This window comes from Balaenoptera musculus, chromosome 5 (genome assembly GCF_009873245.2).
Source record: "Balaenoptera musculus isolate JJ_BM4_2016_0621 chromosome 5, mBalMus1.pri.v3, whole genome shotgun sequence".
In the NCBI taxonomy this organism is placed as follows: Eukaryota; Metazoa; Chordata; class Mammalia; order Artiodactyla; family Balaenopteridae; genus Balaenoptera; species Balaenoptera musculus.
In genome coordinates, this window is record NC_045789.1 from 136,427,566 (window position 1) to 137,564,605 (window position 1,137,040).

At 54.8% G+C, this 1,137,040-nt stretch overlaps 8 protein-coding genes across 43 annotated transcripts; 4 read left to right on the forward strand and 4 right to left on the reverse strand.

Annotated features, from left to right (window-relative positions):
• The first annotated feature begins 30,447 nt into the window (after positions 1-30,447).
• SORCS2 (sortilin related VPS10 domain containing receptor 2) lies at positions 30,448-525,720 on the forward strand. Its single transcript, XM_036853888.1, has 27 exons — positions 30,448-30,921; positions 217,745-217,812; positions 335,876-335,975; positions 436,121-436,285; positions 446,883-446,956; positions 451,206-451,270; positions 454,981-455,099; positions 457,607-457,696; positions 468,866-469,045; positions 473,825-473,971; positions 479,178-479,280; positions 485,772-485,848; positions 491,558-491,649; positions 492,574-492,681; positions 500,462-500,582; positions 501,445-501,578; positions 502,341-502,469; positions 504,728-504,899; positions 510,229-510,415; positions 511,286-511,419; positions 512,582-512,705; positions 514,047-514,159; positions 515,145-515,270; positions 517,983-518,082; positions 518,571-518,673; positions 521,313-521,416; positions 523,253-525,720. The coding sequence occupies exons 1-27, from the start codon at positions 30,448-30,450 to the stop codon at positions 523,315-523,317; spliced, it is 3,474 nt and encodes a 1,157-aa protein (XP_036709783.1). The 3' UTR covers positions 523,318-525,720.
• Positions 246,927-253,077, reverse strand: PSAPL1 (prosaposin like 1). Its single transcript, XM_036853414.1, is given in 7 exon segments — positions 246,927-246,952; positions 246,955-248,076; positions 248,079-248,203; positions 248,205-248,323; positions 248,326-248,390; positions 248,393-248,474; positions 253,024-253,077. Coding segments are annotated over 7 exon segments (1,593 nt in total).
• A 10,544-nt stretch (positions 525,721-536,264) lies between the features above and the next one.
• Positions 536,265-691,616, reverse strand: AFAP1 (actin filament associated protein 1). 4 transcript variants are annotated; one of them, XM_036852774.1, is made up of 18 exons: positions 691,403-691,616; positions 633,011-633,139; positions 629,711-629,808; positions 618,761-618,869; positions 610,770-610,981; positions 606,710-606,889; positions 590,844-590,939; positions 587,217-587,298; positions 580,647-580,796; positions 572,501-572,712; positions 567,533-567,678; positions 560,396-560,513; positions 556,946-557,212; positions 554,206-554,323; positions 549,333-549,497; positions 546,955-547,145; positions 543,765-543,929; positions 536,265-541,026 (listed from the first exon to the last, which is right to left on the reverse strand). In XM_036852774.1, the coding sequence occupies exons 2-18, from the start codon at positions 633,135-633,137 to the stop codon at positions 541,000-541,002; spliced, it is 2,463 nt and encodes an 820-aa protein (XP_036708669.1). In that variant the 5' UTR covers positions 633,138-633,139; positions 691,403-691,616; the 3' UTR covers positions 536,265-540,999. The 4 variants fall into 4 exon arrangements, with proteins under 4 accessions (XP_036708669.1, XP_036708670.1, XP_036708668.1 ...); XM_036852775.1 differs by lacking the exon at positions 556,946-557,212 and adding an exon at positions 673,828-673,885 and having other exon boundaries at positions 691,403-691,596; XM_036852773.1 differs by lacking the exon at positions 691,403-691,616 and adding an exon at positions 673,794-673,814.
• A 14,095-nt stretch (positions 691,617-705,711) lies between these two features.
• On the reverse strand, positions 705,712-860,700 carry ABLIM2 (actin binding LIM protein family member 2). Of its 25 annotated transcripts, none has more exons than XR_005019947.1 (23): positions 834,497-834,594; positions 820,200-820,343; positions 808,957-809,140; positions 801,918-802,033; positions 794,891-795,017; positions 791,789-791,882; positions 780,448-780,535; positions 776,091-776,149; positions 767,692-767,769; positions 760,183-760,329; positions 757,960-757,992; positions 756,182-756,302; positions 754,686-754,784; positions 746,979-747,080; positions 746,371-746,424; positions 741,055-741,174; positions 740,033-740,085; positions 739,391-739,532; positions 728,508-728,569; positions 722,967-723,021; positions 721,531-721,596; positions 721,285-721,365; positions 705,712-707,480 (listed from the first exon to the last, which is right to left on the reverse strand). XR_005019947.1 is itself a non-coding variant. In XM_036852456.1 (23 exons), exons 1-23 carry the CDS (start codon positions 860,552-860,554, stop codon positions 707,367-707,369), a joined length of 2,091 nt encoding a protein of 696 aa, XP_036708351.1. In that variant the 5' UTR covers positions 860,555-860,700; the 3' UTR covers positions 705,712-707,366. The 25 variants fall into 25 exon arrangements, 23 of the variants coding, with proteins under 23 accessions (XP_036708351.1, XP_036708350.1, XP_036708349.1 ...); XM_036852456.1 differs by lacking the exon at positions 834,497-834,594 and adding an exon at positions 860,545-860,700 and having other exon boundaries at positions 721,589-721,596; XM_036852455.1 differs by having other exon boundaries at positions 721,589-721,596; positions 739,391-739,529.
• A 34,394-nt stretch (positions 860,701-895,094) lies between these two features.
• Positions 895,095-931,687, forward strand: SH3TC1 (SH3 domain and tetratricopeptide repeats 1). 6 transcript variants are annotated; one of them, XM_036853727.1, is made up of 18 exons: positions 895,095-895,210; positions 900,589-900,803; positions 904,420-904,512; positions 906,831-906,958; positions 908,340-908,445; positions 909,191-909,337; positions 909,970-910,150; positions 910,964-911,040; positions 911,881-912,076; positions 915,449-915,582; positions 917,283-917,321; positions 918,962-920,707; positions 923,279-923,459; positions 924,577-924,727; positions 925,960-926,082; positions 926,776-926,926; positions 927,731-927,927; positions 931,329-931,687. In XM_036853727.1, the coding sequence occupies exons 2-18, from the start codon at positions 900,635-900,637 to the stop codon at positions 931,584-931,586; spliced, it is 4,077 nt and encodes a 1,358-aa protein (XP_036709622.1). In that variant the 5' UTR covers positions 895,095-895,210; positions 900,589-900,634; the 3' UTR covers positions 931,587-931,687. The 6 variants fall into 6 exon arrangements, with proteins under 6 accessions (XP_036709622.1, XP_036709628.1, XP_036709626.1 ...); XM_036853728.1 differs by lacking the exon at positions 895,095-895,210 and adding an exon at positions 897,622-897,828; XM_036853729.1 differs by lacking the exon at positions 895,095-895,210 and adding an exon at positions 900,407-900,426.
• Positions 931,688-967,287: 35,600 nt separating this feature from the next.
• On the forward strand, positions 967,288-1,000,278 carry HTRA3 (HtrA serine peptidase 3). 3 transcript variants are annotated; one of them, XM_036853960.1, is made up of 9 exons: positions 967,288-967,675; positions 978,328-978,427; positions 981,320-981,542; positions 984,501-984,695; positions 985,431-985,463; positions 987,239-987,353; positions 995,398-995,446; positions 997,035-997,130; positions 998,786-1,000,278. In XM_036853960.1, exons 1-9 carry the CDS (start codon positions 967,291-967,293, stop codon positions 998,949-998,951), a joined length of 1,362 nt encoding a protein of 453 aa, XP_036709855.1. In that variant the 5' UTR covers positions 967,288-967,290; the 3' UTR covers positions 998,952-1,000,278. The 3 variants fall into 3 exon arrangements, with proteins under 3 accessions (XP_036709855.1, XP_036709856.1, XP_036709857.1); XM_036853961.1 differs by having other exon boundaries at positions 997,035-997,166; positions 998,786-998,916; XM_036853962.1 differs by lacking the exons at positions 995,398-995,446; positions 997,035-997,130; positions 998,786-1,000,278 and adding an exon at positions 988,598-989,305.
• Positions 1,000,279-1,038,398: 38,120 nt separating this feature from the next.
• Positions 1,038,399-1,085,995, reverse strand: ACOX3 (acyl-CoA oxidase 3, pristanoyl). Of its 2 annotated transcripts, none has more exons than XM_036853954.1 (18): positions 1,085,828-1,085,995; positions 1,078,907-1,079,062; positions 1,078,350-1,078,580; positions 1,077,374-1,077,448; positions 1,076,792-1,076,881; positions 1,074,283-1,074,426; positions 1,069,716-1,069,804; positions 1,064,479-1,064,575; positions 1,062,445-1,062,627; positions 1,060,654-1,060,776; positions 1,059,003-1,059,123; positions 1,056,803-1,056,925; positions 1,056,450-1,056,563; positions 1,051,579-1,051,694; positions 1,045,999-1,046,173; positions 1,044,789-1,044,856; positions 1,042,392-1,042,478; positions 1,038,399-1,039,143 (listed from the first exon to the last, which is right to left on the reverse strand). In XM_036853954.1, exons 2-18 carry the CDS (start codon positions 1,079,048-1,079,050, stop codon positions 1,039,024-1,039,026), a joined length of 2,100 nt encoding a protein of 699 aa, XP_036709849.1. In that variant the 5' UTR covers positions 1,079,051-1,079,062; positions 1,085,828-1,085,995; the 3' UTR covers positions 1,038,399-1,039,023. The 2 variants fall into 2 exon arrangements, with proteins under 2 accessions (XP_036709849.1, XP_036709850.1); XM_036853955.1 differs by having other exon boundaries at positions 1,085,757-1,085,978.
• Positions 1,085,996-1,090,406: 4,411 nt separating this feature from the next.
• TRMT44 (tRNA methyltransferase 44 homolog) lies at positions 1,090,407-1,114,122 on the forward strand. Its single transcript, XM_036853953.1, has 11 exons — positions 1,090,407-1,091,063; positions 1,092,752-1,092,866; positions 1,095,398-1,095,617; positions 1,097,589-1,097,657; positions 1,098,454-1,098,561; positions 1,099,803-1,099,874; positions 1,103,307-1,103,413; positions 1,104,713-1,104,896; positions 1,106,782-1,107,187; positions 1,109,015-1,109,131; positions 1,113,414-1,114,122. The coding sequence occupies exons 1-11, from the start codon at positions 1,090,427-1,090,429 to the stop codon at positions 1,113,641-1,113,643; spliced, it is 2,265 nt and encodes a 754-aa protein (XP_036709848.1). The 5' UTR covers positions 1,090,407-1,090,426; the 3' UTR covers positions 1,113,644-1,114,122.
• Positions 1,114,123-1,137,040: the final 22,918 nt, after the last annotated feature.

Sequence of the window (1,137,040 nt, forward strand, 5' to 3'; positions counted from 1 at the left end):
CTTACTCTTTATGTGCTTATTTACATGCATCTGAATGCTGAGTTCTTTTTCAACAGGAATGCATTCCTTCTACATTCAACAGCTCAGGCCCCGGGGTCAGAGGAACCCTGAACAGCATGGCCAGGCTGGCCCCTCCTGGGGAGCGCTGGCCCTCTGGGGCCCTGGGTGTCCTGGCCCGGGGAGGCCGGCTGGAGTGGAGCTCTGGTTCCTTCTGGAACGGGCATCTTTTGGAGTGCCGCGAGTAGACTGCTCAGGACGCCTGCTCCGGTGGGGCTGGCGTGTTTACTGAGCTGTCACTGTGAGGGTGGAGGGTGCGCTTGGCATCAAGGGTACAGGGTGGCCCATTAACTGTGCGTGCGACCTTGGGCAAGTCACTTCGATCACTCGTTCATTCATTCGTTCATTCGTAATCCCCCGGAGGGCTCCTTCGCGCTGGGCCCCGGGTGTGAGGAATAAGACGTGGCCACTGCCCTCAGGGAGCCCACAGGCTAGTGGAGAAGACGACACACGCACTGACGTCCTTCATTCCATGTGGGTGACATGTAAGCGCTGCTGTAGCGGGGAGGGGCCCAGAGTCCCGCACTCAGGGATCAGGGCAGGCTTCCTGGAGGAGGTGGTTCCGGACCTGAGTCTTCGAGGCCTTAGCCAGGCAGATGGGGGAGAAGGGGAGTGGGGTGGAGCAGTTTAGGAGGTGTTCCAGAGGCAGAGGGGAGGCTGTGAGTAAGGGGCAGCTTAATCTCTGCCCGGGTGGGAGGAGTGGGGAGGGTGAACAGAAAACACAAGGAGCAGCTGGCCCGTGGTGGGGCTCAGGACACGGAGTCCCATCCCCTGGTGGGAGGGTTGGGGCTTGATCTTGCCTCTCAGACGGCCTTGATGAGGTAGGCCCTCCGCCTTCATCCATTAGAACTAGTGTTGGACAGAGATCTTAACGGGCTGGGCTGCCCCGTAAGCTGTGCCGCGTGAACCTTGCACAACCCCAGGAGGTGGCATTGTGCATCCTCGAGCTGCCTCACACACAGTGCCAACCCCAGGGAGATCTAAGGCTCCGATTCTCCATGAGGAGGATCAAGGGCACCACAGTGACCCGTGAGAGGGCTTCGGGGGCAAGGGGCAGGGGCGACGGTGCTGGACCAAGGGATGGAGGGATGGGTCCACCCACAGGTCTACAAGACATTTGGAGATTTTCTCCAAGTTTGGCCAAATCCTTGGATTATAAGTGGCAGGCCCAGGTACTAGAACCAATGTAAATGTTTTTAAAACTCTTAACGCATGCTGAGAAATTCAGAAAATAACCAAAAAGCACCCATGTACCCACCATTGACACTGTTTGCAGTTTTAGATTTGTTTCTCTCCAGATCCGTCCATGGACCTGAATGTTGCCAATACAGCGTGGGTGCTGATCCCTCCTGCCCCTCCTCCCATCCCCAGAAGCAACCCCTGTTCCCAGGGTGATGCTGCCATTCGCAGGGAGGCTTGGCACTTGCACCGAAGGGCGTTTTAGCTGTAGTGATACGTGCTGTCACCCATATTTACCTAGAGGGCCACACGGTTATCCCCTTAGCAACTCGCCCAGCTCACCGCACACCATGTTTCTGGAGATTTATCTGTGTTGATACACATGGATCTAGTTCATTTCAATTGTGATCTCCTGTCTGAATGAGCTTTCCCGGCTCCCACGAGGAGGGGCCGCGAGCTAGCTTCCGTTTTCACATCGTTCTGCACTGTATGAGCTTCCCGCTGCTGCGTAACATACGACCCCGCACTCAGCAGCCTGAAACCACGCACACTCGTTACCTCCCGGTTCTGAGGGCCAGGGGGTTGCGCAGGGTGAGCTGGGTCTCCGCTCAGGGCCCCCGAGTGACCCCTCCTCCAGACCTCTTGTGACGTGAGGATAGTACCTTTTCCTTATTGTTTAAGCCATTTGGGGGTGAGATTTAAGAATCTGCTGTCAAAGGCAACCTTAACTCCTAAAGACTCTGAAGCTCCGACGGGGGTGGGCAGCGCAGTCCAGGGCACCCGGCCGGCAGCGCAGGGCCGAAGTTTGGACTCCAGCCTCAAGATCCTGCACGTCCTGCTAAGCAAGGGGCAGTGCCCTGGTGTCCTGCTATAACGAGGTCCACAGACTGGGGGCCTACCATGTTCCGGAGGCCAGAAGTCCAAGATCAAGGTATCAGCAGGGTTGGTTCCTTCCGAGGCCGAGAGAGAGCCTCTGTCCCAGGCCTCTGCCCTGGCTTCTGGGGTTTGCTGGTGATCTTTGGTTTCCAGAAGCGTCACCCCAAGCTGTGACTGCATCGTCACATGGCCTCCTCCCTGCGTGCCTCTGTGTCCAAATGTCCCCTTATTAGAAGGACACCAGTCAGTGTTGGATTAGGTCCATCCAACTCCAGCATGACTTCGTCTTAATTAATTACTCTTGCAGTGGAACTTATTATTTCCAAATAAGGTCACGTTCTGAGGCACAGGGTTTAGGACTTCAGTGTATGAATTCTGGGAGGACGCAACTCAAACCATCCCAGGCAGTTAACATCGTTAACCTCGCCGCTTCGATAGAAGTTGTTCCCCCTATGTCAGTCTCCCAGGCAGATTGGAAACTGGGCTATCCATGGTCCTGTGACCACAGCGCTCAGATGAGCCGTGGAGGAGAGCAGTGTGGTCCCGGCTCCGGCCCTGATGTTAGCTCTGTGCCGGGTGGCTTGTTTCCCAGACCCGCAGTTTCCTCATCTGGTAAAACGGGGCCACCCGTTGTCTCCTCGCCAAGGGGTGACCCACATGTCCGCTCCCCGTGAATGGGCTTTGTAACCTGAAAAGTGCTGGCCGAGGGTAACTTATCCTGGGTTGGAAGCCACCGTGGTGCTTGGGGGACAGGTCCTGATCCCGTGGAAGGAGAGGCCCAGAGCCACGAGGACAGACTTAGCTGATGTTGACGATTTCACCAGGGTGCCAAGATGGGCTGAAAACGGGACTCCAGAGAATTAATGTTTCTGATTAATTGCTGGCACGTCTCACTGCTCTGAACGGTTGAAAATTACTGCATGAGAGATGATTAGGAAAGCAGGGAGCAAAGCCCAGATTCTACCTAAGAATAAATTCTCTGAGATTTCCCTGGTCAGGACAGATCCTCCAAGGCTTGCAGAAGGGAGAAGTGCGGTCCTCCCGCTCAGCGGACCAGAAATAACTCACGTGACTGCTGTTCTACGAACATGCGCGCTGTGGCCACCTGAGCAGGCTTTCTCCAGGGCTTCATCTATAAATCATGAAGCACAAAGCACACTTAAATCGCCCCGAGGTTTGAACACATCTAGGGCAGCTTGTTGGAGTCAGAGCACGGGCTCCCGAATGTCCAGGAGCTAATAGTGTGAGGGATTTGGGGCCGGGGAGGATTAAGCGATATTGTGCCTGTTTAGAGATGTCATATCCTGTTCTGCTCTTCTCAGCTTACACCTGGCATGAGGGTGTTAGATCTGAAAGCTTCTCTCTTCCTGACTGCCTTCTGTGCGTTCCCTCACGTTTACACGTGCACGGACAGGTCTGGGTTCCAACCACAGATCTGCCGTGTGACCCTGGATCCGTCACTCAGCCCTCTCACTTCTCACCTGGGAAGTGGGGACGTGTGGACCACACCTTCCAGGGCCGTTAGGAGATGATTCCAGACAAAGCGGACGGATGCCCGGCCCAGAGCTGGTGCCCAGGAAAGGCCCCCCTCCCGAGAACGCCGGCAACCCAGCTCTGGAGAACAGACGTTCTCTGTTCCTCTGGATGCCGTGCACCATTCTCTCCTTGAAACTTGCTCTCGGGCAGCGCCACCACTTGGGAAAACAGTTTGCCGTTCTCCAGGGAAGTCAAGATGCTCGTCTCCCCGGATCCAGCAGATCCACCCTGACGTTCCGTGGGCAGGGATGCACGGACAGCCCGAGAGGATGGTGCCGTGTCCACACGGTGGAGATGGATGCAGACGGTGCTGTGTTCACACGACGGGGCCCTGGGTGGGTCTCCCGCCGCGGGAAGCCATGCTCGGTGACAGGGTGAACCTGACGAACAGGATGAGCGAAAGAAGCTAGCCTCTGTGTGTGACTCCATTTATGTGATGTTGTAACAGCTGAGCTCTGGGTCTAGATGCACATGGGCTGTGGTGCGGAACCACACAGCACGGCAAGGCTGCGTGACATCACAGTCGGGTCCTGGCTACCTCGGGAAAGGCACAGGGGCCTCTGGGGCCACCATGTTCTGCTTCTTGTCCTGGGTTGTGGTCACTTGGGTGAGAGTCCTGGTGAAGCTGGAGATTCCCATTTCGTGTACTCTTATGTGTGTATATTAGACTGTGCTGTGGGTTTAATTGTGGTTCCCGCAGCCCCCCCCCCCCCCCAACCAATTCATATGCTGGAGTCTTAACCCCCAGGATCTCAGAATGTGACCTTATTTGGATACAGGGTCTCTACAGATGATCAAATTAAAGTGAGGTCATTAGGATGGGTCCTAATCCAACATGACTGTGTCCTTTTAAAAATGGGGACATTTGGATATGGGGTCACACACACACACAGAAAGCCATGTGATGATGAAGGCAGAAATCTGTAGGCCAAGGAACACCAAGGATGGCCAGCAAACCCCCAGAAACTAGGAGAGAGTCCTAGAACAGATCCTCCCTCTGGCTCAGAAGGACCCAGCCTGTTGACGCCTGGTCCCAAACTTCTAACCTCCAGATCCGGGAGACAATACATTTCTGTTGTTTAAGCCACTCGATTTGTGATACTTTGTGACAGCAGCCCTGGGAAACTAATAAATACTGCACAGTAGAAAAGTTAAGGAAAAAAAGGCTTGTGTTCAAGTCTTGGGCCGTGTACTTCGATTTATATAAATTAGGGTGAACAACGGAACCTGTGTCCCCAACTCCAATTCCTTGGGTCACTCTCACCACCTCTTTGGGTGGGAGAGGCCCCAAACAGACCTTTGTTCTCCACAGAAGGGCCATGGTGGGTTTAGAGAGGAGCTCTCATTGGTGATTCCTGGTTCAGGGTCACCCACTCCCCTGGAATTCTGACCTGGGGGAGCAGAGACTGCTCTGGTGCCACGTCCCAGAGAAATAAGGCATGTCTACTTAGCATCAATGGTGTCAGGAGAGGTAGCAGACATCGTTCCTAATAAGGGCCTTTTATGGAGTACTGGGAATGAGGCGCCCTGGGTTCAGCAGGAAGTAGGTACGTCAGGCCCTTGACGTAGGATGTGGGGGAGGGAGGTGATGGGGGCGGGGAGGCAGCATGGTGATGAGGATTGGCCTGAAGGTCTGGAGGCAGCAAGGCCTGGCTGCCCTCCCAGATCCCACTCTCTCGCTGTGCTGCGTTTGGTGAGTTCCTCTGTAGGACGTTTCCCGGGGCCACCATAACAAAGGACCACTGACTTAACAACAGAACCTTATTTCCTCACAGTTCTGGGGGCCAGAAGTCTCAAATCAAGGTGAAGGCAGGTTGGTTTATTCTGAGGCCTCTCTCCTTGCCTGTAGACGGTCATCTTCTCCCTGTGTCCTCACATGGTCATCCCTGTGTGTCTGTGTCCTAGTCTCTCCCTATAAGGGCACCAGTCATGTGGGATCAGGGCCCACCCATATGACCTCATTTACCTTAATCACCTCTTTAAGGGCACTCTCTCCAAATACAGTCACATTCTGAGGTGCTGGGGTTTTAGGACTTCAACATGTGGATTTTGGAGGGACACAGTTCAGCCCATAACATCCTTTACAACTGTAAAATGACAGTAAGAATTATATCCATCTCTTAGTGATGCCACGAGGACCAGCAGCAGCCCTGGTACCTCTGAGTCCTTGTACCTTCCCACTGTGCAGGCCATCGTCTGTTTGCCACCCTCGGACCCCCTCAATCCCCCTTCCCAACCCTGCTGCAGCCCCAAAAGCTGACCTCTACGAATGTGCCCATCCAGGCAGTTGGCTCTGACTTCCTGTCGTGTTCAGCCAATGGGATTCACCAGCGGGAGGCTGGAAGGCCAGGTGAGAGAGAGGCCGGACTATTTCCTCCTCCATTCCTACCTGCCTGCAGTCGGTCCTGGAAGAGGCTGTGCTCTCCTGTCCAGAGGCCCCACTCATGGCTACAGATGTCACTGTGTCCACAATCAGCCCCTTTGCTCCTTCAGGCCTAGGAGGAGTGGGACACTGCCTGCTGTTGACCCTGGAGAGCTACATCGTCCTGTGGGGATCCCTCAACCCCAGCCCGTGCCTGTGTGAAAGCCCTTTCACTGAACCATTGTCATCACCTCTCTGAGTGAGGCACCCAGACAGCACCCCTGGGTCTTTCCTGAATGCACGGATGATTCCGGATTACCCAGCGCCCAGCTTAGAGAGGAGGTGTTAAGAGGATGTTTCCTGAATCAAATGTGTGATTTTCAAAGGGCCTGAAACCCTTGGATTAAAGCATTTTAAAAGTGCAAAGTTATATGATTATTCATATATTATTCATCCACGGAGCCTTGGAATTTCTGCAGCGTAAGCTCCCTGGCATTCCGGGGCCTCGTTTGTTTTCCGTAATGAAAGCTGATGCCCTTTCATGTCCCAGCCTGTGTTTTCTTTACCTGTGTTTTCCGTATCACCGCACTGAATGGGGAGTGTGGGGAGAGAGGCTGCCTGAGGGTAAGAAAGCCTGGAAACCCAGGGGAAGGGTGGTGAGTCCAGGTTTGGGGTCCCCAGATGCTGTGGTGGGCCGGGCTGTGGTCAGCTACTCCTGGCATCGCCCTGGGGCTGACACTCCTTGGAGGAGAGGTCTGGGTGAGTAATTTAGGGATGGCACAGAATCACCCACCAACCCCCTTGCTGAGCAGCCACCAGGGGGCGCTTCCTGAAGGGCAACGTGTCGGGCCCACTGGGACTCCCGCGGCCTGGGGAATAGTATCTGAAGCCCTTCATTACTCTGCCCGGGCTTGCCTCTCCAGCCTCGTGCCCACTGCTGGCAGCCCCGCCCTGAATGATTCATAGCTTCCTAAATCTGTTATCCCGTGTCACACCTCCATGCCTTCGCCCATGCTGTGCACTCTGCCTGGGATGCCCTCGCTTGTGATGAAAATAATCTCAATATAAAGAAAAATGTCAAGGGTAAGAAGAGAGACGAGCTCGTTCCTTTGTGAGTGAGTGAGAGCGTCCGCAAGGAGAGCATGCATTCCAGAGCAGTAGAAAATGCTGGACTCTTTCTGGCAGGGGCCCCACCCCCTTCTTCCCCTGGACCCAGATGCCCCTGTGGTGGTCCAGACACTGGGTGAGGACCTCTGGCTGTGGAGTCAGGTGGGATTCAATCCCAGCCCAGCTACTTGCCAGCGATAGGAGCCCAAACAGGTCCCTCCAGGAGCCTCAGTTTCTTCATCTGGGAAATGGGGTGATGATGCTTGTCATACAAGATGGAGGGAGGTGACTCATGTAAAGAGCTGGCACATGGGCTGGCACGTAGGACTCACTCCACAGATGGTCCTGGCTGTGATTTAGGGCTGGTATTCAGGGGCAGAGCTGGACCCCAGTCCCTGTCTTGGGCTGAGTTTGGATTGGGGGCTTGTTTTACAAAGTCACGATAGTAGGTCCTTGAACTGCAGACTGGGCTGTGGACTAATGACAAGCCACTTGGCATAGATTTCAGGCGCCTCAAGTCCCCCCAGACCTGTGACAGGGCTGAGCTTGCAGGTGGGGACCAGCGAGCCTCACGTTAAACTGAGGTCTTGAAGCATCTGTCGAGCCTGTTCTGTGCCGGCTGGGGGGTGACTCCCATGCTCTGCCCCAGACGGCTCCCGCTCCGGGGGTGGGGGGCTGATGTGCAAGAGACAGTGACAACCGTGAGTGCTGGGATCTGCAGGAGGGCAGGGGGTCGTCACCCTTCTGAGGGGTGGGTGGTCAGGACAGGCTTCTTGGAGGAGGTGGCATTGAATGAGCATCAGTTTTAAAAGCTAAGCAAGAAGGAATTAACCGGGGTGAAGGGGCCGGGGAATGTGTGCATAGGAACCACCTGAAGTCAGGCAGCAATGTGTGGGTCACGGGAGAGGAGTGGTGGGAACCGCACACAGCCTGGTGTTGGGCCAGTCCCTGCCTTTCACCCGTGCGGCTTCTGGGTGGGCCAGCCGGAGGGAGGGCAGTGCTCTCCATGTACGAGGGATGTGTCCCGAGGCTGCTCGTGGTCAGCTCAGGCCTGAGACTCGAAGCTACACCTCCTGATGTCCCTACAGCAGGGCCCCAAGCTCAAACTTCAGAGAAAGGATGGTGTCTTGGTCAGCTCAGGCTGCCAGAACAGGACGTTGCAGACGAGGGGGCTTGAACACCAGACATGTATTTCTCACAGTTCTGCAAGTTGGGGAGTACAAGGTCAAGGTCTAAGATTACTGGAAGTTCCAGTGTCTGGCGGGGGCTGCCTTCTCACGGTATCGTCACATGGCCGCGGGAGAGAGGAAGGGCCATGTCTCTTTCCTCTTCTTCTTCTAGAATTATATATTTTTATTTTTGGCTGCGTCAGGTCTTAGTTGCGGCATGCGGGATCTTTCGTTGTGGTGCACGGGCTTCTCTCTAGTTGTGGTGCGCGGGCTTAGTTGCCCTGCGGCATGTGGGATCTTAGTTCCCCAACTAGGGATCAAACCTGTGTCCCCTGCATTGGGAGGCGGATTCTTAACCACTGCGCCACCAGGGAAGTCCCTCTTCCTCTTCTTATAAGGACACTAATTCCATCCTGTGGGCCCCACTCTCATGACCTCATGTAACCTAATCACCTCCCCAAGGCCCCACCTCCAAATACCATCAGCGTATAAATTTTGGGGGGAAAATGATTTAGTCCATAACGAGGGGAAGACCCGGTTTCTGGCCTCTTTGTCGCCAGGCCTCAGAGCACTGTGACATTGGCTTTCCTGTGTATTTGAAATTTGCTGATTTTACCAAATGTGATCAGCTGCTGTTAACTCATGTCCTCAAACCCCCATCCCACCTTGCCTGTCACCCCGCTGCTCATCCCCACGGATGAGAGGGACTGTACACTGCGAAAGATCTGTGCTTTGGAGAGGATGCAACACCCTCTAAATGCACATTAGTGTTATTTTTATTACAGGCAACAGAGCAAAACCACCCGTTCAAAAGAGCTTAATGTAGTTAGATCAAGCATAAGTGCTACTTGAGTTGAAAACTCATTCTCCTTTGCAATATTTTCTTTTGGGTATAAATCAAGAGAAGGGCTTTTAGAATATTTTTAGTACAAATGTGTTTCAGTCACACGGTCAGTCACCTGTCGGCACACTTACCTATCAGGATCTCCATGTGATGATGGAAATTGACTTTTGCCTCGACGGCCCTGCAAATCTTTCTCTAGTCAAACCACATCTGATTTCATCGATTTGAAAAGGAAGCTGGGAAAATCACCCACAGCTTGGCACGGAAAATCAGGTGTCCTGCAGGATGGTGGAAGGTTCCATTGCAGACCTGACCTCTCCGTGGAATTGGAAATCACTCTGTAGTTTCGTCGGTGGGTGGGAGCTCCTAGGAAAGTTCCCTCCCCCAAATGGCTCCTCCCATTTTACCTGTGCTACAAATTCCACCCTTGAACATACAACCCTCAAATCCTCCTGTTAAAGTGAAATGCCCCGGGGAGGCACAACACCTTAAACCAGGACGGATGAACCAAACAGCTGCTGACAATCCCCTAGCAGACGTCACTCATCGATCAGGCACAGGGTCCTGTTAAGCCTTGATCTCAGGGGCAGCTCCAGGCAGACGCTCCCATTGGATCACAGTCAGCACGTGGGTGGAGACTGTTAGCCGTCCCAGCCTGAATCCACAGTGGAGAATGAAGATGAGGATGAGGAAGATGGGGAAGAAGATGAAGGTGGTGGTGGTAATTCATTACGTTTTTTAAAAAATTGTGGTAAAATACCTATAACATAAAATTTACCATCTTAACCATTTTTAAGTGTAGAGTTGAGAATCGTTAAGTATGTTCACATTGTTGTGAGATCATCACCCCCATCTATTTCCAGAACTCTTTTCATCTTGCAAAACTGAAACTGTATCCAGTGAACAACTCCCCGCGCCCCTTCCCCAGCCCCTGGCGACCACCTTTACAGTGGCTGTCCCTGGGGACTTGGCTGTTCCAAGTCCCTCATGCAAGTGGACTCACACAGTATCTGTCTTTGTGTGACTGGCTTGTTTGCCCAAGCACACGTCCTCCAGGTTCACTCAGCGTGCAGCCTGCATCAGGATTTCCTTCCTGTTTAAGCCTGAATAATATTCCATCGTATGAGCAGACCACATTTTGCTTATCCATCCATGTTCGAAGGACACTTGGTCCATCATGGCTTTGTACTTTGTTTATGCCCCTTACAAAGCGCCCCCGTCAGTCTCGTTTAGTCCCACAACAGCCCTGGTGGGCAGATACAGGAGTAGCAGTTTTTGGTTTTGATGCTATTGAATAGTCAGGGCCCCAGAAATTCACCATTTGGGGCTCGCCACGCCCTTCTCCTCCTCCTGGGGCTCCTGAGGGGGCTGAGCCCACTTCACCATCTCAACATGAATGTCCAGCGCCGGAACGTGGGGTTCCCGTGAGTGCCGGGGCAGTGGACGTGTCTGGGGTCAAAACCGCTGTGAGACCTTCTCCTCCTGATTGTAAGTCACGGACTCACCACGCTGTGGACGCCGCTGGAGAAGGCGGACAAGGGAAGCCCCGTCCCGAGCATTTACCCACCCGCCGCCCGGACGGCAGAAGCAGCAGGCAGATTTGTACAACGTTTGATGTCCGGGCCCTGCCCACCTGTTCACGTGACCCTGTCACCTGCCTGGACCTTGACTAATGGGGGGGGGGGACGGTTAAGGAGGGGCTGAACAGAGGAAAATGTCCCTTCCCACGCCGTGGACATGGCAGGCAGATGAGACTTGTCGTTGAGAGACTGGGGTGGAGATTTGGACGTTCAGTGACCTCCTCCTGAGTCACCCAGGGAGTAGGCGACAGACTGGTGGTGGAAATCATCCAGTCCTCAGCGTGGATGAACTCATCCCCGAGCAGGGCACGGGGCTGCAGGGCACGGGCGGCTGGTTGGCCAGAGAAGGAGGAAGACATGGGGTGGGCTCTGGGCAATTAGGGGAGAGCAAGGAGCAGGGGGTGGCTGGGTTGGGGGGGGGGGTGAAGGTGGCTGATAATATGGAATATTCCCCCCCAAGGATGTCTGACCCTAATCCCCAGAACCTGTGGTGATGTTGCCTCATATGGCAAAAGGGACTTTGCAGGTATGAAGAAGTTAAGGATCTTGAGATGGAGAGATTGTCCTGGATTATCCGGGTGGCCTAAGGTAATCACCAGGGTCCTTCTGAGAGGGAGGCAAGAGGTCTGAGAAGGAGATGTGACGATGAATGAGAGGTCAGACAGAGACAGATGGGAAGATGCCAGGCTTCTGGCTTTGAAGAGGGAGGAGGGGGCCACGAGCCAGAGAATGTGGGTGCCTCTAGAAGCTGGAAAAGGCAAGGAAATGGATTCTCCTCTAGAGCTTTCAGAAGGAGCTCACCTTGCCAACCCCTTGATTTTGGACTTCTGGTCTCCGGAACTGTGAGACAATAAAATTTGTTGTTTTAAGCCCCAAGTTTCCGGTACTTTGACCTGACCATTTATAAGGTAGTCCCTGGTCACCACCCTGTGTCTGACTGCAGGAGTCGCTCTCACCTGCCAAGTCAGCGTGGCTCGTGTCTCTCTGATATCTGGACTCTGGACCTTCTCCAGAGTCAGGGAAACACAATGCAGACCAACAGCAAAGGCAAGCTGTGACTCTCGGCAAAGGTGCAGAGTTTCATGAAGTCCTGCAGGTGAGGTCAGGGAACTGCTTCGGTCACAAGCAAGTGGCAAAGGAGAGCCTGGTGCTATTAGACAGCAAATGACAGAAGAACAGGGAATCGGCAAGATGCTCCCAAAAGAACACTCTGATATGGTGAAGGCCTCAACTATGCTGGAGAAAGGACCCGCTTTCACTGTTCTTTTGGGGTTCTCCAGAGAAACAGAACAAGTAGAATATATATTGTATCTTTTTTTTTTTTAATTTTTTTTTTGCTTGTGGCTTTTTTTCAAGTTTACTTATTTATTTATTTATTTTTGGCTGTGTTGGGTCTTCGTTTCTATGCGAGGGCTTTCTCTAGTTGCGGCGAGCGGGGGCCACTCTTCATCGCGGTGCGCGGGCCTCTCACTATCGCGGCCTGTCTTGTTGCGGAGCACAGGCTCCAGACGCGCAGGCTCAGTAGTTGTGGCTCACGGGCCCAGTTGCTCCGTGGCATGTGGGATCCTCCCAGACCAGGGCTTGAACCCGCGTGCCCTGCATTGGCAGGCAGATTCTCAACCACTGCGCCACCAGGGAAGCCCTATTGTATCTTATAATAAATCTCATTCTAGGTGTTGGCTCACGCAATTATGGAGGCTGAGAAGCCCTACAACCTGCTGTCTGCAGCTGGAGACTCAGGAAAACCAGTGGTGTAGTTTGAAGGCCTGGGCACCAGAGAGCGGAGGTGTAGATTCTAGTCCGGGTCTGAAGGCCTGAGAACCAGGCCACCGAGGGCAGATCAATGTCCCAGCCTCAGCAGCCAGACAGAGAGCAAATTCCCCTCCCTCCACCTTTAGCTCTATCAGGCCCTCAGTGGATGAGAGGAGGCCCACCTGTATCCAGGGGGACCATCTACCTTCGTCCATTGCTGCAAATGCTAATTTCTTCTGGAAACACCCTCACAGACACACCCAGAAGTAATGTTCTACCCGCTCTCTGGGTGTCAGTGAGCCAGTCATAAAAAAAAAACCAAAGTGAAGGATGTTGTATTTCGCTATCACAGAACTTTCTTAGAAAAAAATTACACTGGAAAATACCCCCTGCAAGCTTTGACTTCTATTTGACTGGTCCTAAAAACCAGCCCTTAGTCCAATTATATCTACGGTTTTGTTACATAGAGGGCAGAATAAGTTCATGTTCATAATTCTTGGCTCCATTTGTAGAACGTTTGATGGAAGTAAAGTATACAGCCTGCAAAGGGCAGGTATCATGAGGAAGCGGCTCTGTGATTTCTCTGGCTGAACGCACCTGTGTCCCAGCGCCCAGAGCAGGAAGGAGAAGAGTCTGCCTCAGGAGCCCCCTTGAGCTTCTTTGTTCTTTCCTTTGTAACTCACGTGCCCGCCCCCGCCCTTCACCATGACATTCTGATTTCTGTTCTCATTCGAAGTGGCCTTTGTCCTGGACTGGTTTTGCTGTGAGGACAGAGCCTCTTGCTCTGAAGTGGTGAGGAGCTCACGGTAAAGAAGGGCAGACCGCGGATCACGGATGCAGGATCCGATTTTCTAGAAAAGACAAAACCATCCCTGGAACAGCTCTGACCGTCTCAGGGAGGAAGCTCCAACTGATGAATCAGAGGGGCAAGGAGGTTTAGACTCAGACACGTTTCTGGTTCTCCCAGGTGGGGCCAGCGCTGTGTCAGGGCCGGCGGTGCAGACACGCATTGGGCACGGACCCTGTCTGAGTTTCCTGGCGCTGCCGTTAACAGATGACCACAGACTGCATGTGTGAAAACAACAGGAAACTATTCTCTCACAGTTGAGGGGCCAGAAGGCCAAGGTCGAGGGGTGGGCAGCATTGGTTCCTTCTGGAGGCTCTGAAGGGAACCTGTTCCAGGCCTCTCTCCTGGCTTCTGGTGGTTGCTGGCGATCTGCGGCATTTCTTGGCTTGTAGACACATCACTGCGGTCTCTGCCTCTATCTCCACGCGGCCGTCCCCTTCTTTGTCTTCTTTTCTGTCTCTTATAAGGAGACTGGTGGTTAGATTTAGAACCCACGAGGATGATCTCACCTCCAGATCCTTAACTAATTCCATCTGCAAAGATCCTATTTCCAAATAAGGTCACATTGACAGGTTCTGGGGGTTAGGATTTGGACGGATCTTCTTGGGGGACAGAAGTCAACTCACTACAGACTTTCACCCCCTAGACCAGCCCCCAAGGTCTGGGGGGGTGGGGAAGACAGGGACCCCAATGTCAGGCCAAGCCAAGGAGGTGTGCCCCCTGAGTGGGACCCCGTGCTGGAGGAGGACGAAGTTCAGGACGGGAGGGACACGGGAGCAGGTCCTGAAGAGCAGATGGGAATCGGGGGAGGCAGCCAGGGGAGGCCACTGAAGGGCGGGAGGGGTGTGAGCAAAGGTACAGAGGAGCAAGGGGAGGTCGTCCCCCACAGGGGTGGAGGCCAGCCCCCAGGGTGAAGGCTTTCGGGCTGCCTCTGTGGTGCTGTGCTGGACCAGAACAGGGGAAAGTGTGAGGGCCAAGGTGGAGGTGAAGGGGGTGGGAGTGAGGGCCGCGCTGAGGGCTGTGAGAGTTCAAACCTTGACCCTGACGGTTATCGGGTTACTTTGCACAACACTCCCGCTGGGAGCCTCACTCTCCCCATCTGTAAATTGGGGGTGAGGGTCACAGGGCCCACCTCACGGGGCCCTTGTGAGGGATGAGAGGCGAGGTAAGATAAGCAGTGGCCTTCTCGTCTCCATTAGCTACTTGTACTATAATTTACCCCGTGTGCCCAGCAGCCAGCAGAGGCCACATGGGGGAAACACTCCATGTCTTAATGGTGGTTAAACAAGTGAAGGATGAAAGCCCGAAGCACTTTTCTTTCTTTTTAAAACACAGCTTTATTGAGGTACAATGTACACATCATAAAATCCACCTTTTTAAGTGTACCATCCGGCGACTTTCAGTACGTTTCTCGATGTGTGCAGTCATCCCTCCATCCAGCTCGGGAGCAAGGCCACCACCCCAGTCTGTGCCCATTTGCAGTCAGCCCCCATCCCCACCCCCAGCCCCAGGCAACCACTGGTCTGCTCTCTGTCCCTACAAGTTGGCCTTGTCTGCACATTTGAAAGAAATGGAATCATACAGTATGTCATATTTGGAGTCTGGCTTTCTTGCGCTTGGCATGATGTTTCTGAGGTTTGTCCGTGGTGTAGCAGGCGTCAGATGTTCATTCATTCCCTTTCATTGATAAAGAAGCATTTCCTTGGATGCATCTGCCATATTTTGTTTATCCACCGCTCATTTGATGGACATTTGGGTGGTTTCTAGTTTGGGGCTATTATGGGTGACGTTGCTGTGAATATTCACGTATATTCTTTGTGTGGGTGGATGTTTTATTTCTCTGGGGTGGATTCTTAGGAGTGAAATTGCTCTCACATCCCTGCGAGGTGGGCATGCTTATAGTCACCCCCATTTTACAGATGAGGAGAGTAAGGCTCCGGGGCATTGAGTGTGTTATGCAAAGTCCATGTTAACTTTTAAAGAAACTGTCAGCTTTTTTCCCCCAAAGTGGCTGTGCCATTGTACATTCCCTCCCCAGCAATGTGTGCAGCTCTAGTTTCCCCATATCTTTTTCACGTCTGTCTTTTTTATGATGGTCACTTTAGTGGGTATGTAGTAGGATCTCATTGTGGTTTTAATGTGCATTTCCCTAATGACTAATGGTGTTGAATGTTTCTTTAAGTGCTTATTATCCATTTGCATATCTCCTTTGGTGGAATGTCTATTCAATTCTTTTGTCTATGTTTAAATTGCTTTTTATTTCTGGGGGGGTCTTCTCAAGTTTTAAGAGTCCATATGTTCTGGATCCAAGGCTATCCTTTACCCCATTGAATTCTCTTGGCACCTTTGCCAAAAATCAATTACCTAATGTAAGGCTTTATTTCTGGACTCTTAATTCTGTTCCATTGATTTATACATCTGTCCTTCCATGAATGCACCAATGTGTTAACTACTGAGGCTTAATAGGAAGTCTGAAAGGTAGAAAAAGTCTTCCAACTTTGTTCTTTTGAAAAATTGTTTTGGCAATTTTAGGTCTTTTTGCATTTTCATATAAAATTAAGATCAGCTTATGAATTTCCATTAAAAAGTCTAATGAGATTTTGACAGGGATTGCATGGGATTTATTGATCAATTTGTGGAGAATTACCGTCTTGACAATATTGAGTCTTCCAATCCATGAACATGGAATATTTCTCCATTTATTTAGAGCATGTTTAGTTTCTCCCTCTCGGCAATGTTTGGTAGATTTCAGTGTAGGTATTGCAGTTCTTTTGTGAAATGTATTCCTAAGCACTTTATTCTTTTTGATGTTATTATAAATGGAATTGTTTTCTTAATTTCATTTTTGGATTGTTTGCTGCTAGTATGTAGAAATACAATTGTTTTTTGTGTATTGATCTCGTATTGTGCAGCCTTGCTAACCTTGTTTGTTAGTTCTAATAGAGTTTTTATGGATCTGTGGGGATTTTCTACATAAAGGATCGTGTCATCTGTGAATAAAGATAGTTTAATGTTTTCATTTTGAATCTGGACGCTTTTGATTATTTGTTTTATTGCTCTGGTTAGAACCTCCAGTAAAATATTGAATAAACGTGGTACAGGCAGATGTCCTTGCCTTAGTCCCAGATCTTTGAGGGGAAAGCATTCAGGTTTTTTGTTGTTGTTGTTTTTTGTTTGTTTTCATCATTAAGTATAATATTGGCCGTGGACTTTTGTAGATGTCCTTTATCAGGCCGAAGAATTCCCTTTTATTTCTACTTTGTTGAGAGTTTTTATCATCGGTGGGTACTGAATTTTTTCAAATGCTTTTTCTGTACGATAATCATGTGATTTTTTCCTTTATTCTGTTGATACGCTGTATTACATTAATTGATATTTGGATGTAAACTAACCTTGCATTCCTAGGATAAATCCCACTGGGTCATGGTGTAGAATCCTTTTTGCATGTTGCTGGATTCAGTTTGTTGCTATTTTATTAAGAGTTTTGGTATCAATTTAATACGGGATAAATTGAGGAATAAATGAATTGAAAAGTGTTCCCTCTATTTTCTGAAAGAGTTTGTGAAGGATTGATAATTTCTTCTTTAAATATTTGGTAGAATTCACCAGTGAAGCTGTGTGGGTCTGGGCTTTTCTTGTAGGAAGATTTAAAATTACTAACTCAGGTTCTTTGTTGCAGATCTGTTCAGATTTTGTATTTCACTTTGAGTCAGTTTTGGTAATTTGTGTATTTCTAGGAATGTGTTCATTTAAGTAGTGTAATTTGTTGGCATTAATTTCTCTATTAGTGGTCATGCTTGATTTTGGTAATTTGTGCATCTTTTCTCTTTTGTTTTCCTTCATCTAGCTAAAACTTTGTCAATTTTTGTTAATTTTTTAAAGAACTAGCTTTTAGTTTCATTGATTTTCTCTATTGCTTTCTGTTTTCTTTTTTAAAAAAATTTATTATTTTATTATTTATTTATTTTTGGCTGCATTGGGTCTTTATTGCTGCCCATGGGCTTTCTCTAGTTGTGGCGAGCGGGGGCTACTCTTCATTGTGATGCGTGGGCTTCTCATTGCGGTGGCTTCTCTTGTCGCAGAGCATGGGCTCTAGGTACACAGGCTCAGTAGTTGTGGCGCATGGGCTTAGTTGCTCTGCAGCACATGGGATCTTCCTGGACTAAGGCTCGAACCTGTGTCCCCTGCATTGGCAGGCGTATTCTTAATCACTGTGCCACCAGGGAAGTCCCCTAGTCTAATTCACATTTAATGTAATTTATATATATATGTCATTTCACTGGCCATTTTGCTGTTTTCTCTATTTCTCCTGTGGGTTTTGTTGTTGCTATTGTTGTTGTCTGGTTCTTCTCTTCTTCCTTTATTGTTTTCTTTTGTGTCAAAGAAATATTTTCAATGTCCCATTTTAATCCCTTTAAAAAAAATTATATATTTTAAATTATTTTCTTAGTGGTTTCTCTAGAGACTGCAAAATACATTTTAATTTGTCACAATCTACTTCAGATTAATACTAACTTACTTCCAATCAAATGTGGAAACTTTGCTCTAATACAGTTTCAACTTTCCCCCTCTTTGTGGTATGATTATCACATATATACTACATTTTTAATGTTAAAAACCAAACAACAAGAGTTGTGATTATTATGAATGTCTTTTAAATAATTTAAGAGAGTATTTGTAGAGTATTTTATATTAACCCTCATATTTACCATTTCTGGTGCTTTTTATTTCTGCTTATCGATTTCATTTACCATCTGGTGTCATTTCTTTTCAGCCTGAGGGACTTCCTTCAGTATTTCTTGTAAGGCAAGTCTGTTAGCAATGAACTGTGTCACTCTTTGTTTATCTGGGAATATCTTGATTTCATCTACCTTTTCTGGAGGATAGTCTTGCTGGATATAGAATTCTTAGTGGCAGTTTTTTTTTTTTCATTTAGCATTTTGAATATGTCATTCCACAGTGTCTGTCCTGTTTTCTTTCCTGTTGATCATATTGTTCCTCAATACCTAGTAAGTTGGTTTTCTCTTGCTTCTTTCATGCTCTTCTCTTTGTCTTTCAACAGGTTATGATGTGCCTAGGTGCACATCTCTTTGTATTTAACCTACTTGGGATTTCTTGAGTTTCTTGGGATGTTTAAGGATTTTCATCAATCTTCAAAACTTTTTGGCTATTATTTCTCAAGTGTTTTTTCAGCCCCTTTCTCTCTCTCCTATCCACTAGGACCCACAGTACACATAGGTGTGCTTGATGTTGTTTTATGGGTCTCTGAGGCTCTGTTCATTTTTCATCAATGTTTTATTTCTTTCTGTTCTTCATATTGATAATTTGCATTACTCTACAAGTTCACTGATTCTCCTGCTATCTTAAATCTGCCATTGGTTCTTTTACATTATTTCTCCTCCTTATTGAGACTCTTTACTTGTTGACTGATTATTGTCATACTTTCCTTTAATTCTTCGATCATATTTCTAATAGCTGCTTTGAAGTCTTTCACTACCAAATCCAATTTCTGGAGACCTCTAAAGACTGCCCACCCCCAGATATTGGTCATATTTTCCTGTTTCTTTGCATTTCTTAAAATAATTTTTTTGTTGTTGAAAACTGACCATTTTAGGTTATATACTGTAGCAACTCTGGATTTTGATTTCCTCCAGAAGGTTGTTGCTGTTTTTTGCTTGTTCATTTGTTTGTTTGTTTAGTAACATGTCTGGGTTAAATCTGTGAAATTCATCTCCCTTGCTGTGTGCAGTTGCTGCTGCGGTGTTTTTTTTTTTTTTTAAGTTTCTAATTTTTATTTTTAAGTCTGGCGTTTGAGCCCCTGTTTCTGCATAGCTTAGAGGTCAGCCGGTTTTTGGTCAGACGTCATTCTGAAACACCTTGATCTAGTAAGCCTTTATCTATCTATCTGACACAGGTCAAAGACCTGTGTGTGGAGAGAAGAGGAGCACATTCAAAATTTAGGCATTTTCAAGTCTGCCTGGCTTTTCCTTTTCACTAGGCCTTGGATGTTTCCTATGTGCATATACATGGCCTTAGGGTCAGCTAGGAGTCTGTGGCTGGCTTGGGCCCTTTCCAGAGTCACATAGCCTCAGTCGTTCTACACAACCTCCAAGATGGTAATTGCCATGGACAATGCTGTTGGGCATGGCCATCACCCACTGTACCAAACTGTGTGACTTCCCTTCACCCGTGGCACGGCAGCTGCTGGTCCTCAGGGCCTGCCCCACCTTGCAGAATCTCTGAGTCTCCCCAGCTGGGACGGTGGTATGAGAGCAGCCCTGGGCCAGAAGGCTGCAGACTCCCAGTGTCTGTACCTGAAGTTCAGCCGTTTTCAAGCATAAACACTTCTCCCATGGTTGCATGCTCTTGGCTGACTTCCAGAGTGTGGAAATGGTTGTTTTTGGTCAATTTGTGCAGTTTCATAATTGACTTTTGGAGAGAGGATTTGCCAACTTCTTCACTTGGCCGTAAGTGGAAGTTCTGCCTCCCTGAAGTGCATTTTCGACTAGGAGTGTTGGGGCACAGTTCAGGGCCCTTGGAAGGATGTGGGTAGGGGAGAAGTGACGGGATACGAGGGTATAAAGGTTGGCTTGAGTGGTGAGACCTCATTTAGCAGAGGAGGAAAAGAGTAGTATCCACAGGGAAAGGGATTTTCCCAAGTTCTCAAACCTCAGTCCCTGGAATGCTGACACGGGACCTGGGTCTCCTGACTCCCAGTCCAGTGCTTTTCCCTTCCAGCAAATTGCTGTTCATTTTAGCAGTTGTAGTTTAGAAGTCGGAATGTCTAGGGGTTTGCAATGTAACAGGCCCATCCATCCCTGCATCCCTCCATCCCTCTACCCAATATGGAATGAGTGCCTACTCTGTGCCCAGCTCGGTGCTGGACGGTGAGGATCAGTGGAGGACAAACGCTGACCCAGTCCCAGGGCTCATGAAGCTTATGGTCTCCGAGGGGGGACCCTAGCCTCAGGAAAAGGCTTTGCAGGAGCCATTTGGAAGAAGCATCCCCTGCTTCTCTGGTAGTCTTGATTAAGGCAGGAGCACTTTCCAAGGAAAACAGTGAGTTTTCCCTCAAACCATGATTTTCAACCAAAATTTTATTGGTGGACAATTTTATTTTTGAAAAAAAATGTTAAGTGTACAAAGCATTTAAATTAAAAAAATCGGTTTCATATTCATTAATTTTGTAGCAAAAGTTTTGATTTCTGAAGTGAATCTTAAAGGCAAGAATACGGTGAGGTCTCTTTCAAAACGTTTATTGAAATTGAAGGCTTTGAAAACCTCTGCTCCAGACAAATCTGTCCTCGTGAGGCCCTTGGCCTTACACAGAGAAAGCATTATGGAGTGGTGTGGTACTCAAACACTTGCCAACTGCTTTTGGCTGCCTGTGCGATGCCAAGGAACCATATGGAAACTGAAAAATTCAGGAAGAATTCTGGATACCTTGTCTACGTGACAACAAATAATCAGATATTTGGAAACAAGAGACTTTGGACTAAATCTTGTCATCCTCTGGGAATTCCCAAATACAACCTTGGAGGTGTTACCTATTTTACCCCATTGTTCTCTTTTCCTTTTTTTTTTCCCCTGGGTGATCTCATTCAACAATCATGCCCAAATCTACATCTCAGGCCCTGATACTCTGCTGATCACCATTTCCAAGGGCCTCTGGAGCCTCCCTGCCAGTGTGACAGTGGCACGTAGGGCTCGCCAAATGTCCATGTGCTCCTACATCTGCAGCCTCCCCTGCAGGTAGGTGGAGGCCATGAACTCAGGCTCTGGCCGACAGGATGTGAGTGATGGAGCACCTCCCAGGTCTGACCCCCACAAAACATCTTGTGTGCCTCTCTCTCCTCTGCCTCAGTGACCCTGGAGGTCACGTGTCCCAGACCGCGGGGCCACAGGATGGAGGGGGCCCAGTCGACCTGTGTAAGACTTTGTGAATGGGTGAGATACACCTTTCTTGGGTTACCCCTCTGAGACTTGGAGCTCTTTGTTACTGCAGCCCCGCCTGGCCTCGCCTGACTAATACCTTCAGGATGCCCCACAGACACCTTCTCCTTCAGATTTGTTCCCTGATGAGGAACATGGCATCCTTGCTTTCCCAAATATCTCAGCGCCTCTTTGACTCCTACCCCTTTCTCCTCTTGCATAATCAGAGGCTCTGGGGACCCGCCTCTACCTCTCCTTCTCCACTGCTCCCCACAATCCTGGTCAGGCCTCGTCATTGCTCTCCTGGACCAATGCCATGGCCCCCCAGCTGGTCTCTCTATCTCTCTTCCAAGCTCCAGCTTTCAGAAGCTGCCAGAGTTAGCTTTCCGCAACACAAATCTGATCTTGTTGAACCTTTTCTGAAAACCCCAGAAGGTTCTCTTTGACCTCAGGAGAAGGCACAAGCCCGTAGCTCCTGGGCCCGCTTTCTCCTCCAGTCTGGTAGCCACGGCTCCGTCCTGCAGGGCCAGGCCCGTGTGCCCACACTGTGCGGACCAGGCACCCCGATTCCTTTGTCCGTTGTATGAGCCGTACCCTCTGTTTTACTCCAGCTGGGTCCCGACTCATCATTCAAGACCTGCTCAAATGTATTTTTTTCTGACACCAACACTTCAGGCAGAATACATTCTTCCCTCCATTTCTTCCTCCGTGCTCATATTTCCATAATAGCCCGTGTTCTCTAGGGTGTTCGTGCTGTTAAGTAGAAGAAAAGAACTACAGGGTCAGAAAGTTGGGGGAAAAACTGAAGTAATCAAAATCAAACAGATTTTTAAACTGCAGAACTTTTCCGTCCTTAATACGTACATGTCACGGGATAGACTCAGAGGCATTTCCTAAACCACAGGTACATTTCTGGAGGGTGTCTCATTGGGCTCGTGTCCTGCTGAAGTTCTTATGTAGCTCACCCCCTCGTTTCACCCGTTGGGAGACTGAGGCCCCAGGCACACAGCACTGAGTGGCCAGGCTGAGGCAGCTGGCTTCCCAGGGGGCTGCCCTGCAGGCAGAGGGGGGCCCCTTGAGTCAGGGACCCCCATCCACTGAGCATCTGTGGGACTTACTGCTCCGCCCCGGCCTCGGGGAACGTTTCCATTATGAATGAATATGCGCTGCATCCCAGCCGGGGCTTTTGGGGGTCTGGACTGAGTCTTCAGAGTGGACTGTCACAGACCATAGATGAGGTGTGTGTGACACAGACGGGACTTACTGTGGGTCGTTCTGTCACTGTCCCCCGTGAAGGCCTTCTCTCTGCAGCGCACTCTGCAGAAATGCCCTTCTGAGCATCTTACAGACACTCATTTATCCGCACAACGACTGATGACCATTCTTATTGAACGCATGAGGAGACAGAGGCACAGAGACATTCAGTGACTCACCTGGAGCCCTGCAGGGCTGGGACGGAGTTCAGCTCCAGCCTCGCTTCCCGCCCGCACTCTGAGCTCATTTCCCCCCAGTGCACGCTAATTACACACTGATGAGGTGGGCGCGTTCAGACACAGGACGCCCACCTGTGAGGCAGGTGTTCCAGTGTCCTCACAGCGGCACCTGAAACATTACTATCAGCATCCTTGTCCTGAGGGCTGCCGCTCTCCAGCTGTGTGATCCAAGGCAGGTGACTTAGCCTCTCTGGGCCTCTCTGTTTCCTCCTCTGTTTCTAACAACAAAATAACGATGCACCCAAACACTGGCACATGGGAGGCAATTGGCAAGTTCTGCCCCCTCCCCAGTTCCAGTGAACCCTGGTGTGTGGGGCGGGGGGTGGGTGGCGGAACTTGCCTTCAACCGTGTGGGTGGGGCTGAGGGAGGCTGTGCCCCCCAGGGCTGGCTGTGTCCCCCCCCGTTTCCCACCTCCCTGCTTTGGTCCCTAGACATTCACTGGGCTCCTACTGTAGCCCAGGGCCTGTGCATTTGGCTTCAGTGGTAAGACTCCGGCCTCTGCCGTCTTCCCCAAGGATGGTTTCTGTTTGGTTGTATGTCACCCCCAGGTCCAGCCCTCCTCCTCTCTGCCCTGCCCACTACGGTGACCAAACTGGGCTCTGGCCCCAGAGGGACCGGCAGGGGATCCCACTTCCCTGGGCCCATGGGGGCTACTTTCCCAGCCTTCCCTGGTGCCCATCAGGAGATGGTCAGGTACTGTAGTGCCCCGAGGCCCTGAGGGCTCACTTCTGAGCCACATCCCAACCCAGTAAGAGCGGGGCATCGGGTGGCACCCCTCCCTGCACTGGCCAGCGTGGTCCCTGCCTCTGCTGTGTCTCCACGGTGTTTTGTGCAACATGGAGAGTGGGGACCAGCAGGGCTCTGGGTGGCCCAGGCTCAAGCCCCACTGCCTGTGCTTCCCTGCTGCACGGGCTAGGCTGGTCACTGTCACGCTGAGAGCCTTGGTCTCACCGGGTATCCGTGGAGCCGACAATCAACCCAGCCCCACAGGGTCGGGAGGATTACAGATGTGAAAGCTGAGGCAGAGGAGCCTGGCCTGGGGAGAGGTGGGGCACCCCAGGCCCACCCCACTCCCCAGAGCTCATTGGCACGTGCGGAAGCATGGGTTCGTGGCCCTCTGCCACCTTCTTGCTGCTGATGTAAACTTGGGCGAGCCCCTCTGCTTGCTTATGCTGTGCCTCAGTTTCTTCCTGTGTGAAAAGGAGATGGTGACGGGCCCCTCCCCCCAGCTACGGGGTGGGGAGCAAGGTAACCCTGCCGAGGCCTGGAGCAGGGCTGGTGCCCCGTGCGGGGGAGGTAGCTACGTCTCTGCTGCGGTGTCTTTGACCTGCTTGTCCCCATTGCTGGCGCTGGCCTTCCTGAGGCTGGGCGCTGGTTCTGCTCATCGCCTGGTCCCCCGACACCGTGGTGGACGCTCGAGGGACCGTGGAGCCTCCGCTCTCACTGGCCCTGCCCGCCCTGCCCTGCACTCAGCTTCCCTGGAGCTCTTCGCCCGCCGGTTCCTCTAAGGTCCCCGCGCTGTCTTCTTCCAGCTCGTGCCACACGCTGGTCCCTCTGCCAGGACCACTCTTCCCGGTCTCACCACCAATTCCTGCTTATGCCTCCAGGGATTTGGTCTGGTTCATTCCCTGCTCTCTCCCTGGGGCCTAGACTCACGCCAGGCACACAGTAGGTGCTCAGTAAACATTTGATGAGCGGAAGAAATGAACCAAGCCGTTTGCAGGCACTAACTGTGCGGTGTCCGTGATTAAAGAGAGCCCTGATGGCTGGGAAGTGGCCAGTTGTCATCTGCCCTCTGTCCAGCTCGGGCCTACTGCCTGGCTAGCCTGTGACACGTCAGGGCTTTGGTGACCCACAGCGCTGGCGCTCTGGGGGTAGAAATCCCTGCCACCACCAAAAAGCAACCACCTTCACCACTGCCTGGAACGCACCCCTGCGAGGCACCACCCAAGGAACTGCTGCCCTTTCCTCCCCGTCTCCCCACCCTCTTGGGCTCGGGGCAGCCAGCCCACTGTCTGTCTCGCTGTGGGGCCTCGTCTTCCTCCTCTGTCTGGACGCATTTCCCTGCCGTCGCGGGATCAGACTTTCGTCCTGGTCCAAGTTAATGTCCCGACCAGCTGTCCCCACTGCCTTCTCCCTGCCAACCTGGTAATGAGGCTGTAGCGCTGGTCGATCCTTCTCCTCAAAGCCGGAACCTCTAACCCTTGTTATTCACTGACAGTCATTAGGAGACTTGTCTGCGAGTCACCGCTGCCCTCCTGCCCCGGAGCTGGCAGAGAGCTTCTCAGTGTCGCTGGAGGCCGAGCTGGGCAGCTGAGGGAGTGGCCGGGGTGCCCCTCTGTGGAGCCCAGCACCCCCCAGCACCCCAAAAGCCTGTTCCCTCAGTCTCCCTCCTGCTGGGTCCCCCAGTGTCCCTGGTGAGTATCGCTCATGATTCCTCGACTGTCTCTGAGACGGGCCTGCTCGGGGAGCCGCATCTGTTGGGCTCTGTCACAATTATAAAGAGAAATTAAAATATTATCACTAGAGACCTTTGATCATTTAAAAAAGCTTGAGACTTTTAATGAGCAAGCGGTCTGATTAAAAGTTGGAGTGACAAAGTATTTCTTCTGCTTTCTGGATGAGAGCATTGTCATGGAATGGGGAAGCAGGGGTGGATCTTGAAACGAAAAGATTTGGCCTGGGGTTCCAGGGGCACCCCCTTACCTCTCAGGAAAGTCACTGTTTACTGTGGTCCAGCCGTATGCCAGGCACTTGGCATCTGTCCTCTCACGAATCCTTATAAAAAGCTGTGCTGCAGGCCAGGGGCTCACGGCTGGCTGCACATCTGCGTCACCTGGGAGCTGAGAGATGCCCCACAGAGACGGTGCGGTCAGGAGTGGGGCTTGGGCATCGGTATTTTTCTAAAGTCCTCCAAGTGATGCGAATTGTGCAGCCTGGGCCCAGAACCACTGGGTGTGTCAGAACCACCCAGAGGGCGTGTTGGACACAGATCGGGGCCCCACCCCAGAGCTTCTGGTTCAGTAGGTCTGGGGTGGGCCCAGAAGTCAACCCATTAATGCAGATGCTGTGGGTCCAGGGATGACACACGGAGAGCCACCGAGTCAGGGCCGTGCTGGCCCCATTTCACAGGTGAGGCAGTTTATGAAACAGAGAGGTGAAGTTGGGCCACGCTCAGGACCCCCAGTTGGTACATGAGGACGTGGGCCTTTGAATCCTTTGGGTAAGTTACTGCCCCCTGTGTGCTTTCACCTTCCTCACCTTTAAATTGGGGAAAACAGTACTTACCCTCTGTGGGAGTCAGAGGTTCACTGGGTTCTTCCATCAGGAACAGTGCCTGGCCCAGAGGAGGCGCTCACGTGGCAGTCTCAGTTGTCATTGGTACTGTTACCTGGAAGGATGAGTTGAGAGCACCCCCTCCGAGCAGATGGGCCAGGTGGCGGCTCCCCCTTCCTTTAGGCCCCCAGACACCTCCCTGGGATCGCCCACCTCCCTGACGTCCCTGTTCACCTGTGCGCCTCCCCCATCAGACTGTGAGCTCCCCAGGAGCAGGACCAGGCCTGATTCGGTCTGGAGCCCGGTGCCCTGCATGGGGGCGAAGAGGGAGGATGACTGGGGCTGGTTTCCCCGTCTTAGGATCTTGCTGTTGTGAAGAGTCAGGTGTTACAGACCTGGGGAGGGTTTAATATTTATTTCACGCACGCACCCCGATGCCAGGCGCTGAACCCCGGCTTCTGCACGTGGCCCGCCTCCATGTGTTCATGCCCAGACACCTGCTGAGCTGTCGGCCACCTCGGTGGGTGCCGCAGACACTGCCTCTGTGGCCTCCGGAGACCCCACTGCACCGGGGGTGTCGGACAGGATGCCTGATGGAAGCTCTCCTTTGCTGTCTACACTTGCCTGCATCTTTCTCCTGCATCTGCGTCCCTGAGTCCCTGATGTGGGTCACTAAGGAGGGTGAGCGCAGGGGGTAGGGGGGTGAGACGGGTGGGGAAGGCGCCCGGAAGCGGGCTTCCCTCCACTCCCACCTCCTCCGTCACTGCCCACTGCCCGTGCCCAGCTGCCACAGCCCCTCTCTTGTCCTGCACAGTCGTGTCCTAAGTGCCTTCCTGCACCTGTTCTCCTGGCGGCCAGAGTGATGCTGTAAGAACGCCGCTGGTCTCACTCTCCTGCCTGAAACCCTCCAGAGGCTTTGCAGCGGTCTGTGAATACAAATCAAGCCCGGCAGTTCCTCCTCTGAATACCCAGCTGCTCTGGGCCGGGCTGGGGCTCACGTGCTCCCCCTCTGCTGGGATGGCTCTTCCCGCCAGGCTCATGCCGGGCCCTCTGCCTCTCAGCTCCAAGTTACCTGGCCCCCAGCACCTCCTCAGCGCCATCGCACACCTGCCTTATTTTCTCCTGGGTTCGTAGCACTGTCTAGGTTTTCCCCCGGATCTGTCTAGCTGCATGAGGACGGACGCTCCTCCCCAGCACAGGGAACTTGTCTGTCTCCCTCATCACTGTGTTCCTGGGGGTCCAGTAATGTTTGTGAGCTGAGAGATCCGGGGAATCACAACGTCTCTGGATTTGGATTCAGAAAAGGGATGAATCAGTCCTGCTCTTCCGAATGCCTTGTGGCCTTATTAGGGCAGAGGCAGCCAGTTGTTCTGGAAAGAGCACTGGTGAGGCATCGTGGCATCAGCATTCCAGACCTGGACCCTCTCCCCAGTTTGTTGGGACATTAACCAAATCACTAATGATGTGGCCTCGGTCTGAGCCTGGGGGTGATGTGTGTTCACATTACCTCCCTGCCTGGCTGAGCTCTCCAAGCCTCAGAGGGGTAACATGCACAGATGGCAAGTAACGAGGGTGGGGCGGAAAGAGCGCCACCTTGGGGCCAGAAAACGTGCCTGGAGTCTGGCCTCTGACTCTGGCCAGGTGACCTTGGGCAGTCATCACTGAGTCTGTTTCCGTGTCTGTAAGATGGGGACAGCCTGATGGTGAGAGTTAAATATGATAACCTGCAACATCACCCACCCGAAGAGCAGAGGCCCCCATCTTCTTTTCCAGGACGCAGCCAGTCCCTAGGAAAGTGTCCAGCACATAGTAGGTGCTCGATGATGTGTCACTGTCAAGTTTTCTTGAGGATAGTACTTGGAGGCCTTCCTTTATTTATAGCTACTTTATTTATTTATTTATTTATTTATTTTTGGCTGTGTTGGGTCCTCGGTTCGTGCGAGGGCTTTCCCCAGCCGCGGCAAGCGGGGGCCACTCCTCATCGCGGTGCGGGGACCGCTCTTCATCGCCGTGCGCGGGCCCCTCACTATCGCGGCCCCTCCCGCTGCGGGGCACAGGCTCCAGACGCGCAGGCTCAGTAGTTGTGGCTCACGGGCCCAGCCGCTCCGCGGCACGCGGGATCTTCCCAGACCAGGGCTCGAACCCGCGTCCCCTGCATTAGCAGGCAGACTCTCAACCACTGCGCCACCAGGGAAGCCCCTTTCCTTTATTTAAAAACAAGACAAAACAAAACAAACAGACAAACAACTGGAAGAGACCTTAGAGACTGTGCAGCCGCCTTCCCTTTACAGCCGGGGAGATGGAGGCTCAGCCAGCATCAGGGAGCCTCTTGGTGAATTTGTGTCTAAGGTGGGACAGACCCAGCTCTTTCCTGACCGCTGTGCAGCGAGCACCTTCCCGCCAGCCACTGTCTGCAGTGTTGGTTTGCTTGTAAGCGTCTTTTTAGTGCCCGCCTGCCACTTTGTTTCGTCTCCCCTCCCTTCAGCCCTGCACTGACCCTGTTCTGTTCTTCTCTGCTCCCTGTGCTAGACCAGATGTTCCCACAGCTGCTGGCTCCCCCTTCTCTCCCGACCCTGGGCCTGAGCTGGAGATTTAGACTCTGACAGATTGGGGATTTACACCACGGAGGGGGCGAGGGCACATTCCAAGGTAGGAGACTTCATAGGTATCCAGCCAAGCCCCCGCCCCCCACCCCAGCGCTGGGCAGAGGGCAAGCCCAGTCTGTTATTGGCTATGAATTCCGGGTGAGCCTGGGTGAGCAAGCAGAAGAGAAGGTGCTGGGTGCTTCAGCTCTTTGGGGGCCAGCGGGAAGCCCCACTGTCTATCTTTACCAAATGTTCGAGCCTTTGCTCCTCTGCCCCGTTAGGCTCTCTCACTCTGCTCTCTCTCTCTCTCTCTGTCTCTGGAGCAAAGAGACCCAACTGGGAGGTGAGTGTGACAGGGATGCTGAGCATGAGGATTTTTAAAAAAAATTTATTTATTTTATTTATTTACCTTTGGCTGCGTTGGGTCTTTGTTGCTGCGCGCGGGCTTTTTCTAGTTGCGGTGAGTGGCGGCTACTCTTCGTTGTGGTGCCCGGGCTTCTTATTGTGGTGGCTTCTCTTGTTGTGGAGCACGGGCTCTAGGTGCGTGGGCTTCAGTAGTTGTGGCATGTGGGCTCAGTAGTTGTGGCTCGCGGGCTCTAGAGCGCAGGCTCAGTAGTTGTGGCACACGGGCTTAGTTGCTCCGCAGCATGTGGGATCTTCCCGGACCAGGGCTCGAACGCATGTCCCCTGCATTGGCAGGTGGATTCCCAACCACTGCGTCACCAGGGAAGCCCGAGCCTGAGGATTTTTATCCAATGCGGGGGCCACTGGGGAAGGAGGAGGCGGGGTGGCCCCTGGCTGAGGATGCACAGCTGACTCTGACCCTGGCCTTGCCTCAGAGAATCTCCTGCTCCTGTGTCTTTTCCCTGAGGCCATTGTGGTGCACATGGTGGGTGCTCAATGAAGTTATATTGAAATCTACCTAAAGTAGGTTCATGACCTTGGGTGGGGACTTTGTGCGCTGAGCCTCTGTTTCCCCAACTCTGCACCGTGGCCTGCCAGGCTCTGAATGGGACCTTGCCCCACACCCTCTCCTCACCCAGGCATCTGTCCTTATGTTCAGGGGCTGCCCCCTTGGTGGCCCCCGGGGTTGGGACATAAAGCCACTGTCTGCAAGTCCTGAAGCCTAAGCCACAGGAGTGGCTGCACCCGTAGGTCATCTGGAAGCTGCCTTAGCGTATTCGCAGGGCCCTCCGGCTGCCTAGAAGGTCTCCTCCTCACCTTGAGGAGCTAGGTCCTGTCTCCACTGTTTCTCCTTCAGAGGCTCCTACTGGAGACCACCTCCCCACTTACGGTCTGGCTTCATTCTGGTTCTCTGGGGTGATTTTGTCCGTGAACGTGTCCACTTAGGTGTGGTCTTTCTCCCACATCAGACTCTCAGCAGCGGGAACAGGCACCTGGCTGTGTTTACCCCTATGTCCCCACTGCCTGGAACTCGGCTGGCCCAGAGTAGGTGGTCAGTAAACACAAGAAGAAAGGGCGGAAGGAAGGCAAGAGGGTGGGAGAGGAGGGAAGGAGCAAGGAAGGAGCAAGGAAGGGAGGAGAGGGGTCTGTGGCCTGTGGCCCTGGAGGGTGGCGGCCTGTTCCAGGACCTCCGGCCGCTGGTTCCTGAGCGGCTGGCGCTCGCACGGGCGGGCACGGCGCCGGCCGGCAGGTGGCGGTGCGCCCTCGGCTGCGCGGGCGGCGGCGGCGGCGGAGCGGCGAGTCCCCTCCTCCCGCCGGCTCCCTCCCCTCTCCGGCTCCTTTCTCTGCGCTCTCGCTCGCGCTCCCCAGCGCTCTCCGCTCTCCCGGCCGCGGTCTCCCTCGCCCGCGCCGCCCCGCCGCCGGCCCCGCCGCCGCCCCTCGGCGACCATGGCGCACCGGGGACCCCCGCGCGCCCCGAAGGGCCCCGGCCCCGCCGCCCGAGCCCCTAGCCCCCGGGGGCCGCCGCCGCCGCGCTCGCCGCGCTCGCGGCCACTCCTGCTGCTGCTGCTGCTGCTGGCCGCCTGCGGGGCGGCGGGGCGCTCCCCCGAATCCTGGCGCCTGGGTCCCCGCGCCCGGCTGACCCGGGCGCCGCCAAGCCCGCCTGCGGGGCGCGCGCTGCCCGGCGGCGGCGAGGACCGGCAGGCGCGTGGCGCGGAGCCCGGCGCCCCGGGTCCCGGTCCGGCTCCGGGTCCCGGCGAGGACGGCGCCCCCGCCGCGGGCCAGGAGCGCTGGGCACGGGCGGCGCCGGTGGCCGGAGCGGCTTCGCGAGCGCAGGTCTCACTCATCAGCACGTCGTTCGTGCTCAAGGGGGACGCGACGCACAACCAGGCGATGGTGCACTGGACGGGCGAGAACAGCAGCGTAAGTGACCTCCGGGCGCCACCCCCCACCCCGGGCCCTGCCCCGGACACCTCGGAGCCCCCACTTCCGGACGGCCCCGCGGTCACCCCGGGCATTCTCGGAGACTTGGGGACGCGAGTCACCTCGGCGGCGCCCCTGCTGGCCCCTGGCCACTGGTTACTTGGGAACCAGATACGTGAGCGCCCTGCCTCACCTCGGGGGGCATTTCCACTGATTGCCGGGACCCTGAGCCACCTCAGGGGCGGCCCCACTGGCCTCCAGATCGCAGGTTGGGGGGGGGTTGTCTCCGGAGGTTTCGGGACCCCGGCCACCTTGGGGCGCCCCCAGGCCCTTTAAGATCACTCACAACTCGGTGTTGCGCCTCGATCGCCTTCAGACTCCACCCGGTCCACCCAGCGTTGCTTTGGGATTTTTGGTTCCAGGACCCTCTCCACCTGGTGTACCCGGGACCCCGCTCGTGGCACCTCCACGGGCTCTAGGACTTCCCCGGTCAGCCCGGCGTCCGATTCTGGGACCCTCGATTCTGGGGCCACCTCTCTCCCCGCGTTCCCGTAGTGCGACCCGCGGCTGCCTTGAGGACCCGCCGCCGGACACACCTGGATGCGCCGGGATCTGCTTACCCACGGGGTTGGGCGCGGCGGCCAGCTCCTTGGGCTCCCTGCCCTCCCCCACCTTCGCAGCTACTTTGGCCTCGCTCCAGCTGGAAGTTTGACACCCCTTGCCCTGCAAACACACTTCTGTTAAGGTCCTCCAGCGCCTCCTTCCACCAGCTCTGTGGGTCCTGCCCCCTCTTGGATCCCGCCTCTTCCTTTTTGGTGGTGTGTCCCGGGCATGGGGATACCCTCATATTCTTCCCCGGGGGGTGCCACAGCGTCCTTTCCCTCCCACCCCGCTCTGTTCCCGCGGGAGCAGATAACCCGTGGCCATCTATCTTGGGGTCACCTGCCGGCAGCCCCACGTGGATCATCTCTAGTTTTGGGAGCGGGAGTGGTGGAGGGAGGTGGCAGCTGTGTGTGCGTGTGCGGTTATGGGGAGAAGAGGTGGGAGCCCCTCCTCACTCCTTTCCATCAGTGTCCACTCACTGTCCAATGGCTGACCCCTGACCCTTCTCCTTGACCAAGGCTTCCCAAAGTTCTGGGGAAGCCGCGTTGGGCCAGGGCCCCTGCATCCACTGGGAGTGGAGGGGCGGGGATGCAGGCGCTTCTCTAGTCACCGTAGGCGTGTAGCCTGGGCTGGGCGGCACTTTTACCCACCTCCTCTGTCTAGCCCCGCTTGCTGGGGGATTCTTCGGGAGAAGCGATGGGGCGGGTGGATGAGCTTGTTGGGGCAGGGGCAGCACTGGATGGGCCTGATTGGTCCAGAGCGCGGCGCCCTGCCGGAGCCCCTCCCCAACCAGCTTCTCACGCATGTGCCAGGTCTCTGGTCCTTGGTCACTTCTGCCATCTCCAGTCAGACTGGAAGCCCTGGGGGGAGGGGCGGTGCGGCGCTGACCCCCTGCGCTCCGCTGGCCAGCAGGGGGCAGGCAGGGCCCTGAGGGGCGGTGCTTTAGGGAGGGGAGCAGGCGCCCTTCCCTCGAAGAGCCCTTGGGGGGCCGTCCCCACGTACATCTGGAGAGAGGGGTCAGACCCCAGACGTGCAGCTGGATCCCGCCCTTCTTCCTTCCTTCCTTCCTTCCTTCCTTCCCTCCCAATACTCGGGAGCAAATCGTGTCCTGTGTACCGTAAGCTGTAACTCAGGGACTGCAAGGTAGCCCGGACACCAGTAACTCAAAGGAACCAGTAAACACTATCAGTCAGACCAGTGGAGCCAGAACATCTAAACCAAGCCCCCTCCCCCCAGGTTGTTCCTCCAGAAGCTCACTCGTTTCAGCTTCGTGGTGGGGGGCGGTAGGGGTGAAAGAAGTTAGGGAGAGACAGAGGGGTGGAGAGCAGCCTCCCAGGCGGGACCAGCACCTTCAGGGCTCACTGTCACCCAGCCCGCCCACCCCCATCCTGAGAACAGAGCTCCCCTGGAGAGACTGAGGAGGAGTCTGGGCCAGTGGGGTGGGGGCCCTGGGGGCAGGGCCTGGCAGAGGAGCCCAACTGGCTTTGCTCCTTGGGGACAGTGGCTGAGTTGAGTGACTCCTGTGTGACTGTTTCCTGGCTGCTGGCAGCTGAATGCCTGGAGGGGGGGCTTGGGAGTGGGGAGTGGGAGTGTGGGGAGGTGCTGACTTCTCTTTAGTGGGCGGTGGGAAGTCCAGATCCCGGGAGGAGCTTTGAGAGATGCAGCTCTCCCCTGGCCGCTGGGAAATGGGGGGCAGGGGTGGCTGTGGAGAGCAGGGCGTGGCCTGGAACTCAGCAGACAGGAGGCGAAGCCCGAGTACTCATCACTGTTACCAGCTGTGGTTCTGGAGACGCTGACCTGGCGTTTGGCTCAAGCACCTCCCACTTCGCTTGCCAGCCCCGCCCCCCCCACCTCACCCATTCTCCGGCGTGGGAAGTCAGGGAGACGGGAGATCTCGCTGGAAAAGCGCATCATCCTTTGACTTGGGGAGCAGGTGATGCTTGAAGAGATGCTTTCACTTGCCTGGGAAAAACTCAAGAGGAGTGAAAGCTGTAACCGAGAGCCAAGTAAAACCCTTTTTTCTAACCATTATTTTCTCAGCACTCCGCGCATGCGTTGCATTGTTTTCTCCGCACGTGAAGTGTCTCAGAAAGGCGCTTCGGTCCCTCTGGCAGTCACAGGGCTAAGGATTTTAGCCAGGATTCTGCACTTGGTTCACCTCCGCTTGAAAGCACCATCTTTGAAAGCTAAAACGGAAAAGAAACTAACTTGAGGCTGATTTGCTGAGCAGAGTCTTAAAAATTTTATGTCATCTGATTTGCACAGGTATCCGAACTCAAGGAGCTACGCTCTGCAGATGTGCTCTACATGAGCAGAGATGGTATTTGCTTTACCATGTCAGGTGTTTTACAAAGTTAAAAAAAGCATTTGGAGAGGGATAGACTTTTTAAAATGGTATTTTAGAGCATCTGCAGAAAGGAATGGCAGGATTCGAGCTTATTCCAGGACAGGCCCCGTCGCTGTAGCACTGAGAACATATGTGCATTTTCCTTCCAAAGGCTTGGTTTCTTCCCGCTCCCATGGAGATACAGAAGGGAACTTGCTTGGAAGTTCAAACACTGCCTTTCTGTCTGTTGTTTAGCTGTAGAAATGAATTGTTAGGTGTGAAATGAATGTTTCATTGAAACCAACTGGTGTTACCTTCGATGGATCCAGAATGGGTCATGCACAGAGGCTCCAGGTTCTGGGTCTCCCAAGCTGCCCTCAGAGGCAGAGGTGTGATTTGGAGACAAGTATGACAAGTATGACAGAATGCAGGTCCCTGCCTCCGAGGTCAGGGTTTCATGCTACCCCAATGGGATGGTGCTGTGCCCTGTCCCAATTTTACCATTTCTGGGAAATCGCGTGCTTGTTATACTTAAGTACAACTCACCTGTACGCCTTCCCTCACGGCACTGGAACTTCAGCTTTGATGCGTCAGTGGACTAGAATGTGAACTTCCTGCAGCCAGGCCCAGTTGGTTCAGTTTTGTCGCTGGTGGTCAGCAGATCGGCATGTCCCCCACTCCCGCCTCCACATCTGCTCTGTGCTGTTCTGCAGGGTTGAGGATGTCGAGGGGAGCTGTATGCAGAGGTAATTCTGCCCTGACTATTCATGCTCTCTGCTCAGGGATCTTCAGGAACCTGATATTTGTGCATATTTTATACCCAGAGAGCCAGAGCTCCAAATCAGAAGCATGGAGCTTCTGAAGGTGTGAAATGGGTCACACCTAACACAGCTGTCAGATGTCAAGTTCCTTGAGGGCAGGTGTATTAGCCTCCTCGAGCTGCCACAACAAAGTGCCGCAGACTGGACGGCTTTAACAGCAGAATGCATTCTCCATTTTAGAGGCTGGATGTCCAAGATCAAGGGATCAGTAGGGTTGGTTCCTCCTGAGGCCTCTCTCTTTGGCTTATAGATGGCTGTCTTCTCTTTGTGTTTGTGTCCTAATCTCTTCTTATAAGGACACCAACCATAGTGAATCAGAGCCCACTCCAATGGCCTCATTTTACCCTAATCCCCTCTTTAAAGACCGTATCTCCAAATATAGTCACATCCTGAGGTCCTGGGGGTTAGGACTTAAATATATGATTTGTGGGGGGCGGTGAGGGGGTCACAGTTCAGCTCATAACAGCAGGGAAGGGGCCTCAATTACTTTTGCATTCCCTGAGCTTAACGCAGGGGAGCTCAGAGTAGTCCTGTGGGGAAAAAAGGGATGGACGTGAACAGTTGGGATACGAGGGGTGAGCACCATCTTCCCCAGTGGGGAAATCAGGGAAGACTGCGTGGAAGAGGTGGCATCAGGGTGGACTTATGGAACGAGTAGGGGGAGCATATGGGAGATGGAGAGGAACATTCTGGGGGAGGAACTGCTTGAGCAGGGTCTGGGAGGTGGGAATCTGAAGGTATGTCTGTGTCATACACAGAGACAGTGAATGCATTGTGTGTGGAGAGAAATCAGAGGAAAGAAGTTCGGAAAAAACTGGTTGAAGTCCACTCCTAATGGGTCCCAAATATGAGGCTGAACAGCCTAGCGTGGCAGTACGGGGTGGTGGTTATTGGTGCTTGAGCTTCAGCCTGCCTGGGTTTGTACCCGGCCCCGCTCCTTTCTGGCTCTGAGATTTGGGGTGGATGGACTGAACCCTCTGGGCCTCAGTGTCTTAGATTTGGGGGAAGTGAAGGCTCGTAGGTCTGTCTGTGGTGCAGGTTCAGTAGGATAGTCCACGTAAAGTGCTCGGACAGGGTCTGGCCTGCAGCAAGTGCTCAGGGAGTGATAGCAGGGCTGGGCTGAGTTTCAACCAGTGACCCGGGCGCAGTGTGCAGGGTGGGCTTGGTGAGGGGCCATGGAGGTGAGACCTTGTACAGAGACTCAGGGAGGAGGCTGCTGGGACGGTGAGGCCTGGCCCAGGGCCCTGGAGGGGGGCAGAGGGAGGGAAGAGCAGGTCTGAGAGAGGGTTCAGGTGAGGATGGACAGGACATGGTTCCCTAACCCCCCACGGAGGCCTCACAGCTCACGGCCAGGCTCCAGCGTCCAGAGACCATGAAGGCCTTTGTGGAAAGCCCTTCCGGTTCTTTTTTTTTTTTTTTTTAATTAATTAATTAATTTTTGGCTGTGTTGGGTCTTCATTTCTGTGCGAGGGCTTTCTCTAGTTGCGGCGAGCGGGGGCCACTCTTCATCGCGGTGCGCGGGCCTCTCACTATCGTGGCCTCTCTTGTTGTGGAGCATAGGCTCCAGACGCGCAGGCTCAGAAGTTGTGGCTCACGGGCCCAGTTGCTCCGCGGCATGTGGGATCTTCCCAGACCAGGGCTCGAACCCGTGTCCCCTGCATTGGCAGGCAGATTCTCAACCAGTGCACCACCAGGGAAGCCCGCCCTTCGGGTTCTTGAATGAATCCAGCGACAAAGCTGATTTGTAGCCTTGAGTCTGATGGCTGTGGTTTCGTGGTGACAGCTCCACTCCGCTCTTATGGGTGGGCTTGGTGGCTCCAAGTCTGCTGAACTTTCCGTGAGAAATTTCGGAATTCCAGGCCACCAGAGTGCGTGCCTCCCGGCGTTTTGGGGTGGGGACTGCGTTGGATAGAGCGGTCTGGCTCATGGGTGGCTGAGTTGTGACTGCTCAGTGCTTGGCTGGTGGGCCTCTGCCCCCAGATGAAGCGCTTCTCTGTCGTGGCAGCTTCACCAAGGGCGGCCAGTGGCCACCTAGAGAGGGACAGAGGCAGACAGAGGTCACGGGATGCGGTGACCAGCACTGAGTGCCTGTCACAGTTGTTGCCAGGAAGCCAGCTGTGCCACCTGTCGGGGACCCTGGGCCTGGCGGCTGGACCAAGAATGATGAGAGAGCGAGGGCAGCCTGTGCTGTGGGACGGGTGACGCTCAGTGGGCACGTAAGCTCGGTGGGCAGAGCCTGGGGAAGTCTTGGCATGCAAGGCGGCAGTGTTGTACTTGGGGGTATGCTTGCCCTGTGCCCAGGGCCACCTAGGGCCTTCTGCATTCTGTCTGTGCCTGGAGAGATCACACAAAGTTTGAGAGCCCCAGGTGAGAAGAGACCTCATATTAGCCTTCAAAGCAGCGGCTTTCTAAGAGGGTCTGTTAGGTGCCGGAGTACAGTGACGAGCAAAATCACTCATGGCCCCTGTCCTGGCAGGACATTGGGACTGGACAGGAATTCATGACAGAATTCTGGATGCTTTAAGGATCTGTGCTGGGGAGGTCAGGGAGGACTTCCTGGAGGAGGTGATGGTCGAGCAGCTCTGAAGGGTGGGTAGCGTCAGTGTCACCTGGGCTGAGGAGGAGGTTGGGATGGTGAGACTGTGCAGGCTGAGGGAGAGGCCCGGGGTCCTGAAAAGCCCGGAGCACCAGGCAGAGAATGAACAAGTCCATCAATCAAGAAGCTTGGCTCAAAGGCATAAAAACAGCCCTGTTAATAATGTTCCCGAACACATTGCACGAATCTACTTTTACTTGAATGAAGTGGCTATTTAATTTGTGGTTGCATGAGGGTTCCTGAGAGTGTTTTAAAGAGGTCATAAATTAACTTCATTCTTCTGCACGCCCCTTCAGATTAGAAGGCAGCCCAGTGCTTGCATAGGCCTTCTTCAGAGTTCCTGTTGTTTTAACATGTTATTTTATTATAATTTGTCAGAGGCAGGCTGAGCCCCCAAGGATGACGCCATGGGAGTGCAGAGCTGGAGCCATGAGAACGTGCGCTGGCAACACGCTGAGCACCCCTGAGCGTTTCCATTTCGGGAAGACCCGGAGGGCGAGCTTGTAAACTGCCTTCTGTTTGGGAGCTTTCTCATTTTTCTTTTTTTTTTTTTTAGCATCCGAAGAGTGAGTTATTTATAGATTCTTACCAATGGCCCTTTTCGCCCTCGCGCTCCTAATTCCCGAGTTTGCACGAGTGCTTTATGGAGTATGGAGGGATGCGATGACCCGTGAAGCCAGCTGTTACTGCAGCCCTGTTCCTGGCCAGCGTGTGCCCAGGTGTGGACGCTCAGGGAGCAGGGGGACTCTGGCTCTCGTCGTGGTCACAGCAAGGTCTCCATCCCAGCATCTGCAGGGTGAAGCATGCGTGTGGGTCTGTCCCCAGCCTGCTCTTGCCGGGGGAGCCCTTTGAAAGCCTCATTCTGTGTGTGAGCTTGGACACTGGGCATAGAACTGCCGTGGAAACATGCATCCGTGGTCCTTCCGGTTCTGCCCAGTGGATGGTGGGGATGGCGAAGGCCCCGCTTCCGCCCCACGCGGGTTCCCACGATGCGGCCACCCCTGACCTGCTCCGGTGCGTTGTAGAGCACAGACTCTTGCGACCTGTTCCCAGTCTCGCTGTGAGCTGGCAACTGACAGGCAGCCCACTGAGGGCAGCAACAACACCGTGTCTACTCCAGCCCCGTGATTCCAGGACACGTCCCAGAGCACACAGTGTGCACGTCATCTTTGTCCCGCTTAAGCTCTGTTTGTTGTTTTAAACGTTTAATAGGAGTACTTGAATGTGAGCTCTCTCTGGAGAACCGGAAAGAAAAAAAAATTAAGACTCCAATGTTCTTTTGAGGTGGAAAAGTTCCTTCTTATTTTGCATCTCTGCAGTAGTCAAGTTACTGCATTTGCACAGAAAATTACAATCATTTAATTAGTTTCTTCTCACACCAGCTCGAAGATCTTAAAATAACAGCACCCTCCTTCCTTCGTGATTTTCTTGCAAAAGCAGATAATTTCCTGCAATGTTGAGCTCGCCTTGATTCCGACAGGGCACGTCTCTTGCATGACGCTGTTTCCTGATGCTCAGAGATAAATTAAGTTCAAATTAAAGTAAGAAAAGAGCCAGGCCGAGTGTGGCTGCTTCTATTTAGATCACTTTTAATTCAGAAAGGGCTCTTTATGAGCTTTCTGTGCCATGCATATTTCCGAGGCGTCAGAGGTAGAGATACCATCTTCCAGGCCTTAGCCGGAGAGATGGCATTTAGGATCGCCTCCCTGTTTCTCCTTCGGAGGTAATTTTATCTTATAATAACAATTTCTCATTATTTACATATTGCTTCTGATTAGTAATAATGAAGTTAATAATCACAGCCCCCTTTTATGTGTCCATGGCTGTGCCGAGCTCATCACAGGGATTAACTCATTTAGTCCTGGAGACAGTCCTAAAAAAATAGATACGATTATTATATTCATTTTACAGACGAGAAAAGAAAGGTTCACAGCATGCAGGGGACTTGCCCAAAGTCACACAGCTAAAAAGGGTCTGAGATGTGATTTCATTCTTCACGCTTGAGCCTGAGTGCTATTTTTTTTTTTTTATTAATTTATTTATTTGTTTTTGGCTACGTTGGGTCTTCGTTGCTGTGCTCGGGCTTTTCTCTAGTTGTGGCGAGTAGGGGCTACTCTTTGTTGTGGTGTGCGGGCTTCTCATTGCGGTGGCTTTTCTTGTTGCGGAGCACGGGCTCTAGGCATGCGGGCTTCAGTAGTTGTGGTGCATGGGCTCAGTAGTTGTGGCTCGCGGGCTCTAGAGCGCAGGTTCAGTAGTTGTGGTGCACGGGCTTAGTTGCTCCGCGACATGTGGGATCTTCCCGGACCAGGGCTCGAACCCGTGTCCCCTGCATTGGCAGGCAGATTCTCAACCACTGTGCCACCAGGGAAGTCCCTGAGTGCTATTTTTTTAGTGCAAGAAATATTTTTACTCTTTTTTCTTTATTGTTATTTTTTAATGGTGATAGAATACAAGTAAGTTAAAATTTACCCTCTTAACCATTTTAAGTGTACAGTTGAGTGGCATGAAGTACATTCACATTGTTATGCAACCATCACCACCATCCATCTCCAGAACTTTTTCATCTTCCCAGATGGAAGCTCTGTCCCCATTAAACACTAGCCCCCCATCGCCTCCTGTCTCCCCCCTTTCCCTGCAAACCACCATTCTACTTCTGTTTGTGAATTTGGCTATTTTTTCTAGTAGGGACCTTATATAAATGGAGTGATACAATGTTTGTCCTTATGTGACTGGCTTATGTCACTGGGCATAATGTCCTCGAGGTTCATCCATGTTGTAGCCTGTGTCAGAATTTCCTTCCTTTTTAAAGCTGAATCATATTTCACTGTGTGGATGGACCACATTTGTTTACTTGTTCATTCATCCGTGGACACTTGGGCTGCTCCCATCTCTGGGCTGTTGTGAACAATGCTGCTGTGGACATTGGGGTACAAATGTCTGTTCAAACCCCTGCTTTCTCTTCTTCTGGGTGTATCCTCAGAAGTGGGATTGCGGAATTCTGTGTTAGTTTTTGGATTGAGCCTGAGGTCTTAACTACAGCAGACATCATTCTTGCGTCTGCTTTGAGTGTTTGCCCACGTGCCAGTTAGTTGCATGGTTGCAATCCCAAAGAAATCCGTCGCTCTGTGGTTTTGGGGGAGAAATATTCACAGCACTAAGGGCCATCCCATACCTGGAAAGGACACAGCAGGGAGACAGTACAGTGGGTGGGAGTGGTGTTGTTTCTGATTTCTTCTGATAACCCCCCATTCTGCTATGTGTGACCCAAGGGGAGGGGCTGTTGCTTGGAGCCCAGGACATCCAGATCTATCAACGTTGGAAAGTCAGAAATAGGCTGACTGGTCTGGCGGTGGGGGGGCCTGGGGAGTGGGTAGGAAATGGTCCAGGGGGGCGTGGTCTGGAGCTCCTGCCTTTCCTAAGGTTAACCGTTTGTATTTCAAGTTCACGTGCACTTCACTTCCTCCCTGCTTTTAGGCCCTTTTCCCTATTGACTAGCTCATTGACCAGTTAAATAATTCAATTTTCACTCCGTAAAAATGAAGCACTCAATAAAAAATCTTATGTTTTTCTCAATTTATTCCCATCAATACTGCTTAACCCCATCCAAGTTTATGTTCTGATTTATCACTGGACCGTTGAGGGGCTTCGGGGTTTTTATTTAATTCCTGCAGCCGTTCTCTCTGAGTCGTTTGAGGCGGCTGCTGGGTGCCTTGCTGGGTGTCACACCACGGGCTGCCCCGGGACACACGTGGAGGGGCTTCCCAACTCCAAGGACCCCCCCATCCTGGCACAGGGGTTCTCAGCTCTTTCTGTGCCACAGACTCCCCCCCCGCACCAAGTCTGGAGAAGCCCATGAAGCTTCTCAGAATGTAGTTTTTATAACCAGCATAACATAAAATAGATAGGATTAAAGGATGATTATTAAAAAATAAATTCTGTGGAAATAAAGTTACCAGAATATTAAAATAATTTCTTTAGTAACACATCAACAAGAGTTAGCAGCAAGTGTGGCAAGTACCACAATTTTGAAGTTGTGATGAATATAAACGATATTTCGGGGTTGGCAACAACTGTCAACGTGCCCTGGAAAACACCTGTGATTTCTGTTGGTGATAAAGTCCCAGGTACTAATGACAACATTGTGACTTGTTGCCTACTTCATGATGAAGGAAACGCCCAATTTCAGTTGGAGTTGGTGAAAATAAACCAAGGTCTTGTTTCTCCACCCAAGTTCATGGGTCCCTGAATTCTATGGTCCCAGAAGAGCTGGCAGGGGAATCACAGGTGAGTAGAAGTGAAGTAGATAGAAGTGAAGGTAATGCCAGGTAGGACGTGGCTCCTGGGAAAGAGAGGGGACAGACGGAGCCCGTGGGGATGATTCTCTTCTCCGCCACCCGCCACCCCCGTGCCTGCTCCCAGTGTCCTGTCTCCCCCAGGCCCCAGCCCCTCCTTGGCCCCGACAGGCCCCTAAGGGTGTGGACTCCGGGAGGGCGGGGCTTTGGTCTGTCTGTTCTCTGCTGTCAACCAGTGCTAGGTGCTTAGCAGATGCTCAGTAAACATTGGCAACTTACCAGATGAGTAGGATGGGAGGGGCTCATTGGTCCTGAAGGGCTATCAGCTCAGAGGCCCGGCCCACCTCCTTCTCTGCCGAGGATCTGGGAAGGACCACATGGCCGGTGGGTGACAGAGCTGGCCTCCCTGTTCAGTTGCCTGCTCCTCATGTGACCTCTGGAGCTCTGTAAAGCACTAATTTGTCCCCACCTGTGTTCAGTGAGGATCCTGAGCCTTCCCCGTAGGGAAGAGCACTTTGGGGGAGATGGAGAGACTGCTTCTTGCCCCAAGCTTTCTGCCCAGAAGCTTCGACTGGCAGCAGTGACCGTGCAGCCAGGCCACGGCGCCCCGTGCCTCCCCCTGGCCAGGCCTCTGCCCTTCGGCTGGGGTGGGTCAGCCAGGAGCCAGGGTGCTCAGTGGGGAGAGAGCATCGGTCCCAGAATTAAGTTGGCGCTTTTAAATCGCTTCTCTGCTCCCAGCCTCATTTCATTCACATAAAACACAACACAGCACCCAGGAGATGGTTGGCTCAGCTTTTCAACAAAGATAAGCAACTCTGGGTGGATTTAAACACGGAGGAGCTTTCCTGGAGGGCCACCTTGGGGGAAACTGGGAAGGTCGGCTTTCTGATGGGTGTCTTTCTAAGTGTCACTCGCTTGGTCACTCATTCATTCATCCATCCATCAGACCTGCACTGAGCGTTTCCTCTGGGCCAGCCTCACGGGGATACCCAGGTTCCGATATCAGCCCTGGGGTGGGGGGGGGCCCCCGAAAATGGTTTTGGTCCTTGTCACCTTCGTTCTGTGTTTGCCGATGTCTTTTCTTCTAAGTCGCATCAGCAAGTTACCTTTAAACAAATTTATTTATTTATTTATTTATTTATTTGGCTGAGCCGGGTCTTAGTTGCGGCACGTGGGATCTTCGTTGCCACGTGTGGGATCTTTAGCTGTGGCGTGGGGGATCTAGTTTCCTGACCAGGGATCGAACCCAGGCCCTTTGCATTGGGAGCCACTGGACCACCAGGGAGGTCCCAGCATGTTACCTTTTTGAAGCTTGAGAAGGTGCTACCTGTGGAGGCTGTGGCTGCGTGCTTGCACCCTCCCCTTACCCCTGGGGGGCTGAGGGGTGCACGGGCTCGGAGCGCACCCCGGCATCTGGCCAGGGCCCCACTGATGTGCTGGGGGTGGCATCCGCCACGGAGTTTTATGTGGTTCCATTTTCGTCCCATTTCCTGAGTAGTTTGCTAAAGCAGAGCCAAGCCCAGCAGTGTTGGCTCCAAGAACCCACTTTTAAAGGGAGTATTTCTCATTGACGTCTGGTTTTTTTTTGCAAGTTTCCTGATATGAATTATCGCCTGGAATGCTCACCTCCTAAGGTCAAGTCAGACTTTCTTTCCATCTCACGGAGCAGAGGCCCGGCAGGCAGCCAAGGGGAAACCCGAAACCCATGGCCTTCCGGGCGGGTCTGGTGGGAAGGGCCCTTTGGGACTTGCTTCCCCAGGATCCCACAGCTTCCCCTGCCCCAGGGAGGGGAGCTGGCCCTGCAGTCACATGTGCCCTCCCTGGCACAGAGGAGCAAGCAGACGGACCCTGGACACTGAGGCGGCCTTGCCCTGCCCTGCCTGACCTGGCACCTCGCTCTTCTGGGATGTGGAGACTCGGCCGACTTTGGTGCCGGCCACCTTGACCTCTGACCTGGGAGAAGGGTGGGGCTGGGGTCCATCCACACGGCACATGGGGGAAGGAAGCGGATTGCCCTCAGTTCTCCAGGGCTGCTGAGAGTCCTGTTTTCTGGAGCATATCCAAGCGACGCTGTCCGCTGCAGTGACGGGGAGTTATCGCCAGGGCAGGGTCTTGGTGGGAGGGGACCGGGGGCGGGGCTCTGGCTGAGGCTCCTGTCACGTGATGGGGCCGCAGCCCTGCCTGTCCTGTGCCCAGTGCAGAGCCCGTGCAGCGTTATCCCCCGAGCCCCGCAGCCCGCGAGCAGGGCCCACGCAGCCTTTTAAGGACGAGAGGCTGTGGCTCTGTCCCCTCTCGGCCTCAGTTGGGGCCGAGCAGGGCCCCCGGGCTGGGATTGCCGTGCTCTGTCTCCCTCAGGGTCCCCGGGGTCCTCTGGGGGGGATGAATCTTCTCTAGTCTCTTGGATGAGCCTGCGGCCGTGTCCCGGTCTGGGTCTCGAGAGCACGGGAAGGAGCTCCGAGACGCTGGCTGGGTCTGCGGGCCGCCTGGCTCCCCTGCCCTGGCTTGGGACGGGCAGAGCCCGGAGGGTGGTCCTGCCTGCCTCACCCACCTGCCCCCGACCACACTCAGGCCCTCTTCACGCCCACCGCCCTCCACGGGGGTGTCCGCTCCGCTCTGTCGCCTCTCGGCCACGTGTGGCCCTGGCCAGCTCCTAATCCTGTGGAGCTTTGTCTTTCTCATCCTAAGAGGGGTGACGAGGCCCACTCGGACCTTGTGGACTGAAGGCCGGTGCGTGTTGGGGCTCGGCTCCATGCTGGGCGGCCAGCGTCTGCTCGGCCCCTCCACGCCACCCCATCCTTCTGGGCTTGGTGGGTGGGAGGACTGGGGGGGCCTGTGCGGACCGTTGGGCCAGATGCCCCCGCTTGGTAGGAAGCCCTTGGACCTCCCCCGCTGGAAGGTGGCCCGCCAGCGGTGAGGCCTGCTGGAGGCGCCGGGACGTGCCCCTCTGCCGGGATGCTGTGGGTGGGCTCGGTCCCCGATGGGTTGCATGTTTGGGTACGGGGTGGGCAGAGCTCCCTAACTGTGGCGGCTGGCCTGACGTGCAGGTGATCCCAAACTCCCAGGTCAGCGTTTCTAGTCTGGTGTTTGCCATCCCTCTTAACTCACCCCGATGCCATCTTCACCTTGTTTTCAGCGTGATGGAGGAGGGCAGAGCGCCAGATGACCCCACTCACCAGCGAATCCAGAGCTTTTGTTGATGCCCATGGGGGCTTGGCCTGAGTTTGCATTTGCCCCAGAGTGTTTCAGAGAGGCTTTTGCAGTGGTTGATTCGTTCATCGATATTGAGTTATGGGCCAGACCCTCTGCCAGATGGAAGGGGTGACGTGGCCAGGATGAAGCATGGTCCCTGCCTGGTGAGAGGGGCAGACAATGACCTGATGACCTGGGGACACAAGGACAGGGGCAGGTGGGAGGGCTGCTGTGGAGGAAGGCACAGGTGATGGGGGTCTCTAACGGGGGTAGGGGAAGCAAGGGCCCGATTGAGCTAGTGGTCAGGGAGGGGTCCCAAGGAGGGGGTGGCATTTCCGGGAGGTCTGGAGGGTGACCTGGGCGGTGCTCTGCAGGGCTGCAGTGGGGAGCACTCAGGGAAAGCAGGCAGGCTGCCCTTGTCCGTGGCGCTTACTCCCTCCCTCTCTCTGTCCGACGTCCTGCTCTGGACCTGGGAGTGCCTGGGACGGTGGCTGTGCTGCTCAGGGCCGCCTGTCCTCTCCCAGTCAAGACCCCACTGGGCCTGGCACCCCTCTTATTCCAGGAAGGGGGTACAAGGATCTGCCACCTGCTGAGTGGCATCGGCCATTCCTGAGCCTACGAGAGAGACATTTTGGGGCAGGTGGTGGTGGGCTGCCAGCTGCCAGCACCTCGGTGCCCACAGGGCTGTTCCAGGAGCTCCCTCTGCTCCTCAGAACACCTGAAAGTTTATAGCAGGGCTGAGTCAGGGCCACAAACTCACGGTGCAAGAAATTTCATGTGTCTGCATTTTTTTCTTGAAGTCAATAAATTCTGACTTTGAGTCTTCATCCTACTGCAGGGAACAAAACTTCCCCCTGAACATCCCTTCCTGGAGAAATCTGGGAAGGCTTCCCAGAGGTGGTGGCTGGGAAAGGAGGGTGGGAGGAAGGAGGGCATCCAGGTAGTGGGAACAGCAGGGCAAAGGCTGGGCCTGTTGTTGCAGCTTGGTGAGTTTGGGAATTTGAGGTGGGGTGGGGGAAGGAGAATCCAGAAGGGAGAGTCCCTGGGAGGAGCCAGGCGGTGACACTGGGATGGTCACTTGCCTAACGTTTGTCATGGTGCCTTTTATTTTTGTTTGTTTGTTTTTCATCTATGCTATATCAAAGAAATCAAATAAAGTTCTCAGAGTTTAACAGAGATAATAGAAATTGTAACTAGTGAAAGCCCTCTTTTTTTTTAATTAAAAAATTTTTTTAATTGAAATATAGTTGATTTACAATGCTGTGTTAATTTCTGCTGTACAGCAAAGTGACTCAGTTATACACAGAGACATTCTTTTTTTATATTCTTTTCCATTATGGTTTATCACAGGATATTCAGTAAAGCTCCCTGTGCTCTACAGTAGGACCTTGTTGTTTATCCATTCTAAATGTAATCGTTTGCATCTATCAACCCCAAACTCCCAGTCCATCCCTCTCCCCCCGCCCCTGGCAACCACAGGTCTGTTGTCTATGTCTGTGAGTCTGTTTCTGTTTTGTAGCTAGGTTCCTTCGTATGTCATGGTGCCTTTTAGAAGGCGTGGATCACCTACCAAGTGCATACACGTCCCCAGATCACTAGGAGGGAAGTGGGTGTGACAAGGTGGAGGGGGCCTGGGCGAGTGGCTAAGACTCTGTCAGCTAATCCTTAATTCCTTTTATTCTTTCTCCACCTGGAGGAGAATGTACTGGCCATTTTCTGTAGCAGTGCAAGTATATAATGAATGTTATCTGGTGTCTGTTTCTGTCTAATTCTTTCAAGAACGTTCCCAGCAGTATGTGTGGTTAAGTCTCCTTTAGTGCCCTGAATCTCCGCGGCTGCCCTGGTGGAGTTCCCGTCCCCCCAGTGGGGAGAGGAATTCTTGTGGAAAGAAGAGAAAGCACAGAGTGCAGGGGGCCCAGGAGTGAGAGCTGGCTCCTGTCACTCGGCCCTCCGGGGTCTTGCTCTCCCCCAGCCTCTAATGGGCAGTACTGGTCACACCCTGTGTCCCCACCTGGTGTATTTGGGCCGATTGGTCAGATCTTCCTGGTTCGGTCTAAGGTTACTGGAGGGTGTGGTGTGCTCTTATTTCCTGCCATTCCCATGGCTTCTGTAAGGCTGTGCACAGAAGGGGGTGTGTTAAGCAAGCTTCTTGGTCACAAGTCACAGAAACCCGACTCCAACTAGCCTAAGTGAAAAAGTGGACTTGTAGGCTCACAGGTCCAGAAAGTCCAGGGTTCTGGCTTCAGGGGTGGTTGGCTCCAGGGGCCCCAGGTGCAGTCTCTCAGCCTTTGTCCCTCAGCCTCTGTCTCTGTCTCTGGGCTCAGCTTCCCTGTGTGTTGGCCTCCTTCTCCGACAGCCCACCCGGGTCACGGCTCCCTGAGAACCTGAGGCTAGAGAATGCTGCCGTCCGCCAGTGCTTCCCAGTGGAAGTCCAGAACAGAGACCCACTGGCCGGCATGGGTCACATGCCCACCCTGACCCATCATCTCGGCCAGAGGGCTGACATGCTGATTGTCAGGCCAGGGCCCCAACCCTGGACCCACGCAGACTAGACGGAGAGCGTAGTTTTGGGTAGGGCCCTGCAGAGGGCGTTGTCGTGAGTTGGGGGCCCAGCAGCAGCTTCGCGTCTCTCCCGGCTTTGTCGCTGGAGGGTCATCGTCCCACCTTGGGAGAATACCCATGGCCGCCGATGACACCCCGCTCCCTCCCCCAGTGCCCTGCACTCCCAGAGGGGTCAGTTATGGGCTGCGTGATTTCCACACGGTCAAGGCCAAGGCAGCCCCACACTTCTGCTTTTCATGGTGTGCTGAGCGGTGAAGCCCCAGGCCTGTCGGCCAGGGCCCCTTGGCTCTGCCGGGGGCCATGCCCGCGTCCACATAGCTCGGAGTAGAGGAGACTCCTGGTGTGTGGCCCTCACCGCATCTCTCGGTCGCTTGGATGCTCCTTTGCGGGCTACCTGTGCTGTCTTTTGGTCAGTGCACACCGTAGGTCCGCTGGGGCCTAGCGGCGGTGGCTGGACGTGGGGTGAAGTGCAGGGGGCAGCCAGTGCCACCCCGGGCAGGGGCGGGCGTTTCCTGGGACACCCGAGGTCTTGGCGCCCTGGACGTGGACCACAGGACAGCCCAGGCAGGCCGGAGGCGGCCCTCTCAGATGGTGACATGGACAGAAGGCGGTCAGGGAAGTGGGCCATGTCTGGTGTGGTCATCCTGGCCTGGAGCCGAGGGGCCCCGCGCTCCCGTCATTCGGCCGTGATTTGAGTCTCTCCGTCCCTGTGCTGCCAAAATCTCAACCCAAAGAAGTCAAGAGCCACTGAGTTCAAGCAGGGGCTGTGGGTGTCGTAAGGCATCTCAGAGCCCCGTGGCCTCATTTTACAGATGAGAAAGCTGAGGCCCTGGGAAGTCGAGTGGTTTGAACAGAGTCCAAAGCTGCGGGTGGCAGAGCGGGGCTAGTCCAGGTCTGCAGGGTCCCAGGCCAGGGCCCTTTCCAGATGGAGACCCAGAGGGCCTTGGGCGGGGCAGGGGGGGGACCCTGGGAAAGGCTCTCAGATGCCCGAGCAGCCCTGGTTGAGCCTCCAGGGATTGGGGTGGCTGCAGCAGCCTTCCCAGCCTTTCATTTCTGTCTCTACCCTGAGCTGCGAAGTTCCCTGCGGTGAGCAAGCCGTGGGCAGGGCTCGGCTCCCCTCTGGCAGGAAGTCGGCCTGGAGTCTTTGTTTTGGTGTCTTTGCCGCCAATCCCCAGCCCTGTGTGTCTGACAGGACTCGTAGGAGAAGGTGAATCACAGATGGATCTCCGCTTGCCTTCGAGAAGGAAGTCAGCTGCTGCCACCAAAAGGACAGCTGTTGGGTGGGAAGGCCCTCGGGGCAGATTCATTCAGCAGACGCCACATGGGCACCTACCGTGTGCAGGATGGCTGCCAAGGAGGAGTTCCGGGGTGGACTCAGAGGCCTCAGGGTTTCCAGGGTGCTCAGAGGCCACTGAGTCCCAGCTGGGATCTTTCCAGCGACGGGAGGCTCACCCCCTTCCCGGGACGGCACATTCCAGGGTGTCTGGGCTTGCCGAGAGCAGCTGAGGTCAGCACCGAGTTGAGGTCGTGTTAGAAGGCGGCGCTGCAAGCAAGGGGGTGTCGTCCGGATGGACGCGGAGGATGCCTGTCTTTGCTGGCTGGCTTTCTGGGCTGTGAGTCTTGTTGACTCGTGAACTTCAGGGAAAGCAGGGTGACGCGCAGCACTGCTGAGCGGCCCCAGCTTTGCCGCCAGGTGAAGGCATACATTAGAAAGCAGAGGTGAAGGCGAGATCAGCGTGCCTTGTCTTTGTGAATGGTGAGCACTGCCCCCAGTGGAAACCCAGCCCAGGACTGGTCCACCTGGGGCCAGCACTGGTGGGCAGACGGGTGGGGTCTGTGGCTAGGGCCGTTCTCCCAAGACCACGTTTCTCTGCATTGGTTCCTCCTTTGGCCGCTGTAACGAACAACACAAACTCGGGGGCTGAGAACAGCACAGATGTATTCTCTTACAGTTCTGGAGGTCAGAAGTCCACAGGCGGTCTCACCGGGCTGAAGTCCAGTCCGCCTCCCTCTTACAAGGACCCTCGTTAGTACTTTGGGCCCACTTGGATAGTCCAGGACAAGCTGCTTACCTCAGGATCCCTCATCACATCTGCAAAGTCCCTTACGAGGTAGCATAGGTACCAGTTCTGGGCATTAGGACGTGGGTATCTTTGGGGACTGTTATCAGCCTGTCACCACCCTCTTCTCTCACCAGCCTTGCCTGGCCTTTATGCTGCAGCTGCCACTGACTGTTCTCAGGTCCCTCCCTGCCCTTCTCTCTTGGCCTTTGCCCCTGTGACCGCATCTCCTCAACCTGGGACCTTCCAGCCTGGGCTCCTAACTGCTGGCCTCCCCTGCTTTGCCCCCATCAGAGCCCACACTCAAGACCATAATGTTGTGCCCTCTCTCATCTCCCCGGGACACCGTGGCCCCGCTTGGGGCCCGAGGACCCCGCGGCCTTGCAGGTGCCAGATCCCTCGGGCATAGCGGGTCCCAGTGAATGTTTGTGGAACAGACGGGCGAGTGGAAGAGTCCGTAGTGAGTTGCAGGTAAATGAAAGTTATTTTTAAAGCGCATTTAACCGACTTGGCTGCTTCTTGGCCTCTCGGGTCCGTCGTTCTGCCTGTAGACCTGCTTGGGGGTCCACGGGACAAACAGCCCCTCCCAGGGGCCTGAGTCTGCATGCTTTTACTTAAGATGAAGGTTTTTAAGCCGCTTGGAGGTAAAATTTGGCCAACTTTGTTTTTTTTTTTAATTTGGTCGCGCCGTGCGGCTTATGGGATCTTAGTTCCCTGACCAGGGATCGAACCGGCACCCTCAGCAGTGAAAGCACGGAGTCCTAACCACTAGACCGCCAGGGAAGTCCCATGGCCTACTTTGAACGATATCGAATCAGCAAATATTTATTGAACATTTGTGAACACAAGGCGGATCCCTCGGGGTGGGTGAAAGGATGTGACCCTCATACCCACAACAGAAGTGCCCAAGGCCTGTGTCTTCTCCTCTCAAGTTACTTATTATCTAGTTGTGTGTGGACGTGTGTGTGACAACAGTGCACAAATGGATGAAACGGAGAAGCACCCAGCGGTTAAAGCATAAGCAGGAAAGGAGGCCTCGAGGGGGTTGGTGGGCAGCTCCTTCTGCAGGGCCGGGGTCTTGAATGGATGCCTGGATTTTAGGATGGCGAGGGTTGAGGGATCTGGGGGATGGTTGAGAGCCCCGGAGAGGGGACAGCTAAGCAGAGCTGGGGTCATGGTGAACTTGGGGAACAGGGTCCCAGGCCTGCGCCTTCCGCTGGTCATCTGTGACCTTGGGCGGACCAGCGCACCCCTCGGTGGCCTGGCTACCCCACGTGTGATGCGGGGCTCTCCCTGCAGACCAGGGTGAGTGGCCGGGGCGGGCTGAGCCACTGGATGGGCCAGGACTCAGGAGGGCCCCTCCAGAAGCAGAAGTTCATCTTTGGAGGTTTGTGAGCCGTCGGACTTGGCTGAAGTAGAAGGTTGTGCTAAACAGTGAAAGAAACCCAAACAAGGAGATTCTGTGCTCCAAATTGCACTTGGCCGGCTCACCTCCCATTCGACCAGGTGTCACTTCCTATCTGTGCTGCGTAAATGGATTCAAATAGCTTTCTTCTCCTCCGTCACTCAAAGAATGGCCTTGGTAGCCAAGAAGGGAATTAGTTTCAGGTGGAAGCCTATTTTTACCGTGGTGGAGACCGAACTGTTAATTACCTAGAAATCACATGAGGGTTTTTAGCCTGAAAAACTTTCTTTCTTGGGTTCAACTTTTCATAGATATTAATTATAGATATCGGCTTCAGCCTGCTGAAATAACTCCTCCCTCCAGAGATTAAAGACATTTAAAATGCTGTGCCTTGTTAAACTTAATGCATATTCTTTTTCTCTATTTCTGCTGGGCATATGGGATGGAAGTAGGAGATTAGGGAATTTAAAAATGATTTGATACCTTTCCTGTATTTAACGAATTGTTGATTCCATGCTCCACGTGTGTTTTCCAGTCTCTGAAGCTGGTGGGAATTTGACGATGAAGGTCGAGAAGGCAGCCCTTTAATACTGTGACGATGGATCTGGAAGGGGGTGTCATGTCTTGTTTCTAATACGCATCCCTCCACCCACGTTTGTATGTGGACAGCCATCCTGGGGCTTCCCACTGTTCTTGGGGTAAAATCCAGACTCTTTGCCTGGCCTCCACTCACCCTGCCCTCTGCCCTCTGTAGAGCCCTGTTCTTTCAGCTTCTGGAACGTGCCAGGCCCTCCCCACCTCAGCCTCCGTGTCCCCGCGATTCCCTCCGTCTCACTTTGGGGATCTTTTCAGCAAAGACTTCCCATCAGTCTCCTTAAACGTGTCCTTTTAGTCTCCACCCGTTTCCTTAATTACACTGTGCAAACTCTATTTGATGTATCTTTTTGTCTGCATGTCTGTCTGTCTGTTTTTCTGTCTCTATCAGAAATAGTTTCCTGAATACAGGGACGGTGTCAGACTTTGGGGCCACGTTGAGTTTGATGTGCCACGTGCGACAGTGTCAGACTTCGGGGCCATGCTGAGTCTGAGGTGCCCCGGATGCCAAAGTCCTCTGGATCCGGGGGTCCCTAACTTGGCTTTAGAGTTTCTGCTGCCTGGGCCCCACTCCAGGGAGCCTGGTTTCGTGGGACTGGGGTGAGGCCTGGGCACCTGGATTATTGTAACCTGCAGCCACGTTTGAGAACTGCTGTCACGGGTTGGGAACTTGGCGGGCACGTGGGAGGCCCTGCAGGGCAGATGGGACCCCGATGTGGAGGGAGGAACAGCCCCAGCCCAGGCCCCTCAGGGGCTACCACGTGGCCTCAGAGTCACGCCTCCGTGTCCGTGTGAAAATAAAGGAGCGTTTGGCTCACTCGGTGTAAGAAGCCAGAGATCTGTGGAATGGATTTTAGTACTAGTTCCACGAAAAGCAGTCACGGCGTTAAAACAGCAGCCGGTACTGGCCACCCAGCCCAGTAGGCTTAGCATTGCTGGCGTTGGGCTGAGGCTGCAGAGTCTGCGTCTGGCTTTGTCATCAAGCCCTGCCTGCAGCCCTGATGTGGGGAGGCCGCCCTGGAGTGAGGAGGGCCAGCTCCGTGCTGTTTTCCCAGCTCCTGAAGCAGAGACGGAGGCTCGGGACGAGAGGGGGCCGGGCCACGCCCTCCTGGTGTGTGGTACATATTGGTGTTGGTGTGACCTTCCACCACTGGAGGCTGCGGTGTTGGAACAGGGCGCCTCCAATTCACCTCTGCACCCTGATACCTAAGTGAAGGCTTGGCGCATAGTAGGACCTCAGAAAATAATTGGAGTATAGAAATACATGGATGGAGGAGAGGAAGAAGGAAAGGAAGGGGCCTGCTTTCCTGATTCCTACACCCAAGCGGGGCCGTGGGTGTGTCTCAGGCAGGCCTGCATGTCGGTGTCCCTTCAAACTGATTTTCTGGACATGTCTACCTGCTCAGTGTTCATTTCGGTGGGTGGGATTGATTCAGGCAAGGGCTGGGGCTGCTGCCTGGCTGAGGGGAGGTGCCCTTATGCTGTGTCCAGCGCTGTGGGGTGCCCTCCCCAGGCTGGTGCTCAGACACTGCCGTTCTTAGGCCCTTCCCAAGTGCTTGCTGGGTACTGTGCAGTGGGAAGGGATTTAGGGGGTGAGCTTGCGTGAACCTTCCAAGAAATGATTTCAGCACACTGCACATTTAGTTTGTTTCCAAGTTGCTATAGAAAGTAAATGATTAGTTAAGCAGCACCCACACAGTTTTTTAAAAAAGGAATGATTTTCCAAAACGAAGTAAAGCCCCACTGATTTGTCAGAGAGAGGAAAGAAGGTTTTAATAAGCAGAATGCTGTTTAAGAAATCATAATTACTTACGTGGGCAAATGCACCAGCTCAGGGAGGCACCCAATTAAGCACCTAATCACGTTGACTTTCTCCTTCACGCTGACAGAGCCGGCTCCCAACCCCTGGGGTTGACCAGATGTCCCCACGTTCTGGTGGGCAAATAGTATCACCTTCTTTTTTGTTTATGTTTTCCCCCCGAGTTGCTGAACTGATGTCCTCGAAGACTTATTTCCAAACTGGTGTGTATCAGACTCTCCTGGGGGAGTTTGTTATAAAGGCAGAGGCCAGAACTCACCTCCAATGTCCTGAGTGGGAGTCGGCGGGCGGGCCCAGAGCCTGGATTCCCACGAGCTCTTGGGCTGTACCCCTCCATGGGGAGCTCTCTCTCAGGCAGTGTGACCAGCAAGATCAGAGAACTCTGTCGGGACTTCCTCGGTGGCCGGGGTTGCACTCAGTGTCCTTCCAAATCGAGGTGTGCAAGAGGGCGAATTGAATCGGGGGACAGGTGAGAAAGTCACCCAATTCTCTGAGCGGTGTGAGCCATCGCAAGGTGGAGTGGTGTCAGGGGACCCGTGATCTGGCAAAACTCACCTGCGCCTGCTATGTGCCAGGCCCGCGTGGGCACGTGTGAGGCAGAGAAAGAAAACATGGAAGCCCTGCCCTCCAGCCGCCCCGAGTCCAGTGAGCAGATGGACAAGTAGGCAGTGACCAGGGCTGCTGGGGCGGGATCAGGGCAGGCTTCCTGGAAGAGGAGGCCCTTCACTGAGATGTGGGGAATTAAATTAAGCCCATATGCATTGAGTATCGTCTGAGTCTCCAGCCCTGTGCTAGGTAGTAAAGATTCAGTAATGACCAAATCAGACAAATCCCCTTTGTGGAGCTTGCATTTTAGCAGGGGAGAGAGACACATAACCTAAAGCCAGCAAAGTAAGTTCAGATGGTGGTAAATGCTACGGAGAAAATCAAACTAACAATGACCTGCGGTGATCAGGGATGGCTTAGGAGCCTGCATGCAAGACCAGGGTCTGAGCTGGGAATGGGCTTGGCAGGTTTGGGGGACAGAAAGAAGGGCAGTGCCTCGCAACCCAGCAATCTCACCCCTAGATATATGTATATATATGTTTTTACTCAAGAGAAGTAAAAACCTGTGTCCACATAGAAATGTGTACGTGATTGTTCATTGTAGCGTTATTCACAATAGCCCAAAGTGGAAACAACCCAAATGCCCATCACCTGATGAATGGATAAGCAATGTGCTATACCCACAAATGGAATATTATTTGGCCATTAAAAGAAATGAAGTACTGATACACGAAATGGATGAACTTGGGAAACACGATACAGAGTGAAGGAAGCCAGACACACAAGACCACATATTGTGTGGTCTCGTTTGTGTGAAATGTCCAGAATAGGCAAATCCATAGAGACAGAAGGTAGGGAAGTGATTGCCAGGGGCCAGGGTTATGGAGGGATGGAGGGATGGGGAGTGATAACTAAGGGTATGGGGTTTCTTTTTGAGATGATGAAAATATTCTAAATGAATATGGTGATGTTTTCGCAACTCTGTGAATGCACTAAGAACCATTGACTTGTACCCTTTAAACACACATTTATGGTGTGTGAATTTTATCTCAACAAAGCTGTTAAAAAGAAGGTGGCGTGGCTGGAGCAGAGGGATGGGGGGGCAGGTGCTGTGGTTAGGCAGGGGGAACAGATGGGGTGAGAAAGGGCACCCCGGGCAGTGGCTAGAGAGAGCTGGAGCCTCAGGAAACAGTTGGAGAGGCTCAGGATGGCAGAGGTGGGTGTGGATGTGTACAGGTGGGCGAGGCCAGGCACAGCAGGTGTGGGCATCCCTGAGGGTGGTCACGGGGCAGGCCTGGAGAGATTTGCTGCAGAGGAACCAAATGGAGGCTGGAAAACCATTGCTCTTCTCTCACCACTCTGCCTCAGTTAATCCACTAGTTACCCTGCAGGGGCTTCTTCTGTCTCTTATTCGGGCAGACCACTGCCAGGGCAGTGGAGGGAGGGCTCCTCTGCTTTGGTCCTGCTCCCTAGTGGGGCCGCCAGATGCTGAAATCTCAGACCTCCAGAGCCCTGAATTGACCAAGGTGTGTAGTTCATTAAAAACCAGCGACCCACCGAACAGCAGAAAATCCAGACTCATGTTACGATCGATTAAGGATGTAACCCATGCTCATCTTAGACCTTGCAAGAAGGAAGTTCTAAGAAAAAGGAAACCTGAAATTACCGATAATCCTCAGAGATAACAGTGTCCAACCTTTTGATCGTTCCCTTTCTGAGCAAAGATCAGAACCCGGTGATACAGTTTGGAATTCTTTGTACACTTAACATTTTGCTGTTGTCAGCATTTTCTTCCATCGTTGGATATCCTTTGAAAACTACAGTGAATGAACTATCACTTCTTTTGTTGTTGTTTTAGAGCTTTATTAAAAATTTTTTTCTTCCTGTTTTGAGATGTAATTGACATACAGCACTGTATAAGTTTAAGGCGTACAGCGTGATGATTTGACCTACATACATTGTGAAATGATGACCACAATAAGTTTTGTGAACATCCGTCCTCTTGTATAGATACAACTTTAAAGAAATAGAAAAAAAAGCCTTTTTTCCTTGTGGTAAGAACTCTTAGGATTTATTCTCTTAACAACTTTCATGTGAAACATACAGCAGTGTTAATGATATTTATCACATTGTACATTACATCTCTAGTACTCATTTATCTTACAACTGGAAGTTTGTACCTTCTAACTGCCTTCATCCAATTCCCCCTCCCCCTAACCCCACCTGTGGTAGCCACAGATCTGATCTCTTCTTCTCTGAGTTTGTTTGCTTGTTTTTGAAGTATAATTGACCTACAACTCTGTGTTAGTTCCTGTTATACAACATAGTGATTGGATATTTCTGTGCATTTCAAAATCATCACCATGATAAGTCTAGATTCGATCTGTCACCATTCAAAGATATTACATAATTACTGACTATATTCCCCACACTGTACATTTCATGCCTGTGACATTTATTTTGCAACTGGAAGTTTGTACCTCTTAAGAACTGTCATTTCTTTATTGTTTTCCTACAGTTGTATTCTTGGAAGGAAGCTCAGTTTTTATTATGAACAATGGTATTGACATCATTAACCAACTCAACACCTTTGGAGGCAACTCTTTATCCATGTGTCTGACAGTTTCCTAGGACAGATTCCCTGAAAGGGTCACTAGTCAAAGGTCATGAACGTTGAACACACCAGCTGCCGTTATGCAGATGTTTTCTGGAAAGATCCACTGATGTGACCCAGAGTCACAGTGTGGCTCCGAGTGCAGGTGTCACACGGGCTCTCTGGTCCCTTCCTGCGAAGGGCTGGGCTGGGGAAGGGCTTCTTGGAGGCTGCATGGTCCGGCAAGGCCCACTGTGGGATGGTGCAGTGGGGACCAGCTTGTGCAAAGTCTCCATGGCTGGAACACACACCTTTATCTGGGGGAGGGAGTGAGGGAGCTGAGGGTCCAAAGCTGAGTGGTTCCGCCAGCGATGGACAGGCCGGGAAGCCGGCCGCTCACTTCTCCCCGCCCAGCACCCCGACTCGACCTCCAGCCTCCTGTGGGCGTGGCTGCCGAGGCTGGCCTCTGGGCTCCCGCTGGGCCTGGATCGCCACAGTTATTTTCGCACGTGGGTGAAGCCTGTCAGCCTTGGCCTGCGCTTATTACAGGCTGTTTGGCCTCTTCACTTGGGGGAAGTGAAGCCAGCCCAGAAGTGTTTCTCCTGTGATCTCATAGTGGCTGTGGTTACCCTACAGCCCCTCTCTGCCCGAGTCTTTGCTGAAGTTTTATTGGAAGATTAAAAAGGAAATCCAGGAATCTTTACTTAGTGAAGGCTTTTATGACTTGCATAGCTGAGCCTTCGGCCTGTTTCCTTCAGTGTTCTGAAGTGTTCTGAGTGCCGGTCAGCAGGGCAGCCTTGTTCCATTCACCAGTGACCTGCATATTCCAGGAGTCACTCATTGGTCAGAGCCTGGTCCGGCGGGTGTGCTTATCACAGGAGGGTGCTGGGTTACCGAGAGGGTTCCAGGGGCCCCTGGACACGCACCCACACACAGCCCACCCCCCAGTGCTCGGGGCCGTGGCTCTCAGCTGCCGCTCCAGCGGGCAGCGGTCACTCCAGTGTCCCGGGAAGACGGAGGTCGGTCCCCCACGTGGGTCTCTGGTTTCCACAGATAAATGAGTTGATGGTTGGTCAGATGTGGATGGATTGCAATTGGGCACGAACATAGGGGCCCCTGGGGAGCGCTGGTATGTACACGCCTGCTGGGTGAGGGGGATGATGGCCTGGAAGGCAGTGGCGGCCTGGGGGGCGGGCTAGGCTGCCGTGTGTCTGATTCCAGGTGTGACCTTGGACAGGACAGGCTCTTTAACTGGGAGGCTCCTGCTGGGAAGGCTTGCTGGAGTGAAGGTTGGGATCCACCGAGAAGGGGCCCACCCTCAGCCTAGATCTCAGCCGCTGCTGCCCGGCCGGTGTGAGGGGCCCGAGGAAGGAGGCAGACCAGGGCTCCAGGGGTGATGGGGGTGGCCCGGCTGGGCTGGGGTCTCTCCCTCCCAACCCCCAGCACGCGCTCACCCGGTGCTTTGTCGCTCCAGGTCCGTGCTCGGGCTTTACGTGAGTGAACTCGTTCAGCCCTCGTGACAATCCCACGAGGCGGGAGCTGCTCTCACCCCATTTGCAGGTAAAAGAGCCAAGGCACAAAGGGGTTCAGTAGATTGCAGCTCAGTGGCCAGCCCTGGAATTTGAACCTGACCGCCTCACTCCAGAATCCATGCTCTTAAGCAGCTGTGAGGTGGGTGATTTCTCTGGGCCTCGGTTTTCTCATGCGTTCAGCGGGATTACTGATACCTCCCAGGCGCGGAGTAGGAGCTCGACGGCTGTCCGATCTTATTATTCTTGATTGTATCAGCAGATGAATCGAGATGTGCAACCACAGTGTGGCTGCCACAGGAGATGGGGGGACCTCTGGGCTGGTTGGGGAAGTCTGCGGTGGCCTGGCGTGCTGGTTTCCAGGGCCCCCCAGGCACCGCGGGTAGGAGGCCGAGTCAGACCCACCTGCTGGGAGGGCGGAAGCTCCCGAGAAGCTCAGCCCTGGCCGGGTGATCCAGGAGCCCCGCAGGGCGCGGCGCCCGGAGCCCGGCTGAGCAGGCTGGGGAAGGCAGGTTTGACAGCGTTTAATTATGTCCTCTAAATCTGCCTCCTTTGGCCAAATCCTCTAGTGTGAGGCGATGCACCATTAAGGCACCAAACAGGCGACTCGGAATTACTTTTTAATAATCTGTGATGGGGGTGGGGTGAGTGGAAGGCAGAGCTGTGATCCCAGATCCACGGGATCTGCCTCCGTAGGCACTAGGCAGCTGTCTTTTCTGTCCTTAAAAACCCTGCCTTTTGGTCTTTTGCTTTGGTCACCTCCTTCTTCTGCCCACACCTCGTGATCCTGGTGGTCCTGGCTGGGGGGCGGTGGAAGCGTGAAATCAGGGAGGGGCTGGAGGTCATCCTGTCCTCTTCCCCTCCCCTCCCCTGCCTGCCCTTCCTTCCCCTCCAGGGCAGTCCTGAGGCTGTGACCTGTCCCACCAGCTTGCTGGGGGCCACATGGGCCGATGCGAGGATTCTGAGCTTCATTATGCATTTTATTTAGGGAAGACATTTGCCCTCTTTGCTTGGGTGTTTCGTCTGCATGATGGTAAACAGACCAGTCTTCCCTCCACCTTAGTGGTGGAGGAGTGATGTGCGAATGTTATGTCCCATAAAATGCTTCAAAGAAGGCGGGGTGGGGGGGAAGGAGAGAGGGAGGAAAAGGGAGTGACTGAGGGTAGGATCCAGTTATATAAAATATGTTGGCAGACTCCTGTTCATCCTTCAGAACCCTAACGAGGTAGTGTCTTCTCTATGAAGACTTTCCTGATTCCCCTGGACAGAGTCACACTGATTGCTCACACCGGTGCTTTGCTGCACACTCGGTTTTATCATTGTTGGGTCATACCCAACCGTCATTACGGTTCCTGGGTGTCTGGGTCTGGCCTTCTGGACCAGGAACTCTGTGCAGCAGGGACCACTGCATCTTCATCTTTGTGCAGCACTGCTCTTGGCTAAGAATGGGCCACAACGACTGTTGAATGGAAAGGAATACTGACAACAGCCTTTGGCCAGACACAGAGCACGGCAGGGATGCTTGTTGCATTGTTTCCTGAACTCTTCCTCTTTTCTCCTCTTAGTTGTTTGAACTCAGCCAGCCTGGCAGTTGTCAGGATGGAACCATGTGTGTGCTGGGTCCAGTCCTGGGAAGCGGCAGAGACCCTGGCACCCCACTGTGGTCCCAGACTGTCAAGCGGGGCAGCCTCGGCTTGAGCTCCCACAGTTGGGGGCTGGAGGGGGTCCCTGGGGTCGGTGTAGACGCCCCTCTCTTCACGAGCTCTCAGGGTTCTCAGGGCTTTGCCCGTGGACTGGTTTGAGCTTCCTCTTGGCACGGTGGCCTCAGAGCAGTGGAGTGCGCGTGTGGCCGTCCTGGGCTCCAGCGCGGGGCTCCTGCAGGGAAGCGGAGGCCCCGTGGCCTTTTGGGATGCAGTCTTGGAAGTCACAAAGTGTTACCTCCACCACCAACCTGCCACAAGCCTGTCCAGGTTCAGGGGAGGGAACATAGGCCATGGGAGCAAAGTTAGCGTTTGGATCTGTGTTTTCAAACCACCAGGGTGAGAAATCGCAGCTGTGGCAGGCCTGAAGCCCCCCCTGCAACCCCCTCCCATCCCCAGTCCAGCGGCCTCTGATCCTCTGTAACGGCTTTCCATCGCGCCGGGAGGGTCAGAGGCCGCGGCTCATGTCTGTGGCACGTGTGCTGGAGCAGACCTGTGCAGACACGACCGTCTCTGCTCCGGACCCAGGGAGGCGGGCATCACTCACCTCCTTTACGGCCGAGGCTGGGGGAGGCCACGTTGCTGGCCTGAGGTCACAAAGCCTAAGGAGCAGAGCCTGGATTTGAACCTGAGTCCACCTGACCCCCAGCCCGGCCTTGCTCAGCTCCCACACGCCCCTCCAGCAGGGGGGGTCCAGGGTAGGAGGTGACAGAGCTGTGTTGAATGTGCCCCATAGCTGTGGCTGGTGCCATCCTGTGTGCTGGAGGGTTAAGTCCTGATGTCTACGACGGACCCAGCAAGGGGATATTTATGACCGGATTTATTCCTAACAGGTGGAGGGCGCAGGGCCGTGGTTCTGCAGGCCCTAACAGCCTGCTACGTGCCGTGCAAGACAAGGAACGCACTGGCCCCTCCCCCGAGACCCACTAATCCAGACCGCCATCTGTCCCCGCTTTCACAGGCTACCTCCTGTTCAGTGTCACCGTTCAGGTTAAGACGCAGTGGCTCCACTGTGGCAGGGAGTCTCGCTGGTCAAGAGTTCATGGCCAGGCCCTGCTCTGTTCTGGGGTGGGGGGATGGGTGGCACAGCTGTTCTGTGTCTTCGAGGACCCCCCGGAAGAGCCAGGGCGCGGGCTTTTCCTGTCTTTGTTTTCTCACTTCTGGGCCTCCCTGTCGCCAAGATCACGAGCATCCAAACTGAATGACGTGCTCTTTGCTAGCAAGTTAGTTCTGCGCCTCACGGGGCCGCAGCTGGAAGCGGGCCGGGCATCGCGGGCTGGGGTGAGTGTATCCTCGTCGCCCACACACGCCTCCACCGGCCGTGCACACTCACACACGCTCAGGAAGCCGGCCAGCGGGTCTCCCGCTACTTGAGCAATCCTGAGATGCAAGCCAGACGGCAGCTGTGGCTTTCCTGCCTCCTGACATCTAGACGAGACCGGCTCAAACCGCCTTGCGGGCGGGAGGCCTCCGTGATTTCCGTGCACGTCGGGGCGCCTGGAGCTCTGGTCACCGCTGGCTCTGCGTTCCGCCCTGCGGCCCTGGCTTTGCCCCCGCTGCAGGGAGTGGGACGAGACACCCCACGTGGTTCTCAGTTTCTCTAGGAAACCGCATTTCACGGGGCCTGAGAGTGAGGTGGCCCTTACTGATGGGAGGTGGCACAGGGATACCTGACGTCACCCCATGTGACACGCTCAGGTCGGGAGCCCAGTTCCCCCTTGGTAGCATGGCCGCGGGGGCAGGGTCTCCGCCAGCGCTGTCACCCCGGGAGCCGGGCCAGCGAGGAGGAGGGAGGGACAGGTGGGAAGGCCGCCCTGGCAGAGGGGAGGAAAGTGGGACCCCGATGATGCCGTGGCCTCCGCCCTGGGAGGCTGCTGTGGTTGCATCGTGGTGCGGTGCCCCTTCCCGGGTGAGCTGCCCAGGGCGTCCAGGCCCTGGGGCCCTGGCCCAGCGCTTGGTCACCGGACAGCTCCAGTTAGCAAGCGAGGCGTGGTGTGCGGCCTCATTATGCCAGTACGCACGCACGGTGCCCAGGACGGCGGATTCATTCTTTTCATTGTCTCTGAAGCCCTCCAGGGTTCTGGTCCAGAGCTCTTAATCTGCTTCCCTGCCGAGCCTCGCGGTCTGTGACCTTTAGACTCCCGCTCGGCTCCGACGTTCCGACATTTCAGTGGAGGCCTCGGTAGCCCGCCGGCCTTCGCAGGAGGTGTGGGCTCCCGCTGGGCCAGCTGCAGCTGTTTCTGGGGGGAGGCGCCGTGCTATGTAGACGCCTGCCTTCCCCCCTCCTGGGGTGGGCCACTGTGGGACCCTCCGTGGGAGGGATGCTGTGAGTCCCCTCCCACCTGTGGGAGATGCGGTGGAGGAGCCCAGGTGCTCAGTTTAATTCCACTTCATGGACTGTCAGGCACCAACAGGCACCAGGTGTCAAGGTCAAGGCTGGGCAAAGCTCTGAACATGCCTGCCCCTGGGGATCATGGGGCCCCACGGGGACACGGCTGCATGGCCACAGTGAGGCATGGCGGGGCAGAGTGATGGGTACAGCACCGTGGTAGCCAAACCTCAGGGCTGCCCCACCAGGCCCCGCTCTGGGACTCCCGTGGTTCAGGTCAGTTCATCTGTTACGATTACAACCCCATGGGGCCGGCATTACTGTATCACCACCTGTTTACAAGTGGGGAAGCTGAGGAACTGAGAGGGTTGGTCACACATCTGAGAGTGGCAGGGCTGCGGTTTGAACCCGGGAGTCTGATGCCATAGCCCGCCAGTGGTGGAGGTAGATGGGCCAGAGGCAGGTGTGGTCCCACCCCAGTGCTGCAAGAGGTGAGGCGCCCCAGGCGGTAGGAACAGCGAGGAGGTGAAGGCCTGGGAAGTGTTGGAGCAGGGAGAAGTGCAGGCCAGCCCGGAGAGCTGGAGGGACGGTCCGGGGGCCACCCTGCTCACTGTGGCCTTGATCTGCAGAAGCTGTGAGGGGACAGGAGCCCCGTGAGCACAGTCGGGGTGACCGTGACCGTGTCTTCTGACCGTTGCTGAGCTCCAACTCCATGGCGGACAGAGGCCCTAAGTGCATCACCTGGAGCCCGACCCCTCACACCTGCAGCCAGGACTCGGCCTCGGCGGACCACACCTCGAGGGGTTCAGAGCGCAGCAGACTCCCGCTGCCGTGGGGCTGGGTGCACGCGGCCCAGAGGAAGACTCCAGAAGAGGCTGGTGGTTACCGCGTGGTGGAGCACTTCTCCGGGCATCATAAAGTCCCCAGATGGTGCTGACAAGGCCCCCGTTTTGTACTGTGAGACACCTTCCGGGTCAGTCAGAGCCATCCTTCCTGCCTTTGAGTCCTGTCCCTGGCTCTGCCTACTGGGGCCTCAGGCGAGTCCCTGCCCCTCGTTCCTCAGTTTCCCCATCTGTAAAATGGACGTCATCACCGTGCACACATCAGAGGGTGGTTATGAGCATTCAGAGAGTGACATGAGTAATACACTGTCCTGTCCCCTTCTTAGGCCTCGGTTTCCTCATCCCTAGAATAGGGCAGTTGGACCTGAGGGACAGGTTGGAAGTGGTGGGAGAGGGCTACGTGAGCCTCTGCATGGGCCACGTGCTGCGGGGGGCAGGCCCGGGTGCCTTGTGGTCCTGGGCTTGGGGAAGAGAGAGCTGGGGATGCCGGATCGATCACCCTCACTGAGCCCCCAGCCTGGTGGCCCGGTCTCCCCAGGCGCTGGGGTTCTGGGATGGTGACCCAGGATTTGGACCATCACCAAGGTGGCAGGTTTGTCCATCACCCTCACATGTACCCATTCCTTTGATGGCTTGAACTGATTTCAAGTAGCTGGGGGAAGGGGGTCAGGGCGGTGCTGAGCTCCCAAGGAGTTGACAGCCATTGTCAATTTCTTGGTCTTTCTTTTTAGGAAGAGAGCATGACTTTGAATTACATCCTGTGCCCTCGGAGGGCTGTTGGCCTGAGGATCTCCAGGAGGGCTCATCCTGGTGACCCTGCGTGGTGACGGCTCTGGGGCATCCGTGGGCAGTACAGCCAGAGAGTCAGACAGCCACCCTCCCTGGGGGGCCTCCGGAGCGTGAGGAGACCCCAGCTTCACCCCGGCTATGGGCTTGAGGTCCCAGGGCTGCCCTCCACCGCTGTCCTTTGTGATCTGTCCCCCAGGCGCCACCTGGGCCCCTCAGGGCAGGGTCCCGTGTCTGGTTGTCATGGTGCCCGGCACGCAGATGGTGCTCGGTCCAGACTCCCTAAGCTCTGGGTACCGTTGGTACAGCTTGCCGCCCCTCCAGCTGCCTGACAAAGGACCACCCAGGCTCCGGCCGCGAGGCAGCCTGTCACGGCAGCCAGGGGTCAGGGGCAGTGACTGCTCTGGGCTGGAGGCTGGGGAAGCCTTGCAGAGGAGACGGGTGGAGGCTCGTAGAGACAGAGGCGGGAGTTTACCCGCAGGACGGGCAGAGCAGGGTGAGAGAGGTGTGGCCACTCACCCAAGGTCACGCAGAAGGTCCTGTCGCGGTCCCTGTGGCCTCGAAGCCTGTGCCTTGGCTCTGGAGGCGGGTGGATGAGAACTGCTCCCTGGGGGTGATTAGAGCGAAGTGTTTGGGCAGCCAGGCTCCTGAGGGCACAGCCTCCCGGGGAGGTGCTGTTGAGCCCCTGGCTGAGCCCCCACCGGGATCCATCCTGGCTGCTTGAGTGGCTGTTGAGAGACCAGGTCCTGGTTGCTGCAGGGACTGACCTTGTCCCTTGGGGTCCACGGGGGCCATGCTGATGAGCGCTCAGGGGCGGAGACACTTAGAGTTCACAGCGAGGGTGAGGCACCTGTCTGGATTCCAAGGGCAGCTTCTCGGGGTGGGCGGTCACGTGGCTAGCGCCCAAATTTGATTTGCAGACGTGAGCACCTGTGAAGTATCTGCTGTAGGTACCGCCCAGCCCTGAGGGAGTGCGCACACCTCCCCAAGTCTTACTGAGCACTGACTGCGCCCAGGCACCGTCCTAGGTGCAAGCAACAAAGCAGGAAACCAAATAGCTGAAACTCCCTCCCTCCTGGCATCCTCGTGGAGAAGGGGCCCCCTGCAATCACGGGAACGAGAAAACACCTGCCTACATACAGTCACACACACATGTACATGCATTCACCCGTGTGAAGGTGTGTAATGTGCCATGGAGAGAATAAAAATGGGTGGGGGAGGAGGAGGGGAAGGGAGGGGGAGGGGAAGGAAGTGTCTGGAAGTGCAGGTGACACTTTAGGGAGGCTGGCCAGAGGAGCCATCCCTGTGGGGAAGTGAGGGAATGAGCCGCGGGGGGTGTCTGCAGCTTGAGCACCCAGGCCGGGAGCAAGTGCAAAGGCCCTGGGGCAGGAACGTGTCCGTCTGTGTGAGGACCAGTGGAGCGCCAGTCGGTGAAGGGGAGTGAGTGAGGGGCTGAGCGTGGTAGGAGACAAGGCCAGGAGGTGAGGGGGGGCTGAAGCCTGTGTTCTCAGCCCCCTCAGCGTGTCACCCTGCAGTTACTGTGAACAGCTTGTTAACTGTGGTTTTAACTTTTTGATGCAGGCTCACAGCTCCCAGGAGTGAGAAGCAGGTGTCATTTTCCAGATGGAGATCCCGAGCTTTCGGGGAGTTGGACGGCTCCCCTGGGGGGGAGCAGGGCCCCCCCCACCTGACCCCGAGCTCCGTTTCAGCCATCTGACGACACGGGCCTCTGTGGCTGGCCGCTCGGTGGCAGGCGGCTATTTTTAGTCACAGGCGGAGGTGCAGGGGCCTCGAGTCCAGCGCGAATGGAAATAGAAATGTGGTTTCTGACAAGCAGCAGATAACGTGGGCAATTTCCCTCTTCTTCTTTAGGAAATCCAACTTTAACAAAATTGATGGCAATAAAAGTAGATGGCCTTTTCAAAATGCCCAGTGAAAGCTCATCATCCAAAGGGATTCCCGCTTAAAACAGTTTTTATCGGGTTAGGGAAAAGACCTCATTCTTCTGATGGCTTTCCAGTTGTGACCACGAACTCCTCTTCAGAAGAGACCCCTCTTGACTCACAGGCGTCAACAGTGGCCCCGGCTGTTCCTCTGACGGGACCCCACCCATCTGTCTCAACAGAGTGGAGCCAGGGAGCAAATGGAGTGAACCCGGGAGTCCCAGGACTGGGGTCTGACTCTGGTGTTAGTGGTTTTCTGTTTTCATTTATTCACATATTTATTCAGCAGTTTTATCAAGTCCTTCCTGCAGACCAGGTATTGTGCTTGGTGCCACGGATGCCGTTGTGAGGAGAGCAGAGATGATTCTGTATCCTGGGGTGTTTGGTCAGTCTTGTGTCTCTGAGCCTCTGGCGTCCCAACTGTAAAGTGGGAAGAATAATACCCATCGTGGGGCGGGAGAGGGGAGTTTCGAGGGTTCGCCTCGCATCACATGTAAGAAAGCTCTTTGGCAGCAGTAGGGTGCTGGTCCCAAGGATGGGGAGTTTTGGTTCCTCCTTTTCCTTCAGTTGCTCCATTGTGGACATTTTGTTTAGCTGAATTTCTCTAAGATCTGCACCATGATCCACCTGATGTGATTTTTTGGGGTCTCTTTTGCTTCTGAATTAGAGAACACAAATGAAAGAACACGGTGCCAAAACATTCAGGGGTTTTAAAGATACTAATGGACTGTGGACCAAGGGTATTGTTGAATGTCTGTCAACTGAAACGTGAAATGCATTTTCTCTCAGAAACAATGCTGTTTCTGATGCAAAGGCAATGTAGACAAGATTCTATTTAACTTGTGGTGGGAATGAAGAGGCTGCGTTTGCAGAGGCAAAATGAAATGATTAGAACACGGCTGTTCAGTGGCCCAGATGTACTCAAAAGAGTAAACAACGGTTTTATTAATTGTGGATGCTAGAGCTTGAGGAAAAACAGATTTAATTAGAAGAGGTGGTAGGGGTAGAGGGAGGATTTGTGAAGGATACAAAGGGGCTCCCTGGGAACTACAAGGGCTATAGATGCTGCCGGCGATGTTCTTTACTGTGTATAAAACCAAAGCCAGACTGAGTCGACGTTTTTTTTAAAGAAATAAGGTATATCCCCACGCAGCTGTTACGAGGCCGGCTGGGGTCCGAGAGGCGGTGGGGCAGGCAGTTCTTCTGTGGACCACTGAGTGGCGCTGTCCGCCCAGAACAGCTTGGTTGCTGTCGGGAGGGAGGGGGCCGGCGTGTGCGTGCACACGTGAATGTGCGTGCGTGCGTGGAAGGGGGGGGGCGGAGTTGGGGCGGAGCATGTGTCCTCAGGTGTTTGTGTTGGTGGCGTGATGAGGCGTGTGGGCTGGGCTGTCCCCCCGCGTGGCGTCAGCGCATGACTCTAGCTGCTCCCGCGACCCGCGCGCGGTGCTATCACTCTTCTGCCTCCTGCAGTGTCTGGAGTGCGTGGCCGCCTCTCCCCCAGCCGCCTGCTTGGAGCCGAGCAGGTGGTGTGACCTGTTTCCTACCCGCCTCTGCCCCCCACCCGTGCTCTCCCCATCCTGGGCTTCTCTCGGCGGGCGGGCACCTGCCACTCCGGATGCCGCTGCTCCGGGAGCCGGGACACAGCTGCCCCCGTTCCTCCCAGGGGCCTACTTGTCCTCCTCTCTGCGTCTGTGTCCCTGTCCTTTGCCTCCTGGAGAGTCTTTCTCCGTGTCCTGTCCCTCATTTCCTTCTCGCTCTGGTCCTCTGCCTCCCACTCCCTGCGGGGCATTTCCTTGTGCTCGACCCGTGGTCAGTGTCAGGGAGCGCTTCTCCCCACTGGCAGGTCCCCGCAGGGACACAGTAGCAGCGTCTGGGCCTCCGCAGAGGCGACGCAGGCCGGGAACGAGGGACTGGGGCAGGGCCGTGGCCGCGAGGTGACCCGGCCTCCCGTGGGCAGGGGACGCTCTCTGCCGAGAATAGCTGCTTGCTGATAGAGTGTGTCTAATTGGAACCCTCAAGGCCCTAACGAGTGACCCTCACAAAGCTGCGCTTCTCTTTCTGCCTCTGCCCTGATGGCTTCCTGGGCGGGGTGGCTTCAGTTTCCCATTTGGAATCTTCCTGATCCCTGTACCCTCCCCCAGATGTAAGTCGGCCCTGGGCTGCTCATCTACTGTGGGAAGGGACTTAGAGAGGACGGCCTTCCAGGAGCTGGGCAGGGCCTGACTGGTCTCTGGGCAAGACCTGACCTTGGCAGTGGGTCAAGCCCTTTGCATGCTGTTTCCTGCCTGTGAACTAGAAACCAGAGGTTCTGGGTGAGAAGCCCTGAGAAGCCCGCCTTGCCCTTTCAGATGTTACCAAAGGGAATAAAAGGGAAAAGAAACAACTCTTTGATTCCTTTGTCTTTGAAGATAAAAACCCACGTATTTGTCGAAGAGGGTTAACAGGGCGGTGCTGCCTTCATCCATGCATCTGGTGAACTGCTCTGGGAAGCCGGACTCTGCTGTGGAACCATCAGCGAGGGCTACCGTGCTGGTCTCCCGTCTGTGGGCAGGATGGCTGTTCTGGTCACGGGAAGGAGTCTGGTCTCCACACTGGACGTGGGTTCTCATTTCAGCTCCAGCCCCTGCAAGGTGTGGAGACTGGACCAGTGGCCTGACCTCACAGCTCAAGGCTGGGGCAGTGATCCCAGGGCCATGGGGGATGGCATCACAGCTATGCTCTGGGTGCGTTCAGGTGTCTGCAAGCATGATCGTCCCTGACGGGGAGGAGCCTTCGTTCCCTGGGGAGGGCCCTGGTCACCCAGCGCTGGGCCCTGACGGTAGCAACTGACATTTCAGCTGCTCTGGAGGACGGAGGAGAGGTGCACACGGGCAAGCTTTGTTCTAATCAGGGTTTACTAATGCAAAAAATGTTTTACCAGAAATTACCGTGAGGAGCCCTTCCTGGGGATTCGTAATTTGTTTGATACAGAATGTGGAGCCATCAGGGTGTCAGCTGGAATGAAAGACAAACTCTAATTTGCTGGGGAGCATGGAGGCTGGAGAGATGGTAATTAGAAGTGATTATCTGCTCCTGATTCTGCCAAATCACTTCTCCATACCTGGTTCTCGAGGTTGGAATGGAGCAGAGGTTGGCCACCCTGGGCCCTGCTCTGAGGCTTTGCTGCCTGATGAGTTCTGGCCTGTGTTTGTTTCCTGGGCTGGATCATGCTGGATCATGGGGTGCTGTGTTTTAAAGAGGATTTAACCTTCTCAGCCCTGGTTCCTGTTAGAATCCTGTGGCTGTAACTGATGGACTTCTCCCTGGAGAGGCGGTGGGTGACCACGACATTAGCCATCATAGACCCTGCACACCAGACTCTGTTCTTAAAGACAGCAGCTGTAGGGCTTCCCTGGTGGCGCAGTGGTTGAGAATCTGCCTGCCAATGCAGGGGACACGGGTTCGAGCCCTGGTCTGGGAGGATCCCACATGCCGCGGAGCAACTAGGCCCGTGAGCCACAGCTACTGAGCCTGCGCGTCTGGAGCGTGTGCTCCGCAGCAAGAGAGGCCGCGAGAGTGAGAGGCCCGCGCACCGCGATGAAGAGTGGCCCCCACTTGCCACAACTAGAGAAAGCCCTCGCACAGAAACGAAGACCCAACACAGCCATAAATAAATAAATAAATAAATAAATAAATAAAAAAGAAGACAGCAGCTGTAGCAGGAGACAGGGGTTTCAGACCCGGCTTGACCCTCAGTTGGGGTTGCCAGATAAAATACAGGATGCTCAGTTAAATTTGAATTTCAAATAAACAACGCATACTTTTTTAGTTTAAGTGTGTCCCATGTCATATTTGGGATGTGCTTATACTAAAAACTGTTGTTTATTCAAACTTCAAATTCAAATCTTGCAAGGGACATACTCATACTAAGAAACTACTTGAATATTCTGTAGTTTATCTGAAATCCAAATTTAACTGTGGGTCCTATATTTTTATTTGCAATCTGCAGCCTACCCTTAGCAGCCTGGGACCTTGGCTGGTTGCGTAACTGCTGGGTCTCTGCCCTTCTGCACGCAGGGGAGGGCGGGTGATAATTCGTGCTGCACTTACTCCCCAGGGTGGCTGGAAGCAGTGAGGCAGTGTGACCCCGCACACATCTGTAAATGCCCACCTTGCTGTCCCATCCACCCCATGAGCCCTTGTCAGCCTCAGAGCTCCTTCCAGAGATTCCCGTCTCATGCTGCGGGGTAGGTAAAGAGGCGTTCTTGGGGGCCCGGCCCGTGGGCCGAGGGCACCAAGTTTTGTAAAGTCCCGGTTTCTCCCCTCAGTCCAGGCCTTGGTGCTCCATGTCCCTCTTGGACCCTGGCCAGCACCATGGGGAAGGGACAGGACAACGACGGCCCAGGAGTTGGGGCTGGTTGTCCCCTGGTGACCACGAACTCTCTGAGTGGTCCTGGTCAGGCCGCTTTATTTTATCTTCCACTCGCCATTTTGGACACATCTCTCTGTATTCTCCGAATCTGCTTGCTGATCTGATGGGGCTGCAGAGGAAATGGGAGAGCGGGTGGACAGAGGAATGGAAGGCTTCCTGCATGTTTGGTTAATTTTGGGGCGCCCCCTCTTGGCTCTCTGGACCGTGTTGTGTGTCCTCTCTTGGGGATACAGACACACTGGCAGAGACCACAGTGGCACCAGGGAGAGGCTGCCACTTTGGCTGATGAGCAAGTTACCTGCTGGGATGTCTCTCTTGGTTATTTCAGCACCTGGTCGGCTTCGGCCTCCCAGACCCACCCAGCTGCCATATTGGTTCTGCCTGGCTCTCCGTCCATCCTCTGTGGGCAGCCAGAGTCAGGCGCTATCCCACATGGTGATTTATCTCCAAGATGATTCTCAAGATTCACGTGTGAGGCTTTATGTGGCCTCGGCTTTTGCCGCTGCTGCCGGCTGCCGGTTGAACACGATGTTGTCCCTCTAGGAGCTGATGACATCCACACTGGGCGTGACGTCCCTGCAGCTCTCCCCGCTGCCTCCGGCGCCCGCCCTGCATGTGAAGTGCGTGCCGGCAGACCTGCCAAGGCCCTTCTCAGGGCCCGTGTGTTCTCAGAGGCGAGGAAAGCCTGGAGCAGGCGAGTGCGAGTTGGGCCGTGGCACTGCAGCCCCGGTTCTGAGCACCCAAGGCCCCGTTCAACCAGCTGGGCAGCCCGTAAGCCCTGGCAGACCTGCCTCTGAGCTGCTGCCCCCGGCACCTCCACCCACTCCCACCCCGACCCCTGCCTACCCCCCAAACTCTTGTTTAAACCACTAGGGGAAACCCTTTTGAGGCAATTAGGAAAAGGCGGTTGCAGCCCAAACAGGCTCTTCTGACTGTATTGTTCTGCCCAGCGGAAGGTTCCAGAATGTTGGGGAGGGAGCCAGAGCGCCTTCGTGTGCAAGTCAGCCAGGCCCCTGGGCCTGTCCTTGTGTGGGAAGCGGGGAGGGGAGGAAGCAGCCACAGGGACCTAAGGCGGCCACCCTCCCCACCCCGGGCCCAGGTGCGCTCAGGCTCCAGCAGGTGTGGGTGGCATGGGTCCCCCTGTGCTCTGGAGGTACCAGGGTGTAGGGACAGGGGGAGTAGCGAGGGAGGTCAGGCCATCTCCACCCCCAACCTGCGCTCTGCAGGAGCCTGGAAGTAAGCCCCTTTCGTCCCCATCGCCACCCCACCCTTACCAGCTGGTAACCTGTACAGACAGGGTCTCCTTGACCAGAAAATGGGCAGAATCATAGTAGTGCCCACACCCCACCCCGACCCCGCGGGTGGTGGGGAGAACACTCGGCATAGCCAGGCCTGGCGCCCGGTAAACACCCTTACTCTTGCTACCGTAGTGTGTTGGGTGCGCCCGGCGTTGCTCTAAGTACCTGCTTTAGGACCGATGTGGGATTTTGGCTGTAGGACAGATCCATTAGCCCTGCCTGATTTCGTTTCTCTCTGCAATAATTTGGGCTTTAGGCTCAGAAAGACCCGGATTCAGCTCTGGCTCTCACTGCACATGTGGCCTCGGTTTATTCTCCTGAGCCTCTGTTTCTTCATCTGTAAAATGGGAACAGTGCCTCCGCACAGGCCTGTGGGGAGGGTTTCCAATGTGCACGGGGTGCTGAGGGAGCACCTGGCTTGGGCTGGATGAGGGTCCAGCCCTATTGGTGGTTGTGTTCTATTTCCCCCCCCATCCCCCAGCGCCAGAGCAAGGCTGGGGTGGGCAGGTGCTCAGTCAGCGTGGGGCTGGAACAGGTGACTGGCCCCGTGCTGCGTGGACACATATGTCCCCACCAGGGGTTGGGGGCCTGGGCGCGGCCCCGGTCGGGGGACCTGAAGGGTAGGCAGGACCACCCTGCTTTCCAGATGAGGAAACAGTGAGTGACTGACTTGTGCAGTGCTCCCAACCGGGTTCCCAGTGCTCAGGGGTAAATGTGCAGGGCTGCAGCGTTGGCACCAGAGCGTGTGCTCAGCGAATATTCAGTAAGTGACGGCGTGGACCGTCACAGTTACTGCTGGCGTGGCTGAGGGACACTCCCGTGGGACTGAGCGACCACGAATGGGGTGTATGAAGCAGCATAATTAGGATCCCTAAAAGGCACTGCCTCCGAGCTGGGCTCAGACTTTACGTCTGTAGCCGGGATGGCCTTCTCTGGCCTTTGGAAACCATTTGCACCTGTCAGCTTAGCAGAAACCACAGATCCGTGTCTGGCCTGCAGTGAGGCTGGAGCGCTTTCTATGCACAGGAGGGTGTGGGGCAGTGACAGTCTCCCAGGTGGGGAGAGGCACTGAAGTCCAGGCTCTGAGGTCACCACGGAGTCCCAGCTGCTCCAGCCTGAGGGGTTGAGAAAGGCCTGGGGGCTGCGAGTGAGGCCAGGAGGGCTGGTTCTGACCCAGACAGATAGATGGAGGGGCCTGGAGAGGGGGCCACGGGTCCAGGCCTGGGGCTGGGATTCAGCTCGGAGGCGATCAATCATTGAGATGGAGGATCCCTTTGGGCCCTCGAGGCGCTCAGGGAGTCTTGGGGTGACCCTGCCATCTGCGCACAGCCCTGCAGGCCCTGTGGCCCCTTGAACCCTCTTTTCTGAGGTTCTCCTCAAATCCCAGAAACTCAGGAGCCCTTGACATCCCACGATGGAGTCTCCCGTGGGTGGATATTTTCCTTGTTGCTCTGGAAGATGTGCCCACAGCCACCAGGTGACTGGTTTGGCAGCACTAAAGGGGTCAGGTGCTCCTGTGTTAAGACCCTGGCTTTCGCTGCCTCTGGCTGAACCCTGGAACTCGGTGGGCCGAGGGATCAGAGGATGGGATGGCTTGGAGAGGGCACAGCTGGCCCCAGAAATAGGAGGCTTAATTCGGAAACAAGGGGAGGCGGAGAAGTGCCCGCTGAGCTCCCCGGAGTGGAGCCCATCAACACGTGGACCCGTCACGGGGCCTGGGAGATGCCCCAGCAAAGGGAGTGAGTGAGTTCAGAGACTCTGATGTGTTTCTGGGGACAGGGCTGGAGGCCCCAGTGAGGGAGCAGGAGGTGGATTACGATGCCTTTGTAGCGGGGGCAGGTCTGCCTGGTAGAATTTCTCTGACTCCCGAGCTCCCCGGTGCCCAGAGCGGGGCCAGAGCGCAGGAAGACGCCGGGCACGGGCTCCAAGCCCGGCCCTGACTGCGGGCCTGCTGCACCCTCCCAGCCGTTGACCTTGCTGTCTTTGGCCAAGACCAAGAGCCGCACTTAGAGATCCACGCGGGGCTGCTGGGGGCTCCCGGGAGGGTGGGCGCTTCAAGTTCCTCATTGTAAGCAGACTCTGGGAAATCAACCGGGAAACGTACTCTGACCCCTCGTTGTGTGCTCAGCACAGGCTGCTCGACATGGACACAGGATCTCGTTTGGTCCTCACGGCAATGCGTGGGGGGAAGAGCTGTCCCCCATTTACCAATGAAGATGCCGAGGCCCTGAGAGGTGAAGTCCCAAGTCAGGGTCACACAAGCTGGACCATCCATGTTACATGGACGTCAGGAAGGGCCGGGGCAGTCAGGGAAGACTTCCTGGAGGTGAAGATCCTGCTCTCCTGGGGCTTGCATCCTGGTGTAGTGTTACCATCAACGGTCGCCTCTCAGAGGATGTTCACCTGTTCCTCCGGGCCGGGTGCCGCGCTAGTAGTGGCATGAGCATGAACTCACTTATTTTCACAGTAACCCAGCACGACAGGAACTTCTGGTGTCCCTGTTTTACACACGTGGAAACTGGGGCTCACTTGCCCAAACACGCAAATGTAGAGGCTCCAAACAAGCAGGGAGCTGGGACTTGAACTCAGGACGTGATCAGGGCGTCTTCCCTGGCTTTTGAGGGTGTGTAGAGAGTACAGAGGAACCTCTCTATCCTCTGAGCTCTGATTGCAAAGTGAAACCACCACCAGCACATCAGGGAAAAGGCCCTTGTCCCGAGGCCGGGGCCTCTCTCCTCCTGCCCTGTGGTCCCTTCTGCCAGCCGCAGGGGATGCTGCAGCCACTCTGTCCCTAGCTTCCCCATCCACAGCACCCCGCAGTCCTCTAAAAAATGCCAGTATTGGGCAGGGGTCATAGTTGAGGGGTTGCCCATGAGATGCTGGTGGGTCATGTAAGTGAGTGAAGGGGGCTGGGGGAGACAATAGGGAGTGGTGGGGAGCAGGGCAAGCTGGACAGAACCCCGTCTGAAGGTATTCAAACCTAAAAGAATTTAAGACCGTGCATTTGTCAAAAAACCCTGACTTTCGGCCAGCTCTGGCCTGGGGTCCTGGTTTGTGACCTCTGACTGTTGGGGAGACCTCTGGCCCCTGGGAGACCCCATTAGGGCCTTGAGCTGGGAGTGGGATGGAGAGAATCTGCTGAAAGCAGGACACTGAACCCCAATTTGGCCACAGTCAGCTTTGCTTCTGCTCTCCCTGCAGCGATCTGAGGTCTGTCAGGGATATTTTGCCTCCAAATATCAGAGAGATGGAAAAGTAGTGGCTTCCAACGATGCTGCGAGAGAGCCCAGGTCCGGGTCAGAGGGACCAGGGTTCGAGTCTTGTGCACCTGGGACTCTGTCTTTGTCTGGAAGGTGGGAGTCGGGCCGGCACATGTGCTGTGCCCTGTCACCTGTCAGCTCTCCTTTGCTGGTCATGGCGGGTGACAGAGCACAGTAGATGTGCCGGCCCGATGTGCGGTACGTGCTCCGCGAAGGGCAGCTGTTCCTCCTTCCAGGGTGACACGGGAGGTGGACGCCGTCTCCTGTAGGGCGGCAGGGCTGGCATGGAGGCAGCCTTCACCCCACAGTGCTGAGAGGCCGGCCAAGGGGCGCCAGTTTCCCACCGTATGGATGAGTAAAGCGAGCCCTAGGGAAGTTACGGGGCTTTTCCAAAGGTGCTGGGGGGGCCGGGGCTGGGACGCGGGGCCTGACTCCCAGTTCCGGGGACCACGGGCTGCACTTAGTGCCCAAGTGTTGGCCGAGGTCCGTGACGCTGACCCCGCCCTGGTTTTCTGCACAGGGGCTTGGGTGCTCCGGCTCAGTGGATAGCGTCCTGGCCCGGCTACCAGGAGTTCCTGAAAGTCCCTTTTAAGGGGCCACCAAGCTGCCCGTCAGCAATTCCACACTGTATAGTTTCAGTCCTGGGCTAGTACTGAAAGCCACAGCCGTGCAGAAAACACCAGGAGAGAGCGCCGAAAGGTTCCACGGCCTGGGTCCTCTGTGCCCCAGCTTGTGCCCCTGAGTCTGTGTTCGGGGTACTTGGCCACATCCACTCAGGAACCTGCACCTGCTCTTGTCCTTTTTTCTTCACTGGAACCTGCATTCTTGTGTCTAATCTGTAGGTTTCAGGGTTCAGAGGTTATGGGTCACATGGCACCACACCGCCCACCTGACTCTTTCCTGTCCTCTTTGGCACCAAATACCTCTGGGTCCCATGGGACCTGTGGATGGGCGGCACTGGGCAGGGTTGGTGAGGGCCAGAGGGGAGTCCGTGACTGCCATTCTGAGCTCCCCTGCAGAGCCCCGCCTCGCCTGCAGGAGATGCCCCCAGGGCGGTGTTACCCCGTCCCTGCGTCTCGGGCGTGGAGGTGAATGTCCACACGGAGACCGTGATGAGCGTCTAGCTCTCTCTCCCCCCCCCGACCCTGCTGTTCCTTCCGCCAGCGGTGCTGTCCTCCCGCGACCCCGCCATCTCCACGGGCAGGACCCCTATCCTGCCATGCTCTGCCCACTCCCTTCTCCTCCAGGGAGCCTGCTCTGATATCCCCCATCCCAGCCTTCTCCACGGGACACATAGCCGGTGCTCAGGAGGTGTGTGCAAAGCGAGCAGAGGTGAGAACCTTGCTCTGAAGGCCAGAGGCACTCGGTGGGATGGGGGCTGGCGTGCTGCCCTGGCCCCGACTCGGTGTGTGCTCCCCGAGGGCACTGGTCTCTAGCGGAACCCCCCGCCCCCGGGGCCAGCAGGTGTGCACGGCAGAGGGCACAGCTTGAGTGCAGAGCCGGGAAGGCTCTGTTTCCAGTGGAGCTGATGTGGCTGAGTGAGAATTACATACTCCAGGCGGACGACGCTGTCTTCAGTGGTTTTTTTGCGCTCATTGGAAGCTTTAATGTTTCTGGGTAATGAAATCCATTATCCGGTTTTCAGTGGAATACTTGGAAGAGAAAATTATTGGAATGAATAAACAATGCAATATTTGTACCCAAACATTCCTTTAAAATATAATGAAAAACATTTCTTCGACACTTGGAGCGTTTTGGTTGTTTGGCCAACCCTAAATGGTGTCGTAAGACACAACGAAGAGGCAAATTTATTAGTCTTCATGGGGATGTTTCCTATATGTTTTCTTTGGAGGATCTGGGGCGTAAACACAGAGAGTCTTAGAAGAGCCGGAGGGCTGGCGACTCTCTCCTTGCGGATGTAAAAACTGAGGCCCAGGGAGGGCTGGCCTTGCTGTGTCCGCACGAGCGGTCATGGCCAAGGTTCCTCCCTTGCTGGCCCTCAGTCTCCTCTTCACCAGTGATGTCAACTGGGAGTTCACCTTGAGGACCGTCAGGGGTCAAATACAATGGTCGGGGTCGGGGGGAAGTGCTTTGTAAACCCTTCTTATAACCAGAATCCAAATCCCTGGAGGGTGCCATTCCTTCTTGCCCCAAACCCCTACCCCCGCGCGCTCCGGTCACCTAAAAAGCCAGACTCCTCACTCCCTGTGTTACGTGAGGAGGTGCCCTGAGGAAGGGGAGCCCTGGGCAGGGTTGTCAGGACCTGAGGTCTGAGCCCAGCACTTACATAGCTGGGAGGCCCCAGGATCCGTGGAGAGAGTCGCCTGGCCCGAGATCAAACGCCAGCTCAGCTGCTTACCGTGTGTGGCCACAGGCAACGGAGCCTTCCCCAGCCCAGGATGCTCATCTGTAAATTGGGGCCGTTCCCGTGACCCACAGGTAGGGCTGGATGGAGAGATGGTGCACGGCGGAGGCTTTACCAGTTGGAAGGCGCTCTACCTATGTTAACTGAGGTTACAGGTCATACCCCTTGTTCTGGTGAGGTACGGGGCAGCGTGGGGCAGTGGGCTGGAATCAGACTTTACACCCAAACACCAGGTGTGTGGCCTAGCTGTATGACTTTGGGCAAGTTACTTAACCTCTCTGGGCCCCTGGTTCCTTATCTCTAAAAAAGAGGAGGACGGCCTTTTCTGGACGATTTCTTATGAGAATTAGAGACTGCCTCCTGAAGTGCCTGGCGTGTGAAAGCATTTTGGAAATGGTGGCGATTATCAGTATCACTCTCTGAGACCTTGGCTGGGCACCTGGCATGTCTCGTTCTCAGTGTTCTCATCTGGACTTGATTTTTGAAGGTCTCTGTCCTTTATTTAATTTTATTTCTCTTCCCGGGTGTATAACTCTTCTGTAGCATTTATAGTATTTGAAGCCCTGTGCTTTAATCAGAGTTTTGCAGAAATACGTCAGTACCTTAAGGGGGCCAGCGTTGCAGAGACGGAGCATCGCACTCGTGGTCTTAGCGGGAAAGGCTGGCCTCTGGGTTAGGCCAGGACGTGGAGAGAACTGAGGGGGCGGGACCCCCGAGAGCGTGTGTCTGGGGCTGGAGGGATGATGACTTGGTGGGCCGCAGAGTTTATTTATTCATTTACAAAGCATTTATTTATTTATTTTTGGCTGTGTCGGGTCTCGGTTGCGGCACGCGGGATCTTTCGTTGCGGCACGCGGGCTCAGTAGTTGCGGCACGTGGGCTCAGTTGCCCCGCGACATGTGGGATCTTAGTTCCCCGACCAGGGATCGAACCCGTGTCCCATGCATTGGAAGGCAGATTCTTAACCACTGGACCACCAGGGAAATCCCCAGGCCAGCAGAGTTTAGCCGTCTGCTTCTGAAGCATCTCGGTCCCCTTACCTGTTGTTGTTAAGTCACTTTGGCAGTGGTATGTGGATGCTGAGGTTTCATCAGTCAGGGTATCTAGATAATGCTTGAGGAACTAACAGCCCCAGATCTCCTTGTCTGAAGACAGTCACTTATTATTACGGTTATACAGGTAGACTGCACTCACCTGCACGGGCCTTGCTTGCTTGCAGTCAGATGATGGTGGGGCTGGAGCTGTCTGAAGGGACTACTTGGTTGGACGTCCACAGTGGCTTCCTCACTCTTGTTTTGGGTACCTGGGCTGGAACGGCCAGGACAGATTGGGGCAGGCTGGCGTCGCTCTCTCCCCATGCAGCCTCTTCATGGGTTTGGACTTCCTCACACCATGGCGGTCCCAAGAGCCAGTGTCCCAAAATGCAAAAAGTGGAAGCTGCTGGTCTCCTAAGACCTGAAGCCAGACCCTGGCACAGTGTCACTTCTGCTGTGTTCTTTGGTTGGAGAAGGTACAGAGCCGGCCCAGGTTCAAGGGGAGGGGGATATGGATTTCGCCTCTTGATGGGAGTGATGCCAGAGCGTTCGTGGCCTTTTTTATTCCTCCGCAGCCACCATCTGTGAGAGTTTACCCTGGACCAGAGACCCATCAAAGGCTTTTCACCTCATTTAAGCCTCAAAGTTTCCAAGAGATAGGTACTATGAGATGCCCATTTTATGGATGAGGAAATAAAGGTGGAGGGGGATGTAACGTGCTCAAGGCCTCACAGGGGTACGTGGGGGAGTCGGAGTCGAACCAGGCTCCCTTCCCGCTGCAGCACAGATGTGTGTGAACAATAACAAAGAAGGTACTGGAGACTGCAGATTCCTCTTCTCCGGTAAGAGCTGGATTTATGAACGGACGTTTATCCTGAGCGGCCCCGAGCTGGCCCCGCGTGCAGGACTCTGCCCTTGGCAGGCTCAGGCAAGAACGTGTCTTATGTAAGAAAGGGATGACAGTCTACTTCAGCCTAGCAGCTATCCCATCACCTGGGCCTCCTGGACTTGCACGATTTCTTTTCTGTAGGCTGCTCCATCCATAATTTAAAAACCCCCACAGATCCTCTTTAATAAGAAACACGCTGGCTCTTCTGGTGTGGTTTAAAATGAGCAGCGTATTCCAGAGACATTTCGTTGTGAGTATTAATAAAATAACGTGCATTTTTGTGTGTTTCCATAGAGACTTCCCGATTTATGTCCGCGAGATGTATCTTTGGATCCCATGGAATAATTATCTTCCAGACGTCCCCTGATATTCTGCAGGTCTCCCCGGCTGAGAGGCACATGTTGGGGATATTTGGGTATGAAATAAAGGCAGGGTGGACATAGCCAGCCTGAGGTCTTTCGTGTACTTGAGAAGGCGAGATGTTGGGTACAAAGAGGTGAGGAGCATCTGGGCACGTGGGGCTGTCGCATCCGCAGTTGGGGCTGTTTAGAAGTCGGCGTATGTCTGCCAAGAACAGCGGGTTCCCTTTTGCTTTGCCGCCTAATAAGAGGAGCTCAGGCTTTCACTGAAGCCAAAAGAACTGGGCCTTTTAGTAGAGACTGGTTGCCTGAGCCGCCGCGGCGCCAGGGCTCTGGCCAGTCGGCTGAGAGCAGCGGTCCCAGGCGGCGTGGAAGACGGCGAGGACCCTGGAGCAGGAGTTAGAGTGGAGTCCCTTCTCTGCCACCAAAAAGCTGACTGACTCAGGGTAAGATAGAGCTCTTTGGACCTCAGTCTCTTCATCTCTAAAGTGGGTGCATTAGGGTAATATCTTTTTATTTGCGTAGAGCTCTAGCTTCAGGTATGGCTTGATCCAGGGGCTCAAACAATGTCTTCTGAGCTCTGTCTTTTTCTCTTGTTCTGTCTCTGCTAAGTGAAGGAACCAATTCTAGAGGAATTTGTTTTGTGAGGAGTCCCCATAAAATTTTCCTAAGGAATTGAACAAACAGGAATTTTTTGGTTTTTTTTTTTTTTTAAGAAATATACACACGTATATTAACAACATGGAGGATGGGTTGGGGGACCAGGGATACATTTTGCCTTGTCCAGCTGTTAGAGGATCTCACCTCATGGTGTACAGGAGGCCTCAGTATAAGTCATAAGATGCTGTTCTTGGACAAGTGGTGGTTATAACGCAGTGGGGAAGAAAGTTTTGAGCCAAGATGACCAGGATGTTGAGCTTTGCTCTGGTATTTTCACAATGTCTGAGACTCCAGGTGGGAGAGCTCTCTCCTCCTTCAGCCTGTTCCTTTCCATAATTGATAGAATGCTATCTATTGGTGCCTTGATTGGGTAGTTGTGAAGAAATAACTTAGACTGGTGCCTGGGGTGTGGCAGGTGCTCCCCAAATGTTACCTCTCTCCCTGACATCTGTGTGCTTCAAAGCTCTCTTGGTCCCTTTGGCATCAGTTTCTAGCTGCCTCTTGTCCATCTGATTGGAATTTAGTTCAGCCCCTTGCTCTGAGGGGCAGTTGGCCACTGGTGGTTTAACTGGTTAGGAGTATATTTGTCCCACACTAGAAAACGTCTTGGGTGAGCCAGCTGGTGCTGGGGTGGCAGCTTCTGTCCCAGGCTCCTTCTGCCTTCCTGCTCTGCTGGCTCGGCGTGTGGCTTCATCCTTAGGTTTACAAGGCAGCTGTCATACCTCCAGGCATCACGTCTGTATTCTAAGCAGGAAGGAGCAGGTAGGGAGGTGAGGAGTAAAGGGAAGCCTTCAGAGAGCCTCGCCTTTTAAAAGAGCTATCTGAGAAGCCCCACCCAGTGACTTTCGCTTCTGTCTTGTGGGTCAGAACTGGGTCACACGGCCACCCCCAGAGCCGCAGAGTCCGGGGAGGCTGGGGTCCCAGCTGAGCACGTTGCCTCCCAGGACAGAACGGGGTTAGGTTGGCAAGGAGGAAATCTGCAGACCTCAGTTTCCCCATCTGTGCAATGGGGAGGGATTGGGGTGTGTGTGCAATTTAGCCGGTTGCCAGTTAGTCAGAGGCTTGGGGTCCGGTCACGCTCTGCTAAGAGCTCCTTTCCCAAGCCCCTGCAGCCTTGAGCACATCCGTGAAATTCCGTCAGCGCTGCTTCCGTGGCAGGTCGCCAAGGGGGTGGAATTGGGCAGGTTCATCACAGAAAAGGGGGTGGAGGAGGAGGAGGAACAGAGCAGGGAAAGGGCCCACTGTGTGCAGGGGCCCCTTCAGAGACGAAGTGGGTGAGGAGGGGGTGCTGCCCAAGATGCTTCCCCGGGAGGGGTCCCCACGAGACGCCCAGCAGTGGGGACGAGAGGGTGGGGCTACTGCCCCTGGGGCAGGCCCGGGTCCTCTGAGCCGCACGGGCATACCCAGCGGCGGTCTCGGGCACACAGGGGCCGTCGAGGCTGAGATGTCGTCACCTATCACTTGTCTGTGTGGGCAGGCTGGCCGGATGGTGGCCGGGCGGGAGCATGGCTGGGAAGTGAGGGGGGCGTCCGTGGGCTCCAGGGCAGACTGTGGGGCAAGACTTCCCTGCTGGGGGCTCCACATTCCCTCGAGAATTCTCTGGAAGCGGCAGCTCCCTCCTGCGGTTCCAGGTACCGTGTCAGAGGTCCGGGGACGCTACGAGGCCCGTTGATGAACCCGCGACTCCAGGGCACGTGTGTTTTATTGTTTGTATCCAGACCTACCACGCATACTCGGACAGAACTTTACAGTGTAATGAAGTTCTGCAAAGCAGCCCAGACGCTTGGGCAAGTAACCAGATGCACGCAGATAAGAAGACCCCTCTTGTAATTTTATGATGGTGAAAAATTGGTAACGACCCACACGGTTTCACGCACGGGGTTGGTTAAAGAAATGAGGTCTCTGCAGCCATGGATATAGCACGTGCCTTTCTGCCCCGGGAACGGGCGCCAGCGTGTGGTAGTGAGTGTGAAGCTGACGCACAGGCGTCGGTTTAGTTTGGTTTTGTATGTAAAATTGTGTTGTGCTTGTGTGTGTGTGTGAGTGGGCGTGTGCCATCGGCCCTCCCAAACAACAGGTTACTTGGGACGGGAACCCCATAAGCTGCTCTGTGTAAAAAGGGATCCACGGTCAGGCAAGCGTGGGGATTGGGTCCTGTGCCCTCTTCGAGAGGCGCATTGTCCAGTGACCATAAAGGCCCTGACAAGTCCTGTAAAGAAGCAGTTTACCTCCACTTAACCCGCTGTCTCCCAGGCTTACGTGACGATGGGACACTTTTCCAATCACCCCTCGCTCCCCCCTCATGGAACATACTCTGAGAAGTTCTGCTCCACTCAGCAGATACGTACTGACCTCCCCTGCCAGGCACTGTGCCCGGTTCTGCAGACACTAGCAGTGACCAGGAGAGACACGGCCCAGGCCGCCCAGCGCCCCCGGGCAACTGATGAGTTACCACCGTGGCCTGGCAGAGCGGAGGGGTGCGTGGGCCCTGAGCCCCATCTCGGGGCCTCCTCTGTCGTGAGACAGAGGCGGGGAGGGTGTGGGGGAAGCCTTCTAGGACAGTGGTTCTCAAGTGGGGTTCCCTGGACCAGCTGCAGCGGCCGCAGTATCGCCTCCGCCTGGGCCGTGCAGACACTCGGCCCTGCCCCCTGACCTGCTGAATCAGGAGCTCCAGGGTGCGGCCCAGCAGTGTGTTTTCATGCTGTCTGGGGGGTGCTGACGCTCCTGGAGTTTGAGAACCACTGCTCCGGAGGGGTTGGGGGGCTGGCCAGGGGAGGGCTGAGGCAGGAGGGTGGGTGGGAGCGGGGCCTCCCGGGGTGGGGGGTGCTGCCCGAGGTGAGGCCCCGTGCTAGGCGGCTCTGGGGAGCTTGCGGGTGTGGCTGGGATGTAGAGAGAGACGCAGCCGTGGTACGGGTGGGGCCTGGATGGGGCAGGGCAGAGCTCAGGGCACTGGGCCCAGAAGTGCACGTGTCTGGGGCGAAATGTCCACTCTGGGGGGCTGGGTCAGGAGGGTGTTCCTCACCCCCCTTTTTAAAATGTTCCTGTGTCGGTGGAACTTTAGACGTAAGCAGGGACCACTGCAGGGGCGACTGGTTCTCCAAGTAGATGAGCGATCCTACAGACGATTACAGACAGAACTCTCCAGCCGGCCTGGGTCCTCAAGGGTGGCATCTGAAATCGATGCTGCATTTCGTTTTGAAATATACGAAGCAGTCGAATGGAAAATCCCCCCAGCAGATCACTGGGCCGGGCGGCATCATCTCTGTTGGCCAGATGGAGCCTTGGGGAGCCGCGTGGCTGGTCCCAATTCAGCGCCCGCGTTCTGGGTGGAGACCCCAGCTTGGAACCCCCTGCACTGCTCGGATTCAGCCCCCGCCTCGCCCAGCTGGACGCAGACCCCCGTGGCCGGGTTTCTCCCAGCCAAGAGACATCTGGAGGACCTGGGGGGTCATGACAGCAGTTCGGCATTTAAATAGTGAATCCGCCGGCCTTCCCCACCTGTGAGCTTCCTGGGCAGCCTGTTACCATCCCCCCATCCAAGTCCCCCGTCCCCAGGAGTCCTCCCCACCGAGGTTTGCTGTGCTCAGGCTTTGCGGGAGGAGGGGCCCCAGGCCGGCTCTGGGTGCGAAGGCCCCGAGGTTCCATCCTGACTCCATGGCCGTGTCCTGCCTCTTCCACCCCCGGGAAATGACACGTTCAGTTTACACCGAGCAGTGGCACCAGGTCGTCCCATCCTCACCAGGGTCCCGAGCTCATCCCAGAGCCGGTGGGATCTTGCAGAAAGGGGTGGCGGGAGAGAGGCGAGGCAGCACGGTGGTGGGAAGCGGGGGTCTCTGGGGGGGAGGGGCAGGGAGCCCTGTCTGGCTGGAGGGGCTGGGGCAGTGGAGAGTCGGGGTCAGAGTAGATCGGCGGTGCTGGGAACGTGACCAGAGGCCGTGATGTCCCGCTGAAGAGCTCAGACCGACTTCTTCGTCGAGTGGCTTCCGGCTGCGGAGGCCTGGGCGTGGGCCAGCCACCGTGACCCCTCTCCTTGTCAGAAGGGACTCAGGGTCCTTGGTCTGGGGCTTGGGAGGTCGGTGCTCAGCCAGGCTGGTCGTCCCGAGGGACTCAACTCAGAAACACCCAGACCAGGGAAGAGACAAACTCCCGGCAGAAGAATCCCCAGTAATTCACGCGGACCCTCCACCCTCCAGGAGGGGCCCCCCGCCCCGTGTCAGGTGTGGGCTGTGCACAGCTGCTCCCTCCCAAAGAGCACAGAGTGGGGGGGTGGGAGGAGCCGGACGGGGAGAATCCTGGCCAGCACGACCTCGGCCGTGGGGTCAAGGTCAATCGCAGTGGTGGGCCACGTGGATGGCAGTGCCCCGGACGTGATGGGAGGGGGGCGCCTCCCCTCTGTGCTCTTCCTCCCAAACCCGTAACCCCTGTCCAATCATGAGAAAAGCATCCGAGGAACCCCAGCCGAGGGACAGTCTGCGAAACACCGACCAAACGCTTCTCAAAACTGCCAAGGCCGTGGAATGCAAGGAGAGTGTGAGAAACGGTCACAGCCCAGGGGAGCCTGAGGACACGTGAGGACCAGTGTCGCCTGGTGTCCTGGACGGATCCTCAGATACAAAAGGGACGTGAGGGGAAAACGGGTGAAATCTGAATGAAGTGTGGCCTTTCATTAATTGTAATGTATCAATCTCGCCTCATCAGCTGTGACAAATGTACCGCGGAAATGTAGAATGTTAACACTGGGGGAAACTGGGTGCGTGGGACTCGGGAATTCTCTGCACTATTTTTGCAACTTTCCTATAACTCCAAAACCTTCTAATATAACAAAGTTTGTTTAAAACAAAACACCCCAGATCAATCCCTTTCCGTGCTTGGTCCAGGGGCAAAGCAAAGCCCCCTCTGTATCAGAGCCCCTCAGAGCCCCCCTGCGGAACCAGCCCCGAGGATGGTCGTAGGATTTGAACTTGGCTTTTGTGAATGGAGATGTGGCTCCTGGCAGACGTTCTCTCTCCCCCTCCCCCCTCTCCTCCCCCCCCCCCCCCCCCCCGCCCCGTTCTCTCCCCCTAGACGCGGACACACTGGAGTCCTTCCTCCATCTAGATCAGGGAGGGCTTCTCAATCGAGGGCAGTTTTCTGTTGTCATGACTGGCAGGGCGTGCTTCTGGCATCTAGTGGGTGGAGGCCGGGGACGCTGCTAAACATCCCGCAATGCACGCCCACGACAAAGAATGATCTGGATCCAAACGTCAGTAGTGCCGAAGTTGAGGACTCCTGTTCTAGAAGGATGCCACGCAGGCCGACTTCTGGTCTTGGCTGAGAAGCACCTGAGTGCTGACAGTTCCGTACCAGCAACTGAATCTTTCTAGCAGACTCTGCCTTGCTTGCAAATTATAAGCAGCTTAGGGGGAAGATGATACAGGCGACTAACATTTGTTGAGTTTATTGTGTGCCAGGCCTTACGGTGAGCTGACTCATTTCATCCTCACGCCTCCTCAGTGGGACGGGCGCTACAATTATTAGGCTCATTGTACAGGTGGGGAAACCGAGGCACAGAGAGGTTAATTAAGCAGCTTGCCTCAAGTCACACAGCTGGCGAGTGGCTGAGCTGAACTCTGAACCCAGGCCGTCCAGCTCCAGAGGGCCTGGTTGTACCCCGTGTGCCAGCGGCCTTTCCTGCAGGAGCGCTGAGGCCTCCTGTGCGTCACTGTGGGCAGGTGCTGCTTCACAGGGCTCTCCACCTGCAGCGGGGCAGGGGACGGAGGAAGGGGCCCCGCTGTGAGAGGAGGCCCCACCCAAGCCGCGCTCTCACCTGGGAGATCTCCCTCACCCTTGCTTGCTGCTCCTCCCCAGATATTGTCTACATTTCACGCTGTCACTCGGCGCTCACTGGCAGGGTGTGGGCACCGCTCATCCCAGTGCCCTGCAGATGTGGGCGTCAGGGGTGCCATGGAGACAGTCTGTCACCCATCACATGGCATCATCATTAATTTACGGCTCTGGGGCATTTGCTGGTGATTTGAGAAATTCAGTGGGAATTTCTCAGTCCTTCTTAAACAGAGCAGGTTTTGATATTTTCACATCTGGGGCCCACAGGGTGGGAGAGGGGGCAGGGTATTATGAGAATGTGCAAGTCATCGGACCTCTCCCTCCGGCCCTGGAGGTGGGCAGCTGGCCAGAGGACGGAAGTGATATTTTCATGCAGAGGAGTGATCTCCCGCTTCCCTTACACAGGGCAGTAACCTAACCTGCAGGATGGATCCGGAGGTCAGGCTTGCATGCCTGGTCTCGGGGCACCTGCCAGTAAGAGCCCTTATCCGGAAGAGGCTGCCTTGCTCGGTGCTGTCCAAGGAGCAGGGCCTTGGGCTGGCGTCCGGCTCCTTCACTGACCGGGAGGGAGTGTGTCCGCGAGCAAGTCTCTTAACCTCCTTGACTGGACACATTTGGGGCTCCTGTGAGGTGCCAGGCGCTCTACACTCTGTGTGGCTCAAGCTCCCCTGGTCTCCCCCAGAGCCACTTGCCCGTCTCCATCCTGCTCTGTGCCCTGGGCGCTGGCGGCCTTGCTCACCTGGGCCCCCTTATCTTCTGCTCGGGCATCTTCCCCCTTCCGTGTTGGGTGGTGAGGCTTCGGGCTGTGGGCTCAGGGCGCTTCAGTAGTCCTGCTCTTCGCCCCAGCGCCACCCACATCCCTGTGAACCCTCGCGCTGCAGATCCTCTGCCATTAACCTTTTTTTAAAAATATATATTTATTTTTAAATTTTTGGCTGCGTTGGGTCTTCGTTGCTGTGCGCGGGCTTTCTTTAGTGGTGGTGTGCGGGGGCAACTCTTTGTCGCGGTGCGCGCGCCTCTCATTGCGGTGGCTTCTCTTGTTGCGGAGCACAGGCTCTAGGCGTGCAGGCTTCAGTAGTTGTGGCACGCGGGCTCTAGAGCGCAGGCTCAGTAGTTGTGGCGCACGGGCTTAGCTGCTCCGCGGCATGTGGGATCTTCCTGGAGCAGGGCTCGAACCCGTGTCCCCTGCATTGGCAGGCGGATTCTTAACCACTGCGCCGCCAGGGAAGCCCCTGCCATTAACTTTTGATGGGCCTGTGGTTTCTTGCACAGACCCAGCTGACACAGACCTGTTATCTGTTTAATCTTCACAATATCTCTTCCCAGTGCAAAAGCACCATTATCACCCATCTTTTAGACGTGGACACTGAAGGCCAGGCAGTGAAGTTACTTGCCTGGGGGATTCGAACTCAGGACATCCTTAGGGCCCATGTGCACACCCGCCGGCGAGGTCGTGGGGGCTTAAAGGGGTTATATTCCCAGGTTCACAGCCTGCAGGAGGAGCTCAGGGAAGGGTGCTCTGTTGTGTGCTTCTCCGTGAGAGCAGTGGAGCTGCCCAGGGACAGGAGCTGTCCTTGCATGGCCCAGCAGTGGCCCGAGTCCTTGGTGCTGCCCCTCCCAGAACCCCTCTTGCTTCCCGTGCCCTGCCCAGGCCTGTCCATTCTTCGGGGTAGAGGTTCACGCCTGCAGCGTCCAAGGAGATGATTGCGTGCCCCGCTGTCTTGTGATTCCTGGTTCTCTCCTAGTCGTCATCTCATGCACTCTTCACATCCCTTGGTGTTTGTAGCATCTTCCCTGTTTTGCAGGCGAGGACCCAAGACTCAGAGAGGAGCAGTCAGCTCCCTGCATCACTGAGGATGGAGCAGAGATTTGCTCCCATATTGGGCTGAATATAAGCCCTGAGTGTTCACCATTGGTCCACCCAGCCTGCTGGGCGGGACAAGGGTTTCCCCTGATGCCCAGGCTGGAGCTGGCAGGTGTTGAGGGGTATTTGGGGGGGGAAAAGCAGAAGGCCCCCCCATCTGTGATTGCTGCTGCTGCCTCCTACCCCACTGCCCCTCTCCTGGCCCCAGAAGGCTCAGGTGGGAGGGGTAGGATGGAGGCCCTCCTGCCTGTTTCCTCCGAGACTCGGCACACACAGAGCCCCGTATGCAGGAAGTTATCGTTGCCTGTGAGCGTGAGGGAAATGAGCAAGAGTAGGGGAGAGGGGCTGCCCCTCTGGGTGCCCCAGGACCTCCGGGCCCACCACCCATGGGAGGCTCTCCTCCTTCATGTCGCTGCATCATGAGGACGGAAGGGGCAATGTGAGGAGAGAAGCGTGTCACCATGTGCCCGCCTGGCCTTCACCACTGTGTCCCCAGCACCAGAGGGTCTTCAACAGGTGTTTGTGGAAGGAGTGAATGAATGGGTGGGTGAGAGCTAAGATGATTACTACCCAAAACGCTCACGGGCTGTTCTGGGGATGATGCACCAACGTAGTAACCCTAAACCAGGCAGGAAAGCACTCTGCCCCCCACGAGAGATGCAGAGAGACAGAGTCAGGAGGGTTTTGTGGAAAGGGAGGTTGCTCCAGCTCAGAGTGAAGGAACAGTGTGGTGAGGAGACAAGAACCAGGAAGGCTTCCTGGAGGAAGTGGCATTTCAGCAGGTCCTTGAAGGCTTAAGATGTGTGGAATTGCATTCCCTGCTGAGGCAACAGCAAAAGTGAGCATGGGGGAGTGACAGGCAGCTTGGTTTGCTGGGCCATGTGCAGGGGTGGGGTGGGGTGGGGTGTGAGAGGGCAGTGGGACCTGGGCCTGGACCAAGGTTGGAGCGGAGTGGGAGACTAAACCAGATGATTCTGTGAGCCAGTGCCTGGCTGGGCTCTGGTCTCGGGGTCTGGGATGGAAATAGGGGATACCCGGTGTTAGGGCCCCCTTGTTTGCCTCTCATCTGGCAAAGAGCTGAAGGGTACTAGGACTTGCCCCAGAATTCCCGAGGCCTGACATCGATTCTGCTCTCATGTCTCCACAGCTGGACCGTGGGCTCCTCTCAGGCCAGGATCTTTCGAGTTCCTCACCTCTGCCCCCCATGCAGCCTCCAGGAAGCCTCCCTGGGTTACATGCCTGGGTCAGGCCCAGCCTCTGAGCTCCCACAGCCTCTGTCTCTGCCCCCTTTGCCCCTCCTAGCCCTGATCCCAGCTCTGTGAGTGTGATCACTGCTTCTGGGCTTGTCTGGCGCTCCTTATACCAGGAATCCCATGGAGGAGGCCATAGGTGGTCCAGTTAGGGTGTCGGCAGCATCCAGCCCAGGCTGGCCATGGGTGGGCTCCCTTGGGTGGGCCGGAGCGTGACCTCCCCAGAAAGGGAGCCCTGGGCTGGCTCTTCATTTCTGCACCTATTGAGGGTTTCCAGGATTAGTGACCACGTGCCCTTCCCACCCTCCAGAGAGGCTGGCTTCATGTGTGACCCCCTAGCTCACGTCAGCCGTGTGATGCCCAGACCTGCCCCAGGACCCAGGTTGGCTGGGTCAGTGGGAGACGGAGCTTCCTGGCTTGGCCTAGTCTGGGTGCCTTCGTCCTTGGAGAGCATGCATGTGCTTGGGTCCACTTGGTGTGACTGCCTGCCCAGCGTTGCCGCTGCTCTAAGCAAAGGAGAGTTCGTGATGGGAGGCATCCTTTGGATCAGGGAGATGAGCCTTCGGTGGCTCTCAGTTTCTTTCAGTAGCGTTTCCTGAGCTGAGTGCCAGGGAACAGCGGGTCTAGTTTCTCCTAATAGGTGTTGGGAAGGGGAAGAGGAGGAGCTGGGAGAGTGTCCTATAGCCTCAGCTTGCCCAGCTGCCTTTAAAGGCTCTGACAAGTCCTGTAGTGGAGAAGTGTATTAACTTTAACAGAGTGTCCCCAAACTTACTTGATCGTGAAAGCCTGGTTTTTCCCCCCCACCCCAGGACACCTGTAACATCTGTAGGACACACCAGATTGCGAAAGGCTGACTTACAGAATAGAGTCCTAAGTTTCCTTCACTGCCTGTCTCCCTCTGTGAGTGCCGGGCACTGTGACAGGTGCTGGCATGCCTGGGGGTTCTCTTACACTCTCTCCCCTTATGTGTCTTTTGTTGTTGTTGTTGTTGGTTTGGTTTTTCTTTTCATTTTTTTTGGCCACATGACATGTGGGATCTCAGTTCCCCCACCAGGGATCGAACCCGTGCCCCCTGAAGTGGAAGCGCAGACTCTTAACTACTGGACCTCCAGGGAAGTCCCTCTAACATTACATTTTTAAGGCAGGTATTTGGTCCAGCCCATGAAGGCCGTGGGGGCTGGCGATTCCCATGTAGCAGATTTTAGGTGGTGGAATTTGGAGGTCCCTCAAAGGGAGGGTCTGGCTCCAGGCAGCTCAGGTGGGGCTCCGTGAGTGCCCCAATGCACCACGTCTTGATTTTTGGTCCAGGCAGTCCGTGCTGCTTTGTTAGTAAGTGTGCCGTTTGTCTGCCAAGACCCCCAGGGCCAAGGCATGAGATTATATTTATCGAACGCAAATCATGCCACGGAAATTTATTTCCCTGTCTTGCTATTACTCCCTCCTTCCTCCACATTCCAGATTTATGAAACATATGGATCTTCTCTTTAAACAACCCCTCAAAAGCTCTGACTTGCAAATTAGTTCCTTGAATGATCAGCTGTATATATTCTGCATTTAATAAATTCAGTTATTAAGGAAGCAGCAATTGATTATTCAATTACAGTGGATTGGGAATCTGACTCTTCAGCAAACTGCCTGAGACACTGGGTTGAGAAAAAATAAAAGGAAGAAACACCCTTTACAGCAGCATTACCTGGTAGTGACAGAGGGCGCAGAGGTTATGCGCAGGCCAGGGTTCCCTGAATGTGGCCCTCTCTGCGTCCTGACATTGTAAAGAAATGGGCGAACCAGCCATCCAAGGTCCTTTTCATTTGATTTGTGTGGATTGGAGAATCTGCATCATATATGAAATGCAATTTACATTCCATTCCAGGGGAAAAAACCAAACAATATTGATAAATACATTTTATGCATATACAAGATAGATTTGAGCAAGATATAGGAGTCCTGGGGGTGGAGGTGCATTAGGAAATTAGCTTTATAAAAATGGTGTTAATGCAGTGGGAAGGTGATAATGAAAACTCCAAAGGGCCTCAGCTGAAATGCAGGATCTGATTGCACCTTCCCTCTTCTCCATCCAGCCAACCTGTGCCCAGCATTCAGGGGGTATCTCAGAGGCCACCTCCTCCAAGAAGCTCTCCGGATTTCCCATCCTTCCTTTTGAAACTGTGCAGCACTCCATTGTTATTCTTTGCAAAGAGGGGCAGGAGATGCTGATACTCCCTTCCTTTCTTCTATCCTTCCTTCCTTTCTTCCTTTTATTGCTTCTATTCATTCATTCTTCCATCCATCCACCCATCCATCCGTCTATCCCATCTACCCACTTTTCTATCCACCCACCCATCCACTCATGCTACCATCCATTCATTCACCCAGCCACCAACCCATCCACTCATTCATCCATCCACACACCCACCTATCTATCCATCCATGAATCTGTCATCCACCTGGCCATGCATCCATCCATCCACGAATCTGTCATCCACCTGGCCATCCATCCATCCATCCATCCACAGTGCACTGAGGGCCTCCCCCTACAGGCCACTGTCTAAGCTCTGGGATAGAGAAATAACAAGACTGTTACAGGTCCCTGTCCTCTCAGAGCTTTCAGTCTGGTATGAGGGACACAAAACAAGAAACAAATCAACAAATAGGATTCCCAGGTAACTGCTGGTAGGGATAGGTTTTACTAAGGAAATACAGTTGAACCATGAGCAACACAGGTTTGAACTTCGTGGGTCCACTTACATGCAGGTTATTTTCAATAGTAAATAGTAAGTGCTAATAACAGATCTGCAGTTGGTCGAATCTGCTGATGCAGAATGCAGAACTGTGGATGTGCAGGGCTGGCTATAAGGTACACACGGATTTTTGACTGTGCAAAGGGTTGGCACCCAACCCCCGCATTGTTCAAGGATCAGCTGTATACGCAAGGAGACAGGCTGGATGGTGACTGGGGCTCTTTGGTGAGGTAGCCAAGGAGGGTCCCTGAGAGCACGTGGCCACCCTCCTGAGGGTTCTCATGAGGGGACCACTGGGCAAATTGTGGTACCGACCTCCAGGATATCCCTTAGCAACTGTGGACGTGGAAACCGCATGGCTGTGGCTTATCACGTCCCTCCGATGGGTGGATTGGCTGAGTGTGTGTCTGCACAGTGAATCACGTCCAGCTGCACGTGATGTGTGGGGCTGGCCGAGGCCGGGCGGATCTGCAGTGGGGGCAGTGCCCCCAGGGACTGCGGCTGCCAGGAGGACCCCCTCGGATCCCCTGGCCAAGAAGAAGGCTCTGGATTGTCCTCATGCGGGTGGGCACTGTCTCTCGCCCGAGTGCTGCCCCTCGAGGCCAGGTGGTGTGGAGGAAGGACCGTCTGCCGCCAGCCTCTCCACTGACCAGTGACCGTGGATGTGTTCTGGAACCTTCCTGAGCCTTAGCTTCCTTTTCGGGGAGATGCTCCAAGGACTCAGATGGTGGATCAGGCGTGCTTGTCCCCATGGCCTCCTCCTCTCCCTGCCCAGCCGTGGGCCCCTTCTGCCGCCACACTCCACTCCCCCAGCCCCTCTGCTGCCGGTCCCGTGACCCAGCCTCCCCGTGCTGGCTTCCTGGGACGTGAGTGAGTGATCGCCACTCACGATCCAAGATGGGCAGGACACCCGCCCTGGGCTTTGTCATCTTCCCCATTGTCCCGGGAAGGAGCCGGGCACGTCTTGACCTGGTTTAACCTGCTGTGTGTGTGTGTGACCTCGGCGTGGATTTCGCGTGGTCCCCTCCCGGCTCTGGGATTCTCTTCCTGCATTCGGCCGAGCAGCCTTGTGGGCAGAGGCTGTCACTAAACCCATCTTCTCCACTCACGCTGCTTCGAGGCGGCCATGGCCGGGGGGCCGGCGACCATCCTGGGGCTGCCCCTCCTCTGTGCTGGGGTTGCGGGAGTGGCAGGGTGCACAGTGGACACCCACCTCCTGGGGTTCCTCCAGACCGGGCTGGGCGAGGGGCCTGTGGCCAGGCTCTACTTGGCATTGATGCGGGTCGCTCAGCGAACCTGCCGCGGCCTGTGTCTCCTCCTCGTTGTTGGCCGGGGACGCCGGGGACGCCGGGAACGTCAGGGACGTCGGGGACGTCGGGGACGCCGGGGGCGTGAGGCGTGCTGGGGACGCCAGGGACGTCGGGGAGGCCGGGAACGTTGGGGACGACGGGAACGCCGGGGACGACGGGAACGCCGGGGACGTCGGGGACGCGGGGGGCGTGAGGCGTGCTGGGGACGCCGGGGACGTCCGTGGACGCCGGGGACGTCGGGGGCGCCGGGGACGTCGGGGACGCCGGGAACGCCGGGAATGCCGGGGACGCCGGGGACGTCCGGGGTGTCGTGGACGTTGGGGACGCCGGGGACGCCGGGAACGCCGGGAATGCCGGGGACGCCGGGGACGTCTGGCGTGTGGGGGACGTCGGGGACGCCGGGAACGCCGGGAATGCCACGGACGCCGGGGATGTTGGGAGCCGGCCGAGAACTTCATTCGTCCACTCAGGCTCTCATCCATTCATCCTCTGCACGTGTCCTGAGGACCTGTATGTGCCAGGCCTAAGGCAGCGTCCTCGGGGCTCCGGACAGGTCGGGGAGCAGACAGGTAAACACAGAGGCAGCCTGGGGCCCCGCGCCGAGGTGAGGATCGCGGTGGGGCTGCGGGATGCGGAAGGGGAGCCGGAGCTCTCCTGCCCAGGGCGGGGCACTGGAGGTGACCTTCGAGCTGCGTTGTTCAGTGAGCAGGTGAGAAAGAGGGGGCAGGCCGCTCCTCGCACGCTTGGCCACGGGCGTGGGGTGCGCGACTCTGCAGGTGTGGGTGCCGGGACCCCCCGCTGGCCTGGCCTCGGGTGTCCCCAGAACACAAGCCGCTGTCACCTGGACCCCTCTGTCTGCTCCTCCAGTCCTTTGCGGTGGCTCATGCCGACCGGCTGTGCACAGAGCGAGGGGAGCGTCCTCCTTCCCTGGGAAGTGGGCACGCTTCATGTTTACAGATGGCGAGGCCGCGCGGTTCTCAGTCAAGTGCCACGCGGCACGTTTGTTTGAGGGTGTTCGTTTTCTCCTGTGACTGAAAATAGGCCGGTCTCTCCCCAGCCCTCAGATACTGGGGCTGGGGGCAGGCGCAGCAGGGAACCTCCTCCACAGGCCAGCGGTCTGCTTCCTGCCGTCCTGCCCTTCGGTGCCCCAGGGTGAGGACCGCCAGGCCGGGCTGCCCGGCTGGGACAGAAGGCTCCGGCCCACAGGTAGAGCCCAGCCTCAGGGGTGGCCCGGTTCTGTCTGGTTCTGGTCTCGCTCTCCCATGTCAGGGTCCAGCCTGACTGTGTTCTTTTCTCAAACACTGTAACAAAGTGCCACACGCTGGGCGATTTAAACAGCAGGAATTTATTCTCGCCGTTCTGGAGGCCAGAAGTCCAAGGTCGGTGTGTCAGCAGGGCTGGGCTCCCTCAGGGGGCTCCAGGGGAGGCTCTTTCCTGCCTCTTCCAGCTTCTGTGCCTCCAGGTGTTCCTTGGCTTGCGGCCGCATCACCGCAGTCTCTGCCTCTGTCCCCATGTGGCCTGCTACTCTGCCTTTTCCTCTTCTGTCTCTCATAGGACACTTGTCACTGGATTTAGGGCCCACCTGGGTTGTCCAGGATGATCTCACCTCGAGATCCTTCACTAACATCTTAACATCTGCAGAGACCCTTTGTCCAAATCGGCTCACGTGGCAGGATTGGGGTATTAGGATGTGGACGTATGTTGGGTGGGGGGCACTTGCCCACCGCAGGGCCTCATTCTCTCCCCCAAGGGCAGGGGGCTGGCTCTGTTCTATCTTTGTTTTCAGCCCAGGACCAGGGCCAAGGCTGCAGTCATTTGTGGAAAGCCAGACTCCTCCCCTTCCTCCCCCAGCCCCACTTCCACAGGGCAGTGGTCTCAGCAGACCCACCCTGAGGTTTTCCCCTTTATTGGGGTCCTGCACCCCACCCTCCGAGCTGCTGCAGAGCTGTGTGTGTGTGTGTGGGGGGGCTTTCTTGCCACCCGCGAGTTGGGTCTCGGCTCACCCCCAAAGCCTGTGCTCCTCACCACAAGGGCTGCAGAGGAGCTGGTGGCCTGGCCTGGGCAGGCAGCTTGGTGGCTCAGGGTTTCTCAGTGGAAGTCGGGGGAAGGCTGTGGACTCAGTGGCTGAAATATCTGAGATCTGGCCTTGATCTGGGGAATGGCTATGAATGAAATGGGAGGCTGAGGACTCCTCCTCCCGCCCCCTCCCTCCCTCATTCTTTCCTTCATTCAAGGGACCTTTGCTCAGACCTTCCATGCACGCTGTGCTCTGAGCTTGCTCAGGATGACCTCACATCGTCTCCTGGGATGTGTCTAAGATGACACAGAAACAGCGATTCCTACCCAAAACAGCATTAGGACCTCTTTCTTTGTCTCCACACCAGTCTGCTGTGATTCATTCATTCATTCATTCAACAAACACTCCCTGTGCTCCGGTGTGTCAGGCTCCAGCCTGGTTACCAGGGTGTGGAGACGAGCAGGCCTGTCCCTCAGCAGGTCTCACCTCCCGTGTCCTCAGGGCCAGCTCAGATGCCACCTCTTCCAGGAGGCCTTCCCTGTTTGCCCGGGACCTATAGGAGCGGCCACTCAGGCTCTGCTGCTTTGGATGTCAGTAAAGACACGGGTCACCTTCTGCCTCAGTTGTCCGGCGTTGCCGTGCTCAGCCTGAAACGCCAGAGCCAGGCTGCCTGCACTCAAGTCCCAGCTTGACCACTTGTGGTGGGAACATTAGGCAAGGTCATGACCCCCTCCGAGCCGCAGTGCCCCCCCCTCACTGTGGCTGGCTCGTGGGGTGTCCTGAATTTTCGGTGGGAGGAGGCGTGGCAGGCTGGGGCATCCCTGGGACTGCCAGTGGGCGCGGCTGGTATCAGGGCCGGCGCGGGGCTGTAGCCCCCTCCAAGCACTTCGTATTGATAGTTTCTCAGTAAATGTGTATTGATTGAATCAATGGGTTAAACAAGCGCCTCATTCCTAGTTTAGCTGGAAAATTACTACCACAAGGGACAGACACAGGGATTGTTAGAAATGAGTAAGCATTTCCTTTCCCCCAAGCCTTTAAAATTTCATTGTTTTTTTAGTATTACTACGGCTGCTAACTTTTTTCCCCTTTTCACCTAAGAGTGGTGTGTAAATTCATAGATGTTTATTTCAGTTCTTTGCACAAGACACCTGCTTAATCAAGGGCAGAGCCTGGGGTCCTTGGGGAAGCCCCCGCAGGTGGTTCCAGCTCTGAGGGTCCCGTTGCAGAGGGGGGATCTGTCTCCCCACCTTGGAGCCGACTGGGGACATGCTTCTCCGCATCTGGTCCTGGCAGCCCCCGTGGCCCTGCTTGTTGGATAAAGGAGGGAAAGTTTGAAAGGATGAAAAGATGGGCTTGTCTTGGGCACGGCGGGTGCGGGGCTGTCAGTCCATCTGTCAGTAAGTAATAGGAACAGCTGCTGCTGGTGAAGGTCTGCCTTTGTGACAACTCCACAGGTAGGTGACCTTTATGCTCAAGAAACTTGGCAAACCACCTGCCTTGGGCATGTTGGAGCCAGCTGGCGCCAGCTGTGTGGAGAAGGGGCTTTCCAGGAGGGAACCCGGTTGGTCGTCTACACGGCCTGAAACGTGATCTGAGTAGCGGGCCTGGACCCCTGCAGGGCCCCCAGAGCGAGCCTCATACCCCTCAGGTCTTCTGCTGCGGGTGGTCCATATCCTTGAAGGACCCCGAGACTCAGGCCCCTGGATGGGGCAAGGTCCACGTGTCTTGTGTCTGCATGTCTGTGGAGGGAATGGAGATACAATGGGGAGGGGTCAGCTGGGAAGCAGGGTGCTTGCTGGTGGTGTCCTGGGAAGATGGCATTGTCGTTCTCTGAAACAGCAGAGGTCTGGAGTGGGTGAGACAGGCGAGCAGCCAGTGGCAGAGGGAGATTGGGGGTCGGTGCGAGGGACCTACGCTCGGCGGGGGTGGGGTTGCAGTGTTGACCGGGGCTCATGTCCCCTTGGCCTGATGGTGGGTGTAGTGAGTTGAACAGCGTCCCCCACAGAGATGTGTCCACGTCCCAACCCCAGTACCTGGGAACGTGAGCTTGTTTGGAAACAGGGTCTTTGAGGAATTAGTCACGTTAAGGATTTCGGGGGGACATCATCCAGGCCTTAACTCCAATGACTGGTGTCCTTACCTGGGAAAGGAGCGGGAGATCTGAGACACAGGGACATGCAGAGGGAGAAGGCCGTGTGGAGGCGGAGGTGGAGATGGGAAGGATGCACCAGAAGCGCCGGAATTGCTGCGCGCCACCAAAGACAAGGAGGGGCTTAGCGCTCCTTCTCCCCCAGGGGACCCAGCCCTGCCCGCACCTGGACTCTGCCCAGGGATGCTGCTTTCAGACTTCCGGTCTCCAGGACTGCGAGGAAAAGAAATTTTTGTTGTTCTAAGCACCTCCCCCCCCCCCCCCCCCCACCGGTCTGTGGTCATCTGTACGGCAGCCGCGGGAAATGAACATGCTGTGGGCTTAAAGCCCCGTCATCCATCCAGGGACATCTGTGGGTGCCGGGTCGCACATGCACGGTGGAGGCAGAGCAGGGTGCGCGCGCGTGGGCGGGCGTGCCGTGCAAGCACATTGTGTTCCAGAAATACCGCGGCTGCCTCCTGGCGCCTCCACCCTGACAGGGCTGGCTGAGCGCGTTTGATCTAAACTCCAGCAGGAGGAGGGCCTGGCGGCCGCCGTGCCTGCCCCTCCGTCCGTGACACCCGGTGCCGTGATGCCGGCGTGGCCCGTGTCCCGGCCCCTCCAGCATGGGACCCCGACCCCTCCCTCCGTCCCTCTGGCCCGGAGCGCGGTGGTCCAGCCCAGTCACTTACAGATTCCACCGCCACATCTCTGCCAAGTGGATGTTTTTAAAGTCACGTCTGGGGACTAATAGTTGCTATGAAAAGTGTTGCTTAGAAAACTTAACCTAAAATGAGAATGTGCCTTTCCATGATAAAAACGATCCTGCCTAGATCCAACAGTTCTCTTTAAAGCCACTGTCAAGGAGGTGAGAACCAAAACAGAGCTTTAGTGTTCTTTTTGTGAAGCATTTTACCAAATGTAAAGTAAGTAGAAAGAAGCTTCAGGACGTCAAGGGAAAAAACCCTCTATTTTCTGAGCTAGAACCGTACACCCCACCGAGGAATGAAGTTCATGGTTAGAAACCCAGCCAGCCCCTCTGCACTAGCCACGCACCACCCCCAGCTGAGCTGGCCTTCCTGTTGGGCACCAAGAGACAGCAGAGCGTTGGTTATAATAATGTCCTCTCCGGCATCCCTTCATTTGTTCATCAGTTCATTCATTCATTCATTCACACCTGCGCCTGACACGGTTGCATGCACTGGGCAGACACTTGGAAGGGTGAAGCACAGTTCTTGCTAAGGGAACCGGGCGTTTCCATGACGACAGCAGGCCAAACTCCAAATGCTGAGGCTTTTGCAGGAAGCTCTATGATGGAGGTAGGTGTTACTGCAACAGCCTTCCAGCTGGTCTCCGTGCTCCTGCCCTGGTCCCTTTGGTTTGCTCTGCACTCAGGGATCCTGTGAAAATATCACCCTGAGCTGTGAGGATGGCAATGCTCTGAGCTTTCCCTGGTCTCCCCAGTTCTCTCAGAGAAAGAGTCACATGATCCCAGTGGACCACAAGGCTCTACTGGGTCCAGTCTCCATTCCTATTCAATCTCATCTCCTGCTTCTCTCCCGCCCAAACACACTGGCCTCCTCGCTACTACTTGAATATTCCAGGCATGATCCCGTCTCAGGCCTTTGCACTTGCAGTTCTCCCAGCCTGGAATGCCCTCCCCTGATGGCCACACGCCTCCCCTCCCCCACTCCTTCAGGTCTATACTCCAAAGTCACCTTCTCAGGGAGCCTTCCCTAGCTGCTCTATCTAAGATGGCAACACCCCAACCCTTCTTATGCTTCTTCCCAATGGCTTCACTCCAGCGCACTTGTTTTGCTTGTGGCTCCCCCCTCCTCTAGAATGCAAACTCCAGGAGGGCAGGACTCTGCCTGTTTTGTTTGCTGTGGCTTCCTCAGTGCCTGGGACAGGGCTTGGCATGTAGCAGGTGCTGAATAAATGATGATTGCGTGATGAGTAGCCTGAGGTCTTGAAGGATGAATAGGAGTTTCCCAGCTGGAGAAGAGCTGAGAGAACAGCATGTGCAAAGGGACTGAGGCAAGAAAGAGTGTGTGTGTTCAGGGAAGTGGGGGGTGGGCCCTGGATGGGAGATTGAGGTTGCAGAGCCAGCTCAGAAGGGGGGTGGGCTCTGGGAGTTTGGTAAGAAGTCTTGACTTTACCGAGGGGCAACGGGTGATTTCTGGGGCATTTAAGCATGGAGGCAGCAAGATTGGCATGGGGAAGTGTGTGAACATGTGCTGAGGTCATGTGGATGGGGTTGGGGGGGTCTCTCTATGATTTGCCAGGGTCACCTTCGCCACTTTCATGAACCATTTCTACCTCCAGTGCAAGTCCATTTTAAAGGACTCCATTCTTGTGACCACGGATGGTATGAAAGGCCTGCCGTGAGTTGATCTGGATACGGCAGGGTAGGGTGTCAGCCAGAAAAAGAGGTGCAGTCTTAGCCTTGCTGTATTTAAACATTTCAGCTGCTGTATTTCACGCAATTTAAAAACTCTCTTAGATGCTCTCTAAATTGCATCATTATTTTATTCACCACTAAGGAATGGCATTGATTATAAGCCACATTCCAATTTCAAAGAAGTTAAAATGTGAGAAAAAAAAAAAGAAGCCCACAGGTCTTAGAATCTATGAGATACGGTAGTAATGGAATGTACGGATATGCGGGGTAGCGCACCAGTTTCTTTTTGTAAGTGCATCCAGTCAAACTGATGTTCTGGTGAACCAAACCAGACAAGCTAGCATGAGCCCTAAAACACCGGGTACATGTGTGCAGGCTTCCTCAGGGTGAACCCTGGTGGGGAGGAGTGGGGCACTCTTCCCGTATGAAGTGGGCTTGGGATTTCCCAGGGTTGGGCCACTTGAGATGGAGTAATCCTATCTGCAGCAGCGGTCCTGCGATAATCGCTGTCAGATCCTGTGCTCTGGGGCGTAAGCTGAAGTCCCAAGGAGGCCGGAAGGTTGTTCAGAGAAGCAAAAATTTCCAGAGCATTTCCACTCCGACTTCCCCCACTGGCCCGGGCTCTGCGAGACCCCCCCCTTTGCTCTGTCATCATTTCTACTCATCCCCCTGGGGGCTGGTATTTCCCACCCAGCGAGCCCTGGACCGACATGGCCAAGTGCGGGGTGAGGGGAGCCGCGTGGCGTGGGCGGTGCCAGGCTTCCATGCAGGGATACGGGACGAGCTGTGTGCTCGCTGTTGTCTTGAGCAGCTGTTAGAACCTGAGCTTCCAGAGGTGGGGACGGGACTTGTGCAAAAGGGCATCCGGCCAGCAGCTTGCGCTGTAATCTCCCAGTACCCTTAGGAGTAGTGAGGAGGACACAAGGCAGATGCGAAGGCACAACAATGAAAACGAAGACCGACAGGCAGTATCTCCCGGATCAGGGGATGTGACCTGTCTGGGAAAGGCTGGGGAGGTGGGTGGAGAGAAGGAAAACGGGTGCTCTGTGCCTGCTGGGACTGTGGAAGCACGTCCTGTCCTCCACCCCGTCCTCCCCTGCCCCGGGGACCCACATGGAGACTTGGCTGACAACGGCCTGTCGGTCCTGTCTCTTCCCCCATTGTGGTTCACTTCCCCCGGAATTTAGGGGGGCGGGGAGTGAGCAGCACACACGGTCACACGGCCTCCGCTGCGGGCACTGGGGCTCCGTCCCTTTGGGGACTTGGGGAGACGGGGCGGAGCACGCATCGGGGGTCTCAGGTGTGTCTGGTCGGCAGCCTCAGTGTGTGAGGTGAGGCCGAGGGGGACGTGAGGGGGGTGCCGAGGGCTCGGTCCTGAGTCTCGGCATCTCCCCTCTGAGGCGTGTAGGTGCACAAACTTTGAGAGTGTAAGACGCTGAAATAATGCCGTTTGCAGCAACATGGATGGACCTAGAGATGGTCATTCTGAGTGAAGTAAATCAGAGGAAGACAAATAGCGTATGATATCGCTTATATGCGGAATCTAAAAAGAAATGATACAAATGAACCTATTTACAAAACAGAAGGAGACTCACAGACTTAGAGAACGAACTTACGGTTACCAGGGTGGGAAGGATGGGGGGAAGGGATAGTAAGGGAGCTTGGGATTAACATGTACGCGCTGCTGTATTTAAAGTGGATAACCAACAAGGACCTACTGTACAGCACAGGGAACTCTGCTCAATGTCATGTGGCAGCCTGGATGGGAAGAGAGTCTGGGGGAGAATGGATATGTGTATATGTGTGGCTCAGTCCCTTTGCTGTGCACATGAGACTGTCACAACATTGTTAATCGGCTATACTCCAATATAAAGTAAAAGATTTAAAAAAAAAAGACGTCGCTTGTATCACATTTGCTGATACTGTTGTAACTATGACTGGAGCAGTCGGGTCCCCGCCTGGCCTCCTGCGCACCCCTCTTCCGCATCTGCAAAATGGGGAGATTCAATTCAGCGCTGACCGTGACCGGGAGGTGAGAGGGCTTTGTGGGAATGGTGGGGGGCAGCACCCGGAAAAGGGGAGTGTTAGCCCCAGAGGATGCCTCGCTCACCTCCCGATGTGTGCCGGGCTGCAGGGTGCTGTGGGGAGGACCCAGGGGTGTGTGCACATTTTGGGGACAAAGCTCTTAGAACCTCAGAAGCCACCAAATGGGACCTGGGGGGTAGGGTGACCAAGTTGCCCTGCTGAACTGTTCCCTCTGGCATCTGATTGAAAGTCAGGCAGCCCCTGGATCTCCAGGGTTTACTGCGTGTGCCAGGCAAGGAGCAGGGGGCCCTTTATCAAAGGGTTAAGGGCGCGGCTTTGGAGCAGGACAGCTGGGGGGTAAAATCTGGCTCCATCATTTGAAAGCTGTGTGACTCTGGGCACCGTCCCAGCCTCTCTGAACCGAACCTCAGTGTCCCATGTCTGAACAGAGTTCTGGCACAGTGCCTCCTTCCCAGGCTGTTTGGGAAGATTGGGTGCTTGGTCATAAGAAAGCTGGGTGCCTGGTGGGGGGGGATCCCAAGGGACCAGTGGGAGCACCCTGGTCTCCACTGCTCGCGGGCCTGGCCTCCAACAGACCCCTCCGGGAAGAACAGACGCCCAGCCACCATGCCTCAGACACCGTGTTTTAATATCCAACACTCCAAGTTTCCGAACGAAATTGGATCTTCCCTGGCTACCCTGCGGCCTGGGCTTTATTAACTGCAGTCTTCCCTCCTATGACCTTTCACCCCCTCTCTGCTCTCTTCCTGGCGTCTGGTCACTGCCCAGTCGGCCTGAAAACAGCTTCGTTACTCGGTGTCCTTTCCCCGTGGCCAGTGGCTGTGAAGTACTGAAGGTCGGAGGCGTTTTGAATTGAATATGGTTCCACTTCACTTCTCTGTCACGGGGAGGGAGGGCTTGTTTGTTCATTCATTCGTTCATCCTAAAATTTTGTGTACAGAGTCTGCTCCACGCGGCACGAGTCAGTGTTCTTCGGAGTGTGAGGTGCGGGCCGGCCCGACCGAGATGCTTGCACTGGGCTCAGAGCCTTGGGTCCGTGTCCTGGCCGCACTGCTCCGCACCGCGTTCACCCCTCGCCGAGCGTGGCTTCTTCTTCCCTAGAACGGGTGTGCTGGCGTGCATGTCTCGGGGTGCCTGGGGCCTTGAGGTGAGCGGGGCGTGCCTGTGAACCCCGGCTCTCTAAGCGCGAACTTTCAGTGCCAGAGCTTCTTTTCTTTTAATGACCTTTGATGACAGTATTTTCAGTAGGCCTCATGTGCTTTTCTGGGAGTCACAGGGCAGCTCTGTCGCCTGCCAAGTGCGTCCTGGCTATTCTCTCTTGCGACTCACAGTTTCCTCATCTGTAAAGCGGGGGTGAGCATCTCTCGGCTGTTGTGAGCGTTAGGTGGGCCACGTAGCCTGGGACCCAGCAGGGGCCCGGGAAGCAAATCTCAGCAGGTTGGAGTCTTGTGTTTCTCTGTGGATCAAGTTCACAGGTCGCCTTTCCTTTAGAATGCAGTGGCCAGGCTTTCCGCGCTCACTTCCTGCGGCCTCTGGAATTCCTTCCCCTTGCCATTTTGTGCTTCTGGTCTCCTGTGGTCTGGAAACCTGCGCTGCTAAATTTACTAGCTTTGTGAGCAAACTAAGAGTACATAGGCTCTGAGGGAGGGCTTGAGGTAGTTCTCCCGTGATGGAGGTGGGTGAGCTTCGGGTGGAGTGATGTGACGTTTACTGTGACACGCATCGGGCTTCCCTCCAGGGTCTGGCTGCTGTGTCCTGTCTTTCTTATTTTCTCATTCTCTATTCCTCATACTTGCACTGGGCACCCCCGTGCAAGAATGCAAGGCCACGTGCGTCCACACAAGTGCCCACACCCTCGGCTTGGAGAGTGCGACGTGCCAGGTAGAAAACCCACGGTGAGGGAGGGGTACCGCTGCTCCAACCGCATAACCAGGGGATTTTTGTCAATTACTGGAAGTTAACACTCCCCCCCACCCTGCCCCGTGTGAGCTGAGCACTGACTGTCCAGGTTGCCTTCCAGCCGCTGGACACCCGTGGCCTCTGTTACTCCCAGAGGCAAGCCCCGCTTTGCCGGGCGGTGCGGAGAATCGTCCAGAATGCCGCTGAGATGTCCTAGGACATTGGAAAGACTGCTGTTACCCCCTGGCTCGAAAGGCAGCCCCCCCTACACCGCGTGCAGGAGACCCTGGGGTGCAAGGGGCCCCGGGGCCCGCATCTGGTGCCGCCCCAGCCGGCAGACACGGGCGGGGCTGAGCTCCCAGCTCCAGCTCAGAGCAGGAGTCCCCGCACCCACCCGAAGGGACTTTGTGTCTGCTGGTCCCAGCTCATTCCCCAGACCAGTCACTTCTGATTCCCTCCTGTCTATCAAAGCCGTCTCCTCCCTGCCAGCCCCTTGGCCCGGCATCTGGTGAAGGGCTTCTGCCCCAGGCCCCCCACTGGTTCCTGGCCTCCCCTCCCTCCAGGAACCTGGAGGGCTCAGGCAGGCCTGGTTCTCGCCCACAGAACTTACCCTGCACCCAGGGAGCTTCTAAAAACCACTTCCCTGCTTGGGACCTTCCAGCCCCGCATCCCATGACCGCTGGGTGTACTGTCCACACTGGAATGACCAAGTGCCTGGTACCTGCTTTGGGCCTTTAAACATCTGGGCTCCGTTAATAGCTCCCCTCCAGACCCAGCTCAGCGGCATCTCCCTCAGGAATCTTTCTCTGCCCCCCAGGCATGGCGACGGCCTCCCCAGGCTCCCTCAGCTGAGTGGAGGGTGGATAGTGGGTGAGTGGTTAGTGCGTGGGTGGGTGGAGGCCTCTTTTGGCTTCCAAAAGCTCAGCTTATAGTGGGAAGCAGCCGCATAGCACAAGGAGATCAGCTCGGTGCTTTGTGACCACCTAGAGGGGTGGGATAGGGAGGGTAGGAGGGAGATGCAAGAGGGAGGAGATATGAGGATATATGTATACATATAGCTGAGTCACTTTGTTATACAGCACAAACTAACACACCACTGTAAAGCAATTATACTCCAATAAAGATGTTAAAAAGAAAAAAAAGAAAAAAAGCCCAGCTTAAACTTGACTGCAGGGGCAGGGGATTGAGGAGGGAAGCAGAGGTGAAGAGGGGCCAGGGCGGGGGGGTAGATTTTCTGACATACAAATGTTCCATCGAGGAGAGGAGGCTTTAAAGCCGAAGGTTTCTGTGACCTGGGCTGCAGGCGTTCCATCACCAGCTGATGGCGGCTGCGTTGCCCCCAAATGGCAGCAGATTCATACGTGGGTGCAGCCCCGCCCGCCGAATGCAGACAGGTTTGACATGAGGAAGACAAGAAAAACAGCCCTGAAAAGGTAACCAGGAGTCCCAGGGAGAACGTAGAGCTTTGAGGATCTGACATGCCCTTTGTGTTTCGGAATTCCTGGGGCAAACCAAGGTCTCATTATCTGCCCACGAACCTGCTGATTTGCTTGAAGGGCAGAAGGAAAGATCATTAGATTAAATTAGAGACATGAGTCGCCGCCTGGGCTCTGGACTCCGCTCTCCCCAACTCTCAGCTGAACTTCTGGAAGCAAAAAAGTCCCTATCCACCCATGCCCCCTATCCCACCCACCAGGGAGCCCACACGGCCCACCGCGTAAACTGGAGCGGAAGCCCATGGTGCCAGGCCAAGGGGCCAGGCTGGGCAGTGCCCAGAGTCAGGTCCCAGCCTGTTGGACCCTCCAGCCCCGCTTCTCTAACCCAAGATCCTCACTGCCTTCCTGGCACCATGAATAAATCCTCTCCTGGAGTAGCGTTTGCTCTGGGATTTTCTTTGTTGTAGAAGATTGCTCTCTGATCTGGAGGCTGGACTGAACATGTACTGTGAGCAAAACGTGCGGACCCGTGTTCACATCCCTGGGGCAGCTCTGCCCACCAGGGATGGGGCGTTAGAGCACAGAGAGCAGCCTGGCATTATGTTTTGCCTTTGCTGCTACCAAAGGTTCCCTCTTTTCACACCAAATGGATCAGTCGGGATGCAGCTGCAGAGAAAGGAGACCCTTCTATCTGACTTCCTGAAATGATATGTAACGCAGGGGTTACCTGCTCTCAAAATCCATGGAAAGGCTTGAAGAGCAAGCCAAGCTTGCATCTCCAAGATGAAGCTTCTAGAAAACCCCCCGCCTGGCCCGTGGTCAGGAAGCCAGTGGTCAGTAAGCCCATCTGTGGAGCCACCCTCGCGGGTCACCATCCACCCCTGCAAAGCAGCTGCCTCCACACACCACCTTCCCCCGCACCCAACTCAGCCACTAATTTAAGTTTTGCTGAAGTGCTTCTGAGAACTGACATCCCAGCTGTGACCCTAGCTGTAAGGGGGGGTCCTAGAAATGTATTTTAAATGTTTCTGTTTACTAATGTACCTTCTCTTTTTCTGGTTGTTTTTCGAAAAGAGGAATTGAGGTAGCTTACAATAATGTAAAAGCAACATAAAATTAAACTAAGCAAGGAAAAAAACGAGAAAAAAAGATGGAGCTAGGGACAGGCTCAGCGCATAAAATACTTGCCATATTGCTAAAGGGGGGCCAAGGATTTGGCTCTGAGCTTCCTAGCAGTGAGAGTAAAGAGGGAAAGTAGAACAGATGCACGTAAACCCGTTGCTCAGGAGAGCTTTTCTGAACTGAATGGTGATACCAGTGGCTGTTGGGGTGATCCCATATCCTTGCAGAAAATGCAACGGTCAGTTTTATTCAGCTATTACCTATAAAGGCTCAAAATGCAGTTTGGTGGCTTAATCCCCAACCCCAGTTTACCAGGGTGGCTATGCCAGAAACCAGGACAACAAGTTGAAAGGCAGCAGTCTCTGCGTTGTCAAGGGACGGTGAAGGCATTCCACTCCATGTGGTATAGGAAACGTAGGTGGTAGCTGTCCAGCCTTGCACCACAGGGAGACACACCGGAAGCAGCAGGGGATAGGTGCTGAGGGAGCCCGTATCCAGGGATACGGATCTGCCGCATTTGGAGACACGCATGAAGAGAGCATTCTATATGCTCATCAACCTGTCGTGGGTTACATTTGTATTTATAGCTAGTAGGACGAACTCAAAATAAAATTTGGTTTAAAAGTGTTTCTTTCTGGATTGCCCCCTCCCCTCCCACTTGCCTCCTGCCCGATTAGTCCTCCGTGTTGCATTTCTGCAACTTTCAGCTCTAACGTGTGATCACTGCCCGGGAGACATTGTCTTTACACCCACACTACAAGCTGCCCTTAACCTTCGAACCTCAAACCTTTCTTTCTGAAAACTGGCTGCACGCAGATCAAATGGCCGTCTGCTGCAGCTTCTGACACCTTTGGGACATTTAGGGTACTAGGAAGTTGCCTGGAATTCAGGCCTCTTGCCTCCTCCTTGGGTGGTGTCACTCATATTCCCTAAGGACTAAGAAGTCAGAAGTCGGGCGGAGGGCAGCCAGCACGTCTGGCCACACCCCCCCCCCCGCCCCCCACCGCAGCTTCATATCAGGCACCCACAGAACAAAAGGGGCTCCACGTGCACAAGGTCACCGTCTTATTTCTGTGCCCCTTTAGGAAGAGGGATGATGGTGCTGGCACATCTTTAAAAACAATTGCATTCTCAAGAGGTGAAGATGGACGGATTGGACCAAAGTCAACCTTTGAAAAATCCCTGGGTTTTGGAACCATGGTTGGCATTTCCAGAATTTATATGAAAGAGTCTCTTTATTCTTAAACTGTGGCAGAATGGGTATTTGGGGACCCCCTCTCTTTTCCTTCTTAAAGCAGGATAACACCATCTTTCACTCATTGTATCTCTTGTGTCCTAAATGGGAGGGAACCTTGCTTCTGATTCTGGGAGGGCCAGTGTTTAGTGGGATATTTGGGTCTGATTCAGCGTGGCGATGTGGGTGGAGGTGGATTGGGGTGTGTTAGGAGGGCAGGTGCTGGGATTCAGTTAACTTGACTAAGTCACTTAAGCTCTTGGTGCCTCAGCCTCCCCTTTGTAAAATGCAGAGGTGACCGGTACTGACCCTGTCCCGTTGTAGTGAGGAAGGAGGGATTTCACCCGAGTACAGCGCTCGCCCAGCGCCTGGTACCCAGGAAGTGTCACGAGCAGGCGTGCAGCAGGCATCCGAAGAGAGCTACATAAATGAGTTAACCTGCGACTGAATAATCGAGGCCGTTCGTCCCGTCTCCTGCAGAGCCTGGAGCGAGAGCTTAATTAGTTCCGTGAAAACATGATGGCCCTGCCACACCACCAATCAAGTCACTCTGAGAACTGTGCCCCCATCCAGAATGTCCCCGAGTTGCGGAAACGCAGCCCCGGGGAAAGCAGGCACGTGGTGAAACCCAGCAGAGGACAATCAGAGCCCTTCCGCCTTCTACGTGCTGCACAGAACTGTTCTTACTTGTCAGTCTTGCTGATGGAATCGGCGCGTGAGGGCCGCTCTTGTGACAGCTGCCGCCCTGCTCTTGAGATGGGAATGCTGTTTCGGCGAGAAATCATTATCTTTCGAGTGGACCGGTTCGCCTGTCTCCGCTTGTCAGCCGAGTGCTGCCTGACATGTTTGCAAACCTAATTCCTGTGTAGCCCCCTCGTTTGGATTTGGGGTGTCATTTGACTCCTGAAGGTCTGAATTCAGCGGCTGCCTGCTGGAAACTCGTGTCCCCCTCTCCTGCCCTTGCCCCCCTTCCCCTCAGCCTCCGAGCACAAGGGCTTTCTCTGGACTCTCCAGCTCTGGGCTGTTCGTGGATCTGGTCATCTTGCTCTTATTCTAGAACTTTCCATCCTCCCTTCCTCACAGACCCGTGTCGCGAACGCTCATTTCGTGCCAACCGGTTCTTGCAAACCTGGAGAACTTTTAAGCCTCCATTGAGCCATTTGGGTGGGCAGTGTGTCCAGACCGTGGTGATGCAGCCTGGTGGGCTATTCTGTTGGGAATAATTGTGTCGGTTCCTCCCTCCTCTCTCCTCTTGTCCCCTCCCTTGTGGCGTGAGTCCTCATGTGCTATAATGGCAGTGGCCTCTGAGGTTCAGTGCTGTTCGCTGGTGGGGGCTGGGGCATCTGGTTCCTTCTTACTCCTTTTCGGGCCAGAAATCAATGCAGAGGATCCTCATCTTCAAGTACTCATTGTGCCTCAGTGGCTGCGTTCGCTCCAGGCCTCACAAACACATTCCAGCTCTGACAGTGCCTCCTTTGCTCAGAACTGGGGCAGCTGCTCTGCCCAGGGGCTCCGTCAGGAAGGGAACCTGATCGGGCTCCCCTTTCGCTCTGCACGCCCTCTCACCACAGAGTCTGGTTTCACTAGACTCATGGTTCTTCCCATGTTACTCAGCCCTGGGCCACCCTCCTGGCCCCATGCCCAGGCCTGGCCAATGGCCCAGAGATGAAGGTTGATGTTTCTGACAGGGTGATGTTATCACCGCAGGTTGCTGCCACATCTGTGTCTGGCCAGGGGGGCCTTTGCCTCCCAATTCATGTTTAAATATCAACATACAATTATTCAAGCACTTTCTGGAGGGCTTAGAGCTTTGTCAGAGCTATGGACATGTTTATGAAACAATGTCCCCCCTCCACCCCTTACAAAGTAGATCATGCAATGACATTTGGGGAAAAATATCAAGGTTTGAATGCATAAGCCCATATGCCTTGTTAATTCTGAATGCAGAGGACTTGGGATTACGAGGTATAAATTAACTCTGTATTACTGGACTGTTTGGTGCCATATACTATCTTGACTTAATGAGGATGTGGCTGTATGTTATAGGGGCCACCAGAGCAGCCTGGATCACAGAGTCTATTCTCAGCTCTTCCACTAATCGCGCGGCAAGCCTGGCAAGAGCTGGAGGTTAAGGGCAGCCGTGCTTGTCTGTGTGCGCTGACAGTCACGTCAGGGCCTTGGGCCCCCAGATTGGATGTCCCCAGTATACAGATGAGGAAACTGAGGCCGAGAGAGGTGAAATGATCTCACTGCCAGGCTCGCCCAGCAGCAGGTGGTGGAGTTGGGATCAAAACCAGGTGTGTCTGTCCTGAGGCCTCTGTGCCCAGCCCCTGGCTACACGGCAGGCAGGGCCTCTATCAGCAAACACCACTCACTAAGCTCGCCTGTCCCTGCCGGCCCCGGGGAGGGAGGGTGTGAACATCTGCGGTGGAAAGTCAAGGTGAGGATTCATTCATTGACACGTGGATTCCTTCACTCACTCATTCACTCACTGCCTCAGTAAGCGGAGTATCCGCTGTGTACCAGGCACTGTTCTAGGGCACCGTGATGAACCAGACCAGGTCCCTGCTTCTTTGGGCTCTGTGTCCTAGTGGGGAGGACGGGTAACGGACAGGAACACGGGGGAGATGGCGTAGGGCAGCTGTGGGTGGTAGGGAGCGCGAGTACAAACGCCCAGCGGGAGAGGGTGGGGGAGAAAGTGGAGTGAGGAGGTGGAGCCGGCAGTGGAGTTCTCATCTGGAGTGGCTGTTGGCTGGGAGGGCAGGTGGGACGAACGTCTGGCACTTAGCGCATGTGTTTGTGTTGACTGAGTGGCGTCTGTGCTGAGTGAGTGAAGGGGAGGCACTGTGTTCATCTGTTTGTGCCGCGTAACGAAATACGACAGGCGTGGTGGCTTATCAACGACAGAAACGTACTTGTTCCCAGTCACGGAGGCTGCGAGTCCCACAGCGTGGTGCCAGCATGGCCCGGTTCTGGTGAGAACCCTCTTCCGGGTTGCAGACAGCTGCCTTCTCCTTGTATCCTCACGTGGCGGAAAAGGGGCGAGCTAGCAGTCTGGCCTCCTCTTACAAGGGCATTAATCCCATTCGTGAGGGCTCCGTCCTCATGACCTCACTAACCGCGACCCCCTCCCCGGGTCCCACCTCTTAACACCGTCACATTGGGGATTAGATCTTAACACCTGAATTTGGGTTGGGGGAGGCACAAACATTCAGACCACAGTAGGCACGGTGAATGGATGAACGGAGGGCGTGAGGAATGAATGGGTGAATGAATGAATGAACGAATGAAGGGTGTGATGAATGGATGAACGGAGGGCATGAGGAATGAATGGGTGAATGAAAGAGTGGAGGAACGAAGGGCAAGGTGAATGGATGAACTGAGGGCATGAGGAATGAACTGGTGAACGAATGAATGAATGAATGAAGGGCACGGTGAATGGAGGAACCGAGGGCGTGAAGAATGAACGGGTGAACGAATGAATGAACGAATGAAGGGTGTGATGAATGGATGAACAGAGGCCGTGAGGAATGAATGGGTGAATGAATGAATGGGTGAGTGAAGGGCACAGTGAATGGATGAATGAGTGGAGGGCACTCTGAAGTCGAGCCACCCAGGCTTGGGGTGGCAGTGATGGGGCTGGAATGATGATCCAAGTTTCCCAACTCCCAGATGGGTTGTCTCTGGGGCAGCCGCCTAGGGAAGGCCTCCCTACTCTAGGGTCATTTCGTTTGGGCCATTGCCTGGAGGTTTGCAGAGTGACCTCCTTCCCTTTTGGCCGTGCCCACCCCCGTGGGCTGACGTTAAGTCAAAGGCAGGTTTTGAAGCACAGGGGCTCAGGCGGGTGATTTATGCCCATCTTTCTCTCCTGCGATTGCCACCAAATGCAGGGCAGGCACCCTCGGGAGCTGGGAGGAGCTCAGTCTGGCTGGAGGGTGAGGAGTCGGGGGAGAGGGAGGTGGGAGAAGCAGGCGGGGCAGGAATGTGGGGAGCCTTGGAGGCCAGTTTTGGCTCCTCCTGATGGGGCTGGGGAGCCGTGGAAGGACTTGGGCCATGGAAGTGAGGGGATCCTTTGCGCTGTGGGCCTCATCCTTTGGCCTCCAGGGCTCTGTTTGTAGGTTCTACTGGGGGCCAGTAGAGCGCGGCTTGTTTGCTGTAAGCCGGGGAGACCCGAGGTGCTGGTGAGCCATCTCAAAGTGAAACGGTTGCCTTGTACAGTTCTGCCTGGGTGGCCTGTGCACAGCTACGGGAAGGGGCAGGACAGTGCCCTCCTAATGACACTTGTCACTGGATTTAGGGCCCACCTGCTAAGCCAGGATGTTCGCACCTCGAGATCCTTCACTAACATCTTTTTATTTATTAAAAAAATTTTTTTATTGGTCTATAGTTGCTTTACAATGTTGTGTTAAGTTTCTACTGTACAGCAAAGTGAATCAGTTATACGTATACATATATCCCCTCTTTTTTGGATTTCCTTCCCATTTAGCTCACTGGAGAGCACTGAGTAGAGTTCCCTGTGCTGTACAGTAGGTTCTCATTGATTATCTATTTTATACAGACTATCGGTAGTTTATATATGTCAATCCCAATCTCTCAATTCATCCCACTCCCCGCACTTCCCCCTTGGTATCCATACGTTTGTTCTCTGTGTCTCTGTCTCTATTTCTGCTTTGCAACTAAGATCATCTGTACCATTTTTCCAGATTCCACATATATGAGTTACTATACGATATTTGGTTTTCTACTAACATCTTAACATCTGCAAAGACCCTTTGTCCACATCGGGTCACATCACAGGGTCTGGGTCTTGGGACGTGGACGTATCTTTGAGGGGACACCGTTTGGCCCACCACACCTGCCTGCCGTCTCACACACCCTGCAGGAGCTCCACGCTGGAAGAGCCTGGCCGTAGTGGGGGGTCGATTTGAATTTTCTGCAGCTTCCCTCCCCAGAGGCACGGCTGCCGGGAGCCACGGCTTGGAGCCCTTCCTTCCCAGGCTTTCCCTGTGCTTTGCAGCCAGCCCTCCAGGTCCTGACAGCTGGCCAAGCGGGGGCGGGGAAGCCCAGGAGGGGTGGGTGGGGGCCTTTTGCCTGGGGGCTCAGCCCTTCCTTCCTCTCAGGGAGACAAGACCGCCAGCAGAGCCTTCTAGAGCAGTCCCAACCCGAGTCAAACCCCTTTTTCTTTTGGTCTGGCTCAGGCTCCGGAGTCCCAAGGGGGCCGGGAGCACATGGGCCACTGGCTATTAAAGCAAAACTGAAAGCAAATTAAAGATTCTCCTGCTGAGGTGGTGAGTTTCTCAGATGTGTAGTGTGGCCCTGATGAGCCTGGGTGGCTCGGGCGAGGCTCCCGGGATCCAGACCTGGGGGTCCTGGTGCTGGGACTGGCCCGCCATTAACTGTCACCGTGAGCAGGTGCCCTTCCCGTGCCCTGCTGAGGGCCAGCTGCCCTCCTACTGTCCCGCATGCATTCTCCTGGGTCCCCTCCTGGGTAGGTGTTACTGTCCACCCCTCCCCTAGCCCGTGAGCTTGTAAACAGTTTCCTAGAGTCACCAGCGGGTCCCCAGGCCTGTGCTTGTTCTCGCTGTACCGCTCGGGCCCTCAGTTTTCTCCTGTGTGACGGGGGCAACATCGCCCTGCCTCCTGGGAGGCACCGGGAGACCAGATGCTGCAGGAGAGAACAGGCCGGGACAGCCGTGGAAGCAGCCTGTGCCCGGGGGGCAGGCGAGGCAGCCGCGCACTTGGGCTTGGCCAGGAAGGCGGGCAGGCGCTGTGGGAAACAGAGAGGAAGGGGGTGTGTGAGAAAGGAGGGGTCCTGGAGAGGCCTGAAGTTTGAGCTGCGCCGTCTGCCCAGGCCGGTTTCCTTTCTCCTCTTGCAGGTCCGAGGGGCCAGGCAGGACAAAGGGTGGCAGGCTGGTCTGGCCTGGAGCTGGGCTGGTTCCAGGGCCAGAAGGGGGCGTGGCCGCCACTGGTCCCAGGCCAGCCCCCGGTTGCAGAGGTGGAGAACGCAGGCCCCGAGAGAGCCTTGCTCATGGGCACAAAGGTCCGGACAGAGTCGAGACTGGAGCTCGGGTCTCTGAGTGTTCATGGGCCTCGGCTGACCAGAGCAGAGCAGGCCCGGGCAGAGCGGGTGCTAACTGAGGCAGACGGGGCGGGGCCTTGGGTCCCGGGCTGCAGGGACGGGGCATCTCAGGCATCGGGATGCACACGGGCTGTGAGAGGAGAACGTTGTGAGGAAGCTTCCGGAAGGTGAACTTGGCGCCGCACGTGGCTCTGATTGAGGAGGGACTGGTCATTGTGGGCAGAGACGGGAGTCCGGGGGCGTCGGCACGGGCCCTTCTTGTGGGCAGTGGCTGCGGCCCAGCCTGGGGGCCTCCTCCTCCGTGAAGGCTTCCCTTCTCCCTGTGGGTGGTGAACTGCCTGTGCTGCCCTGGGTCCCAGCCCTCTGTGTTGACCTGATCTGCACACTCGTGAGGGCAGGAATGGGGGTCTCCGTGGGGGTCCCCAGGTTTCTCTGCTGCCGCGGGAAGGCCAGTGCCGGAGCCCCGCTGCACGTCCACTGCATCCACGGCGGGAGCGCACGGGCCCGGACACCAGCTGCTTCCCGCCAGCCTCTGGGGAAAAAGTCTAATTTTACAGGTTTAGAGTTCATCCAATAAGATTATTTGTCTTCTCTTTCTTTCTTTCTTTTTTAAAGAAAGACACTACAATACTAGTATTGACTGTCTTTAATTTGACACTTGACTGAGAGAAAAAAATACCATCTTAGGAATTCAGAGTATTGATCCATGTTGCAGGCGGAGGTGGGTTTCCCGTCTTAGGGGATAAAAGAGCGAAGGACACAGTAGATTTATTTAAGGTGGTTTTCGCTTTGAAGGTAAGGCCGCTTCCTCTGCTCTTTTAAAAGTGGTGTCTTGTTAGGAGGAAAGCATTAAACTGTCCGTTGAAAGCCCCATCAGATCGCGCTCCGGAGCCTTTCCTGATGGCTTTGTTGTGGCTGCTCTGGGCTTGTGGGAGGAGGATCCCGGGTTGTTGGCCCACTAATCCAGCTCAGGGAGGCAGGGGGCCTTTATGAAAACCAATTCATGCCATTCGGCTGCATCTGATGGTTTCAGACAGCCGTCTCTGGGGCTCTGATGCGCCGCTTAAAAATTCAAAAGTGCAGTATATTAATTAACGAGTTAATCCGCGGAAAAGCTCGATGCATGAGCCAGAATCGTCACCCGTGTTCTCAGACCAGCACCTGAAGGAAAAGGCTGACTGGACCGTGAGAACCTGAACCTTCCACCCGGCCCCGGAGGCGCCTCTTCCACCGCAAGCAGGTGCCCTGCCGGGGACGCTGGCCTCATGGTCCCCCTCGTTTTCTAGACTGCTTTTGTGTTGGAGGCCCCTGGAGGCAGAGAGGGGGCTGAGGGGGTCGGCCTCAGTCTGCTCGGACTGCCGTGACCATAACTGGGGTTCAACCACAGACAGTTATTTCTCACGGTTCTGGGGCCTGGACGTCCAAGATCAAGGTGCCGGCCGATTCTGTAGCTGGTGAGAGTCTGCGCCCTGATTTGCGGACGCCGCCTTCTCACTGTGTGCTCACATGGTGGAGAGAGATCTCTCTCTCTTTCTCTTGTAAGGACACAGTCCTATTGGTTTAGGGTCCCACCCGAGTGACCTCACTTAACCTTAATTACCTCAGTCACGTTGGGGGTTAGGTCTTCAGCACATGAATTTGGGGGGGACACAGTTCAGTCCATAGCAGAGTTGTGGGTATGAGGCCCTCCTTGCTTGAGGTGGCTGCTCTACAGCCCAGGCACCACCACCTCCAGGAAGCCTTCCCTTCTCTCCTCTAGGTTTCCAGGGTGCCCTGTGCTGTCCTGGGTTGTGGCCTTCTGTGTTGACTTTATTGGTCAATTAATCCTTCACCCTCTGGGCTTGGCACTAATGTTAGACCTCGAGGGACTAACAGTTGGAAATCACCATCCATCTAGGGTGGATGGTACACCAGTATCTCCCATCCAGAGAACCCAGATGCAGTTTGGGGAGTATTCCTGGAGATTTGGGTGCTTTCAGGATTAGTGATTGAGCTAATCTGGTTCTGTGACTCTCTGGACACACTGTGAGGCTTCATGCCTCTGGGCCTTTGTCTGTCCGCCTGGAATGCCCTCTTTCCCCTCCCTTTGGCCCACTTCTCCTTGGGACTCAGCCTCATGTTTCTTCCTCCAGGAAGTCTTCCGGAGTGCACGGCTCAGAGCCCACCATGCTGCCTTTGAGCAGTCACTTATCTGTCTTCAGTGCCTTGCAGACAAGGTCTGTCTCTCCTCCCCGTTGTTGTTCAGTGTCTACCACCGAGTGGGTGCTGGGTAAATATTTGTTGATGGAGGGAAGCCTCCCCTCACGCCTGGAACTGTGCCTGACACCTAGTGGGCACTCAGTACGTGTTTGATGAATTGGATTCATTGAAGTCGGCAACGTGGATCAGTGGCAACCGCCAGAAAGATCGAGCTGCAGTTAATAAAGCCCTCCCAGACCTGGGACATTAGTAAAATATCACAATTTATGTAAAGCTTTTCATTATAACTCTGCAGGGAGTTTCCTCTGGTATTAGCATTTTTCAGACTCTCTTATCAGCAGCTCTTCAAGGATGAAAGCTGTGAACTGCAGAAGGCGAGTGTCAGAGAACAAACACGGGCTATTTGCACATCCCACATAGAGATGGAAGTCAGCACGGCCGGCCCTCCGGAGATGCGGTGAGGCCCCGCCCGTGCTCGGCCCGTAAAGGACCCTTAACACATAACCTCCTCGCCGCCACCGTGACCTGGAGCCACCTGATTGCTACCGGAGGAGAAGGACAAGAGTCCCCTTCCGACTGCCAGAAAAGCAGCCCCCAGAGTCGTCTCCTGACCCTCCTGGGGATCTGGGGGAGGGCACTGCACGGGGGTGGGCTGTAGGCAGCTGCGTGACCCCGCGCTGCAGGATCCTGACAGCTGGCCCCAGGGGAGGCCGGTCAACTCCATTATGGCCCGGCTTTGTGAGCCCCAGGATGTCTGGGATTTGGTGGGAATTACTGGGGAGTCCCACAAGGCTTTCATCCCCAGTGTCACTGGGTGCAAGGCCAGCAGGCCCGCAGAACCGCAGCTCCGGGGAACGAGCTGGAAGACTTAGCCCTGTCCCCAGGCCCCACCGAGTGGCGTTCCCTTTGTCTAATTTCCTGCTGTCGTTAGAATAATTGTATATGCTCGCTGTAGAAGAACAGCACAGTGCAGCTCACAGAGCAGCGGTCCCTTTAAGGCTGAGGCAACCCCGGGTACCGTCTTGGCGTTCCCCCCTTTCTCCCAGCCCTTTCCTATTTTGGGGGGTGGGAGGGTGTGTGTCAGACTTTGCTGCTCCAAACTTGTGCCAGACTTTTAGGTTGTCACAGGACTCTTTTTTTCTGCCTCTATTGAGAAAATTTTATTTATTTATAATCCTTTGTTCTGTCTGTGTGTGAATTACCTAAGTTTGTTTTTCAAACATTAAAGTAATCTTACATTTACGGGGTATGCATCACTTATGCATCACTCGTTAATGACACACTTTTTGTGTATTTTTGTGTTAATTTCCTTCTTTTATTTTATTGAAATATCATTGTTTACAATGCTGTGTTAATTACTGCTGTACAGCAAAGTGATTCAATTATACGTATATATATATATATTCCTTTTTTAAAAAAATATATTCTTTTCCATTATGGTTTGTCACAGGATATTGGATGTAGTTCCCTGTGCTGTACAGTAGGACCTTGTTGTCTATCCATTCTCTGTGTGAAAGCTTACATCTGCTAACCGCAGCCTCCCACCCCATCCCTCCCCAACCCCCTCCTCCTTGGCAACCACCAGTCCTTCTCTGTGTCTGTCACAGGACTTTTGATATTGGGGTGATGGGGAGGGGCTGCGGCCTGCCCCTCCCTTGCCGGCTGTGGTCGGGTTAGAGTGGGGCATTGGCGTGGGGCGGGTGTGACAGCCACTGCCATTTCCAAGTTTCTTTGAACCTTTCATCCTTGTGAACCTGGACTTCTTCTCTGTGCTTGTTTCATACGCTAAATATGGTCCCTCATCCCCCTCCCTGCGGATGGCAGAGTCAAAGGGACAACAGAGGAGAACGTCCACGCTTATCACGTGGCCTTGGCTGAGCCACTGAACCTCTCCAGGCCTCAGCTTCTGCATTTGTAGGATGGAGACAATAGCCCCTACTGTCTAGTGCGGTTGTGAGGGTTAAGTACAGCAGCGACTGTAAAACACAGGCCACGGTGCATGGCAGGCCCACAGGAAGAGCCCTCAGGGGTTAGGATTACTGCCGTCTGTTGCGTACTAGTCAGGACAACCAGTGCTGGCTGCTGTAACAAGCATCTCCGTGTGCTGACGCGGTGACTGTTGACTTTGCTCTTGTGCAGGTGGGGAGTGACCGGTGACCTGGGCCCCTCCATCGTGTGGCTCCAGAACCTCGTGGCCTTGACTTCAGCCCTTTAGACAGGAGGGAAGGAGGACAGACCATCACCTGGTTGTGCAGAGTGTTGACTGACACGTGATCCCAGGGCTGTGAGGGGGACCTACCGGGGCTTACACACCTCCCTTCACCTGCGGACAAAGCCCTGCTCCTGGGTTCATTTCTCACTTCTGGGAGATCTTTTTTCCCGTTCTCCACTCTGTGGGCAGGTCCTCCCTTCATTTTTCCTCTGGTCCCACCCTCCCTGCTCTTCTGTCCCTGGGCTCCGTGAGCAGAGGGGCCCTGGAGAGGGGAGACATGGCTGCCGCCTGGGCTCAGACCTCAATTTCCTCACCTGTGAAATGCTCACCTCTCCGTGCTCACCTCGCAGCCAGCGGGCTCTCCTCACTAAGGCTTCTCCACGGCTGCCCCTCTGGGCCGTCCCCCGCCTGTGGCCTGCTTCCCGCGCGGACTGCTGGGCTCTGAGCTCCCGAGGGCAGGGCGCATATTCCACACCGCTGGGCCCCCTGTGCCTTCCACAGGGGTTGTAGCATCGTCGATGGAAGCTTAGTGCTTAGAGGCCCTTAGGGGTCCCCTGGTCCCACAAACCCATTGGCCAGATGGGGAAACTGAGGCCTGGAAAGGCCAAGGGCTTGCCACGAACCACAGTGACTCAGTGAGAGGATGGAGCCTGGGATCCAGGTCTATGGACTCCCAGCCGGTGTCCCTCCCGTGCCATCACGTGTGAGCGCGTGTGTGCGCGTGTGCGTGTGCGCGTGCGGGGAGTGGGGGGCAGGGGCTGGTCTCTGAGTTGATTTGTTGACTGAAGTGACTGTACAAGCCAGTATTTATTCTTCATTCATTTGTTCAGTGAATGAAGGTTGAGGGCCTGCCCTGAGCCTGGCACTGCTGAGGAGATGATGAGGAGCAAGGCAGACGTGTCCTGGCCAGGCCCGCTTGGCAGGGGAGGCTGACATTAACGAACTAATTTCACGGTTAGTGATTTAATTACGCCAGCCTTGAGCACTGCTGCAAAGGAGCACGGTGCTGGGAGAGCGGTTTCACCTGGGGGTCAGGAGACCTCTCTGCGGAGGGGCCGTGTTAGCAGAGACTCCCCAAGGATGGATGAGGGATGGCTGAGTGAAGCGGCACATGGAGGAGTGTTCCAGGCAGAGGGCGTGGCATGCGCAAAGGTCCTGAGGTGGGAACGACCATGCTGTTCAAGGCAGAGGTGGCTGGAATAGAATAGAAGCAGATGGGGCGGGAGGAGGGGTGCAGAGCACGAGGGTCACGTAGCCAGTGAGAGGAGTTTAAGCAAAAGCAGTAGAAAGTAGGGAGAGGGTTGAACAGCTGGACGGACATATGATCAGCTTGCTTTCCGTACGATCCCTCTGGCTGCAGGTGCACGACGGGTGAAGTGAGGCCTCGGGAGGAGGCCGGAGCCCTGGCGTGAGGCAACCACTGCTGTCCAGCCAGGCTGGGGGCTTGGGCCAGCCCTGGGAGGCTGGGGGTGTGGGGAGAGGAGGACGGGGTGGAGAATCCACGGGACTGGCGATGGGCGGAGGGGCCCCCTGAAGGAGGAGGCTTCCAGGACGGCTCTCGGGTTTCTGGCTGACCCCGGCTGCACAGTGGTGCCCTTCCTGGGAGAGAAAGTCTCGTGGAGATTGAGGACCGGGCCCTGGGGGATCCAGGCCAGCATTTCTCCTACAGCAGCGGAAATTCCTCAGCGTGAGTGGAAAGGGTCAGTGAACTGAGTCTGGGGAGGTCTAAGAGCTGATGTAATCAGAAATCTCCGAGGATGGAGAAGTGGAGGAAGGTCACTGAGATGCTGGCAGTTGCTGTGTCCCCATCACGGTCAGGCCTTTGCGTGTGATTCTCACCAGGGCCCAGAGAATGCAGCATAAATTCTGTCTTTACGGATGAGGAAGCTGATGCCCAGAGAGGAAGGCCGCTCGGCTTGTCCAGGTTCCACCTAAATGCCTCCACAGCCAGGGTTGGGGACGCGTCCACGCTGGTCCCACAGGGCCGAGGAAAGGGGCAGGAGACAGTGTGTGGGGAGGTGGCGTGTGGTCTGGGGAGGACGTCCCTCAGGGCCGGGACTTGCACGGAGAACCGGACCAACCTTGCAGGCTGAGGGATGCCAGGACTCGGCTTTTCGCACACCCGGTGGTGCTCTGGGTGCCCCCATCTCCCGCAGAGACAGCGAGCTGAGTCCCTCCTCCCCTCGCAGTAGATTTACCGAGGCCACCCTCTCCTGCGTTCCCAAGTGGGCCACTGTGGAGGCCACGATTACAGACAGACTCACGGGGACCCGGCTGCACCTGGGAGGGGCGATCACTGTGTCTTCAGGATGCGCAGGAGAAAAAGGCTGTATGTGCCTGAGGCTGTCCTTGTTTATTTTCTCTGTTATCATCCCACTAGCTCGGGAAGGGAGAGGAGGTGGTCCACCGAGGAAAATGAGCTAAACGAAAGGAGGGGTTTGCGGACTTCCGTGACATCCGTCCTGCCACCCAGTTCATCCTGCTGGGCTGGCCAGAGCTGGGAGGGGGCTGCGTGGTGGTCCTGGTGGCCGGCAATCTCCAGTGCTTCCTGGAAAAGTTGTCCTGGTGCCGGAAATGAAGATGAAGTTGCCGTGAAACTTGGCAGCGTGCTGAATGTTGTTTGTCCAGAAGACACTTAGTAATTAAAAAAAGAAAAATATAGTGTGTGTTCATTAGGAAACACAGAAAAGCAGGAAGAAGGAGGGTGGCCATGGCAACCGCACGCACACAGCCCCTGGCCGGTTATCTTTGGTAAATTTCCTTCCAGTCTTTCTTCCTTTCGGGAGTCTGGGGGGTTGAGACTTTCCTGACCGCAGGCATTTGTGTCCTGACTTATTTTTTCACTTGCGCTTTGTATCATATACATTCCCCACGTCCCTCCACAGTCCTTGCAGATACTGTTTATGACAGCGGCCTAAATGTTCCATTCGAGTGATATTCCCAAATTTTTTCCACTGTTCCTTTCCGCTGTTGGTTTCTTTTTAGTTCTCCACGAGTATGGATATACCACTTTGGAGTTTAAGACTCTTTCTTAGGCGAGATTCCTAGAAGTGGAACCGCCCGTCACAGGTGTGACCATCTGGGGCATGTGTGTAAAGCCCACCTCTCACTCCCTGGAGGGCTCTGTCTCAACCCCGGGCTGCCGGACATGGGCCGATGTTTTCTGATGCTGGTGCGGGCACCCTCCTTCCAGGAGCTGCTCCCCGGACGGCACCGAGGTCGAGATGTGATACTTTCTTTGGCCGAGAGGACAACAGGGCTCATTTTCCCCGAGCGGCTCTCCTTAGCACTGCTGGTGTAAACTTCTTCGGTCTTAACCATGCCGAGGCCTCCTTCTGCAGGTCGCGTTGTGCGCCTGGCCTGCTGGGATTTTCCTTCCTCCAAAGGCAGTCAGCATATCCTCATCATTGCTGCCTGATCGTCCACTTTGTTTTTTGTTCACGGTTTCACATGCTCCGAGGCCGCAGTGCTGCCTTCCCGCCAGGCCCGGCTATCGCCTTCAATCCACGCAGCCGTTGAGGAAGCTGGCTGTGGTTCATTTGCATCCTCATTAACTGAAGAGGTTCTGAGCGTCCACATACATGCACACCACAGCTCACTCATCTAGTGGCACTAAAGAGATCCAGGAAGTGGTGCTGGGGAAGTGGAGAAGGGGTGATCTGGGGGGGCTCTTCTTGGAAGTGGTGTGGATGGGCAGATATGGGGGTGGGTTTCTTATAGAAAAATCCGAAGCAAAGGTCTGTGACAGGATGTGAGGGTGAGAAACTGGATAACAGTGCGTATCTCTGGATAGCCGGGACCCGGGCTGGGAGGTGAAGGGAAGGAGGGAGGGAAGGTGAGGCGGGAGGGTGGTTGCAGAACCAGACTTGAAGAGCCTCGCAGGTGTTGAACACCTAAGGTGAGGGTCTGGATTTTATCCTGTAGGTATGCAGAGCTGTTGGCGGTTTCTGGATAGAGATGTCTCTTAATTCGACTGCAGATGTCACACACGCTATCAGTGTGCTCTCTGGCCTGTTGACTTCATTTCCCAGAAGTTCATTAGAAAACAAAATAAAACCCCTAACCCCCGTTTCTTTGTTATTTATCCTCTAAAACCACTCTGGTTCTTTGGGCTTCCTGGCCATCCGGATTCTGGATGAATGGGAGTTGTTCTGGTCTTTAACCGTCGAGCCCGTCCTGGACCACGGTGCTTTGCACATAAAGCCCGCAAGGGCCAGAACCAGGGTCTCCCACCGCCGTCGGCCCCCCAGAATGGAGACCCTGGGAGGTACATTTGAGGGCCTTCTGGGAGGGGGCATGGAGACCTTCAGATCACCAACGTGGCTTCTGACAGCGTCCAGGGAGCGCCTTGTCAGGGAGCAACTGTCAACCCCAGCCTTGGTGGTTGGTGTGGGTGCAGGGCTCTGGAACTGTGGAGGGGAGAGTCTGCTCTGCCCTCTGGGCCCAGCCAGTATCTAAATGCCATGGGAAAGGGGAACGCCCTCACCCGGCTGCTGGCTCTCCCCCACCTCCTCCATCTTCCTTCTCTTCCTCCTGTCCCTCCTCCCTTCTCCTCCTCCCCCCCCCCCCCCCTTCCCTTCCCTTCCTCCCCCTCCCTCCCCTCTCCTCCCCTCCCCCTCCTCCATCCCCTCTCCCTCCCTCCCCTCCTCCCCCTCCTCCTCCCCCTCCCTCCCCCTCCTCCATCCCCTCTCCTCCCCCTCCCCTCCTCCTCCCCCTCCCTCCTCTCCATCCCCCCTCTGTCCCCCTCCTTTCCTCCCCCCTCTCCCCCATCTCCCCTCCCTCCCCCTCCTCTCCTTCCCTCCTTCTTCCCCTCCAGAGACACCATTATGGCCACCCACACAAAGAGGCGATTGTGAATCCAGCCCCACAGAAACCCCAGGAACATGGTGGAGGGCTGATTTCCATGAACTAGCGGAGTCCCGGCCAGGGCCATTGCAGGCGGCAACCTGAGCTGGGGCGGCCAGCCGGGTGGTTTGCTCTGGGGCTTTGTCTGCGGATGAAGAGCCCTGGCCGGGTGCCACGTTGCCTTGGCAGTGGGGGCTGGATGCCCAGCGGAGGCTGAGCCGCCCGGCCGTGGGAGTGGTCCGCAGGGGCCGGAGCCCGGGGCAGGGTCTGCGGTGGGAGGTTGTTGGCGAAGCACTGCACGCTCTGGTTTGAGAACTCCGCCTGCTCGGGTCCCGTGTGTGGGGGCACCTGCAGGGCTGGCCCCGGTACACGCGTGTGGACAGGACCATTCCCATCACCCTGATTTGTCATGGTGGCGGGGGGGGGAGGTGGTAGGACGTGCCCAGCGTGGGTGTGGTGCCCACCCGCTGTGCAAGGCGAAACACTTCCTTGGCCCGAGCCTCAGTTTCTCACCTGCCAGACGGGCCTCCTAACCCTCCCCAGCTGGGCTGAGGTACGCCCCGCCCGGATGGTGGACGCAAGGGGCCGAGCACATGGCCGGTGCTCGCCGTTACACTTGAACGCAAGGCTGACAAACCCTCCCATGGCCGGGGGGTAGTTCTGTCTTGCAGACGGGAAGCAGCTCGCAGCCTCCCCTGAGGTCAGCACGGGTCTGATCCCCATGGGGATGGACGGGGCATCCACGGGATTGGAACCCCAGCGCCCAGCACTGTGGCTGCAGTGCCACCTGCTGGCCGGCCCCGGGCTGACCCTGTGGCCGGGGCTCCTCCATCTGGTGCCCCCGTCTCGCCGGCCACCCAGAAACCCCCCCGCTGACCCCGGCCCTCTCATGGCCACTAGGAGCCGGAAGTCTCTTCCTCTCTGGCGGACACTGTTTCCTCTCCAGTGGTGACAGTGGTGAGCCTTGTGTGTGGCCTCTTTTCCAAAGGCCCCCCCTGGGCCCCCGAGCGGCCCCCTCCCTTTGCCCCTGAGGACACTCTGCCCTGGTGGAGTGTGGACCTGGGCAGGTGATTGATCTCTCTGAGCCCTCAGTGTCCCCACCTGTCAAATGGGAGTCAGTATCCCAGCCACTCATAGGGCTGTGGGGAGGCGGTGAATGTGTTAATACTTGCAAACATTAGCAAGGCCAGGCTCCCTCCTGCAGGTCAGCCAGCCGGAAAACAGCAAACTCTGTCTAGAGGCAGAGCCCGCAGCGGCCTTTTTACCGCTCGGCAGCCCCTGTCTGTTGGGGACAGGAGGGGCATGGGTGCCCTCTACTTCTCGGCCAACGCTGGGGTAAAGTCCACGTGCCTCGCCGCGTCTGAGATGCCCAGAACCAGCTTCGTGGCCGCCGGCTCCCCCAGACATCAGTGTCTTCGAGGCCCTGGATTCACACGTGCAGGTCCCATCTGGTGCGGCCCTGCTCCACTGTCTTCTTGCCTTCAAGACTCAGCTGACCTCTCTCCTTCTCTGGGGGGTGTCCTCCCCAACCTCCGCGGACGCCTGTGGGCGCGCTCTCCGGGCCTCCGCTCTGTGCCTGGTGGAGGGGGCAGGGATTCCTCATGCACGCTCCCCACTTCCTGGAGGGCGGACACCCCGGCTGAGTCGCCCCCGCACTCCCACTGCCCGTCTCGGGGTCCCACGTGGTGCTCAGTAGCTGCGGGAAGGAAGCAGCGAGTTCGGGCTGGGAGGAGAAGCGGGCCGTCCGCCCGCCTCTCTCGTCATGGGGCTGCAGCCCGTCCCTGCATGAATGCTGCTTTTGTATTTGTTTCTCCCCGGGATGTTGCTGGGTGGGGTGTGCTGGCTTGGGAGGGGGGATCCCGACTCTGGTCCTGCTGCCCCCTAAGGCTCTGGGGCCCTGGGTCAGCTGCTGCCACCGGCTGAGTCACAGGCGGAGGTTGTGCTGAGTGACTTTAAGGTTCCCTTCCGGGTCTGGGTGTTCACGGGGCCCATTTTCCAGGTCCCCGTCTGAGCTTCTGGAGGCTTAGAATCTGTGTTTCCAACCCAGCGACAGAAGACCTGCCCGAGGAGGGAGTGTGAGACATATTTTCTGTGAATCCAAGGGCCAGGCCAGCCCCAGACTAGGCCCTGTCTAAGGAGTTGCTGGGGACCCATAATGCCACTTGGGGGCCCCAGCTCTGCCTTTCCTCGAGTCGTGACCCTCTCCGAGGGCCAAAGAGTCGGTGGGGAGCCGGGAGAATGGGCCTCCTGGAGATGGTCCCTCTTCCAGGCCACAGCCGGGGTACCTGGGACCTGTGATTCTGTGCCCAGATGGCCCGAAGCGACGTCCAGGCCTGAGAAACCTATTCTCTGGGTCCTGTCCTCCCAGAGTGGGCTGTGCAAGCCAGTGACCCGCAGCCCGGGGTCTGGCCGGAGGGAGAGGCTACGGCTACAGATGGGTGCACAGGGGGAATGGAGCTGGCTGTCCGTGCCCGGCGTCCACCGCGTGTGTGCAGGCCCGCTGGGGTCCAGGACGGGGCTGTGGAGGGAAGGGAGGGAGAGCGAAGGTTTGGGTGCACCCACTTGGCCTCGAATCCTGGGCTCTAACCGTGTTCGGGGATAGGCAGGGGTGAGTTCCGGGCCCAGAGGAGCCCCAGCAGGGGTGAACGAGGAACGGCTGGGATGCTGGAAAGGGACTCATGGGAGGCCGGGGAGGTCAGGCTGGGTCCTCTCCTGGGTCGCAATCTGGCTTCTCTGGGATGGGAGGCGTTGAGAGGCCAGGGATGCTGGAAATCCGCGGGCAACAGTGCACGCTTTTCTGGGGAGGGTGGCCGGAGCCTTCTCCGGCTCCCGGAGGGATCGGCGGCCCCGGCCAGCGTCAGTACCAGTGGCCTGGAAGCCCCATGTGTTGGAGCTGGGCCTCTGTGGGCAGTGTGTTTCTCAGAGCCAACGGCCTCCCTTCCCACAAGCATTTGTCCTCCTCCCGGACGCGGCCTGGTGGGAAGATAATTAAAAGTGACCCAGCACTGCAGAGTTGTGAAAATTGCGGGATTAGCGGGGCATTAGCGGGAAGCCTCACAAAAGGGCCACCCTGGCCCTGCCACCCCTCCCGGCCCCCAAACCCCAGCTCAGCACATAAAGCCGAACGGTGGTGAGCCGGTGGGGAGGTAAGCTGAAAAGAGGGCAGGAGGAGTGAGCCCTGCGGTGGTGGGGTTCACTGTGGTTTGGTTTGCAGGGATGAATAGGGACTTTGCAGACAAAGTGGGTGGCCTGGCGGGGGCAGGGGCTGCCCTGGCAGCTGGGAGCCCCCGGGAGGTGGGCGCCGGGTGCGTCTGAGTGGCTGGGGGGCTGGGCCTTGATGAGCAGTTGGTGATGAGCCCCACGCCCCAGTCAACTCACCGCCTTCCCCTTAGAGAGGTTTGCCTCAGCTGGCTCTCCCTCTGAGCAAGGCTAAGTTCCTTCTGGTATGGATTGCGCGGCCCCCGGGTAAATCTCTCCGAGACCATCTGGCCTGGAACATCAAAGAACAGCTGGAGATAATGTTATTCCCCTGCTTTAAAACAAGGCGAAAGCACCCACACTTCTGTGAAGTGAGAGTGTGTTAGAGCCTGGAGAATTTTTCTACCCGGATTGATTTTTGTTGTTCTTTCTTAAGGTATACGGGAAAGGCGCCGAGGGCCTTTAGACAGCCCTGGTTGTCAGTGGTCTGAAACGTGGAATCGGGAACCCCGTGGCCCAGGGCTTTCTGCTCGTGGGCATCCCTGATTCGAGCACTCATCTGATCCCCTGGGGCCCGATGGGCCGGTCCGGCTGCCTGCGGTCCGTTTTCTGCTGCCTGGGCTCCAGCTCGGCACAACCCACCTCTGAGCCCTCGTGATCCCATCTCACCACCCAGCCAGGCACGTGAGCCAGAGAGCTGGCCTTGACCTTGACTCATCCTTCCCCCAGAGACGCCAGACACCCACCCTGCCCTGACTCTGGCTGCCCTCCGAGCTGAGGCAAGAGTATAGGGCAGGGGCGGCAAGCAGGTAGAGACCCCTCTGAGCTAGAAGGGCAGGAGGGAGGGTCAGATGGAACCGGCTTTTCTCGTTGGAAGCTGATAAGACAGCTAAAGGCTGGCAGATTTGGGTCAGGCGAGAACGACCTGCCCTCTGCTGGTCCCCATCGACTTGGAGATGGGAAAGGCATTGTCCCTTCCTTCAGAGCCACTGACTAGTGGGTTGATCAGGAGCTGAGCTGGATTCTTGTGGTGTGGGAGCCTGGAGAGCTTCCTGGAGGAGGGGGCCCAGGAGTGGGAGGGCCTGAGGGAGGAGAGGGTCCTCTCCAAGGGATGGAGCAGGAGGCACTCTGGGTGGGAGTGGAGGCCCCTTTCCTGGGGGCAGGGTGGGGCACTGCCTGGCTCACCTCTGGGTCCTACGACATAGCCCAGAGCTCGGCCTTCAGTGTCCTTTCACCTACCTCATTCGTTCATTCCATGAATATTTGTTTAGCACCTACTATGTGCCAGGCATCAAAGACACAGCAGCGATCAAAACAGAGAACCCCCCACTCTCACGGCGCCTACCTGGTGATGGGGGAGTCAGGGAGCCGGTGCTGAATGCTTCATCCTCTACACACACTCGGGGTGACCAGGGGTATGGAAATGGGGTGATCACACACCTCCGAGAATGAACAAACGAATGAGTGAATGGGCCTCGGATCAGTGTCACACAGGGTTCTCAGAGGCTGGTCTCTATGTCCCAGAGGGCTGAGTCCGGGGCTCGGGGGGCCAGGCTGACACCCGGCTTGTGGTCCCAGCCGTGGCAGAGATGCACACTGGCCTGGCCTGGGGAGCACTGTGGACAGAGCTCGCCGACCCCTCCACCCCACAGGGCAAAGGCCTAGGCTGCCCTCGCTGCCGCCCGAGCCCAGGGGCTGGTTGAAATCCACCCAGCTGCCTCCTCCGCCTTCTCTGCGTGCTGTGAATCCCTGGGGGCGGGGGGGCGCGGGTCGCAGGGCAGAGTGTTTCCTGAAATAATCAAAACGAGGTGACAATGGGCAGTTTCCGCTCTTTTTCCATTAGCTGAGCTGACCTCCCAAATGGTTTGTCACTCGGCACATGTTTCTGGATTGCGCTGTTGTTGATCTGGAAGGATGTGGTTAACACCTAGGATCCTTCTTCCTGCATCATTCGCTTCCTTCTTGGGCAAACCCGACGGACATAGCACCACGTACGTGCCGTGGTCCCCGTCCTCACCTTCCCTCGCCGGCCTCTCCCGTTGCCCCTGCGGGGGCCTCTGTGGCCCACCTGGGAACCACAGGCAGCACAGAAATTGGGTGGGTGGGCCAGCCGTCTACACTGCACTGTCTACACCTGCAGAACATTTTTCCCAGCTCAGAACTCAATTACGTGGCATTTTGTTCACTATTTCCTGTCCCTGGTCTTGTCCCTGGGGCCCGATTGCAGGCACCATCTCCTTTCCCCAGGATGTATGGGGCAGGCATTTGCAAGGATGCTGGTTGCAGGTGGAGTCAGTCATGGTCCCTTCCCTCAAAGAGCTTGCGCGTAGCTGGAGAAAAGATGCATAAATGACTAATCTCTGTGCAGTGGCTCCCATCTCAGAAAGCCAAGCTCATTACCGGGCCTCTGAGATCCACACCACCCCCTCCTCCGCCTCATCTCCGGTTACAACCTGCTCCAGCACACACCTGCCTCAGGGCCTTTGCACTTGCCATTTCCTCCACCCAAATGCCCTTCCTGCAGCCAAATGTCTGCCCGGCTCTGTCTTCTCCTTCAGGCGCTGTACAGGCGTCACTCCTCAGTGAGGCCTCCCTATGTCCTTATTTAGAATCACAACCTAGGGCCCACCCCACCTGCTCTGGGCCCCTCCTCCGTTCGGTTTTTCTCCATGCATTTGCCAGTTACACATAACCATGTCCTATTGATTTGTTTACCGTCTGTCTCCCCCAGTGGACGAAAACTCATTTGTCCATTTTGTCTACTGTTGTACCCACAGCTTCTAGAATGATGTCTAGCACACAGTGGGCAATCAATCCGTGTGTGTGGTGTGTGTATATATGTGTGTCTCTTTTTATATGCTATAATAAGGATATCAAATAGCATTTTATGGTGTCAATAAATATGACTATCATCTGATTAGCACTTCAGAGCTTCCCTAATCATGCATTAATAGCTTAGGTTTGTGTCCCTGGCTGTGTGAGCGTCTCAGCCAGGCAGTGATTTCACCAGCAAATCTCTGTGGCCGAGGGTGTCCGTGGGCCCTGGGTGCCGTGTTCATGATGAAATATTAACGCAGCAGGCACTCGTGGCCCTCCTTCTTGTGTGCAGAACAGAGCTCAGACAGAGTAATGGAAAGCAAATCTAATTCAGTTTTCCAAAATTAGTGCTCTGGAGGACCTTTTCAAGAAGGAGCTGGTGCGGTGGGTCAGAGAAGATGGCCAGAGCAGGGGAGGCGCCTCCCCAGGGACACACAATATCCAAACCAATGAGACTTCCCCACCTTCATTAAGTAAAGACGGCAACTTTTAAGTTGTGTTGGGAACTCGATTTTAAGGAATTGTTAATGGATCTTGTCTTTGGTGACGATATCTTTCATGCTTTTTCTCTTTTCCTTTCTCCTGTTCTTCCTCTTCTAAAAAGAAAGCCATCTCATCGCTTTCTGTTGCTTTAAGATTCCTCCACGCCTCTTGCTGGTCCTGGAAATGCATTAGGTGTGAATTTGCGCCATCCCAGGATGCAATCAAATCCTCTTGGTCCCTTCTCGTTCTTTCTTCTTTGCATTTGTTTTTTTCATCTAGGCTGCGGTGACCTAGTGCCGCTGCCAAGTTTAACGAGACTTGTTGAAGAAGGGTTCATTTTGGCATTTGGGGTGGCCTCCGTACCCCACAGACTCTTTGGGGAGCTGAGGGTTTGTGGTACTGAATTCTGAGTATCTTTTCATCATCCACTGCCTGCTCCTCATTTCTGGGCTTTGAATGGGGCCAGCACACAGTAGGTACTTAGCCATCATTTGCTGAATCACGGATGAAGAAAAACACCATCTAAAACCAGCCGAGCCCTGGGCACAGAACTCAGGAGAGCTTACCACCCTGGCAGGTGACGGTGACATTCACTGTGGGACCCGCTGTGAGAGCACCCTGGGGGAAGGAGGCCAGAGGCAGGAGGGTGAAGGGGTCACCGTGGCTGGGTACTCCTGCTTAGCCAGGCCCTGTGCACAGTGATTTCAGGGGCTTCTCCTAAGAGCTCTAGGGAGGAAATGTAATTGTCAGTCTCAATTTATAGCTGGAAACCAATGCACAGTTTGTTTACTAAGACTCCATATCGTTCATTCATTCATTCACCACATACTTATCGAGCGCCTGCTGTATGCCAGGCATGGTCTCAGTGCTGGAGATGCAGCGAAGGGCAAAAGACCAAACCTTTCTCTTTTTTTTTTGGCCTTATATTCTCATCTGGGGATGGAGGACACAGATAAAAGACCAAAGGCAATAAAGAAACAATCAACAGCTAGACAGGTAGACCTGTCGGACTCAAAACCCTCCTCCTTGTTAGGAATAGGGACGGTTTATGGTCGATGCTCTGGGGAGAGAAGACGTCCTTCCTCCGTCCCTCTGTCTCCTCTCCCTTCCTTCCTTCCTTCGTTCATTGATTCACACACACCTGTTTAGCATCTCTTCCAGGCTCTGCCGGTGGGAGGATTGATGGGGAAGAGGTGGGATCTGGGTGGATGGGCGGCCTGCCTTCCTCCCATCCATGCAGTGTGCTCATTGAACGGATGGTTCTTGAGGCTGCGTTGTGCACGGGCCCTGATCCTGTCCTCAGGATTGTGCGAGCGCTGTGGTGTTGTTTGTGACGCACCGTGAGTATTCAGTGGAGGCTGGCCCCCTCTCAGGTTTCTTTTCCAAAGAGCTGGACCTGGGCTGGGTAGAGAGCAGAGAGGCTGGAGCAGAGCAGGGCCGGGATTCCCGGTGGGCCTACAGGAGGGAGGGCTCCCGGGCTGGGGGTATGCATGGGGGTCACTGTCCATTCCAGGAGAAGGGGGAGGTCAGACGTGCTCTGTGCTGGTCTGGGCGTCATTCCTGCAGACAAGATCTCTGCTCAGGGTGATGTGCAGAGCTGCTCGGAGGCCAGGGGTGGCCTGGTCCCTGGAGGGTGCAGGCACAGTGCAGACAACCAGGTCTGATGTCAGGTCCGTGGGACGGTGGGCGGGAGAACTTGTAGGGGACCCCTAAGCTGCAGGGGGGGCGGACCTTTCCAACGCCCAGCGCCTGGAGTTAGTTCTTTGACAATGGAGGGGTCTGTCTGACCCTCACCCCCTGGGGGGTCAGAGCTATTTTGGCGCCTGGCAGTCACGCTGTGCACCTCCTGGGTTTCCTGAGACAATCCAGTTCTCGAGCGTCTGCTGTGTTTTGGGGAGGCTGAGGCTGCGGTGGGGCGCAGGGTCTGACCAAAGGTTCCCAGGAAGGGGCAGAGCGGCTGGCTGACCAGGTCCGAGGACCTGTCGGTGTGCAACCCCCTTCTTTCCCGGCCCCCGACTGCTCTCAGAGCCAGGCAGAGACCGCGCTGTGCTGGAAGGACGCGCACAGGCCCCGGGAGGGGATTCCGGAAGATTCCACGCACGACTCACCTCTCCTTCGCTTCCGAGCAGCCTGGCAGTTCCTTCCATAACCCGTCCATCCAGAAAAGAAGAAAAGCAGCCCCTTGGATGTGCACAGCTTCCCGTGCGTGCCCTCGGGCCACTCCCGTCGGGGAGCGTTCCCTCACGTTGTCAACGAGGAAGTGGCGGCTCGGGGGCCAGGTGCCTGCTGGACCACGCCGGCCCCCGGGACGCGGGACTGGGCCTCGGCCACTGCGCCCTCCAGGCTTGGCCCGACTCCTTCCCTCTGTGCCGAGCTGTCCGCTGTGGCCGCGTTTTCCTCGCAGGCAGGGAATGTCTGCGGGTGGGTGCTGACAGCTGCTGCGTGAACACGGGGAGGAGAGCAGAGCTTCAGCCAGCTGGACGGGCAGGCACGGAGCTGAGACCAGTGCGTGTGTGTGCGTGTGCGTGTGTGTGCGCGTGTGTGCGTGTGTGTGTGTGTGTGTATGTGCGTGTGCGTGTGTGTGCACGTGTGCGTGTGTGCGCGCGCATGTGTGTGCGTGTGTGTGCGCACGCGTGTGTGCATGTGTGTGTGCGCGCGCGTGTGTGCATGTATGTGTGTGCGCGCGCGTGCGTGTGCATGTGCGGGCTAGCGTACTGTGAGGGTGTGGGGTCCTGCCGTTTCGCTTGTTCACCAGCTGTCTGTGGCTCCCCTCTAGTCCCTCTGTTCATGCCTCTGGTGCAGGTAGGACGTGTGGACCCTGCTCCAAGGCGGGGTGTCAGGGGAGCCGCCCCTCTGGCCCCCTCACCCACCCCCATTCAGGGGCGCTTCCTCATCTCTGCCCAGCCGGCTCCCCTGCTCCAGGACGGTGGATGCTTGGCTGGCCTCACGGTGGGAACCTGCCCCCCGCCTCCCCTCTCCCTTGCTCTGTGCCGGCCTCACCTGGTGACCTTGGGCTCTGCCTGAGCAGCCTCCCCTGCTGGTCAGCCGCCTCCTGGTCACTGGTGACCTTTGTGGGCCCCAGGGGGCAGCTGGGTGTTCTTCCGAACGACCCGCATACTTGGGGTTAATGGGGTTGAGCCCCACCCACCTCACCCCGCCATGGAGGCCAAAGGGGGGCGCTGGGTTCTGCATTTGGGGCGAGCACCTGCTCGTCTCTAGAACAGCATCGGACTGGCTTGGTACCCGGAGCACCGGAGGGTTGGGGACTTTCTGCGGAGGGTGATGGAGTTGGGGTTTACGCTGCAGACACACCAGCAACCTCAGGGCTGGATGCGTCTCTGTCCCTAGAGGAGTCAGTTGGCTGTCCCGCCTGCCCCCAGCTCCCTGCCGGCCCCCCCAGCACCTCTGGTCCTCATGCACCATCCCTCCCCTCCCCCAGCCCCTCCCTCCTCTCTCTGCCCTTCCTCCTGTCTCTCCAGGATAAACCCGCAGACCCTGGCCTGGTCCGTGCGAGCAGCTCTGTCCACACGCCCATGACCTTTCACCTTCTACGCCAAGGTCTCCTGCCCCCAAGGCTCCTCCTGAATCCCGGCGCCCACTGTTCACAGGACCGTGTTTTCTCCTCCTTCGCAAGGCTCACCTGGTGGCCTCCTCTGTTATGGAGCATTCCTGGAGCCCCCGGCGAATCACCCCTCCCTCTGCCACCTTCCACCCATCCCGGCCCTGCACGTTGGGTGGTTGGCTTCCAGGTCTACCATCCCACCAACGTGGAGGCCCTTGATGGTGTGGTCACTAGCACCTGGTAGGGTCTAAGGCACCGTGTGCACTTTGGTGCATGGCCATGAACTCCCTTGAACTGTGGGTGCTTTATCTCCTGTGTACAAATGTGCAAGCAGCCCAGAGAGGTCAAGTGACTCGCTTAGGTGGCCCAGCAAATTGGAGGCACGTGGGTGATGGAGTTTAGGGCTCTGACTTCTGGGTTAGTTTCCTAGCAACGGGGGACTCAGGGCTTCAGAGTACTTCTTATGCACCTGAAAACCACACAAGGGCTTTGACCCTCCTGGCAGACAAAGGTCAGGCCTCTTCCTTGTACGATGCCCCAGTCAGGGGCCAGCTTGAACTTCTCATTGACACCAGGAGAGCAGAGATGGTGGGGCTCTTTTTCTGAAGCATTTGAAAGGGGAGCATGAACTGAACCTTCCACACAGGCGCGTTGCTTCTGCTTGCTGCTAAACGTTTTTGAGATATTTTCCTTTATTTGAGTTCTTCTGAAGTGGAGCTGCAAAGCTGTGGGAATTGAATTCTGTTCAATCAGTGGTTACGAATGCATCTTCTCTCCTCTCGGCTCTGGGCTGGGTTCCAGGGGGAGGCAGGGGACTCAGCCCCACCTTGTGTAGCTCCGTCGTGGGCAGAGGGACGGAGCTGTGTAATGCGGCCAAGATCAGATCATCCAGGGAGCATCGCCGGCATATATGCTTGGTGGGCACCAGGCAGGCCGTTCCGTGTGTCTGCTTATTCCCTCTCTGCAGCTGCTCTGCAAGCCTGGGGTGTCACCCCAAGGGGCAGAGGAGGGAACGGGGCTTCAGGGAGGCGGCTGAATTGACCAAGATCACAGCATTGTGAAATGGTGGGAATTCTTACATGTGGATTTTCCACTCTATGGCGTGGGGAAGGCTTCCTAGAGAAGGCTTAAGGATGGGTGGATTTGGGGAACTTGGAGCAGGGAGAGAGGCATTGGCGGAACAGGGAGCAGCGTGGACGACAGCAGGACGTGGGAGGGCCAGAGGGATGTTGGCGTGCAGAACTAACGGTTATCCAGCCCCACCCCTGGCCTGGTCTCTGCCAAGCCCTGCACCTGCAGCATCACATTTAATCTCCTCAACAGCTCATGGAAACTGAGTCACCGAGAGGTTAAGTCAGTTGTCCGAGGTCACACAGCTACTAAGTGGTAGACTGAGATTTGAACCCTGGCCTCTTGATTCATTTACAAGAGGTGCTAAGTTGGGAGAAGAAGGAAGGGCCCGAGGCATCGTTCCAGGGCCAGGTTCCTTTCCTGCGTCCAAGACGTCGGGTAGGTCTCTGGGGAAGGCACCCTCCAGGCCCTAGCTGCCCATCGACGAAATGGGATGTGTACGTGAAACGTGGATTCTGAAGCTTGGGGTTCCTTGGGGCAGACTTCAGGGTGCCACAAACATTTGATTCGGATGTCAGTTTATAGGCATTTGACTATTTAAACACTAATGAAGACATGTGCATACCCTGACCACTGGGCCCGGACACCTTGTGTTTGTAGGGACCATGCAAGAAAGCTCCGCCGGCCGTCAGTGTGCGTGTGTCTGAGCCCCCGCGAATAGATGATAGCTTTCAGGCCTGAGTGTGTCTCTTGGGGAAGATTCCATAAGTGATGCACCTTTTCTGTCTGGATCAGGGTTCCCACAAGACAGAGGCGGCTCGGGATGCAGTGGGGACACGGGCAGGGACGGGGCGGTCCCAGGGGACGCGTGTTCTTGGGGACAGCCTCCCTACCCACGTGGATTGGCTTTAAATTTATTTATTTATTTATTTTTGGCTGCGTTGGGTCTTTGTTGCTGCGCACAGGCTTTCTCTAGTTGCAGTGAGCAGGGGCTACTCTTCGTTGTGGTGCATGGGCTTCTCATTACAGTGGCTTCTCTTGTTGCAGAGCACAGGCTCTAGGCACGCAGGCTTCAGTAGTTGTGGCAGGTGGGCTCAGTAGTTGTGGCTTGTGGGCTCTAGAGCACAGGCTCAGTAGTCGTGGCGCACAGGCTTAGTTGCTCCATGGCATGTGGGACCTTCCCGGACCAGGGCTCGAACCCGTGTCCCCTGCATTAGCAGGCAGATTCTTAACCACTGCGCCCCCAGGGAAGCCTTGGATTGGCTTTAAAAGCTGAATTTATTAAATAAACTCGCATATTGATAAAATACTTCTGTCCACTTTATAAGTTGGCTTTTGCAAATAGATTTCATTCTGACAGTGGTTTGTGAACCACTTGAGCTAGAAACCTATAGGAGACTTGAGCAGGCCCCAATTCCAGAAACGCAAGGATGTGGCTCCTGGGACGCCCTGGGCCTCCTATAGGCTCACCCTAGGTCGGGGGCAAAAGGCAGACAGAAGCCGGGTCAGGAGAGGAGGGGTCTTCCCTCCATGGCCTCCACCTTCTATGTGAGTTTGTCCTGCCCTGGTCTGTGAAGACTTTAGGCTGCAAAGATGGATTTTAACAGGAAACCTTGGCGAGTCTACAAAGAGAAAGCTGTGAACGGAATCCCCGCTCTGTGCATCTGTGATGCTGCTCAACGTGGCCCAGAGTGAAATGCTCAGCACGAGCTAGAGGGACCGGCCAGCCTTCAGCAGGGTTTAAGAAAAAAAGTTTTATTGAGGTTTAATTGATATGCAGTTAATGGTGCGTATTTAAAATGTACAATTTGCTAAGTTTGGACACACGGATACACCTGTGAAGCCACTGTCACATCAGGGAAGGTAACCGTCACCCCCAAGGTTTCCTTGTGTCCTCTCACCATCCCCCCACCTGCTCCCCAGATAACCACTGCTCCATCACTGTCAATCCGTTTGCCTTTCTCGACTGTTCCGTGAGTGGAATCATACAGTGTCAACGTCTTGTTTGTCCCCTTTCACTCCCCGTAGCTGTTTTGAGATGCATCCATGTGGCCACATCCATGCATCAGTGGTTTGTTCCTTTCATCCCGCTATCTGGGCATCCCACTATTTGTTGATCCACTAGCCTGTTGATGGACATTTGGTTTGTTTCTAGTTTTTTGCTGTTACAAATACAGCCGCCACGAGCATTCCTGTACAAGTTGGTGGGGGGACCCATGCCATCCTTTCTCTTGGGTAAATATCTAGGCTTGGATGGGACGGCTGAAGCAGGTTGAGCTTCTGAGAAAGCTGCCAACTGTACCATTTTACATTCCCACCAGCGATGAAAGTGAATGAGATCCCAGTTCCTCCCCAGCCTCGTCTGCACTTGGTACGCTCTGTCTTTTTGATTTCAGCCATTCTAGTAGGTGTGTGGCGGGATCACTATGGTTTAGATTTGCATTTCCCTGATGACCGATGATGTCTGCATCCCTTTTTGTGCTTATTTGCCATCTGTCTTTCTGTCTTCTTTGGTGAAGTGTCTGCTAGAATCCTTTGTCCATCTTTGAAGTTGTTGCTTTCGTCGTTGTTGCTTTCGTCGTTGTTGCTGTGTTTTGAGAGTTCTCTATATATGCAGGATACGAGTCCTTTATCATATGTGTGATTTGCAAATATTTTCACCCAGTCTGTGGCTTGTCTTTTTCCTTCTCTTCTTTTGAAGAGAACAGTGTCTTTTGAAAGACGGAAGCATTCAATTTTGATGAAGTGCAATCCATCAATTTTATGTGTTGTATTTTTGTTGCTCTTTTCTGCATCATGCTTTTGGTGGAGTAACTAAGAGATCTTGTCCCCATGCCCCGCCAGAGCTGGGGGACCCACGTGGCTTCTCCCCGGGATGGGGAGGATTAGCGCTCTGCCCCTCTCTGCCCTGGGCCCTCTGTCCTCTTTCCCATCCAGCCTCCTCCTCCTCCTGTCTGTACCTGCCTCAGGTGTTAGCAAGACCCAGGCCATCTTTCCTGCGTCTCACAGTGCCCAGCCTGGACCACCATCCCTGGAGCTTGTGCTGCCACCTGCTGCTGCGGTTCTGGGCAGGGTGTCTGTGGAGCCAGGTTATGCAGAGGGGGTGCCCACCCTTTATCTCAGGGAGCCTCTCTGTGCCCCTTGTTGCAGCCCGTGGCCTGGCGGGGGGGGGGGTCTTCCCATTTCCACACAGCACCTGTCAGTCCTTCACAGGAAGACCTTGCTGGAACTGAGCTTATGGGTCCTGCCTGTGTGGAGGTGCTGCCGAATTCCCCCTCAAAGCCCTGGGCCCGCCTGGGGACACTGAAACCTTCACGTCTACAGGGGCCACGGAAAGGTCAGCCAGAGGCCACAGCTGGGATCCCACGTGGCCTCACAGAGTTGGCCTGGCCACGGCCACGAGGTGCAGCTCCCCGAGGACAGTGATGGATGTGAACAGCTTCCTCCTCGGCCAGGAGTCTCCCCGCCAGATGTCCCGGAAAGTTCCAGATTCGTGGGGACCCCAGTGGAGCTGGAGAGTCACCAGCTCCCCACGTGAGCCCACCTGAACTCTGGAAAGGAGGCCTTGGAGCTCTGAGCTCTGGGAGGGGACAGACGGAAGATCTCTGTGGGGAGCCTGGCGGGCGTGACCGAAATGAGCTCCCCAGCCATGGAGAAGCCCCTGTCTCCCACGTGAACGGTCCAGCGGGGACCAGGACGGGCGACAGTGTTTGCTCATAGTAGCAAACAGTGTTACCCCCAAGTTCATGTCCACCCGGAACCTGTGAATATGACCTTATTTAGCAATAGGGCCTTTGCAGATGTGATCTAGTTAAGAGGGGGGCATGCTGGAGTAGGGGGAGCCCTAATCCGATGACTTTATAAGAAGAGGGAGGGATTCCCTGGTGGCGCAGTGGTTGAGGGTCTGCCTGCCAGTGCAGGGGACACGGGTTCGAGCCCTGGTCTGGGAGGATCCCACATGCCGCGGAGCAACTGGGCCCGTGGGCCATAACTACTGAGCCTGCGCGTCTGGAGCCCGTGCTCTGCAACAAGAGAGGCCGCGATAGTGAGAGGCCCACGCACTGCGATGAAGAGTGGCCCACACTCGCTGCAACTGGAGAAGGCCCTCGCACAGAAACGAAGACCCAACACAGCCAAAAATAAATAAATAAAAAATAAAAATAAAGGAATTCCTTAAAAAAAAAATTAAAAAAAATAAAAGAAGAGGGAGATTTGGACGTAGACGCAGAGGGGAAGCTGTGTGAAGATGGGGGCGGAGGTTGGGGTGATGCGGCCGCAAGCCCAGGGACGCCTGGAGCCCCCGGAAGCCGGAAGAGGCAGGAAAGATCCTCCCCGAGAGCCTGCACTGGCAGCCTGGCCCTGCCAGCACCTTGATTTGGGACTTCTGGCCTCCAGACCGTGCGAGAACACATTCGGTTGTTTTAAGCCCCTAGTTTGTGGTGTTTTGGTGCAAGAGCCTCAGGGAGCTAAGACGGTGCCTAAAGCCACACGTGCAGCAGCCACCTCTTGTCTGCGTGTCCCTGGCCAGGCGGCTTCCAGGTTCTGAGCCTCAGTTTCCTGAAGTTGGGATCACGATACCACCCCCATGCAGACGTTGTAAGGATCAAACGAGCTACACAGACAGAGGAGATGGTTGGTGCTCAGCCCACGCTGGTGTCCTGCCCTTGGACTTTTCTGAGTTGGTGGGGGATGAACAGCTGTCCTACTGTGCGCCAGACACTCTGCTGCCCACCTGGGGGCCCGATGGGGCAAAGTCACGACCCTGCTCAGCTCTCGCACGGTCCCGGCCGAAGCCCCAGACCTCTAGCTGGCCACTCTGCCGATCGGGGCCCTTCTCTGCATCATGCCGCGGGTTCTGCGTCATCGGACATCACGAGGCTCCAGCATCGGCGCCAGGTGTCCCCGTGGGTCTCCAGGCCTCTGGGCTGAGCCGGAGCCTGCTGAGTAGTAAGTGTCTGGGCACAGCTGGGCTCCGGGGCGGCCGACCTCCCCAAGCCTCATGAATGGCTTGTGCAGCCAAGGGGAGGCCTGCTGGGGCCTGAGGGGCCTCAGTGTGGTTTTTTAGGGTGCTGCGGCTGCCAGGCCACCCTGTAATTGTGGATCCCTACTGTGTGCAGCACCCAGACTGGGGGAGGACGGGATGGTTAATTTCTCTCAAGCAGATGAGGTGCCCTGATGATGGATTCCATGTCCGACACACTTGGTTGAACTCCAATATGTGGGAAAGCAATGGTGTAAACACAGTTGGTTCAGATCAATACACCACGTGGCACCAACTGGGTGGAATGCTCATATATCACCCATTCAGTCATTCGGAAATCACAGAGCACCTACTGTGTGCTGGGCCCTGGGAATACAAAGGCAGCAAAGGAGGACACAGCCCTCCTTTTTCAGGGAGGAGAACAGCACAGGAGAGAGAAGTACTTGAGGATGAAGGGCAGAGGAGCTGACCCTGGGGCGGGCGGGGAGTGGAGGTTGGGAGAGGGTGCCTGGCAGGGGGATGGCTGGGGTAAGATGGAGAGGAAGGAGCGGGGGAGGCTTGGGGACAGAAAGACCCCTTTGGCCCAAGCTGGAGGTCACTAAGGGCAGTCTCTGAGAGGTGATTAGGTCACGAGGATGGAGCCCTCATGAATGGGATTAGTACCCTTACCAAAGAGACCCCAGAGAGTTCTTTTCTGGACACATGCATGGATTTGTCTGTTTGTTTGCAGTAGCCTCACTGATTCTACAATGGAATGGCTGGAAGAAGGACCTCGGTATTTGTCCTTGTGTGTTTTTTTTTGGCTGTACTGCACGGCTTGCGGGATCTTAGTTCCCTGACCAGGGATTCCCTGACCTCGGTCCTTGTCTTCTTTGAAGAAGGAATTCAGCAAAGAAACCACGATTGTGAAATAGAGACAGTGTTTATTAGAAGCAAAGCCTGTGTGGAAAAGCACAGGGGCAAACTCGGAGTGAGCTGTGTGCAATAGGGGCGGCTTAGGTTGCTCACATGGGGGCAGTTTTCTGGGTTGTCTCTGGCCAGTCATCTCGCTTATGCCCATGTTTGGTCTGACTCAGGGTCCTTCCTGGTGGGTGCACGCACGTATCTCAGCCAAGATGGATTCCAGCGTGAATGAGTCTGGGAGGTTGGCAGGACGTATTATGGGCTGGCGTCTCCTCCCTCCTTTGGTCCTTCCCCTAGACTGAGGACCTCTTCTGCACATGCGTGGGGCGGGGAAATCCCCTTGACCACAAGAATGGGGAAGTTGTGGTGGCTTTGTCTTTCACCTAATCAGGGCCCAATGCTCCTGCTGGTACCTTATTCAGCAGGAGACCAGTGGCAGCTGCTCAGCCTGGGACCCATCTATCTCCTGCCTCATCACCACTGGCTTTGCTTCTCCAGCCTCCCCGACATTCACACTGTCCCGGGTGATGTTGCCAAAGATGGCTCTGACGGTGTCACTCCTTTGCTCCAAGGCCTTCAGTAGCTCCCTAGTGCTTATGGGATCCAGTCTGGGCCCTGCCCTGCTTTTAGGACATCTCCCCGCTCAGTCCCTCCTAGGCACCAAGTTCTCCTGGTCGTTCCCCACAAGCCTGCCTTTGACGCACTGTCCCCTTAGCCTGGAAGGCCCTGCTTTTCCTCCTCAGTTCAGCAAACTCCAGCATTGCCTCCTCTGTGGGGCATCCTGGGCCCTCCCACAAAGCTGGGTCCTCTCCCTGGTCCACAGTGATGAGTCCACACCCCTGTCCACACACCTGTCACCTGGGCCAGCCAAAGGTCTCTGACTCCTCAGAGACCTGGACCTCTTCCACAGACCCAACATTTGTGTCCTCCCAGTTCGTGTGTTGAAATCCCAACCCCCAATGTGATGATGTTGGGAGGTGGAGCCTTTGGGAGGTGGTTAGGTCATGAGGATGGAGCCCTCGTGAATGGGATTTGTGCCCTTACAAAAGAGACCCCAGAGAGCTTGCTTGCCCCTTCCACCATGTGAGGACACAGTGAAAAGGAAGCAGGTCCTCAACAGAGGCTGGGTCTGCAGGTACCCTGGTGATCGTGGACTTCCAGCCTCTGGAGCTGCGAGAAATAAATGATTGTTGTTTAAGCCACACAGTGATGGAATTTTTGTTGTAGCAGCTCAAACAGACTAAGACGTCTTCTTGAAAGCAGGAATGGCAGCATGTTCACCTCCTCCAGACCCCAGAGTCCACCCCAGCGGGCGCTCAGGGAATGCAGGAGTGACATGCAGGGGACACACCTGGGTAGCAGCTGGGATTCTGTCCAGGAAGGTTCCAGAAACTCATGTGGGGGCTGGAGCCCTCAGAGCCCCTCTTCTCCCCGTAGGAGTGGTCCTTTCAGCTGCACAGCCACCTTCTCTTTTTCACCTGGAGTCTGACTCCTTCACGTGGCCACAGGGCAGTGACAGGGGTGACAGTGGCCGAGCCAGCCCGCCCGGTGAGAGGCGAGGCCGGGCAGGCTGGCCTCGTCCACGGCTCTGCACTGATGCAGGATGGGGCAGCAGAACGGGAGGCATGGCTCGGTATTCACACAGCTCCTTCCTCCAGCCTTCCTCAGAAAATTATGGGTTTTCTTAACGCGTCCTGATGAATCGTTAGGAAATGTTAAGTGGAGAGGGAGCAGGGCCCCGGAGGTCTTGTACATTGACGTTGCCGTGCCGCACAGGGATGGGCGTGAAGGCCAGTGTGTAGCTGTGCTCGGGCCTCACCGCTCACCCTGTTCCTCTCCTGCCCCCATTGTAGATGGTCGGGGGCTTCCAGCCAGCTACCCCGGGCTCAAAGCCAGCCTCTGCCAGCCCCTGGCTGTGTGACCCAGGGCAGGCAGGCCGGTCTCCCATTTGTAAGCATGCCCAGGTCGTTGCTGTGTTCATTCACGTGATCACATCCTGGGCTCTGGCCACACGGACACGCAGCATGAGCTGAACCCGTCGGAGCAGTAAGTCCTCACCACCGGTCAGCGCACTCCCTGGGTCGGGCCGGCACTGGTGCTGCTGGAGGAGAGGGACGTGGCTGGACGTCGAGCTACAGGGCTCAGGGCCGCAGGAGGGAGCCAGGTGAGGAGGCTGGTGACCCCGAGGTGCATGTCACCTCTCTGCTACCCTGTCACCTTGCTCACGTCCTCCTCCCTTCCAGGAGGATCCTTGCCCTACATCTCTCACGGTAACTTTTTTTTTTTTTTTTTTTAATTTTTAGTCATTCTAGGTATGTTGTGGTGTCTCATTGTGGTTTTAAAATGGGAATTATTTATTTATTTATTTATGGCTGTGTTGGGTCTTCGTTTCTGTGCGAGGGCTTTCTCTAGTTGCGGCAAGCGGGGGCCACTCTTCATCGCATTGTGCGGGCCTCTCACTATCGCGGCCTCTCTCGTTGCGGAGCACAGGCTCCAGACGCGCAGGCTCAGTAGTTGTGGCTCACGGGCCCAGCTGCTCCGCGGAATGTGGGATCTTCCCAGACCAGGGCTCGAACCCGTGTCCCCTGCATTGGCAGGCAGACTCTCAACCACTGTGCCACCAGGGAAGCCCTCATGGTAACTTGTATAGGTGCAGCCCAAATGCCACCTCTTCCAGGAAGCCTTTCTTTCTCCTAGCGATGAGGACTCTCTCTCACCTCTGGAGGCCCTGGGCTCCTCATCTCCCGTACGTGCGTCAGCTTCTTCTGCCCTCTACTCCCGTGGGTCCCATCTGTGGCTTCTGAGCAGTGCCCCTGAATAGTTCCCGGCCGTTCTGGACGTGGTACGGGAAGTCCCAGCCCCAGTCCCCTGTGCAGGACACACAGCTGGGTACGAGGGGCATCCGCCTCGTGTGGAAGGGAGGTGAAACCCCAGAGGCTGGTGACCCCTCAGGCTCTGGAGCTTTTGAATGAGGGAACTGGGGTCTCTTCAGGCATCCATTTTCATCACTGGCACTGGCTCCTTCCGAAGCAGACAGACTCCCACCAGCCCTTCACGGGAGACCCCCGACTCAGGGGGCTTCACAGAGAGCCCTTGTCACTCTCCCAGAGCAGCCACGGCATCAGAGATCCTTAAGGGCACCAGAGCAAAGCTTCAGGGGTCTCCAGTGCCCTGAGAAAACTGTTTACAGATCAACAGCTTGCTCGTTCAGTAAATATTAGCACACCTGCGATGTGCCTTGTGCCGTGCTGTGGGCCGCGGGCTCAGCAGTGTCAGAGTTGCCTGTGGCAGTAGTAACACCAGGAGTGACGGATGCATGTGGGATGGGGGAGCCCGGAGGAGGGACCCGGCCTGGGGGCCTTGAGCTGAGACTAGATGGATGGATAAGGCACTGGCGGGGAGCGGGCTGGGGCAGGAGGCGGCCCCTGCGGGTGCTGGGGGACCAGCGTGCACGGAGGCTGGGCGTGCTCACGTGTGGCATGTCTCCTCCAGGCCTGGGTGGCGACCGCTATTGGGGTGGGCGCAGCTGCACGCAGCATGGTGTCTGTGTGTCCACGAGGCCTGGCATCACCCAGCACTTTCGCCCCCAGCCTGAGTGCGGCCCTGGCCTCCAGCGCCCTCTGCACCAGCCCTTCCTCTTCTGCGTAAGCAGGGGGTGCCTCCTGGGGTCTGTCTGTCTCCCCGACACGCTGTAGGGATCATGGCTTCTTCTGTCCTGTTCTTCCAGGGCTGAAGGTTAGGACTTCGGGGACCTAAGTCTCCCCCTTGTCTTAAACCGGCTGGGAGGCAGTGAAATGTGGGTTTCGCCCGTGTCCCTTCCAGGTCCCCGGGTGCATGTTCTGAAGGCGAGAAGGGGCTCCCAGTCGTGGGACCGTCCCCCTGCCCACCTCCCAGGGCTCAGTGGATTAAACAAACAGGCAGAAGCTCGAGAACCCTGTGGGGGCCCCAGGAACAGCCAATTAAACGCTGAGCAAGTGCCCAGGTGTATGGGCTGAACTGCTTCCCCCCAAATCCATGCTGAAGCCCTAACCCCTGGCACCTCAGAATGTGACTTTATTTGAAGTGAGGGCCTTTACGGGGCGATTGAGGTAAAATTTGTCACTGGGGTGGGCCCCAATCCAGTATGACTGGTCGAGGAGATCAGGATACAGACACACACAGAGGGAATTCCATGTGAGGACCTGGGGGGAGAGTGGTCATCTCCAGGCCTGGGCGAGAGGCCCGAGGGAATCTTTCCTACCCACACCTTGACCTTGGGCTTTCAGACTGCAGAATCGAGAGAATCAATTCCTGTTGTGGGAGCCACCTGGTCTGTGGTACTTTGTTACGGCAGCTCTGGCAAACTGATACCCCCGGGCCCCAAGCCATGTTCTCCGATGACAGTTGGGCCGGAGCACAGTTTACCTGGGCCTGAAATGCACCTGCTGGTAGCCGCTGACGGTTAATGCTCCCTCACTGTGCTCCCCTCTCTCCTAAGACCTTCAACGGGATTCTCTCCATCTTCTGCTGGAGAAACTGAGGCACAGAGACGCTGAGCCACTTGCCCCAGGCTACCTAGCCAGTGGGCAGGGGAACCAGGATTGGAGTCTGCTACCCAGTCCACACTCCTGAGTCCAAGATGGCCTGGCCCTCGGGGCGGGCGTGATGTGACACCCCCATACCGCTGGGTGGACAGGACCCTCCTTTGAGAGCCCGGGGCCTCCCCACTTCTTGTACACTGTGACGGGAATGTGGGTGAGTAGAAGGCCCCCAACACTTTGTTCCTGGCTCGGGTGCCTCAGGTGGGCGCTCCACGGAGCTGCTCCCATGGGTGCACGAGAGCCCTTTCACCTTCAGGACGGGGCTTCCGGAGTCTGTAAATGACACAGGTGGGATTCACACGGCGGTTCAGACAAGCTCCGGGGGCGGGGGGAGGCCCAGGTAGCTGGTGGAGGAGGGGTTCTCCGGCACACCTGGTATGTGTCTCGCATCCACCCACCAGCCCGGCACGAGCGGTCTTGCGGGAGCCTCAGCCCTCTGGACTCGGGGAGGGGAGGGGGCACAGGTCATTATTTCTAAGTTCACCAACACGCACGGCTGCACGCGGCTTGCCCGTCTGGGGTAATTGATGCCGGTGGTGGTGTTGCGCAGGATGAAAGGTCATGGCCATCCAGCATGACTGTGTTGACTGCCCTGTGGATTCTCTCCTGCTTCAGCCCTTACGGGAAGTTAACCCTTCTGTCCCTGCCCAAGTCTTTGACGTTGTAGGGCCTTGGGCTTCAGTTACTTGGAATTTTCTGTCTGTACAAAGTTCAGGAGGCTAGGTTGGCATAAACATCCAATGACTCCAAATACAGAAGCTGGGATACCAGCCACATCTCCAGCAAGTAGGTATGGAGCACCTACTGTGTGCCAGACACAACCAGGCACACAACTACTGACTTGGTGTTTGTCTGTAGTTTTGCCTTTTCCAGATGTCGTGTGAGTGGAATCTATGCTATGTAGCCTTTGAGTCTGTCTGGCTTCTCTCACTTAATACAGTGCATTTGAGATGCATCCATGCTATAGTATGTATCTGTTGTTTTTTCCTTTTCATTTCTGAACAATGTTCCATTGTACTGAGAGACCACAGTTTGTGCTTTTCCGTTCACCATTTGGATTCTTTCTATTTAAAAAAAAAAGAAAAACGTGTCTTGTAACTTTTGACTGAGTGCTAGTCATTGTAGACTGGAGGTAAATAGTATCATGCCTGGAAATGGGCCTGCCTCTTCCTTTATCAGGCTGCTAGTGTGGAGGGTTCGGTCCTTCTAGTTAGGAATTGAGCTGGGTTTGAGTTTTGTTGCTTAAGGACCAAACTGGACCCTCTGACTTGTCCTATCCAGCTAGTGCGGCATTTTCCAGCTTTTAAAAAGCATGAACTTTAACATAAAAATTTGGAATTCTGGCTTCTCTTGAAAAATCAAGAGACTGGTAAGTCAAGTGTTTGGTAGCACTGGTCCTTCATTACCGCATGTCAGCTTGTGCAGCTGACATTGGGCAGGGCCTGTGCTCTCTGCTTTGCTGCAGGCCCCCCTCCTCCCTAATGTGCACTCCCACCCTGCTTCTTCTTTATACTGTCTTCCTGGTTCTCACAGATGGTTGGGTTTGTGGTGTCAGATACTGAATGATACTCAGTGTACTCTTCTAAAAAAGAAAGGGAAAGATATGCATCACTTAAAAATAGATTTCCACCACATTGGATAGAATTAAAGCAATAATTAGAGAGGTTTATGCTGGAGGTTTTAGAAAACTCAACTTCAGCGATCCCTTCTTTCCATATAGTGGAGGCTTGAGGAAAGCCTCACTTTCTTGATTCCCTCTGGGTCAGCTCGGTGCAGAGCACAGGTGATCGCACACCCTCTGCCATCTGAGCTGAGGGTTTAGGGATGGACACTGATCCCCACAGAAGAGAAGGCTTTTTACTGATGTCTGGAAACAATGAACACGGAAAAGCCCAGGCTTTCCACCTCCACCTGAGGTGTGTGATATTACCTGCTGGGAAGACTCATATTTGACAGTTTATTTAGAGGACGCAGCTTTCTGAGTCTGCTGCCAGATGGCTGGAGAGACAGCTGACGTATGCCAGACTGGCTGCTCGTGGGGGATTTAGAAACACAAACACATCCACGTGTTTGGATGAGCCGCTGTTTCTGGAAGGAAAGGCAGAGCGTGTGACTCTTTGATGACGTTGGCCAGAGTTACTCTGAACACCATGGAGATGGGGCCCCCGTGTCACTGTCACTTGCGCATGGAAGGCTGGAAAGGGTCAGGGGTGGATTGGGTGGAGGGATGTGGGCACCAGTCTGCTTGTGCCGTCCGGTCTCCCCCGTGCACTCCGTTCGCGCGTTCACTTAAAGAAAGCGCCCCGTCCTTACTGTTCTTACATAATGGTGAACAGAACAAAGTCCCTGCTCTCACGGAGCTCGTGTTCTAACAGGGGAAGCAAAACAAGGAGGCAGACAAGTCAGTGAACGGGTAATTTCACGTGGACATAAGTGCCGTAGAAACTGAGGAGCAGGTCAGGGAGCTGAAGGGTGACCAGCAGGGCGGGGTAAGGAGGGGGTGTGTGATTCTGGACCATTCCGTCAGACCCGGATGAAGCGCAGCCAGCACCGCGGATGTGGGGCGAGACTGTCCAGGCGGGGGCACTGCCGGGGCAAAGGCCCTGTGGCAGGAGCGTGCTGTGTAGGTGCAGTGCCAGGGTGAGTGTCCGGGGTGAGTCAGGGTGTGAGGGGGGTTTCCATCATGTGGAAGGTGCTCGATTTTATTCCAAGTGCAAGAGGAGGCAGTGGGGCAGTAGCATGACTTATGTGCTTTTCACTTGGGCGACTCTGTTGACCTTTGCTCTTGGGTGAAAATGACAAAGCAGTCGGGGCCACTTGGCTCATTCCCGGTGAGATTTCACCAAGAAACAGGCCGTTGTCCCCTGAGCTGTGAGCGGCATAGCACGCCCCTGCCATCAGACGGGCTGGGCCAGTGGTGGACTGGTCAGACCAGAGGCTGCTTGACCGGAGGGGATGAGATTTGATGGCCAGACAAGTGACCCGACGCTTGTCCTCAGGAGCAGAGAGGACGATGGGGACGGGGAAGCGGGTGTGATGGGCACTGAGCGGGTGGCCAGAGGGCAGTGTCCGAACGGGCAGCAGGGAAGGGGGCGCGTGGAGCCGAGAGGGCAGTGGGCAATGCAGAGGGACTCCGGGGAGCGCGGCGAGGGGGCCCTGGGAGGCGAGCCCTCGAGGCCAGGCCTTTCCGTAACTGGACACGACTGGGAGTAATTCAGACCGCGTCCTTTATTTGCTTGAAGTGTGGCTCTCTGCCGCTTGCAGAATGAAGCTGCGGTTCCAGGGAGCGGCCCGCCTCCCCGCTGCCCTGTTCGGTGCCCCGTCGCACCCTCCTCTGTCCTGGGCCCTAGCACAGGCTCTTCCTCTGGACAGAACGTGCTCCCTCCCTCCCTCTCTCCGCCTGGCTGCACCTGGCTCGGCGTGTTCCTGACTCCTGTCTCCTGCCGGCCCTGCCCCTGCCTCCTCAGCCTCACGGCCTCGGTGTCTGTGATGTGCCCAGCTCCCCGCTGCATGGTGGCTTCCTCCAGGGTAGCCCGTGTCTGGATCATCTCGGCTTTGCCAGGGTCTTGGGAGTTGTGCCCTCGAGGACCGCTGGATGGACGTCATCAAATGACTAACAGGGAAAGGAAGTTGGAAATGCAGGGAGGGGGCAGGGATGTCCTGGGAGAGGCTGTGACACCCCCACTCCCGCTTGTCCAGCCCCTCAAAAGTCGCAGCCCCTGGGCCCTCCCCAGTCTGCATGTACTCCGTTAAGCTTTGCAAAGAGAATTTTTTCTTGGAGAACTTGTGCTTTGGATTCAGATAGAGGAGGACCTGCTTTGACTTTCAAATGAGGTGCTGAAAGGAAGTCTGGAACTCCAGTGCCCTCCACAGAGCGCCAAGGCTTGGGGGGCACCGAGCAGCCCCTGCCCGCCTTGAGCCTGCCTGCTACCCCCACTCCACCCTGCGGCCAAGGGCCCTGTTGCCCTTGAAATCTGCCACGTCCTTGAGACCCCCTCGACCTTTTCCTTCCACGATGGTCTGATAGTTCTGGTTCCTATAACTGTGCATTTGCTGGATGTTGTAACACGTAGGAAAAGTCTTTGTAAATTTTGCATCATTACACAGTTTGCAATGATATTGAATATTATTTACGTATTCATAACTGCCTAGTTCCACAAATGGCTTTAGGGGGCTTACTTAAAATATGCATTTATACTTGAAAATAGCAAATAGTTGAGGGAATTAGTACAAAGGGCACCTAATGGTAGGAAAAGAACAAAAACCAAATGTAAGATGAGCATCCTAGCAGCCAAAGCAAAAAGGGTAACAGGGTTGGTTACAACATCCTGAGGCCCATAGATAAAGCAAGCTGACTGTCCAGGAGAATCATAGCTTTTTTGGACACTGGGCTTGAGTGAAATGTAGCCTGTGGGCCTCCTGATGGGGCGCAGTGTGAAATTGCTCAGTGATGCACCATTAGCCCAAGGGATTAAGTAAGAGGTAGCTCTTGACTTTGAGGAGGCAGGTTCAGACTCCCACACGCATGGCTCTGGAGCTGAAGGCAGGTGAGGAGGGCAGAATATCAGGGTGGCTGGGAGGAGCTAGGGAGCCTCCTTTGAGGAGGCAGTGTGCCCCAGCCCACGAAGGAGGGACAGGGTCGTTAATAACTCAGTCTCAGGTTGATTCCTGGATTCCTGCCTAGGAATCCCGACAGTCACAAGGTAGCCCACTGCCAGGGGCCAGGGGAGTCAGCCCTCTCCCCACAGGTGCCCGGTCCTGGTCTGCTACTTGCAGGTGAATTCCCCCCCAGAGCCTCCCTATCTGAGAAGTGGGAGCAGAACCCCCTTCTCCTCCCAGGATGGGACAATTGTCTTCAAAGGTCAAGGAGACTGAAAGCATCATTTGGCTTAAGTGCTTGTTGTTTGATGGACTGTGCTCTTGACATAGGTGTGCACCACACATCCTGTGGGAGGGGACAGGACTGACTTTTGCCAGGGGCCCACTGTGTGCCACTTGTTGTCGGAGGCTCACACCGACCTTGGGTGGGGTGCCTCCCTCGGGGATCTCCTGTCTGATGGACAGAGTGCTCCACACTCAGAGAGGTGGGAGCCCAGACCCCACAGCCAGCAGGTGGCAGGGCTGGGATTCAAACCCAGGCAGTCTGGCTCTAAAGCTCTCTCCCTTTCCACTAAGCCAGGCTGCCTCGGCAGAGTCCTCGGCGAGACAGCTTTGGGTTTTGCTCTGGTCCCTCTCCTGTCCCCCGTCCACCCGGGGGTGTCACTGCACTGATGGCCTGTCATATGGCAGGGGTGAGGCAGGGCTGCAGAGCGGGGAGGGGTTCAGAGGTGCCGGAGCCTCATGGGGCCAATGAGCAGGACTCGTAAATGCTCTCCCAGCGTCACCCCACCACCACCCAGCCGTCAGAGAGGGTATCAGCTCGGAGCTGCAGCTGAGCCCTTGAAGTGGGGTCTCCCTTCTTTCCCTCTTTCTCTTCTCTTACCCCTTCTCTCTCTCCCCCTTCCCACCTCCCCCCAGCCGCCTCATTCTCTCAGCAAAGCATAGCAGCAGTGAAGTAGGACAGGGCAGGACAGGAGTGCTCCCCTGCCCTCTGGGCCACTCCAGCCTGGGTGCCCTGGCACCAGGGGGGTGACTGGCTGGTTGCCAGGAGCTCCTCTCCTTCCCCTCCCTAAACAAACCCATCTTGAGTTCCATTTGCTTTTGAAGGCAGCCTCAGAGTGAGGGTACGGGGGTGGGAACCAGGGTTTAGAAAGTCACAGACTTGCCACGTGTGAGTGACAGGTGCAAGAGCTGTTGTCTTCCTCCGAAACAGATGGGATGGGGGTTTGCCCTTCCCTGGGCCTAGGCCTCTGTCCCCGTTTGGTGGCAGCGCGGTGCAGTGGCTGAGCTCTGGGTGCTGGTGTCCTGCGCCTGGGTTTCAATCCGGTTCTGCTGAGCTGCCTGTCCAGAGAGGAGTGGGTTAATCTCTCTGAAGGTGGCACAGAGGATGGGGTGGGTTCCTACCCCATCAGAGGAAGAGGGTTGGTGTAAGTGAAGCCAGGACTGGCCCGCTTGCAGGTGTGGCCACTGGAGGTGGGACTGGGCTTGCTGGCACCATCTCCTGGACCCTCTCAGCCCTTGGGTGGGATGGGTGTGAGCTCCACTTATAGACGAGGAGGCACAGGGGGCCAGGGGCCTGGTGGGGGGGCTTTTCCACCGGGACAAAGGCCAGCAGATGCTGGGAGGATGGGGTGGAGCGCGGGGGTGAGATGGGAGTAGCAGGTGAGGCAGGTGTGGCTCCAACACCTACCTCCCCCCACAAGCCTCAGTGTGTCCATCTGTAAAATGGGGCTTGTCGCCATGATAAGGTTTCAATTAGATGATGTGGGCGAAGACACCTCTTGTGGTCCCTAGCCCCCAGGGAATGAATGAATGAATGAATGAAAGTGGGCAGGAAGGAACAGCCAAAGAAAGTAACTGGTTCTCTGTATCTCGGAAGGGAGAAGTTTAGGGAATCCTGTTGGCCTCACAGATCTACACAGGGGTCTCTGCTGGGTGCCCTGAGGGCCAGGGTGGGGCTGAGAGGAGCCGCTCCGTTGAACAGTGATTTTGCAATTTTAACTCTATGGCTATGGACTAAGCTTTCCTGGAGAGGGAGTGAGCTCACCATCCCTGGGATTATGCAAACAGCTTTGGAAGCGCCCTTGGCAAGGCTTCTCAGGCACATTCCTTCTCAGATCGGGGGACTGAGTGACCACCGGTTTCCGCCCAGCCTGAGCTCTGGGGCTTTTCCCCTGTGTTTTCCTGCTCGTCAGGCACACAGATGTGGATCGTCCTGCAACGACACCCATCACCATTCAGCAAGCATGTGCTGAGCACCTACTGTGTGCCAGGCGCTGCCCTCGGGGGTCCACCCCCGGGGGTGGCAGGTGAGGGTGGGAGCCCCGACACCCCCAAGGAGAGGCATGGGAGTGAGCAGGGAGCGCTTCTCCGAGGAAGCATTGTTTGGGAGCCAGTCGGACTTCATGGCATGTCGAAGCAGGGGAAGGTGTTCTGGATGGAAGGACTGGCGTTTGCAGAGGCTCAGGGGCAGGTGGTCAGAGTCTGTGTCCTGCAGTTCCTGGAGCAGTGTTTGACCGAATCACAAGCCGAGCAGTGGGAGCCGGGAGGCTTCAGGCCGGTTAGGGCCAGGTCACTGGGGGCCTAAAACAAAGGGACCTTGTCCTGCAGGCAGGAGTGTCCATCAGGGGGCCTTGAGCAGAGGGGTGTCAGGATCTGTTTCACCGAGTGACTCCTGAGCAGACCCTGGGATTGATTTTAGTTTTCTCTCCCGCCAGATGGGGACAGCAGGGCCCCCATTGTCGTGAGGCACCAGTGGGGCCCAGGGCGCATGACCCCGAGCCGATGGCCGTTGACTTTTCTCCCTTCCTCTGCCTGAGCTTGTGACATCACTGCTGCTGAAACCGACGCGTACACTGGCCTTTGCGCAGGTCTTTTTCTTGGGCAACCTGGTCACTTGAGCTGAATCTCTTGTCTCGGTCAAAGTGGAGCTGCTGTCAGTCACTTGAGGGGCACTGGGGCTCAGAGGGTGCCGGCATGGACCTCCCAGCCCAGCCCCAGGGCCCCCAGCTCCGAGATGCGACGTGTGAGCTTGAAAGGTGCGTTCACTCTGCCTCTCCTGGGGGGCTGAGTATTGGGGTGCCGACTCCTCGCTGGGCCGTGGGGCTCCCGGAAAGGCTCGGCTCGGCATCCGAGGCCACAGAGCTGGGTGCCCACGGTCGCCCCTGTGCCTTCTCCCCGGGGCGTGAGACACAGGGACTTTTGTGTCCTTTGCTGGACGCGAGACCAGGCCCCAAGTAGGATCCACGTGCTCTGAGTGGCCAGGATGCGGGATCTCACGGTGGAGGTTTCTTCCCAAACAGAGACGTCATGGTTCTCAGCATCCGGCATCCGCTTTCTGGACAGCGAAGGTCGGCTCCGTAGCGTGTGAGCTTGTGTCCTCGGGAACCGTGGAGCCATCATCCAGGCCCCTCCACTTGGGTTTTACAAATAAAGAAACCGAGGCACATGGCGGCAAAAGAACGAGACATCCCGCGTGTGGGGCTCGGGAGGCCCTGAGTCTGTGCTGCCTTTTCTGATCCCGGCAAACCCCGGACAGAGGAATTCTGCCCATTCCACAGGGGAGGAAACTGAGGCCTGGGGCCCACTACACTGCCTGCCCGAGGCCTGACCCCAGCCTCGTTCACTTTTCCCCACCAGGCCCCTCTAGACCCTCAAGGCACCCAGGCAGGCTGGTGACGACAGTGATGACAGGCTGATGTCCTTGTCACCCTCCTGGCCTGGGACAGGAGGGACGCTGAAGTGTGGTCCCACTGGGTCTGGCCGGAGGCCAGCCTTGCTTCCCCGGGCAGCGTCGGGCAGGAAGCACGGGCTGCGGAGGTGGAAGGGCAGGGTGCTGGAGCGGGGCCAGCGGGCCGCTCGTGAAGGGCCCCATTGATGGGTGGGCGGTGGGAGTGGGGACACGGCGGCCTTCCTGCTGTCCTCCATCCCCCGCAGTTCAGGGGCCTCCGCGCCTCTGCCCTGCTCACAGCTGCTTGGCCAGGGCTCCCGGGGCTGCGTCCCCTCGCCGCGGACCCAACCATCCCGTTCCTGCTCCGACCTGGTTCACGTGAGAGCCGGCGGCCCGTGGGCTGGGCGCTGCACCAGTTTCCTAGGGCTGCATGAACAGCCCCACAGCTGGGGGCTCAAGACGGCAGAATTCGTTCTGCACGGTCCGGGGCAGACGTCTGAGACGCGGTGCCCGAACCACGCTCCCTCGGAGGCTCTGGGAGGCATCCCTCCGCGCCTCGTCCGGCTTCCGGCCGTCCTGGGCTTCCTTGTCCTGCAGCTGCGTCATGGCCTTCCTCCCCGAGGGCCTGTGTTCGGGACCTCCACCCCGCCACCGTCCTTGCTCTCATGAGACTCCAGTCATTGGATTCAGGGCCCACCCTAATCTAGCACGGACCCATCCTAACGTGGTCACATCTGCAAAGACCCCATTTCTGAAAAAGCTCCTGTTCTGAGGCCCCGGTAGACACTCAGCATCCAGACCCAGGCCCAGCGGCGTCGCTGCTCCTCCCGCCCCAGACCACTTTCTGCTCTGGAACCACCCGTGGGCTCTCGCGTTCTCCCTCGGGTGGCCCGTCGGAAGCTTTCCTGTCCTTCGAGCCTCAGTCTTCACGTGGCCGCCTCCGTGAAGCCTCTTTTCTTTCCCAGGCACGTGAGGGCGGACCCTTCACGTGTGAATGCCCCCGGATCTCACTGTGGCGTCTATGGGGCCGCCGCCCACACTCTGCCCTGTCGAAGGCGTGCAAAGATTTCTCTTGTCTCCGTCTGGACCACGGGCTCCTGAGGCTGGGGACGCACCCTGACATTCTCAGTAACTTCCTTCTTCTCCCCATCTGCACAGGTCCAGCACCTGCTCTGAGCCGGGCATCATGGTACCAGGCTTTTGACGTATGTTCACTGTTGAATCCTCATGGCCACCCCCAGGAGGCAGGGCGATTGTCCTTCCCATTTTACAGATGAAGAAACTGAGGCTCTGAGAGGTTATCACTTGCCCAGTGGGGTTGAGGCTAGCTGGTTTGACACTCAGGTCTGTTCAGGTCCATCCGTGAGTGACCTTCGTGGTCTGTCCTAGGACTAGCCCCAGGCAGAGAGTCTGGAATTGGTTCATTTATTCAAAAATTGTTTTTTGAGCGCCTTCCACGTGCTCTGCATTAGGGACCTAGCGGGCAGCTGGCAGCCCCTATCCTGCCCTCATGGACTTACGGTCTGTGAGGATGGAAAGACAAATGCCTTAACATTAACCACACTGTGAAGGGCACCGGTTTTGCCACTGACCCCTTCTGTGACCTTGGCCAAGGGCAGCCCCTCTGGGGACCTCGGTTTCCCCACATGTAGCCAGCTGACCCCTATGGGCCCTTTCGGCCTGAGAACGAGCCTTCTGTGTCCAGCAGCCCTGCTCGCTGCATTCACCCTGTCCTTTAGCTCAGGCAGGACCGGAGTCCTGCATCCTGAGAGGCCCCAGACAGACTGATGGTGGCCGACAGCAGTGGTCAGGTGGGGTGCATTCTCCCCGAGTCCCGGGCAGCCTCGGAAGCCTCATGCACAAAGGCCCAGTTGGAGCAAAAGTGGCTTTTGAATCCCTCCGGGCCTGTGTCCTGGCTCTGGGAAAGAATCCGTAGGCTCTTTCCAAGTCCTGTGACTCAGAGTTCCCCAACAAGGCCACTGGGTCAAGCTCCAGCACTCAATAGGGGCTTTGAGAACTCGCCTGTGCTGGGACCCGGCTGTTGCGTGGGGGGGCAATCTGTCCGCGGCCCACACAGGGAAAGCAGAGTTAACGCTTGGTTTACCTGGGAAGACCCATGGGGGGGTCCAGGAATTGAGGGAGTGGGACGAGCTTGGGGCAGAGCCAAATGTCAAAAGGAAAGTCCGCCGCCCACCGGGGACAGCTTCCGCCAGCCACACGGAGCCGCGTGAAGAACGGTTAGAGTCTGCGTTGCTGGTCATGCATGCGGCTGAGGGGTCATCTGAACCACCGGTCATGGGACCCCCCCCCCCCCCCCCCCACTGCGAACACGGGAGTTTAGCCTGTGGGAGAGCCCGGTTCACATCCAGTTTTCTTTTTTTTTTTAATTAAAAAAATTTTTATTGGGGTATAGTTGATTTATAATACAATGTTGTGTTAGTTTCAGGTGTACAGCAAAGTGAATCAGTTATACACATACACATGTCCACTCTTGTTTAGATTCTTTTCCCATATAGGCCATTACAGAGTACTGAGTAGAGTTCCCTGTGCTACACAGTAGGTTCTCAGTAATTATCGATTTTCTATATGGTAGTGTGTCTGTGTCAATCCCCAGCCAGTTTTCTTTAGTGAAAACCTTCAGCACAAAATCTTGTGCCAAAGTCCGTTCAGGAGGGAAACGTGAAGAAGAGTGTATGAGTTTCCTGTGGCTGCTGTAATAAGTGACCCCCAAATTCAGTGACTGAAAACAACACAGATCTCTTCTCCTGCGGTTCTGGAGGCCAGGAGTCTGCATTGAGTCTTAAGGAGCTAAACGTAGGTGGTGCAGGGCCCGCTTCTTCTGGAGGCTCCAGGGCAGAGCCTTGCCTTGTCCAGCCTCTGGCGACGCCTGCTTTCCTTGGCCCCTTCCTTACACTGCTTCCATCCCGAACTCCATTGTCACATGTCCGGTTTTCTCCTTGGTGGTCAAATCTCCCTCAGCCTCACTCTTACAAGGACACTGTGACTGCGTTTGGGGCCAACCTGGATCATCCAGGATAACTCCCCATCTCAAGATCCTTAACCTCATCTACAAAATCCTTTTGCCGTGTGAGGTGACATATTCAAGGTTTAGGGGATTAGGACGTGGACATCTCTGGGGGCCATTAGCTGGCCGCAAAGAGCCTCTTGGCCAGCTCCAGGTCAGGGCAGCTGTGCCAAAAGTGTCTGCATTTCCCCCTGGAGGGTGGGACTCTGATTCCACCACCACTCGCACCCCTGGCCTGTGGGGCATCCGTGTTGGGCACACCCAGTCCAGCACCGTCTCCCCGATGGGGAAACAGCACGCAGTGTCCCAGCCAGGCCTCGGATTCGGGTCTCCTGGCTCCTTCTACTTTGTATAGTGCCCCCAGAATTTAGAAGCAAATTTAGAAGCAAAATAGAAGAATTTAGAAGCAAAATAAGAATTTAGAAAATCAGTGCCGCCGTGGACAGGCCTCTGGTCCCTGCGGTGCAGTTCGCACCCCTGCCAGCCTGGGAGCCCTGCCCCCGCCCCTGCCCCTGCCCCTGCCCTGAGAAGCAAGTTTCGTTTTGCTCATGATATGGAGGAAACAGCCTCAGAGAGAAGGAACGTTCTCAGAGCCTCCTGGTGAGCCCATGCCAGCTGGGTTTCTCCCACCATGTTTATTCCACAAGTGGGACCCAGAGGGGACAGCAGATCAGAGGCCCGAGGGAGGCTGTGCTTGGTGCATTCCAGAGCCCGGATGCTGGGGGACAGGGCGGAGGAGGGGGGAAGGTCGGGGCACACGGTGGAGGCTTTGTCCACACGGAGGAGTCTGGGTTTCTTTCTCCTTGGTCTGGAAACCGCTGGGGGGGGGCGTGGTCAGTGTGGGACTCGTGTGACCCAAGCCCATTCACATCGCCAGCCTCGGGCTTGAGAAGATTCTTTGGGCAGGGCTGGGGCAGGGTCTTGCTCTCCGAGCCCAGGGCTGGCGGCGTGAAGCTCGGTCAAGGCAGCTGGGAGCTGGGGCCGGTGCCTGGTGGGTGGCAGTGTGTGTCTTTGCGAAGCTGGGAGTGACGGGACCCGCACGTGAGGGGCTTGGGGAGTTGAGAGGTGCTCGTACAGCTGAGGCGGAATCCAGCCACAGGTGGGAGGAAAGGGCTCAGGAGCTGGAGCGAGTCGGGGATTGATTTCAAACCCAAGCGTGGTGTGAGAGGGAAGGGCCCACCCTTTTGGGTCTTCCTAGCAGCACTTCTCAGATTTTCATACGCCCACCATCCCCTGGGATCTTGTTAACATGCAGGTTCTGATTCAGTGGGTCCGGGTGAGGCCAGATTCTGTTTCTGATGAGCTCCCAGGTGACCGGTGAGGCTGCTCCGTGGGGCTCTGTGAGAGGCCGAGGGCCAAGCGGCTTCAGTCCTTCTTCATCTGGTGTAAACCCCCAGACCCTGCTGGGTGGACCTCTGGAGCCCCATGTGATGGATGGGGACACGGAGGCTCTGAGAGGCGAAGTGAGTTGTTGGAGATCTCACAGGAAGGGGTGGGGTGGGGGCTTGAACGCAGGACTGTCTCCAACGTCCACCCCCCCAACCAGGCCATCCTGAGACAGGGTGCCTGCCCAAGTAGCCTGGTCAGTCCAGGGGGGCAGGTGGGAAGCCCAGCAAAGGCTCTTACGGTGGTGGGGGACAGCTTGCGGGGTGTAGCTTTTGAATGAACCAACATCCACAGGCGTACCATGGCTCGGGAGAAGCGGGACGAGAACCGTGCTTAATGAGCACCTACTACGTGCCAGGCCCCTCGTGTGTTACCTTTTTGATCCTTGTTACAGGGACAGCAGCTTTCTCTTGGGTCCTGCAGCGTCCAGCACACAGTAGGTGCTCAGGAAAGGTCACGATGACGGGGCATCTCCCAGCCAGACCCATGATGGCCAGAAGCACCTGCTGGACATGCCAGCAGCCCGGGTGACTTTGTCAGATGCTTCGTGTGCCTCCCGGCTTCTCTGAGGCCGTTTGCGTCCCGAGGATCAGTACCGCCCGGGCGCCCATGGTCCCCAGCAGCTGGTGGCTGTTTTCCAGATGAAATGGTGGTGTCGCAGAGGAGTGGGTCGGCCGGCTCTCACACTAAACTTGCCTCCACTTGGGCTTAAGGGGAGAGCTAGGGGGTCACACGGAGCCTTGAGAAATCACCTTCCCCACCTGCTCACGGCCCCGGGACTGGGTGACAGGAGTATGCACCTCGGTGATGTCATGGTGGCTCTCCTGGCTGGGCACCTCCTCCGGGGCAGCTTTCAGCCCTGCAGAGGGTCTGGAAGGACATGGGGAGGGCCCGCTGTGAAGGACTTAATACTCCACCCACCAGGCCCAACTGGACAGAGGCGGATGGGGAAAGTGCGCCAGGGGTGGGGCTCGAACTTCTAACCGAACATGCCGTCATGAGCACAACCTCATCGCCAGACCCTCAACCTCTCTGGTTGCCTGTGGCCCCAGGCACAGGGGCCCGGCCATGGGGGAGGGGAGAGCTGGGGGAAGGGGAGGCAGAACAAGGAGGGGCTCTGGGTTCTGATGCACCTGGTTCGAGTGCCAGCGCTGCCTTTTACCGGACTCAGCGCTTGGGCCAGGCTCAGCTTCTGTATCAGCAAGACGAGGAGAAGGTCGGGCTTGGTGGCAGCGTGGCGCCGAGGGCGGGAGTGACCCACGCAGGGTCATGCTGGGAAGTGTCGTCCTTCACACGGTGCATCGTCCTGGCTGTGGTCATCACACCAGGACACAGGCAGAGGGAATGAGATGGCCGAGGCCATGCAGGCAGGAGGGCAGCTTGGCCCCCGGCCCCCGGCCCAGGACTTCCCCCAGGGCTCCCGTTTCCGACTTGCCTTGGGACTAGGAGTAGCCAGGCCGGGACCCTGCGCCCACACCTGCCCCTGGGCGGCCTGTCGGCTCCCTCTGCCCGTGGAGGGTGGAGTTAATTTAATGTCTGGGTCCCCCACTGTCCTCTGCTTATTCTTTCATCTCACACCAAAGGAAATTGCCCTGAGGGCTGGCTGACCCGCAGGGCCTGCCCGTTACCGATGCAGTTGCAGAAGGTGGTGAGGTCCTCCGTGCGATGCCAGCTTCCCTGGTTGCAGGCCCTCTAACAGCCGGCTGGTGCTCCAGCCCGGGGACAGGAAGTCCTCCTCTGCTCTGTTGGGGGCTGCTGGGACCCCCGCGTGTCTGGGTGGGAGACGCTGGCTGGACTGCGTAGGGCCTGGCACGTCGTAGGGGCTGATCTTGGAGACCTCTCCGTTCATGACGGGGACCCTGAGGCCCAGGGTCACCCTGGCCCTTGGGGCTGAGCCGGGGCCCAGACCCCTGTGCCTGTGCTTCCCTGAGACCCGGATCCAGCCTCCGCCTCTTGGCCCCCTGCCCCACGGCCCAGGTTTCCCCACCGAAGGCTCCAAGACAGTTATTTCAAACCATCTGAAAGTAATAGGAAGCAGCTTATGGATGAAATACCTTTAACATGAAGTTGTATCATCTTGTGGTCAGCGTTTCTTTCTGTGAAAACATTTCTCCTCGCTGAGCTGGGCTGGGGAAGGGGGCCCGGGAAACCGTGGGCCTGAAACTGGCAGAGAGAAGCCAGCTTCGCATTTCATGGGGCGGGAAACTGCAGGGCTGGTCTTTGAGCCAACATCCCCCATCTCTGCCCCTTCAGTGCCGCCTCCACACAGCCAAGGGGAGCTTCCTAAAACCAGAGCTGACCGGACACGGTCCGGTGCCAGAGCCTTACGTGGCTCCCCGCTGTTTTGGACTGACGTCTGAATCCCCCATCATCTTGTTCCTATCGACACCCCCCTGCCCCCTGAAAGCCTGCCCGGGGTGAGGCATCTGGGGCACAGAATGCGAGGAGGTCCTCACTCAGGGATGGAGCCTGTGAGCAAGCTTCCCCTCAGAACGCTGCGCCCTTGCTGCCTCGCTGTCCTGGCCCTGGTCCTGGCCCTGCTCCTTTCTCACCAACCCTCCCCTCCCTAGCGCAGCCGTCCTGGGGTTCCTTTCTTGCCCAGCTTTCTTCTGTGCTGGCTCCTTCACCTGGAACCCCCTCCTCCCCTTTCCCTTAGCCAGTCGTGACCCCTACTCCTGATTCCCCAGACCCCACCAGGTGCCCGCAGCCCCGAGGTGCTCCTGTCAGGCGCTCATCGCACCCTTTGATTCTTTGTTGTCTGTCAGACCCTTGAGGCTGTGAGTTCTGTGAGGGCCAGGACTTGCCTCTTGTGTTTATTCCCCAGGCCTAGCACAGGGCCTGGCACATAGTAGTTGCTCAAGAAACATGTTTTGGATAGATGGATGGATGGGTGGGTGGACAGATGGATGGAAGGAAGGTGGATGGGCGGGTGAATGGATGAAAGGTAGGTGGGTGGATGGATGGATGGATGGATGGATGGATAGATGGATGGATGGTGGCTGGCTGGCTGGCTGGCTGGCTGGCTGGATGGATGGCTGGATGGATAGGTGGATAGATGGTTAGATGGGTAGGTGAGTGAGTGGACAGTCTCATGGCTGAGCTTTATTTGTGAGTAATTTGAAGCCCTTCAGAGATGCACATGAATCCTGGGCTTAGCCAGGTAGGCGACCTGGACCTCATTGATTGTTGTAGGAGGCCACATGGCCCTGGGCCACAAACAAAGGATCGAAGCTGAGGAGATGTGTCCAAGGCCTGGGGATACAGAGCAGAGCTGGACACAGTGCCTGCCCTTTTGGAGCTCACCGTCCATTGTGGAAGGTGGGGCGGGGCAAGATCATGGTAGCCCACTGTGATCAGGTGGTAGATAAAGTGCCCTGGGACACAGAGAGGGAGGGACCTATTTTTCAGGACATGCTGAGGAAGGCTTCACGGAAGAGGTGACATTTGAGCAGGCTTTGTAGGATGAGTAGGTGTTGGCTGGTGAAGCTGGTGGGTGTGGGAATTCTTGGCAGAGAACAGTGTGGGTGAGGGTACCAGGCATTTGCCGAACAGAGAGGAGAGCTCTGTGGCTGGAGGTTAGGAGGAAATAAAGCTAAGGAGATGAAGTGAGATGCAATCTGCCAGCTTAAGGACTTTGAACTAGATTTTGGCGGCAGTGGGGAGCCATGGAGGGTTTTACACAGAGGGCATCTACATTCCTTCACCCAGCCCAGAGCTGGTAAACAGTGCAAAGGCAGATCCAAGTTCATGCTTGAAATTCCCAAATTCCTGGAAATTCTTGTCCAGGACACTCCTCACCCCCACCTCTCTAGTTCTCACCTCCTTGCTCTTTGAGTTTTAGCCCCTGAATCCCAACAACAGGGCAAGAGATGTCTTGTTTTTAGTGGTTTTTATACAGGTCTCCACTTAGTCTGGGAAAGGGGGGAGAAGAAAAGAGAAAGAAACCTGCTTTTTGTTCTGCACGCTCCCCTGGGAGTGAAGGGAATTTTAAAGGGTGGGAGGGTGCTTTGATAACCCAAACATTTTGCAGAGAGCCAGACACGTGGGAGCAGCGCCCCCTCCAGGCTCCCCCATCAGACCCCAGACCTGCTGAGACCGCCTCCCGGGGGACGCTTCTCTCCCCCTCGTGGGCCTTACCATCGGCTTCCCTCTCCTCTCGCCACTTTCTCATCTTCCTGCAAACAGGAGGTGGCTGTTTCGGGACGGCAGGTGTGTCTTGCCAGAGGCTGGAGGGAGGCGGAATTTCCAGGGCTGTTCCTCAGCAACCCTCATCCTTAAACAGCCCCTCCCGTCTTTCTAAGCCGCCTGCCCTGTGGGCTGCGTTAGCCCATTCACCTGTAAGCAGGTTGAGGCTTGGTGAGGTCAGAAGATCCAGGTTCCCAGCCGGGTGGGCGCGGCCGAGCGGCTCTTCCTGCAGGTAGGGATGCCTGGGGTGGTGCAGGGGGCGGAGGACAGGCTGGGGCCTGGGAGGGGACCTCAGCTGCTGGGTTCAGAGGCTGCCTGACTCACGTCTCAGCTCTGCCCCCTACTGGCTGGGGTTGGCCTGGCTTCCTCATGTGCGATTTGGGGGACGGTAACTGATAACCCACTTCTTCCCCACCCCGGCTGTGCACTCGGGTCCACTTTTTAGCTTGGAGTCTCAGACGGGACAATTGCCTCGTTCCGTGCCCCGATTTGTGCTGTCATCCGAGGGCGTGGACAGCGGCCTCGGGAGCTAAAGGCCCTCCTGTCCTGGAGGGCATGGACTGCCCCACCTCCCCAGGGAAGAAACTAGATGAGCTAGGCGGGCCCCTACCCACCCTTTTGTGAACCCCCTGCTCTGCTGAAGGAAGGGAGGTGACAGTGTATCTGGCAGATAGTTCAGTGATACTGGCTCCGACCGGGTGGGGGGCTCCTGGGAGGAGGGGTGAGCGTGGTCTCCCTGTGACGGCTGTGCTCCCGGGGTGGGGGGAGACCCTAACCTCTTGTAATCCCTCCTCGGGGCTGGGGAGGGAGGGGCGCTTGCAGGGCTTTGTCCTGGGCCAGGAGGATCCAGGCGAGCGGGCAGCTGAAGGGCTCTTGTCTCCCAGGATGGGGTTTCTCGGGTCACAGGTTGTCCTCACAGATCCTCGCGGAGCCGCCAAGAGCAGCTCGAGTGAGCCGGGCCGCAGGTGCTGTTCCGAAGCCCGAGATGTGAAGCAGCTTCCAGAGTTCAGACGACCTTTGTGCTTCGGGCTCAGGGCCGCGCTGGCTGAGTCAGAAAGAGCATGGCGCTGGGGGTAGACCGCCCTGCACCCGGACCCATCGCAAAGCTGCCCTGAGCCCCTGTTTCCACCTGAGAAGCAGGAATCATGGCTGTTACGGCCGGCGCGGTGGTGGGGATTATTGAGATGATGTGTCAAAGGGCTGGGCATACACGAGGAGCTTAATGAATACTCCTGGCTGAAGCGGGAGGAAGGCTTAGTTTGACAAGATCCGGTTCTACACATCAGAGCCCATCTGCCTGAGGATTACTGTACGACAGACATCCTGTCACAGAATCTCAGAATGTTGGGACCAGAGATGTTTGCTTTAACCCATTCATTTCGTCCATGCGTTCATTCACTCACAAGGATTTAGTAGATACCTGCTCTGTGCAGGGCCTGGTGGGAGGGGCCAGCACACAGTACTGATGGGAAGGCGCGTGTCCCTGCCTGTCTGGAAAGTGCAGTCTGGTGGCCGGGAGGGAACCTAACCAGATACTTACTTGTGCAGGTTATTGGGGACATAGTGATTGGTGCTCGGAGGAAGGAGAGGATGCAGGGGAGGGCCAGGAGCTGGACAGGGACGGCTTTCCTGGGAAGGTGACCTGTGGACAGATAGGTGCTAGAAGTTCAGGCAGAGTCCGGAGAGGGGCATTCTAGGCAGCAGGACTGCAAGTGCAAAGGCCCTGTGGTGGGGAAATCTGGCTTGTTGGAGGAACCGGCAGGAGGTCAGGTGGCTGGCCAGGGGGGTGGCAGGCAGGCCGTGCAGTGTGCCTTCCAGCCACAGTAAGGGGCTCGGACTTTGAAGATGGCGTGGAGCCCCTGAAGGGCTCCTCGTGTCGCGACAGGGCCGGCTTTGCAGCCTGGCTGCAGTGCGGAGAATGGTGCGAGGGTCTAAAGCCTGGTGGAAGGTCGGGATCTGAGCGCCCTCAGCCAGCGTGTATGGTGAGGTCCGCACTCCTTAGCAGGGGGTCTGTGGCCGCCCAAGAGCTGGCCCTGCAGCCTTCCCTCCCGTCTTCCCCTCCAGGCACCGAGGGCTCCTTCGAATTTCCGGAGCAAGCATACTCTCTGCGTGTCTGCGTTTGCACATGCTGTTCCTCCACTGGAAACACCCTTCCCTGACCTGTGAGCTCTGCGTGGGGTCGGGTGTGTGGGTCCCTGCAGATGTTCTGCAGCTGCCTTTATACCCCACCCCACCTTGTAGTTGGGTCCCTGTTGGGATCTGAGCTCCCTGGCAGTAGCACGGAGCCTGGCACCTGGGAGGGGCACCGTGCATATGCTGGTTGAATGAATGAATGAAGGAAGGAAGGAAGGAAGGAAGGAATAGCGTGCTGAACAGAGCTCATGGACTAAGAGGCCATCTGGTCCAAGCGTCTCTGAACTGGTGTGGAAACCGAGGCCCAGAGTCACCCCGCAGGGCTGGGGCGGGGCCGGATGGGAGGCTCTGGGACTCCTGGTCCGGTGCTGTTTCTGTAGCACTGTCCTGTCCACCCCTCCCCCCATGCTGCTGTCCCCATCTCTCAGCTCGCACATAAAATGTTAATACCCTCACTTATTCTTTAAAAATTAATTTTGAGATATTTCGTGCACTGCCTCAATCACAGTTGGAAGCCATTTATTTAATCCCAAGTGGCAGGGCACCAGACAGCTGCCGCGATTGGTTACAATTCCTGGGACCCCACGGGCTGTTTCGGAGCTGCTGTTGGAGGTGTGTCTGCAGCTCCTTCGGAAGCACGTGGCCCATGCCACCCCGAAGCCCTTCCCACAGCAGCAGCCGTTGCCTCCATGGAAAACACGCAGAGACCCAGCAAGACCAGACGCGATGCCTCAGGGCAGAGTCTGCAGGGACACGGCAGCGCCCGTCGGCCACCCCCTTGAAGACCCCGTCTCAGAGGGGCCTCCCCAGGTTCCCTCGGCCCACTTGAGGACTTCCCAGCAGGTTGAACTTTGCGACTTGGATGCTTCGTGCGTGACCCTGGGGGTCACCTGTCGTTTTGCTGCAGCCTGGATTTGGGGTGCAGCCCAGAGGGGCTGGGGGATGGCGTGTCCATCTGCTGGGGAGAAAGTCCAGCCACCGCTGTGCCAGCGCCGCCTGCCCGAGCCTCTCCTCGCGCGGTCAGCAGCTTTGTCCTCAAGAAGCAGCCATCCCGCGGGGCAGGAGGTCCGTGCAGTTGACCAGGCAGCTGTCACATGACCCAGGAGCAGGACTCCCAACCGAGCGTGACCGGGGGCGTGTATCCATCTGCCAGGGCTGGGTAGCAAAGTGCCTCAGACTGGGTGGTATAAACCAGCGGTCCTCACCCTTTTTGGCACCAGGGACCGGTTCCGTGGAAGACAGTTTTTCCACGGGTTGCGAGCGATGGTTCAGGCGGTAATGGGAGCGATGGGGAGCAATGGGGAGCCGCAGATGAAGCTCCACTCGCTCACTGCTTCTCACCGCCTGCTGTGTGGCCCGGTTCCCGACAGGCCGCGGACCGGTATCGGTCCAGGGCTCTGGGGTTGGGGACCCCTGGTTTAAACTACGGACATTTACTGTCTCCTGGCTCTGGAGGCAGAAGTCTGAGATCAGTGGCGGGGCTGAGCGGGCTCCTTCGGAGGCTAGAAGAATCTGTCCCAGCCTCTCCCCGAGCTGACGGGGGTTTGCTGGCAAACTTTGGGGTTCCTTGGCTTGTACATGCATCGCCCTGGTCTCTGCCTTCATCTTCATGTGGCCTTCTCCCTGTGTGCCTGTGTCTAAATGTCCCCTTTTTATAAGGACACCAGTCATATTGTATTAGGACTCACCCTAATGACCTTATTTTAACTTGATCACCTTGGTAAAGACCCTGTCTCCAAATTAGGTCACGTTCTGTGGAACCGGGGGTTAGGGCTCTAATATGAGTTTCAGCACATAACAGGAGAAAGCCAAAAACCAGCTCAGACTTTTCCACATTTGTAAATTTGGGGGTTGGGAAGTCTTGGGATGAATGTCTCCTAAAGGCCAAGGGTCTAAGAGCAGAGATTTGGAGGGAGGAACCACCCTGGGCTGAGGCCAAGTTGCAGCTAGCAGCTGCCAGGGGCAGTTACCCCCATTCTACAGATGAGCAGCCTGAGGCTCGGTGAGGCGAAGGGCCTGGCCAGGGCCAGAGATGACACAACCCGGATTCTAACCCGGTTCTGACTTGGACATGAGCATGAGGGGCAGCCGGTAACATGAGGGGCTGAAGGAGGGAGGAGCAGGGCAGGACCCATGGAGCAGCTTAGGACCGAGACAGACCTGGGTGGTCACGGAGGGCACAGGGTGCAAGGGGGGCCTTGGGAGCAGAGTTGCCCGTTGGGCTGTACGTTAGGCTGCCACCTACAACGGGCCCACGGGACGTCAGGAACCGTGTCAGCCCTGCCACGCTGCGTCTCTATGACGCAGAAATGCCTGCAAGATTGATGGGTGCCCCTATCTTCATCCGATAGGCGTGGAGACGGGCTGGGAGGCAGATCGACAATGCCCGGGGCCCCACGGTTAGATTAGTAAGAGGCCGGGTCAGGACTCGAACCCGAGACCCACACGGCGCCTCCTGCAGCGGAGTGTGAACGTGCTCACCAGTGCTGCCGTGGTCAGGGAGGCTGGGCGGGGGCGGGTTGCCGGGGCTGCGTGGTTCTCAGGTCCCAGGTGGGCAGGGACCGTCGCCTGAGCTGCGGCGGCGTTTCTGCATCTCCTCGTGTTCGTGGGAGAGGCCCGGCTCTCAGCCTGCGCCTGACCTGAAAGGTGCCAGGTTCCCCCCTTGGAACGGTTCCTCCCGCCTGGGTTTCATGAACCTGCTCAGTCTCTGCGGCCTTCCTCACACCCCGCTGGGTCTGAAGGCGACGTCTTCCCGATGAAACAGGTGTGATTATCCCTCTGCAGGCTCGCTCTCAGGCCCGTGGTACCTGCACACCTTTCCCCTCCAGCCCTGTGGGTGTCAACGCCGCGGGGCCTGGCTGCAGGCCCAACTCGGGGCCAAAAGTGAGGTAGAGGCCAGGCAAGGAAGAGGCGAATGTGTCTCTCAACAGGAAGAGTGGGGTCCCACGGACATTCAGTGACACCCCCTATTCCCATCCTGCGCTCAGGACCCTTTGAGCAATAAGACGCAGATGGCAAACATCAGAGATCAAATGGCAGCTTTATTATTGTCAAGGGTGCCTTCGAGGATGCGGCTTTAGGTCTGTAGCCAAGAGGACTTGCTCCTCTCTCACCCCTGAACCCTGTCATGGGACAGTGGCAGCCCTCAACCCTCCTGCATGGCCAGAGCAGCTGGAACAAACCCAGCCTGTAGACCACAGCCATGAGCAGCAAAGGAAGCATGAGGAACAAGGAGGAAGTGGTCCCACCTCTCAGAAAGGAAAGTCATGCACAGCCTGGGAGGGATGGTCTTGTTGACTGTTGGGTCACAGACCCTAGCTCCTTGCCTGGCACAGCATCTGTGCACAGGAAATGTTTGCTGAATGGAAGCATGTCAGTGGCATGGGGTTGACCCCTGAGAGCATTTGTGGGAAACCGGTGAATTCTTCCAGCCTCTAGCTGTTCCTTCCAGCCTCTATCTGTTCCTTCCCTCTGGAGTGTCCTTCCCCCTCCACCTGTCCAAAGCCCAGCTCCAAGGCCCCTCCTCCAGGAAGCCTTCCTGGTTCTGCAGATGGTTCTGTGTCCGAGCATCGTGCACTATGACTTTCAGAAAGCTTTCTCTGGGCTGGGGATGGGCAGAACCAAGTGGTCATCTTTCAAAAGTGATCTGTGGCCAGAGCGCTGTGACCCAAAGCTTGTCGCTCTGGGTGCCCTAGACTCTAGGCGGTACTTTCTGTTCCCCTGTCAGGGCTGCTCCACCTGCAGACTGGGGTGTCCTGCAGGTTCCTGCACTCGAGCCCCTGCTCTGGGCTCCACACTCAGGGGAGCCCCACACGTGGGAGGGCCCAGCGTTTAGTTTACGCTGCTGTTGCCATCTTGACGTTCTTAATCATTTTTTAACAAGAGGCCCTGCATCTTCATTTTATATTTGGCCTCACAAGCTATGCAGCCGGCCCTGGATGGACCCAGGGGGGCTGTGTGACTGCCTTCACTTCTCTGGTCTTCCTTTAGCGAACAAGAGCCAAGCGCAGTGTGTGGTGGTGACGCGTGGAAGAGGCTGTCTTGCAGGCCAAGCTGTGTCCCCGTGTCCTTGGAGATGTGGGTCTGAAAGGGCAGTGCGGGGTGCCTGCAAGGACCCTGGCTCAGCCCCCTCGGCATTCCGGAGCGCAGCATGCGGAGGAGGCCTTGTGAGGCTTTTCTCATCCTCCCTTTTCCAGACTTCCCTCCCTGCCGGATTTCTAAAGCCTGGGTAATGAAGTGTCCCCTATAAAATTTCATATAAAGTAATCTGCCTTAAAGAATGGCCCGAGCTGGGTAATGGACCGCTGATGTGGGCAGTAACGATAACGCTTGTTAACTAACCCTCGGAGCTGTGAGCAGGAAGACGGAGCCGATGTGACATGTTCAGTTGTAAATTGCAGTTGCCAAGGCAGGAAGAAGACGCAGTGACCTTGAAGGGGGAGACGCCTGCTGCCTGGGGTGCCAGCCTGGCGGTGGAGGGGCCCGTGGGCGCGTGAGGTGGACACCACACCTGCGGACAGGTGTGGACAGGTGTGGGAAAGCGAAGGTGGGGATGGGGACGGAAGAACATTTGACCACCACTGTGTGCATCCTCTGCTGAGGCTCTTCCCGTCACGTGACTCTGCCGTTAGGACAAAGTGACACTGCACCTGAGAAAGCCAAGGGTCCGGCCCAGGATCGCCCGGCTAAAAGGATAGCGCCAGGCATGAGCCCGGTCTGCCCGTGCCGTTTGCAGGGTCGGTGGAGAGCACGGTCGAGAGCGCAGGTTTCAAAGGGATTCAGATGGTCTGGGCAGTTCTGAGTGGCAGTGGGCAGTGTGATGCTGCACCTGGGACTTTGCAACCAGAGGGTCTCGGTTTGGCTCCCAGCGTGTCCACTCACTCAGCTGAGTGACACAGATTGAAGCAGGTGACACAGCTGAGCCTCAGCCTCGGCATACGTTAGGTAGACATAGCAGTCCCAACACCTGGGACGGGGTAGGTGTAACCTGGCATGTGCCCACCACAGCCCTGTGCCTGGCACGCGAAGGGTGCCCATGAGTCTTTCTTCCTTGCTCCCTCTGCAGAAAGACTTGACCTCCATCAGTGGCAGGCGGTACAGCACAGAGGATGAGGCCTCCGGCTCCGGCTGTAGAGCCCAGAGTGGCTATTTCTACCTGGGTGGCCCTGGGCACGTTTCCCAACCTTCCTGCCTCAGTTTCCCCATCTGGAAAATAGGGCTAATAATACTAGTGCCTATGTCCATCGTGTTTGGAGGATTCAGTGAGTCAATACACAGAATATTCAAAATGGAAGCTTCTCTCCACTTACAAAGCACCTTGCCTTGTCACGCCTGTGTCCCCGAGAGGGGCAGACAGGTCTTGTCAGGGGGATCGTGAGGTTTCCAGGTTCAGTGACTGGTTCGAGGCCTGCCGCTGGGAAGTGGCACTGCCAGCAACCTCCGAGTGGCCATCTGTAAAGTCTGTACCTGAACAGTCGCTGGGACTTGATCAGGCCAGTGAGATTGCCCCCAACCTGGGGGTGGGGTGGGATCTGAGGTCTCAGTGAGCTCTCTCTGCTGAGTCCCCAGTCGTCGGGCCCTCAGAGTAGAGGCTGAGTGTCCTCCAGGGGACACTGGGCCCCCAGGAGGCTGGGCCTGGCTTATCGCATGGAACCTTGTAGAAATGGAGGAAAGCCAGGCGACTTGCCCAGCACCCCCAGGCCTTTACTGTCGCTGCTGGCCGGAAGGAGAAGGTTAGACAGGGTCAGGGTCAGGGTCAGGGTGCCGTTCTGTTATAGCAGGGGGCCGCCCTAGTCAGCTGGGGGTCAGAACAGCCCTAGTGGAGGCACCAGGTGGCAGCACCCCTCCCGCAGGGCTGGGGGCAGCAAGGAGGGGGCAGACGACTGAGACAGGTATCCCCCCTCAACTCTCCTTGCACCGGGAAAGGGCAGAGCAGTCTGGGTGGTCCCTGCCACCCGTCGGGCCGAGGGGGAGGCATGAAGTGAGGGGCAGGAATGTGCCCTTGCCCAGCCAGCCCTTTTCAGACGGGGGCAGGAGGTAGGGAGGGGGCACCGTGCCGGATGAGAAGTTGGGAGAATGGGTTCTGGTTTGGAAGTGAGGCAGACGCTGCAAAGCTGATAAAAGCCCCTTCCGCTTACACCCGGCTCCCCGCATCCCGACTCCTCGTTTATCTGCACAAACAGCCATTCAGGACCATTTTCTGTGAGGAGCCCGGCTGAACCGGGGTGAGGCCCAGGATTCTGGGGGGGTCGAGGCCTTCGGAAGCTTTAGGCTCTGCCTTCCAGCTCCGAGGGCCACGCAGAGCCCGCATCACGCCGACACTGGGGACACGAGGGCACGGCATGGTGGTCCTCCTTCCCGAGGCCCCCCCAAGCTGCTCTTGGCTCCTGGGGGGACCTGGGGCCTCCTCTGCCCTCCTTTGTGTCCCTGGCTGGGAGAGTAGGCTGGGACTCTTCTCCAGGGATTTGGATTCGATGGGGATGGGTGGGGATTTTATCTTGTGATAAAAATGTCCCTTATACCGTGTTGGGGCCTGATTTTCCAAGGAGAACTTGGGAGCTGCAGAAGCCCGTTCCAGAGAGCAGAGACTGTGGTATTTATTTCTGCTTCGTGTCTGTTTTGAAATCTTAAAACTTCATAGCGTGTGGCGCAGGAAGAGTTGAGTTGTGCCGTGCTCATAAGACCGATATAAAGCCTGCAAAACAGATTAAATATGATTTCAGGACAGCAGAACTTGTCTCTTTATTTAGAATCGTGCGTGACGTTGTTGGAAGGAGCTGCGGGAGCTTTGCCAGTAGCTCCGTCAATGTACAGCCCTCCCCAGTGATGGGCGGCGACTTGGGGCTATCCCGACTGCCCCTCCCGTACTCTGTCCAGGATGATTTGCTGGAAATTGCTGTGTGCTCCAGCAGTGCCACTGGCCAGCTGTGTGTCCTTAGGCACGTCCCAAGACCTCTCCACGTCTCAGTTTCCCGTCTTTGAGATGCAATGACCATAAAAACCTCTGACTGTGTCTCTTTTCTGCTTAAAACCTTCAAGTGGTGGCTTATTGCATTTGAGGTGAACCTAAGCACACTGACAAAGCCACAGTGTGAGGCTCAGCCTTCTCCCCTACCCCATGCTTCAGTTTCTGGAGTGTCACCACATCCCCCATCCTCTCTCGTCTCTGGGTTTTTACTCGAGCTGGTTCCTCTGCCTGGAACACTTTCTTCCTCCTTCTTTCTTCATCTTCTTCCTGCTATCTTTCCTCTGCCCAGTTCCTTCTCTTTCTTCAAGGTCAGTCTAGCTAAAAGTTTATCATTTCTGTTTATTTTCTTCAAGAACCATCTTTTGGTTTCACTGATTTCTTTCTATTGCTTTTCTGTCATCTATTTCATTTATTTCTGCCCCTATCTTTATTATTTCCTTCCTTCTTCTTACTTTGGGTTTGATTTTCTCTTCTTTTTCTAGCTTCTTGAGGTGGAGCTTAGATGGTTGATTTTAGATTTTTCTTCCTTTCTAACATAAGCGGTTAAAGCTAAACATTTTCCTTTTCACATGGCTTTAGCTGCATCCCATACATTATGATGTGTTGTGCTTCATTTTCATTCAGTTCAAGACCTTTTCTAATTTCCCTTGTGATTTCCTCTTTGATCCATTGGTGTTTAGAAGTATGTTATTTACTTTGCAATATTTGAGGGTTTCCTAAATTTCTTTCTGTTGTGATCTCTAATTTAGTCCCATTGTGGTCAGAGAACATATTTTGTATGGTTGCAACCCTTTTATACTTATTGAAGCTTGTTTTACAGCCTAGCATATGAGAGAATGTTCCCTGTGCCCTAGAAAAGACTGTTTTTTTTCTGCTGTTGTTGGGTAGAGGGTTGGATAAGTGCCAATTAGGTCAAGTTGGTTGATAGTGTTGTTCAGGTCTTCTATATCCGTACTGATCTTCTGTCTAGTTGTTCTAAGTGTTACTGAAGACGGAGTATTGAAATCTCCAACTGGGATTGTTGAATTTACTTTTTCTCCTGTCAATTCTGACAGTTTTGCTTTATGTATATTGGGGCTGTGTTTTTAGGCGCATATACATTTGTACTTGTTATATCTTCCTGAAGGATTGACCCTTCTTATCCTTTCAGCCTAACTTAAATGCCCCTTTTCCGGAGAGGTCTTCCCAGATCATAACATTCACCAAACTGTATTATAATTGCTTGAAAGATCCATGGGGCCAGGGAGAATGTCAAACCTATTCAGTTCTTCACGCCCAACACCTAACATAGAGCCTGTACACAGTCATAGGAGCTCTGTGAATATTTGCTGATCAAATGAATAAGATCATGTCTATGAGGAATATTTTATTAATATTTATTAATATCAATAATATTAATATTATTAATATTAATAATAATATTTATTATTATTCCTGTCATGCAGCATTGTCTTCACCTACAAACATGTGAAAAAAATTAGTGCTTGAGGACAGCTATGACCCAGTCTACCTAGGTGCCAAATAAATGCTTCTTGAACAGAACTGAGTTAGCGTAAAGCCTTTGTCCCGAGGGAAGCTGTCAGGGCAGCTCCTCCAGGTCTCCTGTGTTTGGGACCACTCGGTGTCACCTGTCTGAGGTGGGGCACCTACCCCAGTCTCCCCCACGCTCTCTTTGGATTTGATTTGTCATTGGCTTGTCTGTTGATGTTGTCCATCTGTCTCTTTGCACGTGGTCTCCTTGGCCACCCTGGATCCATTTAAGGTGGACTTCCCATGTGCCATGCCTTGTATCAGCTATTGACAATGCGATGGTAAATAAGAATAAAAAGTACCTACTATGTGCCAGGCATTCTGCTGGGCCTTCTCTGTACCTGTTTCAGCCTCATGACAATCCAGTGAAATAGGGATTCCTGCAGCCCTTTGCAGATGAGGAATTCAAGGCCCAGGGAGGTTCAGCATTTTGTCCGAAGTCACACAGCACATAAGTGCAGAGCTGAAAAACTTACCAGAGTGGTTCCAAATCCCATGCTTATTTCCAGTCTTCCCTTCTCCCCTGAGAGGTGAGGAATGCCACTCTGATTCTGTGGGTGTGTGTGGATACTTTCCTCCCAGATCAAAGCGCCGTGTGTTTAAACCACAGCATCTAAAATGGAGATGAAAAATTATGTAGTAACAACATTTTAAGGCAAACTAACTTTGATAAGATCTTTAATGTCATGTATTAGACTATTTTCCCTTAGTAATGCATTAAAACTGTCAAACCCGATATGATTGCACAATTAATGAGATTACACACGATGTAAATTTCAATTCATTATTACCATGTCTGTGCTAATAGACTTGCAGTTAACAACCAGAAACCATGCTAGTTCAAAAGGACAACTTTTTGTGAATCGCGTGAAATGAACAGGCAACCAGTTTTGACGAACTGGAGTGAGGATGATTTCTGCAATTGTCTAATGATGTCCTAAGATTAGCCGTAAAGATGGAGTTAGTTGAGAGAGTCCTGCGTGTAAGACCAAGCAGCTGACGTGAGATCAGCTTGCCTCCCTGGGTTGCCCTTTTTGGAATTCCTGGGGGAATTAATTCACCATTAACTGAGTGTCCGTCAGGCAGCTCATTCTTCCAACGCTGCTGGCTCTCTTGCAAGAATTAGGAAATTGAAGTTCATTCCAAGAAAGCAAATCGTGTGAGGAAGTTCTTCTGTGAACTTGAGGAATAATAAAAATAACTCGTATTTCTTGCGTTCTGACAATATGTCGGGCACTGAAATCAGATGTTCGTGGTGCATTCTTGTATTCAGCTCCCCCGACCCCAGTAGCCTGGCTCCTTTATCAACCCTTACTTTGCAGTTGATGAAACTGAGGTTTCCAGATGCAGAGTAACTGGACCAAGTCACGTGGCTGGTTGGGATCAGTTTTGAATCCTGTGTTTTTAACAGTTATCTTTTTCTGCCTTTTTGCTATCAGAAAGCGAGCTAGTATTAAAGGACAGGGTTTACATTGCTGGAATCACATTTGGAATATGATGCTAACATTCTCCTCGGTTCTAGACAGAGGATGCAGAGATCACACAGCTCTCCATACATGTAATTTACCTACCCTACAAAGGAGAAACTCAATTTCATGGAACACCTACCTCCTGTGCCAGTTAATAAGCTAGCGCTCCGAATACGTGAGATGCTTCATCCTGACAGAAGGCTTTTGAGAGAGGAGTTTTTATGCGGGGAAGCTGAGGCCCAGGGGCGGCACAGCCGAGCGGAGTTGCTGGGATTTAAGTCCTCGTCCGTCTCACTCCAACTCTCTTGCCCTTTCCTCTGTGCCCGGGGGGCCGAGGGCCGCTCTGCCTCGGTGACGGTTCTGGACAATTGCAGATCACCTGCTCTGGTGTCTCAGCCTTTCTATTTTAAACACCCTGAGGGGGTGCCCTTTGCAAACCCACTGCACATCCCTTCGCCTTCCCCACATGCATTTAATCAACACGTTATCATTTTCTTGGATGCCTTGGCAGCAGAAATGTACGGCAAGTTTTTAAAAAGGGTCTGGGAGCACGTGAACCAAAGGTAGTACCTAGAGCTAGCAAAAGTGCAATGGAAAGGGTATTTTCACGCGTTTTTCTGCACTGCTGTAAATTGACGCAGCCTCTTTAAGAAGCGCACTCACCCTGTGACTGGAGAATCCCACTCTGGGAATTTCTCTGAAGACAATGGGTCATTCACAATCAGGAAGGCACTCCACATAAAGATGTTCACATCAGTGTTATTTACGGCATCGACGATTAGGAGGCAATGACGATGCCCTACTGTGGGGCTGTCCCTAAGTAAATCGGTTGACTTCTCGTGATGATCGGTGTTAAATAATTTCAAATGATCCTTTGAAGACCATACAACGGAAAAAGAGCTTATGATACATGGATAACGGGGTGCGTCCTTGGGCGGGTTCAGTAGGGTGTCGCGTGCCGTGCTTAGGAATTTTGACCCCCGATGTTGGGTTGCAGGCCCCCACCCCCGGCAGGCTGTGCGCTGCTGAAGGGTGGCGTGGCTGGACCTAGATTCTGGGCGGCCAGCTGAGTACCAGGGTGCGACTGGGCTCCGTGAGAGCGGGCTGAGCTGACGGAGCCGCCCAGGATGTTAGGTAGGCGTGTTTCAAAGGAGCACGCTGGCTGCGGGGTGGACCCAACGGATGGTTGGGGGGATCCCGAAGACCAGACCTGGGGAGGCAGGTGGGGGGGAGCCTGTGCCTAGCGTGGCCAGGTCCACCAGGAGGGCTGGGCGGTAGAGATTTTCACCAAGGCCATACGCAAGCCTATTGGCCACAATTGCTTTTTTCTTTTTTTTTGTAACATCTTTATTGGAGTATAATTGCTTTACAATGGTGTGTTAGTTTGTGCTTTATAACAAAGTGAATCAGCTATACATATATTCTCATATTTCCTCCCTCTTGCTTCTCCCTCCCACCCTCCCTATCCCACCCCTCTAGGTGGTCACAAAGCACCGAGCTGATCTCCCTGTGCTATGCGGCTGCTTCCCACTAGCTATTTTACATTTGGTAGTGTATATATGTCCATGCCACTCTCTCACTTCGTCCCAGCTTACCCTTCCCCCTCCCCGTGTCCTCAAGTCCATTCTCTACATCTGCGTCTTTATTACTGTCCTGCCCCTAGGTTCTTCAGAACCATTTTTTTTTTTAGATTCCATACGTATTTTAATTGGCTCTGAGAAATTCACTGCTCTTATTGATTGATTGATTGATTGATTGATTTTTGGCTGCACTGTGTCTTCGTTGCTGTGCACGGGCTTTCTCTGGTTGCGGCGAGTGGGGGCTACTCTTTGTTGCGGTGCGTGGGCTTCTCACTGCGGCGGCTTCTCTTATTGCGGAGCACGGGCTCTAGGCGCACAGGCTTCAGTAGTTGCAGCACGCGGGCTCAGTAGTTGTGACTCATGGGCTTTGTTGCTGCGCAGCATGTGGGATCTCCCCAGACCAGGGCTCACACCCATGTCCCCTGCATTGGCAGGCGGATTCTTGTCCGCTGCGCCACTGGGGAAGCCCCGAAATGCACTGCTCTTCATTGCTACTGTAATCACTCATCTCCCTGTTAGAGTCGGGCTCACTTTGGAAGGTACCCCAGGGGTCGGCTTCCTTCTTCTGTGTTTGCTCGACACAGTGGCTGTTCCTTGCACTCCTCTGGACACGGGGGCCCACGCGGGCACATCTTCCCTCGCTGTGTTGTCTGGGGGAGGGGGTGCGGGGGCACTGACGGGGCCCGGGCAGGGGCGGCAAGGGGGGCGGGAGTGCTCGGCCAGCCGGGGGCCTCCTGCGGTCCTGTCGGGGTGACCCAGGCTGGAGTTTGCAAATCGGGTGCCCGTAGTGTCACTGTGCTCATGTTTACATATTGCCTGCCCCTCTCGGACCAGGTGGCCGGTAAGGGCGGTGGGGGGCCGTGACCGTGTCCTCGTGCCTAGCACACACAGCCCCCAACCACCCTTAGTCCCTCCCGGCCCCTGGCCCATTGGCTGGAGGGAGCCACCAGCTCTCTGCTGCTCGGGTCACCGTCACCCGCCGTGTAACTGTAAGCCCGGGACGGAGCATTTGCTGCTTCCTGACAGATCTTCATAAAACAGCACAACAGTGGCCTGCTCAGAATGTCACCTGGTCATCGGTGACACCGGTGTTCTGGGCTGTCGCCTTGTTAACCATGTGGACGGTGGACCCTGGCCGCCTTCACCTCCCCCACTGCCCACGGCACACGGCCGGCACATTCCCTCTCTCTGCTTTCCTTCCAGCTCTGTCCTGTCTCCCATCGTGTTCTCCAGCTCCGCTTCCCTTTGTTACTTCTCCACCTCTCTCTCTCTCCTTTCCTTCTGTCTTTGGCTTATCTGTCTCTTCTCCCTTAGGTCTGTCTGTCTGTCTGTCTTGTTAAAAGGGTCTGGACAGCAGTTCTCGCTGAGTGAGCTTCTCTGGGGCCACAGAGGAGGGGACAGCTCGTGCACCTCTGAGACGTCACGGAGGCCCCTGTCTGTCCGTCCACCTTCTCACCTGTCCTCTCTCCCACCCACCACGCACATCCGCCCGTCCACCCAACATCTCCTGAACTTGCTCTGTGCCAGATGCTGGGGACACAGTGACGGACAAGGCAGATGGAGTTAGTGGCTTCCTTTTCTGGGTTCCCTGAACCCTTCTGTGTATCCACGTCTCACAATCCTAGTCACTTTTAAATTGTGAAATATTTTGTGCAGCTCCGCCTCTCTCGCCAGACTTTGAATGCTTCCAGAGCTTGGGCTGGGTCTTTTTCTATGTCCTAATGCCCAGCACCTAGTACAGAGGTACCTGGCATATCACAGCTTTCCATAAATTCTGGCGTGTAGACGTCTGCGCTCGGGGTCTGGAGGGTCTGGGAGTGGGACGTGCCTGGGAAGCTCCGTGCAGACAGCCCACAGGCCTTACCCGAAGCCCAGCCCTCTCTCTGTCCACTCCTGGAATCTTCAGCTTTGAGCAGCCACGTCTCTGCTCTTCAGGTGACAGCATGCTTCTAGTGGCAGCTCCGTGCCATGTGAGCGGGGGCCAGAGTTCCTACAGTCGCTGCAGGCCTGGGCAGTGCTAGGTAGCAGCGAGGGGACAGCCCAGCCGCCTGGGGTGAGGGGGGCAGCTGGAGGACACGCACACCTCTTGATCGGAAGGCAGACCTTGAACCCATCCACCCACGATAAAGCGAGACCTGGTTTCTATTCGTGTGACCTCCGCAGAGGCCTCCGAGGGCATTTTACAAACCAGAGCAGGGAGGAAACCTGCACCAGTTAAATAAGAAAGCATGCCTGACATGGGTTGAAAGGCGAGCGAGGGAAGGAGCGAGGTGGTGAAGGACCCCGTGGACCCACAGCCCGTGGAGCCTGGGGCTCACGTGGGAAATCTGAACTCCAAAGTACGCGAAAACCAGATTCAACCTCATTAATCAGCCAAACCACTGATTGACTCTTTTTACACAATGGGGAGGTTTATTTTCGGGGATGTTTGTTACCTCCGTATTAAATATGATGCGGCTTTTATTAATATTTTGTTTATCCCAATCTCATCTTTTGTTTCCAAACAATATCAAGTGCTAGAAAAACACAAACATACACACACAAAAGAAACCCCACATCTTACTGACAGTACTCAGTCTGTTCCATTTATCTGTCCAGCTAATGATGTTTTATTGGTTTGCATAATTCCTGAGTTGTGGGAGGGACCCTGGGCCCTAATGTGAGGCCCCTCTTCCCTCTCCCCTGTCCGCCTCAGACAGACCTTCCAGGTAACCCCTTCATGCTCCTCTGGCTTGATGGTGTCCCCCGGGCCTCCCCGGGGCCTCCCCTGGCCTCAGGACACATCCCTCTGGTTTAGGACAATCTTAGAATATCTTTGGACAAATAACTCTGCCACACAATCTCTATCAGCCAGCGGAGGCTTGCTGCTGTAACAAAAATCCCTCTCAAAGTTAACAGCTTTACACACGAAGTGCTTACTTTTCTGTTCATGCAGCAACCAAAGGGGGTGGTCCTGGGGGGCTGGGGCTCCTGCAGGCGGTGACGCGGGGACCCAGGTGCCTTCACCCTGCGTCTCTGCTGTGTCCTCCATTCCCCCCGCGTGGGTAGGAAGGAGGGGTCACACAGGGCTGCGGGGGCTCGTAGCAAGGGAGTGAAGGTCCAGCGGAGGCAGCTGTGAATGAAACCTGTCGGGGGCCCCTCCCAGCTCAGGGAGCCTCGGGCTGAACGTTGGGGAAACCACCTTCCCGTTCTTTCTGCCCCAGGGCTCAACTCAACTTCAGGGGAGACTGAAATGTGGTCTTGTGTGAGTCCTGGTGTTCTGAGCCCTGTTGTAGAGGTGAGGAAACTGGGGGAGGGCTGGAGCTCACTGGAACCCTGCCCCCTCCCTCGGCCCCTGGGCCTGGCGGGAGCCCTGGCAGCTCTGTCCGTGACCTTGAGTGTACTTCTGTTCCTTCCACTTAGACATCTCCAGCCCTGTCTCTGACCGCCTGCCCCTGGGACTTGGGAAGGTCCCAGCTCAAATCTGCCTTCAGGGCTCAGCTCTTTTATTTGAAAAATCTAATTAAAAAGTATAAAACATTCGCATATTGGCATGACTATTGGTTCCTAATCCCAGATGTGAACATTTGGATTGCTTAATGAAGGGAGAGAGCAGATAACAGACTGCTGTCTCTGAAAGTTTGTCTAAAACGTCAGCTGATGGTGACGTGTGCTACTCGGTCCCTGAGGTGGCTTTCTGAGTGGCCCGACTCCTGCCAGACTCGGGGGCTGGAACACTTAGCTAAGGAACTGGATTGAAGGAGGTGCTAATTGCACACTTAAAGTGTTAATAATCGCTAATCGTCAGCACTGCTAATTGAGTGATAATTTTGTTCTTTCGAGGTGACTTAACCTTTTAGAGGTGAGGGTTTTTGAGAAGATTCCATGAGATAATACAATGTGAGCTCTGTTGGGGGAAAATAGAGAAATACAAATCCTTTCTTGGTTTGGAATGAGAGGTTTAATTTTGGCGTGACGCCTGCCGTCCAGGCCTTCAGCTGCAGGCCGGGCTGGGGGCTGAGGGAGATCCCAGGCCCTACCCCCTGGCTTGCTCTACCTTCTGGGGCTGGGCCTGGGGGTCTGTGGACAGTGCCGTCTGTCAGCATCAGCTTCAGATGGCTACGCGGGGAGGAATGTGGTTCTTCCAGTGAGGGACCATTTCCAGGCGGGCCCCTTGGGACTCTGCTTCCACACAAGCTGCCAATGGAAAATATTTGCGTATCTCCTGTTCCCAAGGAAGGGGGTGTCGGGTTTCCTGAGCAGGTCAGAAAGGAAATACTACACCAGGTGTCGCTGATGTGGGATCTGTTCTCTTCGGAAGGGTCCCAGAGAGACAAGTTTTCTTAACATCGGTGCAACTTCAGATCTGCCGGGAGCACGTGGCGACAGCGTGGACGGGGAGACCAGCTGGTGTGACCTGATTAAGGAGAGGGGTCACTGGTTGACATCCGTGAGCACCTGCTGCATACCGGGCACTTGGTTTACGTTATCTCTGCAATAGCCACCTGGGTTGATGTTAGTATTTCCAGTAACCCCGTTTTACATGACAACATGTCATGTAACCCCCGTTTTAGATGAAAACCCCGTTTTAAGTGACAACACGGGGGCTCAGAGAGGTTACCTTTCCCAAGGTCACGATCCGGAGAGGCTGGCGGTATTGTCATTATGACTATATTCTCTTTATTCTCATTTCACAGGAGAGGGGGCTGAGACCCATAGAGGTCACAATCCTGAGGGCTGGCTAGCCCTTCTGTTATTATGGTTATAATTATTCCCATTTCATGGGAGAGGAGACTGAGGCATGGAAAGTAATGGATTTTCCGGGTCCACTCGTAGTAAACGGAGGCTGTGTTCTTTCCTCTTTATGAGGTTGACTTTCAGTTTAATTTTGAACTATTGGCTTTTAAACATTAAGCCTTTACACCAGTGTGCATTGATTCACACCCTCTAAGAGGCACCTGTAGTTACAGATGTGGATTTCAGTCTGACCATCTGATGAGTAGAGGGGTGAGCTTGACAACAGCAACATTCATTTTTCTGGAAGGAATTTTTGGAACGTATCAAGGTTTTCTTCGTGGCCCATATTGTGTCAATTTTTGTGGCTGTCCGATGGGCAATAGAAAAGATGCTGTTTTTTTGCTTTAAGTTATCAGTTAACACTATGGTTTTCCTTTTTGTTGTTGTTGTTTTTGTTTTTTTTTGGCTGCATTGGGTCTTTCATTGCTGCGCGTGGGCTTTCTCTAGTTGCGGCGAGCGAGGGCTACTCTTTGTTGCGGTGCGCGGGCTTCTCATTGTGGTGGCTTCTCTTGTTGTGGAGCACGGGCTCTAGGCATGTGGGCTTCAGTAGTTGTGGCCTACTGGCTCAGTAGTTGTGGCTCGTGGGCTCTAGAGCACAGGCTCAGTAGTTGTGGCTCACGGGCCTAGTTGCTCCGCGGCATGTGGGATCTTCCCGGACCAGGGCTCGAACCCGTGTCCCCTGCATTGGCAGGCGGATTCTTAACTACTGCGCCACCAGGGAAGCCCCCAACACTGTGTTTTTAATAATATCTTTTAGGTCTTTTGGGTCCTGCCCTAATTTTTCTTCTCTCCTCTGACCAGAACTGAGAGCAGGAAATTAAAAGGTCCCACACGAATTTCGTGATCTCCTCACGTTTCTTTCTCCTGGCATCTATTGTAGTTTCTGCTTAGTGCATGTTGATGCTGTGTGATTTGGTGACAAAATACTCATAACTGTCGTACCTTCCGTGTTAATCACAGTGTTGGCGTCGTGCAGTGCATTTACCAAGTGCCTACGATGGGCCAGGCGCTGGGCTTGGAGCTTGTTTTCTGGATGTAGAAGTGGTAGACACTGCAGAACATCTGGAAAATGCATACAGGTGCATGAAATAAAATAGATGCATCTATGTCTTGGGATGGTGGTCACGATCCTACAAGGGTGTAGGTGTCGCCCTTCATTATAAAGGGAGAGGATGTGTCTGAGCTCAGAGAGGTTAAGTGGCCTTTCCGGCTCCAGAGCCAGAGTGGCAGGGTCAGAGAGGCCTGGAACTCGGGAGGGCCTTCGACTCAGGACTTTGCAGGTTTAAGCATCTGAGGTATGGGGCTGGTGAGGCCCCGACCAGGGGCTTGGCTTTGTTCTCTGAAAGTCTTATTTATTTGCTTATTTATTTATTTTTGGCTGCGTTGGGTCTTCGTTGCTGCACGCGGGCTTTCTCTAGTTGCGGCGAGCGGGGGCTACTCTTTGTTTCAGCGCGCGGGCTTCTCATTGTGGTGGCTTCTCTTGTTGCGGAGTACGGGCTCTAGGCGCACGGGCTTCAATAGTTGTGGCGTGAGGGCTCAGTAGTTGTGGCGCACGGGCTTAGTTGGTCTGTGGCATGTGGGATCTTCCCGGACCAGGGCTCGAACCCGTGTCCCCTGCATTGGCAGGGGGATTCTCAACCGCTGCGCCACCAGGGAAGCCCTGAAAGTCTCTTTTGTCACCCCGTAAAGGTGACTTCACTCATTATGCCAGGACTCCACTCAGGTCAGAACAGGACAGAGGCTGCAAAGCCGTGGGCCACGGTGCTGCTGTCTGTCACCCACAGCACTTCAGACGTTTGAGAATGAGAAACTTTATCAGTTTGCTAGGCCTCCAGGACAAAGAACCCCAGCCCGGGGGCTTAAACAGCAGAAACTCATTCTCTCCGAGCTCTGGAGGCTGCAAGTCCAAGACCAAGGTGTCAGCAGGGCTGGTTTCCTCAAGGCTCTGGAGGAGGTCTGTTCCAGGCCTCCCTCCTTGGCTGGAGACGCCGTCTGCCCTCTGTCTCTTCACACGCGTGCTCTTGTCTAAGGACGCTGGTCAGAGCGGATTAGGGCCACCCTACACCAGCATGACCTCATCGTACTCATTTCATCTGTAACAGTCTTATTCCAAATAAGGTCACATTCTGAGGTGCTGGGAGGTTAGGGCATCAAGGTATGAATTTTTGGGGGAGACACAGTTCAATTCATAATAGTTACTAACCTTTAAAAAGTGGGAGCTGTTGCTTCAGAGTCCGGACGTTCAGGTTCTCTTGAAAATCTGGAGAGTCCAGCCACGTTGGGCACCGTCTCAGAGCTGTCACCGGCCCTGCACCCTGGCCACCTCGCCTGTGGGGTCTTCCTGCCCACCCCCACGCATCACTGTGTGACCTTTGGGATACTGGTTGCAGGCACGGGCTGTGTGGTCCGGCAGACCTAGATTCAAATCCCAGCTGACCCACGTCACAGCTGAGTGACCTCGAGCGAGTCACAGAACCTTCCGAAGGCTTGTTGCTGCGTCCGTCATGTTCACACGGTCTCCACTCTTGGGGTTGTGGTGGGGAGCACGTGACCTAATGCAGTTGAACGTGGGGTTGTGCACACCGTCTCCCCTCGACGGGCCGTCTTCTTTATCGTTGATGATAATAGTATGTCCAGTTCCCGGTGGGGCTGGTGAATCGGGGTCAAGCTCAGACTCAGCACACCCCTCTGAAGGGTCCCCGTTTGCAAATGCACGTGTTGAAGCTTCTCCACCAAGATATTTTATCTGACAGTTGCTGGCACTCGCGGATGCCGGGCTCAGCGACGCCGGGTAATTTATTTTTAGGAAAAACCACTCAGGAAAAGTGCTCAGGGATGCCGCTGTTTGTTTAATTGGCTTTGTGTAAGCAGGGGCCACGGCAGGATCTAAAAATACCCCAGCCGAGTTCCTCATCTGTGCTCCCGCTTCGAAAGGGCCCATCGAGTTTCTAAAGATCGACGCTGGAGATGCTGACAGCTGGTAGAAAATGCATTCTGTCTTTGACCTTTGCCGGCTGCTGTTAGAGCGTCGTCCTGTGAGAAGGATTTATTTTTCCACGGAATGTATTCCGTTCGATGGCTGTAGACATTAATGTACCCGGGATTAAAACCAGGTCAAGAGGATTGAGAATAAATAACACTTTAACCCGAAGAATACAAATGGGCCACCAAGGGGCCAGCCTCGCCTGAGAGGCAGCTCTTCTGAGGTCAAGATGGTGTCCCCAAGGGACTCCCTCTGCAGGAGGTGACAGAGGGACAGCGAGAAGGCAAGCTGGGGCGCGGGAGGCCTGCTGTTGTGGCCACCACTGGGGTAGGAGCCAGCAAACACGAGAATTAGGCAGAGCGGTCGTAGTAGTAGCTATCACTTTGAGAGGGTGCCCTGTAACAGCCAGCCTATTAACATGATCACAGGTATTATTTTCATTAATCCTCACAGTACTTTATTATTTTAGCTAATGTCCCATGAGGTGGATAATTATCTTTTTGATATTCCCGCCACTGGTCAGTATTAAATGCCATTGATCTGCCTACTGTTTGCCTGACAACACACGGCGTCGTGTCTGCAATAGCTTATGCAGTCTTCATAATACCATTATCGTATTGCTTTAGTCCCATTTTACAGACAAGGAAGCTGAGGCTCAGAGAGGTGAGGTGACATGGCCCACACGTCACAGCGGGACAGTGGCAGGGAAAGGGTCCAGCCTTGTCTGACGTCATCCCCCCATCCCCCCGTCCCCCGCCCTTTCTGCTGGGTGGTCCTGTGTGGCCCCCCATCCCCTGCAAGGCCCATTCCATCCTGGGCGGCTCTCTCTCTAGCTCCCGCCCGGGGCCCCCTGGAGTCTTGCAGAGCCATCCACGTCCTTTTCCCCGGGACAGCATCGAGGTCTGCTGACTGTGGTCACCCCTCCCTGGCCCTTTCCATCCTTCCCCTCACCATCCGGGCGTCCTCCCCTGGACACCTGCGGAGGGCAAGCCCAGCTCGGAAGGGCCCCCGGAGGTGGTGCGACCAGACCAAGAGGAGCAGAGCCGTTCCCTCCCCACTTCCCGCATCGCCAAGCCTTTGTGAGCATCACTGCTCCTGGAGGCCGCAGGAAGTGGCCCATCAGACTGTCTGATGACCGACCCATCCTCATACGCACAACAGGGCCGCGCAATCCCGCCCTGGCCTGTGGCTGGAACAGGGACCTGGTTGACATCACCCTCACGGATCAGCTCCAACCTGCCTGGATGGATGGGGCTCCTGGGGGGAGGGTATGGGATACGTTTCCTCCTGTCTCCTCCTAAGAGGATGGGCACGGGCCCTCTGTGTCCTCCCGAGGCCGGACAGATGGCGCCGTGGCCCGTGGGGGCAGCATGGTGCCAGGGAAGGGCTGTCCCGCATCCTGGAGGGCCCGCGTCTTCCACTGCCAGCTCTGGAGTGGGAAGCACACGGCTGCTGCCCTTTTGCTTTGGGCGTGGCCTGCAGCCTGGTGGGAGGGAATCCCTTCACTTGGCAGTTGGGTGGAAGGTGTCAGACCGCAGGACACTGAAACTTCCCACGTCTGATGTGTCGTGCGAGACTTTAGGCCAGCGCTGTGCAGGCTGGGTACCACAAGGATGCGGTCAGGCCCCACGGGGTCCGTACAGAAATGCATCAGGCACGGGGGCAGACACTCCCCTCTGAAATTTTACCGTGAGGCTACATTTCTCAAGTTGTTTGTGGATTATAAAAACAGCAAAAGGGGGCTTCCCTGGTGGCGCAGTGGTTGAGAATCTGCCTGCTAACGCAGGGGACACGGGTTCGAGCCCTGGTCTGGGAAGATCCCACATGCCGCGGAGCAACTAGGCCCGTGAGCCACAACTACTGAGCCTGCGCGTCTGGAGCCTGTGCTCCGCAACAAGAGAGGCCACGATAGTGAGAGGCCCGCGCGCCGCGATGAAGAGTGGCCCCCGCTTGCCGCAACTAGAGAAAGCCCTCGCACAGAAACGAAGACCCAACACAGCCAAAAATAAATAAATAAATAAATTAAAAAAAAAAAAACAGCAAAAGGAGGGGAAAGAAATTAAAAATCTTTGAGCATTTACGACACACCTGACTATGTACTAGGTGATGTTTTTATCTCCCTTTTAAGATGAGGAATTGGAGGCTCAGAGAAGTCAAGTGGTTTACTCAAGGTCACCCAGCTAATAAGGGGTGAATGGATGAACGGGCCAGTGAAGGAGGTTGTCAAACTGGGATTTGAACTCATCTGTGTCTAGCTTCAGAGTCCCCACCTGCAGAGTTGCGTATGCTTTTGGGTCCTGCCTCTGACTGTCAAGCGGCGGATATGGGCGTTCCCGTGGGCCACGTGGACGGGAAGCCACAGTGACCCCTGAGCTCCATCTTGTTCACCTTCAGGTGCATCTTTCTGCATCTTCCCTCTAAGGCAGCGCTCAGTTTAAGGGACTTTGCTGGGACCCTTGTGTTGTGTGAGGGCTAGGTGAGATAGACAGAGATGCAAGAGCCGTGAGGACAGATCTAAGCGGTCACAGCTCAGGCCACATGCAGGTCCTGCGGGCATGGTTCTGGGCCCACCGCATCTCTGAGTCCATGAACCACTCAGCCCGTGTCCCCTGACTGACTCCCAAGGGCACCGTATGTTCTTGGTGAGTCCATATTTTTGAGTCCTGATGGTCTCTCTCTCCTTGAATTCTCAAAGCTCTCTGTTTTACATTGATTCCATTATTGTGCTGGGATTGATGCTAAGCTCACTAGGCCGTTATTTCTGGATTCAGATATTTCCTATTTTTTAAAGAAATGGGGACATTTACCCCTCTCTGGGCCTCTGGCAGCCCCTCAATCTCACTGGGAGCAGGTGACGCGGCCCAGAGAGTCAGCCGGATCCAGTCGGAGTCCCAGATCAGCCGCTGGTCGTCTTGAGTTTGGACCGAGAGCCCGAGGCTCAGTTTCCCCATCTGTGAAATGGGTATGACAGTGCCCACCTCCGAGGGTGGAGGGTGAGCGTTCAGTGAGTCATGTGGGTGAACGTCTGGGGAAGGGAGAACTCACGAACGTCTGGGGAACGGAGAGCTCCCAAACGCTGGTTCCCTCCCACCGTCTCCCTCTTCCCGACGTGGGTTCGTGGTGGTTCCTCCACGTTATCCCAGCCCATCGGGGCGAGTCCCTGTCCCTGGAGGCTGAAGGTTCTAGACGGTCACTGCTTTGTCTTCCTGCTGGAAGATCTTGGTGCCGGACTGATGGAGCCGGCTTGGCTCCACAAACCCCGTCCTGGTCCCTTCTTCATGCATCTTTCTGCTGTTGGGGATGATAAGTGTCCTCTAGTTTGGAGAGGACAGGCCTTGGTCCCTGGTTTCAGTTTCTCTGTCCCCTTCCCGTGCCCCAGCCCCGGGCTCCATGCCCATCACCCCCCTTCCTTCGGCTTTCTCGCAGCCACACAGGGATTTACAAATTCTCCTTCATGTTTTTATCAGACTCTTCGTGGTGGCCCCGCCCCTTCCCCATCTGCCCCCCATACTCCCCGTCAGTAGCATCGTTATTTTAGTGAACAAAATACATAATTTGGAGGTAACTTCATTATGCCTAATTGTGGCACGTAGATGCCAAGCAGTTTTTAAAAATGATGATCGCTTATGAGTTTCCTCGTGGAAATATTGTCAACACAGTGATTTTGGAAATGAGCGTGTGTCTCCAGTGACTGCTTCCCCCGTTAATGTCACCCCTTGCCAGGAAGCAGAGAGGCAAGGTAGCGGGATCTGATTTGGGTTTAGTGCGTTCATTTGGAAGTGAACGCCTACAGCTGTTGCCCAAATTAGCAGCTTCTCACGGGGAGCACGGCCTAGCTGCCAGGCCCTTGGTGCAGTCTCAAGATCGGCTGCCTGATGTGGACTGGACCACGTTATAGCAGCATTGGCCCCCTGCTTCTGTTATTACCATCCCAGGGAGTCAGTGATTATGAATAACATTATTTTATAAAGAAAGAATACAGAACCTGCTTGCCTGACTCCAAAACATTAGGAGCTGTCCCCACGTGGAGAGAGGGGGTGGCTGGGGGTCCTGCTGCTGGCAGCTGTAAGGCTTTTGTTAAACCGTCCTTCACATGATGGCTAAGGAGGGAAAGAGAAAATGATGAGCCGCTTAGCTCATTCATTAGCACATTGAATGCTAATGACGGAAACCTCGCTTGAATGCTGAGGCTGACCCAGACGCCCAGGCCCTCCAGGAGCCCCGTGCTCTCCTGAGGAGCCCCGAGGGGCAGGCATGCAGCACAGCCAGCGGGGCTTGGCCCTGCCCGGAAGGGGCATGCACGCCTCCTCTTGGTGCTGGCCTGGTCTGTGACACGAGCTCCCCATGTCACCTGTCTGAGGGGTGGAGGCATGGGACTAAAAGGGCACTGGACTTGGAGTTGGGAAGCCTGCATCTGGGTCCTCACCCCAGGACCAACTCTGTGATCCTGGGCCAGGGAGACAGAACGTGGAAGGGCAGAGGGAACAGCCTATGCAAAGGCAGGGGGCTCTGAGAGAACAGGAGGGCAAGATGCGACTTGAGGTGAACGAACCCGTGTATCCCAAATATCGGAACCTGCCGGCCTGATGTGGATTGGTACCCTCTGAATGCGCATCTCAGGCAGGAATGGTGAGGGGTCCTGGCATTTTAACAAATGAGCTCAAGGCTTGCTAAGAAATGGTGTCCTCACAACGAATCCCCCTCTATCTCACACCTCTTCCAGGTAGATAATTTTACCCGCCAAGTTGAAGATCAGAGACCTGGCCCTGGGCCCTGGAGAAGCTGCCATTGGTGTTTTTTGCTTTATTTGGCTTTTCATGATGGATTAATTTGTAGGTACTCACTGAGCTGGTTCTATGCGCTCATCACCCATCCAGCCACTGGACCAGCTCCTGGGCTTCTGGGGCAAGCTTGTCTCTGCTGGGGGCAAAGACCTGGGGCCAAGGAGGAGGGTCCTGCCCTGCAGAGCTGCAGCTCCGGGTGAAGGATGACCACTGAGGCCGACCTTGCCATGACAGGGCGTGGGCTGTGCTGACCGCTGGCCTCCTCTGCTGGTACCCCACTGCCCAGCCATGATATCTGAGCCCCCTGGCCTGGACTTCAAGGCTCTCCTGGCCAACTCTAGCCACATCTTCTGCCCCAGAAGCCCCCATACTAACGCCCAGCTTGGGGACCTTCCTGAGGCTCTCCTAACACATTGGAACTTTTCGTGACTCCTTGTAAATGTACTTCTCACCCTGTTGCAGCCCCTCAGCCCGCCTCTTCAACCGGCAGACCCCCCGCAGTTACATTCAGGTAGTCAGGGGTCAGACGGATCTGTGGACAAGTGTCAGCTCTGCCAGTGAATAGGGATGTGACCTTGAGAAACACACCTAGTCCTTTGGGGCTCGTGTGTCCATCTGTGAAATGGGAATAATAATAGCATCTACCCCCTCACAGGGTTGTTGTGAGAGTTGAGTGGAACAAAGCATCTACTGCACTTTGTACAGTGCAGAGAGTTCAATAATTGTTAGTGGTCAGCACCGCCATCACCATCACCACCGCCATCCCCTCCACCACCACCATCAACGTCACCATCGTCATCGTCTTAATCACCACCACCAGCACCATGGCATCAACATCAGCACCGTCACCATCACCATCACCGTCGTCATCATGACCATCCTCAGCACCATCACCATCAGCATTACCACCACCACCATCACCATCACCGTCGTCATCATGACCATCCTCAGCACCATCACCATCAACATTACCACCACCACCAGCACCACCGCCTACGTAACCTGTGAAGTCTCATGCACAGGCTGGGGGTTAGGATCCAGGTCCGGCACAGGTCTCGTTCGCATGTAGGGGCCTCATACACCCTGGCTGATCTTAGATCAGTTGAGTTTATTTGTGAGCATCTTTCTTTCCACGTGGGAATATCCTGGGTTGTCCTTGCACAGGGAAAGGCACCTGTCTTCATGGTGACATTTTGTTCTTGTTTCTCTCAATGTGATAAAAGCCATGTGACTGACCTTTTCTCTGGGCTGGCTCCAGAGTCCCTGGAGATCACCACTTGTCCACAAGGTGTGCTGTCAGGTGGCCCGCTGCTGAGGGCCTGGGGAGGACCTCTCGTGGTGTCCGCCTACAGGGGCTCCATTTGCTGGGCTGTCGCCATCTTCCCGCTCAGGGTGACACACAGGGATTTAGCAAAGGGTCAGGCAGAGAAGAAGTCTTGGCAGTAACGTTTTCTCTCCCTTTGAGAATGGCTTTTGCTTACTTCCCTTTACAAAACAGAACGAAATGTGGTGAACTAACCTTGGCTGGAGTCCTTGCTATGTGCCAGACCCTGTTGTGCGGACGGCATTCACGTTTATTCCTCAGACCGGGCAGTGACTGCTGAGGCCAACGTTGTTAGTTCCAGTTTACAGAAGAGAAACCTTAGGGCACGGGGCTTACAACCTTACCCAATGTCACGCAGTACATAAGTGACAGAACATGGGTTCACCAGCGTTCACATCAATGGCACTTCTAGCTCCTCTGCTTTGAAGTTCCCGGGCAGAAGGAGCCTGGAAGAAGCGCGCTCTGGAGCCAGCTGGTCTGGGTTCAAATCCCAGCTCTGCCACATCCGAGCTGCACGCTTCATAATCTTTCTGTGCCTCTGAGATCTCATCGGTGGAGTGGGGTGGAGCTCGCCCTGCTTGGTAGAGATGCTGTCGGGCTTTACGAGTAATTCAGTAGCTCAGCAATGTCAGCTGTGATTTGAGCTGTCACCGCAGAGGGGAGAGAGGTTGGCGGAACCAGGCGGGCAGAGCTTTATGAGCTGGGATGAAAGCTGTGAGGGGCCACGGAAGGGGGCCCTGATCAGACTGACATTTTTGGAAACATGGCCCTGGCTGCAGCGTGGGAGATGGGAAGAGAGGGGGCCCAGGTGTCCCCGTGAGGACCCCGGAGAGCTACAGTGGTCTAGGAGAGGGCGGGGGCTCCCCTAGGGTGACCTCAGCAGAGCAGGCGGGAAGTGGAGGGTGGGGGGGAGATGAGAATGGATGGGGGCTGGTGGTAACTTGGGCAGGAGGTGGGGGAGGAGGGGGTGTCAGAGCATCCCCAGGCTTCTGTTTGGGGGTGCCTGGGTGGATGGTACTGCAGCCTGAGATGGGGACCCGGACGAGGGCTGGGCTTGGGACGTCTGGTGCGGTTAGGAGGTCCATTTTGGACCCGGTGGTCAGCGGCTTTCAAATGCTTTTCAGGTCCAAAGCCATTTCTTCAAAAAGGATCTCAGGGACTCCCCTGGCGGTCCCGTGGTTGAGACTCCGCGCTTCCGGTGCAGGGGGTGCGGGTTTGATCCCTGACTGGGGAGCTAAGATCCCACATGCCGCGCTGCACGGCCAAAAAAAAATAATAATAAACAAAATTCTTTTAAGTTTTTTTTTTTTTTTTTAAAAAGGATCTCAAACAGAGCCTGATGTGCAAAACAGAGACCTTGTGTCTACCAGCCGGCCCAGCCTGTGGGTGTCGTGTGGAGCCCCAGGCCTCCCGGGGCGGCAGTGGGGATCCCGTGTGTACGGGGGCAGCTTTGTGGCCCCGGGAACCCGACACGTACCTGTGTTCATTACCACACTCCCTGCAGCCAGGGCTGCACTAGTGATAATGAGCGACATGTGGACCGTTCCGCTGGGACTCCCCAGGGGAGAAAACTGGGCACCTTCTTTGCAGAGTGTCACATAAATTCACAGCCACCCCCCGGCCCGCCCGTCTGCCTTGCTTGGCAGGGACCACTGATGCCCCTGCCAGGGCCGCCCTGCCCCTACCATCAGACCAAACAAGCCCAGGGCTGTCAGTGCGTGCGATCTGCCACCCACAGGTACGGGAAGTGGGCTCTGTGTCCCTTGTCCTGTGTGTCACAGCAGCGTCCGTCAGCGTGGACACGCAAGCCCGTGCCGGAGGCCAACGCGGAGGGTTGGGCCCGGGCGGGGCTCCCTGAGCGTCCCTGCACAGCACCCTCGTTCTCCTCGGCACATCCTGCATCTCCTGTCCTTCTGTGGACAAGGAGAGAAAGGTGGGGCACCCCCCTCCCCGTGATCGCCTTCTTCTCTTCCTTCCTCCCCTCCCCCACCCCTCCCCCCTCCCCTCCCCCCTCCCCTCCCCCCTCCTCTCCCCCTCTCCCTCCCCCTCCCCTGAGACGCTGTCCATGCCCCTCACCCTGGCACCTCCACGGACTCTGTCGCCATCAGCAGGCTGTGTGCTCCCTAGTCTGTGTGCTCGTCTGCCTCTCTCCCGAGACACAGCCTGCTCTGCGGGGTCGGTTCACGACAGAGCCGGGCACACGGCAGGTCCTCGGGATGCAGTTGCTGGATGAAAGCATTCCTTCATTCATTTGTTCACTTATTCCCTGAAGCACTGATTGAGCATCTGCCCCTGAGAGGCCACGGTTGGGCAGCCGCTCTGTCGAGCCTTCGGATCCCTTTTAATAGTTGAGGAAACCATGGCCCAGGCCACTGGGAGGTGAGGGGAGGCCCTGCCTCAAGTCCACGCACAAGTTAATGGCAGAGCCTGACCTGGCTGGAGGGACTTAAAGTCACAGAAGCAATCTTATGAGGATGGATGTAATTTGTGCATCCAGGTTCCCAATCCAGCTGTCCCAGAAGCAGGTGGCAATCCTTTCCAAGCTGCAGCAGAAAGTTAGAAGAGCCCCGTGGTCTCCGTGGAGTACCAGCTCCCCAAAGGGGAGTCATGTGACCCTTCCACCCCAGGCCGCATTAACAGAAGTATAGGGTCTACGGCAAGGGAGGGATAGTCTGTTGTACTTTTCAGTGACCTGACTACACCTTGAATACTGTTCAGGTGAGGTCACACTTTAAGAGGGGCGACGACAACCTTCAGGGTGTCCAGAACACAGTGGCCAGAATGGGGAACCAGCAAATTCATATACACAGCTGTGAGGCACAGAGCGTTGGACTCGGACAACCTGGGCTTGAGTTTCTGCTCCGCCACTTGCTAGCTGTGTGACCTTGGGCGAGTTCATTAACCTCTCTGAGCCTCGAGTTCCTCATCTGTAAAATAGGAATGATCTTATCTATGCTACGGGGTTGTTGGAGAATTAAACAATAGCATCTTTGTGGAGGTGGCTAGCACAGTAAGAGTGGACAGGACACAATAGAAAACGGTGGTTGCCAAGTGAGTCCTCCGAGTGGACCCCTGCCACCCTTCTGGCCTTGGGCGTTGGTTGTTCAGGTCTGCAAATCGCTGACAGGCCCGGGTGCGTGCACGCTCAGGAGGTGGTGCTGGCTCTGACACTCACTAGGAAATTGCTTATTATGGGGCTGTGAAAGCGTGCATTGAATTCACGCCGTTTATTTTAAAATAAATTTGGGGGAGTGGGAAAACAAAAAGAGGCAATTTAAAAAGAACATTCTCCAAGCATAATGGAGGCTTTGGCAGGGCCCCAAAACCTGACCCCAAATCCCAGCTCTAGAGCTCAAGCTGGTGACAGACGCGCCCGCCCGCCCGCCTTCCCGCTCCGCCCAGGGCGGGAGCAGTGTGTCAGCTTTGCCTCTGAATGGTTGAGCTTCCTATGGACCTAAATCCTCTGCTCCGGGCTGCATGAAGATTTACGGGGCATTGGAGGGCAGCTTAACTACTGAGGGATCCCTCTTCTTACAAAGGGCTTTCCAGACATCACCACCTACCCCAGATTACGTGTCCCCTTTTCACGTGTCGGGGGAGGGGAGAGCAAGCAGGGGGCTCTATCCTACAGCAGGGCCTGGCCTCCTGGGGGAGATTTCAGCCTCACCTTCAGGGCTCGGTCCTGACCCACCTTGGGTGCAGCGCCTGGAAAGTCTCCTCCACTCAGGACCATCCCTTGGTCCTTAATGACAGGCCAAGTTATGTCCCCCAGATGGTTTGAAAGATGTGACTCTTGGTCCCCGAAGCGGTGTTTAAGGATGAAATTGACCAAGTGCAAGTGAATCCCCCTCTCTAAGCCCTGGTTTTCTCGTCTATAAAATTGGGATAATGATGACAGTAATAAAAACAAAAGTGCTGAGATAATGCACAAAAGCCTCAGCACATTCAGCATGAGCAAGTCGTGTCGTGGAGTGTCTGCTGTGTGCCCGGCCTGTGCTGGGCGCCCAGGACAGTCAGGCTTGGAGTTTCCTTTCAGATCATCCACTTCAACGCCCGGGAAGGGCCTGGGGGAGACTGTGTTGCCCAGAGAGGGCGTAGGCCTCACTCGAGGTCACCAGCTTCTAACGTCTGAGCCGGGGTAGGAGTCCCTGACCTCCAGCCAGAGCTGTGTTCATGGCACCAAAAGGGCCGAGAAACACTTAGGATTGCCACAGAGTTGTTCTTCTATTCTGATGTATGAGCCTGGGCAGGGGGAGGGGTAGCATTGGGCCCCCCAGTTACCTGCTCTGCGTGTGCAGGTTGGCGCCGGGCAAGGACGAGGAGGAGGGGAGAAGTGTGTATTCAGAGGACGGACGGGCCATCTGGGAGCTTCGTCATTACAGTTCTCGATAATTAGTTACAAGGAAGCTGAGAATAGGATTAACAACTCGAGGAAAACTATTTAAAATTAGGGTCCTTGGCAGTTTGGCTGACTAATTTTTATTGAAAAATTATACATCAACACTATCAAAGCTTTTCCAAAAAGAAACAAGGTCGCCCATCACCATCAGGCAACTATTTTCCTCTTCCAGTGGCCTGCGTGCAAACGCAGCCGGTTTGCAGGGTTGCGGTTGGAACTCCTGGACCATCTCCTGCCCGTGCATCTTTCACTGCACCCACCCCATGCTGTTCTGCGGCCCCAGTCACCATCCTCATGCCCAGCCGAGGTGGTATTTCTCTGGGCAAATCGACTGTATTCCGTCTGCCCGTTGCCTTTTGGCTGCAGCCTGGAGTTGCTTGCTTTTATGCTCTAAGAGCGTTTATGCTCTCTTCTGTGCTTTATCCCAGCTAAGTCCCTGCCTTTGTGCACATGGCCTGTCACTTGCTCTGCTCGTCGCCACGTGCTTTGTTCCTCCTTCCTGAGTCCACCTGCCCCGAGCAGCCCCACCCCGTCCCCCAGGCAGCTCTGCTGCTGGGTCAAGCCTCTCCCGGGTGTCTCCGCTCCAGGAACCTGCCCCGGGCCTCGGTCTGACTCAGGGCTCTCTCCCTGCCCCACGGGGTCCTGAAGACAGAGAGGGGCTTCTCCGGCACCAAGTAGAGCCGGGCATTTGCCGAACGTTCTCGGCACCTCATGCACAGAGCCGGGCTGTTTGTCCCAAGGTCCACGGTGTCCCGAGGACCCTTCTGCTGCATTTCTGTGGAGGTTTGCAAGGGGCTGTGCCCACCTGTGTACCGACTGCAGATTCTGAGGGCACAAGGGCCCCCCCCCATCCTGGTTTGAGAAGCTGCCCATTCGCACCCTGGCGGGTGGGTGCTGATCAGAATCTGAGGCTGGCGAGGCCCTGGCCTGTGGGCTGCTCTCTCACCCCTTGCAGCCTGGAGCACATCTGAAGAGCCCTTCTCTGTGCTCCTGGAGAACCTCATGACACTTGCCTGGTTTCCATGGCGATGTCAGTTCCATTCTGACTGCTCTTGAGAGGGATTATAAATTCATTATTGCATACTTAGTAGGTCTGGCACTCCGCCTTCTTCAGCCTCCACGTTTTGATGTCTTGGTAGGACTCTATTCACTTATTATCTGGTAGAAAAAACGGATTGAGTCAGAGCCGGAGTTATTTCCTTCTCCCCGGGGACCGAGGATCGCTGTGTTCGAAAAGGAGCCCGGACACTATGAGATGCCGGTGGGCAATTTGGAATTCCCGGCATGCGCCACGGGCTCGGGAGCTGCAGGTTGTAATGATGTGTAGATGAGCTGAGCTTCCGTGGGGTTGCCTACATGCAGGCCCCAGGAGCCACAGAGGTGGGGGGCCCCGTCAGCTCGCCGTGGGTTCCGACACCACTCGTCACTCGGTAGCTTGTTTCTGCTGAGTTTCTCCCGTGGAAATTGGTTGCCACGTAGGCAGCAGCAATAGGACAACCCCCAGACCCCTGGGCACTGGTTTTTTGGATGAAATGTCCTGACCTGCCCATTTTCTACTTTTCTATACACATTTTCTGGCCAAATTCACCCCTGACCCTGTGTGGCCTAGTGCCTGCTGGGCCCAAGGCCGGCGTCTTGGTGACCATCAACGCCTGAGGCCTCCAGTCGCTGAGCAGACCACACTTTGCAGGTAGTGTCCCGAAGGGGCCCTGGCGGCGCTGCGTCCCTTCCCCGACGGGAACGCAGTGGCCACGCGCCCCTGTCCGCATCCGTGCCTGGATGGGCAATATGCTCACGGAGGAACGGCCTTGAGCTGGGACATCCCAGCCACAGCTCGCCTTCCAGTGGGCCTTTGTGCTTCGGTTGGGATTTTGTTGCAGACACATCGACAGGTCGCTAATCTGGACCGGGATTGGAGGGAGCCTCAAAGGGAAATGTCTGACCGAGTCCATCCCTCACTGGGCTCCTGGTGTGGCCATGAGGAAAGGAGATGTGCAGGATGGGCTCATGAGACAGGGGAGGGCCTGTGAGGCTGCCTGGTCCAGCTCTGGCTTGTGTGGACCCCCGGGACACCTCGTCCAGGTCCTGCCTGGGTGCCTGCTTGCTCGCCTCTGGTGATGAGGAGCTCACTGCTCCGAGGAAGGGGACACTCAGCCTCAGATGGGACGCCTGTGTCTTTTCCTGCCCCCGAGTCAAGGCTGGGGATGGGGAATCATGGAAAAGGGGTGCTGGGTGTCTGTATCAGCGTCTCATTCAGATGATAAATGGCAAAATTCCAGAAGCATCAAGGCCAGCTCCTTGGACCTGTGTCTCAGGGCATGAAAACTCCCACGTTTCCACTTCCTGGGCTGGGTAAGAGATCTGTTTCCGGGCCTGTCAGCATCGCGGGGCTGGCGGTTAGCGCACTGCTGTGGGGTTTCTGAAGGTGGGGGGGCTTGCCAGGGCCAGCGGGTGGGGATCCTTGTCTCGTTCATCCAGTTCTTGTGAACAGTGGTGGGGAGCACGAGGGGACCCCAAACCCCACTACCTCGGTTTGCGTGGAGGAGCGTCTCAGTTCAGGCCTGGCCACCCAGAGCCAGCCTGGGCTGGCCCAGCGGAAATGGTAACAGCAGCCAAACAAAAACCCAAACAAAGCAGCAGGCACGTTTGCATATCTCGGCTGCGAAGAAATAAACCTCCACCCGCCCAAGAATCCTTAGCGGTGTCTGTGAGGCTCTCGGGCGACCAGAACTGTGAGTGTCCACGGCATGGGGGTAGGGGTGGGAACAAATGGGTCTGATTTCTCGTCCAGTAGACCTGGCCGGTCCGTCGCTCTCATTCAAGCCCCTTTCTCTACCATCGGCTGCGTGGTATCTGTATGCAAGTTACTTAACTTCTCTGAGCATCAGCTGTGAGTGGGGATAATAGTACCTAATCATAGGGTTGTTATGAAGATTAGTTTGGGTGAATGCTTATAGCTTAGAAAGTTCTAGATAAGCGCCTTTGATATGCACACAAGAGCTGGGTGAATTCAATGCATGAAGATGTGGAGACGATTCTCGGTACGTAATAGGGGCGCAGTTGGATTAGTTGAGTCTGCACCTCTGGCCACCTTAAAGCCCATCTGGACAGAACTCTGTAAGTGTGTGCAGCTGTACCGAGCACGACCTCTGCTGTCACAGAATGTCCCGCCAGGTTGTAAATACAAAGCATGCTTATTACAGAAAATCCTGCAAGTGTGCAAAAGAGAAAAGAAAACAATTCACTAACACCCATTCTTCCACTCAGACACATTTCCATCTGGCTCGTTTTCTGCGTCTGTGTGTGTACGTGCCCATGTCTTTGTGGGCTTGCACATAGGTGTGCGTGTATGAAGTTTTTAACAGTTACAAGGAGCAACATTCCCAGTTAGTTTATCAAGAGTTTGTGGTTCCTCCACTGGGTGCTGGCCCTGCACCAGGGCTGGGATTGGAACACGGATGTGGGTCATGGTGGTTGCCTTCCAAGCGTTTATAGTCTCATGGAGGAAACAGACACACACAGAGATTTTCAACGTGTTTGTGAAAGTGTAGAGAGGACCTGCTGTGTATAGAATCTCAAATAACTCTCGTGATACTGCGTATGAGTATTTTCTCGGACCGTTGTTTGACTTTGTTCCCGTGATTTGTGTTTGCTGATTGAGTTAAATGGTTACGCTACAGTTTATTCACCCAATAGACACTGCTCCTGGCTTGCTATTCTAAGTCAATAGTGCCGAGATGACACGCAGACACAGCTTTGAATGTTTGACAAGCAGATGTGTTAGCCCAGCGCCAGAGCTGAGGGCGGTGATGGGCTGACAGATCAGACCTTCCGCCAAGGGTCTGATTCTAGTGGAAGGAAGGATCTCACAAAGCCACACGGCCGAGGTCTCAGCTGGAGCTCCAGCGACATTTACCACTTCAGCTTCCGGTCTGAAAGCCAAGACCGCATCTTGATGCATGTTGAAATCATTCTGGCCAAATTTGCCCCATCATTAACTTTCAATCACTGTTAATTTTAGACAGGGCTCTTAATTCACGTTTTTTTGTCTCTGTCAAGCTGATGGAGATGGGTCTGTTTTTAGCCCTGGTGTGATGGTGGCGGGGTGCTCCTTCACTCAGGATGGCAGAACGCCCTCCAACACAGCTTGTGATTTAGCTAAATTAGCTCAGGAAGTTTACATGTGGAACTGGATTTGACAGGCCTGCTTTATAACAAGTCACTCCTGCGAAGGGAGCATTCTGTCTCATGTACATAAGGTACACTTCAGCCAGATGTTGGGTCTCAACAGAATTGTTCCCCGCCTCGTCCTTTGGAGGAAGATACAATGACTTCACCCTGGGGAGAGCTTGTAAATTCGATTTCAGAAATGAAGATCTTTTTTGTGTTCAGGAACCCAACCCTTCCAACATTTTCTTCTCTTCAAACAAGTTACCAATATATGCCAGTTTTCACGATGAAGGATATATATATATATATATATATCCTTCATCAATATATATATATATCCTTCAATTATATATATATATAATTTTTTTTTCCTCTGCTTTTCGCTAGAATTCCTTAGGCTAACCTGAAGTATTTAGAGAAGCAGGGACATGTTTATTTATTACAGGTATATTTATATCAAATACAAATGTGGGAAGATGGTGGCTTTTCTTGGCCATGAAAATGAAAACAATTTGGTTGATGAAAGTGACCTTGAGTGAAACCATCATCTCTGTTGAAGTTTACTTGATCGCGTCTCTCCTGGCTAATGTTTATTATTGTGGGGGGCGGGGGGTTCATTCAGATAACTTAAAGCATCTGTATGGGACGCCTTCCCTTCCCCGCTGCTCAGAGAACCCTGTGTGCCAGGCTTTGCCCGTGGCATCCCACCCAAGCTTGGGTCCCTTCTGTGACTGTCTCAGTTAGAGGAAGGGTCATATTTCTCTTCTTGTCCCATTGTCCAGCATGGATTCAGATTAATTATTGGCATTTGTAATTGACTTTGGCTGAGATAGGGAGCAAAACAGAGCCTTTTGTCAGATCCCTCTCAGTTTTCCAATATCATAGATAGCCCATCTTTGTTTGATCTGGTGTAATCAGTATGTCAATCACACATTTGAAACGGAAGTGGGCAGTTATCATGGAAGTCTGTTGCCCCGGACCCTGTGCCTGGGAGGGTTGGCTGAGGATGCCTGGGTTGGAGAGAGGCAGGTTGGAGATCGGGCCACCTCTCCATGTGGACTTGCTTTGAAAATAAGGACTCTTTTAGAAATCACATGCGGGATATGGTTTACTCCCTAGTTTATTGGTTTGTGGCAAGTTCAGTGGGAGCTGGGCTACTTGAGCCTCGGTCAGGATTGCTGTTCGGTGTCTGTAGAGTGACTTCAGGGAGCAGATGCAGCCTGTGTGGTCCCATGAAGCAGAGCTGGGACTGATGGGTAGAAACTGGGGGAAACGGGTTCAGCTAAAGATGAGGAGGGGCTTTGGGAAGTGGGGAGCATCCCATCATATGAGGTGTGCAAGCTAAAAGGCCGCTGGCTGGGGTGCTGCAATTATAACGGTGTATGAATGAGGCTTCGCCATCCACAGGTGAGACTTACATGCTATTAGTCTCCTCACTAAACATTCTTCTCACAATAGGCATGCAGATATTATCGGAGTCCCATTTTACAGATGGTATGCCCGAGGCTCAGAGTGATGGACAGCTTGCCAAGACTGCTTAGCTAGAATGGGACAGAACCTTGTAGACCCTGAGATTTTCTGGGACTCTTTTTCTAAGCAGAGGCAAGGGACTCAGTAGAAATATGTCGCTTTGTTTGGAGGATTTATACTAAGACCACTATGAACGTCCCATGTTCTTTTAGGCTGTGGTGTGCTTAGAAAACACCGTGAAGACAGCTGTAGACATTTGCTTTTCAGAAATGACCAGATGTTATTTTAAAAATGCTTTTCTTAAAATACTTAGTCTCAGATGTTCAAAGCATGACTGTGATGATTTGCCTCTTCCTGTAGCTGGTCCCCCCTACATCCAGTCTGCTGGCTACATTCTGCCTTCGCACCTGCCCCGAGCCAGGGTTAGGAGATACGGGACAGAGTTAGGAGATGTGGGACATCGCTGGTCGCAGGCCCTCGAAGATTTCTCAGTAGCAGCCACTTCCAGAAAAGGTGTGAGCATCTGAGATTGCCCAGGGAAGCGGTTTCTGGGGATGTCACCAGGAGAGTCTCCTCACAAGGGGCACAGTCTTTCGGAAGCCGCCTCGGTGACGGTGCTTGTGCGGCAGAAAGAAAGCCCCGATAAGGGCCGATGGAGGCCGGGGTCACCGTTCTCAAAGACGTACTCAACACCAGCCTGGGATTTGGGGCTTACCCTGAGCCGCCATGCAAGCCTGGCTCTATTTGAAGAGAATCTCTGCCCACGAATACGGATCTTGTCTGCGAGCTCCCACAGCTTTTTGGATTTACAGAAATAGCATTTGTAGGGGATGGGCTTTTGTTTTCAGCCTGGTTTTACAGAAGCTGAAGTTGTATTTGTCTTGTGGTTACTTTCCATCGACTTCCGTGTCAGATGTGCTCACTTTTCCATTTATAGAAATGGTGTGAAAGTTTCCCGTTTAAGTAAAAGCAGTGGGTTGATTTAAAAAAATTTCATAAGGTGCCCTCCTGATGGGAGGTGATTCTGGTGCACATGCTGAAGGTGGCCCCTGAATGACCAGACATGGGATTCTTGAGCCATTCGGCTGCCCGACGCTGACAAGGATCCCTGGCCCTGTTTGAATGGGGCAGGGTGGCCAACTTGACCTGCAGCCCAGCCGAGAGAGCGTTCGGGCTCAGGTGTTGCCAGAGAGACAGGGAGCCCAGAGTTGGGAGATGAGCCCCAGGGGGAGCAGGCTGTGCTCAAGGCCACCCCGAATTAGGGACAACCTTCCCCAGGAGATGACATCAAAGGGCCCTCCTGCCCCCCACCCCGCCCTGGCCCCTTTCCACAGAAAGCCCACTTTCCCAAAGCCATCCTCTTCCTCCCTGGGGCCGGCTGATTCCCCGCAAGCATGGCGTTGTTGAAGGAGGCTGGGGAGCGAGAGGGGTCTGGGTGCAGAAGGAAAGTCTCCTCCACCTGCCCCACCCGCTCCACCGTTTCTTCCTCAGAGTACGATTGAAACCTTCTTGGAAAAAATGTCCCAGACCAGCGGACACGTCTAGTCCCAAGCCTCCCGAGATGTCCCAGTGGGAGGGGCAGTGTCATTTCCGCCCCCTTCTGCCGTGACAGCCCAAGACTCCGGTGCAACAACCCTGGCCTGCAGCCACTCGCAGCGGGAGGACCTACTGTGTGCCAGGCGCTAGGGAAGCAGGACAGGCAAGCCCTTGGAGGACCTACTGTGTGCCAGGCGCTAGGGAAGCAGGACAGGCAAGCCCTTGGAGGACCTACTGTGTGCCAGGCGCTAGGGAAGCAGGACAGGCAAGCCCTTGGTCCTTGTGCTCCAGGAGGGAACGGATCCCACCTGTGAACCCTCAGAGGAGGCAGGATGCCATGCAGTCGGTAGCAGTGGTGAGGAACAAACCCCCCTTGATGGCACCAGCCCCTCCCGATGCCAGGCCGGTGGGCACAAAGCCCACCCTCGAGGAGCCTCCAGGGAGAAAACGGGCCAGTGCACAAGGGTGGGATACGAGGAAGAAAGTGATGCAGGTCAGAAGACACGGCATCACCGGGAAAGCCCGAGACGGGAGAGGCACCAAGGTCTCCGGAGGCCCCTGAAGGGTGGGTGGTGTCACTTGGGTTGGGGAAGGCATTTCAGGGCGAGGAGTGGGGTAAAGCTGGTGCCTGGAGCTGAGCGGGGGGGGGGGGGGGCTGGGGGGGTCTTGTCCCGCAGGTCTTGGCTGCAGGTGCGGGGTCTGGGCAGCGGGAGACACGGGTGGTGCTTACGCCTGGGAGTGGAGGGAGGCCTCGCCGTCCTCATTTGCATTGATGTAGCATCACTGGTTGTAAAGCGGGTTCCCAAGTGACGTCTCCAGGTTGTCCCCGCGCTTAATGGCCCCGTGAGGCACAGAGACCAGGCGCCTCTGGAGAGGGCCCCAAGGCAGGTCAAGGCCACCAAGATGAGTTTGGAGTTGATTTCCTGCCTGCCCTGTGGGGGAAATGGAAAGGGCTTATTGGCCCCATAGATTGATTGGGTCCCACACTGGTCTGTAAACCCTGAAATGGGGTGGAAAATTGTGCTTATGCGCCTATATGTTTATAGATTTCCCGAGATTCTTAGCAGGGTGCCCTTCCAGAGGCAATGTGAAAGGCACTGTCCTCCTAGGTGAGGGGGCGGGTATCACTGATACATCGGCCCTCGAGAACCAGCAGGCAAGGAGGGCTGGGGGGCAGGCCGCAGGTCTGGAGAGCGGGGATGGGGTGCTTGCCCAGGGGTCCAGGGAGGGAAGGACGGGTTGGACTGTGGTGGGCCAGTGGGGGTCTCCTGCAGACACAGGGCTGCGTGCCAGGGCCCACAAGACCTTTAGAGACCCACAAAAATGTTTTAATTTCCTTTCAAATCAGAAGAAGGAAAGTTTTATGTCAAGGAAATGTTTTGATATATAATAGGAATATATTCTTTTTTTTTTACACCAGTGCAGCTGTAAAATAGAAATGTTTAATTTTTTTTATGGAGGAAGTGGTCCACGGAGGCCCAAATGCCTCAGGCCCCCAGAAGTCATTTTGCACCCCAGATGGCTCAGAGGAGCAGATTCTGGAAACCAGGACAGAATCCATTGTTGGTCTCTCCCACTGGCTTTCTCAGAAGATAAATTAGTCTTTGCAGGGCTCAGATGCGCCCTGGTGGCTTCTTCCCAAGCTGGTAACTGATCCACCAACCCCCCTGCTTTCCTGACACTCCTGAGGGACAGGGCTTTGTGGGTGACCGGCCTGTCTGGACTCGGTAAGGTCAAGGGAGCTTGTTCAGGGGCTGCTGTGGCCAAAATCTCAGCCTTCCCAGTTGGATGCAGCCAAAGGCTTCACTATACCATCACCTACGTGTCCTTTGTTCCGGGCTCCTCTATTCTGATGTGACAACATCATTTCCAAAGAGAAATTCTTGGAAGTAATGAACATGTGGTTTCCTGGCTGGAGACTGGTGGGGAGAAGGGGGAGGGCACTGGAGCCTGGGGAAGGATTTCTGTTTTAAAAACAGGATAAGCACTTTCCACCCACCTCCAGGAGATACCCCGGGCACTTTTTATGTTGAGAGAAGTGAGGCACCAGCAGCAATACAGCTTCTCCAATTACCTTTCATTACCATAAATAGATCTGAAAAATGCCAACTCTTCCAGGTAGAAACACAGAACATCATTTTGAATAACGACGGCCAAAAGAAACAAAAAAATCCTGTAATTTCATTAAAAATTTTACTTACGGTGATTATTAAAAAGGAGGGGTGGCTGAAATTAAAATTCAATCAGGTCATGAGAAATGGACAGTAAATAATATTTTTAAGACAGCCGAAGTGGAAACGTCTACGAAGACCCACCTATTAAAATATACAGATTTGGTGGAAAAATGCCATTCTCCACAGATCAGTAATGTTCCTACATTTATTTTCTGCTGGCTGATTTCGATTTATAGGGAGCCTTTCAAAGCTTAGTTCTCAACTCTTTTTTTAAACATTGGGCTTCGTGCCTGTGAAGGCGGCTGATTGATGGAGGAGCTGAGCTTCTCTCACTTGCTCTCTGTTAGGGCACAGCCCATGGCGGGAGCCCAGCACCTCCCGAGGGGAACTCGGGGAGGGAGTGAGTAGGGTCCCCCAGGGAGCTGGGCTGCCGTGTGGAGCCTCCCAATTCCCCCTTCTGTCTGGGGCCAGCTCTCTGTGTGAAGGGGCACCTGGGGCAGTGGGAGTGGTCCCTATCTGGAGTCAGACAGCCCCTGGTGGAGACCCCAGCCCTGCCCGTTCCCTGCTGTCACCTCCAACAAGCTGAGCCTCAGTGTCCCCATCTGGAAAATGGGCGAGTGCCTGTATCAGTGTCCTGGGGCTGCCATAACAAAGTACCACAAACTGAGCGGTTAAACAGCAGAAATTTATTCTCCCACAGTGTAGAGGCCGGAAGTCCAAGGTCAAGGAGTTGGCAGGGTTGGTTCCTTCCGAGGCCGTGAGGGAGACTCTGTCCCAGGCGTCTCCCCCAGCTTCTGAGGGTTTGCTGGCCATTCTTGGGGTTCCTTGGCTGGTAGATGCATCACCCCGATCTCTGCCTTCATCTTCACATCGCCTTCTCCCTGTGTATCGTTTCTCCTCCTCTTCATAAGAACACTTGTCACTGGGTTTAGGGCCCACTCACATAATCCAGAATGATCTTGAGATCTCCAAGTATTGATACATCCTCAAAGGCCCTTTTCCCAAATAAGGTCACATTCACAGGCTCCTGGTGGACATTCTCTGGGGGGCTGCATCCAACCCACTACGTCCAGGGTCTGAGGGGGCTCAGAGCTGGAGGTGGGCAGAGGGTTCTGGAAGCCTTTCCAGACAGACGTGCCTGAGGTGAGCTCCCGGTAGGAGTGGGGATGTGCCTGGTGAGGGGAGGAGGACAGGGGGTGGGGGGCAAGGATGTCTAGGAACAGCGAGCTGAAGGCTGGGCGGAGGAAAGCGGGATGAAGGTGAAGAACTACAGGTGCGAGGGGGCGGGGCCTGTTCCAGGTGGGCGGCTGTCCGTCCTGCCTGATTGGCGCGTGCTGTCCACCTGTGCCTGCTGTTGTTCATTCGTTAGGTCATTCATTCCCCAAACGCTGCCAAGTGCTGCCCCAAAGGCGAGGCTGGAGACCCGGCCCCAGCTCCAGAGGCACCGGGAGTCAGCCTGTTTGTGCAGTGGTTTCAAGGCCTTATGAATAAATCAACCTTAATGCAGCAGTTTGTTTGGATGAGGGCTCTCGGAGGAGTGGTGAAAGATGGCCACGCCGCAGTCTGATATTGGAGCTGTAAAACATCCCGTGCAAAGCCGGTGGAGGGCCTACTGGGGACCTGGCCGGGTCACAGTGAGCTCGTGGCGGGCTGGGGTGGGAGGGGTGCTGGGGTCCCCGGGAAGCCCCGAGCCCAGCCTGGCTCCTGGGGCCTGACACACTAAGGTCAAGGAAAGCCCATCAGCGTGGGGCATCCAGCACTGAACCAGTAGTGAGTGTGTCGGCCGTCGGGCAGCGCTGGGGTCCATGAGCCCCGGGCTCCACTGTGAGGGAGGCGGCTCTGAGCCTGCTTTACTGGGCACCTCCGGAGGCCGAAGCTTGGGACGGCAGTTTGGTTACAGTGGGACGCATGCTTCACCGCCCTCTTGCCCCATGCTGGCGTGGTCCACGGGGACGCATAGGGCGAAGGGCGCCTTTTCTCCCAGCCGGGCCCCCAGAGGCCTCGGGGGGGCTGTGCTCTGGAGTCATAGCAGCCTCGCTCTGTGTGCCTTCATGTTCCCCCCTGCAAAATGGGGACAAAGGGGTTCCCAGCAACCAGGGCTCCTGGGAGGGTTAAACGAACTAACGTCTGTAAAGTGCTTAGCACGGGGCCAGGACAGCGTAAACCCATATGATTTTATGCTCGTGATGATGAAGAGGTTGTCGTGGTTCAGGCACGCCCGAGACACACACGCTGCTGCCCGTGTGCTGTGGACCCTGTGGGCCGGAAGGTGGTTGAAAGCCACGCCTGCTTCCCAGGGAGGCCAGGCAGCTGCGTCAGGAAGCGGCTTCAGGTGAACACCTGCCTCTGCAGACGACTGCACTTCAGCTGCCAGTGTGGACACCGTAGGGGCCAGGAGAAGGCCCCCCCGGGACCCTACGTTGGGGACCGTGCATCTTGTACTCTCTCCCCTAGGGAGAAGGGGCCCTGGCCACCAGTGGGCGGGGTAATGGGTTCAAGGCCATGGCTCCCCTGAATTGTTCTCTTTCTTGCCTCCAACTTCCGCTTTTACTTCTTAGATCCCGGGCAGTGTCTGGTCCCCACGTGCTGGGGACACCTGGGCAGGGCCTTCCCGTTATGCGGAGGGACCCCACCGTTGCTGCTGTTCCCCGATGGGCGTTTGTGATGGGCCTTGGTCTCCAACACGGGGCCGGCTGGACAGCAGGCTCGAGCGTGGCCGCAGGCCCGGCCGTGTCTCAGGAGGCCCTCCAGGCGGGCACGTCCTGAGGTCCTCGGCGTGGGGGGAGGTGGGAGGCTTGCATAGTCGCAAACCATTTATTTTTGTTTGCAGCTAGTTGGCCCGTCTCTCAAGCCTCTCTCTTTATTACACCATTTTATTTAAAAATAACAAGAAGTTACAGAAATAGTGCAGAGAGCCATGTATCCTTCACCCAGCTCCCTCCGATGACGTTACTTTATGTAGCCACTGTCAGAACCAGGAAACTGACGTCGAGCCTCTTTTGCAGGGAATCCTGCATTTGGGTTAAAGCTGGTGCTCAGATCCAGACTGCCCTGTCTGCCTTGTTTGGTCAACATCCTCTATGTGCATCTACGTCATTCCTCCTAGAAGGGAGAGGAACCAGCGCCCTCCCACCCCAGACCCTCATCAGAAATCCTCCTCTGCCCTCCCCAAGCCACCAAAATGCCATCCTCGGGTTGCCTCATTGTCTTGGCCAAAGCTTCTGGAACTAGGGGCCTTGCGTCGGGTCATCTGCCTTCTGCGTCTACAGAGAGCAGCAGTCTCGCCTTCCCAGGACCTCCCAGATCCTCCCAGGTCCTCCCCTGCTTCTGGAAGCACCAGCCGCTCCCTCCCGCCTCTCCTAAGCCTGTTGGTGGGGGTGGGGGGAGGTGGCACATCACCACCAGCGAGACGGATCTCCAGGTCCAACTCAGGACTTGCTGGGTGGCCTCTGACTTCTGTTCCTGCAGCTGGGCTGCTGCCAGGCCCCCAGCACCCAAGACAGAATGGCCGGATGAGGTCACAGCTCTGTGGGAAGAAAGGGATCCTGTTTGGGGTCGGGTGACTCAGAGCCCGGCAAGGCATCACCGAGGTCGAGGTCGGCTTGCCTGTGCTCACGCTAGTTGTTGAGGAGGGAAGGGACGGTCACTGCCCCGCCCCCGTTGGTCGAGTCAGCGGGGTGCCAGGCCCTGTACACACGTTATCACACTGCATCGTCACTGCCACTCGGAGACGTGTGGCCTGTATCCTCCAGTGTTGCTGACGGGCAGGTGACACTAGAACAGGGAGGGACGCCACACGGCACTGAGGGTTCGCACGTGGGCTGGGCTGGGCCCGGTCCAAGGCTGTGCACCTTCCCCTGCAAGGAGCCTCACCCTGGCGCTGGGCTGCAGGGCAGAGCAGATAGGGAGGGGATGGGCCCCAGCCCTCAAAACATCATGCTTGAGCTCACGCCTCCTGCCGGAAAATCAGATGTAATCAAATCAGCAACCTAGTCTGGAGACATCCTGGAAGGCTTCCTGGAGGAGGTGGCAGCTACACAGGCCCAGGAGGTGGAAAGGTGCAGGGATCTGGGCCAGGGGAGAAAGGAGGATGGGCACGGAGGTGGGCAGATGAGCCTATGGTGGTGAGTAGGTAGGTCTGACCATTCATTGATTGATTTATTTAACAAACTTCTCCCCGAGTATTTCATTGTGCACAATAGCACCTCACCTACACTGCTACACACAGTATGTCTCATAAATGTCACTAAACAAGTACTGCCCGAACCACCAGATGCAGAATGGTGTTTCACAGAGAGAGCCCATGCCGACTCTAGTCCCTACCCCACCCCTGAATCTAGCGCTTACTGTGACCCTATTTGTACCCACACTTTAAACCCAACCCTAACTCTAACCTTAACCCTAAACCTCACACTAACTCTAACTTCAGTCCTAACTCTAACCCTAGACCCTAACCCTAGCTCGCCATGGACCCACCACACTCATTTCATCTCTGCTTCAGCTCTGGGAGCCGGCAGCAGCACCCCTGTGTCACAGATGAGGACGCTGAGCCCCCGAGAGGTTAAGCCCGGGAGCACGCGGCTCATACACGATGGGGCCAGGATGCAGACAAGACCCTCTGGGCTCCAGGAACATGGTCGTCCCCTTGTGAAGTCCTCCAGGCTCTGCAGAGGAGCCTGGAGCCGGGGGGTCCCGGGCACTGAATCAGGAGGAAGGGTCTGGCAGGCGTGGGGACCCAGGCTCTCTGCTCTGCAGAAGATTCTTCTGGTGGGAAGTGTCTGGTGACATCAACAGCTTTGACAAGTCCTTTCTTGGCCCACTGGGAGTGAGCACCTCCAGGGAGGCTCCCGGAGCATGTGGGGATCCCCCCAAGCTTGGAGCATCAAGGAGGGCTTCGTGGAGCAGGGGGAGAGGGTGGGTGAGGCTCCTGGGGTGGCGGCAGTGAGCCGGGGTGGGTTGGCAGCCTTTGCCAGCAGCCCTGGGTGTCTGCCGGGTGGCTCTGGGATTGACCGAGGCCCGACTTTGGAGAACCAGCACCCGCCGTGCAGCTGTCTGAGCCTAAGGGATTCCCTCACCCTTCCCCTTGGCGGTCTTTAGCAGAGAAAAATAGGATTCCTCCCCCTGGTAAATAAATGCAGAATCAATTTCTCTTAAATGGAATTGACTTCTCTGCAGAGGATGCATCTGGAGTGAAGGCGTCTAGTGCTGAGCCTGGCAGCCTTCCCGGGGGAGTGGGGATTGGGCTGTCCATCCAGTTTGTGGGTCACAGGAAGCCCCCTCCTCTTTTGCTCAGGCTGGGGAGAACTCCGCAGGGGGCGGTTCTGGAAAGAGCCATGGTCTTGGCCTCAGGCCGACCTGTCTGGTTCCAGCTCTGCTGTCCCTCGAGGGCACCGCTGGGGTGGCCACTGCCCTCCTCCCACCTCAGCTTCTAATCTGGGGTGTGGGAACGACGATGCCCATTTACAGGGCTGTGGAGGGAACCAAATGATGGGGAAATGAGCATCATTCTCTCCCGGCCCCCTGTGTGCAAGCTCTTGGGGAAGAGCCCTGTGCTTCTGCGGGGGCAGGGGTCCGTGCCCTCCCCTGCGTCGTGATTCGTAGCCATGTCTGCGTGGCGGGGGAGGGGGGGCGACCCTCCCTCGGTTTTTCGTCACCTGGTCCACCACCTCGCTGCCCCGGAGGGAGCAGGGCTGCTCCAGGGCCCAGGCAGCCTGCTCACTTAGGAAGGGATTTCTCAGTGGTCTTCACTGGGGGAGCGGAAGCAATTATTGAGCGCCAACTGAATGCTTTCGTCGGCGTCTAGTCTTTGTCCGCCACGTGCGCCAGCAACACCGGCATGAAAATGAGCGTCGTTCTCATGTTTTGAGGTCAGGAGGGAGAAAGACTGTGGCCAGACATGAGGGCCCCGTTCATCAGAGGTGACAGGCACTGGAGTGGCCCTGCGGCCCGTAGTGACACACACACACACATGCTCACCTATGCACGATGTGCATGCACACCCCTGACGTGTGCAGATGGAAGAGGTGATAGGCCAATGGTTCAAAGGGTTGCAGATAGTAAAATGTCCCCAGTGAAAACCTCCCCTCCCTCCTGCCACCCCTCCGCCTCCAAAGGCCACCACATTAAAAAGTTTCTTATATTCCCTTCCAGCGTGTCATCATGCATCCTCAAGTGGAAATGAATATCGATCCTTATTCCCCACCCTCACTTTTTTAATTGAGGTAAAATTCAAGTAACGTAAAATCCACCATTTTAACCATTTTGAAGCGTACAATTCAGTGGCTTTGCCTCTCCTATTTTTTTTTTTTTTAATATTTTATTTATTTATTTATTTATTTATGGCTGTGTTGGGTCTTCGTTTCTGTGCGAGGGCTTTCTCTAGTTGTGGCAAGCGGGGGCCACTCTTCATCGCGGTGCGCGGGCCTCTCACCATCGCGGCCTCTCTTGTCGCGGAGCACAGGCTCCAGACGCGCAGGCTCAGTAGTTGTGGCTCACGGGCCTAGTTGCTCCGCGGCATGTGGGATCTTCCCAGACCAGGGCTCGAACTCGTGTCCTCTGCATTAGCAGGCAGATTCCCAACCACTGCGCCACCAGGGAAGCCCCTGCCTCTCCTATTTTTAACACAAAAGTGACACCGTGCTGTTCCCCACCCCCCCCCCCCCCGCCTCCTCTCACTGAGCTCACCATCCTGGGGCCATTTCTGCCTTGTCCGTGGGGCATCTTTGCTCTTGGACGGCTGCACGGTGTTCCCATGGGCAGCTGTGCCCTGGCGAGTGGGCGGGGCCTGTTGGTGCTTCTGCACTGTGTTTCTGGTCTCCAGCTGTTATAAACAGTATCGCGGGCAGTAACTTTGGACATCCCTCAGTTCATGTGCACAAGGACATCTACAGAAGAGCTCCCTGGAGTGGAATTGCCGGGCCACGGGGTAGATGGGCTGTGATTCTGTTGGCTGTTGGGTCCCAGGGGCCTGGAAAGAGGCTCCATCGTGAACGAGTTTGGTTCCTGCCCCTCCTGCCTGCGGCTCTTTCCCTTGTCCTGGCCCAGCCTTTCCCTCCCTGGGCTGGCATCCTTCTATGCGCAGGTAGCGAGGACACCGGAGCCAGCCAGGGCTTGTCTGGTAGGAGGGCTTCATCCTCAAGACGTGAGCCCAGGAACAGCTCTGCTGTTGGGTGAGGAATCTGCCGAGTCCTGCGCCATCCCCCAGGGCAGAGTAGGACACTGGGCTCAGAGAGGCCAAGGGACGTGGTGACACGAGGCAGGTCTCAGGCTCTGGCAGTGGGTGCATAAGGCAGGGAGGTGCCCGCGGACCTCACACCAGGTCAGCCAGCAAGCTGCCACCCCCAGACGTGCCCTGACTGGGCCAAGGCTGCAGCCCCTTCTCCAGGAGGGACTGCACAGGAGGGAGGTCACCCGACGCCCACCAGTTGTAGATCAGCCTCCTTGCCCAGCGCAGGGTGGGCAGATGCAGGTCTCTCATGAAACTGGTCCAGTTCCCAATTCACTGTGAATATTTGGGTGATTTTTCTTTGCAGTCAACGATATGAAAATCTCCCCTCCTGGGTTTTGATAATCAGCCCGTTCCCCTGGGATGGTGCTTTACAGTTTTTTTTTTCTTTTTTTTTGTAAATAACTTTTATTTTTAAAAATAGGAGTCTAGTAAAGTGGTTACCTGATTATGACCAGGTGTGAATCTTCTTTATTTAGTCTTTTTCTTTCAGTTATACGTATACATGTATCTATTCTTTTTTAAATGCTTTTCCCATTTAGGTTGTTACAGAATATTGAGCAGAGTTCCCTGTGCTCTACAGTAGGTCTTTGTTGGTTATCCAGTTTAAATATAGCAATATGTACATGTCAATCCCAAACTCCCTAACTATCCCTCCCTCCCACCCTTCTCCCCAGTAACCATAAGTTCATTTTCTAAGTCTGTGAGTTTGTTTCTGTTTTGTAAATAAGTTCATTTGTATAATTTTTTTAGATTCCGCATATAAGCAATATCATACAATACTTGTCTTTCTCTGTCTGACTTACTTCACTCAGTATGACAATCTCTAGGTCCATCCATGTTGCTGCAAATGGCATTATTGCATTCTTTTTCATGGCTAAGTAGTATTCCATTGTATATATATACCACATCTTTATCCATTCCTCTGTTGATGGACATTTAGGTGGCTTCCATGTCTTGGCTATTGTAAACGAGTGCTTTACAGTTTTTACAGTCCTTTGATATCTGTCCGTTCTCCGATGCACCGTCACCTTTCAACGAGGTTAGGGTGGATAGAGCAGGGACTTTTGTTCCCATTTTTTAGATGAGTAAACTGAGACTCAAGGGAACAGAGAATCTGCCCAACCGGTGGGGCATGACCAGCAGTGGGACAGATGAAACAAGCTGGGGCCTTCTCTATTGTGAGGGTCCCCCTGCTGGGGCCCAGGAAGGCCCCCACGGCCTCTCTGAGACTCTCATCTTCTTTGGAACAGGGTGTAAGATGCCATGGCTGGATCAGGCCTCCACAAAGGCTCACCTGGGGGCGGGGGGTATGCCTTTAGCTTACAGCTCGGTACAGAAAGCAACCCTTTGTGTGTGGGTGTGATCCACAGTCCCTCCATAATATCATATGTGAAGATCCCCGCGTGCGGTTGGCCTCCCACACTTTCTATACGTGAACACGTGTTTACAGAGAGTGAAAAACATGCCTACACCTGGGCAGCGCTTTTCCGAGCATCCCGGAAGCGTATGTGCAGAGGGAATGTCATTATCAATGGGCCCTGGGTCCTCGGCTACTTTCTTCTCTGTGGATCTTCACACCTGGCATGTTGAGAGATTAGACTGTTTGCTGAATGAATACTCGAAGTCACCATTAAAAAAATCTTATTTTCTGCCTTCTTTTTTGACCTCTGTTTTCTCTTCCTAATGTTTGATTCCTGATTTGTTGTACTTGTTCCCACATCCAAGGCCCACCACGTATTGATAGAAGTTGTTATGATCTTGGGGTCATTGTTTTATCTCTCTGTTCCTCAGTTTGTTCATCTGTGTAATGGAACAGTTGGTGCATGTAAGGTGTGGCGTGGGTGGTGTATAAGCATTTGCTGTCATCAGTGGAGGTTCTGGTGAAAGACCCTGACCTCCTTCCCACCCTCAGCATCTCTCCTACAGGGAGCAGTGCATCACGGTGCAGAGAGCCAGGAGTGGGCTTCTGCCAGAGGACGTATCTACCAGGTGACCCTGGGCTGGATCCTTCCGCTTTCTGGCCTCAGTCCTCAGGTGGGCTCCTAAACCCGCAAGATGGTTCCAAGATGATGGAATGTCATACACATTCCAGAGTCAACTTCCGCACCTGGGCAAGTGGACAGGTGGGGTGGGGGTGGGGAAAGGCCACACCGGGAGATGGTCTTGGCTTTTTGGAGCCAATTTTCAACTGATTAATTCACTCAACAGCAGGAGGGAGATAGTGCAGAGGGGCAGAGAAGTGCTCTACATACAGATATCAGCATATGCAAAGGCCCTGGCGTGACTGACAGTCATGGCAGTGAGTGCATGCCTGAGGGTAGAGTGTGTTTCCTGCCAGGTCAATAGGAACAGGTCAGCAGAGTGCGAATGGAGAGGACAGGGCCCTCTTGGGTGATATGAGGAGACCCAGCTTCTCATGTAGGTGAGCAGATGGGGATCCAGGCCTGGGGAGGTGAGGACCTGCCAGTGCAGCTTCTCAAACATTAAAGCACAGATTCTGAATCAGCAGGTCTGGGGTGGGGCCTCACCCAGGTTCTGCACTTCTAGGATCTCCTGGGGAGCCAGTGTGGCTGGTCCAGACCCACCGTGAGTAGCGAGGCCCCAGACTAGTCCACACCATGGCTGGCTCTGTCTGCTTGGCCTGGAGGACATCAGTGATGCAGGGGGGCCTCCTTGGGGCCTCATGGGCCAACTCTAAGTTTTCCCTTTGTCTGATGGGAAGTTGATTTCAGAGTTCACAATTAGTCCTGAGTTCTTGCTGCTCCCCCCCCCTTTTTTTTTTTCAGTGTGCTTATTGATTGACAGCAGAATTGAGCCTGAGTATTTGTTATTTTTCTCTGATTATTCTTGACCTCTTGGAAGGCCCACAAGTGTAAGGAGGCTTGAAAGTCTGTTCCTATTGGCTGTTCAGAAGGCTCAGGGCCCTAAGTTGGAGGTGATCTGGATGTTTCTCATTCTGAGATGGGCACATTTTGGGTGGCAGCGCTGAGCGCTCCTAATGGCAAACTCGGTGAAGATGAAGCTCGGTGAAACCCACGCTGGTGCCGGGGTTAGACCAGCTCACAACTCAGCGCTCTGCCCCTCCAAGAGCCCGTGCCTCGAGCCATCGCCGCCTTGCTGACTCCGACCCAGATGGGTACCGACTGAGGGGAAGAGGCTCCAGCAACTTTCCATCAGTGGTGATGGTCTTGCAAATCCAACCCCAGGATTCCGGAAATAACTGACCTGGAAATGTGCCAGTGGCCGCTCAGGGGGCGGGGCCTTAGCCCTGGCGGCGTCTGTGTTCTGATTTCTGGTATAAGCTCCTGTGCATAGATATCACCCTCCCAGCAGCCTTGTGAGGTCCTATGTGAATCAGCTCCATGTCACAGATGAGGAGACTGGGGCTCAGAGGGTTTAACTGACTGGTCAGGGTGGTCCAACTGCACTGCCCCCGCCTCGTTTTATTCTCATGCCTCTGAGAAGCGGTGCCAGGAGTGCTAGCGAGACCTGATGGAGAAAATATAAACAGCGCTGTGGACGCTGTTTCCAGGTGGGACTGGCCTCCAGCAGCCCCGGGCACCGAGACTCCCCCACACCAGCCTGCCCTCAGAGCAAGAGATCCCTTCATGACACATCTGGGTCCTCGGCTGGTGCACGGGGCTTCCTCCACCTACGGGGCTGTCACCATAAGCCCCTTTCAGGCGCTTTGAGACACAGGCCCGGCGCCCTGTTGCACAGTGAATGTAACAGGCTCACTGGAGAGAAGAGAGAAGAGCACATTGAATGACTCACTGTTGGGTTTGGAATTGAACTGTGGAGTGGGGGCCGGAGACAGGCTGGTGGAGATGGAGCTGGGGGTCTCTCCATGAGCTGGTCGTGGACGCCAGGGTTTCCTTTCCTTCTTAAGGAGAGAGCCCTTGGCCACCCACAGTGAGGGAGCAGGCTGGCACGGGCCCTGGATTAACGTGAGGGGCGGTGGGTGCGTGGCTCGGCTCTGGACCGGGATCTCTGGGGACCAGCGTCTGTCCCCACTGAGCCCCTTTCCCTCTCAACCTCACTCTCCCCACTTCTAGAGTGAGGCACTGGAGGAAACTGTCCCAGGTTCCCATGGGTTCTGGTGTTTAAGCTGGTGCCCATGTGGGCCTCCTTCCAGCCCCTGACCTTGACCTGCCTTCCTTGCTTCCCTGACTGGGGATACAGGGCTCAGCAGGCTTGGTAGAACTGGGAGCCCAGTAGACACGCTCTCTCCAGGGCATGGGGAGGGCTGGAGGGGCACTGAACTTGGGAACATCAGAGGCGCGGGCAGCTGCCTGGGGACCAGCTACGTTGTTCACAGGGTCTCGTGCGTCGTTAAAACCTAGGGCCCCTGTTCAAGCTTTTTAAGAATTTCAAGACAGTGACAGCAGAGAATTAAACCAAGCGCAGGGCCTCCTGAGTGCAGGCCCGAACATCTGCACAGGTCGGTGCCTGCCCACCTGGCCCGGCTGCCGGGGACACTCTCGCTGGGTAAGGGGGTTGGGGGATCTCACGCCCACCAGGCTTCCTGAGCTTCCTGCCCTGAGGGTTGGGCTGGGCATTGCTGTGAGTGAGCCTAGGGCTCAAGAACCGGGCGTGCTCTGCACCCTCGGGTGGTGTCTGCTGGGGTCAGAAGGAGGGGTGGTCCAGGCAGACGGGCTCTGGAGGGAACCCAGACATCGGGGTAGTGGGGTTGGCTGTGGCTCAGCCTGAGGGACAGATTCTGGTTCCTCTCGTCATCAGCTTCTGTCCGGGGATATTCATTCCTTTACTCATTCATTCACTCACTCAACAAACCTTGGTGAACTTTTGCGCTGAGCTCAGCTCTGGGAATTTAGGGTGGATTGAAGGAGCACTAACCCTAACCTCTGCCTTCCCAGAGCTTCCGGCCCAGCGGCCTCAGGGACAGGCAGGTTTCGGGAAAGTCCAGAGAGGTTGGCTCCTCTGGGGTCACGGCTTGGTCTCTCGGGGCGGAGGGCCGCTGGCTGGACCTTGGTGAGGGCGCAGCCAGGAAGCCAGGGGCATCTGTGCGTCCCATGCCGGGAAGGCAGACATCACGGGGAAGTCGGGGGATGGAAATAGAGCCAATGAAAGCCCTGGATTGGCCACAAGAGGCCCTGGTTCTGTGGTGTACAATGTCAGACGAGCCACTTGTCAGCTCTGTGACTCGGTTTCCTCATCAGTAAAATGGGAACAATAGTAGCGACCCCTCCCTGGGGGGCCGAGTGAGGATCCGATGATAAACGTGCCGAGCTGGCACAGCGTAAGCCCCCAGCGCCCCCATCATGAGCCTGCCCACCCCCAGGGCCCAGAGGACCGGAAGGCAGAAAGCAGGACACGGGCGTGATGAGGGATAGTGTGGTGATAGTGTGGCCTGTCCTCCCTCGTGATGCAGGGGCAGCTCACAATCCTTGTCTTCTCCTTGGATTTCCTACCGTCCTGGGACTCCAGTGGGCTGTGGGCTCAGGCGGCCCCTGGGGCGGGGAGGAGACCCTTGGCAACGGCCCGAACACAGAAGCCCCAACTCACATTCCGCATTTTTCTCCCGCCCAGATCAAAGCGCCCCAGAGCTGCAGTAACACACCAGCTGCTGGAAAAATAGCTCCTGGGATATTTCATTTCCAAACCCACTAGCTGAGGGCCCCAGAAGGCACGTCATACATTTTAGTTCTTTGAAACAACGTTGAATAGACGTTCATTCTGGAACATGGGTTTAGCCTGGCAGTTAAGCTCTGAAGTCCCATAGTTTCTGCATCCGGGAAGCAGACATCCCCCTCGTCTGCTTCCTGGATGAGTCATTTTTGGCGCAGTATTTAAGCTTTCTCTGCTGTAGTTACTTCATCTGTCAAATGGGGATCATAACACGGTGGCCCCATAGGGTTCCCGGGGGTAGAGTTGATGTGGGTGAACCGCGTGCCCTGGTGCCCACACGTCGGTGACAAAGCTGGCATTGGCGAGTGTTAACAAGGTGTGTGGGGGTCACTTCCCAGGTGCTGCTGACAACTTCATCCCCATCCTCCCAGGGGATGCTGGGTATTATTTCCTCATTGTACATCCAGAAACCGAGGTGCCTGGAGCTTGAAGGTTCTGCCCCCAAAGCAGAGGGGTCCTTCCCGCTGCCAACTTCAGAGTCAGGGGTGCCGGCTGGGGCTGCCCTGTTCTCTCCACCCCCCAGGCTGACCAGCTGGGCAGCTCCTTGTGTCAGCCCCGAGCAGGCACGACCCGGGTCCTGGTCTCGGGACCCCAGACTCTCCTCAGGCTTAGTAGGTCAGGGTGGTGCCGGGAGAGCGAGTCCGTCCCCCTGCATGAAGAGGGATGGTGCCCTCTTGACAGAAGAGGGTGGCTTGTGAATGGATGCCCAGGGCATCGCCTCTGCCTGGCTTCGTTGCCTTAATTATTGTCACTTAGGGAAATGCCACCTCTGTTTCTTCCAACGAGCGGCTTGAGTGCTCATAATACAGCAGGCGCTGTGCCCAGTGCTGGGCATAAAACAAGACACAGTCCCCTCCCTAAAGGGCTCATTACCCAGTGTTGGTAACAGACCCCGTGAGCTGTGCTGGGGGAGCGGGAAACGCAGGGTCTGAAGGATTTTGGAGGGGATGTTGAATCCAGGGGAGGGGTCTGGGGGACTTCCTGGAGGCGGTGTCAATTAGCCTGAGATCTGAAAGCTGAGTAGCATTTAACCAAGGCATTAGAGGTGGTGAGGGGAAGAGGGTCCCAAGATGAGAAACAGCTTGTGCAAAGGCCAGGAATGGCTGGAGCTTAGGGTGAAGGGGGTGGGCATGAGTGGGGAATGTCACCCAGAAGGGAGTGGGAGGGGGAACCCCTTGGTGATTGTCCACAGCGGCAGAACTAGTCCACACGGGCAGAAGTTACCGGGAGACTGGGCTCAGCCCACGCGGGGGCCCGGGCACCACGTTAGGGGCTGAGCCCCCCGCCCCTCCAGGTGTGCGAGCAGAGCCCAGACGGCAGGTGCTCGAGAAGGCTGTGGGGGTGAGGATTTCACCCTGGATGGGGCCGGATTAAACAGACTTTGAGGTCCCTTCCAGCTGTCACACTCCCGCTTCTTGAAATCCCCTCTGGGAACAGCAAGAGTATAAAATATAAATCAATAGGTTAAAAATATGCTTGTCTCCTGCGCCCAGGGCCTGTCATTCTGCTGCCTTCCCCCAATCTTCAGAGGATTCCTGCTTGACTAGGGCAGCCTGAGAGCCCGGCAGGAGAAAATAGCTTTGTTCCCGAGCAAGGCAGGCTGATCGCGCCTCCAGTGACAAGACCTCTGGTTTTTTTTTTTTTTTTAATCATCGCTGCCTCTAAAATGCACACTGTCCTGTTTCACTTGACATCCCTTCCTTGTATCTTCCCTGCTTTAATCACCAGGGAAAGAAAGACCAGCCAAACTGCTGCAGCGGCTACGCCCCCAAAGACGGAGAGCAGAGAAAGTCCTGCTCGTGAGAAGGAACCGAACTTGGGGATGGCCAGTGTGGTGACCCTAAATTAACCAGGCCAACGGCTCCGCTGGGACCTAAGGGCTGTTCCCACTTTACCTCCCGGGGTTCCCATGGCAACGGGAATGTTAGGAGCAGCTAATAGGGTCTGGCAGTGAGTGAAATGAAATTTGATGTACAGGAAAATGCAGTGGCTCGTGAAGTAATTGGGGAGGGGGCTCCTTTCCTGCCCGGCAGGTGAATGAAGCCTCGTTTCCTTGTGATTGTTACATTTTTGAGGGGAGAGTTTTTGGGTGCTCTTACACACATTTATTTTCATTTTTATAAACAGTTGCATTTGCTGCACAGGCATGAAATGAAGATGTCTTGTTAGGTAGGGCCCAGTGTGTGCGGTGAATAGTTTAGCACCAATAAATAGTGTGTGTGCCGTCGATGATTTATGGGCTCCTCCAGCTGTCCCAGCTCTCCTCGCCCACCTTCCCAGCCCGCTGTCGCGGGCTCTGTCATCAGCTGCCACTCCGGGGTACGTAATGACACCAGGTACTTCCGGGGATGCCCTTGTCTTGTCTTGCGTGCCAGCTGGACATTCTCGAAGGCGCTGGTGGGGACTAAGCCCCTCTTTGGAAGCCTTGCCCCATGCGTTCTGTGCCCACCAGGACCCCCACCTCAGCATCCCTTGGACCACAGTTTGAGATAGCCCAGGCCCGAGCTGGAGTGATTCCTGCCGAGTGGCAGCTACTGGGTGGACCTCACAGAACTGGGATGTTCCCAAAATCATTCTGAGGAGCAGAAACCAGCGCCAGGTCTGCTCTGGGGCAAGGTGGCCGGGACTCTGGGGTCAACTAGAGAGGCCCGGGCAGCTGACACTGGAGAGACCCCAAATCCTGGGTGGGGGAAGTGTCATTTTATATTATATCCCCCGTTCAGAACCTTGAAATCCACTGATTTCTGCCTTTGTCTTTGTTGCCACCACAGGTGATCTTGATCCTGACGAAGTATTACCATGCAGACATGGGGAAGGTTCTGGAAAGTTCTCTGTGGCGGTAAGTCAGCCCGAGGGTGGGCCTTTTCTCCTCCCATACCTGCGCGTCTCCAAGGCCGGGGTCTGAGATCCCAAGGCCCGGCTGGAGCAGCCCCCGTATGCTGGCGGCCTCTCGACTTTTCTTTGGCTAGAAAATGCATGCAGAAGTTGAAAGCTAATAAAGAGTTTCGTCAGTGACACAGACAGGGCTGGAGAACAGACAACTGTTCAGAAAGCTTCTTTGCTTTCTTTCCTTTCTGTGTGTGTTCTTCTCCCCTCGCTTTTTTTCCTCCCCCGGGGAAGGGGGTTTGCATTGTGAATTCAGGTCAGTGCGCAATTTCCTCTGCTTGTACTCTGAGCTTCCGACACAGCTCCTGGAGTCCCCCAAACACGCCGATTATCCTCACGGTCCGGGTGTCTTTTTTTCTTCCTGGCTCAGCCCGAGAGCTTGGTAAATAAATAACGCCCCCGGCCAACGACGGGTACTATCTCTTTATATGTGAAATGTGAATTCAGCCCCAGAACTAGGCAGCCTCTTTGATGTTTTAAATGAGGTGGGAGAGAAGGAGGCCTTGAGAAGTCATTTTGGTTAATGATCATCTTTGTATTTACGTCTGCTCACCCAGGAAGGGGAAGGAAGTTTCCCAGCATCTTGGGCTGTGGTTTCAAAGCTTCTCTCAGGCAAGGATGCTGGGTCCTCCGGGCCCCGTGCGCCATTCCCATGTTCTCTGGGTGTTGGACCGTTTTGCTTTCCAAGATGTGTTTCTTGAGTAATAATTAATTGGTTTTTTTATTTGAAATCCATTAAAAACACCGAAACCTGCTGATCAGGACTCCTGATTTATGTGCAACCACCTTGAGTTGATTTATTTTTGACTTTTGGCTTTGCTTTTAGTGAAGGCGCTCCGTGATTCATTGTTGGTTCTTACTGAGGGAATTCCGTAATGCTTTGGCAAGTTGCCGAGATGACCCTTGAGTTGGGTGCTTTCTTTGCTAGATGAGGAGCAGTGTCGCCTTGGACCAGCCGGCTTGGTCGCCCTGGTGCTGATGTGGGGTTCGGGGAGCCGGGTGTTTTCCTTCCCTTTGTCAACAGAAGCACCTTTCCTAGCCTGCCCCTCTCAGCCGTGGATTTGCCTCCCAAACTCACCAGCCTGCTTTCCAATTCCATCGCCGGCCTCAGGACAAGCAGTCTGCGACAGATGTTTTCCTGCTGAGACCCCCAACTTCTTTATGTGTTGGTACGTTCTAATCTCGTGCCTTGAAGCAACACGTCCACCAAGGAGGTTGCTTTCACAAATGCCCCTCCAGGGTCCGATAAGGCCATTCGTTGTTTGGGATGAGAGCGGGAAGTGGTGAGAGCATTTAAGTTCCAGTGACGTCTCATCGGCTGCCCTTTGAAGATTCACATTTGAGGACTGGTTTCAGGGCCAGTCTCCTCGGGAAGGGCCGGCCCCTGGAGGGCTCCCTCCTGCCAGGTGGATGGTCCAAGGACAGGTCCCCTTGGCTGCAGAGTGGAGAGAGGCACTTGTCTTCTCTTCCTCCAAGCGGAATTCCTCGACTAACGAATGCATTCCCCAACTCCTGCCTGTCAGCCCAGATCTCCAGGAACGTTCGCTAATCCACCCGGAGTGTGGGTCCCAGCTTCCCTCTGCTCTCGCAGCATCTCAGCACCGCTGGGGACGGAGAGAGTGAGGTTATCGGAAATGTTGCTTCGGGTAGTCAGCGGGCCTTCCTGGTGTAAGATTCCTGTGTGCTGATTCAGACAGAGTTGCTGGGTGTGGTTAAAATTTGCTAGGAGTCCTCTTCGGGGTAGCGTGGCGGGTGGAACAGACCTTGGCCAGCCCCACAGCATGGGGACCAGGCCTCCAGACCCAGAATTCTTCAGAAGCAGGTAGGGAAACCAGGATGTTACCGACCAGGGTTCTTGGCCTCCTTAATCAATAGAAATTGATCAGAGGCCAGACAAGAAATTCAGGCAAGGCTTTACTGGGGCCCCTGCTGCAGCAGCGGGGAGCGAAAGCAAACAACAGGTTCCCTTGCTCGTTCCCTGAGGGGGGCGAGCTGGTTCCTTATATGGGGTGAGGGGAGGGGCAGGTCCCGGGGAAGGAGCAGCTTAAGTGGTTTGACCACCCCTTCGGTGGGGTTGAGTGCAGGGGGGCAGGGGGGCATGCGCAGGACCCTGCTTTTGCTGCCGGCTCTTCAGAAGTGGCAGTTGGGTTTTTGGTCTTTTTGTCTTTTGGTCTTTTTGCACATGCACGCAGTTATTTTTAGATCCTTGCAGTTTCTTTGTATTTTGTTGCTGGAGGAGATGTTTGTCCAGGTGCAAGCGCTGCAGCAAAGGGTCCCAGGTCCCAGCCTGTCTCAAGGAGGCCAAACCACCCACCTCAGAGCTGCTCCACAGGGACCTCTTTTTCTTCCCAAGAGCCTCAGTCTCCTTGTCTGTAAAATGGGGATAAAATATCCCTGGATGGGAGGTTGTGCAGCTGAAGGAGATTACCTGTGAATCGTCCCCAGGACAGCACACCCTCTAAAGTTAGTTTTTCTCCAAAGCAAATCAACAGATTTAAATTTTCCACATTCCTTTCTCATTCCTGTCTCTAGACTCAGACATTTTCTCTCCTTTATTAAAAATACATGCAGAAGCATCAGTCATTTCAAGAAAGTTCACCCACATCCCCACGCGTCGGGCCCAATTACTTTCTTTGTTTATCTCATCCCTCTTATGCTGAGATAGTTGTACAGGGAAACGTAGAATAAAGTTGTGAATCTTCTTTCTGTCACACATACGAGATGTTTCCCGTTTTTCCATGTTGTACCACGGGCTGCGTCACGATATTTTATGGCCCCGCACTCGCCCCTTGAATTGATTCATTCTAGTACTTAGCCCTGCTGCTGCTGTAAGAAGTTTCGGCATGGCGCTTTCCTTTCCATTTTGTTCCCTGGGAAGCATCTTAGGCAGTTCTATTTCGGAGCCAGACGGTCTGAGCAGATTTACGGCTGGCGTACTGAAGGGCCAAATTCTTTTCCAGGAGGAAAGCAACTCTCCACCTGGGGCAGTGCCCTGCCTCCTGGCCAGCTTCAGGCTGACAGCTTTTCTAAAACTTGCTAACCGACCGGCCCAAAGGGACTGCAGTGCCATTTTCATTTGCATGCCTGTGATTCCTAGCAAGGGTGGGCAGTTTCTGTGTTTAATCACATTTTCTCTTGTGAGCATCGTCTACTCATGTCCTCTCTATTTTGAGACTTGTGCGAGTTTGTTTGGAAGGGGAAAGATTGGCATCGGTCATTTTTGGGGATGCCACCCGCGCTCTGTCTGCCATTTAGGGTGCACGTGGAGGGAGGTTAAGGGTGCCAGTGCCTGGCAACACGTATTCAATGAAGTTATTAAAGACACACTTATTGAACGTGCACCCAGCCTCCCAAGAATTCTCCTGCGTAATTGCAATAAATACATTTTTAATGACAGGTGTGGTATTTACATTCTGGAAAATGGCTCTCCGAAATCTAAGCTGAATGCATTTTTAATTGTCCTGCATTTCATGGGCCACTTGTCAGGAGTGTCTCTCTCTGGCTGGCTTCTATGGTCTAGCACTCTGCCCCTTCCTTCTGCGTGGGTGCTGTTCTCTGTTCAGCCTCTGGGCCCCTTTGCATCAGTGCAAGCGTGGGTGGGAGGGAGGGAGCCCCGCCCCACTGAGAAAGCTGCTGGTTGGCATCAGGGGTTGGACGAGAACAGAGCTGGTCCGCCTCCCCTCCTGGAGCCTCCTGAGGCGAATGGTAACTAGAGGAGCCGGCTGACCCTGCCCTGGCCTGCATGTCCAGTCTGTGCAAATGTCCTGGGGCTGCCGGGACAAATGACTGAACACTGGGGGCTTACAGCAAGAAGAATTTGTTCTCTCGCAGTCCTACAGGCCAGAAGTCCGAAATCGAGATGCGGGCAGGGCCGGGCTCCCGCTGGGGGCTCTGGAGGAGGAGCCTTGCTGCCTCTTCCAGCTCCTGGTGGCGCTCCTAGTGGCCGAATCTCTCCCATCTCTGCCTCCATCTTCACCTGGCCTCCCCCCTGCACCGCGTGTGTCTCTCCTCCTCTCTCCTCCGTGCGTTCCTTATAAGGGCACTTATCTTTGGATTTACGACACACCCAGGTAATCCAGGGTGATCTCATCTCCAGATCTCTAACTTAATTACATCTGCAAAGGCCTCTTTTCCAAATAAGGTCGCACACAGTCTCTGGGGGTTAGGATGAGGACAGACCTTTCTGGCGCTACCGTTCAGCCCAGTACACAGTCCACCGCCAAGCTGTGGCATCACACCTGGATCTGTTTGCCTCAATGGCTCCTGCACCTGTCCCTGTCCTCTGTCCCCGCAGCCACGCTCCCCTCTGCATCCTCAGGGGATCCCAGCCCACCTCACTGCCTCCACCCCCCAGCCCCTCTCCTTGCAAGGCGTTAGGGACCTGACATGCACACATGCACACACGCCCACGTCATGTCCTGCTTACTTGCCCTGGTTGCCCCTGTGGCCAACACCCGTGCATCGCCGCCACTCCCCATCCAAGTCCGGGCAGGGGGATTTCGGTGGGCAGAGCCAGAAGCTGCAGTGGCAAGTATAGAAGAACAAGGATGCTCGTGGAGCATCTAAAGGCCTCACGTGCAATTTGTATCTCCTCCATGATAGAACTGTAACGATTTTAAGATCAGGATAAATAGTCTGAGAAATATGAAAATTAGAACGGAATGATCTGTACGTGTCCCCCTGTGTTCCTGCACCCCGTCTTGCAGGAGGACGTCAGAGGTTCTTCCCGTGGTTCAGGGCTCTCTGCTAGGTGCCGAGGGAGTTCAGGCAGAGTGGGTGACAGACAGGAACTGAGGGGGCTCCAGGAGGCCGGCCTTTCAGTGTGCAAACGGAGACCCACTGTTTTTCCATGATTGCCCCTTCCCTCCTGCGAGAAGCCTTCTTAGACATTCTCCTCCCAATCCCTCCTCTGTCCATCACTGTATTTCTGTTTAAGTTCTATGTGGGATACGTGCTTTATACATGAACGGTAAGAATCTTCACAGCCCTCAAGAACCAATTTGTGCCCCCTTGGGGGCGATATTGTCCCCAGTTGAAAAATCCATCTCCCAAAGAAGGGCTTCTCCCACTTTCAGGGGCGTGTGAATCACCTGGGGTCTGGCTGAAATTCAGACTCTGAATCCCAGGTCTGGGCGGGGCCTGATGCGCCACATTTTTAACAAGTTTCAGGTGACACTGAGCTTGCTGGGCTACTAGGCAAACTCTGAGCAGTGCTGGGCAATGCTCACGGCTCGCATTACTTGGTCTGGGCGACCGCAGGGCCAAGTTTCAAGAGCCCAGATTGCTGCTGGCCAACCCGGGCTGGGGTCCTGAGAGGCCCATTTTGTGTCTCCGAAGCTGGATCCCAAATGGCCAGGGAGACTCGGCTGCCTCACAAATGCTCCTAACGAGGTAGACGCAAGCCCTTGAGAGCTGAGCAATGGCCAGTGGGTAGACAGTGGGCCCTTAGCGGGAGGTACGTAAAAGTCACTTAAAAAGCTCTTAAAAACTACCGCCGCTCGGGCCCTGCCTTGGAAGATGTGGACTCAGTGTGGGGATGTCTCAGAAGTGCCCCAGGGGAGAACAGCCCCAGGGAGGGCTGGTCCAGAGCAGTGCACCTCAGACTTCCCTGGTCTGCATTTCGAACGGGCTCCTGGATGTGCCCAGGCTGCTGGTCCAGGGACCACACTTTGAGTAGCCAGGGGCCGGGCTGGCTAGCAGTGAGGCTTAGCATCCTGCCGGCGTCCCAGGGCACTTGGACTGGCGTCCACGTCACATCCCCCGCAGGGACGCTGAGCCCCTGACTCCTATCCCATCCCCCACCCCAGCTCCTCCACTCCCCACCGCCCCATTACTCCTCGGTCTCCAGCCACCCGGCCTGCTGGCTGAAACTTGACCGTGCAAGGTCCCGTCCCTTCTGCAGCAGCTGGCACAGCGTACCCTTGGCGCTGACGCTCAGGTACTGGCTCCTTGTGGTACATTCAATCTCAGCATAAACCTCGTTTCCTCATAAAAGCCACCCCACTACTCAGCGTGAAGCAGTCCCCAGGCGTTCCTTATCTCATCGCTCCTTGAGTGTAGGGGTTCCTGTGTGTAGTTTGTCTCCCCGTGCCCCCCACTCCCTCCTCCACCTGCCGGGCAGAACATACACTGATTGAGGATGGAGACCTGTGGGGTCCACCTTGATGGTCTCCCGATGCCCAGAACCTAGGTCAGGTCTGGCACGGAAGGTGATGTTGGGCGTTGGGTGGATGGATGGATGGAGGCGTATACAGATGGGTGATGGGTGGACAGATGAAGGGATAGATGCAGCGATAAGCATACGACTGAGAGGATGGAGGGACGGATGGACAGATGACAGGTGGATGGAAGTATGGAGATGCGGTCCTTGGGAAACACCGCCGGGACCTACAAGACCCTTCGCATCTGTGAGGCCATCCCTGCAGGTGGTGTAGGAGCCAGAAGCACAGGGTTGGCCCCAGTACCGTCAGACAGAACAAGAGGGGCTGGGAGCATTCTGAGCCAGAGAGAAAGTGGACCTCGGCCCACCTTCCCCCTGCTGTGATGCAGCCCCTGGTCCATGGCCCCGTTCACACTGTGCCTGGACGGTGTGAAGGCCATGCCAGCCCTGCCCTTCTACCTGCACCTGTGACCTTGAGCAGGACCTTCAGCTGGGGGCAACCTCGGGAATACCCATGGGGCGGGTCTCAGGTTTTCTCTGAGTGACTTGGTGAAACTCCCACCCTTTTGTTGGGGTGGGGGGAGGGCGATTCTCTCCCGCCATCCTCACTTTAATCATGAAATCTTTAACACGCACAGAAAGTGCGGAATGTGGTGTGCCAGCTTCCCTGGGTACCCACGTGCCAGAGACAACTATGTGCTCACCAAATAATCCAAGCTTTTCCTCCCTTCCCTGGTCTCCCTTGTGGTTATTTTGGGGTCATATGATTTGTTTGAGCCAGTGCATGGTGAGCAGGAATAATATGGGTTAAGTCACTGGAATTTAGGGCTTCAGCTGTTACCGCAGCAGAGACTAGTCTAGCCCAATACCGGTTCCCTAGCTGTGATAGATGTTAGTTTTTTTTTCTTTCTGGGATCTCCAGCTCTTAAAGAAACACACTGCTCCAGATTCTGTTCCAGCCCAGCTCTCTCCTCCCTCCTTCCACCTCCCCCATGCCCCGCCCTCCCCATCCCAGAAGTAACCCTGCCTGGATCATCCCCACGGGGGCATCATGTGTTAAGTACACAAGTATGAGTCTATCCACAATCAATATGTTCTACGGTTTACTGTGTTTTAAAAATTAATGTAAATGGCATCGTGCTGCCTTTAGAAGTGTGATTGATACTCCCGCTGAGTAATTGGTAATTGATCCCTGTAGGCCACGTAAGCTGGTTGAGCTAAGCCTTCCCCTGCTGTGGGAACACGAGAATTTCTATCTCCCGGATTTAGCTGTTCCCATCAGGGCTGCAGAGACTATCTGCCCACGTCTCCACCTTCCTTTTTCTCTTCCTTTGTCAATCTGTTTGCAGAGTGATTCCAGCCCCACATCTCTGGAATCATCAGACTTTATATGTCTGCATTCAAGTGGATGTGAGAGCGTAGTTCAATATTATTTTATTTTGCAATTGCATGATTTTTCATGGAATTGAACATACTGTCCTTTGTTTATTGACTATTCAAGTCTCCTCCTCTGGGACTTACCTGTTCATATCTCGTGCCCATCTATTGCTTAATTTTTTCTTCAACCCTGCCTCTCCGCTGTGAATAACACAAGTCCTCTCCAGGACACTTAATTTTAAGATGGGTGTCCTCCAACTGTGTCCTGAGCTCCTACTATGTGCCATTCATTCTTTCCCAACACCTAAGAATGTTTCCTCCTAAGAATGTTCCTCTATGTCATATTTTTTAATATGCGATTCTTAGAAGTGCGATTCTTAGAAGAGTATTTTTGTAGGCTGGTGTATTAGTCAGCCACAGTGACAATGATGCTGTGTAACAAATCACCCAAAACTCGGTGGCAAACACCAGGAACTTCTCTCCCCCTGGGGCAACTGTGGTTTGGTTGTCTTAGGCTGGGGTGGCCGGGCAGCTCCACCTGAGCTGCAGGTTGGTGGGCTTGGCTCTGCTACATCTGCATTTGTGCTGGGAGCCCAGCTGACTGGCCAAAGGCCATCAGGACCTGTTCTTCCCATGCACAACATGGGAGCAAGAGAGTCAAGCCCTCCCCACCCCCCAAGAACATATAAGGCTTCTGTTCACTCACATTTGCTAAATTCCTTTGGCCAGTGCAAGTCACAGGTCAAACCCAACACCAGTGGGGGAGGGGAGGGGAGTGAAGTGAATATTTGCTGAATGACGTCAAAAGTTTCACAGGTGGTCATAGGTGTTTCCAGAAAATACATGTTTTGTGGTCATATAAGTCAGGTAAACTTACTTAGGTGGGAGAAAACCAATCAGGGTCCTTTGCAGTAGGATGTACTGGAATCTCTAACACACCAGTGGGCGTCGTACATCTCCAGGAGAAGGTCGTGTGGCATTTCTCCGTCCCAACTGATTCCATGAGCTTACATTTTTTAAAAAATATCATTTTATTTCAAATTTTAATTTAATTTTTATTTGCATCAATTACTTGTTTAAATTTTGTTTTATTTATACACTTTAATTTTTAAGTATTATTTTATTTTTGTTCTGCTGAGCATTTCCTGGGGTTGGTTGTCCACAGAACAAGCTTCGGGAGGCTCTGCTGTATAGACTTTATATTCCAGACGAGCTGGCCTTTGAGATTTCCAGACCACTTCTGTTTACCTGTAATGTTACTGTGTTTTGATACCATTTCGTTTCAAACCAGATTTGGTTCTACGGTCCTAGGGTACCTCCCTCTCTCTCCATTTTTTTAACATAGAGAAGTTTAGGGTTATGTGTTGAGGATGTAGAGTCTAGGGAATTTGAGCCATTAAACCACAGCTAGACGATGACCTCTTTTTTTTTTTTTTAAAGATTTTTTTTTTTTTGACGTGGACCATTTTTAAAGTCTTTATTGAATTTGTTCCAACATTGCTTCTGTTTTATGTTTTGGTTTTTTTGGCAGCGAGGCATGTGGGATCTTAGCTCCCCGACCAGGGATCGAACCCGTACCCCTTGCATTGGAAGGTGAAGTCTTAACCACTGGACCGCCAGGGAAGTCCCCAGACGATGACCTCTTGACATTCACTAACGTAAAGAAGCATCAAGGTCCTTCTCTGCGGAGGCGGATGATGGCCTGGGGGTGGGGACGTCTGCCTAGCTGGACTGTCCTGAGGGTCAGGTGGGCAGAGCCAAGCCATGTGCAGAGCGTTCCAGAAGCCCATGGGCAGCCTCGGTCATCACAGCCTGTGTCTTAGGGGCCCCGAATGTCTGGGCAAAGAGCTGTTGTGCTGTTAGGGTCCTTACAGGTGGGCAGTGCTGAGTGTTCGTAAGGAACGTTAAACAGGTGATAAGCCTTGCCCTTTGTGGCCCGGGAAGAGCGGGGCTTATTTTAGAGAGAAAGTCTTAGTAGGCTGACGGCAGGTGCTGGGATTCCTCTGTGGGCTGGGTGGCTGTGTGGTCAGTGTCCCCAGACAGATCCGGTTTCCATTCCGGCTCTGTGCCTTCCCTCCCCCGGCGTCATCTGTATCATGAGCCTGATGGCACAGACCTCGCGGTGGCCGTGAGCATGACAGCACGTCCTGCGTGTACGACGCTTGGCACCTAGGAGGTGTTAAGGGGCTGCTTCCTGCCTCGGCCTCTTCCCCGAAAGTGTCCGGCTGGCTTTCCACCAGCCGTGTTCCACTCCTGGGCCAGTCTCTCTCTCTGTGTTCGCTTGAGCATCACCATGGAGATCTGAGTTTGATTTAAACAAGACTCAGAGCAGATAGGAATCGAGGGAGGTGCTGACTTAAAAGCTTCCAGGATTTGAGTCTATTCAATAAATTATGCAATTGGAATCAACAGTTGGATGAGGTCAGCCTCCAAGGCCTCGAGGTGCCTGCAAAATACTCTGGGACAGATCTGGGGTGGCCGAGAGGTCACAGGAAGTTTGAGGAGATCCCTCAGTATCCCCAACCCCCAGGCCTCTTCTTCCTCCATCTTGACCCCAATACCTGGCCTTCCTCAGGTCCTGGCTCCTCTATCCCAGCTCCAAGGACCCCTGCCGGTCACTAGAACTGACTGTCTTCTCTGCCGACTGGCTTGCCCTCCTTTTCTGCCTCTTTCCTCTCTTCCTCATCCCCCTTGCCTCCCTCCCCTCTTCTCTCCCATCCATCATCCATCCATCCATTGGTGCATCCATCCCCTATCTCTCCATCTGTGCATGTCCATCCACCCACGCATCCGTCATTGGTCTACCCATCCTTCCGTCCAGGCTCTGTATTTGAGTGAGGTACGGTAATGACCCCCAAGACTCATAGTTTAGTAGCGTTAACAGATAAGCAAGTGACCCATGCTTATGCAGGTAGTCTGCGCTGTGATGGGGCTGAGAGAACCAGGGGAGCACTGGACAGCCCCACTCTGCTGAGCAGAGGAAGTGGTAGTCAGGGAGGACTTTCTGGAAGAAGATTCATCCCCGGTCCTCGGGCACCACAGGCTCCCTGCTCTTCCAGGGCAGCTCTCCCTACTACACAGTGCCTTCCGTGTTGCTATGGCTACAGTGGCATCTCATGTGTGCTCCTCCTCACCCTCCCCAGCATCCATCCCGCCAAGCTCTGCCAGATCCACGTGCAACACATATCAAAACTCCTTCTGCACCCGAGGCTGCACCATAGGAGTGCAGCTGCTGGCCTTGGGAGGTGATGGGAACATCTGGCCTCTTCTATTCCAGTCAGGCCCGAGTCCCAGCTTCCCGTGTGGTACCTACCTCTAGGGAGCCCCTGCCCACCTGGGCTCACCTGCGTGCCGTGTGCATCTGTGGTTTCCTCTCTCCCTCTCCGACATCCTGCTCCCCCAACCCCATCCCTGAAGGCTGGAAAGGCCTTCCTTGGGCTCTAGAAGAGTTCTCAGGGACAGAGCAGACAAGATCAGAAAGCATACAGGTTCCGGGTTCTTCAGGACGGCCCCGAGCAGAGTGCTGGTTCTGACTTTAGCTTTCTGGCGGTTTGCAGGGACATCTGGTTTCTCTTGCAGCGATGATGGCAGCCCGGCCCACGCAGGCGGCCCTGTACACGTTGAGCGCACAGCACAGCTTCCCAATCCATACGATCAGCCCAGATGCTTTTTTGAGAAATGGGAGACAGATGCTCAGTGGGGAGGGGCGGCCTGTGAATTCTGAGGTGATGCTCTGTTTCTCGGGCCTGCGTTTAGCTAAGAACCATCTCGTGGGTCCTCCTGACACTGCAGCTTCTCCCTCTAGGGTCCTTCCCCCACCCTCACCGTCGCCCCTCCGGCAGGGCAGCAGCCCCCTGAAGGACCCCTCTTGCTTTCCCTGTCTCCCCATCCCGCTGTGCCCAGGTGTCCCCTCCCCCTCTGTCCTTCCCAAGTCCCCCATCCCCACCCCCGCCCTGGCTGGGTCAGGCCCCCTCTCTGGGCTCTCCCAGGCCCTATCCCACAGCTGCCTCCTCATCTCTGCTGGGATCTGGGTTTCCTGTGGTTTCTGCCCCTGGCAGAAGCTCGCAACAGGGATGTGCCCAGGGATTTACTGAGCTTGATTGAAATCTACAGTGAATTCAGTGGTAACCACCTACCATTTCCTCAAAATAGGACGCTGTATAATGCCATTAAACCTTTTAAAAGATATTCTTGGTAAGGGTGTTGCTAAATTCCTCTCCAGAAAATTCTCCCTAAAAAAATCTCCTTTTTAAAAATAATACATGATCATCACAGAAATTTTAGAAACTATAAAATAAATGAAGCATAAAAACAATCCCGTGTTAAGCCACCTTATGAGATTACAAATGTTAATGTTTAAGATGAATATTCTCACCAGTCTTTTTTTTTTAAATTGTATTATTTATTTATTTTTGGCTGTATTGGGTCTCCATTGCTGCGCGCGGGCTTTCTCTAGTTGCGGCGAGCGGGGGCTACTCTTCGTTGCGATGCGCAGGCTTCTCATTGCGGTGGCTTCTCTCGTTGCGGAGCACGGGCTCTAGGTGCGTGGGCTTCAGTAGTTGTAGCACATGGGCTCAGTAGTTGTGGCTCACGGGCTCTAGAGCGCAGGCTCAGTAGTTGTGGCGCACGGGCTTAGTTGCTCCGCGGCATGTGGGATCTTCCCGGACCAGGGCTCGAACCCGTGTCCCCTGCATTGGCAGGCGGATTCTTAACCACTGCACCACCAGGGAAGTCCCCTCACCAGTCTTTTTAAGATGTAAATATATACATGTTTTATAAATTTTGAATCCCAGTTTAATATTATGTATTAAACATTTTCTTATGCTCCCACATATTTTCAAAACCACTGTTTTTAGTGACCATGTAATATACCCTCAGATGAAAGAGGTATTATTTATTTAGCCAAATCCTCATTTTTAGACATCTGCGTCATTTTCAGTTTTCACTAACGTAAAGATGTAAAGAAAGCTGTGTTCTTGGCCCGGTACGTACATTATTCCACATTTCTGATTATTTTCTTAGGATGAATTTTAAGCGTGGACTTTCTTTCCTGCCTATCAGATTACAGGGTATTGGGATTCCGCCGTATATTTGAGTGTACGGAGAATCTGTCCCTGAGGCTGTTACTGACTGTACTGGGAGCAGAGAAATTACAGAGCCATTTAGGCAAGAGGAAATAAGATAAATGTGCCTTCTTTCCTGGCGCTAATGTACCTCCAGCTAAAGGAAAGCTTCGGCAGCAAAGTGAGGTCCCCCTTATTGTTCTACAAATTCCACAGACGGGTGGAGGCCTCTGACCCTGACCACCCCAAGCCCTGGTCACTTACCAGTTGCTTCCCGAGGTCCTACGATGTGTCAGGAACTGCTTTGGCACCAAAGATTCAGAATCAACAGAGCACAGGCCCTTGCCATCCAGGATCTGGCCAACCGGTGGGAGAGCAGAGACTCCAAGATGGTGCCCTACAGTGTGTGCACTGGGAGGCACGGCTGAGCCTCAGGGGATGCGGCGTCCAGGCCTACCCCAGGGCACAGGGTCCCATCAGAGGGACCTGGGAAGTGGGTTCTGAAGGATGAATAGGAGTTCACTAGGCAGAAAAGGGCAGGTGAAGTGGGGGGGGGGAGCAGGCAATCTAGGCAGTGGGGCAATGGTGCAGAGGCTGGGCAATGCCCAGGGATTGGGAGAAACCCATGGTAAACAGCCAGGCTGGTGCACCGGATGCATTTTTTTCTTCTTGCTGCTGTAACAAATTACCACAAACGTAGCGGCTCAAAACAACACAAATTTATTATCATACAGTTCTGGAGGGCGGAAGTCTGATATGGGTCTCGCTGGCTAAAATGAAAGTGCGAATAGGGCTGACTTCCTTACCTGAGACTTTAGGGGCAGCTCTTTTCCTTGCCTTTTCCAGCTTCTAGAGGCTGCCTGCCTTCCTTGGCTTGTGGTCTTTTCCTCTGTGTTGCCTCCCTCTGATCCTTCTTTTGTTTCCCCATCTCTTTCTCTAGCCATAGCTTGGAAAGTTTCCCCCTTTTAAGGACCCATGTGATTCGATTAGGTTCTTTGGCATAATCCAAGATAATCTCCCCATCTCCAAGTCCTTAATTTACACATCAAAGTCCCTTTTGCCTACAAGGTAACACACAAGCTCCAGGCTTCAGGATGTGGACACGTTTGGGGATTCATTATTCTTTTGACCACACAGGGCATGAAGGCATCCACAGGTGATGGCCCTTAGGTTGTCTCTGTTTCTGGTCACTTGAAGGCCTGGCTGGGACACCAAGACTGAACATGAGATAGTAAGACTGTTTTCAGATAATCGAATTCTGTAAATATTTCTTGAGCATCTTCTTTTTCTCTAAGCCACTTTGCCAGGCCTTAGGATTGGCCATGAATGAGACACCAACCTTGTCAGAGAGGAAGGAGCTGAAGGAGGGACCAACATCTATGTACTGTTAAGGAACCCATGGGAGAGGGTGACTGGTCATTTCAGAGGAGGTGATATCTGAACTGGGCTTTGAAGGATGAACAGGAGTTTTCCAGGCAGTCAGGCAGAGGAAGACCCTTCTAGACAGAGGAAACATTATGTGCAAAAGCACAGAGGCACGAACCAGCCTGGTGTGAGAGGAATCCTAACAAGTCTGGAGTGGCGAAAACGTGAGGTGGGCAGAGGAGGGTGGGAGACCACGCTGGGGAGTCCATCAGGGGTTGGACCAAGGACACATTGTGTGCCAGCCCAAGAGCATTGAACTCTGTCTTATAGGTGGTGGGGCGCTATGCGGGGGCTTGTGGATTAGAGCGAACACAGGGCTGCAGCGTTCGGAGGGGACAGCGAGATGGGACAGCGAGACTGCAGGGTGTAGGGGGGCATAGTTTAGCAGAACCATGGAGTAGGGAGGTGGTATTTGACAAGGTGCTTGGACCACAAAGCCTCATGTTCCTTGTCCTCCAGGACCCAGTTGAGTACAAAGTCCCATTCCTTGTGGTTCTTGGGGGGGCTGAGCCTGGGATGGGCGGGACCCAGAATGTTGCATTCCTTCCCCCCATTCACATCCTGCACCGTCCCCACCCCGCCTTTCCCTGCGGTCTGCAGAAGAGCAGAGCTGCATCTCCTGCCCTTTGCATTAAAGTCACACTCTGTCCTGGAGATTTATTGCGTTTTAATAAAACTCCCTGAGTGGGAAACATATGAAAAAAACTATCTTTGTTTTCTATTATGTAATAAACCTCGCTTGAGTGTGCTTTGAAGGTTGGAGCCGTAAACCTGTTTACCGGCCGAGCAGCGTCCAGGGAATGTGCCTGTGGCCGAGTGGCCTCAAGGGGCTTGGCCAGCTCTGCCGTTGACCAGTCGGTGCCGCCGGGGATAGTCGGTCCATCTCCCTGAGCCCCGGCTGCCTCTTCTACAAAAAGGGACCTGCTGGGGTGGAGTGCGAGATACTCTTGGTAAAGTTTGCTTAGCACAGCGTCCAAGATGCGGAGCTGTTGTTTTGTTTTGTTTTTCTTTTAACGTCTTTATTGGAGTATAATTGCTTTACAATGGTGTGTTAGTTTCTGCTGTATAACAAAGTGAATCAGCTATACATATACATATATCCCCATAGCTCCTCCCTCTTGCATCTCCCTCCCACCCTCCCACCCTCCCTAACCCACCCCTCTAGGTGGTCACAAAGCACCGAGCTGATCTCCCTATGCTATGCGCCTGCTTCCCACTGGCTATCGGTTTTACATGTGGTAGTGTATATATGTCCATGCCACTTTCTCACTTCGCCCCACGGAGCCATTTTTATGACGCTAGGAATGTTACTTTGTTTTGGGGTAAAAACTAATGTTTGTTGTGGCACCTAATTCTGGAGGTCCCAGCTCTGCCATTCATGATTGGCCTCAGGCAGGCGGCTCACTGTTTCTCAACCTGTTTGCCCACCTGTAAGATGGGTCTGCTCCCTCCCCCAGCTCCACAGAGCAGGGGCGGTGGTTACTGGGGGGGCGCCTTGCCAGGAAGCTGCCCTTGCCGGGCGTGACCCTTTGCCTCTGTCTCGACTCGGGACATCTAGTCCCGGCGCTCAGGCCGATGCCAGTGCTGGAGGATTGGGAGGGGGAAGAGCCTTGGTCAGGTCCATGGGGAGTGGGTCGAGGACCGCCCTGTTGCCTTGGGTGGGAGGGTCAGTGAGGCTCCCCCCGGGCCCGTGGGAGAAGATTGCGGGGAGCGGCCCCTCAAGGGGCTCTGGCGCTGGCGCATCTGCAGCTGACGACACGGGAACATACGGGAAAAAGCCCGCGGAAGGTTGGAAGGATCCCGAATGAGGTTGAGTTTCCAGACTGGTTTCACACAATCAGACCTGATTGTGAAGCACCTAGTAGGTGCCATCAGCCCGAAGCCCTTACCAACCTTAGACATTGTCACCCGCGCCTCCTCTCCATGCCCTCTCCTTCCCTCAGCTAGTTTTTCTGGGCACTTACCCGCTCCGGGTTCTCTCCTAGACCTGGGGCACTCAGAGTTCCAGGAGACACCTGGCCCCTGCCCTCCCGGGGCTTCCATTTGAGGGGGAGGCAGACAGGTGGCCAGGATGCTGTCTGTCACAGAGGAAGTGTGTGGGGTGCAGAGGAGGGGAGCGACGCTAGACTAGAGGTTAGACGGGCTTCCTGGAGGAAGCAGCATCCAACTGAGACTTCGGGTTGAACCCAAGTGAACGAGCAGCTGGGGGGCATTCGGACCACCCATGCCAAGTCCTGGAACGGGAGAGAGTGGGGAGAATTGGAGAAACAGGGCGGGAGGGACACTGTGCCAGCTGGTGCTAGCAGGGAGGCAGGCGTGTGGAGGCCAGCAGAGGCCATGGTCTCCACTCTGCAGGGGACCTTCTAAAAATGACGTCACGTCTCAAAGATGTCTAGCTCAGACCCTGAGGGAGCTGGAAGCCGTGCCCTCTGCAGGACAAACCACTGACGGAGCAGGGCTGGTGACGTATATGGGTTAGCTTTTGCTGCGTAACGACCGGCCCCCCACATTAGTGGCTTAAAATAACAACCGTCCATTTGGCTTATGCTTCTGTGGTTGGACAGTGTGGGTGGGTGAACCTGGCGGGGCGTCTGTTCTCGGCCAGGCTCCCTCGTGTGTCTGCAGCCCGTCCTCCAGGCAGCTCTGCTCCTGGGGCTTCACTGGCCGGTGCTTGGGGCAGGGGCTACTGGGCCACTTGTCGCTCTTGTCCTCCAGCATGCTGGCCCTGGCTTGCACACGTGGCAGCTGGACAGAGATTTGAGAAAGAAGGGAAATACATGGGGCTGCAGGCCTAGGCTTGAATCTCATATGACATCACTTCCACACGTTGTATTGACCAAAGCAGGGGCAAGACCAGCTTCCGTTCAAGGGTTAGGGAAATAACTCCATCTCTGGAGGGGAGGGCCATTGCAAAGGGGCATGCGTGCAGGCCGTTTTTGGCAACAGGGGGGGCTTGGTCCGGAGACGAGAAGGTTTAAAGAGGGCATGATGGCTGTTTCCAGACTACCAAGTGCTGTCCTGGGGGCCAGGAACTGGGCAGTGCTGGGGGGGGGTCCAGAAGGCAGAGCTAGGATCTGGGGTTCCATCCTGGGGGGCCTTTCTGTGGTGGAGGCCCCCATGTGGACTGGGTGACCTCGGACACGGGGGGAGGGGGTGAGTATCGGGAAAGATGTGTGTTGGGGGGGAGGCGGCAGGCCCAGGTGCTAGGGAAACAGTGCCCTCTGAGATCACAGCGCTGAGCGTCCCTCAGGGGGGTTGGTGGGATTCAGGAGTGATCCTGGGGCCTCTTCTCAGACCCCATCTGTCATATGCCGCCAGCCAGAGCCCGCATGGCATGCACGATGCCAAACAGAGCTTAAGTGGGTCCGCGGCTTGGCACCGAGCTGCACGCTGCCGTGGGAGAGGCGGGCACCGTGCCCAGGGCGCCCAGCAGATGTTTGCCATCACTTCTGCTAGGCTTTGCTTCCTCCTTGGACACAGAGCCCCGGGCCTGGTTCCCAGTTCCCTGGAGACTGGGGACCCTGCCACTGCTTTGCTCCTTCCCTGGGCTACACGGTATGTGAAGTTGAAATTCTGCCTGGGTCCCCATGCAGGATGCTGGCTGCAGGCACCCAGAGGGCTCTGGGCTCGGTGGTGTGTCAGAGGGAACAGCCCCTGCCCTGCGCCACTATGTCACACGTTTCCCAGGAGACGCCCTGTTCTCACAGCTCCTCTGCAGCTTTCTCTCCCCCGAAGACTGCACAAGAGGTGCTAAAGCCCAGGCTTTCAGGCCCGAGATGAGTTCCTCCTGGCTCTGTCTTATTAGCTGTGTGGCCTTGGGAAAGTCACTTCCCCTCTCTGAGCCCAGGTTACCCCCTCTGTAAAATGGGTCCAGTGAGGTAATGGATGGAAAATATGTAACCCAGTGCCTGGCTCCTAGGAAGCACTGGCTGTTATGTCATCGTCCTTTTTTAAGCAGCACTGTTGCCCTTGGCTGAGGCAGTGTGGAGGGGATGTCACTGAATCACGCCTGAGTCCTGTCAACTTTAAACAAAAGCACAACGTGAGAGCTGTGAGTTAAGTTTTATTTGGGGCAAAATGAGGACTATAGCCCGGGAGACAGCATTTCAGGTAGCTCTGAGAAACTGCTCCAAAGAGGTAGGGGGGAAGGTCAGTATATCTGTGATTTTGGCGAAGGGGGAATACATGCAATCAAGCACATATTTTTTGCAGAAGGTTTCTGCTAGTCACGAGGAACAGACGTCACCATGAAGGAATTTAGTGCTTTTCTAGATATGAGGAGATACAAGAACTGGGCTCATAAAAATCATCTCCTGAGAATATCTAACTATCTGAAGACCTGTTCTGCCAGTTTTTCCCAGAGCACAGAGGGCCTCATTCCTGCTCTCCACCCTGAACTCCTTTCAGCGGGTGTTGAAGGTCAGAAGCTGCAGCAGCACGTAGTTTAATCCTTGTAGAGGTAGATGGCAAGTGCCAGTGGCGAGTGCCAATTTGTAGTTGACAGTCCCTTTGTGCAGTGAATGTGGTCTCCAAAGCCACCGGCCCAGCATCTCTGCCCACCAGGTCCTGGGGCTAGTGGGGTGACTAGCCACAGCCATGGCTCTCGAGGGGTCCGGAGGCTCTGTCACCATCTCTTGTGTCCCGCCCTCGTCCGTGCCATCATCATCTCTCCGCTGGACGACTGCTGAGGCCTCACTTGAGTCTGTCCCCACTTTGGCCTCCTCCAGTCCCCCGGGTGTTTGTGCAGCTTAGATCATGGCCTGAGTCCTCCTGCTGCCCTGAGAAGGACATCCAGAGGGCAGGGCTGGCTTGCGGGAGAGGGCGGCCAGAGGCAGGGGGGCGGACCCGAAGGTCACTCTCCCCCTCCGTGTGACCTTCAGCCACTCACTGCCTTCACTGACCCCCGACCCCTCACTTGTGAAATGAAGGACCAATCTGGTCGATGACACCTTCCATCATTTTTCCTGCACCCCTCGTTTTGGAGACGGAGCCCACCAAACTGTGCAGGTTGATCAGACAGGCGACCTTGGTTCGATGTGTCTGAACCGAACTCCACTGCCCCGCATCCCCCGACCTGCGCTCAGCCCCGCACCTCCTCATCGCCGTGGACTGTGCCACCTCTAGTACCCCCACTAGACCTGGCGGCCAGGGCCCCCTTCATTTCAGAGCACCCTCCTCGGGCCACACCCTCCCACAGGATGAGGGTCCCACGGGCCAAGGGGATGTGCTGCTCCCAGAGCCTGCAGCCCTGGGAGAGTGGAGGCCCCGCCCCCTTCCGCAGCCAGGGCAGGCCCCTCCCCCGGCCCTCCTGAGGGAAGGGGGCTGGGATGGCTGTGTGTGGATGCGGAGGGGAAGCTCGCGCTGCAGTCCACACACGTGCACAAGGTCCCTCGCAGTGCAAGACAGAGCTGGGTGGGGGGAGAAGTGGGTGGCCCCCAACCCCCATCTGTGCTCCTGCCCCAGGCCCTTTGTATGTTAGGACTAGGATGTGTTAGGACTCGGACCATTCTGTACACCTTTTCTCAGACTCACATCCTCCTGAAATCTCTTCCCCTTCGAAGCCACCAGCAAACCCTGTTGGCTCTTCCTCCAGGATATATCCCGAACCTGGACCCCCGCCCCCTCCGTCCCCATGGCACCTCCAGCACCTGAACACCTGCACCAGCCACTGCTCTGGCCCCCCTGCTCCTTGCCTTCCCCCTTAGGGTCCACCTGCCACCAAAGTGAGCTTCACAGAGCAAAGGGGATCCATCACTGCCCAGCTTATAACCGACCCGTGGCTTTCCATCACACCTGGAGGTCCTTGCAGCCCCTCCCTGCATCCCACGGGGACCTCCAAGGAATGCCTCTTACCTCTTGGGTCGCTTCTCCCGTGGCCCTGGTACTCACTCCAGCCACACCCACCTTCCCGGCCCGCTCTCCCACTCCCCAGCCTTTGCCGCGGCTCGTCCCTCTCCTGGAAACCCTTCCCTGGACATAGCAGGCTCCCGTTAGCCAGATGTTAGCCCAGAGCCGCCGCCCCTGACAACCCCTTCTGAGTAGCTCTTCCCATTAGATGCTGTTACTCCACGCTCTTTTCTCTGCATTGCATTTATCATAATCTCTCAGGGTTTCAGTGCGTTATTTGTGATGATATTATTTTAATGAAATTTCCATTTCCAAACGTTGGTATTATTTTTCCGTAGATGGTGTGTCTGTCTGCCCCCCGTCAGGCAGCAGCCTTTAGGGAGCAGCGGCCTTGCCTGTGTGGTTCACGCACGTGTCCCAGTGCCTAGAACGGTGCCTGGCACACAGGAGCTCCACCCGTGGAGTTGAAAGCAGAGAGACTGGCAGTTCTGTTTGGCTGGTCTGGGAGCTGCTCTAGGCGGGGAGGGGCAGGTCTGCCTTGGGCCTGGGACCAGCGCCCACGCTCGCCCAGTGTCGGGCAGAGTCAGTAGTCAGGAAGGCTGGAGAGGTCGGGCAGGTATCTCAGGGGCGTGAGGCTGGCTTCGGTTCTTGAATTCTGGAGCTTTAGGAACAGTGGTAAATGTTTAACAGTCATCACTCCAGGAAGACAGAAAACAAAACAAAACAGAAATCCACCTAATGTGAAGTTCTTGCCGGTGTCCACGGTGTAAATTTTCCCACCATGGTCGATTTCAGGCTTCCAGGAGGAAGTCACTGCACACAGCCTTGGGAGGAGATGAGCTCCATCAGCTCTGGTTCACTGGTGTGAGCTGGTGTGAGCTGGCACCAGCACCCTGTCGTTTAGGAAGATTCTGGACCCCTCCAGCCTTCTAGGAGTCTGTAGGTCTACCATTACAGCTGGCTGGTAGGTTGCTGCCGTCCCAGCTGAGCAGGCGGGATGTCGCTGGCTTTTCCCAGGAACCTTGGTCCCCCGTCGCCCCGGCCGGTAACCCTGGTGCCTCACGTTTTTCCCAGCTGTGTGTGAGGAGGAGGTGGTGGGCACTGGACCCGGCCTCTGGTCCCTCTTCTGAACAGTGGGGTAACGATCGCGCCCCTCTTCAGAAAACCCTGGTCCCTCTTCTGAACAGTGGGGTAACGATCGCGCCCCTCTTCGGAAAACCCTGGTCCCTCTTCTGAACAGTGGGGTAACGATCGCGCCCCTCTTCGGAAAACCCTGGTCCCTCTTCTGAACAGTGGGGTAACGATCGCGCCCCTCTTCGGAAAACCCTGGTCCCTCTTCTGAACAGTGGGGTAACGATCGCGCCCCTCTTCGGAAAACCCTGGTCCCTCTTCTGAGCAGTGGGGTAACGATCGCGCCCCTCTTCGGAAAACCCTGGTCCCTCTTCTGAGCAGTGGGGTAACGATCGCGCCCCTCTTCGGAAAACCCTGGTCCCTCTTCTGAGCAGCGGGGTAACGATCGCGCCCCTCTTCGGAAAACCCTGGTCCCTCTTCTGAGCAGCGGGGTAACGATCGCGCCCCTCTTCGGAAAACCCTGGTCCCTCTTCTGAGCAGCGGGGTAACGATCGCGCCCCTCTTCGGAAAACCCTGGTCCCTCTTCTGAACAGTGGGGTAACGATCGCGCCCCTCTTCAGAAAACCCTCTGCCAGCAGGAGTGCCAAGGGCAGAAAGGGTTGGGGAGCTCCTGGGAGCTCCTGGCCTGAGTGCCGTGGTTCCCCGAGATGTCCCTTTCCCTCTCTTGGCTTCACTGCCTCTGTCTGCCCAGTGTGGAGGCCGAGGCTGCCTCTTGGCTGTAGAACCCGGGTCTACACGGCCCTCTGAACTAGGTGGGGAAGCAGAGCCATTCAGCGGCTTGCCCGAAGTCCCCCAGCACGTCTGTAGCAGCCCCTCCTCTTGGCTGCCCCCTTCCTCACCCCAGCGGGGCTGGCTCCCGGCAGCTGCTCGGCTCACAGCCCCTGTGGGTGATGGCTTTTCCCAGGAGGGTCTCAGCAGGAGAAGCAGGGCAAGGGACCACTGCTGCGTCATCCCTAAGGGGTGCACACGAGACCTGGTAAGTGGTTCCCACCTGTCCCAGGAAGGTCACCGGCCAGTGCCCATCACAGCCAGCGCCATAGCCGGGGTGTAAGTGACCTCAGACCACAGCCCCTACGCTCCCCGCCTCCTGAAGGTGCAGGTGCTGTCTCTGCGGACAGCTGGGGCGGGGCGCTGTCTGGCCCACGTGGGGTGTGGGATCGGCAGGAGGGTGGAACAGACCCCGCCCTGCCCCTGACCTTGGCCTGCGTGGGCTGAGCCCAGGAGCCTGGGGGCTGGGGGCGCAGGTGAGGGTGGAGCCCTGCGTGGAGGATTCCAAGGCCCACCGTGACCCCTCTTCTGCTTTCTTCATTGGGTCACATTCCAGAGCATCAGGTTCTGCTAAACTAACATTGCCTGCAACCAGCACGGTGATGCTGGAGCTTTGTGTTTTCAGTTTTGCTGGGTGCCCCCAATCCCCGTGCCTGGACGGCTGTGGAGTGACAGTGTGGACACCCCCAGTACTGGCCAGAGTGGCCTTGGGCGACATACATAGCTTCTCCATCCCATCCCTGTGACATTTAGGTCAGACAGCCCCTGGAAGGCCCCTCTCTCCCTCTCTGCTGTCCCTGGTTTCCTAATCTAGCCCCTCCCCTGGGAAGGTCAACTTGAGAAACTGGTTTGGGGGAATGAAGCTTTCCCTTCCATTGTGATCACTCCCATTGTCCTAAATAAATGGCTCCGTGAAACGTAATCCCCTCCCGTCAGCAACCTGACACCAGAGGGGTTCCAGCGCCTTCAGGGGCTGGATGAGGAATCAGAAAGAAACAGGCTGGATATCGAATATAATGGAAAAGAATATATTAAAAAAAGAATGTCTGTACGTGTATAACTGAGTCACTTTGCTGTACAGCAGAGATTAAACACAACATTGTAAATCAACTCTACTTCAATTAAAAACAAGAAAGAAACAGGCTGGGCTTCTGAGCGTCAAGGAGTTGTCAGGAGGCCCGGGTGCTGAATTCCAGCAGGAGGTTCTCGGCCTGTGGAGGTCACGTGCTGGGGCCCTATGGGCCAGGCCTCCTCTTCAGGCATGTTTGCTTTGGCCAGAAGAGGCCTTTAAAATAAGACTCTTGAGCTTTCAGTCTTGAAGAATTTCGAGATCTCCCACAGGCAGCCTGGCGTTCTGACCTCTGGAGAAATGGGCCGCATCCTCCCAGGGCCGCGGGGCTGCCCCCTACAAGGGGCCTAGCCTCGGCCGTTGTCTACCACCCCCCGGCCCTGGGGTGTTTGTGCTCTGTCCCCATCTCATCCAGCCTCTTCCGGTTACAGAAGGGAAACTGAGGTACGGAGGAGTGGTGGTCCGGTCCCGAGAGTCGGGCCCACAGCCCAGGTCCACAGCGGGGCAACCCTGCCCTTGCCCCGCGGGACCCAGGAAGGGATAGCGTGGTGGTTTTCCGAGCTGTAGCTGTTAGCCCTCAGCAGGAAGCATCTCACTTGTCTGGCTGCAGACCCGGGAAGATGGTTGCGGACCTGCGGCTGGGGACCAGCGCCCAGTTTATCTCAGGGAGAGATCTCAGGGTCGACCCTGCTATTCCCGGGGCATCTTTTCCCACGGCCAGCGAGCACGTGCTTGGATCCCGGGGCTGACCGGTGGGTGGCCCTGAGCCAGTGGAGAGCTGGGAGGGCTGTGCGGGACTTGCCACCGGGGTTTCCTCTGGAAAGGACCTTCCCAGCACACACGGCTGACCTGGGCGAGGCCCGCGGGCGTCAGTTATCAAGCATGTGCTTTCAAAGTGTGGCAGGTGCCACTTTCTGGAGGGAAAACAGGCCACTTTACGGAGACGGGAAGATTCCTTCTCTGTCTCCCTGTCTCCTTCACTTCCTCTCTCTCTTTACCCACTACCCACCATTCCTGTGTCCGTCAGAATCTCCCAGCCAACCTCAGCATTTAGACTTGACTCAGTGGAACGGATTTCTGGGAGTGGCCAGGACATCTGACCAACAGATTCTCTAAGGCCAACCTGGTGAACTCGGGCCCGGGTTTCCCTCTGGGCGGCGTGCCTTGGCCCGAGTTCCAGTGTTCTCCAAGCCGCAGGATCTTGCAAACGTTCGGCTCAGGCAGGGGTTGGTGTCATAACTCGATGGGGTAACACAGGCATCTGCAGCCATGTGTGCCCAGCTCCGACGTGGTACCTCGATAAATCCTCCAGCAGATGCCACGGGAGGGGTACCTTTATTATACAAGTTGTATGCACAGGGAAACTGAGGCTCAGACTTGTTAAGGAACTTGCCCGAGGTCACACAGCAGTGAGTGGTGAAGCCAGGCTTGAACGGGCCCCTCTGCACAGCCCGTGCTCTCTCTGCTCTGCCGAGTGGCCCCAAAGACTCCATGACTGTTCCAGAAATGTCCCATTGTGCTAAATCAGGCCCGGCCCCAATGACAGTGGGGACACGGTGAATCTGGGGGGTTTCAGAGCAACGGGGTGATGAGGGCAGCCTTCCCAGGGTGGCGGGGTTGGTCCATGGAAGCTGGGCCGTCCAGACAAGGGAGGTCTCCATGGTGATAGGAGCTGGGGGAAATGGGGCCATTTCTGGGCCTGGCATGACGGGTGCTGCCTGCTGCCAGCGCGGCCTCTACAGTAGCGCCTGGGTTTGGAGAGTCCTGGCTGTCCTGAGGCGAGTTCTGGCACAGACTGGGTCTCCAGGGTAGTGTTACGGGCAGCTGTGTCAGTGTCGGGGGCCTCTTGGGAAGGGAAGAGCAAATCCTCGTGTGTGTGGAGCGGGGCACTCAGGCCCCTGCGGGTCTTTGATTGATCGGATGCAGCTGTTTCTCACCCCAGCCCCTGCATCGGAGCCAGACCCTAAATGCAATCGGAGCTTAAGCCTGGGGCCTGAACCCCATGGCAGGGCCCAGATAAAACCCCATCCCTTTCTGGACCACAGAGATTTGAGCCTGCTGGGCTGGGCATCTGTAACATCCCTCCCTCAGCAGCGTTCGAACCCGGCAGGGAGTGAAGCAAAACTAACAGTGACTCGAGTCCAGGGTAGCCTCTGGCCCTGGGCCACCATCTGTCACCACCCCTGAGCTCCTGCGGGGGTGGGATGGGCCAGAGTGTCTAAGTGAGGACAGGTGGGGATAGCAGTGGTGGGTGGGAAGGTGGGAAGGTGGGGAGGGTCCAGGAGCTGGAGTGTGCCCGGATTCAGGGACCCAGCAGCCTTTGACAGTGACCGTCATGCTGGGGATGAGTACGGATGCTGGCAGAGGGTGGCAAGGGCACACTCACCCGGGGCTCTGCTTGGAGGGCTGCTTGGGGAGGAAGCAAGCTCCTGTGCACACCCAGGCCCGGGCCAGCTGTCAGCCGTGGGTCCTTGGGACGCAGACCATCTGGCCATGGCCTCCCCCAGGCCGTGGAGGATACTCTTGTTTTCATAGCGTCCCTGGAAAGGCAGCTGGGATGGAGCAGAACTGATTCACTTTCATTCACTGAAGGATGGACTGTCCATATTTTATACCTGAGGGGTCTGGCCATGGCTGGGCCTTTTCAGGACCACCTGACTTCATGGAGATGCTCAGCCCTGGTGGTCCCTGCCCAGAAAGGGCAGGGCAGAGGGAGGTTTAGGCTGAAGATGGTGGTCACGTAGCGTTCATTAATTCACCCGACAAACGCAGGGCCCGGTTCTAAGCTGGCTCTGTCTTGGGAGAGGGGAACACATCGAGGACCACTGAGGCAAAAAAATCCCTGCCGCCCGGGGGGTCATGTTGCCCGAGGGGAGACAAACCGCAGACGAGATAGGCAAGTGAAATCAACAGGCGGTCCCAGGGTGGTAGCAGCTAAGGTAGAAGCTGAGCTGCAAGCAGGGCTAGGAAGTGTCGAGCTGGGGACCAGACCAGACCTGACCTCACTGGGAGGTGACATGGGGACGGAGGTCCGCAGGAGGGAGGGACCCTCGCAGAGGCCTGGGTCACTGAGATGAGGATGAGGACAGATGGGGTGGGGCGGAGCCATGGAGGAAGCAAGACCCGGGTTGGTGGTGTCTACTGCACTGGTCCCAGCGAGCCAGGGGGCTGGCTTGTGACGCACTTCCACTGCCGGGATTCGTTTTTGGGGTTGCTGGGGCCATTTCCCAGACAAGGAGATTAAGGCAGAGGAAGGAGCATGAAGGGCTGGCCTGCTCCCCCCCGTCCCCCCGGGGTGTGGTGAGATGGGGCTGGCCCAGCCGTGACTCTGGGCTCTGCACAAAACGTCTGTGCAAACGTGAGTGTGCGCACAGACACACGCCTACAACACACGCCGTGCCTAGAGGTCTGGGGGTGATGGCGAGGTCACGAGTGCCCAGGCTGAGCGAGTACTCCCCTGGTGCCCTCCATCCGCCCGGCAGAGACCTTGGCGGGCTTCCCGCGGCCAGGCATCCTGGCGCCCCTGCGCTCTCGCTCTCACGGCCTCAGCAGCAGCAATCAGCTAATTTACCCGGCCCCCAGCTTTCTAATCGAAAAGGAATTTGATGAGGGAAACGATAAGAAAACAGCAGAGAGTGGCTAAGATGCTCATTCGGGGAAAGTAAATCAGCCGTATCCGATCGAGAAATCTCAGTGCGTCTTAGGAGGAGGATTTGCAAAAAGAAAACAATGAAACACATTTTAAGAGGCAACCTAGAAACGCAGAAAGACGTGCCCGGTGGGAGGAAGAGGCTTTAAAGCCCCCATCCTTGGCGGTGCATCCATCAAGCCGACCCTTCTCCTGCACTGTCATTGGTCCTGCTGAGGACCCTGGAGGTGGGAGCATCCATTCAAGAATGGGAAACGGAGGCAGAGGCCATGGACTGGCCTTGAACTCCACCAGCGGCTGTGAGGGTCAGGAACACAGGCCCTGGAGCCTGCTCCTGCCTGGGCTGGACTCCTGGCTTCATTGCCTACTGGCTGTGTGACCTTGGGCCAGTTACTGAACCTCTCTGGTCCCTGTTTCCGCCTCTATGAAATGGGGTGATAATGGTGCCTCCCTCAAGGTGGTTGTGGAGGGTGAGGAGTGAAGCCAGGCAGAGCTCTCGGGGCAGTGCCCTGCAGGGGCAGGTGGGAAGCCCTCGGTAGGTGATCGGTGGTCACCGTCCTTGGATGACCAGCTTGCCCGGGTGTATGGCTGGGCTTATGTGCAGTCACAGCTCCGAAGTGGGTTGGTGGGAGCAGACGGTTCCCAGCCCTGGGTGTGGGGCGGGCAGAGGGAGGGGCATGTGGAGACCCTGCCCTGACTGCCCACTTCAGGTTGCTTTGGGCTGTGGGGACGGTGATGGGATGGCATCTCAGCTCTGCATGGGTGGGGCACCTGTGAGACGTGGTGCTCACCCCTCCTGGGCTCTCACAGGCCGCCGTGTGTGGCCAGTGATGTCCCAGGAAGCTGAGATCTGCTGTACAACTGTCAGCAGGTGTCCCCCAGCCAGGCCGGAGGAGGGGCTGCAGTCCCGTCCTGTCCCAGAGAGGGGACACGCACCAGACCAGCAGCCTCTAGGGCAGTTCCCGGACATGTGAATCGTGCACAGTCCAGCAGTTTCCAAGTCCCTCCATCACAAGGCATCGTGTTTGGGAACCTGGCATGAGCTGCCTTCTCCTGCCCATGTCCGGGCCCTGAGGTCCGTGGGCCAGTACGATCACCATCTTGGACGGGGTCCTCCTCTTGGACTTGGACAGGGCTGACCGGTGGACCAGTGGGCCCGGCCCCAGCCAGCAAGCACCAGCACTGAGTCTGGAAACTCAGGCCGAGGGCACCTGTCTTCCTGGGGCGATGGCTGGGGCCCAGGAGATTTACCTAAGAGCTCAGGTGTGCCTTCTCAGAAAAGAGCGTCCACTCAGGTCTCTTAACCCAGGCCTGGGCACCCCTCTCCCTCCAGAGGAATTCATCTGAAAGTGACCACTGGGCCTCTCCAGGCCAGGCCTCAACTGAAACACTCGTGTGTGTGTCCCACGAATGTTTCAGCACCTACTGTGTGCTAGCTCTGTGCTGGGCATGAGACACAGTAGGGGTCACGCCCCGTGGCCACCCCAGAGGGGCTCACAGTGTGCTGGGGGGACCGATGATGACAATATGGCATGAGGGGAAACCATAGCGGGCGCCTAAACTGGGCTGAGAGCCTCAGGAAGGCTTCCTGGAGGAGGAGACGCCTGGGCGAGGCCAGAAAGAGGGGGCGCTGCAGTAGCTCGTGGACCAGGGCTTCATGAGAATGAAAACACAGCACGTGCCATTTGGAGGAAGCTTGCAGTTTATTCAATACGTGCACAGCCAGATTCTGCTGGGGACCACTGAGCTGGGTCTTGTTGGCCCCAGCGGACTGATGGATGCTGGTTCTTTGGGGGAAAGAAGCTCATGGACATCTCCTCTAGTGGTCTGCCTCAGCATCCCCATGAGACAGGTGTGATCACCCCTATTCTACAGATTAGAAAACTGAGGCTCCAACGGGTGGAGGGATCTGCCTACCATCACCTGACCCCCTGGGCTGTCCCCGTGGGCTCGTACATGTCACATTTTCCTCTCCCTACTTAGAGCACAGCACAGGCTTTCCTTCCGCCTATCACCAGGGCAGCCTAGAGTTTGGGGTATAGGGGGAGGGTCCCGCGGTGGGCAGGGGCATCAGAAGGACAGCACTGAGCCCAAGAACCCCTTGGAGCATTTAGTCAAAGACCCAGCGTCCTCCCCAGAAAGGCCCACGGACACTCACACATCGTATGCGCCTGTGCGGCCACCCCCAGGACCCCAGCTTGAGCAGTGAGCGGTGAGGTCCGGCCTGAGCAAGTGGTGGTGCCTATGGGTGAGACCAAGCCCCGCCCTCCCAGCTGTGTGACAAGGGGGATGGGCCTCCATCCCTGATGGCCCCTCTCCACCCGCAGTCGGCCCTGCCACTGCTCACCCCGGTCAGGACCCGTCAGCAAGGTGTAGAGGGGGCCCCAGAGGCCAGCGCCAGGCCCCACGCACCGTCAGCCACGGCACAGGGATGGAGAGTCGGGGCAGTGCGCTGGGCGGCGGCAGCGCAGTCAGTTCGCTCCGATCCACCTTGTAGGGTTCCTGTGGGGTTCGGGGAGATGAGGGCCTCCCAGGGGGCGGGGGGTGCTGGCCGGCGCCGGGTCTCAGGCGGCCGTGGTCACGCGTGCTCTCCAGCATGGGAGGCGTCTCTCTCCACACGTGGCTCTGGCAGTGCTCCGCGGAGCATTGTGTCTCGGCGGCCTCCTGGCTCTTGCACCAGAAGCTCGGTGCCAGGATGCTCCGGTCGGTGCCCAGCAGCGCTGCCGTGGGAGCGTGGTAGGCCATCTTCGCGCACAGGGCCGTGGGGTCCATCGTTTCCCCGAGGGTCTCGATGAGCACGGGCTGGTAATCGATTATGAGGTGGTCGCACTGTACCATGAGGGGCAGGGGCAGGATGCGGCAGACGCCCTTGAAGGCCCTGAGGACGCGGCGCTTGGTGCTCTGCTGCTGCAGGTTGTGGGCGGACATGCCAAGCAGCCACTTGCCTCCACTGCAGAAGCTGCCCTGGTTCTCCTTTCCCAGCGGGGGTGGTGGCAGCGTCGTAGGACCCTCGTGGGCTGCCCAGGCCCGCCTCCATCTGCCGTACAGCCGCGTGCACGTGCACAGCGTCTCTGCGGTGGCTCTGGTCAGGAGTTCCACCAAGGAAGGGCCGTAGGCATCCACCGAGCTGACGCACTTCTGGACCGCGGGAGCGGGTAGCACCGAGCACACACGCTCCGGGGCGCGGCTGACGACCTTGCTGCTGTTGGGTTCCAGCCTCCAGTCCGGCTTCTGGACCACCTGCAGACACACTTCACAGGGCACGCCAGCCTTCCTCTGGACCTCACCCTTCTTCCTCGGCGGCGCCAGCGCCAGCCAAGGGACCCCGTCCACAGCAGCCGCGTGAGCCAGGTGGGCCCGTTCCTTCGGCTCCTCACAGAAGCCCTCCTTCCTGCAGGTCTCATTTGGCGGCATGAGCCTCAGTGTTTGCTCGGGAGGGGCAAAAAGCCGGCAGATGTAGTCCTCGCAGAGGAGAGTCAGGCCCGGCCACAGGGACTCGCACTGCTCCCTTGTGGTCACCTCCACCCGGTTGGACAGCTTGGGCCCCACGGCGTCCCGGAGCCGGGTGACCGGGCAGACACAGCCCTGGCACCCTGTGCTCACGGGAATCCGTGGAGGTCGGGAGCTGAGGGGCCCACTGGCCATGGATGGGACTACCACCTCGGATGTGTCCTCCTCGGAGAGCGGTCGCGGGGTGGCCGGTAGCCTCCGCGGTGGCTGGCACACCCCTGTGCCGGGGCGCTGCCCGGGGCCCCGCCGAGCACGCTCAGGATGGTCGAGCCGTGGGCGTCCACCGTCCCCTTGCACTTGGCCGAAGACTCCTGGCTCGGAGTCTTCTTCATCACCACAGCCAGGATCGGTCTCCGTGGCCTCGGGGTTCAGTGCATTGCTGGCAGCGGCCGCCACGTCCAGGCACACGGCGCAGGGCAGGCACTTGGCGGTGGGCTGGCTCCAGGCGGTGCTGCGGCAGTGCCCCCCCGCCCCACCGACCCGCACCTCGTTGCCGCCTGCAGGTCCCGATGCCCCACCGCCGAGCCCTTGCACACTCCTCAGGGCCAGAGGTGGAGCCGGCCGGGGTGGCGCCCAGGATGCTGGGCCGGAGAAGCAGCGCCCAGAGCCTGATGCTCTGTCACTGGCCAGCTCCACTGCCGTCCTCCTGGCTGCTGCTATGAACCCAGCGGTCCCGCCTGGCCCCTGAGCAGTGGCACGGGGCGGCCCCGCCCTCCTGGCAGCCTGCCTCATCACCCCAGTTCCCTGAATCCCCACAGCCTGGTGCAGGGCGCTTCTACCTGGAGCACCGTTCTTCCCTCTTCCCCCGGTATAAACTCTCACTCATCTTCCAAAACCCAGCACGTTTTTGAATGAAGCACAACTCAAAGGTCCAAGACCCCTTTCCTAGAAGCCCGTCTGCCCTCTTCCCCACAACTCCTCATCCCATCCTGATTTGTCCCCATGGCTGGGTCCCCTCCTAGAATGTGAGACCCTTGGGGGAATTTTTGTCCCCCTCTGGGAAGTCCATAAAGGCATTCTGTCCTTTTGGTGCCAGAAGATTAAGTGAATTTAATGACTGACCAACTGCTGAAGCTCTGTTTTCTACATCTGGCCTTGAAATGACTTGCCTGGCCGGCTCTGCTCCTGGCCCTGGCCGGCGATGCCATGCGGGGGACCCCCACGGCTTCATCTGTGATGAGAGCACCCAGCGGCCACCCAGGATAGCCTCGTGTGAGGAGGCCACCAGAAAACGGGTCCCTGGGCCCAGTCAGTTTCTTCCTTCTGGAAACTTGGCTGAATGTGGGCTGGTCCACAGTTGATATGAAAGTGCTGGTTGAAAGTACACATACACGAAAGGAATTTCTTTCATTCCTGTGTCACTCTTTATCTTATTATTTTTCTTCCTTAGTTTTTAAATGAACTATCAAGCAAGAGAGTCAGCGCTGGGGAGATACACACAGGTGTCCTGAGTTGGACCTGTTCATTAAAATGGAGAATTCCGGGGCTAGCCTTGCCTTTGGCCTGATTTCCACACAGCTCAACGCTCCCATGGGGCCTTCCCAGGGGTGGACGGGTCAGGGACCTGGGGGTAAGGGCTCCCCTGGGGCCGCCCGAGTCCCTCGGTGGGTGTGAGCCCCCTGCGTGGTGCCATCTCTCAGATTCTGGGGCTCTGAGTGTTCAGAGGGGGCATTCCACACCCCCAGCTATGTGGGTCAGGCCTTGGGGCCTGAGACTGCAGCAGCCTCGGTGGAGGAATGTGGCCGGTTGGTTCCATTTGCCTTCCTTTGGGGTGCGGGGCTGGGAACAGCGTATGGAAAACAGGATTTGCTGAGCTCTTCCCACCAGCCCTAGGACCGTGGCTCCTTTGGACCAGAGGAGGGACGGCCTTTGGGATGAAGTGAGCCTAGGCGAGCAGCTGCCCAGCTCCCGGGTTTCACCCGGAAAGGTGGGGCTGGAGGTGTGGGTGCCCCATCTCCTGTTCCCGGGGACAGGCACTTCAACACACTCTCCGGGTGCCTGCTTTTCATTCAGGGCATCGCCTGGGATTCCAGAGCACCCACTGGCATCCTACGAGGACTGTGGGCATTGGAACCGGCAGGCAGGAGGCCCTGCCCTGTGGCCTGGACCAGGCTGTGCCAGGGCCCTGGCCGGGCAGCCCCTGACCTCCTGCTCAGCCCTTACCACTGCTGCCTTGGTCTCCTTCCCCCAGTGCTGCCCTTCCCAGAGGCCCAGAACCTTTTCCTCACTGATGAAACACAGAATTGTTTTTTATTTTTAAAAAGTACATAGGAGACTTTTCTCTTGGGCTTTCTAATTTTTTATTTATTTATTTATTTATTTATTCATTTATTTATTCATTTATTTATTTACGGCCGTGCAGTGCGGCTTGCGGGCTCTTAGTTCCCTGACCAGGGATCAAACCTGGGCCACAGGCAGTGAAAGTGCAGAGTCCTAACCACTGGACCGCCAGGGAACTCCCTCTAATTTTTACATTTTTATTAAAAAGTTGCATGTATACAGGAGAAGGCACAGATGGTAAGTGTTTAGCTCAGCGAAGATCCACAAACCGAGCCAGCGCACAGATCCAGACAGGGTGTCAATTCCAGGCAGCCCCCAGCGCACCTTCCGGCCACCCCTGCCCCGAACCCTGCCTGGAACCGGACTGGTTCGTGTCTGGCTTCCAAGTTGCAATATTGCGCCTATGAGATCCCTCCGAGCTACTGGGCGGGTCCTCATTTCTGTGCAGAATCTGTTGGGTGAATTCACAATTTATTAATCTAGTCTACCCTCGTGGGCATTTGAGTCATGTCCAGTTTGGGGCTGGCATGGACGGTGCCGCTCCGAACATCTCTGTGCACATCTAGGGGCGCGCGTCTCTGCAACTCTGCTGGATTTTCTCAAGGAGCGAAATTGCGGGGGTCAGCGGGCAGGCGTCCAGTAGATGCCGACACACGGATTTCCCACGGTGGTTGTACCGGTCCCCGCTCAGCAGCGTTCGGAGAGTTCTGGTTGCTCCACGTGTGCTTTGTTTGGGGGAGGCTATGTTTTATTCTGATGTAATTTCAAACTTAGAGAACCATTGCAAAAATAGAGCAAGGAACTCCTGGCCACCCGTCACTGAGGCATGTTTGCCCCATTGGCTTTGTGGTTTCCCCTCCCCGCTTTCCTCTCATCCACCCATCCGTCCTCATGCATTTATATTTACAGATACTTTTTTCCTAACCTGTTGAGAGTATGGAGACGTCGTGGCCCATTACAACCAACTACCAGTGTGTGTTTCCTGAGGACAAGCACATTTTCTCAGATAATCACAGTGCATTTATCAACATCAAGGATTGTAATGTTGACACAGCATTATTGTTTAACCTGTAGCCTATGTTCAAACTGCACAGTGGCCCCAGGTCTGCTCTGTGTCCGTGTCCCAGCTCCAGGGTCACGGGCTGTGCGTGCCCGCCACGGCTCCTCGGTCAGCTTTCATGTGTCTTTTGTGACACCGGCGTCCAGGCGGGTTATTTTGCAGAATGCCCTCCCCTTGGGTCTGCCCAGGTTTCGTCGCAGTCAGATGTGGCAGGATCCCTCTGTGTGCCACGTGAGGAGGGTGGTTGTGAACCAGCACAGTACTGCTGATCTGGGGTCACTTGCTGAAGATCTGCCTGTTTCTTCCTCTGTGAAGTTACTGTTTCTTTTTGTAATTAATAAATTTAGAAAGGTGCTTTGAGAGTATGTAACTATTCTGTTCTCACCAAATGTTTATCCACTGTTAGCATCACTGATCATTTGCTAACCCCACCTTCCCTCTGTATTTATGTTGGAATTCTTCTGTAAAAAAGAGTTTTTCCTTCTCTCCCCCACTTCTTTCCTTCCGTCCTCCCTCCCTTCCTTCCTCCCTTCCTTCCTCCCTTCCTTCCTACCTCCCTTCCTCCCTCCCTCCCTTCCTTCCTTCCTTCCTTCCTTCCTCCCTCCCTCCCTCCCTCCCTTCCTCCCTTCCTCCCTCCCTCCCTCCCTTCCTCCCTTCCTCCCTTCCTCCCTCCCTCCCTCCCTCCCTTCCTTCCTCCCTTCCTTCCTACCTCCTTTCCTCCCTCCCTCCCTTCCTTCCTTCCTTCCTACCTTCCTTCCTCCCTTCCTCCCTCCCTCCCTCCCTTCCTTCCTTCCTCCCTCCCTCCCTCCCTCCCTACCTTCCTTCCTTCCTTCCTACCTCCCTCCCTTCCTCCCTCCCTCCCTTCTTCCCTCCCTTCCTTCCTATGTGGACTCGTGAATGTTTATTTTATTTAATAGATTGTAATCCATGACTACAATTTCTCTGATGCTTCACATCAGATCAGTGGGTCCCTTTGAGCTTGCCTGTGCGTCTCTGATGTGTGTCCACCATTCTTGGAGCACTTCTGCGCGTCCTGGGGCACGGGGCCCGTGTGGGCTGAGCAGATGCACCAGGCACTGACGTGGCGGCCCCAGGCCCTGTCACCTCGGCAGCGCTGCTCCACACGGCTCTCATGTCACCCTACAGAAAGCGCTGGAAGTCACATGACCAGCGTTCATCCTCCACCCACAGCCCAACAAATGGCAGCGACTGCTGTATTTTGTATAAATTCCATTTGTTTAAAAAAATTTCTCTGGAAGTTATTTACTTTTTCTTCCCAAGTAGAGATAAGCCTGGCCCCACTGGGATTGGGGGGCGAGAGGGGGGTGTTTTGTGGGTGGGACCCTTATGTAGAACCAAGGTCAGGAGGGGACGCACAGGAGGTGGGGATGGAGTTTGCTGGCCGCCTGCTTCCAGGAGGACCAGCTTGGAGAGGGAGGGAATCAGGACGGTTTTGATGCCTCAAAGGACAGAAAACATGGCCCATTTCTCAGCACTTCGCCCAGCCCTCTGGCCGCCATTTCATCACCAGCCCCCAAGGCCGCCCTGCCGTGTGGGCCGGAAGGAGCTGTCCCCAGGTACATGGTGACACCTGCTCGCTCTTCTGCCCACGCAGAGTGACAGAGGCTGCAGCCCGGCGGAGCTCCCCAGCCTGTGTTCTGGAATCTCTGAGCACAGCGGTGCCTGCTCTTCCCAGCCCTTCCCTTCATTCTGCCGCGGCCCTGCCCGATGCTGACGCCCCCTCGCCCCTCCCAGGGCCACCTCTCTTCCTCTCGGCCCTTCCTGCCTCTTCTGGGTGACATTCCTGTCCCTGCCCAGAACCTACCTGCTCTGCCCGGCCATGCTGGGACCCAGGGGTGGGATTCACGCAATCACTCATTTCCCGTGTATTTTTGCAGCCCCTGCTGTGAGCTGGGGCTTAACACGGAAGGAGATGTATGAGGAGCGGATATTCGGGTCCTGGGGACAAACCATGGACAAGTAAATGCCAGTGACCCTTCTAATGCCAGGTGGAAATGACTTCTATGCAGGAAAGTGGGACAAAGGCTAAACCGGAGTGGAGGGCTGGCCGCCCCTGCGGCCGGGCGGCCCGCGTGGCCCCTCTGGGAAGGTGGCATGAGCACAGCGCTTGGATACAGTGAGCACCCAGGGGAAGCGCCGCAGGGGGGAGGCGTGGCGGGGGCAGAGGCCGGTGGTGGGTGCGTGCTCCTGTGGGTGCAGCGGCCAGGCCAGGAGGCGAGGGCGTGAGGCGGATGGGCCTCCGGAGCCCTCACAAGGGTTGTTGTTGCTTCCGAGAAGTGGAGGTCGGATTGACCCAAGTACCGTCTCTGGGAGGTCTGGGGACAGAGGGTGCCCAGGTGACGGGCATGGGCGGGGAGCCCAAGGCCAGGGTCAGGGCCTCCTCCAGGAGACCACCCCAGCCCACCAGAGAGCCCCCGGGAAGCCGGGCCCGCCCCACAGCCAGGCCTCCGCAGCACAGAGGCCCAGGGTGGCCTGGCAGAGCCGGGCAGGGAGTGGAGATGGCCAGGGCGAGGTGAGGGCTGCCAGGGAGCTGAGTGGGAGGCCGGGACTCGTGCCTGAGCCAAAAGGGGTGTGCGCGTAGGTGAGCCGGGCAGAGTTAAAGGGCAGGCGGAGGGGCCGTGGCATTCCTAAGCAGGGCTGAGATGTGGGGAATGCCGCGATGCCATCGGGGCATCTTCTGAGCCCCAGGGAGGAGCTGGACCGGCAAGTCAGCCGAGCTCAGATCAGCCCTGTGCCCCCAACTCCCAAGGACGGGGTCAGCTTGCCCACGCCGCCCCTCGCGTTGAGACGCATGTGCTCTTGGATGGATGGAGGGGTGGTTCCCGTGTGCTCCTGGAGGGATGGAGGGGTGGTTCCCGGGACTTAGAGGCTACAGGGCGATCGTCATTTCACAGACGCGTGATGTGGAGGGCGGGCGGGCTCGGCATCTCCCGCTCCAGCTGAACCTGACATGCCCACCGGGGACTGGCTGCCCTCAGAGGGCCCCCCTTGGGGCCGCGGCTTCACAGTAACAACCGAGGAAGAGACCACGGCCCCCGCCAGAGTCTGAGGACGAGGTGTTGGGAGGGCCGAGCTGGGGGGGGAGGGAGGGGTCCTTCCTTGCCTCTTTCTTGGTGTCCTTGGCTTGTGGCTGTGTCACTCCGATCTCTGCCTCGGTCATCACATGGCCTTCTCCCTGTGTATCTGTGTCTCTTTGTCCAAATTTCCTCTTGTAAGCACATTAGTCATCAGAGAGGGCCCACTCGAGTCCAGTGTGACCTTATCTTAACCAGTTACATCTAGAAAGGCTCTGTTTCCAAAATAAGGTCACATTCATAGGTCCTGGGGTTAGGACTTCAGCCTGTCTTTTAGGGGACACGATTCATTCCATCCACAGCAGAGGGGTTCTGGGCACTGCTGACCTTGACCTTAAACACTGGCTGTGGTTTGGATCCAGCCTTGGCCCTGGGCAGCCTGGGGCAGAGATCCCCCTGCACGGAGAGCCTCTGGGGTTGGGGCGAGGTGCCCGGGTGCTGGTGGAGCACCTGTGACATGCCAGCCACTGGACGCGATTGTGAAGCTCTTCTGAGCCCCTGGCGAGTCTCGTAGGTTTGGAGTTCGGCTCCAGGACACACAGGCCTGAGCGGCAGGGGCCTTTGAAGGGCAGCCCCTAGTTCCTGGTCCCTACAACCCAAAAGCCTTGGGAGGCACTGGATCTTCCAGCCCCAGTGGCCTCCACCTCCAGGCACTTAGGACCCCTGTCTGAAGGCTGTGAAGACATAGCCCCCAGGGTGGGTGGGCATAAAGAAGGGAGGCCAGAGAAGCCAGGAAGCGTGGGGGGTGGGTGTAGACACAAGTGTTTGGGACTCTGATGGCTAGGGCCTTCGACACACAAGCCTCCAGAGCCCGGAGACCTTCCCTCGGGGGCCCAGGACATTGGTGTTGGCTGAGTGTCTCCCTGTGCCCAGCAGCTCGGGGTGGTCCTGTGTGCCTCCCCCTGAGTCCTTGTTCCTCCTGGCACATTCCTGCAGCTCGCACAGGTACTTTCCCGCAGGCACCCTCCCGCCCGGTGGCGTGTGCCACCTCCCCAGGCCAGGCTGCAGCTCCAGGACGGTCTTAACATAACAAGCCCCACTCGGCCGGCCTGCCCCAGGTGGCAGCTGCAGGAGGGGCACCTGGGGGAGCTGGCAGGGCCTTCCCGGCAGGTGAAGTAGGTCATCTCATCCTCACGGGCGCAGGGAGAAGGCTGGTGATGTGGGCAGAGTTCCTCTTGCTCTGTTAGAAGAGGGAAAATAAGAAGATCCTAAGGGCAGACGGGCCACACCGTGTCTATTTTGCTTTACTTTCATGTGCATATTCAGCAATTGTGTATTGAGCCCCTACTATGGGCTCAGTGCTGCTGTTCTAAGTACTGGGGACATTTGAATGAATGAGACAGACAGAAAAACCCCATGTTCCTGGAACTAGTGGGAGGAAGCAGAAATTAAACAACAATTATAATACATAAGGAGGTGTTGTAAGATGGAAAGAGGTGATGAGTGAGAGGGAGAGAAATTACATTGGGGAGGGGTCAGAAGTGGGGGTGATCAGTGATTCAACAGTATCAGGGTAAAAACTTGAGAAGGTGTGGCTGAGAACCAGGTGGGGGTCTGGGGAAAGCATGTTCCAGAGGGACTGTGCAAAGGCCCTGTGGCAGGTGGGTGCAGGAACAGCAAGGAGACTACGCCGGTCAGGAAGAGTTGGAGGTCACTGCAGTGATCCAGGTGAGATCCAGGTGAGGGTCTGAGTGGCAGGGGTGGGTGGCGGCCGTGGATTCTGCATCTGTTTGAAGTTAGAGCCAACAGGATGTGCTGCCGGTTTGAATGTGAAACGTGAGCGGGAGGAGTCAGGGACCAGCCACATGTTTGACCTGAGCAGCTGGGACCTGGTCTGGGGGAGGCGGATCCAGGCAGGCACACCTGTCGGCCTGTTGTTGTGACATCCAGGTGAGAGGCAGGTGCCTGACCCAGGGCATGGCATGGAGGACAGGGAAGGGACACTGAGGACAGGACCTTCGCCCGGGGTGGTGAGACAGGGGAGGAGGGGATGGGAGGAGACCCTCCTCCCAGGAGGAGAGGGGTGGGTTGGGGGACAGCAAATGGGGATCTCTGGATGGAGGTGACGAGGGTGAGAGCAGCTTTGGGACAGGCAGTCGGGGCTCAGCGGGGAGGTCCAGGCCAGCATGAAAGTGTGGACGTCGCAGCCTCTGGGTGGTCTTTGAGGTTCCGAGGTTGAGAATATGCCAGGCAAATGGTGGAGAGGAGCCACGGTTGATGGGGGAAGCGGGCGTGGAAGGGCTTTGAAGATTTCGACTGTGGGATGGCTGCACTTCCGCCCAGCTCTCCAGACCACCTCCCAGAAGGACCCGACTTCTCTCATTGGAACCCAGCCTGCGGCATCCTCTCCATCCGTCCTTGTGTTAGTTTCCTGGGCTGCATAACAAAGCAAGCTGGGGGCTTGAGCGACAGAAGTTTATCGTCTTCAGTTGTGGAGGCCAGAAGGCCAAGATCAGGGTGTCTGCAAGGTTGGTTCCTTCTGAGGCTGTGAGGGAGCCTCTGTCCCGGGCCTCTGCCCTGGCCTCTGGGGGGTTTGCTGGCGATCTTTGGTTTCTAGAAGCATCACCCCCATCTCTTCCTCCATCTTCACATGGCCTCCTCCCTGTGTGCCTGTCTACCCAGACTTCCTCCTTTTTAGAAGGACACCAGTCATATTGGATAGGGGCTCACCCTATTCCGGCATGACCTCATTTTAACATTTCCTCGTTGAATTATCTTTGCAGCTTTGTCAAAAACTCCATTGACCATATATGGGTGGCTCTATTTCTGGACTGTCTGTTCTGTCCACGGATCCATATGTCAATTCTCCTGTCTATACCGTACTGTCCTGATTATAGTAGACCTTGAAAGCAAGCAGTGTAAGTCCTCTAAAGTTCTCCTTTTGTAAAATTGTTTTGTCTATTCTAGGGCTTTTGCCATTTCCATATGTAGGACTGTGGGATTGCCGTCCTGCCCACGGGGTTGTGTAGGGCCTACCTGTGCCAGGTGCTGTGCTGAGCCCGCCCAGGTACGCCCCTGGGTAGTCCTCCCCGCAGCCCGGAGGGAGGTGTGTGCCTGCCCCATTTCAAGGTGAGATCTGGTGGTTTAAGAACCTGCGGGTCACAGAGACAGCTGGGGCCAGGGTTTGCACCAGGCAGCCGCCCTCTGAGTCCCCAGGCCCCGCGGCCTTGGCTCCCTGGGGACCCTCTACCTTCCTCCTCTCTCCGCACACTGGGTTCTTTGGATCCCATGGCAGCCGGGGGGGTGGAGCAGAGATTAGGGTATCCTGGTCCTCCCACTGAGGAAACCGGGGCCGAACGCTCCCAGGCACGGGCCCCAGGCTTCCTGATCCAGGTCATTCTCTCCTTCTCCCATCCAGAAGGGCCTGGCAGGGCACTGGGGAGCTATGGGAGCTACTGAGCACAGGAGGGCCTTGCTCTGGGGGTGGGGTGGGGCTAGACAGGCCCGGGCTCTGCTGGGAGACTGGCTGGCTGGGGGCATACAGGCCCTGCTCACCAGGGCATGGCCAGAAGACCCCTCCTTAGAGGCGGGGGAGCGAGGCACTTCCTCTACTGGTGGAAGGGCCGCCAGCCACTGTCCCTGCCCCCTCCCAAGCAGCCCCGATGCCGCAGGAGGAGCTTCCCTTTCATTCTGGAAGGAGAGGGTGGGTCTGTGAAACAACTGACGAACCTGGACGGAGACGCCTGGCTGAGAGCCCCCTTTCTGGGCCCCCAGAGGGGCTGTCGGATGGACGGACAATGCTCACTGTTGGGGCCTGATGTCCCCAGGGCTCCGGCTCATGGGACCCACCTCGCGGTGGCTTGTCCTCCCCTTAATTGGTCACTTAGGACACGCAGGGCCCTGTGCTAGCTGCTCACCCCTTGAATACGGTCACCGCTTCTCCAGGACGACCTTGTGGGGCAGTATCGCAGTGTCCATTCTCACCCATTTCACAGATGAGAAAACTGAGGCTTGGAGAGGTCGAACCACTCTCCTCAGGTTCAGCCATCATCTTGGATCCTGTCACTGCTAATTTGTTCATTAATCCCATCTTGGAAAATGTTCTTTTTTCCATGGAGGGATAGACACACAGTTGACAAGTAAATGATTCCACATGTTGGGAATGTGGACTTCAAACCATGGCAGTGAGAGCCAGCATCTGGGGTCCTCCGGGCTCCACATCCAGGGAAGCAGGCTCAGGACAGGAATCCCGGCTTCTGCCACCTGCCAGGAAGACGCTGCTGCCATCAAAGATGGATCCCAACATTAAAACATCGCAGTTATGAAACAGTTCAGGCCATGGGAAACCATGTCACCGACCCCTGTATGTCCGTGGACATTAGGCAGACGTTAACGTCTTGTATCCGTGTTGCAGATTGTTGAGAGCAGTGAAGCATTGCAGACACAGCCAAGGTATTCCGTCCCCCGCCCACGTGACCCCCGCACTCACTCTGATGTGTTCCATCCTCACCCGTGTTTTCATGGTTTCACCACATCTGTCTGTGTCCATAAACAAAGGATGCCGTTGCGTCGTGCGCCTTAAATCGGCACCAGTGGTCCCACGCTGGATGTCTCTGCTTGTGGCTTGTTCTTCTTCACTCCGTGCTGTGTTTATGAAATGGATCCCTGTTGATAGGTGGGATTCCGTTGTATGGATAACCCACAGTCGATCTGTTTCCCTTCAGAGGGACACTGTGTTTCGTTCCTCCCACTTTTTTTTGCTATTTTGGCCAGTTCCACAGCCAACAGCCTTGTGTGGGTCTCCTGGCGCGCACCTGTGTGGGGAGCCAGCCAGGATCTCAGGTGTGGTCCTCTGGGGGTGGACTGCTGGTCGGAGCACAGAGCGTCTCCTGAGTCACTGGATGTGGCCAAGGTGTGCTCCAGAGCCCTGTGCCAGCCCGGCAGAGGCAAAGACTGGACTTCCAGTTCATGTATTCAAAGGAAGATTTTTGCTTGCCTCCCTCCCTTCCCCGCTTTCTTCCTTCCTTCCCTTGATCCCTCCCCGGCACCTGCACAATAGTGCAGCGCAGAATTCGTACAGACTGACCAGGATGCAAATCCTTGCTTTGCCACCCGCTGGTGGGTGAACTGGGGCAAGTTTCCACGTGGTGCTGTGCCTCTGTCTCTTGCCTGTAAGTAAGGTGGGGTGATAATTCCCCCCGGGACCCGGAGTCTCGCTCAGATGGGTGATGCATAGGGCACGGCCTTCAGTAGATGTCGGCGGCGTCATTTGTTCGTTCGTTGATTCATCCATCCGTCCATCTACTCCCTGAGGCGTCAGTGCTCGCGTGGGTGGGCTAGCTCCCCGCCAGGCCCCCTGGAGCCTCCTGCACGTCCCCTTCCCCCACTGGGCACCGAGGTCAAGCTTCTCAGCTGGATTCTGTGTTGTCTCTGGCGGTCTTTGGCCTGGAAAATCACTCCAGTTTTCCAGGAATCTGACGGCCTCCTCCCTGTGGAGTTTTGACAGCCAGAAATTCCGCCACGCCCAGGGGTCCCAAGGGAGCCGCCCCTTCTCCCCCAGAGGGGCCTCTGTGAGGGAGGCACCTGGGGCCAGGCAGAGGGGTGGGACCTGGGGAAACATCTGGAAATTCTTGATCCTTGAAATTCGTTAAACAAATACCATTTGCTCTTCGCTTTACCCTTCAAACAACCTGAAGAACGGGGCCCCCGGGACGCACGGGGTGGCTGCGTCTTCCTGCTCATGGTGATGGAGGGTCCCACGTGGACGTGGGCGGGGCCTGCAGAGCCACGGATCTGGGCTCTGGTGCCCGGCCTGCGGACCGGCTGTGACCCCAGGCCTGTCTGCCCTCCCCGGCCTCAGTGTTCTCATCTGTGGCTGGGGGATTTGGCGAAGGGTCTTCTCTGACTCGTGAGGCCCGCCTGGTGAAGCTGGGTTCCCCGGTGTCCCGCTGGTGGGTGCCAGGCCACCTCCCCAGCCAAGGGGAAGAACTAGAGGAACCGTGGCTGGAAGAGGGGCAGCGGCCCTGGCCTCCCGCTCCCCGGCCCGTGCCTGGGACCCTGCGGTTCCCAGCAGCGTCGGGCTTCATGAGCAAGGCTTCAGCTGAGACCATCTCCTCTTCACTCCTGCTCAGAAGCGGTCTGGTTCCTGCACACAAGTTCTCCCGCACCCCGTGAGGGGCCCCCAGCCCCCACAGCTAGTTACACAATCTGGAGGCCCTGTACCCAGCTGGGTAGCGCTCACCACGTTTGCAAGCTGTTTGCTTAATGATCCAATCCATCGCTGCTTCCCCCGACACATGTGGTCCGGTCATGCAGGGCCCTCCTCTCGGGTGTCCAGCACCTGGAGGGGGCCCGGCACCTGGGAGGTGTCCATCAACCACGGAACGAGTGAGTGAGTGAATGAATGAATGAATGACCAGGTGAGTGGGTGAATGAATGAAGTGACCTGGGCCCAGACCCAGGTCTCAGCAGGAGACGCAGCCTGGCCTGGCGGCTGGGAGGCTCCACCACAGACCAGCCTAGAGCCCCGAGGCCAAGCCATGGCCCACACTGGGCCTCAGTTTACCCTTAAGGCACAGGGAAGGTAGTTTCCAGGTTCTACCCGCTCACAAATATCCACAGGGCACCCCTGTGTGGGACCCACCATGGGGCGTTAGGAATCCCCAGCCCCCTGGCCCGTCTGTCCCCACCCCTAAGAGTACAGGCCGGGCTCTGAGGTGTGGACGGCTAAGCAGTGCACACAGCTGCCGTGACCAGGCTGGGTCGGGACGAGCCTGGACGGCCCCTGAGGGGAGCTTGGGCTTTGTCTCCAGGGCAGTGGGAGCCACGGAGGGGCTGAGGGCAGGAGCAGGTGGGGTTGGCCTTGTGAGTTCCAGGCCCAACCTCTGCAGGAGTGCAGGACGTGAGGGGACCAGACCAAGGCACGGAGCCCAGAGAGGCGGCCCACCGGCCCAGCTGACCGGCAGAGGGGAGGCCGTGAGGCCACTCGGCTTCTCTCAGCTCACTCTCCCTCTCTCTGTCCTCCTTCCCTCCTTGCGTGGCCTCAGGAGAACCCTGATCCCTCTGAGCTTCTGTTTCTTCAGCGGCAGGTGGGTGGCAGGGAGGAAGTAAAGTAGAACGGGTCAAATGCCTGGCACAGAACCTGGGAAAAGCGGCCAGCCAGTTCTCCTCTGGGTTTACCTGGTGCTGGCCCCGCTGACCACGCCCTCCCCATCATCCTCGCAGCTGCCTTGTGCCGTGGCGATGTTATTAGCCCCATTTTACAGGTGAGGATACTGAGGCCCGGGAAGCAGGTGACTTTCTGGCAGAGCTGGAATTCAGAGTCTGTCTCCTGACTCGGGTTGTTTGCTTCTCTCCTCCTGCTCTCTGCTCTGAACAACCAGTTGGTTTTAATCAAGGCCCCTGGTCACGCTGGGTCTCACTCTCCTCATCTGTAAATGGGGCCAGTGTGCTCCTTGCAGGGCGTTTGTGGGAAGCCCAGAGCCTGGCCCACGGCAGGCCCTGGCCAGATGGTCAGCCCAGGTGTCCCCCAACACACAGGCAGCCCCCTCAGAACTGCCCTTCTGGGGCCAGAGTCAGCCCGGACCAGCTGGTTTTGACCTTTGGTTTGCCTAAACTGATTCCTCCTGCATCTTAGTTATCCCAAGTCCTAGGAATTGGGACACAAAGGGTGCTTTCCCAGGAAGCTCAAGGCTTCTCGAGGGACAGCAAAAGGAGATGCTCTGCTTCCAGTTGGGCCCCGAGGAACAAGGTGTCTAACCTTCCCCCCACCCCCCAGAGCTGCTCAGAGCCGCCAGGTAGGAATTTCTTGCGTCCTCTGGACATGTAGGTAACCTCAGTGGCAGACACGCCATTGGGTCAGTTTTCCCCTCTGCTCACGCCTCCGCCTCTCTCAGATTGGCATGTACCACCTCCCTTTACTCTCCCCAAGGAGCCAGCAGCATGGCAGCAAGGATTGAAGGGTGGGTGACAAGGCGAGCCATTCTCCCACTCAAGACGGAGAACATTCCAAGCCAGAAGGTGGGGTTTGGGGTGGGGCGTTGGGGTGGGGAATGGGCACAGGTCCTAGGGAGAGCTGAACTGGGCAGCGTGGATGGTGTGGGGCCTGTTGAGGGCTCTCTCCTTCCTTCCTTTGGAGAGAAGAGGCTCACCCAGGCATCCATGGGAAGGCCCTGCCACCAGTGCTGTGTGACCTCCCGCAGGTGACTCAGCCTCTCTGAGCCTCCCATTTCTCCACCTTAGAGGAGCTGGGTGGAAGGAGCCGCCTGCAGGCCCTACTCTGACAGTCTGTTCCACCCTCCGGAACTTGCCCCTCCCCTGTCATTCCTGCTCAACTCAGGACCCCTGCACCCACCCCTTTTTCCCCAGCTCCCATGACATCAACACAGCTGAGACCTCACCCACACTCCCCACCTGGACATCACAGCACCTCCTCCTCCCTCACAAGAGGGGATTCTCCCAAAGCTCTCGGCGTGTGCACACTTGGCCATGGCACTGGGGCCCCCTCTGGGTTAACCCCAAGAGTCTATTCCTTGGGCTCCTTCTGGCATCTTTTCCTCAACACGCCATGCACCCAGCACTGCTGAGCCTCGGCTCCTGCTGTGCCTCTATCTGGAAGGCTCCACCCGCCCCCACCTCTGCCTGCCAAAAGCTAAAATGCTTTTCTAGGTTCAACCCAAACAGTGGCCCCACCTGTGCAGTTTCTGACCCAGCCCTGAGCCACTGCTAGTTGTTTGTCCACACCCCGGACTCCTGAATGGGACATCGAGGTCCTTGAGGGCAGGGCAATGTCATGGCCATCTCTTTATCCTCAGTGCCTAGCCAGTGACTCACTTGCTCGTTGCCTCAGTCTCTGCTTCTGCAAAATGGGTTAATAACAGGCCCTATTTCATAGGATTGCCAGGAGGATGAAATGAGTGAACACAGGTAAAGCAATCAGAGCAGCACCTGGTAGTGTAGGCGCTCAGCACACGCACTTCAGGTGCTGCATCATTTTTCTGGGGCCGCTATAACGGTACATAGACTGGGCACAGAAACTTACCTCTTTACAGTCCTGGAGGCTGGAAGTCTGAGGTCAAGGTGGGAACAGTTTGGTTCTCCTGAGCCCTCTCTCTGTGTCGTGTAGACGGACGTCTTCATCTTCTCCCTTTGTCCTCACGTGGTTGTCCCTCTGGGCATGTCTGTGTCCTAATCACCTCTTCTCATAAGGACACCAGTCAGACTGGATTGGTACCCACCCTAATGACCTCATGTAATCTTAATCACCTCTTCAACGACCTGATCTCTAATTACAGCCACTTTCTGAAGGGCTGGGGGTTAGGACTTCAACGTAATGGATTTCGGTAGGGACACGATTCAGCCCACCACAGGTGCTCCCTGCTGTTTGTGAGGTGAATGAATGAATGAGATACTTCCTTTCTTGAAATCAGAGGCACCAAGGAGCTTGTCTCTGTTTTACATTCGGGATGAGTTACAAATCTGCCTTTACATGTATTTTTTCCACTCTGTTTCCCACCCCTAAGCTTGTGTCTGTGGGTGGGAGGGACCTCTTTGCAGGATAGAAACCTTGATAGGAGAGACGCAGCCACTTTTTTGGGTGGGGGGAAGCACTTTTTCCCTGGAGGATTTGGTTTCTGTGACCACTAGCTCCGTCTCCACCTGGGATGTGAAGAGAGAAGCAGGAAGGGAGCTTATTCCTGCAAATGCTTGGATCTTCGCCGATGTGAATGGAAGAGTTCCCAACTCTGGGTCTGCAGAAATGGAGAAACCTGATACCCAGCGGCCCAGACCCAGGGTGCCTGGCCACATCGCCACGCTCACACCTGGTAACGCTGGGCACGGGGCCTCAGACCTCACTGCCCGCTCCGCCCTGGTGTTTCCTGGGTGTTGACCTAGGCCGGCCCCTCCACTGCTCTGGCTCCATTTTGTCCCCGAAGAAGAGAAGGGGTGCCTGCTGCTGAGCTGTGGGGTCAGCGTGAAGGCCCAAGCCCGGCGCCCAGCACTTCAGCCCCATGTGGACGCACTCTTCCAGTACATCCCTCTCTGTGGCATCCCCAGGCCTTCCCGGGGCCCAGCACACAGTAGGTGCTCAACAAATGTAGCACCTAATAGGTCTGCAGACAGATTTCCTGCCCCTCGGCCCTCCCCGGAGGGCGTTTTCTCTTCCTGAGCATCCTGTTTGTTCGGCCTGAATTCTGGCCTCTCATCTCAGCGCTGTTTGGCCTCAGAGCCGGGTGACTTTATTCCGGGAAGGACAGGAGGCGGAGGCCCAGCCCGGGGTGGGGAGGGGACAGCAACACCGTGGCCCCAAGCGGCTTTCAGCCAGTAAGCCAGCTGAGTGCCCCAAGTGTCATCCCAAGTGACAGACGTGGGCCTGGGGCAGGGGGCCTGACTCAGCAGGGGCTGCGCCAAGTGCATTTGCCTTTCGTGTGTGTCTACGCGTCTCCGCCTGACTTGCTCGGCTTTCTTGGCCTCTGGGAAAGGCCAGGAAGGGAGACTGGAGGGTCCCTGGGCTTCAGTTCTGAGCTGACGTGCTCCTGCCGCCTGCTGGGCCTCTGCAGAGAGGGCCTGAGCTCCAGGGCAGGGCAGGGGATCTCTGGCCTGTGGGCTGCGGTGTCTTGGAGAAGGGGATACCCTGAAGGAAACCTGGCCATTGGTCTGGGTGGGTGGTACCCTACCCGCCTCGGGGCACTGTGGGTGGCACAGTACTGCTGCGAAAAATCTGAGGGAGGGAAGACCATTTCAGGAAGAGAGGATAGAGACCAGCCTGTGTGAAGGCGGGGGTCCCACGAAAGCCTTGTGGGGGGCAGGGCATGTGGGGCTGCGGTGCTGGGCTGGTAGGGAAGTTTGAGGTCGGAGGGTGGGAGCTGTGGACAGCAGGCGAGGACAAGGCACTGTGGGTACTGGGGAGATATTGAATGTTGTTGAGCGAGGGAAGGCTGCATACTGAGCCAGTCTTACACGTTCCCATAGTAGTTTCCCAGCTGTGCTCCCCTGAGCCCTTTGGGGGCCACTGAGCTGAGCAGGATGAGGGGAAGCCAGGTTGAATTCTGCTCATGTCCCTCTTGTCCTCAAGCCAAGCAGCTCACTTTCATCTACTTCATTTCCGGTACATGAGCTTCTGGGTAAGACTTTATTTGGGACAAAGGGTCCTACAGCTTAAAGGTTGTTAAAATCCTTTGATAAGCGAGACTGATGTGGTATGATTCCATTTTCACTTATTCATTCATCACATGTGACCTGAGCCTCCTTCCTCCAAGGTCTGGGCTGGGCAGTGCTGGGTCAGATGGCCAAGACGTGGTCCTGGCCCAAGGGGAGCCCACCGTCTTGGGGTTATAAGCACATGTCCTCCTTGCTTCTGGCACCTCCACCCTGTGGAGCCGGCACCCGTGTTACCAGCCCAGGGCTCAGGGCTGGGCCAAGGGGAGCCCCAGCACCAGGACAATGGGCCCTGCCTGGGAGGCTTCTTGGTGGAGGTGATACTTACCCAAAGCCTTGAAGGATGAGCAGGAGATGGAGGTGGGACTGCATGTACAAAGGCATGGAGGTGGACAGACCAGCCTGCTGGGGGGAGGACACAGGTTCTGGCCTGTGGAGTACAGGGTCCGAGTAATGGATTAGTAGGGGGTATATGGAGGGGCTGGCAACGAGTCTGGGGGGCTCTAAGGCAAAGCCCTGGAAGCTTCCCCACTGTCTAGGCAGCAAGCCTGCTCTTCCTCAGCATTGTTTTGAAAGTGGACGCCCTCCAGGGTCTCACCTCGAGACGTGCAGTGCAGACTGTGTGACATTGGACTGGGCCACAGTGGGGTCAGATCCGAGCCTTGCCATCGCAGTGCCACCTGGCCCCTGGGGCAAGGCTCTGTACTCTGAGTTCCCGGGGGCAGCTGTCCTGGGGCATCTGACTTCCCAGCATGGCCTCAAGTGTCCCACCTCTGGATGAGCCTCCCCAGGGCCAGCCCCTTTTCTGTCACCCTCTGGGGCAGTAGAGGGGACAGGACAGGGCTGGGGTATCCAGGGACATGGCCTGGTTGGGTTCCAGAGCCTTGGGGTTTGTGTGATGCCAACTGGTCACATCACGGACATTAGCCAGTGGCCGTCCACTCGGGGAGAAGCGCCGGGGCAGGGCGCCTCGGCCTCTGGGTTGGCGGGGATGGAGGGGGGCGAGCAGCAGCCAGGAGCCTGGGCAGAGCAGACAGGGCGGAGGGGCCACGTCCTCCACTCGTGTCGATGCCGCCGCGCGGAGCCGCCGTGCAGGGCCTGGTGTCCTCAGCGTCCCAGCTCGTGGGGGGGTGTGGAGGGAGGCCGTGGTGCTGTGGGGTGCCAGGCGCAGTGCTCGGCGCTCCTCCACCTCATCAGCTGTGACCCAGGGGCCCTGCGGACTCTCCCTCCTGGGTGCTCGGTGAGTTTGGGGGAGGACGGTCTGAGCAGCCTGCTGGGGCGCCAGTGCCCTCTGCTAGCCAGCAGACCCCTGGGCTGGCCCGTGGGAGCTGGGGCAGTGGCATCTTGGGGTCCCCATGCTGAGGAGCGCAGTGCCAGAATCCAAGAGGACCTGTGCCGCACAACTCCTGTCCTGCATCTCGGCAGCTCGTGAGGGACATGCCGTCCCTGAGGGCCCTCACGTGGCAAGAAGCTTGGCCTAGCTCGCCCGACTCTGAGATGGGGACGGACGCTCAAGGGGTCTTGTCTTCTCAGCGTCAGGGAGGCAGGACCAGGACCTCCCGTTCCAGCCCACACACTGGGCTGCCCTTGAGCTCCTGCCCGTCCCCAGAAGCACGAGGCTTCCCCTCTGGGCTGCCAACACCACTGCCCTCCAGGCCTGGCCCTCCTCCTTGGGGTCCCTACTGCAGGCTGGCATCAGGGGACTGCAGTCCCCCCCCCAGCGTGAGTCCCAGCCCAGGGCTGCCCCAGAGGCTCCCTGACTCTACGCTGCTCACCCGGGACCGACCTATGAGACTGAGACGGATTTTCTTTTTCTTTTTCTTTTTCTTTTTAAAGATGCATAGTGAACACTGGGGTTGAAAGGTTGAGCTAGAGAGCTTAGGGGTTTTTTTTGGTTTTTCATTTATTTATTTATTTATTCATTTATTTATTTATTTTGGCTGTGTTGGGTCTTCGTTTCTGTGCGAGGGCTTTCTCTAGTTGTGGCAAGCGGGGGCCACTCTTCATCGCGGTGCGCGGGCCTCTCACTGTCGCGGCCTCTCTTGTTGCGGAGCACAGGCTCCAGACGCGCAGGCTCAGTAATTGTGGCTCACGGGCCTAGTCGCTCCGCGGCATGTGGGATTTTCCCAGACCAGGGTTCGAACCCGCGTCCCCTGCATTGGCAGGCAGATTCTCAACCACTGCACCACCAGGGAAGCCCTGAGACGGATTTTCTTACCCTGGATGTCCACGGAGAGTCTGGAGGCTACGCTAACATGTTCCCCAGGGGCCTCCCAGCTGCACCACCAGCTCCCAGAACCTCCCATTGCACGAGGCTAAAGCACTGTTGTCTCTGTGTGGGCGTGCTCGGGAAAGGTCCAACACACGTACAATTTGTATTTTAGGCCGACTTACCCAGTCTCCTTTGGTCTGTGTCTTATCTGTATTTGGTCTGTATAAAATTGACCGAAAGGAAGACGGGCATGCCTCGCGGACATACAGACACCCAGAGGCTCACACAGACAACCTGGTGGGGCCCCGCCCTGTGGAGCCGGCACCCGTGTTACCTCACCAGCCTCTTACCTCTCGGGGCATCCGGCCTCAGAGGAGCAGGAGAGATTCCTGAGGAAGGATGAATCTGCACAGACAGTCCTGTTGAAGTTCCCCAGCGGCCTGTCCCCCCAGCCAGCTTTCCACATCCGTGTTCAGCCACACGGGAAAGACCACCTCCCACACCCCTGCCCCCTTGCTCAGCAAACACGCACCGAGCAGATGCCCAGAAGGACCCTGAGTGGGGAGACCAAGGTCCACGGGCCAGAGACGGCCCTTCCTCCTGGATGTCCTGGGCTCCTCGTCCAGCCCGAATCATTGTTGTAAGTGGGTCCCCGTGTCCAGCAGGGGGTCAAGCACACGCCTTAGTGCTCCCGGGCCTGTTTCAGCAGAAACACTCCTGCTGCGACAGCAGGGACCCCAGACTCCCCCTGTGCGGACCCTTCCAGTGTGTAAAGTGCTCTCTCGGATCCATGCTCCAGTTCTGGCTTCACTGCCATCCTTGATAGGAAACACCCCCCACGAGGCCGACCATGCGACTTCAAGGGCTTTTTCTAGGACCCTTTTACCTCAGCGACCCAGAGCTGCTCTCGTTGGACCCCCACCCCCACCCCCGAGTCAGGCTCATTTGTAAGTGAGCCTCTTCAACCCATCCAACAGTCGTTCATTCATTCAACAAACATCTCCCGTGGGTCTGCTGTGTGCCAGGCACTGCGCTGGGTGCCAGAAGCAAGGAGGACACGTGCTTATCACCCCTATTTTACAGATGGGGGAACTGAGGCTCAGAGGGGCTCCCTCACATGTCCAGGAAGGTGGAAAGAAAGGCCGGTGGCTCTGGCCTTCGCTTTCTGTCTGCACTGAGCTGCGTGAATATCCTCCCTCCGAAGGCGCGTGCCCCACCCCCTTCCGCCCACCTGGTGACACACCCTCCTCTGGGTTTCCAGAGCCGGGTGGGTGTTGACACTTACACGCTGCATCATTCTTGTCTTTGGAGCCCAGCCTCCCCCCTACCCGGTGGGGGCTGATTAATCTCAGACCCCCAGAGGGAGGGAGGCACAGCGCACGCATCCCAGGGCACTTCATGCACTGATTCCGCCGGGACCCACCTGGGCACTAAGCAGCAGCCCCCAGTCTGTGGCCAGTGCAGCCGCGAGACCCCCATGCACCATCTGAGGCCCAGACAGCTGGGGGCCAGCCCCACCCTTCAGAGCTGCCCCACGGTGGAAAAACAGCCTGAAGTTGCAGCTTGAATCCCAGACTCCCATAAAGGGTCCGATTTATATTAAATTACATGCGACGTCAAAAGCACTTTTCCCTTTTGGCTTTAACAAGCCCTGTCGTGCCCCCGCATCCAGGGCCCTTCGCGGCAATCTGGGCAGCTCAGCGACACAATGAATTTCCGTGTCTGTGGGAATAACCACAGACTTGTCGGAATTACACGCGGAGAGCTGTGTAATCGAGATTGGGCAAGATTCGTTTCTTGTGAGCGGGAATTTGGTGGGAAAGGTAAGACCACTTGGCTGGATGTTCGGATCTGGGAGTAACTGACGCATCCCCCATCCTGCATCCCCCATCCTGGTCCAGCTGAGGCTGTATTTTGACTGCGGCCGGCCTCGACCCCGCTAAGAACTCGCCTTGGCCTTCCCGAGGCCTAGGGCGCTGCATTCAGTATACGCGGCTGAGTTATTGAAATGTTTCACGTCCCCACGCTTGAGAAAAGGCACCACGTTTCAAGTAAAGACTTTGTTTCTCTCCCCACTCCGCCCTCTCCAGCCTCCTCTTCTCCCTTCTGGGCACCTCCCGCCAGGGGAGTGTCAGGAATGCCCACCCCAGAGGCAGAGCTAAAGTGTGCCGGAAGCTTCTGAGGGCGCCCCCCACCCCCCGCCCCGGACCCTCCGCCAGAAATGTCAAAAGAAATTGGAGAGAAGGTAATGTCAGGCCTGAGGACGTGGAGATTCAATCAGTGGTGTAATCCTTTCTGCAAAGTAAATTATTCATTATTCCCTGGTCCTTAATAAAATAATTACTGCCGTTGGTTTTTTCCCCTACTCTAAAGGGACTTACTTCACGTCTGAATGTGAAAGAAGCGGTTAAAGCCAAGAACTAGGGCCAGTTCTGCGCTCCCTACACCTTGACTTTCTCTGCCTGGGCTCGGCCTCACCCACCACCCCTAAGTGGCCTAGCTTCCCCCTGGCCTCTGGGCCGCCGGCCTGGCCATTCCTTCTCTGCATGGCGGCCGCAGACTCTACGTGATCACTAGGAAAAAGGTGGAACATCCACGACGGACATGGGCTCTAATTCCTGAACTAGGGTTTTATGGATGTGATGAAATTATGCTCAGAATAGAAATTTTCAGAGGCGAGATAAAATGTGAAATGGAGCTCTAATATTGTCACACACCCGAGGCTCCTACTGGCGACCCCACTGGTGCAGGAGCTAAGCCAGTGATCAGACGTCTTTGCTGAGGCCCTTCCGGGGCCCGCTGGCCTCCTCCGGGGTCGGAGCCAAAAGCTGGGCAGGGAGGGCATTCTGGGTGTGGCGCCTCTACCCCTGCTTAGCTCTCCAAACCCCTGCTACCCCAAATGCGGTCTGAGAACCTGCCCACACCTGCCCTGTTGGAGTTCGCCTTTGCACAAGACCCTCGGGTGAGTCCGGACACCCCGCCGTGGGAGCGGCACTGCCCTAAGGGCCCCAGGGGTCTCTCCTCACCCTGCCCCTGCCAGGCAACCCCGCCCTCCAGTCCGGGTCACCGGCCCTGGCTGCGTTGTCCATCCGGTCCCACGGCCCGACCCTCCCCAAGTATCCTCCAATCACAGCCCAGGCCTCTCTCTCTGGAAGCTTCCCTGAGGGACGGTCATCCATCTCTAGAACTCTTTTGGGGAGTGAGTGAATGATCTCTGTCTCCATCACTCACTCACTCCCCACCCCCTCGCCCAGCCCCCAGTCCCCACCGTCCTACTTTCTGAGTTTGACTCCGCCAGGGACCTCATATAAATGGAATCATATTTGACTTTTTGTGACTGGCTACTTTCACCGATCACAATGTCCTCAAGCTTTCATTCGTGTTGTAGCATGTGACAGGATTTCCTTCCTTTTTAAGGCTGAATAATATTTCATTGTCTACATAGACCACATTGGGCTTATCCATCCATCAATGGACACTTGGGTTTCTTCCACGTTTCAGCCATGGTGAACAATGCTGCTATGAACGTGAGTGTGCAAATATCTCTTTAAGACCCTGCTTTCAATTCTTCTGGGTATATATCCAGGGAATATCTTTGTATTCTCACAAGAGTGCACGAAGTTTCCAATTCCTCCACATCCTTGCCAACACTTATTGTTTTCTTTTTTCTTTTTTTTTAAAAGAGGAGCCATCCTAAGAGCAGTGAGGTGGTATCACATTGTGGTTTTGTTTTTCCTTTCCCTGATGATTAGTGATGTCCAGCACTTTTTCGTGTGCTTATTGGCCATTCGTATATATTCTTTGGAGAAATGTCTATTCAAGTCCTTTGTCCATTTTTTAATCGGATTGTTTGTTTTTCTGTTGTTAGAGAACCACACTTGTTAGTATATAAAAGGCTATCTACATCCTCATCTGATTTGCACAGATACAGGGCAAGAGAGTCTGGTTCCCATTTCACAGGTGAGGGCGTCCAGCCAGGGGTGAAGCACCTTGCTTGGGGTCGCACACCTCAGTAAGCTGCAGAGGCTTGGAGCTCAGGGCGCCTTCCTCACATGCGCTGGGCCTGGATTCCTCCTGTCTCAGCTGAGTGAGAACCGAGGGGCCATTAGCCCAGTGTCCTCCCCGGGAGGGAGGGGACCTCACCCTGGCACGAGTACTGGGTTGTGTAAGTGGCAGGTGTTATAGGTTTACAGATGGCTGGGATCACCAACAACACCAAATGTGTCCTCTAGACAAGTAGGACCAGCTAGAAATCTCCTAGGCCATGGCCCTAACCCTTTGTGGTTTTGGTGTCCGTCCCCACCCCTGGTTCTCCTAGATGCTCGGAGGCTGGGCCTTGGTTGGGGGGAGGGAAGATACGCGAGGGGATCCTGGGGTGTGAGCTTGGTGGTTGAAGCCACATCTTGACTCTGCCACTTGCTAATGTGGACCCCTCCCAAGCCTCAGTTTCCTCATCTGTGAAGTGGGGCCTCACAAACTCTCAGGAAAGAGGGTTTCCATGTGGAGTGCATGCAGTAATATGCAAAGCCACTTACAAACAAAGGGAGAGGAATGCACATTTGGTGGATGTGAATAAAGCTGCTTTCTTGGCCTCCTGATGCTTTGGGACTGTCAGGAAACAGCATGGTGTAGTGCAAAGAGGGGGCTTTGGAATGAGAAAATTGTGTGTGCTGGTTAGCTTTTGCTGTGTAACAAACCACTCCCAAATTTAGGGGCTTTAAAAACAACCCTTTCTACAGCTGACCTTGGAGGTTAGCACTCTGGGCTGAGCTCACCCAGGCATCTGCGGTCAGTTGCTGATCAGCTAAGTTACTCTGTCCCCGGGGAGCAGGCAGGACCGGGCCGCGTGCCTCTCAGATGCAGAATGCAGGTGGAGGAAGAGACTTGCCTTTATGTAGGGGCTGTGACATCGCGTGGCAAAGGCGCGGGTGTTTCCACGACCTGCCGCGCTGTGGTATGAACACTGCACCTGCACTCATTACCCGAATGTGTTGTATTTTCCTAAAGCATCTGTTTTTGTATTTGTAAAGTGGGGTCGTTGACACCCATCTAGCCAGAGAGATCTGTGGATTACGTCACCGGCGGCTGTGAAAGAGCCCAGTGTTGGGCTTGCAGGTACAGGTGGTCGGTTCTGCTCACCAATCCTCCACGGCCAGGCTCTGGGCCAAGGGCTAGAGGCCAGGACGGTGCAGGGAGGGTCCACCTCGTGCTTCCTCCGAGAGAGGAAGAGTGGCAGTGAGCAAAGACACAGGCTTCTGAGCAGGGCACTGAGAACATTCCAGAACATTGCTGTGCTCGCTCCTCTTCCCCGGAGGTGGGGTGGAGCAGGATCAGGAAGAGGGGCTTGGATTTTTAATGGCACCAGTCGGACTGTGGCTTCTTGCCAGACAAGCCCAGTCCGACTCTCCCTGTTCTCGATGGCGCAAGCTGGGGTCTCATCACTCGGATCCCCGGCTGTCCTGTGGCCTCTGGACGCAGCTCGAGTCTGACAGTCACCGCATCAGACCCAGCTGTCTCCAGGCCCAAAGCTCCGAGGAATAAAACCAAACCTTCAAGAAAAGCCACCGCACGAGTGCCACGGAGAGGATGCCCGGGGTGACACTCAGAGAGTGTGTGTTCACTGGCTCCCCCTCTGCTGGCGCCCAGCTTCAGGTGAAAACTGTGAAACCGCAGGAAGGGCAGGGGCTGGCATTTGCTGAGGCTGCACCAGGGGCCAGCTCTCCCACCAGGCGCCCTATGAAGGGCAGGCGGGTGGGGAACATTTGGAGTCAGTTTAGGGCTGTGAGCAAATTACTTACATTTGTGAGCCTCAGTTGTTTCACCTGTGGAATGGGGAGAAGGACAGCACGAGATCTAAAGATGAGCTGCGGGGGCAGGGGTAGGACTAAGAGTGCTGGAGTGTTCTCTGTGCTTCTTCCAGGCCGATTGGTGGGTTGGGGATCCCTGACGTCAGGAGACCAGGTGAAAACAGGCAGAGCACCTAGCACGTGGTCTACACTCCAGAAATGTTGTGTTGATGATTGGATCAAAATCCTCGGCTCGCGGCCCCACTGGGGAGGCCACGTACATTCTCGGCACGCATGTGACTGGGGTCTGTTTCCAGGGTGCCCTCTGCTGCCCAGCATGACCTTCTCCAAGGACAGGACTCGGTGACCTCAGGACCCAGCTCTGGGTCTGGTGCATAGGAGGAGTTAAATGAATATGGGAGGTTGGCTGGTCCCCGGTGCCTACTTTGCTTAGCACCTTGCAGCTGCCCGGTGGTTGTCCAGTGGATGGATAATGATGGCATGTACCGGGCATTCACTCTGTGCCAGGCACGCTTCTAAGTGCTTCTCATGCAGCACTCACCACCACCCTTCCTGGGAGGTCCTGTTGTCTTTAGCCCCATTGCACAGGTGAGGAAACTGAGTCGCTGACCTTATATAACCCAGGGAGCGAGGGGCAGGGGTGGGGCCCCCAGGCCAACTCTGACTGCCACACTGGGGCTGGGGAGCCCTTCTGAGTGAGTGATGGCAGGAATCAACGAGGGCTCTGGGGAATTCAGTCCCACGTTGATAGGATTTGCCACATGGCCTGTTAGTGGAAAGCAAATGGGGCCCTGATGTCAGAGCCCTAGATCTGAATCCTGGACATATTCCAGGTGTGCAGCTTTGGGGGTGGGAGGAAGGACAGTCACTTGGCTTCCCTGGAGCCCCACTCATGTATTTTAAAAAGAGACACCGGCACATAGTAGGTGCGTAGTAAATGTTTCCTTCCCAGAGTGGAGGTGTGAGTTTTATCTGATCTCCCTGGGTGGGGGGCCCGGCTCAAGGGCCTCTGGGGACAAACCCCGATCCACTCATAAAGGCTTTGCTGTTTCCCCACGTCCTGTTAAGACAGTAGACATTGGAGCCGGCCAAGCAATTTGCTCTTTAACTTTGGGAAAAAGTTAGATCAGTGATTTGTGCTTATTGAATTTGGAAATAGTGGGGAGGAAAGTTGGGTGGATTTGGGGAGAGGGCAGTGCCGCTAGTTCGCGGTCCCAGAGCGCAGCGCATACAGATGGACTGATTAATTGTTCAGCAGGAGGCCTGCGCCGCCTGCATACTGATGTGCACCAGACTGGCATGACGTTGGTTTCCCAGTGGACGCACTGAGAACCTAGATACAGCAGCAGCGAGCAGGGTGTGGGGCGGCTGTGATTTCAAACGGGCCACCCTGAACCCCCGTGCCGGTGGGTCTCAGGACGCAGAACGAGAAGCGGCAAGAGGGTCTTATTTCTTGATTTGGCTTTTGGAACCAGTTGTGAATCACAGTATTAATTAATTCGATTATTGCACTCAAGAAGCGTGCATTGAGCATCTCCTCTGGCCAGAAGTAAGCTAAGAGCTGGAGATGTCACAGTGAATGGGATAAATCCTTACAATCCAGAACTTTCCAGTCTAGAGGAGAGAATTGAACCCAGACAGCTTCACTATCATGTGATGTCATAGTGCTGGGATCCAACCACAGAACCTGCCCAAACCCTCGTGTGTGAGCTGCTGACTAGCTGAGGGAGTCAGAGAAGCCACCATGGGAGTGGGACGGGTGGGGTCTTTTGTGATGGGCATTGAAGGATGAATAGAAGTTCACTGGGGGGAAAATCGGGTGCTATAGGAGACGGCGCAGCCTGAGCTCAGGGTGCCTGAGGGACCGTGGTCTATTCAGGGAAATGGGAGAGGCATGTGGGTGAGGAGTAGGCTGGATGGAGTGGAGGGAGAAATAAGGAGAGAGCAGCCAATGAGAGGCCTTGAATACCGAGGTAACCATGAGCCAAGGCCGAGTCCTGACCGCAGGGGGAGCCTCAGCAGGATTTTAAGCAGAGGAGGGCTGTGGTCAGATTTGTCATCTGGGAAGGTATGTGTTGCCTCAAGAATGGATTATTTTAGGATGTTTGTATCCATTCAGTGGTGGTGAGAGGTGGAACTGGGGGGACACACATTCATAGGGACCCCAAGAAACAGTGCGCTGGGACCATCTCCATTGAAATCAATGACAAATGAAAAACAGAATGAAAGCCCACCCTAAACTTCCTCCGGTACCCAGACTTTCTGGAACTCCGGCAGGTGTAGGGCCTGGTGCAGAGGGGGGAGGAGCCCAAGCGTGCGCCTGGGGAGGGGAGAGGTGGGCAGCCGGTCCCACAGCGCCCTGGGCATCCCCTGGCTCCCCCTCACTTCGGGCTGAGGTCCAGGGAGCCCTTGGGGGCTTTGCCCCAGGTCCTGGGGGTCCTGGCCAAGTTACCTGACCTGTCTGTAAAAGGAGGACTAAAAACGCCCCCTCACAGGACTTTTGCGAAGGTGAAATGAGGCTAGTTTCAGCTTTCCCAGTGTCTGGAATGTTCTCCTACATTTAGCCCCAAAGAGTCCCCAGGGCATAAATATTTAATCTTCGTGGTTGCGATTCTCCTTTGAGCTGCTAATACTTTTTCTTCTTAATTTAGCAGAACAGTACAAATCTTGCAGGTTTCTTTACAGTGTAAAATGCGTGGTGATGTGGCTTCATTCCGCAGCCAGGTGGTGGAACATGGGGTCAAGTACAGGGAGGCGGTGAGTCTGCTGGGGGGTGGGGATGGGGAGCCGGTGGGAGGAGCTGGGCTGCATGGCGTGTTCTTGTTTCTGCTGATTTTGACGTTTGTAGTGACACGTCTCCCCTCCCCAGCGGGCTGTGCTACAGATGCATTCATCATTTTTTTTAAAGTTTGTTTTTTTCTCCTTTATAAAAACAGAGTCTTTATAGAAAATGTAAGAAATGTTGACAAGAAAAAGATTCACCTTTAATCGCACTTGCCAAAGATAGAGGCTTCACTCCTTCTAACAGTTATGCATTTTTAAATAGGGCTAATATATGATCTCTGTAGACAAAGATAGAAAACAAGTCAAGCAGAAAGCATGACTTACTAGCAGCGCCTGTTCTGGAACTAAACAGTCACAGGGTCACTGCATGATAGTCCTGAGGATGGGAGGGGTTCTCTCTTGTTCCCATTTTACAGATGAGGAAAACTGAGATTCAGAGAGGCCAGGGTAGGGCCAGGGCTGGAAGTCAAACTGCAGAGTCCGGTTTGTTAGAAATTAAAACTAAATGGCCCCAGATCTCGCTGGTGGGAGACCGCTGCTCTCCACACGGGGAACCTTCCTCCGGATATTTTCACAGGGACATGAAGCCAAACATTGTCTCAGGGTGTTACCTGCTCTAACCAACAATCCCCAACCTGGAGGTGTCTTCCTGCCCTTGCCCAGCCTGACGTGGCCTGTGGGGTGGGTGGGGCCTTGGGCTCTACTCCCTGTGGTCATTCAGGGGCCCAGGCTCCTTCCATCCTGTGGCTCCCCTGCCCTTCTCGAGGTCCTCGAGGTCCTGGGGAAGGGGGCGAGGGTGGGGGACTTAATGGCCCAGTCCGGAGTGGCACCCATCCCCCTGGCCAGGGCTCAGTCACTTGGCCACACCTCATGCGAGGGGGTCTGGGAGATGTGGTCTGGGACTGTGCGGGGGCAGGGGAGGTTGGGGGCAGCTTAGTGAACAGTTTAGGGAAATTGCATCTTCTTTGATACACCTAACCGCCCACCTACATTCATCCCATTTCCCAAAGTGGAATCGTGTCTGTAAAATCCCTCTGGCTGCTGGTGGACAAAGGCTCGTGGGGAGAGTCTGGAAGCACAGCTTTGGGGAGGGGGCTCTGAGCAGACCCCTGAAGCCAGCCCCCAGGTGGGCTGTGGGTCTGGTGAGGCAGAGACCCTAGGAGGGCCCAGGACCCTGGCCAGACACCATCACTTGGCTTCTCTTTGGGGTGTGTCTGGACAGAGCGCCGACTGGGAAGGGTCTGAAAGGTGCAGGGGGCGCGGGGAACACGCTGTTGCCTTTCCCTCTGGAGATGTGTGAGGCTTGTGGGTGCCCAAGGCTTCATGGATGGAGGACATGGTGGCATGGTTTAGTGTCACCCCAGCATCTGGGGTCCCTGCCCCAGCCAGCCTGGCTCCCGTCCAGGTGCTGGCAACTGCAGCTCTCTGGGCTGCATCAGGTGACACAGGCCCCTGGGCATCTGGATGGCAGTCTGGGTGATCCACAGGGCCTGCGTGCTGCTGTTAGAAGCCGCCAAGTGTGGCCGAGTGACTTGTCACCCCACACTGCCACCATCATCTGCGTGGCCCTTGCCAGGGATGGCAACAGCAGACTGGAATTTTCCCCCAGGGAAATTCGGATGCATCATTCTTTTTTCTCAACCCCCTGAGATGAGGAGACCACCACGCCCTGGCTGCCGTGGCCTCGGGACCTTTGCCAGCACAGGGACCCTTGTGCATCTTCCCTGGGTGACTCCATCACTTGGCTGTCTGTCCTGCTAATGGGGCCCTGGCTGCTCCAGGCGAGTGGCGCCCGACATCGGAGATGCCTACCGGATTCGTGAAGGGTGGGCTCCTGTGTAAGGCTGTGCCCTCCTGGCTTCAGAAGCGAGGTCTGTGCCCCTCATGCCACCCCCGCCCAGCTCCCACACCTGACTCCATCTCAACCGCAGGGCATGGATCTCTGTCCCCAGATAACTCTGTCACCCTCTTGTGAACATGCTCCAGGTCCGCTTCTCCCCAGTCACTGGTCACGAGGCTTCTGTGTGAATAGCCCAGGTCCCAGTGGGACGACCCACACTCCTTCTAGCTACAGAGCTGTGTCTGTTAACGTAGCCTCGGGTTGCAGCCCTGTGTATGGTGGCCAAGTCCTGCACCGCGTCGCACTGGCCTCACTGCCCCATGGCGCCCAAAGCCTTTTGCGCATGGCTGCCCTTAAGCTGCTTTATCTCCCTCATCCTCGTCCCAGTCACGTCAGTATCCCTGGGACCAGCCTGGGGACTGGAATAGAGCAGGTGTTCCAGAATGACTTCAGGAGTCCGCTCTGCAAAAAGACCATGTATAAGCATCACGGGTTGGAGTTACCCTCTGCCCATGTGAGAGCCGGAGTGGCCTCGTGGTTCTGGATGCAGGGGTGGGGGGCACTTGGGAAGGTTTGTGGAATGCAGGAATGCATGAATACATGAATGAATGAATGAATGCATGAATGAACTTACACAACGCAAGAGCAGGGCCTTGCTTTTCTCCTCACCCAACTTCATCTTCCTCAGTTGAAATGCACTGCCTAGTCTCAGTTGGTTGTTTGGATTCTAATTGTCTCTTCGACCTTGAGAGACTCTCACTGTCAGCCCTGTGGGGGTATTCGATTAGGGAAAGGCTAGGCTGTTCCTGGGCATTCAGGAGTTTGGGTCTTGACATCTTCCCCTTCCCATGAAAAGCACCAAATTGGGTGTCAGGCAAACCTGCATCCAAATCCCCACCTTACCATCCCGTGGCTGTGTGGCCTTGAGCAAGTTGTTTAACCTCTCTGAACCACCATGTGTTCATTTGAAAAATAGGGGAAATAAACTGCAGTATCTTGAAGAGTTGTTGTGAGGGCAGATGTGAGGAACAACAAGGAAGCATTCAGCACAGAATTTGACAATGAATGTTAGACATGGCAGTGATGTCAACGATGATGATGGTGATGGTGATGATGGTGATGTAGATGGTGATGGGTGATGGCGATGATGATGGTGATGGTGATGGTGATGGCGGTGATGATGGTGATGGTGATGGCGGTGATGATGATGGTGATGGCAATGGTGATGGTGATGGTGATGATGATGGTGATGGTGACGATGGTGATGTTGAAGGTGATGGGTGATGGCGATGATGATGATGGTGATGATGATGGTGATGTAGATGGTGATGGGTGATGGCGATGATGAAGGTGATGGTGATGGCGGTGATGATGGTGATGGTGATGGTGATGGCGGTGATGATGGTGATGGTGATGGCGGTGATGATGATGGTGATGGCAATGGCGATGGTGATGGTGATGGTGATGATGATGATGGTGGTGATGATGGTGATGATGATGGTGATGATGGTGATGGCAGTGATGATGATGATGGTGGTGATGGTGATGGTGACGATGATGATGGTGATGATGATGGTGATGATGGTGATGGTGATGATGGTGATGGTGATGGCAGTGATGATGATGATGACGATGATGATGGTGATGGTGATGAAGATAATGAAGGTCACAGCAAGGAACTGAAAAGAGGATGACAGAGACAGAGATCTCGTGATTAATCTCCCAGACGAGGATTGTTTCTCCAAGAGCTTCAGCACTCTGAGAAGCCACAGCTGGCTTGGCACGGACCCTGAGTGCAAATTGTGCGGTTCACGTCTCTTCCCTCGGGCTCCCTGGGTGACTTCTGGGAGGGCAGGAGGTGATGGATCAGACCCTCCAGGAGGAGTCTTGTTTATCCAGACACGTTCTGCTCTCAAAATGCCCGTCTAGTTTGTCGCTTTCTTCCAGCTGCCGAGGGCTGCCGAGTCTCTAGTCAGTTGGTCCCCAGTCTCTGGGGATGCTTTAAAAATTACGAGCCTGGACCCCACCCCCAGAGATTCTGAGTAAATTGGATTGCTGTGGAGCCCCCGTGTCTGTTTAAAAAGCTCCCCATGTGATCCCATATGCAGCCAAGGCTGAGAACCCTGTGAGGAATTTCATTCTTTCACACTGCTGCGCTTTTAAAAAACAATCTCCCACCTGGTGTCTGGCGGGGAGGTGAGATTAGTGTCCCAGCCAGAGTTTGTGATCAGAGAAAGGGAGGCAGCTATTATCAGACAGTGGTCCTCACGTTCAGCCATACTGAAAAGAAAAATAGAGGAGGTCAGAGGTCACAAAGGAGGGGGACAGATGAACTGAAGTCACAGGACTAGGGGGGCCAGTCTTCCCCGGGCAGGTTTGTGGCCGAGGGAAAAACCTTTCCTTCTCCTCCTGGGCCTTATCATCTCTTTTCCCCAAATGAATACATGGGACTCAGATTGGCTAAGGGAGTGGCTCAGGGTCACACAGCAAGTTACCGTATCTCTGCATCCACCTTCCCACCCACGCATCCACTCATTCACTGCCCATCCATTCATTCTCCCATCCATCCATCCATCCATCCATCCATCCATCCATCCATCCATCCACTTTCCGATTCTCTTATCCATCCACTTTCCCACCCCAGTCTTGTTATAAGAGGAGAAAATGCAGGAGTTCTCGTATGAGTAGGAGGCACCCTGTGTTCTAGTCCCCTGGGGGCATCCCATTCGTTGGCACGTGTGCTCTTTCCTGGCCCCTGGACCAGGCAGTGCTGGGATTTAAAAGGAGACTAAGACAGGGTGCAGCCCTCAGGGGGCTTATAGCCGTGTCTGGGAAAGAGCAGACACCAAGTGACAGACACAGCGGGGTGTGACCAGGGCTGCCTGAGACGCAGAGTAGAAGCCATCCAGGCAGGGAGCCGGGGCGGGAGTGAGGCCGGGGGCAGACGGCTTTCAGACGAGCAGCTCAGGGCTGTGTGGCTCAGGACACAAGCCCCGACCTCTCTGGGCCTCCTCTTCCTCAACTGCAGGCCGAGGTGCTGCCTCGTACTTCACTGGAGCCATAACGAGGGTCCATCCCTAAGGTATTCGGAGAGGGCGTGATTATTTTAGGTGCTGATTGAGTGGCAGCTGAGCTTTTTAAGTTATTCTGCCTGCGCTGATCTCAGAGGTCGCCGTAGGTAGGTGGCACCCGAGTTAAGTCTCTGGATAGGTTTGCAGGAGGGGGGTCTGGGTGGGGAGGGACAGCCTGGGCACGAAAGAGAAGGCAGGAGCGTTTGGGGCCGTCCTGAGTCCAGAGGGCGGTGGGAGCTGAGGCGCAGGTAGGGGCTGGCTGGACACGTGCGCGGGCGTGCCGTGGTGGCTTTGGCTCAAGCCGGGCGGGAAGTTGGTCTGCCTGGGGCTGAGGGAGCCACAGGATGCCTCAGAGGGAGGGCCTGTTGTCATGTTCCTGGAGAGAGGCGTGGGGACACATGCGCCGGGCCCCGAGCCGGGAGGAGGACCATCAGGACTGAGCGCTTGAACAGAGCGCCCCGGCCCCTCGGAGCTCACGAGCCCATGCAGGAGACAGCCCATTGAAAGAAGAAATACTGATGCTTTACCCCATTAGCCCCACTGCTTCATCCCAAGCCCTCGGCGGTGCTCGGTGCCGGGTGAACATTTCGAGTGTGAACATCTATGGCGTCAGCGTGGTGAGTGGAGAAGGCAGGTGACCACGGTGGAGGGGACAAGAGGTGGTGTTTCAGACGGGCGGTCAGGGATTCCTCCCCCGGAGGAGCCATTTGAGCTGGCCCTCGATGAGGGAGGTGGCCAGCCCTGGAGGGGCCAAAGGGGAGAGAGTTCCAGGCCAAGGAACAGCTGAGACAAAGGCTGGGGACCTGGGGGCGTGTTTCTGTAGCTCTAGGTTGGGGTCCTGCAGGGTCAGAGACAGCTCGGAAGAGACCTTCCTCAGATTCACGGAGCCCACTTCAGATTCCAGAGAGCAGTTCCACGCCGTCTCCCGTCGTGAGTACGGAGCTTCTGTGCTCCCCTGTGATGATCTTCTCAGTTAAACCCCGGACGCTGCCAGGGCCCCGTTCATGAATTCATATGAAAAGCCTCAGACCCGTGGCTGCCCCCCGGGCCCTAATTTGTTCTAAATGTGGCCCTTGTAAGTGATGGGACCGGGCTGGGCATCCTGGCCACGTCACCGTCACCTTCCTTGTAGGGGAGGGGCAGCAGTGCTCCTAGGAGAGGCTTGCTGGGCTCCCTCCCCCACCGTCATGCAGCAAGCAGACCGGGCACCTGCAGGAGGCCTGAGCGGGTCCCGTCCCCTCGCGTGCGCGTGGGTGCTGGGAGGAGGCCATTCCCCGGGCAGGCATGTGCAGACGAGGCAGGCCCTCAGTGCTGCTGGCCAGGTCAGCAGTGAGGCTCCTTCCTCCGGGTCTAGAAACAAGTCTTGCTTTGCAGAATGACCCTCGATGGGCAGCCTTTACACAAGCTTTGCTGCAGGCCAAGGTCCAAGCTGTCTCGGCCCTGTCCCCCGCCCACGGGCTTCCAGGCCTTGAGACGTAAGGTGTAGGAGCCCGGGCTCTGGAGGAAGACCTGGGCGTCCGAGTCTGCTTGGCTCTTCACTCGCTCCCGGACCCTGACGGCTGAGGTTCCATTTCCTGGTCTACAGAGCAGGGAGGAGCGTCCCCGCCCGGGGCTGCTGGGACACCTGCGGGTAGCGCAGAGCACACAAGGATGCTCTTGCAGCCAGTACTGTTCCCGGCGGCCCCTGGGCTGGCTGTTGGCGGCAGAGGGGCCTCGGACGCATGTCCAGAGAGCCCTCAACCTACAGGGGATGGACAGGCCCGGGATGTGCTGGGACAGAGGGAAGGGCCAGCGGCCGGCTGCACAGGGACCTCCCTCGCCTGCTGGCTGGGGAAGATTCAGGAAAGGGGTTGGAAGGAGCTGTGGTCAAGTGGGAGTTCACCGGGTGCGGAAGGGACAAGGAGAGGGGGCCGAGCTAGGTGGGCTCCCCGCCTTAGGGAGACGAGGGGACGTGGAGCCTCCAGAGAGCCCACACCGGGTTGGGGGGCAGGCATGGGGGAGCAGGTGGCAAGGACGAGCCCAGGTCTCGAAGGACCTTGCACGTCGGTGCTGAACCCAAGCGATTGGTTGCTGCCCTCCAGGAGGGGCCTGTGAGGGGGTGAAGGGGTGGACAGAGACCCTCCGCCCATCCCTCACCCCCTCCCCATGTGCGCACACATCTCGGAAGGAGCCGGGAGCTGCGTGGAGAGGCAGAGAGGGCGTCCGGCCACACGTCCCGCCGACCCCATTAGGAAAGGGCTCCCCAACACCGGGGCGGGTGGGAATTCGTCATGTTTGTCGTTAACATCCCACTGGGGGCCTCCCACCCTCTGGAACCGATTCGATGGGGAGGCGGAACAGGATTAACTTCATCGTCAAAGCGTCAAAAAAAAAAAAAAAAAAGTCATCAGCTCGGATTGTGGAGGAAAGCACGACTTGAGTGGGGCGAAAGGGTTAATAAGAAAAAAAACTCTTCATCCTCCAGAGGAGACGTAATTGTCAATTAGATACTTTGTTTCATTGATTTCTTTCACAGAAATTGTATGAGCCCCTGGCGCATGTGGTTTTGTATGCTGGACACGGAGGAATTTGCTAAACTAACACCTTTAGGCTCACGATCTCAGCCAACCTTTGTTCTGGACGTTGATTCTTAATTTTTTGGTATTAAAGTATCTGAAGGAGGAATGTTATTAGGAATGCCAAAGCTAATGAGTAAACATGAAAAACTGTTTCGAGGACAAATATCCCATCAATAAAGCATCAAGAGATGTGTGTTTGCTGAATGGAGTGTGAGGGACTGGGTCAGCAGCCCCAGGGGAGAGGGGGGAAGGTCTGCTACATGCTGGGCGAACCCAGGTGCAAGGGGCAGGGTGTGTCGCCCTGGAGCCCAGAGGCTGGTGGGGTGACTCAGATACCTAAAGGGCCAACGATGTCCAACAGGGGATGGGTGTGTCAGGAGGCACATGTGGGGAAGAGCCTACCTTGACCGGGGACGGCTCCAGAGATGGGGGTCAACCCGTGGGCTCAGGTCGGGCTGGAGGGCAGCTGCTCCGAGCAGAGGCAGCAGCAGGTGCAAAGGTTCAGAGGCGGGTTGCCTGGAACCTTCTAGTAGGTGGGTAGGCAGAAGTCTAGGGGTCATATTATAGGGATCCTGGTGGGATGAGGCTGGAACAAGGGATCGGTTCACAAAGGGCCCTGAATGCACAGGTATGTGTGTGCAAGCACGCGCACACACACACACACACACACACACACACACACAGAGCTTCAGGCTTGGGCTGCGGTGCTGCGGTTACGGGCCTGGCCCCGGCTTTCGGAAAACAGTACAGTGACTGACTCTCCTCCACTGCTCGGGGAGGTCAGGCGGGGGCTCAGCATCTGAAAACACTGATCCAAAGGAGAGACTGGGCCCCTGGCCCTGGGTGCCACTGCCATTTTCACGTTCTTGCCCCTCACACAGGGCTAGGACAAAGGACCCTGGCCTCCGCGGCTAGGATCAGGGGCTCTGTGGCTGCCTGGGGGAGTGAACGAGGCACTGCAGAAGGGCACCGTGCCAACGCCCAGTGGAGAGCAGGCAGGAGCTGAGGGCAGGCTCTGGTGAGTGTCCAGGGTGTTCTCTTTCCTGAGAGGCTCCCCAGGTGCATGGGGCACAGGCGGCGTGTCAGCCAGGACTCTCCAGAGAAACAAAAGCAATAGGAGATGGATGGGCAGGTAGGTAGGTAGATAGATGGATGGATGGATGGATAGATAGAAAGATAGATAGATAGCTACACCCATAGGCAAAGCTAGGTTAATAGATTTATTTTAAGGACTTGGTCCCTGTAATTGGGGATTAGTGAGTCAGAAAGCTGTAGGGCAGGCCTGCAGGCTGGACACTCAGGCAGGAGTTTATGGTGCCGTCCTGAAGCAGAATTTCTTTTCTGGGAAACTTGCTCTTAAGGCCTTGAGCAGATTGGATAAGGGGCCTCCACAGGATAAAGGATAATCTCCTCACTGACCATAGATGTGAACCATGTTGACACACTACTGAAACAGGAGGCCAAGGACCCTGGTCGGTAACAACACCTTCACAGCAATGCCTGGACGCACGTTTGATAGAATCACTGGGGCTGTGCCCTGGTCCAGTTGACAATGAACTGTCACAGGTGGCCTGCCACTTTCCCTGACAACAAGCAGTGGGGACATGGGCCCGGGGAAAAGCAAAGTGGAAAATGCCCCAGAGAAGCCAGGATGCTGGCCCGCGACACACAGGTCACCAGGCTGGCCCTTCCTCCCACCGCCGGCCCCTCCCTGGAGAGCTCCATCCAGCACCCACTCCGAGCTTTCACTGCACTGCCCTTGTCCCCGTGACCCTGGTCGCGGCTTCACATCCTATTCCTGGGCGTTGGCCTATTGCCCGCTTCCCTTAATGGAAGGGCAGGTTTTCCTCAAGTGGCCAGCTCAGAAAGCCTGTCTTAGGGCTGGGTCAGGGAGACACATACCTGCTTGGCTCTCCTGGCATCTACAAGAATCCCCTAAGATGCTGTGAACTTACCCGTCTCCTTTTAGCCACGCCAGAACCCCAGGGCCCAGCTGGGGACATAGCTGGGGTGCCGGCACCCCCGACGCGAGGCCTTACGGCCTTCAGTGACCACCAGGGATTGGAAACAGCCCTCAGGGTCCCCTCTGGACCCTGGGGAGGGGCTCAGCCGGCTGGGTCAGAGGCAGGACTGGTGTTCGGGAGCGAGTCTGTATGAGACATAGTCTTTGTTTGAGTCTCTGGTGGGCGTCAGTCAGAGCAAAGGCCACTGGGCGATCGTGGTGGCCGTGGGGGAGCTTGTAGGGGAGCCGGGTGGTGAACCCTACGGCCCTGCAGGCTGATGGAGGCCCAGGGCTCCCAGCAGGGCGAGCAGAGCGGCTAAGCAAGCAGACCCCTTGTCCGTGCTGGGTGAGGGCTCAGCCAAGTGTGGTTCTGGACCCCAGGGAGGGTGAGGCTAGGCATCACCCCTGCCTCCCCTGGGTGACGGTGGAGTGACTGGGGTGACCAAGTGGAGGGGACTTTTGATCCGGGATGCCGGAGAGGCCCCAGCACCCTTCCTCACAGCGTCCCCCCACCCCCGGCAGAGGGTGTGGCCACCACCCTTCCCAGCGTGGCACTGGGTGCAGAGATTCCGTGTCAGCGGTGGAGGAGGCCGGCCTGCAGCCGTGTACGTGGCCTCGAGCCCTGGGACCCACATCCCTGCCCTCAGGCCCCCAGCCCCAGCCCCCAGGGCCCTCTAGCCCTCAGGTGGATGGGTACAGGGGCGCAGCGAAGGGCCAGCACGCTAAGCAGCCTGCCTGTGAGAGGCTCAGGGCCTTGGCGGCAGGTCAGCCTGTCCTGTGAGCCCTGATTAACGTGGAGGCATGAACGTCTGCTCGGTGAGGCAGTCTGAGAAGAGCCCCGGTGCATAGTAGGTGTGCAGTAACATGTGAGGAACAAGCAGAAAGAAATGGTTAAAGACTCAGTGATGGCCAAGGAACCTTTGCATCGAGGGCTTCCTCCTGGGTGCTGTGACCAGCCCAGGAGACCTTCCCCCGGCTCTGCGTGACTTGCCCCACCTCCTTGAGGTCTGTGTTGAAATGTCCTTCTGGGTGAGGCTGTCCATGCCCCCTTCTTTAAAACAGCACCCCCGGCCCAGCTGCTACCATCCTTGCCCATCACTCATCACCCATCCCTTCCCCTCCTCAGCACCGGCCACCTCTGGACTCTGTGATCCAGCTGTTCATTGCGTGTCTCCTGTCCTTCGCAGGAGGCAGGGGCTGGGTCTGTCCTGTTCTCTCCCCCGTGTGAGGACCAAGCACCTGGCAGGTCCCCAACACACGTGTCAGGGCCTCTCCCTGCGGGGGGGCAGGTCCACTCCGGTCACTGCTGCACCCCCGGCGCGTGCGCCACAGGGCTTCCCGGCTGTGGGTGCCTGATGACCCTTCGGTCAGTGACCAGGACGTGGAGGAAGTGGTCTCTGGAGGTCCCCGCTGCCTGTGACCAGTACGGAAGAGACAGAGAGGGCAGGGGCACACGCCAGGTGTGTTTTAGGTGCTCAGCCCAGGTGAGGTCCTGCCCCCCTCCCCACAGCTGCTGCATAAAACAGAGACAGCCTGCCCCAGGGGACCCAGAGCCACGCGGCGGGGACCCGAAGCTCTGAGGCTTCGGGGCTGTGGGGACGGACCAGCCACACTCCCCCGAGGCCACGTGTTGGCCGACGGTGGCCCTGCTGGGGCCCTGGCTTCCCTGTCTGTCGGTGACTGCTCGGTTACAGTGGGGCTGCATGTGACCGAGGCAGAGCAGAGTGGCACTCGGAGGTGTGCGCTTACTGCCGCTCTTGCGATTCTCCCGGTGATCCAGCCGCAGGGAAGATGCTGGGCGCCCCGCCCTCCACCTGACCCTGGCTCGGAAGACCAGTTCACGGGCCCATCTCGCCAAGGCTCAGCTGTGAGCTGGGGCGTGAGCTCCCTGGAGCTGTGTCTGCAGGGAAGAGTACAGAGCCCAGGGCATCTGCGACCTTGCAAAGAGCCTACACCCGCCGTGGTGATTCCATTCATTTTATTCAGCACACGGGGGTCTTCACTGCACCTAGACCTCATCCTACCGTCCCCTCCCCTGGGGACGTCACAGCACACAGGGGAACGAGGGCACAGAACGAGTGCCAGGCGGGTGGGCTCTGTGGTCGGGGAGGGACACCGCCAGGCATGGGGGTTCTGGGAGGCCGCGGTCCTGGAGGCCCGAGCGGCAGGGGGGACCTGGCGAGATTAGAGATGCAGAGTCGGGGCCGGCCTCCCCAGCCTGAAGGTTTGGGGAGGTTGGGGGACCTGAGGGCGGTCCTGAATGTGAGTTACCGTCGCCATGGCCGGCCTGGTCAGGACCCACCCCTGAGCCCACTGGGGACGCTGAGATGCTGGGTTTCAACACGTGAAAGTTAACTTCGGGCCACGGTTCAGGTGCTTCTCTGGAACCTTAAGGGAAGGGCCCTCCGAGCCCCTGCTGCGGGGAAAGTGCTGTCGGGATACTTGGGTCTTTGTGGGAAAATAGAGTGGGTGCCCCGGGTGGACAGAGCCCAGGCCAGTGTTAGAGACCGTCCGAAGGGAGAAGGGTGTGCGCAGTGAAGACGGAAGAGTGTCAGCAACTGTGTCACCCGGCCGTGCCCGGGAGTCTTGCTAGATTCCTCCTCTGTCTCCTCCATCAGCTTCTGTTCAGACCTCCTTCCCTGCTAAGAACGCACTTTGCTTGTTGCCCTAGGGTGAGTAGTTTCCCCCAAAATTCCTGCCCACCCACAACCTCCAAACGTGACCGTATTTGGAAATGGGGTCCTGGCAGAGGTAACGTAGATGAGACCCCACTGGAGCGGGGTGGGCCCTGAGCCCAGTGACTGGGGTCCTGATAAGAAGGGGAGGGGCACACAGAGGAGACCCAGAGGCTGAGGCCAGGGGACAACGGAGGCAGGTTGGACGGGCTCGTCTACAAGCCAAGGACCGCCAGCATCTGGGAGAGGCAGGAAGGACCCTCCCCTGGAGCCTCCGGAGGGAGTGTGGCCCTGCGGACACCTTGATAGACTTGCGGCCCCAGACTGTGAGGGGATAAATGTGTATCGTTTGAAGCCCCAGCATGTGGCCCTTGGCTGCAGCAGCCTGGCTTGTTGCAGAGGCCGAGCTGTCACGGGCACTCTCTCCTGGGTCGGCGCCTCTACCAGGAGCCCAGTTTCTTCCCGACATGTGGCCGTTATTGAACTAGATTGTGCCAAACCCCTGACCCCGATGCGAGGCACAGGCAGTGAGGCCAGCCCGGCCTACTTTTCCTCAATGAAATGCACTCCCAACGCTACCCCCAAACCCCGTCCTGTTAGAAAGACTTGCTGGAGGTCCTCCATCGAAAATTCGCCCAAGTGCCTGCCAATGCAGGGGACACGGGTTCGAGCCCTGGTCTGGGAAGATCCCACATGCCACGGAGCGACTAGGCCCGTGAGCCACAACTACTGAGCCTGCGCGTCTGGAGCCTGTGCTCTGCAACAAGAGAGGCCGCAACAGTGAAAGGCCCGCGCACTGCGATGAAGAGTGGCCCCCGCTCGCCACAACTAGAGAAAGCCCTCGCACAGAAACGAAGACCCAACACAGCCATAAATAAATAAATAAATAAATAAATTTATTAAAAAAAAAAAAAAAAAGAAAATTCGCCCAAGTGGGATTGTGAAGTGTTCGGTGGTGTGTGCTGGGAGAGGGCTGCCCTGTTCATGGGGTCCGAGGCCGGTGGCCTGGGCTGGTCACACTACGTGGGTAAGTAAGTACTGGTACCATCCCGCCCAGCAGGCCGAGTCAGCTCCCCATCTTTGTCGGGGGAGGGGTGGTCTCAGAAATGGGTCGGCTTGGTTAGAACCTGTTGTTTGATATTCTTGGATGCTGGGTCTGACTCACTTCGTGTTGGATAGAAGACGCTGCCCCACCTTTGCCGTGTCATAGAGTCAGAGATTGCCTTGCCAGGGGGTTACTGGAGCGGGGAGGATGGTGAAACCATGAGATCGGGGGTGAAGCACGTGCTGGGGGGAGGTGGGCAGGGAGGTAACCGCCAAACCACATGCTCTGCCCTGGCCCCCGCCCTTCCTGGGAAAGGCGTGCTGGACCCAGGACTCGGGCTTTGGACTTTGTCTTCTCTTCCTGCCCTGATGCTTTCCTGGAATTGTGGAGGCTGATGTAGTGATCACCTCAGCTAATTCAAAGCCAGCCCTGGGGTAACAAAACTCAAAGTTATCTGCTGGGCAGGAGCCCACAGAGTAATTTAATCTAGTTCAAACAGCACTTTTGGAGTGCCTGTGACATTCCGGGGCTCGCTAGGCCTGGGGAATCACAACACGGACAAGAGACTTGTCCCCGGTCCTCCAGGAGCTCACAGTCTAGTGAGGGGATGACACACATGCCAAGAAGTCTTATGCACTGTCACCGTGCTTTAGAGCGAGACGTTGTAGAAAAGATGAAAGAGCAATCGATATTGGTCTTTCCCGCGGGACTGGTCATCTACACGCGGGAACTCACCTGCCGCCTGCTGCCTCCAAGTGTGTTTTCCAAGGTGATTGATTTAGGTGCGCTGAGAATTACATCTCTGTCGTCCCTACGAAAGGCCACCGCGCCTGTCATCCGGCTCACACACTCCCATATTTCTCAAGTCGGGAACCAAAGTGACCGGCACCGTATCAAGTTTATCTTCTTCATATTTTATGGATTCTCTTTCTGATGGAGCCAGGACGGAGTGGCTGGCTGGAGATTACGGTAGCATTGCCGCGAGAAGGAATACTATCGCCGCGAAGCCTGCTTTAGTGAGATTTGTGGAACAAACAGGAGTGCGGGCCCCAAAAGGATCTAGAAGGCTTTGGCCAGAAAGCGCTGATGATAATGTGGGAAGAACAGGGTTTCAGTCCTGGGCTCGCTCACACCCCCGCGGGGGTTTTCCTCTCCTTTTTACCTCCTCCACTCTGATCTTACTTAAAAGGAAAAAACAAAATGATGCGATCTTTTTTTTTTTTTTTTAATTTATTTACTTATTTATGGCTGTGTTGGGTCTTCGTTTCTGTGCGAGGGCTTTCTCTAGTTGCGGCAATTGGGGGCCACTCTTCATCGCGGTGCGCGGGCCTCTCACTATTGCGGCCTCTCTTGTTGCGGAGCACAGGCTTCAGATGCACAGGCTCAGTAGTTGTGGCTCACGGGCCTAGTTGCTCCGCGGCATGTGGGATCTTCCCAGACCAGGGCTCGAACCCGTGTCCCCTGCATTGGCAGGCGGATTCTCAACCACTGCGCCACCAGGGAAGCCCAATGATGCGATCTTTAAACGAGAGGATGCTGAGCTGGAAGGGACGTTATAGATTAAATGTCACCTCGTGAGAGCCGCCTTCACTGCACCCGACCCCGTGCCTCTGGCCAGTCCCCTCTTCCTTTCTCCTGTGTGTGTGTGTGTGTGTGTGTGTGTGTGTGTGTGTGTGTATTGCCTGCCACCCCTGCCGCAAGGGGGGCCGCTCCCCAAGTGTGGACCCTGGCTGGCTGGTTCCTGCAGGGGCTCGAGGTGGGTGCTCAAGGGGCATTTTTGTTTTGTCTTGTTTTGTTTTTTAACATAGCAGCCCTGAGACTGCTAGCTTTTTTGTTTGTTTGTTTTAAGATTTTTTTGATGTGGACCATTTTTAAAGTCTTTATTGAATTTGTTCCAGTGTTGCTTCTGTTTTATATTTTGGTTTTTTGGCCACGAAGCATGTGGAATCTTAGCTCCCCGACCAGGGGTCGAAGCCACACCCCCTGCATTGGAAGGCGAAGCCTTAACCACTGGACTGCGGACTGCCAGGGGAGTCCCTCAGGGGACACTTGCTGAATGAATGAGCGCGCGAGAGCGATGCAGGGCTCTGGCCCCAGGCAGGACCTCCCTGGGGGCACAGGCTCCCGAGAGCCCTGCCAGAAGCCCGCATACCCTCATTCCCTTTCCGGGGGTCCTCACAGCCCTGCTGAGCCTACCGCAGTCCTGATCTCCAGGTGAGACCTGCTCGCCCCCTTTGTTGCCGTGGACAGCTGGGTCCCACTGTCGCATGTTCCAGGTTACGGGGAACGCGGCTGCTTTGGGCAGGACGGGCTCTGGGCAGACCACCAGGGTCATCCCAGCCCGGAGCCTTGGGGGCTGCTGCCCTGACTTCCCCATCACACGGGGCTCCAGCCTGGCCCTGCAGAGACCCCTTCATGCACAGCAGGCTGGTTCCGCGGACCTCCTCCCCACCCAGCCTCCTGTCTGTCAGCCTCCTGAGCCCGAGGGAAGCCGCCCCCTCCAGCGGCTCTTCCCTTAAACGTCCCAGCACTCTCGTTACTTTTCCTCACCATGGAAAACACGAGAGGGGAGACAGAGGTCATGGGGTCGGCTGGCCTGCAGGTCCTACCGATCAGGCCTTGGTGTGGGCACAGCAGTGGGGGTGGGGAGCTGGGGCACAGCGCGGGTAGGTCCAGGGCTGGCTCCTCCGGGGAGGACAGCTTCCATGGGGACGGCTTGTGAGGTGGAGGGAGAAGGAGGGAAGAGCCTCTGGGAGGGAGCCAGCTGGGGTAAGGCCCGGAGGAGGAGGTCGAGATGCTGGCTTGAGAGCCTGGGAACCGGAAGAGACGGGAGTGAGGCCCGGAGCTGGGCGTCAGGCGGCTCAGGACCTGGACTGGGGTGTGGCCGCTCGCTCGGAGGGGGTTCCTTAAACCCAGCCAGGACCCACAGCCCCGTCACCACCGCCTGCATCGCGGTCACCATCCTGGCCGCTGTCCGATAGCTCGTGCCGGGTACCAGGCACCACGAGGCCCGTCGAGGTCACCGTCATCGCTGCCTTGGATTCCCGCTCGTGGGAAGAAACATCTCTTTATTGTTCCATTGAATTGCTTGGAGCTCTGCGTGCCCGTAACAGCAGGGTCTCCAGCATTCTTGAGGCTTTTTCCGAATGTTCTTCTCAGCGGTTGAAAACGAGCCCTGTCCAGTCTGAGGGACCCCCAACACGCTGCCCTGAGTCCACACAGGCCTGCAGGGCGGCTGTCGGCAGAGCTTGAGCAGCTGGGGGCAGAGGGTCTTCCAGACCCAGCTGTACACGGGGCTGGACTCAGCTTCCTCCTCCGGGACCCCCGGGGCCCCAGGCAGGGTCACCAGAATGGAGCCCCTTTTCTCACGAGGAGGTCACATTCGGGGCACCTGGGGCTGAACCATCCCCTCCTGGCCCAGCTGAGACCCACCCCCACCGCCGCCCGATAACTTTGAGCCTGGGTCAGTGTCCTGGGTCTGCTGTAACAAGTTACCACAAACTGGGGCCTTAAATTAACAGACTTCTCTCTAGGTCCGGAGGCCAGACATCTGAAATCGAGGTGTCAGCAGGGCCGTGCGCCCTCTGAGGTCTCTAGTGGAGGATCCTTCCTTACCTCTTCCAGCTTCTGGTGGCCCCAGGCATTCCTTGGCTTGTGGCCGCATCACTCTAGTCTCTGTCTCCGTCTTCACAGGCCTCCTCCTTGTGTGTCTGTGTGTCCCGTCTTCTGCCTCTTTATAAGAACACTTGTCACTGGGTTTAAGACCCGCTCAGATAATCCAGGATGATCTGGTCTTGAGATGCTTAACTTGCTTATATCTGCAAAGACCTTTTAAGGTCACATTCGCAGGTTCTGGGGGTTAGGATACAGACGTATCTTTTGGAGGTCACTATTCAACCCCCTACAAATCCCAAAGGGAAGAGGCTGAGGTTACAATCCCTCTCCGTCCAGGATGCTTCCTGGTCCCAGCGCTACCCCTCTTCTGTCTCCCCGAGGGCCTGCTCAGAGGGCACAAAGCCCCGCTGCCCTCCCCTCCCAGGTGGGGCTGGATGACTCACGCTCCACGTGTGTGCACGAGGGGCCTCAGTGTGACCTCTTCCCTGAACAAAGGAGCCCATGACGTCAGAAGCAGCAGCAGTCATCTCTCAGGAATGAATCGAAGCTCTGCTTTCCCGAGGTCCCTGTGACATTCCATCATCAGAAGGACCTTCACTTGTGGGTCCAGCTGCCCCATCTGTCAGGGGAAGGGATGGAAGCTAGAGGGGCCGTGACGTGCCCAGGATCCCCATGGGGAGAGGCAGAGCATGGTCTTGAACCTGAGACCCTTGCCCCTTGTCCAGGCTGCCCGAAAATCGCCGCCAGCATTGACACTTGGGTGGTGGCTTGTTGGCTATGATCTAAATTGTGTGGAAAAATTTGAAAATGGAGCTGTTAAAATTCTCTCTCACCCGCCTGTGTTGGAGAGACCAAGCAGCGTTCCACTGGCCTCTGCCCTTCCTGCCGTCTGGGGGTTACCAGCCTGCGGGGAGACCGCGTATTAATATCAGCTTCCAGGAGACTCACTTAATGTGATGGTCCGGCCCCATTTCAGGAGCTCAGAGCCGCCTTGGAGGGGCTCAGCTCCCCACCCCAGCCCCATGCTGCCCGGCCACCTACCTCTGCGCTTCTCTTTCCCTCAATTAAGCCCCAGCAGCTACGGCACCGAGCGACGCTGGCTGTGTGCTCTCTGCGTCTTAATTAGGGGTCACGGGAAATGGTAGTATTTCCCAGGCTTGCCACGATTCTATTAAAATTCCTCTTTGTAGACATCAGGCGTGGCCCAATTCCACCCAGGGACAAAGGAGAAAGAATCCAGGGCAGAGAGGCTTGCTCACGGGCAAGTTGTGAGCTTTCTTCCCCAGAAGTTTAGCCTAGAGGGGGTAAGAGTTTTCGGCAGTTAAGGTAATTCAGCTCGTCTGGTGCCTGGACTTTGTGCTGGGAGAGATTCTGAAATTAAGACAGTCTCAGCGATAGCATGGTGATTAGTTAGTGACTTGTGCCATAGACTCAGGAGGAGGGCTATGGGTTTCGTGCGCCATCGATTTACCTTTCTGGCCAAGTCCTTCGGGTCTGGCCCCCTGGTTTGCTGTCACCAAGGGAGTGTTTCCAGCCCCGCCAGAGCTCACCGAGACCCACAGTGGTGGCCACAGCTGTGCAGTCTTTGGGAGGGTCCCACAGCTAGGGTCCAGAGTGGGTCATGGGGCTCTGATTGGGGCCCCGTGGGTCAGCTTCAGTCTCAGAGTTTGGGAAATCAGGTTGGAAAGAAGGGGCAGTTGTCCCCACGTGCCCTGCTTCCCCCCCTCCATGTGGTATAGATGCCCTCACCTATGTAGGCCCCCAGACCCACTCTGGTGTAGACCCGGCCTCCTGCAGACCGTCTGCCCCATTTCCCCGGTGTCCCCCCACCCCTTATACAGCACTTCCCACACCTCCCTGCCTAGGGCTCCACAGCCCCTGAGACTCACAGGACAGGGGTGGCCGCTTGTTTACAGGCTCAGCAAAGGTGTTACCAAACTCAGCTTTGGCTGCTCGTTGCTCAAGAATCCAATATTGAGAGACAAATGTTGGGTAAAAGGAAAGATGGCTTTATTGAGGAAGCCGGCAGTCCTGGAAAGAAAGTGGACTCACATCCCAAAGAACCCACTCCCCACTGCTGACAGGCCAAGAGCTTTTAAAGGGGAGTTTCAGGGGTGTACAGGCGGAGGAGGGGATCTCCCTGCAGAAACATCACAGTCAGCTCTGACAGTCATCTTGAAATTTGTTGTTGGTAGTCTGATCAGTGTCAGCTTTTTTTTTTTTAAATAAATTTTATTTATTTATTTATTTATTTATTTATTTATTTATTTATTTATTTATTTATTTATTTATTTTTGGCTATGTTGGGTCTGTTGATGTGCACGGGCTTTCTTTAGTTGTGGCAAGCGGGGGCTACTCTTGTTTGTGGTGCGTGGGCTTCTCATTGTGGTGACTTCTCTTGTTGCGGAGCATGGGCTCTAGGCGCGCGGGCTTCATTAGTTGTGGCACGCAGGCTCAGTAGTTGTGGCTCGTGGGCTCTAGAGCACAGGCCCAGTAGTTGTGGCGCACGGGCGTAGTTGCTCCGCGGCATGTGGGATCTTCCCGAACCCGTGTCCCCTGCATTGGCAGGCAGATTCTTAACCACTGCACCACCAGGGAAGCCCCGATCAGTATCATCTTGATTGTTTTAAGTACAGTTAATCTTTAGTTCCTGGGTCAGTGTGTTCCTATTTCCTTGAGTCCAGTTCTCGGAATTGTGGCCGCTTATGTCATGGCTACAGTCTGGTCATCGTGTAGTTAACTTCTTCCACCTGGTAGGGGTTTCAGTATCTACAAGACAGCTCACAGGATACGGCTCAGAATATTATCTGTAGCCCTTGAGGAGGAACTAAAGGTCCTTGACTTTGTTTTATGACTAAGCTCTTATTATGTTTTCTTGTTCGACTATTTTCCTTTGCTTCTGCAGTTTCTCACTTCTCCGATTAAATTTATTCTTTGGCTGAAGTTTTTCTATAGGCAAGAGGCAGGTGGAGGACATGGTCGGGGGGGGGGAGGTCTGTCCTGGGAAGGCCCCACAGAGCCCTGCTCCTTTTACAAAGGGACCACCAGTGGCACCCACGTCACTGCCACTTCATGTCAAAGCGTCACACCCTGTTTGTGGACGTGTAATCAGTGCTGACCGCTGCCTGTTCTTCTGTCTTCTGAGCACCTAGGAGATGAGAGGAGACCCTTGCACCTTAGACCCTTGCAAAGTAGTTGCGATTCTGACACCAGTTCTGATGTGTGGGTTCTTTCCAACACCAAACAGTCCTCGACACCAGCTGGGTATCCTACAGTCTAGCTCAGTTCTGACCCTGTCTACCTGGAGAGAGCATCAGACCCCACAGGGGGAGGGCTGAGACCCACAAGACTGCCTGCCCCCTGCTCCCCACTTCAGACACCAGCTTCTGACCGACCAGCTACAGATCAGGGGTTCCAAACACCCCCTCCTTGGGTTTGAGTAATTTGCTAGAATGGCTCACAGAGCTTAAAGAAACGTTTTACTTACTAGATCACCAGTTTATTAGAAAGGGTATAACTCGGGAGTGGCCAGATGGAAGAGATGCAGAGGACAAGGCCTGGGGAAGGGGCCGGAGCTGCCATGCCCCCCAGGCACCACTAGCCCTGCACCTCCGCAGGTTCACCAACTGGAAGCTCTTAGGACACTGTCCTTTGGGGGTTTTTACAGAGACTTCATTACACAGGCATGATTGATCAAATCATTGGCCGTTGGCTGATTGATTCAACCTCCAGTCCCTCTCTGCTCCCAGGAGGGAGTGGGTTGGGTTGGGGGGGGGGTACTGAAAGTTCCAACCCTCCAATCACATGTCATCTCCACTGGCTAGCAACTCCCATCCTTAGGTGACCTAGGGTCTTTCCAAAAGTCACCTCATTGACATAACAAAAAACACAGTTATAACTCTGTCATGTGGGAAATTCCCAGGGTTTTAGGAGCTCCGTGCCAGGAATGGAGGGAGAATATATATTTCTCATTATAAATCACAATCTGGCATCAGTTCATAAAGTTGCCTCATAAATGAGCACAGAATTCCACGGTGAAAACATCCTAGGCAGGCAGGTCCACCTTTGTCTTCCCACAGGCCCATACTTACTCTCAGGGTAAATGGTCACTGGGTCACTGGCTTCTTTCACGTATCCATGCGTTTCGCATTCATTCATTCATTCAGTAATTATTTGAAATCATTGCAGAGACGGTAAGAAGGAGCCTCAAACTCCTGCAGTGCTGGAGCCGGAAGCCGTCTTTCTGGACCCTGCGGCTCCTTGACTTTCTCTCCGGTAGCCGGTTGGCAGGGAGCAGGGGTTTGTTGCCTGGCATCCTGCACTCAGCTTGGCCTCCCTGAATTCTCGCTTCCGGACATGCTGTTTCTTTTCTTTTTCTTTGTATTTTTAATTGCAGTATAGTTAATCTACAATGTTGTGTTCACTTCTGCTATACAGCAAAGTGCTTCAGTTACATATATATATATACATACATATATATATATACATTTAAAAAAAATTCCTTCCCATTATGGTTTACCACAAGATACTGAATATCGTTCCCTGTGCTCTAGAGTAGGACCTCGTTCTTTATCCATTCTCTATATAATAGCTTGCATCTGCTAACCCCAAACTCCCACTCCATCCCTCCCCCAACCCCCCTCCCCCTTGGTAACCCTAATTAACTGAGATTGACACCTATGACTCCCATGACCAGCCGGAACACATTTTTAAAATCTTAATTACTAGTTTAGAATATTCATACAATTGACTAAAATGCCTTTTCTTAAAAATCGAACAAGTGACGATGTCAAAGTCTTCAACGTGTCTTAACTTTTTAAAATTAATTTTTATTGGAGTATAGTTGCTCTACAATGTTGTGTTGGTTTCTGCTGTATGGCATAGTGAATCAGCTCCGCGTATACATATATCCCCTCTTTTTGGGGTTTCCTTCCCATTTAGGTCACCATAGAGCATTGAGAAGAGTTCCCTGAGCTCTATAGCAGGTTCTCATTCGTTATCTATCTTATACATAGTAGTGTGTCTATCAGACGCTGCTATTTCTAAGCACCCTCATTTCAGGAGCCCCCGTTGCCGATCACTGCGGCTCTCCAGGCAGCGTTATGATTTTGGAGGGTCTTACACACGTGGGAATTCTTTCTCAAGACGTCGCCTTCCTCCTGGTGGCAAATAATCCACACGATGTGTCGCCGGCCCCCCTGGACCTCACGCATGGTGTCTTGTGGTTGATTTGGTGTTCCGTGCCAACAAGGCAATATGAACCCTGTTATTTCAGATTTGGAAATTCTGTCTGTACACAAAAAGTGAGGCATGGAATTTCAGAATCAAAATAATCGCGCGTGGTTTAGATCAACGCCCCATCTCTGACATTCAGAGTCTGTGTTTGGGGAAACACAGGCGCCCCATCAAAGCCCAGTGAAAAACCTTCCTCTTCAGGGAAACACTTGTACGTTGTTCCCCTGCTCGGGCTCTCGAGCCCTCAGAAGTCCTGCTGGTAAGGGCGTGGACTGGGCAGGGTGAGCTCAGCAAGGGCTCTTGAGCCTCATGGAGGGGGTCAGAGGGGTAGGGGCGGTGTGAAGGGGCGGTAAGCACCAGGCAGCAGCAGGACACGATGCAAGGGGCAAGATAGGGCCCTGGGAGGGCAGACCGAGAGGGTCCCGGAGCCCAGACCCCCAAGGGCCACACTCGGGCAGCAGGGGTGGGACAGAGAGGGGCTGTGAGCCCGAGACTGAGCTGGGGAAGGGGTGCTGACCACTGCCAGACTCTGCAGAGGGACCTGCAGTTCTCCACACTGGTTATTTATTCTCTGGGCCCTGCCTGCCTGCCTGCCTGGGGGTCCTGGAAGCTGTGCCGGCCTCCCCTCACCGTGGAAACGACGGTTTCCCTTCTGATTCTGTGTGGGGAACCCGACTCAGCTCAGGGACGGGTGAGGGCCCACGTGCGTGTCCCTCTGCCCGGTCTGGGCAGTGCAGGGCCAGTATAGGGGGGCGAGACCTTCATGGGCAGCCCTCCTCCTGGGACGGGCAGAGCCCAGGGGTGCCCTCTGAGGAGGCCACAGAGCTCACTTGCAGGAATGCCCCTGCCCCCTGGGTTGGCCTTCTAAAGCATCCATCCTAGGGGCCATGCTGGCATCTCCGGACAGCCACTGTCGGGGGACCAGCCTCAGAGCCACTGCAGCCCAGAGAACCCAGCTTAGAGACTGCCTTTCCCTAAAGCAGGCAGGGGGATGCCCAGCAGGAGTGGGGATGGCAAACACGCAGAGGAAAGACAGACAGACAGACAGCTCCACGAGCATCACAGCCCCCGGAGCTTGCTTCCTTCCGTACCCTACCCATCTGCCTGCCCCATCGGAGGGATCCAGTGATGGGGGACAGGTTGCTTGTCCCCTTCCTTGCCAGCTGCCCGCCCTGCCCGTTCCAGTCCGTCCTCCCCGTGCTGCCTTTCTCGACAGTGAATCCTGTCACTGGTTTCCCTCTGCCTTCCTGTGGGTATAAAGCAAATCCTCCCCCCAAGCTCTCCACCTCCCCAATTCTGAGTTCCTCCCGTCCTGAACCTCCTCAACGTCCTCTGAGCACACAATGCTGCCTTTCTTTTCCAGACCTCAGCACATGCTGTTCCCTATACCCTCTGGCCTGAGTAACCTGTACTCACCATGCGGTCCTGCGCGGATATCCTGTCCCCCAGGAGGCTGTCCGTGGGGCTAGGTGGCCCCCGCGGCTGTGTTGGTGCGGGCCACCCTCGCCTCTGCTCCTACAGCAGCTCTGTACCCTGGTCACGAGGTTTCCTGCACCTGACTATGAATCACACCTGCAGCTTCTGTCCCCGGGTCCCTGTAAGAGCACGTCCTCCCTGAGAGCAGACACAGCAGCTGTACTTTGCACGTTGGTGTCCCCAGATACCCAGGCGCTGGCACAGGGTGTGGCATACAGTAAGTGCTCATCTCATGCTTGTCGACTGAATTAATGCGGAGGGATTGCTGTGATTAAGATCTATTTGGATTTGACGCTTCCTGATACTAACTGTGTGACCTTGGGCACGTCACCTAACCTCTCTGAGCTTGCGTGTTTGCATCTGTAAAAGGAACCCTCCTTTGGCAATAGCAGGTGGTGTTTATTAAGCATTTATTAAGTCCTTGTGCCACATGCTCCTCTGAGCCCTTTCTGCACGCACGGTAACTCATCTATGCCTCACAGCCGTCATCCGGGGCAGCAGTGTTACTCTTATCCCTGTTTGTCGGATAAGGTTAGGGAGGCCAGGGAGACCCAGCTGGCTCAGGGTCCCACAGGCCGAGGGCAGTGGGCTTGGAGGTTGTGCGTGGGCTCTTGGACTGTAATCCAGCCTCAGTGCCGTGCCTTCGCTTGCCCAGATAAGATGCTGGATGCAGCGGAAACTACTGGGAATCTGTCTCTACTTGGACCTGCAGTGATTCAGGCCCCAGGGTGCCTTGCGTCCACTGGAGTAAAGGAGGACGCAGCAGAAAGCGAGGACTTGGGAGTGAAGCGAGGCTGGGCTCGAATGGTCACCTACTTCTTTCCAACTGTGTGACCCTGTAAGTCTCCACGCTTCTCTGAGACTCAGTTTCGTCATCTGTAAAATGGGGACCCTCACGTCTTGCTCACAGAGAGGTCTGAGTGCCCACGGGGGGATGCCCAGCGTGTGGTTTGGGCTCGTAGATGTTACTTCTTATCCCTTTCACATGCAAACACACTGCCCTGCACTCGTGTCTTTTAAAGCTAATCTTCTCCCAGGTCAGGGGTGGGGCTGCAGTCAGCTGAGGTCTGGGGGGAAGGACTTCCAGGCTGACACTGGCCTCCATGACCTGCTTCCTAGCGGGACCGGCATGGCGGGTCTGGGCCAGGTCTCTGTCGCATTGTGGCCTCCTCCAGCTTTCTCTGAGGCTGCCCACTTCGGCCACCCTTTCCTCCCTCCTGGTGCCCTCCCTGGCTCCAGCTATCACTGGGATGTGCCCACTGACCCTGGAGAGATGGCCGAGCTTGGTGTTTGGGCTTCCCCAGACCCAAGCCCAAGCCTTGCTCTAGTCCTGACCCATTGGGAGCCTGGGCAAGTCACTGCTCCTCTTGGAACCTCAGGATCTTCATCTGTAAAGCAGGAATGATTGGGCTGGCCTTGCCTTTCACACAGGAGAGGCGGTGTGTGTGGTTGCATCCCATGGACTGGAAAGTGGGGGGCCCTGGTGACCACCATGGTGTCCCCACCCTGCAGGGGACCTCCTCCACTTCTGATGCTGACAAAGGAAACAGGCTTCAGAAGGGTGGTGGATGCTGTGGGCAGTACCCTTCCCTGAGCCCCTAGTCTGTGAGAAGCACTGTCCAAAAGTGATCATGTTTTAGCCCTGGCGGTGGCCCCTTGAGGAGTCGGGGAAGGGCACTCTCGTTTGCTGAGAACCTAGGGCACGCTAAGCCCTGAAGTGTGCCCCCTGCCTTCAGCCTCAAGGCTGTCTCACAAGGCTGTGCTGTGATGGAGCCCCATTGGCAGTGGGGAGCTCAGAGAGGGTGTGCGGCTTGCCCCAGGTCACACAGCTGCCTCGCGGCAGAACTGGGAATCGAATCGTCGTCTGTCTGGCTCCAGCGTGGCGCTAGGCCCAGGACCCCAGGCTGCCTGCTCAGGCCGGGCCGTTAAGGATGCGAGATGCCCTCCTGCTTCCTTTGAAGCTCCTGAGGGCAGTCAGCCGGCACACGCAGCTGCTTAGCACCCAGAAGAAACAGAGGGAGAGAGGAGGCTGCCCTCACTGCGCTGGGAGTGGAGACAGCCCGGAGCACCCGCCCCGCACACACCCCCCAGGCGCCAGGCCTCACAGCCAGCCCACGGCGGTTTGGGAAAGGCCCTCCCCCTCCCCTTACCAGTATCACACACGATTGCACGGGGTGGACCCAACAGGCTGGAATCGAAAATGCAGAAAATGAGAAGCACAGGCCTTGGAAGCCGGGACAGGCAGGCGCGGGGCCGTGAGAGGAGAGCGGGGCACGTTCCGGGATGGCCTTTCAAACATCCTCCTTAATCTACCTGAGCCGAGGAAGACCTGCGGGCGGATTCTGTCCCAACCAGCTGAGTGTCCTTCGGCAGCTCTCCCCTGTCCTCTGGGCCTCAGTTTCGTCATCTATTAAATGGGAACAGCAGCTGTCGCGAGGTCAAGTGTTGTCCCCAGCACAGGTGGCACCCATGAAGATACCCTCCTTGATATCCCCACCCACCCAAGCCTCAGTATCCCCTGTTCCTCTTGGAAATAAATAGTTGCCCTGAGGACCATTGGCTCATGGCATCTCACAGCTGGAGGGCCTGGCAGATCGTGGACATCAGCCGCCTCATTGTGCAGATGGGAAACTGAGACTCAGGAGGGAGGGGAGTGGCCTCTGGTGTCTGCAGTCCTGATGCCTGGGCCCAGGCTCTGGTTCAACAGGAGCCCTTTGCACTTGACTCTCCGCTTCCTTATCTGAGCTGCATGACAGCTCTGTGAAGGAGTTTCAGACCAAAGGACCCAGGAAAGAAACTGAGACCCAGAGGGCTTGGGCCCTTTACTGGGCCCACCCAGTGAATCAGGGCATCACTAAGTTCCAAACTTTGATATATGATTGTAAAACAGCTGGTACAGCATCTGGCACAAAGAGGTCCTTAGTAGTGGTGGCTCCCTTTACCTTCCCCCAACACGTCATACCAGCACTATCATCACCACCGTCATCACCATCACTACCATCATCGTCACCACCATCATCATCATCACAATTATCATCATCATTATCACCATCAACACCATCACCACCATCATCACCATCATCATCATTATCACCATCATCACCATCATCACCCTCATCATCATCATTATCACCATCAACACCATCATCACCATCATCACCATCATCATCATTATCACCATCATCACCATCATCATCATTATCACCATCATCACCATCATCATCATCATCACAATTATCATCATCGCCATCACCATCATCACCATCAACACCATCATCACCACCATCATCACCATCACTACCATCATCGTCACCATCATCACCACCTTAGCCTGCAAAGAATGTCCTCTTCTCCCTGTCGCTCAGATAAGAGACCCAAAGCTCAGAGAAATGAGGCGCTTGCCCAGGCCACCCAGGAAGTAGGGAGCGAGGATTCCCATCTGGGTCTGACTCCAAGACCCATGCCCTTCCCACTGCACCACACTGCCCCCAGGAATTAGAACTTTCTGGAAAGCTATTGGGACCCTCCCCATCCCGTCCCTGACCCCCGACTTGGGGCAGCAAGCCAGTGGAGCTCCACACAGACGCTGTAAAATTAGCAACTTAATTTTGGTTGTCAGGAAATCAGTTGAGGGAAAAATGTTTTCAAGAGATTCTTTTTCTTACAAACCAGCATGATAAAAATAAAGAGAAAGGCCAAGTTGCAGGGAGAAAGGACGTTTTCTAAATTTATAACAGGGATTCATTATTCATGGGCCACATTTGAAAAGGCCAAAGCCACAGAAAGGAAGTGGGCGTGAGTGGAAGGGCCGCGGCTGAAAAGGGGGCCTTGACAGGGAGCCCTGCAGAGGGACACGGCCACGGGGAGGGACCTGCTGATCAGGGAAGGGGACGAGGGGCTGTGGACATCCCGTGGCTGCAAACACAGCTGAGCTCTATCAGAGAGGCCAGGGCTGCCACTCCAGCAATGCCAGGCTCGGCACCTCGGTACCCAGGGCCTGCTCGTCGGTTTGGATTGTGCAGTTACCTGCACGTAGTAGGAGGCCCAAATAAGGTGGGGGCCCTTATCGTTACACACGTGACCTCATTTACTGCAAACATCAACACTCTGAACGACTATCGGCATTCTGTAGAAGAGGACACCGAGGGTCAGAGTGGTAGAGAGACAGCGGCATCACGTGGCTGGTTTCAGTGGCTAAGGCCTCAGGCCTGAGGACGCCACATCCCACTGTCTTTCCCCACCCTGCCATGCTCTGACGTGCCTTCTTCCTTTGGTCAGGCTGTTTGTCCCTGAAGGATGGAGAGGAAGGAGGATGGGGAAGGCCTGCTGTGCCTCTCACCCAGCCCTGCCTCCCACGAGGAGGGTCTTTTTCCAGTCCTCCCCACAGTGCTGTGGGATTGCTGCTATTGTCAGATGAGGAGACAGAGGGTTTGGAAGGTCCAGGACTTGCCCAGGGCTGTGCAGCTTCGTAAACCGGAGCTCCTCCCTTTGCCAGGCTCTGGCTCACACCGAGTGGAGGACAAGCCCGTCTTGCTGCCCTTCGTGCCAGGAGCCTCCCAGCTCCTCAGCAGGAGCCTGACCCCAGTGGCTCGTTGCCTGGCTGGGTCCCAGCTGAGGGTCACAAAAGTCACACCATCACCTCCAAAGAATCCCAGCTTGGATTTCTCCATTAGTTCATAGTCACCGCCCCTGCCACAGTGAGGGTGCCCTCTGTGCCGGGCCCTGCACTTGGGAACTGAGACATTTCATTCCCACATGACCCATGGAGGCAGGTGCTTCCGTGATCCCATTGCACAGAGCGGAATACTGAGGATCACGAGGGGAAGTGACTTGCCCCAGGTCACGGCCTAGTGGGAGAGCCAGGTCCAGACCCCATACAGGTTTCCCTGCTAATCCAAAGTGGAGCCTTGCTACGAAACCTTTCCTAAGCCGAAATGGCATGATGTGAAATAACAATTACCTTAGGACGTGTCTCGCTGACGGATGCACGTCGAGATAAAGCACAGAGGCTCACAGACGCGGCTCTCAGCTCTGGCGGCTGGATGCTGAGATGCCGAGTGCAATTGCCAGGGAAGGGGCTTGGGGTGCCGCTCTTGCTGCTTGGGGGGTGCACTGCCTCTCTAACAGCTAGCTGCAAAACACACGTTGAATGTTACTTTCTCTTTTCACCTTTTTTTCCATAAAAATGAAAATCAACTTCTTTCGGTTAGCGAAAACAGGTACTATTGTAGATCTTTTGTAAAAGCGGAGTGGCATACGACAAACTTTCAAAATCGGGAGACCTGTTCTATCGTCTGTCCAGAAAATTCCTTGCCATGAAATACAGAAGCCAGAGGGCCACCAGGAACTTTGTAAAAATGGCAGATAAATGCACATGGGAGGAACAGTTTTGAGAGATGGTTTTCCGCTATGGTTCCCACCTGGCCTGGGCGGTGCATGGATTAAGACAGGGAGGTGGGAGGGGTGCCCTGGATTGTTCTAGCAGGGGACAGCCTGGGGTGGGTAGGGGGCCAGCCATCGCCGCCCTCCTGGAATCCTGGTTTTCAGTGGGACCTTTGTGCAGTTTGACCATCTGGCTTTCGGGCATCGGGCTGGCGCTAGTGGCCAGGACTGAAGGCGAGGCTCGTGGGGCCCTGTGGTTTGGGCGCTTTCCTCCATGGCAAATATGCCAAAACTGGGCACAGGGCAAGGCAGCAGACTTCTCTGCACCCCGGCATCCCCGCCTACAAAGGGGACCTTTTTGTTGTCTGACTGTGTCTCTATGCCTTGAGACTGAAGGAATCTGGAGGTGTATTTTCCCTTCTTCCTCTTTCTCTCTTTTTCAAGTACGTCTCGACCAGGGAGATCCTCCCCTGCTAGGACACAGTTAAGTTTCTCAAGTTAATTATGCACCTGACAGTAGGGTTAGTGATTTTCTTAATTTCCACTGTAATTACATTGGAAGAACAGTCACCCCTGATCTCCCAGGAAGGAAGCATGGGCTCCAGCAGCGATCATGGGTGTCTAAGGAGCCTGAAATCTGTCTGTGGACTCGAGACAGACGCTTGGCCCAAATGCGCTAAGTGTGTCCTTGCTCCGTCCCTCGTGAGGCAGCCCGGAGTAGCTGGGGTTGTCATTGTCCCATTTCATGAGTAGCACCATCAGAAGTGAGGAGATGGCCTGTAGGCTGCTTCTGGCTCTTGAGGTCTAACTGTCCATCAAAACAAGGAATGTGTGAGGTTAGAACCAGAGGGGCTTACCAGGGAAAAGTTTCTTGGGAGGTCAGAACAAGGCCTTGCAGGGCTCAGCAAACCATACCTAGCACCTCTGTCTGAGGATGACTTCTCCCTGGTCGGGAAAGAGGATCCTGTGGTCATAGTGATCCCCATGAGGCTGATCAACAATTCTGAACCCTGAGCTGGTTAGCAATCTCTGTTCTCAAAGGGACAATTTGTGTGAATGCAAATGAAAGCCGTCAAAATGTGGAAATGGGGTGGTCGGGGGTGTGATCAGAAGAGTTACTACCGTTTATAAAGAGGAGCTGTGTGGATTCAGTTGGTCTGTCTGTGGGACCACCACTGGCAGCCTTTCTTGCTTCTCCTCTTCGGTCACAGTGCCCATGATCACCTCATCCCTCCCCATGACTCCCGCTTACAGGTCTGTCTCCCCTCTGGCCCACACCGCCTTGAGGGCAGGGAGCACAGGTGAGGTGCAGAGAATGGAAATGCCTTGCCCAAGGCCACTCGGCCAGAAGGAGTAAAGCTGGAATTTAAAGCCATGTTACCGATATGATCCTTGTACTCAGGTTCGCTGTGCAGGAGAAAGAGAGGCTGGCCCTTCCCTCTGAGGCAGCCCATTGATACGCTTTGCTGCAAGGTTTATTTCTTCAGCCTCAGCAACCGAGAGAGAAAAGAATATTAGAAGACCGTTAGGTTAGCAGTGACCCATGGGAAGCACAACCTATTTAAATGCTATTTCACGTTTTTAAAAAGAATCTGGCTACTTCTTTATCTCTCAGTGCATTAACTGGACAAGTTCCACCCGATTTCATGTTTTAAAATTAAACAGCCGAGCAGAGAGGCTCTGCCCATAATAGCATCCTGGCATTTAGATCATAGGCCTTTCTCTGTGCATGAGCCCAAAGTCAGCTGAGGGTTTGGGGATTCAAAAACTAATAATAAATTTTTTTTTAAAATGTATGTTTTACATAAACTTATATATATTTTATCTTTGTCATCTTTTCAGAAGCCCCAAATAGGAAAACTATTCCTTCATAGAACAAGGAAATCCAAACTCAAAGGGGGAAAAAAAATGCACAGACGTATGTCACCCATATTCAGGGCCTTGGGATTCCTGGCCTATTGAAAGAAAGTAGTGAGACTACTTGCTTAGAAATAAAGTAACAGTTTTTGGTACAAATTTTATTATCTTTCAGAAATACAAAGTTGGTGGTGACTTTGACTTGAATCTAGTCCACACAGATTCCTCAGCCCTAACCCCAAGAAGATGAGATGGAGATACAGGTACCGATACAGATATAGATGATACAGATACAGACACAGACACAGATCCACCTACACATTCAGTAACAGGTGGAGATGGGTATAGATGGAGGTGCAGGGAGAGATCCAGATACAGATGGAGATGGAGTCGGAGATGCAGATGGGCATAGGTGCAGGTACAGATACAGATGGAAATGACCATGTGTTCTCCAGGGGCTAACACGGGCCCAAGCCCAGAAGAGATGCTCATGCAGCATGCTTTGAACTAAGCAGACTGACCCGACCCCTGGCTGGCTGGATATCATATTTCAATATTTCTCATTTTAAACTCCACCGAGGACCATAGGCTTGAGGCCAGGTGCAAGGGGCTTCTTGGTTGCCATGGGGGATGGTTCTGAGGCCCCTCAGAAGCTTGTTGTGGGGCCCTAGAAGAGAGAGGCTTCCCTTTGGTGGCCCCTCCCCTCTGACTCGGAACCGTGTTGTGCTTCCCCCATCCCCCAGGCCCTGGGCAGAGAGAAGGAGCTGGTGCTATTATCAGCTCCTGCCACTGGCCTTGAGCCCTTGCAGACGTCACCTTGGTTCTGCCTAGGTCATCTCACTGCTGCCCAAGTGCCAGGGCTGAGGGGCAGGGCCTCATTGCAATGCAGCCTGTCGTGGTCTCAGCCTAAGCTCTCTGAAGCTCAGCCATCAGCTTGGAGTTGGGAACGATGGGGGGGAGGAGGTGGTCCTGGCTCCTGCTCGAGGCTCTTTTTACTGCACGTGCTGTTGAAGTAGCTGTTGAGTTATTCGTCAACATAAATTCAAACCCACATGCCTTTGGTGAACCTAGAACCCAGTGCAGAATCGGGAGTATTTTCAAGTGGTTTTGGCACTCAGCTCAGTTCTTCTCTTCTTCCTGTGACTTTGTTGGGGGTACAGAGTAGAAGGCTCAGAGACGTATTGATATTAGGTGTCTATCGGGTGCTGGGATTGCATTAAGTCCTTTGACATAAATCAATTTATTTCACTTTAGTACTAATCCTTGTTCATTTTATAAACTAGGCAACCAAACTCAGAGAGGTTAAGTCACTGCTACCATCATTCAGTTAATAAGTGGCTGTGCTGGGATTTGAAGCCACACCCCTCCGACAACTCCCGGCCCCGGGGCTGGTGACCTGTGGGGTCCGGAGGACCGCACTTAGCGGGATCCACGACGTTAAATGCTCTCCTGCTGCCGTCTTGAAATTCCTGGTAACTTTTGACCAAGGGGCCGGCATTTTCACTTTGCCCTGGGCCCGTCCTGCCTGAACGTGTGATGTTTCTGTCACCACCTGCCACCTGCTTGCTTTGGTCAAGCTGGAGCCTGACCATCAGGGACCAGGAGAGACCAGTGGTGAGAAGGAAAGCCCTGGGGCCATCTGATGGGCCTGGGACCCAGGTTCTCCTGCCAACCTGTTGTACACGCTCCTTCTAGAAGTGGAGAAATTCCACCCCAGAGCCAATCAAAGGATCAAAACCCTGGCCTCTCACCTGTAAAGCAAAGTAAACAGGGTCCACCGAGGCAGGAATCAGGAGTAAAAGTGGGAACTGGAGTCATGATTATGGATCCCATGGCAAAAACTGGGTGAATCGACTAATATTACGGAAACTTTAAGGTGAGAAACTGATGAACAGGTTTCCCTCCACTGAGACCTACTTAATTTGAAAAGAAAGTATGGTTGCATCAGCGGGCCAGACGACTTTCCGTGAAAGGTGTGCAGGGAATCCAACGTCGTGGCGGGGGAGGGTCCACGGGGGTCAGGCAGGGGCGTGAGAGCTGCTATTTATCCCGCCTGCTGGGGGCCAGGCACTGGCCTGGGGCCCGTCCACAGTGAATTGTCTCATCAGCCACGCCACGCCACAAAACAGGCCACGTCTACCCCGTGTGCCCGTGAAGACAGCTTGGTCCGCCGGGAGGGACCCTGGCCACCCTGCCCCACGCTGGACCCAGGTCTGGCCTCTTCTCTTTGGGAGTCTCAGCCTCGTCCTGTCCCTCCATGGCTCAGACCCTACAGCGTCACTGTCTTCACAATCTCCCCGCCCATTTCATGCTAGTTCCCAAAGGCGGCTCCTGGCCCCAAAGTGCTCTTGGCCCCTAAGTGCTCCTGGCCCTGCTGTGGGACGACCCACTCTTCCCCTCCCCTGCTCACCTGGCTGACCCCCGGGCTGGCACTCCACCCTACCTTCTGCGTTGCCACCTAGGTTGTCCTTGACCAGGCCCAGGACACTTGAACGGTCTGTGTAGACCAGCCCACTTCGCCGGGGTTGCAGAGAGGAAGAAAAAGTCCTACAAGGAAGCAGTTAGCGCCCAGAGCTTGGCACGGGAGGCCGTCCCTCCCAGCAGGCGGACAGTGAGGGCTTAGCCGCAGGCCGCTTGAGTTAGAAGCCCGGTCCTGCTGTGCGACCTTCATGAGTGAATGGACCTCCAGAGCCTCAGTTTTCTCATACGAGAAATGGGGTGATTGCTGAACAGTCCTCCCGGAACTAGAGCGAGGATTCGGTGGTGGCGCATGAACGACACTTAGCATAGAGGTGCCGGTGAACGTCATGAACCCCTGAGTCCTCTCTGCTTCCATTTCCCCATCTGTAGAATCGGGGTAACGGCGCATGACTCCCCGAGTTGTTGCAAGGATGCCAGGCAAAGGAAACAGTCATGCAGCGCCCAGCTAAGGGTTAAATCCCCACTCTCTAGGCAGGCGTTAATTTTCAGGGGAGGCTGCTGGGAGCCAGGAGGGACAATCGGGGACAGCCCGGGGGCTACATCTGCTGTCAGCCATGGTGACTTACTTGCCTGAACCTCAGGAAACAGCGTGTGGGAAAAGGAACTTTTTAAAATCTGAATAAACTGCTTCCACCAAAGCGCAGGAGGCTGCTATGGTCTGAGCCTAATGAGGCCTGAAGATGTCAACAGTGGACGCTGTGGCCGGTGGTAAATATTTGGCATCCAGCTGCGTTTGGCATGGTTGTATTTGCTCCATTGCGGGGGGTGGGGGGGGGGGGTGGAAATTAACTCCCTGTTTCCCACGGCAAGGGATTTGTATTTTTCCACTTGGCAGTTTCCAGAAGCTGCAGACAGAATTGTTTTACCTGTGTGTCCGTCCATCCATTCATCCATTCACTTCTCAGCGGACATTACTGAGATCTTAGTCTGTTAGGGCAGCAAGATGACCAGTGGTGTGAGGGAGCTACAAACCGGCTGTGTGTCCCTGGGCTGGTCATTTCCCCTCTCTGAGCCTCAATGCTCCTACCTCTAAAGGGTGAGTCCTTATTTCTGACCTCGTAGGTCTGTTGGGAGGTGTGAAAGGAACAACATCGATAAAGTGCATGGGCTGTGCATGTAGTAGGAGCTTAGTAAACATCTCCTGAGGCTTGGTGTGGTCAGGGAGGGCTTCCTGGAGCAGCAAAGCCTGAGACAGATCTTAGGAGATAGATAGACACTTGTTCCTTAATACATAGTTAGAAAACAAAGCAGTACAAGTGGCGTAGATTGAAAACTGCATTAATCTACTGTATCGAGAGTTTAGGAATATTTCCTCCACATTAGCTGGTTTTTACTTGAACCAATGAAAGCACCAGCATCTAATTGTCCAAAAAAACCCTCAAAATCCGTGATAATTGGCAGGAGGTTGTGACTATTAGAATTAAGTGTGTTTCTGAGCATTTCTGGCTTAATCAAAGATTGTGGCATTTTAAACCCAACATTTATTTAACCACAGGCTTAGATGTTTTACTGTATACAAATGAATGTGGATAAAATTCTCTTAAAGTTTATGTGGAAGGATAACTATTCAAGAATAGCAAAAATTTCTAAAAATAGAAAAAGATACCAAAGAAAGGGAACTCGTTTAGAAGCTATTAAAACTTACCATAAAGTAGCTGCCTTCAGAAATATTCTATCAGTGGGTGAATGAGCACCCCTGAAATAGACTCCAATGGACATACTCACGCTGACAGACAAGAATTAACAAGCAAGGTGGTTTATCAAGTCAGTGGGGAAAAATGTCACTGGCCCATTTGGCACTTCCAATGGGGGGAAACTTTGTGCCCTGTTTTTGGCGAGGGGCTAGGTAGGAACATGGGGTAGTGTGTCCAGATTGAAGCCATGTGCCCAAAAAAATTTCAGACACATCAGTGAAATTAAAGTAAGAAAATCCAAATATTGTAAGGATTTGGAGAATATTGTAAGGAAGACATTGTAAAGAAATACTGTAAGGAAAGGAGAATACATACAGTCATTTAAGCAAGACAGGAAACCCAGAATTTATAAGAGAAAATCTAGACACATTTGATGTATAAAACATAATTGCGTGTAAGACGAAAACACTGAAACTAAAATCAACAGATAAAATGGATTACTGAGAAACTCAACGCTTCTGACCAGGACAGGGTTAATAGCGAATGATAACTAGCTCTGATGTGTTTCTAGAGAGCTCTTATAAGGGGATAGCAGAAGGATGGGAAGAGGGGCAGAAGGATGGGAGGTGGCTAGATAGTCACAGGACAGCAGGATTACCTGGTGAAAGACGATTACCAGGGCAAAGATGCTCGGTCTCCAGCAGGCAGGGAGATGCAAAGTAAAGAGGATTTTTCCACTGTCTGCTTGCCCATCAGAGAGGCATACATAAGGGGGACAGAAAGAGAGAGAGAGAGAGAGAGGAATCCTCTTCTCAGTGAGCTTCTGGAAACAGTGTGAGTGGAGCAGGCGAGCATCCCTCGTGTTCCTGGTGGGGCGAGCCAGCTAGCAACATCTGCCACCAGGAGAGACACATATTCTTCAGTCCCACTCCTGCTGTCTCTCCTGGAGCAGTGAAAGCAGCAGCTTTTAAGGTTCTGCTGGTGGGGATGTTTCTTGCATCCAGCATGGTCGATAGTGACAAAAACAAGCATGGACAGCAGGGAGCAAGGCGGGTAAACAGGACACCACGGGGAGTGCGTCCCCATCAGGGGGCCTCAGGCAGCCACGGAGGGGGGTGTTCTTAGGCGACATGGAGGGGCTTCTACTCTGCGTTATTAAGTGAGAAAATAAACAAACAAAGACAGCCACCCAGGTGTTGACATTTGTGTGTACATATATGTGAGCTTGTAGAAAGATGCAGAGGGGTCCTTGCTGGGATGTTTGTTTTGACTTGCTTATCTGGGAGTGGGTGGAGGGAAACTCTATAGGCAGGGGCCGGTGGGCGGGGGGCACTGAATTTTATAAAAGGTGTGGAAAGGGAGGGAAGGAGGGAGAGAGGAACATAAAGGGTGGATCCGTCCTCACTTGTCAGCTCACCTACAATTGTGGTTACATCAGGGCAGCAGTGGGATTTCAGACTATTTATCCTTCTTTTCTTGTATGTGTGTGCATTATTCAGGTTTCTACAATGCCCAAGTGTGATTGATATAACCAGAAATTAAACAACAAAGCTATTTTCGTTGCATGAAAAAAATGACTATACCATGTGTCGGAGCTCCGAGGAGAGACCCAAAGGATTGAAATTAAACCTGATATTGATTAAAAAAAAAAAAAAGTGACAGAGAATATCATAGAAAGAAAACGAAATAGAAAAAGGAAGAAAGGGCTAGAGTATGGCAGGGCTAACAGGAAGTCTGGACGTGAACCGCCAGGGAACCACGTTCCCTGGGAATGCGTGTCACACTGAGCAGGGCAGCGAAGGAGCCCGGGACGACAGTGGACACGCCAAGTACATACGGTGGCATCATCCGTCACTGTTAATTTCGGTGGAGATAGCGTATGTCAAGGCCCAAACAGGAAATCAGCACCTGCTTGAAGTACGTGGAACAGAGTGGGTTCCATGGTGGTGGTGAGGCCTTGGAGCCACCAGGGGTGGGGAGACAGCTGGAGATGAGGACCTCGGGGTTTGCTGCTTCCTCTGGGGCAGGACGAAGAGAGAGGGTGGTGTTCCTGCAGCTCAGGAGCCGGGGCCCAGCATGGGCTGGAGCACACGCAGCCCCTGCTGGAGACACCCTGGAGGCGGAGGGCAGAGGGAGAAATACCCCGGCTTCTCCCTCGTCCCGCCCCCCAGCCTCCCACCAGAGCCTCCCATTGGCTGAGCCCAACAGGAAGTCGGCTGGGAAATGGACAGGCTGGGATAGGGGTGGGGCTCCCGTGTCTCAGAGCAGAGTGGGTCAGGGAATGGACTTGGAGGGAAACGGGAGGGTGGCCGGCACAGCTAGGAAAGACCTTTCCAAGTCCTTTCTGCTTGTCCTCATAAACAGGAGGATCCTGAAGTAGACACCAAGGGCACCCTTATCATTCCCATTTCACGGATGGGAACCGCGAAGCTTCAAGAGGGCCGGAGAAACCACCAGGAAAGGGCTTTGCCGGCTGAGGAGGGCTGTGTAGGACGAGAAGAGGAGACAGCCTTGTGGGGAGGCCGGGAAAGCCATGCTCGCCTCTTGGCAAGGAACACACTGGGCTCTGGGGAGAAGGCTCGGCCTCCCCGCCCTGACGGGCTGTGTCCTGGGGGCCCCGGATGAGGCTGTGTCTCAGGAGGGAGCCCTGACCGGGCGTGTGGAGCCAGAATGTAGGGAGGGGAGACCCCCCACTCCAGCCCCGCCTTCCCAACCACAGACTGAAGCAAGGCAGCCGCCATCACTGCTTCAGGGACCGCGAAATTCCATCTCTCAAAACACCCCTTTCTTCCTTTTTTTTTTGTCTGAATTGCCATGACTAGAATAACCCCAGTCTGTCTTCTCTTTCATCCTTGACGCTGAATTTAATTTAATGGACTGTAGCTGCGGTGCCTCTGATCTTTAAATGCCATGTTTATTTGCCTTATTAGCGTGGATGTGATGTCTGAAGAAAGTGTGGGGATGTCTCGCGAAGCGGGTTTCGACCAGCGGTCTGATAGGTTCAGCGGCCTTGCTGTGTTCATAGCCCCGGGTTGAGACTGACATGGGCACAAAGCCTTCCCTCCCGAGGGCTCGTAGGAGCCCACCTGAGTGCCGGGCTGGCAGGGGAGGTTGAGCAGGTGGACAGGGGCTGAGGCTGCCCCTGCCGAACGTTCTGGAGTCTCGTCCTGGAGAGCGGATGGTGCCCCTGCCCCCCAGCTGTCAGAGCTCCTGTGTGTGTGGCGGCCGCCAGCCCCGTCTCCTGCATCTCAGTCACCATGTTGGCCAGACCAGCTGAGGTTGAAATCTAAAGGGCCCCGGCTTCATGATACAGGCCAACTCCAGGTCCCTGGAACGCAATGACCATGAGCAAGGAGCCGGGGAGAGGACATGTCCTGTTCCAGAGGCAACATGCCCAGGAAACGCAGCCTGGGTGTGGAGTCCCACCTCAGGGCCTTTGCACGTGCTCACCTCTTTTCCAGATACCCACATTGACTGACTCCTGGATGCGTTCCCGTCTCTGTTCAAAGGTCCCTTCACTGAGGAGAGGCCACTTTGCCTGAAATAGCACCCCCCTGCCCCACATCTCCGCTCCTTTTTCTTTTATTCATAGTACACAATGTACCCGACACTGTAATTCACTTTATTTGTTTACTTATCGTTCGCCTGCTCCTCCAAGGCATCAGTCAGTTCCCTGGGACCAGGAGCCCTGCAGGGAGATCTCCTGCTTTCCTGTAGCCGAGTGGAGATGCCATGTGTTTCCCCAGACCTTCCTGTCATGGGACGTCTGCTCTTGAGATGGCCTTAGGGGAAAGGGAACGGGGAGGTGGAAGGGGTGAATGGAGGAGAGAATGGCTCACACAGAAAAGCAGAGGCACGTGGAGAGAGAGACAGACAGATCAAGGGAGGCAAGGACAGAGCTGCACCTGTGAAGAGACCCTCAGAGAGACAGAGATACCAACAGAGAGACACACAGACAGAGTTATAGGTGCAGAAAGAGAACCAGAGGTCCACACCCAGAGAGACAGACAGAGAGGTGGGCTCTGGGGAGTGTCTCTGCAGACACGGTCCAGGCGCACCTGGTGAAGGCCGGAGGTACCCCTGGGGGCTGGGAGGCATCAGCCAACGGGGCCGGGCAAAGACCCGAACGGCTGTTACTTCACGGCGCTGAAAAACCAGCGCCTCTCCTTCACTGTGTCTGGGATTCCAGCGTCAGCTCTCTGCCGCTCCCCCAGACACTCAGACACAGAAAATTCAGACGAGCTTTGGCCTGGCCCGTTTCCAGGTAAGAATCTGTCCTCAGGAGAAAATCTCCTTAATGGGGAGGAAAACAGAACTGAGATCACCCCAGGCCCAAATCACACACATTCTTCTTTAGCAGGTCCTGGGAGGTGGCACACTGTTGTTGAAGATACGTGATGCCCCCCACCTGGGCAGCAGTGTGGGCCCCTCAGATTCACTCACATGCTCCCTCCAAAGGACACCACGGGTGGCAAATTGGTGCCTTTAAAATAGAAAAGTGGAGTCACATTCTGGAATCAGTCCAGGAGCAGGTCCTGGGATACAGGGGACACAATGATGGAGTAAACGAGCACCAGTGATGACCTTTCAGGCAGGCGGTGACCGGGAGAGCATCCTAAAGGCTCCCTCAGTCACCCGTCAGATGCCCCCTATGCTCCTGAGGAAGAGCCTCTCCAGGGCAGCTCTGTGTCCCCATCTGAAAGCCCAGCCTGGGGCCAAGCACAGGGTAGGGACCCAGTAATGTGTGGTGTGGTGAGCTGGGGGAGGGGGGCAGGGAGGGGGGAGGGAGGAGGGGGGAGGGAGGGGGAGGGAGGGAGGAGGAGAGGAGGAGGAGGGAGGGAGGGAGGGAATGAAGGGAGGAAGGAAGTAAGGAAGAGTAGATGGACAGGTTGATGGACAGGAGGGTGGCAGACAGAAGGAATGGAAGGATGGATGGGTGGATGGATGGATGGATGGGTGGATGATGGGTGGATGGATGGCTGGATGGATGGGAGGATGGTGGATGGATGGATGGGTGGATGGATGGCTGGCTGGGTGGATGGATGGGTGGATGGATGGATGGATGGGTGGATGGGAGGATGGATGGATGGGTGGATGGCTGGCTGGATGGCTGGTGCGGCTGGCTGGGTGGCTGGCTTGATGGATGGGTGGTTGGGCGGCTGGCTGGCTGGCTTGGTAGGCTGGCTGGCTGGGTGGCTGGCTGGCTGGCTGGCTGGGTGGCTGGCTTGGCTGGCTGGGACAGCTGGCTGGCTGGCTGGGCGGCTGGCTGGCTGGCTGGGTGGGTGGCTGGTGTGCTGGATGGCTGGCTGGCTGGGCGGCTTGCTGGCTGGCTGGGGTGGCTGGCATGGCTGGTTGGGTGGCTGGCTGGGCGGCTGGGTGGCTTGGCTGGCTGGATGGGTTGGCTGGCTGGGCGGCTGGGGTGGCTGGCTGGGCGGCTGGCTGGCTGGCTGGTGCGGCTGCTGGCTGGCTGGGTGGCTGGCTGGCTGGGTGGGTGGATGGCTGGCTGGGTGGCTGGGTGGATGGCTGGCTGGGTGGCTGGGTGGCTGGCTGGGTGGGCTGGGGTGGCTGGCTGGGTGGCTGGGTGGGTGGATGGGTGGCTGGGTGGATGGCTGGGTGGCTGGGTGGGTGGCTGGGTGGCTGGGTGGGTGGGTGGCTGGGTGGCTGGGTGGCTGGCTGGGTGGCTGGGTGGGTGGATGGGTGGCTGGCTGGCTGGGTGGGTGGCTGGCTGGCTGGCTGGGCGGCCTGGCTGGATGGCGGCTGGCTGGCTGGCTGGGTGGCTGGCTGGCTGGCTGGCTGGCTGGGCGGCTGGCTGGCTGGCTGGGTGGCTGGTTGGCTGGCTGGCTGGGCGGCTGGCTGCCTGGCTGGGCGGCTGGCTGGGTGGCTGGCTGGCTGGCTGGGTGGGTGGCTGGGTGGCTGGCTGGGTGGCTGGCTGGGTGGCTGGCTGGGTGGCTGGGTGGGTGGCTGGGTGGCTGGCTGGGTGGCTGGGTGGCTGGCTGGGTGGCTGGGTGGCTGGGTGGCTGGCTGGGTGGCTGGGTGGCTGGCTGGGTGGCTGGCTGGCTGGGTGGGTGGTCTGGGTGGCTGGGTGGGTGGCTGGGTGGCTGGCTGGGTGGCTGGTGGCTGGCTGGCTGGGCGGGTGGCTGGCTGGCTGGGCGGCTGGCTGGCTGGTGCTGGGCTGCTGGCTTGCTGGGTGGCTGGCGGGCTGGGTGGCTGGCTGGCTGCTGGCTGGCTGGCGCTGGGTGGCTGGCTGGCTGGGCGGCTGGGTGCTGGGTGGCTGGTGGCCTTGTGGCTGGGTGGCTGGCTGGGTGGTTGGGTGGCTGGGTGGCTGGCTGGCTGGCTGGCTGGCTGGGCGGCTGGCTGGCTGGGTGGCTGTGCTGGCTGGCTGTGCTGGCTGGCTGGGCGGCTGGCTGGCTGGCTGGGCGGCTGGCTGGCTGGCTGCTGGGCCGGCGGGCTGGCGGTGGCTGGCTGCTGGCTGGCTGTGCCGGCTGGCTGGGCGGCTGGCTGGCTGGCTGGCTGGGCGGCTGGCTGGCTGGCTGGGTGGCTGGCTGGCTGGCTGGGTGGCTGGCTGGATGGCTGGCATGGATGGGTGGCTGGTGGCTGCCGGTGTGGTGGCTGGGTGGCTGGTGGCTGCCGGTGTGGTGGCTGGGTGGCTGGTGGCTGGCTGGCTGGGTGGCTGGCTGGGTGGCTGGCTGGGTGGCTGGGTGGCTGGATGGCTGGGCGGCTGGCTCGCTGGCTGGGTGGATGGCTGGGTGGACCGTCCTTCGGGCCGCAGCTGGGACAGTGTCCTAGCGGGCTGGGGCTGTCCAACCCAAACCAACCCCAGAATACAGGAGGCATGGCTCACTGGTCTACCAGCGCGGATCCACGGGATTTGTCCCTCCCCAGAGCTCTGCCCCTCAGACTCCATCCTCCCCACCATCTACCTACCCCCCAGGCTTTTTAAGGGCAGAACGTGAGAGAAAGTCGGCTCCCTCCCTCCCCATCCCTGCCTCCCAGGACCCACTCAGGCCCATGTTCACCTCCTTTTCCATGTTACCATGGGAGGAGTCGCGCCCTCTATTGATGGGCACGTGCAGGTGTGGCTTTCCTTCTGTGAGCCGCACCCCTGCATCTCTGCAAGGCCAGAACCCCAGGTGGTGGGAGCTTTTGTTCCAAATCGGAGCCTGTCCCAGAGGCCGTTAGTGACCATGGGGCCTTGGCCACGCTGCTTCTGGTCCCAGAACCTCTGTTTTGTTTCTTCCTTTTTCATGGCAGATTCTCACACCTCCCTCCGGGCTGCAAGGTGAGATGAGAGTCTGCAGGTAAAGCCCGCGGCACTGTTTCCGGAACACAGGGTTGCTCGGAGGACCATAGCCGCTGCTTTCTCTGCAGGCAGAAGGGGAAGGTCGAGGGCTGTAGGATGCGACAGGCCTGGGTCCACCCTGCCTCTCCACCTGCTCGCTGTGGGTTTCTGAGCAAGTGACTTAACCTCTCTGATTTTGATTTTCTAGTCTCTAAAATGGGACCCTATGTGGTCACAATGCAGGAGGGCACTTTGAAAAAGTAGGACGTGCACACAGGTGTTAAGTTGCATGACTTTTTAAAATAGTTTTGCTGTGGACGAGTGGGAGTTCCAGCCCCAGCGGCAGAAGCCCTCACACCCCACCCCGCTGAGATGGCACTCCTAGCAGAAACTCCCCTGGAAGGGGGAACCCCGTTTCAGCCTGGTTCTAGGAGTGAGGCGTGGATGAAGGGCCACATTCTCCAGTCACAGGGCTTGGAGTTTAGGGGGTCTGCCAGGACCTTGGCCAGAGCCAGGGACTGCTGTCACTGTCTGGCCAGCGCCCCTGGGCACAGAGAGGCTGGCAGGCAGCCAGGGCGATGCAGTGCAGGGGCGGCAGGTCCTGCCGGTGGGGTGGGATTCCCGGGTCCGGGTGACGCCCGCGTGCTTCGGAGGAGCCAGATCCCAGCCTGACCGACGCCCCGTTCAAAGCCTTCCCTCCCCGCCCGCCCCTCCTGCAGACCATCAATTCTTGCTGGATGACGCGCCTTCCCTGAGAATGGCTTAGCTCAAAATTTTCAAGCGCTTAAAGACATCTTGTCATTATTTAACTCTCAAATGGGATTCTTAGGAATTGGAGAAATACTTTCTGCCAATTTCCACCCACTTTGGTTTCCTTGCCTGGAGAACAAAGTGCATTAAGTTATTACAGGGCGCCCGTGGGTGGAGGTGGAGCAAGGGGGCCCCTCTGCAGAGAGAGGGCCTAAGGGAGGGGGGACACTGCCGGCCCCTCGCTGCACTTTTACTGTCATTTAGTGCCATGATGGAAATAGTTTGGGCATCCTTCATTCACTTCAGCAAACTTTCACTGTCTGCTCGGCTGGGAGCAGGGGACACAGAGGTGAGGGCCGTGGTCTTGCAGCTTTCACAGGGTCACAGGAGCTGGGGGACAGGCCCACCGGCGGCAAACCTGGGGCCAGCGGCTCCATGGGCCCAGAGTGAGCTCAGACCAGCCCTGACTTACAAGCAAGGTTGCTACACAGGGCAGTGAGGGAAGGAGGATTTTCAGTAAGTGCAGCAGCCCTTGGGGGAAAACAAAACTTGACCCTGGATCACACATGAAATAAAACCCCAAGACGGCATCAGTGATGGGGCCCCCAGGGCAGGGAGATGTTGCTGCAGCTTCCCAGTCTGGAGGGAAACCAGACACCAGCACTCTTCTCCCGGGAGCTGATGTCCTAAAGGGAGACAGACAGTAAATCAGCGAGATGCATGTGCAGTGTCAGGTAGCAATATGCACCGTGGACAAAAGCCAAGTGGGAGAGTTACTGGAGTAGGAGGAGCAGGGCGTTCTCCTCGGTGAGGTTACATTCGAGCAGAGCCTGGAATGCAGTGAGGAGTCAGTCCCGAGTCAGTCCCTGTGGGCATCTGGGACGGAGAGCGGCACGTGCAAAGGCCCTGGTCGCATTGCCTGGGCCATATGGACCAGGCTTCATTCTCTGAGCGATGACATGTGACAGCACATAGGAAGGACCCCAACCGGGGAAACTCACCCGAGTCTTGGTGTCCAGAGTTTTTACTGGGGGTCGGTCATGTAGCCTTATGGCTGGCCTTAGTCTCCAGCCCCTCCAGAGGTAAAGCGGAGACCCACTGACCCAGGATCCCGCCAGGAATCATACTGTGAGCATAGACTAACTGGCCGGCCCAAGGCCTCAGGACACAGAGGCACTCTTAACAGGCAGGACCTTCCAAGGCTTAGAGGTGACCTTCCGGGTGCCAGTCAAGGGCCAGACTTTTCTTGGGAATGTGCGGGGTTTGGACAACCCGGACCTGCTGAGTTAACCCCTTCCTGCACCATCATCACATCCCTTCTGCTCCCAGGCGGGGCGCAGAGGGGGAGGAAGGGAAGGGCTGCATCCCAGGCCAGCTACTGTGTTGGGAGGTTCAGGTTTGTCACTTCCTTTAACCCTTGTGACGACCCTGGGGTGGAAGGCGTGTCCCCATTGTACAGAAGGGACACCTGAGGTCCAGTAACTCCTGTGACCAGCTCCAGGTCACACAGCCTGTGGTGTCAGACTGTCACCACACCCCCTCCACGTGAGCATGACGTGGACCACGGGTGCTCTCTTCAAATGATGCTTTAACCATGGAGGTGCCTGCAGGAGATTGGCTCTGGGGAAGATGTGGCCCTCTCCTGGGCTGGCCGCCGGCTCAGCCAGGAAAGTGCCTGGATGGGGTAGGGAGCTCCGCAGGGCCTGCTCCGCTGCACAGCCTCGGCCGAGCTACTCACCTCCTCAGGCTGTTGCTGTGGCCCCAGCACACCCTCTCCCAGGGCACCTGGTGCGCAGGCTCGGGCATTTGCCCAGTGGGCAGGGAGCTGTCTCTGCACATTCAGAGAAGGATGTCTGGATGCCTGTTTGTCCTGCCGACTCCCCGGGGCTGCAGGGACAGATGCGCTGCTGCAAACTGCGTGTGCTCTGCTCCCAAATCACTCACCTGATGCATTTTGAAGAAGCCTCTGGAGCTTGGTGGTGCGAGGGGTTGGGTCTGTCTTGTCTTCTTGACTGTAGGCAGGAGTGGGGAATGATTCTAACATCCGCCCTGTAGCTGTCTGCCCAAGACAGCCTGGAGTCTTGGCTGACCTTGGCGGGGACTTCCCTGGTGGTCCAGCGGCTCAGGCTCTGTGCTCCCAATGCAGGGTGCCTGGGTTTGATCCCTGGCCAGGGAATTGGATCCTGCATGCTGCAGCTAAGAGTTCGCATGCCGCAACTGAAGATCCCGCATGCTGCAACTAAGACACGGCACAGCCAAATGAATAAATAATTAAATATTAAAAAAAAAAAAAGAAACGCTGACCTTGGGGCCAGGAGACCTCAGTCAGAGTCACCCCCTTGGCTGCTCAGCTGCTCTGTGAACTTGAACAAGTGACTGCTCTTCTCTGGGCCTGTGTCGTATTCATGGGAGGGGTGTGGTCGGAGGCCCAGAGGTTTCGAGGACCCTCTTGGCTCTTACAGTGGGGCTGGGTGCTGAGAGCTTCTGTGGGGCGTCGGCAATAAGTCTGATGGCGTCTGGTTGAGAACTGTGTCATTCATTCATTCACTCATTCATTCATTTATGCACTCGTTCAACCAACGTTTACTGGCACTCACTTCATGCGAGGTGTTGGGCCAGAGAGCTGGCCAGATACTGTCCTGGCCATCAGGGAGCATTCAGGTGGATCAAGGGAACAGGAAATCCATTTATGGCGGAGCAGGTGTCACGGGGGACTGTGGGCCTGCAGAGGAGCAGCAAGGGGACCCGCGTGGGAGGGAAGCGAGGGTCCAAGGGCTTCACGCGTTCTGTCTTCCCTTGCCGAAGGCTCTGCCATGAGTAAGGGTCTCCTCTCTGAGCCCCGCTTCCCTCCTGTGCAGAATGCGTAGCTGACAGCGCCCACTCCCTGTGCTTTTCCAGGGCCTGCTATTGTGGGGAACTCCGGCTCCATCCTGAAGGCGCTAGGGACACGCTGGAGGTTGTTCAGAGGGTGATTTGCATGATTTGGGAGAAGAGGAAACCAGCGCAGGTTGGAGGGACAGAGCACTTTGGGCCTCTGGCTGGCACGTCTGCAGGTCCTATCAGCTGGGAAAACACAGGCCATGCGGGTGTGAACGCAGAGGTGCTTCTTACCCTCCGTGGAGGGCCCCGTCCTCGTATATGGTTGATGCACACAGGGCCCCCTCAGGACTGCGTGAGTGGGAGGGCAGGGTGCTTCCTGGGGAGACGGCGTGCCCCCCGCCCCCGATGGAACTGGGCCAGGCTCACCTCCCACCCCCAGCCGGACCAGGAAGGGGAAGTTCCCGATTCGCAAGGAGCCTCCACCTCCTCTGGGTGCCTCCGTCTCCCTGTTCGACTCCCCCATCTACAGCCACGCGTGCAGGTACACATTGGAGAGGCCTCTCCTTTCACACCCTCCCTTCTGGAAAGTGGTTCCTGGTGAGGACTGGGGGACGACATGTGGTGGGGTTGAAGTTCATGGGCTCAGGGCCAGACCGCTGGGGTTCACACTCAGCTCTGCCACTTACTACTTCACCTCTCTGTGCCTCAGTCTCCTCCTCTGGAAAATGGGATGGTGCCTCGTCCATACCGTGTAGAGGGTTGGGAAGATTAAGACAGCTGGTCCATCCAAAGCACTCAGCATGCAACTTGACGTATGGGGGAATAATTATTGATGAGTATTAATTCATGATGATTACCATTATTCTTATTACTGCCACCTGATATCACAAGCAAGTTAAGTCTCAGAGATGTTGGTTGACTTGTCCAAGGTCCAGGATTAGCAAAGGATGGGGGCATCTGCAAGCCCAGATCTCAAAACTTCAACCCAGAGCGGGTCAGGGGGCCTCCTGCTGAGGAATGAGAGGCCAAGGGCCTGCAGAAACCCAGGGGCAGGTGTGGGAGAGTGTGTCTTTAAGGACACAGTTTGGAAATGGAAATCTGTAGGTTACTGACTTAACTATTCAGTTTTGTCATTGAATCAACCTTTGTTTTGTATTCCATGATCTTTTTGCCATTAAAGAGTGTCAATCGAATGCCCTCGATTTCATGACTTACAGCATTTCTTTGATGTTTACTGAGACCGGGAGTTGTGTTCAACCTGTCTTATTTCCTGCTTAGTTTTTGGATTTTGTATTGAAATATTCCTCTGAGTTCAGTTTAAAAATAGAATTTCCTTCCAGATTGCCCATATCTCATCTGCTAATGTCTCTTTACATTCTTTTTCCTCTTTAAAAATGTTCAGTATATCATTTGCACTGCCTTTAATAGAAACTGGATAGAGTCAACAGTTACTCAAAAAATCAATTTAGAGTGTCAGATTCTATAACTCGGGAATTGGCATATAAAAATGTTACCATTTTATGCCAGGACCCCCTAAGAATAAATGAGGACCCTTGTTTTTAAAATATTGACTTGTAAGAGTTTCTTGGATCTAAGAGTACACTTTTGAAAAGCCATGCAGAAGCTTAGAGCCCCGCTCCTGGGACTTGATCCTAGGGAGTAATCCAGCATGTGTTAAAGCAATGAAAATTTTTATAAAGGGCAGAGGGGCTTGCAATAGAACTAATAGGAGAATACAAAGAAGTCAATTTCCAAAATGCACAGCACATAGTAAGCTCTCAGTATTTTTAGAGAGGCTTTAAAAAAGTTCATCGTAGCCAATGGCCTGTCAGTAATGTCACGTGCCCTGGATGGAGTATTACACAGCAGGCAGGAAACGCTAACCATTTAGTTATAAAATCAGACCAAAATTTGGGCACATGTCGTAATGGCCGTACTAGAAATATGTTCACCTGCGGACAAGGGCTGGACAGGTACAGAGGGATAACGGGACCCAGCTGATGGTTGAAATAGAAGCTTCTTTTCTTGTTATTGTTGTAGCTGCCTTCTGTTGTTCTTATTCTATTATTTTTTAAAAGATTCCAAGAAGAGTGGAGGGTGTATCAGCCTATGAGGGAAGGAAATTTTCCTGGGTGTGGATTGCTAAATTTTAGGAATTTTCCTCAGGATAGATTCCAGTTCACAAGGGAAGCGTAACCCAGCCCAGCCCCCAACCGGCTTTGATGCTAAGCCACGGTTCCAGATTTTGTGGCTCCCACTCCCCCACCTCGAGCTTTCTTCCGGCTCCTCTGCCCTCCCCACTCCTGCTGGGAATTCCTAGCTGCACCCCCAGTTCCATAATGAGGCAGCTGCTGGATTGGGAAGCTCTTCGGAGCTGCGTTATCTGGTCTGCAGCAGGTCATTTCGTGTTATTATTTGTCTCATTATATTTGGGTGCTTCCTATTTGAAATGACCCTTCTGGGCTTTAGAGGGGCCTGGCATCCTCCCAAATCGGCGGGTTCCCTGGGAGATCGTGTGCATCAGTGCACTTCACCCCGGGTAGCGGGGGAAAGAAGCTGGACACGGCAGGGCCCGTTCCTGGGTAGCAACTGGCCTGTCCCGTTTGTAGGACGTGCTTGTGTGTCCTTCCCGACAAAATCCAAGACGACAAACACTGCTTTCCCAGCCTCTCCACGCCCCCTCCGCGTCAGGGTCTCCAGACTCGCCTTGGCCTTTGCAGGTGTGCCCGGCTGAGGGCTTGCAGAGCGGCTGTAAAAGCAGGGACCTCTGCTGGGCTTTGATGGGGCCTGTGTGTCAAGGTGAGCCGCAGGCAGCCCTTCCTGGGCCAGGTGAGCTCTGCCCACCCCAGGACAGTGCCCAGGGACACTGCCGGGGACCCAGGCCTCATTTAGTCCCGATGGTTCCAACCCACTTCTAAGGACCCCACCAGCTGGGAGAAGAGCCATGGCAAAGGTCCCACCTCGGGTCATCTTAAAACCTCCAGAAATAAAACCGACAGAACCACTCATAGAGCTGGAAGCCAGTAGAAGTTGCCCAGTTTAGAACCCGCGTGGGACACAGTCTCACTTTGTCCCTTATGAGCCGAGCAAGAGACTCCATCTGCTTGCATCTCAGTTTCTTCATTTGCGCCTTGAGAGTCGCTGACTGGAATGGAGATTAGATGAGGTCACCCAGCCAGCGTCTTTATCCTGGGCCTGCAGCAGCCTCAGCCCCGGCCGCCTGGTCGGGGTGAGGTCCCCGTGCGTTACTTGTGTCTCCTCCGGGCTCTGGACCTTGGCTACTCCATAGCCTCTGCCTGGGACTTGGGCCCTCATTGCTTCACTGCAGCTGCACAGAGCAGCCAGCACCTGAGGCTGATTGTCGGGGGCGCTTCAGGAATCACTCCCACCCCTTTGTCCAGTACCCTCTTCCTCCCCTTCCCTCCTCAGTTCCTGCCAGCTCCTCCGCCAGGCCTCCCCAGACCCCCAGGCACATACAGAGCCTTCGCCAGGCTCCCTGGGAGCATCTAGCACCTTCCCCAGTTTCCCTGGGAGCTCCTGGCACCTTCCCCAGTCTTTGAGAGCTCCTGGCACGTTTCAGGCTCTGACTTCCTCTTTCGCTGCATATCCAAGGTGCTTTTCTTGTGCTTCAGCCCCGCCCCCAGGACCTGGGGCTCCCCAGAGGCGGCTGCCCTGCCCTGCTCCTTAGCAGCTGTGGCAGGAGCTTTGCTCCTTCAGTGTGGGCGCTGGCACAGCCCAGAGCAGGCTCCTGGTGGCCCCCTGCTAAGCTGGGTGTAAGCCCTTTCCTCCTGGTGTGTGAGAAGGTCTTGGGAGGGACAGCATCCAGGAGGAGGGGTGTGGGCAGTGTCTGCTGACTGATGGGTGTGGAATCATTTCAGGATCTGAACAGGAAGTACAGTTGCACTGGCACCACCAGCCGTGGAAACGCCCGCCCACCCCCGCTGCACTCCGCGCTCGGCGCAAAGCCGGCACAGAATAGGCGCTGGGGAAGGGTGTGTTGGAAGGCATTCTTGAGCTGAGGGAATCACTCATCTCAGGGATTCACTGAAAGGGAGGTGACCCTTACTGTGGAGTAAGGAGGTGCAGCTGGCTGGGAGCCAGCTTGAGCAGAAAGTCCTGCGAGCAGCCTTGCAGGGTGGCCTGGTCCCCGGCTCTGCACCAATTTCCATCCCTAAGTTGCTGGTAGAGCTGCAGGCAGGGATACTGAGACCGTCCCTGGGACCAGGCCCTGCCCAGCCCAGCTTCATTCTGGAAAGATCCACTGACTTCACAGCACCTAACACGTGGGCACAGAGCATCAGCAGAGCCACGGCAGGGGGGCTAGAAACCACATGTGGAAGGGCTGGCTGGGAGACGAGCTCCCGGGATGGACTCAGAGGGGTGGGCACTGGCACGTGACTGTGAGTTCGAGCGTGGAAGATCTGGGGCCCCTGCTAGGGTGCTCCTCTGGGCCGGCACAGAACACTGCCTGGGCCCTCTTAGGATTGGGCTTGAGTTCAAGACATGGAAACAACCTCAATGGCCATCGACAGATGAATGGATGAAGAAGATGTGGTACATGTATGCAATGGAATACTACTCAGCCATAAAAAAGAATGATATAATGCCATTTGCAGCAACATGGATGGACCTAGAGATGATCATACTAAGCGAAGTAAGTCAGACAGAGAAAGACAAATATCATATGATATCACTTACATGTGGAATCTAAAATACGACACAAATGAACTTATCTATGAAACAGAAAGAGACTCAGAGAACAGACTTGTGGTTGCCAAGGGGGAGGGGGTTGGGGGAGGGATGGTGTGGGAGTTCGGGGTTAGCAGATGCAAACTATTATATAGAGAATGGATAAACAGCAAGGTCCTACTGTATAGCACAGAGAAATATATTCAATATCCTGGGATAAACCAAAATGGAAAAGAATATGAAAAAGAATGTATATATATATGCATAACTGAATCACTTTACTGTATAGCAGAAATTAACACAACATTGTAACTCAACAATACTTCAATGAAATAAATTAAAAAAAGAAAAAAAGACTGGGCTTGAGTTAAGGAGAAGCCCTAAGCCAGGGAGAAAACCCACAGGTAATACTAACAGGACTACTGAGTGGGGAAGGGCTGCGGTCAGTGTGCAAATGCTGACACGGCAGAGAGCATCACCCGCCAGGCTCTGCGAGAGGAAGAAATAGAGTCAGAAGGTCCAGACACGCAGGGTGGGTGCCCGGCCCTGTGAGCATCCCCAGGGACAGGAGTGCATGCCCTGGGGACGGCCTGGGGTACAGCAGAGAAGGCAGACTTGAGCCAACAGCTTGGGCTTAAACTGAGTTTCCTGTAGTTGCCGTGTGACCCTGAGCAAAGCAGGTGATATGCCTTGAGCCTCAGTTTCCTCACCTGTAAAATGGGAAGGCATGCTCCTGGTCGATGCTATCGTCCTGTTCCTGGGAGGCTGAGCTCCGCCCTTGGCCTGGTGTCCAGAGCGTGTGAACCCCTGTGTCTATTAGTCCCCCCAAGAGGCCTTTCCCGTTGCAGGGAGACCACGCTCTCAGATCCTAGGGGCAACTTGCCTGGCGTCGCCCCACCACTGCCATCGCGCCCCCTTGAGGGCAGGCTGAGACCCCTTCCCTCGGCTCACCCACCTGGCTGGCACCCGACTCCCCGTTTCACGCTCAGAATCTCAAGCCACGTCATGGAATTTTCTTGAATGACTTGACCGGCCTATCAGTGCCCCGGGCCACCTTAATTCTCTCTCCTTGGCTGATCCCAAGAGGGTTTATTTGTCAGTCCCGGGCAGCGGATCAAAGCCTCATCTTTCCAGGGCCCCTGGAGTTGTCGGTTCCTGAGGACAAGGGTGGCCCCTGGCTGGTGGCCTCTCGACATCCGTCCCTTCTCATCTCACATCACAGACTAAAGTTCAGCAGGGCGGTCAGCTGGGAAACCATCCTAACACATGTCACCTCCTCTGGTGGGAGGGCCCAGGGTGGACGCCCGGAGACGAGATTGAGTCCCGGCTGTGGCACGGATTCCCCAGGGGACTCTGCACACGTCCCTTCCTTGCCGGGCCTCGGTTTCCCCACATGAAAAGCGCAGGTGGGAGTTCCCATCCCTGGTGTGGCTTTGGGGTCTGCCCGGGTGCTTTGCACACCGACGGTGCAGGGCTAGTGCCGGTCCTCTGGGTAATCGTCAGGGCGCACGAGGCGAGTCCACACAGCCACGCCTCCGGCGAGAGCGAGGTCCACACGGATACGGTGCGGCATCAGTGTCCCTCAGGAGGCTCCGTGATGCGGGGACCCGTCACCTGCCCGTGACCACGAGCCCGCCTTGTGTTCTCCCTCCTCACACCGGCTCCAGTCTCACAGTGGGTATCTGAGGTCTGTGCCGTTGACCCCTTTTACAGATAAACAAACCGAGTCTCGCAGAGGTCTAGGCCTTGCCCAAGGCCGCATGCTTGCAGGTGGTACCAGCCACGCAGGGGGCACACCCCTTTCCCACCTGTGTGGTTTCCCAAAGTAACCGGGAGGCCGTGGGAGCTGGGGGCTCATCCGCACAGGGGGAGGGGCCGGAGCTGAACATATGTCCCTGCCAATGAAATAATCATAGAGTATGAAAATGGCTTAATTAAATAATTTTTTAAAAAGTGAATATGTACAGACAGCAATTAAGCAGCCGATTTTCAAATAGAAATTTTCCAACTGCGCTTGTCTTCCATGTATCTATTTGCCCTATTTTAGAGTCTGTTTTTTTTTTCCAAAATTTTTAATTTGAATAAATCTAGATTGGATGATCACTTTCTGAGTGCAGTTAGAAGAATTTGGAGGTGGTATTAGTGCTGGGGAAGTTTGGGGCGGGTGTGGGGAGGAAGCCTGGCACAGAGGAGACCCAGGGTGAGGGCTGTTCCTCCACACTTCTCCCTCCTTCCCCCTCCTCTTCCCTTCCCCCACTCTCCTTTTTCCCTCCTCCCCTTCCTCCCTCCCTTCTATCCTTCCTTCTGGACATGGAGAGCTCTCACAGGCATTTTCACGACCCTGAGATGAGAGGGGGAGTCTCTCCCCAACAGGCAAGTTCAGGGGTCACTTTTGGCTGGTGCTCAGACATTAATCAAATCCAATCCCCACAGTTTCTATGGAAAACTTGCCCAGAGTGGGATACCCTCTCACTCGAGGTCACACAGCCTTCGGGTCTGGTACCTGGTGCACCTCCGTAGGAATCCAACAAGCGTTTGTTGAGTGCTGGCTGCGTGCCTGACCTGTGGATTCTTGGATGATCTTGGTGACCGCTGTCCTCACTCCAACTGGGTGATCTGTAGGGACTTCAGGAGGATGTGGCATTAGATTCAGGGTTGGTGCCCTGGGGCTGTGGGGGATTTAGATAAGAGTCAGGGATGAAAGACATTTAATTGAGTCATCCTTGTCTCAAGCTTGGTGAGCTCATAACAGAGATCTGCGCACTCTGGGAAAGAGACAGAATCCTCCATCATCGGGCATCTTGAGCGTCCCTGGGCATCTCCGGTTTGCATCCTGAGTGGTGCTTATTTTCAGCAGCCCTCAGACACACAGGGCGAGGCAGGGACCACATAACACTCCGTCACTTTCTACTTTCCTTTCTTGGAATAACTTGCATAACACGGATACCATCACTGCTAGACTTGTTCCTTCACTTGAAGTCTTTGAGAAACAAGCGGTCTTGGGAAATAATGAAGTGAAATATGGATACCTGCGTGGCCTCAGGCAACGAGGTCTGCCTGGGCAAGGGTTTCCCCAAGGACCGGCCTCGGGGTCGGGGAGGCCGGGAGCCCAGGGAACAGGCAAGGACACTGCAGGTGAAGGGCATGTGACCACTGCCTTTTCCATTCATGGGGACCCCAGGGACCCCTGACTCCAACTCTCTGATGCCTCGAGGGGAAACCGATGCCCCATCCTGAGTGTGTGCCTGGGAGCTCACTCTCAGTAGCAGCAAGGGGGCATGGCCAGACCCCTGACCGCCAGACCCCTTCTTCTTGGCCTCACGGGATCTCAGGACCCCCCTGACCAGTGCCAGGCGAGGAGGTGGCCCAGGCCGTGGACACAGGGAAACACGTGCTGCTCTGAACTCGCCCATCTTCGAGCCCCGCTGTGCCCTGCAGGCTTAGTGGGTGCTGGTGAGTGAGCCTCACCCAGGGGCTGTCCTGACTTCCCCGAGCCACACCCTGTCTGAAGCAGCACCCTCCATCCTCCGTGCTACCCGGGTCGCCTCCCATCTCCTCCCTCGGCCTTACACCTTGCCATCCCCAGCTCCCGGGCATGTGCCCTGCCCTTCCTTTCTGCTCCTCTCCACTGCCACTCCCTCCGCCTCAGTCACGTGTCCCACCCGGGGTCACCCCAGTCTTCCTAAAATAGTAGCGATGACAAACTCCTACCATGCGGGCTTTGAGACACCGTCTAACACTTCTCCCACGGTCACTCCACTCATCCCCTTCCAGATGGGGGCACGGACCTGACCCTGCAGAACCCCGCTAACACCCTGCAGACTCCACCCACAGCCTCAGCCTGTGGCCAGACCAGTGAGTCCGGTAGGAATAGGATGCAAGCCACGCGTGGATTGTCATTAAAAAGTAGAAACCGGGGACCTGAAAAGAGCTGGAGGAACCTTAAAGGCATATTACTAAGTAAGAAAAGCCAGTCTGAAAAGGCTACAGACCAATAGATGACATTCTAGAAAAGGCAGAACTATGGAGACGGTGAAAAGATCAGTGGTTATGGGGGTGGGGCAGGGAGGGAGGGTGCATAGGCGAGCCCGGGGCATTTTAGGGCAGTGACGCTACTCTGTATGACACTATAATGGTGGACATATGTCACTGTACACTTGTCCATAGAATGTCAACCCAAGAGTGACCCCTCACATAAGCTATAGACTCTGGGTGATGATGGTGTGTCAGTATCGGTTCATCAGCTGTAACACACGTGCTGCTCTGGCGGGGGAGGGAGGTGCATGACGTGATGGAGATTATGCACGTTTGGGGGCAGGGGGGACACGGGAAATCTCTGCACCTTCCTCTGTTTAGCTGTGAACCCCAAACTGCTCTTAGAAATTTAACTCTATTAATTAAAGAAACAGGTGCAATTAATCTTAATAATAGACTTTAACTCAGTATATCCACAATATTATGTCAACATGCAATCAATATAACATTATAATGAAATAGTTTACATTCTTTTTTTTAAAATTTATTTATTTAATTTTGGCCGTTGGGTCTCCGTTGCTGTACACGGGCTTTCTCTAGTTGCGGTGAGCGGGGGCTACTCTTTGTTGCAGTGCGCGGGCTTCTCATTGCGGTGGCTTCTCTTGTTGTGGAGCACGGGCTCTAGGCGCTTGGGCTTCAGTACTTGTGGCACATGGGCTCAGTAGTTGTGGCACACGGGCTTAGTTGCTCCGCAGCCTGTAGGATCTTCCCCGACCAGGGCTCAAACCCGTGTCCCCTGCATTGGCAGGTGGATTCCTAACCACTGCACCACCAGGGAAGTTCAAAATAGTTTACATTCTTTTTTCTCTACTAGCGGGGGCTGTAACCCAGCGCAGGTCCAGATCTCTCTGTGGCATCTGGGGTCGTTCACATCTGCCCCTGTCCACCTTGTCAGCCTCTGGCCCTGTCATCTCTCTCACAATTCACTGTAGCCCCTCCTGCTCCCCACCCTGCTCCAAAGCCCTACCTTAGACCTGGCTCCAATGCCCACCTGTGGAAGGAGGAATAATACCCCCCAAAGATATCACATCCTAATCCCTGGAGCCTGTGAATATGTCACGTGGCAAAGGGGACTTTGCAGGTGTGATTAAGATGGGGAGATTGGGAGGGAGTTCCCTGGCGGTCCAGGGGTTAAGACTCTGCACTTTCACTGCCGTGGCCCTAGGGGAGCTAAGATCCCGCAACGTGCGCGGCGAGGCCAAAAAAAAAAAAAAAAAAGATGGGGCACTGGGGAGATGATGCTAGATTAGCCCTGTGGGCACTGTGTAATCACAAGGGTCCTCACAGAAGGAGTCAAGGGGAGATTTGGCTACGGGTGAAAGAGATGTGACAATGGAAGCAGAGACTGGAGGGTTTGCTTCGAAGGTGGAGGATGGGCCACAAGCCACAGAATGCAGGCACCTCTGGAAGCTGGAAAAGGCAAGGAAACGGATTTCCCCCTGAAGCTTCCAGAAGGTGCAGAGGCCTTGATTTCAGCGCATAAGACCATTTTGGACTTCTGACCGCCAGAACTGTATGATAATGCATGTGCCTTATTTTAAGTCGCTGAGTTTGTGGTAATTTGTTCCAGCACCCACTGGAAACTCTACAGTCCCCTCCTTGGTGACGGCCCCCCCAGCCAGCGTCTGCCTCCCTCTCCTCGGAGCCTGTCGTCCACCAGGACCCCCTCAAGGACGGTGGGAGATGAAGAGGGCCTGGGATGGGGCGATGGAGGTGTTGGGATGCAATGTAAATGATTTAGGAGGAAGAGTCAGCAAGATGGATTAGCTGGGCAGTGGGGGCAGTATGGGGGCGGGGCAGCCGAGGATGGCCCCTGGCCCCGGGTGGTGTGACGTCCCCCTTAGAGTCTCCCAAGGCTCTCTGGATGTGTCCATCTGTCTGCTCTCTCCGTCCCACAGTGTCTGTCCTACTCACCAGGGGATGAAGTGACTGGCGCATAGTAGGTACTCAATAAACGTATGTGGCAGGAATGAATTTGAACAAATAAAGAAATCTGAATTCCCAGTCCCAGTGTGATGCTTAAAGCATAAAAGAGCTGAACAAATGTTGAATGAAAGAGTGAATGAATGAATGAATGAACTGATGTCCCAGTCTCTGGCAGGTGGCCTGGAACTTGGGGCTAATGGCTATTTGAGGAATTGGATTTGCATTGTCCGGCGGAGTGAGGTGTTTCTGACGCTGCCATAGCTGGTGACACAGTGGCAGGACTTTGCTTTAAACAGATCCATCCTTTCCTGTCCAGAGAGAAGGGAGAGGGGCCCCCGTCCTCAGGGCCTTTGTTCCTGCCCTTCCCTCTACCTGCGATGCTGTACTAGTTCCTCGGGCTGCCATACAAAGTACCACACACTGGCTGCCTTTAGACAGTGGAAATTGTTGTCTGCGGTCTAGAGGCTGGAAGTCTGGGATCCAAGTGTCGGCAGGGTTGGTTCCTTCTGGAGGATCTAGGGGAAATCTGCTCCGTGCCCCTCTCCAGTCTTCTGGGGGTGGCTGGCAATCCTTGGTGTCCTTGCCTGTCCCCAAGGTCACATGACGTTCTCCCTGTGTGTCTGTGTGTCTCTGTGCACACTTCCTTCTTTGAATGACACCAGTCATTGGATTGCGGCCCATCCTAGTCTAGTATGACCTCATCTTAACTTAATTCCATCTGCAAAGACCCTATTTGCAAATAAAGGTCACATTCATGGGTTCTGGGTAGACATAAATTTGGGGGAGACATTACTTAACCCAGTACAGGTGGCTTTCCCGCAGCCAGGCGCATAGCACTTTCTCTTCCTTCCTTTCCGTCTCAGCCCAGACATCACCGGTCTGAGGGCCCTTCCCTGCCACGCTCTCTGAGACAGCAGTCCACTGCCCCCTCCATCCCCCTACTCTGTTTTTTCTTCTTCCCAGCCCTTATCTCCTCTGACGTGGCTATATTTTTGCTTATCTATTTATCACCCTCGTCCCCGGGCCCCACTAGAATGTAGGTTCCCGGGCAGCAGGGCCTAGATCCCACTTGCTCCCTGCTGTGGGCCCACACCAGCAGGTGCCCTTGAGTGAGCAGGTGCAAACAGGCTGCTGTGGCCACAGGCGGGGGACTAGGGGGGAGGCTGGACCCCGGGGAGGCAGCTGGGCTGGGGTAGGTGGGTGTCAGGATGGAGGGGAGGAGTGGACTGCCCGGTGTCTGGAAGGCAGAATCAATCGCAGGTCTTAGAGATGCTGGTTGGGGTAGAGGTGAGGGACCAAGAGGCTCAGAGGTTACCAGGCACCGAGCTCCTGAGCACAGTTATTTGTTTCGGGGTCGGGGGCGGTTCTAGAATTTCCTGGGTCTCTGGATCAATCCTCTGCTAATGGGCCTCTGACTCCCTCCTTCCCAAAGAAAATCAATTCTCAGAGGTTTTGAGAGTAAGTCCTTCCCGAATTACACCTCCAGTGGGGCTGCTTTGTTCTCTCCAGCCGGCCCTCCCTGGGGAGGCCAGGGGCGGGCAGAGGCCCAGGGGACCCTACTGGGGGTCGGGCGGGGCGGCCCCTGCTGGAGTTCCCTGGGAGTCAGAGGGCAGGGGCTGCCTTCTGTCCTGGCCTGGGAAGGACCTTGGGGCCTGAGGACTTCCAGGGACATGGGGCCCCTGAGCACAAAGGCCACAAACACAGCCCACCTTCCTGGGGCCTCAGTGAAACGGAAGGCTTGGGGAAGAAGTAGAGAGGAAGTACATCCCTGTAGAAAGTGCTGAGGATGTACTATGGGATGGAATTGAAAGACTGCCAGTGGGGTGCGGTGTTTACGTTGAGCAGCTCCAGGGCTCCCCCAGGAGCCCAGGCTACACTGGGCAAGTCTGACACTCACGGCCCGGTCCAGCCCCTCCGTGGACCCAGAGAGGGGAAGGGGCTGCTTGGGCCGCCTGCAGGCCGGGCTCCACGCGGTGCTAGGGTCCGAGGACAGGAATCCAGGTGACCGCCCGGTCCCCCTTCCACCTCCCATCAGCTGGGATCGGCTGCCCTTGGCCCTGGAGCTCAGCTCCATGCAGGCCGGTCTCAGTGGTGATCAGAAAGATGGACGGGCCCGAGGGGCCCCAGCACGGCAGGCCTCAGTAGCCTTGGACTCCCATTCCTGGCCCCGTCCCTGCCTTGGGGTGAGTCCTGACTGGTCAGAAGACAGGACACCCTGGGAGAAGCTGAGGTCTCTGGAATAATGCACATTGGTTTAAGGACTGGAGGCAACGTGCAGCCTGGGCCTGACCGTGTCTCCAGCTCTCTGCGGCCACAGCACGTTTTAACCAGCTGGTCACAAGGAGTGCTGGGCCCAGGGTCACTGAGCTGAGCTCAGCGGAGGGTGCTGAGCTTCAGCATGGAATTAATCCCATGTCCCGACGTGTTGGTTGCTGTGAAATCGCCCGTGATGCCTTATCTCCCTCTCACTGCTGCGGCCGCTCTGGGCGGAGGTTAGATCTCAGAGATTCTCTCCTGCAGCCCTTGCCTTACAGACAAGAAAGTGGGCACCCCCCTGGGCGGCAGGGACTGGCCCCGGCCCGGCTGTGGCGAGCGGATGCTGACACCCACTGGCCGGCATAGGGATTGGGGTCTGATTCCCAGCAGCTCTGGAGCTTGGGTACCTGCTACCGCCCCTGCAGCCCTGTGGGTGCACATGGTCAGGGCGGAGGGTGCCGCTCGCTGGAAGAACTCAGGGTCCAGAGAGGGAAACAGACAAGCAGACAGGCCTCAGGGCAGCGGGGAACTTCTAGAGAGCAAACAGGACTCCAGCTGTTCGTGGGGGGCCCGTGCTCGCATCCTGAGTCGGCCACTTGTTAGCTGAGTGATTTCAGGCAAGAATGTATCCCCTCCAAGCCTCCTCCTGGTCCTCTGGTCATCTTCGAGATGGACATAGTGACGTCATCTGTCCAGGTTTTCTGAGGAATCAAAAGGATGGAAGGACCTAGACGTGGCCAGTACATATGAGACCCTTCGTGACCAGCGAGACGCAGATACAGTAAAGCTAACATAGACTGTGGACCGCCCAGGGCAGCTGGCTCGTGGGAAGGCTGGCTGGCATTCGCAGCTCCAGACCTGGGCTCGTCCTGGGTGTCCCCGAGGGAGCCCCAGTCTCCTCCTGGCCCCCTGGGGCATGCTGCTCCGGGGAAAGGGAGAGGATACACCCGAGGGTGTCCTGGGCGCTGCACCCACACTGGACGGGGGACACCGTGTAGGCTGGATAACTGCACGTGGAGGGGCCTGTCACTGACAGCTGTCTTCCTGTCTTCCCAGGTCATCGGACTTCGGGACAACCTACACCAAGCTTACCCTTCAGCCTGGCGTCACTACCGTCATCGACAACTTCTACATCTGCCCGACCAACAAGAGAAAGGTAGGCTCTGCACAGCGGGAGCCGCTGCTGCCTTGCTTCTCCAGGATCCTGACAGCGGGGCGGAGGTGTTTACCTCCCAGCTCTCTGCGTCACCCCTCCCGCTTCCGCCTTAATTCATTTGGATGAATTAAGTTTTAAAGCAGCAGCTGGGCCTCGGGAGAAAGGTTGTCCTGGTGCGTTTGTTTTCCCCGGCCCTGGGCCAGCATCCATCCAGGTAAAGCCGGGTAGGGGCAGGAGTGGCCACTCTGGAGGAGAGAAAGAATATCTCTCTTTGGTTTGGCGTCCTTGGAAAGCAGTGAAGAACAGTCCCGATCTCCTGCAGGGTTTTTTATTTGTTGATTTGGTTTTGATTTGGCTTTGGTGTCTCATCTGAGCTTTACTTTCTGTTTTCTTGGTCTGAGCGTGTCTTCTGACTCTGCTCTCTGCCTGACTGTGGATCAGGGAACTTTGTCATTTCCAGGCTACGGCCACCTCTGCCAGGTTCCGTGAGAAGACCCTTTTGCAAAGCCATGGTTGCCTCCTAGCCACCTCGGGACCCCAGACTGAGGTCAGAGGAAGCACTCAGGGCAGAGCCGTCCTGTGCACGTGACTCCATGCAGGGAAGTAGATCACTGTCACAGAGGGGAACTTGGACAGATCAGGTTCCTCCTGGGAAATGGGATGTAACCCCAGAGAGTTGTGACATTGGGGATTAGAACCCAGAGCCCAGCCCTTGCTTACGAGCCCAGCCCACGGGCACCGATAGGTGCTCTGACGCGACGTAGAGCCCGGAAAACCTCTGTAGACTGATGAGCGTCCCGGGAAGACAGTCATCATTACCAGATGGCTGGATGCGGAGGGCACTGGGGGGTTTGCTGGTCACGCTGACGGCAGGTTATTGGGCTCAGAGGAGTCGGTGTGTGCGTGAACTTGGCAGGTTCTGCAGGGACCAAGGCCCCATCGTAGAGTTTACGGGACGTGAAGAGACTGACGTGCATTGCCGTTCACTGGGGGCTGTCCAGGGAATCTTGATGGCACTTTTTAATGGGATGTCAGCTTTCTAAAGCAGGTCTCCCCCCCTCCGCCGACCCCCTTCCTTGACTTTTACTGCTGTAAAAGCTTCCTGATGGACAGAATTGGAATGCAGAGGTGGGGAGGACTGCTGGAGAGGGGGGAACTTCACAGGGACACCGGCGCCTGCCCGGAGGGGACTTGGGACTGCACGGAGAGAGGCAGGGGTTTGGTTTTGCCAGTGCCCGGGTCTCCCTGGGCCCTGCTCGGGGACTTCACGTGCACGATCTCACTCTGTCCCACAGGGGCCTAGGAACGAGGTGTTATTATCCCATTTTCCAGGGCAGAAAACTGAGGCATAGGAAGGTGAGACTTAGCACTTAATCACATGGCTGGTGGTGGGAGGCCTGGATTTGACCCCAGCCTCATGTGGGTCCAGAGCTGAGGGGTTTTCTTGTGCAGGAGTGAGAGCAAGTATGGGGGAATGACCCCCCAACTACCACCCCACCCCGACCCCCCACAGCTCAGCCCGCGTGCTCCCCGAGCTGTCCTCGTCCCGTGTCTGGTCGGCCCCAGCCCGGGCTGGTGAGGAGTCAGAGCTAGAATGCAGCCCTTGCTCTGCTGTGAGCTCAGCGCTTTTCCTGAGTGCCGTCCCCACCCTCTGAGCCACAGGGTTCTCCTGGGGGGCAGGGGTCAGCAAGGGAAATGCCCAGGCAGCACCCTAGCCCAGGCCTGGGTGCAGCAGCATGTGCATAGCACAGAGACCTCCGTTGGCCAGGAGAGCTGAGTGCTTGGAAGGGGCAAGGACAGACATCCTGCTTCCCTGCCCGCTGTCATCTCTCTCCCTGGGGCCACTGTGATTTGGATGCGAGACAAGGGAGGGCTGCCGCGGGTTGGTGCTGACCCAAGCCAGAGGCCCCCCCCCATCACCCCCAAACTCCAGCCAGCAGTGGACACGGGAGGCCATGCCACCCATCTCCTGCATGTCCTCCAATTTCCGTCTGTCTAGCCAGCCCGGTCCTGGAACCTTCCTCCAAGCTGACCCTGCCATCCCTCACCAGCTGGGAGGACCCACAGGTGCCCAGATGTGACGGTGGCTCCAGGGCCGGCCCCAAAGGCCACGTCCTCCTTTGGAAGCGAGAAAGGCAGAGGCAACAGTGGCAGTCACAGAACGGGGAGTCTCTGAGGCGTGAGGTCAGGGAAGGCTGCCAGGCTGCCAGCAGTGAGGCCAGACAGACCCTGGTCCTGCGCAAAGCAGCCGCTGCTGAGCCTGTGTCCTGCTGTAAAGGGGGTGGCTGGGGGTTAATGAGATGATGGGCGGGGGCTCAGCAAAGGGGCTTCTAGGTCACGTAGGGCATCCGGGCAGGCAAAGGGCACCAGGAGTGAAGCATCAGTTTTGGTTACCTGGGGGCTCGGGGCCGATGGAGAGCTGGGGGCTCTGATTGGGGTGCTCAGCAGGACCTCCTCTGCAGGCAACATTGGGATGGGGATGGAGGCAGGGAGACGTGCGCATCTTTAAAAAAAGATAGGACACTGATCGGCGATGCCTGTGAGAGGTTATTTGATAATTTGGACATTTAGCCTGGAAATATCGCTGGGGATAGAGGCTGGGTGTGGTCGGCCCCTGTGCCCAGCACAAGCACTCAGCCAATGTTAAAGGATGAATGCATGCATGAATGAATGCGTGAATGAACGAATGAATGAGTGAGTGCCACAAGCAGCAGCCGGTCCCGCTGAATGGACGCTATTGCCGAGTCGCGCACCTGATCCGCAGACTGCCCCTGCACCTGGATGGGGCCTGTAGGCGTGCAGCCCGAGGCTCCTTCCTGGGGTTGCGTGGGGCACCCTGCATTTGTAGGGTGGTCTGGGGGACAGCACCCAGGCCGGGGAGCCCCGTCCTCAGTCCAGTTCTGCCGTGACCCTCCGGTGAGGGCGCATCAGGGAGGTCCCAGGGTGTCTCATCTCTTAACAGGGGCAATGATGGAGGGGAGATTGACAGGTGAATGCTGAAAGAACCTCACTCATTACTGCCACTTAAGACATCCGCTGAATCACGGCTCCCAAATGTGTCCCCTTTCCAATCTCTGGCACCTGTGAATGTCACCTTATGTTTTAAATGCATGTAGGAGCAGAAAAGCCACAGTGCCTGTCACAGAAAAAGCTGATGTGAGACGATGTCAAGTAAAGAACCGGAAGCCACGGGGGCTGGTGAAGGTGGAGGGGAGATTTGGGCTCCACGGGCTGGTCTTCCAACTTCTGAAGGGCGGTCCTAGGCATCGGGAAGCAGTCCAGGCAGACTGCTTGGTGGAGACTGGATTTTACTCAGGTCCATCTCCTCAACTGTGCACAGCCCATAGCACTCAGCCAACACTCAGGAAATACGGGTGCAATGGGCTGGACTGGAGATGGGGTAGGACCCCTTCAGGGAAAGAGATTTCCATTTAATGAAAGGAAAAATTTCCCCTTGTCATTGCATTCATTTATTCGCTCATCTTTAGCTTCTCAATTCCTAAGCCACCCCCTGGCGATCATTCTCAGTATGCCAGGCCCTAGGCCAGAACCAGATGTCAATCATAGTCATTTATTTGTGCGGAGGTGGGGCATGACTTGGGGGTTTACATCATCACCTGCATTGCCCAGATGAGAAAACAGAGGCTCAGGGGAAGCTGGGAGAATAGTCCAGGTCACCCAGCTGGTAGGTAGCAAAGCTGTCACCGATGCATTAAACATATTGTGTCTCTGTACTTGGCATTGAGCAAGGATTTAAATCCAGTTCTGCTAGATGCCAGAGCACCCTCTGTCATGACTTTGAGCTCACCAGGCACCCTGCAGCAAGGTTCCAGGGAGCAGATGGGGTTCCCCATGTCTATGCAAGCCCAACGCAGCCTGCTGTGCTGGAAGTGGGGAGTGTGCAACCCACTGTGGCTGGACAGGGCTCGATCTGACCGCAGCTGAGCTGTGTGACTCAGGGCAGACCCTGTTTCCTCTCCAGGCCTCAGTGTCCCCCCTCCATAAGATCAGGAGGTTGAACTGGGGGTTCTCCAAAGCCCCTTCCAGCTCCAGCATTCTGGACTCTCCTGGTCTCCTCCCAGGGGAAGAGCAGCAGCTGGGGTATGAGATGCACGTGGGCGGAGCCCAGACTCTGCTCTGTTTACCACGTGTCTTGGCTTCTCCTCCGCCAGAGGGCAGGTTTCACCAGATGTCCAAGCTGTGTCTCAACTCCGACCCCCATCCATTCGGCAGATGTGGGTCAAGGTCCTACTGTGTGCCAGGCTGCATGCTTGGTGCTGGAGGGTGAGAACCCTCGGTCCAATCTTGTAAATATCAGTTGCACATTAAGCACCTACTATGTGCTGGGGTCCTTTGCTGGGTGCTGGGATGTGAAGGTGAACTGGACAAGCAACTTGATCCTTCTTGAACCTTTGAGGCTCTGGTGGAGCCCTGGGAAACCGAACCTCTCCTGCTGCATTTCTGTGGGAGGAATAAGAAAAGGGGCCAAAGTCGGCCTCTAGCAGGACAGGTTTACCCCAGAGTGAGTGTGATCTGGGAAAAGATGGGGTTCTTTATTTGCAGGGGCGCCTGCTTGAGCATGGGCGGAGGGTCTACCTCTCCAGTTATCGGTAATGGATAGGTTTTGCAGGAAGGTGTGAATGCTATTAGGAGTCCATTTAACAACAATTACAGGCTAAGCAGTACTTTATAGCTTCTTAAGAGACCACTTTGCAACCTGTCTTACAAAATGAATTCCCTTTTATTTTTGTCTTGCCTGTAATATAGTCAGAGCTCCTGCCTTGATGCCCATGGGCGAGGCATTCTACCATTGTCATGGCATGACCTGAGACCCTGGGGGCCCTGAGGATCCCTCAGCATCCCCCGTATGCCTTCCGTGCTGTCTGAATACCCGATTTGGCTTTGGACTAGCAGTACATTTCTGACTCGGCACGAGAACCCCATGGCACGGGGAGAGGGTGTGAAGGCACAGCCCCGGGGAGCTGGCCGCGGCATGGAATTGCTTTCAAGTGTCATGTGAATTTTCACTTTACTTCATGATATATCAGTGTTGGTTTGAATACTAAAATCACACACACACACACACACACACACACACACACACTTTCAACAAAAAGTTTTTGTTAACCTGATGACTCAGGAGAATGCTCTTGTTTTAAGCCTCAGGACCCCTGGCCCAGCCACCAGCGTGGACCCTCTTGGGTACATGACTCCTAATTTGAGAAGCGCAGGGTCAGGACAAGATCTCCATCAATTCACCTATTCATTCATTCTGCTCGCTCACCTGAGACGTTTTGAGAAACTGCCACATGCCGAGCACTCGGGATCGAAAAATGAATCTGACCAAAATCTTGCCTTCGAGAAACTCAGTGTCGCAGAGAGCAAACCATGGCTGGGAAAAGGCGGCACTGGTCGTGATGCGGAACAGCCCGAGTTCCAAAGGCTCTTTATGTATTAGGCTCCGTATCAGGAGCGTTAGGTACGTTATCTCTGATCCTTGCAACCCCTGGCAAAGTCAGGACTTGTGCGCCATCTCACAGGAGAAGGGACCGAGGCCAGACAGGTCCTGGAGCTTCTCCGAGGCCACACGCCAGTGGACAGCCAAGTCACGGTTTGCACCCTGCCCAGGTGGCCCTACTGTCACTGCCCTTCCCACTGCCAGCTCCACCTGTGAGCAGCTCTGTTCCCACACCTAACAGCCTGTCCTCAGGGTCACCGAGGCCGCCCCCTCCGGGCGGCGGGAAGCCTAAGGGAGAGGGCACAGGCCTGGGAGCCGAGTTCAAATCCCAGTGCAGCAGTTTAACCAAGCTCTCTGGACCTCAGAGCTCTCCCTGGGGAGACGGGTGGTGCTGCCTCCCGCCCCTGCTGCCGCATTGGTGCGACTGTGTCCTGCAGCTCAGGCGAGGCTGGGGCTTGTGAATTATTCTACAGCCCGTGGCATGTCTGCTTCCGTGGGACTCTCACAGTGTGTGAAAACACAAAGTAAGCACTTTCTTCCACTCTTTGTCTCTGGATGTCTTTTCTGTTCCAGGTGTAGAACAGGTCCTAGGCACTCTCTGTCTCTCCATCTCTGCCTCTGTCTCTCTCTCCTCTACTCAGTTCCCCTGCCTTTTATCCCAAACCTGGTCTCCAACCCTGAGCCCCCTCACTAGTATAGAGGCCCCTCCAGGCCCTCCCTGCTGTGGAGGCCCTTCCCCTTCCTAGTATGGAGGCCCCACCCCCTTACCTGGCAGCCCCTCCCCTCCAGTGTGGAGACCCCACTCCCTCCCTGCTGTGGAAGCCCCGCCCCCTCCCTGGTATAGAGACCCCTCCCCTCTACTGTGGAGGCCCTGCCCCTTCCCTGGTATAGACGCCCCACCCCTTCCTGGTATGGAGGCCCCGCCCCTTACCTGGCAGCCCCTCCCCTTCAGTGTGGAGGCCTCACCTCCTCCCTGCTGTGGAAGCCCTGCCCCTTCCCTGGTATAGAGGCCCCGCCCCTTTCTAGTATGGAGGCACCTTCCCTTCCCTGCTGTGGAGGCCCCTCCTGTCTAGAGCAGAAGCCCCGCCTCTTTCTGGGTGGAGCCCCACCCCCTCCCTGGTATAGAGACCCCTCCCCTCTACTGTGGAGTCCCTGCCCCTTCCCTGGTATAGAGGCCCCGCCCCTTTCTAGTATGGAGGCACCTTCCCTTCCCTGCTGTGGAGGCCCCTCCTCTCTAGTGCAGAGGCCCCGCCCCGCTGTGGAGGCCCCGCCCCTTTCTGGGTGGAGCCCCGCCCCCTCTTCCCTGGCAGCTGACCTCTTGGATCAGTCCCTGTCTTGTTTCCTGTTTTGGCCCCAGCGGTGCACGGTGGTGGTTGGCCCTGGGGAGGGAGCCGAGGTTAGCTCTGTCCCATGGACATGGCCACCTGCAGACCCTCCTGTTGCTCAGAGGACTGCTAGGTGGGGCGATCTCTGTCTGTTCCCCCCACATGGAGAGCTGCAGCCCCTGGCAGACTTGCTGCCCGCTGTGTCCTGGGGGATCCCCAGACCCTGTTTCCAGGAGCTTGGAAGCCCAGGATCTGCTTGTGTGTTTAAACAGTGTTCCAAGCAGCAAGGACTTCGTTTTGTTTGTTTCTCCTCTCACTGAGATGCTTGTGCGACTGTGTTATATTTTGCTTTGAAATCTTCTTCCCGAGTGTTGACCAGCATTTCCCTGTTCTGGCCCAAACATCTGACCAAGAACGTGCCATGAGGAAGGGACCAAGGCACAGAGTGGGGGGAACCCAGCTTTGAGGGGGTTCGCATCCTGGTGTCTCCCCCTCCTGGCTCTCTGAGATGTAATCTGGGGATTAAATGAGATGATGCACGATGTACCACAGCGCCTGGCCCCCGTGTCGCAGACGCAGTGTGTGTGTTGTACAGCATCAGGGGCTAGTGCCCCCACCGCTGAGCCAGGCCAGTGCATGGGCCTGCAGGCACAGTGCCTGGCACACAGCGGGGACTCTGAGAGGACCAACCTCGCCACTGCGCATCTTTCCCAGGACTAACAGTGCCATCAGGCCTGAGCCTGGACCCCTACTCTGTCCTCCCGTCACCCTGGGAGGACCCGCCTCCTCCCTGTTGTCAGAAAATGGGCTTGAGATGCACACTGAACTTAAGGCGGCAAGCTCAGGGGTGTCCATATCTGATCTGGGCTGCTGCAGAGCTGGCCACATCTGTATCTGTGGCTTTCCATGGCACAGGGACATGGGCACCCTGGTGTGGCGCCCTCACGTGCAGTGCTTACGCTCAGGACGCCTCGCCGGACCCTGGGACCTGGGCCTGGACCGGGGCTGCCACCTGAATGTGAAACACCTCGGGGAGACGCCAGATGCACCCTCTTGGTGTGTGCTCTGTTGACGTGAGGAGAAGCTGGGCACCCACGGCGTTAGTTCTCTGGGATGGGAGGTGGGCAGGTCTTGTTGATCTTTGTTTCTGCTGTAGATTTTTGCCTGCCAGGGAGCATTCATGGCACCCTGTGCTCCTGCATGCTTGCAAATTGAAGCCATGCCTGGATGGCGCTCTCCAGGCAGGATGCATGCAGGCTGTTGGTGGGCGGACCCAGGGCTCCCTGGGAGCCCTGAGTGGGCTGTTCTCAAGGGCGAGGCTGGAAGGGTCCATGGGATGAGATCAGATGTGCTGGTTTGCTTATCTTTTAAGAAAGTTCTTTTGCTGTGGTGGGGAGACTGGCGTGGACTGAAGGAGAGTCCACTCTTCACCCACCCATCCATCCATCCACCCACCCACCCACCCATCTAGCCATCCATCCACACCCCACCCACCCATCCATCCATCCACCCACCCATCCATCTATCTACCCATCCATCCATCCATCTATCGACCTGTCCATCCACCCATCCATCCACCCACCCACCCATCTCGCCATCCATCCACACCCCACCCACCCATCTATCCACCCACCCATCCACCCATCCATCCATCAACCCGTCCATCCACCCATCCATCCATCCATCCACCCACCCATCCAACCACCCACCCATCCATCCACCCACCCACCTACCCACCCATCTACCCATCCACCCATCCATCCACCCACCCATCTACCCATCCACCCACCCACCCACCATCCATCCGCCCTCCCACCCACCCACCCATACACCCATCCATCCATCCACCTACCCATCCATCCATCCACCTACCCACCCATCCACCCACCCATCCATCCATCCATCCATCCACCCACCCACCCACCATCCATCCATCCCCCCACCCACTCACCCATACACCCATACACCCATCCATCCATCCACCTACTCATCCATCCATCCACCTACCCACCCACCCATCCACCCACCCATCCATCCATCCATCCATACACCCACCCACCCATCCATCCATCCATCCATCCCCCCACCCACCCACCATCCATCCATCCCCCCACCCACTCACCCACCCACCCATCCATCCACCCACCCATCCATCCATCCATCCACCCACCCACCATCCATCCACCCACCCACCCATCCATCCATCCATCCATCCACCCACCCACCCACCATCCATCCATCCACCCACTCACCCACCCACCCATACAGCCATACACCCATCCATTCATCCACCTACCCACCCACCCATCCACCCACCCATCCATCCATCCATCCATCCATCCATCCACCCACCCACCCATCCACTCACCCGTCCACCCATCTGTCCATCCACCCATCCATCCACCCATCCATCCATCCACTCATTCAGCCATCTGATGGGCATCTGTGTGGCTCCAACACCTGTGGGGTCCAGGTGAGCAATGATGAGGCTGATCCTGGGTGGACAGGTTCACGGGGAGGGCAGGGACATGGTCAGGAGACATGTTGTGATTAGATGATGCCCCCAGTCTTCTGGTATGAGCAGTGGGTGAATGGGGGTGCTGTTTCCTGATACGGGGGGGCCCTGGAGAGGCGGTAGACCTTAGGGGGAGCATGAAGAACCCAGGATGGGATACACTGTGTCCATTGGCCTGCAGCATCCAGAGGTGGTGCCCAGGAGGCCCTCAGGGTGGCCAGGCCAGAGCAGGAGACAAGTCAGGGCTGGCAGTACAGAAGAGCCGTGTGTGCCACTGCTGTTCTGATTCCACGGGGTGGGCTCTCAGGGGGCTCCCCTCAGCCTGGACAGGCCTCTTTCCTGTTCCGGAGTTCTCTGGTCAGCCTCGGCACACAGGACGAGGCAGATGGGGTGGAGTACTGATCCCCAGCACCCCCAGCTCTCTGAGGGTAAAGCCAGGGCTCCCCAACCCCGCCTCCACGGTCCCCAGCTGTCACCCCCTCCCCCGGATCGGCGCTCAGGGCGTGGCCAGATGCCCTGAGATCAGTTACCAGGGGTGGGAGCCGCTGCCCGGTGGGAAGACAAGCCAGACTGCGGGGGCCTGAGGGGGCTGGGAAGTAGACCTAGTGCTACATGGGCCTTCGCTTACAGTCAGCGACGTGCTGCATTTCCCCGGAGCACCGAGTGTCCTCTCCTGTCCGTGAGAAAAATGGCTCAATTGGGCCTGTCGGTATACAGAGCTTCTGTCTCAGAAATAGAGTGAAACCCTCGAAACTTCAGCTAATGTGTGGAAAATGATGCCCTCTTAAAGCCAGTAGGTTTTTGCAGGAGAGAGGAGAGAAAGGGAAAAAGCCTTACTTCTCAGAAAACACGTCTCCTGGGCTCTGACCTCTGGAACTAATAAACAGAGAGGGAAAGAGACTCTGGATTTACTCTCTCTTCTGCAGACGGTGCAGATTCTGAAACCCCAAAGACCACAACCACGAAATCAAGTAGAATGTAAAAAGGCCATCCCGGGGGCGTCTCGGGGCCACGCACCTGTGTGTCAGGGACTTCATCCTCTTTGGCGGGATCCCAGGGACCCTCTGATGCACACCTACTGTGCTCTTCTCAGTGCTCTGTGTGTGCACGTGTCCGTCCATCCGGGCCGGGTGGAGTGAGAGGGAGAGAGGCTGGGCCGGGGCCGGGGAGGCGAGAGCGATGGGGCGTCACCCAGGGGCACGGTGGCACCCCAAGGCAGTGACTGTAGCCGACATATCAGAGATGGGAAAACAGAGGCTCGCGGAGTGAGGCGATGGGGTGGAGAGCGGGATGTGGACGTGTCTCTCGGGGCCCCACGTCACACGAGTCCACTCTTCCGTCGCCGCAGGCCCCGGGAGGCCCTGGTGTTTGCCAGACCTGCTGCCCTCACTTGACCCATAAATTGAAGCCTTTGGCTGGCTCTGTCTTCAGGGCAAACCAGGGTGTGTGTCCTTGGCCCAGAACCACCTTTGCTGCATCCCAGAGACCGGGAGGTGGGTGATCACCGTCTTTCCTCTTCACCTGTAGTGTGGACCCCCCTCCTGGCCCATCGTGGCCCCGTCTCTATATTGGACGTGGCCACCATCGCAGTGACAGAAGCCCTGGCTGGCTCAACACGAGGTACATAATGGAAGGTGCTGTCCTCTGGAGGGGAGAGCAGGTGATGGGTTTATTTCCCTCGTGCCTGAGGGTCGCCAAGGGGACCCAGGAACACAGGGTGACCACGCCGCGTGGCACTGAAGGTCATCGACTGTGTCCTGTGCAGCCGGTGTGGGGAGGGAAGCTGCCTCCGGGCTGAGGACACTGACACAAGCTTCCTGAAGAGCGCAGACCCCACCCCAGTTTCCCAGGGCATCCCTGCTCAGCATCCCCGTTAAGTGAGGGCGGGGCTTAAGAGAACTGCTTCTGATCAGCTGTCGGCTGCAGCCTGAATCTCACCCCTCTTCCCTTCAAAGACAAGTGCTCAGAAAAGCGTGGCAGGTGATGTGTTTGTCCTTGTGCCGTGGGGGCTCTTAGGAGACTTGAAGGACCATAGCCTGGGAAAAACGACTTAAAACTGAAAGTGATTTCCGCAATGGGGGAAGCCCAGTCACCGCAAGGAGGCCCTTGATAGGTTAAGAGCACCTCCAGCTTCTGGCATCTTTTTTTTTTTTTTTTTTTTTTGCATCAGCACCTTGGTTGAATTTTTTTCCCCACGGCTCCACCCCGAGGCTGCAAAATCAACTCCTATCCTGACGTGTAAGCTGGTCTTCTCCAGGCCTTTATCCACAGATGGTGCCACATCCCCGCGGGCACACGGGCAGAACCCCAAGCGTGGTCCTCTGCACCGCCAAGTTCCTCACCCTCCACACCCCACCCACTGTGGACTCCCGCCAATGCCCTGGGCCTCTCTCCGTGTCCTCTGCCACCCCCGCCCAAGCTACCCTTCCTCTGACCTGGCTCACCCCAGTGACCTCCTCACCATCACCCCAGTACCCCCGTAACCTGCGTCCCTCAGCTTCCAGAGCTCAGCTCTGCCTGGGCCGCCTGGCCTTCTGTTGTTCTTCGTGTGAAGCCCAAACTGCCCGCCTCCCCAGCCCACAGGCCCCTGCCCGCTGGCCAGCTGGCCATCAGGAGTGGTGTTCCCTTCCAGCTCAGGCCCCTCCCCATGTTCCTCCCGCTCAGGGTACACCCTCCCCGGGCCACACCTCCCCTAAGGCAGTTAGGACAGACGACACCTCTCCATCCCCTTGCTAGGGCCAAATAATGACCCCCAAAGATGTCCACATCCGAATCCTCAGAACCTGTGACTATGTTACCTCTCATGGCAAAGAGGACTGTGCAGATGTGATTAAGCTAAGACTCTTGAGATGGGGAGATTATCCTGGATTATCCCCTGGGCCCACCGTTGTCACAATAATCCTTGTGAGGAGGCAGGGGGATCAGGGAAGGAGATGTGACATTGGAAGCAGAAGGTCACGGGGTGGTAGGGGGAGTCGGGGAGAGAAGGGAGTGGGGAGACTGGAAGATGCTGTGCTGCTGGCTTTAAAGACGGGAGAGGCCACGAGCCAAGGAATGCGGGCAGCTCTAGGGGGTGGGAAAGGCTGGGAGTGGATTCTCCTCTGGAGCCTTCAGAAAGGAAGCAGCCCTGCCCACACCTGGGCTTCATTCAGCCCAGCGACACTGATCTGGGACTCAGACCTGGAGAACTGTAAGACAATACACCTGTGTTATTTTAGCCCTGAAGCTGTAGTAATTTACCACAGCAACCATAAGAAACTCATGCACTACCCAGAGTCCCAGGGTCCCCAAGCTGCCAGGGACCTGAGAATACCACGGCGTCTGAGCCCGTGGAGAGCCAGGCACCATCGGGTTCCACCGGGGTCCAGGTCGTCCCACACCCTTTTGGTCCCATTGCCATCTGGGGCAAGGGTTGAAGGGCTTCTCCTCGGAATGCAAGGAGCTTTGTAATGTGAGGGCCTGGACGGAAAACCGTGGGCAGGCGTGTGCCCGTGGATGGCACTGGTGGGCGTGGTGATGCTGGCTCAGGCTGGGTCGGGGGTTGACAGCAGCCCCGGCGAGACGAGGGTGCGGCTCCTCTACATCCCAGCAGTGGAGACGCAGGTCCTGGATCTAGGAAGAACTGGGACTTGGGGCTATTTCCTGAGCCCCTCTGAGCCTTGTCGGTAAAATGGGCGCCCTCATCACAGGGTTTCTGTAAAGGTTGAACGAGGTGCTTTCCGGGGTCCTGGGCACGGGGTCGGGCACCGAGCCATTGCCGTCCCGTGAGCAGTGCTGATGGCATTGATCATTATGCACTGAAGCCACACGGCAGCTGAACCACAGGTGTCCTCCCCCTACAGGTGCGCAGCCCGCGGCTCAGAGAGATGAAGTAATTCTTCGGGGTCAGGGCAGTGTGGGGGGTGTGGAGGAGCTGGACCCCCATCTGGGCGGGGGTTCTTACTGTGCCCTCCCTGCCACCCAGGCTCTGTCGGGGGTACAGGGCACATCGATGGTGAGGCAGAGGGAAGCCCAGGGAAAGTGCTTTGTATGCATATTTTCGGTATTTGTCTGTCACCCAGCTTTGGCAGTTGCATTCTAGAATTCACAAAGGTACTGGTCATGCCTCTCCTCCCCTCACGTACAAATGCCCCGGTTTCCGGGAATTTGGCAAGTTGTGTGGTTTATCCGGTGGCTTCCCACACTAGGAGAAATTGTCAGACATGAGGGAAAATATACATCAAGGGAACAAAGTGTCTCATGTACGTACCTGGATTTGATTAGCGAGGAGGCTGGGACAAGCCACTTCACCTCTCTGAACTAGACGTTGGTTGGAAATAGGTATATCACCACCGACCTGTGTCATTCTCTGCAGGTCTTTATGGGAAGGACTTGGGGCCGTGTTAGTGCAGTGGGAGGGAGGCCTGATTGGTCAGTGGTGTCAGGCTTGGGTGCCGAAGGGATAGAGTGGCAGCACCCATGTCACATAGCAGCTGTCTGCGCGTGACCTTTGTGGGGCCTTCGATTTCTAGTGTTTTCTGTTCTACTTGTCTTCCTTTGACAAACCAGCCACCAAATAAATACCCCCCCATGCTGACTCATTTGATTGCAAGTAATATGAAGTCACTCAGACAAGAAGAGTAATACATTGGCTTATGTAACTGTGAAGACCAGGGGTAGGGCTTCCTTCAGACACAGCTTGATCCAGGGCCTCTAACAGTGACAGACATCAGGAATCAGTCTGTCTCTCCCCACCTCTCGGCTCTGCTCTCCTGAGCTCAGGCTTCAGTTTCAGGCACAATTGGATTGTTTGGTGGAAAAGATGACCTCTGGCAGCCCCAGGAACATGTGATCCTTGGCACCATGATCTCAGAAGGAGCAGGGGTCCTTTCCCAGTAGTTTCAGCACAGATCCCAAGGAAGACTCCCATTGGCTGGGCTGGGATCATGTGACCTGTTCCTGAAGCGGTGGGTGTGGCCAGAGGGAGCTGGTGCTCTGATTGGCCAGGTCTGGTCATGTGTTCTCTGGGGGGGCAGGGTCAGCCCACCCAAGTGGAATATAGTGAAGGGAAGATGGGTCCCCAAGCCAGGCAAGCAAGGTTTTGTTAACAAGAACAGGGGGAAGAAAGAACAGCCCATGTGCCCACGTCAACCAGCATTTACTGACATTGCTTCTGTTGAGTTTCTTCTAACTATACTGTTAAAAAAAAATCATTCCTTATTTGAGGAATTTTTCTTTCAAATCTCAAACTCCCTCTTCTTGCCTCTTTCAACTCAGCAGTAAGTGTATATTTTTAGCTTGAAAGAAAGACCTCACAGCCAGCCTTTTCAGCCAACTTGCTTTCCCGTGGAGGTGCCCTGCCCTCACAGTGTTCCAGATGTGGACCCCAGTGGGGGTGGGGGGGCCTTTGTGTGAGGAGCTGGGGGGGGTTCCCCATGCCAGCAGGCCCTGAACCCAGGCCAGGACCTGGGGCACTGATAATCTACCTGTCACTGGTCACTTCCCCTGCTCTTACTGGGGTGGGGTGAACTTGGGCAGCCACTGGCCTCTCGAGACCCTGTGTCCTCAATGTGACATGATGCGCTCTGCACAGGAAAGAAAAAATATGACAAAGCTTATGAAGGGCCCAGCACCCGCCTGGGCGTGTAGTAGGTGCTCAATTAACGCCTGTTCCCTCCCATGAGCACCCACAGCCCACTGTATGCACAGGGCTCGTTGTCAGGGTCCATCTCATCCATTCTCTCCAGACCAGTGGAGGCTCCTCCTGGGCCAGCACCACGTCTTGTCCAACTTTACCACCCAGGCTCATTCAGGACGACCACATCATGGGCCCCTGGGAACTGACTAGAATGTACCACATCATCTCCCAGCACTGGGGGCATGGGGACGGGGGGATGGGATCAGGAGATGGAGTGAGCCCTAGCGTTTGTTCCCAAAGACTGGAATGAGTCCAACATAGCTCAAACACAAATCTGCTGGTGAGCAGGACTGGGGGAGGGCTGGTGGCGACCGGAGATAGCCACTCCTCTTTTTTATTTTTATTGGGGTATAGTTGTTTTACAATGTTGTGTTAGTTTCTACTGTACAGCAAAGTGAAGTAGAGTTCCCTGTGCTATACAGCAGTTTCTCATTAGTTATCTATTTTATACTATTAGTGTATATATGTCAATCCCAATCTCCCAATTCATCCCACCCCCCCTTTCCCCGCTTGGTGGTGTCCCTATGTTTGTTCTCTATGTCTGTGTCTCTATAAAGAAGATGTGGTACACATATACAATGGAATATTACTCAGCCATAGAAAGGAACGAAATTGGGTCGTTTGTAGAGATGTGGATGGACCTAGAGACTGGCATAGAGAGTGAAGTAAGTCAGAAAGAGAAAAACAAATATCGTATATTAACGCATATATGTGGAATCTAGAAAAATGGTACAGATGAACCTGTTTGCAGGGCCGCTCCTGTTTACAATGCAGGGAGACAGCGTCTTTTTGTTCCTCGTGTGTGTGTGTATGTGTGTGTGTGTGTGTGTGTGTGTGTGTGTGTGTACACCAGGGGGGCTCCCTGGCCCTGAGCAGCCCTAAGACTGTGCTGTGGAGGGTAAAGGCTGGGAGTCAGTGGGGACCTGAGTTCCGGGCCTGCCCCTGCCTTGTCCTCCAGGGCTGCCTGCAGAGGCAGAGGACAGCATCTCTCTGGGCCTCAGCTTCTGCACCTGCAAAAGGAATGTCAGCCTCCTGCAAGTCCACGGCCCCCCCAGCACTGCAGCTTTATGTGGCTGGGGGGCTTTGGTGGCGGTCAGCAGAAACCAGTGCAAGCCGGCAGCAGCAGAGGGATCTTTACTGGAAAGACGTCAGATGGAATTAGAACCACAAGAAAGTGGCTGGCAAAGGGCAGGGAGGCTGCAGGGACAAAGAACCCAGTGTCACCCACCCCCGTGTCTCCGGGAGATCATGGACTTGCCACTTGCGAAGGCAAGGAGGGGCCTTGATGGATGGTCCCAACGTGATAGTCCGCCGTGGGAGGTGCGAGAGTCTTCCCAAATAAACGGGAGTGGGTGCCTGTGACCACACAGGGGGGAAATAAAATGTCCAAGTGTCCGAGCCCCTTTGTCCATCTGTCTGACAGGGGACCACAGGGTACGGTAAAAGACAAAGTTGGTTCCAGTGTGACCCTCCTGTTTGTCAGCCAGGGTGCCCTTGGACCTGTTACGTAACGTCTGGGCCTCCTGGTTCCTCTGTGACAAGGACGGATGACAGCAGGCCCACGGGGGCATAGCCACTGTGCACAGTTGGGGGCTGAATAAGGTCCCCTAAAGACGTCCCCATCCTGATCCCCACAACCTATGAATGTCACCATAAATGGGTGGGAACAGGGATTTTGCAGACGGGATTAGGTTAAGGATCTTGAGATGGGAGATTATCCTGGATTATCCAGGTGGACCCAATGTCATCACAAGGGTCCTTATCAGAGGGTCCGAGTGAGAGACTGAAGACACTGTGCTGCTGGCTTGAAGACAGAGGAGGGGCCACGAGCCAAGGAATGCGGGCGCTTCGAGAAGCTGGAGAAGGAAGGAAATAGATTCTCCTCTGGGGCCTCCAGAAGGAACCAGCCTCACTGACATTTTGACACTTTGACACTTTGATTTAAGCCCCATAAGCTTCATTTCAGACGTCTGATTCTAGAACGGTAAGGTACCTCGGGGCTGTTTACAGCCACTAAGTTTGTGACGCTTTGTTACAGCAGGTACAGGAAATATCACACGCTCCCGGCACCTGCTGTCACCTTCCCTAGCATTTCAGTGGGAGAGACGTCCCACAGCAGGTTCCCAACCAATGTCACCTCCGTCCACACGAGGCCTCGAGGTGCTGTGGCCACAGAGGCTCCACCCATGAGGCAAAGACTGCAGACCTGAGACCCACCATCCTTGGTGCTGTCACCTTGAGAAAGCTCTAACCTTTGGCACACTCTTGCCACTCACCATCTTTGGAGGGGCCCTTCCTCCTGCAGTCTGGAGAGAGCGGTGCGCCTGCTAAATGGGGAACCGTGACCCGCACTTCCCAGGCTGCGGGCGGTTGTCCTTGTTCAGGTCAAAGATCTAGCGCCCTGGACCGGCAAGAGGGCCGCAGGGTGGGGACAGGGCTGCTGGGGACCAGGGTGCCACCTGCCCACCTCCTGTCTCAGCCCTTGTTTTCTACCTGGGGTGTCTGATTCAAGGTTGAGCTTTGATAATTGCACTGACAGGTGTAGCGACTGCCAGGGACTTGGCCTCTCCTTCCTGCTACTCTGTTCCTGAAGTTTTTTGGCCACCCCCTTGATTGCTTTTAGCTTGCCGCGCAAGAGATGCTGGATGGAGCTATAAAAAATGTGATTGAAATTCTTAAGGGAAAGTAACTTTGATATCGCTGGTCTGAATCTCTCAGCCCGTCCTCCCCCCGTTCCTACCCTGAGAAAGGATTGCTTTTATAAGTGGGATTCTTGGGCCAGAGCTCGGTGTGGCCTGTCCCTCCAGCCTGGTTTGGTGGGTACACAGTGACCCCCTTCTCTGTGCGCTACCGAAAAACATAAAGACCCTCCTAGGGCCCTGCCATGGTGAGTCTCAAAGTCCAGGAGAGCCGACAGACAAGGAAACGGGCGGTCCTAACACAGGTGGGTCATGCATGCTGGGCCAGAGGGTGGCCGAGGGCTGGGACCTGCAGAGAGGCACCAAGCAGAGACCACGGCGCCACGTAGCAGCAAAGAGCCCACCCAAGTGGGCACAGTGCCGAGGGCAGCCGTCCTCCTGTCTCATGTCTCACGGTCTGGCTGGGTGGGCTTTGCCGCCATGAACTTGGTGTCTGGTGTGAATTCCCAACTCCCTCCCCCCAGACCTTGGCCGCCGCTCCGTGTGAACACAAGGCAGCCTGGTAGCCAAGCTGCTCATCAGATGACTTTTATGTTATTTAAAAAAAATCGATCAGCACCTCCTGGGCCGGGTCCCAGTTTGTGAAAGGAGACTGTGATTAGGTATATGAATAAATTGTAATACCACACAAATAATACCACCATGTAATTACTCAGGTAGAGGAGAATAATTGCACGGGTAATTATGCTCTGTAGCTGTCAGCGCTGCCCACTTCACGGAGCCTGGTGTTCTTAATGGTCGCAGGCGCCATAACCGCTCCACGCAGCCCATAAATAGATACCTAAGGACACAGCCACGATAGGAATTCTAATTGTCATGTAATTAGAAAGCTATTAAATAGTTATTTGTCCCACATAAATTAGCCATTATATGTCCTCCGAAGTCCTGTGATACTTTTAGCAAAATGTGGCCATCTCCCTCACCGGCAGGGAAATAAATACCTTTTCTCCCCTAGAGCAAGGGCCCTCGTGAGACGAGCAGAGAAAGTTTCTAAGGGTCCTCAGCGGTGTGTGTGATGCCACTGGGGTTTCTGTTCTCTGAGTTGACCAGTCGTTTTCCTGGCCTTTGCATGGAAGATAAAGATCCCCAGGAAGGGGTCTTTGCCCCCCTGGGCACCAGCACTTTCACCGAGGCATAGAGGGTGATCCTGTGCTAAAACCTGGGTGGTGGTTGGGACTTCCCTGGCGGTCCAGTGGTTAAGACTCTGCGCTTCCAATGCAGGGGGGCGCGGGTTCGATCCCTGGAAGGGGAACTAAGATCCCACATGCTGTGCGGCGTGGCCAAAAAATCAAAAAAAACCTGGATGGAGATAGGAAGGCTGCCAGGGTAGGGGTGTCTCTAGACCACGGCACTGATTTCTCAGACAAACAGTGTCAGCCCCTGCCCCAGGCTTCCTCAAGTTCCCTCTAAACCGGCTAGGAAGACGGAGCATAGATAAAATGCCAGAAACAGAGACCAAGCTAGGACCTGAGACCTTCCACTTAGCAGAACGCTCATGAACCAGAGCAGCCCTGCCCACCAGCAAGAGGCTGGGAAAGAGGTGGGCATCTCGGCGAAGGCAAGCTGCTCCCTCCCTCGGCCCCACCTGCACCCCGAACCTCTGTACTCGCACAGCCTGTAAGGCAGGAGTGGGGTGTGGGTACCTCTGTGGGGAGATTACGTCCTGTGGTTCGCGATCCCTGCAGGACAGTCAGTGTGGGTGGAAGGCGGAAGTTCAGGAGAAAGGACAGTGATGAAATGCAGCTCCCAGAGAGAAGGAAGAAGTGGGAAGGCAGTGAGGGGGTTAAGGAACACTTGTAAGACACCAAAATTTCAATGACAGACCAAGGGCTGCTCGAGGCGTGAAAGAGCAGGATGGACACCGCAAGGAAAATGAATCAGTGATGCGGAGGAGAAACTCAGGACGTTCTCACCAATAAAGAGGCTCGAGACAAAAGGGTCATAAGAAGGAAGATGCTAGACAGGGAAGGAGAGAGAGGGCCTGCCTGAGAACCACAGGTGTATCCAAATAAGAATCTGGAGCAATGGGACCGGAAGCAGTGATCAAAGATTGGGGGGGTGGGCTTTGGGGAGTGGGTGAGTTCTTCAGTGAAATAGTAAAGTCCTTGTTAAGCCTCCCTCACATTCTGAATTGTTTTCTTTAATGACGAGGGGAAAACGTCTTTTTTCTCAAAAGAGAAAAATTGTTTATAAAGGAATAAAAGCCAGGCCATTACAGACATGTTTTCAGTATTAAATTTCAAAATAATAGAACGGATTTCGAGGTCTGCAGAGAAGTACAGAAAAGCTGTGATCTCAAAATTTAATCCCCAGCTCAGCTGTCATTTGTAGGTTTAGGGAATACCAAGGCATCTAACTTATATGGCCAGGCATCAGTCTTGAAAGGAAAATGCCTTGAAGAGATCTTCTGGCAGCAGAGAGATGGGTTAAGCTGACGGCAGTTGAAGGCTGAGAAGGTCTGGCATAGAAGCAGGGGAGGACTGAGGCCAGGTAAACACCAGATGCAGCTCAAACAGGTGTTGTAACAACGGATAGAAACCAAATGCACATGTCAAAAATTTATTTTTTGGAAAGGAAAAGCTTTCATCCGAAATCTGGTTAATACTAATAAGGACTGTGATATTGGGAAGCGGGAGGAGGAAGATGAAGGTGGGAGAGAAGCTTCTGGACTCCTTTCCAGACATCGAGGGAAGTCAAAGCCACGCTTCATTCCTTATTTTGGAAAAACATAAACTGAAGAATATTTTTTAGAAACTTTAAATAGTCTTTAGTTGAATCCAATCAGGAAGTTCATTGCCCACATCCTTGGAGAAGATAAATGCAAGTAAAACAACCACGTGGCAAAAGACAGGAGTGCGTGACTCAGCAAGGAAGTGTTTAGAACAAGGTAGCTGATATAAGTCACACATCACTCATGACCATGAAGTAGACGTTGACTCCTTGCCCTTGAGCACTCAGCCTCCTAGGAGGGATGGACCAGGGACACAGGACGCCAAAGGGGGAACCTCACCTGCTTTAAAATACTCCCAGGGGTCTCACCTGATGCGCTTCTGATGCTGGAGGATTGAATACTGTGAACTTGAAGATGCTTTGCAAGCTGTGAAGTGTGAAAGGTGTTTCTTATCACGCATGGGTAGATGACACCAGTGAATGACATTATATTATTTGAGGGACTAGAGAAGGTCCGCCCCTCCCCCATCATATCCTCTCCATGCTGACCCACCCCAGCCCTCTTTCTGAGAATATCTTCCCTGGGAGGTGACTCTGGTGCTAGACATTACACCATTAAAGTTTCAAGTCCCCAAGTAGACTTAACAAACACCTTTGAAGTAGTTAGAGGTAAACTATTTAGAAGATGTGGAAATAGAAGGATGAAAAAGGTGCCTGCACTGTCCTCAGGACATGTTTTTTGTGGAAAAAATTATAGAAAGTTATTTAAGAAGATGCCAGTAAAGGAAAACTATACTGTGTTGATGGGTGGGGGGGGGAAACCAACTTAGCAAAGAAGTCAGTTCTTCTCAAATGTATCAGTAGACAATTCAGTTCTGCGTTAAAACATCAATAGGTTTGGGGTTGTTTCGTTTTGTTTGAACTTAGCAAGAGTATTTGGAAATGAATATCAAAGAGCAAAGGGCCAAGAATAGCCAAAGAAGTCTCAACACCCCTGAAGAACGAAGCAGGTGCCTTGCTTTACTGAAAACACCCAGAATTATCACAACGATTGGCATACTTTGGAAAGACAAATTGACCGATGGGACCAAATCAAGTGCCCAGAGACAGACCCAGATACGTCCAGAAACCTTAGGCCCTGCTGGTTGGCGGGGAAGGGATGGAGTATTTAAAATGGTGGCAGTGCAATTGGTGATGCCCTTGAAAATAAGTGAGACTGAACCCCCGTCCTCACTACGTAACATTCATTTCCGGTGAAATGGACACTTGTACATGAAAGACAAACCCATAAAACTCTTAGAAGATGAAGCAGGAGAATATTTTCCTGACCTTGTTATAAGGAAGGATTTCTCCAACAAGACAAAGCTCAAATCTTGAAGGAGATGGAAAACTTGAATGCTTACGTATGCTTGTGGATACAGCAGGGCATTTGGATACCTGGCAGAGACACAGAATTAAGTGCCAACGTCGAGATTTGCAACGTTGAGATTTGTGGGAGCCTCAAGGAAGGCCAGATCCCTGAGAGAAATGCCACGTGGGCTGAGCTGGCCATGGGAGGGAAAGCAGGGAGAGCAGGGCACTTGAGAAAGGCTTGATGACATAAATGTCCTGGTGTGTAGAGACAGGTGTGTAGGGACGGGTGCATATGGACAGGTGTGAGGGATGCAAGCTAAGTGCTTGGAGGCTGAGGTGCCGAGGCTCAGGGGAAAACGCAGAGAAGTCATCACAGCCATAACTCTGCCTGGAATCCTCCACTTGGCCTGGCAGATCGCTGGGCTGATCACAGCAGGAGGACGGAGAAGCATCGTCCAGGCGCGTGTCCTGTTTAGGCCTCTCCTGGAAGCCGGAGTTCAGATCCAAAACACGCAGACGACCTGCTGGGACCCCTTCAGGATAAACACACCCTGTGCATGAACGTGATGGTAATTGCGTGAGACGGATCATTCCAGAACCTCCGACTGTGTGAGTGGGTCGCTATTAAACTGCCTCGTTTTAATGGCCACTTTCCCGAGGAGCAGTTAGGTACAACCCCCTCCGAAATTGTCTGGGAATGACTTACAGCAGGCAGCGTTCTGATGGCGCTTTCTAGCAGAGACACACAACTCCCCGCCCACCTGCGTGGGCTGGCGGAACCCAGAGGAAAACGCCAGCACCCTCACCAGCATGTGCAGACAGGTGGGTGAAGAGGATCCAAAGTGGGGTCCACTCAGTGGTGCCCTGGGAATCTCTCCACCCAAAGCCAACATTTGGGAAGAGCACCCCGTTCTCACTCATCCATCAGTTATTTAGTGTTGGAGATAAGAAAAGGAACAAAACAGACAGCACGCATGCTCTCCTTCCCCTGAGGGAAAGTGGCATTGACTCAAGCAAACCCTGGTGGTGGAGGAAATGCACAAGTGTTAGGAGAACACATTGCTTTAAAAGTCGCTCTGGTAGAGGGTTGTGGGGAGTTCTCCATGCAAAAGTGGCTCTTGAGCCAAAATCCGAAGGCAGGAGTTACGTAGGTGAAAGGTGGGGAGGAAACAGCAGGTGCAAAGGTCCTGAGGCTGAGAGAGCTGGAGGAAAGCCAGCGTGGTTGCAGAGCCGTCTGGGGAAACTGTTCAAAAGGAATAGATGAGATGGTTTGCAATTAACATAGCAATTGCCCACTAGTAAAAGATGCATCTAAAGTGGTTAAGAGTTCTGGAAACAGTCTGTGTATTACACATTCCACTAACATCTTAACAGTCATTGACTCCCAAGAGAGATGGAAGCTAGTAAAGGGTGTTAAACAGAGAATGACAACACTGGGGTTGTATTTGAAAAGGTGTACTATGGTGGGGTAGGAGGAGACCCAGCTGAAGGCCACTGCCATCATCCAGGTGAGGGGTGATGGAGGTTTGGACTGTGGTAGTCGGGTTTCAGCAATGGGAACAGTGGGCTCACCCCTCTGAAGGGGGAGATGCTGGGGGAGGAGTGGGTTTGTGGGTGAAAATCATGAATTTTCTCCGGAGCATGTTGATTTTGGAGAACCCTGAGACATCCGAGTGGGAAGCAGACACTTGGATGTGTGAGTGAGGAGCTTGGAGGAAGCGCTGGGCTGGAGACTCCTGGGCAGCATGTGTCAGCTAGAACTTGGGCACCGAGGAATTCTCCCGGAGGGGATGTGGAGAGCCAGAGAGGAAGAGGCCTGGTCCCAGAGCTGACGGGCTGAGCTAGACACCGTGCAAAGACAGAAGAGACCCAGACCCAGTCCTAGGCTGGTGGGAAATATACGCAAGTCCAGTCTGCACAAGAAGAAGAGTTCAAGAAGATGCAGTCACACAACTAGGCTCCAGAATTTGCTGTTCATCCACCCATCCATTCATCCATCCATCCACCCATCCACCCACCCATCCATCTATCCATCCATCCATCCACCCATCCATTCATCAACCCACCCACCCATTATCCATCCATCCATCCATCCAACCATCCATTCATCAACCCACCCACCCATTATCCATCCATCCATCCATCCATCCATCCATCCATCCATCCATCCAACCATCCACCCACCCATCCATCCACCCATCCATCCATCCATCCATCCATCCATCCATCCATCCATCCATCCACCCATCCACCCATCCATCCATCCATCCATCCACCCATCCACCATCCATCCATCCATTGACTTTTCCATCCATCCATCCATCCATCCACCACCCACCTACCCATCCACCCATCCACTTTTCCTCCCTCTCTCCCTCCCTCCCTCCCTTCCTTCTTTGTTTCCATCCATCCATCCACCCTTTCTCCCACTTCACCTGTGCCAGGTACACCACGGAGACACTCTCTGCTCAATGGAGGGACAAGTGTGCAAACATCACATACAAGGAGGGCAGTTGTCACCAGGTAGTCCTCCTGTGGGGACACAGAGGAGGGGCAGTTTAATCTGCCTTGTCTGTAGGGGTAAGGGTTTGGATGAGGGACAACTCCTCAGGATTGTGAAGGATCAATCAGAGACCGAAAAGGAGAAAGGGTACTCAGCATCCTGGAGAGAACTGCATGTGTGACGGCTCAGAGAGATGAACGCCCAGGTTGGGTCTGGTTCACCTTAGGGGTGGGGATTGACAAGGAGTAGATAAGAAGAGTCTGCCATTAGCTTATCAATTGTTCATGAGCCAACTGGTGCTTCCAAAGTGTTTGCAGGGACTTGAAACTGTCTGTATATTAAATTATCATTTACACCCCTATAGTCACTGAATTCACTCATTTAGTTCAATTAATCAATCACTCAATCAGTTAGTCATTCTTCCTAGAAAGAACCTGAGGTCTTTCCATGTTCCTTCCTCTTACACTGATCTCAGATCCATCACCCAGCTGGGCAGAGGATGGGGACGGGGAGGAGGCATATCTCTTCTCATACCTGAGCCTCCATTAATTCATCTGTAAATTGGGGTGGGCCACACTGTTCTGACTTCTGCCTGTTGTGTGATACAAATGACATACAGATAAGAAAAGGCTTGGAAGACTGTCTGTGCTTTATAGACTGTACAGCGTCCTGGCCATGCAAGGACTCTTCATCACACTGGTTAAGTAGATAGAGATTAATAGCCAAGCATGAAGCCTGAGAACTGGATTAACTGCTCTGGGCTAGATTCTGTTATCATAATGATAATCATTTGTTCACCCAATGAATATTTACCAAGTGCTTTTCCCATGTCAAGTGCCTTTAAAAAGGGTCCGTCCTCCTATGGATGAGCCATTTGAAGCACCTTGCTTTGCAAATGCCTCTGAGAAAAGCACGGGGGGTACCGGGGCTCCTCTGGAGAACGTAGTGGTTGGAGCTGAGACTCAGTGTACGTGATGCCGCCCCCGTATGGGTGATGCCTTCGCTGGAGAAGGAGTGGAGCTGGGAGCACAGCGGCTAGCGTCGGAGGAAGAGCAGCTCCCTACAGCCGCGTTCTAAGCGCTTTGTATCCATTGGCACATTTCATGCTACAACAAGATGAGGATAGTGAGGCTCAGGGAGTCTGTAGGGTGACTTGCCTGCAGACACAGAGAAGATAAGCAATGGGGCCGGGGTCCAGCCAGGTGGCTTCCCTGGTAAAGCCTCTGGTTTCCCTGCAGCAGAAGAGCAGGGGGTGTCTGTGGAGGGAGGAGGGGTCCCCTCCTCCCAAGGCTGCCTTGGGGTGCTGGAACACTCTGCCTTCAGCTGGCCAAGGTGACGAGAGACACTTAAATGGGGGAAGGCTGAATAAACAACTCCATCTGGAGACATGTCCTCAGGGCCAGTCTGGCTCTCTCAACCTGCCACTGTTGACACTGGACTGGGTAATTCTGTGACGTGGGCAGGGCGCTGATCTGTGCATTGGGAGGTGTCTAGCAGCATACCTGGCCTCTCCCACTAGATGCCAGCAGTACCACCCTCCCCGGGTGACAACCAAAAATGTCTCCAAAGATTGCCAATTGACCCCTGGAGGTAAAAGTCCCTGCAATTAGAGCCACTGCTTTAGACTGAGGAAGACCCAGATGAACTGTCCCCCTCCCAGTTGATGGGGACCCCTCTCCCAGGTGACAGGAGAAGACCCCAGCTCTCAGAGCAGAGCTGCAGGGGGGATCCCAGCTCCCTGGGCTGGGCCGTGACCTTGGGCGTTTGACAACGTGATGTGGGCATGAGCTAACGTTAAGTGTGGCCCCGCCTGTGCCCTGCCCTTTGCCCTGCCAGCCGGGTCTGCAGGGACGTTCGGCATCTTCCCTGGGCAGATGGGGCTGGCTTGCAGACTCCCAGGGGGCATCCTCTGGCCCCGTTCCTCATCTCCTCCCCACCCCAGCCTGTCCCCCGAGACCCTGGGCTGACCTTCCCCGGCGTGGCCCAACCCCAGGGGTCCTCTCTGTCCTCCTCTGACCCACCTTGCCCTTAACCTTTGACCCACCAAATGTCACTCCTCCCCTGACCCTGGCGCCAGTTTTCCTTGTTCTCTGCACATTCGGAACTATGTCTCCTCTGTGTCTTTTGCTGTTCCAGCAGCTCAGCGGGGAAGTGGGTCTCTCTGGGGCACTCTGCCCCCAGCCCTCCCTCCCCCGCTGAACTCTGCTCTGCCCTCCAAGCCCATCCTGTGTGCCCCTCCTCCATGAGAGCTCATGGTCCCTACGCCCACTAGTGTCCCCTGAGGCCCTCCTGCAGCCCCTGTGAGCTCCGCACAGACCCGGCCAGACCTGGTTCATCTCTGACCCCAGTGAGATGGTCCAGGTCCCAGCCCGGCTCTGCAAAGCTGGACTGAAGAGCACTGAAGCTGTGGATGGCCCGGTGGACACGCCAAGCCACCAGAGGGCATGGGCACCTTGTGAGGGACAGACGGAGGGCAGCGCATGCCCCGAGGACGCCAGAGCCCTCCCAGCCGAGGACTCATGCAGGACTTCAAGGTCCGGAATGGTGGGGCAGGCAGTCTGGACAGGCAGAGGTCCCAAGGGTGGCATCAGGGAAGGCCCAAGTAGGCGGTCACCACCTGCACCAGGGACTCCAGCTGCCTGAGCCCCTGGCTGGGGCCGAGGCGCTGCGGGAGGTGGCACAGCACGCAGGGCCTGGGTTGGAACCCACGGTGCAATCTCGGACAAGTTCCTGTCTGCCCTGTGCCTCAGCCCCCTCATCTGCAAAATGGGGATGACAGCAGTACCGTCCCCCGGGTGGTTGTACGAGAGGAATGAACTGCTGCCACACGGGCTTAGCCCGGTGGCTGGTACCCAGCGACCACTCACAGACATCCGCATCTGCCGTCATCTGTGGTCAGGAGGTGCGACCCTCGGCCATACCACAGACACTGTGGAGCGGGGACATCGTTCCCTGCCATCCTGGTTGGGAAGCAGGCACAGGACCGACTGTCCTTCCCATGCCTGCTGGTGACAGGCTGGCTGAACTGCTGAAGCCTGGCCAGGACTCCGGGGACATGTAATGCTCTGACAAATGCTCCCATCCTGGCGGCTGAGAAGTGCAGGAAAAATGCTGGCCGCCGAGCCCACCGAAAGAGCTGGTAATTACATTTATTGATCTGTTTGTTCTGTTTCGCTCATCCCTCTCCGGCTGGCCGGGGTTGGGGAGCTTCGGGCAGACTGTCCGGGTTTGGTTGTCTTTATTCACTCAACGGTCTAAGGAGCCACGAAGGACACAGCATCTTAGGGTCAGGGTGGGATTGTGGGTGGAAGGGGAGAGTGAGGGTTGGTTGTTATTCACCCGAAAGGTAATTTCTGAGGAATTCTTTGGCTGGAGGCAGGGTGGTCGTGGGAAGGAAGAAGGTGGACCCAGCTGCTGGGCAGACGGAGGTTGTGCCTCCCTTCTTTGACGGCAGGTGCCTCAGCCATCAGGAGGGGAGGAGGGGATCCCAGGGCTCATTCCCTGAGCCACGGGGAGGAGTGAAGGAGAGGATTCACGTACAGCATCCAAGGCACTGCCCAGCACGCCGTGCACAGCCCCCGAGTCACGGGGCTCTTTCCCGCCCCTGCCCGGGCACAGCCAGGTTCAGAGGAAGGGAAGGAAGCCGGCTCAGGGCACGGGCAACCCGGCCGCCGAGACCCTCACGCTGTCACCTTCTTATGGCTTTTCCGCACGCCTGCTGTAGTGGGGAGGGAATACTTGTGCGGCATTTCCTTCTTTTGATGTTAGTCCTTTTAGGACCAATAACGTGTCCTTATTAGCATGTTGATCATCTCTGAGACACTTGTTCCCCTTGTCGATAGACAAGTATTTCCCTATCCACAGAGGCTGGTGTGAGTTAAAATGCAGCCTTGGTAGTTAGGGAGACTGAGGTTTGCCAAGCGAGATGGAAGCAAAGCCTTCTAGGTAGTGGCCGCGAGAAGCGAGATGGATTAGGCTGCTGTTTTCGGGGATGGTGGTGAATGGGCGACAGGCGCAGACACCTAGGCTGGAACCCAGACTCTGACTCCAAGTCTAGCCTTCTTCCCAGCCCACCCGGTGAACAGTTTGAATGTCACTTCCTCCCTAAAGCCTTGCCTCAGGCAGTTTTAGCCACACCCTCATTCCCCCACCTGGCTGATCTTGCCCAGGTCAGGGTGATTTAAGACAGGTCTCCCAAGAGAAGAGCTGGTGTCCAGTAAACGTTTCCTCTCGGTGATGGGGGCCCAGTGGGAGCCTGGACCAGAGCGGGCACCTCTTGTCACTTTGTTCGAACCCGTGATGTTTTGTATATAGTCACACAGAGCCACCAGGGCCTGGGAACTCGAGCCCCACGTAGCTCCCGAATCTGAGGTTCAGGTGAGTCTCCAGCCAGGAAGGAACCCAGGATTAGGCCTGAAGACTTGGAGCTCCTGAAATTAAGCCACTTCCTTCCTCCCTTCCTTCCTTTCCCCTTTCCTTCCTTCCTTCCTTCCTTCCCTCGTTCCTTCCTTCCTTCCTCCTTTCCTTCCTTCCTCACCTCCCTTCCTTCCTTCTTTCCTTCCCCCCTTCCTTCCTCCCCTCATTCCTCCCTTCCTTTCTCCTTTCCTTCCTCCCTTCCTTACTTCCTTCTTTCCTTCCGTCCTTCCTTCATTCCGCCCTTCCTTCCTCCCCTCCTTTCCTTCCTTCCTCCCTCCCTTCCTTCCTTCTTTCCTTCCCTCCCTCCCTCCTTCCTTCCTTCCTCCCTCCCTCCCTCCCTCCCTTCCTTCCTTCCCTCCTTCCTTCCTTTCTCCTTTCCTTCCTTCTTCCCTTCCTTCCCTCCTTCCTCAACTGTTTCTAAAGAGCTTAGTTGATCTGCACAGTGCACTGTGGTGGACACCAGTGACTTAGCTCCTACCCCATGGAGTTGAGAGCCTAGTGTGAGAGCAAGCACTGACTGAATAATTGCCTGATTAATTACAATTAACTATCGATTTAAACTAATTATCACTCACTGTTAATTGTACTTAATTATCCCTGTGACCATATAGCAAAGCACTTGACCCACTTTGGGAACAGTTGGAGAGAGAGGGCTGTGCTGAGGAAGTGTGTAGTCTGTGATCATAGCATGTGCAAAGGCCCTGGGGCCAGAGAGATGGGTAGAGAGGTGGAGACACCTGGGATGGGGCTGGGAGGTCAGCGAGCTCTGAGGCTGTGGTGGTGATAGCGAGTTTGGTTTTACTCAAGAACAGGGGTGGGCAAACTTTTTCTATAAAAGGCTGGATAGTAATGACTTTGTGGGGCACACACTGTCTCTGTTGCATATTTTTCTTTTCTTTTTTTTGTTTTGATTTACATTTTTTTAATATATAACCTGTATTTGTTTCCTGTGGCTGCTGTAACAAAGTACCATGTAACAAAGTCCCATAAACTGGGTGGCTTGAAACAACAGAAATTTATTCTTGCACAGTTCTGGAGGCCAGAAGTCTGGAATCAAGGTGTTGGCAGGACCATGCGCCTTCCAAACACTCTAGGGAAGAATCCTTCTTTGCCTCTTCTGGCTTCTGGTGGTGTCAGCAAACCTTGGCTTGTGGCTGCATCCCTCCAATCTCTGCTTTGTCATCACATGGCTTCTCCTCCTGCGTGTATGTCTGTGTCCCAATCCACCTCCTCTTATAAGGTCACGGTCATTGGGTGTAGGGCTCAGCCTCCTCCAGTATAACCTCATCTTAACTAATCATGTCTGTGGAGACCTTATTTCCAAATAAGGTTCCATTCTGAGGTTATGGAAAGGATATGAATTTGGGGGAACACTATTTAACCCACTATGAAACCCTTTAAAAATGTAAAAAGAATTCTTAGTTCCCCAGCTGTATAAAAACAGGCCACAGGCAAGATTCATCCAGCACGTGGCAGTTTGCCAACCCCTGGTTTAGAGGAACAGAAGCCGAGAATGGATTTCCTCCCTTCTCTGCTGACAGAGGGGCCGAGGGATGGGCTTGCAGGTGGGGACCATGAGGGCAAGCTCGGCGTGCAGGGTTCCATCTCACTCCCACTCCTCAAGGATTGTGCAGACAGTTACTATGTGCCGCCGTGGGCCTGCCCTCTGGGCTGGGAACAGAGCAGTCAACACCATGCACAATAGTCCCTCTTGGAGCCTCCATCCTTTTCTTCCATGTTACCAACAAGAAAGTTGAGTCTCAGGGGAGTGAGTGACCTGTCCAGGGCAAGCAGGGTACAGCAGGCAGTACAGGAGGTGGCTTGAACTGGCCCCAGTTCCGACTGTTACTGAGTCCACACACCTTGTCTCGACTACCCTGCACCATCTCCCCATTGGCCAGGTCTCACCATCTTCATGCGGAGCAAAGTCTTTGGGGGGATTATTTCTTCTGCAGGTGGAGCTCTTCTCTTCCTGCCAGGTGGGCATCACCGCTGACTGGGATGGGAAGTGCGCTCCCAGAACCCCAGGGTTTGGAAGGGAGTCTGACCAGCCCCAACCGCCTCCTAGAAGGACTCCCCTTGAACAGATGCCGTCTTCCTTTGCTTACATACTTCCACTGACGGGAGACTCACTGCCTCTAACACACTGCTCAGCTGGGAAGCTCAGTCCTGCACGTTCTAGTTTACAGAGAGTGAGCTTATTCCCTCTCCCCACACCAGCACACATTCATGCCTGTTTATCTGATGTGCACTTACGTGTTCTAGAATCCAAAACAGTCTTGTCAGTTTTTAAACTGTTGTCAATACAGAGGGCTTTATTGCTTTTGACTATCGCTAAGCAAGGCAAGTGGGAACAATTTGGCTAAAACGTAAACCACCTAATTCCAGTGAAACAATACTTGTTAGAGATTACTTTATGAAACATAAAATGTCAGCTTAATTTATTTGATAACATGTTTCTCCTTTGCTTTTTTTTTCCAAGTTGGGTGTTTTTGCTTTAGCAGAAAGAAACCTGCCAGGGCAGCCGCATAAGACTTTAGCTTAAGCTCGAAGGATACTTCTCGGCGGGCATGGGGAGAATTTCATCTCCCTGCTTTGCTGAGTACTTGTTGGCCGGGCCATGTCCTGCACGGGGAGGGCTGTGGGGTGCAGACCCGGCTGCAAATCTCTGCTGTCCGTGCTCTGTCCAGCTGGTGGCGGAGGAGTGGGTGAGTCTCAGATGCTGCCCATCTGTGGAAAGGAGATTTTTCTGCCTCTTCTCTGGGCGGTTCAAGGATGAAAAGAGATGATTATATGTGAAACTGCACTGTGCGTCTCCTTAAACAGAGTTGGCGCTCAGCAAATTCTCTCCTTAAAAACATTTGTTTTGGTGGATTATTACCTTCGAATGGGAAGAACAATGACTTTTTTCATTCCTGTGTCTCCGGAACGGGGAGCTGTCTTTAGCAGGAAGGAGGCACTCGACACGTACCTGATGAATGAATGCAGCCTCATCTGTCAGAGCATTCTGGAAAATTCGGGGTGCTCAGAAACAAGGAGGACCGTTTGCACAGCCCTCACTTGCTTTGGCCAAGCATCCTCTGAGTGACTAGACCAAATCCCTGCCGACCCTCGCCACCCGGGGTGGACAGCAGTCAGAGGAGGCGCTCTGCCACGCTGAGGGGGAGGGACCCCAGGCAGGCACCTCCTCCTCCGGGAAGCCCCAGCCCCCATCCACCCCCTCCCTGTCTCCGAGCTGACAGCCCATGACAACGAGCCGGGTGCCACGTGCAGAGCCCTCTCTGGGGTCTTCCTGAGGAGGGGTGCCCACACCTACGTGACCTGGTGCTCCCCACATCTGCTCACCTCCTCCCCGTTCAGATGAGGAAGTAGGGGCTCAGAGAGGTCAAGTGATCGGCCCAAAGCCACACAGCTGGGAAGTGACGGAACCTCGACTCAACGCCCCTGCCCTAGTCTGCACCTTCTGAGGCAGCTCCTGCCAATGGGTGCCTGGAACCTGGGGTGGGGGGTCCCCAAGAGAGAAGCTCACGGGTGTTTCCCATCTGTGGAAGCCCCCATCAAGGGACAGGTTGATCCCTCCCCTGCCCCGACCCCTGGCTAGAACAGAGTCTCCCCCCACCAACCCTCCCCAACCCTGTTCACCCCAGGGGTCTCAGTGGGTCCCTGGCGGTCAGAGCAGAAAAGGGCTTGTTTGTCACCAAGAGAAGCAGGGACCTCCCAGAACGGGAGCTCTGTGAGGCCTCCAGTCAGTAACAAAGCAGGGGCCCCGGGTGGTGATGCAGCCCCGTGAGGGTCAGAGAAAGGAACCCCAGATAGAGACAGGGAAGCATCCCCAAGCAGAGCCGCTTAGGGGAGTGTGAAAGGGAAGGGGTGAGACACGGGACCAGCAAGAGCGGCAGGAAGCAGCCGGGCGGCCACGAATCCCACGTGTGGCCGCATCTCGGGGCGTGTGCGGGAGGAGCTTTCCACGTCCTGTCGCCCACAGAGACCACCGCCAGCTCCCGCCCCACGTGGGGATCGTGCCGAGCCGAGCGCCTCCGGCCCCAGACCTCAGGCCCTCTCCCCCTGCCTGCCCATGCTGCAGGGCAAGGTCTCAGGAACCTGGATTCCTGGACCCAGTCGCTGTCGACTCCGTTTCAAGATAGAATCTCCCTTTTGCATCCCTTTCTCGAGCCTGGGATGGCCAGCTCTTCCAGCCTGTTTCCTGGTTCCCAGATCCCACCCACGTCTTTGCCGTCCATCTCCCTCTTCAAATCTCAGCGGATGCGCTGTCCTGCCAGCCCCTGCTAGCAGCTGCCTCTTAGCGCTCCACACCTCCCTCTAAAGCCAGGGATGCCGCCACTCCCTCTGCCCTGAAAATAGCCTCATTCAGAGGGTGAAGCTTGGACCCTCCGTGGCTCCCTCCAGAGAGAAGGGGCTTCATCCTGCAGAAGGGCTGGGGCTGGAGGGGACGAATCTGGGGCAATTCCACAGGCCTTCCGCTTCCTCTCACCTCCCTAGAGTTTGGCGCTGGTCCTGGGGCTCCTTCTCTGGCTCTCCCAAGGCCCCGAGGACTGGCTCCTGAGACCTTCTCCAGCCCCTCAATACCGCCCCCCCACCCCGTCAGGGTCCAGCACTGCATCCTCAGGGCTCCAGAATCCATGGCTCTCTGGTCCTTCCCTCAGGCTCCTCCCCCCGCCTGTCTCCTGCGCTTTGCCCCGTGGGCTCCTCCATCCTCTCCGGGAAGCCGCTTCCTGCCAGAACACTCGGGACCCTGAGGCCTACCGCGTGTCTGTGGGTCTGCGTCCCTGGGCTCTATTCCCCGAGGAGGGTGAACACACAGCTAGGCAGTGAATGGAGCATTTGTTATGTCCCTGTGTCTGTCGTGTCGGCCGAGGCACCCCGCCCCTGCATTGCTGCCTGGACATAGGAGTAGTCATGGTAGGGAGAAAAAGGAAGAAGGCGTGGGAGGGGCAGGAGAGAGGGAGGGAGAGAAGGAGGGCTGCCGGCCTGCAGAGCTGGCCTCACCCCCATCTCTTCCTCCATCTTCACGGGGCCCCCCCCACTGTGTGCCTGTCTGTGTCCAGATTGCCTCTGTTTATGAGGACACCAGTCATGTGAGATGAGGGCCCGCCTTAATGACCTCATTTCAACTCGGTTCCTTCTGTAAAGACCCTGTTTCCACATCAGGCCACATTCTGGGGTGCTGGGGGTTAGGACTCCGACCCAGGAATTTGGGCACATCGCTCACAGGGTCGTTGGTCCTGGATTGCGGGGTTCCCACCTCACGAATGGGGACACCACGGCGCCGGGAGGTGAGGCGGCTGCCTGAGCTCATGGCCGGGAAGAGGCTGCGGAGACGGGGAGCGGCCCCGCGAGGCCTTCAGCCTGTGCTGGTCTCCGCAGCAGCAGGCTGCACAAAGCTCTTGTAGAAGGAAAGCCAGGACCACGGCGACTATTGCAGTGAGTGTGCTAGAAAGAAGAAGCAAGTGGTCCCAGTAATGAAGAGAGAACCCCCCCCCACTTCTCTGGCAGATGTCTGGCTTGCTCCTGTGTCCCCGCTGTTAACCATAAGAGCTGACTTGGGGAGCGGCCCTCGGCTCTCTCCGACACGACGCGGTGCCCCGGCAGGCTCTGGGTATTAACGTCCCTCCTCTGGTACTCCTCCTCACGTCACTCTGATGGCTTATTTGTTCGCTGCCACGAGCTCGGAGGGAGGACAGAGCAGGGGCTGCCTGACATCGCTGGATTCTGTGGGGACTCTGCTTGCTCAGGCCGCATGTGTTTCTCCTGACTGAGGATCGACGAGACACGATTTTTAAAATGAAAAACTAGTCCCTGAGGAAGAAGAGTTTTACAATGGATTCCTGGCTTGCCCCCAAGACGGGAACTCCCACCCTTCTCTCGGGCTGACAGAAAGGTGAGAGGTGAGGGGTTTGCCCCGTCCTCGGGATAAAGGCTATGGGCCACATCTTCATCAGAAAGTGATGATGGTGGTGACAGAGATGATGATGGTGATGATGAGGGACTTGTGATGATGGTGATGATGATGATGGAGAAGAAGAAGAAGAAGATGATGATGAAGATGGTGATGATCATGATGGTGGTGATGATGATGAAGATGAAGATGATGATGATGAAGATGATATGATGATGGTGATGATGGTGAAGATGATGATGACGATGATGGTAATGATGATGGTGATGATGAAGATGAAGATGATGAAGACGATGTGATGATGGTGATAATGATGAAGATGATGATGAAGATGATGATGATGATGATGGAGATGATGATGATGATGAAGATGATGATGAAGATGACGATGATGATGATGATGGAGATGATGATGATGATGAAGATGATGTTGATGATGAAGATGATATGATGATGGTGATGATGATGATGAAGATGACGATGATGGTGATAGCCATCACCGTTATCATTTACTGAGCCTCCTGTTTGCCACCTAATGTTCCCATCTTTATCACCATTTTAAGGGAGAGGAAAATGACCAGCAGAGGTCTCACAGCTGGGTAGAGTTGGAGTAATTTACACCAGCTGCCATGCAGACCAACCCCCAAATCTCGGTTGTTCAACACAAATCCATTTCTCACACAGGAAGCCTGAGGCCACTCAGTTCTTAGCTCCCTCGGTCAGGAAGTGACACGTGTGCTGTCTCTTAGCCAATTGGCTAGAGCCAGTCATGTGGCCCAGCTTGACCCGAGGGAGACTGGGAGCCGTGGGCCCGTGGATGGCTGGCGGATGCTAACTTTCTCAGTTCCTCCCCTCCCCCCAGCTAGGAAGCACCTGAGCTTAGATTTGGACCCAGGCCTGCTGACTTCAACACCCACAGTTATTTTTCAAGTGTATTTATTTTTTGAGTTTTAAATTTTGTAACAGTTTTAAACTTACAGAAAAATTGTAATGCTAGTATAGAGAGTTTCCTCTATTGTTAATATCTTTTATTAGTATGGTACATCTGTCACAAATAAGGAACCAACACTGATGCACTGTTATGAATGAAACTCCACACTGTATTCAGATTTCCTTAGTTTTTACCTTATGTCCTTGTTCTGTCCAGGATCCCACCCAGGATACCACGTCGTATTTAGTTGTCATGTCTCCTTACATTCTTCTAGAGTGTGACAGGGTCTAGGACTTTCCTTGTTTTTGATGACCTTGACATTTCTGAAGAGTACTGGTCAGGTTTTTTTTTAAGAATGTCCCTCAGTTAGGATTTGTTTGACGTTTTTCTAACGTTAGACTTGAGTTATGCCTTTTTGGAGGAAGCCCACAGAGGTAAAGTGCCCTTTCCATCACATCATGTCAAGGTAGATACTGTCAACATGACCTATCACTGTGGACATTGACCTTGATCACCTGGCTGAGGTGCTGTTTTGTAGGTTTCTCAACTGTAAATTTCCTCTTAATTTTTGCTTTTATTTTTTTAGTTCCTCTTTAGTTCTTTTTTGCTCTCTTTCCATCCTGTCTTTTTTTTCTTTACATAGGTGATGCAGTTTTATTGTTACCAATTCAATTTTTTTAAACTGAAGTATATAGTTGATTTACAATGTTGTGTTAGTTTCAGGTGTACAGCACGATGATTCAGTTATATTCTTTTTCAGATTCTTTTCCCTTATAGGTTATTGCAAAGTATCGAGTATAGTTCCCCGTGCTTGGAGGGTGTCACCGTGGGCAGCCCACACCTAAGGGGGCGGGGATTTATGCCCCCTCTCCTTGAGGCCAGAAGGTCTACATGAATTATTTAGAATTCTTCTTCACAAAGATTTGTGACTTCTCCCCCATTTATTTATTCCATCGATTATTTATATGAGGATGGAACATGAATATTTATTTTATCCTCTGGGTTATGATGCAGTACTGCGTTATTTTGTGGTTCAGATTGTCCCAGCTGTGGTCCTCGGGGGCTCTTTCAGATGGCTCCCGTGTCCCTTCGACACACGCCCATCATTACCCATCACTGTGATTTTTGTGCTCAGCACTTCCGCACTTTCTGGTCCTACAGGATGCTCCATGCTCACCTTATATATTTCCCACCCCAGTTCTAGAATCAGCCGTTTCTCCAAGAAATCCTGGTTCCTTTTATTGAAGAATGATATTAGAAACCAAGATTAGAGTGCTAGGCAACACCTGTAATTTTTCCCCACTATACCAGAGGTTCCTAGATTTTCTCAGTTCATGGTGCACTTAATGCCTCAGTAATTTTTTCAAAGCATGCCTAGACCAAAGCAAAACCCCCAAAACCCTAAAAGTACTATTTATTAAGTAGTTAGGGCCAAACAACTTAATAAGTATATATGTCCTAATAACATAGCAATCAGTTTTTAAAATACACATAAATTGAAAGAAAATATAATATTTTCATTTCATCCTTCCCCATTACTTACTTTTCAAATTTCTGCTATTTTTACTTTTAATTAATTAATTAATTTTTAATTAGAGTATATTTGGTTTACAATGTTGTGTTAGTTTCAGGTGTACAGCAAAGTGATTCAACTATACATATATATATATATTTTTTCAGATTCTTTTCCCTTATAGGTTATTACAAAATATTGAGTATAATTCCCTGTGCTATAATGGTAGGTCCTTGTTATTTATCTATTTTATACATAGTAGTGTGTATCTGTTAATCCCATACTCCCAATTTATCCCTACCCCCCTTTTCCCCTTTGGTAACTATAAGTTTGTTTTCTATGTCTGTGGGTCTATTTTGGTTTTGTATATAAGTTCATTTGTATCATTTTTTTTAGGTTCCACATATAAGCGATATCATATGATATTTGTCTTTCTCTGCCTGACTTCACTTAGTATGATCATCTCTAGGTCCATCCATGTTGCTGCAAATGGCATTATTTCATTCTTTTTCCACCATTACTTGCTGACGGGGTACGTGCACCTGCTGGGCACTGCACACCTTCTCAGACCTTGGACTCACATCCTGGCCATACACCACCTCCCTCGATTCCTCCACCTCGTGCTTCTAGGTCAAGTCCTGGGGTGGGGGCTGAGCCCAGAGGCCACCGCGGGGAGCATGTCGCCATTGAAAGGAGCTGGGAGCTGGGGGAGGAGCAGACGTGGAGCCCTCCGTTGGGACTGGGCTCTGCCACTCTCTAACTGTGTGACCTCGGGCAAGGTGGTTACCCAGGCCCCCTGAGCCTCAGTTTAGTCCTCTGCAAGATGGGCAGAAGTGTGACAATACAGGCGAGTGGCCTTATCCACGTGTTTAACCCACAAGAACTCAAGCGTGTGCCCGTGGGAAGGGACGTGGGTGCAGGGAGCAGGTGCGACGCCTCACGGGTTCTGCTCGCCACGGCCCCAGGGGACAGGTGCCGCGCGTGTGGCGAGGTGCCCCACCCCGAGCCTCTGCCCTCGGAGCCTCCCCAGGGTGACGATCACACGGGCCGCCCCCGCCTGCTGAGTGTGAGGCTGGAGCTTTAAAGAACGAAGGCTGTAAGGTTCTATTTTGCAAAAGAATGTACATTTCATCCTGTCCATCACTGCACGTGTCATGCACGGGCACGTGTGTCCATGCATATCGTATTATATGTGTCTGGAGCACGTGGACACATAGACACATAGATGTAATATTCCACTTGTAAAACGTGTGTGTCTTGTACACACAACAGGATGGTCCTTCTTTTGCGGAGATTTTTCAAGCCTCCTCAAGGTCAATTTGACTTTCTCAAGCCCACCTCGTGGGGGACGGCAAGGCACTCCCCTCTGCCCCAGGGCAGTGGTCCGGGGGAGGCCGGGTGATATAGGACACAGAGTATCTTGAAAAGAGCGAGGCACCGTTTAACTGCTCTCAGCCCAAGTAAATTGTCCTTTCTGAGCCACGGGATGGAGGCAGCCACTCTGGGGCCTCCTCTTCCCCACCCGGATCGATGGGCTTTTAAAGACAATTGGGGTGATCTGTTGGTGGGGCACAAGGTGCTTTGTTCTCCAGCCCTGCCGGCAGGAACAGGAGCGCCCCGCCGCCAACGGCCACCCCGGCCAGCTCTGACCCTGGTTCTAAATGCTAATTGCCTGGTCTAAGGTGTTACTGATAAAGCCAGCCAGAGGGAGCGGGGAAATTCATTATTTTGGGTTTCGATGGCTGCGGAGGGGACGACAGTGAGTAATGGATTAGAAACGGCCTGCCTCCTGTGGAGTCCCGATTTATGGGCCCATAAAGCAGCGGCCGGTGGAGCCGGGGGACAGACGGGCCCCGAACGTGCGCGTCCACGGCGGGGGAGGGGGAGCCCTGGCCCAACTCCAGGCACTGCAGGTGACTCGGATCCTTCAGTGCCCACTGATGGAGGCTGCTCGTCCCCGCTCAGTGCCCACACTGGTCCCCTCCTCTGAGACCCGCCCTCCCGTGCAGGCTGGAGACGCCACCAGAAAGCCAGTGGCCCTTCCACATCCCCCATTTCTCACTGTTCTCAGTGGGAAGCGAGTCTGATCCCATGAGCCTCCCACACTGCCCTGTGGACCGGCCCCCCTTAATGAGGACGGGAGGCCGGCGGGGGGAGGGCACGCAGAGAGGTGCCGTGACTTGGAAAGTGGCTTCCTGGCACTGATTTAGTCCTTTCCTTCATGCCAGACTACATCTGCTGTGCTTTGGCACCAAACCTCTGGTCTCCAGGAAGCTCCAGCTTTCTTCCAGAAGAGGGGGTTTTCATCAGTGCAGGAAGCCATGGTCCAGCATTCAAATGTGGGCAGGGTCGGGGGAGCAGTGATATGAGAACACAATTCCTGAGAGGTATTATTTTGAGAAAACGATGTGGTGAGTTTATTTGCGATGTGTGCAGCCTGACTGGGAGGAGGGGCTGTGTCCCCAGCTGCTGACCGCCTCTTTTCATCCCCAGGCAGCCCAGAGAGACTTCAGAGGGAGCTGCTTTCCATGGAAATCTGTGCTTGCAGCTTTAATGAGCATCTTGCCAAGCTGTCCACACCTCCCGAGCTGGAGCATCCCGTATTTATTAGAATAATGAATCCTGTTTGTTCAAGAAGCAGAGAGAATGGCAAGGAGCTTTTGCAGTATTTGTTCTTTTAGTTTTTTCAGCAAATGCTCTCTGTGCATGACCTCTGCCTAGAGCTGTGTGCCACGGACATGGAAGTGGAGCAGATGCAGGCCCAGCCTCAGGAGAGGCAGACAAGGGAAGAGGTCTTTGCTGACTGGAGAAACCGTGCAAGATAGCCTTTAAGCTGGACCATGAAGGGGGAGACTTGAGCCCGGTGGGGAATAAGCAGAAGGCATCCCGGGGGTCGGCACGGCCAGGGCAAAGGCGCAGAGCTGGTCCCTGGACCAGTTCCTGGATGGGAACTTGCGCGCATCCCAGGGTTGCTGATTGCAGCTCTGTGCCAGGCCCGTGTGGGTAGCGGGGGCGGACTCTGAGATGAACGAGACAGGAGAACTGGGACCCATCAGAGCAGGCCAGTGTGAGTTGCAAGGAGAAAGAGGCGACAGGGAATGGCAAGAGACGCTCAGAGTGACCAGGGGCCGGGGGGTGGTGCAGGGCTGCAGGAGGGGACTGGGCTGAGACTGGGGGTCTGTGCAAGCCCGCAGGACATGTCATGGGGAAAACGGCCCCCCAGGCAGGCCACTTCAAAGCCTCAGCCCCAGAGGAGGCACAGCATTAAGTTACGAACCTCACTCCATGTTAATAATGCTGATTATCATCAGTAATGGAAAGGACGAGTTTATCCTGTTAACAAGTGTGACTAGTTGGCTTCCTGGGACCCACCAACCCCTGTGCAGTGATGGGCCATCACTTAATTGCTCTTTGGAGGGTTTCTCAGCCTCCTTCACTCAATGCAGTGAGTGCGTCGTGAGCCGAGTACCGTCAGGCGCTGGGCGTGGTCTGGCCACAGTGGGAGGACGTGGCAGTGTGTGTTCACAGGTCCAAATGCAGGTCTGATTGTCTGTTCCTCCCGGGCTGGAGACCCTGCAGGGGCTGCCCGTTTCTCCCCAGAACCAACCTCGAGCCCCACCCTCTCTGAGACCTCATCACCCCCCCCGCCACCCCCTTCTTGGTTCCAGTCTCTGCCCTTCAGTAAGGGCCTTGACCGCGTCAGGCCAGCATGGGGGCGAGAAGCCCTGCGTCCTCCCTTCTTAACCCCCTCTTCTCACCTTCAGCTCTTGGAACCAACCGCTTCCTCCAGGCAGCCTTCCAGAGCCTGACCAGGCCTGATCCCCTGATGGGGCCATGCGTGCTCCTGTTCCACCTGTTGAGGCAACAGTGAGGCTCTTTCCTGTGTCTTCTTCCAGCCCATTTGCTCCCTGGGATCAGGGCCCGTGTTGGTCTGGTTCACGGCTGGTCCCGTCCTTGTCAGTGCCTTGTCAGAGCCTGTGTGGCTTTACACCTGTCCGCCCAGTGACTGCAGGCTGAATGGGTGGATGGTGGAGGGGATGGGCGTCCTCCCGGGGTGGGTGGTCCTCCTAACAGCGAGAGAAAGCAGAGGAGAATCCCCCCCAGAGCAGGGGGCGGACATCCTTCCCTCCCTCTGCACAGCAAACTCACTGAGAAGCACTGCATTGTTAATATTTTTTAACAAGTGGGCTAAAACACATACTGAGCCCCTTTGGAACATTTTGAAACAGGCTAGATATGTTCGTTTCCAAGAATTTAAGGTAGCACCTTTGAGAGATTTTATAAGCAATATACATCATTTCATAACATTGGAAATACTGCCAGACATCCGTTTTCAAAGTACTCCTACTACAGCCTGAATCTCTTTGGAAAAGAGGGATTTTCTCACTTATTATTAAAGTAACCTTTGATTTGAGGGGATAAGTGGCCTGTGTTGATTCTTTTTGAAAATGTGAGCTAAGTAGCCCACGGGTGATAACAGCCTGCATTCGGTTTCCATTTGGAACTTGTGTCTTTCAGTAAAAAAAAAAAATGCGGAATTCATCTTCAAGTTCAACAGCTCTTGAAAGTTCCTTGTTTGTGAGATATCTACTCACCTGACTTTGGCAAGTTCACACGCTCTCCGTGGCCATGCACATCTCATTACAAAAGTCTGGGACTTCCCTGGAGGTCCACTGGTTGAGACTCCGCGCTTCCACTGCAGGGGGCAAGGGTTCGATCCCTGGTCAGGGAACTGAGATCCCACATGCCGTGCGTCGCGGCCAAAAAAGAAAAAATAAGTCTTCTATTGAAGGGTGTTGTCTTTATAAAATTAAATTCTGGGACACCTCTTAGCAGGTCAGTGTCAACAGGTCACAGTGGTAAGACCTTGGTCACCACATGTGACAAGGCAGGTAGAGTGGTGGCACCATTGTCAATCCAGTTAAAAGGAAAGCCAATTTCTTCCTTACTTTTCAGATCAAATAAGCATAAACAGAGTTCTGCTAGTTTCTTGTTGCATAACCCTCCTCCGGCCTCAAGGAATTCCAAGGACAAAGGAAAGTCTTCCTGCAAAGCGTCTGATAAGAAGCTACATGTCAGTGCCCCTGCCAGGCTTCAAGCTTCCCGGTGTCTTTTGGATAAAGAGTTGCCCCGGTTGGGCTTCCCTGGTGGCGCAGTGGTTGGGAGTCTGCCTGCCAGTGCAGGGGACGCGGGTTCGGGCCCGGGTCTGGGGGGATCCCGCGTGCCACGGAGCGGCTGGGCCCGTGAGCCACGGTTGCTGGGCCTGCGCCTCTGGAGCCTGTGCTCTGCGCCCGGGGGGGGTGGGGGGGGTTGCGGTGGCGGGGGTCCCGCGCACTGCGGTGGGGGGTGGCCCCCGCTTGCCGTGGCTGGAGGGGAACCTCGCACGGAGGCGGAGACCCAGCACAGCCATAAAAATAAATAAAAAAAAAAAAAAAAAAAAAAGAGTTGCCCCGGTGGCTTCAGCCTTCTGAATCCTCAACTGACACACACTGGATACATTTCAAACTGCTATCCTGGTCCCCAGGGCGTGCGCCCCATGTTCACTAGGGTCCTGTGGCCTCCTGGCTGTGCCCGGAAAGCACGGACTTGCTCCTGGGACTCACCTCCCTCTGCCCAGGGCACATGGTCCCAGAGGTCCTCACAGGCCCCCCTCCTCGGCCCCCCTGCTGCCTCTTCCCAAACATCACCTTTGCAGAAAGCTGTCTGCAACGGCCCCCATCTCTCCCCCAGGTTCTCTCCAGCCCTTTTCCATTGCTCCATTTTCCTCAAAGCTCTCGTCGTGTTTGGAAATTACAGTTGTCCCTCGGTATCCATGGGGGATTGGTTCCAGGACCATCCACGGATGCTCAAGTCCCTTACTGTCGGCCCTCCGCATCCACGGGTTCCGTATCCGCGGGTTCCGCGTTCACGGCTACAGAGGGCCGACTGGATCTTGTTCGCGTGTTTCCTTGTTCTCAGCCAGTTTTCCCCGAAGCTCAGGTGTGAGCCAAGCTCAGGTGAGCTCTGTCCTGTGTTCCTTCACGGCCCCAGTGACAAGATGTACCTGGTGGCTCTTCTGCCCTTCTCCCCACGGGTGACCTTGGTGACCCGCCTGCCCATCGCAGAGATGGACTGAGGGAGGAGGGTCCTTCCCCGGGAGCAAAAGCACAAGCTTGCATGTTTAGAGCCAAATACGCGTCTTCACTTAGAGAACAGGGAGCTGTTGATATTCAGGTCTTAAAGGGGAGATGAAATTCTCCAACTCCCCTGCCCCGGCCGCAAGCTTGTCATGACAGTTCCTGCCAGCCCTGACCACACGTGTGATGCAGATGCCCGGGGCGGGGCAGCAGCTGGGACCATGTCTTGTTACAGGAGAGAGAGAGATGGGAGGGAGGGCGGTCACTTACTGAGGAGGCCCTTTTCCCCCAGCTCAGGACTCGTAAAGGTCAGCCCACATCAGCAGGAGAACCTGTAGCTTCGTTGCCTGAAACCCAGGAGGTGGCAGTGTTCGGGTGAAAGATGCAGGGGGCCGTGCTGGTGCCGCCTGTCTTCCAGGACACCTGGAGTGAGTGTTTCAGTCTTGCAAGGCTTTCTTGCTAGCTCTTCTCCTAAAGGTGGAGAAATGGCCGTCTCCTGACCGTGGGTGGCTCTTTTCTGGCCTGGGCTAACCGCCGTGCACATTTCCAAGGTTTGAGAGTCCTGCTGTCTGACCTTCAAGCGGAGTAGACAGTGAGACAAAGTCAGACGACAGAGGGGTCCTGGTGTGATGGCCCACCGAGTAGGTCCTGGGGCTGGAGTCGGGAGCCTGGGCCTCCGCTGGAGACCCCAGGAGAGGGAGCTGGTCCCTAGAGCCTGCCTCAGGCGCTCTCCTGTTAAAGGAAGATCTCCGTCCACCTTTCCCATCCCAGTTCCATAGACATTCCATACGAGCCACATACGAAACTTCAAATTTTCTGATAGCCACACTTGAAAAGTAAGGAGAAACAGTGAAGTCGATTTTAAGAGTATATTTTATTTAAGGCAGGATTATCAGGTCAATGAATAATTGAAGGAAAAATAACCAAGGAGATCTTTTACACTCTTTTTCTCACACTAAGTCTTTGAAATCCAGTTTATATTTTATTCTGACCGTGCATCTCAATTCAGCTTCTAAATTTTCATTGGAAGGACTTGATCTACATTTAGAGTTCATAGAATTCGCAGTTGAAAAGGTGGATTCGCATGCCCGAGTTGCTCCAAAGATACTTGAGTTTTCCAATAACCCAAGCAAGTGTCAGTTTTAAAAATTAAATTTAAATTAATTTAATTTAAATTAAATTAAATTAAAATGGCAGTTCCTCAGTCACACGGGCGCATCCAGTTGGATGGCACCGTGCTCGCTCTTTTTTATCCAGTGAATTAGCCAGTGTGTTTACTCACGCTGCCCTTGTTTTGCATTTTCCAAGCTGAATCAAGCAGGCATCCATGTCTGACTGCTGAGGTGTTTATAGTCCAGTGTTTGCCGTGCGGTGAGAAAGGTAAACTATCTGTCGTTTCTGCTTCTGTCCGGTAATTTGACAAATGAATGATCTGAGTTCGTAATTGAGAAATTAGTTTTTTGCAGAGCTCCATTTGTTCGTGAATTGATGCAGTTGAGACTGTCACATTTCGGCGTTCGGGGCGGGGTGTCACATCTCAATGAACAGACAAGATTTTAATGACTGGTGCACAGCTATGTGTTAGGATGTGGTGACGTAGGAAGGGCAAGTGTGAGCTCCCACAGTAGGATGTTCTCCCTGGAAAGAGGGTTAGTAGGCGCCAGGGAGAGCTCCACACCACATTCTCCTTTCTGACCAAAGCCACAAGCTCAGCTAAAATGCCAAAGCAGCCAAGAGAAACTGTGTGTCCAGGCCCCGTGAGTGGCTGGGAGGAATTGGCTGCCTACACGTAGTAACAAGTCAGTAGGAATCTGTTAATGAGTAATTTCCTTCTAAAAATAGGAGCTTACTTTCAGTAATCATTTTTTGGAAGACCTTAAAACACGAATTGAGGACATCAATTAATATTAGCATCTCCTTGGATTTAACAAAAGAAAGCAGTAGGAAAGGGCCAACCAGATAAGTGCCTGCTGGGTGTCAAGCTCTGTGTAACCGAGAAGGGGTCGAATCCAGCCTGGCGTGCATCTTACTACAGAGGTGACATTTATACTGGGCTTTGAGGGTTGACCAGAAAAAGATCCAAGGAAGTTGTGTTCAAAGGTATGCTTATTTGAAAAGTGGTGACAGAGGGACACATTTGTAAGGTGTGGCCATGGAGGGGTGGAGAGAGAGAGAGCAGAATCTGGAAAATGGAGCAAGCGTCAGAGAGGAAGGGCCTGGAACAGCCAGGTAAGGGGTTGAGACTCTGTGCAGGAGATCTAGAGGATGCCAGCTCCAGCGGCCACAGGGGTGGTAAATGGAGCTGGCCTGGCTCGTGGCGCCAGCTGGGACTGCGGCAGTGGAGTGTGTGTGCCCCGCCTGAGAGGGCAGCAGCTACTCGGGTCCATTCAGTTTTTACCATCTGGGAATGGGGCCCGGTTGCCACTGTCTTCTGAGATTACAAGGGAGATCAGAATTGTGGATATTCATATGAAATTTCACAATTGCTGAAACCCCGTGAGGACAGATGGGGTCATCTGGCAGCCCGTCTGCTGGGTCTGTTAGGTTTCAGGGAGGCTGATCAAGTCGGGCTCCTGCTTTGGAGAGATGCCCGCCACTGCGGCGAGAAGGCTCACGTGGAGGGTGTGAGCTGCAGGTGGGTCCAAGTAGGAGATCACGGCATTTTTCCAGAGCAGGAAGGGGAGAAGGGAGGTGACAGGTGTAAGTAAGGAGGACTGGGTGCCTTAAAGGCAGGGCACCTTGCATCTCCTGGTACCAGCTTTCCAGGTGCCATACAGGTGAAGTCAGGTGGGCAGACAGGTGAAGTCAGGTGAACATAGAGATGAACTGAGGTGAACAAACAGGTGAAGTCAGGGGGGCATATAGATACACTTAGGTGGCATACAGGTGAAGTCAGGTGGCATAAGATGAATTCGGGGGGCATATGGATGAAGTAGGATGGACAGTCAGGTGAAGTCAGGTGAGCATATAGTCACACTTACGTGGCATACAGGTGAAGTCAGGTGGCATAAGATGAATTCAGGGGGGCATATGGATGAAGTAGGATGGACAGACAGGTGAAGTCAGGGGGGCATATAGTCACACTTAGGTGGCATACAGGTGAAGTCAGGTGGCATAAGATGAATTCAGGGGGGCATATGGATGAAGTAGGATGGACAGACAGGTGAAGTCAGGTGAGCATATAGTCACACTTAGGTGGCATACAGGTGAAGTCAGGTGGCATAAGATGAATTCAGGGGGGCATATGGATGAAGTAGGATGGGCAGACAGGTGAAGTCAGGTGAGCATATAGTCACACTTACATGGCATACAGGTGAAGTCAGGTGGCATAAGATGAATTCAGGGGGGCATATGGATGAAGTAGGAGGGGCAGACAGGTGAAGTCAGGTGAGCATATAGGCACACTTTGGTGGCATACAGGTGAAGTCAGGTGGCATAAGATGAATTCAGGGGGGCATATGGGTGAAGTAGGGTGGGCAGACAGGTGAAGTCAGGTGAGCAGACAAATGAAGGGGCACTTGATCAGAAGTACTTTGAAAGGTTTACACTGAACTGCCAGCAGCTCACGTTCACGCCTGTGAATTACGACCAAATTATCTATCACAGTTACTTCCAGTTAACTTGTCCTGCTCAGCTCGAGCCGGCTGAGGAGTTTTCTTAATTTTGACTGTATGCTCAAGGGAGTGTTTAGCCCCCATGCCTCTGAAGTGTGTCAAAGGCTAACAGAGCCGAGAGTGAGTGCTGGGTGCCTCAGAGCCGGCCAGACCAGCTGGGCTCCGGTTCCAGCTCCGTGACTGGCTGGTGACCTTGGCCAAGACACGTAACCTCTGTGGGACGGACTTACTTTCACCATCTATAAAGTGGACGAAGTGGAGTATTTGGCCTCAAAGCTTCCCCCAGTCCTGGAATCGTGCTCGGTTTCATACTTCCTGGAAAAGGTTGATGATTTAAACCTCACATTTCTATTTACTGCATATAAGCCCATCTCATGGAGCCCGACCAAGCCCAAGTAGCCCCCTCTCAGCTCCAACACGAATCCACCAACCCCTCAGACCCACACCACACGGGGCTTCCCAGATCCTAGACGACATCCCTCAGTGAGGAATTCCCATCTTTCTTTACTTTTCCCATCCATGAATAATGATGCATGAGTGATTTTAAAGTTTACTTGTATCATTATAATTATTTTTAAATTCTATAATAGTCACCACCTGCTGAGTCCCTGCAAAATTCCTAGGTCACATCTACACCTACACCCATATAAGATAAGAACTTATTTTCCCCGTGTAGCAGTACATGGGGGAGCCAGGATTAAGACACGAGGCTTGGTTCTTTTAAACTCCTCAAGCTCTCCTGAACCCTACTCATCTTTTCAGACTCCCTCAAGTATCCTTGAGGCCACAGGGCCAGTAAGAAATGAGCCAGGCTTCTCGTTACATCTTCTGCATCATCTTGGCTCTCAGTAGAATGCACTTGGAGAGCTCTTGTTCTGCCCTGGGCCTTGTGTGAAGCATTGAATATGTGGAGGTGAATGAGGCATGGCCTGTCTCAAGGAGCTCACCTTCTAGTCAGGGAGACAAACCGATGCATGTTCTGGGACTCCCAGAACATGGAGACACAAAGTACCAGGGGAGCTTAGATAAAGATCCCTTCCACCTGGAGGGACCCAGGAAGGCTTCCTGGAAGAGGAGGCAGCTGTGCTCATAGTAAGATTTGGGCATGATTTTTTCATGCAGTTAGATGTATATGCATATGAAGGTATGTAAATGGGTGTTGTTAAACCAGTGCACCCTGTCAGCTGGGCTTCCAAAACCCAGGCTTAATGCAAACTCTTCCAATTTTATGGCAGGTAGGTTTAACTTGTCACTTCCTATGCACATCGACAAGCAGTCCTTTTTTTCAGCTGATAGAAATTGCTTTGCATATTTACCCACTTCTTTACAAAGTTATTTCTTGATCTTTTAAATTTCTCCCACGGAAGGTCTCAAGGGAGGAACCGATCGTCTCTAATATCTACCTGTTTGGGAGCTATTTGGTGCATCACTGAACGTCCCTGCATAATGGTGGGGCTTGGGGAGATGGGGGAAGAGTTGGAACAGTGTCTGGGGCAGGAGCCAAGCGTGACAAGAGCACGAATCCCAAACGCCTGAGGAGGGTGGATTTCTTGCATCGTGCAGAAGTTAGAGACCTGTGGGCCAGTTTTAGGAGGTGCAGGACAGTGGGAGACCATTCCCAAATGTCACTATTACCTATGTGCTGGGCTGTATATTCTTTGCTTTATACGCAAATCCTTACAACAGCCTTACAAGGAAGACCTATCATCCTTTTACAGATGAGGAAACTGAGGCTCAGAGAAGAGATTTGCCCAAGTTTATCCAGCGAGAGAGGGTGGACCCGAGACTTGAACCCAGATCTAACACCAAAGTCTTTTGGTCTTCCCGTGTCCTTAATTTTTTAAAAAAAGTTACAATAAGAATTTTTTAAGGAAAAAGACATTTAAAAAGCATTGTACAGAAATATAACAAATTTAATACAGATTTTAATAAACATATGAAAAGATGTTCAGCCTCTTAATGAAAAGCAAACCAAACAGCTGATGCCCTTTTTTTTTTTAGTTCTTAAGTTGGTAAAAAACTGAGGTACCACCAATGATAATATCCCTTTTGACCAGGATATAAGGAAATAGGAGTTCTGGCAGTATGTGCTTCTCCTCACCTTATTGTTATGTTTAAAACAGAACGTTAAACCAAAGTCGGTGATCTTTCAATCAAAGACCACAGCAGACTCTGTCCTGAAGAAGAAACAAGGCATCTGTCGTCTTCTTGGCTGGCATGACATCTGGGGCACAGAAGCACTTGCTGTGAGGGGAGCCTGCCTAACGGTGGCTGGACCTGGTCATTTGAGGCCCATCAAACCTCCCCAGCCAGGGCCAGGAGCTCCATGCTGACCAGTGCTTGGGCCTGCCCTGGGCTCTGTCCATGGTACTGACCCAGCTAAGCCTCTACTCCGCTTGGTTGGTGCCCTTAGGAGCCCCAGCCAGGTCCTCCTGTGCTGAGCACGGACTCCTGCTGCCAGAAACCTACCCTGAACCAGAGTCCTGCACGTCGCTTGCTTACTGAAGACAACTCAAACACTGAAAATAGTATTATACCTGTAAATCCACCACCTAGAGGTGGTCTCTTGTAATATTTTGATATATTTCCTTCTTGTCTTTTTTCTAGGAATCTTTAGTATGTCATTGAGACACTTTTATACTCTGAATTTTCATCATATGAGTTTTCCCCTATATTATTAAGAATGCTTTGTAAGCATCCTTTCAATGGCTTCAAAATAGTCTGTGATTTAGATAATGATGATGTAGCCATTTTTACAGTTAGCTGCCATTTACTGGAGACATTTTATGTTCTCAGCATGACCTTAAGGTATTTACAAACATTAATTCTAATACACAGAAGAACTTTGAAGTGCAAGTGTTATTATTCCCAACTTTACAGATCGTGAAACTGAAGCTCAGAGAGGGTAAGTAAATTGCCCTAGATCACACAGCTCAGTAAGGGGCAGAGATGGTTTTGAATCAGTAGATGTCTGATGACAAAGGCCATGACCTTGCCATTGCACCACACTGCCTTCAGCAATCCTTTACATAAAATGGTTAAATCAACCATGCATATATGATAATTCACTTACCCATCGCTGGGTAGTCGGACATCTAGATGGCTTTGTGTTGTCACATAGAATATTGTTAAAGATGAAAGGATCACAGAAGTTTGAGATTTGGAGACCCCGTGGCATGACTGATGTCTTTCCACTTCCCCCTCTATGGGTATGCCACATCCAGCAAGAGAGCGTGCAGGCCCTGCTTGAATGCCCCCTTCCCACTGAAACCGCCGCCTGGACCAGTCAGTTCCATTAGCAGTTACGGCTGTGGTTTTAGCCTAGAAGCAGTCTGAGTGGTCCATTCGATCACGGCCACCCACACCCTACTTCACTGCCCTTCCTATGCATGGGCTCCCCTCAGGTCAGGTCCCCGCCCACCCTGGGCTCATCCATTGAACATGGGGCTGTAGCTTCCCAGCACCTGGCACAGAGCAGATGCTCGATACACATTTGTTGACGTGAAGACAATTGGCTCCGTGTTCCTGAGAACCTTGGCAGAGTTAACCCAGCTCCAGAGAATTGCCCAGAAGCACCTCTGCCTGGGACAACAGGCAGATCAAGAACGGGTCAGCCTGGCACAGCAGCTGCCCTGTGCGAAGATGCAGGGGTTGTGGAAGGGCCCAGCACACCTGCCTGTCACCATCCTGACCCCACCTCAGGTGCGTCCGAGGGTTTGAAATGATTCCCAAGTGTCGAGTCTTCCTTTCCTTCTGATGTGAGGGGCGCCACTGGAGAGCTTGCTTTCGGGAGCGGGCAGGCGACACAGTGGTTTGCTCTGGATAAGACATTATTATGAATTCCAACCCCTCTCTCCACTCTCTAGAGGACTTAAATTAAACAGGTTAAAACCTGGACTCGATTCGCACACGTCACCCGCCATGTAAGAGCAAAGCAGAGCTACACCCTGGGCGTCATGCTCAGCCCAGGGGTCCTTGTCCCCTTGAGGCTCATACGCGGTCAATTTCATCACCAGCCTCGGTACAGTGCAGAGAGCACAGGGTCTGGGGCCAGGAGACCCAGATTCCGCCTCTGATGTGCTGTGTCTTACGTGCAGCCCCGATGTCTTGATGTCCTCACTCATTCATTTGTAAAATAGGATTCGTAAGACCTGCTCCAGAGACAGATGCTTGGCGGACTGACACAGTGACTGTGGCCATGCTTTGCAGACTCTAACGTACAAGTGTTTGTATTACAGCAGTGTCTTCGTCTTCTTCCTTCACAGTCCACATGCTGGCTCCTAACATGGTGTCTGTCCCATGGCAGGCGTTCCGGAAACGCCAGTGGAATAAACCGTTATTAGTAGTAGTAACAAATCATTGTCGCTGATAAGGAGTAGGAATTCCTTCTTATCAGTGACAAGAGAATGGGAATTCCAGTGGCCTCTGAGTTGGGCCTGGAGGGAGCAGGGATAAAGTGGAGTTAGGAATCTGGAGGCACCATCTCCCGACCCTACAGCTAGGTCTGTGTCCAACACCCGTCATGCTTTGGAAACGGAGAGTACATTTCAGAAAAAGATGCTTCCACGCCACGGCAGGCTGGAAGAGAGATGCTTAACAGACATTCAGTCCTAATCAGGAACTTAGATGCTCCCGTGTCAGCCCTCACCTTAGAGGGGGCACGCTGAGGTCTGGAGAACGTAAGGGACTTGCTCAAGGTTGTACAGTGACAGAAATGAGGATAATTCAGGTTCTGGGGGTAACAAGTCGGTCCCTCTGCCGCTCCTACCGCAGGGAATGAGGCTGCCTCCACAGCCACCAAAAGTGCCAGTGAGATCACGTGCCTATCTCCCCTCCCCAGCCCAGGGCCGAAACCACGAAACCACAGCTGGACTCCACTGGAGGGAGTGAATCCAAGCCTGGGCAGGTTTGCAGGCAGAGTTCCGAGAGCGTCATAGTTCTGCAGCCCTCAACAGAGTGCACGTGAGGTTTCCAAACTGAAATAAACGCTGCCGCCACCCAGTTGAACTGAGAATGTCAATGTCATTTGCCTGATGATGTGGACTCTGTTTGCAGCCTCCGATGCCAGGCGCTAAGGGATGTCAAGATAAGGAAAGCACGTTGCAAAACGCAAAGCGAGGTGCACCTGTGTCGTCAGTATCTCGTGATTCTTGGTGCCACTTTGTTTCTCCACATCCCCACACTGAGGGAGAGAGAAGTGACATCATTCTCGTCCGATATGTCATAGGTCCTCAAAATTGCTTTGTTGGATGCACAAGAAGATCAGGGAGAGGAAAGCAAAGATCTGAGAGTATGAAAGTGAAGAATGTAATTTCCCCCTTCGGGCCATATTTTCCACAGCAGAAAACGGACGTAATGGGCTGTGGAGGCTCTTGCATCTCCCTGATGTGGTGTCGTGGCTTCTCTGAGGAAGATGGGGGGTTTGGCTGAACTTTCACCCCTAATGGGGTCGCACTCCTGCAGCAGCCGTCGGACTTCAAAGGAAGGGTTTGGACCAGCTCATGGGAGGGGAGCGCTGGTCACAGAAGCAGGCAGAGAAGGCAAACCCTCATGGGCAGCGCTCCTCCCCACATCAGGCAAATCACTTCCCCCCTCTTTCTGTGTGTCTCTTGTGTCCCAGCGCGGCTGAAACTCCAGAACAGATAACTGCACTATCACGGGACCCCGGGGGTTGCAGACACAATCTACAGATGACGGTCATTGAATTATTCCTTTTTCATCATACATCTTTGCATTCGAGAATTACTTGCAGCGTTTTCAGTGTTTTGTAATTGTATTTGCTACCATCGTGAAGGCAGCCGTATAGGTGAATGGCTTTTCACAGTGGTTTTTATTCCAGTCCCTCCCACTCTGGAGGTAGCTGTGAATCACCTTTGGATTGGCTGGAATTCATCCTGAAGACTGTGTCAGGATGAGTGTGCGGGTCGTGCCGAGATAAGGCACATTGACAGCAATGGTGACAAAGTCAGGTTCTGATTTTGTGGGTTGGCCGTGCATTCTGGGAGTTTCTTTTATTGACTCCACTGAATGACAACTTGTGAATATAGATTTTTTTTTTAAATGTAGAAGATATAGCTCTTTTTTAATATAAATTTACTTATTTATTTTCTTTTTTGGCTGCGTTGGGTCTTCATTGCTGCGCGCGGGCTCTAGAACGCAGGTCCAGTAGTTGTGGCGCACGGGCTCAGTTGCTCCGTGGCATGTGGGATCTTCCCGGACCAGGGCTCGAACCCGTGTCCCCTGCATTGGCAGGCGGATTCTTAACCACTGCGCCACCAGGGAAGCCCCCAATATAGATTTTTGAGTCACCCCTCTTGTCCCAAGCATCCAAAGGGGGTGCTCGACTTGCTTGATTCTTAGCATTGTGGAGGCGCCTTTCACCAATCTGATTGTTCATTTATTTTGTCAGATGTTCCCCCTCCTTATGGTTAAATGTCTTCATTCACAAGGATGGGTCTGACCTTCACTTCCTCTCTTTGTCCTGGCTGAGCTGAACTGAGCTGCTTCGACCTGTAAGATTCCTTCTTTGCCTTTGGTGATCTCTCCTTTACAATTGTTCTCGCTGCTTAGGAACACTTACGATTTTGAGGATGGATCCCCGGCTCTAATCTTTAAGGCAACTTTTCTCTCCTGTTAATTTAATTTGTCTGTCTTCTTCTGCTACCTTCTGAGAGAGTTTCACAAGCATTTCTGAATATCCCTGATTTCTTTTTCGACATCTACCTTCTCTGCCTGCCCCCCTTGACAATTTAAATCCCACTCTTACCCTGAGGTTTTCCTTTCAGTCTCCTCTTTCTGAAAGCCCGTTATGTTCTCACATCCTCCTGAGGATGCCAGCTGGAAGTTTCCTTACATGTTACCCAGGTTTTGGAGGTAAGTCCTTTTCAGAGAGAATGTCTTTCTCTGAATTTTCAGGATAATGTTCCTTTAACTCGGCTGTGGCATTCTTTCACAAGCGCCATGCTAGTTTTTCCTCCTATTTTTCTATTTACCCGTCTTTGACAAAGGAGAACGTTACCCATAGCAGAAGGGAGGTGTGGGTTTGCTTAGCCCCACCCACTATCCACTTGGGTCTGAGCCGCTCCGGTCCTTGGGGCCCAGTCAGGGAGTTTCAGCATTTGGAGCCTTGTTCCGTGTGCTCCGTGGCACCTACAGTTCCGCTGGCCGAGGTCATCTCTCCTTGATGTGTGTCCCCCTCTCTGGTCTTGGAGAATTCACGAGAAGTTACAGACCCAGCGTGCCGTGCCTCTACGGTGACATCTGCCTCTTGCCAGGATGCAAAGGGCCCCTTACCAGAGCCTCCGCCTCCTGTCACCTGCTCCTGGAGAGCTTTTGTCACCCAGGAGATTTAGCAAGAGAGAGTCTGATGGGAGGGTCTGGGGCAGTGCTTGAGCCACATCAAAACGGCCCCTGCCGTTCCTGACGGGGATGAATTGGAAAGGCTGGAGTGTTCCGAGGCCCCGTCTGTGCACAGGCTCTGAGATCCGCCCACAGAGCACGGCAGCCAAGCCCCCGACGCTGAAGATAACACTGGGACCTTGGAGCTGGCAAGGCGGACCGTCTTCTTGATCCCACTTCTCCATAAAGAGATGGAGCCTCGGAGACGGTCACACCTACACAAGTGGCCAGCCAGGGGCTGGAAGCCAAGAGTATCCAATTCTTGATCCTTGCTCTTTTCCTGCCAAAAAAGAAGGAAAAATACGACCAGCATCTCTCCATCTGCCTCGCTCTGCATGTTGTTTTGCGCTGTCCCACAGGTAATTAATTGCAGGCAATTAACAAGTCCCCAAGCTTTCCTTTCCACATAACATGCTCCCGTCACAACAGCAAGGACGAGGATGGGGAGACTGTGGGACAGCGGCTCCCACTGACAGCCAGGAAGCTTATCTGCCAGTATCTGAGCTCAAGCGGTGTTCAAGATGCAGCAATGGGCTCGTTTTCTGTGGACTTCTGCTGTGATTCCCGTGGTGGCCGTCAGTAATCACGGGGTGGGGGAAGGCTGGACCTCAGGAAGCCCTGGTCCCACAGGGTTAGGGCTATGCAGTGGAGAGTCAAGGACGGCAGTGCAGCCAGACGGGTTCGTGTGAGCTCTGGCTCTGCTGTGTGACCTTGGGCAAGTCACTTCACCTCTCTGTGCCTCAGTTTCCTCGTCTGTAAAATGAGGATGATGACGGTTGCTTCTTCCCAGTGTTGTGATGGGAATTATATTGGCTAATCCCTTAGAACAAAGCTCAAACACCTCCAGTACTTCATGTATAAAGACCAGTATTGGGGGCTTCCCTGGTGGCACGGTGGTTGAGAATCTGCCTGCTAATGCAGGGGACACGGGTTCGAACCCTGGTCTGGGAGGATCCCACATGCCGTGGAGCAACTGGGCCCGTGAACCACAACTGCTGAGCCTGCGCGTCTGGAGCCTGTGCTCCGCAACAAGAGAGGCCGCGATAGTGAGAGACCCGCGCACCGCGATGAAGAGTGGCCCCCACTTGCCGCAGCTAGAGAAAGCCCTAGCACAGAAACGAAGACCCAACATAGCAATCAATCAATCAATAAATCTTTAAAAAAAGAAAAAAAAAAAAAAAAAGACCAGTATTATTAGGAGTAATCTTTTCTTACAACCCAATGCAAGGGCAGAAATCTCTTCCCCAGCTCTGCTGGGCGCGTAGTAGGGCCTCCCTCACCCTCCTCACATGCCCCCATCTTTCTCCCAGAGGGAAGGCGACCACGGACACCCCACCCCCAGTCCTCCACTGGCTGCTCGGCTGACATCCCCAAAGCCAGCCAGGCCATGCTCAGAGCTAAAAATAATAAAAACAGCAAGTGACACTCAGCCCTCAGAGGCAAGTAAGAAGTACTCAGAGATTCAGACCCCACTCCTTCCTCCAGATCTCGGGTGGGATGAGAGATGCGATGAAAGGCAGGTGAGTGGTTTGTCTAGAGTCCCAAGTGAGCGGATTTGAGGTCCCTTTCTCAGAAAAGCATCCTTGACTGTGAAGAGGGACAGCTTGTCAGACCCAGGTCTGTACTGGCTGACGCCGGCGCTGCTCCTGCTGTCCCCTCCCTCCTTTGCAGGTCACCAGTGGATGACAATATGGCCTGCATCCTGTGCTGGGCACTGCCGTGGAGAAGCGTGGTGCCGGGCTCACCACACGACACCACGCTTCTCCACGTGGCCGCTTCAGAGGGGCTTTATCTCAGCCCCTCTGAAGATAAACACAGGCAAAGTTAAATAGTTGTGCTGAGTCCACAAGAGGGCTAAGTGTCCAGTTGCTTAGAAGCATGTTTCAAAGAATGTTTAAGACCCCAGGAACGTACCTGAAAAGCTGGAACCAAAAGTATGCATGTCCATCTCCTAATTTACCAAAAGTAAGATATGTGTACCAAGAAAAAGACAAAATACCTCAATATATGAATATATCTCATTTTCATTTTCCACTTTACATTTTTTCTTATATCATCAATAACTAACATGTCTCTTCTAATTGGAGAGAAAGGACTAGACCTATATCTCTATCACGCTATAATATTCTTTTTTTGTTAATTGAGGTGAAATTCACTTAACATACAATTAACCATTTCAAGTGAACAATTCTGTGGCATTTAGTACATTCTCGGGGTTGTGCAATCACCACTTGTATTTAGTTCCAAGAAATGTTCATCTCCCTGGAAGAACAGTCTGCCCCCAGGAAGCAGCCCCTCCCACCGCCAGCAACCGGTCGTCTGCTTTCTGTCTCTCTGGATTTGCCTGTTCTGGACCTTGCATAGAAATGGGGTCACAGAATATGTAGCCTTGGGCGTCTGGTTTCTTTCATTTAGCTTCAGGTTTCTGAGCCTCTCCCATATTGTAGCAAGTGTCACAACTTCACTTCTTGTTATGACCGAGTAATATTCCATTGCACGAATATGCTGCATTTTGTGTATCCACTAAATCCACTGATGGACACGTGGGTTGTTTCACCTTTCGGCTCTTGTGAACGGTGCTGCTGTAAATGTGCATGTATTTGTTTGGTTTTAATTCTTTGGGGATTTATATCTCAGATAAACATTATTCTTTAACAGTGTTGAAGGTCTATGAACCTCCGTGTGATGCCAGGGGCCTCTGTGATGGATGTCAGTACCTAGGTCCAGTTCTAAACACCCACAGGAGTACATTCAACCCTCAGGGCAGCCCTGCGAGGCAAGGGCCACTATTATCCCCGTCCCAGGAAGAGGAAACTGCGGCCCAGGGATATTGAGTAACTCACCTGAGCTCATTCAACCGTTAAATGGCAGAGGGGGATTTGAACCCAGCACGAGGCATCCAGGGCCCATGCTCTTCCCTCCAAAGGCCACTCTGATCTGAATTGGGGACAGATGGCTGGGAGCGACAGAGAAGCAAGACCTCAGCCGGAAATGAAGAACAACCCCTTAGCAGCTACAGGTGTTCAGAGATGGGGCGTGCAGTGTCGGGAGGGAGCGAATGCCCTGTCCCGAGAGGTGTACAACAGAGGCCAGGCAACCCCTTGGAACAATATCGTGGAAATGTGTCTGGTCTTGGGTGGTGGCTGGACGTCCTTCGGCTCTCAGATGTCGGGTCTCCGGATTGTGGTGTTGGTCTGGGTTGGAAGAGGAGGTGGGCTGAGGGTTTCTGGGTTGTGGGTAACTGCCGCCTGCTCAGCTGCTCTGCGACCTTGGGGTGAGCCCGGGTCTCCTCTCTGACCGTGGGGACCATGTTCAAGCAGGTACTTGGTCCATGGGGCGGTGGGTTGGTGAGGCCCAAGGCGGTTGCCTGCAGGGTTTCCATAGAGACCCACTGTGCCTGGAGTCACCACCCGCCCCCGCCAGGCACCCCAGTCTGGTGCTCACAGCAGGGGAGAAGGTCTCCCTTCACTTGCCTGTCTCCCCATCACTTTGAAAATAGGAAGTGGCCAGTCAGGGGGACTCTGTCCTGCCACCTCCGCTTCCTGCCCGTGGGGCTATCAGGACGACAGCAGCTCAGCTGGCCCGACCCCTGCCCGGGTTGGCGGGGTCCTCCGAGCAGATCTAACCTGTGCTGGGAGAGTTCCAGCACCCTCTCCCTCGAGTGCCGTGTCTTACGAGCTGGACTGTCCTCAGGGATACGGAGCAGACATTTTTTTTAAAGAATCAATTTGTCATCTCAGTGCCAACCACGAAAAAAGATGAATTGCTTTTCTGTAACAACAGAATGCACTTTATCAGGCCTTTAAAACCAGTTTCTTTAACTGTAAAAAGTGGCCCTGAGGATTTGTCGCAGCTCCCAGAGACGGAGTTTTCCTGTCTGTCTGACAGCCTACGATGTCCTCTGTCCTCCATCCGGGGTCCCCAGGGAGAGGAGCGAGCAGGCATGAGAACGGCCGCCCGTCTGGTCTCTCTGCATAAGGAACTGGCTGATTAGTGAGCGTCCTCCGGGGTCAGCAAATCCTTTCTTTTGTTTCAGCAGCCAAGCCGCAGTGACGTCCCATCTCTCAAGTGTCATGCCAGAGGCAGCTTGGGGCTGTGAAATGTCTTGGGCGAAGCTGGCCTTGGGTTTCTATAGGTTGATGGAACGTGTGGCTGCTGGTTTGTTTTTTATTAGAAGGAAAGGCTGTATTTTAACTTGGACTCTGCGTAGGTGGCCTCTCATACCTGGAAATGTCTCCATGTGTCCTGGGATCGCTGGGCTCAGGGAGCAGGCCCTGGGGTTCGCTCTGGCCCCTGCACATTTTAGGGTCGATCTGGTCCTAAGGGAGCTGCAGCTGGGAACCCAGTTTGGAATCTGCTGAATGATACCCAGAGGACCAAGGTTTGTCTGTGGTTGAAGACCCCCTTCTGACTGCACTTCAGGGGACTTGCAAGGGCTTGCCTTGTCCACAGACAGTAGTTGGTGTACAAGTCCTTGTAAAGGCCTTTATTTTCCATCTTGGAAAATTGGTGTCAGACGTGCCTTCAGAGAGAAACTAGTCAGGACTCCTGCCTTGGAGGAGAAGGAGCTGGTAGAGAAGACGGACACGTGTCCATCCATCCATCCATGCGTCCATCCATCCATCCATCCATCCATCCACAACACAGTGCGGTGAACGCTCAGACAGTGGTGCGGGAAAGATTTCTGTATTATTTTGCTTTCATTTTGTTCTGTTCCTTTTCTCTCCGAGCACAGAGGAGCTGGCTACTAACACAGCCTGGGTTGGGACACTTCACAGAGGACGTGAAAATGAAGTTGCTTCTCTGGGGGGGGGTCACTGGCAATTCAGAGATAAGTGGATAAGCATTGTGGGCCCAGGGAACAGCATGTGCAAAGACACAGAGGACTGAAAGAGTGTAGCCTGTTTGGGAGATGGGGCGCCTCCCAGTGAGCCTAGTGCACGGGCAGGAGGGGGAGGGGTGGGATGAAGCATCCAGCAGGGCAGGGTGAGATTATGAGGGCCCTGAACGTTGTGTCAAAGAGTCTGGGCTCCTCCTGGTCGGAGCCCACAAATTCCATGTGGGAGGCCAGTTAGGCCATTGCAATAGCCCAGGGGTGAAATCTGACATTGACAATGAGGGCGGAGAGGTTGGGAGAGACTTAGGGCATGGAATATTTGTATTGATGGCTGGCTGTATTAGTAATAACAACAATAATAGCATGTGGTAATAGGTGACATTTATGGGTGTGACCCTTGGATAAGCACCTTTCTAAGCATCTTGCATATAGTAATCCTCACAGTGACCTAAGCAGTAGGAACTACTATTATCCTCCTTTGACAGATGAGGAAACTGAGGCTCAGAGAGGTTAAGTAATATAGCTGAGGTCACACAGCTGGGAAATGGCAGAGCAGGATTTGAACCCAGATGGTCTGGATTTGTCTGGAGACAAACAGGAAGATTCGGCAGATCTGTGCGTGAACCAGGGTGGGTCGGCGGGGAGAGATGATGGCACTGGAGGAGCCAGGAGACGTGGAGGGAAAGGACTGCAGGACACTGAGAAAAGGAAGCCGGGAGTGGGAGTGGCCGTTTACCACTGTTTCCAGGGTGCATCTCTTCAGCATGAGTAGAACAAGAGAAAGAAACATGGCATTAGTGGGGCATGTGTACCCTGCTGGGGAGTCAGCCTTGCTTATTAAGAAACATTAAACCGAAAACACGACCTTCTCCGGCGATTTGTCCCAATATTAAATAATGACTAATTTGAATTTAAGTATGTGGCGGAAAATTACGCTGTGATCCCTTCTTCTGGAAGGGACTTGGGGTGTTTGATTACTCAATGAGGCATGCATATTCATAGCTGTGCTTTCATCTTGCCAATTGGATTCTCTTTGTTACTTGCTAACTCTAAGGAGGGAAGGGCTTGTGAACAGTCTGGGAGTTCAGGGGCTTGACTCTCCTCACAGGAGCTGGGAGTGGGGCGCTGGGTCCATTGTGAATCATTTTCACATGCTTTATCACATCCAAACACAGTGGATGAGGGAGGTAGATAAACGTACCCATTTTTGAGATGTGGAAACTGAGGCGGGAGAGAAACTGGCAAAGACACGCTGCTAATAGGGAATGGGGCTGGGCTCAGCATCACCTCATCCTGTGACCCTTTACTGCCCTGGAGACCTCCATTCACTCGTCCAATCCACAGACGTCACCGAGCTCCCACCAGGGGCACAGGGCAATGGTTGCCTAACGGTGCCCCCAGCATAGGAGGCTCACGGCAAATACCTGTGGAAGTGAGTTGAGTGGATTTGAATTGAGCTCTTAGCCTCATGCTCTGCCCACGGGAGAGGTTGCCCTGGGTAAACTGGGTCCCACTCCCCTTTCCCACCTGACAGTTTATGAGCAGAAAACCAGCCTAAGCATGAGCACAGCTGTTTGGCATTTGGCTTCATATTTACACACTGTTGGTAGAGCCCACTTTGGAAGGCAGAGTCATGGCCCCTCTTTCCTGGAACCTGTACCTGTGTCACCTGACGTGGCAGAAGGATGATCCCAGAGGATCCTGGTGGCCCCATCCTCTCACACCGGTCCTTAAAAGCAGAGATCGTTTCTGGGCCTGGTTGGAGGGAGACATGACTTGTAAGAATGGCAGAACCGTGTGCATTACTGGATTTGAAGATGGAGGTGGGGGCCATGAGCCAAGAAATACAAGGAATGCAGGTCCCCCTGGGAGCTGGAAAAGGCAAGGAAACGGATTCTCCCTGGAGCTTCCGGAAGGAGCTCAGCCCTGCCCACACCTTGACATTAGCTCAGCGAGACCGTGTTCAACTTCTGACCTTCAGAACCGTAAAATAATAAACGTGTCTTGTCTTAAGCCACTCGGCTTGTGGTCATTTGTCATGGGAGCAATAGATCACTAAGGCATCACTGTATTTCAATGAGTTAACTTTCTTATCTTTGAAATGTAGAGAATATCTTCTTTGCAGCTTGCCGGCAGTTTAAATCCAAAAGTGGTTTTGCAGACATGATGTTAGCGTGGCCATGTTTTCTGACCCCAGGCCGCTCAGTGATACATCCTGTCCAGAGGCCGGCTCTCTGTCGGGGAGACAAGTTGAAAGAGCCCCCAGGCTCATGGCGGTGAAGCCGGGACTGGACCCAGCCACGCTCCCTCTCTGTCCTCCCTCCCTCTGTCCTTCCAAACGGCTCTCCCACTCCTGCTTCCACTTCCTCTTCCCTCCCTCTTCCAAACCACCTCACGTTTCTTCCCTCCCCTTCTCCCTCCCGCCTCCCCCTTCCTGCGGGTGTGTCCACAGCCTAAGACGTTTCACCAACCCACAGAGCTGTCATCCCGTTTTGCAGCCCAGCCTGGGAGCTGTCTGGAGCCCCTCCAAGACTGGCAGCCCCTCTGCTTCATCTGGTCCGGGGGGGAAATCTCCGGAGGAGCTTCTGGAAGGCTTTTGGTGGGGGGTGGTTTTCGGCACAGCTAGTGAGGCCCAAGTTCAGCCATTAATACAGGAAACTCCAGCCCTGGGCCCGGCAGGAGCGGACACTCGTCCTAACTCGGCGGGCGGGGGGTTGGAGGGTTGGGGTGGGTTCGTGGGGCTGAGCCTCCAGCCCCGTCAGCCCTCGGCCGTTCATAGGCTCCTGCCAGCAGCCCTCCGGAAGCTGGCTCGCGAGGACTGAAGACGGTACGGGGTAGGCGGTGTTAGATTTGATGCAAATCCTATCCCTCCCCCGCAGGGCTTCCCGAAGCAGCCCCAAGGCCCTGGAATCCCGGGGCAGGCCTGCAGCCCTGCGGGCCTCTGGTCAGGGGTGCCCACCCCACGGACGGGTGGGTGGGTTTCCTACAAACGCCCGCTGCTCTCCTCCGGCCGTGTCTACTTTTATCTGGGGCACTCGGATCAGCGGTTCCATTTCTCTGGGCTTCTGTGTCAGCCTCCAAGGGACATTCAAGACCTCCGCAAAGGGTAATATGGGGCCATTTCAGCAGACAAACAGAAAACCCCAGCAGGCTGCGGGTGAGGGAAAAAAGCCTCCTTTAAATTGGCAAAGCAACCAGGAAGCCGCCGGGCTGTCATGCTTGAGGTTTTTCAACACTACATGCAGCCTTGAGCTTCTCTTCTTTATAGTTTGAAAAGACCAGCCTCTGGTTTAGACCTCTCAACAAAGCCCCTTTCATTTTCTCCAGGGCTCTGTTGTTTATAACGCTGGTCCTGTTCATTATTTTTGTGGGCTCCACCAACTGGCCGCTTTCAGCCCTCTGTTGCTACTCTAATGATTATCTTTTTTTTTTTTTTTTAAGTGCAGGCTGCACTGGGATACACTGGTGTATCTGGAGCCAAACAGGTCAGTTCTGCAACCAACTCACTAATCCTGTGACCACAGTAATGAACTTGGGCTCCCCAGCCTGGGCATCCCCCGCCCCTTGAATAAAGCAGGAGAACAGAGGGGCCGACGTTTCTAGCGCTTCCCCCACCTCCGGTTCACCTTTCCTTAGGCTTCGTGGACATTGGAGCTCCCCAGCCCCTCACAGCAGGTGTGGCCATGTGGGAAGGGAAGTCATGGGGGTCTCTTCCAGGGGAGCACCATGAAAAGCCCACGTGCAAATCTCCAATCCCCCTCCCCATCTAACGACTGGGAAGGGCAAGGGTCCAGAGAGCAGAGCCTCTGCTGGCCTGGACCCCGGCATGGCTGCGTGGAGCAGAGCCTTTGTCAGCCCTCGACTGACACGTGGCACAAACAACACAGAAACCTTTGATGTGTCAGGTCGCTGGGACTGCAGCCTGAATTTGCAGCCAAACCTAGCCTATCCTTTCTAAAATATAATCCTTATTTCATAATATCGTGAGGATTTGTTGAATGAATGAACGAATGAATGAATGACATAAACCACCAAGCAGAATGTCTGGCTCCTGGTAGGTGTACCATAAATGCTAGAAATTTCCCCCCTTGAAAGTAAATGCCAGTTTACAGGGGCTGCTCTGGTTCTGTACCACTGCATAACAAAGCACCAAACTTGCTGGCTTAAAACACCAATTCGTCCTTGTCTCCCAGGGTTCTGTGGGTTGACGGGGCTCAGCTGAGAGGCTCTTGCTTGAGTCTCCCATGTAGTTTTGGTTGGATGTTGGCTGGGCTGCTCTCATCTGAAGGCTCGACTGGGCTGGACGAGGTTGCCCCCTCAGTTGACATCGGCAGTTGGCTGAGGGCTCATTTGGACTTCCACTGGAGCACGTATACACCTATATGTGACCTCTGCATTGACTTGCGTGTCCTGGTGGCTGAGTTCTGAGAGGGAACATTTCTAAGCATCTCAAGAGGCCCAGACAGACGTGAAAGACTTCTTACGATCAAGCCTCAGAAGCCCTGGAACATCACTTCTGCTGCATTCCTTTGGCCAAGGAAGTCACCAAGCCCAGCCCAGAATCAGGGGAGGGGAAAGAGACTCTGCCACTTAGTGGGGGAGCGGCCAGGTCACGCGTCACAAGAGCAGGTGAGGTGGGAGATACCACAGCAGTCGTTGCTGGAAAATGCAGTCTGCTGCAGGTGCCTGTAATCAAGGGGCAAGAACACCTGTTGATGTCATCACAAATGGACTCATCCTGGGGCGGCGGGGGTGTAAGTTCACCCAGCTGTCCTGGTCCCCTGCCTCTCACTCTCCAAGTGTTGGCTCTGCCATCTTCGCCTCTGGCCGGGCCTCACAGCCCTTGAAAGACCAGATCGGTTCCACGTGATGCTGCTTAGAGCCCTGCAGAGACCGGGCCGCCCCGAGGGCGCCTGTGAGGCGGAGGTGGCCCCAGGGGGACAAAGAAAACAAGGCCAGACTCTGCAGTAGCAGGCGGAGATGCCATTCGCCAATTAATACAGGAGCCTGCATCTGAGCCGTTGTAACTTACTGTACAGAAATTGCCCAATTTTAAACGAATCATACTGTCATTATGGGTAGACTCGTCAACTGCAGTGATACCTCTGCCCCTCTTGGGAGCCTGTGCAGGAGAAGATGCCACGTGGAGAATCACTGCTCACGAAGCACAGAGGGCAGAACAAACGGGCGTTTATGGGAACCATCCTGACATTTTCCACTTCGAGGCAGTTTTCAGTTTGTTCGTTTATTAGGCCTTTCTTGAGCACGTTTGTCTGCCTGGACCTGGGAAAGATCAGGTGATACCGAAATAAAGACACTCAATTCCTGGCTTCAGATGTCCCTGGTCTCTAGGGAAATATTAATAAAACAAGGACAGAGAGGGATGGGATGGATTGCCCAGAGTAAGGGTGCTGGGCCCCCATCCCAGTGCAGATGCCGACAGCTGTGTGCCTTGGGGAAGCACCTTGGCCCCTGAGCTTCAGTCACCCTGTGCCTCCGTTTCCCCATCAGTAAAACAGGTGCAATTGTCTGCCTCGGTGTCGGTGGGGTTCACGAACACGAATGGTCATCGCCTGCCGCAGGATCTGCACGTGGCCTTGAGTGGGAAATAAAGTGAATGCACTTTCAGAAATTACAGAATGAATGGAGGCCTGCCCATCTCTCTCGTGGGTCACAGAGGGGGTGCTGATTTGGGGTGTTGGGGGCTTTCCTCGTCAACACCGGCCCTACACGGGGGTTCCAGGTGGAGTTCTGAGCGTCTAAGAGGTGTGCCCTGGGCTCTGATGCTCCCTCATTAGCCATTGCTCCTTCAAGGGATGCATCGTCCGGGTGCCTCAGCTTCCTCATCTGCAAAATCAGGACAATGACAGTGGCAACTTCGAGAAGCTGTTTCAAGGACTAAAGGAGATGGGACGTGAGCTGTACCAGATCAACACGTGAGGCCAAATGCGCGGCGCCCTCCCCAGCACCACGTCTCAACTCTCCATTCAGTTCTGACACTGTCATCTGGGGTCAGCACAGACCCCGCATGTTAAGGGCTCCATTGCAGAAAGCTGCCCCCCTTCAGGCAACGGTTCCAAGTCCCAGGTTGTCACCTGTGCTTCTGACAGATCTGCTACTAATTCAGGGGCTTCCCACACCCCCTTCCCCAGGGCTGACCATTTGCTAGAATAACTCACAGAGCTAGAATAGAGCGTCACTTACTCCTGCTGGTTTGTTATAAAGGACACAACTCAGGACAAGCAGTTGAAGGTGGGCTCTGGGGGGGTGGGGTAGGGGGCTTCCCAGCACCTGGATGTGTTCGCCAACCAAGAAGCTCTGGAACCCCCTGTTTGGGGATTGTATGGAGGCTTTATTTCGTAGGCACGACTGCTTACATCTTTGACCCTTGGTGATTGAACTCAAGCTCCAGCCCTTCTCGCTTTGCTGGAGACAAGGGTGGGGGGAGGTTGACAGTTCGGACCCTCTAATCTCGCCTTGGTCTTGCTGGTGACCAGCCCCCATCCTGAAACTAACCAGAGGCCCCCAGCCCCCAATCCTCTCATTAGCATATGAAAGCAACTCTTATCACTCCGGAGATTCCCAAGATTTTAGGACTTGTGTGGGAGGAACCTGGACAAAGACCAAGTAGAGACTTCTTATTCTGCCACAGTACCCGGATGCCAGGATTCTGTAGCTTCCTCATCCCTTCGCTGTCCTATACAGCGGTATCGGTGGGCAGTGGGTCTGTTTATTCTAGTGTCCGTGCGCTCACAGGTGCTCACTGAATGCTTACCAGGTGCCCGGTGCCGGGCTGCACCTGGATATTTCATGGTGCGCCAGGAGCGGAGGCCAGTGACCGCCCTCGGGGGTCGCGGTCTGGCGTCTGCGTTGCCCTGGGCCTGGGGGGATGCACAAGTGCCCAGCACTGCTCTCTCCATCTCCCCCATCCTGCGTTACTGCTGCAGGAACTGGCAGGTGTCTATTAAGTCTGCATGACTGCAAATGAGGCTTTCACTGGCGTGAGCAGCGCCCCTCCTCACAGATTTGACTCAGAAGCATTTTGCACCTTTTAATCGGTTCTGCTGCTTTCAGAAGACATAAAACAACTCCACGTTGGATTAGCAGAAACCAAGCATATTAAAGAGTGGATTTGTGAGCCTGGCGCAGATATGTGCAACGGGGGATGTTCAAGGACCTTCTGCGAGGAAAGAGGATGCGGAGGGAACCGATGAGACGCTAAAGGCAGAGGGCGTGGTTAACGCCTCCTCCGCGGGAGGACAGCTTCCTCTCCCGGTTGCACAGGCAGTGCTCTCTGCTCAGGTGGCTTTTTATAGGGGCTGGCCAGGCCTGCATGGCAGATTCTGTCTGCAGAGTGTCTTTGGTGCCAAGACTCAGCTCTTTGACTCAGGGAAAGCGCTGTTTAATTGGCAGGCTCAAAAAGATACCCAATTCTGGGTAAATTGGCCTGGAAGAACCTGTTCTTTCAAATTTTCTCTCCTCTTGTGCAGTAACCCGTTTCCATCCTCCCTCTGACAAGCTCGTTAATTTTTAAATCTAATTTAAAAGGAACGTTCTAGGAGGAAGCCGCCTTCCTTTGGGGAGCAGCTGGGGCCCAGCTGCTCCGGTACCTCGTGGCTCTCGGGAATGCATGCGTCTCTGCCCAGGCCTCCCAGGCTCCGCTGGTTTGGTGCTGCGCTGGGGTCTTCACTGTCCACACCCACTCGACCCGGAGTTGCAGGAAATGTCCTGGCACCCGGCAGCATGCGCCACCCCGGGGCAGCTGAGTAGACAGGTGTCGGGGGACCCTAGAGGCCAGTCCAACCCTTCCTGTGGCGGAAGGACAGCACTCAACCCCTGTTCAAGTGGTGCCGGGCTCACAGGTCGCCCCGGGGATTTTCAAAGAGTAAGGGGCTCAGCTCTTTGAATTTGGAAAATCCCAGTAGGAAACCTCAAGGAGCCATGACACAGTGTCACACAGCGAAAGAGACACTGCGCTGTGCCTAGGGGAGGATTTCCTCTGTCAAATAAAAAATAAGTCCGGACTTAGGAGAGACTTGATTTGAAAAAACTGTCTCAGTCGGGGGATGGGGCTGATGCAGTAGGGGGAGGGGCTATTGCGACAGGAGGAGGGGTTATTACAACGGGGCAGAGGCTATTACAGTAGGGGGAGGGACTATCACCATAAGGGGAGGGACTGTTACAATAAGGGGAGGGGCTGTTACCATAAGGGGAGGGACTATCACCATAGGGGAGGGGCTGTTACAATAAGGGGAGGGGCTGTCACAATAAGGGGAGGGGCTGTTACAATAAGGGGAGGGACTTTCACCATAAGGGGAGGGGCTGTTACAATAAGGGGAGGGACTATTACAATAAGGTGGGGCTATTACAGTGGGGGAGGGACTATCACAATAAGGGGAGGGGCTGTTACAATAAGGGGGGGCTATTACAATAGAGCGAGGGCTCTGACTGTGAGACCTGGAGCATCCCACAGGTGAGGGGAGAGGACTTCTTATTTGGGGAGGAGTAAATGGGGCGGAAGGAGTGGAACGGGGCGGCGTCAGCAGGTAGTGTTCTGCTCTGCGGTCAGCTGACTCTCAGGAGGGGCTGTGGAAGAGAGGTCGTTCTGTGTCCCCGAGTTTGCTAACCTTAGAGGGTGAGTCAGTTTCAGCCTATAGGCGGGAGAGAGGCCGGCCAGAAGCCAGTCAAGGCGCATTGTCGGCATTTTGTCCAGCTCCGTCAGTGGGGTCCGCAGGTTGGCAATTCTTTTATGAGCAGAGAATGGGAACTTGGGGGTCTGTGTCACAAGTACACGAGGGGGCACCCGCATCTCCTGTAAGTCACACGGGCAGGGGTTCTTGCAGTAGCTGTTTTCTGGAGCACAGATGGCAGGGATTTCACCATCGGCGTTTCCGGCAGCACAGGCTCAGGTCAAGTTCAACACTGTCACCTCAGAGGAGGCCGCAGAGCCGCTGATCTGACTCATGGTCAAGCTGCTTCGCGGGGTCAGAGGAAGAGTTTCCTCACCTGGGGTTGGGGCAGGTGTCGGCTTCTGCCACCGTCCGCCCAAACCCCTCTGAGTTCTGTACGTCTGTCGGGAAGGGGCTTCCAAGGGGCTCAGGGTGCAGCTGGTCCAGCGCGACCAGGGGCTCTGCGTCCGAGCCACCCTCTGCATCTGGAACTGGTTAGTCATCTGCACTTGTGATCACGCATCAGGCCAGCCCGCACCAAGCCTGGCACAGGCCGGACGTGCAGACATGGGCGGGTGGGTAAATGTGCCAGGGGTGCACCTACTGTGCGCAGGGCGCGCTTGCAGGCAGGCTCCTGGAGGGGAGGGGAGAAACGTGGCAGAAGGCGAGAGGCAGACAGGGGCTGACATTCCCCGCCCCTCTTTTCTGCCACTGGAACATTCTTCCTGCCAAGCTTGCTTGAGCTCTGTCCCTAAGAACCTCCTGCAGCGATTTCTTCTAATACACGGTATTCTCACATTTCTCAGAAGTGGAGTGTGGACGCCACAGCGAGCCTGCCCTGGCCGTGAGCACCTTGCGAGGGGTGCGGGCGATCTCCTCAAGCCGGGTTAGTCTTGAGCTGCTCTGGGTCCTGCCATCAAAGCACCATTGCTGCGGCACGTGGAGCCCCTGCCACGTTGGGGGCCGCGGCCGCCTCCTTGGCTTCGATGTTGCCTGGCAATGATGTTCTTGCAGGACTGAAGCACAGGCTCTCCGGGAAGGCAGCGGGAGAAGAGGGGCCAGGAGAGGCTGCTGACACACGGGAGCCTTGCTGAGACCCGTCCTCCAGGGACACCGGCCGTTAAGCCAGGAGGGGACAAAGCTTCCTTCTGCGGAGTAATACCCACAGCGGCCTGGAAGCCTGGGCTCTGGCTCCCCCAGGTCCTCAGGACTCTTGCGCTGCTGAGCAGTCAGCCCGGCTCCGGAATGCACCCCCCTTGCCCTTCAGCCACTGCCAGCCTAGCCAGCTGGGGCTGGGAGGGGACTGGTGTGGCCTTGGAGCAGCAACTGTGACAATGGAAGTGACCACTGTCCACGCGCCAGGCACCAAGCCAGGCACTTAGCACTGGCACAGGTGGTTTCCTTGGCAGCCTTAGAAATGCCCATCCTCACGCCAGCCTGCCCACCTGCACCCGGATGTGGATCTCGGAGGAAGGGTCCACGTGCAGGAGGTGCTGGCAGGCACCAGGTGAAGACAGGTGTGCCACGGGGGCCTTCAAATGGAAAACTGGGCCACCCCGGGCCCCAAGCCGTGTACCATGAAGCTCCCCCAGGACATAGATTCCTTTGCTGCTCTAGCTTCTGCCCCCAGGCTGCCCCACAAATTGCACACACGGCCTACGTGCACAGTTCCATTTGGCGACTCTCACTGTGATTCTGGTACAGTCCAGGGGCAGCTCCCTCCTCCCTCTGAGGAGCTTGGCTGGAGCCAAGCATTGATGGGGAAGAGCTGGGAGAGATGCGAGGGCCGGATGGGTGTGGGCCGGGTTATGGGGAGAGTGGGGTCTTTGCTCTAGAGCTTAGACATCATTCTAAGAACAGCAGCGAGGGCCAGGGAAGGCTTTCTAAATGTTTAAAGGTATGAGGGTTTTTATGTAACTTTTCTTTAGTCAGTTTCTAATCTGATGGCATGTTGTACTAGTTTCCAGTGGCTTGAAACAGCAGAAACCTATTCTTTTACAGCCTGGAGGCCAGAAGTCTGAAATGGGTTTCAGTGAGCGGACGGGGCCATGCTCCTTGCACAGGTTCTAGGCAAGGACTCTGTTCCTGGCCTTTTCCAGCCTCGAGTTGCATTCCTAGGCTTGTGGCTCCTTCCTCACCTTCAAAGCCAGCAGCAAAGCATCTTCAATCTGTCTCTCGGACTCAGTCCCTCTGCTTCCATTGTCACGCTCTGACCTTCCTCTTCTCACTCTGACCCTCCTGCCTCCCTCTTACAAGGACCCTTGTGATTACATGAGGTCCACCCAGATAATCCAGGATAATTTCCCTTCTCAAGATCTTTCATTTAATCACATCTGCAAAGTCCCTTTGGCCATGGAAAGTAACATCCTCACAGGTTCCAAGGATCCTGCATTCCAAGGAGGCAGGTTCTCTGGGGGTAGGAACATTATTCTGCCAGCCCCCCAAGTGGCCACACAGAGAATGTGGCCTGCATGAGTCCTTTAAATCAGAAGAAACTTGCCTTTTGACATAGTGCGTTTATGCTGCCTGTTCCCTAAGTGTCCAAAAGAACTGGTTAGGGTGCCCCAAACATATCCTTGGATCAAGCTTGTTTAAACTGTCATTCAAATCTCCTGTAGTCTCACTGATTTTTGTCGGCTTGACTACTGATTGTTGAGAGAGATGTATTAAAATTTCTGCACTGAATGCAGATTTGTGACTTTTTTGCTTGTAGTTCTGTCAACTTTTGATTTATTTATTTTGAGGCTATATTCTATTATGAGGTTAGAATATTATCTACTGTTATATCTTTCTTTTAAGTTGAACCTTTTATCATTAAATTAGTGAACTTTCATCCGTCCGGCCAAGATTTTGCCTGGAGTGTGTGTGTGTGTGACTCGTGTGTGTGTGTGTTTGTATGTACTTTACTCCTCTTCCCAGGGACAAGGTAGAGATGGGCAGGTTTCCTTCGACATCATAATTTTCTCTCTAGTTCACTCTTACATCAAAGATATAGCCCTCTGGGGTCCCAGCTTTGAGCAGAGGGCTTCTTACTGGGTTCCCTTTCTTGGCTTTGTCTCCTGACCCCCACCTTTCACGCAGCCATCAAAACAGAGATCCAAGATCTCCCATTGTATTAGGATTCATTTCGGGCATGAATAATAGCATACAAACCCAAACCAGTGCGACTTACTTAGGATAGATGTTTACTAGTCTGTTTCTCTCTTATGACCAATAAATCTGGCAGTGGTCAGTGCAGGGCTGGTTTGCTGATCCTCAGCATAAGAGATCAAGGTTTCTTCTTTATGCTTCACTCCAGGTCCCTCACAGTCCAGAATGGCTGCTGCAATACCAGCCATTGTGTCCATATTCCAGTTACTGGGAAGGAGAAAGGGGCTGCAGAACAAAGTGCTGTCATTTTAAGGACTTTTCCTAGGTACTTCATACAGCATTTCTACTCATGTTCTTGGGTCTAACTTAGTTATATGGTCAGCCCAAGTTTCAGGGGAGTCTGAGAAGTGTGGCCTCTATTCTGTGTGGTCATATGTCCAGCTGAAAGCTGACAGTTCTATTGTTAGGAAGAAGAGGAGGATGGCTGCAATTTTGGAGCCAGCCACTCCAGGATGTGGTGGATACACTGAAGGAAAGCTGGCTCAAAGCTAGCTCTGTGACTACTTTGGGATTTGACCTCTAAAGTTTCCTATGTTTGCCAGCTCAACAATGCACTTTAAGATATTTTAAGGTACATTTAGTTAAGCTTGGTTCTTGTTTGTGTGGTAAGGAATTCGATGCTATTTAGTGTGCCATCTCGCCTGTAAAAGGAAGTCTCCTCAGGTGGACTTTTTTGGGAAAACTTGCTATTTCACACCTGGCTCTACTCTCTGTTCAGTTCCGTTCCTCATACAGTGGTCAAGCACATGTGCATCTCCATGTCGATCCTGGTGGGGCCTAAGTTGGGGCTGGGGGTGGGAAAGGCACAGCTGGGTCGCATAGACCCGCCTGGGGTGGGAGGCTGCTGCAAGGAGGCAATCAGGCGGCAGAACAGCCTCGAAAGCCCACGAACAATCCTCCAGGAGGTGGTCTCGGTGGAGATGGTCGGGGGAGGGGCATCAGCAAAGTCACGTGTGCTGAAAGAACACACCTGGGGCACCCCGGGTGCGGAGAGTGGGGTGCCCTGGTGCCAGAGAGGGGACGCCAGCTGTATGAGTCGGGGTACAGCACTGCTTCTTTAATTCCTAGCCCTTGAACTTGGACCAGTCCATTTCCATTCCCATGAGCCGTCCTTTCTTGATAATAATTTACTCTTTAAAGCTGAGTTTCAGTGCCTTGGATATAAAGATCTTATGACTCTTTAAGCTGAGCTGCAGTCTAGTTATTCCAATGAAGAGCTGCTTTAAATCACAGAACAATTTGCACTTTATGGCCCGTTGGAGAAGAGAGGCTTGGGTCTTTTTAGCGATGGATAATATCCATTCAAACCCATTTGACTGTGGATTGCATTTTTTTTAGTATTTATTGAAGGATTGTCTCTGTGGCCTTAAGACTCCAGCGATTGTAATTCAAGCACTGAAAGGGTTCCCTGGCATTCTGGCATCTCGTTCTGACTCTTGGCTTTTTGCTGGGAATGGTTGCGTCCCAGACCTGAAGATTCATTCGCCCCTCTCAGAATTTTCCAAGGTGCCTTTCTGGTGGCAGGCTTCTAAGAGGGCGTAGCTTCTGCACCTTCTCCAGAACAGGGACGTGTGTCCTCGGGGCTGTCCCTTCGGGCTCCACTGGACCGGCCCCATTTGCACCCGCTTCGTCCTGCGTTCTGCGGAGCAGGCATGGCGCGTGGCGAGGTTGCCAGGACGGTGAGGGCTGAGCGGCTGATCACGACCCCAAGCGTAGTATCCTCTGCGCATAATTAGCGTCTGCAATCACATCCTCCATGAAAACGTTATGGGGGCCCCCGGGGCTGTTGGGGACCCCTTGACTGCCTTCCTGAATAAACGGGGTGGGGCTGCGGCTGGTGCTGTTGAATCATAACGCTCCGTACTGAGCTTTTCCTTTGAAGCTATTTAACTATGAGCGTTGAGCTTAGCGCCCGAGAGCCCCTAGACCAGCATCCATCTTCCTGTCACCCGTTTACTGATGAAAAGCCCTGCTGATAGCTTTTGACTTTAGGTATTTTAATTGACTGTGTGGTCTGGCCACAGATTCACACTTAGGAAGACCTGTGTTGCCATCCTTGAAAGTGATCTCTCTGTGTTTCTGGTGTTAATTGGTATCTTTCACTGGCCTTGCAATAATGAAAAGAAATTTGTGTCCAGCATTTAAATGAGTGCGTGCTCTGCTCTGGAGGCGGGGTCCTCGGAGTGAGGTGGAGAAGTCACCTGGGAGAATTCTTATTTTATGGACTGTCCCCTCCTCCCGGTTCGGTCCCGTGTCACTCTTCCTCCGTGAAGCCCTCCATCCTCCCGCCGCCCCTCCTGCTTTGGTTCCAAGCGCCTCCTGGACGCCTGCTGTTGCAGGGGTAACCTCATCTCATCCTTATGACAGCTCTGTGTGCCAAGAATCCATATCCCGGCCTTACAGACAAAATTGGGGCTCAGAGAAGGGAGTGACTTTTTCTCAAGGCAACTCCATCCAATCATCGGTGGATCTGAGGTGCCAGCAAAGTCCCTTTGGTTCTCTCCTCTGGGCCACCCTGCGTCACCAGGATCTCAGGGCAGATGGGATCTCAGGGCAGCATCGATTGCCCTGCTCGTTCTGTTGATGAGAAGGTCAAGGCTTGAGCCTGCCAGCCCGCTCCTGGGTGCAGGCAGGAAGGATGAGGCGGAAGGTCTTGCACCCTGGGCCAGCAGCCGGCCTCTAATCCACCCTCTAGGTGTCAGCCTGCTTCACAACCAGATCTGACCACGCCCCGCCCTGCTTCAAACCCACTGGCCCTGCCCCTTCTCAGCCTCCCCTTTCTCTGCCCTCCCCACCCCTGTGCTTCCCAGACAACGCTTCTGTTCTCATAGAATGTGATGGCCGGTCCACAGGACCGGAAAGCGTGGGAACAGAGCCCCTTCAGCCTGCAGACTTGCAGGTGTGCCTACAATGCACTGCGCCTGGCTTCCCACTGCCAGGTCACCGGTCATCCCAGCAGGATACTCCCATTTCCCCCATCCTCTGCTCTCCCTGGTGAGGTCTTCGTCTTCGGCCTCCCCCTCGGCTGTCACCACCTCCAGAAAGCCTCCCTGATACGCCCTACAGACTTAAATACTCCCCTTTCTGGGCTCTTCCTCGACCCCTGGGCTTCGTCCCCTCGCCCTTTCCCCACCGTGTTATAAAGGACTTTCCTCCTCTAGACCCTGAGCTTCCAGAGGGCACGGACCATGTCCTGCTCTGTGTCCTTGGCCCAGAGCCTGGCAGATAAATGATCAGAATGGAAGCATCAGGGCCAGAGGGGCCGTGAGCATTGACACGGGCCCCAGAGGATGGAATGGGAGCTGTTCAAGTCACACCCCACCCCATCAGCTCAGGATAAGCTTTGGGAGGTGAGATGGGGCCGAGCCAGGAGGGCGAGGGGCTCTGCTGGTCACCCCCTCGGTGACATGTCTTTTGAGCATCATTGGTCAGTGCCCCCAGCCCCAGCCTGTTTGGATGGGGTCCACCAGACTCCAAACACAAAAGCTATCTGCCTCTCGCTTTGTATTTTATTTTTGGCTAATGCAACCTGGCATCTTATTTTCCTTCATTACTTAGCAACTGTGCTCTGGGCGAACAGCTCCAGTGAATTTTTTTTTTTTCCAGTGAATTTTTGACCATAATCATCCACGGGCCCGTTTTTCAATCACGAGACTGGAGATCCGCCCACTAATGCCTCTCCCTGGACTGCCTCCCTGGGGCCCCCAGACTAATTATTGCAAGACGTGCTAAGTCAAGTTCACGGTGTCGGGGAATTTTGGAAATCTTACCCGCTCTGAAATTACTGAGTGTCAGTGCGTTCAGAAGATGCAATTAGCTGTGTCAAGTGGGGACTTGTTGGAAAAGGAAAGCTTGGGAGTCGGGCTCACGGCCACCCCACTGCCCAGACCCCCGTGGGCCCTCCCCAAACACGGGGCAGGCCGTACCGAGCTGCCCGTTGCAGGAGGGTACGCTTGGGGGGGTGAGCGTGTGGGGCTGGGCCCTAGAGGCTGCGGACTTCGTCCTCTCTTGGGACTGTCTGTCCCCGTGTCTGCATCCGCCTCTGCCGTTGCTCGGATGGCGCTCAGGACGAGGCCCCACGCGCTTCATTCCGTGACTGGTTTGCAGAGTGGAAGCTGACTCTTCTCTTGTGCTGGCTGGGGTCCCCAAGACCGGCAGCCTAAAAACACCCAGTCCACAGTGAGGTCCTTTCTCCTGCGGTTGGGTGAGTCAAGTGCCTTAAAAATGCAGACCAAGTGGAGTGTGTGGTGTGTGGTGTATGGTGTGTGTGTGTATGTAATGTGTGTGTGTGTGTATGTGGTGTGTGGTGTATGGTGTGTGTGTGTATGTAATGTGTGTGTGTGTGTATGTGGTGTGTAGTGTATGGTGTGTATGTGTATGTAATGTGTGTGTGTGTATGTGGTGTGTGGTGTATGGTGTGTGTGTGTATGTAATGTTTGTGTGTGTATGTGGTGTGTGGTGTATGGTGTGTGTGTGTATGTAATGTGTGTGTGTGATACGTGTGTATGTGGTGTGTGGTGTATGGTGTGTGTGTGTATGTGGTGTGTAGTGTATGGTGTGTGTGTGTATGTGGTGTGTGGTGTATGGTGTGTGTGTGTATGTAATGTGTGTGTGTGATACGTGTGTATGTGGTGTGTGGTGTATGGTGTGTGTGTGTGTATGTGGTGTGTAGTGTATGGTGTGTGTGTGTAATGTGTGTGATGTGTGTGTATGTGGTGTGTGGTGTATGGTGTGTGTGTGATATGTGTGTATGTGGTGTGTGGTGTATGGTGTGTGTGTGTATGTAATGTGTGTGTGTATGTGGTGTGTGGTGTATGGTGTGTGTGTGTGTGTATGTGGTGTGTAGTGTATGGTGTGTGTGTGTATGTAATGTGTGTGATGTGTGTGTATGTGGTGTGTGGTGTATGGTGTGTGTGTGTATGTAATGTGTGTGTGTGTATGTGGTGTGTAGTGTATGGTGTGTGTGTGTGTGTGTATGTAATGTGTGTGATGTGTGTGTAGTGTGTGGTGTATGGTGTGTGTGTGTGATATGTGTGTATGTGGTGTGTGGTGTATGGTGTGTGTGTGTATGTAATGTGTGTGTGTGATATGTGTGTATGTGGTGTGTGGTGTATGGTGTGTATGTGTGTGTAATGTGTGTAGTGTATGGTGTGTGTGTGTGTGGTGTGTGGTGTATGGTGTGTGTGTGTATGTAATGTGTGTGTGTGTGTGTATGTGGTGTGTAGGGTATGGTATGTGTGTGTGTATGTAATGTGTGTGATGTGTGTGTATGTGGTGTGTGGTGTATGGTGTGTGTGTGTATGTAATGTGTGTGTGTGTGGTGTGTAGTGTATGGTGTGTGTGTGTATGTAATGTGTGTGTGTGATATGTGTGTATGTGGTGTGTGGTGTATGGTGTGTGTGTGTATGTAATGTGTGTGTGTGTGTGTATGTGGTGTGTAGGGTATGGTGTGTGTGTGTATGTAATGTGTGTGATGTGTGTGTGTGGTGTGTAGTGTATGGTGTGTGTGTATGTAATGTGTGTGTGTGTATGTGGTGTGTGGTGTATGGTGTGTGTGTATGTGGTGTGTAGTGTATGGATGTGTGGTGGTGTCTGTCCTGTGTGTGTACTGATGGTGTGTCGTGTCTGGGTGTGTGTGTGTCTGTCCTGTGTGTAGTCTGTGGTGTGGTCGTGGTCTGGTGTGGTGTGTGATTGTCTGTCGTCTGGTGGTGTCTGGATGTGTGTGTCTGTACCTGTTGTGTGTGTGTCTGTGTGTGTGGGTGTCTGAGTGTGTGTGTGTGTTGCTCTGTGTGTCTGTGGTGTGGTGGGTGTCTGGTGTGTAGTCATGTGTGGGTCCTTGGTGGTGTGCTCTGTGTGTCTGTGGGTAGTGTGGTGTCTGGTGTGGTGTGGTGTAGTGTCCTGTGTGATGTGCTCTGTGTGTCTGTGGTGGTGTGGGGATGTCTGGGTGTGTGTGTGTGTGTGTGTGGTGTAATGTGTGTGAGGGGTGTGTGTAGGGGCATATTCGATGCTCACTTTTCCTAGGCATCCAATCCATCACTCCCAACAGATTCTCTCAGGGTTTAGAACCATAGAAGGTGAGGAATTCCTGACCTAACAAAGGCTCTACCAAGTGCAGAGATAATAAATATTCCGACCTGGCTGGTGCTGTGATTGGCACCTGTCCTGTGGGAAGAGAGGCAGAGGCGGAGGGAGAAGCAGGGAAGGGCTCACAAGCACTTAAACCCCAGGGTGTGCAGGGCCTGGAGCTGGGCTTTTTGATGTGTTATTTCATGCAATCCTTTGGTTACTGGCGGTTCGTGAAGATTTCTAGTCAATGGGCACCTGGCCGTCCACTCACACCCACTCGCTCCCCCGCACCTGTGCACACATGTGGTTGCAGGAGAAATGGGGGGGTGGGTCCTAAGTAGCGCAGCGCCCGGCACATAGTAAGCGCCCCACTCCTAGCAGCTGCTGGTGCCGTGAAACATGCAGACACCCTGGGGCTGAGTGACAGTTCTCTCCAAAGGACTATGCATCTCAAGGAAGAAACCGTGACGGCTCGGCACCCTGTGTGGAGCGTGCGTGGGGCCAGTGCTTCCTAGCATTGCAAGGAGTCTTGAATGAAGCCGGGAGCTTGGAAGTCAGCAGGATCCAGAGGAACTTGGGCCTCGGAGCCAGAGCAACCGGGGTCAAGTCTGGGCTGAGGTGGGTGGGGTGGCGCACTTGGACAAGTCCCGGGCTGCCTGTGTATGGGGTCCCTCCCACCGCCCAGGTCCCATAGGGAATCAGCTGGGCCAGCAGGATGGAAGCACCCAGCTGTGCTGAGCCAGGAAGCGCTCGGGAGAAGTTCTCCACCCGTGGTTTTTTCACTCATTCACGTAAACTTCTGGATCAGAGGCGTCACCGCCCCGCCCATCCACGTCCCTCCAGAGGGCCAGCCCCAGGAAATCGGGACACGCACGGTTTTTCTACAAACGGTTGGACAAAAACTTAAGTGGTTGAAAAAAAATTAAAAGGATGATCATCTTTCCCAGCACATGAGCTGATGTCTGGTTTCAGCACAGCTGTGAAGTTTTACGGGCACACACCACCCCCGTTGGTCAACCTGCTGCCCGTGACTGCTCCAGGCCACGTTCGCTCCACGGCAGGGTTGAGTAGTTAGGACCGAGGCTGTGCAGCCTGCAGGCTAAAAGGGTGACTCTCTGGTCCTTTAGGAGCAGGGTCACCCAGCCTGGTCCTGGCCTCCTCACTACCTGCTGGACGGGGCAGGAGTCTCGCCCTGTGCCCGAGGGCTGGCAGGCTACTGGCCAGCGCTCAGGAGAAGGCTGGGCTGGAGGCCCATCTGAGTGGCTGCAGCCAGGGCGTTGGAGTTTTTTCATAAAACAATGAGATCACCCGGACAGGACAGAACAGGAATCCAAGATGGTTTCGTGGAGGCTGAGGGGTGAAGGCAAGGTGGCTCGGACCTGGGAGGGAAGAGAGGGGCGTGGAGCCAGCGGCTGGGGCAGAGACGTTCCCCTCCTGCACGTCCCTAGGGCTCTGCCAGCCGTGCCCTCCTGCTGCCCCCCTGCCTGGTCCACGGCCAGTGTTAGGGGAGCAGGCTGGGCTATCTCCTCTGCCTGAGTCACCTCGGTGTCCCCAGGAGTGTGGCCCCTGCACCAGGCATGCCGCTGGGCTGGGGAGGGGGGTGAGGTCTGCAGCCCCTGGAGCTTGCACCTGAATCCCCCAAGAACCAGGCCTGCTCTGCTGTCCCCGTCCTCCCTTCCGTGAACCCTGCAAAGGAGTGGCTGGGCCAGTGTGTTAGGTCCCTGCAGGTGCGCCCCCTCCCCACACCTTACCTCTCCATCAAGGGCCTGTTATGTTGGCAGAAAGCAATATCGGTAATAACCCCTCACATCACTGCAGCAATTTCCAATTTGCCATGTCCTTTCACATCCAGGATGCCTTTAATCCTGCCCCGTGGGTAGCTGCCAGAACAAGGGAGATGATACAAGTTAAGTGCTGGTACAGGCCTGACCCACAGTAGGCACCTGAAAAAATGATAGCTGTGACTCTAAGAGGGGGAAGAAGCGGGGGGGGGGGGAAGAGGGAAGAAAAGGAGGAAGAGCAAGGGGAGGAGGGGGAGGGAGGAGGCTTCCATCCGTTCAGATGGAAGGTCTGGGCCCTGCCATCCTGAAACTTGCAATTCATCTATTCCTCCATCCACCCATCTACCCATCCATGCATCTATTTATCCCTCCCTCCATCCATCCATCCATCCATCCATCCATCCATCCATCCATCCATCCACCTCTTCATCCACCCATCCATCCATCCATCCATCTATCCATCCATCCATCCATCCATCCACCTCTTCATCCACCCATCCATCCATCCATACATCCATCCATGCCCTTATCTATCCATCCACCCATTCATCCATCCATCTACTCCCCCTCCCCCTCTCAATACTAATTTATCAGAGATTTACCTGGCACTGCTGTAGGTGCTGGGGATATAGCCTTCATCTGGAGCCTTCCTTGAATGCCCCCCTCCTTTGAGCACCCCCATGCACACCTACGTGCACACACATACATATGTACACACACACACAGAGCCATAGCCCCTGGCTTCCCTCCATCCTAGCTGGGCTGTCCTTTGTCCTTGTCAGTCACCCTCTACACCTCAAACCCCCTAACAAGGCTCCACGTGGGCCAGGTCCTGAGGGAGTCCCATCTCTGTGGGTTGGTTAGATCACACCTTGCCAAAATGTGAGTTCAGTAAAGTAGCCTTGGCCCTGGATAGATTTTTCTTTCTGCCTAATTATAAAATCCATTGCAACAGAAATCACAAAACAGAACAGCTTGGCTATTATAGGTGCATGCTTTATACTCATAACTTAAAGAGCTTGTTTTAAAAACTAACTGTAAAACCACTTAATTACTTGGTTTTAAAACCAGCCATGTGGAAAGTATGTTCCCTCGATGTACGTTCTGGAGGTGATTTCTGGCAAAGAGAACTCTGCGGTGATGCAGACCGTGCCAGGCCGCCTCGCGTGTGCACGGCCCGTACCGTCCCAAGCTGCTCTCACAGAGCCCCAGCCAGCAGACAACTTGCCACCCCTCTCCACGTGAAACGTGAGGGGCAGAGGGACCAGCAACAGGAACTTTGTGATGCTTGCCAGGCAGCTCATAAGAGTGAGGCCAGGACAAAATTCTGAATATTTTGACTACAAGTCGTGTTGTCTTTCTACCATGCCTGCCATCCATCCATCCATCCATTCATCCACCCATCCACCCATCCGTCCAACCACCGAACCAAGTGCCATTGTTCTGTACATTTATCTATCCGTTGATGGTCCCATCCACCCATACAGCTACCCACCCATCCGTATGTCCATCCATCCATACATCCATATATATACAGACACACACTCACCCATATATCCATCCATCCACCCATCCATGGGCCATTTATCTCTACAGTCATCTATCCATCCATCCATCCCTCCATGTATCCATCATCCACTCACCCATCCTTTCATCTAGCCACTTACCCACATGTTCATCCACCATTAAATCCACCCATTTATCCACCTGAACACCAACCCACTCATTCACCTACCCACCCATCCATCCATCCCTTTATCCATCCATCCATTCAACAGGCCTTTATAGAACGCCTTGCATTTGAGTTTCTGGGCAAGTGGAGGGAGGGGGATGGGAACAGAACCCATTCCCTGACCTCAAGGAGCTCACGGCCCAGGGGGCTCATGAACCACGATCCTGAGGTAGACTAAGTTCTGAAGTGGAGGTGTGTCTAAGTTTCTATGGAACTACGATGGGGGATTGGGCACCAGAAGGGAACAAGGAGTGTTTCATAGAAGAGGGGACATTTGAGTTGGCCTTTGAAGGATGGATGGGTGTTGACCATGTGGAAGAGGGAAGGGCATTCTAAGCAACACTTTTAATTCTGAAGTTTAAGATCAAGGACCTTGAGTTCAAAATCTGGCTCCGCCATCCCTGGCTGTGTTTCTGGAACGGAGTCTTAGTCTCCTCACTTGTAAAAGGGGAGACTCACCTCCCACCGGCCTCCATGCCAGCTCTGCTTCACCTTCTCAGCTCACTTTCCCTCTGGGATTCACAGTGGTGGGCGTGGAATGTTCCCGGATCTCCCTGCTTTTCCCTCTCGCTTCCTGATCCCACCCAGTCTAATGGCTTCACGTACCACATATGACCCCAGTTACCCCCAGCCCCAGCGTCTCCCTCAGGCTCCACGCTCAGATCTACCGCGGTCTCCACGACTCCTGCAGGGCATCGCTAACAGGCATCTCAAAGCGTCAGCTGCAGCCAGAACTCCTCCCATCACCTCGCTGGAACAAGGGGCCACCCCCAGGTGGGCCAAGAGCTTCGGGGTCACCCTCGACCCCTCTGCCCCACCACCTACATCAAGTACATCGGCAAGTTCCATCTGATGTGTCCAAACCGCACTGCCCTGTCCACTTCCCACCCCACGGTCAGCACCGTAGCCCAAGCCACCCCCATGCCTCCATGTCCTCCCAGCAGGCATTTTTCTTAGACCAGCCCGGGAGCTTCAGGCCAGCAGTACCTCAGTCCACCCAGCCACGTCTGCAGTCCATGCTCAGGGCCGGGGGAGAGTCTTCTGTCCCGGCATCAGCATCATGCAGCTCGGGGCCCAGCTCGGCCCCATGAAGTCTCTTGCCTGCCCCACCTCCCAGCCCCAGTGCTGGGGACCACTGGGCGCTTCTCACCCCTGAAACCTCTTCAGCTGCCGTAGGTTCTGCTCCGGTTGGAGAAGACCTTTCCTGGACCAGCCCGTGCCACAATATCACTCTTCATTGTCTTCCTCCATCTTAAAAACATGAGGCAATCGGCCTGGGCTTTTGCTGAGAGCAGAGGCTTGCTTGATCCTGTGTCGTGGTTCAGTGTGTGGCCGCTGGTCTCTGGGGCTTCTCAGCCTTTTATGGACCTGCGTCTTCACAGTGGGTCCTCGTTCACTTCTGCAGCCCACGCTAATGAAGTCCTACCTGCCGTGTGCCAGGCCCATGAGGACAGTGGGGCTGAGGTCCCCACTGTCCAGGACCTGGCCCTGCCTCAGGAGACCACGGCTTGGAGAGAACGCAGCAGGCTTAGGTCAGGTTCCCCAGAAGCAGAGCCTGAGGCAGGGGTTTGGTGCGCACAGTGTACTGAGGGGGAGCTCTGGGGAGGGACCTGAGGGAGGAAGTGGCCGAGGGAGGACGTGCTCTCAGGCGGAGTCTGGCCAGGCCCCATCCGTGACCTGTCCAGGAGCATGAGCCACAGAGCTGCCCCTCCTTCAGGCAGGGTAGCCTTTCCCCCGTCCATACAGCACTGTCTGGAGTCCTCCGGGGGACGGTATCAAGTCCCAGGCCGGGGCTCTCATCAGCTGAGGGCAGTTTTCTGGGAAGGGGCTGGCGGCCAACGGGTCTGGGACTCAGCACGGCATCAGCCACGAGGCTCAGGGCACCATCGAGGTGGGTGTTTGTTGCAAGCTTGATATTATGACAAAGCTGGCTTTGTCTCGGTTCCCATAGGCCGGTCTGCAGGTTGGCAAGGTGGGAGTTACCTGCCCTCTTCTTACAGATTAGACACTGAAGCGCGGGCCTGGGGGTTGGCGAGTTGGAAGGCCAGGACTGACGGTCCCCAGGCAGGGGTCTCTTCCCTGGCTCTCCTGCTTCTTGGCCACGAGGCCCGCCCCGAGGACTCCAGGCCACCCTGAGCAGTCCACCTCCCACCGTCCTTCTCCTGTCTGCCACCCCCATAGTTAATCCACCAGCCTGAGACCCCTGGAGGCAGTGGTCAGCGGAGAGGGGAGGTAACTGGCTGTGGATTAGACAGGTACACAGGTCTGGGTCCCATCCAGCTCTGGCCACTGTGGTGAAGGGACCCCCGGGTCCTCTGAACCTCAGACACATCCCCTGTGGGGAGAAGGTGGGTCCGCCCTGGGCGGTGTGCTCAGGGCCAGTGGGGATGTGGGCAGCCTGCCCAGCCCAGAGCCGGCCCGTGGGTGGCGCCCAGCACACAGAAGCAGAGGAATCTTCTCCTCGGTTCTCCTGAAGAAGCTTTTCTTAAACACTCCTTCCCCTCATTTGTAAAATATGGGGTGCGTGTATGTGTGTGTGTGTGTGTGTTGCGTGATGGTGATTGGACAAAATCAATGTGGTGAGCTATGTCTTTTTTTTTTTAACATCAATACATTTTGCTGAGCAAAATCCGATCAGAGAAGGCGGCCCGGCTGCTGGCCTGGAGAGTCCCTGTCACCAGCTCAGCCTCTTGTGAGCTGGGGGGCCTCTGGGCAAGGGGTTTTCCTCTCTGGAAAGCGGGGACAATAACAGAACAGCTTCTCGGGCGGAACCAGTGACTGGACACAACTAAAGCGCTCAGAGCAGCATCTGCCCGGAATGAGTGCCCACCGTGCTGTTACTATTATTGTTATTGCTATGGTTATCGTTATTGCTATGATTATTGGTGAGTTCTGTACATTGTCACATCTGTACACTCTGACAGCAAGCCTGTGAGTTAATAATCAGCGTGATCAAGGATGGTGTGGGATTTGAATGACATTCTGGTCTGAGAAGGGCCCAGAAATGCCCACACCCTCCCTAGAGTGTAACCCCTCACCCAGGTCGGCTCCGAAGAAAGATGCCCTCAGAGTAGCTGTGGGGGAAGTTCAGGACCACCCTGCTCGTCCCAGGGGCCTCCTCCCATCACCCACTCTCCCACCTCATCCTGAGGCTTGGGTAGAAAAACAAGACCAGCAGGGGAGCAAGAAGGGTGGAGGGTGTCCCCCTCCTTCTTAAAGGGTGGTGTCTGGGATCCCGGGTCCACTGAACTGACTCAAGGTCACACTGCTGTATGCGCAGGGCCAGAACTCAGTGTAGGTCTGCTGGACTCCAAAGCCCTTTGTTCTGTGTCCTGCAGCATTGAGCTTGTTTCAAAGACAAACACTCAGTCAGTAAGGTAGGGAGCCCCTCGTCACCGGAGGTAACCAAGCAAAGGGGCAGGGATGCTATTGTGGCAAATGCAGTATGGTCCAGTGAGTGAGGTGAGCGGCCCCTTGTCCAGTGAGTGAAGTGAGGGACCCCTTGTCACAGGGTGTCCAGCAGAGGGACAGGGACCGCATCACAGCAATTCCAGCATCAGAGATCGTGCCGGTCCGGCTGGGACTGCGGCCACCTCTGAGGCTCTGTGACTCGGCCGACCACCTATTTCTGGGCGTCACTGTGTCTTGAGTGACAGGAGGGGCTGGATCTGCCCCATCCCACCTCCCACCCACCACCGTCTCTTCGGTCTGTGCCTTTGGTGGGGGGAAGGCCAGGCCCGCAGCTGGAGGGCTGTGGGGGGAGGTCCCGGGAGCCTTCATGCAGGATGGACGTCCATACTTCTCGATCCAGAAACGTCCACACTGATGGTTCTCACAGGAGACCAGAGGCTGGGTTCACCTCGGTCTCCACATGATCCCGAGCCCTCGGGAATCTGCTGCCGCAGAGCTCCTTCCCCAGGAACTTTAATTAAATCATCTTTCATTTGCGGTCCGACGGATGAGAAGAAATTGACTAGACAGACTACTACTCATCCCTCCCGTTATCGCCGCGTGTTTGTTCAATTCATTCACCACTTATGAAGCGTCCGTTCTGACATGGGCCGTGGGCCAGACCCCAGGGCCACTCCTTGTCCCTAAGGAGTAGAAGCCACAGGACTCACGGGTGACTGATGGCACATGGGTAACAGGACAGGAAAAAGGGATGGCAGGTGGCACCATCCCTACCCCATCCCTCCTCCGGGGACACAAATGCCCCACCTGTGACGGTCGGTGGCGCCTGGGGACAGAAGTGCCCCACCTTTGACAATCATGGTGCTTGCTGGATCCTCCCCATGTCTGAGCTCTTTGTGGCGCTGCCCTGTGCCCATCATCTCTGGCCCGTGGCTCCCCTGGCCCTGTGCTCTCTGGTCCTCCTGTCACTTCTGTGCCCACTTTTTCTCAGTCTCCTTCTCTGGCTCAGCTTTCCTCCAACACTCCTTCCACCGGGGCGAGCCACCGGCGAGGCACCGGGTCGATTTGGTTCACTGCTTTCCTCCCAGCATCCCAGGCAGGAGCCGGGGGTCCTTCCAGGCTCCCTGTTGCCCCAACCAGTGGGTGCCCAGTCCCTCCCCCAGATCTACCTTCTCCGCATCTCCCGCGGTCCTCCCATCCCCACCCTCGGCCTCCCCATCCCCTTCCTGCTGGACCCGGCCCACCTCACTGTCTCTGTGGTCTTGCCAGGGCCCTCCCCGCTCCCCACCATCGTTAAGTGGCTGGGCCTTCCCCAGAGTCCATGATGGCCCAGTTATATGCGTCTTTGGTCGTTGTCTTGCCACCGCACTGGGTGCTCCTTGAAGCCAAGGACAGCTAGGCTGTGCCCACTGTGTCCCCATCACCAGCCGACATCGTTTCCGTGATGCACAAGAGCAAGGGAAGGGCAGCGTGCGCCCCGGCCCGTCTCTGCAGCGTGCACGGAGGAGTTGCCTTGGCCGCATCCTGGCCTCAGCTCCCGCCGTGTGACTGGGAAGTCATCGCCCTCCCTGGGACTCATTTGCTTCATCCACCAAACAGGGATAATAACGGCGACCACCTCATCGGAGGGCTGCTGAAAACAGGAGTCAAGCATTCAGTATGCTGCCTGGCATACAGTAAGTGCTCAATTAATGCCACGTAGGATTACTTCATTACCAGTGCTGTTATCCGCTCCACATGATGCAGGAGTGTTTCATTCAGGAAAACCACGATCCAGGTGCTTTCAGCTATGGGACATTGACGGGGGGTCCCCCAGGTGGAGAGTCAATTTCCTCCCTCAGATACCAGGAAGCCGCAGTAACGCGCCTTTCAGCTGTGTCCTTACGTGATCCTACGAGCACAGAAGATCAAGTCCCTGCACTGATGACCATGGCCTTGGCCATGCTTTGCCAAACCAGCATGGCAAAAATATCTTGGTCTGTAATCACAAAGATTTGAAGAGAGAGCCTTTGGAGATTCCAGTCATTTCCAAAAGCTATCGTCTTTAGCCAGGAGGCTGCCCGAGCAAACCAGCATGGAAAAGGCACCCTGCGAAGGTACTGAGATCCAGTCCCTCGCTTTCTGCTGTTCAATTAGGGGCAGATGAATGAATAAATTGTTCACAGATCTAATCATGCATCGTTAATACAACAGTCCTGATAAAAGACAGTCTCCCCAAACACAGTCACTCCAGAAAATTAACTGTCCGCCACACTCTGCCCAAGCAAGAAGGCTTTTTAGCTTTGTCTGCAACATGTCCTCAGACAGCCAAACAGAACACAATTACACTCTACTCACACCAAAGCCTCAGCGTAAGCCCCTTTAGAGAACTCAGATCATCAATAATTAGGGGGGAGGCGGGGGCCTCTCATTTCACGAATGCTGCAGACAAGATTATTAATAAGTCAAGGCTCTAAAATATTGGTGATGAATTGTTTTTATATGTCCTGAAATATGTTTGCCTCATCTGGTTACTATCGATCCAGACACAAGATCTTCCAAGTCAGCCTCCGGCCAAAGGGAAAAGGTTTGCCTCTCCGTTCAATTTACAAACGTTCTCGGGGATATTTCCTGGCATTTCAGTGATTGTCAGGCTGGTAATTAAAACTGAACCAATCCTTTCCTGACAATCAGTTCCGTAACTGTGTTTGAGTCGATGTTTTACTAAATCGTGTTGGATGCTTGTCGGTCTCGACACAGAGGCAGGACGAGGGCTCTCAGCCTCAGAGTCGGGTCCATGCCGGGGCCGAGGAGCACAGACTGTGTGGGCTGGAGCGGGTCATCTCACCCCTCCGAGCTTCTGGGGTTTCTGTCTATAAGATAGAAACAAAAACACCCACCTTGTTGCTGTTGTGAAAATAAAATGATAAAATGCCAGGGCCTAGTGCAGGGCCAGGTACACAGCAGGTGCTCAGTAAATGTTATTTCCCTCTTACTTCCCCACCCCTACTTGACGGAGTTCAAGTTTATGCAGAGACAAGACTGGGAGGCACAAGCTACTGGTGCCCACACCGAGAAGGGTGGATTCAGGGCTGGCTGCACGGTGATGCTTACAGCCGGTGACTAAAGTGTGCACAGGGCTCAGTGTGCAACATTCCCTTCCTGTGAGCTCTTACAGTCACTCCCCACAGCAATTTTCAATGGGTTGATGGATGGAGGATGAATGGTGAATTGGGGTAGGGAAGGAGGGAGAGAGAGGGAGGGAGGGAAGGAAGGAAGAAGGGAGGAAGGAAGGAAGGAAGGAAGGAAGGAAGATTGGATGGATGGCTAAGTGGGTGGTGAATGGATGATGGATGGTGGATGGATGGATGATGGATAGATGATGAATGGATGATGGATGGATGGGTGGATGGATGGATGGGTGGATGGGTGGATGGGTGGATGGATGGATGGGTGGATGGGTGGATGGGTGGATGGGTGGATGGATGGATGGATGGGTGGATGGATGGATGGGTGGATGGATGGATGGGTGGGTGGATGGATGGGTGGTTGGATGGATGGATAGGTGGATGGATGGATGGATGATGGATAGACGATGAATGGATGATGGATGGATGGATGGATGGGTGGATGGGTGGATGGGTGGATGGATGGATGGATGGATGGATGGATAGATGGATGGATGGATGGATGGATGGATGGATGGATGGGTGGATGGGTGGATGGGTGGATGGATGGATGGGTGGATGGGTGGATGGGTGGATGGGTGGATGGATGGATGGATGGGTGGATGGATGGATGGGTGGATGGATGGATGGGTGGGTGGATGGATGGGTGGTTGGATGGATGGATAGGTGGATGGATGGATGGATGATGGATAGACGATGAATGGATGATGGATGGATGGATGATGGATAGATGATGAATGGATGATGGATGGATGGGTGCATGGATGGATGATGGATAGACGATGAATGGATGATGGATGGATGGATGGATGGATGGATGGGTGGATGGATGGATGGGTGGATGGATGGATGGATGGATGGATGGATGGATGGATGGATGGGTGGATGGGTGGATGGATGGATGGATGGGTGGATGGATGGATGGATGATGGATAGACGATGAATGGATGATGGATGGATGGATGATGGATAGATGATGAATGGATGATGGATGGTGGATGGATGGATGGATGGATGGATGGATGGATGGATGGGTGGTTGGATGTTGGGTAGAGAGAGGGAAGGAAATACAGTTGAATTAAAATATTAATAACTGTTCACAGATTATCTAGAAGTAAACCTTCATTTAAAAAAAATTCTCTTCCTATCTTGTCTACTCAATAGAGAACTGAATACACATTCTTAGGCCTTTGCCCACAAGCAAATTCTTCTTTTCGTAAAAGTATACTATTGTTTTCTTCTGATTACACACTTAACACATTTTCATCTTAAAATATTTATTTATAAAATGTATTTATTCACTCCAAAAATATGTACTGAGTACCTCTCCCATCTTAGATTACATATTACATACTAAGAATGGAACCAGAAACATACTCTAAGAAAGAAAATACTTAATACCCAAAGTGTCATCAGCCAGAAACACACAGTGCTTTTATCCTTCTGGACTGTTTCATTCATTCTTTTTCTATATATTCATGCATATGTATATCTCTTTACACATACATATATGGAAGCTTGTGTGTCATATATACTGCAAGTTTATGTGTATGTATACATGGACACACATATATGCATATAGTCATTTAATCACCTGATTTTATTTTTCTCATAGTACTTCTCACTATCTGAGATCATCGTATTCCTGCATTTGTTTTACTCCCTGTCTCTCCCACTCAGACGTAAGGCCCATGGGAGGGGGATTTTGTCCCGTCCTGTTCACCATCATCTCTTCAGCACTGGTGCTCAATAAATATGTGTTGACATCCTCAACAAATTGAAAAATAGGCATCTCACATGTATGTCTTTCCTCCTCCTCGGTGATATTGGTCTTTGGGGCATAGTTCTCCTGAACTTCCTGCTTCATGGGTTCTTACAGATGCCCTCAGCTAAGCGGAGGGCAGTGGGGGGCATCTTGCTCAGAATGGCAGGCTCTAAATATCCCTGCTCCAGGATGGATGGGCAAGACCACCCACCTAAGCCCTGACGTCCGTCTACTCAGCTCCTAATAAGTTTCCAAGAGGTGTCCATGGGGGACAGGGGGCTCGCCTTCCTATTTCAATATATTTTGCAAGGCTCTTTTAGGATCCATGTTTTGAACAAATGGAGGTCTCTCTTGCCCTGATTTATAGTTCACCAAGAGATCCTATTAATATTTTAGTTGGCAATGAAGTGCGCTTTAACTCGTGATGTGCCTCTGTTGGTTGAGGAAGCACTGGAGCGTCTTAGCAAAGCTCCTGGCCCTTGAGCTGAGAAGTCTCAAGACCTTTGGCAGGAGTGAGCCAAAAAACAGTTCGGCAGACACAATGGCTGACGTGAAGGCCTGCGGCCGGTGGGTATGAGAAAGGGAATTGGGGTCAACTCGTATTCGGTAAAATGGTTCTACATACATCACCAGTCAGAGCTCGATCGGGAACACTCGAGGCAGCTGGAGTGGGGAGGGATTTAATGCAGACACGTGCAGGCTGACGCAGTTGATGGGAGGCTGGGGGTGGAGGTCAGGGGGGCGCTGCTGACGGCAGGAGGTCAGGAGCCCAGGAACCTCGGGAAACCGCTGCCCGCGATGCCAGCTGCCCGCCGCAGCCGAGTGGGTAGTCCAGGGTATGCTGGAGACACCTTCGGCCCTGCGCCTGTCTGCAGACGCTGCTGGAGGCCTATGGCTTCCTCGTCTTACTGGCTGTCCCGTGAAGGCCGCCCGCTGGGGAGGCCGGGAATGTGGTCTCCACGCGTCCAGCTCCTGGGCTCAGGGATGGCTGAGCAGGGCTGAGATGGCCTGAATATCAGCACGGATAGAATGCCCTTCCCTTATACGTTAAACTTTTGCCCAAAATGAGACTTAAATACATTCCATCCACGGTGTTCAGGAGATAATGTCAGAGCACCTATACTGTGTGCCAGGTGAGGGCTTGGGACTCAGCAATGAGCAAGACGCGCGCGTTCCCTGACAGCGGGATGTGTGCGGGACCTGGACGGGAAGAAAGACGACACAAGAATGTGGAAGGAGAGGGTGGGGAGTTAGTGTTTCGTGGGGACAGAGTTTCTGTTTGGGATGGTGGAAAAGTTCTGGAGACGGAGCGTGGTGACGACTGTACCACAGTGTAAATGATGCAAATGTCACTGAACTGTCTGCTCGAGAGAGTTAACGTAGTCAATTTCATGTTCTGTATATTTGCCACAATTTAAAAAATAATGCAAATGGATGTTTCTGGAAAGTGTTAATAATTGCTTTTAAGACAGTAAAAGAGTACCTTGGTGTCAGGGCCTATTTAGACCATGGGATCAGGAAGAGCAGATTTAGAAGGTGGTCTTGGAGCTGAGTGAAGAAGGAAGCGGCCCCGAAGCCTCTGGAAAGGGCCCCCCCTGGAGCCAGACCATGGAACGGGAACAGTCCGAGGCCAGGCTGGCCGGAGCGAAGTGACAGAGGGATGGCAGGTGTGAAGCAAAGCCCATCAGGGCCAGTCACACGGGACCGAGGGCCGAGGGGGACAAGCAGGGAGATCTGTGGGTGCTGGCGGCCCCAGGTGAGAGTGCAGGAGGAGGGGATGGGGCAGTGGCAGACGGACTCTCCCTGCACCCCCCATTGGCCCTCAGGAGATTCCCCCCCCCTCCAGCTGCCCCTCCACACTCTCTGTGGGGTTCCTTCTGGTCCCCATCCCAGGTCAGTTCTTTTCTCACTTTACACAGCCCCTAGGGGGGGCTCATCTACTCCCAGGACCACCGGTCACATGTCTGTGCACCTACCCCGAGCACCTACCCCAGTGCAGATTTCTCTGCAGAGCTCACCCCATATCCCAACCTCCCGAGCCCCTCCCCCCACCTGCGTGACCCTCAGGAGGCTCAGCTCCAGCATGAGGCTCAAACTGGCCCCCTCTTCATCTCCCCTAAGCCGGCTCTCCCTCCTGTGTCCTCATCTCCATCCACGGTACCTCCCTCCACACACCTGCCCGAGCTGAAAACTTAGGTGTGTTCCCTTATTTCTCCGTCTCTTTCCTCCTCGCCAAACCCACTGAACTCTATGAAATGTCATGGACACCCGCCCTCTCCTCTGCATGACCTCTGCCCCAGTCCAGGTCACCAGGTTCTCTCACCTGGGTGAGCCCCGTGGCCTCCAATTCAGCCTCTGGCCTGCCCCCTCCAGGCCCTATTCCTCACTGCAGTCAGAGGGGGACAGCCAGGACATCCAGGCAAAGGGAGTGTGAGGGTGCAGCTGACATCTGGGGACTTGGAAGCAGCCCGGGGCGGCTGGATCCGGGCCGTGTGGAGGTAAGGTCAGCAGGGTGAGGTCATGGGAGGGAGGCATGAACGCCAGACTCAGGAGCAGGGGCAGGAGAGGCCCTGAAGGGTTTCAAGCAGGGACATGATACCGCACGCTTGTGTGTACGTAAATCCCAATTATCCATAAGTTCTTCAAGAAGAGACCTTTCTGGTTTAAGGAAGCACAAAAGTTGTGAAGAGCCCTTCTGCTTCTGCAGCAGTTTCACATGTTGTGCCTAATTTAGAACCTCTACCCAGAGAGATGTTTGCCTCCAGTTTCAAGGTGAGGGGAGTGACTAGCCCAAGGTCACTGAGCAAAGCCGCATCTCCGTCAGACTCATATCCTGTGGCCTCTCCTCTGCTTATGGCTACTCAGACCAAAAACCATCACATGGAGTGACTTTCTCCTAAAACTCTGGGTAGCTGATCTGCGTTTGTGCTGAGTAGCCCAAGGAGATGCATTCATCCACAAGAGTGAAGCACTGGGTAGAAGAGTTATTTTTGCTCATCGTGACTCACACCGGCGTGTATAAGACGCTCTGCACAGATTCTAATTTGAGACCCGGGGGTGGATGCCACCTGTATTTGTTTGTCTCCACTGTCTGCCTCTCCTGGCGTCAAAGCCAAGTTTTCTGTGTCCCCAGCTGGGCACATCTGTCTGGCAAGGAATAGACTGGGCGATTGGGTTTCAAATAGAAAGGTAATTCCAGATGACACCCATCGCCGGGGGTGGGGAGGGAACCCTTTTAGGGCTCCACTTGGTAAAGAGAAGATTAAAAACAAATCCTCTCCTTGATAAAGAGTCTGAATGGAAACCAGACATCTGTGGCGCATTCAGCCAGAGCTCTGGCGGAGGTGAGAAGTAGTTTCTGGATGCTGTTTGTTTTCCTTTTTTAACTCGGAGGTTCGACAGCGATGATTTGCATGAGCTTCGCTGCGAGGCAGACTGGCACGTTGGCACCACCTTTTGGAGGAGATGGGTTAGAAGCCCAGCAGGGGACCAGGGATGGTGACTTGGACTGGTTCGTGCAGGGGTGGTTCAGGCAGGCAGGTCCGAGCAGGAGGCCAGGTGCACGTGATCCGGGCACGCAGGGAGGGACAGGCCCGTGTTGAAGGGTCCCATTAGGGCGTCCAGGGTACCAGGTTCAGGCAGGTCTCCTGACCTGGCCAAGAGGGAGACAGGAGGCCCACGTGGGCATCTCACGCAGTCTTCCCGCCGTCTTCCTGAGCGTGCAGCTCACCTTCGGGGAAACTTTCCAGACGGCCTCTCCTCTCCTCCAGTCCCGCCTGGGAGAGGGGCCTCCCTTCTCGGGGTCCCCTGTCCCAGGGCACTGCTCACACCAGTAAATGACTTCCCTTGTCTGCTATTAGCTCCTCCGGGGCAAGCATCCTGTGAGGTTCATCTCCCAGCCTGGGGCCCGAGGCACAGCTGCATGAGTCAGTGAATGGTCTTAAAGAATAGGATGGTGGACCAAGGAGAGGAAGCAAAGATGAAGAGGAAAAGAAAGGCACTCCCCCGCTGCCGCCACCCTCCTCTGCCCCTTCATGTGGTCAGAAATCATCCCCAAAACTCGGGACGGACCTGCAGACGTCTGGAAGCCATGCCTAATAGTCTTTGGGATGGGAGTGGGGGGAATCTGTCTGGACTCTCCCACGTCTGCTGCATCAGGACCCCCGTGTTGTTGCTACATTCCGGGCTGATGCAGTCACATCACTGGCCATGATGTGATGCCGATGAGTGACACAGGGAAGAGCTGGGTGTGAACCCACAAGGGCTCTCTGGCCTCAGCTTCCCCATCTGAGAAATGGGGATGGTCGCACCTACTTAGCAGGTGTGCTGTGAGTATTAAGTGCAGGAAGCGATGCACTCCACCCCTCACCTGCCCCTGCCCATCATCGCTACGCTGCCTCAGAGCTGCCCTGCTAGTACTTCCTCCATCTCTCCAACCAGATGCTGGCAGGGCCCTGGGGCTGGCTGCCAGGCTTGGATGGGAAGTAACAGAAGGGTTGTTAATTACCACGCATCCGAGCCCCGGCCACTTTGCAGGCTTCCCACCCAGCACATCCCGGCTGAGAGAGCTAAGCAGATCTGTTTTTAACACGGGTTCCGTGGGGGTGATGCAGAGGCTGGGGGAAGACAGGGCCTGTCTGCCCAGCCGCCTTCAGACTGGTCCGGGGAGCTCGGCCTTCGGGGAGTCGAGCGCCCCTGCTCCGTCCTCACCGGGAGGGGACCTTGGGGAGCTCTGTCTCTCTCTCTGCCCACATCCATGCGGCATGCCAGCTCAATGGCGGCTCCTGTTACTCCGTGTCACAGTGACTTGTACCACGTTTGTGTCCTGCACTGGGCTGGCCCTCCTCTGTGCCCGCTGCCCGGTGTCAGGCCTCCACCGCCCATTTCTACCATGAGTCCTGCATAGAGGGAAGCAAATCTCATCTACGGACCTGCCGATAGACTTTGGTGGTCGGGGTAGCCTATCCAATAAAGTGCATGTCAATAATGTGATCTGAAAAAAAAAAATCCCCAAGCAGGTGACTTTCTTCGGAAGAAGCGCCCTGCCACTCCCGCTCAGAATCGATGTGCTGGTCCCACTGAACTCCACCATCACTGGCTTCCCCTAGCGAACTCCTCTTCATCCTTCAAGGGCTGGCTCAGGTGCCACCCCGAACAGGAAGCCCCCAGCCCAAGGTCAGGCCTAGGGCGAGGCAAGGCAGGCTCTAGGGTATACAGTTAGGGAGGCACTCAAACTCAGGTGCCCTGGCCCACCCTCACCCCCCAGAGAGATGGCTCACTCACCCTCGGGACAGCTTCTTTGCCTTCTGTCCTCATCTGTCCTGGGGTTTCCTGGTGCGAGGGAATCATATGCTCCCTGGACTGTCTCTCTCACCACCGCCTTTGAGCTGCCTCACCACTGGGACCCTGAACCACGGAGGTGTTTGGTGAACCAAACTTCTTTGAAAAATGCTGCAATAATAAACCCACTGTCGTCTACGGCAGGTTCGCCATGGCCCAGGACTATGCTAAGTCTGGCTTTTTTTGTGGTTTTCTTTTTGGCCCACTGCATGGCATGCAGGATCCTCGTTCCTTGACCAGGGATCAAACCCCTCCCCCCTGCAGTGGAAGTGCAGAGTCTTAACCACTGGACCGCCGGGGTAGTCTGTTATATACTTTGTTTCCTTTAACTCTCAACTCGCTTCTGCCATGGTAATTCCTATCTTCATTTTACAGAGGAGGACATTGCAGCTCAGAGACGTGAAGTCATTTTCCCAAGGTTGCACAGCTCACAGGAGCAAAGGAGGGTTGAAACCCAGCTCCGTGGGCCTCCAGAGCCTGCCCTGCTCCCGTCCAACCAGGCCTCTGCTGTGGGCTACGTGTTCCATGAGCAGCGCGGCCTGGACTCCCGGGGCCATCACGGGTCCCCCCATCCTGCAGGACCCCATCAGCGCGGCTGAGAGCAGGGCTGGGAGGAGTAAAATCCCGAGAACAGGGCTCGAGTTCACAGTGGTTATTTGCTTGTCACTTGGTGGGGAGCAGAGGCCAGGCCCACCAGCGTGCTCAGAGTCGCACAGCTAATGGACACAGGGCCGAAACCAGCAGGAGCTGCGGCCTAAAGCAGCTCCCCCGCCGACAAGGGGAGGGCGCTCAGAACTCACCAGGGGCCATGAGAAAATGCAGACCCTGATCCCGCGGGTCCGGATGGGCCAAGACACTGTTCCTAACAGGCCCCGGGGCTGCTGCTACTCCTGGTCCCAGAGTTATTAACTGAATAGCTTTGGAAAGAGCCCACTTTATGGGCGTGTGACCTAGGCCATCGCAGGAGGATCTGCGCTTGGTTGGATGCTCTACTGGCACCATCTTGAAATTCCTAATTCCTCTTGAACAAGGAGCCCCACATTTGCACTTTGTACTTGGCCTGGCAAATTAGACCCTGGCACTCATGCTTCAGATGGGCTGGCCATTAGTCCAATGAATCTATCAAATATTTGTCTTCAACTGTGTTGCCTCTGATTTTGAGACACCCAGCCTCAAGGGCCCCCAGAACCTAGCTCGGGTGCCGTATGTTTCCCCAGAATAGTAAGCAGTGAAAATACACCATTTAAAATTGTCCGGTTCCCAATTTGGAAGAACAGTCTGCCAGCCTCCTCTCTGCACGATGCTAATTGCTTTGTTTTCTTTGCTCCAATAATCCTTTCCTTGTCATCACTTTTTCCTTCCCCCGTCTTTCCTGGCTTGTCCCACTCTAAGGCCAAAAATAGCCCACAACCACAGATTGCTGGGCCCCCGGCCAGAATCACTTCCTCAGGTTCTTTTTCCTTCCGCCTCAGTTGCCACCGTGGGTAGGGCCTTGGCTGTAACTGAGGGCTGTCATGGAGAGGTGACCCGGTACCTAGAGCCCTCATTCTGTGTGGGAAAACCAATACCCATTTCTTGGACCAGGTCCCGTGCTCCGTGCTGGATGGCAGTGATGAGGACCTGGGTCCTGCCAGGCTGCACAGCCTCCCCACCTGGAGGGAAAGGCAGGCTCTCCGAGGGTTCCCTGCGGAGAACCCTAGGAATGTTGGGCTGGAGCCAATGAATGTACAAGATGCTGGGGGAAGGGGCAGAGGAGGGATGAGAAAAACTGTTGGAGGATGTGTATCACAGAAGGCTTCCTGGAGAAGGTGACCTTCTAAAGGTGCCTTGGTGGATGAGGAGGCGTTTGATAAGCAGATAAAAGGGGGAGGATGTCCCATCATAAAAACAGGCTACACTCATGCTGGGGGCAACGGCAAAGCAGGGACGCCAAAAATAAATGAGAAACATTCAGCTTTGTTGAAGTTGCCCAGAATTCAGGGCTCAGAAAATTTCAAGGAAACCATTTTCATTTTATCACGCTTGGATTTTGTGACATTTTGAGATTTTAAAATCTGATTCTGAATTACCAGTGTTGATGTTGGGGGTGTCTTGATCCTGCTGTGTGTTCCAGCCAAAGGGAACAAGACACACAAAGGTGGTCAGGATGTGAACGGTCTCAGCTGGGACGCCGCCTGTTTGCCTTTGGTTATGCTGTCCTCTCTGCCTAAAACACCCTCCCCTGGGTCTGGATCAAATTTCCATTCATTCTTTGAGGCTCGCCTGGGTATCACCTCCTCCAGGAAGCCCTTCCTTTTGTTCTGCACCTGGATGATATTTTCCCCCTGCTCTGCTCCCTTAAAGCCCTGTGCATACCTAAATCCTTGTTTGACCTTGCAGTTTTAGCAACTGTGGAAGAATGAATGAATGAACGAACAAATGAGCCTTCATTGCTGTGTGAAACTTTGAGTGGTGAACAGGAATAAGTGAATGAGGTTATTTATGCCTTCTGTTCTCCAGGCTACTTAAATATCCCTAAAGATGTTTTCCTCCCAGAGGAGAAAAAGAAACAGTTCTCTTGGGAGTCACAAACTGAGCTGGAATTGCTCATTCATTCATGCATGCATGCGTGCATTCCTTCGTGTATCCGTCAGGGTTTGGCTGACCGACAGCTTGGGGTCAGGCCTGTGCAGGGTGCTAGAGAAACCAAAAGATTCCCTACCCCTGAGATCAGGGGGTACAGTCTAGTGGGGGAGGTAAATAAGTAAATAGTTGTATTGTAAAAACATTGTGGAAAATGCATCACGAGCAAAGTGCTTTAACGAGCTTCCCTGGCCAGACGGCCCAGATGGAGCCGGGCGTGAGAGTTGCTGCCCTGGGATGGGGCGCGGAGCCAGGCCAAGAGTGTCCAGTGGATACTGAATGAACCGTGCTGTAGCCGGGAAAGATGTGGAAGGAGTCTTGGTGATTTATTTCATTTTTCCTGATTATCCAGGGAAGCCAGGTTCTGTGTAGAACATTTAGGAGTTGAAGGACGATGTCAAAGGAGACACAGGACCCCAAAAGACCTCCCAGTAGCCAGAGCTGGACCTATCTGGGCAGCAAAATAAGAAAATATTATTGAAATACAACTCAAAGCATAAACTAAATATTTGTGGGTTCATAGTGATACAAATACATGATTGAATAAGTAAATAAATGGGGGGGAGAAAAGACAAATCTCTCAGGCAGAAGAATTCCATATAATGTATGTAGCTACTCCACCCTCCAGGAGGGCCGCCTGCCTCTCCCCTGCCACTCCTCCCCCCCAGGTGTGGGCTGCGCAAGGCGACTTCCTCCCAAAGGGACAGGATGGAGGCGGGGAGGAATGGAGTAACGTTACAGGGCGACGCCTGGCCAGTGCCACCTGGCCAGTGAGGGCGGCATCATCGGTGACAGGTCACGTCCACTGCACGTCCACTGCAATGAGGGAGGCACCCCTCATTTTGCTCCTTTCCCCCCCCCCCAAAACCCAGAACCACGGCATCAGCACAAGAAAAATACCAGACAGACCCAAATGGGGAGGTAACTACTACAAAACAGCCAGCAGTCCTCCTCAAAACTGCCAAGGTCATCAACAACAAGGAAAGCCTGAGAAACTGTCATAGCCCAGAAGAGCCGGAGGAGACATGACAACTAAACGTCATGTGGGAACCTGGAACAGGGACAGAAAAAGACGTTGGTGGAAAAACGGGTGAAATGTAGTGTGTAGTTTAGATAAGACCAATGTATCGATGTTGGGTCCTTAGTGGTGACAGATGTATGATCCTGACGTCAGCTATTCATGAAAGAGGAAGCGGGGTGTGTGTCATATGGGAACTCTCTGTGCTATCTTTGCAACTTTTCTGCAATCTAAAACTATTCTAAACTAAAAAGTTTATTTAAAATTTTAAAAAAATCCTTCTAAACCCACCACTATTAACATCCCCCTGTGTTTCTTTCCATTCTTTTTTTAAAATGGAGATGTAATTGACATACAACATTATGTTAGTTTCAGCCGTGCAACATAATAATTCGATGTTTGTCTTGTGAAATGATCACAGTAAGTCCAGTTGACATCTGTCGCCATATATAGTTACAGAATTATTTTTTCTTCTGATGAGAACTTTTAAGATCTGTTCTCATAGCCACTTTCAAATATGCAGTATAGTTTTATTGATCATACTCACCATGCCGTACTTATTTATCTTATAACTGGACGTTGGTACCTTTTGATCCCCTTCACCCGTTTTGCCCACCCTCCTCCCCCCACCAGTCTGTTCTCTGTATCTGTGAGCTTGGTTTTTTCCCCCCTTTTTCCTTTTAGATTCCATATATAAGTGAGATCACATGGTACTTGCTTTCTCCTTCTGATTTATTTTACTTAGCATAACGTCCTTAACGTCCATCCATGCTGTCACAAATGGCAAGTTTCATTCTTTTTTATGGCCGAATAATAATCCTTCCATTCTTCTTTCTATGCATTTTCCACTGATAAAATTATACCTACTTTTGCACACCTACCATTGACAAAATTATAATATACTTCCTTACAATTTTGTCAATGTGAAATGTACAGAAATTAGACTTGCTTATAGTTTAGTGCCCTGCTTTTTAAATGTCATGTGTGCATGAGCTGTCTTGTCACTAAACATTCTCTGTAAACATTTGTACACGCTCTCTGGCTCCCCTGACCATTCTCCCCTGCCCCATTTTTCCTGCATGTAAATCACACCATGAGGAACATCTGAGAGCACAGTCTTTGCAGGAATCAGGCTCCACAACCCTCCGTTTGCTGGGGACAGAAGGCTTTTGTGCTGGAGGAGATGAATGACCGCCCCTGGGGAGCTCGTTAGGTTTCCCTGGAAAGAAAGAACACATTGGGTTATCATTTGTTCACATGAGACAGGAGTTTTGTGCAGTTCATTGATCTGTGCTGTGTGTGTTTAATTGTCTTCTAGAGCAGTGTCGGAGGTTGAGGAAGGCCGTCCTGGGGGGCATCTCATTGCCCCACGCCCTCCCGGGGAAAGCTACCCATTTTGTAGACAAGGAAACTGAGGCACAGAGGGTGTTTGGTCACAGAGACATGGATTTGAACTGGGTTATCTGGAGACGGAGTGTGTGCCCCCAGCCCCCTACTCCACCAGCATACATGGTTCATTCATTCATCCCTTCATTCCCTCATTCATTCATCTGACAGGTGGAGTGCCCAGGCCCTGCAGGGGTGGGCTGGGGAGGTGGTCATTAGTGACCTCCACAGACATGGCCCCTGGCCCAACAGGGCCTCAGTCCCTGGAGAAGAGGCCGCTTCCATGAAATGGAGTGAGCATGTGATGGGCAAGTCCTGGGTCCCCAGCAGCCTTGTGGCAGGAGCTCAACCCAGCCTGGGGTGAGGAAGGCCCACCCCAGGGTGGGGCTGTGGCCCATGCTGGGCATGGCCAGGGTGCAAGTGGAGGCTGGGAGGGAGGCCGGTCCAGGAAGGGCCTGGGGACCCTGCTAGGGGGGTTGGTGTCTCCTTGGGGCTCCCAGGAACCATGAAGTTTCTACAAGATCCGTGTGTAGGAGACCCCCTGGCTTCCTGTGTGGGGAACGGACCTTCTGATGATGCTGGAGGGGGGAGTCGGGGCCACAGCGCTGGGCGGTGAACCACGCGGCTCGCGGCCCCTCCACCCCGCGTGCCGGTGCTCCTGGCACTGTCGCAGCCCACCGGGCTGGTCGACCTTCTCTGGCACCAGGGACACAGGAGCTCTCGTGTGTCCCTCCGAGGGGCCCTGTCATTCCACCAGGTGACCTCAGGGTGAGGCAGCCTCCCAAATGGCCCCTGCTCCTGGGTGTACTTGACAGTAAGCCCTCCCCGCTGTAGAGCTGTCAGCCGGGCAGGTCAGTGTCCTAGGGCGGCCGTACCAGAGTACCACAGATGAGGCTTCGAACCACAGGAATCTGTCGTCTCAGTTCTGGAGGCCGGAAGTCCGAAGCCAGGTGTCGGCAGGGCTGGTTCCCTCTGGGGGCTGCGGGGGACCCATTCCAGGCCCCCTCCCGGCTTCTGGCAGCTCCAGCAGCCCTTGGCTTTTAGACGCGTCGCCTGATCTCCACGGGGAGGCCTCACACCCCACTGTGTGTTTCAGATCATCCTCGTGAGCGCCTCCCTCAGCGACCGGGACCACAGCCTGTTCCTCAGCACGGACGAGGGCGCCACCTTCCAGAAGCAGGTCATCCCCTTCTCCGTGGAGACGTTCATCTTCCACCCCCGGGTAGAGGACAAGGTCCTGGCCTACACCCGGGAGGGCAAGGTAAGCAGGCCTGGGTGACGCACGAGGGCACAGCGCCTTCCATCACGTGGGGCCCGGGACCCCCCATCATCCCCGTCTCCCCTGGGCCGTGTGGCTGGATGCCCACCAGGAGCTCGAGCCCCCTTGCAGGAGAACCGAGCGGGGGAGGTGAGCTGCACGCTTGGCACAAATGGGCCCGAGAGCCGGTCGATAGATGGTGGATAATTATGGGGACCCTTCCACTCTGTCCCCCTCTCTCTGCAGTCCAGCCACAGGGCCTTCCTCTACTTCCAGAACATTCCACGCACCCTCCCACGCCAGGCCCTCCCCTCAGCCTGGAGGCCTCTTCCACCTCCACCATGAGAGTGAATCGTCCTTCAGACCCCAAATCAGCGTCCCCTCCTCTGAGGGGCTGAGCGGCAGGGCCCCAGGAACACAGGGCACATTCACAGGGCGACAGAGGAGAGCGTAATGGGGGACTCTCTCCAGGGCCAGCGTGGGTTGGTTAGGAGAGACCCTGGGGCTGACAAGGGAGCTTGCTAAGGGCCCGTGGAGGAGGGGCCACCCTGGCTGTAGGAAAGGCCTGTGTCGGTTTCCTGCGGCCACTGTAAGAAATGACCACAAACTTGATAGCTTAAAACAATAGAAATGTATTCTCTCACAGTTTCGGAGACCAAAGGCCCAAAATCAGTTTCATGGGGCGAAAACCAAGGTGTCTGTGGGCCCACGCTTCCTCTGGAGGCTCTGGGGAGGATCCCTCCCTTGCCTCTCCCAGTTTCTGGAATTCTGTGTCGTGTGAAGGGGTCACTGGGATCTTCAAAGGCAGCGTCTTCAACTCTTCCTGCTCTATCTTCATGTTGCTGCGCACATGTGTGCATGCGTGTGTGTGCGTGTGTGTGAAAGTTCCCTCTGCCCCACCCGGATAATCCAGGATCATCTTCCCATCTAAACATCTTCACTGCATCACACCTGCAGAGTCTTTTTCTTCTCCATCTGGTCACATTCACAGGTTCCAGGGATTATGACATGGACATTTTGGGGGGCCTTTTTCAGCCAACCACCTTGCCCACTAGGAGGCCAGATCCCCAGAGTCATAAGGAAAGGGCGAGGAGGAGGCTGGTCCAGGAGAGGGTCACTCAGCCCCTAGGAACGGCGGCTGGGCAGTCGGAGAACAGGAGTCATGGCACCCAGCGCTCTCCCCTCCCACCCTCCGGTCTTCTGCTGGTGCCTCCCGTGGTCTGAATCCCACCCGAAGCCAGAGAGAAGGAGCCTGTGGATGGCGTCTACACAGGGCAAGCCCCCAGGGGTGGAAGAAGGTGGAGAAGGCAGAGCCTGGGTCTGGAGCAGGTGGAAGCCGTCCAGATCAGGAGCTTCCTTGGCAGCCCCCAGGCCTGCTTGGGACCCACCGTTCCACACTCTCCCAGATTCCAGTGCCTCTCTTTCCCAGGACTGTAATTATGTATTTGTGCCACTATTTGATTATTGTCTGCACCGTACACACACACTTGGGGTAAGCTCTTTGAGGGTAAGGGCGATGCCTGGTTTTTTTCACCATTTTACCTCAAGTTCCTGGTTGAAAATATTGAATGGATGGATGGAAGGATGGTGGATGAATGTGTGGATGGATGGATGGATGGATGGATGGATGGATGGATGGATGGGTGGATGGATGGATGGGTGGGTGGGTGGATGGATGGATGGATGGATGGATGGATGGATGGATGGGAGGATAGATGGATGGATGGATGGATGGATGGTGGCTGGATGGGTGGATGGATGGGTGGATGGGTGGATGGATGGATGGGAGGATGGATGGATGGATGGATGGATGGATGGATGGATGGATGGATGGATGGGTGGATGGATGGATGGATGGATGGATGGATGGATGGTGGCTGGATGGGTGGATGGATGGGTGGATGGGTGGATGGATGGATGGGTGGATGGATGGATGGATGGATGGGTGGATGGATGGGTGGATGGGTGGATGGATGGATAGGTGGATGGGTGGATGGATGGATAGGTGGATGGGTGGATGGATGGATAGATGGATGGGTGAATGGATGGATGGATGGATAGATGGTGGCTGGATGGGTGGATGGATGGGTGAATGGATGGATGGATGGATGGATGGTGGCTGGATGGGTGGATGGATGGATGGATGGGTGGATGGATGGATGGGAGGATGGACGGATGGATGGATGGATGCATGCATGGGGGTGGATGGATCATGGAGATGGATGGATGGCAGCTGGATGGATGAATGAATGAATGAATTTCTACCAACAGGGATCACCCAGGTCAGGGACCTCCACATGGAGACTCCTGGCTGGCCTGAGCCATGGCTGTCTACAGGACCTGCCCTCCTTGCTGGTCCTCAGTTTAGTGGATCTGCTTTGACCTGGAATACATCACACCCACTCACACATCACTGGCCAAAGCAAGTCTTGTCCTGCGAAGGTCTGGTCCTTGCTAACTGACTGAATTTCAGGATGTCCCTGAAATTCCCTGGCCTCACGAGCTGCCTCTGCTCTGGGTGCTTTCCTTTGGAGCAGCATGTATTCTGGGTATTAATAGTGCTACTTAGCCTTCCATGTATTTAGACTAAAGCACAATCACAGAGACTTATTTTCCCACAGAGATTGACTGCGTTGCAATTGCTTTTTAATTTATGGTGCCCTGGAAAATTAATGGAGCTGAAATCTCAGTTATTTTCTTTGGGTCTTTTCTGTGACTATGAGAAAGGGAAAAGGAGGGAAGAAAGGCTTCACTGTGGTTGTAAAAGGAATGAGGAATTTGAGGACATTAATAACAGTGACAGCAGGGCTGTTTTTTTAGGCATTATGGTTTCAGCAGGATGGCTGGTCGGACAACACTGACTTTGATGCCAACGGACCTGGTGTGTTCGGTAGGCGTCTGCTGCTATAATGCCGAGTAACACACAGCCCCAAACCTCACTGGCTCACAACAACAAGCATTCTTTCTTATTCTTGCGTCTGCGAGTCAGCGGGGGTCCTGCCGGGCTCGCTTGGGACTGACTAGACAGGCGTGCCTCCTGCCAGGGTTCAGGTCTCTTGTTCTGGAACCAGTGGTTACTTGCGGACATGCCGTTCTCATGATGGAGGGCAGAGGCTCCGAGGGGCAGAGGAAACCACATGAGAACCTCCGCGTGTCTGCTTTGACCTGGAAAACATCACATCCCTTCCCGCTGGGCAAAGCAACTCATATGCCAAACCCGGAGTCCACAGGCTGGACATAAATATCTCGCTCACAAGGACTTGCAGATTTTTACAAAAGCAAACGCTCTCCTCTATTCCCTCCCCTTCCTTTTCCTCCCAGATGCCTGCCCCTTCCTCTAGCAAAGACTGTCCTTCCACCCCTCAGACTGCCCTGCCCCCCTACTTCTAGTTCCCTCCTTTACTGTGTCATTAGAATTTGGGGCGCTCTGAGGCTACCTTATTTGGAGCCTGGACAGCCTCCTTGGGTGAGAGCTGAATGCAGTGGTTTTTTTTCTTTCAAGTCTCAGCAAATTGCATTAGGCTCCTGGAATCAAAAGGATGTGAGAGCTGGGCAGTCCCTCCCCACGCCAGCTCGCTGGGGACCCCTGGCACGAAACTGACCAGCCTGTTCCCCTCTGCTCGGACCTCAGGCCTGCTCACAGGCAGAGCCCTGGGCACTTACCTCTAAAACATCAATAGACCCACTCTTATGTTTTATTCTGCTTCCCATCGAGAACCTCCTCTGCTTCCCAGCACTGTGAGAAATTGATCTGAGCCTGAGACTGCCTTCCATAAACTTAGTAGAGGAGACAAGACACCTTGGGTGGCCAATCAGGGAAGCCTTCCTGGAGGAGGGGGATTGACCAGGGGCTTAGAGAACGAGCCAGGATGTAAATTTACTTTTTAATACAACTTCAGAACCACAAAGATGATCGCACAAGAAAAGAAAGAAAAATGAACCCCTGCAATCCTCCAGCCCAAATGAAGCCGTGTTTGCGTTTATATAGGCTGAAAAGGAGGAGGAGTGCTATCAAGGGGGTGAGGTGGGGCGGGCAAGAGCTCTCTTAAGAAGGGATGAGTCTGGGGCTTCCCTGGTGGTGCAGTGGTTAAGAATCCGCCTGCCAATGCAGGGGACACGGGTTCCAGCCGTGGTCCGGGAAGATCCCACATGCCGCGGAGCAACTAAGCCCGTGTGCCACAGCTACTGAGCCTGTGCTCTAGAGCCCGTGAGCCACAACTACTGAGCCCACATGCCACAGCTACTGAAGCCCGCACGCCTAGAGCCCATGCTTGGCAGCAAGAGAAGCCACCTCAATGAGAAGCCCGCACAGCATAACCAAGAGTAGCCCCCGCTCGCCACAACTGGAGAAAGCCTGTGCGCAGCCACAAAGACCCAAGGCAGCCAAAAGTAAAATAAATTTTAAAAAATAGATAAATTAATTTAAAAATAACTTTTAAAAGAAAGGGATGAGTAGAGGGTGCTGTCGTCATGAGAACAGCTTTGTGAGCAGTGAGAATCTCACAGCTCAGAGTGTGTTCCTTTTTGCTCTGACTGTTGTGTCCGACAAGGCTCAGGGCGGGAAAGAGAACTCACTCTGGATATTTTAAGCAGAAAAAGGATTTAGCGTGGGGCGTTGGGTGCGCTCTAAACTTTTGGGAGGGCTAGAGGTGCGGCTTCAGGCCAGACTCCCAAGGATCCTCCCAGAAGCCTGTGAAGCTGGACCAGCAGGGGAAGATGGGGGACTGGGAACTCCACTGGGGTCACCAAGGTCAAGAACATGCAGCTGAGGCCGCGGTCCAGGCATCTGAAAGCACCACTGCTGCAGCCCACACTGCCTGGGAACGTCCACAGAGACAGAGGTTTGTCCAGCTGCTGCCTCCACCACATCTGCCCCTCCACCCCACAGAGCTGGAAGATGGCTGCCAAACACAAACCCATGACCTTGCTGGCCAGCAAAACAGAGTGACTATATGATCCAGCAGTCCCACTCCCGGGCATATATCCAGAGAAAACTGTTATTCGAAAAGACACATACACCCTCTATGTTCATAGCAACACTATTCACAATAGCCAAGGCATGGAAGCAACCTAAATGTCCATCGACAGATGAATGGATAAAGAAGATGTGGTACATATATACAATATGATGGAATATTACTCAGCCATAAAAAAGAATAAAATAATGCCATTTGCAGCAACATGCATGGGCCTGGAGATGATCATACTAAGTGAAGTAAGTCAGACAGAGAAAGACATATACCATGTGACATCACTTATATGTGGAATCTAAAAAAAAATAGATACAAATAAACTTATTTACAAAACAGAAACAGAGCCACAGACATAGAAAACAAACCTATGGATATGTTAGGTTGGGATTAACATATACACACTACTATATATAAAACAGATACACAACAAGGTCCTACTGTATAGCGCAGGGAACTATACTCAATATTTTGTAATAACTTATAAGGGAAAAGAGTCTGAAAAAGAATATATATATACATATATACATATGTATATATATAAAACTGATCACTGTGCTGTACACCTGAAACTAACACAACATTGTACATCAACTGTGCTTCAATATAATAAAATAAAATAAATGGCCCAAGGCAGCAGGAAACTGCCTCCATGGCACTGTCCCCTTCCAAACCTCACACGCGTGCATCTATCTGACCCAGAATTCTAGCTGCAAGGGAGTCTGAGCGATGTTGCATCTCAGCTTTTCAGCCTTTGCAGTGTGCCCAGGTGCCCTACAGCAAGGGAAGGGAGGATGCTGAGTTCCAACCATCATACCCAACCTACCACTGAAAGCTGGGCGGAATTGCAATGCTTCTAATTATTGTGTGAGACTTACTGGCACACATGTCTGTGAATGGAATGCACCTTCCCTCTGACTTGATCCTCCTCCTTTTCCTTTATTTCGCCCTTGTTCTCACTTCTGATCGTTTTACCTTTACATCAGATCAGAACATCTTCTGATCATTTTATTTTTCTTATAGAGGAGTGGTCTAGAGGAAGTCGACCCTTCCCCAGGACATCGCTGTGTGGGTTTTAGCTGCAGTAACTAGGATGTCCCTGACGTGTTTATTTGCCGGTGTTTGTCCTTTACTCAGCAGAAATGTTCTATTTCTGCAGCAGTTGGTTGTGTGTTATGCAATCACCTCCCATGAGAGCAAATTGGAAAGGCTTCATAAAGTTCTGGGGCAGATGTCATAAATGGCAAGTGCGTCGGTGGTGATGGCAACGATAACGCCATCCGTTAACCCGGAGGTTACATAATCCTGAGACTGGTGGCCTCAGACTCCTTTTTATTCACTTATTGCCTGAGGATATGAGCTGTGCTCTCCCGATTTGCAGATGGGTAAAGTGAGACTGCCCTGAGAGGGAGGAGTCGGCCGGGTGGTGGGAGAGGGGAAGAGGGGTGTTCCAGGCAGAGGGAACAACACGTGCGAAGGCCTAGAGGCAAGAGAGAGAAAAAAGGTGGGTCCAGCAAACGGCAAGAGTTGAATATAGCAGGAGCCTGGGGCTTGAGGAATTTGGGGAGGGGACACTGGCTCTGAGTAGCCAGGGTTTGGGGAGCCCTGCAGGGGTAGCTGGGGGCAGCGGCTGGCACCGGGTGGGATACAGACTAAGATGCAGACTCTCAGCCTCTTTGAGTAAGAAGATCTCACAGCCTGAGTGTTTCCTCCCTGCCGGTGAGAGCAGAGGAGAGGAGCTCAACAAAGAAAACTCCCAAGTTTAAGAAAAAGGGACAACTGTTATGCAATTGTCACCAGGTCACAAAGTGTCAGTCAGACAACTACTCAGAGTGACTTTCTTTCTAGAGGCTCTCGGTGATTTTTATGGGTAGGGACAGCCATCCTGAAGTGGGGCGTCTTCTCACAAGACCCCGAGGTTAGGAGATGACCTTTTCAAGGAGGAATCGCTCACGCAGGGGCCGGTCTGCTCTTCTGCAGCTGCGGGGAAGAGGGAGAGAACGTTTTCCTGAAATTTCTCTCCTAGGCAGCTGGGGAATCTGTAGTTTTCAGGGCTGTTGTTGGCAAGGGGGAAAGGCGATTCGGACACCCCAGAGTGACAGTGTGGGCAGGAGCAGAACTGAACAGGATCGCGGGGCCAAGTGGGAGTGTTAGGCTCACATCCGCAGTCTCCGTCTCGCCCCGGGCAGCTCTGTCTAGGAGGACGGTGGGCACGACGCTCAGTCCGGGGGCTTCAGAGCCCCAGTTCAGCGCACGCCTTGCCTGCGTGAAGTCCTGACACGCGGGACCCACTTGAACCCTCCTGACCTCCTGAAGGAGGATGTCACCCGTTTTACAACTGAGAAAAGCCGAGGTTCACCTGGGTGACTCCGGAAAGGGAGGGCAGGGATCTGAGCCCAGGTGTGCCGGCCCCAAACTTGGGAGACAGGGGCCTGGGTTTCCGTGTTGCCGTTGGGGACTGCCCAGCCATTCTGGAGAGGAAGGAGGAGGCCAGGCCTCCTCCAGCAGGATAGGGACCACTCCCCATCCCACTAGCCTCCCAAATAGAGCAGACGGAGGGCCACCACGTGAGCAGAGCTGCCACCACCTGCTTAACTCTTCCCTGGCTCCCCACCCCTAAGAGATGAAGTCACAGCTCTGCCCCATCCTCAGCATCTGGCTGTGAGCCTCACTTTTGCACAGACTGAGGCCCAGCACCTGGAGGCCGACTTGCTGTTTGCTGAGCACCTGCTGTTTGCTGAGCACCTCCCACCCCCTGCCTCCTGCTCCCAGGCCTGTGCTCGGGAGCTCCTCCCCCTGGAAAGGCCTCTGCCCTCCTCTGCCTGCAGACATCCCCATGACCCCGATGATGCACTGATGCCAGGCAACAGGCGGTGTCCAGGGAGGAACAAGGAACCTCCAGATGGCACATGGAGGGACCCTAACACAGGGAACTGGTCACAGAGGCATCGGAAGGGCAACAGGAGCAAAACAGGATGGCGGTTTATCCCCAGAACAGAGGCTGCAGACATCCCCGCCACCCCCAGGCTGGGGGGGAGGGGAGGGGTATGTGGTGGCCAGGATCCCACATGGGCGCGCGTGTGTGAGCATGTGTGTGTGTGCACGCTCCAGCCCCATGGGGCCAGGACCCAACAGGCGCCAGCTCCCCGCCCACCACCAGGCCCCAGTGACGACTGGAGGGTTTGCTCGTGTGTGTGCGTATGTGTCTGTGGGTGCGTGCATGCCTAGCTGTGTCTCTGTGTCTGTGTGCGTTCACATGTGTGTGCATGTGTGTAAGCACGTGCACGTCTGTGTCTGGGGGCCGGGTGGCGCATGCGCTTGTGTGTCTCCCTGTGTGTATATGCTTGAGCGTGTGAGCTTGCGTGTATACCTGTATCTGCGCACATGCGGGCTTCCGTGTGTCTGTCTCCGTGTGTGCATGTCTGTGAGTACGTGTATGTATGCATTGTAGGGGTGCTCGCACACGTGTTTCTGTGTGAGCTGCCCCAGGGCCCTGGGCACCATCCTCACTCCTGCTCCCCCAGCGTCTGGCAAGTGTCTGTGCTCAGGGGCAATCCTTTGCCTTCGGGTCTGTCGTTTCTCCTCCTGGACCATGAGCTTTGCAGACGCAGGGCCGGGTGTGGCTCAGCCCCGGAGCTCTGGGCCGGGGAGCCTGTGCTGTACTTGGCTTCTCTTGGCCTCCAGGGCGTGGAGACGCATCTGGGGAAGCACCAGGGCTGTGATGGGGTAGCCCACACCCATCACGGCCACCTCCTGCACATCACACTGGCTCCCAGGGCCTTGGTTTAAGAAATGCAGCTATTGAGGGGTTTCCCTGGAGGCGCAGTGGTTAAGAATCCACCTGCCAATGCAGGAGACACAGGATCGAACCCTGGTCTGGGAAGATCCCACATGCCTCAGAGCAACTAAGCCCGTGCGCCACAACTACTGAGCCTGTGCTCTAGAGCCCGTGTGCCACAACTACTGAGCCTGTGCACCACAACTACTGAACCTGTGCTCTAGAGCCCGTGAGCCACAACTACTGAGCCTGTGCGCCACAACTACTGAACCTGTGCTCTAGAGCCCGTGAGCCACAACTACTGAGCCTGTGCGCCACAACTACTGAACCTGTGCTCTAGAGCCCGTGAGCCACAACTACTGAAGCCTGTGTGCCTAGAGCCTGTGCTCCCAACAAGAGAAGCCACTGCAATGAGCAGCCCGCGCACCGCAATGAAGAGTAGCCCCCTCTCACCGCAACTAGAGAAAGCCCGCGTGCAACAACAAAGACCCAACGCAGCCAAAAATAAATAAATTAATTTAATTAAATAAATAAATTTATTTAAAAAAAAAAAGAAAAGAAAAGAAAGGGAGCTACTGAGTCCCAGCGGAGGTTGGAGCAGGATGGAGCGGGCGCTCCAATGTGAGTGCTCCTCCCCCCCACCCTGTCCTGTGATCCCCAGAGAGCTGTCCCCTCCCTCCCCTTCAGGTCTTGCCCTGTGGCCCCTGCAGGCATTTCCCAAGCCCACTCTGCTCGCTCGAGGCTCTGTCCCCACCCAAGGTCCCCAGGTCAGAGCCCTAGACGCCGCCTCCCCCTTCCCTCCTCCCAGGACATGTTCAGCTCTCTAAACAGGCCCCTTCCGGAGCCCTTTCCTCCCCTCCATGAGCCTGCAGCCCAGGGCCGGACCGAGGCCTGGCCTCCTTGGGGCCTCCCTGCCTCTGCTCCACGGCAGCTGGCCTCAGCCCTCCTGAGAGCCTCGTCTTGTCCAGCGGCCTGGTGGTCTCAGGCAGGGCTGGCTGTGTACTTTACAGGGTCCAGTGCAAAGTGAGAAGCGTTTAAAAATTGGGACAAACCCTTTCTTCCATGGTCTCTCTGCAGCTGTCACGGTGTCTTTACGAGCTACTAATGTCATACTCCCTGTGCACAGGGACACAGGCAGGGTGGACGCAGACCTCCCAGGCTCCCAGGGCCTCAGGACTCAGCGCACGGCCACCCAACCTTGACCCTCCCCAGGCCCAGGCCCACCCCCAGGGGTGGAAGGTGGCAGCGCCCCTGGAGGCACTGTCAGAGCCACGGGAACCCGGGCTCCGAGCCCCACACCAGCTCATTGCTCCGTCCGGCTCTGCTCACAAATCTCGAGTTCAGAGATAAAATTATTAGGCCCTTCAAGTTAGCGACAACAGAGCATTAAACCCCAAGCACAGGCCCTGGGCTACCATAGCGGTCAAGGCCCCAGCCAGGCTTCAAGGTCTCTGCTGTGTCCTGAACTGACCGTCCCACCCTTCCTGCTCCCTCCTCCAGAGCGCCCTCCCCCCGCCCCACATGCATAAAGGACATTCAAGTGCCTCCTGGGTGCCTGCACTCAGACACACCTCCTCCGGGGACCTCTGCCCCTGTCTCTGGCCTCCTACCAGCTGGCCTGGGGGCGAGACTGGCCCTTTACGGAGCCCCCGTGCCTGACCTTCCGCCTCTCAGAGGCTGGTCTGTACCCACCTGGAGCACAGGGCCTGCCCCCAACAGGTCCTCGCCAGGTTGGACAGGACTGGCCAGCCTCCCCCGGGGCAGTCATCATCCAAGGGTGATGCAGCTCTCAGAAGAGGCTCACTCCTCATGTCGTGACCAAACTTTTCTCTCTCCTCCTTCCGCCCTAAAGCTCTACGTATCGTCTGACCTGGGGAAGAAGTGGACTCTTCTGCAGGAGCGAGTGACCAAAGACCACGTGTTCTGGTGAGCGTGCCCCCGCCAGGACCCGGGGAGCCCCGGCGAGGCCAAGTCAGCCCCCTCGGCCCCCAGCTCAGGTCCCCCACCTTCTCCTCTCTGCCCCAGCCCTGCCCTCCTCATCCCAGGGGGGCCTCCGGGGCGTCCTCTCTGCTCTGCCGGGACAGCGTAGGAAAGGGTTGAGAGCTGGGGCTTGGTGTCGCTCAGGCCACGCGCGCACCCACGAACCAGCTGTGCGGTTTCGCACACGTGAATCTCCCTCTCTGGGCCTCCGATTCCCCCATAGTAGGGAGAGGCACTAATGCACGTAGAGCTGGCCCAGTGCCCGACACACAGCAGGCCCAGTGTCCCCCTCCCCACGGGCCCCCCTCCCCCCTCCCCGCTGCCCCGGCCTCTCCTGTCCTGGTCCCGACTCGGCCCCCGGCTGACGGCCCGGCGGTGCAGCCTCCCCTGCCCCATGGCTTCCTCAGCCCCTGGCGGTCTTGGACCCTCACTCCTGCCCCAGCTGGTGCCCGGGCCCCCTCCGCGTTTGTGTCATCTCTTGGGAGCCCCTCAACAATCGATTTGCGTGGCGCTCTAGTCTCACCGCCCCAGCAAGGAGGCTCCGGTGCTCAGGAAACGCCTGTTGGGTAAGCGAGTGCGGCCCACAAGGATGAGACAGGGACGAGGTCCAGGGGCAGAGGAAGCAGAAGCCAAAGGCGGGGCTCAGAGCCCACGCTGGCGCCCCTGACCCAGCTGCCACCCACCCCCGCCTCAACTACCTCTGGAGATGCGTGCAGTGACACACGGGCTCTTTCCACCAAACTGCGTTTTCCTGAGTGTGAAAGTGACACACACTCACGTCCTCTCCTTTCTTATCTCATTTGGGCTGCACACGTACGCCCAGGCCTCCCAGCCAGGCCCAGCCCTGCGTCCCCAGGACAAACGCTGTGGGACGAGCTTCCCGTCCCCCTCCCGCTCCTTCTGCGTCTTCATGCTAATCGGGGCCAGGAACTAGTTTGCGGACTTAGGGCCACAGGCTGAAGGGAAGCTTTGGTCTCGCCTCCGGAACAACGGCCTGGGGGTGTGTCTTCCGCCCCGGGTTGGGGGGTGGTGGTGTCAGGGCTCCCTCCACGTGGCCGCCCTCGAGAGGTCCCGGGTCCTTCCTCGGAAACTGGAGCGCGGCATCAATCACAGGCCCTGTCATTCTTGTCAACTGTTAGCCTGCAGGGGCTCAAGGAGGTGGGGAAGGGGGCCAGGAGGTGGGGTTTCTGAGCAGCGCGGCCTGGGAAGTTGGCAGATCAGGATTGAGGGGGGACTGGCGGGGAGCGGTTCTGCCAGCGCGTCCAAGTCCCAGGGAGACCTCTGGGACCACAGAGAGAAACAGCCCGCAGGCACTGAAAGCTAAGTTGGTGCTCATTCAGACACGTTGTTATCACGGGCAAATCAAATTATTTCTTCCCCCAGGTTTCTCAAATTGCTCCAAGTCGTTATGCGAGAGGAATAATCACGCCAGACACTTGTCTGCTCGGGGCCCTGGAGTCTCCCCGGGAACGTGGTGACAGCACAGGGACGGGCCCCTCTTGTAAACAGTGAATAATGCTGTTTTGACAGCGCTTCCAAGGCGCTCTCTGTCCTTGAACTGACAGCGGGAATCGCTGAAGCCCCGTGTTCTGTCTGAGACTCAGACCCTTAATGTTTTGAGAAGCTTAAACAAGTGAGCTCGTTAGACTGGCCTCATGGGGCCGTGGCCGGGGGCTGGGAGACCTACTACGTTCTGGGCCCACGAATGCCCTGACGCGTCGCCTCCCTGCTGGTCTCTCAACGGCACTGGGACAACATTGTAAGGACCGCCCAGCAGCAGCCACGTTGTGAACACTGACGGGGCACCGGGCACCAGACCTCGGGTCCGAGTGCATCCTCTTATGAGATCCACACAACGGCACCCAGCTGTCTTCCCCTTACGTTGCAGAGGGGAAACGGCGGCCCAGAGAGGCCAGGGCACTTGTCCTAGATCATGGGCCATGGCTGCCTCTGTCCGTAGCCAGTGACCTTGCCCTTGGCCTCTCTGCCAGGCAGTCTGGCCACCTGCACTTCCCCAGGCGTTTCCAAGTCTTCCTCCCGCCTCGAACCCACGCTCACCCGTAAAGCCTCAGTCTTCCGCCTCCATGAGCTCCAGTGCCTGCCCAGGTGTGAGGCAAGTGGCAGTACTTCTGTCCTGAAGGGAGGTGAGGGGAAGACAGAGGTCATCCCACAACAGCCCTGGTGGTGGTGTCTTAGAGGGTTTACCAGAACTGTTTGCATCAGAGCTTCCCTTAGTATCCAAAGGAGTAGCAATCAACTCCCTGCACTCTGTGTTGAGCCTGCATGGCCACAGGTCTTCTCATGTGACTGCTGTTTCTAAACAATAGACCAAGGGCCTTCCCCAAATACTATGTTTGGGGACCTTGACAAACAAGAAGGCCCAGGGCTCAATGCTTGTCATTTCCCACAGGGAGCCAGGCTTCATCTGAGGTGTGTAGATGCAGAGTTTCACGTGGTCTTCAAAACCCGTGACCAAGGGTTTCTGGGGCAGGGACCTCAGGCCCACTGTGCTCCCTGCCTGGTGCAGGGCCTGGTGTGGGCGTGCTGGGAAGTGGCAGGGGAGAGGCTCCAATGGAGAGTGAGAGAGAGAGAGGGAATGAGAGAGTGAGTGAGTGGATGAGTGACAGGCCGAGTGTCATGACCCCATTTACAGATGATGGATGGGCAAACTAAAATTCCATCTGCCCAGCTGAGGACCGGTCAGTGCTCCTGGTAAAGGGAACAATGTCTCTCTTTATTCAGAAAAGAGAGGAAAATGTCAGGCAGGAGACCTCCTTCCAAGGAGCTTACAAATGGTCTATTCACAAAACCTAAATCAACACTTCACCTTGCGATGGAGACTCTATGGAGAGTCAGAGTGATTTCTGCCGGCACCCACGTTTGAAGCATCACAGACTGCACATCCCGCCACGGGGAGCGTTGTGGATTTCCCCTGTCCACCTGGGACCACCTGGCCCCTGGAGGAGGTGAAGCAGACAGGCACCCTGGTGCCAAGCCCGTTAGGAATCGGGTTGAGAGCTGAGAGGGGCCAGCTCCGGGGACTGTCAGTGGTGGGGACTGAGCACTCGGTGGTAGGGACATCTCATTGGCCTGCAGGGGCCAGGGGGATGCCTGTCCTGAGCGCTGAGTGGCCGTGGGAAGTGACCTCTGCATCAGACTCTCAGTTTGCTCTTTGGCAAAGTCAAGGTGCTGCCTCAGATCACTGTCTGTGAGAGGGTCGGCTTGGTGGACGGAGTTAAACAGTCACACCGGCTGGAATGTACGTTATAACAAATACAATCAGCTCCCCACACCTGTGACGTCCCGGGTGTTCTTGGTCAGGAGATGGCTGAAGTAGATAGAAGGTTCTAAAGGGAGCTGACATACAGAACACGGCAGGAGATGACAGTCCAGTTGATACCTGGAACCGGTAAAAATCTGGGAAACCCTGGACAACATCACATCATCAGTTGAAAAACCTGCGCTTCGCCTCCTGGGTGCCAGGCCCTGTGCTGGGCGGGCAGGGGTCAGCGCTGTGCCCTGCTCCCCTGGAGGAGGCGGCCCAGTCCCTGCCCCCCCCAGGGTGTGTCTTCGTCCCGTTCGTCTCGGGCCGTGTTGAACGCTCCGTCGTGGGCAGCCACAGTCCCCCTGGGCTCCGTGCGCTGCCAGAACCCCTGGAGCAGTGTGGTCAGGGGAGGGGCCAGTGGCTGACAGCAGTGCCTTCCCAAGGATGCACTGTGAAGGGGGCACGAAGGGGAGCAGGGCTAAGGGAGAAGGGTCCTGCTGTGAATCCGCATCTGCGCCCTCCGGGGGTGTGTTTTGCTCCTCTGAGCCTCCGTGCCCTCAGTGGCTAAATTAGGGTGACATTCCCAGGCACCTCCTGCCCCCTAGGATTGTTTTGATCATTAACACACATGTGCACGCACACACACATACACACACCTACACGCATACACACACCTACACGCACTAATGTGAACGTCTTCTCTAAACTACTCTAAACGGAAGAATGCCCAGCAAACCCTGGGCCCTGCAAGGCAGAGGCCGGGGCTCCGTCGGCCTCCCAGGAGCAGGTGGGCTCTCGGGGAGGACTGTGTCCTCTGAGCCCCAGGTCCGGGAGGCCACATGGCTGCCTCGGGCTCCGGGACCACACAGGCTCCGCGAGAAGGGCCTGGGGGCTCCATTGCCGACGCCAACCTCGGCCATTCTTTTCCAGGGCTGTCTCGGGGGTGGACGCTGACCCTGACGTGGTCCACGTGGAGGCCCAGGAGCTCGGAGGAGGTAAGCCGGGAGGGTACAGGAGCCAGCGCCCCAAGTCTGCTCAGCCCGTGGCCGGCTCGGCTGCCCTTGTCCTTCGTGGCTGGCCCTCCACGGCTGACCTTGCTGTGTTACGATGCGGCATAACTTTAAATGTGCTTGTTTTCCAACTGGGGATAAACTGAAGTCCAGGAGCTCCACTCCAGTGGCAAAGTCTATTGAGAGGATGACTTGTTCTGGCCCCTGAGCATTGAGTGTTTCCCCATCTCTCAGCGCCCACCCTGCCCCCCACCAAGCTTGCTGAGTGCTGAGGTGGGGCAGGGCCTCCGACGGCTGCCCCCCTCCAGTGGGGCAAGGAGCTTCGTGGCCGATGAGCCCAGGGGCCGCGCATGCTATGAGAAAGGTCCTCTGTGCTCCTGAAGGAGTGGCACTGGCGGCAGAACCATGGAATGTTCTAGAACATCAGAGCCGAGAGGACCTGTAGATTGTGCCTTCATTCAACAAACACTGACTGAGTCCCCTGTGGACCAGTCACATCCCTGGGGATGCAGCAGGGTCCCCAGCAGGGTCAAGTACAAGACGCAGCCCTGCCCCTTGCCTGGTGGGACCTCCTGGTGGTTTCTCTCGGAGTGGAGACCCGGGCAGGGTCACACTTAACCAACAGTGGGAGCTGACAAGTGCAAACAGCTGTCCCCAGGCTGGGCCATACTATGTGGAGGGTAGGTTCAGTGGTGGCAGGCACCGGAGTCCTGGCTGGCGACAGAGGCGCCGGAGTCAGCTCCCTGCCCGCCACGTGTGAGCCACGGGACCCTGGAAGTGACCCTGCGCCTCGGCCTCCTTGTCTGTGAAATGGGCCCCACACGTGGTGCTCAGCCTGGGGACGTTGTCTGTCAACGTGCAGTGGGTCCCTTTACCACGTCCAAGCCCTTGGCTCCTCCCTGGACGCCCCCGTCCTGCGGGAATGTTACTGTGTCTTCAGCTTCACTGACCAGGAGCAGAAAAAGCTCACAGAGGCTCCAGATTGCCCCAAATCACAGGGTCACGGGCCGGGACAGACCGCAGCCCCACCATCCTCCACACACAAATCCAAAAGCATCCCGGCCACGCTCACGGCGACCTGATCCCCAGCGGGGCTCAACGCAGCAGAGGCGGGGGATGTCTCGTGATTTCCCACCTCCAGCGAGGAGGAAGGCCAGGCCTCCATCCTCAACAAGGGGCACCGTTCTCACCCAGCGATGATTCCGCGCAGCCCACCTTCCCCGGGGGAGGAGGGACCCTGAGCCTAGCAGCTGTGACGTGCGCGTGAAGATCCCCCAGGGCGGAGCAGCGTCCTTCCCCCGTCTCCCCTACCTCCAGTCACCCCAGCCCGGGAGCCCTGTTAGAATCCAGTCCAGCCAAGCTTGGTGGCACAGCCTCCGGGCCTTTAGGACCCACCCCACTCTCCAGCCCCACCTACCCTCCGGCCAGCCTGAGCTACGGGCCATTCCCCAAGGTCACCTTACACCTGTCCTCGCCCCTGCGGGAAGGCTGCACCCCATCTGTCCACCCTGAACGTCTTTCTCGGGCTGCCCACCACCTCCTCTGGGCTCCACAGCACCCGGACTGCCCTGTCACAGCTCTGCACACTTCCCCGGGCCTGGAGCTCCTTGGGGACGGGGCAGGGCCTGATCGATTCACCTCTGTGTCCCCAGTAGAGCCACCAAATGAATAAGCACACGGCCAGGTGCCAGTCGCCCTGAGCAGATGCTGGGCCCCTGCGCTAACGTGGCAGGACCCTGCGGCCACAATCCGTGCCGTGGACACGAGGACGCTCACTGACTGTCACACCACGTGGTCACTGTTGGTCCGTCTGCCTCTCCCCGGAGCTGCAGCTGGTGCCGGCTCATGAGAGCCGAGCGTCCACCTCCCTTCTCAGCCCCGTGGTCAGAAACTTCATCTCGGCGGCTTGAGACTGCCCCCCGCCCCGGCGGGGTGGGGGCGGTGGTTTACACCAGAGAAATTGGCAAGCGCTGTGAATCGGCATTTCTCCCACTGCACAAACCATCAGCCCCGTGAAAGGTGGTCTTTGTCTGTCTCGTTGGCAGTAGAGCTGGAACAGGGAGGGCCTGACCATAGTGAGATGAGTGAACAAATGAATGAATGAATGCATGCACGCACGAATGAGTGGGCAGGTGAGTAAATGAATGAATGAGCGAGCAGGTGGTCCGCTTTGAGTCTGGCCTGGGCGCAACTCCACGGCGTGTCCAGCCAGGCAAGCCCACGACAAGAAATTCAGTGTTGACCACAGGGAGTGACCAGGCCGTTTAGAGGGGAGATGGAAGTGGTTCAGGAGCGGGCCATGGCACAGCCGTGGCTGATTGCGGGCCTACTGTGCGCACGGTCTCCTGGACGCTCAACTGCTCTTTTGAGGTGGGCATTAATACCCACGTTACAGTGGAGGAGCTGAGACCCAGGGGACCCTGCCGGTGAGTTAGGGCAGGTCCTCCGGCCCCCAGCCCGGCACCCTGGCACTCTGCATGCTGCCAGGCCACCGAAGGCTGTGGGCAGGATGTGCCCCGAAAGCGCTGACGTCTCTGAGTTCCCTGGCTGGGCTCCATTTGGCCCCTGTGGTTAAACGCCGCTCCTGCCCGAAAGCGGTAGAGACGAGCTCCCCCGGGGCACAGGCTCCGGGCCTCTGCGCAACTCCGCTGGGATCCCCAACCCGGCAAACAGAGGGCTTGACGTAAGAGCAGCAGCTGCCTGGCCAAACAGGGGTTCAACTTGCTTGATCGTAGATATTTCTAAAAGGATGAAAGTGTTTGTCTAAAGTTAAGGGGGAAAGAACCCCTGAGTCCTACCCACACCCACCCGTTTAAGTTGGAGAGACTCCAGGAGGGGGGGAGGGGCCCCGAGTCGTGATGGGTGCCATAGATGCCAGCCACGGCCCTGCACTGTCCCTTCCCTGGGTGACCACATGCACCCAGCTTGCCCAGGGAAGGCTGGTGGGTGGGAGATGTGTGTGGGGGGGAGATGTGTGTGGGGGGGGTTCTCCTGCCCACCATCTCTCCGGATTGCTCCGAGGTCCCTCTCCCAGACAGAGGATACAGGTGGCCACGGGCGTGCAGGTGCCGTGCCTAACCCTAACCCTAACCCAAAGCCAGGGGCAGAGGGCACATGGGACGGAATGTGGATCAAGTCCTGCACTCACACGGCAGTGCTCCCCTGCACGACCTCCCCCTGGGGTCAGCAAACGCTTCCCGTCAAGGCCAGCTAGTAAACGGTTTAGCTCGGCTGGCCGTGTGGTCTCTGCTGCCAGTGGCTGCCATTGTACGGTGAAGGCGCCATGGGTGATGCGTAACCGATTAGGCACTGCTGTGTTCCAGTGAAACTTCCTCTAGGAAAAGCTGGAGGCAGTCCAGGTGGCCCTGAGGTCGACAAGTCTCCTAACCTTGCTCAGCCGCAATTTCCACATCTGGAAGATGGGACCATCGTTGCATGGTCCTGAGTATTAGAAGAACTCCTCGCCGTAGAGCGCCTGGCACAGAGCTGCCCCCACTCAGCAGCAGGTGTAATCGCAGGGCACACCGTTTAAAATTCAGACCCACAAACAAAACCGGCGGCAGGGGTATCGGAACGCAGACCGAGTCAAAAAGGTTCAGCACTTAAGCATGTCTGAGGCTGTGTCTGACTCCTTCAGCTAGAGTCTGAGTCTTTGAGATTTCATGCACCGCGTGGCTGGCTCTTATCTCCTGCAGGTTTTCGGTACGTCACCTGCCAGATCCACAATTGCTCCGATAAGACACTGACAGTGCCGTTCGCAGGCCCCATTGACCACAGTTCCCTGACCGTGCAGGACGATTACATCTTCGTTAAGGTGAGGTTCCTGCTGGGGCTCTTGGAAATCGGCAATAAGTGATGTGGGATATAAGCCACTCGGGGGAAAATGGAATCACTCAAACAGGAAGCAATAAAATGGCTATTTTACTTTCAAGTGCTACTTACTTCAGTTTCCCCTGCCCCTGTGACGGTGGTGGAAGGCACCCCCCAAACCCCGTAAGGCCAAAACACAGGGATGCCACCTGCTCCTTCTCCCTTCTGCCCACTAGGAACTTCCCACAGCCCAGGGCCCCCAAGCCCAAACCCGTTTTGTTCCATCTGGTTCCGGTGACTTTGAAATGATATTCAGAGCTGTGGTCTCTGATCATTTCTCTTGGCCGCCAGGCATCAGCTGTCCAGAGCCCAGGGACCAAGCCCTGCTGCCTGTACACACAGGTACTCACATCACAGTTGGGACCACCATGTGTTCTGACGGTTCAGACACTCCAGGAAACAACTGGTCATACCACTTCTTGATTACTTCCACTGACGAGGAGCTCACTCCTTCCAAAACAGCCTACCCCTCTCCTGGATAGCTCAAATCTTTGGAAATGTCATTCCAGCACTGAGACGAAGTGTTTCCTCTACTCTCATCCAGTGACCCCTGCTCCACCCTCTAGGACCCCATGAGACAAATCCAAAGGCTCCTATGAAGATGGCCCCTTAGGGGCAGCCACTGGTGTTCTCTCCCCTGAAGGCTCCCCCATCTCAGGGACGTTTCATCACCCCAGGTGCCCTTCTCCACACGCAGAGTGTACCAGGGCCTCCTGTGGATTTGGGGGCTGGAACTGGCAGGGTGTGTCACGGCCCCCATTAGAGCAGGCCAGGCCAGAGGCTCCTGCCACCACCGGCCTTGATTCCCAGCCCCGCCGCCGACTCCCAGCCCCACCCCCATTCTCCTTCACCCTTGCCTGACGCCCAGCCCCACGGCTTCCCATCCCTTCTGTGTGTTTGCACGCGCTGTTCCCTGGGCATGGACCGCTCGCGCCCCCTTCTCCACCTCCTCGTCCAACACTGTCGTGCACCACCTCCTCCAGGAAGCCTTCCCTGACTTCCACTCTACTTCAGGCCCACAGGTTGCCTCTTCAGAGCGCCCCCAGCTCTGTGCCTTCCTCCGTCACAGCCAGGCCACACTGTCGTCCTTTACTGTTTACTATAGACCCTGCAGTCCGGTGGGGGCGGGGCTCCGGGTCTGTTCTCAGTACCGCTGTCTTCCCAGCACCTCCCATTGTGTTTCTGCAAATATCTACCAAGGGTTGGAGCAATGACAGCATTGGCTTCTTCAACAACAGTATCTCACGTTGAGTGTTTTCTAAATGTTGTGATTGTCTGGTCTGCCAGCGCCCCAAGCCTGAGACCCCGGGGGCACAGCTGTGGCTGGGCAGGTTGGGCTGGTCCTCGTGCAGCAGTAGGCACCATGCACCACGGGGCCCCGGGATGGGGTGGGGGGCTCAGTTAGAGGTGCTGGGAAGGCCTGGCCGAGGGTGGGCCATGGGAGGGGGCTCGGGGAGGATGGAAGATGCCGGATCGGGTGCTGTCGGGAGGCGGGGCCACGCTGTAACTGGCTTGCTCGGTGATCTGGTCTGGAAGGAGGGGGCTCAGGAGGCCGAGCTGTGATGGTGAAGGAGCCGCCCCCGCGCACTCAGCCTGGATGACGCCTGGATGACGCGAGGTCGTCACTGGCTGGTCTGGGTTCAGATGTGATCACGGCTGGCTCTCAGCTTTGTCGCAGAGGCCTGGTCTGCCACTGCTGACCCTGTCTGTGTCCGACGGGGGAAGGCCCAGCCCGCGGTGCATGCCCGGCCGGGGCCAGAGGTCAGCGGCCACTGTGCTCTGTCCAGCTCCTGGCCCGCTCCCTCTCCCATCACCCGTTTGCCCCCTTGCTCCTCCTCTTCCCTTCTCACCGCCTCCTCCTTGCCCCTTCCCCAAAGAAGCAAATGCTGCTCTTTTCCTGGGTCTTCTATTATATCCCGTTGGAGACAAGTTACTCCATCTCTGGGCCTCACTTTTCTCATCTTTAAAATGGAAATGATCACAGGTCGTGGAGTTGTTGGGTTTGATACCGATGAGATGTTTGGGACAGTGCTGGCCACATGACAGTCTCAGGAGTGTTGCCTCTCGTTCTGTTTCTTGCCTCGTGGTCTGGTGGTCATCTTTTGTGGCTTGAGCTTACCTTTGGCCTGCCTCTTCCTCCACTCAGTGGCTCACCAAGTACTCTCCCTAAGAGGAGTTCTGGGGAACAGAATTTTCTTCACCTTGTCTGTAACTCAGACGTAGGGAAGCCAGGTGCTGAGAGAGCATGGGGAAGGAGGTTAGTTCTAACTGAGGGAGGTGGAGGAAGACTTCCCAGAGGTGGGGCATTTGGTGTGGGGCTCTGAAGGATGAATAGGAGTCTTCCCATTTCAAGCAGAGCATGTATAAGCAAAGTAAAAGGGCATTTGCACCAGGATTTGGCTCGACAAGAAACCTAGTCCCTTACAAACTTGTTTTTTCCCCTCCTGTTAGGCAACCTCAACAAACCAGACCAAATACTACATCTCTTATCGTCGCAATGAATTTGTCCCGATGAAGCTGCCGAAGTATGCGTTGCCAAAGGTACGAGTGGGTTCCCCATTCCACCGGGCCCTGAGCCGGGTGCTGAGCCTGCCCTGACTCGTGGGGCTGCAGGGCTTTTGCACCTGTGCTTGGTGGTGGCCAGGTCAGGATGGATAAGAGCAAGCTACTCCCCCCTCCCCCTCCAGCTACTGCCCCCTCCCCTTCCACTCCATCCTCACATGTGCCCAGCTTCATTCTGTCTTAGTGCCTCTGCCATGTTCTTCCCTCTGCCTGGTCTTTCTTTTCCCCAGACTCCTGCACATGTGATGTTTCAGACAAATGTCTCTTCCCACTGACCCTCCAGGCTGGTCCAGGCCTCAGTTTCCTGCTCACACCCCACCCTTCTCCTTCCTGACACTCAGGGTGCTGGCAACCCCGTGTGTCCGTCGCCTGCTTTCAACTAGAGTTTCCAGGGCTGGGGGGCGGTTTCTGTTTTATTCACCTCTGCATTCCAACTGCCTAGCATAGTGCCTGGTAGATAGTAGGTGTTCAATTAACGCTACTTCCTTCCCCTTGCCTGGCAGGCAAAGAAGGGGGACATGGAGGCTGTCCAGACCCTGCCCCTGCCCTGCCTCAGGGTGAACCCCACAGCCCCCTCCCTACTGATATTTTACTCCAACTTTACAAAGGAGGTGATTGATGTTCAGAGAGGCTGAATATCCTGTCTGAGGTCACACAGCTTGTAAGAAACCAAAGCAGGTTTCAAACCGAGGTCCGAGGTCCAGGCGAGTCTGAGACCAGCCTTCTGCCACATCTCCCTCCAGAGGATGGTCTCCATCCCATGTACATAATTCAGAAGCGCAGATTGAAGCAGCCCTTCTCCCCGACATACTTACCGCGCATGAAATGTAAGCTAGGAACAGACTCTACAGCTGTAGTCAGACACCCCGGTTTCCTGCCCTGGCTGGGTTTTCAGAGGAAACAGGCAGAAAGTCAAGCAGACAGACAAATGTGTAAAATAATTGCAAGCTGTGATTTGTACTGCGAAGGAAATGAGAGGCCGAGGCAGAGAGTGATGGAGGGTGGGGGAAGCTTCCCTAAAGGGGATGTTTCATCTGAAGCCCAGAGGTTGGGGGAAGGCTGTTCAGGTGTAGGACAGTGCAGGTGCAAAGGCCCTGGGGCAGGAGAGACCTGGCTGGAGGGTGGAGAGGAGGTGGATGCCCTGGGCCCTGCAGGCCCGGGGGCTGTGGCTTGCTGGAAAGGACTTGGATGCCGGAGCTGCTGCTCGGGACATCACAGACCCCTCCTGAGCCAGAAATGGGAAAAGTTCCTGAGACTTTTAAAACCTTTTAAAAGCATCTCTTTAGAAAAAGAAAAGGAAGAGGGGGAAAAAATGGAAAGGAAAGAAAGAAAAGAAGGAAGCTTAATAAAGTCCCTCCAGTGTTGGCCGAGTAAATAAATGAAAAGCTAATGGTTTCATTTATGGCAAATGCCTTTGGCATCTCTGGGGGGTGGGGGGGCCTTTCAGCTTCTGAGAGGCTGTTCCTCCGCCACTGGGGGCTGCAGCAGCAGCAACGTCCTTTGTCCTGGTGTTGGGAGGGGGCGGGTTGAGTGGACCCCTGGGTCTCTCCCTGCTCCCCTCTGGCACTGGGACCTGGGCAGATGCTGCCCCTTTCCTGGGATGGGGGAGGCTGGACCAGCGGCCAGGCCATCTCTGAGGGTCTTCTGAGGAGACTGCAGCCCCAAGTCATGACCTCTGTGACCTCGAGCCCTGGCTGCACCTCCCTGGCCCGTGGCTGAGACGGCAGTGAGTGTTTCTTGGTCTCTGTGTTGGGGGGGATTTGCAGGAAGCACCACTGCAAGTCCCTCTGCAGGCCCCTGACAGCACGTGCTACCTGCCAGCTTCCCGTGTCTGCGGAAATCAGGGGTCATTGAAAAGAGTCGTGAGGCTGTGATGCTAGGTACTGCCCCCGCATCGTAAGTGGTGACAGAAACCAGACGCAGACATGCCCCTCCTGTCATCCAGTTTCAAGGGATGGCCAGGAACCCACTTATATCGGTGGCATTTGCATTGGCACTACGTGTCCTCACGCGGGGGTCCTGCCCAGGACCCAGCGGCAGGCAGCGGAGGACCACGCACAAGCCAGGCTGCTCTCAGGGATCACCCACCCCCACCCCGAGCCCTGCAGGGTCCTCAAGACCACATTTGGTCTTTGCTGAGCACCTTGCCCGTCCAGAGAGCTGCCTGCTTCCTCTCCACCGAATTCAGGAGAGCAGGCAGAGCCGTGTTCCCACCAACAACGGAGAGCTAGCTAATTGAATTTCCTAATCAGATTTTGTTGTTATACGGTGAATTTGTAACTCCTGCCTGTTTCCTCCCCCGCAAACCACCCCCATCTTTTTTTTTTCTCTCTTTAATTGCCCAAGTAACATCATGGAAACAATAGAAATCAGAGCAGAGGGGAGCTCACCACAGCCTCCCTTCCTCCTTCCCCCCACTCCCTCCCTCCCTCCCTCCCTCCCGAGCCCTGTGAGGTTTCCCTCGGTCCTGGGCCCCAAGCCAAGGCGACACTGCTGTAGCTGTATCATTGCAGGTACTCTGTCTACAGCCTGGCTTTCACATGACGTGTCTCCGGAGAATTTTTCCCACATGACACATGATATCCACCTTAAACGGCTGCAAAACTTTCAACTCAGGAGACCGTACCTTGTTCAGCTAAGCCAGACTCCTGTTGTTTAGACATTTGGGTTGTTTCCATATTTCATAATTATAAACAGTGCTGCCATGAATATATCTGTGCCCACAGGTATTTCCTTTTTTATTTTCTCAAGTCAGTCTAAGAAAAACTTCTGGACAAAGGATATAAATCTTTGTGGAGCTTAGTTGCTTTCTGAAAGGGTTCCACCAGCAAAGTTAGAATAGACCAGTTTCAACACAGCTTTGCCAAATTTTGTGTGGTATCAATTCTATTTTCCTTGTACTTAAAAAGGTATAAAAGGTACCATTCTGCTGTTTTAATTCACCTGTCTCTGAAACCTGTAATGGGTAAACAGTTTTTATTATATTTACCAGCATGCTTTGTGCTTAAATTGTTTACTTGTAGAGATTAAAAAAAAAAAATTACTCATGTTCCCTAACAGAAAAAAAAAAAATAGGCAAAGGCTATAAACAGACAAAAGAGGGGAAAAATCCAAGTAACTATTGATTATATAGAAACATTCATAAGCATAAAGTAAATAGTCTTTTATCTGTAATTTGTTTACATAAAATAAAATAAAACCCATAAAGCGTAAGAATAAAGGAGGAAGTGACATCAGGGAAGAGGGTCGAGTGGTAAAGCACAGGAGTCTGTCTTCTCACTTAGACAACAATCCACTGGCAGAATCTGCCTGATGTAATTGTTTTGGAACTCCGGAGTCTATTCAAAGGCTTGCAGCTTCCAGGGGAGGGCTTGCACCATAAATCAAGGTTAATACCCACAGTTTTAGCTCTTCCCAAGGAAGCAGCTCCCCATCTCCCACTCCTGCCCCCCAGCCGCGTGGCCGGCAGCTGTGTACATATTCCTAGAGCAGCAGACACACAGCTTGCCGGAGCCAGAGTGGGCATAGGACTTTGTCCTTAAATATTGGACCTTGCCCCCCAATATTGGGAGTCTGTGCTCTGATTGTTGATTGGTGTTTCTTATCATGCATGCAGACACCCAGGCACACAGCTATTATTGCAGCCACCACCAGCTGAAGCAGCTTCCAAGGGATTTAAAGGGCCATGTTACCGAGCCAAACTTGGGTCCACTCGCCCACGCGCAGCAAAGCCAACCCACTGACACCGGGTTGTGGTGATGGAAAGTGCGGTGTTTATTGCAGGGCACCAAGCAAGGAGTCCAGGCAGCTAGTGCTCAAAATACCCGAACAGGTTTCAGCAAAACATTTTTAAAGGCAAGGTGGGGGAGGGGCATCCCAGGGTATGTGATCAGCTCGTGCGCAATTCTCTGATTGGTTGATGGTGAGGTAACAGGGCAGGGTCATAGGGGTTAACATTATCAATCCTTGGGCACCAGTAGTTCTGGGGCTACATGCTCATGATCAAGTAGTTAACTTCTCCCATTTGGTGGTGGTATTAGCATCTGCAAAACAACTCAGAAAATGTGCATCAGATACTATTATCTATGTCCTTTAGAGAGGAGCTAAAGCAGAGCACATGGAGGAGGGGTCTGTCCCGGGAAGTCCCCACAAGGTCCTGCTCAGTTACAGCCAGAACCTGTTTCCACTGCCACCCCACCTTTATTTTCCTTCTTTTCCCTTTTGGGAGCCAACATTTAAGGACTAGGACATTCAAAAGCAACCACACATATGGAGGAATTTAGAAAGTCACCAAGCATGCCCAGGAAAAAGCTCAGGCTCAGAAAAGACCTGAGGAGAACTTCAGTTTACACCTCAGGCTGATCCCTGACATGCAGATAGCCTGCAGCAATAAAATCTAAATAAAAAATTTAAAAACCAGCAAACCCTGAGGAAGGGAGAGAATCTGATTTCCAGAGTTACCACGTTATTAGATTCCAACATCCAGTTTTCAATAACAAAGAAACCACAAGGCAAACAAAGAAAGTACAATCCATTCAAAGAGGAAGATACCAACAGAAGTTGTCTCTGAGAAAGACCAGATGGCACATCTACTAGACAAAGACTTTAATACAACTGTCTTCAAGGTGCTCAAAGAACTAAAGGAAATGTGGAGAAAGTCAAGAAAACAAAGTACAAATAAATTAGAAATATAGGCATACCTCACTTTATTGTGCCTTGCAGATGTTGTTTTTTTTGTTTGGTTTTTTTTTACAAATTATAAGTTTATGGCAACCCTAGCCCTGCATGGAGCAAGTCTATTGGTGCCATTTTCCCAACAGCATTTGCTCACTTTGTGTCTTTGTGTCACATTTGGTAAATCTCACAATATTTCAGATTTTTCATTATTACCATATTTGTTATGGTGAACTCTGTTCAGTGATCTTTGAAGTTACTACTATAATTGTTTGGGGCCAACTTAATTGATAAATGTCGTGTGTGTTCTGACTGCTCCTCCAACCGACCATTCCCTCATCTCTCTCCCTCTCCTTGGACCTCCTTCTTCCCTGAGACACAGCAACATTGAAATTAAGCCAGTTAATACCCTTACAATGGCCTCTGAGTGTCCCAGTGGAAGGAAAAGTCACACTTCCTTCACTTTGTATTAAAACCTAGAAATGATTATGCTTAGTGAGGAAGGCATGTTGAAAGCCAAGACAGGCCAAAAGCTAGACCTCTTGCACCAAACAGCCAGGTTGTGAATGCAAAGGAAAAGTTCTTGAAAGAAATTAAAAGTGCTACTCCAATGAAAACATGAATGATTAGAAAGCAAAACAGACTTATTGCTTATACGGAGAAAGTCTGAGTCATCTGGATAGAAGATCAAGTCAGCCACAACGTTCCCTTAAACCAAAGCCTAATCAGAGCCAGGCTGTAACTCTCTTCAATTCTATGAAGGCTGAGAGGTGAGGAAGCTTCAGAAGAAAGTTTGAAGCCAGCAGGGGTCGGTTCACGAGGTTTAAGGAAAGAAGCAACCTCCATGACATCAAGTGCAAGGTGAAGCAGCAAGTGCTGATGTAGAAGCTCCCACAAGTTATCCAAAAGATCCAGCTAAGATCATTAATGAAGGTGGCTACACTAAACAACAGATTTTCAATGTAAACGAAAACCTTCCACTGGAAGACGATACCATCTAGGACTTTCATAGATAGAGAGGCGAAGTCAGTGCCTGGATCCAAAGCTTCAAAGGACAGTCTGACTCTCTTGTTAAGGGCTAATGCAGCTGGTGGCTTTAAGTTGAAGCCAGTACTCATTTACCATGCCCAAAATCTTAGAGCTCTTAAGAATTATGCTAAATCTACGCTGCCTGTGTTCTGTAAATGGAACAAAGCCTGAATGACAGCACATCTGTTTACAACATGGTTTACTGCATATTTTAGGCCCACTGTTGAGACCTGCTGCTCAGAAAAAGATTCCTTTCAAAATATTACTGCTCATCTGACAATGCACCTGGCCACCCAAGAACTCTAATGGAGACATACAATGAGATTAATGTTGTTTTCATGTCTGCTAACACAATATCCATTCTGCAGCCCATGGATCAAGGGGTAATTTTGACTTTCAAGTCTTACGATTTAATATATGCATTTCATAAGGCTATAGCTGCTATAGACAGTGATTCCTCTGATGGATTTGAGCAGTCAATTGAAAACCTTCTGGAAAGGATACACCATCCTAAATGCCCTTAAGAACATTTGTGATTCTTGGGAAGAGGTCAAAGTATCAATATCAACAGGAGTTTGGAAGAAGTTGATCCCAACCCTTATGGATGACTTTGAGGGGCTCAAGACTTCATGGAGAAAGTCACTGCAGATGTGGTGGAAACAGCAAGAGAGCTAGAGTTGGAAGTGGAGCCTGAAGATGGGACTGAATTGCTGCAACCTCATGAGAAAACTTTAAGGAATGAGGAGGTGCTACTTAGGGATGAGCAAAGAAAGTGGTTTCTTAAGATGGAATCTAGTCCTGGTGAAGATGCGGTGAAGATTCCTGAAATGACAGCAAAAGATTTAGAATATTACCTAAACTTAGCTGGTAAAGCAGTGGCAGGGTTTGAGAGGACTGACTCTAATGTTGAAGGAAGTTCTACTGTGGATAAAACTCTATCAAACAGCATTGCTGCTACAGAGAAAGTGTTCATAAAAGGAAGAGTCAATTGATGCAGCAAACTTCGTCGTTGTCTGCTTTAAAGAAATTCCCACAGGCACCCCAACTTTCAGCAGCCACCACCCTGATCGGTGGGCAACCATCAACATCGAGAGGCAAGACCCCCCACCAGCAAAAAATTATGACTCACTGAAGGCTCAGATGATGGTTAGCATTTTTTAGCAATAAAGTACTTTTTAACTAAGGTATGTACATTTCGTAAGACGTAATGCCATTGTACACTTAATCGACTACAGTGTAGTGTAAACATCACTTTGATATACACTGAGAAACCAAAAAATCCGTGTGACTCACTTTATTGTGATATTTGCTTTATTGTGGTGGTCTGGAACTGAACCCACAGTATCTCCAAGGTATGCCTGTACCAAAAAAAATAGATAGAACACATAAATGGAGCCAAAAAGAAATGCTGGAGCTAAAAGGAACAATAATTGAAATGGAAACTCAAAAGAGAGATTCAAAAACAGACTTGAGCAGACAGAAGAAAGAATCAGAGAACCTGAAGATAGGACAACTGACATGATAAAATCTGAGGAACAGAAAGAAAAAAGACTGAAGAAAAGTGAACACCATCTAAGAGACCTGTGGGACACCATCAAGTGGACCAATACACGCATTCCATAATGCGTGTCCCAGAAGGAGAGGAGAGAGAGAAAGGGGCAGAAAAATTATTTGGAAAAATAGTGGCCCAAAACTTCCTTAAAATTGTTGAAAGATGTGACTGTAAATGTCTTTAAAAGCGTGGTGAGCTCCAAGTAGTATAAACACTAACAGTTCCACACCAAGACACATTATAATCAAACTGTAGAAAGACAAAGAAAGAATCCTGAAAGCAGCAAAAGAAGCCACTCGTCACATACAAGGGATCATCAGGAAGATTATAAGCAGATGTCTCATCAGAAACCTTGGAGGCCAGAAGGCAGTGAGTTGCTATATTCAAAGTGCTGAAAGAATTTGGTGGAAGTGTTCGTTCATTCGGCTGTTCCTTGGATTTTATGTAAAAATCTATGGGGAAGTTTCCCCTATCATGCTTGTTAAAAATGTTTTTAAACTTTCCAAAGTTACTTCTTTAAAATGTTTTCACTGCAACTAATGGAATAATGCAAATATATACCATTTCTACCCGCTTACCTCTCCATTCCTCCTTTCCGTGACAATCTCACTTCTTCATTCCTCAGAGTAACTGTTGTAGGAACTCTTAGAGATATCTCAATGTTCGTTCTTCTTCTTCATCTTAGTTTAACAAACCCTAAGTTTTAGCTGGTACATTGCTTCCCAGCTAGGACTATATTTCCCAGCTTCCCTTGCAGCTACATGTGGTTGTTTCTAGAATCTGGCCAGTGAGATTAAGTGGAATTGTCACATCTGGGAGACTTCTCAGAGCCCTCCTTTAAAGGCAAGCCTTTCTCTCCCTCTTTCCTCCCTCCCTCCTGTTGCCTTGCATGTTGACAAGATGGCTGGAGCTCTAGCAATCATCTTGAACCATGAGGACAAGGGCCATATCATGGGACAGTAGAATGGTGACCCAGAAGGAGCCTCTGTCCCTGGTGATTCCAGCTTCCATCCTGGAATGTCTATCTCTGGACTTCTTTTACATTCGTGAGAAATGAGTTTCTATCTCATTTGAGTCACTTTTTTTTCCAGTTTCTATTACTTACAATCAAACCTAATTCTACCTGATAACAAACATTGGCAACTCTGGTGTTTCTTTCCACATATTTCTCTAGGGCATATAGCTATATATACATGCAAACACATATACATATGTGTAATTTTTTTAATGTCTTTTGTTTAGAAATGGAGTCAACAAATGTCTCTGCTTCTAACTTTTTTAAAAAAGAATAATGTAAAGGCAAATTTAAGAAAAAATTGCATATTATTTATCACTCTCTAATCAGCAAAGATTTTAAAAAGACTGTTTCAATGCATGAAGTAAAATGAGCACCCTCTAGCTCTGCTGGTGGGGAAGGAACATATACTCTCAGGACGATGATTGAACAACATGTAACAAGAGCTTTAAAAATGTTCCTACTCTCCGATGCAGCAATTTCCCTTCTTAGATTTATGTTGAAGAAATACAGAGACGCAGAGATCTGTGTCTGGGAATGTTTATGACTGTCTTGCACATAATGTTGGAGATGCTAAAAGCTCACGAGTGGGGAAATATTCAATGAAATACGGTACATCCACAAAAGGGAATACCATGCAGTCACTAAAAGTGGTGTTTATAAATAATGTTAATGACAGAGGAAAATGCTCCCCATATAATGTGAAAGAGCAAGGTGCAAACCATACATGAAAAAGTATAGGAATCCCACTTGGGAAAAAGCCCAGAAGTAAACATTTTTAAATGTTAATATCAGGTCTCTCTAGGGGTAGCACTACAGGAAACTTTTGCTCCTTTACACATTTTTCTTTGTTTCCCAGATGATAGTAAACATTTACCCAGGTGCGGGGAAGGCAAAGTCGGAATTAATGCGATAACAATAAATACTGATTGCTTCTCGTGTGATTAATGCCGGGCACTGCGTGAGCTCAGAAACTCTGGCCGATGGAAGGCTTTTTCCTGCTGAGGCCGCAGAATGACCAATACCCCAAAGGACACAGTGCAGCCTGGCCTGTGGCCGAGCATGGAGAAATAGGAGGGGAGGTGGGCGAGAGGAGCAGAGATGACCTCACTTCCCAGGTTTCACAGGCATCCCTCAGACGCCCCACCACCCTACTGTCCCATATCACAGATTGGGGACCGCCAAGCCTGTGACCCCTGACTCTGTAACCCCTCCCTGGCTGTGAGCTGCTTGGGTCCACCCATGTCTGTGTGTTAGATTTACAGCCACGGACCAACGCCCCGCTCGCGCTGCAGGGCTCTCCCTGGTTGGGAGGTGCATTGCAGGTGTTTCGCGGCACTGCATCCCTTTTCTGCAAAGCCCCTTCTTTTGGCTGCACAGCTCGGGGTGGGGGGGTGGGCACAGGCAGGAGGGGACGGGGCCTTCACCAGCCTGTGCCCTGCCCAGGCGGCCTCTTCTTCTGGCAATTGAAGGTCTTGCTCGGCTGGACAGAATAGGGACCCGATCTGCTATTAGAGAAAGAGAAACATTTCCTGTCTCTGTGCCCTAACATCAGGTGAGAAACGCAAAAGGAAGCGTACCCCCAAACTGCACCACCCGCAGTGGGCGGGACGGAGGGTTGTAACCAGCCCCCTCCCCCCACCACCCGTCTTCAGCTCCTGGATCTTGGCAGCTCTACTGCCAGAGGGGCAATAAAAGTCTCGGAGTGATAGAAGGCAAACGGTAGAGGCTGCAGAAAAAGAGCTCCTTATGGCTTTGAAATGGGCCTGTTCAGATGACTTTTCACGTGCCTCCCATGCAGTAGTTGGCGCTGGCTGGGAATGAAAAGAAAAAGAAGAAACTAAGGTTAGCCCTGGGTTTCTTCTTCTTCCTTTTTATTCAATTGGTTGTTTTGTTTTGTTTTTTTAAATTCTGAATTGTAAAATCTGGCGCTGAAGCCCCAGACGGCTGCCCGGCCCCTTCGGGAGGTGCCTGGCCTCCTGCTCCAGGTGGAACCCAGGCTCTGGGCCTTGGCCTTGGCTGCTCCCCTGCTCAGGGCAGCCCCCCCGCCTGCCTACTGGCCAGCCGCCTGCCCTCGGCTCCCATAGGGCCCTGGGCAGCCCGCTGCCCTGGAGGAGGGGGCCTTGTTGGCTGTGTGCCTGGCGGGGGTCAAGGGTGAGCGTGGCCTGACCAGGAGGAGCTGTGGGCAAAGGGCAGCTCCCGTAGCAGGCCGGTGATGCGGTCCCGGGCGTGAGGCTGGAGTGAATTAATCCATCCCTCCCGCCAGTGTACGTTCCCAGAGGGCAGAGGCCAGTGTGACCCCCTGGTGTAGCCCAGGGCCTAGAACAGTGCCTGGCACACAGTAGGCGCTTAATGAATACGTGTTGAATGAATGAACGGACAGATGACCTGCCTGAACCTCAGGATGGGATGGGGGAGGGGCCCGGGAGGAGCCGCATCCCCGCCTCCCAGAGGTGATGGTCTGGGGTGCATTCTGACGGTCTGGGGGTGCGTGGAGGAAAGCTCCCCCTCCTCGCTGCAGGGACAGATGGGGGGAGTGTCACTGCACCCCACCCAGTGCCTGGGCATCCCTCCCCCCACCCAGTATAGAGGGCGGGAACGTCATCCCCGTTTTGGAGGTGGGAAAACGGAGGCCCAGGGAGGTAAAGGGACTTGGCCAAGGTCATAGAGCTGAGAGGGCAGAGCCAGGATGATAATCTAGGTCAGCCTGACTCCAAGAGGGCTGTGGCCAAGCCCCCCACTCCCGCCAGGGCTGAGGCCTGCCCCGCCCCCCAGGCCTGCTCCCCCCTCCCCCCGTTCCCCCTCCCCTCAGGCCAGCTTCCCTCTCCCGCGTGGGCCCCCAGCCCGCCTCTGACCCCGGCTCCCCCGCCGTCCCCAGGATCTGCAGGTCATCAGCACAGACGAGAGCCAGGTGTTCGTGGCCGTGCAGGAGTGGTACCAGACCGACACCTACAACCTCTACCAGTCGGACCCGCGCGGCGTGCGCTACTCGCTGGTGCTGGGGGACGTGCGCAGCTCGCGGCAGGCGGAGGAGAGCGTGGTCATCGACATCCTCGAGGTGGGACCCTCAGTGCGGGCTGTGGTGCGCCAGGTGTCACCCCTGTCCCGGCTTCCCCCCGCCTCCCTCCCCATCTCCACTGCTCCAACCCAGGGACCTGCCAAAATTCTGTCAAGGGCCAAATATTTTAGGCTTTGCCGGTCAAAAGGGTACTACGCAGGTACTTTTAGAACAAGAGAGAAAACTTGCTCTTTTTGATGAAATTCAAGTAACGGTAATGGAGTACCTTGCGATACAGGTCTGCTAATGAGAAGAATGGAATTTGGGGGGGATAACATTCTGCTGAGTTGGGGTTCAGGTTAGTGGTCCCCATCATCGACTCGATCACCATCTGTTATCTGTAAAGCCGTTCCTGCCCTGAACGGCACTGCATGAAACAGGCAGGTGACAGAAGCTGGGACCCTCCCCTGTCCATCTCTGGTCTCGTGGCCTCCCTGGCCCCAGCCCTGGTCTCCTCGTCCCTCCCCTCTGTGTATCCCATGTCCGTCTGGCTGTCTCTCGCTCCCTCTGTCCCTCCCTTGGCCCTGCAGCTCCTCTCTCCCCGCCTGTAGCCCTCAGACCTCCCTGTGCCCTCCCTGGGGTCCCGCCCCCATCTGTGTCCCATGTAAGCCACTTGCTCTTGGCACGTGACACCGAGGGGCAGATCAGAGGCTCTGAACTGGGGCTTCTGGCTCCCACGCCGGGCTCCCTCCCCCGAGAAAACACCCACGGCACCATCCTGTACTTGGATTCCGCAAATGTCAATCCCCCACCCACCGTGGGCCCAGCCTGGACATGACCTTTCACGGTCACCTCCTCTGTTCTTGTCCACACCAGAGCCGGGGAGGGGGTCCCTCAGCCGCTTTACAGGTAAGGAACCTGAGGCTCAGACAGGGCAAGCCACCTGCCCAGGTAGACCAGAAGTCAGCGAAAAACCAGAAGCAGCCCAGGTCTGTCGGTCCAAGCTCCATCCATCCTCCAGGCCAGCACTCCCTCGGTAGGCCATTCACCCTTAAATTCCTCCCTCATGCCCTGCCCTCGGGGAGCCCCCAGCCAGTGGGCTCGCCTGCAGGGGCCATGCGTTCTCGTAGTAAACGCTGGTGGCGGTCCTGCCAGGCTCTGCTGTCCCTGCGGGGCTGGGGAGGGTGTCCCGTGGGTGGCGAGCCGAGCCTTGGGCACCAGTGCGGGTCAATCCGGGTGGGAGGTGTCCTCCTGGACAGAGCCAGGGCTGCAGCCTTCCTCTGAGTTGTCAACAGCTGAGCAGAACCAAGGAAGTAATGAATGTAATCATTTGTTTACAATGAGGACCCATTTGTCAGGGTTTACTTCCCGAGCTGGACAGCCTGTGGCTCACTGCTGCTTGCTGAAAGTTACACACGGGACAGGCGTGTAACCGACACGTAAGGAGGGCACCTCAGGCAGGTGCGTCCACGGCCCACTGCGGGTATATGTAGCTCCTGTACCGCACGCCAGGCTCCAGGCCCTACCCCCGGGACACAGGGAGGAGTAGACCACCTCTCACAGGGCTCCGGACTCTACAGGAAGACCAGTTCCCAACAGTGGTTCCCACCTGGTGTGTCAGCCTCTAGAAGACACCATGAGGGGCAGTCGGCCAGCCCAGGGTGGAAGTCAGGGAGTACTTCCTGGAGGAAGGGGTGCAGACCGAATTGAGGCTAAGCAGAAGTTAGCCAGCTGAGGAGCCAGGGAACAGTGATTCACGCCAAAGACCAGGCAGTGAGAGGCCATGGGGATGGGAGGGAGTTCACAGTGGCCAGATCCAAAGCTGGGCCCCCTCGCAAGTGACTGTGCTTCTCTGAAATCCACTTCATGGGGATCACAGGTAGTGGTTACAAGCACAACTCTGGAGCCCCACTGCCGGGGTTCAAATCCCAGTTCTGGTACATATTTGCTGTGTGACCTTAGGCACATTACTTAACTACTCTGTGCTTCAGTGTCCCCATTGTGAAATGAGGACGACAGTAGTACCTTCCTCAGAGGGTTGCTGTGTGCATTTGAGGCCTCCGTTTCCGTTAAACACATACATCAGCGCCTGGTGCCAACTCAGTGCTCAGCAAGCTCTCGACAGTTTTCACTGCAGGTGCCTTTTCTGTGGATTCGAGATAGTGCATGGGAAGGGCCTGGCCTAGAGGTTCTACACATGCCCCAATTCCATTACTGTCATGGTTATCATTCATCCAGTGGCAGATCCAGGAAAAATGTCTTATCCCAGACGTCACAGGCAAATACTGCCCCGAGAGACCTGGGCTTTCAAGGGCCTGTGAGCTCTCACCTCTGCAGGATGGGTCCTGGTTCCAGACAAGATGGCAACCCTTTTCTGGGGGCCTCTTTGTGTTGGAGCTTGGGTGAGGAAGGGGGTTGAGGGGGCTTCCAGTCTTGTGCTTGACCCTGAGGAGCCCTGGCCACAGCTGGGAGACAGTCATTGTCATGGGCTGCATGGGGGTCCCCAAAAGATACAGCCGCATCGAATCCCTGGAACCTGTGACCATGAGTTCATTTGGAAAAAGGATCTTTGCAGCTGTCATTAACTGAAGGATCTTGAGATGAGCTCATGCTGGACCCTAAACCAATGACAAGTGTCCTTATAAGGATCAGAAGAGGAGACACAGACACACAGGAAAGAGGGTCCCGTGAAGATGGAGCAGAGAGCGGGGTGATGTGGCCACAGCCCAGGAACACCTGGAGCCACTTGAAGCTGGAAGACACGAGGAAGGATCCTCCATGAGAAACTTCAGAGGGAGGGCAGCCCTGCCAACGCCTTGATTTTGGACCTCTGGCTTCCAGACTGTGAGAGAACAAATTTCTGTTGTTTTAAGCCCTCCCCACCACCGCCAGTTTGTGATGCTTTGTTACGGCAGCCCCCAGGAAGTGAGCACAGCCATGAAGAGGGCAGTTATGTGAAGTGGGCACATCAATACTGGGAGCCAGTACTCAGCTGATCAGACCCTCCCCAGGGAAACTCGGCCTGTTACTACCTCTTCTGGGATGGGAGGGTCCATGTTATTTACTGCTGAGTGTTTTCATGGAGACCAGTCGGGATATAAAAGAGCGCTTTCTGAATAAAGCAAGCCATCACTGGGCAAATCGGCAACCTGTCTGCCCCTAGGACCTCAGGGGAGGCATCTAGACTCAGCACCGAGCAGGCCAGATGCCCGCCCCCTGGTGAGGCCTCAGGTGAGCCAGAGACAGCGTGATGTCACCAGGTGAGCCAGAGACAGCGTGATGTCACCATGAGTGAGAGAAGGGGCTGCGGTCCTCCTGCCCCTGGGGCTGTCCCCCAGAAGGACCATCCCCTAAGCCTCGTCTGTGGAGATGAGGGCCAGAGCCCTGGTCTCCAACCCAGAGAGAAGCATCCTAGCAGAAGACACAGGCGAAGGGGGACTGAGGTTAGCAATCAGCAGGTGGGAAGGTTTTCCAGGAGTCTCCACGGGGCCCACTGCAATCTCTGGGGTCCTCACGTGTGGAAGGAGGGGCAGAAGGAAGGGCAGAAAAACACACAGAATCATGGAAGAATGGCCAGGGAGACGCTGCACCGCTGGCTTTGAAGAAGCAGGAGGGGCCACAAACCAAGCACCCCGGCACCTCGAGACACGGGGAAAGGCAAGGACACGCGTCTCCCCTGGAGACTCCAGTTGCTTGCAGCCCAGTGGGACCCGTGTTGGACTTCCGGCCTCCAGAGCTATAGCATGATCAACGTGTGTAGTTTAAGCCCCTCTGTCTGTTACCTGTTGTAGCAGCCACCGGAAGCTCATACACAGTTCACTGTGCGTCCGAACCTCTGGGATCCGCCCTGGCCTGCTCCCCACCTGTCAGGCACTTGGCGCTGAGGCTTAGGAAAGCACCAACCTCCTGGAGTCTGGGAATTTAATGAGGTGGCACATTAGCTCCCTTGCCCACCACGTAGAAGGCACTTAACAACTGTGTATTATCACTCTCGCCCTAAGCATCACACTTGGCCACGGAACTTCAGGTAAATCCCACAACTCAGCCTCAGCTGCCTTGGCTTCATGCTGTTTATAGAGCAGCAAAAGCTGCTTCGGGCACACGGGGGCTCCGAGGAACTCAGGCCACACCAGCGGGCCTCGGTCACTGGGTCCGAGTCTTCCGTGCCCAAGGAACTTGCCGAAAAAGTTCATATCTGTGGAACCAGGAGGTTGAACAATTGGGAATTGCTGATATCTGACCCGTTCTTGTGCGCGAACTCAGTAACCAATTATGGGATGTGTGTGGTCACTGCCCTGGGCCCCTCCAGAAACTCTGAGAAAGGGGGCACAGGGAACTTCGACCCCCATCCAGGGCAGGCTGGGGCCGGCATGGACCCTGTCCTCACAGTCTGGCATCTGCGTGTGGGGTTGAGCTGAGGCAGTCCCCGGAGGAAAGCTCAGAGCGACTCCATGGGTCCAGGCCCTGTGGGTCCACTGGGAGGGAGGCGAGGGGCTAGGGCTCTGAATCAGGAGCTCCGGCTAAAGACAGCGTGACCGAAATGCACAGGCACCTCGGGCACCAGGGCTCTGCTCGCCGTCCGACAGCCGGGGTCTGGACCTGGAAGGACAGCTCAGTGTTGTGAAATGCACTCGGAATTTGGGGTCAGACAGTACCGGCTCCCAGTCAAAGCTCAGGCCAGCGTCTCTGGTCCCTTTTCCCCGCAGACCCACTTGCCTCCAGGGTGTATAGTCACCTTCAGCTCTGGGGTGTTGTTGGGGTGAAATGAGGCCATGCACACAGAGCTCTTAGCAAGGGGCTGGGCAGGCTTTTGCCATCCTTCTTGTACTTCTGTCCCAGGTCCGAGGGGTGAAAGGAGTCTTTCTGGCGAACCAAAAAGTCGACGGGAAGGTGGTGACGCTTATAACCTACAGCAAGGGCCGAGACTGGGATTACCTGAGGCCTCCCAGCACGGACATGAACGGGAAACCAACCAACTGCAAGCCTGTAAGTGCCCTGATCACTGCATACACCTTCCCCGGGGTGGGCACTAGACGTTACCACAGGACCCAGGGGTCAGAGGTGCTGATGTCTGAGAAGGGCCATCTGGGAGACATGAACCACCTGTTTCTCTGGGTGTGGTGGAGAGGGCCACATGAAACTCCTTGCTTTACAGAAGAGTTAACTGGAAGTCAGAGAGGGGAGTGTATCAGTCAGCTCCTGCTGCAACAGTGCTGTGTAACAAGCCACCCCAAACAGCAATCACTCTTCTTGAGATCTGTGAGAGGCTGGGCTAGTTCATGCACCTGGGGGTTGGTCGATTTAGGAAGGGATCTAGTATCCTCCTTCTGGGACCAGCCCAGGCACATTCTCAGGCAATAGCAGAGGTGCAAGAGAGTGAGCAGAAACATTGCAAGCCTGCTTGTGCTGCATCTGTTAAGCCCTGTTGGCCAATGTCAATGGCCAGGAAGTACACTCTGTGGAAGTGGGGGGCTGGATCAGTGAGGGGGAGCCAGGACACAGCCCAAATGTCATGAGCCCTGAGCCAGTCCAGCTATTCCAAGGGTGCCTTTCTACATGAATATGAGTATAGGCTGCCCCACTGTCTTCACTGCCTTGGGAGTGGAGAGGGCTGGAATGCCCTTTTCTTCTTATTCAGTGAACTCCTACTGACACCTGAAAACCCTGTCTAGATGTCCCCTCCACTGAGAAGGCTTCACTGGGCACACTTATTTCTATTTCCCCCTGGCTTCGACCGGAAGCCCCTCACAGTCAAGGACCCCCATCCACTGCCGTGCCTCTGTAACTAGAAAGAATAACAGTGCCTATTTCACAGGGATAGTCATTCAACAAACACGTAAGGGGACCTACTATGTGCAAAGCACTGTTCTGGGTGTTGGGAATACATCAGCACACAAAACAGCAAACAATCCTGCCCTCTCGAGATCTGCCTGGATCTCTGCAGGGCCCCCGAAGATGGTAGGCACCCTGCCTGGACAGCCGCTGACCACCCGCCAGGGCCAGGGTGGGGCTCTGTGCTCTCCAGGCAGAGCCTCGGCCTGGGCAGTGTCAGTCCCTCACCCCCTGACCTCACCGACTAGGGGCCTGCGCTCGGCCTCTACGCAAGCCCCCCTCCCGCTAATAACAGGGGATAATAACACCTGTCGACCAGCGGGGAGAATTAATCACCTGCCCCTTGTAAAAGCTCTTCTGAGAAAAAAATTGCTGTGAAAGGGCTAATTTTTGTATCATCATCGACAAAGTTAAGCCATTTTAATCTGTCAAAGCAAGTTTTCGCTAAGAATAGATTCTTGTCTGCAATTATGCAGCTCAGCAAGGAGATAACCTTTCAAGATTTATGTCCCGGCCTTAAAATAATAAAAGTAGGGGTCAGCTGGTAAGTGCGTGGCTGCAGGCAGGCACACAGAGAGCCCGATGAGCACAGTGGACAGAGGACAAGTACCGGGACACCCAACTGGGCACAAAAGACAGGAATCGCAGCCTTGGCTCCGAGGCCCGTTACCCTGTGTGTGCAGACCTGGCAGCAGCGGGTGGGGGGCATGCCAGGTGGGCAAGCGTGGCCCTTCTCCTGGGTTTCTTCTCTGTGTCCATTCAGCCCCTCAGCCTCCAAATGCACAGGGCAAGCTACCCTTGAGGGTTTATTTCTCATCAGAAATGTGATTCCTGCTTATGGCAGAATACTTGGAAAAAGCAGAAATGTATAAAAAGGGGAATAAGTTACACCTGTAACCACGTCACCCAGAAGTAATGGTAATCGGGCATTTTTCTTGTCAATCCTTTGGCTTACATTCACGTTTAAAAAGTCCTCTTTGGGATCCTGACACATGAGTGATTTCTGAGTCTTCCATTTTTCTCTTAACTCTGGGTCATGAAGATTTCCCTGGGCCATTTGACCAGCTCTCTGGCTGGGGAGATTTCCTTCCAGTGACAGGGAATAGATGACTGTGGCTCAGACCTGTTTTAGGATGAGAAATGACCCTTGGAAGACGGTTTTGCATCTGTTGACATCTGGATTCAGAATGAAAACCCATTCGTTTTGCCGCCCGTGGTAGCTCTTCTCGGCATCCGGGCTAAGCCAAGCAGTGGCGTGTCCGGCAGGGGCGGCTGGCAGTGTGGCCCTCCAGCCCTCCGGCGGTCTCTGCCGGACGCCTCTTGACAGCACCAGCCAGCTCCTGCATGTAGAGGGGCCGAGAAGGGGGAGCCTTGGGACGGTGTGGGCCTCCCAGCTCGGTCCGCATCACAGCCACCCGAGCCCTGCAGGTACCCGGGCCACCCCACCAGGACCAGGCATTCAGCACCGACTCCCCTGGCACCAGCCTGCCCTTGAGGTCTTCCTACCCTTGCCCTGGGTGTCCTCGGGGGACCCTGCCGTGCCTGACTGTACACCCCAAGAGCAGCCTGGCATTCAATGCTCCCCGTCCCATCGCATGTGCGGGTGCCCAGTGCCCTGGGGGTCGGCCTCTCCAGGCCTGCCTGGCTTTCCACGCCCTTTATCAGCTCAGCCCAGTCGGCTGGGCCTTGCGTCAGCTTGTCAGATACCAGCAGAGCACCCGCTACAGCTCCAGGACCGGCTGGAAGACATCTGGGTCGCCCTCCGTGGCGCCAAAGGGGACCGCAGCTCTGTCTGTGGACCACTGCTGACCGCAGGGAACCCTGAGGAGTGTTCCACTTCTGCCCCAGCAAGCGACCAGCAGTCAGGACAGAGCAGCAGTGGGCTCGGGGGGGGGGAGGGCAGCCAGGTTCTATGAGCCACAGCCTCTGACCTGCTCTGTTCACTGCACTGTTCACTGCACAGTGATACTGTGTGCACAGCGCATCAGGGAATGTGGAAAAGGCTGGTTGCAGCCTGGGGAAACCAGCCCAGAAGCTTGACCACTCCAGACCCCACCTGGCCCCCCGGGATCCCTGGGGCACCGGAGCAGGGCCATGCCTGGGCCGGACCTTCTCAGCCTGCGAGCATGCCAGTGGGACACAGGAGGGCGGGCCACGTCCCTGCCGAGGCCGCTATTCCTCCTGCCGTAGAGCTTCCTTCTGCAGGTGGATACTGGCCCTGCTCAGAGAGGTCATGGGCACCCCTCGCCCTGGACACGCCCTCCCCGGTAGTGCCTGGTCGTTGGATGGGCGAGGGGGCTGAAGGGTGTCACCACAGGCATTAGGTCACCAACCTGCTTGTCAGCTGTAAGAAACCAGGAGAAATCCAGGACGCGGGACAGCTTAACCTTCCACAGTGGGTCAAGTTTGTCCCGTTCAATCCAGGTGTTCCTGGATGGGGACTGTCCTCTGGGGTGATTCCATGACCAGGCTCCCCCCCCCCTCCACGGGCCCCTGCCATCTTCAGCCTGGGGCTCCCCAGGCTGCCCCGGGGAGGGTCTCTAGCCTACCAAGTCTGCTTCAGAAGGGGGCCTCTTTCAACTCATTTTGCCACCTCTTATTCTGTTTGTTTTTAGTAGCTTGACTGAGGTACCAATCACATCCCATACAATTCACCCATTTAAAGTGTGCAATTCAGTGGTTTCTGGTATCTTCACGAGCTGTGCCACCACCAGCGTGGTCCATTTTAGACCATTTTCATCCCCTCAAAAGGAAACCTTGTACCCTTTAGTCACCCCCCATCGCCCATCCCACCCCCTGCCCTGACCAACCACTAATCCACTTTCTGCCTCTATAGATTTCCCTGCTCTGGACATTTCCTGTCAGTGGAACCATACAGCATGTGATGCAACAAATACATTTTTGTAAACTCTGGTACAGACAAACAGAGCCCATCTCCCCCTGGATCGGGCCCTGGTGGCATCTGACCCAGATCCCTATCCAACCTACTGATCGGTTTCATTTTTAACTTCAGATAATCTGTGTAAAACATACTCAGTTCACGGACCAGAAGAAAGTGTTAAAGAAACATACACTGTAGAGAAAAAACCTCTCTCGGATGGATTTCGGTAGACAGTAGAATATAGCAATGACAGTGGAGCTCTGCAATGACCCTGGAGGTGTGGGCGACCGGCAGCCCTGGCTGATGGCTGGCGGGTCACTGCCCGGTGCCGTGTCCGGTGGCCTGGAGGGAGCTGTGCGGAGAACTTGGGCTTTGTCCCGTGCCCTGTGGTCTTGTGGTCTATTGTGGATGTGACAGAGGGATTGCGGCCTTGAGTCACCGAGGCCAGGGGAGAGGAGACTCGGGAAGGTCAGTCCAGAGGACACATCGTTCTCAGCTCGTCTGTTCCCCCGGGATCCCCCAGCCCCACCCAGGGGAGCTGGCGGTGGCCTCTGCCATCTCAGCAGAGGGTGGGGGTGCAGGCAGCTGGGGTGGAGACAGATGAGGGGCCTGGCAGCACCGGGCAGGAAACAGCTGGTGCTTCCTCATTCTGGGGGCCGCCGGCCCAGTTTGCCTGGAAGTACCAGACCCGCCACGGGGCTCAGAGCATGGACTTTGGAGCCAGGCAGCCTCAGCTGTGGTCCCAGCCCCACCGCTGCCCGGGCAAGTTGCTTAAATGCACTCTGCCTCAGTTTCCCCATCAACGCAGAAGGGATGATAGTACGGATGTTGAGAGCATTCAGTGACGCACACCTTGTCAAGTGCTGCTGCTGCCCAGGGGCAGCCGAACAGCAATGTGAGCTGCCGCTGGATTTCTTATTACAACCGGTGTTTCTGCCCCTCCAGCCAGGGCACCAGCCGGGGCTGCGTCAAGGTTGCACTGACGCTTGTGAGTGAACTGGGCTCTAGCGCGCCCACCTCACCCCCTGCCTCTCCCACAGGGCGCAGGGCTTACGGGGTGTCCCGCAGCTGTCGCCTGATGCCCAGGCTACCGTGGTCACCTAAGAGGCCCCCGGTAAATGTTCTGGGCGGATGAATGAATGAATGAACGTGGGCAGGGACCGTGCAGCCTCCCGCCCGGAGTCCCGTTCTGCGGTCCAGCTCTGCGTTCAGAGGCCACGTTGGGGAGCCCACCCTCCAGCACCCAGGCTGGGAGAACCCTCCACTGGAGAAGCCCACCTGGCCCCGAGCTGACAGCCTTCACCTGGCCGTCAGCCTCCAGGCCTCCTTCCCGCCCTCCCCCGACTCCTCTGAAGCACTCCTGATCCCACCTTCACAGCCAAAAAGCCGCAGGGGTGGATTCAGCCTCAGCCTTACTTTTTCTCAGGTCACTTCTCCCTCCCAAGTGCTGACCGTGGCTCCCTCTCTCCCCCCCCGCAGCCGGACTGCCACCTGCACCTGCACCTGCGCTGGGCAGACAACCCCTACGTGTCAGGCACTGTGCACACCAAGGACACCGCCCCCGGCCTCATCATGGGCGCAGGTAAGAGGCTGCCATTATGGTCAGGAGCCATCACTGCCTGCAGGACGCTCCAATTTCAAGGGTAGAACTTGATGGTCATGGGCCTGGGGCCATGGTGTGTCCACTGGGGGCAGTGCCGCAGTATCTCCAGGAAGCCAGCTCACCTGGCACATCACCCTGAGGGGTGATTGCATAGCCCAGAGTGGGCACCTGATATGTGTTGACTACATGAAAGGTGGATGGATGATGGATGGAAGGATGGATGGATGGATGGATGGAAGGATGGATGGATGGATGGATGGAAGGATGGATGAATGACCAATGGAAGAATGGAAGGATGGATGGATGGATAGATGGATGGGTGGGAGGATGGGTGAAAGGAAAATTAGATAGTTGAAAGAATGGATAGTCAGATGGCCCAATGGAAGAATGGATAACAAAATGGTGAATGAATACATAGAAGGATGGATGGATGGGTGGATGGATAGATGGACGGGAGGACAATTTGCATCATGGTTGACTTTTATTGGTCCCTAAAGAAGGTTCTAGTTTAGTGGGGAGAGAGAGACACATATACAACTAACATAAGGGGAAAAAAAAGAAGTATACATTGTGATTGTGTCTGTCTACCCCATTAAACTAGAACCTTCTTCAGGGATCACTAAATGTATGCTGATCTAATAACACTCTTAAATAAGGTTTATGTGAGTTAGAAGAATCATTCCAAATAAAATCACATGTTTTACAAGTCCATTGCCAGGTAGCGGCTGGTGTCTGGTTTTCCTTTTACCCATCAGCGTGGGGATAGCCTCACCAGCTCTCAGCAGCTAAGTCCGGGGAAGGGTCCCTGACGCCATGGAGACAAAGGTGGGGAAGGCAGGACCGTGTCCATCGTGTCCACAGTTGCTACGATGGCCCTTTCTCCCCGGCCCGGCCCTGAACTCTTCTAATCACCATGACAACCCTGAGAGGTCAATACCCCTACTTTATGGAGCAGGGAACGAGCCCAAAGAGAGGGAAGACTTGCCCCCAGCTTGCAAGGTGCCATCAGGAAGCTTGAGACCCACCCCAGGCTCCTCAGGGAAGGGAAGCCCCAGCCCCGGGAGGGGCTGCCGTGCCCCTTGAACCTGCAGAAGGCAAGGCTCTGGGGCGGGCCCATCAGGCCCGCCCCTCATCCGGGCTGTGGAATGGCCAGGCCGAGGCTCTGCACAGCCAGGGTGCAGACGGGGCGAGTGGCAGTCGGAGAGACAGTGTCTCTGCCCATCACACAGGGGGGACCACCAAGGCCTGGGCCGGGGCTCACAGCTTCCTGAACCAGGGGCTCCCTCCCTCTGTCTACTCCAGCACCACCTGCGACCCGGAGGACTCGCGCCCCAGACCCTGAGCTGGATGGTACATCCGCCCGTTCAGCAGACGTATCCCAGCGCTGAGGGCCGGGCCTGGCTGTGCGTGAGAGAGTGAGTGAATGAGTGAGTGAATGAGTGTATGAATAAATGAGTGGCCATGCTGAGATGGCAGGAATGGCCTTCCAGGCAGAGGCGGGAACGTGTTTTACAGAACGACCGAATCAGAGCCCACGGAGGGACCGGGAGGTGAGACCCCCCTGTCCGCTCTGTGGGTCTCTGATGGCGGGAGACCTTGGCTATCGGAGGGGCGTCTCACGTTATCCTGGAGAGGGGGGCTTTCCAGTAGGGGAGCGAGCGACACAACCAGACAGAGAAGGCTGCAAGTAAAACCTTTCATCTTCTGAGTGTCCTTCTGTTCATCTACGTCCCGGGGGTCTTAGTCAATGACTGCGATTGGGTCGGGGTCTGCCCGCTTCAATGACGGACGTGCATCAATCAATGAAAAATCACACATCAGCCTCGATTTCAGGGCAGCTCATGGGGCTCCATGTCCCATGCAGGGACGGGCTGGGTCGCCCATGTCGGGCACCCCCTGTCTTGTGGACTCTGTTCCCTGGACCTGAAGGCGATGGTGTATTTTTTTTTAACATCTTTATTGGAGTATAATTGCTTTACAATGGTGTGTTAGTTTCTGCTGTATCACAAAGTGAATCAGCTATACGTATACATATATCCCCACATCCCCTCCCTCTTGCGTCTCCCTCCCACCCTCCCTATCCCACCTGGCATGGACGTATATACACTACCAAATGTAAAATAGATAGCCAGTGGGAAGCAGCCTCATAGCACAGGGAGATCAGCTCAATGGTGTATTTAAAATGCATGTTCGTGATGGGTTGAGACCCCAAATTCTTGACCAAAGTACAAAAGGCGGAATTTCAGATGTTTCCACCGCTCAAAGGCCTTGAAAGCTCTGGATGACCATTCCAGCCCCCCAGGGATGCTGTGAGTTTCTGCAGGAGCTTCACTTCATTGTACGCGAGTCACACGGAGAACGGGGAGCGGAGGGGGTGCCCTGGCAGCCTCCCTCCCTCCGACTGTCCCCCCAAGGGCAGGATGCTACTTATATTTCATTCTGCTGCTTTTTAGTCTCGCCATGGCTTTCCTGAGATGGATCCATCCGTGCGATGTGGGCCAAGTGAGGTGTAAATGTTTTACATCCTCCACTCCAGCCCTGAGCGTCTGCTGGGAACAGAGGGGAAGGTGGAATGAGCTGGGCTCTCTCGGGCACCGCCGCAGCCGCCGAGCAGGGACCAGTTTCCCACTGGCCTGGCTGAGCTTCCCGAGGCAGCCGGGGGCGATGGCTGCCTGTTTCCAGGGAGTCTCTCTCCTGATCTCCCCGCCATCCATCCCTCATTCCGCCCTGGGGCAGGCAGGCGGGAGTTACAAGCCCCAGGTTCTGCCACCTCCAGCTGCTGGGCCTTGGGCATTTACAGGACCCTCTGAACCTCAGCTTCCTCACCTGCAAAAAGAGGATGAAACCTCCATCGTAAGGCTGATTTGGGGATCAGGTAGGAAGCATCAACGCCAGGTGTGTTTCCACAGGTGGCCCTGTCATTTGAACAGTGGCTGGACACCACTGCCCTTGTGCCGGGCTGCATGCCAGGGCCCTTCTACTGGGGACCTGTCCTCCGGTTCAGTGGACAGAGGCCAGACCCACAGATGGATGCAGAAAATGGAGCCATGAATCCAATGAGGAAGGGAAAAGGATGGTTCAAGAAGCAAAGACCGGAACTCGAGCTTCTAACTGCCAGGGTCTAGAAACAGCCATAGTGAACCCAGAAATAAACCCAGCGGGCTGAGAGTGCCTGCTGGAATGTTCTTCCTGACTGGGCGTGTCAAGGGGATGAGTCCTGCAGAGGTAGCAAATCACAGATGGGTGGTTGAGACGGAGGGCGCCGGGCCCAATTCTGACTTGGGCCTTTCCGAGCTCTTGCTCTGGGGCTCTACACCTCCCTGAGCCTCAGTTTCTTCATCTGTGAAATGAGGATAATCATCTCGGACTTGGGGGCACTGAAAGGTCTGATGCAGGTGGAAGGCCCTCCCTGCCCCACTGCCCTGCACCCGTCCTGGGCCACCACGCAGCACACGCTGCTTCTGGCTCCTCGTCTGGAAGTGAATCCTCAGGACCACGCAGAGCACAGGCTGCAAACGCTTCCCGGACGCTGGCTCGGACAGTCACATGACTGAGAAAACCTTGAGGGGCTGTGACGGGGAGCTCGGAGCACCCCCGCCCACTCTGTGCCGGGAAGACCCCCGGGGCTCCCAGGAGGGCCCCTGCCTCCCAGCCCTCCTGCAGAGTCCCTTCCTCTGTGACTCAGCCAGTCGGGGACCCATCAATCCCATCAATCAATCTCGTCAATCCCAGCTGAGAGGCCGAGGGGCGTGAACAGGTCAAGAGCTGACCTGAGTCCCATCAGCCGGGCGGGGGTCACCCGGGCCCTCTGGAGCTGGGGACTTGACAGCAACCGGAGGACCAGAGGGCCGGTCCCCTTGCTCCTGTTCCAGCTGCATCTCAGTGGCCGCAGGGCTTGCTCTGCCACGTTGGTGGCCACGGTGAGGGGTCCAGGCCCCCTTCCCCCTCTGCCAGCTGTGGGCTGGGGTGGATCTTGTGCTGTCGCTTTGCTCTGTTCTGGCCCTGAGGCCTGAGCCACTCTGCAACCTGAAGCTCGAGGAAGCAGGGAGAGGAAATGCACATTGAGTGAGCGCTTACTGTATACCAGGCCCTGAGAGCACAGAAGTGGGGTGGAGGGGTCGGGGTGTCGGGGGAGGAGGCCCAAGGAGACCCCAGAACAGCCCGGAGGGGACGTAGCAGGGAGGCCTTTCTTAGTCTCGTCCCCCAGGCCTCAGTTTCCCCTCCGTAAAGTGAGGGCACCGGCCCCCGTGTTCCTGCAGAGCCTCCCACTCTGGTGGCCTGTGGATGCGTTCTGTGAATTTCCCCTTAATTTTCCCCGGTGCCTGTTAGGTGACTGGCAGCCCGACAGCCTTGGTAGATGGAACAAGGAAAACAGATTGCGTCACTTAGAAGACAGACATCGCTCCCCTGAAATCACGGACTGCAGATTTGCCTGGGAAGTTGAGCTGACGCCGCATCCTTTGCTACGCGGCTTCTGTATTTGATGCGTGGGTCCTGGCATCTCTGCTGGCATCTGGAAGGATGGGGAGATAAAGAGCTCCCCTTCCTTCCTCTGCCCACCCCCAGCTGTTGCGTTCATTCACTCATCTCCCTCTTTTCATTCAGCAGCCTTTCCTCAGCACCTTTTGGTGGCCAGGCGGGTAGAAGGGACCCCAGCTCAGCACCTGCCCCTCTGCCCCACCTCCCCTGACTGACCTCCCCTCCCACCTCCATGCTGTCACCAAGGCCGGTCCCTCTGCCTGGCACACCTGCCCCTTTCCCTTGGCCAGTGGCATTTGTCTTTTGAGGCACAGTGCAGAGGTCACTTCCTGCGGGAATCTCTCCTTGATTCCCCTCCTGCATGGGTCCATTAGCTCTCCCTTCTCTGCTTTCACAGTTCCCTGGGCTCTGTGCACAGTTGCAGGGCATCCTTCTTCCCCGGCTAGGTTGAGAGCTCCCTGGGAGCAGGCGCGTGGTTACTCAGCTTGGATTCCCCACAGCTCAGCACAAGGCTGGACAGAGAGCAGGCACTCAGCAAATGCTGATGAATAAGTGCAGCAGTGGGTGAGTGGGTGGAACTGATGAAAAAGAGACAGATGTGTGGATGGAGGGATGGTGGATGGATGGATGGATGATAAATTAATGATGGATGGATAGATGGACGATGATAAATTAATGAAGGATGGATGGATGGATGGATGGATGGATGGTTGGATGGAAGATTTGGTGGTTGGTTGGACCTCAAAAAAAAAGGCAGGCACACAAACCCTCTGCCACTCTACTTGAACTCACTTTGCCTCATCTATTTGAGGATAATCCATCTCCTTTGGGATTTTCCAGTGACATCTAAACTTGGCTCTGGAAGAGAGACTCCTGACAGCACCACATGAATAAGTCTCCGAAGTGCAAGTGGTGCACAAGTTGCCCAGGTCAGGGGCTCCAGGAGAGAGTGCAGACGGCTTCAGTGTCCTCATAACAGGTCCCCTTCATCCTGGAAACTCAGGCCCCTGGTCCCTGCCATCATCATGTGGTCACAGCAGAAGCCTGCCCAGTCTGACCCATCAGAAAATCCCATTGTCCAAGACCCTTCCCAGGAGGCTGTTTAGGGCCATCCAGCCCAGCTCAGAGACCACCGTGATTGTCCCGCAGCTGCGTCTTCTAGGTGGCCATCGTTCTTTCTGTAGGGGTCCACTTAGGCTCAGTTTCCTATCTGTAAGCTGGAGTCACCTTGGATGCTAAGTGGGGATTCTTCCCCCTCTGGCAGCAGCCCCAGGATTAAGTCCCAGCCCCTCAGAGTGGCCTTCAAGGCTGGTGACCCACCTGCCAGGCTGGTATGGGTTCAAGTGAGCCAGGACCAAGGAGGAGACTCCTGGCTGCCCAGCTGGTTTGGTGCCCACCTCACCATCCTCCCAAACATCCCCTCAGCAGATATTTAATGAGCACCTACTTTGTGCTTACCCTGCCTCTCACCTGGACTGCCCCAGACCGCCCTGGACCTACCTCTGGCCTCCCCTGCACCCGGCCCCCAGGGGGCCTCCAGATGCAAGCCCAGCCATGTCTTGCCCCAGTTTAAAGCCCGTCAGGGGCTGCCGTGTCCCCACACTGCCCACCTGGCCAGCGTCCCCTCTAGCCTGTCCCCGACCACCACTCCATGCTTTTTATTCCTGAATCACACTCGTCACCGTGGGTCCCCCTGAAGCCCCCAGGCTCTGCCTGCACCTGGGCTCAGCCGGAGCTGCCTGAGCCCGGCTTCCTCTGGGCAAAGTTAATCTTTTACTGCTCAGACTAGGACCCGTAGTGGTGACAGCAGGCCCATCACTACACAAGGAGGGCAGAGAGGGGCATCCGCCGGGTGGCTTTGGTGCTGGGAGGTGTAGACCCAGGGCACACCAAACGCCAGCCTTGTCTGGGGATCTGGCTGCACTCAGACCTTGGTAAGGGGGAGAGTGGCCGACCCTCAGAGCAACCCTGCCACTTTGCTTCTGGACCAGGTAACCTGGGCTCCCAGCTGGTGGAATATAAAGAAGAAATGTACATCACATCAGACTGTGGGCACACCTGGAGGCAGGTAAGGTGGCGGGGAGGGGCCTGGAGCCCACCATTCTCACTCCGCCGAGGCTCCTGGGAGAGTCTGTCCTCTCAGCCCCTCCCTCCCAGAGGAGTTCTCAGACACGCTTCTTCATCTTCCCCGGCCTGGGGGGCTGCACACAGCTCCCTTTAGCAGATGTGACATCAGCATCTGTGAAAAGAGAGCCCAGGCCAGGCTGCCCACACCGCTGCTGTTCTTTCAGCAGCCACTGCGGGAGAATTCCGGATCTGACGCATCTTCCCACGGCCAGACAGGTTACCGTGAACATCGAAGCAATGGGGATAAATGCCAGGGGCGGGGTGGAGGTGCTGTCCGGCAGGAAGCCACACGGGGACTCAGAAGCTTGGCTGAGCCCAAAGGCCAGGAAGTGGGGACCCCGAGGACAACCCCCGGGTTCCTGGCAGGGGCAGCTGCTGGGTGGATGGCACAGACTTGGGAGAGAAAGAGAAAATGGGGAAGAGCAGGTGTGGGGGGGGCCACGACGAGTCTGGGTTGGGCCTCCTGGGACACATCCATGGGATGATGACTTGATGCTCAGCGTGGCCCGAGAAAAGAAAAAGCAGGAAAGGGAGAAGAGACAGGAGAAAGCAGTTACGCAGGGAACGGCCCCCGGCACGCGGGGTCGCCCTGTGAGGACCCCTCCCTGCCGCGCCCAGGTGCGGCTCAAATTCTCAGACTGGAGGGCGGGGTGCTGCTGGCCAGTGGGCGTCACGCAGAGCAGGGCAGCGGGGGAGCGAAGGCTGACGGTCCGCCGGCGCCCTGTGCCGTCAGGCAGCCCAGGAGCCGAACCCAAGCGCTCCGCCCCAGGAGAGGCCCCGTCTCCCTCTACCCTTGCTGTTTCTTTCCAGCAAAAAAAAAAAAAAAGCCTCATCTGGTCTGCCAGCTTCATGGAGTGACAGTTTCTACTTTAACTGCTTAAGAAGATGCACTAAATTTTCGTGCGCATCTCCTCTTTCGGTGGATGTAAGAAGCTCTGTTTTCAGGTCAATTTTTTGCACCCCTGAGTATCCCACTTAGAGCCCCCTGCCCAGGTACCACTCTGGACAAATATGTTAACCCCCAAAGTGTGAAGCTCACCTTCATCCTGGGTTTAAAGCCCTGGCGTTTTTTAATAATATGCAAGAAACAAGGAATTTTGAAAAGGGCAAAAGAGATTTATTGTGTTATAATATTCCTATTTCACTAAAACTAGTGAAACATGTCTAAACTTTCTTAAAGGTCACCACCTGTCCACTTATTAGAGAAACCGCCGCCCCTGCTCCCGCCTTGTTAGACTTAATAGACCAGGTGAAACAGAAGAGAAAGGTATTCACGGTGGCCACTTTTGCCAAGCAATTTGCTTAGACTTCAAACTTGAGAACTTGTCAGAATTAAATGGGAGAATGTATGTTCAAGACTGAGCTGAGGTACCCATTTCTTCCCCAGTGATGGGGCAGGGGTGAGGGAATGGGGGTCTCGGGTGCCTGGCAGAGGAGAGGGGGGTGCCCACGTGTGCGCGTGCGTGTCAGAGGGAGGGCGTTTACTGGTGGGGGGCAGTAGGCAGAGGCCAGGGTGAGACAAAGGCACGAAGGCCAGACGACCAGGTGAGCTCAGGCCGGTTTGTCAAGGATGCAATGAGCTGTCTCTACAGGAAAACTCTTAGAATGTGAATTACAAATAACACTGTGCATGATGCTTAAGGGATGTATCATTTTATTTTATTTTATTTTATTTTTTGGGGGGGGGGGGGCGGGGGAATGTGTCATTTTAAAAAAAACATGACTTCCCTGGAATGATCAAAAAATAGCCAGAACACATTTAAGGAGCCCCCTCTAGAACTCAGGGTGTGGGAGAGAAAGGATTGGGGGACCCCTGCCTGGGCGATGGTCAAGGCACAGAAAACCATAGCAACGGATGTACAAAGACCCTGTGATCCAGTGGTGGGTGTTGGAGCCCCCTTGTTCCTGAGTCCCAAGCTAACGAGAGTGGAATTGCCCGTGGGGGTCCCCTGGGATGGCTGGGAGGCACCCCATCTCCTCAGTGGATGGACAGGACAAACACCCCCCTGCCTGTCCTTGCGGGAGGAGGGTGCAAAGGATGTGGGGTCTGAGCACAAGTGAGGGTTGTGCACACGTTCGGGGCCGCGCCCCGGAGGTAAATCCTGCTCGAGAGCAATCCAAGGACCCACTTCCGGCTTACCTCTCATTATACCACCCCTGCGGATCTCCCCAGGAAAGGAAGCGGGTTAGGCCCTCGGTGGAGTGGGAAGGAGGGCTCCCACCGGGCGGGTGGGCAGAGGCCTCTGCAAGTTCAAAGGCAGAGACGGATGTGCTTGCGGCATGCAATGTGCCTCTAGGACCACGTCACGGGACCCAGCGTGGTTTCCGCCACCCTGCCTGGCAGCCCGGAGGTCCCAGGAGGGAGCCTAGCTTCTCCTTGAATAATCCCCAGGACGGAGAGCTCACTATTTCCTGGAGGAGAGGACTGTCTGCTTGCTGCACCTCCCCCTCCCCCCTCAGCGTCCCTCCCCCAGGAAGCTTCTAAAAGGGGAATCTGTCCTCACTCCCCAAGCAAACCTCGGGTGTCCCCCACCATCTACGGGAGGGAGGAAGTCCTGACCATCGGCTGACCCACGTGCCCTGCTGCCCGGCCCATCCACGGGCCTCTGCATCTGCCCACAGTTCCAGCCCCAGCAAGCAGCTCGTGCCCCTTGGCCACACTGCTCTCTTTACCCTCCTCTGCACACGCTGTTTCCCCGCCCGTAATGCCCTTGCCCCGCCCAACGCGCTGTGACCCCTTCCCTGGGGTGGCCACTGGCTCAGGTCTCGAGTTTAACTGGAGCACATCATTCATCCCCAGAACACTGGCTGGGACCCCTGTGCTGTGGCGGAACCTGGGCCGAGCGCTGGGCAGAGAGGGTGGGTTCGATGGGCTGCTCGTTGTTGGCATCCGAGTGGGCGAGTCACTGGGTGGAGGTGGTCTGCCTCCTTGCTGGGGGTGGGGGGTGGTGTTTCCCTGGGCTATGAATTTCTGGGGAGTGAAACTTTCATTTCTACCTCTGGATCCCAGGACCCAGACAGAGACCTGAAACACTGGGTTTGTCTGACGGGTGGAGAGATGGGGAGGGGAATTGTGAGAAGTTCTTCCCCTCTGTACCTAAATCCGCATGACATCACCTCCCTCATCCGGGAGATGCCATCTCGGTTAATGTAGCCTCAGGCAGCACACTTATCCAGAGTGCCATCCAGAGTGCCACCCAGAACACCTCCCAGAGCTTAGGACACCCAGGCCCAGGGACTCCTCTGACCCTTGCAGGCGCGGCCGTGGAATCTGGTGGGAGGGAGATACAGGGGTGGATCTGGGGAGGAGCCAAGCTAGTGCTCTGGGCCCCCACTCCACCCTGCGACCTCATCACGCACAAGGCACAGCTTCTCCTCCTGCTGAGCGTGTCCTGCTCGTGGTGACAGGAGCTCCTGGTGGAAGCGGCAGGCGGTCGAGTCAGAGACCTGCGTTCTACCCTAGCTCTGCCCGTTACCAGCTCTGTGGCTGCAGGCAAGTCACTGTGTGTCTCGGAGCCTCTGGTCTCCCTTCGGAAAATGGGGAGATGACCTCTGAGTGTGGTTGCTATGAAACAAGGCTCTGTAAGCGCAGCAGAGGCCCACGTGCCAGTCACCCGGTTCTCCCCTCCCCCGCATCAGACATGTTTAAGGGCACAGTTCACAGGTATCCAGGTCTCTTCCACCATTCTTCGTAAGGGACCTCTCCTCTTTAGTCAAGCCAGAAGGGTTTCCTAGAGAATTCCTGTGAGCAGCGGGAAAGCCAGCAAGATGGAGAGAAGGTGGAAATATCTGGGGAAGAGCTTTGCAGGCAGGGAACAGCATGTGCAAAGGGCCTGAGACGTGTTCAGGGAAAGGAGGCCAGGGTGACTGGTATACGGGAGGTGGGAGAGAGTGGGCAAGGGCCTCTCATACAGAGCCCCAGTGACCAGGGAAGGGTTTGGATGTGATTCTAAGGGCCGTGGGGGCCATTGGAAGGTTCTGGTGGGGCTAGGGGGTGTGGGGGTAATGGGATATCAGGGCTGAGGGCTTGGCCTGGAGGCACCACCAGCTCTGCTGAAGTTCCCGTTCCTAAGAGGAGAGGCCTCTGCTCCGGGTCCTCCCCGAGTGCCTCCCGCTGGCTCTGGAAAAGCAGACATTCAAACAAAGGAAGACTCAAGATAGAAGATCGGGGGAAGATGCTAGTTAATAGTTGTGTGGGTGGGTGTGGTTTTTTTAAAAATGATTTCCCCGTTCCTGCTCGCTCATTGCTCTAGAACAGGGTCCCGGGGTGTGGGAGCTTTCGGGGCTCTTTCTGCCAGGGCAAGTGCAGATGCAGTCACGTTTGGGTCAACATCTGCCTGGAGATGCACTTATTGCGGCCTCGCTCGGCACCAAGCTCTGCAGCAGCTGCCTCCCCGGCCCAGGAGGGGCCCCAGAGCCACAGGCACAAAGGGCTAACCAGGCCCCAGTGCGGAGCGGCTGACACCCGTGAGCGCGCGGGCCCCGGCGAGGGGCTGTGGGTGTGGGGTCCTGGCCCCACCCTGTCTCCCCCTGAGTTTCCCTGCACCCCTGCTACAGAACCCACAGGCCCTGAGACTGTCAGACAGGGTGGGAGGTGAATGGGGCCCTGGCCCACTGCAGGTGGTCGTGATGGGGCCACTTCCTGTAGGCGAGGTACAGGGTTGCAGGGGACGTGGCAGACGACATTGGTGCCCTTCTCTGTGTGGAGTCAAGACACAGGCCGGCCGTCTAGATATCTGCGTTCATGGACGATCTAGACGGGGACGCCCGGTGTCCTGACAGGACTAAAGAGCCACACCCGGCTCTGCCACCCACCAGCTCTGAGGCCTTGGCTTGGCCCCCACAGCTCCAAGCGTCAGCTTGCTCATCTGTAAAATGGGACCCCATCCCAGGGCTGTTTGCAGACAAGCGAGGCCACCAGAGGTATTTCCTCCTGCAAGAGCCCTGTCCAGGCCACTCGACCTTTTGTCCCCTGAGGACTTGGTGGAGATTCACTCATTCACTCATTCATTCATTCATCCCACACACACTCCCTGAGCACAGGCACCCCCAGCTGTGAGCTGAGGCATGTGCCGGGCCACAGAAAGGATTCAGAGGCAGGACCGGCCTTTGAGGAGCTCCCTGGCTGGAGGAAACAATGAAAAATTAGTGCAGTAAGTGCTGGGGCAGGGGGCCCAGAGATGCTCCCCACCCAACCTGGCATCAGGGAGGGCTTCCTGAAGGAGGTGGTACATGGACTATCTTAATATCAAATAGAGGTTTGCTTTTACTGGTGACGCTTATCCTAAATGCTTTTCTAAATTCCACTATTTCTCATGTGTCGGCCTTTTTGGTGCATGAGTTTTTCCTTTAGGCAGGACCACCTGCAGTGTTTATTTGCATTTTTCTCTCTTGTCAATGGTCTAGAAATCACCATCTGCATCCATTCATCCCACACGTACTGAGTCTGGGTGGTTGGGGGAGCATGGGGATGGCCTGGGGACACCTGGAGCCCTCAGACCAGCCCCGCCTCAGGGAACTGGACTCTGCTGCCGCCCCCCAGGCAGCGTGTCGGCGGTTCTGCCCCACTGGAGAGCAACCCCAGACCCTGAACAACCTCCGACCCTCCTCAGGGTCCCGCCCTCAGACCCCCGTCCGCTGTCTTCTGCAGGTATTTGAGGAGGAACATCACATCCTCTACCTGGACCACGGCGGCGTGATCGTGGCCATCAAGGACACCTCCATCCCCTTGAAAATCCTCAAGTAAGGCCGTCGGGACCCAGCACTGGGTGCGGGGTGGTAGGGGCTCTTTCTCCCCACCTGGGAACCTCTCAGAACAGTCCCCAGTCCCCCCACCCAACAGCTGCTTCTGGCCGGGCCTGGAGAAGTGAGGACATGGGGAATGATGACCGAGCATGGTCGGTGGGCCAGAGGGAGGCCTGGGGCTGTGAGGAGGCCCCCACCCACCCCATCCTGGGGGGAGCAGGGAGGGCTTCTCAGAGGAGGTGACTTTTATGCATGGACAGGAATTAGCTCAGTGGAGGAGGTGGGGTCAGAGAAGGAAGCCAGCAGCGTGTGCCCAGGTGAGAGTGGGGTTGGCATCAGCTTCAGACAGGTGCAGGTTTATTGTGGGGAAGTGAGGGCAGATATGAACTCTGGACTTGGAAGGCAGAGCTGGGGGAGCTGCCAGGAAGCCAATATCACTTTAGTCTGAAAAAGATCTTTCTGCACTGCAGCTGGCTATACTGATATGCCTCACTGAGACAGTAAGCTCCCATCAATGACCCGGCAAACCCCAGGCTGGGCTCGGGCATTGGGTGGGGCTGACCTGGATGTTTCCAAGGCCTGGATAACTGCAATTCAAGGGGTACAAAGAAGCTCGGGACCCAGACCACACACCCAGGACTCCTTGACTGTGGTGTCACCAAGCAGATGTGGATGCCATCTGCTGGTGGTGGGTGGCTGCTGTGACCTCCCAGGAGAGCGTGAGGTCAGGGATCCTGTTGTGGCCGAGACACTGGACTGGCCCTGGGGTTGGCCACTCCTCCTGCCTGTTTTCCCAGCCGCCTCAGCTGGACAGCTCTGGTCCGTGGGCATGGGCAGGGCTGGGTCCAGCGAGGCAGCTCATCCCGGACACAGGATGTGTTCCCACCTGCCCCGAGGTGATGACTCCCCTTCTCTCGGCAGGTTCAGTGTGGACGAGGGCCTCACCTGGAGCACGCATAATTTCACCAGCACCTCCGTGTTTGTGGACGGGCTGCTGAGTGAGCCAGGGGACGAGACGCTGGTCATGACGTGAGTGCCCACGGGAGGTGGGCAGGCAGGTCAGAGCCGAACCCCAGGCGGGCCGTGGCGGAGGGCCACCGTGGGCCTTGCTGCTCTAGGCAGGTTCAACACTGACCCCCAGCCTTCCTCCCCATCCTCCTCGCTTTGACCTCCATCTTCACACCTGCTTCCTTTTCTCTTACCATCTACTGTTTCCTCTCATCCTCAGCCACTGGGAAGTGGCCACTCTGTCCCTAGTCAGGGACATTTGTCACCTGCCCAGGATCACCTGCTGGTGAGGGGTGGAACCAAGAGTCAAGGGTCAGCTCTGGATCACTTTCCATTTAACCTTTCAGATGTTGATGATGATGGTGGTGGTGGTGATGATGATAATGTGATGATGGTGAGGATGATGGTGTTGATGATGGTGATGATGGTGATAATGATGATAATGGTGATGGTGATGGTGATGATGATGAAGGTGATGATAATGGTGATGATGGTGATGATGATGATGGTGAGGATGATGATGGTGTTGATGATGATGGTGATGATGGTGATGATGATGATGGTGAGGATGATGATGGTGATGATGGTGATGATGGTGATGCTGATGGTGAGGATGATGTTGGTGGTGATGATGGTGATGATGATGATGGTGGTGATGGTGATAATGATGATGATAATGGTGAGGATGGTGTTGATGATGGTGATGATGGTGATAATGATGATGATAATTATGATGATGATGGTGGTGATGATGGTGATGGTGATGATGGTGATGATGATGATGATGATGGTGATGATGATGGTGATGATGGTGATGATGATGATGATAATGGTGAGATGATGATGGTGAGGATGATGATGGTGGTGATGATGGTGATGGTGATGATGATGATGGTGATGATGATGGTGATGATGGTGATGATGATGATGATAATGGTGAGATGATGATGGTGAGGATGATGATGGTGGTGATGATGATGATGATGGTGTTGATGATGGTGATAGTGAAGGTGATGCTGATGGTGAGGATGATGGTGGTGATGGTGACAATGATGATGATGATGGTGCGGATGATGATGCTGGTGATCATGGTGATCATGAAGGTGATGCTGATGGTGAGGGTGATAATGGTAGTGATGATTATTGGCTATTGGCACCTGTGAAGAACTTGTAGGCACATGGCACAGAGAGGACCTAAGACCCCAATGGGCCAGTGAAGGGCAGATCCAGGCCGTGAACCCAGCCCCTTGACCCTGGCTTAGGTCAAGCGCATCCCTGTTCAGAGTGGCTCACAGCCCAGGAGCAGAGCCTGAGCAGGCGGGGATTGAAAAAGGCACACAGGGCTTGACTGTGCCCTGTGGCCCCGCTGGGGAGACAAGGCGCTCACCCAGAAACCATGAAATGAGGGTCCGCCTTTGGAAGCCTCCTTCCTGGGTGATTCGCCCGACTAGGCACTTGTTCAGGCAGAGCCGATTCACAAGCCAGGGTGGGGCCCGAGACTCTGCATTTCTAACAGCCCCACCGATGCCGTGCATGCCTGGCTGCTGGGTGCAGGAGTCCGGGCCCTGTGCACTCTGCTTGGCTTTTATTGATGACGCCTGTACTGGGGAGAGCAGTGTCCCCCCAAATCCACGTCCACCCAGAACCTGTGGATGTGACCTTACTTGGGAACAGGGCCTTTGCCGACGTGCTTAGTTGAGATGAGGTCACACAGGAGGAGGGTGGGCCCTAATCCAATGACTCGTGTCTTATACGAAGAGGGTTAGGGTTAGATACAGAGCGACAACGTCATGTGAAGACGGAGGCAGAAGCCCGGGTGATGCGGCCACGGCCCAGGCACACCTGGAGCCCCAGGAGCTGGAAGAGGCAGGAAGGAGCCTCCCCTGGGGCCTGCAGAGGAAGCCCGCTCTGTGAACAACCACATCGCAGATTTCTGGCCTCCAGAACTGTGAGGAGATACGTTTCCATTGTTTGAAGCACGAGTTTGTGGAAATGAGTTAAGGTGGCCCCAGGAAGCCACCCAAGGCCCCATGACTCTTCCCCTCATGACAGCCCAATGTAGGCCAGGGCCACTGACGCTGGGAGGGGACCCGGCACTTTGGACACCTCGGTCTCTGGTTGGCCTCCCAAGTTACTTCCTCTCTCCCCCCCAGCAGACTTTGAGGAAGCTTCCAGAGGGCAGGGCTGGGTCTAAGTCCCCAGCCCAGGAAGGCTCCTGCTGTAGCAGTAGGAAGTGAAAACAAGTAAGAGGTTCCCTTGCTTGATCCCCGAGGACGGGGGAGGGGGCGGCGAGCTGCTTCCTTATATGGGGTGAGGGTAGAAGTGTGTCCTGGGGTCAGCCAGAGGGGTGGCTTAGGTGGTCTGCCCACCCCTTAGGTGGGGTTGTGTGCAGGGGGCATGTGCAGGACCCCGCTTTTGTTCCCGGCTCTTCAGAAGTGGCAGTTGCGTTTTTGGTCTTTTTGTATCTTGCTGTCCATAATTTGCCCCAACTGGGCATACATGCAGTTATTTTTAGTCCCTTATAGTTTCTTTGTATTTTGTGGCTCAAGGAGACGTTTGTCCAGGTGCCAGCACTGCAGCAAAGGGTCCCAGGTCCCAGGTCCCAGCCTATCTCAAGGCCAGCCCTTCTCCGGTCATTCCAGCCTGGCCTGCCACGTGCCACCCTCTGTCTGGGCACCAGGGACCCCAAGGACCCACAGAGCTGGTGGCCCAGGTAGACAGATCAAATATAACCAAGAGTGACATCGTTCCTCGATAATGTGAAAGATGCTGATACAACAGGGCCAGCCAGCCGAGGGGCTGGGGGCTGAAGGGTCGCTTTTGGGGTGGGTGGTGATCAAGGAGTCTCGGAGCAGCTGACCTTTGAACCAGGACTGGGCCAGTGAGACCCAGGCCCAAGGACGAGCTGTGTGCACAGAAGGATTGATGCTTTTCCCCGTGAGGATTTGAACTGTGCCCCCAGCTCTGGCTCAGCCCTTCTGGAGCAGATGGGCCGGTTCCGTCCATTCCCAGCAGAGTGGCCGGGTGCCAGGACCCCTCACCCTGCCCGCTCGGCCTGGAGAGCATGCCCAGGTCCGTGTGCCCAGCTGGAGTCATTGCCTGGGAGCGAGTCCCTGGTGAGAGAACAACTCATGCCCTCCTGTCTGCCCTTGCAGCTCACGATGGCTTTCACGCCCCTGCCCCGGCCGGCTCCCCATCACCTGTGAAGATCCGGGCCCTCACCCTTCTGAATGCCCCAGAGGGGCCACTCGGATAAGCCCCCAGGGGTGCCTGACCCCCAGCCCGAGGCCTGAACTGGAAGGAAACCGCCCAGTATGGACATTACCCCTCCAGGCCCGCCTCTGCCCTGGGGCTCCTGTGGGTGCTCATGTGAACGCCCCCGCGCCAGGCTCCTCCGGCTGCCTGGGATGGGGGCTGGGAGCACAGCTCTGGTAAGCTCCCCACCGCGGGCCACCTGTGTGCCCACCGCCCAGGCTTCTGGGAACGGAAGATGGAGCAAAGGGATGTGGAAACGGTAGTGCGGACTCCTTTCTCAGGACGTTGGAGACAGGAGAGCCATCTAAGTTCCTGCCAGACCTAAATCTGGCTTCAGTGGCCCCTCCAGGGGGCCTCCCCTGCCACCAGGGCTGAGACAACACGGCATCCGCCCTACATCTTTCCCAGTATGGCCTCTTGCAACAAGTTCTGTAATGAAGCTTTATTGAGCACATACTATATGTTATGGGTCCATTTTTTTTTACGTTATCTCATTTTATTCTCATAGGAAATCTCCAGGGAGGATTTATTCCCCCTTCTTCTAGAAGTGCTAAAAATCTCAATAATTCTGCACCGAGGGAGTGGTGGGAAAGGGGGACCCCTCGCATCAGCTCTGCATGGTTCCTGGAGAGCCAGAGCTGGAAGGGGGACCCCAGAGGCTGTCCTACAAAAACTGGGTCAGGAATCAATCACCTTTCTAATTCCCTAAACGCCCCACTTGTGCTTCTCCCTGGACACCTAGTTCCTCTCCTCCCTGGCCCTGGAATGAGTTAAATCTTTCAGGACGTCACACATTTATGCTCCCCTCGTGCTCTTGGAGGCTTCGGTCTGGGGTGGGCAGGGGTGGGAGGAAGACTCCAGCCTGGGCCGATGCAGGGCTCTCTGTGGTGTGGCGGCCGGGCTCAGCCTGGACCCTCTGCTTGTTGACCAGTTTTCCAGGACCAGAGTCCATGGAGCAAGAGGGAAGCGTCAGAAACACCAGGGGAGATGGCTGGCCCGTGCTGGTTTTGCAGAGGTTGAACAACTCAGCTGGGTCTGAGGCCTCAGCTTCCCCAGCTGAGAAATGGGAGCACTTTCTACCCCAGGGCATTGACCTAGGAGCTTCAGGACGTCAAGCCCTTTGTCACCGCATCAGTGCTGGGTTTGGCCCCAGAAACAGCCCGGTTTTCAGCACTCATCAACAGATGGGGCATTTTATTCCTGGAACACTCTTGGCAGAATTCAGAGCCAGATGCTATAACCTCAAGTTTTTTTTGAAAAAGCATCGGAACTGTTCCTACAGGCCTCCTACTTCACTGTGCCACATCGTCAGACCACTTTCAAATTCCAGTTGACACAGAAATAATTCCAACTCTGAAAGAGGGAACGCACTGGCATGTTAGAATAAAGGTGCATCTCTCCAGACTGCTGGAACTGCTCCCACCCGGACCTAGCGTCCTCTCCACTCCCCCTCCTTCCCTTCCTGTCTCCCTCCTTCTCTCCCTCTCTGTGTCTCTGTGTCTCTCCCTCCCTTCCCCATCCTCTGTCTCTCTGCCTCTCTCTCTCTATCCCCCGCTGTCCTATTTCCTGCACAGTTGAGAGCATTTCCCCAGATGATTCTTTATCCAAATCTGCCCAAAGGTCACGTCCAAGCTGACCGTAGTCACCTTTGGGGATGTTTCCCTCAGCTTGGATCACCCTTGCTTACCCTCCCATCCCCACCGGTGCAGCCTCAGAGGGGTGAGGGCCCCCCAGGCCCTGGGGGGGGATAGTGGGGCTCCCAGATCCTCCCCGGGCTGCACTAGGGGAGGGGAGGGAGCTCTTTGAAGGGCATGGGGCTCCTCCTTAACCTGCAGAGGCTGACCCACATTTTCCTTATGAATTGTGAAGCAATAAATCGCCTCCCTCTGGCATCTCCTTCCTAAAACTCAGAATCAGCTGGATGACAGATATTTCTCGAAGTATCAGCTGAGCTTTTGGGCTTCATAAAAGGCAGGACTTCAAAGACACGGAGGGGATTAGTTAGATCAAGCAAGCCAGCCTCTTTTCAGGAACTTCCCCGGCGGCACCTGTGCCGCCCGCCTGGGAGACTGCGCGGTGGTCATGCTCGCGCCAGTGCGTGTTTCCCGGGCAAAGCATCCCAGCCCCGTGGTCGCCAACCCGGGGACCGACCCTGGCTCCCCCGGGAGGTGGGCCGCTGCCGTGCCATCCTGAGGGGGTCCCTGGCCTCAGTCTCCTCGTCCGTAAGGTGGGAATGTTAACAGTACGTTCCGCACGGGGTTGGCGAGGAGGAGAGGATGGAAGGTCGAGCGTGTAGCAGGTACAGAGTATAGGCCAGCAGTTCCTGCTGTTGTCACCTCCATCATAACGTGGCTTCCAGAAGAGCAAGAGACGCAGCTCAGGCTGTGTGAGGACCCGGAAATTGTCCCTTGGAGACATCGCTTCAGGGAGCTAAGACCCTCTTGTTCTCAGTAACCAACCCAGCAGGCTTTGCTTGGGAGAAGGGGACACTGTGACAAAGAAAATCCCCACGTGGTGACACTCCCAGGGAGAAGGCTGTCCGTGTCAGGATGGGAGTCAGGACAGAGGACCGGCAAGACACCTTCAAACCTTCACGGCCACGGTCACCACCATCCGGGCCTCCTACAACCTCGCCATCAGAAACAGCACCTGCGGGCGCAGCTGGACCCGGCGGAGGAGAAGCGGGCCATTCGGTCCTTGCTGGGCCACGTCCATCAGCATCAGGAGAGGCCCCAGGCTGAGAAACAGCGGCGGGGGCTCCGACTTGCACCTCAGGCAGGAGAAAAGCAGAATGGATTATTCACAACCAGACATGAGCGGGCGAGAGGCCAGGACTGGAAGGAGGAGCGTAGGGTGTCTCCAGACACCAGGGCTGCCGGCGATCGGGGAGGGAGAGTGATCTCAGAGCCCAGGACGGGAGGACGGAGAGGCGGGCCACAGAGGCAGGTCAAGGCCGAGACGGAGGGAGGCTCCGGGGCTGCTAGGATCAGAGGAAGCCCCTGCAGAGGCTCAGGGTCTTGTCTGTAAAATAAAGATCATGGTATCTGCTTCGGGGGACTGTTCTGGGCAGTAGAGGTAATGTGTGTGCACGTGAGAATGTGTGAGCATGTGCGTGTGCATGGGTGTATGTGCACAAGTGTGTGTTGTGCATATGTGTGTATAAATCTCCTACTAAGTGCCAAGCATCCTACACAAACCATTGCTAATCCACCATCGATCCTGAAAGGCCAGTGTTATTGTCCCCATTTTAAAGCCAAGGAAACTGAGGTACAGAGAAGAATGGACCTGCCCAAGGTCACAGACATAGTAAATGGGTATCATCCCAGGCCTACCTGGCTCAGAGGTGCCCTATGGAGCCAAAACTCCAAAACTCCTCTTCAAATGTCAGCCTCAGACATTCAGAGCCAGCCATCATATCCTCCAGAAAACACTCCAAGAGCCTTCTCAACTACTCTCCTAGAACGGGGTTTGCACCCTTTCAGACCATGACTGGCTTCCCCCGAGTATCCGGCTCCTGTCGGTGTGCGCGGAAGGGGACCAAGACCAGAGTGGGTGCTTCACCTCCTCCATCCAGATGCTTGACCTCTGATAATATGGCCTGGGTACTATAGGGTGGACTGGAGAAGGACCAGAGAAGTACAGGCTGGTCCCCTCTTCTGTGCTGGTATTTGGAGCCCAGGTGTGAGGTGTTGGGAGGATCAGGTGGAAATCCCTTCAGCAGCAGCCTTCCCAGAGAGCGAGGGATCTGGGTACATGGTAGGCAACTCAACAAATGCCTGCTGAGGGAGAAGAAATGGCACAAACAAGCTGTGTGACCTTGAGCAAGTTACTCAACCTCTCTGTGCCTCAGTTTTCCTTTCTGTAGAGTGGGCTGTGGTGAGGATTAGACCAGATAGCCTACACAGGGCTCCCAGCACACTGCCCGTGCTCCGTAGAGGACTGGCCTTTGCAGAGCCCCCATGGTGCTCTGTCCCCTGCTCCTTCCACCCACCGAGGCCGGGGCCACGCAGCAAGGACCGCACTGAGATCCTTTCCACCCCGCCGCTCTGAGCCGGTGTGATGACTCGTTACTTCTCTTTGGATTGTCGGTTCTGCTTGGGGTGAAAAGGCTGCGGCCCAGCTAGGCGGAGCTGGCTTTCTGCAGCGCAGGCCTCCTGGAGTGGTCAGGTGCGAAGAAAGGCGAGGAGAAGCCAGAAAGCACAGGACGCAGACACCTGACCACGAATCATTCTGCAAAGCAGTTCTGCAGGGACTAGCATGGGGGCTGTGGGAGGGCCCAGCTCCTGACCCTACCGTGCCGGCTTCCTCGTCCATCGGGGGGCCAGGTGGGATGACCCCCACCAAGGCCATCAACGAGCCGTAGATTATGTGTGAGGACTGTGGGAATACTAACGCCGACGCCCAAATGCTCGTGGCCAGCCGGGCCCAGGGCAGGTGCCTGGCCCCAGGGCAGCCCAGCGGGGGCAGGGGCGGGCCCGCGGTGGGCGCCTGGGGGGCGGGCCAGACTAAGGTGGTTTCCCGCCCCTCCCCCCGCCCCCCCCCCCAGTGTTTTCGGCCACATCAGCTTCCGCTCGGACTGGGAGCTGGTCAAGGTGGACTTCCGGCCCTGGTTCTCCAGGCAGTGCAGCGAGGAGGACTACAGCTCCTGGGACCTCACCAACCTGCAGGTGGGCCTGGCCGCAGGCTGGGGGTGGGCACCACGCAGGGCCCCCTCCGCCAGACAGAGTCCCCGTCCTGCGGGACCGAGGGCCTCCCTCAGATGCCCAGCCCTCCTTCGGGGTGCTCTGGCCCCCTCTGGGGCCTGGGGCTGCCTGGGCCAGAGTCTGCAGTCACACTCAGGGGAACAGGTGCACAGGGCCCCAGCCAGCCTGGAGGCAGGCGTGCTCGGGGTCCAGGAGTTTTCAGATCGAGGGACGGTAACAGGGCATGTGTATCATATATTAGGTAACACCCCAGTGGGTCTGGGGCAGCCCCACCCCATAATCTCAAACACATACATGTTTCTACAGCAAAGTGTGTCATATTCACACGGAGAGGAATAAATGAGGAATCGCAATGGCCTCCCAGTGCAGTTCAGAGCAGGTGGTGTGGCCACAGGACAGGATTTCAGAGCGAGGGGGGGCTCTGGAATTGCTGGGGGGACCCTGCACCACGGCTCCCGTTCACACAGGTGTGGCCTCTTCTGATCATCGGCTGAGGACCTACTGTGTGTCCTGGAGGCCGCAGCTCACCCCAGCTGCACAGGGCCCACCTGGCACCGTCAGGCCTGAGGAGTGAACGCAAGGGGCCTCTTCCAGCAGCCCTGCCACCCCTCAGGGCCCAGACGGAGCCTGTACACAGTGGGAGCTCAGTGAATGCCAGGGCGGGTGGGATGGGGGCCAGGCTGCCCTAGGCTGGCCTCAGGCACGCACACCCCTCCCCCCGGGCCCCGGTTTCCCGGCCCCTACGGCTGGCCGGCGAGTGAGGAACCGGCAGCAGGAGGGGTGGGAGCTGATGCAGAGTGGCCCTCACCCTGGCCTTCCTGCACAGGGCGACCGCTGCGTCCTGGGCCAGCAGAGGAGTTTCCGGAGGAGGAAGCCTACGTCCTGGTGCATCAAGGGTCGGAGCTTCACGGCGGCGCTCACGGCCCGCGTGTGCCAGTGCCGCGACTCGGACTTCCTCTGGTGAGGGTCCCGCTCTGCCACGGGCCCCTGGGGCTGCCTGAGTAGCCTGGTGACCCGGCAGCCGCTGTCCCCGCAGGTGATGCCGGGGGAGGTCTCAGGAGTCACACTCCGTCACTTCCCCCTTACTCTGTGCCTTAGGACCCAGCCACTGGGTCCAGCCCGCATTAAAGAACTCATGGGCCTCGTTCCAAAACCAGTGCACGTGGCACTGCTCACAGGTGGGAGGGGAAACTGAGGAACACAGAGGGCATCCCGGGGGCCGGCTATACCACCCAGCCCCTTCTCCTCTGTCCGGAGACTCTGCCGAAAGCCCCCTGACCACTCCCCTGCCTCCGCTCAAGGACTCCCGTGGCCGCCTGCTGCCCACAGAAGGATGTCCGAGCTCTGGAACCTGCCTCCCTCCCCAGCCATCCTCAACCCTCTCCGTCAGCCACCTTCCCCACTGTCTCCCTGCACCAGTGTTGAAGGGGCCGGTCCCTGCCTGCAGTGCCCTTCCCCCCTCTTTCCCTGACTGCCTCTTGATCTTCCATTGAGATTCAGCCCACCTCCTCCAGGCAGCCCTCCAGGACAACCAGGCTGGGCTCAGTGCTCTCCTGTGATTTGCTAGAATCCCCTTTGCATCCCTTCTCACCTGGAACGTAACTGTCGGCCTTCAGTCCTGTCTTCCCTCTGGGACAGGGCCCTGTGGATCCCCTTCTGCGTCCTCAGCATTAGGCCCCTGACCCACGCTGTCTCCTGACGGCCGTTTTTCCCTCCTCCCAGTGACTACGGATTTGAGCGCACCCCCTCCTCCGAGTCTGACGCCAACAAGTGCTTTGCCAACTTCTGGTTTAACCCCCTGTCCCCCCCAGACGACTGTGTCCTGGGCCAGACCTACACCAGCAGTCTCGGGTGAGTAGCACGGGGCAGAACCAGGGTGGCTGGCCCCTTGCCTTCCTGCCTGGTGCCCATGGCTCCCCGCATGGAGTCAGGGAAAGAGAAGTCGGAGCTGAATGGCCTGTGTGCCGGGGTTCCTGAGAGTCACCCCAGGCACTGACCCCTCGGGGCTCTCCAATCAGAGCCCATGTGGGTCAGCGTCAGGGAGAACAAGTGCCTTGATCTGGCTCCGAACAGAGAACAACAGGCAGAGAAGGTCCAAGGGCTTTGTAGCTCACACCTGCTGCAGAGGCTGAGCCCTTCCAGAGAAGTAACACCCCTCGCCTGGTCCTTCTGAGCCCCTGCAGTGCTGGGATGACCCTTCCCCATTTACCAACACTGAGTGAGGCCGGCCTGAGCTGGGCCGGAGGTGCTCACACTCCCTTTAGGTCTCAGCTTGAACGATGCCTCCTCCAGGAAGGCCTCCCTGACTCACCCTGGGCCCTGAGCTTACCCTGTGAGGGCGCATATCCCAGTTATTGTCACACTCACCCAGTCGTCCCCTCGACTGGACGGTAAGCTCCACGACACGTAGCGGGTCCCTCAGTGTGTGGCGTGGTGGACACACGCTCTACGTGAGGGTTAAGTGCTCCACAGGTGTGAGCTGTTATGACACTTTTCCTCCACCAGAGGCTGACCATGTGGCGTGTCAAGGATGAACGTCATATAAAAATGTTAGGTGTGTAAAGGCTGTGAACCTGCCGCTCCAGAGGCCCTAAACAGGCTTTATCTAAAAGTCTCTGCTTCCCTTTGGGGAAGTTTTGAGAGGGAGTAAACCGCCTATGGACTTATTAGAAAATCCTCATTACTGCCCCTGGGGATGGGGCAGTGCAAAGCCCGAGAAGAAAGAAGCCGCAGCAGAAAAGCAGTCTTGGACCTCAGCAGCATAAATCCCATCATCCATCCATCCTCCCATCCCTCCAACGGTTCATCCATCATCCATCTATCGTCCATCCATCCCTCCCTCCCTCAGGGAGCCACAGCAGCTGCTCCAGGGCACCCACCAGGGCTTGGCACACAGGAACTCTTGTCTGAGATGGCAGAGCCAGGACCCGTATCAAGGGCAGAGGGTTTCATTTCATACCATCTGCACACTCTGGGTGCCAAGGGGCTGTGGCTGGGTAGCTCGTAGGGAGCGTATTTTCTTCCAAACTGATCACATGCGTCTTTGCATGGTAAACTTCTGAATGTTCATTCAGCGGCAGAGCCGTGAGGGCAGGCGGGGCACCAGGCACAGGAGTTGGGCAGATCCAGGCACTTTGGCAGTAATGTGAGTTTTGCAGACCCAGAATCCCGGTGTCGAGGGAGCATCACAAGTGGCAAGTCTGAAGATGCCACCCGAGCAGTGGTTTTCCCGTCGCCCCCTAAATGTTTACTAGAGCCCATTGGGCTCTGCCCACCAGCCCCTCCCCACTCTCATCCCACACCTGCTGCCCACTCTGGGCTTTGGCTCCGCCCCCCACCACCACCACAGGGCCTTTGCACATGCTGTTCCCGCTGCCCAGGATGCTCTTCCCTCTCCTGTTCACCCTTCTGGTCTTAGCTGAAAGCCCCTTTCTCAGGGACCAGATTCCCAGGTGCTGCCCCTCCCCAGCCCCTGTCACAGATGCGATGTTGCCTTGATGTGGGGGACGGTTTGGTGAGGGCTCCCTCCCTCACTAGACAGTCCTCTCTGCAAGGGCAGGGCTGTGAGTGATGACCTCGTACCCCAGCACCTGGCATGTAGCAGATGCTCAGTAAATTCGTGTTGTGTGAATGAGCTGGTGAATCAGGTGTCATCTGGTCCCGCTCTCTTGACGTAATGGGAGAGGAGCCCCCTGGGAGCATGTTTGCTCACAGCCATGTGGCGCATCAGCGGTAAGGCCCGGCCCCTCTTGGGCACTCTGTCCTCCCAGGACCGTATTTCCCAGAAAAGCCACGAAATTCAGACTGACTCCTTCAATCCTCCCCTCAGCAACAACAGCTGTTACCATTATTGTAAGAATACGAGCAGACCAAGGAAACGTCCAGTGACGGAAGCATGTCCTGCCATTACTGGTCATTCCCTCCCCTGAGCCTCAGTTTTCCCATCTCCAAAATGGGGCAGAAATAGCAAACAGGTGGAGTCGGGGAAAGGGAGGGAGTTGAAGAATGGAGTTCGCCAAGCCAAGAGCCACCTCTCGGCGACAAGCAGGTCCGGCCGGGCAGCAGGGCCCGCCCCACCCCCGCCTGTCTGACTCGCTGTCTGGCCGCAGGTACCGGAAGGTGGTGTCCAACTTGTGCGAGGGTGGCGTGGACCCGCGGCAGAGCCCGGCGCAGCTGCAGTGCCCCCTCCTGCCGCCGCGGGGCCTGCACGTCAGCATCCGCGGCGAGGCGGTGGCCGTGCGGCCGGGGGAGGACGTGCTGTTCGTGGTACGCCAGGAACAGGTGAGCGACCGCTGCAACCGGGCACACGGGGCGCCGGGCGGCGCTCTCTCCACCTCCACGTAGCGTCTTTGGACCATCGGTTCCCGAATGGCGGGAGGGGAGAGTGGGCCGGGGGGGCTCCTTCCCCCCTTCCCAGGTCCAGACCAGCACTGAAACGATGAAACAGAAAACTCTTACGAGAGGGCAGAGGCAGGGAGGGAACTGAGCCGCGTGCAGCAGGCCCAGGCCCAGGGGGGCGTGGCTTCAAACATCTCTGTGTGTGTGTTCACCGCGCGGTGACGTCAGATTTCTGCCTTCCTGTGGGCGGCCGTAAAACTTTTTGAACCTCTCATTATACTGAGTTAGTTAATTTTGGAATCATAAGAAAAGCAGGAAGTTTAAAAAAAAACCTGTAAAAATAAATGAATAAATAAATGCGATGATGCAAACCAAAAAAAAAAAAACAAAACCCACCGTTACTTATAATCTCATAGCCAAAGACAAATTCCGTAATAGATGATAGATAGATGGATAGGTAAATGGAGAGATAGATATCGATGATAAGCAGATATAGATAGATGATAGATTGATAATGGATAGACATAGATACAAATACAGATGGATGGATATAGAAATATTTTGTGTGTCTGTATATATATATATACACACACATATATACAGACACACAAATATATATATACACATACCTATATATAAATATATAAATTTCCTCCCCGTCTCCTTGTCTTTCTTTTTTTTTCTTTAGTACAAGTGTTACATTTTTTTCTGATTTTAAAAACAGTATATATTCATTGTAGAACGTTGGAAAACCACATTAAAAACATAAGAATATATCACCAAAAATCCTGTTCTCCCAAGGTAATCACTGTTAATTTTTTTATTTCCTTCTAGTCTATTTAAACTAATATGCAGCATGCTTATTTTTCTGATTATAGAAGTAACAAATGCTCACTGTAGAACGTTCAAAAGCAGAAATTAGAAAAACTTAAAAACGTGCAGGAAATTTAAAATGACAGAAAAGCACAAAGGGGAGGTCAGAACCCCCTGTTCCCACCCCCAGGGTCCCAGCCTCTCCCAGGCGCATGGCTCTCTTGCGCATTTGGGTCTTCGGTTAACAAATATGCAGCGTGAAATGAGTGGGGCTTTGTAACTGCATGTGCTTCGTTTAGAAGATGTCCTTCAAAATGTGCCCAGGTGGGGCAGGGTGATGCTGACAGAGGTCTTTGATGTTGGAAAGCGGGGGCTCTGGTCCAGAGGAAGGAGCTGTACTCATGGGCACCCGTGTGTCATCCCTCCCCGTGTCTAAGGGCTGTGCTCCCATCAGCCGGCTTTGTAGCTGGGGACACCCAGCCTCAGACCGGTGCAGCCACTCACCTGAGGCCACACAGTAACAGTGACAGAGCTGGCGTTGGGTCCAGGCCTGGGGCTCCGTGTGGACAGCGCCTGGTTCACGGCCCCCAGAAATGAGCTGATCCTGGGGTGGCCTCCCCTTCCCGCCTGTCCCCGTCCCTGTGGTGACTGAGCCTGGTTCTGAGAGTCACGCTTCAGCCTCGGGCAGCCCTGGGGTGGTGGGGGACCCTGTTCACAGCAGAGGAGGACGCAGCCCCCTGCCCAGCTTGGGACCACCCGGACCCTCAGAGGGGACCCAGCTGCCGCCCGGAGCTCTGGGACAGATTTGCAAGAAAAACGGCCGCCTGCTGCCCCCTAGAGCCTGGAGTCCCAGCAGCTAAGTCACACCTGCGGTGCTCCATCCAGAGCCAGGACAGGGTACGCCTGGCAGCCCACCGCCCCAGCGGGCTGGCACTCTCGGCTGCAGCAGGCGGAGGTGAGGGGGCAACAGAAAGATGCTCTTGGGAGAGAGTCCAGTGCACGCCGCTGTCCGGAAGAGGCCGCTGGCTCCCCTGTCGGAGACTTGGGAAGGATTGGGTGCAGGGTTGAGGTGGATACACACACTGGTGCACGCTCGTTCTCACACACACGGACACTCACACACACACATACGTGTTCACGCATTCACATTCGTAACACAACCACAGACGCACACACCCAACCCAGGTGTGGAAACAGCGCTGGATTTAGGGGGATCCAAGTTCTGTAAATATTTAAGCACTGAAAATCTGATGGAGAACCCAGAAACAGACCCACACAAGCAGGCCCGGCTGATTTTGGCCCAGGAGCAAAAGCATCTCGGTGGAGGGAGGATGGGCTTCAGCACATGAAGAGCCGGTAAAAATGAACCTCACACCTGGTGCAGAATCACCTCAGAGTGGATCACAGACTTAAATGGAAAATGGAAAACTATAAACCTTTTAGAAAAAAGATAGAGGAAAATAGCCGGAACCTAGGGCTAGGCAGAGAGTTCTCAGACTTGACACCACAAGCCCCACCCATGAAGGAAATCTGATAAATGGGACTTCGTCAAAATGCGACATTTTGCTCTGCGACAGACCCTAAGAAGACGAAAAGGCAGCCATAGAAGAAAATATTTACAAACCACATCCAACAAGGACTAGTACCCAGAATACATGAAGAACACTCAGAACTCAACAGTAAGACGACAAACAATCCAGTCAGAAAATGGGCAAAAGACATGGAGAGACATTTCACTGAAGAGGGTGTACAGATGGCAAATAAGCACATGAAACCATGTTCAGCATCATTAGCCATCAGGGAAATGCAAATCAAACCCTCAAAGAGGTGTCACTGCACACCTACAGGGATGGCTAAACTAAAAAATAGTGACACCACCAAATGCAGGCGAGGCTGCAGAGAAACTGGATCCCTCCTACATGGCTGATGGGAACGTAAAATGTATAGCCATTCCGGAAAAGTTGGTCGTTTCTTTAAAAGCTAAACATGCAACTACCATAGGAATCAGCAATTACACTCCTGAGAAATAAAGACTTACATTCACAGGGAAACCTTTACATCAAGGTTCACAGCAGCTTTATTCATAACAGCCAGAATCTGCAGACAACCGGATGTCCTGGATGGACAAATGGATAACGCATGGTGGCACGTCCATCCCGTGGGTGGTACTCCGAAATAAAAAGGAACAGACTACACACCACAAGCTGGGTGAATCTCCGGAGAGCTATACTGAATGCAAAAGCTAATCCCAATGACTCCATACTTTCCGATTTCATTTATAGAACATTCTCAAAATGACAAAATTATAGAAATGGAGAGCAGGTTCTAATCCCATGGAGTCAGGGATATGATGGAAGGGGCGGGTATGACTGTGAAAGGGCAGCAGGAGGGACCCCAGTGGTGACTGAATCAGTGTGGATTCCCTATTTGTGATATTGATGTTCTGCAGGATGTTAGCACATGGGGAACTGGGTACCAGGGACGTGGGGCTCTCTGTATCATCTGTTACAGTTACATGTGAATTGGCAGTTGGCTCAGCATAAAACATCTGAGTGTTTTTGAAGCACGCAGTAATAAACACACACACACACGCACACACACGCACACAGATCTGCCTGGAAACACCACGGTGTGGGTGGTGGGTGTTGCAGTGACGTTACCATTTTTCCTTTCTAGCTTCTTCGCTTTGCCTTTTGTATTCTCTCCTTGTCCTACATTGACACTGTATTACTTTCCCGATTATGACGAGGTGTTTTAAACAAGGAAATGTTTCAATAGTTAAACTTGCACCTGTCTTAGTTGCTTGCAGGCAGGACTCAGGGTCCCCAGGAGGGGGCGGCACCTGCCCGTTAAAGCCGCAGGTCCCGACTCAGCCAGAAGCACCTTCCTCTCCCAGGATGCAATACAGGAAACCCCTCCCTCTCGGAACAAATCGGACTTGAGACACGCGGCCCCCATGAGACTGCCTTTAAACGGAGACAGCACCGGTCCGTGGGTCAGCCTGCGGGTTCTGGGCTCACAGAGCCTCAGTCTTCCAACCTATAAAATGGGGATAATAGAATGTACTTGTATAAGGTCCCTGAGGCCATCACAGCAGTGGCCACAAACTGGGTGGCTTGAAACAACACACATTTCTCCTCTCACAGGTTTGGAGGCTAGAAGTCCAAAATCAAAGTGTCGGCAGGGCTGGGCTCCCTCTGGAGGATCTTTCCTTGTCTCTGCAGCTTCTGGGGGCTCCAGGCATCCCTGGGCTGTGGCCGCATTCCCTCCGGCCTCTGTCTTCACATGGCTTCTCCTGTGTCTCAAATCCCCTTCCTTTTTCTTATAAAGACCCCAGTCATTGGATTTAGGTCCTGTTCTAATCCGGTGTGACCTCATCTTAACTAATGACATCTGCAAACACCCTATTTCTAAATAAGGTACATTCTGAGGTTTCAAGTGGACTGAATTGGAGCGGGGGCAGGGATGGACACTATTCAACCTATTACACCATATTTGTGAAGAAAGTTAGATGAACATAATTTACTTAAAAGTATTCTATCCAGTTTTCAGGTTTGGCAGGTGTAAAATAAGAGGATTGCTAAACAGTTAGTGATGACCCTGCTTGTTCTTGATCACTAGGGAATGGTTTCCTGGGTGTTCCTGAAGCAGGGGGAGGGGTGGCAGGAAGGGACGATGCGGGGTGGGGGGAGGGAGGGAGAACCTGAGACTGAATGTGAGGACTTCTTGCCAGAAAGTTGAAAAAGTTATTGTTCCCTTCACTCAATTTCCTCCCCACGACTCTATGAGGAAAATACAGTTATTGGAAGGATAAGGCTCGTGGCGGGGAGTATACGGATGATTGGACAGCTTGTGTGGGTGGGGAAACGCCTGGAAGAGGCAGCGGTGGGTGGGAGCCCCTTCCTGCACAGAGCCCGTGCATACGACCATCACTCCTGGCACAACATAGAATGAGATAAAAGAAAAATGCAGGAATCGCAGCATCACAGAGGGAAAAATAATGTTTTCTTAATTTCCTGGGAGACTAAGGGTCTTCCTACACGCACACATCTTCCTAGACATGTTACTGAAACTGTCCAGCATGTGCTAGGCCCCTTCCCGCCCTCCCGGCTCCTGGCTGAGGCCTCGGTGGGCCTCCCTGGCCCCTATCCCCACCCCTGCACTGCCTCCCTGCCTTCACCCGTGGGCCCTGACCCCTCTCCCTCTCTGCAGCTGGGTGATCTTTCTAATGCAAACCTGGCCCTGGCCCCTGCTTCCACCCACGTCCTACAGCTCTCAGCCTAGCCCTCCAGGCTGGGAGCCCCAAGGGCAGAACAGATCTGGTTCCCTGGAGTCCCCAGGCCACTCACTTTGAGGAAAGGAATGAGGGAATGAATGATTGAATGAGTGAGTGAATGCCCCATCGCTGGCCCCCAGCTTTGCAGGCCACTCCTAAGTGGCCCTGTGGTGTTTCCTGCAGGGCGATGTCCTGACCACCAAGTACCAGGTGGACCTGGGGGACGGCTTCAAGGCCATGTACATGAACCTCACGTTGACCGGGGAGCCCATCCGGCACCGCTATGAGAACCCTGGCATCTACCGCGTGTCCGTCAGGGCGGAGAACATGGCGGGACACGACGAAGCAGTGCTGTTTGTCCAGGTCAACTGTAAGTCCATCATCCCTTTGAGGCCAAGTGTCTCTCCTTGTGACAGAGACCTGGTTCTTGGGGAAGCACAGGGAGACCAAGGGCAGGGAGGCAGGCAGGCTGGGCTCGAGTTCACACCCATGGTGGTCTGTGCAGCAGTGGGGTTGGTGGTGATGGTGGTGGTTGATGATGATGATGGTGGTGGTGGTGATGGTGGTGGTGATGGTGATGATGACAGAGATGATGGTGGTGATGATGGTGATGATGATAGAGGTGATGGTAATGATGGTGATGATGGTGGTGATGGTGATGATGATAGAGGTGATGGTGATGATGATAGAGGTGATGGTGATGGTGATGATGATAGAGGTGATGGTGATGATGCTGGTGGTAGTGGTGGTAATGGTGATGATGATAGAGATGATGGTGATGATGGTGATGATGGTGGTGATGGTGATGGTGGTGGTGATGGTGATGATGATAGAGGTGATGGTGATGGTGATGATGATAGAGGTGATGGTAATGATGGTGATGATGGTGGTGGTGGTGATGGTGATGGTGGTGGTGATGCTGGTGGTGGTGGTGATGGTTATGGTGATGGTGATGATGACAGAGATGATGGTGGTGATGATGGTGATGATAATAGAGGTGATGGTGATGATGGTGATGATGCTGGTGGTGGTGGTGGTGGTGATGGTGGTGATGATGATAGAGATGATGGTAATGATGGCAGTGATGGTGGTGTTGGTGGTGGTGTTGGTGGTGGTGATGGTGGTGGTGATGATGGTGATGGTGGCGATGAGGTTGATTGTGACAGTGACTGATAGCAACCTGTGACATGGCCAGCGCCCTGATGCCCTCTGACCCCTAACCTTTTTCTGGCCCCTTCAGCCCCCCTGCAGGCCCTCTACCTCGAAGTGGTTCCTGTCATTGGCATCAACCAGGAGGTGACCCTCACAGCTGTGCTGCTGCCCCTGAACCCCAACCTCACCGTCTTCTACTGGTGGATTGGCCACAGCCTGCAGGTACGCTGGCCCCGGGCCCCTGGCAGCCCCTCCTTCCCACAGGCTCCCATCTGGGGTGGAGAGTGGGGCAGGTCCCACCCTCCATACTGGGCAGGACACAGTGTGTGACACCGTGGAGGTGAGGAAAGCACACACCGACTCTTCCTTCACCCTGAGCATCTGTTCGGGGTCCGGCCATGTCTGAGTGTGGTGGACGGGGGATGAGTCGGGTCAGACCCAATTCTAGGGAAAGATGTGGGAACATAGTAGGTGACCTAAGTTAGTGTGTGGCAGGTGTCTCAGGAAGGAGACAGGTGACACGTCTGAGAGTTCCAGAAGAGATCAGGCCATTTCTAGTTATAGAATGGGAGTAGTCAGGGAAGCCTTCATGGAGGAGGGGGTCCCTGGGGCTGGACCCAACCTCAGAAGCCTCACCCAGGGCTGTGAGTTGTATCCTGTGGGCAGTGGGGAGCTAAGGGCAGATGCCTGGTAGGAGACCCTGAGGACCTTTGCAGGTGAAGCTGCCCATCCTTAGGCCGGGGGGTGCCTCAAGACCCAAAGGGGGATCCTTCATTTATTCAGCAAACGGCAGCCCTTCACCGCCAAGCAGAAAGCCCCAAACAGCGGCTGAGGGCGCAGACCGGGAGGGGCCCTGGGCTCCGGACTGTGTTTCCCTGGCATGGGGAGGGTCGAGGAAGGGGCTCGGGCTCCGGGTTCGAATGGCGACTCAGCCCCTTGCACCCGAGCTCTTGGGGCCGGTCGCTGCACCTCCCCAAGCCTCTGCCTCCCCGTCTACAAGGTCCGAGGTAATAGTGAGGCCCAATCGGATGAGTGTGCCCACCCCACAGGGTGGGTGCTGAGCCGGCCACTGGGGTCCGAGGATGAAGGTGCCATAGCCCGGCTGAGCGTGGAGGGGGCGAGAAGGTGAAAGGGATCGGGGGGGGGGAGGCCCTGCCTGGCAACCACCACGCGCCTTCGACGCCATCCCCAGAGCGGGGCTCGGAGCCTCTGGAGGGAAGGGGCACTGGGAGACGGCGTCCGTGCTGGGGAGCTCAGGACCGGGCGCCTCGGGGGGCCCTCTCCATACCCCCCGGGGGCTCTCAGTGAGCACTCTCAGTGCAGCCCTGGCCGCACAGCGGGGCCAGCTCTCCGGCCCAGCCCTGACCCCCGCTCGTGCCCGCAGCCCCTGCTGTCCCTGGAGAACTCTGTGACAACGCGGTTTGGGGACACAGGGGACGTGCGCGTGACGGTGCAGGCTGCCTGCGGGACCTCCGTGCTGCAGGACTCCAAGGTGGTCCGCGTGCTGGGTGAGTTACCCCCCCCCCGCCCCCCGGGACAGGCAGCACAGCTTCTCCTTCTCAGGAGCTCAGGGTCGGGGGCAGGCGGTGTCTATGCCACCGATGTCCTGGTCATCCCAGGGAGGGCCCAGCGGGGCAGAGGGGGCAGCAAACGCAGCTCTGACGCCCCCGGCCTTACTGGCCTCCATTTCCCCATCTGTAAAATAAATACCGACCACTCCTACGCCCATGGCATTCACAGGCCCCACGTGGCACAAATGAGGGCGCGGCTGAGGGGCGTGACAAGGTCACCCAGCAGCAACAGAGCTGGGGTCGGGCACCGGGTCTGCCTGCCCACCGGGTGCCTGTCCCCAGCATCCCCGTCCTCTGAGGATTGTCACGTGATTATATCAGTTTTGTTGAGAGTCCTGCTCTGAATCCGTGTCCCATTTATCGGTGCTCACTGGGGGCTCTGAGGCCCCCCGGGAGACATTTACAATAGAAAATTAGTCCTAAGAATGGAAGAGCCCCCCCCCCCCGCCCCCCCGGCACCATGTTGCCCTCATCACCACACTGATAAACCCTCATTTTGCTTTAAGAACAGCCTCTCCTGTGGACAGCAACCATCAGTTAAATATTTAGGGGACTTCCCTCAGCCATTCCTTCATTCACGAGCATGTGGGCAGCAGGCCCTGAGCCCAGAGCCTTGAAACAGCCACCTCCACCTGCACTGCATGGTCACGGTTCACAAGGCACTTGTCCCTTGAGCTGCTCATCCCTGCAAAGCCTCCTCCCATTTTACAAATCAAGAAACCAAGGCTCGGGAGGTAAACGGAGAGATTGCAGTTCACTCTGAGACTCCTGGTGCCGGGTCTTTTTTTACCCCCTGCTGCTTGTGGCTCTAGAATAGGTTTCTGAGTTGCGGACCCTGGGAAATGTGAGAGACAGAGAAAAGTGGGGACTCTGCTCTCCAGGGACTCTTACTCTGGTGGGGGGACCAGCCCAGTCAAAGTCCATGGATCCCTGGGGGACGAGAAGTCCACGTCGTAGGGCGTGTATGTCCTTGTGAGCTGATGGGGCAAATCACACAGCAGGCTTGGCCCTCCCTCCAGGGCAGCACTGCTGTCCTCGTCATTGTCACCTTTGTTGTTGTTGTTGTTATTATTATTAAGTGGCAGCCAGTGGAGTGGGCCCTGCCCGGGACAGCTGCTGGCACACAGACTGGGAAGCATCTTGTTTTCTGAAAGTGGGCCGCAGGATCCGCACCCAGGGCCAGCCCTGGACCATCCAGGGGGTGTGGCCACCGTCCGCAGAGGAAGCGGGGCCGGGCGCCCAGGACTGACCCACTCTCCCGTCTCTGCCTCTTTCCAGATCAATTTCAGGTCATGCCTCTGCAGTTTTCCAAGGACCTGGACGCTCACAACCCCAACACCCCCGAGTGGAGGGAGGACATTGGCCTCGTGGTGTCCCGGCTCCTCTCCAAGGTGCCCCCAGCCCACCACTGGCAAAACCACCTGCCCACCTCTGGGTTGTGGGTGCCCCAGAGAAGCGGGGGCTGTGGAGCCCCCAGGAGCGGGCAGGCGGGCTGCTCTGCGGTCCTGATGCTCTGTCCTTCACATCGGCTGACAGTGGCGCTTGGAAGCCATGTAGGGTCCTCTTACCTGGCCCTGGGGGACATGCAGCCAGACTGTCACCTTGCAGAGGAGGGACAGGACTGCCTCTTCCATGCACATCTAGTGAGCACCAGCTGTTTGCACAAGACGCAGTTGCTGTCCTACAACAGAATCTCTTTAAAGGGATTTTCATTTACTCACTACGTTTCTCTTCTGGGCTGGATACTGGAGACAGAGAGATGAGTCAGTGTGATGGCTGCCCTCAGGGAGCTCACAGAAAGCAAAGGCAGTGCGTCAGGGTGGGCATAGGGCACTCGAGGCCCTTGAGCCCCCAGTGGGAGAAAACCCAGCCCTCTAGAGTCATCCAAGGCTGTCACAGACTGAGGCCCACCCTGGCCATGCCTCCCTTTGGCCCATTAATAATTCGGGTAATATTGTCCTGGGTGTTGAAGGATGAATAGGAGTTTGCCAGATGAACATGCATGGAGTGGGACTTTCAGGAGGCAGAGCTTTGTGGGTTGAGGGAGTTGCGTGGTCAGGAGCCCTGACACTTGGGAGGACAGTAGCCAGGGAGGGGCCTGCTCACCTGGATATGGTGGGAGGAATGAGCTGAAGGGGGCAGGCCTGGCCGAGAGGAGGCTGGGGCGGTGGCCAAAGGCTGAGGGACCAGGAGCACTGGGCTGCAATAGGTAGAAGGCAGTGCCATAAGCTGCTGGGGCCATGACTCCAGGTGTACAGGGGTCAGAAATGGCCAAGACTCAGGCCACTCAGGGAGAGAGAGTATTCCTGGGCCCCTGGAGTGTGACAGGGGACAGAGAAGGCCGGTGGATCAGAATGGCTGTCTGTGTCCCCGCAGGAGACCAGCATCCCCGAGGAGCTGCTGGTGACCGTTGTAAAGCCGGGGCTGCCCACCTTGGCCGACCTGCACGTGCTCCTGCCCCCTCCCACGCCCACGAGGAAGAGGAGCCTCACAAGTGACAAGGTATCTCCTGCGGCCACCGGGCCGGGTCCTCCCCACGCCGCCAAGGGTTTGGTGGTGATTCCCGACAAGCACGGGGACCTCAGCGTCTCCTCATCACATAAAGGCTAATCTCTCACCAATCACTGCCCCTCCTCCCCCTCGTGGCTACACCAAGGTCACAATGGTGGGGAAGTGAGGGGGACCAGGGCATTGGGCAGGACCACCCCCTCAGGGGGATGCTCCACTTTCACTCCCATTTCATTGGCTAGAGCTGGTCACACCGCCCCAGCCTCACTGCGAGGGGTGAGCACCGGCCAGGGGAACCCGGGCGACAGTTTCAGAACCTCCAACTAGGACGGGGACTCAAAAGATGAATGGCAGGGGTGGGGGGTGACTTCCCTCGTGGTCTAGCGGTTAAGACTTCACCTTCCAATGCAGGGGTTGGGGGTTTGATTTCTGGTCGGGGAGTTAAGATCCCACATGCCTCAGGGCCAAGAAACCAAAACATAAAACGGAAGCAACATTGTGACAAATTCAATAAAGACTTTAAAAATGGTCCACATCAGGGCTTCCCTGGTGGCGCAGTGGTTGAGAATCTGCCTGCCAGTGCAGGGGACACAGGTTTGAGCCCTGGTCTGGGAAGATCCCACATGCCGCGGAGCAACTAGGCCCGTGAGCCACAACTACTGAGCCTGCGCGTCTGGAGCCTGTGCTCCGCAACAAGAGAGGCCGCGATAATGAGAGGCCCGCGCACCACGATGAAGAGTGGTCCCCGCTTGCCACAACTAGAGAAAGCCCTCACACAGAAACGAAGACCCAACGCAGCCATAAATAAAAATAAATAAATAAATAAATTTAAAAAAAAAAAAAAAAGGTCCACATCGAAAAAAGATGAATGGGAAGAACTTCACGCCTTCTAGGGTGGTTTAATTCCGTACCAAGCAGACAGTAATGAGTGTGGACGAGGAGGTGGAGAAACTGACCCCTCATTCACTGCTGGGGGGAGTGGAAAATGGTGCAGCCACCGTGGAAACAGTCTGGTGGTTCTTCAAACAGTGAAACACGGAGTTACCAAATGATGCAGCAGCCCCACCCCCGGGAGTGTACCAAAGAGAACTGAAAATGTACGTCCACACACACACGTGTGTGCCCGAATGTTCACAGCCCCAAAGCGGAAACAACCCAAGTGTCCACCCACAGGTGAGTGGATGAGCAGAAGATGGTCCATCCGCACAGTGGAATATTACTCAGCCATCAAAAAGGATGCGATTCTGATCCAGGCTGCAGCTTGGATGAACATTGGAAACGTGATGTAAAGTGAAAGAAGATGGTCACAAAAAGCCACAGATTGTGTGATTCCATTTATATGAAATGTCCAGAACAGGCGAATCCACAGAGACAGTGCATTGCTGGTTGCTGGGGGCTGGGGGATGGGGAGTGGGGAGTGACTGCTCACGGTTTTAGGGGTTTCCTTTGGGAGGAAGAAAATGTTCTGGAATTAGATAGTGGTGGTGGGCATGACTGTGAATATACTAAAAACCACTGAATTGTACACTTGAAGAAAGTAAATGTTATCTCAAAAAAAGATGAATCAGAACCGCAGCCAAGCTCTGAGCTGATGGAGAAGACAGATGCTCATGCAGACGGTCTGGAAAGAGTGACCCGCACGGAGGCGCGGGTACAGCAAGACCAGCAGGACCCCTGTGGCTGGGTGGTAGCGTCCCATTTTACAGACGAGGGAAGTGAGGCTCAGTGAGGCCCCCCCCCCAGGAAGCACAGCGCGGGCGTGGAGCCCCACTGTCACTCTGGCTGCCAAACCGTGCTCGAGCCACTCCCGGGCGGCCTCCTGGTGGACCTGTGCCTGTGCCAGCCTGACCCACAGCCCGTCCCAAAGGGCGTCCACATCCGCACCTGGGGGCTCCCGGCCAAGCCCCCAGCCCCCGCTGATGCGGTGTCTCTGGAGGTGGGTCAGTGGCGGGTTGAGAGGCATCGACCCACGTCTCAGACGAGGAGCTGAGGGCGGAGGGGAAGGCTGCGGGGGTCCCAGGTGCTGAAACGCTGCTCAGGGGAGCAGCCCGCAGAGTCCCCAGGGAGCAGAGCCACGGGGACCCCATCCCTGAGGGGGACCCCTCCCCCCACACATCTGCACCCACCTGTGCAGAGGGTGACGCCTGACACCCACGTGGGCTGAGTGGTTCCCTTCTGAACACCAGGAAAACTCCCCCCTCCTGAACTGCCACACCAGCTGGGCGCCCCAGAGGCCAGCTGCCCCCTCCCCCCACCATGATCCAGCAACATCACCTCCTGGGATTTCTCTGCCTCAGGTGTGGGCTCACTTGCCTGCCTGGGTCACCTCTCCTGTCTCTGTCTTGCCTTCTTCCTGGTCTTCCACCTCCAAGAAGCCTCCCCTGATTACTTCTGGGGTTGGGGGCCTCCTGGAGCATCCCTGGGTTTCCCCAACTTTACCACACTCCATGGTCCTGACTAAAACTAGAGCTCTCTGAGGGCAGGGCCACATTTGGGTCACCTTGTGTCCCATTGTCGGTTCTTGGTGAGAGTTCACTGGTGCCTAGTATTCCCATTTTACAGAGGAGGCGACTGAGGCCCAGAGAGGCTGAGTGGCCCTCCCCCAGCCCCATGGCTCTGGAGGGTCAGGGTGGACATCTGCCCAGCTCTCCCGCTCCCTCTGCTGGGTCCCCGAGGACCCCCTCACTCCCCGCTCTGTGCTTTCAGAGGCTCATGGCCATCCAGCAGGTGCTGAACGCACAGAAGATCAGCTTCCTCCTGCGTGGTGGGGTCCGGGTCCTGGTGGCCATGAGGGACGTGGACACAGGTGAGAGGCCTGGCCTGAGCTCACCTCTGTAGGGTGGGGTGGGCGTGTGTCCAGGCCCCTCAGACGACACCCATTACTGTGGACACTGGGGGCAGAGGGACCCCCTCTGCCACCCGCACGCACGCTCCTCCTGGCCGGGTGGTTGCCTCCGGTTAAAACCCAGTCACACCGAGGGCCTCACGGTGCTCTCCGTGGACACAGCACGGAGCTCTTGCTTTAATTTATGTCATTTAGAGCCTCAGGTGACTCTGTCCCCGCCCCCCACCGTGGACCATCCTCCCCACTTTGGGGCAAGAATCTTTGCAGGAGCCGAAGAGCTGCGTTCTGCTCTGTGCAGTCGTGTCCACACCAGCATCAATCCGGACGGAGGCATTCTGTCCGCTTTCCAGGAGGAAGGACCGGGGCCGGGATCTACTCAGTGGGGGTCCTGGGCGCCAGGAGGCCGGCCGGTGCCCACACTGACCACTCACAGGCTGCTTTGCTCACAGGTTCTCCAAGCCTGGGAGGAGGTGGCGGCTACTGGGCGGTGGCAGTCCTCCTCCTCATCGGGCTGTTCGCGGTGGGAGCCTTCATCCTCTACAAGTTCAAAAGGCAAGGTCACCCGGCCTCCCTGGGCTAACCGGGCGTGAGGGCGGGGCCTGGGGGGGGAGGGGGCGCAGCTCTCCAGCAGGGCCTTGGCGGGCTGTGGCTGTGCCGGCGACGGGTCGTGGGGTGGGGAGGGGCCTCGTCTGGACCCACAGCCTGGCTCTGAGTCACCTTGATCCCAGAGGAGACAGCCGACCGCTCACAACCCAAGGAGCATCTTCCACCCCCATCCTCCTCTCTGCTCCACCCGCCCATTTTACAGATGAGGAAACCCAGGCTCAGAGAGGTTAAGTGATTTTCCCAGGGCCACACAGCTGAGGAGTGAGGAGTGGGGCTCTGACCCCAGGCTGTGCCCACCCCCCATGCTTCCCCCAGCACTCACCCACCCCTTCCCTCCGCAAGCATGATCCAGAGCTGCCGTGTGCCAGGCACTCCACTGGGAGGGGGCTCCAACCTCCAGATGGAGTGGCTGCACGGGACACCCAGGGCCGGAGCGGGGGGCGGCTGACACCCAGGGTGGGAGCGGGCGGGGGCTTGAGCCGAGGTTGCGTGGGTGGCAAGCACACCGTGCAGGCATCAGGAGGGGTTGTGGTGCCTCTCTCCCCCTCTGACCTTAGTCCTCATCTATGAAATGGGTTTAATAACCCTCGGTGCTGGGATTACTCGTGGGCACCCTCGAGGGCCTGGTGAATCTGAACTTACCCGGATTCTGGGCCTGGGAATGAGCAAAACGACCAGAAAGTGTCACCAGACTCATTTCCTGCAAAACGCAGCAGCCAGATCTGAGCCTGTTGTTTCTCCCCATCTTGCTGGTTTGGCTCCAGTGGCCTTGGGGTCTCCCAGGTTCGGGTCGCCCTTGGGAACAGTCCAGAGACGGAGCTGACCCTCCCCTCCCTGCTCCTCTGAGGCCGAGGGTCCTTCCTCCCCTGAGCCCTGGACACTTCTGGGTCTCTGTCCTCCAGCACCGTTCACACTGGGTGACAGCCCCCCAACCTGCAGGGCACCCCAGATGGCAGCAGGGCTGGGTCAGCCTCGAAGACCAGGCCACCATCCTGCCCTGCTGCTGACCAGCTCTGTGGTCCTGGCCAGTCTCTTCCCCTCCCTGAGCCTCAGTTTCCTCATCTGTAAAAGGAGACTAAGCAGGAGGAGGCTAGGACAAGGGAAGAAGAAGAGGGGGAGAAGGTGGGGAAGAGGAGTAGGGGGCAGGGAGGGGAAGATGGGGAGGGGAGGGGGGGTGGGCAGGCGCAGACGCAGGCCCCCAGCTCCTGCAGACCTTCTCCTGTGCCCGTCTCCCTTGTTGCCATAACGCCGTGTTTAATTGGGACCTTGTGAAAACCGCCCGGCTCAGGCCTGGCTGAGGCAGGCCATGGGGTGTGAGTCCTGAGAGGCTGAACGAGAAAAGGATTTAGACGCCGCCTCCCAAGTCAGAGCCCAGTTGGAGGCAATGGCTGGAGTCGGGACCTGCCCCCACCCCTTTCTCTTTCCCCTTGGACCGCCGTTTGGGCGCACCCATTTGGGCTTCTCTCAGGGCACTTGAGAATTGCAGGGCGGCAGGATTGTCTGGGGGTGGGCAGAAGGCAGGCCTGGCAGGTTGGGAGTGAAAGGGGCAGAATTTTGGTCTCTGTCAATTGCCTTCTTCAGACCCCCTGAAGGCCAGATTGCAGTTTCCACAAATTGCTCCAGATTTATCACACACAGTGTAAATGGCCCAGAAGGAACCTATTACCTTGTCCCCAGAGGAGGGGGAGGGAGGACGAAGGGGAGGACCTTGCAGCAGCAGAGAGAAATGCCCCATTTGTCCAGAGGCTTTAAGCTCTGTGGATTCCAGGGAGCTGGGCTCTCCTGGCTGACGCAGCAGTCAGTGTGGGCTGGGCCCAGCTGCGTAACAAACAGCCCCTAAGTCTCAGAGGCTCACAGCCATCAAGTGCTACAGTCCACTGGGTCCGGCCACATGGCCCAACCCACCCTGGGCCCTGATTGTGCATCCTGCCATCTCAATATTTCCAGAGAACTGCCAGTGTCGGTGAGTGGCTCTGAGGAACCCCACTCTCCCACTGAGTCTAGTTCCCTCTTCTGTAAATTGGGACCATGGGCTCTTTTGGGGTTTTGCTCCAACTAACTGGGGTGTTGAACATGAAGGAGCCTGGTCCAGGGGCCCCGAGCCCAGTCCCAGCTGAGGCAGAGGGGGCTGTGCCCTTGCTCTCCTCTCCCTCTGCCCTGGAGGGTATGGGAACTTGAGGACGGTGCAGCCAGCCCCAGAACCCCGGGCAGGGCTCAGCAAGCACCTCTCAGAGCCGGTCAACATCACGTGCCGTGTGGGAACGCATGCCAACCCAGCCAGAGCCCTGAGGTGCAAGGTGACGGGGACCTGAAAGAAAATAAAACAGCCTCTCCCTGCAACATGCCTGAGGGGAGACGGATGGACAGCAAGCACCCCATGTGCGGGGGCAGAGGGAAACCCAGGGCCGCGGGATCTCACGGGAGGGAGGGCTTCCTGGAGGAGGTGGCTTGGAGCAGAGGCAGGGCAGGAGGCAGACCCAGGAGCGATGTCAGCACCACACAGAGGGATGGCCCAGGGCTCCGCTGGGGGCTTCTGGGGACAGGCATCCTGGGCAGAGCCCTGAGTCCCCACCTCCATCCCGCAGGAAACGCCCCGGCAGGACCGTGTACGCCCAGATGCACAACGAGAAGGAGCAGGAAATGACGAGCCCCGTGAGCCACAGCCAGGACGTGCAGAGCGCCATCCCGGGTGAGGAGTTTATAGATGATGAGCTCCACTCACAGACTCTAGGTAACGCCCGCCCCGAAAACCCCCTCCCCTTCCCTCCCACCTGCCCCCCCCCACTGGCTCTCCCCACCCTTACCAGCCACTCTCTGCACCCCCTACACGGCGACCGCCCCACCCCTGGGTTGCTGTGAGGCCCCCAGACAAGCAGCCAGGAGGACACACCAGAAACGTGTCACCGTCGTGGGTTGTGTTGTCACCACCCCTTTATCCCCTCCCACCCGTGTCCACTGTGTCCCCGGAGCTGTGGGAGGTGGAATCGCTGTCCTCACCTTTTAAATGATTGGAGGTGAGGCTCAGAGAGGTGACGTTGCTCGCCCAGGCAGCACAGCAGACCAGTGGCTGACCTGGGATCCAGACGCAGGCCGGCCGGACCCCAAAGCCCGCGTGCCTCCTTTCTCCCTGGAGTGGTCGGGAGCTGACCACCCCCTCCTCCAGCTCCCCGACCTCGCAGCCCCACAGTCTCCCAGGGCCACCAGCCCAGCCGGGCTCCTCTCAGAGCCATGGTCTGCAGCCTCCCGGGACCGTGACAACAGCTGCCATTTCCTGGGCACTTGCTCCTCACCAGGCCCAGTGCTTCCTGACACGGTCTCGCAGCCAGCCTGGGAGGCAGGCCCTGGCCGTGTGCCCATTTGACAGATGGGACAGCTGAGGTTCACAGCAGCCACTCAGACTCCCAAGTCACTTAGCCGATAAGAGGCGCAGCCGATTCTGTGCCCCTCCCCCCGCGCTGCAGCCCAGGCTCGGGGCCAGCTCCCCCGTGCGCCCCAAGACCCCTCAGTCCAGGGCCGCGGTGGCTGGAGAACGTCGGGGCCCCACGCGGCCTCCTGGGTGGTCACCCCCATCTTTATCAGGCGGTGCCGCACCCCACGTGAAAGGTGGTGGCAGAGGCTCCCGGTGGACCCGGGCTTCCCAAGCTCGGGCAGAGGGTTGGGCGTCCCAGGGAGATGAGAGAGCGGCCCTCCTGCCTCCGCAGCTCTTTGCCGCCAAGCCCCGAAGAGCAGCGATAGCGTAATAATAAGGGATTCTTTCAATGGAGCACTTAGTGTGCGCCAGGCCCTGCCCAAATCCTCAGGGGCAGTCCCTTCTGGACCCCCCTACCATCCTTTAGGGGAGGCCATATTATCGTCCCCAAGTTACAGATGACAAAACCGAGGCCGTGAGGTGACACGCCTTGATGAGGTCTCCCCCGGCACGCGGGGCTCACCACCCCATGCCCCCCCGCGGCCCCGCCGGAAGCTCTGGGCCGCTTCCTCCCTCCCGTGCCCGGGAGCTGGGGGGCTCTGGGCTGCCCGTGCTGGCTCCTTCCACCGGCCACGCCTCCGGCCCCCAGGCTCAGAAGGCAGCCCCGCCCAGGACCCCGGCAGACCCCTGCCCTTCTGACCGTCGCTGTGCCCTTCTCTCTCCTGCTGCCTCCTGGGGCCTTGCCTCGCCGCCCTGCAGTGCCCCCTGCCCGGGGGGCACAGAGCCCCTCCTACCTCCCCCTGCTGCCGACGCCGGGCCGGCAACTGCAAGGCAGTGGGTGTGGTGCACGGTGGCGGGCGTGGCCTCACCCCCGGAGGCCCCCTGGGTCCACTGCTTGTGCCGGCGCCAGGAGAGCCCACCCTCAGTCACCCCCCCAGGAAACCTAGAGACGCCCACCCCTCCGCGCCCGCGTCCAGGCACGACCCGCAGGGCTGCGGGAAGCGCGGGATGCCCCGCACGCCGGCCGAGGCCACACCGTGTCCCGCACGGCCCTCCGTCCTCTCTCTGCCCCTGGGCCCCGGCATGTGCTCACGCCTGGCGTCTCTGTGCCTCCAGGGAATCACTCCGGCGTGGTCCTGAGCGTCAACTCCCGAGAGATGCACAGCTACCTGGTGGGCTGATGCCGCTGGAGGCCGCGCCCAGAGCTCTCTCCTCTCCGCCGCTTCATCCCCCGTGGAGGGCACAGGACCACACGTGCCACCGGCACGGGGCTGGGACCGGCGTCCCCTCAGAGACCTCGGAAAAGCCTCCTCCTCCAGCTGTGTCCACGCAAGGCGACAGATGCGCCTCTGTCCAGCTCAAGCCCGCCCAGCCCACGGCCGCCCAGGAGACCCGCCAGCTCCCGCCCCCCCGGACACCAGGCCACGTGCCGCCCGCTGCGCCGCCTGCCCCCCCCCCCCAGACTCTGGGCGCTTCTCTGGACCTCACACGGCCGCCCTGGCTGCCCACGGCTGGTCACCGCAGCCGGGCCTGACTTCTCGGGGCCGAGGCTGGTCCCCCTGAGGCTGGGAGAGGCCGGGCTCTCAGCACCGCAGACCCGCCCCATCACCTGTGCCGCGGGCTCCCGTCCCAGCAGAGGGACAGCGGAGCCCTGCTTCCTTCCTCATAATCTCCAGGAAAGCAGCTCCCACCCACAGGGCCGTCCCTCTGCAGGGGTGTCCACCGCCCCCTCCAGAATCCAGAAAGCCAGTGGTAGGCCCTCCCAATACCGCCTTCCACACCTCCCGCTGTCCTTCCTCTTTTTAAACTGCAGATAATGTAAATACCTCTCTAGGTAGCTGTTTGCATTTTGTGGGGGGAGGGGGGGTGTTCAACTTCCTATTCTTATTGCCAGGCAGTAGCCCCATTCTCGGGAACCCCTTTTCCAGAATGCCCAGGGATGCTTCTCTGCCCCTTCTGGCAGCCTTCTCTCCTGGGGCCCACAAGGCCAAGGCTCTCCCTGGCTTCCCCCCTGCCCCCCCCCTCGCCCCAGCCCCCCACAGGGTCCTAGGGATCCAGCGCCTGCACTTCCGAAGGAAGCCAGCAGGCGGCGCCCTCGCATGGGGTTCCCGCCTGCGGGATCCCGTCTTAGTGGCCGCGGTGGGAACGGCCTCTAGATGCCCAGAGTGTTCTGTGCTTCCTCATAGCTTGAGGGACGCACGTAGAAACCGGGAACCAGGAGGGGTTTCGAATGGCAGAGCCCGAAGGGCCGCCAAGTAGTGTGCTCCTCGTTTTGAAGATGGAGAAACTGAGGCCCAGAGAGGGAGTGACTTTCCCAAGGTCACACAGCAAGACGGCAGCAGAGGTGCCCAGGAGCCAGCCCCCTGCTGCCCGTGCAGTGTGATTCCACTCACTCACAGACGCCTAGAATCAGGGACACTAGGGATATATGGGGGCAGATTTTCACCTTTTGCCTTGAAACTGGAAATCAGTATCCCCTCCCCATCCTCGCCCTCCTCCCCCTCCCCCCACGCCAGGCTGGGCTCTCAGGCGGCCGGGGCCTTCCCCTCAGAGGTGGGGACACCAGAGCCCAGGCTAGGAACTCCCTGGCCGTGGGAAGTCCGGAATGCAGCCTGGGGGGCATTAGCCCACGTGCCCAGAAAAGAAACGTGGCCTGCGGGAGGGGAGCCGGGGATGCATTCTCACGCCCAGAACACGTGGGGGGCCCTGAATCCTTGTGGAGTGGGGGACCCCTGGAGTCCAGCTCCTTGTGTCACAAACGGGGACTCAGACCACCCGAAACCAACTCAGAAGGGGTCACTGCAGGTCACGGGGCAGGCGACGGTGGCGTCCCTCTCCCCACCCTGCCGGCCCACTGCCTGGAGCTCCTGGCCCAGCCCCGCAGAGCTCGCCCTGCAAGCCATCCTCAAGACCCTCCTCGGGGAAGGGCTGGGGCAGCGGACCCCAGGCTGGAGCTGGGGGGCTGTGTGGGAGAGGCTGGGCTCTCCGGGACTTCTGCCTCCCCGCAGCCTGCCCGAGGTCGCCAAGGACGGCTTAGGAACCCTGTCCACCCGCACCCGGCCCGTCCTGTGAGTGTCAGAACCAGGGTCAGACATGAGTCAGCACTGTCCAGGTCCAAGGTCAAGGTCAGCAAGGACACAGCCCCCAGCTCAGCAGTGCCTGCGGGCGACAACCCCTTTGCCCTTCATTGACCCTCAGCTTCATTCTCTCTGTTGGGGTAGGGTTTTCGCTTTCGCTATTTGTGTTTTTCATGTATTTTATGTCATTATTTCTATTAAGAGCATTTTGGGTGTGTGGACCCAAGAACCTGGGAATAAGTCGGCACCTATAACCTGATACTTTCCCATCCTCATAATCATATCGATCAACACATAGGTCTATGGATTTATCTGGTTCTACATTTGAGGTTCTGTGTATTTGGTGTACAGGTACACACAGGCACCTGGAAATAACGGGCTGGGCTTGGGCAGCTAATGTTTCATTCAACCGGGTTGAGCCCATACTTCGTATATGCACATAACAGAGATGCGATCGATTCTTTCTTATTTTTCCTTTTTAAAAAACAATAAATCATTTGTGATGCTTTTAACAAAGATTAAATGAATACGATCAGCGTTTGCCTTATTATGAAGCTGTGTCAATATTTCCCTAAACATTCACCCAGGGCCCTAGAATTTCGGTGTCAGGGACACTGGGAGGGGCCGGGAGGAATTCCCGCACTTTGGGGGGCAGGTGCCGTGACACTGACCGTCTCCATCACGGGATCGGGACGTGCCACCCCAAAGCAGTGATGTCACCACACCCTCACACCCGTGTCACCTCACTTCTCCCCTGATGGCCGGCTGAGGGGCCCTGGAGCACAGCCCGTTTGCCAGGTGAGGCACAGAGGCCAGGGGTTGAGAGCCTGGCAGGTGCACCCCAGTCGGACCGAAGCCCCTTGTCCCTGAAATGCCGTCCGCTTGTCTTCGAGGAGGCAGAGGAGCCAGGAGCAGACAGGAGAAGGCTGGACGTGGGCAGCTCACCACCCCCGTGCACACGCACACTCACACTCACACGGACACACTTAGACTCACACAAATACAGATGCCCCCCTCCTTCTCTGGACCACAGTATGTGGAGTTCAGTATCAACATCCTCAAAAACTTCCTGCCAGATCTCCTGCCCCTGCAAACCGGTGCCAGGCCCTGGGCCGGGGCCATGAGTGCACGAGACGAAGTCCCTGGGCCTGAAGGAGACCCCGGGCCGGCGGGGAAGCTGACGATGACCACAGGGTCCAACAGGGAGGTGAGGGCCAGGGGCAGTGACCCCAACCAGTCCTTCCATCAGAGCCCATGTTTGAGTGGGGCCAGCAGGACGAGAAGGAGGGGGTGCGTGGGACCATCGAGGGTGGGGGTGCTGTGCCAAGGCCAGGGTGGAGCGTGTATGTGCGTGTGTGTGACGTGTGGTGTGTGTGGTGTGTGTGTTTGGGTGTGTGTGTGGTGTGGTGTGTGTCTAGGTGTGTGTGTGTGAGATGTGTGGTTTGTGTGTGTGTATGGGGGTGTGTGTGTCTATCTGTGTGTGGTATGTGTGTGTGGTGTGTGTGGTGTGTGTGTCTGTGTGTGTGGTGTCTGTGTGTGATGTGTTATGTGGTGTGTGTGTGTGTCTAGGTGTGTGTGTGTCTAGGCGTGTGTGTAGTGTGTGTGTGGTGTGTGTCTAGGCGTGTGTGTGGTGTGTGTGTGTCTAGGCGTGTGTGTGGTGTGCGTGGTGTATGTGTGTCTAGGTGTGTGTGTGGTGTGTGTGCGTCTAGGGGCGTGTGTGTGTGTGTGTGTCTAGGGGTGTGTGTGTGTCTAGGTGTGCGTGTGCCTAGGTGTGTGTGTGGTGTGTGTGTGTCTGTGTGGTGTGCGTGGAGAGACAGAGACAGAACCCGGGAGCTGGCACCCACGGTGCGTCTGGAGAGCTTCAGAAACTGGCCTTTTCCTCTCCTGTCATAGCTGCCAGGCCTCGGGGCAGTGGGGGGCAGGGAGAATTCCTTCCCCCTCTGGTGGATGATCTTGATTCTCACTTCCGTGCGTGGCGGCTCTGTCGGGGGTCTTCTCCCTGGCAGAGGCTGGTGGGTGTGATAAGATGTTTGCTGTTCCCATGTCGATCCGTCTGGAACACTTTCCTGAACGATGGACCAGACTGGGGCCAGGGAGCCACGTAGGGGCCTTGGCTCTCAGGACGCCCCACGTCGCAGTCACTGACAGCTTCGTGGTAGGACGTCGAGGACACAAACGTGCCCACATGGCCGGCTACAAAGTGCAGGCGCTGTGATCACGCTTGAGCTTCCCGTGAGCGGGGCAGGTATGAGTGTGCCCTGTTCACAGAGGAGACTGAGGCGCTCGGAGGGGAAAGTTATTTTTAGCCCAAATAAGAGGCATTGCTCTAAAGCTCCAGGGACACCCCAAATCCCAGGCAGACTGAAGCTGGTTTTCACCCAAGACACCCAAGTTTGGCGTCCAGAGTCATCAGGTAGCAACGAATCTCAAAGGAACAGACAGAAACATGCAATGCCCTTGACAAACTGGAATCAGAGGAGCAGAAATACTTCCTCAAATATCCGCTGGGCTCATCCCTCCAGCTCTGTCGCTAAAACGGAAACCCAACCAGTTTCGTGTCGTCAATAACAGAGGGTCCCCTTCCAAGGACCTGGGGGCCTCCTTCCGGCCAGGGAGCAGCTGCAAGGCCAGCGGGCGACTCTGTGGGCCGGAGGAGCACCCCCTGCCCACGGCGGATCCCCGAGGGGAGGTGGTCACCTGCTTCCTGTGTGGCACGGCCCAGGGACCCCTGCAGAAGACGCCCCGGCACACGGTGACGCTTCCCCCGAAAGGTGCCAAGTCTGGTGTCAAGGCCAACACCCATTCTCGTGGGGATTCGTGGAAAGTCAGGGTCAGGACCCTTTCGAGAAGGACCCCACTGAGATGAGAGAGAGCACGGCGGCCCCTGACCTCTGGCACTGCCGGGCGCACACCGCGCGCTGCGCCTTCCCCCGTCCGACACAGACAGGGTCACTGGCAGCAGACCAGGCCTCTGCGACAGAGCTGAGAGCCAGCCGTGATCACATCTGCACACAGACCAGCCGGTGATGACCTTGATGACCTCGTGCCGTCCAGCTGAGCGCGCGGGGGCGGCTCCGTCACCATCACGGCTCAGGCCCCGAGCCCCTCCTTCCAGACCAGGTCACGGACCCGCCCAGTCACCGCGTGGCCCCGCTTCCCGACAACAAGGCATCCGGCTTCTTCCATCCTCCCCAAATCCCCTCCCCAGGCCCACCCTCGGCCAGGCCTTCCCAGCACCTCTGGGACCCCCAGCCAACCCTGGGCCTCCGAGGGGCATGGTCCCCCCGCTTCATGAGGACCAGCCGTGCCCGCGGCAGCACCCTTGGTCCTAAGGAGACAGGGGTGGCCCTGGGGGGTGAGCAGTCTCTGTGCGGCAGCTGCTGTCCACTCAGCAGGACATCCCTGGGCAGCCCAGGCCCTCCGCCGACCACGGCACTTCTGCAGGCAGAGGGAGGACCCCGTGTCGGGACATGAAGGGTGCTTCAGAGGAGGGCTGGGTCAGCAGGGCCGGGGCTGCCAAGCGGGCAAGTCGTGAGGACAGAGCACGGGCAGGCGTGAGGACAGACCCCTCCTGGGGGCCAGTCGAGGGAATCATGGGAGGTGAGGAACTGGACAGCCAGTGCACGTAATAATGTTTTCTGGAATTTTCTGGCGACTCAAGGGCAGAGAATTGGGGCAGCAGCTAAGGGGGCATGTGGGCGAGAATGAGCTAATAGACGTGGAGAGACAGAAGGTTCAGGAGGGGGAGGAGGGAATGCCCAGCAGCAAGTCCTCGAGGGGTGAGCGGGACAGAGCCCAAGCACGAGCTGAGGGGCCAGGTCGCGTGGGAGCGGAGACCCCTGACCCTGGGGAACCGGAGGGCTTAGAAGCATGTGGGGTGGGAGCTTCTCTTCCGGCTGCTCTGTGTTCTCAGGGGAGTTACAGGTAAGGTCATCCCTGAAAGGGAGAAGAGGGAAAGGGGCCAGGGAAACAGGAGAAGGTGTGAAATTTAAAATAATTAATTAATTAATTAATTATTTTTGGTTGCGTTGGGTCTTCGTTGCTGCACGCGGGCTTTCTCTAATTGCAGCGAGTGGCATGGGATCTAGGCGCACAGGCTTCCGTAGTTGTGGCACGTGGGCTCAGTAGTTGTTGCTCACGGGCTCTAGGGCGCAGGCTCAGTAGTTGTGGCGCATGGGCTTAGTTGCTCTGTGGCATGTGGGATCTTCCCAGACCAGGGCTCGAACCCGTGTCCCCTGCATTGGCAGGTGGATTCTTAACCATTGCGCCACCAGGGAAGTCCCAAAGGTGTGAAATTTTATTGGGAGAGTGAGAAAGTGGATCGGCTAAGGAAGTTGTTAAAATTGTCAGCAGTGCGGAGGCCCCACTGAAGATTTGCTTCACAGTGTTACATGGAGAGCTTTGGCATGGCTCTGTTTCTCCAAGCCACAGTCCACTGCTGGGGTACAGAGCCACGTAGGTGTCCTCAGGTCACAAAATGGCTGCAGCAGCTCCAGCCTGGGCATCTTCCTCTCATAAAGTCTAGAGGCTCTGATTAGGTCACATGGTCATCCTGGAGGAATCCCTGTAGCTCGCTGTCTTAATCTTGAGCTACATGCTCCCCCACCCTCACCCCGAGCCAGAGATGGGGTCACCATGTATCCCTGCATTTGGGACAAGGAACCACCGCAGAGGGCTGATGATGATGCCGATGTAAACGCTCGGCTGCAGTCTTAACCCCAGACCACGGGGTCAATTCCAGGGGTGCACACACAGCGATGCCCTGCTAGATACCCACAATTTGTCTGGGGTGCACATCACGCTGCCTTTGAGATTAACGTGGAAAAGAAGGATTCCACCAGCAGCTAAGAATGCAGCGAGGAGGAGACAGGACACAGCTCGTGAACCAGAAAACACTTGGCCTGGAGGGAGTGCTCCTCATTCAAGGATAAGTAACTGAAGAGAAACACAACCACAGCTCAAAATTGTATGCGTCGTGTCTCGATATGAATGCCAGAAAATGTGCCCTCTTTGAAACCAGACAGTAGAAGTTCACAGGCTGAGTAGGAGGGGAGTCACTGGAGTGAGAAGGAAAGTGAAAAGGCAGGAGCGGAATTAGCATTTATTTGCATTAAAGATAATAAGGAGCAGAAAGCGGAAGACGATGTGACCACGGAAGAGACAGAACGGATTACGAATCTCTAAAAATAACAAGGGAATGAGAAATAGAGTAAATACAAGCCTTGTAAGAGACAGAGGGAAGGAGGTCTCCGTGAAACACAGGCTTCCTTGGAAATCAGGGCACACAAGCGGAGCTGGAAAAATTCTGAGCCCGCAGATCAAAAGGCCTATGTAGTATTGGGCCAAAGTCCATCCTGTAAGAATTTCAGAATTTGAACCATAAAGATTAAAAAGTCCTAAACAGAATAAACAGAATACTTAGCAGGGGGAATGCGTAGGGCTGAGGCTTCTCTACTGTTCCGGAGGCCGGGAGATGTTGGGAGGGTTGTGATGACTCAGCTCTGCCTGGGTTTTACTCCGTTGTAAAGGAAGTAGGGCACACGTAGATTTGAAGCGTTCAAAAATGTATCATTTTTGCGCCTTCCAAAGGAAAAAAACCTCAGAGACACCCTTTTATCAACCAAGGGGTGGTTCAAAAGCAAGCACCCCCCTCGTGGGCAATTTAGGAGGCAGAAGGGGACGGCGGTGGCATCAGTACCACGTGACAATATTCATCGTAATAAATGTGCAAACGAAAGAGAGCAAGAAGCTCAAAGGTCCCTGTGCACTTGCCTGAGACCCAAGGTTTGGTGTGAGACTTAGGACAGCTGCAGGGTGAGATGTGGGTGCTTAGATTGGCTCCTGCGCCTTCTGTTTTGGCGTCGTGACAGGAATGGCCCACGAGGTGATGCATTGCTGCCTTTACTTGTTCCACTGTTCCACGTGCCGCACTGTCTGTCACCCACCCAGCATCACTAACATCCCCTTGGAAGGTCTCCTGAGAAGCTGGGACAGAGGTGGCATCTGCCCGACAAGAGGCACATGTGTGGATTTGGATGGACTGGGGCCCCGTTATCCCAGGAGTTGGATACAGGTAGATGTACGGGTGGACACGAGATTGGGAACGTTTGCTTTGCTGCCGTAGATTCAGGCAGTTACTGAGAATTTCCAAGAGGTTCCTGAGATTTGCAGCAGCTTCTGGTTCTCGAGAGCTGCCCTCTTTAGCGCCAATGACTTAGGGAATCAAAAGTGATTCCTGACTTGCTTGCCACCAGCCCTTCTCATAGCTGCACAAGCCTCTAGCTCCCTTTCCGAAATCCTCCAGGTGTGCAATGCCCAGAGCCACTGGTCATCTGTGTCCCACGAAGGCTTGGAGAGAACTTGCCGTTTTCTCCTCACCAGACCCAATCAGCGTGATTGGTGCTGCTGAGGTTCTGGAGAAGGAGATGCCAGCCTCCCTGGCCGCTTAGAAAGAGCTGGAGCATTTGCCTAGACCTGTGAGATGTGCTGATTCCATCCAGGTGGGAGCAACTTCACCAACAGGCACGGAACAAAAAGGGTCAGCTGCATCCCAGGCACCGGGAGCTGTGCATATTCCCGTAAAAGGTGCCACATCTGCCATCAGCAGCTGCAATGTGCTCACCACCGCCTCTCACACGGAAAATGGACAATTAGATGGGGATGTGGGCGGAGTCACTGCCCTGTGACCTTCAGATCCCGGATGGCAGGACTGTCTGCATTTCCTCTAGGGTCGAAAGATTGCTTTGTTCCCTGTTTTAGGAGGAAGAGGACTTTGGGGGGGACTGTGTCTGGAAACCAAGAGGGGATTCTTCCCATGGCCCAGGCTGTATTCCACCCACACTTTCAGGAACCAGGGGAATCATCACACGAGAACCCCTGTGGCCCAGGCAGGGGCCAAAGCTCCACCAAGAACCCGACCCCCGCAAACTCTGCTCTGGCCGGAGGGCCTCAATGGAACTGGGGATCCGCAGGAACCTGCCTCGGACGGGAGCCGGTGTCCATCACCCGCCCCCCCCCAGAGTGTGCGGGCTCTCCCCCAACCCCCAGCACAGTCTCCCCCGACGTGCGCACCCGTGGGGAGGGTTAGGAGGGGATGCACATTACAGATCCAGTTCGGCATCAGGCTTCAAGGGGATGCAACCTCCCCTGGACTCCCGGGGCTCCAGGTGTGTGACCATCCAGGTCTGGGAGGTGTTAACGGTCCCAACTGTCGTGGTGACTCAAGTTGGTCTTGAATCACCAGGTCCAGAGTGTGTTGGCAGTTTGCTCTGTAGCGGTCAAGTTGGGAACTTAGTGGGATGTCCGTGGATCCCAATCCTAGGGACACCACGATCAGTGAGTCACCCTGACATCACCTGGGCCCTCTTCCTCCAGCATCTTCTTCATACCACGGAATCCAGGGACCCGAGTTCAGGGGTGAGAGCTCCTACTCTCAGCTCGGATTTGCAAAAAACAGCCACCACGGAGCTTTTGAAGAACACCCCCTGTGCCAGGGACCTTCTCCCAGCACTGGTGCAGGAGTGTTCCTGGGACCCGCGAGGCCCCTGATGCAGAGGGGTGGGAATGAGCACGATAATGCCCCGGGGGACTTCTTCTCCTTGTGTCCCATGGAGGGTTGTCCACGGTTCGAGTCTGTCACCACCAGAAGCCGGGTGTCACTCTTCATGGCTTTTCACAGTTTATAATTGTGTGTTTATTAGCCAGGTCACCTGTGCCAGGTGCATGTTGATTACCAGCAGCAGTGAGGAACCGGTGCTGACAGTTTTGTTCACAGTTTTGTGTCTCCAGTGCCCCAGGCCCAGTAGGTGTTCAATAAGTAGTCCCCGAATGAATAAATGAATGAAAGATTAGTTGAAGAAAATGGCAGTGTTTATCCTGCTGGAAAGATAACCCACAGAGAAAAGGATTTCAGCTCAATTAGAGTCTTACAGGTGTTGCAGGATATTTCACGGATGGGTCATCTCCCATCACTTGATACGCATGAATCTCAGCCCATGCCCTTTCCACAGGACCAGGGGGTTTTAAACTGTAGGCTTTATTATCCCGCAGCATGGAGGGAGGGCCAACAGATCAGCAGATGACTGCCATTGAACAGGAAAGTTTGTCACACTCCCCGTTCCCCATAAGGCCACACCACAACAGGCCAAGCCAGGCCGCACAGGGCCACATGGGGAAGCACCAGGGCAGGTCAGGAGGCGGAGGGAGGGGGAAAAATGGGAACAAGAGCCTTTATTGTGGTTTTCACAGGAAGGAATGGGTGAGGCAGGGCAAACAGGCTTAGGATGGGCTGGTCTGAATAATTGCAGTAAGCTCTGGGACCAGGGGCTGTCCCAGCTGTCAGGCACCTGGCCCGGGGGTGATTAGGGCAGGGGATAGTGGTGCAGCATGTGTGAACCTCATAAAGGAGTTGGCTGGGGTGTGGGCTCTGCATTGGTTGGTTCACATATGAAAGGCCTGTTTGCAGGCAAGTCCTTGACGTCTCCAGCAACTGGGTGGCCCTGGGAAGGGCTGTCCCTCCGTGGTCAGCAAGGTCCCAGGTGTCAAAGCATCAGAAAAAGAAGAGACGCTCAGCACACGGGCAGACCCCCCCGCCCCCAGCCAGAGGCCAGCCTCCCTGAGGAAGGAAGCGGCTAGCTCTCAGCTCTGCTGCACTGCCCGCCCACCCCTGGGGGTGGTTCCGGGACAGACCAACTTCTCAGTGTCCAGGATCAGCTCAAAGTAGCCCCCCAGGTGGGGAGGTGAGTATACCTGACCCACTTCATCCCTGCTATGTTTCCTGCCCTGTTTTCTGACTAATTGGTCCCTTTGTGTGAAAAGCCAGCCATTTTAAACAGCATCATAAAATTGATGAAGTTCCCATCATAAAATCTCTGGATCACAGACATCAGCTAATGTTTTCCCTGCTTCCCATTAAAGAGCTGGGCTCCTGACTTATGCCGGCGAGGCTTTGTGTCGCCTGCTCCCAAAATTATAACTTGCTTGATATCCCTGAGTCATCTCCATGCTTTTAAGAAGCAAAACCGAGAGCTCTGGTGTCCTTTTGCTAAGTTTTAAAAGAAATTAAAGAGGCACTTCCTTTTCCTTTGGCAGCCCACCGGGACGTGCCCCATGTTCAAGCCCAAGGAGGAGCATCAATTAAAAACAGGTCTAATGAAGCTCAACCAGGCCCCTCGCTGAGACGAATGACCCGTCATTGGACAGCAAATGCTGGGGCAGAGGACCGCCTATGAGGACTGCTCGTAGGGCACCGAGGCAAGCTGAGAGCACGCAGACAGTGACTTTCCTGTCATCTAAGGTGGGCTGGAGGACTGACCTCACCTCCAACTCAGGGCGGTTGCTTCAGTCTGGCAATGGAAGAGGCCCCTCATTATCTGGGACACGACCAGCCAATGCCCACTCCATCCCCGGGGAGAGGAGAATGGGGGCGGAGGAGGCACCACCCACTCACCTGGTCCTTGACCGCTGAAAGGTGGGTCCAGGTGGGTAATGTGTCACCTTGACGTCCCCAAGTCACACACAGACACAGGCCACGCCTCCCACTATCAGACCTGGAGTCCCGTTTGTTGACATAGGTGTCCTGCAGGGCCCAAGATGACACCTTATCCTGGCCGCTCTGGCCAAGCTCTGCTCCCCTGTATCCTACGTCGGGTGACAGATTGGCTGGCGGCAGGGCCAGCTCCTCGGGGCTCCTCCGTCTGTATCTCCATTAGCCCTCGGGTGGGCTGTGCATCCGCGGCGGCCTTTCTGCTCCCGGCCAGTGTGGCCACATATGCCTGCCTGGGTCTCAGTGGGATTCACTCCTGTCCCGCTGGCAGTGGTCTAAAACCAGAAACATGGCCAACCACCCCCCCCAAGAGAGGCCTTGCATGCACTCCTGAGTCCCCCAACATCTGCAGACAGGAGGCCTCCAGCTGACCCAGCCCGCTCTTCTAGAGCCGCCTTCCACTGCGGCTCATGTTCTCACCCTCCACCCTGGGCTCCTGCTGCGCCACCCCTGCTTCTCTCCCTGCTGAACTCCTATTTAAACAGCACGACCCAGCTCAAAAACCCATACCTGCAAACCCCACCGCCAACCGCCTGAAAGGCAGCCGCTCTTTCTCCTGTGGTTCCAGAACTCTCCAGTACCACACTCAGAGTTACCTGTTGACACGTCTGTGTCCCTGGCTGGAGTGAATGTCCTGAGAACAGAGTCACATCCCATCTGGTCCTGTTTTGGGCACCAGGGCATAGAGCTGCACTCAGCAGGAGCACAGACGCTCCTTGACCCGGATATTCGGGTCCTTGGACTAAAAGCAACTTTTTAAAAAACACTATGTTTGGGCTTCCCTGGTGGCGCAGTGGTTGAGAACCTGCCTGCCAATGCAGGGGACACGGGTTCGAGCCCTGGTCTGGGAAGATCCCACATGCCGCGGAGCAACTAAGCCCGTGAGCCACAACTGCTGAGCCTGCGCGTCTGGAGCCTGTGCTCCCAACAAGAGAGGCCACGACAGTGAGAGGCCCGCGCACCGCGATGAAGAGTGGCCCCCGCTTGCCGCAACTAGAGAAAGCCCTCGCACAGAAACAAAGACCCAACACAGCCAATAAATAAATAAATAAATAAAGTGAAATTCTAAAAAATAAATAAATAAATAAATAAAATAAAAAATAAAAGAGGAAAACCTCATTGGCTTAGACCCATTAATTTAAAAAAAAATAAAAAAAGACCACCTTTTAAAAAAAAAAACAACAACACTATGTTTGGGACTTCCCTGGCGGTCCAGTGGTTCAGACTCTGTGCTCCCAATGCAGGGGCACGAACTCGATCCCTGGTCGGGGAACTAAGATCCCACATGCTACACAGTGCAGCCAAAAATTAAATAAATAAATAAAATAAAATACACGTTTCTTTCATGAAAGAAGATTCTTGCCAAAGAAATAAAACACTTGCCCCACCTTGATCTCTCTTACACCCCTCCCTACTTGGCAAGCAAAATGCCTTGTCAGCAAAATGCCTCCGTTCATCCGAAAGTCCTTCCGTCTGCCCACAAACCTAGTAGGTCAAGACGCAGAGGCCGAGTTGGAACAGCGAGTTTATTAGCAATACACAAATGAGGCACGCCCGAGGGCGCCAGTCTGCGGGCTACACTGTGTAAAACTGCAGAAAAATCCATTAGTAAAGCAGAAAATTCAAGTGAGGCTATTACAAAATCCGGGCAAATGGACTGAAAACGAATATTTCCAATGCAAGTTTCTTCTGATAAAATTTTTTACTTTATGAATTAAATACATTGCGAAACACAGTGAAAATATATTTACAGTTATTTAAAATGGACACTGCCAACATATTTAATTAAAAAAATCTTTCCTGTTTCTTGCCTGTTTCTTTCAAAGAGAATTTTAAATATGACTTTAGTTTTTAAAAAATACAATAAGGAAATAATTACATTCTTAATATGAAAACATTTTACAACTTATAGCCATGGTCAATTAATGCTGAATCTCTATAATTTAAAAGTTGATGCTAAAGTTTAAAGTTAATATTTCCTTTCTTGTTAAAAAAATCAAATACAAAGATTATCTTATTAAAAACACCTTTGGTCCCTAAGAGTTATGATCTGATGATCCCATCTCGAAAATTTCTTCCATGGCAACTAACAGAAATACCTGGTAATACTTGTATGCTGTCAAGTTGGGCTTTTCTGGAAGGACATAAGTGAATTATTTCACAAAAGATGAGCAAGAGGGTGCATGTGAGGCCAACAATTCCCTGGGCGTGAAGCTCCCTCATCTTCACGAATGACACGCTATCCCGCTGTGGCTTGGGGGTCACCGAGAGGCTTTCTGTGATGCTGCACCGTGTGCGTGGGGGGGGCATGAAAATGTTAGTTGATTTATTTTTAGTTTATTTCACAGTATCAACCCAGCCCATCGTGGGGATAATAAGACAGTAATGACAACAAGAACAATAGAATTACCCTCTTTAAAACTATGCCACGATCCGAAATTATTTAAAGACCTTAATTTAGAAAAAAAAGAGGAAGGCAATAGTTTAACACTGAGGTGTTGCCGTGACCTTTATGTGAGCCGCGGTGGAGACGGGCAGGCCTCCTGCTCCTGGAAAAGGCGTCCGCTGGGCTGTGCAGGGGCCGGGCTGGGATGCAGCTGCTGCAGACGCCTGATTGCTCTGGCGGGAGAGGTCCTGCCCGAGTGCCCACCCCCGTGCCCAGCCTGGGAAGGTTCCTGTCGCAGGACGTGGTGAATAACCAGAGAACGCTGCCTGGTGAAGTAGGTCCGTAGGCAAAACTTACATTTCCTTCAAAATAGCGTGCTGATAGAGTTACTCTTCTGGAAAGAATAAATGGGACCGCCAACAAAGGAGTTCTGCCCACGGCCATCGGGCCTACCCCAGCTGCAAAGCTGTCCCCTTGGAAACCTGTACACAAATTCCAAACTGTTGTCACGATTAACAGGAAATCTGAAACTCCTCCCTGGGGGCGGTCTTCAGGGCCCAGGACACACGGTTTTTGAGACAGACTTTTCAAAGGTGGCACATTCCAACCTATCAGAGTCGTCTCGGGTTTTCAGAAGGAGCCCAAAATGACTCAGGGACCAGCGAGATGAATAAGGCGGACGGTCAAGCTGGACAACGCCAAGGTGCCTGAACCGAGGGGCCACGACTAGCTCTACACATGAGGCCAAGAGAAGAGCCCCGGACAGACCGCTGTGCGGAGGCCCTGCAGCTGGGAGCCTCCCCAGACCCACCGAGTCCCCGCAGAGGACCGTCCCGGGGCCGGGCGGGAGGGCTGCTGGCTCCCCGGCCCTGGCCGACCGTCTGCAGCCTCTGGGCAGGGGGTGGTCACCTCCACCTGAGCCCACGTCGGGGGTGACACAGAGCGCCCTCTCACCATCAATGTATCTCTGTGCAAAAGGTTGGTGAGTGAATGAAAAACATTATAAAAATATAAAAATGGAGAGGACTTTGAAGTTGATGACCCCTTACCAAAGCCGGAAGCAGAAGCCTGAGGTTGATGGTGGCCCCCATGCCAAGGGAAGGGCCCCGTGGCCCGCAGAGGGTGGCGGCCTCACGCCAGCCCCCGGTCGGGCCACCACGTGTGTCATTTCGGTTAGGATCCTGTTACAGTTTGGCCAGCACTCTGCAACCATGACTGTCTGTCTGAGGAAGGGGGACATTTCTCAAGAATCCACTTCTCCCAGCGGATGGTGACCTGCACCCCGGAGCGAGGGCCAAGGCCGGGCCACCCCCGCAGCCCGGCTCTGTCACCGCTGTCTCCCGGCTGCCCTGAGATAAGGGGGGCAGGTCCCTGGGGCACATCTAGGGGGGTAATGAGACCACTGTCCGGATGCTGGCAGGATGTCCACGGTGTGTCTAATATGTACAGATATAAATTAAAAACTATATTTATTGAACATATACAAATAAATAACTTATTTTGAAGCAAATGCTTTATACTAACTTTCTGATCAAATCTAAAGACATCGAGGGGAACACCTCGAGGGCATCAAAGGAGCTCAAAGCTGGCGGCCTTGGCTTCCGCGGGGCCCTTTTAAATGGCTCTGGGGGACGTAACAGGATTGAATCCACCGTCCTCTTTAAAAGGCTTATGGCTGTGAAAGTGAATTTAAAAACCTGGTGTTTTTAAGCACAAAATATGTACACCAGGAGTCTTAAGGCCAGGGTCCAAATCCTGGCTCTGGCACCAGTTGGCTGTGTCCTTGGGCGTGACCCACAGCGATGGTCGAGGTGACATTTGCGGTGACCTCTGCTAACGGCCCACCCACCTGTGCCCACCTGCTCCCGGGCTAAGGTCATGTCTTCCCTTCTGAGCAACAATCCAAATGTGGCTGCTGTCGTGGGCCAAGCTGGCTGCCAACCAGAATAGCCTGAGAGCCTTATTTGGCGAACATTCATTTGACCGGAAGGTAGCGAAGATCACACTTTCCCCTTTACAGAAAATTAGCTTCCTATGATGCCAGCTTCCTACGCTGATGGAAGAACATGGGGAGGGGGGCTCCTCCTCCCCAGCAGGGCCGGGAAGATGGGCCTGAGGCTTGGGGAGGCCCCTGGCTCCCCGCTTCCTACTTGGATTTCCCGGGGTCAGGGTTGGGGGGCCCAACGTGCTACGTGCAGGTAAGACACGACCCCCCCGTCCTGTAAACAGCGGAGAAGGAGCTTGCGCGTGAGGCCGCCAGCAGGCAGCCCACGGACCTGGCAGACGGCTTTGCAACAAATTCAGGTTTCAGGTGGACCCCAGCTAAACAGCCTGCAGGCCCTGTGGCAGAACTTTCTTAGCCGCCGAGATCGCACTCCGGCTCTGGTCAGTGAACCCAAACGGGGCCCGTGCTGGCCTCCAGGGCCACTCCAACCCTGACTGGCAGGGCCTGCGGAAGCCGTGGCCGCCCCGGGATGTGCTCGCAGGCGCCCTGTTTTCTTGCTTCCTGCTCCCGTATCCGATGAGAAGCAGAGGACGGCAGGCCTGCACCAGCTGCAGGCAGAAAGAGCCCATCCCCGCGTGTGATGTGGTCCCACCGGTCAGTCTGCAGAGGGCTCTGGGGTGACAGATATATTTTCTGGGCAGTGGCTGCACAAGGAGAATTCCTGAGAGGTCCCTCTGCAGACAGAGGAGAGCCGGCCTGGTTCTTGGACCCACATTACCTCTACCTGTGAACTGGCCTGTCCCCTTCACGCCTTAGTGTCTGAAGGCTTCGAGAAACATCCCTCTGGAGGCAAACGGGGAAACTCAGAGAGGCCCTGGCTGGCGGCCGCGCCCGAGGGAAACAGCAAACCAAGTCCCCTGGCGGGTCACAGGGGTGGGGCTGGGAGAGAAGCTCTCAGGGGTCCTCCTTTTGCCCTAAAGCTGCACAGTTCCCAGAACCTGCTGCCTTTCAAAGGGCATACGCGCCCCTCGGGAATGAGTGTGACCATCACCCCGAGGCTGACCAGGTCTCCGAGGACCACCCGCCGGCTCTGAAGGGGTAGAAGGGGTTTGGATGCTGGCAAAAGCCGGACAGGACACATACGCGTGAAATATCAAAAACACTCTGCTGCCTTTCAAAAGCAGTACAAATAACACAATACGATACAGAATCTCTGAAAAACCCTTGGAGCTAAGCGTGACACAGGAGAAAAAGAGAAAATTTTTTAAAGTTTAAAGAAGAGTGGCAGCTTTTCATGTCCTGGTGACAGAAGCATCTGTCCAGAAAATTTTTTTGAAAAAGGTAAAAAATGCTTCACAGCACAATTCTGTCGCGCCATTACCCCTAGTGATGAGGGGGCCGGGCATGTGGGGAGAGGGACGCGGAGACTCGGGGTGCGACTTCCTGCTGTTGGCGCTGCAGCGACATCCCCGGATCCTCCTGGCCGAGGGGCGGGCAGCCCAATGCCCACGCCTCACACTCACACCCCCGCCGGGGGCGCGGAGCATGTCCAGGGCCCGTTGGCCGTTCATCTTCAGTCTGGGGTGGGAGTGCCGAGACTGGTGAAAACAATCATTTACCTGGGTGGGAAGATGCAGCTTCTCCATCCGCCAGGGGAGGCTCTCACAATACCTTCCGTCCCTTTTCTGACTTTAAACAAATGAAGTTGGAAGCCAAAGTGTTACAAGTAAATCTCTTTAAAGGGGACCATTATACAGTAGAGAGGATACAGCGGGCAGGTCTGGGTCCTGGCACCCAGGTCCTGGGTCCTGGTCCGGCCGCAAACCCCGAGTCCTGCTGCTGGAGCCCCCGGGCCAGCTCCCTGCGGTCACGCGATGGGACGACGCTGTGTGAGCTGGGCGTCCGCGAGCTCTATGTCCCGTTCTTCAGCTCCCACTCCTGCCAAGCGAGGCAAGAGGAAGCGTGTACAGATCAAAAGGGCACAGGCGGGCTGCATCCCATCCACACCTGTGCCCCAGAGGGTGAGGGCGCAGCTGCCGTGGAAACAGCGCCGAGGCCCCCTGGCAACAGGCTGAGAATCACCGCACGGCCCAAACCGAGATCGGCCCGCGTCCCACTAAGGACTCTGGGCAAATCTAGAGAACGTGTGCGCGGCGCGGCGGCCCCCACACGGGGCCTGGCGCCAAGCGGCGCTCTCCCGCCTGCCCTGGGGGCACCGAGCGCGGCAGTGCTGGTCTGATGCGAGTGCCTGACTCCTACTGTATCCCCAGGGGGTCATTAACTGGGCCGTGAGGACACTGCACACCTTCTCATATTGTATCAGATTAGGAATTTCTCACCTTTTTTCTAGCGTCGAACGTACAAGCTTCATTAACGGTTAAAAGCAGGGCGTTAGCCAACGTGGCAGAAACAAAACCAAAACTGAGCCGCCTGCACCTCGTGAGCACGTGCAGGCGCTGGTCCTACAGAGGCGTGGACGACCTCGCGGCCTCTCCCACAGCCCCACCCCCAATCCCGGGCTCCCCGGAGAGGACGCCCGGCGGCTCCGCGCAAAGGCGATGCTCCGGGCGGCAGGGGACCCAGCGCCTCGGCAAGCCTCCCTCCACAGCTGCCAGCCTCTGGGGCGGCGCCGGCTTGGAGAGGAGTCGTGTGTATGTGCCCGCACACGCTGCCAAAGCCTCATGCGCACGATAACGCGTGTAATCGTGTGACCAAGCACAGGTCACGCTGGCCACCAAGCAGGGCGCTCCACGGACACGCCCAGCCAGGGGGACGTGGGGAGGACCCAAGGCCGCCATGTGTGTCACTGAAAAGGCTGCACGCAGGTGGGGGGCCCGCGCTCGGGGTGGCCCAGTCCTGGTACGCTGGGACCTGGGGCATGTGTGTCAGCTCTGAAAGCGCTGCAGCCAACACGCCCCGGCTCCCGGGACGTCCCTCGGCACCCGGAGTTCCCAGGCTGCGGGGAGAATGCTGGGCCTGGAGCTGGACGTCGGGGCCCTTCAGCCCCCTTCTCGGCCGGGAAACCCCGTGACAGGTGACTTGAAACCCTCTGACTTTCAGGAGCGCGCTCTCTCACGCTCAGAGCACCCCTCATCGGGAACTGGAAATTATTCTAGGAATGCAGCCTGGGATAACGGTTCCCGAGCCCAGAACGAGTCAGACTCAGAAAGGTCCTCAGAAAAAGGCCAGGGTGCGAGAGGAGGCCACGTGTGTGATGCACCTACAGGCGGACGGACGCTCCCAGAGGCAAGAGGCCAGGCCACCGCCCCGCCCTCCAGCCGTGGGTCCCCTGCCACTATTCTCAGGAATCCTGGGAAACCCCTGCTCGATCCCATTCCTTCAGGGAGGATGTGGGCCGGTCTGAACGGCCAGCTGTGCATCTGAACAGGCCAAAACCACACGTTTTACATTTATCGTGAAAAGGGGGCAGGAAGTGCAAAGTACTGAGCCTCGGGACGGTGAGAGCAGGCATGGAAAATGCAGCCGTTTCAGAGGCTGGACTTACAGAACTGGAAACTGATTTCTTTGACAGTAAAGAAATAAATGAAATATTTTTACTGCATTTCCTTTCTGCAAATAATTAGGGGGACTTTACGGGACAGCTCTATTCTAAACATCTTTCAGGCAAGGTGTACTCCTCTGCAAACGAAGAACACTTGACGCATGCCAAGGAAAGTAACAACTGATGCACAGCAATTCTTCTTTTCCCCGAATTTACCAACACACAGGCTCAGTCAAACGCACGTGCTACGAAGACAGATATTCCAGGATGCTGTCTACAACCACCGTCGGCAGGGACCCTCCGTGAACACGGCAGCCAGAGGTTAACACTCACATTCTTACCTGACACCACATCCGCTTTTCAGAAAACAACAGATTTCTAGCCAATTTGGAATGGGTTCCAAAGCTGCCAAAGAACAAAGGTAACGACAGCAAGAGAGGGTCCCAGAGACAGTGCAGGGAAGATGTCTGGCCTCCACGTTCGTCACAACAAATTAAACTCATCTGGATGCGTTAGCCTGACTACCAAGTGGGATTTTTTCATACCACACGCTTTCAGTTCAGCCGTCAGGAACTGTTTGCTTTGATAAACTATAGTTTTTAAAATTTTCTGAGATTTTTTAAGCTTAGCATCAAAAATCGCTAGTGGCCAATCCCATCAGAAGACTGGAAGGTAGGACAGATGGCCCCTTGGGTAAGGATCACAGGCTGTGGCGGGGCTGGGGAGAAGAGGGTATGGAGAAGAGTCTATGCCTCGACTTTTGATTTTTTAACGGATCCCAGCGGTCACTGGCCAATCTCTACTTCACCAGTGAAAGAACAGGTCAGGAGAAGCCAGGACATAGAACCAGAACTGCTGGTTTTCCTGAAAATCGATGGTCCAGGCCTAGAGACAAGTTCTGGTCTTTTTTGCCTTTGAAAAAGGAGGATTCCTATAGGAGGGTCTGACTTTAGAAAAAACTGGGTAGATACTCGTGAAATGGCATCCAATACAGAAGCTGCAGAACTGGAACAGGAGGCCACACTGAGCTCCTGCACCCCACCCACCAACCCTGAGGCTGAAGTGCCTCACCACACCTTGCCTGTGCCAGTGCTGGCGTGCCCCACCCGCCGCGGGATGCCTGCTCCCCATCGGTGCTGGCGTTCCCCCGCAAGCAGGAGGGGCGGGAGCTCACCTTGGCCTTCCGAAGCACGTGTCCCCGGCAGGGGGAGCTGGCGGGGGCCGGCTGGCTCTTCTTCAGGACGGCCGCACTGTTCACGGGCACTGGGCCCTCTGCATCACTGGTCTCACAGCTGGACATGGGCGAGTTCTCCAGAGTCCGGTGCCTAAAAACTGGAGACTGTTCATGGAAAGAGAAGACGTTGGGTGAGGTATGGTTTCCACGTCATCAGTATTTTCCCCTAGGAAAATGGCTTATTTTAAAGAATAAAACAAGTTCTGGAAATGGGCAAAAACGGTAACAACAGTAATAAGCAGCACCTCACAGAGCCCCACTCTAAAAGCACCTTTAAAACATGCATTTTACAGATGGAAAGACTGAGGCTCTGAAGGACGCTTTGCCCTGCACTCAGCGCGGGCTCTCCCAGCCCTGCGGGGCAGCCTCGTGAACGCCTGTAAAGACCTTTCCGATTTCAAGGAGCTCCTAGGCTACAGCACCAGGAGCAGAAACCACCGGTGACCAGGATAGGGGGGCACAAGCTCACGGGATCCAGTTCCTCAGGGTGGGGCTCCCCGCAGCGACCAAACACATCAATACCGAGGAGTCCCGACTGTTTACAGCACGGTCTCCGCAGGTCAAAGCAAGACTTAAGATGGAACAAAGTGAATCTGCAGCCAAGTCTCTACGTGAGATTACAAGCTGCTCTTTGGGGAAAAAGTCGACAGTTTGCTGTACTTCCCCCACAAAGGAGGTCTCCGCGGACTGACCTCTCCCTGCTCTGGCTGTGTTAACATGTGACTTAAAATACCGGTTAGATGACACAGAACGCCGTTTGAGGAGACCGGTGTTTTAATGATCATGCAAATGGGCTGCTTAGAACCCCTCTGGGGGCGACTAACCGCGGGTCCCCAGCAGCCAGCTTTCCCCACGTGCTCGCTCACTTGGAAATGCCTGCAAACGCCACACTGGCTGAGGGGTGTGGGTGCCGTGGCTGGTGCGAAGGAGAGGACCACGCCGCCCATCCCCGGGAGGCTAAGCTGGGCTCCGAGGAGGGCGGCCCATGGCGCTCCCCTAGGACGGCTAATGAGCTGCTGGCCCAAGGACGTGGTCAGGGTGGGGAGAAGGCAGAGAGCCGCTCGCCAGCCAGAGAGAGAGTGGCACGAGGTCCGAGGAGGGGCCCTCCGAAGGGAGTAGCAGCCCCGTGGCCTGAGAGCAGGAGCTTTATCAAGCCGGGGCTGCACCCTCAAGCGGACAGGGCAAAAGGAAGGAGAGCTGACCAGAGGGGGCCGAGGGGGAGACCCTCAAGAGGGAGGGAGAGCCCCGGAGAATGCGCGGTTACCCCAGACACAGAGAGCGGTGAGCGGTGCCCGGGGACGCCCAGACCTGGGGAGGTGAGGGCGGAGGTCACGTCAGGGAAGGCAGCTCCAGGGCAGCCTAACCGCCGCAGGTGGGTGAGTGGGCACCTGGGCACGCAGGACAGTGTCTGCAGGGGACGTGGGGCTGGGGCGGAATCTGTTATGTAAGATGGGACACACTACACTCTGTGGATGCTTTGAAGGAAGAAGCGAGGAGGGAGGAGAGGTGACGAGACAGCAGAGAGGGCGTGGCAGGTGCCTGCGGGGTCAGCAGGGGGTGGGTCTGGAGCCACATCTCCATCCAATGGGACCACGGACGGCAACACCAGCGAATCCTCAGGCCCCTCCTGGGAGGTCAGGAGGCTTTCCTGCCTCCAGTCTGCCTCCGACACGGGTCCCCGGGGGCCCCTGGGACAGACCCCTGCCCCGCATGGGCCAGCACTCACAGCCCCGCCACCACTCTTCGGGTAGAACTGGCCACCTTATTACACCCTCGGTCCCCAGTTCGGCCGGACGCTGAAAAGCCCCTCCCCTGATGGACTGCTCCCCCCGGCACCTTTCAGTGCCTGATGTGAGTGTATTTCCCTGGTCTAGCGGTCCTCCCTTGCTACAATACGAGCTCCACGGAAAGAGAGATTCTCATCTACGAGGTCCACTGCTGGCGCCTGGAACCGTTTCCGGCACGCAGATGGGGCACAGCACACATGTATCTAATTTGTTGAATGAGTGAATACATATCTACGAGCTGGTGAACACACAACGAGTGGATGGACACTTTCGTAGGCCAGGCACCACGCCCAGAGCTTTCGCACACACGAGCCCACGCAGGAGGCGACAGCACCATCCCCATTTCACAGATGGAAAATCGAGGCCTACAGAAGGGAAGTCATCTCGAGCCCTGGCCTCTTTGCTCACAGAGCCTGCTTTCCTAAACTCCCTGCCATGCTGTGCCCCAAAGGACGGGCGGCTGGTTGATGTCATGGTTTTGGTGGTGGAAGCCCGCACTTTGCTGCTGGAATTTGCTCTGCCAAGCGGTCTGGGGGTAGAGGGGGAATCCTCTGAAAGTGAGGGGCGGTCGCTGGAGAGGGACCGGCGACTGGAGTTTTGAGATGGTCTCTGCAGACAGTGGGAGAATGAGGTGACCACTGCCTGGGGGGGCGGTGAGGGTGGGTGACAGGACCTCAGTGGTGCCACACACCCGTAACCCAGAAACCTTGCCTGTGGGTCCCCCCCAGCCCCAGTACGCTGGAGGAGCTGGCCCAGGGCTGTGCTCTTAGGCAAGCTCTCTGGGCCTCCAGCTCCTCATCTGGAAAACAGAAGCCATCACGTCTGACTCGACGGAACAGCTTGTGGAAAAGAGCAAGTTCTCCAATGACAGTGAGCAGCAAATCACTCGAGGTGCTAATTCGCGTCTAACTTGTTCGTTCTGTTAGATCCCGAGGTTACAGACGGTTTCGCTCACTTCCGTGTCCCCAGCACCTGGCATCATTCTCAGGACACACATGCTAGACATGTTATAAAAATCTGCCACACTGAACAAAGGTTTCTATCTAATGAACTGGCATCCAATGAGGACATGGCTCAGAAGAGATAAAAAGAACTGCACTCATTATACTCAGATTTTGCACAAGGGGGGAAAGAAAACAGACTCAGTGTTTCCACTGCCTTTGAAAAAGTTCAGTGAAAGACGTAAGAAAATTCCATGTCCGTGAACTTAGACCACAGCCAAGAAGAGTGTTTGAAATGGACACGGGAGCCGCGTCTTTGCGGTGCTGATGCTGGGGACGACGGAGGAGAGGCGACCTGAGAAAGCGACCCCCGGCCCTCTCCCGGGGAGCGGCAGGCGTTACCTGCGGGCTCGACGTCCCCGACCGGGGCTCAATGGCCAGCCCCAGGGTGATCCCGCCGGCCAGGGCCTTCCTGAGGCTCTCCTTGACCTCGGTCAGCTCCAGCTCCAGGTTGACGCGCTCCGTCTCCTTCAGTTTGCACTCCTCCTCCAGCTTCTTCAGCTTCTCCTCCAGGATCACCTGCGTCTTCCTGCCTGAAATCCCGGAGAAACGCTATTGCTCCAGCCGAAGGCAGAGATTTCCGGATAACACAGGACGGACACTCAGTGCCCCTGAAAGGAGCTCAGCACAATCTGGGGGTTGCGCTCCCCTGCCGAGGGTCCTTCCCACAGAACTCAAATCCAGCCCTTCCTGAAAGGAGCAGGGTCCCTTCCTAACTGCTCTCTTTTGCCGCAGCTGGAAGAATACGGACCAGGAAGCACGGGACCCTGATTCTCACAAATGCCAGGAGTTTGGGGTCTGGGCCCCAATACACTCATTTTATTTTTTTATTTTTTTTTAACATCTTTATTGGAGTATAATTGCTTTACAATGGTGTGTTAGTTTCTGCTGTATAACAAAGTGAATCAGCTATAAGTATATATATATATCCCCATTTCTCCTCCCTCTTGCGTCTCCCTCCCACCCTCCCTATCCCACCCCTCTAGGTGGGCACAAAGCACCGAGCTGATCTCCCTGTGCTATGCGGCTGCTTCCCACTAGCTATCTCTTTTACATTTGGTAGTGTATATATGTCCATGCCACTCTCTCACTTCGTCCCAGCTTACCCTTCCCCCTCCCCGTGTCCTCAAGTTCATTCTCTACGTCTGCGTCTTTATTCCTGTCCTGCCCCTAGGTTCTTCAGAACCATTTTATTTTAGATTCCATATATATGTGTTAGCATACGGTATTTGTTTTTCTCTTTCTGACTTACTTCACTCTGTATGGCAGTCTCTAGGTCTATCCACCTCACTACAAATAACTCAATTTCATTTCTTTTTTATGGCTGAGTAATATTCCATTGTATATATGAATACACTCATTTTAAAATGAGGAACTTGGACCAGGTGGTTTCCAAAGGCGCCACTGACTTGAAAAGTCCGAATATGTTTCTCTACTCTGAGTCATCTCACTTGCCCCTATGGTCAGAATACAGTAGAGCTTGCAGCTCCATAGCACATAGCACATTCGCTTTATTCATCTTATTCGAAATGTGTTACAGTGGCACAGGAAGGCAGGCAATTTGCCCTCCGGACAGATAAGGAAAGCGATCCCGAGGGTTAACCGACTTGTGAGCACGGCCCTGGCCGACCGCCTGGTAGCACGTGACAATCTCTTTTTCAAGGCCCAAAGCTGGTCTCATCTTTCTGCATCTTCACTGTCCTACAAACTGGAAACAACAGCGGGGAGAAATTCTACTCCTGTCCTGCTGACCTGGAGGCTCCCGTCCAGTTCTCTGACGGAGCCCCTGATCCCCCGGGGGGCCCTCATGGGAGATGCCACCTCCTGCCCCTCCTACAGGCTCTCTCGAACCGGCTCAGCCCACACGCAGCTTCCCGTTCTTTAAACTCTGAGAGCACTTTCCTTCTTAAAAACCATATAGGCACCAAGTCAGGAAAGGCTGGACCTGACGCCTAACTGCTGTATACACGCCAATTCCTCCGGCACAGAAGCCGCTGGAAAGCAGGTTCTTCCTCTCGGGATCATCCTGGTCTCTACATTCCTCCTCGTCACCCCCCGAGGCCAAAAATCTAGAGGGTCGGCCTTGCCCCAGGATCAGACTCAGTCTTGAGCTGAGGAGACATACATTTCAGCAGCCCCAGCGCCGGAACCGGGAACCACACGCCCAGCTCCTGCCAACGAGGACAGACGGGCTGATCCAGAGACACAGCTGTGGTCCTCACCCCGCGTCTCCCTCTTCTTTCCTCCCTGGGGTTGTTCCCACTCCCCTGGTCCCTTCCACGAATCCATCGCGGTCTGGCCCTCCCCAGTCCCTCCTCAGGGAACGGAGGACTCCTTCTACCCACGCGAAGACCTCTCAGCTGGGCTTCTGAGTATCACCCGTCCTCCGGCTGAGACACCACCCCTCACACACAGTGACCATAACTCCTGAGCCCGGAGGCTTGCGCTCCCCACGACCTCTGCCGGCAGCCCCCAAGGCTGGGACGGCTCCCCGGCACCTACCCGACCTCAGCCAGCAAGCTGAGGTCCAGGCCCGGCCTGGCCCATTATTCCACACTGTGGCCCCCGCCCTGGGCTTAGCACCCAGGCTTCCGAACTGCAAGAAGCACGGCGTGGGATGACACGGCCTTACTAAGAGGAGAGCCCCGCGAGGCGCAGACCCCGAGGGCGGAAGAGGAGACGCCTAGACCCCGGCGCCAGCAGAAGCAGGCCGCTCGTACCGGTGTTGACTTCGATGGCGGCCCTCAGGCCCTTCCTCTCCTTCCGCAGCTGGGCCAGCCTCTCCCGCAGGCCTTCCCGCCTCTTCAGCAGCTCCTCCTCTTTGGCCTGCAGTCGCTTGGCATCCGCTTCCACCCGGTTCTTGCCGTATTTGTACTGGTCAGCGTCTTGAAAAAAAAAAAAAAGCATCAACAGGAAATTAGGTTTAACCAAGTAGCTGATAGGGTAATTCATAAAGCCCGTTTAATCAGCCCTACTCAGTGAAGTAAACGCAAAGCTAGTCATTTTGCTGATTCAACAAGAAAGACAACAGGACAGGTTTGAGCCAAACAGAAAAGTGACCAGTTCAGATTATCCAATATTCTTTGAAACAAATTTTTAAAAGGAAAATAGAATGTTAGGAAATTCCTTTAACGCCTCCCTTTGAGGCATGCAACATATAATCTTCAGCAAGGTCGAGAGTGAACAAAACACTCTGTAATCTGAATAGAGGGGGTCTCCTGACATCAGAAATAATCTCTCGATGTGTGTAGTTCTCTGTATTTTTCAGAACACTTCCATTACACTGTCACATCTGATCCTTACGACCGTGCTGTCCAACTCTTTTGCTGACCTGACGGCGCTATCCCCACCTCCAGTGCGGTGGGTACCTGGCATGGACGGAGCACACGATAAATATCCGCTGAGTGAGTGACTGAGCCAATTAGAAAATGAAGGGGCACCCAGGGCAGTGTCTGGAGCCCGACCGCCTAGGTGGGAATCCCAGCTTGCCACTTGAGCTGTGTGACCTTCAACAAGGCACTTCGTCTCTCCGTGTCTCAGTTTCCTCATCTGTGCAATGGGGGTAATAAGAGCAGGTACTTCACAGGGTTGTTATGAGGATTAAAGTAATACTTATACAGAACTCTGAATGGGCACTATGTAAATGCTCATTAAATAAAGTCAGTGGATAAATGAATGAAGAGGAAACCAGCCTTAAGGAAAATTTAGAGATTTGGCCAACATCACACTGCTAGTTAATAGTGTGTTAAAATCCTGACCCAACGCCCTTGTCCTCGAATTATTCTGGCCTTTCAATAGTAATAAGGGTTCACAATTCTGCAGCTTCTGTGGTCTCCCAATGACTCCTGACAGCTAACGGCTCAAACCTGATGACGACCCAAGGCCACCTGCACCTCCTGTACCTGTGAGCTCACATGCCATGATATACCATGCTGGTTTATCTGCATGTCTGACTCCCTTATTAGACTAGAAACGACTTCTGGGGAGAAGCCATGGAGGGCGGTGTAATGGTTAATAATAAAGGCAGCTGACCAGGGAAGAGACCATGACTGTGGACAAGCAATTAATGCCCCGAAGGCTCAGCTTCACCCTCTATAAAGCAGAAGTGCTAAGGCCTAACTTGTGGGGTTAAAAAAAAAAATTCGATACATGTACTAAAACCCACCTAAGAGAATCATGTGATGCCTGGGCCGTGGTGGACACTCCCTGGCGGCTCTCATCCCTGTCAGCGATAACGGAGCCCCCGGAACCCCGTCCACTCTGCCAGACAATGGTGAGCCATTGCTAACGATTTCTAGCGCCTGTCCTAAACACCGAATTCACCGATTCTTACACGGCAAGTCATCGTGACTGCATGAAAACTGCATTTATGAAGGCAGGTACAAAGTCATCACTCCCCACTCCATCTTCCCCTCTCTAAAAACCAACCAACCCCACACACAGAATGATATTAAAAGGATCGCAGCATGAGGATGACCAAATCAACAACTTGCAACAAAAGCACTGCTCTTAGTGGCTTGGGTAACCACATGTTCTATAAACAGAGCACAGTCCAAACTCTGTCCTCTCATTTCCGATCTAGGATGTTTCCCCGACAAACCTGTATGCAATCCCTTACCACCTTCCACATCATTTGGTCCCCATGCAATAAACCCCATCCAGGCTATAATGCAACTGCCTCAATTCAGCAAAAAACACAGAGTACAATTATTTTTCCCTTTTTTCATCATTGGATGTCACCAAAGTTAATAAAAATTCCCTACAGAAGCCCTCATAAAATAAAGGAATGCATCATCTAAGAAATAAAATAAGCACAGGTGCTGAGAGAGAGAAGGATGTTATGCAGACAGAGATTTCCTGCGGTTCAGGTCTCACATAACAAAGCTTTTCAGACACGTTACTCCCTCCCCCCACCTGCCCCTCCCCAAGTGGACAACACTCAAATTTTAAGTGAATATAAATACACCCAACTGCATGAGGGAAATAAGATTTGCCAGAAAAATAAGGTGAAAAAAGAAGCACGTAAACAAATGATGAGGAGGAGGGTTTGGCCCAACTGGCTGCTTGAATGTGTGTCCGAGGAGAAGGGAAGCGCAGGTGAGCTGATGTCAAGAAAGCAAGACCAAAAGACAACCCTCAGAATGGGAGAAAATATTTGCAAATGAAGCAACTGACAAAGGACTAATCTCCAAAATTTACAAGCAGCTCATGCAGCTCAATATCAAAAAAACAAACAACCCAATCCAAAAATGGGCAGAAGACCTAAATAGACGTTTCTCCAAAGATGATATACAGATTGCCAACAAGCACATGAAAGGATGTTCAACATCACTAATCATTAGAGAAATGCAAATCAAAACTACAATGAGATATCACCTCACACCAGTCAGAATGGCCATCATCAAAAAATCTACAAACAATAAATGCTGGAGAGGGTGTGGAGAAAAGGAAACCCTCTTGCACTGTTGGTGGGAATGTAAATTGATACAGCCACTATGGAGAACAGTATGGAGGTTCCTTAAAAAACTAAAAATAGAACTACCATACGACCCAGCAATCCCACTACTGGGCGTATACCCTGAGAAAACCATAATTCAAAAAGAGTCATGTACCAAAATGTTCATTGCAGCTCTATTTACAATAGCCAGGACATGGAAGCAACCTAAGTGTCCATCGACAGATGAATGGATAAAGAAGATGTGGCACATATATACAATGCAATATTACTCAGCCATAAAAAGAAACGAAATGGAGTTATTTGTAGTGAGGTGGATGGACCTAGAGTCTGTCATACAGAGTGAAGTAAGTCAGAAAGAGAAAAACAAATACCGTATGCTAACACATATATATGGAATCTAAAAAAAAAATGGTTCTGAAGAACCTAGGGGCAGGACTGAAATAAAGACGCAGACGTAGAGAATGGACTTGAGGACACGGGGAGGGGGAAGGGTAAGCTGGGACGAAGTGAGAGAGTGGCACGGACATATATACACTACCAAACGTAAAACAGATAGCTAGTGGGAAGCAGCCGCATAGCACAGGGAGATCAGCTCGGTGCTTTGTGACCACCTAGAGGGGTGGGATAGGGAGGGTGGGAGGGAGACGCAAGAGGGAGGAGATATGGGAATATGTATGTATGTATAGCTGATTCACTTTGTTATAAAGCAGAAACTAACACACCATTGTAGAGTAATTATACTCCAATAAAGACGTAAAAGAAAAAAGAAAGCACACGCTTCCTCGGGGCAGAAGCAGGAGCCCCGGGGAACAATGGTGGGCTCGTGTCCAGTCCGTCCTCGTGAGGCTAAGGACAAAGCCACCTCTCACCCACCCCGTGCGCTGACTCTGAAATCCAATTGGCTGCACACAGGGAGCTCAGCAGTTAGCTGACCTGTCACCTGGTGTAGGGTTACTACCTGGAGGGAGCCTGGTCCACCAGCTACGCTGAACCAGGTTCAGAAAGTGTCGACACGGCTTCCCAGGTGTTCACATCAAACTTCCGCGCGCTCGAGGCTAACTCCCATCTCCCTCTCCTGGGAACCGTCCCCGACAGGCCCACAGCCGCTGAGGAGCTTCTGAGCCTGGTAAGAGCCTGTGCTGAGGCCCGTAGCCTGCGTCTGCGTGGGGGACCCGGCCTCTGCTCTGTCTTACCTTTGCAGTCCCCGCAGCAAGCAGAGGGCCGGAATGAGCAGACACTGCCGGGCTGGCTGGCTGAAGAGGAATCCACCCAACACAGCCAGGGCGGAAGCAAATGCAAACACATGTGATAACAGTACCCCTAGAACCATGTATCTGCAGATGCGGGGGGAGCTGAGCGCGCTTCCTCGCCGCTCCTCTGCCCAGTCCAGCCCCTGCCAGGTCCGGAACCTGAAAGCTTGGTCCTCACGCTGGTTCTGTCATTCGCCAGCGGTGGGGCCCCGGGGGAGCCACGCCACCTCTCTGAGCTTATGTCTACGTCTGCCCAGTGGGGTAGGTTACGGCACCGCCCTGATCAAGCGGCCAGGAGAATGACACGGGAGGAGAGAAATCACAGCTGGTTGAAGGCTAGGAGGCACAGCGGGGGCAAGAAGTCCTTACAGATCCTGATGGTCTCCCGTGCTCTGAGGTACACGAGTTGCCCCAATTATTTCAGCCACAGAAACCACAGCAGCCACCTGTCTACACCTCTAACACACAGAGGCTGGCTTCAGAGAGTCTATGTGACTCAACCCAAGTCACTCCCTCACTCAGCAGATCAAGGACACAAACCGAGGTGTCCCCACCCACCGTCCAGGGCCGCTCACAGCAGCACTGCCAGCGGCATCCACAAACTGCCTCACCCGGAAATACGCGTAGCCAATTCTACAGTTCAGCCAGCTTTGTCTTTCCTTGTATATGCAACAGTCAGAGAATAAAAGCTGGGTTAAAAATCGTGGCCATTCCTCAATCCAGCAAACGAGGAAGGATGCAGATGCAAATGGTGCCATCTCTCCAGCTGGCCCCCCAACCTGGCATTCTCCACCTGGTCAGGTGAGGGAGGAAGGCGGCTAGACAGCCCCAACTCTGCACGCTGCACCCGAAGCTAGAACGCGGGAAATCGAAGCATCAACTTACTTGAAGGTGTCCGCTTCACGCCAGCCGCTGAATCAGCTTTTTTTTGCTGACTGCTCAGAGTCTTGCCTTTTCCCGTAACCCCGTTGGACGCCACGGGGGGCGGCTTTTTACCCTTCAACTGTTGAAATAAACAAATGAGAGAATTAAAACCAAACAGACAAAAACCTTGGGGTTTTTGCAGTAAATTGTTTCCGTCCCTAGTTCTTCAAGTAGAACGTAGCGTGGGCAGACAAAAATGCGGGCAGTAGAAAACCAATCTGCTTTCCCAACACTGCACTGCTGTGACTTCCCCAGAGCAGCTAAGAAGGTTCTAGCACCGAGGTTCAAAGCAAACGAGGTACCCTAGGATGTCTTCAGCTGGAACGCACCAGAAGTCACCTATTTCGACTGGTGTGTCACCAGGAGCTCACACACGCCGATCAAGACACTGGCCCAGACAGTGGGTATCTGAGAGCATTTGGTTGAGATTACTAAAAGTCTGTGTTTCCAAAGATAAACAGCTTTAATTTTGGTGGAATGCTCTTCGGGGAAGTAGCATGACCATGCACTTGAGAGTTCAGCTTCCAGGGTTTCTATACTGATGTCCTAATTGGATAAATAACTACCTTTTGATTCACTGACGGGGTCTGAGGAAGGAAGCGAAAGAGGCAAAATATAGAAACAGTATGAACTAAATTTTAACTAACCACAGGTTTTTAAAAAAAATTCAACATACCCCTAACTTCTCTGATGGCTGCAAACCGACCCGTGTTGCATTTTGCTTAAGTGATGCACGTGTACCTTGGTTGGGTCGTAAGTCCAGCCGAACGGCAAAGGCTGACTCTACACGTCCAAGCCCGAGCTCCTCTGCTGCACCACGTTTCTTACTGTCGTGGGCCTGGGTTTTGGAAGCTTCAAATTCCCGCTCCGTCATAGGAGACGCTGAGCACATCATTAACGCTTTCTGAGCCTCCGTGTGTTCGTTTAAAAATATAAACATACTGATGTCTCCCACACGGTTCCTCAGAAGGTTAACTGACGCAGCACACACACCTACAGCACACATACGGTAGGTGTGTAGGGAGTGTGAGCTCTCTCCATTAAATAGTAGGTCCCCCATTCAAACGGCCAAATGAGGACACAAAAGCTAAAGGTAAACGGCTTGCAAATGTGTTTCCTACTTAAAATAAAAATGAACAAAATACAAACATACGTGAACCACGTATCGAATGACTGATTCCAAACTAATCTGGGGACAATCCAAATGTACAAGATAGTATATTTTGTCCCATAATTTTTAACCAAGGGAACTCTAATACCAATAAAAAGACAGATAAATACATCGCCAGAGACACATTCACTTAGTGGGTGAAGCACATGACCTACCAGACTTTTTACTAAATACTCAAAAAAACTAGAAGCCAATGGCTCCCATGTCTGACCATACATCGGCCTGGGCCCCTCAGTTCAGTGAATGAGAATCTCTAACGGTTGTTTTAAATAAAAAACAAACAAAAATCTTCTCACGTGAGTTTGATGAAAAGAATTGGTTTCGAAGAACTGCTATAACTCTCTGAAATTCTAGAATCTTACTTGGCATTCATCGTTTTCTTAAGATTACTCCAAAAATGGAAGGAAAAGAAAAAAATTAAAAATGTGCCCCTCTGCTTTACGTTTGTAGAATATTCTTCCATGTGGTGCTTAGATCTTTACTCAAAGCATAAAAAAATCTTAGGTTGACATGCATGAAAACACAAAATTATATTTACACTGAAATGTTACCGTTTGCCCAAATACGAGGTATGAGATGGACAATAGTTCAATATCAAGGTTACTGACCATTCAATTATAATCCAAAATCCTTATTATCTACTTGGTTTTAGGGAGTACACGTTTAGGGAGTACATTATGGGAAGATACTGTAGGTCTCGGAATAATCCTATTTAATGTTTAAAGATTGAAAAGCAATTGCCACGTGAAGCCCACCATTCCTCACTTACGTGTTACGGAAACACAGGAAAGGAACTTGCAGCTCAAAAATCTTCTGAAGACTTTTACTGTCCCACTGTCCCTGTCCTCTTTAACATCTTTGCCTTTAATTGCCGTAATTCACAAAATTCACTGGGGAACTTCCCAAGAATGGAAAGAGAGCCAGGCACAGGCAAAGAAATACAGAACGTTAAACCATGAACTAGTTAGGTGTACAGTAAGTCCCCTACATACGAATGAGTTCTGTTCCAAGAGCGTGTTCGTAAGTCCAATCTGTTTGTAAAGTTAGCCTGCGTACGTAACTAACACCATCGGCTATATAGTACTGTACTATAATAGGTTTATAATACTTGTATAGGTTTATATAATAGGTTAGTAATACCTGTATAGGTTTATATAATAGGTTTATAATCGCACAAATAACACAAAAAAACCCCCACGAAAAATAAAGAAAACATTTTTCATCTTACAGTACAGTACCTTGAAAAGTACAGTAGCCCAGTACAACAGCTGGCATACAGGGGCATGTTCGCATCTTTGAAAAGTTCACAACTTGAAGGTTCGTATGTAGGGGACTTACTGTATTTAATCCGTTCCTGGGTGGCCAAACGCTGTGTATTTGCAGATTACGTTCTAGTTGAGGGAAAAAACTGCGCTTTAACCCTTGATGGGGCTCACTGACCACAAGCTGGTGGCGGGAGCTCTCACTGCAAAGCCCTGAGGGAGGGCCGTGACTTAAGGCGATTCTAGAAGACAGAAGGAGGTGCTGTACCTGTGAGCTGAGCCCGAGAGATGCCCTCCCCAGAGAAGAGGTGTTAGTGACAGACGGGGAGGACGGCGGACTGGAAGAGGCAGGGTGTTTGTAGTGGTTACAGGACAGCTTGTCAGGAGGTGGCCTAGCGGCCTTCCTGTCAGCAGGAGGGTAGCGAGCAAAGATTTTCGGAGACGGCAAGTTATCGTACAGGACCGCGTTATCATAGAGCGCCTCTTCTCCCAGGCCTCGGCCACGGGGAGCGGGAAAGCCACCGTCGGGTCCCCACTGTAACACACACAGCGCGTCGTTAGAGCCTCGGCCATAGGAAGCAAAGCACATTGAGATGTTATCAGCAAGCACCCCAAAACACGTGCACGTACCCCCAGTAAAACACACACACTCAACTAGGTGGACTGATTCAGAAGAACTTTTCTACCTTTGGGGACTTAAGGATTCTTTTTTCCTTAAGTCGTTCCCAGGGCCATTGGCTAACGATAATTTTTTTTGTTTTGTTTGTTAAAGCAGGAAAAAAAAAAAAAAAAATATATATATATTTGACACTTCTTTAAAGAACTGGATTTCGGAAGTCCTCCTGACCCAGAAAGCTGAAGCAATGTGATGTGACGAAAGGGATGCTGGACTGGGGTCCGTCCGGAGACCAGGGGCTCTGATTCTACTGAGAAAACACATTAAGATCCCAGCAAAGCACTTTATCTCTTTTTTTTTTTAAATACTGACAGATATTATTATCTGTATTTTATTACTATTATTATTTTTTTGGCTTCGTTGCGTCTTAGTTGTGGCACACAGGCTCTTCATTGCGGCGCGTAGGCTTCTCTCTAGTTGCGGCACACGGGCTCTCTAGTTGTGACATGTGGGCTCAGTAGTTGCAGCGCGCAGGCTTAGTTGCCCTGTGGCACGTGGGACCTTAGTTCCCCGACCAGGGATCAAACCCGCATCCCCTGCACTGGAAGGCGGATTCTTAACCACTGGACCACCAGGGAAGTCCCCAAAGCACCTTTTCTTATTTCACAGTAAAAATGACTCACATAATTCTCATAGGAATCTTACGAAGTAGGGGGAAACTGAGGCAGAGAGGTTGCACAGCTGTAAGAGGCAGCGCTGGATTAGAGCTGTGCTCATAACTACACACTGCTTGGGGTCTGAACCTCAGGCTACTCCAGGATAGGATGAGGGGCTCAATGCCAGAACACCTCTGGACCCTTCCAAGCCTGCTATGCGGGCATCGGGGATTTAAGTTCTATGGGCAACTGTCAGCACCACCCCTGTTCCACACTTGGTTATGCCTGAAGAAAGTGCAGTAACCAAAAACACAGGCTGTTAAAAGAAAGAAATCGAATAATCATAGAAAATAGGATGTTTCAAACTATAAATGATAGAATGGCATTACTTTAGTGGAAAACCTTTCTACAAAGGATTAAAATAGCTACAAGCCACTTTAGAACATGGACATTAGAGTATAAATTAAAACCCAAACTTACAACCACAGCCAGATTCTTTTAAGTTTTAAAGGAATTGCTTTCATTTTTTGTAAAAAAGAGAAAATATTAATTCATATACTATACTTATCTGACTCTATTTTTATATCCTTCTTGCAGAGTTCCTTTCTGCCAGGATATAATTACAGCCTTTTGTTATAAAAATAGAAAAGGTTTAAAATTTCACAGTAAGAGTGTTTTTCATTCCTTTGCAATCACTTCAGTGTGTCTATTTTTGTGATGCCGGGGACCCATCTACAACCTAAAAATAATGGTACATGTAGATAAACGTGGATGTGAGTTTCATAATGACAACCTCGCATATATTTGTCCAGGGTTATTAAAATGGTCTAGACCAGACTATCATTTTCCTAAAATACCAAAGGATTAAGTCACATGGAAGACTTAGAAAACAAACTCCAGAGAACTTCTAGATTAAAAGTGTGTGTGTGCCTGTCAGAAGATCCTTTTTGAGATTCACTTTCATCTAGGCCTCAGGGGGAACGTTGAATGGGTAAGAATTACTGAAGTTGAAACAGTGCTAAAATGTCAGGTATTGGCTCAAAAGTATGAACCTTATAAAACTGAGAAGCGCAGGCTCTCACAAAACAAAGGGCCCGGTCACAGAGCCCAGCAAGTAGAACAACAGTTTAAAGAGAGGCCTGAGCGTCAAGGAAGCCCTTAACAAGCAAGTGAGCCACAAACACTGGGCACTGGACGTTCTGTCTTAATCTCCTATGTCGCCCGCCCAGCGATGTATACGCAGAAACGACTCCTAAGTGCAGAGCCTTGGAGAAGGGCAGCTTTTCATTTCTAAACCAGCTTAAGCTGTGCGTGACCTAAAGAAAGCTCATTCCTGGGGGTGCCTGAACCTGTGTAGTATTAACGGGAATGAAGGGATGGGGGAACTAGACCAGCGTTTGTGTAGGTCCACGGTTTCTCTAAACCACGTGCATGGGGAGAAACCCCTCTGGGGAAAGGTACACGAGGGGGCCTTCAGGCAGGAAGATTCAGAGACAGGTTTGCGTGTTTTATCTTTCCAAAAAAGCTGGTGCTGAGATCAAGGCTCAGAGTGTCCTACGAGGATGAGGTGGCAGTCGGGTCTACGGTGAGGGCAGGTTCCACCAAGACCAGCAAGCAGAGGCCGAGAGCCGGGCCCCGTTGGAAAGGGCACAGCGGCCAGGACGCAGGGGCACAGAGACCGGACTGGGACCGGCTCCTGTCCGGCCACCGCGGGCTTTCCCCGAGTGTGTGGCTCCCACGAGACTCTCTGCAGGGTGGACGGCTACGGCCACAGTGGGCACCAGAGCCCCTCCTGCCCTGCAGACCCCGAGGCAAAGGTGGTGGTGGGACCGGGGAGGGGCAAGGAGGGGACCGACTGGGCCTAACGTGTTCTTGCTGTGGGACAGGACCCATGCCCCAGCCACCGCAGACCACTCCGGACTCAGAGGGGACGCCATCCCATGGGCTTTGCAGCTGGGACGGGATTTCAATGTGGGCCCGCGCCCCGACACCCACGTCCTAACGTGAGCCCCTTTCACGTTAATCTGCGCTTGAACGCGCCCTGCCAGGCGGGCTGGCTCCTCCTTCCCGCTCCCCTCCTTCTCCACCAGACGGGGGCCCCAGCTACAAGCGCACCCCACCCGGAGGATGCGGGACCGTGTCTGGAGCTGGCAGTAGGGTCGTTACTCTGCGGCGTCTCCTTTCTGATGGTGATTTCTGACGGTGTTTAATGGCACTGACAGGAATGACAAACTGTCTACTGGTGTCCGATTACCTGCGTGTTCGGATGCGGATTAAGATGAACAGGGTGTCAAAAAGGAGAGAGATGGGGTGGAGTTTTCATCTTGCCTCAGAGCGTGAGAAAGCTTTCTCTCGTTTGGACAGAAAGCAGGGGTGTAAGTCACAGAGATGCGCAGACCCCCGCCTTCCCGCACAGCTGACCTCGCTCTGCACGCGGCGCACTCACCGAGCCGCTGATGCAGGGGACGTCGTCGTAGTGCAGCGCCGTCCCGCTGGGGTGTGCGTAGCCGTTGGCGGTGCCCCCTACATACGGGTTAGTGGACAGAACGCGCCTGTTCATGAAACTGAAAGAGAGGAAACGAGTTACAACCCTCCAATTGATCCCCAAGGCTTCCAGGAGCTCTGATGCATGCTCGGGCTCTGTCCGAGGCCGCAGGGTACAGAAGTGTTAGCACAGGACCCAGGCAGAGTCAGGTGTTCCTACAGCCACGGGCCAGACTCCTCACCTGCAGGACAGGACACCACCCGCCCGGAGGACTGCGGCCCGGACCCACGATGACCCGGCCGGGCTCCCAGAGCAAGGGCCGCAAACACCCGGCACTCGGCAAATAACCACCATTTGTATTAGCCTGCTTCTGTCACCAAAGCTTTACCGGAACACCTTTCTTTACCTGGACTCTTCGTTGACGAATCGTCTGTGGCTGCTTTTATTTTCACATGCCTCTTTCATGAGCTTGTTAATTCTCAAAGGCAGAGACCATCTGGCCTGCAAAACTGAAGTATCAATATTTGCTCTCTGGCTTTTTTCAGGAAAAGTCCACGGACCTGTTCTGTAAGCGTTTTAGAACGTCTGTCCCACAGCATTTCTTGAGTTCTCAGTGTTCGTTCAGCGTCACTACCCACCTCCCCCTCTGCCCTGCACGGCCCTGAACTTCTGGGCGCCTCTGACAGTGGCCACCTCCGTCCCGCGTGTCACGGCTCTGCTCAAAGCCCCGGTGGCTCCGAGAAAAATCCAGTGCTGCATGGCCTGCGAGGCTCCGAGCACCGTGTCCACTGCCTTCACCCCCCCCAGGCTCCTGGTAGCTCTCGCTCGCTAGCCAAGGGCACCCCCTCTGCCCACAGCGCTTCTCTGAGACCCCTCCTTCTTTCAGTCTCGGTGGGAACTTCCCGGTCACCACAACCTCCCACCTCTGCGTCCCTGTCCTGTCCCCTATACGCCTTCCTATCACTAATCACCACCTAACGTGTTGCACAATCGTGTGTCTGCTGTCTGGCTTTCCTCACCGGAACATGAGCTTCAGGAGGACACGGCCTTTGCCAATTCTGTTCATCCAGCACACAAAAGGTGCTTGGCAAGTACGAGCTGCACGAATGAATGAACACGGGAATGAATGAAGGAAGGAATGCGTGAATGGTTTGCTCATGATGTTATAAGCGAAAAACCTCAACATCTAGATAACATCTTTCTCCTAATTGGGAAAACTAAAACAGCCTGAAATGAAAAAAATAGTTGTTTTTTTTTTTTTTTCCAATTTTGCTTCTTCTTGGGATCTTACATTTCTATGGTAACTAGATGAATAAAAAAGAGAGCAAATGAGAAAAAGTGAGGGCAGTAAGAGGGGAGGTGAGAACTGCCTCTCTGACAAGAGGTCTTGCAACAAAACGACACTGGGATTTCTGGTTTTGAAGAGGGTGAGAGGAAGGGGCTGTGAAGGGTCAGCACCCCCGGCTCAAGCTGCAGTTTCCACTCACCCAGCCCTGGCTGCAGGAAGGCGGCTCAGGTGTCCCTCTGCTGGGACAACACAGCACGCACGGCGAGTCCCACCCTGGACACGGTATTCTCTTTAATTTACAAAATAACTCTTCTTGCTTTTTTCTGATACAAAAATGTATATCATTATTCTATACTTAAAATATATTAACATATATTTAGGAAAAGAAAACGTATAGAAAAGAAAGAATACAAGAAAGAAAGATTCTCCTTGTTTTTAGATACATATGGGAAGTTTTCTGGTTTAAACATCCCGTTTGAGGGCATTTTGGGGGTGAGGGTTTGGTCATGTGAGAGGCAGGACATGGGATGACCACGCCCTCCCCATGCCTGTGGTCCCAGGACGCTCCACTGCCCGTGGGCACTGATACCCGGATCTGTGCCACATCCTGGCAGACGGACCCCCTGCCCAGGGACTGTCTCCTGCCTGATCTGTGTCTCTGGTTTCTGGCGCCCAGCCTGGCACTCACACTGGGACACAGATGCCAGGAAGGAGCGTGGACCATGAGGGGGCAGAACAGAGGCTCACTCACTTGGAATGGACACCAGCAGGCTGCTTCTGACCCACGGAACGTAAGGGGAGGTCACAGACACACAGGATGTCCTGTCCCAGCTGGAAGAGACCTCGGCCACCAGCTAGGCTGCCCCTCGTCTCACAGAGAGGGACCTGGGCCCCCAGAACAAGTCTCTGGGCCCGAAACAGCGAGTGGATCCAAGACCGAGTAAGAGGCCCCTCACCTTCTGGCCTGGCACTCTTCCTACAATAGGATGTTTAGCCAAATAGGAAAGTGGAAATGAGATAAGAGACCATATGCCACTCGTTAAACCAAAAACATAAGACAGAAAAAAAAAAAAAAGTATAGGTCAAATATACATGACAGGAATGTCACCATCTTAACGTTTCTTTAAATATTTATTTATTTATTTATTTATTTGGCTGCACCGGGTCTTAGTTGCGGCACGTGGGATCCAGTTCCCCGACCAGGGATCGAACCCCGGCGCCCCGCATTGGGAGAGCAGAGTCTTAGCCACTGGACCACCACGGAAGTCCCTACCATCTTAACCACTTTTAAGTGTACAGGTCTGGGGCGCTAAGTACATTCACACTGTTGTACAGCCATCACCACCACCCATCTCCAAAACTTGCCATCTTCCCAAAAAGCTGAAACGTTGTCTCCCCCACCGCCAGCGCTGGCACCCAGCACCCAGCACCCCACTTCCTGCCTCTATGGATTTGCCTACTCTGGTACCTCGCCTAAGTGGATCATCCAGTATGTGTCCCCTTGTGTCTGGCTTGTTTCACTTAGCGTTAATACCTTCAAGGTTCATTCATGTTTTCAGGAAATATATTTTAGAATAAAACCTCCCAGGGATTCAGATGAGAGGGTGGCTCAAGGTGAAAGCTTCCTGTCCGTTTGCCTGCTCCCCTCTCTGTGTCCACACTGATCTACCGCTTTTATCACCATCAATGTTGTCACAGCTTTCTTATGGGGCTCCAACCCAGCATGACTTGAAAAGAGTTCCAGAAGAAAATTTCAGAACATTTGCCCTGTATCATATCATCTATATACATCTCATTTAAAAATAGGCCGCAGGAAAGTATGTTTCAAATGTTTACCATTATTAGTACTCTTAAATAAACCACTTTTTCTGGGAGACTTTACATGACTATTATTTCTTTTACTGTCCTCTTCCCAAAATACACCATTGACCTTTCTCCCTCAGACATAATCCAATGTACAAAAAATTCCCCTAATAACCCTGAGAAGATTCATTAACTGGCTGCCAATTTACATAAAGGCAAAAATTAATTCAACCTCAGATTATTTATCACATTGGCAAGCTACCATATTTTATATTTTGAACGCTGTTTCCTTGTTAAATCTCTTCTCTCAATTTTTACAGAAGGTTTGGCAGAAAACTAATAAATAAAAATAAACTTTATTGCTAAGTGACGTCTCCTATAAAGGTTTTTCCTATAAAGGTTTTAATGGGGTAGCAAAGACTCCTGCAGCCACAAACGCATTACATGCATATTTTTAATAAATCAGTTTTCAGAATTGCAATCTACAATCCTTTCTCGAAAATGTGACCTTCCCACATTTGGTTTAGATGAATATTCCACACTCATTTGTGTTCTAGGGGAAATATTTTTAGTCAGGGTTTCCCTTAAATGTGGTTATCAGTTTGCTTATTATCGCTGAAGTTACATGTAGACTTAGGAGAGGCTTTTTGGAAACTAATAAGGTCCAAAATAGTACGGTTAACAACCATAAGCTCCTTTCTTTTATGTCACTCTAGGTGTGTAGATTTTGCAAAACTGGACTTAAGGATATTACATTTCTTAAAAAGCTACTTTAAATGTGCTTTATTTACTGCACGATTAGGAGTTTCATTGTAATTTACCTACACCTTGCTGATTAGATAGAATGTTATTATGGAAAAAATAACGAGGATGAACAGTCAGCACTTGACTATGTCACCCTGGTTTTCACACAAAAGAACAGTAGTGAGAATAAGTAGTTTGTACTTCAGAAATCCTCCAGCATCACTGGAGATTTCCCGGCTAAGTTGTACAAGATTAATTCATTTTGTCAAGGCTATTTACCTTAATTGGGTGTAACATGGTGGCTTGACTCCTAATATGGGCAAACGTTATCTTCATTTTACTCAGCCCCAGAATGTCCCAAGCAATCATTAAATAAACATTCATTCTACAACCCCATTCAAGATACAAAGGAAGAATGCTCCAATCTCCCATAAACACCACTTGGGTGGAAAAACTAGATGGCGCTGTTCTTATTAAGCAGGCAAATAACAGTGTAAACATTTGAGTTTATCTTCTTCCTACTCAAAGGGCAGGAAGTTGATAGAATGTTTATCATCACCTGCTGATTATGTAACTCCATCACCTGCTCTGTTTTAATCTGCCTCTCCTTGGCCCCAATCCAGACTCTCTAAGGATGAGGGAAACAGAAGTGGGCATAAGGGGATCAGGGCTATGGGAGCTATAGACGTTTCAGACCTCATGTCGCCTAAACTCTCTGTTTTCTACACAAGGAAGTTGGAACACTAACAGGTTAGGAATGACTTGCCCAGACTTTCCATTTAGTAACTACTGCAGCAGGACCAGAACCCGATTTCCTTCCTCCTGGCCCAGTGTGTCCCCTCGCAATCCCACGGGCACCGCTTTACACCAAGAATCAGCAAACTCCTGCCGAGCATGGCCACGTCTGCTGGTTTCAGGACTGTCCTGCTGCTTTTGCCCGGCCACGCGGAGCTGAACGTGGCGACAGAGAGGAGTCGTCAACAGTGGGGAACATGTGGTCTGCAAAGCTGAAGATGTTCACCATCTTGCCCTTCACAGAAAAGTATGACCAACCCCTGCTTTAGACAGTGGACAGCATGAAATAGGAACCAGCCACTTCTTAATTTCACAGATCCATTCCTACAAACCAGCAATCCTCAAGTGTTTTAGTCTTTACATCCTTCGAAGTTACTGAAGACTCCCAAAGAGCTTTGGTTTATGTGGGTGTTTGCGATCAGTGTTGACTGTATTTGAAATTGAAACTCAGAAATGTATTCATTTTTATTCATTTAAAAATAATGGGAATAAATCCACCATATTTAAACATATTTCTATAAAAATGAACTATATTTTCCAAAATAAAAAAAAGTGAGTGAGAAAAGTGGTAGTTATACATGTTTGTAAATCTATTCAATGTTTGGCTTAAGAGAAGACAGCTGGATTCTCACACGTGCTTCAACATTCAACCGGTTGCAACAAGTTGTTTTGGTTGAAGCACATGAAGAAAATCTAGCCTCCCGCAGATATCCAGTTGTAAAAGTGAGGTGTATTTTAATAGCTTTTCCAGGTCACGGTAGATATTCTTTGATGCTACACCAAAACTCAACAAGTGGTAATTTCTTAATGATTAATTGCCATGTAGAATCTCAAACTGTATCAATGAACTTTTAGTCCTCTTTTACATGAAAACCCGTTAGTTTCTCTTGCTCATGGGATGGACCTTTTACCTGTGCATGACTTATGCGTACCTGTCAAATGCACACACTTCACTATACTATATCAAAAAAACCACACTCAATATCACCACCAATCTTATCAGAAAAGTCTGAGTACTGGGAAGCTGTCAGCTCACAGTGGCAGATACAAATCTCCCCAAATTCTCATTTCTGAGTGCAAGCTCAACTCCATTGCAGGCAACAAACACTGCCAACCTCGAGGTGAGAGGCTCACGCGGTTCATTTCTGAAAAAGTGTCTGCAAATACCTACGTCTGAATAACCACAATTCACCTGTTAATTGTTCTTTCAAGTAAAAGTGAAAAAATGGTGGTGGGATTAGGGAGCAGCTAGTTGAGTTAGCAACTCAGTCTTACAAGAGCATTTCCTCAAGACAACATGACAGTCCAGTCAATGTAAGTGCTTTGTGTGTCCTGCCCACTATGTACATGTTAAAAAGACACGTACTCAAGAGATTTAATAAAAATATCTACTATCTGGCCCTTCACAGAAAAAGTAATAACTGTACTGCTTCATCACAGACATCTTTTTTTTTTTTTTTTCCTTCTGGCCGCGCTGCACGGCTTGCGGGATCTTAGTTTCCTGGCCAGGGATCAAACCCGTACCCCGTGCAGTGAAAGCGTGGAGTCTTAACCACCGGACTGCCAGGGAAGTCCCCATCACGGACATCTTAAGTGAACACAGCATTTCCTTTTGCTACAAGCGAGTGGCAGTGGCAATGCAATGGTCACAGCACAGTGCGGAGTGACCACTGATGGTCCTAACACCTGCCAATCTACCCCCCCACACCCTGCTGTTGCTTTTGCACCATCGATGCAAATGTCACTACAGCGAAGAAGAAAAATAATTTCTTAGCATTATTATGAGAATAGTTTTGATCTTTGGGACTGCCTGAAAGGGTCTTGAATACCCCCAGGGGTCTGTGGACCATACTTTGAGAACTGCTGCTATAATTTTCTTTGCCATCATTATGTTAAGGAAATATTCATGGTTTAAAAGAATGTTTTTGTACATAACAGCACTTTTAAAAAAAAAAAATCACATTTAAGTTTTAAAAGTATATGATTGATGGCTTTGAAAACTCAGTCGTCACTACAGCAATATGTCGAATTATTTATGCTTTATAGAACTGTTCCCCTAATACAGGGGTCAGCAAACTACAGCCCATGGGTCAAATCTGGCCCACTGCCTGTGTCTGCAAATAAAGTTTTATTGGCACACAGCCATGTCCATTCATTTACGTATGTGACTGCCGTGGCAGAGCTGAGTAGTTTTAACAGGGAACATTGGGTCCACCAAGCCAAAAATATTACTATCTTGCCTTTCGCAGAAAAAGTTTGCCAACCCCTGTCCTAATAGAAAACACAGATGGTTGAAATGACAAACATTTCAGCAAAATTTGGGTTAATATTATACAAAAAGGAGAGTCTTCAGCTGTTTTTTTCCCCCCCCCCTTGAAGGCTATACACGTACATAAAAGGAAAAGAAAATTAGGGAAAAAATAAAGTTGTTCAATTTCAGTGCCATTTCGCACGGCAGTGGATCTTACCAGAAGGTCTGCTTGGCCGTCTGAATGACATTCGCCGACATCTCCACGTCTATGTAGTCGTAGTGCAGGGCCCCAGGGTCTGTGGAGGACCCCGTCTCAGCCAGCAAAATCCCAATCCACCTGCCCATGTCTTCAGAAGAAGATGCCTGTTGAGGTGAAGGGGGAGAAGTGCATTTTACTTAAGTAACAGTAAAGAGCTTTAACATTTTCATTAAAATGTCAAAAAAGAGACAGCCTAACAAGAAAGGCGGTGGAACACGAAGCACCTGAGGATGTAGACGACAACAAGGAGGCAGCCACTGCGTGCGCCACGGGATTAACACCGCGTTCACTCCAAGCCTTAATGCGGAAGCTGCACAACGGTTATTCCCAAGGAAATAAAAACCCGAGGTCCTAAGATGCCTCCCAATTATTTTGGGGAAAGGCACTAGGGTGGAAGACATGGAAATTAATGGGATTATTTCAATCTCAGCTAAAAGAAGCTGTTTAGAAAGGCTCCTTAATTTGGCAACAAAATCTGGGGAGCAGGAGCCCCTCCAACCACAGCTGCTTAACCTGGAAACTACACCAGGCCACGGCCCCTGTAGGTCACCAAATCTGGTGGCCAGTAGCCCTTGCTGTGGTCTCCTAAATGGGCCTGAAATGGCAATTTTATTTCCCTGATTAGACGGTACAGAAAATTAACCTACTTTCACTTTCATATTAGTTGTATTTATATAGGTGTAATGTTTATAATCGTTGGGCTGCTTTGTGCATGTTATTTTTTAAGATGTTTGAAATGCTCCCCGGATGTCATCTGCCTAATTTGCAAGTCTGAAATATATCTTTAAGATTTGGTTCATTAAAATTTTAAGCTGTCCTTCTTATGTGATTTAGAAAATTAATTACATTACATTCATAATGGTACTTCAAATGTCTAAATACTATTGGCTAATCAACTATGTAAGTCATATTTAAAGTTTAGGGGAAACTGAGCTATCAAATGTGTGAGTTAACTGAATGTCAAAGAAAAAATAAATATTTAGCTTTTTGCAAAAATTACAAATTTTTTATATAAAGAAAGATCTGTAAGTTTAGCTTCAAGACTTAAAGAAAACTGGGTTTGATCATTATAACCTTGATGAGTTGAACACTGATCAGAATACAAGCAATCATATATACCCCATGGCAGGCACAAAAAGCTCTCGGGAGGAAGAGCCATTGACGAGGAAGCAGTTGTTTTTTGTGTGCTGAGAGAATTGGCTACTGATACTGTACAAGCAACAGTATCATATGCGGCCATGGACAAAGTGAATGGATTCCAATTACATGCCTTACGGAGAGTAAGAATGTAATCAATGTTTGCTAAATTGAAATGAATTGATTTGAGTGCTTGGATAATAAAAAAATCACAAATATGTTCTCTTCACTGGTCTTTTGTCCTCCCCCAAACGAAATCTATGTTAAGAATGTATCTACGACTGAATCTATATCCATGTATCTATAACTATTTCATCTAAGCATTTTTAAAAGTAGTTTAACATAATATCTAAGATGTGGTTGATACCATTACACTGTTAACTGTTTTCTTCATTGTTTAAGAAATTTCCTCGTAGACTTTTAAAAAATAATAACTCTGTGGTGTTGGACTAAAATTAGAAGTATTAGTTACGATCTTGTGGCTTTTAGTATATAAATAGGTATACATGCAGGTGTATACATGTATATATGCATATACGTGTGTGTAAAATGTATAACATAGAAACATGCCTGAATATATGTACGTACAAACATACACATACACACAATTTCCTATGACTACTGAAAAGGCCTAGGCGCAATGACACCCCAGTAGCTCTGAGCACACCTTCTACCCAGATCCTGGTTTCTAAATACCATTATCCACTAGGAGTTGTTCACTAAGAGCTCTTCGGAACATGGCTGATTCCAAGAGGCCTGGGGCAGAGAAAAGTACAAGATGAGCCTGGAACATCTTGTTGCATCATAACATGAGGAAAGAGCTCAAAGAATGAAGGGGACCACGGACTGTGGTGTCTTTATTACAGGGACATAGCAAAGGCCACATGGCTCAAAGGGCTTTCTGCTGACCAACTCCGTTCATTTGACCAGGGTAAATCATGACAATAAAGGATTATAATCACTGATTAAAAGAATAATCTATGAACCCCTGCTGATATACATACATATATAAATGAATGAATAATTAATTGAGAGAAAGGGAAATCTTCCTTAAAGTAGATACTAACTAATAAGGAATAATGGAAGGAATAATGGAATTAGAAAGTCCCCATTTAGCAGCTGTCATTTTAATAACTCTTGTTATCAGGCAAGAGTCGTTCATGGACGCTAAGAATTAGTGGGTGAAATTGTGAGTGACAGGATATTGAAGGAGTCTCAAAGGATCTTCCCGCATGAAGCTTATTAAAGACAAACGGGAAACACAGTAACTTTGCAGTGGGGAAGCCATGCAGACATCCCACCTGCGAGATCAAAGTTAACGTCAACAGTCGTGGGACAAACTGACGGGCGTACCTGCTTAAGTGATGCAGTGACAAACACACCACTGCTTCCACGTGCCCCTGCCAAGCATGCCTACCCCAGATTCGAATTTCAAGGAAATGGCAGATATGCCCAAACTGAGGGACCGTCTACACAGTAATGGTCTGTACCCGTCCCAAATATCAATGTCATGAAACCAGACGGAGAAAGCCAAAGAGACTGCAGCTGAATGAAACACACCACCTGGGGTTTCCTTCTGCTGACAAGGGACATTATTGGGATAACTGGGAAAATCTGATTAAAATCTGTAAGTCAGATAATTGTATTGCATGAGTGTGAATTTCCTGATTTTGATAATTATACAGTGGTTTTAGTAAAGAAATACCCTCATTTTGAGCAAATTCACACTGAAGTGTTTAGGGATAAAGGGGCAACACGTCTGTAAAAGGTTCTGAAAAAATTTACACAGAGACAGAGAGAGAGAAAGAGAGAGAGGGAGAGAGAGGGGAAAAGACCATGCAAGAGATATCAAACATGGTAAAATGTTAGTATTGGGGGAATATGGGTGAAGGGTATATGGAATTATTTGTACTAATTTCACAACTTTTCTGTAATTCTGAAATTATCTCAAAAGTTAAGATAAAACGGTCTTAGAAAAAGTACAGAATACAACTTTACTGGTCGGATCACTGCATTTCCTAACTGATTCAGGCAAACTCTTTGCTTATGTTGGAACGCTGAGTGTGGTTACGTGTGTGTGTGTGTGTGTGCATTTGATTCAATAACTGGAATAGGGAAAGGCAATGAAACACAACCACCATTTTTGGGGGACATGAGGCTGCACCTACAGGGCTGGGAGCAAAGACAGGACAGGGTCCTTCTCACCCAGCTCCGCCCTGCCCCTGCCCCTCCCCCTCCCCACGGGGGCTCCCGTCACCACCCGGTGTCCAGGCCAACGTCTCACTTTTCACCCCCGAATCTAGCGTGTGCCAACCCACAGCGTGTGTCTTCCTGTCCTCGCAGCCTCTCTCAGATCTGCTGCCAGAGCTCTCACGTGATACCTGAGCTGTTTGCATCAAGAGTACAGTTTCCTCATTTACGTTTTTGGCTTTTTTTCCTCTCTCATCCACCCTATAGCTTTCAGCCCTCATAAATGCTTACAAAGCACACCGACTCTAGCCCAATGCTCTGTTTCACAGACAAATAAAGAAGCCGAGAGAGAAAAACAGATTGGGTTGTGATCAAAGTCTGCAACAGAACTAGGACTGGGGCCCAGATACCCTGATCCCAGTCAGGCCTGGCCTCCCTTCTGGGAAGTCAGCCACTAGGGCAGGCTCGGTCCTTCGACCTGTTATCTCAAACCATCCAAACCATCGGGCAAGGAGCTGTGTGTGAGAAAGAACTACGTTGTTAATCTCTTTTTGTCCCCACCAAAAAAAAGCAGTCTCTGAAACTAACTCCTAACTCCTACCAAGACCTTCCAGGTTGGCTAATGGGGCCCCTCTGATCTTGGTCATAAGCCCATGCCCTTTCCTTCACTGGTCAGTAACACTGCAGTCATTTAGATTACACTCTGCATCTGATTAATTTAGAACACACATCAGCAATGCCACCAAACCCAAAATATCCTCATTTCTATCAACTGTATAGCATAAATATACTTACATGTACTCCGGAAATTCTACACTCTGATATTTGTGTATGCATGGATATACATGTGTGTGTCTTTGTATCTTAATCATGATAATGCTAAGTGAAAAAAAAAAAGACAAAGGAAAAAAGGTCTGAATTAATATTGGGTAGAAATAAAATAATAATAGATGATAAACAAAAAATTTTAAATTTCAAAAACGAAAGTTTTAAGTGTGTAGCTAAGAAATTAGTTTTAATTGCCTTTCTCTGCTTTCGTGAATAAGGAGGTCTGAAAAAGCAGCCAAACGATAAAATGCATGCAAAGCCAATGGTTCTTAAAAACCAAAGGTGTTCTTTTTGTTCTTTTGTAATCTGGCTCTCTGGCCACTGTCGATAGGCAACTGGTAGTCAGAAAACACCTGCTCCATCTGTGAAGAAGCCCAGAACATTCCAAAGGACAGCTTGAAGGAAATGCCACCAATTCAGAGGCAGACCACGGTTAGGGGAGAAGTTTTACTGGAAATTTTAAAACAAGTTGTTTTGTGGCCACTCTTAGAAAGCAATCTACTGCCTGGAATTGTGTACTGAACTTCCACGCAAACACGAACAGAGAGGGTATCAGACAAGGAGGTGACCTGGCAGGCAGTCTACCGTGGACACCGTGCAGAGAACTGGCTGTGCCGTCCACACGGCTGGGGCCCCTCGGAGAAGAAAAGCAGGACACGTGGGACGGGACAGAACCAAAGCTGCCATCAGCCGGGTGTGAGGAGTTGACGGGGTGTCCAGGCCGGACCCTAGAAGGCAAACCACCGCGAGCGAATGCCCCGTGGCTCCCACCTCCAACACGGCCACCTCCTGGCCATTGCGAAGTAGCCGGAACGTCAGGGGGTGTTTGGAGTCCAGCCCCGGGATGACCTCGCAGCCGCGGAGCGGGATGGAGACGATGTGGGTCTTCAGGTCAGCCCTGTCCTTGTGGAGGATGAGCTTATTTTCCTTGACGCGGCACCAGCGCTCCCGCCAGCGGCTGTTGGAGAGCACGTTCAGGTAGCCTGCAACGAGAGCAGGCCCGTCAGCCTTCCCAGGAAGGATGCGCCCCAGGAGGCCACGAAGACGGAACGAACCCCGCACACAGCACGTCTGCAAGTGCAGGCTCCTGGGAGCAACGAGAGCCGCCACTGTGAGATGACTGACCTCCATCAGCTCTGGGGGCTGAGAAAGGACAGACCACCCAGGAGCCCGAATGCACCGTGTGATGCGTGCTGAGGACCGTCTACAGGAACCCGGAGCTTGCCCGGGGTACGAGAGGTCACTGAGCCGTCAGTGGTTGGCAGGAGACGGGCTATGAGGACACACTGCCGTCCTCAAATAGCTAAAGGGACCTCACCCAGGAAAGGGTTCGGGTTCATTCCGAGTAGCTGCAAATGACACCACCAGGGCAAAAGTGACAAGACAGGCAGAGTTTGGCTTAACATGAGGAATAAAACTATCTGAAAATGAAAGCTTTCCACAAAACAGGCAGCCCTGGGAGGTGATAAGTTCCCCACCACTGGAAGTATTCCAGCAAATGACGGCAAATCCTCGGGATGAGATTCCTGCCTGGAGGCCAGAGATGCCCTTCCTCAGTGCCCTCTGACTGGAGGACTCTGTCTGACCGCTGAGGTCTAAAGGCCTGAGTCTGATGCATGTGGAATTTCGTCATCCATGCCTCTGAGGCTGCACCACATCCTCAATGCATTACGGATGGAATGTGATGGAATTACAAGAAGAACTGTCCTCATTTTTAAAAAAAGGAAATCGCCTCAAAGACAAGAAACTGATCATTTTCACTTGTCACAAACATACGGTGCATTTTTCTGGAAATAACAAGGCATGACAAACAGATTTCACAGGGTGGCTGTGACTTCTGACCAGTCCATAATGCTAGTAAGACGAGGAAGTGAGTGGAACAGCTTATAGAGTCCAGGTCAACAAGGAACAAGGGAAACAAGGACTCCTTAAGTCATTCAGCTGCTCTTTCGATTCATACACACACACACACACACACACACACACACGTGTGCACACACGCACACACGTGCAGCTCAAAAAATAAATAATAAATAAAATCCTTTCTGATCCTGATTTTTTAAAATGTCTTTCCAAAAGGGATTTGGACGATGCCTTTTGCTTCTTTTCTGTTCTACACCTTACACACTTTATTAGCAATGGATAAATGCTATAAAGGCAAAAACCAAACGAAAACAAAACCCCAAATAGGGGTGTTAGAAGGCCCTGAATGATGCCTTCTCTTTTACGTACAGACATTACTATACATAATAGCTCAATGAATTCACTAGGAAAATGCTTATAATACTTAAATGTACGTTCAGCTGAATGTAAATCAGTTCTGCCAATACATCCTAAAGGGTACCTGGGACTAAAACTTCAGTTTGGGACACAAGTTGCCATACTTGTAAAATTACAGAGAAAATGGAGAAGCGAGCCCATGAGCTCAAATGCCTGGGACCTGAAGCTCCTTGTGTTTTGCACAATTAGAAGGGATTGGAGGGAGGCGAAGACAGGCTGGAGAAGCAGAGTCCAGAAAGAAACGGAGGAAGCTCACACCCTGATCTTCTTCCTTCCTGTTCACGGCTACCCAGCGAAGACCGACCTGAAGCTCTTTTGACAGTCAAAGATGGAAGAGAAAGAGCTGCTATTTTCATTCTGGGAAATACTATTTGTAAATGACATAGTTCTGATACAACTTATTCTTTTTTTTTAAGCTCTACTTAAAACATATAGTCAAATATAATAGCTGAACATCTGAGCAACAGCTATTAGAACTATTTAATATCTCCGTCTATAAGTCATTAATCACGCTGAAGCCCCACATCTTTGGATTTTTATGAAATAGCTGGCAACCGGATTCATCGTAAGTATGTTCCGAGCATGAACGGACACACGTGGTCTATGGACAGTAGGATGGCGTATAATTAAGAAGAAATAAATGGAAGCATGGGACGGCTTTCAACTGACTTAGTCTTCTTGGGCACACAAGGTCGACAGGCGAGTGAACAGTTTGTAGAAGGAAGCACTCAGGCCCAGGGCACTGATGGACGTGACCACTGGGGCTGGCAGAGTGGAGGCTTACATGTGCTCTGGGGCAGGTCCTCACCTGGGCCTTAAGGGGTGGGGGGATCCCTTCAGGCCTGGAGAAGCGGGGAGCGCGGTGAACTAAGACCTGAGACGTCTAGCGACCTGGTCACGGAAAACCTCGGAAGCTACTTGTAGGGGCCTGTCCTTGTTGCAGAAGACGGCGGGGGTCACAATGGGGAAGGAGATGCCAAAATGTTTATTGAGGAATTTAAGCACATCTGCCTTCTCAGGAACAGTGAGGGGACTCCTCTCAACTTCCACAGGACTTCTGGATCTTAGAATTCACCACGTGGGTGCACCTGTCCCCAGCGCAGGGGGGCCGCAGTTTCTGAGTGTGGCTCGGCCAGCCACACGAATGACGCATCTCCTGAAGAGGGGAAGGCGCTCATCAGGTTTTCTTCCCTGACCGGGTCACCAAATGCCATGGGTTTCTTGACATGTGAGTCACAAAAGGAATGATTACATTGGACAGATCCACACTTTAGTTAGAGCATGACTTCAAAGGAAATTACCATATTTTAACGCCTTCCTCATAATGAGTTACAGTTGCCCAAAAGGGAAAAGCAAAACGAGAATCACGGTGGGTAACAGGCCTGTTTCTGTAAACAGCAAACGCCACGGAAACAAGCCCACATCTGGCATTTGGCCCCCCCTGGCAGGCTCACCGCCTTCTCCAAAGAGGTGGCCGAAATTCCTACTTGCTGGGTAGGGACCCCGGATGAGGGAGGGACCACGCAGGGACATGGCAGGTGGCTCACCGAAGTACCCTGGAGTCAGAGGGCAGGTCCCATGTCCCCTAATATTCTTTCTCCCCGCCACGACACGGCTAGGCTGTGATGGAATCCCTGCTGACACAGGACCCCATCAGCCCCGAGACGATCAGCCTGAGCAGACACCCACCACCAGGTGGCGCCAAAGAGCAGTCGGGCCCCTTCGCAGGCTCGCCCAGGTCAGGTCAGCGCCCTGCTAATAAGGCGATTCCAGTATCATCTGATTTTTTGTTTGCCTGTTCCCACCTATCATGTTATGGTGAGATGTTACGGTATCATAACCATCTGGGAATCTCGGTTTGATGTTCTGAGGTTATCTTTGCTCCGAATTCTAAAGAAAGAACTCCAAGGCCTCTTGCAAAAGCTTGGTGACAAGTGCGTGTGAAGTTTCATGAGGACGGCCTGAGGCTGACCAAACACACACAACCACAGGAGGAGGGGACAGATGTGAACGCCCCCGCGGTCAGCTGCGCGGGGACCTGGCGCCTCTGGTCCAGCAGCTGCAGACGAGCAGGCAGGGCTGCCTGACCGAAGGGGGGGCCCGCGTCCCCTGACTTCTTCTCTAGCACGGGAAGGGCAGCGTCTCCTGTGCTCTGGTCACACTTTTGTGAGGACTTTCACCGAACTGCTCGTCTCATCTTAGCCAGCCTCAGACTGTGATCGGCTGAGAGGAAAGGGGCTGCCAAGAGCTGATCCCCGCTCTGTGACGCCGAAACCCTCCCTTCCACCAGAGGCACGCGCCCTCCAGCGGGCACCCAAAGAACCCGAGACGCCCTTGACGTGGTGACTGACGTCAAGAACGCGTCCCTCCTCCTTGATCAAATGTCACCTGACCTTTTGTCGGGTGGATTACGATAGAAAGTGAGAGGCACGTAACTTTCCTGCACATCCACCAAAAATCCTACTGCTGAAAACTTCACAAAGTCACGGACCATTAGAGCCAGAAGTGGCCCCAGAAATAACCAGAAGGTCCTTCCAACTAGCCCGGGTTACCCTGCCTCGGGAAGCCCTCCATCCTAGCACCTGGGGACCACTCCTTTCACTCAGCTTCTGTATTTCTATTATCGATATTATCAATGCCACTCCTCTGGCATTGCCCTCATGTCGGCTTGACTATGTCTGGTACGCTTAGGTTTTTTTCAGGTGAACAAATGAATAATAATAGCGACCATTTACTGAGCATAAATTATGAAGTAGGCAATGAGCTTAATGTTTCATGATTTTATCCTCAATTCTAAGGAAAAGAAAGTAGTTTAAATATAAGCCTATTTCATAGGTGGGGAACCTGAGGCTCAGAGAAGTGTGCGACTTGCTTAAGTTAATTCATTCAATTAACAAGTGTTTACTGAGCTGCTATTATCCACCAGGCTGTGTGCTCGGTGCTGGGAACACAACTGGTGGGTGAATTCGACCTGCATCTTAATCCAGTAATGAGAGGAAAAAGCTGGAAAATTCAGTGAGACAAGATTGTTAGAGGCCCTGAACTGACTGAGCACAGGATGATACGATTAGTCCAAGGTTTCAAAACTCCCACGGGGTGGCCCTCAGGGATCCAGAGGAGAAGAAGGTGGACAGTCGAGAGGCTTGTGGACGAGTCCAAACAACAGACAGAAACGGGCTGGGGAAGAGAGAAAAACGTGAAAGGCATCTCCTGATGCCTTTATACAGTGACAATACTTCTGGAACTCCTGAGCACTGGAGATGGGAAAATAAAGGACCCATCTTTGCTTAGGGGTTTGTGTGCAAGTCTCGGATCATCTTAAGAGTCCAAGTGGCTGTTTGGGGAGCGGACCCAGCTGGGGCTAAGCGCAGCAACCGCTGGCTGAGGGCCCGAGAAAGGGGTGAGAGCCAGGCAGGACAGGCGGAGCGGGGGGCTGGCGCGGGCGCCTCTTCCCACCCCGCCTGCGGGTAATCTGCAGAGAGCCCTCTCCTACCTGCCGGCATTTCTCCTGCACACCCAGAGCCCCAGCTGACGGGGCTGCATCTCCCAGAAGAGCTGGGATTTGGACTCAGCTCCCAGTTGCCCTGGGGACGCTCTCATCTGTGCCCCGTCCGCTTGGCACGCTGGGCAGGATGGGGGTCTTGGGCCTTCATCCAGCTACGTTTCCTGCCTGAGACTTGGCAGCTGTCCTAACCTAACTGAAGACAGTCATTCTCCCCCTCGACTTCTCCAGAGGCGCCCCCCACCCCCGTCCCCTGGCCCAGCAAAGAACTAGAGGACAATTTTAAAACCTTGTGGACAGAGGATGTTCTCTTAGTGGAGGCGAAAGATGTCCACCGAGAGCCGGGCGGAAACCCTCAGGTGATGGTGCGGGGCCGCGGCTGCACCAGGCCTGCTCTCTGAGCAATTCCACTGCGCCTTCAGGCCAAGTGCCCACACGGCTGTTTATGAGGAGTCACGAGGGTGGAGAGCCCTGGGGGACGGTGGGGGGGACAGGGAAGACCTGTGCTGCAGGACAGCGACAGGGTTGGCCAGCGGGCCTGGCCGTGTGACTCAGGCAAGTCCCACAACCTTCCCGAGTTCGGTGTCCTCGCTGTAAAAGGAGGCGTCTGGACCACAGTTGCTAAGTTGCCTTCCATATGAATGTTTAATTGTTTTTCATGAAAGAACCTCTATTTCCTTCGCTGACCTAGGGCAGTTTTAAGAAAAAAAAAAAAACAAACTAAAAAAGGAGTTCCCTTTTTGTTGGGTAATTCCCTCTTTCCACTTGTAACCCCTAACTCCTATCTCCTCTCCAGGGCTAACGCCAGAGGGAAACAAGCGCAGATCACCCAGTGCTGTGAGCCGCTCCAGGAAAGGCAGAGGGCCACAGGCCGCTGGCGTCCACAGCTGCCCCGCCCCTGCCCTCCCGCCAGGGCTCTGTCCCGCTGGCTCAGCTGCCGCAGGGCGCTTCTTCTCCACGGAAAGGGCATCAGTCAGCGTGCTTCTGTGACCCGACGCCGTCGGACCAGGGGCAAGTTCACGACCTCTGCGTGCACGGGGGCTCCCAGACCGCTGGCCTCCATTTGGGGGTCACCATCTCCCCTCCCAGCTGAACCCACAGGCGGCCGCTTCCTGGGGGCCTCCCTGGGTTGGCACCTCAACCCCGAGAGGCCTCGACCACTGCCCGCCCAGCCGTCTTCCGCTCCACATGCACTTCTGCACAGCACCCCAGGGGGGTTACCGTGCCACCAAAAGTCTGTCACGACTTCCTAGGGTCACGCCTGTGAGGGGCTGCGAGTCCCCCCTGCCCTCCCCTCAGAAGCCCCCCCCCCCACCCCAAGTCTACCTGCGCTGCACTCCACAATCGACCCTTCCTGCCCACCGGCACAGCTCTGGGCTCACGCCGCCCTTTCAGCACAAGCCACACCCTGGGACGTGATATCGGCTGAATAAACGCATTTTTGCGTGTGTGGCCCAACTTAGGCACTAACGGGCGGCATCTAAATGCTGTTATGTTTTGGCATCCTCAGTAACCCAGAACCGTGGACAGAAGAGATGCTCAATGAGAGAGGGAAAAAAGAGAGCGAGAGAGGTAAACAGCGAGCACACACAAAAGGCATTGCGGGACTGACGTGTGATGTGCCCTGCGGTCCGCAAGGGAAAGTACAGCCCATTCTTATTTTTCTTAAAGGGTAAATATCCATCTTTCAGCCTCTAAAGCGTTTCTCCTTAAAGGGGTCGCACGGTTCTCGTAATCGCGGTTGCCTAGGAAACACTGCGCATGTTCGGTCTCACTTCTCCAGGGAGGTGGTCCCTGCGGTGCCTTCGTGTAAGTCACACCCCCGCCAGACTCTCCCGCTGCCCCTCTCGTATCCCCGCCGGGTTCGTGATCAGAGTCAGTCACCACACGTTTGTGTCTGTGACCCCTGCCTCAGGCCGCCCTCCGGGCGCTATAGTGGATGCAGCGGGATCGCAGGAGCCAACTGGACATCACACCCCCCGCCCCCCGCCCCGCGGGCGCAGCCCCACCGCCAGCAGCTGCCCAGAGAACACTTACTGGACGAAGACCCATGAGGGGGGTCAGCCGGCCCGACTGGACTGGAGGCGGAAGCTTGAGAAGTGAAGCAGCCCCAGAAAGCTGAGTCGTGTGACGTCAGGCCAAGGGAAGGGGCTGCCAGGGACCCTGTAAACGCTCTTACACGCCTTACACACCCCCCTCCGCTGGCCAACCGCCCACACATACGGTTTCCCTTTAAAGACGCTTAAAAGGAATTTGGGGGCTTCCCTGGCGGTCCGCTGGTGAAGACTCCGGGCTCCCAAGGCAGGGGGTCCGGCTTTGATCCCTGGTCCGGGAACTAGATCCCACGTGCATGCCACGACCAAGAGTTCCCATGCCGCAACTAAGGAGCCCTCGAGCCGCAACTAAGGAGCCCTCAAGCCGCAACTAAGACCCTGCACAACCAAATAAATAAATAATTATACAACAAAAAATAAAGTTAAAAAAAAAAAAGGGATTTGGAAGAACCTCATGGGATCAAAGAGAGAATTTGTTTTTTGTTTTGAGAGAACTTCAGAGATCATCTCAAACCCCTGCAAGGCCTTCATTAATAAGCAGTAAAATATAATCCATTCTCCACAATTTAACTGATCACAAGACCAATGCAAAAGAGCCCCATCGGGCTCCCCTGGTGGCGCAGTGGTTGGGAGTCCGCCTGCCAGTGCAGGGCACACGGGTTCGGGCCCTGGTCCGGGAGGATCCCGCGTGCCGCGGAGCGGCTGAGCCCGTGCGCCACAGCTGCTGGGCCTGCACTCTGGAGCCCGCGAGCCACAACTGCTGGGCCCGCGTGCTACGGCTGCTGGGGCCCGTGCGCCTAGAGCCCGTGCTCCACAGGAGGGGCCACCGCAGCGGGGGGCCTGCGCACCGCGGCGGGGAGTGGCTCCTGCTCGCCTCAACTGGAGAGAGCCCGCGCGCAGCAGCGAAGACCCAATGCAGCCCAAAAATAAATAAATAAATAATTTAAAAAAAAAAAAAAAAAAAAAAAGAGCCCCATCAGTGAGACTTCGAAGAACATGATACAGAGGTCTCCCCGGAGAGGGTCTCCGCGTGCTCAGGGAGAGGGCGCAGATCTGGCAACCCCACGCGCCCCCGTCTTACCACAAGTAGGCACATCTTCCTCCGCTGAGGAGGTCTGTTCATCTGTCCATGGCTTTTTCTTTCCCAAACCGATGATCTTGGTGATTTTTTTCCCAGTGACTTTAGACACAGTTCCCTTGGCCTCTGATTTGGAACTTTTTTTCCTCTTAACTGTGAAGAAAGGTGACGACAAAAGAGCATGTTTCAACGATAGACTTTAACTGAAAAGAAACATCAGAATGAAGCATGACTCGTGGCCGATTTTCTTTCCCCGAATTTCTACTTACTGAGCACCTGCGGTGCATCAGCTACTCGTCTAGATACGAGAGGACACAGCAGAAAACAGGCGCTCCCAGGAAGCTTGTGTTCCACAGCAGGCTGAGAACACACACACACACACACACACACACACGTGTACACACGTGCTCGCACGCACACGCACACACACCCCCGAGGGAGGTCGGATGATGGAAAGGCCTTTGTAGACCTAAACTAGGGTTACGTGGTACAGTGACCAGGCCGTCAGGAAGCAGAGGAGCTAAATACCAATACAAGGTAGCATCTGTGCAGAAACCCGAGGGAAGAGCCGTCCGGGCAAGAAGAGCATCAGCTAACACAGAGTCTGTGACGCTGGAAGGAGCCGGACACGTCTAGAAACACAAGACAGGCTCGGGCAGCTGCAACCTGGCCTGCACAGGGAGGGGTCCGGCAGGTGAGGGGGCAGGGGGACTCAGCGAGCCTCCACCAGCCCCTCACTGACCTGTCAGACTCACACGGGATTCCGCCCCATCCGGAGCTCTTAGACCAGCAGCCTGCATTCCAGCCCCGTGTGTTCTGTTTGGCCTGCAGTGCTAAACCGCAGGCACAAAACTCAGGAATGTTTTGCGTGAAGATGAATGGCTTCTGGCTTCCCTTGGAAAACGGGAAGGTCTGGCGACTCTGAACCCACATTTTGGTAAGCGACGGCGGGCGGGGACAGGGCCTGAGAAGCCGCAGCCGTGCGCAAGGACCTACGTGCCCAGCTGACGACAGTCCCCAGACCCCAGCCCACTGGGCGCCAGCGGCCAGCTGCTATCCTGTGCCTGACCCGTGGCGGCAATCTGCTCTCTCCAGCCCCTGCGGGCTTTGTCTACGACCTCCGACAGAATCACAGGGGTGGGGACCAGGCGCAGAACCAGAGTGGACGCTAAGGATGTGTCCAGGACTGAGGGACAAGACCCTTCCCGCCAGAGCACTTCCGGGCAGGTGAGCTGTCACTTGAGGGCTGTTCTGTGCCTGGTACTGGGGGCAAGGGCCTCGCTCAGTGTGGATGGGCTGGGAGGGCCCTGGAGGGACCCACAGCATCAAGGCCAGACACCATCACCTGAACCCCCAAGACCCCCAACAGCCCCTGCTCGGTCCTCTCCAGGAGGACCCCTCACCCCTCTGTAACTCAGAGGGTGGCACGGACCTTTCAGAAAATGTAATGAAAGTCAAGAATTCCTTCCCCGCCCCTCTCCCTGTGGACACAGAACATGCATGAACATCACACAGGATAATTTCAGAGGAAGAGGATTCAGGGATGTGAGATTATAAACTATGGGCCTCATTCCTAAACCTACCCTCTAAAAGCGCACGCCCTCCCCCCTCCTTTCTACCACATGAGCTGCTCTCAGTGGGGAGCGGGGAAGCCGTCCCTTTCTCTAGTTCCACTCTGCCACCCGCCCCACGCCCAGGGAACGAGGCCAGCGCGCATCCGCCCACGCCCAGGCCTGCCTCGTCTGGGCTCTGCAGATCTTCTTCCCCCCACCCCACCCCCCGGACTCAGTGAGGTCCCGTGAGGCCAGGCACTGTGCTTGAACACTTATTTCCTCTCCAGAAAGAAACGACAGTTAACAACGTCTGAGGCAGGAGGTGCTACATTATAGTTTTAAAAAGAAGCCGCACTACATTTCAGGGTAATCAGCACTACGGACTGAATGTTTGCATCTCCCCAGAATTCACATGTTGAAGCCCTAACCCCATAGTGTGGCTGTATTTGGAGATGGGGTCCCTAAGGAAGCACTGAAGGTTAAATGAGGTCTTAAGGGTGGGGCCCTGATCCGACAGGATTGGTGTACTCGTGGGGAAAGGCCACAGGAGGACACAGTGAGGGGTGGCAGTCTGCAAGCCAGGAAGGGGGCCCTCACCAGCACCCAACACTGACGGCACCTTGATCTCGGGCTTCTGGCCTCCAGAACTGTGAGAAATAAACTTCCATTGTTTAAGCCGCCCAGTCTGTGATATCTTGTTATGGAAGCCTGAGTTGACTAGTACAAGCACTTCTACGTTATTTTAAACAAATCAGGTCATATTAGAAACACAGAACACAGGACTGTCACTCCCACCCGCTTGTGACACTCTCCCACCACACACAACCCCTTGTAAAATAAAGCACCAAGAATCCACTTTAATCTCTTGGTCTGAAGGCACATCTCCTCCCCAGTTGCCATCAGACATGGAGTCCGAGGTTGGAATACCTGTATCATTGATTTCAGTTCAACCAAACCCACAGTGAAAGCAGCAGTGGATGACCCTTCTTAGCTGTTTCTAAAGAGCCTGAAGTTGGTCTTTGACCAGAACCCCACTCAAGCTAATAAGCTTCAAAAAGAGAAGATCCTCTCAGCGAGGACAGTCAGTGCCCGGAAGGGACCTTCTGCAAAGCTCAGGAGCACGAATCAGTCCTTCCCTGCATCTCAGAGTGACAAGTGAGAAAGCCAGGATATTAGATTTACTTCCAGTTTTACTAGGATTTGCTCCTGTTGGGAAAGTACTTGCTGGACTCTGGCTACAAAGAAAGGACATAATAAAGACTTTTAATTCCTTGAACGTCCACTGCTTTTTTGCAAAAGCAAAAGTGAGGCTGTCCTTGGAAGAAAAAGCCACAGGATGTAGGAACGTGAGAAAGAAATCACAAGACTATGTTGATGTTATTCAATAAACAAAACTCAGAATTTAGCACACATAATAGAATTACGAAGAAAAACCTAAAAACTCAGAACTCTCAACTCACTGAAGCTGTACAATAGAAAGGCTGCAGAGTTTAAATGGCATCAGTGTCAATGTGGTGCGCTGGGGTGGAGGCGGTGTTGACAGGCACTGAAGCAAAGCTAATTCGCAGCATTTTTAAAGCCGTAAATGTCATAAACCCAGATGGTTCCCTCTTATCCTACATAAATGGGAGTGTAGGTGTTTTGGTATTTAGGCAGGTGGGAGGAATATCATCAGACTACTGATTTGCTAAGTCTACCAACAGACCCGTTAACCTGTGATTAAATGGTACACGTGCTCAATGCGAGTTGGGGACAGTTGTCACTTCCACACAGATCAGCCCTAGGGACTCAATTCTCTTTGCTCATGGCAGCTGCGGTATCTGTAGGAACTCTACTAACTTCACCCCAAATCCCACCATACTGGCTCATGACGTGCCAGGGCCTGACACCTTGAAAGAAGAAACCAGAGTTTTAGAGTCATTGCCTGTGGCTTTGGTCACAGAATCTGGATGGTGTCCATGTACAGTTGACAGTCTAACATTTAGGAGAAGCTGCAGGAGTTGGGGATTACTCCCATGCAGCCAGCAGAGAAATCTGTCTGAGTCACGACATGGCTGGGATCAAGGGAGCTTTACTAGAATTTCTCAATCACAAGCTAATCAAGAGAGCGCAGCAAGGATAAAAGCTAAGGTAGGCGGTCAGAATGGATTTAGGCTGTTAGCTTCCTTCAGTGACTATTCATTGGGGGTCTACTATAGGCAAAGCACCACTGCCAGGCAAAAAGTGTTTGAACCAAGGTCACCTTTACAAAGCACAGAAGGCTGCTCTTGTTAAAAGGAAACAGAAGACTATCAGATGCAGACATATTCACTTACCTGTATATCTAGACGTATATATCATTCTGTAGAACCTAATTTCATGCAGGGGCACTGGGAGAGGAAATCACAAACAAGAAAAGAGACCAGCCAAAGCAATGCCCGCTGAGCCTTGGCATCTGAGCAGGAACCCTGAGATTGTATGTTGTTCTGTTTCAGGGCAAAACTTAAAGATAGCTTTCCTGTCTTTGATTACACATAATGTGCCCTGTGAAGACACAGATGATACCTTCCACTGAATAACTTCCGATGGAAAGAACTAAAATTACACTCAAGATACAACCGAGTTAGAAAATCACATGGGCCAAGGCAGAGATCACGACCCTCTGGCGTGAACCTTGAAATATCACAATAGCCCAGATGGTTTAGGCTCCAAGATTCTTAGCGGCCGGAATTGCTATTTGGTTTAAGGCCAGGAGACCTCTGCGTCTCTCTGAGCCAGAAGACACCTGCACCACCCCAGCAACTGAGTGCAGTTGAGCTGGGCAGGCAGAACTGCTCACCTGGGAAGCACAGAGGCTTCTGGCCTTGCACAGGGAAAACTTCCTCACCACCCACTAACCCCACCCCTCCTCTGGGCCCACACACTGCGCAGGAAACTAGAAGTCAAGCCACAGACTAGGACAAGATGTGTGCAAAAGACATCGATAGAGCAGGGGTCCCCAACCCCCAGGCCGCGGACCAGCACCGGTCCGCAGCCTGTTAGGAACCAGGCTGCGGAGGAGAAGGTGAGTGGTGGGCAAGCGAGCGAAGCTTCATCTGTATTTACAGCTGCTCCCCATCACTCGCGTTACCACCTGGAGCATCCCCCGCCCCGGCCCCGTCCGTGGAAAACTTGTTTTCCATGAAACTGGTCCCTGGTGCCAAAAAGGCTGGGGACCGTTGTGACAGAGGACTTGCATTCAGAATAGATAAAGAATTCTCAGAAGTCAGTATGAACAAAAAAAATCCAATAAGAATATGCAAAGATAATAAACAGCTGGCAAAAAAGCACACTAAAAAATGTTCAACATTGTTAGTCGTAGGGAAATGTGTTTTAAAGTCACAATTACACAGCACTACACACCTATCAAGATGGCTAAAATAAAAAGAAAAGAACAAAACAAAACAAAGATGACAATAAAAGGCTGGTGAGAAGGCACATGAATGCGTGTGACCACAAGAGTCCCACTCCGCAGTATCAGCCGAGAGAAATGAAAACGTGTTCACGCAAAAGCCTGTTTGTGGATGTCTACGACGGCTTTACTTGTAAACCACTCAAACCTGGAAGCAGCCCAGCTGTTCTTCAGTCGGGGAGTGGATAAACTAACTGGTCCATCCACACTGGAATCCTCTCAGCCTAGAAAAGGGACAGACTATTGACCCACCACGTGGACGCATCCCAAATGCAATACACTGAGCGAGGGAAGCCAGACCCAGAAGGTTGCCCGCTGTATGATCCCACTTACAGGACAGAAAACAGGCCAGTGGTTGCCAGGGAACATTTTGGGGTGATAGAAATGTTCTACATCTCGATTGTGATGAAGGGTACATGCATGTGTTTGTCAAAGAACCGTACACCAAAAAGGGTGAATTTGACTCTATATAATTTACACCTTTATAAAGCTGACTTTAAAAAAAAAAGAATTCAGTATTTGTACCCCCATGTCCATAGCAACATTATTCACCATAGCCAAAAGGTGGAAGCAACCCAAGTGTCCATCAATGGATGACCGGATAAACAAAGAAACGAAATGTGGTCCACCCACACAAGGGAATATTATTCAGCCTTAAAAAGGAAGGAAATCCTGTCACGTGCTACAATGTGGATGAACCCTGAGGACAGCATGCCGAGTGAAATACGTGACATTAGCCAGTCACGAAAAAGACAAATACTATAGGATTCCATTTATATGAGGTCTCTAGAGTTATCAAAAATTATAGAGACAGAAAGTAGAATGGCAGTTGCCAGGAGCGGGGGGGAGGGTAGAATGGGGAGCTAGTGTTTCGTGGGGACAGAGCTGCAGTTTACAAGATGAGAAAAGTTCTAGAGACCCATGGTGGTGACGGCTGCACAACACTGTGAAGATACTTAATGCTGCTGAACTGGGCTTAAAAATGGTTAAGACAGTAAATTTCATGTTATCTGTATTTTACCACAATTAAAAAAGAATTTTTTTTAATGAAGGTGAAATAAAGATATTTTCAGACAATCTTTTTTAAAAAGATCAGAAATCTCATTTTAAGGATGGGGAAACTGAGGCTCACCAAAGAGGAAACACTTGCTCACAATCTCACTCTCCAGCAAAGGCAGCGTTGGGATGGGCACGTGGGTTCCCGGTCTCATCATCCAAAGCTCTTTTCCCTGAAAATCACGTCTCCCAGCAAGATGCTGGCGGCCCCCCAAAGCAAATTTGTCTCAGTGGTAAATCAGGTGAGGAAGTAACCTGCTGTAAGTCATAAATTAAAATATACGCAGGGCCCATATCAAAACAGTAGGAGAAAACCTAGGCCAACGTTTGGAAGGACTGAAAGAAAGACACGGAGGAGTAGTGTCAACTAAAGGGGTTTCTCTGGATTTCTGCGGGTGTAACACAGAATGATGACATCTGCATAACTGAATTTCCATACAGAGTTTACAGACCCGGCTGCAGTGCTTCTGTTTTGGGGTTTTTGTTTTTTTTTTTTTTTTTGGTTTATCTATTTTTGGCACGAACAGAACTCACCTTGTTCTTTTCCGTTACACACAGCAATTCCATTTTCTGTAACACCCTCCCCATCTGAGCTTGGTCTCTCCGAAGACAGTTTCTGTGAGGAGCAAAAGATTAAGTTATTCTTAACAATGGCCACACTGACCAAGTGATGCATCATGGACCCATCAAAAGTCATCTCAAAAGGGAAAGAAAATGTGGGCCACATTCTTAATAATCTGGAGAGAGGGCTCAACTATAACACAGACTATCTGGTTGGTTTGCTACAAGAGCTTTAAAAACATCGAAAGAACAAAGAAAAAAGTCGCTGAGGTTATATTAACACATGCTATAGTACCAAGCTTATTTCAATCAAATCACTTTTTCTTGCAAATAATTTTGAAAAAAATATTGGGTTGGCCAAAAAATTTGTTCGGGTTTTTCCGTAAGATGTTACGGAAAAACCCGAACTAACTTTTTGGCCAAACAAATATTAGGAGTACATAAAATATTCCCCCTCACCAAGCCACATTATCCTTCCAGAAATAAATCCTACGCCATTCGTTTAATTTCCTCCCAGCATTCACCAATAACTGGGCGAGTGTCAAGTATCTGCTCATAACAATACAGTCAGAATATACACAGAGAGATGAGTTACTATCAAAACCATCAAACGGCACAGGGATACTTGTAATTATTTTAGTCCTAATATATGGATTTGAGGAGCATAATTAGGACTCTAGGTTAGTATCAGGAGAAGAGGCATAGTTCTTCTATGAGCAGAACCTCTTCCATTCCAACCAGAGACCCTGTGGAGTCACAGTGAAGGAAATGACTCCAGAACACCCCTCCTCAGAACCTCAAATTACACCCCAGGGCCACAGAGGCTGGCCAGCGGGGAGACAATCAAAATATCCGGGTGATACCAGAACACAGGGACACACATGCTCACCTCGTGATAAGGGGTCCAGGCAGTGCTGGGCCAAGATGGCAGGCAGGTGCCAGTAAACCCCAGCGGCACCGGCAAGAGCCAAAGTAAAAGAATTATGGCTGGGCTTCCCTGGTGGCGCAGTGGTCGAGAATCTGCCTGCCAATGCAGGGGACACGGGTTCCAGCCCTGGTCTGGGAAGATCCCACATGCCGCGGAGCGACTGGGCCCGTGAGCCACAATTACTGAGCCTGCGCGTCTGGAGCCTGTGCTCCGCAACAAGAGAGGCCGCGATAGCGAGAGGCCCGCGCACCGCGATGAACAGTGGCCCCCGCTTGCTCCAACTAGAGAAAGCCCTCGCACAGAAACGAAGACCCAACACAGCCAAAAATAAATAAATTAATTAATTAAAAAAAAAAAAAAAAAAAAGAATTATGGCTTTAGTGGGACCCTAGTATGTGCCATATTCCAGTGATAGTAGGACTGAAAGCCCAGCTCTCAGGCCAGGAAGCACCTCTGGGATCCAGGTCAACAGGTCCAGCCAGGCACTAACGACACCACCTGAGAAACCAAGAGAGTAAAAGAGAACTGCCAACTCCCGTGTGAGTGGGTGAAAGAACAACCCTGACGTACTGCTGATGAGAACCAGCATCAAAGCTTGAATAGGATCAAACTTCTGGAAAGTAACTTGCTTAGCCCCATGAATCAAAATCTTTAAAAATTCTATCCTTTGGTCTAGGAAGCCAGCTTCTAGGAATCTTTGCTCAGGTAATAGTCAGAGAAGCAGCAAAGATTTACACAAAAGTGTCAGGTTATTTTACACGACTCAGAAAAGAAAAAAAAGAGCCTAGTGGGGGGTGTATATAAATAATAGAGTTATATGAATTTGATATTACTCAGGTGATAAAAATGCAAACATGCTTGCTGCATGTTATGTGTTTTCAAAAACCTGGAAAACTGCTAACAGTATAAAGGTTAACTGGAAAGAAAAAAGGAAAAAGCAGCATAAGAAATTTTATGCATCAAATTATCCAAACTGTAAAAGAAACACATGAATAGAAAAAAACTGGTTTAAAAACATGCAGAGCTTTGAGAGGAGCTCTAGACTCCTAAGTGACTTTATCCATCCTATTTCTGTTTCTTTACTTTCTAAATTTTCTGCAGTGAACAGGCATTAGTTTTGTAATCAGGAAAAAAGAGAAATAGGCCTGCTATGTCACAATACCAGGGTGAGGGTTGTGAGGTTAACTTTATATGTCAACTTGGAGGGTGTCTGTGGATGAAACTAACATTTAAACTGGTGAACTTTGGGGCTTCCCTGGTGGTGCAGTGGTTAAGAATCCGCCTGCCAATGCAGGGGACATGGGTTCGAGCCCTGGTCTGGGAAGATCCCACATGCCGCGGAGCAACTAAGCCTGTGCGCCCCAACTACTGAGCCTGTGCTCTAGAGCCCGCAAGCCACAACTACTGAGCCCGCGTGCCACAGCTACTGAAGCCCGCGTGCCTAGAGCCCGTGCTCCGCAACAAGAGAAGCCACCGCAATGAGAAGCCCGCGCACCGCAACAAAGAGTAGCCCCGGCTCACCGCAACTAGAGAAAAGCCCACGCGCAGCAACGAAGACCCAACGCAGCCAAAACTAAATAAATAGATAAATAAATAAAATAAATTTTAAAAAATAAAAAAATAAATTGGTGAACTTTGAGTAAGCAGATTGCCCTCCATAGTGTAGGTGGGTCTCACCCAAGCAGTTGAAGGTCTGAATTAAAAAAATAAAAAATGGGTCTCCCAAGCAAGGGGTGGTGGGGGGCAGTTCTCCCGAAGACTTCACCTGCACCATCAGCTCTCCTAGGTCTCCAGCCTAAGGCCCCACAATGCAGATTTTGGACTCACCTGTCTCCATAACCTTGTGAGCCAACTCCTCATAATAAATCTCTCAGTATGTATATAATTCTATATGCAGAATTTTATTTTTATTGAAATTTTATGTATATTTTATAATATATATAAAATTTGTGTACCCATACATACATACACACCCCACTGGTTCTGTTTCTCTGGAGAACCCTGACTAAAACAAGAATAGACAAAAAAGGATCTGTTCACCGGTAGGGCAGGGGCCAAACAGGGAGAGCTCAGAAAGTTCCTGAGACAGAGGCTACCGACAGAACACGGTGGGGCAGGAAGTCAGGGATCTCCATGGAAACAAGATCTCTGCACATACAGGCAAACAGAGCTCCATCAGGGACAGACAGCAGGAGTGGCGGGTTCACGCGCTCTGGCAGGAAGGGTTAGACCTACCCACCTGCTGCGTGCTCACGGCGCCCAAGTACAGAGCAGAGAAGGACAGGAAGTGTTACCCATCTGTTGGGAATAAACCTCTGGGAAGGTGCACTGACGAAGCACCTGCTGTATTCCAGAAGAACACAGAGCTGCCTGCGGATCTCATGCTGCTGTGTAACAGCAGGTGACCTTGATCACCTCACAGGTGATCCTGTGCCACCTTTACAGCCATTCCTGCATCTATAGCTGGGAAGAATAAAACTAACCATGCAATCTGTAAAACAGCTAACCTGAGCTTCGTACAGAGCAGGCAGAGAGGAAGCAGGCTTGCATTATTTTCTTCCTTTTTTCTTTTTTCAACCAGAAGTGCTGAAATATCAGAGGTGGTATGAAAACTTCGAGGAAGGCCCGAGTTAACTGTAAGTTTAATTCCTAGAAGGAAACACGCCCCTTACCTTCTCCAGTTCTGCCTTGTGCACCGGGGAGCTGGAGGGGGGAGGACATTCCGAGTCTGCTGGCCCGCTGCAGCCGCTGTAGATCTCTCTGACCACCTGTGGTGAGTGCACAAGGGCAGAGATGGTTACACAAGGGTCCAAGCAGAGGCAGGAGGTGCGGTAGGAAAGTCCGAGGGGTCAGAGGCATCTGGATTTAAGCTCCAGGATGCCAGGCACTCGTTTGTCCATTCTTTCACTCCTCATTCACCGAATGTCTATCCCATCCTGGTACCGACAGAGGTTCTGGGATACAGAAGGGAACGGTGTACGTGAGAGTCCCGCCCTCATGGGGCTTCCGCTCCAGTAGAAGTTAGATACCACGAGAAACAGCGAATATCACCAAAAAATGGAGGTAAGACAGCAGTCAGTGCTACAAAGAATAGAAGAGGGTCTTTAACAAAAAGGGGTGGCTGATTTAGATCAAGAGAGGCCTTCCTGGGATGACACGTGAGCTGAGAGCTGAGCTCAACGACCAGAAGGATGCAGCCGCGTGAAGAACCGGCGGAAAGGGTTCTAGGCAGAGGGGACACGGTGCAAGGCCCTGTGGGGGATGTGAAGAGCTTACGGAAGACCCAGGGTACCACGGGCCAGGAGACGGGCTGGGAGGGGCCGGCGGGAGCTCAACAGGCTGATGCTCTTGGCCGTGGATGGAATGAGCTGCCGGGGGGAGGGGGAGGCAAAGCAGGACGGAGACCCAGGAGAAGACCTCAAGCCGGTCAGGACATGGGGTGGAGCCAAAGGAGAGAAGCATCTGGAAGAGCCTGAGCTGCAATGGACACGGAAGCCAGAAGCAAACCAGAAGAGCTCACTTCCAAGAAGAGGGAGCAGGAGGGAGAGAGCTGGGAGAGACGGCAAGGCAGATGGTGTCCAGAGGAGTGTCTCTGAGGCAGGCGGAGGGACTGGGGGGCGGGGGCACGGCCGGAGGGGACACCTAGGGAGGAGCTAAGCGGAGGAAGGCCTCTGCAGAGACAGGAGGGGGACGGGGCTCTAGAGAAGCAGGGGAGGATGCAGGAAGGCTGGCGCAGGCGGCAGCAGGAGTCTGAGGAGGCGCCTGACTGCTCTGTGAGGCAAGCACATCAGTACTGGCCGAGAGGCGTCCCCTCTCTGACCTCAGCGTCCTTACTAGCAAAGGAAGGCGTTATCAACATGACCTGCCTTGTACTTACGGCTGAATGAAGAGAAAACGTGACCCGGTATGCAAGATGCCTCAGCCAGCACCTGCACGTGTACACTGAAGACATGGTGGCCGCTGTCACCAGCACCATCATCACTGCCAAGCACCTGTACGGTTTATGCTGAGAGCTCAGAGAGGGATCCTGGCCCAGACCCGCAGGTGTCAGGACCATCTTGCGGCACTACTGGCGGTCACAGCCACCCCTGCGGCCACCCACTGCCCCTTCCGTCCTTCCTGAGCTCCTGCAAGGAGCTGGGCGTGGTTCTGATCACTGGGGACATGCAGCAAACAAGACAGACAAGCTCCCGGGTTGGTGCAACTTACACTCTGGTGAATGCAGAGCTAGCAGGCAAAGCTTTCAAAATGTCTTCTATTCTTTTTGGAACTAAGCTGCAATTTGGGTTCAACCCAAGTGCCTTCGGAGAAAAAAATAAAAAAGCAATGCCAAAGCCCCAGCTATCTGTGTAGTGACTTTGCAATATGATCTCAGCAGACACATCCAGATTCCCTTGGCTTGCTCTGGGCTTGGGATGGGAGCCAGGAACTGACAGGAGGCCGGGACAGCATTTCCAGCCATCCTGCGCTCAGCTGCTTCACGAAAAAGCAATGGAGTGAGGTCCACGTTGGAGAATAAAACAGGAAAAAAAGGAAAAGAAGAAACCCAGAGAGCTTGCTGCAATGTTTTTCTCCTTGTTGAGTCTGAGGTGTGAAAATGTAAGCAAAGGTGACCCCAACCCAGGTGACCTGCGCCTCCTGAATGTCTCCGAGCGGAAAAGATTCCCTCAGTTCCGCGTTTCATGCTAATTTCACTGCTGCTTCTTTTGCAGCAGGTCTTTATTCCCTCACCTCCCCTGTGTTTCTCAAACCTTCAGTTGACAAGGCACACTTTGATCTGACCTAAGGATGAGACTTTTTCTTCCCTCTTGGGAAAGGGTATAATGCAATGGAAAACTCCTGGGCTTCTGCATCTGACGGGAGCTGGGGTTGAAACCCCAGTCCCACCACCAGCTCCAGAGGCACGGCTGAGCCACCCAGGCTGTGAGCCTCCGTCTCTGCCCAGAACGTGTGAAAGCGACGCCCACTGGGACAGCTCAACAAGGACGCCAACGTGCGCTCTCTTCTCGCGACCAGAGCGGTACATACACGAAAATGCGTTCAATTGTACACACACTGCTAAGGGTCTTGAGGTCCTTGTTTCACACTAGAAGGTTAAATCCCACAAAACACTACCTGCAGAAACCTATCTCTGGCAAAAACTTTTATGCAAAACACAGTTGTCTTTTTTCTTTCCTTTTTCTTTTTCTTTTTTCCAAAGGGGGAAGGAAGTTCTGGGGGCTTCCCTGATGGCGCAGTGGTTGAGAATCTGCCTGCCAATGCAGGGGACACGGGTTCGAGCCCTGGTCCAGGAAGATCCCACATGCCGCGGAGCAACTGGGCCCGTGAGCCACAACTGCTGGGCCCACGCACCTGGAGCCCGTGCTCCGCAACAAGAGAAGCCACCGCAATGAGAAGCCCGCGTGCAGCAACGAGGAGTAGCCCCCGCTCGCCACAACTAGAGAGAGCCAGCGCGCAGCAACGAAGACCCAACGCAGCCAAAAATTTAATTAATTAATTAATTTAAAAAAAAAAAAAAAGGGAGAGAAAGAAAAAGAGCATCAGCTAAAAGCCATGCCTGCGGCACCAACACATCCCAGCCTCGCCAACTTCCTCCCACTCTCCTGGTCACTGGACTGTCCCCTCCACTCTCCCCCGTCCCATATCAGGTCCTGTTTTTCCCGCAAACAAACGTTTGGGGAACTGAGGAATCTCTGAAGACCTGAAGCCAGGGGAGGTTACCGAGCCGTCAAAGCCAACTCACAAAATGCAATCACCCTTCTGAGAAGCCTTTCCTGATGAAGCCAACCCAAATATCCGCATGCTTACAATGCTGTACATAGATCAACTATACCCCTTCCTCCCTATTAGCTTCTCCCTTCTAGAACTTAAATTCCTCGTGGAGAGAATAGAATGAGGTGGATTCGGTAGACCAGAGGAGACCCAGCACGCCTGGGGCCAGGTGGGGTTATTCATCATATCCCAGCAACATGAGACTATTTAATAACAGTAATTACATCCCAGGTACAGAGAAAGGCACTGCTGAAAAGATCAATGAGAGAAACCAGCCTTTCTTTCCATGGGTTTTATCAAACGGTTGGATTATTTCAGGTTATCTTCATGAAACTGTCTTTCTTCTCTGATCGCTGTTTATTGCCATATTGCCCCTGCAGAGTTCATTCAGAAGTAGTAAATAAAAGGTTTATGACCCGATTTCTCAAATAGCTGCAAATGAGGTTTTTATACTAATATACTTCTTTTGAAAGAGCCATGTTCTGTGAGAAGTTTAATACGTACTTAAGAGAACTGGATCCAAATTCAGAATCACAAATCTCTCAAAACACAAATTGTTATATGTTCTGTGGTATTTTTGTTTGCTTTTAACTTGAGCCTGCATCTCCAGAAACACAATCTCTGCACATTTTTTAAGGAAATCTGACCGCTGCATTTCTGGGAATATTGACTCTTGTCTTCCGAGTGAGCCCCAACAAGATGGCTCGTGTTTTCAGCATCTGTACACACACACACACCGAGAGTGAACTTTGGCAAGAGCTGCTGGTAATGGAAGTTGCAGACCAAAAGGACAGAAACAAATTTGGTAACGATCCTTGAAGAAGTGTCTGTCAAGTCCTGTACTGGCCCAACAAAAGCCCCAGGCTTCTCATACCTGACAGAGGGAGTGTGTGTGACTTACCGAAAAGGTCTTTAATTGTTACACTGAAGCCACGTTTTGAAATACTGAACACCTGGATAATAGGTTTAGGACGGTATGGGAGAAGAGGAGTTTATATGAATAAAAGACTTGGCATCCGTTTTACAAAGCAATTCATGTCGGAGAGTTGTTAGAATTTTCACAGAAGGAATCCTAAGACGTGATACTAATAAATCACAAATTTCAACTGTTTGTTACAGTTCTAAGAGTGTGTTTATGTAACTTTTTCATTCTAGCTTTTTGACCATTCTGATCAGTATTATTTCCACTTGATAGATAAATGGGAAAGAGTTTGCTGACCAAAAATATCATAATGAGTTAAAGGCATTCTCAGAATATACTCCAGATTTCCAGACTTTTCATTCAATCTTCTGTCACTCTAACACGCTACCATCAAGATAAAGAAGGGTTGTTTCTTTTATATAGTTCTTTACGAAGAAGAATCTACTTCAGTCATAAAGATGTGGCCTTGACAAGGTGAAATAAAAAAAACATGATGACAGCATTGACTTCTTACACATAAAACTATGATTTCAAAGTTTTTAATCATTTAGAAAAAAAAAGTTGGAAGCCACATACTAGCTGATTTCAAGGCTCTCTAAAGCTGCAGCAATCAAGACAATGTGGCGTTGACATGAGGATATACAAACAGACGAATGAAACAGAACAAGGAGCCCAGAAAAGGACCCACACATAACACAATCAACTGATTTCCAATCGTGGCAATTAAGTCCATTTCAATGGTACTAAAATAACTGACTATGCATATGGAAGAAAATGAATCTTGACTCCCACATCTCATCCTGTACATGAAAACCAATATGCATGAATCAGAGACCTAAATGTAAAGACTGAGCCAGTAAAATTCTGGAAGAAAATACAGGTTCTATCTTGGTGACTTGGAATATGCTAAAATTGGGGGGTGGGTGGTTTGGCAGGATGCAAAAAGTACTGACTATAGAGGTAAAGACTGATACACCAGATTTCAGATTTAACAATTCCTGTTCATCAAAAGGTACCATTAAGGAAGATAATCTACAGATTAATCAGAGAGTAATTCTTTAAGGCAAGAAACACTGAGAGGAAGAGGGTTTTCAGGTTTTAACTACCAGTAAATATAACCATTTAAATTTTGTATGCAACAAATAACATAGCCTCAAAAATATTAAGCAAAAACTAACAGAAATAAAAAAGACATAGATAAATTCATAATCAAAGTGGTAGATATTCCCACATCTCTCCCTTTGAGTAACTGATAAAACAAATAAATAAATTAGTAAGGATATAGAAAATTTGAACATGACAATTAATGACTGTGATCTAACAACCATATATAGAAGAGTACCCCAAGCAAATGCATAATACACATCCCTTACAAGTAGACACTGAACACTTACCAAAACTGACAACATGTTGAGCAATAAATCAAGTCTATAAATTTCTACTTTGTGAAACCATATAAAGTTCTGTGACTAGAGTGGTATTAAACTAGAAATGTAAAACAATCAGATAATTTTTTTAAAAATCACTGAATACTTGGAAACTAAGCAATATATTCCCAAATAAACCATTAGTAAAAAAGGGAATCACAACAGAAATTAGGAAATATTTTAAATTGAACGATAGGGGACTTCCCTGGTGGTGCAGCAGTTAAGAATCTGCCTGCCAATGCAGGGGACACGGATTCGATTCATGGTCTGGGAAGATCCCATGTGCTGTGGAGCAACTAAGCCTGTGTGCCACAACTACTGCGCCTACGCTCTAGAGCCCACGTGCCACAACTACTGAAGCCCGTGCACCTAGAGCCCGTGCTCTGCAACAAGAGAAGCCACTGCAATGAGAAGCCCACACACCGCAACGAAGAGTAGTCCCCACTCGCTGCAACTAGAGAAAGTCCACGCACAGTAACAAAGACCCACTGCAGCCAAAAAACAAAACAAAAAAACCATTAAACTGAATGATAAAAACACACACACAAAAAATCAAAATAGAGGATGCAGCTAAAACTGTACTTAGAAGGAAATGCATAGCTTTAAATCCATACACACACACACACACACACACATACACACACACACACACACACATGGAAAGGGCTAACAATCAATTATCTAAGTACACAACTCAAGAAGTTGTGATAATTACAGAAAATTAAGCCAAAACAAAGTGAAAGAAGAGGATAACTTAATAAAATAGAAAACAATAGTACTATAGAGAAAAATGAACAGAGGAAAAATTTGGTTTTTTTGAAAGAACTAATAAGATGGATAAACTTCTGGCAAGACTGATGAAGAAAAAAGGGCAGCACATGGTATCTTGACTTCTGGTTGCCACATAGAAAGGCACGCAGGCCACCACTCTCACCTTGACAACTAAAACAAGGTGGGTGAGCTCTAAAAAATATTCAGAGAGAATTTTTCAGAGAGAATACCCCAGCAAACCAAAGAGCTGGCCAGCATCAGGCCAAAAAGAAAACCAAGTTGGTCCAGAAAGCCACCATGTGTCTGTAGCATACAGAGACCTCCAGACTTCCACCACAGCTCAGAACCTGAGCCACGCTGATGGAAAATTCCAGATCGAGCCCTGAAACCATGTGAAGGCAAGAGCAAAGTGAATCAAAGTAAAGCTGCAGCCCAGTCCAGATCTGCCTCAACTACAGGTGAGACGGAGGCAGCCCACCTATGAGCAGCAGACGGGAGAAAGGACACACCCTTTTCTGAAGGAAACAGTAATTACTTCAGTCTCTACTGCTCTTTTACACAAAACAGATGGAATACAATGTAAACTCATGAGACGAATTCAATAGAAACAGTCCTAGAGATGATCCAAACATCAGAACTACAAAAGACTTTAAAATAACTATGATAGGAAGTCAAAACAGATCGTGAAAAAGGCATTAAGACATGTGTGAAGAGACAGGGAATTTCAGAAGAGAGATGGAAACTTTTTTTTTTTAAAAAGCAAAAGAAAAATGCTAGAAATGAAAAATAGGATGTCACAAAAGAATAATTCATAAGATGGGCTTAAGGGCACACTGGACACAGAGGAGGAAAGGACCAGTAAACTTGAGGATGGGTAAATCTAAAGTATCCACCCAAACTGAAACACACGGAAGAGTGAAGAAAAACAGAACAGAGAAACCAAAATCCATGGGATATTCCAAATGACCTAACATGTACCAACAAATTTTAAAAGGATAGGAGAGAAAAAATGAGCCAGAAAAACATTTGAAGAGATAATAGCCAAAAACGGTCCCAAACTGATGAAAGACATCAACCTACAGAACAAAAAAAAACTCTAAGATAAAAACCTATAGAGCCACACCTAGACACCTCACAGTCAACTGCTGAAAACCAAAGATTAAAAAAGCAAATCTTAAAGGGAGTCACGAAAAAAAAAAATGACACATCACATTCAAAGGCACAATTGATACAAGTGATGGCTAACTTCTCACCAAAAGTTAAGGTGAAATAAAGACATTTCCAGTCAAAGCTGAAAGGAGAAGAAAAAAACAAACAAACAAAAAGTGGAAAGGAGTTATTTCCAGAAGGTCTGCTCTGTAAGAAATCATTTTATTTTAATAATTTCTTTAGGGTGAAAGGAAATGATGATACTACATGGAGGCCCTTCTTCAGGAAGGAACAAAGTAAGGGGAGATGCCTGGGAGAATACGAAAGACCTTTCTTGGGACTTCCCTGGCAGTCCAGTGGTTAAGACTCTTCCACTGCAGGGGGTGCAGGTTTGATCCCTGGTCGGGGAACCAAGATCAACCTTTCTTCAAGGACACACAGGGTCAGCTTCTATGAGCTCAAGTATACAATAAACTTGTTTGTGATCCTCCTTGAGAAGTCTGGCAAAACCACAACGATACTCTCCTAGCACATTAAATCATGCTGAAAAACTCTTTCAACTGTATTCCTCTAAAACTGGTTGAAACCAGGAGGTGCTGTAAAACCCCTACATTACCCAGCAAGGAGTGGGGGAGAAAAGCAAGAAAAGGACGGATGCAATTTACCAAGGTCAGCGCTAGGACTCTCATGGCTTCTCATTAGAAAAGGACAGTGGTGTCTACAGTGCAGCTAATTTCCTTTCAATATCCTCTTTGGTATAGACCTTTAAGAGTCGTTTTGGGATGTTTATTAATTTATTTGCAATAGGGGATATGGCAGATGACTGGCACATGGTTTCCTCTCTGTGGGCACACAGGAAGATGTTTCCCAGACTCCTTGCAGGTCTGGGCAAAGGAGGGTGGGAGGAAGGGATGTGAACACTCGTAGCTCTGGCCCCTAAAAACAGCCTGCTGTCATCTTGATTTCCAAACAGATTTCAACAGGCGCTTGTATGTTTCCTAACACCACCAATAATAGCAGCTTGCACTTACATATGTGCTCATACAGGCGAGGTGCTCTCCTAAACACTTTATATCTTTTTTTTTGTTAATTTTTATTTATTTATTTATGGCTGTGTTGGGTCTTCGTTTCTGCGCGAGGGCTTTCTCTAGTTGCGGCGAGTGGGGGCCACTCTTCATCGCAGTGCGCGGGCCTCTCACCATCGCGGCCTCTCTTGTTGCGGAGCACAGGCTCCAGACACGCAGGCTCAGTAATTGTGGCTCACGGGCCTATTTGCTCCGCGGCATGTGGGATCTTCCCAGACCAGGGCTCGAACCCGTGTCCCCTGCACTGGCAGGCAGACTCTCAACCACTGCGCCACCAGGGAAGCCCCAACACTTTATATCTTAACGTGGTCGCAGCCTCACAACAACTCTAAAAAGCAGACACTACTTTCAACCCCTCGCATTTTCATAGATGAGAAAACTGAGGCACGGGGAAGTCAAGGAGCTCATCTAAGACACTCAGTGAGTGACTGGCGGGGCGGAGGTCAGAACCCAGCGTCGGACTCCAGTCTGAGCTCTAGCGAAACTGTCTTTCTACACAGTGCTGGCTCACCACCTTCTCCTTCCCAGCTCCTTTATAGTTATTATAATGAATTTCAGAAGCAGTTATAAGAGTCAAATAAAACTTTAGTGGAAATGGCTGTGCAATGCCATTTACCTTAACAGCCTGTCTGCCTGCAGAAACACTTACTTGCTCTCCAACGCTCTCTTCCATGAGGACTTTTATCCAAGTGGAAATGAGCAGGCTGGGCTAGAGCTGTGATTACCAAACCTGGCTTGGCCTCGGGCATTGGGAGGTTCCTTAAAAATAGATTTCTGAGCAGAATATCTACAAAAAGGGCAAAGGATATAAACAGACAGTTCACAGAAACAGTAATACAGCCATAGGCTCTTGAACCCTATAAAAAGATGCTCAATGTCATTCATAATGAGAGAAGTGCAGGTTAAAACTAGATGAGATATCATTTTCCCTTATCGGGCTGGCAAAAATTCAAAAGTTGATAACACAGGCTGCTGGCAGGACAGTAGGGGGAAAAGGCACTCACACGCTGTTGGGGGGAAAAGGCACTCACATGCCGTAGGGGGGAAAAGGCACTCACATGCCGTTGGGGGGAAAAGGCACTCACACACTGTTGGGGGGAAAGGCACTCACATACTGTTGGTGGGAAGGTAAACTGGTAAACCTACAAAGTGATTCAACTGTATCTCAAAATTAAAATTGCTTATAACCTTCAGGCAAACAATTCCTCTGTTTGGAAATGCAGTCTACAGACTAGCAAAACCGTGAGATAATGCGGGCACAGGATTAACATTATAGAAACTCCCTGTCACATCAAAAGAATGACAACAACCCAATATCCACAAATAGAAGATAAGATTTTTTAAAAGTATATTCTATTTATAAAATGAAATGCTATGTATTGTAAAAGAGAAAAAGTGCTCTATTCTCTAACTTGGAGAAAAAAAAATCTCCAAGATACTCTATTTAGGAAAAAAAAAACAAGGTGCAGAACCTTGTTTCTGCACCCTTTTTATGAGGGTTGGGGGACGGGTATTGAAATTTGCATTTCTATTTGTTGCATAGGTACAAAGAAACTCAAAGGAGACATGCAAAGTGACTGCTCTCACACATTGCTGGTAGAAGGACAACTGTACAAACAACCCTGGAGAACAATTTGTGAGGCTCAAGTAATGCTGAAGATGTGCACTTATCAACACCAGCAATTCCAATACACGGTCTCCATCCTAGAGAAACCAGGACACCGAGACCAGGTGACCCGCACGAGAACGCTCACTGAACACTGCCCGTGACAGTGAGAGGGTGCAAGCAAATGAGTGAGTGAAAAAAGCAGGCTGCAGAACTCATGCAGTTTGAAGCCATTTACATGGAAAGTTTACACATGAAGAATAATATCATTTCTTGTTTATGAGTACAGACATTGTAAGTAAGAAGTATTTCTAAAGTATACCTAGATAAAAATAAAGACCAAATTCAAGATACAAGTGACCTTGGAAGAGGCAGAGAATTTTTATTTTTAATGATTAACATCTTTACTAACGATAAAGCCCTTATAAATGGTTCAAAAAGAATAAAAAGACACAATCGAGGGAGAGAGAATTAATAGGGCAGGCATATTTCAATTACATCTGTGGCTTTCTAGATCTTAAAAAGGGTAAAAGATATAAAGTAAAAAGAAAAAAAATTCTTAGGTCCCAAATGAATCTAATCATTAGGGGTTTTTTTTTTGGTTTGTTTGTTTGTTTGTTTGTTTTAATTTCCAGTTGATTCTGATAAGGCAGCCAATCCAATGACAATATCTGGATGAAACTAAACTAAAACATCTCAGGTCTCTGCTGATTTTAAAAAATTAAAATTCTGTAACTGATTGATTGAAACTAGTTTTGTCATCAGACTTCCATTTCTAATCAAGACTTCTTAGGTTCTTGTATTACAATATGCAATGGAAGTAAAGCACAAACATTAAGTGGAGTAATTAATCAATTTAAACCCTTTAGAAAAAGATAATTTACCATGTATTTACTTCTTTTTAAAGCAATATCAGCAAATGCTAAAAAGTTTTTGCAGTTAAGCTCCCATTGACAGAGTCATCATTCTATAATTAGCTGAGTGCCTGTGATCTGTATCTCACATCTGTTGAAATAAGGTGTAAGACTATTTCACTCCATCAGCACCTGACATCTTGAAAAAGTTTTGTCTTTGTCTATTTGTGAGCTGCACTGTCAGCTCATTGCTATTTCCCAACGAAACAGTAAAACCCAGTGAACGCTAGATGACTTCATGTTAGACCAATATCATTAACAAGGGAGCTACTCTTTAGTATGCATAAAATACACAACAAACTGTGAGAACAGATGGAAAAGAGAAGAAAGCTTAGGTTTCAGAGTGTCCTTTCTTGGGTTCTCCACTAGGGTACAGGTAAACACAAAAATGCAGAAGGCCAGATACAGGTAACCAAGAGTGGGACCAGGTGAAGAAAACAGAATCATATATAAGGCTCCTCGTTTATTTCCTCATTCTTTCCCTCCTTACTGAAGGAATGGTGCTAAGAACCTAGAAGTGAGGAATAAAAAGAGAAAATGGCAAATTGTCAAGATGGCCCAGCAGAATGAAAATGAAAATGAAGCCAGGAAATTCAGAGGTCAACTCCTGGCTCCATCAACTGGTTGATCACTGTGACATCCCGTCTACCTGGGACTTGGTATCTCACCTGTAAAATGAAATGGCCAATAGTAACACCTTTTTCAGGCAGCCGTTTTGAGGATTAAGAGATAATAATGATGGAAAAGTGCTTTGGCAACACCAGTGGTTGACATGTAATGTACTAAGATTCTGTGTCTGGAAGGCTGAGCAAGCTCAGCAGCAGAAACTCCCGATCACAGGACTCCCATTAAAAAAAAAAATGCTCTGCTCCACCTCCCAAATTACAGAGATGAGAAAAGCCACATCTATGTGTTCTGCCCCAACAGAAACAATCATTGCTGTCATCACAGAGTCTGTCCCTTATACTTTCCTGGGGGATGAGAGGGAAGTGAGGCTCAAGGTTGAAAGGACGCTGGCACGTTATAAGAACCATTGTTATAAAATGTCTCATCAGGCTTTCCCACCCGCTCCCAACCGGTTTTTCAAAGCAAGTACTAGCAGGCAATGATGGAGCAGAAGGTTTGGACCAATTCTCCTGATAAAGACAATGAGGAAAGCAAGATGAAACATACACAGCATCTTCCTAAGAGCAAGAAAGAGCTATTATCACAGTGTGGAATCACCTGGCCATGATCCAGAAGTAGATGGCAATCCGGAGAGGTAGCCCAGCAGCCGGGACTGCCTTTGATACCCCCCAGAGGAGGTAGCCAAGAAGCCAGGTAGCACTCTGACAGCTCTGGCAGAATAGGGACCGAAAGCTGGAGTCCAGGGCTCGCCAAGGATGAGGCCCCTGGCAAAACCCTCACACTTAATATTAGGGCCCCAAGATTAGGAGCTGGAGTAAGACTGAAATAAAAATAAGCCTGCCCTTGAATGGACTGCAGGCTGACTTCAAGTCACCTGGATGGCTCTGAAATTCTCAAGCTCTGAAATTAAATTAAACTGATTTTGGTGACCTACTGCCCCCTCAAGCATGTGGCACAGGCAAATGCTCTTGGATAGAAAAAAGCACTGTGCTGAGAATCAAATTATTTCTATAGGGACAACTAGACACCCACAAGAAAAAGAATGAAATTGGACCCCTACCTCACACTACAAGCAAAGACTACATCAAAATGGATCACAGACTAAATCTATGAGCTAACACTATAAAGCTATTACAAGAAAATATAAGTGTAAATCTTAAGGCCTAGGATTAAACAATGGTTTCTTAGAAATGACACAAAAAGCAATAAAAAGGAATGAAATATTAACACATATACAACATGGATGAACCTTGAGAACATTATGCTAAGTAAAAGAAGACAGTCACAAAAGGACACATGTTGTATGAGTGCGTTGGCAAATCTGTAGGGACAGAAAGCAGATGAGTGGTTGTCTGGGGCTGGGGGTGGGGGAAATGACTGCTAGCATAGTGAGGACAGCTTTTCTCTTTGGGTTCATGAAAATGTTCTGAAATTAGATTACGGTGATAGTTGCACAACTCCGTGAATATACTAAAAACCACTGAATCATACGTTAAAAGGATGAATTGCATGATATGTGAATTATACTTCAATAAGCTGTTATTATAAATTATTATAATAATTTTTTTCCAAATATAATGCCCAGCATGATCATTAGATAACCTGGTATGCAAGAAGACAAAATGACATGAACAAGAAAAGGCACAACAGATAAGAGAACCAGGTCCAAACTCAACCAAAACCACTGTCAAAACAATTATGTCTGTCATGTGCTTGTTATTGGAGAGAAAAGCCAAACAAACATTCCTAAAAAGAAACAACTAGAAATTCAAGAACTGGAAACTACCATAACCAAAATTAAGAATCCAGTGAACGGGAACAAACTTAACAGCAGATTAGATACAGCTAAAGAGAGACATAGTGAGCTGGAAAGTAACAAGAAAAAATTAACCAGACTAAAGGGAAAAAAAGGGTAGTAAAACACAAAGAGAAGATAAAAGTGGAATACAGTGAAAAAGTCTAACATATATTTAAATTAGTAGGGGGAGAAGAGGAAATGAGGCAAAGTTATATTTTAAGGGAAATGGCTGAAAATTTTTTCCAAAACAGAAAAATACCAATCCACAGATTTAAAAATCCCAGGGAATCCCAAGCAGAATAAATAAAAAAGAATTGACATCCAGACACAATAAAGTGAAACCAGAAAATCAAAGTAAAAGAGAAAGCTCTGTCCTCCTTGGAGAAATGTCTATTTAGGTCTTCTGCCTATTTTTGGATTGGGTTGTTTGTTTTTTTGATATTGAGCTGCATGAGCTGCTTGTATACTTTGGAGATTAACCCTTTGTCAGTTGCTTCATTTGCAAATATTTTCTCCCATTCTGAGGGTTGTCTTTTCCTCTTGGTTATGGTTTCCTTTGCTGTGCAAAAGCTTTTAAGTTTCATTAGGTCCCATTTGTTTATTTTTGTTTTTATTTCCATTTCTCTAGGCGGTGAATCAAAAAGGATCTTGCTGTGATTTATGTCACAGAGTGTTCTGCCTGTGTTTTCCTCTAAGAGTTTTATAGTGTCTGGCCTTACATTTAGGCCTTTAATCCATTTTGAGTTTATTTTTGTGTACGGTGTTAGGGAGTGTTCTAACTTCATTCTTTTTTAGTTTTTATTTATTTATTTATTTATTTATTTTTGGCTGTGTTGGGTCTTCGTTTCTGTGCGAGGGATTTCTCTAGTGGTGGCAAGTGGGGGCCACTCTTCATCGTGGTGCACGGGCCTCTCATTATCGCGGCCTCTCTTGTTGCGGAGCACAGGCTCCAGACGCGCAGGCTCAGTAGTTGTGGCTCACGGGCCCAGTTGCTCCGTGGCATGTGGGATCTTCCCGGACCAGGGCTCGAACCCATGTCCCCTGCATCGGCAGGTGGATTCTCAACCACTGCGCCACCAGGGAAGCCCCCTAACTTCATTCTTTTACATGTAGCTGTCCAGTTTTCCCAGCACCACTTATTGAAAAGGCTGTCTTTATTGTATATTTTTGCCTCCTTTATCAAAGATGAAGTGACCATATGTGCATGGGTTTATCTCTGGGCTTTCTGTCCTGTTCCATTGATCTATATTTCTGTTTTTGTGCCAGTACCATACTGTCTTGATTACTGTAGCTTTGTAGACATTTCTCCAAAGAAGATATACAGATTGCCAACAAACACATGAAAGGATGCTCAACATCACTAATCATTAGAGAAATGCAAATCAAAACTACAATGAGGTATCACCTCACACTGGCCAGAATGGCCACCATCAAAAAATCTACAAACAATAAATGCTGGAGAGGGTGTGGAGAAAAGGGAACCCTCTTGCACTGGGAATGTAAATTGATACAGCCACTATGGAGAACAGTATGGAGGTTCCTTAAAAAACTAAAAATAGAACTACCATATGACACAGCAATCCCACTACTGGGCATATACCGTGAGAAAACCGTAATTTAAAAAGTCATGTACCACAATGTTCATTGCAGCACTATTTACAGTAGCCAGGACATGGAAGCAACCTAAGTGTCCATCAACAGATGAATGGATAAAGAAGATGTGGCACATATATACAATGGAATATTACTCAGCCATAAAAAGAAACGAAATTGATTTGTAGTGAGGTGGATGGACCTAGAGTCTGTCATACAGAGTGAAGTAAGTCAGAAAGAGAAAAACAAATACCGTATGCTAACACATATATATGGAATCTAAAAAAAAAAAAAGGTTTTGAAGAACCTAGGGGCAGGACAGGAATATAGACGCAGATGTAGAGAATGGATTTGAGGACACAGGGAGGAGGAAGGGTAAGCTGAGACGAAGTGAGAGAGTGGCACGGACATATATCCACTACCAAATGTAAAATAGATAGCTAGTGTGAAGCAGCCGCATAGCACAGGGAGATCACTGGTGCTTTGTGACCACCTAGAGGGGTGGGATAGGGAGGGTGGGAGGGAGACGCAAGAGGGAGGGGATATGGGTATATGTATACATATAGCTGACTCACTTTGTTATACAGCAGCAACTAACACAACAATGTAAAGCAATTATATTCCAATAAAGATGTTAAAAAAAAAGAGAGAAAGCTCTAGAAGCAGCCTGTCAACAGGGGGTATATTGCCTTTTGAGGACAAAATTTAAAGTGATTAACCTCAAGGTAATCAGAATATTCCACTATCAAAGACAAAACTCTTCAGGTTAATCCATTGTTTGCCTACGCCTGGAAAAAAGTACAAGTTAAATAAAACAGATCTCAGAAAGAGGTTTGGGAAAGAAAATGCCTCAGAAACAAAAGCAACAAGTTACCTTCAGCCACTGCTCGGCCTGCTCCTTACTCTGGACAGCAAGAACAAGGGGGTCTGTGCCCTGCTGAGTAATCTTCAATTCGTGCTTCTTCTTTTTGCTGTCTTTTGGGATGTATGTAATGTTGCAGCCTTGGAGCGGCAGTTCCATCTGGGGCTGCTGGTCCTTGGAGCTTTTGTAGCACTGCATTGGACAGGAGAAGTCAAAGTTAGGCTGTAAGGAAGTCCAAGCAGAAACGCTGATAAAACTCCGGCACAATGAAAACGGGAGTACTGGCGAAGCACCTGGAGGTCCGACTGAAGGGTGGAGATACTCAGAGACTGCAAGAGCGGTCTGCAGACACTGGGGCTCACATACAGGGCACCGCTCCGCACCGACACCTCACCCCCGTGTGCGTGCAGAAACATCTGCTCGTTAATTCAGCAGAATTTACCAAGCGCCCAGGAGATGACTCGGTGGGAAACAAAGTCCCTGCTCCGATGGAGCTTACGTTCTAGTGGAGCTTCCCGATTAAGCGACACGAATATATTAGATTTGCTGAAATGGCGCTGCCGCCCTAATGTGGGCAGACAGGACCTTGGGTACTTTACTTCACAACCTATGTTGTTTGGTGTCCTCCTATCCCACCCCTATCCTCCTTCTGAAAGATAGGTGAATGATTTTATGAACAGTATACATAATCAACATATAACGGACAAAAATGTCCGCAAAGCTTGCTTTCTGGTTGAGTAGAGGGTCCAAAACGCATGCTGCTCCGTTTGCATCACTGACATTCGCCCTAGAGCTTTCAGTGCTGTGGTGACACTGACACTGAGCTCCCATCACTCTCGCTTGACCTAGACCTCTCAAACCAGATCTTTGCCCAAAGGCTTCCCCTCCTGCCTTGGGCTCACTGCATTACTGGAGACCAAAAGCACACCCTGTAATGGCAATACATGGTCTAAGAGTTCAGGTATCTGGGTCCCAGCTCTGTTACTAATTTAATCTGGGTTCCCACAAGTTGTTTAAGCTTTCTGAGCCTGCTTCCTTTTTTGTGAAATGATTTATTGCTGTTTTTATTATTATTTTATTGAATTACATTATTATTAAATAATTAGCAACAATAACAGCGGCTACCAAATATTGAGTGTCTACCTTATACGAGGCATTTCATACATCTCATTTAATTGTCACGTTTGTCCATTTTGCGGATTAGGAAATTGAGGTTCAGGCGGTTGGGAAACTAGTCCAAAATCAGGCATCCTGAACAGTGGCAGAGCCAGGGCTCCAGCCCCAAACTTTGTGAGTGCAGAGCCTGCAACCAGGACCCTAGTCCACCCACTGATGAAGGAATGAATGAACAGATACTTCTTTTCAGAAATGATTTCTAGAGCCCTTTCCTGTTTTACAGTTCTAAGACCTTGGCTCCTAAATGGCACAGGTATGGAAGATACCCACTTTTTTAAGGAGTAAAACTGATGGCCACCCTGCCTAAAAAGGAAGAAAAAAATACACCAAAAACAACTAATCTCAGGTTGCTATGAATGTTTACCATTTACCAGACTTTTCACATTCTCAGTATGTGCAAAAAAAAAAATAGTGAAAAGGAAACTAACGGTAGAAGGAATTGTAAAGGAACTTTTTTAAATTTAATTAATTAATTAATTTTTTAAATTTAATTAATGAATTTATTTATTTATTTTTGGCTGTGTTGGGTCTTCATTGTTGCGCGCGGGCTTTCTCTAGCTGGCGAGCGGGGACTACTCTTCATTGTGGTGCACGGGCTTCTCATTGCGGTGGCTTCTCTTGTTGTGGCGCACGGGCTCTAGGCTCGCGGGCTTCAGTAGTTGTGGCACTTGGGCTTCAGTAGTTGTGGCTTGCGGGCTCTAGAGCGCAGGCTCAGTAGTTGCGGCGCACGGGCTTAGTTGCTCCGCGGCATGTGGGATCCTCCTGGACCAGGGCTCGAACCCGTGTCTCCTGCGTTGGCAGGCGGATTCTTAACCACTGCACCACCAGGGAAGTCCCAGGAAATTTTATAGCTTATATTTTTCCTTAAGTTAAACACTTCAAAATGGATATGTTATCAGTAATACCATACAGTAACATCTGGAGCTCCCTGCAGGTTGGATTCCCAGGGAAGATGGCTCTAAAACAGAGCAGCACATGGGATATTTATTAAGGGGCATTTATTTAAGAGCTATACCTGTAGGAGGAGGAGGAGGACTGGGCAGAGGAAGAAGGTAAGCTTCAGTGCAGTTCAAATACACAGCCCTGACGAACCCCACGGGAGCTCTGGGGCTGGACCGCGCCTGCAGGCTGGTCCCACGAGGCGGGGCATGCACACTCAGGCATCACAGGGGATGCAGACCCCCTGGGAAGGGACGTGACCTTGGGCAACTGTCTGCCGGCAGCCCTCCCCGCAAGTGAGGGAACCGAGGGGGTCTGAGCACACGATAGTGTCCACCAGAGAGTTGCCTGGGCATAGAAACGAGCAGGTTCTGGAAGGCTACTCAAAACAGCTGGTCGTGGTGGGGCCTGTGCGAAGACAGGCCGGGAGCACTTAGGGGAAGAGGCTGGCGTTTTGTTTTCTGTTCATAGCTTTCTGTTGTCAATTTTTTTTTTTTCACCATCAATAGGGGTCATTTGGGCAGTCGGATCATAGGTCATTTTTGAATGAAAAAATGCTTCGTAATGGAACTTTGATTCTGCATTTCATCAAAGACGGTGCTTTCACATGGTTTTCCATTAATCTCTTCTTAAATATTTACGACTCCTCTAAATGGTCGGCATTATCATCCCGGTTTGGAAGATGGGAAACCCGGTAGGTGATGCAAGAAACAGAAGATGAGGAGGGAGGGAGGGAGGAGACGAGAGCGGGGGTGGGTGGAGCCGGGGCCGGGGCAGAGGGTCCTATGTCCGCTGACCCCACCCTCCACCACAAGCTTCCCACAGCGCGTTTTCCGTGAGAGTCGACTGTGTAGTTTTAAAATGTCTATATAACATATCCACTTCTTGCAGCCATTATGTCAGATTGTAAATACGGACCATATTAATCTTTTTCATCTTTTTTTTTTCGTTCTTTACTTTAAAATTCCCCCACGGCATCATCACTTTTGGCATATTCTAAATTTGGGAGAAATTCAGGCCACACATGTGGAAAAAACATGTACTCGCACTGTTTAAAATAAAATTTTTTTTTTAACAAAACCATTAATTAAAAAACGTACAATGTCCTAAGAATCTAGTAAATCAGATTCCCATAATTCACAGATGAGACTATTTTTTAAAAAGGGGGTTATCTGCTCCACTGAAAAGTGAGTTACAGAATCATACATTCTCATGTGTTCTGTTTTAATGATATACTTTTGAATGATTTTTTTCCCCAAGGTTAATTTGAAGGGAAAACAAAATACAATAACACACTCTTAACATTCACAATGCCAATAACCAGGCATGGTTTCTAAAGCTGGGGAGGAAGGAGGAGGGACAGACGGTGTGTCTCAAAGGCTCTTGCTTCCTTACTAGGTTCCCTGGTGGACTAACCCCTACAGCAAAGGGTCTGTGTCCTCCTGTCTCCGTTCCTCTGTTACTTACTCTATCTTTCTATTCTGCCTCTCTTGAGTTACAAGAAAAGAAAAAAAAAGAGTCAGCCTTTAGCTTTCCAAAAGAATTTCCTTTCCTGGGAACTCTCCCCCAGACCTCGCCTGGCCTACCCGGCCCACTTCGATGACCTGGCTTTGAGGAATTCACTGACTCACTACAAATGAGAAAATCCATCCTGCGACCTCTGGCAAGTTAAAGCAGCGTGCATTTCCACTGACATGAACCGCAGACGCTGGCCCGAGATGGGGATGGTTTTGCCCGCTGGTTGCTTTAGGGGGGCTGGCGAAACCAACAGCGTTAAAGCCGTGGCAGCCTCGGCCAGGGCTCGCTGACGGCCCATCACGGGCCCGCCCTTGACCGCTGCTCCCTCTCCCTCCCGCCGACGTTACCGCCACCCGCCTGGGTATACATTCCGCCCAGTTGGACGGCCGACCACATCTTACCGACTCTACACAAGAGCAACCAAGTCGCAAGGCTTTACCAGTAGTTTGGTGTCTTTGATGACGCAGAGTAACTTGGTCCACTGCCCGAAGCGTTTCTTCCGCAGCAGGAAGGCACAGATCTTGGCATCCTTTACCAGGTCCATGGAGGCCTCCTCCGAGGGCCACTGGTGCCGCGTTTTCTTCCCCTTTCCGTCCTCCTCCTCTTCATCGTATGATTCGTAAGAGCTACTCATGGCATCTGAGTCATAATCTGTCAGAAGTAAGAAATAAAAGTAAAAAACCTCGTTACAAAAGCCTTATCTTGAGGACCACCTACGGGCTCCAGGGCACATTATCATATTCATAAACGAGAAAGAGGCTTCTGCCTTCGGGGAACTGGGGAGACGTTAGTTAACAAAAACAGGGAAAAAATAACTAAGGCTTGGGCGGCGGAAACTCAACGAAGAGTTTTCAACTGAAGTGACTAAGAATGCTGTATTTATAAAAACCACTTCTGGACTGTTCTATACGGGCCCAGCACCTGCAGACCCTACGTTGTCGAATCCTTTCTGCGTTCTTGCCGGGCACCATGACCCCCATCTCGCAGAGAGTTTCGCCAAAGAAAACTCCCACCCACACCTTTATGTTAAAGTCCTTTCAAGTCTGCAATGCCCTCTTCCTTCCTGGCATCACCACACGCACAAACCCTTCCTAAGGTTCGAGATCCAACCCAAGGCCACCCCTCTCCTTCAGGTCATCCGTGGGATTTTCAGAAAGGTTCACACCTCCTTCTGGCTCTGCCATGCACCAACACTTAAATACCGGGCTGTCTGCAGTCTCCCAGCTAGATCCCACTTTCCCTTACCTCGGGGTCTCACACGCTGCTCTCACCCAGGCTTCGCACTCATCCCACTCAGTCTCCTGCCTTTGCCTGGACACGTGCTCTCATCCCTCAGGATTTAACTTACAGCACCTCCTCCCTGAAGCCCTCCTTGGATCGCCAGCACTGCTGACTGCTACAGACTGAATTGGGTGCCCCCCAAAGTCACGTGTTGAAGCTCAAACCCCAATGTGACTGTATTTGGCGACAGGACTTTTAGGAGGTAATTACGGTTAAATGAGGTCGTAATCCACTTAGAAGAAAAGAAAGAGGGAGATCCTGCGCTCTCTCCCTGCCGTGTGAGGACACGGGGAGAAGGCGGGTGTACATAAGCCAGGAAGAGAGCCCTCACCACAAGCTGACCATGCTAGCGCCCTGATCGTGGACTTCCAGCCTCTAGAACTCTGAGAAAATAAATGCCTACTGTTTTACCACCCAGTCTACGCTATTTTGTTACAGCAGCCTGAGCTAAGACACCAGGTGAAATGCCCCTCCCCTCTGCTTCCACACTACCCAACACAAAACTTATCTCACTGTACTGTCACCTCTGTTTGTCTGCCTGTCCCACATCAGGCTGCAAGTCCCCTGCAGGAAGGGAGACCACCCTGTTGGATGTGATTGTCCCAGCACTTAACAAACTACCTGGCACAGGGCAAGTAACAAATATTTGTAGAAGGGAGAACAGCTAGATCGACTGAAATTCAATGCAAAGCCCTCAGAAGGATGGCTGGCATCTTCAAAGTGATGAATAAATACTAGTGACTGTGAGTGATCTTATTCATTTCAGCCCTGCTGGATCATAAGGTCCTGGAGGCCGTGTCTGATTCATCTCTGCACTCCCCTCAACCCCCGGACACATCTGGAATACATTTGCTTTCACAACACACGTGAGGAATGAACACCTAAACGAGGAATGAGCGACAGATAAGGAGAAACCACGGAAGAAGCAACCGGTTGCATACAACGGGAGAAGGGGCAGAAAAGGCCGACCTTGCACAGAGCAGAACTCACTGGAAACTGGACTGATTTGTACTCTGTGGTCATGCTTGCATGTTAATTTCCCCACAAAGAATTATTTACTAAGGGGGGGAATAGAAAGACTGGCAGTTTAGGTTGAATTTTAAGTCCTGATAAAGTAGTCAAGGAAAGATTTTAAACAAGAGACTAGGATGACCGAAGAGGTAACTCTGGCAAGTCATATTTTATGCACTTTTTGATAAATATATTTTATAATAAAAGTTTTTTTAAGTTTAGCACAGCGGGCACGAAGTACACGGGGAAGGAAGTATGAAACTGTGAAAGACCACGTGCTGCTCCACGGCCCAAGGTTCGCTGAGAGATTTCAGACGGACGGTGGACCGAGTCCTACTTTATCCCAGAAAGGTGGTGCTCACAGCAGCTTGGGGGACCATGAACCCCTCAGTGCTTAGCTCACCTTCTAGAACATCAAATTCAGTAAACATTGAATGAACAAATGAACAAAAGAATTAATGACTAAATCAGTCAGAAATGGGAAAATTTCATTTCATTCATGCAACAAATATTTATTGAGCGCTCACTATGTGTCAGGCAGTATTTTTTATACTTGTATCTGTATGCTGTGGGCTAAGGCTGTGAAAAGAGGAAGCCAGCTCTGCACTTGCACCCCCTGCCTTGCTGGTCCTCTTAGCCGCCCAGAGGCGGGCACAGAGCAGTATCCTTATCTCAGAGGAAAGGAACGAGGACGCTGAGAGATCAGGTGACTCATCCAAGACCACATCCTGATGAAGGATGAAGCCAAAACCTGATTCTGAACTGAAAAAGTAGACCGTGCCCCTGGCTACCCCAGGGTTGAGATCCACAGCTGGAAAAGACAGTAAGTTCATGGCCCACCTTCTTCTGAGAGAGCAGGACTGATGGAATCGTGTTAGAAGAAAGTCAGCCAACTTAGCAGCAAACCAAGCAGTCGGGAGCAACAGTCTGGGCCCACAGGACAACCCGCTCAGTGGCAAGTCTCTTGGGCGGTCACCCAACAGAGTCCAGGGTTCCTCCTGGGGGCTGTAACAGGATGTCAAGGGGTCCAGTGTCAGGGCTGGGGTCGGGATTTCGTTAGGAGGTAATGAGGGCCCTGTGCAAAGCTAAGAAAGACACAGAGCTGGGGAGGAGAGCAGAGAATCACCGACGGCGTCTCCTTATCTCCTCCAGCTCTCCTTCCCGACGGCCGTTCTGACCAGGTGCTCGGGGAACACCTTCAACAGCTCCACCATCGTGTGAGGTCAAACCCCTGGAATAAATCTCCTATTCCACCTCGTGGTGCTTCTTCTCCTCTGCTCAAACCCTGCTCTAGAAATTGGAAACAGAGGCCTTTGGCAGGCTCTCACGGGTGAAGCTCAGTGCCAACCCGCAGGATTTCAGGGCGCAGCTTTGGCGGCCTCTGATGAGAACCACTTCATTTTGAGAAATGGCCTTGGGCGCGCTGCTGCCGCCATAGTAGAGTCTAAACGCTTGATCGTGGAGCGACAGGCTACGATCAACCTGAGCTGCCCCGCAAGGGCTCCGGGTCATCCAACCCACCGAGGAGCACGCGGCATCGCATCAAAGCAGGCGCGTGTCCGCTGGGCTCCATCGGGCCCTGAAGACGTAAGCGAGGGGCATAAGCCAAGTGGCTCAGAAGCCTGTGCCCCTATTCTCCCCGCACTGCCTCTCCACTCAACACTGGCTCGTGAGCAAGCCTGGCGCTTGCTTGGACGGTCAAGACTTGAGAGGGGCTGGCAGCAAGGAGGTCTGCGGAAGGGGCTGTGAACAGACCTCCACAAATGGGCTCAGAAGGTGAGCACCTGCGTATCAGGTGAATGCTTAGCAAAGGGCAACCTCGCCAGAAGATCGCAACCAGGTAACCACACGACCCACTATATAGACATCAGCGAGCTTCTTGGCCCAGATTTCTTGTCCGAATGGACTCCTGCACAGGCAGCTGGTGTCAGGGGCGGAGGTGACACATGGCACTCAGCAACATGCACTTCCTCTCGGCAAGGTCCATCTGACTCCCGGCACTTCTGAGTGTCCTGCCTGCACATGACACTGTTCCCTGGGCTGTCAGCCAGCCGCCTGCTCACAGGTTATCCCTGGACCACGTGCACCAGGGAAGGGGCAGCACTTTATTCTCACTGGAGGGGATAAAGTAAAGGGGATAAAGTAAACCCACTGTCCACAATGCTCCTGCAGAAAGCGCCATCCATGGGCTTGAAGCCTTGCTTCTGACCAAGGAACTCATTTTACAGCAACTGAAGTTGACAGCAGTGGGTTTGTGCTCATGAAGTTCACTGGTCTTGCCTTGTCCTCATCGCCCTGAAGCAGCCAACGCAGCAGACCAGTGCAATCCCTTCGGAATATTCCACTTCAGGCCCAGCTTGATTGGTCACACCTGAGGGGCTGGGGGGTGGGATCTTCCAGAATATCTCCAAGCACAGGTCTGGGAACCCGGGGTGAAATGGTAGTGACTCCACTCACTATTACCCCTAGACGTCCACTCACTAAAATTCTGCTTCCATTCCTGGAAATTCTGGCTCTGCTGGCCACAGGTCTTACTCTCTAGGGGCAGAATGTCCCCTCCAAGGGACACAGTGATGGCTCCACTGACCCGGAAGTGGAGACAACAGACAAACTAGTGGTCACTGCAGTGACTGGGTGACTGGTCCCGCCCACCACGAAGCTGTGACCACACATGGGGAGAAGAGCACGTCCAGGTCCAGGAGATCCCTGGGATGCCCTTAGCACTCAAGTCAGCGGGACACCGCAACTGTCCAGTACAGGTGGTCCTGCTGGAGGCCAGAGCTTTCAGGAAGGAAAGCTGAGCCACTGTACTGGACCATCAACCAGGGTGCTTGCTGAAGGCAAAGGGGACATGCAGGAAGTTATAAACACCAGCTAGGACCATGGACCGTTTGTGGAAATGAGGACTGACCCCGTTACGAGGTTTCTGTCCGTATTTTGATAGGGCTCCATCTGTGTACGTATAATCGAATCCTTTTCTTCCCCTCTCACGTCCCCTACCATCTAACAGAGAAGTGCTAACAGCAGTGGACCCTGGATTCATCTTCTAGTGGCAGGCTCCCAAAGGGGAGAGTGTGACTCGGCCAGAAGAGGACGAGGTCACCCCGAAGTGGACAGAGGATGTCATACCCTCTGGGGAGTCAGGGAGTTTCCGTCACACGAGTCATAGTTGAACCGCGTTACGCTGAACCACGACTCTGCTGCCGTCTTCGTTTGCAAATCCACTGTGGGTAAAGAGGGGTGCGTGGATGCCCAGCCGACCCAGGAGCGGTGGTGGTGCTTTTACCCTGTACCAGCTCAGCAGGGCTGGAACACGTCCCCCCAGATGCCCTCTGCTGGATGCTCCTGGGTTAGGACTGGCCACGAGAGAAGTCTGTGAGCAACCTGGGCGGCCGACGGGGAAGCGGCTGCAGGTCGGGAGGGTGTCAGGCGCTGCAGCTTGCGCTCGCGGGTGCTGGGCTGCAGGCCTTCCCTGTCGGCGCTCCCGCAGGGTCCCCTGCCCGGCCGCCTCTGGTCCTGGCCAGGTGCGTGCGGCTCCACGGAGCCGCGGTCCAGCCTCTCGCGCGGGGCCCCGCGTCGGGGAGCGAGAGGCAGGGGGGTTCCCAGCATCCTTCCTCGCCCCCGGGCCTCGCACAGCTCCCCTTGCTGCCGGCCGGCCCCCCGGCACGCGTCTGTCCCGGTTCCCATGACCCCACAGGGTCTCGCGTCTACAACACGCCCCTGCCCCACGACGTGGTTCTGCTTCTCCGGTAAACCGGGCCTGACTCAAGGCTCGACAACGCTGCCAGAAGCCCATGAGTAAGCAAAGGCAGCGTGACCTTGACCCGACCTGGCCGCAGACCCCTGCCACGGCTCCCCACGCAGAGGGTCCTGGCCGGCAGCCGAGGCTCAGGCACAGACGTCTGAGCGAAGTGCTGGCACTGCGGACCCACTGTCTCTCCCCAGGCAGCAGTCCTTCCATGGCCCTCCCTCTGGGCTTAGCTCAACCAAAGGGGCCCGACCTCAGGAGTTAAGGACACGACACACCGGTCGCGTGGGCCCTCTCGGACCGAAGATGACCAAAGGTCCCCGCAAGTCAAACAAAATTACTCTCGGTTTCTAGTCTTGAAAGTATGTTGGAGAGGGACAAGGAAGGTGGGAGAAGGCTAGGACCCAACGTTCCCAACGGTGGGAAATACCCTCATCGGCAACTTTTTCTCCTTTATTCATTGTTTTCAGAAGGAGAGGAATCCAATGAAGTTTTGAATTATATCAAGCCGTTTAATTTTTTGTGTTTTCTAATTAATTTACTATCTTCTGAAACAGTGGACACTTAGAAATTACTTGAATGCATTTTTCCCAAATGGTTCTAAAATGAAAGAGAAACTAAAATATTTAATATTCGGATCTCAAAACCCAGTATTTCATAGCCTCCTTGTCAGAACTGTCCCGTCTCTCATTCAGAATTCATTAAGAGGGCCTCAAGTATCTATCGATGCTGGCCTGAGGCTGTGTCGGCCTGCTCCGGAGGAAACAGGCACGAGTGAGTGGGAAAGGCCACTGCCCTCCAGGGCCTAAGGTCCCGCTCGCCTGGCTTCTGTGTGTCCCTCTTCACGGTCAGAAAATATCCCGGGGGGATTTCCTGGACCGATCAAGTTAGATTCCGCTTTGCTGAAATGGCCCTGCTTGTTTGCTGCTAGGGGAGAGAAAGATCAGAAAACTCCAAGTCTGCATGAAGCAGAGACTTCAGGGGACATGCAGACGGCGACAATGTAGAGCGTCTCCGTAAGCAGAGGGAGGAGGTGGGAGAACGGGACACAAGATGCGAACACACGGGAGCCTCTCCATGACACGAGCAGATCACTCTTTCACTCCCCATTTTACGCATGTTTTACAGGAAAGGCAAGCTGGATTCCCTAAGGCAGCACACTCAGATATGCCACATCTGCCTCATTACGAGACAAAGCACGCTGCCTGCTGCCAGAGTATCGGGAGCAGAAACAAAGGCAAAGATCTAAGAACAAACTCCAGAGGTAGTTACAAAAGGTGTTCAACGCCACTGCCCTTCTTTCTGTGACTGTGAAAGCCGGCTGCCTACAAAGGGGCACTTCTGAGTGCCAGCAGGCAGCTAACGATCATGTCATGACAGCCCTAACTTAGGCCAAAGCCTTCTTGTAAAACCTGTATGAATGGGGAAAAAAAAAAGAAACAGGAAACAACCTAAATGTCCATCGACAGATGAATGGATAAAGAAGATGTGGTTCATATACACAATGGAATACGACTCAGCCATAAAAAAGGGCAAAAATAATGCCATTTGCAGCAACATGGATGCAACTAGAGAGGATCATACTAACTGAAGTAAGTCAGAAAGAGAGAGACAAATAGCATGTGATATCACTTACATGTAGAATCTAAAATATGACACAGATGAACCTATCTATGAAACAGAAACAGGGACATAGAGGACAGACTGGTGGTTGCCAAGGGGGAGGGGGTGGGGGAGGGTTGCAGTGGGGTTTTGGGATTAGTAGATGGAAACTGGTGTATACAGAACGGATAAACAACAAGGTCCTACTGTACAGCACAGGGAACTAGGTTCAATATCCTGGGATAAACCCTAATGGAAAAGGATGTATATATATGTATAACTGAGTCACTTTGCTGTACAGCAGTAATTAACACAACATTGTAATTCAACTATACTTCAATAAAAAATAAATTGAAAAACAAACAAACAGCTATGATGAGATGCCTGCTTGTTCTGTATTTATTTTATAGACACGCTTTCTTGGTGGCACCATGAATGCAGCCTAAGAGGGATGTGCCCTGGTCAAGGTGGCGGGGAGGGACCCCATGAAAACATGCCTCAAAAAGTCATTCTCTTCTGACCAAAGGGAACACGTTTCAGTGGCTGATGCATGCTCCCACAGCAACAAGATTTCACTAATTCTGAGTCACAAGAAAGACAACAATCTGAAATTACCGAAGGTACTTGGTGGACACCTTAGACTTTTCAAAACCCTTTCTGTATCTCCCTCCTTGGGTTCAGAATTTCCTGAAGTCCACATTTCCACGGTGTTGTGTAATGCCCCTACTCCCCTTCACTCGAAAAGCGGGAGGGCTCCCCAACAGCCCGGCAGGTCGGGGGCCACTCACTTGAGGTGATGTATTCCGGAGCCTTCCCGGGACTCAGCGGCACGGCCTCCTCGTAGTAGCCTTCCGGGAGAGAGGATGTCGGTAGCGGCGGTGGCCCGCTGTCAGGCGGCTGAGCGAAGGAAGGAAAAAACAACAGAGCACAATCATTAGGAGGAAATTCTGGATTTGCACCTAAGAGGTGTCGATGGGCATTTTCTTCCCTCCTTTGTAAAGTCCCTGGAGAAAAAGAACATTGTCCAAAGAGCCTCCAAAGTTCGGCTCCTGGCGGGATCTCCGCTGCTCGCCTGCTCACGGCCACCCTCAGCCCAGCCCTGGCCACGCCACTCAACCCACACGACCCGCCGGCTGTCACCAGACGCGCGCTGGCCCTCGCAGACCCCTCTCCCAGAGCAGAGACAGGCGTCTCTCCTCCCCTCTACCCCACGCCACTGCCCTCCCAGATGCCCAAGCTGACTTTCCCCTTCACGGCCTGCGTCCCACACTGGAGACCCCTGGGGGGCACAGAGGTGGTTCAGATCCACCCATGCTCATCACAGAGCAAGCACTAGTGACACAGCGACTGAACAGACGAGTTATGTTTGCCCACAATCTCACCACACTCCTCACGTGTGCCAGGGAAACTTTTTAAAAAAAGAGAAGAGGAAATCACCTATGAGCCCACCTCTGAAAGAAACTGGAAATTATTCTCTGGAGAAGGAATCTGACAGACTCTTGAGACGGAGGCACCCTGATTTCGAAGCCATAACTTCAGAGCATGGAGAGCTGGCAGGCTCAGGACCATCCAGATGCGAGCAAGACCAGCTGAAGCACCATTCTCTCAAATGTCCCTGATGACTCGAAGGCAGGCCCACCTCTTCTCCGCATGCACACGTACAGGATCTGCTCGTTCCACCCCTCACCGGTCCTCCAAACACCTGCTACCTGCCTGGCGCTGTCCTAAGCAGCCTCGGCACTGGTTACAAGCTACATCAGTCATCCGTCCATCCAGGGATCCTTCAAGGTCGATATCACATCGCCTTCTGTTTTACAGATATGGGAAGTGAGGCTCGGCGTCTAAAACCTCCTTCTCAAGATCCGACACTGGTCCACGACACAGCTGGGGTTTTCGAGCACCAGATCTGTCCAGTAAAGAGCTTTTTCATATTCATATTCTCTGTTTCTCGCTCTCTTTCCCTTTCACAACTAGTTCACACCACCTATATCCTATAAGCTAATGGGAAAGATGTCGCTGAGAACAGAAGAGAACAGAGGGCCCCAAACTGAAGATCGACCAAGTGCAGTTTCCAAGAACAATGCTCCATAGAATGTGAAACTCCACCGCTTTTCCTGTAACTCAAGTCTGAAGCCAAGAAGTCCTCTGCGAATGACTAATCACCACTGTGCACTCAACCCACTCCTTCCTCTCGCCAGATGAACAAAGATAATTTACTCCAGGTCATCTGCGCAGTATTCCTTCCCATCCTTGAAGGCGGTTATCTCCCTTCCACCCCCGGGCCCTGATTCCCGTGCACTCTCCTCCCCAGGCTGAGGCCCGCCCTCCCTCATCCTGTGCTCTCACGCTGGACCACATCCACTCCTATCATCTGGAGAGGAGAGGTGGTGCCTACAGTGTAACCTGACACACTGTCCTCCCCGGGTGAGGTCTGAAGAGGAGTCCACGCCAGGGTGAAAGCCTCCGCGTGGTGCTTTTGGAAGGGGGCTGTCTGATTCCCTGAGTGTTTTTACTCATGAAATGAGGGTGTTTCAGCTTCCCCTTAGTATGCTGAAACGGTCGGATTATTCACGTTCTAGAAAAGCATTACAAGTGGCTGGATCGAACGCATGTTTACGAATTAGCACAGGCCCCTTCCTAGTGCTGCAAAGGTGTGTAAGGCAGGCGCTGACTCTCAGCTGCTGGGACTTAGCAGACCTTCAGACCCTGCTGGCGGTCGTGCATTCGACACAACCACTCGATACGTATGCCCTTAAATCCACAATTCCACTTCTAGAAATATATGCCAAGAAGGTCGACTGGTCATACAAGCAAAAATGTATAAGGATGTTCAATAAAAGTTTTTCCCTCCCAAGTTAAAAACAATCTAAACATTCCCTGAGAGAAGACTGCTTAGGTATCCTGACACAGCCAGGTGCAAACATGTAAAAGGACAGTGCACATCTGCAGTCATTTACTTGAAAAATCTCTACTAGATACTGCCAAGTGAAAGAAAACAGGTACACTATTAGCCTTTTTATCAGAGCCGCGCTTACGCTCACATCTATACAAGGGCAGGTCACTCACCAAAATGTTAACACAGGGTTACTGCTTTTTTATGCACATCCATATAGCTTGCATTTTCTACATAATATTGTTTTTAAAACCAGGGGGAAAAAATGACTTTCATTTGAAGTAACACCCCTCAAAAAAGAATACTTCTAGAGAAGCACTCTCTTTCTCCAGAAAGGATCTCACACTCCACTCCCAGATACCATTTGCCCTTGAAATTCTGCCACAGGGGTTCCGGACACGGGCAGAGGTCTGATGGTTTGTTAAAGGGCAAATGAGGGAGAGACAGAAAAAATGTTTTCCCTTTCATTAACTAGTTCACCCCACCTATATCCTATAAACGACTAGGAAAGATGTCGCTGAGAATGGAAGAGAATAGAGGTCATGGGTGGATCAGAGCCACTACTTAGCACCGTTGCTTTCAGAGGAAAAACTTCTGTCACATCCTTTCCAGTAGGTCAGAATTCGCTGAAATCACCATTCACAGGAATTTTAAACAGTACAAAACGAGGAAGGCAAGTTTCCAAAGGGGGTCACGGAAACCAGAGCACAGGCAGGAAACCAGCGCGTAGGGTGAAGAAGACCAATGTTCCAATACTTGGCACGTGGCAGGCCTAGCTCCAGCCTCGGCCTTGGTTTATGCAGCCTTCCGCTAAATCTGGGTACCAATCTCCTCCCTGTAAATGAGGGCGTGGGATCATATAACCTCTGATGTCCATCCCGGCTCTAAGATTCCAACTGTAGTATCCTTATAAAGTTGCAGGTCATCAGGCAATAAAGCCAACTTTACGCATTTCAAAACTGTAGTGAGAGCTGACTTTGGCTCCTCGCTACCTGATTGATGACACTGTAATCTCTGGACACTGTAATCTCTGGCCAGAGCACGTACTCAAATGTACCTTCCGACAGTAAGGCTACACACCAACGTGGCATCACTCTACTTTGGATCTAGCAGCTTCCCTTCAAGGCTAGAAGAGACCCGGTCCGTGCACAAAGCTCTGGCACCATCTTGCACTGGTCACCAGAGTCTTCCTGGACTGGCTCTCAGAAAACACATGCTAATAGAATAAGGGACTCAAGTCTAACCCTCACAGCCTTCTCAGATACTGACAAAGAAGGATGAGAAACTGTTTTCCTCAAGGAATGACTGATCTGTGCTGCGCCCTAGACAGGAAAGTAGAAATGGCATGGTACCGGTTACTAGATAACCTTTAAATTCACTGAAATATTTCTCCCACGAATGAATGCTTAAGTGAATGTTACTTTTTTTCAGGAAATCTTATCTGCCTTAGGCATTGTAAATTTCTCTTTTAAGGTGTCAGCGTCTTATTAGAGAAAACCAATACTTACAACTGGATAGGAATATAATCGACAGGCTTGCTTGGCTCACAATATTGGCCATAATTTAATTTCTACCTTTTTGGAAAGAAAAGCCCATTAGTATTGGGTTGGCCAAAAAAGTTCATTCATGTAACCCAAACGAACTTTTTGGCCAACACAGTATTTGTCTTTGCTACTTTAAGGAAAGGCCTCATAGAAAAATTTTTCCATTAATAATAATAAATATTAAGATATAATTATATGGCATAAATACAATGATTATTATTGTTATTGCTATTATTCCAACAAAATCATAATCATGACTATTTGCGGTCTGCTTTCCGTGTGTCACGCATTGTTCTGGAACACTTTATATATTTTTTCCCTTGTTGAGAAAACAACGCTGAGAGATTGGTATTCTGATTCTGATTTTACAAACGAGGAAACCGAGGGGGATGCAAGACCCTGCCCAGCACCCCCGTGCTGCACAGCTGCTCAGTGGAGAAGCCAGGAGTCGGCCGGGTGGGCACAGACGAGCGCTTACTGCTGTGGCGGCCGAGCCAGACGGGATGCAGGGAAGGAACCGTGCAACCCGCCAAGGCCACTGGATCCAACCCGATGTTCCCGGCTCCTGTGGCACGGCGGGATCCGTGCGCTCCTGAGGAAGGCACGTCCACACCGGCTCCACCTCCATGCCCACTCTGCCCTTCCTCCGTCTCTTCTCTGCTGCTACCCCCCACCTTCCCCTCCTCCGGCCCCCATTAATCACTCAGTCCTTTGCACCAGACGCACCAGTGAACCCTGAGACCTAATTTTAGCAGAGAAAAACACCAGCCTAGAATTTGGAATCGCTTTCTGACTTTAATTCTGTATATACAGTGATATGTCCAGATTCTATCTTTCCGGTTACAGTGATTAAAATCTGTTAAGAGTCGAAGCTAAAAACGATATGATCTGACAGAAGACAAGGAGGGTTCATGCTCTAGTTCTGCCACGTATCAGCAAAACCCTTTCTGGCACTCCACACCATCACCTAAGCTTCCCGAGGACCGGAAGGGAGGGGTTGTCAACAGATAACAAAAGTTTATGGTCTCAAGTGCAAAACAGGGTTTCAATCCTAACATCAAGAATTTTGAGCAGATACTCTTCTTGGCAAAATAAAAGTTTTTATCCAAATGACACCCCCTTCCATTCTGATCACTATTTAATTTGCATTCCAACAGCACTTGAGTAAACACTGGGAAATTATTCACACATATTTTCTCAAGTTTTATTTATACACGACTAAGCATGAGAGCCCGTGGGGCACATCTTCTTCCCTTCCTTCCCTACCAGGAGGCGGGCTCCCACAGGGAAGGCAGGACAGCACAACAGCAGTGCCAACGGGACATGGAATAAATCCAAGATGAAGATGCCACAGGAATGAGACATGACACTAAACTCTGCGATTTTCGAAAGACAAGGAGAAAAGGAACAGAATGGTTGACGGCCACTGAAAGGATCAAATCTGACTTCTCCGGGAAATAAAATGGTTTTGTTATTTTAAATCTTGGGCTTTAGTCGAAACTCTGCAACTGATAAAATACCTGATTTTGTTATACAATCTCAAAGAATCTCATAATCCCATCTGTCAACTAGAGATAATGAAGTTGCTGTGAAAGTACTTTAGGAAGGATAAAATGCCATCAGCAGGCAGGTGGTAAGGGTTGGGACCAAAACATCATTGTTTCCTAGAGACAGGAAGTAGGATGCTGGTTACCAGGGGCTAGGGGGCTGGGGGGCATTGCTTACTGCGGACAGAGTTTCAGTTTGGAAAGATGAAAAGTTCTGGAGATGGATCGTGGAGATGGTTGCACAACAACGTACGTACTTTATGCCACTAAACTGGATACTTACAAGTGGTTAAAATGATAAAGTCTGTGTTATGTGTATTTTACCACAATAAAAAAACGACCTGGGACTTCCCTGGTGGTCCAGTGGGTAAGACTCTGCACTCCCAGTGCAAGGGGTCTGGGTTCGATCCCTGGTCGGGGAACTAGATCCCACGTGCATGCCGCAACTAAGGAGTCTGTGTGCTGCAACTAAGAGTCCGCATGCCGAAACTAAGAAGTCCACATGCTGCAACTAAAGATCCCGCATGCTGCAACTAAAGATCCTGCATGCCGCAACTAAGACCTGGCGCAGCCTAAATAAATAAATAAATATTTTAAAAAAACGACCTTGCTGTTATCTGCTGGTATAATAAGGCATCACATTTACATAAGGTCTAGCCTTATAATAGCAAAACACTAAATTGCGTCTTCTACCCCATCTAAACACAGTGCAACCCTCTGCCGTTTAAACGATCAAATAAAAATATTTCTAGAAAATGCCTTGATGGGGTATCATACAGATCATATACAGCCCCCAAAGGGGTCTCCTCGCTCTCTTCTCTCAGCCAGGAAGGTCTGAAGTCTCCCTGTCCGTAGACCCACTGTTCCTCTGAAGCGGAGGAGGGGAGGGCAGGAAACACAATTCCCCACTGTCTGGATCAGAGCCGGCTGGTGGGCTGGGCGGTGGGGCCTGGCGGCCAATGTCAACACAGATGGGACCCATTTCCGGATGAACCGGCCGCCTTCGCAAACGCTCCCTCAGCACAGGCTGCATGCTAACTAAGTACCGTCCCTTTGATAGCTGCAGAACTCTTGGTGTGAAACAAAAACAAAAATCTGTTGAGAAGCACAGCCCTTCCCGGAAATGTTTTCATTATGCATATGCATATTTTGGCCCGCTCCAATCTCCCCTGGAAAGCTAGGGAGCCGGATGGGTCTGTAAACACGCTGCACACCGTACCTCGCTCTCAAAGGTCGAGGGAAGTTCTGAATTCCGCGGAGCGCACACCCACACTCCCGCCGCCCGGCCCAAGCTCCACCGGCCACACTGAAGGGGTCGCCGGTTCGCCCAGGACCCTGGGCTGCAGCCGCATTGACTCCAAGAGCAAAAGAGAAACATGCACTATTCCCTTCCTGTACAGAAGCATCTTCAACGTCACAAGACGGACTTTTTGATGCGGCTCCTGACCTTGAGCGGCCGTTGGCATCTTCTGCTTTGTGATACGAGGAACACAAAGAAGGAGAGAAACAAGCATCATCTTCAAAAGGTTAAAGTTCAGTTTAATTAAGAGAATGTCAAAATGAGGCATTGCTGATCAATAGGTATAAAGTTTCAGTTATGCAAAATGGACACATTTTAGAGATCCACTGGATCCCTTATTTTTTTTCTTTTACTGCTACCACCTGAGTGTAATTCACCAGCCAACCGGGGCACAGAGACCTGTCCAGTCTCTGCCACACCTGTGTGGGGGGCCCACCTGGGTGTCAGCCAGTGAGAGGGGAGCGCTGATGCCTGAGAGCGCCGCAGAGAGCCGGGTGAGGGCCCTCAGCCAGGGGTGCGCCAGGCCCGAAACGCGGGGTGAGGGGTGCCGAGAGTGCTTGGGAAAGCGGCCAGTGTGACCCCACCCTCCCGCCCCGCCCCTCGAGGGTCCAGAAAAGAAAAGGATGCCAAGAGATAGTTAACAATAACTGCATAAAGCACTGCTCGGCACTAAAAGGGATAAAAAGATAGAAGCGGACTCATTTCTCAGAGATTGTAACACACATAGCTGTGATAAAAGGCAGTATTCCTTCAATACATGCCATGAAAGAGTAAAAAAATGCAATCGTGGTTCCAATGAGTAAGAAATAATACCTGGTTGGAGCATCCTAAGTCTTACACTAAAAACAAATCCTTCGGTCATTCATAGTTGCCTTGAGGACCGTTCCGGACTGCTCTGCAGGCCCACGGGCCCCTCGAGGTTTAACCCCCGCAGCGTGTTCCGGCCTCATCCGCGGACGACTCATCCAAATCTTATTATTCAGCCACACAGAGGAGCTTGTAATGCTCTAGTCCATCGGGGTCTTTCTCGGGTCTGTGCCTTAATTTGTGGTACGCCCTCTGCCTGGCATAGCCTCCTACCCAATCCCACTTCTAGCCCACTACCAGCTAGTTCTCCTGGAAGTCAACGCGCCAGCAGCGAATGACCAACTAGACAGAAGCCACCTCACCAAAGGCAACTTACTGAATGACAGGCCTACTTGATGAATAACGAATTCCCTGATAAACTACCGGGAAAATACAGCAGAGCTGTCTTAAGCCCTCTCCACTTCGCTGACTCACTGAGCTGACAGATGTTCTTCATTCTGTCTGTAAAATGCCCTGACGGATATCCACAAAATGCTAACCGTTCGTGGCCAATGGGCTCCTCTCCAGAGCGCCTACAAAACAGTGCCATCGGCTGAGTCTGAACAATCACCAACAGTCAGCTTTGCTCTTTAAATTCTTACACTTATAATTATTTATTTTACTTTATTTGGTTAGCTACTACATAAATAAATCAGTGCAAAAACAAGTGCAAAAGGAGAGTTGATGATTCTCTGAGATGCTTTAGAAAGGTTCAGTCAAGACAAACTGCAAAAAAAGAAAAGACACAGTTATTCAATTAGGAGTGGTCAAGTCAGCTGTAAAAGAAGAGCAGCCCTGGTAAGATTCTAGGGACTCTAAAAATCAGATCGTTTCCCAAGTGTCTGAATTTAACTCCACTTTAAGGAAACAAAAACTGGGAATTATTAGTCCTGTATCACAGGTATGGATTATGTAGAAAAGACAACCCGTAGCCCCACGCTCAAAGGACGCAGCTCTTGGCCCTACATCAACGTCTTGAGAGTTTTATATCAAGAAACAGCATTGGCTTAGAGGCTGAGTTTGGAAAACTCTCTTGACACCCATGTTTAGCCACCAGTAGGGAGGAATTACCCACTGGTCAAACTCCTACTCAAAAATGACTGGTTTAAATTTGAAATGTTTAAAGCACATGGTACCCCTTTTAGAATTCCTCACTTTAACCAACATTTTTAATTAACCAGCTACCAGTTCCGACTCCACTGGTAGTACGGCTTCTCGTTCACCTTAAACCACAGCAGTTTGCCACGCTGCAGCCAAAGATGGGCAGGAGACAAGGAGAGAAGAGGGAGAGAAAATAGTGGATGAAGCATAAACTGCATTCGAGGAAAAATCCACAGAAAGGGATTGACTATTCAACGGTCAAAGATGGTACAAAATGTTGACCATCCAATGAGTACTCTTTGTTTGAAATTGGCATTGAAACTGAGATTCACTCCTCTGGGCCTGGCACATCAAAGACAAGCATTTTAGTCCAGGCCGGCTGGATGGCACTTCATGTACCACTAAAGAACAGTCCATGAAATTCCTATAACCATCACTACTGTTCTGGCTGCTTCTAGAGGTTTGCATTTCACCTTCAGTCTTGAAACACCTTTCCCAACCTGCATTGTGCTGATGAAATACAAGACACAGCGTACTGAGACAGATCATAAAGTCAGTTTAGAAAGAAAAATAAAAGTAAACCAGAGCACAAAAACCAGGAGCTGCGTGAACTACTGATTTCTCACATCTAGTTCTTTGTCTTGTAGACAAACAATATATCAGTAAACAGGATTAATACTATGATTCTGTATTATATCTAAAAACATCAAATGAGACAATGAAAAAGAGCTATAATTGAGTCACAGTTTCCACAAGAAACAGGAAGAATTTTTTTAAAAAGGAAAACAATTATTAAAAATAAGTTTATAAAGAAGGAAAAATACATAATACATAATGTTAAAAAAATAAAAACAGCATATAAAAATCATACATTCAATATGCTTTCCACAGTGGAGAGATTAAATGTATAAAACAAAAGAAAAATAAAGCAAGCTACAAATGTGAGCTACATATGTAATTTAAATTTCTCTAGTAGCCATAGAAATTGATGAAATTGGTTTTATTAATACATCTTCTTTAACTCAATATATCTAAAATATAATTCACGTTACCAGCATACCAGAATGATGTCCATTTTTAATGCGCTCCCCGAAAGTCTGAGAACCACAGCCCTACAAAGTAATAGCTGGCTCTTGCACGGGGCTTAACAGATGCAAGGCATATATTCCAAGCACTTGAGGTCCATCAACTCTTTTCATCTTTACAAGAATCGCACTAAGTGGGCACTATTATTACACTCGTTTCAGAATGAGGCATCTCAGGCACAGAGACGTGAAAGCCACAGTCTGAATTCACACAGTAAGTGTCAGAGCTGGTGCTTAGACGCAGGAACCGTGCTCCCATCCACACCCTGGACCCTGCAGCCTCCCCAGAGCCCAGCTCGGGAACAGGCTTAGGTTCCTAAGAAAACCTTCTCCCATCGGTGAGTCATGCTGGCATCAGCTTTGCTGCCATGCCTCCCCAAACAGTATTGCTGAGAAAAGGCTGGATTTGAAATCAAAAGAATACGTCGCAAAAAATTGTATTTTTGCCTTTCCTACTGCCCTTGAGCAATCACATCTTCACTGGACCCACACTTCCTTTTCTGGAAAATGGAAATACACACTATTCACATGTTTAGGGGTATTTTAGGGGTTCCCTGAGGTCAGGATGTAAGGATTAAATGAAATTTTAAGTGAAAAAAGAGCAAGCATGATCTGTGACAGGTGGTAGGGACCCAGTAAGCACTGATTTCCTTCCGTCCCCTCTACAGTGATAATTACTGAGTACCCAATGAACATCAGCCATGTGCTGGGGCCCTGCTTTCCTGCAGTTCCTTTCCTGGTAGAGAGATAATCAGATGATTCACAGAGAAAGCAAATGTTAGGAAGAGAGTTGCTAAGTAACTGATTTTGCTCTAATTTTGAATAAAAGCCTAATTTCCCTGAGTAAGCACATTAGAAAATAGCAAAAGGCAGAAAAAGCTGAATGGTCCATGAAAAATGGCATACGTGAGTATCCCCAGATTGCGAAAATAGTAAAAGAACTCCAAAACCAATTTTGAATGCAGAAAATCAAATAAAACACACATTCCTGGACTATGTACATATTTTTCTTCTTGGGGGGAAAAAAAGAATATTTAATCCCAGAAGAAGCAATGAGCATTAAAGTTTCAGGCTAAGGTATTCAAATTCAGAGTTAACCCAGAAAGAGGGGCAAGTCCCTAGGCTCTACTGTCATTGTTTTGCCTGCTAAATCATCTGAGTTTTTTAAAATCCAACTTAAGAACGGATTTCCATGGACCTGTAGCTCCAGCAATTTTCAAAGAACCATCAGCCTCCTAAGAGAAGGCTACATTTACAGCCTCCCACTTGACCATTACTGGCATCCAAAAAACACACTCAGAGGAGTGCCTTGGGCAAAACGTGGCCTCCTTTCTTCCAGAAGTGGGCTTTCATCACCTGCCCCTGGAACCAAAAGTAACACAGGCATCTGGTGATTCTTGTGATGGTGGGACTTTAACTCACCAGCCACGGCTGCGGGATCTCTGGCAGAGGCATCTGGGGAGGGGCCGGCAGGCTGTTGGGGGTCTCTGGCTTCGTAGCATGATCTTTCACTTCAAAACCTGTACCAACCAAAACCACAGAACTGGATGAGGAGGAGAAGGAAGGTAAAGATGGCACCGCTGGCAGCTATCACATCCTTGGCCCCATACTGAATACATCGCAAATACGTATTTATTTTCTCTAATCCTTTACAACAATCCTGCAAGGTAGGTATTCTTCTTCTCCATTCTACAGGTGAAGGATCTATGGCTGAAAAAAAAGGTTAAAGTACTTAATTGGAACGCTGACAGGTAGAAATGACGGAGCAGGCACCAAAGTCGACATCCTTTCCAACGCCAGGCAGCCTCTCAAAGGCGAGCTGCCTCTCCTGAACTTCCACTCAGGTTAGTTTTGATACTTACCCACGTACTAAGGGGGCAGATGCTTTCCTGGGAATCCGTAAATCTGCATCAAGTACTCTCCTAAGGTCCGATGCTGTAACAGACATGCTTATTGTTGACAAGACTGATAATTAAGCTCATACCTTCAGGGGATCATATTCAAGTTGGGAAGATAAACATACGTACAACGGACTCTCAGAAACCGTGGTGAGCACTGTACCAGTGAAGGCAGGAAAGAGGAGGAAACTACTTTAACCTGGGCACAGTGTTATTTACGTGCCAAGGACTCACCTTTCTAGATCTAGAAAAATAACCGCTCAACAATGATCACCTATGATGGGTCAAGCACGACGCTGCAGGCTGGGAAAAGACAAAGACCCTGACCTGCGGAAGCGACAACAAGACCGGAATTTTGGCAGAGGCCTGGAAACAATAAAAAAAGAAAAGAAAGAAAGAAAAAGAACAAATGGAAACTCTACCATCAAACAATCAGTGGCTGAGTTTCAAGCAAATTAAAGAGCTGAAGAGAAAAATCAGTGAATTGGAAAATAACATCCAGAACAAAGCATGGAGAGAAAAGGGGTTGAAACTCATTGGGCAGAGCAAGAGAGGAAGGGAAATCAAGGGAAAGCAAACAGCAACGCCAGAGGCAGGAGGCCCAAACTGCAGTGTGTTCAGACCATTAGTCTGAAGTGACTGGGAAACAGGTGTACGCAGAGGAGATGAGGTCGAAAGAAATGCTACTTCTACTAGTAAAAGCAACAGTAGGAAATAACAGTCAATAGTTGCTGAGCGTCTGCCATGCGTCAGGCACTGCTTAGAAATGTTTTATATGATCTCGTCAATCCGTACAACATCCCTCCGAGGTAGGTGCTACTGTCCGCCCTTCTTACAGGTGAGGAAGCTGAAGCATCGAGGGATTAAGTAACTTGCTCGAGGTCACAGACTGAGTAACGGGCAGAGACAGAAATCAAAGCCCCTTTGACTGTATAGTAGACAGGCGTGACCACACGTCATAAGGGGCCTGGGGTTGATCCACGGGCAACGGAAGATACTGAAAGGGTCCAGGCAGGGAAGCAGCAACATCATTTCAAAGTGGACTTTCATCTCCGTCTTTATCTTTATCTTTATCTCTATCTCTGTCACTGTCTCTATCTATCCTACTGGTTCTCTCTATCCTACTGCCCCTCAAACATGGTCTTCATCCTGCACTCTTACCTCAGGGATTGGTCCCACCATCCACCCGGGGCCTCACATAGCTCTCGTTCAATCTGCAGCCAGATCTTTGAACCCACTGCCCAGACTGACAAGGTGAGCTTTCTGGAATGCAAATCTAACTATGTCAAATCAAGGCTTCGTATGCTAAAACTCAACGAATTGTACATTCAAATGGGTGAAGTGCATGGTATGTGAATTATATCTCAGTGAAGCTGTTTACAATAAACCTCTACATCTCCTCCAGGTATCTCCTACCCAGCCGTCAGGATCCTAACACCATATCCTCCGAGAACTGCCCCCAGCCCCTCCCCGCCGCTCTCTCTCTCTCACTAAACTGGTTTGGACCCTCCTCTTGGGTGTTCTCTTAACACTGATGCCCTCTCCCTGCTATTCTGTCTTACCCACTGTGCACAAAAGAGTTAACACAGCAGGCCTGAGGCTGCTGTCTTTACAAGGGTTGGCATCTGGGAATGTGGCTTTCAGAAGTGTTCCCACCATGCCCTAATCGATAAGGTTGGTCTACTGTGCCTAGACTGTTTGGGCAGACAACATGATCTCATGCCAAACACCTGCTGTGATGGCGAATTCTGTGTGCCAACCTGACCGGGCTCAGGGATGCTCAGACAGCTGGTAGAACGTTATCTCTGGGTGTATCTGTGAGAATGTTTCTGGAAGAGATTAGCATTTGCGTTGCCGAACTCAAAAGGGGATGGTCCTCCCCAGGGTGGGTGGGCATCATCCAATCTGTTGAGGACCTGAACAGAACAAACAGGCTGAGGAAGGGCGGGTGCACTCCCTCTGCTTGAGCCAAGTCGCCCACCTTCTCCTGCCCTTGGACGCTGGCGTTCTTAGTTCTCTGACCAGGACTTCCACCATCAGCGCCCCCCTGACGCTCAGGCCTTTGGACTCGAACTGAATTACAGAACTGGCTTTCCTCAGTCTCAAGTTTGCAGAGGGCAGACTGTGGGACTTCTGAGCCTCTGTAATCACAGAAGCCAATCCCTACAACAAATCTCCTCTTTACCTCTGTCTCTATCCCTCTATCCTATCGGCTCTCTTTCTCTGGGGAACCCTGACTAATAAACCGGCTTTGCTGAGAGTCTGGGATTTTGGTACGTGCCAGGCGGAGGGTGCCTGTGTGACCCGCCCCCAGTACAGTCCTTGGGCACTGAGTCTCCAGCGAGCTTCCCTGAACAGCAACGTTGCACACAGGCTGCTGCGTTCTTGTTGCTGAGGAAAGAGTGGGGTCTGTATGAGCCTCGTGGGAGGGGGGGGAGCATAGGAGCCTGTGCACGGCCCCTTCAGACCTGGCCTGAGTCTTTTCCCCTCATAACCTGGCTGTGTATCCTTCCGACCTCTGTGATGAGTCCCAGGCATGAGAAAGTACAGCTCCATGCTGAGTCCCGCTAGCGAACCTCCCAGTGCTGGGGTGCCCTCAGGGACCCGCCCAACACACCTACTTTAAGCCTAACTCCTTAAAGGCTTTATCTTTCTAAACCCAGAGACTAACACGGTACCTGGCACGTAGTAAGGCCTTCGATGACAGCTTGATGAATGAATACATGCATTCATGACTGTGTTTTGGAAAGATGAGAATTAAAGATGGCTTAGAGGCAAAAAAGAGCCCGGAAAAAGAAAGACTAACAGTTTGAATGAGACGTACCTTTGGATGACTGTATCCTCAGCAGGATGTCTGTGATAACTGCCTTTTTCTCCCTGACAGTTGAGGTTAGATATTCATGGTCCAGGAGTTCAAGAAAGAGACGAAGTTCAACGATTAACTCTTCCATTGCTGAAAACAAAGGAGAGAGGAAAGGTACTATGAGACGCACCAACTTGCAAATGTCAAAACACGAATGCTAAATTTTACTCAAAGCATTTCGTTTTTAGCTTGATGGCCGAATACTGTTTTCCAACAGGAAACGCAAGTTAGCTGAAACCAGGGCGTCTAAAAGATTCACGTATCATCTTCTAGACAAATGTGCTCCTCCATCACTTCTGCTTTGAGGCAGAGGTGTTCGGCTGGGAGAAGCCCCAAAGCCACGCTGCCAACAGATGGAGTCACGACCCAAGAGCCTGACAGCATCATCTGCTGTCAACTGGATGATATTAAATTTCAGTGTCAAGAAGGAGACGGGAGTTTAAAATGCCAAATAGTCTTCAGATAACCACTAGGACGTGGGAACTCAACACCCAACTCTGTGCTTTTGCAGGGCTGGCTCCCTCCCCAGGAAGACTGTGAGCGCTTTACAGTTACAACAATGATGCTGGGTGCCGGGGAGGACCTCGATATAAGTTCAGGTCCTGACTTCCATCATGTCTTTTCTTTCTGGGATTACACCAGACTTCCCCTCTGACACCCACAAGACTGCACTATGGGGCTGATGTCAGCAATTTTTACCCCATGATGTGAACCTCTTTGTGATGCCAACACCCTTTCAGGGCGTCCGCGAGGTCAAACTATTTTCATAATACATGACATTATTCACTTTTTCCTGCGCTAATGGTGCAAATGAAGGGGTGGTTAAACTTCTGGCATCTTAGTGCAAATCAAAGCAGTGACACCAAACTATACTATACTGTATCCTTCACTTACACACTAGCAGTAAAAATAAGTAAATAAATAAAAATTTTAAAATGCTACTTTCACTTAAGAGTGTCTTTGATGAAGCAGTAAAAATCATTGTTTTCATTAGATCTCAACCCTGGAGGATACACCTTTATCACGTGCTGTGTGGTGAGGTGGGAAGTACGCATGAAGCACTTCTCTTGCAGACTCAAGTACCATGGTCGTCTAGAGAAGAAGCACGTGTACAACTGTCTGAGCTGTGAGTTACACGAAGCCACTTTTTTCATGCAGCACCAAAGAAGAAATGATAGACAAACCGCGATTATTCAGACTTGAGTATGTGACCGACATTTTCTCAATAATGAACAAAGTAAGCTTATCACGTCCAGGTAAACAATGACAGTATTTGTTGCCAATGATACAATTTGAGCTTCCACGGGAAAACAGAATTTTGAACACGTGTATCCACCACTAGGAGCATGACAGCTTCTCAACAGAGACTTTTCTAATGAGATCAGGAATGACATTGAGGTACATGATCTCCTGGTGCATAAAGCAGTGTGTTGACATTTGGAAGCTCTACACAACTCAGGAAACCATGATGTCATAAAAGCACACGTGGGTAAAGATCCATCTAATGTGTAAAATAAGCTGAAATATCTTCATGTAACAGGAAATGAAGTGTTCTTTGATACAGCGCCAGATTCCACATTGCAACTAACCTTAAGAAACTACCACTTGTTAAGTTTTGGTGTAGTATCAAAGACTATTCACAATTTTCTGAAAAGGCGCTAAAATACCCTTCTCTTTTCCAAGTACATATCTTTGTGAGACCAGATCGTCTCTATGTACTGCCACCAAAACAATGGTTCGTCACAATCAGAATGCAGAAATAGAAATGAGAATCCAGCTTTCTTCTGTTAAGCCAGCTACTGAAGATACTTGTAGAAAAATAAACAATGCCACTCTTTCACAAATTATCTCGTAATGCAGTTACTTTTCATACATATATTAATACATATCTTAAAAATCTGTCAGGTTTAAATTCTAATATGATAACTATCTACAGATACAACCACATAAATAAAAGCTCTTGGGGTCCTCAATATATATTTTGAGACCAAAAAGTCCTAAGCAGAAAAGTTCAAGAACCACTGGTCTATGGAATTCTTCCCAAATTTACAATTCCACAAGTCTACAACACACTCCAGAATACAAGATCCTAACTGAGGCCACCCTTTTATAACTATCAAAGCTCTCATAATCTTAGACAAGTGGGCAGAGAAATGGCAAATGAGTTCAGAGTAGGCGAGGTGTGTCCGAGGCTGTTCACTTTTCCTAATTGGGCAATTTTCTAATTTCCCCTCTATGAAATGAAGGGGCTGGATTAAGTTAGTCTTTAAGGTCTTTTTCATCAGGAGAACAACTTCCTGATGATTCTAAGTAGAAAACGATCTCATCTATACTTTAAAAATGATGGGCTGCTAGTATTATTCATAATAGCCAAAACGTGGAAACAACCCAAATGTCCACTGATGGATGAATGGATAAATAAAATGTGGTCCATCCATACAGTGATATATTATTCAGTCTTAAAAAAGGAAGAAAATCCTGACACATGCCACACCATGGATGAACCTTGAGGGCATTATGCTGAGTGAAATAAGCCGGACACGAAAGGACAAATACTGTATGCTTCCACTTCTATGAGGTCCCTAGAGTCATCAAACCCATAGAGAAAGTAGAATGGTAGGTGCCAGGTGCTGGGGCAGGGCGGGGAATGGGGAGTGAGTGTTTGTCAGGGACAGAGTTGCAGTTGGGGACGATAAAAGTTCTGGAGACGGATGGTGGTGATGTGAATGTACTTAATGACACTGAACTGTATACTCAAAAAGGTTTAAAATGGTAAATTTTATGTATATTTTACCACAATAAAAACAAAATCAACCTTGTCCAAAAATGGAAGGGCTGCTAAAAGCTATAAGCAAAAACGTTAAAAATGCTATGGGTCTATGTTAAACTTCCAGAACCCATTCACCATCCCCATTCGTATACTCTTATCAAAAATGCTTCTCTTGCATGTAGCCAAATCATATTTATCCTGCAGGATTTCACTTGGGTTTCATCTAGCAGCATCAAAATATCTGAAGAGGACCAAAGACTGCATGCACCTGTCCTATCTCGTCTTCAACCTGAGCCTCCCTTACAGAGCTCCCATCGGGGATTTTATGCAGACCCCTCTGGGCTGGGAGTTTATCATAACCACAGTCAGGTTCCTGCCCGGCCCATGGTCCTCAGAGAGCAGCACCCTCAGCTACAAGCTGGACTCCCGCCAGCTCCGTCTACACCACCGGGCCCTGCAGGCCACCTCCTGCTCCCAGGTCATAATAGGACCACCTTAACCCAAACTGGTCCATCAGAGTCTCCTTCCTGTATATATTGCCTGGAACAGGAACTCGTAGTCAGTTGCGATCTCTTGAACTGAAGACCAGTAAACTCAGGAGCTACGGAGCTGCCATGTTTCGCCATGTATGTGCCAGCAGGTGAAAGTCATTAATAGAGGAAGAAAGAATGAAGTTAACACCCTCAGATGCTCAGAGGCAAGAGAGAGGAAGTGCCGCACAGACAGGGCACTGGATGGGTTCCTGAGACCTTCCTGGACTTTCCTCGGTTACCTGTGAACCTGGGCTGCACTGAATTCCCTGAGGTATCTGCATCCTTCTAATGAATTTTCACTTCATTGTTTATTAAGCTACTGTGTGGTTTTCTTTTCACCTGAAATTGCACCCAAAAGATTGTCAAAGCAAAGCTCTTTGCACCTCAGAAAGCAAAACATCCCCAAGTCAGAGAGATGCAGTTGTTAGAAAAGTTCCTCCTTCCTAGGACCTGCATGGACTAAACAAACCACATTTTACCCTCAACAGGCCCTTCAAACACCTAAACTCACATCCCCTCTCTCCTAGCCTTCTCTAATTCAACATCCTCCACAAGCTCCTCCCAAATAAAATCCTCCCCAGTTACTGAATTCTTTTGTCTCTTACCAGCTGTACTGATAACCGGGTACTGAGTGACCTTAAGGTTTGTTTTTTTTTTTTCTCAATATAGCTCGTCAGCTGGTTAAGAGTAGGCTTTATGCTTTGCTTGTCTCCGAGTACCTTATAGCAGCCTAGCGGTACAAGCCACATAGAAAGCATGCAAGGATTTTTGATGAGCAAATTAATAAAGTAAGAGAACTAATATTTTCTGAGAACCTGTTGTGTGAAAGGCATTGTCCTAGGCATCTACACATGACACTTTATTTAATTCTCACAATAATGCTGCAAAGACGTGATTGGCCCCCTATACGGGGGAATGAGAAGCCACGGCCTGTTTGTTGGCTTTTCTTTAAGCAAATGTTTACACAGCAGTCACAGGCATGGGACACTTCTCGTCCCTTTACACGTATGACTTCATGTGTGTTCCCAACAACCCCAGGAGGTAGAAACTGGTCTTATCCCCATTTTACAGGCAAAGAAACTGAGGCTCAGAGAGGTTGCCTAAGGTTGCTAAGCAAATAAGTGGCTGAGCCTCTCCAGGTAATAATATGCTCACAGCCACAGGGCTGGAACGTAACAGAACGAATCTGAATGCAGTTCTGACTCCAAAGGCCCTGCTTTGACTACTTCATGATAATCACTCCATGAATTACGTTGAGATAACGCTGGCCTGGTGAGTGGCTATGGCCATTTTTTAAAAAATTTTATTGAAATGTAGATTATATATAGTTCCCTGTGCTATACAGTAGGTCCTTGTTGGTTATCTATTTTATATATAGTAGTGTACACATTTTAATCCCCAAACTACTAATTTATCCCTCCCCCCTCCTTTTCCCCTTTGGTAACCATAAGTTTGTTTTCTCTGTCTGTGAGTCTATTTCTGTTTTGGAAAAGTGGGTAACTCCCCCAAATTATGTCATCCTTAAAATGAGATGATTATTAGGTATCTCAGGATTGTAATGAGGCTAAAATGAGCTGATATCCATACAGAGGCAAGCATTTCACAAATGGTAGCTATTACCATTATTATAGCATATGCTCATCTTATTAGAACTTTAAGCCTTGGGATCCACAAACACAGCAAGTGGACATGACCCATGACTTCTTGTCTTCTAAAACTAGGAAGTCCTTAAATATCTACCTCCGCCTTCAGAAAAGTCATGAAAGACTATTCTGTACAACTCTACGCAATAGACAATTTCACAGAAAAGAATGTAATTTACCAAACTGTATTTACCAAATTACAGAAAGCTTACACAGAGAAAGCAAAGAAAGTTATCAAAGAATTGTCCTCACAAAAAAAGTACCACACCCAGATGGTTTTACAGGGGGATTGTACCAAACCTTAAACATCAAGACTACTATCAATACATAAATTGTGGGCTTCCCTGGTGGCGCAGTGGTTGAGAATCTGCCTGCTAATGCAGGGGACACGGGTTCGAGCCCTGGTCTGGGAAGATCCCACATGCCGCGGAGCAACTAGGCCCGTGAGCCACAACTACTGAGCCTGCACGTCTGGAGCCTGTGCTCCGCAACAAGAGAGGCCGCGATAGTGAGAGGCCAGCGCACCGCGATGAAGAGTGGCCCCCGCTCGCCACAACTAGAGAAAGCCCTCTCACAGAAACGAAGACCCAACACAGCCAAAAATTAATTAATTAAAAAAAAAATACATAAATTGTTCCAGAAGATGGAAACACATAAACAATTTTCCAATTCTTTCTTTTTTAGGAGTAGGTATAAAAATGATGCCTAAACCTAGTAGAGATAGCACAAAAAAGAAAACCAAAGACGAATCTTACTTATGTCAATGCAAAACTCCTAAATAAAATATTAGCAAACAGAAACCAACACAATACCTTAATAGCACACATGACCAAATGAAATTCATTCCAGGAATGCAAGGATGAGTTCACATTACAAGATCTACTAATATACATTCACCATATTAATAGATCTAACAGGAAGATCATATGATTCTCATCATCCACAGATGATGAAAAAGCCTTCAAGAAAATTCAGTACCCATTCCTGATTTTTTTAAGTCAACACAATGGGAACTGATATGTACTTTAGTTTGATGAAATACATGCACTAAGTGATAGGCTGAGTGCTTGCATCCCCTCTGCCATTCTGTTGAATCCCAACCCCCAGTGTGATGGCGTCAGGAGGGGGGCCTTTGGGAGGTGACCAGGTCATGAGGGTGCAGCCCCCATGACCAGGATCAGTGTCCTTACAAAAGAGGCCCAAGAAAGCGCTCTCATCCCTTCTACCATGTGAGGACACAACGAAAAGACAGTCATCTGCAACCTAGAAAAGGGCCTTCAACAGAACTTGGACCACGCTGGCACCCTGACCTTGGACATCCAGCCTCCAGAACCGTGAGAAACGCACTTCTGTTGTCTATAAGCCACCCTGTCTGTGTTATTTTGTTACAGCAGCCCAAACAGACTAAGACATTAACATAAAACAAAAACTGCATCTTACTTAATGAGGGAACACTGCGGGCATTCCCAGTAAGGTCGCAAACAAGTCAGAGAAGCCCATTTCCCCCACCACTTCTAACACTGCATTGGAAGTATTAGCCAATGCAATTAGAAACTTCAGAATAGAAAAGAATAAAATTATCTCTATGTGCAGCTGATGTGAAAGTATACCTAGAAAACCCAAGAGAATCAATGATAAAACTACTACCAAAAAAATGTTAATAAAGTAGGATATATAAAAACTATTGCTTTTGCACGTGATTTTTACACCAAACAATAAGCAGAAGGTATAAATGGAAGAGAAAATTCCATTTAAAAAAGCAATTAAAAAAGTGAAATACTTAAAATAATTTAGCAAGAAACATGTAAAACTTACAGAAGAAAAATTTTAAAACACTCCTGAAAGACAAAGAAGGAAACTTGAACAAACGGAAAGTACCCCTTGCCTTTGAACAGAACAACTTAACATCCAAAAGATGTCAACTCTTTCCGAGGTAACAGCTAAATCTAATGCAAGTCCAATAAATATATAACAAATTTTGTTCTGTTTTGTGTCTCGAACTAGACGAATTGATTCTAAAAGGTTCATAGGGAAAAATAAGGGATGCCTAAGAACAATGAAAAGGATCCAGCCATATCCTCTATTAAAACATAATATAAAGGTTCTATCATTTAAATGGTGTTATATTAATACATAAATTCCCAGTAAGATTAATAGTATAGAATAGAAAGCCCAGATATAGACCCAAATACATATAGAAATATAGCCTATGATAAAGCTAGTATCTCAAATCAGTGGGGAAAAGATGGACCTCTTGATGATTGGGGTCCGGACAACTGGTAGCCATCTGGGGGGGGGAAAAAAGAAAAAGATAAAATTAAGTACATCTTACACCAGAAAAAAACACCAAAGATACCTGAGCATGTAAATGAAACCATTCCAGTCCTAGAAAAAAGAGTAGGTGAACTCCTTTGCAACCTTGGTATGGGAAAAGATTTTCTAACTCTGACTCAAACTCAGATGTAAAAGACAAGACTGACTGATGAGACTATAAGAAAATAAAAGACTGAGCGCCTAGAATAAGGACTGAATTACGGACGGCGTCTCCACCCACCCTGCACAGAACTCACACAGACAGTGCATCCCATAAACTCCTGGGGCCAATGGAAAATCCCTGGCCTGCCATGCACCTGCCCTTTATGCTGACTGTCTCCAGAGGCTGGGTCCAGGGTCAGGACCCTGGAGAACTGGTTTCATAAAATCCCATCTCATCCCTCTCACTGAGGACCACTGGGCTACGCTGGAGGCGCCTCAGAAAATTGCCCTGACTCCTACATTCATTCTTCTTTTCAATGACTTCTCCTGACCTTGTGGCAGAATCTTAACTCGCCCTTGCTTATTTTTCCAGACCCCTCTTTCCACCTCCCACCCGCAGCTCTTCTGAACGACTCAGTTTCCCACACACACCAGGCTTGCTTTTGCCCTGGACCTCGGCTCGCACTGCGGCTCTCTGCGCTGTGCCTTAACCCTGTCTCGTCCCCAACACACCCCACACACGTCTTTTACCAGCGACCTCTTACCTAGTTACCCTTGGAGACTCTAGGCCACCTGCGTCGCCGTTCTCACCTCATGCTGTAACGACGGGTTAATGTGTCCCTCCCTGCACCCGTCACGAGGCAGGCTGAAGTCGGGGACCACGTTTGACTTCTCTCTGTACCTAGAACGCTGAGCACACTGCCTGACACGGAAGCTCGAACACAGGAGACACTCAGTATGCGTTTGGTGAATTAATTCACTTGCTTGTTTCTGGATCTCCATAATAGACAAAGTTCCTGAGAGTTGCTTTGGGGAGAAAGTTGCAGAGAAAAATGCCATGGATCGCCCTCTCACAGTTAGTAACTGCGTCTCCTGGGATATTCTTAGAGCGTGCACATCAAAAGCGGTAAAAGAATGGTTCTGACAAGTTCACGGTCTCAGTTTGACCAGCACCTGGTCAGGGCCCTGTGCTGCTAAGGTTGCAGAGACACCGCAGGAGAGCACTCAGAAGAGGCTTAGGGGCAGGACTGCTGCGGCACTGAGCCAAGTGGTCAACACTCAGGCAAAGCACTTGCGTATTTTCCCTTATAGGGTTGCAGTTAAGACTCTTCATGCAGACTCTTCCAAATATTTCCACAGCCTCCGCAGATAATCCAGATGGGCTGCCTACAAGTTGATCTGAGAAATCTCAGAAAAGCTGCACAGCTGTAGATGCTGTCTGGCTGGAAAGTTTCCCTCGGCTAGACTACATCTAAAATTCCTTCAAACTCTAGATGACCTCTGTTTGAGTGACCAGATGACTTTGAGCACAAACCACTAAGCTTCTTTGACTCCTGGGGCCCTTGTCTGTAACTTGGGCATAATCACAGTTCTGTGTCAGCAAGACTGCCGCGGAGAATCCAGAAGCCACTGTGAATAAAAGCCTCTGAGTTCAGGGACATTCAATCAAGGCTAGTTTAATTTGAATCTGAAAAGAGAAAGTAAATAAGGTCTCTTCTCTACTTGTCAGGTTTCTGAACAGGACTTAGGACAAACACAGCTCGGTTTCAGCACTGACTCTGAATCTTTAAACGCTTTATCAATATCCTAAAGGAAAGTCTGTGTCTCTAAAAAGGTAGGTGCGTACATCATGTACATTCTGAGTCCTGAGACTCTTTTCCCTTCTGGATTATACACAGCCAACAAGAAGTCCCCAAAGGCACTGGTATAAAAATCCACAGAACAAATTCTTTCCGGAAATTATCATGATTCTCAAAGGTCAGACTAATACAGGGATGGATGATGCAAGCCCTAATAGAAATATCGTGCTATTGTTTTGTAGAAAGTAAAAGACAAAACCTAGACCTGGACACGTTTTTTATTAATCATAATAATCTGTGTAACCTGACAACACCACAGGAACCGGATTTCCTGATTCATGAAGCCTGATTCCTAGGCTGGTATAAGAAGACTTGACACAGAAACTAACATACCACTGTAAAGCAATTATACTCCAATAAAGATGTTAATAAATAAATAAATAAAAAGAAGACTTGACAAAAACCAAGCTGGTTGCTGACAGTAGTTTTAAATAAGATATCAAGAGCATATACTTTCATTCCACTTACATCAGTTCAATTTAATTTAGTAACAAGTTGTGAAACGTGAGCTTGTTTAAGACACTGTTCTCAATGTCTTCGAAGGCAAGTCTCTGACATCCAAGGGTTCACCATCTAGAGCAGGAGATAAACATTTGGACTCACAGAACCATTATCCTATGAAAGACAGAGTCACGGGTTGTCAGGAAAAGTGCCACTGATGGAGCTCTATCTCTGAAAAGATGATGTATGCTGGCAGCGGCACTAAGGATGAACTGGGGTAGCGAGAGGCTGGAGAAGGAAGAGGCACACTCAGTCAGAAGGATGTGGAGATGTGGGGATATATGTATACGTAGAGCTGATTCATTTTGTTATAAAGCAGAACCTAACACACCACTGTAAAGCGATTATACTCCAATAAAGATGTTAAAAAAAAAAAAAGGGGGGGCTTCCCTGGTGGCGCAGTGGTTGAGAATCTGCCTGCCAATGCAGGGGACACGGGTTCGAGCCCTGGTCTGGGAAGATCCCACATGCCGCGGAGCGACTAGGCCCGTGAGCCACAATTACTGAGCCTGCGCGTCTGGAGCCTGTGCTCCGCAACAAGAGAGGCCACGATAATGAGAGGCCCGCGCACCGCGATGAAGAGTGGCCCCCACTTGCCGCAACTAGAGGAAGCCCTCGCACAGAAACGAAGACCCAACACAGCCATAAATAAATAAATAAATTAATTAATTAATTTAAAAAAAAAAAAGGATATGGAGAATGACAGCAATAGGAGGATGGAAAAGAAAAATGCAAATTGATGCTCTATTTATTGTAAGATATTTAAAATATTTACTAAAAAAAACTCGCAAAAATACCTGAGGGCATAATTGTGGGGTATACAATGATAAGCAAAACAAACATGATCTTATATTCACGTCAGAGAGACAAACAGTATGCAAATAAAAACAGCCAGAAATTACGATGGATACTATGAAAAAAGCACCCATCAACAATTTTATGTCAAAAAAATTTGGAGTTTTTGGGGAAAATGATGCCTGAAACTAGGTGAAATAGACATTGAAATTTGGAGGTGAAATTTGGAGTTTCTGGCTCCAAATCCCTACTGCATCTCAGAGGTCCTCTGCTTTTAAGAACGGCTCTATGCACAACAGCCAAAAGGCAGAAGCAACACGAGTGTCCATCAGTAGATGAATGAGTAAATGAAATGTGTTTTATCCAGACAATGAAATATGATTCAGCCTTAAAAAGGAAGGGACTTCTGACACATGTTCCAGCAGGGCTGAACCTTGAGGACATCGTGCTAAGTTAATAAGTCAGCCACAGAAGGACAAACACTGTATGTATGATTCCACTTATATGAGGCCCCCAGAGTAGTCAAACTCCTAGAGACAGAAAGTAGGATGGTGGATGCCGGGGGCTGGGGGAGGGGGAGTGGGGAGTTATTGTTTAATAGGTGCAGAGTTTCAGTTTGGGTAAGATGGAAAAGTCCTGGAGACGGATGGTGGTGACGGTCTCACAACAACATGAACACACTTAACGCCACTGAACTATACATTTCAAGATGGTTAAAATGGTAAATTTTGTTATATATATTTACTATGATTTTTTATAAATAAATTTTAAAAAAAGAATGGCTTATTTCCTGGGCTCATAAACACACAAGGGCTCCCAAGCACCCACTGAATAAAGTTTTCACCTTGTCCAGCAGTAAACCCCTTGTCAATCTGGCCCCGACGTCCTTAGAAACTCATCACCTGCCATATTACACCTTTCGTGTTTTGCTGTGGCCTGATCCAGCTACCACTCACCTTCAGAACATTCCTCGTGTTCCCGCCTGACCTTAGCGCGCGCTTTTCTGAAACACCCTCGCCCTGGCGCTCACCTTCTCTACCAACCGAGATTTCTGTAGGTGCAACCAAATGCCACCTCTTCTGCAAAGCCTTCCCAAATCAACTCAGTGGAGAGGGAATGCCCCTCATCTGTCTACTTATTTTTCAATTTGTCTATAAAACAATAAACTCCTCACTAACAAGGGACAACTGAAAAGTGAAAGAAAAAGTAAATCCAGTACTACTTATAATAATAGCATTAAGATACATGAAATACTTAAGGATAAATTTAACAAAATAAGTGAGAGGCCTATAAACTGACAACGATGAAACGCTGCTGAAAAAATATAATGAAGATCTAAACAAAAGGAGAGATACCATAGTCATTGATTTGAGAGATTCTCCCCCCAAATTAATCTATAGACTCAACACAATCCCAGTCAAGATCCCAGCAGCTTTTTTTGCAAAAGTGCATTGACCGGCTGATTCTAAAATACATGAAAATGAAACAAATTAGAATAGCCAAACGCTGGGGGGGAAAAAAGAACAATGTCGGAGAACCCAAATCACCTAGTTTCAAGGCTCAGTACAACCTACAATAACCAACCAGTGTGGTTCGACGTCAGGACAGATGAGCGGAACAGAACAAAGTCCTGAAAGAAATCCCCACACAAACGGCCAAATGACTGCTGACAAAGAGGCCAATTCCACAGGAGAGGACAGTCTTGGAAGAAATAGTGCTCAAGGAGTGGATCCCAACGTGGGAAAAACTGAACTCACCCCGTGCATCACACCATACACAAAAATTAACTCCAGTGGACCAGAGACGTAAACATAAGAAGTAAAACTTCAAATGCCTAGCAGAAAACAGAGGAGAAATTATTTATGACTTTGGAGTAGGCCAAGATTTCTCAGGACACCAAAAATACTCACATAAAAGAAAATAATTAATAAATTGGACTTTCTGAGAGAAATCGTATTTGCAATGCACGTGGCTGACAGAGCACCTATATCAACACCTACTCGCAATTCTGAGAATGTATACAGATAAACAACCTAATTCTTTGCCTAAAGAATCAGGCAAAGGAGCTAAATATGTTTCACACACAAAAAAAGGCAAAGGAGCTAAATATATTTCACGCACAAATGGCCAATACGCACATAAGAAGATGCTAACATCATTAATCATCAGGTTGATGCAAATTGAAATCACGAGGTACCCCTGTATATCCACCAGAATGGCGGGAATTGGAAGCACTGCTCATATCAAGCCTGGGCAGCAGAATCCGCACTCTCCTGCTGGGAGTCCACGAGGTACAACTTCAGGAAAGTTGGCAGTTTCTTATAAAGTTAAACGGACGTTTACTATGTGATCCAGTAATTCCCCTGCCAGGTATCTACCCAGGAGAAATTACTGCGCATGTCCTCACAAAAACATCAGCAGCTTTACTCATCATAGCCCAAAACTGCACACAACCTACAGAGCCAGTAACAAACATACCGGTAACAAATTACAAAGTATTCATACAATGGAATATTTCTTAGCAATAAAAAGAAACAAACTATCCAATGCATAACTCAGAGGAATCTCAAAAAAGAATCTAAGAGAAAGAAGCCAGACACACAAGAGGCATACTTATATGATCCCATTTTTATGAAATTCTAGAACCAGCAAAACTAATCTGCACTAACAGAAAGCAGATCAGTGGCTGCCTTGGTCTGAGCGGGTGACAGACACGCTCCTGTCTTCATGCACGGGGACTCTGGGCTGAAGGGAAGCGCATCAGAGGTGGGAATTAAGAGTCAGAGGGAAAAGAAAACCTAACTAGTGAAGGTGAAGTAAAATTAAACAGAAGACACTCTGCATATTTCATCTGATAATGCTGGATAAATGGAATTTTAAGAAAATCTAGGTAAGTGGAATTTTAAGAAAAGATTCGGCCCCACAACAGCAATAAACAGGAAGTAAGAGCACTGGACTGGCTTGGTACATGGAGAGCTAATTCTGTGTTTACAAGGAAGAAAGCAGGGTTCCTAATCTTAGGCAGAAACTCAGGGCTTCCCTGGTGGCGCAGTGGTTGGGAATCTGCCTGCCAATGCAGGGGACACGGGTTCGAGCCCTGGTCTGAGAAGATCCCACATGTCGCGGAGCAACTAGGCCCGTGAGCCACAACTACTGAGCCTGCGCGTCTGGAGCCTGTGCTCCGCAACAAGAGAGGCCGCGACAGTGAGAGGCCCGCGCACCGCGATGAAGAGTGGCCCCCGCTCTCCACAACTAGAGAAAGCCCTCGCACAGAAACGAAGACCCAACACAGCCAAAAATAAATAAATTAATTAATTAATTAAAAAAAAAAAAGAAAAGAAACTCAGAAAGCTCTAATGAGCTGAGTTCTCTTCATTACCGGAAAGTTGCAGTGTATCTTTATTCATGAATGAGTTTTCCTTCTAATCAGAAGAAGGAACACAAACAAAGGGGAAAGGAAAGGAAGGCTGAACGCATAAACATGGTCTCGTTGAAACAACAGGCTTTACGCTCGTGTCACCGGTGAGGTGGATGAACGCAGGCCACACCGCTGGGAGGAAGGAACAAATTTCACCCCAACCAGTTCTATCTCCTTCCAGAGGTGACAAGACCCTGCTGCAGTGCAAGCCTCTCCGTTGGACAGCGGGAGGGGAGACGTCTGGCTACATGAGTTCACGGTCCCCCTCCACCAGGCAGGGAGACAGGCCACGTGCCGCCCCTGGGTCCCCAAAGACCCGGCGAGGAAGCGAAACCCAGGCAAGGTGTGCAGGGAAGGAGACGCTTCCCGGCCCCCAGCCCTGCACGCCCCCATCACGCATCCCTCCTGCAGTCAATATCACACAGAGGCAGCGAGGGGCTGAAGCACTTGCTAAGGCGTCTGCCATCCTACTGGCTGAATTCTCCCGACACGACAAGGGCTCCTTACCTAAAACTCTGGGTTCACAGATGTAGCCCTGGAAGCTCAGGGAGGAACAGGGACTTCCAGGCCCCAGCCCAGCTGATGGCACACGTGCGTGTCTGGTTGCTCGACAGTGCGCTTCCTATGACACCGCCCTGCCCCTAAAGCCCCCTGGGGACGGTGCTAATTCAAGCCCTCGGGCACAGAAGGGGCCCTGGCACCACCTCTAAATGGAGAAGCATCATTTAAAAAGACACTGAGGCCTCTCTGCTCAGAATGAAAGATCGCCCTGCCAGCCTGTGCTGCGGCCACCAGCTGCCCAGTCGGAACACCTAAGGCTCTGCAGATGTCCAGAGAGACGACTGGGACAGCGGGCTTTGTGGAGGAAGGAGAGGCAAGAGGTTCCAGGGTGAGAAAGCTGCTCACAGAGCTCTGCACTCCCTGAGGGGAGAGGGGAGGGAGGTCCAGGGTCATTAGGATGCGCTGCCAGCTGTAAGATATCATGTTTCCCATAACTGAGGCAATAGGTATTTCCTATAAAACGCCGTCATTTCACACTTCCAACTGAATTATAGCATCTCTCCAGCCACTACTTTATTTGAATCAAAAAGCCCGCCCTAATTAAGTCATCTGAAACTAGACCTTCGGATCTGGTGGATGAAGTCGAGGCAGAGGCTTCCTGGATGCTGAAAATACCTCTAAGACTTTAGACCTTCCCAGCGAGCAAGCCTCAACCGCCTGTAACTCCCCAGAACTATGTCCTAACGACAAACGGAAATGGCGACCCCTCGGCATGCTGGCTTTTCCTCTCAGCAATTCTGAAGCTCTACAGTTACAACCCATCTTAGATCTCACCCTTGACCCCTGCCAGCTGCGCTGAAATTGCAGAGCATCAGTCAAAAGGGGAAAGGGAGGAGGGGGGCACATATGAGAACGGGGAATGGAAATCTCCAAATCTCCCAGAGATGGCGGGGGCAGGAGGAGGATCAAAGCACACTGCCTGTAAAAGATAAAATAGAACACTTGCAACCAATAAGAGCTTTACACATCAGCCTGTCCTAACTGTCTTGTACCACGCAGGAGACACTCAGGCACAGAGAGATGGAGGGATTTGCCCGGTCATGCTGCGAGGGGGGCGCAGCGCTGCAGCCTCAAACCTTTAACTAGTCTAGAATTTTTACACCACGCCACTAGTGGGCCGTGACATCCCTTTCCAGTCAGGAAAAGAACAGTCAATTAGGACACTTATAGGATGTCTGAAAAGACATAGGACTGCCTTCACAGCTCTACAGTTGATTACACTTTCAATGTTAAAAAGCTGAAGATAAAAGGGTCTTTTCCAATGCTTCCTTTCCATCCTCAAGACTGGAATAGTGTAAAATGGTGCTTCTCAAACTTTCATGGGCTACAGCTCACCGAGCGGTCTGGTGAAACTGCAGATGCTGACTCCGCAGGTCTGGGGTGGGGCCTGAGAGCCTGCATTTCTCAGGAGCCCCCAGTCCGCGGGTCCCACTTAGAGAAGCCAGGCCCTAAGCCACACTGAGTCTGATGCACCAAGGAAAGGGCGTGTCCAATGCAGACGCGGAGAGCAGCAACGCTCCTTAAAGAGACAACGGAAACATTGCTGCATCACTCACCCTCCCGCCACAACCTCCGTGAGCACCGGAGGCCTCAACAGAACCCTAATCCAAACCACCAGCAAAGCAGGCAGGAGAGGAGAGAGCTCCATAAGGAATAACACCCCCAAAGATGTGCTTGCATCTGCCTGACGTTCTGCAAACGGTCAGGTTCAACCAGATCTAAGATGACTGGACACCAGGGTTCAATGTGTGCATAAGCTTATCCCTAGCCTCATCCATCTAAGTTGGGGGGTGGAGGGGAAACTGCCCAATCTGGCCGGAAGCCTATTTCTGTAAATATGGTTTTACTGGGGCACATCCACGCCCCTTCACTTATGTATTGTCTAAGGCTGCTTTCATGCTAGGAGAGCACAGTAAAGTGATGGCAACAGTGACCTAAAGCCCAAAACATTTACAACGTGACCCTTTATAGAAGAAGTTTTTTCACCTCTGATCTGGGTATTCAGGGAAATAAACTCCGAAAAGAAAACCCTGAAATCCAAGACCCTGGAAACAATTCCAACGTTGCAGAAGCAACTAGAGCAATGCAAACTCGGGGACAGATAAGAGTTGTATTTTAGGGGGCTTCTGCTGATAGGGACACAGCATAATTGAAGTGCTTAGTCCACTTGTGACGGGCCCAATAAGAGGGACAAGAAAAAACTCATTTTAAAAATCATGGTGCAGTAATTTTAAAAATTCAATATGTACCAATATTTACAACCAATAAAGCGTACATTAAATGGGGGGGAAAAAAGAACTGTATTTTAAGGCAAGCCCGGTAAAAGCTAGAAAACAGGGATGCCAGTTAGAAATGAGAGGCCCAGCCCACTGCCCAAGGGCAGTGGTTTTCCTGCTGTTAATGCTGACTCTGCATCACAGGGAGACAGAGTATGATCTGTGTTTGAATCCACCAGCCTCCGTAACTGTTTCCACTCCTTATGGAAATCTGGTCCATCATCCTTTCCTTCACGGCCCCCTTATGTGACAGGCCTCCAATGGACAAGCCTGAAGTTGGGCTTCTGAATTAATCCGGTTCCTACCACATGCCAGCGTGAGAGGCTGAGGCCCCAGGCTCTTCTTCCATCCTGGTCTCTCTGACAGCAGAAGAGGGCAAGCCTCCAGGGTTCCTGACAGCAGGTACAGAATGAGGCTCAAACTGGAGGGGAAGGAGGGGCTGCCGGGCTCACCCCCAGGGAGGCGGCAGGATGGCCGTCTGTCTCCCGGCCCCTGCTCCCCTGGCAGATGGGGCCCGGCACCGTGATGTGCGGATGGGGAGGGCGTGGGCACCCACGTCCGGGTGACATATGTCCGTGTGTTAATGGAAGCCAATTAAAGAAGGCGGGTGGTCTCACAGGAGCTTTCAGGGTTTGGAGCCGCAGCGCCCAGAGAATGCACGTGATCCGGGAGGGATCCAAACTGGGGGGACAGCGTGGTCCCCGTGCAGCGAGAGAGCACGGACTCTGGTGCTGAAGGGACTGGGGTGAAATTCTGCTCCACCACTACCTGGATGCGGCCTTGCGTACACGGGGACATATCATCCCTCCCTCCATAAAATGAGGGTGAGCAGAGCCTTGTCAACAGGTTTTGGATTTTTTTTTTTTTTTTTTAAATAGCTTGCCTAATACAGATCAGTCACAGCACATAGTAAGCTCTCAATAAACTATAGCTGTTCCTGCCCCAGAGAAACCAAATCTACTCTCCCTTGTATATTTCATGAACCACCAATAAACCTAAGGAGAACTGCTCTTCCAAACAAGTCATTAAAAAAAACTTAATAACAATCTAACCTGCAGGGTAGATACTGTCATTTCGTAGAAGAGAAAACTCTCACAGAGGATAAATAATTTACCTAAGGACACAGAACCAATATATAACAGACTGACATCTCATTAACAACGTCTCTCTCTCAAAAATATTAGCAGTTTTAGCAACTACCAGCTCAATAATCTTTGCTTCCATTAAAAACCCCACTCTCTCACCTTACCATTTACATAATAAAACGTGTATCCTCCTACAAAATATTTCTTTTTAGAATTAATCCAAAGAGCCCCATTTCTACAGAGGTAATTTTCTTTGTAAAGCCCAAAACACCTCCAACCCACAATTAAAAGAGATTTTTTTTAATACACATTTAGTTTTCTGGCTAAAGGATGCCCATCTGCTCCCCAGGGTGAGGGTCCAGAGGTTAAAAGATATACTAAATCATACTTCATGCCGTCATGACCAAGCATCTAAAACAAGCCTTACTCAGTCAAACCAACCACCTCCACAGAGACGTCTACGTCACGTCCCCCTCTCTGTCCGGCTCCATCATCCCTCTGTCCCCACCCTCCTGACACAGCTCCTGTAGAGCCACCCGTGGCACCTACCACAAGCCCCACCCTCACTTCACCCACCTGGAGGCGTCTGACGGCGTACCCGTCACCCGCCCTTCTGGAAACACTTCCTAGCTTGGTTTCCGGGCACCCCTTCCTTTACTTCTGTCGCCTTGCTTCCCCTGCTGTTTTCATCTTTCCCATCTCCAAATGTTGAAGGGACCCAGGTTTGAGCTTTTCTTCTCCCCTAATTATACTCATTCCCTGGGTGATTTCCTCCAAGCCCATGATTTTAACTACAGTGGTCACCCCTAAATGTCTGCCTTCAGTTTAGACTTTGCCCCCAACTCCAAACTCATATTTCCAGCCGCCTTCTGCGGGGAAACTGAACTGAATCTAACCTTCCTGCGGGATGCTGAAGGAGATGGCGCATCCCATGTGGGGGGCAAAGGACAGGCGGTGGTGACAACGAATCATGAAAACAAGAGGTCAGAGGAAACTGATGGCGACTTACGAAAACCAGGAGGTCAGAGCAAGCTCAGTGCGATGGCTGATGCAAGCTGAATACCGGCCGTTTACTACTGGAGGGAAAATGTATAGAGACGGCAGGTTTCACCCCAGGTAAACAGAGCTGAAAATACCCAACAGCTTTGGAGCCGCTCTGCATGCAGAGTATTCGTTTTGCTTAATGATAAAAGCAGCTAATTCTATCTTTATGAATTACTCGTGTTCTTTGGCGTCCTGCTTTCTGTTTTCCCTCCCCAACACTTCACGGCCTCTGCACTTGGACCTCAGATTTAGCATAACCACCCCCCCAAAACTGCCCAAACCCACTCCCCCTCCCCCATGTCTTCCACATCCCAGTAACAGCATCTCTGGTCTTCTGGTTACTTAGGCCAAAATTCCTGAAGCCATCCTCAAAGCTTCTTTTTCTCACTCGTGTCATCCAACCCATCAGCAAATCTTACAAGGTCTCCCTTCAAAATATGGACCAGGCCTAACCACTTCTCACTTCCCTGCTGTTCCCAGCCAGGCCCAAGCCATCACCTTCTTGCCTCTGGAAAGGCTCCCAACTCACCTCTTCTCTTCCACCTCTGCACCCCACCCCTGTAACCTATCCTCCACTCTCAAACATTTCAGGAAAAAAAATAGAGACACAGAGAGAGAGACAGAGACAGACAGAGAAGGAGCAAGTGTCGTAAAATGTTTGGGGAAATCTGGGTGAACAGCATACAAGAATTCTTTGCACTGTTTTTGCAGCTTTTCCATAAGTTTGAATTATTTCAAGTGGAAGAGTTGTGAAACAACCAAAACCCACTCTCTCCCTCTGTGAACCCATCCTGTGTCCCCCCGGCCAACCTGGGGACAAACTCCCTTAAGCCCATCCATTGTTTCATGAAACACTAACAAGCCCTTGCCTATCTTGTCCTACTGTGCTAGGCAGTGTGAATAAAAACAACAACAAAAAAAAACTGGATCCATAGTCCACAGCCTGTCCTTAGACAGTTCTCAACTGAACAGAAAGGAGCGACACATGAGCAGAGAATTTCACAACGATGTAATGAGCACTCTACAGGGGGTGCAGAGCTATGGAAGCGTGCTGATAAGATGTGTAACCCCCTCGATGAGGTGATACCTGAGCTGTTTCGCACCTGACAGCATCCCCGCAACGGCGCTTACAAAGATCTAGCCGTTCTACATATTAGTTCCCTGCACCGTTGGTTTCATACGGGTTGTTCCTAGAGCCTAGCAGAGTACCTACCATGGTAGGACCACACGCACTGCTCAAGAAGCAGTGGCTGAGTGAATGATGAGGTCAAGGACAGCTGTCAGTCAATGTGCAGGCATACAGGATGTGCTGATCTGCAAATCGTATTTTTCTTGTGGGAAGCAAGGGTGGGTTCACAAGCTCTCTCTCCCTAGGAAGGGCAGAAGTCAAAACATTTCCCACCCTACTAAGCACATTATGAGTTGCCTGCACAAAATAAAATCTCATCATTAACAAATAGCACATGCACCTAACAAGCCCCAGCCTCTGGCGACTCCCTCCCATCCCCAGGGCGGGATAAGACCCTGGTAATCGTGAAGGCGCTCCCAGCCCCTGTGGCTTCCAAGAGCTGAGGACAGATGTCAGAGGCAGGCTGACTGGTGATACCAGGGAAGTGAGAGAGAAACAGAAGGAACACTGGGCTTGGGATACGTTTGAACCAGAGATGGCAAATCGGGGCCTGAATGATAGTGGCCACCCAATGGGCTATGGTCTTTTTTTAAAAAAGTGTGTGTGTGTGTGTGTGTGTGTGTGTAGGAGGGCTCAAGAATTCATCAGGCCTGTTAGCCATAAAAAGAAACGAAATTGAGTTATTTGTAGCGAGGTGGATGGTCCTAGAGACTGTCATACAGAGTGAAGTAAATCAGAAAGAGAAAAATAAATACCGTATGCTAACACATATGTATGGAATCTAAAAAAAAAAAAAAAACGGTTCTGAAGAACCTAGGGGCAGGACAGGAATAAAGACACAGACGTAGAGAATGGACTTGAGGACACGGGGAGGGGGAAGGGTAAGCTGGGACGAAGTGAGAGAGTGACAGGGACATATATACACTACCAAATGTAAAATAGGTAGCTAGTGGGAAGCAGCCGCATAGCACAGGGAGATCAGCTCGGTGCTTTGTGACCACCTAGAGGGGTGGGATAGGGAGGGGGGAGGGAGACGCAAGAGGGAGGGGATATGGGGACATATGTATATGTATAACTGATTCACTCTGTTATAAAGCAGAAACTAACACACCATTGTAAAGCAATTATACTCCAATAAAGATGTTAAAAAAAAAAAAAAAGAATTCAGTAGTCCTGACTGAGAAGCATAACAGTGATTAGTAAACAATACGGCCCAAAGCACCTGGCTGTGTTTCAGTTATTCATGGTTTAAACTGTATTCAAACTCATGTACTTCCCTTAGGTCTGAGCCATAGCAAACACCTGCAACAACCCTGCCAGGAGAACACCTAACTTACATATCTGACCAGGAATAAAGCTCTCAATAGCAAATTAACACTGAATAAATCCTGACCTCTTAGAACCTGCAAGAAGGACATTCTTGATGATTACAAGTATCACTGAATCACGTAACTTTGCACATGATTATACGGCAAATTCGTAAGCAAGATGTGAGATGGAGCGATCGTCCGTGTCTGCCTCGTAGGAGGTGGAAGAAGGGCTCATCTAATGAAGCTGGTGCACCTCTTACAGCGGAACTCTCTCTATTCTCATTCCACATCCCTGACTTCCTTCTGACATCAAATGTCGGGTATCACAGACTTTTCCATGGCTTTCCACCCACGATTAAAATACCCGGCGCATTGTGATGAAGAGATCCCATTCCCACCACCTTCATCTCTTGTTCTGCGGAACGACACATGCTTCCTGTGCGCTACACGAGGGCCAGATGCAGCTGCAGTGGCAAGACTGACCTCCGCCGGGTCGGCAGGCGCTGCGGCAGCCCCACGCCTCACCCCGCAGGCCTGCCGGGCCGCGGAAGACTGCGGCAGGGCCATCCCTCTGGTGAGAGAGCAGAGGTGGAGGGGAAAGGTGCGTGGCCAGGAAAGGACCTTCAGTGACGGAGCCATCCAACTCTGAGAGGCAGGGAACGCGCCACCCTGCAAGCTCCTTCGGATTTTATGGAGGTATGAGCAGGGGGCTGGACTCGTTCTATTGCCGTTTTTCTAAACACTGACGTAAACTGTGAACACAGACAAAACAGAAGGAGATCTCTTTAATAAACGTACGTCTCTGGTGCACGGCGTCTATGCCCCGATAATTTAGAAAATCCAGTTTACGTTGGAGGTTTCACATCTTCGTGTCAACAAAGTCCCAGGGCCTCTGCAGTGGTGTATACCTCACTCACATCAATAATATACACAATTAACGAGTAAAGAAGACTTTTGTTGGCTAATGTAATTTTTAAAAATCACCCAGCTTTGAACTACACTAGAGAAGACAACCTTTGGATAGCTCTGCTTCAGAATCTGGGGTGGTGCAAATAAACTTTCATGCTTTCAAAACAATCAGCAATCTATCTTTACTAACTGCTACAGGAGCAATCCTTCTGGACCCAGGAGGCGATGAAAAGGAACCCAGCTGGTGAGGGGACGGATAATCACCAGCGCTCCGTGGGCTCAGCCAGTCTCAAATCCCAATGCAATGCACGGAAGTAAAAGCTATGGATGGCCGAACACCTAAATACGCACCCCCACCTCGCCATCTGTTCCCCCGTCGTTCCAATTTAAAATTAATAAGACCACTATTAGAGGGTAGGGTCGGAGCCGCATCTGTTGTTCTAAAATTGTGGATAAAGACCAGCCACACTGTAGTTCCTCATCGGGTCCGAGCTGCACCTCAGACAGAAGCCTGAAGTTCTTGATGGGGAATAAAAGAGAAATTGTAACTCCCTGATCTGATTTTTTTCCTTTTTCTAAAGTTGCTGTTCCGCCAACTCCTTCTTTGGTCTTACCTGTTTTATAAAACTTCTGAGAAAATGAAACGCGTTGTGAAATGTAAAGGAATTGTGGAAAAGCGCCACTCACTCTGGATACAAGATTTGTGAACATTATTTTAAGCTGCTGGGTTTTTTTTTTTTTCTCTGCATCCTGGGACACCTGAGAACAATTTCTCCCGTGTTATTACATATTCAGAGTCAAGGCAGATGGCTTTAGCAGTAAAGAGGGCGTGTGGTGGGCAGTTAAAAGGTCCTGGGAAGACAGGCATAGGTCCTGGTCCCAACTCTACCTGGGTGACCTTGGGCAAATCACCTTCTTGTGCCTCAAGCTTGATTTTCATCTGCACTGGGTTTTATAAGCCTGAGATTCTAGGCTCCAGCAGCCCTTCCCATAATACAGACGGCAACATCACACCCCTACCTGAAAAGCTGGGGCACTGAGCTAATTTCCCAAAGGACCCCTCTCCGTGCTTGTACTCCAGCCACACACCTTCCTCCAGGTGAAGTATTTGGGATGAAAAGCCATCCGGCAGCCACTTGCACAACCCCAATTGCTGACACTACTCCCCATTCCCTTTCAGACAGCTTCGTCCAAAAGCATTTTTCATGACGTGGCAGAAGGAAGAAGAATGACAGGTTTTTTTCAGCCCATTCATTCAACAAGTATTGATTAATCTACATGCCAGGCACCGGTGACAAAGCAGTGAACACAACAGACAGTCATCTCGGCCTTCAGAGAGGTGGAGACAGACAAACCAAAAAAACACCTTAGAGAGCGAGAAATGCTCTAGGAAAAAACAGAGCAGGAAAGGGGAGAACGAATGTCTCTACCGCCGGACAAGGCACCGAGAGGCTCACGTCGTGAAACGTAAACAGGGAACAGGGTACCAGAGGAAGGACAGGACAGACCGACTGGAACAAAAGCCTTTGCAAACTGACACTCTCCTCCCCTCCATCCTTCCCTCCTCATAATGGAAAAAAAAAAAAAGTGTATGTGTGCTGAGGCGGTGGCGGGGAACTCATCAAAATTAGGGCAATGTTTTAAAACAGCTTCAGATTTCAGATGTCTGATAGTCCAACTCACACGTTTCAAGGAAAAATCTCTAAACCATATGGCCAATGGCTGAATGCCTTTTTTTCTTTTTCAGAGAAACTTTTAAATAGGGGCAAATGTGTTTGTTTATTTCACTGCCTTGTGCCCGCGCACGTGCAACCCGGGCTAACAGACGGTCCGTGTTCTGCTGCCTTTGCCAGCTTGCGTACACAGCCTTCCACGTCTTTTCTAATTGTTTATACATAGCACAAACACCCAAATATGCAGATCAAGGCAAGCTGTCCCTTCAGCAACTGCTGCTCTGATGACAGCAAATGACAACTGGCCAAATCAGACGGCTGTCAGATGGATTCCACGAGGCCACCCCCCTTTCCCTTGACACGTGAAAAACAAGAGGCAGCAGCTCGCCACACACACAGACAACACTTTGCTCTCCCGATAAATACTGCTCCCTGCGTTTTCTTGCTCTGTCATCTCAGGCAACTTTCAGGTTTGTCGCGTGTCCTGTAACCCACCCCCGCAGTCCTGCAACACAGACATGCTTCCCTTTTACAGGTGAGAGAACAGGGGAGCAGGGAATCCAGAAAGCTGCCCAGATTACACAGCTGCAGTCTCCTGATGCCCAAAGTGATGCCTTCCCCACCACACGATTTATACGGCATTGAGTTCAGGTTCTTTCCAACACGGCAACAGCTCATAATACCTTTTCCGCTAAAACTTGAAATAATAACAACGTTTACTGTGCACTGACAAGGTGCCAGGCTCTGAGTTTTCTCTCGCTCCAACCCTATTAAATCAGTACCACATCATCCCCATGTTATAGGTGAGGAAACCGAGGAGGAAAATATGAGGCAACCACGTATTTTCTCCATGGTCACAGGTTATTCAGTATTTTTTTTCAAATTTTCAAAAGTAAATCTTGCTTCAGTTGCAAATGTTATCAAAACTTAAAAGTAGTCGAGACTCAGAGAATAATAAAACAGCAGAATAAACACTCAGACTTATACAAAACAGGGAAATCTCCCCCTTCACTACAATCTCCAATCCCAATCCCATCCTCAGAGGCAGCTGATGGTAACAGTATGTCATATGTCCCTCCAGAGCGCCCTCCTCCTCGCATTCAGGAATAACCGCACACACGTGTGATGAATACCACACGCTATCCCTGCTGTATCACCCAAGGGGCCTGAGGGGGCTTTAGCTGCGACACTCCCACAACCCACGAGGCACCTCCACACCACCTCAAATGAACAGAGTACGGACAGCCTGTCCCCCGGAAAGGAGGTAAAAGGCCAGGCCACTTTAGCCAGAAGGGGGCGCCTTGGCAGCTGGCCCAGGCCTGCATCGCACTTTGCCGCCGACCCTAACATCTTCCGGCAGCCACATGTGCCTCGGCAGAACCCAGCCGCAACGGGATCTACGCTCCCCCTGAAGACATCCTCGGCACAACTGACTCTTCGCTTCTGCCCTCAACCATCTCCTGAGTCGTTCTCACAATTCTGCAGGATTAGTTCACTTATTCAGGTTCTCCCTTTGTGGGTCTTTTTCATACTTCCTGATAAAGGCATGGAGCCATCCTGGCGGAGATACTGACACCATTACAGCAACAGTGACATGTGGAGGGCCTCCTCCTGTCCAGTCTCTTCCCAAGAGCTGCCACCGCCATCACTGTCGTCCCCGGGATTTCACTGGCTCTTTCCCACGGCAGATACTAACCGCGATGCACACTTGCTGCCTTCTTTTTTAAGGATGCGCTGAGTCAGCGGGTGACAGATGCCACGCTTCTCATCCTAACCAAAGCCCACTTCTCCAGCACCGGCCGTGGACGTCCGGCTGTGCAGGCATACAGCAGACATAGCAGAGGGAGGGTGTAGGGCCTTCTGCCTCAGAGATCACCGCCACAGCCCAGAATAAACAGCAGAAAATACCTGGGCAAAAGGTGGAAAATCCCACTACTCTCGATCCAAAAGATATGAACAGATGAGTTAGAAAAAAGAGCTAACGAACACATGACAAACCACTCAACCTCGCTGACACTCAAAAATGCAAGTTAAAATATACCATCAGTTATTTATCAAATGGACAAATAACTGTTTTAAATGATCATCCTTAGTATCAGTGAGGACGCACGGACAGGGCTGCCCGTGTGCACTGCTCACGGCGGTGTGGATGGAGACCACCTTTCCGATGAACAATGTAGCATGTCTATCAGATCGCACGCGTGATCACGTCCTGTCACCTTCTCACTCCAAGAACAATCTGTCCCAGGAAAATAATCACAGATGCACACCAAGTTCTACAAACAAGGATTTTCATTACCTATAAGAGCGCTATGAATTGGAAAATTCCAACTCCTAACACTGCATAAACCTTTAAGACACAATTTGAGATAATTATAAATCATGTTTTGAAAGAATATTTAATGATATGATAAAATGCTCATTGGTATTTGTTGGATAAAAGAGATCTCAAAGGGGCTTCCCTGGTGGCGCAGTGGTTGAGAATCTGCCTGCCAACGCAGAGGACACGGGTTCGGGCCCTGGTCTGGGAAGATCCCACATGCTGCGGAGCTACTGGGCCCGTGAGCCACAACTACTGAGCCTGCGCGTCTGGAGCCTGTGCCCTGCAATAGGAGAGGCCGCGATAGTGAGAGGCCCGCGCACTGCGATGAGGAGTGGCCCCTGCTCACCGCAGCTGGAGAAGGCCCTCGCACAGAAACGAAGACCCAACACAGCCAAAAATAAATAAATAAATATTTTTTTTAAAAAAAAGGTCAGTTGCTCTATGAGCCCTTCCTTGACCTTGACCCCATTTCTCTTAAAAAAAAAAAAAAAAGAGATCTCAAAAAGATACAATAGGGCTTCCCTGGTGGCGCAGTGGTTGAGGGTCTGCCTGCTAATGCAGGGGACACGGGTTCGAGCCCTGGTCTGGGAGGATCCCACATGCCGTGGAGCGGCTAGGCCCGTGAGCCACAATTACTGAGCCTGCGTGTCTGGAGCCTGTGCTCCGCAACAGGAGAGGCCGCGATAGTGAGAGGCCCGCGCACAGCGATGAAGAGTGGCCCCCGCTTGCCACAACTAGAGAAAGCCCTCGCACAGAAACGAAGACCCAACATAGCCATAAATTAAAAATAAATAAATAAATTTAAAAAATTAAAAAAAAAAAAGATACAATACCCATTTTATTAAAAACATCTACATATTTATTAATGCTTAGAAAAGAAAAGGACCTCTGTCAACCACCCCCAGGGTCGATGGTCGGCTAGGAGGATTCCCAAGAGAGTGTACAGGCACACTCAGAGCTGTGGTTTGTCACAGCGGGCAGGTACAAAGCGAGTCAGCAAACTGACGAGGCACACGGGGCGAAATTCAGAGGAAGCCAGGCACAAGCTTCCAGAATCCTCTCCCAGTGGAGTCACACAGTGACAACACATGTGAAGTACTGTCCCCCAGGGAAGCTCGTCAGAGACCCAGTGCAGAGTGCACTGGGGGCTGGTCCCACGGGCCCCCTCTGCCTGGTGTGTCAAGCTCCAGACTCCCAGACGGAAAGCAGGTGTTGAGGCACGAACCATACTGTCTGTCTGCACAACAGCTAAGGCCCAGGAGGCGCTCTTACCAGTAGGGAGGTGGCACCGTCCTGAGATCCAAGTGCCCAGAGCCCAGCCAATTACATATGCTTCAAAAATACACACAGGCTTGAAATTTTCCAAAATTTAAAAGTACACATAGCACAGGGAATTACAGCCATTATCTTCCAATAACTTTTAATGAAGTGTAATCTATAAAAATACTGAATCACTATACTGTACATCTGAAACAAATATAATTGTGTAAATCAACGATACTTCAGTTTTTTAAAAAGTACAAAGCACTTGCACACGCATTACCTCACTGACTCTTCCAAAAACCCTTCGAGGAAAGCATGACAGAAAGGGAAGGTCACTCAGTGACCCCATGTGACTTATCCAAAGTCAGAGAGCCAGGCGGGAGAAAACCAGGACACCTTACTCCCTACAGCCTGTGTACACACACCCGTTCAGCTCCTCAAAGCTGAAAGAGATGCCAGCTTAGAGACATGGAACAGCAATGGGGAAGGACCAGGACGCAGACACGTGTCTTGTTTTTCAGCTCTGACAGCATCCTTCTCCCTTCGGCTGCGAAGGCAGAAAGCAGACCCCGTTCCCAGAGCCGAAAGCAGTGTATCTGGTTCTTGGCAGGTCATCGTTCGGGTTGAAGAAGCAGGAGATCATCCCATAAAATTACTGTTAGACTTCTCAAAAAGGAAATGTGATTTTATAGAAAAAATCTACTCCATTTGGGAGGAAGGTCCAGTAAAGCCACAAAAGGATAACACAGTCATACAACATCGAATTAAGTTCATGTGTCACGAAGCAAAACCCCAAAGCCCTCTGGGCACACAGCTGCTTTTCAGAGCTGAAATTAAATCCCAACCGAGAAACAGGTCCACTTTTCTAAAAAGATTTCTTTTGCAAATGTCTTTAGTAAAAATTCCTTTAACTGACTTGCCGTTTTCCAGATTTACTACCTTTGCTGGCCTTCCACTCAGGCACAGCGAGCACTGATCACACGTTGACTGCGACCCAAACCCCAGGTAGCACTGCGGCAATGACACAGAGGAACGCGACCCGGCCATAGCCCTGAGGAGCTCACGCTGGGGAGCGCGAGATTCTACATCACGATTTTAAGGCAGCTCGCTAACTGCCATCCTTGGTTTCCACTTTGGCCCTCACTAGCTTGAATCAAAAAGAAAAGAACGTAGCACACACCATACCCCATTCCTGTAAGGAGAGTGATGTTCAGGTCAGTCCAAGCCGGGCATGTGGAGGTGGGCACAGGGGGTCCCCCGTCTACAGCTCATTCAGAAGGTTCACACAGCCCCACACACAAGGTCAGCCTGCGGCCTTCAGGGATGCCCACGCATCGGGAGGAAGGAGACAGAGGACGGGACATCGAAAGGCTCTGAACTGAACTGCAACCTCCCAGAACCCCTCCCCAGATGTAAGGGACCCACAGAAGACTAACCCGAACGTGTGCCGTTACGGGGTGCAGAGCACTGGTGTGACAGCAAGGAAGGAACGGGGTCACCAGAGGTCCGAGATCTACTCCCAGCTCGGCCGCTAACTCAGCCCACGACCTTGATCAAGGCTCTCAACTTCTGCAAGTCACGGTAAAGTCACTGGAAAACAGAAGGCATGAACGCGGACCTGCCTTTTTCACAGAACTGCTGAGAGGATAAAATGAGATAATGGATTTAAAAATTCCTAGTGAACTATGAAGCAAAACACAAACGTGAGAAACCATGGTTACCATTAATAACAACCATGTAAAATCGAGTTAAGACGAGCGCCTCCCCTCCCTCACCCCTGCCTTCTCCCAACCGAAAGCAACGTAACATGCAGCCGGGGTCTAGGGCTCGGGTGCAAACAGCCCGCGACCGGCACTGCGTCACTCCCCCCAAGGTCTCCAAGAGAGAAGCAAGCTGACATACAAGACCACATTTTATCTCCTCCGTGGGCTTGAAGTCACCCAAACTTAGAGCAGGGCTGAGCAGAGAAGGGGTCTGCCTCCGCTAGACTCAACAGCTGTGTTTGCACATTCCTGTAGCAAAGGTAAAAGAGCATTCGAATGTCACATGATGATATCCAATTTCCTGTGCTGAATCCAGAGACATCACGCTGGGCGGAATCCTGAAAACATATTCAGGCCAGAGATTCCGTGAGTGCTGCTTCAATGAGTTCAGCATCCGCTAACGCCTGGACCTCAACGCCGCTTCCACTAACGCCAAGGAAAGTTAAGACACTGCGGACCCCTCGCAGCTGAGCACCAAGCAGACAGCTCGCGGATGCTTCTCCCTGAGCTCGCTGATGGCGACCTTCACCCAAAATTAGGCTGCAGAGTCCCAGGAGCGCAGGTGAACAATTCCCAAACTGCCCTGTCCTTTCTCCACTCCCGAGGAAGATGGATTGAAAGGATCAGTCTCGGAGTCAGAACTCAAAGGTGCTTCGACATCAGATGGCCCAGCCCTCCTGGTGCCCAGGTAACGGAAGTAAATAGTCTGGTTTAGTGACAGAGCCAGAACCAAAAGCTACTCGCCTAGCCTCTGGTCCACAGCTCCTGCAGCAATGCTACCCTTTGTTTTTTTTCCTAGTGAAGGAAAGAAAAACAAGACCCAGCCTAAAGCCATCAGAGAGTTTATTTAGCACCTACTTAAAGGTAGGTGCTTCCTGTAAAATATACAAGCATGAATATGTTACAAGTGACTTCCATTGTGTTTGGACTTGTCACCCGTGTTCATAAAGTACAAACCCTACCCTCTGCTCCAAGGGCACACAGTGTGCCCCGTACCACCTTATATCATAGCTGTGTGTCCATCCACCTCACCAGACCGCTTGTTCATGAGGGCAGGGATCAGATATCATCCTTCTAGCCCCAATGCCTGGCCTGTACGACACTCAATAAATGACTACTGAACTAAGTTAGCTACTAAAACATTTTCAACTTGCATTAACAAAACTGATGTACTAAGTTGGGCTGATGTCGGATTCATACCACACAGCTTAAATCTTAACTTGTGGATTTATCCTGTGTTCAGCTGGATTATCATTCGCTAAATATTTAGTGAGCACCTACTATGTGCGAGACATTGCTAAGCACGGAGGACCTGGCGGTGACAAGAACAACCAGAGTCCTGGTTCAAATAGAACTTCGAGTCTAATGGGGAACGGATGAAAAAAATATCAGCTTGATGAGAGAGAGCTAAGAAGAAAAAGCACAGGTAGCCATGGGAAGCACATAACTTTGCCCAGATGGCACATAAATAACACCATCTCAGCGCTTCCTACAGCATAAGGTCATATTCCCTAAGGTTACTAATGAAGCCGCAATAAAACCACCCCTTCAGTACCAGAACTCACCGCAGACGAGTGTCCAGGAAGAAACCAAAAGAAACAAATGGAGCTCCAGGACTGATCACTCACACGGATTAAAATCAGCTTTCAGACGCAAGGTTCCAGTTGTGAAATCCCTTGGCTACACTCGTTTGAAACAAGGTGCTAAAGAGGCCCGTATTTAAGTGGTGAATTAACCCTACCAGTTAAAACTAGAGAAATCCTTGGTTCAAGGGCTAAGGATGAACTATCTTTGACAAATTTATTAGCTTTGAATATGTACATTGAAAAACTAAACTATTAAAAAAACCTAATAAAAAAAGAAAAACTATGATGATGACATAATCATGACAACTTTACTGAGCACTTACTATGTGCTAGGTACAGGCGCTACGCTATGCACTTATATCCATGTTTGCACTTACACCTCTGAACCATCCTGTGAGATGATAATGACACCTGTTTTCCCAATTTTATAGAGGAAGAAAGTGAGGTTCAGAAAAGTTTAACAACTTTCCCCAAATTGCACGGCTGGTCAGCAAGACCGAGGCAGTCTGACTCCACAGCCCTTGCCTAGAGGTAATATTTATCAGCTGCTGGGCACAGAGCTGGACCAGACAGGAGTGCAACAAATACCTACACAGCACTTCACCCCAGGTCCTTCCATGCCAATCAAACCAGACTTGTAGTAGCCCTGCATAACTAACTGTCAAATTGTTATTCCGTGAAGAGAAAGTAGAATGCGTAGACATCAGAATAAACTGAGGGACTGGTGAACATATTCATGGTAGATGGTAGCAGGATATGGCATTTATGTAAGTTCCACATCTATTTGCACAATGTTCTTTAATCACCCCAAAGCACCCAAAACCCTTCTAAGCTGATGAAAGCAGAAAACACTTGTGTTACCTAGGACTCCCACTCACCTTGGACAGGGGTTCTCAACCCTCACCGTCTACCACAGTCACCTGGGGCTCTTTTAAAACTTACAGATGCCCAGGCTCCATTCTGTTTCAACAGGTGTGCAGTGAGCGTGCACCTTCCACTTCAGGAGAGGCGGCGCAATCCACCGCCCTGACACTCGCACACTTCCGCCCGGTTCACCAACACTTATTGAGAATCTAAGCACTAGGAACCCAGGTCAAGTAAGACAAGTCAGGCTCAACCCCCTAAAAAAGTGTTTACAGTTCTCTCTGCTTTTAGGATAAAGAAACCAGTGCCAGAGATTTATTCCAGTCCAAACCAAATCAACTCCCAGGTGGAAAAATACTCTTGTATAAGTTTACATACAAAACAACTTCCTTTATCTTCCCCGTCAGTAGCCAGGGATTAACTCTGAGCCATGAGAACACAGCATGAAAGAAAAATTCAGGTCTGGGCCACCTGCCATACTTAAAGTGCACCCTCCCCGCTGAGAGAGCACAGTACAATTTAGATTTACTGTTTTGTCAAGGGTGGAAACAGAAAAGCAGCACAATACAGAAAACACAGCTGTTGGGAATCAACGGGCTGGGGACTCTAGTCCTGGCCCCCGGGGCCAATTTGCAATGTCACCTTAGGTAAGTCCATCCTCCTCTCTGGTCTCAGGGTGGCCAACAGTTAAATGAGAGGGTCAAGTGTAAAAAAAGACAGGTGTTACTTCAAGCTCCAGAATCTAACAGTGGTAAAAAGGAGCTTCTGCCATTGACCAGAAAAATAACTCAAGGAAGGACCTTTTCCCATTCTTAAAAAGTCCAAAGGGAAAGCAGAGAACTAAGCACCCATCCTACTTAGTAGCCTGGGACAGCGGGACACACATGCTCTGACTCTCACCCCAACAGCTGAGGGATTATCATTCATTTGCACATTCGTTCATGCATTCATTCATTCATTCCTCAAATATCTGAAGCACCTTCTACGTGCCAAATGCTCCTCACTGCCCCTAATTCAAGCTCACTTCCTGCAAGCCTCCTAAACTTCCACATACATTACTGCATTAATCTCATCTAGTTGTCAGAGAAGTCCTTTGCTGTTACCGATGAAAATTACTGCAGCCTAAAGAGGTTAAGAAAAGTACTTGAGAGATCCCACTTAGGCGTCTCTTTTCAGTAACCACAGCCAGGTCAGAGCAGCAGGGCATGGACGGTCTCCCCTCCCTTCCCCAGCCCCTTGGCTGACCCAGCATTCCCCAGAAAGCTATCAAGTCCTGGCAGCTCTGTCACGGGCTGTTTTGAGGCCACAAAAGCCATAAATGTACGGGACTAATACAGTCCATCTGCCTCTAACAGATCTTTTACTTTTCATGCTGGTCACTTCTGTGAGCAGACGGGTTCAGAAAGCCTTTGGCAAGTTACCACGAAGCGACTCCCCCTCCCCGTTCTCCCCGCCCCGCCCCATCACCGTGGGGTGCAGGCTAATTGGCTAGTGGGCAGTGAGCTCTCCTCTCCACAATCCACTGCTCATTCCCGTCGTCCCTAAAGCACCGAGCTGATGCCACCAAATATAGGCAGGAAAGAGCCTCGTCTTTTCTAGGCTGAGGGCGGGGGAGGGGCATCCTATTGGGCACCTCTGACTCTGCAACAGGAGAGACTCTGAACTGAGCTGGGCCCCCCCTGTCATAGGAGGCACCCACGGGTGTCATCAGGCAGACCTACGACCGTGCTTTAAAGCGTTTCATACAATTATCCCAGAAACGCTGTTTACGCCGCTCCGCCCCTCACATGCACAGAATGCTTTACAGGCTGCAAAGCATTTCCGCCCTGCATCTCCTCTGCTCCTCCCAGCAGCCCTGTGTGACTGCAGGGTATGTTTCATCACACGCCTATTTTAAGAGAATGAAACCAAAACTCACAGACATCAAGTAACTTTTCCAGCGAAGAGGAGGAGAACCGGGACAAGGGGCCTCTTTTTTTTTTTTTTTTAAGTTTTTATTTTATATTGGAGTAGAGTTGATTTACAATGTTGTGTTAGTTTCAGGTGTACAGCAAAGTGATTCAGTTACATTGATACTTATACATGTATCTATTCTTTTTCAAATTCTTTTCCTAATTAGGTTGTTACAGAATATTAAGCAGAGTTCCCTGTGCTCTACAGTAGGTCCCTGTTGGTTATCCATTTTCAATACAGCAGCACGTATATGTCATTTCTAGAACCAATACTGTTGCCAACATTCCACATGGTCCCTCCAGGGATTCTCACCTGATCTTAGAAATGAGCAGGTTTGTCTCCCTAGAATCCTTGGGATGCCCAAAGATAGGTAATAAAATTTCTAACAAAAAGCATACACTTGTTGAGATGGTTACGTAGGCCGAGCTCGTTTGCATTTCGGAAAGATCATTCTAGTGGCGATGTGGAAATGCAGGGCGGCAAGTATTCTCTGATGAGGCAGAGAAGGAATTAAATGTTTATTACAACAAATGCAACACGATGAGGTTCTAGCCCAGGGCCATAACAGTGAGGCTAGATAGAGGAAAAAAATACAGTTGAAAGAAATGTACGGTGAGGTCCAACTAGATAGACCCAGAGGTGAAAGAAGGGGAATAAGAACATGGAGGTTTCTAGTCTGAAAGACGGATGAGTAAGGATGCCATAAACTGAGTAAAAACAAACCAGGCAGGAGAAGCAGGTCTGGAAGAATGATGTGGATAGGTTGGATCTGAGATGCAGGAGCAACTCCAGGTGAGGGACACATGCGATCGTTTTTGATTTCCCAAGTCCAGCACAGACCAGACTGGACACTTAAAATTGGGGAAGGGAAGGAAGGCACGTAAGGAGCTCAGTGGCAACCGCCATGAGGTGGCTAGTCTCCAGATGCTGGAGGCTGGGACAGAAACTGAGCAATCATCAACATGTCAAGTTCACCGGCTCCTTTACCTAGTCAACAGCTGTCTGAGTGCCTGGATGAGCTGGACGCCCCTGCAGAACCTGTTCTACAACCTGGAGCTCAGAACCGAACCAGAGACACAAATGACCGGACAATCCGTGAACAGAAGTGCGTGCAGCGAAGGAGCAGCAGAAGCGGTGGCAAAAGTTCATTCACGTTTTGTTTTGTTTTGTTTTTTAATTTTTATTTACTTATTTATTTTATTTATGGCTGTGCTGGGTCTTCGTTTCTGTGCGAGGGCTTTCTCTAGTTGCCGCGAGCGGGGGCCACCCTTCATCGCGGTGCGCGGGCCTCTCACTGTTGCGGCCTCTCTTGTTGCGGAGCACAGGCTCCAGACGCGCAGGCTCAGTAGTTGTGGCTCACGGGCCCAGTTGCTCCGCGGCATGTGGGATCTTCCCAGACCAGGGCTCGAACCCGTGTCCCCTGCATTGGCAGGCGGATTCTCAACCACTGTGCCACCAGGGAAGCCCACGTTTTCTGTTTTTTAACGTGCACCAGTCTGCTGTTCAAACATCATCAAGGCGATACCCTTCAGAGTATCCTCAGAACCACTCAGAGGCCTTATCAAAACAAAAATTCTGATTCCACAGGTGGGGGCATTGGTAACAAGCTCCCAAGTGACAGAGGTGCGTGGGCCGGAGCACCGCCCTTGGAGAATCACTGCTCCCAGGGACAAGGAGAGGATGGGGCAGGGCTGGCCCGAGACAGGATACTGGGAAGGGTCTTAACGCAGAGGAACCAGCTCTGCTCCTGGCCACTAACTCAGCGTTTGCCCTTGATCAAGTCATCTAAATCCTCCAAGCCTTGATTTCCTAATGTCAAAATGAGAGTAATCACTGCCATGACAGCCTTCAGAAGGAAAGCAAATTAAATGTGCGGTGAAGGAAATAGTATACTTTTCAAATTTATGGTAACTTCTGAAGGGTGGGATTGGAGTGATTTTTAAAACATTCACGTGTGTACTTTTCTGCACTGTTTGATTTCTTTATAATGCGCAAATAAAATCTCAGAAGAACCTCAATGATTTTCAAAAAGCCAAAAGTTCTTATTTAAATTCCTCTAGAAGAGTTTTCCGGTAAATAATGAAATCAGTTGAATGCTTAGCAGCCAGCATGTTTTTAATAATTAAACTTTTTATTTTGAAATAATTGTAGATTTACATGCAGTTATAAGAAAGAAGAAGAAATCCCATACACTCTTCTTTTTAATTTTTATTTTATATTGGACTACAGTTGATTTAAAATGTTGTGTTAGTTTCAGGTGTATAGCAAAGTGATTCACTTATACATATACATGTAATCCCACATACTCTTTGCCCAATTTATCCCAGTAGTAACATCTTGCAAAACCATAGTACAATCTCACACCAGGATGCTGGCATCAGAAGAGTCAAATTACAGACCATTTCCAGCACCACAAGGATTCCTCAGTTGCCCTTTTATAGTCACTCCCACTCCCCACCCACCTCCTCCCCCCTTCTTAACCACTGGCCCACTAATCTGTTCACCATTTCTACAATTTTGTCATTTCAAGGATGCTATATATAAATGGATTCCTATACTTATTTAAACTTTGGGAATTGGCTTTCTTTTTCACTCAGTATAATTCTCTGGAGATTCATCCAGGTTATTGTGTGTATTAATATGTTCCTTTTTATTGCATAGTGTTCCATGCGAGTGGATGTACCACAGCCCTTCAGGGATAAACCCACTCAGCCCCTGAAAACATCTGGGTTGTCTCTAGGTTCTGGGTATTATGAATAAAGCTGCTATGAACATTCACGTTCAGGTTTCTGTGCGAACATTAGTCTTCGTTTCTCTGGATAAATTCGTCCCGGATTGTAATTACTGAGTCCTATGGTAGTTGCGTGTTTAGTTTTTTGTTTGTTTGTTTGTTTTTTAACTTTTTATTTTATATTAGAGCATAGTTGATTAACAATATTGTGTTAGTTTCAGGTGTACAGCAAAGTGATTCAGTTACACATATACATGTATCTATTCTTTTTCAAATTCTTTTCCCATTTACGTTGTTACATAATATTGAGCAGAGTGCCCTGTGCTATACAGTAGGTCCTTGTTGGTTATCCATTTTAAATATAGCAGTGTGTACATGTCAATCCCAAACTCCCTATCCCGCATGTTTAGTTTTTTTTAAGAAACTCCCAAACTGTTTTCCAGGGTGGCTGCACCACTTTATGTTCCCATCAGCCATGTATGATCCAGTTTCTCTGAATCCTCACCAGCATTTGGTGGTGTCACTATTTTTTATTTTAGCCATTCCTGTAGGTGGGTAGTGATACCTCACTGTGGTCTTAATTTGCACTTCCCTGATGGCTAATGATGTTGAAAATATTTTCATGTGCATACTTCTCATCTGTACATCCTCTTTGATGAAATGTCTCCATGTCTTTTACTCATTTGCTAATTAGATTGTTTATTTTACTGTTGAATTTCGAGGTTTTTTTAATATATATTCTAAATACTAGTCCTTTATCACATGTGGTTTGTAAATATTTTCTCCTGGTCTGTAGCTTGTCTTTATATCCTCTTAACACAGTCTTTTCTTTTCCCTCTGCACAGATAACTCAGATGTTTGATTTATTTATTTTTATTAAAGTATAGTTGATTTACAATATTAAATTCGTTTCAGGTGTACAACATAGTGATTCAATGTTTTATAGATCATACTCCATTTAAAGTTATCACAAAATATTGGCTATATTCTCTGTGCTCTACAGTACATCCAACTTACCAGTTTTTCCTTTTATAGGCTGTGTTTTCTGTGTCGAGTCCAAGGAAGAATTCTTTGCCTAGCTCTAAATCTCAAAGAGTTTCTATGTTTTTGTTTCCTCAGAGCTTTATAGTTTTACATTTAAGTCTGTGATCCATTTTGAGTTAATTTTTGTATATAAGGTGTGAGGTTTAGGTCAAGGTTTTGTTTTGTTTTCTTTTGTTTTTTTGGTCTGTGGATGTCCAATTGCTCCAGGCAATGAGCTCCATTTTTTTAATGAAATTAAAAATATGCTAGTGCGTCATCCATATTACAGGTAAGTATTGTTTTGTGAAGCTTTAATTCCAACTGTATACTGAACAATGTAAAATGTCTAGTTTGAAAGTTTGAAAAATAGAACTCTAAGTATTTTTTCCTAAATATTCTGATTTCTACCTATGATATCAGATCCTGTTGACATGAGTACCACAAGCAAAGCCTGAACAACAGCTAAAAATGTATAATAATTAAAATGATTAGTATGTGTGTCTATTAATTAGAGTTTTATTTCCCATTAATTGTGGGGGAAAAGGTCATCATTGTAAAGCCCTGTGACTGGAAAATAAATATTTATATCCAAAGCAAACCTAAAGTGTTATTTCTCTATACTGCAAAAGAATTCAGGGCTGAAATTTAAACTTTCAAATACTTCGTATTTATTGAAGGCAGGTAAGTTTAGTTCAAGGAAATGTCTAGGGTCAATAACAAAGATACAAAAAGGCCCTCTACATCATAGCAATTCCAATCCAAGCCTCCTTGGCCCCAGGATTTAAGAGCCCATTTTGGAATCAGACCATCTGTCTGACGCAGACAATCTGTGTTTAGTTCGACTTTGCCACTTTCTAGCTGTGTGACTTTGGGAGGGCCCCTCAAGCACTCTGAGCTGAACACCCGCCTCAGTAACTGGGGGGAAACACAACCTATCCCAGCTGGTTGAGTGTGAGGATTGAAAGCCACTCCTCAATGCCTGGTACACGGTCAGCCTCTCAGTTAAAGAGTAGCTATTATTGGGATTCCCTGGTGGCGCAGTGGTTGAGAATCTGCCTGCCAATGCAGGGGACACGGGTTCGAGGCCTGGTCTGGGAAGATCCCACATGCCGCGGAGCGAGTGGGCCCGTGAGCCACAATTACTGAGCCTGCGCGTCTGGAGCCTGTGCTCCGCAACAAGAGAGGCTGCGATAGTGAGAGGCCCGCGCACCGTGATGAAGAGTGGCCCCCGCTCGCCGCAACTGGAGAAGGCCCTCGCACAGAAACGAAGACCCAACACAGCCATAAATAAATAAATAAAATTTAAAAAAAAATAAAAAAGAGTAGCTATTATCATCATTGAAGGGAAGTAAAAACTTTTTCACTGTCCCAGGCTCACTCTTCATGCAATTAGCAAAGAACAGCAAATGAAGGAAACCAAAATACTTGCTCAATTTTTCATAAGAAATGTTTTTAAGAAAGAAAGAAAGAAAGAAAACAGGGAGAAGGAGGAGAAGGAAGAGGAGGCACAGGAAGGACAGAGGTCTGGCACCTCGCAAATGCCTGGACGACACTCATTACAGGCCTTCTTGACTTGTACAGTCATCAGAGACCACCACATGGGGAGGGGTACTTTCTCTATCCAGAGCACCATCTCCCAAGGTGCTCAGAAATCGGGAACACCTTGAAACGGGCAGCATGCTTTGGACAGGAGCGCTACCACTTCCTTACAGAAATCACAGCCCAAAAAGTGACCCACGTCAACTGGCCAACTGCTATAAATACTTGATGGCAGAAGCTGATGTCATGGCTTCTGTACGGGAGACACCCAAATCAAACTTGCCAAAGTAGCAGGGAAAGCATATAGCAGAAACCCATGCCATTGTGTGCAAGTCTGATGCCGTTGCTACAGAAACATTTATAACCCGTGACCCCACTGCCCTGAGTGCTACTTCTGTCCACATTTCCCAAAGCTCTGTGATTTTTGCGCTCACAGAACATGTGTATCAACCAGCAAACTGCCAGGCCCTGCTCTAACCCTGCAGCCCCGCAGCAAAACCCAAAGACAAGTGAAAAGTTTTCTTCCAAGTGGGAAAGAGCAGGAAAGTCTGATCCATCCCAACAGCATGAAATCCACTTACCAGGAGACACCCACCTAGCTGCTGGCAGGCACATCACTCTAGTCCCTGGGTGGCTCCCCTTCCATAGGAGTCGGGGGGTGACAGCAGGCCAGCTAGAGGGGCACCAGCACCAACCTTTGAGGCCGTGACTCGGGCAGTTTTAAATCAACGGTCACTCAGTCTCAGGTGAGCCATAATCGAAATCAAAATCAGGTCTCTCTGGAAGCGTCTGTACAAGAACTGGGCCTTGGGCCAGACTGGCGCAAACATCGACGTTGCAAGCACTGTCCAGAGACCCCCTCCCTGTGCCCTCTGCTTCCCACAGGGCCCCTCCCTCCTTGCATGAGTGGGGCCCCGTGCCTGTGGACCGGTCTCCCCTTTACCCCATCCCAAATGTGCTTTCAGGAAAAGCTTCCAGGACAGCACCCAACACACAGGATGCACTCAATAAATACTTCCTGAAATGAGCAAATGTAAATTACTTCAATTTAACAAGACTTTTAAAAAATGTGTTGTCTCTCTTGGAAATAATGCCAGGAGCTTGAGCAAGCAGCTTAGCTGCTCTCTACTACAGTTTTATCAAGTAAAATGTTTAATAATAACAGTGTTCATCCACAGGGTGGTTGGGAAAAATCATAAGACCTAATTCGTGTGGCGAGCTTAGCAAACAGGACCTGGCACACGGCAAATGCACAGTCAACGCCAGCTGTCATGAGCTATTAGTACCTGGCTCTCCAAGGGCAAAAGGAGTATATCATATCCAAATATATTGTCACGAAAGGCTGTCCCTGTGCACTGCTGGGGTAGAGCTGTGGAACAGCATATATCAAATACTATTTTGTTTTTTAAAAATATCCCCAAAATGTACATATATATTTGCATGTATACTGGAAAAGATCGGAAAGGAAATACAGCAGTTGTTAAATAGTGGTCACCCTGGGACTTCCCTGGTGGCACAGTGGTTAGGAATCTACCTGCCAATGCAGGGGACACAGTTTTCGATCCCTGGTCCAGGAAGATTCCACATGCTGTGGAGCAACTAAGCCCGTGTGTCTCAACTACTGAGCCTGTGCTCTAGAGCCCGCGAGCCACAACTACTGAGCCCGTGCACCACAACTACTGAAGCCCGCGCGCTCTAGGGCCCACATGCTGCAACTACTGAGCCCGCGTGCTGCATCTACTGAAGCCCGCACGCCTAGAGCCCGTGCTCAGCAACAAGAGAAGCCATCGTAATGAGAGGCCCGCACACCACGAAGAGTAGCCCCCGCTCACCGCAACTAGAGAAAGCCCACGCACAGCAACGAAGACCCAATGCAGCCAAAAGAAAAAAAAAAAAATAGTGGTCACCCCAAAGACAGCAAGAAAAGAAAGATTTACCTTTGCTCTTCATCTTACGTACTATTTTAATTACCTTCAGTGAGCATCTATTCCTTCTATAAAGTTTTTCCAAAAAATTCACTGCAAATTTTCTGGAGAAACAAGGGGGTGCATCAGGAAGGTGGAAACAGAGGACAAAACTGAATGAACCTAAGTGTCGAGTCCAGGCTGGGCAAGCCCCTGTGAACCACAGCACATCTTTCCGCAAACTCAGGACACCATCCTCCACCTTCCCGCTGGTGAGATAATCCAGGACACGGACACCGAGATTTTTCTCAGCAACCTCGTGCCTTTTTGCATGTGTCTTCCTCAGATCACATCAAGCACCCTGAGGGATTTGGAACCGGCCTTCCAAATGCCTTCGGTCTGTACCCCTGCCCAGCTCTGTCAGCTTCCGTCCTGTGTCTGAAACTAGATTGCAACCCTAGTGGTTACAAATGCGCCTGGCGTTTCCTTGTTGTTTCCACTGTACTTGGCACAGTGCAGAGAACAGGTCAGCGGCTGACCACGCTGGAAGGCACCTTAGGAAACACACCATCTGCCGTTCTACTTACAGAGACACAGACCAGGGAATGGACCTGGCTTTTTTTGGTAACTCAACTAGTTACCTGCTGGAAGCAGGGCAGAGCCAGGTCTCGGGACTCCCAGGTTGATAGGCAGCCCCGTAAGAACTGCTGCTGTTTCTTCTGCCTTGAAAACATGCACCACTACAGACGATGAGGATGATTTCTCACGAAACTGCTCGGCCCAGAGCCCTGAACTCACACTGTTAGAAAAACAGTAAAGTCCAATGAGACAGAAAGATGACCCATCACAAAGAGAATGTGGCCAAGATGGGGAAGGGAATTCACACAGGTTATCACGAGCTCAATAACCAAAACAAAAACCAAACAAAGAAACCCCACCTGAGTAGGAAAGATGCTAAATAGACCCATGACACTAGTAACATCATTGTTAAAATACAGAGCTATCAGATAAGCGCATGTACACTTTAAGGATGAATGCAAAATTTCCCCATTTTTGGAATAAGAGGGCTACCTGGAATTTGTAAGAAAGGCTATTTACACAGTGTTATTTGATTCCTACATCATAAATAAATATATGTTTATAGTCATATACACACACAATCAACTCATATATGAATTAGATTATTCAGTTCATATATGTGGGAAGTTTGACAATGTCAAAATAACCATGCACAATCTTTTTGGACCAAATTTATAATTTGGTATTCAGTGCTCCATATTTGGGGGTCACCCTTCTCTGGATGACAGCAAAACCCAGTGGCTTTAGAAGCAGATTTTATGCTATCACTATAATGGATAAAGGAAAGAAGGAAAGATAATTTAATTATCAAGGGAGTGAACTTCATTGCTAAACTATATTTGTGTCTCAAGACAATCTTCTAACTCATATGGAAAATATAGTTCACTGAACACAGAAGACCTTCCCAAATTAAAAGCGTTACTAACAAAGTTCCCTTTCTCTTACCAAGAAAATTGCAATCCTTAAAAGACAAGTGGCCTGGACTTCTCCCTTAGAATATATCTTTATAGTAGAAGGTTTGCAACATCAAAAGACAATTTAGATATGTTTTGAGAGTAAAAAGCAGAAAAATCTACATTATTTTATGATCTGCATTGCCTTTTCAGGACTGTCCTAGACTCTCAATAAAAAATTCTCTAAATCAAAAAATCCCCACCCCAAAAAAGGCTTATAATCTAGGAGAAGGACTAAATAGAGCCTAAGTATTATCTTGTCAAAGGCAATATATATTTCATACCAGCTTGCCTCCAAAGAAAACAAAACTTGAAATTAGAAGACCAAGTTCAGGTCTGAGCTTAACCATCTACTGTGGGTTCTGCCTAATCTCTCTTAGCTTCAGTTCTCTAGTCTCTAAAATAGGATCAAGCCCAACAGTTCAGAGTCACTCTGAATGCGAGTGTGAAGAACTTCTTCCAGAAGGCGTGATGTCCAAACAACTCCTAACACATCTAATTTTTTATTTTATATTTTTACCAACAAGAGAAAGATGAAAGACAATATACAATGACAATGGCCAGACCATATAAAAGCAGAGATCTGACCCTCGGCCCACAGCCGCCAGCCCCGGGAGCCAGCCTGGTGGGAGTCAGACCTGCAGGAGGGCAGACTGCTGTCTCTAGTGACAAGCCAGGAAGCCAAACAGCCTCCCCTGTGAAAATCCGCCAGGACTCAATCAATACCGACGGCCTCCATAACTGTTGTCCTGCTTCCAACTCAGGACCAACCCCGGAAGGTCCCACCTGCTCCCTGACCAGTCACAAGGAATGCCCCCCCTTCTAGACACCCCCCAGCCCCCCAGGCCTCCAGCCCCATCAGGCACCCTGAGCTCCCTTTTCTCCACTGGGAAGTTCGCCCACGCCTCTGCCTGCCTCTGGGTCTCTGCCAGGCACAAGTGATTGTGGCCGACTCCCTTGCTACAAGCCAGCTCTGAATAAATAGCTTTTGCCTTTCCCATGTGGTTGCTCTTTGTCTATGTCCACAAAGAAAAGTCTTAAACCAGGGGCTTCCCTCCAGATGGTCAGTCCCTAACTTAGAAGCCCAGTGAGGCAGATTCCAAGTCTAGAGAGACTTCCCTCTCCAGGCCCTCTTTCCACAAAACCTCACTTCCTTGAGCTCTCAGTCACTCCCCCACTGTCCAGGGAAGTAACCAAGTGTTAAGGAAAGATCAAGGGCTTTGAGGTCAAACCCCTGAGTTCATCAAGGATTTCATTTTTCCACTTATAATTATGTGACCTTGAGCAACTTTCTTAACATCTCTAAGCCTCTGTCTTCATCTTCAATAGAAATATTTACCTCTAAGATTGTATCAAATGGGACACTTATGTGAGGTAGCTGACGAGTACTGGGTGCTCAGCAGGTGCGGGCCCCCTCCTCCCGGCCCACCTTCCTCCGCAAGGAGAAAGACAAGACGCCCCAAGAGAAGACTGGTGACCCCCGCACCTGGGTACCTTTTATTCACACGAGTCGCAGGGGTATCCAGAGTGCTACCAAAAGACAAGATTTGCTTCCAGTGTTCAACTGGATATGGGTCACTTCTCACTCACATTATATGATCCATAATAAGGAAGTGATTTTTCTACACTACCCCATAGTTGTATTTTTAGCAGACTTTATTAACTCTAAATCCACTTCAGAACCAAAAACAAAACTTTAATCTGTGACACTGTTATAAGCAGAAAGGGACCTATGAGACAAACTGAACTTTTGTCCAAAGAAAAAAAGAAAGCAGTTCTGGAACACTGGGCTGGCTGTGAGAATGTGAGAACATTACTTATGTTCACAGGGGGCTGGACAAATACCTGCCCTGCCCTGGCAGGCTCAGAAGTTGGGTTTATTGGCACCTCGTATCATCTGCTCCAGGAAGAGGACCAGCACACAGGTTGTTCGTGCAGTCAAGGTCACCCATCACGGGTAAAGGTCTCCTTCTTCCTCTTCCGTCCAAGTGGTCCAGGTCATGAAGCTGCTCCAGGGCCTCTTCGTCAGAGGAGTGAGCCCAGCCACCTTGGCCTTTTTCTCTGGCAATATTACCCCTTCTCCCTCCACCTTCCAACCAGCTAGACTAACCTGAAGAGTACCTCTGTTCAGTCTTCAAGGGGTCCCAGCCAGGGTTTAGAACAATTCCAAGATTTAGGTTTAGGCTTAAGAGGTAAAGAAAACTCAGGTAGACACACCACTTTGACAAATATCACGTGGACTCTCGCTGGAGGCGAGGTTTGCGAGCGTGAGGTTTCCATGGGCAACCCAGAATGATCGCTCAGAGCTCTGGGGCCAGGCTGCCTGGGCTCACACCCCAACTCCAACACTTCCTGGCTGTGTGATGTTGGGCAAGGCCCCCAACCTCTCTGTGCCTCAGTTTCCTCACTGTAAAACAGTCACAGTAATAGGGCTGCTCTACGGACTTCCCTGGTGGTGCAGTGGTTAAGAATCTGCCTGCCAATGCAGGGGACACGGGTTCGAGCCCTGGTCCGGGAAGATCCCACACGCCGTGGAGCAGCTAAACCCATGCGCCACAACTACTGAGCCTGCGCTCTAGAGCCCGCGAGCCACAACTACTGAGCCCGTGCGCCACAACTACTGAGCCTGCGCTCTAGAGCCCATGAGCCACAACTACTGAGCCCGCGTGCCACAACTACTGAAGCCCGAGTGCCTAGAGCCCATGCTCCGCAACAAGAGAAGCCACCGCAATGAGAAGCCCACGCACCGTAAAGAAGAGTAGCCCCCGCTCGCCGCAACTAGAGAAAGCCCGTGTGCAGCAACAAAGACCCAATGCAGCCAAAAATAAAATAAATAAATAAAAATTTTTTTAAAAAAAGGGCTGCTCTAAAAATAAAATGAGTTGGCATGGAGAGGGAGCTCCATAGACACATCCTGAATACCGAATAAACGGTAGATATTATTAAATATATATGTATACTCCTATTATATTTATAATGCACAAAAAACGTGTGGAATACAAGCTTCACTAGTAACAGTGGTTACCCTAGAGGAGGGGTGCAAACTTCAGCATTTTACTCTATGTGTCTATGCCTATATCACCCGAAATATTTAAACAAATGTGTGTGTGCCTAAATTTGCTCCAAGACAGGTAGCTGGACCATGTGATTCTGACCCCAAAAAATCTTCAAATCATAATGAGATTGTTCCAGGAAGGTAAAGTAATGGAAATGAGAGAAATCAAGTCTTGTTCCAGTGTAAATGCTTTCAGGTCATTTAAATGAACTGGTACACAACCAATGCAGATGCTCCGAGCCCTTTCTTACTGTCATAATACAAAACGTTTGGGTTCTCTGGACCTCCCTTTACCTACGAAGTCACAGTTCAAGTTACGGACCCAGAATTTGGACTCAGCTCTGCTTTGCAGTCCAAGCTTTCTCATATCATATCGATGCATTTTTCGACCGGCAGCTTTAGCTGAATTGAAACTGCCACCAGTCCCACTGTGACACAATCCCCCGGCTCTGCCGTGCACGACTCAGGGAGTCCCGAGATAAAGCAGGCGTCTGGCTGCTAGTGAAGAGCCCAACCTTCACCTATTTATAGTAACAAACCCTCCCCAGGCTCTACCCGAAGTCACCTTCTTCTAGGCTCTTTCACTGGCTCCTACCTCACGGTGGCCCGGCCAGGAGGACCCCTCATCAGCTCCTCACGAGGAAAGGCTGTAACTACTATCAACAGGGCCAGTCAGCCTCGTTCCATTCAGTGCTCACCGGACGCCCCCCCCAACAACGTCCACCGCTCCCCTCAGAGAGGAAGCCCGGCCATCCTGGCCTCTTCCTCTGGCGACAGGTACTGCACTGCCCTCCTATGGAAGCGGCTCGTGGAAGGTTAAGGGACCAGCCCAAGATTCCACACTGTTGGTGAGCGGGTGGCAGAGCCGGAACGCCAGCCCCGGTCCGACAGGGCCTGTGATGCTGGCCGCCCTGCCTAAGGCCCAGTGGATGCCGACAGATGGCCAGAAATGCCTCCTGCTGTGGTATGAAGGATGGTCCAGTCTCGGGAAGGAGGCAGGGTGGGAATCAGTAGGAACCCTTCCGTTCCGGGAGGTTATCCCATTCGGGGGACACACGAACTATTCTGGGTCCTGTCTTTTCAGGTGAAACGTCTCTCGGCGCTGGTGGCAGCCGTCTTTGTGCAGCTGGAGGCTCGGGGCCCCCGTCTGGTGACACTCCTCTGCGCCGCGCCTGACGGGAGGCCCGCTGGCGGGAGATGCAGGCTTCTCTCTCACAGCCCAGGCTGCCCCAATCTGCTGAACGCCCAAAACTAAACGCAGGACTCGCAGAAATTAACGGCACAGAGATGACACCCTTTTCTGCGCTGAGAAATAGAGAATTCAGGAAAAGGCGTCGGAGTGAGACTAAGCGGCTGGAATCTTCAGAGCTGAGAAAGCCTCGGAGCCTCAGTTCCACCGTGGAAACCCAACGCCCCCTGCACGGTCCCCCTCAGAACCGCCCGCCCCCTCGCAGGTGCCTGCCCACCCCCCTCTCCGAAACCCCAGCGTCCTGCGCACCCCTCCCTGACAGCATCTGTCACGGCCTCTACGGTCAGTCCCGTACACATGGCCCCCCACTGTGTGCAGCTGCCGGGGCGGGGACCCCTGCACGCACACCCTCTGAACCACTGAGTGGGGAAGGGAAGGGATGCAGGGGTACAGACACCGAAGACCCACCAGGACCGCCAGGAGCGCCACGCAGGTCAACAGCAGGAACAGCGTCAGGTCTGGCCGGCTCTGAGAGGCTGCACTGTAACAGCTCTCGGGCACAGCAGTCACCTGGCGTCAGTGGCTGGAAAGCCCTAACAAAGAAGGAGGCCGGGCCACACGCTAGTCAGATCCCACCGACTACGTGACCTTGAGTGAGTTCCTCCCTGTCTCTTCACCTCAGTGTTTTCATCGCCATGTAACTGACGAGCAACATTGTATTAGTTTCAGGCAGACAACGTAACGATCGGACATATGTGTGAACTGTGAAAGGATCACAGTAAGTCTCCTTAGCGTCCATCACTGCACGTAGTTACAATTTTTGCGTGTGTGTGTGTGTGTGTGTGTGTGTGTGTGTGTGTGTGTGTGATGTGAACTCAAGATCTACTCTCTCAGGAACTTTCAAATACACAATACAGTACTGTTAACCCTGGCCACCACGAGACTTCCGTCTCATTTTGGCAACTGCAAATTGAGAACATTACCTACCCCACGAAGTTGCTGAACAGACTAGAAGAGATACAGATGTAAAGTGTCTGGCACAGTGCCTAGGACATAGTAAGCGCTCAGCAAACAGTGCCGGTAGCAATAGGGGTGGTGATACAAACTCCGAAAGACTATTAACATTAGCCTTTTTGAACCATTTGGTCTCCCTTATCGTGAAGACACAGCACGTCTGAGCTTCTTAGAGGGTCCTACAGACTGAATGTCTGTGTCCCCTCAAAATTCCAGTAATCTCCAGTGTCTCAGTATTTGGAGGGGGGCCTCTGGGAAATGAATAGGTCATAAGGGTGGAGCCCCCCTGTATGGGATTAGTTCCCTTATAAAAGAGACCCCGGTCAGCATCCTCGTCCCTTCCACCAGGCGAGGACACAGCAAGAATATGCTGTCTTGAACCAGGTTCTCACCAGACAGGGAACCTGCCAGCACCTCGATCTCGGACTTCCAGCCTCTAGAACTGTGAGAAACCAATTTCTGTTCTTTATGAGCCTCCCAGTCTATGGCATTCTGTTATGGCAACCTGAACAAACTAAGACAGAGGGTCACACTTCAAGCACAGGAAGACTCAAACAATCAACCCATCTGGAGAGAAAAATCTCACGTAACTTAGGACCTCCCAACACACAAACCTGTATTCATGGGAAGAGGGGATTTAAAAAGAAAGCATCATGCCTCCCATCCTCAAGAGCCATCCTGACTCTCACAGTTAAAGTAACTCAGAATCACATGCTGTCAATGTCTGGGAAAATCCTGTACAGGTTTCAAAAGTCATTCAAAAAGTATGGCTCCAAAACAGTTTTCAGAGGTATTCTCCTTTCTTGTGACATCCGCCACAAACCTCTTCACCAAATACCCACCTAGGAGGCACCGTGTCCCGCTCCCAACAAGCCATTTCTGTAAACTCCTTCTGACAGAAAGGTCCAGACTAGATGACAGTCCCCAAACCTAGCTCCACCTACCATGGCAAAAAATACCCCTCGTTTGGGAATTCCCTGGCGGTCCAGTGGTTAGGATTCCTCACTTTCACTGCCAAGGGCCCGGGTTCGATCCCTGGTCGGGGAACTAAGATCCCACAAGCCGTGCATCACGGCCAAAAAAAAAAAAAAAAAAAAAACCCTCATTTGTCACACCACTATCTAACGTCCGGAGCAAGAATCCATCATTTTTACTACTTCTTTGTCCTTTTTTTTTTTTTAAATAAATTTATTTATTTATTTATTTTTAGCTGTGTTGGGTCTTCATTTCTATGCGAGGGCTTCCTCTAGTTGCGGCAAGCGGGGGCCACTCTTCATCGCGGTGCGCGGGCCTCTCACTATCGCGGCCTCTTTTGTTGCGGAGCACAGGCTCCAGACGTGCAGGCTCAGTAGTTGTGGCTCACGGGCCCAGTTGCTCCGCGGCATGTGGGATCTTCCCAGGCCAGGGCTCGAACCCGTGTTCCCTGCATTGGCAGGCAGATTCTCAACCACTGCGCCACCAGGGAAGCCCCTTTTTCCTTTTCTTGATAAACTTATGATGAAAGTACAACCCACAAAAAGGAGCCTTCTCAATGCTACTGCCCCCAGAGACGCTGCATAGACCATGGACACTGGGTCAGGTAAAAGGAAACTGGATTTCCAAACCCTGAATTCACTGATGGCAGCTCCTCACAGAATACTGGGTGGACGATCTTAAGTACACAAAACAGAAGGCAAAGTCAGCTGCAGCGTGGGCATGGATGGAAAAGAGGTGTTCTCAATGGAGGTGTTTGAGGACATACAAAAGCTATCTTCTAGGGAACTCCCTGGCGGTCCAGTGGTTAGGACTCTGCGCTTCCACTGCAGAGGGGCACGGGTTCGATCCCTGGTCGGGAACAGAGATCCCTGCATGCCACTCAGCACGGCCAAAAAAAAAAAAAAAAAAAGCTATCTTCTAACACCACCAAGGACTGAAAATTAAGTCTTTTTTCCATTTTAGAGAATAGATAACGGGTGGAACAGAAATTTTTCTTTCAAACTACGGAAGTATCATGAAACTACTCTCAAATCCTTCGGACTTTATTAGATAATCAAGCTGAAAAGCCATGAAAAGATAAACCCTTCCTCCAGGATACAGGTGGAATAAAACCTCTGACCACATCCTCGAAACAAGGAAAGATGGTATTTTTGAAAAATATTTTCAGGGACTATAAAGGAGCCTTTGAAATTAAAATAATCAGAGCAATACAAAATTCAGAGAAGGGTTTAGAGGAGAAGTTGGAGAAATCCCAAAAAGGGAAACAAAAAGACAAAGAAATGGGAAAAGAGAAGACATTTAAGGAGATTCAGGATCAGAACAGAGGACCGGCAGTCTGCAGATGGAAGAAGCCCACTCAGTTCCCATCACAATGAATGAGACAAGATACACATCACAGCGCAGCCACCACGACATCTGCAAACACAAGGAATATCAAGAAGAGCCTAAAAACTCACACAGAGGAAAACACGGGTCACATACAAAGGAATGGCTCTGGACACATCAACTGTCACGATGAAGTTGGAAGTCAACTGAGCAGTGCCTTCCTAATTCTTCAGGAAAATGATTTCTAACCCAGGATTCTATACTCAGCCAAACTATCAACTGAACGAGAGTAAAACGTTCCAACCTTATACGAGATCTCAAAAAAATGTATTTCTTGGAAAGCTATGGTGAACATGCTCAACCAAAATAAGACAGAAAACTTTAGAAGGAGGCGTCTTACCCGGGAAAGAGGTGAAAGGAATTCTCAGGGCGATAGGGAATGTGCAGCAGGTCTAGGAAGCAACCAATTTAGAGGAAAGCAGGCTGGTGAGAGGTTCAGGAAGAATTATCCTAAGAAAAGGACAAACTGGATGATGCCCTCTGGTGTGTGAATATACAAAGAGGAGAACGACGCTTTGGGGGGTGGAGGGGGAGAAGTGACAGCACAGAAAGCTAAGCAAAACAAAGCAGGGCAATTCTCAACTCTAGGAAAAAGAAAAAAAAAAACTGCAGCAGAAGGGAAATGTAATCAAAATAGACTACATATCTCAGCTGTGAATAATATTTCCATAATCATAATAAGTGCTGCTGAATATTTAACCAAAACCTTTAACGTAATTATACTGAGAGGACAGAGGAAAAAAGAAGTGGGCAGTGCAAGGAGTGGGTAGGTGACCTAAATCGTCTCATTCCTTAGCAGGATGTCTCTCACCCAGAATCTGGAAGAAATAGCTGAAACGTTGAAAGGGGAAGTCCCTGGGGAGCAGGAACCAGGGTGGAGAAGGGTGGGGTAGGTGATTGCTGGTGTTTTGTTCTAAATCCTGTAGAACTTTTGACGCTTAAAACTATGCGCCTGTATAACTTTGTTTAAAATGGGGTATTTAATTTTTAAACAAAATCTGATACTTGACCGGCAAGAATATCAGATTAAGCAGTGTGTTCTTAAACTTTTTGGAATCCAACCCCTTCGAAAAAGAACGGAAAGCTATAAGTCCTCCCCCCAGTAAACACACACACAGGCACAGACACACAATATTTCTGCAAAGGGTATCAGGCAGTTGGTAAATTCCTGAAGGCCAGGTTAAAAGCCTTAGGATTTCTAGATTCTGCTTTCTTATAGAAGGGAAAAAAAAAAATCCTAATGAAAAACTACTAAAAACACCTACACGATCAAATGAGATCATGCTTGGTCTTCGATGCTGGTGACCATCACCTGCTGTTTCCTTGACCGCAAGATGCACCTCATTCCTAACTATCAAAGAAAGTATTGAACTTTGTTTACTGTGCTTTGCTTCAGCCTTGAAACAGGTTCTCTAAAGCTCAGGAATGTGAATCCCTGTTGGGTTGACTCAGCTGTTTCCATTCTAGAACTGGACATGGAATTATGCACTCTTCACCCCATGAGGAAGAGTCCTTCACGTCCCAAATCCCCCATGTGGGTGTTTTTTCTAACAAAGGAATTACTCTGATGACTTCTTGGTGAAAGTCCTGTAATCAGAGTGGCCCATTTAAGCACTCCAAAACACAAAGTTTACTCTGCTTCTGACTGACCTGCTGCTATAAACCCCACCATCAGCTCCACGTCGAGTCAGAAGAACTGTCTTGCCATTTAACAGCGATCTTAGCGGTCCTGCCAATTTGCTTAAAATATCTATGCCTTTTCTTTCTCTGCGAACTGAGGGTGACAATAACAGTGTCACTGGACGCTGTCATAAATGGATTGGGTGATTGTGGGAGGCCCATGTGCATCCCCTGGAACCTGTGATTTGTCACATTTGTCATATTAAAGGGGCTTCGCTACAGACCTCAGACAGGGGTATTAGATAGGGGGATTATCCTGGGGTTCTAGGTGGGCCCAATCTCATTGCATGAGCCCTTAAGAGCAGAGAACTTTCTCCAGGCAGAAGAAGAGAGACGAAGCAGAGGGGACACCAGGACTGGCCGGCCCTTGCTGGCTCTGGGACCAGGGGGCTCCGAGCAAGGTCCAGGAAGACGCCTCTAGGAGCTGGGGGCAGTCCCCCAGCTGGCAGCCAGCAAAGAAACAGGGTCCCCGGTCCTACAAGTGCCAGCTACTACCGACATATTCGGTGGACAATCTGAATGAGCTTTCCTGCAGTTCTCCTCCAGATTCTCCAATAAGGAACATAGCCCTGCAGACACCTTGTTTTTTGCCCGGTGAGATCCGAGTCAGACTTCTAACCTACGGACTGTAAGATTATAAATCTGTGTTGTTTTAAGCCACTCAGTGTGGGGCAATTTGTTACAGCAGAAATAGGAAACTCATACAGTGATATATGTGAAAATACCCAGCAGTGTCTGTCACATCATCGACGTTCAACAAGAGTCAACTGACTTCCTTAAATCAAAAGACAGGGACGGCCATACTCCATCCAAAACAACAGACCATAGACTTGTTCTGATAAATGCAGATTTGGGGAATTATAAATTGCCCAGAATATCTACATATTCTAGGCCTCAGGTAATTCACTGCCCTTCCTTTAATTTATAAACCTTTCACTGCCTGTCTTGCCTGACAAACTCTAAGTGCCATGTAGGAGAATAAATGCTGGACTGTGTGCACCAACCCGGCTCCCAAACTCTCCTGCGTACCCCTAGCAGCACCCACCACCTGCACTGAGTGATACCAGGTCTGCTTCTCCCGCTACACTGTGAGCCTCCAGCAATTCTCCAGTGAGGCAATGGGTCCCACCTTCGAATCTCTGCATGTAGCCCATACTCGGGCACATCACGGGTAATCTATCTGAACGGCTGTCAAAAGATATGACAGTGTAACTTACCATCTGCGTCTAAAGTATAAACTGCACTGCAGTTTCCAAGGTGGCTTGAGGAGAGAAGGCCCAAGGACACTGTGGTGCTGAGGAAGTTTCAGAGGTGAACAGGCCAGCGTTTTGCTGATCATGGCCTCACGGTGCCTATGCCTTCCCCGATCTCAAGAGAGGGCACTTAGGAACTAAAGTGCCCAGCAATTATGCTTCATTAAAGAAAGGTTCATAGGAACATACATATGAGACAGACTGTTAAAGGCTACATTTCTGCACATTCAGTAGCCTTACTTACAAAAGATTCACGTCTCTGAAACTTGAATTTGATGTTCCCCCAAAAGGCTAAGATATCAAACAACACTGGCCAATGAAAGATAGAAAACAATCTTAAATGAAGTTGCCTGACACCCTTCAAGCTAAGGATCATCTGTACATTAAACATTTGGAGTTTTAAAAAACCCAGATTCGTTACATTCTTAATGAAGCACTTTTTTTAAATCCTTGACAACATAATATTTTACAACTTACAAAATTACGTTACATTCATGATTTCATTTTATCCTCAGAACAATCTCTTGAGCTAGATAGAGCAGGTACTACCAACGATTAACTCCATCTTACAAGTAAGGGAACTGCAGTTCAGAGAAGTACTTGGACTTAACAAAAGCCTTACTGGGGCCAGGTTTCCTGTGCAAAAGAACAGGAGTAAGTTATCTTTACTACATTATTCACATTACATCCTGTCAACATTCAAAACGGTTTTGATGTAGCCAGCAGTGATAGACACGAACATGATAAGATATTTAAAATGGAAAAGAAAGAAGAAAAAACCATTTGGTAGGGCTTCCCTGGTGGCGCAGTGGTTAAGAATCATTGCCTGCCAATGCAGGGGACACGGGTTCAAGCCCTGGCCCAGGAAGATCCCACATGCCGCGGAGCAACTAAGCCCATGTGCCACAACTACTGAGCCTGCGCTCTAAAGCCCGCAAGCCACAACTACTGAGCCCGTGTGCCACAACTACTGAGCCCGCGTGCCTAGAGCCCGTGCTCCGCAACAAGAGAAGCCACCGCAATGAGAAGCCCGCGCACCGCAACAAAGAGTAGCCCCCGCTCGCCGCAACTAGAGAAAGCCTGCGCGCAGCAACGAAGACCCAACGCAGCCAAAAATTAATTAATTAATTAATTTTAAAAAAAGAAACATTTGGTAGGTGATGTGGGATGGCGGGGGGAAGTAACAGCAAAGACTTAGATTTATAGTCTAAGAAAAAATTTATCACTGAATTTCTAGTTCTAGGCAAACAATGCTTAAACAAGATGGTTTATAGAATATCATCATCTTAAAACTAGGGAAAGCACCATCAGTTCTTTAAGGTGGGGCAGATTCAGCGCTCTGATTAGGCCACCAGGGAAGAACTGGTTAACCCTCTTCCTCCAGTAAAGAACAAGAGGAACAACATGGAAAAGCAGAGTTCAAACGCTATCTTCTCCATCCCCAGGCATTCTCTTCCATGAAAAACCCTTTTCAGTTAATCCATATAAAAATCAGGCCTTCTTGCAGAACAAGTATTAACTAGTTTTCAGTGAAAACATTAAGACAATCTAAGGAAAAAATCAAAGAAAAAAGACAATCTAAGGAAACCACAAAGAAAACCCATTTGCGTTTCTGAAGACCCCTCCCAAAAAATAAGATCCCTAACAAAACAAACCACATGGAGTATGTAACAGAGCGCCTTTTTTAAAATTAATTAAAGACCACCAATCAAAATAAGGACAAAAATCCTACTTAACATGAAAATATAATTTGATGGCATCACTCCTTGACCAAACAGCTACCATCTATGTTTAATCCCTGTAATCATCCAAATAAGAATAGCAGAGAGGGAATTCCCTGGCGGTCCAGTGGTTAGGACTCTGTGCTCTCACTGCCGAGGGCCCGGGTTCAGTCCCCGGTCGGGGAACTAAGAGCCCACAAGCTGTGCAGCGCAGCCAAAAAACAAACAAACAAACAAAAAAAGAATAGCAGAGAAAATCATGTATCCTTTTGACAGACATGTGGCTTTAAAATAATCGAGCACACCAAATTCCCATCTTGCCAAACAGATAAATTGGGAGATTAATATTTTGAAGGATTAATTACTAGAGTCCTTAGAAGTGGAGTTTCCTTATAGGTCATTTAACATATGTAAATTTTTGCAAGTAATAATTTTAAACTATGCTTTAAACCGTTATACAAAGCCACACACACTTACTCAAGGTACTCCCAAAATTCACTTATTTCAGAGTCTCCAAATTAAAATCTCTGTTAGAGACTGGGGCATTAAAAAGCCTGCAGTTGGCCAACTTCATATGACACTCAAAAGATCAGCAACGTGGTCCTGCCAAGACTTCTGCACCCAACAACTTCATTAAGGAAAACTTCAAGCCAATTTGACAGAGCACAGATGTTGCAAGCAAAATGTGGTTACGAAGAAGATGCAAGACAATATCAAAAAGTTGCCTAGGGACTTCCCTGGTGGCGCAGTGGTTAAGACTCCGTCTGCCAATGCAGGGGACATGGGTTCGAGCCCTGGTCCAGGAAGATCCCACATGCGGAGCAACGAAGCCCATGCGCCACAACTGCTGAGCCTGTGCTCTAGAGCCCGCGATCCACAACTACTGAGCCCGCGCGCCACAACTACTGAAGCCCGCCCGCCTAGAGCCCATGCTCCACAACAAAGAGAAGCCACCACAATGAGAAGCCCACCCACCACAACGAAGAGTAGCACCCGCTCGCCCCAACTAGAGAAAGCCCGCATGCAGCAACGAAGACCCAACGCAGCCAAAAAATAAACAAATAAATAAATAAATTTATATTAAAAAAAAAAAAGTTGCCTAAGCTTCCATCATAGAACTGCTCCTTCAACTCTGAGACAAAGTATACAACCATGCAACTGTGAAAAAAAAAGAAAAAAAAGGTAGAATAAAGAAAAAGAACTTCTACTTCAGAATCTACATTTTCAAAGATCCCCATTATTTATACAACTGCCACTAAGAGAACTTTCCTCTGCTTTATTTGGTTGAAAGAATTAAAGGTTTAGGGCTGACAAGGTTCTTACCTAGTTTAAAACCCTCAAAGGTGAGGAAACTGAAGCCTAGTGGTTCTGCAGGAACGAATGGCAACTTTATTCCAGAGCCAGAATCAGACCAAACAAATTCGAATCAAGTACTCTACACGGTGCAACAAACCCTAGGAAGTAACAGCAAATGTTAATCTAAAAACCCTTAGGAGAATTGAAGAATTGCAGATTCTAAATCACAGGAAAGACTTGGCTCCCTGGTACGGAAAAAGGACCTCTCATTTAGAAGGACCTCTCATTTAGAAGGACCTCTCATTTAGATACACCTCTTCCTCTCTGGGCACTACAGCAAAACACCCTGTCCTTGAAGACCACAGCTCTCAGAGGGCTGGGCATGAGGACGTCAGGGAAGACTTCAGAAAGAAGTCACCTAAACTGAGACTGTAAGAATGGGTGAAGGCCTGGAGCTGGGCGTAGGGCAGATGGAAGAGAGAGGGCAGAGAAGGCAGAGGGAAGGGCCTGCAGGCTGTCTGGACTTCGTAACAGCGACAGCTGCAGTTAGGACCGCATTTTCATCTTGCATTCCTGTTATTTATACACCATCTTGTTCACAAAGAATTTCCATTTGGACATTAGAGCTACTTGTGCCTATAGCTCAGTCTCCTGTCTTGGACCAGAACACTCTGAAAAGGAAAAGACTTTTCAGAGTCCTGTTAGACTTGCAAGACTAACAAGGCTTGTTAGACTTTGCGTTCCCCAGGGAAAAGAATCATCCTGGAACATAATAGGTGTTTTCATAAGTTTGATAGAAGGGTAAATGAATGACCCCAGTTTATTTAAGTGGCTGAGAGATACACAGCCTGCAGGGTAGTATCAGATCTTGCCATCAGGCTGAAATCCACGTCTCCCGATCCACAACCTCACCGCCGCTACTCCTTCTGTAAACCTGACCTCTAACTGTAACTGCCTTGGCCTCATTCCGTGGGTGTGGATTCCCCTCCTTCAAACGCACTTTCCAGCCCGCCAAATTCTTGGGAAAGTTTCCTCCACTCTCCAGGCGCTGAGAGAGCTGCAAAGTTAAATCTGGCTTTCCAGACCTTTTTTTTTTTTTTTTTTTTTTTTTTTTTCTTCCCAATCCTAACGGAAGAAATCAAGAAGCGCCGGGCAGAGGGACCAGGCTCCCTCCAATCAGAGCCGGCTCCCGCCGGGCCGGCCGAGCCTCGCGCCTGAGCAGGAAACGCGGCGGCCTGACTCGCGGTCCCCAGGCGCGGTGACAGCCCCGCGCTCCCCGGGGACCGGGCCGGGGAGAGGAGCGGGTTCCCGGGGAAGTGCAGCCGCTTCTGCTCAAGTGGCAAATAAGGCAGTAAATAAAACAGCGGGTCAGCTGTCAGACGCAGGCCATCTATGTGCCCCACGCACAGCCGGCTACAGCCCGACGGGCGCCACTACCCGCACAAGGACACCCCGAAACACATGGAACCCCCAACACACACCTACGCACGCGCGCGCGCACACGCACACTGCTGGGGGACAGAGGGGAGCCTGCCCCCGGTACTGATCACACCCCGACGAGCCGCGGGGGGAGGGGACGGGGCACAGCCCTCCCACTCGCAGGGTGGCCAGGACACCGCGCGCGCGGGTCCACGCAGAGCCACCCTCAGTGACACACAAACACTCAGTGAACCAGTCATGGGGTGGGGAGCGAGAAAAAGCCCCCACTCTCAGAGTGCCCAGGATCCCTACGATCGAGGGTCCACGCGGTCACCCTCAAGCAGACACAGCGAACCAGTCACACCAGGGGGGAAGGGGAGGGGGGACAGAGACAGTCTCCCACTCTCAGGATGTCCGGGATCCCCACGCGCGAGGGCCCACGCAGAGCTACCTTCGGGGACACAGCGAACCAGCCACTCCGAGTGAGTGGGGACCAAGACAGTCCCCCACCCTCAGGGTCACCAGGACCCCGCGCGGGGCGTCACGCGCGAATCCACGCGGAGTCGCGGCAGGCGCGGTGCCCCCTCGGTGCCACCCCGAGGCCGAGACCATGCCCGGCGCCCGGACGCGCGACGGCCCGGTCAGTCCCCCTCTGCGTCCCCGTCCCACAGGCGCTCAGGGCGGCGGCCGCCAACTCGGGCAGCGACCTCGCGGCGCCCCTCTCGGACCTGCCACACCCGGCGGGGACCCCAGCCCGGCCCAGGACCCCTGCCGCCTGGGACCCCAGTCCAGCCCCGGGACCTCCGCCCGGCCGGGAACCTCGTCCGGCTCGCGGACCTCGGTCCTCTCGGGGACCCCCGCCCGGCCTGGGACCCCTGCCGCCTGAGTTCCCCGCCCGGCCTGGGACCCCCGCCCGACCCGAGACCCCTGTCCGGCCCAGAACCTCGCCCGGCTCCGGGACCCCTGCCTCCCGAGGACCCCCCGCCCGGCTGGGACCCCCTGCCGCCTGGGACCCCGTCCGGCCCCGGGACCTCCGCCCGGCCGTGGGACCCTCTCCCAGCCCCGGAACCCATGTCCGCCGGGGACCCCCGCCCGGCCCGGCCCCGCCGCCCGCCGCCTCACCTCAGGCCGCCTCCCGGGCAGCGCTCACTCCTTGCCGGAGGTGCACTGGCCGAGCGAGACGGAGCCGAGCAGCCCGCAGAGCCGGAGTCGCCGCAACAATGGAGCCCCGGGGCGGGGCCGCCTCGCAGCCGTCTCAGCCCGTCTCGCGCTCAGGCTCGGGCTCCGTCTCCCACTCTGCGCGGAGCAGCTGCCGGCGAGAGGTTGCAACTGCGCTGGGGCAACGCGCAGGCGCACTCGCCCCGCCCGCGCCCCTCCGCCCCGCCCCCGGCGGCGCCCGGCGCTCGGGGCCCGCCCCCCAACCAATGGAGAGGGAGCTGCGCGCAGGGGGCGGGGCCTGGAGAAACAAAGGGAGGTGGGGCGGGGCCGTTCCAGGGCTGGGCTGCTGGGTCCCGCGGGGGCCGGACCCAGAGCGACCGGATCCGCGGACCAACCCGGTCCGACCCGGGGAGGCCGGGCGTAAAGTCCACTTGGAATCCGCTCAGCAAGCCGTGCTCATCCCAAACCCGGAACTCAAGTTTATCGGATTGGCCTGCTTTACAGAAAGGGAAACTGAGGCCGAAGGAGCGAGACCACCTGCCCCCCACGTCACAAAGTCCCATTCACTCGTTCATCTTTTATTCATTCAACAAACATTTTCGCAGCCCGTAAGGTGTACGGTCGGAGTGGAGTAGAGGCAAACTTGGCCCTCCCTTAAGGAGCTCCGTCAGGCAGGACCAGAAATTTCTCGGAGTTACTTTAACCCAGGATAAAGGAGTGCAGAGCAGAGCTGTTTCCCTTTCCTACCTCAAAGCTTTTGTGCCTACGCAGTTCCCCATCTGCAATGCTCCCCTCTCCCCACCTGTCACCCCCCCGTATATCCAAGTACCAATCATCCATAAAACCTCTGTCCTCGCCGTGTTTGATCTTTGGGCGTCGTGTGACCCCGCATTCCCGGTTTTCCTCCCTATCACTAGCGGCTTCTCCGGGATACACCCCTTCTCTGCCCAACCTCTCGGTGCTGGGGTGTTAGGGCGGCCCATGGCTCGGGCATGGACCCTCCTACCGAGAATCTCAGGCTCTCCCAGGCTTTCAACCATCCACAGACTGTGGTGACTGCCTGCTCTGTATTTCCAGCCCTGATCTCCCCTGCATCCGCAGCTGGACGCCCAGGAGGCATCTCAAACGTCTCACCATCAAAACAAAGTGCTTTATTCAATAACCCCCACCTGCTCCTCCACGTTCTTCTTTCTCAGTAAATGGCCTCTCCATCCGCCCAGGTGCTCAGCTTGAAACCTGAAATCCTCCGGGACTGCGTTCTTCCCCTCCCCCCTCCCCCCCCCACCACCGCCAAGCCTGCCTTCTCTGCATCCCCACGCATCCGTGGCCACCTTAGTTACAGCACTAGCTGGAGCTTTCCATCTGAGTGGTTTCCTCTCACCCCCAGTGAAGTGTGACCTCTCTAGGACAAGGCAGGGGTCTGACTGAGTCATTTCTCGTGCAGAACAGAGCCCGGCACCCTGAAGGCACTCAGGGTTGCTGGTAGAAGGAATGGATGCATGGATAAGGTCTTGACAGTGACTGGGGCAGACCCTATCCCCATCTCTCTACACACACACACACTCACATGCACACACACAGGCACACCACTGAAAGCCCGGTTTCCAGTCTGATTTGCCAAATTCCTCCCTGGAGATAAGAAACTTCCCCATGCCTCTTCAGCCAGGCCCCATGTTTGGCGGATGTACTCAGAGATCAGGAACAAAAAATCTCAGGAAGGAAAGTAGTTACTGCAAAGGACAGCACCGGGTCCCAGACCTCTTTGCTCACGCTGCCCTCTGCCTGACACACTTTTCTCCCTCTACCTGGCCAACTCCCACTGACCCTTCAGTGTCTCACCTTCAGTGTCAATTTCCCCAGGAAGACTTTGTAGCCACCTCCGCGCCAAGTACAACCATGGCAGACACACCCTGAGGTGACCCCCAGTGAGTCACACCCTTGTATGATCTCCCCGTCTTGGGTTCAGGCAGAACCTGTGACAGCTTCTGGCCAATACAGGTGACAGGGGTGATGAACTGTCACTCCCAGGTCACATTACATTACATAAGAATTTGTCTTAAAGGGTACAAATGAACTTATCTACAAAACAGAAATAGTTACAAATGTAGAAAGCAAACTATGGTTACCAGGGGTAAGGGGGGGAGGGATAAATTGAGAGATTGAGATTGACATATACACTCTACTATGTATAAAAAAGATAACTAATAAGTACCTTCTGTATAGCACAGGGAACTCTACTCAGTACTCTGTAATGACCTATTTGGGGAAAGAAGCTAAAAAAAGAGTTGATACGTGTGTATGTACAACTGATTCACTTTGCTGTACAGCAGAAACTAACACAACATTGGAAATCAACTATATTCCAATAAAAATTAATTTGAAAAAAAGAATTTGTCTTAGACTATAAGGAGAGGTTCTACCTACAGGCTTTGGAGAAGTCGCCTGTGGATGGTTGTAGGACCTGAGTATTGCCTCCAGCTGACAGCCAGCAAAGAGCTGGGCTCCCGGTCAGGCAGGCCTGCAGAAGTGACTTCTGGAACCAACCTGAAGGAGCTTGGCAGGACTCTTCCCCAGTCAAGCCTCCAGGTGAGGATGCAGCCCAGACAAACACACTGAGTGAGCCCTGAGCAGAGGACCCAGCTAACATGGGCTAAACTCCAACCCACAGAAACTGAATTAAGAAATGTGTGTTACATTAAGCTGCTGTATTTGTGGTTATTTGTTATGAAACAATAAAAAACTAATACTAGGTCCCCTCCCCCATACATATACTCATAGCCCCCTGTACTTCTTTCTGGCATTCATCACAATTCTACTAATTTGTTTAGCATCGCTCCCTTGCCACCAGCATGAAAGCCCCATGAGAACAGAAACGGAGTGTGTCTTGCTCATCACTGTGCTTCAAACGCCCTCACAGTTTTCTTCTAAGGCGATTGGTCAAAGGTAGACCAATCCATCAGCGGGTTGGCTGACCCTACTGTCCTTCCCAGCCCCCTTTTCCCTGGGCATATTCCATTAGAGACACGCGAATAGTTTACTGCCTTCCTAACCTCCCTTATAGCCCAAGGTGGCCGTGTGTTATTGTCCTGGCCAGTGAGACACAGGGGAAGTTGGCAGAAATGTTTCCAGCAGTGGTGTCCTGGAGCCACTGTGGACCAGACCATGAGAGCCAATTGCTCATTGTTTAGGAATTTTGCAAGTCAGTTGTTAAACCCAATCATTACTCAAAAATTAAATTATATAAACTTACAATGAGAATCATATTAAAAGCAAAGATAATAAATACTGAAAATTCCTCCCTTCCTCATTATTTCACTGCAGTTTACAATGATCTATGCCACTGAGGATTTTACATCTATCGTTAACTGTACGATAGAAATAGTATATAACGGTGTGCTACAGCCATCTCTTCCCATACCCGCAGCTAGCAATGTCATGTTGGTAGCTTGAAATCAGATGTGGTAGGAGAATTTATACCACAGAAATTGGTAATTGCTACAAATCAGGACTTCCTTCCTTCCTTCCATCCCCTAGAATGCCGGTAATTGAAGATTTACCAGCACATCTTCTAGGGAAGATTTTTCTCCCCCAGGAAAGGAATAGATACAGCTTTTTCTAAGCAGCAGGGATTAGTACCTGGAACACACATGTGATGTCTGGAGCTGTAGCAGCCATCTCACAACGACAAGCAAAAGTCAGAATCAGAGAGATTCTGACTCTCCTACCCCGGAGCCACTGAATCAAGACCAGGAATCATCTACCTCCAGATTCCCTATTAGGTAGGAAAAACAAAAGCCTTATTGATGTAAGCCACTGTTAGTCAATGTTTGTGTTACTTACAGAATTCCTAACTGAAGTGTGTAGACATTCAAGAAATGTGTGTCAAATTAATAAACTCAGCCTGACCATCCTTCCTCATCAGTGGTCATCCTGTTTGGGCTTATGTCCACTAACAAGAAACTCACCACCCATTAAACCAGTCAGGGTATGATTGCACAACTCTGACTAGTAGAAAGTTTTTCCCCATATAAAACTGAAATTTCGGGACCTCTTGAACCTCAGAAAATAAGTCCAATCCCTCTTTGCCACCACAGCCCTTCTGATGTAAGGAGAATGTTCATTTGATGGGAAAATAAATCAAGGTTTATTGATCCAAGAGCTGGGCCAACACTCTTTGTAGAAGTTCCTGACCTAGTTTGATACTGTGAAGGGCTATGAGGTAGGGTTAGTGACCAGAGATGTCTTCCAGATTCTTCCAGTAACACATCTCTTGAGGGAGAAAATTAAATACAAACTATTTATATCACAAGGTAAGGTGCATTTCCATGACACCTTTGATGCAGTCTTCCTAGATTCCGGAGCCTAGAGGGAGCAAAGATCATCTATGGCAACTGGGCACCTGTGGGAAATCCAAGCCCAGGTTAGGATGTGATGTGAGTTCACCAAGGCACTGAAAGCCCACAGGGCTGCCGCACTGGTCATGTATCGCTACATAACATGTTACCCCAAAACCTAGAGGCTTAAAACAACTTATAAGTATTATCTCACAGTTTTGGTGGGTCAGCAATCTAGCACAGCTCAACTGGGTGCCTCTGGTTCAAGGTCTCTGACAAGGTTGCAACCAAGCTGTTGGCTGGGGCCACGGTCTGATGTGAAGGTTTGACTGGGGGACGGATCTGTTTCCAAGTCACTCATATGGCTTCTTGCAGGCCACATTCCTCACAAGACGTGAAACCTATGCAGGGCCACTCGCAACACAGCAGCTGACTTTCCCCAGAGCACCTGAGATGGAAGCTACACAGGTTACCGGAAGTTACTATCAACTTCACCATGTTCAATCAGAAGCAAGTCAGAAGGTCCAGCCCACACTCGATGGGAGGGGACCACACGAGGGTGGGAACACCAGGAAGCAGGGATCACTGGGGGTCTTCTCAGAGGCTGCCTACCAAGCTGCTGAAAACTCATGATTAAAATAAAATCTTAGGACTTCCCTGGCGGTCTGGTGGTTAACACTCTATGCTTCCACGGCAGGGTGCACAGGTTCGATCCCTGGTCAGGGAACTAAGATCCCACATGCCACGTGGTGGAAAGTAAAATAAAATAATAAAATGAAATGAAATAAAATAAAATAAAATCTTAAAAGCAGACATAGAAAACAAACACCATATTCTGGGGAATAACAATAAGACTTACAGATAACTTCTTACCCAAAATAATGGAAGTCAAAAGACAATGGGATAACAGTCTCATAATGTTGAAAGAAAAAACAAAAACACAACAAAACTGTTCATCCGTCTCCTCCAAAAGCTACAACCACTTACATGCACTGTTTTCTGTCTCCTTCATGCACATGGCATGATAGGAAAAGAGCCACTTCCCAGCTGGCCCTAAGCATGTCATTCTCCTGCTCTGCTTGGTGCCTTTGCAAACACTGGTCCATCAAGTTATTATGGTGGCTTGGTGTTTGGAGAAATCATAAGTTTGAGAGTAATAACAACCATCTCTTGAAACCCAGCTCTAAGGCCTGTATGACCTTGGCAAGTCTCTTAGCTTCTCTGAGTCTCAGTAGCCACAACAGTCAAATATGCATGATACCTACCATGCTGGATTTTTCTGAGAATTAAATGAGATCATATATGTAAATTGCCTGGCACCTAGTAAGCACCTTATAGATGTAAGTTCCTTTCCAGCTCAAGCTCTGACCTGGCAAACTGCTACTCATTCTTCAAGACCCAGCCTCAGCCCCCTTGGGTCTTTATAATCAAAGCTAACCTTCAGGGTGGCTTCCCATACAAATATATGTGCTTTTCTCTGGGAAAGGAATTTTGAGGTTTGCTCTTAAAGCACTATCTCCGCCCCCTTCCTTTGCCTTGGGCTGCTCCCAGGAGAAGAGGTTGGAGGGGCCAGGCCTTGAGGCAGAGAGACTGATAGGGATACTTTTGCCATGATGCTGGAGAGAGATGCAGCTTGAGAGGAGGTCGTGGCAGGGAGGCTGGGGTGGAGGATATGGGTTCCAGAAGGAGATTCAGCAGGACCTGCTGATTGGCTGGAGGATGAGGGGCCGGGAGGAGTGCAGACTGGACCCTGCTTTCCCACATGGCAATGGGAGAGATGGTGGAGGGGCGAGGAAGTGGGGGGGGACAGCAGGTTTGGGGTGCGTGGAAGAAGACAGTCCTGTCTATTGCATGTCACACACGAGGTACCCACCTCCAGGGGGAGGTGCTCCGGAGAAAGCTGGCCATGAGGCTCAGCGGATGTCTCGAATGTCCTCACGGATGTCTGCGAGGGATGAACAGAGTCACAGGCTTGCGGGAGACTGTCCCGGGACATGGTGCTGAGTGAGCAGAGTTTGGCAGAGAACCAGGAGGGTGTGGTATGACCGAGCTCAAGGGAAGAAAGGGGGTCCGAGGAGGGAGGGCTTCAGAGAGCAAATGGCCAGGTGAGGGCAGTCCGGTAGGACCCAAGTGCATCCTTTGGGTTTACTCCCAGCGCGTTCGTTGATGACCTTGGCAAGGAGAGTCATGTGAGGTGGAGGAGGTGAACAGCAGACAGAGTGGACTGAGGTTTGGGGGGGAGGTACAGGAGGCACCTTGGGAATACACATCTGAGTCCGAATGGGGGAGAGGCTCGGGCAGTGGCTGGAAGGGTGAAGGGTGAGGCAGAGGGAGGGCCTGTTGGCATGGATGATGGCGTAGGGGATGTGTTATTCTTTTAACGGGAGAGACCTGAGCGTAAAAATACCAACGGGAAAGAGGCAGGGGAGTGATGGAGGGAGAGAGGAAGTGAGAAGAGGAAGAGAAACCAGTATGAATTGGGAGCACATGCCTGCCAGGCAGACTGGAAACGATTTGAACCTCCTCAACCCTATGACATTAACTGACTAATTCAGCAATTACTGAGTGCCTACTATGTGCCAGGCAGTCTTTTGGGATCTCAAGATACAACAGTGAACAGGATAGATAAAAATCTGGAGCTTACCTTCTATCTGGGGTGGGAAGAGCAGACAGAAAATACGTGTGTCAGGAGAGGATAAATACTAAGGAAGAAACAAACAGGATAAAAGGAGAGAGTGACAAGAGAGGGTGTTTTTTATACAGGGTGGTCAGTCCTGGGGGAGGGGAAGTCCCTTCTTCCATAGTGACAGGGAAGGAAGGAGGAAAGGAAGGCTGTGTCGGAAATAGGCTCAGCATAAGCACAAGGTCTGGACAACACGTTTTAACCCACGTCTTGCTGCCCCTCCTTACTCTCCTTTGTACTCTGTTCTTCTCCACCAAACTCTGCCCTACTGTAGACCCTGCCCTACTGCAACAGCAGCGGTGCCAATCACCCACGCTCCCTCCATGGCCCTGCACGGTTATGCCAAAGGGCTCTGCTTACACCTGGGAAGGCCAGAGCACTAGGCTGGCTGTAAGAGTACACCTTTCTTTCCCCGCCCCCTGGCAGGGGTGGCCTGATGGAAGACAGGTATCCCCAGAAGTAGCCCCAGAAACCAGAACTCCGTACAAATGGTTTAAGCATGGAGGAGGGAAGGGCCGGGGAAGGTAAGGAAGGTGCCAAGGGAGGCGTGTTCAGGAGCAGGTGGCCGCTGTGGGCAGTGGGAACTCAAGCCCAGTGTGGACAACCTCGGAGATGTCCCACCCATGGCGGAGGGTCTGGGGAGCCTCACTGGTTAAGGGCTGCCCCGGAGGTGGGTTAACTCCCTGGGGCTCCAGGCCTGCCCTTCACGTAGGCTGAGCAGAGCCCAAGGCCAGAGATGCAGATGCTCTCATAGGAGCCTCCAGATGATCACGGATCCTGTGGGCCCCAGGCCTCCAGGAAGGGCCCAGCGGCGTCTCCCTGGCAGGGTTCACAGGTCATTATGAGCCGAGGTGGAAAGTATCCCGGGCACAGCCAGGCTACTGTGGAGCCCAGGGCAGGGAGGGCCCCAAACCCCAGATATACTGTGCAGCTCCTGGAGGCTCCAGGCAGCTTCCGGTCCTAAGCCTTTGCTGTGCTGTGTCCTCGGCCTAGAATGCCTCTTCCACCCGTCCTCACTCCGGCCTTCACTGGCTGACCCTTGCTCACCCCTCTGAACTCAGCTGTAGTGGGGCTGGGTGTAGGAAGCCTTCCCAGATGCCCGCCCCGCTCCCAGTTAGGGTCCTTCCCATACCCCCACCTTCCATCACAGCACTTCTACCTGTGCTGCTGTTGCCTGTTCCTGTGACCCTTGTACCGGTCAGTCAGGCTGCATAACAAAATACCCAGACAGGGACTTAAACAACATTATCTTATTTCTCATCGTTCTGGAGGCTGGGAAGTCCGAGATCACGATGCCGGCAGATTCAGTTCCTGGACAGAGTTCTCTTTCTGGCTTGTAGATGGCTACCTTCTCCTGTGTCCTCCCATGGCCTTTTCCTAGGGCCTGTGCAAGAAAACTTTCTTCCTCTTCTTATAAGGCACTGACCCTATTGGATTAGGGCCGCACCCTTATGACCTCATTTAACGTTAATTACCTCTTTACAGGCCCATCTCCAAATACAGTCATACTGGGGGTTAGGGTTTCAACATATTAATTTGGGTGTGTGTGTGTGAGACACAATTTAGTCCATAGCACATCTCTTCCATGGGTTTGTGATCAGTTCTTGAGGTCAGGGACAGTATCTTCTTCATCTCTGTTTTGTCACGCCCAACTCAGTAATATTTGTACATAAACAGGGTTATCTGAATGGAAGGAAGAGTGGTAACAGTTTGGGGAGAGGGGTCATATCATGGAAGTCTTTGCAGAGAGGATGATGTCTCAGCTGGGTATTGAAGGATGAATAGGAGTTTGCTAGATGGGGCCAAGCAAAGAGCCCTTGCTAAGAGCGCCATGTTTGGGAGGGAGGTGAGAAGATGATGCTCAAGAAATAAGGCTGCCAGAACGGAGGAGTAAAGAAGAGTCTGGAGAGGGAATCAGTGGCCACATGGTGCCCGTGAAGGAGTCGGAGGACAGGCCACGGAGGTCCCTGCAGTGAGGTGTCCGGGCAGGAGGTGGCACAGTCAAGCCTGCACTACAGACCAATTGCTGCAGGCCCCTGAGCACAGTGTGGGCTGGGGAATGATGCGGCACGTAAGTATCAGGACAGAGAGATTCGGGGCGTTGGAGGCGGGAAGCACGGGCAGGATGTGGCGCTTGCTCTGTGGAGCGCTCAGAAACGATGTGCAGCTGAGGAGGGTTCATGGTGCTCAGGCTGCAGACAGGAGAAAAGGAAGCCTCTATTATTCATGAAACCTGGTTCAGTAATAGCCTGGCAGCCTCTGGCGGTCACCAGGGAGGCACTGATCTCCTTTCTCATTTAATTTGTCAGAAGTGCTCTCACACTTGGGGACGTGCCCTCTCAGCCCGTGGGCTGGGAACTGGGCCGGGAACTGGGCCAGGTCCTGGCTCCCGTAGCACAGGTGGATGACTTCCCCGATACCAGGGTTTCTTCCGCTCCTGAAGGTGGGGGAGGGGGAGGCCGGGGAGGGGGAGACAAGGGGCCAGGGGAACTGGCTTCTGGAATGATCCAGCTTTCACCTGTTTAGTAGACAGCTTTCCCTCTGGAGCGGCAGCCTGGGAACTAAGAAAGACAATGGCAAGGGGTGGAGGTGATGTAGGGGAAGGGAGCCTGGACAGGAGCAGAAGGAAAGTGGGGGTGATGGCCTTGGAGGAGGGGGGAGAGGCGGGGGCAGTGGCAGTGGGAGGGGCAGCTGGGGCTCGGCCAGAAGGAGCCCACCCTCCACCTGCCGAAGACTGAGCAGCAGGGCACGCTCAGTGCCCTCGGGGCCGGGGCCGGCGGGCCGTCTAGGGATCCTCGTAAATGAAGGGTGACTGGAAGTGACTTCCCTCTTGGCCTGGGACAGCATCTTCCCCATCCAGGACACAGCTGGCCACCGCCCTCGCTGGCGCAGTGGAGAGTGTCCCTGACTGTCCACAAAGACGGAGGCTTCTCTGGGTGGTGAGATGGAGCAGCTGCGGGCCTGGCCTGAGGGCGACCTGCGCCCAAGCTCTGCCCAGGGATCTCGGGGCAGGCACCTGGGAGACGACGCCCCTTGTCCAAATGCAGAGGGCGGACTTTAGGTCTTTTATCTGACATTCCCTGTGCCTCAGTTTCCTCATCTGCAAAGTGGGGATTATGGAAGGGTCCGCCTCATAGTATTATTGTGAGGACCTCAGGTGCTCAGAACAGGGCGGGACAGACAGTGAGATCTGTAAGTGGACGCTACAACGATTCACTTCTTCACCTCCCGCGGGAGCTGTGCCCAAGCCAGGTCCCAGGCCTGGGTTCTGGGGATGGGCCTGGAGGCCCTCCTCCCTCTGCTTCCCCGGGAAGGGGGGCTCACAGGCAGGCCCCCTCCTGGTGGTGCTGGCCGGCGAGGGTGCTTCTACCACCCCCTGTGCCACCAGGTGTCAGCCAGTGGGACCCTAGGTCCAGGTGCGGGTCGGGTAGGAAGTGGACCATTCTTGCAGACTTTTCTGAGCTAAAACACACTAAGCAACGTCTTCCAACTCAGCTGTTCCAGAAGCTCTGCATTGGCGTTTCGGAGTCTGGTGCATTAAGGAAACTGACACAGTCCCTGGTTCCTCGTCCACCTCCTGTTGGTTTTCAACTGGCTCAGAACTTAGAGCAGGGGTGGGTGGGCTTAAGGACAGCCCCAAGCCACCCCCAGGGCCACTCACGATGTCCTGCATGCTTGTGACGGGCCACTCCAGCTCCGTCTCCTTCCTGCTTCCCCCTCCTGCTCTCCTGACCAACTTCTCTCTGTGCCCCCTCTTTACCGCGTGGCCCCTGCTGGCTTGTGCTCCGGCTGGGTGTCCCCTGCTTTTGTCCACCCCCCGGTTGGTTCATGCATCTCATCGTCCGGCTCCCTGAGAGAGTGCTGACTGGGTGGACCATCTCCACGCAGAACGAAGCCTCTCGGGCTGGGGCTGGGGAAGAAATGCCCCACAGGGTAACCAGGGAGTCTGCTCTGCAGGGGTCTCAGGGGCCATTCTTGGTCTGGTTACCTGTGCTGGGGGCAGCAGGTCATGGGCAGGACATGGTGATTTGTGGGTAAAGCGCATTAAGGAGGGGGCGCGGAACACGGCAAAGCCTCGGAGGGACTGGGGTCCGTGTGGTGCTGGTGGGCAGCTGGGCACTGATGAATGAGGGCAGCTCACCTGCAGAGGATGGTGACCGGGGCAGCTGGGGGCCTCTTGACGATTCGTACAAAGAGCCACCGAAGGCACGGGGGGTTGAACATGGGGACAAGAAGGCCTCGGGGAGCCTGGGCTGTAGAGCTGGGAGTGCCCACCAATAGAGCGGGTCCTCTCCCCTTCTCGACACACAGGTGCCGTGCTTCCCAGATGCCTTTGCAGCTGGGTGGAGCCACGTGACTAACTCTGACCAATGGGCCTGACTGGTGGTGACACGTGTCACTTCTGAGCCAAACCCTAGGATGGGCTGTGTGATTTGCCAGCCTCTCTTCCTCCTCACATTCAAAGCAGTGAATTCTGAAGCGTTGGGTTGAGATTTCAGTGGCTTAGAAGGCACAGCTACCCTGGGGAGAAGGGTCCAGAAAGGAGGCCTGTAGGCTGACATCTCCCTGCCCCATCAGTCTCGGGGCTCCTGACACAGGCCCAGGCTGGGGCCAATTCGGGAAGGTTGGTGCCATTAGCAGACACCAAGGCTGGCGTGGAGAATGGGGCCAGACTTGGCTTGGGACTTTGGGGTGGGCAGCTCCTTAGAACCCGAGACAGCTGGGGCTCAGGTGGGGGTGTAAGCTCTGGGGGACACGGGCTGGTTGTGCATACCTCCAGCACCCGGGACAGTGCCAGGTGCAGACGGGGGCTCAGCAAATGTACTCTAAATGACCCTACACACCAGGCACCAAACGGACACTCCACTAGCCAGAATGACAGGACCCGAGCCTCCTGCAGCAGCCGGTCTTTCCGGTCAGGACACTGGGAGTTTCTAATCTTCCAGGTCTGCACTGTCTAATCGGCAGCTGCTAGTCACGCGTGGCTACTTAAACTGACCTTTAAACTAATGAAAACTTAAAACTGAATTCCCTAGTCACACCTGTCACGTTTCAAATGCTAGTGGCTGTCATACTGGACAGTGTGGGTACAGAATGCTTTGCAGAAAGTTCTACTGGGCTGCGCTGCTCTAGAAGCACCGATACCAGGAGAAACTCTGGGCTCCAGTCCTGTTACCAAATATTCCAATGACGGGTCACAGAGCACTGTTATAAAACTGCCAGCCCTCTTGGAGGGAAAGCATCAGTAAACAGGTAAGAAGAATGTGCTGGGGAACTATATTCAATATCCTGTGATAAACCATAATGGAAAAGAATATGAAAAAGAATGTACATGTGGGTATAACTGAATCATTTTGCTGCACAGCAGAAATTAACACCACATGGTAAATCAACTATACTTCAATAAAATAAATTTAAAAATTAAAAAAAAAATTAAAAGAAGAGAGAAAATACAAGATGTCCCCAAATCAAAGTGAAACTGTCATTTGGGAAAAAAAGAAAAAAAGAAGAAGAATGTGCTGACACAGGGGCGGGCATTGGTGGGGAAATTCCTAGAGTCAGCAGAGGGGCCTGTCTGAGGTGAGAACTTCAGAGCCAAACCAAGAGGGGAGAGAGGGGCCCTGCCTGGAGAAGAAGCACGCCCCCAACTCCAGGAGGGAGGAGAGCACGTGCAAAAGCTCAGGGCTTGTGCTGAAGGAAGGCAGCGTGGCTGTGATGTATGGGACAGAGGCCGATCCCGTGTGGAGCAGGGAGAGGGGAGAGTGGGGGGTCATAGAAGGTGCTGTTGGGAGCTTGACATGATCCAACTGATGGTTGCAAAGCATCACTCTGGCTGTCTGTGAAAAATGACAGGTCCAGGAGGTGAGAGTGGGGACAGAAGGCTGATTGGGAAGCTGGGTTCACCCAGGTGAGAGGTGAGGGGGGAGGGAGTATGGTCAGGGTGACCACATGTCCAGTTTGCCTGGGACAGGCCAGGTGTATGCTGTGTCCCTGGGTCATTGGTAACAGTGCCACCATCCACTCTCAGGCTGTTTTCTGATCTGGATAATTCCATGACAGTGTCTGCTGAGATGGAGAGATACAGAGAGATGCTTCAGGGTGGAACCAGGACCTCCGACAGGCCGTCCTTGGGGGTGAAGGAATGTGCTGGTTTCTGACTTGCAAACCCGGGTATACTAAAATGGGGCAGATTGTGTACATGTGGACAGGCTTCTGGGGCTTTATGAGAGTCAATAATGTCATTGGAATAAGATTAGAAACTGCTGTGGATTAAATGTGTCCCCCAAAACCATATGCTGAAGCCCTAATCCCCAGTGTGATGGATTAGGAGGGGGCCTTTGGAAGATGATTAGGTTGTGAGGGTGGGCCCCTCACAATGGGATTAGTGCCCTTTGAGAAGCTGAGCGAGATGAGAAGAGAGATGATCTCTCTCTGCCCTGTGAAGACACAGCTCACACATCTGTAAGCAGGAAGCAGGCTCTCACCAGAACCCGATCGTGCCAGCACCTTGATCTTGGACTTCAGACTCCAGAACCAAGAGAAAGTAATCTTTGTTGTTTAAGCCCCCAGTCTATGGTTTTTGTTACAGCAGCCTGAGCAAACAAAGGTAGAGATTATAAAGCATTCCATCCCAGGATGACATCTGCCGACCTGCTGGGCCCTCCCTGGAGGGAGCCCGGCCTTCGTTCTCTTCCCTTCCTTAGCCATGTGCTCCGGCCATAACCAGCAACCCAAGTTTCCGGAACCTGGGAAGCTGCCTCTGGCTCAGTGTCCACTCCTGCTGTTCCCTCTACCTGGAACACCCTTCCCTTCCTTGGCCTCTGGGAACACCTCCTCATCTGTCAAGAATAAGTTTGGCAACACCTTCTCAGAAAGCCCAGCCCCCTGACCTCTGGGGTGTATATGGTGCCTCCTCTGGACCTTCTCCAAAGGGTCAGTTTTATTGTCATTGTCTGTTTGCTGGTCTGTCTCCCCAGCCTGACTGGGGGCAGGCATAATGCCCCAGGTGTCTCCTTCAGCACCTGATGCCTAGCTGAGGGGCTCTAGAGCAAGCAGAGGGCCCCACCCTTAGGGGCTGCCTCTGAGAGCGCTGTCCCAGGGCGTTCCCGATGCCAACCCCGGGGCCGTCCTGCCCGGCTCTGTGCACGCTTCCGGGGCGACCACTTTCGGCAGATGCTCTCCCCAAGGACTGTCAGTAGAAGGGGGTCCATGCCTAGAAATGACGCGCGTTTATAAGAAGTGGCTTTTCACTTTCACAAGTTATAATACATCATCCTTTATTTTTCCAGGCTCCCCTAGTCCAACATGACATTCGCTAGTGAGAAACTGGGGGTTTCCAGTGGCCCGGGCTCAGATCGTGAAGTGGAGGGAAGCATACTAGGTGCTGAGAACTCCCCTCCCTGGCCAAGCCGGGCTGGTGAGAAGCCAGGTGCGCAGAGGGACTGGCGTGTTACGGGGCCAAAAGGAAGCTGAGTGACGTTGACTCACGGATGGGAACATCCAGGACACACAGGAAGATGCAGCTTCACAAAGACGGGGAGGGGGACAGACTCTGGGGACACCTTTGCAGTGTTTCACAGGCCTCTCAACGCATTGACAAACATTCCGTGTCAGGCACCACGCTCTAGCCCACACCTAATCACAAGCAGGACGTCTTCCAGCGGGGGACCCGCCGGCCTCCTGCCGTGGATGCCCTGCTGACTTTGTGGATCTAGGCGGCACCTCCCATCCCGTCTCCCCGAGGGTCTGGTTGTCGGTCTCAGGACCCGGCACGAGCATCCCTCCCTGGGGGTGTCCGTGTTTTATGGGGGAGAAGGGGGGAAGGTGGGACGCCCCTGGCCATGTCACCAAGAGGGCATGGAAATCCTTCATTCTGGGGCACTGGCCGTCAGGGGAGGATGTCTTCTCTCCAAGACTTGGAAAATGACAGCGAGAAAAACAGTGGTGGCTGTATTTTACGTGTACTTACAAACAGCATTATGGCGGGGGCGGGGAGTGGGTCTGCCTTTTGGGGTACCTGTACGACAGGTCAAAGAGCAAAAAAGCACAAAGAAAACAGACAAGGAGTCCTGTGTATTAGGAACACACCCAAAATCCGAAACCACACAGATGCGAACAGTGGAGAATCAGGCTGGAGGTGTTCCCCTTCAGCGGGACCATAGAATTAAACTCTTTATATATGTCGTCTTTAAGTAGGCTCTACTTTTTAATAAAATAAAAACTTCTGTGTTACTTTAAAGATATCATTTAGGCATCTAAGGGATGATCTGGAAGAAAAATGCAGTGCACGGAGGGCCCTGGCAGAAGCTGCCTGTTTAGACTGAAGTTCCTCCCTAAACACTGATTCATCACAAAGGCCGTAAAAACCGAGCCCCCATGCTTCTTGCAGCCCTGGGTGGCACTCCCCCTGCCTCGGGGGTGGGGGGCCCATGTGCCAGGCCGTGCCTCCTGAGGCTGAACGGGTGAGGGGGGCCACGCCGTGCGCCCACCCACCCATGACCCTGTCAGCGCCTGTCATCGACAGGCCTCCTCAAATCTCCGGTCCCATCGCCTCTGTGGCCCCAGGGCCCAGCGTGGGGTGGGCACTGCCCGGAGGCCTGGGAGGTGGGCTGCACTTGTCTGTTTCCCCATCTCCGGGGCAGTGACTTGCAGCATCTCCCTGATGGCAAGCAACAGCGGGGAAGGAATAGTGCGAAGCCAGGCGTCTGGGCCCTAAACTACGGGCGGGAGCGGTGCTGGCAGAAACGGGGGGGCTGCACCTGCTCTGGGACCTCCTCCCGCCCCCAGGCCCCAGCCCGGCCCTTCCAGGCGCCCACCGCCCACCGTGGACACAGAGAAGCCAAAGCCAAGTGCAAGAGGAGGGGTCTGGTGGTTCCCGCAGGCGTGCCCGTGGTCAGGGGCCTCGGCAGCGTCAAAACAGCAGGGCTTTCTTCTTGAGGTCGTTCCTCTTCCAGAGGGCCAGGCGGTCAAACTCTTCCATGCTCATCCCAAACACCTCCTGGAACTCCTCGGGCGACAAGTGTCTCTTCAGAAAAAAAGGAAAACCCAGAGGGGAGCAGTCAGCAACTTCGCCCCTTGAGGCGGGATCTGCAGCAAGGATGGGGTGGTCCCCCTCAGCGCACCCGGGGCCCTCGGGCTCCCCACCTTCTCTCTGTATCCCCATCACTCTGCTTTGCAGTGGACAGAACCAAGCCCAGAGGAAAGAGATCTGGTTAGGGCCCCACGGTGACCAGCTGCAGAACCGGGGCCAGAGCCCTGACTCCTGACACCTACAGACACATGTCCCACTGCAGACAAAGTTTGAAAGCACACCCGGGAGAGGACTTCCTCCTGCCTGGAAATGGCTGAGCTTTCAGGAGATTTGCATATGTGGGCACATTCATGATTTCATTTAATTTTCATGGCCGCCGTTTGAGAGCCGGAAGTGGGCGGTTTATTTCGCCCCCATTTCACAGATGAGGACGCTGAGGTGTGGAAGGCGAGCAAAGGAGCCTCAGTTCAAATCCTCCCTCTTCCCCACCTCTGCTGTGTGACCAAGAGTGAGTTTTTTGTGTCTCTGAGCCCGATCCCGGGGGCACAATGGAGAGGCTGAGCAGCTCGGTGTCAAGGGCACCTGCGCCAGCTAGCCTCTGGAGCCTCGGTCTACTCACCTGTAAATGGGGTCACCCTGGCAACCCCCCCAGAGCTGCGTGGGTGAGTGGGTCAGCGCAGGTCAGCTCTCAGGGCTGAGCCCGGCCACGGGCGGGGCCAGTGTGTGTTGGGCACGTTTGTTAGGATCCGAGATAGAGCAACCTCTGTGGATCTTCCCCTGACTGCCCCCCGAATTCTAGACTGTTCCTTGCAGGTTTCTGCTCCCATCAACCCCACATCTGTCTTCCTCAGTAACTCCTTCTTGACCTTCGAGACCCGGCTCGGGTGGGCACGGCACCATCTCCCGGGGGGCTTCCCAGGGGGAGTGAGGCTGTCCCCCTCCTGCCTGGGAGGGCTGAGGGGAAGACGGAAAGGAGGTGGGGGACAGTCTGCAACAGGAGGGGGGGGTCAGGTTCTGGCCCCAGAGGACCCGGTTCAGATCCCCCCTCTGGCCCCCATTTGAGAAGCGTGGCTTCCGTGTGGCCGCGTGGAAACCGGTCTGGCTGACCTTCCGTGTGCTTAGCAGGATCACCGCGCGACCCAGCAGATCCACTCGCAGGTGGATCCCAGAGGACCCAAACTCGCGCGGACACCTGCACACCCACGTTCACAGCGGCATCCCCCACAAGGGCCAAGAGCGGCAACAACCTAACTGCCCATCGAAGGACAAACGGATAAACAAAATGAGCTCGATTCAGACTCGGGAACACGGTTCACCCACACAAAGTCGTGAAGCTCTGACGTTCGCTAAAACACGGACACGGCCGTTAGGCTGGTCCCATTTATACGAAACGTCCAGGATGGGCAGATCCACAGGGCCCAAAACCAGAGTAGTCATTGCCGGGGTCTTGGGGAGGGAAAGGACCCGAGAATAGCTGGTCAACGGTACGGGGTTTCCTGCTGGGCTGATAAAAGTGTTCTGGAATTGGACAGAGGTAGTGGAGGTCGTACAACCTTGAGAATGTATTAAACGCCACTCAGTCATACGCTTTAAAATGGTTAAAATTGTGACTTTTGTAATTTAAAAAACCCAATTCCTGCCCCCAAAAGAGTGGTTTCCTTACATTTAAAACAAAACACCTCATACTAAAGGTTATTGTGATGATCAAGAGAGAAAACGGTGTGAAGACACATGGTTAACTATGGAAAGCAGAAACATCAGTCACTGCCACTTGTGTCCTTCGTAAAAATCACCAAATCTGTGTGGCACGCACTGGGTTTTGGAGCCCAGTTGCCGGCAGGATATGGGGGAGGGAACCCAAGGGACCCATTTTTGCTGAGTCACAAAAGGCCCTCCTAACAGAATCTGGGCCTGGGGTCCTCAGAGGGCGCACACACTCTCACACACACACACACAGAAACATATATAGACACACACAGACACGCACGGAGACACCCACACATACACAGACACAGAGATACACACAGACATACTAGACACACACTCACACAGACACACACAGACATACACAGATACACACAGACACATCACAGACACACACACACACACACACACTCAGGGATACAGACATATACAGACACACAGACATACACAGATACACACACACACACAGACTCCACAGACATACACAGACACACACATAGACATACACAGACACACACAGCACACACACATAGACATATACACACAGATATACACAGACACACACACAGAGACATATACAGACATGGAGACACACACATACATAGACACACAGATACACACAGACATACTAGACACACACGCACACAGAGACACACAGACATACACAGATACACACAGACACATCACAGACACACACACACACACACTCAGGGATACAGACATATACAGACACACAGACATACACAGACACACACACAGACACACACACACAGACATATATAGACACACACAGACACACATGGAGACACACATAGACATACACAAACACATAGATACACACAGACATACTGGACACACACTCACACAGATACACACAGACACATCACAGACACACACACACACACACTCAGGGATACAGACATATACAGACACACAGACATACACAGACACATCACAGACATACACACACCATCAAGCTAGTCTCTGCCAGGGAAGAGCCGTGAGCCGCCTGCTGCCATCTCGGACCTGCAACCAGGAAGAAGGTTCTGGCACATGCCAGAAACGAGCCACCTGCATGGTGCTGACACTGGGGTTTCCTGCCGATCTGGGGAATCCACAACCCAGCCCACGGGGACTCAGAACTGTCATTTCAGACTTCAGCACCCACTTCCAGGTACCATGTCACAACCTTCCCAAGGACTGTGGGTCAACCAAGATGCCCAACGGGAAGGATAAAAGGAAAATCGCGTCTCCTGTTATTGGGTGAGTGTTGAGTGGGAGCCTGACACAGGCCGGGGTCCTGAGGCCCCGGGGGGCGTGGCTGCGGGTGGTTCATGGGAGCGTGGCGGGGCAGAGAAAGATCAGAGGCCTGAGCGAGACGAGGGTCTTCAGGGCCGGGCCCTGGGGAGGTGGAAGCAAGGGGAAGGGGCCCAGAGGGGACCGCGAGCAGGGATCCCAGGGGGGCATGGAGCAGGATCGCGGGGTGGCGCCCAGCGCCCCTGCAGCCTGTGATCTCCTGCTTTAGGGCCCCTGGGTGTCTCCGGGGTTGGGTCTCCCAGGCGGTGACACACAGAGGGGAGGAGAGGGGACAGCGGCGACACAGGTCACCGCACTCTAAGCTGGGAAGGGGAGAGCGGCGCGTGAGGGTGACCCTGTGCTCAGGGCCAGGGAGTCTCCCGCTAGCAGCAGGGGGACCACGGCAGGGCCTGCGGGGGGTGGGAAGGGGGCCCAAGGAGTCACTCACCCCCGGCACCCACCGCAGGTCCCATGCAGCCCGTCCTCCAGCCTCCAGACCAAGACGTCCTGAGGACTGAGTCCGAAAAGCTGCACAGAAACCCGGGCTCTACGGGCAAGGGGACACCCAACTTTGGGGGCCTGAGAACTGGGGACATGTGGTGGGTTAGCGGGCGGGAGGAGAGGCAAAGGAGAGGACCCTCTGGGGCTGGCGCTCCCAACCCTGCTCCCCCCGCCTGGCCCCCACCTGGCCACAGGAGCCCACCCCATTGCCGGGGAGGCAGCCGGGAGCAGGAGGGAGGGAGGGGTGCTGCACGGTGTCCCAGCTGAGTTCCCAACCCCGCAGCCCTGTCACAATGCCCCGGGGTGCTTGTCACATCTGAGAGTGCCTGCCCCCTCCCCTCCGCCCCCCCAAAACCTCCCAAGGCAGCCTTAGGGGCCCAGGAGCCCGCGTGTGTCACATCCCTCCCAGAGCAGCTGATGGCAGCTGGGTTTGGGGACTCAGGTCAAGGGCAAGTCCTGGGGGCTGGCAGGGACCCCCGGGCTCTGGTCCTGCTTCCTCATCTGTAGGCTGAGAACAAAACTTGGCTGCCTGAGGGCTCTGGAGGGCAGGAGAGGGTCACATGGGGAAGGCCTGGCAGAGGGATGTGCTCAACCATCCCAGCTCCAGCTGTGTGGTCTTTAGTATCTCACCACACCTGGCTGATCCCACGGCCTCCCAGGGAAGAAGGGGCTAAGGGCTCCCGCTCCTGGCAGCTGGGAAATTGGTAATCTCCCTCAAGGCAGAGTCAGGGCCCCCATCCAGGGCTCTTCTTGCCCGCCCGAGTGCCTGCCGCAGCAGGAGGGACGTGGCAGAGCACGGCTGACCCCAGAGGCCAGAGCCAGCTTTCTGACCCTGGCCCAACTCCCCCGGCCGCTGACTCCTGAAGGCTCCCCTGGCCCGCCAAGGCCAGGCACTGCCGAGTTCCCTCCCGAGCCGGCAGGAAGGCAGCCCAGGGCACGGTGCCTGGGCCGAGGGACGTTCCGGGATGGCCTCGCTTCTGGGGTGCACCGGGGAGAGCCCCTGGGGAGGAGGCCATTTTTGCAGCATGGTAGGGGTCCCACACGCTTTGCCGGGGGTCTGCCTATGTGTCACCCTCCAGGGCAGCATCGTGCAAAGACCTCGGGCTCAGGAGCCAGACACACAAGAATCCGGTCCTGGCTCCAGGCCTGTCCAGCTGTGCTGAGTGACACGACCTCAGCTGTGATGTCTGTAAAATCGGAATAATCCTGTCTGTGCCTTCATCCATTCTCCCTCTGCCTGGAATGCCGGCCCTTCCTCCTCTGCCCACATAACCCCTACTCACTCCCCAGAACTGGGCTTGGGTGTCAGCTCCTCCAGGAAGTCTCTCCTGACTGCACCCGTCACCCCAGGCTCCCAGACCCGCAAGCCTCCTTTCCGTGGTGTAAATACACCACGGCCAGTTTCAAGCTTCCAACGTGACGCCCCTGAATGCAGAGCTGGAAAGAGATGCCCGGGGGCACATCGTCACATATTGTTCCTCCCGCACACAGACGCAATAGCGGTTAAGTAACCTCGAGAGCACAGATGGTAGTAAAATGTAGTCGAGAGATTAGGGAGCAGGGAGTGCTGAGTATTTATCACCTTTGCTTTAAATGTAATCTTCATAATCATAAGTGTACATCATTTGTTTTTCAGTAATGGCTGGTTTAACAACCAGCGTGGGAAATTCCTGAAAATATAACAACAGGGGCAGCTCTAGCAGCCCCTGATCTCTGAGCGAGCCGGATGCACTAGGGGTCCCTCCGTAACAAGCACCCCCGGGGAAGGGACAGGGCCTGGGACCCTGCCTGGGGCGCTCCTGGGCGGTAGGGTGAGCGGAGAGAAGGGAGGGGAAGGGCTGGTCCTATGCAGGCGCTCTGCTCTCTCCTCATTCAGGTGCCGGGACGCAGAAATAAACCAGAGCAGGTGCGCCCACCCCAAAGAGATCTCACACCTGCCAGGCAGGTGGGTCAGAGCACAGTTAAGTCCATGCGAGGGCCTGGGACCTGGAGGCCTTGATGCCTTGTGAAGCACTGATGACATGCCACCAGCATCTTACAGCCAGAGGTAGTTTTCCGAGGGACGTGATCTGACTTAACCCTGTAACCTGGCTTCATCGCCAAGGGCTCCCTGAATACAGGAATCAGTAACGGCCACTAACCTCTGCTCGCAGCAAGGGCTCATCAAGGGACAGCAGCCGGGAACCCAGGGCACACACGGCTCTGTGCCAGATGCACACGCGCACTCACACCCAGGGAGGCAACTAGTGTGGGAGCTGGTGGTGCCCAGAGGACGTGGACCAGGCCACAGACAGGGACATCTCCCGTGTCACCCAGCCTGCAAGTGGCACATTAGAACTCGGACCTTCTGGCCGGGGGTCCAGGGCTCTTTCTGAGAAGCTGCCGTCTGCTGCTCCTTGAGACCACCGTGCCGTTCAGACCAGCAGGTCCACGCAGCTGGGGGGCTACCCTCCCCTTGGCAGACGGGCCCACGGAGGCCTGTCTACCTGGAAGCCGGGCCATCCATTCTGTCCCTCTGTGGCAGAAAGCCCCACTTTTTCTGGGTCACGGGCCCTCCGAAACGACGACGCAGTGGCCCATTTTGGTAGAATCACCCACACTCATACACGCAGAGTCCGGATCCAGGAGGCCTACTCGGGGATCCCAGTTCGGACCCTGAACCCCGCCATTCTCCTGCACTGATGGAGGACCACTGGCCAGGCTCGGGAAGGGACTTTATGACAGTTGCTGCCATCCTCACCTGCCCTGAGATTCTAGTTTTCATTTTACGACCTCAGGAAACCCAGGCTCAGAGAGGTCCCATGCCTCGCCCGAGGGCATGCAGCCTGGGCGCCAGGCCAGGTGGCTCGAGAGCCCGGGCCCTTCCCTCAGCCCTGACTTCCTGCCCCCTGATGCAGCTTCTGGAAGCGTCCGGGGCTTTGTGGTGGAGGCCCTCGGCCTGCGCTCCCCCTGCTCTGCAGGGTATCCCAGGCTAGCCGCCACCCTGCTGGGATTGGCCTGCCTCGATTTCCCTGCAGGGCATTCCCAGTACCCCCTGCCCACCTCACCAAGTGCAGATGTCCCACGCCAGCCCACCGGCCACTGCCAGGCCCCCTGCTCCAATGGGGGCTGATCGGGTGGGCTCAGGCCCCAGACCCGCTCAGCCTGCGAATCCTAGACTGGCAAGGGCCCACGTTTCTTCTGAGGCCTGGGTCCCACGGTGCCTCCCTGCCCCATCACACTGTACAAGGAGGCCCTGTCTGCAGACAGGAGGCCCTGTCTCACCGTGTCCTTGCCCACCTCTTCCACCACCGTTCTGCTCCACGGTGGGCACCTACGGGTTCTGGAACATGCCAGGCTCTTTGCCACCCAGAGCCTGCAGTGCTCTCCCTCCACTTCACACAGCAGCTCCTCCTCCTTCTACAGGTACCAGTTCAAATGTCCCCCTCCTCCAGAGAGCCCTCCCACATTGCACTAGCCAAGCGAGCAGGCCCCGGGCCATGTATGTCTCTCAGTACAGAGTCACTGCTGATCTCATCTGGTTCTCAGCTCCAGTAGGGCAGGATGGGCCTGTCTGCAATCCTCATCCAGGGACAATCTGTGCTCTCTGCATCCCTGAATCTAAATCTGTGCTCTCACCTTGCCGGCCACACTGCCTCCCAGCTTCCTCTCTCCTCCTTCAGAGCCCATTCCACTTGCCTGCCCTACTCTGCACTGCGTCTCCCTCCTCCCTCCCCACCCTCTGCCCCTAAGTCCCTGCCACTTGGCCTGGCCTTGGAGGACTGCTCCTGTTTGTTCTCCGTGCCTCTCCTTGGAGGCCCTAGGGTCCCAGAGGCTGCGGCAGACCCATCTCCCAGACACACCCAGTGGCTGGGAACCCACACTTCACCATCAGTCTGTCAGGTTCTTATCAGACAGGTCGGATGAGTCTAAACAAAGGACGTATTCTTTAACTGCGGGACCTTATTTTTCAGGCACATTCCTACAACTTGGGCTTTTCCTGCTTGAGCAAACTCAGGTGTGCATTTAGCCTCAGGGTCTGGCAGAGGTGGCCCCAGAGGAGCCGCTCAGCCTTGCCTCTGCTGAGCACTCAGAAAGGAGGACCCTGGGGACTCGCCTGGACACACCCTCCTTCCAAACCTGTTCAGCCGGCAGCCTTTGCTCTCTGCATGAGTCAGCCTGGCCAGGCCCTGGTGCCTGGCTGTTTGGCCAAACACTAGTCTAGGGGTGGCTGGGAAGGTATTCTGTCAATGTGGTCATGCCTACAATCAGCGTTTAAGTGAAGATGACCCTCCATAATGTGGTGGCCTCATTCACTCCGTTGGGGCAATCACTGAGGGCTTCCTGGAGAAGGAGAAATTCTGCTTCTAAGTGTCAGCTCCTGCCTGAGTGTCCATCCAGCCTGCTGCTGGCCTGCCCTGCAGATTCCACACTTGCCAGCCCCATGGGAAGCCAATTCCTTAAATTAAATTTCTTAATACATATCTGTGTCCTTATCTGTCTGTCCGTCTGTCTACCTGTCTCCTGTTGGTTCTGATTCTCCGGAGGGCCCTGGCTGATACACCTTCCTACCTAAGGAGCCGAATGTGTGCTCTGGGAGGTTGGGGCAAGGAAGGGTGATTAGAAATTCACTTTTAATACTGTAATTAATCCAGGAAGATGCACAGCACAGTGGCCCTGTGTGACTACTTAGCCGGAACCCCAGGTCTGTCCCCCAGAAGCCGAGGGCCTGGGGACGTCCTCCAGCTCCCCCACCCCCACCCCTTCCCACCAAGGCCTCCTCTGCAGCTGCTGCACCGACTTGTGAAAACCAAGTACAGGAACGTGTCAAGTGCTTGGAACAGCCTAGTGATCAAGTGCTTGTAAATAAGCCAAATCTGATAAATTCTCAAACATCCTGTTTTTACCCCATATCGGGCATCAAGGAGGGACCTCTGTTCTCCTGGCGGCCAAGCCTGTGGCTGATCCTACCTCCATTCACAGCCAGCCACCTTGCTCTTCCACTAAGTTCTTAGCAATCATTGTTTGGCCAGCCCATAGCACCCCATCCCCGTGGAAACCTTTTTCTAATCCATACTGGCCTACTCGGTTCCCAGGTTGGTAAACTGGGGGTGACATGGACAAAATAATTGAAACCGTGTGCACATCACACCTGCCTGGGGCTCGCTCACGGCAGGTGCTCATGGCTACTTCTGAACAACTGAATAGACGCTCAAACCACCCAGCAGGACAGGCAACAGTGATGTCATCTGACAGGTAAGGGTCAGGCTCAGAGTGGTTAAGTAACTGGTCCGCGGTCACACAGCTAGACATTATGGAGACTGGATTCACACCGAGGTCATCCCGACCCTAAGTGCTCTCTCCCTCCACCAGGATGCCACCTTTGGATGGCAAGAGGCAGATGCACGAGCAAAATGGCCACGTCTTTCGGCAAATGCCGGGCAGCCGGGCAGAGGTTTGCAGGAGTGGCCTCAGGTAAGGGGACACTTGAGTCTGCCCGGGGTAGGTAAGGCTCTTCCCCCTCAGAGTGGAAGCTCCTGGTACAGCCAAACGCAGGAAGGATCTGAGACCCTCCAAGGCATGAGGTCCTTGGGTGCCAGGGGTAGGCGTTGGGACCCAGACCCCCCAGGACAGAAAGTGCTGGATCTCAGGGATGGTGTAAAACTGGCCCCGGACAGGTCTCCCCGGGAAGCCTGATCCTGGCTCTGCGCATTGGGATCACACGATTCATCTGACTGCCTTCTATGTGACAGCGCTTCCAGAGCGGCGGAGGACTGCCACTCTCCTTCCTAACACCTCCATGAGTCACCAACCTTTACTGAGCACCTACTGTGGGCCACCAGGTGCCTATATGGCGCCTTTCTCTTTGTGAGGCTGAGCATCCTGAATTCCCTTGTCTGTGCCTCACAGGCCAGAGCGACAAACGTCATCAGAACCTGGGTTCGTCCTGCTGCACCGAGTGACCGCCACTCACCCAGCACCCCATCCCGACAGCCCGGAGTCACGCCAGGCGTGCCCCTGCCCCTCCCACTTTGACCTCCGAAATAGGGCCTGAATGTACCCGCTTCTCACCTCCGCACTGCCAACACCCTGTCCAAGATGCCATCATGTCTTGCCTGGACAACCCAACCGCCTCCAAAATGGTCTCCCTGCATCCACACAGCCAATTCAGGCTTCACAGTGCAGCCTCGGGCACTGTTTTACTTACGTAATCAGGTCGTCCTGCAACTTTAAAGCCTTGCCTTTCCTAGAAACCAAACTGCTTATCGTGGCTCAGGGCCCTACGAGGCCTGGCCCCTCCTGCCCATCACCCACTCAAGCACAGCTAGTTCCTTCTCAAACAGGCTATGCTGCCTCCTGCCCCAGGGCCTTTGCACCTGCTGTGTCCTCTTCCTGGAATTCTCTTCCTACCTGCCATGACTCACCTTACGTGCAAGTGCACGCGCACACACACACACACACACACACACATGCAGGCATACTTACTGCACCCAGTTAACTTTTACCCCCTTTCAAATGCTCACAGGCCCACCTTCCTCTCCTTTAGAGCCCTTATCTTGGTGTATAACTTCACACACTCATCTGGGTCATCAGTTGATTGACGTCTACCTCCCATCAGGCGGCGTCTACGGGCAGAGCTCATGCTGGTTTCTGCTCATTGTGCGTCCCTAGGGCCCAGCTCAGTGCCTGGCACGTGTTCACCAAACCACTGAGACTCAGCCAAGTACTCTGGCAGTAAAGGATGGATAACAAGCCTTGACCATTTGACGGACAGACTGGTCCTCCTTCCAGGGACCAACCCTACAGAGGTGTGTGGGCACCACCAGCTGTCTGCCCACGTCCATCTTCTCCCCTTGCTGGGCACACAGCAGACCCGCAGCTTTGCCATGTGACCGAGCCCCAGCCAACGGCCTGTCACTCCACAGCCTGGCCCCTGGGACCCTCCCCTGTGTGGAACTGAAGCCTAGCAGGACACTGTGGGGCTCCTGGGCATGGAAGCCTTTCTGTGCCCCCCGTTCCTTGTTTGTAGGGATCAGACTCCAGCCTCCATGACCTTCCCTGAGTTCCAAAGGGCAGATTCGAACAGTTGCTAATCAGGGAAGGGACTGGATGCAGAAACAAGGGAAGAACAGCCAAGAAACGATAGTGCAGCCTTGGGGCAGGGTCTTGGTTCCACCTCAAGGAATACACATAACAATATATTTTGAGCTCTTTATCGAACTAGAACCCCAATAAATGGAAGATGTCAGTATTCTTCATTCCAGAAAAGACCACCTGAGGCCAGAATAAAGGAGTGCAGGCCCTGCACACACCCTAATCTTATCAGCAATCCCCCACCTTGAACCTTTGCTAGAAAACTCCTCATCAAATCCACCCAGGTTGGGACATACAGTTCTTCGGGGCAGGAGCCTGCTGTGGCCCCCTTTGCCTGGCAAAGCAATAAAGCTATTTGTTTCTACTTCACCCAAAACTCTGTCTCCGAGATTCAATTCAGCACCAGTGCACAGAGGCCAAGTTTTCGGCATCAGAACGGGACGCGGGACCACCACGCAGCCATCTAAGAGGACGGGCAGATCCGCATGAATTGGGATGGAAAAATGTTCACATAAAATTTCAGAGAGAAAAAGCAGATGTCAAACTGCATAAACAGTATGAGGCTACTTATCCAAAAGAGAATTCAGTTATCTCTGGGTATTTGTGCAAAAAAAGAGACTTCCAGAAGCATGTCCGCCCCGGAGCTAACAGGAGTTTTGACTCGGTAGGGGAATTCCATGTAATGTTTACGTTCTTCTTTGTGTTTTTCTGGACTTTTACAAGAGTTATGAATTGTTTTTATATTAAAAATAAAGCTCTCTCCCCTGAAATAAAAACATTGGTGTCCCTTCCTCTCCTGCTGGGATGGAGGCCCTCCTGAGCCCCTCCTGAGCCCCTCCTGGCTCACACCCCAGCTCCAGACCCTGAAGGCTGTGGGACGTGCCCCGTTTGCGATAACGCTTCCAATTTGCCTCCTGGCTTGACTGAGATCAGGAAGAGAATGATTACAGAGGGACGCACCCTTGGGTGTGTTCTTGGAGATTTGGGTGATTAAACGCATTACCCCGTCCTCCAAGGTTTTTTTTTTTAAAAGGGAAACACTTACATGTATTAACCACTTGATATTTTGCACCTTCACTCTGTACTGTAGCAAAATAAGGGGTGGGGTATGGGAGTTGGTTAAAGCGAACCCCAGACCCAAGAGGGAAGCAGCAAGTCCCAAGGGGCGGGTGGCCCCGAGGCTGCTGCTGTGCCAGGAGCTGGAGCGGCAGGCACCCCAACCCCGGCCCCGCGGGGGGAGTCAGGAGCCCTCAGGGCACCCACGCTTAAGGAACAAACATGCAGAACAATGGGAGCCCTTCAGGCGGGTCCTGACTGAGTCACCCAGCAGCGCAAGCCTCCCGTTTTACAGCAGTGGGACACGACCACACCCTTCACAAGGGCTCAACTTCAGCAGGAGCCAAAGAGTGTGTCCCCTGCAGAGGCAGCGGGGATGGTCACGGGTGAGGCCCAGGAAGAGGCTGCCTAGGACCTCGCCTTCCAGAGCACCGGGCAGGCATCCCTTAAGCTTGATTCAGGGCCTGCTCTGAGCACCTCCACGTGCTCCCCCTGCCCCCCACTCACACCCCAGCTTCCGAGCCGGTCCGGCCGCCCCGTCCCCAGCCCCGGGAGTGACCCGCACTCGTCCTAACGGGTCAGAACATTCCAGTCGTCCTTCCTCTTCTACGGGGTGAGGTCCAAATGTCCTGCTAAGTGGCCAGCCTCCTGAGCAAAGGCCCTGGGGTCGTTCGGCTCTGTGGTCCTTTGCCGGCAAGATGCCGCCCACACCCTGGGGACTCCAAGACTCAGCGGCTGGGCTGCGCTGCCTGACCACAGCGTCCACGGGCTTGCTGGCCGTGAGGCTCCTCCCCCCCGGCCTCAGCTCCCCACCTCCCTGCAGCCAAGCCCTTGCTGCTGTGTGAGCCCACCATCATCCTCCCTGTCTCTAGGTCCCAGGTCCCAGAGCCCCTCTAGGAACCCCCACCCCCACCCCGAGTCTCTTCCCTGCAGACTCTGAGCCCCGGGGGAGGGGAGGTGAACATCTGTCCATCAGTCAGGCCAACACACACAGAGGAAACATTCAGGAGATGGAAGGAGGGAATCTGGGTCTGGAGACGTGACTAAGCCCCACCCGAAGGGACCCGTCAGTCGTACGAGCTGGCAATTCCCCTTTAGCTTAAACCACTTCGGGTCAAGTTCCTACTATTGCAACAGAGAAGTCAAAATGGACACGCCTCCCCCGACTGCTGCGGCCACACCGGCGTCCCTGTCCCCTCCTTGCCACCACTACCCCGTACCCTGGGCGAGGGGCTTTATGTGACCTCTCGTGGCTACAGCCACCCACCCAGTGCTTATCAATATCCTCACCTTAAAGGGCGGAGATCAGGGCGCCAGAGCCATCTGTCTGGACCACCTGAGACGGGGCTTCCTTACAGGTCTGCCTGCTCTCCGCTCAGATTGGCTCCCACCTGGCAGCCCTCCGGAGCCCCGGGGCACTGCTGGTGCCCCTCAACCACAACCACGCCCCTACAGCTCCCTCCCAGCAGCCACCTGAGCCCCCGCCCACACAGGCAGCAGGGCAGGGGCTGGCGCTGGCCGGACACACACTCTGCCTCAGGTGTTCCCAGCCCCCGGGGCACAGGTGGGGCGGGTGGCCCTGGGCCTTCAGGAGCCTCCAGACCCCTCACCCCAGTGAAACCTTCCTGACGTGGCTCGGGAGGTGAAGTCCATTGTTGGTCATTGATTTCCTTGTGGGAGCACAGTGAGGATGGATGAAGTACGCACTCTGGCCACTTGGGACCGTGGCTCGTGGTGGGGCCCAGTCAACAGATGTCTGTGCCCTTGACCTGCGGGTCTTTTAAACATACACTTGCTCCCAGAGCTCAGTATTACTCAAGATCGGGGCGAGAGTGGTCAAACGGGAAGCCATGAATTGGGCCGATTTTCTGAATATCAGCGCTCGGGGAAGAGGCGAATGTTACCCAGTTAAGCACAGTGACGAAGGCTTCCCTGCCCCAAACCGCAAGCAGCTGTGCCCCGCTCTGCACAGCCATCTTTGTTGGGTACATGACCACGTTCTCCGGTCTTTGAAACAACGAGGGACCTTGACTCCAAGCCCATCGCCGGGCACCGCGCGGTCCCCACAGGGACCTTGGGGGCGATGCACGTCGACTTTGTGGACGTCAAGGCAGCTGCAGAGACTCGCTCGGCAGACGTGACCCTCCACCCCTGGGGCCCCTCTCACCTCCAGTCTTGTCCGGTCCACGTCTTTGGGCAGCTTCACGCGGATTCGGTTTGTGACGATGAGGGCGTCATAAGGATAGATCTGCGGGGAGACGAAAGTCCGGGTTCACTCGGGAAGCAAGCATGTGCGGGGACAAAAGAGCCGAGCCCGAGGCCAGCAGAGAGGTACATACTGCATCTGACACACACATTTCACAGGGAAATGTCTGCTTTTCACAGGGAAAGCACAACAAAAGGAACTTTTAACCTGGGCAGGTGCAGCTCGGCAGCTGGAAGTCAGCGCAGGAGCGGGCGGCCCCTCTTACCTTGTATTCTGTAAGAGAAAGCAGAGACCACAGGGGCTGGGTTAGAACACGCACGAGCTCGGCCCAAAGGTGGAAGCAAGCCCGTCCAGGACCCCCACCCTGCGGCGGGCCGGGCCTTGCGGTCTCCATCCCTGCCCGCAGCATCCTCCGAGCTGCAGGGGGACGGGCTCTGGGATCTCCGGCGGGAAGCCAGGGGCAGGAGGTTAGGAGCAGGAGGCATGGTCGGGAGGCCGGAGGCCAGACTGGGAGCCAGACGCGGCACCGTGTTCTCCCTCAGCTGTGCTGCTGTCTCCCTGGTGGTCCGGGCCTGCCTCGGTTTACCCCCGTGGAGACAGGCAGCCTTGCTGGGGTCGAACCCCCCTGCCTCTTACTGTTTTACCTTCTTTACCCTGTAGCTACTCTTTTTCAATACAGAGCTCCACATGCTAGCTTTTTAAAAGCTTTTTCTTCCAGACTAAAAGCGGCTTGTTAAAAACTAAAGTTGTATGGATGGGAGGCCTCCGTGAGCACGTAGAAACCACAGGGCAGCATCTCTGGATCTCGGCCACAAGCAAGCCTGTCTCGGCAGGGAGACCCTGGCGAGGGGTTGGGCACCGGCGGGCCGGTCCTTGAATTTCCCCACGTGCCATGCAGGGTCCTGGCCGCCCCGGCTCTGAGCCCGGGGGCCTGGAGGCCACTTAGAGCTCCCTCCACTCCCACATCCAGCGCGAAGCAGCCCAAGAGAGCGGGCTCTGGTCACCCTCGGGGGACAATCATAAGTGAGCATCGCGGGGCCCGGCGGCTCAGGGCTGGCAGAGCCCATGGGCAGGCGCCTGCCACGTGACCGGGTCTGTCTAGTTACACCAACCTCCCTGCAGGCCACCCTGCTGGTGTGAAGCCCTGGGAGGCCACGCGGAGAGCAGGGCTGGGGCAGGATCTGACCCAACTTCAGACCCGCGGGCTTTTCACTGTGTCTCTGCCTCCTTTATTGCTATAGAATTTAACAGTAGGTGTTGGGTTGGCCTCAGCCCTGGCGTGGGACAGTCATTCAAACACAGATTTCTCCCCAGGTGACCCGGAGTGACAAGTAAGTCAGGGTGGGGTTGGCAGCGCTCAAGAGGTGAGCACCTGGGTCAGGAAACGGAGGAGCATCTGAGTTAGGAGGTGGGGAGCGCCGGAGGGAGGGGGAAGGAGCATCTCAGGCAACGTTAGGATGGAGGTAAAGCAATCCCTGACCGGAAGAGGCGGGGACATGACTGCCCCAGGCTCCCTGACTCCACCATGCTCAGAGACTTCTGCCAGCGGCCCTGGTCGGGGGTGGTTTCAGAATGAAACTCGTGGAAACCTGTTAGCGACCCCTGCCCCAGCCAGAGACCCACGGGGTCCCCGCTTCCTGTACCTCGCGTGCCCCAGCTGGCATCCAGGTCTGCTCCACAAGGGGCCAGATTGGCATTCTGGAAGAGAAAGAGAGAGGGCGGCAGGGGGCAGGTTGCAGGGGGCAGGCTGTCGCCAGGGTCCTGGCGGCCTGGCCGGGGAGGAGGGTCAGCCCACGGTACCCACTGAGGCCGGGCTCTGGAAGGGCCGAGTGGCCGCCCACACTTGTCGGGGCTGCCGGCTTCCCACGCGGCGGGTTTGCTCACATACCTCCCGCCGCCTTCCAGGCCTGAGCTGCCCTTGCCTGTCCAGCCAGCTGCTTCCTGCTGTGATGACAGCTCCAGGGCGCCCGGCCCCTCGGCCCGCAGCTGGCCTGGACCCGGAGGGCGGCTCACTCACTAGGGCTACGGCTCTGCTCCCTCCAGACGCACTGTTCCCAGGGGCGCAGGTGGCTGGTGTCCGTAAAGTCCCCAGCACAGACCCCAAGTGTCGTGAGCACCCCGTACAATCACAGTGGCTGTGATTGGTGACGATGCCCAGGGATGGTACCCGGAGGGGGCATGGACCTGGGACCCCGGCCACCTGCCTCAGGTGCCTCCCTCACCTCTCCATGGCACCAGCAGCCAACTCTGATGTCTGGAATTCTCTTTCCCTCTGCCCACCTGAAAAAGTCATCCTGCAAACCTCGACAGAGGGTTCCTGCCCCACCATGCAGGTGCCGGGTGCCACAGGGTCAGTCAGTCCCTCTCCTGTCCAACTCTGTCTTGGCCCTGCATCCTCTGCCCACAGTGGAGAAGAATGTTTTATTTGTGCCCGTATCCCTGGCACCTGGTACAGAGTCTGACACGGGGTCAGGGCTCTTGGCCAGCGCTTCTGGAACTGGGTACAGGGGTTACATTTCCACGGAGAGAGCCCTGCAGTTCAAGAAGGGATTATATTCTTCACCCTTGGGTTGTATTACAGGGAAAGAGCTTTCAGCACTAATTTACTGCAAGAGGTGATAAGTCAGGAGCTGGTCATAGCCCTAGCGAGCGCGGGGTCAGGGCAAGGCCTCCGAAAGCACCGAGTCCAAAGCCCTTCATCCTGAACAGGGGAAACTGAGGCCCAGAGACGCCGGGATGAGGACGGCGAGGCGGGTAAGCACCTAAGCGGAGGGTTGGAGCCGGTCTTTACATTTCTGATACTTTGTCCATCATGGATTTTTTTCATTAATTTGGATTTTTCAAAACACTGTATTACCTTGTTTACCTTGATTACTGAGTCCTTTGGTAAGTGCCCTGAATGCCTCACCTTAGTCCCAGCACTGGGACCCAGAGCCCGGTAACCCTTCACCCGCCGGTGACTCTCCGTGACCCTGCACCTCCTCCACTTGACTGAAATGATTCCCCTTGGGAGTTTTCAAGAACAATATTTGCAGACGTTTTCTCAGGCCACTGACAAGGACCCCCCGTGCACCTGCCTGGTTAGGGAAGCTCCTGCATAAAGCAAGGCAAACCTGTCTCCCACCTGGCCCAGCCGCGATACGAAAGAGAAATGCCGCCCCCTAGTGCCCGCTGCTCTGCATCACAGGCTGTAAACTCCCCGGCCACCGCCACCACCTTGGGCAGTTGGAAATCCACTTCCTGGCAGCAGAACCGGCTTCCTCTGGTCCGCCAGGCTCTGAGACTAGACAGAGACTCTCAGGAGGGAGGGTGGGGCATCCCCGGGGTGGAGGGGGGACAGAGGTCACCGTGTCAGTCCAGAGCAGGGAAAGAGCTCTCTACTCCTGGCCTTCTAAATGCCAAGTGGTGATTATTAACACCATTTAATAGCTGAAGCTCAGAGACGTGAAGCAACTTGCCCAAGGTCACACAGCAAATACATGGAACTGTAAAAAATTTAACCCGTGCATTTTACTTTTCAAAAATTATACTGGGATTGATAACGGTGAGAAGGAAATCGTGGCCATTCACCATTGTTCTTTTCTTGCTGAAGCTCACATTGGAGTGTGCCATTTTACTCACTAGCCACTGAGGTGGAAGTAAGAAGGAGTAGAGACTTGCTTTTATAATAGCTATTCGTTTGGGAACCACGCTATAGAACTTAGAAGATTTCACGACTATACTGTTATGTGTCCTGGCAATAACCTTAAGAGGTAAGGATAATTTTTTTAAAGACTAGGAAATAGAGACTCATAGAATTTAAGTAACTTTTGCCCAAACACACACCCAGGAAGTGGCAGAGCTGGGATTTGAACTCGGGGCTGCCTGATGATAATGCATGTGTTCTTTCCAGCATATCTTTTAAAATTTGTCAAGGTTTTCTTTGTAGTGACATACATGAACCTTTTCATTAATGTTTTATGGATATGTGAAAACCCGATTCAAAAGATACAAATTTTTTTCACATGCCGAATAGATTAAGTTCACTGTTTGCACTATTAAATTGACCTCCATACTTTTTTTCTCCTTCACTAGATCCACGTCTGATTTCAAAAGAGTCATGTTCAAACGGCCTACCATACTTGCGTTTTATCAAGGTCTCTGGCACTGCCATGTTGCTTGGCATATTTAAATTTATGAATGTTGTTAACTGCTTTATAACTTGTGTCCTCATGAACTAGCGTTCCTTCTTTTTACCACAAATTCCACTAATTCATCTTAACCTTAACTTCTACCTTATCTGATATTAATACTGCCACTCATGCTTCCCCTTCTACTTCTACTTATTTTGGTATCTCTTTCCCAGCCTTTGACTTCTAATCCAGTAAAAAATAATTTGTGTTTATCTCATGATGATACATGTTTTTTTCTTCTTTTATTTAAAAAAAAAATCTAACCTGACAGTCTTTGTCATTTAGTAGGAAAATTCAGTCTGTTCTTATTTAGCATCAGGGTTTTTTCAAAATGGGACTCCTTCCAAGGGGCTACCGTGTGGATCTGTCGGTGACCAGCAGTCCATCTCTTAATAGCAGACCGGGTGGCACATGTTGGAACCAATGCTGTCTCATCCACAGGAGAGCCTTTAGTAGGTGGCTGTTTCCCTATTTATTCTACAGAGAGGTGTGAATATCTACCACGTGTCAGGCTCTGTGGCGGGCTAGCTATCAGAACATTTTAACACGCTTTGGGACATACGGTGCTGGCCCCTTGTGACAAATCCCTTCCAGAACAAGAATCAGGCACATCTCTGCCTCCCCTGATTTACTGACTTCCTTCCTTCCATTTGACAATAAGAACTACACAACTGGTCACGCTCAGGAAGCTCACAGCTAAGCGTCGATGCTTTTTCCCATACAGTGTTCTTCTGTGTGTCTCTGATATAATTTTCTCCTACTTCTTTCTTTTCCTCTCCTTTGGGATTTGCTGTTACTGGGTTTTTGGTCACTCTGCATCTGGGCTTTTACTTTAGGTCACCTGGAATCCTTTCAGAAAGTAAAAACAAACCAAGGAACAACTTAATCTGACATGGCTGAGCTGTAAAAGACCGGTCATCAAATTATCTGGCTTTTCAGCTGAGAAACAGGCATACGATTACATTAGAGTCTTAGAAAGAGTGAAGAAAAAAAAAAATAGGAGAGAACATTAGTAGGGAAAAAAGAATCCCCCCAAAAAGTCAACAATAATTTTTATCAATTTCCTGGATATTCTAATGTGAAAAGCTAAAAATCCTCCTGTGGTGATGAATTCCATCTTTATCACCTCCCCAAGATGTGCAGGACTCACTCACAGGCTTTCTGACACTCTGCTCCCCACCCTGAGGCCAGCAGGGGAAACATTCCCGGAGGGTTCAGCTCTCGACTCTGTAAAGCTTAAGAGTCTGCTCTCTGCTCTAGGAGAGGCCTGAAGATGGTGTCCCCGCCAGAGTGTCTGGATCAGCTGTTCCCAGACTCCTTGGGGGTGGAGCCTCCGGAGGCCACGCCTTCCCCACAGGTGCTGGGAACCATCGACCCACGTCCTTCCAGCCTGGCAACCAAGAAGGGACTCTCCCTAGAGGACGCACAGCCCGGCCGCCAATGACGCAAGCCTGGAAGTGCTGACGTCCATGCTCTTGTCTCCCCTATTTTGAGAGAAACCCCAGGACTTGGCTTGGGGAGTGGGACGCCTCGGCGTGGACGTGGCCCAGTCCGTGACCTCGGCACTCACGGCCCCTGAGTCAGAGAACAGCCGTGCCAGGTGAACAGAGAACATTCTGACTGTGCCCGCCGCCCTCAGGACCCTCCCGCTGAGCCCGAGGATCCACGATCCCCGGCGCTGTGGGGGTTCCGTGGACTCCTGCTTTCTCATGCCCCCTGCATCCTGCATCCTGCTTTCTCATGCCCCCTGCATCCTTCCTTAGAAGGGAATTCAGAGAAGCAGGCTACGTGCCCGTTCCAACTCGGCCCATTCGGAATAAACGGGGTTGCGGGGGGAGTGGTTAGTGGGATGGGCGGGGTTCCCTCGAGCAAACCGTGCAGAGGCACCTGGGCCCGGGACACACACAGCAGCAGGGCCCACAGAGCTCGAGAATGACTGAGAAAGGCCCGAGGACACCCGCAGCTTCCGTGGTGGCGTCCCTGATCTTGGATGTGCCCCCGTGGCCTGGACCCTGGATTTAAGGTCTGCCTGAGGGGTCACTGTCCCCTGCGTTACACACTTGTGTCTGGGACTGCCCCAGGGCAACACACGGGGACTGAAGTCTGAGTGGCTTCTCTTAGGGGGTGAATGGCCTCGGTTTGTGGACAAACTTCCTCCAACCGGGAAAAGGCTGCCTCAGTGGTAGCAAGTCTCCTGGTGCTGTGTGTGTGTGTGTGTGTGTGTGTGTGTGTGTGCGCGCGCGTGTGTGTCTGTGTGTGTGCACGTGTGTGTGTGTGTGCGCGCGTGTGTGTGTGTGTGCGTGTCGGGGGGTTGGCGGGGGTCTGGTGTCATCACACCCGCTCCACCTGAGGGGTCCTCACTGGAAGCCTAGCGAAGCTGTGGGGAGAGGGACAAACACGAGGGCCCAGCTGTGGGGGACAAGTCAGGCAGCACGCTGTCTGGGCTCATGGTCTCATGTCCCCGGATTCAGAGAGCTGGGAAGGGGGCAGTCAAAGCAGCCTTCGGCTGGGAGTGGGCAGAGAAGGCCGGCCCCTCGGTGTGGCCCCAGTAACGGTCACAGTCTAAGGGCATCATCAGTGGTAGCCATGGTGATGGTACTAACACCGGGGGCCGGGGAGGAAGGGCGCTCCAGGGAAGGAAGTGGATTCTGGGCCCACATGGCCCACGAAACCCCTCCATCCTTTAAGATCCTTATTAGGCTCTAGGTGACAGGAGAAAGACGGTCAGGAGGGCCTTAAAGAGGGTCTGATTCCTCTGGGTGGCCCCGCTGCCCCTGCCCCCCGACACTGAGGTCTCCCTGGGGGCTGGGGGCTGGGAGCAGAGGGGAGGAGGGGTGTTGCCGGGTGGTGGTCTGGCCCTGGGTGGAGTAGCAGGCAGACGTGGGTGGGCGAGCAGGGTCCCCAGGGCCCGTCCTCCTGGCCGTGTGGTCACCAAGCTGTGGGAGCCGCCCTAGCTCACGGCGACCGTTAGTACGCGCGTGCTGGGGAAGGCGTGCGGGGTCGAGTACCTACCCGGTGGTCCAAGCCATTCTTGCCATGTCCTGGGACAGGGTCAGACTTGGAATAGGGGAACCCTGAAACAGACACAGCACAGCTGTCACGCACGCAGCCAGGCTCGACCGGGCGCAGGAGAGGGGCTCACCCAGGTCGGCGGGGGTGCACAGGTGACATGGGATGGCCCTGAAGATCCCACCTGCCTCATTCGAGACCTCTATCCCCAGGGCCCTGACTGAGGATGAAGCCAGGAAGGGGGTGACGTCCCCGAGCCCGCCCATGACACCAGGAACATCACGGAGCCTGACCCGGCCTGGCAGGCACCCGCATCCTCTGGAAGCCACTATCACCAGGCCAAGCTCCTCAGCTGGCTGACCAGGAGAGCGGGGGGCAGAGGGAGGAAGGGCCCCATGCAGGGTAGGGCTGTACCAGAGGCGACCAGCGGAGGCCCAGCGTCACCAGAGGTGGCCTGCACACCATTTTTTCAAAACCCTTGAGCTGTTTGCAGTTGGGGGATTTCACATTAAAATCCTAATTTCTAGCTTCTCAAAGGGCCAGTCTGAGACACTGGGCCCTGGATTCCCTGTGGGAATCCCTCACCTGGTCTCCCTCCGTTGATCACATCCTTGGCTGCTCTGGGGGGCCCAGGGCTTTCAGACACCCCCCCGCCCCGTTAACCGCTTCAGTGCCATGTCTGGAGAGAGCAGAGTGGAAACTCCTGGCTCAGAAGTGAGTGTGGGATGTGCCCCAGAAGGGAGCCCAAGGGGCACAGTCTGGGCCCCCTGGAGGGGCAGGGGACCGCCACCACCCTTAGAAGCACCCTAAGGAGGCCTTTCCCGGCTGCCTGAACTGTCTTTCCATAGCCCGTGGGCCCGTAAAAAGCAGGGGCCATGTCTGCTGCATCTGGGGGTCCCTGTGCCCCACAGCTCAGGCAATAGCACTGGCTCCTGGGAGCCACCGGGCTGCCCGCGAGGGCTCAGAGGGGACGGCGGGTCCCATCCCTCTGCGTCCACGAGGCTGTGAACCGGAGGACTGAGCCTCCAAAGGTGAGACGGGCGCTGTGCACAGAACCGCCCGTCCGTCCACCCGCCCGCCCCCTCCAGGAAGGCCCGCTTCCGAGCAAAGGACGCTGATCGATCCAGGTGCCTGTCTTGTGGGCTGGAGGGTCAGAGAAGACATTCTGTACAGGCCACACTCGTAGGAAAGGCCTCAGCTGGGGACCTGCCCTGGGGACTTGTTTGTCCCAGGGTGGTCTGTGGGAAGGTTCCAGATGTGGGTCAGGAAGGGCCTTTCACAACATCAAGGGCAGGGTTCTCAAACTGGTTTTAGCCGAGGAGCCCTCTTGTCACAGGAAATCTATGTGAAAACTCCGATACGTGAAACAGAGGAGAGCGGAGCTGGAGGGAGAGAAGCGGGGCCAGACGCTCGGGCCAAGCTTGCCGGGCATCCCTCCCTCCTCCTGGTCGCCCTGGGCTCCGCCAGGTAAGTGACCTTGCCAGCTCCTCCCATTTCACAGAAGGGGAACTGAGGCCCAGGGACACAGAGGGACCTGCCCAAGGTCACCCAGCCCTGGGACATAAGGGCCTCCTGACTTACAGTCCTGGGGTCCCTCCGGGACACACCTGCTTCCCAACTTACACCCAGAGCCAGGCACACTCGGGCATGTGAGGCTGTCGGGTTGAGGATCTAAGGGACCCTCAGCTGAGACCCAGGAGCTTCTCATCAGCCGGGGATGCTAGAGTAGTCTTCTCAAAGCGGCGTCTCCAATAAGCAGCACCAGCCACGCCTGGGAGCTTGCTACAAAGGCAAATTCTCGGGCCCCACCCCAGACCTACAGACTCAGAATTCTGGGGCTGGGGTCCAGCGGTCTGTGTTTTACAAGCCCTCCAGGGCACTTTGATACACACTAAGGCTTGGGAACCCTTAGGGCCCCGAGAACAACTACGCCCTCACCCCCAGCCTGACCTGCTCTAAACCAGCGGTTCTCTACCCGGATGCACTGCAATCACCTAGCCAGCTTCTAAAACCCCCTGTGCTCAGGCTGCCGGCCTCTGGTCTCACAGTAGGTGTACAGACCTTACTTCCACTCAGGCCACTTCATCTTCCTCACTCATCAGCTATGACTGTCTTCGCTCTTTCTTCTACCTGCCTTGAGCTTCCGTATCGGATGGTGTAACAATTTTTGCTTCGATCATCAATGATTTAAGAAACTCATCACAAGAAGGACAGTCTGTTATATTGACCCCGTATTGTAACCTGTTTTGATGTTCTTCCTTTCTGAATTTCCGAGCTCTCTTATCACTTCCTTTCTGTTTGGAGAACTGCCTTTAGCCAAGTACGTCTGCGAGTGAAAACTTGTCTTAGTTTTCCTTTGTCTGAGAATGTCTCCATTTTCCATTCATTCCTGAAGGATATTTCCATCCAAGATAGAATTCACATCCACAGCAAATGTCTTTCTGCACATGAAATACGTGCCATCTTCCTCTGGCCTCCATGGTTTCTGGGGAGAAATTGGCTGTCATTTGCATTGGTGTCCCCAGTAGGGAGTATAATATCTCTTTTCCCTCAGGCTGTTTTCAGTATTATTTTTTTCTGTCTTTAGTTTTTGTAAGTTTAATTATGGTGTGTTTTGGTGTGGATTACTTTGAGCTTATTCTACTTGGGATTCACTCCGTTTCTTGAGCATGTTAAGTTTATGCCTTTTGCCAAATTTGTTAAGTTTTCAGGCATTATTTCTTTGAATATTTTTCAGACCCATTCTCTTCTTTCTGGGACTCCAGTGATACAAGTGCTGTCTGACAGGTCTCTGAGGCTCTGTTCATTCTTTTCTGCTATTTTCTCTCTGCTGTTCAAGTTGGATAATTTCTGTAGTTTTATCTTCAAGTTCACTGATTCTCTCCTCTGACAAATCCTGCTATTCTGTTATTGAACCCATCTAGTGAATTTTTAAATCTTGGTTATTTTATTTTTCTTTCCCATAATTTCCATTGGATTTTTTTTTTGATTGTTACTTTTTTTTTTCTTTTATTTTTGGCTGTGTTTTGGGTCTTCGTTTCTGTGTGAGGGCTTTCTCCCGTTGCGGCGAGCGGGGGCCACTCTTCATCGCGGTGCGCGGGCGTCCCATTGTCGCAGCCTCTTGTTGCAGAGCACAGGCTCCAGACGTGCAGGCTCAGGAGTAGTTGTGGCTCACGAGCCCAGTTGCTCCGCGGCATGTGGGATCTTCCCAGATCAGGGCTTGAACCCGTGTCCCCTGCATTGGCAGGCAGACTCTCAACCACTGCGCCACCAGGGAAGCCTGGATTCTTTTTTTTTTTTTTAAAGTTTAATTTTTATTTATTTATTGATGGCTGTGTTGGGTCTTCATTTCTGTGCGAGGGCTTTCTCTAGTTGTGGCAAGTGGGGGTCACTCTTCATCGCGGTGCGCGGGCCTCTCATTATTGTGGCCTCTCTTGTCGCGGAGCACAGGCTCCAGACGCGCAGGCTCAGTAATTGTGGCTCACGGGCCCAGTTGCTCCGTGGCATGTGGGATCCTCCCAGACCAGGGCTCGAACTCATGTCCCCTGCATTGGCAGGCAGATTCTCAACCACTGCGCCACCAGGGAAGCCCTGGATTCTTTTTTTATAACTTGTATTTCTTCTGTGAGATTTTCTTTTTTTCTTTTTCATTTGTTTCAAGGGTTTTCGCAATTGTTTGTTGAAGCATTTTTGTGATGACTGCCTTAAAAATCCTTCTCAGGATATTTCCAATATCTGATTCTTTTCAGTGTTAGGATGTGTCAATTGCCTTTTCACATTCAAATAGTTATCTTCATGGTTCTTGGTGTGATGAGTCATTTTCCACTGCATCCTGGACATTCGGATATTATGTTGGGAGACCTGGATCCTAGCTAAGTTTTCCATGTTAGCAGGCTGTCACTGTGTTTAGGTTTAACATGTGGGGCATGGCTTATTACGGGCTGTGAGTCCAAAGACAGTTTAGTTTTCAGAATGCTTGTTAAAGTGCTCTTCTGGTCTGCTGCGTCCACCTGGTGTTTCTGGTAGCAACCTGGGGTGAAAGGTGCTTCCCTGGTTGCCCCATACCCCGAGGTGGGGGTGGGAGACACCAGCCATGGATGGAGAGTGTTTCCCTGGGCCTATTCTCCAGGCTGCTGGGTGCCAGTGGGCCTCCTGCTGGGTACCAGGGAGGGCAGTCATCTACTTGGTCACCTTGTCTACTGCAGGGGAGGTGAGAGACACTGGTCCTGCGTATTTCCTCAAGTTCTCAGGTCTCTGAACAGTCCAGCTTCCTCTCTCTACCCTCCAGAGTTCTGTGATTGTCTGCCCTATTGTTCTTGGGCTTTTCAGTTGTACTGAGTGGGGAAGAGCAGGGAGAGAGGAGTCTCCACTATCACATCCCTGGGATGCTATCGAGACCCATTAGAATTGGCCTCTCTCTGGATGGGACCAGCCATCAGTAGACTTCAGAGGTCCCAGGATCCCACGTGCAGCCGAGATTGAGAACAACCCATTTAAAAGGTCCCTTCACATATTCAGAGATTTTCTTGACTGTCACAAGCCAAGGCATTACACATGAGCCCATTTTACAGTTCAGGAAGCTGAGGCCTAGTGAAATTAAGTGACCTGTATAAGATCAAATTGTTACTCACGAAGAGGATGAGACAATCTCCTGGGACCCTAGCTTCGGGAACCGGTAACCCTATCTGCTCCAGCAGCTCTGCCCTGGTGAGGGTTTGCAGGCGTGGGAGCCTTCTAGGGACCTGCCTGGCATATGGCATTGGCTGGCCTTAAGAGTGTGTGTGTGTGTGTGTGTATTAGAGAGAGAGAGAAGGCACACAGGGAGAAGGCAGGTGCGCTGGACCGGGACAGGTGGCAGCTGGGTACTCACGACCCCGAGTTGTATCAGGCCCTGCAGCCACTGGACACCTGAGGGTCTCAGGCACTGCCTGTGCCCCTGCCCGCAAATCTGAGGCCACACCGCATCCAGTTCCCTGGCTGGGGGCAAGCCTGACCATCACGGGGGGCACAGGGACCTTTGCTAAAAGCGAAGAGTCCCAGCCAGCCCCCAGGCAACGGCAGAGGGCTCTGTCCTGGTGCCCCCCTCTCGCACCTGGAGGTGGCTTCTCCTGGGCCCCCTGACGTCCCCTCCCTGACGTCTGGAACCCTCACTGCTCTTGCTGGGGCCGAACGTGAGCAGGGGGCAGAGGGCACTCCGTCCCTCCAGCTGGAGGCCGGGCGGGCCATGCCCTCCCCAGCAGTCTCTGCCCCAGGGGAGTCCCAGCCACCTGCTGGATGCCGGGTGCCGGACGCAAGCCCTCCGCTCCCTCGGGCCTCTCCCTCCCAGCCTTCCCCCGACCCCTCCGCTGGCCTGGGCTCTCTCCATCCCTGGGCTTCCCCCTGCGCACGCTTTCTCCATCCTCCCCGCCACGTGCTATGGAGATGGGAAACAGAGGCTGAGGGGTGGGAGTGAGGTAGGCGTTGAGTAGGAGAGTCACGGTTTCTTTGGGCCTCAGACCCTTTTGAGAAGTACCAGCTCAGGAACCCACCTGGGGGAGGGCCTGGGTCTCAGGTGACCCACCCCCACGCCCCCAGGCCCATCCGGGAGCCGAGGACCCCTGTGACCCTGCCTACAGCCCAGAATCCTTTCCTGAGCGCCCAGCCCATCCGTCCACGGCCCGGCAGCTCCGTCTGGGCGTCTCAGCCTCCCTACTCAACGTGAAGAACCCACCTGGTTCCTGCCCAGCTCTGAACAGAGGTGCCTCCGCCCACCTGAGCCAGGACGCCCCGGGTCACTCCTGATTCCGCCCCCCCCCCGCCCCGCCCCTCCTCCACCGCTCGCACCAGTCCTGCTGTTTAGACTGTTCAGGGGGGCCTCCCCGTGGCTTATCTGGACACCCCGGTCCCCTGAGCCCCGGCCCAGCAGCCTCCAGTCTATCCTCTGCAAAGCTGCCCGTCCGTGTTTAAACACATAAAACACGTCACCTCATCTCCCGCTCACGGCCCTGCCGCACCGACCCCGGGCCCCAGCACACAGAGAAGAAAATTCCCAGCATCACACACAGACCAGCTGTTTCTGGCTGCCCTCGCCCACCTCCCCACTGGCTTCCTGTTTCCCAAACCGCCACCTTGCTTCTTGACTCGAAGCTCTGTGCATGCTGTTAGTGCTGCTCAGAACCCCCCAGGACACCCCCCAGGACACCCCCGAAAGACCACCTCCCCCAGAACCCTCCCCCAGCCTGGGTGACGGCAATGCCCCTCCTGCCCCGACAGTCCGGCTGAAACCTCAGTGAGAGGCGGCCAGGGCTCTGCTGAGAACCCCTAGGTCCGCCCTCCACTCAGAGGCCAGGCCGAGCCCCCCCAAGGCCCATAACGCCCTTTGTGACCCTGCACGTCCCAGGCTCCACCCCTCCCCCAGAGCCCAGCGGCCAGGCTTCACCTTTGGGAGGAGGGCCCACTCCCACACCTACCCCTTCAAGCCCGCAGCCCTCAAGCCTGCTCACTTAGCATCTCCCTTCCCCGAGCCATCGGCAGCGCCTGGCCCCCCGACCTGCACGCGCCATAGGCCTTACTTTCTAACGTGGTTTTTGTCTGTGTCCCTGCCTCCTCTGGACCGTCAGCTCCTGGGGCCGGGGTGCTGCTGTGTGTTTGGCCTCCGCTCTGGTCCCAGGACCTGTTCGGCGGTCACACCCCGTCCCCGGGCCTTCTCTTGCTTGTCCAAAAATGAGGGCCAGGACTGAGGTCCCGTCAGTGTGATGTTTGTGGATTCTGCCCCTGCGGTCCTCAGGTCCCAACGCCCAGACTGAGGATTGCCCACCCCCCAAAATTCTCATGGGGTCGGCAGACAGCGAATCAGGTCTCTCTCTCTTTCAGCCGTGGACTAAGAAATGTGAGAATGACTTTTTCTTGCCTGGAAACTCCAGAGGACTAAAGGGGGTGAGGAAAGCCACTTCCGGCCAGGCCTCAAACCCGCTTTCCTCCTGCCAGCAGGGAAGGAAAAGTGGAACAGAGGTGCTGTCTCCTGACCTTCACACTGGTGGGCACTGGGGGTGGGTGACCCAGGAAGCAATCTCGGATCCCAGCCCCAGACCAGGCCCGGAGTGGGTGGGCAGCAGGCGAAGACAAGGGGATGGGACTCCATGGGGACAGACACACAGAAGGTGACGTAAAACGGCAAAACCACAGGCAGGGTGGGCGTGCAGTGGTCCCCACGGGACCAACCATCTGCACTGCCTTGGTTTCTAACGTGGAGCTTTCCTCACCCCGACCTCCAAGCCCACCCTAATTCCCCTCACGTGCTGGGATTTGAGGAAGGGCCTTATTCCCTTTGGAAGGGTAGGGTCCTTTCCAGGGATCACTGAGTCCTCAGGGAAGGGTCTCCAGCTGGCCTGGGGCTTTGTCTTACTTCAGCACACCTGTGACCACCGGGAGGGGGATGTGGGAAACCTCAAAAGGGAGGACAGGACGCGAAGGGTTAGGAAGGTGGGACCCAGAGCAGCAGCAGGCCGGTCCACAGGGTCTAGACCGGGGGAGGGGGGCCCACACCACCTCGTGTTCTTCTGGGGCAGTGAATCTCATCCTGTAAGGCTCCAGGCCCTCTTCTTGTAACAGAAAATCAATACCATCCCTTTCCTGTGCAGAAGTCAGACCCATCAATGATATAACCTACTACATGCATAGTCCAGGTAATGCCCTAAGTGTAGCATAAAGGAAAATGAGCGGTCTGTCATACAGTGTGTGTTTCAATGACACCTCCTTCGGAGGGGCTGGCGGTGCTGGCTGAGAACCACTGCCATAGCGGAGAGGGATGTCACACTGGTTTGTCAGGTGTCTGCTTCCCTGGGGAACAGGCACTGGGCCACATTCACCACCTCCTCTCCGCTGCCTAGCACTGTGTTCAGCACATAGTAGGTGCTCAGTTAATGTCCGGTGAAGGGGTGGATGAATGACTGAATGATGAATTCAGTCTCAGGTGAGATGTGCTGATGGTGTCATGAGCGGGATGAGGTTGTGCCTGGCCCCACGGAGGACCCCAGGCAGGCGGCGGCAGGGTGCGTGTGCACTTGCTCTCAACGGCGTCTTTGCCTGTCCCAGCTCCCTGCACGCGTCTCTGGGGCAGGGGCTGCTCTTGTCTTCTCGGTCTCCCCCTCGGCGCCCTGCACAGCGTCTGGCACAGAGTGGGTGCTCAATAAATACCCGTTGAATTTAATGCATCTCAATTCAACAAACATTTATTGAGCGCCCACTGTGTTGAGTGTCACAATCCTACCCTCCTCGGGTGCGCTACAGATGGATGTCCCAGGAATGCAGGGAGGCGTGCCTTGCCACATGCAAACACTTTGTTCAATAACGGTTGTTTGCAAATGAAACTGGTGTCGATGGACTCACAATTGGGGGCTACTGGGTGAAACTGGAAGGAACCCGAGAAAAGAAGGCGGATACCCCTCTCTTCTCAGTTTAAGAGTGTGCGCATCCCGCCCAAATGTCTCAAGAGGCCGGCAGATAGCAAGGCACGCCTGACCTAGGCACCACCAGCAGCCTGGGTCCTCGCTGCTATTTCCATGCACATTGGGAAACAAGGCGATGTCACCAGCACAGAAATAAAGGCACAGCTGCAATTGTTAGACACAGTAGGTTTCCCATTCGGAGGAATTGACGTCAGAACATGTGTAGAAAGCGAAGGGATGACAGAACCATTGTCACGGTCATCGTGAGCCTGCATCCCTGAAGGAGGAGGACACACACACACACACACACACACACACACACACGCAGGTTGTTTGTACTTTGGAGGGTTCGCCCCAGTTAGAGCAGGAATTCTAGCATAGGTTCTCCAATTCCTGCCGGCCGGGCACACCTGGATGGGAGGCGGTCCATTCCCATCCGCGGCTACACCTGCAGCTTGTGATGGGAACACAGCAGCAAGGAACGGGGTTGACAAACAGACCTTGAAGGTGTGTGACTGGCCAAAACACTTGCACAGCCTGCGGGTCTCACAGGGTCTACCGCCTGGGACGACCCCAGGGCGCCTCGTCCGGCACGTGCAGATGAGGAAGCAGTGCACAGAGGTGAGGAAACACGAACGGGTCAGCGTGGCACAGGGAGGTCCCCACGGGGCGGCCCGTCTCCTGCTCAGGCTTCTCCCCAGATGGTGTCCCTACCTCCTTAAGCCCCAAGCCACACGCAGGCCATTAGGTAAGTGGGACTCCCTGGGGACAGCAGCTGCCCCCCTGAGGAGAGACAGGGCGGGGAGCTGCAGATGCAGGCCCACCCACCTCCCAGCAAGGGAAGGACTGAAGCTAGAAAAGATCACCCTGAGGACCCCAGATAGTCCTTTCCTGGGTGCTCTCGAGTCCCGCGACTAACGCTTTGGTGCCCTTAAGGCACGGGGGGCTATTGGGGGCTACTGGGGGCTGCTGGGGGGCTGGCACAGCAGGAGCACTCCACATTCCAAACTCAATTGCATTAGGAAAAACAAAGTGCAAAACTGAAAAGGCCATGGTCAAGGCCAGTGGCTGGGGGCCACATGCAAGTCCTGCATCACCAGGCAGAGCAGGGCTGGAGGCTGGTGCTGCCTGGTCCAGAGCCTGCCCACTGGTCCTCCTGTAACCAGCCCTGCACCCCTCACCCCTCACTCTGCCGCTGGTGGGATGGGCAGCCTGCCTCGGCCCTTCCAGATCCTCCCCAGGAGGAGCACGCCTCCGATGGACGAGACCCTCTGGGAGACTCTCCGGTGTGACCTTCCCCCGGGGATGTCAGCCCTGGGCTCCGGCTCTGGATCCCATTTAGAGAGCAGAGGCCCAGGCGGACGGGGCCCGGGGCGCACAGACATCCGCTTACAGAGATCACACACAAAACAACACACGCTTTCTCTGTTTAGACGTCTTCTTTAACAAGTGATCATCTCCACGCTTCTCACCCTCTTCCCACGTCGGAACACACGCACTTTCATTTGTGAGACGGTTTACAGTCACGAGAATGGTGATGATGGTAGTGAGCATCTACTACGGGCCCGGCCAAGTGCTGGCGGCACACGCGGCACCTCCTCCGGGTCTCTAACGACCCCGCCAGGCACACAGGGGAAACTGAGGCCCAGCGAGTGGTGAGCCGAGATTTGAACTCAGGTCTTACGGCAAAGCCAGTGTCTTTCCTCGGCTTTCTCACGTCCACGACCATCCCCTCCTGGCCTCTGCTTCCAAGCTAAGCCTCAAGCTTGTCCACAGAAACCCACCCACAGCTGCTGAGACCCAAAGACTCTGCCCACCATCTACCGCGGGCATCAGACGGCAGCTCGCCGTTGTTTTTGCCTATCATTTACAGCCTCTGGACGTGAAGAACGTTATGGGGAGTTTCGCCCGACATCTGAAGGTCACGCCTACTGCAGCTTCACGACCCCCCGGATCAGGCAGACGTGGTCTTTGTCTCCTGCACTCCCTGAGGATCTGGAGTCCCAGCTCCCGGCCCCTCGCCCAAGATGAGCACAGGAGACACGATAATGCCGTTCTTGGCTCCGAGTCTGGACTCGCCCCCCTGGACCATGCTCCTGTCCGCTCCGGAGGGAGACGGGCCCTCCACTTCCAGCCTGGCAGCCTGCAAGCCCTTTTCCCAAAGGAGCCCAGGAGGCTGAGTTGGCTTTCTGCCCTCTTGCCAGCTCTGGAGAGCTCCGGGAGACGCCGGCATGGCCCTCGGGCAGCAGGCTGGCTGAATCCGGGTGTCACCAAGGGAAGCCAGCACACGGCTACTGGTCTGCTTCCTACCGGGCTGGCCATTCTGTCTGTGGGTTTGCTCTCACAGTTTTTCATGAGCAAGGCTTAGATCTGGGGGGGATTGGCTCGAGGTTGTGGGCCCCTTTTCTGCAAGGACTTTCAGGCCACACTGTCAGCTCCTTGCTCAAAAGAACCACTCACGTGAGTAAATGCTGTCCCCTGGCATCGTTTGGAGAGGGCCTCTATCGGTCCCGCTACTGTGGGACAAAGACTGGCTGTCTAGGTCTGGAGAGTTGGTCCTAGTGTCTGCGTCCCCCTTGAGGATCAACCAGTTGGTCTTCTGCTGAGAAAAAAACAGAAGTGAATTCTGAGGTCACCTGCAGTGGCACTGCCCCACTTTACAGAGGAGGAAACTGAGGCTCAGGGAGGTCGGGGCTCACATGGCTTCACAAGGGGAGAGCCGGGGAAGCCAGCCTTGGGCTCTTTCCACACACACCTACCTTCCTTAAAGACAAGCAAAGGGGGTCTCACCTCTTGAGCCAGGGTGGGCGGGCAAACTCAGCCCATGGGCCAAACCCTAAAATATGCATTTTGATTTATTTTCCTTTCTTTTCAGACCAGCTCCTTGGTTATAGAACCATGACCAAGTTACACGCATAGAATGAGGACTTTGGTAGTAGATGTGCTAGTCCTAACGGTAAGGGGGCTGGGGGCACCACCTCTTAAATTTGGTCCCCGTTCCATGTGGCCCTGCCTAATCCCTAAGGAGCACAACCTAAGAGCAGGAGCCTGAGGCTTCAAGCTGGAGAAGTCCCCACAGAACCAGGTCTGCCCCTGCATTACCTTCCTGTTATCCGGGTCGAAACTTCCGTCCTCCCCATCTGATTGCCTCGCGGCTGGAAGGGAAAAATCAATCTGTCAAGGCAGCGCACCATAGATGCTGGGTTTCCATGTGTCAGTTCCCACTTCACAGTCATGCTCAAAAATGGAAAATAATCAAAGAAATGTCGCCAGCACTCGTACTTTTAAGGGCTGAGGAACCAGACCAGCTGGCGAAGGTCCCCGCAGGAATGTGGCCTGGGGAGTGCCTGGGGCCTTGCACAGGATGTGCTAAATCAAGAGCAGATGTGTGAAGTGATGCCTCATTTACATTCCAGCCAACCACCCTGCGGCCACTTGGCATTTCGAAGAACATACTTTCTATCTTCCAAGTTCAAAGGAACAGAAGGGCCCAGTGGTCCAGCCCCTACTGGGTCAGACTCAGCTGGGTGCTTCACGGACATGACTGCTCATCCCCACATGACCCATTTCACAGATCAGAGGACTGAGGCTCAGAGACATGACGTGCCTTTCTCAAGATCATGGATCAGTGGGTGGCAGAGGCTGGCATTTGAACCCAGGCAGTCTGACTTTAAGTCCTTCCTCTGTCTGCCCCACCTCACTGCTCACTAAACACAAAAAGGTGAGTGAGCTATGCCACTGGGAGAATTCCACGAACAGCAGTAAAGAGGGTACAACATACAACCAGAGGTGTGCTCTACGGAACAGAGCAAGCAAACGTCTGTTATTCAGCAGACTATCTAGAGCTGAGTCAACAGGTGTCTGTATTCTCCATCTGCCTGTTTTGGGATGGGGGGTTGTCACCCAGCCGGGCTGACATCTCCAACCAAGCATGATGAGACAAATCACACGAGGGCAGGTTGACAGTTCTCAGCGTCCAGTTTGGTAAAGACCCATTCTGTGCCTCCCAAGCTAAATCACTGACCCCATGCAAGGAACGATGAAAGGAAAGCCCCCAGTGTCCTTCGCCACCTGCCACAGAGACCGAGGCCATAGTAAGGACATGCCAAGGGTGGGCTCCTTACCTGCAGCCTGCGGAGGGCTCGGACCTTCTAGCCTTTTGGAGCACCCTCCCTTGTGCACCACCAAGGACAAGACTGACATCAGGCCCGAGAGCTTGGAAATTGGGGATTGGGCTACAGGACCTTGACAAGATAAGGCCACAGTTGAAGACCGTTCTGGATACACTGACATTTCGTTACTCCCGACGGCTACCTGTTTCTCCGTCTCCCGGGAGAGACACTGGTTTTCAAAGTGAAGATAAAAACCCTGCTGTGTCTACTTGCAGAGGCAAATTGATGACAAGCCTGCGTGCGGGGCACCGTGCAGGAGAGGCGGGGAGCAGGGGGCTCAGAGGGGCACACGCCCGTCAGGGTAGGCTCTCCTGTTGCCTGGACAATGGCGGTCGCCAGGCAGCGGAGCCCTGAGCGTCTGACCATACACCAGCCGGGACTCTTGGCAGCTGCACGGTCGCCCCAGGGGCATCGGGCCAGCGGCTACTTGGAGCTCTAAGAGCACTGCCCTCGTCCAGCCCAGAGAAGGCCTCCAGGGCCAGGTCTGCTGGTAAAAGTAAGTGAGCTGGATCCTCGAACAGCCCTCAGAGGCTCCCGAATGGACCGAATGGACCGCCACACTTGGGGTAATTTGCAAATGCAAAAACAATTAAGTGGCTCCAACCAAAGGGCTTTTGGGGATGTGAGATCCCAGGAGTTCAGATCACAGCGGCCCTCCTGGGTCCGAGGACTTTCCATAGCCTCGGGGAGCACATTGGGCCAGACTAACTCTGGCTATAGAGCTACCTCAGGGCTTAAAGAAGGGCCCCACCTCCAAAAAGGGGGATATCCCACCAAGATTTAGCCAGTTTTCTCTGCAAACGCCACCAGTTCCACGAGGTGTGCACAGGCTAACCAGACTCAAACCAAGGGCTTTCCAGAGCCCCAGTCTGCCAGCCCGGAAAACACCCAACGGATTCTCTCGAGAAATGGAGCATGGCTAGGAAAATAGAGGAACCTGGAGCTTTGTGTTATTTTCGGGCTGCTTCCTTAACAGCTCTGAGCCTCAGTTTCCTGATCTGTAAAATGGGCAAATGACGCCCACCCCCCTCCAATTTACGAGGATCGCATGAGATAACACGCAGGTGCTGTCACATGATGGGGAGCTCAGCTTACGGGTTTGGAATATTAGGAATAAAACGAGAGGTTAACCGGGCAGCTAATCTGTAACATGCTGTTTCAGAGTCTCAGGAAAAGACAGATCAATTCAGGACAAGCAGAGAAATCGAGTTGCGTGTGTCTTTCCTATCACACAAGGCAGCATCCTTCTGAGCCCTGGAAAGTATTTGCCAGTGAGTACCCTCTTGGGAAAGGCTGACGTCCCACTCCCTGTGTCCCTTGGGACCTCTATAGGGAGCATCCCAACTAGAGCGGGAGGTCTCTAATTTTCTTTCTGGATACAGGGCCATTCCCTTTCCTCCCATCCCCAAACCAAAATGAGACTCGACCCCACTACAAAGGAACCCCAGAGACACATGAGATGTGATTAATTCCCGTCTTAAACCAGGCGCCAAAGAAAGAGCTAAGAGTACAGGCTACATGGGTCGCCTCTACCGTCTGGCGTGGGTGGGCAGCTCTGGGGGGTGGCAGCGAGCCCCCCACTGTCTGCAGGTGTGGGAGGTGGTGAGACGCCACCCCTGCTTCTTGGGCCAGCGTCTGCACACACACTGCCATCTGACGGCTCACGTGCGCTTACCAAGCAAACAAAACGTCTGTCCCTGCAGCTGGACAGTCAGCTTCCTGGGAAATTTGGGGGAGGCGTTACTTTTTCCTCTTGAATTCATTTTAAACAGTCTAAAAACTGGGCCAGCTTCACTCCATTGAGAGGAAAGTCCCTGCTCTGTGCCAAGCATCACGTGGCCTCACACAGAGCCCCTCGAAGCCAGAACCCCGTTCTCCAGAGCGAGACACAGAGCTGGCAGGGGAGCGGCTGCGGCTGGAATCCTGTCTGCCTCACAAAGAATCCTGGGTTCAACACTGCGACTGATTCAGGACCGTTCAAAAGACACCAAAAACGTGCCCATAGCAGCTGGACCTTTAGCGGGTGGTGGGAGGTCCCCCGCACCCCACCTCCCAGCCCGTCCACCGCCCTCTGCTGGTCCTGCAGCATCTCTGCCCGACGGGATGCGGTTCTTCCTTCCCTTCCTTCTTCCCCTTCCTTCTTACTTCCCATTCAGTTCTTTTGCTTCCTTTCTTCTCTTATTCTTTTTTGAAGCCATTAAATTGTAAACAAGTAGAATTGGAACTAAGGTAGTCTAAGAAAATACTATTGGTCTCTAATGATGCAAAATGATGTAAAATGAGAGTGGTGGGTTCAGGGGTCAGGCAGACCTGGTGTGACTTGGCCATTGACGGGGTCACTTTGCAGCCCTGGCCTTAGTTTCCTTGTCTCTAATAATACCTGCCTCAGGGCTGTGTTGAGATGAAACCCCAGCACACGCGATGCATTCAGCGGCAGCTATTTGACTGCCAATCCTAACCCTAACCCTCGTCCTCAACGCCAGGGTCCCACCCCCGCTGAGTCCCCAGGCCTGACCATCCTCATGCTGGAGGCTCATTTCCCAAAAACAGCAACGGGACTAGAGCACCAGAGAAGAGTGCTGCTAATTAAACAAAACAAAACAAAACCCAACAACTTTTGATGAGTTGGAAATAAAAAGTTGAAAGGTAAATACATTAATTAAAAAGCATAACATTTTAAAACTCACTGAATATATTATCTTAAGCTAATTAAATGGTCCAGGGACTCAACATCATCACCCGGAGTTTGTTTCTGGAAAGTCTGGCTATTAAAAGGATGGGTTCTCCATCCTGAGGTGTGTGCCTCTCTCCCTTGACAGATGAGGGGACGGTCAGTTTGCTGAGATGGGGGGCTGGTGGCTGCACGTGGGCTTTAAACACACACATGCACACTCACACTCACTCATGCTCACACACACGCATGCTCATACACATGTATGATGCACACATGCATGCCCCCCCACCCCAATGCACTTCTGCCCGGATATGGTCCAGCTCGATGGGGCAAATCTTGTAAAATTAAGACATCTCAAATCTATTGGAAATCAAATGCATCCCATCACATCCATTATGTCCTTAGTTTTTTATTTTTTATTTTTTTTGGCCATGCCACGCGGCATGCGGGATCTTAGTTCTCCAACCAGGGATGGAACCCAAGACCCCTCCCGTGGAAGCGTGGAGCCTTAACCACTGGACCGCCAGGGAATTCCCACATCCGTGATGTCCTGACGGCTGTCTAAGGAAAGCTGGTGGAGAGGACTACACAGCACCCGTGAGTGCTCACTTCATTCATGGCCCATTTACAGTCAAGCAGGGACAGACTGTATTCATGTTCATCCCCATGACGTGGCCAAATGCGTGGCAGAGAGCAGGCGCTCTGTAAAGTTTATTTCATAAAATAATCAATAAATCCACATTCTAGAACGTTAAGAGGGTTTGGGTCATTGTTCAGGGTTCAGTCAAAGAGGAATTCACTTGCCTTTGGATAGAAGAGGTGTTTCTATCCAGATTAAAAAAGAAACACAGAGATTACCCCTGGTAAGAGTAAACCAGGACTTCCCTGGAGGTCTAGTGGTTAAGACTCCGCGCTTCCACTGCAGGGAACGGGGGTTCGATCCCTGGTCGGGGAACCAAGATCCCGCAGGCCGTGCGGCATGGCCAAAAAAAAGAAAAGGGTGAATAAACCGAATCTCCACTGCATGATTCGGTTAAGGGCCTTACTGTCAGAAGTTCTCTGTCTTAGATCGGGCTCCGTCAGATGCTAGTGAGCAATTTCCTAATCTGATTTACTGCCTATTCCCCTCCCAGGGGCCGGCCCTCCGACCCTGTGTGTGTACGTGATGTGTCAGCTAGCGGCTGATAAAAGGCCGAGTCAGTCAGTCCTTCCCGCGGACGCAGACAGCACGCACAGCCTCCTGGCTGCAGTGCGGGCGCCACGATGGAAAGACACCGCTCTGTGCCTGCTCCTTCCTTCCTGCGCCTCAGTTTCCCCACCGGTAACACAGGGAGCTGGTCTGGACCACCTCTGAGGGCCCTGGAGTCTACGCGCCCCTCCCTCTCTCTGATCCCTCGGGAAGATCTGGGCTCCCTGCTTCTCCGACTGAGAGGCAACGGCGAAAGGCATAGCCTTCCGGAAACCCAGGAGTTCCCATTCATCTTTTTCTTTCTTGGGAAGAGGAAGAAATACACAAAGCACAGGGCCTACTGCAGTCAAGGAGAAAATGATAAAACACACAAAGCCTGCACAACTAGAGCACCGATTTGTCAGTAAGCCTCAGGAAACGCACTTTTATAGATTCCACCCAGCAGCGTCCACCCAGTTGTCAACGGGGGATGTGGCTGTTTTTTGGGCGCATCTAGACAAGAACTTAAGTATGGGGATTCCTCTTCCCACCTCTCTGGTGTCTTAATAACAATCCCCATCACGTGCACCGCACTCGACAGTTTTAGAACATGATTCCACGTTCATTATCCCATCCGGTCCTCACAAGCAGCCTGTGAAAAGGGCAGAGCGGAGGGTCGGTCCTGTTTTGCAGATGAGGAAACAGAGGCTCAGGATGGCGAAGCAACAAGCCCCAAATCACCAGAGATTCTGTGACGAAACAGAGGTGAGACCTGGAGCCTTCTGTCCCCTGTGTACCTGTCCCCTGCAGGCTCAGGTGGAGCGCAGGTGGCTGGTCACCTCTGAGAGGGAAACTGGGGGGGCGAGAGACGCCCCTGGAACCAAGCATCTCCAGCCCCTCTTCGCTGATGCAAGAAATCCCTTCAACCAAAGGCTGAGTCATTTATTCTATCATCAGAAATTCTCAAGACACAGGACTTAAATTCTCATGGAGGAATAAATGACTGATTCTGGTTTGTTCTGTTTTACAAAGACCAGGCTGGGTCGGATTGTGGTCCAAGCACCTCCGTCCTTCATCACCTTGGCTAAAGTCAGTCTGGCTGCCTCTCTCAAAGTATCATCCCTGAAGCCACACACCGAGACCAGCTCTTGGTTACACATCCCCAGCCCCGGCCCCGGCCCACGTGTGTTAGCCCCGGGTTTAGACACACAGAGGTGTCCTTAGGAGGACACACCCTTTGTTGTAATTTCTGCAGGGGCCTCTCGGGAGCCTACAGGCAAATTTGCACCTAATGTTTAGACCGCGGGGCCTCCGAGGTACCCTCCCCATCATGTCTCAGAACACAACAACAGGAAGCATTCAGAAGCAAAGGCACCGACAGGCGTGCAGGGCAAACACAGCAGCAGAGGAATCCGACTGTATGTACCATGCTGCTTGTAGATGGGGGGTTTCCTGTAGATGTTATCTTTGACGCCAGTGTCTGGGAAAGAAGAAAGAAAAAAAAAAGAAAAAAAGGAGAGAACAGCAGGGTGAGCAGCAGACTGTGATGGTCTCCATTCTACCGCTCTTTTGTCAGCAGCAATCCGTCACCCAGGTTTAGAGTCCCCAGCAAGGATCTGGCACCCGCCCCGGCGACTGGCACCCAGGCCTCACACTGCACGTCAGCCTTGCTCAGCCCCGATGCCACCCGCCGCGTGAAGGGGGCAGAGGGACAGAGGCGGCTGGGGCGGGGGTCCAGCGACGGCGGTGACCCGGTCAGCCCCGCTGTCCAGCCCATTCTCAGGAGGGCAGCCATGCCTCCCTGGTGTTTGTGGAGATTCGGGAGAAACTCAAACACGTGCCAGTTTGGGGATGCGCACACCCATTGGCGGACTTTTAAAGCATCTCGGAATTTAGGGGTGAGGGAGATGGGGAGGCTCGGGGACCACGCCACCCCCGAGAGGCACGGCGGCCCGCTCCCACCCCCCTGCCCCGACAGCTCGGGGGCGGACAGACGGTCTGCCTGGCGGGCGGCCGTGTGTCCTGGGCGCCTACCTGGGACGTGGAAGTGGCGAGGAGCCTGCTGGTAGGTGGAGGGGGGAGGCTTGCTGTCTGAGAGCACGGAGAGGCTGGAGGTGCTCCGGCCACTTTCACTGCCTCCAGACGGGAAAGCAAAGCCGGCAGACAGAAGGCGGGAAGGGAAAAGCAGAGGAGAGCATTTCAAGCATGAAAGCTCGTGAGCCCCTCTCCCCTGCCTGGCGGGGCCGCCCGAACCCGCTGCCCAGGGAGAGGGACCCTCACCGACACCTCCAGGTGGGCCCCACGGCTTGTTAATCCAACCTCGAGGGACCCCCTTCGCTGGCCCCGTGGTGAGGGAACAGGCACGCCCAGGGCAGAGCCCGTGCTGGCTCCTGGTTCCTGCGAAGTCTGGCCTGGCCCTCGGCAGAGCTCCCTCTCCTTGGCCGGGCCCAGCCACGCGGCTGCTCTGCCGTGGCTGCCATTGGAAGCCAGAGACTCACAAATTCACCAAAAGTAAGCACCCCCCCATGTCCTAAGTATCCTTGCGTAAAAAGACGCTGATTTCTTGGGGAATTCACAAATTAGCCATTCAGAATCGGGATTAAAGGGCTAGAATTCATCTACATCTGTCCTGAAAAGCCACTGAGTAAAATTCGATCAGCCACAGGAGAATAAGAGACCATTGGTATTAATCAGCTGCCATGTTCCCAAATAAAGCAATTTTTTTTGCCCCGTTAAATGGAAAGAGTCCTCTGATTCTGGCCCCGATTTTCATCCCGTCTGGATTTGTCATTTCTGTTTTGCGAACAAGGTTGGATTATCAAGTCACAAGTTTAGACAGCCGTGGTGACCCGCTGACCCTCCCTGCCCCGCACCACACCTACTGAGGAATGCGATGGTACACAGGGCGTGATGCGTGTCGAACACGGCACGAAAGGCATACGGCTCCTCTTAGCGAGACACGCAAAGGCACAGTGCATTTCCGCCCCTTTAGCCCCAGGAAACCCTCGCCGCGTTATGTGACAGCTTGGCAAAGGGAAACGGACACCCCTGACTTGAAAATAGCCCCAGTTGCAAGCCGCAGGACCCCGAGGTGACTTGGTGATGAGGCAGAGTGAGCGCTGGGCCCAACCTGGAGGCGGGCTAATGGGGGGAGACGCAGTAGACGGGCTCATGGGGGACACTCCTGCCTGGCGGAGGGGTGTGCTGAGGGCCAAGGGGGGCCGGCGGGTCGGGGTGGGCTCAGCGGCGCACAGCCCGCGGCCCGAACCAGGCTGAGGCCACACGGGGGCTGCTGACTACAGCTTAAGCATCTTCCTGGGCGCGGCGCCAATTTCACCTGTCAGCGTGGGTGGAGCTTCAGGTAGATGACTGCCCCCCTCTTCGGGGCGTGAACCCTGCTTTTCCCTTAGCTGCCACCTTCCAGCACAGCACAGAGCCTTCTGGAGCCTCACGCCAGGCCAGACTCCTGCACCCGGGGAGACCACGCCCACGGGCACGCAGAGAAAACCTCAGATCCGTCCTGCCGACTGTGGCTCATCCATCTCCAGGGGCAGCGGAGCATATGGTGGAAGCAGGGGCTTTACTGCATCTGCTCGGACTCCAGAGCTGCCGAGGACGCTCACTTAAGGCGGCACCACTGTGCCGGGCACGTCTTGACACAGCTTCCAGTGGCCTGTTTCTCTCCACCGCTGCCCAGGTGGCTGGAGTCTCTAACACGTCACGGGACTCCTGCCCGCCCCCCCGCCCCAGTCCCCAGGCCCACCGTGCAGGGTCTGACCTCACAGGCAAGACTCTGTGTGTGTGTGTGTGTGTGTGCACGCACACGCGCACACACGTATCTGAGGAGGACCACGGCTTTCACCAGGGTCAGGAGGCACCATGCGGTGGCCACACTGGGCTTTCAGGCCCACCTCACACCTGCCATCCAGGGGCCTCTACACCGGTCACCGAACTCTTAAGACCTTGGACCTGACCCAGGATGCCTCTGCTTGCCTCCCCTTCTCCCCCATCCCCTTCTGGACTCCCTTTCCAATCCTCCCCACCTGTGCAGCCCCTTCCTGGGTCAAGGCTCAAGTGCAAAGCCTTCCCAGAGAACATAGCCCAGCTGACTACTCCCTTCTCTGGACACACACCTGCCTGCCCATTCACCGTGTTGCTAAATCATCATCAAATGCACCCTCACATAGATCCCACGTGGGGCCTCTCGCAGCACTTTGCTCACGACAGCCCAGCGGCCACGCCACCACGACTGCCTTTTGCAGGGGCTGGTGTCCTGGTGAGGCCCGGCCCCAGGTGCTGCTCTGAGGGCCAGCTTCCCCCGTGGGCCTTGGGGGCAAAAACCCCAACCACTGATGTCACCGGGGATGGGGGACAGCCAGAGGTCACCCAGCTGAGCGGCAACTTTGAAAAGGCACAGAGCCCCTCGGGCCGAGGTGCGTGGCTTCTCCTGGAGATGGGTCAGGACCGAGGCCGCTTCTGACCTCTGCCAGGGAGGGCCCCTCGGCACCCTCAGGGAGACGTGAGGATGCCAGGGAGGGGACCTCTCAGAGCCGGGGAACCCCTGGCCGGTGAGCGGCCACCTCGCCTGTTTGTCCAAATTGATGCCTTGTTGCAGAGCAGTTCCGGGCAGCACGGAGCCTTCCTGCGGACCGCACGTCATTCCCTCCGTTACTTTACGTGCCACCGGCGCGTTGCCACGCGGGTGTTGTCTAAACACCTTACTTTATTTGGGTTTCACCCGTTTTCCCCTGTTGTATCTGAGGATCCGTCCAGGACACCAGGCGACACTGGTCCTCACGCGTCCTCAGGCTCCCCTGGGCTGTGACCGTTTCTCACACTCTCCTTGCATTTCACGGCCTTGGCAGTTTTGAGAAGTGTTGGTCGGTGTTTCGCGGACTGTCCCTCGGCTGGGGTTCGTCGGATGATTTTCTCATGATTGGACGGGGGTTACGGGTTTGGGAGGAAGAGCACAGAGGGGAGGTGCCCCCCTCCCATCACGTCAGGGGCACTGCCATCCACGTGGCCCACCACTGCGATTGACCTTGACCCCACGGCCGAGGTCGTGCTGGCCAGGATTCTCCCCGTCTGGCTCCCCCCACCTCCCCACTCTGTGCTCTTTCGGAGGGAGCCGCCGTGCACAGTCCACACCTGACACGGGGCGGGGGGCCCCTCCTGGAGGGTGGAGGGTCCGCGTGAATTACTGGGGATTCTTCTGCTGGGAGTTTGTCTCTTCTCCCCCAGTTATTTATTTATCCAGTCGTTCCTTTATATCAGTGTGGACGCGTGGACATTTGTACTTTGCTTTACGATCCAACACCACGTCCTTCATTCTGCTGCTCAGCTGTCCCAGCTCTGCCGTCGGGAGCTCCCTCACTTGCTCCTGTGGATCTTCTCAAGGTGACCAGAGGGGAGGCCAGCCCCCAGCCCCTTGCAGGGACCCCATGGGTCACCAAGACGTGGGTGGGTTTCCACCTGCCCCGCTCACTGCCACGTGCCACCTGAGCCAGCCACGGCCACCAGGTGGAGGGCCCCAGAATGGGGGCGAGATGAAGAGGTGCCTACGGGTGCGGCGGGTGGGTGGGGAAGTGGCCTTGACCTGAGGTTCCGCGTCTGCAGCCCCTCCTCTCCCTCTCACGCCCTGTGGGGAGCAGGTTCAGCGGTCACTTCCCGTCACTGCCCAGCAAGGTGGTTTCGGCAGCATCACTTCTGCTTGCATTCACCCGCGGACCCGCGGCCTGCTCCTTAACAGGTGAGAAGTCAGGCTTAAACCTGACACTGTCCCGGGAGACACACTGGGGACTGAAATTCATACTAAAGTGTAAACGGCTGTCACTGGCACCTACGCTGCACGCAGGTCCTGGCAGGAGGGTGGCCCCGGGCACCAGGACACGGTGGGAAGGTGTGTCTGGGATGGGGGGGGAAGGAGGGGCATCTGGCCAGATCAGGGCAAGCGCTGGCCTCTCCTTGGTGAGCCCTCCACCCACAGTGTCGTCCAGAGGGAAAATCTCCACCTAAGGAGCCAAAGAAGCTGAAGATGCTGTAAGGAGAGACCAGGGAAGGCTTCTCTGGAGAGCGTGGGTGGATGCCAGGCCCCGTGACCAGCTGAGAAGAAGGCAGGCGGCCCTTGGCACAGCTGGCTGCAGAGTGCCCACAGGCTGGGATGCGCCAGAGCCCGTGGGCCTCAGTGAGAGGTGTCGGGGAGAAGTGGTGGCCCCATGGCCGGCAGGTGGACGCACGTGGTGAATGAGGGCCTGCCTCTGGGCTCTGCCCAGCGACCTGTCCCTGAGCCTCAGTCTCCCTAGGGGTGAGTCCTGGCAAAAGGCTGGGGCTCCCGAGGTCACAGACGGCCCTGGAAGTCGGCAGGGGGCAGAGCCACGGGTGCCAGACTCCCCTGCATACTGCACCAGAGAGGAGGGCAGGGGGCTTTGTCCAATTTCTGAACAAAGAGAACTGGGACCCCGAATAGCCAAAGCAATCTTGAGAAAGAAGAACAGAGTTGGAGGAATCAGGCTTCCCGACTTCAGACTATACTACAAAGCTATAGTAATCAAGACAGCATGGTACTGGCACAAAAACAGAAATATAGATCAATGGTACAGGATAGAATGCCCAGAGACAAACCCATGCACATATGGTCACCTTATTTTTGATAAAGGAGGCAAGAATATACAATGGAGAAAAGACATCCTCTTCAATAAGTGGTGCTGGGAAAACTGGACAACTACATGTAAAAGAATGAAATTAGAACACTCCCTAACACCATACACAAACATAAACTCAAAATGGATTAAATACCTAAATGTAAGGCCAGAAACTATAAAACTCTTAGAGGAAAACACAGAGAGAAGACTCTATGACATAAATCACAGCAAGATCCTTTTTGACCCACCTTCTAGAGAAATGGGAATAAAAACAAAAATAAACAAATGGGACCTAATGAAACTTAAAAGCTTTTGCACATTAAAGGAGACCATAAACAAGACGTAAAGACAACCCTCAGAATGGGAGAAAATATTTGCAAATGAAGCAACTGACAAAGGATTAATCTCCAAAATTTACAAGCAGCTCATGCAGCTCAATATCAAAAAAACAAACAACCCAGTCCAAAAATGGGCAGAAGACCTAAATAGACATTTCTCCAAAGAAGATATACAGATTGCCAACAAACACATGAAAGGATGCTCAACATCATTAATCATTAGAGAAATGCAAATCAAAACTACAATGAGGTATCACCTCACACCAGTCAGAATGGCCAACATCAAAATATCTACAAACGATAAATGCTGGAGAGGGTGTGGAGAAAAGGGAACCCTCTTGCACTGTTGGTGGGAATGTAAATTGATACAGCCACTATGGAGAACAGTATGGAGGTTCCTTAAAAAACTAAAAATAGAACTACCATATGACCCAGCAATCCCAGTATTGGGCATATACCCTGAGAAAACTATAATTCAAAAAGAGTCATGTACCACAATGGTCACTGCAGCACTATTTACAATAGCCAGGTCATGGAAGCAACCTAAGTGTCCATCAACAGATGAATGGATAAAGAGGATGTGGCACATATATACAATGGAATATTACTCAGCCATAAAAAGAAATGAAATTGAGTGATTTGTAGTGAGGTGGATGGACCTAGAGTCTGTCATACAGAGTGAGATAAGTCAGGAAGAGAAAAACAAATACCGTATGCTAACACATATATATGGAATCTAAAAAACAAAATGGTTCTGAAGAACCTAGGGGCAGGACAGGAATAAAGACGCAGATGTAGAGAATGGACTTGAGAATACGGGAAGGGGGAAGGGTAAGCTGGGACAAAGTGAGAGAGTGGCATGGACATATATACACTACCAAATGTAAAATAGATAGCTAGTGGGAAGCAGCTGCATAACACAGGGAGATCAGCTCGGTGCTTTGTGACCACCTAGAGGGGTGGGCTAGGGAGGGTGGGAGGGAGACGCAAGAGGGAGGAGATATGCGGATATATGTATACGTATAGCTGATTCACTTTGTTATATAGCAGAAACTAACACACCATTGTAAAGCAATTATACTCCAATAAAGATGTTTAAAAAAAAAAAAAAAAAAGAGAACTTGGGGCCGAAGCAGCCAGGAGGGAACTGGGGCAGAGACCTGCCCACCGCGGGGCCAGTGCCCACCTGGAGCAGACCGCAGGGCACCGTGCCCCCTGACCTCAGGGACACCATTGGAAGGGCTATGACATTTAGAAATGTGGTTTCTAAACCACATTTTGGTGGGCAGTGGGGTGGGGGCCCGCCTGCACTGCCTGCCCCCAGCACAGAATGGAAGGAAGGGCCTCGTTGCTCCTACCCGAGGTGAGTGGGCTGCCCTTCTGTCAGCCTCCCTCCCTGGCCCTCCCTCATGTGGCTGAGGATGCAGTGCTGCAGGCCGGGGGCAGCTGCCCAGGGGGCCCATCCTTGGCTGAGGTCCCATCCTGGCTTTGCCTCAGCCTGACGCAGTAGGAGCTTGACGTGGAGGCTCAGAAGGGGCAGAGGAGGGCCATCACCTGATCTGCTCTGGCTCCTGCCCCAGCCTGGACGGATCTAGGCAAAGCCACCCCCAGGCACCCCGATGACCAGGGGTTCTCTTCTCAGTTAGGCTGATGGAGTCATGCAAACAGGTGACGATGACACACATGAGAACCGTCCAGGTTCCAAGGAGCCCTGCCGGGTGACCATCCAGTGATGGAATAATCCAGCTGAGCTGTCCTCTCTTGGTCCCTTGGGGACAGAAGATTCCCTTGAAACTTTCACCACTCAGCAACTGTAAGGAACAGGGACCTTAACACACATCTGGGGGAATCAGCAAGAGATCATCGCTGCTCCTCTCGTGCCCTGGGAGTCTTTCCATGGTGTATTAATCAGCTAGGGCTGCGTAACAAAGGACCACAGCTGGTGGCTTACACAGCAGACATTCATTTCTCACAGCTGTGGAGGCTGGAAGTCCCAGATCAAGGTCTGGCAGGGCTTGGTTTTGGGTGAGGCCTCCCTTCTTGGCTGAAGACAACTGGTCTGTCCTCACGTGGCCTTTCCTCTGAGCGTGTGCAGAGAGAGCGTCTGTTCCTCTTCGTAAATGCCACCCACGCTCTCAGATTAGGGCCCCACCTGTATGACCTGATGTAACCCTAATAACCTCCTAAGGACCCTTTCTCCAAATGCAGTCACACTGGCGGTTGGGACTTCAATGTATGAATTTGGGGGGACATAATTCAGTCCGTAATATACAGACTGAAAAGGAACTGGTCCTTTTCCTGGTGTGATTCACATACGCGTGCCCGGGCAGGGGTGGGGAAGGAGGGTGGGTCTGCGCCATGCGGGGTGTGCCTCCTGCCCGGCCACCAGGAGCTGAGGTCGGGGACATCTCCAGCCTCTGTGCCTTAGCATTTGCTCCCGATAATCACGGCTAGCGGTTCCCGCACCCGCCGAGCTGCCGTGGGAAATAAAAGGAGACGACTTAGGGAAAGGCTCTGGGCACCAGCCCAAGGGTGGGCGCTGGGCAGGTCCTAGATCCCTCTTCGTGCCTCGCCGCTTGCTCCCTGACACAGGTTACTTCCTGGGAACGTTTACACACCGACAGAGCTGGGCACACAAGACACAAAGCACGGAGCACGGGCGTGAGACACGGGCTCGGGGAAGCCATGCGGCGGACGCAGGAGAGCGAGACACAGACGCACGGCCGGCCCTGCACCGCAGCCCGCAGCCCTGCGCACCTTACCTCGGAAGTAGGGGATGTAATGATGTCTGAACACGGAGGTAGGGCTTGGGTGTTGGGAGAGGGACAGGCAGCTACTGGTACCAACACTCACAGTACCAGCTGCGGGCAACAGAGAGCAAGTCAGAGTCGGCCCTGCGCTCGTGGCCACAAAGCCGCAAAATATTCCTAGGCCCCGCTCTGCTAGGAACATTTCTGCTTCCTCTCTCGAAGAATGCACACCTTTCTGAGGCACCTGGAGGGGGGCCGCTAAGTACACTCTGGGCCAGTCTGCTCCGGGTTCCGAGTGAGGAAGCCCTGCCCTCTGGGGTCAGGGTGGCAGCGCCCCCGGGCCTGCTGGGTGGGAGCTGCTGGCCCCTGAGCCCTGCCCACTGCCCCACTTAGGGGGCTCCTTGGGATCCAGGGCCCAGGTGGAGGGCAGCTGGCCAGACCAGGGAGTGATCTGTCACCTGACAGGTACCCCGGCCTTGCCCAGGAGAGATTCGGGTCTTGGCTCTGGGGTGACCACCTGACCGGGCACAAGCAACAAGGCCAGAAGACCCAAATATGGTGGTCAGGGGTCAGCAGAGGCTGACAGCCCTTCTCCTGGACTCACCTGCTCGCCTGGTCACTCACTCATTCATTCATTCATTCACTCACTCACCCACTTTCCAAACATCTACTGAGCAGGATGTACCAGGCCCATCGCAGGGAGTCCATGAAAATAACTTTGCAAATGAAGGAGTTTTGATTTTTCCACAAAGGCTGCAAAAATCAGAGTTGAGTCCATGGAGGTGAGGATGGAACCATGCAACAGCTGGCCGAGGAGGAGATGCCTGGAAAAATCCCTCAAGAAGCAGCCTCTGTGCGGAGTCCCCGTGGCTTGGACACGCTGAGGGCAACGCGGATTTTTAGAAGGGAAAGGAATGGAATACGTAGCTGGGCGCCAGGCAGGGGATGAGGTGGGATGGTGCAGAGGACCCTCCTCGGGCTCCTCCCCACTGGGAGGGGGCTGGCAGTGGTCCCTTGCAAATCTTCCCACGGGGACAGCTGTCCTCGGGGCCACTAACCCAGCTACCGGGGAAGTGTCAATGCATGTGCTGACTCTAGCTTTTGTTCGTTGATTTTGTCTTCATAGTGCAAACCTTCCCAGAACCACGCGAGCTTGCAACTAAGTGACTCCTGGTCTCCTGCCCTCTGTGCTGTTTTACCTTCCTGACATCTCTCGCTACGGACACACTAGCTGGATTCTACGTGCTCAGCGCTGCCTTGTGTGTTTCACAGGCCGGCTCCTCTAACCAACGGGGTAACCAGCTGCCTCTGCACTTAACCTCCCTGCCCCGGCAGGAGAGGGCCTTTTCATTATGTCATTAAAAGGACGGGCTCTCCATCACCCACTGGCAATCCCACGCCCTGCTGGTCGTTTTTCCAGGTGCTAAAGTAAGAGACAGACTAATAAGAGGAAAAGCCACAAGAAGCACAGCTTCCTGGGGGTAAAAGAGGCCGCGGGGGGCATGTACCTGGACGGCTGTAGTGCTGGGGCGACCGCGAGGTCGGGGTGTAACGGCCGAGGCTGAGCGACCCGGTGGAGCTCGGGCTGGAGGTCCGGCACTGCTTGTAGGAGCGGTCATCCTGATCCCCCTGGGAGAAGACAGCCTGGTGAACCCTGGAGCCGAGAGCACTGCCCACCCCTATCCACCCACCCCTCCGCCCTCCACTCGGGCGTTTGCCCTCCTGACCCAAGAGGCTGACTCAACACGGCCCCAGGACGCAGTCCCCCCACCTGCCAGGGCACATCTGCAGAGCCAGATGGGGGGCTGGCCTTGGTGCTGACACTCCCCTCGGCTTGAGCATTGTCCCCGTGCCTGCCAGGTACTGGAGGCCAGGGTCCCGCCCACGCCTCCAGCAGCCCCTCCTTGCAGCTGGGGCTCCCACAGAGGAGGCAGAGGCACCTGCATCTACCTATGTCTTTCAGCTCCCCTCTTGCCCCATCCTTCCCGGCACCCAGGGCCCCTTGGAACACAGTTTGAGAACCACTGAGATTCTGTATTCCCCCTGGCCTTGATGGGGGCTCCCCAGGTGCGGGCAGTAAGAAGAAGCCCCCCCAGCCCCGGCCCAGAAGCCCAGCTGAGTCAGACCCACAAGCACTGACAACGCAGACTCCGTTCAAGCAGGACGGCCGCTGTCCGGAGTGGTCAGGGCAGGTGACAGGTGGTGTGAGATGGCGTGGCACCATGGCACGGGGGCAGAGCAGATCGCCCGCCTGCCACAGCTCGGCACGTTGGCCTGAGTCACGACACGGGCCAGCGTCCTGCCATGGGGTGGATGCTGCCGCTTTGCCCCCGCAGGCTGGCATGGGATGAGCGATGGGAGAGTCTGGGTCTGGCGCTCACGGCTCCCACGCCCTTCCAAGCTGACCTCCCGCCTCCTAGGGTTTGCTCTTTAGCAGAACCCACGGAGCCACTGTCCTTAAAGCTTGCCTGTGTGCCCACCTGCGCGCTCCGCTCAGGCAGCCCTCATGCTGGGCGCACACCTGCTAGGCCCCACCCACGCTTCACCCCGAGCCCCCCTGGCCTGGCCCATCCCGGCCATGGGCACGCGCTCTCCCCTGGGATGGCTACAGCCCTGCAGTCTAGTCTCCAGCCCCGGGCATCCTCTGCACAGCCCCGCTGGCCAGTTTACACCATACAGACGTCCTGTCTTCTCGCCTGCACTGTGCCCGGGGCTCGCGGCCACACGTGGGCGTGGCAGCTCGGTGCTAGGTGCCCACATGCAGGCTTTGGCTGCTGCGTTCCTGGACCCAAGGTCTGATGCCCATGCAGACTGGAGCCTGATTGGTGGCTGTCTATGTCGTGCATCAGTTTTGAGAAACAAGAAAGAAGAGCCGGCTGCTAGTTCGTGCTATTTGATAGAGAAACGCTTTCAGCACATGTGTCCTCGAGGACCCAAGATATTCCCACAAGTCCCACTTGGAGGCGCGTGAGGTGGCCCAGGCTAACCCAGCCCCTGGACTTTTTCTCTAAAGAAAGCCGTGACCCAGACCTCAGGTCAGACACAGGTGTCCCAGGCGTCCGCATCGCAGGACCGACAGACGCAAGGGAAGCATGCAGATGAGATATGATTATAAAAATAACCGACGCCGAGGAGGACGCCCCAGCCTCAGAGGGTCACGGCCTGATGCCACAGTCAGAGGCCGCAGTCAAGGGCCTGGGAGACCCTCCAGGGGAGCCTCGGGCGGTTATCTTTACCATCCGGGCGGCAGCGCCGTGAGCAAACGGGGTGGGCCGGGGGCGGTTACCTCAGGCGGCGTTGGCGAAAGCAGCCGAGGGGACTGTGGACACAACATAGAGTTACCCGTTAGGCCCGGCGCCTGGTGGGCACTCGGGGAGGAGAGCACCCCGGCCCAGGCTCAGCTGCACCACGGACCCCCCTCCACATGGGAGGGAACCCCAGCACGAGACCCAACACACGTTCCAAAACCTCCTTTTTGGAGACATACAGTCAATGGCACCCGAGGAAAAGGCCCCCAGGACAGTGCTCTGTGCGGATGAGCCTGGACCTTGTCTCATCCTGGCCCGCCCCCGCCCTGCCTCTCCCCCACGAGGACCCATTTCCGAAGGGAAGACTGTTGGTTCCGGGCGTTGGGTGGCCACACCCTGCGAGCCCATCACCCTCAGGTTTCTTCAGAAGAGAGAAAAGGGGTCCAGAGAAAGGAAGCGCGATTCGGAGCCTCGGGGCTTGGGGTGAGGACCAGCGGGCGGGGTGGGGGGGGGTCATCGGGGCCCTGGGGAGAGGTGACCGGCCTCCCCGGCCAGGCACCTCCCGCTGGAGCAGGTGAGCACCGCCTGCCACCTACAGACGTGTTACCAGGACTTAGGGAGGGAGCGCGTGGCAGAAGGGGCTCTGGAAACGGGGCTTCCAGGCAGGGAAGCTCACCTGTCTCCCCCTCTCCTGGACAGGTAGGAAGACGCTGTGGAGAGTTTCCGAGGAGGAGCCCTGGCGACTGGGGACGTCTGCTCGTACCATTAGCACGGCAAGGGGAAAGTGTTTCCCAATCTTCCCATTTCATGGAAGGGGAGACTGAGGCTCAGAAAGGCTGGCAGATCTCTGTGCTCCCCTAGCTCCCCTAGATCTGTGTGCTCTGCTAGCTTCCCACACTCGGATGAACTGCTGGAAGGCTGCAGTTCCAGAGAAGCAGGGGAAGCGGTCCGACCCCGAGGCCAGTGTCTGTTCAGCTCAGCGTGCTGACCCACGTCCTGTGGCCCACTCCACCATTTACCCACAGAAGGGCTCCCACGGAGACCACCTCTGAGCAGCCTCCCAGCCCGGGCATGGCAGCGCCTGCGGAGGGCAGAGGCCTCGAGGTCCCACGAGATGGAGGAGGGACAGAACCCCAATACCTCGCTCTGGGCAATGGCCGCAGCCGGCACGGAGGCAGCAGTGACCAAAGTCAGCCACGAGGGCCCGAGCCCCAGCTCTGCCCCCGTGAGCCGCACGGTCCTGGGCCCAACTCATTCTCCCTCGCCCTCGTCTTCTCTTCTACATCCTGGGACGGTCACTCCCAAAGTGCCGGGCCACAGGAAGTGGAGCGACGCAGAAGCCCAGGGTCAGTGCAGAGTGAGAGCGGGCCTGAGGAACGGGTGATGACTGTGGTATCAGCGACAAGGACCAGCCACCGCAGCGTGACCGGTGAGTGTGCTGTGAACCTCTGGACCCCTGGGCTGTCCCCGCCCTGCGCTCACGCCCTGCAGCCGTGCCAGCTGCTGGACCACAGCAGGTGTCTGCCAGGCTGGGCCTGCCTGCACGACCCCATCGAGCCCGGCGCCCCGGAGCCTCGGCTACACCTTGGGAGACTCAGAGTGGGGCGCCCATGCCGGGCCACCACACGTGATCGGCACACGACACAGCTGACAGCTGGCCAAACACGCCGCCTCGCCATCCCAGCCACCCCCATTGCCTGGTCACACTGAAGTCTCAAGAAGGAAAAGCGACTCCATCAGCAAATTCCAGGTTAAATGGAGAGGAGCAGCCGTGATTAGGAAGGCCCAGCAAAGGACACTGCCCACGGGACAGCGGGCAAGAAGTCGTCTGTGGTTCAGCCAGGGGTCAAACCAGCCCGGGGAGTTCACGGGACGGGGGGACAGGCCAGGGCTGGGAGAGCCGGAGCGTGGCCTGGAGCGTTCTGGACAAAGGAACAGGATACATTTCCCGATGATGGACATCAGCCCAACTTAAGAAAATAAAGAGACTCTCGCTTTGCTCCTGTCACTTTCCTGATCGCCAGCGAGATTCCTGCTTTCTGCCCCCGCCGAGGGGGCCTGTCCAGACCCTCTCTGTCAGTGTGTCTGCGAGGGGCAGCTCGGGGCCAGAGCACACTGGGAATTCTTTAAAGAGGAGGCGCAGGTTATCTGAGGGGGTAAAGCAGGCTGAGGCCGCCGGACGGCCGTGGGGACGGACGCCAAGGGGACCGGCTATCGGTGCCACGCCCCGCAGGCTGGCCCCAGGCCGGGCAGGGCCGTACCTCGCTGCAGCTCTGCCTGTCCCCCACCGAGTGGCTGATGAAGGGCGAGTAGGAGATCATGTCGGGGCGGTCGATGCTGTAGATGGCCTTGCTCTTAGGGAGAGCGGCCAGGTCTCTGTAGTCAAGGATCTCATCGCCCAGCTTGGCCTGCGAGAGGAAGGAAAGAGCCGAGGGGGTGGTCAGACCCACACCTGGAGGCGTGGTCGCTTGGCAGCCATGGGTAGAGGTGGGTCTGAGCAAAATGGGGCCGAGGGGCAAAGGCGTGGGGAAGCCTCGTGGCACACAGGCCTGCATCCCCGCAGACAGTGAGAACTCAGCCCGTGGTCTAAATACACACACAACCACACACACACACACATCTATGCTTGCATACATACACACACACGTACGTGTAAACAAATGCACGTGTGCGGGCACTGGAAACACATACACACATCTATGCTTGCATACATACATACACACTTGGATGCACATACAAACACAAAGACCTGCACACACACATAATGTGCATGCGGGCACAGAAAACACACACATGTAGACATGCATACAAATGCACACATGGATGCATGCACAGATACACATGCACATAGTACACTTGTATGCATGCAACGCACACACACACGTGCGCACGCATAAAATACACACATACGTAAAAGAGGTACATACATGCATTTAAACACATGCACGATGCGTGCACGCATGAATGCACACATGCAAACACCCAACACGTACATGCAGGCCTGCACGCACAATATACGTATGCACACAGACGTGTACATATGCACGCACACAGGGAACGTGCCCGCCTACAGCTGTGGAGGGGAGACACTGACACACCCACAGCTCCACACACTCACTCGCACCCACACAACCTCACCCACCCAAACTAGTACACACGTACACACCTCCCTACCCAGCCACTCACACACATACACTCAGGGCTTTGGAGCGCTTTCAATACGCAGCCAACTGCCTGCGGCTTGCCGGCCAGCTGTGTGGCCTCAGCAAGGTCACTGCAGAGGTGCTCACTTGTGGTGACGCACCTGGGGCCACCACATCTGCTTAGGTGAGGTCCACCTGGGTGCTCGCTCCCCTGCGACTGGGCCCGGCCTCCCCTGCACCGCCCGCCGGCCCCTCCTCCTGGCTCCGGGGGCTGCCGGGGGCGCGTGACAGGACAGGCCTTGGAGCGGGGTGGCCGCCTCGGCTTGGCTCTCACAGCAGGGCCGAGGTTCCCCCCCAAATACCGGTCTCAGTCCCCGTGTCCCTGCAGCACCCCTCCAGCGCCGACGGAATGTTTACAGCCCACGAGCCCAACGGAAGAGAGGACATGAGGCCCCAGCCTGCTCCCAGCACGAGCCAGTTCCTGGTGGGGCAGATGCCCAGGCTCCCGTCCCTCCTGGAGCTGACACACCAGTCACCTCCTTCCCCCGGGTCCCCTCTGAGGGTTAATCTCAGCCTGGCGTTGCCAGCCACAGGCAAAGCTGGCCACTGGGGCTGTCCCCGCTGGCTCGGCTCGACCCCCAAACCCAGCAGGAACCCTCATCTCAACCCCGGCCTCCCTCGGTGCCCCCAGCCAGGTCAGCGCTGCCCCCGCCCTCCTCTCTGCCCCTTCCCAGACCCAGGCGGCTCTGGTCAAGGCCCTCACTGCCCGCGTCCCTATCCAGCCACAGCCTCTGGGGGGCTGTCCTGCCAGCAATTCTTCTAACAAACACCCCAACAGCAGCGTGACACTACGCCCTCCGCCCTGGACAGCACTGGGCTGAGCCCAGGGGGCACTCACAGGACCTCCTCTTCGCAGAGGCAGAACCGGAGCCCAGAGAGGCCGGGTAACTTGCCCAGAGTCACACAGCCAGGGAGGAGACGCAGGCTGTCTGAGTCCAGAGCCATGCTCCCCACCATGGCTCTCCTCTCCGCCAGGGCCACGTCGCTCAAACTCCAGCTGCACCCCGTCGTCCTCCAGCTCACATCCTCCGGCAGCCCCTTCCGGGATGGGTGACACAGCCCTCACTGCAGTTTCCAAACTTGGCCCTGATGTTTCCAGCCCATTCATCATAAGGTGTCTCCTCCTTCTTCCCCAAGTGTGCCAGGCTCAGCCTCCACCCTCCAGCTTTCTTTCATCCTCTGAAGTCCGGCAGCCCACCTCCTCCAGGAAGAATTCCCTGACCACCAACTCCAAGGCTCGCATGAGTCGTTGGGTACGCTAGGGGCAATCCCTGCCATCTGTGACGTAGGTTGAGAGAGTGAACACCTGATGCCTCAGATCTCTGGCGATTCCCTTGGGAACCCTGGGCAACGTTCAGAAGACCTGAGTTCAAACCCTGAGTCTGTCGTTTGTAACTGTGGGGCGCCACCAGATCAGCATTTCTGAGCTGCTCCTCTCTGCCTTCCGGGGAAATCTGAACTCAGGCCCCTGGGGATCTGACCCTTGTGTATCTGCTCATCCAAGCCTCTCACTCCCCCACCCATGCCCCTCATCACGCTCAACTCCTTACAGTTTCCAGAACATCCAGAGCCTGAGTGAAGCAGAGCAGGACCCTATGGTGTTTCCACCCATGTCCTCTGCCTGCCTTTTGTCTGTAGAAAACCTTCAGCCAAAGAATAAGTTTAATCAGAGAAGTGAGAAGATGCAGAAACAAAGGAACACAGTCAAAGGAGACCAAATAATAATAGTTTAATCATTAAGCAAAGTCAAAGACCTTTAGTTCCTCCTTAAGGGCTACAGATAATATTCTGAGCTGTATCCTGGGAGCTGACTTGCAGATACTGAAACCCCTACCAGGTGGAAGAAGTTAACTACATGATGACCAGACTGTAGCCATGACATAAGGGGCCACAATTGCAAGAATTGGCCTCAAGGAAATGGGAACAAACTGACCCTGGAACTGAAGACTAACTGTACTTAAAACAATCAAGATGACGCTGGTCAGACCGCCGATGACCAATTCCAAGACGGCTGTCAGAGCTGACTGTGCAGTTTCTGCACGTAGCCCCTTCCCTCCGTCTATAAAAGCTCTTGCCCAGTGACTGTCAGCGGGGGGAGTCAGCCTTTGGACAGGAGTCCGCCCTCCTCTACCCCGCCCTGGTTGCCGGCATCCAAAATAAAGCAAAGTTTCCTTTCCACCAGCCTTGCCTCTTCATTGGCTTTTGAGCGGCGAGCAGCCGGACCGCACTTTCGGTTACCTGAGGGCTTGGTCCATGCTGTTCCCTCTCTCCGAAATGCCCTTCCCAGGCCTCTCTGCCCGGCTCATCCTCTGGTCCTTCCAGATTCAGCCTGCTTCCCCTTCGCCACCTGAGTTGGATGTTTTTCTCCTGTGAGTAAAGGTGCTGATTTTGTGGGCGCATCTGTCTCCTTTTCTCCTAAGGCTGGTGGCTCCCAGGGGTTCAGGACCCTGATTCACCATGGAGTCCCTCTCCCTAACTCCACGCCTGACACGGCACAGGTCCTCGGGGCAGGCATGCCGAATGGAACTAGAATCGATCGCGCATTTGCCAAAGCCAGCTGGGTTCTCTGGGTCTTTGTCTCCCCCTGACAACGGGAGTACCGCCTGGGCCTTGTCCAGCTGCTGGATTTCGTGGCCATCAACACGGCTCGACATAAAGGGCGATGCTGCCGCGGGGCTGGGAGAGGCCGGCATTCACAGGTCACTGCGCAGGCTGTGTCCACCCGCCCGCCTCTGTCCTGCTGTGGTCACAGCACTCAGTGCCCACTGGCTTTCTCAGCCCCAGCTGCACAGTCCGCAGCGCCCGCCTTGCCCTGACAGCGGGGGTCAGGGAGGCAGCTCGACGACGCCAACTGCCACCAACGCGACCCTGCTCAGAAAGAAGCCTGCCCGCCCCCAGCTGGCCGGCTAGGCGGCTGTGCTCCTGGCTCCTCAGCATTTGTCCTGCCCAGCGGGGCTCACAGATGCATCTCCTTGCATCCAAGTCCTGCGGCGGTTGCCATGACAGTGGGCTATGTTGTCTAATTGGCGGAAGGCCACTGGAGTGTGTGTACGTACAAGTGTTTTCCCTTAGCTTTCTTCTCCCTTACGCTGTATCCAGCATAACAAATAATAATAAGATATGACCATAGATGATGTTATAGCTATAATATAATCCTACCGATAATATAATCTTATGATGCTGCTTTTATGCTATGCCAACTGACTGCTTTATTGCCATGGTGAAGAAAGGTTACAAAACAATACAGCCAATGTGACCATGTGACCTCGTTTTGTTAAAAAAAAATACACGCACACAGAGAAAAAGAGACCTGAAGGGCGTACTTCAAAATATTAACAGTGGCTACTCTGGCTGGGAGGATTATAAATGGTATTCATTTTCACCTCTGCGCCAATCACTATTTTTTTGCTAATAAATGTGGGTTACATTTGTAATCAAGAAAAAGGCAGTGAAAAGATTACTTTTAAAAACCCACAATTTATTGAGCACCTACTGTGTGCATGTTTTATCCTAGATACTAAGGTGAGTGAGGCACGGCCCTGCCCGCCAGGAGCTCACAGCCCGTGTGGGAGACGGTAGCCACATCACATGATAAATTCCTTGCCATTCCTGCACACAGGGACATCACGGGGAATTGATCTCTTCCTGATGGGCAGGAAGGGAGAGGGAGGGAGAGGAGGCTGCATTTGAGAACAACCGTCCCACAGCAGGCGGGTCCCAGGCGGCTGGCATCCTTTTAAGCACGCTGAGCTGGTGCATGGATTGGGACCGCCGTCCTGAGGTCCTGAGTGTGCCCAGCACTGAGCAGAGTCGGGCGCACAGTAGGGTGACAGGAGATACCAACAGGGAGACGGAAGGAAGAGCAGGGGCTGAGCCTGAGATAAGAAGGGCAGGCTTGACCAGACTCTCGTCTCCTCAGTGAAGGAATTGCATGGATGTGCCCTGCCAACTAGTGCTGATACCAACTCTGACTTGGGAGGGATGGCCAGGGTGGGACGTCTCCCGGCTGGGCGCTGGCCATGGTGCTGGGAGTCCATGTGTTAGAAATGGATGCAGGTCCTTGGACGGTGGCTCCATGACTCAGAGGCTGTGACACAGACTAGCTTCTGCACCTCTCTGAGCTGCACCTAACTGGGATGCCGAGAGGCAAGAGGAGACAGCAGAGTACGCTCCTCGGTACCCAGGACTCAAGGCACCTCTGCAGTGTCAAACTAACAACTGGTGCTTCAGATTTCAGGAGACAGGATTCAGTGAACTCGCCCGAGGTCTTCTATTTATTGTTTTAATTTTTAATTTTTAAAAAATATAGCAGTGTGTACACTTCAAGGCCTTCTGTTTAAAACTGGAATCCAGCACACTTTTATTAGCTGAGCAAGAAGTCTATCTCAGCTGGGACGGTGCGACCAGCTGGAATCTACCTCGGCTGAAGGCACACCCAGCTGGTGGGCAACTTCTTTGCCCACCATCATCCTTGGCAAGTTCGTGTTCCCCAAGGGCGGGGAGGCCATGTGACCCGATCAAGGGGCGTGGACTTGGCTGTGCTGAGAACTGCCAGGTGGAAGAAGGGACCCAGCAGGGCTGGTTTTCAGCACTGGGCAGCGGGATTCCCTGGGAAGAACCCAAGCTCTGTGGTGGCGGAGACCTGGGTTCAAAGGCAGCTCCGCTGCTTACCGCTGCATGACCTTTAAAGCAACAGTGATCTCAGAGACCACTGTCCCTGCTCACTGCACGGTTACATGGTCACTACCGTGCCTAAGCCTCTTACAAACACCAATTTGTTCAAAAAATAATAGTTCATGTTTAATGAGCAGTTTACCAGCAGCAGCTGAAGTCTGGGGACACGACCATGCCTGGCCGCATGCCGAGTGCTTCACAAATACCATCTCATTCAAACAATAATAGTCATTATTATTATTATTCATGATGATGATGGTATTAGGGGCTAAATCGTGTCCCCCCAAATTTCTGTGTTGAACCACTAGCCCCCAGCACCACAGAAGTGACTACATTTGGTGATATGGGCCTTTAAAGTGGTGATTAAGGTAAAAAGGGGTCGTTAGGGTGGGATCTGATCCAGTGCGCCCGGTGTCCTTCTGAGAAGAGGAGATTAGGACACAGAAGTGCACAGAGGGACGACCACGTGAGGACGCAAGGAGAAGACGGCCGTCTACACGTCCAGGAGAGAGGCCTCGGAGGGAACCAACCCTCCAGACACCTTGACTCAAGACTCCCAGCCTCCAGGATGGTGAGAAGATACATTTCCGTGGTTGAAGCCCCCTGGTCTGCGGTACTTTACGGCGGCCCCAGCAAACGAGCACAGATGTCATAACAGTAATCCCAGCGAGCGAGCGTTTCCGGTCTTCCCTCTGGGCTCAGGGCTGGGCCCGGGGCCTCCCACTCAGTACCTCAGTGGCCCTGGGCAGCAGGCTCTGTTGGGTCCCCAGGTACAGGTGAGCTCCCAGAGGCTCAGAGAGGCTAACATCTCGCCCAAGGGCACACAGCTGCCTGGTGACTTCATGCTGCCTTTCTGAGCCTCCGGGTTTGCATCTGCAAAGGGTCATCCTGCAATTTACCCTCCGGACTACAACCCTTGTTATTATCACCCATTGGAATTCGGGTCAGGAATGGCCCTAGCCCAACTAGAATGAGAGTTCGGGGAGTGAAAAGCAGTGTTAAGAAGAGCGAATCCCATCTCCATCGTGTGAGAGAAAAATGAGGCCCTGGCCGGGTGGCAGGGGGGATGAGAGAGGCGACTTGTCCCAAGTCACTGGCTGTCCTTCGGGTGTGCAGCTGGGCCAAGATACCCAGTCCAGGGCTCGCCCCCCCCTTCCCCTCCCCAACCCTGCACAGGCTCTTTCCCAGACAATGAAGTTCGCCACTTAGACAAGTAAACTAGCAAATAATTACAACAATCACCTTCCATTTCTAATCCCACCACCCAGAGGTAACTGTTATTAACTATTCGCTAAGATGTTCCCAATCATTTTTAGACTTGTATGTGCACGTACACACATACACACACAAATACCCATTCCCATAATACACACGCACGCACACACACACGTGCACATATACACATATGCGTACACACATACGCACATACACACACACACACACCCGTACATACATATGCACACAAATACATACACACACAAACGAAAATGGGATCACATAACATATATTACCCTTCACATGCGTCTTCTAAAAACACGTTAGGAACTTTCTACAGCAGCGGGCACAGATCTGCACCGTTATTTGTGACACGTGCCCGAGTGTTATTTATGCAGGTGAGTCCTGGCTGTGGGGATGCGGGTGTGACTCACCGACACCTCTGTAGCCACAGCTGTGAGCACACCCCTCCGTGCACCTGTCGCCATATCCCGGGGCAGCCGTGGTCACACAGCACATCCACACTGGGGGCTCCGACCCAGCCTCACGGTCTGCACCAATCTCTCCCGCGGCCTCCGGCGGGGTGCTGGCCCCGGTCCCCAACTCCGAGGGCACTCTCAGCAATGACCCCAGGCCCCGGGGCCCCTCCCCACTCTCCACAGAGAGAATCCAACTTACATAAATCACGCGGCTCGGAGACCCTGAGGTGCTGGAAGCAGGGGCGGAAATGATGCTCTCTGCAGAGGTTCTGGTTTCCTAGGAGAGGAGGAGATAGGAGGAGGCTGAGGCAGACTGTCAACGCGAAGAACCTTTCAGAGGCAATTACACTCCAACAGAAATGCCGGCTCACGAGATACTTTTCATTTGCAGGTTGAAAGGATTCTTAAAATAAACATGCAGGCTTGAATGAACGACAGCACAGCTGTAACCAGAAGACACAGCAGGTGACCCTGGCTGCAAGCAAAGCAGCCACGCTTTCAGCGCCGGCCGGAACCGCTCCCGTGATCACCAAGCTTTCACGGCGTCAAGATTATCTGTTTTTCGGAGGATGAGAGCAAGCGATGCAGTTTCCGTGTTTCTGCGCGCTCCAACGGCAAAGGCAGAATTGCGCTGCTCAGAGACCGTATTCTCCATGTCGATTACGGGGGATGTACTGCAGCTCGTTCCACCAGCCCCGCCTCTGTCGTCTGACTTGGCGGCCCTCACCCCTGCTGGGACCACCCACGTACCTAACTCTCCACACCTCCCACGTGCCCCGTCTAAACGGGACCCATCTCCACAAAGGGCCCCCCTCTCCCTACCCACTCACGGCTCCTCTCCTGTTTTCTAAGCAGGCCCCTTCCTCCCACCCCCTGGAATTCTGTCCAGCCCCTCTCAGTGGTCCACACCCGCTGCAATGGCGCCAGCAACCTGGGAGGGGCCGCATTATGAACTGAATTGCATCCCTCCAAAACTCATACGTTGAAGTCAACACCCCAGTTCCCCAGAATGTGATGGTATTTGGAGGTATAGGACATTTAAGGATGCAATTAGGTTTCAACGGAGTCTTTAGGACAGGCCTGGATCCAATCTGACTGGTGTCCTTAGAAGAACAGGAGACTAGGACACAGACATGCACAGAGGGATGACATGTGAGGACACAGGGAGAAGACGGCCCTCTACACGCCCAGGAGACAGGCCTCAGGAGAAACCAACCTGCCCACACCTTGATCTTGGACGTCCAGCCTCCAGGACTGTGAGAAAATACATTTCTGCTGTTTAAGATCCCCAAGTCTGTGGCATTTAGTATGACAGCCCCAGGACGCTAACACCCGTCATGGACCCCCGCCAAGTGGATGACCCCCAGGTCTGGCTACGCTCAGCACAACACCAGCGAGAATGGGACAACACCAGGACCAGATGCGAGGCCGACATGGTAGTGGGAGGGACAAACCTGAAAGGCATAGGGGGTGGTGCCTGGGTAAACCTGATTGGAAGCCTGTTCTGCATCTAGAAGGGAAAGAGAAGAGGGCGAGGGTGTGCTGCTCTGTGGTCATCTCTGCGCTTGGTCACTCGTCCAGCTGGTCCATCCCCTCTCCTTGCCCCGGTTATGACCCTGGCATCCTCTTGAGGCCTGCCCTGCTTCCCCGGGCCCCTCGGAGGCAGGGGCTGGGGTCCCTCAAGGAGCTCAGCCTGACCCCTGAGGCTCGGCCACCCCCAGTAAAACACAACGTCAAGTGCTGTTGCAAAGGAGATGCACCATCGGAGGCCAGTAACACTGGGTCTGTTTTATCACTGCCCCTGTGGCCAGGTTGCCTATTTTACTAGGCAAAAATGATGTACGCACACATTTAATACATTTGAAGAAAACTTTGACTCTCAGTTTCCTTCTCTATGAAATGGAAAAACCTGCTTGGAAGGTGCTTTCTGTTTCTGAGGACTCAGGCACAGCCTGTTAGGGGCTTGGCACTGGTAAATCATCCTTACTTTTATTTCTGTTCCGTTTATTCCAGCTCACGGCAGGAAGCCCCTTCTTTGCAAAGGTGACGAACACTGGTTGTTTTAAAAGAAAAGTGCCCCTAAGCTGAGAGCTGCAGCAGTGGCACAAGAACTGTCCCCCAGACCAAGAGGGACACTTCCTGGCACAGGTGGGGTGGCACCGGCTTACTGTCACCATGACCCCGACGGAAGGGGGCTTGGGCTCTTTGAGTGGCAGCGGGCACCTGGGTTTGCTCTGGCACGTTTCAGGGTCCCGAGCAGGCAGGTGGGTGGCTGCACGGTGCTCCCCTCCCTGTGCCAGGTTCCCAGCCCCGGAGAGGGCCAGGGCGTCCCCACGTCCCACAGGTCAGGGAGCCCAGACACGAGGGCGCCGAGTCCAGGTGATTCTCCCAGAGTCAGGAGACCTGGGCTTTCTCTCACTTTCTCCCTACCCTGACTCCAATTCGTTCCAAGGAGCCTCACAATCAAACCCAATACCCAGTTGTGTTCTCCAGGGCCTTGTTCACACCAGCAAAGGGCCGGGCAGCTCACCCAGCCCTGTCCCCACCGCTCAGCCTGGTCCCGGGAAGCGTCGTCCTACAACAGGGACGGGGGCGCCTGGTTCTCATTAAGGTCACACACAAGCTGCATGGACACCACGTGAGGGGTCAGCACCCACTCATCTCCAACTTAAAGCCTAGGGGCTGAGGTTCAGAGAGGGCTAGTGATTTGCCCAAGGTCACACAGCTGGGCAGAGGCAGAGTCCAACACCAAGGCTTGCTCTCCCACCCCGGCGGCCGCTGCAAATTCCACTAAAATGTTCTCACTCATGCTCAGTCACCCTGTCCTTGCGTTTGGGCCTCTGGGACCATCTCAACAAGCCTGTCTTCTCCCTGCTCAGCGGCCTCACAGTCAGCGCAGGGGCTCTTGCTTCCTCCCAGGTCCCCCCGCGGTAAGCAGCCCGGACCTCTGTGCCCCGGGTTGGGGGTGGGGGTGGGGAAGGACACGGGCTCTTGACACGGTAACCGTGGAGACCCGCAGCCTGGGGGACCAGCCCGGTCAGTCCAGGCTCCCTCTGCCCCCACCAGAGCAGGAGCCCGCCCGGCTGTCCCCGGCCACCTTCTCCACGCAAGGAGCTCCTCTCCAGCTACTCAGCTGACACAGGGCCGCCCCTTGCCATGGCTCTGAAACCCGCACTCAATCCCCAGCAGATCGCGGCTCCTCAGACTCGGGACCCAGAGCCAGAACTGGGCTGGGCCCTGTGACCCACCCTCCCACACACCTGCCAAGTCTCAGCTCCGGGAAGCTGGCCTCTCCCTCACCCTGCGGCCCATCCAGCTGGCCCCATCCCTCCCCCTGTCACAGGCAAGCATCCTGCACCCTGGAGCCTGCCCATCTGTCTCCCCTGCCAGATGACATGGGCCCTCCTGTAGGGCAGAGACCCGCTGGTCTTATTCACCTCTGTGCTCCCGGTACCCAGCCCGGAAGGGACACAGCAGGTGCTCAGTGGCTGTGGGTTGAATGACCACGTGATCCAATGCCCAACGATGCACTGGGGACAGGCAGTTAGGACCACAGCCTTCTGACGGGTTTTCCCTGGGCACGCTCAGCAGACGCACGTCCTTGTCCTGGGGGGCACCCATCCCCCGGGGGAGCACACGGTCAGGGAGACCTTCCAGGCAGTGAGGAAGGACTGCCCTCCCTCTCCTGGCTCGGCCTGGCACGGACTCCGGTGCTGGCCCCTGTTGCTGGACGCAGAGATGGAGCTGGCTCCCGGGGGTCCTGGAGCCCACTGGGCCTGGCGTGAGGGGCACTAGTTAGATGACTGCTGAGCAGCTCTCCAGAAGAGTGAGTTAGCTCTCGTCTGGATTACCACATAACAGTGGAGCTGCCTCCACCCACAGGCCGGACTCAGAGGGAGTTAGTGACGCCACCTCTGCTGCACTTCTCAGGGGCTGATGGCCCCCTGAGCAGACCCCGCTGGGCTAACCCGGAGCTGACCGGGTCTGGCTGGTTCATGTGCATTAGCTGCCTTGCAGGCAGTGAACAATACAGAAAATACAGCTCTCTCCCCGCTGCCCGGGCAGGGAGCAGTCAGCTGGCTGGGAGAACTATCTCCAAGGGGACCCGAGTGCCCAGGGAAAGTCATCTGTGCCTGTGCCATCCACCCACTGCCCTGTCCCCCTACCATCCTGTCCACACACTGCCCGGCCCGCCCACTGCCCCACCCACCCAATGCCCCGCCCACCACTGCCCTGTCCACTAACTGCCACACCCCCTCACTGCCCCGCCCACCCACTGCCCCACCCACCACTGCCCTGTCCACTCACTGCCACACCCCTCACTGCCCCGCCCACCACTGCCCTATCCACTCACTGCCATACCCCTCACTGCCCCACCCACCACTGTCCTGTCCACCCACTGCCCTGTCCACCCGCTGCCCTGCCTACCCACTGCCCCGCCCACCACTGCCCTGTCCACTCACTGCCACACCCCTCACTGTCCCACCCACCACTGTCCTGTCCACCCACTGCCCTGTCCACCCACTGCCCCCTCCACTCACTGCCCTGTCCACCCACTGCCCCCTCCACTCACTGCCACACCCCCTCACTGCCCCGCCCACCCACTGCCCCGCCCACCACTGCCCTGTCCACCCACTGCCCCACCCACCCACTGCCACACCCCTCACTGCCCCGCCCACCACTGTCCTGTCCACCCACTGCCCTGCCCACCCACTGCCACACCCCTCACTGCCCCGCCCACCACTGCCCTGCCCACCCACTGCCCCGCCCACCCACTGCCACACCCCTCACTGCCCCGCCCACCCACTGCCACAACCCTCACTGCCCCGCCCACCACTGCCCTGTCCACCCACTGCCCTGCCCACCCACTGCCACACCCCTCACTGCCCCGCCCACCACTGTCCTGTCCACCCACTGCCCCACCCACCACTGCCCTTTCCACCCACTGCCCCGCCCACCACTGCCCTTTCCACTCACTGCCCCGTCCACCCACTGCCACAACCCCTCACTGCCCTGTCCACCCACTGACGTGCCCACTCACTGCCCGGCCCACCAGGCCCAGAGTTTATTCTCATTTCCCGGGCGAGACAGAAGAGGCTCTGAGGGGCGGAGGTGGGGCTGGGACCCGGGGAGGGTGAAACAAGGGACAAGCAGGGCATGACTGGGGCCTGGATCCTGTCCCAGGACACGGAAGGGCAACTGTTGTCAGGCTGCTGGCCTCTGCCCCAAATGTTCCCAAAGCATCTGTGGAAACAAGCCCAGGAAGCCAACTCCAGGGCAAAGACCAGCCCCCGGGGCAACGAGCCTTCCCTTCCTCCCTGCCCTGCCGGCCTTCAGCATTCAGCGGGCCTCCCTTCTGCTGGGCCAGTGGCCTCTAGGCTGAGAGCAGAGGCGGCTGCTGCCACCAGGCCTGGCAGCAGCTGGGCTCCCTGCAGGCCCCGAGGCCAGCTCAACAGCGGGTCCAGAATCCAGGGGCTGGTGCTGGGCACGCTGACCTGGCTAGGGGAGGCTCTGGGGACACAGAGGACCGGGGCACGTGGTCCTTCTCCACGGAGCCCTCCCACCCCGGCTCAGGGCCACCTTTCCCCAGGTCGCCATGACACACCAGGGGTAGCAGGATGGTCCCCACGGCCCTCGGACGTAACGTGCACCTACGTCCACCTGTTCCTGCCTCTATCAGGAAGAGCAGGGCTTGAGATTTAGTCACCTTGGTGCCGCAAGCCGAGAGCCATGAATGATTCACGAAGGGGCAGATGCCCAAAAAGCAGCGGCTTCCAAACCCACTGAAATCAACTGCTAAAGAAAATGGGAGGATTTCCCTCTGTTCAGTTCTTTCAGAACGGGCTTGGCAAGAGTGTGCTGAATTGGGCTGGGTCCCACCCACCCCGAGGGCCCGATACGACGAGGGTCCCCTCCACCAGCCCATGCCCCCATCACGACTTCTGGGCCAAAGTTCATGAGGTGGGTCTCCATCCAGCCCCACCAGGAACTCCCAACCCCTGAGCCCCCGCGGTGTCTGCTAGGTCTGGGGACAGGTTTCTCCTCTGGCTCTGCTCACTCCCCACAGCCAAGGGTGGGGGGGCTCCGCAGCCCTGACCCCTCGCTCCCACAGCGCAAGGTATTATTGAAGGACTCAACGAACAGAACCAGCGTCAACAGTAAAGAGCGAAGTACGCCCAACAGCAGAGCTCCGTCCCTTTCCTCCTGGAGCAGAATTCCTCTGGGCAACGGTCCCTCCTGCCAAACACAGCTGCCGGGGAGTCTCAGGGAGCCACCGAGACCCCCGGATCGGCCGGCCTCCCACGCTCTTCCCGGGGGAACTGTCTGACTGAGGGGGCAGGGGCTGAGAGTCACTCCAGCCTCTGCTCCTCTCAGCCCTCCCCACCTCCACCCAGGGACCCCGGTCACCTCGGCCTCTTGGCCCAGAGCTGCCACCAGCAGAGCGAGCCCCTCCCCCCCGAAAGGAATTCTGGGCATCCCACGGGCTTGGGTCCGAGAAGGCTGGGTCTGAGCTCCGCAGTGATCCCAGCGTCACTCTGCACACCCCACGCAGGCACGGTAGCAACCCCGTGGGTCCCCCCGCCCCCTGCAGCAGTTTCCCCGCCCATCTCCCAAACATGGATGCAGACCCGCTGCTACGCGGCATCTGAGTAGCCAGGGTCTTCAAGGGCCCACCGCCATCCGGCTCATCCGGAGCCAGTTTGGTGGCTTTAAAAGGGTTGTCATGCCTGGGACACCACGCATGGGGGACAGAGTGGAAAGCCAGGGGTTGCTGGCGTCCTGAGGCCGGGCCAGGAGTCCTGTGGGTCACACACCACTCACCGCCCGGGGCCCGTCTGCACTATCCCGGGGCCCTGCAGGGCGTGGCTCCCAGTGGGGGTCCTGCAGGGGTGGGGGGCTCCCTGGCACAGGGCCTGGTAGTGCCTGACAGAGCAAAGCTGGCTGACACGCCTCCCCTCGAGGGCCTGTGGTCCCCTGGGCTGCAGTTCACCCTGGATTCACTTCCTTCCTTCAGCCCGCAGACGCTTGAGTGTGTCACCTGTCAGGACTCGTGTGGGAGCCGGGAATTCAGGACAGAGAGACTGGAGCCTTTCCTCCAGGCTTTTAGGGAAGAGGGAGCTGCATGCGGGGTGTGAGTTGAGGACGTGGGGCAGGAGGAGGAGTTGGCAAGGTCTCTGGGGGCTGACATTCTGGGTGAATCTTAAAACCCAAAGGAGGAGTTTGCCAGGATACGCGATGCAAGGGCACGAGAGGGCATCTCCGGAGGAAGGAACGCGTTTGCGAAGGTGCAGGGGAGAAAGGGAGCAGTGAGGACAGAGGCACGGCAGCCTGGGGGCAGCGGGACCCCTCCCCTGCTCACCGCACTGCCACCCAAGCCAAAGGGAGCTTGCCCTGTTCCTGCCCCAGGGCCTTTGCACGAACTGCCACCCTGCCTGGCACCGCACTCCCTCTCCCTCTCTTCAGGGCTGGCACCGTCTCATCTTCTGGCTCAGCTCCTGGTCATTTCCTCTGGAGGACCGCCTCCACCCCCCCAACCATCCCAGGTAAAGTCGCTCTTTCCCCTGCTCTCCTGCCCCGCCAATCACTGCTGCATTATCTGCTTGCTGAGGCGTCGATTTCTGCCTCTCTCTGGGACACCAGCCCCGGGAGGGTCAGGGATATGCCGGCCTCCTTTCTCACACTGCACCTGCAGCCTGGCGCCCAGCACAGGGCCTCTGAGAGGCAAGGAATTTGGCCTGGCCTAGAGGGTGGTCTAGCCTGGCCCAGAGGGAGGTCTTGCCCTAGTTTCTGGAAGGTGATCGTACCCGATAGGATGTCTCTGTTTAGGGAGGGGGCTAACTGCACCCAAAATTCTTAGAGTGGGGCTGGCCATGCCAGAAAGACCAACCCTATGATTCTGGTGGTCTTGGGTCATGTCACCTGGAGAGTGAAATCAACCACATGGCAACCAATCTATCAACCAACCAACCAATCAATCATTTAATGGAGCACCGTTAAGATCTCCGGCCCCGGAGCTTCCCTGGTTGGCAATACTCCGTGTGAGATACTCTCTTGTCACCCATCACTGGGAGGGGCCGAGTCTGGACTCCACGGGGAGAAGACGATGGCACCGTGTGTCCGGACCCCTCCTGGACCCTGCCCCGTGCTGGGCTGATTTCACTCTGTATCTCCCCACTGCCCCCTGCCGGGATAAACCGTAACCGGGGCTGTAACAGTTCTGTGAGTCCTTCAGATGCACTAATGAACCTGCGGGCAGCGTGAGGACCCCTCGAACTAGCCGTTGGCGTCAGAATTATGGATGATCTTGGGACTGTTTGGAGACCCGCTAACTTTGCAGTTGTCCCAAAACGTTCGCAGCCATCAGCGTCCACTGAACAAAGGAAGAGGTCGGCAGGGCCAGTGCGGGAAGGCCCCTGGTTCCACCCAGCAGCTGATCTACCTGTTTACACCTCAGCACCGCCAGGCCTCGGGCCACCTGCCCCATAGCCTGGTGGGACCGGCCGGCAAGCCCGCAGACGCAGCCAGCGCCCTCCTAACCGTGTGACGATAGCGCAGAAGCCGGGGAAAAGGCGTCGGAAGAGACTGAATTCCACCAACCTTGCTCTTGTCTTCAGTTCTGGCTGCCTGTCGACATGCCGGGTGCCAGATGGACGAGCCTGTGGACGGATTCCCAAGAGGGACGTGTTAGTGGTATTTCCGGAGATGCAGGGGCCGTGCGGAGGGTCAGGAGGAGGGAGCCGGCGTCCACACTCGGACCCTCACTCCCCTTCGTCTGTGCCGGAGTCGCAGGTCAGGGCTGGGCCTGGGGCAGATCGCGGGGGCTCACAGCCCCGCCGGGAGGGGGAGGACACGAAACAGACAGGAAACGCCCCACCGTGAGCTGAGGCTCCCATGGGGTCCCTCGGATCCCCGGGCACCCAGACGAGGCTTCTCCCAGGGGGGCTCTGCGGGTGGCTTCTAGTCAGAGGCAGGGGAGAGAAGAGGGGCTGCCGTGCGCCCTCCCCGGGCTCCTCTCTGTGCGGGTGGGCAGCGGCCAGGCCCAGCCATGGGCGCAGTGGGGGGCCGGAGCCCAGTGGGACCTGCCTGGGGAACGAGGGCTTCGGGGCAGGGCTCTCCTCGGGGACGCTCAGGTGGGGACCTTAGGTGTGGGGTGAAGATCAGGGCTGCAGGCTGGGGGCCCGACCCCCCCACTCACTCGCGGGGTGTCTGAGTTGTCTCGCTCATGCCGGCTCCGCCCAGCTTCCACAGCTACAGGCGCCACCCTCAAGGTAACAGGTCACCAAGCGCCCCAAGGACCCCAAGGGCCCTGCTCTTTTCTAATTCAAACTCGACCTCCCCGAGTCTCAGAGTTTTCCCACCTGCACACAGGGCGGACAATAATCTTACCTGGTCAGGTCTTTGGCAGAATTTAATATAACTAAATAGGGGTAAGAACTTCAGGGCCCAGAGCGCTTGCTTCCCCCCTCGGGTCTCCCTGAACCTCAGCCCGACCCCCTTTCTCCCTCCGTCCATCCGTACTCCACTCACGCGCCCTCTGCGGGTGGCCACGGCTGCTGTGTCCGCGTCTGCATCCGCCGCTGCCAGGACAGCCCACGCCCCGCGTGGAGGTGGGAGCCTTGTCCATCCCATTCTCACATCCCCCGAACAAGCCACACAGAGTGGACGTAGTAGGGGCCTGGCACACAGCAAGGGCTTAAAATTGCGGTGGCAGGAAGGAGCTACACCCCATTTCTGTCTGCAAAGTCTCCAGGTCACGTGAGTTAACACCGGGGAAGGGAACTTATTTCTGCTCCTCCCTGGAAAAATATCTGCACCAACTTGGAGCTCCCAGAGAGACCGGGTCTCGGTTGGTTTGTGCGTAAGCTTTTCTTTTTTTAAAACATTGTTTATGATTACAAAGGTAATAGCTGTTTTATTAATTAAAATTTAAACAAGCCTAAAAAAGAATATATAGGAAAATTAAAATCATCTGTAACCTCCTACCTGCTTTGGGTTGGGCTGTCTTCCAGTGTACACATACATATTAAATACAACGTAGGTACACAGTTTTGTATCCTGCGATTTTTGCTTAAAAGTGTCTTAGTATTTCTCCACGTAATTAAATATCAAAACTGTAACTTTAAGGGCTGCATAATATTGCATCGTACGGATTGATGAGAATGACTCTATCTGCTCCTTGCCTGTTAGTTTCAATGTTTTATTTCTAAATAAAGTTGCAGGGAGGGACTTCCCTGGTGGCGCAGCGGTTAAGAATCCACCTGCCAGTGCAGGGGACACGGGATCGAGCCCTGGTCCGGGAAGATCCCACATGCCGCAGAGCGACTAAGCCCGTGCGCCACAACTACTGAGCCTGCGTTCTAGAGCCCGCGAGCCACAACTACTGAAGCCCGCGTGCCTAGAGCCCGTGCTCCACAACAAGAGAAGCCACCGCAATGAGAAGCCCATGCACCGCAAAGAAGAGTAGCCCCCGCTCGCCGCAACTAGAGAAAGCCCACGTGCAGCAACGAAGACCCAATGCAGCCAAAAATAATTTTTAAAAAAAGCCCGTGCGCAGCAACGAAGACCCAACGTAGCCAAATAAATAAGTAAATTTATATTAAAAAAAAAAGTTGCGGGGAGTCCATGGTACATGAGCTCCACCCCATCTCTCTGATTTACTTGAGGGCTTCCCAAAAGTGGGGTCTTGGCTCAAAGGGTGTGGGCGTTTTTAAGGCTCTTGAGGCATCTTGGCAATTTCCCAGTTTTCACCCATGAGCCAGGTAAGACGCCCGTTTCCTCCAATCCCCATAACATGGGGATGTGTCTTTCCTTTTAACCCTTGTCAACCCAGCGGGAAGAATAACATCAACGCGCTATTTTAATCTGGGTCTCCCTGATATTTAGTGAGAGTCAGACTCCCCCGCCTACGCTCGCTGAGTCTGCAGACAGGAAGGTGCGTCCAGGGCTGGGTGGCAGTGCTGGTATTTGGCGGGGGGCACCTCATCTCCCTCGGAGGCCAAAGGGCTCACCGGGACCTCTGCTCCTTGGAGCTTTTACTGCATGGGATGCACCCGTCAAATACGCCCTCCTGGAGCCCCAGCATTCAGGTGGACCAGGCAGAGGGTCTCGGGGTGTCCATGCAGGGCAGGGCCAGAGCCCCAAAGGGGCCCCTCACCGTGGGACTCTGGTGCTCCGTGGAGTGGGGCGTGAAAATCACCGACCGGGTCTGAACCCTTCCGGCACAGACTGGGAAAGAGGCTGGGAGGGGACGGGATGGGCTGCGACATCCCACAGAAAGTCAGGGCAGGTCCCGCATTAGAAACAGGGAGCCCAGAGCCATGAAGAGCATCTTTGTTCTGAGACTCGGTCCCCTTGATGGCCAGCGTGTGTCCCCAAGGTGCCGGCTCGATGCCACTGTGCTGGGCGTCAGCACGTCCTGAAGGTGCCCCTTACGGTGGGCGTGGGCGCCTCGGGCAGGGTGACCCCTCCCCACCCAGACATACCAGCACGTCTGGGAGAGGCGTAAAGGACCCCTTTCATAAGCTCTCAAGACTGAAGAACAAAGAGGGGACACTGGGGACCAGGCAGTCCTGGCTGACGTCACCCCACGAGGTTCAGTCTCAGAAAGGGAGGGCTGTGTGACACACGGCCCCAGAAGGATGCCGGGTGAGGTCATCCAATGGCCCGTCTGGCCCTACTCAGCTTGCCTCCGGGGTCACGGAGACACAGACGTCCTTGAAAAGACAATGTGACTACAGAGACAGGGGGTCTCAGCATCTAACCCATCCCGCCCAGGCCCCTCGGGGAAGGTCTTCAACCTGCGAGCCCAGTTTCAGCGAGGATCCTGCTGAGCCTCAGCCCCACCTTTGACCTTGCGTCTAGGCCGCTGGCCTGTCTTCAGCAGGAATCCTTCTCGGCCTTTCCTCTTGGTAATTTTCCATCCACCCGTCCCCCCTAATCCCCACCCCCTCCTTGGCTATAAATCCCCCGTCCTTGTCGAATTCGGAGTTGGCCTGATCCCCCTGCCCTTCTGCCACGTCCTGAATACCATCTTCCTACCGTTTTGACAAGTGTCCAAATAATCTTTCTTTATCAAGGCTTGGGAATGAATAAGCCACAGGGACGGGGTGGGTCTTCAAGGTGCTAAAACTAAGTGCAGCTCGAAGGAGAACTGCTAGCACCCCGGTTAATAAACATGTAGAGAAATAGCTGGGAGCTGGGTGCTCCGGTCTGAGTGTTGGTGTAATTTTTTGAACAAGCAGCAAGGAGCTGAACAGGGTCACTGCAGAAGGAGGGAGGGGACAACTGGCTGTCACCTGCTGCTTCTCCAGGTCTGGTGGCCTCAGAACGCTTCGCCTTTATTCTATTGTTATTATTATTATTTTAATGGTGAATGGGTTGGGAATTTCCCATGAAATGCCATGCAATGGGTTAGAAGGTTGGCTATGTTTTTCTCCAGAACTCTCTTTACCAACACGTTGGCGATTCCCTTGACCAGGAAAAAAGCCTCAGGAGCGGCCTGTGGTCTCCACATTCATTCATCAATCAAGGGAGGGTAGTGCGGGGGAAGCCCTGAGACATGGACCCCGGGCTGAGGGGCTTTCGGGACAGGCTTGAAGCGACCACAGACACACAGAACACATCCATTTACGTTTGGCTACTGGGACCCCAATTTCCAACACTCCTGGACCCTGCTCTTGAACTTGGCCTTTTTCTTATCTCGTCCATCTCAGGTTCACGGACATCATGTGGATGGACGATGCAGAACCAGGCAGGCTGTCACTCTGCCGCCGCCGGCGGGTGCTCCGCGGGGAGAGCCCACTGGGCCCTGGACCCCCACCCCTGATGGGGGGCGGGGTTCCCTAACTAGCGGGAAAGCTCGCTGACCCGCCAGGGCACACCCAGCACAGGGCGTGGGCCCGGGAGCCGCCTGTTTGGTGCCCTCGGGTCCCGAGCAGCACGGTCTTCTTCTTACCTTGCAGATACATCTCCTCGCCTTCCGCGAACATCCGGCCGCACCCGACACATAGCGCACACAGAGGGTGGTAGTGCTTCTCCCCGGCCTGGAAAAAGCACAGAGCACGGGCGTTTCTGCTCAGGGCACGGCGTGTCCCCACGCAGGTGCTCAGGTGAGGCAGGAAGGCGGGCTGTGTGGTGGAGAGCCCACGCCCAGGGGGATGGGGCGGGACCGGTGGTGCCCCAGGCCGTCCAGGGTGTGTGAATGTGGCCCCTGCCCGCTGGGGCCACGCCTGGGAGCAGAGACCTCCAGGAGAGGCAGCTGTGTCGCCCACTCCTCCCGGTTCAGCGGTGGATGGGTCTGCCCCACCCACGAGGCAGAGGGGGGCCAGGTCGGGTGCATCTCTGTGTCTTGGTGGGGCGGGGAGGGAGGACCTAGTGTTATCTCCCCAGATGGAGGGACAGGACAGCTGGGGTGAAAGTGATAGATCATTTTCTTTTTGTCTCTCTGTATCGCTCAATTTTCTCAATGAGCGTTTTGCTGTTTTTATCATTCTTGAAATCCATTCAATTCGATTAAAATATTAATACCGAAATAACCAAAACAAAGGACATTGGCAAGTTTGGCTTATTTCTACACGGTACCAAAAAAGTCACCCCAAAATACTGTCTTCAGCATGACTGTACAGTGACTATTCCTTCACCTGGGTTGGGGGTAGCTGCAGCCTGCTACTAAATGTGGATGTAGCCCCCCCCCACTCTCTCCTGAGATGCGAAGGTTAATCACCACTCTCTGAAACTGAATTAGTAATCCTCTGCTGAGTCAGTAAGTAACGGGGTGCAAATTCATTACAAGCACCTCGCTTTCCTTCCCCGTCCCCACCGGTGCCTTCGGTGCAAACCAGGCCCGAGGGGGACCCCTGAGTATCAGGGAGGAAGAATCCAGAACAGACTCCCCTCCTGCGTGGGGCCGGAGGTGCCAGTCTGCGTGGCCCACCCATGGCTCCAGGCAAAGGGATGCTTTGGGGAAGCGTGAGAATGCTGAGTGCTCAGCCCTGCCGGCTCTGCGGCCTCCGGGCCTTTGCACCTGCAGCCCCTTCCACCTGGACTGCCCTCCCGACTCTCCCACCCGGGACCACCTGGAATGTTCCCGATCTCATCTCCAATGCCACCTCCTCTTGGAAGTCTCCCCTGATTGCTTCCCTGCTCTGGGCTCCCACAGCCCCATTTTCACAGGGTTTGACAATTATTTCGGGTGATTCTTCCCCACTAGACAGTGAGCCTCCGAGGGCAGGGTCTGGCACGGGGCCATTGCAGGAACCCCTAGTCTCAGAGATCTATCTGGGGAGCAGGTCACACTGCGGCACTGGGCCCAGGCATAGTGAGGGTGAAGCTGCCATTTCAGCCTTAAAATGCTGAGCGGTCAGAGCAGCTCCGTCCTTGAGGTACAAACAGGGGATTGGAACAGTGCTGTAGCTTTAACAGAAACCACCTGTTATCAGGTCCCAGTTGTCAACTGACGACTCACGCACTTTAAACATTGTGACCTCTGACCTGTCCTCACGCCTTCCTCAGGCAGGCACCCCCTTCACTCTGGGTCGGGGGGACAACCCACCCTCATGACATCAAACAGCAGGAGTTCTGTGACAGCCACTTGGGGGAGAAAGCACACACTGGTGTCTACACAGCACATCTACACGGCATGTCTACACGTGAGCCAGGTGGAGAGAGAAAGCCGTGGGGACGGTCTGTAAGGGGACAGGCTTGAAACCCCAGCCCGACCAATGAGAATTAAGGCTGAGCAGAGAAACAGCCCTGCGGCCACCGCCAGGGGCCGGCCCAGCGTCCACACTCTTCCCTCTGGAAAGCACCCCCCAACCCAGCAGCTGGCAAACGCCCCCGGTCTCCAAAAATAGCAGCAACGGGGATACCGCTTATTTCTACAGGGAGAGGCAAGAAGCCCTTTCACACACTAACTGGTCTTCATCCTGTGACAGCCTGTGAGGTTCATGACTATCTTTGTTTCCATCAGGGCACAGAGAGGTGGAGGAAGCTGAGCAAGGTCACACAGCAGGATGGGGTGGAGCCAGGCTTGGCGCCCAGGAGTCTGGCCTTTGTGGCCTCTGTCCCCAGCTGGGGGGGGGGTCCCTGACTCTGTGGTGTGCACCCCATGCCCACGCACCCCCAAACCCCACGCCCTGAGCAATCAACTTGGAGGCCTAGAACAGACGCAAGGCTGAGGAAGGAAACCAGACACCGCAGAGCAGATTCCATTTTTATGAAGTTCAAAACGAGGCAAATGAATCTATATGGTCAGAGTCAGGGTGTGGTGGCTGCTTTGGGGGCCCCAGGGGGCTGTTTGGGGTGCTGGGCACGTGTTTTCTTGGTCTGGGTGCTGGTGGCTAGGGTGTGTCCAGTGTGTGAGATTCATGGACTCCTCTGTGTGTTACATGCCAGTAAAAGAGTTTTCCCACAAAAGTATAAAACCACAGAAGAAAACACAGGGGTATATTTTGCTGATCCCGGATTCGGCAGTGGATTTTCGGATACGACACGGAAAGCGTGAGCGGCAACAACACAATAGATAAGTTGGACTTCATAAAAATTAACAACTTTTGTGCATCAGAGGACGTTATCAAGAAAGTGAAAAGACAAACTATAGAATGGGAGAGAATATTTGCAAATCATAGATCTGATAAGGGTTTAGGATCAGAATATATAAAGAGCTCTTACAGCTCAACAACAAAAAGACAAACAGTCCAGTTAAAAAACAGCCAAATGGCTTGAACTGACATTTTTTCCCAAAGAAGATACAGGAACGGCCAAGAATCAATCAAGGATACTCAACATCACTGTCATTAAGGAAAGGCAAATCCAAACGACAATGAGATACCACCTCACCCACGAGGGCGACTATAATTAAAACAAAACAAAATGGAAAATAACAAGTGCTGGTGAGGATATGGAGAAATTGGAACCCTTGCACATCGGTGGTGGGGATGTAAAGTGGTGTTGCCACTGTGGAAAACACTCTGTCAGTGCCTCCAAAAGTTAAACACAGAACTACCATACAACCCAGCAATTCCACTCCTAAGTATTTAAGAAAAAGGAAGAGAACAAAAGAAATAAAAACATGGGTCCACACAAAAACGCGTACATAAATCTTCACAGCAGCATTATTCCCAACAGCCAGAAGGTGGAACCAGCCCAAATGTCCAAATGTGAGTGTGATAAACACAATGGAAGGTTATTAAGCCATGAAAAGCCACATGGGGCCCCCATGATGTCTTATAAGGACACTAGTGTCCTTACAAGATGAGACAGCAGAGCTCTCTGCCATGGGAGGACACAGGGAGAAGGTGACCCTCTCCAAGCCAGGAACCCAGTGGATTGGCACCTTGATCTTGGACTTCCAGCCTCTAGAGCCGTGAGAAATAACCGTCTGTTGTTTAAGCCTCGCAGCTCATAGCAGAGCAGCCCAAGCCGACTAAGACAGGCTCATGAAGTCAAAAATAAAAGTGTCCTCACCCCTTGCATCAATCCCCATTGCTGCTCCCGCAGTCTCGCCGTGGCCACGGTGGCCGGGGCGTTCCACGTGATCAGAACCCAGCAGCAGCCCCTGCTCCGTCAGAGCCCTTTCCTCCCCACAACTGTCCTAGAAGGGCCTCAGTCATCTGTGCCATCAGCCCAGCCCCCAGCCCGGCAGGCAGCGCGGCCCCTTACCCAGGTGGGACTCAAGATGGCGCAGATTTTAAAAGTGTATCAAAAGCCCATGAGATATTGCAGTGCGTGGTTTGAAAACGATGTCTTGTGCCTTCTGACAAGGGGCTGTCATCTTTCATCAGACAGAACCAGGCTCGTTAGGAACGCAGCCTCCGAGGGCACAGAGCGAGCTCTGTTCCTCAGCGGTACCCAGGCAGAGTGGAGGGTACTGAGCGCGGCCCTACCGTGGGCATTAGGGACCGGGCTGGCACCGTGGAGATGTGGCAGTGTCTCTGGGCTCCAGAAACTCCCTCCCCTCCCTGCGGAGAGGAGCAGCCAACCCCTCCCCCCTCCCCCAGCTGTGGGAAGCACGGAGGAATGGACCTCCCCTACCCCATCGGAAGCAGGCACCCCCTTTTCCTCCCTAGAGCCATCCATGGCCTCTTCCATTCCCTGGAGAGCCGGCTGTGCCTCCGCCTGCTTTTGAGCCCTCCCCTGGGTCCCCGCTGCAGGGCACACATCCCCCAGCACAGACCAGCCAGCTCCCAGTGGCTGCTCCTGGCATATCCCCCAATTTGAAGCTTTAGTCTCCTTTGTGAAGGACCAGAACTGGATCCAGAGCGCACCGATCAAATGAAATTTACCGAGAAGCTCATCAAAATCTTTAGCAGGAAGGATGCAGTCGGGGGAGGGGGGAGCGTCTGGCAGCCCTCACAGGGGGGCCTGCAACCCCAGACCTTCCCAGCTCTGTGCCATGTCAGCAAAGACCCTCCCCAGAACCCCTGACTCAGCCCTGCCCCCTCCCCATTGCTGACGCCACAGGCCTTGGGACAGGCTCGCTCTGGGCTCGGGGTCTCGTTCCGGACTCAGGGTCTTGGGGGACCACATGGAGGCTGGCGTGGCTCCCTGACTCTGTTTGGGCTCTGTTCCTCTCTCTCCTCCAGCTCCAGGACTGGGGTGACCGCTCCAGGACTAAGCCTTGTCCCCTCGTTCTCTGCTGTCCCAGGTCCTAGAGCAGAGCTGCACGCAGAGGGGCTGTCCCATAAAGATGTTCTGAACGAGAGAACAGTACCCGCCAGGCATGCATAGCGGGGTCCTAGAGGACAGTGGGGTTCTGACCAGTGAGTGTGGGAGCAGAGAGGTAACATACCCCACCTCCGGGCACGTCAGCTATCAGGGCTCTGAGAAGTCCTGCAGTAAGGACGTCGGCCTGGCGCCCTTGCCGGGCTTCCTCGACCCAGATGCCTGGGAACGCGCTGACGGACCGATGGTTAAGGACAAGGGCTGGAGACACTGATCCTTGCTGGGCGCTGAGCAGGGACGTGGCGTCAGGCTGAAGGCAAGTCGGCGTGTGTCTCTGTGTGTGTCTCTACGTGTGTGTGTGTGAGTCTGTGTATGTGCGTGTGTATTTTTGTGTCCCTGTGTGTATCTGTGTGTCTGTATGTGTGTGTGTGTGAGTCTGTGTATGTATGCGTATTTTTGTGTCCCTGTGTGTGTCTCTATGTGTGTGTATCTGTGTAGCTGTGTGTCTATGTGTGTGTCCGTGTGTATCTGTGTCTCTGTGTGTGTCTGTGTACGTGTCCATGTGTGTAAGTCTGTGAGTATCTCTGTGTCTGTGTGTATGTCTATGTGTATCTCTGTGTCTGTGTGTGTCTTTGTGTATGTCAGTCTGTGTATGTATGCGTGTGTATTTTTGTGTCCCTGTGTGTCTCTATGTGTGTGTATCTGTGTATCTGTGTGTCTGTATGTGTGTGTGTCCGTGTGTATCTCTGTGTCTCTGTGTGTGTCTGTGTATAAGTCTGAGTATCTCTGTGTCTGTGTGTATGTCTATGTGTATCTCTGTGTCTCTGTGTGTCTTTGTGTGTGTGTGTGTGTCTGTGTGTGTGCACACAATCTAAAAGGATGAAATCTAAAAGCTAACGGTAGTTTTTCTGGGTGATGACATTCATTATGGATGATTTTTCTTTTATGATAAACAGGTATTCCCTCTGAGAGTGTTTTTAAAATAAACACATTCATTAAGTTTTAAAAAGAGAGAGAGAAGCTGGGGTCTTGGGAAGTTGACTTCACCTCCGTCCTTAGGAAATGCCTTTATTTGTTCGGAACTCAGGGTTTGTTTCCTCCCAATGATAAAAGTCCTGCTGGCTTAGGAGGGTGAAAAGGAAGTGCCAAGGAGAAAAGAGGAAGAAATAAACACACCAGCGTCTGGAGTCGCAGGAGAGGGTCCATTTGAAATGGAGAAACTTTCAGCTGGCCGCCCCCCTCCCTCCAGGGCTCCTCCAGGTCAGGCCGGGGGACCCCTGCCACCGTCCTCACCGGGAACTCAGCCCCCAGGCCAGGGTGGGACACAGTGAGCCTTCAGGAAGGTGGGTGCTGGATGGAGGAGCGGAAGGAAAGGAAGAAGGAGGGAGGGAGGGATGGAAGCACAGAGGAAGGAATAAAGGGAGGGAGGGATTAATTAGTGGTCCCAGGGGGACCCTGGGCTTCTCGTTACCATGGAGACAGCCAGGCTGCAGGAGGCAGGTGGGGCTCAGACAGCGGCCCGCCAGGGTTAAGGAGGATGGGGCTGAGCAAGACGCACCCCATTCCCCGCCCCCACCCACCTGTTCCTGCTAATACTGTGAGAACCAGTAGAGAGCAGGTGATGGCAGGGACTCGGCCAGGGACTCCCTCTCACTCAACTCCCCCTCCGCTCATCCAGCTCTGGTCTGGTTGATCTGCTTAGACCGCCGTCCCCTGGTGATTCACAGCCACCTTGCAGCTCTCTCTGTGGAGCGACCCCATCCCCAGGAGCCAGCACTGCAGCAGGGCTGCTCCCAGCCCCCTACCTCTGCTCCTGGCCCTGGCCCCCCCTCAACCCTCCCGGCCAGCCAACCCCGCGATGGGGAGGGGGCTTGTGTCAGCCCCTCCCAGGTCCCCGCCGGACCCAGGACGCTCCCACACCCAGACCCGGCACGGAGCAGGTTCCTCAGGACAGACACCCCAGACACGCAGGATGCAGGAAAACACGCAGTAGAGGATGCTAAATATTTACAGTGACAGAGGGAGTGGGGGGAACTGCACTACCACCAAATGCACATTTCACGGGCGGGCGCCCAGCGTAAGATGGCACCGGGCCCGGCGCACGCAGACGCGGCACAGATTGAGGGCTCCTGCAGGGGCGGGGAAGGGGCCCGGGCTGCTCTCCTACTCAGGCTCCAGAGGGGAAAGCACCTTAGGAGGCAAATCGGGGCGGGGTGGCAGGTGCCTTGGGGGCCTTGCACCTGGCTGATCTGCCCCGCTGCCCGCAATCCCACCCACCTGCAGCCAGTGTGGCCTCCCCATCAGCCCAGGGAGCTTCCTACCTGCACGGGGTCCCGGCACCAGAGCCCGGTCCGAGCAGTCGGCCCCTCGGCCCCTGTCCAGCCCCGCTCCCGGGACGGGCTGGCAGGAACAGACCGTGTGACCGTGAGGACGGGGGCACAGAGGTGCCCTCACCCTCCAGCCAGCGGTCGGGATCCTTCTCTTTCTTTTCCAGGTCCTGCCCCCTGCCCCCTGCCCCCTGCCCCCTGCCGCCCCTCAGGAGCCCACCGCACGCCCAGCTGGGTGCCAGCACGCGCCGGGCCGAGCCCAGGTGGTGCCAGCACGGCGGCTGCTCCCTTCTGTGGAGCCGGCTCGTCCCCACCCGCCCGCCCGCCCGCAGCTGCCGCCGCCTCGCTGGGGAGGGTGCCCGCTGACTCAACTGCCACACACCGCGGAGCCCGCCCGCCCGCAGGGGCGAAGGCAGAAGCGTTCATCTTCCCCGGGAGTCTCTCTATCCTCCACCCCAGGCCTGTTCCTCTCCTGCTCCTCACAAGTCAGGCGGTCCCCTCCTGAGGGTAAACCCGAGTGCGCCAGAGGGGCCCCATCCACAGGCCCCACACGCCCCGAGTCTTGGCCCATTAAGGACCAGGGACGCTAACACTGCGGACGGAATCACCCCTGCCCTCCCCGCCCGGTCCACCAGGGGGAGGCCCGCTGACGGCCCAGCGACGGTAGTGCAGCCTCCACCCCCCATCAGCCACCTCGTGGCCGGCGCCGAGCTGGGGGACGCTCCGCAGACACGACCCGCCGGATCCCCGAGGAGGTTCTGCTGACGTCTGTGGACCGGCCTCGGCAGGCACAGTGCTGGCTCAGGATCAGGACCCGGAGAGGCAGGGCGGGCCGCCGGGGCTGGGTCTGGTGTGTCCCGCCCACCCCAAAGGGTGCCGGAAGCGGGCCAGGCTCCAGTCGCACACCTGTAGCGGCAACTGCTCGGCCCACAGAGCCTAAGAGGCTCCCCGCTCAGGCCATCAGGTATCACAGCGCGGCGTGAAACAGAGCACAAACCAACATCTACGCAGGGAGAGGCCAGGCGGTCGGGCGAAGGACAGGCACCGGGAGCCCGGCTGGGCCTCCTGGGTTCGAGTGGGCTCGGCCCTGCGTGCGGCCGATAGCCCGGCACACGCTCTCCCAGACACACAGACACGAGCCCACAGAGTGAGGGCACCAAGGAGGGCGGGAGGGGGCCGGCACGGCGGGGCTGGGGGGCCGGCGCTCTGGGGAGCTGCTCGAAGAGACGGTGCAGCGGCTGGCGGACCTGGACAGGTGAGGGTGACAGGTTTCTAGTCTTTTCAAATGGGGGCGACTTGAGCTGTTTCAACCAGCCACCAGGAGGGTGCCTTGTGGCCCCCAGGGAGGAAAGGAGATGGCAGGGTAAGGCTCCAGAGGAGGCGGGCGGGGTTCGGACCCGAGCACAGGGTTGGCGGCTGTGGCTGGGAGGAGAGGCAGAGCCTCCGTCAGGAAGGGCAGGAGGTGGGTGGGGTAGAAGCTTTGCAGACAGCCCTGAGTGACGTCTGACCCTCTCTCTGTTAAATCTTAGACAAGGTCATTGTGGCTGGCTGGCTGGGGTGGGAGGGGAGCAGCAGAGGAGAGCGAGGAAGGTCTGGAAGAGTCTTTTGGAGGAACAGAGAGAAACAGGCTTGAACTGCCAGGCACTGTGGCAGGTGGGGCCCTGGCCGGGGGAATCCTCCAGAAGCCTCAGTGCTGCTGCCGGAGGTGGCGGGTGCCCAGACTCCCCCAGAGCAGGGTCTGCAGCAGGGTCTGGGTGAGGAGAGAGCCCCGGAGAGACGGGAGGGCCAGGTGAGACGTCACCGTGGGGTACGGGGGGAGGACGCATCCTCTGTGCACATTCGGAGGATGGGGGTACAAACATGAGGCGTGATCACCACCCAAGAAAAACATACAAGATGTTCAGCAGACGAGATGTCAACAGTCTCATTATGTGACCACCCGCCCAACTCCGTCAGAAAAACATGAAGCCCCCAGTGTATAAACAGGCAATGCTGACGGAAGATACCTGAAATGCAAGAACTCTGATTGGCTAAAAATGACAAAGAAGAGCCGGCACCACTAGGGGTGGAAGGGAAGAAAACAACAGCGAGGCCCCACATTCTCCCCTATCAACTTGACATAGGATTTCATAAAGATTACACCCAGGGTGGGAGATGGGAAAGATCATGTTCTGTTGATAAGCATGTAAATCAGAATAAACTTTCTGGAAAGCAATTTGTAAGTGTCAAGAACCCTTACAAAGTTCATGGTTGTTGGCTCAGTTTCTACACTTCTGTGAATTAATCTTAAGGAAAACTAGAAATGCAATAAAAAAAGATGTTCATCTCAGTGTTATTTATCGTAGCAAAAAGGGGAAAACGGTGCTATGTCCAACAATGAATGATCAGCCTAAAACATTCTGGTCTACTCCTACAATGAAATACGATGCAACACTGAAACACTCTTATGTACGATGCACCTGGAAATGTTATCTTGTGAGACAGATGTCAATCACAGAGGACCACATAGTGGATGATTCCATTTATATGACGTGTCCAGAACAGGGAACTCTACAGAGTCCAAAGTAGATTGGTGGCTGCCACGGGTTCAGGGTGTAGGGGAGGAATAGCTAAGGGGTACAGGCTTCTTCTTGAGGTGATGAGAACGTCCTAAAATGGACTGTGGGGATGGGTGAACACCTCTGTGAAGATACTAAAAACCACCGAATCGCACACTTTACACGGGTGAATTGCGTGGTATGTGAACTATATTCCAATAAAGCTGTTTACAAAAAGACCCATAAAACGCAGAACAAAAACATAGGAATCTATTAAATAGGACGTGGGAGTTGAAAAAACTCAGGATATAATGTATAAATGGTTTGATGCCAACTCTGACACGTGGAGGGAGAAAAAACTGGAAGGAATCCAGCCAAAAAGTTCAGCTAAATATGATCGCATGTCAGTGACTTCCCCCCTTGTTTGTGCTTTGCAAACTCTCTACAGTCAATGAGGGTGTAATCACAGCCCCCCCGCAGGGGCCTCTGGGCAGAGAAGGGCACAGCCCTGCACAGAGCCTGGGACCATTCCCGCTGTGGCATCTGGGAAATGGGGAGATGGTGGGGAGGGCCTCACTGCCCTCTGGGTGGGTGTGACCACCCCCTTACCCTCCTGGCTACCTGGAGCTGAGGCCCTGGGGCAACTCTCTCCCTGCAGCTCTGACGTCAAGTGTAATTTCAAGAAAAGCAGCTCAGGGCTCAATGTGCAATTCACCAAGGCATTCTGAGCCCTGCTACCGCTGGGCTCTAGCTGTGGGGCGGGCAGGGCAGGAGTCCTTGGGGATGCGGGAATGCCCAGCCCTTCCTGGTTGGCCTCCCGGCCTCTGGCCTCAAGTCCAGCCTCAGCGGCAGCCTGAGGGAGCTCTCTAGTATGCAAATCCGACCCAGGCTTTCCAGGGTTCAGAAGCCCTTGTCTGGGATGGTGGCCTGGGCCCTGCAGCCTCAGACCCCAACCTCTCTTCCCACCCCCAGAGGCTGCTTCTGTGACCTCCTCGGAAAAGGCTCCCAGGCCCCTAGGCTGGGTCAGGGCCCCTCCCCTCCCAGTGCTCTGCCCCCTCGCCATCCCCCAGGTCCTCTGGTTACCTTTGCCCTCCCCAACAGACCATATGCTCGCCGAGGGATGGCCCATCCACCTGCCCCAGCGCAGAGCCCAGGACGGGCTGCAGAGTGGGGTGGAGGGGCAGGCTGGGCCAGAGCATCAGGTGGGTGGGTTTGGTCCTGTTCACCCCATGGGATTGATCTTACTGAACAAATGTAGTAAAGTGCGTAACACGTGTTATTTTCACAAAGGGACACACCCATGTAACTACCACCCAGACCAAGAAACGCACCTGTCAGCACCCCAGAAACGCCCCAACCTGAAATCGCTGGGTGACCTGACCGCCTCTGTGGACCCAGCCCTGACTCCCAGGCTCCCTTTTCAACCCTCCAAGCCTCAGATTTCCCATCTAGATGCCAAAGGGCTGAACCAGGATCGCAAGTTCTGCCCACCTCTCTGTCAACGTGTAAAGGGCACAGGTGAGAGAGTGTCGCAGGGAAATATTCCTGGAGGAGGTGGCGCTCACTGGGCCGACCCTGGAAGGTGTCCTCTGGCAGAGCTGGGAGGCAAAGGCTCAGGGGCGCGGGTTCCTGCACAAACATACGCCGCAGACGCCACGAGAGGCACCTTCTTATCCTGTTAACTCCTAGGGGGCGGGCAGGCCCCAGCGCCCGGAGCAGGACTTCGAGCGGGCGAGGGTCGCGCTCACGGCCTCCAGGCTGGCCTCCTTACCTCCAGCACGTGCCCCGTGATGTACTTCTCACAGCCATCGCAGCGGATCCCGAACTTGGTGTGATAGTCGGCCTCACAGTAGGGCAGCCCGTCCCTGCAACAGAGCCGGCGGTCAGGACGGCGGGGGCACCCCCAGGACCCCCAAGCCCTCAAGAGTCCTCGCCAACGAGAGCGGCCACGTCCAAGGGGCAAACGCCCACTTCCTCCTACTCTGGATGACAGCACAGCCCTTGAACAGCGTGTATGGGGCACTTACGGGCACCAGCACGGCCCCTCGGTCATCAGGGCAGCCCCGCGAGAAATACCACAAAGATCGTCCCATTTCACAGATGGACAGACTGAGGTGCAAGAGGTGGGGCCGCCTGCCCAGGGGGCGAGCGAGGGCTGGTGGAGGCTCCAAAGGCTGAGCCCAAGGAATCAAAGCTGCGTCTCGGAAATAAAAGACGTTTCCGCAGACGTGGCTCCTCCTTCCAGTTCATTCTGTCGGATGTTTAACATCCGGGGTGGGAAATAGTCTATTTACCCATCGGGTGGCTTCCTGCTCCTTCTCAAAGGGGTCTGGGGCGCTGGAGAAAAACGTGAGCCGACAAGGGGGTGTGACCCAGCCGCCCACGTTGGAGACCAGGTCTGAGGGTGACAAGATGCCAAGTGGCAGGTGTGCCTTGGGACCGACCCTCACCCTCCTGGGCGTGGCTGGGAGCTTCCTGCTCTCGAAACCCGAGGGGCGAGGGGCATCAGGCTGCGCAGGAAGGAGCGGGAGGACCACACGGCGGCGATGCGTCCACGCTCCCCGCGCACAGCAATGGCGGGCTTACTACGCGCCACGCACGTGGCTTGTGGCTTTGGGAAATTGGGACGAGCGGGACACCCTCGTGGGCGCTGCTCCTGAATATCTGGGCAGCCGTGGGCGGGCTGCTCAAACGCTGAGCCCCCTTCACTGGACTGTAAGGAGACAGCTGGTTTGCAGGTGGTGGACGGAAGACAACGCAGGCACAAGGCCTGGACAGCACCTGGCCTGCAGTCGGAGCTCATTACTTATCATTACGCGGTCAGCACCACGGGACGAGGGGCAGTGACGATGTCGGAGGTGGTGCCAGCGCTCCCTGCTGGGCAGCGGTGAGTGAACAGCCTTGCACTCAAATGCCCAGTCCCAGCTGTCACTTAACCTGTCTGGGCCTCAGCTTCCCAGTGGGATTGGTAAGAGCAAGGTCTAAGTAAGACAAGGTATGACAAGGTATGGCCGGCGCCTGGCACTCGGTGGCTGAGGCCATTGTCACTGTCATCGTCAACCGGGGCTGTCCCCCTGGCCCCAGGTCCAGCCCAATGGGACTTGGATGTGGAGGCGACTGGCACGGCGGGTGCAGGGTCAGGGGCGTTACTCTGGTGCATCTTCCCCCCCACCCGCACTGCTGAAGTTGCCGTGTTAGCCCCAGTTTGGTTTTGATGTTTGCTCAGCTGCTAACAGAAGGTGAGATTTCTCAAGCTGTTGGGAGACTGCAGCTAGTGGCGCCCTCTTTTCCTCAAAGCTCGGGACCTTGTCTGGGTCACACAGATGCCGGCAGGAGGGGTGAGGTCCCGGTGTTTCTCTGCAGCCTCAGAAACGAAGCAGCCCTTCCTTCCACAGGGGAGGGGACGTGTATATTGGGCCCTTAGGGTCCACCTTCAAATGCCCTGACCTCAGGGCCCTGACCTCTCCCCACAAAAGGCTGCACATGCAGCAAATCCAGGAGGTTCAAAGATTAACGTCTCCATGGCAACACCACCGCGCCCTCATCATCAATTCCGGGGCTGTTCCGGAGGCTGCTAAGTAACATACACGCTGCGTGGGTGAGAGGGGCTGCAGTGCTCTGGGGGCTGGGCATCATTCTGTTTTATTTTAAGTGCCCTGTCCCCAAGGCTGCCTTGGCCTGTCACTCACCCCTTCCCTTTACTATGAGAGGCAACAGGTCCTGGCCCAAGCGGCCAGAAACACCCCCAGCCTGGACAGAGGCTCATCTTGGTGTGGGGACTCTCACCGGCAATGTTTGATTTTGAGATAATTGTGGATCCAAACACAGTTGTAAGAAACGGGACAGAGAAACCAGGATGGCCTTCCCCAGGTTTCCCCAAGGATCCCGTCTTACAGAATTAGAGTACAAGGTCCACCAGGAAATTGACACTGGCACATGCAGCGACCCGATTCGGATTCCCCCAGTGTACACCCGCTCTCGCGTGCACACGTGTGTGCATGCATGTATGTGTGTGTGTGTTTGATTCTCTGAAGTTTTACTGCAGCAGTTTTTTACCCCAGTCAATGCCTGTGATGGTTCTATTCCCTCAGGGCATCAAGAACCAGCACAGTCTGTGATAGAAGTTGCCAAAAAAGCCCCTTCCTGGCAGGAGGGAGCCACTCTGCACTCAGAGAAGCTGCTCCTTTGAGCTCAGCCTGTAACCCTTCCCTCCCCTGTGCTGTCTGGGGGCTCACCCGACTCAGTTTCCTGATCTCCAGGGATGAGAATGCACCTCCACTCCTGGCAGACCAGCTGCCCCTGCTCAGGGCCCGATCCCCAGAAGCTCGCTCCCCACGGCCTCTGGATAACAGCGCTCCCCCCGCACCCCAAACCAGCCACCGCTGCATCCTGAGCACACATCAGGGACCCTGTGTCGGCCAGCGGGAGCTGCCCGATGGCCCCGCGGCAGAAGACGGGGCTGCGCTGTCACACCCGTGACACCTGAGCCCGGTCAGCCCTCTCTTCTTCGCTCTGCTGCCGGCCTCAGCTGACGCCCACTTTGCATTCTGCAGGGGATGCAGGCACCAGCAAGGGGGGCGAAATCCACGGGCGAGGGTGACACCAGGGGCGGTGCGGGGAGGTGTTTTACAAGGTCAAAGGTGGGAGCGCTAACGTCTCTGTCCCAGTGAACAGAAACAGCATGGGAGCGTCTGCAAACCACACTGAGGAAGCAAGGCTGGTAGGGAGAGGGGCCCGGCCGGGGCCCCTCCCCTGGCACGGACGGGAGGAGCTGGCAGGAGGGCAGGAGGAAGGCCGAGCATGCGGGAGGGTGGGCACAGGACGAGCCCTGCCCCGCCCCCAGGTGACAGGGCAGCGGGCCCCGCCCACTCACTTGCTGATGTACTCCGCGTTCAGCTGTTTCCCGCAGGTCTTGCACTTGAAGCAGCCCAGATGCCAGTGTTTGTCCAGGGCCACGAGGGACTGGCCGTTTTTGATCTCCACCCCGCAGCCCTTGCAACCTGGAAGAAAGAACGGAGCACAGCCCTCATCCTCGTGGGCGTGGGCGAGAGCAGCGGGGTGGCGGCCCTGCACCGCCGGGACTTCAGACACCACAGGGGCAGTGAGAGCGGGCCGGGGGCCGGGACAGGGGGAACCGTCCAGCTGCGGGTGTTGCACGACGGCCAGTGTGAGCGCGCATTGAGCGCCGACTGCATGCAGCCTAGGCCGCGAGCCCGGGATACCAGGATGAACCAGACAGAGGCCCCACCTTCCAGAGATGGGCGTCCGGGCCTGCGGAAGCAGATGTGGACTTGCACATGGGCACCCTGCAGTGGGCACTGCCCCAAGCATGGCCCGGGCAGCAGGGTGCCATGATGGCAGGAGCTCTGGGTGGCCTCGCCTGTCCTGCTCTGTTGGCAGGTGGACTTTGAACCTAATTGTGCCCCCCCCAGGAAAAGTGCCGCTTTAGAGAGGTTGGAGCCCCAATGCCTGTCCTCCAAACGCTCGCCTGCCAGGGTGCCCCTCCCAGGAAGCCCTCCGGCCCCGGCTTCTGAGCTCCTTCTGTGGCCATCCGCGCCACATCCCGGACATGGGACATGCTGACCACCCGCGCTCCTGCTCCTGGTCTCAGCCCAGGTCGGAGCCAGGCCCCAGGAAGCGCCTTCATGTCCGGGTGATGGGTGATCTCATCCTGACCCTGACCCTGACCCTGACCGGTCTCCCCCCTGCCCCTCCAGCCACGCCCGTCCCTGATCAAGCCCCCCCTGGGGTCTCGGGTGCTCAGTACACGGCCCTGCTGCCTCCCGACCCCTCCAGCCATGGGCAGCCACACCGGGGGCTCCCACAGTCAGTGCCACGTGTGCTGAAGGACCAGGGGGTGGAGCAGGCCGGGCAACGTCAGGGGCAGAGACAGGCAGCATGACCTGCCTGGGGTGTGCGTGTGTGTGAACATGTCTGTATCGAGTACATATATGTGTGTCTTACGTGCATGTGTTGTGTCTGATTATGTGCACTTGTATCTTTGTGTGACTACATGTCTGTGTGCAAACAAGTATATCTGTATGTGACTGTGTGCAGGGGTGTGTGTGCATGAGTGTATCTATGCGTGTGTTAGTGCCTGTGTGTGTGATGTGTCATGTTGCATGAGTGTATGTGTCTCTGTGTGAATGTGTGTCCCTGCGTGAGTCTATTTGTGTGTGTGTGTCTGTGTGTGGCATACATGTGTGTATGTCTGGATGTAGGTCTATCCGTCTCTGCGTGTGTCTGTGTGTGGCTGCGTGTGTGTGTCTCTATGTGTCTTGTCTGTGTGTGTGTCTGTGTGTGTCTAGTATGTCCGTGTACATGTGTGTGTCAGGGACATGACAAGGGTGGGGCCTTGGGGACCCCAAAGGGCCCTGATGAGCAGAGGCGAGGAGGGGGTGCCCTGAGGGACTCAGCAGCTCCTGGGCTCAGCCAGGCAGGGACCCCCCTACCCTAGATGAAAGAATGAGGCCCAAGGTCCAGCAGCCTGGCCCTACTCCTCGGGGTCACACTGGACAAGCCTCTTTCCTCTCCGTGTGGAGCCCTGTATCCAGCAGGGGGGTGGGGCGGGGCGGTCACATTCAACGACAGATCTCATATGAAGACAGCAGAGCCCGCACGTCTAGGTGCTGATGCTTCCGGGACACGCCCGATGCACGGCGGGCTCGCCAGACTCTGCTCTGACAGGGATTTGCTCTCCTTCTGGGCAGAGCCCAGCATCACGTTATCTTTAAGAAGAAAAAATATTTAATATCCACAGAACTGTTGGTCAAACTCTAGATTTCTTAATTTACCACACTGTCAAATCCACTGGCAACTTTGGAAAAGACCCAAAGAACAGGCTCAAACCCCAAGGTCCAGGGCTGGGAGTGAAGAGGGGACCTCCCAGCCATCTCAGGATCCTGGAGCCCAGCCAGGCTGGCGGCAGAGAAAAGCCCAGTCAACGAACGCCGGAATGCATCGGAGCCAAGAGGAAGCTCCCTCCTCAAGTTCAGGAGGCATCCAGACCCCTCCCCACCCGCCCCCTCAGTCCGTCCCCAGCAGAGCAGGGCCGACACCACCTCCCAGCGCTGGATCCGTACAGCTTTGACTCTGGGCCCTCACCTAGCGGGTGACCGCGGGCACACACGGTACGCTCTGTGCCAGCGCCTCTCGACCAGGGCCATTTTGCTCCCGGGGGCTTTTGGCCGTGTCTGGAGACAATTCTGGTCCTCCCAACTGGGCGGGGAAGGTGGGGGTCGTGCCCCAGGGGCCCGGAGGCCGGGAATGTTGCTCAACACCCTCCAGGGCACAGGTTGGGCCCCACCACAAGGAATCGTCAGGCCCCAAATGTCAACAGCGCTGAAGTCGAGAAAGCCTGCTCGGAGCCTCGGTTCAGGTCTTCGTAGATGGGCAAAGCAAAGGAGCATCCCGGACCACGCCGGGCCTGGGGAGAGGCAGGGCACGGAAGTGGCTGGAAACACGGACCCTGGAGCTAGGCTGCCCCCGCCAGCTGTGTGACAGTGACTGAGTCACTTCACGTCTCTGTGCCCACTAAGACAGGGACGCATTTTATGGGGGTAGCAACAGTACCAGCCTCACGCAGCTGTCATGAGCTAACAGAGACAGGCCTGTGGTGTGAAAGACGCGTTTGAGGAATGAATAAGCGCACGTGAGCCGAACGCTCGAACTATTACCGCTGTTGTCTCGAGGGGGATATCTTGTGAGGGGCTGATTCCCTGCGGGAAGCCCCCCGCTCTGCCTCTTCCTGTATCAGCAGTGTGCCCCTCCCCCCAGGGCAGGGTCCGAGGCTCCGGGCAAACGTGCCACCTGCAGCTGAGGGGGGACGTGGCCCGCACCTCCACACCCCCTCCTCGTCCCCATCAACTCGGGGTAGAGTCTCACTAATAGCCGTGAACGTGGAGGCCAGAGCCAGGTGCGAGGACTGTTGTCATGGAAACGGCAATCATCATTTTCTAAACATATCTGGAGCTCAGCATAGCTTCGCAGGGCTTTGCAAATGACAGGTGAATCTTCTGTGATGAATCCACTCGACAACAGCTGTCAACGCGCAGACGTCCTTGTGGGAGTGTGTCCCCACTGCCCGGGGGCAGAAGGGGGACACACTTTGGCCTGGAAGGGCCAAAGCCTGCCATCCACTCGCCCTCGCACCCTGGGCCTGGCTCTGCCATCACAGCAACAGGATGGACCTGGGCCCCTTCCCCAGCATGACCCTTCTAGAACCTTCCAAAAAGTTTCCTTGTTTCCCCTCAAGTGCCCCCTCCTCTAGCAGACGTGGTCATGGGTTCAAAGGCCCGGCTCTGCCACTAACTCGCATGGGACCCAGGATGTGTCGGGTGCTTCTCTGAGCCCCAGCTGTGGACTCGGGGTGGGAGTGGGGCGCAGGATCGGACTCCCTTGCCCACTGTCCTCCTCAGATCTAACTGGGAGTGGAGGGGCGTCTGGGTCGAATCTGAGATTGACCTTTGATGGCAAGGAACCGACTGGGTTCTAACTTTAAAATGCCTGACACGTTACGGGCTTGGCTTGCGATTTCTCTAAGGAGCCCGGGCCAAGCAGGAGGAGCTGCAAGCATCTGCTGGGAGAGATAAAAAAGGTTCAAGTGCATCCCACCCACTGGGCTCTGCACTGAACTGGCGACTCGACCCACTGACTGCAACGCGGTGGCTGGGGGGCGGGGAGTGGCGGCCAGGAGGGACATTGGTTCCTGGGGGCTACAGCACCCTATAAGGCAGATGCACCCCCACAAGGCAGCCACTGCACCCCACAAGGCAGATGCACCCCACAAGGCAGCCCGCGTGCCTGCTCCCCTCATGGGGCCCAGCCCCTCCTCATCTTTCCACGTCATCCCCTCATTTAACCTCAGCCTTGCCACAAGAAAGGCTCACCCCATTTCCAGAAGGGGGACTGGGGCTCTGATCCCGTCACCCACCCCTGAGCACATGGACAGTGCAACCCCACGTGGGCGGAAGACACAGAGGCTCCAAGGGTCACAGCCCAGGTGGTGAGGATGCACGTCGGAAGGCCTGAGGACCCGCCCCATCCACAGCACAGCCCCTCGTCGGCACACAGCCAGCAGAGGCCTTGGATGCCAGGGCCCTGCCCCTTCCTGCCCTTTCCCTCCTGACTCTGGCGGGCCTCCTGATCCTGGCTCCGAGTGTATCCCAGGTTCCGGGTGTGACCCCGTCCTGGCTGGGCTGGGCCCCAGCAGGTGGAGCTGAGCCCGAGAACGGGCCACGGGGGCTCCTCAGCTTGGACAGGGCTGCCCCGGTCCAAGGCCCCACATTCCCAGCTCCTGGCTGCCGCCACACCAGGCTGCCCCTCCGGGCCACCGCCCACACCCACTGCTGACCCCATATCCACTCCCAAGGCCCGGAGGGGGGACACAGCGTGCCCTGGGCACCCAGGTGGTGAGTGGCGGGGTCTATTCCTCACAGCCGGGCTCAGAGCTGCGCCCTGACTGGAGTGGCGCCGGGCCCCTCTGAGGGCTGCCCTGTGACCAGCTCCAACCAGCAACCGGTTCAGAGCTGGAGATTCCGGGAGGAGCCCGGAAAAGGGGAGGCTGGATGGGCGCCAAGCGGGCTCTCCAGGAGGAGGCCCTCCCCCCAGGGCAGTCGGGGAGGCAGTCCAGGGCAGAAGCAGCGTGGAAAGCTCAGGTGCGGCGGAGGAGCTGGCCACCCAGAAGGAGGGGTGCCCCCCTCCCCGGGGAAGGCACGGGCATCCAGCAGGAAGCGCCGATCCTGTTACTAAGCAACAGGCTCAGGCCGATGAGCGGAGGAGGGACGCTCCGGTCCCTGGGACCAAGCCTGACCCCCACGGGAGCAGCCGGCCACTCTCCGCTTCCCCCAGGGAAGGCGGCCCCCAGAGGTGGCCATCTGCGGCTTTCCACCCCGTGCAAGAAGGGCTGCGTCCCTCCCCCAGCTGCCACCACCTGCAGGGCAGGCCACGCTGCTCAGGCTCACATTCCTAGCATGCTCCCAACCCACCTCGGCACTACCTCCCTCAACAGCCATCTGTGGCTCCTCGTTGCCTCCAGGATGCAGCTGGAGCTCCCTGGCATGGCTTTGCCGCCTGGTTTCTTCACTTCCATTCCCTGCTCCCACACAGCAACCCCCTTGTCCACTCACGTGGGGGTGGCAGTTAGGCCCAGCTCATGCAGTGCCCTTCCCTCAATGCCTACCTACGAAAACCTGTGTTTTAGGTTTCAGAACAAAGGCCACCTCTTCAGAAAGCCTCTGGTCACAGCAGGGCGGGCTCCCCTGCTTTGGACTTTAAAGGCCTTGGCTCAAACCTCAGCCCCACCCCTCCCTAGCTGGACACTGGGCACCCAGCACTTCCCCTGCTCTCCACCAGGCTCAGGGCACTTATGCTCCTGCAGAAGGAGGGAGGGACTCCTGCCTGGCCAGGCTGCTCTGGGGACAAAAGGAGGTGGGAGCTGGGAAGGCAATGCAGACATCCACACAGAAGCCAAGAGCTGGTGATGAATGTTTAATGCCTTCTAGGCACAAAAATGGTTCTAAGCTTGGGATTATCACCATGGACTGGGAGAAGGGATAGGTTATAGAAGGGGTAGGTTATAGACCCATCTGGGGGTGAGGGCAGCATTTGTTCTTTGAAAACACAAATTTGATATTTTAAAATAAATTTCCATTTGGAGAGGGCACCCTTTCTGCCCATGACATTTTAAAAAATCTCAAAAAAGTCTCAGACAGTGAGTCTGTGATTGGGCATACTTCCCTTTTTACTTTGGCTGCCAGGAAGCTCTGGACAAACTCTTCAAACTAATCCCTGCCTTTTCAAATTTTGCTGTAGTTTTTGATTACTATTTCAGGCTTAATGATAATAGGACTGTTTGTTGAAGCAAATTCTCAAAAATTTAATCAATCCAGACCTCAGCTGGAGAGAAAGTTTTGAATGGAGAACTCTCCTAGCAGACCCCAAAGCAACAGCCTCACCAACTGCAACTGCTGTGAGCTTGCCTCCCCAAGGGATGAAGGCTTCGCCTCATTTCCCAGATAAAATTATTACCAGCCCCTGAAGCCAACACTCGGCTCCTGGGAGGACATGCAGTCTCCTTTGTAGAGACTTTCAGTGTCGCGGACAAGGAGGCAGGAGAGGACAGGAGAGTGAGGAGAGCCAGGGGCTGGCTCCGGAAGTCAATACAAACCCCTCCTCTGTCCCAGGACACGTGGCCCTGGCACTGGGGACACCACAGCCACCTTGCACACAGGGTGGGCTCTGAACACCCCGTTTCTGCAGTGGGAGCCTGGTGGGAGCAGGCCTGGGGCGCTGGGCTCCCTCCCTGTCCCTGTGTCCCATCTCTGGTCCCGGAAGAGCCACCCACAGGGAAAGGCCAGCGCCTTTCTGCTCCCGCCTCACTCTCTGCCCCACATCCACAAGCTCCTGACATGCCCCTGCTACTGGTTCTTTTTCACTAACAACCCCCTTCTTCATTCAACAAGCATGTATTGAGCACCCACTGCATACTCACCCTGGCCCAGCTCCCAGGGGACGGAGCAGATAATCTAAGAGCCCCAGACCACAGGAGCCCAGAGGTCACTGTTCTCCTAGTGGCTCTCCTGAAGGGCTCCCGGATGCTCCGGAAATAACCGTGGGGAGCTGAGTGTGGATGCTGGAGGGAGAGGACCAGAAGGAGGCCAGAAGGCTTCCTGGAGGAGGTGGGCTAGAGCCGGGCTGAAAGATGGAGTGGCACAAAGCGGGGAGGGCACAGGCTGAGCAAAGGCTTAGAGGCAGGAGTAGCCCAGAGACGCCTGGCCCTGGTTCCCTTCGTTGTGTTCATCCACAGTTATTCGCTTCCACTACTTCTGGTCCCAGTGTTGTCAGGCCTGCCACCCAGCACTGCCAAGCCCCCTCCGCCACGCCGCTCTGCGTCCACTTACTCCAGAGGCCCTGGGACAGGGGCACGCTGCTGCCCACTGATGTGGGCAGGGAGCACTTCTGGCACATGCATTCCTTGCCGTTGAAGGTCACTCGGTCCCCGGGCGGGAAGGGCAACCTGAAATAAGACAGCGCATTACCAGCCAGGACCACCTCCTGGCTCTTCTCCTGGGTGGGGGGAGCCCCATCCTAGACACCACGCCGTCACCTCCCCGGGGACCACAGGCCCAGGACGCTGGGTGTCTGCATGCAGGCGCTGCCGTGGCCCCGCTGGGCGACCTCAGGCTGGTCACTGACATCTTAGCCTTAGTTTCCTCATCGGCACCGGCAGGCAGAATCACGGTGCAGTGGGCCGGAGCAGTGGGGGCCGGCCAGTGCTTGCACACGGCGATCAACTGGGCAGTCTCAGCCATTGGCTGCCTCCATCCAACCTTGGCTCCTCTGACCGCCCAGGATGCTTTGTCAGTTCAATACTAATGGCAACAGCACCGTTTACTGAGCATCTACTAGGTACCAGGCCAGGTTCTATGACAGATTCCTTAATGCCTGCCTCATCTATCACCTTTAAGATGCTTGCCCAAGTTGGTCTTTGCTTCATTTTTCTCTATGGGTGAGAAAATTGAAGTTCAGAGAGGATAGTTGACTTTTCCAAGGCCACACAGCTGCTGCCTGTCAGAACCAGACTCAACCCAAGACCTGTCTGGCTCCAAAGCACCGTGATTTGCCTACCTGGGTCTCTCAGAAAGCAGTGCTGCTAGAAGCATGCAAGACTGTATGCTGGATTCCGTCTTTAAAGTCTGGCATTTTGTTCATCATGGCTTTTTTTTTTTGCATTAATTTCAATTTTTAAAATATCACATTAAAATACCATTTACCTTGATCATTTTTTTGGCCTCCCCTTAAATTCTGCATCCAAAGCGAGTAACCCACTGGCTGCACCCTAGTCCCAGCCCTGGGGCAAGGTGAAGTTACGGCCCTGGGCTGCCCAAGCGAGGCCAGTGGGGGCAGCAGAGCCGGCCCACCCGCTGCAGCCCCGGAACTTCCCCTCTGGTGACAGAGGTGGGTCGGGTGCCTGCCTCTGGTGAGCTAGGGTCAGGCCACCTACTGTCACTGAGCCACTTCCTCCCCCAGCTCAGCCCGGCAAGAGAACCTGAGCCCCGCGGGCAGCAGTCTCTGAATTATCTGGACCAGGGCACGCCCCATCCTCTGGCTTAAGCCTCTGTCGTGTCCCCACTGCCTCCTTCGGGACTGGACAATGCCAGGCGCTCGACAGGTCACTGTCAGTGAATGAATGAGCAAGTAAGTGAACACGTCAATAACTGAAGGTCCCCCTGGAGGCCTAGCTCAGCCGCCTTCCCCTGCAGGGCCTCCTCTCGGAGCCTGCCTGGGTCACGCCGGCTCTGGTCCAGCCCCGACTCTGCGACCAGAGACTTCTGACCCATGAGGCTGCCAAGCCTTCCCGTGAAAAAGTCCCGCCATAGCCCCCCACTTTGTGGGGCTGGCGTTCAGGGCCCTAGGTGGATTCAGCAGGTGTGTTCTTGGGCCCCAGCCAGCCAGTCTCGGCTCTTAGGGAGCAAGGACATATATAAGCTGAGCTGACCCCCGTCCCAAGACTTGCAAGATGGTCCTGCCGCTCTCCGTCCTTCAGCCGCCCTGGCAGCTATCTGACGCCGTGCGCTGCATCATGCGTGGTTAGTGCTGGGGTCTACCTCTCTCCCGCTTGCTGTCTTGCAGCTGCCTTGGTAATGGGGGGTCTTGGGCCACAGCGGGAGTCCCTTGCCATCCCTGGATGCGCTCTGAGAGAATCTGTGGCTGTGTAACCCAGAGCAAGCTGCTTAACCTCTCTGAGTTCCTGCCTCTCACTTGTAAAATGGGACTAAGAACATCTATGTCTCAGGGCTGTTATTTATCCATCCATGCATCTGACCTATAGCACGGAAAGTTCTAGCATTACGCCCGGGACCCAGGAGGGGCTGAATGAATGGTAGCTATTATTTTATTAGTTCAACTTCCTTGAAGTGTATTTTGACAAATGTACACACTCATGTAACCAGGACCACAGTCATCGTATGGGACATTTTTGTCCATTGTAAAAAGCCTGCTGTGACCGTCCACACTCATCCCCCCACCCCGGCCCCAGGCGGCTATGATCAGCATTCTGTCCCATGGATCAGCCTTAATTTTCTGGAACTGCGTATAAATGGAATCACACAGTATGCAGTCTTTGATGTCTTGTTCTGCTGCATGTTTCTGAGATTCACTCACACGGCTGCACACACCACTGGTTTGTTCTTTTTGATTGTCAAATGCTGCTCCTTTGCACGGGTGAGGTGCTCATGTCCAAGGACATCTGGATTCTTTCCAGTTTGGACTGTTACAAATAAAGCTGCTAAGAACGTTTGCTGACAAGTCTGTGTGGACGTGTGCTTTTGTTTCTCCTGGGTAAATACCAAGGAGTGGAATTGCTGGGCCATGTGCTAACTGTGTGTCTAACTTTACAAGAAACTGCCAAACCGCTTTCTGTAGAGGTTGTACCACTTTGCCTTCCCATCAGAGACGTGTGACAGTTCCTTTCACTCTGTATCCTCACCAACACTTGACACTATCCATCTTCTTACTGTGAGTCATTCTAGAGGACATTGGATGGTATTTCAACAAGTTTTAATTGGAATTCCCCTGATGACTAGTGATGTTAATGTAATCGTTTTTTATGTTTATTGGTCATTTACATACATTTTTGTGGAGTATCTGCTAAACTCTTTTGCTCATTTTTAATAGTTTTTTTGGTCTTCTTATTATTGAGTTGTAGAAGTTCTTTATATATTGTAGATACCTGTGTTTCACCAGATATATATCCTCTATTAAGCTGATGGCTTGCTTTTTCATTTTCTTGATGTCTTTTGATATTATTTTTCTTCACTTTTCTATAGTGTGGGTCTGCTGGCAACAAATCCTCTTAGCTTCTGTGTGTCTGCAAAAGTGTTTTGCCTTCATTTTGTGTGTGTGGCAGCTTTACTGACATTATTTTATTCACGTGCTCTATAACATTCACATACCATTCAATGTGTGCAATTCAATGGTTTTTACTGTATTCAGAGTTGTGAATACACAATCAAATCCCCGCAATTTGAGGACATTTTTCATCACCCCAAAAAGAAATGCAGTACCATTTGGCAGTCTTGCCTTCATTTCTGAAAGTTTTTTTGTGGGGGAGGCTTGGTATAGAATTGTTTGATAGATTTTTTTTCTTTCAGCTCTTTAAAGATGCTGTTCTATCATCTTCTGGTGCACATTGTTTCAGTTGAGAAGTCTGCAGTCATTCTTCTGTTCCATTTCACATACTGGGTTGTTTTGTTCCCCACTTACTGCTTTTAAGATTTTCTTCTTATTACTGTCACTCAGAAGTTTGATTATGATGAAGTTGGTAGGTTTTTGCTGTGCTTATTCTGCTTGGGATTCACTGAGATGAGTTTATAGTTTTCATCAAATTTGGACATTTTCCAGCCATTATTTCTTCAAAAATTTTCAGTCTTCCCCGCTCTCAATCTAGACAGAAAAATTTATATCCACAGATCGCTGAGTCTCTTTTCATATTTTTCAGTCTTTTTTCCTGTCATTGCTTTAGTTTGAATAGTTTCTATTGTTATGTTTTCAGGTTCACCCATCTTTTCCTCTATAATATATAATCTACTGCTAATTCCTTTCAGGGAATTTTTTATTTCAGAAATTTCAATTTTCATTTCTATAATTTCCATTTGGTTTCTTTTCATGTCTTCTATAATGCTCTTACTTATGTTCATGTTTTCCTCTGAGTACTTAAATATATTTACATCAGCTGTTTTAAAGTCATCGTCTGTTAGTTTCACCATTGATCTCATTTCTGGGTCTGTTGCTATTGACTGATTTTTCCTCTGGCCCTGGGTCACGTTTTCCAGCTTCTTATGACCAGTGACATTTGATGGGTGTTAGACTTTGTCAATTTTATGTTGTCGAGGGCTGGGTTTTCTTCTCTTTCTACAAAGAGTGTTATACTTTACTTTGGCAGGCAATTAGCTCACTTGCAGACCAGCGTGATCTTTTTGAGGCTTGTTCTTGAACTTCGAGCAGGTTTATGCCTTCACTCTAGGGCAATTTCAGTTCCACTAATAAGGCATGATGCTTTTGGTATCCCCACTGCATGCCTGGGTATTCCACAAGGAATCTCCACCTGGCCAGAACTCGAATGTCTCCCAGCCCTGGGAATGTTTAGCTTACAGCAACCTGGTCATTTTTTGCCCAACCTTGTGAAATTTCCTCTCTGTCTACATGGCTTCGTATTTAGTCCAAGATTCAAAGGCACCTCTATGCAGCTCTCCTGAGGTCTTGTTCTGCATAGCTCTCTCCCCCCTGCTATGCTGTTCTGTCTCTCACATCACTGTCTCTTAGCCTGGGGAGGATGCCACACCCTACTTGGTTCACTGCTTGTCCTCTGGTTCAAGAAACAGCCTCCAGGCAGAAAGCTGGATGGTCACAGGGGTCCCTTCATTCGGCTGCCTTCTGTTAGTCCTGAGGTGCCTGTGTCCCAGTATCCCAAAACAGTTGTTTTGTATATTTTTTCCAGTTTTCTAGTTGTTTATAGTGGGTGGATAAGTCCAGGCCCAGTGACTCCAGCACGACACAGCTGTCAGCTATTATTTTTAACATATCGGATTACAGAGGCGATCTTTCAAACCCACTGTGATTATGTCACCCCTTGTCTCTAAGCTACGTGCACAGAAATCAAACATGCAGATTATCCTTGGGGGAACCTTGACCCACGCACGCTGCAATGACACACGGTGACTCTTCCGTTAGAAATGTCCCTCGTCATTGCTCCTTCCTGGCCCAGCACCTCTTCCCACCCCCAACAAAAGCTTCCCCTTCCGCCTAGAGCACATGCCACAACTACAGAAAACAGCGGTAACAACACTCAGCAAGTCCCCTTTCAACTGGGTGTGGTGAGACAGAGAGAACAGACAGAGAATAAACTCTGGGGGTTTCATTCTTTGTTTTCTAGACAGAACGTTCCCCCTGGGAGCAATGTGTCTGGGGCTGTGGTGGGAGGGAGGGAGGGGGGGAGGGAGGGAGGGAGGGGGGAGGGAGGGAGGGAGGGAGGGGGGAGGGAGGGGGGGAGGGAGGGAGGGAGGGGGGAGGGAGGGAGGGAGGGGGGAGGCAGGAGGCCCACGTGGGAGGGCTGCCCGCTGCTACCGCCGAGCCCCAGAGGTGCAGGGCAGAGAGGGGAGCGGGTGTAGCCTTGCTGCCGGGGCTGAGGACCTCATTCTGCCTCTAGCGGCCATTCACTGGACACCTGCTCCATGCCAGGCGGCAGGCGCCGGAGAAGAGTCAGATCCGGTCCCTGCCCACGTGGGGCTCCCGTCAAGCAGCTCCGGGACACGGTGCCAGAGAAGGGTTGTAGGGCCCAGGATGCAGGGGGGCCGCGAGGAGGGAGAGGGAGGGGGCTGCTTTCCCGGGGGGAGGCAGCTCTTGCTGCACTGCTGTGTCCCCAGATGCTGCACCCGTAGGGTCTGGGCTAATGCAGCTCCAAGTCACCAGAGCCAGCCTGGGGCCTGGCCCACGTAGGCGCTTAGAAAAGCCTGGACGAATGAATGAATGAATGAATGAACAAAGGAATGAAGGGACTGGAACAGACTGTGAAGCTCCTCTCAGCCAGGCTGGAGGCCATGGGGGTGGCGCGGAGGAGTGACAGGCAGAGGGAAAACAGGGACCCCAGTGTGGAGGCCTTGGCAGGACTCCAGGCAGGTGAGTTCTGGGTCTGAGTAAGGCAGTGGCTGGGCAGATTTCGGAAGTTCACGAGGGGGACCTGGGAAGACGCCCATGCTTGGGGCTCGTGTGTCTGATGGGTTGGGCGCCAGTGCCACCTACAGATCAGGGACTTGGGTAGAGAGAGGTGGGGTGTGCAGGTGGGATGTGCCAGGACAGTGGAGGAGAGGGGAGCGGCAGTGGGTGGGCACGGAGAGGCCAAAGCGTGGACACTGCAGGCACCAACGTGAGAGGAGACAAGGTGGAGGCTGCGGACAGGAGAGGGGCTGGTGGGGGGGGAGGGCCGAGAAGGCACAGGCGGGGGGAGAGCGCCTCCCCAGAAGCCATCAGAGGCCTCGTGCTGGCAGCCTCAGAACCCACGGGCCTCTGCATCCCAGAAAGAGGGCTTGGTCCTGTGCTGCGGGCAAGGGGTGGGGGCCTGCAAGGTGTGGGGCTGGACGAAGGTGTGCCTCGGAGCAGGGCCAGGGTCCACCTGCCACCCCTTGGCTGGGTCCCGCCTCCCTCCCGGCCATGTGAGACAATGGGAGGGAGGGAAGGAGGGAGGGAGGGAGGATGGAGGGAGGGAGGAGGGAGTGATGGAGGGAGGGAGGATGGAAGGAGGGAGGAGAGAGGAGGGAGGGAGGGAGGAGGGAGTGATGGAGGGAGGGAGGGAGGGAGGGTGGAGGGAGGGAGGAGGGAGTGATGGAGGGAGGGAGGATGGAAGGAGGGAGGAGAGAGGAGGGAGGGAAGGAGGGAGGGAGGGAGGAGAGAGGAGGGAAGGAGGATGGAGGAGGGAGGGAGGAGGGAGGAGGGAGGAGGGAGAAGGGAGGGAGGGAGGAGGGAGGGAGGAGGGAGGGAGGCAGGAGGGAGGGAGGAGGGAGGGAGGAGGGAGGGAGGCAGGAGGGAGGGAGGAGGGAGGGAGGAGGGAGGAGAGAGGAGGGAGGAGGGAGAGAGGAGGAAGGAGGGAGGGAGGAGGGAGGAGGGAGGAGGGAGAGAGGAGGAAGGAGGGAGAGAGGAGGAAGGAGGGAGGGAGGAGGGAGGCGGGAGGGAGGAGGGAGGAGGGAGGGAGGGAGGAGGGAGGGAGGAGGGGGGAGAAGAGAGGGAGGAGGGAGGGAGGAGGGAGGGAGGAGAGAGGAGGGAGAGAGGAGGGAGAGGGGAGGGAGGGATGGAGGAGGTGGGAGGGAGGAGAGAGAAGGGAGGGAGGAGGGAGGAGGGAGGGATGGAGGAGGGTTGGGGAGGAGCGGTTGCAGGTCTCGCACTCACCGGCAGATGGCACACACGAAGCAGTTGGGGTGGTAGGTCTTGCCCAGCGCCGACACCACCTCGCCCTCGATGAACTGGTCACAGCTGAAGCAGCGGGTCCCGTACAGTCTCTGGTAGTCCTGGGTGCAGATGTACTCACCCTGCCGCACGAAGAAGCCGCCCTCGGCCAGGTCACAGCCGCATTCTGGGGACACACGGGAGGGGCCGAGGTAGCAGGTGACCACCAGCTCCCCAGTCCCGACAGGCCCCAGGCGTATCCCTCACCACACACAGGCCTCGGTGCGAACTCAGGGTGGCTCGCTGAACCCTCGGGGGGCCAGGCCCCAAGCACAGACTCCAGCTCCGGCCCCTCAGCCTGGAGATGAGTGGATTTTCTTGTGGAAGATTCTAGAAAGGGGCACGGACCCGGGATGAGAAGCAGGCTGTGCTGAGGGGCCAGCCCAGCGCCTCCTCGCCTCCTGAGCCCACCAGGGATGAAGTGCTGATGCCCCAGGGCCCCTCCCCCCAACCCCCGCTCCTCCAGGTGGGCTGTTCCCAGCAGGAAAATAACAGACGGGGGAGGCGGTTAACACCTGAGCACCTACTGCGTGCTAGGCCCTGTTCTGGGTGGGAGGATCCCCTGACCACAGTGAGGCTTCCTGACCCCCCTCCACCCATCTCCCCCAACATGGACGAGGCCAGACCGCCTGCAAAAGGGAGAGAGGCCGGGCAAACTCGCACTGACCCCTAATATACCTCCTGCCCCAGGGGGGACCTGGGAGACCTTGCCAGGCAGAGGATGGAGTGCCTGCCCTCAGACAGGCCCCAGGGCACATGGGAACCCGGCTTGGTTCCAGAGGGAGCAGCCTATGAGCCCCGGTTGCCCCCAGCCCCTCCCTGCGGAGGCCCAGCCTGCCAGATGGTCAGGGCGGGGTCTTTGTGGGTTGCAGCCCCCTAGCCAGAGTCTTGAAATACCATGTAGCCCATCTTTGAATCAACGCCTAAAAATTTTCATCAAAACTTTAACTGATTGCAGAGGATGTAGTTTCTGGTGAATTGTAAGTACTGGCATCTTTAAATTTAACTAGTAGATCGTAGATGCCAAAGCAAGACCACCGACCTCTGTTTACAAAACCCAGAGACAGGCTCTGAGTAAAAGCAGGCATTTCACCTTGTTCCTCTCTTGCTAGGAAAGCCTATTTCCATCTCTTTCCCCCACAGAACTGTATGCACATGTGACGTGTTTTAGAGATGGAAAGCGCCTATGGTTCTCTGCAACAAAAATCCCTCAGTCTATGTGGAAATTGATTTATTAGGAATTTCTTACAGTCACAAGGCTCTAAATATTTAATAGCTTATTCTGGATAGGGTTGTTATAACAGCTACTAGTATAAAGCTATCAAAACAACACATATGTTGTAAATTTTGGTAAATTATTATTACGTGGATAGAGGACAAGCTTTTCACAGTGCAGCTCTTGATGACACGGATGGTGGTGGTCGAGGGGAGTTCCTGGTGTCTGATCAAGGGAGCTCTGACTTTTAAACTCCACCTTGTTTGGTGCCCTGGCAGATCGGAAGGCGAGGGCAGCCTAGCAGCCTTCCTCCACTGCAGGTGGCTTCTCAGGCTGGTCAGTTTGGGAAGAGCACCTGTGGGAGTCTGAATCTCCAAGGGTCTTGGGGTCCCCGGGGGTCAGGTCTGCTTGGTCTGGTCAGCAGTGCCCTTTCAGCTCATGTACCGGTCAGTGCACACGACCCGGGACCTGGGGGCTCCGGGTGGCCCTGCCAGGTGGGACCCACTCAGCTCAGCTCCCACCCCTACACAGGGCAAGGTGGCGGGCCTCTCCCGGGTGTCCCTGTCCTCTCGCCTGGGCCACAGGGCTGCACGTGCTGTTCCCCGGTTACAGCCACCAGAGTGGTTTGGAAATCCTTCCTTCCACATCGCCAAGGAGCTGTTGGCTTTTCGGACATAAAGCTGAGCAGCTGAAAGCCCAGGCTCCAGGGCTGCCCAGGGGATGCAGGCTCCTCTCGTGCACTATGCTGTGTGCCCCTGGGCAAGTCCCTGATCTCTCTGGGCCCCCAAGTCCTCATCTGGGCCTACTCAGAGGTGAGAAGGGCAGCACAGAGGCGCATCCTATGCTAGCATGACATAAGCCCCAAGTCGCGCGGGGCCACCATCCACGCCATTGTTTTACTGACGTCACTTACCCCAGGAGGCCCGAGGCTGGTGCCCAGCTCTAAATCCTTCTCTCACCCAGCCAGAGAGTGAAAACCCTTTGTTCAATCTTGCACCACAGGGCTTCCCTGGTGGCGCAGTGGTTAAGGATCTGCCTGCCAATGCAGGGGACATGGGTTCAAGCCCTGGTCTGGGAAGATCCCACATGCCGTGGACAACTAAGCCCATGCACCACAACTACTGAGCCTGCGCTCTAGAGCCCGTGAGCCACAACTACTGAAGCCCTCGTGCTACAACTACTGAAGCCCATGAGCCACAACTACTGAGCCTGCGCTCTAGAGCCCGTGAGCCACAGCTACTGAAACCCGCATGCTACAACTACTGAAGCCCATGAGCCACAACTACTGAGCCTGCGCTCTAGAGCCCGTGAGCCACAACTACTGAAGCCCGCGCGCCTAGAGCCCGTGCTCTGCAACAAGAGAAGCCACAGCAACGAGAAGCCCGCGCACCGCAACGAAGAGTAGCCCCCGCTCGACGCAACTGAAGAAAGCCTGTGTGCAGCAACAAAGACCCAACGTAGCCAAAATAAATAAATTTATTAAAAAAAAAAAAATCTTGCACCACAGCGTAGGCCAAGCAGATGTACCCCGACTCGGGAAGAATAGGCTCCCTGAGGCCTCTGTAGGAGAATTAGTGTCTTTTTCAGTAAACGCCGCCTGTAACAATTCAGCCCTTGAGTGACAGGCTGGTTCACGGACACCCTTGGCTCTGGTACTTGGCTCATTTTCTTTTCTTTTTTTAAAGATTTATTATTTATTTATTTAATTTATTTTTGGCTGTGTCGGGTCTTAGTTGCGGCACACAGGATCTTCGTTGAGGTGCGCAGGCTTCTCTCTAGTGGCGTGCGAGCTCCAGGGCTCATTTTCTAATCTTCTTAAAGATATGACGGTATTGACTGTTCCTCGAAGGAGAAGAATGTGAAGAGGGATCTAGTGCCCCACTAAAACCTGCATCTACATCACGGAGGCACCAGGAGACCGAATTAAAGCAGCTTTCCTGCCCCGAGAGCCGGGCCCGGCCAATGCCACGTCCTCCCCGCCCCGCCCCAGTCATCTCTGCTACTGACCGGATTGTAGCTGCCTGGGTCCACTAAGGTCAGGGCCAGACAGCAAACCCAGACCTCTGCCTGCTAAAAATAAAGAGCCCAAATTCGTTCATAATTTTTAACGTCCTAATCAAGACAACATACTGTCCTTACATTCCATCTGCCTATCCAAGTAGCCGAGACCCAATGAAGGGCACCGAGCAGCTGTGGGTGACTCCGAGCGGCCCGCCCTCCCGTCTTTGGCGGTCACTGTGGTCATTTCTGAGAAACGGTCGGGAGGGGGCGGGCCATGGTGGGAAGACGATCTGTACCACTTTCTGGAATACCCTTTGGCATCGACTCAAAGGAATGTGAAAACAGCTCCTACCCTTTGACTCGGTCGTCTCTCTCTGGGACTCTATCCCAAGGAACTGACCATGAACGTCCACAGAATGGGGTTGGCTGCAGCATCACTACAGTATAAGGCAGTAAATAAACGCTGGGCTTTAGAGACAGGCAGCCTGGGCATGAATGCTTCCTGGCTGTGTGACCTGGGGCAAGTTACTTAACCTCTCTGAATCTCAGAGTCCTCGTCTGTAACAAAGGGTTAAGCATACTGATCGCTCATGGTTGTCACAATAAATCAGTGAGATGAGGCGTAGGAAACTGATTAGCCCAGTGCCGGGCTGGAATCCATGTAAACGTTTAACAGCTGAGGAATGGCTAAGTTTGCTGCGGGCCAGGCAGCTGAAGGAATCTGGGTATATATTGAAATTGATGTTGAAGGATGTATGATGGGGAAAGGGCTTACACGGTCCCTTAAAGAGGATAAATCGGGACACAAAAGTATATATACAACAGGACTTCAAATTGAAAAGACTCTTACAAAGGAAAAGATTGGAAGGCTCTCTACCCAAATACGGACGGCAATTCCCTTGGGGTGGTCAGCTGAGGGATACTCTTGTACTGGTGTCTGGGAAGAGGAGAGAGCGATTGATGTCAAAACACAAAGCAGACCGAGAACCCCAGGGCGTTCGCATGAGTTGGAGGGAGCTGGCTCAGGGCAGCGTGGTCACTGCCAGCCCAGGTCCTAACCTAACCTCTGCCTCAGATGCTCCATCTGGAAATAACAGGCCCACGTCACCGGAGATTCCTTCCTGCCGTGACTTTCCACAATTATGCCATGTGATCCCGTTCCCATAAATGTCCCTGGGACGCAATCGTTTTGCCCCATTCCCTTGTCACCCCCAGTCGCTAAGACCAGCTCTGGGTGTGGCTCTTCATGGTCCCCATGTGGTTGTGTCCTTGTGGACCACCCCACCTGCTGTTACCAAGTTACAGGCAGAGCTGGTGGCCTCTTCCCCCAACACACACACACACACACACACACACACACACACACACACAGAGGCTTCCCTCCCTCCTGTTTCCTTCGCTCTTTCTGCAATCATAAGCGTGCTCAGTCCCGCTGCCACACAGATCAGAAAACGCCTGCTTTCCTGAGGTCACACATGGTTGTGGCCTCATCTTTTCATCATTTCAGAGTCGGGGCCCTTGTTTCCAAGGCACCACGAGCAGGGCTACGAAAGATTCTGGTTGAAAACAAATGTTTTAGCGACTTCCCTGGCGGTCGAGTGGTTAAGACCCTGTGCTTCCACTGCAGGGGGCGCCGGTTCAATCCCTGCTCGGGGATTTCATTTTTAACAACAGATTTTAGTAACAGATTTCATTTTTTCTTGAGGATGTACTATGTGCTGGATGTTTGCTATGTTTCTATCTTACACAGATTCCTATTCTGTAGTGTGAAACTAGAGCTGGCTGGATTTCAATACAATCCAGAAGCAGACGCCCCCTCACACTCTCATCCAAGCTGCCATGGTCTCGGGCTGGGGGCCCGGGCCCTTCTCCCCACCCTGCCCTGGCCTCCCCGCATCAGCACAGCACCCAGTGGTCCATGAAACTAAAATGGACAGGATCCTCCTGTGTTCTTTCTCCCGCGGTGTCGGAGCCCAGGTCCTCACGAGGACCCCCTCCCCCCAGCCTTCCCCCACTCCCCCTCCTCACTCTACTCCAGACACACAGGCCTCGTGCTGTCCCAGAACCTGCCAGGCACACTTCCCTGCTTCAGTGTCACTGCACTGGCTGTTCCCTCTGGCTGCAATCCTCTTCCCTCGCCTCCTTCAGGTTTTCAAGCAAAGCTCACCTCCTCCACGAAGCCTGCCCTGATTACCCAATTTAAAATAGTAACTCCCCGGCACTCCCAATCCTGTCTTTATCTTGCTCCTTGTCTTCCCCTTCCTAGCACTTCACTTTCAGCATATGATGAAATTTCTTTGTTTATTCTATCTAGTGCTTATTGTCTCTCTCCCTGCCCTAGAATGTGATCTCCACGAGGACAAGGATGTCTGTTTTGTTCATGGATGCATCCCAAGCACCCAGAACACTGCCCAGCACGAAGTATGTGCCCAATCGGGTTGTTGAATGGAAACTGAGGCTAAGAAACATGTCTAAGACCCACATGAGCTGGGGGTGGCAGAGGGGGGAACTGAACCCAGATCTTCTGGCATCAAAGCCCAAGCTTGAGGCAGCCAAGATGGTCTGGAGAATTATGTGATTTCTTTCACAGATTTTCAGGTTTAGGTAAACCAAGGCATGTCAAGCCAGTCCCTGGGCGGCAGGAACCCAACACACTGGAATCTCTTGGATCAGAATTAGACACAATTGTCTTCTGTGCTAACAGACCCTGCTTCGGTTGGCCTGGCAACACACCCACCCTGGAACAAACATGGCTGGAGTCAGTCAGTCCCCATCCTCCCATTACTCTTTGTCGGTAGAGTGGATGTGTGACCTAGTTCTAGCCAGCGAGTCATACAGGAAGCCTGTGCGGGCTTCCAAGGAAATGGTTCTCCTCCCTGATCGAAGGGAGATTACCCTGATTACCCAATCAGAGTAATCATGCAGGGGGAGGGCCCCTTTGCCTGTGCACACCCCTGCCCAATTTCTTCCCCAGGGCTGTCAACCTGTGAGGATGTGATGTTTGGAGCTACAGCAGCCATCTTGAGACCATGAGGAGAGGCACTGCTGACATGTATAAGATGGGGGGGGAGAGTTGGGGGTGGGGAAGTGGAAAAAGAACCTAGTCTTTGATGACTTTTTTGAGCTGTTAAATTAACCAGCTCTGGGGGTGAGGAGGCTACCTCCAGAATTCCTGTTAAGGTGATAAATATCCATGTAATTTAAGACACTATAAGTTGGGTCTTCTTTTTTATTCATCCAAGGGCACCCTCAATGATTCACAGACTTTGCATTTTCATGAGAGCCTGGATAAAAGATCAATCTAAGACTATGCAATCCTCAAGCTTAAAAAAAGACAACTTCTTAAAAGCTTGCAGGAAATCTCAGCTGCTCTCCGTCATCCTTCAGCAGGTGAAGCAGACATGCCACCTACTGAGGGCAGGGGCCCCACTGCAGCCTTGTCTGCAGGCTGACAAGGCACCTGGCAGAATTAATCTGTGGGTGAGCGGATGCGTGTCCGCCCCCTCCTCACTGGGACGCAGACCCTGCCGGGGGTCCTGCACCCCGTCCCTCCACGCTGGGTCTGGGGCAGAGCTGAGGCTCGTGGGAAGGGCTCCCCCGACTCCCGCCAGCTGCTCCCACAGGTGACAACCAGGCGAGTCACACGTCACCCTTGCTTCCTCATCTTTAAGTGGAGATAACGCCTCAGCCCCCCTAATACTGGGAACTCTTGGAATCGGGCCTGTGCGCCCACAGACTCCTGCCACTGCCACCACTACTGTGGCAGCCCGCCTCTGGAGGCCGCCAGGGACCGAGGGTGAGGCCCAGGTGCCGGCTCGGCACTGCCCGCCCCGGCTTGTTTCCCTGCCGGGCTGCCGAGGAAGGAGTCACAGCCATGCCACGTCTACTTAGAAGGCTGGAGCTCAGAGGGGGACACTGGGGGAGGGCCACCTGGGGCAGTCCCCACCTCTGACCAGACCCCGGGGGTCACACCAGGTGACGGACTGGGTTCTGGGCAACTAATGCCTTTTATCAAGTTCCTAAGGTCTGCGCTCCCAGACAATCCTTTTAAATACAGTGGGCACCTCTCCTTTGCCTTTTAAAATCAGCTTTTAAAAAGAGCAATCTAATGGATTTGGCTTTCCAGAAACAGAGCGTGCATCTGTAGGACGGTAGAGGAAATTAAACCAGGCAGACCCCACGATCGCCTGGGAAGCTCTGAAGAGCAGAAGAAAAGCGTCGGGCCGGGCTCCGGCCAGGGCGTCAGGTCACCCGCTCCACAGGAAAGGTCCCTGGACGCCGACGTAGGCCTGTGGTCCTCGAGCCGGAGGCAGGGGGCACAGAGTCATAGGCAAGGGCGGGGGCTGTGCTCTTGTTTCTGGAAACGCTGAGGACTCACCATCTCCACACCCACCTCAAACCGAGGGTCCCAGGCCCACCCACTAGTCGGGAATGGGGCAGCCCACCCGGGGTCCCCAGGGCCACTGGTGGCTCCTCGCCTTCCCCGGGTCACCGGTGTCCTGCAGACCCCCGTGTCTCCTGGCCAGACTCCAACCTCCTCCGGGCCAGGAGGCCCCGGGGCATCAGGGCCATTTTGGGGGTGTCCCCTTTCACAGCAGAAACATCCAGGCCGGTGGTCCTCAAGTTTTCAAACAACGGGACTCAACACAAGTCCACACACAGAAACTGTGACTTGACGTGGCTACAGGCAGAGCTCCTATGGGGGGTGGGGACTCTACCTGCTGCCTTCCCCCACCCAGGAGGCGCCTCCACAGAACCCAGGATGGAATATCCTCATGCAGGGGCCCTGGAATCAAGCCCTGGATGTGCTCCTGCATCCCCAGGCCTCAGCTGCCCCCTCTTGAGTAGACAGGCACACGTCCCTTACTGGGCTGCTGGCAGAGCGACCGCCCCTGCAGCCAGTCTGAAGTGTGACGTCTATCCATTCCAGCACCATCTGCCTGTGACTGGTCCCCAGCGGGAGGACAAGGGGTGTTTTGTGGAAAATGGGAGGAGCAAGAGATAAGGATGGAAGATCCAGGGCCAGGGCAGCTGCCGGCTCGCCCCTGGGGAGACTCAGAGTGGCCATTAGGCTCCCCACGTGGACACCGACGGGGGGACCTGAGCTCCCGAGAAACCCGGCTCACAGCCCCGGGCGGCACCACGGGGGCTGCCCCATCATGTGGCCCGGCCGGGATGGGGGAAGGTCAGCCCCGACACTCGCTCCTTCCAGAAGGCCTGGCCGGCCTCAGGGGTGTATGTTAGAGCAAAAGTGGACACCGGGTCCACCCAGCCAGCCGCACCCGCCAGCCTCGGCTCCTGTCTGTCCCCCTGTCCACGCTCCACGTGCCCATCAATCCAATCCCTCCCCCGTCACCCCCACCAAAATCCATCCCCCTCCCCCCCGTCCCTCCTCCTCCGCCCCCCCCCCCGCCCCCCCCCTCCCTCCCCCTCCCCCACCCCCCACACTCCATCCCCCTCCCCCTCCCCCACACTCCATCCCCCTCCCCCCCCCCCACCCCCTCCCCCCCCCCCCCCCCCCTCCTCCTCCCCCCCCTCCCCACTCCATCTGCTTCCCACCTGTGTGCGCGCTTGACGGCCAGTCCCCGTGTGCACCAGCTGAGAGCAGAGGTGACTCGGACACTGATCCTGCTACCTGGTGCCAGGTAAGTTCATCCTGGGTGATGGGGCAGGCCAAGGCCAGTCTGCCTGGAAAGCCGGCTCTGGCCCCTGCGGGGCAAATGGGCTAGAGGCAGGGGGCCAGCTGGGGACCGTGGCACTGACCTGGGGGTGAGGGGTAGGCGGGGCGCGGGGTGGGGAGCGCTGCTGGAACACAGGGTTTCGTCTCCTTCTTCCAAAGCACGTGCGAGGTTTGTCACTGCTCTGTGATTCGGTGGAAATACCGTGTGCCCGTTTATCCGCATCTGTCCTCCTGTCCCTCTCTCCCCCGCCTTTCTCCCTCTCTCGTTTGAAGACCTTCCGGTCTGGAGTCTCCCAGCAGCTGACTGGATGTGCCCCCTCGGAAAAGAAGCGCCCCCCTCCCCCCTGCCTCAGTTTCCCCAGCTGGGAGAGGACGGGTGTGGACCAGGAGATCTGTACTTCCGAAACTCCAGGGCAGCTGGGCGAGGCGGCAATACCAAAGCACAGCGTCTGTCTTCGCTCACTGATGACCGTGGCCTCCCCGATGCTTCCTGCCCTCGGCCCCCCGGCCCCTCCTCACCGGGACGCAGACCCTGCTGGGAGCCCTGCACCCCGTCCCTCCACGGTGGGTCTGGGGCAGAGCTGAGGCTCGTGGGAAGGGCTCCCCCGACTCTCGCCAGCTGCTCCCACAGGCGACAACCAGGCAGGTCACACGTCACGTCACCCTTGCTTCCTCATCTTTAAGTGGAGATAACGCCTCAGCCCCCCCTAATACTGGAGGACTTTGGAAGAAAACACACGGAAAGCACTGAGCTCACAGGAAGCGCTCAGCAGAGGTGAGAGGAGGTGAGAGGAGGTGAGAGGAGGTGAGAGGAGGTGAGAGGAGGTGAGAGGAGGTGAGAGGAGGTGAGAGAAGGTGAGAGAAGGTGAGAGAAGAAAGCCTCCTCGGCAGAACCAGCAGGCTCCCTGGCAACCCCTGAGGTTCAGTCCCCCTCCTTCGGCCCCGCTGCACCTTCCACACTGCGCCCCACACCGCGGGCACAGGCCTGGCCGCCTCCGACAGCCCAGCTCTCCTCTTCTTTCTTTGGCTGAACTCAGAGCCGAAACGCCACCTCCTCCGTGAAGCCTTCTCTGGAAGTTCCCAGATCCCTCCCGGTGGGCCACCTTCCCAGCACTCGGCTTCTACCACTAACACCCAACTATTCCCGGCGAGCTGGTAGATTTATCTCCTCACCAGACCTCACCTGTCAAAGCTAAACCTCACGCCTTCCTACTTAGCGCTTTCCAAAGCCGGGCCTGGTGCCCAGTAGGGCCTCCTGAGACCACGGTGGGCTGAGGGGACTCAGGCATTTAACGGGCCCCGTGGTGCTGATAAAAGCCACAGCGCTGGATTATCTTACACGTGGTGTATTTCCCATCTTTGCCCATAAAGCCCAGGCGCTCACTGCCCCCGCGGCCCGTCGAGGCCCACGTGCGAATGTCTGTGCATCTCTGGACGTGGCTTCACACCCACAGGAAAGCAGCCTGTGGTGACACCGCTTGCTGTCCAGAGGTGAGGAGGGGTCTGCAGGGCCATTACAAGAATTCTTTCTTTAAAACCGCAAATCCTTTGGGTTTGGACACTGTGTCAAATTGGTTTGATCTGCCCATCCCTTCCCCAAAGTGCTACTTTTCATTTATTCTCAGGAAACTAAATGCAAATACACAAAACCCCATTGTACATGACAGAACATGCACTAACTTGAGCGTAGGGAGAAAGGGCAGGCTGGAAGGATGTTCTGAGCAAAGCCTGGCTCTGATAGAGGGACTTCACGTGATTTGTTTTACTTTCTTCTTATCTTTTTGGTATTATCTGAATTTAGTGATATTCGTGTTATTTTTTACAATCAGAGAAAAAGCCATGTCCATTTGGAGTGAACGGTAATGTTCCCAGTCCCGCTCTGGGAGGGTGCGGGGCGCCCGAGGTTCGTGGCCCAGCTTAGGTCCTGTGCACCCTGCGGTGCTGAGCTCACGCCACCAGTGACGGCCATTTACTGTGTGGCTACGGGGCCCAAGTGGCCACTTTGCTCTGGCCGGTGGATCACGGACATGGCTACAGCCATCCGAGGACACTGCCCGGGACCTGGACCTCGTCCTCTGACCCTCCCCCTTGGGCAGATGCCCCCGTCACCCCCATAAGGGACACGGGCCACGCTGAAAAGATCACGCTGTTGTTTGAAGGTTTGGGATCAGTTTTTCCAGCCTCCCAGATCTAATGAGTTTCCGGGGCCCAGCGTGGCAGCTGGGAGGCGGGCTCGGCCACACGGCAGGGCTGTGCCGGGCCCCGTAGCGGAGACGGGTCGGCGCTCACCTTTGCAGATGAAGCACTGGATGTGGAAGTACTTGCTCTGCACCCGTAGCACCTCCCCCCTGCACACGTTCCCGCAGGTGTTACACAGGATCGCCGTGCTGGCCGGCTTCTCCGGGGGGCTGTGGGCAGCCTGGGGCTCCGACACTGTGGGGAAAAGGCACCGTGTTAGAAAGCGGGACATGCCGGGCACCAGTGAGCAAACAGCAATGGTGCGAGGACTCGGGGCCCAGAGCATCTCCCAGCACAACCCAGAGGGCATCGGGGGACCAGCGGAGGTCGGGTAATGTGAGACCCCGACGGCGGTCCTGTCCCCCAACTCTGTGTGCCCACCTCCCAAAGGGCAGCCGATCCCCCTGCGGCCTTGACCCGGCACGACCGTGGCCCTCAGGGGCCTGGTGAGCTGGCCAGCCCTCCTGCAGCCAGGGACCCAGGTCCTCTCTTCTGAGAGTGCAATAATCACATCCTCCTGTGAGCTCGCTCTGAATCCCCTCTGTGCCCTGGGGACAGTGACCTGAAATTGTCACCGCTCCCCTTAGAGCCAGTCATGACCTAGGATTGCTGAGGAGGCACTGGAGACCCCCAGAGGGATGGGTCAGGGTGGACGGTCAAAGGGCCCGACTGTGGGGCTCCTGGGGTCTGGGCAGGGCCGTCGCTCACCCACATCCTCCAAAAGTGCCCGCGGAGGCCAGGCGTGCAGGACGCTGGGGCCCACGGCGGGTCTGTGCTCAGGGAGCTCCAGCCCAGCAGTGGCGACAGCCAGGTGAGCACCAGCTGCAAGCCAAGCAGCAGAGCTGTGGTCGGGGGGTGCCTAGGGGCTGGGGACCAGCTCCTTCCCAGCACAAGGAGGAGGTGGAGCTGCAGGCAGAGAGCACCGCCCACGACGGGGCCCCAGCAGCCCGGATCCACCTCCCACTCAGGACCAGCCCAAGAAGGCACAGCCTGCCTCTAGCCAGTCACCTGGGACACCCCCTGTAGCAGCCCCCCAGCCTCCCCAGGCTCCCAGCCCCCATCAGAGGCCCCTGAGCCCCCTTTTCTCCACTGGGAAGCTCCCCCACTCCTCTACCTGACTCTGGTCTCTGCCAGGCACAGTGACAAAGGCTGACCCCCCCGCTCAGCCAGCTCTGAGCAAACAGCCTTTGCCTTTCTCAAGTGCGGGTCTCCGCTTAAATCCACATCTTCTGTCCCACGCTCCCGTCTTGATCTGGGGTCACCGACCTGAGGCTGAGGCAAGGGCAGGGTGCAGGTGGTGTACCTAGGGGGCCCCGGGTGGCAGGAAGGAGTGGGGGCAATGATGGCATGTTGTTGAGCTGGTCACCCCCTCGGAGCCCCTCCAGGGCGTCCCTCAGAAGGAAGGGGGTTGGGGCACCAGTCCTAACCCCCTGGTGAGGGTTGCCCCAAAGCTAGAACTCCTGTCTCCCTTCCCTGGGCTGAATGAGTTCTGAGGTTTCAGCAGAGGCTGAAAGAGCCAGGGAGCCACGGGCACCTGAGGCGGGGAGTCCACAGGCCCAGGTGCACCGCCCACCTGTACATCGCTGGAGCCACAGGGGGGCCCAGGGGAGGTGGTGCGGGCCCAGAAGACACCCGCCACCTGGGATGCCCCAGATACACCACGCTTCATTGGAGAGTTAAGCGTATTCATACACACACACACACACAATACACACGCAGAGACACACAGACATATACGTACATACACACAGAGACACATACATACACACAGAGACACAGACATACACGTACATACAGACACACACATACATACATACACATACACAAAGAGACACACAGGCACACAGATACACAGACATACATACACGTACACACAGAGATACACATACATACACATGAGACACACACACACACACGTATACACACAGATACACTTTCACAGACACACAGATACACATACCTACACACACAGACACACAGATACACACACACACAAACACAAATACACATACACACACACAGACACACAAATACACATACATACACAGACACACAAATACACATACATACACAGACACACAACTATACATATGCACCCACATAGACAGACATACACACAGACACAGACATACAGATACACACACAGACACACAAATACACACAGACACACACAGAGAGACAGACATGCACACATACACACACACACATTTACAAAATCGCTGAACACCAGCCCTGATTGAGTATCAGGCCCAGAAGGTCTCCTCGTTCTTGTAAAAGCAGAGGAGGTGGATGTCAGACAGGAGGACATTTCTCCATCCGGTTTCCAGCCTGCCCCCCAGGCCCCCCAGACCCCGTCCCGTCCCGGAAGCCCCAGATCCACAGCACAGGGCTCCCTCCTCTGGGTCCCGCCCGCGAGGGCCTGGGCCACGCTGGGGACATCAGGCCTTCCAGGAGGAGGCTCTGAAGACCCCAAGGGTAGCAGGTGCCAGCTGTCTGGGGACCAAAGCCACACAGCCTGGAGAAGCAGGTGCCAGAAAGGAGACGATGGGCACAAAAAAATCATCTGGTGTCGCCCTTAGTACCCCAGGCCCGGTGTCAAGGCCTGCCTGCGTTTCCAAGGGTGTCAGGACCAAACGGCAAACTGGGCAGCGCAGAGCCCAGCGAGGGCCCCGGAGTTCCGTCTGCCGTCCTGGGAGCTGTGCTGACACTTCCACTCTGGTTTAAGTGTCAACACACGATAATCACAGAAACTGCCTCATCCAGTACTTAATAAAATTGGTATAAGGGGGCGGAGAGCAAGGATGTCCTGGGCTAGAATTTAAGGCTCCCTGTGAGGAACGAGCCATTGGACTTGAAGTTTGAAACCTCAGGCAGAGCCGGCTCACGGCTGTGCACGGCCCTGGGGCTGCCCAGGGCTCACCTGGGGCTGATGGGGTCCTGAGTCACCCCGTCCACACGGAGGCTAAATCAAGATTTGGGGGCGTGGCCACAAAGATCTTCAACACGATTATCTTTTCATCCATTAGGCATACAAAGGACAATGTGCCTCATGTCTCCATGAATAGCCAGGCAAGGTCTACCCTCCACCCACGTGGGGGGGTGGGAAATCGGTGTCAGAGCCCTGGGGGCAGACGGCCGGGTGCAGCCCAGCTTCACCTCCTACACGCAGTAACCTGGAACTCCCAGCCGTCTGTCCATCTGCCATCCGCCCCCTGCTCACAGCATCTGCCCCAGGGGATGCTAGGACCATGGGCAGAAATGTCTGTCTAGCAAGCAGCCCAGGGTCTGGCAGACCATAAATGCTCAATACACAATAGCCATTGTCATTTTCAAGGATACACAGCCTGACATCACCAGTTTCCTGGTTACTGGAAATACTGTTTGATCTGGGGTGAAAGCTGCTTTAGGAGGATCGTTTTTATGGGAGCACCAACTCTGCCCGCCTGGAGCCTCCTCCAAAACCTCCTGGGGCCTCTGGTGGCAGGGCGAGAGAGCAGGGTGCTGCCCCCTGGTGGTGGGAAGTAGACACTGCATAGAGGGGGCCTGTCTGTTGCAGGTACCACCCGCGCAGGTGTTCCCCTCCAGCCCGCGTCTGCCCCCTTGGCCCTGGGATCACAGCCTGAGAATCCTGTGGATTTGAGGTGTGGGCCTTCTTACCCCTCAGGATGGACTTATTCCTCGAACCTCCTGCAGCTGCCCGATCGGGTGCTTTGCAAAGGGGACTGGTGCTCACAGCCGGCAGAGCAAGTGCTGTGGTCACTGCTGCTGCCGCCCAGCGAGCGGACTGGGGCCAGGAGCGCCGGCCCAGCTGGTACGTGACTGCAACAAGGAGGGATCGGGACCCTCGCGTGGCAGGACAGGACAGGAGTGGGCCCCTAGACAGGGATGGGGCGATTGTGGCCAGACCTCATTCCATCAAGAACTATCAAGACATGAGCTATGAAGCCATCTGAAGGCACCTCAGATGCATGCTACTAAGTGACAGAAGCCAGTCTGAAAAGGCTGCACACCACGTGACTCCAACCCTATGACGTCATCCAAAAGGCAAAACCACGGAGACAGTAAAAGATCAGTGGTTGTGAGGGGTGGGGAGGGAGGGGTGAGTAGGTGGAGCCCAGGGGTGAATACACGTCATTATACATTGGTCCAAACCCAGAGAACACTCAACACCAAGAGCGACCCCTGATGTAAACTGTGCATTCTAGTTAGTAATAGTATATCAAGGACTTCCCTGGTGGCGCAGTGGTTGAGAATCTGCCTGCCAATGCAGGGGACACGGGTTCGAGCCCTGGTCTGGGAAGATCCCACATGCCGCGGAGCAACTAAGCCCGTGCGCCACAACTACTGAGCCTGCGCTCTAGAGCCCACGAGCCACAACTACTGAAGCCCGTGCACCTAGAGCCCGTGCTCCACAACAAGAGAAACCACCGCAATGAGAAGCCCCCGCACCACAACAAAGAGTAGCCCCCGCCCGCCGCAACTAGAGAAAGCCCGCGCGCAGCAACGAAGACCCAACGCAGCCAAAAATAAAAAATATAAATAAATAAATTAAAAAAAATAGTATATCAAAACTGGTTCATCAGTTGTAACAAACGTAGCACACACAAACATTACAACAATGCAACAGGCAGATGCTAACAGGGGAAACTGGGGATTTGGGGTGGGGTGTATATGGGAACTCCTTACTTTCTGTTCAATTTTTCTATAAACTGAAAACTGCTCTAAGAAATAAAGTCTATTTAAAAAAAAAAAAAAACTTAAAAGAGAGAGGGAAACGGAGAGAGCCGCAAACTACCACACTCCAGACCTAACCCTGAAGGCAGCAGGCTCATTTCTCTAAAATTTCTGGATCGGCTGTAACATTTCATTTAACACGTCTCTGACTGCGATGATAATAATAACGTAAAACATAAAGTCAAGCGGTAAGGATCAATCACATGGGGCCGTGACTACTTAATCCCCCCGTGATAATGAAATCCCAGCCTGGGGAGCCTTGCTGGGAGTAAAAGAACGATTACCGGTAACATCAGCACAGAGCTCACGTTCACAGTGGAGGGACGTGGCTTCCTCGGGTCTGACCCGGCAGTCGCTGTGATCCCGCCTCTATAATCCCTCCGGGTACCGTCCTGATCCGCCACCAGGTACGGGGCCTGGAGGAGCCAGGACGGCAGCCAGCAGGGCCGGGTTTGGAACCCACCCACCGTCCAGGGGCAGCTGTGTGACCTTGAGAGCTGACTGAGCTCTGAGAAGCCTCTGTATTCACAACTGTAATTTGGAGCCTGGTCTCAGGAGGCATCATTTAGAACCCAGTGTAGTGGAGAAAGCTTCTGGTACAATGCCTGACAGGTGTGGGGACCAACAGCTGCTGGCTTAGTCCTTCCGGGTCTCAGAGGCAAACCTGCGACTTGGGGGTGGGGAGGGGCAGAGGCTGTCGGGAGGGGGACCTGGAGCTCCCGGGGGCCACACCTTTGCTCCCTCGGCAGCCTCATCAGCAGCTTGTCCTAGGTTTGTCTTTGGCCTCGGTCAGTGGCTGGGTGGGTGAGCAGGAAGTGGGGCAGCCTGCACTGATCCCAGCTGCCCCCCTCCATGGCTGTCACCCGGGGCAGGCCACGTGACCATACAGAGCCTCAGTTTTCCCTTCTATAAAATGGGGGTAAGTATTTCCAAATGTGGGACCCTTGTCTGGGTCAGATAAGAACACACATGAAGCCAGCGACCCCCTGGGCGCCTGCTGGGTAAGGCAGGCACAGGAGGCAAGGACTGTGACGGGGTGCAGGTGACACAGTTGCTCCCTGCAGAGAGGGTCTGATGGCGACCTCCGGATCAGTGGGGGCTTCTCGACACTGACCTCTGCCCCCCAGCGCTTGGCCCAGCTGTGTCCAGTCCTGATGCTCCAAATGGGATCCACCCAAATCCAGCACTGGGCCTCGCTGGTGCTCGCCTCGGGAAGCAGGCATGGTGGCATGGTGACGGAAGCATCACTGCCAAGGTCAACGTCAGGCTCTCAGCTCCGTGTCCATCCTGGCGGGCGGACCCCCAGGACGCTGCGCAAGAGCGTCAGGGGGCTTGTAGGTTTCCTTACTTCGACAGATGGGGCCTCAACACCCTCTGCCCAGCGAGCTGGGGGAGCTCGCCTCTGGCCGGGTTACCCACCAAACACTCCATTCTCCCCTCCACTCCATTCGCACAGACCCACCTGGGTGCGGTTTCCCACTTTGTGCATAGAAATTCACCAAGCTGGCATCGGTCAAGACGCACAAGCAGATGTGCCATGTGTTCCTGTCATGGGACCTGGAAGCCAGCTGTGATGCCACGTGAACACGTGTCCACCATCTCTCCTCCATGGGGTCCTCGCTTGTGCAGGGAGCATGGCGGGCCCTGCCTTCTGCCAAGGAGCGTCTACCCTGACCCTTCACGGTGCCCTAACCACGGAAACCGCTGCAGGTCACCTCGACTTCATTCTGACGGCAAAACTGCAAGGTGCTCGGCCAAAGTGCGTTCAACTCCAAACACCAAACAATAAAGCTCTTCTTCATCTTGTTTGCTGTTCGTTCATTCATTCACCCAACAAATGTCTGAGACCTACTATGTGCCCGGATTCCACTGGAACAAAACAGACCCAGTCCTGGCCATCATTTGGTCCATACCACACCCCACAGGAATGGCCTATCACCCCCATTTCACAGACGAGGACATGGTGGCTCAGAGATGCACGGGGATTTTCCCAAAGCCACAGGGCTGGATTAGGAACTCAGCTGGGGTCCCCCCTCAGGTGTCTGACGCCACCATCCCCTTTGCCACCTGCTGGTCTGCAAGTCCCAAATCATGGGCTCGCTCGTTCACCAAACAAGAACAGAGGAGCTGGTGGGCATCCGGGGAAACGGGTATGCAAACTGGCCAGGCACGGGTGTGGCACACGGCAGGAGAGGGGACACACTGGGCCCAGGGAGTGGGCGTGGAGGGGGCAGGTGCCCCTCTTCTTCCAGCGATTCATCTCATGTCTCACCTCCCAGACAGCACAGCACACGTCGTTCTGTGGTCCTTGGGGACTTTTTCAACTGTTTATCTCCACTCTCCCTCAAAGGCTCTGCATTTGGTCCTGTCCCTTCTCGAAGGGCCCAGTTAATGCTGGACCCCCGAGCAGGCATTGCTGGGTTGGCCAAAGACCAACAGCTCACGTTCAGCTTGTTTTCCAGGGTTTGCTCTTGAGGCAAATCCACCTTGATACCAGGAGGTGGAGCTCCTTGCATCCTTGGGGATCTAACTGGAACCCATGCTCCATCAGCCGGGGCGGTTTTGTAGAGCTCTCCACCCTGCTCTCTGTATTATGCAAACAGCTGGCTTGGGGTTTCCACATCGTATGACTCTGTTCTACTGTTGAAAGCTTTGTATGACCATGCATCACACCCCCTCCTCAGAGTCCCATCTGCCTAGAGCGGCTCCCAGGCTCACCGTTCTCGCCTCCCCTCACGCCTTTCTTTCTAACCGTGACAATGAGCAGAGAACTATGGCGGGAGGCACAGGGCTGTGGGGAGGTGAACCTGTGTGTAGTCAGGGAGGGCTTCCAGGAGGAGGTGACACGAGATGCACAGGTGCCTTCTGGGACAGCAGCAAGCACACATCACCGTGCTCATCTCCATCACAATACTGACCATGTTGGGTGGCCCTTGCCTACTGGCCATCTTGCCTACCTGGCCTGAAGTCCCCCAGGGCCAGGGGCCGGATCTGAGAAGTGCAGCTCCTTAGGACTGGGTACCAGTGCAAACAGAGCAAGGTGCACTCAGCCAGGCCTGGCTGAGAGACGGCTCTCACATAACATGTGGCCACAAGCGTCCTTGCACCTAGCACACCCTCCAGCTCTTTAGACTGGTTTTCTAAATATGGAGTTAATGGCACAAAGGTCTTAGGGGGGTCTGTCTCCCCTGCCCTCAGGATGTCCTCTATAGGTTTCTTCTGGTTCAGGAACAGGCCGGGGCCTCACTTCCCGCCCTCCCACTCGTTATGTGTTGGAAAATCAAGCCAAATCACACGTCATTACTTCCCTCTTAACCTCCTTAAGGGCTGACTGCTGATTATAACCAGGAGCCAGTAAGCGGCTCTCTGTTCCCACCTGTTCTCAGCAAGGCCATCAGTAGCCTGGACCCAGCCAGCCGGCTGCGAGGGTCTCAGGCTGTCCCCGCACTGCCAGACCTGTCTGACTCTTCAGGCACGTCATTCACCTGTCCTCCATCCAGCGAAGACAGCTCTGAGCTCTCTTTGCACTGGGACAAGTTTACTACCTTCTGGGTCTGGTTCCAGAAACTGGTCCTGCCTGCTCCAAGTTCAACCAGAGCTGTCCTAGCCAGTTCCCATGAGGCAATCTCACTTAAATCCCCCAGGCGCCTGGGGCCCAGCTGCTTAGCCTGGGGAGATGCCAGGTTAGACTGCAGGCCAGCTGTCCTGGCCCCCAGTGACCAAGGGCAGAGCTCAGGTGGAGTCACTGGGGGGAAAACCCCAGATTCCTGCTGTATGCAGGGACCCCCATAGCCAGACATGATAACCCCACGGTGACCAGGAAGAGGAGCCACCGTGGATTTCCCAGGAGGCTTTTAAGGTCCAACCAGTGAGGGCTCTGGGTGGCCATTCACCCCTGGGCCTCGCCTATCATCTGTACAGGGCAGCCACAGCTCTGTGATGGAGTGGGGGTCAGCGAGTGCAGGCAGGGAGTGGACACCAACCCAGGCACACGGCAGGAGCCCACCCCGCAGTCCCCAGGACCCAGGGAGTCCTTGGACACTGACCTGGTGGCTAGTGAGTCTCGGGAGACAAGGGCACACGGCTGCAGAAAAACACCCTGATGCTTATGTCCAGAGGCGCCCCCTGAGACCCTGAGCAGGAGCTGGCCACTGGGAGACACGTCCTCCAGTCCTAGCGAGGCCCGTCTTACCTAACCAGCTGGAGCAGCCCCCTGGCCCTCCCGTCCCCCCTCCCCTGCCCAGTGTCTAATCTGAGTTGATCTCTAAAGGCTCAAGTATCTGAGAAGTTCTCCATTTTGACCCAGTGGGACAGTGTCCCCTTGAGTCCCACAGAGCCCACGGCAAGGGGACAGCCAGGACGATAGAGCCCCCAGACAAGCTCTCCAAGCTGGCCAGGTGGCAGGATGGGGGAGGGTGGCGTTGAACACAAGCACATGCAGCTCCCGCCCTTGCTCAGGAACCTTCCATGGCTCCCCAGAGCCCTCAGAACACAGCTCAGCCCCAGAGCCACCACTGAGCCTCCAAGCCCAGTGCCCACCTGGTCCCCTGACTTATCTTCCACCGCCCCATGAGCCCAGACTCTCTCCCAAAGCTGTCCTCAGGGGTCCCAGCACCAGCCTTGGCTCCCACCGTCCCCTCCTGGGGGTGCTGTGCCTGCCCATCGCCGCCTGTGAAAACCCAGTTCAACCTTCAAGGCCCCCGTCCAGGGCCTCTTCCGTACCGATCCACTGTGTGCTGAGCGTCTCCCATAGCACAGTGATCCTGTAAGAACCTGTACCCATTTTACAGGTGTGAAAACCGAGGCACAGCAGGTGAGGGGACTTGCCCATCGTCCCCCTGGGTCACGGACTGTGCGACCTTGGACAAGTCAGGTCACCTCTCCACAATGGTGAGCGAGCCTCTGACTCGCAGGAGGTAGTCTGGGCTCCCCAGGTGGAGACACCCCTGGAGGCTCCTGTCTGCTTGCCGGGTCCCCCTAAAGACCTACGCCGGGCCAGGGGACAAATGACCCAGTGCACCTGGGCCATCCTGGGTGCTGCTTGCTGTCCCAGCACAATTATTCTGTCCAACGTGTCTCAGTTTGGGTAATGAATCCAGGGTCCCCATGCCCACAGTGGCGGTACTGATGCTTGGGTCCTTTTCTGGCAGGTCAGGGTCCCAAGACCCCCCCATGACCGAGAGGTGGGGGGACATTCACGAGGTTAAACTCCACTGACCCCGGGAGGCCGAAGAGTCAGAAGGGATTTCTAGCTGAGCGAGAAGAGCTTGGCTTCTAGATTCCAGCCAACTCAGCTCAGACCCCCGGGGGGCCCCGTGCGGTGGGGTGGAGTCCCTGAAGCCCCAGGACTCTTCCTGTCCTGAAGCAGGGGAGCCTTCGGACAAAGTCGCTCTCAGACATACCGTGATGGCCACGGGGTCACAAGCAGCCCCACTGAGCCTGAAATGAGCCTCTTACTCAGGGCTGGGGCCGGGGGTCGGGCAGGGGAGGAGGGGTGGCAGGAAAAGGAAAACCAGCGAGCCGCCCTGTCTCCCTCACTCATAGAGTGTGTGAGCTGGAAAACGCTGGGGGGAGCTCCTACGAGGCCACAGAAAGGGACTCGTCTGTGATGGATTGAATTATGTCCCCCAAACTCACGTGCTGGAGTCCTAGCCCTCAGCACCTCGGAATGTGACCTGATTTGGAGAGAGGTGACTGAGTTAAAGTGAGGCCATTTGGGTGGGTCTGGATGCAATATGACTGTGGCCTTATAAACGGGAAACTAGGGCACAGAGACGCACAGAGGGAAGATGGTGTGAAGCACAGGGGGAGGACAGCCATCTGCAAGCCAAGGACAGATCTGTCCTCACAGTCCTCGGAAGGAAGCCACGCTGGGAGCACCTTGATCTCGGACTTTTGGCCTCCAGAGCTGTCCAAGAATAACGTCTGCAGCATTTGTTATGGTGGCCCCAGGAAAGCAGCCCTGTGGGGAGAAAGCGCTGGAGCAGGGCCTGGGACGTGCCGGCTCCCCGCTCCCGGTCTGCGCCTGTCTTCCTCTGTAGCGTGGGACAGTGGCGCTGCCCCAGGCTGGGCTTCTGGAGGCTGGGACATGGCAGGGGCTCGGCAGGGGTGGTGTGTGCTGGGTTGGGGGGTTCCTTCCAGAGGCAGAAGCTGGGAGAACACGGCCGTGAACAGCCCCCTGGAAGCTCAGGCTGCCCACAGGGGCGTCCAGTTACCTTCAGCTTGAGTTTCTAGCAACTCACAGACTCTTGAAGCTTCTAGCAGCTGGTCCAGGTGCCCTGGCCACCCACGTCCCTGGAGGGTGTTATTTCATCGCCGGAAGAGCAGCCCTTCCTGCCCGGAGAGGTGTCTGAGGATCTCACGGAAGGTCAGGGCTTAGTGGGCACCTGGGCCCATCCCCTCTCCCCACACACAGGGGGAGCCACAGATGGCAAGTCTGAGGCCAGGCCAGGACCAGGGCTTGGGGCTCTGGGCTCCCAGGCCAGTGCATGTCCCTGGTGTCACCTTGCTGTGAGCCAGGGCGGCCACCACTGGACCAACCAGTGACCTCATCTGGGTCTTCAATGTATGCCTTGGGCCCAGCACACAGAAGATGTCCCACAAAGGTTCCTTAAATCTAATGGGAAACAGGGAATGCATTTGGTGACTCAGGGCCCAGTACAGCGCCCTGCGGGGGTGAAAATTAATAGTCTGAGTGACAATATCGTCTTTCAGCTCTTGTGCCCAGACTAAGGGCCAGGCACTGCGCTGGGCGATTTCCACCAATGACCTGGGTCACAGAGCTGGAAATGGGCACACAGCACAGCTGTGGAACCGAGGAACTGAGGCCTGCAGGATCCCAAGCCCCAGCTGTCAACTCCCACCAAGAGGGTCTGTGAGGGTTGAGCTAATCCCGCCAGGGACCCTTACTCTCCAGGCGGTGTGCCGTGAGACACCGCAGCGTGGGAGCCCATATCGTACAGGTATATATACATATAACGCTTTCAAGGTCCACCCACGTCACAGCAGGTGTCAGTGCTTCATTCCTCTTTATGTCCAAATAACTCTCCACTATATGAACGTACCACATGGACCCATTCGTCGTTGATTTGGGGGTTGTGTCCACTTTGGGGCTGTTACAGATAAGCCGCTCTGACCATTCATGCACAATCGCTTTTGTGTGGACACGTTTCCCTTTCTTGCTGGGTCCTGTGGTAACTGTTTAACCACCTGAGGAAGTGCCAGACTATCTTCCTGAGTGGCTGAACCATTTCACCTTCCCCCCAGCAGCTTGTCCACATCTTTGCCAATATCGGCTACTGCTGGTCCTTTCATCACAGTCACCCTGGTGGGTGTGAAGTCTGTCTCTCTGTGGTTTGTATCTGCACTGCCCGGTGACTAATGACGTTGAACATCTTTTCATGTGCTTGTTCACTATTGGAATATCTTCTTTGGAAAAATGTCTGTTCAGATCCTTTGTCCACTGAATTTGGTTCTTTTTCTGACTGAGTTATAAGGGTTGTTTACATATTCTAGATACAAGCCCCCCATCCGATATATGATTGGCAAATACTGTCTCCTATTCTGTGAATTGTGTTTTCATTTTCTTCATAATGTTCTTTGCAGCACAAGGGTGCTTAATTTTGACGAAATCCAATTTATCTATGTTTTCTCGTGTTGTTTGTGTACGTAGTGTCATTTCTAAGAAACCACTGCCCAATCCAAGATCACAAAGACTTATCCTTATATTCTCTTCTAAAAGTTTTATAGATTTTTGGGTTTTTTTTTTTTTACTTTTAGCTCTTATTATAATCTTACATAAATAGAATCACATTTCCCTTACTGCTATTTTTATCACAAGATGCCATTTCTTCATCTGTGAATCGGGAACAACAGTGCTTATTTCATCGGGTTTGTGCAATTTTTAATATTACTATTGTTTTGCCCTTTGCCATCAGAACTACGGCCCATCATCTGGTGAAAGCACAGCAGGGAGTGAAGGACATTGCGTTCTCAGCTGAGCGGGGAGACCCGCCCAACCACCAACATGGAAATTCCATTTGAGAAATGAAGATCGTCACATGTCTCAGCTCCTGGAATCTGCCGCTATTTTCAGAACAATCCAGTACACTGAGCAGGTCGGGGGATGTTACCTGACCCCAAGCCAACTGGTGCTGTAAGGCCTGGAGTGAGACCTCCATGGGGGGCTGAGCCTGGCCAGGCCAGGGGGCACCCACAGTTACACGCTTTGGGGGGACCAAGATGGAGGGTCTACCATGCTGGTCCACAGCACCCTGGGAGGGAGGAATGTAATCACCCCCATTTTACAGAGGGGGTCCTTGAGCCCCCCCGGAGCGGGGAAGCGCCCTGATCAGGGCCACAGTGAGGTCAGGCCAGAGGCAGGGCTGGACGCTTCACTGGTCTGGCTTCAAAGCCATTGCTACTGCCCCACCCCAGAGCTGCTTCCTTCAATAAAAATCTCCCGAGTCTCTCAGCGTGCGGGATGCTGACGGGGCCATATGGACGAGGGGTCCCGGATCCTGCCTCTGGACAGACTCCGCGGCCACAAAGGAGGACGCCAGTGAGGGCAGGGCTCTGCCGTGGCTGCCCAGAGAGGAGGGGTCCGCTGGGCACCGAGCCTCGCGCCAGGACGGAGGCTTGAGGACCAGGGGTGGGAGCATTTCAGGATGGAGGCTGGACCCCAGCTGGAGCCCCTGCATACCTTGGGCCCGCGGAGGCTCTACCCACCTCTCTGCTTCTGGGGCTCCAAGCTCTTTCCCTGTCCCTCCCCCTGCCCTCCTCCATCTCACTCTCCATCCCCCTTTGTCTCCTCCTCCCACCCCCGACCCTGCCCCAGAGCTTTCTCCCCGTCACCCTCACCGCAGGCCACCGTGTCAACAGGTGGGGTTTGAGTGGATTACAAGTTACTCATTGTTTCTGTCTAACTAGCTTGATGGGCCCTGTTCTTTGCGTCGACACCGGAAGGACTGAAGTCTTGTACAATATTGCTTAAGGCCGGTTTCTCAGCCTCGGCCCAGCTAACATTTTGGGCTGGACCCCTCTTCTGTGGGGCTGCCCTGTGCACTGCCGGACGGTGAGTGGCATCTGCGGCCTCCATCCCCCAGCTGCCTGTGGCACCCCTACCCCCGCCAAGTTGTGACCATCAGAAGTGACCCCAGACATTGCCAAATGTCCCCCCCGCCGGGAGCAAGATCACCCTTGGTTGAGAACCAGGAACCGCCTTAAAGGAAAGAAGAAAGGGAGGGCGGGAAGGGCAGGCGCAGGGGCCGAGGGCCCAGGGACTCGGCCCAGACTATAGGATCCAGCACCAACACCCACCACGGTGCCACGCTGGGCCAGACCCTCCCCTTGCCCGAGTCTCAGCTTGCTCATCTGTAAAACGGGTCACTGCACAGGGCTGTCATCAGGAGCTCACAAGAGAGTCCCCGAGGCCGGGCATACAGTCGGCATGCGTGAGCGCTGGTCCTCTGTGCCTTTATAAACAGAGGCAGAGCTCACACTGCCCCCCTCGTGTTGGACCCCGAGCTTATTTGGGGGACTCGAGACTTCCAGTTAGAAAAGAAGCCGTCCTCTTGGGCTGATGGTCCCAGTGGACAGGGCAGCGTGGGCCTTACCTGTCCCTCCTCCGGGCATCCCCATGGACTGTGGCCTCCACCCGAAGGGCCAGCACCCTGGAGGCTGCCGGCGGCAGCTGGGTGACGGCTTGAGCCTCTGAGGCCAACATGGCTCCAGAGGGACATGCCAGAGGGTCACGTGGCAGCTGCCCACCCTCACGCCCGAGGAGGGACGGGCCAAGCCCTTCCCAGCACACCGAAATAGACTCCCACCCGGCTCCAGAATGCACCTGTTCCCAGGCGTCCGGGAAAGGGACTTTGCAAAGGCAGTGGGGGAGGGACTGGGGGAGGGCTGGGACCATCTACTGTCCCATGTGCCAGGCGCAGCCCACAAGCCCTCCCAGCACCTCCCAGCCAGCACCCATGTCCTGGGGCTGCCTGACAAAGCGACAAAGCCCCACAAGCAGGGGGCTTCATCAGCAGACATTTATTCTCTCCCAGTCTGGAAGCCAGAAGCCCAGAAGCCCGAAATCAGGGCGTAGGCAGGGCTACGCCCTCTCAAAGGCTCTGGGGAAGGATACTGCCCTATATCGGCCAGTTTCTGGGGGCTTGTGTCCACATCACTGCCATCTCTGCCTCTGTCCTCACATGGCCGTCTTTTCTCTGTACGTCTCTGTGTGTCCTTTTCTGTCTCTTATAAGGACACCAGTCACTGGATTTAGGGCCCACCCTCTTCCAGGATGACCTCATCTCCATCCTTATGTTAATTACATCTGCAAAGACTCTATTTCAAATAAGGTCACAGGTGGACCCTATTCCAGGTGGACATGAATTTGGGGCCGACCTACTTAACCCACTCCACAGCCCCAGCGTGCCAGAGGGGAAACTGAGGCTTGGGACGCTCGGGAGACCAACGGGAGGCCGCTGGGCATGAAAGGCAGCGTTGGGGTCCTGCCCGGGTCTGGCTGACAGCCTGGTCCCTTAGGTGACCCCCGTTCTCCTTGGTGCCTCTCTGCTAGACTCGGCTTTAAGATCTCCTGGGGCAGAAATGCGATGTGACCTGTCAGCTGCGTAAGCAGGAAGCACCGCTTTGCCCCCAGCACGCGGCCGCATAGAACCCGCAGGCATTATCCTGCTTAATCATGCACGTGACGTGTGCAAACCGAGCCTAGGGAACCCGGGCCAGGACCCCACAGCCGAGAGGCTCTGGGGCCACGCCCTCAAGCCCGAGTCACATTTCCCACCACTCTGCCTGCCGAGGCTCTGGGTGGGCCGCGTTACCCCTCCACCAGCACCCAGCAGAAAATACCTCATCCCGTCGGCTCTGAAGAGTCGGAGCAGGTGCTGGCAGCCACTGGGGACTCCCCTGGCCTGATCTGACTTCCATTACTCACACTGGTCTGAAGCTCTCCACCCGGCGGGCAGGGGGTGGTACCCACCATCCCTGCGGCAAACTCCACGGGCCCCGCAAGTGGGCACGGACGATGCATCCCAGGCAGAGGATGAGAGCCCCTCGCGCTTGTAAATGAGAAGAGTTTCTCCACTCGCTTATTCTGCAGCTATCTACGCCCTGCGGCCCGTGCCCAGCTCAGGGCAGAAACGACAGCAGTGTCGGTGACAATGACAGCAGCCCCCCGCTCAGCAAGCCCCACACACTGCACCACACCTGAGACAGGAACTGTCATGTCCCTACTTACCCAACCTCAGAGTCAGACGGGGAACGAGGGGCAACACGGTGGGTGCCCAGTGCCCGATCGAGGGTAACACAGAGCGAGCTCCCGGAGGGTCGAGGGGATCCCTTGGAGGAGAGAGCCCCGGGAGGTTCAGAGGCCCACGGGCGGCTAGCTGCTCAACAGCGGGAAGGGCGAGCCAGACAGAGGGAACAGCCTGTGCGAGGTTGGAAAGGGGGCGAGGCCAGTCCACATTCCCGGGAGGACGGGCGCCCTCGGCTGCACGGGGCTGGGGTGGGGGGGTGGGCAGGGGCCAGGGCAACGGGCACTCCATTGAAAAGCATGGGTCTCACCCTAAGAATGAGGGAGGCTGAGGGTTTGCTCAGGCGTCTGAAAGAGAATCGTAGCAGGAGGAGCCGTGGGTACCATCCATCCACTGGGCAGGCGCTGCTCCGGCTCTGGAAACAGCACGTCACAAGGACCCTCGGAAGGACCCCCTCCCCCTCCCACGAGCCCCGCCTGAGGACAGCGTGCCCGCTGACTCCCCGAGCCCGCTGGCTCCCTCTGCCAGAGAAGGCCGGCCCTCTGCCTTCGGGCCACACTTCCCCAGGGCCGGCATCCTCCCCACCAGGGTCCCCCACGGGCCTGGTGCCTCCTGTTCATCTTGGCCGGAGGCCAGGACACCTGTGCATGGGACCATCTGCCACAACACTGCAAGAAGAGCCTCCCAGGAGATGGGCACGTTAGCGTAGGGGCTTCTTGGCCCCTGGGACCCTTGGGCAGAAATCAGCGCAGGGCCTAGCTCGTGCCTCTCCAGGCGCCCGCCCGACCCTCGGCTCCCTGCCCCCTCCCCTCACACCAATGCCCCCATGCAGCCCAGCTCCCACACACCTTGCTCCCCTGTCTGTAGTGGCAGCCGGGCCCCTGGGAGGCCGCCCCTGGCTCGTGGGGACCCCTCCCCTACCCACAGAGGTCCAGGGGTCCAGAGACCCATGGCCTCCTCTCCCACGGCCTCAGGTGGTTCCCAGGGCCGAGGGGTGGAGGGGGCGCCTGAGCCCTGCCCCTTCCCCGTCGGTTCTGGGTGGAGGGGGCAGGAGGGGCGGGATGGCCAGCAGCCAGGGGGAGGAAAGGCCGTGGCGCCCGGCCCCGTGGGAGCTCCTGCCCCATGACCTCTCCAAGGTCCCCGGTGTGGTCTGAAGGCAGATGACCAGGACCCAGAGGGGCTTATGCTAATTCTCGATCTGCACGGCCCATCCTGGGGCCGTGACTGGCTGGGGCTGGGGAAGCAGTCCTCTTCCTTCCTGGACCCTGCGGGATGGGCCCCTCTTCTCCTCTGAGGATGTGGTGCTGAGGGGGTGAGGCGAGATGTTGTTCCTGCCCCATCTGGAACCTTCCGGACTGATTCTCAGGAAGGGTCGCAGAGAGGCAGAGCCAGGCCCTGAAAACCCGTGAATGCCAGGGTCAAGGGCACGGGGGACATGCACTTGGAGCCAGGTCCTCTGCCACCGGCCAGTGGCTTCCAAACTGTTCCAACATCAGCGCCCAGAGAGAGGGGTCCACCAGGCAGTGGCCTCACAGGCACAGGTGTGCACACCTGTGGGATGAACTGAGCCTGGGCTCTCCCTGCATCCTCACCCTCGCCAGGATCTCCTCTGGGGGAGAGGGTTCCTCCAGTTCCATAGCTTTGTGTTGGCTCACGCGGCTGGCTTGGCCAATGCACGCGGGTGGAAGTGACAATGTGCCAGTTCTGAGTCCAGGCCTAAGGTGGCTCCCCCTGCCCTACTGTGCTTCTGCCTCCCTACATGGAGTGCGTCTCCAGGCCAGCCTGCTGGTCCCAGGAGGAGGGTGCGAGATGGGGCAGAGCCACCCCCACGGAGCCTAGCCAGGTCAGCTGAGCCCCGGCCAGCCCGCAGGCCCCCAGCCAGGATAACTGATCGCTGATTTCTGCCTCTGAGCTTTGGGGTTGTTTGTTCCAAAGTGTATTAGTTTCTTGTAACTGCAGTAACAAACCAACACAAACCGGTAAAACAATAGTTCTGGAAGCCAGAAGTCCAAAATCGGTACCACTGGGCTGAAATCCAGGTGTCTGCAGGGTAAGGCTCCCTCTGGGCTCTGGGGGAGGATCCTTCCCGCCCCTTCCAGATCCTGGGGGCGGCCAGCATCCTTGGCTCATGTACGCATCACCCCATCTCTGCCCCTCCCCCACATCCCATCCCCTTCTCCTCTGTGTGTCAGTCTGTAACCTCCCTCCGCCTCTCTAAGAATCACTGTGATGGCATTTAGGGCTCACTCAGATAAGCCAGGATAATCTCCCCAGCTCAGCATCCTTACCTTAATCCCATCTGCAGAAACCCTGTTTTTCAAATAAAGCAACACTCACAGGTCCCAGGATGAGAACATGATATATTTTGGGGGGCCCGTTTTTCAGCCTACCACACGCAGCAATCGTTTATATGATATGTGAATACATAACAGATTTTTTTCACCAAACAATACCTAGCCTTATTACTCGGGATGTGCTCTGCTATTTTTCTTTCTTTTCTTTTCTTTTTTTTTTTTTTTCCTGGGCTGGGTCTGCTATTTTTCATTCGATTCAACCTCTTACGTAACAAAGTCTTCTGTGACCCACTAAACTGATTTCATGCCCACAAATGGGTCGCCACCTGCAGTGTAGAAAGTTCCATCCTAACTTCTCTGCCTGTACCCCTGCTAGGGTGGGGGACCCAGCAAAAATGATGACGATTTAAAGAAAGGAGAGAAACGCGCTCTTTCTGCACACAGCGGGTGGGTGGGACTGACTGGTGCCTGGAAGGACCCCTGAACTCGAGGACATGGTCCAGGCCACCCTGCCCCATGGACGGCCCTCCACCTGCAGCCCCCGCAGTCATCAGGTGACTTGGAAAGGGGCCCGGACCAGAGAAGCAAGGGGGAGCGTGGTCGCAGGTGGCTTTGGTAGCTCCACTTGCTTCCCCAAGCCCCTGACTCCCCGTCCTCCTGGCAGACCCCCTGCTCCACATTCCAGAATAATTCTTCACCCCTGACAGCCCCACACCACGTCCACTCATCACTGTGCCATCACAGTGTCCCATCACTAGTTACACCCACTCACATCTTCATTTCTGAATGCCTCTTAAAAGATGAGAAACAAATGAAATCAAGGACTTGAAAACTTTACGACAGATGGTACAGATTTTCCAGGTGAGTTTAAGGCCAGGAAGACACTGGCGCTTTCCCAGGGGCATAAAAAATTAGGTCTGAAGGGATCTGAGACATCGTCCAGTCCCTGGGCAAGGATTCCTAAGAGCCCAGCCGGGCCTCTCCTGAGCACTCAACCCCCAGAGCCAGCAGCGTGCCGGATGCCTCCACCCAGAAGCCCCCCAGGAACCTCACAGTCAGAAAAAAGAATGTCTGGCTTGTTGCCATCCTCCCTCCCCCACCTCTCCCCACCCTCCAACAGGGCCACAGGTCACACACCAATACCCTCACCCAGCTGGCTCCCCTTCTGCAACTCAGGCAGACTTGTGTTTGCAACCGACTCCATCTCTCACTAGCTGTGTGACCTTGGCCCAGTGGCTCTACCTCTCTGAGCCTCAATTTCCGATGTATATAATGGGGGTGCCTGCCTGCTGGCTGCAGAGAGACCAAACAAGATGATACGTGTGAGGGGGCCGGGTACCTCGCCTGGTACATGATGGGCACTTGGTAAGTGGCATCTTTCTTTCCCAATTCCTAACTGTATGAGATTCCTGTGGCTGCTGGGACAAAGGACCAAAAACCGAGTGGCTTAAATAACAGAAATCTATTCTCTCACGGTCTGGAGGCCAGAAGTCCTAAATCAAGGTGTCAACAGGGCCGTGCTCCTTCTGGAACCCGTAAGGGAGAATCCTTCCTCGCTTCGTCCAGCTCCTGACGGTCGCCAGCGATGCTTGGCTTGGAGCTGCAGCCCTTCAACCTCTGCCTCTGTGGTCACGTGGCCTCTCCTGTGTGTCTCTGTGTCTGTGTCTCTCTTCCTCTTCTTATCAGGACGCCCTACTCCATATGACCTCATCTTAACTAATTACGTCTGCAACAACCTTATTTCCAAATAAGGTCACAGTCACAGGGACCGGAGTCAGGACTTCAACATCTCTCTTTGGGGACACAATGCAACCCAGAACACGGACTTCCCCATTGTCACCAAAATCACCTGTCGTCTCGGAGCAGTCAGCACGAAACGTCGGCATTACCGGTAGTGCTTTCTCCCTGTACCTCACGGGGCCTCCCCTTCTCTCTGGCCCCTCCCACCCACCCCTTCTCACCTGGTTGAGACTCTGTCCCCCATCACTGGTCCTCCCCTCCCTGCCAGACTGACTTCCGGGTCCCCAGCGCCGAGCACCACCCCCGGGGTCTCACGAGGTCTCCCAGATTGAGACCAAACTCCTTGTCGCAGACACCCAGCCTGGCTGGACCACAGCCTTTCACTCCACTCCTCTTGCCCCCGTCCCCATGGGGGAGCTGTGCTCACGAAGGGCCACACCGTGGGTCCCCACAGCATCTGCAGGACCATCTGTGACATGTATGCCCGAGACAGTAAGTCCAGGGTCCCCTAAGGCAAAGGACAGCAAGGCCCCCCAAGGTATCAGCCAGGAGGTGGCTTCAGCCAGACTGACCCAGATGCCCAAGGGCTGGGCTACCTGGAGGCTGTCCCGTCCACATAACAGAGGAATGAGTCGGGCAGGGTATTCTGCCCGGTGAGGGGGGAATCTGCCAGTCCTAAGCCCCCCGCCAGGAGCTGGCAGATTAGCAGGGCAACAAACACAGCCAGGGAAACACATGAACGTGCAGGCCCGACCTGCGATCAGTGTAACGAAGGAGAAAAGCAGGGCCAGCCCCAGCGGTTGCTGCAGGGCAGCGGGGCTTGGCAGCCGCTGGGCTCAGGTGGTCAGAGGGCCTCTCGGAGGAAATGAAGCCAAAACGAACTTTGAAGGCTGAGAAAAAGCTTAAGAGTAGGCGGTTGAGACCAGCAGAGGAGTTCGCAGGTGTAAGGCCCCCGAGGCCAGGAGGAGGCTGCCCGGAGCCCCCAAAAGGTGGCCTTGCGTGCCAAGACGCATTCTGATTTCATGGGAGAGGGTCTCAGCAGCCCCCCGAGCCTGGTGAGCAGGGAAATCACCCGTGAGGCTGATCGGAGGTGACCGAGTTTCTGTCTCCCTGTTCGAAGACCCCCTCCTCAGCCAGTGCTGCCTTCCCCGCCCGACAACACACCTGGACGCGGTCCTGCGGTGCCCGTGTCCTGCCCACTGCCCCCAACACACACCCCCTCTCAGGCCCCACTGCCCGCGCTCAGATGGAGAGCCATTCCATGTCCCTGCTGGACAGAGCGCCGGGTACACACCCATCCGCCTCCTGAGTCAATACAGACAGACAAGCAACCCCACAGAAAATAAGCTGCGGAGGAAACAGCAAATTCACAGAAACACAAATGGCCCGGAAGCTAGAAAAATACCCTCGGGTGCCCGAGAAGGCAGATGAAAGCAGGGAGGTGTTCTTCTCCCATCAGCTGGCAAATATGAAAAGACTGACAGTGCCCCGTGTGGGGCAGGGAGCAGACGGGGACAAGGAACTCTGGTGCCCTTTTGGTAAAGGTGTGAACTGGGTCCGCCTCCAGGGGAGAGCAGGTCGGCAGACGATATTCCCATTTAACTTTCTGCTTCCGGGAATATCTGTACCTTCCACTCACAGGTCTATTTGCACGTGAGTGCAAAGCCGAACGTGCAACAATTCTCATCCCCGCTGGATGCGCTCAGGCTGTGCTATAAATCTGAAAGCACACGGGACCAGCGGGCCCTGTGCACCCCTTGAGCGGGGAGCAGGTCACACAGCAGCCTCTCACCAAAAATGCTCAGCCCGAATCCCATCACTAAGAAACAGACCCAACCAGATGGGGGACGAACCACAAGGCAACAGGTCTGGACTCTTTAAGTGTCAATGGCATGAAAGAAAACCAAAAGAAAACAGGTGGGAAGAACATTCAAGAATAAAGGAGACTAAAGACAGAGAGACATGCTAACCAATTGTGGCGTGTGACCCTAGACTGACTCCTGAAGAAGAAAAGGTAGACAAACGTCTGTAAAGGAGCCCTGGGGGCGGGCAAACAGGACCGGGGACTTTCTGTGGGTGAAATTTGGGTACAGGCATGTGCTAAAGCCTAGGTGTGATGATGCAACTCACTTTCAAATGGTTCAGAAAAGAGAGAGAGAGATGGAGAGAGAAAGCAAAATGTAGCAAAATGTTAATAACTGATGCATCTAGATAAAAGTATTACAAGGTGTTCATTGTACTGGCTTTTCCCCCCAACTTTTCTCTATGCTTAAAACTTTTCAGAAGAAGGAGTTGGGGGAGAAACTGATGAAGACAAAGAATTCCCCCAGAAACAGCATAGATCATGACCCGCTAACTTTACCCTCACGGATCCTGGAAAAAACCTGCAGCAACAGAGACAGACCCGGGGCTCAGAACACCTGGCTCTGTGGCTGAGGAAACCGTCTTCTCTCCTGGCCCTCAGTTTCCCCACCTGTAGTTGGCAAATGCACGGCTTGCACACACACCCCCACTGCCCGTATCCGTGGCAGACATAGATAGTCAATCAACTATTCTTTGTGTCCGTGTGATTCGGTCCCCATCCTGTGAGCTCCTCAGGGTGGGATGGAGCTGATGCATCTCGCCTGGCCCATCCCAGGGCAAGGAGGAGAGTGGATCCACTCATTGTCTGATGAACGAGCAAATAGCCGAGAGAATGGGTGAATGCACATAGGCGACTGGACACTCCATGGGAAAGGTGATGGCGTGGGTTCTGAGTGTGGAAAACCCTCCACCCAGTGCCCCGACACCTCGCCTAGAGGCTGGCATGGCAGGAAGTCCTTTCACCTTGCTGGCCTCACTTTACCCATCTACACTGGGGACACAAGGAGTACCCACTTCACTGGATGGTGGGGAAGGACCAGCGAAGTCCCACATGTTAAGGGCTCTGGCCTGGTCTGCTTGTGGCATGACCACAGGACCACCTGCCACAGCGCTGCTGCTGGGACCATGAAAACCCAAACTGTGTATTTGCATACCCGTTATCATTCCCAACGGCCGAAGGTGGGAGCAGCCCAAGTGTCCACAGTCCGATGGATGGATGGACAAACAAAAGCTGGCCTGTTCATACAACGGAATATTATTCAGCTTAAAGAGGAAGGAAATCCTGACGCAGGTTACAACACAGATGAACCATGAGGATGTTATGCTCATTGAAATAGGCCAGTCACAAAAGGACAAATATTATATGTTTCCACTTTTATGAGGTCCCTAGAGTCATCAAACTCACAGAGACAGAAAGAAGAAGTGAGGTTGCCAGGAGCTGCGGGAGGGGGTGGGGGATTGGTGTTTAATGGTGACAGAGTTTCAGTTTTGCAAGATGAAAAGAGTTCAGGAAATGATGGTGCTGATGGTGGCACAGGATGAATGTATTTAATGCCACAGAACTGTATACTTAACAATGCTTAAGATGGTAAATTTTATGTTGTATTTATTTTACCACAAGTTAGTTGGCCCAGTGTCCAGGTCAGCGAAAACTCCAAAGCAGTAAGGTGTTGGCGGTCGGGGGGGCGGGGGAGCTCTGGCTGAGCCAACGGAGGAAGGGGCTTCACCCACTGACCCCGTCGGGTCTGCTTTATGGGTCAGGGGACCATCACCCACCAGCATCTCTGCATCACCTGACAACGGGGTAGGTTAAGGGGAGTTACAACTATACCCCTCTGAGTCACATCCACAGGCTAAGGGAAGTAGAGGAAGGAAGGTACAGGACATTTTCTCATCAACGTGGCTAAATTTATCCCTCGTTGCCTGGGGCAGCGTCTTGCACTGTGGCCTTGGGTCCAGCTGCAACTTTCCCCAGCATGGCCGTGTTCCCGCTCAGGCCTCGGGGACAAGGCTGCCTTGGTGGACAGAGACGCTTCCCGGGTCCTGGGAGCTGTGGCCCTGGGACCCTCACCCTGACACAGGAGAGGGACAGGGTCAGGGAGCCGGCAGGACATCCGCCCGCAGGGCAGATGCTGGAGGACTGCGGGGAGGGGCAGGGAAGGCAGGCGCCCCAGGAGGGGACCAGCCTGGGCAAAGATGTGGGGATGGGGAGGGGGTGGCCCACTTGGGGAACCTCCAAGAGCCCGGCCTGGCCGCCGGGCACAGTGAGCACGCGGGATTGCGGGGACGCTCTTCAGCCACCCCGAGTCCGGCCGGGACAAGGTGGGCTCAGAGGCCCACCAGACGAGGCCCCGCCCTCAAAGCACCCCTCGCCGATGGTAAAGTCCACCAGGAAAACGGCATCATGGCATCTCAAGAAATGAAGCAGACACCTCTTGACCCAGCAATCCCACTCCTGGACGTGCCCCAAGGACATGAAAGAAGGGACTTGAATAGATATTGCTCACCTGTGTTCACAGTGGCATCATTCCCAACAGTCAAGAGGCGGTAGCAACCCACATGTCCATGGAAGGATGGATGGATCAACAAAATGTGGTCCATCCACACAATGGAATATTATTCAGCCTTGAAAAGGATGGAAATTCTGACACCTGCTGCAACATGGATGAACCCTGAGGACATTAGGCTCAGTGAAATGAGCCAGTCACAAAAGGACAAGCACTGCATGATTGACTGCACTTCTATGAGGACCCTAGAGTTGCCATGTCCACAGAGGCAGAAAGCAGAACGGTGGGCACCAGGGGTCGGGGGGCAGGAAGGTGGATGAGGAGTTAACTTAATGGGGACAGAGCTGGTTGGGGAAGATGGAAAAATTTCTGGAGATGGATGGTGGTAAAGGTTTCACAACAATGTGAATGTACTTAGTACCACTAACTGTACACTCAAAAACAGTTAAAGTGGCATAGTTTATATTACGTATATTTTACCACAATAGAAAAAGTTTTTTAATGCAAAGAACACTCCGCACTTAGTGATGGAAAGGGAATGTGGCCAAACCACAGAAAACCCACTCAACGGAATCACACGCAGCTGCTAATAAGCGTGCTGTAGGACCGTATGTCCTGCGTGAGGGAAGCTTGCTGGGTGGGGTCCCGAGGTGGGGTCCACGCAGACGGGAGAGCCGGCCACGGGCCTCCCCAGAGTCACGCACTGTTTCCTCTTCAATCGTCCGCTCTTGCAAAAACAAACACCTGTCTTGTTTATTGTACAATTAATGATAATAAAACAGACTCTGAAAAACTCAAGTGAGCGTGACACCCCTAGAGGAGGTCAGGTCCCCCCTTTAAGGTCCCTGGTGGCAGAGGGTGGCACCCAGATATGTGTGGAAGGAAGGCAAGAGCCAGCTGTTTCCAAAGAGAGATGCCCATGGTCCGGCTTGCCAGTTTGGAGGGTCAGGGCGGCGCAGTGGCAGCTGAGAAGAAGTTTGGAGGACCAGTAGAGTCTGAATCAATGCCAAGGAGGTCTGGGTGTGTGAGCAGGGCCTTTTTAAGCCTCTTTTCTCATTAAAACCAACGGCAATGCCTGCTTCCCTGCGGACACGCCTTCTGCAAGGTCATGACACCTGACCTCCAGCTCTCACTGTCTGCACACCCCGTTCTCCTGTGACCCATCGCCGGGTGGTGGGGAGAGCCTGGGACCAACAGACAGCCCTGGGCTCGAATCACAGCTTTGCCCCGTTCTGGCTGTGTGACCTCAGCCGCCCCTTCCCCCCAACCCCTAGAGCCCTAAGCATTTCTGAGGATTCTGGGGAAACTCTAATGAGGTCACAAACATTTGAGCGCTCAGAGAAGTAATGGCCCAAGCGAATGTGAGCTGTAATCTTATGGATTATAAGACCTAGAAAGGAACTTCCCTGGTGGCGCAGTGGTTAAGAATCTGCCTGCCAATGCAGGGGTCACGGGTTTGAGCCCTGGTCCGGGAAGATCCCACATGCCACAGAGCAACTAAGCCCGCGAGCCACAACTACTGAGCCCACGTGACACAGCTACTGAAGCCCGCGCGCCTAGAGCCTGTGCTCCGCAACAAGAGAAGCCACAGCAATGAGAAGCCCACGCACCACGACAAAGAGTAGTCCCCGCTCGCTGCAACTAGAGAAAGCCCGCGTGCAGCAACGAAGACCCAACGCAGCCAAAAAAAAAAACCAAAAGGACCTAGAAAGACCCACAAGTCTGGGCCCCAGACGTGGCTGGCAGTTAATTACCAGCCCCTCCCCCTTCTGGGCAGGACCACGGCCACGCGTGGCCTCGTTCAGAGCCTGCTGTGCAATTCATCTTCCTGCAGCTCGCGGGCACCCAGGGAAATGGCCTTTGCCAAATATTAACAGGATTCGGGTCTATTTGCTCCAGCAGAGCCGAGGAATCGCTATCTGAATATTTCTGCTTCCACAGATGAGGGGAGGGTGGGTGAGACTGTGTTTAGTGTTCCGAGCAGACCTGTAAACAGGATTGAGCACAGCTGATCCACAAGTGAAGGCGATTCAGAGCCCTAAGTAAAAGGACGATTGTGACAAGGCACTGGCTTGCCAGGCGGGGTCCAGGGATCCATCGTGAAATTTCTTCCATCCGCGTGCTTGGGGCCAAGCCCCCCAGACTTCCCAAGGGGTAGCCTATGGGTCGAGTGGGTCCGTCACACTGGACAGAGAATGGATGACTGTCTGGGCACGAGCTCTGTTCCCCGGCTCCGAGCAGGAGGCGATAAAACACCCCGAGGGCTGGTGCAGGGGAGGCGCTGCTGGACAAGGCTGTCCTGATGCTGCCCAGGTGGCCGGTGACAGTCCCCCCTGACCTCGAGCCACAGATCCCAGCCACTAGCGCCGTTCCTCTCCAAACTGCTGTGGCCCCGAGCGTCAGGAGGTGCCGTGGGAAATAAAAGGTTCTCTTCCTGGTGTAACCCCTTTCCCAGAACTGGGACAGTGGGTCCCGAGCCCCCTCTCTGTGTCTCTGGGTCTCACCAATCTACACGGCACTGAAGCCCACCGCTGTGACCCACCACTCCCAGGCCCGCCTCCCTGGCCAGACTGTACTTCCGGGGGGCGCTGCCTGGCATCACCCAGCGGGGACCGGGCAGGGACCCCAGCCTCCAGGGTAAGCACGCAGCCGTTCGCGCGGCTCCCACCTCAGATGCGGTGGGCACAGGTGCCCGTCACCCAGGGTCACGGGTGGCCCTCCTCATCCCAGACCCGAAGAGCTACTGGGTTTAATAAGATGTGCTAAAGCCTCAGAAGAGGCCACTTGTGCCCCAAGCCGTCTGCTACTCTTGAATGACATGATGCACAGGGCTGTGTCTGGGCTGCAAGGGCTCGTGGGGTCAGCTGTCAAGTGCTGGGTCATGGGCATCCCTGATGCTGGGCAGGGAGGGGGCCCAGGCTTCCTAAACAGGGGCCGCGCCTCCACCTGGACCCCCAGTGCTGTCCCTGCACGGCTGGAGAAAGGTGCCGCTTCCCTCTGCCCTCCCCCTGCCCCCGGAGAACAGGGCCACCATTCCTAATCAAGCTGCCAGGCCCCCCGCCCTCTGAGAGGAAGTGGGCTGGGCATGGCCCTTGATGAGCCCCAGGTCTGGGGGAGGACAAGCGGCCAAGGAAGACAGCTGAGTGGGGCACCCGTGTCCCCTCTGCTGGTCCCATCTCCCCTCCCATCCATAGTGACAAACAGGTGAGGCCTCCCCGCACCCTGGCCACACCTACGCTGGGGCCTTTACTCCCTCCCTTCACAGCTAGACGTGTTGAGAGGGCTTGACACCCCCATCCCCGCCCTGGCTCTGCCCGGAATCACGGGGGGCGGGCAGGGGGAACACGGTGCAGCTCTAGCAGACACCCAGGAGCCTGAATTCAGCAGAGACATGGTCCCACGCTCCCATGCTCCCTCCCTCTCTCTCCTCTCTGGATGCGGTGACTCCTCGGTCCCTGCGGCCACGTCATCACTGAGCGCTTCCTGCAAGCGAGGTGCCGTGCAAGGTACCTTGAGAGGTGACATAGTGCCTGAGAGGCAGATGGGCTGTGGGCCCCTGCCATGGGCCCAGTACCTTACCCAGGGCCTAGCCAGGGGCAGAGGCGTGAATGAAGCTCCTCAAACACTCCCTCTACTCACACTTCTGCATGTCCTGCAGGATGCCCTTCTCCTACTGCTTTGTCTGGCTAACTCCTACTTAGTGGGATGTCACCTCCTTCAGGAAGCCTGCCAGGATTTCTCTCTCACAGCAGGTTCCTTACCTGCCTCCTCTCTGTCCCCACAGCCTCCCCAGAGAAGTGCTTTCTCATGGTGTGTTTTCCTCACGTGCTGTCTGCCTTTCTCATTAGGCTGGGAGCTCCTGGAGGGAAGAACTCCATCAAGGCCACCTCCAGCGCCTGGCCAAGGGATCCATACACTCAAGTGAAACGACCTGCTCTGCCCACCCCCCAGCCCGGGGATGCTGGGTTGACTCGTTGCCTGTCCATGAGACCCAGGGAGGGGGGGAGGGTCTCCTGTGAAAGGGGTGTCCTTCCCGGTGTCAGTCACCCTGGGGAGGGGCAGGCCCTCACAGAGAAAACAGGAACTTTGTTGGGGAGGATTCAGGGAGCCACCCCCTCCCTGCAGACTGCTTTTGGGGCGTTCCCAGGAGGTGCCACGGCTAGGAAGCAGTCTGAGGCCCGGCTCTCCCACCGTCAGCCCCAAATCCAGAGCAAAGCCCTGTTGAGGTCTCCTGCGGGGCTGCAGGGGTGCCCTGGGAGTGAGGGGAAGGGGGGCGGCAAAGCTCAGAGCAGGGCATCAATGGGCAAGCAGCCCCCGTGCCTGGGGGACGGGGGGCAGGAATGTCCTGAAGGCCCAATTTCCAGCAAGATGTCCTGCCCAAGGTGCCAATCTTGGAGGCTGTGGGTCATACTTTAAGTGAAAAGAGGGAAAGTTTCTCTGTAAGTCCCTTTCAGAGGCTGCCCCCCCACCGCCCCCTCCCGGGTGACGACATCCCTGTGCCATCACGCCCCAATCCAGCCGGAGGAGGAGGAGCCCACCCTCTCTGCAACGTGAGGCGTGAAGGCACCCAAAGCCCGGCTCATACTGAGCCGAGAGCAAGCTGACCTACATTTAACGCAGATTACGAGGGAGGGAAGACACAGCTCAGCAGAAGCCCAGGGTCTGGAGGGGCTGCCTGGGTCCACAGGCCGGCTCTCCCACCGCCAGCTGGGTACTCGGGGCAGGTTTCTCGAGGTCACCTGGCCTCCATGTCCCCACCTGTAAAATGGGCAGTCACGGAAACCACCCCCGCAGCGTCGGGAGGACTCAATGAGTGATACTGTCCGGGGCTGTTACTATTATTGTTGTTGCCATTCTCTTCCACCTGCGAGGCCTGAGCCCTTGGAAAAGCATAACGATGCTTCTGGTCTCTCAGAAGACCCAGTGGGGAGACGCACGCACGCAGAGGAGGCTGCACTGGGGGTGTTCCCAGAGCGGGGCACCTCCTCCCTTGCCAGCCGTTGACCTTGGGTTGACCTTGGGGGGGGTCTTGCCTCCTGTCTTTGTCTGCCTGCCCTCATCTGTAAATTGGGAGCAAGAATCCTCGCCCCACAGGGATCTGTGGCATTCAAGACGGAGCCTGGACGACCTCTCTACCGGGCCTGGCGTTACTAGATGCTCCATCAACGGCAGACATTGAACTTTATTAGACAAATCAATTACTCCCTTGAGCTCTGCTCTGCGGCTGGGTGGGTGTTGGGGTGCCCGAGGTTGCCAGCACACACCCAGGATATATTTAGCTCTCCGCTGGAGCCCTGCCGGGGCTGGGCATTCCCGCAGAGGACGCCGAATTTCAGACCAGCTCCCAGTTCCTCATTGGCCACCGAGAAATTTGCCCCAGAGCAAAACAGTAGACTAAATTATCCCAAGAGTACACACACACACACACACACACACAAAATTCCTGTATCATGTCAGTGCCACTCAAAGGCCTCGTTCCGCAGTGAAAGTCCACCTCCCAAGATAGAGGACGCCGTCCTATCCCTGGAACAGGAGTCGGCTGGTGCCAGCAGGTCAGACAGCTGCTCTCCAATCAAGCCTCTTGAGACCCATACCGAGCACAATCCTGTCCCCCTCACATCCTTAAAACGAAGAAGCAAGGAAATAAAACAGCCAAGCATCAGGGAAAAAGGCAGAGTTGCCCGTAACTCTTGCATTTCGATGTATTTTCTTCCGGTGCATTTTGTCTGCATGTTTTGCAGATGACACGGTGTGTAATCTATATGCTTCATTTATCACCAGCATGGACACATGCACTGTACTCCTCCTTCACAATCATTTTAACGGCTACATAATACTCCATCTTTTATCACCAGTTCCAAGTTTGCTCTAGGGTATTGGATCCCCAATACCCTAGCAGGGCACCGGCGGGGTCAAAGCCATGTTCATAATAACACTGAGATGGGGAATTCCCTGGAGGCCCAGTGGTTAGGACTCGGCACTTTCACTGCCAGGGCCCAGGTTCAATCCCTGGTCAGGGAACTAAGATCCCACAAGCCTCACGGCACAGGCAAAAATAAAAAAGATTGAGATGTTATTTTCTTCCGTCGCTCCCACTCCCTCCTGAGTGTACAATGGAGTTTTCTGGAAGCCCCGTGACATGTGACATCACAACTGATAGAAAACAGGCCGGACAGGAGCTCCAGCAGACGTCTATTAAGCCAGACGTTAATGAGATTTGCAAAACGGTAAAGCAATGCCACTCTGTTCCCTGAAAATACTCCTACATTAACATACAAAGGGCTATTATTCTTATTCAATGAATTAAGCCTATTTAAAAATTCTCCATTTTAAGGTCTAATACAGTAAATATCAATAAATACAATGCATTCAACCAAAAGCTCTTTGGGGTCCCCAATAATTTTGAGTGAAGGGGTCCTAAGCCCTCAAAGTTGGAGAACAGCTGCTACGGATGGACGGACGATGATTAACTGGCCCAGCATCTGTGGCTGGACATTCACCCTGCAGAGTACGTGACCCCTTCAGCGAACGACTTTTTATGCACAAATCATATCAGCCGCCTTCTTCTACCAAAGGGCATGAACATATTTAAGGCTCAATGCATCTCGCCTAACTGCTCCTTAGAGACTATGCACACTGATGGTCAGCCGTCCCTGACGGCATCTAGCTCAGGGGATCGGGGGATGTGTACAATTAGCTGACTTAACAGTAACAATTTTTAACTTACGACGGGTCTTTCCTCTAACCCTCAGCTATTCTAGAGACCCGCACAGGAAGGAAAAAGGGTTTTAGTCCCAGAAACAGAACGTTTGAGAAGCTGCCTGGGGTATGCTGAATAATGCCTCCCCCGGATATATCCACGCCCTAATCCCTAGGACCTGTGGATGTGACCTTACATGGTTAAAACTCGTGGGGTTGGTCTTTGCAGATGTGATACAGTTAAGGACCCTGAGACGGGAGATTATCCTGAATTATCTGGGCGGGCCCTAAACGCAGTCACAAGCATCCTCAGAGAGGCAGAGGGAGATCTGACCACACACACGGATGGGAGGGGAGGGATCTGAAGATGCTGGCATGGAGGTAGGGGCGAGGCGGCCGCAAGCCAAGGAGCGCTGGCAGCTGGGAGAGACGGGGAGCGGATTCTTCCCAGAACCTCTGGAGGAAGCACAGCCCTGCCGACACCTTGACTTCAGCCCAGTGACGTGGATTTTGGACCTCGGGGCTCAAGAACTGTGAGAGAATAAGCTTCTGGTGTTTTCAGCCCCGAGGTTTACGGTGCTCCATTCCAGCAGCCCCTCTCTTACTGGACGCCCCAGTGACGGAGGCTGAGCCCTCCTTCGCCAGCCCCATTCCCTCACCCACAGCATGAGCTGTCAGAAAACCTCGCCGTGGGCTGCAGAGTGCCTCCCAAAGGGGCCGGCTCACTTAGGGGCTCGGCGTGTGTGCTGCTGCCAGCTACTTTAATTCCTCGTAGCTCCTTCAAAGGCTGGGGGCTGGTTGCTCCGTTGTGCCCCAGTGAGCTGCTCTCAGAGAAGGAATCTGGGGTGTCAGGTCAGGAGATGGGTGCCAATGGAGGAAAGGACGGGTCAGCCGTGGCAGGGGCAGAATAAAGCTCTCACGTGGCAGCTCCGGACCTCGCAGGGCTGCAGAGGGGCCCAGCCTGGCCAGAGGGGAGAGAACGAGTCGGCGGGATGAGAGGGCTGGAAGGGAAGAGCAGTCACAGCAACACTGAGGTCTGGCGGGGTCGGGAGGGCGGGGAGACCTGCGCAAGGATTCCAGAGGCGGCCCTGGGGGGCACTGGCAGGGCCACCCCCTCACCCTCAGCACACAGACCTGCTCTGCACCCCACGCTCAATGCTGTGCCCCACGCCTGTGCTGCACCCCACGCCCATCCCACACCCGTCACAGGCAGCCCCGGAGGCACCTGGCTGGACGCCGGGCTTCTGCACACATATCACGTTTCCTGATTTCCGCGGCACGTCGGAGGTGTGTTCAAGGGAACCGATGCTTGAAACCCTGCACTCCACAACTACCCTCCAAGCGCCTGGCAGGTGAGGCCGGTCTCAGAGCTGGAGGAGAGCAACACGATGAGGAACACCGGCGAGTGGGGTGTCACAGAGGGCCTGGGGGGCCCCGAGTCAAAGCGGGCGCGGTCAGAGCAGCAGCAGGAATTCTCAGGGCTGCGGGCGTTGGCCGTGTCGAGGCCCTGGGCCCACCGCTGGGCTCACACCCACTCACCCACCCTGACGCCCTCCCCTCACTGCCCAGCCCGGCCCCTCCCGTGCGGCTGGCTCACTCCAGCCACACGGGACGGTCTGCTGACCCTTCGCCACCTCCCTGCCTACCTGGGTCCCACTCCCGTGTGAGCGCACGGGTCTCGCACAGCCTCACCCCCCCTGGGTCCCCGCACGCCGGGGGCATCAGACTGCGCCCTCTGCAGCGGGGGAGACTGGGCCACCTGAGCTGGCAGAGAGTGTGGCCGCAGAACCGGCAGGTGTGGACGATTCAAAGCACCACGGGTCAGGTGTTCACTCGGGGAGCGGGAAGCCGACCGGGGGCCGGGAGGGTTATTTCAGCAGGAGGCCATGCGGGTTTTGGACCAGGCAACTTGCCAGGCTAGAATCCTGGCTGTCAGGTTACTGGACACACCCCTGCTGTCAAGCCTCAGTTGCCTTACCAGTAAACTGCAAACAACCAGGAGTAACGTTCAGAATATTTACGAGGGTTCCCGGCGCCCCACTCAGCAGGGGTGCAAATACGCGGCGTGCGCCCGGCGCGTCCTGAGCCCGGTGGGGGATCCCACGCCCCGGGCGTAAGGCCGCAGCCTGGATCGGCCAGTTCTCCGTGCTACTGTCTCCTCCTTGGCCCCCCCAGGTGCTCATTAAAGCCCTTGGAGGCAGAGGCAGCCTGAGTAGGAAGAGGCCCGGCTGCGTGTGACACCACAGCACAGCACGTAGCTCCGGAACAACCTTCAGCTGGCAAAACGGGGCCGCCCGCCTTCCTCGGCTCGTGGCGCCTTCCAAGCCAGCAGGGCCGCGTCTTCTCTCCTCTCTGACCTCTGCTTCCGCCACCACAGCCCCTCTTCTCTGACCCTCCTGCCCCTGCTCCTTGATGGCACGGACCCCACCGCATCACCTCACCCCCACTGCAAGCTCTCTAACTCAATCACATCCTCGAGGTCCCTTCTGCCATGCGGGTGACACACCCACCGGGTCTGGGGATGAGGACGGGGCCATCTTTGGGGGGCCGTTATTCAGTCTGAGATGAGGCAACTCAGAGAGGGGCAGTGTCTAGCCCCAGGTCACACAGCAGGCAGGACCAGGCGCAAGTCCTCGGCAGAAGCCCCTGGCTCCGCCTGCTGCCCACGGTCCTGATGAGGGAGGACCCTAAAGGAGTGGAGGAAAGGGTCCTGGACGTTTTGGGTTCCGGGGGAAGCGTGGGAGACGGAGGAGGAGGAGGAACTCCAGGACTCGGGGTGGGGAGGATGGGAGAAGGTGGCGGCAGTGTTTGGGGATAAGTAGCAAGGACAGTGCTCTGCGCACAGTAGGTGCTCAATAAACCGAGTGAACGAGCATTCCAGAATAGCTGTGAGCCCTCAAGAGGCGGCTGATGGCTGGGAACAGAGGTGGCCCCGACCAGACTGAGGCGGGACCATATCGGGGCCCGTGGGGGCCTCTGTGGGCGCTGCGGCTGCACAGTGCTGCCCGCCTTCATCCCGCCTCTGGGCTCCCCTAGAGGTGACAATTGGGGCCGGAGCCCAGGTGTTCTGACCCCAAAGCCACCTGGGCATCAAGACCACCTCCCTTGTTGCTTAGAAATCTTCAGCCAAGGCAACATGGTGCATGAAACCCCCCAGTACATCATTTTGCAACGGGACCTGTTTAACATGGGCCTGGCTCCCCACCAGCCCAGCAGCCTCCCCGAGGGCAGGAGGCGCCCGCAGCGCTTGCTGTTGGCTGAGTCAAAGGCAAAGCGAGCATCACAGAACTCAAGGCACACCTTCCACCCACCCCAGGCCTTCCTGCGGACATGGACTCAGATGCTCTCCTGGCTTGGGTATCAGTCAGACATCCACAGATGGCGCTTCCCTGGCAGGCTGTGGAGAAACCCCCGTACGCTGGGACCCTCGCGTAAAGGGCAAAGTGCTTCCTGCCGTGAAACTGTCAGATGAGGGCTACGTGGCACAGAAGGGTGATCGGAGACCTCCTGGCTCACATGGCGTGTTTCCCTGAAACGATGGCTGAGGCTCAAACCCAGACGATCTCTCTGGGGGCAGTGGGGGAACAGGGTTGTCAGAAGAAAGCCAGTCACACCCCTGAGGATGGCAGTGGTCCCTGTTTTTACAGACAGGTACACTGAGGCCCAGAGAGGGAAGTCGGCTCGCCCGAGGTCACACAGAGGTCCGGCAGGTGGGGCTGAGAGTCCAAGGAACTCAGGCACTGATGGGGCTGGTTGACTCTGGAGGGCTGAGCTGGGGCTGGAGAGGCCTGGGACGGCCATGAATGCTGTCTTCCAGCTCCGGAAGGCCACAAGGACCCAGCAGAGGGAAGAACTGGGGCCAGGGGGCAAGGTTACAGGGGGGCATGTGGACTTGACCTGGTGAAACTCTCTCACGGTCCGAGCTGTCCATCCCCAGGTGGATGCCTGGGGCCACGCCATGACCCCAGACAGGAGCCCCCGCTGGAGGGAAAGAGCACACACTTGGGGGCAGACAGAGCAGGGCTGGCTCTGGCTCTGCCTTCCTGGCGATGCAGGCAGGCGCCACACCTGGAAACGGGAATACGCTTCTCGGCTCAGGGGAGGAGATGGGTTGTAACCACCACTCACGCTAGAAAGCGTCATCGTGATGCCCCCAGTGGGTCAAGCCTTACCCATCCTAACCTCGGCCACACGTTACAAAGTTACCATTGTAACCAGCTAATTCATGCAGGGGGACAGACAGACAGACAGCGCCCACCCAGTCAGGCAGAAAAGGGTTCAAATGCAGCTCTGTCATTTGCAAATGTCATGAAGTGATGCCTTGCACCTGATGGGCCCTCCCGGGCATCTGTTTCCCCATCTGTAAGTGGGGACACTCCAGCGGCCCTGAGAAGGATCCCAGGAGCATCTGGTCCCGGCATGGGCCCCAAGGGAGTACCCCACAAGCCGAGGCTGTGTGACACTGAAGTAGGGTGCTGCCCGACACCCTAGAGACCTTGGCAATGGAAACATCCCTGAGTAAACAAAGACGCAGCGCTCAGGTTGCTCTGCCTCGTGTCCTAGCGGCCCGAGGCCGCAGCCGGCGGGTTGGGCACACATCTGACCGGTCCCCACAGCAGCTCGCGAGACCACGCGATCATCATCAAGAAATACAAGCTGCCGTCTCAACACCACCCAAGTTTTCCTGTTGCAACTATTTTAACTGATATCCAGGCTCCTCCGTGTGCCAGGCACTCAGCACCCTCGGCCCCCACGGAGACCCCAGAAGAGGCGGCAACAGAAGCTCAGAGAGGTCTGACGACCCTGTGCTGGCAGGCGGCAGAGCTGGGATCTGAGTCCAAGGAAGCGCCCTTGTCTGTGCAGAGCCGGGGCTCTGGGGTCAGGCATCCGGCGAGCAGCTCAGCGTCTCGGCAGCTGGCCTGGCCTTGAGGCCCCGCGGCAGGACAGACCCGTCCAGAGGCTGGACCCCTCCCCGCCCGCTCCCTTCACCACCAGACTTGCTGATTCCCTCCCGCCAGCTCACAGCTCTCCCACAATGCAGACAATGCTCTGGACGGTCCGGGTGTCTGACAGGCGACTTCTCCAGAGTGAGGGTCACACTCCCTTTTCTGGGACAGTAAGACTGGACTTTCCAAGAGTTCACCAAAGTCAGGGCTTGGGTCTAGAGAATATGCCATGTACCCCCAAACTACCTCACGGACGGAAACCATAAAGAATCGAAGGGTCTCGGGTGGCGGGTTAGGAAGTGACCCTGGACGTGAGGGACCAACAGCTCGGAGATCAGAATGCCCAGGCTGGGTTAAAGAGCGTCCCGTTGGTTCCTGGGCAACGGCCATCCTTTTCAGATGCCATTTCGGATGAGTTTCTGGGTCAGGATGATTTGTCTTTGGCCACACCTAATTCAGATGGAGTCACACACGGAAAGTGGGCACCAGTGGCGTTACCTGTGCTGAGATCCACATGCTGTCATCTGGGAGACCTCCATCCGAGCAAAGGACAGCGGCCCCTGCGGATGGAATCATCCGACCTCTCACCAAGTCACAGACTCCGGAAGCAGCACGCGCTGGCCTTAGACCTGGAAGCAACGCCCTCTTGTCTCAGTTGATTTCTCATTGCAAAAGAAAGGCGCACACGATGAAGAAAACTGGGGAAAGTGACGGGCAGTACAAAGATGCAGAGAGGGGAGCATTGGCTCTTTTGCCACCTCCAACAGAGGACGACGCCGTGGACGTCTTGACCGACTTCCTTCTAGTCTGCTCTCCTCCACTGTCTTGTAAAGTTGCAGTCATATGAGATACACAATTTTGTCCTCAGCTGTTTTCTAAATTAAGCTTTTCTTAAGCACGTTCTCCTAACATGAAAAACTCCGTCATACAGTTAACTAGAATGTTCCCGCCACCCCCAGAGGACAGGTTTCAGGTGGCTATAGATGCTGTTTTGTTCTCATCCACGGCTGAGCCCCGGGCCCGGAGCAGTGCAGGGCACATAGCAGGCGTTTAGTAAACATCTGTCGACTGGATGAACAATCGATCGCATGGCTAGTATCGCATCGCTCCCCTCCACATGTAGCTGGTTTCTAACTTTCTGCTGCTGTTAGGAACGCCGTGGCGAACGTCTGTGGTGACAGCAGAGCCCACACTTGGATTAGAAATGTGTCTCTCTGCTCCAAATGCCGGGGCTGAGCCAACCAGAGCAGGGGACCGGGTCTCAGGCTGTCTGTCACACACCCTGCTGGCCCCCGGATAGCTGCCTTTCCTTCCCCAGCCCTCGGTTTCCCCTCTGTGTGGGTAGGTGGGTTTGGACTGCAGCATCCCCCAGGCCCCTTCCAGCTCCGTGATCCTAACACAGCAGCCACAGTAACAGAAGAGGGCTGAGCGGCCACCCAGCTCTCCACCTGGCCCTGCACTCCTGTTTTGGGACTGCATCCTCCCCCAAATCCACAATCCAAGATGACTGGTGTCCTTATAAAAAAAAATAAGGACACAGATACACACAGAGGGAAGATCATGTGAGGACACAGCGAGGGAACGGCCATTTGCAAGACAAGGAAAGAGGCCTCAGAAGAAACCAATCCTGCCCACACCTTGATGTCAGACTTCCAGCCTCCAGAAGTGTGAGAAGATAAATTTCTGCTGTTTAAGCTGCACGGTCTGTGGTTACTTTGTTATGGCGGCCCTGGAAGACTAACACAATCCCCCACGAACCTCTGACCACCTGGGGAAATCCTACCCGCCAGGCCTGCAGCTGCCCGGGGAGGACATGCAGGCTCCAAGAGAGCATGGACCCGACGGTGGCAGAGCTGGCACCGGGGCCCCTTGCAGCTCAGGTTCTTTCCTCTGCCCCGCCTTGCCCTGCCGTGACCACCTGGGCTGTGACGTTAGGAAGCCACCGCGAGACTCACCATCATCTCCTGGGTCCCACCAAGTGTGGGCCAGCATTGCACACAGAGCCAAAGGCGTACCCTACACACAGTGGGGAAACCGAGGCGGGGGTAACAGTAAGTTAAGCACAGCTAGTGCTCTCCACTTGGACGCACGCTTATCTGATGCAGAATGCCAGCTCCTTCTACCTCACCATGGTGCTACTTAAACAATTTCCCTGACCACTCGAAATGATCGTGCAACAAAGCACGTAGGCAACTGCATGCGCCCTTGATGCCAACGCCAGAGCCATCTCAAAGGCGCTCTGGGTAATCGGACTGAAGGAAGATATGCCTGCAGCCCCGATGGCATAAGGGAAAGGGGAGCCTCCCACCCAGGGTGCTTGTACAGGTCGCCTCAGAGTCTGACCATCGGCTCGCCTGGGCAGCTGGAGACTGGACCACGTGACCCCAGCCACACCTACTGGCGCCGAGCTCCGGGGGTGATGACAGCCTTCCCCTGGGGAGGGCAGTCAGGGGACCTGACCTTGTTGATGATGGAAGCCCCTGACCCGCCAGATGTGCACAGTGGCCGGACGTTAGAGCCCAAGAGCCCTGCACAAGGGACCACCATCTGCTCTCCCCAGCCACGGCTGTGGGTGAAAACCACTGCAGTGCAAATCATCAGCTGGGCCGTGAGCGACAGGTCGAGGGGAGAGCATGCCCACTGCCAGTTCCGAAGGGCTCGATTAACTCAGCAAGGCTGAGGTTTACTGACCCTTACAAGCTACCGAGGGAGGACCTACCGCATGGGGGGTTTCCCACTCGTACCTTATCCCGTCCAGGGAAGCAGCAATACTGCTTTTACACATCAGGAAGCCAAGCTCCAGAAGGGGCCATGATCTGTCCAAGACTAGCAGGTGGGCACTATGATTCAAACCCCAGTCTCCTTGTTCTTTCCGCCCATGATCCCCCAGGGCCCTGGTGCCCACATACCCCTTCTCCCAGGACAACCACACATGAGGAGGGGGAAAGGCCAGTGCGCCTTCCGGAGATCCCCCTGATTACAGGAGAGGCCGGAGGTATCAATTATGGTCGTGGAAAGCCTAAAATTCCCCTGTGTGCACCCTGCCATTACCCCCACCTGCCATTAGATAAATGCGTCCGGAGGTTCTGTGAAGTCTTGGGGTGCCCTGCTCCCCAGACACCTCCAGAGAACAGGTTGGCCATTTCAGAAATCCTCTTCTAGAGAATTCTGCCTCCTAGGGCCTGCCACTTGCTCCCCGCCACTTTCCCAAATCCCACCGCCCATGTGGTCCCTCCTTCCTCACCTAGGAGGGGGAGGGAACTGTTTCCCCCTGGGAAGGGGTGGTCCCTGGAAGCACACCCCCCAAGCAGAGAACACACAGTAAGTGCTCGCTAAATGCACACTCCCTCCCCAGTCCTATTTGCCCCCCCTGGGGAAACAGCTGTCCCCACTGTTTTGTGCACCATGGCCAGGGGCCATACTGCAGTCTGTGGCCGGACAGGCTCAGGGGAGAGAACAGGCGTCCAGAAGCACCAGGTTCGAAACCTGGCCCAGCTGCATGAGCTGAACAAGTGACTCAAGTCTGCTGAGTCTTGGTCGCACCCTTAAAAATGGGGTGACGGCCCCTCCCTGCCAGGGAATGTAGGCAGAAGCCCTCAGCCCAGTGGCGAGCCCCAGAAGGCTCTCGAAAAGGGGCTCTGGGCACTCCAGACTCTCTCCAGGAGCCAAGGCCCCCGGCTCTAGGCCTCAGTTTCCCCAAGCGCACTAGGCGCGGCTGGCTTGTGGCGACGTGGGATTTTCCAGCGCCGCACAGAGGCTGTCAGACCCGGTGGGTGCGGCGCCAGCGCCAGCAGTGGGGATACGCAGTGGTGAGGGGCCGGAGAGAGGACGCGCGCACATCCGGGCGGGTCGCACACACCTGCGGGCTCCGCTCCCCCAAGTTTGCCCCGGGCCAGCCCAGGGCGCCGGGCGTCGGCCTGACGCCCCCCGACCCAGGCGCTGCTGGAGCCGCACAAGGGCGGCGGCCCCTGCCGCAAAGGCCCCATGTCACCACACCTCTCCGTGGCAGGGTCTACATTGGCCCCGCGCCCCTCGCCGGACCCTGGCCGCCTCCTGAAGCCTGTGGCGACCCCGGACGCCAGGGAGAAGCAAAGGAGTGGCGCCTTCCAGACAGCCCAGCGCAGTCACCCCGGCGCCGCGCCAGCAAAAGGTCCCCAGTCCGCGCTGCCAAGCTCACCGCCTGGGGCGCAGGGACAGGGGGCTGCGCGCTGGACCCTCGGGACTGCAAGACCCTGGAGCAAAAGTTGGCTGGAGCAGACCCCCAGTCTGCAGGTGCAGCCACCCCAGCCCTCGCGGCGCCGCGACCCAGCTCGGGGACGCGCGGGTCCCTCGGTCCCCACACTCACCTGCGCTCATCTCAGCGGCAGCTCGGAGTCGGGTCGTCTGGGCTCTGCGGCAGCCGACGCTTCTGCCCGCAGGTGCCGCGCCTCCCGGCGCGAAGGGCCGCCCGCCCGCCTGCCCGCTTGTCCGCGCCCGCCCGCCCGCAGCGCCGCCGCAGCCCCTCGGCGCGTCCGCTCCGCCCCGCCCCGCCCCACAGGCCCCGCCCTCAGGCCCCGCCCCGCCCCACAGGCCCCGCCCCCCCGCTCTGCGGGCGGGGCGCACCCTGGGAAGTGTAGGCGCCGCGCCCCCGCCGCTCCACCTTCATGCCCAGACCGCCGCAGGGACGGACTACAGTCCCGGCAGGCTGCGCGGCCCGCGCATGCGCAGGCGGGCGACGCCGCTGCGGCCTCCCGCAGTCGCTCGTGGGGATCTGCGGAGTTGTTCCTCTGGCTCGGCTGGCGGCCTGGCTGGCGACGGCGTTCAAGATCCCGCGAGTGGCGAGGCGGGCGGCCGAGTGAGAAGCAAGCTTGGTGCAGCTCTTGTTGAGTCGTGCAGCTGCAGAGGGTCAACTCCTTCCTTCCCCAGTCCGCAGAGGGAGACTGAGGCGGGGGGCGCGGGCGGCAGGACTCGCCCACCCGCCCCGGCGAGGCTTGCGCTCCCGACTCTAGGTCTAGGGCTCGGCGGCGGCCCGGTGGCCTGCCCCAGGCTCCCGGAGCTCCGCACCGCTTGGCGCCTTGGTCTGGCTCGGTTGGCGCAGTCTGCAGTCCCGATCCCCCACCCCAGCCCCCGAGTGGCCGACTGTCCTCTGTGATGTCAGGTGCCCAGCCCAGGGCGTGGGTCCGGCTACAGGAGAGTGAAGGCCCCGGGGTGGGAGCACGTGGACCCCACTGAGTGTCTGGTACTGATGGAAGAGGTCTGCGGGGGTGCGGAGGGCCTGGACCCGAGGAGCGTTCAGGAGGCGGACTCCCCGGACCTGGCACCGAGGGGGGAGGGGGGCTGGCCACAGAAAATGTGGTCTCTGAACGCAACTCTAAGGCAGAAGCAGATATGCTTCCCTGGCCCCCAGCAGCATCCATGTACCCCGAAGAGGGGCCAGGAGCAGAGAGGCCCGAGGACAGCGACTCCAGGGGAGACCCGAAGCCCTGCAGAACCAGCCATGGGCAAGGCCGGTCGCACAAATCCCCATGTACCCTAGAAACCCAGAAGGCCTGGCTGGGTGGGTGTCCTGCAGCTTTCCAGCTCCAGTGCCTGTCTATCCCCTGGGGCCTTTTGCCCAGAACACAAGTGGATGTGATGACGGAAGGCGACTAGGAGGGGCAGGTGCCCTGTTCTCTACCCAGCTCTGCTCTCAGCAGTGCAGCCCTGAGCGAGTCCCTTCCCCTCTGTGGGCATCAGGGCCCCATCCATGAAGTGGCTGAGTGAAGGATCCACCAGGGCTGAGAGCATTAAATTCAGGTGGTTAGTCCCGGCTAGAGCAGAGGCAGGCCACTAGGGGTGGGGGGGGCCCGGGCGTCTGACCGCCTGGTGGGGAGCCTGGCTTCTCGGTGTACATCGCTAGCCTGTTAGCAGTCTCTGCCTCTCAGGATACTTCTGGGGTCCCACGAGCTAATGCGTGCTGTGCCCCAGCAGGAGTTGAGATCAATAAATGTCTTTGATGTTATCAGGCTGTTATTATTCTTCTCAGTGCCTTTCATAGGGCCTGGCACAGAGTGGACACTCCACGGGTACCTGTTGTCTAAAGGAAGAGAAGGATGGAGGGAAGGAGAGAGAGTGCTGACCCCCAGCACCTGGCACCTCTGGGCCATCACCGTGGGCAGCAGCCCATCCAACATTGGTGCACCCCTGCCTCCACTCGCCCTCTACAGGAAGCTCTCCATCAAGTTCCCCACAGAAAGGTGTGGTCGGGCACTTGCTCCCAAGTCCCCGTCAGTCAGAGGGTGGGTGTGGGTGGCCTGGCTCTCAGCTGGTCCCAGACCTCAGCCTGCCAGGCGGCCACCCAGACCTCCCCATGGAGCCAGCCCCACCTCTCTGCGCAGGTACCTCCAAGTGGGGCAGGTACTGGGGAGTCACAGCAGTTCTCAACTCCTTGAGGAAGGACCTCAGGGTCACATGGTTCCATTCTTCACAAGGGCAGAAACTGAAGCCCAAGGAAGTCCTGCCAGAGTCACCCAGCAAGTTGGCAAGCAGGGACTTGACCTAGGTGTCCTGTAGCCAAGCCTCTGCCCTGGCTCAGCTGGTTCTCCCACAAGGGAACTCCAAGTGGGCCAGGCCTGCTGCACGGGGCCCGCAGAGACTGGTTGGTTTGGGTAGACCAAACCAGGTTTCGGTTGTCATCCGTGGTGCTGTGAACCAGCTGTGACCTCGGGCAACTTGCTTGCCCTCTCTGTGCCTCAGCTTCCTTAGCCTTCAAACCACAGTGCCTGCCTGCTAGGGTTGTTGGGAGGATCCCATGAGTAGTGTGACTAAAACACTTCAAAGCTCAAAAAGTCAGGGCTCAATGAATGATAGTTATTATATTTATTGTCATTGAAGCAGACCAGAGAGCGGTATGCACCATCACCAGCCCTTGAAGACTGCTGTCTTTTCTCACCTGTCTTCCATCCATCCATCCACCCACCATGTATTCAACACCTTTAGTGAACTGGGCACCGTTCTAATGAAGAAAACAGGCAAAAAGTTATATCACGAGTCACATGATTCATTGGAGAAAGTGCCACTACCTGATTTTTTTTTTTTTTTTTTTTGGCTGCATTGGGTCTTCGTCGCTGCACGCGGGCTTTCTCTCTAGTTGCGGCGAGCGGGGGCTACTCTTCGTTGCGGTGCACGGGCTTCTCATTGCAGTGGCTTCTCTTGTTGTGGAGCACGGGCTCTAGGGCCCGAGGGCTTCAGTAGTTGTGGCACACGAGCTTAGTTGCTCTGCAGCATGTGGGATCTTCCCAGACCGGGGACCGAACCCATGTCCCCTGCATTGGCAGGTGGATTCTTAACTACTGCACCACCAAGGAAGTCCCACCACCTGCTTTTCAAGCAGGCCTTGAGGGAAGGGGTGTCAGAGGGCCTCCTTGACACAAGGAGGTCCTAGACAGGCTAACGGTCAAACCGAGACCCTTTCAACGTTTGTCCAGTGCGTTCAGATATTAGAGGAACAGCTGGGCCTTGTTGAGTACAGATGCAGAGGGAGGACCCATGAGGCAGCGGGAGCTTCCCTGGACTGCGCCCCCCGCCCGCCCCGCCCCTGCCGGGCTCACACCTCCTGCAGACAGAAGGGACACAGAGTAGGGGCTACGCCTGCTCCGTGGGGCCCCTCCCCCTTCAAGCGCTTATCAAATGTTCCCCCTGGGGGAGTTCCCAGCTCATGTCACAGGGGCCCCTTCCAGCCCCTGGCAGGTGGGTGCCCCAGGCAGTGGCCCCCTGGCCCTCTACCCGCTCCTGCCGCCTTTGCCCCATCGTTCCTGCCTAAGGACTCACAGCTCTCATTTGGTTTCATCCTCCCCACGACCTTTGAAGGAGGGCCATGGTCTTCTACCCTACAGGCTTGGAGAGCGGATGCGACCAGGCCAGGCTTCACTCAGGGGAAGCACAGAAGGAGCTGAGCTTTCCAAGACATCTGTGGACTAGGTCCCCTGGCCAGAGCCTCCAGCAGTAGCATCGGCCCACGTTCCTCCTGGGATGGATCTCAGGGCACTCAGCCTGCCGCCTCTGGGGCTCTCATGGCCACCTTTGGAATGAGAATGCCCTTAGAAGCGGGCACTTCCACTTCTCCCCTGCTCTGTGGCCTGGTGCCCTCCTTGTCTGAACCTGGAGGACAGTGGTGTAATTGGGGCTGGGATGTGGGAGCCCTGGGTCATAAAGGGGGGGGGGCGTGCCCAGTGTCAGCAGGCAGGTGCCAGGCAGCACAGGGGGCCAGGAGCAGATGGGAAGAGCCCAGGTAGGACCCTGGAGAAAACACGGGGAGCTCCACCGCCTCCTCTAAACTTCCTACCGCTTCTTATGGGATGTGGACTGTTCTGGTGACGGAGGCTGCGGAATATGGTGGGGGCAGCCTCAGAACCCTGGCCCCAGCTGGTTCCAAGGTCAAGCTTCCTACACCAAACGCTGCTCTCTTGTGGGCACCAGGCTATAATTTGGAGGTTCCATTCCTGGTAACCCAGAGGTGATCCTAAAACATAAAAATAACAAATGCAGATGTGTTCCTTTCCAAGCATCTGTTAACTACATAAAACACCCTGCTCAGCTAAAAAAACACAGCCATTCCTGGTGTACCTTTGCGGAATATTTTTCCTGCACGGGCTGTGCAGGGTGACGGTTTTCAAGAAATGAGTCCAGTGACCTGTGGGTAAAGACCTTTTCTTTTTGTGACAAATGCCCACCCCCTACCCCACCACTGCTTTGAGGGCCTGCAAATCGTTTCAAAATTAGGGTATTTGTCCTGCAAATGTTTATTGCCCTTTTGTGGAGCCTGAAGGTCTTGGGAAGTGAAGGATGCTGAGTGGTGGGGTGGGACCAGGGCAGGCTGGAGCAGACCCCGTTGCTGACCAGCACAGTCTGGGGGGCAGTGGGGATTTATGTTGGGTTTCTTGAGGCCGGCCCAGGAGGGGCTGGGAGGGAGAGGGGCCAGAGGGCTTCTTAAATGGGGCAGAAGAGCCTGGGTGGAGGGGTTTTGTCTAACCCCAGCGGGGCCGGCCTCATGCTCAGGTAGAGGGAACCAAGGTTAAGTATAAAACTGCAGCTGAGGGACTTCCCTGGAGGTCCAGTGGTTAGGACTCCAGGCCTTCACTGCTGAGGGCCCGGGTTTGATCTCTGGTTGGGGAACTAAGATCCTACAAGCTGTGCAGTGCGACCCAAAAAGAACGAAAGAAAGAAAAAAAAAAAACCTGCAGCTGAGGAGGATGCCCAGGGCCAAGCCAGGTGAGGCAAGTAGTCAGGACTAGGGCTGTGATGCCCTGGGACCACTCTGTGCCAGAGAACCCTCCATCCTCATCCTCATCCTCACACCCATTTAACAGATGGAGAAATCGAGGCTTTAGCTTGCCCAAATGCAAACCATTCCCCAGTGGAAGAGCTGGGACGCACGCCCAGGCCTTTCCGAAGAGTGAGCCTGTGGGCTTCGGCACACGCCCCTCCTGGATCTGTCGGGCCTCCAAGGGGCGTTGTGGAGGCCAAGTGACAACGCTGAGGGGCCTGAGCTGAGGGTGAGGTGCTTGGTCCACAGGGACCTGCCCCACTGGATCCAAACCATGACAGGCTCTCTTCCCCCTGCGCTGGGGGATGCCCCATCCTCACCTGACAGCTCAGCTTCACCCACTGGACTCCACTGGAGAGTCCCTCCTTGGAGAAGACCCCCTGAACCCCCAGCTAAACCAGGGACCACCTCTGCTCCCCAAGGCCTTGACTGTCCCTGCCAGGTCACTCTATGCTCTTGCCATTTATTTCCTGACTCCCTCACCAGACATCAGACCACCCAAGCAGGGCTATGTTGGGCTTATCAAGGGGTCTTCAGAACATCTCAGGCTCTCCAGTGCATCCCGGGGTCTCCAGCATGCAGGAGAGGAGCCACTGAACTCCAGGGTCAGCGTGCACCTGGCTGACATTCCCTTTGCTGCCTCTCACTCAGCACAGCAAAAGGAAAGATGTAAGACTCCCTGAGCCCCTTCCCAACATTCCTGACCTTGCCCTGGGTCTGCTGAGGCTTCCCACAAATTGCTTCTCCACAGAGAGAGTACGGTGTGGCTGGGCTCACCTGGGGCCTGGTGTAGAAAGGTGTCACCCTGGAAACCCAGCTGCGCAGACATCCTGCAAGTGGGAGGCCCTCGGCCCACGGAAAAGCCACATCCAGAGGCCTTGAATAACCCAGGGAACCTCCAGGCCTTCTCTCGCCCAAGCCGCGGGTTTCTCTGTCCTTTCTTCACCTCCAAATACAGCCCAGAAATTGATTCACTTAACAGCCAAATGGAGAAACAAATGAAATATGATTTCATTGTGGGATCTTTCCAACCACTCAATAATTTAAAACCAGGCCATATGAAACCAGGAGTAAAAATAACATGTGACTCACATCTTGGAGCCCCACTGCCTCAAACACAGGTCCACACACCTGGATTATTCAGCGAATTCGGGTCCAAGCTCAGCATCACACACCTGCAGTTCAGCTGAATTCTCCAGGTGGGATGGAAGGAGAAAGGTGCATTGATTCTCCATAACGGCTGAGTCTATTGAAGTGAGGGCGGAAGTCTGGCTCCCAATCCCGCCGTGGGTGGGAACACTGCCCCAGCAGAGAGGGGACCCGGTCAGCCCCATGTGCTCTGTGTCCACAGCACTGAAAACAATTGCTGAGAACTGTGTGTCCTCCACCCCGACACGCTAGGAGACTGCTCCCTGTCCCTGGGGTGAGGCGAGCCTGGCTTCACCCATGAACCAGAGCTCATGCAGCGTCCATCCCCAGGGCCACTTCCCCAAACCACCCCTTTGGGTCTGTCCCTCATGTGGCTGGACACAGAGGCCTGGGCACTGACTGTGGGTCCAGGGCACAGAAAGCCTGGCACTTTGCAGGTGAGGAGCAAAAGTTTCCTAAAAGGAACTCAGTTATATTCATGAAGAGGCATATTTTTAACAGAAAGGTAACATGACTTCATGGAGAAAAATATGCTATCATCCACACTTCTCAGCATACTGTTCTCACAGAGAGCTTTATTGTTTCAACAAGGCCAATCATTCTCTTTGCTTCACTGCCCCCACGTGGTGGAGTACTCTAATTGCAGGCATGCTACTGCAGAGTGCTAATTCTCTTGTGTTGCCAGCCTTTAGATCCAGCCTAGGATAGGTGTGCAGACATTGCTCTTGGTAGAGAGCACCCACGCACCTGCCTTCAGCCAACACAAGGGGAGAGAGAGGAAGGTGCAATTTCATGCAAGGTCTTCAGCCATCCTCTCACCCTTTCCTGATATTTGAGGTGTTGGCTGCAGAGGCTGTATGTAGTTTGTAATCATGACCTAATGAAGCATATGAGTGTGGAGAGGTGGGGCAGCTCTCGGGAATTCCTTACTCTCTGTCTCCCGACTGGTGTTTACCTGATGCCCATTTCTCTTGCTCCTTGCTTTCTCACACACCCAAATTTCTATTCTTTCTCACCATGCAGCCCCAGTAAGAAGTTCCCATGGGTTTCCCAGTCAGCTGGCCCAGTTCAGAAGGTTCTGACGGGTCTAAGGGTGACTCCATTCCTCTGGAGACAAGGATCAGCTACACCAATTAGCACCCAACATTCCCTGGACACAGGACTTTCTCCAGGAATGGCATATGACCCAGTTCAGGCCAATGGGATGCGAGTGGGGAGAAATGCTGGGAAAGATATTTGTCTTCCTTAGGAGAGAGCTCCAGAACACCCTCTTCTCTCCCGGTCTGGATGTTGTGATGGGGGATGTATTGCAATTTTGTCCCCATACGGACAGCCTGAGAATGAAGCCAACATCAGGAGGAAATCATGGAGAAGTGGGGCCAGAGCCCCTGGATCAAGCCAGTACTGAAACCCACCTATCTCTGGACTTCCAAGTCCATGAGCCAAGAAAGACCTTTGAGCCACGTGGACTTGAGTCTTTTGTTATTTATCACACCACCCTCAAGCCCCCTAAGGCATCACTGTTTGTGATGTCATTGAAACGACATCACATTGAAGTGTCCTGGGCAGAATCTCCCTCCAGATGGAATGATGCTTGGATTGCGCTTGACTTAAGTGGCAGGACAGTCCAGGAAGCCCTCCCGCTCACCTGCTCCCTGGTCTGGCAGGAGAGATGGGGGAATTCCTGAGAGCCTCTGGCTTGCCTGACCCTCATCAGAGATGGAAAGAAAGGTGACACCTCCCAACTCTGTTCCAGGCAAGACTCAGCAAGAAAAGAATATCTGCTGTGTGTCAGGGAAATTCTTAGAGGTCAACCTGCCAAGAGCTGGAAGGAGAAGTACACTCACCATGGAATACTCCTTGGGTTTCCAATTCTTCACCCAGTGGGGGCTGATAGGAAGTCAGTGTTCAATTTGTGAATAATAATCAGCAATATTGTCTATGTAGGCTCCTGACGAAGAGGGCTCAGACCAAGAGTACCATTTTGCAGCAAAGAAGACATGACCTTGAGTCCCAGACCAAGGGATCTACTTGTCCTGCCCCAAAAGACATCTCCGGAAGCTGCCAGCTGATAGAATGCCCCCTCCAAGGCGCAGCACAGGGACCATCCCCTGCAGATGGAGCCCTGTCTTCCAGGATGCAGTACGTGCCCGGAACCAGCAGGCGGTGCACAGGACCGAACCGAGAGCAGAAGCGCGCCTGGCCCCTGTCACCATCATCCGCAGTGACCCGCTAGTAGGAAGTGTGCTGCTCATCTCTGCGATCTTGGGCTCTGCTGGATTAGTGGTCCTGGTTCAGCGTGGGCAGAGGGGATGGGGATGCTTCCACCAGGGGACGGAGTAAAGATTCCATTGAACTTGAAACTGACTGCGAGTGGGGACCTCAGACCGATGGACCAGAAGGCAGAGGTACTCTCCCGGGGGTGGGAGTGGAGGGGGTGGTGACTGCCCCGATCATCATGAGGAGCTAGGGATACCCCTCCAGTGAGGGCAGGGGGAGTAAGCCTGGAACCCGGAGGACCACGGCGGCAGCCCTGGGCTCTTCCACCCAAGGTGGCAGTAAACAGGCAGGGCAAGGACCGCTGTGTGAAAGGGGCCGGCAGTAGGGGCTGCCGAGGGTCTGGGCCTCCTGCCCCTCAAGCGACCTTGATGGAAGTGCTGGTCAAGGGCAGGGAGGAGAGAGAGGACGCGTGTCCACAGGAGCCTCTCCTGAAGCCGCGGGACCAAACCTTGTTCTGCTGAACCTCCTGAGTGGGTCTCTGTAGAGGCCCCGTGGTGGCCTGGCCTTGACGGGGACGTGAGCAGAGCTGAGCCACGCAAGGGCGGGACTGTAGCGGGCACGTCGGGCGCTGCCCTGCACGGTTCTTCGATTCTGCCCTGGGCTTCGCTGATGCGTGGTGCGGATGCCTACGTGACTGGCCAGTCCGCCAACCCAGTGGTGCAAGACCACCGTCAGCCAAGGCCACCCTTGACCGAGGGGGCTGGAGTCTGGGCACCCACGGCCCCTCTTCAAGGCTCGAGTGAACAATTCCCAGGCACATTCCTCTCGGTTCCTTAGAAGATCTCAGAGCGATCAAGGCCCAGGGTGACCAGCTCGACAATGTCCATTCATCACTGCCCCCCACCCCGCCTTGCGGCCCTCTCCTCGGGCCTCACTCCTGTCCCCGGGGTTCACTTTCACAGTCAACTTCCTCTTCAAAGCCCTGTCTCCCTTTCTGGAGTGGGGTTAGGGAAGGAAGACCAGGCTTAGACAGGGAGGGGTCGGAGCCAGCAGGAGAGGAGGCCGCCAAGGCTGGGGGGTGGGAGCCTTGAATACCAGGCGCAGATCCCAGGCGGCGGGGCTCCTGGGAAACTTAGAATCAAAGCGGCCGAGTCTCATGTCTGAGCTATCTGAGTGACTGTGAGATGGCAGAGACTAGAGACGTCAAGCACGTGGGGAGGAGGGGTGGGCAGAGAGGGAGAGAGACACAGAGGCAGAGAAAAAACAGAGGAGGAGTTGAGGGTAGGGGAAGGGAAACGGGAGCTGTGAGTGATGAGAAAGGGAAACCGAGCCGCCTTTCTGCAGCCAAGTTCTGAACCCAGGACTCAGTGATTCGCGGGCCTGTTTTCTCTCAGGGATGCTTAGCCGAGGACATTCTAGCTGCATGGGGGTGGCAGGGGGTTAATTCGTTAGAACGATGGATGCCTGAGGGTATTAGAGCTCCATTTTCTCAAGGAATCCTTGATGAGAACGGTTGAAAGGAAGAAAAAGGCAAGAGATGTTTCACTGGCGTTAGAATCCTGCACCCTGGATACTGCTCTCGTTTCTCTAAGCCCGTCCCAGGCCGCTGGGAGGGAGAAGGGGGAGGAGTTAGGAGGATTCTTGCTGATAACAGGTAATCTGACCTATTCTCTGAACAGCAAACTATCTGTCTTCTTACACTCAGCTAGAGGGAGAGACAGAGGCCGAGAAAAGACAGTAGCGGCCCTGCAGCCTCCAACTTCTAACGAAGGAAAAGCCTGCACGTGCGGCGTTTTCTGAGCAACTATGCCCACAACCCGAACCGCCAGCCACAGAGGAAGGATTTGCGGTTGTCATGCTGTCATCCCTCTCCGGGCCTCACTCTTCTCATCTTTGAAATGGGAACAATCCTAGGGCCCTCGCAGGCTGGCAGGGACGGAATGAGGTGATGTGAGCCGGTGCTCAGCGACCCGTCCCCCCTGCCACAGGCGAACTGGGGGCGTGAGAGCCCCTCAGTGCCACCGGCTCTAGCAGCTTCAGTCCTTCTGGCCTCCGTGGACCTCCTGCCACAGAAGTCCCGACCGTGAGCAGAACATGCACCACTGCTCGGTGAAGTGCTCTCCCTGGGCCTGGGGTGGGGGTGGGAGGGTCAAGGAGGCAGCCCACCCCAAGCTGCGCGAGCTGTAGGTTCTGACCATAACGAGAATCCTGGGGGGGGTGCACGTCGGAGAAAACCCAGAGCTGGATGGCAGTTAGAGCAGTGAAAAGGGATTTTATTCTGGACAATTGCTATAGGTGGAAGTGGGCTCAGTCCTGAATACAGGGTGGACAGGCGGGGTTCATGGCCCAGGAGCAGGTGGGGTCGCTGGATGGAAGATTACTAAGAGGGAGCATCGGGGTGAAAGAGGTTCTGGCTAAACCCCCAGACAGCATCCTTGCTGAAGGCTGGGAATCGGACATCCACTAGGAGGCGCTGGGGTTCAGGCATTGGACCGGCTTGGCTGGGTTCTGGCTCTTTAGGACAAAGCTAGAACGAACACTGGGCACATTATACGTGGCATCTAAAAAAAGGGTACAAATGAACTTCTCTACAAAACAGAAATAGAGTCACAGATGTAGAGAACAAACTTATGGTTACCAGGACATGGGAGGGGGGCGATAAACTGTGAGATTGGGATTGACATACCCACACTACTATATATAAAACTAATAAGGACCTGCTGTATAGCACAGGGAACTCTACTCAGTACTCTGTAATGGCCTATATGGGAAAAGCATCTAAACAAGAGGAATATATGTATATGTATAACTGAGTCACTTTGCTGTACAGCAGAAACTAACACAACATTGTGAATCAACTATACTCCAATAAAAATTTTTTTAAAAAGAAGAAAGCAAAAGGGGTCGGGGGGCCCGACTAAGTTTGGGTCAGAGTCTTAGTCATGCACATGAGAGTCAGATCCAAATAGCCCTGCAAAGGCTTCTGAAGCGGAACTGACCTTAGAACTGCCATCCACACAGACCGGACAGGGACGCGGGGCCCAGCCCACCAGCTTGACCGCCTCCAGGTAAAAGCATTGCATTCGTAGTTCAGAGCGTGTTTGGAGAGGGGACAGAATCATTTTGTATTGTCGTGGGGCGATTATATGTGTTAAAACTCAACACTGGACACCAGAGCAAAATTAATTTTACTGTATGTAAAATTTGTAAAAATAATGAAAACAGCAAGAAGTAAGTGCCCTCCCTGTGCTGGGCACACAGCATTCCTATACTTTACCTACAGTCCTTCACCAACTCTGTGTCATGATCACCTCGCACAGGTGAGGAAACAGGCTGACGAAGGGTGGGATCTCCCCAGGTCATGTCACTGGGGGCCAGGGCACCGGGACCGGAGACCCAGGTCCACCCTGGGTTCTGTAGGGTCTGGTGCATGGTAGGCGTACAGGGCTGAGCTGAGGTCTGGAATGGCAGCCGTAGCCCGTCCAGCCATCCAGCCCGTCCACTGTGTGAGCAGGACATGCCTGCTGGCTTGGGCTCATTCCTTCCCCGTGGCTGGCTAACCAGGATCCCCTACGGCAGCGCTTACCTGACCATAACTGGAGCTGCCCACGGCTGCCCAGTGCCAAGGTGACCATGCCTGCCCCCTTGGAGCTGGAGGGTGAGATCAGAGGCACCGGCCAGCCTGGCAAAGGTGGCCCCAAGGAGGCCGGGTCAGAACGAGGGAGAGCAGCCAACACCCCGGGAGGGTCCTCTCTCCCCACCTCTCTCGGGTCTCCTGGCCCCCACCTCACCTGTGGCCTTGCTCCTGCTGGGTTTCCCGGGTCCCTAGAAGAGGCGGCTCCCGGGAGAGCCAGAGACCCAGGCTCCAGCCCCGCTGGGCCACTGCCGAGCCGTGTGACCCGGGCAAGTTTCCTGATCCCGCAGAGCCTCAGTTTCCTCATCCGTAAGTGTGGATGATAATGTTGGCCTCACAGGGAGGTCGAGGGGGGGATACGGTTGAAGAAGGACAATCCGCAGGCGGTTGTACAATAAGACAGGGTCTGCCCGTAAGAGCAGGACCTGGAGAGTTTAGATTGATTGATTCAGTAAAATCTGGACTCAGATGAGAAGGCAGACTTGGGGACCCAGGGACTCCCAGACAGACTCCTGGGGCAGGCGGGGTGGGGGGAGAATAGGCAGAGCCACAATATGTCTGTGTGTCACCTGGTCCACGCGTGACCCACCTCACAGCAGGGCGCACCGAGGCTCAGAGAGGGTGAGCACCCTGCCTGCAGTCACACAGCCAGCCATCAGCAGAGCCGGGAACACCCCCAAGATCAAGTGCTTTCTAATCCCAGTTGCTTTTTCGTGAACTGTGGCGACCAAGGGGGTCTGCCAGAGCATTTTGTCAAATCACCCTCATCCTCGTCCTTCCAGAAAATCAGGTCCCGTTTGTCATTTGCTCTCCCAAGGTGCAGTCAAACAGACCTGTGGCCTTCCTGTGTTTCCTTCTCCGAACAAGGAGCCGACATTCCAGGGCAATGGGGGAAGGGAGTAGACACTGATGAAGCAATGACCACCTGCCAAAGACTCGGCCCCAGAGCAATGGGTGCTCCTGTTAGCAAAGGCATTGCTTTTGCTTTACCCGAGTTACCCTATCTGTCCTCCTGGCAACCCCTAATATTGCTGGCTCCATTTCACAGATGAGGAAACTGAGGTCCTCCCGAAGCCAGCAAATGGCAGAGCGGAGAAGTGCACAGACCCCAAGTGTGGTTGATGCCACTGTCCATGCTCCTGTCCTGTGGGTGAGCCCTGTGATTTTTAGTGGCTCACAGCCACTGACGTTTCTTATCACACAGTTTCTGTGGCTCAAGGGCTCTTGGGAGGCTGCAGTCAGGCCATCGGCTGGGCTGTGGTCTCATCCGAAGCTTTGCTGGGTGGGAAGGATCGCTTCTGAGCTCATCTTGAAGATGAATAACCTGAAGCTTGGAGACATTAAGTGTCTGACTCAAGGAAATATGGCCGGAAGTGTCAGAACCGGGTGAGTTTCTCTCTTTCCACCCCACCCTGCCTCCTCTGAAAGGTGGGTGCCACGAGGGGCAGCCAGGAGGGAACGGTGCTTGCAGTTTCCAAGGGAAGGGCACCTGCTCTGTCCTTGTTGGCAGTTCCCACCGCTGGGGGCTCACACATGCTCCATGGATATTGCCACACTGAGTCCCGGCTTGGCCGGCTCTTTCTGCATCCCTGCCGTGACCTCACAGATGTTACTTAGGCTGGGTGGCTGGTGGAAGTGGGACTCAGACTAGGTCTTCCTTCTTTGCCCTTAGTCAGCTCCCTGTCTGGAGCAACAGAGATGGGTGAGAGCTCGTGCAGGGCCCTCCCCTTGACTCGGTCAGCCGATGACCCCGTCACCCCGAACACGGCACCCCAGGCACCAGCCACTTTGTGGCAGGCCACAAGTCCTGCCAGGGGGGTCAGAGCCCCTGGCCATATTGAAGCTCACCCCTCTCGCCAGCTGTTGACCTCGGGCTCACTCTGTCTCCTCTGAGCTCCTTTCTAAGGAGGCAAGGCCAGAACACCCACTTCCTAGGGCTGCTTTGGTGATCAGGTGAGGACCCAAGTGACCATGTGGCTGGGGACAGTATCGTTACTGCAAGCTCTTAATATGCGTTATCTGTCACTAAATTCTCTACACTATTGTATGATGAAAAACCAGGGCTTTAGCAAGTAGAGAGAACCAGGTGAAGCCAGCTCAGCACTTCCTGGGCAAACCCCGCCCCTCTCACCTGTTGGGGAGTGGGTGGTGTTTATAGGAACACAGCCTTGGGGTTCGCCTCCCGAGGGCGCCACAGGGATCTTAGCCCTGCGGGCCCCAGAGGGGTGACCCATGCTGCGCTTTGGGCTCAGTCGTCCACTAGAGGGCAGTGGCGGGCAGGAGCCACCACCACTCCCCCGTCCCCCCAACCCCCGGGTTTGGCCTGAGCGTGAAAGTGGGGACCACCAGGGAGCTGGTCTGATGTCTAGAGAGGGGGAAACAGGGACCTACAGGGGAGGGACTTGCTCAAAGCCACTCAGGGAGAGAATTACACCCCCTCCCCTGGGGCTCATCCACGTGCCTGTTCACAGTGGGGGTCTGGGGGGAGACACACCATGAGCAAGTGACAACACCTTAAAGGATGAAAAACTGGGGGGACGGGGTACGGGGGTCCCGAGCCCGGGGCCTCCTGAGGACAGTGGCTCCAGGAGCCCGAACTCTGAGGGCTGCTGCCAGTGTGCCCATCCTGGGCTCAGAAACTTGCTCAGGAACGCCTTCATGTATAAACTTGCATCCAAAAGATGGTTTTCATTATCCACCAGCTGCATTTTTTCTGAGTACAAAGTAATCATCTTCTCATTTTAAAAGTGATACACCCTGAAAACACAGAAAGAGTATAATGAACATTTAATGGCCCCGACCTCATCACTCTGATGACCACAGAGAACATTTTCATATTCTTCTGCCCAGTTTTCTTCCTCGAAAGAGCATTTTCAAAACCAAAAATGGGCTCCGATCATCCATGATGTTTTGAAATCCCCTCCTTCAGCCTGGCCTCGCAGGATACGTTGAGAATATCTTCGTGTAGTCAGTGTTTACCCTGCCATAACATCTACAGTAATTGTCTGGCAACTTCCCACTGTCTGCGGGCTGGGATGGACCCTGGTCCTGGAGGGAGCCCCCAGTAACCTCATGGGAGTGCGCGGAAATAGCCCCCATGACCCCGTCCCAGGAACCAAGTCTAAGCCACGTGGCCTTGGGGTGTTGCCCCAACCTCCTATTCACATATAAAGCTGCTTTGTGCCAGTGGGGTCATGCCTGTCCCCACCGGGCCTGCAGGTCTCAGCCTTGTCTTTGCCCCTGTTTGTATGTCATTCTGGCTGCAGGGAGCAATGCTTATCCCAGAAGGGATCAGACCAAGTACCGTCCGTTTAATTCACAGCTTTTGCTTCCCGGCTGTGGGTATCTCGCCCTGTCAACACACGTTCTAGGGTCTTCTAGCTTCTCGTGGAGTGGTCACGCCTGCCCCTCAGGCCACCTTCTGCCCTTCACTGCACGGCTCACCCCGGCTCCTCCACGTTGGGGGGACTCACCCGGAAGACAACCCCAGTCCACCGTGCTCCCTCTTGGGGCTAAGATCACGGCTGGTGCGCTTGGCTTTCATTATTTTAAAGCAAGATTTCCAAAATGGTCTTTAAAAGGTTAAGACAAGAAATTTAGGACGTAGGTGATTTGTTTGTTTATAAGTGAATTCTGGGCTCCACAGCGCCAGTCCCTGAGGCAAGATGGTTTGTACATCTCATGCACATCAGGGAAGCCCTCGCGTTCCTTGTACCAATCCTGAGCCCATCAAAATTAGGTTCAAGGAGGCGGATGTGAGGCTGCTGTGAGGCTGAGGAGAGGCATCAGGGCATCCCAGCAGGCTCACGATGGCCTCGGGCCCCTCAGCCCGCACCGCCGAGAGGAGCGGTGATGCCTGCGGTCTGGTAGTTGGGAAAGTGTCTGCTCCAGAGCCGTGGTCCCCAGAAGGTTCCCAGGCCATCCACTTCCCACTTGCAAATGGGGAAACTGAAACCCAGAGAGAGCTGTGTATTGTCCGAAGTGGCCCCAGGATTGAAAATACGGGGCTCCATGGGACTTCCCTGGCGGTCCAGTGGTTAGGACTCCGCACTTCCACTGCAGGGGGCACAGGTTTGATCCCTGATTGGGGAGCTAAGATCCCACAAGCCATGCAGCGCAGTGCCAAAAAAAAAAAAAAAAAAAAAAAAAAAAAAATTTAAAGGAAAAGAAAATACAGGGCTCCTGACACAGCTCAGCCCTGTGAGAGGACCCACAGGGCTAGGGAAGGGCAGAGGATGGGTCTCTAGCACAAAAGGGCTTCCAGACTCGAGACCTGAGCAGCGGGAAATCCCGCAGTGGGACCCTGGCTAGGGGACTTCCAGAGGGAGATTCTGTCCAAGCTGCCGGGCCCCTCGGGGCCTTGGTCTCCATCCCTGGAAATGGGCAGTGGCTGGGGGATGGGAGCCCTCGGGATCTAAGCCTGAGCCAGGTGCCTGGCACCCTGCCAGCCCTCGACCTGGGGGAGGGCCCCCTGAGGAGGGTGGCCAGGGCCTAACTACCTCTAAGCCCCCGGCCTGGCCTCCCCCGGGCTAGGGACCAGCACCCTCCCCTGGCCACTGGGTGGGGTCCTGCAGGTCAGCCTAGACCTGCAGCGTTAGAGAGCTTGGTGGGGATGAGTAGGAATTTCAGGGCACCGGGCAGGTTCCTGGGAACCAAGCCACCAGGGTTTGGCCCAGGGAAGCGGGGTCACAGCTCAGTGCCCGCAGGGCGCCAACTCGGGAGCCAGGGGAGCCCCCGGTGGCTGTGGCCATGGGAGAGCTCACCCTCCATGCAGGGGCAGCAGGCCCTTGGTGAGCGGCGGGGGAAGGCTGCCCCGTGTGTCCAGCCTTCCCGACTTTCCAGAACAGCCAGATATCTGTCTTAGTGTGAAATCTCTACTTTCCATGGTTGAAAACGAATCAGCGTCTTTATGCCCTTCGCCTGCGGCCTGATGGTTGGTGACACCCGCAGGAATGTGAGCCCTGAGGCCAGAGCCCCAGTCCCAGGACAGGCCAGACAGGATGAGCCCAGGTGAGCCCGAGGGGTCACAGGAAGCGAGCCCAGGTTTCTGGACTGAAGGGAGAGTGTCAGGGACCACGGTGACCAGTATTATCAGGTGTCAGTCAGCGGGGCGCTGTGGGAACCAACTCCGTGCTCTTGTAAGTAAAAGCAAAGAAAATGTCAGGCACTTCGTACCTCATTCATTCACTCGTTCGTTCGTCCATCCACGTGGGTGACGGGCACTGAGCGGCCAGCTCTTATCCAGCCCCAAGGCCAGCGCAGGCCCAGCACCTCCTGCCTCCTGCCCAAGCCAGCTCTTCCCCCAAGACAGCACAAATCATCCCGGGTGGCTGAGTCAGCGCCAGCAGGATGCCTGATGAAAATGCACATCTGGGGTGTGTGTGTGTGTGCACGTGTATGTAGGGCAATGTTTATGTTTTGAGCCCTTAACACTTACTAACTCTTTTATTTCTCACGAACACTGATGGGGGGGCCGAGTATCTAACATTCTTCCATTCGAAAGACTGAGAGAGGGAGGCACAGGACTCCCCTGGCGGCCCAGTGGTTAGGGCTCCACATTTCCACTGCAGGGGGCCCGGGTTCGATCCCCAGATCCCTGGTTGGGGAACTAAGATCCTGCATGCCTCATGGCTTGGCCAAAAAAAAAACAAAAAAAAGGGAGGCACAGAGAGGTTAAGAAAGTTGCCTCAAGTCACACAGCCAGTCCTGGAAGCAGGGGCCCCGCCCCTTGTGGTTCAGGGGTCTGTGGAGGGGCAGGGGACGCATGCCTGTCACAGGTGACTCTGCCCACCTATGTGAATGTCTGAGGATAGACGTGTCTTTGGGACGGGGTGCTCAGGGGCCCCTTGGGAACTTGTTAAAAATCAAGATTTCCGGGCCCTGCCCTGGAAGGTGCTGACGTGGTGGGTCTGGAGTCAAGGATCTGTAACTTTAAGGCCACCGCCGGTGACTCACGAGGAGCTACTCTGGGAAATGGTCTCTCCGGGCGCCCTGAGATCTGCCGTGGCCTCGCACAGGGCCCAGCACACAGCAGTTGCTCAATGGATGTTTGCTGAGCTCCCAGCTACCGAAACCGGCCCCAGCAAGAGGGGCGAACTCTTCTTGGACAGCCTAGCAGTGACCAAGGGCCCATCCTCCTGCCTCTCTGAGGTGCAGGGACCAGGGAGGTGGCACCTGTCACCCGGCGTCCCCGCATCTGCGGGCACACAGGCCGGTCTGGGAGCCAGGCTGCCTGCTCTCCTCTAGCCAGCGGGCCTCGCCTGCCGCCCAGCTCAAGAATGCTGACCCGCGATTGCTGACTTCCAATGGCCGGTGAGGAGGAGGAAGGTCGTGGAGGACACTCGGCCCCTTCCCGGCGGGGCGGGCTGACCGCGGGCACAGCCAATGACCCGGGCTGACAGCTCAGGCCGCCTGATCGCAGCCTGGAGGTCCGGCTTGCTGCAAATGTGCGCCTTCCTGCCCGGGACAGGCATCGCACGGCCGGGGACCATCCTGAGGGGCCCCGGGAGCCTCCCTCCCTCCCTTCCTTGGCAGAGTGAGTTCCAGACCACCGGGCAAGACTGCTCTAGGAGGAGCCGCCCCTACGCTGCAGCCCCCAGCCCCACGCTGAGGGTCACCTGCCGGGGCAGGTGAGGCCAGGGGAGAGTGTGCGTGTGTCCCCAAAACAGTCCTGGCCGGGGAGCGGCAGGGCAGTGTTCAGCTGGCCCTGCGCCTGAGAAAGGGGCCAAGGGCTGGAGGTGAAGCTGGACGTTGTCAGGGTGGCAGTTGTGAGGCAGGGAGGTGCCTCCCCACGGGTGGGGTTCGTGGGGGGTAGCGGGGAGGGCTCTTGAGGGCCCAGGAGGCAGCAGCCCCGGGGATTCTGATCTTGGCTGAGCCCCTGGCCTGTGAGTAAATGACTCCCCCTCTGAGCCTCAGTTTGCCGTCTGCGAGATGAGAGCATCCGTGCTGGGGCTCAGGACGGTGTGCCCCAGTGGCACGGCGCCGACGGCCCTGGAGAGGAGCAGGAGCCCTGGGCTGGGGGCCAGGTCCCGGCTTCCCCTTGTCTCTAAGGCTGCCCCGCCCGCACTGGGCATCAGCACCGGGGGTCTCTGCTCCTCCTCCTTCCCCCGGCCCCCATCCCACCCCCAGGGGCCAAAGTCACTGCGACACTGGGCAGTGGGCCTGAGAGTGGATTTTGAATGGGGACAGGGCGCAGGTGGAAGGGGTGGGGAACGGCCCTGCCCCACGGCCCTGGGGTGCACTGCAGACCTCGCATAGACTGATGGCGGGGACGGGGACGGGGTGGGGTGAGGGGCAGCCCTGTGGCCCAGGCGAGAATGTGGCCCTCTGATCCTCAGGCACCGTGAGCCTGGTGACCCTCCCGCTCTCCCTCCCCGCCTCGGGGGCTTCGGGTCAGGCCCTGGGCTGAGTTTTGTTTACACAAAACAGAGCCTACAATTCTCAGGTGACCTGTGGAGGGGCCTGGATTTACAGAGGGGGCCGGAGGCTCGAGGGGGTGTAACTTGCCCGAGATCACCTGCAGGTCGTGGCTGGAACCTCGGCCTCCTCTGAAGGCCCGCCTCGGCTTTCCCAGTGCCCCGGGACCGCAAGGAGAGCGCAGGGAGAGCCAGGCTCGGCCCCTCTTGCCCTCCTTGTGCCGCCTAGGGCAGCTCCAAGGCTGGCCCAAGGCCACACAGCAAGTAGTCCTGAGACATGCCCTCCGGTGTCTTTGGGCTTTCATCATTCTCTCTCCACACTTGCAGATTGTTCCACCTTACTGGGCCTCTTTATAAAAAAAAGATGTGATTTAAGAACAGTTTTATTTTTTTAATTTTTATTTTATTATTTATTTATTTATTTATTTTTTGGCTGCATCGGGTCTTCATTGCGGTGCGCGGGCTTCTCGTTGTGGTGGCTTCTCTCGTTGCGAGCACAGGCTCTAGGCACGCAGGCTTCAGTAGTTGTGGCTTGTGGGCTCTAGAGCGCAGGCTCAGTAGTTGTGGCTTGTGGGCTCTAGAGCGCAGGCTCAGTAGTTGTGGCGCACGGGCTTAGTTGCTCCGTGGCATGTGGGATCTTCCCGGACCAGGGCTGGAACCCGTGTCCCTTGCCTTGGCAGGCAGATTCTTAACCACTGCGCCGCCAGGGAAGTCCAAGAACAGTTTTAGATTTACAAAACAATTGCAAATATAGCACAGAGAGTTTTTGTAAGCCCTACCCAGTCTCCCCTATTACTAACATCTTACATCGGTTCAGTACATTTGTCACAACTAATGAACCAGTATTGATTCATTATTACTAAGTGAAGCCCATACTTCATTCAGGTTTCCTTTGTTTCTACCTAATGTGCCTTTTCTGTCCCAGGACCCCAGGACCCCATCGAGGACCCCATGTGACATTTAGTAGTCACATCTCCTAGGGCTTCTGGACTGTGACAATTTCCCAGACTTTCCTTCTTCTTCTTTTTTTTTCTTTTATTATTTGAAGTAGAGTTGATTTACAATGCTGTGTTAATTTCTGCTGTACAGCAAAGTGACTCAGTTATACACATATATATTCTTTTCCAGTATGGTTTATCACAAGATATTGAAGGTAGTTCCCTGTGCTATACAGTAGGACCTTCTTGTTTATCCATTCTCTGTGTAATAGTTTGCAGCTGATAATCCCAAACTCCCACTCCATCCCTCCCCCTCGGCAACCACAAGACTGTTCTCTATGTCTGTGAGTCTGTCTCTGTTTCATAAATAAGTTCATTTGTGTCATATTTTAGGTTCCACATATAAGTGATATCATATGGTATTTGTCTTTCTCCTTCTGACTTACTTCACTTAGTATGATAATCTCTAGCTGCATCCATGTTGCTGCAAATGGCATTATTTCGTTCTTTTTTATGGCTGAGTAATATTTCATTGTCTATATGTACCACATCTTCTTTACCCATTCATCTGTCGATGGACATTTAGGTTGTTTCCATGTCCTGGCTATTGTGAATAGTGCGTCTGTGAACATAGGGGTGCATGCATCTTTTCGAATTATAGTTTTGTCTGGATGTATGCCCAGGAGTGGGATTGCTGGGTCATATGGCAACTCTAGTTTTAGTTTTTTGAGGAACCTCCATACCGTTTTCCATAGTGGCTGCACCAGTTTACATTCCCAATCGACAGTGTAGAGGGTTCCCTTTTCTCCACACCCTCTCCAGCATTTATTGTTTGTAGACATTTTGATGATGTCTGACTGGTGTGAGGTGATACCTCATTGTGGTTTTGATTTGCATTTCTCTAATAATTAGTGATGTTGAGCATCTTTTCATGTGCCTGTTGGCCATCTGTATAGCCTTTCTTATTTTAATTCTTTTGTTTTTGAGGAGTTTTGGTTTGGTGCTTTGTAAAATGCCCCTCAATTAGGAATTTTCTGATTAGACAGGGATTATGGGTTATATTCTAATGCTAATTAGTTTTTTTTACTCAAGTTTTTCCAGCTTTGGCCACTGGGGGCTCTTTCAGCTGGCTCTGCATCTCTCTGACACGTTCCATCCTGGTGGGATTTCATTCATTTGTTGGTTCATTCATGTCCTTCCTTACTTTTCTGCCACTACAAGCCGGGCTCATCGTGTCTCTATCCTGGCCCAGTCCTAGAATCAGCCATTTCTCCAAGAGTCCTGATTCCTTTTGTGGGAGAAAAGTCTTAGGAACCAAGATTTACCTGCACTCTGCGTGTGCTTGTTGCTACCTGGGTGTCTTTTCTTTTAGGACCTCTCAGCAGATGTATACGTGTATATGAACCCATGTATAAACACACATGTCTGTGTACACTCATGTGTACACATATCCATGTAAATATACATATCTATAAGTTAGCCTGTATATATGCATATACTAGCCCGTGCATACGCACGTATCTATAAGTGTCTACTCCTGTGTACACGTATCCATATATATACACATATCTATTAGTTAGTGTGTACGTATGTGTATACTAACCCATCTATATACACAGATCTGTAAGTTAGCATGTATATACATGTATACTAACCCGCGTATACACACATACCTAATAAGTGTATCTATATGTAACCTGTGTATCTCTATCAGGTGAAACACGAATTCACAGCAATGTCTCCACCTCTAAGCCGTCACCCATGGGTCACTGCAGCCTCCTCTCCTTGGTTTTCTGTAGCTCCCACTCCCACAGTGAGAAACCCGGCTGTCACCACCCACCACCCATTTACTTAATTATTCACATTCTGACTACTGGACACACGTATAGAAGCGTAAGATTTTGTAACCCAGGCCCCCGTGGGGAACAACACGACCAGCTAGAGCCCAGGGCACATGTGTGAGGCCTTTTGCCTTCAATCTTCAGCCTCCACTCGTTGCCAAACTGATGTGCAGGCACCTCTCCACTCTCTTCAGTGACGCTGTTTCGTACGCTTGTAATACTGTTCACTGCTTTGTCGTACTCTGCATCCAACCTGGGCTTCCCCTGTCCTCCTAGATTTGTTTTATTTGCATACATTAAGGTTCACTTCGTGCTATAAAGTATAAAGTCTTTTGACAAATGCACAGTGTCAGGTATCCACTGTCACAGGATCACACAGAGTTTCGCAACCCGAAAAAGTCTCCCAGGCTCCCCTACTCAGCCCTCTGCGGCCGCTGATTTGTTGACCCTTCCAGTTCCTTTTCACAAATGCAAGGAAATATGAAGATATTCTAACCTCCCGTTTAGAACACAAAATGTAGCGCACAAATCACTCTGCATCTTGCTTTTTTCCCACTTAATGGGGCTCAGAGATCCTCCCTTGCTGGCACGTGGAGACCGGCCTCGTGCTACTATTCGGTGCGAGTCTGCAGCATGATTTATTTGACACCTGGGTTATTTCCGAGAAGTCACTGTTATAAAGAGTCCCCGCCCCCTCGGAGCCCTGCCGTCTCAGAAGCAGGCAGTCATCTGCAGAGTGATGCCAGAGGTGGGCTGCCAGGCAAAGGGTGAGCACTGCGGTTTTATAGGAGTTGGCTGGTAACCCAGCCTCAGACTGGCCTGGACCCGGGCTCCCCGCAGCCCTGCTGAGGGTGTCCTGACAGATGCCAGCGGCTGTGGAGCTGGGAAGTGACAAAGGGTCTCTTGGGACCACTTTGCACTTCCAAGCATCATTTCATGCATGTCATGCATTTCAAGGACACGGACAGTTAGGAACTGCCCGTGTCGAGTCCCCATGCTTTTCTGTAGAGTCACTGGTCTCTTCTTCCAGCATTGAATATGGGGGTCAGCATCTCGGGTGTGGTTTAATTAAAAACAGCTGCTGGGAGAGGGCCGGCTCCAGCCTGACTCAGAACCAAAACCTGCAGCAGATTTTGTTTGTTGAAAATGAACAGTAAAGGGACTGAGAAAAACAGCAGACAAATCCCAGCTGAAGTCCAATCTGCAAAAGTACCTGGCCAGTCCTCAAAACTGTCAAAAGTCATGAAAAACATGGAAAATCTGAGAAACCATCACAGCTCAGAGGAGCCTAAAGAGACATGATACTTAAGTGTGAGGCGGTGTCCCCCGTGGGCTCTGGGGACAGAAAAGGACACTAGGGAAAAGCCAAGGAAACCGAATGAAGTATGAACTTCAGTTAACAGTGATGTATCAATCAATGTTGGTTCATCAGTTGTGACAAACGTACCATAACAACATGAGATGATGTTGTGGAAACAGGGCGTGAGCACGTGAGGATCTCTGCACTGTCATTGCAACTTTTCTGTAAATCTAAAACTATTTTAAATTAAAAAATTTCGTTAAAAAAAAAATACAAGGACGAGGAGCCACTGAAACAAAACAAAATGAGACAAAAAAAGAGCCACTTAAAAAAGTGAAGGGGGGCTTCCCTGGTGGCGCAGTGGTTGAGAATCTGCCTGCCAATGCAGGGGACACGGGTTCGAGCCCTGGTCTGGGAAGATCCCACATGCCGCGGAGCAACTAGGCCCGTGAGCCACAACTACTGAGCCTGCGCATCTGGAGCCTGTGCTCCACAACAAAAGAGGCCATGATAGTGAGAGGCCCACGCACCGTGATGAAGAGTGGCCCCCGCTTGCCGCAACTAGAGAAAGCCCTAGCACAGAAACGAAGACCCAACATAGCAATCAATCAGTCAATCAATCAATCAATCTTTAAAAAAAAAAAAAAAGTGAAGGGACCAGAGGCTGTGCTCTGCAGCTGCCTGGGCTCAGACCCCGACCACTAAGTCTGAGGGTCTGCTTGCTTGGTCCATGTGCCGCCCCAGAAACTCTCTTTAATAAGTCACGTCCACCCTCAACCACATCTGGAACCTCGGCACCATCCCATAGGACAGGACTGTGGTCCCATTTCATGGATAGAGTGATGGAGGCTGAGAGAGGTAAAATACCTTACCCAAGCCACCCTGTTAGCAAGAGGCCAATCTGGAATTAGGGTAAGTGAATGAGAGCCAGGTTAGAGCCTGCAAGTGGCTGGCTCTGATGAAGGGACCAGAAAGAAGGGGAGACTTGTAGCGGACGCACAGGGTGGAGTGTGCAGTGAGATGGTCAGTGCCCACGTGAGGCAGGGGCAAAGGAAGAGCAGTTTGTTCCCCTCTTCCCCTAACTCCTCCCAGAACTGGGAGCAATCTGGGAGGCCTCCCAGAGGAGGTGATGATTGAGCAGGGTTTGGTAGGATGTGTAAGGGTTTGCCAGGCAGCCAAGGGAGAAATGAAAGCGTTCTGGGCACTGGAGCAGCCTGAGCTGAGTCCTCCCCATGAGAAATGGCCAAGTGTGGTGATGTGCAGACATCTCCCTTCTTCCTGCTGCCTGACAGGGTGTGTGGGGTGGGCGATGATGGGAGACCCAGAGGCAGAGGGCTCCCAGGCCTCTCCCGGTCACCCTGTGCCCCTGTCTTTCCCGCAGGAATGTGTGTTTCTTGTATCTAGAAACCCCTGGCCTCGTCTGCCTGTCCCTTGGGTTCATGATTAGAGTCAAAAACCCAGACAGGAACTGGGGTGGGGGGTCCACTTTGGCAGGAACCCAATCAACCTCCTGTGAGCCTACCACCCACGGTCCTGGTCCCTGAGCTTCAGTCACCAGGGCCCCCAGCCTTGAGAGCCTTTGTCCTCTTTTGGTCACTGTTGCCTCGATGCAGGTGCCATGATGAGGTCTGTCACCCCATCCTGTCACTTGGCCCCCATATGGGCCACTTTCCTTCCCCTTCCTGGTAAGGGACTGCAGGGGCTGGCTGTGTGGGCCCTTCTCACCGTGGCTGCAACCCACACTCCCTGCTCACTCCCCATCCAGCCCTGCCCTCTGGCTGTGCTGGGACTTCTATCTGAACCTCCCTTGCCTGCTCTGACCTATCTTCCAAGGCACTGCCCAAATGTCACCACCTCCAGGAAGACTTCCCTGACTACCAAGCTGAGTTAATCTCCTCACTCCTGCCACCCTACCCCACCCCTGTACATGCTCAATTTGGGTTCGTCTGATGTTTTTCTCATGGTGACACTGGGGTTATGGGTTTGGGAGAGGAAGGTCACAGAGGTAAAGTGCCCTTCTCATCCCGTCCCAGCAAGGGCTCCTGCTGTTGACATGACCTATAACTGCTGAGGTCGGCCTGCGTGCCCAGGCCAAGGTGGTGATTGTCAGGTTTCTTCCCATGAAATTACCCTTCCCTTCTATTTCCATGAAGTGCTCCTGAGAAGGAAGTCACCTGCCCAGCCACACCTGAGGGCTGGGGAGGGTGGAGCAGCTACATAAATCACTTGGAATTCTGCTGCATGGGAGATTTGCTTCTTTCTCCTCCATTTACTACTTAGTTATGCAATCTTTTGTTTATATCAGTATGGATTTAGGAATATTCATTTTATACCTGGGGTTATAATCCAATACAACTTTATTTTGTTCCTTAAATTGTCCCAGCTTCCGCCATCGAGACCTCTTCTGTCATCCCCTGCATCTCTTGGACATAGTCCCATCATTGTGGGGATCCCTGGATCTATCAGCTATCCATCGATCTGTTGTCTGTCTGCCTGTCTGTCTATCTATCCTCTCTATCCCATTTCCTACTCTCTGGCCCTACAAGATGTCCCAGGCTCGCTGTGTACATTTCCTGCCAGGGAATGTGTTTCATGTGCCAAGGCCAGGCTCGGAGCCCCCTCGTCCAGGCAGCCCCCCCGGCTATCTCCAGTTGACATGGGGGCTGTTTGGTGGCCCCGGCCTCTCTGCTCGCCCTCTGTCACAGTCACTCCGACTGTTTCCTTGGCTGTCTTTACCACTAGGCCGAGAGCCCTGGAGGGCAGGGTCGCCTGATTCATCCATTCATCCAGGTCCCCAGTGTCCACACTGAGCTAAGCACAGGGTGGGGCTGGGCAATGCTGTCAGCAGCCGGACCCTGCCCCCGCTGGCCATAAGGATAATAATCGCTCTCCTTTGTGGGCCCCCCTTCCCCACGCCGGCGGGGGCTGGGCCTGGGCAGACGACCCAGGGCAAGAGTGAAGTACTCACCAGGGTTCACACCTGGGCAGAATCTGTGCTCTTCACCACCTTAGCGCGTACTGTGCCGGGTCAGCATGGCATTAACAAGACTGGCACGTGAGGTGCTGGGATGGAAAATCTGACCTTTGTGAAGCCAGGAGGGCTCGGTGGGGGGAGAGAGGTGGAGGCCGTGCCCACCTGCATGGTGAGGGGAGACCCCGGGCTCACACCTGGATTGGCACCAGATCGGTGGGTGCTCCAGCCAGGCCCCCCACGCCGTGGCCTGTGAAACCTGCAGCTGGGTGGCTGGGCGTGTGAAGGGCACAGGTGTGGAGGTCCAGCTGCGGCGGGGCTGCTGCTCGGAGCCTGCGGTGGCCCGTGGATGAGACCTGAGTCCCTGCCACCCAGCTGCCACCCTGGAGAGCCAGGAAGGAAGTGGGGAACTGGAAATCGGGCAGGAGGAGAGGGGTGAGCGTCCTGCACGGCTTTGCCCTATCCGAGGCGGTAACTCAGGGGGCTGCCCTTTCTGCGCGTCTGGGACAGGCAGGTCCTGCGCACAGGGGCTCCTGTTCAGGTGCCTGTTTGTTAGTCATTCAACAAACGCTCGCAGACTTCCCTGGCAGTGCCCTTGAGGGTCCTCGAGTGTTAGCCTAGCGGCAGCCTAGACACAAACCCCAGTTACAGCACAGATGTGCCCAGGGCCCTCAGGGCTGGGGAAGGGGTGGCTTGTCCACGTCCGCGAGGCCTCAGAAGGAGGCGATGCAGGAAGGAGACTTTGGAGACAGACAGGAGTTGAGGTCACAGCCTGGAGGAGAAGGTGACCAGGAAGAGGATGTGCAAATGCAGGGGAAGTGGGGGGTCACAGGGGATCAGGGAGCCCAAGGACCCCAACCATCGGGGGAACGGGGTGGCCTGAGTGTGACAGGTCAGTGGAAAGTGAAGGACCAGGTGCTGAGTGGCCGGTGGTGCTGTTTTCTGAGATTCGGGGGAGGGAGGGAGGGGTGGGTGGTGGGCAATGGGGGCTGTTGTCCAGTCCCACCGAGAGGAAGGCCTGGCACCGCCCTCAGGTGTGAGGTGGCACCTGGACTGTCAGTGGGGGCAGAGGGCTCTGAAGTCCCCGACCTTCACGCTCACACCTAAGAGCGAGTGTAGACAGAGCAGTGTGGCAGGTGAGGCAGAGGGTGACCGCCGAGGGGCCAGTGAGATGAGGACGGGGGCGAAACCATGGGATTTAGCAACGCGGAAGGTGCTGGCGGCCTGGGCAAGGGCAGTTTTGGGGAGTGGGTGAGTGAGGCTCAGGAGGGGGTACCGAGCTGGCTGGGGTAGAAGGCTCTGGAGGTTTCGCCGGAAGGGAGCAGAGATGAGAAGTAGCCAAATGAATGAAACGGGGGCTGAAACGGGGGCTAACCCCCAAGCCAGCATCATCCACGTGTAGGCCTGGTCCAGCAGGGAGCGACATCGGGGGGGGGGCCTGCAGAAGTTCCCCCCGAGCCCTCCTGCCCTGTCCCACCTGCAGTGGTGGGTCTTGGCTGGCAGGCCTCTGGGAAGTGTGTGCTGGGGCCTGGGTTAATGTTTGCACAGCCAAGTTCAAGATCCATCCCCTGGTGCCTGGGCTGGGATAACGTCCAGAATTCCAGTGGGGTTGCCACACCCCGCTTCAGGAATGCTGGTGCTCTGGGGAGTGGGGGCCCACGGGATCGGGGTGTCCCTGGGGTCTCGTTTATAAGCTGGGTGGCTTCCCCAGGCTCCCAGGGAAAACGGCAGCCGTGAAGGCCACGCCGTGCTTGCCAGTCTGGAGCCCCTACTCCCACCTCCTCCAGGCAGCCGCCTCCTGGCCACCCACGACTCAGGGGATGGATGGTCCAGGGCAGTGGGGCGAGCCTGTCCTATGATGGGAGGAACCTCTAAGACACGGCCACTGCCCGCTGTGTGGCCGCTTTGAACCCCGTCCCTTAATTTTTTTATATATATTTATTTTTATTTATTTAATTGGTTGCGTCAGGTCTTAGTTGCAGCTCACTGGCTCCTTAGTTGTGGCACGTGAACTCTTAGTTGTGGCATGTGGGATCTAGTTCCCCGACCAGGGATTGAACCCGGGCCCTGTGCACTGGGAGTGTGGAGTCTTAACCACTGTACCACCAGGGGAGTCCCCATTCTGTCCCTTATTTTTTAAAGGAAGGGGCTGCTTTGAACTGGTGGGTACCACAGGGCCCCCCTAAGGATGTGACAAGGAGGACATGCCAGTCCGGGCCTTGCTCCCTTATAGGCTGTGAAAACAGCCTTTGTCCCTTCTTACCAACTTCCTCCGAGTGCCCTGTCCCATTATTTGGGGTGTTGACGAGGGAGTACCCCTCTTCTGAATGTGGAGGAGTCCCAGGCACAAATACACGCAGGCACCTGGCCAGCTTGTGGGCCGAGGAGGGGAGCCAGGGCAGCAGAGTCAGCGATTCCTGGGCAGAGGGCGACGCCTGCCCGGACAGAGCTGGACGGCCTGGGGCCACGGCCACTGCGGGTGGTGTCTCCGGTCCACAGGAACTGCTGACCGCTTCCTGCAGGCCTTCGACCCGGCCCGGGTGGCCATCAGTCATCTGGAAAGGCTGTTTGGTCCCGATATCCTTGTTTTGCAAAGAGCATTTCCTGAAATCACGGGGCCTAGAGCTCTGCTCATCTTTGATCGGGCCTGGTTTCAGCTGCTGAGGCCGGAAACAACAAACACAGACCGAGCTCTGCTGAGCACACACATGGTTCTAGCCCTTTCTGCAGGTCCAGCGGCAGCCGCGTGCCAGGCTCCAGACTAGCAGCTTCTCTCTCTGTCCCGGGCTCCGACCTCAGACTTGGATGTGCAAAGGAAGGACCTCTCAGGCAGATTGCTCCTTAGACCCGGGTGGGGCTCAGGAATGCACTGGCCTTGGAAGGAGTGTCTTTCTGGGAGATTGCTTTAGTCGGGTCACATCTGCATCTGACAGATGTGGAGCCAGAGACCAGGAAAGGTGACGGGGCGTTGCTTGGCGTGGACCAGTGGGAGCCCTGGGTTCACCCCCTCCTGTGACCTTTGGGTGAGGGGCTTTCTCTTCCCAAGTCTCAGTTTCCCCACAGCCTGAAGGACGGACTTTGCTACCTCACAGCCCAGTCACCTGTCTTTATTGGGAACATTCTTAAGTGCTGGTTCTCGGTAACCCTCGATAATTCAGCAGTTACAGTCCTAACCAGCGGGAGGAGGGAGGAAGGGTGCAGCTTCCTGCATCGTGTCCTGAGCCGGCGTCAAGCACAGGACGGTCTTCAGCTCTCTGGTCATGACTGGTCCTCCAGGCTGCCTGGTGCTGGTGCCGGCTCCACCATTCTCTACTTAGATGCTCTCCTAATGTTACCGAATCCAAGCTCGGTCTGCTCACTGCACGACAGTCCAATAAATCGGGACGAGGTGTTGAGGCAAGGAATAGCGACTTTATTTGGAAAGCTGGGTGTCTGAGAAGATGGCGGACTAATGTCCTAGAGTACCATCTTTTTTAAAAAAATAAATTTACTTATTTATTTATTTAATTTTTGGCTGCGTTGGGTCTTCGTTGCTACGCACGGACTTTCTCTAGTTGCGGCGAGCGGGGGCTACTCTTCGTTGCGGTGCGCGGGCTTCTCATTGCGGTGGCTTCTCTTGTTGCGGAGCACGGGCTCTAGGCGCGCGGGCTTCAGTAGTTGTGGTGCGCGGGCTCAGTCGTTCTGACTCGCGGGCTCTAGAGCGCAGCCTCAGTAGTTGGGGCTCACAGGATTAGTTGCTGCGCGGTATGTGGGAACTTCCTGGAGGGCTTGAACCCACGTCCCCTGCATTGGCGGGTGGATTCTTAACCACTGCGCCACCAGGGAAGTCCCCTAGAATACCAGGGAAGTCCCCTAGAGTACCATCTTATCAGGGTCTGAATGCCAGTTTCTTTTATAGAACAGAGACAGGGAGGAAGTAAAGCAAAAAGGCTTTTTTTTTTTTGCATGTCTTGCAAAATATCTCCTGGCTTGGCCAGCCTCGGGGAGGGGATGTGTTAATTTCTTTTCTGCAGCCATTCACAGGTGGGCAGGGTCAGAATGTCTTCCTGTGAGGTGAACAAAGGCACTTCAGTTTAACATTCAGGCAGAGGGGCAGGGTTCCCTGAGGCAGGCCATTATGCTTGCAGCTAACGGCAGCATTCTTTTAGTGATTATAGTAACAAACGCAGCAAAAAGCAAAGATTAAAGTAAAAGAAACAGATCCAACATGGAGTCAGATCCTGTTCTTCCCTGTTTCACTAATGGTGAACCTTTCCACATCCCAATTCCAGGGTGGCAGGGGACGTTTTGTGGTGACTCCTTCCTGCATCAGTGGCAGGGTGATCCTGAGGTGCTTTTCCATGAATTCCCCATCCCGCCCCATTCTCTAGAGCAGGGCCCATACCCAGGGCCAAATCCCACCCCTGTTTTGCAAATAAGGTTTTCTTGGCACCGGGCCAAGCCCACTCATTTCCTATCACCTAAGCCTGCTTTCAGGCTGTAAACGTAGGGTTGTGGTGGAGCCCACATTATGACCTGAAAAGCCAAACCTATTTATTCTCTGTCCCTTTATGGAAAGTATCTGCTGCCCCTGCTCTAGAATCACCTGTACGTCTTGCTTCCACTGTCTGGGCTGTTGCAGAGACCCAGCAGGGAGTAGTCCTGTCCCCCAACCCTACACCCACCCCCTCCCCAGGGCCTCTGCATTCCTGGGATTCACCATTTATGTTTATGGCCTGTTGTAGATTAACCCTCAGGGCAAGAGGGTGACCTGCCCCCAGAATCTGCAGCCACCAGAAGTGGCTGTGGGATGCTTCAGCAAGCTGCATACCTGGAGCAGGCCAGGCTCACGTGCTCTTCTGGCTGGCCCTGTCCCCAGGCAGACCTTTACACCTTCTCTCTGCCTAGTCCCTCTTCCTCCAAGATTCAGCTGAGGAGACTCCACCTCCAGGAAGCCTTCCTAGATTTCACCTTCCTCTTCTTCCCCTTCCTTTGGCACTGCACAGATCGTGCTACATCATCCCAGTCTGTTTCCAAGTCTGTAACCCCAACTTGTCTGAGCCCCCCTGTGGGTGGGGACTTGAAGTCAGAACTGGGGTGATGGAGCCAAGATGGGTGGTGGCAGGGGTAGCTCTGGACCCCAAAGTGCAGAGCAGTCACAAGGCGGAGTGGGGGACCCACCAAGAGGCTGGACCACGTGCCAGGGAGGCTGTGCAGGGGATCCCAGCTGGGCCTGGGGGTTGGGCTAGGTCACCTTTCCTGGCCCAAGACTGTGCTGATACAACCCCTCACAGTCCCAGAGGACCGAACATGCTCTAAGATGACGTGACAAAGTTAGAAATTGCTTTTTGTCTTTGTAGGACCACAGTTGTTGCTATTTGCTCCATGAGTTAAAAAATAAGCAGAGGACGGAAGGCAGGGCACCCCACAGCCCCTGTCCCCCAGCTCTGGATGGCAGCCCAGGGCCAGCGTCTATGGTCTAGGAATCAGGCGGGAGCCGTCCTGGGGGCTCATTGGGAACCTCCGTCCACAATGGCAGAGCAGAGTCCAGGCGGGCTGAAGGTGGGAGGGGGCCAGCTCAGACCCGCAGGGATGGTTAAAGAGAAGCTGCAGCTGGGTTGCTGGTGGGTGGCCACAGGTTGTCCCACAGGAAGTTCCTGAGAGCTCTTCCTCTGGCTGTGTGTCTCATGCCTTAGAGTGTCGGGGGTCTGCTTTGGCCCCGGGCGGCCCTGGTGTCTGCCTGGGGGCTGTGTGACCCGACCCGGGGCAGGTCCTGCCTCTCCTAAGCCCGTTTGCTACTCACTCCAGTGGGATGGCGGTAATACACTGGAATGGCAGCATCTTTTTGGCAAGTGATAATTGGAATTTATTACAACCCTGCAGGGATCAGAGCTGCTGACCTGGGAGGGCACTTAGAGATCTCTAAGCCCAAGTTGACCATTTAAAAGGGGGGGAGCGAGGCCCATGAGGTGACAGGCTACCTCAGGGGCACCCGAAGCCTGGGCTGGGCTGGGGTTGAAACCAGCCTCTTGCACGCAGGGCTGTATAGGGCTGCCCTGTGGTGCAACTTCCAGGAGGGACCCCTTATTTGGAAAGGCCCTCCCCGCCTGAAAGGCTCGCATTCTTCCCTGGAAGGCTATTAGGGTGCACTTGTAGAGTTGGGGTGCACTCTGTGAAGTTAGGGTAGAATATGCAGAGTTGGGGTGCTCTGTGCAGAGCTGAAGGATGCTGGGCACAGTGGGGGAGGCTCTTGGAAACCCCCCGGCCTTGGGCCAAGAATGCAGCTACAGAGACAAACAGGATACGGGGTCTCGGGCCGCAGCGGGGCACAATGGCCAGGAGAGGAAACGTGTCCAGAACCTTTTATGGATGTGGAGCCCGTCTGGGGCCTCTTTCAACACAGTTTCCAGAAAAACAAAGGGAGCAGAAGCGAGCAGCTCATGTTCCGCACAATGTGGGGTTCTGGAGAGCTGGCTGGAGAACCGGGGGGCCCCAGTCCACAGACAGAGGCCAGGCTTGGAGAGGTCACACCTCCCTGCGGGGGAGGGAGAGCTGCTGGTGGGAGCAGCTGCCTGGCCCCCTGGGACCCAGGGGGTGGCGTGAAATCCTCCCCCGTTACTTGGCCTGTGGTCTTGGGGGACAGTGAAAATGGCCGCCTGGAGCCTCTGGCTCCTGCCATGTGGTCCCCGAGCATGTTGGTGGCGTGTGGGGTGCGGCCCAGCTGGGCTGGGGGTGTGGGCAGCCCGAGCTCTGGGCCTGGCCTTTCTGGGGCCCCCAGAGGGAGTGGCTTGCCTACCCTGGACCTCAGTGGCCAGAGCTGCTCCGTGAGGGGCTTGAGCCTCATGCTGGCCCTCAGTGGGGACCTTGCTGGTGTGAGGTGGACACGTGCCCACCACGTCTCCAGCTGCCCCCTCACACCTGGGCTCTGGCCCACTGGGGAGGGGAGGGAGTTTGTGACATTGGGGTGACTGCATTAATGCTGGGAGTTGTTCTGAGAAAGGACAGACAGGGTGGGAGGGGGTCACCCAGAAATATCTCGGCCCTGAGTGGTTCTCACTCTGGGTGACATTGCCCCCAGGAGACAAGTGTCTAGAGATGTGAATGGTTGTCACAGCTGGGGTCGGCTTCAGTTGGTAGAGGCCAGGGATACTGCTAAATTCCCACAGTGTACATGGCAACCCCCTCCCCAGGACAAAGAGCAATCGCCCCAGATGTCAGCAGTGCCGCAGTTAGAAACCTAACCCAGGGGCTTCAGTGTCTGTCAGACCTGGTTCTGGGCTCACCTTCTAGCTGTCACCAGCCTTGGGCATGCCACCTCATGTCCCAGGCCTCAGTTTCCCTGTCTGTAAAATGGGCACATTACCACTGAACTCAGAGATGTTCCTGGTCATGAAGCCAGGCCATGAGTGAAAGTCCAGCCTTTCTCAAGCACAGGACGGAGAAGGTGGCCCTCTGTTCTTGATTCCTGGGTCTGGCCTGGGGCCAGCAGCCAGAGCTACACCCCTGCCTCCGTGAGGGCCTGAGAGCAGATGGGAGGCTAGGGCCAGGGGCCGACCCGTGTTCAGTTCCTGCTTCTTGTCTGAGACCCAGGAGACCCAGTTCTGGCTCCCCAGGCAGGGCTGAGATCCCCTGCTGTCAAACCCAGGTCGGGCCTGGAGCCCAGCGGAAAGGCAAAGAGGGAAGGAGAGCAGATGCCCAGCTGTCCCCTGTGCGCGTTCCCATTGACTGGGCCAACGGGCTGGGGCAGCACCGGAGCAGAGGGAAGGAGCTGCACGTACGTGCATGCACACTTGTGTGTGTAGGTGTGCACATGTGTGTATGTTTGCACGCACATGTGTGCACGTGTGTGCATGTACGTCTTGTGTGTGCACATGTATGCACGTGTGTGCGCGCGCGTATGTGTGCACGTGTGTGCGGTAAGTGGAAGAGGAAGAGAGAGCAGAGCTGAGGTTGGCAGGGCAGCTGTCAGACTTCCCCAATCCTGGCAGCTGAGGCGGGGTGGCCTCCACGTCCGAGCCTGGGTGCCGGGCCGTGGGCAGGCGGGGCAGGGCCTGGAGCTGGCCCAGGACGGAGCTAATGATCAACCAGCCCTCGGAGGCAGTGCAGCAGCGTGGGGCCCGCCTCTCTCTGGAGGCACGGGTGCAGGGAGGAAGTGGGGCAGGAAGAAGGGGCGGTGGCGGCCACTGTGCAGTCAGCTGGGGCGGTGGACACGGCCCGCGGGGCGAGCCAGTGAGGAGCCGGAGCGGCCACCCGGTGCCGCGGTCCTGCGGAGCGGGGCGCAGGTACGGGGCGCTGGACGGGCGGGCGAGGACGGCCGAGCAGGCGTCGTCCACAGAGCTGGGTCTTGCCACGGTCGGATCTGAGCCGTCTTTCCTTTCACTTTCTCGGAGACTTTTCTGACCTTCTGGGATCGGGAGGGAGCAGGACTGGAGTCTGGGGCGGCCCGAAGGCTGTGGGCACTGCTTACCGGACCACCGGGCAGAGCTCCGGGAGCACCCCGTGCTGCCCGGCAGCCATGGCCCCAGTGACGATGTCCGGCTTGACCAAGCACCGTCGCTCCCTTGATCTCGCTTGAGCGCCGCTTCACGCAGGCAGGCAGCCAGTGCGTCCCGAAGGTCTGGCCAGGACGCGGGAACATCGCCAGCAAGCAGGGTTCCGGGTCTAGGGGGCCTCCAGTGGGCCTCCACCCTGGGTTGACATCACCTCTGGCAGACACCACATGTGTCCCGGCCCGGGTGGCGCTGTAGCTAGCTGTGACCCAGTCACTCTGAGGTCACCACCCCTGGGCCTCCTCTCCATCAACAAGTAGGACGAGTGACTTGACCAGGGGCCCCAGCCAGAAGGTTCTCGGGGAGACCCAGACCCAAGGCTTCATAGCACCAGGTCCTGCCCTGGGCGTGTGGTCCGAGCACATCACTGAGACCCTCCCCCGGCCTGCAGTGACCCCGCCACCCCCCGGGAGCCCCAAGCCCTGTCTGTGGGAGTTTCCTAGAGATGACAGATGGCAAAGCCACACTGGCGGGATTTAGTGGTGCGGGTCCCTTGGGACGTGGCCTCCCACGGGGCGGGGGGCTGGGCACGGGGGGCGGTGCTGTGACTGAGCTTGTGGGTAGAGGTGTAGCCACAGAGTGTGTGCTCAGGCTCAGGGTGGGTGTAGAGGGCTGGACTCAGACCCTCCTGGGTTTAAATCCCACCAGATCCCCCGGCCGGGCTGAGCCAGCACAGCTGCTCGTGGAGCCTTCACGGCTCCTCTGTGAAATGGGCGCAGTGGCGCTCCTCCAGGCCGTCATGAGGACTAAGCCAGGACACTTAGCGCCACAGGGTGGTGGCCCCTGACAATGACAAGCCTTCCTGTATCCGGTGTTGAGAAGCGTCTGATGCCTGAGGTCACTTAATCCTCCTCCCGAAACGCCGCCTTTACAGCAGAGAAAATCAAGGCAGGGGGGACCCAGGGCGACTACTGTCCTGGGGCTGCCGTAACAAAGGGTCACAAACTGGGGGCTTCTAACGACAGAAGTTAATTCTCCGCCGGTTCTGGAGGCTGGAAGTCTGAAGCCCAGGTGTGGGAAGGGTGCCCCCCTCCTGGGGGTGGGGGCTCTGGGAGAGGGTCCTTCAGCTCTTGGCTGCTGCAGGCGTCCCTGGGCTCGCGGGGCGCATCGCCCTGGTCTCTGGCTCCATCTTCACACCGCATCCCAGGTGTGTCTGTGTCCCTCCTCTTCTTATAAGGACCCCAGGTGTGCAGGGACACCTCAGTCCTGTGTGACCTCATCTTAACCTCACCTGCAAAGACCCTGTTTCCAAATAAGGTCACCTTCTGAGGTTAGTGGCGGACATGAATTTGGGGGTGCACTGGTCACCCCAGTACAGGGGGTGACCAGACAACCCTCAAGAGGTGCTTCTTGGTGAGGTGGACGAGGTCTGCATGGCCCTCGAGGCATTTGTTCAGGACGGGTCCAGAGAAATCTTTGGCCAGACCTCCCCAAATCATCTCCTCCCCTTGTCCAGCCCACATTTGTTAAATGCAGCTGTAACCCAGGAGCACCATCCTTTAATCCACTGACCTCCTTGTAGGCGGTGTTTTCATGCTCATTCTCTGGTGGGTACACTGAGGCATGGGGCGGCCTCCCAGCCCACTGACCCCCAGGTCTCGGCGTTCTGGTGCCAAACTCCCGTCCCCTGGGTTTGGGTGCTGTGGCTGGGACCTGGGGCCTGTTGCCGACCCATCGGGTGGCCCGACAGTGAGCAGAGCAAAGAGGTCAGAGGCCACAGGGAAGGAGAGCCCCTGAGTCTCCGCAGGGCCGCCCGCGGGAGCTCCGGACACCCGCCAGGCTGCGGGCTGGGCGGCCCCTCCTGCAGTCGGGAGCCGGCAGCCTGTTGGGCTGAGCAAGGCTATTTTAGGACCCAGCAGGGAGGGACCCTCCCAGGGAGACAGAGCCCACTTCCTCATGCAGGCTGTGACTAGGAACCCCACGCTTACGACTGTCACCGGCAGCCCTGCCTGATGGGCAGGCCCCTCACCAAGCAAGTGGGAAGTCCCCTGAGCCCCGAAGCCTTCCGTTTTCTCAGGAAACCGGCCCTGAGCTGCTGGGGGCAGGCCCGTGGGGCAGGGACGCAGGCGCTGATGAGCTGGTCCTGACTCCTGGGCGGAGGCGGGGAAGGGAGTCAGACGCCCTGGGTGTGGGTTGTGCGAGATGCCTGGCTGTAGAGAGGGGGGACGAGGACACCGGCTGGGGGTTATAGAGACCCCACAAACAGGACCTGTGCAGGACAACGGGTCCAAGTGCCCTACTGAGATGCTTCAGAAGAGCAGAGCAGCGGGGATGGCAGCCTGGCCTCCAAGCCGCGTGCTTCCCGGTCCCGGCACCGACCTGTGCCCAGGCCACGGTGCCCTCGATGACAGGTATGGGGCTCGCTGTTTTCAGAGTAAAGAGAGGAAGGAAACAGACGATGGCTTGGCTGGGGGCTGAGGAGGGCCAGACAGACGGAGCGGCACCCTGAAAGATGCCAGGAGGTCTTCGTGCGTGACAAGGGTGGGGACGGCCCCCGGGGACCAGGGAACGGGGAGTACAAGGCACCAGGGCTTGAAATGACATTGGACATTTAACAAAGGTTGCTGGAGAATTCTGCAGCAATGCTGCGTTCCTGGAACCTGCTGGTCCATGCTGCTTCTTCCTCTGGCAAGGGAGCTTCCTCTGCCCTACTCCCTCCTCCCTGGGGGCGAGGGGCTGCCTAGAAGGGTACCAGGGTGGGCATGGACAGGGGTGTGTGGGGGGCGATGTGAGTGTGTGAGAGAGTGTTAATGTGAGAGTATATATATATGTGTGTGTGTCTGTGTGTGCGAGTGTGTGTGTGTAGAGGGTTGAGTTGCCCACCCCTCGGAGCCCAGCCCAGTTTCTCCATCTGTAGAACGGAGTGATGTGCTTTCCCCGCCGGCCGCAGTGAACCTGGCTGAAGCACCCGGTGCGTGCAGGTGTTGACAAATACTTGTGTCTGAGGCCCTCTGGGAGCCGGTGGAGACTCGCCACCGCCCCGGGACAGCCTTGGGTCCGTAGTTCTGAAAATACTCCTTGCTGGGTCTGACGGAGGTCCAGCTCCCCTGATCCTGGTGAAAATTCGAGGCAGAGAAGTGAACCCAAGGCCCCCCCTTGCAGGTGCCACCTCCACTCTCTCCTCCTCTGTCCTTTCTGCACAAATACAGGAACGAAACTTCCAAGGGATAGAACGCAGCCCTTCTCAGGGTTCACGGTGCTCTGGTGGCTCCTCTGTGCGTTCACGGGGCGCTCAGTGCTGTGCCCCCCGCAGCCCTGCGCCTCACCTGAAACAGCCCGTGCCCCGTGTCCTGTGCCTCAGCCCCCAGCCCCGAGGTGGCGTGACAGCTGCCGCCCTCCGCCTCCGCATCTCCTGCCCATTCTCTGCTGCAGGAAGCGGGTGGAGCTGGGAGACCGGCCAGGGGCTCTCGGGGCTGTCCAGGCCCAGTGGGCTCCGAGCCCCATGTTCCTCGCCAGCGTCCTCTGGGTCTCTCCTGGGCCCCCCGCTCCCCAGCACCCACCGCAGGACGGGGTGTGGGTCTGGAGGAGGCCAGGCCTGCTTTCCAGTTTGCAGTTCTGTCCCCAGGGAAGGGTCTCAGAGGTGTGCTCTCCTGTCTCCCCGTGCGCTCTGCTCTGTGCGGAGGGAATGCTCGCCAGCCCGGTCTGGGTCTGGGGTTGAAATCTCCCAGCTCTCCATCAGAGAACAGAGAGACCCGACAAGAGGGGCTTCCCTTGCACCTGCTTCCCGGCCTTGCTCTTGCCCACCCTCCGTGTGAGTGAGCAGGGCCATTCCTGTCCCCTCTGTCCCTGAGGTGGAAACTGAGGGGGACGTGGGTGACTCCCGTCCTTGTGGATGGGGGCAGGGGCTCTGCCTCTGTGCCCAGGCTGCACACCCGCCCTCCCTGTCACCCCTGCCTGGAAGGGGTGCCGTGTCCTGCTGTGTCCTCTAACTGGCGACCAAACCCCAGACCCTGGGAGCACCGTCTGTCGGGGTCATAAAGGCCCTCGCTCCTCTCTGGCCCCAGGAAAGAGTGGTGCATGATGACCGGCTCTCGGGGGGGAGGCCCGAGGGCACCCCGGGAGTAGGGAGCCATCTCTGGTTCCTCCCCGGCCACTTCCTCCTTTCCCGCCCTCTGCCACCTGCTTCCTTCCCTCACGGGACAGCCTGGGACCTGGCCCATTTCCTGCAAAACTGGACAGCGTTCCTTCCGGGGACTCTGCTGGGGTGCAGGCCTCTTCTGGTGAGAGAGACGGGGCCCACTGAGCCCCCCAGGACGCGGGGTTAGTTATAAGAGCAGCAGGACCTTCCGGGAATCCAAGGCTGGAGTCACAGCCCAGCTGAGCCCCGTATGAAATGCAGCTGAATATTCTTCTCTCGGGAGATGCGCTGTCTCTGGGGGAGTCTCTCCCTCCCAGCCCTAGCTGGGTGGGGGGTGCCGTGGGCTTATCTCTAAACCATGGTCCCGGCATGTCCCAAGAGGACACCTGCTCTGTTCCCTGTTCCCACACGGCCTTTATTGCTTCCATGTCGCGCTTGTGGTGCGCGGGCTTCTCGTTGCGGTGGCTTCTCTTGCTGCGGAGCACGGGCTGTAGGCGCGTGGGGTTCAGTAGTTGTGGCACGTGGGCTCAGTAGTTGTGGCTCACGGGCTCTAGAACGCAGGCTCAGTAGTTGTGGCACACGGGCTTAGTTGCTCCGCGGCACGTGGAATCTTCCCGGACCAGGGCTCGAACCCGTGTCCCCTGCATTGGCAGGCGGATTCCTAACCACTGCGCCACCAGGGAAGCCCCGGTGGGAACGTTTTGAGCAGCCTCCAGGTGTCAGGATCTGAGCCACTTCCTCGGGGTCTGTGGATGAGCAAGAATGGGCCCCTACCTGCCCACAAGGACTTCCAACTGGAAGCAAACGTAGGCACGTGTCTCCAACAGAGTCTGTTCCAGGCGGACTGTGCTGTTTGGAGGGGAAGTGGCCGGTGAGCAGAGCTCTGGAAGGATGCTCAAGGGTCCGCCAGGCAAAGAGGAGGCATTCTCTCCTCTTGACCCCAACTCTGGCGGCAGCATCCGTGCTGGTGCCGGCCGCCTGTCTTCCTAGAGAGGTCGCCACTGCTGACCCCTGCACTCTCTTCTCTCCACAGAGGCCAGCCCGGCATGCCGAGCCCTTGGCGCTGAGGCCACTGCGTCATGGAGGGCCCGGCGGAGACGGCCGCTGAGGAGCTGGCCCCGACGGGGAGGGGGCCTGTGGGGCCCTCGGGAGGCAGCGGTGACCGCGGGGTCCAGAGAGCGGGAGTGAGTGCGTCAGTCGTCTGGCAGCGAGCAGGGCCTGAGGAGGCCAAGTCTACCGTTGGAAGCGGTGAGTGCGGCGTGTGTGTCCACCGGCCGTGCACCCCACCCAGGATGGAGCTGGGTGCCTGCGCCGTCCGTGCTTGTGCCGAAGGAGGATGCGCCCAGTGAGCATTTACGACAGATGCGGGCCCCCCTCGTGCTTGTCCAGGGCACGGCGAGAGGGGCAGGGGTGGGAGAGTCTAGAAATGCAGCCCTGGGTGAGTTTATAGCTCTTGTACAGCTTTGGGTGCCCACAGTTCTGCTTTGTCCTTGGAGGTGAGCCCCGGGGATTACTCAGGACGGGGCGTCCCTCATTCTTCCAGGAGGGCAAACCAAGGCCCAGGGAGGGGAAGGAAGCAGTGCCTGGGCCAGGCCCCCGGCAGGATTACTTCCTGAACAGCGGAGGAGGAGGGGTGTGACAAGGGCAGAGCCACCTCCCACCTGACCTGCCCAGCTGCGTGCAAGAGGGGCTGTGCGGGGAGCAGGGCTGGGCTGCCTGCCGGGGGACCTGGTTCCCATCCTGAGTGTCGCTGGGCCACTTGACGTGGAAACCTGAGGGGTGGCCTAGGTGATCTCCAGGACCCCTCTCCCTAACTCCTTGGGTCCTGGAGGAGAGGAGGGAAGGGCGGGGGGAAGGCTGAGGTGGGCCCAAGCCCCTCCGCGAGCCCGGGACAGCCTGTCCTCCTGTCCCTCCCCGGGCTTCCCTTCATCACATCGTCACCTTCAGCCTGGTCACCTGCTTAGTTGCCTCTAGGGCTCAGCACATAGCAGGTGCCCAATAAATATTGGAATGACGAATGATCGATGCTTTGGGAGAACGGAAACAAAACCTCATACTCGGTGCCTGGCCCAGAGCCTGACGCCGTGCATGATCGGCGATTAGAGGTATTTTTACACCCGTTTTCTTGGTCCTTCCGGGCGTAAGCGGAGATGGGAAAGGTCGGGGTGGCCCTCGTGGGTGCTGACTCCTCTAGTCAGACACCTGCCTGGCCTGGAAGAGGGGCTCTGAGGAGCTGTGGGGCCTGGCCTGGGGATTCCACTGGGTCGGGCGCCCTCCAGAGCTCGCCAGCACGCGACAGAGGAGCTGGGTTCCGCCGGATGCATGGGGGCCGGACCAGCCTCCCGCATGACAGCCCAGCCCAGGATGGGCCGTGAGTCCTAGAGCGTGGGATTCCTGCTGTCGGTGCTGTGGCCGAGCCAGAAGCATTCTGACCGTGTTGCCAAGTGTTTCCTGCCCTAGCTGCCCCACAGCACAGCTGGCATTGGCTGGCATTGGGGTGGACCTGTGAGCCCAGGCAGCGGGGTCTGGGAGCCCCTCCTGTCTTCCTGGGCTCCCTGGCCCCGAGTAGCCAAGTGGCCAGTGGGCTCTCACCCCATCCACCCAGAGCCCCTTCCCCTTTCAGCTTCTTTTGCAAATTGACAACAAAAGTCACAAGAAATAATATAAATAATTCCCATTTACACCACCCAGGTTCCTCAAATGTTGACATTTTCCTACACTTGCTTTCTCTCTTTCTGCATTTACAAATATATTTATATTTCAGGACAGTTTAAGAGTAAACTGCAGACATGATGCCCCTTTTACCCCCCAGTGCTTTGGTGTGTGTGTTTCCTAAAACCAGGACCTGCTCGTACAGAGCCATTGTGCAATGATTTCAAACTTCAAACTCTCCTGGTTTAAACAACACCATTATCTAATCTACAGACGGACCTCACTCCCATCCTGCCATCTGTCCCCGTAATGTCCTTTCCACCAAAGAAAACCCTCGTCAAGCTTTGCATTCTGTGGCCATGTGCCTGTGGAGCTTTCTAACCTGGAGGTTGATACTTTGAAGATTCCGGGCCAGGAATTCTGTAGAATGTTTGGGTACAACTCAGTTCAAGTGTGGCTGTTTCTTCAGGATTGCAGGCAGGTACTTGGGCAGAAATACCCCAGAAGTGTTCAGTTCCTCTCAGTGCGGCCGACCAGGAGAACTCGATGTCCATTTGTCTGGTCCCTGGTGACGTTCACGGCTCACGTCCATCACTTGATTAAGGAGGTGTTTGACAGCGTAAATATCACTGTCAAAGTCACCCTTCTTCCCTTTGTCATGAGTACGGAGCCCGTGGGAAGATACTTGGGGACTTTGTGACTAGTCGGTTCCTCTGGTCCTAATCAAGCACTAGTTTTATCATCTGTGCAAGGTTCTTGACTGAAATCATAACATTACGAAGGTTGCTAAATGGTGACTTTCTAATGCTGTGTTCTTCTGACATTTGTTAATGGACCTTCCATGGAAAAGAAGAGTTGTCCCCTCTCCCCAGGTATTCATTTATTTATTTTAGCGTGTGTGGGCTCAGAGGTCTTTATTTCATTCTCTGGACTCTAGCAGTTGCTGTCATTTATTTTGTTGTTCACATTGCCCCCGATTTGGTTTTGTGATGCATCTCCAGCATCCTGTGAGCACGTCCTACTTTCTGGGACAACAAGAGGCTCATATCTCATCTCTGCTCTCCCTGTCGCAGCCCTGGAATCGGCCTTTCCTCAAGGAACCGTGGCTTCTCAGGGGGAGGATGGTGCTTAAAGCCAAGATCTGGGTGCCGTGCCCTTGTTTGGATTTGACAGGCATTTCTGAGTCCCCGCTCTGCGGATGCAGAGCAAACAAGGGCTGGAAATGGGCTCTGACCACACAGGCTTAGGGCTGGTGTACCGTAGGTGGGGAGAGAGCAGAAATGAGCCTATCGTTTTGCACGGTCCAAGGCCAACGTGGCAGTACCGTGCCCACGGCTGAGCGGGACTTCCCCGGGGTGAAGAGGCTGCAGTGAGGTTGGTTCAGCACCGTCTGTCGGAACCACAGGTGTTTCCAGATCAGATCCCCTTTGAGCTGAAAGCCCTGATTTCTCATCCCATTGCACAGATGAGAACCGAGCAGGGCGGAGACGGGTGTGTGTGTGTGGAGGGGTCTGGCCAAGTTGCAGACTGGGAGCTGGCTTCCCGGCTGGGGGCTGGGGGCAGCGACAATCGGCAGAGGACCGGCCTCACAGGCCAGTCAAAATCAGGATGCAGCCCCATCTGCCGCAGACCCCGAGTTCCCCCTGGGCTGTCTCCTCCCCTCTGTGGTCAACAGAGTAAAGGCCCCCAAAGCAGTCCACATCTTAGTCCCCAGAACCTGTGCACACACATGTTACCTCCGCGGCCAAAGAGACTTTGCCAAGGGGATTAAGGATCTTGAGATGGGGAGATTACCCTGGGGTCAGAATCACAGAGAGGTTGAAGATGCTGTGTTTTGGGGATGGAGGAGGGGCCACGAGCCAAGGAATGCGGACCCCTCTGGAAGCTGGAGAAGCAAGGACACAGATTCTCTCCTGGAGCCTCCAGAAGAAAGGAACCAGCCCTGCCCACACCTTGTTTTGTCCCAGCAAGACCCTTCTCAAACCCCAGAACAGCAAGATAACACTGTGTTGTTTCCAGAAGCCTCTAGGGTAGGGTAATTAGTCACAGCACAGTAGGAGACTCATAGCCTCCCGACCTTGTTGGGCTTTGTGACCCTGGAGGAAGGGTGTGAACGGTGGCTTGTAGGGGTGTGGACATACCTTTCTTCTAGAAATACCTGGGCGGTGGCGCCTGCGTAGCTGAGAGTTGCCTGTTCTCACCTTCGTCACAGGACCCTGCTCTGACACAGATGCCACTCCTGCCCCTGGCGTCTCTCCACCGGCTGCTGGGCCCTCTCCCGGCCAGATGGGCTCCTACCCCACAGGTAGACATCCTGGGCGCTACGCTGCGTGTCGGGGTTAAGTCTGGGCTGGGGACGTGAATGTGGGATCCCTGGGCGTCCCCCCTTCCCTCCGGCCTCACCCATCCCGTGGGCTTCTGGTGCAGGAGCATCTAACCCAGGCTTCTCTAATGTGGACGCCCTGCTTTAAGGTCACCCTGAATGTGGAGGAGAGGCTTGTTAAACACAGATGCCTGGGTCCTGCCGGGTTCTGATGCAGGGAGTCTGGGGTAGGGCCCAGGACTCTGCATTTTTCACTTGGGGACAGAAGGCTGGGGTTCGCCTGCACGTGCAAAGGCCTTCCCTGGACTCTGTGTTTGCATCTGCCCACACAAGAGGGGGGGCATGGCCCTGGAGGCCGCACGCAGGGGAAGTGAAACCCCAGGAGGGACACCCTGGGGGGCCAGGGGGATGGCAAGGGACCTCGGGAGAGGCATCGGGGACCTGCTTCCGGGGAGGGGCTCCCAGGACGGGACGGCGGGACTTCCGCAGGGCGCTGATGGGCAGCAAGAAGCCCCTAACGCTGGAGACCCGACTCCCGAGCCCCAGCTGTGGGGGGCATGGAGACCCCAGCGTTGCCGGCCGTCCACCTTTGCCGTGACAGCCGCCCGTCCTCCAGCTTTTCCTTCGCGTGGGCAGCGCTGCCTGTGGTCACTCGGGATGACCAGGACCGTTGAGCAACGAGGCAGATTATTATGAGATTGACAATTCAACCCCACCCTCTTACGGGAGTAGGAGGGGTCGCATCTTAGAACTGGTTGGGAAATGCTGGCCTGGCTTCCTGCTGGGGGAGGGGCCTGATTCCAGATCCCAGATGTGCTCCTCTGCCCCGGCCCTGCCCCCCAGGAGGGGGTGGGGATGTTTGCTCGAGGGTCCCCCAGCTAGAAAATTCCAAGGCAGGTGCAAGGCTTATTCAGAGGATGTGAGGAACCTCTCTCCCTCGCCCTCTCCGCGTTCTGTCCCTCTTCCTCTCTCCCTCTCTCTTCTCCCCTCCCCCTTCCCATCCTCTCCCCTTCATCCCCCCTCTCCAGTTTTGGAACAGCCCATGATCTGAGTATCCCTGCGGCCAGGAGGCCTCTCAGGGGGACGGGGTGTGGGTGGCCAGGGGACATTTGAGCTGGGATCCAATCATAGGGCACCAGCCAGGCCAGGAATTGGTCTGGGAGAGGGTGCTTCAGGTGGAGGACACGGTGAGTGCAAAGGCCCTGGGGTGGGTTGCGGGGGGTATGCCTCCATGTCTCAGGGCAGCAGAGAGGCGGCCACGGGCTGGAAGAGAGGGGGAGAAGAGGTGGGGCTGTGCGGGGCGGGCTGAAGCGCAAGATGCTCCAGGCTGTGCCTGGAAAGGTGGAAAGGATCCGCATTTTATTCTTCCTGAGATGGAAAACCACCACAGCTGTGCTGTCTAATACAGTAGCTACATGTGGCTGTTTGTTTATGTTTAAATTTAACTTAAATAAAATTAAAAATCCAGTTCCTCAATTACACTGTCCACATTTCAAGAGCTCAGGGCCCTATGTGGCTGGTGGCCACCGTGCAGGACAGTGCAGAGAGCAAACATGTCCATTGCTGCAGAAATTCCTGGCAGACAGCACTGCCCGGAGGGCTGAGAGCCAAGGCGTTCCATAAGCCAGAGCTGGTTGTGAGGGGACCCTCTGGCCCTCTGTGGACCAGAGAACCATCTGGAGGGAGGGCCAGGGCTCAGACACTGCTCAGGAGGACCTATGGGGCGGGGCCGTGGTGAGGGGTGAGCATGGTGGGTTTGGCCTGGTTTTGCAGGGGGGTCAGTGGGGTTCGCTGGTGGACCAGCCAGTGGTGTGTGAGGGAAGGAGGTGTCGTTGGTCTGAGCAGGACTGGGGATGCGGTCCTTCTGGAGATGGTAAAGAAAGGAGGACAAGCCAGTTTTGGGTGCGGGGGGTGATGAAGAGTTCTAGGATGCCCGTGTGGTGTCTGCTGGAGTTTGGATGCCCCACTGGAGCCCAGGCGTGGAAGAAGTCGGGGCTGGAGGTCACGGTGACTTGGGACCATTTGCTGAATGCCTGCCCTGTGCTGGCCTGTCTCTGGGCTGTGACGCAGTACACTTCCTCCCATCTCTGTAAGATGTGGGTAGCACGTAGCTCATTTACCACCAAAGAAACTGGGCCTCAGGGGAGAAACGCAGCTGTGCAGAGTTCCCACAGGCCGTGCACGTGGGGTGTGAATCCGGGTCCCCGTGTTTGTGGGCGGGGGCCCTCGGGGGAGGGAGGGCACCCCACAGAACTGGCCTGGGCCAGGGAAACTGCCCACCTTGATCTGTCCCCTTCCAGAGCTGACCTTGCAGCTGCTGGCTGTGCAGAGGAAGAGCGGATTGCCCGACCCCAGCCTGCAGCAGGTCCTGCGGGGCCGGCTCCGTCTTCTGGAGAATGACAGCTGGCAGGTGGCCCGTGCCCTCGGGGTGAGTCTGGCTCCTCGGGGGGCCTGGGTGGGCGAAGGTGCAGGGGATCCACACTTGCGAATGGGGTGGAGGAGGACTGCTCGGAGGAGGGGGCAGAGGACCGAGGAGGAGGTCCGTCCATGATGTCCAGACCTTACCTGATGGTGCCACCACCAGGGTGACTTGTCCCCCGTCTGCTCTCCTGGCTCTCTGGCTCCAGGAACGATGATCACACAGCCCCAGACACACATGGGCCACCACTTTCTGAATGCCCCAGTCCCTTTCTCCATGGACACCCCACCCTGCTAGGGTTTTTAGTCTCTTCATAGGGAGCAGAAAGGACTGCTGTGAGTTGATCTTATTCTTTGCTTGATTTGTGGGTGACTGGCCTCGCACAGATGCACGGTCTGCCAGGAGGTTGGTGGAGAAGGAGGCTGAGCTGGTCACCTCCCCATGGCAGAGGAGAAGGAGACTGAGCTGGTCACCTCCCGATGGCAGAGGTCCTGGGGCTTAGGGTTGAGAGGCCACAACCTGACCTTGCACTCAGCCTGGCCTGACCTTGACCGAGGTCCCTTAGCCTCTGTGAACGCAGCTTCCTCAGCCACATACGGGGGACGCTTAGCTTTATTACCCCACGGAGCTGCTGTGAGGACCTGTGAACAGCAGGCATGGTGCACCCAGCACGGAGCTCTGCAGTGGGGCTGCCCCTGTGATGCCAGGCCAGGGTGCATGCTGGCTCTGGGCTGAATCCCGGCTGTCCCAGGGTCGGACCTCGGAAAGGAACCGGGACCTTATTTCCTAATCCAGATGGAGATGATAATAGTACCCTCTCCCCCTTGGTCAGCGTCAGCTGGTGTCACTTTTAATGCCCCAGCCCCACCAGGAGTGTTCATGGGATGGATGTCAGGAGAGGGGGTGCTGGACCTGCCACAGAGGGTGCAGGTCCAGGGCATGGAAGCTGTGAGCTCTGGGAAGAAGCGGGGCTTGGTACAGCCCTGGGGAGGCACAGCTGGCTTGAGAGCAGGAGAGGAGCAGCTTGGTTGTAAAGGAATCAGCTCTGCGCTTGCTGGCCCTATCAGGGTCCCTTAAAAAAAAAATTAATTAATTTATCTGTGCCGGGTCTTAGTTGCGGCACGCGAGATCTTCGTTGCAGCTTGCGGGATCTTTAGTTGCAGCATGCAGACTCTTAGTTGCGGCATGCGTGTGGGATCTAGTTCCCTGACCAAGGATCGAACCCACGCCCCCTGCATTGGGAACGTGGAGTCTTACCCACTGACCCACCAGGGAAGTCCCGCCAGGGTCACTTCTGCAAAATGTTTCTACCTTGTTGCTCTGTCCTCCTGATGGGCAGACGCCCCAAAGCCACTGGGACTGTTTCTCATTTCTGTTTCTTCCCCGTAAGGAGCTATCGGCCAGGCTGTTGTCCATCCACAGTGACCAGGATCGGATTGTGGTGACGTTTAAGACTTTCGAAGAAATCTGGAAGTTTTCCACCTACCACGCTCTCGGTAAGGCGGTGACCCTCGCAGACCCAGTTATGGGGACGCTTGTCACACACCAAGCATTTTATGTTACCAATCGGGGCTTTAGACTAAGTTAGTTCATGATGGCCTCTCCGGACGTCACCTGTTCTCAGCGAGGTTGTGATGGGCGGAGTCGCAGATGCACACGGGTCTGAGGGCGACTCGCCCCCAGGGCAGCTGAGCTCTCACTGGCCGAGCACAGACCAGGAAACCCTGTTTTGACCTCAACCCAAGTGCTTTCTTTCTGAAACATTCCCTGTTCTAAGGGAGACTTTGGCCGTCTAAGTGCCTCTCCTGGGGAGACTTGCTGCCCCACTCCCAGTCTGAGGGCTGAGGAAGTGAGAAATAAGACTCAGAGTGACAGTTTCTTGTGCCCCTAGAGCAGGGCTGTGCCCACGCCTGCAGCGTACGTGATCTCCTTGAACACTCCTGTCCCATCTCATAGAAGAGGAGACCGAGGGTCCTAGAAGAAGTAACCAGACCCCGCCCGACCTTCCCAGGGCACAGGGAGGCAGATGAGTGGTCCACCATCACGGCTGGTCCTCTCGCAGCCCAGATGCTCAGACCTGTGGCCTGCCCAGGTAGTGGGCAGCACCATGAGCCCCCAAGGGCAGGGTGGTCCGTCTCCCTGGGCTTGGTCGGCGCAGGGCTCGACCAACACCCGGCCATGAGGGCTTCCCTGAACCCCGGCCTGGAGCCCACTGGTAACCGGGGCTGTGTGCTCCCCCAGGCTTCACTCATCACTGCCTGGAAAACCTGCTCGTGGACCAGACCTTCTGGCTGCTTGAGCCTGACGAGGACGAGGAGACGGCCATCCAAGTCCACGTGGACGAGGAGGCCTTGAAGCTGACGCACGAGAGCCTCCTTTTCCAGGAAGGTGAGCGCTGTGCGGGCGATGGTGACCTTGGTCAGCTCCTCGCTGGGCTGGGGACGCCCCGGGGCCGCGGGCAGCAGAAGGGCTCTGGAGATGCCGGAGGCTGAGGGGGCTTGGGGCAAGGAAAAGCACCCCCCAACAAATAACAGAAAAGGGGTTTGGCCAGCGCCCCCCTAAGCCCGAGTTCCTGACCGAGCTATTGCTCCAAGTACCTTGGTGGCCTCACAGTTGGGCTCCGAGGCCGCAGCAAACAGGGCGTTAGCTGCCTGTCCTTCCCCAGCCACAGAGCGGACAACAGGTCGCCACTGCGGCCGGACTCGCCGGTGGCGGTCCAAGCAGGAAGGGCCCTTGGGATCACATGTCGAGCCCCTCATAGCCCAGATAGGGAAACTGAGGCCCAGAGAGCCTGAGGCTGAGCCAGGCTCCCGGGCAAGTCCCGGCGGAGTGGGGACTCCAGCCCAGGTCCAGCCTCCAGGTCTGGGCCCCTGGGGCCTCCAGTGTCTTTCTGTGGTTGCAGAAACTGGGGTGGGGGAGCCCCGGCAGGTATTCCTGGCGGAGAACAGGTAGTCCCGCCTGCAAACTACAGCTGCCCCTGTGTCCAGCCCCCTGAATGACCACCCTCTGCCGCTTTGAAGGGCCTTTCTTTGTCCGGTGTCCTGACCACCATGTGAGAGTGATGAGTGGCCTCCAGCCCCTCAGGCAGGCTTCGGGGGTTCCCCAGGCAGAGGCGGCGCTGGCAGTGGACTCTTTGGCCCCCAGCCACAGCACGTCCTCGGAGGAGGGGACAGCGGGGGAGCCTTTGATTCCGTTCCATCAGTAGGTACCGACCTTTGTTTCTCTGCTTCCTGTGGGTCCAGCGTGTTGTCCGGCCTCCCGGAGACTCCCCCAGGCCCGGGTCCATCCGTAGGCCAAGGCGGGTAGACGGGGACCGGTGTGAGCCCGAGGCAGACCTGGCCACGACCCCTTCTGATGTTTTCAGTGTGTGGCTTCAGCAAACCAGTCCAGCTCTCTGGGCCTCAGGGCTGCCACCTGCACAACAGGACAGTGACACCTCCCGGCAGGGCTGTCCTGGGATGGGATGGCCTAGGAGTGTACAACATGGGGCTCTGGCTTCCTGTTCTAGCTTGTTCTGGAAAGCTTTTGCGGGAGCTACATAGCCTGTGCTCATAGTAAGGGAGCACGCAGGGATCTGTGCAAATAAGAACCAAGGCAGGGACAGCCTGGGGAAGGCAGGGACAGGTAACATGCAAGCTCCTGCTCATGTGCTGAACGTGGGGCATAAACTTGGCTTGAGCTTCCTGGCAGCCAAAGCAAAGAGAGAAACTACATCTCCTCATGTTCAGTGTCTATGAAATGACAGTCTGTGGCTGAGTTTCTCTCCCGGGGTGATGGAGGGAGGTCCCCGAGGATGCCAGCGTGAGGGAGGGCAGGAGGCACCTGGGCTGGGGGGCGTGGGGCATGGCTGGAGCTGAAGGCCGCACACCTGGGTGTATGTGTGTGTGTGCGCGCACACACGCAGCGGGAGCAGGTGGCAGATTTCGCTCGGGTCCCTGGGGGCTGTTGACCTGTCCAGCCTACACACAGTTTCAATCTGCCCTAAACCTAAAATCCTCTCTCATCCCACTCCAGGTGGGCTCTTAGGGTCCCCTGGGACCCCATCAACGACTCCATGGGTGGACCTGTGACGCCGGACATCCAGCCGATGGGTAAATATTTCCACTGACCCTCCTCCCCTGGGGAGGAGGTGGGTGAGGAGGGGCAGGCACCAGCATTCCCGAAGCTTCTGCGCCCATCCTGAATCCTCCCCAAGCCAGAAGAGGTAGCTAGAATCCCCTCCAGTTCCTGAGGCAATAACAGAGGCTCAGAGAGGTCCACTGGCTGGTGCAAAGTCACACAGCACGCGGGGAGGCCGGGCTGGGGTCCCTGGTCACTCTGCCTCTAGAGAGTAACTTCCACACCCTATTTGACGAGCACCTCCGCAACTTCTGCTCTGTTTCTGGCACTGGGTCAAACACCTCGGAGGACCCTCAGGCGGTGGAGGTGGGGTGGGCAGGGCCCCGGCTGAATTCACCACGTGCGCAAATGGAGGAGCGAGAGGCAGGGGTCTTGTTTAGAAAAGATGGCCTGGGTCCCTGGTCCAGTGCATTGGCTCTGCCCCAGGCTGCTTGGTGTCTGGATGGCCTGTGGACCTGTTAAGTGGGCATAAAGCCCCATGGGAGGACATTTACAGCTGGGTTTGCCCTGGGTGGGCCCTGGCCTTGGAGGCCGACAGGCCTGGGCCTAGTTAATCAACATTCCCAGGCCTCAGTTTCTTATCCTCAGCGTGGGGATAAAGAGGCCCCCCGCTTCATGTACCGCCTGGATGTCCAGCCCCTCGTGTGCGGTAGCCCCGCACCCTGGCCAGGTGCTAAATCAATTCCTCAGCAGGACGGCATGTTCCCTGGCCGGGGACACCACCCATGTGGCCGAGGGCCGCCCGTCTGACTGCCCGCCCCACCCCCAGCCCTATCCCCCCCAGCGCTGACCGTGTGGCCTCCTTCCTGCAGCTGTGGGCCTGGCCTCGGCCGTGGCGGACTGCCAGGGCTCAGGGCCCGAAGAGATGACCTTCCGAGCCGGTGACCACATCGAGATCCTGGGCGCCCAAGTGCCTGGCCTGCCCTGGTGCCTGGGCCGGCACGCGACCTCCGGCCAGGTCGCCTTTGTGCAGACGAGCCTCATCCGTGTGCAGGGCCAAGCGTCTGAGTGAGTGGCTCAGGCCTCCCCCCACTCTGACTCCACCCCCTGCCCCCGTGGCAACCCTGCCCCGTCCACCTGCTTCCCAGGTGACAGATCCGCAGTGTCCTGGACGGCACCTCCTGCCCCTCCCCAGCCCCTCTTCCTAGTCGTCACTCCCACCTCTGTCCCCAGGGCTGGGCCTAGCCCAGGGCCATCCCACTGTCCCCAGGGCATGACTTCAGCTTCCTGTCTGGACCCCTCCTGCCCTTCCTCCAAGTGTTGCCAGGGTTGGTCCCTGAAGTACAAAGGTGTCCACGTGCGCGGGTGTCCTGGGGCTGCGGGGACAGCACCACAAACTGGGGGCTTAAAACAACAGACTGGAGGCCAGACGTCCAAATCACGGTGTGGCCAGGGCCGAGCTCCCTCTGGGGGCTCCACGGGAGGGGACTTCCCGCCTCTTCCAGCTCCTGTGGCTTCAGGCGGTCCTTGCGGCCGCCTCACCCCAACCTCTGCCTCTGTCTTCACGTGGCTTCCTCTCTGTCTGTGTCCTCTCGTCTGTCTCTTGTAAGGACAACAGTCGTTGGCTTTAGGGACCATCCGGATAGCCCAGGATCATCTCCTCATACCAGGATCCTTGACTTGATCACATTTGCAAAGATCCTATTATTTCCAAATAAGGTTACCTTCTGAGGGTCCCGGGGGGACATGGATTTGTGGGGGGATGCTATTCAAGCCAGTACACCCTGCCATTCCCCTTCATAAAGCCCTTCGAAGCTCTGGGCCTGGCTTTCAAGGCCTCTTGCAACCCAGGCCCTGGTCACCCCCAGTTTCAAAGGCCACCACTCACCATTGTGTCACCCCGAGGCCAGCGTGCGGGTTGGCTCACCCCTTCTAGAACGACTCTGGGTTATGCACCTCCCTCTACGTGAGATGTCCCCTCCATCCCGACCATCCCGTTTTCCTGGGGGCTCTTGATGGCCCCCAGGCTCATCGCCAGCGGCTCATCCCCAGCGGCTCATCCCTGGGCGCACCCTTCCTGGCTGTGCTCTTTTCCCCGTGAGACCTCCCCACCCACATCCAGGGAATTCTGAGCCAGGACTGTCTGGTCACCTCCAAGTCCCCACTGCCTGGCCCTGGGCAGCAGCAGGGGGGTCTTGAGGGAGTGGTCAGCCGGCACAGCTATGTTCTTGACCTTTTGTTGTCAAGACCTCAGCCCAGGAGTCAGCGTAGAGAAAGGACCCTTCACTGGGTCAGCATCTGCCCCTCGGACGCATTGTGAGATGCTCGTCCTCGGGGCCCCGCTAGCCCTGACATCCCGTCTCATTCTTGTCTGGCACCTCAGACAGACCAACGCCTCCCAAACCAAGCCTCAGAGGCCACTTCGGCTTCATGACATGTCCCACCAGTCACTCTGTTTCCTAATTCAAGTGTCTGTCTGCTCCATGGCCTCCTGTTCATCAGAAGCTGTTTGAAGCCGGGCTGGGCTCGGATGCCCAGAGCAGCAGCTAGACCCAAATTTCCCAAAGTGTTTTCCCCCCAGGGCTCCATCTCAAACTTCATCAGTGAGGATGTGCTTTCCACGCGCCCTGGCTGGTGGTCCACAGGGATTCCCAGCACAAGGAAGGCACCCAGAGTCTGAAACGTTTCTTTCTCCTGTTGAAATGCGTTTTTCACACTTGACCTCCAGACATCACTATCAGCTGGTGTTCTGTGGAACACTCTTTGGGCACCCTTGGTCATCATCTCTGGGGAGACCACGACTTCTCAACAGATGTCTGGGCTCCATGAGACTTAAACAAGTCCTGAGCTTGCTAACGGGCTGAGCTGCAATTGCTTTGGGAATGAGCCAAGTCTGTTTTGCCCTCCCTTAACCCAGAAGGGTGACAGGGCCCAGTGCCATTGGTCCTGTTTACAGCTGGAGAAGCCCTAACAACTTCCCTCATTCACTCAACAAATGTTTACTGAACATCTTTCCTATTCCAGATCTGAGTCTTTTTATCTTTTGTTTAATGAGCATTCTGGTAGCCATTCATTTCTTTTAACTTTATTTTGACATATTTTCAGACTTAGGGAAAAGATGCAAAAAGGGCATAAAATTCCTGTATGTCCTTCACCCAGGTTGCCCAAATGTTGACATGTTATGACGCTTACTTTCTCCTCTTTTTCTTTTCTTTTTTTTTTTTAATTAATTAATTAATTTATTTATTTATTTTTGGCTGTGTTGGGTCTTCGTTTCTGTGCGAGGGCTTTCTCTAGTTGTGGTGAGCGGGGGCCACTCTTCATCGCGGTGCGCGGGCCTCTCACTGTCGCGGCCTCTCTTGTTGCGGAGCACAAGCTCCAGACGCGCAGGCTCAGCAGTTGTGGCTCACGGGCCCAGTTGCTCCGCGGCATGTGGGATCTTCCCAGACCAGGGCTCGAACCCGTGTCCCCTGCATTGGCAGGCAGATTCTCAACCACTGCGCCAACAGGGAAGCCCTTTTTTTTTTTAATTCTTTTTTTTTTCTAAATTCTTTGGGAGTCAGTTGCAAACACAATGTCCCTTTACCCCTAGATGATGTAATATGTGTTTCCTGAAATCAGGACATCATTTGCATGACCACAGCACAACTGTCAAAATCAGGAAATTAACATTGATAGAATTCTATTATCTGCAGACCTTAGATTTTACCAATTTTTCCAGTAATTCCCTCTATAGCCAAAGAAAATTCCAGACCCCATGTTAACACCTGTCTGTCTCTTTAGTCTCATTTCCTTGATCTGAGACAGTTCCTTGTTCTCTTTGTCCTTTAGGACACCGACACTTTTGAGGAATACAGGCCTATTTTATCGAATGTCCTGCAATCTACCCTAAGGTTTTCTTTAACTTCTCAAAAGAGCTCCCTCTAAGTTCTGAAGTATGTTTGAAAGTTTCATATTTTGCTGGTAATTTAGTCCTGTAAGCAAAAGTTGCCTCCCCCTCCTTGTCTCCTTCCCTTCCTCTGTTCCTTCCTGTTTTCCTCTCCCTGACTTTTCGGAGCACACACGTGCCCTGAGCACATGTTGTGTGAGGCTCTGTGTGGAGCTTACAGTGTGGAGGGATCGAATCTGCCTGCAGCTGTCACGGCCAGCCTTGCAGGGGAAGGGGCATTTAAGGTGGGGCTTTGAAGGCTGCCCAGGAGCTCACCTTCCCAGGATGCTGTGACCAGCTGCATCTGTCGCAGCATTTCCTGCTCCTGGGCGTGTGCCTCTGGCCAGAGAAAGCATCCCTAAGGGCAGGATCTATTTTGTTTTTATCTTGGTGTCTTCACCGCTGGGCACAGGATAGGTATGCAGGGACCATCTGTCAAGTGAGGGAGTGGAAAAGGGTCTTTGTGTGAAATCTTGGAAACGTGCAATCTAAATGCACTTTATTTTTTCCAGCTTGGAAAGTGTGATTTTTCTCAATGAAGAGGAAAGGTCTTTCTTCAGCAGCGAAGGACGCTTTTCTGAGGAGGACGCCAGGCAGCTACTGAGGAGGACGTCCAGCATGGACGTCTGCACTGTGTACAGCTTGGGTAGGTGTGCGGGGTGTTGGCGGGTGCTCCTCCCACCCCCCTCGGGATGACTGCGGGCCCCTCTCAGGACCCGCCGCTGGTTGCACCCTACGGCCCATGATTTAGGACAGTTTTTTCGGGGCAGACTTCTGGAAAGACCACGAAGGGTGCAGAGCTTTCCCGTGGCTGAGACCCCATCAGCCCTATTCGGTCGGCGCCGGGCTCTGTGAGTTTGGACTGTCCATTCAGCAGAGCTTTGGGTGGATCTGGCTTCACCCACTGTTCACAGCGGCAACCCCTCCTCCCCCGCACCCACCCCGCTTCCCTTCGGGAATGTTCTGCTTCCTCCGTCATGCCACAGTAATGAATGCCAGCCCCTGGGCTCTTAAAGGTGATCAGATAGATGCTGTCACTGCCTTCCCGGTAGGTGGGGACATGCCAGGCCAGACACAGAGGAGCCAGGGTAAGGGGCCGGGAGATGCAGGAAAGCGGGCCTGAGCCTCCCAGCCGCCCGAGGATGGGCCTCAGCGAAGCCTTTTCTCCGCTGACTCCAGGTGCCAGCCTAAGGCCCCCTGCTGCACTGGGGCAGGGCCAGCGTGCGGGCCTCGGGCTGCAGTGCAAATCGTACATGAAGGAAGTGTGTCAGCAGCCAGAACGAAAGGAAATGCAGCAGAGGGGACGGAGCTGGAGCAAACTTACCCCCAACTCCTACGGGTCATGGGGACGTAACGTTACAGCTCATTCCTTCATCCCTCTGGATGGAGATAAATGCTCCCATGTGTACACACCCACACAGATATATGTACACACATGCACACACACTCACATGAACACACACAGACACACCCAAAGCCACACACGTACACATATACCCACATATCCACACATCCACGCTGTACATATACATATGCACACGCTCGTGTGAATACATGCATACACATCTGCACACACATGTACACATACGTGTACCTACGTACACACATCCACACGTATGTGCATAGGTACACACACATCTTTTCTGCCTGCTTGCTGACACGTGTTATAAGGCTTTTCCCGCCAATACTAGATTTAAACTTTCGAGATCCCACAAATCAGTTTTTCTTCCTAAACAGGCATACTTAAATTTGGCCTTGGCATATCAGGCTTAAGCCAGCCTGGCACACGATCTCTTCTCTTCCTGAGGAGGCCGCGTTGGGACCCTCGTTTGCGGGGTGTTGTGGGATCCTCTCTGCCGGGTGCTGTGCAGTTGACAGCACTTCACACTTCCCCCGTGTTTTAGCAGCTCTTTTTCTCCTTTGGTTTCTATGGCAACGCAGTGGGCAATTAGTGCCAGCCCATTTTCAGGAGGTGGGAACTGAGGCGCAGGGGAGCGCTGGCAGTGGGAGAGGAGGGGGTTCAATCCCAGATCTGCCACCCTGCCCCTGGGAGAGCTGACGGGATCAGGGGGGAGTGTGTCCCCTGTTCCCAGAGGGGCAGCAGCAGAAGCCAGCAGCCTCTCAAGGAGGATGGAGTCCTGCAGGGGTGGGCCAGGACGGGGACACATCCTGGAAGACGTGGCTTCTCGGCCAGCACCCCACCCCACCCCGCCCCAGCCCGTTTCCCCTCAGGGAGCTGGTGTCAGGGACATTACGATTCTGGGGCGGCACCCCCCCACCCCAACTTGGCCCTGGACACAGAGGGTGCTGGCCAGCGGGTGATGCTTTCCTTCTCTCCCTTTTCAGACACAGAAGAAGCTGAGACAGAGCAGCAGGAAGAACATGGTACGTTCTTCGCACACGGCCTGGGGTCCCTCCGGTCATGGGGCTGGGCCTTGGGGTGATGCCGGGCAGGGGGGGCAGAGCTGGGCTTGGATGGGTGCTGGCCACGGACCTCACTCCTCTGTGGGGGAGGGCTGGTGGCAGGGAGTCGGACCTGGAGGGGGGACGTTGGATGAGGTGGAGGTGAGGCTCCCCTCCACTGCCGCAGCAGGTCCCCAACAAACGTGCCAGCCCCCCCTGCACCGTGCCCATGTAGGGAGGGTGACCTCTCCATTGCCAAGCCCGTGCCTGGTCCCCCTGCACTGTCCCCAGCAAAGATGGACCATCCCCGCCATTGTCTGAGCTCATGCCTGGTTCTGGGTTCCTTTCAGGTAACCTAGAACAGCTGAAATTTGCCCCAGGCCCTGCTTGGAGGGGTGAAGGGGGTGTGCAGGTTGCTGAATTTGGAGCCTTATGTTGGAAAAGTCCCTTGAGGACCTGCTCTTTCCTGTGGGGGGCTGGTTCAGGGAGACCCCCTCCTTCTCCCTCCACACTCCCTCTCCCCACAGTAGGGGGTCGGCGTCAGGGAGAGCCTGGGGACACAGGTGCCAAGGACCCTTTGAGATTCCCTGGGGATGGGATCCATCTAAGCACAAACACAGAAGGACCACTTTGGGATCTGGTTGAAGAGGCCCGGAAGCCAGCCCCCAGGGTCCCAGGGCTATTCCAGGGCCCTCCCTCCTCCCCAGACCCTCTGCAGGCTTGTCTTCGGGGAGGATCTCAGCTGTCGGGGACAGGATAACCGGGATAACGTGGGAAGATGCCCTGGGGAGCCCACTTGCCTCTGCTGGATTGCAGGCGTTTCTTAGCTCATCAAGTACATGGTCAAGTCGCACATTTGCCGCTCAACCATATTTAATCTTTTAAATTCCTGGGCTTTACAGACTAATAGACAGTTCTGAACATATTTTTCTACAAGTGAACTTGAAATAGAAGAGTCTTTAGATCCTGGTTCTTTCCTTCCAAACAAATTCCCCTTCAAAGCCCATGTTTTGGCAACAGGAAATGTAGCTTGTTTGCTCCTCGAGGCTGAACATGCCTCCGGGCGCTGAGTCCATCCAAGGCCAACAGCCCCTTGGCAGGCAGCTGTGGGCACCTCCTTGTCCCCAGACTCTCCGGCACTCCTCTTTAACCCTTTAGTGACCGTGAGCCTCAGATTCCCCAACCAGCCAAGATGAAGGGGGCGCCCCGGGCTCTGGGAGCCATTCCGTGTTTCCTGTCATAATGACCCCCATGCTAGAGCCAGGCAGATGGACACACAGGCCACTGTCAGTTCTGTGGGTGCTTTTGAGCTCATGCTGGGCAGCAGCTCTGATTGGCTACTGATTGATTTCCTGGGGGCTTCTCACCTGGCTGAGAGGGAAGGACAAAGGTAAGGAGCGTTACCTGATAAAAGCGTGGCCAACCCGCTCCGTGTTCTCCCAGCAGTCACTCCTACTGCGGCCCCGCACTGCGCCCAGCTCTGCGCTCCGCAGTCCACAGAAATCTCAGGGCAGCCCCGTGGGAGAGGTGACAGGGACCCTGCAGCTCGGGGAGGGACGCCCCTGGCCCAGCCTGGACTCAGGTCACACTCTAACCCATGTGGGCATTCTGGTCACTTGCAGAGATGCCCCCGCCTTGCCTGCACCCAGAGCCACGTGAGACCCTGCAGAAGGTGAAGAATGTCCTGGAACGATGCAAGTCCTGCCAGGGCTGCCCCAAGGAGCCAACGTCCCCGGGTGCCCACGGGGCCTCCAGTGGTGTGAGCTCGCCGGACATCAAGTCCTGCCGGGGTTGCCCTGAGGAGCCAGGGTCCCCGGGCGTCCACGGGGCCTCCAGTGGTGCGAGCTCGCCGGACACCAAGGAGCCCTCCTTCCGCCTGGACGCCGGGGCTGACCGGGCTGACCCGGAGGCCCTGGGCTCCCTGCTGCTGTTCCTGGACAAGCCCGGCTTCGAGGCCGGCTTCCAGGGCCTGTACGACCTCTCCCCGCCCCGGCTGAGCGGCGCGTTCGGCGGCTTCACCGACGAGGAGGAGCTGGCCCGGCTTCTGGCTGAGGCCCGGGGGCAGGCCAAGAAGGCCGGGCTGCCCATGGCCCTGGCCAGGCTCTGCTTCCTGCTGGGGCGGCTGTGCGTGCGGCGGCTGAAGCTGTCCCAGGCCCGCGTGTACTTCGAGGAAGCCCTGGGGGCGCTGGGGGGCCGCTTCGGGGACCTCGTCCTGGTGGCGGCCGTGTACACCGGCCTGGCCGCTGTCCACCTGCGGCAGAAGAACAGGGAGAAGTGTGCGCAGGTGGTGCCCAAGGCCTTGGCCCTGCTCCTGGGGACGCCCGGCCACGTGGGCGGCTCCGAGGCCGAGTCGGGGCTCCTGCAGCTTGGCCTGCGGAGGGCTATCGGCGCCCGCAGCCCGCAGGCCGAGGCCCGGGCCTGCTTCCTGCTGGCCGAGCACCACGCCCGCGTCAAGCAGCCCGAGGAGGCCCTGCCCTTCCTGGAGAGGCTGCTGCAGCTGCACGGGGCCTGGGGGGCCTCGGGCGCCTCGTGGCCCATAGACTGCTACCTGCTGCTGGCCGACGTCTACAGCCGCAAGTGCCTCCCGCAGCTGGCGCTGAGCTGCGTCAAGGTGGCCACGCGGCGGGCGCGGGGCTCGCTGGACAGCGCGCTCCGGAGCGCGGCCCTGGTCCTGCGGAGCAGCCCCCGGCTCCCCCGCCTCCCCGCCCAGCTCGCCCCCTACCTCCTGCGGGCCCTGGCCTCCCCGGACTCGGGCGCGGGGCGGGCGCTGCGCGGCCCCATCTACGCCAGCCTGGCCCGGCTGCACAGCCACCACGGGCGACAGGGCAGGGCTATCGCCTTCATGACGCGGGCCGCGGAGACGGACGCCCAGACTGGCGGCCGCACGGTCGTGGACCGCCTGGTGGCCCTCGCCTGGTTGCACGTGCTTCACAGGCAGATCCCGGCAGCCCTGGACATCTTGGAATCCGTCCTGGAGGCGGCGGTGGCTTCCCTGGACCAGGAGGGCGTGATCGCCAACATGGTAGCTATTGCCCTGAAGAGGATGGGCAGGACTCGGCAGGCGGCCGAGAGCTACTACCGTGCCCTGCGGGTTGCCAGGCGCCTGGGTCGCCAGCGGAACAAGGCGGTGGTCCTGGCCAACTTCGGGACCCTGTGCCTGCAGACCGGCGCCGGCAGGCTGGCCCAGCACTACTTCCTGGAGGCCGTGAAGCTCTTCTCGCGGCTGCCCAGCGGAGAGTGCGGCCCAGACTTCACCCAGGTGCTCCTGCGGCTGGGTCACCTGTGCACCCGCAGGGCCCTTACCCGGCAGGGCAAGTGCTACTACGAGTGGGCCTTTCTGGTCGCCGTGGAGACGGACCATTTGGAGAGTAAGTGTGGGGCACACTGGCTTCCTGGAAAGAAAGAAAACACGTTTTCTTTCCATCTCTGTTCAGAACACACCTGGGGTTTGCGATTCAGAGGCGAGCGGTTGTTTTTGCACCGACAATGCTGAGTACTGGAAACCAGCAGATGTTTGCAGACGCTTGGAGGGTGTCCCACGCTGGGCCAGATGTCACCAGGGCAAACGACTGGTCCCGGTTTGCCTGGGACCGTCCTGCTTTGCGCATTGAAAGTCCCGAGGCCGGGAATCCTGGCAGTCTCCGGCAAACGGGCGGTGGTGACCCTGGACGTAGCTCAGGCCAGGCGGGGGCAGCCGTGCCGAGGAGCCACCTGGGCCTTGAATGCTGGGTGCTTCAGCTGGTGCTGGCATCTCCCAACAGCCCTGCACACCTGGCATCTCCCCTGCACAGAGGGTGCAGGGCAGTTGCTTCATCCAACAGCCACTTGTGTGAATACGCCAGGCTCTGTGCGGGGCTCCACCTGCAAATGGACCCGAGTGGTCCTCACTGGGGGCTGGCAGCCAAGCATGGGAAACAGATGCCTGGGTCACAAGAGCCACAAAAGCAGGAGCTCAGCTTAAATATGGGCAGCACCAGGCCTCAACTCGTGGGTCGGGGCAGTCTGATTAGTCTGGGACTTGAGGGATGAGAAGGGTTTGGCCAAGCACGGGATGGGGGTCTGGCAGAAGGAGCAGCCTGTGCAAAGGCCCTGGGGCGAGTGAGCTGGGCCACACAGGGAGGTGCAAAGTTTGGAGTGGGAGGGTCAGCTGGGTTGGGGGGGGGTGAGAACCTCAGGTGGGAAGCTAGTCAGGGGCCCAGGAGCCCAGGCTGTGGTTTGGTGTTTTTCCTGAGAGTGCTGGGAAGCCACTGAGGGATGTAGACCACTCACTGAGGCTGGAAGGGGTCCCTCTGGACCTCCAGAAGGAACCAAGAGCTGGGTCCCTGACCCGCCCCGTGCCCTCAGGCAGGTCCTGGTGGGCTCGTCAGTGGAACGTGGCCCCCCCGTGTGCCTATCAGAAACCTCCTTTGACTCACCTCCCCAAACCCGGGCAGTGGGGGACTCAGACTTGGGAATGCAGAGCTGGGGGACCCAGAGGGTCATGTTGTTTGCTCCTCCCCCATATTGAACAGTGAGGAGACTAAGGGCTAGGGTGACACCCCAGGGTCACTCAGTGCTTGGTCTGGCTCCTTTTTTAGCCTCTTTCAGTAGTTTGTGTCTTTCTAGGATTTGTCCATTTCATCTTGGTTACCTAATTGGTTGGCGTACAATTGTTCATAGCATGCCCTTTATTTCTGTGAGATCGGTAGTAATGTCCCCTTTTTCACTCCTGGTCTTAGTCATTTTCATCTTCTTTCTTTTTTTTCTTGGTCAGTCCAGCTAAAGATTTGTCAATTTTGTTAATCTTTTCAAAGAACCATCACTGGGTTTCATTGATTTTCTCTATCTTTCTATTCTCTATTATTTTATCATTTCCGCTTGAACTTTTATTTTTCCTTCCTTTTGCTTGCTTTGGGTCTAATTAACTTTTCTTTTTCTAGTTTCTTAAGGGGGAAGTTTAGGGTTTTGATTTGAAATTTTTATTCTTTTTTTGACACGGGCATTTACAGTAATGAAGTCCCTCTAAGCACTACTTTCTCTGCATCCCCTAAATTGTGGTGTGCTGTGCTTTTATGCTCACTCATCTCAGATATCTTCTAGTTTCCTTCCTTGACCCATTGGTGATTGAGGAATATGATGTTCATGTCCACAGATCTGTGAATTTCCCAAACTTCCTTCTGTCACTGATTTCTGATTTCATTCCATTGCACCTGGAGAACATGCTTCGCATGATTTCAATCCTTTTATGTTTACAGAGAATAGTTTTGTGATCCAGCCTCTGGTCCGTCCTGGAGAATGTTCGTGGGCACGTGAAGAACACGTGTTCCGCTGTTGCTGGGGGCATGTTCTGTGGTCTGTTAGGGCTGGGTGGTTCGCGGTGTCGTTCAAGTCTTCTCTTGGCTTGTTCATCCCCGGGTCATTTTTAATAGTGGAAGCTCCCAACGGTTCCCAACCTTCTGGTTTTAGGAGAGGCAAGTGTGGCTGAGGGCTTGGAGGCCGGCTTCCTGAAGGAGCATCGGCTCTGGAATACCGGAGCTGGATTTTATCCCTTCTGCACCGCATGCCGTGTGCTCCGGCTTTGAACTCAGCTTGCCCCTCTGCCACATGGGGGTGTCGGTGATCCCTGCCTTGTCCGCTCAGTGTGAGGGCAGCCCCTGTTTGGCTGGGAGGAGCTTTGTGAAGCAGAAACAGCATCCCGGTGCGGTGGGAGAGCCTGGCCAGGGCGGCCCAGGCTGAGGGTTATAAAAGCGGTCGGTGCTGTCCCTCGAGCCCCTGTGACGTGCCTGGCCTGGCCCTGTCTCGGAATGCTCGCCGGCTGTGTGACCTTGAGCAGGACACTCAGCCTGTCTGCATGTGCAATGACCCCAGCTCACAGGGGCAGGCACCCAGCAGGGGACTTTGACCCTGCAAACGTTGCTTTGATGCATGATGGGGGCCTTTTCCTTTTGTCTCCCGCCCAGGCCAGCTGCACGCCGTCCAGCGGCTGTGTCACTTCTACAGCACGGTCATGCCCAGTGAGGCCCAGTGCGTCGTCTACCACGAGTTCCAGCTTTCGCTGGCCCGCAGGGTGGCCGACAAGGTGCTGGAGGGGCAGCTCCTGGAGGCCATCAGCCAACTCTACCTGTCCCTGGGCACCGAGCGGTGAGGGCTGGCCCTGGGGGCGGGAAGGGTGCTGAGGATTCTGGACCACCGTCCTAGGACAGCCCCTCCTCAGGGGCCATTTCACCCCTTAGTGTCAGACGGGCTCTGAGCCAGCAGGCCTGGTCTCATCCCCAAGGGAGGCAGAGCATGTGTTTCTGGACCCTTCTTCCTGCCGTGGTGGCTTCTGGAAGCTGACCGCTGTCTGCCCTGAGTCTTTTCTCGCCGGCCCAGCTCTGGGCGAGGTAGTCTGGTCCTCGTCTGTCCCCTCAGATGTGAGGACAGCAGCCACGTGTGCCCAGAGGATTCTCGTCCACTGGAGACAGCTGACTGTCCCACCTGCTTCCCTGGGACAGGATTTCAGAATCACATGTGAAGCCCACCCAGAGCATCCTGGCCGGGGGTGGGTGACAAATGGCTGGACCACACAGCCTGCAGGCTGGCAGAGTCTCACAACAGCCCCTCCAGCGTGGGCGCTCCCCGAGGGCAGGGAAGGAGCCGGGTTCCCCAGGACTCAGGAGAGGTGCCAGTCTTGGCCTCTGCCCTTCATCCTCGGGCCTCGGTTTCACAGCAGGACCAATGGGCCAGCGACCTAGATCGATGCTCCACAAAGAGGGGACCCTGTATCAGAAGCCTCCACCTTGCCGGGGCGCTGGTGCGAAATGCACATGCCCAGGCCTCACTCCAGACGTCCTGAGTCAGCAGCTCTGGGAGCAGAGCCCTGCGATCTGTGTCTGAACAGCCCCCTGGGTGGTTCCGACGCTCCCTTGGTGTGAGAACCAGTAGCCTGGACGATCTCTAAATTTCTGCCCGGTGGCCACAGTCCCTGCTGCGTCTGGAAGTGACATGGGCCTGTGTCTGGGGAAGTGAGGCAGACAAACAGCACGCTTCTCCTGCCCCGTGGCTGCCTGTTTCCGTCCCAAGGGCCTCCTTCCTCTTTGCTGGACGAATTGCTGTCTGTTCATCCCGGATCTCCCAACAGCCTGGGAAGGGCAGGCTCTGTTCCGGCTCCTGACGTTCCAGGTCCACGGTCACCAGACGGCCCTGGGGAGAGCCCCGTCCACTCCCCGCGGGCGGCCGGCCTGGGAGACCTGCTCTGACTGCCCACATCTAATTCCAGGGCCTACAAGTCCGCACTGGAGTACACCAAGCGCAGTCTGGGGATATTCATCGACCTGCAGAAGAAGGAGAAAGAGGCATACGCCTGGCTGCAGGCGGGGAAGATCTACTACATCCTCCAGCAGAACGAGCTGGTGGATCTCTACATCCAGGTGCGAGGGCTCCGGGCGTGTGCGTGTGGTCACTCAGCCGCCCACCCACTCACCCCTAAGTCGCCGCGTGCCAGGTGCCCGCGCCACCTCCCGCCGCCCCAGACCTCCAGCGTCTTCCGTAACCATCTGAGCTCTGGGGACACAGGCTCCGGGGACAGTGCCCCCGACTGTGTTGGTACACAGCAAGTGCTCAATAAATGTGCAAATGTTGTGCCCACTCAGCTGACACACAGAACTTGCTTCAGCAGCGCACGGCATTTCTCCTTAAAAAACACATTTATCACAGAAGCTCCGTTTTTTGACAGTTTCTCAAACATGACGTGATTTGTGACAAACTGAGAGACCCAAGAGCCTTGTGGGTTTTTTCCTTTTTGGGCACCTGCTGTGTACCTCCCCTGGGCCAGGCAGGGATTGACGAACCAGATCAGGAGCTGGCGGCTGGTGGAGGGCGCAGCCTCCTCTGCAAGCAATGCCGCCTGGGGCCAGGGCTGCGGCACAGAAAGGAGCCGGGGGTGCGCTCGGTCAGCCTGGGGTCACGGAGGCTGTTTGAATTGCAGGGCGGTGGTAGGGATATGGGGTATTCCTGCACCAGGACTCATAGGTGCAAAGGCCCAGCGGTGCCCAGGAGTGCAGCGGTCTGGGCTGCAAGCCTCTGGGTGTGTCTGGACTGCGGACCAGGGCTGGTCCCCTCAGTCACTCGGCATTTTTTTTCTGAGCACCTACTATGTGCCAGGCACGTGCGAAGCCCTGGACATGGCAGAGGAGTGACAGCCTCAGTCCTCTGGCGGGAGAGACAAGTGGACATGCGGTCGGGTGTCTCTAAGTGTTCGGGAGGGAAAATAGGGGGACCCAAGGAGCCAGGATTTGGGAGCCCCAGGTGAAGCCGGGCAGAGGATGCTGTGGTCTGGGCGTGGCCGGCGGGATTCGGAGGCTGGCTCTGAGCTCTGCCCCAAGTGCCTCCCCAGCCCACATGTGCCGGCTCCTGGGGCCTCAGCTGGAAAGGCCTCCTCCTGGGACACAGGGCTTAGCTGATTGTCCTCATGCCAGCAGGTGACGAGGGCCCCGCAGGCACAGGGACTGAGGTGTACGCGAGGAAAGAGCCCTCACTCCGTGTCGGTGTGACAGAGGGCCCCGGGCGGCCGGCAGGTGGCTGTGAGCTTCCCCCAGCAGGCCCGGCCACCTCGCCCTGCCGGGTCACTGGGGGTCCCATGAGAGTGTCTGCATCCCCACAGGTGGCACAGAACGCGGCCCTGTACACAGGGGACCCCAAGCTGGGGCTGCAGCTCTTTGAGGCGGCTGGAGACATCTTCTTCAACGGGACCTGGGAGCGGGAGAAAGCCGTGTCCTTCTACCGGGTGAGCGGCTGCCGTGGGTCCAGGCGGGTGGGCCTCAGGGGGCATCCCTTCTGGAGGCAGGGTCCCCCACGCACGTGTTTAGTTTCCCAGTGGTTTGGTCAGGGATGGTCTTGGCCCCCATCCCCAGCCTGGGAGGGACAGAGCAAGGAAGGACCATTGTAGGACATACATCCCGGTGATCCAAACAGCCCTGGGATGCGAGGACTGTCCCCAGTTTACAGATGAAGAAACAGGCCCAGAGAGGCACAGGGGTGTGCCTAAGGACACACAGCACATCAGGGGGAGGACCCGGACCAGGGCCCAGGTCTGCACGTGCCTGCCAGGGAGGGCAGCTTCTCCCCATCCGTCTGCCCAGCTCGTGCGTGTGGCTCAGCCCCAGGGGACAGATAAGCGCGGCATATTTAGAGCCTAGAGGGGTGTTGGACCTTCCTGGTCAGGCGCCCATCACCCAGGAGGGGCAGGGCTGGTCTGAGTGTGTGTGGTGTAGCTCGATGGGCAAGGCTCACACCCAGCTTGCTCATGGCCCAGTGACGCTGGGGGCGTCACACCACTCTGAGCTGACGTTTCCCGGGGTGGGCAGAGCCGTGTAAAGCTCCAGTGGGTTAGTGGGGGCAGGACTGGGGCTCTGAGGAGGGTACCAGGCCTGGCTGGCTGCTGCGGGCGGAGGCCTGACCCGCCCTCCTGTGCTCGCAGGACCGGGCGCTGCCCCTGGCCGTGACCACGGGGAGCCAGGAGGCCGAGCTGCGGCTCTGCAACAAGCTGGCAGCGCTGCTGGCCAAGACGGAGGCGCCGCAGGAGGGCCTGGAGTTCGCCCACACGGCCCTGGCGCTCAGCGTCACCCTGGGTAAGCCCCACCCCGGGCCCAGGGCCTCCACCTCTGAGGTCTGAGCGCGGCCGCGGGTCTCCCGGGCTGCAAGCGCCTCTCCCGCGGGCCAGGCTGCTGAGACGGGCAGCAGCACTCCTGACACTCCCGAACCTGCCAGGCGGGCCCACCCCGTGCCTTTCTGCCTGCTGTCCCCTCCCGCTGTCCCTTCCCCACTCGCCGCCAGTGGCCCCTGCTGGCTGGCCAAATCCCAGTCCCCTTTCCGGAGGCCGGTCCCTCAATGCCCGCCATCCCTCTGTCCCTAATGCGCTGTTCCAGGCCGTCTGTCTTCCCCGAGACAGGGAGCCCAAGGGGGCTGGGCACACAGTAGGTGCTCAGCAGGGGAGCCCTGGAAGGGGGAGGATCTTGGAGACAGCCTCGTGTGGTGACTCCCCGAGGATGGGGTAGGGGCCGCTGACTGTACAGCGGGAGGCCAAAGGTCGTGTTTGCAGGTTGACCAGAGCCCTGGCACCTGCAGGTGCACAGACTGCAGGACTTACAGTTCTCCAGTCAAAACAGTAAGCAAAGCCCCCTGTCCAGGAGGGTCCGTGCAGGCCCAGAGCCAGGGCTTCCTGATGCATGACTTTGCCGCATCCCCGAGGCGGACGGGGAGCGGGCCTTATCAGGTCCCCTTTACAGATGGGAAGGAGAGTCTGGGGCCGGGAAGGGGCTGGCTGGAGCTCGGAGACGGTGACAGACGGTGACGGCCCGTGTGCTCCTGGCTGGCCGTGCCCCGCCGCCCTGAGCAGCCGTGTCCTCACTCGTGGCCCCTCCCTGCGTCCCCAGGGGACCGGCTGAACGAGCGCGTGGCCTACCATCGGCTGGCCGTGCTGCACCAGCAGCTGGGCCGCGGGGAGCTGGCAGAGCACTTCTACCTCAAGGCGCTCTCGCTCTGCACCTCGCCGCTGGAGTTTGACGAGGAGACCCTGTACTACGTGAAGGTGTATCTGGTGCTTGGCGACATCATCTTCTACGACCTCAAGGTGGGCGGGCGCAGGCAGGGCTGGGACGCTGGGGTGAGGGGGGCCGTCGTGCACCCTCACCGGGGAGGCCTGGGTCCAGGTCCTTCTCCGGTCCCAGTGGTCTCCCCGGAGCTCTGGGCTTCCTGTGACGAGCAGGCGAGGCCGGCGGACACGCTCAGAGTTCCCCTGCGCGTCAGGCCCCGCCCTCTAGAGCTCAGCGCCAGTGCAGGCGGCTGACTTGCGAAGAGATGACACGGCCACTGGGGAAAGGACGAAATGGAGTGTAGTGGCGGCAGGGGGTTCCTGGAGGTGACTGCAAAGCTGAGTGTCGACAGTCAAGCAGGAATTAGCCACAGAATAATGGGGAGGGGGGTAAAGACATTCCTGGGGCAGGGGAAGGGTCACCATTATTCCCAGAGACCCACGTTGCAAGGTGCAACCCAAACCCTGGCATCTCCTCCAGGAAGCTTGCCAGGCTGTGCAGAGCTCTTCCTTCTTGGAATCCTCACATCACCTGGATGGGGGTAGAGACACTATTATCACCTCACTTCACAGAGACGGAAACTGGGGCTCAAGGTGGGGTGCCACAGGTTTTACGGCAGGGATACCACTCCAGCACCCTGGCTGAGCCGCTGCCCTGTCAGAGCTGCAGGGCTGGGAGGAGAAGGGGACCGCTTTTCCATTTGTCTCTGAGCCCCGCAGTGGATGCAGACAAGGGGCTGGAAATGTCTCCTCTATTGTTCCCCGCCACTCCCCGCACGGGCAGACACCCCCCGTCACCCCCACTCTGGGTCTAGCGCAGCACCTGCGCAGCGTCCCTGCTCTGTATTGGTTGAGGGGTGAGGGTGCCCCAGCCCAGGGGCTGAGCTCTTCCCTTTCCCCTCCCCAACTAATGGCATCTAGGAGCTGGGGCGGCCCTGGGAGATCCCCCATTCCCTGCAGGTAACCCCCTGCCTAGGGCAGACCTGGCTGTGCACTGGTGACACATGGTGGTCAGAAGTGGTCACTGCAGCCTCCGCAATGTCAGGGCCAGGCAGTGCTGGGGGGTCCCAAGGGTAGTGATGACCCCTGCAGCTGAGCCCCTCCGGGGTCCAGACTCCGTGCTGTCCGGGCTCTGTGCTCTCCGGGCTCCGTGCTGTCCGGGCTCCGTGCTCTCCGGGCTCCGTGCTCTCCGGGCTCCGTGCTGTCCAGGATTTGTGTGGTTGCCTCTTCAAATGCTTTGCTGCGGGAGGAGCTGGTGACCCCACAGGACAGGGAGGAGACTGAAGCTAGGAGTGGGCAGCTAATTACGGTAGGATGGGGAGCAGCGCGCTGGGCCTTCAGCGCCTGGGACTCTGCAGCCCTGTGGCCCTGTGGGCCTGGGACTCTGAGGCTGACACCCTGGAACCCTGGGGCCCTGCGACCCTGCTCCCTCTCTCCGCATCAGGGCTCCCCCTCCTGGGCAGGGGGCCTGGTGGTGGAGCAGGACTGGGGCCAGCCTCTCCGTACGCCCAGAGCCCTCTGCCCCCAGACGGTCTGAGGATAGGGCCACATCGAGCACGGGCCACCCCAGGTTCTGCATGATCAGTTCTGTACCTCAGCAGGGAGCCCTGTGAGGTTCCTCAGCTCAAAACAAGAAGGGGAAACTGAGGCTGGGGAGGTGAACAGATTTGCCCAAGATGGGGAAGGGGGGATGAGCCAGGCCAGGGTCAGCTCCTGACCCCACGTGTCTGATCTAAGCCCAGGCGGAACGCTCTCTGGCCCCTGACACTGGGAGGGAGCCCTGGGGATGGGGGCTAATCTCTCCACAGTCACTCCGGGCAGGAAGGAAAGGGCAGGGTTGCAGCTGAGGCCAGGTTCCCTTGGCCGGGCAGCTGGGATCAGGGGGCAGAGAACTCCTCCGCTTCCCTCCAAATGGGCTTCCCAGGCTGCGCTACCGTCCACAGCCTCACCGTGATCGCCCCGCCAAGGCCACGCCTGCCTTTACCACGCTGAGGCCTTGGAATTCCCTCACCTCATATCCTTCCCCACGTGCCCAGGAGGGAAAGCGGCCCCCTCATGCTCTGCGTGTGACCCAGGGGCTCTCCTGCGTGGGACAGGGATGGGAAGGAGAAAGAGGGGCTAGACAGAGGCAGGACCATCTTTAGCCTGTGTGTGATGGGTCATAGCTGAAAGAGCGAGGCTTGGACTAGGAAAGATTTGGGTGTGAATTCTGGGTCTGCCACCTGCTAGCTTCTACACACACATGTGCACACATGCACAGGAATGCACACCACCCCCCCCAACCACCCACTCTGGCCAATTCCTTCCATTATTTGGGATGTCTCCTCCTCCAGGAAGCCCTCCCATCCCACCCCAGGCTGAGTCAGGTGCTTCCCAGGCTCCCACAGCTTCCCTCTGTTTCAGTGCTGGTCGACCCTTGTGGTCCTGTAGTCCCAGAATCAGCCGTGTGGGCCGCCCCGCCCCTGCCATCCACACAGGGTCCTGTGCCTGGCCAGGGCCGGGGCTGGGACAGTGTCACTGAACTGCTACACACACCTGCTTTAATTGTCTTCTGGATCCTGGCTTGGGGTGTTGGGGGGGGCAGTGAGGGGCCAGGGCTTGGTGACTTTGGACTTTGTCCTCTGTCCTGGGCAGCCATTGTGAGCAGGGCGTGGCCGGGCTGGGTTTGGGTTTAGAGCAGTCCCTTGGGTGACCTCGGGTGGAGGACCTGGGGAGGCTGGGGTGGGAGACAGGAGTTGGCGGGGGTGGGGGAACATGCCAGCCTGGGGACGTTGGGTTTGAGGCAAGGATGTGTCTGAAACGGAATCCCATGTCCTGGGGGAAGGCACGGTCCCTTGGAGTCGCAGGGGATTCTGAGATGACGCCCGTGAGCAGCTTTGCGCTGGGCCTGGCCCGGGGAAGGCCGTTCATGCTGGCATCAGTGTGGACATGGGCTGGAGGTAATCAAGCCATGGCCCCGCTGGGCCGGGGTAGCCCTGCTGGGGGCTCTCAGAGCAGCCGGTCAGACCCCAGCTCAGCCCAAGGGGAAGCCACAGATGTCCCCCCAGGCCCCAGGGGTGAGCAGGGAAGAGGCTTCCAGGACGAGGGGACGCTGGGTGCTACGAGGTTCGAGGCCCTGGCTCCAGGAAGGGGGAGGACCAGTGGGTCTAGAGCGCAGGAGGGACCGGGGCCACCGAGACCCCAGTCCAGGCCCCCGCAGACCTCCAGTGGCTCTCAGGCAGCCCCGGGAGCAGGTGGGCGCCTCCTTGGGGGAAGCACGCAGGGTCAGCCCAGAGGCACTGAAGCTGTGGCCCGTCTGGGGCGGTGAAGCGTCCTGTCCCCCTGGAGCCCTGTCGTGGGCCCAGCCCTGGGCTTGGAGGGCACAGCCTTGGGGGAGACCAGCTCCCCCAAAGCCCCCGGCGCGGAGCTGTCCCATCGGTTGCATGCCGTCTCCCCTGCAGGACCCGCTCGACGCGGCTGGGTATTACCAGCTGGCGCTGGCAGCGGCCGTGGACCTGGGTGACAAGGAGGCGCAGATGAAGATCTACATGCGCCTGGCTGCCATCTACCACAACTTCCTCCTGGACCGTGAGAAGTCCCTGTTCTTCTACCAGAAGGCTCGGACCTTTGCCACCGAGCTCAACATCCGCCGGGGACACCTGGCCCCTGGGCGGTGCTGCGGGCGGGCGGCCTGGCTGGTCTCCGGGCCCCCGTCCTGAGCCGTGGCCTCCGTCTGTCCCAGTGTCTCAGGGGGCTCGCTTCCTGGGAAATGGGGGCACAAGGGCAGGGGTCAAATAGCAATAAATGTTTTTTGCAGAAACCTGGAGTCCTCAGGCTCCCCTCCCTGGGCTGCCTCCTGGGGAGTGTCTGGGGACTGGGCCCTGTCCCCGGGGGCCACCCTGCTGCTGCATCCCGACCTCGGGTGTGAGCGGGCAGGACTGTGGGTCTAGCCGACCCAGGCCAGGCCCCCCCAGCCGGTCACTCACCGTGTGGCCTTGGGCAAGTCCTTCCCGCAACCCCCAGTTTCAGGTCGTGGGATTCCCTGGGCCTCTCCTCCCTTCCTGGACCCTCACTGAATGTCCAGCACTGCGCTCTGTCTGCCTTTAATCCTCAAACCACCCTGTGAGGTCGGGATTGTTATATCTGTTTACAGTTGAAGAAACAGAGGCACAGAGAGGTTAGGTCTGTTGCCTGCAGTCACACAGCAGGTAGGTAGGGGCAGAGCTCCAGAGCCCAGCATAGTAACCACTGCACCACCCTGCCAGCCTGCCCCATGTGATGTGTCCCATTAGGACCCAAGGGCGGGTACATGGTTCCATACCTCTCTACCCCAGTTCTGTGTCCTGAAAGTGATGGAGACAGGAGAAGGGGGTCTAAGTGCCCCCCACCTGGGTGTCCTCCTGCCCAGCCTGGCCAGTCCCACCTCCAGCCCCCAGTCGGCCCTCAGGACACGTGGTGTCAGGGCCTCCAGCCCGACGTGGAGTCCACTGCTGAGTGTATTTAAAGGCTTACCTGGGCCGTCTACCCCAGCCCTCCCCGCCCTCTCTCTCCCCTTCCCTCCCAGCAACCCGCCAAGGACCAGGAATCTAGGCAGGGTTGAAATCAGCTCCCCGACTTCCAGACAGGGTGCCAGGTTCAGAGGCCGTGGGCATCCCCAGTGGCTCTTACCCACCCCACAGTACTATTCCAAGCTTCTCTCTCTCTCTCTTTTTTTTTTTTGGCTGTGTGGCATATGGGGTCTTCGTTCCCCGACCAGGGATGGAACCCGTGCCCCTGCAGTGGAAGCTTGGATTCTTAACCACTGGACGGCCAGGGAAGTCCCGAAGCTTCTCTTTTCGATGAGATGGAATGCACATAACATAAAATCAACCATTTAAAGTGAACAATTCAGTGGCACTTAGTGCATTCGTAATGCTGTGCAACCACCACTCTGTCTAGTTCCAAAACATTTTCGTGTCCCCAGAGAAATCTCCTGGACCGTGAAGCAGTCATCGGACTTCCCATCCTCCCCGTTAACAGAAAAAAACGGAGCCTGGAGAGGGGCTTCCGAGTCAGGAGAGCCCTGGTTTGGTTTTGCGCCCAGGATGCAGAGCCTGGAAGGCCCGGGGGAGGAGGGCAGGGGGCATCCATCATCCTTCCTCTGGTCCTGGGGTCGGGGAGCCCCAGAGAGGCCCCGCCACGCTGCAGGCCCCTCCCAGGCCTCCCCCACCAGGGGGCAGCAGAGAGCTCTCCAGAACCGGCACCTCCTGGGGGAAGGAGCAGGTCCCAACAAACCTTCTATCTAACCTTGACCCCAGGCTGCCTTCTCTGTGGGCTGGGCGGGTTTGGAAGGTAGGAGGAGGCCAGCTGTAGTTGGAAACACGGAGGCATGATGACCTGCGCTGGATGCAGCAGGAAGCCCCATCACAATAACCCCGAGGACACAGCTCCCTGAGGTCATGGGCCTGCAGCCTCGCCGCAGGGGGTGGGGACAGTGGCCGGGTCACTCCTGGCCCACCACGTGCCTCGGAACCCGTGCCTTCCCTGACCTTCCACAAGCTGTCGTGCCCCTGCCCCTCCCGCCTGGGGTCCCGGCCCCCCACCCCAGGCCCCCCTGGGGGCTCTGGCCTCCTGAGACCCCTTGCTCTCGGGCGGCAGACCTGGAGGTCCAGGCGAGGCTCGGTTGTCCAACATCTGCGTTCAGATCCCAGCTCCCCGCTTAGAGGCTGTGGGGTTTGGGGTGAGAAAGTTTCTTTCTCTGAGCCCCAGTTTGGTCGCAGCTAAAGCAAGGCTGATAATCCCTGCATCTGGGTTGAAGTGAGGATTCGAGAAGCAGAGGGCCCAGCGCAGTGCCAGATCCAGGGCCAATAGTGGCCTGTTTCCTATTAACGGTGCTTATTGCTACGGGAAGAGCGCCAGCAACCGCAGGCTACAGAACCCTGAACCAAAGTTTGAGTCACTCTGATCAAGTCACAGCCTCTCAGACCCTCAGGCTCTTCTGTATCTGTAACCAAAAACAAACCCTACCTTAAGGTTCTGAGCATGAAGAGAAACTGTGTGCCAGCACACAGTAGGCACGCAGAACAGGGTGGCCAGCCCCCCGTTTGTGGCCAAGGCGAGGAGCAGGCTGCTGGAGGCCAGTGCTCGGCTGGCTTGGGCCCCAGGCCAACTGGGCTGCAGTCCTTCTCTGTTCCTTTGGTGGCCGGGGCCCCGAGCAGCAAGGCCCCAACCTCCTCTTTCAGCAGAGTAGGCGTGAGATTGGCATGCGTCTGGCACACAGTAGGCACACAGCCCAGAAGCCCTGCTGCCCCACTTTTAGAAACAGTGTCTCCACTGGGTCCATCCAGTCACCTTCTCACTTAGGTTCATTGCACACTTACTGTGCACATGCTAAGTAACTACCGCGGGCCAGGCACAGGGCTGAGCCATGTGCGGAAGCGGGGACAAGTGGCCCCTCCTGGAGGAGTCCCTGGGGCTGGGGATAAAATTCACGCTCCTTGTTGGGGGGGGTACCTGAAGACTCTCCCACCCGCTTTCCCAAACAGAGAAGGAAAGCAACCTGCCCAGGGTCACACAGCACCCTTCCTGACTGCGAGGCCCTGAAGCTCCCTGCCAGCATGCTGTCTCCACCCTTGGAGAACCAAGTCCAGGTTGGTCCCTAGCTTTGGATGAGGAAACTGAGGCTCAGAGAGGGAGAGTGACCATCTCAAGTATGCACAGCATCTGTCATCTTCATCATCATGGTGGAGCCACAGCAACCCATCGCCTCCAAATAACGGGCGGGTGGGAGCTGCAAGGAGGTGGGTGTGTCTCGGCATGAAGCTGAATTCTCGGGCCGAGTTCTCAAGAGAAGGGAAAGCTCACCTCAGGGAGAAGGGTGCTCTCCATCAGCAGAGGGGTTCAAGCAGGCCACGGAAGGTCTTCCTCCTGAATGGAGGAGAGGTGGGTCTAGGCAGCTCTGAGAGCCTTCAGGGGATGTAAGATGCCCCTCGGACTAGGGTCTGCACCATCCGTGATCCCACCGCATTTTGGGGGAGCTTGAGAGCAGTCAGCTTGTGCTTCCTTGGGTGCCCAGTGCCTGGCTGGGGAGGGGCTGTCAGTCACAGGCTGTGTAGGTGGTGGGACCCGTCGGCAGCCGGGTGGGGGTCTGTTTGTGCAAGGTCAAGTCCAGGCTTTACCTCCCTCCAAGCTGCTGTGACCTGGAACAGCCAGCAGAAGGCACCCTTCATGTGCCCTTCACACGCCAATGTGCCTTGAGCCTCATTTTTCTCATCTGTAAAGGGGGTATGTTCCTCGTCAGACTGTTAACAAGATTAACAACAGCATAAACACCTAGCATTTTCTCCCGGGTTTAAGGTCACCGGGGTTGATGTGAAAATATGAATGAAGACAATGATGTGCTTTCACCCAGAGGGAAGGCAGAATTCCATCTCTTTTTTTTTTTTTTTGGCTGTGCCGCATGGTGTGTGGGATCTTAGTTCCCTGACCAGGGATGGAAACTGTGCCCCCTGCATTGGGAGCGCAGAGTCTTAACCACTGGACCGCCAGGGAAGTCCCAAGGCAGAATTCTAAAAGGGCCAGTATAATCTGAGTGAAACCGTGAATGTGATGGGATTTCACTCCCATAATTAGGTAATGTATGTGCAAAGGTGAAGACTTTGCAGATGTAATTAAGGTCTCTAATCAGTTGACTTTGAGTCACTCAAACAGGAATTACCCTGGGTGAGCCTGAACTAAGCAGGTGAGCCCTTTAGAAGGGGGTCCAGCCTTCCCGGCAGGCAGAGATTTGAAGCTGCAGAAATTCTCCTACAGGCTTGAAGAAGCAAACAGCCATGGAGTGAAATTCCTATAGAGGGGGCCACATGGCAAGGAGCTGAGTGGTCCCCAGCTCACAGCCCTCGAGGGTACGGGGACCTCTGCCCTGCGACCACAGGGAACCGAATTTTGCCAACAACCATGTGGCTTTGAAGGGGCCCCCGATTCTCAGATGGGGTCACAGCCCAGCTGACACCTTGAATACAGTCTGCTGAGACCCTGAGCAGAGATCTCTGCCGACTCCTGACCACAGAAAGTGTGAGGTAATAAATGGGTGTGTTTTTAGCCACTATGTTTGTGATTATTTGTTATGAAGCACAGATAACAAATACCAAGGCCAAGCCCCAGGTGTCCCTGCAGCCTGGAGCCCCACCTTGAAGGACCCACGTTCTGGCCTCCCCGCAGACCTCCATCCTCACCCTCTCACAACCCACCTGCCCATGCTCTCCAGGCTCTACAAGTCCACGTGTGAGGCCTTGAAGTTCAGCTCCTGCACCAGGAGTAAAGGCGGGGGCGGGGGGCCCGGGTGTCAGGACGCCAGACTCTTAGCCACCCTCCAGCACAGCTGCAGCTCCCGGCGCAGCCTGGGCTTCAGGGCCTCCCTCATGGAGCAGAGAGCAGTCTTCTGGGGTGGGCCTGGAGCCGTGGGCATGAGGGGCTCTGAGGGACATCCCTCTCCCCCGGGCGCAGTCGCTTCTGGTGCAAGCATGACCCTTGCTTGCCCAGGGCTGTGCTCAACAGGCCAGCCCTCTCCCCCAGCCAGAACCAAAATTTCACAATCTCTGTGGCCTCGGGCTGGGTTTGCCCTGTGTCCCAGGAAGGGGGAAGGCAGGGTAGGGGTGTCTCCAGGAAACGGGGGCCGTCCCTCCGGGAACACACAGACAGGGTGGGCTCCACGTCTCTGACGGCTCCGGGTGCCCCATCCGCAGGGTGAGGAGACCTCTCCAGGGACCTATCAATCTGGGGAGGCCGTGAGACTAGGGGAGGGCGGGGCTGGGATTCCAGAGGAGTCAGAGGGAGGGAGAAACAGCTCTTACAACACTGGTATCTCAGGCTCTGGCAGGCTCGCCCCTCGGGGAGGGCAGCGGGAGTGGCAGGTCCCCTCACCAGGACTGGGACAGGCCCAGGATCAGGCCCCCTTCTGCCCTCCACCCCGTGGGGCAGCCCCTGCCTGCATCGCGCATCGCTCATCCGCCGTGAGCCGGCTGCTACCCAGGCGGCCGGGCAGCCTGCTTGAGGCCAGCAGGGAGGACCCCGCAGAGCGCGGTCACGGCTACACACCACAGGCTTCGCTACCCAGCACGCGCAGACACGCCTGTTCCCGACATGGCCTGGACCCTGGAGCCGACTGGGAGGATGGGCGGGCCTGGACGTCTGCTTTCCTGGACATGGCCAGAGGGCCCCGCCTGGGACGGGGTGGCCGAGATGGAGGGGCCCCTGGGGACAGCCCTCTGTGTGCGGATGGGTCCTGGCTGGAAGGAGGGCAGGGCCTCCGTGAGCTCAGCTGCTCACCTCGTGACCTTTCCCAGGCCTTGATGTCTCACCCCAGTCCCCAGCCGACAGAGCAAAGGAAGACCCCCAGAGCCACCGCAGCGGGCGCAGGAAACGCATTGCGTGTTCTTTCACCCAACCCGCGATAAATCCTCTCAGCAAATAAGAAGCAGACCCCCTCGACCTGAGAACGGTTTTCTACCATATTTAGTGGAGCCTAAGACGTGTTCCCCGTAAGTTCAAGGATGAGGCCAGGTGACCACCACTTCTAGTCAATATCGCTTTGAGGGTCCCAGAAAATGCAGCAAACCAAGGAAAAAGAAATAGATTCAAAGGTTGTTAAAGAAGAAACAAATGGCCATTATTCACCAGTGATAATTGTTTACACAGAAAACCCCAAGCAAGTCTCAGACAGCTTTTAGGATTATTACGAAGCCAAGTTTCCTGGGAAAAGAGTGAACAAAAGTCAATTTCGTTCTTACAGACCAGCAACCATGAGTTAGGAAATGCCATCTGGAAAATCATACAGTTCAGAATCCTTGCCCTATGAGAGTCAATGGTTTATTACAAAGTTACTTCATGGATACAGGGTAGTATTGGGACAGGGATAAAGAAATAACTATGGAAAAAATCAAAAGCCTAGAATTGAACTACCCAGCATGTGGACACGGTATAAAGTGTGCAGATCTTCAGGGAGAAGTTAGATATTTTAGTTACCACCTAGGGACACTGAGTTGCCCACCTATGAAATGGTACCCCTACCTCACAGCCTCCTCAAATACCCATTCCTGTCAGATTAAAAACCAAAATATGGAAAGAAGAAATGATGTGAACTTCTTAAAAAAAAAAAAAAAAGAATATTTTCATGAGCCAGGGTAAGGAAGAATGTCTCCAGCAAGACACAAGTAGCACAAGAGGAAAAGATTGATGTTTGTTTACCATTAAAGTTGTAAACCACTGTGTGTGAAAAGACATCTCAGAAAAAAAAAACAAAACAAGCCACAAGCTTGGAGAAGATGTTTGCAATGCATGTATCCAGAGCAGTGGTAACAATCTGTGTGTGTGTGTGTGTGCACGCACTGTGTAATGCACATATATGTATATGCACGTGTATATAATACATAATAATATATAACTATATACACATGTAACTGTATATAAAGATAGATAATCTCAAAACATCATATATAACCAAACACACACGCACACACACACACACACACACACACACAGAGTCATTTTACATAAAGGGACAAAAATAGAAGCAGACAAATTATGGAAGCAGAAAGCAAATTGGCCAATAGCATTTGCAAAGCCTCAACCAGCAATCCTGACAATGAGCTCCAACCAGTGAGATGCCAGCGCGGGAAGCACTGGCGAGGTCACAGACAGGGTAGTGTCCATACACTGCTGCTGAGATTAGGACAGGCACAGCCACTTCCAAGAGCAATATGGCACCTTCATATACAGCAAACCTCACACAGGCCCCAGGGGTGCGTAGGATTGCACAGAAGCGCCTTCATGACGGTAAACGTGGCAGAAGGTAACGGACACAGTTCTTCCCTCCCCTCAAGAGATGGAGTCTCCTACCTGCCCACTGAATCCTGATTGGTCAGGGGAGTGGCTTTGGCCAGTGGGCATTAGCGCATGGGATGCAAGCAGAGGCTTGAAAAGCGCTGTGCACGGGGGGGGGCTTGGCTGCAATGACTCTTTCACGCGAGAAAGCTGAGCCTCCTGCAGAACAAAAGGCCACAAGGAGGAGGACCCAGGTACCCTCATCGATCGCTATCCCCGTGAGCAGGGCCATCCCAGATCACGCGATCACGCAGCCGCCAGCTGGCCACTGGGGCATGAGAGAGCTCAGCGGCCATCAGTCAGGCCAGCCAGTCAGAGCTGCTCAGTGGCTCAGGGACGCCCGAGCTACATAAAAGGGTCATTGTATAGACCCACTAAGTGTTGAGACGGCTTGTTACATCGCATCTGCCAGCAAAAGTTGACAGGTACAATGAAGAACTGAAGACTTCATCAACATCCAATGGGAGAATTAAGTGCATCCTGATGTGTGCAGTGAGATGCCATCCAGCAGTGAAAGTGAAGGAATTAGGGCCATTCTTAGATGAATCTCATAAATATGGATTAAATGAGAAGAACAAATTACACACGCTGTACACAGTCTGACACCACTGATACGAGGTTTGTTATCAGGAAACACTGGTTCAGGTGGTGCAAATCCCCCCATCCCGGCCAGTGTCCGGGCTTATGTCCTGCAGTCCAGAGCCTGTCCCTGTCCCGACGGCACCCCTCTCGCCCCCTCTCTCTGCTCCATCTTGACTCGGCAGCACTTGACATGGAGTGGGCTTTGTTTTTAATCCCAGAAGGGCTTGGCTTGGACGGTTCAGAGCAAAGGCTAAAGGGATGAAAACAGTTTTACAATTATGAGCCTAGGTTAACAGATGGGAAAAGGTGCCACAAAAAGCAGTTTCCTACTAAATTTGGATTAGGGCGCCACAGACCTATCAGAATGACCGAAATCCAGAACACTGACCGCAGCAAATGCTGGTGGGAACGCAAAATGGTGCGGCCACGCTGGAAGGCAGTGTGGCAGTTTCTTGCAAAACTAAACATACTCTTATGTTTGGTAATTGCAATCATTGTTGCTTTTGTTGTGGTCATCCGTGTACAATGCTCGGTGTCAGTCTATTTATCTCTTGTAAAAATAAAATACAGTGTGTGTGTGTGAAAAAAAAAACAAAACTAAACATACTCTTAAAAACAGGCATAATCAATTCATAGCGATTATCCTTAGGGGGTGGGGGACAGTTAGTGACTGAAAGGGGCTCAAGGAAACTTCTGGGGTGCTGGTACTGTTAGGTGTTTTGATCAGGTTGCTGATTATACGAATGTGTTTGTGAAAATTCATCAAACTGCCTTGCTTACAATGGGTACACTTTTATGTATGAATGTTACAATTCATAATAACTAAAATGTTAAAAAAAAAAAAAAGTAAACGTTAGACTTGATTGGACTATTCACAAGCCCAGTGTTTAAAAAAAAAACAAAACATACTCTTACTATTTGCTCCAGGCATATGGCTAAGTGACAGAAGCCAATCTGAAAAGGCTACGGACTGTATGATTCCAACTATAGGACATCTGGAAAAGGCAAAAACTGTAGAAACAGTAAAAAGTCCAGTGGTTGCCCAGGGTGGTGGGGGGAGGGATGAAGAGGTGGCACATAGGGAGTTTTTAGGGCAATGAAACTACTCTGTGTGATTCTGTGAGGATGGACACGTGTCATTATACATTTGTCCAAACCTATGGAGAGCACAACACCGAGAGTGAACTCCGACGTAAGCTGTGGCCTCTGGATGACGACGCTGTATCAATGTAGCTCACTGACTGTGACAAAGGTACCACCCTGGTGGGGATGCTGACGGTGGGGGGGCTGATGGTGGGGAGGAGGTATATGGGAACTCTCTGTGCCTTCCCCTCAACCTTTCCGTGAACCTAAAACTGCGCTTAAAAATAAAGCCTTGGGCTTCCCTGGTGGCGCAGTGGTTGAGAATCTGCCTGCCAATGCAGGGGACACGGGTTCGAGCCCTGGTCTGGGAGGATCCCACATACCGCGGAGCGACTGGGCCCGTGAGCCACAATTACTGAGCCTGCGCGTCTGGAGCCTGTGCTCCGCAACAAGAGAGGCCGCGACAGTGAGAGGCCTGCGCACCGCGATGAAGAGTGGCCCCCGCTCGCCACAACTAGAGAAAGCCCTCGCACAGAAACGAAGACCCAACACAGCCAAAAATAAATAAATAAATTAATTAATTAATTAAAGTGAATGGGTTAATAAAAAAATAAAATAAAGTCTTTTTTAAAAACACGGGTAAAGGGTCCACTGAAGGCAGGCGGTGCGGTGGAGGTGCTGTGAATCAGAAGAAGGTGACAGTTCCGAGGGATGCCCCACGCCCTGCCCTCTGGAAACTGAAACCCATCAAACTCTCTTAGGGGAACTGGAGCGTGGGCAGGGGGGAGAGAGGAAGGTGGTCCAATGTGGCTCCTCGTGGTGCAGTGGCCGTGGCTGGGGTGATAGCCAGTCAGAGGGCCCCGGACCCCAGTTTGGGGGCAAGGACGTGCTAAGAGGCCCCCTGAGGGGTGTGAATGGAGTGGGGGGGCTCATGTCGGGTGACCCGGGCAGGACCGTGGCCGCCAGCAGTGTGACATCCAGGACTGGGCGGTGGGTCTCCTCGGCAGCTGAGGTCCTCCCTGGCGGCAGAGTCGTCTAATAGCCCCTGAGAACTGACGGGAAGGGGGAGATGCCTCTCTAGGTGGCCGAGTTCAGATCCTAAGGCTGCCCCGTTTAAAGCCGAGAGTAACACAGTCACGGGAATGGAGCGAGCATGGTCACTGCCCTGAGTTTCCTGTTAATTGGTTCAAGGTGGGGACCCGGCATCAGAATTGGTTAAAGCTGGGACTTCCCTGGCGATCCTGGTTCAGACTCCGCGCTCCCACTGCAGGGGGTCCAGGTTCGATCCCTGGTTGGGGAACTAAGATCCCGCGTGTCACGCGCTGTGCAGCCAAAAAAAAAAAATTGGTTAAAGCTCCCTGATGACTCCGAGAGCAGCCTGAGTGAGAACCTTGATCTTTCCAGCCGCTCAGGACCATGACTCCCACGTAGTGGGCTCAGAAGCATGAGGTCTGCCCTCCCCATACCCATACCTGCCAGCTTTTCCAGGGCCCACAGGTGACCTGGGAGCGCTCCAAGCGTTGGTTCGAAGCAAGCCCTTCTCCTCTGCAGGCTTCCAGTGCAGGGTGGGCCCTTCTGGAAAAATGCGGGGGGCGGGGCAGGGGCGCAGGGGAAACACACCAGGTGCACACAGAGATCTGGACTGGGGGCCAGTCCTGCCTTTTAACTTTTCACTCATTTATTCAGGTATAAGAACCTATTAGTTTCCTGTGGCAGCTGTAACAAACGCCCACAAACTGGGTGGGTTAGAACAACAGAATTGTATGCTCTCAGTTCTGGAGGCCAGACGTTTGAAATCCAGGGTCAGCAGGGCCCCCCTCCAAAGGCTCTGGGGCGGAAGGGCTCCTTGCCTGTCCCAGCACTGCTGGCTGCTGGCATTCCTTGGCTTGTGGCCACATCACGCCAGCCTTCAAGGGCAGCGTCTTCAAATGCCCCTGCTCCATCTTCACATCACGTCACCATCTGTCTGCTTCCCTCCCATAAGGACACTTGTGAGTGCGTGCAGGGTCACCCAGATAAGCCAAGAGAATCCCCCATCTCAGGGTCCTTAATGCAACCACATTTGCCATGTAAGGTCACAGAGTCCCAGGTTAGGGAGTGAGCATTTTAGAGGGCACCATCCCGCTGCCCACAGCCATCTAAGGCAACTCAAACCCTGTAGGTGGACTTACAGGTGAAGGAGATGGGGACGCGGGTGCAGTTTTCAACAGACCCTCGTCTGTGTGCACCCCGCTGCCAAGCGCCAGAGGGAAGTGGGCAGGGGCGGTGGTCCCCTCCAACCAGCAGCTGGGACAGGCAGTCTGAGTGCCCAGAGCGAGGGAAAGGGGGTGGCCTGGAGCCTGGGAACGCAGATCCTGTGTGGGCACCGCTGGCTCTGCAGGAACACAGGCGGGGGCTGGCGGGTTCCTCCAGGAAAGTGCAAGCCCTCCGGCTGCTGTGTGTGTCCCTTCTGCCCTGGAGGGCTGCTTTGTGCTGGGTCTGGGGTCTGGATTCTGAGATCTGGGTTTCTTTTCCTTTGAGAGATGTGTGTGTGTGTGTGTGAGAGAGAGAGAGAGAGACAGTGGTGGGGGGAAGGAGGAAGGAGAGGAATTAGGGGGAGGGAGAGAATGCAGCCGAACGGTGTTCCCACCCAGGTCTGCCCGGCTCCATTGCCTTCCTTGAGGGCACTGACCTTGTCTCTAACTCAGGAAGCGGCAACCCCCAGAAATGCCTGCGCACGTGGACAGACAGACCTCAGAACGGAGCTGTCAGGGGCGTCTGGCACTTTTGACAATCGCACCGGGCATATGAAGGACCATGTGGGACCTGTCCAAGGCATAGCCCAGAGCTCAGAGCTACCTACACCTGTGATCAACTTAACCCCTTTGGAGTCTTGGTTTCCTCATCTGTAAAATGGGCGTAATGATGTCGATTTCAGGGGTTACCGCAAGGATCATGTGAGGGTGTGTTTGTAAAGTACAAACCCTCAATAAATGGCACTGTTCTTATCTTTTTCTGGGAAGAGCATGTCAGGGATGACCCAGATGCACTGGGCCATAATCCACCCATCCCACCTCCTTTGCACATGCGTGCTCCCTCCTCCGCCCAGTGGGCTCCTACTCACCCTTCAGGACCCACTATGAATGGCCCCTTCCGTAAAGCCTTTCCCGGCCGCAGGGCTTCCTCGCCAGGACCCCACTTTGCTCTCTACACCTCACTGTGCAGCACTCTTCACACTAGACTGTCTCCGCCTGCTGGCCCGCCAGGGTCCTGCTCACTATGGGGCCTGGGGTGGGTCCATCCACCGTCTGTGCCACGCCCAGCACTGGGCTGGCTCCCAGGAGGCTTAGCACAGGAAGGCAGGGGCGTGAGGCCTCCTGACTGAAGGCGGGTCCGGGAGGAGTAAGTCTCCCGTGAAGATGGTCAGGAAGCGGACAGAAGTCTCCCCAGGGGTTGGGGTTTGAGGGAGCCTCTCAGCCTCCCTGGGACACGGCAGCAGGTTTGCCTTGCGTGGCTGAGAAAGGGCTTTGGACCCACGTGGAGGGAGACTCGGAGAATTTCTGCACAGAACAGAATGTTCTCTTCTCAGAAATCCCTTAAGCGCCTCTTTCCCAGGCCATATTTTTCACCATGAGTTATTGTCATACATATTTTCCCACCGAAGGACGGGCCAGGCAGATCGTTGTTGGATTTCCTGCTGCAGAGACTTTTGCCAGGCTACTTCTGTGAATTGCGTGTTTGACAAATGCACGTGTGGGAATTTCTGTTCTGAACTACAGCACATGTCCTGGGTGGATGGTTGGAGCCGTGGCTTTTTCAGGATGAAGTACCTGCAGGGACCGTATGACCGCAGCCCCTTCTGGAAGCTGAGGCCCAGGGAGGCGACGTGGGTTGGGAAGGACAGAACCCAGACCCAGCCTGTGGTTCCCAGCTCCCCCCGACCTGCACCCCGGGTGGCGTGTCCTGGTAACCCTGGGGTGGTCAGCACATGGGGGTGGGCTTACCCTTATGGGAAGTGGGCTGGAGCTGGAGCCTGGATGGTGTCCAGTAGGGGCTGTGAATGTCACAAATCTCCCCTCATCACCTGTGTCAGTTTCAGTGCTTTGCTTGTCTCCTTAATGGTTTATTTATTTAACTGTTGCATGAGGGCCCTTGGCCTACAGCTGGGGGAATAAAATGGCACTGCGATTCAGGGTAAAAAACTCGTGGCAAGTATTATTTGCCTATTGGTCAGGCTTAAAATGTAGCTATAATCTCAAGGAGGCTGGGAAGGCCCTGAGAACAGGTAGTGGGTTGAACAGCATCCCCCAAACTCAGGTCCACATGGAACCTCAGAATGTGACCTTGTTTGGAACTCGGGTTTTTGCAGGTGTAATTAGTTAAGGACCTGGAGATGAGATCATCCTGCATGATGCAGATGGGCCCTACATCCAAAGACCAGTCCTTATAAGAGATAGAAGAGGTGGTGACAGACGTGGAGGTTGGGGTGATGTGGCCACAGCCCAGGAACTTCTGGAGCCACCAGGAGCTGGAAGAGGCAGGAAGGATCCTCCCCTGGAGCCTTAGGAGGGAGCGGCCCTGCCAGGACGTTGATTTAGACTTCTGGCCTCCAGAACTGCGAAAGCAAACGAGTTCTAAGCCCCCAGTTCGTGATAGTTTGTCTTGGCAAACAGTGAGGGCGATAGCTGTGTCCAATCTACCTTGACTCTCGGGGCCGGTAAGCCCCGCCCTGGCTTCAGTCGCCGAGAAGCCACAGGCGGCAAACAGGGGGGAGGTAACCGCCCGCCATCCTGACAGCAGGAGAGATGGCGGAGCTGGTCCTGCACCCGCCTCGGTGGTCCTCGCACGTCTGCTTCCTGGCCTCCTCAGCAAGGGAGGTATCAGAGTCGAAGCAGTGGTCCTGGAGCAGAAATAACTTTGGGGAACTTTCATATTGTTATCATGCTTTTTAAGAGGTGCTTATGGCTTTACATGTTGGACTGCGGTGCCCTCACCAGGTAGGGGCACAAGGGGCCCCTAGGGCTGGTCGCCACCTGCTTCTTGACCTGGTGGGGTGATACGGGAGTATTGTCTGTGAAAATCCATCCAGCTATCCACCTAGGCCCTGTGCCCTTGGCCGCAGCGCGATGCTGCACTTCAGTGAGAAGACGTAAAATTGCTTCTCACTTCCCTGCAACTCACACGCCCCTCCTTGTCAAACATGGGCCCCTCCCTCTTCTGAGCCTCGGTTTAAACACCAGCCACACGGGAAGAGAAACAACGGCCCCCCGCCCCAGGGTGTGGGAGACCAGAAGTCTGAACTCCAGGTTCAGCGAGTCGTGATTGGAACTTGGGGGGGTGTTTGTCGACTGCCTCTCGTGGGCGCCCCCAAGCTCTGACAGCCTCTGACTCAAAGCCCAGCCTCCCCTACTCCCATGGGGGCTCTTTCAGTCCAGGGACATCCAGCCCGGTGTCCCCTGCACAGAATCACAACCTCCTGCAGCTGGCAGGACCTGGGGAGGGCACTCTGGCCTAACCTCAGGTTGGAGAGACACCTGCCAGCTGTGGGCCGGGGGACCAGCCACTCCCCTCTTGGACCCCAGGTTCTCATCTATAAAATGGTGATGGGAGAAGGGGTGAACACGTTTCAGAGAGACAGGAAGCGGGCGGGATCCAAACAGTGTACCTGAGAGACCTGGGTCCCATCAGTGAGGTGAGGGGTTCACGGAGCCCCTGCCGGGTGGGTGCTGGGTCTGGGGTCCTCTTGCAGCCGCTGGGAGGAACGATGCAGCACACGCTGGGGGTAAAGGCAGATGCTCCTTCCTCTCGCCATCAGATGAGGCAGACAGAAAGCGGAAGTGGGCGCAGAGAAGGGGCTGGAAATCCCGCCTGGGGACTGGGGAGGGTTCCACAGAGGGGAAGCATTCAGGGGCCTGACTCTGTGTGACAGCCAATGTCTCCAGCTCTCAGTGTTGTCTGTGCGTCCCCAGGATGCCGTGTGTGGATGGGTGAGTGGGCGTGAGGCGGCAGCAGGTAGAGGGGCGTCCAGGGCGATTCCAGGAAGAGCCACGCCAGGGCCAGGGCCGGGCCTGCAGGGTGTGGCCGAGGGCAGGGCTGCAGGGAGGGCCCAGCAGGCAGCCGTCAGGGGGGAGGGTTTGGAGGTGAGCGGCTGCCGGCCAGACCCCAGGCGTCATCCCCGAGCACAGGCGGCTCTCCGGCCTTCCGTGCAGGACACCCTCCCTGTCGCCTTCCGGGGACACTCCTCGGGCAGCAGGAACTGGGCTGTAGGGGTACCGCGCGCAGCAAATATTCTTTTAGAGGTAAGACTCCAGTATGGCAAAGGTGTGCCAAGACGGGCCCTCCTGCTGGAGGAGGGATGAACCAGTAGAACCTTTCTAGAAAGCAAGTTGGCTCTCCGTGCCAAGTCTTAAGGGAGTTTATATCCGTGACCCCGTGACGACTCCTACAGGACTTCACCCCAAAGACACCATCACGATGCCCGCAAACATTCACGCCCGGGACGTTCACCCCGGCGTCATCAGTGGCAGTGCACCGTGCAAGGAGGCGGGGTTGACTGAACAGATGACAGCACCCACCCGGCTAGGTGACACGTGGCCACCGAAAGCATGCTTTTGAGAAGGTTTAACGAAGGGGGAGATGGCGCTCTGTGATGTGAGTTGATACACGTGGCGCACAGCCATGATGGGAGCTTCCAGTACGCACACCCTGCTATTCACTGACCCGGGCTTCCCCAGCACCCCTTTGTCTTCCTTATCCACCCTATGTCTGGGGGAGAAACCCCTTCAGGGCTGCCAGCCGGCTTCCAGCTGGGCTCAGCTCCCGGGAGAGTCAGGGAGGGACAGGGATCCCCAGATCTCCCCCAGCTCCGGCCAGGGGACCCCAGAGCTTGGGAACCCCCCTCCTTCCTCTGGCCCCAGGGGTGGAGGTGGCTTCGTGCACTGTTGCAGCTTTTCTGTGCCTCCATTGCTGTCCCGTGACCAGTGCCTGTTCTTCATCACCTGTTTGAAATGCCGAGACTGGTGTCTGTTTTCCCAGGAGGATTTTTTTAACCTTTTATTTTGAAATAATTATTGATTTGCAAGAAGTAGCAAAGATAGCACAGAGAGGTCCCACGTACCCTTCACCCAGCTGATTGCATCTTATGTAACAACGGCACAGAAACTGGCATTAGAAGGTGTGTGTATGTGTGTGTCTGTGTCACTTTGTCACATACGCAGATTCATGCAACCACCCTGCAATCAAGACACAGAGCTAGTCCTCCCCCACGGCCATTTCCCTACGTCATGCCCTTCTCACCATCCCTAAACCCCTGCACCCAAGAATCTGTTCTTCGTCTCTGTGATTTTGCCCTTCCAAGAAGTTTACATAAATGGATCACACAGTATGTGAAGCTGTGACACTGACTTTTTCCCTCCACATGATGTCCTGGAGGCCACCCAAGTCGTTGTGTTTATCAGTGGGTTCCTCCTTTGTGTTGGGAGTGGCGTCCACGGTGCGGATGGGATGGACGGACACACGCGGTTGGCTTAACCATTCATGTAAGTCGTCGCTTTGGGCCACTACCCAGAAAGCGGCTCTGAAGGATTACGTGCAGGTTTTGTGTGAACACGAGTCTTCATTTCTCTGGGATGAACACCCAGGAATGCGATAGCTGAGTCCTATGTATATATTTAGTTTAGGTTTCTTTTTTTTTTAAGAAACTGCCAGATTATTTTCCAGAGTGGCCGCACTATTTTACATGTCCTGACAAGATTTTGACCGAGGTGCACGCCTCGCAGAAAAGCACAAACATGATTGTTATCTCTGGTTGCCATCGTCAAGTATAATGTTTTTTCCTTATGTGTATATTTCTGTACCTTCCAAATTTTATGAAACACACACGTATTTTGTAACATACAGTTGGTCGTCAGAAAAAAGTACATTCTGTGAAAATTACTGGATAAAATGAGAAATTTTTCATGAAACCCTGTTTTTTAAAATGAAGATACTGGGGCTTCCCTGGTGGTGCAGTGGTTGAGAATCTGCCTGCCGATGCAGGGGACACGGGTTCGAGCCCTGGTCCGGGAAGACCCCACATGCCGCGGAGCAACTAAGCCCGTGGGCCACAACTACTGAGCCTGCGCGTCTGGAGCCTGTGCTCCACAACAAGAGAGGCCGCGATAATGAGAGGCCCGCACAATGCGATGAAGAGTGGCCCCCACTTGCCGCAACTAGAGAAAGCCCTCGCACAGAGACGAAGACCCAACACAGCCAAAAATAATAAAATAAATAAAGAAATAAAGAAAAAAAAAGAAAAGAGCAGTGAAAATTAGGCTATAAAAAAAATAAAGTTCATAAAATGAAGATACTACAAAGTCTGTCAGTAAGATCTAAACTACATAACAAACTCACACACACATACACGCCCCAAGACTCAAGGCCAGAGGACAGCACCCCACCTGTCAACCAGGACCCACCCTGACTGCTGGGGTCGGAGTCAGTATTCATTTCCTGGACCTGCCATAACAAAGTACCATAAATGTGGTGACTTAAAAAGATAGAAATTGATTCTCTTACTGCCCCAGAGGCCAGAAGTCCGAATAAAGGAGTCTACAGAGCTGGGCTCCCTCCAGAGGCTCTCGGGGGCTCCAGGTGTTCCTGGGTTGTGGCCTCATCACTCCAATCTCTGCCTCCCTCGGTGTGGACATCTCCCCCTCCTCCTCTGTGTGTGTTTCTTTCTTTCTTTTTTTTTTTTTTAACACTTTTTATTATTTATTTATTTATTTATTTATTTATTTATTTATTTATGGCTGTGTTGGGTCTTCGTTTCTGTGCGAGGGCTTTCTCTAGTTGCGGCAAGTGGGGGCCACTCCTCATCGCGGTGCGCGGGCCTCTCACTATCGTGGCCTCTCTTGTTGCGGAGCACAGGCTCCAGACGCGCAGGCTCAGCAGTTGTGGCTCACGGGCCCAGTTGCTCCGCGGCATGTGGGATCCTCCCAGACCAGGGCTCGAACCCGTGTCCCCTGCATTGGCAGGCAGACTCTCAACCACTGTGCCACCAGGGAAGCCCCTGTGTGTGTTTCTTACAAAGATACTCGTCACTGGATTTAGGGCCCTCCCAGATAACCCAGGGTGAGCTCATCTCAAGACCCTTAGCTCAATTACATCTGTAAAGACACTATTTCCTTTTTTTTCTTTTTGACTTATTTTTTCGCCCCATCAAATGGCATGCAGGATCTTAGTTCCCCGACCAGGGATCAAACCCGCGCCCCCTGCATTGGAAGTGCAGAGTCTTAACCACTGGACCGCCAGGGAAGTCCTGACCTTATCTCCAAATAAGGAAGTTCACAGTCACAGGGTCTGTTGTTTTTTTTCTTTTTAATTTTTATTTTATATTGTAGTAGAGTTGAATAACAATGTTGTGTTAATTTCAGGTGTACAGCAAAGTGATTCAGTTATACATACACATGTATCTATTCTTTTTCAAATTCCTTTCCCATTTAGGTTATTACAGAATATTGAGCAGAGTTCCCTGTGCTATACAGTAGGTCCTCGTTGGTTATCTACTTTATATATAGTATTGTGTGTTTGTCAATCCCAAACTCAATTTATTCCTACCGGGGTTAAGACTTGGATATATCTTTTTCAGGGCCACCATCCAACCTACTACGAGGGGGTGGCTTTAAAAACTGTCTGCTCTGGTGGCGCAGTGGTTAAGAATCCGCCTGCCAATGCAGAGGACACGGGTTCCATCCCTGGTCCGGCGGGATCCCACATGCCGTGGAGCAACTAAGGTCATGTGCCACAACTACTAAGCCCGTGTACCACAACTGCTGAGCCTGCACTCTAGAGCCCACGAGCCACAACTACTGAAGCCCTTGCGCCTAGAGCCCCTGCTCGGCAAGAAGAGAAACCACTGCAATGAGAAGCCCGCGCACCACAACGAAGAGTAGCCCCCGCTCGCCGCAACTAGAGAAAGCCCGCACGCAGCAACGAAGACCCTATGCAGCCAAACATATATATGTACATATATCAATAAATAAATTTTAAAAAACACTTAAAAAAAAACGGTCTGCCTATTCTTTGCTACTTTCTAAATGATCCACAATAATGTTTTATTATTAGAAGCCCCCGTAGGAATCACAATACTATAAGAAATGAGTTGCATAATAATAAATTACTTTTCTCAACTTGAGAGAGAGACAGAAACAGAGAGACAGTGGAGAAGGACGGATAACAGGGGGTCAGATCCTCCCGGGTGCGCAGACATGCCCGTCCCCCCCCCACCCCCCGGCCCTCCCGCGCATGGCAGAGGGCTGGACGCTGCTTGAGCGAGTGGCTGTGTCGGCGTGCCCAGGTGACAGCATCACACAGGCATTTCCCCGGTGTGCAGGCACAGAGCGGGGGGCCCGTGGCCCGAGAGGATGGGGCCATGGCGGGGGTGGTGCGGGGTGTCGGGGAGCGGCAGATGGAAGGCCGTGAGCCTGTTTACTGAGCCCTGTCTGGGCAGCGCTTTGGGGAGGTCACCCTTGGCCCCACTGGGGCAGGTCAGCGTGGTCACCCCCGCTTCACAGGTGGGGACACAGCATCTCAGACAGCTGGATCGTTGCTCGCGGCTGAGAGCTGGGGAGTGGCAGGGCTGCGAATTGGACAGGGCACGTGGTCTCCAGGACAATTTCCAATGCAGACTCTGGCCAAATGCAGACTGGAAACTTGTCCGTTGGCCTGTCCCGGCGGTGTACGCAGCGGTGCTCAATACATGTTCCTGGACCTGTCTCCTCGAGGGCAGGGCTCATGTCTATTTTGTTCCTGTGCAGCCTGAGGGGGAGGGGCCCCTTGGGGGTGGTGGCTGAAAGGGCAGGAGCTGCAGGGCTCTGAGCCATGAGTCCTTGTGTCCCCTGTGCCGCTCACTCGCTCTCTGATTTGGGCACAGTTCATGCCCTCCCTGGGCCTCAGTTTCCCCACTTGTACACCCCGGGTGGGTGCTTTCTGAGACCCTGCCAAGCTCTGCTCTTCTGGTCCGTGGTAACGAAGGGAAAAGCAAGTTCTTTGTCCCCGGGAAACTGACCAGCACTGCGCTCTCAGCACCCTGGCCCCCGCCCAGACCCCGCTGGAGGCCATGGGCCTCCCCGCTTCTCCTCCGCCCCTCCGGAATGAGTCCCAGGAGAGGAAGTCTGGGAAGAACTCTCTTCCTGGCCCCGGGAATGCACCTCGGGGACCAGGACCGTCTGCTGGGCGGGACACTGGCTAGAGTGTAGACGCCGACACACACCCAGGCAGAGCGTGCCCACACACGCTGCACCCAGCGCACACGCCCTGCACACGCACACACATATGCACGCGTGAGCACACGTAGGTGGGCGCCTGCACACCCAAAGCAATACACACACCACATCAACACACACACACACTACACACACGTGCACGCACACACATTGCACATACATATGCACGTGCACACACGCGTGCACACACACATCTCTATAAAACAAATATTAAAAGTTATACCCACCATACGCGTCAATGGGGAGAAAGGCAGTAAGTCAGAAAGAGAAAAATAAATATCGTATATTCACGCATATCTGTGGAATCTAGAAAAATGGTACAGATGAACTGGTTTGCAAGGCAGAAATAGAGACACAGATGGAGAGAACAAACGTATGGACACCAAGGGGGGGAAGCGGGGGTGTGGGGTATCGGGGGGTGAATTGGGGAATTGGGATTGACATGGATACACTAACTAATATGTATAAAGTACGTAACTAATGAGAACCCGCTGTATAGCACAGCAGGGTCCCTCCACCATGGTGCACATGTTAGAGAACTTCCTTCCAGATTTTGATAGAAAGATGTACAGGCATACATCCTGTCTAAGTTTTACCAAAATGGCATCATAGGGCCCCTCTGGGGTGTGACCTCTTTTGTCACCCTGGGAGGTAAAGTGACACTTTCCACTTGCTCTGAGTGGAAGCCTGCATGCCACTGCCGTGCCCCATGGCACACCATCCCTCAGACCCCCTGACACGTGGCGTTAAGTCACGCCTGGTTTGCAGTGTCATAAATAGTGCCGTGGGAAGCATCACAGCTCAGAATCTGTGCAAAGCCTTAACTGTTCATCTCCTCGGGATACATTCCTAGGAGCCTGTTGTGAGCAGCGTTTCGCCTGTATGAGAATCCGTCCCTGTCCATCTGTCTGTCCAGGTGTCCCCGTCCCCCGAAGGCACCCTGCACGGGTTCAGAACACAGAGGGCGCTCCCAGACGAAGCGGGCGCTCCACTTGGAGGGGAAGCAGTGTGGGCAGAGGCCTGGGGGTGACCACTGCCAGCCAAAATCTCCCCAGGTGGCGCAGAGGCGACAGACATGGGATGGCGGGGGCTGACTCCATCATAGCATGAGGCCCTTTATTGCCAGTAAACGAGGGTTGGGTCTTTTCAATTTTGGTAAAATAGATATAACACAAAGCTCACCTTTTAGATCATTTTTAGGTGTACAGTTCAGCAGCATTAAGTAATTCATAATGTTGTGCCAACGTCACCACCATCCATCTCCAGACAGATATGTCACTGCAGGGAGCCTGGCCAAGCGGGGAGGCAGAGAAGTGGGGGCTGCAGGGCCCCAGGAGATGGAGACGAGGGGCCTGAGCTCCACCCTGAGGAGGCCCTGCAGCCCAATCCACGCACTGGAGCGCCAGGCCCGGAGCGGGGGAGGGGGAAGGGGTGCGGGCAGGGGGCATGCCTCGGAGGTGAGGTCACCCAGGACGGCTGGGCCAGAGCAGGAGCCCAAGTGCTGTGTCTGCACAAAGTCAGGGAGGGCTGGGGGGTGACCGGAGCTGGCCTAGCGCTGGGGCCTCACAGGGGACAGGGAACCTCGGGCCATGAGGCTGGAGCTCCCGGCCCATCCCACAGGGAAATTATAGGGGCCCCCGGCCGCGCGCCGGATGGGAACAGCCTGGCAGGTTTTGCACGGACCGTATCCACACAGGGTGCTGAGGTTAAAGGGGCATCATGTCTGCAGCTCAAAGTGCCGAGCCCAATGCTGGGCACCACTGGGACGCAGCCCGGATGGGCACCATCCTCGCTCAGCCCTGCCTCGCCCCTCCTGGCCACACAGCGGCCAACGCCACCCTGCAAGGACACACGTCACCTCACCCTCCCGCCCCTCCCCCCCCCAGGAGCCCTGCCTGGAATCTTCGGGCAGAGCCCACCTCTCCATCCCTGCCCACGCTCTGGCCACAGAGAGCCTCCTTCAGCCTCCTCCAGGGAGTGGGACATTCTGGCTATGCTGAGTGCTGTCCGGTGGGGCCGTCCACGCCACCATCAGTGCCCTCTGGCTGGGCCTGGGGGGCAGGAGCTGCGTCCAGTCCCGGGCAGCACGGCCCTGGCCATGGGCACTCGGCCCAGAATCTGGATCCTGGGAAGCAGCTGGCGCCCCCGCGCTGTGAGCAGCAGCTCCGTCTCTCTGCACCTCGACTCCCTCGCTGGACACACTTACAACTCACAGCCACCTGGCAGCTCACAGGCCGAGCGTCGCCAGGTGGGAAGGCAGGTGTGTGCGGTGGGGCGGGGCAGTGTCCCTGCCTGTCTGCCCAGCTGGTGGGGAGACAAGCTGCAGACAGCGACACGAGCCTGCCACGGGGAGGGCGAAGAGGCTGCCTGGGTCCCAGCGCCAGGGTCAGCACCTCTGTCCCCCCCCCCCCCCCGCCCCCCGGCGGTAAGCTGCAAGCCTCAAGGGCAGAGTCGCTAATGAGCCAGTGTCCCCAGGGCGCTGCAGAAATGCTGTGGATTCTTCCTGGTTTCAGATGTCAGCACTGCCCCTTCCTGGGCTGGGTTCCCAGACTCACGTCAGGCTGGACACTCAGACGGTCTGCCCTCTCACCTCACCCCGCCTTTGGTCGGGTTCCCCAGAAGCAGACCTGAGCCTTTGCTCACTGTGTTGTGGATATGCAGGGGGTGCCCCTGTGCTTAGGACACGCACGCCGAGGAATTGAAGGTAAAGGGATGTCATGTCTGCAACTCGCCCTCAAATATCCCAGGAGAAAATCTGTGCGAGAGACAGAGACAGGGAGATAGAGAGAGACAGAGACAGGGAGATAGATAGAGAGAGACACAGGTAGAGAGACAAAGAGAGACAGAGACAGAGAGCGAAGAGGAGAGAATAGGCTTTGCGAGGACTTCTTGAGGAATGGACACTAAGATCAGAGCCGCCCAAGGAAGGGAGAGGAAAATCCCCAGGACGATGGCTGACTCCAGAAAACGGGAAAGGTCAGGCCTGGTCGTCTCCAGGGGGTCTGGGACTCAGAACTGTTGCAGAGGGGCACGTGAGCAGGATAGGCGGTGGACAAAGTGCTGTAAATCAGAGTGGGGAAGGGGAGAGGGTGTCAAGACCACTCAGTGGGGAGAGTATAGCCTTTTAAACAAATGGTGCTGGGACCACGGCATCCCACATGCAAATGAATGAAGTTGGGTCCCTACTTCACCCCATATAGAGAAATTAACTCAAAATGGATCATAGTCCTAAATGGGAGAGCCAAAGCTATAAAACTCTTAGAAGAAAATGCAGGAATAAATCTTTGTGACCTTGGGTTACAAAGGCTTCTTAGATATGTCAGGGTTAGGCAGAGGCTTCTTAGATACGTCACCAAAAGCACAAGCAACAAAAGAGAAAATAGACAAATTGGACTCCATGTTAAAATTAAACTCTTGTGCTTCAAAGGATACCAGTGAAAAGACAATTCACAGAATGGGAGAAAACATTTGCAAATTATATATTTCATAAAGGGATTTTATCCAGAATATATAAAGAACTCTTATAACTCAATAATAAAAAGGCATGTAACCCAGTTTAAAGTTGGGCAAATAATCTGAATAGACATTTCTCCAAAGAAAATATTCAAATGGCCAATAAGCACATGAAAAGATGCCCAACATTAGGGAAATGCAAATCCAAACCACAATGGGATACCACCTCATATATAGTAGGATAACTACACTAATTTTTTAAAAGACAGAAAATAAAAGGTATTGGCAAGGATGTGGAGAAATCAGAGCCTCACTGCTGATGGTAACGTGAAATGGTGCAGTCACTCTGGAAAACAGTTCCTCAAATGGTTAAACATAGAATTACCATATGACTCAGCAATTCCACTCCTAGGTATGTACCCAAGAGAATTGTAAACTTATGGCCACACAAATTTACATACGAATGTTCACAGTGTTTTCCATAACGGAAACAAGCCAAACATCCATTAATGGATAACAATGGATTACAAATGGACATGTAATATGTGGTATATCCACACGATGGAACATTACTTAGTCATAAAAAGGAATGAAGAACTGATACATGCGACAACATGGTTGAACCTTGAAAACATGGTGCTCAGTGAAAGAAGCCAGTCACAACAGGACCACGTGTTGTATGATTCCATTTACATGAAATGTCCAGAATAGGCAAATCCATGGAGACAGAAAATAGATTAGCAGTTACCAGGGGCTGGGTGAAGGGGAAATGGAGAGCGACAGCTGACGGGTACAGGGTTTCTTTTTAGGGTGATGGAAATGTTCTAAAATTAATTGTAGGGATGGTCGTACATACTTGTGAATATATTGAAAGACCACTGAATCGTACTCTATAAAAGGGTGAATTGTATGGCACGTGAGTTATATCCCGATGAAGTTGTTATATTGTTTTAAAACCAAGGGGGGGGAAATTCTGTGGCAGTCCACTGGTTAGGACTCAACCGTGACTCACTGCCGTGGCCCAGGTTCAATCCCTGGTCGGGGAACTAAGATCCCACAAGCCACATGGCACAGCCAGAATAAATAGATAAAATAAAACCAAGGGGGATGGTTAGAAACTGAGATTTCGGAGGTGGAGCAGTTTCTGGTGATATAAGAGCCGGGACCAAGGAGGGCTGGAGGAGGAATTCCCTGCAGTGAGGAGTCCTGGGAACAGGTTACCGGATGTGCTGTCACATTGTCACTCGGTGGGGATGGGGACTGATGTCCGGGATTTGGGAGAGAGGGGAGGGGTGGGCTCAGGCCAGGGGAGTGGATGAGAGTCAAAGAGATGATGGGTGGGTGAGGGGCGTGTGTTTAAGCCTGGAAACCGTCATCCACAGGGCTGGGAGTTGTGGGGTACACTTAGTCCTGAGGTACTTAGAGGAGGCGGTACCCAGGCTGAGAGGTGGGGACGGGGGCCCTGGTTCTTTACTGCCTGGTCAGCTGGTTACCTGGCGGCAGCCGAGAGCGATGTAGTGCACAGGAGGGTGAGAACCAAGTGTGCCCTTTTTTTTTTTTAAATAAATTTACTTATTTTTATTTTTGTTTATTTTTGGCTGTGTTGGGTCTTCGTTGCTGCGTGCGGGCTTTCTCTAGTTGAGGCGAGCGGGGGCCACTCTTCGTTGCGGTATGCGGGCTTCTCATTGCGGTGGCTTCTCTTGTTGCGGAGCACGGGCTCTAGGCACGCGGGCTTCAGTAGTTGTGGCGCACGGGCTCAGTAGTCGTGGCTCGCGGGCTCTAGAGTGCAGGCTCAGTAGTTGTGGCGCACAGGCTTCGTTGCTCCGCGGCATGTGGGATCTTCCCGGACCAGGGCTCGAACCCGTGTCCCCTACGTTGGCAGGAGGATTCTTAACCACTGCGCCACCAGGGAAGCCCAGTGTGCCCATTTTAAGGAAGAGGAAACCGAGGGTCAGAGAGGTGAAAGAGCACTGACACGGTCACACAGCAGGGCGTGGCAGAGCCTAGAACTTGAGCTTGGAGCCCCCTGCATCCTGGAGCTGGCTCATGGCTATACCATGCGCTGCCTCCCAAAGTGCCAGGCGTAGGCCATGCCCACGCCTCCTGCAGGGATGCTCAGAGCCAACTAGCGATTCTCCCCTGACATGTGCGGTCCAGAGAGTGCCAGTGGACTTGGCAGGCTGGCTGCGCACGGTGGGGTCCACAGGGTGGAGAGCCCCATGGCCTCCCTGGTTCTGGATGTCCAGTGTGGCCAGGCTCTGGGCTCCAGCACACATGCAGTGCCTGGGGACTGCCTAGGGGCAGAGAAGGGCATGGGCTCTGGAGTCAGACAGACCCAAGTTCAAATCCTAGCCTTGGGTGAGACTCGGTGATCTCTTGGTCTCAGGTCCTCACCTGCACAAAGGGAACCTTGTCATGGGGGCATAATAGAGACAGTGCCCAGCAATGGCAGGTGCTCTGTAAGTGGCAGGTGCATAACCCCCACCACTTGTCTGAGCTCTCCTCTTGAATCTACGTTTATTGTCAGGGTCTGGCTGGGCACAGGTAACTGCAGGAAACTCAAATCAAGCTGACTTCAACATTACAGAGGATTTACTGGCTCAATCGACTGATAGCTTAGAAACAACAGCTTCAGGCATGGCATGATCCAGGCTCAAGACCAGCTTGCTTTCTCTCCTTTTCTCAGTTCCACTCCTCAGTTAGCTCCATTTCAAGGCAGACTGTCTCCTCAAGGTCATCAGATGGCTGTCAGTCCCACTTTTCCTGGCTCCCACGCTGAGGGAAAGTGTCTGGGCAGAAGGAAATGTTTCTTCCTAACAGTGTCAGCGAATGGTACCTTATGTGGATTGGCTCTTGTTGGGTAAAGGACCCACCCCTGAACCAATCACCATGGAAGGGGGATGGGATATGCTGACAAGCTCAGCCCATCAGGGCTCACGCTTGAATGGCACTGGGTTCAGACCCACCTGAGTTTCATGACGGAGGACAGGAAACCAGGCTCCAATTGATTGGGAAAATGGCAAGTGGTTCTCAAAAAGCACCAGGATCTGCCTCCAGAGCTTATACTGTCACAGGGTGGGTGCTGGGAGGTCTGCCCTGGGTCCAGGTTGAGAGGCTGAGGTAGCTGCGGGGAGCCCGGCCTGGCAGGAGAAACATGGGTGTGAGGTTCTGCCAGGTCAAGGAACAAAGGGGGGTGGGCTGCCCTGGAGGGTGTGTGGGAGGGGCTCCCATCCCTGAGGGGGTGCAAGCCCATCAGGAGGACGCTCAGTGGGGACTCTAGACTCTTGTGGGACTCCCTCTGGCCCGGAGCAGGTCATCTTTGTGACTGTGTGACCTCAGTCTCCAACTGCCCACCCCACAAACCAGGGCCCAGCTGTGTGGCCCGCCGGTCAGCACCCAGGTCTGCCGTGCCTGGCTGTGTGGCCCTGGGTGACTCACTTCACCTCCCTAAGCCTGAAACATGGGGATGGGAAGAGTTTCTGCACAGGGACCCCCCGGGGGTTAAACCACACCTGGGCACAGAGCATGGTGGGAACGGGTTTGACATTAGGACCGTTGACGGGGCGGGGGCCTAGGGAGCACCTGTGTCCCATTAGCGGCAGGAGAGCTCGGAGCGGAGTCCCAGCGGGCCAGCAGGCGGCCTCCTCGCCCTCAGTTCTGAAGTGCTTCCTCTCTGGCTCACCTTCAGTCTAGCAGCCCGCTGGGACCGTGTGGACGCAGCTCAGGGGTCCCCAAGAGCAGTGTGGCCCAGGGGCGAGGGGAAAGGGGCGCCAGATCCCTGCCCGTCACTCCCAACAAGCCTGTCCATCCTGACGCCCTGGATGGCCAGAGTGACTGTTTCTGGGCATCAGCTTGCCCCCCCAGCTCCGGCGAGGATGGAGGAGGGCCCCAGGGGCTGAAAGAAAGGCTGGCGGCTCCTCAGAGGGTGGACGGAGGCCCAGCAGCCTCCAGGACAGCTGCTCCGTTGGCTGGGGGGTGAGTCGGCTGTCCAGGAAGGGCCGCCTTGCTGGACAGCATGTTCCCTTCCAGGAGTGGGGTGGGCCGCTCTGGTCCAGGGGAGGGTCACGTCCAACTCCTGTCAGCATTGAGGTGGGGCAGGGTGATTTCCAAGAAGGGCTTGGGCTGCAGACAGTCAAAGCTGAGAATTGTTGTCTTAAAAGAAGGGAAAAGGACCAAGCCCTGCTGGCCAGGCGGCTCTGGTTTCATCATTTCAATCAGCCGGGACCCCTTTAAGACGTCTGCCCGCTCCTTCCTTTCAGCTTTCCTTGCCTGGCCCTCATTCAGGTCTGCTGGTTCCAAACCAGCTTTTGTAGGAGAGGCACGTTGCCTGGGTTCCAACCCCGATTCTGCAGCTCCCTTGCTCGCTGTGTGACCTTGGGCAAGTTATCGAACCTCTGTGCCCTGCTCTTTTCATCTGTGAAACGGGCATGTCAATGGGAGGATGTGGTGAGGACCAGACACAGATGCTTTGTGCTGTTACATAGTAGAGGCTCAGTCATGTGACCTTTGGTTAACAATTAGCCTGGCATCTCTGCAACCCACCTCCCCTTCTTGGGCCTCAGTTTTCCCTTCTATAAAATGGACGTGGAACAGAAGTGTGGTGCTGGGGTAAGAGCATGAACTTTGGGGTCAGATTCAACTATTTTCTAACCCTGGGTCCATTGCCTAATGGCTTCGGGGTCTTGGGAAAGCCACTCAACCTCTCCTAGCTTGGTTTTCTGCTCCCGTGAGGTAGGTGTAACTAGTGCCCGCCTTGTGGTACTTAAAGAAACTCCCCGAGAAAGGGCAGAGCTGGGCCAGCAGGCGGGGCCCAGGAGCGGCTATCTCCGGGGCTGGGACTTGGCCCCAAGGTCTGCCTCCCCTCCTCCAGGCTGTTGTCCCCCCACCCCTCCAGCTGCTTCCCTTGACTTGCTCCCTCTGTCCCCTCAGAGTTAACGACACACTTACTGAGCCCTCACCTCCTGTATTCATTTATTTGTGCCACAAAACAAATCACCACAAACCTAGTGGCTGGAAACAACGCACATGTATTGTCTCATGGTATCTGCGGGGCAAGACTCCGGCACGACTTAGCTGGTCCTCACTCAGGGTCTCACACAGTGTTGGCTGCCTGCACCCCCAACTAGAGGCTCAGCGGGGATGACATCTTCAGGCCCTTCAGGCTGTTGGCAGAATTCATTTCCTTGCGGTTGTAGGACTGAGGTCCCCACTGTCTTGCGGGCTGTCAGCTGGGGACCACTCAGCTCCTAGAGGTCACCCCAGGTCCTTGCCTTGTGGCCCCCTCCATGGGTCCCTCACACTTCCAATCTCTCTACACTTTGAGCCTCTGACTTCAGGATGGGCCCAGGCCCTTTTAAGGGCTCACCTGATTAGGTCAGGCCCACCCATACTCAAGGGGCATATGAAGGGTGTGTACACCGGGGGCAGGAACCTTGGGGGCCATCTTACAGCCCTACCTGCTGCCTCTGTTGGTCCTTAGGAACCCCAGGAGGAAGTTTCCTTCTTTTCATTCTCTAGATAGATAGAAAACTGAGGCCCAAGGTCACAAGGCAACTAATAGAGAAGAAACATGATGACCAGCCTCTGATGTTTGCAGCCTTCTTTTTTTTTCTTTATTATTATTATTATTTTAAATTTTCTTTACTATTATTTTTGCTTTTTGGCTGCGTCGGGTCTTAGTTGCAGCACACGGGATCTTCACTGAAGCGCGTGAGCTCAGTAGTTGTGGCGAATGGGTTTAGTTACCCCATGGCATGTGGGATCTCAGTTCCCCCACCAGGGATCGAACCCACAACCCCTGCATTGGAAGGCGGACTCTTTACCCCCGGACCACCAGGGAAGTCCCTGCAGCCTTCTTTTGTAGATAAGGGAACTGATGTTTTCTCCACAGTCTCCTGGGGTCCAGCAAAGTCCAGAGGTGGGAATTACAGGAGCAGCATTTAGCTCAATCGAAGGAAGAACATTCTAACAACGGGAAGGATTGCCTTAATGGGTAGTGAGCTCCCCGTCACTAGAGGTGTGCAAGCAGAGTGTCCACCTCTGTGAAGGGAATGCCCAGATCTGCTGGTCTCAGTCACTGTGTAGCTTCTTTCAGCTCAGTCTCTGAGACTTACCTTCCTGCCACCTGGGACTGTCATCTGGCTGGAAAATGCTGAGCCTAGCATGGGGTGATCAGAGCTGGACTGCAGGCAGCTGCTCCTGACTCTGCTGCCTTCGTGGTTGGGTCAGGGATGGATGTGAGAACCATCATAAGACACACTGAGACTTTTGCTGGGACTGCAGGGGAAGAGGCCCCTTAGAGGATGTGAGTCTGGTTCTGCTGGCAGCCATCCTGCAACCCCTAGAGCCTGAGAATGAAACCAGCGCCACGGGGAGCACAGCCCAGATGGGCCAGAGGACACTGTGAGTTCCTGGATCAGGCCATACCTGACGTTAGATCACCTTGCACCTTCCAGGAAGGTGCACCGATAAGCCCTCTTTTGCTGAAGCCAGTTGGAGTGGGGCTTTCTGTCGCTTACCTGCAAACAACTTGGGGCCAAGGCATCACCTTGCACCTGGATCTCTGCAGAATCCCCCGCCAGGTCCCCTACTTTTTGCACACCCCCTTCTGGCCAATCCAGGCCCTCATGTAGCCAGAGCGAGCTGTCTCAAAACAGCTGACCTTGCTGTGCTGCCCCTTCTCCTCCTCCAGGGGTCCCCACTGCCCTAGAGAGAAGGCTTGCCTTCCCTAACCATGCTGGCCCCCTCTGCACCCCTGCACCCTCTCCTGGGGCTCCCTGTCTTCCTGCTCTGTCCAGCAAACCCCTCCCCAGCATTCAGAGCCCATTCAGGGAAGGCTCTCCTTTCCCCTGGGCCCCAGAGTGGCCCCCGTCCAGCCCCCAGGCTTCCCTCTGTCCCAGCATCCTCCGTGCGTGCTGTCATGGTGTGGTTGCCCCGAGACAGTGCAGTGAACTGGCCGTGGGCATGCGCTCTGGAGCCATACACCCTGGGTCCATATCTTGCTCCGTCTCGGGCAGGCTCTGTGCCTTTGGCCACCTTACCCCACCTCTCTGTGCCTTGGCTGCCCCACCTGCAAAATGGGGATTACAGTAGCACCTATTCCCCAGGGTCCCCCGAGCAGTCCTGAGTGCTAGCTGGTGCCTGCCCCTCCCCCTCTGCCCCTGGAGGCCAGGGGCCAGGGAGGACACAGGGGTGAGGAGGGAAGTCTCTCTCTCAGAGAGACTCACCTCCTCCAAGTGTGGTAAGGGCCAAGGGGCTGGGGGCTGAAGACAGAGCGGGTCCCACCCACCCTGACCCCCTCCCCCCCCAACCCTGTGCCGGGGGCCCACCCTCTGAGTCACCCACTAACATGGGCTGACGAATCTTACTGCAGGCCGAGGTGCGGCTGGGATGCCAAGTCCCCAAAGTGACCTAAGTCATGACCTCATCCAATGTGAAGCCTTAGACAAAGTTCAGGTCAAAGGGCAGAGGCTTCCCAGAGCTTGGAGAGTTCGACCCGAGGACCAAGGCCCGGCCGGCTGTCCAGCTCTGTGCAGAGACAGAGGCCTGCAGTGGAGGTCCCCCAGGGCTCCCGCCTGGATGGACTCAATTCCATTCCGATCAGTGTAAGTAACCTTGGCCAACGCCCAGCCTGGCCAGCGCTGGGGAGATGAGACACTGTCCCTCTCTGTGAGGGGCTGACAACTGGAGCAGAGTCAGGCACGACCCAGGTGGTGACCATACTATGATGGCAACCTGGAGCAAGGTCACTCTCTATAGCAGGAACCCCTACCTGCAGATGCAAGACCCTGAGCCCCACAGAAAATATCCCTTTGGCCCAAGAATTCAGGGGCGTCTCCCATAGGGCGCTTCTCCTGAGCTCACAAATGAGGCAGAGTCTGCAGGGAACACGACTGCCCTCTGCCCACCGCTCGCTGCTCTGCCGGTAGTCAGGGACGTGCCAGGCAACCCCACCGGTCTCCCCGCCTGGGCCCTTGGGCGCCAGGCTATGGGGAGAACGCCTCGGTCCCCTGGGCTGTGTTTTGCTAGAGGGTCCCAGAGCAGAGTGTCTGGGGCCCTCGTTGACATGGTTCTGACGGCCTTCAGTCCTCATGGCCTGCTCCCCTCTTCTGGAACCTTCTCACCCTGCTGTGTTGTGTGCCGAGAGTCACATGAGCTGACCCAGCCCGCGCACTGAAAGGTTCGTGGAGCTCTTTCCCTGCGGTGTAGTGTGTTACATGGGAAGGCGTTCTCACGAGCGAGTGAGGCCAGCTCTCAGCAAGTTCGGTATCACAAGCTCCTGCTTCTGAATGAGGTTCTAGGATGTCCCACCAAGCTTGGGCACTTACTGCAGAGCCCCCCTGCTCCCCCTGGGCCAGGCTGAATCCCACCTGCTAAGGAATGGAGCTTCTTGCAGGATCCCTAGGCTGGCTTGCCCCTCATTCCCACTGAGAGCTATTTTCTGGGGAGCCACACGGGACCGGCTGTGGAAGGTGTCAGGCCATCCTGCAGAATCCTTTCTGAGGCTCCCTGGGGACACCTCTTTCCCGTTAGTAGTGAGAAGTCAGGCTGCTTTGGAGTAATGGCTTCTTTCTGCAACATGGACATCACGTTTCCATCTTCACCTTGGCTACCAGGAAGCTGGGAGCCAAATTTATGGGCATGCACTCAAAAATAGCATCTTGTGACAAGAATTTGTATCTTAGCTCCACCTCTGGTTTCCCATTATTTTTCTATCACTCGTTTTTGCTTTACTTGATTTCTCTTCCTTCCTTTTGATCTTGTTCTTGTTTGTAAAAGGCCTTAAGTAGCAACGGTGGGGGTAACGGGGAGTCAATATAAATGAATGAATAATAAATAGGAAGAGCCTCCACCTTCCTTGAAGCACCACCTGGGAGCATCCTAGGCCTTCGAGGACGTTCACCCACAGGAGGGGAGACTCAGATCCCGCGGGAGGGGTTCCTGCAGCAGGCGGGGAAGCCACCGAAGGTGCCCTGCTTTGCACCCAGAGGCAGGATGGAGAGGGAGCAGCAGGGGGCGCTGCTCCCTCCGTCTCCCCGGCAGCTGCACTAACATGTGGAAACAGATTCCCTTTTTACCGACAGAGCACTCTGGGCCTGGGGCCAGCCATGCTCACTGCAGCCTCTGTGAGAGGGGCCTGCCTATTTCAGGCAAAAACAAAGGCAACCCCAGGGACTGCACCCCAGTTTCAGAGGGGAGAAGGGAAGCGACGGATGGGTCCTTTCACTTCGGGCCTCAGTTTCCCCATCTGTACAAGGGGAATAAATATCCCCTTCGCACGACGGTTGTAAAGGTCAGATCAGGTGACCGTTGGGGGCAGTGTGGTCTTGAGGGAAGAGCATGGACTGAGTCCCAGGCTGCCACACACCGTGACCCGTGCATCCCACAGCTTCCTTCAAGGATCGCGATACCCGCCTCCCAGGGCAGCCGTGACTATGGCACCAAATCATGTAAGCAGAGCACCTGAACAGCCGCAGGGCCCAAGAACAGCAGGCTTTGTCCCGTGTAAACTGTAGAGGGCTGTGAGAGCTCTGGTCTGCAGCTGTGGCCAGCCCAGGGACCTCTCTGAGACTCAGTTTCCCCACCTGCAGACAAAAGGTTTAGAAGAAATGAGCTCTCGGTCCTACCCAGGTCTCTGCTTTTCTGTGCGCTGGAGCATCCCGGCAGGGTTGGGTGTCTGGCATGCCGAGGCCCCCCAAGGAGCCAGCTCTGGGTCATGGTGCCCCCAGGACGTCCTGGGCCCATGGGCCACTCCCTCTGCCCCTCAGGCCTGCACCCTCCCTAGAGGAGAGACAAACCAGGAGCCCTGGCCAGGGCTGGGGGAGGCCCAGACCAGCCCTGTGGTCCCCCACCCCTGGCATTCTGGGTTATTCCAAGAAAGGCCTGAAATTCTCCACATCTTCAAAGCAAAATGCATTTCCAGTTTTTCGAGGCAGAAGTGCATATCCCATTGCCCTTTGTCAAAGGGCCTTTTAGAAAGGGAAGACCCACGCTCCTCCGGCCCGTTCTCCTGCTGACCTTCAACCCTACGCTCACGGCCACTGCCTCTCAGGGGCCCCAGCTCCCCTTCTGTACCCCAGCCTGAGCCACTTCCTCCAGCGTGCCTGTCTGATGGGCCACATCCCGTCTGACCTCTCAGCAGTGCCCAGTCCCTCAAGGACACCAAGGCCCTCAGGGACCAGACACAGTCCCTCCCCCCCCCCCACCCCCAGCTCCCTCTCCCTCCTCTGAGCCAGAGGTTCCTAACCTGGGTGTCTGAAAACTTCGATGAAAAAGAAAAAATCTTTATTTTCACCAACCCCTCCCCTGAAGCCCAGCATATCCTTCCATGGTGAAGCAGGCCCAAGCCACGGGGCCCCTGTGACCCTGTCACCGAGAGGAACACAGGTATTTCCCCCCATGCTGCAGAGGCTGCAGGCACCTCTAGACCCCCTTGTGCTCTGAAATCTGGCCGGGTGTCCCACTGCTGGCCAGATCTTATTTAAGGGGTTCACAGAGAAGCCATGTACTTACCGTGGATTTATTTGCAGTTTTATATGTTTAAATAACTGGATTAATAAGAGCATTACTTCCCCTAGTAACGCCGTGCAGCTTGTTTTACACATTTAAAAGACATTATTCCGAGCAGGGCTCTCCAGACTTCACCAGGCAGCCTAAGGGCCTGCCAGAGAGGGTACAGACCCCCAGCTCCAGGGTCTGCACCCGAGGGCTTTCTTTGCCGAATGGGTCGCCACTCTGACTTGCCTTTGCTTCTGGACCCTTGGCCTAGGTGGGGCAGAGCTCCTGGCTTGACCCCGCCAGCCCCCAGGCCCATGACCGCATCCAGACCTTGCACCCTCTTATTTATTTATTTATTTGGCTGCTCCAGGTCTTAGTTACGGCATGCAGGATCTTTAGTTGCGGCATACGGGATCTGGTTCCCTGACCAGGGATCGAACCCGGGCCCCCTGCATTGGGAGCACGGAGTCTTAAACACTGGACCACCAGGGAAGTCCCAGACCCTACACCCTCTTGAAGCTCACCTCCAAAGGAGGGTTCTGCCCTCTCCTCGGATCCCCACAGCCCTCGTCACGCTGATGACATCATGGTCACCAGGCTCTGGGCCCTCGGGCGGGGCCTGGGTCTGAAGTGGCTTTTCAGAGACCGTGTGCGGAATAATCAGGATGAAGCAGCCTCCCGGTCCCGTGGGCCGACTGCGTGCCACGCACAAGGTGCTTGTGGACATTCCTCCGCCATCCACTGCGTGGGACTCTCCCTACATCCTGTGAGGCAGCAAGTGCTATTCCTTCCCCTTTCGTGCAGAGGAAACTGAGGCACAGAGCTGTAAGACAACTGCCAGGGCCACAGAGCACCGAGAGCCGGGCTGCAACCGGACAGACCCTGTCCAGAGCCTGGGGGAGCCCATCCTCCAAGCTCTGAAGACTGAGGACAATGGGGTGGGGGGGGGCACTTCCTGAAGGTTTGTCCCCAGTGGAGGTGGGGAGCCAGGAGGGGTGACATCCATCCCTCCCACCAACGTGGATTGGTCCGGGTCTGTCCGGAGGGCTTCCTGGCTGAGGCGGCCTGGGGTGCGGGAGGGGCGCCGGGGGCGGAGGAGAGGGAGGGGAGGCAGGCTGGGGAGGAGGAGCTGGGACGGTCTGGCCTTGCCCATTTCTATGAGGGGGAGGGTGATGGGGGGAGTAGCTGAGGTCACTGGAACTCAGTCATGAACTCGGCTAGCTCAGGGATTCCCAGGGGTGCCGGAGGCCTGCACACTGGCGGCTCCTCCTCCCCAAGGCCCCTACCCGGGGGCGGGGTCGCAGAATATCCATCACACCGGTTTCCCAGACCGGGCAGGCCCAGCTTTCGGCCGCGGGTGGGTCCAGGCCCGGAAGGCCGGGCGGGGGCGGTTGGGCCGGGGCGGAGCTGGCGGAGGGGCCGGGCCGCCCCCTTCCAGCGAGGGCGGGCGGGAGGCCGGCGCCTTTAAACGCGGCGGGGCCGGCTACCCGCAGACCGTCTGCCCGGAGGGAGTGGGCGCCTCCCCAGTCCCCCGGGTTCTCCGCGCCCCGGGCATGTCTCTGCGGTCCCGGCGCCCGCCCGCCTGAGCCGCCGGCGCGTGTGGCCGCGCTCCCGCCCGCGTTCCCTCCGTCGGCGCCCGGAGCAGCGGCCTCGGTGCGCCCCTGGCCGGTCCCCCGCGCTGCCGCCCGCCGCGGGCCCGTCCGCCATGCAGGCGCGGGCGCTGCTCCTGGCCGCCCTGGTCGCGCTGGCGCTGGCCCGGGAGCCCCTGGCCACGTCGTGCCCCGCGCGCTGCGACGTGTCACGGTGCCCGAGTCCCCGCTGTCCCGGCGGCTACGTGCCCGACCTCTGCAACTGCTGCCTGGTGTGCGCCGCCGTCGAGGGCGAGCCGTGCGGCCGCGCCGTAGACTCGCCGTGCGGGGAGAGCCTGGAGTGTGTGCGCGGCGTGTGTCGGTGTCGCTGGGCGCACGCCGTGTGCGGCACCGACGGGCACACCTACACCAACGTGTGCGCGCTGCAGGCGGCCAGCCGCCGCGCGCTGCAGCTCTCCGGGACGCCCGTGCGCCAGCTGCAGAAGGGCGCCTGCCCATCGGGTAAGCGCTCGGTCGGGCTGCTCCGCTAGCACTGCGGGGGGGTGGAATGAAGCAGTCTCCTGGGGAAACAGGCTCAGAGCCGGGGCGGAGCCTCAAGGTCCACACTTCCCGGGCACAAGGGATGGTTTTTTTGAGAAATCATCCAACCAGCCTTCTGGTCTTCCAGGTGGGGAAACTGAGGCTGGGAGAGGTAAAGTGCTGTCTCCAGGGTCACAGAAGTAGGTGAAACCCGGTGCTCTCCTAACCACCCCGAGGGGCCTGGTCTAGCTCTACATCTCTCCAGCCTCTGGCCTCATCAAAACTTACCCATGTTGTGTCTCATTTCCCCTGGTCCCCATATCCCTCCCTGCCTGGGTGTTGGATGCAAAGCAGTCTTTCCTGGCCTTAAATATCCAGTCTGGATATTCAAGAGACACCAATTGAGTGACATGTGGTGTTTTCTTTCTTGTCTTGCACTGCGCTTAAAACGCATGTCCCCGGAGGGCTGTTTAGGAATGGGGAGCGGGCTTGTGGGGCCTCTGGACCGCTTGGAGCTCCGTGGGGACCGGCCGTTGGGGTAGGAAATTTCTCAGTCCCGTCAAACCTTAGAACAGCCTCCCGTAACCTGGCCTTGGCTCTGGGTGGCTTCTTGCCACACAGGTTGACCCTGTGGAAGAAAATGCTGGAAAGCCCTTATTTGTTTGGGGCACCTCTTAGAAATGCAGGCTCCGGTGTTGGTTCCGCAGGAGCTCTGAGTGCAACCACCTGCACTGGGCCCGGAGTTCACGGCGATGGAGTTGTCAGGCCCTGTGTGTGCCCTCAGCCCACAGCTGCCCGCCAGGAGATGCTGACCGCCAGAACAGGCTCTACCGTGGGGAGCACGGCTGCCTGGGGTGCCGGGAAACCTTCAGGGGTGAGGGGCATCTAAGCTGAATCTCCAAGGATGGGGACGCGTCTTCCAGGTAGCGGGAGGGATAGGCTTTCTGGGAAGAGAAGACAGCGTGAACCACCACGTGGAGGCATGTGCATGGTGAGCCACGTAGCCCAGAGCAATTGTTGTGCAGCGGATGCGTGTGCGCGCGTGCGTGCGTAGGCTTGTGAGAGACGCCCAAGGCTGGGCAGCTTGGCTGGGACAGGACCACAGGTGGCCCATAAATGTCGTGTTTTAGGCTTTATCCTGTAGGCCAGGCTTCCCGAATCATGTCTGGGATTCTGAAAATAAGTGTCCTGTGGCCCCAAAAGTTTGGGAAAGTGAACGCCAGCCCTGCAATGGGGATTCACACTCCGCTTGAGTCTATCAGAGCTTCTGAGAACACCTACAGCAAGGAAAAAAAAAAAAAAACCCACAAAATGATAAAACCCAGGGTTTCCCAAGAGAACTTCAACAGAGCTCTTTCCTGGCAGGACACACGTGACCTCCTCCTGGCACACCGGGGTTCCGGGGAGCCCGGTTTGGGAAGCATTATGTGGGATTAGCCATGATTATACGGGAGAGCCACTGAAGGGTTTTAAGAGAAGTGAGGGTGATGAGGTCAGTCTTGTGCTTGGATTGTGCCCAGGAGACTGGGAGCATGGTGCCACTCGGCATCATGGAGATGGGCGTTATCATTTCTTGAGCACCCACCGCACCTTCTGACTTGGGGCTTGGAACCAGCCACCTGGTGGGTCTGGGAGGCAGAGGGCTCAGGGTGGGCCTGGCGCCTGCCCACTGCAGCTCAGTGGTGTCTGTGGGCCCGTTCCCAGTGCCAACCCCCCCAAGTAGTGGATGCTGTTAGAATCAGGCTTCAGGGTGCCGGGAGTCAGCAGGGAGGTTGGAGGTGGTCCAGGCATTTTGAAACCTTTATTCTTGACTGAGGGAGTCCACGAATGTGAAGCACCTTCTCTGTGTGTCCCGCTGGCCGTGGGCTGGTAACAAGGCCCCCTGTAATGAGGCAGACCCCATCTGTGTCCTGGAGAACCTCAGACGGTGGGGGAAACACAGGAGGGTGAGAAGAGGACGGTAGCTCCGTGACCACAGACAGACGTCTGTCCAGCACCTGGGCTCAGTAGGTGCTGTGGAATGAGAGACTGGCCCACGTGGTGGGTGTCCCTCCTTGCATACCTCCAGTGATGAGGGTTCACTACCTATCCGTGGAGCTCTTGTGTACTCCCATGTCTGTGCTAGGCAGATACTACACGGTGTGGGTGAATATCTATCAATGGGAGAGTAAAACCCAGAGAACTGTGTGCAGAGGGTCTGAGTAGAGCAGAGGTGTCCCTTTTCACAGCCTGTCTGCCTACAACTGCAGACAAATAGGCCTTCAAGCGTGCAGTTAAATCAGAATCTCAAGCCCTGGGCGGTTCACAACGTGGCAGTTAATCATCAGCTTTTATTGTTCAGCCCCAGTGCAGGTGCCAACAGAGGCTCTCGGCTCTATTTATTTAAGCGCTTTGTTGGCTTTCGATTTTTAATCCTCTTAGCAGCTTCCTGGGGCCTTGTGGGTCTCAGAATTCTGCATTCAGGACTCATCAGGCATCCCCACTCCTCTCACTCCCCCTGCCCAGACAGCAGAGCTGAACTGCAGCATCTGTTGGCTCCTGAGGACTCGTGAAGAGCCAGGAGTCCAGCCAAGAGGCGCTTAAGGCCCAGGGTGCTGTGCAGCTGTCCTTTTCCCTCCAGGGCTTGGCCTGGGAAGCACCCTCGCCCTCCACACTCACTGAGCTGGTCTGGAGGTGCACTGGGATCCCACAGCACCCCGTCCAGTCTGTCTTCCCAGGCCTCTCCCCTTCCCATGCACCTCCACACAGTGGCCTGAGGGGGCGGGTATGAGACGCACATCTCCCCAGCCCAGAGCCCTGCTGTGACTCTGGGACCACTGCCTTTGGGACCAAGCAGGACTTCTGATGCAGCCTGCAGGCTCAGTACGTCCTGGCCTCTGCAGCCTGCCCACCATCACCACCACCAGCCGAGTCCTTGTGAAATCCCTGATCATCTGTGTTGTGAGGGACAGATGACAATGTGTGGAACTCAGGGGAGGAAGAACCCATCTCCGGGATGGGGAGAGACATAGATCAGGGAGGGCTTCCTGGAGGAGGTGGCATCTAAACAGCCATGGAGAGGTTGATGCAAAGAGAGCCTGTGCTGAGGAGGACAGCAGGAAATGCTGAGCATAAGCTGGTGCCAGATGGAGGAGCTGTGAGGGTGACCCATCTTTTGGAGGTGAGGGACCCCTGAAGGCTTATGGGTAACAGGTGTGCAGAGTGGGTACAGGTGCCCAGCTAGTGCGAGTCTGGTGCCCTGAGGAGGAAGAACTGATGAGGCCTGAGCTAGGGGGACAGCCGAGGGGGGCAGGCTCCAGAGGCATTAGTATCTCCTGACTGATGGGGATAGGGAGTCAGGGTGGGTGGCGGGGCCTCTCCTGGAGCAGCGGGTTCGGAGAGTTGTGATCAGGTTCTGGCGGGGGGCTCTGGCGTGGAGGGTGTCTAGTGGGGCACGGGGTTCCCTGACAAGAGCCTGGCTGATGCGTGGCCCTGTCCGTGTGTTGGTGGCAGTACTGCTCTGTTTGTGTCACTGAGAAGGGGTGGCCTAGGTTTGGGACAGGGTAGCAGGCTTATCACCTCTCCAGGCTTTGGGGGCCCCGCCATGACCTGTGAGGCCTGTGGAGCCCCACTGCCCCCCCCAGCCCAAATCCAGGTCCGTCCTTGCCTTCAAGTTCACATCCGAGGGGACCCAGCAGAGGCACCCAGCCGCTTTGGGGATGAACTGCCCTGACTTGGTCACACTGCGAGCATTGTGCTCGGTGAGCTGGAGCAAGGGTGTGCCAGGCTCAACCCACTGGCTGCGTCCACCTGGCCTGACACGTACCTCTCAGCTGCCAGGAGCTCTGGGGAAAATGAGGGCAAGCAGAGATTCACTTGGCCTCCGTGGAAGCCTGGGGTTCGTGCACACTGGATGACGGAGTAGCCCTCGGCTGACGGAGTATAGCCCTCGGCTGACCGAGTGAGCCGGCGTGTCCTGCCAGAGGGTCTGAAAGTGGCCTCCTCCTGGGCCTGCTGTGAGGGTGAGAAGCCACCAGTCTTTACCAGGGTCAAGGGCGAGACCTTGTGCTCTGGGCTAAACACACATCGTGTCTGGGTGTTTTTGTCACGGCACTTTAGAAGAAAAGACTCATCAAGGTGTAGTGGGCTGCCCGAGGTCACCAGGTGAGGAGGCACAGCTGTGCTGAACCCGGGTCCTCCTGACTGCATCTAGTGCCCTGTACCCCGGGCAGGCCTCCAGCACCTTGAGGAAGTGGCCTCCCTGCTTCGTTTTGATAAGGGTGTTGAATAAACAGGTGGGAAAGAGAATAAAATCACAGACCCCTTAGCGTCAGTGTAGCAAAGATGTGGCCAGGACGTGTGGGTGTGTGCACATCCCAAACTGAATGCCTGGTCTGGTGCAGAGGGTAGCAGTGCACAACCTGCCCAACTGTATTCTCTAGCCCCTCCAGCAAATAATGGGCAGAGCCACAACCGAGACCCAGGTCTGTTCCCGGCTGCTCAGGGGTGAGTCCCAGCTCTACCACTTCCCGTGGAGAGACGCTGCAAGTCTAAGCTCTCCACGCCTCAGTTTCTTCATCTGTGAAATGGGGACAACAGATCCTCCTCACTGGGTCATTGACAATCAATGAGATAATGAATTTCAAGTGCTTTGCACGATGTAAGCATTAATTAATAGGCGTTAGTGGGAATAAACCTAAATGTTAACAAGTGGACGTATCTGACATAAGTGGAGTTTGTGAGAGGAAGGTGGGGCAGGGGAGGACGGGAAGGAGCTGGAGGGCAGTGTTTGTGGAGCGGCTGCCACGTGCCAGGCCCTGCCCACGGCGGTTCCACTGGCCTCGCTTAGTACCCACGTCACAGCTGAGGAGCCTGAACCCAGAGGAGTCAGCTGATGGACCAGTCAGGGCAGGGAGGGCTTCCTGTAAGAGGAGGAGCAGGGGCTGACCCCACCGTGGCTTCTGTGGCTTGGGCGGCCCTGTGGGCAGCCCGGAGTCCTGCCTGGCCTGTGGGGCCCCTTTGACAAAGCACAAACGAGCTGATAGCCGAGCCCTCTCCTCCACAGGGTTGGCTGCAGCCCCAGTGGGATTCACAGCCAGAAAAGCCAGGCTGGCCCTAAGCTGAGGACCGGCCAAGGCTGGGCTCTCCTGGGGGCGGGACAGCCAGTCACCCTGGCTGAGGACCAGCACGGGGAGAGAGACGTGCCGGGGGTCAGGGGTCTGGGACCTGGCTGCGGGCCTTGGCGGGTCTCCTGACCTCTCTGAGCCTTTTTCCTCACCTGTAAAATGGGTGAAGATCCCTGCCCTGAAGAACTGCTGTGAGAACTCCCTGCTGTCATAAGTGCCCGGAACCCCGGCTGGCGTGGCCCACGGAGAGGGAGGCCCGGCTGCAGCCCTCAGCCCTGGGTTCCAGAGACGGGAGCCGGGTGGTCACAGACAGCAGCATCGGCCCCCGGGAGCTGTAGCCACCGTCTTTGGCTGGGGGGAGACAGTTCACTTGGGGACAGGCATGTTTTCAAGAAAAAGAAAAACACAGGCAGGGAGCCATCCTGGGAACTAATCAGACCCGGAGGGCGGCTCTTGGGGCTTCGAAGCCTGCCCCTTGTGGGTGGTGGGTGGGGCCTGGGGTGAGGGCGAGAGGCTGTGGAGGAGGCCCTGGTAATTCCCCTGCTCCCCTGCTGCTCTCCGCTCACCACTGTGGGTCAGGGGCGCCCAGCCCACGGGGACAGTCTCGAAGGACAGGTCTGGGAGGGGTCGCCAGGTGCCTTGGGCCCCAGACGAGTGAGCTCGGTCACTGAGCCCACTGAGTCAGGGCAGGCTCCCCAGGGGAGGTGTGTTGGCCTGGGCCTGGGGGTGATGAGGGAGGGACTGATTACAAAGGTTTGGGGGGGCACTTCAGAGCACGCATGCTTGGGGCACTAGAGCCGAGGGTACCGGGTCGGGGGCGTGCGGAGGCAGCAAGGCTGCAGATGTAGATGGGACCTGGACACCCAGGTCCGTGAGCCCTGCTGAGACGTCGCCATCTGGCCTGCAGGCTGTAGTCAGCGCTATGGACGGATGGGCACAGCCTGGGACCTTGTGGGCACCTGCGGATGGCCCCTCCATTCCCAGCGCTTACCTAACTACTGGTTGACGCAGGGGCGGTGTCTTCTGATTGCAGGAGGCAATAGAAGAAGGGGCAGTGACCTCGGAGTTAGAGGAAAGAACTGGGTCTCAGTCCTGGCTCTGCCCATTGTGCGCTGGACGGGTAATGCATACGGTTGTGCAGGTTGCGCACTGCACAATTCCAAGGGCGGTAGTCACGCTGTGATGTTTGTTAAGAATGGTCCTGGAGCTGTGCAGTACACAACCCGTGCAGCAGTATCAGTGGCCCTGTGGGGTGTCTGGGCCAGTCAGTGTCCCACCCTGGGCCTCGATTTCCCCATCCATTCCATGGCAGTCGTGACTGTCCAGAGCTGGCACATCATAGGTCCTCTTTCAGGGTCTGCCGCTGTGCCGGAAGCCCTGCCATGCAGAAATGTGGGAGGTGGAGCCCCGGGCCCCACCTGGCTCCCTGCCAGCCCTTCTCCCCGTCCCTTTCCGCCCTGGCTGTGCCCCTTCCTCTTGCGGGAGGGCACTACCGCTGGACACCTGGCCTTGTTTGCTTTGCTCTGTGTCAAGTTCTTCCTGACTAGAACTTCCAAAGCCTGTGGATTGCAGCTTATTTTTGAAAACAAACAAACAAAAAATGCTAACAGCTGAATCTGGTCAAGACTGACTGTTGACTTCAGAACTTTGGCTCCAGGACAGTGTGAGGGTGGGGATGGGGGTTGTCAAAACCCCCAAATAAACAGAGTCTGCCTCCCAGCCGTGGGGCCCAAGGTTTTCATGTGGAAAGAGGCAGTGGGAACCACGTCTTCCCTTCCCACTGATTCATGGGATGATTCATCTCTGTGTGGGGAGGAGGACCAGGAAGCAGGCCCTGCCCGCCTCCCACCTCCTCCCCGCCACCCACCTCGCCGGCTTAAAGGGACAGGGCCTGGCGGGGCCTGTGGCACCAGGCGGCTGACCCAGGAGCTCCGCACGGGAGCCCCAGGCCGTGGGGTCAGGGCGGGCGCGGGCTCTGAAGTCCATGGGACCTGGCGCTAGCTCCAGGCCTGTCTCCACCCTAAACCATCTTTGTCTCCGGCCTGTTTCCTGGGACACACTGACGCTGCTCGTGTGAGGCTGCTCCCCCCAAAAGCTGGTTAACAGGCTGAACGATGTTCTTTGTGGCGGTGTTTGCAGACCTACTGTGTGCTGGGCCGGATGGGGTCAAGCAGAGCATGCTCGTCCTTGGGTTAGGGTTAGGGTTAGGCCCTCCCTCCCGTGCCCCCTCTCAAGGGCTGCCCTGGGGGTTCGCGTATGCTGGTTACAGCTGGGCTATCGGGGGATCCGGACATGTCTGTGTCCCAGAGGAGCTGGTGCCTGGGTGGGAGGTGAGCCCCGCCCGGCTTCTCCTTGGAGCTTCCACAGCCCTCCAGTCACCAGGGCCCTGCCGGGGATGGTGGGAAACACAGCCCGGCCTCTTGCTGTCTCACACCCCGCCCCAGCTCACAGCCCGTCCAGGCCTTCCTCTCTCCCTTCTGTTTCTTTCTATATCTAACTTGCTTACGGGAGAACATTTGGAAAATCCACAAAAGGAAACAAAATCACTCATAACTTTACCTCTGCCCCCGAATATCCACCATGAAATATTCTGATGTGTTTCCCGCCAGCCTTTGGCCTATGAATATTTTACAGAGGGTTTTTGTTTTTAAATCGTCATATGAAATTGAATGTCGCCTATTTTAAGTGATCTCTGGAGAGGCCACATTGGAAAGAAAAGCACTTGGAGGGAGGCCGCCGTGCCGTCCAGATCTGCGGGCGGCCAGGTCAGCTCCTTGGCTGCTTGGGCAGCTCGGGGCGCTCAGCCTGCGGGACCTGGGCTGGGTCAGCCAGGGGCTGGACAGACGCGCCTAAAGCTTTGGAGTCACTGAGATCTGGGATCGAGTCACGTGGCAACGCAGCCTCTTCTGATCAGATGTTTTCACCCCTCCTCTGTCTTATTCACACTGGGCCCGGTTTGGAGTCGGCCGAATCCACCCATAGCTGCCCTCATGCGTGATGCTGTGTCTTTGCATCTCTGTTCCCCTCCCGGTGTGCTCTTCCAGGCCTGGATTAGGGGTGCCGCTGGACTCCCCCATCTCACCCTGGGCCTCCCCCTGTCCCGTCACTGGTCACACAGTGCTGTGCCTGGCTGGTCACTGGCCTGTCCCCAGCACTGAGCACACACATGGAAAGCACTCAGCCTCCCTATGAGAGCGAGTGTGGTGGGTGAGGCATTATGCTGGGAGCCCCAAGGAGGGCTGGAAGAAGACTGCCAGGGGGGCTGCCTGGAGGAGGCGAGATTTGAGCTGCACCCAGGACAGGCCAGAGCATCGTGGTAGGGAAAACTGGGGAGCGGTCCATGTGGGAATTGTGGATGATGGAGCAGAGACTGGGGGTAAATGGCCCCCACAGTTTACAGAGCAGGGAGGGGTGACACCTAGCCTCACCCGCCTGGGCTTGCCTGTTCCAGCATGGCATGGTGGGCACGAGCCTTGGCCAGAGGAAATCCAGGCCTGGTGCTGAGTCCTCCCCCTTGCCTGGGGTCCTCCGGGACCTTGGTGATGTGGGGGTTGCCTGGCAGGGGAGCTTTCTTGTCAGAAAGCAAAACCTGGAAGGGGCAACAAGGTTGGTGGCTGGCTTCCTTCCCTGCGCCTTTAAGATAGAGCATGAATGCAGGTTCCCAGTGCCCTTGGGATTGGGCAGGCAGAGCTAGGCTCGGGCCCCACAGGCTAGCTGACGGGTAGCTTCTCCTCCAGAGTTTCAGGGACTGTTGGCTATCCACGTGGAAATAAACATGCCTGGCACCCATGTGTGCTGGGAGAGGCAGAGCCGTGGCCCGGCATGGGCCTTGCCCACAAACACAACCTCTGAATCTTAGATGCAACCCCTCCACTGGGCTTTGCCTCTGGGAGGAGGGCTCTGGGCACAGCGGCCCCTGGCGGCCGCAGTTTGATCATCAGGGGGCCACGAGGTGGCCCGCCGCGGGCCACGTCTCCCAGCCAGTCTCCAGCCACCCCGGATAGGCGGCCTTTGATTCAGGCTGACCGCAGGGGGCTGGGCCCACCGTGGCCGGCGCCCACAGGCTGGTTGAGAGGCAGACATCACAGGATCTGTGGGGTGGGCCCTGCTCGCCTCCCCAGACCAAGGAGCCCAAGGCAAGCTCTCCTCTGTGTCCCGAGTCCCAGCTCAGGCTTAATTCACAGTCAGGGCCTTGAGGGGCCACGGGGGGGAGGGGAGGGCCCTAAGGAAGGGAGCCCTGCAGCCCCTGTCCTGGTTCTCCTCGAACTGAGCCTCAAGTTTCCCCACCTTTAGGATGGAGCTGATGACCCCTGCCCTGGCTTCCCCCCTGGACAGCTGCGGAGACGAGTCGGGCCGTGGATGGGGACCGCACTTGTCCACGGATGTTTATGAGGCGCCGACTGTGGGCTTGCACGCTGCTCCTGTGCTGCACCCAACCTGCTCCCTCCCGTCCCTTTGGACAACCAGGAAAACCAGATTTTCACTAGATCCTGATTATCGGTCACTTCCCAGAGACCATCGAGAGACATCAGCTGCAAAGCTGGACCTTACAGGCCGAGCCCTCTTTGTTCACCAGCATCAGGGAGCAGGGTGGGTGGTGGGCTCCCCCCTTCCCCTCCCACCCCTGCCGAGGCAGGGAGCATTTCAGTTTGCAAGTCACAGCCTATTCCCACAGCTCCCTGGGGGATGGGGGTGGAGAGGCATCTTTGGTCTCACATTTCAGGTGAGGTGTCGAGGCCCAGAGAGGGTAAGTGATTTGCCTAAAGCCACACAGCTGGAGCTCAATGGTGCTCAGCCCAGTACTCATTTCAGGCCCTGGGAGCCCTTACAAGCAGGGCTGCGCAGCGTGGGTTCCAGACAGCACCGGTCTCTGGCGGGGACCTGGGAGACCCCAGCATGTGCCCGAACAGGGAGACCAAAGGGGTGTGGGCCTTGTGCCACCCACACGTCTCAGGCCTGTGGTCCTGGCGAGCAGCAGCCCCACTGCTGACGGCAGCAGAAATCTGAGCCGGCAAATGTTCCAGGGAAGGTTGTGAGCTGCCTGGCAAGCCAGCCTGGGGCCTGGCTAAGTTAGACACAGATCAGCGTCGGGGTTGTGGTGGGGGGCCCTGGCGACTCAGACAGCGGCAGCCGACCTGGCCCAGATGGGGGCCACGCCATGGCCAGGAGCGGGCAGCTCAGAAGGGACCACCCAGGGGCTTCTGCTGTAACCTTGTCCAGCCACTGCAGTAGCCCAAGGCCTTGAGGGACAGGCCAGAGCTGGCAAGGGGAAGGGTCGGTTTCCTCACGCCAGGGCATTGCTGTATCTGAGAGAAAGGGCAAGGGCCCTGGGGGACTAGCCCAGATCCAGCGTGAGCGTCACGTCAGTGCTGTGTGGCCCAGGGCAAGTGTTCTGACCTCTCTGAGCCTCCTGGCCGGGCTGGCGATGTGAGGTGAGGAAGCTCAGCATTAACCATCCTTGGGGCGAGTGAGCTCCCCTTCCCAAATGTCTGGGCCGCACTAAAGCACCTGGTTCTTCTGCCAGTACAGGTCTCCACCAGCTGACCAGCCCGCGGTACAAGTTCAACTTCATCGCTGACGTGGTGGAGAAGATCGCGCCGGCCGTGGTCCACATAGAACTCTTCCTGAGGTACGTGGAGCCCCCCTCGCCTCTCCAAGGTCTCCCCCCCGCCCTTTGCTGGGCCCAAAGTAGACTCAATTCTAGCACTGGGGGGCAGTAGAAAGCAGAGCGGGCGTGGGGTCCGGCGGGCCTCGCTCAGACTGCCGGACTGCTGTAGCCCTTGCTGGGGATGCCCCCTCTCTGACCCTGACCTCCTCACCTAAGGAGACAGAAAGCACCCCTCAGGTGACCGGGCTGTGGCACGAGCAGGTGCGAGGTCGGGGGTTGCTGAGGTGTCACAGGGACACTGCAGACCGCTGGCTCCCGTGGAATCCTGGGGTCTAGTCCCAAATTGACTTACACCCCGCAAAGAGAAGACACGAAGAGCATGACTTTTCTCACATTTAAAGTGTTTCTTCCATCGAGTTTCCTAACCTTTTGGCCAGTAGCAGCCCAGAGGAGACACACAGGGTCAGAACCCCACTCCATCCTGTTGGAATCGGAGGGAGCCAGGCCCCCGCGTGCCGCGCTGCCCGAGGGGACGGTCACTGAGGCCTCGGCCACGACCCCAGGGCCTCGCTTGACTTCACAGCACTCTCCCCAGGTGGTGGAGGCCGGCCAGTGTCATTAAGCCCGCCTGAGGCACAGAGGACCAGGTGGCCCTGGGGGTTCCCAGGAGTGGGCAGACTTGCTCGCGCCCTGACTCCTGGCCCCAGCACAGGGCCCCCTGCTCGCTGGCCGTGGAGCTTGATTAGTGGGAGCCCTTGTCACTGGGCGTCGCTGCCCCCCATCTCTGGAGGGCAGGGACCGTGCTCACCACTGACGGTGCTCCGTGCGGGGCGGGGCGGGGGAGACTGACGGTGTGAGCTCAGCAACGTCCTCAGGCACCTGCTGTGTGCCCATCGCCGCACGGGCTGCCTTTCCTACAGCTCCTGTGCTGCTCCAAACAGCCCTGCTGTGTGCCCGCCTCCTAAAGGAGACACCAGGACCGGGCAGCCTGTCCCTGAGCGCTGGCTGACAGCCTATGCACCTTCCCATGAATCCAGAAGGCTGGCTCCCACGTTCCCATTTGCTGGATGTGGAAACAGAGGCCCGGGGAACTGCCCCAGGCTCAGAGCTGCAGAGCTGCCCCAAGTCTCTTGGACCTCAGAGCTGAGCCCATCCCCCTGCGATACGCTGACCCCTCGCTGTCCTTTCCACGGGCCCCAGACCCTGAGACGTGTCATTAAGGAAATGACAACTGGACATGTGAGTGGCACGTCCCTGGCCTTGCAGGTGGCTTGGAGGGGGCAGTGTCTTTCCAGAAGGCCCCAGGCATCAGACCCCCAAACCAGCAGGGCAGGTGGTGATGCCATTTCCAAGTCAGCCTTGGAGGCTGATGTCTGCGTGGTGAGGCCAAGGCGGGCGAGATCCCAGACACCAGAAAGTGATCCTCCAGCACAGGCACCTCTGGCTGTGACCCTGGAGCCGGAGAGGAGGCCCCGGGCTGCCTGGAGCCCTTCTGCAGACACTCGACAAATCCTACACATGGCAGCCCCGCGGGGCTCAGGTGCGGCTCCACTCAGGGACCCACGTGGAACTAGGCGGGGGCAGAGGCTGGTTGCTGGCGTGAGCGAACAGATGCTCTGGTCACCCTGCAGAGGGGCCAAGTGACCAGGCTGCCTGGTTCAGACCCCTGCTGTGCCCTTTTCCTGCCTGACCCGGGCAGCTGGTTCGTGTCACTGGTCCTGTTTCCCCACCTGCGAACTGGAGGCCTGCCTACCTTATAGGGCGGCTGTGAGCGCAAAATGACTTGGTCCCTGGCTCAGAGGGAGCCCTTAGTGACATTAGTTGTCCCTGGTCCTGCTGGTGGTGAGGTGGTGTTTCTGCACCTCCCAGAGACCCACTCCCCGGAGACTTCCCTGCCATCCCTGCTCCTTCCCTCCCGTCGTCTCTGCCAAGCAGCCTCAGGCACTGATGATCTGCTCCATCCAGGCCCTGCACTGGGGTCCCAGAGGCGACCGACCCCCCTCCCGGGGTAGGTCCCAAGCTGTGTCGGGCATCCTGGGAGCTGAGGTTGCTTCTCAGAGGGCTCCAGCCGCGGCGGGGTGTTGTCCCCCACCAGAGAATACTGACTCGGGCCCCATGCCAGCTGCATCACCTGTTCCATCCCATTTTACGGAGGCAGATGCTAAGGCCGGTGTCCCTGCCCTGCCACGTCCAGGGCTCCCCCTGTAGGCGCGTGGCGTGGGATTCACGGAACGGAGCCCCGCCAGCTCTGCTCCTCACGCCATCTGGGGCTTCAGGGTAGGCAGCAGTGGGGAGGCGCCAGAGGGAGGTGGGAGCACGCTCCCCTCGGTGTTTAGACCCTCTCTCTGCGCAGCCAGAGACCTGGGACACTGACATTCCCTGGGGACCTGCTGTGTGACAGTCCACGGAGGCCCGGTACACATCCCTGCGTCTTCCCTGTGCCAGGAGCAGCCCTGCTCGTTGACCGACTGCCTGCAGGCCCCCGGCTCAGTGGAGCAGGTGCTGTTAGCCCATTTCCTCGATGGGGAGACTGAGGCTCAGAGGGGTCGGCCTCCTGCCCACAGTCAGGCAGATGTACGTGGGGACTGGACTTGAGGTTAGAATCCTGGTCTGTCTGGCTCCAGGGCAGGAAGTGCCTGCTGTTTCGTCATGGGTCTGACATTCACGGGCCTCCTGACTCACCCTCGCAGACGGCAAGTCACAGATCATGGGCCCCTCTTTGCGGCTGTGAAGTGGGTCTAGACTTAATGACCTGGCCAAGGCCACAGCCAGGAGGTGGCAGAGCTGGGATTCGACGCTGGGCCTGGTGGACGCCAAGCCCAGGCACTAGCTCTGCTCCTCTCCCCCACCGGCCCGCTGCGGTGGCCGACCCCCACCCCAGTCCTGAACGCCCGCCTGCTTGGCTCCCCGCAGACACCCTCTGTTCGGCCGCAACGTGCCCCTGTCCAGCGGCTCCGGCTTCGTCACGTCGGAGGCTGGCTTGATCGTCACCAACGCCCACGTGGTGTCCAGCACCAGCACCGTCTCGGGCCGGCAGCAGCTCAAGGTGCAGCTGCAGAACGGTGACACCTACGAGGCCACCATCAAAGACATCGACAAGAAGTCGGACATCGCCACCATCAAGATCCACCCCAAGGTGAGTGGGCGGCGGGGGAGCGGGGGAGCCCTTCCTGGACCCTGGGGCTCTGAGACGCGCTGGCCCAGCCCTCCCGTCGGACACTCGGAGGAACTGAGACCCCCGGGGACCGGCGATGTGTCCCCAGTCTTGGGTCTAGTCAGACTAGAACCCGGGCGTCCGGACATCGCTCTGTGCCTCCCCTGAGCCGCCCGTGCAGGGCAGAGCAGGTTCTGTGCTGCCCATAGCCACTCCCACACGGAGGGTCTCCGAGGCCCAGGACACTTCTGTTGTCCCTCCCGGGCCCATTCCTGGGGATGCCGCTGTCCCCGTGGGGGTGACAGAGGCCAGTGGGGAGCACTTGGGATACTTGACCCCCTCCATCCCCCCACTTCCACATCGACACCCCAGCTGAGCAGGCAGACCTACCCCGGGGCCACAGTGCTCCTCCGTGACTACCACTGGCCATTTCTGGGAGGCCAGCCTGAGCACACCCCCCAATCCCCACCACAGCCCTTGACGGGAGGGACGCCAGTGTCCGGCTATTTCAGAGGGGAAACTGAGGCCTGGGGAGTCAGGTGATTGCCCGAGGTCAGTCTAACCAAGGGCAGGTTGGGCCCACTCGGCTAAGTCCTAGACTCCCTCCAGCGTGTTTCTTGTCGTCCAGCGTTGTGGTCACGACTCTGGGGGCCACTGTGGGCTCACCTGCGGTGACCTGTGCCCTGCCTATGCCATGAGGTCCCTGAGGGGCGGGCCCATCTGGGCTGGCGAGTCCAGCTTGGCTGAGTCTGAACCTGGCTTCTGCTCTCTCTGAATAAAGTTGCCAGCACTTGAGATGATCGGTCTTTTGCAAGGAGGTGTCCTCTTGCCCGATCACGGGAGAGGAGATTTAGTGGCTCCACGTCACTATCCTAACGGAGACCCTTGCCCACTTTTGAGCCCTTTCCCAGTAGTTATTGAGTCTGGGAACACCACCTCCATTTTAAAGACGAGAAAACTGGGGCTGGGGGAGGAGGGATGTACTCAAGGACAGAGGCTGGCACACTTTTTCTGTGAAGCGCCAGGTAGTAAATGATTTAGACTTCGCGGGCCCCGTGGTCTCTGTAGCAACTTCTCTGCACTGGACTGGGAAAACAGCCACAGGCCAGATGGCTGGGCTGTGGTCCAAGAAAAGATTATTTACAGAAGAGGCTGCTGGATTGGGCTGGATTTGCCCAAGGGCCACAGTTTGTGACCCCTGCCCAAGGACCCCTGTGGGGAGAGACAGAGCTGGACTAGACCCCAGGCCTGGCTGTCTCTGGGTCTCTCCCCTTCCAGGCACTGGAATCCCGGGGTGGGGCAGGGGCGCACCCCAGCGGCCACCTGGGGCCAAAGATGCCAGCAGAGTCAGTAAGACCCAGGTGCCCTGGTGCCCAGAGATGCCCAGCGCCTGCAGCGGTTCTCCTGACAGCAGGTCTGCCTCTTAGCCTCCGAGCCCTGCACGCGGCATCAAACCAAGCTTTGGGGAAAGCTGCCAACCCGCGTTGTCTCTCTGGGTCCTCACCCCGATTGCAGCACCCGGGTCCTCCACCTGGGACCCTTTGTGCCACTTACTGAGGCTTTGCCGTCCAGCAGCACAGAAAGTGGCGCGTCCAGACCCCACGTCTCCCACGTGGGCACAGCCGCTTGGTGTCTCCTTAACCCGCCCAGAGGTCCCCCCTCACTCCGTTTACAGGCGTTTACCTTTCTACCTTTATCGAGAGCTGCTATGAAAAACAGGGAAAAATTCTTATTTGACGTGGTGGCACTGCGTAAAAAGGGGAAACTCCTGACCTGGGAGCAGAGAGCAGAGGCCAGATGGAACCCACTGTCCCGAGGGTCCACAGTGCGGGATCCGGCCCCCCGACTTCCAGAGTTAGCCGAGGCCCCTGTGATCCGAGCGCGGCCATCTCCGGGGCTTTTCTTCCTTTTTCCATTGTGTAGTCTAGAAGCTTTACTCCCCTCCACAATTAGCACATGCATTTCATGTTATTTAGTTCACCTGGAAGTTCGCTTCCTGTAGTTGCCTTTGTCACTGACGCACCATTGGTGGGGAAACTCCAGCACCTTGTGAGGAAGACTTTTTATCTGGAAATAAGAACAGACCCACAGGAAGCTGCAGAAGTGGTGCTGAGGGGTCCCACATGCCGCCCCTCCCCCCGGGGTGACATCTGACATGAGGGGTGCAGCATCAAAACCAGGAAACCCTCCAAGTTCACGGGCATCTCCTCCTCTGAGCTTGCTCCCTGCAGCTTCCAGAACATGGAGACAAATAAGGCACGGCCCCCCTCAGAGCTCCCAGTCCAGATGCAGAGTCAGACAGACAGACAGACAAACAGACAGACAGGCTCCGCTGGCCCCAGGAGAAAACAGGAGAGGAGAGTGCAGGTGTCCTCGGTGTGCAGGGGCGGGACAGGGACGCAGAACGTGGTTAAGTCGCTTTATCGCTCTGGCCTCAGCTTCCGTGTGTGTCTATATTGGGAGATCAGGTTGAGCTGCATCGGATTCCAAAACCAGTATCGCGGGTCCCCACTGGGCTCCAGGGCTCCCGCAGACCCCATTCCACACATCAGTGTGTGCATTTTCCGGGTGCTGCTGTCCGTGGCTTTTGTCGGATTTTCAGAGGGATCTGGGACCACTGAACCACTGGGCTCAGTGACCTCGGAGGCCGTGCCCGGCTGGACCCTCTGTGCACTCTCCCTATGACGGACCCCTGAGGCCTGCCCTAGGGACACCTGTGGTCACTGGGGGGCTGAGCCTCTGCTCTGTGAACGCCAGCCCTGGGTCTCGTGGCCACCACGGGGCAGCCAGACTTGCCTTGGTCTGCAGCCCTGACGGCTCTGTCCAGCTGCTCCAGGGACCACCCTGCCGGGGGCCTGGACGTGATCTGGCTCTGGTCCCACCAAAGGCCGACAGCTGAGCCTCCCTCCCCATGTCCTCCCCACCTCCCCCCCCCCCCAGAAAAAGCTCCCGGCGCTGTCGCTGGGCCACTCGGCAGACCTGCGGCCCGGCGAGTTTGTGGTGGCCATTGGTAGCCCCTTCGCCCTGCAGAACACCGTGACCACGGGCATCGTCAGCACGGCCCAGCGGGACGGCCGGGAGCTGGGCCTCCGGGACTCGGACATGGACTACATCCAGACAGACGCCATCATCAACGTGAGCGCCCGCCGTAGCCACGGGGCTCTGTCCCCAGAGCCCTCTCCAGCACTGGGCGCAGCCACTGGCTAGAAAGTTCTTTCTTTAGACGAAGCGGAGCTCTGACTCCCTGTGACTTCTACCCATGGGTGCCAGGCTGGCCCTGGGAGTTAGAGGCTGCTGCCCTGACCCGGGACAGCCCTTCAGGGAGGTAGAGGCATAGCCGAGGCCCCTGAAATATCTTTGCCCAAATACACACCCCGGTCAACATTGATTATTACTACTATTGTTATTATTACTATTATGTTGGATGGCACCTTTTGCATTCACAAAGCACTTTGACAGCCGGCGCCTGCCTCTCTGGCTTTGCCGTGGTTCAGACCCTCTTCTGGAAGCGTTAGTCTTTGAGAGACCCTCGAGGCTGGTGGGATGAGAAATGGTGCCCCATCCTGCGTCCACCTGCTGCTGCCCTTCCTGTGGATGTGAGGCTGGAGGGAGCCCCTGAGGTCTGTGCAGACAGCACGGGGCAGGTCAGACCCTGATGATCAGACGGCCGTGCACTTGGCCTCTGTGGGCCTCAGCTTTCTTATCTATGAAATGGGAGACAGTGATGAGGCCTTTCGACGTTGTCCGGGGATGACATTCAATTACATGTTTCTGTGCTGGTTGGAATGGTAGTTGGAAGAAAAAGCTTCAGGAACCCTCGGGGTCGGGGGGCCCAGGGCACAGCTAATGTCGAATTTCTTCGCCCTGCAGTATGGGAACTCCGGGGGACCCCTGGTGAACCTGGTAAGTGTCCCCTAGAGCAGGGGCCTCGAGTTTTCGGGGGCTCTGCTCACATGGCGGGTGGGGCACAGCCTCGAGACAGGCGTGGGACCCAGAACACAGCCAACAGCCTGGAGGCCCGGGAGGAGGATATGACCCCGAGCACGAGCTGCCCCGTGCCCCCAGGGGAGCTGGTGCTGTCAGAGGAGTGAGGGACGCCCCGAGAACAGCAGCCCAGGCCGGGGCTGTGTGCCTGTGGTGGACCTGGGGCAGGGGACACAGGTTGGGGACGAGTCACCCCCTCTGGCTCCCCCTGTTGTCGTGTTGACAGGAGACGAGATGGGCGTGCCACGCACCTCGGCACCCAGGCTCCCTGGGTTTGGTCCCTGCATCTGGGCCGTGTAAGGATAGACCAGGCCAGCTGAGGTCCAGCCCTCTCTAAGACGCAGATGCCTGTTCCCCCAGTGCCAGATCTCAGGGGAATGCCTTAGCCTTGCCATTAAGACAGTGCTCGGGAGGGGGTCCCATCCAAGGAGGGGGTCAGGCAGGGACACACCCAAGCACAGTGTGAGGAGCAGGGAGGGCTCCAGAGGGACACCGGGCCGGGGGACCTGGCAGCTGACATGGGATCAGGGAGGGCTTCCTGGAGGCGGGAGCATCTCATCTGGGCTGTGGAGATGGAGGGTTTGGGTGGATGCGGACGTGCAGGAGAAAGATATTCCAGGGAGAGGGCAGAGCATGGACACGAGGTGGAGGCGTACATGCAGGTGTCGCTGCTGGAGCAACAGGTGGGAAACAGTGCAAGGAGGCTGGCGCGCCACGTCCTGACGCGGAGGGTGCGTCTCCCCGCGCCCTGACAAGCCCTAGGCTCTTCCAGCAGTGCTGAGGCCATAGCGCTGGTGTTCAAGAAAGCTCGTGTGGGAGGACCTTAGGCCAGAGGTCAGGAGGCCACGCCCTGTGGTCCAGGCGGAGGGGGATGGGCATACAGGGCCGATGAGAGACTCTCCATCCCTGGATCCTCTCCTCGCCTGGTCCTCCCACCTCACGGCTCCTGGGGAACAGGTGGGGATGGGCACTTGGGGGACCAGGCAGGCGAAGTATGCCTTTGTCCAAAGCTCTGAGGCAGGCCCCAGAGGGGACCCCTGGTGACCAGGCCAGGCCCTGGCCTGGGTGTCGTGTGCAGGTGTCACCCCCGAGGTGAACGGGAGAGCCAGGGCAGGGGTGCCTGCCGGGCTGAGGGAGGGGCTAGGTCCAGGAGAGAGGCCTCAGGCTGCAGGTCCGACAAAGCTGCGCAGCCTCGCGGTGGGCAGGGCAGGGCAGGGCAGGGCAGGGCAGGGCAGGGCAGGGCAGGGCAGGGTGGGAGCCCAGCTCCAAAGGGACAGAAAGGAGGGGGGATGCTGGGGGCGGCCCTGGGCCCACTTGCCCCGCCCTGCTTCTAGAAGGAGGGGATGGGGGGGTCCCACAGTCCTCATCACGTCCCTCTTGGCTCCAGCCCCTCAGAATGCTGCCTGGGGGTGTCCTCGGTCAGCGGGCTCTGCTTCTCAGGGGCAGACTGCAAGCTTCCCCGGCCGACACTCTCCAGCCATGGGGGCGGGGTCAGCTTTGGAGGCAAATGGCGGGAGAGGTGGGGGTCCCTGACCCAGGTGTGAACCCCAGAGCACCTTTTCGGAGCTTCTCAGGGAGGGCGCTGATGGCCAGGGTCCCCTCTGGGAGCCGAGCCGCGGACACGCTGCTCTGCTGCTGAGGGCAGAGGTCGCTGGGGCTCCCCGAGTGACCACCCGCTCTGATCACCTGCCCAGGACGGCGAGGTCATTGGCATCAACACGCTCAAGGTTGCGGCCGGCATCTCCTTTGCCATCCCCTCAGACCGCATCACGCGCTTCCTCACGGAGTTCCAGGACAAGCACGGCAAAGGTACGGAGCTCCCACGTGGAGGCAGGGAGGCTGTCCCAGGGCTGAGCCCACAGCCTCCAGCCGGGCCAGGAGATCCTGCGGTGCTGTGTGCCCACGCTCACTCCTGACCCAGTCCTGACGTCCTGAGACACCCCCGCCCCGGGATACCTCAGCCTCTTTCAGATCTTCCACTTCATGGCCACGGTCACGCCTACCCCTCCAGACTGGCCCCTCCGGCTGGGGATCATCAACCTCACCTCCCACCTCCAGGGGTTTGGCTCTCGGGCTTCACTTGTCTGGGCTGCTCCGTAGCTGTCAGAACCCAGTGCTTCCTTCCTTGCATCCACCCACCCACTCACCAACCCACCCACCCATCTGCCCATCCACCCACCCATCCCTTCACCCACCAACACACCCATCCCTTCACCCACCAACACATCCATCCAACCACCCACCCACTCACCAACCCACCCACCCATCTGCCCATCCACCCACCCATCCCTTCACCCACCAACACACCCATCCCTTCACCCACCAACACATCCATCCAACCACCCACCCACTCACCAACCCACCCACCCATCTGCCCATCCACCCACCCATCCCTTCACCCACCAACACACCCATCCCTTCACCCACCAACACATCCATCCAACCACCCACCCCCCATCCACCCATCCATTCTTCTCCCCACCCACCCATCCATGCACCCACTCATACATCCGTTCATCCATCCATCCACTCATTCCTTCATCCATCTATCCTTCCTTTCTTCCTTCCTTTTCCTTCTTTCTTTCCTTCCATCCCTCCTTCCTTCTGTTCATCCATCCACCTATTCACCCTTCCTTCCTTCCTTCCACCCATCCACCAGAGCCCGAGGTCCTGATGCTTGGACATCACCCTCTTCTCGTCCTCCATCTCCTACCCCCCACACACAGGCGTGTCCAGCCCACCCTGCCCGCTCCCAGGTGGCCACGAGCATCCATCTGGGAGAGGCCTTGACAAGGCCAGGTGACTGTCCCCTGTCCCTAGTAAGGACAGGCCAGCCGCTTTCCCAAAGTCGGTGGTCACGGCCACTCTCCAGAGGAGGGCCGTGTTTCTGATCTCAGGACCTTTCCTGGTGGCCTCCACCTTCCCACCATTCTCTTCACCTGAGCAACTTCTCCTTCCGCCCAGTTTGTCTCCCATGACCCCTCGTGGCCAGCACGCAGACCTGACTCAGCCCTCCTGCTCACACCTTCACGTTGCTCCCTGTCTCCTCCCAGCCCCTTCGCCAGCAGTCCACTGAGGGCAGGGGCACTTCTTCACGCTTGCCCCATCCTCCACGCCCCCACCAGCCAAGTATACAGACTCCAGTACAGCCCAGACCAGGGCTAGGAGGACTGGTCCCGTGAAGAACCGCAGTTGAGGACCCCGTTTGGTTCATCCGTGTCCCTTATGTGAAGACAGCCTGAAGCCAGGGCACAGCCGGTCTTCCCTAAAGAAGCTGAAGGCTTCTGTTGGCCAGGGGATCATCTCACCTCTTGAGCCCTTTGCTCCTTGGCTGCTAGGAAGCTCAGAACTTGATCCAGGGCTGCACCTTCGTACCACACTTGGTTTTTTCTCTAATAACCTAGTTTTCCAGTTTAATTTTTCTCTGCTTCAGGGGTGCCTTTGACTTTGACCACCTTCCTGGAAATCAGTGGGGCTGTACTTGGCACAGATTGAGCTGTGGGGTGACTGTTTTGTTGGAAATGGGGTGATAACATCCTCTTCTTTTTTCTCTCTTCCTCTGTTGTTGTGCAGGGACTGTCCCCATCCTTTGTTGTACGGGGACTGTCCCCTTCAGCACTGACCTCACCCCAGTCCCCAGGGAACACTCGTCCCCTGTCCCCAGAGCTGTCACCTCCCCAAGGACATGTGGACTAATGAAAGAGCCCAACAAATTTTAGCTGAATGACTGAATTTATAATTTTAAAGCCTTCTGAAATTGACTGATGTTCACTTTTAGGTTTTTTTTTTTTTTTAAATAAAAATACCAAATCATCCAAACCCAGTTAATCTAAATTTCTTTAAGACTAACCGTCTTTTTATTATAGTGAGGGGATGTTAGTTAAGGTGCGCTTCTTGTTTCCATCTAGGGTTTGGGGGGCAGAGGCCTCTGGGGAACTTTCAAGGTAAGAGTGGCCCCAGGAGGGTCTGGGGGTTCAGCCAGCCTTAGGACTAACGTGTACCCACAGCGGGTGATTGAGTTAGTGGGCTGGGCCATCCTAGGTGTCCGCCCAGAAGGTACGCAGATAGTACACAAACTTATGCCCAGGACTGAGGGGCAGAAAAACAATGGTTCAGCTCAACTCCCTGAGTCATGTGTGACCCTGGACTGGTCCTGTCCTTCCTGGAAGCCTCAGAGAGTTGGAGAGGGAGGAAAGGGAAGAGGGCCAGTTATGCTTACACATAAGTCTAACCCTGACCACACTCGCCACTGTCATTCAACATGGTCTAGGAAGTCCTAGCCATAATAATTAAATGAAAAAAAAAAAAAGAAAAGAAAGAAGAGGAATCCAATGGCAGAGGAAAAAGGAAAACTGTCACTCTTTGTAGATGACATGGTACTCTATGTAGAAAATGCTGAAGGCGACACCCAAAAGCAAATAGAACCCGTCCGAAAACTCAGTTAAGTTGCAGGATACAACATTACTCTACAGAGTCCATTTCGGGGAGACAAGAGTCGATGCCGGAGACCAGTTAGGGGCCCACAGCAGCCTTTCTGGCGGCCAGGCTCGGGGGTGGCAGCTGTGGGGTGAGGGCTGGTTGGGTCCGGGATCTCTTTTGCACTTGGAGCCAATAGGACCCGCTGGACCGTGGGGTGTCGACTATACACCGACATGGCGAAGGCCCGAGCAAGGGGGAATGAGGGGCATTTCCTGGGAGGGGGGCCCTGGGGCAAATCAGGGATCAGTCTTGATGCCGAGAAGTCCAGGTGTGTGCATCAGTCTCGTGTCTGCTTGTTTGTTGAAGTGAGAGTCAGTTCACGTGGCGTGCAGTTGACCGTGTGAAAATGTACCCTTCGGTGCGTTCCTCCTTCCCCGGAGACCATCCGCCCCCTTCAGACAATCACTTCCCCTCCCCTCCTGCACGGTTGTTTTGTTACCGTCTTTGATGTACTTGCCTCACTTTGGATCAGCGTGGTTCCGTGACATGTTTAGAAAGAAACAGGGCACCCAGCCTCCCTCCAAGCCTTGTTACCAGCATCGGACACGCATCCCTTAGGTGATTTTCCAATAAGGACGGGAAGACGAAGGGTTGCAGTTATGATTCTGTTTCTGGAAAGCCCGCGAGTGGGCGGGGCCCGCTGCTCCGGGGTCGGTGGAGGGTCAGGAATCTCCTGCCCCAGGAGATCTAACAGGACAGCCGCTGGCCTCAGGTGACCCTGGGCTACGCTTCTCGAAGCCGCGGGTTTCTTCCTCCTTGGTAAGCATGACCTTGGGGCTGTGAGCGAAGCTGACCAGTGGCCAGTACTCACGTCGGGAGCAGGATGGAGGGCTGAGGCCTCAGTCCCCGGGCCCTACCCCTCTCCTCTGAGGACCTCATCCAGTCTTGTGGATTTAAGTGCCATCTAGAGAGTGACTCCCCCAAATTTACACCTCCAGCCTGACCCTCTCCCCAAACCCTAGACTCAGATGTACAACTGCTTGTCACCCCCACACCCCCACAATCTGTGTGTCCCCATCACCATTCCCCTTCTCAGTTACGGCAGCTCCATCCTTCCAGATTTTCCCACCTGCATCCAATCCATCAGGCAGCCCCGTTGACCCTACCTTGGGGATCTGTCCGTCCCCTACTGCCCTCTTGCCATCTCCAGCTCCACACCCCAAGCCAGCCACCAGGGACACTCATCTCCTCTCTGCTCCTCTGTCCCTGCCCTTGCCCCCCACCCCGACCCCAGACTCTTCCCACTGCCAGAGGAGCTTCTTTCAAAATTTAAGGCAGACCGTGGCGTGTCTCTGTGCAAAACCTCCCCAGGCTCCACCTCACTGGGAGTAAAACCCCAAACCCAAAGCCCACCAGATCGATGGGGTCAGGGCTCCCACGTGCTCTGACCTCATCTCCCACAGGGTTCCACCATCTGGAACATCCATCAGTCTTCCTTGGTGAAATGTCTGTTTACATAATTTGCCCATTTTTAAAATTAGACTTGTTCGTGTTGTTAAGTTTTGAGAATTCTTTATGCATTCTGGGTAGGATCCCTTTGTCAGATAAATGAATTGCAAATATCTTCTCCTGGTGGCTTGTCTTTTCATTCTCTTAAGAGCAGAAGTTTTGTAAATTTTGATGAAGTCTAATTTACCAATTTTTGTAAATGGATTGTGAATCTAGTGTTATATCAAAGAGATCTTTGCTAACCAAAGGTCCAGGAAGATTTTCTCTTACATTTTCTTCCAAAAGTTTTACTTTGTGAGGTTTTAGACTTAGGATTATTATGTGCTTTGAATGAATTTTTTAAAATAGTGCCAAATATGGATCAAGTTATTTTTTCTTTTCTTGCTTTGGATATTCAGTTGTTCCAGCATCACTTGTTGAAAAGGCTGCCCTTCTTAACTGAATCACCTTTGCGCCTTTGTCAAAAACAAAATGAGTATATTCCGTTCCACTTGTCTTTTTGTCCCTCTTTATACCAACATTACTGTCCTCTTGACTGTAGCTTTACGATGAGTCTTGAAGTCAGTCCTCCAACAGGTCTTCCTTTTCAAAGTTGCTCTGGTTCTTCTAAATCCTCTGCATTTCCATACAAATTTTAGAATCAGCTAGTCAATTTCTACCCCCCAAACAAACCCTGCTGGTATTTTGATTGGGATGTGCTGAATCTATAGATTAATTGGGGGAAAATTTTCATTTTACCTATATTAAATCTTCTGGCCCCTGAACAGAGATACCGCCTCACTATTTAGGTCTTCTTTGATTTCTCTCAGCAGAGTTTTCTAGTTTTCGGAGCACAGGTTTTACACATCTTTCATCAGATTTATTCCTGAGTATTTTGTAATTTTGATGCTATTCAAAATTATCCTTCTATATTTCAATGTCTGATTGTTTGTTACTAGAATATGCAAATAAAATTGATTTTTGTATGTTGATCATAAGAGATCCTGCAACTTTGATAACTCACTGATTAGTTCTTTTTGGTAGATTCCACCAGGTTTTCTAAATAGGTGATTATGCAGTCTGTGAATAAAGACAGTTTTACTTCTTTCCAATCTGAATGCTTTTTTTTATTGCCTGGCTAGACCCTTCTATAAAAATATTGAATAAAAGTAGTGAGAGTGGACATCCTTGCCTCATTAATGGTGTTAGGGAGAAATCTTCAGTTTTTCACCATTAAGTATGATATTAACTAAAGGTTTTTCATAGATGTTCATTATCAGGTTGAAAAAGATCCCTTTTATTTGTAGTTGTTACTAGGAGTAGATGTGAGATTTTGTCAGATGCTTTTTCTGCATCTTTTGAGACACTAGTTTTCCTTTTTAGTCTGTTAATATGGTAAATTTCATTGGTTGGTTTTTAAATATTAAACCGTCCTTGCATTCCTGGAATAAACCTCACTTAGTCATGACGTATTATCCTTTTTATATATTGTTGGATTTGATTTGCTGAAAACATTTAAAGATTTTTTTCTCATATATCTTCATGAGGGATATTGGTCTAGTTTTCTGGTTTTGGTATTGGGATAATGAGTTGAGAAGTTGTTTAGGAAAAAAACTCCCTCTGTCAGTCTCTTCTGCTCTCAATTTTCTACTGCGACACTATTTCACTTCTGACACATCTGGTCAGCAGTGTGAGGGGTTTCCCCACGCCAAGCTGGGTGCCTTACAATTTAACTCAAGTCTGACACCGTCTACCTGGAGATAGCATCAGACCCCACAAGTTAAGGGCTCAGTCCTACAAGACTGCCCCCCTACCCTGCTTTCAGATGCCAATTGCACACCTGTGACTATAAATCAGAATTGCCCATGACCCCCTTCTTGGGTTGGATCATTTGCTAGAGCAGGAAAACTGTTTACTCACTAGGTTACCAATTTATTATGAAAGGATATGTCTGAGGAACAGCCTGATGAAAGAGATGAATAGGGCAAGGTATGGGGGAGGGGTGTGGAGTCCATGCTCTCTGGGTGCACTGTTCTCCTTGCATCTCCACATATCACCAACCCAGCAGCTCTGCGAACCCGTCTTTTTGGGGTTTTCTGGAGGCTCCATGACATAGGCATGATTGAATAAATCATTGGCCATTGGCAATTGATTCAACCTGTAGCCCCTCTCCCCTCCCCAGAGTCAGGGTAGGGAAGGCTGGGGCTGAAATTTCCAATCCTCTAATTACGTGGTTGTTTCCTCTGGCAACCAGCCCCCATCCTTAGGAGCTTTGCAAAAGTCACCTCATTAACATAAAGTCAAGTGTGATTGAAAGGGACTTGTTATGAATAACAGAAACCCATTTCACCTTTATTGTTCTGGAACTATTTCAGGAACTGAGAGCAAAAGATGCCCCCTGTGGCTCTAATCACTTTAGGAACTTACAGAAGTTTCAGGAGCTATGTGTTAGGAACTCTGGGCAAAGACCAAAATATATATTTCTTATTATAAGTCACAATGTCACAGAAGTACCATTTTCCATTTTCTAGAGCCACTTGTGTAGAATTGATATGATATCTTCCTTAAACATTAGTTAGAATTCTCCTGTGAGGCCGTCTGGGTCTGAAGTTTCTTTGTGGAAAGATTTTTAACTACAATCTCAATTTCTTTAATAGATATAGGGCTATTGAGGTTATCTATTTCTTCTTGAGTGAACTTTGGTAGTTTGGAAATTTCAAGAAATTTGTCCAGTTTACCTAAGTTGTCAAATTTATTGACATTGAGTTGTTCATATTAGTCTCTTATTATCCTCTTAATACGTGTAGAATCTGTAGTGATGTCACCTCTCCCACTCCTGATATTGATGATTGTGTCTTTTCTCTTGTTTTCCTAATCAGTTTCCTGTCAATTTTATTGATCTCAAGGAATCAACTTTTGGTTTTCATTTATTTTCTCCACTACTTCTGTTTTCTATTTCTTTGATTTCTACTCTTTATTATTTCTTTTCTTCTGCCTGTATTAGATTTCATTTGATCTTCTTTTTCTAGTTTTTAAGGAGAGAGCTGACGTTTTTGAATTGATATCTTTCTCTTTTTCTAATATTGGGACTTTAGTACTATTAATTTCCCTCAAAGTACCACTTTACCTACATCCCACAAAGTTTGGTACATTGTATTTTCATTTTTATTCAGTTTAAAATACTTTCTAATTTCCCTTTTGATTTATCTTTAAAGATGAGTTATTTAGAAATATATATTAGGTTTCTAAGTTATTGGGAATCTTGTAGATACCTTTCTATTAGTGATTTCTAGTTTAATTCCATTGTGGCCAGAGAGCGTATTTTTATGATATGACATTTTAAAAATGTACTGAAACTTGTTTGGTATGGTTTAAAATATGTAAATGCTATTTCTGGGTCTAAGTCACAGGCTGGAGCAGCTGGGGGCAAAGAGGTACCATCTTAGCCTATTATGTGTATAGTGCTCCAACCAGAGAGCCTGCCACATGGTTAGAGCTCACTGGGTATTATCAATTAATATATTATTTATGGAGAAGGCAGGGGAAGGTGACGAGTTCAGACCAGAGTAAGGTGAGTTTGGGGAACCTGTGGGATGGAGGCTGGAGAGAAGAACCCCACTGTCCACTGGGGTTTGGATGTGGGGCTTAGCAGGAGAGCAGATGTCAGAGCTGAGGTGGTTGGATGGTGCCTGAGAGGGTGAGGGTGGGCACGAAGCCACAAGATTAGAGCCAGGACGTCTCCCAGCTCCTCAAGAGCAGCCAAGTGGAGAGAGGTAACTCTAGGTGCCTGATCACAAGGGGGCTGGGCTGGTCCAAGCAGGGTGGCTCCTGCTGCTTTCTACTACTGGTGTAGGGGGTGGGGGAATTCTGCCCCTGCCTGGCTCCTCAGTGGGGACAGAGACTTTCATGGTGGCTCTAACCAAGTCCCGACATGTTCGGTTTCTAGACTGGAAGAAGCGCTTCATTGGCATACGGATGCGGACCATCACACCAAGGTGAGCGCTGAAGGACGCTGCCCCCTGCCACCCCTCCGTTCTCATCCCTCACCTCAAGCTTCCTCCCAGACCCTGGCCCCGACATGCCCGGCCACCTGCAGGTGCTCCAGCAGACCAGACACACTCAGGCTTCTGAGCCTTTGCTCAGGCCGGTCCCTCTGCCTGGAATGCCTTTCCCCCTTTGCCTGATAGGTTCCTTTGGCTTCTGTAGGACTCCATTCAGGTGCCCCTCCTCCAGGAAGCCTCCCAGATTAGTTTCCTGTGATTTCCATAACAAATTACCACAAACTCGGTGGCTTAAAACAATAGAAATTCATTCTCTCACAGTTCTGGAAGCCCACAGCCCAAAATCAAGGTGTCAGCAGGGCTGCACTCCCCCCAGACGCTCCAGGGGAGGATCCTTCCTTGTACCTCCCAGCTTCTGGTGGTTCCAGGTGTTTCTTGGATTGTAGTTGCATCACTGCAAGCTCTGCCTTTCTCATTGCATGGCGTCTTCTTCCTGTGTGTCTGTGTCCAATCTCCCTCTTATTTCTCTTATAAAAACACCAGCCATTGGATTAAGGGCCCACCCTAAGCCAGGCTGATCTCATCTAGAGATTCTTAACCAACCACATCTGCAAAGACCCTATTTCCAAACAAGGTTACGTTCTGAGGCCCTAGGTGGACATGAATTTTGGGGGTGGGAGGGACACTATTCTACCTCCCCAGGCTACTCGAGTGGGAGGAGGTGCCTCCTCTTCACTTGCAAAGCTGTGCTTCCCTCGCCAGCATCGCATTGGTCCCATGGTGTCAGAATTGCCCATCCTCAACCTTGACCATGAGCTCCTTGGGAGCAGGGACTGGGTCCTGCTCATCTGTCTGCTCCCCACCCCTCCCAGAACCCGGTCTACAGCAGAGTGGGTGCCTGGAAATACTAAGTGAGTGAAATAGAGAAGGGGGTGGGGAAGAGGAGGGAGAGGGAGGAAGGAAAGGAAGCTGAAGGGAAGAAAATGCAACGTCAAGTCCAAGGTTTGAAGAAGGAAGAGGTCACTGCATTGGGGAGCTCTGGGAAGAGATAAGCTCACCTGACTGACCTTCCCACCCACTCAGTCCCTAAAATGACCTTCCTCCTGTTTCAGCAACTGTTCACCTAGGGAATAAATCTGAAAGCAATTTGGAATCAAGACCAATATGCCAATTTATCTTCTAAAGGTGTTCTTTCTCTCTCCCTGTCATCCATCCATTCATCCATTGCACTATCCATCCAGTCTTCTGTCTCTCCACAGCATTATTCACCCATTGTCTGTTCATCCTCCTCTACCTTTCCTCCCTCCTTCATCCTTCCTCCCCCCATCCTCCCATCTATCTGTCCGTCACCCTCCCCTCTTTACACTTCTAACCATCCACCTTCACCAAGGTTTCTCTTGAGGAGCCCATGTTGAGTAGGGGACACAGACAAGAATCAGTGACAACCCAGAGTGGTCAGTGGCAGGACAGGGCAATGTGGGAGCCCAGAGGAGATGCCTGGTGTGGCCTGGGTGGTGGAGAGAAGGAAGAGTCAGTTTAGAGGCTCAGAAGAAGTGCCTTAACAGTGGAACTGCCTTTTCAGTTTGGTGGAGGAACTAAAGGCCAGCAACCCAGACTTCCCGGCGGTCAGCAGTGGAATTTACGTGCAAGAGGTTGTCCCAAATTCACCTTCTCAGAGGTAGGCTCCACCAGAGGAAGCAGGGCGACTGGGCAGGTGGGTACAGGGCCTGGGCTGGGCTTCACTGATTTGCATGACCTTTAGCTTCCTGGCAGCATGACGCAATGTGGAGTGGCAGGTGGGATTCTGGCCAGTCCTCTAAGCCAGAGGCAGGCTGGAGAGGTGAAGGCCGTGCCCTTCCTTGGCCCAGAATGTCCTTTCCTTGGGTCTGGGGAGACAGAGTAGCAGAGGTCACCCCGAGCTGAGAACTCTGCATCAGCCTGGCTCTCACCAGCCCAGTGGACCAGCCTGGGTCTTTCTGGGCCAGTGTTCTCATCTACAAAATGGGCATGATTCAGCCCACTCTTCCTGTCCCGTGAGACACTGTCAAGATCAAATGAGATAAAGCCTCGTTTTCTTGGAAACCGTCAACTACTAGAGAAAGGTTGAATGTTGCAGCCCTGGGAGCTGAGGCGGGCAGTGTGGTGGGCGGGGTCTGACGCGCTTGCACGGCTGATCCTGTGCCCTAGACCAGCTCTGAGCCAGCGCCTGCCCCTCCTCTGCCTCAGGGCTCCATCTGTGCAGTGGGTGGGCTGCACCAGATCCTGCTTTTAACTGTAACGCCGGGAGCTGGAGATAGTCCACGCTGAGGTCTTGGGCTGCTGTAAGGGGTGAGGGCAGAGTGCGGAGTGGAGCTGGGCAGGTGGGCCCCCCAGCCCCTGTGGCCCCTTCAACCCAGCAGGACCCCTCCTTTCTGTTTTGTGTGCTGGGCTGGAAGACGCGGACCCCCTGTGTCCTTCCGCCGTGAACACGGCACACGTGCTCAGCCCGCAGCCGACCTGCAGTAAAAATTGTCGAAATACCGATCCATGAAGCCAAAGGATAGCCACCCCAACTCAAGCTCTTTCTTCCGAGTTGCTGCGCCCCACTGATTCAGCAGACAGCAGTCACTGAGAGCGGCCACACGCAGGGCACCCCGAGAGCCAGACAGGGGAGCTCGGTGGTGACGGCGGCCGCCACTGACCAAGGCTGCACGTGAGCTGTGCGCTCCACACGCATCGTCTCAGTTACTCCTCACTGCAGCCTGGGGCACGCGGGCTGCTGCTCTCGCCCCATTGCTCAGATGGGAAGACTAAGGCTGGGCAAAGTCACCCCTCCGAGGTCACACAGCCCACACGTGTGGATCTGGGCGCTATCACCCATGCATCTAACCACGGTGCCACCCTGCCCGCCCTCTGGGTGGAGGGGAAGGTCACGGCGAGTCAGGTGCAGAAATGGGGGGGCCAGCCCAGCTCGCTCTGTCTCTGATGGGGAAGTCCTACGTTAGAATCAACCCCCTGGACCTCGTAATTTGCAAGGCGTGTTCCCACATAGGGCTGTAGGTGTGGAAACTGAGGCTCGAAGGGGCCGAGCACCTGGCCCAAGGCAGCCCAGCTAGGGAGGCTGCAGCCAGCACGTGACCCCAGCCCTTCTGATGTAGAGAAGTAGACCGACAAAGCGCTAGTCCGTTGTAGGACAGTGCTTTCCGTCTGGTGTGAGAGCCTTGCGGTCAGGGCCCCGTTCTTCCCTGTTGAAATGAATTTTCTTAACGTGCTGCTGTTAAAGCCCACTGTGCCCAGACCCGGGCCCGGGCCTCTCGGGGCGGTGCTGTGACCCTGTGTCTCTCCCGTTGGCAGAGGGGGCATCCAAGATGGCGACATCATCGTCAAGGTCAACGGGCGCCCTCTGGCCGACTCAAGCGAGCTGCAGGAGGCCGTCCTGACCGAGTCCCCCCTGCTGCTGCAGGTGCGGCGGGGGAACGACGACCTGCTCTTCAGCATTGTGCCCGAGGTGGTCCTGTGAGGGTGGGGCCACCTCCCTCCATCGCCGACCGGAGCCTGCAGCCGGGACAGGGGCCAGCAGACGGGTTCCGCCCAGAGCCGCTGCCTCCCGTGGGGTCGGGACAAAGGACCGAGGTCGGTCCTCAGCAGAGCCAGAGGCCTCCTCGCGGCCGTCCAGGGCCAGAGCCACAGGCTGGGCTTGGCCAGGGGTCCGCATCTCAGCCTTCTGGGAGGATTGGCTCCAGCATCACGGTGCCCCTGGGGGCAGCCCGATGTCCCCCCCCCCACCGCCCACCAAATGCTCCTGAGGGCCCTTCCAAGTTCCCAGATCTAGAAAACTCTTCCATTTCCCCGGAGGAAGTCCCATCCTCTCTCCCGCCTTCCTGCCTTTGCACCTGTCGATAGGATACCTCTCTGAAATGCCCGCTGCTCCTCCCCTCCCCTCACTGACCTTCACCTGTTCAGGTCTCAGCCCCCAGCCTCCTCCTCTCCCAGGTGCGCCTCCCTGGCCTCCCACACCCAATAGCACCGTGCCCACCACGTTGAATGACCAGGGCTGTCTGCCCGGCCAATCTGCTCCCCTTGAGGAGTCAGGTGTGACGGGTCTGGCCCGGAGCTGGCGCCGCGGGATGTCCCCTGGCTGTCCAGCCAAGCCCCGGGGCTTGGCGATGAGGTCCGCCTTCCCAGGCGCAAGAGAGGCTGGCAGGGAGCAGAGCGTGTCTGACCCCCGGGAAGGCCGCCCGTCCTCCGGGAGCGGACCCTGGGGTGGAGGGCAGAGAGCAGAGGACGCTGGGACCTGCAGGGAGAGAGGAGGGGAGGACTGAGCCGGCTGCAGCTCCCCGGGCTGTTCTGTGCGGAGCGGGCCTCACGGCATCGCCCCGGAGCAGGCGAGGTGCTCCCCTCTCCGCAGGGAGCCTGTTTCCAGGCGGCCCCGTGAGCTTCACTGTGCGGTCGGTCCCCCGTGTTGCTTGTACTGTACGTTTCTCTACTGTATGGGAATTAAAGTTTACAAGCGCACGGTCCTGTGCCAGCAGGGGCGTCTGGGGCAGCCCACCCGCCGCTGTGCAGCTTCTCCTGACCCAGAGCTGACACATCGGTGGGCACGGAGACCCGGGGCCAACCGCCTGGAGCACCCAGGCATCCCCAAGCCCCAGCCACCCCACCACTCAGCCCTGGCTCCCCACTTACTCCCAGCCCCCCGGTCCCCGGCAAGACCCCTCCCCTCCCCGTGCCGTGGCCTCTCCCCCCCAGGCAGGAGGGTCCTGAGACCACCGACCTCCTGGCAGTCGGGCAGAGCCCTTGGAGAGGCGCCCGGCTGGCAGCGGTGAGCCCGCTGAGTGTGCAGCGTGTGCCCGGCCAGGCCGTGTGATAAAGGCTTCCCTGCATCTGTGCTGTGTCATCCTCACTGCAGACCACCCAGCAACAGGGAATGAGGCAGAACAGGAGGGACAAAGCTCGCTGCCCAGGGACACCGCGGGGGCTGCCCAGGGATGGCGGGAGCTGTGAACTTGCCCAGGGCCAGCTCCCAGGGTCACAAGTGGGGTTGTGAGGGTGAGGGGCGCCCATCAGGGCTGAGAGGGAGGGGCCCAGCCCTGTGTTCTGGACCACCGGCCTGAAAGGATCGAGGCCCCTTGGTTCCAAACCTCACAGAGCGGCAGGGTCTGTCGCCAGCCGGCCTCTGTGTGACCGCGGCCACCTTCTGCCTCGGGGGTGGGGCGGGGGAGTGACCTCAGACTGCAGACTTCAAGTTTTTCCGAGCTCCGAGAGCCTGAGGTTCAATAGGTCCAGACTTAAATGACCCGCCACGGGGCGAATTTCAGGAGATGGTCTCAGACGGCCATGGCGGCAGCCGGAATCCTGCTCAGTACCTAGAAGGGCTCACAGGAGATACGTGGAGACAGGCACGTGGGCGCTGGAGATGCTGAGTGTGGCCAGCTGGCCGGATGGGGGAAGGGAAATCAGACCAAAAAGCACTCAGCACCCACACGCAGAAAAGAACCAGAAACTGTCACAGGCGGCTTTCTAATGACAGCTCTGGGATCTGGTTCACCATCCCAGTTTTGCAATCCCAGGGCTCAGATGATCATGTGAACTGAGGACCCTTCTCAGTCCCCACCCCTGGGGTGTACCCAGGCCCTGCTGGGGAAGGAGGGGGCCAGGCATAGAGGCAGCCCTGCGAGGCACCTCCCAACCCCTACCAGGCCGTGGTCCCCACTGCCTGCCTGCCGGCCCGCCCGCCCCCTCCCGTCCCCCCTGCGCTGGACTCCCACAGTTAGAGCGGTGCCAGCATCCTCCGAAAACATCAGAGCACAGCCCCCGAGCCTGGTTCAGCCCACTCCGCGGGGCGGCCCCCCTCCCAGCCAGCCCCCATCCCTCCCCTCCCATCCAGAGTGGGCCACACCGTCCCCACAGAGCAGGCCCTGTGCCACCCCACCCCTCAACCTAGAACAGCCCGAACGTCCGAAGTCTGTCCGCCCTCTGAGGTCTCTGCTTTCACTCCCACCGGGCAGGCCCCCTGCTTTGCACACTCACAACGGCCCGCACAGCGTGGTCCTTGCTCTCCATCGTCAGCCGCCCCGAGCGCATGCCCAGCGGCCACTTGGTCCCCCCGAGAGTAAGGAGCCCGGGGCTGTGGAAGCAGCAGTCCAGGACACGGCCGCTGGCGTGTGGGCCTGGACTTGGGCAGAGGGTGAGCTGGAAGCAGGGCACTGAGAGTAGAGCCTCAGGCTTGACCAGGGCCAGGCATCTGAGAGGGAACCGGGGTCCAAGATCAAGGGGATCCACTCGGTTCCCAGCTGCCGAGGTCGCTGCTCCTGTGTGCACACGTGGCGCGGGGGGCTGCCCGTAGGGCCGGCAATCCCACCGTGAAGTCCCCACCCTCACCGAGCCCTGCTCGCCCCCAGGCCCCAACTCTCCCTACCATCACGCTGCGGGTAGGGCTTCAGCATATGAATGTGGGGGACACAATCCGGTCCTTAGCAGAGCAGCGGGGGTGGGGAAGGGAGAGAAGCCGACTGAGGCCTGCGGTGGTGAGCTGGTGGGCTCAGGCAACGGGGCGGACCCGGCTGGGACCCTCCAAAGAGCTGTGCAAAATGGAAAGCGGGGTGGTCGTCCACAGACCCCACCCTCCCTCATTCCAGGGGGCGGAGCTAGTGTCCGCTATGCCCGAAGGGAGCCCCCAGGCCAAAGGCAGAGGGACGCAGGCCCTGGAGGTAAGGCTGACAGTGAGCCCAGAACTGCTCTGACCTCAGAGGTGGGGCAACGTGGGGGACACCGACAGCCCCTCCTGCCCGAGACCTTGAGAGACAGACGTCGGGCGTGCCCAGCACTTGCCCAGCAGGTCCAGTCGGGTCACGTGCTTGCCGTGCCCCAGGCGGGTCGCCGGCTCCCACTGGGCATTTTATGGAACCGTCTTCCCCTGAGGCGTGGAGCTGCGGTGGACCGGGCTCCCTGAGCGTGGCCTCTGCGGGCAGCAACGGTGACCAATCCATCAGCATCCCCCCTTCTCCACCGCCACCCAGAGACCCTCGGGTTTGGAGGGGAGGGAGGAAGTGGGCAGACGTGGGACGCAGCCCCGCTGCCCAGAGAGGGCGGGGTGAGACCCATCTGTCCCTAAAGCGGCTTTGCTGCAGTAAGTGCTGAATTAAATGTCACATAGGGCACTTCCCTGGCAGTCCAGCGGTTAGGACTCGGCGCTTTCACTTAGGTGGCCTGGTTCGATCCCTGCCCCGGGAACTAAGACCCTGCGAGCGGCATGGCACCGCCAAAAAAAAAGTGTCGCACAGGGCGTTCCTGACTCACAGTCTGGCCCCAAAGTGCCCAAGGTGTCACTTCACCTCCGCTTGCTCCCTGCCACCAGCCCCCGGGGTGACACGGCTCCCCTACCCTCCGTGACCTCAGGCTGCCCACGTGTGAAACGGGAGGTAGGAGGTGGGGCTCTCAGCTCAGGGGTCAGCTGGGCCTGGGCCGTGGCCTCGGCTCGGCGCCTCCCTGGCTGACCTCTGTCGGGGCCCTTGACTCTACGCTTCTGCACCCGGGAGGCCTGTGGAGGCCACCTCCCGGGCGGAGGGACCCCTCGCCGGATGCTGGGGGCCGCCCGCTCGCCCGCCCCAGCCGGCCCTGCAGTGGTGGGCTCTGCGGCAGTCAAGGCCTCTGTCCTCCGCCAGCCACTCAGCCCTGACCGCCCCCCGCTGGGCAGAGCTGGCCTCCCCGCGGCTACTCCGGCTGCTCCTGGAGAAGAACAACTTTCTCAGAGCCCGCCAGCTGCCGCCCAAGCCGTGTGCAACCCCCAGGCTCCTGACGCAGCCCCTGGTGGCTGAGCTCACAGCCCACCCCCTACTCCGCGTCCCAGGAGCTGTAAACAAGGTGCTGAGAAGGTCAGAGCCCCGTGGGGAGGGGGACCCCCGCTTCCAGCCTCGGGGTCCCGCCCTAAACACCTGGAGTTCCAGAAGGATGGGACTGAAAGGGGCATCACAGCTTACCAAACAACCCATTGCACAGAGGCTGAGACTGAGGCCCAGAGAGGAGAAGGACCTGGGGTCACACATGAGCTGGGGGCTGGCCTGCAGGGGACAGGGCTGGGCCGGAGCAGACAGCTGTGGTCACAGCTGCAGCTGGACAAACATCCTTCTGCCCGAGCACGTGGGACCGGGCCAGGAGCTCCCAGAGCCAGCGTTCCGGGGTAGGATCGCTGTGAGCGACAGACCTGCAGGTCATGGCATCTTCCTCCCAGAGTTCCTCCCCGGCCCCCTCCGGGATTAGTGGATCCAGAACACAGAGACCAAAGATGCAACTTCTGGAATGGGTCAGAAACATGCGAGGGAAACAGCAGAGGACCTGGCACTGATACCCCAGCCTTGAGCCGTGCCTGGGGGAGACCAGGCTGGGGCCCACCTGCCAACACTGCCCAGCTCTGTGTCTCCATAGGGCGGGTCCCGCCTCCCATCACCCCCTGCCCTCCACCGCAGGCGTGGACACTCGCCTCCCCACCTCCCCGCCTCCCCGCCTCCCCGCAGCCCCCATGGCTGCCCCGCTCTTGCTGCATGTTTATCAGGTCTTTCGGGATCTGGCTCTGCTCTCATCTCCCTCCGCTCACTTTCCCCCGTCCCGCCTTTGTGCGAGCCGCTCCCTCTCCCTGGACGCTCTCCCAGGCTGCCCTGTGCCTGCTTCTTTCTACTGACCATCCCCTCCATGGTAGGCTGAAAAATGGTCCCACGGGTGTCCACGTCATACCCCCCGGAACCTTTCATGTCACCTCACGTGGCCAGAGGGACCTTGCAGCTGTCATCAGGTGCAGGATCCTGAGATGGGAGGTCACCCTGGATTCTCCGGCAGGGGGGCAAGTGACCACAGCGTCCTTATAGAGCGAGGCAGGGGGGTCAGACAATGGATGCGAGGTTGGGGTGACATGAAGGGGCTGAAGACTGTGGGAGCCCCTGGAAGCTGGAAAAGATGGGGAAATGGGTTCTCCCCTGCAGCCCCCAGAGGAACCAGCGCTGCCCACACCTGGAATTCAGCAGTGACACTGACCCTGAGAACTGTGAGAGTAAGTTGCACTGTTTTAAGTCACTGCATTTATGGTGATTCGTGACAGCAGGAGCCTGAACCCTCTCTAAAGCCCATCCATCCTCTCTCCCCAGGAAGCCTGGCTGCACCAGGTCCCCAGGGAAGTCCCTGCTTCCCACATCCGGTCTGTCCCACTGTTCAGTTGTATACTGACCGCTTCCTTTCCCAGAAGGCCGGCTCCAGGAGTTTGTGAATTTCTCTGAAGTCCCAGCCACGCCCCCAGAGCCAGCCCGGTGCCTGCAGCAGAGCAGGTGCTCAGGGAAAACACTCCACTCAGGTGGGGCTCGTGAAACCGAGGTCCTCTTAGCTCTAACATTCTGGGGCCCATGCCTGCCGCGTCACTGCAAGCCAGACCCCCAAGTTCCATATCAAGGAAGGCCAGATACCCAGGGGCGTGGAGACTCAGGGAGGGGAGGGGAAGGGCGATGGGGGAGGGCGGAGAATGGCCCCAATTTCCTCATTGCCACGGATTTCTCTGAGCCCCGGGAACAAGCCTCCCTACACCCACAGGTGTCCACTCTGATGGAGCAGACCACGTGCTGTCCCTTTACCCACCCGGAGTCACCAAGCTCCACCCGGGACCCGCTCCAGACTCTGGGGACATCTCCGGCCAGGAGAGCCTCCCCGGGGAAATGGACCGTCCTCCTCAATTTGGCCTCCATCCTGTTCCCTCCCCTCACTTCAAAGGAGGCCCCCCCACTCTGGGGCCACCCCTCCAGGGCTCCTCAGACGTGGTGAACCTCTCACCTCACCCCTCACCCACTGAGAGGGGCCCTCCTCCCTCCGGCTGCCCAAGTCCTCTCTGACATCCGTCATCTCTACACACGGTGGTCACAAGCCACACGCTGTCCCACAAACGGCTGCCCTCTGTCTTCTCAGGTCCAGAGGCAAGGCCAGAGTCTGGCCCTTACCCACCTCTGCAGACCCTCCCAGACTCACAACCCCGGCCCCTCCAAACCCAGGTAAATGGAACAAAATGTGACAGCACACACGCTCACACTGCACACGTGACTATGCACACGGCCACATGTAAATATACATATGCAGACACGTGTGCACACACAGCACACGTGAGTGTGCACAGGGCACACACGTGAATATACACACAGACATGTGCACGCACACACAGCACACACGCACGCGATCACCCCACTCCCCATCGCACCTCTGTCGGCGTGCCGTGTCCTTGTGCACATTTCTTTTCATTCCACGTGTCAGGTTATACCCACGTTTCTTGAATTCAATGTCGTCTTCTTCTATCAATGTCTTTTTCGTTTTGGTTGAAATGTTTCTTCAAGTAAATGTTTTCTAAAAACGGCACAGTGGGTAAATGAAGAGTTGACATGCTTGAAACGTTTTTATTTTTTCAGAATCATTTTTCCTGTGAAATGTGACACAGAGAGAAAAGGGCCCACGCCTACGGTGGAGTGTATCATCTGAAAACAAACCCACACCGCCACCCCCCCTTGTCAAGAACAGAAGCCTGACAGCCCCCACACCGCCTGCAGTCCCTCCCACGACGCCCCTCCTTCCCTCACTTTGTGGTCATCATTTCTTCCCTTTGCTTTAAAGTTTTATCACCTACGCCTGCATTGCTAAACACAAGTTGAGTTTCACGTGCATCTTTCACTATTAAAAATGGGATCCCACGGTGGGTCCTCATTTGTGTGTTTTACCAAATATGGTGCTTGTGAGCCTCATCCACAGTGATTGTGGCTTTAGTTATTGATGTTCATCAGCACTGCAGAGCGTCTGGTCCACGAGTACCTGTCTCCTGGTGACAGACACTTGGGCTGTTTCCAGCTCGGGGCTGTGCCCCAGCTCCTCCACGCAGCCGTGAGCACGCGTGTGTGTCTCCAGCGACTGGGCGAGCATTTCTGCTGGGTGCCTTTCTAGGAGTGAAACGGCTGGGTCATTGGGTGCATGTGTATCCCGTTTGGGTAGAAATATAAGCTTTTCGAAGTGGTTTTACTAACTTGCACTCCCCGCGCCCCCCGCGTGGATGAGAGTTCTCACTGTGCCACACCCTCACCAGCGCTTGATGTGGTCAGCCTTGAATGTGAGGCATTCTGTGGCCACGGAGCAGTAGCTCTTGATTTCAGTTTGCAAATCTGCGACTCCTGGGAGCCTGGGCAGCTTTGCAAACACTTGTTGGTCATCTAGATGTGCTCTCTGGTGCAGGACGTTTCACATCTTGCCCGTTACTCTCTAGAACAGCCTTTTTCTTATTGCTTGGTAGTTCTTTTATACACTGTAGAAATGAGCTCTTTTCAGGATTATTTGTGCTGAGAATACCTTCTCTGTCTCTGTAGCTTGCATTGCCACTCTTCAAACGGTATCCTTTGATGAACAGAAGGGTTTGTTTTAATAGCCCAATTTACCCATCTTTTCCTTCCTAGCCAATGTTTTTTATATCTGGCTTAGAAAGTATCTTCCTACCTCAGGATCCCTACCTTCCTGATAGCTTCCTGAAGCTTTATTATTTTACGGTTTACACTTAGATACATAATCCAGCTGGAACTGACTTTTATGTGTGGTGCAAAGGAGAGGTCAAGTCCCATCCTTTTCCATCTGGACATATGGAGATATCATTGTCCCATAAAAGGCAATTATTTCTCCCTTTGTCTGGTTTTGGACTCTTCTGTCCTATGGGTCTTCCCCTCTATCCTTGTCCCAACACCATCCAGTCAAAATCACTTTAGTTTTATGATATATTTTATTATCGAGTACAGTAAAACCATCCACATTGTTCTTTTCCTTCAAGGGTGCTTAGCTGTCCTTGACTCTTTGCTTTTCTGCATATATTCTAGAATAAGTTTGTCAAGTTCCACCTCTTGTGAATTTCATCAGTATGGCACTGGATCTACAGATCAACTTTGAGAGAGGTGACATTTATAATATCCAGGCTTCTACTACATGAACATGGGTATTCCCCCATTTATTTAAATTTCCATTAATTTCTCCAAAAATGTCATATAGTTTTCTGTGTAGATAGCTTACATTTGATGTTGTAAATAGTATCCTTCAAAATTTTTTAAAATTTTCTGACTATTGCTGATATATAGCCTTGTTTTTATGATTTTTTTCTTATTTTTCAATAATTTTGTATACTGGTCTTATATCCAGCAACCTTGTTAATTCTAACAATATATAGAGAGAGAGTATTTTGGATTTTCTACATACTCAATAATATCATCTATAAATAATGAGTTTTGTTTCTTCCTTTTCAATCTTAATACATTTTACTTGTTTTTCTTGCCTCGTTGCACTGGCTAAAACCGCTAGTTCAATGTTATGTAGAAAAACTGATAATGGACATCTTAATCTTGTTTCTGATCTCAAAAGAAGAGATTTCCACATTTCACCATTAAAAATAATGTTTCCTGTAAGTTTTTTATACTAACCTTTATCAGCTTAAGAAAGTTTCCTTTTATTGCTAGTTTGCAATAATAATAAAAACTATGAATATTGAATTTTAACAAAAGCCTTTTCTGCTTCTACTAAAATGATTAAATGATTTCCTCCTTTGCTCTGTTACTGTACTGAAATACCTTGATTTTAAAATGCTATACCAACCTTGCACTACTGGACAAAATCTTATTATGGTGTAATATCCTTTTTTAATATTTTGCTGGCATTTTGTTTGAGTTTTCTGTGTTCATTAGTAGTTGGTCTATAATTTTCCTTTTTCCAGGTGTTCACTTTGGAGTTTTCTATCACGATTATTCTGACCTTATAAAATGACTTGGGCAGTGTTTAATCTTTTTCTGTTCTCTGCAAAAATTTGTATAAGATTGACATTATTTCTCTCTTAAATGGTGATAGAATTTTCTGGTAATGACATCTATTCTTGGAGTTTTCTCCAAGAACCTTCTTGGGAAGGTCTGAACTATGGATTCAACCTCTTTAGTGTAACAGGGACAATTCAAATTTCCCATTTCTTCTTATGTCAGCTTAGGCAAGTTGTGTTTCTCTGGGAATGTGTTTATTTCATCTAAATTTTGCAAGTATTGACAAAATTGTTCATAATTTCCTCTTTTTATTTCTTTAATGGCCTCTGTTTCTCGCATTATGTCCCATTTTCATTCTTGACATCACCATTTGTGCTTTCCCCTCTTTTTGTCCTGATTAGTCCTATTAGGGGGTAATACATTTTATTACTCTTTAAAGAAGATTTGACTTTGTCGACCCTTTCCATTGTATATTTGTTTTCTATTTCACTGATTCACAGACATGTCTCAGTGTCCAGCCCAGAGTGGACACCCAGACCTGCTGTGCCCCAACTCCTTGTTCAGAAGATGAACCATTTCCAAACAGACCCAGCTCTGTTCTCAACTCCCCTTGGCTCACAGCTTTCCCAGGGCTCCTGCCCCAAAGCTGGCACACCTTTGGGCTGGGATGGATATGTCTGAGTCTCTTGGGGTCAAGCTTAGGCGCAGCTGATTCCCCGCCACCTGCAACCTGCTCACACACACGGACAGCGTGCCATCCCGCCCTCCTCTCTGCCACCCAGGCCCCCCTCTCCATCAGCCAGGGCTGAGCTTTGAGCAAATCTCCTGACAGAAGACTGTGCATGTGAAGAGCTCAGGGACCCAGGGCCGCACCAGCCAGGGGCCAACAAGGCCCTGTGTATATGCTTACGTTCACTGAAATAAAACTATGAAGACCACCAATCTGTTAGATGATCTGTCATGACCCAGATCGCAGGGTACTGAGAGGCAGGGAGTCTGTGAATCAGTGTACTGAGGGGCAGGGAGTCTGTGAATCAGTGTACTGAGGGCCAGGGCGTCCTGGGCGCCTGCTTTCCCTTCAGTCCAGACCTGCTCTGCTGGTCCCACAGAGAGCAAGAATCATCCCTCTCTGTGTTCACTCCTCCCGGCCTTCTGACCCAGCATCCTCACTCCTGCCTTCAGGCCCACCTGGATTCCTGAGACACTGAGCAACTCCGCTGCTCGACATGCTGTGGGCTCATCCATCCCACAGTCACCCAGGGTCCGGCATCCCCGCTGGGCTGTGCCGCTTCCTGCACCCGGTCCTCCTCCCGCACCTGGCTCCCTTCCATGGTTCCAAGTCCAGGCTCACCTGCGCATTCTCAGCCTCTTTGAGGCCCCAGGACTTCTTTGCAAACCCTCTATTCTTCCCAGCCATCGTCTTTACCTTTATCTTCTATCCCCACCTGGGACCTCTTTTTCTGCTTGTTCTAAATAGGAACGACAGACTTGTCAGATAACAGATGTCATTGTCGCTGAGGGGCAGGTGTGCAGGAAAAAACACCATATCCTGGAATTCTCTGAAAAGAAGAGTTGGCAGGAGGTGAGGGTTGGAGGCACACCAAGGTCGAAGCATTTACACACGAGGTGTCTGAGGCCAGGTCCCCCAGATGTTGACTATGAGCCATGGATTCAGGCGTAGGTGACCCCCAGAAGCCCTGTAGGGAGTGGGGAGTTGGGACAGGGAGGCAAAGGGAGCCAAGAAGCTGGTGACTTCAGAAGCACCTGGGGCGTGATCCTGCTGGGGGAGAAGGGAGAGGGGGAGGAGGAAGGGGAGGAGGGGGAGGAGACAGAGGCTCCTGTCTGAGCCTCCATTTTCTCATCTATGAAATGGGATAGCAATGTATCCATCTCATGGGGTGGTTATGTGGCTTGAGAGAGGATTCAGGTGAAGTATTAGTACAGCACCAGCCCGTAGTGAGAATGCAATGAATAACTAGGGGCTATTATGATTTCTGTGTTCCTGAGATGGTCCAAAACACCCAGTTCCCACATCCAGTGGCTTTCTAACTCAGATAAACGACATCGAGCACACTCCTTTAGCAAGTCGGATCCACTGTCTGCCTGAGGTCTGCCTGTTCCCACATGCCTGACACCGAGATCTGCCCCGGGAAGAAGTGCCTTTTTATGAGGTTAACTGCAACGTGTTTCTGCAAGCATTTTTATACTGTATTTGGGTAGGAAGCGTCGATGTGTCCGGCTCATCCAAGGGCGGGGCTGTCTGGATCTGTCCGCTGAAGGCGAAGCCTTGGCCAGCAGGCCGTGACATCCACAGATAGAGCCATTTTCTATTTTGGTGCCTCAGAGTGGGCTGCTCGTGGACAGGATCCAAGTTGGCCACTATCTTGACAATGTGTTTGCGTTTCGAGCTGAAATGGGTCTAAAAGTAGGTCTGGGAGAGATGGCTGCTGAGGCCGGCATTCTGAGTGCCCAGTGGCAGGTTTGGGGGCTCAGGATGGAGCCCCGGCTGAGAATGTGAGCAGAGCAAATACAAGACCCTGCCTGCTGGCCTCCCCAAGCCGCCATCTGAGCACGCCTCCTCTTCTCTCCAGGGCCAAAGGCCACCTCCTCCAGGAAGCCTTCCCGACCCCTCAGCTGAGGTGGCTTTCTTGTTCCTCCCCTGTGGTCAGTTTACCAGCCTGTCTCCTCCATGAGACTGTGAGCTCCTTGAGGCAGGGCTGCTGCTTCTTTGCCTTTCTATCACTTGGCCTAGATGCTTAGTGAAAGCTCTGAATCAAGCCCACATGAATTTTCATCTTGTCTCTGAGTCCCCAGCTCTGTGACCTTAGGCACAGGCTCTCCCTCTCTGGGCCTCAGTTTCTGCACCTGGGAGGCAGAACAGCAATCCCTCCTCATAGGGATTGGTTGTGAGGCTCAGAATATCCAGGCATCCCCTTCCTTGGTGCCCTTGCACTCTTACACCTGCAGGAGCAGCTCTTTCACCTGGAGCAATAGGGACATGGAACTCATGCTGGGAATGATAATGGTGTACACTTAGAAACGGTTCATTAGGAATAAATGGGATAAATCAGGTAAAATAAAATTAATACTGTGCCTGAGACTTAGTAGGTGTCCCCAAGTATTAGGAGCCATCATCATGATTACCATCAACAACATCACCATCACCATCATCACCATCACCATCATCATCACCACCATCATCATCATTACCACCATCATCATCATCACCATCACCATCATCGTCACCACCACCATTAACATCACCATCATCATCACCACCATCACCATCATTACCACCATCATCATCATCACCATCACCATCACCATCACCGTCATCGTCACCACCACCATTAACATCACCGTCATCATCACCACCATCATCATCATTACCACCATCACCATCACCATCACCGTCATCATCACCACCACCATCATCATCATCATCACCATCATCATCACCATCACCACCATCACCATCATCACCACCATCACTACCATCATCATCACCACTACCCCATCATCAGCATCACTATTGTGATCACCATCTTCTTCAGTATTTCTCAAGAAGAATCCTCTTGCAAACTATATGAGAGAAATATTGACTACTGAAGATTTCGTGGAGAACAAGGGAGGGAAGGTACATCACAGCCTCACAGCAAACAACTTAAAAATGTCTGCAAACTACAACAGGGTTGCTTCCCCTGGAACCCCAGTCCTCACTGGAGGACCGCCTTCCACTCTGACCCCGCTCCACCTGCTCTCTGCATGCTCCCCCTTCTCCTCCCTGGTCTCCCCAAGGAGCAGCAAGTCCCCTGCCCTGGTTTGCAGAGTATCCTCCCAGCAGGCAGGCTCGCCACGAGGCATTCCCTGACTCAAGCACATCCATGGTGGCTTCTACACACTTGTTCCACGGTGTTAATGAACATGCACCCAGCCCCGTGCTAAGTATTCAGGGCACAGCATCTCATCCAGTCTTTCCAGAAGAAACTACAGCTCAGAGATGCCAGAGGACGCACACTCAGGGCACAGCTGTAGGTGGTGGTTCCCACAGGAGCACTGCCCAGCAGGGTCAGCTGTTATGTCATCTGTGCCATTAGTTCGGTGGAACTAATGTGGGGCCTGGAACTGGCTGAGTGGGCCTCAGTTTCCTCACCTGTAAAATGGGGATAATAATACCTGTCCTTGTGGTTTGGGAAGGACGGACACAGGCAGGCGGAGAAGGCGTCCACGAGGCTCCTCTGAGGAAAGTGGGCCCAGCAGGTTTTTCCGTGAAACTCCGAGGACGGTCACGGCTGGTCTCAGCCACACAGTTCAGCGGGCAGGCCCGAAGTGTCCGAGACAAACCCTGCCCACTGGGGGAGCTGCCCACATACAGAGAGGGACGCCTGACCCAGGCAGAGCCCCTCGTTTCGGGGGACAAATGCTCTGGCCCCAGAGGAGCCCACCTGTGGATTAAGGTGCCGCCTGCCCAGCTGCTTCTCTGACCCTCCTTGAAGCAGGAACAGCTGGGCCCGGGAGGCTGCGGCGGGGAAAGCCTTCCTGGGTTGTCCCCACCAGGCTGGACTGTGTGCCCCTCCCAGCGCCAATGCTCACCAGCATCATGTTGGTGGCTCAAAGTCAGCCACTGTGGGAGAATTTACACTTGACAAGTGGCAGACCCCACAAATCAGGGCTCTGTCTTTGTTTTACCCACGGAGCCAATGGTTAAACAGGTACCAGCACCTGGCCCTCCCTCTGCACCTACCTCCTGCATTTACACGGGATCCAAGTGTGCCTCTTCCCAGCCACCCTGGGGAGTCAGCTGGACGACCCCATCCCCGCCTCCCAAAGCCTCACTTTCCCCATCTGTGAAATGAGGCATCTGGGCTCAGACTTTTGGAGTCTAGAAAATGAAGTCTTTCTAAAACTGGGACAGTTTTTCTGCCTCAGTTCTCCTAGCGCTGTTCTTAAATAATTACCGTAGACTCAGGGCGCCTGAGTTACCTTCCACCCTCCTGCCTGCAGGCTTCTGACCCTCTGGGAAGCCAACCGTCCAGGTAGTGGGCTGGTCTGTCTCACCTTCAGCATCGGCCCCGCAGGCTGCGGTCCCGGCTCCCTGCTCCTAGGGACAAGGCCTCCGCCACCAGAGCCCCAGTGAGCGCTGCTGATGTTCCCCAGAGAGGGGACGTGTCCCCTGCCTGCTTGCACGAGGACAGGGCCAGGCACACACACAGAGGACAAACAAATGTCAGCAAGCACAAGGGAAGGGGCCAGCGTCACCAAGAATGGGGGATGGAAAGTGACAACCACCACGAGATGCCATGCTACCATCACCAGCGGAGCTTGGAGGCACTTGGGTCCATCCGGGCCCAGGTGCAGAGACAGGCCACACACCCACCGCGGGCAGGAGACCTTCTTGCAGGGCAGTTTGGCCCACGTGTCTATTAGAGGGTTAAATGCTCATCGCTCCAACCCAGAAATCCATACCAGAAAAATACACGTCTGCGCAAAAGTATGTGCACTCCTGGCTGGTCCACTCATTCCACGGCTAACGAGAGCCTCGCAGGGCTGCCCTCGGGAAAACTGTGGTCACTTCCCCGGCTTCTGCTTCCCACAGGCCACCCCTCCCTGCTGCTCTCCCTGGGGCCACTTGCCCTGACAGGAGGCCTCCCGGGCCGGCCACTCTGCAACGTGGCTTCAACCCCTCCGCTCTGCAAGGGCTGGTGCTCCTCCCCCGTCTCCCTGCTCGCCTGGTACCCTCGGATTTTCCACGGCCGCGCCCAGCTCTGTGCGGCTCGGAGAGACATCTTTCTGCCGGCAAGTGGTTCCCTCCAAGCCCCGCACCCGGCTTGGGGCCTGCACGTGCCTCTCCTCTCACCTGGGGATGGAGGCGCACGACTCCCGGGCAGCTCGCCCCCGAGCACCCTCGCTCAGGTCCCTCTCAACCACGATCACCAGAAGCGGGCGACAGCTCGGGTCGGTATGCCCAGCACCCCTTCGTCACCCCTCAGTCACCTTTTCAGAGAGGTTCTGGCTCCTTCTTTAGAAAGGGTGGGCATTAGCCCGCTTTGCTCTCAGAAACAAATTCTGGGTGGGGAGAGCCCCATCTCATGGCCCGTTACCATTGTGATGCTGTGCTGACCACTCGCCAGGTGGAAGGCTGTGCTCTGAGCACGTGATGTCTGTGTGGCATGGAATCCTCTGATGACCCTGTAACTGAGTTTGTTTCCCACTTTTGCAGATGAGAGACGTGATCAGAGAGGTTAAGTGTGTGCCCAGGCCACACAGCACAAAGCGGGTGGAGCTGGAATGTGATTCCAAAGTCAAGCTGTGAGCTCCGCGCACACTGCCTGCAGGGCCAGCGCCCCTCCCGGGCCCGAGCCTGTTTTACAGGGACCAAGGGTCCTGCTTTGACTCAGAGTCTTGGAGCTACTACCAGCTCCTGTGACAGCCTCAGGTTCAGGGCCTGGCAGATCTGGGGCTGCCGATAAATATTTGTTGGATGAATGAAAGCTTGTCGCCTCCCCGGGATGGGTCAGAGCTGGCACGGACTCCCCCGGCTGTTTTCGTCATCAAACCTCCGGATACCTGCTCTGGGCGCAAGGAGAGAGGGGCTGGGGGAAGTGGCAGGCGGCCTACCCGGGTCCTCAGCCTGCCTTGCATCAAATGTCACTCCGGGCTAGCGTGGGGGGCGCAGTCTCTGGGGTCCCGTGGTTGCCCCAGGACACGGGAGGAGGCGTGGTGATGCCCCATCCCCACCCCTAGGCCAGCCCACCTGCTGACGGTCCCGTCACTCCAGCCAAAGGCTGCCTCTGTCTGCCATTTCAGGCCAAAGGACCAGCCTGCAAGTGTGCCAGCAGGTGCCCAGGCAGGACGGATATGCCTGGAAGGCTACGCCCAGGAGTGGCCCTCAGCCAGTGAGGGATGGCCGCCTGCGGGTGATGCCAGCTTCCTCATGCCTGGGTGGGACCACTTGAGGTGTGCTCCACAGTCTCCCAGGGGGCCCCACTGGGATTGAGCCCCAGGAGCCTGCAGCTGTGATTCTTGATGCACCCTCCATCCCCCACTCACTTCCTCACTCCCCTGTCAGGGGTCACTGGGGTCAGCCTGATCCCCTTCCCTAGGTTCCTCCACGAGGAGAAAAAGCTCAGTGACCCAAGACAGGGCAGGTCAAGCACACTAGGACACCAGGCAAAGGGGTGAGCACTGTGGGCCCAGGAAACCAGAGGGGGCTTCCTGGAGGAGGTGGCACTGGAGAAAGGCCTTAAAGCCAGAGCAGAGTCCAAGGAGCAATGCCCTCACAGTCCTTGGGCCTCCTTGGGGCCTTTCCGCTGCAGGCTCTGTGGACAGGGGACTTGACCGTGAGGAACTGCAGTTGGGCTTTTCGGCAGTATCTGCTCCATCATCTATTTCAAAAGCCTTTTAAAAGAAAGGACTCCAGCTGGAGAAATAATCCCCTCTCGGCCCATCCAGACCGTAGAAAATGGATGCTTCCCAGGTGTTCCATCTCCGCAGATGTAAAATGCAGAGAGGCCCAGACCCCAGGCCAGTCTGAGTTGAATTTCACTGTGGGACTATCTCTCCAGCAAAGCGCTTGGATGGGGCAGGCTGGGGGCGGGGTGCCCAGACACCGGGAAGGAGACGTATGACAGCTGGCCCCAGTGACACTCCTGGGCCCCGTCCAGCCAACTCCAAAAGGCTCTGCTGCTAAACTCTTCTGCCCGGCCCCTCTCTGCTTACTTTTCTTTCTTTCTGCATTTATTTCTTTTAAAAAATATATAACTTCATTGCTCTTTTCTAATGTTAAAAGCAGCATATGCTCATGGCAGAAAAATCAGAAAAGCACAAGTAAAAAAATTAAATCACTCGTAATGTCAGGGCGCAGTGGCAGTATCTGCTGACTTTGCTGTGTCCTTCTAAGTCTTTTATCGACGTCCACAACAAAACAGGCTGAGATTTTAATTGGGTTGCTGTGAATCTATAGATCAAGTTGGGAAACTGACATCTTGACAATATAGAGGTTTCCTGTCCACGAACATGAAATATCTCTCCGTTTATTCTCTGATGTTCGTCTTTTTCCTATGTCCGAATCTTGCTGCATTGAGATCACACTGTAGGTAAATTTCAGTGCTGCTTGCCCACTTCATATTATGTAACGTTAAGCCTTTCTTCAAGCACAGATGCTAATTCCTGCCTAATTTTCTGATACGTGGAGACACAAGAATGCAGTAATCATCCCCCATTATTGTACCTCTAGGTTGTTTCCAGACTTGTTTTGAACTATAATAACAATAATGAAGAAATGCTTGTCTTCTGTTCACTAAAACTTGAAAGCAGTTCAGCAAAAAGCTCAGAAAACGGCTCATGCACGCTCAGTCAGCTGTCCTTCTCACCATGCAAGCTGCACCCACCCTGTGTGATCACTGAGACCTACTGTGAGCAGGCCCGGGGCACTCAGAGCACAGGAGAGTCCTAAAAGCATGGGGTCAGGACAGGAGACCCATTCACCGATGCTCGACCAGCCTGAGGGCACGGGACTCACCCCCACCCCCACCCCGGGCATAGATCCTTCTGTTTCCAAAGCACCTCAGACTGATTCCCTTGGGGGCTCTTTGAGCCTCTACACACCATGGGCACCCTCAGAGCTCGCTGTTGATGTAAGACCCTGAAACATGACGACATGTCCTTCATCCCACTTTCCTGTGATTCCTTTGTTAATGAACCTTTTCCTGGCTATAACATACATACAGAGCAGCTCTAATCATCAGGGTACAGCTGGTGACTTTTCACAAGGTGACCGTGCCATGCACCCAGCCCCGGATCCGAAAGGGAACGGTACCAGGAATGCCTAGGTAACCTCTAGTCCGGGGCTCTCGGCTGGGGCAGTGTTGACCCCGGGGCACGTCTGGCAAGGAATGCAGACACTTTTGATGGTCACAACTGAGAGGGCGCTGCTGGCATCGAGTGGGCAGGGGCCAGGGACGCTGTTCAAAACTCTGTTCTGCACAGGCTGGTCCCCAAAGGGAGGACGATTCAGCCCCAGGTGTCCACAAGCCTGAGTTTGGGAAGCGCTGCTCTCGTCTATCCTGACTTCCAACTGCATAGACTAGTTCTGTCTGTCACTTAATTCAACGACCAAACCTGGTTCAATTTGATCTTTCCAGAATCAGTTCACAGTTCCCATCCATTCCTTCCTATCCTCCCCGACCTCTGAGTCCAGACTCTCATCACATCCTGCCTGAGTGAGGGTCAAGCCTCCCCAGCCCAGACGTGGCGTGGTGCCTGACTTAGAGGTCAGGGACGAGTGAATGGAGGAACGATGCCTGCCACATCAAGCGAATGCCCCCCAGGGCTGGGACAGGTCACCAGGGTCCCATCTCTCAGCAGGACCCCAGCGCCAGGCAGGCCCCCGAGTTGGGTTCTAGAGAAACCCCAGGCCCCTGGGAGGAACAGCGGTAGCCCAAGGGAGGAGGGGTGGTCAGGGACTCTCCCACGCTGGGCACCCGGAGATGGACCCAGGAGGCCCGTGCCCCTCAGGAGCCCCTGTGCCGAGCCCGACCAGGAAACAGTCAGGGGACCTGCAAGAGAGTGACTCTGGCCAGTGGCTGGGGGGCAGCAGAGGCAGATGGAGAAGCGGGAGGAGTGTCAGCCTGGGAGGAGGCCGGAACGGGGGAGACCAGGAGAGATGGGGAGGCCGTGACTTCTCAGGGAAGCAGGAGGCTAGGTGACGGTCCTGGGGGAGGGGACAAGCCAGGCCCAGGAGCTGGATGCCGGGAACAGGGGCCAGGCAGGCACACGGGGTGTGGGGGACGAGGTGCAGCTGAGCAGCAGGGCCACCGGGCTGGGTCCCTGGCATCGGGTGACACCCCCATCCACACTCCTGGCAGGCTGGAGGCTGCCTGGCAACCCAGGAGAGGCAGCTCTGCCCTCTCCGTGTGCCACAGCCGCTGGTCACCCAGCTGCCGAGCAGGCATCAGGCTGCACCTAGGATGCCCAAATCACGCCTCTGCACTTGCACGCCCCCGAGAGTGGGCACCTCGTTAACCTGTGCCCTGGGCACCCACCCTAGTCCAGCCCTGCGTGAGCCACTGGGAACAGGGACCCATTAGCACGTGAGGCCCCCTGGGTAGGGCCTCACCCTTCACCTCCCGAGCGCCAGGCCCAGGAGGACGGCACCCTGCATGGAGCTGGCTCGTGAGGGAGCCGTGTGGTGGAGACACCCGGGACCTTCCGGGGTGTCAGCGTCTCCCCAGAAGCCAGCAGGGAGCAGATGGGCTGCCGACTGAGGGTGTGGGTGGGGAGGAGGGCGGGTTTCAGGCCCCTGTCCCAGTCGGCTGGGCTGCAGTACAGACCGCATGCTGCTTCTGAGGGCACTGGAGGTGGCACGTTTGATGAGACTATGTTATTCTTCAAACCAGAAAGAAATAAATTGTATCTAACCAAAAATTAAAGTCTGAGAATGTTTTAGCACTACAGCCCTCCGGGGAGAATTGCTCCTGGAACCAGAGATCAGACTCCCCAGCATGAGACTGGACCAACTCTGGAACATCGAAGCCTGGAGTCCTGGATGCCTCGGCTGGCCCTCGCATTCTTTTTTTTTTTTTGGCCGTGCCGCACGGCATGTGGGATCTTAGTTCCCCGACCAGGGATCGAACCCGCGCCCCCTGCACTGGAAGCACGGAGTCTTAACCACTGGACCGCCAGGGGAGTCCCCTGCCCTCTTATTCTAAACAGGTCCTTGCTGCCCAAACCATGACTCCCGGCCCCCACTCCCACCCCCTACCTGGGGGGGACCAGACAAGGAAAGCGAGGCACCCGGCGCAGCACTGGAGGAGGTGCCGCTCGCAGGCCGACACCCGAGAGAGAGAGAGCTCGGCCTCCTTAAATGTTGCCCCTGGTGCCTCTCTCCCCTCGCCTGCCCCACCCTGGGCTCAGGCCTCGACCTTGACTTCTGGACCACAGAAGACAGCGACCTGTCACCTCCTCACCACATGAAAGGCTCCAGCAGGCTCCACACTCAGCCTGAGGCTCGTTGGTGGCATTTCAGGAGGTCATTGGGCCTGCTGTCATCAGAAGGCAGGGAAGTGCATCCTGGCCCCTCCACCCACGGCTCTGAGACCCTGAATTGATCAGTTTACTTCTCAGACCTCAGTTTTCTCATCTGTTAAATGGGTACGGGCTCTACCCCACAGGGTCACTATGAAGAGTCTCCGAGACCACCCCTGGGCGAGTGGTCCAGCTGCACGCACTGCCTGCCCCTCCATCCTCATGATGTGAGTAGCAGGATGAGTCTGAGACATGAAACACACCCACCCCCCCCACCCACCCCCAGATCCCACACCCAGCTCGAAGCAGACTCAGGAACTTTTGTCCCCTCTCTTAGGCTGGCCGGCTGGCTGTGGCCATGGTCCCGCAGCTGGCAGCCCTGGGCGGGTGAGGTAGTGTCTGTGCCGGGCCCGGCTCCGGTGCCCGCATGATGTGGGTGCAGGAGTGGGGGGCTGGCGGTGCAGAGCGGAGGTCTTTGGGGAGACTCAGGGAACAGCAAGCTGGCTCCCCCAGGCAGGAGCCCAGGTGGAGGGCACTGGGCCACCCCTCAGCCCCTTCCCCTCGTGGGACCACCCCCCCACCTGTGCTGCAGGAGAGAAAACTGAGCTGGCCTCCTGCCCCGGGGGACTGAGGGAGGTGGGCAGAAAGATGAGGTCACAGGGACAGAGGGCGTCACTTGTTTACAGTCAAACACCCACAGCCAGAGACACTGCACGGACACACACGCAATCCTGTGGACAGACAGCCCTGCACGGAGAGGGTCGGGCAGGCGGGGCCTCAGTCGTCAGCCGGCTGGCATGTCTGGACAGCAAGGAGGTGACGCATGTCACACGCGAGCAGCGGGCTATCAGGGCTTCGGCCACATGGCCCAGTAGGAGTCGTGCACAAGGCCCCCTGCTGGGCTCCACACGAGGGGCCCAGGCCCGGCCCGGAGACCTGCACGGGGAGGGGCCCAAGGGCGAACCTGGGCGGCCTCGGACCCACAGACAGAGAGACCCCGCGGGCCTCAGAGGGACCACAGGCCTCGGTCTCCCCAGGGCACCTGGGGGAGCAGATGACAGAGGTATCAACCCCTCCTGGGTTTTTTTTTGTTTGTTTTGTTTTGTTGTTGTTTTTGGTTTTCGGGTTTTTTGGCCAGGCCGCGCAGCTCGTAGGATCTTAGTTCCCCGACCAGGGATTGAACCCGTGCCCCAGCAGTGGAAGCGCTGAGTCCTAACCACTGGACGCCAGGGAATTCCCAACCCCTCCTGTTGTAAAGCAGGAGCCACTAAGGCATGTTAAACGGGAGCGAGGGGTGACCAGGAGTGTGCCAGGTGGCCTGGGCTCCCCTGCAGCCCTGGGAGAGGGGGAGGCGGGCAAGTCTGGGGGCTGCAGTGGTGGGCAGCCAGGAGGTCACCAGCCAGGAAGTAACACACACCCCTACTGAACTCACATGCACACTAGGTGGACTCACAAGTTCCCACCCACTGAACTCACGCTCACACACACGCACACCCCGTGCAGTCCCAGCCCCAGGAAGACGTGGGCGGCCCTCCTCTCAGCTCACCAGCTGGCACCGCATCCCACACGCAACATCTGAGCCTCCGCCGCCCAGAGGAAGGGAATGAGAACACCACGTCCACTTCAGCCTGGTGTCGGGACCTGTCCTCACCGCTCAGGACGCGCACAGCTACCTCCCGCCCAGAAGCCGCCAGAACCAAGGAGGCTGCCCTCAGACGACCCCTTGCCTGCGGTTGGCAGGAGGAAATAGAAGGAAGGGAGCAGGTTGACCCGCCCACAGGTAAGATCAACGTATTGCAGCCCCTGAAGCACTGCTTGAGCACCATTTATGCACCAGGCCCAGTGCCTGTCCCACGAGACAGAAACTATTACTCACTGCTAACCAGGGGCTCCCAGGGCTGTGGAGGGGTGGTCTTCACCACTGGGGCAGCCGAGCTGGCACTGCGGGACTGCTGAGAGAAAAGAGAGCCCGTCTGAGAGGCACGGTGGGGCCTGGGCCCTGACAACACAGTTTGAGCCCTGGATCCAGCAGTGCCTGAATCCTGACGTGCACTTAGACTTATCAGTCACTGAGTCAATCAGTCACCCTTTGCCTGAAGCTGGTTTGAGTTTTGTTTCTGCACCTCGTGACCAAGAGGGTTCAAATGAACCCAGTAAACGTCTTCTGAATCTGAAAGTCATCATTTGAACACCTGTGTCCTGAGGAAGCACGAGGAGGCACCCCACGTGCACCCCACTTAGCCCACATGCCTACTTTGCCCAGGGCTGTATGATGACCTCCGTGGGTGCTCAGTACTTCTGCTTTCGTGGATTCCTTCCTTCATTAAAAAATATTAAAATTATATTTTACAACTGTGTTGGTACAAGTAAGAATGTGATCCAGGCCAGATTCATTATTATGTATTTATTATTATTTTCACTTTTTATTCTATTTAAAAAATAAATAAAAATCGAACATTTCCAGGGGCCCCTAGGAGCCTGTCAGGCCCTCAGGTATGTGGGTGCTGTGTCTGCTGGAGAAGTAGGCCCTGACCTAGCCCAGCAGAGACTGGGTGCTGTGCCCACCCAGCAGCGCACCCTAAATGCGGGGTGAAGCTGACACAGAGGAAAACCGCCCTCCTGGCAAACTGTGTTCATGGAGGGGGCAGGAGGGGGCAGGAGGGGGCAGAAATCCTGCTCAAAACTCCCGCAAAGGCACCAATACACGAGGACCCTGCTGACTTGGACCCGTGGACCACCAGGGAAGGGAAAATCCCGAGGATGGAGACCTGAGAGGCGTGATCCAGGAGACAAAGATCAGAGCATCCCAGGCAGGCCTTGGGGACACAGAGGGAGTCCTCTCCCCAGCACCTGGCCAGGTACCCAGTGACCTCCTGGATCCCTCCCATCAGCCCCACCTGCCCCATCCCAGTCACAGAAATCATTCTGGACACCGCCCGCTCCCTCAACCCCACGTCCAGGAAATGCGCACTGTCCGGCGGCCCCTGGGGTCCCCAGGGTAAGGGCCGGTTCCTTATTCCAGGGTTCCAGCCTCTGCCCATCTCTGCCTCGGGTCCATCCTCTGTAGCCACGCTCACCTGCCTGCAAGAGAGGCTTCCGACGCGATCCTCACCCACGCCTGGAAGGCCCACAGGCCCCCCGGTTCAGCGCCCGTGGTCCAGCCCAGGCCTGCTCACAGACCCCGAGTCCACGTCAGGCCCTCCTCCACCGCCTTTCTGGAAGGTGCAGGTCCCCTGGCTTGACCCTGCTGAGCTGACGGCACTCGGGCTGTGACGGTCCCAAGGGGACTGTGAGCCATGGCGCTGCCCAACAGGGAGGGGTAAGGGAGGTGACAAGTCCTGATGAGAACCAGAGGGGGCGGGTGGCCCAGCCCTTCTTGGCGGGAGTCCCCCGCCTCCCAGAATGCCGCAGCTCCAGGTCGGGGACAAGGGGGCTGTGGTCCGCATCAGGCTCCAGCTCCCTGGGGACAAGCCTGGACCCTCTCTAAGTGGAGCCTCAAGGGCGTGTATCACAAGTGTTAGGCCCACCAAGGACCCCTGGCTCCTTGGCAGGCAGTCCGACGGTGAGTGTGAGGACCCACCTTGTGCCACTAAGTGCTCATCAAACCATACCTCGTTATTGCTTTAATTTTCAAAACAGCTCTCCTCTCCCCACTTTACAGGTGTGGAAACTGAGGCCCAACGGGTCAAGCCCCTAACCTTGGTTTACACGGCTGTGAGGGCGGCCCTGTGATTTAAACCTTCTAACCCATGCTCTAACCCAACCCAGCATGATCCCACTCAAACCCAAGGCAGACAGGAGGAGGGGACACAGTCTGCCTCCCTCGGAGGGTCGCCTGCAGCATCGGGGGCCTCATGTGCTCCCCACTCCACCCCGAGTTGGGAGAGATGCACACCGTCAGCTACCTGAAGGGCCGTGGGGACCCGGGAGGGGGCTGATGTAGAGGCGGCTGGGCCAGGTGGGCGCTCCCGCGGGTGCATGGGAGGAGGATGCAGGTGCCCTGGTGCAGGGGATGATGGTGCTGGACGCTCCCCCTGCCAAGGGCCACTGCGTGCCGGGCACTCCACGCAGCGTCCGCGGCCAGTTCTACAGCACACAGACCCACAGGAGTAAGATTCGTGACAATAAGGTTCACCCCCCAACCCCTCACATCACAGTGCCCGCTGGCTCCACACTAGATGGAACATAAAGCCAAGATTTACTCCTGAGATTAATCTGGGGCGTGAAGTCAGCTCCCCCGGACATACATAAAACCAAGACTTGCTTTTGCCTGTTTGAAAGATGCAGGCGTGAGGGCCAAATGAGAGCATTCACAATTATTTTTTTAAATTACTTTAATTTTTGAATAAGTAATAGAAGAGCAAAAGGTCACACGTGAAGTATTAGGGATCAGGATGGCTTTCGACTTGACAATGGTTATACCAGCAACTAGAAGATGATAGAGAAATTCCTGCAAAATTGGCCTCTGACCACCCTTTTCTATAGGGAAATGATTTCCAAATTAGAATTTTATACCCACTGCGATAGACTGAATGTTTGTGTCCCCCACCCCCAAATTCACAGGTTGAAATCCTAACCCCCAATGCAATGGTGTCGGGAGGTGGGGTCTCTGTGAGGTGATTGGGCCACGAGGGTGGAGCCCTCATGAGTGGGATTAGTGGTCTTATAAAAGAGACCCCAGGGGCTTCCCCGGTGGCGCAGTGGTTGAGAATCTGCCTGCTAATGCAGGGGACACGGGTTCGAGTCCTGGTCTGGGAAGATCCCACATGCCGCGGAGCGGCTGGGCCCGTGAGCCACGACTGCTGAGCCTGCGCGTCTGGAGCCTGTGCTCTGCAACGGGAGAGGCCGCGATAGTGAGAGAGGCCCGCGCACCGCGATGAGGAGTGGTCCCCACTTGCCGCAGCTGGAGAAAGCCCTTGCACAGAGGCGAAGACCCAACACAGCCAAAAATAAAAAAAAAAAAAAAAAAGAGACCCCAGAGAGCTCACACCCCCTTCCTCCACATGAGGTCACAGCAAAATGATGGCATCTATGAACTGGGAAGCTGGTGTCACCGGACACTGAGTCTGCTGGCGCTTTGATCTTGGACTTCCAGGCTCCGAAATTGTGAGAGATAAGTGCCTGTTGTTTCTACGCCGCCCAGTCAACGGCATTCTGCTGTAGCAGCACGGACGCCCTGGGACAGCCAGCCAAGCTATCAATCAAGTGTAGGATGGCATGGACCTTTCCAGACAGTTGAACTCTCCCCTGCACTCTTGTTGGAAAGCCAGCAGACTACAAGCTCCCAAGACAAGGGAGTGAATCCAGACCAAGGAAGATGCAGAACACCCCATGTGTCTGAGGTCTGGAGATTTAGACAAGAGGCAGAGGGTCTGAAGCTGGATTAACAATAAGCACATGAAGAAAAAAAAAAAAACAGATAAAACAACATAGCGATTGATAACTGTAGGGGAAAAAGGTAAGGCAGGAAAAGTAATGATAGTATATTACCTGGCTCTGCCGTAGGCTCCATTTACATGATCGTGTGAATGTAACTGAAACCACGCTCTCTGCATCGCTGGGCTGGTGCTGGGAAGGAGGTGGTAGGGGTAGGAGCAGTGGATGAGGGGAAATGTATGCCTCTTCTCCATAGGGGAAGTCAGTAGATCCTGATTCAGCTGAAAAAACAAGAAGGAGCAATACAAGAATGTTATTTAGGAATACAGACAGAAATACCAAAAGAATTACTTTTTTAGAAAAGAGGAAGTGGCCGCCTCTGGGGAAGAATAACTGGGGTGGGTTGGGTGGGGGGTAGGGGATTGCTGTTTTTTTATAAGAAGCCCTGGAAATGACTTAACTCCTTAGATTATATGCACATACAACTGTGATTTTAAAAGACTTTAAAAAAACGTTTTCCTGTGAGCTGTGGATAAGCGAGAGCTCAGACTGCAGCTCAAGGGAAGCTGGCCCAGGGAGGCGGATGGAGACCCTGACTTGCCTGAGAGGCACGGGGGAGGGAGGACGAGTGAGAGCCAAGGGCCCTGGGTTCCCTGGTGGAGACGGGGATCTCAGAGACCACCAGGCAGTGTGGCGGGTACCCGCTCCGTGGGGCATGTCCACCTCCCGTTGCAGGTCCGCAGGAAGACCCTTGGCAGCAGGGCCCCGAGATGCTCGGGGAAGTCACAGCGGACAGGCCGTGAGGGGTGGGACCCAGGTCTTCCCCACCTGGTCTTGCCTCCCCTTAGATCCTATCTGGAGACCCTTAGGGGCGGGGACACAGGCTTGGGCGACACTGGTGCCCCGTACTGAGCTGACTTGGCCGCCCTCAGGCCATTCCGGGGACTCTGTCCTCCCGTTTCCAGATGCAAAACCAACACTGGATTTTTGCCATTTGAAGGACGCGGGAGTGAGGGCCGAGATTCCTTTGTGTTCTGAGAAAAATACAACATCTGGCTCCTCTGCCCCCAGCGTGGGAACAAACAAGCCTCAAAATGTGTGGGCGTGCGTGCATGTGTGTATGTGTGCAGAATCACACTCCTAGGCCCCATCTGTCCTTTGGGCTTCAGGATAGTTTCCTCCACGTTGCTGACAAATTCTGCAGTTCTGACAACAGCTGTGAATACTCCGCTTAGTCTCTGTGAGCCCCATGGCCACACAAAGGGTTCAGTCTGCCGGTCCCTAAACCTGCCCCCAGCAGTGTGCCGGGCAGTGACACGGGGGGTGAGGGGCCAGCTCGGGGGCCTCGATGTGCTGGGCCTGTGTCCTTGCTGCTCAGAGTGTGACCGCAGTTGGGCAGCTGGGTGTCACTCGAGAGCTTGTTGGACAGGGGGCTCGCCAGTGGCACCCCCAGATCTACCCACTCGGGACCCACGTTCAAGCAGATACCTGGGAGGTTAAAGTCCAGGGCTACCTGGTTTATAGGACTTAATGCTCACCCCAATCATGCAAGGTTGGGGTGTCACCTGAGGGTGAGAAAAGTGAGGTTCAGTGAAGCTGGGTGACTGACCCCCCTCACCCAGCCATGAGTAAACGCACTGGCCTTGACCCCAGGGCCGGGCCAGCTGGGCTCAGAAGGGCTGCCGGCTGGTCTGGACATGGCCTCTGGTGACATACAAGGGACACCAACTGTCTGGGGCCGTTTCCTCAGCTGGAAGGTGGGGAGGATCGGATCTAAGGGCACCTGCATTTCACACACGGTTATGAACCCCACTCCGCTGTGGGCCAGGCAGGCCCGGCCAGAGCCTCCGAGGGGCCAGACACAGGCACGGGGCAGACAGGCGGTGGGCGGGCAAGGACCCAGGCGGCCAGATGCACGCACCAGGTGCCTATCTGCATCCTGACTCTGCTCCCGGCGGGCTGTGTGACACTAGGCAAGCGACCTGCCCTCTCTGTGCTTCAGGTTTCCTCCTCTGTGAATGGAGAGTAACTGGAGATGAAATACTTTACTACCTGTAGGGTGCTTCCAACGGAGCCTGGCTTGACAAGCACTCTACACTTGTTTCTTAAACAGATATTAAAAAAAAAAAGCACTAGGCCAAGTTCAGCTCAGGGGCAAGAAGGAGCGGGGGGTGAGGGGGTGGTACGTAACAGCCAGAAGGGAGGTGGGATCAGGGGAGGCTTCTGGGAGGAGGAGACCCCCAGGCTGAGATCACCTGGGACAGAAGGAGCAGGGGTGAGGGTCCAGTGGAGAGAAAGGAGACCAGGGGCCCCTCGGGGATGGGATGCACCCCCGGGAGCTGGCTGGTCCCAGTGGGGTGGGAACAGGCTCCCAGGCAAGTGGGGAGAGATGAGGGAAGGCGGGCCTGCTGGACCCAGTGCCCACCGGGGGGGTGAGATACCAGGTCCTCAAAGTCAGAAACGATGCCCGACCCCTAAGTGAGATGGTTCCAAAGAGCTTCCTTTGTCTTGTAGAAAGAGCTGAATGAAGGACGTTGCCAGGAGTGAACGCTGGGCTTAGGTTTGGACTGCTGACGGCTGCAGTCCAGGGCGCAGCTCACGGGAAGGATCCCAGGCCACTGTGGGCACAGAACCACACTCCATTACGGGCACCCCCTCTTTGGGCACCCCTCCCAGCCTCTCTTCCTTCCCAGGTGGGGCAGGTGTGGACCGGTGGACCGGGAGATGCCCAGGTGAAGGGTCCCGAGGTCCAAGGACACAAGCTCTGGACTGGGCAGGGGCAGGGAGGTCATGCAGGAGCAAGCTGGGCCACGGTGGTGGAGCTGGGGACCAGAGTGACCCCTGGGAGCTCCAGGAAATGGTGCCCAGGGATGGGGCAGATGACCAGCCTTCAGAGGAACGGCACCAAGCACGGACGTGTAGGTGAAAGGCTTCCCGCGCAGGGGATGCGCCCAGACCTGTCCAGCGGCACGTGTGTCTCCTGAACTGTCAGGAAGCAGACTCAGGACTTGTCACCTGTCCCAAGTCACAAGGTAACAAACGGCTGGGTTCAGGCCCATCCGAATCTGCCTCCTGGCCACCTTCAAAGTCAATCTATCCCCTTCAGGGTCTACCTCCTGGAGACTGTCATCTGACCGGCTGTCACCCCTCTGTCTACCACCATCTCAAGCATCTGACCAGCAAGTCCCAAAGGCCTCACCATCCGCAGACCTAGAACTTTCCCACCACCTCGCTCGGAGCCACCATCAGCTGGTGGCTGTCTGCCTATCTCCCTGCTTCCGCCCTTGCTGCCCGCGGCCTAGCCCTGCCCCGCCTTTACTTTCCCCAGAGGACATGGCGTGCTCTGTTTACTGTTTACGCTTTAATCTAATTCTCCCCATGGGGATGTCAGCGCCATGGGAGCAGTGCTCTCTGCTTTCTCCCTTTGTGCCCCCATCCTACAACAGCATCAGAGAGGGCGCAGGCGCAGGCAGGGAGGCCAGCTAGGGGGCTGCAGTTCTGATGGAGAGAGTAGGGGTGCTGACCCAGGGGCCCAGGAGGGCTCCCTGGAGGAGGTGTGACTCAGTCGAGTGGGCTTGGCTGTGCACGCTCAGTGACTTACATCAGCAGAGGCTCAAGAAGGACGCCTCACCTCCCTGCTAATCAGGACGCAGCTTTGAAGGAGCATCTGCAGAGGCCCGGCCCTGGCCACTCAGCTTTGTGCCTCAGGAGTCAGCAGGCACCCAATGCGGTAGGACTCCGTCCCGCAAGTATTAAAAGGACTCTGTCATTTATATGCGAGGCTAGAGGAACCTGGAGGGGAACCACAAAGCCGACTTCCGCGCGAGAGCACGTTTCCGCGCGAGAGCACGCCTTCCGCGCGAGAGCACGACTTCCGCGAGAGAGCTCGTCTTCCGCGCGAGAGCACGTTTCCGCGCGAGAGCACGTTTCCGCGAGAGAGCACGCCTTCCGCGCGAGAGCACGTCTTCCGCGAGAGAGCTCGTCTTCCGCGCGAGAGCACGTTTCCGCGCGAGAGCACGTTTCCGCGAGAGAGCACGCCTTCCGCGCGAGAGCACGCCTTCCGCGAGAGTATGTTTCCGCGAGAAAGCACGGCTTCCGCAAGAGAGCCGTCTCTGGAACGCAGGCAGGCCACCTGGGGCACAGAGACGGGGAGGCAGGGTGAGGGTCGGTCTGGGAAGAGGAGCTGCTGGGAGGACAACGAAGGGAATGGTGTTGGAGGCAGAGGGAACAGCCTGTACAAAAGCTCTGAGCAGGAGGCCCCAGCTGCCTCTCTGTCCTCCCAGGGACCTGGCGGGATTGTGGGAGGACAGCGCTGGGCCCGCCATACCGCAGTTGCAGCTCTAGGGGTGGGTGCAGGGCCCTGTCAGGTGGACTTTCTCCAGCACAGCTGTTGGCTTTGCTCACGTGTCCGCCAGCGGCCTGGCAAACGTGCCGCTGAAACCCCACTTGGTTGTTCTGGTTTGGGTTTGTGTTTTTCTTTTTAAGGAAAAACAGCTGCAAGGCCAGGAGAGAATGGCCGTTTTGGAGAAACTTCCGATGCCACGGGCCCGGCTTATACACTCAGGGCCAGGCCCCAGAGCCACCCCCTCCCACAGGCCTGGGCACTGGGCTCCCCCGTCCAGCAGGATGCCAGCCCTGCCCCCTCAGGCCTCGGGCTCAGGCCGGCACGACATCGACCTCCCTTCAGCTTTCTCAGAGGAGGGCCTCCCTCTGGGCGGAGCCCAGACCAGCTGCTCAGCGTGCTCTCCGGAGCCCAGCTCGCCAGGCCGGGCTGAGCCCAGGGCCCGTGCGCGGCCGCCCTAGCCGGGGCTCCACCCTGAGCACCTGCCGGGCCTGGGGCTGCCCTCCATGCCCCCAGAGCCCCAGACGGCACCATCCTCCCCGCCGTGACCCTGCACAGCAGCAGGTGGTCACCACCTGCTAGACGTCTCATGAGAGCCCGGCCCACTATCTCCTCAAACCCTCACAGGAGCCCTGCCATGTAGGCGGGCCGCCCCATTCTACAGGTGTGGAAACTGAGGCACCAGCAGTTTGTGTCGCTTGCCTGATCCCGGGAGCAGGGGTCGGGACCCCTGATGTCAACACACAAGTTCTCTCCCCTCCGGGTATCTGGGTCCAGGCTAGAAAAGGGACGAGAAGAGGCACGGGCCCGGAAGTCCGAGCCTGGGATTGCAGGCTGGGCTCTGACGTCACTGCCGCCGGAGAGGCTGGGGATGGAGTCCCCACCTCCCTCACCCTCCACCTCTGCCGTCCCACGACCAGTGCGGGAAGGAGGGTCCCCACGTGCCTCTGAGGTGAAGCGGAGAGGGAGGGGCTGTGGTGGCCGTGGGGGCGGAGGCAGGGGAAGGTCTCAGAGAGGGTCCAAGCCAAGGCTGGCCAAGGGCTTGGTGAGTGGCCTGAGGTGACTGGTGCTGGGCTGCAGGGGAAGAAGGGGAGCAGGTGGGGGGCGGGGGGCGTGGAGGCTGCATGAAGGGCCCTGAATGCCGTCCAAGGAGCTCCCCGCTGGCCCCCAGGGGCGGGGAGCACGGGGAGACCTCGCCATCAGGCCCAGGCGATGGGCGCTGGCTCAGAGAGGTTCACGGGTGGGCACGGAGAGGAGGGGCTTCTGACGGAGGGGGCACCCCGGGGCCTTGTCAGGACCAGGTCGCTAGGGGCCAGCGGTGACTCCAGGGTGTCTGGCTGGGGCTCCCACAGCTGTGCCCTTCCCTGGGGCGGGACCTGGGGAGCAGAGGCGTTAGCTGACCATAGCCATTGGGGTGGGTGAGATGGGACCCCGGGGCTCCCGGCCTGCCCAGCGCTCTCCACGTCCACCCTGCCTCCCTCTAGTCCTGGCCCACCTACTAAATTTAAATGTCCTGCAGTAGCAGTGCCTGCCCTGGGGGGTAAGCTGACAGCCGCATCCCCAAGCCTCACTGTTGACTTGACAAATTGGGGTTTAACAAGTGTGAAAAGCAAACTTATACGAGCCGGTAAACATCAAAAATGTGCATGGACCTCGACCCAGAAGTCCCACTCTGGGAGGGCACCGTATAATCCCAAATACACAGGGGAGGACACGCACATGACCTTGTCCACCCCTCGCTGGGCCATTTGTCATAGCGGGAGTCAGAAAACAGCCTTCACATCCAACCACAGGGAAATGGCTACAGCAGCCGTGGCCCTGCTCGCTTGATGGAATATCATGCAGCCACTTGAAAAGATGGGTGTGAGCGCTGTACGGTGCCATGGAGAATACTTAGAATCGAATATTAACAGAGGAAACAAGAAAAACCACGTGAGCCCAGGAGTGTAATGACGTCCAGAAAACCCACTGCAGGTGAAGGTGCGGGGTAGAGCTCCCCACGATGAAGGATTTGCTGTTTGGAGGCGTGTGGCTCAGGCTGTGGGTGATTCTCTTCCTTGAGCTGAGAATTTTATATGATGTGTTTATATTGTTTTTCTGATTTTAAAAAGAACCCTTGGGCTTCCCCGGTGGCGCAGTGGTTGAGAATCTGCCTGCTAATGCAGGGGACGCGGGTTCGAGCCCTGGTCTGGGAGGATCCCACATGCCACGGAGCAACTGGGCCCGTGAGCCACAACTACTGAGCCTGCGCATCTGGAGCCTGTGCTCCGCAACAAGAGAGGCCACGATGGTGAGAGGCCCGTGCACCGCGATGAAGAGTGGCCCCCGCTTGCCACAACTAGAGAAAGCCCTCGCACAGAAACAAAGACCCAACACAGCCATAAATAAATAAATAAGTAAGTAAGTAAGTAAAGTAAGTAAGTAAGTAAGTACGTAAGTACGTACGTAAGTAAGTACGTAAGTGAGTAAGTAAGTACCCTTAACAGAGAGAGATGATGTCAGCTGGAAGGCTCAGGGTAGAGCTTTGAGTTCACACTCGCTCCTTTGGTAGACGGGGAAGCTGGGGTGCGGAGGGGAGGTGAGGTCCGCCCAGGCCAGGGGTGCTGCTCCAGCACCAGGGCCCCCCTCTTGCCCCCGACCCTCTGCTGGGCCAGGAGCTGTGGGGGCCTCCAGGGGGCCCGACCCAGAGGCAGGGGTGGGGTGGGGTGGGGGAGGGACTAGGAGACGCCCCGGGGAGGGGGGGAGATGAGCACTCCCGGGGACCCGCTCTCCTCGACCCGGAGCCACATGCTTCCCCGACGCTGACAGGCAGGCAGGTGGGCTAGGCAGAGGGGCTTCCCAGAGTCTATCCCTCTCTTAAAACGTCCCCCAGAAACCCCACCCCCAAACTTCTGATTACACCTCACCACCCAGACCCACCAGGCACGGTGTGCTGGTTTCCCGGGGCCCCCGTAACACAGAACCAGACTGAAGTTTATTTCCTCACAGTCCTGGAGGCTGGAAGTCCGAGATCAAGGTGTGGGCAGGGTTGTTCCTTCTGAGGCCTCTCTCCCTGGCTTGCAGACGGCCACCTTCTCCCTGTGTCTGCACAGGCTCATCCCTCTGTCCCTGTCTGTGTCCTGATCTCTTCTGACAAGGACACCAGTCATACTGGACTCAGGCCCACCCTCAGGACCTCATTTTCCCTTAATTGCCTCTTTAAAGGCCCTAACTCCAAATGCAATCACTCTGAGGTACTGGGGCTGGGGCTTCAACATACGGATTTGGGGACAGAAGTCAGCCCGAAACACATGGCATCCCCAGCTGCAAGGGAGGCTGGGAAAGCAGGCCTGTCAGGCCCAGCCTCAGAGAGGAGATGACGGCTGTAAATCATGCACACGTGGGTCCGCGAACCAGCCCCAAGTCTGGTGAAAGGCACACGAGACTCAGGAAGGGGGCCGCAGCCCCACGTGTCTGTGTGCCTCTTCGTGCCCAAGGCTTACTATTGATCCATTTAGGCTAAGATTTCTGTTACGATGCCGTGGTTTCTGCTGGGCTATATTCATGGACTCTGCCGCGGTGGGAAGTTTGCACAAAGGTAGCAAGTTGTGAAATTCCATCGGCTTCCTTCACTGCCAGAGCTTCTGAAACTCCGCTGCTGTTGACAGAGCCCCTAGCTTGTGCCCGGCACGGCGGAGCGCTGGGAGCACAGAGGAGGGTCCCCGAGAGTGGCTTTCGCGAGGGTCCAGGGTAAGCGGGAGCTGTCCAGAGGCAGCGGGAAGGGTGTTCCAGGCAGGGGGAGCAGCTCGTGCAAACAGTCTGCGGAGGGGCTGGAAGGGGCGTTGGCTTGAGGGCAGGGGGAGCCCTGGGGAGACGGGAGTAGGGCTGGGGGGGGGGCGGGGCGAGGTCTGAACAGAGATGCCGTGGGGAGTGGAGGTGTGAGGCTGGGACAGAGGGACACTGGGCAAGAACCATGAGCGGCTGCAGTGAGAAGGGAGGCAGGGCGGGTTCGCCCGGACATCTGGCGTGAGTGGACGCACGGTCATGGTGGCTCAGTTAAATTTTTAAAAATTGCTTTAAGAGGCCCCATGGTGCCAGCCCTGCAGGGCAATGGCGCTCCCTTCAGGTCCCTGTCCTGCTGCGTGGGGCCCTCTGTCTGCCTCTGCAGGCTCCCGGGGTGGAGGCACGCCTGCCCACTCACCACCATCCTCCATCCTTCTGGCTCTAGGAGGGAGGGAGACCCAGGCTGCCCGGCCCTGCCCACCCCGTCCTGACGCTGGCTTTGGGCTGAGCACCCGGCAGGTCTGCCCAGGCTGCTGAGTAGGGGACCCAAGGCAGCAGGCCTTGGCACGTGACCTGGGGTGAGTCTCGTGACCTTGCCGAGCATACCTACTGAAATCTGGGGGAGTGGGGGGTTCAAGCGGTCACTTAGCTCGGGGGTCTGGCACAGCCTCGGCGTGCCAGGTGGCAGACCGACTGCTGCAGCTCATCTCTGGACCGGAGCTCGGTGGCACCTGAGTGGTTAATGTCCTGCCTGGCAGGAGGCTGGGAATTCGACGAAGGAGTTGTCAGAGTTTACCAGGGGGCCTCTCTTCCCAAGACGCTCGCCCTGGGGGCCTGGGCTGTCTTAGAAGCCCCCCTGTTGCAGGTGCCCCTGCCCGGCTCCCAGGGTTGGACCTGACCCACGGTCGGGCCGATTAGCTGGACAGCCGTGACCTCACAGGGCGGCCCCGCACAGTGCCCAGGGCTCGGTGATAAGGGACGGACAGGGTCCCGCATCTGGGATGGCTCAGCCGCCCTGGACAGGCCGCGGGCCCCGGGTCAGGCCGTGCAGAGACCGCCGGGGCTGGAGAGCGGATGCCGCAGTGCAGGAGTGCGCGGCACAGCCGAGGGGAGCCGGGCACGGAGGAGCAGCCTCCCCTGGCCGCCCTGGGTCAAGGGCTGTGTGTGGCTCTGCTAGATTTGGAAGTGCCAGGCGACCGTGCCGGTGGCAGATGTGCTGCATCTCCTCCACGCCCACTGCTTGGGTGCACACTCTGCGCCCCAGACTTTGTCCCCACAGCACCCAAGAGCCAGTCAGCGGAGATGCGGAGCCGCAGCAAAGAGCACTACAGCGGCCAGCCCCCTGCTGGGCAGTTCCAAGCACGGTGACCACGGAGCACCTCCACTTCCTCACCTGCTCAGAGACCAGCACACAGCAAACGCTTAGTGGGTGTTTGTTAAATAAATGCTTGGTGGTGCAAGGGGCGGGGCTGGGTGGATGTTGGGGAGGGGCTGGATGGAGGTGGGGGAGGGGCTGGATGGAGGTGGGGGCGGGGTGGAGCTGGATGGAGGTGGGGGCGGGGGCTGGGTGGATGATGGCGAGGGCCTGGATGGAGGTGGAGGTGGGGGCTGGCAGGTGAGGTGCCTATGGCTGTTGGCTGCCCCAGTCCCGCTCATGCCTCTCGGAGCCCATCACCCTGGAGTTTTCAAGGTTGCTTCAGGGAAGCGTGGGACCTGGTCTAAGGCTGAGATTTGTTGAAACCACTGTGGTCCTGGAGCAGAGCAAGGAAAGGAAACCTCTCTCTGGTGACCGGACTGCGGGGGTGCTTCTCCAGCCTGGCTGTAGGAAGACGTCGTGCAAACACAGACCAGACACCGTCTGAGGCCAGCAGCTGGGCAGGATGCCCGCACCTTCTTCCCTCCCGTCCCCACAAAGGGCTCTTGTGTCCCCCTGGCTGGGCCGGTGTCACCGCTTTCTGAGCGGTGTTGTCTCTGCTGCCTCTGGCGCCTGCGGGCCAGCCAGGCAGGGGTGGGGCAGGCACTGTCAGCAGAGCTGTCACCGTCATAGTGGCTGCAGACAGAGAGGTGAGGGTCCTGCAGAGGTGCCACCAGGCCCCCAGGCCTCCCGCCTCCCCGAGGGCATCCCTGGGAGCAGGGCTTCTTCCTGGAAATGCCCACCCTCTCCGGGAGGATGTTTGCCTGGCCCCAGACCTGGGCTCCTCACGTGCGGCTCTCCCGACCTCAGGCTGCGAGCACACCCTGGGGACCGGCCGGATGCCCGTGGTTCCTCGCCATCCTGGGGAGGATCAATCATCCCAAACCCCTCTGCTTTCCACTCCTAACACGGTCACTAGCGTGACTCTGAACACCCGCCCACCCAGCGCTCCAGACAGAACCAGCACACTGGTCCTGAGGCCCCTGCTATGGACGAAGGAACCTTCTGGAAGGACGATTTCACCGCAGACCACCTGGACAGAACGCAAGGCAGCCGGTTTCCTCTTCCACACTCTTCTTAGCACACGACGGTTCTGCTGCCACCTTTGGACTCACAAAGTTAGCCCTGGAGGGGCTGCAGCCCCCAGCCCGGGAGCCCCTCCCCGAGGGACGGTGGAAGCACTTGGGACTGCAGGCTGGTCACTTGAGCTCTCGAGCAGCAGTGTCCTCACCTGGAAAATGGGGATGATCCCTACCTCTGGCATCAGATGTACACGGCCTGCAGTTTCTCCCCAGTGGCAGGCCAGTGCGCTCTGGAGCCGGGGAACCTGAGTCTGCATCCCAGCCCCTGCGTGTGGGCTGCCTGACCCGAGAGCCCACTTCCTCGCTGTGGCCACCACCCCCGGGGCTGGTGGAAGAGAAAGGCAGGCAGGGGAATGCCGGCTGTGAGGTGCCACCTGGACACCGGTCCCCAGGCCAGCCCTGCACACGTCTCCTCCTGGCTTCCCTTTCAATGTCCCACGCCAGCCAGCGCCCACGTGCCCACGATTTCCCCGGAAACACACGTAGTTCCTGTCCCCTTAGCCTTTTCCCTCTGGGCAGCAGAAACACAGGTTGAAATCTGCCCACTCTGGGTGCAGAGTGCCCGCTGTCAGAGGAGCCCTGGACCAGCCACCAAGCCACCCGCTGCAACAGGTGGAATCATCTGGCCCCTGGCCGGGCTCACAGAGATCATACGGGAATGGGTCCTGTGCGTTTCCTTGCTTGGGCTTCCGAACCACCGAAACTGATTTCCTCACAGCCCTGGAGGCTGGAAGTCCAAGATCAAGGCGTGGGCAGGGCTAATTTCTTCTGAGGCCTCTCTCCTTGGCTTGTGGATGGCCGTCTTCTCCCTGGGTCCTCACGCGGTTACCCCCCTGTGTGTGTCTGTGTGCTGATCCCTGCTTCTCATAAGGATACCAGTCTTAACTGGATCAGGACCCATGTGTATGACCTCATTTTACCTTAATCACCTCTTTAAAGGCCCATCTTCAAGTACAGTCACATTCTGAGGTGCTGGGGATAGGACTTTGGCATATGGATTTGGGGGACACAATTCAGCCATAACATCTTGTGTGGTCATTACTGTGGGGAAGAAGGACATCAAATCCAAGGTGCAGTAGCACTGTGGTCACAAGGGAAACCCCCGGACTCCAGGTCCTCCCTGCTGAGCTCCCCTAATTCAGAAGGTGCGAAGCATGCTCCTTCCCTGGGCTTGCTCTTCCCACCTGGACCTCCTTCTGCTTTTCCCTTCCTGTAAGTTCTCGTGGAAGGTCAGCATCCGCTCGCTGAATGACCAAGCCTGAGCATGACCACTGCTGCTTCCCTGGCCAAGTCGAGTTCGTGTTCACAAAGCCTTTATCCAGCGTTCTGTCATTTGATACATGATTTTCTACATAGGAGTAGAAGTACACTCCTTAAAAAAACGCTTGGTTACTGAGACGGGCAAGTGAGTAGCTCTGGAAATAGCATTTGTTCATTTAATAGGGCTGGAGGGGAGCAGTGGCTTTGGCTTTTTTTTCCTTGTGATGATTTTTAAAGAATTTCAACTGCAATGATATTGCAAGATGAAAAATGGATTTTTCCCTGGCTGGTGGGCTCCGTCTGGTCACACTGTACTCCAGCATTATTTCCACGGCGGTTCACACATCCTGCCTGCTGTAGACGGGATGCCATTGGTCTTCAGTGTGAAGGACGTGTCCACCCCTCTGCTCACCTATCCCTCCACGGAGCACCTCATTGCTGGCACCCTGTGAGGGGCAGAGCTAGGAGACCATCCCTGGTCCCAGGGATCCAGAGGGGAGGCAGCCCCACCCAGGGTAGAGACCCCTGGCTACTGCCTTGGAATGGGGCTGACCAGGAGCTGCAGCCAGTACTGGAGCTGGAAAGGTGGGCGGGGGTCAGCATGGGCTCAAAGCAATAGCACAAGCCCAGGGTGGAGACAAGAAGGCCCGAATCTCACACAAGGCGAGCAGCCCCACTTGATGGAGTGACTGGGACCACAGCTGTACCTGCCATCGCTGGGCACTGGGGCCAAAATGGTCCTTCTTCCTGAAGCAGCATCTAAATCCACCCAAATCATTCTTTCACTCATTCATTCATTCATTCATTTCTTCACTCATTCATTCGTTTTTTCATGCAACTCATTCACTCATTCGTTCATCCATCCACCCACTCATCCACCCATCCACCCATCCACCCATCCACGCCTTCCTCCAGCACTTGCCAAGCACTTCCCGTGTGTGGCCTCGAGCTGGGAACTGGAAACGGGTGATTCAGACCTGGTCCCTGACCTCAAAGAGCTTCCAGACCAATGGGAAGACTGACTACAAGCCAGTCAGTGCTGTGCTGTCCAGGGAATTGGGCTACTCATGTGGTAAAGGCAGCATGTCACGTAATTCCTTCTGGCACACGAGTGACAGCTCAGCAGGGCAAGGGACAGGCCCCCCTGGCTCAGATACCAGGTGGGAAGGGAGTCCGCTGCCAACATCACATCCGTGTCCACACAGAGGCCGTTGGGCGGTCAGGGAAGGGGGACACGCCAAGGAAGGACGGAGGGAGCCGGGGTTGGGATGCCACGTGGTCAGCCCTGGGACAGAGCAGATCGTCCATGGGGCCCCTGGCCCTCGACAGCCACGTGTTGAGGGCACTCACAGACAAAGACCACGTGACCAGGGCTCCCCCGGAGGGCAGGCTTCTGTGCAGCCCAGTATTTGCAGAGAAGGGCCGGCCTGGAGCCATGTGAAGCTGCTCCTGTGGCCCCACTGGTCCCTGGTCCTCAGACAAGACCCTCTGCCCAGGCAAGAGGGCTGGAGGCCGAGGGCAGAGCCGGTCCCGGGCACACGCAGGAGGTGGGGGGGCTGCACCTGGCCAGCCTCCATCCTCCATCTCAGCCACTTCGTACGGCCACAGGACGGCCCCTCCCCTGCCCCAGAGGCGGGGGGGGGGGGAACGGAGACAGGGTGTCGAGTAAGAACCCACCCACCAGCCATCGTCCTGACCTGGGACACTCGAGTGACTGGTGGAGACGCCCATCAACCTCTTCCATCTGTCTCCCCCCACCACCCCATCAGGGCGCTCAGGACCGTGGAGCAAACGCCCCCCCAGCGGAGCCAGGCAGCAATGGTTGTTCCATTGCCTGTAGGAACAACCCAATTCACGTAACAAAGTGACAAAGTACACAACTAGGAGGTCAGAACTTAAGGATGACCAGACGTTCAAATCATTATGCATTTTTTTTTCCTTTGGAAACATTTCTTTGATGGAAGCTTCCAGTTCCACACAACAAAGTAATAAAACTGATTTTCTTTTCCTTCAAAATCTTCAACTATGTCATTCGGGTGGTCCATGGTGCAAATTAGTAAGGTTATAATTTAATTACATGAGAAAGTCAAACCAGAGTGAACAAAGAATCAGACTGGCATCGTATAGGGCTTACTGAAGCAGAGCCTTGTAAGAAATCTCAGATGAAGGCAGAATATTGCCTAACGCGAATTACCAGCGGCCAGTTTCATAATTAGCATATGAAAATAGAACGTACAAAGCTCTAATTATCAAAAAGTGCTCAGTCCATCAGGAAGAAATGATCTTACAGGTTTTCTTTTCACCCAGCAAATCAGGATGGACCCAAATCAGCCCTGCCCTTCAGGCTTTACCCATCCTGCTGGGACTCGGGGTGGGGGGCAGGCCAGGATGAGCGAGTCCCGCCTTGGGCTCGACAGGACGAGCAGCCGGGCAAGGGCAGAGCTGTGGGTTCGGAGAGCGGCAGCCACCTCTGGGGGCTCCGGAACTTGAACTCGAGGTCCATGTCTTCACGGCTTCATCATAGTTGGCCAGTGCGACTACAGCTTTGATTTCAAACTTCCTATGACGGGCTTGTTGGCAGAGAATTCCGACCACCACGATGCCCTCTCTAGCACCTTGCTTTCCTGAAGCACAGCGCTCCAGAGGTTTTTATAGAGCTGCAAAAAATACATACAGAACACACATGTATGTAATAAGAAAGATTTTGAGTGTGCCAATGCAACTGTGAAAACCCAGGAAGTTCTCTCCTGTCACTTCATGGAAACATTTTAAGATGATTTAACTTTAATTTACGTAAACCAGTCTTTGTCAGTAGAGAACGATTGTGAAAATGCAACTATAAAGGACCATAATGTGCACTTAATGATGAAGACATCCTGCTTGCCCTTTGCTTTGGAAATTCTCGTGGAAGGTGGATTCTGCAAGTCGACGTTTCTCTCGCACCCACGTGGCTGCTGGCTGGCCGGCGGCGGTGCAGCCAAGCAGCAGGATGACGGCTTGTTCCCTGGGCCACAGGGCCTGGGCACGCACTGCCCCCTCTCTGCCTGCCCCGTCAGACTGTGCCGACTGGGCCAGCTGGCCGTCGCCTCAGGGCCCCCCAGGCGGAACCGCTCTCAGTTGTTATCTTAGAGGAAGGTCCCGAGCGTGGTAGGCAACTGCCTGACACCTCCCTGCTCCCAGCACGGCCAGCGTCCAGGCTGAGGTCCGTGGAGACAGGGAAGGGGCCGGTTTTGTATCTGGCTGATGTTGACAAATGTTACTTTTAAGAAGCCACCCTCCCCTGCACCTGCTAAACACACTCAGCAATTCCGCCCAGGTTCTGCTATTCTTGGCTCCCAGGGAGACACAGAGACAGGCTTTGTCTCCACAGGTCATCAATCCGAGGCCTGGAGCATTATGCTTCACTTACTGATGATCTCAATCTCCTACAGCTGTGCTTGTTCATCTAAAATGAATTTCTGGGACTTGCCTGGTGGCGCAGTGGTTAGGAATCGGCCTGCCAATGCAGAGGACGTGGGTTCGAGCCCTGGTCCGGGAAGATCCCACACGCCACGGAGCAACTAAGCCCGTGCGCCACAACTACTGAGCCTGCACTCTAGAGTCCGTGTGCCGCAACTACTGAGCCTGTGCACCACAACTACTGAAGCCTGTGTGTCAAAACTACTGAGCCCATGCTCTAGAGCCTGCAAGCCACAACTACTGAGCCCACGCACCACAACTACTGAAGCCCGTGTGCTACAACTGAGCCTGCGCTCTAGAGCCTGTGAGCCACAACTACTGAGCCCGCGTGCCACAACTACTGAAGCCCACGTGCCACAACTACTGAAGCCCACGTGCCACAACTGAGCCTGCGCTCTAGAGCCTGCGAGCCACAACTACTGAGCCCGTGCTCCACAACTACTGAGCCTGCGCTCTACAGCCCGTGTGCCACAACTTCTGAAGCCCGCACACCACAACTACTGAAGCCCGCGCACCTAGGGCCTGTGCTCCGCAACAAGAGAAGCCACCGCAATGAGAAGCCCGTGCACCACAACGAAGAGTAGCCCCCGCTCACCGCAACTAGAGAAAGCCCGCGTGCAGCAACGGAGACCCAACGCAGCCAAAAATAAGCAAATAAATAAATTTATAAAAAGTAATGCCTGACATTAAAAATAAAATGAATTTCTTACCTAGGAGCACCTAGTTCAAACCTCAGCCCTTACTGCTGTGTAAGGCACCCTGTTGGGTGAAGCCTCGGGCTGGCTCTGGTGTCAGCGTGGAACCCGGGGCCCCCGTCTCGGGACAGGACAGGACGGGATGGGACGGCCCTCCCCTACTCCTCCGCCACCCGCCCGTGAGTCAGGGCCGCCGGGCGCCACCTGTTCGGGGCTAATGCTCCCGTGTGTGCTGCCTGCTGTTGGGAGCCCCGTGTCGCAGAGGCCGGCCCCTCTCCTGTGGCCTTGTGAGCACGTCCTCCTCGTGCTCCCGCTGGGGCCCTGGCCAAGAGCGAGGTTCACCCTCTCCTGCCTTCCCTCCAGACGGTCCCTCTCGGCCCCAATCCTGGCTCCGCTACAACCCGCCCGGCCCCTCCGGAGGCTGGGTTTCTCCCTGGCGAAGTGGACGTGGTAACACACACGGTGAGCGGGGATGCCCCGCCCAGCTGTGCAGCCAGAGGACAGCAGGCCCTCCACAGATGCACAGTCCTCACCGTCCTGAATTCGATGGGGGACTCGTCCGAACTGCCCACCCCAGTGCCTGGTACTCCTGTCCCAATCCCAGGTGTGGCTTGGGCTGGTCAGAGGTCCAGGCGCCAGCCCCCCAAGACTGATTGCAGTGTCCCCTGGGGACAGACGGAGGGTTCCTAGCACCCTACGTTCAGTCTCCTGGGTCAGCAGAAGTCTCGGCAGAAAGAACACGACAGCCCTGGAACCCCAGCACGGGACTTCAACACTCTGAAATGCCACGTCTCCATGGAAACACAGGGACAACCACCCACAGGTAGTGGGCGGCATGGAGCAGACCCGTGGGTGTCGTCCAGCACGGGCATCTCCACGTGGTGGAGGAGGTCAGGTAGGGATACCTGTGGGCACTGTGAGGGTCCCACAGCAGGACAAAGTGGGGGCACTCTTGGGGGTGGCCCTTCAGCTGGAGGCCGGAGAAGACCTCTCTGAAGAGGCGGCATTCCGCGTAGAATGAACGGAAGTGCTCCGGCAACAGGAACACAGGTGCAAAGGCCCTGGGGTGGGAATGAGCCCAGTACGACGGAGAAACAGGAGGACAGTGAGACTTCAGTCCAGAGGGTGGGAGGGGCGCGGTGTGAAATGACCTTGGAGAAGCGGGCAGAGGTCAGGCCGCGTGGGCTGGGGACGCAGGAAGGGATCTGGGTGCCACTTCAGGGGTGGGGCGTGTGCAGACGCAGGGCTCCATCAGAGCAGCGGTCTGACAAGGTCCGCTTTCTAAGCCATCACTGCGGAGCGTGGGGAGGAGGGGGGAGAGGAGCTTGGGAGCCACGTGCGGGCTGCCGGGGAAGCACAGGGAGAAGGGTGAGGGGTTACGAGCTAGAGCCGTGAGACGGTCAGAAGACCCGGGAGTGGAGAGGCTCCCAGGAGAGCGTGAAGAGAGCGAGACAGCTGCAGGGCCCCGAGCTTCGCACAGGCTCGGGCTGACCTCGGCATCACGGCCCAAGGGGGCGGCAGTGCCATCCCCTTTCTCGGAGGAGGGCAGGCTGGGGGGACGGCTAACCCGCCCACGACCACCCCCACTTCTCCCAGCCACTCCCTCCCTGCTGCCCACGTGTGACCAGAGGCTCCCGAGCCACGCCATCATCTCAGGCTCTGCAACGACCACCATCAGGCCCCAGAGAGCCCCCGGCTTGGGGTCCCGAGTGCAGTGCCCCCAAGCGCCACGGGAGCAGGCTGCCCTTTACCTCGCCGTCAGCTCTGCCAATCGGTGAGTCCAGGATGAAGTCAGGAGGGGCGATCACATCCACCAGGGCAGCAGCGTCATCTTTCAGCTGTGGGAAAACAAAGTCCGTACACTTGGCAACTCCCGGCGTCTCCATGGTGACCACCGAGCAACAGAGCCTACAACCCACTAGCAACGGCAACTCCAGCAGGCAGGCGCATGCGGCTCGATTACTAAAGCATTATCTTTTCATTGGCCTGGATTTTAGGTTCCCTGACTGTGTGTCTGAATATTTTCACCATGTTGCTAGCCACTCAAGACTTCCAGTGTTTTATTTTTTTTCAACAAGGTACGGACCGCTCGTAAAACTGACGATTCTGTAGCTCGTTAATTGGCAACTGTCTTCAGAGGTTTGTCTCTGAACCCTGACTCATCTGGGCAATTACTGTTCCAACAGAGGAAAATATGTCCGGAAAAAAATGTAAGAGAAAAAGCATTTATGAGCACCTGGAAAAGCCATCATTCCAACGCTCTTCGGTTCCCAGTAGTTTTATTACCCTCCCGTCCCATTATACAAATTATTCTTCAATATGACAAGTGGAATTTATATGAGAAGACTCCCAAGAATTTTCTTGAAATGCAAAAAATAATTTTCTTAAAATAACTATGAAATGCCGTGGCTGAACTGAAGAGAACGCTGGAACGGAGGCGACTTGAACAATGTATTACAGCAACTGTTGAGCAAAGAGTCACAAGAACAGAGGAAACGCAGCCCGCTTTGTGGTTCACATGCTGCTCCACGGCCCCCGCACACCCTCGGCACCACGGTGGGTGAGGGGAGACGAGCCTGCCCCACTGCAGGGGGAAACGTCAGCAGAGCAGGGTCCTGGTCTCGACCGGGGTCGGCCAACGTTTAATGTAAGGGGCCCACAGGAAAGAGCCCGGCTTTGTGGGCCGCAGGGTCTCTGTCTCACGCTCACCACTGCTGCGACGGTGTGGACAGACCCACAGACGATGCACAAGGGAATGGCTGGACCAGGGAAGGAGCTGGCGCCCTCCACCCGGCCGACCCCGGCCTCCCCGAGTCAGGACGAGCCTGGATCTGCCAGGCGGCTCGGGCTGCATTATGGCCCAGGACCGCCAGCCACCAGCTCCGTGGTGTAAGTGTCACGTTTGAGAGCAAGGAAAACGATGGCTGTATTTTTTATAATGGCAACTCACCACCTGTGGAACACACGAAGGAAAACCCCCTCCTGTTTAAGTAAGCGTGGCCTGTGTACGCAGCACGATCACAGAGACACCCTTACCCAGAGCCCACGTGGGGAGAGACGGGCGCTTAGGAAACACACCCGGGGAGAGCCTTCATGCCAACCACAGAGCCATCACCTGGAACTACATCAACTTGAAAGCCCTGAAAGGGGAGAAACGGAGAGGCCTGTCGCCCGTCGTGTGAGACACTGGGCAAAATGCTGGGGACTTTGGTTCATGTCTTACCATCAAAAGTAGAGAAATGCCTCTAACTGCACCGCCCGATACGGCAGCCACGACACACATGACTGTTTCGTTAAAATTAAAGAAAACTGGATTTCCCTGGTGGTGCAGTGGTTAAGAATCCGCCTGCCAATGCAGGGATCACGGGTTCGATCCCTGGTCCAGGAAGATCCCACATGCCACGGAGCAACTAAGCCCGTGCACCACAACTACCGAGCCTGCGCTCTAGAGCCCACGAGCCACAACTGCTGACCCCGTGTGCCGCAACTCCTGAAGCCCACATGCCTAGAGCCCGTGTTCCGCAACGAAGAGTAGCCCCCGCTCGCCGCAACTAGAGAAAGCCCGCACGCAGCAACGAAGACCCAACGCAGCCAAAAATAAATAAATAAAATATAAATAAATATGTTTAAAAAAAAATTAAAGAAAACTAAATATCCTTGGTCACACTGGCCGCCATTCTACCACCAACAGCCCCAGGTGGCCAGTGGTGATGGTATGGGACAGCGCCACCCCAGAACACGTCCACCCTCGCAGAAAGCTCCAATGGACAGAGTGCCGCCAGAACGTGATGTGGGGCTGAGACCATCTGACTTTTCTGGGCGACAAAGGTAGAAGGATGCAATAAAAAAGGGAAATACCATGAAACGAACTAAAATTGGAGGCTAACTTGAAATGCTGGAGAGAATTATCGATTTTGCTGTAAAAAATATTATTAGAGCGAGCTGAACGTGTACAGATTCCTTGACAGTCCCTGAAAGTGACGCTCCCTGAAATTTCTGACATAAGCACGTTCTCTGTAAGTTTCCTGGCTGCGCTAACAGCTGCACGCACACAAACGAGTGGGAAGCTAAGGTCAGTGAACGTTGACATACAGGTGATTGCATGTAATGTGGAAATCGTATAAGGATATAAGGGGATTTCAACTCACCTGGGCACACAGGGCCAGGATGGCGTTCTCTACCATTTTACCTGCTTGTTCACCAGAAAAGTAGCCACCTGTAAGCAGAGCGCTGGTTACTCTGGGGTCTGCTACCCTAACTCCCAAATTACCCACAAATTGCAAACATGCTGAAACAGCTTTCCAAAATAGCCCATTCTGTGTGAAAATGCCTCGCTACTGCTGCCCGAGCCCCGCTGCGACCCCTTCACAGAACGGCACCGGCCAGGGCTGGGTTCCTGTGTCCCCCTTCCTGCCAGCTCACTGAGCCTGTGCTGGGGGTCAGAGCCGGGAGCTGGGGAGGCTAAAGCCCAGGAAGGGCGGCCTCGGGGGGCTGGGGGGAGACCTGCGGGGCAGGGCGGGCGGCAGGCAGAGCGCAGCGCGGGCGGTGGCAGGAGGCTGGGCTGGGGGCCGACAGGGGCTGCAGGCACACAGCTGCACCTGCGGGCATGTGGGCGTCTGCAGCCACCAGGGGCTGGGCACGAGACCCAGCTCCTCAGCCTCACCTCCTACACTGCGGCGGGCTGTGCCGTGCCGTCCAACAGGCCTAAAGAGGCGGCCCTGATTTTGCCACGGGACTGGCTTTTGTCTGACTTTTGCCGCAGAGAATGGCGCCCGCTCACTCAGAGTGGGTGGGGTCCTCGCGCCACACCCCGCTGCTCCCTCCACCCGGGAGCCCTCGGGCACCACCTCCCAGGGGCAGCACCAGCCCCAAGAGGGAAAACATGGGTTCTTGGCAGGGGGGAGGGGAAAAATCTACTCCTCACACAGCCCAGATGTACGCACAGAACGTGAACAGGTACACAGAATAGCTGTAGTGTTAACACATCATGGGGGTGGTTAGGATAAAACGTCTAAAAGGGCTCCTTGGAGGATAATAATGAAAACAAAGGTTGAGAAACTCAGGTTTACCCCCTTCCCACCAATCTTCCAGGAATCGGGCCATTCATCACCGCCTCCAGGAAGCCCTCCCGGATCCCCGGTCTGGGCATTCCTGGGGGTGCTGCCCCAGCAGCCCGGGCTCAGCCCTGTGGGCGCCACCCTGCTGCTGTGCTTGTCTTCTTGTGGCCTCTGGGCTCCTCTGCTCCTCACTCAACATGTGACGAGTGCTCAGTAAATGGCACGGAAGGAGCACCACACGGGCAAAGCAGAGTCTCCTGGGTAAAGCGGAGGGCGCCCAGCTCCTGGGCAGGGGGCTCACCTCGGTAGAGCAGGGCCGTGTGCTGGTTCAGGGACCACAGGGCGTAGAGAGCACTGAGCCGCCCAAGCACAGCCCGCAGCGAGGGTGGCACGTGGGGCTGGTGCACGTGCTCATGGAACCTCCGCACGACCGTGAGCTCCAGGAATGCCAGGGCCAAGGGGCGGCAGCAGTACACCTTCAACAGAACACAGCGCACCGCGTTAGGGAACGCACACCAAGGTCTGCGTGCCAGCAGCACTAGTGCAGCAGGGGACAGACGGGGCTGGGCAGTGCCTCTGGGGAAGCACCATGGAAAGGCCTGCAGGAACACAAGCCCAGCTGCAGCGGCTCTGGACCGCAGGCCCGGCGACCTCTCTCAGCTCAGTCCCATCTGGGACGCGGGGTGACCCCACAGCCAACACACAGGCACGGCGGGCTTGTCCAGTGTGGCCTGGCACTGCAGGGCAGTGGCGTCTCCAGGAGGTGGGCTCCCTGAGAGCACAAGGTCAATTCTCTTGTACCCGGGGCCACAGACAAGGGTACTCCGGGGAATCACCTGAAAGTGACGTCAGCTCGTCCAAGGGTGTGGCCGCGCCCCTGCCTCGCAAGTTTCTAAAGATCAGCCTTTGTCTCCCACTCTCCTATCACGTCCAGGAATAAGGGAACCGCTGAACAGGGGCCAAGATGTGCAGCCGTTCCCAGCCGAGTTTTACTTGCGTGTGAGTTCTGATGCTGGCTTTGTTTGTGGAAGCAGGAAGTCACCACGGATCTGGTGACCAATATCCAAAACATCTGCTGCTAATCATTAGCTTTGCTTGTCAGCTTTTCTTTCCCCATCTCTAATTTATCAGTTTACTGTTTTTTTATTAGAACAATTATAGATGCGTTCCTGATTTGTTATAATGATCATGTGTTGCTTGTGTAATTAAAAAAATAATCCAGCAAGGAGGTGACCGGGGATGGGGCAGGGTGAAGACCTTTATTCAGTGCCTGCCTACTTTGCCCCCGAACATCAGCCAAAATTAACAGAGCGCGGTCCAGAGTGCGGTCCGGGGGCGGCGGGGGGAAGGGGGCGCAGTCACCAAGGGGCAGGAGCTATGATTTCAAGGCCTGCTCTCGACTTTCAGAGCAAACACTGGGTCGTCCCTTAGTCACTTCCGAGGCCGAGGCTCTCCCAGGGCCTGCCCGAGACTAGGCGCCCTCAGGAGAAAATTCAAGGGGAGGAAGCTTCCCCGGCCTCGTGCCAGTCTGCCTGGTCCGACCCCAAGACCCCGCTGGGCTTCTGAAGCCGCGAGGGCACACATCCTGCGTCCCCGTGTCCTGCCTGGAGGGCCAGCCCGGGGCCTTCAGAGCGGCTTTGTCCCCTTCCCTCTCGCACACGCCGTGGTGTGTGCGCCCTTGGCTTTGGAGGGTGAGCGTTGGGGGAGGCCGGGTGAGGAGACCTCACAGGAGGGAAGCTGACAAAGCTGACGACGGAGGTGGGCAGGGAGTACCCCACCCTCACCCCAGGCCAGGCACTAAGCTAATAAGAGCCAGCAGTTTATCACCTTGATCCTCCCTGGACCCCACGGATGAAACAAGGTCACGCAACGGGCAAGAGGTGGAGACACAGTTGAACCCAGGCAGGCTGGCCCCAATGTCCACCCCTTCACTATGTCACTAGAGCATGTCATTACAGTAACCACCAGCACCCCTAAACGTGCTCACGCGCTGTGGGCTCCGGTCTGCGTGGGGACCCTTGCGAATCCCAGAGGCCGGGCTCAGAACTGAATCCAAACTCTCCATGCTCTCCACTTTACTCTCTCCTTTTCTACCACGTGGACTTTCTAGTATTAAATCGCATTGCGTTCATCTTATTTTCCCGTGCAAGCAGCGCACGTCCATTTCAGCTATGGCATCAGCTGGTGCAGGTCTGGAAAGGCGGCGCCACCTCTGACCTCGCCACCCGAAAAACGCATCCTGAGCCCCGCTGAGCTTTGAGTCACTGACGCAGCAGTGCTTCAGGGTCGAGGGGACCAGCTTCCAAATCCACCCGGCTTTTCCAAATGTGCACGTGTGGACGAGTGGTTTCCGCCCCAAGCCCAAGCTTCTTGGTCTGAGAAGAGGGAGCGTCAGGGTGCAGCCTCTGAGCGCTGCCGGCAGGACCATCGGACAGCATCTCACGCGTCCAGCAGCTGCTCGGGGTCCTAGAAGCTGCTCTGTGGTGGTGGCTGCTATTCTACTCTGTCTCAGTCCCAGGGCTCGGACACGCACGAAGCTGCGACGTGTGCTTCTGGAAATGTTCAGATGAGGCCATCAGCTAGCTGCCTGGGGGACGTGGGCTTTGGGGGTCCGCCCCACCGCGACCTCCGCGCCCAGGACGCCCGATGCAGCAGCGGGCTCAGGAGTGGGGCTCACGTCTACTCCCCACCCCGCGGGCTGGGCGCCAGGGGCCGGCTGGCTGGCTCTCCTGGCCGCTCGCCAGCCCACCTGACCTGCTGCCTGAGAACCTGAATGAATAGCCGTGGAGAACACAGTGCACGGGCAGTATGTGCTGGGCCTGGCTGGTCACGCGGGTGCAGGGTGACGGCCACGCCAGGCCACGGGCAGGCAGGAAGTGTCTGAAGGGAGACATGGCAGAGCCGAGATTCCACGAGCCACAGAGAACGGACCTGCTTCCGCTTCCCATCAGCTCCCCGCTCCACACGGGAGGCTCCGCTGACTCAGGGGTCCTTGACTGGGGCCGGTTTGCCCCCTGGGGCATCTGGCACCGTCAGGAGACAGTTTGGGTTGTCACGACTCGGGGCTGTTGCTGGCATCTTAGTGGGTACAGGCCTGGGGTGCTGCTGGGCACCCCACAATGCACGGACAGGTCCCCCAAAATCACACCGCCCAAACATGCATAGGGGTGAGGGCCTCACTCCAGCTCCCGTGCCCTCAACTTCCCTCCCAAATCCTTACACACGGTGCCCGTCCTTGACTTCTCCCGGGCAGCCTGTCCTTGTCGCCAGCAGATCTGACCGCACTGTTAACAGACGTGAGCCAGTGCCCACAAAGGGTCCTGTATGGTGTCCACTCTGGGGCCGCGGTGGGGACAGAAACACTCAGGGGTGGTCCTGCCCCCCGTGGCACAAGCCGCTCCATACTCAATGTTTCTGCCGCTCTGTCATCATGAAAAGCCCCAGAGAGAGACCAGCAGTCTGACGTGTGAGGCCAGGAAGGTCCGTTCCCCTCTCCCCGCACGGGTCCCAGTGTCAGGCTCCTCCCTCTCGTGAATCCCCGCCCCCAATAAACCTACAGCCCCAGGGAAAAGATTCGGATCCAGGTATCAGTTTCTGGTGTGCTCTGATTTCTGAGTATATCTGCATTTTAACAAGTAATAAATATTTTAGGCAGAAAACAAACTCTGAACTATCCAAGTGTGGACATCAGCCGTGCAGTGTGGGGAAAGAGCTGGGCTCAGGGGTCAGCTGGCTTGGGTTCAATGCTTGGGAATTCTTACAAGCAGCAGCAGATAAGGAAAAGTTTATCAACTCCCCCCCCCCGCCCCCCGCTGAGTCAAAGCGTGAACACGCTTTATATTTTCACAAAAGCAGCCAGTTACCTCCCCCAAAGGGCACAGAAGTTCACACCCTCGGCTGACGGCGCATGGAGTGGCCCTTGTCCGTCAGACACTGTCCTCTGACCCGCACATCCCTGGCCCTGGTTCACGGTCAGCGACTGCTGTGGCTGCCGCCTCGGGCCAGTGGCTGGTTTCCGGGCCAGGCTGACCCTCAGTCTGTAGGGACTCTTTCCTACCGTCGGTTACGTGCGTTCCATGCTTCCCCAGACTGGAATCTGTCTGCTGACTTCGCTTGTAGTACCTTTTGCTGTTTAGAAACGGTGAACGTGTGTGTAGTCAGAGCTGACGGTTCTCTCTTCTTTCACAGCCTCTGAGTTTCCTGTCATGCTTGAGCAGCTCGGCCCGCCGAGGGCACGTAAACACTCGCTGAAGTTTCCCTCTCAGGCTCTACTGCTGCTCCGATCACCATATGGGCAGGGACCACATCTCCACAGGACCCTGAACGTCCAGCCCAGGGCTCTGAGGCGCTCTCAGCTGTCAGGACGACCCAGCGCTGACTCCTAATGCTCCGTGATCCAGACCAGGTCTGGAGAATGCAGCCCCCCTCTCGGGTCACCTTCCCCTCCAGGCCCCGCGGCCGCCTTCCAGCCCACATCACGGCCGCTCCGTCTGGCCGCACCTCAGCTCTGAGGCTCTCCCCAGGGACACCCGTCCTGGCTGGACCCAGGCTGGGTACGCTGGCCCCTCCTGTTCTCTGCCACGAGGCTCACTGAAGTGCCCTTACCAGTCGAAGGTCTAAATGTGAATTCCTTCTCAAACGACCAAGCCACACACGCGGGTTCTGTTTTCTGTGTGTGCAGGTGCCGGGCACAGGCCGGCGGGCACGGCGGTGTCACAGAACGGCTCAGACGAGACCTGTGGTGACCTTCTGGGCAGCTCTGCGGGATGTGGATGTGGTGGGAATGGGCGGCCTCTGTGTTCTCCATCCCTTCGGGGTCTTGGGCTACGACGCAGAGAAAGGAGGAGCTCCGCAGCCGTCCGTGTCCGAGTGACCGAGCGTGCCGCGGCCCCAGCCCACGCGGAAGGATCGTGTTCACACCTCCTCTCTCGGGTTCCTGGACTGAACTAGGGTTTCACCAACCTTGACGTCTGCTGAGTCCATTTAAGACACAGGTGTGGTCTTGGTTTATCCGCCCTCGGTCGGAGCCTTCCCAGCCGAGCCCCACCCTCGTGAGCCCCTCTCCCCCCCTGGGGCAGGCGCGCCCCGGCGGCCCCTGGGTGCCTGCTCTGCTTTGGCTGCATCTGCTCAAGGGCGTGAAGCCGCCCCTCGCAGCACAGGGGGCGGGGCCCTCGGAGGTGATGGGCAGACGCGGCCCCAGGCTCCCGGGGGAGGCTCCATCGCCCAGTGTCCAAGGAGAAGGGGTGACACCAGTTTTAGAAGCTTCCTGGGCTACGTTTTTCCCAAACGACACCCGTCACTGTAGATGCACGGGGCCCACGGACCACAGCAGGACCAGATCCCGCGTAAAGAGGTGTTTAGAGCGGCTGTTTTCGTGCTGGGGATTCCAGACACGAGAGGCAGCCCTGTCCCGGAGTGAGAACCAGAGCTGCCCTTGGGCCAATCTCACCAAGCCTCCTTGGAGAGAAGCACGATGACTAAGGAAGCAAAGGCAGACAGAGCGCCGGTGGGACCTCACAGGAGTCACCGAGCCGTCACTCTGCTGGTCGGGAGGGACCCTGGCGGCTGATGGGCTCCACTGTGTGCCTCAGGCTCCCACAGCCCCGGGTCCCCCCTCCAACCAGCACAGCTCCGGCCGACGGGCCACACACATGTCGGGCACCTTAGGTATGATGCCCACAACCTCTTCCACACGGGGCAAGGGCGGCGCCACCGTCCCAACAGCAAACCAAGGTGCGGAGAGGTCAGGCCAAGCGCCCGAGGTCACAGGGGCTGAGCACCAGGGCCTGCCACCACCAGGACGTGCAGCTCACCAAGGACACGACAGTGCGGGAATTAGGAGCGAATCGTTAGAAAAGCAACTTTTAAAACCAACACATACCTGACAGTTGTTTCTTGCTTCAAAGTCGTTGCTTCCCGATTGTTTCTCTTGATTTAATTTCTGATAACTCTCGCGGAGCAGGTAACAGACCAACCACTCGTATGCCGCCAGCAGGACTTCAAAACGAGAAACAGAGAGAACTGTAACCGATGCAACCGCAGGGCGCCTCACCCTTGTCGAGAACTCAGTTCTCCAGTTTACAGGTGCGGAAACTGAGGCCCAGAGACGGGGGACTGCCCGCGGCACCCCCCCCCCGGGGGGTGGCCGGGCTGGGACAGGCGCAGGTGAGGGTATTTCCTGGCTCTGCTGTGAGGCCAGCCGTGTTCTACACGGTTCTAGCGGCCACGGAGTCCACAGGGCCACGGAGTCCACAGGGCCACGGAGTCACTCTGGGGGCAGCCACCTGGTTTACGATGAGGATACACAGTCTGGAAGGAGCTCGGATCCGCACGGACGTCGGGACGACTTTCCAGCAGGTGGTAGGGGAGGGGCTCCCTGTCCACCTGGCCAGCGCGGCCCTGGGGTCCTGGGCCTCACACCGGCCCCCCGAGGCCTCGCCCCCTCACCCGAGAGCCCTGAGGGGCAGAGAGGAAGCACCACGGCAGGGGTGTAGACAGACAGGGGCGGGCTGGGAGGGGCTGGAGGGAGACCGCCGTCCTCCTCCCCATCCCCCAGCGCTGCGCCCGCATCTGCGGGTCCTTCTCGTCACATCTCTGCTAGTTCCGAGGCCTCGGCGACCTCAGAACACACACCCTGCCCGGCAGGACTGCTACCGCCTCTTCCGTTAAGGACACAGGGCGTGAGGAGGAGCCCAGGCACATGGCGAGTGAGCGGGGCAGGGGTTAGGAGTCTGAAGCCACCACGCTTTCACCCCCGACCCAGGCAGAGGGCCCAGGGCCAGGGCGCCCAGGCCTGTGGGACCTGCAGCTGCTCTCGGCTCCGGACTCCCAGGTGGGATCTGGCCGAACTGGGTCTGGGCACAAAGGCGGGACACAGGGGACCTGGGATTTCCTTCGATGTCACACAGCCCGTTCCCTGGGAAGATGACACATGGTACCCACTGGGGTCCTGCTACAGACCCCCGACCGTTTCACGCTGTCGTATCCGTTACCTCATAGCACAGCTGAGAACTTCATTAAACAGCAAACGATCCGTCTCACTGGGCTGAGGAATTGAAGGCTCCAAGGCTGCAAGCAGCCTGGCTGAGCTCACACAGCTGTTCTCAGGGAGCCCAGTGAGGCGGGGGCGGGGACCTGGGACGAGGCACCCCTCCCAGAGGCCTGCCAGGTGGGGTGGCTGGAACGGGGCCCCCCGAAGTCACATCCATGTCCTAATCCCCTGAAACTTGTGAATGCGCCCTTACTTGGGCACAGGGTCTTTGCAGATGGAATGACGTGACAACACGGGGTCATCCTAGATCAGGGTGGCCCTGAATCCAATGAGGAAGAGGAGAAGCGCAGACACAGAAGAGAGGCCGTGCGAGGGCAGAGGCAGAGACGTGGGACGCGGCCACAAGCCCAGGGACGCCTGCAGCCCCCATGAGCTGCGGAGATGAGCAGGGAGCCTCCCCGGAGCCTCCGGAGGGAGTGCGGCCCCGCCCACACTGGGACTTTGAGCTTCGGTCCAGGACACATTCCTGCTGTTTTCACACCCGGTCCTGTGCCACGGGACGTCCACAAACCAGTGGCCCAGGGCGCTGCCCTTCAGGACATCCCTGAAAAGCCAGGTGGACGCTGGAAACCAGCTCTGATGCCGACGGGGCCCGCTCTGACGCATGTGTGTCCCAGGGTCTTTGTGGCTAAACTCTTCCTGCCGGATGGACCGTCACCAAGACGGTAACAGGTGGGCGCCACGGGGACTCAGATTTTCCATGATTTATTGACGTGGCAACAAAACCCAAGGAAGTCGCCAAGGCCAGAAGCCGCTCAGGCTAATTCCTGACTCCAGCCAGAGGCCCCACCATTCCAGGACGCAGCAACCGCGGCTGCTCCGGACTGTTCCCAGACGCTGCCCGGGCAGGCGACCCTCTGCAGAAGTGACCCGGCTCCCCGAGGGTCCCGCACCACGTGGAGCCACCGTGCCTGACGTCAGCAACCCGTTCAGTTTGCTCTGTGCTCCGAGTGAGAAGCAAGCTTGATACACGAGTTGCTGGAACGTTTTTCTTTAGAAATTCCACGTTTAGCCCTTAATTCTTCACAGAGAAGTGGGTCACGCTGCTCTGTGCCCACACGGAAGTGGGGAGCCCCCAGCGAGCACACAAAAGGTACAGTCGTAGCCAGGCGGCGTGTGGGCCACTCGGAGAGTCCGTCTCGGCGTGAGGAGTCATCGGGAACAAATGGGGAAACTGGCACAGGTGGGCGGTAACGCTGCTGCTTGGGGGGCTGCTGAAGGCCCAAGACAAATGCTGCTTCAACTGCAGTCCTCAAGTCCTTCCCAGTCTCCTGGGTCACAAGTGGCCTTTGAGGCGCTGCCACACGGGGCCTCCTCGGGGCTCCCCTGGCTGCTTCCCTGCATCCCTCGAAGGCCCTGAGCGCCGCCTGTCTCCCCATGCCGGCCCCCCCAACCCAGGCGTGCTCCCAGGGCGGCCACTGTCACTACCGTCAATCACTCCGAGGTCTGCCCACCTGCATGGCCTCTCAGCGTCGCGGCTCCCCAACATGCCCACCGGGCACTCAACGTGGGACACCTGAACCCCCAGCTTCACCAGCACCCACCCCCCCGGGGGGGGGTCTCACCTGGCCCTCCATTGAACGTACCACTCAAGCCGTCCTTTCCATCTGACCATCTCCCCTGCCCTCACCCAGCTCTCCCAACTCTCTCCTGCACTGCCCCTGCCCGGGTTCTGGTCTCCTGGCTGGTCTCCCGAGTCCAGCCTTGCTCTGCGTCGGCACCAGAGCATGCCTTCCAAAGTGGGGCTCTGGCCCAGGTGCGCCCCAGAAAGCAAGGCTTGGCCACCTGGCCGCAGATCCTCGGCTGGCACACAGCCCCAGGTGTGGGAGCCACCTGCTCTCCCACCACGCCCACCCCACGGCTCCCGTGTGGCTGACTGCCCCCCAAACACTCCGCTCTGAACCTCCAAGACCCACCTCGCAAGCCGCCTTCCTGGGAAGCAGCTAAGCTCACGCTGCAGGGGTCGCTCTGCACCCACCATTCCCAAGGGAGGGCCCCAGCTCATGGCGGCGAGCCCCCCACGAGGGCGGGGGGTACCGCATTCCCTCCTGATACCTTACAGGGGAAACTGAGGCTCAGAGAGGTTAAGCATCTAGCTCGAGGTTACACAGCTGACTCCAGACCCTGAGCTCCCAGCCTCTGGGCGGTGTGCTGACCGCACCATGTACCCCCCTGAACACGTGATGCTACACAATCCTACTGTCCTGTGTACGTACACAAGGGTCAGAGCAGCCAACACGCTGAACTCCAATTATTTAATATTTTTGCAAATAAGCCAACTACAGGAAAGAACTGGGCCTCAGTTATTAAGCAACGTGCAGCTCCTCAACGCTCAGGACCATTTGTTACACCCATCCTCAGCACACACGCACCCTCAGCACATAAATCAGAGGAACCAGACAGAGAAGTGCCCCACCCGGCCCCTCCCTCTCCAAATAAACCTTTTAATCCCTGAAGGAAAAATCTCCTGACCTTGCAGACAGCCCTCGCTCAATACTGGAAAGGTCCTGAGTGTCCAGCCCTACGGAGCCCCAGGGTCATATGTCATTTACGAACTTTTTACCAAAGATGCAGCTGAGACAAAGGCTGGCCCCGAGATGTGGGATTTGATGATCGAATGCCCTGGAGACCAACGGCTGGCCGTGGGCTCCCTTCTCCACGTGGGGAAGATCATCAGTGTTGGACGCCAAGCCCCTGTTGTCAAATGAATTTTGTTTGCGTTCTTTGCTCCAGAAAATGTTTTCACTTTGTTGGAACGAGCAGAAATTAGAGCACCCACAGGAAAAACAGATGACGCTGCCCTGGCGTGCTTCCTGATGCCGGTGCACAAAACAGCTTCTGCGTCCACAGTTCCAGCGAGCGGGGAAGGGACACAGCAGGCATAGCGGACACATCCTGAAGCTGGCACACCACGTGTTTACATTCTGATTTTACAGTGGGGGACAGTATTAGGGAAAAAATTCCGGTGGGGTTGATGTTATTAGAATGATTAGGTCATTCCCGGGGGCTTCCTGGAGCACCATTTGGGGAGTTCTGTAACCATCAGAAAGAGATCTTCAAGTGTGTCCCTGCGTCCTCTTAGCGCTTTAAAAAGGGAGATGAAGGAGGTGAGTTATTGTCAGAAAAGCTGTAACAAAGTGTGGTGAGGGAGACGAAGCAATTACTAGCAGAAACATTTCTGGCTGATGATGGCGATGAAGAAGATGGAGGAGAGACGGCTGGCAAGTCAGCCCAGCCGGGGTCTGACGCCTGCTCCGGCCACTGGCACGCACTGGGGTGGACTGGGCAGCCGTGGTCTCCTCTCCTGGAGACGTGAGCAGTGGTGCAGCCCGGCGGGGTCCCCAGAGACGGCACGCCCAGTGCCCGCAGCTGCCGATGCTGCGGTGTGTCACATGCCCTCCATCCTCCGAGTAAGGGAGGGGGGCGGCTCCTTCACCCGGAGGACCCAGCGACCCACCGCCAGGGGACACAAACACTCCGTAAAGCCAGGTGCCCTCCTGCCACGCCGAAGGCTCTCTGCTAACAGCGTTCCGTGGAACACACAGCATCTAGACAGCGGTTTTTGCGATTAAAATCACAACCGTTAACACGGTGGGGGGCCAGGAGCAGACCCAGCGCCCCTTGCTCTCTGGCAGATGGGCTGCCATCCCGGCTTCTGCCGGGCACAGTGCAACCTGGAGACACGGAGGGAGTGTACTTACCTGAGGAGTTCAAGCAGTCCTCAGGGCTGCAACCCTCGAACCTGTGGCCAAGGATGTTGGGATAGGCTTCCAGAAAGTCCACGGTCTTCAGCGGGCTCTCGATGCGGGCACCGCCTAGGAGCACAGCCAGTGACTCAGGAGAGCCAGGGACCCCCCCCAACCCCAGGGGACGTCTGGCGGAAGGACCCCACCTGGCCCAGCCCATCACTTCAGAAGCTGGTCCATCCCCATTTGATCACACATTTCCTTCCTGCAAACCCAGGGTCCATCCTGACAGAAGAGGTAGCTCAAGGGGGCCTGGGAACCGCACCCTCCCGCCCCCAACTGGGCTGCAGGGGTGCCAGCCTCCTCACCTTGGTCCCGGCGCACCAGCAGGCCAAGCAGGTAGTTGCTGGTCTGCTGCAGCAAGACGTTGTTGTCGCCTTCGTATGTGCAGTTCGGGTCGTTGTCATCTCTGAGGTCTCCCAGACGGTTCACTGCAAGGAGGCCCCAGCGTTCTCGTCACTGGGGGTGCACATGTGAGAAGTGCCCCCCAACCCCCAACTGCCACCTGGGACTCTGAGGTCCCAGGCCCGGCTGGACCGGATGAAGCACTTCCCACCCTGCTCCCAGTGCCGACTCCACCCCCGACCCGCAGTGTGCCCTCTCGATCCAGCTGCTCCCTCTTTAAGGACATATTGGTGACACCCGCAAGGTCCCCAGGAAGGGAAGCGAGTGGCTCCCCATGAAGTCCCAGTGCCGCGCTCGAGAAGCATCCGCTGGCATCAGCATCCCTGTCCCTATCATGAGCCTCTCAGGTCACCTGGCAAAGCGCCCTCCAGTGGGGTCACTGACAGAGCTGACTACCTGAGTGGCGGGAGGGTGCCCTTCTTCCTCTTCCAACTGAAGGAACCCTTCTTTTGACACGAGACATTTCAAATGTCTGAAGACAACTCTCGTTTTTCTCTTGTCTTTCCTACCAGTGAAATAACCCAATTCCTTTGCAGATTTTATAAAGTATGCTTCCCAGATCCTCACCACCTAGGTTTCCATCCTCTGACAGAGAATATTCTCCAAACGTGAGGCTGAGACGGGAGAAAGAGTAGAACCCTAACTGCTCACACTCACTATTGCTATGAACAGCCCAAGAGGGTGTAAGATGTTCTGCAGCAGACGTGAGGCTTGTGGTCACCTATGACACGCTGATCATCTTCCTCTGACTTGCTGCCCATGCCACAGTTACACCACTGAACATGAAGGGCTAAGAGTGCCCTTAGGGAAATGATTTGCAACTGATATTTAAATCTAGATAAACGGCTTTACATTTATCCCTGCTGAGTTGGGCCTCACTGGCTTCAGCCCTGTTTGTATTATGTGATGACACTTCCTTTAGTCATTTTTGTTGTCTGCAGGGCTGCATGATTCAAGTTCCTCCTTCTAAACTATTTATAGTGTCTCTATGAGCTATAACAACAAATAAATACTACAAAGAGCATTGCACAGAGGACAAAACACATGGATGAGTAACTTCTGCAGCCCCACGGTTACCCACACGTCAGTAAACGTGGAGTGTGGAGGAGGGGAGGGGCCCCCCTGCCTGCTGCCCCCGCACGAGGAGTAACTGGGACACATCCCAGTTACTAAAAGCTCCTAAAAGGCTTCCGGAGGAATAAACTGTCAAGAAGGTCTCTGCCAGTTCTGTTGTTGCCTTCTCTGAGTAACCAGACTTTAACCAGTCAGTTACTGAAGATTAGCACATGGGGAGTTAGGCAGGTAAGCTGCAATAATGATGATGACCACAATAATAATGATAATAGTAACAGACCAAAATAACCGGGCACACGCCATATGCCCACACTGTGCTAAACCCTTCACGTGGGTTAGTTCACTTACTCGTTGCAAAAACCCCCGTTGTGCTATCCTATCATTAGTCCCGTTTTATGGAGAAGAAAGCTGAGGAGCGGTGAGGGTGGGCAGCTTGCCCGCGGCTATGAAGCCCGTGACCGGCAGAGCCGGGATCTGGTCCCGGGCTGTCGGTCACCCCTCTCTCCACCATCCACCAGCTGACCGAACAGCTGCCAGTGTCAATAAAAGCCAACTCTCTTTTTCTAAGTTTCAGAATTTTTCTTCGGAACAAAACTTGGTGCCGGTTTACTGCCAAAGTCATTAACTAAAAAGTTCCAATTCAGATGAACAGATAAGCTCCTTTCTGTTCTGGTTTTCGGTCTCCACGCTGCCTCGTGACACCCGGGTTTCGACAGAGGAACATCAGGTGGCAGTGAGCCGAGGGATTGGACTAGAGCAGGGGTTGGCAAACTTGCTCTAGAAAGTTCCAGCCAGTAAATGTTTTAGGCTTTGCTGAGACGGCTCAGCTCGGCGAGTGGAGTGGGAACACGGCCACAGGAAGTGTGTAAACGAATGGGCGTGACCGGGGGCCAATAAATCTTTATTCACAAAAACCTTTACCCACAGAGACAGCCTTTGGCCCGCAGGCTGTCGTTTGCCGACCCCTGGCCGTGAGCCGCATGGTGCGGGCGAGGACAGCAGACCAGCCCACGTGTCCCCAAAACCTACTGGCCAGATAGCCGTGTCCTCCGCACGCCTCCCGGCACTCCTGGATTCCGCGCTGGGCCGTCCACGAGGCCAGGGGCTTGCCGGCCGACGCCAAGGCGTGGATCTCGCGTCCCAGCTCTGCCTTGGGAGAGAGAAGCCAACGAGAACAGGTGAAAAAAAGGCTCCGACCCCAGAGGTCAGGGGTCAGTTCAAGCACAGCCTCAGAGGCTTACGTCCCCTCCAGTCTAATCCGAGGTACCCGACAACTACAAAGGAAAGAAACCCAATTTTAGTTTAAAAAACAGGATTCAACTAAGCACGGATACCCTGCAGCACAGTCACACAACTTCATGACAGTGAAAATGAACGACCACAGCTCTGCCTAGCCGGTAAACACGGGGTGGGGGTGCGGGGGAGCGGGGAGGGCTGGTCGCAGAAGAACATGACGTTATGACTCGGTTTACGCGAAGTTTGCAGCGGAGACTAAGAGGAAACCCAAGGGGTGGGAGGCGGTGCTGAGACACTGCCCCCAGGGGAGAGGGTGGCAGGCGGCCCCAGAGGACTGCACAGACATGGCCACTCGGTCCACACTGCGCGGAGGGCCCAGCCAGCATCCCCAGCCTTAACACGTCTAGTAGATACTCTTTCGCCTCGACTCTATGTTCAATGCGAACAATTACAAGAAAGACACACACGCACACCCGCTAAATAACGTGATGTGTTTTACCAGCATTTTCAACTTCAGAGGAGGGCTACTTTATAACCTGTGCCTGGGTTGAAGCACTGAGTTTCAGAAAGAACAGAGCTCGATGACACTTCAAAACATTTTTAACAGGACAACTCCATTGTCAGCTGGCAAAAGTTTCAATGACTCACGCTTGGGAGAAAAAACACGCGTAACCCTGCACTCCTGATGAAACGGTCTTCAGGGTCACGGTCGTCGCGGTCGGCCTGAGTGCTCAGCAGTGCACACTGCCGGCAACCCCCCGCCACCCCCCCCCCCACCTCTTGACTCCTGGATGTTTACGCTGAATATTCCAAAACGTGCTAATTTGATACAGGCTTTTCAGGGTGTGGTACATAACCCCGATCTGCAGCATTCCTAATCAGGTTTCAGACGCCCTTGGTGTGATTCACATTTCACCGCTGCCCATGAGGCAGCATAAGGGGGGAAGAAAACAACACGTGAACCGTCCACATAGAAATTAGCGGAGGACCCCTTTCTACGAAGGGGCCGATCTCAGTGGATTTGCACGCTCGTTTCTGGAGCAAGGCCTCGCCTGTCAAGTCAAATCCAGTCAGCTGGATTCAGACCTTTGTCGGGTTGTTTACAAAGGGATCAGAACCGTGAAATCGACGGAGGGGCCGGTAATGTGGATTTTGCAAAACCATCATGTTCTCAAGAGGAGAACAGCAGCTGAACTCACAGACAGGAACCAGGAGACGTGTCAGCACATCCTTGAGAATCGGGAATGTGGACACGTGCCTGACACGTTCCCATCGCAGCGAGGGCTCCGAGAGGACACAGCCCAGGGGTCAAGTCGGACGGAGGCTTCATCCCCGCGAATCCGCGCACCGAGGTTGTTTTGAAAGAAAGGCTGAATCTGTGCTGTCCAACCCCAGTGAAATTTAAAGGATGATAAACGCTGCGGAGAAAAGCAGAGACCCTCACCTGCCTGGCGCTCCGGTCTTTCCCCAGAAGGCCTTGCTGAAGCTCCACCAGATCCAGGAAGAGCGATTTGGAAAAGTGGTCCAAGGCATAGGCCGCGGCCAGGTACGGAAGTAAGCGCCATTGCTGAAACAGACAAATCCCTGCCTGGAGACCTCCAAGTGTCCCCAGGGCCCGCCTGCCTTCCGGGGTGGGCGACAGGGCTGGAGCGCCAGGAACCCGCTGCCCACCGTCTCCACTTGTTGCAGAAGGTCCTGCACGTCTCCCGGACCCACCCCCGTGACACCTGCCCCCCGACGCTCTTCCAGTGCAGCCAGGTCTCCCGCACCACCCTGATGACCCCACTCAAGGAGAAACTGTGCTGTGTGCACCGCCCTGCACGGCCCCGTCACCGCTCTCCCATCCACATGACCCCTGAGCCAGAGCAAATGCTGATCTACAAGAGAACTAAGAAAGCCAGGCGGCCGTGCCCGAGCGCGGGGCCCACCCGGCGATGCCTGTGCTTTGGGAGCCTACGGGGAGTGAAGCGACCAACCCCCGAGCCAGACGGGGAAACAGGCTCACGGAGAGCCGAGGGAGGGTGTCTCTTTCACCAGCGCACATCCGCTGTTGCGTGGATGGAGGGAGCAGAGCCTGAAAGGACCTGGGAGACAGGTGCCACCATCGGCAGCACCATGGTCACCTGCCGTTTCCTGGGTGTGGTCACGGTGCCAACTGCTTCTCATGCACTAACGTATTTAATCCTTACAGCCACTCACAGAGACGTATTATCACCAGTCCTAACTTACAAAGGAGAAAACTAGAGCACAGAGAGGTTCAGTGGCTTGCCCAAGGACACACAGCAGGGAGGGGGTGGACCTGGGGTCAGGAGCCCAAGCATGTGGCTCAGGTGGGCTCTCGTGACCGCTGAGCCAGGCATGATGCCCAGGCAGTCGGACGTGCCGTGACCTCACCAAGGCCACGGGGTTAGTGGTGTGGTGGACACTGTGCCAGCCAGGCATGAACCAGGCACTGGGCTTTTCCTTACTTGTTTATTTGGCATTAAAACAGGTTCACGGCCATAGCAAAAGAAGTGTTAAAAGAAACAACTTCGATTCAGTTACAATTTCCTGAAACTTTCGCTCAGATACACCTTTGCTCACGCCTAACTGACCAAGACCTGGGTCCGATTTAGCTGCTGACTCTGGCAGGAGCCACCGGCTCGATCCTCGGGGACCCACCTGGAACCTGGGGACAACCACCAGCCCACCTGGTGTGCAGGGCAGCTGCACGGTGTGCACGGAAGGGCTGGGGGCTGGGGGCACCGGTGGGGGCTCGCTGTGATAAAATGCATGCCCCGCCCCGCCCCGGCGTCCAGGTGAAGCTCAGCCTGGGTTGCACCTTTGCCATTGAGGGCTGCCTCATCTCGGAGGACCTGGGAGGCGAGCATCCCCTCTGCCTAAGGACGTCACCATGAGCAGTGTTGCCCACGCAGCCGCTGGGTCCTGGGGTCACTGCCCAGGGACGGGACGGGAGCGTTGGAGCGCGGCCCGGACGTGCAGGGCCCTGCAGGTGGGCTGAGCGTGCACACCTGCTCCCTCGGCCTCACCAGAGCGCCTCCTGCTGGTCGTACACGCTCGACCACGCGGGGCCCCAGACGCCGCACTCCTTCCCTGGGAGTGTCTGTCACTCCCGCTGTTAACTCCCGAAGAGGGCTGAGCAGCGACCAGTAACCCCGGTGCAGCGACCTAAGAGAGAAGGTATGTCTGCACGCGGAGCAGAAAGGAAGTGAACTCACGCCTGCGCAAGCTGTACCTGCATCGGATACTCCAGCACCGGTGCTTCCTCCTCGTCTGTTGGTCCAAACTGACGCCTGGTGGCTGAGAAACGCAGAGCTATGGACACGGCCAGCTTCAGGTTCACGACGGACATGCCCGCGATGGCGACCCGGCCGGAGGACAGGCTGCCCAGGGACTCGCTGAAGTGCTGCCTGGCGTCCTGCAGGAGGAAAGCAGGTGAGGGCGGACCTGGGACCCGCAAGCTGCCTCGGGGACGGGCACAGACGTGGACGGGCGCTCCTTTATTCACTCAACCCTTCCAGGCCCTGCCCCCGGGGCGCCCCAGACACAGGCCCCTGGGCCCAGGAGGCCAAGCTGCATGGGGGCCGGCGTCCCCATCACGGGAGGCTGTGGGGGGGCACGGAGGATGCCTAGCGACAGGAGGACGGGGCCCCGGGCAGATGCACCACCTGCAGAGACCTGCAAGCTGCCCCCTGGAAGTACAAAGCCCTGCTCCCGATCCCACCAAGGACCGGACAGCGTGCTGAGAGCGAGGCAGGAGCCGAGGGCAGAGGGCACGGCGGGCACCGACATTTCGTTCGTAGAACAGGCTCCGTCCCCCACCCCCTCACCCCCCACCTGGGGTTCCTCCCGGCCCATCAAACCACCATTCTAAGGGGTGTGATGGTCATCTGTTGTCCTCTGTGATCTTTGAAACTGGGTAATTGCCTGTGTGCATCTATTTTTAATGTGTGGTAAATCGCAATGCACTTATCGCTGTTTCCAACAGTGGCTTGTGCTTTAAGGGCCATCGGCGGCGTTTGGGTACATCCACCCGTAAGCCTCACCAAATTATTCGATCACGTGCACCTCCCTTACCCGCTGCTGCTTCTCCTGGGTTCACTTATTTTACTATTCGGGCTTTTCTTCCAAAATTATGTCCACTCTGGTATTTGTATGGCAACACTTCAAGCCTCTGGCCGAGAATATTTATTATGTTCCCACGCACGAATGACAGTCCAGTTGGATTTAGAAGAAGCATGTTTACAGTTGTCTTCCCTCAGTGGTTTGAAATGTCATCTCGCTGACTTCTTGCGTCCGGCGTCGCGTCGGAGAGCTCTGAGACGAAAGAGGGTTTCATTCCGTGGGAGGTGGCTCAGCGCCCTGTCTCCGGAAGACCTCAGCATCTTCTCTACGAGGTTCTGCCATTTCTCCACAGTGAGTGTGGGATGGGAGATCCTGACTCCCCCTGTATGCGCCCCCTCCGTCAAGGTTTTCTTCCTTCTTTACTTTAGAGACATTTATCTTCATCGTTTCTGCAAGACATTGTCTCCGTGGTTCTCTCCATCCCTTCCTGCCGCCTCCTTCACTCTGATTTCCAACCGCTAATTCACTCTCCCGCTGTATGTACCCCATCTGTTGGGTTCTCTCAATGACTTACTTTCGTACTTTTCATTCATTTTTTTATATCGCTGTTTCCATTCTTGAACGGCTTCCTGTGTCTCCTCTAGCTTCTCTCGTCATCTGAAGGTACTTGTCACACTCGTTAAAGCCCTGTTCTCTCGGCTCCAAGCAGCCGACGCTCAATGTCAGGCAGGGGTCTCACACGCACACGTGATCCTGGGACGCGTCATCCCGGCCGTGGGTTCAGGACCGGGAGGGCTCAGCTACCCTGACTTGGCCACGTCTGGAAAGCGCCCGGGGCCGTGCCACTGCATGTCTACACTCAATGAACTTAGGTGTGTGGTCAGCCCCAGACACCAGAGGACACTGTCACCCCCGTTGATGCACAGCCCACCAGGTGACCCTTCACTCTTAAGCCCCTGGTGGGAAACAGAACTGGCGGGGGCAACCTCCCTAACTGAAGTGCCGGGGGGCTGGCAGGGGCGGGGTGGGGGGAGGTCATCGTGCTCGGGGCCCTGGGGTTGTGGCCGACCCAAGCACTCCCGTCCCTGTTGGCGGCACTGGGACCTGATCCTAGGCAGGTCTGCACGGGCCACGGGCTCCTGCGGTGACTATCCCCCTCTGAGCACAGGGGGTGGGTGTCCTGTGGGCCTGGAGGCAGCTGTACCTTAACATGGGTGACGTAGGTGCCCTCGGGGGTGATATCTCCTGAGCGGTTCAGCAGGTCCTGGCGAGGAATCCTGACCTTGTGGAACATGGCAAATCTGTGCGGAGACACAGCGCTTCTGGTTAAACTGGGGTCGGCCCCCGGGGCTTATCTCCTCTCCCTCCTGAAACTCAGTCAAATAAAAGCAAAGGACAGCTCAAAAGGTGACATAATCCCCCCCTAAAAAACCCAAAAAACCCAACAAGACAAAAACGCAGGAGAGAGAAGGCACCAGTAGACAGGACATTTCAACAAATTGTTCTATCCAAAAAAGCAGGCGTAAGCAAAAGGTGGTGTGAGTGATGGGCTCTGCGTGAGATAAAGCGGCCGTCTGCTGGTAATGATGGAGGCCAGCCCCCCCACGCCCCTACCCCTGGCGCTCGGGCCTCAGGGCTGCACGCGGACTCCCACTGCACTGCACGCTGGGAGGAAACGTCCTCGTTCACTGCGGCCAGAACACCCGGGACTGGTCATTCAGCAGAAAAGGCGGGACCGTTTTCGTAAAGATGAGAATCTCCGGTTATCACACTTGAATCCCACACCAGAGTCCACGCACGGAGTGACAAAGTCAGCAATCTGAGGTTTTAAACGTCCCACGTCAAACAGGAGAACCGCACCATCCCATTAGGGCTCCAGAGGCAGGCGAGTCAGCTCCCCTGAGCAGCTGAGAACACGCGTGCACACGCATCCCTGGGGATCACACGTGTGTCAGTAATCGAAGGTATTTTCTGTGGTTGTCAGGAAGGAAAATCTGTCTCACGATAGTGCAGGGAGCAAGGTTATGCGAAGTAACGGGTGGTACAGAAACTGTGCAAAAAAACCCAAACCATCTTAAAATATCAATAGTTCCGACGGTGCCTTATCTGATTTCTAAGCAGTTTCGATGTCACACGGAACATTCTTTTACGGAACCACGGGAAGCGGCTCTGGGAAGAGCAGCGGCGCCCTGCGGAGAAGGGGGGCAGCTCCTCGTGCCACCCCCCAGCTCCTCCTTGGATCCCAGGCTGCGCAGCTCCCCAGGCACCATCCCGAGCCACGGTGCTCCCCCCACCCCGAGCTGTGTCTCGATGGTCTGTACCTCTTCTTGTCCCATTTCCTGCAACAGTCTCCCCCTGGCTCTTTCCAGACCCCACCTCGTGCCCCTGTCCCGCACACAGGAGCAGAGGCCTTTCTAAACTTCAGCTCGGAACGGTCACACCCGGCACGAGAATCTTGGGTCCCTGGGGCCAACAGAATCTAAACCCGTAGGAAAACGTGGTAAGCCCTCCGGCGGGACCCCTGTCAGCTGCTGCAACAGCACCGGCCTCCTGGTAGCCCGCAGCCGCAGCTGGGTCACATCTGCCTGTGACCATCAAGCCGGCCAGGCCCTCTCCTGGCCTCTGGGCCGACGGCCCTCAGAGCGCTGCCACCTCCTCCAAGATGCCCGCCACGATTCCCACCCCTGCCCCGAGGTGAGCACCCAGGGGTCCCACAGCACCATTAGATGGCGGTCCTGGCCACGTTGCCCACTGAGCCACTTGCTTCTCGGTGGCAGTTAGTGACCCTGTTATAAGGGGGCCACGTGCCTGGCACCTAGCAGACACGTAATAAGTGCCGGGGATGAATCAACAGCGGCGAGACATCGTCCTTAGGGCGCTGGTGCACCTCCACAGAACCCCGAGTCCCGGGGCAGCCTTGAGGGGTGACACAGCCAGTGCACCTGGGGAAGAGCTGAGACCCGGGGCTGGGCGCGGGGCGGCTGGAGGGGCCCCTCCCCAATTCCTTCGGAAGCGACTAGGATTTCTGCACACGAGGCCGCCAGGCCCCCACCAGCATCCAGGCCAGGGTCTCCCTCCGGCGTGTGAAACGCAGGCCCGGCCCAAGCATCCGAAGGCACTGCCTGGAGGGAGCCACTCGTCAGGGCCTTTGTGGGGTGGCTCTGACTGGCCCCGGGAGCCTTTGCGGGGTTCAGACACCCACGTCTCAAGAACGCCCGGCCTCAGTGCCGATGTCCCTGGTCTGGTCCAGCTCGTCACTTGAAAGGCAAGGAATGCTCCTCCAAGTCTGATGTTGTCAGCTCAGAGCGCCCTTTTTAAGGAGTGGAAAATCTTCACCCCTCCCTGCCGCACAGGGATGCAACAAGGCTGAATATATTTATAGTTGCGAAAATATTCGCTGGACTTTAACTGAAATCAAAATTTTACACATTCTCTTGAGCACTGCCATGTGGCAAAGGCTGTTTCAGAAACAGTCGATGCTGGCCAGCCTGGTCAGAATCCCCAGTGTCCCCAGAGGGGAGGGGGGCGGGGGCCGCATAGGTTGTATCTGACATGGGGTGTGCGTGACTTGGGGTGTGTGACACGACAGTGTGAGCATACGGCAGGGCTGGGGAGCTTGCGGGCGGCAGGCCCTGCTCCCAGGCCCCGCACCCCCTTCCTCCCGGGCCTCTCGCTCCACGTCCCAGTGACCTCCTTGCTCCTGGGGCCTCTCACTGCTGCCCCAGCCCCACCGGGGCCCCAGCGCCCCGTGGGACGTCCTCCCAGCTGCTCTCGAGATGCTTCCCCGCCTCACCTCTGAGCAAGTGTGAGGAAGCCCTGCAGCCCACCTTGAAGGTGAGGTTCAACAGTTCATCTGAGGGATCTTTACTGGTTTGCTTTCAGAGTTATTTGGCTAAAAGTAATCCGTGCGATTTACGTCTGCCTCTGATTTCCAGACAGTCTTCCCACAGACGCGCGAATTCTTGTGACCTACCTATGAATTGTTAACCACTTTTTCAAAATAAAAGATCTCGGACAAAACTCACTCAATCGCGACACTGCTCCGCACGCAGCAGGCAAGCAGGGAAAGCCGGGGACTCAGACCCGCGCGCCCTCTGCTGGGCGTGCGCCCCGAAGCTGGCGGGGACAGCTGCGTTTCTGGCGGGGCGGGCACTGCCTGCGTCACCGCCCCTGGCCCACATCCCAGCCCCAGCCCAGGGGCCGAGGGACCCCAGGCACCACTGAACCTTCAAAGGCTCAGGGACCGGGTACGGCTGCTTCCACGTCCCGTCCGCCGGCCTCCAAGTGGCCCCGTGGGAACGGCGACTCTGGTTGGGGGGGGGCCGCTCTGAGCCGGCTTCAGGGTGGTCACCATGCTGCCCCCTGGCGGCACCCGGGCTGGCACTGCTGAGTCTCAGAAGAGCTTGGCTCCTCTGACCTGACATGTTTATTTAGGAGGGCCTTTGCGACGTCGGCGTGACTCCCTGGGACCATCGCCATAAGAGACAAATACTCAGGCTCTAAAACGGGACTTGATTTGGGAGAACCAAGTGCAGAGTTTTTCACGGATGTCCCAAAACGGTGTTAAAGGTTCTAACTTGTAAAACCAAATGAACGGGGACTGGAGATCTGTGACCTCGCCCAAGGCCTTCCTTGGACAGCAGTGACCCGGAAGCACTTGTTCACAGCTGGAGGGTCATTTCCCACCGCCAGGCGCCTGGAGATACACCTGCCCGGCCTTACGTGTGAGCACAGACCCTTCCACAGACGGAGTCACCACACACGCATTTTCCGGGTCCCACACTGGGACGCGTGGATCTAATAAAAGGACGGTCGTGGTCACAGAGTCCAGAGCAAGACGGGGCCTTCCACCTCCACCTCCCGCACGGTCCTCCTTGATGCTGGCTCACCTCGGCCAGATCGGGTGCATCTTCTCAAACACACCGAGCCGCGTGGCGGCCTCGCTTTGAGGGCTGCAGAGCTTCCCCTGCCCCAAGGACCACAGGCCACATGGCCCGTCCCTGCCGGGGGGGCCCCATGCACCTGCACAAAGCGGTGATGGAAGGAAACTGACACCCTCCTCCCCCCACCCCGGGCTCCAGCGTTAATTAACAGGCTCTTTTCACAGGCCAGCGAGAGAGGCACTCGAAGCTCTAGACAGGTATAGGTTAGAAGGGCTGTGTGTGTGTGTGTGTGCGTGTGTGTGTGTGTGCGTGTGTGTGTGTGTTTCTGGTTTCACTTTTTAGCGACATCCTTCCGTTTTCTCCTCCAGCTACACAGAGTGAAAATCGATGGTTCTCCCGCCCTGTCTGGTACAGGCTGGGGCCCCACCTGTTCTGAGGGTCCAAGCAGAGGTTTGAGACACTCTCCGTGCCCCCAGCTCCCCTACCTCCGGGGAGGGGCGACAGCTGAAAGGAGGTTTCTCCACGCTTAGGGTGGTGGGAGGCCACCTGGCCCAGCTTCTGTCTCGGAGATGAACTGCCTCCTGATTTACACTCAAGATGACCGGGGTCAGGATAACCAGCTCAAACTACGGCGAGGCGGGCTCCTCTGTTCTCTGCCCCCCGACGAAGCGGCAGGTATGCAAACGTTCCCGAGACGCAGTGTGAGGTACACGACTAAGGAACCCCCAGCTGTGCTTCCCCCCCAGGTAGAAAGCATCTCAGGAGAACAGAGGGCCACAAAGCATCTCAGCCAGGCTTTCCGGGAGACGGCATGTGAGTCCCGCCCGCAGGCGCAGGTGGGGGAGCGCTGACAGGTAGCAAAGGTCAGTAAGATCGTGCCCAGCCCCCAGGCAGGGCTACGTGGGGGCCCAGCTTGCGGACATCATGCCCACCTTACAGACGAGGAGACGGCCAAGAAAGCTGGTCAAGACAACACAAAGAGGCAGAGGTGGACCCAGGATTTGAACCCAAATCTGTCTGATTCCAAACCTCATGCCATGAATGAGCCCAGGAATCCCTCAGGAAGACTCCAAGGCCCTTCCTGACGTGGCTTCCCTGCCCACCCGACCCCTCCAGCTCCCCAAGCCCAGGTCTCATCTCAGACCACTCTGCCCCCGCTACCCAGAACCCGGCTCTCTCCCCAGAAGCAGCGTGGACACCTGTTGGGTGCCTGAGCTCCAGGATGGGGAGCAGGCCCGGGTCACGGGCTGAGGCCCCACGGGAGACAGGTGTCCAGCCTGAGCCTGGCCTGAGAGCTGGAGCGGCCACCTGCCGGGGAGAAGTTTGTTTGCTCTGCACTTGGGGCCACTTATGTCTCCTGAGGTTGGAGTACAAACAGGACCCGGCCCTTTCCAACACGATCTCAGGTGCAGAGGTGAGGCGCATCCCGCAGGAGTCTGGGAGGGTACGGGGACAGCACTGAGGGACCCGGTGGGCTCACAGGTAGGACGTACTGAGCAGGCAGCCTTGAGGAACGACCCCTGGAGGAGTGACCGTCAAGCACAACGTGCGCACTCACCCATTGTCCAGACCGTTCTGTCCAAGCTTCTTTCCGATGTCGCCAACCATCACCCCTGGCATGGGAAGAAGGGTCTTCGGGTCCCGAATCTGCACAAACCACAGATGGCAACTCTTATGACCACACGAAAATCAAGATGAAAATGTTCGAAACCCCCCGTGACCGAGGCACAGGCTCCCTCCGTGTAGCTGCCGTGGGTTAAAGTGTCCTCCAAACATGTGACCTTGATGGGACACAGGGTCCTTGCAGATGTAATTAAGGATCTGGAGGTGAGGTCCCTCTGGGTTACCTGGGTGGGCCCTGAGTCCAATGACCGCTGTCCTCCAAGAGTCAGGGGAGGAGAGGGCATGGAGAGAGCGGGGCCACGTGCAGACGGAAGCAGAGACGGGAGGGAAGTGGCCACAGCCCAGGAACTCTGGGGTCACCAGAAGCTGGAAGAGACAGAGGAAGGACCCTCCCATGGAGCCTCCGGGGGGAGTGTGGACTTTCTGACATCTTGATTTCAGACCTCTGGCCTCCAGACTGTGGAGAGTAAATTTCTGTGGTTTCAGGCCCCCAGTCTGTGGTGCTTTGTTTGGTTATGGTGGCCCCAGGACGCTGACGTAGGAGCTGATTAGTACGTGCTGCCTGGAGAATGCCAGGCATTTCCCAGTCACATTTTAGATGGAGGACTTTCCACTGGCTTTTAATGAAATGACAAAACGGTTGTGCGCATACTTGCTGTGGATTATTTTTGTAAATCTCTGCTCCCGCAAATGAGTTCCCAGTAAATATACTTACTAACACACACACAGACAGCTAGCTGACTGGCCCTCGCTTCGTGCGCCCTAAGCGGACAGTATGGAGTTTCGTTCTCAAAGACTTTCAGTGATTCGTACCAGGCGTGACTGCGCCACCCTCCCCTCCCAGTGTCATTTGCCGACGTCTGCTGATATTTTTGGTTGTCATGAGTGGCGGGTACTACAGGCGTCTAGTGGGTAGAGGCCAGCAATGCTAAGCATCCTACGGTGCATAGGGTGGTCCCGCAGCCTGGAATTTTCTAGCCCCGAATGCCAACGGCACGAAGGCTGACAAAAACATCCGTGTTAAAGAACTGCTGAATTTGCACTATTAGAAATTTAGCTGTTTGTATGAATTACTAGTTTTTCTCTCTTTCAGTGGAACAGTTAGCTAATTTAGTTGAACTTTATAATACTGATAAAACAAAATTGAAGGCTAGCGACAAAGAATAAGGCTCAGTAAAGATTCAGATAAAAACTCTTGAAATCCTTAGGAAACAGAAAAAAACAGTTTTACAAAAAAGAGGGAGAGGAGAAGAGATATAAAAAACAGTTAGTGATTTTCAAGTAATCAAACAGAAAAATACTGCTAATGCCAGTTTTCAGTTCATCTAGAAAGAAATGATAACATAGTCCTTACAAACTTCATGTTAACCTCTCAAATCAAGGAAAGGACGCTCACTAAAGTCAAAACCAGAATTAAGTTAACGGTCTCCTCTTCTCAAAAGTATTTAATTGTATCAATTTACATATAACATTTCCCACAATATTTGGAGACTGTCCACCTGATATGATATAACAAACCTGCAATAAATTATGCCCTCCGGTAGGTACACACTACTACGTATAAAGTAAATAAGCTACAAGGATACATTGTATAGCACAGGGAATATAGCCAATATTTAATAATAACTTTAAATGGAGTATAATCTATAAAAATTTTGAATCACTGTGTTGTACACCTGAAACTAATATAACGTTGTAAATCAAGTATACCTCAATTAAAAAAAAACTTTTTTAATTAAAAAAAAGAAGTATTGGTACCTAAGTAGTGTAAGCCACTACACTGTATTAAACTAATCCTGTTGAATTTTCCAATAAAAAAAATTATACCCCTCCACTTTATCAGCTAATGACCTATGGCACATATCACATTCTAATTAAATAGTTTTGTGATGACTTATGTCAACCTCTCTTTCTGAGTAGACAGTAAACTCCACGAGGACAGGATTCACACCACCCTCGAGCCTGCACTGGATATGCCCTAATTACACACAGAGGATATGCCAGATGGAGGGGCAACAACATCCTACTGAGTGTTTAAAGCACAACGTGTAACAGAATCCAGAACACCATGGCTCTATAGTCTAAGAACCAGAGACACTGAAAGACATTGCATTCAAGTCCAATTTCCATAAGAAGTTCACTTCGGGTACAAATCTATACTCCAGAAACAGTGTGTGGTGGCCTTAGGTATCAAAAAATACACCTGGTCTGCAGGGGTTCATTGCAAATTGAAAAATAAGGACATGAGCACCAAAGGGAAATGGGTCAACTGGACGTCATCAAAATTCAAGCCCTTGTGCACAGAGGACGTTATCGAGAAAGTGAAGATAATTTTAGAACAGGAGGAAATATTTGCACACCATCCATCTGATAAGGCTTAGTATGCAGAATATATAAAGAACCCTTGTGACTCACCAAAAATCACAAACAATCCGATTAAGAAATGAACTGAGAGTCTGAACATACAACTGGACGATGACCAGACCACGTGTGAAAGCAGGGCTCTGACCCTTGGCCCGCAGCCGCCAGCCCCGGGAGCCAGCCTGCTGGGGGTCAGACATGCAGGAGGGCAGACTGCTGTCTCTAGTGACAAGCCAGGAAGCCAAACAGCCACCCCTGGACAATCGGCCAGGACTCAATCAATACCGATGGCCTCCCTAATCGTTGTCCTGCTTCCAACTCAGGACCAACCCCAGAAGGTCCAACCTGCCCCCTGAATAGTCACATGGGATGCCTCCCTCTTCCGGTAGCCCCTCCCCCCAACCAGGCCTCCAGCCCCATCAGGCACCCTGAGCCCCCTTTTCCCTGGGAAGCTCGCCCACTCCTCTGCCTGCCTCTGGGTCTCTGCCAATCACAATGACGAAGGCCGACCCCTCGCTCAGCCAGCTCTGAGCAAACAACCTTTGCTTTCTCAGTCCCTGCTTGGTTCCACAGGGCAAAGGATTTGAATAGACATTTTGACAAAGAAGATAAGCAAATGGCACAGGAAAATATGTTCCACGTCGTTGGTTATTAAGCAAATGCAAATCAAAATCGCAAGCAGATACTGCTTCATACCCACTAGCGTGGTTATGGGGAAGAAAAAGGAAAATAACAAGTGTTGGTGAGGATGTGAAGAAACTGGAGCCCTCGGCATTGCAGGTGGGGATGTAAAATGGTGGAAACTAGTATGGGATTCTACAAAAAGTTTAACACAGAATGACCATACGACCCAGCAATTCCACTCCTAGGTACCTACCCCAAAGAACTGAAGACTGGTGTCCAAACAGACACTGCTCATGAATGTTGACAGGGACATTACTCCCGACAGCCAAAAGGTGAAACCACCCAAGATCCATCAAAGGACGAATGCATACACAAACTGTGGACCACCCACATAATGCGTCATTCAGACTTAACAAGGAAGGGGGTCCTGGGACAGGCTGCGACGTGGATGAACTTCAAAAACTCGTGAAGAGAAAGATGTCAGACACAAAAGGTCACATAGTGCATGATGCGTTTTATATGAAACATCCAGAAGAGGCAGATGCATAGAGACAGAAAGCAGACCACTGGTTGCCAGAGCTGGGGAGGGTGGCAGGGAGGCAGTGCTGAATGAATGTGGGGTTTCTTCTAGAAAGAAACGCTCTGAAACTAGAGAGATACAACATCGTGAATTCCCTAAATGCCACTAAATTGTTCACTTTAAAATGGTTAATTTTGGTAATTCCCTGGTGGTCCAGTGGTTCAGACTCTGTGCTTTCACTGCCGTGGGCCCGGGTTCAATCCCTGGTCGGGGAACTAAGATCCCGCAAGCCACACAGCGTGGCCAAAAAAATAAATAAATTTAATTTAATTTAAAAATAAATAAAATGGTTAATTGCATGTTACATGAATTTCAGCTCAATTAAAAAAAAATGATTATTTTCTTCTCTCATGAGAGCACCGCCCCCATCAGAAAAGCCTATGAGAATAAAAAATGCCAGAATGGGTCTGGGGGCGGGGGAAGCAGGGTGTCATTCAGTATCCAGTCAGCCCAGATAGAAAGGTCCTGGAGAACCTCCCAGAGCTCCAAGTCCAGGGACACTGCAGCCGCCCTTGGCAGCGGGAAACAGGCCGGCCATCCCAGGCACCCCCGATGGCCAAAGCTCCGTTTGTGACCCAGGAAGGGGCTACATGAAAGCCCCCAAGTCAGACTTCACGTCGGAACGCCTGGAGCCCCTGAGACCAGCTGCCAGAGCCTGGGGGGTGGGGACAGGTGTCCCACCATGCCAGTGTGGCCCCCAGGAGGATGGAGATTCTCCCCCAGATGATCCTGGGCTCAGGGTTTCTCAGCGGCAGCACACTGACATTTGGGGCTGATCAGGCTTCTGGCGGGGGGTGGCAGCAGGGCTGTCGTGTGTACTACAAGGTGTTTAAGGCACCCTTGGTCTGTACCCCAGATGCCAGAAGCACCCCATCCCCAGCTGTGATGAAAATGTCTCCAGACTGGCCAGACACCCCCGGGTAAAACCTGCCCCTACCTGCACGACAAAGGGGTGCAGCCCGTGGCACTGGCCCCCTGGCGTGTACAGCTGAGCGAACACCACCGCATGCGTAGCCGTCTTGCCCATATTGCCAACCCAGAACTTGGCGGCTTCAAAATCAGGTGAATGTATGATGATTTCCTGCACGAGGAAAAAAAATTAAAGTTACAGTTGGAGACTGGGGAATACACGGAATTTCTTTCTCTCTTTGACACACTCGATTTTCTCTGTTCAAAATCTTTTGAGGCAAGAGCAAGAACGGGCTGAAGGTTATCTCCTGCATGGCACAGGTGGCCCTGCTTTTAAACAGAGCATATCCTGGGTCTTATGACTTAAAAAAGCACCTTCCTATGGAAAACGATGACCAGTATGTCGAACAATAAACTATACGCAAAATATCTTGGAAGCTGCCAACGCCCGACAGCGTTTACCTTCCCAGCAAGCCTCCCCTGAACACGGCCTTTGGGAGGAGGGACGGGTCCTCTCCTCTGCCTCACGCCTGCCTGACCCCTCATCCGCCTCTGATTCACGACGTTCTGTCCCTCCGCTCGCCCTGTCTCTCCCACCTACAGGCTGGGGGAGATGACGGGGGGATGACGCCCCACGAGCCCAGGAGCACGAGGCAGACAAGCACAGGAATTAAAGAAGGAGCAGACAGGAGGACACAGCCGGGGCCCTGGAGAGGCAGGACACAGCAGGAGAGCAAGAGGAAAGCAGGGCTGGGGGCTGCCCCCGGGGAGGCGCCCACTGGAGAGCCCGGGAAAGACTGAGCCACTCCAAGGAGAGGGCCTCCTGGTCACTGGACGGACAGCGCCTGCGGGCAGAGGAGAGCGTGTCACCTCCCGCATAAATTCCCGAGGCCCCTGGAGGCCAGTTCCAGTTTAGCTTTCCTTGTTCTTGCAGGACTCACGGGGAGAATTTCCTTCTGTAACCGGTGGTGTGTATGATTCTATAAGCTGTACGTGTGCTACTGCACGAGACAGTACACAGGCACCGTCCCCGCACCCTCCACACTCTCCCCTCACCCCCCGCGTCTCCACAGCCCGGGCACACCCAGCTTCTCCACGCCGGTGACCGTCAGCATCTCCCCTCCAGCATAAGAGGCCCACCGGCCTGCTCACCGCTATGAGTCCAGGCCCTCGCCGCAGCTTCTAGCACACAGTAGGTGCTCAACAAATACCCGTTGTCTAGACCAACACAACCCGCGGCCCGTGGGAGGCTCGGGGATCCTAATCTTGACCGATCTGCACTTAAGGACAAACGCCATGAGGAACGGGGTCAGAAACAACTGCCTGTCCGCGTTCCGCCCAGGCCACCAGGCCAAAGAGGCACTGACCTCTCTGTGCCGGAGTTGGAAGCCCCCCTTCCCCCTCCACCGAGAGCCCAGGGGCACAGGAGCCGAGGAAAGAGAAGGCCGAGAGCCAGAAAGACCTGGGTTCAGACAAAGGTACGTCGTGGCTTAAATGACAGGTAAGAACCCAAGAGGCCACGCGGCCTGCTCTCAGCCCCGAGAGCGTGGCAGGCCCCCGGCTCTGCTCCCAGGCGCCACCTGGCAGCCTGTGGGCGCCCGCTGTGACCCCCCTCCACTGCCCCTGCTCCGCCGGGGGCTCCTCGGGTTCATCCTCTTGAGCCCCCAGCCTGCAGCACGGCAGGCAAACAGCCCACACTCGGCCGGCGCTGCCCCGTGAATGACTGGCCGCGTGGTGAGCAGACGCACGGGACATGGCTTCACTCTGCCGAACCACACGACCAACCGGGCGGGTGAAGGCCAAAGGGTCCCATGACACCAGAACCGTGAGAAAGTGGCAGAAGGACGCGGGCCTCTGGGAGACATGGGGGCAAAGGGGCCCGACGCCAGTGATGGGAGAGGGGCCGCAGGATGCGAGCAGCAGAGGTCACAGATCCCCCGCACGCCCCGTCCTCTCCGCCTCCCTCACTGCCGTCCACAGTGCCGACCGCCCCACACACCACGACCCCATCTGTTCACAGGCTCGCCTCCTCTAGAGCACGTGCCCCCTGACAGCAAGGACCGCCGGGATCCCACGGACACGTGCCACGAGAATCCACGAATGCAGGAGGAGTGCCAGGACCGGAGGGGCCGGGCCACTGCCCGAAAGAGCCTGGCCACAGGCAGGGGATGCAGACAGACAGCTAGAGAGGGACAGGGGTCACAGAGAATCTTCTTTACTGTTTGTTCTACAAAGCAGGAGCAGATTGAACGGTTTACAAATCATACACCAAACCTGGTAAACAAAGAAATAAATTTTACCAAGTGATAGCTCGTGCCTTCACCACATTCAAATTCCACCCAAATCCAAACCAGGACAGATTTCCGGGTGGGACTGGGTTTCACCTCTCACAGCCTTTATCTCCTAAGCTCCACTGTTCTGCGTGACAGATCTCAGTGTGCACTCACGTAGAAAGACGGGTTTCTTGGTCTAATTACATGACAACACCACGTTTCATGTGCTCAAAGCCCACAGACAGACGGGCGGGTATCACCTACCTCAGTGGTGGGGTCATAGTGAGCGGTCGTCCGCATGGCCTTGGTATTACTCCCGTGACTCACTTCAGTCAGAGCAAAGCATCCAAAAATCTAATGTGGAAACAGAAAATGATGTAAGGCAAGGGTCCCCTTCGTGGAGGGACCCTGCCAACACCCTTCCCTTACGGCCTAAACCACCCATCAAAGCCCCAAATCTCCATTTCCTATCTAACAACCAGTGACCTTACTGAGCCATCCCGCCGTGCCGGCCGCCGGCCGCAGCTCCCGCCTGTGAGAACAGCAGGTTGGATGAGCGGACGGCGGCCTCGCTAAGTCAGCACGGCGGCAAGAACGGCTCCCGGGCGGCAGGAGAGAACGGGAGGCTTTACCTCGATAACAAAAACCTAAATTCCTATAACGCTGGGAATCTGGCACACCCCAGTGTGGTAAACAACAGCCTTAGCTATTTGGTGAAAAGCCTGAGAACATCATGAAATAAGACGGGCATCCCTACCCTCTGCTGCAAGCTGCCCCTTCCACAAACCTCTAAGGGGAACAGGGAACAGGATATGAGCTCGCGACTTACCACGAACCTCCACTGACCTCCATATTGAAGATCTTTGGAAGATATTTGAAATGCCTTTCAGAACCAGAGTTGTAGATCGCTGATCCAAAGGTCTGAAAATATAACATCATGATGTAAAAGGGTGGAAGCTAATGAGTGCTGCCCCCCTGGGACTTCACACCCACCCTACCACGGTCCCTCAGCACCACAGCGTCCCACAGCGAGGTCACCAGGTTCCCAGAGGTAAGGGTACTGGCGTCCAAGGTCCAGGGTCCCCTGAGACACAGCCTTGAGCTCGTGCAGTGGCGAGACCTGGGTCCTTGTCCCAAGCAGTTTACGTGAGTTACACAGAACTGTGAGGGTCCATGAACAGCAAGGAGATGGGAGTGGGATGAGGGATGAGGGTGCAGGAAGGGCAGAGTGAGCCCACCTTTCCTTCACACAGCATGTGGATGAGGCCTCCTTCTCAAGTTCAGCTCTATCCATGTATTTGAGGCAGAAACACGGGCTTCACCTTTGACCTACTTTCTCTCTCTGTCTCTCTCTCTCTCTGTCTCTCTCTCTCTATCTTTCTTTCTCTCTCTCTCTCCCTCCCTTTCTTTCTTTCTTTATTTTTTGGTATAAAGCAAAAGTCCCAAAGCTCCTGTTCCTATGGGGCTTTAACTTCACAGCACTGCACTTTATCCAAGGACTTAACGCGTAAATATTTGCATAAATGGCTGAAAAAACATCGGCCTTCTCACTAAAAGTCACAAGATCTGCCCACACATTCTCATCTCTGCTTTTGTTTCCTATCTTATTTTCTAGAAATCGCTTTAAATGAACATTTCCCCAATGCACAGATCTCCCGAAACTTTAGAAGCAGGCAAACGCTGACAACCACGAACCCACAAAGGCACCTGTCTCCCTCTCACGGGCCGAGTGTGCCTTAGGTCCACGTGGACAGACAGCCGTCGTGGCCCTGGGGCGCAGGGTGAGAGTGGGGATCTCTCTCCTCTCCTCGGGCCGACTCACCAGCGTGTGCAGGAAGAACTTGGTGGCCAGGGACCAGTCATACATGCCCAGGCACTGGATCAGCGCCAAGACCCTCTGCGGGCTCCCCAGCAAGTCCTCCACGCGGAGGAAGTCGTATTCGAAGACCCGCTTGCAGCGCAGGAAGTTCAGCTCCCGGTACTTCTCCAGCGAGAGACTGCCGGGGGGATGGGCGAAGAGGGGGTCGTTCTCCAGAGCCGAGAAGATGTTTTTCTGGAAACGCAGGGGGCAAGGAATGGCTGATTTGGAGGTAAAGCATGGAAAGTCGCTATGCTCTGGCTTATGTGGATTTCTCCTGGCCACGTCTCATGGCCTCAGACGTGCAGTCTAACCCAGAAATGCAGGGACAGAGGTGAGAGTCCTTCCCAGGGGGGAGCGGAGGGCCCCAGGCTTAGGAAGCTCCACCTGTCTGTGTTCATTCGTTCCCAGCTCCCTATGATTCCCCGAGGACCCGCCCCACCTTTCTGCCGAGGAACCAGCCACCCAGCAGACCCTGCCCGACCGCGAGGGTCCCCCGGCGCCGCCCAGCCCAGCCTCACCTTGAAGCGCAGCATGTCCGGCCCTTCCCAGAACAGCGCCAGTTCCTTCCAGGGGAAGGAGGCGCGGGCGCGGGCCGCATGCAGGGGCCCCCGGGGCAGGTCTGGCAGCAGGGGGTCATCGCTCCCTTCCCCAAGGGGCGCCATCGCTCCCGCCACCTGCACAGACACATGAGCCAAGTCAGCTCGTGTCCTACTCACACCATCACCAACGACGGCATGTGTGCGGCAGGACGTGAAGGACAAACGAGCTCTGACCCTGAAGGGACAGCCAGCGGGGACCACAGAGCTGACAGCCATTCTCCCAGGAGAGAAGGTGAGCGCTCCGCGTTTCTATTCCTGAACCAAGGTGATGAGGAGTTAGCTGGACGGGGGCAAAGGGCAGCCCAGGGCCGGCGCTGTGAAGCACCAAGGTCCAGGGCTCTGTGTGCTACAGCCTGGCCTGAAGACACCTCGCCCCCACCGGGCCATCCAGACCGGCGGCCCAGGAAGCCTCGCCCTGGAGTCGAGCCAGTGCTGGCCAGTGCACTCTGGCCACACCCCCTAGGGTCCCCTTGAGCCCGCCTGGACGGGGGATGTCCGCCCAGAGCCTGGACGGGGGATGTCCGCCCAGAGCCTGGACGGGGGATGCCCGCCCAGAGCCTGGACGGGGGATGCCTGCCCAGAGCCTGGACGGGGGATGTCTGCCCAGAGCCTGGACGGGGGATGTCTGGCTTCTACTAACAGAGCAACCCAGCTCTCTTGACCAAAGGTTCGATCTGGAATTTTCTGAGCAGACTGGCTCCTCTTCCACAGTGCCTGGGCCAATGAAGCCAGGGACGGGAGAGGCTTGTGAACACAGACCTAGAGGGCCACCAGGAGAGCAGAGTCCTGGGCGTGAACCCCCAGCTCAACTCTCTAAGGCCCAAGGGAACCTTTAAATCCTTCTAGTTAAACATTAGAATAGTCTAGGATGTCGGACTCTGAGTACGATGGTCAAGGTCGCTGATACACAATGGGAAAGTGGTCTCTTTACTGGTGAAGCACCTCTGTCTTCTGTGTGTGTGACAGGGGAAAAGATGGGAAGGGGCACATCTGACCACCCACTTGTGTGTCAGGGATGATACCGCGACAGACTGCAGCTTATTTCACCCCCCAAACTGTGAGCCAAGTACTACTGTCCCTCTCAAAAGATGCAAGAACCCCAGCTCAGAGAGGCTTGCTGTCTTTTGGGAGCTCCCACCGCTGAGAAGTGGTAGAGAAGGGACCTGAACCCAGAGTCTGACCCCAAGGCAAGCTCTTCAGGCACCACTTTAAGATGCTAGGAAAAAAGCACAAACTAAACCTAGAGCAAGCAGAAAGGAAGAAGATAAAAGATTAGAGCCAAAATTATGGAATAGAAAAGAGAAAATCAACAAAAACAGTAGTTGGTTCTTTGAAAAGACTGACAAAATTGACAAACTTCTAGCTTGATTGACCCAGTTAAAAAAGAGGGAAAACACAAATTACTAACTTCAGGAACCAAGGAGGGACTATTACTACTGACCTTAAAGAAATAAAAAGGATTCTAAGGGAATCCTATGAACCACTGTATGCCAACAAATCCGATACACTCCATAAAATGGACAAATTCCTCAAAAGACACAATCTACCAAAACTGACTCATGAAGAAATAGAAAATGTGAATAGACCTATAACAAGTAAAGAGATTGAATTAGGAATCAATAAACGACACACAAAGAAAAGCCAGAGGCCTTCGGTTGTGAATCCTACCAAACATTTAAAGAAGAATATCAGTAATCTACAAACTCTTCCCCCCATCCCCTGCCCCCCAAAAAAGAGGAAGGAACATGTCTGTTCCATTGTTCCATTAAGCCAGTATTGCCTCGAAACCAAAGACATCACAAGAAAACTACAGACCAACACCCCTCATGAATATAGCAAAAGTCCTCAATAAATCTTGCAAACTAAATCCAGCAACATACAAAAAAGATTATACACCATGACCAAGTGAAATTTATACCAGGAATGTAAGGCTGATTCAACATTTGAAAATCAATTCATGTAATACACCATATCAACAGAATAAAGGACAAAAAATACATGGTCATATCAACAGTTGCAGAAAAAGCATCTGACAAAATCGAACACCCTTTCATGATAAAAACTCAATAAACTAGAAATAGTTTGATAAAAGCTATTTAACCTGATAAAGGCATCTACGAAAACCCCATAGCTATCATTGTACTTAAATATGAAAGACTGAATGCCTTTCCCCTAAGATCAGGAACAAGACAAGGATGTCCACTACCTCTTCTAGTCGACACTATACTGGACGTGCGAGTCAATATAATTAGGCAAGAAATGAAATTAAAGGCATCCAGATTAGAAACCTATCTCTATCTGCAGATGACATGACTTTGTATATAGAAATTCCAAAAAACGATTAGAATTAATAAATCAGTTCAGCCAGTTTGCAGGGTACAAGATCAGTAAGCAAAAGTCAACTGGTTTCTATATACTAGCAATGAACAACTCAAAAATGAAATTAAGAAAACAATTCCATCAACAACAGCATTAAATATGATAAAATACTTGGAAATAAATTCAACAAAAGAAGTGCAAAACTTGTACTCTGAAAACTATAAGACATTTTTGAAAGAAATCTAAGACCTAAATAAGACTGCCCTGGTGGCGGAAGTCTTGTACCCCTTGTTCACGGATCAGAAGACTTAACATTGTTAAGATACCAATATTCCCCAACTCATCTACAGATTCAGTGTTATCCCAGTCAAAATTCCAGCTGGCTTTTTTTGCAAGAATTAAAAAGCTGACCCTAAAATTCATATGGAAATGTAAGGAACTCAGAATAGACAAAAACACCTTGAAAAACAAAGTTGGAGGGTTCACACTTCTTCTTGATTTCAAAATTTGCTACAAAGTGACAATAATGAAGACACTGTGGTACTGGCATAAAGATAGACATATTTACCAATGGAATAGGATTGAGAGTCCAGCAATAAACCTTAACATGTAGGGTCAACTGCTTTTTGAGAAGGGTGCCAAGACAGTTCAACAGAGAAAGACAGTCTTTTCTCAAATGGTGCTGGGGCAGCTGAATAACCACATGCAAAGGAATGAAGTTGAACTCTTTCCACACACATACACAAAAATTAACTCAGAATGGATCACAGATCTAAATGTAAGAGCTACAACTATAAACTCTTAGAAATATATATAAGAGTAAATCTTTATAATTTCAGGATAGGCAAAGCCTTCTTAGAGATGATACCAAAAGCACAAGCAACAAAAGAAAAAACATACATATTGGACTTCATCAAAATGAAAATGTTTTGCTGCAAAGGACACCATTAAGAAAGTGGCAAATCAAAACTACAATGAGGTATCACCACACACCGGTCAGAATGGCCGTCACCAAAATATCTACAAACAATAAATGCTGGAGAGGGTGTGGAGAAAAGGGACCCCTCCTACGCTGTGGGTAGGAATGTAAACTGGTACAGCTGAGACAGGCCTGGGACCTGGGACCCTTTGCTGCAGTGCTTGCACATGGACACACCTCTCCTTGAGCAATAAAAGACAAAGAAACTATATGGGACTAAAAATAACTGTGTGCACGGGCAGTTGGGGCAAATTCTGGACAAAATATACAAAAGACCAAAAAACTGAAATGCCACTTCTGAAGAGCCGGGAGCAAAAGCAGGGTACTGTGCGTGCCCCCTGCACTCAACCCCACCTAAGGGGTGGGCAGACCACCTAAGCCACCCCTCCGGCTCGACCCCTGTACACACCCCTACCCTCACCCCATATAAGGAACCAGCTCGCACCCGCTCAGGGAGCGAGTCAGCAAGGGAACCTGTCGTTTGCTCCCCGCTGCTGCAGCAGGGATCCCAATAAAGCCTTGTTTGAATTTCTTGTCTGGCCTCTGATCAATTTCTATTGGTTGGGCAAGGCCAAGAACCCTGGTCACCATCACAGCCACTATGGAAAACAGTATGGAGGTTCCTTAAAAAACTAAATATAGAGTTGCCATATGATCCAGGAATCCCACTCCTGGGCATACACCCGGAGAAAACCATAATTCAAAAAGATACACGCACCCCAATGTTCATTGCAGCACTATTTACAATAGCCAGGACATGAAAGCAACCTAAATGTCCATCAACAGAAGAATGGATAAAGAAGATGTGGTACATATATACAATGGAATATTACTCAGCCATAAAAAATAACAAAATAATGCCATTTGCAGCAACGTGGAAGGACCTAGAGATTGTCATACTGAGTGAAGTAAGTCAGACACAGAAAGACAAATATCATATGATATCACTTATATGTGGAATCTAAAAAAAAGGGTACAAATGAACTTATTTACAAAACAGAAGTAGAGCCACAGATGTAGAAAACAAACTGATGGTTACCGGGAGTAAGGGGGAGGGAGAGATAAACTGGAAGATTGGGATTGACACATACACACTACTATATATAAAATAGATAACTAATAAGATAACTAATAGATAACTAATAAGTTCCCTGCTGTATAGCACAGGGAGCTCTACTCAATACTCTGTAATGGCCTATCTGGGAAAATAATCTTTAAAAAAAAAAAGAGTGGCTATATGTATAACTGATTCACTTTGCTGTACACCTGAAGCTAACACAACATTGTAAATCAACTCTACTCCAACAAAAATTTTTTTAAAATAGTGAAATGACAACCCAGAGAATGGGGGAAGAGATCTGAAAATCATATATTGATAAGGGACTTGTACCCAGGCTACATGAAGAATCTTAAAACTTAATAATAAAGCCAAATAACCCAATTTAAAGGGCTCAAATAGACATTTCTCCAAAGATATACGAATGGCCAACAAGCTCATGAGAAGACTCTCAATATCATTAGCCATCAGGGAAATGCAAATCAAAACCAAAATAAGATACCACTTTGCATACTCTAGGATGGCCATGCATCAAAAAGATAGATAATAACAAGTGTTGATGAGGATGCGGAGAAACTGGAACCCTTATACATTGTTGGTGGGAATGTAAAATGGTGCAGTGACTTTGGAAAATTTGGTAATTTTTCAAAAGCTTAAGTATACTGTTACCACATGACCCGGCAATTCCGCTTCTAGGTATATAGCCAAGAGAAATGAAAATAAATATCCACACAGAAATTTGTATAAGAATATTCATAGCAGCATTCATAATAACCCAAAAGTAGAAACAACCCATATGTTCATCAATAAAATGTAGTCTCTCCATACAATGAAATATTTACCACAAAAAGGAAGGCAGTACTGGCATATGCTACAATGTAGACGAACCTTGAAAACATGATGCTGGGTGAAAAGAAGTCAGACTTGAAAGATAACAGACTGCTTGATCCCATTTAAGTGAAATGATCAGATAGGGTAAAAAGAGAGAGACAGAAAGTAGGTTAGCAGCTGCCAGGAGCTGGGGAGGTGGGAAGATAAGGATTGTGACAACTAATGTGTCCAAGGTTTCTTTTGGAGTGAAGAACATGTCCTGGAATTAAACAGTGGCGTTGGTTGCACAACTCTGTGAATACAGGATAGGGAAAACCACTGATCTGTACACTTTAGATGGGTGAATTGTACAGTGAGTTATAGCTCAACAAATAGGTTAAATTAAAAAAAAAGTAAGGCACAGCTCTTGGCAGAGACCAAGTGCCCCCAAATGCAAGCTACAAAGTCCAAGGGAACTCTGTATCTTTCTGGACTTCCCTGCAGGTGGCCCCATCCCTGTTGCTCCTCAGGGTCCCTCCTGTTCGTTGGTCCAGACACCACACTTCTCCCTCTGTTGCTCCTCTTCTGTCTCCTTGCAGACTGGGCCTCAGCCACTCTCGCCCTGCATCATCTCATCCGTTTACATTGACTTAATTCACCAAGGGCTCCCAACTCCACACCTCCAGCCCCATGTGCTCATTGGCAGCTTCCTGGACACCCCTCTCCTCTCATGTTCCAGAGGTCCTCAAACTCTGAACGTTCAGCACGGAACTCACCCTCAGCCCCCGGCTCTACCTGTCCCCCTGCAGGGCCAGTTCCTTGCTGCCAGTGGCCCAAGGGTTAGTTGATCTATAAACCCAAGTGTCATCCTGGAACTCCCCTCTCCTTTGTGCCCCATAATCCAATTAGTTTCCAAGCCCTCCTCCCCCCTCGATCCCCCACTGAACCTCTTTAATGCCAACCGAACCCTTCCGTTTCTCGTTGCTCCTATTACATCTATCATAATAACCTCCAATTATTGAGCAAACATTGCGTGTGGGTGGGTGTGTTAATCTCACACTTTGCTAACAGAGATTGAATAGTTGATGTCCATGGTGCTGGCAACCCCAGTATAATCAGTACTCTCACTTTCTACGTGAGGAAACCGCAGCTTGTCAGAGTGGAGTAAATTGTCCAAGGTCTTAACGCTGTCATCAGGTACATCCCACCCCAAATGCCAAGATCCTAAGCAGCAAAATGCCGCCTGAGGTCACCAACAGTACTGCATGATGGTTCAGCTGTTACATACAAGGATCTGAAGCCAGTCGCCTGGTGTCAGATCCCAACTCTAGAGCTTACGCGTCGGGCGAATTTGGCAAAGTCACTTCACCTCTCGGGGGTGATGACAACACGGTAAGGCTAGTCCAGTATCTAGTCTGCAGGCTGTTGCCATTCACGGGGGCACTTGGAGCAGTTCCCGGCACGGAATGTCCATACCATTATTGTGGCAATAGCCGCTTGCAGACAATTTCAGAGATGGCCCTAACATGCGGATCCGATCATTCTCCCTTTAGGTGACCTCAGGGGACAATGTCGTAACTCCTCAAAACGTCTCGCGCAGTTACCCGCCCGGCCGCCGGCCCTTGCAGCCTCTGCACCCAGCAATCCCGCGCGGGACACACATTTGCCCCCGGACCTTTGCACGTGCCGCCCCCGCGCTAATGCGGGCTGGACCTTCGGAACTCGCCAGGCCCTCCGGCTCGCGGGTCCTCGCACCGCCCAGCGCACACAGCAGGCACTCAACGCTCGTCCCCAGGACGGAGGCCGAAGTCCCAGATGAAGAGAAGCGCGCGCAGCCGCAGACAGGCCCTGCCGTCCGCACCGCCCCGCTTCTCCTCCCCCGCCCCCTGACGTCATCTCGCCGCGCCACCCGCCCCGTCGCCCGGGAAACGCAGGACGCGTCCGCGCGCAGAGGCCGCTGAGGCTGCGCGCAAACGAGGGACTTTCCTCGGACGGTCCCTGGCGCTCTTCCCAGTGGACCTCCCTGCAGAAGAATCCCGGGGGTTCTGTTCCCTCCCTGGTTTTAGGGCACTGCTTGACGTGCATTTGACAGGGAACGTGCTTTGGACATCTCTAGGTGGAATTGGGTGGACATAATGACTTTTTGGGCGGCGGCGAGGTGGGGAGAGAAGAAGGGTTCACACACTACTCAGGGTTGTTTTGCTGGGTAGATAGAGATGCCATGGAGACCGACATAGGAGGAGCCACTTGGGGGAAGAGAAAGGGAGTTCTGTTTTGCACATGTTTTCTTAGCTGCTTCCTGGTAAAGCTGCCAGGAGCTGGTGTGAGCAGTAGGGCAGGGTGTGAGCTCTTTCGGTAACTCAGCTGGCGATGATCTGGCTGTCCTCTGCTGGGGCTCTGCTGTCAGTCCCCAACCGCCCACTCTTGTCCTTTTGACATCTGTCCCACTCCACCCTGTTGGGCGCACCCATTCCCTGCTCATTTTGAGTCATTTGCTCTTTTGGCCATTGTCGGTAACTGCAATTATTTGAACACATTGTTAACACTAAAGTCTCCTCCAAAACTCTGGCCACTTGTCTCTCCTTATCCCCTTCCTCCTTTCTCTCCCACCACCACCACCTCCCTTACCAGTTCAGGATCCGCAGAAGAGTGGTTGGAAAGGAGTCACCAGGTCACTGGGTTGGGATGGGCGGTGATGATTTGGTACCAAGTATGGTCCTGTCACAGCTCTGCCAGGACCACAAGCATCAACCTCCTTCCCCGTAGTAAACCTACATCAAGTACTAGGCAGCTGAGAATGGTATTGGGAAAGAGTTATGCAATGCAATATGGTTTTGTATGAGATGCACACACAAAGGGCCGAAGCTTTGATCTTCATGGCAAATGTTACAGGCATGAGTCAATGAAAGAATTTATTTTTGGAAACCATAAACCCAACAGTTCAATCCAAAGGGTTTAAACACTGAAGGAGGCTTGGCATCAGGGGAGTGTCTGGCTGAGGACCTAGAAAGTAATGGGGAGGATGGGCTCCTACTGAAGTGGCGTGAAGCCCACGTTCAGTCAGCATGATGGGGCTGGCGCTCAGGACACTCAGAGCCTAGAGGGCCTTCCCGCTGAAGCCTCAGCCGCTGCTTTCCCTGAGCTCCACCCGGCGTCCAGCACTTAGATGTTGAGGACCCAGCCTGGAGGGTGTTTGGGAGTCCCACTTGGGTCTCTCTAGAGCCACACTGTCCAATACAGTAGCCACTAGCCTCATGCGCCTATTTTAATTCAAATGTGCATTAGTTAAATACATTTCACATTAAGTTCCCCTGTTGCATTAGCTACAGTTCACATGCTCCAGAGCCACATGTGGCTACTGTTTCAGACAATGCAGACATAGAACATTTCCATCCTCACTGGAAGTTCTCTAGGCTAGCAGTATCCTGAGACCACTCCCAACCCCAGGCCACAGCTTACAACCTTGACCTAAGCCTGGCTCTGACACACTGCCTTCCCTCATGGACATTTTCACTCAGAAATTATCACTGGGTGTATCCAGTGTGCCAAAAACTAAGCTAGGGCTATGGTGGCAAACAAGCCAGAGTTCCTGACCTAAGGACGCTTGTGTTCCAGAGGAAGGAAACAAAACACACTACAACGCTTGGATAATTATAAGAAAACAAAACAGGGCAATAAGATATGAGGTGTCTGGAGGGCTCTTTTTTTGGCGGGGGGCGGGGGGGGGGGGCGTTCAGGAAGCCCCGTCTCAGGAGAGGACATTTAATCTGAGCTCTTAATTGGGAGAAGATAGGGAACGAGCATTCCAGGCAGAGGGAACAGAGTGGGAGAGAGGGGAATGAGCTTCCAAGTTCCAAGGACGAGAAGCGCCCCGTGCAGGGCTTAGCAGGTGAGGGAAGGGAAACGAGGTGGCAAGGGAGGCAGGAACCAGCCTGAGCGGGACGTCGGAGGCAGGTGCCCAAGAGTCAGGTTACCTGCAATTTTGATTCAACGTGTGGGCTTCTGGCAAGGAACCGGCGTGAGCTTATGCAGGGATACTGCCCCCATCGAACTGGAATTTTCTACCTCCCCCTAAACATTGGCCTCTGGATTTATGACCTCACATTGCTGCACTCAGGTCCAACTGCTTGACACTTGAAAGCTGATACTTGAGAGGCAGGTGTTGGTATAAAGGAAAGGTTGCTTTATTCAGGAGTCAGCAACCAGGGGAAAAGGTGGACTCCTGTCCAAAGGCCAACTACCCACTGCCAATCAGTGGGCAAGGGCTTTTATTTTTATTTTTTATTTAATTAATTAATTTATTTATTTTTGGCTGCGTTGGGTCTTTGTTGCTGCGTGCAGGCTTTCTCTAGTTGCAGCGAGCGGGGGCTACTCTTCGTTGAGGTGCATGGGCTTCTCATTGCGGTGGCTTCTCTTGTTGCGGAGCACGGGCTCTAGGTGCGCGGGCTTCAGTAGCTGTGGCGCACGGGCTTAGTTGCTCTGCGGCATGTGGGATCGTCCCCGACCAGGGATCAAACCCGTGTCCCCTGCATTGGCAGGCGGATTTCCTGCGCCACCAGGAAAGTCCCAGAGGAGCCTTATAGTGTAAAAAATCTTCCCCTCCTTCTGCAGCCTCTGCACCCCGTATATCTTGACTGTTGCACTTTTCATATTCCTTGATCATTGTCTTACCTGTCTGCCTCCTCTGTCGGCCTGAAGGTTCCTCAAGGGCAGGATCTTACTTCACCCTGCATCCTCAATACTTAGCCCAGGTCCCTCCACATGTTAGCAACTAATAAAGTTTGTAATTATTAATCTTTTGGCTGCCCCACCTGGCTAAACATCTTTGGATAGTGGCGGAGGTTGAATTATGTCTCCCCCCAAAGACATGCCAAAGTCCTAACCCACCATACCTGTGACCTTATTTGGAAAAAGGGTCTTTGCAGGAGAAGAGACACAGAGAAACACAAGAAGGCCACATGATCATAGAGGCAGTGATTAGAGTTATGTGGCCACAAGCCCAGGAACACTTACAATTGCTGGCGACCACCAGAAGTTGAGAGGCAAGAAATAGATTCCCCCTCCAAGCTCTCAGATCTGTGAGAGAATAAATTTCCATTGCTTTAAACCACCCAGTTTGTGGTAATTTTTTATGGCAGCCCTGGGAAAGCAATACAGACGGCATGAAAATCAACTCCGTGGTCAAAGACTATGAGGTTTAGTATTCATTTATCTTTTATGTAATTCAACAGACATTTGGTTTTTGCTCTTCTCTCTGATAAATCACATGATCTGAGTTAGTTTTCACTCCTTGATTCTGACAGAGACCCTTTAGGGAAAATCCCAACTGAGGGACTATAATGTACAAAAAGAATGAAGAATCTTTGAGGTTTTCGGGATATCACTAGATTCTGCAGACTGTGCAGGTGATCTTGGCCTAAACCCACAGTACCCGCCCTTCTCTGCTCCTCCTGGGAACACGCAGGTGACAGCTGACGTTCACCTGTCCTAATAAACACCCCAGGGCAGTGGTCAGACGCAGGAACGCACCAGCTGCAACTCTCCCACACGAGAAAGCACACCAGAGTAAACATGGAGACGTGCGAGCTTTCATAAGAGCACAACCCTGAACATTCACAAACGTAGGCTCCATGACTTTGATCGGTAACAATACGGAGACAATCAGATGTCAGATGCAGGATTGACCTTTATGATTCCATAAATACACCATCTCCAGAATTCTCCAAAAGTCAGCTCTGGTCATGTTACTATCCGGCACCGACACCCTTGGATGTTTCCCCAGAGAATAAAGCAAAGGTTAAATTCCTCAGCCCCCAGAGTGAAGTAAGTCAGAAAGAGAAAAACAAATATCGTATATTAACGCATATATGTGGAACCTAGAAAAATGGTACAGATGAACCGGTTTGCAGGGCAGAAATTGAGACACATGTAGAGAACAAAGGTATGGACACCAAGGCGGTAAAGCGGCAGGGCGTGGGGCTGGTGGTGTGATGAATTGGGAGATTGGGATTGACATGTATACACTAATATGTATAAAATGGATAACTAATAAGAACCTGCTGTATAAAAAAAAATAAAATTAAAAAAAAAAAAATTCCTCAGCCCTGAACTCCCCAGTCGAATGATGCCAATGAATCCAAAGCAGGAAAGGCAGTGAGTCCGTCTTCTTCCCTTTCACTTCCGGCCCCAGCGTCCCGCCCCCATGACGCAAACACGCCGCGCCGTAACGTGCGTCATCCCGGCGCGCCGCCGAGGTTCTCGGCAGAGACAGAACATGGCGGAGCTGGGAAGGGTTGCTGTGCGCGACCCGGATTCGCTGCTCCCTGGGGGCTTCTGGGCGGCGGTGGCCGTGTGGGTGGAGAGGCCGCAGGTGGCCAACAAGCGGCTGTGTGGCGCTCGCCTAGAGGCCCGGCGGAGCGTCTCCTTGCCCCGGGCCGAGCATGCCGGCCCCCGGCCGAGCTCAGGCCCCGAGCGGGAGGAGCAGGCCTCGGCGGAATGCGGGCCCAAGGAGGGGCCGGGACACGGCCAGCGTTTCCCCGAGGGGGGGCCCGGCCCTCGGCCGAGCGCAGGCCCCGAGCAAGGCCCCCAGGAGTCCCAGGGCCGGCGCCAGCAAGGGGAGGACCAGCGGGAAGCAGCCAAAGCGCCTCTGCTCTCTGGGGCCCCTGGGCAGCCCGACAAGGCTGGAGCCGGGGAGGGCGACTTCCCCGCCTCGGACCTGGATTCTCTCTGGGACGATTTCTCCCGAAGCCTCGCCAGCGGCAATCGAGAGATGCTAGCCTTCTTCACCCGCTCCTGGGCGGAATCGCAGCTAGAGGCTCAGCACGAGCTCGACGTGATTCTCAGAACCGTCATCCCGAAAACGAACACGCATTGCCCGCTCAGTGCTCCGAGGAGAGAAATTGTCGTGCAGGGTAAGAGTGTTTCTGATAGTGGCAGGTGCCAAAGATACATAGAGCCGGACACTAGTGAAAGTGGCAAGGATAGGTTTTAATTGGTAATGCGCACTATCACAGTAGGGAGAAGAGTCCAGCGTGAACTGAACTCCACTGCGATTTGTGCAGAGGTGACTGGGCTTTCTACAGGGAGAATGAAGGAAGAGGATGGGGCGGTAGAGTCAGGGAGGTGAAAAGTTAACCAGAAGCAGGAAAGGTGGGGGATCGGTCCCTGTGACACCCATCTGGGTTTGCTAACTGGTGCCTGTGGATGTTAGGTCCTCCCCTCCCACAGAGGTGGTCACAGGGGCTCTTGTTCAGGTGTGGGCTGGAACAGTCTATTCTTCTCTCACCCTTGAGTTTTTTCAGGTGGGCACTTTAAGGGGGCCTAGAGTCAGGCGAGGGATGTGGCCTTGAGCTGTTGGGAACTGTGACAGTGTTTGTTCAGGTCTTCATAGGCCAAGGTTGAACCCTAATTGACACAGGCCTCAGAGGAGCCTGCCTAGAGTTTGGTCCCGAGGAGAATCTTTCGCAGAGGATGCAGTTAGATTAAAAACCAGCCAGTAAGTGAAAAGGCACTAAAGGCACCTAGTCTGCCAGTTTCCTTGCCATGTCCTAGGGTGGTTGTAGATTTTTCATTGTTTTTGGAGGGGGCACGTAGAAATGTGAATCCTTAGTACAGAGGGTGGGGTTGTGGATTGGGGTGGTGTCTGGAAGGCTTGGGGAAGACGGTGAAGGAGCGCTGGACCATGAGTGGTAAAGAGGAATTTACTAGGTAAAGGGATAAGGGAAAAGGCCAGCTCCTGGGGCAGCTCGTAGAGGCCTCCCTCCATCTCAGAGCCGCACCCGTGGCGAATTTGTCTCATGCTCAGAGCCTCGTTGGCTTCCCCTGCTGCTGCATCTTTTCTGCCTCTAGCTGGAGACGGTTCTCAGCTGTTCAGGGCTCATGTGGCTAGGCTAAGCCCACCTGCGTAATCCAGGATACCCTCTCTCTCTTCCAAGGTCCGTAACCCTCGTCACATCTGTAGAGTCCCTTTTTGCCATGAAACAACTCCATGTGGTCACAGGTTCTGGGTGTCAGGGTGCGGGTGTCTCTGGAGGTTGTTCTGTCCACCACAAGCAGCGATGCTGAACTACTGGTGGGTGCGTACCCCCTTCCTGCCCCCCAATACTGTGGGCCTCTGTGCCCCTGTAAGACTCTCGGCAGGTGTCCCCTCCTCCAGGAGGCGCTCTCTGACCCTGCTGCCCAGACTAGTTTAGGAGCCCTTCCAGCTTTGATCACCTTTTACACTTCACCTCTCCCGGCCTGAGGGGATGAGCGCATCTGCCCACGAGGCCTTCAGACGTGGATGTCTGCGTTCTCACATGGGCTTCACGGAAGAGCGGGGCCGGCTAAGCCTGTCCTCTTCCTCTTGGTGAGCATCGCTCCTCCACAGGGGGCGCCCTTTCAGGACTACGCTCAGCTCTTTGAACACGGCTGCTCCGTGTGGCGCGGTGCAGGCTCGGGGATGCGGCCGTGGCCAGGACATTCGCTGATGTAAATCGAGTGGGGAAAAGCCCTGGAGGTTGAAGGCACGGTGGATTCAGTACTATTTTTTTGAGACCACTTTTGATGAGACTCTGAACTGAGCAGTTTTAATTGATCATCCCTATCTTTTTTTCCCCAGATGTCCTCAATGGAACTGTAATTTTTTTACCTTTGGAAGAAGACAATGAAGGGAATTTAAAGGTCAAGACGAGCAACGTGTATCAAATTCAGCTCAGTCATAGCGAAGGAGAATGGTAAGGACTGGAAAACTTATTCCTTTCTCTCAATGATTGATGCTTTAAATCAATGATTTTTAAAAATTAATTAATTAATTAATTTTGGGGGGCTGCATCGGGTCTTGGTTGCTGTGCGCGGGCTTTCTCTAGTTGCAGTGAGCGCGGGCTACTCTTTGTTGCGGTGCACGGGCTTCTCATCGCGGTGGCTTCTCTTGTTGCGGAGCACGGGCTCTAGGCGCACGGGCTTCAGTAGTTGTGGCACACGGGCTCTAGAGCACAGGCTCACTAGTTGTGGCTCTACGGCACGTGGGATCTTCTGGACCAAGGCTTGAACCCGTGTCCCCTGCGTTGGCAGGCGGATTCTTAACCACTGCGCCACCAGGGAAGCCCCAGTCAGGGATTTCCTTAGGCGACTGTAAGATTCCGGTCACCAGGGAGCAGCAGGGACTCTCTCTCAGGCGGTTCAGGTTTGTGGGAATGTGTTTTCTAGTTGGTGTTTCCCTGACGCGTCCTTGTTCCTGTTGGCACCTGGGTGGTCATAGCCTGGCTGGAGGGCCCATACATTCCGTGTAGCCTTGATGGTTAGTAGCACCTGGTTCTAGCACCGAATTCAAATAAACACAGTCCTTTCGTTATTTTGTTATTTCTTACACCTTGGTAATGGGTGGTAAGTGGAACCTTCTTTTTTATTGTCCACTGAGGCTCACGTGGTCTTAGACGTAGTGGGTATTCTGTGATGTTTATTATAAAAGCAGCAGTTTCATCTGTTCCCTTAATTCCATGTGGTGTTTGGGCCTGTCTGGAAAGTGTGAAATTTGATTTACTTCCATTTGGTATTTTTTAAATGAAAAAGTCAGAGGAAGGTTAAATCACTCGCTATTCTTCTGCTGATGTTTTCCTGAGAGCCACATGGGTCTATTCTTTCAAGACAACCTTGGGGATGAGCTTTGCATATGGTTTCATAGAGAGCGGAGGGGTACATTGGGAAGAGCTTGGTTTTGGAGTCACGTAGACCTGGGTTTCCCCACCAGCATTGAGCTTGGGTACGTTGCCTCTGTGGCCCTCAGTCTTCTCACCTCTGAAACGGGTTTAATCATTTTTGAGCCCCCAGGAGGGGGCTGGGCTGGGCTTACCAGGGACCCGTTGCAGGCTTGCACGCTGGGTGGAATACTCAGGGTCTGCTGGGGCGAAGCCTCTTGCCAGTTGTTCAATGCTCCCCGAGGGGCCTTGCCCGAGGCCCTTTCCTCTCCCCTGGAGAGTGAGGGCAGACCCTGTGGGAAAGCCGGTGTGCCCGTGTGGGTCACCCAGGGGGCGCCGACGCCGGAGCTGCGGGTGCGCGCCGGAAGCTGCCGTCCCCCCGCCTGGCTGGGGAAGCCCGGCCCGAGTCCGGCCGCGGCGGGCGCTCAGCGTGGCTGATGCGGTGGGATCCCAGCCCCTGTTCTCCGTGAGCTTCTGCGTGCCCGGCTGGCTACTCCCCACCTTTCCCGGCTGACACCTCCTGTCCCCGGGGACACCTGGGAAAGAGCGTGGGGCCCAGGAAGAGCAGAGGAAAGGCCCGAGGCCATCAGCCCCAGCAGGATAGCTTCCGAGGGGAGGGGACGGGAAAGGTGAGCATCTTGGGGCGTGTCTCTCAGTGGACACTCGGCACCTGTTACTTACGGGAGTGAGCTGTGTCCCTTTGACGTGCCTGGTGGCAAAAGCCTGACAGTCCTAACTCTCAGCAGACGGGCCACCCCTTGCCCTTGCCCCTGCCCCACGCCTGCCCCCAGCCCCGCCCCCTCACCCAGCCGCCTGTGCTTCTGCTCCTTCTTAGGGGCCCCCATTGAGCGCCACCTCCTTCTCTGTGCGCCAGCGAACTTGATGCTTCTCCCCTTCATCGCACTGCCTGGGTCGCAGCCTCGGTGGATGTGTTGTCGTGACCTGGGCCCGCGGGTTGCGCGTTTACTCAGCGCCCAGACAGCGAGCGCCCGCTGTGATCAGGCACTGCTGGGGCCCGGGTCGAGCAGCGAACAGAACAGACAGGGCCGCGGCCTGTGCGCTCTGGTGGCAGAGGACACACGGTGACCTAGAAGGCCTGTGAGCCACAGGGACTGTGTATGTGTCCTCAGCTTGGTGACCGAGCACTCAGCTTCCTGGATGGGAGATCCTCAGTGGACCAGCGTTCTACATCTGGGTAGCACATGTGAAACGTATAAAACCTAGAGAAGTTAAAGAAATCCATAGATGTTTTAGAATCTAGCTAATCAGTGCATGAAGTGGGAGGTGAGAGGAACTTCGTCGTTTGCCATCCTTCTGATGGGCTTCGTAAGTTGTGTAAATGCATTTTAACAACGTTTGCAAGAGAGGAGGAATTCTTGCTGCTTTTTAAATGTGTTTTTCTCTGTAGGATGAAAATTCTGTAACTAGTTCCAGATTGTCTTGTGTTTGGGGTACAATATTTTGTCATCGTAGCTGTCTTAATTTCTCTGTTCTTTTGGCAAAGAAATGTGTAGTTTAAAAATAAGAATTGAAACCAGCTCTGCTTATTCATATTTCTCTTATTTTCAAAGGTTCATATCTGTTTTAATTTTCTGTCCAGAAAGATGGCATTCAGATGGCATTGTGTATCCCAAACCCACCTGGCTTGGAGAAGAGTTGCTGGCCAAACTGGCCAGGTGGTGTGTGGGGAGCAGGCAGAGTGGGTTCAAAAGCACCCTGTCCCTCATTTCCATCATGAAGTACAGCAAGGCTTACCAGGCGCTTAAAGAGAAGTATAAAGACATGGTCAAGGTAATTCTGGGGAAAGACGTCTGTGACCTCCCCCACCCCCATTTAAACGAGGTGATATACCAAGCTACTGCAGGTAACATTGTTTCGCCTGTGTGCTACAGATGCAGACATTAAGTCAAAACATACCCACCTGAAGTCCCACATTGCAGCCTGTACTTTGACATAGTTAGGGATGCAGACCATAAAAACATTGGCAGTTACGCTGTGGAAAAGGATTTGTTTTTTTTTGTTTTGTTCTGTTTTGGCACGTTACTATTTTTTTTCAAGAGAACAAAAGGAAAATAATTTAATTTAAAATAATTGAATATTTAAATACTAAATTACCATAATTCTTTAGTACAAACATAAAGGTATTTGAAGAAAATACATGAAAAATTAAAGTACAAAAGCATATACTTCCAAAAAGGAGACAAATCTTGTAAAATGTCCTTAACTTTAAGATGTAAAAAGAAGGTAACAACAAACATCTGTGTATTCACACCCAGCTTAAGAAATAAAGTATCACAAGCATATCTCCATTTTTTGTGCTTTGCAAATATTGTATTTTTTACGAATTGAAGGTTTGTAACGGCCCTGCACGGAATAGGTCTGTTGGCACCATTTTCCAACAGCGTTTGCTCACTTCGTATATCTGTGTCACATTTTGGTAATTTGCACAATATTTCAAACTTTTTCATTATTATTATATTTGTCATGGTGACCTGTGATCAGTGACCTTTGATGTTACTACTATAACTCACTGAAGACTCAGATGATGGTTGGCATTTTTTTAGCAATCAAGTATTTTATTTTTTGGCTGCGCTAGGCGGCTTAACGGGATCTTAAGTCCCCAGCCAGGGGTTAAACCCACGCTCTCTGCTGTGAAAGTGCTGAGTCTTAACCACTGGACTGACAGGGAATTCCCAGCAATAAAGTATTTTTTAATTAAAGTACGTCCGTTGTTTTTTTAGACGCAATGCTATTGCACACTTAATAGACTACTCTATAGTGTAAACGGAACTTTTATATGCACTGGAAAGCCAAAAAGTCTGTGTGACTCGCCTTACTGCAATATTTACTTTGTTGGGGTGTCTGGAACTGAACTCGCAGTATCTCCGAGGCGCCTGTGCTAACGGAGTTGAACTTGCTTTGTCCTCTTCCTGTTCGTATCTCCCTCCCTTCTCCTAGAAGTAACCGCAGTTCATCGTTGCCGTGTGTTTTTGTATCAGTCCCCTCCCCCTGTGTAGCAGAGCATCCCCCAGAGTCTCAGGTGTGAAACAGTAACCACCCGTTCCTACTGGAGCTGGCTGACCTCAGCTGGGTTCCCCTTCTCTCCCAGGTCCTGGCCTAGTGGTCCTTCATTATCGTACTGTTTAGTACCTTTAAGAAGGGACTTCTTTATTCTTCCAGCTTTTAAAATTGTCCTTGGTGAGATGGTTCGTCCAAACTGTTTAATCCACTAGACTGGAAACAGAAATCTGAACGTTTAACATTGGCCATTGGTTTTTTTCTCTTCTCCCAAACTCCCGTTCTGCACGTTACTGATTTTAATAATTAGGCCTCACGCTTGCACAGCCAGTATTTTCTAGTTTCATAGTACTTGATGGTCATCCTGCATGGTAATTAAGTCAAAGTCTTTATCCCTGCTTTACAGATAGGGAGACGGGGACAAAACAGCTGAGTGACACTCCTGACAAGTGACAGCAACTCACTGACAGACCGGAGGGTGGAGCACTGACCTCCTGACCCCTGCGCCTTTGCGTCCTCGACCCCCCCGCCCCGCCCCTCATTTCCTTGTTTGTCATACTCGTCTAGAGAAGTGATGAGGGTAGTATAGCTCAGCGTTTCTCTCTGATGCCCAGTGGCCCCACCTAAATGTCTTACAGACAATGTGTTTATTCCACAGTCTTGCTTCAGACTCCATTGGTCTCAATGTGTCCTGTTACACACAGATGCGGTGAAAATTTACATATGCCCTTGAAAATGTTGTAGGTGTGGCCTGAAGTAACTGACCCTGAGAAGTTCGTGTATGAAGACGTGGCCCTTGCTGCCTACCTGCTGGTAAGACTGTTTGTGGGCTGAGTTCAGGTGGAAGGGCGGGAGGTTGCTACGGGTAGCTCAGGGCTTTTATAGTTCTGTTTGCCAAGGTTGGTTACACAAGTGATTTTTTTTTTTAACTTTGCATGGTGCTTTTGCATGAATGTAGAACAAGTCTGAATTGTGAAATGTAACCTCAGGAACTGAACTGAAGCAGTGCTTTCCTAATTAGTAGTCAGCGTGGAACACGGAGATGCTGGCTGCGTGTGGGGGCTGCCGTCGGGGCCCGTCTGAGAAGCACCTGCCTACCCGTCCTCGCGTGCGGTCTTTCTAGTTCTAGACCTTCTCGGCTGCCTTGCTGACCGCCTGGATCTGGGCAAGCCTTTAGCTTCATAGTCTTGATTTTCTCATCTATGAGCTGTTTAGAGGAGATACCTTCCAATTTCCTTTCACCCGTAATTCTCTTAGTCTTCGAAATAACATTGCTTCTCAAAGCACACAAAGCTTGAAGAGTTGAGAGAACGCCTGAAGGAGCTAACAGTAATCTGTACAGCCCTTGCCCAGAGACGACCACGTGAACGTGGACTCTGGGTGGAAGAAGACGGCTTCGATGCCCGCGCGGCGTCCGGCCGGGGCCGCGGGCGAATCCCGCCTCCCTCTGCTCACCCGGGCACCACCTGCGCGGAGGCCCGGGGCTTCGGAGGAGGCCGCTCCTCCTGTGTGCGAGAGGATCTGTCGTTCCACGTGGGGTTGTGTCTGCATTACTCTGGCGTAGAGTGAATCACAAACTGACTTTGGGTTTTTTTTTCTGTTTCCTTAGATTCTATGGGAAGAAGAGAGAGCTGAGCGGGGAGAGCCAACCAGGCAGTCCTTTGTCGACCTCGGCTGTGGGAACGGCCTCCTGGTCCACATCCTGAGCAGCGAGGGGGTAAAGCATGCCCGGGGCCGTTCCTCGTACCTTTGCTAGAGCGTCTTCAGGCCCAGCGCGAGGTCTTTCTCTGCTGGTCCGGTCTGGACTCAGAGGCGGCCTGGCTGTCGGCGTAGTGGCCGGTTGTGAACTGTGGAGCAGGCAGCTTGTAAACAGGACCAGAGACAGTGGTCTCGTTAGACTGGAAGAGGGCTCTCAGACACTCGGCCTGTGGAACCACACACTTTCAACAGCTCTGATGTTTTTGTTGTCAGTATTTTCTTGGGAAAACCCACCATTTCAAAGCACAGGGAGGGGAATATAAAGGATAAGGTGGGTTCTGCCCTAGAGAAGTTTAGATTCTAGCTCAGAGGGCAGTCAGGCACCCGTATATTGTATTGATACACATACATATGTAAAACTGTGATAGTCAGTCTTGCACCCATTTTCTGGATTGTGAAGCAGAGGCATTGAGAGCTGAGAACAGCCCCGGCCCTGGGAGCAGTTCAGGACTCGCAAGCGTCAGCTTTTCCCCGGCGTCTCGCAGCGTCCGGCGAGGCCAGTGACCTGGGTACAGCAGCGCCGTCACCTGGCCCAGTGAGCTTTGTGCTCGAGAGTGACAGTGGGGATTGAAGCCCAATGGTGGTGACCCGAAGGCTGGTTTTCTTGTGACCATAGCGTCTTGCCTTATGGACAGACACATTTGTCCTCACCTGTGGGACTTTGGAATGGGACTGTTAGACGGGGCTTTCTGAGGTGCTTTGTAAAGGAGTGAGGCTGTAGTTGTGCCCCTGTGAACAGGTTGTCTGTGGGGTGTTAGCGCACCTGGTGGTGACTAGGAGCCAGTGGGTGGAGACATGGGGGTGGGGCCCCGGGAGAGCGGCGTGTGGTCAGGGTGTGCTGGGTGAGAATGACCCTGAGGACGAGGCTCGTCTGGGGGCTGGAAGAGAAGGTGAGCCCGAGAGCTGAACTTGACCAGCTCAGAGGAGCCGGCGCCCTTTCCGGGCAGGCGTATTTCCCGGGGCTGCGTGTGGCCGTGGAGGTATTCCCACGCCTTGGCTCTGTTCCCCCTTCGCGAAGCCTCGGCAGCACAGGTTCCGTCTGTGCCCCGCGGGACGCGAGTGTCTGTTCTCAGCAGCCGAGGAGCTGAGGGTCTCCTGCACTTCACGCAGTGGGTGATACCTGCAGAGTTTGATTTGTTCTTGCTAATTTATTATGGTGTACTGGCCTTAACCTTTGATTCCTGAAATTCCTCGTTTCAGCATCCAGGCAGAGGGATTGATGTCCGAAGACGAAAAGTTTGGGACATGTACGGACCAGAGACGCACTTAGAGGTACTTCCTCTGTCCCTTCCCTTGACCTCAGCGCGGTTGTTTTAAGGGGTGTCTCTGTGTACGGGCCCGTCAGAGATGCTCATAACCACAGCAGTCCACATTCGTCTCAGTGCTCTGAGACGGTAAAAGCGGATGAAGCTTTAGACCTCCACAGCCTTCCGGTTAAACCGAAGGAGGGATGCCGGAGCCGGAGGCGTGTCTCCTTCCCCGGGTCTGCCTCAGGCCCTTTGCATCTGCTGTGGGTGCCCGAGGGGGCTCTCGGACGCCTTGGGGGCAGAGGCGGAGGACGACCCCTCCTCTGCATCTCCTCTGGTGCTTGGGACAGGCCGCACGTTCAGACCTCCACTAGGCAGTGGGTGCCCACCCTGCCAGGACCGGGCCGGGGCGGGCACCATGGGCGGTCCTGCTCTGTGAGCAGCGTGGCCAAGAGTGGCCTCCAGCAAGACGGCGAGCTGGCGAGGAGTCGGGGGAGGGGAGCGCAGTGGAGAGGCCGGACCGGGCCGCACACGTGCAGCCGTCCAGCGGAGACGGACAGCACGCCTGGCCTCAGTCGTGACCGCGGGGCTACAGGGAGCCCCGTCCGCCCCGCCGTGGTCCAGGGCAGCTCCGAGCCATCAGAGAGCGGGGTCTCCTCCGCAGCACCCCACGGCAGGTCTGGGCTCTAGCGTTTCCCGGCGTTGGTCTCTAAGAGCCCAGCCCTCCAAGCCGGCAGGGGAGCGCGGCGGTGGGGCCGCACCCTTGGCTCCGGGGCGCCGTGGGGCCTCTGCTGTCCAGCTGCCCGCGTCGCCTCTAGACCCCGTTCCTGCGCGAAGACGCGCGGGGGTGACCGGGACGCCACGTCTCATCTGCTCGAGGGCAGGATGCTGGCCGGAGAAATGAAAAGGGCGTTTGCTCTTCATTGTGGGGAACGTCAGGAACACACCGAAGTGGAGAGAAGCGCGTGCCGGACCCCAGGAGCTCATCGGCCCGCCTCAGCGGTTCTCTTGTCTCATTCCTCCCCGTCCCCGACCACAGCATCCGCCCGGCCGTGGTTTCGAAGCAGATCTCGGGTATATCATTTCATCTATGAAAAGAAAACGAAAGTTTCAAGACTTACTTGGATATTTTCTCTTTGCCTTTCTATTAAAGTCGAGAATATTATTGCAAAATATAAAAAGATTGGAGGAAGGGAGGTTTGTTTCAGCTGCCCGACAGCTTTTTATTTGCTCAGTTTCTCATTATATTTTTATACTTTGCTTTATGCTACAAGGGTTTACATTTGCTTGTATGTTCATACATTACAGTAAATTAGAACATTTAAAAAAAAAATCTCAGGTTTGAGGAATGGTGGTAAACCAGATGAAGGACTAGGGGAGGCTCTGCAGCTACATGTACAGACCACGTGTCCTTACGCAGGTAATAAAATTGGGCTCTGAATTTCGATGAGGCTGATGATCAAAGCTAAGGGAATAACGTGGTTGATTCCAAAATCCCCTGTGTCCCAGGTGAAAAAGCAAAATAATTTCTTTGGGTAAAAAGTTCACACAGCAGTTGAATAGGCTCTGTTTAAATCATGACCCCAGGGAAGAGCTGGCTGGCACAATGTGCCCCTTGGAGAACAGAGAGAAGATTCTAGTTCTTTATTCGAGGTTTCTTGTGGAGTGGGGGAAACCCCACCCCATCACTCCGTCAAGGCCTGCTAGTAGGAGTGCTGTGTCTCACCTCTCGTGGATTTTTTTCTCGTTACACCTGGACCTCTGGTCGCGGAGCTGGAAGAGTCCCGCGTGTTCCGGTGTTAAACGTGAGGGTGGAGGCTGGCCACGCTTCGAGGACACCTCTGCTCTAGAAGAACGTGGCCAGGAGCGAGCCTGCCTTTGCTGGCAGGGGCTTGGGGCTGTGTGTTTCCCAGTAAATGGCCGAGTTCCACGAATAGGCACAGTCTGGGCACTCGAAGGCCAGGCATGGGGTGCAACTTTCCTTTATTTCAAAAACCTCATTTGATTGTAAGCAAGAGACGGTTAAGAAAAACACGTGCTTTTGATAACAGCATTGTGATGAGCACAAAGTGTCCTAATTTTGTTTGTGAAGCTCTGTAGGAAATAGGAATATTGCAATTTGCCATATTCAATATCCCAAAACTTTTTCTAAGACAGGTAGAGCTTTGTTGTCTAGCATGTTGTTGGAAAGAAAACTGTAAATGTGATTATGATAATCACTAAGCGTAATTTGTTTTTGTAAACATAGACCATTTAAAGAGGCAGGCAAATTTAAATGTAGACTGGGTGGGAAGAAAGAATAAATAGTATCAAAAGTTTGTTTTGCCTACTTTTGAATTACGTATAGACCATTTTCAGTATTTCACTGAAATACTGTTTTCAGCATTTTAACATACGTGAAAATAGCACGTATGCTTATTCAAGAACCAAAAAGATGAATTTAAATTCAATTTTTATATCTATCAGCTTTGCAAAACACTCCCGTGACCTTGAAAGGTGAGTGTTAACATCACGTCTTCCCCATTTGTTCTGACCGAGAACTAACACGTCTGCTTACTTGCCTTGGGGGTTCATTCTTCAATTCTAAAATTAGAGGATTTTGAGTGGTTATATAGTCTCTTTTGTCTCTCTTTCCAGTTTTTTTTTTTTTTTAACCCTTTTTTTTACATTGAAGTATAGTGAATTTGCAGTGTTGTGTTAGTTTCGGCTGTAGTCTCCAGTTCTCACTGACAGCTTCACCATTGAGACTGTTGACTTTGATAATTAATGACGGCCTGCTGATTAGCAGAAAGGATAAGGTGTTCACTTAAAGTTCTTAAATCCTCAAAGCAAGCTGTTCCCAGCTTAACTACAGAAACTATCACAGTGGTGAACATGCCTGTTCAGTGGGTAAAAACTTGCTGTCTGAGAGTTCACAAAAGATAATAGCGTAATAGCAAAGGCTGGCGCACGCTTCTGTAAATTCTTCCTATATTTTCTCTTTTCACAGATGCGCTCATTCCGTGGGTTGTGTAAGTGCATCAGGTTCTATGTCAAGTCAGCCTCAGACCTCCCAGCTTTGCGCTCACCCCTCTGCAGGCCGTTTCTTGCTCCTCCTCCTGCCAAAAGTAAAACGGTTCACATGTCCCCTGTCTCCTTTAGCTGCTCTTATATTTATGTGAAAAGGCTATTTTTAATATCAAAAGGAGATGAGCACCTAGAAGTGTTGGCTTATCCGGCGCAGCGATGATGCTAAAAGTTGTCAGTAGCCGTGCCCTCGGGCAGGCCGGGCCGGGCACACACTTATTCACTCCTGGCCCAGCTTCCGCCTCTTGCAGATGAAGACCTGCAGCCCAGAGGGTCTGAGACCGGGCCGGGAACAGCTGCGGTTCTGCAGGGGTGGCTGCGTTTGTTGTTGCCCTCTGTGCTCTGATTTTATTTACTAGACGTTTAGTCTTGTTCTGTGTCTTCCTTTTAGGAAAGTGCAATCACACCAAATGATAAGATCCTCTTCCCGGACGTCGATTGGTTAATCGGAAACCATTCTGATGAACTGACGCCATGGATACCTGTGATTGCGGCCAGGTGAGTAGGTGGAGGTGTTAGCACAGTGGTGTCCGGGGATGTTTTGTTGCCTGAACCTCGCTGTCCAGAACCGTAGCCACTGGCTGCTTGTGGCTATCGCGTACTTGAAACGTGGCTGGTCCAGATTGATGAGATGATAATCTGTTGGATATATTGGGTTAAATTTAAAATAAATTCCACCTGTTTTATTTTGCTATTGAAGATACGGATACTAGAAAATATAAAATTATGTATGTGGTTCACACGTCCACATTATATTTTCGTTGTGATTACTTCCACAGTGTTTATATCCAGTGTTGAAAGATGTGTTTTTCCTAATAACAGGAGGGTTTGTCTTTCAGTGTAAAGACCCTCTGCTGAAATGTTTGTCTCTTCAATTTTGGGCTCTCTGCCTCAGTCAGACTTCTTTAAGATGCACGTTACCTTGCTGCCCTTTCATATTTCATTGCCGAGTCTCTTTTATCCAAGGTTCTTTTGGACTATTCTATTTATTTATTTTTTTAATGCCCTCCCCCCCCCCCTTTTCTTTTAGGTACAGTTGATTTACAGTATTATGTAGTTTCAGGCATACAACGTAGTGATTAAAAATTTTTTTGGTCGTACTGTATTTGTAGTTATCATAAAATATTTCCTGTGTTCCCTGTGCTGTACAACATATTCTTGTAGCTTATTTATGTTATACATAGTAGTTTGTACCTCTTAATCCTCTACTCCTGCCTCGCCGCTCCCCGCTTCCCTCTCCCCACTGGTGACCACTAATTCATTCTCTATATCTGTGAGTCTGTTTCTTTTTGGTTATTTTCATTCGTTTTATTTTTTAGATTCAGCATACAAGTGATAATGCACAGTATTTGTCTTTCTCTGTCTGACTTCATTTCACTAAGCATAATTCCTTCCAGGGCCATTCTTTTGGACTTTTTTAGAATAATATAGGTCAAGGAGCAAATCATAATCTTTTTTGTGCTTACCTCTGAAATTTCCTATCCAACAGCTGAAATCTCCAAGTACTTCAGAAAGTTTTAGATTACAGTTGATGGTCATAATTGCAATAGAAAAAAAATATTTTTAATAAAAGTAATTAGATTCATATTTTATTGAAAAGATACTATGCTACATTGTTTCTAGAAATTAAATTGGGGAAGGCTATAACGCTTCTTTTTATATAAAAAACAAAATTAGCCAGTAGCACATCGTTTGCATTTTGCCCTGACACACTATTGCCGTGTGGCTTTCTGGGGCATTTTCTTTATTGAATTTGTTTAAGACTTTGGGTTTCCGTGTCGCTGATTGTCTTTGAAGGTCTTCCTACAACTGCCGCTTCTTCGTCGTGCCCTGCTGCTTCTTTGACTTCATTGGGAAATACCAGCGGAGGCAGAGCAAGAAGACCCAGTACCGAGGGTACCTGGACTTCATCACCGAGGTGGGGTCGACCTGTGGCTTCCACGTGGAGGAGGATTGTCTTCGGATTCCTTCCACCAAGAGGGTGCGTCCTGGTCACCTGGGCTGTCCTCGGCGGGTGATATGTGGTGTTTAGATGGAAAGCTTGGGGCCGTCCTTGTCACAGAACCGTAGACAACACTGGGGTGGTTGCAGGTGTGACTGTCTCAGAGGTGCCCTTGCTGATCCCAACATCCCCGTCACTGGCGGGTCCAGAGGCTTGTTCTGTGCCTGCAGTCCCCTGCTTTGCAGGCGTTCTGGCACTTCCTTCTCCAGCCCTGTGGCAGCTCTGCAGGAACCCTCAGCGGGTCTTCATCCCTTTTCCAGAAACTGTGACTGCCCCTCGGGGACCCTCCCAGAGTGGGTGTCAGCTTGGCTTCTCTACAGGTTTCTGGCCGTAGTGCTGCCTGCGGCTGAACGCTCTAACTTCTGACTTAGGGTCCCAAATGACTGGCTGAAATCGCTTCAGAAGTTCAAAATGATTTCACATTTCCTCATTAAAAGACTCATTGATTCAGATTTACTTGAAATGAATTTTTCCAGGTAGAAATTGACCCTTGCACTGCCTGTGACCCTGCCAGGTGGTCGGGGCCGACCTGCTCACCACGCAGGGGGCTTGAACTTATGAGAGAGTCAGGGGAACCGTTGACATCGGTTTTATTAATCTCTGGTAACTTTCTTTCATGAGACTCTATGGGCCGTCAGTGCTTTTTGTGAAAAACTAAACACAAAAACCTGTCATCCGATCTCAGCTTGATGACTTGACAGTGGTGAAAAGGATCGAAGGTTTGAGCTTGACTCTGGGCTCTGCCACTTCCTAGCAGTGCATTCGGGGGCACAGTACAGACACTCCCTGCCCGTGTCCTCACTGCCAACGAGGGGGAGCAGCTCGCCGGCCGGTGCTGGACCCTCACTCGGGCTCCCCTGCCTGCGCTGGGCCCTCTGTCGGCTTCAGTTACGTCACTGCTGTCGCTGCTCAAGCTCGTTTTGGAACGTCCTATAGGGCTCACCTTCAGAGCATTCATGTCATTCTATTAAATGTCCTCTCTTCTGGCAAGTCAGCCTTCTGAGGTTGGAATGGAATTCTGCTGGAGTCTGGGTCACGGAGGTATGAAGAGCCTACAGTTTTGATGTTTGCATTTGCTATTCCGTTACTGGTTGCTGGAGACCATGGAGCATTGCTTAATCTCTCCGAACCTCAGTTTTCATATAACTGGGGGTCAGATGCAAGTGCGGGTGTCCACACACAGCAGCTGTTAATTGAGGACTGATTACGTGCCCCGCCTTCTCATTCCACGCACACAGAAGTTGTCACCTGCCCAAGATCACACATTCAGCAGGTGGCACAGCTGGAGAGCAGTGAGGGGTGGCTCTGATGCAACCAGATTCACCTTCATCGGGTTCGGGCCCGGAGAGGACGTCCAGAGACGCTGTACCCACTGCAGCGTCGCCGGACGGGGCCTGGCTCTCCCCGGGGCTCCTGAGGGCAGCCTTCGTCTGGACGTGCGAACGGGGAAGGGGATGGCGTGAACTGGACGTCCCCGCCATGCCAAGTGCTCTGCTAGGTGCACACGTGCTCTCCTCGCTCTGGCAGCGCTGCCCTTGAGAGCTCTGGAGGGTTACCGTCAGGGTCTGTGTGTGGGGCGGAAGAGGGGTGCAGTGGGGTGCGGCTGGTTGGCTCAGTAGAGGTGACCTTGGTCTGTCGTGTCTGTTAGGCTCTGTGGAAGTCTGAGGAGTGAAGCTTCCTGTGGGCTTTTGCTGATAGTATATTAAGTCATTGATTGGTATGAGTTTTTAAAATAAGGATTCCTTTCATGATGGGTGTCTAAGACATTCGTGGAATTTATTCTCCGGAACAAGAGAGTTCCCTGGAGAACGCTGAAATACGATTGGAACCTGCTAAAGTACTTCTGTGCTCTTTTCACGTGCAGGTGTGTCTCATTGGGAAATCCAGAACATACCCGCCCGCTGGAGAAGATTCTGTGGATGAGCGGAGAACCCGCTACATTAACAGCAGGCCGGGCGGCCCTGTGAGCCCACCTGGCCAGGTGCCTGCCCCTCCCCCACCCGGGGCCGCCGCCGGTGGTGCCGATGGCCCCGAGGGGCGTGGAGCCCTGGACGCCGGGGCCGGGCACACACCAGAGTCCTCCGCTGAAGGGCTCTGGCTGTCTGGATTTCACCCCAGAGAAAAAGTCAAGCGCGTGAGGAACTGTGCCGCCCTCCCTCGAGATTTTCTCGACCGAGTGGTTTTGCAAGTGGCGAATTTGTTGTTGGGTGGAAAGCAGTTAAACATGAGAAGTTCTCAGAGCAGGAGTGCGAAGGCCTGGAATCGAGGAGGTAACGACCACCCTGGGTACTGGCTGGGTTTCAGGCAGTGACTCTCTTCTCTTCTTAGAACCAACTTAAAACTGTGTGGTCATTTTTATTTTTATTTTTTTTATTTTTTAAATATTTGGCCGCACCGGATCTTAGTTGCCCACCTGCGGGATCTTCCTTGCGGTGTGCAGGATCTCTTAGTTGCAGCAAGTGGGCTCTTAGTTGCGGCATGCGTGTGGATGTAGTTCCCTGACCAGGGATCAGACCTGGGCCCCCTGCACTGGGAGCGCGGAGTCTTAACCACTGGACCACCAGGGATGTGCCTGTGTGGTCATTTTTAATTAAACGTCAAGAGGAGTCTTTGTCATTTTTGTCAAGTCGTTAGGAGTGTGCAGATGGGCTGAGGGAAGGAGCTTGTTGGTGGGCTGCCGCCCGAGGGGGCTGTAGGGCTTCCTGTGCAGCCAGGCGCTCGCCCTCTGAGTTTTGGGGTCACTGGAGGAGATGGAGGCCCCACCCTCAGCCTGTCGGGGACGCTGCCCGCTGGCCCCGTGGGTGGGCCGGCCCAGGGAGGGGTGAGCAGTGGGTTCTTCTCCCCCCGCAGCGTGGATGGCGCTGTGCTGAGTCTCCTTCTTCATCCTCACGCCCCTCCCATCCCTTGTGTCCCTGTGATGCGGCAGTGCCCTAGAGCTTGACCCCCTCCAGGGATCACCTGACCCTGGGAGCCTCTGGTTGGGAGAGCCTCTCTGGGGACCCGGTGGTGGCCACAGCCAGCACCGCCCTGGTGGAGGGGCTGACCATCTGCATAACTGCGGACAAGGCTGGGGAGCCGGGGGTTCTGTGGGTCGGCACCCCTCCTCGGTGCGCCCTGCGGAGGCGGGCCAAGGGGGAGGGGGGGGACGCGCCTGGGGGCTCGGAGCGGGGCCCCGAAGGGCCCAGGCTCCTCAGACCTGCGGGCGGCTCTGGACACAGGGACTCTGACCTGTGGTTCCCAGGATGGCCCTGTCCTCTGCGGGGTCCTCTGGGAACCCCTGCGCCCGGGGTGGGACGCCCTGATAGCGAGCAAAGGCGGGGTCTCCTCCTGGGCTCAGTTTGGGTGGGCAGCGGTGGCTCCGATGATGATGGGGTCTCAGGCCTGCCCGCCCATTGGAAACGTCGGGGAGCCGGGGCGCCGTCCTCCGCGGGTGGGTCTCCGAGGGCCGGGCTGGTCTGAGGTACTCCCACTGCCCCGCCCGGCGTGAGAAGCCCGCCCCGGCGGGGGCGGAGGGTTCCCTCAGCCTTGCAGCTGCACACTCCCCCCTTGGTCGCTGGATTTAGTGAGCCCTGCCCCAGCGTCAGGCTCGGGACCCCCAGTGTGTCTGAGCCCTGCGCGACGTCAGTGAGCGGGTCTGTCCCCAGGACCTCACTCATCCCAGGCTGGGGTCTACCCTCTGCCAGGCATGGCCGAGGGGACGCAGGGTGGGAGGTGGCGGGGTCGGGACACGCACACGTGGAAGGGTGAGAGGCGGCGGTGCGGGGCTGCACGTGCGAGCCCGCGCCATGGGGTTCTGGGCGGGGTGGGGGGTGGGGGTTTAATTTTCCCCTCAGACTTCCCGGCTCCTCTCGGAAGGGGTTTGAGGTGGCTGCGAGGTGGGCTTGGTGCAGGGAATTGCAGTCCCCGCCCCCGAGCAGCGGCCGGGCCGCGCGGCAGGGCTGGCTTTCCGTGTCTGGGAGGCTCGGTTGTCCTCGGGGGTCAGACACGAGCGCACGGCCTGGCATCTCAGGTGCGATGGCTCTGCCTGCGGAGTTCCAGCCAGCTGTGGACTCAGTTTAACTAAAGTTCTCGTGTGGGGGAAACCCCGTCTTCCACAGGGAGCCTGTCCTTGGCAGAAGTGGCCGGGGAGCTGGACAGAGACACGCTGCGGAGGCTGAGGCGGGAGCGCGGGGGCCTGCGGACGCTGCTGAGGAACAGCTCGCAGGTGTTCCACGGTGAGGGCCTGGCCGGGGCTCCCTCGGCTCTCGGCGCCTGAGGGTGGGCTCCACGGTTCCCGAGGCAGCGAGAGGTGGCGCTCGTGCAGATTCCACCACCACCCTCTCCTTCCTTTCCCCCCGTTTTTTAATGAAATGAACCTCATTGGAGAGGAGTTTCAGAGCTAGAGGATAGATCCCCTCATGCGCATCTCAAGTCCCGACAGGACGTGGGTCGCACCTCTGCTTCTGTGATGCTGCCAGCCTCTGCCCGGCACCCCCGGGCCCAGCCCCGCCCCGTCCAGGACGCGCCCCCTCCTCCCACGGAGGGAAGAGCCGCTGGCAGGGCCTCCTGTCGCTGGGGAGCTTTTTCGGGCGGAGCTTCAGTACTTGCTTTGCTTTGGCCTCTGGCTGCCTGCAAACCGGAAGCATCCTGAGCTCCCATCCAGGCCCTGGGCTTAGAGGAGGGAGGCCTCCCTACCCCGGCCCATGTGCCTCCACCCACCCCTACCCCCCCCCCCCACACACACTGGCGCCCTGGGATCCAGGTGGGTGGAGGGAGAAGGGCCCGGGGCCTGCGTGCTCTTCCACGCAGGCTGCAGAGCTCTGCAGAACGGGGCGCTGCCACTCCTGCCCTCCTGGAGTTTGCAGCCTGACAGGGAGGGGAAACGTCATAGATGTTTACGTGGGCACCTGGGGTTCCAAGAAGTTCTGTTAAACTTCACCAACGTACACAGAGGAGATTCTGTGTACACATCAACCGGAGGGTCCATCAGTTGTCGTGTTTGCTTCTTAAAGCTTTTTTCCCTTTGTCTTTGTGGAAGTATTTTAAGCACAGCCCAGCTGATGTGCTAGTCACCCCTAAGTACTTCTGTGCGTGGCTTTAAGAATAGTGGGCGTCTTCTTGCATCACCCTAATGTCGTAGGTGACCTTCTCGCCCAGGGAGGCCTGGCCTCACCTCAGACAGGCATCAGGAAGGCTTTGCTTAGGAAATGACATCTGAGCTGGGACTTGGCGAAGTGAACAAGGAAAAGCACTTCAGGCAGAGGGAACAGCGTGTGCGAAGTGGCAGGGTGGGGGCTTGATGAGCGAGGGGGAGGGGGAGATAGCGCTGGCAGGCTGCAGCCCCCCGTGGCCGTGCGGAGGATTTGGGCTTCTGTGACTGGCAGGGGCATGCTGACCCGCTGTGATGGTGGGGAGGGGCAGGCCCAACCGGACCGTGGGCTCGTGCAGGCGGGGCCGAGAGGTGGCCGGAGACCAGTGCGTCAGGCTCAGCACCTGCGTGGATGAAGGATGGGGTGTCCGACAAGGAGGACATGCCTGCCTGACCCCACTCTGTCCGTGCTGGGGGCTGCACGCCCAGATGACGGCCTCCCTGTCCCCACCCATCCCCAGGACCCGGCGGGTGGGTGGGCACTTCAAGCAGTGGGTCCAGCCCCTTGGGACAGGTGCCTGGGGGGTGTGTGTGGGGAGGGGTGACGGGCCCTGCTGGGCTGGGGCCTTTGCAGAGGTGGGGAGGCCACTGTGGCAGCACAGAATAGAAATCTGTCCCGAGGGCGCTGGCCAGCACTGGGCCTGAAGGCCTTGTCCCGAGCCCCGGGATCTGGACCTATCCGCCACACCGCACCTTTGTGCTCCTACCGCCAGGGTGGTCGCCGCGTGACGGGGGCCGTGGGTGGAGGGGCTGCGCACGGAGATGCGGAAGCACATCTGTCCACTCCTCGGCCTGTGGACCTCCTCGGGAGGTGAGCGTTGCCACCTTGTGGTCCCGCCTCCACGCGTGCACCTGAGAGCTCCGTGCGCAGCGCCGTGTGTGCACCACCCCGAGGCATACACACCTGTACCACCCGCCCCATGTGTGTGCCCCTGAGAGCTCGTGTGTTCACGCCCGCACCACCTTCGGGGGGCCTGGTTGTTTGTCCTTCTAGAGCTAACGTTGGTTTTCATTTCCACTTGACCTCAGTCGGCTAACTGCTGCTGTGGCGGTGGCAGTGAGCCCCGCAGTGGAGCTGGCGGGTCCAGGGTTGGGGGGTGTGGCGGGCAGCCCACTGGTGGGCGGAGAGGCTGGGGGGGGGGTGGGCCTGGCGGCTGGGAGTCCCCACCCAGCTGGGCTCCACCGCATGGAGCTTTAGCGACTACAACTCGCTGTGCCCAGGAGGCTGCTCCGCTTTCTGCTGTTCCCAGCATGTTTTTCGGTTTGGTTTCACGAAACAGTGTTCTTTTCTCCCCCGCCATAAATATGCATGTGTGTGATGGGTCTTCTGTGCGGTTTGCATCGAGGAGCACGTTTATTTTTGGAAACACTTCTGAGTAGGTGGCTTGGGGATTGAACTCCAGTGAACATTCTACACCCAGTCATGCAAAAAGTAAGCACCAAAGCTGGGTCTGACCTCTGTAGGAGATTTTTTTTTAAACTAGCATGGTTAGTTTTACACGAGTGAGGAGGTGAAAACAGTTTCCGGTGAGCACCTTGTGGGGCGGGCATGCGCCGGGCGGGCGCGGGAGGGCAGGCGCCGCCCTGGGCCGGGCGTGGAGCCCGCGCTCAGCCTTGAGGACACGGACGCAGCTCAGCAGAGGGGGGCCTGCCCAGCCTGGGGGCGGGGGCCTGTCAGCCGGCCTGGCCCCCCGGGACTTGCCGGCCCCTGCCCCCTGCAGGGCCACCCCTCGTCATCAGCGCCTGCTCCACAGGCCGTACAAATCCTGCCTGGGTCCCCTTCCCCCGACCCTGCAGGGATTGCTCTAGAAACGTGGTACGGCCGGTGGAGGGCCCGCTGCGAGCCAGCCCGCCCTGAGGGGAGGGGACGGGCCAGCCTCTGTGGAGGGTGAGGGTCTGCACTCGGCTTTGGCCCCAGCGAGCCCCTCGCCCTCTCGTCCGGCTTTGTCTTGAGCCCGTCCAGGCCATCAGGGGCTCCTCCTCTTTCTGGGGCACCCACGGCGGGAGTCTGGGGGAGTCCCGCCTCCCAGGCTCCTTGCACATGGCTGGGGGGCTCCGGCCGCCCCGCCCCGGCTAGGGCGTGTCGTTCCCGGCTGCGCCGGGAGGGGCTGCTGTGGGAGCGCCTGTGGAAGGCCGTGGCTGCCTGCCCTGCTGCCGGGCCAGGACAGCCGAGCTCTCTGCGTCTGCCGCGTTGGAAGCAGGGCCGGCCTGGCCCTTCCGAGGTGCTTCTCGGCCGCCCCCGAGGGTGAATCCCTGCCTTGTGTCCCTCGTGCGGAGAGGCACCTCTGCAGTTCCTTCCTCTGGTTTCAGGGGACAGTTTTCAATAAACATCAGTCTGCAGAGACAGACAGTCTGGTTATTGTTGCAACACGAGGCAATTTGAAAGTGAAATTCAAGCTTGAATGCACACTTTCAAGTTTTCCTTAGAAGTTGGAGAGCCAGATTTGTTCACTAAGCTTCCTTTATTTCTGCTGAGCCTTTCCGTCTCCAGGTGGCTGTATGGCTTCCAGGAAAAGCAGGACGGGTTTGGTTGCTCTGGCCCCGTCTCACGTGGGGGTGTTGGCTTCTCGGGAGGAAACGGCCCAGCGGAAGCTCCCAGCGCAGCTTCAGCCGAGTTGGGGCGACCGGTTCAGGAGGCGTTTGGGTGGCCCCGGGGTCCTCCAGCGGCCCAGCTCTGCGGTCACCCCGCCCACACAGGTCCCCCCGCCGCATCTCAGCCCCGTGCTGCTCCGTGAAGGCCTCCCGCCCTGCCCCTGCCGACAGGGCTGCCGTGCCCCTACCCGCTACTTCCCGTTTACGTTTGGGGGCTCTGCCTGTAACCCTGGTGGCCCCCGCAGCCTGCCCCTCGCCTCCGCCTGCCCGGACGGGGCCTCTCCGCCGCTCCCTCCGCTCCCTCCTCGTGATGCGGACACGTGCCCTCGAGGGCCCGTGCCGCCACGCGGACGTCCTGCCCGCGTCGGGACCACGCTCGGGGTCGTCGTTAGCCTTGTTCCACGAGCCGGTGCCCACGAGTGGTCACGCCCGGCTCCTGTCACCACCAGGACCTCCGGCGCCGGCCCCCCGCCCTCCCCCTGGTGTGCGGCAGCTCCTGACGGCTCCCAGGCGCCACAACCCTGTCCTTGCTCCCCCCAGCCCCTCCTCGTGCTCCCGTGTGTGTAGGGGGGACTGCAGGCCGCGGGCAGGTGGGGGGCTGGGGCCACCGCCCGGGATCCCAGCGCCTCTCCCCCTCCCGCCGCCGAGCCTGCCGGGGGCTGCGTCTCCCGTGGCCGCACCCCGGCCCTGGACAGCTGTCCCCACAGAGCCCGGCGACCTGCCCAGCTCGCAGTTCACGCCTCGGCTGTGTCTTCTCTCCTTGTTCCCACCCCCAGTTCTGAACGGGCGAGTTCGCCTCCGCGACTGGCGGGAAGAGAGGCCTCGGAAGGAAAAGGAACCAGAAGTAAAACGGAGGCTGTTCTCGGAAACCTTCAAAACCCGAATCTGTTGGTTTTTCACTCATCACCCTGACGGTTGTGTTCTGCCTTCGGACCGCTGCCCGTTTGCCCACGGGCCTGGGGAGCTGCGGCCGGCCACCACCAGGAAGAAAAAGCAGCCTCTGTGAGCTGCTCCGCCTGCGTGGAGGCCTGGTGCGGGGACGCCGAGCATGAGGGAGACTCCCAGCTCCGCCGAGCGCTGCGCTTCTGACCTGGTGGCGTTCAAGGTCGTTTTCCTTCCTCCTTCCTCCAGGTTCTCACAGGGGACGTGATCGCGCCCCACAGAAGCTAAAATCACTCACCCCTCCCCCCGCCCCGTCCGAGTGCTGGGTTTGTTTTAAATGTGGTCAGCATCTTTACATCAGGAAGAGAGAGTGACAGTCTCCTGGTGTCTCGTGGCTCAGGAGGTGCAGGAAGTGCTTGAACTGGCCCTTCTCAGTGTGTAGCAGGGTGGCCGCCCCGCCAACCACTAGCCGCTCCGGGGTTGGCCTCCTTCTCCTGCCCTAGATTTTCTCCCCACAGGTACCGTTAATTCTCATTCCGGGAAAACAAAAAAATCCCCAAATCCCGATGTGCTTCTATTTAAAATTGCGTTTATAGTTTTACACCAAAAGCTGTGTCAGTGATATTGTTCTGCCCCTTGATTTTCTGTGGAACGTATCCGGCGGCCTTTCCCTTGTGGAGTGTTCCTCGTGCGGGATTCTCCGTTCATTCGTGAGTGATGAGAAGGAACCCACTCCGTTCCGCTCCGTGCAGCATGACTGGGGCTGCCGCGGGGCACAGGGCCCTGCCCTCGGGAAGCCCTGGTCAGCTGGGAGTCCCCGGTGCCAGGTTGAGGTCAAGGACAGGCCAGCAGGCGCCTGGCCAGCCTCCAGGAACGGGCAGAGTTGGCCGGGTGGGGACATGGGCTGTGCCTGCCTACCACCCACCCAGCCTCTCCCTTGCGTGAGGCCCCACGAGGACATCCTGGAGGGCCTGAGTGGCCGCAGTGACGCCACTCCGGCCGTGGTTGGCTTGGCCTGTGCAGATGGAGCCATTCTTTTTTTTTTTGCCGCAGTGCGCAGCATGCGGGCTCTTAGATCAGGGATGGAACATGCACCCCCTGCGGTGGAAGCTCGGAGTCTTAACCACTGCACCACCAGGGAAGTCCCAGATGGAGCCATTCTGACCAGTGAGGTGGGAGGGGACCACCGGGGCTCCCGGGGGCGGTTTCCTGGCTGTGGAGACCCCTCCTGGTGTAGGAAGTCAAGGGGGGCAGAGCGAAAGCTGGGAGGAGCCCAGGTTCCCAGAGTCTCTGAGCTGTTATTCCCAGAGCCGAGGCGCCTCCATCCTTGAAGCCGCTGAGCTGAGGCTGCTGTTGCCGGCTGCCCGGCACATCCGGGCTGATGCCCTTCCGGACGAGCCCCCTGGCCTCCCTGCGTTGGGATCCTCCCCCCTTCTCCTCTTGGAAGGGAAGCATCCCTACGGGGTGAGCCCTGGGGCTGCCTCAGGCCTGCCCCACGTGCAGGGTGTGCCCCCCAGGCAGCCCGTCTGCCCGGGCCCGTGAGCACCTGCTCTCATTTTCCAGCACGAGGGTGTGCACTGCGGCCACCGTAGCCTGGGTCTGCGGGATCTGGACTCAAAACCCCATCCAGAGCTGCCTGTCCTGGGGCAGGCGGCGTGGCCCTCAGGAAAATGAGCTGCACCCCTACCCCCAGGTCCCGGGACGGACATCTTGTCCTGAAAAGCCCCGAGGGTACGTTCTCAGCCCAGCGTCCAGTTTGGGGTCAGGAGGATGACCTCAGCCCTCCCTGTTGCCCCGGGGACACCTGCCCCAGCTGGCGGCGTGGTCTCTGCCTGTCCCGATGGGGGCTGCCAGGCTGAGAGCTGCGCTGAGCGGGGCGCCACGCCTGCAGTTCCCCCGTGTGCCACCCAGCGTTGCCGAAATGGCTGCGATGGGCTGTGTCACCCAGATCCAGCCTCTGGGTTCCGGGAGCCATTTCTTACCAGCCCCCAGGACCGCCGTGCCCTCTGCCCAAAGGTCACCGTGACATTGGGCGTCACACACGCTGTAGCATCGCAGCAACGTGCCGCCCATCTGTGGGTGCACAGGCCAGGTGATCGCTGAGCACAGTGGCCTGGCTGTGGCCTGCCCCGAGGACACGCCGGGTGACGGCTCTGAGCCGGAGCGTCTTGTGGGACGCGGGCTCTCGTGGGCGCCGCACAGGTGGCTGTGAGGTGGACTGAACCAGGCCCACGCGGTCTAGCCGCGGGCCAGGCGGCGTCAGGGCCCACAGCGGCCTGTGTCCAGGCGGCCTAGCCCGAAGTCCCATTTCCTCCAAGGACCAGGGAGCCCTGTGGACTCACAGGTGCGTGGCCCTGCAGACCTCGCCCGTCCCCAGAGCCTGGCTCACCCCGTCTGCCTCGGAGGAGGTGCACCAAGGGGAACAGTGGTTACCGTAGTGACTGGCCTGCCGCCAGCCGGGGCTGGTCGGGGTTAGCAGGGCAGGAGGTGACCTCTGAGCGTCCCGAGGGCTGGGTGGCTGTGAGCCTGGTGGCTGGTGCGTTTAGAGGCCGTGGGCTGAGTCAGTGCTGGTGGTGGAGCGAGACCCAGAGGGGAGGCTCCTGGGGGGTCCTGCGGGCAGGGGAGTGACCTCAGGTCACGTGGCACATCTTCCAGGTGCCGTCCAGCCTCTCTCCGTCCTCCACCCTGTTCTGTGTCCCTGGCCGGCGGGGGGTCTGCTCCCCTAGGCAGCCACCTTCCTGTCCCACCCAGAGGTGACCTCCACCCCCGTCTCCCCATTAAAGACCCCTGTCACCTCAAAGGGGATCAGGAGCTGAGGCTGTGCTTCGTCTCTCTGGGCTCTGCTTCTGGGGTGACTGCCTGCCAAGGGTCACCATGGAGGCCCAGGGCTGCTGCAGGGAGAGCTCCGGCACGGAGAGGTGAGAGCGCCCTTTAACCTCCTCCCTGCCCGTTTCCGGCTGGCCCCTTCCTGGGGTCGTTTTTCTTGGGGTCTCTGTGGTTAGGGGAAGAGGCAGCTCATAGGAAAGTGCATTAAAAGTGGGTGAACGGTGGGCCTTCACTCAGGAAACGGTTACCGTAGCTGCTTGGAGCCACCCGACTCATCCCAGACGGAGCCCTCGGTCCAGTGTGGGAGACAGGACTTTTGGGAGGTCCTGGACCCGGCGAGGATGGGCTGCCTGCAAAGAGATTGCTCTCGTCCAGACAGGAGGCGGACAGGACAGCCACAGCCGTCCCCCGAGTCCTGTTGCACTTGACGGTTTACATCTGTTATCATAGTTAAACCTCACCACCCATAGGGTGTCAGTGACCTGGTCCCCCAGAAAGCAAATTGAGGCTCAGAGAGGTTGGGTGACTTGCCCAAAATCACACAGCAACTGCCAGAGTCAAGATTCAAACCTGGGACCCCACCTCCCAGGTGGCTCTTTCCTGGTGGGGCCCTTGAGCCGAGGGGCCGAGCAGAGGTTTAATCTGGGTGTGTGCTTATTTCTCACCCTCCATTTAGGGCAGGTGGTGCCGGTCTCCCATGGTCAGTGGTGAAGTGTATTTTCAAAACGAATCCGTTTTAGTAAAAAGCAAGTCAGTATGATACAAAATGTTAAGTAGATGATGATTTCGTTGGTTCGTGGATGGGGCCAACTTCACAGAAGCGGTACGGACTCGAGTGATCCCAGTGTGGAAATCGCTGCCCTCTAACTTCTTCCAGAATTAAGATCAGGCAGCATCCACATCTCGCTGTTTTGGAGGCAGAAACCACTGATCTCCTTGTCCCCGCCCCACCCTGAGCCGCAGTGGCAGTGGCTGTTTCCTTGTCTGTCAGGCTTCAAGGATGCGACTAAGGGGGGAGGAGTGGATGGGTTTTCGGGGTCGCCGGCCGGCCCCCAGGCAGGAGCTCGGCTGGGTGGTTGGTATGGTGTCAGTTGGTGCAGTGGGTCGGGCTCCAGAAAGGCCCGATGGCTCAGGATCGGCTGGGAGGTTAACTAAAAGCACATTAATCCACGTGGCCTTCCCAGCCAGTAAATTTCCGCCTTGGGCGATTAGCAGTCCAGTGACTCTTAGTCTGTAGAGGCCGAGGCAGGCCTTTGTAGTAGCCCCTGCATACCCCCCATTCAGGTGGTTTATCCAGGTGAGGGCTGCCAAGCATTTGCCCACTGGGCTTTTCTGCTTTTTACCCCACACCGGGCATCGTGGGCTGGATGCACCGTTCCGGTAGAGAGGCAGTGGGGACGGGTGCGGGGCAGGAAGAGACAGCCAAGCCCGTGCTCAGAAAACAACAAAACCAGCCCAAACAGACCTGGGTTTGAATGGGGGCTCCGCCTCTTAGCTGTGTGACCCCGGGCAGGTTAGGGAGCCTCCATTTCCCATCTGTAAAATGGGAACGTGAACGCCGGCTGTGAGAGAGGCTCGCGTGGCCCACCCAGTGCAGACCCAGTCTCTCCCTCCACCTGAGGCTCAGTCTCTCCACGCCTGGTGAAGGTACGTGTGCTATATTTCTTACTATAAAGCACAATATCACACCTGCCCACCCACAGCTGATGGGACCAGCCCAGAGGATCAGACCCCAGGGAATCAGCCAGAAGCAGCAGACTCAGTCATGTGGGAATCTGAACCCGAGAGGTGCCGGGGGTGGGCTCAGGTGGAGGGTCCCCAGCAGAAAGGCCAGCAGGGCCACGTGCCGACTGGCGAGGAGCAGGGAACTCCTCTCCTGCCCAGTAAGATGTAGATCGTGGGTGGATGTCCCGGGTGGGGGATTAGCTGGCAGTGCTGCAGCCTCGGCTTGTGAGACTTGGGGTGGCTAGAGACGCCCCATGGCCTCCTCTGTGGCCCTGGAGAGGCAGCGGGGTGGGCGGGCTGGGGTCACGGGGTGAGACGGAGCTGGTGCAGCGGAGGTGCAGGAAGTCTGCTCATCCTCAACCCCCAGAGAAGGGTGTCCTCATCGTCCCTCTCTTTGTACTGATGAGAAGTCAGAGACAACAGAGAGGTTGAGACACTTGCTTAAGGCCACACAGTCAATGGCAGCACCAGAGCTGGAACCCAGGGCTGTCTGGCTGGAGTGCACGCGGGACATGAAAGGAGAGAGGGCTCCCTGCTCTAGTGGGTACTTTACGAGGAGACGGCGCTCAGAGGGACGTCCAGGAGCCAAAGGAGGGTGTCACAGCGCTCCAGATGGGCAGTCCCCCGACTTTCAACAGCAGGGGGTGAAGCAAAAGGAATTGCTCCTAAACCCTCAGCGCCCCAGAAAACGACTTTGCTGGAATTCCCTGTTTCTTAAACTGCCTTTTTAACCATGAGAACTTGATGCCACTAAAACCAAAGCAGAGCCCTCAGCTGGGCCTCGGCCAGGGACCCACAACGCTCAGCGCCCCTTTAGCCTGATTTAACCTCGGGCTCTGCGGCCCCTGCCTGGCTCGGGGAGTTCCCTCCCTTGGCCGGGGGTCCCTGCAAGCGGGGGAGCGAGGGCTCTGCCTGGGGAAGCAGGCCAAGTGCTGCACTGCTCTTCCCCTTGGCGCCACCCCTCCTCAGCACCCACCCGTCTGAGGCTCCAGCAGAGGCCCAGCTGGGAGTGCTGGGAGCCGTTTCCTGACACAAGTGGAAACCCAACTCAAGCTCCCTGTGGCTCCAAATGAAAAATGTGGCTTGGTTAGCAGGGCAGCCCATCCCCCTGTCCCAGCTCACTGAAGGCCTGGCTGCAGCCGGGGAGCTGGGGGCCTCGGTACCGGCTGACTTCTCCTTAGATCGGCTGATGGAGCTGCCCTCGAAGCGCCCCTGGTGCCCGGTCAAGGGGTCAGCCCACGGCCTGTGACCATGCCAGCTTCCCCTGCCCGGCCTGGGGCCAGCGAACCCCTCTAACCACTCTCCGCCACCCGCACTGAACTCCCCACAGAGCCGGGTTGGGCTGGGAGAGGCAGGAAGGTGACATTCCAGGCACTTGGGCTCTTAGTAGCCAGTGGCTAGGGGCTGCAAGGGCGGGTGAGGGCTGCCGGCCCTGCCTGTGGCCGTAGGCTACCGCTGGGCTGGTGAAGGCGGCAGGAGCCCCAGAACCCCCGCCCCAGCTACTCCCCAGCCAGAGGGAGGCCTGATGCACCCAAAGGCTGCTCCATGTCACCTGTTTGTGCAGGCGGACACTCGGAGGCCCCAGGGGGGCTGGGTGGAAGGGAAGCCTGTCTCAGCCCCTCAGGGCCTTGGGGTCCGCCAGCCCCGACTGTGGCCATGTGGTTTTGGTGACCCAGACAGCGGCTGTAACGTAAAGTGCCGGCTGTGAGCCTCAGATGATGTGCGCACAACACAATCATGTTTGCCAGGGTCCCGAGATTGGTCTGTGGGGTTTGGGGCAAGTCCCTTCCCCTCCCCGAGCCTCAGCTTGCTCACCTGTAAAGTGGGGGAAGAGCCCTTCTCCAAGCCAGTAGCTGCTTCTGAGACCTTGGGCTGCCCGTCTCCTCTGGGCCCTTCCCCTTCCCAGATCAGGCGCTGGCTGGCCAGCCTCACACCCCATCCCGTGAAGCCCTGAGGGGCTGGCAACTGGCCGCTCGGAGGGGACCCAGTCAGGCACTCCTCTCCTGAGCACGTGCCGGGTAACGTTTGGGGTTTCCATGGAAACTGGAAAGCAGAATACAGGTAAGCCTGAGATTTTGTGATTGTACCTCTCCTAGAATAACCAAAGAAGCACAAGCAATCGTAAATGTAACTCTAGCCTTTGGGGTTGGGATTGCTCCACAGTCCTGAGCACCGGTGCCTCCCGTGAAAGGGGAGCCCGAGGAGGCAGGGAGGGAGGGAGGGGCGCCTGTGCCCCTCGATGGATGCCCACCGGCATTTCCCGACGGGCAGGACAGCTGAGGGCCACAGCCGCTGACCGCTGGGCCACCCTGCACAAGTGACACTCGGGAAACACCAGGCGGGCGTCGGTTACCTCTGCACCCGGCCTGTGCGAAGCAGGGGGCCAGGTCCCCCTGGAAGCGGAGCCTGAGACAGGGATCCCGGAAGGTCAGGACCAGGCAGGGCAAGGAGTTAGGCAAGAAAGTAGTCTCGCTGGAGTCACGCTGGGTCTCTCGGGAGCTGTGTGTGAGCAGTGCCGTCCGGCAGGCCCAGCTGGCAGCAAGGGCCCTTTTGTACCTCCCTGTGCTCTGGGCTGGGCGGGAAGCAATCCCCCAGGGGTGGCCCTGATGAGGGCGATTTCCATTGAAAGAGGCAGAGCCGGGCCTTCCCTGCCTGCCGCGCTGCTCTCGTGAGCAGGGGCCCGTTTCAGTGTGGAAACCGCAGCCCGGGCGGTTGGGCCCCGCGAGGAGGGTCTCACAGGTGAACCGGAGCAGAGGCGCTTGACACGTGCCCCCCCCCCGTGTCAAAGCCCACCTCGGGTGGCTTCCGGTCATGGTGTTTGACCCAGTGTCCGTCACTCGGTGGGGATGCGAAAGGGGTGGCACGGTGGGTGGGTGGTGAATTCATTCCTGGATGTGCTGAGTTTGGGGTGACATCCCCATGGAGACATTGGGGGCAGTTAGGTTCATGTGTCTGGACTCAGGAGCGGGATATGGGCTGGAGCTGTCCTTTGGACCACCCAGGTAGAGATGGAGATGGTACGTTAGCTTCCTTTTGCTGCTGTAACAAATGAGCACAGACATGGCGGCTTATACAACCCAAATCATTATCCGTCTCACGGCCTAAAGTCAGGTGTGGTCAGGGCCACACCCCGTCTGCAGGCTCCAGGGCGAATCCACTCCTCACCTTTTCTAGCTTCTAGAGGCGCCCGCACTCCTTGGCTTGTGGTCCCTCCTCATCTGCAGAGCCGGCCCTGTCACATCCCCCGCCCCATTTCCGCAGTCACGTCCTCTGCTGATGACCCTCCCTCGTCCACACTGAGGGACCCTCTGATGCCATCGGGCCCGCCCGACAGCCCAGGACCATCGCCCGTCTCAAGGTCAGCTGGTGAGCAACTTCCTGCCGTCTGCACCCTTCACTCCCCCTTGCAGTGAGACCTGACCTCACGGCTTACAGGGATTCCCGCGGGGACGTCTTGGGTGGGGGGGGGGGACACTATTCTGCTGACCCCAGATGGTACCTGGGGTAGTGGGAGGGCATGAAACCAGCAGAGAGTGTGTGCAGAGGATGGAGCGCGGGGGCCGTCAGAGGGAAGGGGGCCCCGGAGGGAGAAAGCATTCGGTATAGACGCGGATCTGAGGTGGGACTGCAGGACGCAGCCGGCAGGGACAGCGAGGGGGCTGGATGGGGACCCCGGGGCCTCCGGGACACGGAAGCCGAGAAGGGAGTCGTGCGGCTGAGGGGCACAGGCCCCCACGGTCCCAGGTCTGCTTCAGAGTCTGTGCTGCTCCCCGACCTCCTGCCTCTGCCTGGCCACCTCCACCTGCGACCATGAGCGTCGGTTACCCGAAGAGGACAGAAAGTGACCGCGGCCGGAGGCTCCTGGGGGGTGAGCTCAGCCCGGGGTCTCGATGAGGAGGGGTGAGCGTGGAGGTGGAGCCGGAGGGTGCTCCCTGCGGTCACATGTAACCAGCTTTGGGGACTGCCCGAGGGTCCCACCGCGGGAAAGAGGCCGCCGCTGCCGCTTTAGTGTCCGATGGGCGGGGTGCGGGGGGGTGGGTATCCTCGCAGCCGTACAGGGCCCTGTGCTGAGTGTCACGGAAATGCACAGGACGCATTGAGCTTTCACAATAGCGAGTCCCAGAGAGCATGGGTCCCTTCCTGAAACCATGCGCGCTCAGAGAAGAGTCTGGAAGGACAGATGGGGAAATGCTGAGTGATGATTTCCAGGGGACTGATGCCGGGGGCTGCTTACTTTCTCCCCGGTGGTGGTGGTCTGTGTTTGCGGTCAGATGACGGCCCCCCAGAGATGTCCCCCACCGTGGGGACCAGAAGCCAGCCGCCCTCCTCGCTCACCCTGTGTGGGTGGCCCCCAAAGAGCACGGGTGCGTCCATCGGCCAGGCGGCTCTGCACCTGCCCCTGACAGAGGGACAGACCCAGGTACATGGGCACGTGAGTCGCCCAGAGATCTCAGAGGTTCGAGCACTAAGTCGATGGGAACCTCCAAGGAACCGCTTCAGGGGGCATGATGGCAGGTGACAGTCCGGCAGAGACAGGAACGGATGAGGGAGGGGTGCGGGGCTGTGACCTGGGAGAGGGGCGACCTCGGGAGAGGCAGCAGGAGGGCCGAGGCCCCGGGGGGGAGGGAGCTCGTGTCACTTCGGCAGCACAGAGCAGGGGGGCTCCGGGAGGGCCCGGGCCTGTGAGCGGGGGCGAGGCCCACGACGGGTCCCACGGGTGACATCGTTCCTGTCTTGGTCCTGCTCAGAAGCCTGGGGTCCGCCCGGTGTCTCCTCCCCGACCCCAGGGCCAGTCAGCAGCCTAGCCCTGTCAGCGTCGCCGCCACTCCTCTCTCAAGTCGCATCCCGCCCCACGCCGCACCCCACCCTACCGGCGAGTCCCCGGCCACCACGTGAGGCCAGCTGCCCTCACGTGACATTGGGTGCTGGGGTCAGCCTCGGAGCACGAAGCTTGAAGGACCTTGCTGGCTGGGTCCGCTGCTGTGTGCTCAGCACGAGGACCGGGCGGGACAGAGAGTGGACACAGCAAACGTTGTGGACGAGGGAGCGGGTGCGCCCGGCCTGCATCTGCCACGGCGCCGCCCAGGCTCCCTCCTCCGGGCCCTCGGCCGTGCTCGCGGTTGCTGACGGCCTCTGTCTGCGCAGACCCCTGTCTGTGTCCTGGCCCCGCTCCCGGCTGGCACAGAGGGAAGGAGGCACTGTGGCCTGTGCTCGGTGCATCTCAGTGGCCAGATCCCTGGCGGAGGCTGTCGTGTGGCTCCCATGACCCGCAGGACCTGGGGGCTGGGAGAGCAGAGCTGGGCGGGCGCCTGGCTCAGCACCTTCCTCCAGCCCTGCAGTGGCTCCTTCCCCCCAGCGACACGCCTCCCGTCGCCTGCCCGGCGGACACCTCGTGGGACCTGGATTGGGGTGGCGGGGACGGGTTGGGGGTGGCGGGGACGGGTTGGGGGGTCACTGCCGGGGTCGCAGGTGAGGGAACCAGGCAGACCCGCCTGGGGTCTCAGCTCAGCCACTGAGTATGCGTTCGCGAAACTCCCTCACCAGCCTGCGCCTCAGCCTCTTCATCTGTAAAATGGGGCACTGGCCTCCCCCGTGGGATCTCGGGAGGGCGGGATGAGAGGCTGGTGGGATCCCGGTATCTGCTTGTTAAACGTGAGCATTCTGGGTGCACCGGGGGCTCACGATGACCCACCGTCTGAGCTCCCGACGAGGAGCCGTCCCTTGGCGGTGTTTCCCGCAAGGATCCACCTACACCAGTTTAGTCTGACTTGGGCGCAGAGAATTGCTCGAATTGGAAGAGCAGCCCCAGTCGGCTTTAGGCGCCCCGGAAGCCAGCTTGTGCCGAGTCAGCTCCGCGGCACGTGGGCAGTACAGCCCGAGGGCCGTCTCCCTGGGTCTTGGCTGTCCAAGCTCTGCGGCGCTGCCCCCTTCCTTGACAGGAGTGATGGAAACCGGGAGAAACGGGAGCGAGCTCTGTGAAGGGCTGAAGGAAAATAACTGCCAATAAAACCCCAGTGGTTCCTCCTTTGGGAAAAATCGATGGGGGGATGTCCAAGGTGCATGGAAATGTGAAGAACCGAGAACAGTCACGGCGATCTTGAAAAAGCAGAGCTACGCTGGAGGGACTCACTGACAGGGTTAATCCCTGTTATAAAGGGGCGTAAACGAGCCGGGGAGGTGTTGGCACCTGGACAGGCAGCCAGACCGAGAGGGCGGGGCATACAGAGCAGCCCCCAAGTCCCTGCGCTGATGGGGGAGGAAGGTACCTCTGCAGGGGAAGCGTGCACTTTCCCGTTAAGGTGCTGCAGCCCGTGTCTGGGAGAGTGAGCCTTGCCCCCGGCTCTCCGCACACCCCAGCTCAGTCTATGATGGACCGCAGATCCGAACATGGAGGTCAAAACAGAAAGCCTTTTGGAGGACAATGTAGAACACCATCTTCAGGACTCGGGGGGAGGCGGGGAGGCGGGGGGGGGGGGGGGGGGGGGGGGGAAGGCAGAGGTTTCTCCACCGAGACACGTACATAAGTTCTACTCATAAAGACAGCATTGTAAATTGGGCTATAGTAGAATTAAGGATGTCAGCCCATCAAAAGCTACCGGTAAGAAAAGGAACCAGCGAGCTGAAAACGGAGGTGTTCGCAGTACGTACAATGGACAAAAATATCTGAATCTACAATAAAGAACAACTGCAAACCATTAAGAAAAAGGCAGATAAAATAAATGGGTAAAAGACTTCAAAGAGACACCTCAGGAAAGAGGATATTCAAAGGATCGGGAAACCTGAAGAGGTGCTCAGCTTTCCCAGTTCTCGGGGAGATGCAGATTGAACCACACGCAGGGTCATTAAACACCCACCAGAAAGAAGTCCTGAAATACACCAGATGTTCCACGTGCTGCGGCAGCTGGAGCTCGTGGGGCGCCGCTGGGGCAAGCGGGTTCTGGCGCTTTGAGCCAACGTTTGGGTCACTCCGTCTGGCAGCATCTGCTGGGCGGCGACTCAGCACTCCCACTCCCGGGTGGACACCCAGCAAAAACGCGCACGTCGGGCACCCACTGGAAACCACTTAGGTGTCTCCAACAGCGACCTGAGTGCGAGGGAGAACCGCACGGCAGTGACACGGCTTCGCATGGCACACAGCGTGGGTGGATCCTGGGCGCGGGACGGCTGCGCAGGGCGGCTGGACAGAGGAGATGTGTTGTGTGTGCTGCCTTTGAGAAGGTCCCGCCCAGGCAAGGCCATCTGCACCTGCGGGGGAAGGAAGTGCTGCTTTCAGGAGGGATGTGGTGCTTGCGGTGGGGGCGGGCAGAGGCCTCAGAGCGCAGGTGCTGGTCTGTGCTTTCTGATCTGGGCAGTGGCTGCACGGCTGTGGCCGCTTCATGAAACTTCGTCCAGCTGCCCAGTGAGGGTACTTTCTCTAGCTCCCTAAGAAATTTACCAAATACGCCCCCCAGCTCAGGGCTGCACAGAAAAACAATTAACAAGACTCCCCGGCACACAGGCCGGAGGACCTGTGTGGGAGGACCACGTGAGGTGCTCGTCCACACGCACCGGGACTTCGAGTTCATTTATTTAACAAATACTCTCAGAACTCCTGCTCTGGGCTGGGTCCTGTTCTAGGCTCGGAGGAAGCGATCTCGAAGAATCCAAGCTGAGCCCCGCCAAGCTGACCGCTAGGAGCTCACCGTCCAGTGAAGGGCACCCCGTGACTCGCACCCTGGGTTCTCACTCTGTGCCAGGCTCTAAAACGGTGCTGCAGACACAGCCCCTGTCCCCACGCTGCTCCCGGGCTGGCGAGGACTCCAAGAGAGGCTAACACAAGTGTCACTAGGGGCAGAACCCGGGCCGTGGGAGCCCGGAGGAGTGTCAGACCCAGACTGGGGAGGGGTGAATCTGGGAAGGCTTCCATGGGGAGGTGACCCTGGGATGAGCCTGAAGAACGTGTAGGAGGCTGGGGCTGGACTGGGGGTTGGTGTTGCCTCGTCCAGGGAGCAGGGAGTCCCTCTGCCTGCGGTATTCTTTCACCAAAATACTCATGCAGCTCACTCACTGCTCCCTCTCAGCCTTGGCTCAAATATCCTTTCCCGGGGCCAGATGATCTGAGGGGGTTCACTTCTGCTTATAGAAACAGGACTTTGTGTTCTGCCTGGCTGGACCCCAGGAGTCCAGCCCAGGGCCTGGTATGTCCTGGCAGCTCAAGAAATATTTGTGCAGCTGATGCTTGATCAGCTGGCTGACGTAGCAGCCAGGACCTCCGTGCTTTGGGCCGGCTTTTCTGTGTCTGTGAGATGGGCCTTTTGGCTAAAAATATGCCAGATTTTGCTGCTGGCGCTCTGAGGTCCCAGTCTCAGCCTCAGCGCTAACACTTAAATGTTCTGTGATTTTGGTCAGAACATGTCTCTTCTCTGAGCCTTGGTTTCCCTTGTGTTTCAAGGGAGCTAACACCTGCTCCCTACGCTGGGTCAGAGCCCGGCATACAGCAGGCGCTCAGCGGGTGCAGAAGACACCATTATTTTGTACGAGGCCATTTATTGGAAGGATTGGGCTGCCTGAGTCTTGGCCAGGCAGGGCCATGGCCACCGGCTTCAGGGGGACAGAGGACCCCTAGAGGCCAACACGTTGACCGGCACAGCCGGTGAGACCCTTCTGTGCCGCTTGTCTGGCCTCGGATCTCATGACCGGGAATACACCGCAGGCTGCCTGTGACTACCCCGCCTGCTACCTACCACCCCCATTCCCCCGCTCCACCCCGGAGGCCGCCAGCTGCACCAACATTGTCTTCTATTTGTAAACAAACTGCTTTCCTTCTGCTGAAGACAAGAGAGACTTAAGTGGTGGGGGCCCAGCCCAGACTCTGTGCAGACAGGACAGAACCCTCCTGGCCTCTGTCCCTGACAGCCTGGCCTTCACGCTCCTCTGACTTCCCTGGGGCCTCTTACGCAGGCATCATGAAGGTTCCCTGGGGGTGCTGAGGCTGAGGGGATCAACTTCTAAGAGGGAGTCTCGAATAAGCTGGTTTCTATTCCCAGGAGGTCCCTGAGCTGGGGAGTTTAGGGGTGGGGGAGAAGAATGGGCCGACAGAAAGGAACCTGGTTCTGTGTGAGGATGAGAGACCCTGAGTCCCCACGTGGCGGTGCAGGGCTGCGACAGCAAGACCCTCAGGAAAATAGACCCTCTTTTTTCTTAAGCGTTCAGATCGGCACTTCTCAAATGATCTATGGGGAAGAACGGTTTCAAAACATTCCCAATCTGTCAGAGCAATACTTTTGGAAAATATAATGAACTGTTAGAAAATGAAATAAAAAGGTAGTCATTCAAAAGACAGGCTCATTTAAACATCATTGTTTTAAGATTTAACAACAAACAAAATTGCTTTGTCAAACCGTCACAAACGTTTCTGTCTACTCTCGATTTCTGTGCCTTTTTTCCCCGACCAGTCACAATGGTTTGCCGATGGCTCTGGGCCAGGGCCAGCTCGGGGTCATGCTGGCCCAGCGGGGTCAGCCTCAGGAAGATGGCTTGTGCTTGGCCGGAGACGGTGAGTTGCCTGGAGCTGAGAGGCCTGAGGGCCCTGGGGGTTGGGCGTCCTGCGGAGCTGCAGGCCCAGGTCCACCTGGGGCCACTCAGCGCCTGGGGGGGTGGCTGGTGCCAAGTCCATTTTGACCCTGAGAGATGGTGGGGGTCACGGGCAGAAGTTTGCAGGTGGATGTGCTACCTCTGAAGACAAGATGGTTGGGGAAGGAAGGCTTAACTTTGGGAGGGGGGTTCCCTTTGGACCGTGTGAAAAGTCAGTCTGATTAGACAGGTTTACATTCTTTCCTTTTTACACTGTCATGTCTTTTAATTTCTTAACCTTCGGAGGGAATTTCATGATTCTTTACAACTTTGGCAGGAGGACCAAAGAGGGAAACGAGGGGTGGGGAGATAAACGGGAGTGGGGTTTGCTCCTTGCCGCTCTGATAGCCCAGGGCAGCTTGGCAGCATCAACAGCAAACCGAGAGGGGGTTGGATGGTTGCGGTGGGGCCTGGGCCTTGGACAGAATGTCTGTGAGCTGCCTAGGTAGGTTCACAGGGCCATAGGGAACACTGGAAAGACCCCTCCTCCAGGAAAGGAGCAGTGGTTCAAGGGACAGGATGGGCCCTGTAGGTAAACACCCCTATGTTTGCAGTACTCAAGAGGGAGGATAAAGCTGACAGTTGAGGCACATTCATAGAAGCTACCACTTATTGAGAGCATTACATTCTCTCATTCAATTTCCATGACGGCATTGCAAATGGGGACAATTACTTCCATTGAATAGGTGAAGAAACAGACCAAGAGAGGTGAACTGACTTGCCCATGTTACACAGCAGGTAAGCACCAATGCATTGATTTAACCTGATCAGACTCCAGAGTGCAGGCTCCTTCTAATGCACCACACTGCCTTTTATTACGACTGAACTCAGGACACAAATGCAGACATATTCAGCCAAGGTTGAACTACACTGGCTTATGCAAAAGGGGAAACTGCCTTCTGCATTCATTCTGTGGAAATGGAGCCTGACTTTTTGTTCCCCTTCCAGTTCCAGGCTGTGAACTCCAGGAAGAAAGACTGTGTCTTTCTTGATTACCACTGAATCCCCAGTGTCTGGAATGGGTTTGGTGCATAATAGGTGCTCAATAAATGTTTGTGGAATGAATGAATGAATGTACCTGTGGGGATGTAGGATCTATCCTCACAGTTACCCATCTTACCAGCCATCCATCATCATCCATCCATCCATCCATTCATCCAACCACCCACTCATCCATACACCCACTCATCCATCTATCCATCCATCCTTTATCTCCCCACCATCCACCTGTCTATCCATTCACTCTCCCTTCCTTCCTTCCTCCCTCCCTCCCTTCCTTCCTTCTGTCCTTCCTTTCTTCCTCCTTCCCTCCCTCCTACCCTTCCTGCTTTCTTCCTTCAGTTCAGCAAGATGTTATTGAACGAGGGACATTCCATGTGCTAAGCACCGTGTTATCCCGAGCGGGGTCCCTAGTGACATTTGCAGTAATGTAACCCTGTAACAGTGTAACCCGTGCTACCAAGCAGACAATTTCTTGAGAAGCCTGGCGTCTCTCCTAGCTGATTTCAGACATTGCATGAGGGGTTGGTGTGCGGATGGAGCCTCTTCTTGATGGCGATGCTCTGTCCCCCGGTTCATTCCTGTCTGGAAAGAGAAGGAACCTGAACAACTGCAGAAGGTGCCTAGTACTGGGCGACTGGTCACGATTACCAGGCAGCCTTCAGTGCGGCTCTAGCTGGTTGGGTGGCCCAGTGTTGTAGCCGCATAGCATTTGTTCCGAATGAACCATTAGCAATGAGTTATTTCCAGGATTGAAAAAAGGAGACAGCAGGAAGCCGCCTGACAGGTCAGACGGGACAGAAGCCTCCAGCAGACACAGGCAGTTTTCGGTTTCCTGGTGCCATGATTCATCCAGAAATTTATTTTGAAATTCATTTCTATCCAGTGGTAATCAGGGCCAGACCCTGGGGAAGTTCTCTCCCCTAGTGCCAGGGAGGGAGGAGGGGGAGGGAGCTGAGGGAAGGGCTGGCCATTTGGAGGGGAGGGGCACAGTCTCCTGGGTTTGAGAGGCAGTGGCAGGCATGTCCCAGCCCTGTCACCAACCTGCTGTGTGAGGCCGGGGGCCGCCACCCTCTCTGGGCCTCCAAGTCCTCACCTGAGGACAGGCTGGGTGGCTCTCTTCTCCTTCCAGGTCAGCTGTCCTCTGACGTTGACAGTCTCCTGGGTTCCTGCTCCTTCAGAGTCTGTTTTCAGCCCCAAGAGGCCATGGCCGGGGAGGGCACAGGCTCTGGGGTCAGGAACACCTGGCCTTGCCACGCACTCTGAGTAACCTGGGTCAGACCCTTCTGCCCTTACCTGCACAGGTGCCCAGGGCAGCACCTCCTGTCTGCAGCAAGGAGGGAGGGTATGGCAGGGCTGCTGGGGGGGGGACAGGGGCTGGGATGGAGGCCCTGCAGGGTCTATGCACTCCTGGGGCCAAATAACAGAGGGGAGCCCCAGGCACCTGTTGAGGGGGTCCGCTCCACTTCGTCTCCAGCCCCCTCTCCCAGAAAGCCCCCAAAGACACACCTGGTGGAGGCTTGTCCCTCTGGCCAGGAGGGGCCCAGGCGATTTGGCTCCCTCGTCCTCCTGCTGGTGGCCAGGCTCGAGGCCACGTCAGCTGCAGGCCCACGGCTGGGAGGCGGCCCCCTCCTCTCAGGGTTTTCACGAGGTACAAACTCCTGGCAGGACACGAAGAGGGCGGGCACCTGGGGAGAGAGAAGGAAAAAGTGACCTCCAAGAACTGAGTTGCATTCAGGAATCTCTTTGCCTTGACGGTGCCCTTTCCCTGTGCTGGCCCGCACTGGCCTGACTTTGCCCGTCCAGGCTTCAGTTGGGTGTTAGGGCAGAAAGGGAGCAGGAAGCCTGCCGAAGTTCTCCTGACTGGGCTGGTGTGGGGTGGACGGCAAAGGGGCTGGGTCAGGGGAGTTAGGGCTCCGGGCGGGACAGCAGAGCAAGGGGTCTGAAGTACCTTGGGACAGTTTAACTTAACTTCCCGTCTGCAAGATGAGAAAGGGCCTTCCCGGTGCAGGGTGGCTGGGAGATGACTGACCGGGGGCACGGAGTAGCCTTTGCTGCGGACGCGTCTCTGCTCACAGCCCGCCTGCAGCCAGGCCCTGACTCTTGTGGCTGCATCAGCCTGGACAAGGTGCTTCTGGGACCCTCAGGCGGTCCACCTGTGGGCGGGGGACAGAAGACAGCGTAGGGGAGCTGCTGTAGGATCATCTAGAACTTTCTCCAGTTCTTTCCAACACTGGTGATCTGAGTGTAGGGTGGGATTGTGCCTGTGCTCTGGGGTCATTTGCCTGTTTCTGTCCCGGTGTTTCCTCAGCCGAGGACATGGGCAGGGGTCAGTGGTGCCCACCCTCTGGGAGATGGGAGGCGAGTGAGTCGCATTAGGGACTGAAGCACTGTTCTAGGAAGACAAAAGGACCCTTTGCTGAACCCTCATGCTTGGCACCACGTCTGACCTGTGTTGGGGGCTGAGCGGACTTGGGGAGTGGATGAGAGAACCCCCCGTGGTCAGCAGGACCACAGCCCCGTTTCTGGAGGGCTCAGAGGCACCTGGCACCTTGGCTGTGAGATGACTCATTCAACCGCTTACTGGGTGGTCCTGGATCCTGCAATCAATCTCTTGGAATGTCATCTTCAGAGAGCCAGACGGACTGTGCCAGCCAGAGCTCTGGGCGGGAGTAGTGGCTGGCATGGTCGCCCTTCTGGGGCACCAACTTTGTGAGACCCTGGGTGAGCCCCTTCTCTTGGGGCCTGAGTTTCCCCATCTGTAGAGTGGTGGGGAATAAGGACCATCCTCTGAGCCTCTGGTGGGAAGGAGATGGGGCACAGAAGTCTGGTGCGGAGTTGTGTTGGGGGATGAGTGGGCTTGGTGAGACCCCAAGAGACAGGCTGAAGGGAGGAGCAGGTGAAGTTGGAGCTGCAGGCATGGCCAGTGAAGTGGAGTGGAGGTACCGGAGTAGAAAATTAGGAATGTTCCTTAAAGGGGGACAGATAGCAGGTGCTCACCCCCTTAACCTCTCCTCTTCCCTTCTTCTTGGCTGGAATGCATGTGTGCTAGTTGGAGCTGCAGCAGCCAGATTGTGACTTTGAAGATACATACCACACAGTGAGTATGTGGAAGCAGAAAGGGAGCAGGCTCTGGGGTCTCTGCTGACCTCATGTCTCCTGACATATTTTACCTGAGAAAGTAAACTGCTGAACTCTTTAAGCCATTTAATTCTGTTTTCTGTTGTATGCAGCCATACCTGGTCCTACCTTGCTTGGCCATCTTTGGGGCTCAGCTGGATACAGGACCAGATGGTATGAGCAGAAGGGAAGGAGGGGAGGAAATGTTAGGGGTTCCAGAGAGAATGTGAAGTAGCTACTGGAGAAGCCAATTCAGCATGTCTTTACTATTTTGTACGAAATCCTGTTTGGGCAAAGCCTACCAATATTACCAATATCAGGGATGAGAGAGGTGACATCACTACAGATTTCATAGATATTAAAAGGAAAATAGGGAATAGTACATACAACTTCATAAAACTCAACAACTTAGCTACAATGGACAAATTCCTTGAAAGACATGAACTACCAAAGCTCAAGAAGAAAAAGATTCTCTTTTCAGAGTATAGCCCTATAGCTATTAGAGAAATTGAATTAGTAATTGAAACCTCCCCAAAGAGAAAATTCAGGCCCAGATGGTTTCACTGGAAAATGCTACCAAAAATCTAAGGAAGAAATAACACCAATTATCCCCAGACTCTTTTGGAAAATAGAAGAGGAAGGAATATTTCTCAACTCATTCTGTGAAGCCAGCATTATCCTGATACCAAAACCAGACACCGACATTACAGAAAGTACAGACTAACTTCTCTTATGAACATAAGTGGAAAAATTTTAAACAACTTGAATCCAATAATATATAAATAGAATAATATATTATGACCAAGCCAGATTTATCCCAGGAATGCAAGGGTGGTTTAACATTTTAAAAGCAATCGATGTAATTTACCACATTAATAAGCTAAAAATGAAAACCCACATGATCATCTCAATAGATGCAAAAAAAGCTTTGATAAAACCCAATGTGTATTTTTGATAAAAACTCTCAGCACACTAGGAATAGAAGGGAACTTCCTTCAGCTGAGCAAGGACACCTATAAAACACCCCTGTTCATGTCGTACTTTGTGGAGGAAGACAGACTGCCTCTGAGAAGAGGGACAGGACAAGGTTATATGCTGCCCCACTCCTGGTCAGCATTGTACTGAAGGGCCGGCCAGTGCAAGGAGGCAACAGAAAGAAATAAAGGGCATGCATATTGGAAATGAAGAAGTAAAACTGTCTTTTTCACATGCACCATGGTCATCTATGTAGGAAATCTGATGGAATCTGATGGAATCTACAAAAAAGCTATTAGAACGAATAAGGGAGTTTAACAAGGTTGCAGGATACAAGCTCAATATATAAAGCCATTTTTAATACACTAGCAATGAATGATTGGAAATTGAAATATAAAAGAACCATTTACGAGAACATCAAAAAGTACGAAATACTTGGGAATAAATCTGACAAAAGAGATGAAAGGCTGGTGCACTGAAAACCGCCAAATACTGCTGAAAGTAAAGACCTAAAGACAAAAAAGAGGTTAAGATGACTCTTCTCCCTAAATTTATCTGTAGATTCGACGTAATCCTAGGCAAGCTCTCAGTGGGCTTTTTAGTAGAAATTGACAAACCGATTCTAAAATTCATATGGAAATGCAAAAGACCAAAAGTATCCAAAACAAGTTGAAAATAACGAAGCTGGGAATTCCCTGGTGGTCCAGTGGTTAGGACTCGGCTCTTTCACTACCCAGGACTCTGGTTCAGTCCCTGGTTGGAGAACTAAGGTCCTGCAAGCCACGTGGTGGGGCCAAACAAACGAAGTGAAGCTGAAGTATCCACTATTTGAAGGAGGACACACACAACACGGTATCTCATGGCATCCTTTCAACGAGCCCAAGAGGAAGCAGGTGTAGGGAAGTTGTTGCCTTACCCAGATCCCACAGCTCGCAGGTGCTGGGCTGGAGGCTCAGGTGGGCAGGACCGTGCCTGCCCTGCTCACTTCTGCATCCTCAGCTTCCAGCCTCGTGCCTGGCACATGGCAAGGGCTTAGCAAGTAATAATAGTAAGAATCATAACAGCCAATGTTAGTGTACACCTTCTGCACGCCTGGCACTCTCTAAGCACTTTCTATCCATATCCACCCTGTGTAGACAGGGTGGGAGCGGCAGACGGCATTTTTCCTCACCTAGTGTCCTTAAGGAGGGATTTTCCTAAACCTGCCTGGAGGAGAGAGCTCTTCCCTGCTGGGGGAGCAGGCCGTGCACGAGCTTCTCTGCCCTCTGTCCCCTCTGAGTTCGCAGCGTGGTCAGCTCCCCCCGGTGGCCGGGTTTCGGGGCAGCCCTGACAGGAGGCCTGCAGGGGTCACTGCTGCCCGTGGCCCGACGATAGCCTAACCCTGGTGGCCGGCACTAGGAAGCCACGGTTGCTACCCGTCCCAGCTATGTTCTTCTGAATCCAGCTTTGTCTGTTTTAAGTATTAAAGCTGGTATTTTATTCCCAGTCCCATCTGCCTGATTCCTTTGTCCCCAGTTGGCTCCAGGCTTGGGCAGGACAGACGAGCGTGATCAGTGAAGGCCTCCTCCCTCTGGGAAGTAATCCACACGCCATCCCTATGGTACGGGCACTATTTTTTATTTTTATTTTTGGCTGCATTGGGTCTTCGTTGCTGTGCGCGGGCTTTCTCCAGTTGCGGCGAGCGGGGGCTGCTCTTCGTTGCAGTGCGTGGGCTCTAGGCACGCGGGCTTCAGTAGTTGTGGCACGTGGGCTCAGTAGTTGTGGTGCACGGGCTTAGCTGCTCCGCGGCATGTGGAATCTTCCCGGACCAGGGCTCGAACCCGTGTCCCCTGCATTGGCAGGTTGATTCTTAACCACTGCGCCACCAGGGAAGCCTGCGGGCACTATTATTATCCTCATTTTTCAGATGAAGAAATGGAAGCACAGAGAGATGAACGAATGAATGAATGGATGAATGAACAAATGAAAGGACAATTTGCCGCCTGGGCTCTGCCATGAACTATCCTGCCTGACATGAAGAGCCAGGAGGGAGGGAGATGGGTGGGTCAGTAGCTGGCCCGGGTACAGACCATCTGGGGGCTAGACAGCAGCTGCCCTGTGCCCTGTTGCTGTGACTGGCCGGACAGAACACCCCAGGGCCCGTCAGCTCCTCTCTCAGTGATGGGGTCTCGGCCCGGGACTTGGGTGGGTTCCATCCTCTCTGACCCCCTGCTCCTATCACAGGCTGGACACAGAAAGGGCAGGAAAGTCGTGTTGAAAGGACCGGTGGGTTTTAAACATGTCACCTTTTCCGTTCTGACTTTTAGTGCAGGAGGGGAAGCTGAAGGCCTGGGTCCCTATGCTGACCCTGCTTGGCTGTGTCCCCAGTGGGGCGACGGGAAACAAGGTGGCAATGAGCAGCCCACCCTCCGCGCCGGGCTCAGGGCTGCCGCCGCGGGCTGAAGAGCGTTCTCAGCAGGAATTCAGCCGCGGTGCTCCGGGGCCATCTGGAGAAGCCCTCCCCAGGGCTCGCCCGCTAGTGCTTGTACGTCCAGCGGGAGGTTGCCAGGGCCTATTTTCCACTGTGAAAAGAGACGCTCTGGAAGGGATGCGGTGGCCACGTGGATTGGAGCCCCGATTCCAAGCCAAGCCCAGGCTGCTCTTCCTTTTAACCGCCTCCTCCCCATCGTGATGGCCGAAGCTGGGTCCTCTCGCTGTCCTGGGATGCGAAGCTGCCTTCTGTTCAGCAAACACAAACACCCCCGTGGAGCAGACCCAGTTCCTGCCCCCAGGAAGCTTTCTGTCTACTGGGGGAAACAGACAAGGAAAGAGATGGTCACAACATCCACAATCAGCATTGCAGCTATAATGATCATTTATGGAGTTTTTGTAATATTCTAGGAAGCTTATAAAGACTCCTTATTTAATTCTTTTTTTTTTTAAAGGTGTCAATGTATTTATTTATTTATTTTTGGCTGTGTTGGGTCTTCGTTGCTGCGCACGGGCTTTCTCTGGTTGCGGCGAGCAGGGGCTACTCTTCGTTGCAGTGCGTGGGTTTCTCATTGTCGTGGCTTCTCTTGTTGCAGAGCACGGGCTCTAGGCGCGTGGGCTTCAGTAGTTGTGGCACACAGGCTCAGTAGTTGTGGCTCATGGGCTCAGTAGTTGTGGCTGTGGGCTCAGTAGTTGTGGCTCACAGGCTCTAGAGCACAGGCTCAGTAGTTGTGGCACACAGGCTCAGTAGTTATGGCTCATGGGCTCAGTAGTTGTGGCACGTGGGCTCAGTAGTTGTGGCTCATGGGCTCAGTAGCTGTGGCACGTGAGCTCAGTAGTTGTGGCTCGCGGGCTCTAGAGCGCAGGCTTAGTAGTTGGGGCGCACGGGCTTAGTTGCTCTGTGGCATGTGGGGTCTTCCTGGACCAGGACTGGAACCCGTGTCCCCTGCACTGGCAGGCGGATTCCTAACCCCTGTGCCACCAGGGAAGCCCCTCCTTATTTAATTCTTACCACAACCTTTAGGGCATACATTATTACCCTTGTTTTATAGACAAGGGAACTGAGCTAATAGAAGATAAGGAGTTTGCCCAAGGTCACACAAGTAAAAGAGGAGAAGGATTTCAACCTTTCACGACCTACCCCAGTCTATCAGACTTCATTTCTGTGTTTTCTGCTGTGGCAGAGGGAAGCAGAGAGGCTGCAGGAGCCCAGAGGAGACACCAGACCCAGGCCTGGTATCAGAGAAGTCTGCCTGGGAGCAGTGAGCACATCGGGTATTGAAGGATGAATAGGAGTTGGTCAGGGGGAGGAGGTGAGGGAGGGCATTCCGGATCCCAAGTCAGAGAGCTGGTCTTGGCTCCCCTCTGTCATATAGTGTGGAAAGGGCAGGCACTTTGACAGATGGGGCTGAAATAATTGCTTGTCTGTGTGGGCAATGAAGACGTAGGGCCCTATCGTACACAAAGCAAATTCTGGATGCACTGAAGACCTACATGGGAAAAGCAAAACTCCAAAACGTTGAGAAGAACATCCAGGAGAATGCTCTTGCGATCTCAGGTTAGAGAACGCTTTCTCCACCAGGACGGGAGAGTCCAGACGGTAAACGGAAGTCGTGACGTACAGCGTGTGCCGCAGGGCGCCGACACACAGTCGGGGTCGCTCGCACGGCACGTGGCTGCAGGGGGCAGCATCTGGCGCCCACCGTGCGCTCCCGGAGGCAGAGTGCCTCCCTCCTCTCGGCCACGGGCCCCTTCTCCTGCTCGTTCTTCGCTCACACTCACTCTTTTCTTCCTT

Coding starts and splice junctions, on each gene's coding strand:
- SORCS2 (XM_036853888.1), top strand. CDS start 30,448: ATGGCGCACCGGGGACCCCCGCGCGCCCCGAAGGGCCCCGGCCCCGCC. Junction 217,813..335,875: donor CTGGAAAGTTCTCTGTGGCG/GTAAGTCAGCCC, acceptor CTGTCTTCCCAG/GTCATCGGACTTCGGGACAA. Junction 457,697..468,865: donor CGAAGTATGCGTTGCCAAAG/GTACGAGTGGGT, acceptor CGCCGTCCCCAG/GATCTGCAGGTCATCAGCAC.
- TRMT44 (XM_036853953.1), top strand. CDS start 1,090,427: ATGGCGGAGCTGGGAAGGGTTGCTGTGCGCGACCCGGATTCGCTGCTC. Junction 1,092,867..1,095,397: donor AGTCATAGCGAAGGAGAATG/GTAAGGACTGGA, acceptor TTATTTTCAAAG/GTTCATATCTGTTTTAATTT. Junction 1,097,658..1,098,453: donor CCCTTGCTGCCTACCTGCTG/GTAAGACTGTTT, acceptor CTGTTTCCTTAG/ATTCTATGGGAAGAAGAGAG.
- ABLIM2 (XM_036852454.1), bottom strand. CDS start 834,521: ATGGGGATGCCCGGAGGAGGGACAG. Junction 795,018..801,917: donor CCTGTCCCAGGGCCTCTGGA/GTAAGTGGACGC, acceptor TCTTTCTTCCAG/GTTGCAAGGGCTGCGGGGTG. Junction 780,536..791,788: donor TCACGGGGCACGTGCTGGAG/GTAAGGAGGCCA, acceptor TGCTTTTTCCAG/GCCGGGGAGAAGCACTACCA.
- SH3TC1 (XM_036853727.1), top strand. CDS start 900,635: ATGGAGGGCCCGGCGGAGACGGCCGCTGAGGAGCTGGCCCCGACGGGG. Junction 926,083..926,775: donor AAGCCGTGTCCTTCTACCGG/GTGAGCGGCTGC, acceptor CTGTGCTCGCAG/GACCGGGCGCTGCCCCTGGC. Junction 927,928..931,328: donor TCATCTTCTACGACCTCAAG/GTGGGCGGGCGC, acceptor TCTCCCCTGCAG/GACCCGCTCGACGCGGCTGG.
- AFAP1 (XM_036852773.1), bottom strand. Junction 610,982..618,760: donor TCCGGAATACATCACCTCAA/GTGAGTGGCCCC, acceptor TACTTCTGACAG/ATTATGACTCAGATGCCATG. Junction 549,498..554,205: donor CGTGAAGCGGACACCTTCAA/GTAAGTTGATGC, acceptor TTTTTTTTCAAG/ACGCTGACCAGTACAAATAC.
- ACOX3 (XM_036853954.1), bottom strand. CDS start 1,079,050: ATGGCGCCCCTTGGGGAAGGGAGCGATGACCCCCTGCTGCCAGACCTG. Junction 1,078,581..1,078,906: donor CGGACATGCTGCGCTTCAAG/GTGAGGCTGGGC, acceptor CTGCGTTTCCAG/AAAAACATCTTCTCGGCTCT. Junction 1,062,628..1,064,478: donor CCTACGTCACCCATGTTAAG/GTACAGCTGCCT, acceptor TTCCTCCTGCAG/GACGCCAGGCAGCACTTCAG.
- HTRA3 (XM_036853960.1), top strand. CDS start 967,291: ATGCAGGCGCGGGCGCTGCTCCTGGCCGCCCTGGTCGCGCTGGCGCTG. Junction 967,676..978,327: donor GAAGGGCGCCTGCCCATCGG/GTAAGCGCTCGG, acceptor CTGCCAGTACAG/GTCTCCACCAGCTGACCAGC. Junction 997,131..998,785: donor CCAAATTCACCTTCTCAGAG/GTAGGCTCCACC, acceptor TCCCGTTGGCAG/AGGGGGCATCCAAGATGGCG.